The following is a 1,001,130-nucleotide window of genomic DNA, read 5'->3' on the forward strand; positions in this document are numbered from 1 at the left end:
CACTCCCATGGCTAGTATTTTTTTATTTTTATTTTTATTTTTTTATATTATTGAAGCAAACAGTACATAATTTACAGAGATGAAACAATATACAGGAATAAGATACTTCATGTTGTGTACCTATGATATGTTTCCATGATGATGTTTCTATGACATGATGCCACGTTTGAATTTGGGCAGTGAATCCGAAAAAATGTCAATGTTAGAGTTAATACAAATATTATTTAGAGTATGAAGAGCTCGGTTAATTGTCGAATTAGATGCTGCATTTGTTTTATAATTTAGCGTGTGGAATAGCACTGTATGTCGTGTACGTCTCAAAGGTATGTTAAAGTTAATAAGGGACAAAAGTTCAGAACAGTCAATCTCATTGTTTAAAATTCTGTGTATAAATATTGAGTCAGCTACTGCTCGTCTTCGCTGCAAGGTTTCAAATGTACAATCAAAATTATTCTTGAATCTGTGGGTAATATATTTTATAAATTTGTTTTGGATTCGTTCTATACTATCTATGTAAAGTTTATATTGCGGATCCCAAATAGGCGATGCATATTCCAGTGTACTTCTGACTAATGCGAAATATAACATTACAATTGTACGCGGATTACTGAATATTTTACTTACATTGGTATTGGAGTGGTTCTCATGGCTCCTGTGATGCTTCTGCATGCAAGTCCCTGTATGTGATTGAGTGTGACCATCACTGTTTTCAGTGTTGTTCTCCTCCACCAGACCAGGGCTGCGAGCATGATCCTTGGTTTTACAACGGCTGTGTAAAGCCATTGCATCATTTTAGGTTTGAGACCCCACGTTCTGCCGCAGATTCGCCTAGTTGCCCACATCAGAGCACAGGCCTTTCTGCCTGCAGTTTCCACTTGGTTTTTCTAGCTCAGTTTGGCATCTATGATGACTCCGAGGTACTTAACCGTGTCAGAGGGTTCTAATTCCTTTCCATAGAAGGTTGGATTGCTCCATCCCTCTAGTTTCCTTTTACGCGTAAAAATTACTAGTTCTGTCTTGTCTGGGTTGACTGACAGTCCTGTTTCTTCACACCATTCTTCCACTGTTGCCAGTGTTGACTGTATAAGGCCTCGGGTTGTGTCTGCATCCCAACACCTTATTATGGTTGCAATGTCATCCGCATACCCTTGCGTATATAGGCCCCTGTTGTTGAGTTTCCGGATGAGGTTGTCCACCACCAGGCTCCACAGCAAGGGTGATAAGACCCCTCCCTGTGGACACCCTCGTGTCACCAGCACTTTGATGCTTACCTCACCCCTTGTCATCGTAAGTATCCGGCCTGAGAGCATGTTCCTCAGCCACCTTCTGGTGGTTTTGTCGAGTCCATGTCTTTCTGCCGCTTCATCAATGGATTTAATAGTGGTGCAGTTAAATGTTCCCTCTATATCCAGGAATAGCCCTACTGCCAGTTCCCCAGTCGCTTGTGCCTGCTCCAGTTTGTACACCAACCTATGCAGTGCCACGTCGACTGACTTACCTGCTTGGTAAGCAAACTGTAACTCGTGGAGGGGCTTCTCTTTCAGTGCCTCGTCCCTTAGCCTCTCCATTGTCTTAAAAAAAAATGAGGTGAGGCTAATTGGGCGGAATGCACCTGGTTGGTCGTAGTCAGCTCTCCCCGGTTTGGGTATGAACACTACCCTTGTCTTCCGCCATGGTATGGGGATGTATCCGAGGGCACAGCATGCCCTCAGGATCTTCGTCACCGGAAGTAGGATTGTATCTAGGCCCCTCTGTAAAAGTGCCGGAAAGATTCCATCCTCTCCTGCGCTTTTAAAAGGGTCAAACCCTCTGATTGCCCATTTAACTCTGGAGGGAGTAACTATTTTAGCCGCAGTGTCCCAGTCCTTACTTTCCCGTGTAACTCGGGCTGGTGGTGGACCGGTATCATCTGCTTCTAACTTTTTGTGGCCGGGAAAATGTTTTTGCAGCAGTACCTCCAACTCCTCCTCCCAACTGTTGGTATATCCTCCATCAGCTTTTTTGAATGGGCCTTTTGCTGCCCCTGGGTCTTTTGCAAGAATTTTTTGGATTCTTGCAGTCTGTGGGATGGTTTCCACCTCCCCACAGTATTTCTCCCAGGAGCATGTTTTGGCTTTCTGGATTGCCACCTTGTACTCTTTCTGGTATTGCTTGTGGGCATCCCAGTTTCCTGACTTTTTGGCCTTGTAGAAAGCTTGCCTTACTATTTTCAGTAGCTCCTGCAGTCTTCTGCTCCACCACGGTGTTTTGTCCCTGGTACTTGTCTTCAGAGGGCAGCTATTTTCGTATGCCCTTATCATTGAGTCCCTCAGTACTTCTACTGCGTCCTCGATTTCTTCGGGGCAGCCGTATTTAGCTGGGAATCTTGTCATTCCTATATTTAGTTCCTCCGAGTATCTAGTCCAGTCAGTTGCTTTTGGGTTCCTATATGTATCGGTCCCCGTTTTGCTTGTTTCTCCCTCTAGTTTAAATTCTATGTGTCGGTGGTCCAACAGGGATGGTTCGTCCGATACTCTCCATCCTGAGACTCTTAATGTTCCTAGGGTCAGGTCTATCACCTCCTGTCTGTTACTTATAACAAAGGTGGGTTCCCTACCTCTATTAAAAATCTCAAGGTTCACTGTCATCAGGTATTCCAGGAGGTCCTGTCCTCGTTTGTTGATGTCCGTACTCCCCCACACAGTATGGTGCGAGTTAGCATCTGCTCCGAGTATCAGTTCCCTACCCTTCTCCCTGCAGTCCTGGACGAGTCTCGTTATTTCCCTTGAGGGTGATGGTTCCACAGAGTCATAGGGCATGTATGCTGATGCCACAACTACTTCCCTGCTTCTTTGGTCCAGCGTGACCTGTAGCTTCACAGCCACTAACTCCCTACTGCAGTGTTCGGGTAGCAGTGTGCCAGGTATCCCTCTGATGAGAATACAGGCCCTTGGTCTGTCCCCCGACTCGTTATAATAGATTAGACCTTGGTTCATGTTTAGTCCTCTGACCTTCCCACTATAAGTCCAGGGTTCTTGGATCAGCGCGACGTCCACACTGTCCCGGGTGACTCTACTGCTAAGCACTGCAGTCGCTGCCGGACTGCGGTGCAAGTTTATTTGAATGAACTGTAAGTTTTTAGCCATTACTGCCTAATCCTTAAGTCATTCCTCCTATTTACGCTCCTCGGTGTTAGGAAAGCGCACCGTGAAAGTGGCCTTCCTTATCCCGACATGCGCCGTCATCCCAATCTCCCTCAGCACCTTCACACTTTCCTCGTCCACACTCATGATCAAGCGATACATGTTCTTATCCCTGATCGAGTCGTGGACGATCCATTTTTTTGTGTGTAGCCGGGGAGTCTGGTTCTCCAGCAGTTGTAGCAACCTCTCGGTGCTTACTGCTCCATTTTCGGGGATTACTGCCATAACCTTTACGTACTTTGGCAGTTCCTGCAACCCCACCACCTCCAGATCGCAGCCCTGCCATTTCCGTATGGTCGGCACCATCTCTCTGAGCCATGTCTCTGACTCCTTGTCGGAGCAGGTCATTTTCAGGACGCCCCTCTGAGTGAAACATTCGTCGAATCTGGGTTTTAACTGCCCCTTTGGGATGCTCAAAATCAGATCCGCGGCCGCCTCACTCACAAGGGCCTCCTGTTCTTTTGTAAATTTTTCCTCTCTGTTTCTATGGACAACAGCCACCCAAATTTTATTTCCAGCGGTTTCCGCATAGGTAGCAGAGGTGAGAATTCCTCGGGGCTTTTTCCTGGCATTTCCCGGCGGTCCCCGTTAGCTTCCGGTCTGTCCCTGGTTTGCTGGTTCCGGCGTTCGAGGTCCCTGGTTGTCCACAGTGGACTTTTACAGTCCCTGGTTGTTCCTGGTTTCCTTCCTGCCGCCCCTGCTTCTCTCTTTTGAGTTTTCTCCTCGCAGCCCCACTGAGTTTCTTACGGATGTGAATTGTTTTCACATCGTCTGACAGGGACTTTACCTTGTCTTTTTCAGCGGTGGTTGTTGGAGTAAGTCTCTTCTTTAAGTCCCCTCCTCTCCGTTGGTTCCCCGAGGGCCCCAGTTGGAGTCCTTCTTTATGGTTCCCAGAGGGCCCCTCAAGGGAATCCACCAGGGTGGTCCCATCTCTCCTCTCCACTTCCTCTTGGTTCCTCAAAGGCCCCAAGAGGGATGAGTCCACCGAGGCGGCCTCAACTCCTCCTTCCACTCCCCCTAGGTTCCTTAAAAGTCCCTCGTCAGTGTTGTTTTGGTTTTTGTGTTTACAGTCCATATTTGGTCCCACGAGTATCTAGGGAAATCAAAGGTCCACCCCAGCAGAGCTCCGAATGCTGGGGTAAGGTCTGTATACTCCGAGATGCGACCTTGTGTCTCGGAGGAACCGTTCGTGACACTGTTCCCCAGTGTCATTCAGCCCTGAGCACGGTATCTCACACCTTAGCTTGGGATGGCTATTGCAGGTCGTGTTTCCACTCCCTGGGCGATGGGTTTGCCACACTCCCTATGCTACTTCAAGAACATAGAAGTAAACCGTTTAAATTTAGACACGCGGCTTAGAAATATTTTCACTTAATATAATATATATTTTCATACATATTTTTTCGGGTTAACTGTAATAAATATGATGTTATTTTAAGCTGTAGGTACCCTTGGTACTTTAAATTTGATGAATGTATGAATGAAGTGGAATCTTGAAAGCGAAAATTAACCTGCTTCCCAATCCCCACATCCGATCGAGCCGAAACTCAGTAATCATGAAAACACACGCGTTCACGCATATACACGTATTTCTCTGACATTGGATGACATTACAGCAGTTAATATACGAAATAAATTTCAGTCTTACCCAATTGGGATTTGGCTCAGTCTCAGATTCCAATCCCTGGGAAAGAAGGTTCAATCCTCAAGTCAAACCGACATTAAAAAAAATAAATTTTAAAAGTTCACAGCCAGTCCTGGGGAGGATGGTAAAATCATCAACCACATATATATTTATATGTATAAATATTTTTTTATAATAAACTTATTAATAAAAATAAATGTATCATAACAAAAAACTGTTTTTACGGGTTGGTTGTTTATCCATTCAGTATACCACCACGCAAGCCAGGTCTCTTAAAAATAATTAACCTGTACTTCGTAACTTCTATTCTTCGTCAACCTATCTATTAATTCCTCCAGTCTCACAGCATTTTCCGAATGAAGGTTTTATATTCCAATTGGATTTATTCAGCGGAGATCTAGAATAACCCTGGACTCAATTCCCTCCTCAATAGCCTAGATCGTGGACTATCACGTAACAGTAAAATTTTTACCTATTGATAATAATATTAGCGATTCTCAAATAAAAAATTTAAACAGATATATTCGAAAAAAATGTACGTTAAGGCGACATAAGTCTCTAAAAACGGCGGTTTGCAAGACGCTCACATTTTAATTATTTTAATATTATTTACTAAAATCTGAAATGTTTTTTGAGAGTTACCTACGGATGTAAATATTGAAGATTAATAAAAACAGCACCTTACCATTAAAATAATTTTTGCTAAACGGTTTTAAAATTTAATGAATCGTTTTTCAACTATGAAATTAGTGGCAAAATGCAAATTTTATTTTTCTAGAGAATTTATTAGTAATTTCCCATGATATCCCTCTAGAAACATTTGAAATTTTAGTTATACGTTCATCAAAAATAATTCAAATAATCCCCACGAAAAGATTTTTTCTAGGCCTGCTAAAGCAAAGTCGACAATAGTTTTTACACGACTTTATCATTTTAAGACTGTCATTAAGGTTCCCATTTTATTTTAGAGATTTGATAGGGCAAATTCAACCGCAGGTCTGTCTAATGCACCAGGGCCGCGCGTCGCATATTTTTGTGAACAGCTGCTTCACTTAAAAATTATTTGAGGGTAGTTTAAAAGATTATGGGAATAGAGGTAAATAATATTTTTTTCGGTTTGATACGACCGAAAAACATGACTTAATTGATGTTAAAACAAATTTATATGGTATTCAAAATGTTGAATTTATTTTTTCAACAAAAATAGACCATAATATATACATTCGTGAAAAATGAAAAGCGACTACTGAAACCGAAATGGGTTTTATTAGATATGTTAATGTTATGTTAAATTATATCATAAATTTCTTTTGAAAATACTCCTTTTGAAATTCAAATTGCACACAAATATAACGTAACTTCATTCTGGTTGACACATTCCTAAATAAACCCTTGCCAGTATATTGTAGAACTGTAGACGGAGTTCTATTTACTTTCCAAAGTAAATTACCTTTCATTATGTGAATTAATTTAACGGTACAAGTATTTTGGAATTAATAAAATAAATTATATTAGATCTCAGTCATTTCTAATGTAATTATTCTTCAAAGGTTTTATATTCATGATTAGAATTACTTTCTCACAAATTATGTTACATGTAAGAAATAGAATGAATAATACATATTCGAAAACTAGAGTTGACTTTTTGTTTTGTTGTTCAAGGATGGCCCTGCTCCCAACTGCCCGTAATAAGTGGGAGTATGGCATCTTCAATTAGAATAGTTGTGGGGAAGGAAAAGAAATTGGGAAAAGACCTGACTGTCGAGATCTGGTCACCAAACACGGTGTAACAGTAGAGTTTGTTGGGGTGTAAAATGTAATGTAGGTACATTCCAATGTATACAAAAACGGTAGAGCAAAGACCTCAATCTCATGATTGTGGGATTAATTTCCTGTCAAGTAAGTTGGGTGATCAGAAATAATACGAGTAAATTCTTAATAGAAATTATATTGAAACCATCAAAAGTTACAACAGCGCCCTTTGTGGCAGCTGGACGCGTCATGCCGTCTCCAACCGCTTTGTGTTTTTTTAGTATTTTCAAGGGAAACGAGGCAACATCCCTTTGAAGTTATTTTAAAAATCAGTGAATCAACATTTTAAAATAACTTACCAATTAGTAATCAGAACTTAATAGTAATGTGACTAGAGTGCAGTGTCTCAAAAATGAATAATCGAAAATTGTGCTAAAAATATTCTAAATTCGCTGAAGTTGAACTTGGGACGAGAATCGGTAACTGTAGGTACGCCAGATGTTTTCAATGTTATTCTTGGAAACTCTGAAAGCCCTAACAAGTGCCCGAGGTGATTTATTATCCCGTCCGCCGCCTTTTATTTCGGAACAATGCACCACTAACATAATCACCAGAAACAAGTGTACAAGGAAATGGACTTTCCGAACGTCACAGCGGTGCTGCCAAGGTTTGTTATCTATGTGAGGATACTGTGACAGCGCTTAATTAGCAGCAGACACATACCTGGACGGATGACGAACCTCGTGCTGGCACTGTTGGTGGCACGGTGCACTTTTTCGCTGCAGTAGCTGGTCCAGTTTCCTCACCACCTGGGATTCTTGCTGCAGAGTCTCCATCCTCTACCTTCGTCGAATGTCACAGCGGTGCTGCCAAGGTCTGGAATCCATGAGAGGACATTGTGTCAGCGCTCTATTAGCAGCAGACACACACCTGGAAGGATGACGAACCTCGTGCTGGCACTGTTGGTGGACGCGGTGGACTCTCTCGCTGCAGCAGCTGGTCCAGTTTCCTCACCACCTAGGATTCTTGCAGCAGATTCTCCATCTCCGTGTCACCTGTTTCTGTACTTCATTTTATTTAACTTAATTTAAATTTCAATTTGTAATATTTATAGATTTTTTTTTGTAATATCTGCATTAACTGGACAGCGCCCCTGAGGTGATATTTTGCAAAAGCGGCGCTATAAAAATCATCCAATAAATAAATAAATAAAGGAGTACAAAATAATAACCATGTAACAATAGGAATAAAAGTAAGGCACATACCAGATGGACTCCTGAACCAAACTAAACTAACTTTACGTGGTCGAGAAACGAAGGAATAACAACGGTTGGCGAACGAAAACTTGTTTTCGGTAGCGGGGAACGGACCCGGAACGAAGGCCAGGACATCTTTCTCTTAGTGGAAACGGGAGGACGCAACTCCTACAACGCGTGCCTGCAGGAACATCAGGTCTGCAGCACGAGGCAAGCAACCAGACTCTTCTTACGGAGCCAGGACATCCTTCTCTTAGTGAAACGGGAGGACGCAACTCCTACAACGCGTGCCTGCAGGAACATCAGGTCTGCAGCACGTGGTAACCGACCAGACTCGTCTTACAGACTTCGGGAACAGCAATCCGTTCCTTCGCGACGCGGGGATACTCAGCCATAAACTACTAGCCATAGCTAGGACTGATCCATTTACGGTTTCAGTTCCGAAACACGAGTATACAAATATGACCAACGGCCAACACTGGATGAAAAGCGGGATTCCATAATCCCCACTAGAAATAATAACCAACACGAACTATTCATGAAAGAATAAACACCCCGCGCCCTTTTTGAAAGAAAATAATAACTTCTATTCACACGATTAACTCAGATTAAAACCCCTTCAAAGGCGAGTGACTGGATCCACGACCCACTGGCCAAGCAGGCCGGGGAGGAAGTGCCCATAAACAAAACTGTCCTTCCTTCCTTCAAAATATTGCCAAAGTTCGAAAAAAAACACCATAGACAAAATAAACCCAATTAAGCAAGAACTTCACTTGTCACAAAATATTTATGTGACAACGGTTAAAGCCATTTCAGGGTTCTTTCACCAGGGCAATACTGAGTATCTACCACTCTGGAAAGTGCCTTAAATAGATATTTCCGTGAATATTTTTTTTCCTTAATTTATTTTTAATAATTGGAAATATCATTAAAAAAAATTATGTGCGCTCTGGTATTTGAACCTGTTTACCCTGAATTCGTAATCTAGGATCTTAACAGTTCGAACACGAATTTCGTCATAACATAGTATAATTATGAACATGTTTATCATAATTATTTTTTATTTGTAGGGATAAATTAACTTTCACAGAATCTGTAATACAAGAGGAATAATAATATGCTTGTATACAATTCATAAGTTGATTGACAAAATATCACGCGTCTAGCCGATTATTTTTTAATGATAAACTAATGTTTACAAGACAAGGATTTTTATGCATAGCACAAAGGATAACAAATTATTATAAGCAATAATTAGTCGCCTGAGATATCCATACAAATTGAAAATATCTACCGAGTAAAAATAAATGCGGTTGTTTACAGGTGAAAAAAATATTATAAGCAGTAAGTGCTGATTGAAGTACTAGTACATATCGAATTATTTGGTGGGTTGGGAATAAGCCGACGTAGCTCCAGAAGGTGCGGGTTCAATTCCCGTCGGCGGAATTTATTTTTACTCGGGTATGGATATTTCAGGCGACTAATTATTGATTATAATAATTTGTCGTCTAGTCGATATTAATTTATTGGTCTATTATGACAAATGCAAATAAATGGTGTGCCAAATATTGAAGTGACCCGTATCCAGAATCCAAAACTGTACTAGAAGATGAACGTAAGAAAACGGTAACCATTTGTGGTAATTAATATATTCCGTTACGTAATAATTCTCCTTAAATTATTAGTTTTAAAAAAAGCGATGCTTAAATAAAACAGAATTTGCTTTTTCATTAAAAAATAAGTTTTCTCATCTAGTCAATGCTCCCTTAAATTTTATAAGATTTACGAGGGTAAAAATGAATTTCAGATCCAATTTAAAAGTTTATAATAAGGAATCTCGTCTTATGAAATGAAAAATATTTTCTCATTTTTTATAAGAGTCTTCAAAACATTCATTTGCAAACATTGGTTAAGTTTTAATTTAAATAAATTTTCAGTTGATGAAATTTTGTTTTTAATATTATTTCCAAGAGATATGTATTCTTTTGGTTAAGATTGGGGACAGATATTTTATTATGAATGCGAAATTAAAAAGAGAAAATCTTTCTCGTATTTGAATAAGAAGATTATTCAGATTTTAGAATATTCAGTTCAAACAAATTTAATTTATTAAATATACATATACATCGTGTCCCACGCTCATAAAACGAAATTTTAAGTGGATTTACTAGTGAAAAAAATACTTTTTTTTTTCATTTCGCCTAAATACAAAGTCAAAACATTTTTGGTTTACAAAACGTTCTTATAAACGCACGTATTCCCACTCGGTCAAGCGTTCTATTAAGATACATTAGGGTGGCTATTTTGTTATCCGAACACGTGCATTACTCGTAAAAGTAATGCTAGGTAGGATTAAACTTGACAATTATTGTTACAATTTTTTTGTAGTTGGAATTGGTTTGTAATAAACTTCGTTATATTTGTTATTTTAGATAATCATTTATAACCACCCTAAAGTGTCGTAGTATGAGCGCGGAACTTGGCCTATACTACTTTTTATTTCCATTTCTCGAATATACCATAATTCATGGCAAGGGTAGAGAAGCACGGAAAAGTTAAAATTATGACAGTAAAATAATACCAAACTGATAATAACATAATAAAAAACTTGATTACTGCACATCTTCGTATATATTTGCATTTTATAGGAAGCATTTAATAACCAAGTACAGCAAGGTTATTAAAATGAAATATGTCGACAGAGAAAGTTTCATTCCGAACACGATGCCATCTCTGTGAACAAGAATTTTATTAAAAATTAGTGCGAGAAGCAACTACATGAAATGGAGTATTGTATCGTATTCATTGGGTACGCGATAATTAATCATTACTCACAAGGTCAGGACTGTATAAATTGCCGAGAATTCAAATCATAATAAAATATCGCAAATTTTCTTCGCTCTGAGGATAATTTAAAAAATTCCATTAAATTGCTATACCAAATTTAGATTGTCATTTGGAATATGTTTATAATTAGTGTACCTTCAACATTCATGCTGCGATCTTTCAATAACAAGTTTTGAAGCAAAATCTATAGTTTACAAAAAAAGTTAGTTAATAACGATGATTAAGCAGATGAAGTGGTTAATTACAAGTACGAAACCCTCATTATCAAAAAACATATTTTTGTTACATCAAATCATTAATCTGTTTGAAATATACCATCAAACGCAATATTGATCATTAAACAAATTAAGACATGTTGAAAAACATTGTGAACGTATTTTTACTGGCTACTTTAATACTTGCCTTCGCAAATTAAATCTTTTAGGCAACGTTAAGACATAAAAATGCTTAAAAGCTTAAAGTGTAAGAAAAATGTTGGCAATTTACAAGTATAAATGGCAATTAACGGCCAAATTGTATTGCTATCCAAGTGTTTCGTTTCAAATTAACAAGACCTTTTGCACATCAAAGTTAATCGAATCTAGTCGTTTTACATGAAAGCTTAATACACTTTAGATAAAAGCTCTCGTTTTCTCCGTCACTTTGTTTCCTGTTCTAAGTAACTTCATTACAGGTCTCATTAGCTGAGCTTTCACAAAAATTAAACGAATCAAACAGTTTATTGATGGCACTTTTAACGTTAGAGTTTATAGTTAAATCAGCCGTATTATTACGAGTTAATTATATTGACAATTTTATAAAAGATTGATTTATCAAGTGATCTCCAGAAAATAAAATAGTTATTTCCGTGGTCGAAGGGTAAGGCTCTTGACCAAGCCGAAGGTCGCGGGTTCATAATCCGGGGTATGCAAGTAAATTATATTTCATGAATTTTTTAATTTAAAATAATATAAAGAATGCTTACAGCACGTTCCAGAGTGAAAAATACTATCAGTATCGCTCTGGTGTAACACCACTATTCAGAATTGAAACGTTGCTTGACATGGCGTAAGTCGTGTTTGATGACCAGATCTGAATAGCCAGGCAAGCATCCATCTTCCTTTTCCTCATCTCCTTCTCTGCCCCACAACCTACAGCCTCGCAACATACCCTAATTGGGAATGTCATAGTCTCACTGGCTCCATACAGTCGGGACTCTGGGAAAAGGGTACTGATTGCAGAAATTTTAATTTTCTGGCACCTTCTCCAATCGGAAGACGCCTATCATAGTCAAAAATTTCACATTAACGACATGGCAGCATCAGAACTGTATATATAGGTTTATGTTCAAATTAGGATATTCTCGCTTAAATCATACTCTATATTTCTAAGGTATATTATTTTACATTAGCTCCACTACACTATGAAATCTTTCAGGTTGCTATGTGGGCGGTTTTTTTAAGGAAAATAATAGAGGAAGTTCTGAGAAGAAAAAATGTATGAGGGGTGGGTAGGAATCTGGAGGTCAGTGTGCCCAGGAGTAACGAATACGTGCATGGAGGAAGACGATGGGTTAAGAGAGTCCTGCTCGAGATGTTAAAGGGTCTCCCTCAACCGGCCTCTCCCGATCCAGCCTAACACTTAGTAGGTGAGCAGACGCATCCGCCGCCAAGATCTAGACAAACCTCACCCCATACAACCTGGCACCCCTGCTACGTCACCAAAGGTAGCGAACAACTTGGGGTTACCTATGGCAGAGGTGTTGGTTATCCAACAAGTTTTTACCCGCGGAGGGGGTCCAACACCCGCCTCCCAAATTAATAAATAAGTTGTTAATAGATGGTTTGATTTACTGAATATATAGTAGTTAGTCTAATAAGTGGGACGAAATTGTTAAACACATTACTGTTATACATGTGTTGAACATGTTCAGGCAACATGTTCATGTTCATGTATAAGTGACAAGAATAATTGATATTTGGCGATCTGGTGATGAGGCACGAAAAAATGAAGGATGTTGTGAAGGTCACAGTGTTTTATTTGAGTCAGGTTGCCGTATGTGAGATGACTTGAGGACCGATGATGAAGACTCCGGATGCAGGCGGTGAAGTGCTGGTCAAGCGCGGGTCAGTGAGTTGACGCCGCTGCTGGTGACCGGACTCGTCGACTGTCTGGAACTGGTGAAGAGCTTGGGTCCTCCGGGTGCTCCGGTACTGACAGGGAAGCCGAAGGTGCGGTGCACCTGGTCGGCGGTTGTGCGGGAGATGGCATAGACCGGCGAGGATGCCGCGTGGTCTAGAACTAGGGCGCTGTGATCCGGTGCAGCGCTGGCCAGGTACGATGGCCGGGGACAGGGCGCTGTGATTATCCCGATGGAGTCCATGATTGAACCGTGCGAAGCCGGGTGTTATCACCCCGCGCGCAGCGGAGGGGCGCGGGTTGTCTCTCGCGAAGTCTTGCTAATTGTTGAACGACTGATGGCTGACTGACTAGTTCCTTCATGCTGTCGCTTTTATAAGGTGAAGAAGCTTCTCGAACATTTTGGTTGCTTTGTAGTGTAGATATTGCCAAACCAAAATTAAAAAGAATAAAAGAACATCCAAGAAGCTTGTTTGGAAGAGAATCGAAACTTCTAAAATGACGTTCGATTCAAGTGGTGGCGTACCACTACAGATATATTACGACTTTATAAATCTATTGATTTCACCGATAAATGTAATTTATAATAAATGTATATTATTTTTCAATAATGAAAACTTAAAATTGTTTTTGTATAGCAATGGACCAACATGTTATTGGTTAACAAATAATTATAAGCAATAATTAGTCGCTTGAAATATCCATACAAATTGAAAATATCTCCTTAGTAAAAAGATATTTTTGTATGGATATTTCAAGCGACCAGTTATAGCTCATAATAATTTGTTATCCTTTGTGCTATGCACAAAAAACCTTATCTTACAAACATTAGTTTATCATTAACAAAAAATAATAATGCAATTGGTTCTACAACTAATCCGTGATGTTAACCACAGCCCAAAAATTTCATAAATATATTTGAGTGAGATGGTTTAACCAACTGCCCGTAAATATTAGATTATTCGAACAAAGTATTCAAAAATCACAGTACATTTAAAAAATTAACATTATTAAAAAAAAAACTTATTATATAATATGATTTCACAATAAGTTATTTATTTGTATTTTTGAAAATAATATTATAAATATCTAGTGCATTATTTTCTCTATTTATTGTATTTTTCCTCTCTTGCTATTTCCATAAAGTTTCTGAAAAAATTCATACTAATATATCATATCTTTATTTTCCCACTTTTCTCCTCCCTTTTTACGAAAATATATAATACGATGTTTTATTTAAAAATATACATATATGTTAGTTGTATCATCTTCTTCTTCAATGGCGCTACAGCCCATTTCGAGCCTTGGCCTCCTTCAACATGAGCCTCCACCGCCCTCTGTCCTCGGCCGTCGTCTTCCAATCTGCAACATGGAGTAGTCCTCTGGCATCTTTCCTGACATCGTCCTCCCATCTCAGCCTAGGTCTGCCCGCCTTTCGTTTGCCTCCCGGGTGTCCTGTTAAAAAAAATATCGATATTATTAAAATATTAGATATTAAAAAAAATATCGATAGTAATATTTCATTACAAGTAAGAATGAGGTTTAGCTTAAAATGATAATAAATATCACAATGTGAGGAGAACCTGTGCGGAGAAGATGACATGTATTTGATTATTGTATTTTTGTGAATTGATTATAATAAATGTTATTATTATGTTAAAGAATATTACAATATGCAACATTACAGAAATATAAGAATGGCAAACAAACAATAAAAATTGTATTTAATAATAACGTTATTTTTGATTTTTCAAGAGTCTGAGTGAATATGAAAGTACCTACGTAGATGAATAATAATAATATTTCATTTACATGCAGCAGTTTTACAGTGGTTCAGTTATATACGGAATTAAAGAACATGTATGATCATAAATCAGGTATACTAGACATGAATATAGAATATATTACTAGTCATAAATAGATGGGAATACGAATATGGAATATATTACTAGTTATGAATAGACGGCAATATGAATAAATAATAAATTACTTGTCATGAATAGATTTGAATAAGAATAAAGAATATATTACTAGTCATGAATAGATGGGAATATGAAAATAGAATATAATATAACATAGTAGTATATTCTAAATTCATATTCCCATCTGCATTCTATTGCGGAGAAATGATGTGATGGTTAGTTGGTTCAAATTGAAGTTAGAGAGTTAGTTAGTTAGTTGGTTATTATTTAACCAATTACGTGTTATTTTGTTACGCGATATTAACCTAATGAGGTTGCCAGTGTAGAATCTAGAAGTGATAATATTGAAAGTTTTCCTTGTTGTACTTAATTGCGTAATATTATGGAATCTGAAAATAACAAGTTAATTGCATGAAAATTAAATACTTCTCTATATACCACTATTTAATTAAAATAATCAAATAAATCAATTACCTTATTTTTTATTGAATAGTGGTGCAAACAATGTATTTTATTTCCATTTAATTAAAATGATGCCACCAAATGAATTTGCGATTATTTAAGTAATAACAAGTTATTTTTTCGGACAGTAAAGTCGATGTATATGATATGACATTCTCACAAAGAATATTTTGAATTTACAAAATCCTTTACGGCATGAAGGGCTTCCAATGAAAATCAAAGTGCTATTCACACGAGGGTAATGCAATTAACTACTTTTAGAGTGGGTAAACTTAGGGGAGTAAAAGGGTTCAGCTTCCACGTTTTAAAATTATACAAAAACTCTAAAAACGCTTTTTTTAAGGGTTTTAAAAAAAGTTTTCATTTACAAAATGAAGGTTTTGAGAAGTTTTTTTTAAATATATTAATGTGTATATTAATTACAGTAACCTAAAGTGTTTTAAAAAATTGAAATATTCGTATTGTTTAACCACGTGACCACGGAGCTTATCAACATATTTATATATTTATGTAGTTGAAGCTTAAAGAACAGTCTGGTTTAGTGTTTGTAATTTTAATCAAAGATTTCGGCATGCAAAAATGCCAGGGTAACAAAACCTGCCAGGTTAAGAAGAGAACACATTCAGATAAAGTGAAAATTTAAAAATTGACGAGGTCGAGCGCAGTGAAACAGATTGGAATCCGTTAAGTCGGGTGGCATGGTGGTGGAGCGGGGCTGGAGGGAGAGGCTAAGAGAGGAGAGAATAGCTGCTTGGTTGGTAAGATTGGAAAGGAAAACATCCCCGGAGGAAAATATCTCACAGTTTTATGCGAGGAAATCTCGAAATTTCCTTCAAATCCTCGTAAAAATTGCCGAGTTGAGTTGTTTGTCGGTCAAATCTTAAGCCTGATTATGTTTCGAAGGTTTATCGTTTTGCTTAGTGGCAAACCATTTCTTCAGCTTGGAAAACTGATAAAAAATAGAGCTCCCCTTTTTATTAAAACCTTTACGAAATAAGAATACGGACAAAAGCACACACGTAATCTTTTACGCATTCTTTATACCATCGTGATGAGAAAACTTAACCAATTTCATTTCGTCTAAACTGGTTAAATAGTTAGATCTCTTTCATAAACTAAAAAAAACACTGACAAAATTATTGTCATTTGAAGTGAATCAAACCCGAAAAAAATGTGTTTCCTTGATAGAATGTGCCCGCTGCATGCTGGCCTCTACGCCGCTACGTTTGTAGTCTGTAGATATCGTGGAGCTGTAGACAGCCTCCAAGCCACGGCTTGAAGGTGCTACGCCGCTAAGTGCTTACATACATTGCAAATAAACTAGCACTTTCCTCACCCGCAGCCAACAGCGGTAACATACAGAACAACCCTTAAAGAAGTTGAATCGGAATTACTGCCAGGGTACCAGTGATGAAAGCAACATTTGTGGGAATTTATTTATACATTTCAACGCTGCTTTTCAACAGGAATAGCAATGAGTGAACATTTGAATAGTTTGCCCTTTTGAGAACCTAATGTGGATGAATAAAGTTATTGCATAATTTTGGCGAGCGCTTTCAAAGAATATTTTATGAATTTCAAACGTAATTTTACAGACATCAATTATCGTTTGTTTTTACCTCCTCGCTTTTAACTTCTCAAAAAGAAAAATAAAAACTTTGGTAACCAACTATCCATCAGGCCGCATCATATAATTCATATATCGTCAAACATGTACTCTTCCGAATCTTGAAATTTCTTTTCCTGTTTTGACAGTATTTGATTTACTTAGTCGTGCCATGTCTTTCTATAACGTTCCCAATTTTTTTACCATTTTACTATTCTACCACTAGCTTCCGAGTAATACGTCCTATTTTCACTATTTTTTTCGTTCATCTTTTTTACATGCCCAAACCATACAAGCGTCCATTTCTTAATCTTAACCATTACGCTCATATCAGCCTTGCATTTTTTCCAAAATGTAAATATATGTTTAATTTTTTTTTACTTTTGCAGGTAATCAAAATTACTGAAAACTAAATGTGGGTGATGCTCGAAAGACAGGTTATATTATAAAAAAAAGAATTTTACAAATTGAATCAGTAAAACTTTTCCGTGATATTTTTTTTTATAAAGTATCATGCAGTTTGTAGGGAAAGGAATAAACCTTAATTAATTTTGTATCGCAAAGAGAATTTGATACGGAAGTCGAATGATGATTGGCTAAGCGCAATTCATTGTGGGTGAATCGTGCACCACCCCTTCGGTTTGGGTACCGTTCCCACTGCCGTGGAGGGGGTTGGGGGTGGGGTGGGGTGGGGTGGATCTAGGGGGACGGCGGGGAAATGGGGTAATATGGTGGATTGAGGGGGAGGAACCGGGGGAAGGGGACTGCACAGTAAATAATATCTAAATACAATTTCCTGCAGAATCAATACGACGACTGAATGCGTCGTATCACAGACTTGGGGTGCAGCGGCAGTACGGGGATATCTGATTGTGTTAGGACGGAGTGTTCGCCAAATCGAATCAAATCATTTCAATGCGATGCTTGGGATTAATAAAATAACATTGAAACCGATGTCACTTCGACTTTATGTCATTGGATCATATTGGCCGCCTCGCTTAGCAAATTAACCAGGAAGTTTCGGAGCTTGGCGAGGGTTGTTAGGACTAAAATATATAAATTAATTTAATTACGTAGCAATTGTGGACTGCGCTATTGTTTCAAAACTTCATTAATGTAACTTAACACTTTTAAAAAAAATGTAGTTGAAATTTTTTTAGTAATAAAATAATTACTATTCTTCTGCAATATAGTTATTTTATGGGGTACATATCTATTCCGCCTTCGGTAATTTCTTTTTCATGTTTTTATTTATACTTACACTTTACAATACATCTAAAACTTATTATTTGTAATATTTTGACATAATCCACGAAATGAAGCAAGGCTTTTAGCTTCATTAACAACTGTCGGTATTTCATTAAAAATCTTAAGTCCTGACTTAACTGACCAATAGGATGCATGATCTGGGCAACAGATATGGGGGTGCTATTGATTTATTTATTGACTCCATATATAGAATTAAGCATAATCTACACCAACACTTTGTTGAATCCTACAAATTAGAATAGCGTGGGTAAATTACTTTTAATGATTTGTCTTATATGTAGTGTTGTTGTAATTTCTTTTCTACTTTATGTTACTCTTACGTTTTACTAATATTGCTTCATATATTTTAATATTTTCTCATTATACTTGTAATCACAATTTTACAAGTGTGTATTTTGTACCTTCTTTAAAATGGATTACATCTATTTACTGTCAATATCTCCTGTATAATACATATTCTCCTATGTATACTGCATCATGTATCACTTCTATGTAAAAGCCTTTTTAGGCGTATAAATAAATAAATAAATAAATAAAATAGTGATTATTTTTAAATGAATTTCTCACGTGCAAATAATTTATACATGTTTGTTTTTCGATTTATTCAAATATTTCTCAGTGTACATTGCCATGTGCAAGTGTGGCCTCTGGGCAAAGAGTTCAACGTTTTTTAAATAATTTAATTATAACAGAAACAAGAAAAAAAGCAAACCTGGGCAAAGCCGGGTAGGAATTATTAGAATAACATTAAATGCAGATCACTCGCACACACCAGGAAAGTATTATGACTTTTGAACAAATGACATGACATGACATTTGCGAGGTTCTGTTTGTTCGTCTCTGATATGACAACTATCTAAAGATTCTAAAGCCTGGCGCAATTCAGAAGAACTTCATGTAAGTAATGAGAAACTTAACCCTTTCATGCATTCTGATTTACATATTCTGAACTGCTGCCAATTACTGTGCTCTCTCAACTTCTCCAGCCCACATCATATGCACATCACATGCATTCGTCACCCACACCACACCACCATTTCCACACCGGCGTGTTCTAATACGCATTTGCAGACAGAACCTCGACAGCAGTGGCGTCGCAACGAATCCGAGCTCATGTAAAACTGACTTTTATCCCACAACATATGGGACAACAACTGTTATAAAATAATTACATTTGTTTGTTGAAACAAGTTGATATAAATTTTTAGATTATTGTTATTTTGTGTTGGTACATCATATTGCGTAAATTACTGTGGGTACCTACTTTATCAGTTTGTGTACTATTTTAGTATTTAACATTGTTTCCGTCACTTTACGTATACTTTTGTATAGTTACGACACATTTGTTTATGTTGTTTTGGTGCACAACACCTTTTGTACATCACTTTCTGCTCTTGACCTCGTGTACTTTACTTTGTGGACATCACTCTTTGGCATCTCTTTGTAAATGTCACCTGTGTACATCGCTTCGTGCACCTCACTTTGTAAACGTCAGGTTGTGTACTCCTACAACATTGCATCTATGTTATCTTCTGTTGACAAAGTAAAAATGTGTACACAAAAATAATCATTAATATTCACTAATTGTCCTAAAATTAAGGGAATCAACTCAAAATCGCAATCGTGGGATTTTCCAAAAACGTAACTATTTTTATTTCTACCTCAGAACTAATAAATAATAATAAATAAATACAACTGTTTGTTTATATATACAGGGCATTCTTGTAATTATTACTAATAACTAAATTTTAACATACACTTAAAATATTTCGCTATCATCTTCAACATGACACTGTCTAGAACACTCCTTCGAGGTGAAAAGCCTATTTAAAAAATCTTTACCCAAATTACTCTAGCACTTGGTACGCCACTGCTACAAATACATGAACATTTTGAGCCGTCTATAGACGGAGTGAATTCTCCATGATTTTGTGTTTGGTTTGTCTACATGTCTACAGCATGTCTACCGAGTGTAGAATGCAGATAGAAGAAGCTACTAGAATACTCTTGGAGAGACTGATCAAACTCATTATCCAATTGCAGTTCTTTTTCATATGCAATGTCGGGTGGTTAAGTAATTTATTATATTATATCATTAGCTTTGCTTTTATTGGACTAATTAGTAAAGTTCACCGATGGTCGATTTTTGCCACTTTGTTTGTACAACAGCAATTATAATGCCTATACTTATTCATTAATCTCTTATCATACATATTCATCATCGAACCGTAGAAAAACCATTTGTGAATGCCAAATATGTAATGCAATACATATATGCATGCCATATAACTTCGTTCATTTGAAATTTACTGGACGTATGAACTAATTTCTAATAATTAACGAACTACCATTATATTGAATGTATTTTTAATAAAACCAACCGGTTACATATAAAAAAACATCTTAAATCATAAAAGAGTTAAGGTGTATTTATTGATAAGATATAAAAGGTAGAGAGATCATCATATTTTAGGGGGAGAATAGGTGGGAGGTGAAAGTAGATGGAAAGGAAAGGTATATGTTTAAAATAGGGCTATTGGACAAGTCAAATTGTTAATTTAATAAATTGGTTTTATTTATTTTTACGGATTTTTTTGTTTGCAGAGCTTCTAGATTGTTCAAACGTAAGCCTATCACATTTCTGTGCAGCACATCTATACCCGAGGATTTACTAAAATAGTGATCTTTATTCATTAGGTTTATTGCGAATTCTGAAAAACCTATACTATTTAGACACCTCTGGTATTCAATCACCCTCGTTTGAACATTTCTTGCAATTTTACCTAAATAAAATGCTAAGCAATCATTACATTTAAGCTTGTAGATGCCAGAATGACTAAAATTATTTTCTTTATCCTTTGAAATAATAAAATGTTTGCATGGGTTATTTTTGGTATAGAAAGCGGCTTTAATCGTTGGAAATTTTGAAACACAAAATGATGAAATTACCATAAAATAAGAAACTGTCTGCCAGAACAGAACTCATGAAATTAAAGAACACCGCCAAAATTGTGTATTTTGATAAAATTCGTCTTCATCTCACTCATAACCTCCCCTATAGTAAAAATACTTTATAAAACATGGACTGTCATATATGACACTAAAACGCTGGAGGGGTTGATAGTCAAGTACCTATCAATGCCTCAAGCTTGGTACTCCACAACTTTATTCGATCAAATTGATTATTTTCGCAAACGTAACTTTCATTCATCTATGTTTCTGATCGCCGAGAGATCTTTTCATGGTTCCACGCTGCCACTTGCTGCCACTCAAACTAACAACTGATATTATATAAAATCTGCTGTGACTATGTTTTATGACATTTCTTAGAAAAACTTGAATAATATTTTTAAAATAATTCAAGTTTTTACCACATTACATCAGACATTTGAAATTTATTAATTCAATTTGAATTAATTGAACATTCACAAAATTACAATATTATTTCAGCAATATTCAATATCACAACGCAATGTATTTAGATAGATATTCGTAGAAAACGTACTGATGTAAAATAATGCAATTTAATTAACAATCTCTTAAAATTATTCATAATACGGTTAAAAAAGTGACTGCAGGCCCTTAACAAATGAATTGATAGGTTTCCTAATAAACGTTTGATAAGATAAGAATATATAATCACGATGTTGAGAAACGTGTTTATAAAAATCCGATTATTTCCGCATTTCGTCATTATATATTATCAAGACAAATGCACTTGGATGAACACGAGTTCCGATATATTTAAGTTTATCGGAAAACAGCATGTTCGCGCAATATATAGGAGATTGTTAGGTATGCATCCACAGGCTTAATGGACAAGTGTAATGTCAATACAAAATCCTGCAAATGTCCTACCTACCCTTTTACCCATCCCAAAATGTCACCATAATAAAATGATTGTTGCGACACATGTAAAATCAGACAAGTGGTGTCAGTTGTTAATCAGAATTCATAGTGATAACTAATATCAGACAGGGCGATTATACATATATTGTGAAGTGAAATCAACCAACTCCTGGAGACGTGTGATAATCATCAACGGGTGAGTCCATCTTTCCTGCATTCCAATCTGGGCTTATCTTGTGCTCCAGAAGCCCAGATTTATACCTTTTGACTATTGCACTGTCCATCGGGTTTGTCGGATGCATAAATCGTCCCATAACCTATCATTCGGAGTAGTTTGGGACTGGTCCTTTGGGCGTGTGGCATAGGGCTTTGCTCTGCACCACCTCTTAAAAAATATAGAAGAGTCGCAGCTTCGCGACATCAAGCCTGCAATCCCGCTTATATCCGATATTTTTCTCCGTGTACCTATAGTCTAATTAAGTCTCCATAAAATCTTCTACCATCGTAAGATAAGTCCTGAATATCACAAAACCAATATACCTTTATATATTAATACCCAGACAACTACAGTGAAAAAGTGTGATATTTTTTCGCACGAAATAACTAATTCCTCAACAGTATGACAGTATAATATACTAAAACATTTTTTTTTTAAATATTACAAAATTATTTTCTGTCAAGCGTTTTGAATATATTTTTGCCAACATTATTATAGATTAATTACATTAATATAGTTTAAAGATTATGTGCCAACTATATCATGCAATGAAGCTCGTCGTTTAAAAACAACTTCATTGATGCTAAATATATCGATATCCGAATTTATTCCGTTCAACAACACGATTGCCCTCCCCACCGGTATTATCGTTGGCAAGTCTGGAAGATAAAATAGTGTTTGATGTCGGTGACGGAGATAACCATAAAGAACATAGAAATGAATGCTCTCTATGATGGTCTAGTTTTTAAACCATTCACGAATAAGTCTGAAGAAATTGTTCAATTTGATCCATGGTTCATTCCGAGAATACCCAAAAGAAAGTCAGCAGAATATAGCCAAGGGATCCATACTTCATCAGGTAGAAAAATCATCATCCCAAGTCTTTACTAACAAAAACTAAAACCTTATCGTGACTAAGACGAGAAACCAAAACAATCTAATAAACAAAATCTCTTCTAAAACCTTTTTACTCTTCTCTCGTTGAGAAATGTAAATAGATTCAATTACAATAAAAAATGTGGAATAAATAAATATTCTTAACTCCTGATCCAAAACTTGGAAATAGCTCCAACTGTTTAAAAATCGAAAAATTGAATCCATGACCACTACAATAGCGAACATCTCGATAAACTTTTTCTCACGTTCAACCCTCCCTCGCCCCCTCGGGCGTCGGATGTCATCTTAAAGCGTCTTGTAGCCAACTGACCCATCTTACCATGACCCCTCTAACATCTGACCCCAGGGGCACAAAAGGGCGCGAGAGGGCCCCTTGGGGGGGTGTTCCCGGAGCCATACACTGCAGCGTGCACCAAAGACAAGAAACGCGGGAAGCGATATTGTCATAAAGTGCGATAAAGACGCACTAGCCGAACAGAGAGAGAGAAACCCACGTGGGATCGATACGTCATTTGAGCCGTCGCCATGGCAACAAGGGGTGCCCCCCACCCCCACATCCTACGCCCCCACCGCCATCCCCCCCTGCACCCCTCAAGAGGAGGCCGGGGGGAGTGCACCCCTGCACCCCGTCTATTAAATTCGTAGACTGTTTTAAACCGAGCGAAATAATACGATATTGGCATTTATCAAGAAAGATTGTTTCCCTCGGGATTTGTATGTTTATAAACGGTTGAGCTTTCTGGGCTTAAGAAATGTTCGGTGTTTATGTTTGACGACAATTAAGATGAATAAATTATTGTTTGTATTGTGCGAATTTATTGAAGATTCCAGGCAATTATTTACATAATACGCTCAAACGTAATTTCCACTTGAGCGATGATTATAATATCTAAATAGGTTTTGTTAATATTTTATCAAAAATATGCGCAAGGAGATTACTTACTGATGTAAAATATTGCTAATTTATTGAAAAATCTCTTTAAATTATTCGTATTCCGGTTAACAACGGGACTACATGCCTTTATCGAATGAGTTGACAGGTTTCCTAATAAACTATGAGTAAAACACGAATGTGCTATGACGATGTCGGAACACGTGTTCATAAAAATTATAATATTTTCATGTTTAATTCAGTGATAAGTGATTTTAAAAGTAATTCAGAAAAAAAATAACAATATAAATTATGAAATATATTTAAAAATACGGTTTAATAAAAAAAAAACGAAATTTTCTACTCTACATTATATCGTTATTTAAAAATCAAGCTTTCCTGGAATTTTCCGTATTAATTTCCTATTTAAATGAAATTCAACTTAAATAAATCGTCAAATATTTATGAACAAGGACGTGTGGAGAAGACTAACGAGAATTACAATATTTAATCAAACTCAGTCTTCAAGGGAACGAGCTTCCCAGAATCTTCGAATAATATTTCGTTAAAAAGAAGTGCCGCTGTAAAAGAAATGAGACTTTCCCAGTAACAAATTTACATAAGCTGATTGTGTATATATACACACACTTGTGTACAGCATAAACGCACACGTGTCAAGTAGTACATGCACACACCAACACACCTCCATATAAAAAAGCTCTCATTTTTTCTCTGAAATTGAATTTCAATATGAAATAAACATGTGACACACACAAGCGCAAATTTACATTTTTCATAACGCCCAGAAATGGGCCAATCTGAACATACAATTCTCATCCCTTTCTTCAATTTACATTCTAAATATGCAAGAAAGGGACCGATGTATTTTAATAATTTCCCCTCGTAAGTGAAATGGCAAGGTTCAATACAATCGTAGGTCTTTTGTGTAATATGTTATAAAAGCAATAAATGTGTATTTTTATTTGTTTTTCGCTCTTGTATTGGAATGGCAAGAAGTCAGTTGTAATAAATGGATTTTTGTTGTTTCACTCAAACGTCAAACACGGCTAAGCTTAAACAAGCAGAGAGCATTCCGCTCAGGCAATTGACTGAACAAACTTTGCGGAAAATTGCTTTAAATTATAACATGAATTGCTGAAATTAATGAAATGAAAACACACCGAGGTACTAGTACCTACGGTAGTCCTAACTAAAAGCACTTACACAACTCGTAGCTAGTTCTAGCAGCTACTCGTCTATTGAGTAATTAAGTTTTTAATTATTGAAGACAATATCAGCGATTCTTAAACGATAATTTCCATTAGACCCTCTTTCCCATTAGCTCAGTTGGTAGGCAAGGGGGACGGACCCCGGGTCCTGGGTTCAAGACCTAGTTGTGACCGTATCTTTTAAAGATTTTCTGTTTCAAATTATCGTTTAAAAATTGCTGATATTGTCTTAAATAATTTTTACTTATCAAGTTATTCCAAAAAAATAAATTAAGTTTTTTATTGTTCTACATCATTTTCTATGGTGTTCGCGGACTCCTATTCGAATAGAAATCTTTCAGAGGAAATTACTATTTGAGAGGTCAGATAAAGTAAATACCTTATTTTTTTAATGATAAAATAATGTTTATAATACCTGGTTTCATGCAAAGCACAAAGGATAACAAATTATCATAACCAAAACGAATTAAAAAAAAAAATCTTTCATTTCCTGTCGGCGCCATTTATTCTTTTTCAGGCGAATTTTAAGCAATTATTGCTTATAATTATTTGTTAAATTATAATTATTTTTACTGTGGAAACAAACAGTTAAACATAACATAAATACATTTTTAAATATTTTTACAAGTCATACTGTTTTAATTTATGTTACATTTCCTTTTAGAGCAGTTGATGTGGATGGAAGAGGAGTGTACATTTGCGAAAAAATAATATAACTTGGTTACAAAGGAAATAATAATTACGAAATTAAAAACCATACAAATTGTTGTATTTCGAAAAAAGTTTTTTTTTAAAATTATATCCCAGCGACAGCTTGACCGCGTTGGCAACTATTACAATACATCCACCGATTAATGTGATAAAAATTTTTCCTTACTTCTGGTGATATTGAACAAACCTTTTGAAATTAAATATTGTCATTCTTTCTTGAACATAAAATAAAATTTACTGGCCTGTCTTGAAAATAAATAAAATTTAGAACAGCAGTTTCCTGAAAAAAATTAATTCACCTTGCGCCGTGGGATGAGAAGTCATTTAGATTGAAAGACATTCTAAGAATCACGGAATTCTCATAACAAGCTATCATAATAACATTTTTTTTAAAACATATGTAATCCTCAAATCATAAAATATCTAGAAGTGCCTTTCGTACAAATTTGAATTGAAAAAATGCACTTGTCTGACATTGTAGATCTTCACCACATTTGAATTTCATAAACCATGAACCTAAAAAGCCATAGACAAAGCTATTTGAGAACAATTTGAAAACAATTGAAGCCGCGGGATGAGGTGAAAGACGTATGAAAATTTCCCATTTCTTGTCTCATCAAATACCCAAGACAATCACAAGCCGTTATAAGAGCCACAGATAAAATTACAGCACCCAAATAAAATTATATTATTTATTTTTCGGAATATCTTTATTGAGTAAAACCTCAAATTGTAATATTTAATTATTGAAGACAATATTAGCGATTTCTAAACAAAAATCTGAAACAGAAAAATCAGAAAAGGATACGGTCACATCTAGGACTCGAACCCAGGACCCTGAAAAGACAAGGGTCCTGAGTTCGAGTCCTAGATGTTACCGTATCCTTTTCTGATTTTTCTGTTTCAGATTTTCGTTTAGAAATCGCTAATATTGTCTTCAATAATTAAAAATTATATTAGTTAATTATGCGCCTCTTTGCAAACAAATCATTCGAAAGTTTGTCATACAAGATGGATAACAAGAAATTTTCCTTCATCCTAGATTTGGCTTCAATGCCATTCAAATAAAATCGAATTAATGCTCTGTCCAGAGCTTCTTAGGTCCATGTCATAAACACAGTTTTGTATTGGAAATTTAAGCTTCCATTAAGCAAATATTAGGATTACGAAACACTCCCACAAGGCACTTCTTGTGTTATGTTTTATTCTATGTCTTAAAAATGTAATTCATATTTTTTATATATGTAAATATAATCTAACATTAATTATTATTCTCATGCTTTTAATGTATTTATTTTATAAAAAGAAAGAAAAAAAAATTGGTAAATATCATTTCGTGTGATAAAATAAGCTTTACAAATGAAATAAACTCTGCGGCATCTTGGAGCATAACAGCAGCTTCGTAGTTATTTAAAACGTAATATTTTCAAATGTTTTTCATTTTCGAGGGAAGTTCGTTCGTGGGAGGAGGGGAGGAGGGTAGGAGAAGGGCAACGTTTAGGGGCTCGGGGACTGACGAATAATAATATGTGGAGGGGAGAAGGGGTGCTAGGAGGAAAATCTTCGAAAATTGAAATATAAATAATACAAAGCTGCGCCCCTATTGCGATCCCACTCCATCCCTGGCACCGAGTTCGTTTGAGGGGATTCAACGATTTGGTTAAATCGTTGAATGTTTGAACTGGGATTTGTTGAATAGTTAAGATGCACAGAGTTCGTCACGGGAATTGCGTGGTTTTCAAATAAGATGTACCGGGTCAGTTATGCTTAAAAGATTTTTATTTATGACAAAAAAATAATGATTTTTTTTTGTTAACAGTTTATTTATGTTTTTAAGATAATGACTCTATAAGATATATATCTAGATAATAGCCAACATCTGAAACTCAGATGTTGGCTATTTACATTTATGCATGATTGTAGCCGGTCCCGAAAAGTTTGTGTGGCGTCAATCAACATCTGACTGTAAAAGGATTTTCTATTAGATTTTAATCTTGAGATCTTCAAGGTGGTCTGGTTTGTTGGCATATACATAGGACTTGACATATCCACACAAAAATAAGCCGCTTTTTTCATTTCTGGAGATAAGGCTGTCTGGGAACTGTTCCAGAAAGACAGCCATTGAATTATAATATGTTTAGTTGTAATGTATCGTTGATATCATACTCTCTTCGTTTTCAATCTGCGACGTCGAAGTTCTGGAAAGAAGATCGTTTGGAGCATCATAATGTAGCGCTCTGAATTAACAGTCACTGTAATTTTGAGCCGATAATGCCCTTCTCCCCAATTGCACACTATATTGCTACTTGGGCTGTGTAGAGGGGACTCATGTAACTCACGAGGTTTCTTTCTCTGGATACGATACGACAGCACGTATTCCTTATTAGCACTAAGAAATAATTATACCGAGTCAGTGGACATCTTTTATATCTCTTTACAAATATCAAAGATTATTACTGAGAGAGTTTAGTTATGTGCTGTATTAATATATATTTGTATTATTCATATGTAAAAGCACCTAAAAAGAGTATTATTAAAGTAATACATAAATAATGTAAAGTCTTAAAAAGATAATCCATCTAGTTTTATATTAATTGTTAGCGCAATGTTTTTATTTTAATTTATAATTCTCCCCGGTCTGAACTTGCGTTATCCTTCGCAGGTGAACAGGGGCGCACAGCGCTCTATTTTAAGGGAAGGGGCTGTTTTTATTGAATCAATTTAAACTGACTGTGGAGGCTTTCATTGCAAAATTTCGCTTTTCTTTGGATTTATCAACTTTTATTATTCATGCATGCAATTCTGTTCATAAAGGTGTGGAGGGACACTCCCGCTACTTCCTACTTCTGCCTGCTATTGAAATTGGAGAATGAAATAAGATTTCAAATAATATTATTATCATGAATTACGTATATGTATTTGTATCGTTTTACAGTATAAATTGACCAATTATTACATTGTTATAGGATTGTGACTCTTATGCTAATTGTCCAGAAGAACCATTCTCCTTTTACAAAATTAGAAAAATGAGTTTTTTTGATTTATTTAAATCCGGTTAAAAACGGGATTGCAAGCAGTTTCCTGTAAAAATTTTAGTACATTTCAATAAATCGGTACACGTGTTCATGCGCCTGCATTTGTCTTGATAATATTGATAATGACGAAAACACGTGCTCCGATATCCTGATACTACATTCATTTTACTGAAAGTTTATTCGGAAACCTATCAATTCATGCGTTGAAGGTCTATAATCCAGTTTTTAACTGTATTATGAATATATTTTTTTTAATAAATTAGCAATATATTTTATCAGTAAGTTTTCTCCGCGTAGGATATTAGGCCAGTGCAATTAGCGATTCGCGATCGAAGTAATTCCGGTAGTCCCAATTTTTTTATATGTTATATAAACTGATCCCCTGATGTAAAATCTGATTTTCCGACCTTGGCGCACCTGTGCTCGCGCCGCCATTTTGAAAAAACTGGCCGAAATCGGGCCAAAATCTAGTTTTTCCCAAATATCTCATTTCCAATGCAAATTTTGGCTAAAATATCTTAACAAGTATAATAAAACATAAAATAACCTACAACTTTTGTTAAAAAAATTTCTTCTATCTCTAATAGGTACCGAGGTAGAAAGTCGTAAAGTTGCGTATATTTTTGAAAAAACAAGTTTTTTGCGCGACTAGGTTTGGTTTTTTATAAATACCTCGTTTCCAGTACAATTTTGTGAAAAATTTATTGATAATAATTTTGTAGAAAATAAAATTTCGTTAAAGAAATAGGTCTATAATTTTTATTTTTTATATCTATTACGTATCCAAACTCTAATCCACCAAAACCAGGCCAAAAATTGAAACTGAGGTTAGGTGTTTTAAACTTGGCATTCCTTGATTTTATTTTTCTTTAACAATTATTGTTCTAAGAACATATACGTTGACAACAATCGTCATGCCTGTGTCAGACCTAGCTATAAATATAGTAGATAGACTATTTCAGCATATCGGTCGCCATACATTCCCAATGGGAAGACCACTAAAATAGGCCAAGCCACTACATTTGTGCTCGCAGCTTGGTCTGACATGCCTATCAACGTAATCACAACGTACATTTAAGATTATTAATACAATTAAGATGATAAGGTACATAAAAAAGATGAAAAATTGGTATTTTCGTAAAATTAACATTTATTGACATTCTTTTCTTTATTAGTTAAGTTGTCAGCATAACAAAAAATAAAATTAATGGTAGATCAGTTTAGACAGAAGTACGAGCCCTTGACTATAGTTTCTTACTTCTGGCCCTGAATAGCTTCTTCATCTGTCTTATCACCCAAATTTGTGGCGACTGGGTCATCATATTCCTGTCATCGTCATCAACGAAGGCTTCTACAGCATTCTCGCAGGAGTTGCCATTTGCAATGAATGCAGAGTAGGGAACATTTCAAATCCGACTTTCTGCAGGTGCACTTTCCAGCGCAACCTTTTTTACATTGACATGATATGAAGTTCAGCAAGGCCTGAGCTGCAGCTTCCTTCAACATTGTTACTGGAGTAAGTATCCTTTTTCCACCCCCATTCAGTCGGATCTTTATCGTGATCAAGCCAAGTCTGCACTTGCAAGTATGTTCTTGAAGCGTGTTGCTGGACTGCATCTTTGGTGGGTGGTAGCCTGGATAAATTGAATTTGTTCTTTTTTACTCCTTTGACGAAAATGATGTACCTTAAATTTTCCAAATTTGATTTCTCGTTGCCGCCATACAAAAGTGCAAATAGTTGTTCGGCAGCCAAAGTGATTGTTTCTGTCTTTGCTTTTGGGTCTTGAAATACACGAACAAGTTCATTCACTGAGTGGTTCTTGAGAAGAATATTACAAAATTTGTGTTTGCCTTGACCGAACGGAGCTCCAGTTGTATCGCAACCACTTATGGCATGAAGTAATAAAATGTTTTCAACTATTTCAATGTGTTTAAAACATTTTTTCGAGTACAACGCGTTAGAACTTTTTGGTAATATACGTTGAGAGGTGAGAGAGCTGTGAGGAGTACCAGCAGATCAATATCCTGACCAACGATTATGACTACATCATGTTGAGATGACAACGAATTTGCTGTGTTCACTATGAGAACGTCAGCATCCTCTTCAGCTTGTACTGTCGTTATGTGGGATCGTGCAAATGAGGTTCTGAGTAGGGAAATAAAACGAGACTTGTTCTTCTCATTTCCCAGAAACTTTTCCTGTGGGTGCATGCTTTCAAAAAACAAAACTTCAGCAGAAGTTGTAACTCTGGCACGCCGTGCTCTTTCCACCCCTTTAGTACTTTTCTTTTCCATAGAATCTGGGTATCCATCGAATACCACTACTGCATTGGATCCATAGTGATTTTGTACATATCTGACATATTGCTGGAAAATTACTGAAAAAAGTTGAGTACGAGCCCCATACAACTTTGTGCAGTAAATATCCTCCATCAATTACATGTATTTTACTGCTTCCCAGTTCTGTATTATTTGGTAGAGGGTTTAATGATGAATAAAATATAGACTTCGTTCTTTTGCGCATGCCTTCTTCTGAGAAAAGAGACAATGGTACAGGAGAGAGTTCATATTGAAAATATTATTTAAGTTCACTTTCAGACTTTTTGGCAATACACATACGATGGAATAGCATTAATGGATCTATTGACATAGTCACACCCTGATTTTTGACACTGCTCGTCACCGCCGCAAGAGAAACTATTGCATCATTACGTTTTAAGTGTAGGTTTCCAAAGTTCTTGTTGATAACTTTAGACATAGCTAATTTCCCCATCTTTTCAGCCATGTGACAAGTGACTTTGCTATCCCCGATCGTGCCACTGCTAATAGACATAATCACGTTTGTTTTAGGAAATGGTTCATGGCAAGCAAACCAATCAATGAGAGTTTGAACGTCTCGATCATCCCTCTTAATTCTTGCAGGCCTCATCTCTACATGTTGCTCTGACGTTCCTGATTCAATCCCACAAAATGACTCGATACCCTCACAAATGTTATGCAGATAAACGAATCCAGCAGTCCAACGAAGGATGGAACTGTCTGTGATTCCCCGTCCTTGGGTCAAACCTCCAGATGTTTTCATCGATCTCATCAGAGTTTGTTCGATGGTCATGTCAGACCAAATCCCTGACCAAAATTTATGAGACCGTCGGATCGTAAAGTAGCCCTCTTTTGTAAATCTTTCATACTCGATTGCACTGAATCATTTCGCACTGAACGCTGCTGTGACACTGACGCTGTGAAGCTCCGCTCCAGGCTCAAGACGTGACACGCGGCAACTGAAGGGAACCAGAGGGGAGGAGTAGAAGGGTGGGGGGTAGCCCCCCCCCATACCGAAGTGCCCTATAGTAAATTTATAGATGTTTGTATTTAAAAATGCAAAAAAAATCTAATAAAGTGATAATAAACCGTGATAGATTTTCTGTGCGTACCTACCTGGATTTGTTTATTCTTTATATCGGTAAAAAACTATATAAACATAAAAACGGCACACCTTTTTTTGAAATTTTATGTTCTACATAATTGGTATCAATAAAATTTTCATGAAATTCCACTGGAAACGAGGTATTTATAAAAAAACAAACTTAGTCGCGCAAAAAACTTGTTTCTTCAAAAATATACGCACCTTTACGACTTTCTACCTCGGTACCTATTAGAGATAGAAGAAATTTTTTTTCTACAAAGTTGTAGGTTATTTTATGTTCTATTATACTTGTTAAAATGCTTTAGCCGAAATTTGCATTGGAAATGAGATATTTTGGAAAAACTAGATTTTGGCCCGATTTCGGCCAGTTTTTTCAAAATGGCGGCGCGAGCACAGGTGCGCCAAGGTCGGAAAATCAGATTTTACATCAGGGGATCAGTTTATATAACATATAAAAAAATTGGGACTACCGGAATTACTTCGATCGCGACCCCCTTTTTGGCGCTAATTGCACTGGCCTATATAATACGGAGTGAAACTTAGCATAACACATCTATTTTGTCATCGCATTGTAAGGTTCGTAATTTATAAACTTAATATTCCTTTTTTTTTTTTTTTTTTTTTTTTTATAGTGAATACCTCACAAGAGTCCCAACTGCTCCCGTCTAGAGCCAGTGAGACTATGGCATCCCCAATTGGGGGATGTTGTGAGGCTGAAGGTAAGTGGGGAAGGGAAAGAGGAAGGTGGGGAAGTACCTGGCTATTCAGATCTAGTCACTAAACACGGCTAAAGCCATTTGGAGCAACGTTTCAATTCTGAATGGTGGTCTTACACCAGGGCGATACTGGTAGTATCTTGAAATTATAACCAATTTTATAGCCAAATGTATCCTACCGGCTGCGCCAAATGTAATGTATGGAGTATTGAAGCGGGTGAAGGTCATACACAATAATGATACGTGATCTATGTACTGGTATTTATTAGGGAGCTGCTTGTAACAGAAGAGGACAATCCTTGTTTACATCGCATTACATAGCATCTCGCAAGCATGCTATCTCGCTCGCACTTACACACATTCATACAGACATCACAGTAAACATTCAAATCAGTAAAGCTGTTCGACAGGAGAGTCATCTGATCATCATTTTTCTTTTAAAATGTCATTTAATGTTCCTAATAGAGTCGTGCGAACTTTAATAAAACGTTATTATTTCAGTTTTTTCAGGTAGCTAGCCTATAATGATATAATAACAGAACTTTCTCAGAACCAGAAAATGAACGTTGAAATTTGAAGAGTTGTTTAAATTCTCCGAAACAACCCGTCCTTAATCTTTTTTTTATTCAGTGCATTGTTATTACTATCATTGAGATTTTTCGACCACCATGCTAGAGGTACTTGCTCGTGTGGTGGTGGTCGATTGTATAAAAAAAACATTAAATAAATATATCATATATAAAATAGAGAAGAATTTAAAAGAAAAATAGAAAATTTATAATATAAAAAGAGGAACATAGAATTTAAATGAATATAAGTAGGTATATGATTTAGAATAAATATATAAAATCAATCAAAGTAAGAATCTTACAAAGTAAGGAAATAAGAAAAATCAAAAATTATTTTATTTTAGTTTCTGTGCTGATGCAGTGTTTATGTAAATTACATTAAAAAAATTTAAATAATATATCAAAAGTATGAATCTAGATAATATATTTAAATAAAATAGTTTTACAATCAAATGTTACTGCACGATAATTTACATCAAAGAGTGGTCTTTCACCTAGTCAATAATGCTAGTATAACGTAATAGTAATAACGTCTACGAGGCAAATAACATCGACAAAATTATAAGAAAAAATATATAAAAACAAAATCAATTTAATATATCCGGTACGTAATAATAATTAAGATAAATTTGCATGTTTAGAATTTTTCGGTGCAATATCTTTAAAAATAGCGAAAGAAATTAAAAAATGTGGTCTAAATATTGCTTTTAAAACTAATAATAATATAGGAACTAACCTCAAAAACTCTAAAAGTAAAATCTCTAAACTTAAAAATAGCGGCATTTATGAATTAAAATGCGACCATATAGACTGTGATGCCATTTATACTGGACAAACTGGGAGAGCCTTTTCAACTAGATCCAAAGAACATATGCGTTGCTATAAAAATAATAAAATTGATTCAAAATTCGCAGCTCACCTCTTGGAGAAAAACCACGTCCCGCTTGACAACAACAAGCCTAAACCTTTGCACATAGAAAGAAAGGGTTTTAGATTAAATTTACTAGAACAATTAGAGATAAATAAAAGAACTAATGATCCAAACATAACCCTAATTAATAATCAAACAAAAATGATCAATTCTCCCCTGCTTAATATTTTCAAAAAACAAAAAAATATATAATTCCTTAACATAATCACCAACGTACCAACAATTAAAAAAAAACCCTTAGGTCATTAATTTTAACAGGTGTGCAAACACTGCTGGATTCCCAAATATTTTGGTTATTCCAATTCTTAATGAATCATTTTTTAACATTATAGAAATTTAATGGTGGGGATAAATAAAATCATATAAATAAGTCGTCGCCGTGTGGACATATCCACAGTTTGATAATGGCCTCAAAAGCCGAAACAGCTGTCACATTAAAAACTGTAAAAATAACAGAAATACTTGCAGAACTTAATAAATATAATAACATTATTAAATTTGATTTATTTTAAATTTATTTAAAAAAAAAATAATGCTAGTATTTACCACTCTGGTCTGGTTTATGGTGGATATATTTGTCGAATTTACTCCTTTTTGTGATAGATTATGGACAGCACAATATAGAAGAAGATATTAGGTTCACGGCATTGTATATTTTTACACGTAATTTGGATACCTACATTATATTATGAAACCAGAGAAAATTCTTCAGGACTAATATCAGTTCCGGCTCGTGTCTTTTGAGTGTGATAGAGTGCTAAGTTTGAAAAAAATGACATTATTTATGTTGTTTAGTTCAAAATGCTATATTTTTTTCGAAAATTTGATATTTTGTGCGAAGGTTTCGGGAAATTTCAAGTTTGCCGTCGCCGCACCGATTTCCTGAAAACCTAAAACCAAATTTTCAAAAAAAATGAGAAAACTCGGCTACAACAACATCAATATTTTTTCCCACCTTCCTCTTTCAAATCTCCTTCCCCTCCCCGCTACATTCAGCCTCACATTGGGGATGCTGTAGTCTCACTGGCTCCAGATGGTTGAAAGCAGTTGGGACTCTTGTGCGGTTTCAACCAAATTAGCACTCTAGTTCCCCGAAAAGTCACGTTCCGCCACTGATTTTAATATTTTTTTAATCTAATAATACAATTTCTTATGTGCGATACAAAAACATTAATAACATTAAGTACTTAGTTGCCAAGTCGACAACGTTTCATATTAAATCTTGTCAAATGTCACTAAATTTATTTCATAATATTATTTCTATTAAAAATATACATCTAAAAAGATTTCTCGAAATCTCGAAAGGTCAGATAGGTATAATTCGATACTTATTGAAAATGTATCAACATGAAAAATTATTAAAATAAAAAGAAATGTCAGATTAATATCGAGTTACTGTAACATTAGATTATTGTTTATTTTGTTGTTACGCAAGTATGTGAAGCCTTTTAAGTGAGCGCCGACTATAGAACGGTGAAGAATCTACCAAAATTATGATATTTAATTCAATATGGCTACTGTTCACGAATGATTTTTTAAATTGTATTTTCTCAACTTTGTATAGGTATATTAAGTTTGTAACTGATTGCCCTTACATTTTATTTAATGTTGTCACGCTGTCTATCAAGCTAGTTACAGGATGTATATAGGGAAAATACAATTAAAATGCGTAATTTTGCAAGTGTGTTTCGGGTGATGCTTTTTATGATAGCTTTTTTGTAACAAATAGATATAGTGATATCGTCAATGGGATCGCCCATGCTGAGAATTATATTTAAATATGTTTAAAACTTAGTAGCATGGATAATTAAAGTGATTACTGATTATAAATATATTACATGGTGTTTTTTTTTCAGTTCAGTGGTTTCAGTTTCAGTCCGTATTTGGTGTCAGTATACTATCTACTCGTATTTCAGATCTCCATATGTTTTGTATCCAGCTTTCTATTAGAGATACACGTTAAAATGTTGTTGTGAATTTTGAATGGGAGTGGGATTTTGTTATTGAGTTAAGTACCATAGTAAAGGAAGCGTTTTGTCAAAATGTTGTATTTATAGTTGTTTGTTGGATATGTTTTTGACCCTTAAATCTAGTGTTGCTAATATATGTATCAGTTGCTATTTCTTGCGTTTTGAATTTATGAATGTAGAAGAGTTTTGTTTTGAAAAAGAGTTGTTTAAGTGACATGATGTTAAGTTTGTTGAAGTTTTCGTCAGTGTTTCATTTCACAGGGACTTTCAGAATACTTTTTAGTATTGATTTTAGGTTTTAATGAGTAATTTGAGGATATTGTCATTTGCACTGCCCCATCCGATAATACTGTATACTAAGAGCGATTGGCAAAGGTCCGTGCAGATCTTTATTAAGTCTTTTTACTAAGGACATTCCTGAGGATTTTGAAGAAATAACTTCTTTTTTTAAAAATTTTATTGTTTAAATAGTTAAAATGCTCAATCCATTTTAAATTTTTATCAATTTTTACACCTAGATAAGTTACATGGTCAACGTTTTCCAATGAGGGACAATTATTACAATGCCCAATTAAATGATGGGAACAATGTATTTTTATGTTTAGGTTTCCTTCCGAGTTTTTGTATTTTTTTTATTTTGAAAGTGATGTATTTAGTTTTATTAGCAGTAAGTGTAAGTGAGCGATAGTCTAGTCATTTTTTTATTCTGTTTAGTGTGTCTTTTGATTTTTTAAATGTGTCTGCCCAATTTTTACCATTTATTAGAAGAACTGTATTATAAGCAAAACTTATTATTTCACCTTCAAATTCTCTGTGGCAAAGTTCATTAATATAAATTAGGAAGAGGATCGGACCCAAAATACTTCCTTAAAGCATCCCGAATTTGACATCAATAAACTTGCTGGTTATGTTTATAAGTTTTACCGTTTGCTTTTTATTTTCCTTATAGGTGTTTAAAATGTCAATTCATTATCAGTAGTGCATATATTTTATAGTTTTTTTTAAAGTTGTGAGTGATTTATTGTGTCTAAGGCTTTAGAAAGGTCGAGGAATATGCCGATGCATTTTTCATGTGAGTCTAGCGAATTTTTAAAATATTCAATTACTAAGGGTATGGCGTTGGATGTTCCTAGATTTTTTCTGAACCAAATATTTTCTGTGATAACAGTTTGTTTGATTCTAGGTAATTGATAAGTTAATTTTTGATTACTATTTCTAACATTTTAGGTAAAGTGTTTAGGATTTTAATTGGACTATAATTATTGATATCTTAATGAATACCCAGGTTCAAAAATTGATATGATGGTCCCTATTTCGAATTGTGATGGAAATCTGCTTTCCGTAACGGATTTGTTTATTAGGGAGAGTTTCAGTTCGATAAGTTCGTCTTTTAAGTATTTTAATGTTTTTATTGTGATTCCATCACTACCAAAAGAAGACGTTGGTTTGAATTTAGATAAAATTAGTGTTATTTTCTGTTTAGTGGTTGGTTTTGGTGGAAATTTCTTCCTTTGACAATTTGAGTGTTTGTTTATTGGGTTAATGTTTTGAGACATGGTTATTTTGTTCGCTAAATTTCAGCTCATGTTTGCATAAAATTGTTTGTGTAATTTACTAGTTGATTTATATTTTTGTTGAACGAGAGTGTACCGTTATTGGTGTTGGTTTCTTCCAATGGATTTGTTTTGTTTTGGTTAGTGTAGGAAATTTCGTTAATTATTTGTGAGATAAGTTTTGGGTTATTATTGGAATCATCTACGTTAGCTCTGTAGTAATTTAGTTTATCCTAAATACTCAGATTAGAGCAGATTTTTCGTAGAATCGTTTCAGGGAAAGATCATAAGGACTGTTTTTAGATGTTGATGAAGTTTGTCTTTTTCTAATACATTTAAGTATGCCAGATGTAATCCAACCTTTTTTTGATCATTTTATTGTGTAGGTTTATATGTAGGTTTTTATTGAAGTGTGGGATTGTATTTCTAATTGAAGACGTTTTCCAAGCAATATCTAGGTCTTAAATTTTATATAGTGATTCCCAGGTTTCAGTTTGTAGTCATTTTTTTTAGTTTTTCACTGTCCATAATATGTTTATTCCAGAACTATTTTACGAAGTTGCATTAAGGCTACGCACAACCTCGTGCAAAATTTGGAATTGGGCCGCTCATGTAGATGGCGATGAGGTTTTTCTAAAAAACTTAATTTTCCACTTTATGCCAAAAAAGATAACCGAAAAAGGGTTCGTAAGTAGGAGATTTTGAATTTTAAAGCCGTTTTTATAGATCTGACTTTTTTTTCTGGGTTTTTGAAAAGACTTATCGGACCAATTCTCATTGTTTGAAAGGTGTGTTTTTTACTGGAAGCATGTAATTAAATCATCTAAAATATTTTTAAGCGATCAAATATGCAAACAAAAACTAATGGTTTTGTATTACTTCAAAGTGCTTTGCCTTACGAAGTACTGTTCCGTTGTACGTTATATTAGTCGGACCGAATTATTCTGTAGAGCCCCTTATTTACGAATGTTATTCAGTAAAGAAATAAAAATAACGCGTCCTCTGAACCATGATATTATTTTTCCAACCTGTTTATTGATTGAAGCAGACATTTCGTTTTCCCCACATCGTGAAAGATATTGCGTCTCTCCACAACTCACTTAGAAAGTCAATCCAGTTTAAATGATTGATGTATTGTGTAAATTTATCGATTCCATATTGAAGATTGCATTACAAATGCACTCATGAATAATATGCCCCAGACGCGAGTGGTAATATAATACGTCTTATAAATTATAATCTTGAGAAGCAATTTGAATGCAGAATCTCACCTGGTTGCAACCAATTATAAGAGAACAGACAGTGTAAGGTATCTATTATTCTCTGACTCACTCAAAGTCTCTAATAAGTAATATAACTATGATAAATTATTTATTTTTTCTAAATTATGTGCCTAGTCATATTGAAGATAAAAAATAAAAGTTTTTTTCCGCTAGTAGGATGATGAGATTGGATATTAGATTTTCTTAGAATCGCAAACTGGTGTAGTCCCACTCGTTCCGAATATTCATAGGCAGTTAATTAAAAAATGGTTTTATATCCCGCAAATAATCAGCACTTCCAACCACAATTTTAAGTTCTAAAAATGATATCAAAATTTGTACAAAGCATTACTCCATCTTCGTACACACAGAAAACGATAAAAGACTTGAGAAATAAAATTTTTCTCTCTAGGAACTTGTTCCTTAGTTTAGGAAAGCAATAAAAGTTCGTTTGTTACCCAGAAAACAAATATGCTTTCATCCCGCTTTATCTCATTTCGTTGCAATTTTTTATCTTGCTCATATTCCAGTCGGCTAACTCAGGAAATCTTCTTCTTAAACACTTTTGTATAAATATTTATTTTTATTAAACGTCGGGGTTTAGAGATGGCGGGTGTTCCCAGATGGTAAGGAGTAAACAAAAAATAATTTTCAATTCATGCAAGATTTTGTGCTAACAGGGAAACGATTGTGATTTTCTTATATTTATGTAGGTATGGATAAAAATCTAGTGTTAAAACTAAAACGATGAAGTGTTACCTAAAACGATTTGAATGAAAATATATGTCGCCAATCAACCTTAGACGTCACATAACATACAAACATTTCGACGTTTTAATCGGATAATCTGTAGTTTGAAGAAATTCTTAATTAGTTTGCAATATTTTATATCAATAGGCAAGCAGACCAACGCAATCGATTATTACCCGCTCGAGAAATAAGAACCAGTTTATAATAAAGAATTATTAAATAATAAATAATAATAATAATAATATGGAATAAAGAATTTATTTATTTATATTTAAAAATGTCACGCCCACAACATATTTTAATCGATTTTCTTCTTCAGTGGTCTAAAACTATAAAAAAAACTAGCTGAAGCACCAATCGTTGCCCGGGCTTTATTCTGCTTTAATGGATGGGAAAATTGGATGTTGGCATAGAGCTGTACAGTTAGAAAAGCTATTGTTTACTAATATCTTGTCAAAACGTGTTCTTCTATTATAACGGGATACGCTATTATACGAATACGGATAGTTTTAATTAGAGCGTTGGACGTCACTTGGAGGTAAAAAAGTGAAACATATTTTTTCACTTCATGTCTCATCTAAATAAAATAGATCAATGGATAATGGTGATTTCCAAAATTTCATAATTCGAACCTTGCTCTTATTTTAAAGGTTAAGTTTGCAAAATTTCATTAGTTTCGGAATAAAGCTGTAGATTTGTATGAAAAACCAAATCATCAAAAGACACTATGCTTTATATAGATAGATAATTGAAGCCCCGGCGTTTCCTGGGCTTTACGCAGACCTTTCAGGTGTAAGCAGTAATTGTCCTCTTATGTTGAACGTCAAGTGTGCTAAATTTCGATAAGAAGTATAAAAATTCTGGTTTAAGGGGTGGGAAAAAGGGATAAGGTTTTTTTCATCTAGACCGCGTCTGTTTGTTTTTGAAATGACAATATGCTTAGTTCCTACCGGGAAGACATTTATCCAGTTCCTTCCTATCGTATCCTTAACCATCACCTTGCTGGAAAAGTATTTGAAATTTCGAACAATGGCAAGAACATAGTGCAAATTCGAGTGTATTTGTTTTGAAAATTGAAGAAGGATTTGGACTACCTTGGAAGCAGGTTTTTCGTGTACATAAATAATCTCGTTGAAAAGTGAAAAGAAGAAAATTGACTATCTTGGAAGTGCTTAAAATCATTTGTTAGCACTCATTCGTTTCGTTGTGGCGATAATTACCTCGAGGTATCGTGGTGGAACTCACTATATTGTGATTGTGGTGTGTGCTCCTTTGCAGAGATACAGTGGTAAGTGCTTGTTCATTCCGTTTTCTCTCATTCCATTCCTTCATCCCTACACATACTATCACCCAATCCCAACAACCACCATTTCATTTCGTCTCATTTAAATTATTTACGGTCCATTTTCACGTTCAAAGCTGTAATTCTTAAGCAGTTTCAGATGCAACAGTGACCTACCTCTTGTTCAGAAAGTCAAGCATGCAAAAACTGTTAAGCAAAATCGGAATAAATTTGTAGATTTGTGTAAAAAACATCCACACCGCGACACTCTGTATTATAATATTTTAGAGAGATAGTTATAAGATTTCTTTAGAAATATGTAGAAAGATCTCATTTATGTACGTAACACACTTTCTCCAATAAGCAGCTATTTTTTCTTTGCTTTCAAATAAACTACAGCGTTACAATTCATTGTACGCGCTCTAGAAAAATATTTAAGACGATAACTTTTGCATAACGTTACGCAAATATTACTTTTCTTGCCTGTAACACGTGTTTTAAATATTTTACCAACTTTATATGGAGCAACTGAAATTTTGATGTTATATTAAAACTGTTTCACATGCGTGAACGTTCACGTTACTACAAGCGGAAATCTAGTGAATCTACATCATAGAGAGAACCCAAAGAAGTATTAAAGCAAAAAAAAGGTTTTAGGTAGAGCCAATTTTTTTTCAAATTTAATTTAAAACATTCCAAATTTGGACACGATTTACTTAAGCAAAAATCAAAAAAGTTGCACCACAAAATCGACTCCAGATGTTCATTCATAGATTCACCAGTTTTCCGCTTGTACTACGAGTTTTCGGATACTGTGTATAGCACACACTACTACCAAGCGATGGAAAATAGCTAATTTGAAAAGTTTGTTTATATATGGAGCCCTCTGTACGGATTACCACCCAGTGGGGCTCACATTACCAAATAATATTATAATAATTTATTTTTTTTATTAAGCTTTTAATGTCCTAAAAAAATAACATTTTTTTAAATATATCGGACCTGAACAAAAAAAGCAGTAACTAAACTTTTTAATTTTGTAATCAAATATATGCTATTTTTTTACAAAATTCAGTAATGGTTTTCTTTCGTAATTATTATTCAGATTTTTTATACCGCACTGAAATTCTTACTTCCCGAAGTAAATGACATGACTTTTAAGGTCGGTTTTGAGGTTGAAGGGTGTGTGGAGAGGAATAATATGGGGAACCTGGTCACTAAACATGGTTAACGCTGATTAAGGTTAAGTAACGATTTATGCCGAATGGTTGTCTTTTGCTTCGAGTATCTACCACTTTGGGACGTGTCGCAAATATATTATAATTTATTAGAGCTTCCTTCCAATATTTTTTTTTACTGGTTTACCCATTGAAATGCAATTCAAACTAACCCGTAAGAAATCTTAAATTATTTCTTGTCGAATTTAAAAGTCCCCAAGAAGAAGCAAGAAGCATTTACAATAGCTTCATTTCGGTTATGGTTAACGAATGCTTTTATCAGCATTGTAAAACTTTCCGCAATTACAGTTCCGGCTTCTGATCCATTACTATTCTGTTCCGTAAAATGTTAAAGTTGAAAAGAAAACTCTTAAGGTTTCTTTTGAATTTCAAATCATTCCTCGTAGAGCCACCCATCCCTCACCCCAACCACCCCTGGGGTGCATGTGCCCCACCCTAACCCCCTTTCGCCCGCAATATAAATATGCTTATTCAAGATATTGCTGCATCGACGATTCCTTCAGTACACTTTTTGTGATGTAAATTTTTCTCTTGATAAAAATAGTTGGTAATGCATTCTATAGTAGTAGGTCGGCGTCTACTCTCAGTATCGCCCTTTCTGGAAAAAGATCACAATTTAGAAACGAAACTTTGTTGCTTTATGACTATACCGTGTTTGGTGACCGGATCTGAAAAGTCAGATACTTCCCAAAAGTCAGATGCTTCTACCCAATCTCCTTCCCTTTCTAACTCACTTCAGCCTCATAAAAATAGTGATAATCATATAATGAATCATAAATAACTAATGACGGCCTTCTTATGATCCTTGGCTGATTTGTATAGGGTGGTATGGTTGACATTTAGTAGTGCTAAATAAATCCGTTGAAAAGTATGGCTTATTTGCGTGGTAATTTTTATGTTCACTTTTGTTTATTTCAATGATTATCTAAGAGTCTTGTGATATTCTCTAAATAATGACAATAATAATACTGTTTTGTATCATGATTGTTTAATTGGTTGGATAATTGGCCTAAAAGATACGTTCTTATGATGTCATCTTATTTACCAGCATCATTTCACGTGAACTGAAACAAATATTTACTTAGGGGGACATATTCCATAAAAGATGCATAAAAGGAAAATTTTTTCACATTCAAAGTTCAAAATTTCTTGTGTCTTTAAATGTTTTGTAGCCATGTTTGATCTGGTAAGTATGATGTGGCGTTTGCCGAAAGGTTCTGCTTAAATCCAAACACCCTCCTATTATTTAAATAACCCCAACTAACAACCTATTTTGTGCATGTTTATCCATCTCCATTGGCGTTAATAAATTGAATGTGAAAAATTTAACTTTAATGAATCTTTTACCATCTCCCCCGAACTAAATAATTGTTTCTAAGGCTAATTAAATTGAAACGAAGTGTAAATATTTTGGGCATATTTAAAAGCAAGCGCAGCACGGAAATTTTACCCAAAACAAAATAGTCAGGTTTGGTGATAGCTATACCTCGTATCAACATTAAAAACAGCATTAATAATGATAAAAATAATCTTCTATAACGGCTCTCTGTTCTAGTAACCTGAAAAAGTATTTCGCAATATTTTATTCAATATTATAAAAATTAATTAATTCACACCGTTGGTTGATTACTTCAGTCAAATATTACTTTTAAATTTACTAATTATTCGTAAGTCTTACTTGAATTATTTATCTGCTTTTAAATATAATCCCTTTAAGGCCCCGTAGTAAGCGTTCAAAGATGGTTTGAAAGGAAGATATGTAAATATGAAAGTTAGAGGGAGCGCGCTAATATTAAAAACCGATGAAAATTAAGCGAAAATTGTGAAAATATTTAATAAAAAATGACTCGTTTGAAATAGATCCAAAATATCTCGACAAATGCTTTAGTTGCATTTCAAGATACTCTGAATTTTTTCATGGTTATTACATATGAAATAACAGAACAAAACGTGTTTTTTAATAATTTTCGGAGCTTACTTTGCGATTTTATTCTATCGGGGGAGTTTCAAATAATTAACATTTCAGCGTAACAAATGTATAGATATTATCTCTAAAAGAACCTAAAAACCTAAAGAATTTAAGAAAAAATTGTTATAAATCAAGATAAATTGGGAATGCGGTGGCTTAAGCCCTGTAAAATATAGTAGAAATATGACGAACATCCCGCGTGATAAGAATAGATGTTATCAGAATAACACTAAGTTGAAAATACGTTATTAATCACGGTCCTGATTAACTCAGTTATAAAACAAAAAAGTATAAATGAAAAAGCATGTTTACGTCAAAATCATTAATTAACTATTCCCGGAGCAATTAAGAGCAACACGGCTTAAAAATATAACCCATTAAAGCATTATTTAATAGCATAAACCATTTTTTAAATAAATATCTTAAATCTTGAAAATTTACGAAATCTCGAAAATTAATTACTTTTATTCTTAATCGAAAAGTTGAACAGGTTTATATCCGGCCCCAAGGCATTTAGATTACACAAAACACCCGTAATTACACATCAACAACACAATAACTACGGCAAGTTAAAATTATGGATTTTAGTAACGACTTTGTTGCGTGCCAGCCCCTTTCCTATACAAATGTACCGAGCCACGTTAAAAACCTTGCCATAACTTGACAAGTGTTTTAAATTCTCCAAGCGAATTTGAACTTAAGCAATGAAAAGTTTTGATGGAAAATTAACTCAATTTTCCGTGGAAGCATGAGAAGATTGACGTCGCTCTGGTCCTCGGACTCGCGAGTATTAGTGGGCTGAGTGTTACTACAGTGTGTTTTGACTTTTTAATGACTTTCTGTGAGCACTTCTTTTGTACGCAGTTTGCACGGCCGACGGTTGAACCGAGATTATGTTATTCTTTATTTTGTTGCGGCTGTGCATTTATTTAAATGCTAGATCATTATCCATTTAAATACAATCGGCCCAACATGTGCCATTAACATAAATATATATAAAGTTTAGTAAAATATAAGTATAAAAGTACAAAAGATAAGAAAATAAATATTAATAATGACTTATCATTTATTATTAATAATATCATTATCTGTAATAAAATATGACAATCATAGTCCCAAAAAAATTATTCGTCTATGATGCCAATCTGTACTTAGGTACCAATAAATAACTTAACTGATTATCAAATCACAGGAGACTTGATCACCATTCAAATAACCAGTTATTTTTAATGATGATTAATAACCAATAACCAGTTATTTTTAATGGTTCAAGAAAAGACAAAAAAATATAATTAATTAATGACTTGTAAAATACAGAATATAAAATTGAGAATATCTGTAAATAGCACAGCAAGATAAACCTATTAGGTATATAAAAATATATAATTCATAACTCATGAAAAGAAGGGATAAAAACGCTATAAAAATAAATTTGTATTATTAAAAGGTTGTAAGATTTATAATTTTTCTTTAAAATATAAATTTAATAACTAAAATACATGTTTAAAATATGTATAATACTTTTGTCGATCTAGTTTAATAAATTTACGGAAGAATTAAGAGATTAGGTCCTCCAACAGCTGCTGTGCCAATATGATGCACAGGTGGGGCCTTAAAGGGTCGGCGACGTACGAATGCAGTGCGGTGCGGACCACCGAACATGTTGTCAATGAATGCCCGCTGCATTCATTCCCCGGCGGGATTGAAAAGTTCCACAGGGCGACGCCTGAGGCCCTAGACTGGCTCACTAACCTAGATTGCGCTGTAAAAATCAACTCACATAAAAAAATTCCGGTTGATAAAATCAATTTTCTGTTAAAATAAGAATATTGACGTATGACAAAGTTTTATTAATTTCATCCAGGTTAAGGGAAAATTGACCTTACTTCAGGCATGTCTGATGCGCCCACAACACACTTCCATCGAATAATCACTTCAGTCGTATAAAACTTTATTTTTCAAGCTATTCCACAGCTATAATAATGTTCATATAACTAAGACTCTACCAAGTATACGACGAAGAAAATTGCACGAGTGTATTTTATTTTACTAACTGCTGGCTGACGTGTATTCGGTGTTACTCGGGCACTTATAAATTGTATAGGGTAAAGTTTTGAGGTCGTGAATTCTACAGTACCTGACAACTGGGTGAATTTTTGACGTTAAAGTATTTATTTCACTTGATCGGGCCATGTCTTTCTCGGGCGTCGTCGCCCTCTTCAACCATTCACTTCCAAATCATACATTATCCTTACACCTCTTTCTTTGTTCATCAGTAATAATTATTTGATTCTGTCTTCCTAGGGCATCCCCGACATTTTTTACTGTATACCTACTTTTTTATTTTTTTTAAAATTTATTTTTTTAAAAAGAAAGACAAACATTCCCGGGTTACGAATAACCTGACAATATTTGAAAATCTCCTACTACCACCACAGTAAGCTGGAAATGTTGCTTGTGTTGTGATGGAGGACTTAGCCAGTCAAGGAATTGAACACACTACGCCTGGGTGGGATCCAAACGCGATGTCAACTCGGCCACCGACCGGTCATGTAGTATCATGAAATCCAGATTGTTACTGTTAAAAAAAAATTATTTCGACACTAATTCGACTCCGTATCTCATTCCAGTGCAGATATAGTGAATTAAATCTTTTTCGAGTGTCCCCGAATTCTTCTACCACTAAAAATACTCTCTAAAGTTTTCTGGTAATAACAAGAACAACATTTGAAATTTTCATCGTAATCGGATGAATGGTATAGGGTGCAAGGCGTACTGGTATAAGGCGTACTGGACAAATATTGAAAAATTCATTTGGAAAATGCATAATATAGATGTACTATTGTCGTGGTCGCATTTTATTCACAATGAAAATAACATAATTATTGCTTAGGTAAATACGAGGGGAATTATTTGGTAGGTACTAATTAAGGCTTTACTGAAAGCTAAAAGGTTTTTCGTTATTATATTAGCTATTAATCGCAATAAATAATAAATCGTTTGAATGCAGATGTACATTTACATTGATTATGGCCGCGAGGCATAGATCTTTTTTTTTATTTTTATTTGTTTTTGGGGTATTATGCCGTGTTGCGCTAACTCCTTCTTTAGCCAACGTTTCGGACAGCATTGCAGTGTCCATCATCAGGGCAGATGTGTTATTTGAGGTTGTGTTAAAATGTGAGCTTATGTATGAGGTTGTGATACCGTGTTGCCAGCTCCAACCCTCTGAGCTAACATTAACGTATCATTTTTTTTTTTTTTTTTTAAGTGGTTTTCTTCGTTTAGCTCTGGTGTATCCGTCAATTTACCGTTGGCAAAAGAAGGAGTTAGCGCAACACGGCTAAAGAAGGAGTTAGCGCAACACGGCATAATACCCCAAAAACAAATAACAAAAATACTTTTGGCCGTGAAAATCTTAAATCATAGATCTTCTGTCTTAGAAGAAGGATAAAAAATGGTTCAGAAATGGTTTCGATCATTGGCTACGAATCCCTATGATACGTTCAAATCCCGCGCGCACACAAGTAAATTTATTTATTTTATTTATTGCATAGTTTCATAGTACTTTCAGTATCACCCTAATGAAAGAGCACAAGTCAGAATCGAAAAGTTGCTTGAAGTGTCTTTAGTAGACAATATTTGAGTAGCCATGTTCTTTCCCCACCTTTTTCTCCCCCATCTCCTTCACGTCCCTCCACTTTAATCCTCACAACATACCCCGCCCCAACTGGAAATGCCATAGTCTCACTGGCTCCAGACGGTTGGGAGCAGTTGGAACTCTTGTGTGGTACTCAAAAAATAATAATACTATCGGTCATGTGGTCACTACGCCGAATTGCGCTTCCACCTTCTTTAGCCAACGTTTCGGACAACGATACACAGTCCATCATCAGGGCAGACGTATGACCATGACCTTGTAAGAACGTGTTGAAAATGTAGAGATTCTAAAATAATGCAAACCTATGTCAGCATAATGAATAAGATTAAGAAAGGGACGCTTAGATGGTTTAGGTACGAAATAACAAACAAAAGGAGGAGTTTAAGGAGAATGTTATATTAGGCGGAAGTGAATGGTTGGAAGAAGTTGAGGACGCCAGAGGAAGACATGGCACGTTTAAGATAATTACTTAAGTCGGGCCAAGTCAAGAATCAACAGAACTTATACGACGTATGAATGTAAATGAAGCAAAAAGTGTGTGCCAAGACAGAGTTGTGTGGCAGTGTGTCCTCTTTACCTACTCTGACAGAGAAACGGCATAGTGATTAATTAGATGGTTATGGTTTTTTAAATATGAATTCATAATATAGAATATAAATTCACGCATTTGACTCCACATTTTAACTCTCTTTCCTTACAAATTGAAATAAAAAACATTAATTTTAACGCATCAGTAATTTCAATTTCAAGATTGATATTCATATAATATACTCGTATATCTAAAATTTCTCAAAACATAGTAGGTATGCTGGGAATCATGTCTAAAGTCCAATGTAGAGCCACGGAATATTATTCAAAAATTGATCCTTAAAGTTATGTACAAAAAAATATTTGCTATCCATCGAACCTACTTTATAGGGAAGGTAACGTTTTTTTTTTTATTAATATCAATAGCAAAATTTGTACATTATGTAGGTTTAAAGTATAATATAAGTATATTTTTTGTATTTTTTTCACAGTCCTCCTCACTAGGGTTTCCTGTTCTGAGGCGGCCTGTAGTTTTTCTTAAATTTTTGTATTTAGTTTTGAATTGTCTTTACATTGTCTTCATAATGTTTGTAAGTTGATTGTTACTTTGATCTCTAAGCCATGTTTTGACTTTTGTTTTAAATATACTCATTTCGTTTATTTTTTTGGTTTCATTTGGTAGAGCATTAAACAATTTTATAGCATGGAATTTATTATTTCTCTGTCCAAAGGATGTGTTTAAACTGGGAGTAATCAGGATATTTTCGCTTTTTGCCCTGGTTGTGTATTTATGTTGGGCAGTGGAGTATTCGGATATGTTTTTTTTCAGTTTAAATAAAATATTTTTTTAATATAGTTTCTGTACATTGTAAACATTGAAGTTTTTGAATATTTCTTCTGTCGGAGTTCTAAGCGGAATTTTCAGTATAGTCTTTAATACTCCTTTTTGTGCTATATTGAGCCGCTCTGTGTGAGTGCTCAAGGCAGACCCCCATCCAGTTATTCCGTACTCTATTTGTGATTGACACAAAGCATAGTATACTTTTTTAATATCGTTTATATTGAGGATATTGCGAATGTTTCTAAAGAAGTATATGTACCTGGTTAGTTTTTTTGTAATTACATCTATATGTGAGTTCCAACGGAGATTATCATCAATTTCAATTCCAAGATATTTGATGCTTTTGGAGTGTGCTATAGTGGGACAGAGGCATGATAAGCCTTGATTTTTTTGATAAATTCCTTGGCATGAATGTAATTTGAGATTAAGGTCCTCCGACGGCTGCCCTCTGGCTGTTTTAGAAAATGTCAGATATTTTGTTTTATTGACATTAAGCGTCAGGGAGTTTCTTTTAAGCCAGTTTTGCAGGAGACCAAGTCCGTGTTCAGCTTCTTTGTAGGTATTTATCCAATCTTTTTCTTTAAATAAAATTACTGTGTCATCAGCAAAACTAATGATTTTTCCTCTTGTTTCTAGGTTACAGATATCATTAATGTATATTAAAAATAATATCGGACCTAGTACGCTTCCTTGTGGTACTCCATGGTTGATTAGGAGAGGTTTGCTTTTTCTCTTGTTAATTTGGACGCTCTGTGTACGCTCCGTCATATAGCTTTTTAGTAAGTTTAGTGTTGTACATGACATACCAATTTTTGAAAGTTTTGAAAAAAGTATTTTGTGATCTATTGTGTCAAAAGCCTTTTGTAAGTCTATGAAGATTGCCAAAGTTTTTTCTCCACTGTCTAAACTTTTAGTGATCATATCGGTAATTTTTTCTATGGCGTCACTAGTACTTAAGTTCTCCCTAAATCCATACTGAGTTTTTGATAATTTTTTATTGTCTTCTAAGTAGGATAAGAGTTGTTTTTTTAGTATTCTTTCCAATATTTTTGAAAATGCATTTAGTAGGCTTATTGGTCGGTAATTGTTTATGTCATTTTTACATCCTTGTTTAAATATTGGTATAACAATCGCTTTTTTGAGGGCTTTAGGGAATATGCTATTCGTTATAGACATGTTGACTAAGTATGTAAGTGGTTCGATAAGTTCTTTACAGAGATATTTTATTGCGTTGGTTGAGATTGTGTCCTCCCCCGAAGAAATATTTGATTTTAAAGAAGAAATTGTGTTTTTGATATCGTCAGCTGTAATTTGTTTAAAATTGAGCTGATTTCCTTGCTCAGGTGGTTCGTTTATTTGTACATCTTCATTACATTTTGTAACTTGCTTTGCTAGATTTGATCCTATATTTATGAAAAAATTATTGACGTATTCAAGTATTTGGTCAGGATTATCAGTGTATGTCCTGGGAACATTGTTTATATTCAGCACGTCAATTGATGTAACGTTGGCAGATTTAGAACTGGTTATTTCATTTATTATTTGCCACATTTTCCTGGGATTTTGTTTACAATCTACAATTTTTTTCTTATAGTAGGTTTCTTTTGTATACATAATAACTTTTTTGCAAATGTTTCTGTATCTTTTGTAGTATCTTAACATGTGTATATCGTATGGAATTTTTTTAAGTTTCTTGTGTAACTCGTCTCTTTTTCTTATGCAGTTTATAACATTCTGTGTAATCCATGGTTTAATATGTACATTTTTGTGTGAGATTTTCTTAGTAATTTTTGTGGTATTAGATAGTATATTATTCTGAAGAAGTTCTATGAAATAATTCCATGCATCATTTGTATTGTTCATGCTTTGCAGTTTTTTCCAATCGGTACATTGTAGATTATGTTTAATGATATTCCAGTTGATTTCTGTTTTTTCTGTTGTTAATGGTTTTTTCTTCATTTTATTTGACTTGTTTATTTTTATTGAAAGCATAGTTGTATAATGATCGGTTATAGTTGAATTAAATACAACAGTTTGAGTAATGTCTTTTGTTTTACTCATTATATGGTCTATGCAACTTTCACTGTTGTCCACTTTTCGAGTAGGAACATTTATTAAGCTTTCCAGTCCATGGGATGCTAGCATCTGCAGATATTGAATTCGCTTAGGGTGTCCATTTTCTAAAATATTTATATTTACATCTCCAATAATAAATATGTTTTTCGTTTCTTTAAGAAGGCAGAGTTCCTCGTCTACGGATTTAAGGAATGGGTCGATGTTTCTTGTTGAGGGCGATCGATAGATTGCTAATATATCTTTTTCTTTACTGATTTTAATTTTTAAACAATTGGCATTTGTGATAATAATTTCTTCAACTTCGGCTTTTATTTCATTTTTAATGTATATAATTACACCATCGTTTTGTTTTTTGTTATTCAAACTTGAGTAGGTTGTATATCCAGCAATTTCCAATTTCATGTATTTATGATTTATCCAACATTCAGTAAGTATTATTATTTGAAAATTAACTTTTAAATATTTCAATAAAATTTGCAATTCATCAAAATTTTTTCTTATGCTTCTTATGTTTTTGTGTAGTATATTGAAAGAGTTATTTAAATTCGATAGATCATTTGGTTCCGAGGTTAATATAATGTCAGCCATTTTTATATTTTTTTTCGTAATCGTTTTTGTGCCCTTTTGTTATACAATATTTTTTATATCATCTACATGTTTTATATAAATTATTTTTTCGGTTGGCATTCTTCGCGTCATTATTTTTCCATCTTTGAACCAAACGTAGGAGTACATTTTTTCATTGGCAGATTTTTTCGTTTTCCAGAGCAGTTCCCTTTGATATGGGCTCAATTCCTCTGCAATATAGATTGGTTCGGTGGAGATATCTTTTATAGCTGCATAATTAATATTTTTCCTTTTAGAAAGAAGATTGTCTCTTGTCTTTTTTTCCGCAAATTCCACTAGCAGTTTCGGTGGCGCATTGTTCCTTCTATCATGTGTCCTTTTTATATCAATTATATCATTGTGCTGGATTTCCATTCCTGCCGCCGCCGCAACTCTTTTTACTATCTCCATCTGCTGCTCTCCATTTTTTTGGGGAATGCCCGCTATTTCTAAGAAATTAGACCGAGATTTGTATTCGAGGTCTGAAATTTTTATTTCAAGTGTTTTAATAATGATATTCTTTTCCTGGTGTTCCTTTTTTATGTTTTCAAAATCATTTTCAATTTTTTTATTTTGTATAATTGTTATTTCTAGTTTTTTTATTAGTTCATCGTACTGACTACTCATAAAATCAATGCTTTTTTGAGTGTCCTGGGTTTGTTTTTCAATTTTTGATATAATTTCTTTTTTCATGGATTCAAATTTTTTTTCAACAATCTGTATAATTTTATCAATGTTAAATTTTTCTTCGGTTTCCGTTATAACTCCCTTTCCTCTTGTATTTGCCATTTTCTATTTCTTTTTTTTTTTTTTTTTGGTTTATTAATTATATTTTTATTAATGTTGGAACAAAAATGCCCCTAAGTATATATTAATTTATGTAAATTGTCTATGGCGAAATAGTTTTGTATTGTCTATGGTTATTGTATGTTTTCACCAAAGTTGATTTTGGGTTACAATGACAATACTCTTTTTGCACTTCAATTTACAAATGATTAATTTCACTGCCACCGTCACAAATACTGCCACTTTGTCTAGCGTATCACTATATATTGTTTTTTTAAGCGGGTTATGTTATTAGGTTGTTTTATTGACACTATATTGATATTATTTACGGTGCTGTCAAAAACGGCTACTGAGTCAAATCATAGACAAGACTATTATCATTATTATTATCGTTATTTGTATAAAACAGCTATATACACGGTGTCCGGAAACTCGTAGTACAAGCGGGAAACTGGAGAATCTACACCACATGGGGAACCCAAAAAAACATAAAGTTTTTTGATTTGAGCATTTTCAAAAAAAAAAAAAATTTTCGGCTATTTTAGGGTTAAAGTTTTTTCTGGTGTTTAGGGTTGAATAACAGATGTTTTAACCCTGCAGAGCAGAAATATTTTATGATTACACCGGGTTAAATGAAGGGTGATTTCAAAATAATGCTTCAAATCCGAGTTTCTTCATTTGTTTTACTTTCAAATAGTTTTAATTAGTTGGGTACTTTGATCTTCAGTAATAATTTATAAGAATTTGATTAAAAAAAAAAAAAAAAATCAACTTCAAACTCGATTTACTCGATAACGAAAGCTCAAATAAAAAAAATATATACTACAAAATCGACTCCAAATGTGATGTAGATTCACCAGTTTCCCGCTTGTACTACGAGTTTCCGGACACCCTGTATAACTCAAATACTTTGTCGATTTTTATCAATATCAAATTTGCAGAAAGATCACAACAAACCCGTGCATCTAAAATTGGCTCTACATTGAACTTTGTGGCGGTACATACTTTTATTTATTTATTTATTTATTTTCACATATACGGCACAACATGTGCCATTCACATACTAAATTACAGAGAATAGTACAGCAACATAAGGAATGCAACAATATAAATGTAAGTATAACGGTATAATCAGTAAATAGTAGTAAGGTTAAAAGTATGAAAAAAAGAGACATAAATAAAATATAAGTAGCAATCTGTAGTATAGTATTAAGTCAAAGTAAGACATTATATGTGACCATTGGTATCAAAACTGGTCAACTCCACTTTAGGTGAATTTTCAGGAAACACCAAAACAAGTGCTGGATTTGACTATTTTTCATACCACAGCCGCTTTTTAAACCGGTTTCTCTTACAAAATATGCGGATATGACTGCTTTTGAAAAATAAGAACTGTTCTTTTGTTAATAATGAACACAGTTCAATACTTAGTTTATTTTTTTTTAATTTTGGATCTGACCAGTTTTGATACCAAACAACTCATATGTAATAATCTACAATAAAGTAGTATAAGCAAGAATGAAGTGCTTATAAAATGTCTGAAAGGCAATAAGAGTTTGTAAAAAATAAAATAAAAAATTTTAGAGAGGTATAAACTATTAGAAAATGAAAAGAATAAAATATATACTATTATAATATGAAAAGGAAACAAAAGTAATAAATGGGAGAATCGCGTGTATAATAATAATGTGCGACACTGCTTGACAGTCCGATAAAGTTTTACATAGTACCTATGATGACTATGATAATATATAATGCACTGATATCAGCTTCTACCTATCGAGTACTAGTAGTTTTTAATCTGAAGTACATAAACATTATGATGGTATGGTATTATTCGACAATTTTTGTTTTATGCATCTTTTATATGATAATAGACAATCAGCGTGATCGATGTTGGAATATTCATTGCCTAATCTGTGCAAGCGATGTATTATTGAATTTTGTTCTGCGTTAGTTCCAGTATTGTTGCAATAATAAGGTGACTTGAGTCTAGTTTGTCTACAGGGAACATGGTAGTTTATCAATGAAGTAATTCAGGGGAGTCAAACCAGTGAGAGATTATTTTAAATAAAAAAATTAGATCATTAAGTATTCTTCTATGTTTTAACGATAAGAGATGCATTAATTGTAATAATGAATCGTAATCAATGTCGTCAGAGGGAATTCCTAATTTGAAGTTAATTGTTCTGAGAAATTTATGTTGGATTCTTTCAATGGAGTTTGCATGGTTTTTGTAGGAAGGGTTCCATATAGACGAATTATATTCTAATTGACTTCTGACTAGAGTTGTATAAAGTAATTTTAATGTATGGATATTTTTGAAATCTTTAGATATTCTAGTAATGAAGCCCAACATTTTCATTGCTTTACTAGTAATGACATTTATGTGATTATTAAATGATAATTTACTATCAAAGATTATACCGAGGTCCCTAATTTCAGGTACAGATAATAAAATGTGGTTGTTCAGTGTATAACTATATTTGATGGGGTTTTTTATTCTGAAAAAACTCAAAATTTTACATTTTTTAATATTGAGTGTAAGTTTGTTAATGGAACACCACTGAAATTGGATTGTAGGGACAAACAGTCATTGATATTTTTAATGATTTTAAATATTTTCATATCATCAGCAAATAATAATATGTGAACATCAGAGAAAATAGAAGTGACATCGTTTATAAACAGTATAAATAATATTGGTCCTAAGTGTGAACCCTGAGGCACACCGCTACTAAAACTTCTACACTTAATTACACATCTGCCCTGATGATGGACACTGCATTGCTGTCCGAAACGTTGGCTAAAGAAATAGGTAGCGAAACACGGCATAATACCCCAAAACAAATAACTATAGTTGTCATACATCCTCTATTGATTGTTAAAAATATTTTTTTTTATTATTTGTTGTACTTGTACTATTACGTTGATTCATTTTGTTCCTATTCTATTTTTTTAATTCTATTGTTGCTGCAAATACTGCCATTATGGATAAATTGAATTGCAAATCCCATTTAGGCATCTAGGAATGAAATTATAATTATAAATAATAAATATAAATAAATTTTCGTTTTAAATTTCGACACAATTAGATAAAAATTAGTTCAGCATCTTTCAGTAAATGTAAACAACGAGTAATCGTAATTTACGCATATTCTTAAGCAGATTTTTTAAAATTTATTTTTTTATTTATTTCAAGGGTTTTTTAAAGTAAGATTTTTACTTAATTTTTTAAATCTTTATTCATGTATGTTTTATTGTTATTTTCAATTTTATTTATAATCCTATTTTAAACGCCCAATAGCGCGTTAATAAATAAATAAATACTTCTACTATTTCAACCCAACAATACATACGAGAAGTTGAATTATTTTTAAGCAAAAAGTATTAAATTCACTATATTTATTTTCTTACTCAATTTTAAGTTTTAATGGAAGCACTATATATGATATTACGTCGGTCGATCCACGTGTGTCATTTATCATCTTCAGCCTGTCAGGTGAACAAAACAGTGAATTATGACTACAACTAATAATTTCCTTTCGTGTTTTGTAAAATCGATAATTCAATCCAGCGAGCAAGGATGGTCTGAAATAACATGAAATGATTTTGTAAATTTAAATTGAATATATTTTTAACGTCGTCATTATTATGTAACGTTACACTAAAAAATTAAGTTGTTTTTTTTCAAAAATTATGAACGAAAATATTTAAGAATATATTCAACAGTACACATATTTATTTAATTAAAGTATGTGAGTTATTTGGTTTTACGAACAAAAACTTGGCATAATAGCCATCGTAAGGTTAAGAGCCAACTTTCTACTCCTTAGTATGCCTTTCTGTCCGAAGGTTGGACACCATCATGCAGGCAGTCACCTTTCACAGATTGTAATAAATAAGGCTAGTAGCCAGTAGACAAATGGATATACTCTGTTGTTTTCTACTCAGGCGTCGTAGATTCGTTTCTCTGCTGGCTAAGACTTATAAAGGGTTTTCCAATAAGAGGTATTATTTTGAATAGCCCGCTATTTCGGTAGATGTTACTTTTGAAGCTGTCATTTTTTTACATTTGACAAGTAAAAACTAAGCCATTAATAAATATGGAACGATACACGCTTCAACTATACAATAAAATTATTAAAATTCACTATAAAAATGGTTAAAATTTGGCAGAGACGGTTCGTAAAACTAGAAAATTTTTGGGTCGTCGTGAAGCACCTTGTCGGACCGCAATACAGAAATTGGTGGAAAAATTCGAGCTGTTGGGACAATTTAGTGATGTGAAGAATAAACCCGTGCACGTCGCTCAAGAAGAGCCGAGAATATTGCTGCTGTAGCCGAAAGTGTTGAAAACCCAGGTTTGTCTATTCCTCGTCGTTCTTTGGAATTAGGCATTCCACAAACGTCATTACACCGTATTTTTCATAATAAATTGTGTCTTAAGGCTTATAAAGTTCAGTTCACACAAGAACTCAAGGCGGCCGATCATCAACAACGTCGTGTCCTTGCTGATAGGGTCTTTGAAATGCGTGAAAATGATCCGGAATTCCATCGAAAAATCATCTTGTGTGATGAGGCCCATTTCCACCTCGGTGGCTTCTTCAACAAGCAAAATTGTCGCATCTGGGGCTCGGAAAACTCAAGAGTTATTGTTGAAAAGCCTCTCTATCCTCAACGTGTGACTGTTTGGTGCGTTTTATGGTCCGGTGGAGTCATTGGACCTTACTTTTTCGAAAATGAGGCTGGACAACAGTTACGGTGAATGGATTGCGCTATCGAGAGATGATTAATGACTTTTTATGGCCGGAATTGGATGATATTGATCTGGACAAGGTTTACTTCCAACAAGACAGCGCTACGTGCCACACAATCAACTAAACCATTGATCTTTTACTGGAAAAGTTTCCGGACCATGTTATCTCTTGAAGAGGTGATCACAATTGGCCACCGAGATCTTGTGATTTAACACCTTGCGACTTCTTCTTTTGAGGCCGCGTGAAAAAGAAGGTCTACGCCAACAGTCCAGCGTCGATTCAAGACCTCAAAGATGAAATTCGTGAGGCTATCGAAGCCATAATGCAGCCATTTTGCGATTTGGTTACGGAAAATTTTATGAAAAGGATATGGTCCCGTAGGCGTGGTCGTGGTGGTCATTTGACTGATGTTATTTTTCACTTTTAACGGCATACCTTTTTCTTTATAATAAAATAAACATTTGATCATTTATATTAAAAAAAAGCATTTTTCTTTGAATATCAAAATAACACCTCTTATTGGAAAACCCTGTATTATTGAACAAGCAACATTTTATGCTAAGCAATCGTTATGAATAAACTGACTGCATATGTCAGGTTATTAGATAACTTTAAAAAATTTAAATAAATAAGATAAAAAAAGAAAGCAAAAAGGACGACTGGTACTTGATGCGAAATGTTTAAGAAAGACATGAAGGTGACATATTCATGAAAAAAAAATACGAGAACAAAGTGTCAATCCTATTTAAAAAGTTATATGAAATTTGTCCAAAATCGGCTAGAAAGCGTATAAATCCACCATATTGATCTGGAAGAAATAATGTTGCGGACACATGGAGAAACATTAGTACTTCTAATTTATTCAGAATAGCACCAAATTATTGGTAATCCGGTTAACAAAGAGATAACAAGCCGTTTCCTGATAAGCTTTTAGTAGATTCCTAACATATCGGAAACACGTATTCATGCATCTCCATGCCTTGATAATATTATATAATATATTTTCAAGGCAAATTATATTATAATGACAAGATGCGAAAATATTAGAATTTTTTATGAACACGTGTTCCGACATTGTGATAACATATTCGTATTTTACTAAAAGCTAATCAGGTAACTTATTAATTCATTCGTTAAGGGCCTGCAATCCCGTTTTTAACCGGATTATTAATAATTTAAAGAGATTCTTAATAATTTAGCGATACAAATAAATGACAAGAATGTCTTATCTAACCGAATAATCTGTATATTTTAAGAACTTTGTATTTTTAATATTCAATTTAATAAGCCACCCTGGAAACAATTTATTAGATAAGCAATATCTCTGCCATTGGTCACCCCAAATTATTCGATTTACGACGACCGTTGATAATTAATTATTTGAACCCCTTTGCTGATAGCTAGATGTCTCTTCCCAAAGACTTAATCTCAAAATTTCTTATCAACTACCAGTCACTCTGTATGTAGATAAATAATATTATTGTAGGTACTTACTTATAACTGTGCATAAGGTTCCAAGGAATGTGTTAGTGGTAGGTACTAAGTACTAAATGAGAAACACGACGAGTAAGTTAGTGTACATAGTTAGCACTAAGTACGAATAATATAATTTATTTACGCTTCTGAAAGCATTAACAGCAGAATCATATTTAAATTCCGCCGCTACAAATATTTCACGTGTGTATGTGTGTGTGTGTGTTTGCTTACTAATACGTATGCATGCTTTATCATAAGAGGAAAACACAAGTCTTAAAATTGTATTTTAAAAGGGTCGGTTTACCGGTCACTGATACAGGAAAAATATCTTTACTTTTCTTTGGAATCAAATACATATTTATTTTTATTATTTCCATCATTCTTCGTAAATCCTCATTTCGCTTTGATTCTAGACCCTTTACAATACCATCCTTTTACATATAAAATCTTTTTTTTCAATTTGTATTGAAAATACTTACCTAAGAGGAAACCTGTGATTGTTTGGTTTATCTTTTAAAGCTCATAAATTGATCATCCCCCAAATTAAGAAACAAACATTTATTTGTTTAAATCACTTTTTTGCTATAAAGGATATTTCAAAACTCAGCAACTCACGATGAATACCAAGTCGTAAGCTGAAAATAGTTGCACCATTATTTCGAGACGCAAGAGCTGTTAGTTTTTAGTGCTGCATACAAAAAGATTTTCGCCTTTTAAATATACATATAATAATGACCTAGAAAACAACAAATAATGGCGTTTAAATGTTCAAAACCGGTGTCGCGGATTCATATTTACATAATACTGTCGAATAAACATGGCGGATGAGCGAGACGGGCTGCGCGTGAAGCCTTCGCGCGGGAGGGGGATGAAACACAATTCCCAGCAACCTCACAAAGTTTGATGGAAAACAGTTTGTGAAGTTAAATGTGTTTGTTTTCATCAAAGTTTAATGTTCCTTGAATAGAAAATTTGTGCTTTTCCTTGTGTTTTTCGCCCGTGTAATTTATTATTTGATGCATTTCGAGTTATCTCGGAAGGGTGAAAAGCCGTGACGATGGGAGCTAAGGATAAATAGGCTACAATGAGATAAACAGAAAAGAAATCGATTGTATGATTTGCATCTTTTATGAAGGATGTAAGATTATTTGGCTGTTCTAGTGGGAACTCAATAAATAACCTAAAACATCGCGGGGCAAGAAGCGAATAAATTCATCTGAATATTTCATAAACTAATTATGTCAGACATTCGAATTTAGTATTAGACAATCCGTGCTTTAATCACCCAAAATAAGAAGGCATTTGTCACACTGTCTATCTGGTAATAATACCCTCATGACATCGTCGTTCAAAATTCCAAAGTGATATATTTACCTTCTAGCTATACGGTGAGAATCACAGTGCCACGTTACAATCATAATATCCATACTAAACCGATAGAAGTAGTATACAAGTGATATTGGCTGATAATCTAAAGACACTTGTCAGCTTCGTTTGCGTGAAATTTGATGGAAACCTGTCTTTAAAACTGGCTGCATGAAGTCTTATGAATAGGAAATACGAAGAAGAAACAATAGATCTTTGAGTTGGACGTATTTATTGTTTTATGCATGAGTATATTTGTATAGATCTTCTATACTAGTCCCAACGAAAGATTGTGCATGACGTCATCGTTCTAGTATCTCCCGTTTCTTTCGTTTTCAAAGAAGACGTGTAAGAAGGAAAAGGACGAACGTCATTGACGACCGTTCGAACGCTCGCTGGGACTAGTTTAGTAGCACTGTGGTACCACAATAAGGAAGATGTAACAACCTCCCCCTCTCATGAAGCAGAAGAAAGGGGTAGTCTCCCTTACTCTCCCCTGGAGACGGAGAGAGGAAATGTTTACCCTTGAAGAACTAAGCCAAATGAATGTTGACTCTACGTTTGCTTCTCTGCAAATCACAATATTTCAAATAAAGCTTCAGTTAGACTTATAATTCACAGTGGTAGAATGCAATTTTGTCGGTTGTACTATGTACATAGGCACTTATTAACGTTTGAAAATAACAATAATTGGATGTTTTATAAAATTTTCGTTTTTGTTAAAAATTACATAAAAAATTTAAATGAATCAAGAAAACGTTAAAAAAATCTTTATTGTTTTAAAAATACTCCATCTTACAAACTACCTATAATTAAGAACTAAGAGCTTATTTCTGAAAATTCATTTAAATAGATTGATAAATAATGTATTACCACCGAACTACAGAGACCACTCTGCATTTTAAAGTACCTATATATTAGCAAAACGAGGAACAGATTTTGGAAAAAAAAATAAAAAAAGGTAAAAAAATTTGGTACCTTTATTCGCTTTGAAATTTGGAAAGATATATGTATTGAACAACCCGATTGAAAGGCACAAAATTAGAAAATTACTATCCACAATTTTACAAAAATAACACCACAAGATATTCTCTTTATAGCATCCGATCAATCAATCAATATACGATAATATTTGTGCGATGTATGCATGTTCACCGCACTTGCAATGTATTTCAACGGCTTCGTTCCGTAGTATGATCACGTATCCGACATTATCGTGTTTGCTTCCAAATACAAACACGTCTTGCTATATATATGTAGTAATAAAGCGAACTTACTTACTTATATATACATTGTTTGTACGTCGAACGAAGTAACAAGGTTGGTAACGGACCGATACTGTTACTATGGTGGGATTAATACATTATATATCTATTTGTTGTACTTGATGTTGTTTCTGTTGTGCTTTGTGGCATTTTTAAATGCTTCAATGATGTCCAGTGACTCTATTTATATTACGCTTACGGTAAATCATTTCACTACAGTATTACAATAACTTTAAAATTTACATTATATGTACCTGCACCAACTTCATACTGTTTTTTTTTTTAAATAATAAATTAAAAATCACGAAACTTTATAATGTATTTCTTAACGAAAATATTACATGACTAAATTACAACACCGAAACTTTATTTTTTTATAACAACTTACTTCATTTTGTATTTTATTTTGTTTAAGAGTTGAAATCTATTCTTATTTTAATAATATTTTTTTTATATTTCCTTAACTCACCTTTTTAAACATTTTACAAATATGGAATTTTTTATTCTGAAAAGTGTATGTAACTTATGAGTAAACAAAAAAATGGAAAAAATAAAGGAAAAAATACGACACATAGTTTAGCAATGTCTAACGCAACGTGTATCAATAACAATCGCCACCATTTGCAAACTGTCGTTGTTCGATGGCACTGACTGGATCACGTGACACCTCAAAATCTGTCGTGCGCCAAGGCCTGTACTATAGTCGGACTTGCATTATTCATGACACAGTTATACATTGTGATGTTTCATTCTTTGTATTGTCCCCTGTGGTGAATGATGTGGTTTTTACTTTAACCCCTCAGGCTAATTGTTCGCTTTTGAGAACAACTTATTTGATCTCATAGTAATCTTTGTGTCTCAATTACTTTCATGGTGAGAAATATGATCTAAACCAGTGATTCCCAAAGTGGTCTATATCGACCCCCAGGGGTCTATGACAACCTGCAAGGGGTCTACGTCAGCGAAAAAAAAAATTGGGGGTCCATGAAATGAAAATGGGGGTCCACGATAGTGGATCTCAACATACACTGATAGTACCTATTTACTTACATTATACTATCTTATAATATTAAGACATATACATTATTTATAAAAGTACCTATGAAGTAAAAAAATTATTATATATGTTTATAAAATTGTGTAAGTTGTAGGATGTAGGCATTCGCTTTGTGGTTGCAATACATTTTGAACTTGTAAAAACCTGCACATAATGATATACCAGTATTATCTTGTTACAAGCATACGCGCAGTAAAAATTCTTGTCAATTTTTGTCTCAGAGCTTCGCGAACTTGCACTGACTTGTGACTTGTTCAATTCGTCACTCTATAAATACGAATGTGAGACAAATACGTTTATTCGTTTCCTGAATCTTGAAAAGTTCGGATTACGGAGGTTCGGATTATGAATATGGCACTGTACATACTTCTCTATATTAAAATTAAAATTTTGTATTATTGCTAAAGTGGAACCAGTGATCTTTTACACATGACAGTCAAATGTACGTAGAGATAAATCGCATAAATTTTTTTTATTATTATTCGTTGTATAATATTTTATTTTAACATTTTTTATCATGTTACTTTCAAATTTCCTTAAAGTTCCATCATACCAAAACCTTAGGTAACATTCATAACATTCCCCTTCTCACATTAATTTATAATGGCTGTACGCCTATGCCTGCCATAAAATCTAAGACCATACAATTTAAATTTGACTTTGATTTTTTAATATACAGCTGCTGGACTTTATGTCTTATTTAAATAGATTAATTTTGCCCACAGATGATTGATGCCATGTTCGAATCTAAAAAGAAATGTAGACAGTACAGTGTTGATTATTTGAAGCTTGGCTTTATTCCATCATTGTCGGACAAACAATTGCCTATGTGCCTTTTATGCAACAAAGTTTTGGGCAATGACGCTATGAAACCATCTAAGCTGCAGGATCATTTGAGAAGATGTCACCCTGATAAAACAGATAAAGATTTTAAATACTTTCAAACACTCAAAGATAAATTTCAGAAGAGACCTACGCTGGACAGAATGTTCGCTTCGACGTCACAAAGAAACGATGATGGTTTGCGGGCGTCTTACAATATCTCGCTACTTATAGCAAAATCCGGAAAACCGCATACTATCGGAGAGAAGTTAATTTTGCCAGCCGTTGAAGACGTTTTAAAAACTGTTTTACACAAATCTGCATCTGATATCATTAAAAGAATTCCCTTAAGCAACAATACTGTTGAAAGACGTATTGATGAAATGAGTTCTGATATTGAAAGGTTCTTGTGTAATTATTTGCAAACGACCCATTTCTCTATACAACTGGACGAGTCAACTTTACCTGGTAATGAAGCATTATTATTGGCATATGTTCGTTTTATTATGAATCAAGAAATCTACGAAGAACTGTTCTTCACAAGAACTTTGACAACCGACACTAAAGGTGAATCAATATTTCATGTTTTGAAGGATTACTTCATTGAAAAAGCAATCCCTTTATCAAATATAATGTCAGTAGCTACAGATGGAGCACCTGCCATGGTTGGACGTTATCGTGGATTTATAAGCTATTTAAAACAAAATGTGCCAGGGGTGTTAGCAATACATTGTGTCATCCATCGACAACATTTAGTTGCTAAAAATTTGAGTGTTAGATTACATGAATCTCTTCAATTAGTCATTGATGCAGTAAACCGAATCCGAAGCAACGCGTTGAATACGCGGTTATTTGCGCAGTTGTGTGAAGAAAATGACGAACACTTTCATCAATTACTCCTTCACACTGAAGTACGCTGGCTGTCGAAAGGCTTATGTTTGACAAGATTTTGTGCACTTTTTGAGACTATTTTAGAATTTCTGGATACTAAAGATAAAATTTTAAAAGACAATTTAATGAAGTGGAAAACAGACATCGCCTATTTAACAGATTTGTTTACAAAGTTTAATATGGTTAATTTGCAGTTACAAGGCGACAGTCTAAATTTGATTAAAACAAAGTCCATCTTATCAGCGTTTCTTGCCAGAGTTAAACTAATGAAGCAAAATATTGGACGGGGCGAATTTTCCCAGTTCTCCAATTTGTCACAGACAAACTGCCAGGAAGACGACGTTTCAACCTACGTTCAACATTTAAATGCCCTCTATTCAGATTTTGAAACTAGGTTTGAGGATGTTTTGACTATGGTAATACCACCGTGGATAATTAACCCATATGGTGACATAGAAGAAACGAATGTCATAAAACAAGAGGAACTGACTGAAATAAGTACAAACGAAGAACTTAAGGTTCAGTTTAAGCACTGATATCAGCACTTCTGGCTGCAAAAAAACATACCCGTTACTTATCCCGTATCATGGAATATAGCGAGGAAATTTTTTATTTCCTTTCCATCGTCATACCTAGTGGAAAGGGGGTTCAGCGCTGTTATCAATCTCCTAACGAAAAAATGAAACAGACTGGACATCATTAGCCGAGGAGACTTAAGATTAAACCTTACAAAATTAACGCCAAATGTTGATAATTTATTATTAAAGCATCAGGTTCATCCTTCCCACTAAAAACATTTACTTATTGCTTAGTTTATTTTATGTTACGTTTATTTTATATAACAGATACAAAATTTTATTTTGAGTAGTTTTAATTTAAATTCAATTAATAAATGTATAAAACTGAACATGTGTTTTTACTTTAAGTTTTTAACACTAAACTTCACTACAGTTAGAAATTTACAAAAAATCAATATCGGGTAAGTAGGGGGTCTACCAAAAACAGAAAAACATGGCAAGGGGTCTACGACACAAAAAAGTTTGGGAACCTCTGATCTAAACGGCATTAGAAAAAGAAAACACAACGCTTTATATCCGAATCTAGATTTTGAATAGTTAAAATATGCCCCTTTAAACCAAAGTTCCTACTTATTTGGAAGAAATATGAAATTTCGTGAATATTTTTATAAGAAACGACAAAAAACACTTGCGTGATATAACATACAAAATGCGTGCGTTTCAAATATATTTTCGTTTTCACTAATTTTGGTTACAAAAACGTAATGTGAGCAATTTTATTTCATGTTTGCATAAAAAAAATAATTTTTGAAAAATTACAGGCTTATTTCTAATAATGAAACTTTTTTTGAAAGCACATTTCATTACCTTTTAATAACTGTTTTATTTTAATTTTCGGATACTCTGACAGAACATGCCAGAGGCCTGAAGTTAAGTACCTAATGGCGTCATTCATAATCAATAAAGCTTCAAATTATTTATGAATATACGCAGTATCTTTGGAAAATGAAACTTTAAAGTACAGTGCATTTAAATTATTTTATAATTTGCACTTATGCCTTTTACGTTTTCTGTAAAATGGTGTCAAAGGCACAACCGATTGCAATAAACGTTAGTGCAGGATCTCGTTGTTCGATGTACGTTACAAAATGCATCGTGATAGGTTGGGATAATAAATTACCATTAATTCATGCATATTCTGTTGTTTTGAGGCCAATCGTAAATTTATTATTTTTTACCATTTTCGACAACCTCCGTTGCAGGAATATAATATAGTTTTACCAAAAATGATCTATGTTCATACTTCGAATGAAAGAGCTTTTCAAATTTATGTATTAAATTACATGCAAATCCTTTAAAAGAAACCCTTGCTTATATAGTGGTATAGGTTCTTGAACGAAGAAAAAAAATAATTTACTTAATAATAATTTTGTTATGTTATGAAGCCGAAGAACGAAACTAATTTAAAATAAACAGAAACAGTCCTTTCAAGCAATGATTCGATTCTGAATGGTAGTCTTGCAGCAAGACAATAATGAGAGTATTTTCAAATCAAGACCGTGTCGTAAATATACTGTATATTATTTTTAAGTGAATAAATTGTGAAACAACACAAATTAATCATATTAAATTTACTTACGCTCGCAATGAACATTCGATTCGAACACGCGACTTACGTATTGGTAGCTTTGATCATGGATGTTAATTATTTTTACTGACCTAGAATTCCAAAGGTCTTTCAACGGATAACGCTTCCGATAACTTAATTTTTTTTCATGCTTAAAGCATAATCATTCGAGTGAGTTTGTTATTTATTAACGTAAGAAAATGTTTTCATAAAATAGATGTAGAACAGATTTCTTATTTGATTAACATGATTAAAACATAATAATGAAATTGTTTTGTTACAAAATAATCTAAATGTCTTGTGTTTATGGAACATCCCTAACGACCCGCCTCCCCTCCCTAAGCAAATAAAACGTACTTTGAAAAATAAGACGGCAAACAGAATTAGGATTCCAGAAAGTGAAGGGAGGAAAGAGAGAGGGGTTGGGGGAACACCCCTTATAATAACACGAAGCAGTTTCTTTTGTATATGGAAATAGAATAGATTGGTTCGTTCGTGCACAATATGTGAGCTATAAAAACCATTTTGCAATATCGTATACGAGCAACTCGTTGTTAAGAACAAAGTGATTGTATTTTGTAACGATAAGTAAAAGCTTTTTACTTTACATTTATTTTTTTCCGTCGGTCATGGTTAATACTTTTAAATGTTGTCATTTTTTTCGACCACAAGCGAGATCTTTAAATCTACAACATTTTGAAAAAAAAAATCAATTATCGACGGTTTACAGAAGATTTTTCGAATCCTTGTTCCCAGACAGGTGAATGAATTTTTTAGATCAATTTCAAGTAGATTTAACTTTAGGCACACGGAAACGCCCACAACACATTTTTATCGGTTTATCTCTCATTTAATATTATTTTTAAATAACCAACCACCGTACCGTTTTTCTGCTGGGGTAGGCAGAGAGGCTAGACCACCGTACACCTCTGCCTCGACAGACATACATTTTGAAAATTACACAAAAATTTGAAAAGCAAATTCGAGTTCTAGAGTTCATTAAACCCGAGTTACTGACAAACGAATATTCGAAATGAATATTTTTCATTATTTTTTGTTATTAATTATTATGTGATAATTTTTTTTCGCTTCAAAATCTGTTCGGTCAGCGTGGAAAATTTCCCAAAATGAAGCTAACAATCAGAAGAGGTTTTAAAGGATGCTATGTCAAATGGAATATAATTGGAGAGACTAAAAAGATATATTTAATGGTGAATTCCACGTTTTTCTTGCATTTTTTCTTGTACCACCTCCACTAATGTAACACAACTTATTTTTTTACAGGTACCTACTCTTTAATGGTATTTTCTTTAAATAGGAACGGTAAAAAAACACCAAGGGATAACATTATTTAAATACACTTCTGCTCTGACCGCTTTAACAACAATTACATTATTACCATGTCTTTAACAAACCAACAAGAAACTTATTTTTTACAGGTACCTACTCTTTGATGGAATGTTATTTTAAAAAAACGAACGTTAAAAAAATACCAAGGGGTAACATCATTTAAATATACATTCCAATTCAATTGAAGTTCCTTGGAAGTTTCCAACAATATCATCGATAGAGTGAGGGTGACATCAGTGGAATATTTGGAGTACCAATTACTGCTGGAAAAGTAGGAAGTGACGTACACGGGTAGTACATACCAATAGGAAAACTAATATTTTTACTACTAGGGTGAAATTGAATACACATGGGGTTGGAAAATAACGCAAACAGTTTTAAAACGCACCCCGCGTAAAATAATTTATATTTCTTACACGGAAAATATGAATGAACTTAATGCAGACTTCACACGTCATCTGTAGGGATGCTGTGTGTAGGGAGTCTTCTTAAGGAAATGAAGGAGATGAAGTTTCGGCAAGGGAAAGGGTATGAGGGGTGGGTAGGAATCTGTGTCCAGGAGTGACGGACGTATGAATCCATTCCTCCCATTGTGGTGCAGTTGGTGGGCAGACGCAGACGGCAGGAAAAATTTACAAATAAACCCGGGCGCCCCTGCTAAGTCACCAAACGTCGCGAACTACCTGGGATGACATATAGAATTTGGCTTTTTTAACATTAACCCCCCACAGGAGATCCTGGGGAAAATAATTTTCCCCAAGGCCTACGTCATTTTTGGAGATGCTGTGTGGAGGGTCTTTTTAGGGAAAGGAAGGAGAAGAATTTCTAGGAAGGAAAAACGTATGAGGGGTGGGTTGGACTCAAGGGATCAATGTGTCCAGGAGTTACGGACGAATGATCTATCCTTCCCTCCCGCTGCGGTGCAAGGTGACGAGTAAAGAGAGACCAGCAGTTTAGGTCAATGGGTCTCCCAAAACTAACCTACACCATCCGGTGGTGGGCAGGCGTACCCTGAACATACCTCACTCGATGAACCTGGGCACCCCTGCTAAGACACCAAACGTAGCGAATCACATGGGATGACTTATAGCAGTGGTGTTGATTATCCAATGATTCCCGGTGAAGCGGTTCTCAAACCCGCCTCCTAAATTGTAAGAATGGGTTTACTTTAACGCGGAGTGATAAAAGTATATCTGATTTTAATATTGTAATTTTAAAAACAGATGAGGCAAAAAATGACAACATTATGTGAGTCAGAAGCCTTGTTAATAAATAAAAAAAAAAATAAAAAAAGGATATCTGAAAGATAAATTAGGTATATTTGTGAGAACCCCAGGTGAGAATGCTACCAGCCAGGATTGTCAATAAGTAAAATAACTCTTCAAGGTGCAGGCTTCTCTTCATGCTACATTGATATTACCATTTACTATGATTATACATGATTATATTATGTATTACTGATATTCTTTTTCTATTTCGAATTTTCGTCTGAGAATCGCTAATATTGTATTCAGTAATTAAATATTACAACTTCAAGTTTTAATCATTAAGTTATTCAATAAATAAATATTCATCCTAGAATTGCAGAAAAAGTCAATAGACGTCGCGAATCATAATAAAAATAAGATATATTTATTTAAGACACTGTCTATATTGCATTTAGTTCGGTTTGAATCGTTCGATTATACATAAAATGTGCGTTGAGAAAATGAAGACGATGTTGGTAGTTCTTATATGAAGTATGACAGTTAAATACGACCGAATGAGATAGGGTCACATTAGCTCAATTGGTAGAGCGATGCCCCGGCAAGGCAAGGGTTCTGGGTTTAAGTCCTAGATGTGACCGTATCTTTTTCCGATTTATTTTTTATTTTTACAGTAATACCGCACAAGAGTCCCAACTGCTCCCGTCTGGAGCCAGTGAGACTATGGCATCCCCAATTGGGGTATGTTGTGAGGCTGAGGGTATTGGGGAGGGGAGGGAGATGGGGAAGAGGAAGGTGGGGAAGTACCTGGCTATTCAGATCTGGTCACCAAACACGGCTAAAGCCATTTCAAGCAACGTTTCAATTCTGAATGGTGGTCTTACACCAGGGCGATACTGAGAGTATCTTCCACTCTGGAACGTGCCGCAAATATACTATATATTATTTTTTAAAATAATTAATTGTGAAATAACACAAATTAATCAAATAAAATTTATTTGCGCACGCCGGGTTCGAACCCGCGACCTTCGGATCTGTAGTCAAAAGCGTATACCACTAGACCACGCCGGCCGTCGAATTTATTTATTTTGAATAATATTATGTCAATAATATTATGGCATGAAGAAAAGAGACAAATTTTTCGTATTTTTAACGAAATGGCTATAAAAATGCATTATTTCCATTTCCGGTTGCTAAAATAGTAGTTACTTACTTATGTTAGCTAACTTATACAATTTTTTTAAAACAAAAGTAGGTAGGTAGGCTTTTTTATCAAGATACCGTTAAAAATGTGACTGCATGATCATTTCCCAATAAAATATTAGTCTTTCAGATTATATGTATTCACGCATAAATATAATGGACGATATGTGAAACTATTATTATTTTGAAGAACACGTGTTCCGACTTGCTCATAAGATTTACTGATAGTTTGTTATAAAATTTGTCAAATCATTCGTTATAGGCCTCCAGACCCATTTTAACGGGAAAAAGAATAATTTGATCAAATTTTTAATTAATTTACAATATTTCATATCAGTAAGTTTTCTCCGTATATTTACCGTGTCTCTTGCACCTATATTTTGAATAATTTAGAATGATTGTACCGTTGATGACGATTTGAAGCGGCGATGTAATCGTGTTCACTGCGCGGCGTTGTGTTGAGCCAGTTCACCTTGACAGGACGAAGGGTGCATCATGGAGTCTACTAAAGGGTTTTCCAATAAGAGGTGTTATTTTGATATTCAATCGTAAAAGATCAATGGTTTCGTTGTTTGTGTGGCACGTAGCGCCGTCTTGTTGAAAGTAAGCGTTGTCCAGATCAATACCATCCAATTCAAGCCATAAAAAATCATTAATCATCTCTCGATAGCGCAATCCATTCACCGTAACTGTTGCTCCAGCCTCATTTTCGAAAAAGTAAGGTCCAATGACTCCGCCACCACCATGACCACGACCTGGAGGAGATCAGCCTTGGGTCTAAACTAGCGGTCAAGGTCTCCAAATTCCCGGTAGGCAGAGCGGACGTTTTTAGGGTTTCTTCTCCTGCCCGAGAGCAATTCGGCTAATGGCTGCTGATGCTTCCCAGAGGGTTGAGTATTGACCTCTCTCACTCAACCCGTAAAATTCAAAGAGGCTCGCCGAGCTGTTGTTATCTTCGACGTGGTTCTTGTTGGTGTCGCAAGTCATTTGGTGGTCAACATTGCAGTGCCAAAAACCTGAGAAAAAAATAACCTATAAATTTAGATATGATCACCAAACAAAGCTTTTTGAGTTTCAAGCAATGTTTCAGTTAGATTTATGGTATCCAATGTTGTGAGTATCTTAAAATATAGGCAACGATAATTCTAATTAATATACCCATACCAATTTTACCTACTTAAGTAATTCTGCACGGGAAACAATCGACGCAAATTATACATAACTAGTTGCATGTACACAAACAATACAATTTTGAGGACGAAGTTTTATGTGCACACCATGTAATAACGTTATTTTTACTTACTGTAAGTCAACAATTAGTAACAGAAATCAAAAGCGCCTCCGGGTCTTACTCTTGAATTCGGCGTCGATAAGGTCGGGTCGCCCGACGCGGGCGTCGGACCTTCCGCTCGTCCACTTGTACCCGTCTTGCCCCCTCTGCTTACCCCGGCGGAGAGGGTAGAGGGTGCCACAGGTGGTTGGCAAAACACCGCCGGACATTTAAGTGTGATGGGACCCGAGATATTGGGGTAGACTCAGACTCGGGGGGGTAGGAAATGCCTGAGGGTGTTTTGCGGTAACGGGCCATTCTGAACCGACCACGACAACCACTGCCACCACGTCTGGGGAGGCTCTCGTGCGCTTTTACGTTCAAAGTACACAACGTGGTAATTGAACAATTTCCTACTTAAGTGTGAATTTTTAACCCAATGCCCGCTTTGCACATTTCATCATCCTTACACATCAACAGTCTGTAAATTGTTATCTACATATAACATTTTACAATAATCTTTAAGGTAATAATAATTTTTTAAAGATGGTTTTTTGGGGAAGGAAGTGGAGGAAGTTCAAGGAATGAAAAAGGTAGGAGGGATGGGTAGAAATCTGAGGGTTATTGTGTCCAGGGGTGACGATCGTACGATCTAATGCACCCTTCCCTCTGCGGTTCAGGGCGATGGCGATGTTCCGAGAGAGTCCCATAGACACGTGAACATCTCAACTAGTGAGGTGCTCACGAAACACTATAATATATTATGTAAATCATTCACAGTACACATCATCCTTACCATACTAAATAACATTATATATAATCCATGTATTTGTATGTGCATAAGGAAATGTTTGTATGTCATTTGTAAAGTTTGAGATCCATAAAATAAAAAAGAGAATTTTATCTAGACTCGGTGATATTGACTACAAGCTTCAACAGACCGTCCCTAATAAGAGATATAAAAAAATACTAATAAAAATTTGTAGCACGTCCGTGCGCTCAAAAGGCTAATTTCTTTCGCTATTCCTTATAAATTTTAAGAAAAATTTCTAAATATCGAAATTCTGTCTTAAAAAAAATATCAATTTCATATAATAAAGAAGAACGCAAGAAATGCGATGTGCATGTTTCGTGATCCAAAAGTCTGACCACTCTTTGCTTAAATTTAAAATACAAAACTATGTGGGATTGCACAAATCTCCCTACATTCCGGAATAAACACATTATTATTATAATTATAATTATGAAGTTTACATTTCAATCGCATGGGATGGCAATATACAATAACAGGCAAGTATAAAAGAGACTGAACCTACTATTAATGGACTCGAACAAAAGGTACTAAGTAAGTGGCGGCAATGGTTTTCGTTAAAATCTACAATGAAAGCATTTTTACTATATATATTTATATTTCTATTCAGTGATCTATTTCACTGACCTGGTTATACCTGCAGAATCTATGGCCTGATGATTACACTTTCAGTATGTACGATTTTTTCATCATACTGTTGTAAAGAAACTGGGCGTTTACAATTTCAACATAATAAATGCTTGTTAAGGACGTTCATGTTTCGATTGCGAGGTTCTAGGGTGGAGGCTAATGAACAAACTATCCTCTTATTGGCATCGAAATGGTGAAGTTTTAAGAAAATAATATAGAAACTAAGACGATGTTTACAATTCTAACAACGCAATTGCAAAATTGATTGATTTGTGGGAATTTTCTTGTTTTGATACGAAATAAACCACTTAAACAGAGATAACAATTTTGATTTCAATGTTGGAAACAAAACTTATTTTTTTCATATGTGGTAAACGTTCATTAATCTAAATCATTGAAAAATAAGATAAAACTGATAAATCCAAATGAAACATAAAACAAAACAAGACACAAATAAAAGGTAAGCGTTGCAACTGGGAGTCGATCCCGGGATCTCTGTCCTACCCGGAAAACTACAATAAATACCATTACCTTTTTTTATTTTCTGTGTCTTGTTCTGTAATAGCATTATCATTTTCTTCGATGTTTAATATGTAATCTTCAAAAGATATTCCAGTTAACGAAAATTAATTTTAGGAATAACTTTTTCATTTTAATTTGGAGGTTATACCAATTAGTTAAAAAAAGTTGTTACTGAATATTCATTTGGACATACAAATAAAAATCGGATACGCTTATCCGAAACACTATCTAGGTTACAAACCAATTTCATTACAAACTTTGTAATCTTTTAACTTTTGACAGGCCAAGATGCCAAACAAAATGTCTGTAACCAAGTGGGTCTTTCGAGTACCCCACGCATTTTCTATCTTATGGGCTTTGAAACTATAAAAAACCCAATTATTAAAGCAACTTATGTATTTGCGCAGAATTACGTAAAATACTACAGTGATATTCCAAGTACTTATGCCAATATAAGGAGGATATTGTTGGACACTACCTCCTCCCCCACGTGACTGTGGCACGTGGCTGCGGGATTAAAAAAGGTAAAAAACTTGGGAAAAATTAGTTGAAAGATTAAATTCTTAATTCTGAATTTGAAATATTACATCGAAAAATATGACGCTTAATAAATAGGTCCAAATGATCGAAGGGCTTAAGACGACATGAATTAATAAGACATGGATTCCTAGCTTCGATTCCTTATTATGACAGTTATCTATTTATTTGGTTGTCTTGTTCTGTTTCATGTTTCGTTTAGATTTATTTATATATCTTCTTCAATGATAATTAATTATTTAAACTTTAATTTCGAAAAACCTCTTTCAATCAAAGTTTAGTGAATCTTCCCAAAATTGTTGTATTTTAATAAAATAATAATAAATAAAGTTATACCCTATAAAGAAGTTGTAAATAATAAAAAAGTTCTTATATATATATATATATATCCTTCAAATGTATTTGAAGGAAGTAAATTGTCTGTTTCCCTCTTCAATTTTACCTACAAAGAAAGAGTTAGAATATATGTTAGGATTGCGTGATTTTTGAAATTGCAAGTTACCAACTTAGGCCCCTTTCAAAAAAGTATCAAATGAAAAAGAAAGAGTATTTTTTAACGAAATTTCGTTACGTTACTCAAAGCTAGAATAATCCGTATACATCTATCCATTTATAAAAAAACAGTGTCTTTGGGAGGAGGCTTGAATTAGATTTTAATGTAAATCAGGGATTTTAAAATTATAAAATTAGTTATTCCGAGATTGATAATTTTTTCCACATATTACGTTCAAAACAAGAGGAAGGTCACTGTCTAGGAGTTGGAAAAACAAACCCCATCGCTTTTTCCACCCCTTAAAGTAGAACATTAATACTTTTGGATTAAATTTTGCAGGCTTGACGTTCAAAATACGAGGAAAATTACTGTCTATATCTGATTTCGAAAAACACTGCGTAAAGCCCGGGCAATGCCGGAGACTTCAGCTGTTAGTAATATAAATAACTTGTACGTTTATAAAAATACACTTTCCCAAATTAGACAATTATTATTTAACGAAATAAAATCCATGAACATCGTGAAAAATAAACCCAGTAATAAAAGTCACAAAATGCCGGTTAAATCAGATAGCTGGAAAATTCGGTACATTCGAGGGGAGAGGCGGGTGACACGGGTCAGCGGCCAAAACGATTAGGCGCGCCCGCTGATTCCCTCTTTGTCAATTATTATCCAACTCTTCCCTTCTCAATGCTCTTCACAGGGACGAAGAGTAGACGAAAACAGTTTTATGTATATTTAGATGCAAAATGGTATTTAAATAGATTTCTCAAATTATTGGGTAATGTTATTGAGGAGGCGGGTATGGGTAACGCCGCCCCGGGCACCATTTATTGGATTACCAATACTCTTGCCATAAGTCACTCTAAGTTATTCGTTACGTTTGGTAACATAGCAAGGATCCCCGGGTTCATGGGGTGAGATTTGTCTAGGTCTTGGCGGCAGATGCGTTTGTTCACCTAATGTGTGGCAGGTCGGATGGGGAGAGACTGGTTGATGGATTTCAGAACTTCCTTTTCCATATAGACCCTCCACACAACAGCCCCAAAGATAATATAGGCTCTGATAGATTTTTTTTCCTTACGGCCTCCTGTGTGGAGCTCATCTAAAAAAGGAATATCAATTTGTTTTCAGTACTATTTTGTTATTAACCCTATCAGCATAGACCGTAAATAATTGTATACATTGAACTAATAAAAGCTCGAACACCATTGATGATTTTAATTTATATTTTATTAAAAAACACACTCTTTTTACTGTTTTTCTTAACTCATCAGGCTAAATTTTTCAGTTTTGCGAACAAACAGCTATTACCCGTAAAGTCAATTTGTTCGCTTTTTGGAACAGTTCATATGGTGTTATAGAAATCGTTGTGTCTTCCTTACCGTCATAGTGAGAAATATGATCTAAACTAGTTTGAAAGAAAAAAAGCTTTATATTCAAATCTAGAAAATAACAACAGAAGGATTAAAATCTATATCTCTATGAATTCAAAGGTTCCAACCGCAATTTGAGAAAAAACTATAAAACCTTGTGATTTTTTTTATAAATTATTTTATGAAATGTTTATTGATAAATTTTTCAAAATTTTTTTCAGTGTCTAAAAACGAAAAGTCGAAGAAATTTTAAAGCTTACTTCAAAATCTTTCGAAAACAGTTTTTAGTTTGCGGATACGTTTATAAATATTGCATTTATTTGGATTTTATTGCAAGTCGGAAATATAGATATATTCGCCGAACTTATGATAGCGTCTTTAATATAATATAACTTTCGATATGCTAGAAGCCTGAAGAGTCAACATATGAAGACTTTTGACCCTAAAAGACTTCAAACTATACCAGGGAAATTTCATTCAATTGATCGGTTCTTAAGAATAGTTCATTCGAAAAAAATGATTAGAAAGATGTTAGAATGAATCTCATTCTTCGAATCAAATTTGATAATTTATTATTAGAATGGCGTTGGTTGAAGATAAACTGTTTTTTTTCATGCAAATATTCTGAAAATCCGATATTTATATATAAATGAATCTTGATTACCTTTGATTATCAATACTAATAATGTGGAAATTGTATTCGAATACACTGGAATATAAGTTCACCGATGATTGTTAGTAAGATTAAGGTTAACGTAATTAATTAACAAAAGTTAATTAAAAAAATATATATTCTATTACGTGAAAACTGTCAAAATATTCTGTTAGTGGCCACAGAGAAAAGTGGAATAGTCAAAACATCACGATTAATTCATTTGTTAGCAAAACTTCAAAATAGTTCTGATCACTGAAATCTTTTTAGGTTTGAAAGTTTTACTATCGTTTTTTGACAAATATAACTAAATCCTTACATGGAATTGAGTTTAAAACCTTCATTTATTTCTGCAAGACACTCGCGTTACGAAAAAACAGCATTCCGAATAAAGTTATCGATCATGAAGCTCGTAAATCTGCCGTCATAATGGCCGCGTTGCCTTTATAAATATGGAAATAACATATTTAAAATTGTAATATTTTATTCTGTATGTTATCGTTAAACCATTTTCATGTTTGTTTCGCTGGCATGAAAGTCGAACATTTTGAATGACAAGCCTTGACGTATCCGTTGGGAATTTATCAGGGCAGTGATAAAGTTGATATCTTTTTAAATTGGCAGCAATTTTTCAAAAGCCAGGTATATATATATTTATATAATATATAAATTAATTTACCTTTACCCATTTGGGAAATTATTCGGAATCTGGCCACGCTTAATACGATTGTTTTTGAAGTGAAACTTCTTTACGCGCGTTATGCATTTTCGAGGACCGGAGTAAAACCGACTCATGACCGTCACGAAAAACCGTGATCATTTCGCTATAGGAGCCTAGCTAATATTATATACGTAGTTTAGGTCACTCTCCAAACTGAGCTTCGCGGTCTAGAGACAGAGCGCCCGACTCTCGTCGTGAAGAACCGAGGTTCGATCCCCGCTTTAACTATTTTTTTTTTCTCTTTGTGATTTTTTTAATACGAGGAAAAGTGATAAAATGCTCTCGTGCTGCGACTTTTAGATATTTTGACTATATGATATTTTGGTCGAAATATAGCTTACAAATCGAGGCGGTAGAGTCGCTCGGTATTTTGATAAATTATTTTTATTTTGAATCATTAAAATTACTAATCAAGACCGATAACACTACTAATTACCCTCGCAGACGTGCGTGACAAGTTTTTTTTATTAAAAAACACTGCCGTAAGTGAGTTTTTTAAAATTTAGAAATGTTTTTCAAATTCAGACTCCATACGGGTATGAGACTGTTAAAACACGATAGATCTTTTCCAAAACGGACAAATATACGGAAATATTTTGAAAAACGACAGATATGACTTCACACTGCCGATATATCTTCGATTCGACCCTATATAAAGCGTTAACGAGACGTTATGTGATAGGAGTACACGTTGTATACGCGGTTCTCGTCGCGCGAGATACCTCTCCTCGCGGTCTAGAGGCAGAGCGTTCGACACTCGTTATGCAGGACCCGGGTTCGAATCCCATATTTTTATAACTTTAAATATTTTTATCACATGCTACTTATAAATACGTCAATATTAGGAATCTAGTTAAACGTTCATTTGTTAACAACACGCCTATAAATAAATTTATGCTTTTTAAAACTATAATGTACAGCATTCTGAATAATAATAATATGAAATGAAAAGAGAGAGAGAAGAATACTAAAAGTTTCACTTCCGTCGTGCGTAGGCTTGCCACACACTGTATTTTTTTTAAATAAAGCGTTTTTATTTTAGGTTAGATTAGGTTGGGTTATTATAGGTTATGTTAGGATATGTTCGGTTAACATAGGTTAGGTTAGGATAGGTTAGGTTAGGTTGGGTTTTTATAGGTTAGGTTATTTTTGTTTTATTGAGTTGTTAATTTACATTTTTTACTTAAAAGTTCGTTATTTTAGGTTAGTTTAGGTTTAGGTTAGGTTAGGTTGGGTTATTATAGGTTAAATTAGGTTAGGTTAGGATAGGTGTGGTTGGGTTACGTTAGGTTAGGTTATGTTAGGTTAAGTTGGGTTTTTTTACATGCAAAAATATTTTTTAAATGTTGCCTCATTACACTTATTTTAATAAATAACGGGTTTTTAACACATAATATTATTTATGAAGTGTAGGCACTGCCAACCCAATAAAAACATGAAACACAATCGGAAGCTAGAAACGCTTGATTATATAAATTAGCCAACAAATCTCTAATCTGACATTTACTTATATGTAATAAAAATGTACATGTGCTTATATGTGTAATAAAATGATAGGTTAGGTTATGTTAGGTTGAGTTATTATAGGTTAGGTTGAAATTTTGCTTATTTCGGTATAATTATGTTGTGTTATAAGAAAATTATATTATTTCATTTGGCTGTGATGAAACGAGCTTAGGCTATTTTGGTATGTGAAGAGGAAGGACATTGGGAAGAGGAATGTGAGGAAGTACCTATTCACTAAACACAGTTAAAGCTATTTCAAGCAACGCTTCGATTCGGAATGTTGGTCTTTCACGGCTTTCACCAAGGCGATGCTGAGAGTATCTACCACCAGTGCGACTCTTTATATAAATACAATTATTCTCAACACTTTCTCGGTCATGATAGTTTGGTAAATGAAATCTTCAATTTAAAATATGATTGTCTTCAAAGACAATATGTATAAGGCGGTAATAAATAGATCATAATATTCTTCTCACAAAACTTAAAAAAATTGGCATGTCTGGCACTCCACTAAATTTACTGATGACGTACTTGACAGGACGAACACAACAAGTACAAATAGGCCAACAAAAAAGCAATCCTCTTCCAATAAACTACGGCGTCCCTCAAGGAAGTGTCCTGGGACCAATCTTATTTCTCATCTACATAAATGAAATTACCAAACTTCCCATCAATGGAAACATAATTAGTTTTGCCGATGACACTGTTAAGTTATTCCACGAAAAGGACTGGATGGAAACTTATAAAGAGGCTTAACATGGACTAACTGCACTTCAAAATTGGCTTCGGATGAACTCTCTTACGCTCAATATAATTAAAACTAATTATCTAGCCTTTTCAATAAACTCAAGAGGTCAACCGGGTAAAGAATACACTCTAAAATTGCACGAGTGTCAAAACAATAAGTCACATTGCTCTTGCCCTATTATAACAAAGGCAAAAAGTATTAAGTATCTAGGAGTGGAAATAGACGAAAACCTTAGATGGGACATACACATAAATGGAGTCACTAAAAAGCTTACGAGACTTGTATATTTCTTCAAAAACCTAAGAAACATACTACCTAGGAAAGATATCAAAAAAGTATTTTATGCTTTATGTCATTTCCGTCTTGAGTACGGAATTCTAGTATGGGGATCTGCTACAGTAAATAATATTAACCACTTAGATATTGCCCAGAATAGCATTATAAAAACCATACTAAAATTACCCATCAGAACCCCCTCAAAAGATATATTTAAGTGTTTTGACATTCTAAATTTAAAACAAATATATGCCAAGAATATTTTAATACGTCATTTTAAAAACAAAAAATCTCCTAACGAAACTCGGATACATGATACAAGAGCCTCAAAAAGGGATATACGAGATGTTCCAAAATTCAAACAAAGAAAAATAACCTTGATTCTACAACATCAATGCAAAATTAACATTGCAAATATTCCCCTTTTATTCTGAACATTAGTTTAAATAAAATAATTAGTATGATATTTACAACTCATTAACAATATATGATTGCAAAAATAAAGCGTTTTTATTTTAGGTTAGATTAGGTTGGGTTATTATAGGTTATGTTAGGATATGTTCGGTTAACATAGGTTAGGTTAGGATAGGTTAGGTTAGGTTGGGTTTTTATAGGTTAGGTTATTTTTGTTTTATTGAGTTGTTAATTTACATTTTTTACTTAAAAGTTCGTTATTTTAGGTTAGTTTAGGTTTAGGTTAGGTTAGGTTGGGTTATTATAGGTTAAATTAGGTTAGGTTAGGATAGGTGTGGTTGGGTTACGTTAGGTTAGGTTATGTTAGGTTAAGTTGGGTTTTTTTATATTTTTTTTATATTTTTTTTCTGTCTTGTAATACAGAAAAATTCAAATCTCGCAGAGGAAAATCGGCTTCTATGTACGTCACGATTTTCTAGCCAATCACCGCTCTACCCCATCGGTGAGCTAAACTTCCTAAATACGTTTTCTAAAATAATTTTAAAGAGGGCAGTGCAAAGAGCTTGCTTGGAAGTCCGCAAGATGGCAGCTGGTAGTCAGTAGTCGCTAGGGCCAGTTAGGCTGCTTCCAGATAAACATGGTGTTTATCTGGTGAAGTCACTCTTGTAATGGGCGAAGTATTGAATAAATCACTGATTTAATGTAAAAAACTTATTCTCTAAAATCTCCTTCCACGACGAGTCGGAGAACTGTTCGTGGGAACACAACAGTTGTTTAAATAATATTTTATATTGAAAGAAAATTTTTGGTCAACCCTGCTCTGAATTATTGTGAACGTGGAATGTAGAACGAGCAATTCGTATGATAATTTATATCCACATGAGTTCACCTTTCAGATAATAATAGTTCACAATCATAATACATTTATACATAATTTTCAAATGGAAAGTATGTACGCTTTTTAAGTATGATAAAATGCTAAAACAAACTATTTTTGGTTTTAAATTTACACGTTTATAAAAAAACCGTATTGGTCAATCTTTTTAAATAGAACCTTGCTTGAATGAATGCTAACTGGATGAATGGAATTCAATTTAAAAAAAGTATGGCCTCCAGCGACTATATTTTTTCTAAACATTGGACCAAAACAAAAATATTGGGTCGGGGCCACAATTTTTTTTTTTTTGTTTTCCATCAGCCACGGAAAACAAAAATATTGTGGGCCTGCTCCAACGTATCGTGTTTGGGCAACCTTTTGGTACAATGTTTTTGAATGAATGAAACAAAAAAAAACATGAAGATAATATTGTCGAATTGAATCGCGAGTCTAAATTTAAAAGGAATTGATTAAAAAAAATGATAGATGTCGATGCGCATGTATTTTTCGGAATTTGTGAGGTAAGAAAGGACTGCAGGCAAGTGTTCAAAACTAGTTGAAAAACTTTTTGAAATTTTCGATACTATCGGTGCACATAATACAATCAAACGTGTGCCCTTTCATTAATTTACTTGAAAAAATCACGTAGGTGCTTAATAAATTGAAAAAGTTGTGTCGCGGATATGTTCCCGATGTAATTTTTTTTTAAATTTCTTTTTAATATTGTATAATCTAAAAAAAGGAGAGATGAGGCCACCTCCGTGAACTCTTCCCTTGTGGGGCCTCCACGGAACCAAAGGGGAACGGAGAGGAGAGATGAGGCTGTCTTCCCTTGTGGGGCCTTTAGGGAACCAAAGGGGATTGGAGAGAACCAGAAGACATAGCCACATACAATGCCAATCCTAGTGAATTTTATAAAAGGGACTGTTAAAGAAATGAGGTAACATGGGAGATAGCGCAATAGGCCTTTGGCCTAAGTGCTCACGGGAACTAACGTATAAAACGTCTCCGCTCTATAAAAAAAAGTTTCATAATCCTAAATCTTGGTAAATATATGAGAATTTGAATGCATAGTAATATATTCATTTTTGAATCTTCTATAAAATGAAGGCTTTAAAAGCACAATTAACAAAGTTAACATTTTGTAAGTTGTAGACATTGTAAATATCTTGAAAATGTAATGGCTAAGTTTGAAAAAAAAGAAGGCTTAACAGTTCAAAGTTAATCGGAAATAGTATGCTAAGCGAAAACGTACACAGGTGGAACTGAAAACTTAGATATCGCATGAGAATAGAAAACCTTAAACTTTAAATAATTAAGCGCAGTTTTGTGACATTTCACATCAAGTGCGTTTAACTAAATGAATATATTTTTTTTAATTTTATTAAAATCAAATTTAATAATATAATTATTAAGTTCTGCAAGTATTTTTTGGTTTTGTTATTGTTACAGCTGTTTCGACTTTCAAGGCCATTTTAAAACTGCGGTAACTGACAGTTTGAAAATGGCGTTGAAAGCCGAAACAGCTGTAACAATAACAAAAACCAAAAAATACTTGCAGAACTTAATAATTATATTATTAAATTTGATTTTAATTAAATTAAAAAATAAATAAATGGTGTTCCACGAATTAAACACAAAAACAATAAATAAATGAATATTTGCCCAGTAAATCTTTTCAGTCATGGCCTATATCACACAAACATGATAAAAATAATTGATTAACGGTTCATAATACGTAAAACTTTTCTGTGTAAGACAAATAGTCCCCGATTACGCATAACCTGATAATAGTTTAAAAACCCATATTACTGTCACCATAAGCGGAAAATTTTACTTATAAAACGATGGAGCACTTAGTTAGCAAAGGAATTGAAGCCACGACATGTGGGTGGGAACCCAACGCTTTTAATCATATAGTATATAGATTAGTCCTCGGCTATGAATCCGTAGGTCGCGGGTCTCGGCGTGATCAAGTAATTTTTATTATATTTATTAGTTTGTGTTGTTTTACAATAATATGTTGTGTGTTTTACGACATTCAGTATTGCACTGGTGAAAGACCACCATTCAGAATCGAAACGTCGCTTGAAATAGCTTTAGCCTTATTTGGTGGCCGGATCTGAATACCCAGTTTCTTCCCCACCACGACATACCCCGATTGGGGATGTTGTGGTTAAGACGGTTGGGAACATTTGGGACTCTTGTGCAGTACTCACATTTAAAAAAAAGGTACTTACCGATCTTACACGATACACATGATAATTATTGACCTCATGATGACGAATTATGGGGTATAGAGTGACATGACAGCGTGTGTCCCCCGTTTCCTTCAACCAAGGTCTCTTCAAGACCCAACTTCAATCTGTCCTTTACTTAAAACACCCCCCCCCCCCCTCGAGAGAAATGCATTGTTTGGAGAGAGTACGAAGTAGAATATTCTATTACAAATAAGTGTTATTTTTCATTCCAAAGTTGAATATTATAATATTTTATTATTTTCACAACCTATGTGAAAGATTATAAGTTTGTTTTTATCATTCTGATCACTGTACTAAAATTTGTAATATTAATATTTTCATTCATAAATACGTATTTAAACAAAACACATGTTCCGAAACGGTTCCAACTGGTTACAACCTGATGTCACTATGACATACAAAACGCCACTGGCAGGTAAGACAGCTGTCACCAACGTTGCCCGGCGTGACGTCAACGCCGCCGAATTCACGAATAAAAACGAATATGTAGTTTAAGCGCATATCGAAAATGGCACATTTTAAATCGTCATATCAGAAAATTTAAAAAAAAATAAAATTACCTCGATAGTCAAAATTTTTTTTGACAATAATAAAAAAAACAGTGAAAATACCTTATTTTAAAGGTGTATGAAAATATTTTATTTCGCTATTTTCAACGATAGATACTAGTAACTTATTCCTCATTATTATACACATTAAAAGGTTCATTAGCTTTTCGTACAAGTTCCGTAACTCCATTTGAACAAATTATCCAGCTAAAATAATATTTCATGTAGAATAAATAAAACAACGATGAGTCATGGCGAAATAAGCTCCCTGAACTCCGCCGAACTTTCAGCAACTTTAAACGATTTCGCTTTACATTTCAAAGTAATTAAACTTCAGAGTTTGTGTTAGACGCCAAACATTAGAATTTTATTATTTATATTTAACTAAATTTGTATCTTGTTTTACTTTAATTTTATGGATTATCCTTAAGAAAACATACTGAATAATTAATGTTTCTATTAATTTTCCACCCTTGGGCAGATTAGAATGATTTTGTTACCAAACGGTCTTTCGTGGTTGAAAACCTTTGCGTAAAACGTTGTGGTTTAAACACTGGAAACGGTTACTCTTTTAAAGCGGCGCGGTTACTGTTGTCAAAGTTAATTTGTACGATTGCAATTGTGGCTTAACTGCAGTAACTTGGTCAGTTGACATTTTTGCTCTTTGCATTATCTGTGATTGTGTTCGCGAAAATGTTCGCATTGAACCGTCAAAAGAGTTAAAATTATGAATGAATTTGTACCTCACTTAAGGTGAAAGATGCTTACTCTCTGTATCGTCAAATGAACATCAGCGTACATACCCTATTGCTACATTTATGAGGAGCTATAGCGAATTCATCGAATCAAATAGCCACTTTTCATCAAAATGCGGATTTATAGAATTCACTGGGTGTCGACCGGCGACTGCCTATCACCAAGGTGGAGGAATTTTCCAAGACCACCGACGAAACGGTTGAGTTCAACAGAGGGCGATGGAGTTTAGACTAAGTTCCATGGCATAATAATGGAGTTTGACGGAGGACAAAACTCGTTAGAGATAGTAAAAATTTGAGGGATTCTTGCTATAGTAGGTATAAGGCGTGATTTTAGCTCATATAATTCAGTGGTAAAACAGTTTACTCGACGTGTTGAGATTTCTCTACGGTAGCCACTGGCAATTACATCAGCATGATTATTCAGCATAGTACGAAGCCATACCATAGTCTGAATCCTATGTAACCAATCAGAAAAAAAACGTTACTTAATGTAAATTTAGCTATACTTAGAGATTCTTTAAGACTTTTTTCTATCTTTCTTCTCCTCCTTTCACCTTTTCTCCTTCCCACTCCTTTCAGTCTCTAAAAAAACCCTTAGTTGCCATAGTCTGACCCTCGACAGTTAACTCTTTTGTGCAGTATCAAATTAAAAACACGTACTAATTTCACTTGCGGTCCAACAAATTCACATGACATTTCGTAAAATATGTGTGTTACATGTTTTACGAAAATAATAATTTATAATGAAACATTTTCTAAGATTGTTTGACAACTAGGATATCCTATAACTCATAATAGAACATCCTACTCAGAGCGTCATTTATGCGAATAACAATATTTATCTTACTAGAAACAATATTTTAGGTGAAAATAGAATCCAAATGCACGAATCGTGGCTATTGTTTAGATGTTATATAAATCATCGCACATCGTTCGCCTTCCGACAACAAGTTGAGAATAATCTGGAAACAATGGATGTGGAACAGAGAAAAGGGACAAGTACTCGTACAATGTAATACACCTGCAGCACACGGACTATTATTATGGATTACCTACGTGCAGCGGAGCCATTGGCCAATATATTTAATATTCAGTGAAAACTTTCAAAATTGATTTTGATTTATTGACTGTTCTCTGCTAGAAATTTGTTGATTTCTATAATCCTTAGCGCCCCTGAGATGATTATTTATAAAAAACGACGATATACAAGTTAAATTTTTAAAATAATTATTACTATTTAAATAGATTAATAGTATTTTTCGAATTTATGAACATATATATTTTTTAATGTTTTATTGATTCAAGAAAATATTATTATTTTACTATAACGCTTACCATGATGTTTTAAAACCCGATCGTCCAAATTCGAGTAATTTTTATTTATTTAAAAATATTTATATATTCTATTTTTTCTTACATATTTTTTATAAAATTACAGATTTAGGGTCGTTGTAATTTTACCGTAAAGCTTATTGCTAAGTCACTATTTTGATTAATCTTTATAACGAATTGGTGTACATTATGAATACCAAAAATATGCTTTAAATAATTTAAAGGTTTTCCTATCGTTTCGATTGAGTAGAATACGGATTAAAAAATAAATTACTCAATAAAAAACATAAATGTCAACTACTAAAAAAAAATTATCAATAGAAATTTATGAACGCGTAAAGAAAACAACTTTTAAAAAACGCAGTATTATAGCTAAGATTATCTGTGATAGTTTCACTTGATTAACTTTTTTGCTTTGTTATAAAATTATTTACAAAATAAATAAAAACCAGTTTGTGCTTGAAATCGAACGTTTTTAGACTCCGTTTGTCAAGAAATTTTTAATTCCTATTACCTACAATATAAGGTATACCAAGAATACACACAATTTTGGCTTGTAGCTTCCTTTTAAATATTATATTTGCAGTGCAAAAACCTTGTCAATACGTTATAGGAGATAAAAAAAACAAAGGTACCCATATTTTGATCCAATGCATTTAGGAGGAATGTGGTACTCCACACGGTGAGTTCATAATTAAATTGGTGCGGCTAGCTCTTTGGTAAATGAGGTTACTGTGAGATCTTTGACATTTATTGAGCCAGAATCTCATTGTAAGATATATATCCGTTTACTAAAAGATACAAATATTTAAGTAGAGTAATACATCTTCATGTCTTTATAGAGTGGTAATCGGTCATGTCCAAGATATAAATAGATGGGTGTAGGTCACGGGTTCAAATCTCGTCGTGTGCAATTTTTTTAATTTTATTTGATAAATTTATACTATTTTTGTTTTTGTTTATTTATTTGTTTTATAATTTTTTACAACTGTTGAAAATAATATGACCTTACCGGGGTACCTCGTTCTAAGGTTACATTGTACATGGTTATTTGTATGAATTATCAATTTGGTCTAATTTTTTTAGTATGTTTTATTTTTTTAAGTTTTGTTTTCATAAGTAAGTTTTATGTAACAAGAGATAAATTATAAAGCGAAATAATTGAAGAAAAACATAACATTATACAAGAAAAATATATAGTGAAAAAACATACATAAGAAAAACATAACATTATACACGTAAAAAATATAGTGGAAAAACATACAGAAGAAAAACATACCGCTAATCTTTGTTAGGTTGCAACATTGTTTCTATATTCTTCCTTCCCGAGTCCATAATCCATATCTTAATAGTTATGTATTTTAAGTCAGTTATTTTTTTATGGTTTCACACATAATATATATATAAGAACATACGGTATATTCGCGGCAAGTCGCAGAGTGTAAGACAACCATTCAGAATTGAAACGTTGCCTGAAATTAATTTATCCGTGTTTGGTGACTTATTTGAAAAGCCAGGTACTTCCCTACCTTCCAACCCCATCTCTGTCCCCTTCCCACTATCTTCAGCCTCACAACATACCCCGATTGGGGATGCTATAGTCTCACTGGCTTCAGATGGTTGGGTTTAGCTTCGGACTATTGTGCGGTATTCACATAAAAAATAACTAAATATAAATGTGATGTATGGTAATAAGTTGAGTATTTAAGCTATAGATGGCGCTAGTCATAAAGCTTACTCCAGAGTCCGTCAGATTTCGCTAGAGTGTAACAGATGCTTGTGAGGTTATAGTGACAGGGAACAAGCTTCTCGAACCAGAGAATTACCAACCCTCGATTAATGAACAGTGTAGTTAAATCCAGACCTATTATTTGTAACGTAAATAAACGCAATTATAAGTAGAACCTTTTTCTTTTTAACAAAGAGTTCCCAACCTTTAAATCAGCAAAGTAAGAACAGATATGACAATAAATAATTTAAAAATCTTTATTGATCGCTTTATGTTTATAAAATCCCACCTCGAGGTATCCTGAATTTATCCCATCCAAATTTTTTTGGTAAACAAGTTTACCCAATAAGTTTGACTTTAACACCAACCACACCCGAAGTACCAATGTTCATATCATCTACAGTCCAGGGCGTTAAAATCAGTTTAAAATGTACCAATTATAATAAAATTTGTAGGTATGCGGTTTAAATGTCATATTACACAGCAACAATTCAAAGTTCTTACCGTTGCAAAATGGATAAGTTATTTAATTACAAAAGATTTAATTAAATAAGAGCTTACAAAAATACAGCCAAAATAATTACATCGAGAAATTCGCGAAACAGTTAGCTCGGTACAATATCGCAATTAAAACTTTAGACATTGCTTTTCAAGTAACTAAAAAGTTAAATTTAAAACTACAAATTACCAACTCTGGGTTGAACAAAGTTTATGAAAACTTTCGTAATGAAATTTATAGCAAGATTAATTTGTACATTCTGAATAAAATATCTTACAGTCATATTTCTTCATTTCGCCATATTAATTCGTTTAACGATATCGTGGAAAAGCCAAGTACGATAGTTTGTAATATTTTTTCTACATTTATAGATATATTTCATACTTTATTTATTTAGAATTACCACATGAAAGTTATTGAGGGGTCACTGTTCAATATGGAAAGAAGGAAATTATGAGATTATATAAATTATCAAGAAAAAATAATACACGTTATTAAAAGAAACGAAAACAATTTTACAATCTGTTATAACAGAATTGTAGCCTAAAACCGTAGTATGATGTACTTGGGAGGTTTCCTGCGTCAGAAGGTAGTTTTTAAGTTAAGTTGAACATAGAAACTAAGTATTCGACCTGGTGGTGTACGTTAAAATGTTTTGATGTTACTTTTTGTTTCAAAAGTTATCATCTTATTCTCCTGTACCCTGTTCCATCTGAGGTTGACTATTATCGGAGCCATATCCACCTTGCAAACTGCATCCAAGAACTGCACTTGAATCAGTCACGTATGTTGAATCATCAGTTAGGTTATCTTGCATCTGACAAATACATTACTGCGTATTATTGAACGACATTAACCCCTTAAGACTCGGAAGGACATTACTATCCGCAAACATCATATCCCATCAGAATCTATGAAGGACATATTTGACTGGCACGTCCGTACATCATATAAGTATGTTTTATCTTTTATTCTATAAAGCGGAGATATGTGATTTGTTCGTCGTTGGAAAGTTATTTTTCTCAAATATTGATTTCATGATGATTCCATGGATAAAATTCTAAAATTGTCAAAGTGTACGATTACAAATTGGCGGAAATTTTTCTTTGAAATATGAAAGTTTAAAATTTTTTTATTTTTTTATTTTTTTTATAGTGAATACCTCACAAGAGTCCCAACTGCTCCCGTCTGGAGCCAGTGAGACTATGGCATCCCCAATTGGGGGATGTTGTGAGGCTGAAGGTAAGTGGGTAAGGGAAAGAGGAAGGTGGGGAAGTACCTGGCTATTCAGATCTAGTCACTAAACACGGCTAAAGCCATTTGGAGCAACGTTTCAATTCTGAATGGTGGTCTTACACCAGGGCGATACTGGTAGTATCTTCCATTTTATATATTTACACAAGAAATTTGTTTTGAAATATCAAATTCTTTCGAAATTTCGTACGTTTTCGTACGAGTCAAAATGTTTCGGCATGTTTTTTTGTTAACGTTTTCATATTGATATTAATATTTTATTATTTAGAAACATCCATACGTATTTCAAATACAAACATCTCAAAGACGATTTTATATAGTTTCTAAAATGGTATTTTTTTTACAACAACTTCCAAAATACGAAATATAAAACACGTTTAAAATATTTCGGAAGCATTCCGAAATTGCATTAAATTTCACCGTGTCGTTGGGACTTGCACTTAAAAGTATTTTAAAACCTGAATGCTTTAAAAAAATAACATTTGTAAGCATTCAAAAAAAGGTTTTGGTCAAAATCGAAAATGAATAGTCACATATTTCTGAACCTTCCTCAACCCCTTCTCCTATCTATCTAAAATTTTCAACCTGACATATTTTCGACATAGGGAACGCTAAGATGGTTCAGGCATGTAAATCGGATGAGCGTTAGAATGGAGTGAAAGAAGAATATGACGCCGAAGTTAATAATAGAAGAAGTACCGAGAAATACATGGCACGATTAAGTGAATCACGTACTTGAGTCTGGTCAAATCAAGAGTCAGCGAATAAGAAGGGTATTTATGAGACGATACATGAATGTGAAGCATGAAGCAAGGAGTGTGTGCGGAGACCGATTTGTGTGGCGGTCTATCCACTCTGTCTACCCCTGCCGAGAGACGGTGTAGTGGTTCGTAAGTTTAAAAAAAAAATTATTGACGCATTCCGGGCAGTTTGTTAAGAGATGAATTCATAAAATGAGCGACTGTTAATATTTGAAGTCCGTAGTACACAAACAATCCTAATTATTAAATACTCGCACGTGACTTGGTCGCAAATCCGTAGAATTAATTAATTTATTATTCCACAACTCTTTACTTTGAACGCTCATTTTCCATTCTGGATATTGGATAAGCCGGCCATAAACTTTGTGTAATATCGTTGTTTATTATTTTAACGAGAACTGTTGTGTAGGCACTTTTTAATTTATTACATTATATTATTATTCGTTGATATTTATGATGACAGTTTTCATTCGCTCAGTACCAAACCCAAAGTAATCGTTCATAAATGTATTATTTGATCTGCAATAACACGATTCCCCATCGACAGGACTGGTACTTCATTTCAAATACTCTGAACCTACATACTGAAGAAGACGGAAGATCAAATAAAACCATTTTATTTCTATGAATTATATAAAAATAGATTCCACGCAGGGGTAGGCAGAGTAGACAAATCGCCAAACAACTCGGTCTCGGCACACAATCCCTATCTGTTTCACATTGGTTCTTTTTTTTAAGATAGACAAACATTTCCGAGTTACGAATAACCTGACAATGTCCTAACTACCACCACAGTAAGAGGAAAATGTTACTTGTGTTGTGATGAGGGCCAGCCAAGGAACTAAACACACTACGCCTGGGTTGGAACCAAAGGAGATGTAAACTCAGCCACCGACCAAAACCATAAACTCACATTTGTCTGCAATCAAAAGCTTTCCATAAATACCCTTATATAATTGAATTAATTTTATTTATTTCTATAGAAAGACAAATATTCGTGGGTTACGAATGTTTCGGCTATTAAATATTTGAAAATCTCCTACAACGTACCATCAAAGTAAGATGAAAATGTTAAAATGTCTTGATGGAGTATATAACCAGCCGAGGAATCAAACTCAGGACGCCTCGGTGCGGCCTAAATGCGATGCCAACTCAACAAAACGATTCTTCAAAACAGAAAACCGCCAAACATTTCACCCGGTAAAGATTTACCAATTTCTTTTAATATAAAACGAAAAAAAAATTACAGTACTTTTGTCTAACTAAATGTGCTTTTTAGATTACGTTAAAGTGGAAAATAAGGTTTACAAGAAAAAAACCATCGGTAAGCGATATTAACCTCTACACGGGACCACGCCAGAGTATACTCGGGTGGCTATTATGTGCCAGAATTCGGAATTCATACTAAAGAAATTTTTTAATTATTTTTTCACACTATGCACCACAACATCAATATTCAGTCCTATTTTGGGTTTATATAATGGCTTTTATATGAGGATATATATTTTGAGTAAATAAAATTCATTGATAAAAAAAAAGGTGTTTCTTTTTCCATTTTTAATTTTTAAATGATAACTAAAGGATTAATGATTGATTAATGATTACTTTAACTGTGATTACGCAATTTTTTTAATGTATGATATTATGTAAATATAATATAATTACAATATCAAAATCTAAAATATTCCTTCATCTGCTTACAAAAACAGTATTAAATTTTGGGATTCGTTCAAAAATAGCAAAATTTATATTAAATGAAATTATAGAGAAAATATTTGATTAAGTGATTTTTTATGGGTTGAGTCAGATAATTTTAAACCATTTTATGAATGCAGAAATATTTTACCAATAAAATGCTTTAAAACGAGGAATTTACTGTTTTATAACATTAGATATTATTAACAGTGTAGTTATATAACGGAATAACAGTAATAATCCCTTATCTTTTATTTTGTGTGTGTGAATTTGTTTCCTTCGTTTTCAATTTTTAAAAGAAACAGCTTTTTCATTATGTGGAGTGAAGTGCCAGTTTTTGTTGGAAATGTGTCACTTATTAGTACTGATAGTGTCTGAAGTTTTTGTTGGAAATGTATTATTTATTAGTAGTGATAGTGTCTGAAGAAAGTATCAGAACAGATTAGTATACAATGTAGGTACCTTCATGTGTTATACCAATTACAAAATAGAAAGTTACATCAAACTTGAAATATTGACCATGCTCATTTATGATTGAAAATCAGTAAATCTAGAACACTTAAGTATTTTTTCGAAAATTGTTGCCGTTAGAAAATATTCTAATCTCTGAAATATTTTTTGCAAAAAGTAACCATAAATTCGAAAATAACTGGGAAAGGGGATAAAATGTATACGATATAATATAATATTTAACAGCTTTATGTTGAATTCCTTTTTTTATGTTGAAATGTGAATTCTTCGCTTGAATTGCTCCTTTAATAGCGCCGAGATTTACTTTATGTAGCGTGATGCTATGACTTGGTCGGGACTGGGTTGAAGCATCTAACTGTTGAGAATGCAGCCAAAACTTACAAAATGCGACAAGAGCAGAGTCGTGGGGACTATTTTAAAAGAAAAATACACAACCGAACTGAATAAATAATAAATAAGCAAAGCACAACCACAATACTTGGAATAACTCACACACACTACGGAATATGGAATAAAATCTCTTAAGTATATTTCCTACATACTCTATAACTCTCTTCTAGATATGTATAAAAACAGCCAGCATAATCCAAAAATTCATATTAAGGCTTTAAAAGAATACTTTTAAAAACAACGAATATACCTAATTTTTGTCGTGTTGTACATTGTTTTGTTTCTTTCTCTCTCCTTTTCTATCCCCTATATTTGTTATCAAGCATACTAAACTGAGACGGACTCATAATATAGTTGTTATATTTCATTCTGTATTACAGCCAGATACATGATTTAAGCAGTGTTAAAAAGAAATAACCCCACGCTTTGTATTTTCATCTAAAAATTTACCATAACCTTAACAAAAAATATATATATTACTAAAAATCATCTACCGTAGTTTCAAACAAACGATAAAAAAATCCTGATTTCCTGAAATCTGAAATCAGAATTTTAGTATATGTAATTGCATTTTTTTTTTATGTATTAAAATCTGAAAGAGCATTTCGTCTGCTTTCATAAACAGTAATTAATATTGGTAAACATTTAAGAAAATAGCGAATCAATTAGATTCACAAATTTGCGATAAAAAATTGTTAAATAACGATTTATTAATTTTACGTATAAATACTATCTAATGCAAGTTGTATATTCAGAATGGGCATTTTTTGACATATATGAATAAATACATTTTCACTGCAGTTCCTTTTTTAAAACGTAAATAAATAAAATCACTCACATCCTACTAGAAATTTGCTAATCATTTTAATTTAAAAAATACATTCAGTTTGGTTGGGTATTTTGGACTCAAATACAAAATTATGTACGAAAACAGTCGCGTAGCCGTTCCACTTGAGAAGTTGGCATATTTTAAAACACTGCGAAGGAAAACAGCATCATAATTAACATTATTGGCGACAATGGCGACACTGTTTTCAAAAAGACCCTGCGCATCTATCGCGGTCGATGGATAAATGATTTACAAATACTTTCGATAACTTCTCATCGTTCCCAGGCAAGTTTGCAGATCGCTTAGCGTACAAATAAATTAATGACCCTTCGACGTCGTGTTATGTTGTTTGTTGACTGATGAATAAAACCTTTGTCGACCGTACTAAAAGCCCTGGGCCTCGACTCTCGAAGAATTTATTCCACTAGAACAACGAGTGATTCGACTTACTCGTTGTTCTAGTGGAATGGCTTTTGATGTTTGGCGTATGTAAGTGTGTACCTTTGACGAGACTCAAGAATAAGATTGTCGATCAAAGTATGTACTTTCGATGGCGATTGCGAGCGGCCTGGATCGTATAATCGATTCCCTGATCGCCGGTAGGAAACGCCTTCATTCCACATAATATAATGAACTGCCACTTACTTGATATATGCATATTATATGTACAGTTCAGTTCTCAAGGTAATTTAAAAAAAAATCGTGTGGTAAAAATTAATGAGACTCTTCGTTTATTTTCTAATATACTGTGAAGCTGACCTTACTTACCTCACCCACTTACTAGTAAACGTATTTTAAATTTTACACAACTGATAAACAACCATTTATGATAAATTAATGATTTATCAGTTAATACGTTTATTATTAAACGTTTATAACCTGAACCTTACTATTCAAACTTATATTATGAAATTATCAATTTATTGCGAGAAATAGCAGAAAATCTTAAAATAATTATAAAACATAACAAACTTCTGACCATCGATTCTCCAATCCAGGCTGTTCGCAATCGCCATCGAAAGTACTTACATTGGTCGACATTCTTATTCTTGAGTCTCGTCGAAGGTATATAATTACATACGCCTAAAGCCATTCAACTCGAACAACGAGTGGGTCGAACCACTCTTGTTCGAGTGGAATGACTTCGTTGAGAATCGAGGCCCTGGGCAAAGATCTCGGCAGACGATGTAAACTGTAACGCTGACCGAAACATTGGGAGGAGCAGTAAAAAAGTTATTTCGTTTTTTTCTATGAAAATTAATATAGGTTTAAAAATACTATTAATTTTTCTTACATAACAAAAGTAACTTATCCTCCGTCCGTTCTCAGCCTCTGGGGTAGAAAGGAAGAATATCAAAAGTCCTTCATACGTGGCACAATAAAATATTTCAATAATAGGAATTTCATTCAGCGGCACAATGGTGGCCCGTACCCCATACAGAATCTACATACAAACATGTTCGCATTGTTGTACGGCGCAAATATTTTCAAAAATCCACAACGAGATTGAATAATAGATATTCCGATTGTAACGGGGCTTTGTTTTATTAAAACAAATAGAATCGGTTGGTTTGCGAATGGCGGCTAAGGTGTATTATTAAAATCATTACGTCGAAAAGTTTTTTACAACAATGGAACTTTTGATTTTGACCGGAATTTTGTGCGAAAAACTAAGAGTAGCCAGTGTTTACTAGTAGAATATAAATGTTACGAAAACAAAACTTATTTTTTTAATGAAATACATTTACTTACCAAAATACTCATATGAACACAAGGTAAACGTATTACGTAGGCACTATCATCATGAAATACACTAATTACGGTTGCACTAATTGTGTTGAATTTAAGTGTGATTTTCAAAATTGGAATTGAACATTAGATTTGTAAAACTAACCAATCTAAACAAAACAAATAAAAAAAAGGTTACGGTCTCAACTGGGAATCAAATCTAGGATCTTACCGGGACAACACTTCTAAACAATCGATCATTGGGACCTAATTATTTTACTTATTTTTTGTCGATCACATATTTTATTTTATTTATTTAACGCCCAGAGGGCTTTTACATGGTTGGTAGTATAATTTTAATTTGACAGATACTTTGAAACATAAAAAATAAGAATAAAATTACATTTGATAAAAGCTATGCAACTAGTCATACAAACACAAGAAACAAAAACAGAAAATTACAGCTATTTGTAGGTTTACATGATGTGTTTAGGAGTATTGTTGAAATAAATGTTTTAAATGATCCACAAAACTTGCCAAGTTGGTATTGAATATGTCAACATCACCCAAGTAATGATTTCCCATGGTGTGAAGTCGTTGTATCGGAGAGTGGGCAATGTAGTTACGCTTATGTGTGCTGCTGTAGAATATTGTATTTTGTCGTGTTGTTACTGTAGGTGTATGTATGTTTATCAGTTGCAGGAGTTCACAACAGTCGAATTTAGAGTTGAGTATTTTGAATAAGAACGTTAAATCGTTTATTTTACGTCTATCTTCTAATGTATATATTTTTAGAGTATTTAATAAGAAATTGTATCTTAAGTCTTCGACAGGGATATTTAATTTAAAATTTATAAAACGTAGAAATTTTTTTGTATTCGCTCAATGTTGTTAATGTGAATTTTGTAAGATGGAGACCAAACTACTGAGTTATATTCAATTAGACTTCTTACTAGAGATACGTATAATAGTTTAATGGCTTGTAAAGAATTAAAGTTTTAGATGTTCTTTATACGAAGCCTAGTGTTTTCAAACCTTTGTTCATAATTTGATGGATATGATTGGTGAAACTAAGTTTTTCGTCCAAAATAATTCCAAGATCTCTCATTTCCGTGACTCTTTCTAAAGCTATGTTATTGATGGAATATACGAATAAAACAGGATTTTTGTTTCTGAAGAAAGTCAAGGTTTTGAATTTTACTACATTTAAAAATAAATTATTTTGAACGCACCAATCTCTAAACTTACTAATATTTGACTGTAGTATATGGCAATGATTTATATCAGTTATTTTCTTGTATAGTTTGATGTCATCTGCAAAGAGCAATACCTCGACATCGTTGAAGCAATTGGTTATATCATTGATGAAAATGAGGAACAAAACCGGGCCAAGGTGACTAATATTTAACATATAACGATTCTATTTAAATTAATTTTTCCATATATTAGGCTGCTATCTTTTTGAATGATTTCAGAGTTCTAAAGAATTTGTTTGTAACCTAGATAGTGTCTTGGGTAAACAGATTCGATTTTTATTTATGGGACACCTATGTAATTTTTCTAGAAGTCTAAATGAATATTATACCTTTATTTCTAATAACTTTTGAAGGTAATGCAAATCAATGAAATATATCATTAAAGGAAAAGATCATCCTTATAAATCTAAAAGAAAAGTGAAACAGAACTGGGAATCGAACACAGGATCTTTGTCTTACCGGGAACGCCTTTAACCACTAAGATTAAAATAAATATTGTCTGATCCAGTAATACATCCAAATCGACTCACGTCATAACATCGATTGGTGCTTGCTTGCACCCTTCCAGACGGTGTGGGCGGTGGGAGGACGTAGTAAGGGGTGGCTGGGAACCGAGGAAGGGGTAGTTGGGGGGAGGGTGCAGGGCAACGACCTGTGAATATCAACCATCGTGGTTACTGCCTTATTTCAAACCCTCGAGTTATGATATTAACTCATTTGAGTTGGCGTTCTCGATAATAACATGAGCGTGCATTCATTGATATTCTACAATATATATTTTTCTCATTTACGTCGATTTAAAATTTACCATGGGTATGTTGTTAAATGTCCTGCCGCTAGCTATTTAAGTTAATAGTGTGGTATTTGCTCATCCTCACGTGTTTCAAGAGTCCCAACTGTGTGGAGCCAGTGGATCTATGAAATACCTGTTACGTAACAAAACAGAATAGTAACAAAACGGAACACTTTTGAAAAATGTCGTAAAGTCATTAAAAGTTATTGAAAAAACTTTCCTATAAACATAACCTAGTATGATTTTTTATAACTTTTCGTCAATGACCGGTTTCACTTATAACGGGTATCTTCAGACTGGTACAATTTGAAACTAAATCTATGAAATCTATGGTATATATTTGTAGCATCAATGTCCATATAATAAAGCCAAAAATCTCAGCCATTACTGACACAGATGTTATATATTATATTTTAGATTGACGGCCTCCGTGGTCCAAAAATCAGACACTCGACTGTGCACACCGTGCGCAAACAAATTTTATTTGATCGTTTTGTATTATTTCAATTTTTTTTCATTTAAAATAATACAAGGTACATTTGCGGCAGGTTCCAGAGTGGAAAATATGTTTACTCTCACCCTGGTGAAAGACCGCCATTCGGAATTGAAACGCTGCTTGAAATGGCTTTATCCGTATTTGGCGACAAGATCTGAATAGCCAGATACTTCTGCACCTTCCTCACATTCCCCTCCCCAGTACCTTTAGCCTTACAACATACCCCAATCGGAGATGCCAAAGTCTCACTAGCTGCAAACGGTCGAGAGAAGTTGTAACTCTTGTGCGGTAATCACATTTAAAATAATAAAATATTTGTAAATTGTACCAGTCTGAGGATTCCCGTTATAAGGCAAAACCGGTCAGCGTACATGATTTTACTTATGTTTTCAAAGGTGTTTGGTTTGGTCACCGTTCTGTTTGATCCGGTTACCGAACTACTAAACTATCCACCATCGGATAATGTTGGTTGAATTTAGATGGGTTCTTAATGGTGCGCCCAAAGATATTAGAAGAACGAGATGTGCTATGCGCAGTTCGTACTGAGTGGAATTGTTTTGCCGAGTGTCGCCGGTTTTGTTCACCAATACTACTGCACACCTTCGCTTGCGCTAAGGTATCCGCACTAATACATAGAACAGATTTCTGTGCGTACACGTCCCGATACCGTTCAAAGTACCCTAATTAGGTAGTACTCCGGCTACGGTCCGGCGGCCAACATAGCATATCTCGTTCTTCTAATATCTTTGGGTGCGCCTTAACCAGGACGATAACGTATCTGGTACTTGGGGTGTATTTTCTAGGACAATTTCCTCAAGAATGATTTTAATTTTATGATCACAAGAATAAATTAGTAACTGCTATCAACCGTCTGGAGCCGGTGAGACTAAGACTATCCTCGATTGGGTTATGTTGTGAAACTAAAGGATCCGGGAAGGGGAAGGAGATAAGAAAGAGAAAAGTGGATAAGTAGCTGACTATTAAGATCCTGTCACCAAACACGGATAAAGCCATTTCAAGCAAAGTTTCAATTTCGAATGGTGGTCTTTCCACACGACGATTATGAGAGTATCTTAAACTCTAGAAAGTGCCATAAATATGCTATTAATTGTGAAACATAACTAATAAATTAAAATAATTTTACTTGCGTACTCCAATATTTGAAACCACAACCTTCGTATTCGTGGTCGAGAGCTTTATAACCCTTGACCTAACATAATTTAGTTTTCAGCTGTAAGTTTATAAATTAAATACAGAACAAAAAATTTTACCATCCCCAAAAATCAATTAAAACACTTTCAAAATATGTCAATCCGGACGTTAATTTGGCTTAATAAACTTTTCCCTTTTCACATTTACCTTTACTTTGCATTATTAAACGAATCAAAATAAAAACATGTATTTATTTACAAAATTGAAAAAAGGAGTCGACCTCCCGACCACCTTCCTTCCTCGGGCCATCTCGATCCTGCTTTATGGCTGTATAACCAAACAAAAAACGAATAAAACAAAAATAACTTCAGACATTTTGTATGAAACACAGGAAAATAGGAAAACGCCATATAACCTTCATAACTCAATTTTATTGCGAAATAAATTTATTACATAAAAATTCCTCGAAGGCTTCCCCCCTCCCCCAATCTCTCTCACACCCCCCCCCCCTTCACCACATCCCTATCCATCCTACCCCATTCAACCAATGGTTCTGAAACGGAGAATTTTTTTAATCTTTATACCTGAGACGCGATTTCACAAGCTTTGAACAGAATGTTTCTGAGTACATCTTTCTTTAAGGAATGTATGATAATTTGTTGTCCTATTCCACATCTTGAATCACTATGTACAAACAATCAGAATAAATTGATGTGTGTTTTTAACAAATCTTCTTCTCTCAAATAATAGTGTAAGGTGGCACAGAGAATAGAGAATACTCAGTGTAAATGCCTCTCCGCTATATACGGCTTCCGTGGTACAGGTGTAAAGCTCTCGACTAGCAAGCTGAAGGTTGTCGGTTCGAATCCCGGCGTGCGCAATCGATTAATTTGTGTTATTTTACAATGTATCTATCACGTCAGGAAGTCAGAATACCCGCCAATGCATACATTATATACATACATAGTGAAAAATTACCTGAACGTAATTGTTTCGCTATGACGTATGTCATTTTTTGGCATTATAAGCTTTGTTCTGCTCCCACCAACCACAGAGCAGGAATTCAAACTTCGCACTTCATTTTGTACATCGAACAGGCACACATCTAGGAAAAAGTATGGGAAGTAAGAATTCAAACGTCATCGACTAATGACCGGAGAGAAAAACCGTCGTTTTTCTCACTATTCCTAGAACATGCTCGCCGATTGTGTGCATTAGTTGATGTGAAAAAGGGTGACTTACGGTGACGCAATTCCAGCGTTATCGCACAGTAATATTTAAAGATATGTAGCGACGCTACGTGAATATTCTGGAACGCTCGTCAATGACAAACGCATTGTCGCGGGAACACTCTAGACGCAATGCTTGTTCGAAGTTTCTACCTACAGGTCTAAAATGTTCTCGATGCACTCGGGCGGCTATATAATGAGGCGCATCGAGATGTACTCAGTCAATCATCAATTAACAGTTTTACGAGTGACCAAGCTGCGAGCTCGGCGACCACTTTCTGCGTGCTAAGGAGTCGTCCGCTATGGCCGGTTCCCCTCCCGTCGCGCACCGCTGTTGCTTCATCGCGCTGCTATAGGACCCTATCTACTTACACCCGGCTCTGCACGGACTACGAATTAACATGGACTCCTCGGGATCACATCAGCGCTCTGGCCCTAGCTATCATTCTTGGCCAGCGTTGACTTCACGCCCCTAGACTCTGCGACAACTTCATCTGCGGCATCGTCACCGGCCTGCATCTCCCGCTCATCTGTCAACCAAGTCCATCACACCTTCGGCAACCTCGTTCACACTAGAGTACCCGGAAGACTCCACATCTTCTCCAGTGCTGAACACATCCACGAGTCTTGTCTCCACCAACGCGGTGTCAACTCACTGATCACCGCCTCGACCACTCCATCGCCGTCTACACCTGGTGTCATCCTCATCGCTCCAGAGTCATCTCCCAACTGCGCAACTCTACTGACTCAGAATAAACGCTGTGACACAAAATCCACTATCTTTCAATGTCTCCTTACCAGATCCCCAAAGATATTTTGTTCAAGCAATAGCTTACTGTTACTTTAAGTTAAATTGGATGCAAGTAGTAAAGAATTAGGTTACAATTATGGTAAAAATCCACTCTTACAATGTTGACGCAACTATGTTTATCTAAAAACTTTGGAGTTCCTACCTCAGTGACAATTTATCAATACCTCGCCACTCTATTAAGGCAAGCCTACATCTAAGTGAGCCTTGGAGTGTATTGAATCTGCTAAGAAAACCAATAAGGTTTATATGTTCTCTACTAAGACAAACTATGCAGTGTTCACTTTTGAGTGACACTTGGAGTGCATTAATATCGAGTCTGCTAAAAGAACCTGGAAGGTTTACATATGTGCTCTCACAAGACGTTTTCCAAAGGAACAAGGGTGAGTCAGTTCCCAATTGTAACTAAATGTTAACCCGCTTAACAATTAGTTGAATCAACTTGAAAGGTTACCAGAAAATATTGATTACAGTCCACAAAATGCTTATTTTCCTGCACGGAGAAAAATGAGTATTAAGTATACTAAAAATACATTTTCCAACTCTACTGATGAGGTTGGATTTTGTTAGCAAAAATAGAAATTAGTCCACGGTCTATCGCCCTCTGTTAAACTCGACCATTTTGGGTGATAGGTAGCCGTCCATCATCAACCCAGTGAATTCCATACATCAGCTTTTTGAATTCGGTACAGCGCAATCGTCTCATGCTGGGCGCGCTCACTGATTCTGGTTTAATCACCTCATATATGAAGTTTTATGAACAATTTTTTAAAAACTACTTGATACCATAAAAACAAATAGAAAATATAAAGATATCATCACAATGGTGGAAAAGAGAATAAACATAATTTAAAATGCAGATGAAACTTTTAAACCCGCCAACTTAATAGACAAATAACACAAATCCGATTAGCCGTATTACTTTTAAAAGGTTTCTGTAGTATCTTTGAAAAACTGTTTGAGAATCTTTATTTTCAGTACGTTCAACTTCTATCTGTAAGGTAGAATCACAGTTTTTCCGATGTTAAATTTGATTCGAGATAACAATTTTACGTTTTCTCATTTAATTTTGGGAATCCTGGATTTATTTTATAAACGGTCTATAGAGTTCGTTCAATGAGTCATAAATGCGTTTAAGCAGAAATTCGAATATCTTTCCAAATGAGAAATGTGGCTAAATTAATGAAAAAAAGATATTAATTTAATGGGAATTTCCACCCTAAAGGAAAATTTTACAAAGTAATGAAAACAGTATTTCTTTGTAAATGACATTTGAAAAAAATCATAAAGATTTAATGATTTCTTTTGATGTTGTTTTGAAATAATAAAGGTTTCTTTGAACGAGCCCTTTGTTAAATAAGTTTTATTATTCGCGAAATTGTGTTTTATTAAGAATTTGAAATACATTGATTCTCGGAACTCTCTAACAGTTTTAGAAAGAAAACGTAAATTGAACACTTCTTAATTTTAAACACTTTTTTTTTTATCATTCTCTTATTCTTATATGCATGCTTAAATAGTAATCAATATCTTAAAATTAATACGATAATAATTATTCTTCTAATTAATCTAATTGTTAGGATGAAGTATTTTACCTATATTTTGTTCAAAAACAGATCGGTAGATATAAAATTTTAATGGCCTCCGTGGTTGAGGGGTAAGGCTCTCGACTATTAAACTGGAGGTCGCGGGTAAAAACCCCGGCGTGGACAAGTAAAATTGAATTTGTGTTATTTCACAAATTATTCACAAAGAGAGTGGAAGAAACTCTCAGCATTACCTTGGTGTAAAACCACCCTTCAGAACTAAATCATTGCATGAAATGGGTTTGGCCGTATTTGGTGACCAGATTTGAGAGGCCGGATACTTTCCCACATTTCACTTACTCATCTCTTTCCCCTCCCCACTACCTTCAGCTTCACAACATACCCCAATTGGAGATGCCATTGTCTCAATGTCCCCAGACCGTTGGGAGCAGTTGAGACTCCTGTACGGTTTCACATCAAAAACTCTCAATTTTAATGATTTATTTTTTTATTGGACAATTTTTACAGCGCCGTTTTTATGAGATATCACCTCAGGGTCGCTTTACAGTTGAAAAATACAGTGAAATTAAGTTAAATAAATGAAGTACAGGAACAGGTGATGAAGTACTGAAACAGGTGACACGAAGATAAAATATGGAGACTCTGCAGCAAGAATCCTAGGTGGTGAGGAAACTACACCAGCTCCTGCAGCAAAGTCCACCAACAGTGCCAGCACGAGGTTCGTCATCCGTCCAGGTATGTGTATGCTACTACTAGAGTGCTGACACAATATCCTATGATAGATAACAGACCTTGGTAGCACCACTGTAACATTCGACGAAGATAGAGGATGGAGACTCTGCAGCAAGAATCCTAGGTGGTGAAGAAACTGGACCAGCTGCTGAGTCCACCGCGTTCACCAACAGTACCAGGACGAGGTTCATCATCCGTCCAGGTATTTGTCTGCTGCTAATTAAGCGCTGGCACAGTATCCTCACATATATAACAGACCTTGGCAGCACCGCTGTGACGTTCGTCAATTCCACCATTCATCTCCATGTAATCTTGTTCCTTGTGATTGTGTTAGTTTTGCATTGTGCCCACAATAAAAGACAACGTTTGTGATAATAAATTACCCTGGGCACTTGTTAGGACCTTCAGAGTTTCCAAGAATTCCGTTGAAAACATCTGGCGTACCTACAGTTACCGATCCTCGTCCCAAGTTCAACTTTAGCGAATTTATATTTTTTAACAGAAACTTAGATTATTCATTTTTAACACACTGCACTCTAATCACATTACTATAAAGTTCTGATTACTAATTGTTAAGTTAATTTAAAATGTTGATTGACTGATTTTAAAAATAATTTCAAAGGGATATTGCCTCATTTCTCTTCAAAATACTAAAAAAACACAAAGCGCTTGGAGGACGCGAGAACGCGTCCGGCTGCCGCGAAGGGCGCTACGTTTACATTTAACTATATACGGATATATATCATTGCCGGTTACAGCCTCTCATGGCCATCTTCAGACTGAAGATAAAAAACGAACATGATAGTAAAAGAAATTAAAATTGTTTCAATTGTTTTCATTATAATGGTATTCCACCACGAATTTTCAGTATCAAAACTTTCAATATTGTTCTGGAGAAAGATTATCAATCAGAATCGAAACATTGATTGAAATGGCTTCTGTTATGTTTCGTGAACAGATCTGACTAGCCAACTTTCCCCTTCCAGGCAGATCTCTTCTCTTTCAACCTTGTATGTGTATTATAGATTATTAATAATTTTTTAAAATTATTTATATTAGGAGACATTAATTTGATAAAACACGTTAATATCATTTATGTTGCTGTAGACGATAGATACTAGAGTAAATGGATAGGTTTGTGTATTCAAAAGGTATGTTTACTAGAAACGGAAAGAATGAACGGAAGTTATCTTCCGTTAATCCATCAAACTCTATGTAAATACTCTATTCTTACGTTTTATAAATTTTAAAATGGGTAATCCAGCAATCATGTTGAACTACAACACTCTGTTAAATTATATAAATATGCTTAAATTGTCAAACAGAGGAATTTTCACTGACATTGGATTCCTATATAAAATTCTAAATGATTTAGTTGATAGTTCGGTATTACTAGAATTGATAAGCTTCCGGATTCCACAACGTAATACTAGAAGTCCGAATTTATTTCAGTGCAGAAATTCTGGGACTAACTACCATATGAATTCCTCTTTGCCCAGAATACTAATGCAGGGAAAAAATTATATTTAGTCAGTGGACATCTTCAATTTATCTTTAAACAAATATAAAATGTTATTAATGAAGCAATTCAGTTATGTACAATAAATAATTTATGTTTCTTAATTTTCATATTCAAAAGCCCCAAAAAAGTCTTTAATTAATAAATAAAATAATATAATGTGTGACCGTGTTACAAATGCGAAGATCCAAAAATAATGAAAAGCCGGTGGAATAAGATTAAGAAAGGAATGATGATTGAAGAAAGGAGGTGAATATAATTAGACTCTAAAAGTGTACGGTCGAAGAAATCGGGGACACCTCAGGAAGACATAACACCATCAAATGAATAAAATTCTTGTTTCGGGTCATTTAAAGAGTGATAATAACAGAATCGTAGGTATGTTTAAGATGATGTATTAATGTGAATGAAGCAACGAGTTCATTTCAAAACAGAGTTGTTTGGCGGTTGACTCTCTCTGCACACCTCCTGCGGGAAAACGGTGTGTTGTTATCGGTATTAAATTTTAGTTATTATGCTGTGTCGCGCTTTCTCATTCTTTAGCCAACGTGTCGGACATGCCATGGTGACGAACGCAGTAACACTGTATCTGCCCTGATGATGGACGCTGTAAAGCTGTTCAAAACGTTCAAACGTCACAAATCACTTCAAATAAGGATTTAAAATACTATTTAATGTTATATGTGATTCCTAACTAAGGTCAACACCGTCCTACTTATTAGTAAAATAACAACGCAGCTTCAGCTCGTTTGTTAATAAATCCGTCTGCCCCATTGTGTGCTCAGCCTTAATTAGCCAGACCCCAGATCCCTAAGCCCGGAGGCCTGATAAGCGTGAAAGTTGCCGAAGAAAGTGCTGGCTAATCACTTTTATAATTCCATCGCAGTAATTCATTATTTTATTAACGCACGTGTGGTCTCCTCCGTAAACCTACAAACGCATATACTGTATTTAGGAATCTGCCGTGAATATAATAAATACCTCTTCCGGTGTTAATTAAAAATTAAAATCCACAAGTCAGTAATTATTGTTGTTTTGTTTATCTATCAAAGCTAGAATGCGTGATAATGCAATTTTGTACGACGGTTCATAATAAGCAAGCTGTCAGAAATATTTATTAGTTATTAAAACTATCACTATCTCCAAGACAAATCGATATATTTTGGAAATATCAGTGTAACAGAAGAATGCTCATTTATTTGTCGTGAAATTGATAAGACCAATAACTAAATAAAATGCCTAAGAGAGGATTTGGCATACCAATAAAACATTCTGTCAAAACAATAGCACAAAAATGGCTGACAAGATGGCGGCAAAGTCAGACCGTTTCCATGGTTATTATTCAGTGACTCGGCGGTTTATTTACATTGGGGGCAACAACAATGTGTATACTTTATCATAACCTATTCCATTTACATAAAGCACACTTTTTTTTTCTAAAATACTGTATTTAAATAATTGCAATATTTTTTCTGGAAAGCCTTGGACTATGACTGCAGAATATCAAATATAAAGGAAATAATAATCGTTTTTTAAAACGAGAAACGAAACAGAAAAAAATATTTTGGATTTTTTATGTTTTGTGCCTGCATGCTGTATAGATCAAATTCAGTGATATTTTCACTTTATTTTATTTTTCTGCAATTGTTTTAAATAGTCGTTTCCTGCACTATTTTCATGTATAATTTCGTAAATATTTTTTTATATATATGTATGTAAAAGCCTTAATAGGCGTGAAATAAATAAATAAATATTTGGCCGAGTTTATTGTCATAAAGCTCCTCAGTGATATTATAATAACTAACAACAACAAACTTAAATATCGTTTTCTAAAACACTTTGGAATGATGTACTAAATTGAACAAATGTTTGACAGAATTATTTTTTCTTAACTTTTACTTACATGTGAGATAATATTCCTGCTGTTTTTTTTTTTATTATTATTATTTGGAATTAATTTTATAATCGTTGGCTGAACGCGTAATCTTTATTTTTTTATTTAAGATACTTGATGTTGCTTTTTAGCTAATATTTTATAATTAGCTGACAGTTCAAAATAAATGGACTGTTAACAGTGACGTCACACGTAATACTGGACAGATTATTGAAATTTGACATTCTAGTTTAAAAAAAATAACATATGCGATAAAACTATTCTGGTCTCTGTTTAACAAGGGGTGCTCGATGGCAAGAGAAGAGTGCAACTATTCGATGCTAATAAGTAATTTATTTGTTTGCATTTCCTCTGTTATTCCCTACGTGGATCACACTTATATGGTTTAATCCATTTAGTGATCCGGATGTATGGTCAATTAGGTACATCCCTAGTCTGAAATTGAAATTATTGCAAATCACAGAGTGGAATGTACGGCAACTCTACCATATTGTATCATTTTATATGACTTAAGTTAGAATTCGAACCTACGACCTCTAGAATCATTGGACATAACCCCTCGTCCACGAAAGCTGTTGAATTTGTCATAGATTATTAGCGGAAAAACTTGATGCATTGTCGATAAATAAATGTCAGCAAGAAAGGAGAGAAAATGTATTATGTAATAATGAAGAAAAAATCGTTTAATTAATTATACTGCCAACCTCACTTCAGTTGTTATTTAGCTGAAATGAATTCAAGAATAACCTCCTAACTGACCTCACTGGGAGAGTAACACTGACCCTTGAGGAATACTGGCAAACATCGCATGGCCGGGGACCGTATTACGACTTGTTCACTGTCACGACTCGGGTAGTGGTTACTTTAACAGGGGTGAATTGGGAATTCAGGATTTAAAAAAGGACCTAAATCTACATCTATATATTCATATAAAGAAGAGTATCCCAGTGTGGTATTGCACTGTTGGCCTTCAAAACGAAGAAAGGAAGAAAGGTCACTGTCTACATGCGATTCAAAAGGTAATTAAAGTCAGAATCGAAAAAAAACATTTCTGTTCGATTGACAAGTCGTATGAACGATCTTTATTTTCCCCATATTCCATTATTATAGAACGTTTGCTTTTACTTTTTACTTTTTGAGGAACGTACACGGAGAAAAATTTGTATAGCTGATTTAATAAAATCCTATTAAAATGTAAAAGCACACTATTTCTTAATAAAATATTAGTAGGTATTTTCATAAAATATCGAAACACGTGTTTTCATGCAGCTGTGTTTATCCTGTTATTATATAATGACGTAATGCGAAAATATTTTAATTTTTATGAACATGTGTTCCGAGATTGCCATAACAAATTAGTGTTTTACTGATAGCTTATTAGGAAATCTGTCAATTTATTTATTTTATTTATTTATTCTTAAATATATTAGCATTACATAGGTTTAGTATATTGTCCTCCACGCTAGGAGTTCACCTGTGTTGTTAAGGACTTTTTCAATTTTAAAGTTATATAATAGTAAACAATGCAGTGGAGATTAATTACACAGAGAAACAATAAAAATAAAAATAAAATATCGATTTTTACATAGTTTTAACAAAAACAAATGTGAAATATAACAAAATGAAATATTAAATGGATTGTAGCCAGTTCCATATGTGTTTTTTATATTCTGTAAGATTAGATTTTTTATATTGTGTTGGAAGTGAATTGTATAGTTTTATAGCCTGGAATCTGTAGTGTTTTTGTTCAAAGGATGTGTTGGTTTTTGGTATTAGTAGTTGGTGTGAATGTCTTGTTCTAGTATTGCGAGAAATTTATGAAGTTTTAAATATGTTTAGGTTCTTGAAAAGGAAAGTTAGTATTTGTTTTGAATATAATTTTTGAATCTTCAACCATGGGAATTTTTTAAAATATAGTTGAAGTAGGTGTTAGTATTGGTACTTTAAGTATTACATTTATTACATTCGTTAAAGGCCTACAGTCCCGTTTTTAAAAGGAATACATAAAATTTGAAGAGATTCTTAATAAATTTGCGATATTATATATCAGATACTTTTCTCCGTGTAGATTTTCCACGCCATATTTTTCGACCCAAAAAAAATAATCTTTACTTTAAAAAATTCTCTTTTATAAAAGTTTTGTAGCTTTTCGTACTGAATTTTGTGGTATTAGTATGAAACACAGTGTTCACATATTAAATAATAATGAAAAATATGTTTGTCTTAGTTCGTTCCTGTATCGTTTGCCCCCTAGGTCAAGCGACAGGTCCCAAGATCACGGAAGTTGGAAGTGTTGCGGTCTCTAGACCGTGTCACTTTCTCTTCCTGTGATGTCTGTACCATGTGTGCTCAACACACATGGTGTATTTACTATTTACAAATATGTACAATAAATGTACATAACATGGCATACCATTTAATGGTGTATTATGCTACAGTAAAATTAAACTAAAATATTTAACGTAATTGTAAAAAGCATTCACTTTGTGGCTCATCATAATTTATAATAAAAACACATAAATTGGTTTTTGACCACGATAGTTTTATTTTCACTCTACCGGTTTCGGAAGATCCCTTCCTTCGTCAGGAGAATATTTAAAACTAATCTACTACACAAAATATTGACACATAAATACAAAAATGTTACACTTAACATTTTTGTATTTATGTGTCAATATTTTGTGTAGTAGATTAGTTTTAAATATTCTCCTGACGAAGGAAGGGATCTTCCGAAACCGGTAGAGTGAAAATAAAACTATCGTGGTCAAAAACAAATTTATGTGTTTTTATTATAAAATATTTAAGACACTAAAAATACAGTAATTTGACAGAGACAGTATGTCAAATTACTAATTCTGTGAACAGCAGATCTCAGGAGCAAAAGGGATGTTTCTAATTTTCTCTTATTATTTAACAATTCAAAACCAAATTCTCCTCTTTATTAAAAAAATGAATTCTTACCTATTCCCGGGTTACCAATAAGCAGAAAATATTTGCAAATTTCCTACTACCACCACAGTAAGCGGAAAATGTTGCTTGTGCGTGGTAGAAGACTTTTTTTGGCCGACGTACCACACTTGGGTGTGACCCAAACGTGAAACCAACTCAGCCACTGACCAGTTTGTCACTAATGTCACTATCTCAATGACAATTTTTTTTCCTAACTTAATTCAGGCAGGTAGGTACTATGATATTTAAAAAATCTGAATAAGTTTAAATAAACACGAAGATTTAAATTTTGAAAAAATAATCTATTTGAACCATAGTTACCCTTCTAGTCAAAAATTAAGGCTTGCTAGAATAATTTAGTGGATGTAGCTGATTTTCAAAAGCGGAAACGGTACACACAAACAAATTTACAGACAAATGAAATGCCAAACTTTCGATTCAAAATATGACTCCGCTACGTTCAGTAAATTATGCATACTCGTATGTATTCAAATCTCCTCTGCTCTTCACTTTTAAAGAAAGACAAACATTCCCGGATTACGAATAACATTTTATTCGTAACTTCATTATTGGGATTTTAAAAAAAAAATTCCGTAATATTCGAAAAAATCCAACCAATTTTCAGCCAAAATTTTGCATGTGCAACGATGGAAGAATTAGATAGGATATGAACTGGACCCACGACGCTTCGGTGGAGAACAAGACGTATTTGTCAGCTCAGCCAGCATAACACATTAGTTTTTTCACAGATCCACCTTAGAAGTCTCCTTTATACTTTCTATTGCCCATCCATCAAGACCTCGAAGACACTTTATTTCATTCACTTGAACGTTATCCTTATTTTACTGGATATATTCTGTTGGCTATAATTTTTAGAAACATGTATCATTAACATACGCATTTGCAATATCGTTGTTACTACTGTTTTCAGTAAACTATATCTTTCCACTGTCAAACCATGCTTCTCAAGTCAAACTGAGTGTGAGGGTGAGCATCAAGACTTCGTTGTGGACAGCTACTCCGGCTTTCTTCAACAAAATTTCAGGGACAGCTATGGATACATTTTGTATTACTTGAATTAACCCTAAACGTTCCTTTCCGACGCTTCACACTTAATACATTTGTTTTGATATTTGTTAGCCAATGTGACAAAACCGGTTTGCATGTTCTCTCAAATAAAGCAATTTAAGCAAAGTTGTAGTGTTTCGTACATTTTATTTTCATGCGTTGTTTTATTTTTGTGTAGCAATTTTTTTAATGTGTCGGTTATTATTTCAAATTTGGCACTCACAAAAAGTTATTTTCAGGCGTATTTTTTATGGATTATTTATAATTTGGAAGATGCCCATTAAAATAAACATCGGGCGCGTTGCCAATGTTAAGAAAGAATTTTTATAGCAAAGCTTTGGTCCATTGCCAGAAATTTTACGATTTATAATGACGCAGAGTAAAATAATGTTGTACATCACGGAAGCTTTTAATTTACATCCTTGAAGTTTTCCCAATTTTTCAAACATATTGTAGATTGATTAATGGCTTTGAAATATATGATACTGACGCCTTTGTTGTTCCACTAAGTCGTTTCGGGCTGCGGTTCACAATAGCGAGATTACTCGGATGACACACAATATTGACCTTTGATGACCTCCGTGGTGGAGCTTTTAAGATTCAAGATAAAATCCGATACGAATCCTGGAGGTCTAGTACGGTGGATCGATAAAGCTCTATGTCAATACGATATTGACTAAATTCGTCATCTGTTGTCAGTTGGCGATATTTGCGAGCATGGAAAGAATTTTTTTATCGCGGTCTGATAAGCTTCTGTTAACTGTCAATATACACATATTTTTTAATAATGTCGTTCGTTACGCAAAATTACTGGCTTATTAACGAACGGATTTGAACTAACGAAGATCTTAGAATTAAAAGAAGTCACGTGGTGGGTTTGATCCAGTTGAATTGTTTCGGGTTTGGATAAACGAAAGTTGTTTATATAAAATGTCGTGAATAAAGATCTCATTAACTATTTAACTACATTTTAGTCTCAAAAAGTAAATGCGGACTGCGAATACATTTTAAAGTTAATATTTCAATTCAACATTGCCAATTTATAAAAAAAAATCTTAGCTGTTCGACGTATGACGTTAATATACAATACTTCCAGTATTGCCAGTGAATATCGATTTCTTATTTATTTCATTATCAATATCGAACTGGTTATCAACAACACGACCGTGCTCGGACATTGCAAAGTTATCGATTCTATATAAACTCAAGGGGGTCTAGCACAGTGAAATCGATAACTTTACAATATCGGATAGGCGTAACTACCGATGATTTTATATAAATATGAATTCACCATGAATATTAAAGCATATAATTTATGTTTTTTTACATACAAATATTACAAAATTATATATCGAATATTTGTGCCACATTCCAGAGTGATAGATACTCTCAGTATCGTTCTTGTGAAATTCACAATTCAGAATCGAAACCTTGTTTCTTGAAATGGCTTAACCCAACTTTTTTCTTGCCCTCCCTCCTCCATTTCCTTCAGCTTCACAACAAACCTCAACTAAGGATACCGTAGTATCGCTCATCAACTACGAACAGTTGGGACTTTTGTAAGAATTTTATTTTTTTTTACCTTACACTCGAAATCATTATTTATTTCCATAATTGCCTACAAATAATTTGCGTTAGTTCACTCGTTGACTCGATAGTATAATAGCATTCATTACATTATCATTATTAAAAAAAAAATACATTTTTATGATATTTGAATAATGAGACATAATGAATCGATATATTTATTAAATAGCTTTCAAATATAATCCCCTAATCATTGTGTGAATGACGTAAACTGAATCAGCAACCCTTATCAACCGCCTTGATTGACACATCCGATATCGCACCCTTCACAATAATTGGGTATCGCACTCCGTAGAAAGGGGGGAGGGGGTTTGAACAGAAAAAAGGTAACGATCGTTCATAGAAAACACTCATCATTCAAAATTGCTTTTATAAATAAATGTTGCGTATTTTTAAATAAAGTTAATCTAGAACGAACGATGATAGCTTATAACATCGACTGTGATTTAGTAAAACCCTTCAAGTCAGAAAACTGAAATTTTACAAGAGACGATAAAAACAAATACTTAAAAATTTGTAAAAGTAATTAAAAATTTTGCTGTAAAATTTTAACAATGAAAAATTTGAGGGTTGAGTAATTTCATTTATGGTTTTCTCGAAAAAACCTAACAAAATTGTTAAATTTAGTTTTTAGTAATAAATATGCCCTAACCACCAAATATTACTTAACCTTACCAGGTTACATGAAACCACTGACATATAACATTCTCAAAAAATGTGGATTGAAGGGTTTTACCAAAACCCAGTCGAATAATATATATTATGATTGTATCAAAGTATTTATTTATGTAAACAGTTTTTAAGAATTTACATCTAATAGGTATACTTCTAACACTTTTATTAAACGCCACTATCCAAATATTGTTGAGGATTGGTGGGAATTATAGGATAGAATCGAATAATTCTGAACTCTATCCGTCTTACTAATTGAATTCTTACACGCCGGTTCAACGTCGGTGTGGTAAACGACAAAACTTAAGCAATATACAGCTTACTCTGAGGTCAGCAGATCTAGATATTAGTAATCGTCTAATCGAACTTTCTAGGTCAAATCGAGCCGTTTACTATGATTTCTCTTTTCGTGTAACAAGCCCGCTCATCTGGAATAGACTTCCCTCAGCTCTTACTAATTCTCCAGAATTTGGCTAAATTTAAACGGGCTTTAAATCAAAATTACTTAAAAATTTTGCCACTATCTTAACATCTCTTCAATATTTTATAATAAACCACATTATAAAACTTCCAGTAATTGTTTGGTTTCGGTTGCCTCCTTATTGTAGGTACCTTTTTTAAAATATCTGCTCAGAAAATAAGTTCTGCTGTGTAATTATTATTACGCGTGACAGCTGATTTGCCCTCTGAAGGCATTATCAAACTGTGGGTAGCCCACTTACAGACGATACATAGAAATTTTAATTTCAATTACTGATTTCTTAATTGGTTTCTGAGTAAAATGTTAGAAATTATTAATGGTTATTACCCCAGTAAAGTTTCCCCAATTACTGTAATATTTAAATTTGACTGAATGTCTTTATGTTAGTTATTCCTAAACGATGACTCATGGGGTTATTTTAATAGCATAATTAAGTACTTACTAACTGTTTTTATAAACCCAATAACAATATTATTGAATATATAAAGAATAAAAAAAATTAAAATGGAGTTCTACAAATTAAACTTAATAACAATAAATAAATCTGCTCAGAAGATTCTCATTTCTGAGCACAAACTGCCTCAATTTTATATTATGTTTAGTTTTAATGTTCTTGTTTTATCCTGACCTGCTGTGACCAGTGTTGTCATCACTTTGTATAAACAGTATATTTAGTGTTATAATATTAGATCTGTATTGGGTAATGCACACTGTAGGAGTAATTTTAAGAATATTACCACTAATACTAAATTACCGTTTTTAAGTTTGTTTATTGTAAAGCGCACTTGAAGTGAAAAGGACACTCAACTGCGCTATATACACGCCATGATATTATTATTATTATAGCCTAGTTTAACACCGTTTTAGCCAAACAAACGCAATCGTGAAAAGTCAAGTTTTTCACTGTTCTATACTTATTACGCGCTACGTAATATTCCAACCGCGTTTTTAGTAAGGCTGTAAGCCGTTAAAAATTAATGAAACTCGCGTATATTTAAATAATAAAACATTGTTATTGCAGATTAGTGATTCACATGACCTTGGTATAGTTTTTTACATTTAATAAATTGATAAATCCAAAGGAAAATATGTAGATTTAATTAGAATTTACTAAAAAATGGATTTTTCCTAAAAACTTTAAACTTAAGTTAAAAAAAGAAGTTAATATCCAATTATTCCAATAATATTATATTTTTTTTGTTGTAAGTTTCACAGCCTTATTTAAATGTGCATACATTTTTTTCATTTAGCGCACCGAACATTTGAGAAGTTTTTTAAAATATTTATTTTTGACTTGTTTAGCACATTTTGCAGTGTTGCTCAGTAAAATTTAATTTAAAAACCATGAAAATGTTAATGCGAAATCGGCGACCTAGTTCACGTCCATGAATTATCAAGGCTTCAATCTAACGCACGAGCTTGATGTCCTGGGCGGGGATCCCATCGCGACCTTCCGGTGGGCGGTCGCGACCATAAAGGCGGACGAGTAGTCCGGCTCAAGCGGTCCCGCGTTGCGCGGGTCAGGGATGCTGGGGGCGTCAGGGCGGCACGGCAGCCGGGCGGGCCGCCCAGGGCGCCTAGCTCTATTAACCCTGGTCTTGGTACTACTTTTATAAGTATCGAGATGTGATGGGACGAAAAGATTCTAAGGATCGTTCTGATTTGATGTGAATCATTGATGCCTATGGAGGTGTTAAGATTAAAGAAAATATTGCGTTCTTTTGTTGAAATTTTGTATCTAAGGTGTTTTGTTGGTTTGTTATACATTACCGGGTTACAAAAACTCCTTCTACGATAATGTTGCTTGTGCAGTAATATAGGACATAGCCAGCACAGGACTGGAATACACCACGCGACGCATGGGTGGAAAACCGATGCATTTGCGAATCAGCTATTCGTCATTTGCAGAAAAATTCTTTATTTTACATCCAATTAGATTGAAAACGATTTGCACGAAAAAAGCTATCCGATGGCATGAACGCCGAAACTGTACACAAATACGAGTAAATGACTCGTTTTATTTGTGTGGTTTCTTGACTACTATCGATTGAATTTCACAGATTTTATCATTATAATACAGAGTGTTCGGGGGTAAAGTGCGCTAACTTCGGGAGGTGATTCTACATAATAGAAGAAAAAAAAATTAACTTTTGTCGAAATTTTTTTTTTCTATGGAAAAATATTGATTTTCTCATACAAAAAATTCTAGTAGTTTCAGGTAGTTTCTAGGTAAAAAAACTTTTTTACCTAGAAACTACCTTAAAACATTGGAATTTCGAAAAAAGTTAGTAATATTTTTTACTTTCACTTACACCCTGTATAAATGTCAAAGCATGATTAAACTAAATGTTTGTCTTAAACTGTTGCTCATTTCAAATATGAGGAAACCTCTGCATTGTACTTATAAATTTATGATACTAAATTTAATAATTGAAGATAAAATTAACAACTCTCAACGAAAGATGCGAAACAGAAAAATCATAAAATGATTCGGTCGCAACTTGGAATTTTATTCGGGACCTAAAACTTGCTCTGTGATTTAATATTACAATTAGAGGTTTTACTCGATAAGTTATTCCACTACAAAAAATATTGATTATAACTTCATTATCTTATACTAATTCTACATTCCATCAAATAATTGTGTTTTTATTGCTTTTATACAAATACTCTCAATCCACACTTCTGATACAACCTGAAACTAAATATAACTACTGTGTCCAACTAACAGTCATAGTTGTATGCTAATCTTTTCTATGCGTTGATTTGGCTTATTATATGAGTGCTCGCACTTTTACAATAAAAGTCCTAGTTATCCGTTTTTTTACAGTCCAAATACCCACTAACATTCAACTATTGTACACGTGCGAAATAGTTTCCAGTAATTTTTAATATAATATTAAGAACATGTCGATAAGTATCCAATATATCAACTTATTTAAAGACACAACGCGAATGATGAAAACACCTGACGAATTTTGGACAAATGCAGCAAAATGATAAAATTGATTTTTAATTCATACATTTTATGTTAGTTACCTTGTAAACTGTCAAAAAATCTAGTGTGAAATCTTTATAAATTTATTTAAACCAAAAATTTTTTTTTGTAAAAAGATTTCATTTTTATAATAATTTAAAAAAGGAAAATACAATTTTTTATAATAACATCATATACGGTAACCAATATTTGATTATTATTAACACACACTGATGGTGAAATTATTACAAATAAATAATTGTATGTGGTTGACAGTTTCTTAGTTTCTCACGAATAAAAATTATAATCTAGTAGAAGTAATAGTTAAAATAAATAAAAAATCAGTAGTTAAAATCCGAAACGTTCACAAATATTTTAAACATAAGTCTGTTATTCATTTAAAGGAGTGAGAATCGTATTAGGAAACGGTGTTGGAATAATTGTTCTTAGCAATTCAAAGAATTTTTGAAGTTATAATGTTGCTCGTTCATCGTCACCAGGTATTTTGAGAAGTGCCTCAGTACTTTAAAATCACGGTAAATTCGAAAACTTTTCAGTGATGAGGAAGGTGCAAAGATGATCCTAAGACACATTAGTTTAGTACAATCCTCGGTTAAATCCTACAGTCCATCATTTTGGAATCCTGCAAATTAATTGTTTTTCTTAACTAACTGTTTTGTTTCAATTTCATAATATATTATAACATATTTGGTTGAAAATGAACGTTTGGGTTTGAATTTTTTAACGCGAGGGCCACGACACAGATGTTTCGAGAAAAATAACTAACAGAGTTTATTTTAATAATGCCAATATTGTAAATTAACTCCATTAAAACTTTAGGACAATTATTGGTAACAATTAACTACTAAGTAAATTTATTCATAAATTTACTAACGCCCTTTTTAAGGGTTTTTACATATGAATACTAACAAATATATATCAATACAATTATATATGACTCAACTGCCTCAATAAAAATCTTTTGTAATTGTTATGTGATAAATTAAAGATGTTCACAGATTTGGTACAATTATTTCCCTCCATAAGTATTCTGGGCAATGAGGAATACATATGGTAGTTAGTCCAAGAATTTCTGCTCTTATATGAATCCTGACTTATAATACGGACTATCAAATGCATCAATTATAATTTTATTAAGTAGAGGATAATCGACAACTGGTGTTCACAATATAAACATAAATACACACATAACATAATACAGGTATATATATAATATAGGTGTTTTCACAGGGAAAGAGATCTGTTTTATAGGAAAACATGGAAAATTAAAAAAAATACAACCTTGCTATGCAGTTAAAATATATACAAACTGAAAACAATAAACAAATGATACTCTGTTCAAAATTATATAATATTAATTGCATTCTTTATTTATTATTCCCCATTCAATAAACACAGCATAACGCCATCCCTTACTTGACCGTCTCCAATAAACTTGTAAAGCATTGGTTAACCCTACTCCTACTCCTCAAGTAGCCTTTGGGGTGTAAACATTCCACTGGTGTAAGGGGTTGTCGAACAACCCTCCGTGGGTAAACCGCTGCGGAGTGGATGCGGGTTTACCCTAACACCGACAACTTACGACCTACATACGTATCATTCCCTCCATCCTCTAACCCTCCTACCCGTAGTCGTATAGCCTTCCAACCCTTAGCCCGGGGCAGAAAATCAAATCATTGAGATACCCACGACGTGACTTCTGAGTTGTGCTTCTGGGAAGACTCGTTTGAGACTTATGGTGTTTTGCGGTTTGAACTTGAAATGTTTTATTTTTATTGAGTAGGTTTGTTTGTGAATTATTTGTAATTTTTAGAGTTGTAGACGATTAAAAATTACAAAATAATTTTTTGTATTTCTTTGGCATTCACTAAATATAAACCTATATATAATAAACCTATGATATAAACCTGACATAATTAATCGTTTAGTTAATAAGAAACAAACAAAAATATTTTCTAAAAAGTACATTTATAGTGGTGATAATAACACTAAATCTAGTAAAAATCTAATATATAAAAAACTTCTTTATACAGGCGACTTGTCCTTAAAAAATATCCCGCATGTTACCAGTTAATATTTCGACAGCTTTTTACACCAATTCTAAAATAAAAAAACTTAATTAATAACAAGGATGTTTCAAATAAATTAGATAAAAATGGGATATACACTTTAGAGTGTAATGATTGTAACTCCCAGTATGTAGGTATGACTACAAGAAATTTCAAAACCAGAATTAGGGAACACGAACTATGTTTAAAAAATAATAATTTCTCCGAGTTCGCTAATCATTTGATAGAGACAGGCCATAGCTTCAACCGGGATAAAACTAAGTTTAAACATTCTAACGTTAATAAATATTTTAATTTGTGCGCATTAGAAACATTAGAAATCAACAAAAAAAATTAATTCAAGCATTAATATAGTAAATAAAATAATAGCACCTTGCAAATCACCTCTATTGACAATGTTCCCCGTTATTTTGACTCCTCCCTCCACTTCCCTCTCAACCCCCTCCCCCTCCCTCAAATCCCCTCCCACCAAAGAACCAAACTAAATAAAACCCCATATTTCTGCACTTAAAAATTTAGTTTTAAAATAGCTAGTTAATGACACGGACGTGTCGAAACCGGTCGCTAATTTTATAAAAATTTATAAAAATTTATACGTAACAAATGTACATTGTGAATTAATAAAACTCATTAAAAAACAAAAAATGTCTACAAAATAATTCACTAGTACTTTGCTACTGAGGTAGATTACTCACAAGAATTCCATTGGGACAGGTTTTTAAACCAAAGATTAGTAAATAAAAAGTGTGTAGAAAATCAAGAGAGTAAATGGATAAGAATTTTGTTTAAAGGAGTGTTGGAAATGTGGGAAGGAACAAAAAAAAACACAAAATATGTCAGCAACACGAGAGCGACTCATTATTCACCCACAAAGTTCTATATTGTGTTTTTTTTTTCTCTCAGACAATTATCTTTCCGGTACGCTAATATTTCCAACACTCCTTTGAACAGAATTCTTATCCGTTTACTTTCTTGATTTTCTACACACTTTTTATTTACCAATCTTTGGTTTAAAAACCTGTCTCAATGGAATTCTTGTTAGTAATCTACCTCAATAGTAAAGTACTAGTTCCATGTCCAAGGCCTAGCAGATATTTGTGATCAACATTTATTTATTGTGAAAAAGTAAATAACAGTACATTTTTATGAATGAAGTGGAAGATTGATCCCATTCTCCACAGGTGTTTTGCCGGGGGCGACAGTTCCGCTACGCCGCCCGCTGAGATCCGCTACGGGGCGCTTCGGCTACGGGCCCAACTACGAGCTACGAGAGACCGTAACGGCGGTCTGAGCCGTAACATCGCACGCCGCTACATGCAAGAAGGTCTACGTGGTGAATTCGCCGTAAACGTCCCGGACAGAAGAGGCTAGGAGGTTGAGGTGTTGCGAATAAAATTGAAGCATTTTCAAAAAGTATAACAAAGAAAACTTTAGAAGTTCTATTGTTGATTGCTTTCAAACAATGCTCTATGGATTAGTGTCTCTTTTATGCGGAAGATTGGCTTTCTTCATATTTTTCCTAACAGTGTAAAATAAGGTACTTCTTTGAATACATATTCAAATATTAGATGTAAGGCTATATATAATCGAAAATAAATATATAAATATTATAGCCAATGCAACACCTTTGTTTGTACACTTAGCTTATGTTTATAATTAAGTTACTTGGAAACTGTCCTTAAAACATGATTTTTTTAAATTACCATTTTATAGGAAAATACTCAGTTTTTATCGTGAGACGATAGATTGTGTGAAAGCACCAAAAATTGCAAAAACTCTTTTTGTTGTGAACTTCATGAATAATTTACATTCTTTGATTCGTCGTTACCTACATATTTATCGACAACATTGTCCGAACATGGAACGAAAGTTCTTTGAGTTTTTCTATATGAATTTGCTGGCCTTAACTAACTTACTAACTAACCATTGTGCCGTTTCTCCTCAGGGGTAGGCAGAGAGGACGGACCGCAAAAAAAAATCGGTCATGGCACACACTCCTTGCCTTATTCACATTCATACATCGTTTCATACATAATCATCTATTATTTTGATTCTTAACATGGTACGACTCAAGTATTTGCTTCACTGATCGTGCCTCGTCTTTCTCGGGCGTCCCCAAATTCTGCTACCATTCACAATTTGCGTCATGTATTCTCCTTACACGCCTTTCTTCGTTCATTCTCTCTACATGCCCAAACCATCTAAGCATACTTTTCTTACTCTTACATCAACCTTGCATTTTTTACGGATCTCCACATTTCTCACATATGAATGGTCTTAAATGGTTTTGGATCTCATTTCAAGAGCATTCAGTCTATTTTCATCCTTCCTCTGCCAGTTCCATGCCTCACTGCTATACATCAGGAAAGGTGTCAGCACTCCATTGTGGACTGCTATCTTTCCTTCCACAGGTATTTTTACACAAACACTGAACAGTACACAATGCATTAGCACCCTTTTAATGTTAACAGGGGCAGCTATTAACACTTTTTGGTAGGTTCTTAGTTTTGAGAGGTTTCTCTAAAAACTGACTATAGACTAAATTAAACAGAATTCAATACACATTCTGTCGAAAAAAGCTCAGTTCCATGTTGACAAAATATTATTTTTGAATAACAATAAATTTAAAAAAAAAGTATATTGTGATACTACAACTACAATAATTTTCTAAATATCTGCCCTAATAGTGCTGTATACCTGAAAAATTGGAAATTTCACTCGCTATGGATCATTTAAGAACCGATACCAACACCTTTATATATGTCTATCCTCCTATTGGAGCTGTCTTAGTTCCATGTCTATGGGCATTCGGAACTCCTGTTCAGTACAGATATCATACAAATACATCACCCCAGCTGAAGAGTACCTACCTTTACTTGCGTGACAGGTTCGACTGGGGACACTTTATTTTCTGGCCCAGAAACATCTGTTTTGGAGATGGGATGATATTCGGATCGATTAGGTAAGGTGTTCGGTAAGGTAAGATTAAGTTTGGTTACGTTAGATTATGTAAGACGAGGGAAGATTTCAATAAGGCAAAATGGATGATATTCAAATCCAATACGATGATATACAATGGCTTACGGAAAGCAAAAAATATATTTTCCTTTGAAATCTTTTGACCTGAACCCATTTACTAGACCCACACCTAGAGTTGAATATCCATTGGCGCTACAGACACAGCTTTAAGGAAGACCGTAAAGCTACCCCTGGAGCCCGGGGGAAGAGGCGTGGAGTGTAGTGCCGAGCCCGAGCGTGTCTCCTTCCCCCGGGAGACGTGTCAAGCGGGCGTTACGCCACTTGATGCTTCTTATGGTGATGTTTCTCGCCTTAATCTACAAAAAAACATCTTAACCGGGCGGATTTAGCCTTTTCTTGTGGAGCGTTGGAGGGAAGTATGATTTTCTTTTAGAAAGTACAACAATTTGTTTTTATTTCTGGACTTTTTATGTTTACGCCAAACAGAAGTTTTGCCCATTGCTCACGGATATTGGTGCTATAACGCACCTATTTTTAAGAATGTTTTGCGGTGGAAGTAATTGGAAGGGAAATTAGATTTCAGAAAGGAAGTATGGAAAGCAATTACTGACTCAGATCTATTAAAATTAATACATTATTGCATTTAAAAAAATCTTTTTAAGTTTTAATTCACAAAGAAATATTACTAAATTAAAAATGTATTGCAACAATTTTCACAATCAAATTTAACACAATATCTTTTATTATTAAATATTAAGTGTATCTATGGAGATACATCGATAAGTTTTTGTATATATTATGGTACCAGCTCCAAATGGAGGTTGGCTCTAACCAAGCCAATCTTCACTCTGTAGTCTTTTTGGAACATCACTTATTCCAGTTTCACTAGTGCAGTTATTTCCTACCCCGAGTTTCACTTGAGGCAATCCTTTACAATATTATTATAATTGACTTAGCGTAGTGAAGTCCTGTTTTAACACGATCATTTCATTCTTCGGTAAATTTGTTTGTTATGTTCCGGTTCCGTTTTCAAGATGGTGGTCGTTTTGACGGTTCATTAAAGAATATTTTTTCAAACGTACATTCTGGGCGCAAAGTCTACTGCCCACAGAACTAATAGTTGTTGGTCCCAGTTCAAAGGTATTAATCAGCATTAAAATAGCAATCACGGTTTTTCCAAAGTAAAACATAGCAAATGTTACACCATTTTAAAAACTACACTGAGTGAGCATTTTTTAAACAAGCTAGATACATGCGGTTCATGTAATATAAATGAGAATGTTAGAATATTTATTTTTTTAGCTACAAGTGCGACAGCTATATATAGTCATATTATGATATTTAGGTCTGGCCTACCAGCCCTCTAAAGGATAATGTTGACTTTTGGGACATCGTGTATAAAGATTAGTGTCCCGATGTGGGTATGCTTTTTAAACAAATCTACAGTTTTTTCATGAAATATTGCACACTTGACCTTCAAAACAGGAGAAAGGTCACTGTCTACGTATTTTCAACTTCCTATCCGAATATTATCATTTATTAATATTCTCGTGGAGGCCTAGTCTGTGTCTTTCAAAACTGGTCAAACGGTCACAAACCCGAATTAACTCTTCCCTTACGGTGTTAAGAGGAACACCTTAAATGTGTTAACTATATTTACAGAGATATTTTAGTAATTAGAGTCGATGTTCACTCAGTTGACAGCACCGGCAAGGAAAAGTTAAACCGCGAACTTACTGGTTTGTTAACCCGAAAAATGCAGAGTAGGCCCCCTGGTGAAGGAAGAGTACTTATGAAACTGGGAAAAGCAATGTGTTACAATCAACTGGTATAAAATAAATGTAAATGTTCATATTATAATTAATAATTCGTAATTGTAAAAAGCATTCACTTTGCGGCTCATCATAATTTACAATTAAAACACAAAAATTTGTTTTTGACCACTATAGTTTTATTTTCACTCTACCGGTTTCGGAAGAACCCTTCCTTCGTCAGGAGGATATTAAAAACTGATCTACTACACAAAATATTGAAATATATACACAAAAATGTTAAGTGTTTGGGGGAGGGGTGGACAAAGTGGAAGAGGTAATTACGGGAATTCCAGGAAGAACAGAGCGGTTAACTGGAAATATGTCTAGAATAGGACTATAAGACAGATTAATTTGGTTATTTATTATACTGGAGTTATTATTGAGGGATTTTCTGATTTCAAGTGCTTCTAAATTATCTAATTTTTTGCCTTTATTACTACGGTGAAGAATTTTAACCCCTGTATCTTTACTAAAAGTATGATCGGTGGAAATGAGATGATTGGCAAACTCTGAAAAATTATTATTATTTAAACATCTCAAACACTTAACATTTGTGTGTATATATTTCAATATTTTGTGTAGTAGATCAGTTTTTAATATTCTCCTGACGAAGGAAGGGTTCTTCCGAAACCGGTAGAGTGAAAATAAAACTATAGTGGTCAAAAACAAATTTATGTGTTTTAATTGTAAATTAATAATTCGCTTAGAAAAAATAACCCTTCATTTCGGTCTAAGTTAGTCAAACGTAGTTAATGTGTTATTATGTATCTTATTGAAACCCTTCCTTGTACATTATTGAATTCATTCAATTGTTAATTTGATAAGCAAACTGTCATCTGAACAATCTTTATTGTTTAATTTGAAAGGGGAGAATGGATAGTGTTTATTTAATCTCCGCTACAATAATAAGCAAGGCCATTATCCAATTACTATTCCCTGACAGACTTACGGTATTCTCTGCCGCTCCGTTCTATTCATACTAGGTCTCATAACGAGGAACCGAAATATTTAATTCAGTAGAAATATTGTTAGAATTGAATAAACAATATCCTACAAATATGCACAATACAACATTTGCGCACACAAATATTAAACTAGAGTATTGACATGCACAGGGAGAAAACATATTGATTGATTTCAAATTTACTTGATTTTATTTTTTCAAATTATCTTCTTCTAAGTTTGCCCAATGTTTTTTTAATGTTTGCAAAAATTATTAAAAAACTTTATTAAAAATCTGGTTAAATTATGGCCAGTAACTGATTAATTGACAAATTTCATGGAAAACTTTCTGTAAAACACTAATACGTAATGAGGAAGTTGGAACACGTGTTCTTAAAAATAATAATATTGTTGCATCTCGTTCATTTCACTTATTTATAACACGATGAGATATATTCAGAATGACTAATATTTTATTAGAAAATGGTTATTCAGTCACATGTAACAGTATTTTAATTTTAAAAAGCTGTACTCATTTTACACATTTAAGAAAACGCACTTATATTCTAAAAATTGTTAATCGATATCGTTGAGGCTACGCTCAATTTTCTCGTTAACTAATAAACTTTTTTTAAATTATAAGCAACAATTATTAGACTGATACACCCATACAAATTGAAAAAATAAATTATTTTCATATGATTTTTTATTCACATTTATATTTATTTTACCCATCAATATAGATAATAATATACAAATAATCAATATATATTCAAATATCAATATAATATACAATAAATCAGTATAATATACAAATCATCAATATAATATACAAATAATCAATTTAATATACAAATAATCAATATAATATACAAATAATCAATATAATATACAATTAATCAAAATAAAATAAAAATAACCAATATAATATACTAATAATCAATATAATATACAAATAAAGGATTAAAATTGGTAGGCTTCATTCTCTTACAAATACTTTTAATATATTTCAGCATTTAAAAAATATTTTATTCTTCATTAGTTCGAAGCCAAGTTGAAAATAATTCTTCTAGCGGGTCCCTTTATTTTAAAATCCACTCTGATTCCATTGAAAATAATAAACTCGGTCCATCTACTACTATTAAAAACCATAAACAACTTTGCGAAAGAATGCAATTATTAAAACTCTCAGGTAGAAGACTTGTTTCCGATTTGGTTGTATTTATAAAATTGTTAAAGACAATCCCGATTTACTCGGCCTAATTACCTTTCATATACCAACTAAGAATATTCGATCAAAATTTATTTTTATTTGCAACAATATCAATACTGAGTCATTTAGGTACTCGCTTTTAACTAGATTTCAAGCAGTTAACAATACTTTCTCAGAAATAATAGATGAATTCAACTGCCCTTAATTTAATTACAAGAAAGCTATAATAACACACCTCATAAATAAATAATTATGTGAGCTTTTATTACTATTTGAGGTGTGTGTTATTTCATATTTTTTTTAACGAATTTCTCTACATTAATGATGTTCCACTAAAATATTTTATATGCCCATCACATGTGTGTACACTGTACATGGGCGTATAATATAAATTAGATGATCCTTGAATTACACCCTTTTTCCTAGTAATCATGACGTTGCTAAGTGCAAATAGTTGCGTCGACCTTGAAATATCAGATACAAAACTGAGACATAACAGGTGTTCTGCTTCACAATTTATTATCTTAAGCCCGTAAAAATTCACGGGTGTTATAACTGTAGACTTTTTGAAGTATTTTAGGATTTTTTTGAAAATAATTAGAGACCATCAGAAATTTACTATTCGAATGAGCTCCGAAACTTTAAAAACCATTTTTCAGATATAAATCTATCTAAAATTCGATCTGTCAAAAATGTAAGCTAAATAAATACACATTTTAAACAACGTTCGGTGGCTGAGTTGGCATCGCGTTTGGATCCCACCCAGGCATAGTGTGTTCAAACCCTCGGCTGACTAAGTCCTCCATCACAACACAAGCAACATTTTCCGGTTACTGTAGTGATAGTAGGAGATTTTCAAATATTTTCCAGTTATTCGTAGCTTCGGAATGATTGTCATTCCTTAAGAAAAAAAATTATTAATTATGAAAATAAAATTATTTTTTTGACTACTTTATCGTTCGTCTGAACACTGTTACAATAATTACTGTCACGTATTATAATTTTATAGCATTACGCAGGAATAAGTAGCAATATTTCACATCACGCTTGCATGCACCAACAGCCGAAATTAGTCTGCAACTGTAAAATTAGTTTAGTATGTAGAAATAAACGTTTTGTAAATTTTAAACAACTGATAAACAAACATTAATATACGTAACATGATTAATATATAAATTTATTTAGCATCTTTAAAAAAATAACACTCTAAAACAATTAGGAAAGTTTTGATATAACCATCCCAATTACTTAACGTTACCAAATTATGTTAACAAAGCCTTAAAAAACAAGGTTTCTTACTATGACCATCTTTTTTCAAATGTCTGCTTAAAATGGTTTTACTGAGTATTGAACTTCCTACCCAGGAACTGGAGTCGCCAACTCGATTAGATAAGACTGACATTTATTAAGTGTATTAACTGCCGTAATGTAATTTTTTTCAGAGTGAATTTCAGAGTGAGCGTGATTGCCACAAAAAGTTAACAGAATTTATTATCATCGACAATGAGTCGATCTACTGAGTTTTAGCTTGATCGGGCTTCGGGAAATGGGTTAATTTTCACTACCAAGATTTGCATACATCCACGAAAACGAAAGTAAATTTATATACAAATACATGTATTTAAAAAGTAAATAGGAAAATCAGAAGCATTATGATACAAAAAACGTTTGCTGGTAGGTAGCTACTTCTGATAATATTATGAAAGCAAAACACTGGTTAATCTACCTACTTAGATATCTACGTGCATGCACCATCTAATTCTCGAATTAACTGTGCTTTTCAGACATTCAATAATATTTGTCTAAACTCTAACATCGACATTTTCTCGGATTCATTGCTCAAATTTAAAAGTAGCATCGTGTCAATGATATAAATTTTTCAATGCGCATATATATATACATACTCTCTCGCACACATTACACACACCCACACTTATCCACTACACACGTCACACCCTAATTACTAAATATACATACCACATATGACATTATGAGGAAACATATCATAGGTAGGTACCCACCTTGAAATATTTAATATTTGTAAATAGTTTCATCACTGTAACCAATGTCCTGTTTTTTTTTTATAATCTTCTATCTATATAAACTAAAAGGTAAGTGTTTGTTTGTTCAAAATCTTAAATCTCCGAAAGATCTTACCGATTGCTTTGATTTTTTTAACACAACGTTGCATTATATATATATGCCACCTGTAACAGGTAACAAAGTGTATTTTAGCCATCTGTTGAACTTAAAATCAAAATGTGCTATTGTTTCTCTATTTGCAAAGACAGACTGAGCCACGAGAAGGCGTGGGTGCAGCTAGTATAAAATAAATGTATAAACGAAACTCGCCAGGATAGGAAACTTGATATTTCGCTACTTCAGCTTATATATTATGTACATGCCTGCATAATGTCATTATATTGTATTTTTGATTGTTAAAACTAACTTTGACCTTTGACCCTGGTTCACTTACTTATAATATCTCGGTCACGTGGTGATGCAGGAAGCTGTCACTTGATTGCGATTGGAAAGGAAATACTTACGTCATACAATTAAAGCGTGGAATATTGATGTTGCTTTGAAAATATAAACATTGAGTAAGACCGCTTTGTAGACATTTCCTAGATCACTTAAATAAATGTTTATTTAATTAATATTTCTTCCCACGGATGTCATAATTGAATAAAAAAGAAAACCAGAAGTTACTTCCATACAAATTTTAATGGAAACAGATGTGCCACTTAGTACAATTTTGCACGCGGTCTGTCTCTCTCACATTTGCCTGAAATTGTATATGGCCACCCCATTTTTATTTCGTGATCATGGTGAAACACATGTTTGTTTGTAAAGAGAGGCCCATATTGGGTTTATATTTGGATCGCGAAACACGCCCACGAGGCACTTCTTGTGTTATTCTTTATTCTGTGGACGACACCTTATGGGAAGTTGTAAGGAGGTTTTTTTTTAAAGGAACATTTTGATAAGCATATTCAAACGCATACCTATAACAATATACTACAAGGAAAACCTTAAAGAAGTGCAACTTGCGCATATTCCGTGATCGAAAAGTCCGGCCAATCTGGTCTTAAATTTCATCTTCATTACGAAATTCATATGGGATGGTGATATACAATATCAGGCAAGTATAAGAGAAGGATAGAGAGATAGCCTGCTAAATGGGCTAGAACGAAAATGTATTTAGTCAGTGGCGACTTCGGTTTCTATTCCAATCTGCACAGAAGACATTTCTAGTGCGTATTATCTATTCAATGCCAAAAAGAAAAGTTCATTTTTAATTTTAATATAGCAATGAACGATCTCTTGTAGAAGAATAAGGACTGCCTTTGATCGGCACTCCAACATTTTTGTGAGAGATTTTTAATAAAATAGGTATGTAGGTTTGTAGGTACCTACGCCTTTTGAAATGAAACCATTTTTTTATATACTCTTACAGGATTTTTATGAACCCGTGTTCCGAGATCGTCAGAAAACATTGGTATTTTACTAAAAGTTTATCAGGATACCTATCAATTCATTCGTTAATGGCCTGCAATCCAGTTGTTTTTTTTTAAATTAGCCTTATTTGTTATCAGTTAGTTTTCTTCGTGCAGAGACACATATATCAAAAATATTCTTTACTGTAAAATGAATGAATTACCATAGTTTAAATTTGTCAATGAAATTGTTCTCATTCATAGTAAACACTATCAAACGCGCGTGTTTTGGAACACTTTTCACGCATTACATCTCGATAACAGGTCCACTTAATTAATGACCATATACCATTACCATCGCACATGTGGCGGTGTTTACTGCCCACCCGGTGCAGAGTAGCCACAGGAGCCGCCGGATTGTGGCACAAACAAAACAACATTAAATACTCGGTTATAATAAAACAACCGACCATTTATTACCGGATTTGTGAATATTACGGCGATATTATTTTTAGTGAGGTACGTTTTTTCGATTGTTCCCATGAAAATAAAATAAATAATGATTTTATCGACATTACATCATTGCCACTTTAAAATGTAAATTGAATTGTTAACGCTTCGGTGTGATGCTCATATCGATGAGAAGCACCTTCATAGTCGAGCGGTTAACATCATCGACTATGAATCCCGGGTTCAAATCTTGGTGTGCGTAAAGAACTTTGGTGAAATACGGAATTTGCTTGAAATCGCTTTACTATAGCCAGGTACCTTTCCACATTCATCTTTTGCATCTAATTTTCCAAGCCTCACAACCTCATCCCAGTTGGGAATGCAATAGTCCCACTGGATTCGATTAACCGGGAGCAAATGGGATTGATTGTACAATATTTACATTAAAATAGCCATGTACTTCCTAACCTTCCTTTTATTACCAAATTAATTTTATAAATTTTATATTAATAATTTTAATTATCAAATTCAAAGTGGCTAGTACGAGAGTTGTTTCACAGAAAATGTCATTCTGAATGATAATAATAATAATCATTCACGGACCATCAATTGATTCTAACCTTTTACGACACCTTACTTAGTAAGAAGTAAACTAGAAGCAAACCGAAGTGTGTCCGAAGTAGGAGATCAGGGACTGTCTGCTGCAATTTGATGGGAGCTTCCTCCCCAATAAAGTCTCCACTGAGACGCTTGGAGTAAGTATCTCAAACTGGCTCGTTTGATCTAACATCACCTAACCTAATCCTGCATAAATCCCTAGTACATCGAACAATTTAATTTGGGAGCCATCTCAAGGCTGGATCCCCAAAATACTTGATTAACTGTTATATCTCTGCCTTTACTTGCAGATTTAGTGTGTTGGGAACTCTTGATAAATTAAAAGGTTCTTTTACTCTAATTACGTTTATTTACGTAACAATAAATTAAGTCTGGATTTGTTTACACTGTTCATTATCCGAGGGTTGGTAATTCTCTGTTTCTGGAAGCTTGAAGTCTGACAATGGTACCCCACAGGCAATTTCTACACTCTAGCGACATCTGTCGGACTCTGGAGTAAGCTTTATGGCTGGTGCCATTTATCGCTTGAATACCTAACTTTTTATCATACATCATACATTATTGATATATGTCTACATAAAATAATTCACGGTCATCTTGTTACTACAATACTCGTATGTCCTTCAGTATAGAAATACATCCCATCATACAAGACCCCAGAGCATGTTTCACCTAAATGCATTTAATTTTTTTGTATATGTTAGCCTTCTGACCCAAATGTGTCGACTGCATAATAAAATAAAAGTGTGCTGAAGTAGACATTTTTGATGAAAATTTCAGAAAAAAACATATGCTATTGCTCAAAAATATGTATCAATCGTTATTCTCTTGTTTCTCTTTGTATTATTTGTTATTTGAATGTTTTTTATGATATTATATATACTTTTTTTTCCTCACGAAACGCTTTACTGCTTCTGTTAATTTATTTATAATGTTGACCATAAAATTTATTTATTTATTTATACTGGGTTTTTACAGACGATCTCACTTACGTGAGAAAAATCCAGTTACAAAAACTCAGTTAACATACAAATACACATACAAAGACACATCAATTATCATATACCTAAATAAAGATTAAATATAAAAAAAATAAAAATTCAAAATTAAAAATAATTATGAAATACAATTATTACAGAAAAGTAAGAGACGCAAGTAATACATAATATTAATCAGTGCAACATATTATTTAACAATAGCAGATTTTTTTTTCTGAATCCATACAAATTATCGACAAAAATATCTACTTCAGCACACTCAATCTTATTATACAGTCTACACATTTGGGTCAGAAGGCTAAAGTATTCGATAAAAAGTAGTACTTATATAAAGTAGGTTTTTGTTATTTTATGTGCCTAATTGTAGGTATTTTTTATAATACTGAGTTGTTATAACTATATTCTTCTCACATACGTTCGAAAATCAGTAAAAACCCAGTAAAAATAAATAAATAAACCAGGATAACCTCAATGATAGCAAGTACCATAAGAATATTAAAACCTTTTGCTTCCGACTGCGTCATTTTATTCTCAAATATATTTTATATATCTTTAGATGTACCCAATATTATGGGTAATTTCAGTTAACCACTAAACCAAACCCAGACATAAAACCAATGGGTAGATAAAAGAGAATCCATTAATTTTCATAAACGGTTGTACAGAGACAGCATTTTCATTGACGCTTCGGAAAATGAATTCCGATGTTTTCACGTCGTGTGTTAACATGCTTATTCACTCTCTGCTATAATATATACGTCATCATAATGTGGGTGAAAAATTGATAACAAAGTATACAAATAAGAAATTGACATTCATATAGACACTATAGCATACTAATATCTCGACACGTGAGTAGCAGTGCGCCGGGACCGGATAGTTTCGGGTCGTTCGGCGCTAGAGCGTTGGAGGTCAAATTGGAGTAATTGGAATTTTTATGGAAGATTTATTTAACTCAGTTACAGACAGAGTCACAGCCAAAATTAATATTTCTAATGAGTTTGGAAAAGAAAACCGGAATGACAAAAAAATATTTATGTATTTTCTTTTTTTATATATTGCAATTTTTTGTGTTCTCTAGACTAGTTCATATCATGGTAGTGGTACACAGGTTATATAATGTAAAAACAAAAATATGTATCACCGAATCTTGACATTATTTCTAGTTGAAATTATAAATTAATTTTTGGTTTCGGGTGACGTTTTTATGTTTTTAAATAAAATAAAATAGATTCATAAGTTTACTAATTACAATATAAAAAAAGGAACAAAAAAACTACAAATTATAAAATGATCTACCTAAGAGTATGTTCACGGTTAAATTGTCACACTAAAATGAAAAAAAAGACATAAAATGAATACTAAAAAAACATCATATATTTTATATTTTTTGATGTCTGAATTCGAGTGAAAATGTACTAAAATGTTTTTACGTTGAAGGTAGCAATAGGAGTAGGATGAATGGGAAGTACCTCCGAGCTATTCAGATCTAGTTACTGAACACATAAAGTATGCTAAACGCAGCAAGCTTATAATTATTAATGGTCAAGTTTCGATACTACACGTTTGTCTCACTAGGACGATACGGAGGATTTGTAAGGTGCTCCAAATATATTTAGCATTTTGTTGCATTACTCGCAAAATTAAAGCTACTATTATACTGAACAATTCTTATAAAAAAATTTTAGGGTTTTTTCTAAGATTTCATTAATGTTTAACTATCCCCAAGATATCGTAGTATGTAATGAAAATGGCTTTTTTTAAGTTTATAGAGTATTGCATAAGATTATCATTAATGAATAACCACCCCAAGGTACTGTGGTATGTAATTAAAATAGCTTTTTTAAATGTTTATTAGGGTTTTTTTTCTAAGATTATTATTATCGAATAACCATCACAAGGTACCGTGGTATATAATTAAACTAGCTTTTTTTAAAGTTTATAGGGTATTGCATAAGATTATCATTTATGAAAAAACCACCCCCTAAGTACTATGGAATGAATATTTTTTTAAAAGAGAAAATATGTGTAAAGTTTATTATTAAAAAAGATGACTTGTTTCGGAGTGAATAATGCTGATCTAATGTATGCTAATACAATGTGTTACATGAGAACCAATAAACCCTGACCACCTGGTACCATATTATCTAGGTGTAAACAATGAACAAGCAGTTCATCATCGCCACAATACATTGCAAATTAGGATAATTTGATCACAATAATTATTACTCAAAACAGAATGTTAATTAAGTTAATTAATTAATCATTATCGCATCGATACGTATCTTAATACAATCAAATCCATTAATTATTTTAACAGAAACCACACACTAATAAATTATTCAACTATTCCAAAATAATTCGAACAGTGTCAACAGTTTGGTGGTAACACCATCTGCTTTCATTTATTTAATAGAGCCTATGTGATTGATTTCACCTCGTGCAATATTCACAAAACATTTGCTTTTCGGGAGAGGAAAATGATTTCATTTGTCAAACAATCCGAAAACAGAGAATGAATAAGTGGTTAATCTGGTAGTCCAACAGGTGGATCATCATTTGTGCAAAGCTTTAATTGAAAAATCATCAAAAGCTCACCCGATATGAACTCTGGCTGTGTTTGAATTGCACGCAATACGCCGCAAACGCAGTCAATAAATGATTTACCATAAAACCGTATTTTACAATCAATTTATTGGTGCTGTTGGAACGATTATGTGTTTACTACTATGAAAATGATTTAATAGAAATGCAACTAATAATTTATTGACTTCTTATCACGTTAAAAAATAAATTGTATATTATCAAGGATTTTATGTAAGCGGAGAGCAGCAGAATTACTATTCGTTTTAACTGTAATATAATCAAAGAAATATTTTTAGCAAAATAATGTTTAAATAAATTTTATTTAGGACAGGCTTACAAAACAAGTTATATGGTAGTCTCACCTAAAGTGATCTAATCGTTCCTCTTGTTACTACCAAATCTTCAGTAGCTATAAGAGAAATATTCGAGGAAATAAAGGAGGATCGGAGGGCAAAATTGCCCTCCGATCCAAATTTAAGTTTTGTATGAATACCCAACCAAACTGAAAAATATTTTTTTTTCTCTCAAAAGATATAGCAAACACCTAGTATGGATATGTGATATTTTATTTATTTGAATTTTAAAATAATTTGAAAAATAAATATATTTATTTATTTATTACAAAATAATACAAGATTTCAAAATTATAACAGTGTGCAAAAAAATTATTTTTTTTCCTTATTATTAATGTGAGTTAAGGTGAGCTCCAGAAGCTCGTGTTTATGGGAGGAGTAAGTTTATACAAAAAGAAAATAATGTTTAAAAGGTGATGTGTGAACAGTATTCAAAGTCTTAAACAACAAACGTAATTCAACATACAAATTAACAGAATTCATTCTTTAAATTAGCTACAAACGTAATTCAATTTTCAAATTAACTACAAACATAATACACAATTTTTTGAGAATTATTATTATCACACTAGCATTTTTTTTAAATGCTAGATACTATAGATTGTATTCTATACATCCATTAAAAAAAATCTCTTTTGCATGATTTCAAAGGCAATTTTGACATTTTTTGTGAGTTAATTGTAATTATTAAAAAAATAAACTTTCTTCTGTTCGAATATAATGAAAAATTAAATAAAAAGCCTTTATTTGGGTACAAGTTTTAATTTACCACTCGAGCAATTGCTGTCACATATCTACATGTATCGTATTATTTAATTTATACCATTCCTCAAAATATTAACATGAAAATGCTGCTGCTAACCAATAAATCCACCTAGATTTCACCGTTTATAACGTATTTTTAGGTTCTATAAATTTGGCACATTATGTCAAGCGATCACTCAAAACGTTTTTGCAAACTTGACATAATATGCCAAAAATAACTCTAATCGATATACAGCAAAGATGTGATTCAAAATAAGTCAGTGTTTGTAATTTAAATTTACTCCCATCAAAATACTTTTTCTATTATCTTTTTTATTTTATATTTCATCGTATTTTTACGGTAAAATAGATAAACAGAATTTACTAATTTACATAGTTACCACCAAAATCCTAAAAAGTTTAATTCTTTAATACCTTTATGTAATATCTTAAAATACAATGTACAAAATATTTTCAATTTCTTTGGAATTGAAAAAAATAATTTTCAGTTTGAAATTAATAAAATACTTAGTTTTTACCACTTTTATTGTTTATAAACACCAACATGTTTCATGAGCAACGCTCACTTCTTCAGGGTTTTAATAATACTAACTATAAATAATAGACATAGACAATGGTGTCAATAGAGAAATAATAGACATAGACAATAGTGTCATTAAAAAATCATAGACATAGACAATGGCAACAATGAAAACATGGGAATGGATAGGGGAAAGAGAGGCAATATGGAACAATTTACAAAGGGAATAGGTTTAATATTGGGTCATTTAAAAATAATTTTTGATTGTTAATAATAGGTATTCAATTTTGCATTCACACTCTTTCTAATCTCTAAAATTTCTAGTTTATCCAACTGAATGCCATTGACATTACAATGTATTAATTCTATTCCACTATTGAAGTTAAAGGTATGACTAGTTTCCAACAAATGGTTGGCAAACTCCGAGAAACTGTTATTGTTTAAAGATTTCATATGTTCTTTAATCTTTATTTCAAAGTTTCTCGAATTTTACCTATATAAAAGAAACCACTATCATTACACTTCAATATATAATTAGTATTATTAAAACCCTGAAGAAGTGAGCGTTGCTCATGAAACATGTTGGTATTTATAAACAATAAAAGTGGTAAAAGTATATTATTAATTTCAATTAAAATGGTGCCACAAAAATGTTTGCTGTGTTAAAATAAATTTTCAGTTTGTTTGGATATTTTGGCCTCAAGTTGGCCGCGCATTCGTACCCCTTAAATCCGCATATCAAGCTAATAAGAAATGGAAAATAAAATAACTATTCTAAAATATCGCATACCTTACATATTTGAAAAAAGGATAATAATAAATAATATTAAAAATTTCAGAGTGTTTTTGTTCGTTGACTATTTGATTAATCAAATTAAACCGTAGCACATTACCATTAAAATATACGGCAACTATAAAACGACAACCGTCGTGGTTTAACTCCTACTAGCGTCAATAAAACAAAAATATTTATGAACATTACACTCACGCAAACCTTAACAGCATTGCGAGCACAATTTATTATCTAATAATAAGTATTATTATTATTTATTAAACACGGTAATTCTTCACTCCATAAATTACGCGCGATTGGAAACGCATTTTTACAGCAATAAATATAATGATATTCGTTTTAGACAAGATGGTTGTTTTTGAAATAGGTAGGATCCAATAGAAAGCCTTTGAAAGTAACTAAACCAACTGGACTCGAAATAATGATCCTTTTTACTTTTCTATCCAGGAATGAATAAATGTTGTGAGATCTGTCCTAATAATAGTCACTACAAGGTTTATTTTAGTTGGCTTCTTGTAGGGTTGCATCCATCTCTTACGTAGAATTAATTGACCAAGCGATGTATTTCCTCCTTTTTTAACACACCATCAATATGTTTTCTCTACTATTATCGTATCTTATATTCATGACCAATGAGTATACGGCATGTATCAGCACATACCTAATATATTTTAACCAGCGATTCACGAACATGATATTTGGAATTAAAATGTGATGTCATTTTGATGTGCGACGATATTATTTTCAATTAAGAAACTAAAAATATATTATTTTTCTATCACACGTCACCACTGATGGCGACGTGATAGATTTTCTTTTTTGTTTTTTTTTCAATTAATTATTATTATTCACTTATTTTTTGACAAATTAATTGCATAATAATTCGTAATGAATTGTTTTTATCAATGAAAACTTCATAGCTAGGATAGCGCTCACATATGAATCTGCAGTAGAACGACGCGTATTTTTTAATGGATAGATATTTATTAAGATACCCACCTAATTAATGATAGTAAATATACATATTAATATTAATATAATATAAATATTCTACCGAGCCGAACCCTCTGATATGAAAATATCTGGAGTCGGTGAATTATTTTCCCATTTGATCTCTGGTGAGTTGACGTGTTGTTTTTGTATTGTTTTGTATTTATTTTGATTACATAATGCACTTGCATAATGTTGATTGACTAGATGATCATTTGTGGAAAAGTGTGTGGAAGGGCTTAGTTTTTCCTATAGGGAAGATTTAACCCGGACATAAAATCGGAAAAGAAAAAAAAAACATTAACACTGCGTCGTCAACTTTATCCCGGTTCTTGGAAGCACTTTGCGAGTGCCCCTCCAATTTGAAGTTTTCACCTTCCACACCTGTTTTGCCGATTTCTATCTGCACTCCCTTATAGGGACCCCGCAGTCTACACCGAACGGGGGCTTCTTAACACGTTTATTTGCAACTCCAAACCAGTTCCTACACTCGGGTGCCCTCTAAGCAGGGCCGAACATCTGTCGGGTTATCAGTTATCATTCAACCGACGTAATTTTAAGAAAACTCACATTTGCATAAGGCAACAAACGCAAAACTACCCAACTGAAAAACCAAGGTTAAAACGATAGAGCGCTGTTTTTCTTGATTTCTCACTGTCCTTTTGGAGGATGAAATCATAAGAGTAATTTTAACCATGCGTACCATCAGAATAATTTTCTTCACGTAAATCTTCTCAATTTTCAAAATTGACTGAGCCTAGCGAAGTCCTGCTTTAAATCGACTACTTTGTATTTCATCTGTCTGTAAAATTATTTGTGTTCCGTGTCCGGTCGATCTCGTCAAGATGATGAGCGTGTTTGATGGTACCTTTTTTTCCGCCAGAGCACTGCGACTGTTGCGACCGTTGGGAAGTCGCTATCACGCGAAGAAAAATGATAATTGCTAATTTATTAAGAATATCTTCAAATAATTGGTAATTCGGTTGAAACTGTATTGCAGGCCATTTCAGGATAAACTCTTAGTAAATTGCTAACATATCGGAACACCTGCATTTGCCTTGATAATACAGGGTGTTCGGTGGTAAAGTACGTTAACTTCGGGAGGTGATTCCAAATGAGGGTAGAAGTAAAAATAATAAATAACTTTTTAAGAAAATCCAACGTTCATTTTCCTATACAAAAATATTTTTTCCTTGAAAGAATATTTATTTTCCCATTCAAAAAATACATTTTTTTAAATCTAAAAACTACCTTAAAATATTAGAACTTCGAATAAAGGTTTTATGTTTTTTTACTTCTAAAATCATTTAGAATCATCCCCGAAATCAGCGTACTTTACCCCGGACACCCTGTATAGTGACGAAATGCGAAAATATTAGGATATTTATAAACACGTGTTCCGACATTGTGATATTACGTACGTATTTTATTAAAAGCTTATCAGGAAACCTATTAGTTCATTCGCTAAGGGCCTGCAATCCCGATTTTAACCGGATTACAAATAATTTGAAGAACTTCTTAATAAATTAGCAATACTAATTTTTCTCCGTGCAACAAACATCAAACGTAGTCTACTATTCACAGAAGTACCTACTAGAATAAGTGTAATCACAAGTAAAATAAGCAATCGACCGTTCCTACGACATATCTAGGTTCAATGGTGATGAGGGTTACACGTACAAACGTTCCCGAAAATTCTAGACGCTGTTTGAAGCTACAGTGTTTGCATTACATTATTACAGTGTGTAACGTTAAGCTACTAGAATGTTCGGGAACGTTTGTACGTGTAACCATCATCATCGTAGAACCTAGATATGTCGTAAGTATGGCCAATTGCTTATTCTACTTGCGATTACACTTTATCTGTATACACTATACTAAGACGTGTACACATCATGCTAGAAACATGCTCGTTAATCATTAATTTAAAAAAATGTGTTTAATTATTTGAATATTACCTACTTTGTATTTAGGATTGGAGTCCGCCCCTTGTCCTTTGCTGTGGAGTGATTGTTTATTCAGTTTGATCGTGAGCCATAACTTTATTTACGATAGCGTCAATGCGTACAGAAAAGAAGATAGTGCATCTTTATATTAATAACAGTTAAGCGCTGAATATGTTCATTGCCATTATTGCCTACTTTAATTCATTCGTTGCGTGCTGGAAATATATTGCCCGTTGCAAAATGTTACTTCGATTGAATTCAATGCAGAGGTATTAAATATTACTAGATTTAATGGTGGACTTATTTGTACATAAATACAATTAATGCATAAAACATCTTTGGTATAGGTGCCTATTTTATATTGATGTATTGATTCCACTATGTAATGTAAATTATTTTCTTGGCGCCTGAATTATCTTACAAGAGGTGTCTTGAACCCGTTTATTTATTAACTGTGGTTTTTCAATTACAATATTATTATATGATTTATTATTTTCATTTGCTTGTTGTAAAATGATTGTGAATTTGAAAAGAGGTGTATGTACCAACGGTTATATAATCATAAATTTAGTAACAAAATTATAAATCTAAAGGAAAAGTAGTAAAAATAGTTCTTTGTGCCATTTGACCTCCTCAAAAAGATTATTGAATTGCTTGGAGTAAGTAAGTACGAGTATATCAGACAGGCTCAAGTATCAGAGCTTTATAGAAGCCCTAGTAAATCTTACTTCCAAGAAACTGGGCATCTTGTATAGGGCAAGCAGATTCTTCAATAGTAACCAGCTGCCAACCCTATACAAAACTCAAGTGCGCCAAACAATTATATTTGGAAGCCACCTCTGTTCTTGAGCCCCACAATCTTTGGTATTAATTTTATACTTTCTGTCATCATTTTATGATCAAATGCCACAGTTGATTTCTATTTTTGTTTAAATTATTACTAGTGTTTGATTATGCTTGTATTCTGTGTTCGATCATCAAAATTTGAAAAAAAATATAAGAGATTCAGAAAGTGAAGTTGTTTAAACCTTATAAATAAGAACACCGATATATTTTACCAATCACTGAGACAATAGTTTTTTTTGTCAACAAATTGTACGTTTACTGTTTACACTTTACATTTTAGAGAAAACTTTCGAGTTTTTTTTTAATCGTAAAAACTTGTTAACTAGTCTCAAATCTGATGTATTCAAGTGGCTAAATAGTGAAATTTAATTTAAAGATAGCATCTTCTTAGAGAAGACATCTTCCCACAGCACAGGTCACCTGCAGAAGAAGATAACATAATTATTTTTTGTCTTTTATAATGCAAAAAAAAAACATTGTCATTGAAAATTATTTTTGTCGGCTTTTCTTCATTGGCTCCTCTAGATCAAAATAATGCTTAGTTAGAACAATTCATTTTGGAGCACTCTTAAATATTGGTTACGATAATATTAAAACAGAGATCGAAAATAAGACAACCGATACGAGCCTTTTCAGACTGAATGTTATGAATATAACATTTTCACGTTCAACCTTAGTCGAGAATTCTCAGTATTAACGAAATAAGCAATGCACAGATATTATATGCAATGATATTAATAAAATTATACCAAAGGCAAAACTGATCATAAATATCACTCTCACAAGATAACCAGTGAGATCGTGTTTCCACAATCACGATAAATGTTTAAACAGGATATTGGTAGTGTACTCCATACTCTAACAGCAATCAAAAACACATTTAAGGCTCTATAATCTGGGTTAAAATCAATTGAAATTGAAGAATGTAATTCAGAACTCACGATTAATTCACTTGGCTTCATTAAAGACCGAATTGCAACAGAATAGAAGGTGGAGAGTCAGGCGTATGAACATACACTAAATATTTATCGACCAGGAACCCTGCATCCAGTAGAAGAGTGGAGTGTAATCGTGGGAATACAAACAGATGAAAGTAATACAGATGAAGTTAAGATCTACGAGACTATCGATGAAGATTTAATGGTTTCGCTGAATGCAAGGATGCGAGAAGGCCTCTTTATTTAGAATAGTGTTAATGATTAAATTTGACATTTTTATTTCTTGCTAGATCAATCCCGATGAGTTACAAAACTCATTGTAGGAAGGGAGGTAAATTACAATACATTGGTGAGAGTTAAAAAGTACAATTTTTCAATGGTATTTAGATATTAAAATTGTAAGTTTCACATAAAAAATACTACCAAAATAGAAAAAGGGAGGTTAAGTAAAACAAACAAGAAAAAAGGAAAGAGACAGAGATATACATACACATAAGCACAAAGCTAAGGTAGCAATTTACAAAAAAGTTTAGGTTGATTGTTGGGTAATTTGTAGGATGGTGGTCGTGATTTCACTTTTGGTAAGGACTGTCATTGGAAGGATACAATAAATTGAATAGACGTCCTTAACGTGTGTGTACCATGGAAGACGAAGAGTATTTCTGATAACAGATCAGTTTCTTTGAAGCAAAATCCCAGATACTATATATTTAGAGACAGGATAGGTGTTTTACTAGGTTTTTATTCTTTCCACGTGTCATAACCGTTTTGACCGTCAGGTACATGTTCAAAGAGGGATTAAATTAAATTTTAATTTGTATTTGAAATTGAATTCTATTAAGATTATTATTTGTAGTCGTATATTTGTTCTGAAAAAAATACCGGCATAACAAACAATAAATTGCAGCCCTGCATAATTTCTCTTTGTAAAATGTAAGAGTTGTACATCAGAAAAGATGGAAAATGCTTAAAATGTACATCACGATTACCAACGATAAATAAGGGAAGTACAAATGAAAGGGAATTTTGTTTCCGTTGCCGCAATTTATCTACCAGAAAAGAATATCCAATGTTTTGAGGACGCATCAAGATTCTCTGTGCATTTTCTTTTTATGGCGAGACCTTTTCCAATGGTTACAATATCATTATTTATTGTCAAAAGAAGTATTTCTATTTACTCAGCTGATAACATCTGCAATTTACTTTCGAATACCTGATTAAACAATAACATTTAACCAATTATAAATGTGAATAAAATTTATAAGATGACAACAATAACAGGACATTGTCGTTAGACATTCTCATTTGAAGTGATTTAGGTATATGCTGAAAATGTTGGTAGAACGCTTACAAAGAGGAATTTCAACTACTTTAAAAAAAAACAGTTATTATTTGGTCACCCAAAAAAATCTGATGGACTGAGGCAGTTGGTATAGGGTTTGGTACCTCATACAAGATACACTGAATATGTCCCATACAAAAACGTAAAATATCCCTTCACTTTCTCAAATATATTTGTCCCGACACTTTTTCCGTGTATTATTACAAAACGTTTTGTATTAATACAAATCTTTTGAGATGGTGAGGTGGTTGAGTATTGGCACTATATTACACTATGATCATGAGCTTTTAAAATAGCAAACAATGGACAAGGTACACACAGGGCGTCATAAACACCCTCCAATTACAGTATAACCAGTATATAGGGGGCCGTTCAGCCTCCCTTGAAGATGCAGCGCCTCGCAGACGTTCGAAAACGAAAGGGCGCATGGGTTCGCTGCTTTGATGGGCCACATAATAGCCGGGATGAGTCAACGCTACCGGAAATCATAAAAAACTCTCGTCCAGGCTATCGCCCAGTGGCAGAACAGGCCTTCACCTTATATGCAAAATTTTCTTCAAGCCGCCATAGTACAAGTGATAAATATGTTAACTATAGTGTTCAATTTTGTTGATATTATGCAGTGTTGCGCTACTTTATTTTTAGCCAACGTTTTTGAACACGTGTTCCGACATCGTTTTAATGTATTCGAAATGGACTAAAAGTTTATCAGAAAACATGTTAATTTATTGGTTAAAGGCCTGCTATTTAATAAATTGATGTAAACTGCTACTAACCTAATATACAATTCTGCCGCCATGGGTGGAACCACAGCATCGTCCTTAAGAAAACTTTATTTAAAACATGCAAACTCCTCTGTACATGTTTTTCTAGTTCACAAAACTCTACTATTAACCCATAATATTTGGGACATTTGTGTACCGCCGCCCCGAGAACCATTTATTGGATAACCAACAACTCTTCCATAGTTCACCCAAGTGAATCGCTACCTTTTCTGATTTAGCAGGGGTGCCGGGGTTCATTGGGTGAGGTATGCCCTGCCCTCCACCTGCATGGTAAGCCAGATCGGGAGAGGCTGGTTTGGGAGACTCTTTGACCTCCTCAGCTGGTCTCTCTTGACCCATAGTATTACGCTGCAGCGGGAGGGATAGATCATTCGTCCGTAACTCCTAGAAACACTGATCCCTAGATTATTACCCACCCCTCATACCTTTTCCTTCCCAAAACTATCCACACAGCATTCCCAAAGATAACTTAGGCCCTGAAGGAAATTAGTTTTTTTCAGATCTGTGGAGTTAATTTAAAAAAGGCCCCTTTTGTCGTGTTAGTTAAGTTGCATTTTCAACTGAAAATTCAATTAAAACTCTTTTACAGATCATTATTTTTAATAGCGGGCTCAATGCCAAGTAGTTTAATTAATTACCTTATGTGTGGGGCCAATGTTAAAAAAAATAAAAAAGTTAATGATTATTACTGCTATTTATTATTTAAACTGTGAACAGAAAAGAATAAAAAAAGAATAAAACGCATATATAATTATCAGCACGCTATAAAGTATAGAGAAATAATATCTTCAATATCTTATTATTGTGTGCTTATTGTATAATGTGCTTCTTCGTGTGTTCTAAATAATTTTAAATTTTTATCCACATTAAATATTTATTTGATTTGGTACAACATAACACGAAACGTTATCAGAATTATTCCTCCGATATCTGTTTGTATTATTGCTACAGGGAACACTTGTGATGGTAAATTATTTCGATCGTGACTCCCGCAGGCCAGGAGGCTATACTGTGATATATGCGCCCGTTCCCCTGGGAGCTTTTTTACTGGAGACTTTAGAACTCATTAAATGCGGCTTTGTGTCGTTAAATCTCCGAAACAAAAGTAAAACAAGAATTTTTAAATTAAGGTTCTTTGTTATGCCAAGGAGAATTTCAATTCTAATCAATTTTAAATAATGGTTTATTTATTTATTTAAGGAGAAAACACAGATACAGACAGTAATTAAAAGGTAATTTTGTAAAACAATAACTAGAGAATTCGCCTGCATCCTAACTATTTCTCACAGATTGACTGGTAGATAACAATTTTAAATATTTTTTAACATGTAAATAAGGAAAAAGTATAAAAGAAAATTATTTTGTATATAGATAGTAGCCCGGAGTGAAAGAGGTCGAAAAATTTTTTTTTTCGAATTTCAAAAACCCTATATCATTTAATGTTGCTGTAGATAAATAGCTGTTGAAAAATATTTTTTATTTTTTTTTGACATATGATCTTCAGGTGGCGCAGAGGACCTGAAATTTTGAAAAAATGATCGATTCTAGAAATTTTTTAAAAATTTAAAACAAAATTATTATCATATTTAACTTTATTATTTGCATTAAAATATAAGGAACATTAAGAAAATATATATTTTTTAATCATTTCAGCCTTCAGTCGTGGCATATGCGTATGGGATAGCTCCCTGAATTCCAGAGGAAAAGTGTAATTTTGTTCCGAATTTCGGCATTTCTTTTCTCGATTTTATTATTGCTCGAATATATCCATCGCGTGCTGTACTTCTGCAAACAGCTATGCTAGCTTCAGTGACCAGCTTCACACATCTCTCCACAGCCTGTGTGTGACAGGGAAAATTTTCAACCCGGATATTTATATGTTCGCTCATAATTTTGTCCCATAATTCACTGTCACCGTATTTTTTTTGAATGGTGGCTAGAATATTTTTTCTGTCTTCCAGTTTATCAAATCATAATAATCGTTGGCTTCGAAGTTTAGTTTTGGAGTCAAGAATGTCCTTACTTTTTTCTCCTTTGCATTTTGTCGGGCTTTAAGAATTCTTCTTACTGCTAATTCTTTTATATGCTGTCTTTCGTCTTGTAGCATCGCTAATAAAATATTTTCAGAATGAGCGAAGAAAGAGTTCCGCTCGATTATTCGAAAAACAATTGTTATCAGCTCATATTTTAAATAGGAGCATCTTTTTATCATACTAAGGACATGTTTCGGACCATCTTTACATGAAGGTTTTGTTTTTATGGTGAACCATATTGGCGCATACACTTTTATCACAAACGTAGCAATCTCAACCAGACTATGAGTTGGAAACTTTGTTGCTACATATAGTCTCAATATTCTATTTGCACAGGTTAGCCAACGAGAGTGTGCCAGCTTTCCTGGTTGCTTATTAGCCAAATCAGTTTTTACGCTGCCTTGTGTTACAGCTTGACAAATTTCATACAGATATTTTTGATCATTGCTTAGAATTTTCGATATCGGGTAAGACTGTCGTAATTTTATCAATTTTCACCACAGGGAGGTCTTCACAGTGCTGTAACATCTTGCCAATGACTCCTGCGAACGTATTGAGACCTGAAGTACTGCCATCCAAAGTATTAAAAAGATGACGCAGTGGTAATTCGTTGGCATGCAACAAACATATAAACCAGTGTAATGGTCTATTTAAATGTCTTTCAATCAATGCGATTGCTTCATTCTTGAAGCCCGTGTTTACAGCCGCTTCATCGCATCCAATGGCTACAATGGTTGATAAATCTCCGAAGTGCAAATTTAAAAATTCTACAATTGAATCCTTATTAGAATTAGCGGTTCCAGAAGGAGGCGCGACGTGGCCAATGTACTGAGAATCTGTCTCGGAGAGCAAAACAATATGTTTTTCAGTAATGGTTCTCCTGTGGTACTTGTTATCATGTTTTTCCTGCACAATGGTCTTGTTTTTCCGACCATCAAAATATAACCCACTTATTTTACCGTCAGAACTCCCGAAGCTCAAAATCTGCCTTCTTTGCAACTCTTCTCGAACTTTTCGGCGCTCGCGTCGTAATTTACTTCTTTCTATTACTTTTGAGAAATCTTGTTTACAAATAAAACCAATATCTTGAAGAACTGCACTGGCAATGGTTGATGCTGATCTGTCGGAGACACCAGTCCTGTCACAGGCAGTGGCAAGATTTTTTAATCGATGCCTCATCTGATTTGTTTGTGATTTCGATGTGGATGGCGTGGAGTATGTCGGAAAAAGTGTATAAAAGTCTGGATATTGATTGTCGTCTGATAATCTTACACTATCATCCGAGGTCTCTGAAGTCTCTGGTGAGGGGCTCAGAGGTTTCTCAACAGTCTGTTTTTGAAGTAATTTATTTTGCCTCATCAGTCGTAATTGCCTACGCTCCAAAGCCTTGGATGCCACTATATCTTTTGAGCCGATATGCATTTTGCGGGTACTTCTCTGATCTTGCAGGAATTCTAAGCTCCTTCTTGGGTATTTTCACTAAACATTTACAAAAATCGACACAAATGCACTTGCAAACAGCAATATCAATGAGTTTTTTTGTTGCATCTTCATAAAATTTAGTTTTCTTTTTAGGTACTCGACATTTCAAGCATTTGTACTTGTGATAATACCGGGTTAGTTTAGTTATAATTTGACGTTCAGTTACAATAGGAATAGACGCTTTATTCCACAACGTAATTAGATCAATTGCAATTATTTCACATATATCTTTCACAGAAGGATCTTTTCCATTTGATAACCACTGCAAGTCATTTCTAATCCACAAATAATACTTTATTACATCCGAATAAGTTGGCAACACATTGTCTTTTAATTTTTCTGGGCCACCAAACATAGAACACATTGAATTTTTACTTGTTTTAGGCATATTACAAAGAAATCACAATCAAGTTTTCGCAGCTGTTCCAACGAACGTGCTAATGTCTGTTAATTACTGATTAACTGCAGCTGTTGTTACGCAAAATAGTGTCAAAGGGTGGGGGGAAGAGGAGTAAGTTAGATGGCTAAAACTAAAATACATTTTGTGACGTTTAAGCTGGATTAGATGATGCGCTTATTTACTAACAAAATCTGAAAAAACACTATTTTTTGTAGAACTTTATGGTCAGTGCGCCACCTGAAGATAAAGTTGGAATTTGATGATATTTTGTGTACTTTATAGGGTACTACCAAGGCACCCATTGGTAATATAGGAAACACGAAATTTGAAAAAAAGTTTTTTCACTCCGCCCTAATAGATAGTGTTCAGTGTCAAATAAAAGTGCACAAATATTTTTTTTATATAAGTTTAGAAATAAATCATAAAAATGTACTTAAAGAGTATAGTGAATGAAGTGAGTACACATTTTCGTTTTTTTATAGGAAAACAGACTTCAATTTCCTACGAAAAGTACTATATGTATCAAAAAATATGTCGGAATCCTTCAGGTTTTGATTTTTATTATTCAATTCGCACATTCTTCTGATTGGATCCCTCACACCAATAATTGAATAATTGTGAACAAAGGGCTTAAAATGTATTCATGGGCATTTAGGGACTTAAATATTATAGTTAAGACCACGGGTGTCTTATTATTGTTTGCTTATATATTTTAAAAAATATACTTAAAAAGTATTATTTCGTTTTAAATTATAATTATTCAATTTTGTTGGAATTACTTTAAATACCTTTCGAAGGTGATACCCATAAATGAAACATATAGAAGTATAAAATAATACTAATTAAAAGGTAACTTTCTCAACTGTAAAACGATCCCAGGAACTCTGTCTTACCGGGTCAACGCCTCTAACCACTCGACCACTGGGACCTAATTATTTTGAAATATGAGATCGACAAAAATGACGTAAAATAATTAGTTTTCACGTTAAGACAGAGATCCTGGGTTTGATTTCCAGTTACACGGTTACTTGTTTATTTTCCTGTGTGTTGTTTCGTTAAGTTTTATTTGTATTATCTTCTTATAGATGATATGATGTTATTCACTTCAATTCAATTAATTTATTGATTTTAAAAACCATTACAAAGTTCTTAAATAAATTTATAAAGAAGAATTAAATAAATAAAACAAAGCAATATATATTGATATTATATCATGGTATATTTGAGACTCGTTCCAGATTGGTGGAGACTTTCAATTTTGCCCTGGTGAAAGGACACCAATCAGCATAGAAAAGGCAAAGAATGGCCTTAGCCATTTTGGTGATCAGATTTGCAAAGTCAGGCTTTTTTCATTCTTGCTGTAACCGTGTGGATGTGGATGCTGTAGTCTCGCTGGCTGCCGACAGTTATATTTACAATCTACATAATGCAATGCTGTATCGGATATTAGGATTAGTGAATTGGTCAGAAAACTTAATTATTAACAATTTTTCCATTCATTTTAAAATGCATTTCGTTAACAGAAATTGTTCACAAACAGTAGTTTGCAGGTTGCAGGTTCGCGGTTTTGCAGTCCACGAATCAATTAAATTGGCTATTAATAATCACTATCCTTTATTCAATACAGTCCAGTACAATGCATCTATTAGTTCCAATATTCAGTTTGCAAGTAGCCCCCAATAATTTATTATGCTTTGATAAACTAACATAGATACCAGTTCGTTGTTTGATCTATTCCAGACCGTAGAATTCACAATGCCTCTGAACAGAGCCAAACATTTCGAATTGAAATATAAATAGATACTGTGGTTTGTTGCATCGAATCAAATCAAAAGCTTCCATATAAACTAGAATGGGATTACAACAGAACCGGTGGCAGTGCAAAGCAGTAGAAACACTGCACCCGAGAGCGATATCAAACATACTATACAAAATGTTTGTAAAACTAGAAATGAAGGTAGCTTTTAGTGCACACAACTGTTCAATAATTAATCATCGTAAGAATATTTTTAATTCTGTAGTGCTAGGTGTATCGTGAATTATTTATTGTGGATGAATAATAGAAGACAGCTGATAACTGTTTTAAATGACTCTATTAATTCAGACTTTGACAATATATTTGTTTCAGAGATTATTTGAATATATAGGTATATATATATGTATTTTTTTATCGACTATCTAAACATTGTACACACGAAATATGTTGTATTCTATTGAAGTATTGTAATGGTATTTCTTAGTCCTCCTCACTGCGTTGTTATTTAATTCTATTTTATTTCCTTCCATGTCATTTTTGTATTTTCATCGACCTCTTTTATTCAGATTTTTATTCTAGATTTTTAGTCATTAAAAAAATTTATAAGTAAAAATGTCCCATTATGATTCCATCTTATGTGATAGATACGCGGTTTAGTAGAGGATTCCGTGTTTTTTTTAATACTTTCAATGGTATATGTTTAGCGTATATTTGCTATACATTTGGTACGTCAAAACTTTCAGTATGGTTTCTATGATTCCTTTTTGAATTATTTTTAGGTTATTTATGTACTTAGATGTGGCAGATACCATAGACCATAGAAAATTCTACAATCATAGCTGCCTACAGTAGTGATGAGACACTAGGGAAGAGCCTGTGTCATGGCATACAGTAAAATCCATGCAAAAGTAATTAATCATCTTACCTATGAAAAACACACATTTATGTCTCTAACAAACTCTTTGATTCATTCACATGCATACACATTTATTGTCATGAACCGATTGAAGTATTTTCTTTACCATTCTTCTTGACTTCCCGATTGCCGTTCAAATAATAAAATTTGATTCACAAAGTAGCTTTAGATTCCGATAGATTTTTGCTTACTTATTTCCTTACTCATAATAAGAGGTTTCATTGTGCACACAAAATAAGAGCTCTCTCATAGAAAAAAAAAACGTTTTCCCATATCGCGTTTTAAGTTTGTCTAGCTAAAACAACCAAGAAACCTGCGTAACGATGTAGTCGCAAATTTGCAATTTAACGATACAGTTGGACATATTTTGGCAAAAAGCTCACTTTAAAATGAAATGAAAATACTTGCGATATCATTCATCACCGAAACAGTAGAAATAAATGCCGTCTTCATTTTTTGGTTTGTTTTTAATGTTTTCTGCTCCATCCGGCTCTGCACAAGGTACAGAATATTTACTAACTAACTAACCTTAATTCTGTTCCTGCGCACAAATACGTATAGAGGCTCTAACGCCATCCAATTCTGTCCTATTGCACAATACTTGTTTTATCTCCTCGTACACATTTTTTGATCATGCCATCCAATTCTGTCCTATTGCACAGTACTTGTTTTATTTCCTCCTACACATTATTTGACACCGCATTATTACACAAAACATGCTAGAATAAAAATCACCCAACTTTCAAATAGATTCAATCTTAATATTAAAATTATTTGAAGAACTCTTACAGTGAAAGATAATAATTTACACTGAGAAAAGTGGTTTATCTTCGCAAAGATTTAACGGTAACGCGAAGCTTTTTCGATCACGAAGGTTCAGGTGAGGGTGTTCTTGTACATTGCACAGATCCTACCTTAAGAATTCAAAGCATGAGTCTCCGGCACCTCCAGTGAAATGCAATTCACTTTGAGGCTGTATGGCAAAGCCTCAAGGCCTGTAAGCCGCCAGGTAACCTCCGGTAATCTTCGGCTATTGTCGGGATAAATCGTCAATCGTCGACCCGTGAAATGCCTATACACCTACACTAATCCCACGCTCTACAGTGCAGGGGGATGCTTGTAATATCTAGGAAGAAAGAAGTAACTTATAATATTTAGGAATGAAGAAGTAGCTAGTAATATTTAGCAAGGAAGAAGTAGCTAGTAATATTTAGGAAGGAAGAAGTAGCTTGTAAATCTAGGAGGTAAGAAGTAGATATATAGTTTTTAGGAAGGAAGAAAAATATTGTAATATCTAGTAAGGAAGAAGTAGCTTGTAATATCTAGGAGGTGAGAAGTAGACATATTTTTTAGGAAGGAAGAAGAAGCTTATAATATTAAGAAATGAAAAAGAAACTTTTAATATCTAGGAAGCAAGAAGTAGCTTGCAATTTTTACGAAGGGAAAAGTAGTTTGTAATATCTATGAAGGAAGGAAAAAGTAGCTAGTAATTTTTAGGAAGGAAAAAGCTGCTTGTAATTTTGAAGAAAGAAGAAGTAGCTTGCAATATTTAGGAAGATAAATTCTAATTAAATCCTTGTACTGTTGTACCGCCTAACATAAAATGGGCTTTTCTTCTCCTAAACACACTCATTAAATAACATAATCGTGTATTATTAAAATAAATACGATATTTAATTATGGATTTTCCAATTACACTCGTTTCAATTTTGTCCTCTGCGTGCGAACTGTATCTAAATTTCTCTAATGAACAATAAATCGTGTTAATCTCAAGTGACTCCGAGGTTAGTATCATCATGTTTATTATCTGCCTGTGCAGAATACAAATAAATAATCATATATATACATTCTAACGCATCATCACGTTCATTGGTCAGATGCATTGTACATGTAGTTTTGTATTAGTGATCGACGAACCGGTCCTTATATATGTAAGCCATAAGTTGATAATATTTTGTTTATTCCATAGTTAGTAATAAGTAATATAGTAGTATGATAATAGAGCATTGTTAATATAGATTTTTTTAGCGCTCTTAATAATTCTAATACATGGATGATTTGTATAGCGCCGTTTTTGTGCAAAATCACCTCAAGGGCGCTGTGATTGAGGAGATTTTTCATAAAAACAAATACAAATACAAATCATCCAAAAAATTATTTTTATTAAGATGTAGGTAAATGATTCAAAAGTGAGTTTAGATTTATTATTTATTTATTTATTAGACAATTTTTATAGAGCCGTTTATGTGAGATATCACCTCAGGGGCGCTTACGCAGAATTTTGAAAAGGAAAATAACAATATTTTTCCGTTGAAATATAATATTGTAGGCGGATGCCTACTTCATTAGCTGTGTGAATTATTCTTCAGAGCAGTTCCATTTTGAAAATAACTCAGTTCAAATTTGAGTTCATTGAAGCGAATGTTTTCAAGCTGGATTATTTCACAATTCACGCACCGACAATCGAAAATAGAACCTACAGCGTCTGTGCAAAATAATTTACAAATATTTAACCATTTCAGTCATGGCGAGTATAAATAATAGTTTGTGCAAACCTAACCTATCGTATGGACTGCATTAGACTAGACATTGCTGTCATAATTCCAATCTTATTCATAAAAAAAAATCGATGGCCTGAAATAGTATAGAAAAATCTAATCACCATGAGTGAAATGGTATAGGCTTTAAAAATACGCATCCGGCGTGCGATATAATTGAAAGTAAATTAATTAAACAGCGTGGTGATTAGTAGGTACTTTCAGTATTGCCCTTGCTTAAGACCACTATTCCGAATCGAAGCATTGCTTCATAAAAATTGTCATTTGAAATCGATGGCTAAAGCCATGCTTGGTGACTAGATCTAATAAACTATCTCTCCTATTCCTATTTCTTATCTTCTACCCATTCCTGCACGGAGAAAAATGAGTATTGCTAATTTATTAAGAATCTCTTCAAGTTATTGGTATTCCGGTTAAAAGCGGAATTGCAGGTCTTAACGAATGTATTAACCGGTTTTTTTGTTATTTGTTTTTGGGGTGTTATGTCGTGTTGCGCTAACTCCTTCTTTAGCCAACGTTTCGGACAGCATTGCAGTGTCCATCATGACGATGGAGCTAAGCTCAATAGTTCTTGGTATCCGATAATTGACGGCTACACCAGAGCTAAACGAAGAAAACCACTTTAAATAAAAAATGATACGTAAATGTTAGCTCAGAGGGTTGGAGCTGGCAACACGGTATCACAACCTCATACATGAGCTCACATTTTAACACAACCTCAAATAACACATCTGCCCTGATTATGGACACTGCAATGCTGTCCGAAACGTTGGCTAAAGAAGGAGTTAGCGCAACACGGCATAACACCCCAAAACAAATAACAAAAACACTTTTGGCCGTGAAAATCTTAAATCATATTAACCGGTTTACTTATAAATTTATCATTGTTTTATCAAGGCAAATTCACTTGCGTTGATGAAATGCGAAAATATTCAGATTTTCTTGAGCATCGTGATAATATATTCGTAATTTACTAAAACAGGAAACCTGTTAATGCATTCGTTAAGGTCAGCAATCCTGTTTTTAAACGATTTACCAAAAATTTATATAAAACCCATTTTTCTCTGTGTACTAGCTTCGTTCTCACAAAATACCCTGATCCCATAATCCCGCTAGCTCCGGACAGTTGGGGCTCTTGCACAATATTCACAAAGGAAAGTTATATAAATGGAATTTAAAGTTATATAAATACAGAAATGGTCAATATAAAAGTGATTCTATAATCTTACGTGTTTATCGTCACTTCTTTATTGAAACACGTTCGATTATTTAAAATTTGTGGAGATTTCTTAAACCAACAGAATCGCAAAGCCATGAATATTTGATTGTGGTTTAAAACCGCCTAAAAACAATATTTATACAAAATTAAATATACAAACACTAATTTTCGCGTTGGATCAGAGTGAATGTATTTAAAAAGATGCCAAAATATTCGGAACTCTTTAGCGGGGTTATCTCCGTTTAAAATATGGATGAACTCAGTTAACCCGCAGAGGGGTCGTAACCAAATCTCAGGCAGTATCGGAGATTGCGGGAAGGCTTTGTGCCTTTGTAAAAGGTGACAGAAATAATATCAATTAGCGGAGGGGGGAGGCAGAGGGGGGAGGGTGCGCACCCTGCTAAACCCAATCATACCCTTTACAGGGGTCTTCAAACGGTTTTAGTTCATTTTACCATGATTTTACATTTGAATATGACGCAATTCGCAATTAATTGAGCACAGTATACTTTTATTTATTTATTTGTACAATCGAACTTAAGTCCATATATAATAATAATAATATGTTTAAATAAGGGTATCTGTAACGGCTTTGTTATTTATACAAATCTACAGTTTTAATCCGATATTGATGATTTTTATCATCTGAACATAAGGGAGAGATGATTGTCTATTGTCTACATGAGAACCACCTTCATCCCCTTATCTCAAGTCTTAAAGCAGAACTTCGATAATTCTTGATGAAATTTTGCCCATTTGACGTTCGAAATACTAAGAAAATTACTGTCTACATTTTTTTAATCTGATTTAAAAACGCTGCGTAAAGCCTGACAACGCTGGGGACTTCAGCTAGTATTATTATATTCATGCTACCAAGGGTTTAAATTTTAATTAGATTATAATCACATAAAAAAATATGTTTATAATAACGCTCACGTAATGAAATAAAAGCGAAAATAGCGATTTTGAGTTAAAATGCAGAAACTTCCTTGAATTCACCAACTTTACAATGTTAAAAGACCACATCTGCTATATGTCCAATTTCACTATGATTGTGAGATGCGTTTCTTTGAATTAAATATATTTTATTTAATTTTATGCGTGTTTAGAAAAAATTAAATATATAATACTCTTTTATCTGCTAATTAAAGAAAAAAACATTGGAATATTGAACTTGAATGATTTTTCACAAATTCTAGAGAATTCGTCAAATAATTTTTAGACCCCATTTTCTCAAAACACAAGAAACGCAGGTAATTTTTTTAAAATTACACAGCCGATTTGATGTACCTTTGTAAAAATCATACCTGTTCATTGTAAAAGTCAGTTAAGTCTGCTATTTTAAAAATATTGTTACAGCAACTCACTTTCATTCCACTTAGATCTTTAATGTCATTTGAAATCAATATCAGTATAATTTATTTAAAAACAAACAATCCTAAATCATACGTGTAATAATATAACATATTATGTAACATATGTATGTGGTAATAAAATAGCTACTGCTACTTTTGTAAGCCGATTGCCAATAAAACATTTGAAAATATGTGTAACGTAAATTTTATAAATATATAATAATCTTTCACTTTAAATTTTTATACTTAATCACTTAACCACACGGATAATAATTATAATACATATTTGTATATTATCTAAATATACAAGTTAGTTAAAGTCTCAAGTTTTAAGCCATAGTTGTCAGTCATATAGCAGTTTTATGTGTTAAGATGCACATGGTCATAAATATGTACTAATTTTAAGTCACTAGTTATAAATCTCAGTACTTACACAGAACAGTAATAGCTAAAAGTTTTAGTTATAACCCACTAATTATACATCTAAAACAGTGGCAGCTCGTGACTTTTGACTTACTGTAGTGCTAATATTAAGAAAAATGGCATTATTGATGTTGTTGTAGCTCAAAACGATTTTTTATTTTTTTTAGAAAAATTGACATACATTTTCAGGAAATAAGCTTAGCCGTGCTCCGCTGAAATTTCCTGAAAATCTCCATACAAAAAAAAAAACATTTTTAGAAAAAATAAATTTTTAGAAAAAAAACCTTTCGCAGCCACAACAACATCAGAAGTGCTATTTTTAATAATATTAGCACTCTAATACACCCAAAAGTCACGCGCCGCCACTGGTTGTAAGCCCCCGGTCACTAATCTTAGCGATAAGTTATTAGTCACAAGTAATAAGTTATAGGCAAAATGAATCATTTTTTTATAATGACAAACTAATGTTTATAATACAAGGTTTAATGCATAGCATAAAGGATAACAAATAATTAAACCTGGCCGGACATCAGAAGGTACGGGTTCAATTCCCGTTGGAGGCATTTATTTTTACTCGGGAGATATTTTCAATTTGTATTGATATTTCAGGCGGCTAATTATTTATTTATTTTTATTTTATAAATTTATAAAATATCACGTATAACTGTTTAAATTTATACTAAACTTCCATTAAAAGCATTTGCTTGGAGATGGAAGAGGAGTGCACATTTGCGAAAAAATAATATAACTTGATTACAAAGTAAAAAATAGTTACGAAATTAAAAACCGTACAAATTGTTGTATTTTGAAAAAAGAAAAAAAATTATAGTATGGAGGATTAATAGAGTAGTATATGAATTAAGTTGTTCAGTGCCGATGAAGTGATTTTCATACAATAATTATGCAGTATATAATTATATATTATAGCGCTATATTAATTATATAGTTATAAAAACTATTATATATGTTTTAAATCTTGGAAAATATTACAGTACTTCCACCCTTCTTGAATCCCCCTTGATCCCTCCCTCCAAATGGCTTCATCCGTTTCCTCTTGGGATCTTGTGTACTGAGCCAGTTCTAAACTACTGATGTTAATGGAACAAGATAATCAAAGGATTACTTATTAATCGGTGATTAGCTTAATCAGTTGTTAAGTGGCCTAAGTTAACTACGATTTTAAGGAAATTTTATCAGGAACGTAAGCCTAAGTTAGGGGTTCAAGGAAATGAAGTAAGTAAGGGCTTCGTTTGCTTTGGTCAAAACATTTCTCCGGACTATAAAATAAATACGTACATTCATTTGAATTTTTCTCTTTCATTCTGTCATTTTTTTATTCAGGTTTTATAATATTTTTACGTAATTCCTAACGATACGACGAAATTTCATAGATTTGAAGAACGCTACCGAGGTTTTTAAAATGTGCTATTGATTTATTATTTTTGAAGTTGTCGTAAAAGATTCAATTTAAGAAAGAAGATACAATTATCTTTGAGATGTTTGTACTTCAAATAAACTTTAAAATTATAGTATCTTGAGATATATCAATAATACAATTTTAATGTCAAAGATTATAATGACAAAAAACCTTACTGAAACATTTTGACTCGAAACATCTATAATTTTGAAAGAAAGCGACATTCAGAAAACACATTCCTCTTGTATAAGTAATTAGTAAGAAATCTGTCACTTCACTTTTTGTGCCTGTTGTACAATAAAAAATATAAATAATTGTTTGACTTTCAACTGTCAACGAAAAAAATTCCGCCAATTGGTTATCACATACTTTGAATATTTTTAAATATTTTATCCATAAAAGCAAGTACATATATATATGTGAGACAAACTGAAGAAAATAATTATTTATCTTTTCAAAGACGAACAAATCACATATCTCCGCATTATATAAAATACATTAAAGATAAAAATTGTGTAAATATAGTCAAATCTACTCTAATGGAATAATGTGAATTTTGTGGCTAGTAATAATTTTCCGAGACTCGGGTGTTAAAATAACCTTAAAAGCATTATCTTGGTCAACTGTGATGAGAAAAATGGCACTTTATAGTTTTTTTTTTGTGTAAACGAAAATCACAAGAACCCAATTTTCCAAAACAATATAAACATTCAGGTTTGACCCTCAAAACATTGAAAATAACACCAAGTTAGGGATACAAATCATGAAAGGTGGCAATGCAAAAAAAAAACAAATTTGACAAAAGACTTGACAACCTCCATGACAGAATGGTAACATATTTAGCTCTGATCACGAGGATTACGAGTTCAAAATACAGCGAAGTATTTTTTTTGTGAAACCGCACAAGATTCCCAATTGCTCTCAACCTTCTGGAGCTAGTGAGACTATGGCATCCCCAATAGGGGTATGTTGTGAGGCCGAGGGTAGTGAGGAAGGGAAGGAGATGGGAGGAAGAAGGTTACACAGGCTGTAACACAGCCAAAACCATTTCAATTCTTAATAATGGTCTTACACCATGAAGATACATTAATTATATTCCACTCTGGAACGTTCCGCAAATATACTATGTATTATTTTAAATGATTAATTTGTGAAATTATTCAAATTAAGCAAATAAAATTACTTGCGCACGCCGAAATTCGAACCCGCAAATTGAACAGCTTGCTAGTCGAAAACCTTACCCCTCAACCTTGGAGGCCATCAATATGTAATTATAATTCAATAATCATATATCTGACAATAAACATCGAAATAATTTTGATTGACGAAGCCTTGGCTGTTCGCCGAATTACGAAGTCAGTACTGTTGATAAGTAAACTTCACATTGAAATTGTTTAATCGCTCTGTTCACTAAATAAGCTTCCGTTTAAAGCTATTGTTTTAACAATACGCAAATACAGTAATAACGAGTATCAACAATATTCGCCGCCATTTGGAAACTATCGTGGCTAGATGGCACTGACTTAATCACGTGACATTTCAAAACCCGTTGCGCGCCAAGGGCTCTGTACCGTAGTCGGCCTTGGTGTGCACCCATTCAGGACATGTATTCCTTCCACACATGCCGCCGGAGTGTTACTACAAATGTCTCAAGAGGGGTTGTACAGCTATTTCAGTCAGCAGAAAATATTCAACGACCAAATAACGGTTTTTACGCTTTCACGGAATTGAAAAGTAACTAGTTCATTTACAAAATCAATTAATTGGGTATTTTGTCGCATCCATAGGAATACAGTAATGGAATTGCCTAATAAATTATGAACACAGATCTTTTTAATGAAAAAATTATGTCTAATTATTAAGTTTCTATCGACATTCTTAATCTAAACTTTTGTATATATTTACAATACTCTAGAGCTCACTCACGTTGCAAGATGGTGCGTAATATCAGATTTAAAGTCTGACTAGTGTTTCACCGAGTTTCTTTTACTAAGCTGCCCATCCCTAAAATAGAACGTTTAGATAATATATTAGTTACTCGATGTTTTTTCTACAAAATTTCTACGCATAATTACGAATGTATTAGTGACAGTTAATTCAATCTAAAATTTGAAAACATTTTATTTGTACGAACTTTATATTAACAGTTTTTCTCTGGAATTCGTCATCAACGTCTACTCGTTATTTTTGTAAAACCATTTAAATAAGTACTCGTTATGTTAGCTAAGCATCGTAAAAGGGATAAAATGTAAATGTTTAATTTTTAGATGTTAAATGTCAATCTAATTAGCATTGTAAAACCTTTACTAAGTATTCTATCCACATTTATCATCCTAATGAGATTTGCTATATTTAAACTCATAAGTGAAAAATATCGCTATCGTTGATAAGCGTGATTTAGCAGCCGCGGGTTTATTGATTTTTACTGCGCCCCCAGCGGTGCCACCCTACCTCCCCCGCCCCACAGCGCCCCCATAGCGCCCCCCTTGGTCCCCCCGTCCCCCTGGCCCATACAGGCCCCGGTAATGTATGTAGGCAACACGTAAGTGCTTGTTCCCCTGTTTCGCGGAGTGGTTCAGAGTGGAAGTCAGAAACACCACACAACATAATTTGGAGGTAGGTTGAATTAAAAAAAGTTTCCCCTTATCTATGGTACATACATTTCGACGTGATAACTTTACTAGATATTTAATCCTTAAAAAGGCCCCAGGTATCTTTCAATAGTAAAGTAATTCAATATAGGTTGATATACTCTTTAAAAGAATATAAATTATTTAATTAAATATTTTTAAAATTTCATACAAATATACATATGGGAAGTATTTATCCATTGTCCAGTAAAGGTCCCAAAAGTACTTCGCCAATATTTCATATTTAATGAAAAACTTTAATTATTCCAAAATTTAAATAAATTATGCAAAAATTATTAGTTACTATTTGTAGGAATTCTGAGGATATCACTTAAATCTACGCAGAGAAATCACGCAATCTGTAAAAACTTAAAAAGTGCGTTCCAAAAATGGCACTGATTGTGGTTTGCCATTTGTAATAATAATAACTGTCCTAATTTTAAAATATTACATCATGCCAAGAAGCAGTTGCCCCCTTTAGAAATGGAAAAATTCCAGGTTCGAAGCAATATTGCATGATGCAAGACTAAGGATTGAAGATAACGGTTTTGTAACATTATTAAATTAAGTTGGTAAAGGTTTCCACAACTGATATCAAAGCTACAGCCCTTTGGAAGAAAATCTCACCCTATCACTCTATAAAGTAGTGTGTGTCCAAACAAAGGTACTAAATTTTTAAATGGTTGATTCCTCAAATATTGCAGTGTTTTTAAACTCCAATACATCATTTCTCTTTGCAAATAACTTGATTAAGTATATGAATATAATAATATGCATTTATTGTTAAGTACCCAATACCTGGCAGCTCAAATAAAAAATCATTTATTGTTAAGGCGACATAAGTCTCTAATAACGGGGATTTGCACGACGCTCACATTTTAATTATTTCCGATAAACGTATTACTGAAATCTCCAATGTCTCTAAAGGAATCTATACGGATGTAAGTTATTTATATTTAAGATTAATTAAAACAGTACCTCACCATTCAAATATTTTATGTAAAACTGTTTGAAAATATTATAAATGTTTTTAAACTATAAAATTAGCGCAATATTTTATTTTTTTAGGCTATGAATTAGTATATTCCCGAGGGATCCCTCTAGAAACTAATAATATTATACCAATAACTGGCAAGGAAAAATTCATTGACAGATTCACTAGCTGGTTAAGTTTGCTGAATATTTAACAAAAACACTTGCTGCAGTTAAAAATTTACCGCTTTCTTCTCAGTATCAATGGGTAAATAACGCCAGAAGGTCTATTTTACAAACAAAGACAATATTACGAAACATATCGTAATATGGAGGCCTATAGGTTTAATTTTTAATGATACACTGCCAGTTACTAGAGCCCTGTCAGGTTTTGGATCCGTTACCCTGAACCATAAAAGAAAGTGCAAGATAATTACGTAATCACATTATTATTTTAAAATTACACTGAAAACAGGACTGTGCTTATGTAGGTCGCGTACGTCGGTTGCGTAAATAAGTCGCTTGCAACTTGCGCTCGCTACCTACATATTAAGGATACTACAGTGGATCACATACGTGAGCATTTAGAGGTGAATAAAATTACGGGTTGTGAAATTCAAAAATTCGTCGCACACTCTCAGGAATACGCTTCATTCCGAATCGGAATAAAGGAGGAATTGTATGAAAAGCTCCTGCAGGAAGACTTGTGGCCCCGAGGAGTGCCGGTACGACACTACAGGTACTTTAAACCGCAAGAAACTACAGCGACGCCGCAAACTGCATCTCACCAAGATAAAGTACCGAGCGCCCGGAAGTGACTAGATGGCGATGATGATGTCACCCATTCGTCTCTCTACTACCAGAATGCCCGTGGACTCAGGTCGAAATCGCAGGACTTCCTAATGAGCGTGCTAGGGCAAGAGACCGACATCATTGTAATTACAGAAACCTGGCTGAACAGTAGTGTATATAATGCACAGCTGTTTGATGAGCGCTATGAAGTACACAGAAGAGACCGTCACACAGGACAGACAAGAGGAGGAGGAGTACTGGTCGCCTTGCGGCGGAATAACGATGGACCTCGTGCCGAGAGACTTCAACATCTCGAGACTGACGGAGAAAATATGTGGCTGAAAATTAATTTAAATGGATTGAAAATATACACATGTATTGTTTACATTCCACCGGCATCACCTGTTGAAAGGTATACTAGCCTCTTTGAAAATATTATCTCAAATCGCAAATTACTAAATAACAAAAAAATACTGCTAATAGGAGATTTTAATTTCTACTCGTGTTTAAATTTCAAAAACACTACTTCTGAATTTTCGTATGTATTGGATTTGTTTCAAATGTCAAACAAAAACTTTGTGTTAAATTCGAAAAGACGTTCATTAGACTTAGGACGGGTTGTTTCGGAGAATTTGAACAATTCATCAAATTTCAAAGTTAATTTTCAAGTTCTGAGAAAGATATTTTCAAGTTCTGTTTTTATTTCAGTTCTATCAAGCAACTAGACTATAATGATATAATAACAGAACTTGAATAGGACTTTCACACAGCCCGAAAATGAACGTTGAAATTTGATGAATTGTTCAAATTCTCCGAAACAACCCGTCCTTAATTGTGAGTAACTTTGATTTGAATGTGTGCAAGTCTATTTTTTCGCTAGTTAGCGAAGATCCTTACCATCCATCACTGGACGTAGAGTTTCTATATATGAAAAAAAATGTAAAAATGAACCAGTTAATGATAATAATAAATTTATTAGTAAAATGCGCGGGTGGAAATTCGAAAATGGCAATTTTAAACAGATTTATAATCACTTACAATCGCACGATTGGCAACTTTTATGAATTTTGATAACGTTAATTTAGCCGTAGACTATTTCTATTCTACTATTTATAATTACTTCGATATGTGCTTCAAAAGGAAACGCATTCCGAAGAATGAAAGAAAGTATCCTCAATGGTTTTCCAATGAAATTATTAGTGATATAAAGCGAAAGTTCAGACATTTTAGAAAATGGAAGAAAACTGGACTAGTAAGAGAACGTGAAATGTTTTGTTGTCTTAGAGCTAAAGTTAAACGCAGTATCCAATTGGCCCATACAAATTACATTAATATCATTGAAAAAAACATCAAATCTGATCCCAGGTCGTTCTGGAAATATGTTTCAGCTAAAACAAGTGATGGTGGGTTTGTCGACCATGTCACTTGGAATGGACAATCACACTCGGGAATTGATATTCCCGAAGCATTTGCGGACTATTTTAAATCGGTTTACAGTCAGCAAGTTACGGATTTAAGTTCATTTAAACCGGAGAATTATACATCATCAGCAGCGCAGAATGTTGATATTCCTAACATCACAAAATCTGATATGTTAGCTGCAGTTAAAAAACTCAAAGCGAAAACGTCATTTGGACCTGATTTTATTCCGTCATTTTTATTAAAGGGTTGTATAGAGCCTTTATTAATACCCCTACTTTACATTTTTAATTTTTCACTTAGCACGCAAACATTTCCTAATTTATGGAAGATCTCTAAAGTTACACCACTGTATAAGGATGGGGATAAATATTTGGTCTCTAACTACAGACCAGTAGCGATCCTCTCCTTTCCGGCAAAATTGTTCCAACTAATAATTCATAAATATATCTACGCCCAAATAGAACCTTATTTAATAGACAAACAACATGGTTTTAGATCTGGCAGATCGACTGTGTCAAATCTGATGGTCTTTACGGAATATGTATCTCAAGCTCTTGACGGTAACAACCAAGTTGACGTCTCATACAACGACTTCGCAAAGGTTTTTGATACCGTAGACCCGCTGATACTCTTAAATAAATTAGACCGTTTTGGATTCTCGGTAAAAATTTTAAATTTATTTGTAAGCTATTTATCAAGTAGACAGCAATACGTAACGTATGGTATTTCTAACTCGTCGTACTTTCCCACAAACTCTGGGGTTCCTCAAGGGTCTAATCTTGGTCCTTTACTTTTTTCCCTTTTTATTAATGACATTCATCATGCTATAAAGTTTGCGAAATTTTTGTTATTTGCAGATGACTTGAAGCTATTTTTAAGAATCCGGACCTTAGAAAACTGCGCACAGCTCCAGAGAGACATAAATGCTATCGTGGTATGGAGTGAAATTAACAAATTAGGTTTTAATTTTAAGAAATGCGCCATAATGTGCTATACTAGAGCAAACACTGTGATTTATTTCAACCATAGGATGTCCCAATGTTCTCTTAAACATATTTCTGAACCGAAAGATTTGGGAATAATCTTTGACCCACACTTATCATTTCACGTTCATATTGAAACGATATGCAGCAGGGCTTTGAGAATGCTTGGATTTGTGCTATGTAACTCCAGGCGTTTCTGCAGCTCTGCCGTGGTTCGCTTGCTATATTTTAGCCTAGTACGTAGTATTTTGGAAAGTGGCTCAATAATATGGGGACCAGGGGATGCAACGTACACTTCTATGGTAGAGAAAGTACAAAAGAAGTTTCTACGTTATCTTTATCTTAGAGACTTCGGGTACTATCCCTATTTATATCCATCAGCCTTCCTTTCCGGAATGCTAGGTATCGATAGTCTTGTCAACAGGCGGAAAGCTGCGTTGCTGATGATGGCCTATAACTTGTTGAACGGTCACATCAACAATCCAGAAATTTTGAATAAAATTTTATTTCACGTCCCTGATAACTTTGCAAGAGCGCGTAGACACAAACCATTCATTCTTCCGAGATGTAGGACTAACTTACCATCAGCAATGCCTCTCGGAAGAATGATAGGCCTTCTTAACTCACTAGCCTCTGACATCGACATTTTCCACCTGCGCATTACTAAATTTAAATTGCTAATTAGGCAATTATGATTGTATAATGTATCTTTGTTAATGGATATTTTTATTCTGTAAATATACATGTAAAATATAAAAAAATAAATAAAAATTATGTAGTTGAATTATTTAATGAATGTAGACCTATACTGCTAGGCAATTAGCTATCCACTGCGTTTGGGAACCATCGGCATGGCTCGTCAGCGCTACGTCGTCGGACAACTGACGGTATGCGTGGCACTATTTCCAGGCTTAAACTTTCAATCGTCTTAATATGCCGGACTAATATCGAATGTTTAAATTTAAAAATCACATTTAAAACTTGATTTCGCCCACGGGGTGCACGATGTTCCCCCATTTCCCCGCGCCCCCCTTTCCCAACCCGCACCCGCCCACCCCCCCAAACCAACCCCTTCCCTAAACCGAGTTCGTCTGTTTCTTTCCATATACATAGCCCACCCTTACAATCCCCACCCCAGCAAAATACCTAGAAATGGCACCTAATTTAAAGAGACGACGTAAAAAGGGATGCAATATTATTAAGTATATGTATTATTCTAAGCAGATAGATATGGGTCTTTTTTTAAGGTTCTGATGGCTTGTCAAAAATCTGAAGGTTTTCTGGCGAAGGGAAACGTTGCAGTGTTGCCACACTTGGGACGTGGAAATTTTAAGCGGAAAATTGCGAAATTATATATGATAATCTCGTCTGCGATGAAATATTTATGAGTATTTAATCTAATAATGTTATCTCTATGCTAATGTTCAAGATGAAGGGGATTTTCGTTTTATTTATCCTTTCTTGTGTCGTTGTGTTTCGTCAAAGACATGGCGATATAAAGATGTTTGTTTAATGTATAGTATTTAATATTGGCTATGAAAGGATTCCTGCTAAAGGATATAATTAGGTTTTTGTTATGTGAAATTGTATTCTAAAAAAATATCACACTTTGCTTCAAATTTATTTTAATTCAAGATAAACGGTCCTAGTTACGTATAACAAATCGCTATTCAAATTCCCCATTTTTTCATCAATATGAATGGAAAATTCCAAATCTAACCTGTTGACCACTCTGAAAAAAATTGAAGAAAAAAATGCCAACGTCTCAAAAAATGGCAGGATCAATTGACTTTCATACTTTGAGGACTTACACGCGAGTCAAAAGAATGGAAAAATGTGAGACGATTTAATATAATACGTGAATATGAATAACGCAAGGATTGTGCGAAACGGCATGTTACCTCGAAAACTCAATAACTCTTTGTAATAAATATTTTCACCTGCTTGTGCATTTTTAAAAACATTTTTAAAATAGTTTTATTTTCTCCGATTTTGAAAAAAGTTGTTTTTTCAGAAATCATTTTAGATTTAACTTTTTTGAAGAAGATGTTGGAAAAACAGTAATGATAAAAAAAATATTTTTAAATGTTGAATCGCTATAAATAACATAATTTCTAAATGGTTGCATAATATCACATTAACGTCTTTATCGTTAGTAAAGTATAAATGAGGGTTTAGTCGGTTAGGGCGGCGTATTTTGTTTTCTTCTCTTTCAATTTTAGGCAGGTAAGAATTACTTTATTCTTATTCGCAGTTCCAAAGAATGAAGAAAGATTTATAGATTTCGTAAAACATTCACTCAAATCTAAGAATAGCCACCGGAATTATTAGAGCCAGAAACAAAAAGGGTAAGTCAAGGTGTTTCTCGTGATGGATGGAATAAAATAAAAATAAGGAAAAACAGCTTTCTACTCAAAAGCATACTATTTATTCATTTATTGAATGCTCGTAGGGCTTTTACGAACACAATATATTGTGTCGAAAATTTACAAACATTATTCAGATAAATATTATTTTTTTCAGATAAATATATATTTATCTGTAACGGTAAATTTTGAAATTATAGTCGAATTATAATTAATAATCGTATATACGAATTAACGAAAAAAAATTAAATTATAGTTGAAATCTTATAACTGCATGGTCATTTCCAATACGAGATATGTGGACTTAATAAATGACCACGCAGTTGTAAGATTTCGTATATAATTTCAAAATTTAACGTTTACTTACTTGTAGTACCTACTTACGATTAAATAATATTAATAATTTTTTTATTTAAGAAATTTGCAACTATAACTTATAATACATGTTTGTTTATTTATTTATTTAATACATGTTACATTATTTTGAAATTTACATAAAGTACATATAATGAATCACAATACTAGGCGGCTGCCTGTTTCATGGGTTTGACCAATTGAGTGTAATTACTTTGTATGAAATATGAAATCTAGTGTAAACATTTGAAATTAGTAACTATAGATGAAGCTAAAATTTTGGAAAAATTGTAATAAAAAGTAGAAGATAGAAATTAGAAAGGAGAAAGAAGTAAATTAGCATTAGGTTGTAAAAATGTACATATTTATATATTTAATTTGTAATATGTGTGCATGCAAGCACACATGTGTATATAGCAGCAGACATACCTATATACATATAATAACACATGTATACATACACCCATATGACGCATCCTCACGCATATAAACAATATATACATCTCTATCTGAGTACTTGGAATAGGCTACTAACACTATAACAATCACACATCAAAAAATCCCCGAGCGCTTTCCTGAAACTGTCGTATTTGGTTATAGATTTTATTTCTAACGTTAAATTATTGAATATTTTTGGAGCAAGAAAGTTAAATTGTCTTTGTGCCATTGAGGTTTTTATTGGGGGAATAGTATAATTGGATTTGTTGGAATATTTTGTATTATGGGTCAATTCAAAAAATTTTTTTTTCGTATGTTTAAATTTATAGTAGGAGGATATGTTTTTGACGTATAAGGATTTTATGTTGAGTACTGTGAAGTCGTTAAATAAGTCCTTCGTGGGGTGAATATAGTGTACTTTGTAAATAGTCCGCATTATCAATTTTTGAGCTTTAATTAATGGATCTAATATCGTGTTAGAGCATCCTCCCCAGACTACTTTTTTTTTTTTTTTTTATTAACAAAATTTTTGATACATATACAATTCAGGTACATACATAGTAATATAGAATGAAAGAGTAACAAAAAAATCCCACAAAGGCGAAGCCTGAGCGTGGGTATTATAGTGTAAGGATAAAACAGTGGTGTTTAAAATATAGTTTTTTTTAAACTTGTTAAATGTATCTATAGAGATCAATGTGATTGGTTTTTTTTTTTTTTAGAGAAGTTTCTATTTTTTCTATTTTTTTTTTTTTTTTTAAATTTACAAACATATACACACACACACACACACACACACACACACACACACATACACACACAGATACACGTACAAACAGACACACGCACACACAGACACACGCACACACAGACACACGCACACACACTCACGCACACACACACACACCCACACACACACATAAAACATAGATGCATGTATATATTTCTTTGATTTAAAGAAATTAATCTTTAATTTACAGAAAGACATGTGGTAGTTTAGTTATTTAGAAACAGATGGCTTAAATTATAGAAAAAAGTTATAGAAAAAAGTTACTCGCTTCGAAATTATTTCTTATCCAACTTTTAACATTTTTCTTATATAAGTTCAGGTTTTGAGACATGTTGATGGAATTGGGTAAAGAATTGAACAATTTTGGGGCAATATAGTTGATGTGCCTTTGGCCCAGCCTAGTTTTGCAGTGAGGGACTGTGAACACGCATGTGGTATGTCTCTGGCTCGAGCGATTTGTGTTTTTGGTGAAATTGATAGGACGCGTAAATATAAATTTGAGACATTGAATACAATAGATCCGTCTTAGTTCCATGATTTCTGTTTCTTGAAATAACTGGTTGGTGGGATATGTCTTGGTCCTTTGGTACATTATTTTAATGATGGATTTCTGAGCGATTTCTAAGGGTTTTACGTGATTATTGTAAGTTCCTCCCCAGGCAATTATTCCATAGGAAATAGATGAAAGCACTAACGCGTCATAAACAAGTTTCATGGTTCTTATATTGACAATGTTGCTCATTCGTTTGAAAATGTAACTTAGGTATCTCAGTTTATTGACCGTCTTTTCTATATGGTAAGTCCATTTGAGTTGGCAGTCTATAGTAACTCCTAAATACTTGATATATTGTCCGAATTTCACGTCTTCGCAATTTAAGCATGTCGCAAAGTTACAATTAGGGTTGTGGAACTTCAGATTAAGATTATTTTTAGGGGATGACTTTTGGGAATTGTAAAAGGGAATAAAGATAGTTTTATTCAAATTTAGACTGAGGAGATTTCTATCAAGCCAATCTTTGACTGTTGCAATACATTTGTTGGCTTTACTGGTTGTTTCTTCCCACGTTTTACCTTGTACTGTTATTGCAGTATCATCGGCAAAAGAGAGAATTTTACCTGGTATTGCAATATTGCATAGGTCATTGATGTAGATTAGAAAGAGTAGTGGCCCTAAGACAGTTCCTTGAGGAATACCATGTTTTGTCAAGTCATAGGTACTTAAGCTTGTTCCTATTTTTGTGCGTTGTTGGCGATTCAATATATAGCTTTTTAATAACATGAAACTTTTGTTTTTAATACCGACTTTAGAGATTTTTTTTAATAAAATTCTGTGGTTGACTGTGTCAAACGCTTTCTTTAAATCTAAGAAAATGGTTAGCGTTTTAGTGTTAGAGTCAAGGTTAGAGTATATGCTTTTGGTTAAGCTAAAGATAGCGTCATCGGTGCACAGTTTGGTTCTAAAGCCGTATTGATTAGCTGAGAGGATATCATTAGATTCTAGAAAGTTCATAATTTGTCGTTTTAAACACTTTTCGAAGATTTTGGATAATTGAGAAGTTAAAGTTATAGGTCTGTAGTTGTCTGTTTTGAATTGAGATCCGGATTTATGTATTGGAATGATGTGAGAGAGTTTGAAGTCATTGGGGTAAATGCTATGCCTGATGCAGTTGTTGAAAATATGATGTATTGGAATGATTATATGCTTTTTAATTGATTTAATTGTGGTATTGCTAATGTTATCTGGGCCATTTGCAGACTTCTCTTTAAGGTTGTCAATTTGTTTTGAGATTTCAAGTTCTGTTATTTCGTTGAATGTAGATAGTTCATATGTAGTGACATTAGAATCTGAAAGGCCGGGAGGAATTTGATTCGAGTGAATGCTAAGACTGGGATTATCATCTATGAGGGTTGAGGCGATGTTTGTAAAGAAGTGATTGAAATTGTTTGCAATGCTCTCAGCGTCTTCGATGGTTGTGTTATTGTCAGTAATGATTTTTTGAGGAATTTTATGAACTTTTTGGTTCCTGTTTGAGATTTCGTTTATGACGTGCCATGTTTTTTTGGAGTCGTTGTGAGCATTATGTAGTTGTGTAGAGTAGTATTGTTGTTTTTGTTTTTTTATGATTGAGTTTAGGTAGTTTCTAAATAAAATGTATTCGTTCCGTTTGGTGTGGTTCTGTGCTTCGTTTTTGGATGTGCAATATTTTTCGTGATTTTTATAGATCTTAAAAAGTTTGTTTCTGTGTTGTATTGAGATTATTAGTCCGCGCTTAATCCACGGTTTTATGTGTTTGTGCTTACTTTTTGGCGGTGCTATTGTTTCTTGACTTTTTTTAATATAATTTTGAAGTATTTCATAGAAGGTATTTAAAGCCAAATTTGGGTTGTCATTAGATAGGACAGCGATCCACGATTCTTCGTTCAGTAAGTTATTTAAAGTTGAATAGTTGATTTTAATCATTGCTTTGTTTTTCGGTTCAACAGAGATGGATAAATTTGGTGTATGATGGCCGTAAAAGGTGGGATAGTGGTCAGTTATGTCGATTTTTAATGTAGCGGATTTATGTTGGAAATTTTTGTGTGTTTTTAGAAATATATGGTCAAGACATGTATCGTTTGGATGATTAGGTCTGGTAGTGTTGTTTATATATGATAGGTATCCTGTGGAGTATAGAACATTTAGATATTCGTTTGCGGTCGGATTTAATACAGCGTTTTGTATATTTATGTTAATATCACCCATAAAAAATGCAAAATCGAATTGATTAGAGCTGTTATTGTTGATAAAAGTTTTGATTTCTTGTGTAAACAAAATTGGGGATAAAGAAGGGGAGCGGTATGCTGTTAAAATTGAGTATTTTTTTCCTTTGGAGGAGAAGGTTGCATGGACGGCATTTGCATATTTGAAATGAGTGTTGTCTATGCTAATGTTGGATATGGTGTGTATATTGTAAAATATGGTTATGCCATCGTGAGAGGTGTGTCTAGACGGAATTGAAAAAGTAGTGTAGTTTGGTAAGTTGAAAGGGGTACATTCACGCATTTGTGTTTCAGTGAGTGCAATAAAATCAATTTGGAAGGTTAACGAATTTAAAAGGATACAGAAATCATCAAATTTTTTTCGAATGCTTCTGATGTTCATGTTTAGTATGTTGAAAGATGTGTCGTAGAAAAGTGTGTTTACATCTTCAAAATTGTCACATTCAAGAGTTTCAGGGATGCTGTTTTCTTCTGAAGGGGCCATTTTTAGTTGAGTCCGGAGGTCATCTTTGAAGGTACAGGAGGGAGTCCAGGTTATTGAAGGGGTATGTCGCTCGCGTCTCTGATGTATATAATTGGAGTATCCTTATTTTTGCGGAGAAGGACGTTCCCGTTCTTCGTCCACGCGTATTGGTAACCCATCGCCTTTGTTGCTCTCGCTAGCCAGAGTAATTGCTTGTTTTGTGGCGTCAGCTTTTCATTTATGTAGATAGGGTTTATCGAGGTGGAGTGATTTATATCTTTGGCGGAGAAATATCCCGCTTTCTTTTTTTGGGAAAGGATCCTGTCTTTCAATTCTTTTGTAGCCATCTTTATTGTTATACATTTCTTTAGTGAGTTGGTGTAAATGTTTATTATGGAATTATTATTTAGTAAATCTTCACACCCTATTTTTTTAAAGATGCATTCAATAGGTAATTTAGGATTTTCTTCTTTTTTAGTTTCGATTCCGTTGATTTCGAGCGATGTTTCAAGGCAGTTTTGTAGAGATTGATTTACAACAGATTTTAAATTTTTGTTTTCTTTTTCCACTTCCTTAATTTTTTTGTGTAGTTTATTTCTCTCTACTTCATAGTCATCGATTTTTAGTGAAAGAAAGTCAATGGTCTTGGTGAGTTCGCACAGCTGGTTCTTGAGGTTTTTTACATCTTTTAATTCAGCAGAGAATTTTTTTTCTATAATTTCCGACATATCTTTTTTTAAGCTATCGATGTTTTTTTGGTTTTCAATGTTTTGAATAGCTATTTGAGACATTATGTCTTTTTTCATTACGTCCATTTTTTTTTCTAGGAACTGTATGATTTTATCTTCGCTATCCAGAATGGATGTCTTGCCTCTGGTGCTGCTCATTGTGTATTTTTTAAAATAAGTTTATTGTTTAATTAGATGTTCTATATTTTTTGTTTAAAGGGTTTCAAAAATATCACACGTTACAATGCAGATTAAAATTAAATTTAAAAGAACAAAAAAATGCGGTTGAAAAAAAAAAGCAGCAAAGTTTTTTTTTTTTTTTTTGGAAACTGTGGGGTTTGAACTGACTTCCCGTATTCCACGGAGAGAATTGGCGAAACGTTTATACCATATTAAAATTAAATTATTTATATTATATATTATATTATATAATTATTATTTATTATATTAAAATTAAATTTAAAAGAACAAAAATATGCGGTTGAAAAAAAAAAAGCAGCAAAGTTTTTTTTTTTTTTTTTGGAAACTGTGGGGTTTGAACTGACTTCCCGTATTCCACGGAGAGAATTGGCGAAACGTTTATACCACCAGGCTACTGACCGCCTGTGACGTATCGATAAATAATTATAATATTAATTGTGAGGGCACAGGTCCGTTTGTATTTGTTGTAATAAAAGGTTTTGATTGAGTTAGCAAGGCGGTCACTGTCACTTCAAATTGTCACTTTAATCACTTAAAATTGTAATGACTAGGCCGTTTAGACTAAACTAAATTGGATGAATCACTTCACTGGTTTTTCAGGTAAACACCAACCGTCGGTTGTTTGATTTTGGTGAGATTTTAACTATGAATTTGAGCGATTTTTGTGGAGCGATTATTTGACGTGCGCACTGTTTTAAATGTTGTTATTCCTATACTATACTATACCGTAAGATATAATTGATTGGCATAAAGAAAAGTATACCGTTTTTAGTGTATTTTTATTTAGAATATTTCGTAGTGACCTGAAGATATATGCCAGTTTCCGTATACGGTTTGTAACATTTATTACGTGATCTTCCCATCGTAGTTTATTGTCAATTATTACACCCAAATATTTAATGGAATCTACTCGTTCTAGTGGATTGCACAGACAACTAGAGTTATCTCTACAAGAATGTATTTTTAGTGTATGATTGATTTTTTTTATTTTTTTTTTATTTTTTTTTTTATTTAACAATTTTTTGTATAAGATAATGTGTCCTTTCCGGGGTACCCCGTTCTAAGGGATTGAAGGCTGACTCGGAATATTAAGACTAAACGTTATATATTTCGTTTTAGTTATGTTTAAGGTTAGTAGATTATCATCCAACCACTGTTTAATAATTTGCAATGTTAGATCCGCTCTATGAAATGTTTCTTCCCATGTCTTACTTTTTAGTACTAGGGCAGTGTCATCGGCGAAAGTGATTATATTGCCATCAATAATAGATAGTTTACATAAGTCATTGATATAAATAAGAAAAAGTGTGGGACCGAGTACACTGCCCTGTGGCACACCAAAGTTAATGCTAGTTGAATGGGATGGTTTATGCGATGGTAGCTTAACACATTGCTTTCTGTCTGTGAGGTACGATTTGAACCAATCAAATGCCTTATTCTTTATTCCGATTTTTTTGAGTTTGGCTAGAAGGATTGGATGAGATACTATATCAAATGCCTTAGCTAAATCCAGAAATACTGCCAAACATTTATCACCTTTGTCTAAGGCTTGTGTTATACGTGATGTTAGTTCTAAAATTGCTGAATCTGTATTTAGTCTTTCTCTAAAGCCATACTGGTTTGACGAGAGTATGTTATATTTTGTAAGATGGTCGATAAGTCTTTTTTTTACTATTTTTTCAATAATTTTTGATAGTGATGATAATATAGAAATTGGTCTGTAGTTTGTTATGTCAGTAGGATTTCCGGACTTAAAAATTGGTTTTTGAGTTTGTTTGGGAATTCACCTTTAGTGAGACTGAGGTTAATGATATGTACTAATGGATGGATTATAAAAGGTTCAACTGTTTTTATTATAGTTGAAGAAATTTTGTCATGATTGCACGAATGAGAGGGCTTTAATTGTCTAATAGTTTGAGAAATTTCATCGTAGTTGGTCGGGTTTAAGGTGAGTATATTATCTGTTTCACTGGCACATTGATTGATAATGTCGGCAAGGGCATTTTCATCGGTTGATGTCTTATTTTAAATCTTTGATGCTAGATTTTTACCGATATTGCAAAAGTATTCATTTATGTGATTGGTCACAGTATCTGGATGGTCATTTAGGGAGGTGTCTTGGCCGTCGATGTTTAATTTATTGATTGGTTGTACTGGGTGATCAGTGTTAGATATTTCTTTGACGATATTCCAAATTTGTTTGTTATTATTACCGACTCTGGACAGTTTTTCTTTGTAGTAGTTTTCTTTTGTGGTTTTAATGATATTATTACATATATTTCTGTACTTTTTATAAAATATTTGGGCTTGAATGTCTGGATTATTGAGTAAGTTTTTGTGAAGATTGTCCCGTTTATTAATACAAAAAATTAGGCCATCTGTTTTCCATGGTTTCAGTTTTTTTTTATTTTTTGAATTATTCACATGGGATTCTTCAGTGACATCCTCAATATGTTGCAAGAGAGTTTCAGAGAAGGTATTAAAAGCAATGTCTACGTCTGTGGAGTTTAGAGTGGAGAGCCAATTTCTAAAATAATTTTAGAAGTTAGTTTCTCGAGATTAATGTGTTTCTTTTTTATATTACTACGTGACGTTTCGGTAGTGGGTTTATTATGCATAAGACCAATTGCTATTGAGAAATGGTCCGTTATGGTTGATTGATATATAATTCCCTTTGCTTTTTTTTTTGTTCGTAGAATATGTGATCAATACATGAGTTACTAGTATCAGTTACTCTAGAAGGAGCATTAATATAAGAAATAAGCCCGTGTTGAGTCATGAGATTTTTATAGTCGTATAAATCTATGTTAATGTCACCGATCACCATTAGCTCTTCATTTGGTGTACAGTTAAATAAGGCCAAGTCTAAGGATATAAGGAAGGATGAAATATTTTGGTGTTTAGGTGACCCGTATAGTGCAAGAATTGTGGTTTGGATGGTTTTTATTTTAAGGCAGTTGGCATTATCAATGAATAATTCAGAGATAATCGGGTCCAGCTCAGATTTTACGTAGACAATTACTCCATCTGACTGTGTCTTATTATTTTGTGTATTGAAAACTGTAAATCCTGTAATGTTTTTGTGAGTGTAATTTGATTTGATCCAACATTCAGTTAAAATTATTATGTCAAAAATATTATTCAAATCGGCAAGTGTTACAAGTAGGTCATTATAGTTCTTATCAATGCTTCGAATATTTGTTGAGAATATTTTTAATCGTTTATAGGGTTTTAGAATATTTATGCACTTTGAGGCATCATTGGTTTCAGGAGAAATCAGGTTACCGTGGTTTTCTATTTGTAGATTAATATCAATCATTTCGTTTGACTAGTACCAGCTAATTGTATCACGAGCATGTATGAAGAGTATGGGTAAGTGTGATAAATAGAAGTGTTAAGTGTCCATAGTGTACATTTGTTTATAATTAGGTAGTAAATAGAAAATAATTATAGAAAAATAATAGGCAGTATGCAACAAATAGAAAAATTTGAGGTTTCTCATAACCTGCCTCACTAGGCTACCCTGTTTTGAGGCAGTCATTTTAAAAGTAAATTTAAATACAAATGAATATACCTACACTTATGTTACAATATAATCGCTCAATATTTTTGTGGGATCTATAATTTCCAATTTAGGTGAGTACATCGGTAAAGGCCCTATTATTACTTTTGATACAAATAATAATGTTCTTTTTAAAATTTCTTCGAATATCACATTTTTTATGTTCTCTGGAAGAGTATTGTACAATCTTGTTGAAATTTACCTAAAATTTATTTGACCGAAAGTAGTATGTATTACAGGAATTTGGAGTAAATCTTTGTTATGGTTTCGATTATAGCCAGTATTTAAACTTTTGTATATAATTTATGTATTTTTGTATATAGGTGCGTAAAGATTGTTTTTGCTTGTATTTGCCGAATGTCAAACACATGCATAATATTAAATATTAAGTTTGAGTCTATAATTATAAGGATCATTTTAATTATTGTTTATGAGCTTTTATGATTGATTCTAGTGCAGATGAAGTGCCACCTACCAATGCTATGATTTTATACTCAATAATGGATTGATAGACAGCAAAGTAGATCATTTTCAAGTGTTTTAAATCGAGAAATTTTCGTATTGTACTGAAAAAGTGCGTGGTTTTTCTTATTATGTTTGCAATTATTCGAGTGCGAGGATTAAAGATTAAAATGTAAATAAGTAACGTTTTACAACTTTTTACAAATATCTAAGTGAGTTTTCGATATAATTATTTATAGAGTTACGCCTCAGCACACAGGTGACCAACATCCGTACCTACATGGTTGACATTTCAGCATGAGAATGAGTCATTTTTTGGATCATTCCTAAATAATAACAATTACTAACAACATTAGTGCAAGTGTGTATAAGCCAATGAACATAAAATTTGCAAACATAAAAATGACATGACAAACAACATGATAGAAAAAAACACCAACCGCGAATGTGATGCTTAAAGTTTATGAAAATTTGTTGCAAGAATAAAATCCATTTAGGTATGAAGTTCTTTTCTCGAGAAAACAAACTATTTCATTTGAATCGCTATGAAAGGAAAATTCATCCAAATAGCTTTTAGATTATGCGAACGTTATTTGCATACTCGCTGAATAAAAATAGTTTTCTACTAAAAGCCCGATGCTTTTAAAAGTATTTGAATTCGTTTGAACTCATACAAATGAATATTTATTCAGGAGTCTCTTATCTCCTCCCCTTTCCGACCCCCCCTCCCATGGTCCCTCCCAACCCTACACGACATTCTCATTTGAACTTTATTGTACTATAAATACGACAAATGTTCACAAACAAACTATTCCTCTACACAAAAGGGTAATAATTTAGAGAAATACACGTTGGCATTTATTCTCATTGTAATCCATGAAAATTAATGCTATGATTAAAAGGGATAATGGGTGAAGCAGGATGGTCAGATGGGATATTTTTGCAACATTCCATTGATCAGTAAGAAAACTGTGAGATGTTATATTGATCAGTAGGAAACTATAAGTTGTTATATTGATCATTAGGAAACTATTAGAAGTCATATTGATCGGTAGGAAACAATTACATGTTATATTAATTAATAGGAAATATTTTGCATGTTACATTGCTCAGCAGGATAACTGTTAGGTGTTACGTTAGTCAGCAGGTAAATTGGTAGGTGTTATACTGACCAGGAAAAAACTGTTAGATGATATAATATTGTTCAGGAGGAAAACTGTTTTTAGACTGTATATTGATTAGTAGGAAAACTGTTAGATGTTATATTGATCAGTAGGAAATGTAATATTGATATGTTAGATGATATAATATTTACGAGTAGAAAAATTGTTAGATGTGTTCTTGATTAGTAGAAAAATTTCTCTTCGTTACATTGCTCGGTAGGGTAATATCGTTGGTTAGTAGGAAAAAAATGTTAGTAGGAGGACAGACACGGTTTGGTGTTATATTGGTATGTAGGAAAACTCGAAGTATTATGATTTATTATTAGAAAATATTTGATATCCAGACGTTTTTTTTCACAAGATTTGAACAATTTTAAAATTCAAGTTCTGCGAAGTTCTTTTCAAATTCCGGTGTTATTTGATCATGAGCCGTTTATTTCACAGAAATTGGATAATGTTGTACCTGAATTCTCGTAGATCTGTCTTGTTGTATTATACGTAGGTGCACCAAATCGGTAAAATGTGAGAAACTCTTGGAATTATCATTGATCAATAAGAAACTGTTTTGGTGTTACATCAATTAGTATTAAAACATTGATGTTTTACATAAGCTCTCTAAAAAACATTTCGGTATGGTAAATTGGGCAAAGAGAAACTATTGGGATGAATAGTGTCTCATCTAAGCAGAAAAACTAATGGTTGTTGTATTGGTCCTCAAATTTCTGAATAGTACTCAACGACTGTATGGTTGATGACTTATGTACCTGGAAATACAACTTTCATGTTTTTAATCAAAGAGCTAACGAAATTGAAATTATATTGACAAAGGATGCTAACTGTGAAAATCGGGGTTTTCGCAACGCTGTTTCATTTTTGCGTTGTTTCATTCACAGATCTTTAACCAGGGGGTGATTAAACATTGCAATGACTATATTGTGTACTATTATTTGCAGTTCCCTGTGTGATGAAAGCTTTCAGTAAATATGATTTCTAAGTGGTTCTTCTGTTTAAATAAATTACGAGAGATGAACGGAAATACATCTTACATACGACGAATGGAGAAAATTAATAAGTATTATTATTACATTCAATAATTTAATGAGTAAATATTAAAAGATGATGCATTCATTAATTATTTATTATAACAATACGTGGGTAATTGGTGTTACTCAAAATAAATCAAAAATCTATTTTATTAATTCAAACCTATGTTTTGGTGGGGATTTCAAAAACTGAAAACAAATGTCAAAAGAGGGTTTCTTTATAGTTTTGACATTTTGTAATAAGCAATAAAAACATAAATCATAAGCAAATAATGATAAATATAGGCTATTATTTAACTCATCAAATTTTTAAATATTTATGTTGACGGATCAGTAGGATTTATAGGCCCTGTTAGAAGTTCTACCGAATTTAGTTGGCTTCTTGTAGGGTCGCATCCATCTCTTACGTAGAATTAATTCACCAAGCGATGTATTTCCTCCTTTTTTAACACCACCATCAATATTTTTTCTCTACTATTATCGTATCTTATATTCATGACAAATGACTACGGCATGTCATCAGCACATACCCAATATATTTTAACCAGCGATTCACGAACATGAAATTTGGAATTGAACTCCTGTGATGTCATTTTGATGTGTGACGATATTATTTTCAATTAAGAAACTAAAAAAATATTATTCTTCCACTACACGTCACCACTGGTATGTGGTGGTCGCTGGTCGCCTAGCGGGTCACGTGATCACGCAATCCATCTCGTTCCCGCTGCACCGTGTATACGATAAAGAGCGCGTATCACGTGATCCGTTGCGACGTGTGGCAGCGTGATCAGTGGCGACGTGATAGATTGTTTTTTGTTTTTGTTTTTCAATTAAATAATATTATTGACTAATTTTTTGACAAATTAATTGTATAATAATTCGTACTGAATTGTTTTCATCAATGAAAACTTCATAGCTATGATAGCGCTCACATATGAATCTGCAGTAGAACGACCCGTATTTTTTAATGGATAGGTATTTATTAAGGTCCCCACCTAAATAATAATAGTAAATATACATATTAATATTAATATAATATAAATATTCTACCGAGCCGAACCCTCTGATATGAAAATATCTGGAATCGGTGAATTATTTTCCCATTTGATCTCTGGTGAGTTGACGTGTTGTTCTTGTATTGTTTTTTTTATTATTTATTTTGCTTATATAATGCACTTACATAATTTTGATTAACTAGATGATCATTTGTGGAAAAGTGTATGGAAGGGTTTAGTTTTTCCTATGGGGAAGATTTAACCCGGACATAAAATCGGAAAAAGAAAAATTTTATTATTGAAGACAATATTAGCAACTACCGAACGAAAATTTGAAAGAGAAAAATTTTCTTATTCCAGTATCTTTTTCTGATTTAAATTTTCTTTTGAGAGTCATTAATATTGTCTTCAATGAAAATATTACATCTTGAGGGTTATTATTATTCATGGTTTATGTAACGCAATCGTGTCGCTTGATAATATATATATTTTGTTATTTGTTGACAATTTTATATTAGACACCGAATTTTGCCAGAGAATAAGTAATTACGAACTTTCATCTTTAAATTTCTTAAATTTTTATAAAAATTATAGCGCACTGAGGTACGACAATTTCACCATGTCAAAAAATGTTATTTTTATTGTTAATTTGGTAATCGTCTAATAATTAATTACGTGGTAATTATTCTAACTTACCTAAACCAAATCTTTGAGACCCTACGAAAATAACAATTGACAAAAAATTTCTCCAGTGATTTTGAAGATTTGAAATAAATTTTGCCTTTATGATGACAAATACATCTAAATAAACCATGACCTGACTTTGGAATTATTTTTTATCAATATTGAACTTGTCACGAGCGCTTTCACTTAAAAAACAAATAATAATTCCAACGAAACCATCATTTAATTCCACCACAAATAAAATGATTTCAATTTAAGAATAACAACACGAAGGAAACATTTTCCTATTACTCCGGAAAGTTCGGAGTCGGAATGCCTCCGAAATCGTTTATTTTGTAAAAGCAATCTTTTCTTGTTTATTCAATATTAAGCTTACAATAATATTCAACTTTTGTGGGAGGGACAGACAGCTGCATCAGTGCGTGAACGGAATACTTTAACATTTCAGTTTCAGCAAGTACACTTATTGATTTTATTAATTCGTGTTTTTCTCATGTTCTTCATAAAACGGTTATGCACCAAATTACCACAAAGAAGATTACAACTTTGAGATACAAAAAGGTCATGGGGCAGTTTTACTAATCTGTGAGATGCGTCAAAAGATAGTTGCTAAACTCTCTGTAAGTGAATTTTAAAATGTCCATAGTCAGTGCAGAATCGTAGCAGTTGAGTTGTTCTGTTGATTTGGGCATTTTGATAGGCAAAGTACTCGCTTTCGGAGCATAAAAATGTGCGTGGAACCTCTCTTGTACTGTACTTTATATGGCGATTCCACTAGTAAATGATTTCGCATTGCGAATAACTAAACATAGCATTTTTTTGCCTCATCATCTTCTCACTAATAAACTTAATTGGTCAGTAGATAAACTGTTCAAATTATCAGGGGGGTGTCTGTATCATATGCGTTAGCCTGAGGTGTGGCGGCGAACTCCACACGAAAGCGAATTCAATTCGAATTTGAATTTGAATTCGATTGAGTTATTTGAAATCGTTTCAAGAAAAACAATGATATCGAGGTCGAAATTCGATCCGAATTTGCGCTAGGCTAACCCAGAAGTTACAGACTCACCCCCAGTTTGTGGGTTGGCGTATTATTAAATTCGACATATTATTTTTAACGACTATTTTTTATATATTTATTTTCCAACCGGTTTCGCTTGGCTAAAGCTTCATCCGAATAAAACTTTAAAGAAATAAAATAAAATAATTATTAGAAATTTTTACCCTGGTGAAGTTTGAGGCAAGAGAAACCGGTTGGTGATTAAATTAAAATAAATTATTGGTTATAGACAAAGTTTTTTAAAAATCTTTTTTATATTCTCTCAACGGATTAAACTAAAACCTATTACATTTTGAGTTTACAGTCTCTGATGTAAAAACGACAATAAAAATTTATTAGTTCAAATTATATAAGTTACATTTAGGAGTTTACAAACTATCAAAAGGTCATCAATCTGATTTATAGTGTTTTCTAAAGCATCTCAATTTTTCACTTCAATTTTATCTGCTAGGGTAGATCGCTAGATTCTTCTTTATCTTCATTTCATGGATATTTTGTTAATCTGGGAATAATTCTCGTGCAGATTTTTTATTGCAAAAAATGTTCCTTTGGCAGAATTTTAACAGACCTATTTTGCTAGAATTTCGTAATATTAAGGGAGATTAATTATTTAATTAATTGTAACGGTAATTAATTTGATTTTTTAGAAACGACTTGACAGTTTGTATCGCTTGAATCAGCGTTCCAGAATGTTTGAAGCAGTACGTTAAAGGGGAAGGGGTGCAAAAGGGGCAAGAAGAACCCAAAGAAGAAGGGGAAGGGGTGAGTGGAAATATTTCAATTTCGTCTGTAGATAGAACAAGAAAAGTAAGATTGATGTAGCTTCACGCTGGTTTCCCATATGGAGAATAATATTTTTGTAAAATTTTGTATGTGTAATTCCAGGTATTTCATACGAAAAATTCATAACTCAAATACGTAGAATGAATTTCATTTATATGTAAAACATTTTTCTTAGGATTTTCATTTATAAGGTTGTTTTAAATAAAGGCGAAACTTTAGAACTCGTTTTTACTTCGTAAAAAAAATTCAATTGAATTAAGTTAACATTTTTAAAGATGAAAGTTTCGCAATGTAAACTAAATTATTTATTTTTGTACATAAAAATAACTTTGGTTACATGTTTTATGAGTATTTGGGAACCGAAACTCAATCTGGGCCTCATATAAATTGTTTTACGAATCGCAAGAGCACGGCAGGAAGAAGTTCCCAAACAAGTTTCTCAATATGGCTACAAAATGATCTAAAACGCTAGAAACTGAAGTTATATAATGCAATTTAGCAGAAGTTTCTTACGAGAAACCATTTAATTTGAGCCCAACATCGATATAAAACGCATCAGATGGGATGTATTCACTGATCATCATAACGTTTTAATATGGTTTTTCACAATATAAAAATAGTAAGAGATACTAATCTATTATTAATTTATTTATTACATTAAATTTATTGCTTGTGCTGGGTTTCAATTTCGTGTTTTATATTACGAAAACCGTACAGGAGTTTTATCTGCCCAAGGCCCAATTATTATTTTATCAAGGCAAAGGAGAAAGGGAAGATGAGGTTGGATATATCTGACAATTCGGATCAAGTTAATAAACATAGCTGAACTCATTTCAAGCAACATTTCGGACACAAATGTGGATCTGTCATCAGATCAATACTCAGAGTGTTGTCCACTCTGAAATTAGGTACAATAGTTATCACATAATAATAAGTCTACTCCGTTACATATACAAAGTAAAGGCCATAAAGTCAATCTTTGAAAACAGTTGGAAATTAACTAAAAAAAACCTCTGAGTCATCCGAATTATTCATTCGGAAACACTTTACCTGAACGAACATTAGTCAAATTTAACTAACTGTCACGCCGTTTGTCCGCAGGGGTAGGCAGAGAGGACGGACCGCCAAACAACTCAGTCTTGACACACACTCCTTGCCTCATTCATATTCATACATCGTCTCATACATACTCTTCTATTATTCTGACTCCTGACACGGCCCGACATATCTGATTCATTTGACGTGCCATGTCTTCCTCGGTCGTCCCCGACTTCTGCTACCATTCACATTTGCGTCATATATTCCTTAAACTCCTTTCTTCGATCATTCGCTCCATATGCCCAAACCGTCAAACGGTCCCATTTTATTAATATTATTCATTACGCTTACATCAGTCTTGCATTTTTTGCGGATCTCCACATTTCTCACACGATTATACGTGATTTTGCAACACATAAGCCTCAGGGATTCCTTCTCAATAAAAAAATAATCATCCATTTAGAGCACAAGATATCATTTTAAGTTTCTTCATTTGGGAAGATTGATTTACAAAAAAGTTTCAAGTGCATGAAGAATAATTACAAGTATCTTCTAGAATTGTTCTTTGGATACAACAGACATGTTCTGTGAGTAATACTCACCTCATCAGAGTTTACTCAATATTATTGTAACATAATTTTTTTAACGTTATTTGATCCCTTGACCTCTCATTGTCAAAATAGACAATAACACGTATTGTTTATCAGTAATGTGTCTGTAGTATAGTAATCTGATTTTCTAATATTCAATACGATAATTTGATTACGCTGTTTTTCTACAGGTCGACATTACGAACTACTCGATGCATAGATCTTTTCCAACGTGGAGTCAATCTTTTGTATGTTATATCATTGGAGCCGTATTATAAAACGGTAGATATAAAAGTACTTTATACGTCGACTGCGTCACAATTTTAGAGGGAGAGGGATGTATTACATTACCTCTGTTACCATCTCCCTCCCTCGCAGCCCTGCCATTGGAGATAAGAAATTCAGGGTGTTTAGAAAATAATGTTTTACATTAAGGGTGTTTTCTTTGAAAATATTATTATATTATCATGTCTCATCCTGAATGCTGAATTTTGTTAGGTTTTTGTGGAGATACTCGGGTTCATTATAAATAAATTGAATTTTATATTTTGTTATACGAGTTATAAAATGTCTTCTCTGAAATCTTTTCTTAGAGTCTGCTTGCAAGCATCCACCTATGATGACTGAACTGTTATTTCTTGAAAAATGCTTTTATTTTTATTTGACATCGCTCAAAAATTATAGTTGTTCACATCCAGTAGAATTATATCAACTCCTTTCTAGATTCTGTGGCCAATATAAGTAGATATCTGACTCTTAAATTTTGATTAATAAGTACAGCTATGTGCAATTTATTTTCTCAGCAGGTAAATTATTTTTAAAATGATATTAGAATAAATGGGACTAGTAAAACTTGTTGTTATTTGCCTACGCTCGAATCAAGAGTAATATTCAATAAACTAATCTTTCTTGAAATCAAATAGCTCCTGAACTAGAAACAGAGATAGGTTATTAATTTATTTTATTTGTTTTACGCCCAGCTTTTACATGCATTTTAAAACAGAATATATCTAGTAAGCTATCCAAAATTATACAAAAAAAATTAAAGTTGATGAACAGTAACATAAAATATTATAGAAACTAGAACAATACAACATATAAGACAAATCATTAAAACTACATTACCAACGCTACTCTAATTTGTAGGATTCAAAAAAGTGCTGGTATAGATTACGCTTAATTCTATAATGGAGTCAATAAATATATCAATAGGATCACCTACTTGTTGCCCAGATGATGCATCCTGTCAATTAAGTTGTTAATAACTCTGTGTAACACAACCAGGACATTTGAAAACCTAGTTGAATGCCACAATGCAATACTAATTTAACGAGGTGTAAGAAAGTCCAATCACTCTACCAGAATATGATCTTATTTATTTGCAAATAGTTTTTTGTCATCTATTCTCGTCTTCGACATTTGTGAAATAAACAGAAGTGTAATATATGACAAACCATGAATCGCTTTCAATAGCCCTCATAATGAGAATTAATTGAGACACACTATTTTTTAAATTTAAAAACAAGGTTACAATCTTAAGAAATTGATCGAGAACTTTTGCGTCACCTGTTATTTATAAAAAAGTTATAACTTTAAAAAAAGATTCAGGATTAAAATTTTGAAAAAAAAAATAATGGTGAGTTTTGTGGGTTTCCCCTTCCCACGCACTTAATAAAATGCTAATAAACACATCTTTAAAAAAATAATAAAAATACATAAACTCAATAAAAGAGACCCCTAGGAAAATAATTTTTCTCAGGGCCTATGTCATATTTTGAGATGCTGTATGGAGGGTCTTTTGTAAGGACAGGAAGGAGAGGAAGTTCTGTAAACCGGGGCCCCCCTGCTAAATCACCAAACGTAGCGAACCACTTGGGATGACCTATGGTAGAGGTGTTGGTTATACAATAAATAGTTTCCGGGGCGCCGGTACCGAAACTCACCTCTCAAATTGAAATATTTCAAACATATCCATTGTTCTGAAAAACGAATTCACATCCGTGAAAAATCTAACAAAATCTTGTACAGGGTTTTCCAATAAGAGGTGTTATTTTGATATTCAATCGTAAAAGATCAATGGTTTCGTTGCTTGTGTGGCACGTAGCGCCGTTTTGTTGAAAGTAAACGTTGCCCAGATCAATACAAACCATTTCCGGCTATAAAAAATCATTAATCATCTCTCGATAGCGCAATCCATTCACCGTAACTGTCGATCCAGCCTCATTTTCAAAAAAGTGAGGTCCAATGACTCCGCCGGACCATAAACCGCCCCAAACAGTCACACGTTGAAGATAGAGAGGCTTTTCAACAATAACTCTTGGGTTTTTCGAGCCCCAGATGCGAAAATTTTGCTTGTTGACAAAGCCACCGAGGTGGAAATGGGCCTCATCACTCAAGATGATTTGCATTTGTTTCACTCAAGTGATTTTTAATAATTTCAATGCGTTGTTGAAGCGTGTATCATTCCATTTTTATTAATGGCGTAGTATCTAATTGTCAAATGTCAAAAAATGACTGCTTCAAAAGTAACATCTACCGAAATAGCGGGCTATTCAAAATATCACCTTTTATTGGAAAACCCTGTAGTAAAAAGGTTAAGAATTAAATGTATTTTGATAAAACACGCACAGTTTTTATTATAATAAAAACTTCCTTGATAAATTTTACCGAAAATTTTTAAATATTGAATTTAGGAAAATCTTTAACATTTTATAGCGCTTTTATATTTGATTTGCTAAGCCCTGAATGCTTAGAATATCAATAAGTGAAATAATAATTATCAGTAGTCATGTAGACTTAACTTCATTATTTGACATATTTTCACTGTAAATTATCTGAAATAATTAAGGTCGATCGAAATTTTTCTGTTTGTTCACAAAATTTTGCTAGTGGTAATAATGGAAGTAGCTTTTAATTTTTCATATAAATGCAGACAACGTTGACGAATCACATTCGGCAAATCTCCCGCAGTAAAATGTAATCACAATCTCTATTCCGCCATAATTATCACAAGGGCGAGTGCCCGGTTATTTCTTATCTGCTACAATAAATACTGTTTATACAACTTGATGTTTGCTTAAACATATCCTCCAGTTTTATGAATGCGTCTTATCTCTGTTTCAATTAGTAAAGTTTGTGCCTTACCTAGTTACTTCCTGACTATCTATCTGCCACTAATTTCACCATCTAAATATTTCCACAAGAATTTCTCCTCTAATATCATCTACCAAGCTTTTGAGTGGTTGAATAGCGACACTTTTCAAATCCACCAACAAAATTTCATTTGAAGACAGAGAAATATCACATCACACATTCCGTGAGAAGAAACAAGAGAGCAATGTTTTGTTGCGGTTGCTTTATTTGGTATAATGAATCTGGTTGAGTTGTTTGTAGACGCTTCCGAAAACACTCAAACTGAAATTCAGCTTGTGTTTGCGATTCTAAAACTTTATGTATAATTTTTCAAATAAAAGAAGCGTAAAATTTTATTATTTTACAGAAAAAAGTAGTGGAAATATTTTTGAATTTATTGTTTCCTTTCAGGAATTAAGGAATTTAATTTCTTCGGGGTTTTATTATTTTAACGTGAAAGATAAATCCTGTTAAAAATGTTAATTTTAAAAGGGCTTGTTCTAAATTATGTAAATTCTCTAAAATTCATTTTATTTTATTTTATCTCCTTATTTTCTTCGCCTTCAGTTTTATACAGTGGCCTCAAATGTCTCTGATATTACCGAATATTGGTTGCTCTCATCCTTTCGAATTCCGCAATTTAAATTAATTCCTTAGCATATTGCATTCACGGGTGACCTCTGTTCCTTTTCCTCAGCTAAGGATTTCAGTAGAGTTTTATTATGGTGAAAGCACCTCGCAATCGGTCCCTTAATAAGGGTTCTGTCTCACAGGGTTACTTACCGTGACTATATGTCATTATGTTACAATTTTGTCACAACTTTCAATGACAGTTCTTTTTTGGGCTCTAAACGTGAGTAGGTACTGATCGTTCGTATGTATTGAAGACACATTCTTGGAGAAATTGAGATGTCTCATTATGTTTAGCATGTGATTAGCCAATTTAAATTTGCTAAAAACCGACCTTCAAAATCTTCGTAATCTCTCAATTTATTGTCTTCTTTTTTTTTAATTGTACTAAACTGAGAAATCAATTATAAATTTATTCATTATACTAATACGTTATCAGTCTTGCTAATAAAAAACTTCCTAACGTTTAGTTACACATTCAATAATCAATTTCAATTTCGAATTATTACTAAAAAAATATCTTTGATTGTGCTGCGAAAGAACTGGCAACATTAAATTTTGGCAGACTGACGCATGCGCCATGTGGGTGTGTTTCCCGACAAAATTCACAGAATTTTTTTTTTTAGTTGACTTTTCTGCGTGAATTTAATAACACTTCCATGAAAGTGATGATGATACATTTAGGTAAGTATAAATTCATGAAATCAACGTTTATATTCTCTAGGAATTATTATAATAATTTTTAATAGTATGAATGAGATAAAAAGTGAAGTGACAGCTTTGTTGCAAATTCCTTAAATAAAAAGGACTGTGATTTTTGAAATTCGAAATCTCTGAAAATTTTCGACGAGTTGATTAAAAATGTTTGTAAAAGCCTTTATTTACATTTTTCAAAGGTAATTTCATCTAGTTTCTAAAATGGTATTTGTTTTTACTAGAGTTCTTCAAAATTAATAAATATATAAAATATTTAAAATAACTTGGAAAAACTCTGGATAATAACTGGATATTAGAAGAATTATTATTAATGATAAACTAATGTTTACGTGACAACGTTTTTATGCTCATATCAGCTTTGCTAAGGAAAAAAAAACTAAAAACTCTGACAAGCAATAATTGTTGAATGAAAATACCAGTGCATGTTGAATAATTTGTATAGCACCTGACCGGCAGTCAGAAGACTCCTGGTTAAATTTCCGTCGGCGGCATGTATTTTTTCTCGGAAGATTTTTCATTTATAAAGGTGTTATTGGCTAATAATTATTTATTAAAACTTAAGTTATTATTATGAACAGTTTATACAACAGATAAACAGACCTCTTTGACTGGATAAGCAATGTGTATTACTGATTGTATTGTTTACGGCTTTAGTTCTTGATTTGTTCAAAGATACTTCAATACGTAGGTATATTTTTGAAGTCATTTTAAATAACATCTCATTTTTAACACAAAATCCATTACGTTATTTTAAACGTCAAACGAATCAATGTTTTTATTTTACCGAGACATTGTATTTATGGCGAGTGATGAATTTTATTGTATTTTAATACGTAGATGATATGTTAATTGATGTTTATTTTAAACATCCTTTTTTGAAGATAAGTGTCCTTCAATTTATTTAAAATTTTAGTTTGAAGGGCAAATATACCATTAGGCCACATTTCACACAGCAAATTAACACTTCATTGAATCCACAAAAACATGAATTAGTCCAACGTGAATGGTTTGAGAATAACAGGGAGCTAAATAACAAAACTTTCAGGCATTATGAAACTAAGTCAATAAATATGATTTAGGTTTATCGACGAGAATTCCCCACATACAAGGGGCGTAATCGCTATCTCCTTCATATGACTGGCTCATCTTTAATTTACACTCCAACTTATGAGCTTCAATGTTTAAAGTTTAGCCGAAAACAACTTAATACTTTGGCATTTATGTATGAGCATTTTCCTCCGAAAAACCTGCTCGCTTTTCAGGAATTTAATAATTTTAAACAAAAGTTTTCAGTGCTGTCCGTACTGAAAACTTTTGAATTTATGGCTTTTTCGATAACTCCTCGATTTTTATGAAATAAACTATACTTAAAAATTAATTTATTGGATAGCGAAGATATTTTTTTTCTTCCATCCCTGCCTATTATATATAATATTTTTTGTGGAAAAACATAAACCTTTCAATTTTCAACCTTCCTCTACCGCATCGTCTTCTCCTCCATACTACTTTCACCCTCACAACGTACCCAAATTGGGGATTCCATAGTCTCACTGGCTTCAGACTCTTTTGGGAATTTTTTTTTAAGTAGCCAGTCACTGTAAGGGTAAGTGTCAAAAAAAGTCTTGGTGTGTTTTTAAAATTATATTACTTAACTACACTTTCTCCCTTGGTTTAACAATTAAAAAGGTAGCCGACAAATTGCATTGGTGTGTGATTTTAATATTTAAATAAAAATAAATAACATTGTATTATTTTGCCTTGACAACATCCTAAAATACTCAAAACTCGTTTTTAAATACTTCTATACTTTTACTTTCAGTGTTTTCTGGAATTAATGAATGAATGAATTGAACAGAAATCCGAATCTTTTAGTAGGAAATTAACCCACATCGCGATATCCGATAGAGCTGAAACTCGGCAGATCAACTCGCTGTCTGTGACAATATATTCAATCAACTGTTAGCTTTTACGTTTACACATACTGATAAATACGAATTTAATATACGAAATAAATGTCAGTCCTACCCGATCGGCATTTGGCGAGATTAGTAGAGTTATCGACTCCAGTTCTTGGATAGGAAGGTTCAACACTCAGTCGAACCACAAAAAAAATGTTTTGAAAGACATTTTAAAATGAATTATAGTAAAAAAAACTGCAAAAATAAACTATGGTATAATTTACACATGCTCATTTCCTTGATCAATGCAAAAAATTTCATAAATTCTCTGCAAATATTATCTTTGTGCTCCATTAACTTGCTTTTGGTAATTCCTTCAAGGCAATAATAATTACTATTGATTCAGAGGGGTTAAATTATTTGAGAGGGGAACGTATGACTATAATATAGATACTGGATACTGGCTGGCTGTAGGAAGCATGCGCAATGCACCGAGGGGTAGAAGGCTGTAGGTGGTAGGTAAGGGTAGTTATGGGTAGTTGGGGGTAGGTACTGACATATTTTCCCTTTAAGCCTTAAAAGTATAAACCCGACCCCGCGAAATTGGTTTCATGATTTATTATCAAACTTTGAAATGAGTTCCTTTTCAGGAGAGAGATATTGAGGGAGATAGATTTCAAGCCCTCCGAAAAACTGAAAATTTCAAATCTGAAGATAAATATTTCTAAAAATAAAATATCTGGGAAGTACGTCATTATTTTACATTACGATTCAGATATAAGATAATTTAATTTGCAGCAATAGATCGCAGCGATTTTATTAAATTTTTAGAAATTAATTATTTAAGTTCCGGGCTTTATACAAAGTTTGTCGAAATCAGATGTACCTTTCTCGAATAGCAATCCGAGATCACGGGTTCGAATTCCGGCGTGCGCAAATAATAAATAAATTTATGTTTTATCACAAATATTTCGTTTTAAAAAATGGTATAGATCCATAGGTCTCCCTAAGTGGTTCGCTACGTTTTGACTAAGCAGGGTTTCCCGGGTTTATGAAGAGAGCATTGTCTAGGCCTTTGTGCTGACGCATCTGCCCACCAGCTACATGGCGAGCCGGATCGGGAGAGGTCGGTTGAGTGAGACCTTTGGATCTCTCTAGTAGGACTCTCTCAACCCAACACCTTTTACGACAGTGGGAGGGATTGGTTCATAGCTCACTCCTGAAAACACTGTTTTCCAGATTCCTATCCACGCCTCATTTTTTTTCTTTTTATCTTGTTCAGAACTGCCTCTCCTTCTTTAACTGAAAAGGACACTCCAGCATCCCCAAAGAAGACATTTCCCCGAGGGAAATTATTTTTTCTCAGAACTGTGGAGTTAATATAAAAAGGCCCCTTTTTTTAGGCTAGTGATGTTGCATTTTCAAACTGAAAATTCAATTAAAACCCTTTTACTGATCATTCTTTTTAATAGCGGGCTCAATGCCACGTAGTTTAAAAAGAGATTTTTTTAAATGTTTTTTTCCCCACTTCATTCTTCATATCCAAAATTTCTACAAATCAAATGAAAATTTCAAAATGCGTTTGAAATACCAATAGTAAGTTAAAACACTATATTTCCGACACTGCACCAATTTCTGTCATATATAACTCATAATAAGATTTTACCAACTGAAGCAACATTCCTACATTTATTTATTAATAATTTTTTTTCGGGAATTCTGGAATAAGTAAATTAAATTTGTGAGAAGGGAATACATTGATATTAGTGTATTGAGAAATTTGGACTTTTCTCTCTCTAACCCATGCATGGAAAAAGGGGGTATTCGACCCTTAGTTCTACCAAACTCATATTTAATATACCCCGGCACGTACTATTGTGAGATTTAGCATTTTTCTCCCTTTTCTGTGAGTAACCCAACTTTTACATTATGTGAGGACTCAGTTCACCAACGTTTTATGCATTGATTTTGTATGGTTTTCTTTAGAGAATTGACCATATTTAAACATAAAACATAGAAGTCCCTATTTTAGGATTTTTGTTAGTTATCAGCGGTCAAAAATTTGTTCCACTTTTAATGAAGTGACCATATTTTTAGCATATGATGTGTCTCTCAATAATCATGTTCATATTTCTGACCGGTATGTCAGAAATGAATATTTATTAAAATTTGAATATTAATAATCATATAAATTATGTTTTTCTAAAATACTGACCTACTTGTAGGAATACATTTTCGTGTAAATAACATTTATTTTTATTATTTTTGTACAATATTTTACATTTAATAATCCAGTAATATTGGCCTCACTGGGTGGTTTACCCGTGCTGAGGCCTCCATTTTATAATATAAAAAAATATACATAATACATTTAAAGAAAATATATATAATTTTGGTGAAGAAAAAATAACATGAGATAAATTTAAAGTAAAAATATAGTTTTAAAATTAAAGTAAAATAAAATTTAAATAAAAAATTAAATCTAGTTAAAATCGGTATATTTATATTATATGTAGTGTGTTTGTGAGTGATGGGTGTTTTATATTGGTTTTGTGTGTTACTAAAATAATTAATCAATTAACAATTAATAATAAATTAATTAATAATAAATTAATTAATTTATAGAAATAAATGTTGTTTCACGTAGCTTTGCATTTTATTTGCAGGTTTGTCAGTAAAGCCAACATCCATGTCAAATACCAGATTCATTGATTGGTTTTTGTATGTTAGAAAAACCAATTAACAGCCATATCAAATATTATAAAATAACACCTTCACATAGATTTTTGTATGTTAGAAAAACAAATTAATAGCCATATTAAATATTATAAAATACCACCTTCACATCGATTTTGGTATGTCAGAAATACGAACAGCGACGTCAAATATTAGAAGCACATTGATTTTGGTGTTCGGAAATAGATGTTTTGTTAGCATGATACATTTTAAATGATAATATGTAAATATTTAACGTAAATAAATTTATCAAAAAACCATATTTTATTAATTAAAAATAAACAATGATTCCAAAATAACAAAATTTCGTGTCATTAATATAAATTTTGAAAAAAGAAAATTTAATTCGGAAAAATAAGTAATGACAAGGTAAACGTGTCAAAAATAAGGTGTTTTACCCTTAAATACTTAATTATGGCATTAAAATATCATGGATTTTTTTCTAATGCAATATTTTTTGTACAAACAAAAAGCTTAGAACTTACAGGTTAGGCTCCTTGCATATTATTTAAATACTGTTTATAATACATACTACAGTATCAATTACACATCACACAATCACATCTCAAAGAATACAACTTTCAATAATAGGATCGGAACAAGACAAAGTTCAAAAACACAGAAATGAAAACAAGGCTTACTTCACAAGTGATAAATATTGTAGCGTGCAGTTTTCTCTACGAGAAATCAGGTAACAGTAAGTTAAGTCATATTAACTGAAGAGAATTAAAATGTCTTGGTTTATAAGCTTTGCAACCTTTAACCTTTTGGGGATTGGTTTGAACATGCTTTCCGGAAATTCAAGCTTTCCGATATCGATACACTAACGCCATATTCACACATAAAATTGTAATTTATGTTTACCTCTTCATCCGTTCACCTGAGCAAATGATGAGGACATCGACCTACTTCAACAAAAAATGGGAAACGGTTGGATGTGATAAAGTTCTCCCTCACTTTCTAAAACATGCTGGGCCATGGACAAAACTAAGGATCGCAAAACTATTTACTGAATTTATTAAAACCTGAGAAATACCAAATATCTGGAAAAATATTAAAGATATTGCTTTCCTTAAACCTAATAAGCCACCAGAAGATCCGAAAAGCCACCAGCCCATTTCGCTTTTAAGTACCATGTACACACTCGTAGAGTGAATTGTGGTCTGCAGGCTTGGTCCACTTCTGGAAAACGTAGTTTCAAAAGAACAAGCTGGCTTCAGGCCAACTAACTGCTGTAGCCAGGTGTTGACACTGAAAACACGTATTGAATCTGGTGTCCAGAAAAGATCCTCATTCTTCTCAAAATTCTCTCTGCAGCCTACGACACTGTATAGCATAAAAGCCTCCTTGTTAAACTCTATGACACGATAGAGGATGGCAATATAGCAGACTTATTGAGCAACTACTAACACACATTTCTTCATAATGCTCAGAGCTGGCCACATACTTTTTAACATTTACACCCGAGACCTTTCTCACACTGACGGCAGAAAATTTACCTACTTTGAAAGAATATTTCTTCAATTGGCAACTAAAACTAAATGGGTCTTAAACAGTGAGCTTAGTTTCAGTTTGCATCTTAGCAATTCACTGGCAAAATACCAAACTCTGCGTTCAGTTTGACGGAATACCATATATACCATGACCCGCACCCCGCTTTCTGGGAGGTTCTTTGGACAGCATCCTGAACTACCAGCCACACATGCAAACAGTGAAAATAAATAAGGACAAGGCTCAACTCAGTCAATATGCTAGCTGGGAATGCAACGCCAACACCCAAAGAACGGCAACCATTGCCGTGGTTTTCTCAACAGCTGAATACTGTGCTCCATAGAAACGACCACACTTCCGTGGTCGATGTTAAACTTAATTCCACGATGCGAACCATCAGCGGGACTTTAAAATCTACACCTCTTTCTAACCCCCACAAATATCAGGCGGGAGATTGCAATACTGAGGGAATTCAAGAAGGAGCTGCAAAAAAGCGCATTACCTTTTCACAATGACGTCGTCTCTCACACTGCACCCTGCATGCCGCTTGAAGTCCCTAAAACCCTTTTGGATGAAAAAAGAGAGGTTCCTTCTCATACTTCTTACTATAGAAGATGGGTGGTACCTTGAGTGGCAATCGGGCGACGTGAGAAATTTCCATCTCATGCATGACCCCACTAAGATACAGCCTCGATTCTCACTGCCTCGTAAACTCTGGTCCGCCATCAATAGGATAATTTCATTCCACCGCCACTATGTTCAAATGATGCATAGGTGCGGCCTTAAAGAGTCGATGATGTGTGAATGCGGTGCGTTGCAGACCACTGAACATGTGGCAAAGAGGCCGGGTTGATGCCTGAGGCCCTAGACTGGCTCACTAACCTAGATGTTCCCCTCTGACCCCCCTCCCGCCATACGAAAAAATTAGAAGTGAAACATATGTAAGAGAGCAGGGTTCAGTCAAGCTTCAAACCTAATATCTTAAGATTTACAACATACAGAACAATAGTAGCACATTGTAAGCACCTTTTTAACAATAACTGTTATTGTTATATTTTATTTTGTTTTCGATTTTCTTTCTAATATGTAGTGTTGTTACTTGGAACCTAACCATCACAGATCATCAGATGATCATATCATCATTTCCTATTTGCATCATGAAGCTGCTTGTTTACCCTCTTACAAAATCTCTTCAAAATTATTTACAAACCTCTCGAGTAAAGTGTAATGCCTTCATGCAGCTGACATTAATTTACCGATGTTGTAATGTCACGATGGAAACAAACTGCAATACTTACCCACATAGAATGTAGATAGTAGGTGACCAGTTGTTTGTTCCGAACGAGTTTTAAGTCAACATCAATTATGTACAGATGACAGTCACTGCAATGGGGACACCGACCTCTCCCCCTTACCTCAGTGACCTCTCTGTGGAAGAGGAACAACTCCTGTTGGGAATATTTAGATTTTTTTCTATGAAACCGCACAAGAACGCTACTGGTGGGAACACACATATTAAAAAAACACCTCAGTCACCATTTAGCTCAAGGCCATATTCAACTTAATCCCAGCGACTGAAAAGACAAATGATTTTGTTAATTTTTTCGTTGGTTCCGATGAAAATTTTAAAACATTCTCAATTATCGAATTATTTCTTAATCGATTTGAACATTGCACATAGTAAAAATAATAATTTTAATTGTCATCTAATAACCATCATCAAACACGACACCAATTTCGGTTTTAGGTCTCTCTGTGAAAGATGTTTCTCTGGTTCAACGAACTCAGATTTGTTTTGAATATATATACTCGTATATTTACATATATTTATAATTATCTTTAAAAACTTTTCTTTGCTAAGTACTTTTTTAAGTTAATTTATTTCTCTCCATAGTACCTACTATGTTTGTTATGTTTTTTCTTTTGCCGCTTGAAGAGAAGGCTTGTTTAGTTATGTTTGGATTCTATTAAAAACGTTACAATGTATGTAAGAAAAATTAATTTATAAATTTAAAAAGAACAGTAAATTTGATTAAATTTATAAATTACATGACTTGACAATAATCACTAAAAACCCCACTGTTTTCAGTGTATGAATGTTAAATATTTGTTCTGTTGATTAAATAACCTATAATCATTAATTATTGAACATGATATGTTCCAGCAAAAAACCATCAATTTAACAGCTGTGTATGTCGGGAGAAAAGAGAACGAAGACAAACATTATTCTAAATTCAAACCAAATAAGAAATGGACTGAATCAATAAGCGCTGCATACAATGTCGTCAGAAGTATTGTCGTATCCTCAACGAATTTTAAATTTTTCCATTAAAACAAACATCTTTAAAAAAGGAGCATTTTATTTTGTGGGCACGAAAGTTTTCGTCTTTAGTGTAAGTTTATTCTTTTTTAGTTATTTCGTTATGCTGGGATGAGCTCTTCTAACCGCCAAGACAAAGTATATGAAGCGCCAATGAGCGACCGCCTCCCCTCTCCCTCCCTCACTCAAATAGTAATAACACGCGGGAAAACAAACCTCTATACAATAGTCATGAAACTACCATGGTAAATTATGTGGCCCGAGTAAAAAGTATCCAACTACCAACTATACATATCAATTAGGGAGGTATGTTTAAAGGGATTTTTTTGCTTAGTAGAAGGTAACTTTTCTATTTCGTGGGTGTCGTCTAGTTGAAATGGAAAATAAAATAAGGCCAAGATTGAAACCGACGCGGGACGGATGCATTTGCGCTCCGTGTGCGCAAGCTTCACGGGACAAGTTGCGCGGGAAAAATGTTAGTTCTATTTGAAAATGGAATTGAATCTGAAAATTTTAAACGGTTTTTTTTAGATTGTTTTTTTCCGTCGATACCTAACGAAAAACTATGAAGTAACTAAAATGAAGGTTAACTATACATAATATATGTTGAAAAAAAAACTGCTTCACTTTATTTTAAGGGATCAATAATCTATGAAGCCACTTTGGTTGTAAACTCCTTTTTCATTGAAAAAAACTATCTTCATTTTTTTTTTTTTATATTAACTCCACACAGGAGGCCCTGAAGAAAATAATTTCCCTCAGGGCCTATGTAATCTTTGGGGATGCTGTGTGGAGTATGGGTAGGTACCGCGTGCAGGGGTGTCCTAAAAATGAATTTGTTTTCACACACCGTTCATTTCTGCTAAAAATCTTCCCCTATCCAAAATTGTTTACTTTTTGTAGTGCGTTACAACTCATAACATAATATCTTGTTCCAATTTCAACGAAACGGTTTATTTCCGTTTAAAGTTTGCAAAAAAATGATACGATTTTACGAATATTTTTTTTTTGTTAATCGTGGGCGTTTTTTAGAATTGTATTTCGTTAAATTTATAACATATATATAATATATATATATGAAACGCCTTTGCATTATTTATTGCTAATAATATGTTAAACTAAATAAACGTCGTCAGAGATATATTATAATTTTTTTGATAACTTCTTTGGGAATGTAATTAAATTAAATGGATTTCAATACATTCTTCAACTGTGCAAATGCCCCTCCCTTTTTCAAAACCGTTCAATTTTCGAATTGCGTCACAATATTTCCCGCGCCATTTTCGTTGGCGCGCTTTCCTGCTCCGGTCGGTTGGAATCTAAGGGGGGAGAGTGGGGGGCATAGGGGGAGGGGGAAGTACTCCTGTTCATTCCGCCGCGGGTCGCGCGACGGGCAGCACCTCCGACGCAAAACCGCAACCTTAGCCTTGCCGCGAGCTCAGACATAACCTCAAAGTTAAGTCAAAACAAACCCTCGCGACCGGTGCATGGCGCGAACGGTTACGGCGACTTGCGAATCGAACAAATTCAAATAAATTTTGAATCCGACCGCAGTTTTGATTGGTTCCAATTTCAAATGAATTTGTACCAAACCGCAGTTTGACGAATGGTTACAAATTCAAAATAAACTATGAATCCTAGCCAGGTTCTGATTTCGAATAAACATTATTTGAATACGTTCGAAGGTTTTCCAAAGACATGACTCGTTTAAATATCGTTTGATTTCTGCATTAAAATGATATTTTAAATTGAAATAACGATTTTCAGCGAGTGTTCCCAAATTGTATGACAAATATTGTTTAAACCATAACTTTCAGATATTTAATTAATAAAATATTACGACATTTAAACATGTTAAGAGAACTAAAAAATAATTATCAAATTTACTTGTAAAATATTTGTAAGCATCATAAATATATAAGCTCATGAATATAGATTACACAATAATTTAATATTCAAAAAACATATTTTACTAATATCGTTAAAAATTATCATTCATTAAAATTCAATATTTAATAAAATTGTTAACATATTTGTGGCTTTTGGAAGAATAAATTATCATATTAAAAAGTAAAACTAGTTTAAAATATCGTAAACTAAATTGTCTTCATACATCATAAATTTTAATAATTATCCATGGAATAGCGTTAAAATGCAAAACTGAACCTTAAAAACACTGAGATTACGGATCACTTTTGCTCGGCGCATGCTCCACTTGAGACCTTTCGCTGTCTTCTGCTTGGTCATAGTCTGTTTCACACGGCAACACATAACAGAACATTAAATTATCATCTGTTGAAAAGATTTCATCTTTTATGTGAAAAATTACAACAATCTTAAATAAAAATGGTAAAACCAATAGTTATTACGACTACTGTGAATGAACTGAGATTCGATTGTTCAGATAATTATGCTAATGCAGATGAACTTAGTGCAATAACTATCTACGAAGAAACAATGAAAAGTGTGTGAAATTATTGAAAAACATTGTTGCATTCATGTATTAAAATCTCTCCAATAATCGTTTAAATAACAGTTAAATAATTGTGAAAGAAACTTTCGAAATAATCGTACAATTAACGTTTTTTCGACTTTGTTTATTAGCACGAAATGTTATAAGAGTCTGTTTCCATGCACATAGTTGGTGTTTAGTGAAGTGATTTAATGGTACCTAAGTCCACCGTCAGATCCATCAATCATCGTCAATCTGGCAGCACTGTGCGTGTGAGCGGAGAAAAATTAAGTGATTCCTAATTTAAACATTCGGGACCTTGTATCAACTTCCGCACACGGAAAATTCATGAAAAGCTCAAGCTGTTACCATTACAAGGTGAACATACTATACGACAAATTGAATTAAAATAGATTTTAATACGCATTGTAAAAATGGGGTCAAAATTTGAATAACAAACGAACTATATTTTAGTAATCTTATTGAAACATTAATAAAAGCTTAAGCATTACAGTTGCGAGATCAATGACATTGAAGCAACCTTCATCAAATTGAAAAAAAAAACAAACAATTATTTTTCATCTTTTAAATATCTGGTGAGACTTTTACGATGCAAAATTGTTTTACTGCCGGAAAGAACAGCAAATATATCACCGGCTGCATTTTTGCTTACTGCGTAGCTGCGTACTGGTTGTAGCTGTTTGTGTCAAAATTGGGTTGAATCGCGTCGAGTCGCATAGGATCGTGTTAAAACGCGTTGAATTACGTTGAAACGATTTGGATCGCGCTTGGTTATATTGAAAGGTGCCCTGCCCCCGGTGCGCGGTTCGTCTCTTTGGCCTCTGAGGCGGCCCTTGTCCTGCGCAGAAGGGAATGGATGCAACCTACAACCTGAGCACCGATGTAGACGTCTGCAGAATGTTCGACCAGTATTTGTACAAGGTAAGTTGTCGGTTTGGACGATTGAATGCGCAGAATGCTTGCAAGGATATTAGGAAAAAAATGGTTGGCGAAGTTGCAAGTCGGCGTTATCGAAATATCTGTTTCTTAAAAGGTTAAATAATTTATCGAGCTTACTTGTGTACGGAAATACTAGTAAGAAGGATAATCGAGACCATCTATTTAAAAAAAACTTTAAATGATCGAAAGCTGAAAGTTCAAAATTAATCGATCGATTACGGACGACAGTATTTTTAACCACTCAAACGATTTTTGGCATATTATAGCAATTTTGCAAAAATGTTTTGAGCGATTGCTTGCCATAATGTGCCAAATTGATAGAACCTAAAAAGATGAGATGAACCGTAAAATCCACGTGGATTTATTGACTTTAAACCCCAGTAAGCAGTGTTCAAATAAATATTTGGAGGAATGATACTAATTATACTAACTGACATGGTAAATAAATACATATATATAAATATATACACACCCATCGCTCGTACCCAAGCAAATAAATCGACAATCTTAACAACATTCGATCGATATCTCAGTTACTAACGGACCGTATTTTCTAAAACATGTTTATTTGATTATTTTTTAATCGCTTAGATCGAAATAAGTAGCTCGATTATTCACATCGCTAAGAAAAACACCCTAATTTTTATAACTCTACCTAGTAAGGGAAAGTGGAGGTATTTTAAATTCTCGGATATATCTGAATCTATCTTTTAAGCACTGTATGAAGATAACCAAATTCCACAAGGCTAAATACGTATTCAACACTAAGCAAATGCGATCGTTTGAAAATAAAAGTTAATATCAGTCACAATCTGCCAAACACCAACTAGATCAAAATCACTCACTCGATGATAATAATAGGTCAACTCCGTTACATATACAAAGTAAAGGCCATAAAGTCAATCTTTGAAAACAGTTAGAAATTAACTAAAAAAACCTCTGAGTCATCCGAATTATTCATTCGGAAACACTTTACCTTAACGACCATTAGTCAAATTTAACTTATTGTCACCCCGTTTCTCCGCAGGGGTAAGCAGAGAGGACGAACCGCCAAACAACTCAGTCTTGGCACACACTCTTTGCCTCATTCACATTCATACATCGTCTCATACATACTCTTCTATTATTCTGACTATTGACATGGCCAGACTTAAGTATCGGATTTACTTGATCGTGCCATGTCTTCCTCGGGCTTCCCCGACTTCTGCTACCATTCACGTTTGCGTCATATATTCTCCTTAGACTCCTTTCTTCGCTCATTTGCTTTACATGCCCAAGCCATCTAAGCGTCTTTTTTTAATCTTACTCATTACGCTTACATCAGCTTTGCATTCTTTGCGGCTCCACATTTATCACAAGATCATGGTTTTACCACACATACGCATTCAGTCTACTTTCATCCTTCCTCTGACAGTTCATGCCACAATGCGACACTTTAGGGTAGGAACCAGCACTCCATTGTGGACTGCTAGCATCGCTTCTTTGGACAATTTTTTTTTTTATATTAGCGCCAACTGTTTTCAGTTGTCCATTATCTATTATTCATTATCCATCTAGGCATTATGTTCAACAGTAAACTCACCTTTGTATGTCATATTAATAATATTATCAACAAGGCCCTAAAGACTCTTGGCTTTGTTTTGAGAGCTGCAAAAGATTTCAATAATTTAGGAACATTTATTATGTTATATAAAACCCTTGTCAGATGCCAACTTGAGTATAACTCTACGTTATGGTCTCCATTTTTCAATATTCATTCAGGTAACATTGAAAAGATTCAACGGAAGTTTCTAAGGTTTATAAATTATAAATTGCATATTCCTATACAAAACATAAATTACAATTACCTCTTGGATAAAAGGTCTCTATTGAAACTTTCAGAAAGAAGAATAAGCAAAGATTTAATACTGTTACAAAGAATACTACATTTTAAAATTGACTGTCCCGAATTACTTCAATGTATCAATATCCATGTTCCCAAAAAATCATGCCGAAATTTCTTACCTTTTTACTTCAATAACACCAGGACACTAGCTTACCAAAATTCTCCGATTCCAAGACTTCACAATCTCGGAAACAAATATTCTGATCTGGGTGATATATTTCATTTGAAAACTAATCAGTATAAATGTTGTATATTCTTTTATTCTTCTAGACACAAATAGACCTATGTACCCAAAAAACTTATCCGTTTCTACTATTTTGTTTTGTTGAATCTTTTAAATTCAATTATATGCGTGAGGATTCATTTTTGCCACTATGTTTACATTCTTCTTTATTGTATTAATTTTTAAGTGTTTAATCTGATACAAAATGCTTGTATTTTTTTTAAAAAGAAAAGCCCACTATGGCGTGTAATAAATAAATAGATAAAGTTACCTGGATTTACCCTTCTTTCAATATCTCTGTCAGCCTTCCCATCTCTCGTAAACAAACTTAAATACACAAACTCATCCACCTGCTCCAAGTATTACTCATTCACAATGAAATTGCACACTGTTTTCGTACGGCAAGAGTTTAGACTTACTTACATTCAGCATTAACTCATTCTTTATACATACTTCGTTCATGTTAAATAATCTTCGTAATGTTAGCAATCAGCATACAATAGGTAACATACTTTCAGATTACTCAAATTCGCGCCCAATCCCACCTCTTGGACTAATGTTTTATTAAGATTGGCTTGCCATCACGTTTTTAACACTATTATTTTAATTAATCATCCATGCTCATTTTTTTCCGTGTGAGGAAACTTTGAAGGGTAATTAATAATTTCCAACATTTTATTTGGAAACCAACTTTAAAGTAATTTAAAAATGTTTTCTCTATGAATCTATTAGTGGCTTCACTACAGTTTGACAATGCCTTCAGAAGGCGAAACAGCTGTGGCGCTTATTAAAAATTACACTCTACACACTTGTTCTTTAATTATTTTTAATAATATTATGGAATATATAAAATAAAACTTGAAATTAAGATGGAGTTCTACCAATTAAACTTGATAACCATGTGGTATAACTCAGGCTTGATAAAAATCGCCAAAGAAAAACTAACATTTCACCAATAGAGGCTCGTGACTTTTGGGTGTACTAGAGTGCTAATATTACAAAAATGGCATTATTGATGTTGTTGTGGCTGAAAACGATTATTTAATTTTTTTTGCATGAAACTGAAAACACCACGGCTTAACTGAAATTTACAGACAATCGATTTTTTGAAAAAAAAAAATCTTTCACAGCTACAACAACATCAGAAATACCATTTTTAATAATATTAGCATTTTAGTACACGCAAAAGTCACGAGCCGCCACTACATTTCACCGTAAGTAAAAAAAATATTCACAATTTTCTGATTATCACACATTCTCGTTACTTAGAATTTGCCAAATAAATTGGAAAAAGAATCTGATCCAAACTACGGGTATATTAGTAAGGCTGAGTTAAATGTAAAGAATAATGTGAAATATTTTCGCACTTTTGTGAAATCGAAAAAAACCTCCTCTGATGTACCTAATAACATGTTCCACAGAAACTTTTCTTCAAGTGATCGGCAAAAAATTTGTAAACTTTTTAAAGATTATTTTCAATCTTTTTTGTCCCCTCTCAAACTTCAAACATTTCCGCAAATAGTGTACATATAATCAATTATAATAATATGAATTCGATACATCTGAATTCGATTAATATTAATAAACACACCCTTAGTATTAAAATATCTGAAAAATGTTGACACGAAAAACTCTTTTTATTTTTAATTGTGCTGAACAACTTGCTACCCCTGTCGCATTACTGTTCACGCTTTCTCTCAAAGATGGCGTGTTTCCTACTATTTATAAAATATATTTTATTACACCTATTTTTAAGAAGGGTACGAACACAATATTGAGAATTATAGACCTATATCAAAACTATGCATCTCAAGTAAAATCATGGAAAAATCGTTTATGACCAACTGTTGAATTTATGTAAAAACACAATTATCAACCCCCAACAACACGATTTTTTTCAAGGCAGATCTATTGAATCGAGCTTAGCAGTTCTCCGATTTTTTTTCTTAAGTCTAAGGACAAAAAGAAACAGGTTGCCTTTATCTACACTGGTTTTTCTAAGGCTTTCGACAAGTAAATAGTGGAAAAGGATAGGTGGAAATCTTTTCAGATGATTCTCTTCTTACATTAAAAATAGAAGTCAAGCTGTTGCCTTTAAAGGTTACATGTCATAGATAATAAACAATATCACGGGGTTACCTCAAGGTTCCCATTTAGGGCCCCTGCTCTTTACTTTATACTTCAATGACATCAAACATGTCATCAATCATTCTGATTTTATTATTTACTCTAACGATAAGAAAATATACAAATTAAAATCAAAATATTTAAAAAAAAATACAAGAAAATATAATTGAATTAACCTCACAATGTAGTTAAACCAAAAGAATTTTTTTTTTATTGTTCGTCTATTCTTTAATCATTTTTATAAATTTAAATATCTGTTTTCTTCCTAACCTGTGACTATAAAAAAAGATTTCAAATGGAAAATAACCGGATAATTTTATATTCAACATCTTAAATGTAAAATCAGTAAACAATTCAGGGATTTATCGTACACATTTTTATTAATTATCGTAACCAGGTAATAACGAATGGCTATTGGCTTAAATAGTATTTGCGTCATTAAAAATAATTAGGACAAACCTGTCATTAAAAAAATGGGAAAACCAATAGTTTAACATAAGTGCCTAACACATTTTTCTATGTAAATCGCCTTTTACCAAAAATATTACTAAAATTTATTTTCATGTTGTTTAAATCATTTTAAACAACATGAAAATATAAATAGCCTGCCCTATGCATAAAATACAAAGGGGTACAAAAAATCTTACTAAAAAGTGGTATCAATGTGGCATAACCATCGTTTAATAATGTCCTTGAATGCTGAAACAGAAGTCTAATTAATAAAAACCAAAATAATTGCAAAACGTAATATTAATATTTATTTGCTTTAAATTTAAAAAAAATACGAGGACGCCATCTAGAAAACAAGAAAAGATTGATATTACTGGTACTATATACGAAAAGGTAGTACGAGAATAAGGCGGTGATACCATATATATTTTAGCGTCCATATAAAACATTGTACGTACAAAATATTATGTTGAATTGAAATATAGTAATGGAATTCATTAGCCGTCCTCGCTAGGGATTCCTGTGCTGATGCTTACTAATCAAATTATTATTTGTTGTAATGTTTTTTATTTTTTTTTTTCACTGACCTATTTCAGCGAGATTTTTATTCTTGATTTGTACTCTTTTAAAATTTCTATTAGTTTTATATCTGGGGAAGGATGTTGTGGATTTTTGCGGCAAAATAAATAAGTTTCTTTGTCCAAATATGTTCATTTTGTTTCAATCTAGTGTGATAGTGTGTGTCTGGTAGGTAAGTTCGATTTTTTTAAAGTTTCAATAGTATATTTTTTACATAAATTTGTTGTAAATTTGGTACGTCAAAGCTACAGGGTTTTCCAATAAGAGGTGTTATTTTGATATTGATATTAACAGCTTGAATTTTTCCACCAATTTCTGTATTGCGGTCCGACAAGGTGCTTCACGACGACCCAAAAATGTTCGAGTTTTACGAACCGTCTCTGCCAAATTTTCACCATTTTCATAGTGAATTTTAATAATTTCAATGCGTTTTTGAAGCGTGTATCGTTCCATTTTTATTAATGGCGTAGTTTTGACATGTCAAATGTTGAAAAATGACAGCTTGAAAAGTAACATCTACCGAAATAGCGGGCTATTCAAAATAACACCTCTTATTGGAAAACCCTGTATTAAAAATTTCAATCGATGGTGTTTTCACCGGTCTTTTCAGTATGGTCTATATTTTTTTAATTACTCTACTCAGGTTATGAATATACTTACATGTAGCAGATCCCCATCCAATGATTCCATTTTCGATTCGAGAATGACAATGCGTAGTAGATCTTTCCATATACTTTTTATTTGCCACATTTCTTAATCTAAAAAAAATATATAAGGCATTTGAGTTTTCGTTAATACCGTTGATGTGTAGGTCTCATATAAGATTTTCATCAATTACTACGAGATTATATTAATAGCCCTAAAGACGCAACAACGATTTGGTTATTGAATACTTAACAAGTTCTACGTAAGTATAATCAAAAAACCATCACGATTTCTAATGACCTCTTAGTTATTTAAGGTTATTCTTAAATGTTATCATACAACACACACTCAGAAAGGCTTGAATTTTTGAAAAGAATATTTTTAGATTTGCGTGAAATCGTAATTTGGATTTTAATATTTGTCCTAATTGGACTTCTGGCATATGGACTTTAATCGAATAATGTTGTAAACAAGTTGTCTCGGAGTTTGGTTTAACTTTGAACAAAGCACTTTGAAGGTACACCCACCCTGTCCCACCCCGGTATAGGTGACTTATGGTCACCCCTTCGGAGCTCTCGCATGAATCTAATTTTTTTGAATAAACGGCTCTACAATTTATATAAATGAAGCTAGGCCTTCAATGTCCCCGCATACGGTGTTATGAAGCGGTATGCAAGCGCTTACAAGTACTAAACTAAAGACAACACAGAAAAATAAACAACAAAACAATCAAGTTCAAGTGTCAGGCAGATAGTTAGTGGAGGGGACCCACACTCCAGTACCTGTAAACACATAAAAGTAAAGAAAACAATAGAGTGGCGGGGGAGTTTCGCCGAACCACGACTGGCTGTCCTGTTGAGAAATTGGTGGTGGTTGGGGCGACTGGTGCAGGTCAGGACTTCCACACCCCTTAGCCGACCACCCGGTGGTGCCCTGAAGATAAGTATTGGAAAAAGAGGGATAAAACCCTAAAGAACCTAGGGGAAAGAAGCGTCAGGAGGTCGGAGGCAGGGTGGAGGTTACCCCAGCCCGCACAGTCACCCCTATGACCACCAACGCTCATCAGGGGTGGCGCAGGTGATTGGCGGAGTCCCCAGTAAGAAAGAATAATAAGAAGCTCCAGTCGTGCATGCGGGGACGAGGCCCGTTATCCAACCCCTAATGGGGAAAATAAACAAAACAAAACAGACAACGGAGTTCAGTTCTCGCCTGTAAACTCGTTGCTGTTACTAAAAAAAAAGAAAAGAAAACCGAAAAAAATACATGCAAAAAGAAGAGAAAATAAGAGGAAAAATGAAAAACAATAATCAATCCAAAAAGTGCCACATAAGGGCAACGGTAAATAAGTAAAAACAAAAGTAAAGGTGTAAAAATAAGATCTGCATGGTCTGTAGAGAGGACAGTAAGTATTGAATAAGAATAAGAAGTAAGAGAGATAATTAGTAAACACAAATATATAAGAGTGCTTACAGTGTCTGTAAAAAGAAAAACAGTGTGTTATCTTTAGACAGGGAAAAAGAAACATATGAAAAGAAAACAGAAAATAAGAATTAAAATTAAGTTAGTTAAAAAAAAACAAAAAACAAAATATAAACGAATGGAAATCATCTGCAACAGCTGGTACAGTAAGAAAAAGAAATAAGATAAGAATAGTAAAATAAGAAAAACTGAATAGCATATACAATAATGAAAGAGTTGTAAAAGAATAAGTCATGGAGCAGGAGCAGTACACCGGGGGTTCCCAATTATTACACTAGTCAACGACTCTAAGCACAGGCCATCTCTCAACCCAGATCCTAGTAAACTTCCTCAAACATTCGAAATTCACACTGTTAGAAACAAGATCGGTGTTCCACACCGGTCTAATGGGGACATTCAGACCTTCTATCATTTCGTCTCTGGCATCCTTCAAAATCTCACAGTGCCACAGAATGTGCTCGGCCGACTGGTAATTATTGCCACAAGCGCAATTGGGGTGGGTGGACAGGGCAAGGCTGTGAAGCCTTCCCCTGAATTCCCCATGTCCTGAAAGGAGCTGCGTAACGTGATGGTCCAGTTTGAGGAAGGCCCCTTCCATTCTGAGTTTAACTGAAGGGAAGAAGGAGAAGGTCCATCTTCCCTTGTTCGACCTATCCCAACGGACCTGCCACTCTTTGAGCGACAGGTCTCTCATCGTTCGGAGCAGTCCTGGGAGAGTTCCTGGTCCACCCGGTGTCAGAACGACACCAAGGTGGTTTGCCGGGGATCCTCGGATTAATCGCTGCTTCGCTAACACTTCCCTAATCTCTAGATCAATTGGTAGTACACCAGCCAAAATTGGCAAAGCGTCCGAGGCGACGGTTCGATATGCCCCAGATAGTGCCAGCAGGGGAGTGCGTTGACCCCTATTGAGAGCTAGAAGTATTAAGCAGTTATCCAGGCGGTGCTCCCAAACAGAGGCAGCATATGAGACTTGCGCAACATATACCCCCCTGTAGAGAGCGTGCAGAGCCGGTCTGCGAAGTCCCCACTCAGCCGTGGAGATTCTTCTTAGCTTCAGGAAAAGCGCCTGAGCCCTGCTGGATACATCTTTGACATGAGCCAGAAAGGAGGACGATCGATCTAGAGTGACACCTAAGTATTTGACGTTATCCACAAATTTGATATTAGTGTCTCCCATACGGATGGTAGGGTTTCTTGGTTTCTCACTGTAGCCAACTTAATTGGATAAATAACGTGGCTGTCTTGTAGTTGGCGCTCTGCCGTTTCGGTGTGAGGCGGTACAAACATTAGCAACCAAACACTAGCGCGAATTCACCTGTTTTTGTTCGCTTATAATGGCTGCACTTTGGTCGGACCAGCAAGTGCCGGAGATTTACGGTAAAATTATGCATCAAATTATATGGTTTTACGATATAGCTCGGGATGCAATCTGGTTATAGTTACGAATAAGTACTACGTTTTAGGGAACACATTATTAAAGGAAGACAGAATATTATAATATCATTTTATTTATTTGTTTGAGTCTCAGTCAGTGGCGGTTCGTGATCTTTTTCACTGGGGGTTCAGAGATTCAAGGGAAGATTTTATATTTATATATCTATTTAATCAAATTTTACGGAGTTTTTACGCCTCATACAAAAGCACAAACAATGAAGAACAACTCTTTTAGTTTATGGAGTTGTAAAATGAGGCATTTTCATAATTATTATTTTTCGGAATATTTTTTATTGAGTAAAACCTCAAATTGTAATATTTAAATATTGAAGACAATATTAGTGATTCTTAAACGAAAATCTGAAACAGAAAAATCAGAAAAAGAAACGGTCACATCTGAGACTCGAACCCAGGACCCTTGTCAGGAACCTTCCCATTGGGAAGGGTCCCATTAGCGCAGTTGGTAGAGCATTGTCCCGGAAAGACAAGGGTCCTGGGTTCGAGTCCCAGATGTGACCGTTTCTTTTTCTGATTTTTCTGTTTCAGATTTTCGTTTAAGAATCACTAATATTGTCTTCAATATTTAAATTTTCATAATTATTTGAAAAATTCTTTTTGTTCCCTCTGCGACTATCTTACCATTGATATGACATATGACAATAGGTTTTTAGTTTTTAGTTTTCTTTCTTTAATAAAACCCAAACTATTAATCTAAGAACGTATTTTGTAAAGTAGTTTCTTAGTTTAGTCTTGATATTAAAGTTTTTTTTTTAAATATTTTGTTTCTTAGATTTTTTAATCTTTGAACTACCGTCCACCGTATTCGTAACGGAGTACTTTAAAAGATGCGGCAACCGTAAAAGTAATCTAGGTCGTTCAACGATTTTTGTTTTTTTTTTTCAAAATTTTCTTTCTTTCCATTTTTCTTGGTTTAATATCCACAATAAGCAATCCCGACCAGTACACAGCCTATGTTATTTCTCTACGATCTTTGCATACAAACTATGTAATTTTTCAATCAAGCGCACGGCTAATACCATAACGAGTCGTGTTGTGCCACTGAATAGATAATACACACTAGAAATGCCTTCCTTCTAGATTTGAATGGAAACTAGAAATGACTACATTTGGTTTTATTTCATCTAACGCGCGCTTTGTTTCTTTACACTTGCTTGACATCGTATATTGTCAACCCATTTGATTGAAATTAAAAATAAAATTTATTTATACGCCTAAAAAGGCTTTACACAGGAGAATATCTGTATTATATATGAAATAATAATTATTTGGGTAGAAGTAATCAGTAGGAACAAAGTAGGTGCCTTATATATGTTTATACGAATATACTAACTTTGTCATAATAAATTACAAATACCTACGATTTATCTAGCAGAAAATATTTTACTTGAGGTGTAACAATCATCACTTGTTGTCGCCAAAAAGTTGCTCCTTTTTCAAATAGGTAGTTAACTAATTCAAAAAGCTTAAAAATATAAATATGTTTAGCAGTGATATAATTTCTAGTTCTTAAAATTATTTTTTATGTTATTTCTACTATAATTTGATAAATACTGATTCCAACATTCCTAGTCTCTAAATCAGACATGTACCTGTTAATTTCTCCGATATTGGCAAATCTGTATTTTTATTGTTATATTTATCCGTCAATATTATAAAATTGAATAAATTTACTATAGTTATTAAAAAAAAACTTCGTTTTAACTAATATTAAGAATATCATGAAAAAAATATGTTTATTCCCCAAAGAACAAAATCGAATTCTTTGATTGTTTTTTACACAAACCTCAAGTAAATTATGGTATCTAACCCTATTGTAAATTTTTGAATTTGTCACAATTTTTTGTCCATCGTATAGAGTCGTATGTGCTTTATCACAAAAACTCATCAATCACCATCATCAATCATAATCATCAATCATAATTCATTGGCAACGAAAATAAAGATAATATTAATGGTAACCGGATAAATCATCAGAATGATAATTCATCAAATCTTTAAAAATTTATATAAAGTAATGGAAAGTGATGAAACTTAAACTTTATAAACTGGGTTATGTAGGTTAAGTTAAGTTAGGTTAGGTTAGAAAAAAAAATCAGTGTTTCTAATGACTTTATATCACTTTTTAAAAGTGTGTTGAATTCTCACTGTTTTGAGTTATCATGGAATCAATATTATTAAATAATAAATCTTATAATTAATCTAATAAAATAGAACAAAACACAGAAAAAAAATTACGTTCAAAATTAGGAATCGAACCCAGGATTTCTTGTGTTGCCGGGACAGGCATCTTAAACCACTCAACCATTGGGACCAATTTATTAAATGTCATATTTGTCGATCTCATATTTCAAACTCAAGGTTAATATTAATAATTGATCGTAGAATCATTTCCGATTTTTACCTGTTTGATAAAATCATTAATTCAATGTTTGATACCCCTGATTTATTATATATAATCTCTTTTCATACTCCAAGCAGGTCAATTTCAAGACAGTACCTACCATAATACTGTAGCAATTCTACATCAACGTCCCAATATTACACTCCTATGCGACGAATTCAACAGCTAGTAGTACAACAAATACTTCGATGTTGTTGATATATTTGGTACATCAATTTCAATATATAAGCATACCTTATTTACGTTTTTTCATCAAGTAAGGGAATATTTCGATAAAGCTATTTAAATTCACTAACACATCAACAGAAATTTGTCGGCTGAAAGAAAAAAAATATTTTGGAATATTATTTTTATATTTTGTACCTACATACGTGTGGATCAAATTCAATAATATTTTTACTTTATATTTATTTTTATCAAGTGTTTTAAACAGTTGTTTCCTGCACTCTTTATGGGTATAATTTCGTAAATATTGTTATATATATACTCGTATATATGTAAAAGCCTTAATAGGCATAAATAAATACATACATATCATCTTGCAACTAATTTTTACCATATTTTTGGCAGCTCCTTGTTTAAACATTATATTGCATTGATTTGCATAATATTCAAAATAAGTTAAAGAGAAAGTTGTTCCTGAATCAAGATAAGTTTTAGCTGCTCCCATCAACAATCAGGATTTTAGATACGATAGTTTAAATGGCGGGAGGGGTCGAAATACATCTTAAGCGGTAGAACTGAAAAAACCAAAATACAACAAAATTACTTGATGTAATAGTTTAAAAATTAACTAGGCTTATAGTAAGAGTTGGTTATTAATAATTATTGTCGTTGTATATCAGTAACCTTGATATTAAAATATCCACAGAATAATATTTACCAACAAAGTTGTGTCTTTTTATGAACAAGTTAGATGCAATGTTGTTAAGACATGGTTGTTTTTGATGAAATTAATTACACCTACTTCCTTCTATATCTACTAGGTTTGAACATTATCATTTGGTGGTAATGAAATACACTTCTGAATTTGAAATTTAAGCAAAGAACAGTCAGACTTTTGGATGACGAATCACGCCCACATCGCATTTCTAGTTATGCTCACGTACATATGGCATACGACACGAACAGCTGCTGACATCTGTCGGTGACTTATAGTATCACCAGCGTCCTCGTCCGATTCTAATTGGTGACTAATGACAGGCAATAAATTTTAATATCCAGTCAACTTTTTGGTCTATTCAATCTATGATTGTTTTCAATGAATGCTGATCACTATTCAAATGGATGTGTCCGTTTTTATTGGTGTTAATCATAATATGCTCCCGAATGGGTACCTAGTACCTACTACATAATAAAACATTCATTTGTATTCTAGTTGGTGAGCAAAATTTATTTTTATTTTTGAATTAACTTAATGAGTAAAACCTCAAATTGTAATATTTAATTGTTGAAGACAACATTTGCGATTCCTAAGAACTACGAACATTGTCAGGTATGATTTGAAATTTATGATTGTCAGGTATGATTGAAAATTTATATTGACTGCTTTCTTTATGTATGATTGCAAGATTCAACCCGAACTAAATGCAATCTAGACAGTGTTTTAGATAAATATATCTTATTTTTATTTTAATGTGCGACATCTATTGACTATTCTGTTAGTCTAGGATGAATATTTATGTTTGGATTAACTTAATGAGTAAAACCTCAAATTATATTATTATTATTTTGGGATTAACTAAATAAGTAATACCTCATATTGTAATATTTAATTATTGAAGACAATATTTGCAAATTCCCAAACGAAAATTTGAAAGAGAAAAAGATACGGTCACATTTAGGACTTATATTAAATATAAGAGATGATAAACATACTAATCTGATTATAGTGATTTATTTTTGAGGTATTATTCCGTGTTGCACTACTTCCGTCTTTATCAAACGTTTAGGGCAACATAATATCGTCCATCATAGGGGAAGATGTCCGGATGAACACGGCATATTACCCCAAAAATAAATAACTATAATAATTTTGCCCATGAAAGTCTCAAATCACATCAAACTAAGCGAAATTCAAATAAATTTCATCGCTTCACCTAAATACAATCGATTTTTCTTCTCAATTCCATTCCACCTTTTTTATTTAATGCCCACAACCAACGGTTGCTAACTTCAGAATTTTATTGTGCGTTTGTTTCTGTCAGAGTTTCACAGTGAATATTTGTATCGAATATTTCAAAAGCAGTTGCATTTACATTTCTCATTATTCACATTAGGTATGTATGTATTACCTATGTATGTGATCACTGAAGGTGAAGATGTATCTGAAATAAGTGCAATTTATCCCTATTCTTGGTGAAAATAATGAAATGTTTTTTTTAACATAGGTATCGAATCTATTTGATAAACAGATCATCTTCAACGGTCTGTCTAAAGACCACGAATCTGACAGTAGGTATTATTTAATTTAACAACATCAGTTCTTTGTCAAATTGATATATCATACTTCAATCTTTTTATCTCGTCTACGACGTGTCTATGCTATTTTAAAAATAATAAAAATCTTGAGAATCTCAGCGGGTATCAAAGTTTCACGTGTGTAAGAAAAGTAGGTCAAAAAATCCTTGAGATTATTGAAAAACAAAGTAAGTTGAATCCTGAAAAGGAACTACAATTCCAATTCCAGTTTCATTAAAAGTTTTGTTTCTCTACTCTGAATTGAACTGAAATGTATTTCAACGTTTCTTGCATACGCACAAGTATTGCCAAACATAAAGGGGAACACATTAAAGCATTCCTTCAACATTATATAATAATTTATGTTTCGTACCATACCCGTCGGAGTATGTTAATATCTGTATAGTGTGTACTTAATATATATTATATTACGTTCAATGTGAATTTGTATGCAACTGGCATGGCACATTTATTATTATTTTTCGCAAACTTATGACTTTGATTTAAAATGGATTGAAAGCACAAGACGACACAAGACTGTAATAACGGGGGTTTGATCACAACTCCATTACTTATGTCTTTAAGTTTCCCGCATTATTTGAGAGATTTGCTAGGGCATATTCAACCGTAGGTCTATCCAATACACCAGGGCTGCGCGTCGCATATTTGTGTGGATGGCTTCTTCACTTACGTCGTTATATCCGACTTTATTTTAGAGCGGGAGGACACAGAGAGCGGTCAGGAGTTCCGAGTTCCGAGTTCCGCGTCCGGCGTTCATTAGAATGTACTGATATTATAACAACAACGCACACAGCGGGCAGTCAGACCGCGGCGGTCAAAACGGAACGTCGCGTTCTAAGAGTTCTTTTCCCGCCGAGGCAGAGAACGCCAGAACGCCGCGATGTCTGAGGTTAGGGAAAGGAGTTAATTATACGATTTAAGTGATGTAAATTATTTATTCGTATATTTTGTTATTATTTCTAAATATTCTAATGTCTTTTCTTATCCTTAATAAATAAAAACATACCTTAAAAATACAGCCAGCCTTTCTTTTGATGAAACACAGTTCCTCTAGTTAGTATTTTGTTTTTCGATATTGGGTTGTATGATGTTATACAATTCATTAAAACTATTAATCGACATTCGAAAATAAATATAGAATCGTTTTTCATCTTTAAGTAAATCCTGAAAAATACTAGTAAATTCGCCTTGTTCTTCTCGCGTTGTGTTGATTGGGTGCACCCAATACTTCCTTTTCTTTTTAGAAGCTGCTAAGCTCCACAAGAGCAATAATTCTCCATCGGATGATGAACTTTCTAGTGACATGTTGTATATGCAAAGGCCCAAACGAAACTAGAACGCGAGAATTTGAACGCCGCTTGTGTGCTTTGGAACTCTTGAGCGGTCAACGGTCACTAGAACGCAGAACTCTGACCGCTCTCTGTGTGCTCCCGCTCTTAGGGTATTGTCCTGTCATAAGGTTCTGATAAATGAGCAACTTTCTACGGAAACTATTCTACTACTATTCTACTTTCTACTATATCTTGCAATTTCCGTCAAGATTTCCGTACTGTCGGCAAGATTATTATTGTTTTGAATATTCTCTTGGATGAATTTGCCCTGTCTTGGTGAGTTTTGATTTCTGAGTTCGCTCCGCTACAAATCTATTTATTTCTAGCTCTGCTACATTTATGTGGTCTCTGTTGGCAACCTACCGAAACCAAAACTGTTATAATTTCGAACATGATTAATATTTAAATAATTTCGTGATTTTTTAAACCAATTTTAGTGGAGTTATTCGCAAGAGATTTTTTTATTGTTAATTTTGTCTTTTGCTTTCAATCTGGACAATACACGATAATGTAGACAACCAAAACCTTGCCCTTCAAGATTACTGACGGCCAAAACAATAATATCATTGTTTAGCACCTTTAGTTCCATTTTAAATTTGACAATAACACGAACGGGTTTCGCAGAATTTGAAAAATTCGTCAATTTTCAACGTTAATTTTCATATTTGTACTGTCCTGATGAAGGTTGAGTTCAACCAAAACCGGTCGACGTATATAAATGTAATAAAGTGGTTTAAAACAAAGATATTCTTTCATTTGTGTAATAATGTCAAGCCACAAAGTGTTTGCTTCCTTCGATAATTTAATTTTCATGTTATGTGAAAGTCCTATTCGAGTTCTGTTATTATTTCATTGTGGGCCAGTCGCTTCACATACCTGAAATAATAACAGAACTTGACTATAGCTTTCATTAAACTTTGAAATTTGATTAATTGTTCAAACAACCCATCCTAAAAGTATCGGACATCGTAAAATTGTGTCTTTGAATTATTCATTTTGCTCTTAGTTGTTGTTGAGATTTTGGTGCAATGTAGCTAAAATACGAGGACGTGTTCCAATCTTACTAAATTAATTATTTTGATTCATTCGTCTTACCATACCCATTAAGAATACCTACAAAGTAATAAATTTCTTTAGTCATTATTTATGAAGATGAAAAAAGAATGACTTTATTCCATCTAAAAAGGCTTGAATAATCATTATGTCATTAGCTTTACTTTATACCCACACTGTACATGTGTACATACAAGTCAGATTGAAAAATGCACTTTCATTGGGGAGATTATCAACATCCTTACATCTCTCCTTTTCTAATCACATTTAAATGTGACAAGAGCGAGACGACCGTATGTAATTGAAGGGGTGGAGGAACATAAATAACACGGTCGGGTAAAAATTTAATGATGGCTATTATGAAGCAAGACTTGGTGCAACGAACTCTTCAATCGGTCGACCTTGGAAATACTGGTTTAAAGAATACTAAACTATGCGCGACCTAACAAAAGGAGAGGTCAGCCGGCGTGATTATGATCGTTGTGTTTCTGGGGTTATAAGACCAAAAAATATGTTGAGTCAGTTTTCTGACAAAATTGCTTTAAAATGTGATACATCAATAAAATTCAAAGCTAAGGAACCTCTTTTAACGTTTTACTGCCTTGGTTGTCTAATTTCTGAAGAAAAAAATATCGAAAAAGTTATTTTTCATCTTTTCACAGAAACGGCATTAAAGAAAAAACAACCCGTCAAAAAAAGTTTTTACTTCTATTTTAAAAGGTCTTTTAAACATTAAAAAAATGAAATTGGTTTGGCTTAGGATTGAACCTTACTTTCCAGAATCCGGAGTCGACCTCACTACCGACCTTGCTATAGGGTAAGACGGACATTTATATCGTACTTTTTGTCATATCACTGCTATAATGTCTTCCGATTTTAGAGAAATGCGTATATGTCCGCTTGTATGCACGTGGTTGATACCAAAAGTTAAATATAAATATATTAAAATACATTACTAGTATAAAATAAGTAGTATCTAGCGGATCCTCTTCAAATCGCGGTAGCGACAGTAAATAATCTTTTAACTTACTCGATTTTTTTACGGCTAAAAATGTTAAAATGTTGTAACGGTTAAAAACTAAATAAATCTTTACAACTACAAAACTCTAACCAATGTTCAGGACATATTACGTTCGTACATCATAAATTTGTCAGACGTCATCCTTTTTCGAATATAGTATGATATTGGTTCATGTAAAGATGTAAATTGTAATACGAAGAAGTATGAGTATTCTGTGAAGTATTTAGTTCCGAGTGCAGCCGCCAGCAGTCAGCAGCGCCACACGGTGTTAACGTCATTCTCAATTCAAATCAAAAGGAATCAAAAACCTGCCATATTTGAAAATTTAAAATTCATATATATTATGAAGATTTTATGCCGACTGAAAGCTCATTTTGAATTCGTGTTTGGATTGAAATATGAATTTGAAATGCAATGATAAAATTTATTGTTAATTTACATGAAATTATACACCCAGTAAGGCCCACATTATCAAATAATATTTTTTTGTACAATAGTGTTTTTTTTATGTAGGTTTATTAAACAGTAGAGCACAGAATATGACGGCCTCCGTAGTTGAGTGGTTATCATCATTGGCAACGAATCCGAAGGTTGCGGGTTCAAATAAATTATTTTAAATGATTAATTTGCAATACACAATATTATTTTAAATGTTTTATATTTGTGTGATAGACACTTTTAGTATAGCCCTGGTGGAAGATCAGCATTCGAAATTTGGTTACCAATTGGTTACCAAATTTTGTTTGGTTTTAAGGCGATGCACTACGTCGTGTAATATTTTAAATTGAGCCGCTATCAATAATAACCCTTACGTAGATGGCGATAAGGTTTAAATTCCCGCTCAACACCATCCGCCTATTTTGATTTATGCAAGAAAAAAACACTGCCAAAAAGTGCCTTTTATTTTATTTTGTGGATGTTCAGGGATAAATATTAAAAATTAAATTTCAACATTTTATAAATAACTTAATTTTCCACATTATACAATAAAATCATAACCGAAAATTCGTAAGTAGGAGATTTTGAACTTTAAAGCAGTTTTCATAGGCCTTATACATATTTTTTTTCTGGGCTTATAAAAAGACTTATCTAAAAAATACTCGATTATTTCAAAGGCCAAAATGTCTTCTACTCGCATTATTTAATTAAAGCATCTGAAACATTTCTAGGCGACCAAATTTTCAAACCAAAAACACATGATTTTGCATTACTACGTATGGCATCGCCTTAATAGGTCCATACAAATATATATTTCATAAGATTTCAAAATTATTCAGGTTAAAATACTTGAGAATATGATTCGATTAAAACAACCGAACTCTATAATTGCGTTCGATTCCTAGAAATTAATTAAATGCAGTTTTACATTATTCATTTGAGTGTTTTGGTTTTATAACTCGAGAAGGAACGAGCAAAGTTGAGTTTAACAATTCTAATTAGTCCTCAGTACAATTTCCCGACTAAACTTTCAAAGATGAACAAAGTTTTGTAATCTCGTTACAAAAATATCCTCGTTGAGAATTTGAATTTATTAAAGAAGTTATTTTGTGATTTTTGCGAAAGTTTTAATAAATTTCTCTCTCAGCTTAGGCAAGGAAAGGGGAATTGTACATTAATACACAAATTAATTTCTTTATTTCTTCTTTTAAAATGAAGTTTATTATTCAAAACTCATTTATCTTATTTTCTTTAGAAAGTCCTCTAAGACTTGAATCTTGTGAATATCAATAATATCACATTTTCCGTCAAAGTTTTATCATTACAGCATTTCTCATATTTAAAAATAGGGATATTAACTATAATTAGAGATTTCGGAGTTATGATGCTAAACTACACCACATAAATAACATTACAAATATTAGGATTTTTGCTTAAAACCATTAAAAACTTTAATTCAATTCCGTTATTCGGTTACCTCACCATTAAATTCCCATAGTCTTAGGATAAGCGATCGAAAATTGTAAATTCACAGCTCGACAGTTGCGAACTTCTGAGTCTGGTCAATTTAAGAGTACCTACTCGACACACTAGGAATAGTGACCTATTTCATTGTCACCATTTAAAAACTAGGTGACCGGATAACTCATCGAAATGTCAATTCAACACACCTATTAAAAGTACTTAATAGGTTACATATGTACTATTTAACCTAGTTTTTGTTTAATCACTTTTCATAACTTTATTACACTTTTTACAGATGTATTGAATTGTCATTTCGATGAGTTATCCGGACACCATATTTGGTACATTGAAATGTTTACAATTTTGTACATAAGCGTTATAAACGATCGTTGCAAAATATATTTTCTGACATCATATTGGCTAAAAAAAAGTAATGATTATAAACTGAATTTGTCAGAAACAATATCTTGTTTCATTTGTTACTTCAAACATGTCAATATCATTAGTATATTTATTTGCTAAACTTTGTAGGCGATGAATTTGGGAGTTGGCTAGATTATTTGTTTTTAGGTTCCATGATAACTCCTCAAAATGACAATTCAACACACCTTTAAAAGGTGATATAGTCATTAGGACTTGTTTGAATAGGTTACATATGTAACAGCCCCACGGGCGTATACAAAAATAAATAAAAAGGGTTATATTTTTAATCCCCTACGAAATCTTTAAGGTTATGTTTCACCTAATCTTTGGCTCTTATGTCTGGGTAATGTGATGTTTTCAAAAATTAAAAAAAAGGTTTTAAAGCTGTCATTGCAATTGAAAGCCTTTAAAATGTACGTAGGTATCCATGGATAAATTAAAAAATTGTGTTGATGTGTAAAATATTTACTAGGGCGTGTCATGAAAAAACAAGAACTTATTTAAGTTATTATAGTTTCTATTGTGGTTATGATGCTTTTTGGTATACAGTTTTTATGTTATACGTTAAAAATAAAAAAAATAGAGAAACACTCTCGGATTACGAGTAACATGAAAATATTTGAAAAACTTGTATTACCATCATTATACCAGGAAAATTTTGCTTATGCAGTGATAGAAGCTGATAGAAGAATTGACTCAGGTATATATACATATAGTAAGGTCTGCAGCCTCAGAGCAGTGTGTAACTTTTCTGCACAGGGTCAGAATTTGTTTATGACCAGTGGGTCGACGGGATACTTAATAAATACTTTAACATTGATGGTAATGCCATTAGTTTCAATTGATTTCATGCAATGTATTTTGCCTTTTTAACTGGGAGCGGCTCACATGCGTTGTGCAGCCCATCTGTACGAATCCATTAAATTGATTGATTGAATTATTTTTTATAACCTCCTTCCCACCCTCCTCGTTGTCTTTCTCCCCTCATTCCTATTCATTCTTAATCTAATCTCGTCGGGAAATATTCTTTACCCTGTGTATTTATACATATTCAGAACAAACAAAACTCAAATAAAACCAGAGGGCTTTTGTTAAAATTACAAAAGAATGTGGAACAAATGGTTTTCTTTTCAGCTTATGCATGTATTTAAAATTTCTGTCCGCTTAATTTTTAAGCGTTTCTCTTTTAAAAGTTGTACCTATGAATTCGTTAATTCTATTTTCTATGTTAATATCCTACGCCCCACAAGTGCCTCGTTACTCGAAGCCAGTGAGACTATGGCACTCTTATAGTGAAAATTAATGGCAGAAAGGGAACGTAAACTGAGGGAGAAGATGATCGAAAAATCTCTGGCTTTTCAGACCTATTCAATAAAATACCATGGTGTAACTAAAAAAAATCAAATAGAAAACAAAACGCACTTATTTATGTAATCACTAATATATTACATCATATTTACAATTAATAAGTTATTTTATCTTATTTGTAACATTTACCGTATATTTATTTTATTTTGTGTACTTTCATAAGGATTATTTTTTCTAATAATAAATTGTATACTGTGACTTACTGCTTGCTCTTTTAAACGTAAAATAGCTTTTATATGCTGGGCACTTTGGCATATTGTAAACGTGAACTCATTTACTTTTGTACTCTGTAATAGAGGTCTTTGAATACCAGTGGCTTGCATTGCCCTACGGCCAAAGGTAGGCTTCGTATAATTTTTCAAGCTTAAAAATATTTTGCATTGAATTTTTAAAAATGGCCATTTAATTATCATCTTATTCTGATTGATGAAGCCAACAAAAAAATTAACTTAAATGTTCTTTCCTGTTTCTTAGAAATTTGTCGCATTTTTATGGTTCATTATTTGTCTAAGGGTAGGCACAGATATTCATCTCATATGGACTGCACGCCACTGTCAAATACGTATTGTTAGATACGAAGTATTTATTTCATATTCTTATACACGGTGTCCGGAAAGTTGTAGCAAAAGTGGAAAACTGTTAAGTTTACATCTCGTAGAGAACCCCAAAAACATATTTTTTTGTTTTTTTTTTGTTTTTAATGAGTTTTTACTATTCACAATGTACATTTGTTACGTATAAATTTTTTTATAAAATTAGCTACCGGTTTCGACACATCCGTGTCATTAACTAGCTATTTTAAAACTAAATTTTTAAGTGCAGAAATATGGGGTTTTATTTAGTTTGGTTCTTTGATGGGAGGGAATTTGAGGGAGGGGGAGGGGGTTGAGAGGGAAACGGAGGGAGGAGTCAACATAACGGGGAACATTGTCAATAGAGGTGATTTGCAAGGTGCTATTATTTTATTTACTATATTAATGTTTGAATTAATTTTTTTGTTGATTTCTAATGTTTCTAATGCGCACAAATTAAAATATTTATTAATGTTGGAATGTTTAAACTTAGTTTTATCCCGGTTGAAGCTATGGCCTGTCTCTATCAAATGATTAGCAAACTCGGAGAAATTATTATTTTTTAAACATAGTTCGTGTTCCCTAATTCGTGTAATCCCTGTTCGTGTTCCGTGCACTTAAAAATTTAGTTTTAAAATAGCTAGTTAATGACACGGACGTGTCGAAACCGGTCGCTAATTTTATAAAAAAATTTATACGTAACAAATGTACATTGTGAATAATAAAAACTCATTAAAAACAAAAAATGTCTAGAAATTGTTACATAGTGAATGCCAAAGAAATACAAAAAATATTTTTTTCTATTTGAGCATTTAGATTTTATTGTTTATTTTTTTTGCAATTTTTTTGGCAACTAAAGTGTTAAGAAAATTGATCATCTGATCGGAATGATCGATTTTTTACAAATTTGAACTCGAAAACCATAGCTCAATTGAAAAAAGTTATACTTTAATAAACTCTAAAATTATAACCTTAATTGACCACAAATGTTATGTACATTTATCAGTTTCCCTCTTGTACTACTCGTTTCTGAACACCGTGTACATCGATATGTTTCGCTATATCGTTGAATAGATACTGGTATAAAATACAAACACAAATAATTTGCGACCTATGAACCTGTGTATTTGCATTTAAAACCAGTCTCCAAATAAGCTGTAAAATGAAGTAAACGCAGTGAGTCGAGCTTGAGGCAAAAGTTAAAACAATCTTTTAGTATTATATTTGACTCTCGAGCAGATAACATCTCATCACTAATAAATTAGGCCTCCCCATTTCCCATTCTAAAGCTCAAAGTGAGATAAATATGATTTATTATAGAATAACAAAGCTTTCAGGAATACAAGGAGATTATTTATGAGTCACTCATAAATTTAAATGTTAATGTCTTTCGTTGATTAATCTTCCCGAACGAAAGAATGACAAGATAATGTAATAAAGCGTTAATCTTTATGAATGTTTAAATTAAATTTAAATTGTTTTAATGTGTACATTGAATTATTGTGGGATTGATTTGAAAGCAAGCATATAAATTTCATGTTAACTTATTTTTATTAAACGCAAAAATTGTTGGTTATTCTTTTGAAATGGTTCTTGACTATGCGCTCCAAATAATAGCTCAAATTTTAACAGTTATCTATTAATCTATTAAATTTAACAAAAAACTAGTTTGCGTCCACGAATTCGCCCGTGCATCGTTTATATATACAGCGATGTATTTTCCATACATTATGACGGTGTTATTTTCATCTGACAGCATTAAAAATAGTGTGTTGATGCTCTGCTTATGAAATTCCGATAAAAATTCAAATCAATTTATTCCATACTTTTAGATATTTTACTTATTTACTCTTTTTATACGCCCATGGGGCTATTGTATTGGGTAAATAGAAATATTTTCAATTTTTTACCCAGTGGTTGCAAAATAATTTCTTACGTCACAGTGGATAAAATTAAAAATAATAGTTATAATAATGATAATTAAAAGTATTAAACGTAATATTGACATAAAAAAATGTTTTTAACATCGAATTTGTTACGTTAAAAAAGTCGATTTCATTGGAATATCCATTTGCTAAACTATATAGGCGAGGAATCGGCGATTTTGCTTCATAATTTGTTTTTGAATGGTGGTATTGAAATAAGTCCTTATACATAGGGTGTCGAGTAGGTACTCTTAAATTGACTAGACTCAGAAGTTTGCAACAGCCGCTTTATCCTACATCAATCCACTAGTTCGAGTATTTTGAAGTTTCAAATTCAATAAAAAAGTGCAGTTAATTTGTTTTAAGGGATATTCAAATTAAGATTTACCAATCGAAATTATAATAAAGTTTCAATTTTTATCATAACCTATTCAAAATATGTAATATTAAGGTAGGCACAAAAGGCACTTGTGCCATTAATTTTAAATAAATATTAAGAATATTTTAAACGTATAAAACCTTATTTCATCAATTCATCACATCCGTAATAATTTTTCGTACAGCTTAACACAATTAAAGTTGCAGTCAATCAAATGTAGAAGTAATGAACGGGCTTCAGAAAAAAAATTGTACATACAAAAATGTTGATGTCAATCAATTGAAATAAAATGTGTACATATTTCATTTTTCTTATTTTATTAGTACCGCATAATTATCCCAACTGCTCCCAACCGTCAGAAGCCAGTGAGACTACAGCATCGCCATTTGTGGAATGTTTTAAGGATGCGGGTAGTGGGGTGGGGAAGTACTTTCGGCGATGCCATATTACGTAGTAATGCAAAATCATGTGTTTTTGGTTTGAAATTTTGGTGGCCTAGAAATTTTTCAGATGCTTTAATTAAATACTGCGAGTAGAATACATCTTGGCCTTTGAAACAATCGAGAATTTTCAAGTCTTTTTATAAGCCCAGAAAAAATCATGTATAAGGCCTATTAAAACTGCTTTAAAGTTCAAAATCTCCTACTTACGAACCCATTTTCGGTTATGATTTTATTGTATAATGGAGAAAATTAAGTTATTTATAAAATGATCGAAATTTTTTTTTAATATTTATGCCTGAACATCCACAAAATAAAATAAAAGGCACTTTTTGGCAGTGTTTTTTTTTGCATAAATCAAAACAGGCGGATGGTGTTGAGCGGGAATTTAAACCTTATCGCCATCTACGCAAGGGTTATTATTGATAGCGGCTCAATTTAAAATATTACACGACGTAACCCAGCTACTTAGATCTATTCACCAAACACGGCTAAGGACTTTTCATGCAAAGTTTCACCAGGGCTACTCTGAAAGTATCTGCCATTCTGTTTATCCAATTTTTAAATAAAATTCACTTACGAACGCTTGGATTTGAACCCGCGACCTGTGGATTCGTGGGCAAAGATTGTAACCACTCAACGACTCAACCACAAAGGTCGTCAGAAGTGCTCGAATTACTTGTCTAATTTTAAAAAGTATATATAACTATGTTTCTGATGAAAACTTAGATAATGATCATATCTCGCATGAAAATGATATTGCGAACTGAAAATATGTTTTTTTGTTGTTTAATAGAGTGAAAACTCAAATTTTAATATTTAATCATTGAAGATAATATTGGCGACTTTCAAAACGAAAAACTGAAAGAGAAATATCAGAAAAATATTCAAAATTCTAAAAAATATTTACTGCACAAAAAGAGTACAAAGGGTATAGCTTAAAGGTTACATCCTATTTCTTCCAGCTAAACCAACAAATACACATTATATTACATAACCCAACAATTACATGTTAACAAATGTATGTAAATAAAAAATAAAAAACCGAGGTATTTAATTTATGTAAGGTATTCATTTAAGGTGTAGTGAATTTGGTAATAATTCGGTCACATCTAGAAATTGAACCGAGGATCTAAGCCTTGCCGGAACTTTGCTCTACCACTAAGCTTATTCGACCATATCCCCTTCGATCATGTTTACCTGTATCATACTCTGACTAAGAACTACTAACATTATCGTCATTTTCTTTCCGATTCTTCCCGAACCAAATGCAATCTACACTACCTAGATTATTATTTTTATGGATATAAAAATCCATTTTTATTTTAATGTCCGACATCTATGGAATTTTTTAAAAGTACAGGTAGATATTGTATTATATTGTTTGAATAACGTAATGAATAAAACATCAAATTGTAATATGTATTTAATTATTGAAGACAAAATTAGCGACTATCAAAGCCAAAATTTGAAACGGAAAAATCAGAAAAAGGTTTTTTCGCGTCTAGGAATTAAACCCTGGAACTCTTCCTTGCCGGGAAGTGTTCTGATCACTGAGCTATTTCTACCATATCAACTTACGTCATTTTGAACTTTTTCGTACTTCAATTTATCGAAAATATTTTTAATTTATTTAGTGGAATAAACTAAAATACAGCGAACTAAAAGAGTCACATTTCATTCGTTATTATTTGCTTCTTCCACATTCCTGCAACAGTCACCGGCCATAATTTACCCGTTTTATCATCTCATGTGATTCACCGTACAAATATTTTGTAAGACTTAACTTATTGGCTTCACATGTCGTGTTGTAAACGTGTCAACATTAGTTTTAATATGTTTTTTCAAGCAAATGATTTATTTTACTGCGTAATTTATTGTTGATTCTGACATTATCCAAGATTCTACGAAAATTATTCTGATTAATTTACGACTGTGTTATTTCGGAGGATATCTATGTAGCGAAATAATCGCTGTTTAAAAAAACTACTAATATTTATTTAAATTTGTAATAAATTATGATTAAAATTTATTAAGGTTTCTATCCCATCCATTTTTCTTGTAGAAATAAGTTATTGATATCCTAAAAAATGAGCAACCTGTTTGTCCATAATATATCGTAGGGGAAGGTTGCGATGATTGGACCACCTAACTTTGTAGTCGTATAACTCCTTAGTCTTGATACATAAAATAAGAGTATTCGATTAATTAAAACCACTGTTTATTCATGTAATGAAAGGATAAATCACAGAATTTTATAAATTGTCATTACAAGACAAAAATGAAAAAACAAAACAAAAAATTTGGGTTGCCCAGTTAGAACCACCGTTACCTTATTCGGATTACTGGACCAATGTATTTTGGAGGCAGGGACCAGTCATAGCATCCTTTTCTAAATATAATTTGAATGTATTTTAAGATTTTAAATAACAGTAATACTAAACTTAAAACATTAATTAAAACCCAAAAGAAAACATAGTGATAACAATTGTAGTAAAATACTTTAATCATTGCTTATCTTTTTAAGAATTCGATAGTGACAATATACCTACATATCTTTACTCTTTTGGCACACTCACAAGAAACAAAATAAACATTTCAAAAAGGGAACACAATAAAATATTTATGTTTTCCAAAAACGAAAAATTTTAAATATCAATAGTGAAACCATACATTTTTATTTGCAGGCAATGTAAAATAATTTAGATTTGGTTGTAATGAAACAGTTAAAATAAAAAATAACGTCATTTTTCAAACTCTTTTTATCGCAACTGACTCTTCTTGAACCCAAGATTTTCACATATATTAGACACTGTATCGTATTACAATATCTTCAATGGGAAAAAAGTGACAAATTTTACACATCCAATTAGTTTCTGCTCCACTATCGCTTATTTGTTTCCGCCGTCGAGTCTTCGTTTTATTGTCGCCTTAGGCACTCCATATTTGCTGCAGATAGAGCAACTTAGTTATGTAATAAGGCTCGCAATGCCGGGAGTATGCTGGTTTCATCTCACTTAGCTACCTCTTTTAGCCATCCTAAAAAAATCCAAAATATTTTAAAAACAAAAAATCATTTCCATCATTGTACCGGTTCAATAGTGGAGCCACTATGACGGTCCAATCGTCGTAAATTGCTGTTCTTTTAAAAAACCTTTTTTGAATTTTCAAATACAGTTAATAATATATGATTAACAGTAATAAATTCACACTGCTCACAAAAAATTGTTATCAAAATAACCAACAATGTCAAATTTACATGTAAAAGTACAATGCGTAAATTTTGCATCGTGAGCTCCGGTGACAACCCCATATACATCACATTCAGATGGAAGTCGCGAAGACGCCGAGTCTTTTGATACAAAAAAAACTGAGATCTGAAAATCAATTACAATAATATAATAACGAACATTGCGTATTGGCAAATTTTATTCAAGCCCACAGTGAATGGAATATTGGCCTTGATATTTCACGGTATCACGTGAAATGCGTAAATAAATCCAGCGTTGAAATTTCATCGTAGCAGTATGTACACACAATGAGTACATTTCCACAAGTTCATGAACAAATTCATTGACCATTCCAATCCGTAGTACATAAGTCCATGTACGTTATGCCAACAAGTACAGTAGGCGGGCACATTACAGCCAGGGTTCGTGACCGTTAATGCCAGCGTAAACCGTGTCACGCTGTTCTATAAACGGCCGCTACGATTTTCCACTACGCAACGGCTCTACAGCGCTACGGCGTAGCACAGATAATCCCAGTCACGTGGCCGACAAAAATAAATTTAACCTACTTTTGCTACGTAAATGGACATCGGATTACTAGAGTTTATTTAGTGTGTGATTCGTTTCAACAGAGCGTTGTTTGGAATGTTTCTTTTATTCATTGCTTTGTTTGACGTTTCGTTTCAGTTTTAGTCTTGATAAAGCGGCGTATAGTTTAGTACGGTTTATATCAGTAATGCATATTAATATAGTAAAGAGAAGTGAATGTAGTTTTACACAAGATTATATTGTTTCACTTAGATACTACACTAGATACGCCAATTTCTTCAAGATCATATCGTTCCAATCAGATAATATACTAGATAAACGCTTGTTTTACAAAGTACTATATCGTTCAACTCAGATATTTTACTAAATACACGCTAGACGCTTTTTCTGCGTAAGACCATATTGTTCGCCTCAAATATTATACACGATACCCGCTAGTTCTACGTGATTCCATATTGTTCGCCTCAAAATATTTACAAGATATACGCTAGTTCTACGCAAGACCAGATGGTTCGCCACAGATATTATACTAAATACACAATAGTTCTATACAGGACCAAATAGATCCACTCAGAAATTATGAATAAATTTTATTTGTGGTAGTTTTATGAGAAGGCGGTTCGTCAGAAGAAAATTTATTTATTACGTCCGTTGACCTTGAAGCTTTAATGCGTTTTCAGTTTCTAAAGAGATATCATTCTGCATCTGATAATATAAACATCTTATCTTCCTTGGCTAAAAACGAAGGATTCTTCATTTTCACTTTCTGTTTTCTACGAAAAAAGATTTTTGCTTAAACGTGTGCTCTAGGCCGTTTTTATGATCTGTAGATCCCGAGGCAGAACCTGTCGCGCGGGCCCTACCATGGGTTCTGGGATAATCCATAACCCTCAGTAAAATGGGAGGTCCGCCACTGGATTTTTTTTGGTACAGATTATTATAAAATTTTAGAACAATTTACAAAAACAAATTAAGATGATAAAATAATATTTAGAATTAAAAAGGTTAAAATTCATTTACAACTTTTTCATTTTAACTTATTTTGAAGGTTGCCCGTCAATTTAATATTTCACTGAAGAAGAAGATAAAACTAATAAATCTTAACGTCGATCTCATATTTAAAATTCAGATTTAACAATATCATATTGCAACTAACTTTTCCCATATTTTTAGTATATACCTTTTTAATGGAAACAAAGTTTCTAATGAAATGGTTTGTAATCTAGATAGCGTCTCGGAGAAATATATCCGATTTTTTATTTATTTTTATTTAATAAATTAGTAAAGAGTAAAATTTTGGTGATTTTCTCAACATGATTTATGCAGGAATAAAAAAATAACAATTTATTTATTTATTTACGCCCTAATGGGCTTTTACAAAATTAGTTAACAAGTAATACAGTTGTGTTACATAGTTGACAAAAAATTATGATTTTTGATTAAATTAAGGTAAATTCAAATTAATAGTGTGGATTACGGAATGCTAAATATATATTAAGGAACATATAAATATAAAAACAAAAGTGTATTCACTACGGAGCGAGTTGTGAATTCATACATCTCAGTAAAATGATTAAAAAGATTTCGTTACGGAATCTTTAAACATGTCTACAATATTCCCAAATTTATTGCCAACATTATGTAGTAATGATGTAGAACAAATAAAAAAACATAAAGGAAATGGACACGTTATAGTAAAATAATGTATTTTTTAAATACATATTATTATAGATACCATATAAGAAATAAAAATAAAGATTAAACTGATTGATACAATGATATTGTAAAGAAAATATTAAAAGTACGATTAAAATACATGCAAATTTATTCTGAATTATTTTTTATCATTATTATTTTTTCAGGGTAATTTTGGTACGTTCTTATCTAGAAATGTACTCATTAACGGTCACATTGTCATATTTGAATTTAGCGATATAACAAAATAGATAATACAATTAAAACTATATTATATGCGTTTTTTGTTGTTTGTTTTTGGGGTGTTATGCCGTGTTGCGCTAACTCCTTCTTTAGCCGACGTTTCGGACAGCGTTGCAATCATCAGGGCAGATCCGGTAGATCCGAAGATGTGGTATATTATATGCTATACATTGACTTTTTAAAATTAAAAATAAATACTCAGTGAAAACTTTATCTTTTTAACTTTTAGTTAATTTAGTTAATTCTGAATTTAAAACATTTAATAAAGTTAGTTAAGACGCCTGTCCCAGCAAGACAAGAGATCCTGGGTTCGATTCCTAGTTGTGACCGTTTTCTTTTTATTTTTCTTCGTCTTGTTCTGTTTCATGATTAGTTTAGATTTATTAGTATTATCTTCTTCGAAAGGATAAAAATTATTCATATTATTCACTTTACTATGAAATATAATGAAAATTATTTGATTGGGTATATACTGCTTATTTTATTTAGTACGCACAAACATTGCATATTTTTATTCTTGATGGTTAAAACAGCTTTTATATGAACAGTAGTAATATGAACTTGAATTTTAAACTAAGGCATTTTTTGTTTCTTTTTAGTTTATTCAAAATTGTAATGTTTATTTTGTTAAGCTTTGAAAGCCTGCACTGAAATGTGGCCATTCAAGTGCTTACAAATACAGAAAGATTAATGTACATTTAATACGCAACGTAATACTGTATTTATTTTCGTTTTTATTAAGAATAAAGCTCACCGCTCAATGCCTCCCGCTGATGCAGACAACGTAGTTAACCAAAGTTATACAATGCATTGCTCTCTAAACCACAAAAATGCCACGAGAGATTTTAAAAAATATAGGGCATATGAATTTGCACATAAAAATGAATTATTTAAACGTATATCATGAATTTTGCTTTTGTAAAATAATTCATTTTCAGCAATATTACAATTCTATTTTTTGTGGCAACAATGGCTTAGGTAAGATGTTAAGGCAAAGCTTACATACACAATTGAATTTTTATATCTATAGAAATTGGAATATATATAAGAGTTAGGCACATAAGAATCATTTTAAAGAGATTCTTGCTTGTGTAGTGTAGTGATGAGTGGTTCATGAGCGAGCCGCGCTATTGAGCTAGCTCTTTTTGGTGAGCCGTAGTCGTACGACTCCCAGTAAAATGTACCACGGCTCAATTGAAGGGTTACCCTTTTTTTACCGAGATATTTTAGAAAAATAGCTCCTTTAAAATGATCTAAGTATTAATTGTTATTACATCACTCAAAGTCGTGAATGGGCGGCGTCTGGCAGTCTGACATCTGGACATGAACATGCATACCTACACTTACTATCGGTACGGTATCGGCGGCGTATAGGTACCAAGAGTTGTGTGATCATTCATACGCTGGGAACTGGGAGCTGAAAGTTGGGAGCAGAATCCGTAGCAGGGGAGCCGTACCGGGAATCCGTATCGGACGAGATGTATAGAGCGGGCACAGTATTTTTATTGCTCATACGTTCTTAGCTCACGGCTCCCGTTCAATTGAGCCGTCGTTCAATCGAGTCGTCTCTTTGAGCCATACAAAAACACTGAGCTGGTACCGAGGTTCCCGCTTTTAGTAAAATGATCCATGGCTTGTGTAGTGGGGTAACATAAGACTGTAGCGGGTTAGGAAGAAACTGCGGGTGGGTGTTCAAAACCACTAATCTTCTCTTTGATTTCCCTGTACCGAAAGGGTAATGAATGAATAATACAAATAAATGTATTTTTATTTAACGAAATGTTTATTGATATGAGTAGCACTCAGTAAAAGTTGGGTACACATCAATCAGAATAATATAAACCATATCACCGCAAGTACCTACATATCTATCTACTTTTAAACCGCGTTCAGTGTTATTAACCCCATTGTGTTTGTTTACAAACATCCCAATCTATAAATACGTCCAGATCTAAGTTACCCGCCCCGCCCTAACAGCCCGCCCTCGCCCTACTAGCCGCCCCCGCCCTAACTTCACCGCCCTCACAGCCCGGAGCTCTCAGCCTCGACGCTTTCATCCGGTTAACTCTCGGTTACCCTCAAGGGTATTGGCCGGTCTGACTTCAACACCTTGACCACGGATAAAAAAAAGTATTATTTTTTAGAATAATAGCACATTAAATACGATATTGCCATAGTTTGTAATTCATGCGTCTAACAAATCAAGCTTTAATTTTTCAATACTAAACTGTGCATTTTATCATAATTACGAGGTTCAACTGTCATTCTCTTTGCCTACCCTGGCGATAAAACAGCCTTGTGAATTAGTTAATTTTTTTAAAATTATTATTTATTTAAAAAAAAAACGGTACTCATTCAAAGCTGTCGTGTGTCAGCTTGTCTGCATATATACAATTATTTGATAACTTACAGTATTTTAATGTACTTCTAATGCCTTATGTGCGGGTAAATTTAGATTAACATGTTGCTTTTTGATTTTGACAACATTAATTATACGCAAATAATCTTAAGTTGGGAAAATGGGTCACTATTTATTTATGAAAAAACCTTTTTCAGGTCTTTTTTCATTATTTTTTAATAAATACATAGAATGTTGATTTAAATTCCATCACTCCTATTTGCGTTATAAGATTTCATTATGAGATACAATATAACATAATCACCTTCATTCTTCACAGTGAAGTGCAACTGTGTAATAATTATTTGACGAAATGAACTGTACAATAAAGTTTCATATTTCAATAGCTGCCTCGCAACCCAAAACATTTAACGAAAAAAATTCCGGGTCTGAACGGGTCTGCGGCCAGGGGTGGGTGGGTGGTTGTTTGGGGCTGAGATGGTGAGGTTAACCCCGCCAGCTGATCGCCCCCGGCTGTCACAGCCGATGCTCCTTCCGCTCCCGAGGCGTGACCTTCGCACGGATTGTGACCACGTGGGAAGCACGCCAGACTAGGGATTATTTTTGGATCCACCACGTGCTTGTCACGTGGAAGGCTTGTATTCATACGGAGTTTGTTGCTCCCTTTCGAAGGTGTTGATCGTTTGCTTTGGTATGGGTGAAGAAATAAAATCGGAGAAGCCGATTCTGTATAACAGTACGATACCTACTGTGATGTATGAATGATAAAACAATGGAAAATTACATCTTGATCTTTTTCCTGAATTCGGGAAAGCGATTTCTTGGTTTATCTCGGTTGTCTGGACTGTGATATGATTACGTTTTCTCTGCAGATGTGATAAACGCCCCATCAATAATTGTTATGAATTTGAAAATCTCTATCTTGAGAAGATAAAATCCTTGATCAATGAGTTGAAGTGTAGATAGGGGTCTCGGGAATGCATTTTCCGAGAAAATACATTTTCAGCTAGCGAGCATGAGCTTTGAAAGAGTTTTGAAACTGCTACCATCCGTCTGGAGCCAGTAAGACTAAAAAAATCTCCAATTGGGGTATGCTGTGAGCCTGGAGATAGTAGGGAGGGGAAGAAGATTGTACCATGAAAGTATGCACCACTCTGGAACGTGCCACACATACACTACGTATTATTTTTATTGAACAAATTGTGAAATGACATAAATTAGTCAGATGTATTATTTTTATTGAAAGGACACCAAATAATTAAATAAAATTTTCTTGCGCACTCCGGGGTTTGAACCCGTGACTTCTGGATTCTTGGCCAAGACTAACCGCTCGTTCATGGAAGCTATCTACTATCTACCAAATTAGCACTATTTTAATTCAAATCGCGGTCGATTGAATTGGCCGATGGGAAATGCCTGGCTAGGCTAAAAAGCTAATTAAGTTTGAATATATTGCAACGGCTTCTACTTGTCTACTACGTACAAAGATGAATAACGAATATATGGTGCAGATTGAATGATTGAAGAAGTCGGGCACGGTCGAAGAATACATGATGACCAATGCGACAATGGCACGACCAATCTTTTTACTTAAATTGTGCCATGTCAAAAGAGTATCTCAAAAGTGTCCTGTTATCGGCGCGGGCCCCATAAAGCCGAGGAGGTCACCGCGCCCATGCGGGTGAGCATAATTTATTCACACGCGTGTGCGAAAGTGTCCCCGGGGGCGTGCCGCCACCAGCGTGAATGGACAGAAGTAGTATGAATGTATGAATGGAGCCGCTAGCCGGTAGCCGCCATGCAGTAGTCAGTGGTCGAGTGTTCTCGCGCTCGCGTGCGTGGTTTGCCACCTGCGGTGCCCACTCCCCTGGTTGTCTGATCGCCGCACCGCGAGCTACCCGGCCATGCCCGGCGTCCGGCGCCCGGCGCGCAGGATATGCGGGAGGTGGCGATGCGGTGTGCGGCCGTAATGAACTTGTCGGCTCGACAGGGCGTGCGAACAACCCGGCTGGTGGTAAATGGGCGGTATGATTTCCTGGTATCATTCTGCCTTTCAACAACCTTTATTGCGGATTTTTCACTTTCACCATTACGATGATGAATGAATGTGTATTGATTGCACAATATTGTCGTCATTCAGACAACGAAACAAAAATGAAACCACTCTTTTGAAGTATAAAAAAACTATTTTTCTTTATTTATTTACTATTCATTAACGAGTAAATTGACAGTTTATGTATGTAAGTGTAACATTATACATGGATAATAGCATAACTAAATTCACAAAAGATAAAAATCAAATGCTAATACAAAGATTAACATAAAATCCAAATAAAATAATATTGTAAATAAAGAAAAGTTTCAAGTATAAAGTATGTACATTGTACATTTATATATGCATTTAATTATTCATGTTTGTTGCAAATATATATATAATATACTGATATGTATTATAAAACAAATGTTTAAAAAATATCAACGCTGTAATTAATATGGAATTTAAATAATAGTACTTGAAATGGTAAAGTAAAGTATAATATACATATCAAGTATGAACGTACATGCATACAGTCATTAATTAAAGTATGTGAGTTAAACGTTGGGAGGTATACAGACAAGACTTTTTTTTTAAAAAGCTAATAAATAGTACATGTTAATAACTAGCAAATAGGTCTAAAATAAGTTGCCTTTTTCAACTCACAAAATTATTAACACCAAGTATATAAGTTCACAGTATTTGTTTTCAAGGTGATGAATTCTTGAAATTGGTGAATACATAGAGTAGTTAGTATTGAGGTTATTACATTTGCTTCGAGTTTGTCTGGCAGGTACATTCATATAAATTAATTCCAATAATTCAGGGCTGTCAATTAGAGATTTGATATTTTTGAATAAAAATAATATATCAGTTAAAACTCTTCTATCTGATAGTTTGAGAAGTTTGGTTTCGGTACGTAAGTTATTATAATTTATAAATTCGATGAGAATATTAATTTTAAAATTGATGTACCGAAGAAATTTATTTTGTACCTTTTCTGAGGCTTGAGAATGGACTTTTTAGAACGGTGACCATACTGTTGAATTATATTCTAATTTACTTCCTACTAATGAGCAATATAGATATTTTAAAGTTAATACATTTTTAATCTTTGCTTGTAGTTTTATCGATGTGTAAGTTAAACTGCAGACTTTCGTGGAAAAAGTCACCGAGATCTAGAATCGCCATTAATGAAATAAGAAAAATGAAGAGGATTTTTACCTTTGTAAAAACTAATAATCTGACATTTACTAATATTTAGTTGCAAATCATTTTCTGAATACCAATCAAATAGTTTATTCAGGTTCAACTGCAAAATAGCGCAATCATTATCATCGTTAATTATTCGGTAAATCTTCAGATCATCGGCAAATAACAGAACTTTGACTTTGCTTAAAATATTTACTATGTCATTGTGAACAAACAAAATAATTTTGTTTTTATTTTTCGGAATAACTTTATTGAGTAAAACCTCAAATTGTAATATTTAAATATTGAAGACAATATTAGTGATTTCTAAACGAAAATCTGAAACAGAAAAATCAGAAAAGGAAACGGTCACATCTGGGACTCGAACCCAGGACCCTTGTCTTTCCGTGACAGTGCTCTACCAACTGAGCTAATGGGACCCTATTCCCCTCGGTCACTTTTAACTGTATCATACTTCGAATAAGAACCACTAACATTGTCTTCATTTTTTCACCGCACATTTTTATTGGCAACTATCTTTATGTATGATCGCAAGATTCAACCCGAACTAAATGCAATCCAGACAGCGTCTTTTTTAGATAAACCTATCTTATTTTTTATTTTTAATGTGCGACATCTGTTGACTTTTCTGCAAGTCTAGAATGAATATTTATTTTTCGGAATAACTTTATTGAGTAAAACCTCAAATTGTAAGAAAAGTCAACTTATCAAATGCTTTTCTGAAGTCAGTATATATGGAGTCAGTTTGATATGATGTGTTAAAGCCATTAACGATATCATTAGTATATAATATTAAATTGGAAAGCGTTGATTTTCCTTTAATAAATCCATGTTGAAGTGGTGAGATTACTCGTTTAAATTGAGATATCAACTTGTCCAGTACTAGGCTTTCGAAAAGTTTGAGTAAAGAAGACATTATGCATATTGACCTATAATTTGTTACTTCGCTCTTATTTCCTTTTTTGAAAATAGGCGTCAAACGACTAAACCTCCAAAAGTCAGGAAACACACCTGATGAAAGTGACTTTATAAATAACTTATGTATGGGATGTGACAGTTAATGCATACAATTAACTAGGAATCTAGGTGGATTTTTATCGGGTCCTGCGGATTTGCGGGAATCGAGACTCTTCAGCTTAGATATAACGTCATCTATAGTTACTGTACAGTCAGATATATCAAGATTCTCAACCAAATTAGAACACGGGTACTTACTGTCTACACTTTTACTAACATATACACCACCAAAAAACTCAGCAAACAGATTAACAGTTTCCTGTAGATTTTTTGATTATTTACAATCGAATGACATAGTACTAGGTATATAAGTTCCATTTTCATTTTGGGATTTAACATATTTCCAAAAAAAATTTGAGTCCTCTATGAGAGAGCCTTCGACAATACGCATGTAACTGTTATAACATTTAGTGGAGAGCTTATTACATTCTGCTTTCAATTTTCGAAAAGCAATATAATCGATAGCAAGGCGACTTTGTTTGAACATCTTGAGAGATATATTTTTGACGTAAATTAAGTCAATCAGTTCTTTTGAGAACCATTTAGGGAATTCAGTTTGCCTCTAAACTGTCAAAGGTACAATGGAGTAAAATTTTACAAGGTGTACATTAATATCAGCATCAGTGTCCAAGAATGACCAGTCACTCTATTTAAGAAAGTTAGAAATTTGAACATAGTTTACTTTTTTGAAATTACGAGTTTCTTTTTTACAGTGGGAATTGATTTAAGATTAGACATGCATATTTCTAGTGGCGGATGGTAAACATCGACGGGAAAAAGTATTTCTGTACTTCTCACAACACAGATATCAGACACATTGGACAAGACCAAGTTCAACGTACGGCCACCTGTATTATGAACACAATTACACTGAGTTAGTCCCAAGAACAGGTCCATATCTCTAACTTCACAAATTTTAACATTGGAACAATAATTGTCTGTACTTATATTACACCAGTCGTAATGTGGCAGGTTGTAATCACCAACTAGAAGTAATTTTATATGAAGGTATTGGGCGCAAATTGATTCAACCTCTTCATATTGATTGATATAGCATTGAACGTCAGAATTTGGAGGTAGGTACGCACATCCCACTATTATTTTTCCGCTAGAAGTGTTCAATTTGACAAAAATTTGCTCGATGCTTGGGTTCTTTTTGCATATTTTTGAGGAACTGAGATTTTTTGATATAGCAATGACTATACCATCCCCTCGTGTTCTGGCTCTTGTTTTAGAATTTCTGTCCGTGCGGTATATATTAAAATTAGGGAAGCCTAATTCAGCAGATTTAATTCCCGAGTCGAGCCATGTTTCGGATAAAAAGAAAATATCACTGCTGATGGTTGCCGCCGATGTTACCAAAATGGGAAGATTGGTGCGGATCCCTCTCACATTTTGGTAACAGCACTTTATTATTTGCTGTCGTAGTTTTTTGGTACACAGTTTATAATTTTTGGTACTGAGTTCACGTATTTTATTGTGATCTTTGTTTCACCGTTTTTATTTCTCGTGTCTAGTTCGTTAAAATTTTTTTTGTTTACGAAAACAATATAGTAAATTACTATCATTAAAATTATCGGGGTGAAAATAACAATTTTAAGCGTTCTAAATGCTTTTCACATCGCGCAGTCGTTGTTTTGACATTTTTTTACGTTTGCCCATTCAGGGGATCCACTCCATACCATTCCCCCTCCAAGGAGATTATTTCTTGGTAAACAAAGCTAAATATTATTGGAACGGAGCTCGAAGGGTTATTACAATAACTTTTTTTAGAAAGGCGATTAAAGTACATAATATTCAATTAAAATATCATACAATTAGCTCAGACCCGTGAAAAATCAAAGAATATTGAAGTGAAACTTCTTTACGCGCGTTATGCAATTTCGAGGACTGGAGTAAAACCAACTCATGACCGTCATGAAAAACCGTGATCATTTCGCTATAGGAGCCTAGCCAATATTATATACCTACTTTAGGTCACTCTCCAAACTCAGCTTCGCGGTCTAGAGGCAGAGCGCCTGATTGTCGTCGTGAAGAACCGAGGTTCGATCCCCGCTTTAACAATTTTTTTTTTCTTTTTGTGATTTTTTTAATAATATTTTTTTTTTAAGTGATAAAATGCTCTCGTGCTGCGACTTTTAGATATTTTGACTATATGATATTTTGGTCGAAAACGTAATAACCAAGGTCTAGAGGCAGAGCGTTCGACACTTGTTATGCAGGACTCGGGTTCGAATCCCATATTTGTATAACTTTTAATTTTTTTATCAACGATTTGTAATAATGTAGTAAAAAATTAGATAAATTTGTTAATTTAAATTTTATTTACTTAATGGTACCTATATGATATTTTGGTCGAAATATAGTTTACAAATCGAGCCGGTAGAGTCGCTCGGTATTTTGATTAATTATTTTTTTTTATCAACGATTTGTAATAATGTAGTAAAAAATTACATAAATTTGTTAATTTTCCTTTACTTTAATTAAAGGTACCTATTTGATATTTTGGTCGAAATATAGCTTACAAATCGAGCCGGTAGAGTCGCTTGGTATTTTGATTAATTATTTTTATTTTGAATCATTAAAATTACTAATCAAGGCCGATAACGCCGCGTCGTGCGAAATATCTCTCCTCGCGGTCTAGAGGCAGAGCGTTCTACACTCGTTATGCAGGACCCGGGTTCGAATCCCATATTTTTATAACTTTTAATTTTTTTATCATGTGCTACTTATAAATATGTCAATAGACAGAAAAAAAGAGAGAATGAAATGAAAAGAGAGTAAGTTGTTATTTTTTGTGTTTTGTATTTACGAATGTAAAGGAGTATTGTTTTAGTTGTTTAGATGTTGTTAAGTTTGTTGAAGATTTCTTCAGTGCTAGTTCTTACATTGGACTTTCAGAATAATTTTCATTATGACTTTTTGGGTTTTAATTAATGATTTTAGAATATTGTCATTTGCACTTCCCCATCCGATAATACCGTATTCTAAGAGCGATTGACAAAGCGCCATGTAGATCTTTATCAAGTATTTTTACTTAGGAAATTCCTGATAGTTTTGAAGATATAATATAGTTATTTGTAATTAGCATTTATTTTGTGGCTCGTCATAATTTGCAATAAAAATATAAAAATTTGTTTTAATATTCTCCTGATGAACGAGGGTTGCTTCCGTAACGAGTAGAGTGTAATTAAAATTAAAGCGGTCTAAAACATTTAATTTTATTATTTAGATAGTTAATAGGCTCAGCCCATTTTAAATTTTGATCAATTTTATCACCCAGATAAGTTACATGATTCAAGGATTTCCAATTAGGGGCAGTTATAACATTGCCCAATTGAGTGATGGAAACAATGTATTTTTAAGCTTAGGTTCCCTTTCGAGTTTTTTAAAATTTTATTTTGAAAGTGATCAATTTGGTTTTATTAGCATTAAGTTTAAGTGAGTGGTAGTCTAGCCATTTGATTCTGTTTAGTGTACTTCTAATTTCCTAAATGTTTCTGCCCAATATTTCCCATTCATTAGAAGAACTATATCATCCGTAAAACTTATGATTTCGCCTTTACATTCTATGTGGAAAAGGTCATTAATGTAAATAAGGAAGAGGATTGGACCCAAATTACTTCCGTAAGCACCCCGAATTTGACATCAATAAACTTGCTGGTTATGTTTTTAAGTTTTACCGTTTGCTTTCTATTTTCAATATAACTTTTAATAAATGTCAATTCATTATCAGTAATCCGTATATTTTCTAGTTTTCAAAAAAAGATGTCAGTGATATCAAATAACTGTTAGAAAAAAAGTCCGATAAAATGAATGGAAAATTATATACTGATTATATAATTATAAAATGAAAGGATTATATACTGATTGTATAATTATATTATTGTATGCTAATTATGTAATTATAAAATTATATGATTATTTACTGATTAGGTATATAATCATAAAAGTATTTGATTGCTTACTGATTATATAATTATAAAATTATTTGGTTATATACTGATTACATAATTCTATAATTATATAATTATAAAATTATTTGAGAGATGAATTTATTACAGAATTTGAATTTCTTCATTTACTTAGGTACAAGATAATAATATGCTTTTTAAGTGGGTAAATGCTTGTATTTAATTGAAAACAGGGCCAAACGAATAAATCTTTTTTCAAACGTTTCAATTCGTTCCCAATTTACTTTACACTCGTAAAAACATTAAAAACGCCAGCAATTAATCATGACGGATGACAGAATTAAATTTTATTTAGTAAATGTCAAACCGGCGGATCGTATTTCATTGCTTTGTACATGGTTTTTATTTTGAACAAAAACCAGACACACAATAAGGAAACTATGACGCAACGATGTTTGCCTTTGTTCTAGTATGTTGTATTATTATTTTTCAGATAAGTTAATAAGCAGATTTTATCTTCCTGCGAGTCAGGGTTACAAATTGTCTAGTAAGTGCGCACTATTTATTAAACCAACAATACATTTGCCATCTTGTTATATACAGAGGGTTAAGATATGTGCCAAGACAAAGAAAAATTAGTATCTTATTTATTAAAAATCTCTTCAAATTATCAGTATTCTGGTTAAAAATAGGATAGCAGCCCGTTTCCTGGTAAACTTTTAGTAAATTCCCAATATATCTGAATGTGTGTTGATGCACCGCCTTGTTAATATGTATATATAACACGTGTTCCGACATCATGATAATACATTCATACTTTACTAAAAGTTTATTAGGAAACCTATCAAATCATTTGTTAAGAGCCTTCAATCCCGTTTTCAACCGAAATAATTATTTTATATATAATATTTTGGAGAGATTCTTAATGTATTAGCATTTTTTTTCTCCGTGTAATTTACTCCAGTGATTCTTTACATTATTTTGAGTAAAAGTATTGGTTAATTATATAAAATAATAATAAAATATTCATTTTGGTCTCCGTTAACATTTTAATTTTTTTTTGTTGTTCAAAATACACAATAACAAAAAATAGACGAGTAACCGTACAATCCCCAATTCTAACTGTATAATGCCTACCGATTTTTTATGTTTTTGTATAAAAAAAATCGAAGGATACCAAAATGTAAAACATTTTTTAATCCAAATAAAAAAGTTAGGAAGGTAGGAACGTCTCTTAATACCCATAATAAAACAAGTCGCGGGAAGATAGATATGGTATTATTTATGGAGATATTTTGGATAGGTTTAAAAAAGGGGATCCCGGGGTGATTCTAGATGATGGTGGAAGTAAAAAAGATAAACTTTTTTTTATAAATTCCAACGTTATGGGTAGTTTTCAACTAAAAAAGATGAATTGTTAATTATTGAATAAATATTATTCTGTGGGGAAAGAAACGATGGACTTCAAAAATATATATATTTTTTTTACTTCTAACATAATGCAGAATCACCTCCCAACGTTTAAGTACTTTACCCCCGAACACCCTGTATAGGGGACACGTATTCATATGAAAATTAACGAAAGAAATATGAATCGAAAGCTATAATACACATATTATGGATGTTGTAGTTGGAATCCAAATATTGATACTACCAACGAAACGCGACTAAGCCTGATTTTCACTTAGCGCAACCTACACTTAATATAATGTTGATAACTGTCAATTTCAAATTAAAACCGGCGATAAAAATAAACAATTTCTTTCTAATATCAAACTTAACTTAAACCTATAAGAATGGTATATTTTATGAAAATAAAATGTGATTATTTCTGTATGTATTTCAAGTATGACTATGTTTTACGTTGCTGAATTATGTTTTTGATTCCAATTTGTATAAAAAAACATGTGGTATTAAAAACTTTAATGTTCTTTTCCATGACTTCATGACTAATTGTTGAGTATTTAAGCAATAACAAAATTTCTCATTAATCCTAACCTAAAAGCATAAATTTTGCGATATCCGCAAACCTTAGAAACTATGTGTAAATTATGAAAAGAATTATTGAAAGGTGGCGAGACGATAAATTCGTATACCCATAAACGCGATCCGCAGGCAAAGTTTACCGTCTAATGCCGGGTCTAATATACGGTCCTTCGCTTACTTAGCCAGTTCGGAAATTACTTGCAAACTTTGGTGTTAAAACAGTTCTCCGGGTTTTGCCGTTCAATTGAATTCCACGAATAATGGTCCACGATAAATAAATTACTCACGGAGTTATTCTAGCGATTTTGGGCACGTTCACTCGTGCTTAATTTCCTTACTAACAAGGGAACCCGCAAACGAAGTGGATTTTAGAAGTCTAATTCTAGGTTTGCGGCGTGAATGCATTACATGAATCTTATTATTATATTATTACCTGTGAATTAATCTAAAATCAGATTCGATTTCAACTTTAATTCATTTATTGGATAGCTTTAAAAGTTTGAAGCTGGGATAAGTACAATTACTTTCATTGTAAAGCTGAGCGATCTATATAGCTAAAACCAAAAATTGTTCATCAACGTCTATGAACACAATTTTCGCTGAGAGGTACTTGCTCATAAGTATAAGGTAGTTGTGAAGGTGGGATATATCATGAACGCTTTACCCAATCGTAATTACATAAGAAAAATTTGTGTGTCACCAAACTCGACTGAGCGCAAAATTTTTAAGTTACCAATTATGGATTATCCTTCACTACAAATTAAATTATAGTTTATCTCGTTGTTTTCATTAATTTGAAAAATTACGTTTCTGGATGTTAGAAAAGTATACATGAGAAAAATAATAACATGTTCAGATAAACCAAGTCACCTCTACCGTCCATCGAACATTTTGAAGACACAAGCCATGGGCCAAGTATAAACAAAACATCTTTAGGGCAAAGACAGTTTTCATTCTTACTAGAAAAATTATACAGCACTATTCCCGTAAGACAAACTTCGAAAATTTCACCGGTTCATTTTTTAAATAAGAGAGGGCGCCACTTCCGCTTACAACAATCCTAAACAGTACAGTCATTATTTATTTATTTATTAATTTTCGGGAAATCGACACTTTACATTTATTTCAGTTTGTACGTAAGTATTATATAGCCAAAATATACCCAATTATGGATTTCCTCCTTGCGACTTTACCTCTACTGAGACAGATAAGGAATAAATTAATTGAATTTGTAAGAAAGGAAAATAAATTTTTAAAAATATAGAAAACAAAAGATTATATAAAACGAAAAATTTACAAAGCAAAACATTTATCAATAAATTTATGGCCATGGAGAGAGGTTGTAGACATAAATCAAATCATATAAACAATAGAGACATAACATTATTCACAAACCATCAGAGAAATATCATTTTATGGACCTCTTGTTTCGGTAAGTTCGCAACTGAAAATATCCACCTTGGATAACACGCTATTGTTATTATCGCATAGTCTGTTGAGGCAAGAATTCTGCTAATATGATAATAATACAATCGGATTGAATATGGATTGGCTTCAGGAAGTAGGAAAAAATGACAGCGAAAAAATAGTTTCTAAGTGAATCAGAATATTCACCAAAGGACTAAATACCGCACAACATTATCAAAATTCTTAATACACATCACAAACATATTGGATTGTTCTACATATTTGATAACATCTTGATTATATGTGTACATATTGTTCTAAAACGGAGCAACTTCCATTACTTTTCATGTTATATTGATTTAAAAAAACTGTTTTTGCTATTCTTAAATATATTTTTTCTACAAGTACATAGCTGTGTAACTTATGATTTTAAATTATATACTACGTTTTAACTACTCTTACGTAATAAAAAGTAAAAAAGGGCGTAACATAAAAAAAATATCATGTATAATTTTTTATCAGCCTTTGAATATAAATACATTATCGAGTTATTGTGTTAAATTTGTGCCTTATATTGTTGCGTATATAACATTTTAAAATTGTCAGCTATGTACCGATACTGTGATATTCTGAAGTAATATTGTCAATTTAAATGTCCTGAAATGGTACTTTCCAAAATGTTTAGGTTTTGTAAATTTTTTAAGCTTATTATTAATAAATACCTACCTTCATAGACACACATCCATTCTTTTATCTTTAATATATTTGTTTTGTGGGACGCTCAGTTAAATCTGATAAAAACAAAGTGAGTAGTCCTGAGCTAAAGAATTTTTTTAAAAACAATGCAAATCTTAGGAGCGGAAATTAACCCAACGAAAACTCGGCAGAATGACTAGATGTCGATGACAATGCATTTTATCAATGTGCTTTTTGGCAAACATGAGCATTTCTATGAAATCGGATGACATTATTAGATACACTAAATAAATGCATTGACATTTGGCGATGTTGGTAGAGTTGTTGACTCCAGTAACTAAGGGGGAAGGTTCAATTCTCAGTCAAACCAAAATAAATTTATTTTTAGAAATATTGTTTTTAAATTGTTGATTTTTAATTTATTTAATCATTATAATAAATATCTTCCATTTTCTTCTCCCCCCCCCCCCCCCCCCCCCCCTCCGCACAGTAAAAATAAATCATTTATTATTATCTAAATTATAACCACTGGATCTTATCGAGATAACCAAAATTAATACTCTATAAGCCCATAATAAATGTCTAAACTGGAATAAATCACACTGAATAATTGACTCCCACCATAATACGAGTACCAACAATCATCTGAGACGTGAAAAATAACACGTAGCTATATGTGAAACTGTTTCAAGGTGTTTACAAACCGTTTCAAAAAACAAAATAATATTATAATATGTTTGTTTTGGCTTGTCACATTGACTTTAAAATAAATGTTTGTTTGCGCAATTCCTCAACAACATGTGAAATTCAGGGCAATTCACATTAACACATACTCAAACGTTTTATTATAATTTAATAACGTGCGTATTTTGCAATAAACTTAAACAGCAGTAGTTTATGAGCAAATAACACTCGTGAGGAACTGAGTTTCCAATACATTTACTGATTTTCTTAATTAAATTCTCGTTAAATATTTCATAAGCAATAAATACCGCATTCATTGGAGTTAAATTAAATGATTTAATCGCTACTTGTCTTATATTTATTTATAACTAACCATGAAGATTCATTAAATTATAATTTTATTAGCAAACTGGTTCAGTGAACGTGAATAATAAATAAACAATTTTTATTTAAAAGTCATTTATTCAGGCTATATAGCGCCGAAACGACTGAAATTTTGGAATCTTAATAAAAATTATGGTCTGAAGCGAAATCAATAACAACATATTATGCATAATGTTGCATTTGTAAAAAAATCATTAGTCTCACGGGCGCAAATGCAAGAACTTCGAAAGCCATTTTTTCAAGCTTAAAAGGACTGAAATTTTTTAATTTTAATAAAGATTATGGTGTGAAGCCAAATCAATAAAAAATCTGCATAGTGTTCTATTTGTGGAAAAATCATCATTCTTACGGTCACAAATCTAAGGACGGGTTGTTTCGAAGAATTTGAACAATTCATCAAATTTCAACGTTCATTTTCGGGTTCTGTGAATGTCCTATTCAAGTTCTGTTATTATATCATTGTAGGCTAGTTGCTTTAAAAAACTGAAATATAAACAGAACCTGAAAAAATCTTTCACAGAACTTGAAAATGAGCGTTGAAATTTGATGAATTGTTCAAATTCTCCGAAACAACCCGTCCTAAGACTCGGTTTCGAAATTTGAAAGCCATTTTTTCAGGCCCTATGGCGCGGAAGGGACTGAACTTTTTGAATGGTAATAAAGATTATGGTCTGAAGCCAAATCAATAACAAAATCTACATAATGTTGCATTTGTGGAAAAATTATCTTTCTTACGGGCAGTAATGCAAGACTTGGGTTCGAAATTAAAAAGCCATTTTTTCAGGCTCTATGGTAACAAACGGGCTGAATTTTGGAATCGTAATAGGAATTATGGTCTAAAGCGAAATCAATTACAAAATCTGCATTTGTGGAAAATTTTCATCCTTTCGGGCACAAATGGAATCTTGGGTTAGTACTTGACAGGCATTTTCGCTGTCGCTGACTCACCGAACTGACTGAAATTTTAGAATTAAAAGCGAAATCAATAACGAATTCTGCAAAAATGGTATTTTTGAAAAAATCTTCCTTCTTACGGACACAAATGCAAATCTTGTGTTCGCACTATTAGGTTTTATGGCGCCGAACAGGCTGAAATTTTGGAATCGCAATAAAAATTAAGGACTTAATTGAAATCAATAACAAGCGAAGTTAAAAAGAAATTTTGCAAAAATTATTAATATTTGGGTTATTTTTACGTGTCGTGCTTAATTCTTCTTTAGCCAACGTTTCCAAAAAACCACAAATCTTCAAAAACCCCATCAATGTTAGGGACTAAGTTAAGTGGTAGTGGTTTTCTAACCTCACGATTTATTATACTGAAATACCAGCACTAAGAGCACTACAAAAATAATCACACACTTCTCCGAAATATACACATCTGCCCTGACAATGAACACTGAAACGCCGTCCGAAACGTTGGCTACGGAAGGAAGAAGCGCAACACGGCAAAATAACAAAAAAATCAATCACGATAATGTCAGAATGGGTATTCAACTAATGCAAAACTCTGGCAGCTCACAACAATAAATTTTAAGCTAGGTGTGATACACAAAAGTTTAGCAAAAAAATTAAAAATAATTTTTAAAAGCAGTAAAGATTTACCGAAACAAATATTTTGTAGAATTTTACGTCTCACTTTTGAACGTACCAGAAGTACCCACAAAGGGATTTCGAGATATCTTTGTTGGTTTTACATTCGGAAAACAATCCTTTATTCCTTTCATAGCCCGGGCTCTACGGACTAAGGTTTTGAGGTTTTATGGCCGTTTTTACGAGAGCGCGTCTGGCTGCTTTTCAAATTTATGAACACCATTAAAATATTTTAAATGAATGGGCCTGTAATTAAAATAAAAAAGTTTCTTTATTTTCGTTTATTCTGTTTCAAATTTGAAATGAGCTTATGAATTTGATATTATAATTCCGAAGTTTTAATGGTCACCATGTTTTAATTGCAACGCAGAACGTTAAATTACTGTGAAAAGTTTAGTAAAAATTCTACTTGGCATTGATTTACTGTGTAAATATTAACTACTTGAGTGTAAAATATATTTAAACTAATTTTAATCAATCCATTTAAATATATTTTTTATTTTGAGATACTACGTTGGTATAGTCCAAAATGGAGTGCTAATTCCAACCGTGAAAGGGAATGGTACATACAGGCATAGAACTAGCAGAGGATGGATAAGTGTTGAAAGAATGATACAGGAATGGCATATATGTTTGTACAGAAACAGTCATGTAAAAAAATACATGACTGTTCCACCAATGTACAACTTTAATGGTACAGAATTGCGACCCTGTGGAAATCGCAAGTACTCGTAAGTCTGAAGCCATAAAATACTTGATAAAACCATTGAATCTATTTTGATAGATTCCCCTTAAACTGATTGCAATATTTTGCTGTCATTGTTCTACGGGTATTTCAATAGAAGATGCTTCGAGGAACTAGCGTTACTGATGCCTTCAGCACGCCGAACGCGCGCCCAGGATTAAATTCATGAGAAAGAGTCGTTTTTACGACTCGTTTTTGAGTTAAACAGCACGGCTATGGAATTAAAGAGTCGGAAGAATAGAAGAATATGTACGAGACGATGTATGAAATTGAATAAATAGGTTAGTATGACAAGATGGATACTCACCTATTGTGGTGTGGATTTTTTTATTTTTACACTTTTCCTCTTTGATGCTTGTAGATCTATGTATTTTATTTTTGTTTGTAACATGTGTTGTTCAAATTGCTTTCAAAATACAATTAAATTTTTAGGGTCAGAACTCTTAAAAATGTATTAACAGAGTTAGTGAGGTTAACCTTTTTGGCCAGCAAATAAATTAATAGATCCGTTCTACGCGAGAACAGCTTTTGCAATAAAACAACGAAGTATCAAATATTTTCACGGTTAACTGCTTGCCACTAGAATTGTATTTCAAAGAACCAATATTGAATATTTAGAAAACTCGTGTTTCCATGTTTCCAGTCGACAAGAATAGTCATGTTGTAAAAATGTTTATATTCTGGGAGAAATAAAATAGCTAGGTGAATTTTTAACTTTTTAAAATTTTTTGGCTATTATTTTTAAGTTTTCTATGAACACGAGTTTGCGTCTAGAAGAGTTATAAATTCCGTCATAGCTTAAATAGTGCCATTCTCGGGTAAATTTAAATTATTCTTCAGTGTGTTTGCTTTTACAATCTAGAGCAAAATATTGATAAACATTTGTTTTTTTAGATTGAGTGTTTAATTTAACACCCTAAGATGCGTTGCAAAATTATGTACGTTAGAATCTTGAATGTAATGGGGTAAGGATGAAGATGGGAATACAGCGCCCTTGAGGTGATTTTTCACAAAAACGGCGCTCTACAAATTATCCAATTATTATTATTATTATTATTATTAAAAGGTGGGTTGGGAAATACTTGATAGTAAAAATTTTTTCACTAAACACGGAAAAAGTTAGTTCAAGCAACGTCTCCATTTTTAATGGTTGATTTTCTCCAGAGTATCCCAAAATGAAATTATTTCCCGCAGTGCCTCGCGGATTTAAAATTAAAATTAATTTTTAAAATCGTTCATATCCTTATTGACATCCCTGCTCTACTGTAACAGATTTGATTTCATGATCCTAATAAAGTCACGCGAATGAAAAACATTTTCCATTGCAACAATACTCAATCGTTTTATAAACTCCTTTATACCATGCTCACGCAGCTTAAATCAATGTGCAGAAGCAGCAGATATTTTTAATAGCACCAAAAAACCTTACATCAAGCATTTCACTTTTTTTTACATCACTTTACATTTTGTTTTTGTCACCTCGTCGTAAAGTTTAGTTAATTTATGTGAATTATTCTGTTAAAAATTATTTCGTGATCTTTTTTATGTTTTATTCTGTGTATTTAAAGGTAAAATAAATAAAAAGGGATGAGAGAGTGAGTGTGAATATACAGATCACCGTTCAGATCGGCCGTTTTAGTAGACACCTACTCAATAAAGACATGGGAAAATCGTTCTTGTAAGCAATACATAAAATTTACGAATAAATCGCATTTTGAAGAAGTGTGAACTTTTGTGGAAATGAGACACCTCTAAGTGTGTTAAAGCCATGTATGATTGCATGAGAAATGTAGAGATTCTCAAAGAATGCAACGCTGATATAAGCATAATAAGTAAGATTGAGAAATGGACGCTTAGATGGTTTGTGCATGTAGAGCGAATGAACCAAGAAAGGAGTGTAACGAGAACATATGACTGGTAGAAGAAGACCGCCCGAAGAAGACATCACGATCAAGTAAACCAGATACTTAAGTCGGCCATCTCAAGGAATATATTTATGAAACGATATATGAATGTGAATGAAGCAACAAGTGTGTGCCAAGACCGAGTTGTTTTCGTTCTCTCTGCCGATTCCTGTGGGCAAACGTCTTGATAGTCAGTTAGTGAACTTAAATAACGGATTACAAAATAACTTCGAAGCGGTTCAAATAAAAATAAAAATTTTACTCCTATTGACCAAAAAACAACAGTTTTTCAGTTTTCTTCTACAATAGAATAAGTCCTTCATATTCATCAAGCCCATTTTCCATGTAAGTGGAACACGAGGAAGCGATCACTTAAGACGGTACTCGAGTTCCGGCCTAGTAGGATATTCAAATTGCTCCCAACAATTCCAGCAATTAGCCTAACTATCCAACAGTCCAACAGTCTAACATTCTAACGGCCGCCGATCATGCTGACGTGATGACGATGCTGATGATGATGATGATGAATGTCACCGGCGATGATGATTGAATTAGTGTTTTGACGTTCAATTTGCTCAGCTCTGGCTCCATGATGAACATTGACCATTTTATACTTGATTTGTTTCGAGTTGTGTAATATTTTATTGAGCGTTTAGAATACTGCTGATTATTATTTTTTTAAATTCGAGTTATAATATACTACAAAATGATAATAATTATAATACATTATTCTTAATGAGTTTAATAAAACTCAATTCGGGAAAGACAACATTATCCAATTAAAAGTAAATTATATTTTACAGGAATACGAATTAAAAAGGAAGTTCAAACAGACAGAGAAAACAAACAGACTTAACACAGTTAATTGAAAAGTAATTCATTAATACATTAACAACGATATACAGAGAAGTTACAGAGTTCCAAAGAAAGATGTGTGTCATTGGTTAACAAAGCTGCATTGAAAGTACCCTTTTTTTACTGCATTTTTAGTTTACTAGGTAATGCATTGTATTGCGTATAATATGTAATATATTGAAAGGAGTTCCAAATGTAGCCATATGAGTAAATGATGGTGAGTGTATTTGTTTTTTTGATTGTGTTTTGTGCTGGTGTATGTCGGAATTAATGGCTGGTTTACTGTTGGTGCGAGGAGCGTTAAATTATTTGTAGAATAACAATTTTGATGTTATATATTGGCAGATTCGTAAAAGGAAGTGTTTGTGTCTGTGCGTACATGTCTTTGACATGTATAATCCTTATAAATATTCTGCCCGTAATACATGGTAGAAACCAGTACGTATAAATTGGGGTGTGTTAAGAGACAAAATTATTGGGGATGGTGAAAGCGGAACGGGTTAAAAGGAATGCGTATGTTTAATTTGAGAATTTTTGAATATAAAAAAAAACAGTTAATCGAGCATCTCAAATCTACGTGCTTACGTTGCTCTTTAAAACTTTAAACGTTCTAATAGTGCACTTTTAAACTAGGTAAAAAAAAAAATTGCAAATATTAAAACTGATTTTTAGACCTCCAGCTCATTTTTTAAAGTTCGTGCTTTTGGTAGATTGGCCGTCTGCATAAATATGTTTTATTTTATTTTTTATATTAACTCCACACAGGAGGCCCTGAAGAAAATAATTTCCCTCAGGGCCTATGTCATCTTTGGGGATGCTGTGTGGAGGGTCTTTTTGTAGAGAGGAAGGAGTGAACATAGGTCTTGAAGAGTCCCATGTTGTAGGAGGGAGGAAACACAGAGGCCGGCAGTTCGTTCCACAGCCGAGCTGTTGAACTTAAGAACGAATCGTAGAAGCGACCCGTTCTCATGTGACAAATGTCAACTGTGTACAAATGTTGGGCGCGCGTTTGGCGTGTATCCCGACTACGCACCGGTGCCGAAGGGATCAATGGCGCTAGTTCCTCAGAGCATCTTCCATTGTAATACCGATAGAACAAGGACAGCATACCTACTTGACGCCTGTGCTCTAAAGATTGCAGTCCGTTTGTTAAGATTGGGGAATCTATCAAACGGACCGCCCGTTTATGCACAGAGTCAAGGGTTTTTTTCAGGTATTTAGGGGCTCCGGACCAGAGATGGCTGCCAAATTCGACAGTAGGGCGCACTTGCGATTTGTACAGGGTCAGCAGTTGTGTACTATTAAAGTATCTGCGGGCCCTGTACAGTACGCCCAGCTTCTGAGAGGCCAACTTTACTCTGGCTTCGATGGAGCCCCCGTACCTGAGCTGGTCACTTATAGTTACACCAAGCATATCAATGGAAGGCCTGTTCGGAAGATTGCTTCCGTTGAAGGAGACTAGATTATCATTTGGATCCCTTTTAGACGTAATCAGACAGGATTGGGTCTTTGAAACATTAAATTCGACGAGATTATTTTTACCCCAGGGGGAAATACTCTCGAGATGACCGTCCATTCTCTGCTTCAAAGCCCTCCGAGCCGTTGGAGTTTGTGTGCCCTTTGGGGGCTTGTCAAACAAAAAAAAAAGCTATCATGAACTGTACTGTCATCCGCGTAACAATGAATCGGTGCACATGTCAAAAGGTCATTGATGTGCAACAAAAACAAAGTCGGAGACAGAACCGATCCCTGTGGGACGCCAGCATTTATGGAGTGCGAGGAAGAGGTGAAACCGTCAGCAACCGGGAGAATTGACCTATTCCTCAAAAAGTCAGCAATCCACGTACACAGGGATGCGGGAAGTCCGTAAGAAGGCAATTTGTTGACAAGTCCTCGGTGCCAGACCCGGTCAAAGGCCTTGGATATGTCTAGTGCGACCGTTTGGGTCTCACCGTGACGTTCCAGGCACCGCCCCCAAACATGCGTCACATACGCGAGAAGATCACCGCACGAGCGGTTCCGCCGGAATCCGTATTGACGGTCGTTGATAATTTTGTTCTTCTCGAGGTATGTGAGCAGTTTGTCGTTGATCACACGTTCCATCACTTTGGACAGAACTGATGTGATCGCTATGGGGCGGTAGTTGGCCGGGTTGGAGCGGTCACTTTTCTTGGGAATAGGGTAAATGACCGCTTTTTTCCAACCAGAGGGCACAGTGCCACACTTCAGGGACATTTTGAAGAGCTTTGTCAAAACTGGAACTATTTCCGCAGCACACCTCTGCAATACCAGGGCAGGTATTCCATCAGGTCCACTAGCTTTGTTTACATCGAGCCCCCGTATGACGTGGAGTACATCCCGATGCCGGATCCTCAGCTTTTTCATATAGAAGCCGCAGTGAGGAACCGACGGCGGAACAGCACCTCCGTCGTCGAGGGTCGAGTTTTCCGCAAACATTTTCCCTAATAGGTTTGCCTTTTCGGTGGCGGTGTTTGCTAGTGAGCCGTCAGGTCTGGTAAGAGGTGGCAAACTGGGTTTGCAAAAATTTCTACCTATTGAGCCCGCAAGCGACTAGAATGCTCTGCTGCCATGCGGGCAGGCAGCCAGATTTTTGCTGATCTGCAGGTCGTGTTCGAATTTTGACCTATTAATGATTCTCTTGCATTCTTTTGCCGATTTGTTGTATGCTGATCTGCTTTCGGGCGTTCGAGATGTGTTGTAGGCTCGGTAAGCCGCGTTTTTTCGTCGAACTGCTTCGGAGCATTGTCGACAGAACCACGGCTTTGAGCCCACACCAGTTTCTTTAGTAGTCGATTGTATGAAGCCATCCATCGCCGATTTGATGACTTCACCAATCTCCTGGGCACATCTTGAAGGGTCCGAAGTCCGAAAACAAACAGCTGACCACGGAAAAGCGTTGAAATGGGCCCGCATACCGAACCAATCTGCTGACCTATAGTGCCACACTTTTCTCCTCAGCCTCTCATTAGTTGGTCTGAGGTTAACGGGGATTGATGTCGTCACTAGGCAGTGGTCGGATGATCCCAGAGGCGCTGTGACGTCAATCTTATAACCGTGTGGCACAGTAGTTAAGAATAGGTCTAACAGATTGGAGCGGTGAGTCTGGACATCAGGAACCCTTGTAGGCTCCTGAACCAATTTCTCTAATCCGTAGCAAATGGCAAAGGATTCCGCCTGTCGGCCAGCCGAGTCCGTTGGGCCTGAAAACTTCAACCATGGTTCGTTATGAACATTGAAGTCCCCCAGAACAATAAACTCGGCTGAAGGGTAGCGGGGCAAGAGATCATCAATAGTATCTCTCAAATGTTTGAAGAGTTCGGAAGTGTCTGATTCGCTATGGTTCGGTGAGCGGTATAAGCATGCGTAGAATCTTGCCGTACTGGCAAGATTGACGCGCACCCACATTACGTCGAATCTGGAGTTTTTCAGACTCAATAGTCGTACACAGTTGACGTCAGCTCGACTATAGAGGCAGACTCCTTCTTTGAGTCGGAACTTGCTAGCGAGGGTAAAGCCCGAGCAGTCCAGATAGGAGGAGTCTGGCGGCTCGGCTATCTGAGTTTCGGATAGGAAAAGAAGGTCGGGACGTTGGGACAAAAGATGGTGATGAACAGAGTTTAAATTTGTGTGCAGGCCGCGAATGTTGGCAAAATTTACCAACAGTTTTTGCCCGCACCGGGGACGCCTGCTACTCGCCGCTGTATTGATTTTAAATTTATTTTGTATATTCATGATTTTAGGTTTTTTTTTTTCGTATGGTTATGAGGTGAAAGGAAGGTCTGGAAAGGAAAGGTATGAGGGGTGGGTAGGAATCTGGGGTTCAGGCTGTCCAGGAGTGATGAGCGTTTGGTTCCAGCCCACTCACTGCGGTGCTAGGCGATAGGCTGGGAGAGTCCGGCTGGAGAGGGCATCCAATGCACCCCAAACGCTGCTGCTGGGTCCCCTCCGGTCACGAACTGGCACAACAGCAGTGGCGGGGTTTTTTCACTCGCTGATGGGGCAGCCCACCCTTAGTCGTGAGCCTGAGGGTCGGGCCCCTGTACTATCGAGCGGCCCGGACAGCGGTAACCGGTTGTAAAGGGTCTCCCTCAACCAGCATCTCCCAACCGGCCCGCCACGCAGAAGGTGGGCCGACGCACCCGCCACCAAGACCCGGGCAAACCTTAACCCATGAACCCGGGCACCCCTGCTAAGTCACCAAACGTAGCGAACCACTTGGGGTGACCTGTGGCAGAGGTGTTGGTCATCCAATAAATGGTTCCCAGGGCGGCGGTACCCATTCCCGCCTACTAAATTGAAATTTAATTTAATTTTGTTTAGGTAGTAGCTGTTGTACGTTTTGTTTTTCTTAGATCTATTATTAAGTTTTTTTTACTGCCCTGTAGACGGTGAGATTACTTACGAAACTATTTGGCTTTAAACTGAATTACACGCAGGAAACATCAATTTTAGTAATTTTCAGTTTAAAATTACTAGTATTAATGTTTCCAGTTACTTACTCCAATTTACTAGTCCATCAGTTTCAATCTGCTATAAAATAAGAGTAATTGCATCATCTATTTCAGCATGTCAAGGAAATCGATTTCAGAATCTAGTGCCCGATAGGGCAGGAAGATCTACTATCAGTGACTAATTTATATCTAATATATAATATTGAGTTGAGTGATTAATTGATATGCATTTTACAGGGATGGAACCATTCCGGGACAATGTTTTGCAAAATAAACGTGCTGTGAAATATTTTCACTGTGCCATTTTCATTTTGACACATCACAACCCACGGAACCATGGCATGTCTTTTGGAGAAGTTTCGTGGGGCTGGGTAAGAATAGTGGAAAATTGACATATTATTTCGAAGGTCATGCTATTCAGATTGGCTTAAGTAATTTTGGTGGCCGAGTTGGCATCGCGTTTGGATCTCTCCCAAGCGTAGTGTGTTCAATTCCTCGGTTGACTAAGACCCCCATCATAACACAAGCAACTTTTACCCCTTACTGTGTAGCAAATTTTATAATATTGTCAAGTTATTCGTAACTCGGGAATGTTTGTCTTTCTTTAATAAAAATAAAAATATCCATAGTCCCGTCCACACGTTATTAACTTACTTGTAAGTGTGGAGCGGCTCAGTGTGCTATGCAGGCGTCATGTGGACGGAACCTTTAATTTATTGTATCCACATTTTTAATGTGTAAGATTGTGTGCCCATTTCACGTTTTATGGTCATTGCCATTACTGATATATGACAAAATTACAGTGGCGTTAATTTCACGTACCAAATTACACTCTCAGAATTACACATGGACGGAATTACAATGGACGAAATTGCACATTACACCTACTTTAATTACACCCGTCAAAAAAACCTAACTTAACCTAACTTTCTTTTTTAGAATGTGAATTTTATTTGGCACTCACATCTAAATTTTTAAATTATAAAAAAAAAATCAGATTTAATTCCAAGTGTAATTTTCTCCATGTGTAAGTTGGTCAGTGTGTAATTAGGTGTAATTCTATCTTTGTTATATTGGTACATAAAATTCACGCCTGTGTACTTTTTTCCTGACACAAGTCATTATAAGTACTGTTACGTACCTACAAGTTGTATGTAGGTACCAAGACCTACAATATTCACATCAAAATTGATTTTGGGCCTTTTTAAAGTTTAAAGTGATAGTGAAAAAAACTAAGATTGATCTTTCTACTAAAATATTAAGAAAATAATTAAGTAATGGTTAGTGGAAAAATATCGAGCAAATAACGAAGTTGTTTAAATGCAGCCCTGGCAATAAGTGGAGCATTTATCTAGGCTGGCTACCAATAATTCTCTCTAGCTCTAGCTGAAAACACCAACAGAATGGGAGCGTGCGAAATGAGCAACTCAACGAAGCAACTTGACAATACGTTTCATTATTCATAATGAGTGCAAATTGACGTCCATTTTCATGGAAATATCACAATTTCATGTAATTTATGTCATGAAATTATGTTTTATTAGATGGCCTTGCATAATCAAACACTCGATTTCGTGACTTTCACATTTTGACAACATATTGCGTAGAATACCAAAGTATCGTAGGTAGGTTCTCGGTTCGCGGCGTTAGCGGTTGGTTAATTCCTTTCCCATGATTCGTAGTTCGGCTCGCAGTTCGGCGCGCAAGTGTATACGCGTCATAACAGTCTACGCTTGTTTGAGATGAAAAATTATGAGTTCAATATTGATGATGTAGTTTTTTCTGCGCGTAATCTTTAATGTGGCGCTACGAATTGTAATCAAAAGTAGGATTTAATGTTTAAAAAAAAAGGATAACACCTTCTTTCTGATACAATGTTATCATAATACCTTCAAATATGCCTGAAAAATTGAGAACGCGTCAATAAACTGAACGACTCGATGCTGCGTTCATATTTTAACGCCATTAATAGAAAGTTTAGCAACTGTCTTTCGACACAAAATAGTAAAACTTCCCCTATTACCTGTTTATATTTTGCTCTATATCCTATCAACCTTTTTTTAGAATAGAACCAGCGTAACTTAACACAATAATTTCATCTCTTGCATGTTTATTTGATATTAAATAGCACCCTTGAGGTGATTTGAAAAGAGGGCCATATAAATAAGCCTTTATTATTGTCTTTGGTATTGTTTATCACCAACACACACATCAAATTTACTTTTCTACCATATGTTATTACTACTAGTTTATGTTTTTATATATATATATATATATATATATTCTAATGGAACATAGTTATTTTGTGTAAACATATGAATTAAATATATAAACATGCTAAAAATCGGAAGACTGAAATAGAAAGTAGAAAAAAGAAAATACATGCATAAGGATTAGATTACATACGTGTATATGTTCACATACATACACAAATGTATATAGGCACTCGCATCTAAACACGCATACACACACACATATATATATATATATATATATATATATATATACATTCCTTTTTACATACACACAGATACAAATACACATGCATACATGTACTATACTGTACCTTGTAATCTGTTTTCACATTTGAACTTCAAAGCAAGAGGAAGGTCATATTAGATTTCTAAAAACTCTGCGCAAAGCCCGGGTAACGCCGGAGACGCAAGTGGAAAAATATATTTTTTTTATTTATTTATTTATCGTTTCTTTACATTGTATCTTTTTTTTTAAAGTCAGAATTTTTAACCTCACTAGGACAAGCCTGTGTTGAGGTTAATAATTTTACAAAATATTAAAAAAAAATAGTACAAAGATTATAAGAGATATAAAATATTACAAATAGTAAAAAAAATAATACAAATATTAAGATAACAATATTTTTACAATGACGTTTCTATGAATTGGATACCTACATGGTACCTATCAGCCTATTCATTTCAATATAATGCCGTAAACATGTAGGGTGACCATGATATTTAATTGCAATAAAAATGTAACAAACTATTATTTTGAAAAAACAGAGAAGAAAGAAAGAGAAAAAAAATAGTTTATATTAAAAAAGAAAAGGATGAAAAAATAAACGTATTCAAATACTATGCCACAATTTAAAAGGACAAAGATGAAAGAATATGTTGGAAATCCTCGGATGGCAGAAATAATTTAACATTCTTTGTAAATGTACACAAAGAATTTGACGATTTAATGTGATCTGGAAGGCTATTAAATAGAAGTGGAGCCTGGTACAAATAATGTCTTTGCTCAAATGAGGATTTAGGGTGAATTGCAATAAAGTTCAAACCAGAGTTAATTCTTGTAGTACGAATTTGTTGCGTTCTTTTCGCAGAACTAATATTGTTAAAAAATTTGCATAGCGTTTTATGATAAATAGTTGTTTTAAATTCATGATATTACATTCCTTATAAAATAACTGTGTAGGATATGTAAATTTTTTCTTGTACATAACTTTGAGAATCAGTTTTTGGGCAATATTAAGTGGTTCTATTACAGTCTTCAGGCAGGAACCCCAGCACACTATATTAAACGAAAGTAGACACTGAATTATAGAAAAATACACTGTTTTTAATTTTTCCTTGTCAAGTTAATGTCTGAGATCTTTAAAAATATAGATAAGTCTCCTAACTTTATTTACTAACATTTCGACATGATCATTCCATCTCAAAAATTTATCAATTTTTACCCCCCAGGTATTTGAGGCTGTCTACACTTTCCAAGGGGTTGCAGTTACACGTTTGCACACAATTGTGAATTATCAAATTATGAGAGGTAGATGGCTGACTTTTATAAGAAATACTAAAAGTGATGTATTTGGTTTTTTGTGTATTTAGAGTTAAAATATTATTACTCAGATAATTATTAACTAATCCTAAACCTGTATCACATTTTTCAAAAGTTTCACTCCAATTTTTACCCTCAAATATTAAGGCAGTGTCATCTGCAAAACTAAAAATGTTACCTGGAATTTTTAGACTGCATATATCGTTTATATAAATAAGAAATAATATTGGCCCGAGTACACTACCTTGTGGTACTCCAAATGAGATAGATTTACTATCGCTTAACATTTTATTTATTTCTACTTGCTGTGTTCTATCACTATGGTAAGATCTGAACCAACCCATAGCTGTATTATTAATGCCTAAAGATAATAATTTTTTAAGAAGCAACTCGTGGGAAACCGTATCGAAGGCCTTTGATAAGTCTAAAAATACCGCTACAGCTTTGTTGCCATAGTCCAGTGCGTTTATAACTTTGGTCAATACCTTTAATATAGCATCACTTGTACTTCTGTTCTCTCTGAAACCAAATTGGCTGTCGGAGAGTATTTTGTATTTTTCAAAAAATGATACTAATCTTGACTTAGCCAGTCCTTCTATTATTTTTGAGAGAGTATTGAGCAAAGATATTGGTCTGTAATTATTAACATTTTCGTGATCTACACCTTTGAAAAGAGGTATAATCTTGGCATTTTTACAGTGAGAAGGAAATATGCCATTCTTAAAACTAAGATTAACAATATGAGTTATAGGACCAGCTAACTCATAAACATGCTGTTTATACACCATGATACTTAAGTCATCGACACCACAGGAAAAAGATATTTTTAATTCATCTATAACTTAAGTAACTTCAAAAATGCTAGTAGTTTTAAATTCAAAACTATCTCCTGTAACTTGAGTACCTACCAGGTATAAAATTGCTAACAAGATACATTTCGCTGGTTTTATTAGCACTGCACAAGTTTTTTGCGTATGTAGGACCAATATCACTAAAGAAGTTATTAACATGGTTGGTAATTATATGTGGATCCTCCTCCAATGAGATAATTTTGTGATTGACTACTAATTTTTTTATGGACACTTGCTCCTTTTGAATATTTATGGTTTCGTTTATAATCTTCCACTGTTGCTTGTTATTACCGTTGACTTTATACAGTTTCCTTCTGTAATACGTTTGCTTTGTATATTTTATAATTTTTGTACACCAGTTTCTGTATCTCTTATAATAAGCCAGCAGTTGAATTTTATTAAACTCTCCTCGGCATTTGTTGTGCAGTTTGTCGTGGGTTCTCAGGCATTTGATAATTCCATCATTTATCCAAGGTTTTAAGTATTTGATGTTATGTTTTACACTTCGTACCGACGAGCAACTTTCCACATACATTTTTAAACATTTTACGTAGTTTTAGAGCGTTAGGTACAAAATAGAATTTATTTCATAAAAGTGTACACTGTATACGACTTATATGATATTTGTGAATTTTTTCAATCATAAAACAACCAATCAATGTGGTTTGATCTCATATGCCAAAGGTCAACCGTATACAACGCTAGTTCCTCCGAGCATTTTCTATTGAAATACTGGTAGATCAAAGACAGCTTTGTCACCTGACGCCTGTGCTCTAAAGATTGCAGTCCGTTTGTTAAAATAAGGGAGGCGGGTATAAGTACCGCCGCCCCGGGAACCATTTAGTGGATAACCAACACCTCTGACATAGGTTACCCCAAGTGATTTAGCAAGGGTTTGGTAATTTAGCAGGTGTGCCCGGGTTCATGTGGTGAAGATTGTCTAGGTCTTGGAGGCGGATGCGTCTGCCCACCTGCTGTTTTGCCTTCTGCTTGGCGGGCTGGATTTGGAGAGACTAGTTGAGGGAGATCTTTTTACCTCTCGAGCAGGACTCTCATCGCATCGCCTTGCAACGAAGTGGAAGGGATGGATTCATACGTACGTCACTTCTGGACACACTGGCCCCCAGATTCCTATCCACCTCTCATACATTTTTCCTTCCCAGATCTTTATTTCCTTCCTTTCCTAAAAAAAACCCTCCACACAGCATCCCTTAAGATGACGTAGGCTCCGAGGAAAATTATTTTCCTCGTGGCCTCCTGAGCGGAAATAATGTGAAAAAATCTGGGAATCTATTAAGAGGAAACTACAAGAAAAAAATTTGCACATTCTTGGTATACCTTATTATTGTAGGTAATAGGCATTAAAATCGCTTGACAAACGGAGTCTAGAATCGTTCGATTTCAAGCACAAAACTGGTTTTTATTTATTTTGTAAATAATTTTATAAGAAAGCAAAAAAGTTAGTCAAGTCAAACTGTCACAGATAATCTTAGCTATAATACTGTATTTTTTTAAGGTGTTTCCTTTACGCGTTCATACATGAGTTCATACACTATTGAAAAAAAATTTTACTACTTTACATTTATATTTTTTAATTGAGTAATTTATTTTTTTTATTTGTATTCTACTCGAGCGAAGCGAAAGAAAATCCTTCAATTTAACTAAAGCCTATTTTTTGGTATTCATAATGTACACCAATTCGTTATAAAAAATAATTAAAATAGTGATTTAGCTTCGCCTTAAACGGACCGCAATGGTGTTTTGTATATTGGGGTTCAAGTATTCATAGGATAGAGTAACTAATTTTTTTTATATATATATATATATAAAAAAATATATATATATATATAAATTACAAACAATACAAAACAAAATGAACCTTTGTCTGTCCAACTGGGAAGGATTCCCGTTTCAGGACAGCCAAATTGTGTATTTAGTACATAATATTCTTACTATGGAATGGCGATGCTGTCAAAAAAAAATTGAGAACATTGTTGATTACATTCGAAGTGACAGGATGGTTTCTTTATCCTTGAAAGAATCGCAAAGATGTAATTTCTTACCATGGTCAATTTGGAAAACATTAGTAATTGCATTCAGAACAGATGAATGGTTTCTTTCGGGACATCACAAGTCTGAGATTCTTTCCAGGGCATTTTGGAGAACATTTACAATTGTATAGTTAGAATTTCCACATTTATTTTTTTATTTTATTTTATTTTATTTTTTTAAAAAGAAAGACAAACATTCCCAGGTTACGAATAACCCAACAATGTTTGAAAATCTCCTACTACCACCACAGAAAGCCGAAAATGTTGCTTGTGTTGTGATGGAGGACTTAGCCAGCCGAGGAATCGAACACGTGACGCTCGGGTGAGACCCAAGCGCTATGCCCACTCAACCACTGACCGGTATTATAAATCAGTATAAGACATATGAATCCTTTAGTACTATATTTTTAGAATTTCTAGGTGATAGAAATTACACATTACTAGACCAGAATATAAGCCGTATGATAAATGAATTTCCAATTTTAAAATTTCGAATCTTTGTTTATTAAATGGCTAGTCATTATTATACAGTAATCGAATTATAGCTAAGGTTTCGTGTGTTTAGTTACTTTACTATTGTTATCATTATTATACCATTATTTCTGCAATATCGTAGACAATTATTATTCAAACCCACCAAAAACTTACAAACGAAATGAGGTAAAACGTTTTAAAAATCAGATTTCACTTGTCAAAACATTATTTACCATAGAGAGCTCATACACAATGATTGCAACAGCTCGTTAACTACCTTGCGAAACACAGATTATTCACAAATTAATTTTATATTATTATGATCATTTCGTATTCAGGTGAAACACAGTAAACGTGATTAAATATGTGTTAGCACTTATTGTGCAATAATTCTGCTACTTCGCTACACACAAATGGACGTCGGAAGAACATGGATTGCTAAAACCTCAAAAATTATATTATGAATATTGAGTTGTTCGTGTCAACACGACTACCATCTTGACAGGATTGACTGGACTCAACAATCAAACAAACAAATTTCCAAAGTGCTGGCGCAGCCCCGTAAAAAATCACGGGAAAATTATCAAAAATCAATTGCTTGGAGGATAACTATGCTGACCAATTATAACATCAACTATTTTAAGAGCGGAGGCACATGAATTTGTTAAATTTTTAAATGGGTTCACCCGTGTCCTAATACAATCCTTATGAATATATAAATTAAAAACCACATTTTTTAGTATGAATCAATAACGTATTCTCGTAATTTAAGATTAAATTTGTTCATATTTATTTTTAATTATATTTCCTCCGATAATTCGCCAAATATCTTCATTGCTCCAATAACTTTTGACTCTCGGTTATTTTTCTGAAGGCTATTTTTCATTATTTAATTTATTTTCCTCGCCTCATGATGTGTGGAAGTTTTGATCAAATTATGAATGCTATTTAACTTGAGTATATATTATCTTGTTCGTTGCTTTCAAAAGCGCTTCATAATTTTCACAATACATAACTCAAACCTGAAGACAACAACAAATTCTTTTCCTACGACTTTCAGTTATTCCACCTATTTTCTTGACCAAACTGTATTTTGTTTCCAATAAATAATCTATCATAGTAAAAATTTACTTTTCAATTTGTTGGAATAACTTTTGAAGTTCGTACACATCAGTTTATCAAATATTTAATCATTAATGAAAACGATAGTATGAACATTATGAAAAAATAAAAAAAATAAATGAATCAGAATGAGACAAATAAAATAAAAATACTGGTCAGTGGCTGAGTTGTCACCCCTATCTTACTTCTCAATCATGTCTATCGTGGTTCTAGGAGATATTCAAATATTGTCAGGTTATTCGTAACTTTGAAATGTTTGTCATTCTATTTTTTAAAGAGCTTAAGGCGATGCCTTACGTTGTAATGCAAAATCATGTCTTTTTGGTTTAAAAATTTGGTCGCCTATTAATATTTCAGATGCTTTAATTAAATACTGCGAGTAGAATACATCTTAACCTTTGAAATAATCGAGTATTTTTTATATAAGTCTTTTTATAAGCCCAGAAAAAAATAATATATAGGCCTATGAAAACTGCTTTAAAGTTCAAAATCTCTTACTTACGAACCCATTTTCGGTTATAATTTTATTGTATTATGTGGCAAATTAAGTTATTTATAAAATGATCGGAAATGAATTAAATATTTATGCCTGAATATCCACAAAATAAAATAAAAGGCAGTTTTTGGCCATGTTTTGTTCTTGCTAAATTCAAAACAGGCGGATGGTGTTGAGCGGGAATTTAAACTTTATCGCCATCTACGTAAGGGTTGTTATTGATAGCGGCTCAATTTGAAATATTACACGACGTAGTGCATAGCCTTAACGGTCGCCACTGGAAACCTAGATTCTCTATCTTTTCAGCACAGTGATGAAATATTGGGTTTAAGCTTCTAAAGTTATTCCACTTTATTGAATAATCATTCTAGACTTTTAAAAAAGTCAATAGTTGTCCCACGTAAATAAAAATTGGATCAATCGGATCAAGAAACTATCTAAATAATTTGCGAATCGAACTAAAAAAAAGGCAATAATCGGGTGAGCAAGACATTACAATCAAGTACATTAATAATCACCCAACAATTGTAAAATTAAATCCAAAAAACTGACCCACAAACTAATAATATATTATCAAAATGTAAGAGGACTGAGAACGAAACTTCAAGAACTAAAATGTACATTACCAACGATGAATTACGAAATTTATGCTGTTACTGAAACATGGCTAAATGCTGGCATAAACGATCAAGAACTGGGGTTTTTAGATCATTTCATTTACAGAAACGACAGATGTCAAAGTTCCAGCAATAAAACAAGAGTCAGTATCAACCAAACTGAATTCGAAGAAACTGAAATGCCTTCACAAACATCTTGAACAAGTTTTTGTAATGGTTTCCTTAAAAAATGAAAAACTTATAATCGGTTGCACATATATACCACCATCCTCCGGCCTGCAAACGTATAAGGAGCACCACCTTGAAGTTGAAACTATGCGAAGAAAATTTCCTGATGCTACATTTATTCTGATGGGTGACTACAACCTCCCAAATATTGTATGGGACATTGAAAACATCGCGTCTTCGAGTCCGGACAACATCAATCATGGCTCCCATGAAATTATAGAAATGTCGAACTTTTTAAATCTGCATCAGAAAAACCATGTGTACAACATCAATTCTCGTCTTCTCGATCTTGTCTTTACAAATTCTTCTAATGTTAATGTGTATGCCTCTGATGAAATGATTCTTCCATTCGATAAATACCACCCCCCTCTAATAATCAATTACCTCAATACTTATGTTAAGGTAATTGACCCCACGATTGTCAAGCGTAATTTTGAAAAAGCAGGTTACCCAAAGATTAAAGAATTTTTATCTACTTATAATTGGGCTTATGATCTCACTTGTAAAAGCTCAAGTTTAAATGAGGCCTTAGAATACATTTACAATGTAATTTATCAAGCAATCGGTAGATTTGTACCCCTACAAAAATATTACACTTCTAAATTCCCTAAATGGGTCGATTCTGAACTAATTAATCTAACGTACGATAAAAAAATTGCCCACAAACGTTATAAAATAAATAGAACGCTAGATAATTATATCGCATTCTCCATTCTGCGTAAAGATTGTACTAGGAAATCGAAAGTATGTTTCAAGAAATACACCAACAATGTTGAAAATTCTATTTTAACAAATATTGATAAATTTTGGAATTACGCTAACTCCTTTCGGAAAAATAACTCTAACTTTCCCGGTACAATGTTTTATGGGAAAAAAGTGGGTCATGACAAAAACGATATTGTAAATTTATTTGCAGATTTCTTCAAGAGTGTATATGTTGAAGACAATGACAACATATTATCTGATAAACCCCAATTTACCGAAAGCTCACTCAACTTGCATAACATCCATGTGGTAGTAGATGATGTTGTGACTTTTATCAAACAGCTGGTTACCAGGTCGAATTCGGGGCCAGATATGATTCCCTCAATATTACTTAAAAACTGTATTCATGTTCTAGCTCTTCCTATTACTATAATTTTCAATTTATCCTTATCTGCAGGTTGTTTTCCTGAAATTTGGAAAAGTAGCTTTATAACACCTATTTTTAAAAAAGGAGATAAATGTCAAATTGAAAATTATAGACCCATATGTATTATGTCATCACTACCTAAACTTTTAGAATAGATTATATAAAGTAAAATAATGCATCAAATTAAACCAATTATATCAACATTTCAACATGGTTTTATGCCAGACAGATCTACGTCATCTAACTTATTGCTTTACGAAAATTTTATTTCTAATGCACTGTCTAAGGGTCTTCAAGTTGATACAATTTATACTGACTTTAGCAAAGCCTTTGATACTGTTTCTCATCGCATTTTAATGGAAAAATTAGAACACTTGGGAATAAGCGGCAACTTTCTCGAATGGCTTAGAAGTTACTTATCATACAGAAAATTATCTGTAAAAATTACCTCCACAACTTCTTACACTTTTTTTGCCTTAAGTGGGGTCCCCCAAGGTTCCCACCTAGGACCAATTCTTTTCCTACTATTTATTAATGACATTTCACTAATTTTCGATAATATTCACTTTCTTCTATTCGCCGATGATCTAAAGATGTTTAAATCGATCGGTAATTCTTCTGATTGTTTAACTCTACAAATGAACTTAAATAAACTTTATGAATGGTGCATCGTAAACAAATTACATCTTAATATCAACAAATGCCAAACGATCAGTTTCCATAGATCTAAAACCCCTTTATTATTCGACTACTCAATTAACAATGCCAATCTAAAAAGAGTTTTTGAATTCAATGACCTTGGAGTTATCTTTGACTCCAAATTACGCTTCTTGAATCACATTAATAGCATTACCAGTAAGGGATTACAAATGCTTGGATTTATTCTCAGAATCGCTAAAGACTTTAATAACATAAAAACTATAAAATTACTGTACACGTCTCTGGTTAGAAGTCAGGTTGAATACAATGCAACCATTTGGTGTCCTCATTTCAACTCTCATTGTTTACAAATTGAAAAAATTCAAAATAATTTTTTACGTTTTATTAATTTCAAAATTGGTATTCCTATTATTGAAATCAATTATGTCAATTTACGCAAACTTAACTTATCGAAATTATCTAAAAGGCGAAAAATATTTGATCTTCTTTTATTATATAAAATTGTTCATTCAAGGTTAGACTTAACTTAACTTAACTTCGCTACGAATTCTGTGTTAGAAAGAATACATAGGTTGGGCAATGAACTAAGTGATGTCGCTGACATATTTAATTTAAACTTCAATACATTTAAAGCCAAATTAGTCCACCACTTTTTAAATGTAAATAATGTATAAGAAATCATTATATTTTATTTCGATTTTCTATTGTTTGTTTTATACTGTTGCTAAAAATGAAATTTGTAATTTTTATGTACTTAAAAGACCAATAGGGCGTCAATAAATAAATAAATAAATTATATGGATCCGTGACACCATCTACACGGAGAAAACTTACTGATATAAAATATTGATAATTAATTGAATTCTACTCAATTTTTTCATACTGCGGTTTGAAACGTGATTGCAGTCCTTTAACGAATAAATTGACAGGTTTCCTAATAAACTTCCAGAAAAACACGAATGTGTTATCGCGGAACACGCGTTTATAAAAATTCTAATATTTTCGAATTTCGTCATTGTATATTATCAAGAAAAATGCAGGTGCATGAACACGTGTTCCGAGTTATTAAGAATTTACAAAAAAAATATTAGGAAACGTCCTGCAATACCGTTTTTATAGGATTTCAATAAATCAGCGAAACTAATTTTTCTTCGTGCAGGTTGCAAATAACTCCGTGTAGAACTTTTCAATCTATCTATTTATGTAATGAAGAGTGTCGTGGGCGGGCGGGAGGAGTAGATTTGATTTGATATTTTCTTATATATAAGGGGAAGGTCACCCTTTACATGAGATATCGAAAAACCACTCATATTTCATTTTCCCGCACAGTAACTTAAAGTACAATAAAGTCCCAGGGTAAAGGGTGCTTCAGCTAGTCATTCATAAAGGACAGCCTTAAAAATATGGGAACGAATTGAAGATATTACTAATTATTCTTAAATTGAATCATGAGATCATTAAAAAGTGACCGAATATAACTAATTCTCAATTCACAATGTAATCGTATTGACACTGAAATGGCCTCCTATTGTTGGCTGTACGCCTACTTTATTGGCGTTGGTTCTGGCACTCAGTACTATCGACCTCCATAATATCTCAGCTCCGTTATTCAACCGGAAACTAGAAACTACTCGGGCAACTACTAGTAGTCAGGTTATATTGTTGTATTTAACTAAAGATGAGGCAACACCGTTGGAACTTGGAAGAATGGACAATGGACAATATATTTTTGTATGCAAATTAGCTCACATGGTATTTCTATTGAAATAATATTTACCACGACATACAAAGAAACACTTAACAAGTTATGTAGGTACTGAAAAAAGTTAATTTACACTCCATTCTTCAAATAACTTAGAATATCGACTGTGAAAATATAAAAGTGAAAAACTTTATTTTACATCTGACAGCTGTTTCTCCTTCTGAATGTCCATTTTAACATTCACGAACTGCCCCCCTCTCACTAGTTCAGTTAATTTTTGATTTTGTTTTTATATACCTATATACATTTTTATTTTATTTAAGTAATGGCAGACGTATCTACCTAACTAGTAATGATTTAGTTAGAATTTAAAAGCAACTTAAGGTGAAACTGAACATTAGTTTATTGATTAACTGAATTGATAGATAGCGGTAATTAATATAATTATAAAAAAAAATTAGCACGTTATTCTTTAAACTATTAAGATAATAAAAGTCTGAATTCTTAATTTGATTCGTAAAAATAACTGATTTTTTTTTTATAAAACGAATATTGTGTTTGTTTCTTGAAAGAATTGAGTTTTTATACAAAACTATTCATTCATATTCAGCGGATAAATTGTACACTGTAAACACGCCAGCAAACAATTTAATGTTTTAAAGATTAACGTGCAAAAAGCGGTTTTTTACTATATCTATGAACGCCAAGACTAATGTTACTTTTAAATTTAATTATTTTACAATGATTTACAGAGACGTTACTTTTAGTAACTTTCATAAATATTCAAAATATAATACATTCCCTAATACCACATTTTCCAAACACGTAGGTAACAGTTATGGAAAATATTACTAAACTTTATGAAAGTTAGTAGGTATAAAGTACAAGCGAAAGAAAGCTTCGACTTTTATCTTCCACCAAAATTATATGAAACATTTCCAAGTATTTCCAGAAACTGGAATTTCCCTCCTCGCGCTGTATGGAAGCCATTTTCTTAAATTGGACAAAGTATAAAATATTGCCCGAAGTTTGAAGCAAAGTTTCACAATAAATAATCGGTGTGTCTTAAAGTGATTCCAGCTTCCACAAGTTATATTTCCAACTTTAAATTAAGTGGAAATTCCAAAGTTACCACCGACAAAAAAGGACAAAATATCGAATAGCCTTACAAATTATTTTCTTCTTAATAAGGAGTCCATTAACGTGAACTTTATTTAAGATTCAAAACAAAATTTAAAAAGTGAGGCAACGATTTTTCAACATTACCCTATTTTTTTAAACCCTCAATTCGTTGACGAATTTCATCGTAGTACGAGCAAAATAATGTAATTAACATTTTATTTGTTATTTTCCTGATTGATGTTTGGATTATCATGACTTAGTTTAGTTTAGTTCTTGATATCTTGTACTTGAGTGCTACATTGATTTAATTAATTATTATATTGAAATATCAGCAGTAAGTGGATTGACCCGCACAGTACTGGATCATTCCTACATACGTGAGCACACACTTCACCACAATCTACACACATCTGCCCTGATGATGAACACTGTTATGCTAACCAAAACGTTGGTTAAAGAAGGAGGAAGCGCAAAATGTCTATAATAACAGACCAAAAAAATAATCGCCATTCTTTATTGACTGATTCTTTATTTATTTGGGCATATTCAAACTGGTTCATTTCACCAATTTGATTTTTCAGATCTATTTTGGGTCAGGTACGAACCTTACTTCGATATAATAATTATGGTAAATACGAGTAATTTCTTATAATATCATAAACTTTCGAATTCATTTCTAACAGGACATGATTCTTACATTTCTACCAGGACATGATTCTTACATTTCTAACAGGATATAATTTTTACATTTTTACCAGGACATGATTCTTACATTTCAAACAGGATATGATTTTCACATTTTTAACATGCCATGAATCTTATATTTCTAAAAGGACATGATTCTGACATTTCTAAGAGGACATGATTCTGACATTTCTAAGAGGACATGATTCTTACATTTCTACCAGAACATGATTCTAACATTTCTAACAGGATACGATTGTTACATTTCTACAGGACCATGATTCTTACATTTCTAACAGGATATGATTCTTACATTACTAACAGGACATGATTCTTACATTTTGCAAACATTGTGTTTTTTATGTTCTTGGATACAAAATATTTAAACAAACGATTATGTAATTTTATAGATTTATAGAACACTAGTCCCCAAGCAATCGGGCTTTACACGGGGTTTACACATATAAATCAGATGCAGACAGTAATTTTTCTCTTATTTCTTTTTTGAACGTCAAGTGTGCAAAATTTCATGAAGAAGTATCAAAATTACCACATTATCACATTAACTCCACACAGGAAGTCCTGATGAAAATAATTTCCCTCGTCTAATCATAATCTCATCTCTGGGTATGCTGTGTGGATGGTCTTTTTGAGGAGAGAAAGAAGTGAACATGGGTCTCTTACCCATGTTGTAGGAGTGAAGAAACATAGAGGCCGGCAAATCATTCCACAGCCGAGCTATTGAACTGAAAAACGAGTCGTAGAAGCGACCCGTTCTCATGTGACAAATGTGAACCGTGTACATATATTGGGCGCGCATTTGGCGTGTTTCTCGTTTGTGCACCATTGCCGAAGGGATCAATTTCGCTAGTTCCTCGGAGCATCTTCCATTGTAATACCGATAGAACAAAGACAGCACACACCTGACGCTTGCATTCTAAAGATTGCAATCCACTTGTTCAAAAATGGGAATCTATTAAACGGACCGTCCGTTTCTGCACAAAGTGAAGGGTTTTTTCCAGGTATTTTGGATCTCCAGACCGGAGGTGAATGCCAAATTCAATAGTGGGGCGCACTAATTTTTCTTTCTTCTATTTCCAAAGATTCGTGAATTCTGTAAAGTATACAAGCCTGAACAATCTAAAATCGTCAAATTTAAGTAAACATAGACTGACGAAAAAAAAAATCATGAATGGAAAAAATATAAATATATATTTTTTTTTATACCTTATATATACCTACGGCGGGGATGGATCGAACTAGAGGTAAAGGTCTTACGCCCTTCTTTTACGGCAGCGTTCGTTTAACGATTTTATTAGGTTATTTCCCATCAAACTAATTAATATTTTTGTTCCTTACAAAATTATTCTTAGCCAGTCATCATCACTTTGAATTGGTTCACTCCATAAATCAGAAATTAAATTAAGTGGCACAAAGTAGTCATCCTGTATGATGCAATTTAAACCTACATCTAGGTTATTGAAATGCATCTATCACTCCCTTGGATGTGGTGTACCTACTGTACGTAGCTACAATAATAGTTTCCCGCCGCATTGCGCTCTTTCTATACAAACTGCACGGGTACAGTAGACCGAATGGCATATTAATTTTAAAGAACATGTTTAATTTCAATAAAAGGAAAATATTAGATTTTTTTTTAGCTGCACAATACTCTTCTTATTTCCAGTACCAACTGCTCCCAACAGTTTGTAGAAAATTAGGCTGATAATCCCCAATTGAGGTACATTGTGAGGCTTAAGGTAGTGGGGGGTGGGAGATGTGACTCAGCATCATATTTCAATAACATAATTAGCTTTTCAGTTCAATTTTCATCATCGAGTAGCAATCTCCGCTGTTATGAGGTCTTAGGGTAGACCAAACATTGCACATTCATAATAGTAGTAATTTAGAATTTCTTTGGCTCTTTGTTGAGTGATTGAAGTAAGTGAAATTATTCTTTGCTTTGCTGTGCTCCTGTGAAAGGAGAGTCAGCAAGAAAACCTTTCAAAGCATCTCAGTGAATTATTCATCAACTACGAAGAGCTTACTATTCGCTTTTCGTCAGTGTTTGGGTTTATTTATTCTTGAAAACATTCAAATAGTTACAAACTAAAAATCAACTGGTAAATAAGTTTTTTTACTATAATACAGGGTTTTCCAATAAGAGGTGTTATTTTGATATTCAATCGTAAAAGATCAATGGTTTCGTTGCTTGTGTGGCACCTAGCACCGTCTTGTTGAAAGTAAACGTTGTTCAGATCAATACCATCCAATTTCGGCCATAAAGAATCATTATTCATCTCTCGATAGTGATCCATTCACCGTAACTGTTGCTCCAGCCTCATTTTCGAAAAAGTAAGGTCCAATGACTCCGCCGGACCATAAACCGCACCAAACAGTCACACGTTGAGGATAGAGAGGCTTTTCAACAATAACTCTTGGGTTTCCCAAGCCCCAGATGCGCAAATTTGCTTGTTGACGAAGCCACCGAGGTGGAAATGGGCCTCATCACTCAAGATGATTTGCATTTGATTCACTCAAGTGAATTTTAATAATTTCAATGCGTTGTTGTAGCGTGTATTCTTCTATTTTTATTAATGGCGTAGTTTCTACTTGTCAAATGGCAAAATTAAATGAGAGCTTCTAAAGTAACATCTACCGAAATAGCGGGCTATTCAAAATAACACTTCTTATTGGAAAACCTTGTACATCGTTTAAGACTTAGTTAGTCCTTCCTACACAGGAACTGGTCGACAACTCTACCACCTTACCAAATGCCGATCGGGCAAACTGCTGCAATGTCAAAAGTTGATAGATGATGCATTGTCACCGACAACGAGTCTATCCGCCGAGTTTCAGCTCGATCGGCTGTCGTGGGTGAAGTGGGTTGGTTTCCGTTTTCAATATTTGCATTCATTCATTACCGCAAACAAAAGTGAAATTCACATAAATGTATCTTACAAAAAAGGTTAATTTTAGTATTCAGATAGTATAAACAAGTGATATCGTTGATTCTGAAAAATATTACTTGTTAACCTTACTCAAGACTCAAAAATCAAAATCCATTTAACCAAAACCACAAATTTTCGGTATCTATAAAATTTATTTTGGATAACACAAATTTATTATTATTATTATTGGTATTTCAATTCTGAGAATGTAACTTTCTCTAACGGTTCAACGAACAATGACCAGGAAATTGAAGTACATAAAAAGTTATCCGATTTATTAATTGTTCTTTGTTCTTATCAACTCAGAAATTATTAAAAAGTAGATCAATGATAAAAAACAACGATTATTTTATAACTTTACAAGATATCTAAACTTGTCTCGCAAAATATGATCAAGTCATTTTCGCGCCATAATGAACCAGCAACAGTTTGCAAATGGCGGCGATTGTTGATGATACATGATATTACTGCTTATTTCTACGGTAGTAGTTGGCAACGCATAAAATATACTGAAATGTGGAATTCTTCACTACTGCACTGAAAACAGGTGAGGTTTTTTTACAACAGAAAGAATTTGTAATGTTTTTATAAAAACAAAATATTAAAAATCAAAAACATTTTGAAATTAAACTGTCAGGCATAAGGGCTTGCTTAGAGTAATAATATAGTTTAATACCGGCTGAAGCGTAGTAAGCTTGGCAGGCAGCAAAGAAATTCGGATGAATTTCCAAAAAATGGTGTAACTTCCAGAATAAGAGTGGCCTTGTTAATCATGGCTCCAAGACAAAATGATCGCGAGTGTCTAGGATAGGAAGATGTTTTCTGATTACCAAATTTACCAAAAATCCAATCTCTAATATCAGGAAATGGTGGCAGTTGCGGATCCGTCGTCCGTAACTCAAGAGGTGGCCCAATGCCCTGGGCCACCCTAAGCTGTCGATCCAGGAATGGGAGTGCTTAATTTTTGAACTGCTCGGGTGTTCTGCAGATTGCAGGTATGACAACCGAAGTGTGTCAAAAATATTGCAGGGTTTGCAATCTAACCAATTCACAATGGTAGATTATATTATATTAGATTCAATTCCATAACCAGGTCATAAAAACCAATATTCCATATTTATATAAATACTCATAGTTATCTAGGGATCACTATAGAAAGTAACATGAAATTTAAGAAACATCGAAAACTGTGTAAAAAGAATTAGAAAACTTACTTACATTTTTATACAATTAAGAAATATCCTAAATCTTTCAAATATTAAAATGGTTTACTTTGCTCTTGTACAGTCAGTGTTGCAGTACGGAATAATCGCATGGGGAGGTATCTATAAGAATAATCTGTATTCGATAGTAACAACACAAAAAATGATAATCAAATTATTAAAAAACCAAGAATTTTTCCAACCAACGAACTTTTTGAAAAATTTAAGGTCCTATCGATATCAAAACTATTTCAAAGAAATGCTATTTTAAAAGTTTTTAAAGATTCTGAAAGGTCCTTTTTTTAAATTTAAAAATGTATTTCTTTTATATAAAAACATAAATATGTTAAATTTAAAAAAAAAACTAATTACAATAAACACGAAGTATAAGACCTAGAACATCTGGGAACATGTATGTACCTAGATGCAATACAACAGCTGCACAACACCATCATGAATATATAGGCCCAAAGTTATTTAACGATTTACCGGACACAATAAAAAGTGAGAAAAATTATTTTAAATTTAAAAAAAAACTTTCGTTGTATTTTTACAGAGAACTAGAGAACTGAGACCTACTTTTATCGATGATTTTCAGATATATTCTGTTGCTTATATTGTTGCTTATATTTTTGTTGATTTTTCGTTGAATTTTGTTGATATTCTGTTTCTATAATTATGTGTAATTTTTTTACTGTATAATATTTTGTTGTATTTTATAGTATTTTTGAAAATATTCTTTTTTCCATTTTTGTAACTATACATATTACTATCTATATATATATATAAGCACATAGACTAGCTCCCCAGTTTGACCCGAGAATATTTCTCTACAAATTGGGTAAACAAAAAAAGTTATGTCTGATATGAAATGTAATATATTTTTATCTCTTGTGAATATTTACTTTTTTTTCTAAATAAATAAAAAAAAATTATAAAAATAAAATATCATTATTTTTAATAATAAAATATGCTTTGTAACTTTAACTGCATATACCATTGCAGTTATTAATTATAGTTAATTCATTTATGGTGTGAATATTGTAATACAGACAATAATAATGTGTGTTAGTTTTCAATGTTGCGGTTGTAAAATGCATTGTTTTTAATCACATTTAACTGTAGTTTAGCCTAGCTTTTCTTCTTTTGTGCTGAAGGTAATTGGAGTGAAAAGTAATAGCACCAATGCACACCGTTTGCATTGCTGTAATAAAATTGGTTTACTTTATTAATAATCGTTCATGGGGGAGCCTTAAAATTGAGCTAGCTCTTTTAAATGAGCCGTATTCGTACGACTCCCGGTAAACCGTACCCACACGGCTCAATTGAACGGTCCCTCTTTTTAATCAGAAGATATTTTTCAAAAATAGAGCCATTAAAATAACGCAAGTATTAATTGTTATTACTCAGGGACGTGAACGGCGACATCTTGACTTAGATAGGCACTTACACCTACAGCTACTATTTTTTCGTGGAAGCGTTAAGCTGGATGAGGGATGCTGGAAGCGGGTAGCAAGAAGCTGGAAGCGGGAGAAACGAGAAGCAAAAAGAAGCAGAAAGCGAGAAACGAAAACCAAAGCTCAATCAATATCATCACCTCAATCGGTATCAAGAGTCATACGGTCACTCATACGCTGGGAGCTGAGAACCGTATGGAGGGAGCCGTAGTGGGGGAGCCGTCGCAGGGGAGCCACAACGGGGGAGCCGTATCGGGCTAGTCGAATCGTGCAAATACAATATTCTCATTTCTCATACGCTATGAGCTCAAGACCTACGTTCAATCGAGCCATCTTTCAATTGAGTCGACTCTTTGAGCCGTACGAATTTTTTTATCTGGTTGCGTGGCTCCCTCTCTTAATAAAATGAGTCATAACCTACCACTGCTATGTACACTTATAATAATATATGACTGAGTTTCTGTTGAATCTGTTGAACTGCGCAGATGGGTATTATTCTTTTGTACCTGCCATTTAAGTATTCTGTGCTCGGAACCAGAAATAATTAGTTTCCTCGTTCTGAAACTTTGTTTGCAAATAATGATACGTCTCCGTGTGGTCTAATGACTTTATCCTATAGATTTTGTACTTCGCGTCATTCCAAAGAAATAGCAGCTAGATGTATTATAAAATATGTAGCATTTATATTATTATGCAGGTGATAAATGCCAATAAATATGGGTTTTTAAATAAAGTTCATTTTATTGCAAAAGGGTTTATTTGAATCAAAATAATAAACTTCCCTAACACCACTATTTTTCTCCGCGGGAGTAGTCAAAAGTGATGTAAGACTAAACAATTATTATATCCCGTCACACATTCCTTGTTTCATCGTCTTGTACATACTTTTCTACTAATCTGACTCTTGAAATTAATAAAATGTCTTCCAGGGAAGCTGTATTCAACAAAATCCAATCTCCAAATCTTAAAACTAAAAACCATTGACTCTATGCAGAAACGGTCCGTCCGTTTGATAGATTCACCTTTTTTAACAAACGGACTGCAATCTTTAGAACACAGGCGTCATGGGAATGCGGTCCTTATTCTACCGATATTTCAATGAAAGTCGCCGTCAATGTCCCTTCGACAACGGTACATAATTGGGAAACATGCAAAACGTATTCCCCACATTTGTACAAGGTTGACAATTTTCACACGAGAACGGTTCGTTTCTACTTCTTGTTCTTAAGTTCCCAGCCTGGCTGTGGAACGATTTGTGGCTGTGTTTCCTCCCTCCAACAACACTCACTCAGTCATCTCCGCAAAAATACACTCCACACAACATCCCCAAAGATAGCATCGCCCCTTAGGGAAAACACTCAACTTTTTCTACAATACTTGCAAAATCAATGAATTATTCCATCAATGATCTCATATTATATTCAGTTCATACAGAGGTGATGTTGCATTCACAAGAAAGCCAAAACATTGAGAATTCTCATATAAAGGCAAAGATACCACTCACTGGTTTATAACAGTATTGATATATTTAATGTATTAACAGTCGGCGTGCTCCACAAATCATTAGTTCAAACAGTCTCCTCACGAGCAGAGAGAGCTGAGAGCAGAGAGGAGTATCAGATGGCAGGAGTCACGGAGTAGAGGGAGTGGAAGTAGAATGATGGCACAGACTAACATAACACATGAACGAACAGAAGTCGCAGTCGGCAGTCAGTGCGAGATGTCAATCAATCAGGCCAAATGAACCTAACTACTTAGAAAACACGAGTACAAATTTTACTATTTATTCCAGCAGGACTAGGAGGATAACTATTATATTTAAAATTAAAACAAAATGACAAACATTTTAGGTATCTAAATATAATATATACATAAGTAAAATAAAAAGAGAACGAATGAGTGCATCCTCCTTTTAGTGAACATCTTGAAGGCATTGCAGAACCTTAGTAGTTTCATAAGCCGCCTGTGTGAATTATTGCAGCACGCCCTCAGCTTGTCCAATTGCGTTTTTCGGTATTGCGTCCACATTTCAAAAGTATACAGAGCAGTACGGTATGTCTAGTAGTATTTTGTTAGAATAAAGTGTTAAGTAGATATGTCATTACAATGAACAGAAGCAAGTGCAATTTCTATCACCAAGATTAAGAACTTGTTGGCGAAGTAAAAATACACTTTCTTACACTAAATTGTACAATTAGTTGTTATCTTCGTTAAGACTACATTGTAGAATTTTGTTTCCGAAATGATGAAAAATGGTTATTACATTTTTATGTTTTTCTTCAATCTTATTTATTTTATTTTATTGATACATGATTTAGAGAGTACATGTGGTTTTTTGTGATATTTCACCCTCCATGCTAGGGATGACCCTGTGTTATGGCTGGAATATGAATTTTATATTTTGTGAATATGAATTTTACATTTTGCGGATAAAGAATCTATACTTTACTATAATATAAAATAGAAAAATAATAAAAATGATGTATAGCTAGTTTGGGTTGCAAGAAGAGGATGGAGAAGTTAGAGAATTATAAGAAAATGAAAAATTTTAGAATAATTGTTAGTAAATAGATCACACTAATTATGTACAGTACATACTATACCGCTAAGTTGGGGAAAGAGGATATATTATGTTTTGTCTGAAAGGTGATTAAATTGATAGAGTGTATGTGGTGATATGCAAGTACTGCAAAAGCAGTGGCAGCAAACGCAACCGTTCTGCGATGTGAAAGACAATTGACATTCAATTAGAACGCCCAGTTAGAATGCAAGCTATTTCGGCAAGATGTCAAATATTAAACTCGGAGATTTATTAAGGTGTTTTAATGGCGAGGGCGACGTTATTCAGTGGATAACAAAAGTCGAGTTGGTTTTAAAAATGAAAGAAGTAAAGGATGTGTGCGCGATCATCCCGATGTTTCTGGAGGGACCTGCATTTGCTGTCTACAATGAGCTGAGTGCAGACGATAAGGGCAATGGTGACGCCATCAAACATGCGTTGATTTGTGCCTTCGCAACAAACCCGTTTCTGGCCTATGAGGAGTTCGTGAGGCGCACATGGCGTGATGAGCCGGTCGACGTCTATATGACGGACCTGAGGAGGTTGGCAAGGCTAGCGGGTGTGACGTCTGATGCCCTCCTCATGAAATCTTTCATAGTGGGTCTGCCTTCAGTGGTATCACGTGAATTGCGCGCGCAGCCAAAAGTAGAGACAATGCCGCTGTTAACAATCATAGAGCGTGCTAGAGCTCTTATGGCAGAGCTCGTGGATCAGCCTGTCGTGGCGGTGGCTCAGGGCCAACAGAAATTTGTCGCAATATCTCCAAATGCAAGACGGCGTTGTTTCAAATGTGGTGGGCCACATTTGGTCAAATTCTGTTGTGAGCAGCTGAAAAGTGTCTGTTGGAACTGCGGAAAAGCTGGTCACTTGGCCAGGCACTGTGAGAAGGGAAACGGAAGCAGGAGAACTGGTGCGCCGGCAGCTCTTCTGAATCAGGACTAAAGGCGCTACCAATAATCCAAGGTGCAGTCAATGGAAAGCAGGTGCGTGCACTCGTTGACTCAGGGTGTTCTCGTACAGTAGTGATGAGTGGGCTGTGTAGTATACAAGGTCCTGGTTGTGATGTGATTGCTGTTGATGGCAGTCGTGTATTTTGTGAGGGGCGAGGTGTCGCCAAGATAGTAGTGCATGGTGTGTCGCTACTGGTAGACTGTGTGGTGGTGAAAAAACTATTAAGTGCAGTCGATGTTATACTGGGCATGGACGTTATCGAAAAACTAGGTGGTGTTACGATAATGCGCGATAGGGTAGAGTTCGTAAGAAGCAGACTAGACGAGTACAGTGCGAATTGTGTCGAGTCTGGTGAAACCTCGGCAGACAGAATATCTGTTGAGAACAAGGACTTTAAAGCTACATTCAACGGAAGAAACTGGTGCGTGAGTTGGGTGTGGAGAGGTTCTCCTGCTGAATTAGAAAACACTGTAGAGTACTATAGAAGCACTAAGTTACCAGAAGCAGAGGCAGCTTTTGAAGAAGGGATTCAAAGGTGGATCTCCGAGGGCTGGCTCAGGCCATGGAAGGGAAGCTCCGGTGGTATCCTTCCTTTAATGGCTGTGATCCAAAAGAACAAGGGAAAAGTACGTTGTCATATAACAGATTTTAGGCGCGAAGATCCTACAGTTGCTAGCCTGAGTAGCGGGAACTATCAGGTTGGTTGCTGGACCAAACGGAGTTGAAAACGCACAAAAGATCCGCTAGAGTTCCCCCCACCCCCGGCGACCAAGCGCCTCGTCCCTCCTTACGCCCCGACCTCTGACCTAGCTGGACGTGTGCGCGTTCCGGCCCCGCGTTCCCAATTTCGCACCGCACGGTCGAAAAGCATAATGTACGAGAATGGCGCGCTTTGAACATCGACAGGCTGGCACCGCTTGTTTGAAACACGGCGCTCAGCCCTACAATCAACAGGATGCCCCGAGGACTCCCATGTCCCGACCACGCCACGCTGTGAGTTTCTTACGCTTCCTATTACCCCTTGAATGTGTCCGCTAATAACCTAAATTTGTCCACGCTGCCTGACGGTCTAGAGAGAGAGCTGTTAATTACTCCCCAGAGAGAGATTAGGGAACCCTTTGATGATAATTCCAGTTAGGATGTAACAACCTGTATTCTATTGTTATTCACCCATGTAATGTCCATTTTGCCGCTCAAATACAATGTTGATTCATAAAAAACCTAACCTCTTTCATTTGGGGATAGCAGTCGTATGGGAGTGTTTTGTGTAGACGGTGGGATATGGATTCTTGAGCCTCGCGCTGACCCCGAACCCTGACTATGAGAGAGACGTCTCATGCCCCGCTCTGAGCTGGCCGAGGGAAAGTCAGGGCACCCCAGGTCCAACGCGCGACACTGTCGACCAACATGGGGCAGAATTTTTTTTAAACATATCCTTCCCGACTGCACAGAATTACCTTTACGATTGTCCCCAATTTGAAAACATGTACTATGCAATTTTGTCCACACAAAGCGCGCAATTTTGTGCCAAGAACATTTTTGCCGCGAAAACTACGGTGGAAGTTTCTCGAATAAATAAGAAACGCACGCAATCCCGTCGTGACTTTGTTGCCAAGCGCATTTTGCCGCAAAAAATAACGGTAGGAATTCTCTCGAACGAATAAAAGAGACGCGCGAAATTCCCGCCAAATGCTGTGAGAACGAAAGTTCGAACATAATGTTTTGTTTCAATAACCTAGATTCTGTGTTCTTTGTTTAACAAAACAAACCCACTGTTTTAATTTCGGCATAAATTGCACCGTAATAATAACAGTCAGGATTTAGAACTGTGAAGCCAATTTTTACACCGGAAGTGACTTTTTTTAAAAAAAGCACAATACACCCAACGGCCCATCGAAGCTGATTTCTAAAAAGTATATCAGCTACAACCTGTAAAACACAAATAATTCTTTATCCCGATTAATTATATAGGTACGGTGTTTGTCCATATTCTTGTTTTTTTTCAGCATTGACTGTTATAAAAGTGATTTTAAGTGAATTGTTTCAAATTAACTTCAGAAGTGCAGTGTTTTTTTGCAAAGAAGTGCTTTCTCGACGCAATAATAAGAACGTGTGTTCAATCTCACGATTTAGTGCCAGTAAATGAAGCAAATATAAAATCTTTCCATCAAAAGTGTTTTTTCGCTTCTGAAGTGCTGTTTTTTGTGCCTTTTTTCGTGCCTTTCCTCAAGTGCAGTGAATATAAGTGCGAATAGTGCCCACAAAAATTAAATAATGCAAATCCTAAAGTGTCCCCCTGGCCAATTTTTCTTCAAAAAGACTTAGAAGAATTTCGGAGTTTTTTTTCCTTTTAAACCATTTTTAACAATGAATTCCAATCAAATGGCTACATCTTTGGACATGGGTGTCATTCCCAATGTACACAACTTATCCAAAGTGCACCTACAAGCCGTCTTAAAAGACAGAGGAATATCACCACTAAACAAATCAAAGTCAGCATTGAAAGCATACGCTTTGTTATTCAACAAGAAGTTCATCAGGAAAATAAACCTACCCGTTGCAAGTGAAGACAAGGCACCCAATACCCCAGTTTTGGAAATCCCCGTTTCTAACAAAGAAACCAGGACACATGTTACAGTAAAACAAGACAATGCACCCATCACGGCACAAGAAAAAACATACGATCTCACTCCTTGGAGGATCAAATATAACGGTGTTTCTGATATACTGGATTTCATTGACCGAATCGAAGAAACGGCCTCAATTAAAAATGTTCCATTTGACGTGCTGCAGAAAAACTTTATAGAACTAATATCTCCAGAATTAATCCCGTGGCACCGAATACAAAAATCAAAATGCAAGGACTGGAATAAACTCAGATCAGCCCTGATCACTAGCTTCGGCAAATCAGAGGCCCAACACAGAATTAAATTATCGTTACTATCCATTAAACAATTAGTAAACGAAACTGTGGCAACATTCATAGAGAGGGCCGAGTCCATCAACATCAAACTTTCCCACCCTGTCTCGGAAGCCGAATTATTACCAGTTATAACTGATGGCCTCCTACAAAGATATGAAAACATTATCACCTCACAGAAAATTGTGTCGTTGGCCCATTTAAACGAAGTTTGCCTCATTTTGGAATCCCACCAAGACAGGAAAAACAACAAAACCACCACGGACAATATCACTGTACCAAGCCGTCCTTCTGGATTAAAACCAGAATTTGACAACAAAAAAGTTTGCTCCTTTTGCAAAAAAGTAGGTCACCTAGCTACCACTTGTTTCAAGCAGGCCAAATTTCTGGAAGCTAAAGAACCCAGAACCTTAAAGAGACATCGCTCCAGGGATCGTTTTCCTCCACGCGACGAACTGCGTGAAATTTTCAAAAGATCAAGAAATAACATGGAAAGGTTGCAAGACCCTCACTTTGTTAAACCTCAAGTGGATTTCTCTAAACCCCCACCGAATTTTCATGCAAGAAAACCAAAAAACTAAATAATAACCTCTCAGGTATTCATTCTGTACCAAGGTCTAAGGAATGGACTGATTGGTTATCACACATTAAATATTTTAACCAGACCTTAAATGTTTCTTCGGTTTGTTGCAAACAAGCTAAAGATGGAAGACCTTATGCCCTTTTCTCCGTTAACAATGTCCCCTTCTCTGGACTACTGGATAGTGGTGCATCTATTAGTTGCCTTGGCAACAATGCCCACCTGCCTTTTGTTAACAACGGTTTTAAAGTTTTTTCCAAACCTACACTCGTGACAACTGCGGACAATGCTCCCCAGACAGTCATCGGTACCCTGTCATTACCAATTAAATGTAACAATAACACAGTTACAATTAACTTTCTAATAGTACCCTCTATATCCCAGAATTTCATCCTTGGCGTTGACTTCTGGAAGGCTTTTAACGTTGCTCCACAAGTATTTAATACTCTTGGCCAAAAACCTCCGGTCGCTCAAGTTGGTGAGATTCGTACAATAATACCTCACGAAAACCTAAGCACTGACCAGGCTCTCCAATTAAAGGAAATGATCAATAAATTTGAATCAATATCTTTCGAAAAATGCGGACTGGGTTTAACTAATTTGGTAAAACACCACATTAAAACCAACGGCCCACCAATCAAGCAACGCTACTACAATTTAGCCCCCCAAAAATTGAAACTTTTAGAAAATGAACTTGATGAAATGTTGAAAATGGAAGTGGTAGTTCCCAGCAGAAGTGCTTGGACCAACCCAACCCTCTTGGTTTCCACAAAAGACGGCTCTGCACGCTTTTGCCTCGACAGCAGACGTTTAAACTCTTGCACTGAAGCCGACGCGTACCCGCTGCCTTTCGTTCACGCAACCTTAGACAAATTACGCAACGCCAAATTCATTTCTTCCATTGATCTAAGCAAAGCTTTCTGGCAAATACCTTTAGATGCGGAATCCTGCGAAAAAACTGCTTTTGTTGTACCTGGTAGGGGAATGTTCCACTTTAAAAGGCTACCTTTTGGTCTAAAAAATAGCCCCGCCGAACTACAGAGGCTGATGGACAAACTATTCGGCCCTGAAGTTGACAACAACCTATTCTGCTACCTTGATGATCTCATCATCGTTAGTGACACCTTCGAAAAACACCTGTTAATGCTGGAAAAAGTTTTTCAACAACTTAAATTTGCTGGTTTAACCATCAATTTAAAGAAGTCTGAATTTTGTAAGTCTCGCCTGCGTTATTTGGGATTCATTGTCGACGAAAAAGGTCTGAGAACAGATCCTACTAAGGTGGAAGCAATGGCAAATTTCCCCCGACCCAAAAACGCGAAAGAAGTCAAAGGTTTCCTTGGACTTACAGGTTACTATAGGAGATTCATTAAAGACTTTTCCACTATTTCGGCCCCATTAAACAAAATTACTGGTATCCGTAAAGGTATCAGCAACTTTCGTTGGTCTACTAAAGCCGAAGAAGCTTTTACGACTTTAAAAAATGCTCTTCAAACAGCCCCTGTCCTAAATTGTCCTAATTTTGAACTACCTTTTACCCTCCATACGGATGCTTCTAACGTAGGGATCGGTGGAGTCCTAACTCAAGAATTCCCCGATGGCGAACACCCTGTAGCCTATTTTTCCCGCACCTTGAATAAACACGAGAAAAATTACGGAATCACCGAAAAAGAGTTACTGGCAGTATTGGATTCTGTTCACCATTTTCGCGGTTACATAGACGGTAGCAAATTTACTGTAGTCACAGACCATAGTAGTTTGAAATGGTTGATCTCTCTAAGTAATCCCTCCGGCAGACTCGCTCGCTGGGCTTCTCGTTTGTCCCAATACACTTTCGATGTCATCCACCGTAAAGGTGCGGACAATATTGTCCCAGATGCCCTGTCAAGAATTGAACTTGCCACATTAAACATCGATACAATTGCCTCTACCCCATCCACAAAAGATGAATGGTATCTTAAAATCTATGAAGGGTGCAAAAACAATCAACAAAAGTTTCCCAATTTTATTATAAAAGAAGGACAACTATATCGCAATTGTAAGGCCCCACTGTCCATCCTTGAAGATTACTCTTGGAAACTCGTTGTGCCCCTCGAAAAGAGAAAACAAGTAATCATCAACAATCATAGTGCCCCCGACTCTATACACCCAGGAACCTTCAAGACGTATAAAAAGATTTCCTTGAAGTATTACTGGCCTGGTCTTTTCAAGCAAGTTCGCAACTACATCTCCAAATATGAAACATGTAAAGCTTACAAACATAGTACGGCACCCCCTGCCGGCCTAATGGGAAAACCCAAACGTGCTGATAGACCCCTCCAATCGTTATCTATGGACCTCGTCGGACCTTTTCCCAGGAGTTATTCTGGACACATGCATATACTCAGCATTGTGGATATCTTTACCAAATTTTGTTGGATCTTCCCCTTAAAAAGAGCCAACGCCGCCGCCATTGTCAAACTTGTGGAAAAACACATTTTCATACCCTACGGAACACCCAAAACCGTAATAGTTGACAACGGAAAACAGTTTATAGCACAAGAATTTAAAGATTTCCTTGCTAAATACGGGATTAAAGATATTTATTATAATACCTTGTACACTCCCCAAAATAACACTGTCGAAAGGTATAACCAGACTATTAACACAGCTCTGGCCATTTTGGTTGACAAAGACCAACGTAATTGGTGTAAGAATTTAGATAAAATTCAAGCTGCCATGAATAACACTGTTAACCTAACCACTGGTTACACCCCCTTCTTTTTAAAACACGGTATGGAACAGGTGGTACATGGTTCATTGCACTGGAACACGAATTTCCCCACGTCAACCACCTCCACAAGCAATCCTGCCGTTGATTACGCTCATCGTTTGGAAGAACTTACTGCCATTTATAGTGAAGTTACTGATGCCCTATTGCTGGCCCACCAAAAAAGTGCGGACAGATATAACCTACGTAGGAAACACATCACTTTTAATGTAGGCGATGTTGTCTGGAGAAGGAATAACACCCTCTCTCAAGGAGCCCTGTACTTCTCTGCCAAGCTGGCACCCCGTTTTGTCAAGGCCAAGGTTGTAAGAAAAATATCGGACTTAGTTTACTACCTGTCCGACTCCTCTGGCAAACATACTGGTAATTACCATATTAAGGACATTGTAAAGTCTGGAAGTGAGGAGACAGTTGAAACTGCCCCACCACCCCAGCAACTTTAAACTAACCCATTGTGCATTATCACAAACTATTGTAAGCTTATGAAGTCTTACCATAATTAGGCGTGTAAAATGTCAACTACATGTCAACCTATTCGTCAAAAACGAGTTTAACCTACCTTTGTAAATAAATGTATATTAACATATTATGACCATGAAGTATTATTCCTGTAATAACGTTCTTTCCCTCACGACAATCGTTTTCTCCCTTTTTACCTTTTATTTTCTCACCTGTTCTGAAACTGATCATTTTTTCAATTTTCAATGGCGCGCTTTGAACATCGACAGGCTGGCACCGCTTGTTTGAAACACGGCGCTCAGCCCTACAATCAACAGGATGCCCCGAGGACTCCCATGTCCCGACCACGCCACGCTGTGAGTTTCTTACGCTTCCTATTACCCCTTGAATGTGTCCGCTAATAACCTAAATTCGTCCACGCTGCCTGTCGGTCTAGAGAGAGAGCTGTTAATTACTCCCCAGAGAGAGATTAGGGAACCCTTTGATGATAATTCCAGTTAGGATGTAACAACCTGTATTCTATTGTTATTCACCCATGTAATGTCCATTTTGCCGTTCAAATACAATGTTGATTCATAAAAAACCTAACCTCTTTCATTTGGGGATAGCAGTCGTATGGGAGTGTTTTGTGTAGACGGTGGGATATGGATTCTTGAGCCTCGCGCTGACCCCGAACCCTGACTATGAGAGAGACGTCTCATGCCCCGCTCTGAGCTGGCCGAGGGAAAGTCAAGGCACCCCAGGTCCAACGCGCGACAACGTCCTGTCTTGGATTATCGTGAACTCAACGAGAGTGTTCAGTGCCATACTTGTGAGGATGTAGCAGTGTGTGATGAGACACTTCGGAAGTGAAGGAAGCTACGTGAACCTCTAAAGTTGCTTGATCTCCAATCAGCATATTTACAAGTGCACATTGAGGAAAAACTTTGGAAGTACCAACTTATTAAGTATAAAGGCAAAACATACTGCTTGACAAGATTAGGTTTTGGGTTAAAGTGTGGTCCCAAAATCATGACACGGATTGTAAACGAGGTGCTCTCGCTTGACGAAAGGGTGCGACGATTCGCAAAACACTAGTCAAAATAATTAATTTGTCGATCGATAAAAAATAATGAATGGTCAATAAGTTACTGACTCTTTACGATCTGTGCATATTTTCGGGCACGGATTTGAGATAATTTTTGTGCATTGTGTAGATCAATGAATCCTGTAAATACTGTTAAATTAACACTATTATTATCATTTTCGAATAAAGGTATTACTAGGCGGAAAGAACACCATTAAATAATTAACTCCCCTCAGTTATACTACTTACATTATATCATATTATTTATTCCAAATCGCTGTAAACACTAGCAGCCTTATCACATTGGATAAATAACAAGTAAACAATTTGTTTTGTCAACTTTGGCTAGTTGTGTTGTTCCCAAAATATATTCGTAGCCTTTGATAAACAAAACAGAGTCATAAAAATAAGAGTTTGTACATTAGGGAACATTTTATTGCGGTCATAATTCTTCTGTACAGAAAGTTGACGCTATTGCAATCATAAATTAAACGAAGTCAAGTTAATATTCTGGATTTAATGAGCAATATAAATTGCTCCCATTTCTGGAAAAAAGAAAATGAACGAATTCCGTTAAATTAGATTTCATAAAATGTATAATCATTGAAGTGCTTCGCTCGGAGTCTGGATTAGATTAGCCTTAATTTCCAGATATTTTTCGTCAATAAATTACATTATTTTTTTACTACTACTACTAGAAAAATCATGGGGTATGACTTGAAACGGAATGTAAACTGAAAATTGTCGTTTCTCTTAAAAAAAAGATATTACCTATTTCAAATACCTAATGAGATAAAAATTATTGTCATGTAAAATTAATATAATTTTTTTATAAATTTTATTATTTTTATTTTTAAAGTGTCGTTAGAGATAAAGTCACTAGAAGATCCATCATTTATCGATTTCAGCTGTACACTACACGTGAACAGACTGGCGAAATGTGAACTGTCGATTTTAGATGTACACTACACATGAACAGACTGACGAAATGTGAACTATCGATTTTCCGAAAATTAATAAACAAACCATTTTATTGATATTAGGTATTTGATCGCTTGTATGAATTTGAAAAGATTATTTTTATAATTTGATCATTTTCATAACATGCAACACATACACATGCAGTAGGGTGGAGTGACGTTGTATGGGACTTTTTTTTTTAAAGATGCCAGTACTGTAATAGCAAAAAAAAGTTGCCTTTATATAACACCTCTTTCGTCTAAAAAAATCAACTCGATCGAAACATTCCTTTATTCAACAACCAGCACATTTATATTTAGAAAAAAATTGTATGATAAAAGTCGCTGAAAACTCTGCCAAGCATTATAAACAAGCGATATTCATAGCAAAAATACAATTTTATTAGGGGTTTTATAGCTAATAAGGTGCATAACACATCTGAAAATAAAAATAAAATTACCATAGTTTCAAGGCGGGGTCTATTTTTGGTTTTTTGAAGAGGATTATTGATTTTTATTGTTTTTTTCGTGTTTTTGAGAAACATGTTTTTTTATTAAATAAAATACTTTAACAAAGAGAATTTTTTTAAACATTATCGAAGTTTTATAATATTTATCGTGTTTTGAAATGAGATTTGGTGTGAAATTCGGGCATTATATGCCTAGATTTTATTGTCGCCCGAATGAATCCATCTCTTGCTTCAGGCCCAACTGTAGACAACGATGCCTGGGTAACTAATTTGATGCACCTCTCGACTGCTTTTCTTCACCGAAATTATTTATCATTTTGACTAGGCCATCATTACTGATTTCGGATAGTATCGGTGGCGGTGTAACTTCGCGTTCCTGCCAGTTGATAATATCGTAATATTTACTTGCTGAAAAGTTTATTGTTGGAATAATAAAGTCTCTAACAACAGATGGACTCGGACATCTATCTCGCGCCTTTAATATTCGTCTCAAACCCAATTCTCTTACAATAAGGTTGTCATCCATTATCATGGATAGTAGCAGATTTTCCGGGTGGCAAAAATAGGGGTTTCTTTGAATTACTGGATTAATTATATCTCGTAGATCGGTGCTCAAATATCGGGTGAGTTTTATTATAGTCATGTAATGTCCCATCTTAACACGACGGGTGCCTCTTTATCTCAAACCATGTCGGAGCATATGCTTTAACAACATATTCAGCAAGAATTTTTAGGTTCATTGAAGGGTTAGTTGTTCCTATATATAATCGAAGTATTGAGTTTGCTGTCGTCAACCAGCGTGAGTGACAAATACTACCTGGATGACGGCTTGCTAAATTTGGTGGGCAGTGACCTGTTGTAACTACAAAACATATTTCGTACAAGTATTTTTGGTCCGTGCTCAAATTTTTCAATTCCTCTGCGTTGAGTTTGTGCATCTCAAAGTGTATTGGTGAATAATTTATAACGGTGTTTTCAGAGCTGCTTGAAAGAAGTTTTCCAATAGGTCCTGAAAACCCTTTAGGTCCTGTTGTAGCACCATCTAAGTGTTGAAACAAGTGGCGAAGGGGAAGTTCGTTTGCATGCAGCTGACAGATAAACCATTGTAACGGATGACCTAATTCCAATTCCATGAATCTAATAGTTCCATTTCTTTTGCCTGTATTGACAGCAGTCCCATCACATCCAATCGCTGATAAATCATTCAAATTAAAACCGTTCACTTTTAAATGGTGTAACATGCTCTTTGCGATGTTTTTGCCAGTTCCTGATGATGGTGTAACATGTCCAACATATTGAGACCCCGGCTCAGATAAAATGGAATAATGTTCTTCTGAAATCGTTCTCCGATGATATCTATCCCCTATTTTTTCCTGAGACAGTGTTTTATCCTTCCTTCCATCGAAATATAGACCTCGAATTTTTGTTGACTCCGACGACATCTGCCATGTTTTTATTAAAGAAGTGCGACACGTTTGTCTAGCTCGTCTGAGTTTGCTCCTATCAATCACCATTTTAGAGTCGTCTTCGGTTACTATGCCAAAATCTTGTAATGTAGCACTTGCAACAGCTGATGCCGATCTGTCTGACAAACCATACTGATCGCAGATTCTGGCCAAAGTGGGGAGTTTTAACATCATACGGGAATTTTCTGGAGGTTGCGAAGAATGTGAAGAAAATGATTGGTTTTCATCAAAAAAGGGTTGACGTGGTTTTGTCGCTGATGCTGTAGATGAGCTGACCTTCGAAGCAAGTTCAGATAAACGAGCTTGCATTCTCATTTTCCGATGTAATTTTTTTGTTGTGTCGGTGTCTATTGCTCCCAGCATCATTTTTCTCGAGGATCTTTGGTCTTCAAGGAATACTTGTTCTTTGGTGGGTACCTTGCGCGTCTTTTCGCAGGAACACATATTCAGATTGTTACATTTGCATGAAGCAATATCGAAAAGTTTATTCATTTTGATTTTATAAGAATTTAACTTAACATAATAATGCACACTTTTTTTGGCCAATTTTTAAGTTTTAAGTATTCGTTATAATGATCTTGGATCAGTTTCATCACTCGATTGTGTGAAACAATGGGAATAGAAGCGCGCTTCCAAATTCCTTCAACAATTGCAGATATAACACTTTTTATTTCGAATACTGACGGTTTTTTTGTAGAGTTAAGATAACGCTCATATCGTAAGAACAAATAATGTTTAATCACTTCTGAGACAGTAGGTAACACTTGAGAGTTAATTTCAGTTGGTGCCCCGAATATTGGACATAAAATTTTGCTTCTCGTGTAATTTGCATTCATTTTCACAACAATTATGTGTGTTAAAATTTAATCGGACAAGGATTCTAACACGTCTACGGTTAGCGGTAGCCGAAACGAAACTAGATGCAAGTCGCATCTAGTTTCTGCGACGAAACAATAGGAGCGAAATTATCCCCCCCACCTCCACAGCGCTCACAAACTCACTAGTTTAAGAGCAATTTATGCAGTGTTTTTTTTTTATAAAACATGTAATGTTCAATAAGGTAAATGCAATTGAAAGTAATGGAAATTATTTTATATTGTAGACTGTACTCAGATTTTGGGAAAAAAAGGCTAAATTTACGTTTTTTACGTTACAAAATCGCTAGGTTGTTGAATGAAGACATAAGTTTAGATTTTTTTAAGTATTTTTACGAGAATATGAATGACATGAAGCATCTTTTGGCAGCTATTACAATACCGAGATTTGATTTTTGCAATGTCACTCCACCCTAATGCAGGTTCCAAAATGGGTTCGCTAGGAGTACATCCCGCAGATTCTATTCTGTTCTGTTATAACGATGTTTTTCAATTGTTCTCTTTTTATCGTATTCTGTTTTATAATGTTCTGTTTTATTATGTTATATTTTTCCATGTCATGTTTTATCGTGTTTCTTTTATTGTGTTTCATTATATTATCTTTTAACATTATCTGTTTATCGAGTTCTGATTTGACTTGTTATGTTTAACATATTATGTTTTATCGTGTTATATTTTACCATGTTATACTTTAACATGTTCTGTTTTATCTTGTTATGTCTAACATGTTATGTTTTAATATGTTATGTTTTATCACGTTATGTTTTATCAAGTTCTATTATAACTCTGTATATAATGTTCTGTTTCATCATTTTATGTTTTATGGCGTACTGTCATAAAATTTTCTGTTTTAACGTTGATTCATTTTATCGTGTTCATTTTTTCCGCTTACAGTTAATAAAAAAATAACCGCAAAATGTGTAGATTAAAAAAAATTAAAATCAATTTTGTCAGCTTCTCGGTTTCTATTCCGACAGCATTTTAATTAATTTGTAAGATGATAAAAATAATGGCGACTGTAAAACAGCTTTTAATACAATATATATTTCTCCTTTATTTATGACATGCCAACATAAATGAGAACAAACATAACAAAACAGCATTAAAGCGATTTATTTCTGTTCGTGAAACAGTTTCCTCTTGTTTTCCTTTATTTTGTAGCCATAAATTTAGCTTCGTGATGTGTTCAAAGCTTTTATTTTAATTCCCTTAGAAATTGCTCACTGCATTCATTTCGGAATCAAAACATATTTTTCAATTCAAAAAGCTCTTTTGATATCAAATCGAGTAAAAGCACAATGAAAATATTTATTCGCCCGCCTTCTAAATTGAAATACATTCAATTTGAAAAATATAAGAAAATATTTAATATTTCATACCAATAACTAAAGATTACTACCTAATTCGCCGGAATTTTCTCACTATTTTCTTTCATATTGATCAATATTTAACACTTCAGGCTAATTTGTTCGGTTTCACGAATAAACAGCTATTACCGGTAAAGTCATTTATTCGCTTTTGTGAATACCTCATATGGTCTCATAAAAATCATTGTATTGCACTTACTGTTATAGTTATAAATATGATTTAATATGTGTTAGAATGAGAAACCTCTATGCTTTATATTAAAATCTAGAAGTTTACTAGAGAAAAATTTAAATGGCCACCTCTATGAAATCAAAAATTCCGACCGCAATTTGAGAAAAAAAATTATGAAACTTTGTTTTTTTTTTTAATGAAATAATAAAAAAGAAAGGTGACAATTATTTATTTTGCTATCAGTAATTTAAGTTCAGTGTTTAGATGAAAAAACAAAATGTGGGCCATTTTTTAAAATTTTCATATTTGCTTTCAAGATATTAAAATATCAAAATCGTATATGTTTAATTCTAACACTGGAATTTGAAAGCCTATTTTATCACGTTTCAAAATAGTTTTTAGTTTTCGGATACGTTAAGAAATATTCCATTTAGTTTGATTTAATTGCAAAGCGGAAATATACACTAATTCTCTGAACTTCTAACAGCGTCCTTAAGAAATATAACCGTCAATACGCCAGAGACCTGAGAGGTTAAAAAGTAGGTTGATCGATGGTATAAATAATTTTGTCTATATTATAATAAATTTTCTTACTTTCTCACAGCAAATGAACATTCAAAAGTTCCATAGCTCATGGTGTAAATGACGTTGCACCCTAAATATAGATTCGTTGACCTATAATATTTCGGAAGAAAAAGATATTCGAATTTCATGCTTTAAGGGGTCACAGACAGCTGAGAGTCATTAAGAGTCATTAGTAAACACTGATTGATATTTGTCTTATATGTATTATTGTTCTAGTTTCTATATTATTTTATGTTACTGTTACATGTTTTACTAATATTGTTTTATATTTATTTTAACAGTTTAATGTAATATCATGCTTTATTGTTTTTTGTATAATAATGAAATTTTATCCATAAATAATTATCATCTTTTGAAGACAAATCATTTGTTCTAGAAGCTTATGGATACAGAATATTTTAGCATGTTGCCAGGTGAACTATCAAAGCGAATAAAATTTTGGTAAATTAAGAAACCTGGCAACATAGTCGGCAAGTGAAATGTAAGCCAAATCATGTTTCAAGGATAAACCGTTTAAAAGATAGATGGATAATGCAACGAATAGTTTTTTTTTCATGTTATTCTTCACTTGATTTATTCAATTTACAATTATTGGTTTTGAATGGTTTTCCAGTAAATTTGGTGTACCTAAAATGATTTTGTATTAAATTTTCGCTGTTAGGCTGTTTTCTTAATATCACCTCAAGGGCGATGTATGATGCCAAAAAAATTAATTTAAAACAATGTTACAATAATGAAATTTGTACCTTTTTTGAGGTTTAAAATTTATATGCTAAGTCCTCCATCACAACACAAGCAACATTTTCCGCTTTCTGTGGTGGTAGTAGGAGATTTTCAAATATTGCTCGTAACCCGGGAATGTCTTTCAAAAAAAAAATATTAAAAAATATTTTAAAAAAAATAAATTAAATCGCTTTTCCAACCTAGCCAATTCTCAATAATAATCAATTGCTTCTTCCAATCGTTTTTGTGTACGACGGTTCGTATGTGGAACGAGCTACCGGCATCATTTTAGCTTTACTTATATTTTCACATCACAAATAAGTAATGGTTCAATTAATCAAGTGTTAAATTTTGTAAAAACAGAACAATTATGCTGCTTTGCAAATACTAATTTGCAAATACTGTATTTGCAAAGCAGCATAATTGTTCTGTTTTTACAAAATTTAACATTTGATTAATTGAACCATTACCTATTTGTGATGTGAAAATATAAGTAAAGTTAAAATAAACCGTTTCGACATCTTTAAAACCTTGTTTTAAATTAATGAAGCTAATGTTGTGTTCCTGTATTAAGCGGTTGAATTATTATGACCAACGTCGTTAAATTGCCAATCCACTTCCAACAATAAGAGTGATCTAATAATTACGAATGCTAATCATCATCGCCTAAAATTAGCATAAAACTAAATCACCATGACGTAATCTTGGCAACGTTATTTCTGGAGCAATTGGAACTACTTGTCAAACATTATAAACACCTTAATACGTATAATATTCTACAGTGTATTTAGCTTGTAACATTGCTATATTGTTGCGACAGTTATTCAAATGACTGAGACAATTTTCTGAACTCTGTCCAGTGGACATACTTGAAATTGGCCGCAATTAGTATCTCACATAAGTTCGTTCGTCAGAAAACCTGTCACCAGCTGCCACTCTAGATTTTTTTTTCTATGTTGAAAAAATTAGATCAAAAGCCAAAAAACAGATCTCATGGAGTTTCATTCCATTTGTAAATACACGAAAATCACTGATTATTTTTTAATAAATACAATTATTCACAAGGTTTTTAGCTACCCGAAAACGTTAAATGTTGAAATAAAATAAAGTGAGATATCGAACGTAACAAAACACATATATAAGAACGACAAACTACTCGCAGTAAGTCATTGCATTCAGCGTTCCGTATTCGTCTTAGTGTAAGCATGTCTTGTCATCTCAGTCACACCAATGATGTAGAAAGTAGAAAGTATTTCTATGCATTTTTTAAGTGCGTAAACGCTGCCCGTTACCATAACTACCTATGTCTTTCATATACACATATTATTTTAATGTCTATCTTTATCATACTTGAAAAACGTTTGAATTAAGAATTTACTGAAAACATAAGAGCGTTTGTTACTCACAACATTTTAGATTACATATTTTTTTGACAACAACACGTCTATTTGCATTTTAATGTCATTGATCCCGAATTCAGAAATTGAAATGCCATCAGCCATCTTAGGTGATCAGATTCGAATAGCCAGGTAATTCCCAATCCTCCACTTTCCCAAACCCATCCTATCTCTCCCTCCCACTTTTTAAACAAGATGATTTAAACCCAAAACAGGTATGCTATAGTTTCATTGACTGTGGACAATTGGGACGCTTATGCGGTATTCACTGATGGCAGAATGTAATGATAAAAGGTTTGTCGCAGCATTTCGAATGATGGGATTATTTAATAAGAACGAGACGCATAGATGTGCACATAAATGAGATGGACGATGAAAAAATATAACATATACTATACATAACATGTAAAAAATATAACATGTAAAAAATATAACATATGCAATACATAACAAATAAAAATATAACATTTACAATACATAACAAATATAACATGTAAAAATATAACAACAATAAAATTCAGGAATCATTGCACAGATAGTTTAAACCTTTAAACGGGATAGGAAGGGAATGGAAGTTTAAAAAAACAGCGTGGTTGAATGTGAATGAGGCAAGGAATGTGTGCCATGGTATGTAGTGAATTTTTTAATAGAAAATACTAACCCCTACCTATACCCCTTAGCAAGAGATAGCAATTTGCGTTACAAAGAGTGTATTACTTGCAAATTAGACCTGAAATTAGCGATCTCTGGGAATGATGTAATGAACCGCGATCTTATAATGAAATGGGGACTTTGTTGAGTCACAACGATTAAAAACAATACAAATAGGTTCTAAAACCTTTAACTCCATTCACTGTAAACACGTGTTTCTTTAAAAAATTATACACTTAATTTACAAATAAACTATCCGAAATAAACTCGCACATTATCTCTATGATTCTATCATAATTTTTTTCAGACATGTGTCAGACGTAATATGAATTATAAAAAAATATAGGTAATATTTCAGACAAGATTGCATTATAAATAACTCACCCAAAAGTGTTCATTTATTTAATATTATCTTCTTGAGATCTTGTATTAATTAATTACGCCAACTCCTTGTCTCTTATAGCAAATATCCATAATTTATTTATGAAGTTTTGCAAGGTCTGTGCATACTAAAAATCTTCAACCAATTTCTCTGCAATTGTTTTTCCTGGCACATGTTCAATGTGTATTTATTGTGCCACCGTATATTTACTGAAGGTATGTGATAATGGCTTATATTGTCATAGGAGAACAAAGCCATGGAAAAGATTATTCACCGCTATGTGGGTCACCTGGCCGATAGAAATAATAATAATTTATTAATTAATTTCACAGTATGGTAGAAAATAATTGGTTTGATTTATTCATTAATAGTTCAATTACAATTTTTGAACTACGAAACTACGGACTTTTAAGTCCGAAAACGTTGTATGCCATACGCAGTAATGCAAAATCATGTGTTTTTGGTTTGAAAATTTGGTCGCCTAGAAATTTTGCAGATGTTTTTATTAAATACTGTGAGTAGAATACATCTTGGCCTTTTAAAAATCGAGTATATTTTAGATAAGTCTTTTTATAAACCCAGAAAAAAACAATGTAAAGGCATATGAAAACTGCTTTAAAATTCAAAATCTCCTACTTACGAACCCATTTTCGGTTATGATTTTATTGTATAATGTGGCAAATTAAGTTATTTATAAAATGATCGAAAAAAATTTAATATTTATGCCTGGACACCCACAAAATAAAATAAAATGCACTTTTTGGCCATGTTTTTGTCTTGCATAAATCAAAACAGGCGGATGGTGTTAAGCGGGAATTTAAACCTTATCGCCATCTATGTAAGGGTTATTATTGATAGTGGCTCAATTTAAAATACTACACGACGTAGTGCATCGTTTTAATGGTCAACGGCAACAACTACCAAGATTATATCGATGGCTCCAGTATCAAAGTATCATTATGTAACGAGTTTTCCTAGTTAAGCTAACCTAAAGTACCTACTTACCTAAAATACCTATCCACCTATTTATCTTAAGTACCTACCTACTGAACTAAAATACATATCTACCTATTTATTTACAGTACCTACCTACTTACCTAAAATGCCTCTCCATCTATTTATCTAAAGTACCTACCTACATGAGGAAATCATTAAATTTATTAAGTAACCCCAACGCAACCTACAGACAACAAACATAAATACTATTTGCTTAATTTACTTTATATTTTGTGGGAACCAACAAATTAGAAGATGAGAAAAACATGATCAAAATACATACAACAACCTACAGTCCACCTCGGAATAGGAATACCTAGTGAGGAGGACTGAAAACAAACTACATCACTTTATATTTTTATTTTACTTAATATTGTATCTTTTTTACTTTACTTTATATTGCAGTTAAAAAATAAATAAAAACATATTTATCTAAAGTACCTAACCACCTACATACCTAAAGAATATATATACTTATCTACCCTGCCACACTTACGCACCCCTACCAGTGACGGTCGGTGACTTTTTGTGTAAGGGATGTTGAAGTATATACCTGCCACCAAGTATACAAATTTGTAGATTAACCCATGAAGAAGAAGCCATTACTGAAAAAAATACATCGTATTAGCTCTATAAATCATTTGTGCACCGCAACATCAATTGCAAATACAAAATGAATTTAATTAAATAGGTAATAGAAATTCAATGTTTCAATCGGTTTCAGTTATTCAAGCCACTGTCAAAAATGATCACGCGAACAAAAATTTGTAATCGTACTAAAACAACTCCTTAGTTTCGGTTATGATATCTGTGCATTATGCCTGTAACCACTAAATAAGTTTTTTGTGATTTGGATGCTCTTGTCAAGGCCAGGTAGATCTAGACAGGACACTAAATGCGCATGCGCGAATATCAAACTCTTTCCAGGTTCACAGATACGGAATGAAACTGATAATCCGCTCCACCTTGTTGCTGGTGTCTATGTGTTTACGCGATATTCGAGCATTGAAAATGTATGCATATTGTGTATTTCGACCCGCTCCGTGCGTCGCGTCATGTTGTTGATGTGTGTGTTAAGTATCTAAGTTTGGGACGGTGTCATTAATTACAGTACCTAGTGCTGCTTAAGGCTAGAAAAATTTAATTCCAAAGCGTTTTAAATTCCGAATAAATAATTTATTACTATTATTACATATTTTAAGCCTAGAAAACAACGGAAGCGCAGCATCCAAATAATATACGTTTGAAGCCCGCTAAATACCGTTTCTTGTCATTCCGTGTTCCTTTGCAGTTTGGTTTAGTTTATGTATCCTATCTTATTAATCTCGAGACTATGGCATTCCCAATCCAAAAGGTGTCCTGTGAGGATGAAGGTAGTGGCAAGTGGAAGGAGATGGGAAAGATGAATGTGGGATATTACTTGGCTATTTAAATCTGGTTACCAAACATGACTAAAACCATTTCAAGCAAGCTTCTGAATGGTGGTCTTACACTAGGGCGATAGTGAGAATATCTTCCACTTTGTGATATGCCGCAAATTTACAATATATATTTTTTTTGTTGTGCCCAATGTGGCCTTCCCACAGTTTGTTAATGGCTTTGAATATAATTTTTTGATAATGGCCGAAACAGCTGCCACAATAATAATACCTGCTTTCAGAACTTTTTAAAAAACATTATTACAATCAATTTCGGCACTTTTAAATTAGTTTTAAATCACATGTTCCGACTGTCAAATAGATAAGGCTTCCGAATAGACATTTCTTTAAATCACCTGTTCCGATTGTCGAATAGGTAAGGCTTCCGAATAGACATTTCTTTAAATCACCTGTTCCGATTGTCGAATAGGTAAGGCTTCCGAATAGACATTTCTTTAAATCACCTGTTCCGATTGTCGAATAGGTAAGGTTTCCGAATAGACATTTCTTTAAATCACCTGTTCCGATTGTCGAATAGGTAAGGCTTCCGAATAGACATTTCTATAAATCACCTGTTCCGATTGTCGAACAGGTAAGGCTTCCGAATAGACATTTCTTTAAATCACCTGTTCCGATTGTCGAATAGGTAAGGCTTCCGAATAGACATTTCTTTAAATCACCTGTTCCGATTGTCGAATAGGTAAGGCTTCCGAATAGACATTTCTTTAAATCACCTGTTCCGATTGTCGAATAGGTAAGGCTTCCGAATAGACATTTCTTTAAATAAACTGTTCTGATTGTCGAATAGGTAAGGCTTCCGAATAGACATTTCTTGCTCTATTCATAAAAATGCTAATATCTCCTGGTTGCTTGAGTTTTCCGATTTTAAAATCAAGGTTGTCTCATTACCATAGTGTTTTTGTAAGTGGTACACCAGCCATTTATCTCCACGGTTTATGAATAAGGTTTATATTATGCGGCTATAACATGCAACTCACTCGGAAGGAGAACGGAACCATTGGTTCGAGATGCAAAACGTGGAAATTTGTTGTAACAAATTTTGAATTACAACAACTTTTCTTTCATAACTTTTGACGGTCATAACCATCAATGAAATACTCGAATATTATTGAAGTAGAATATAATACTAATTAATCAAAATAAACGAAATATAAAAATAATATAAATGAAAATGAAATATGAAAACAAAAATAATAATGAAATATGAAAATACGAAATATGGGTGAAGAAAATTAACGGTCTCAGGATCTCTGTCTCACCGGGATAGCGTCTTTAACCACTATACCATTAGGACCTAATAATTATACGTCATTTTGTCGATCCCATATTTCAAATACAGAATTGACAATATTATCTTGCTTCTAGTTTTACCATATTTTTGGCAGCTGTCTTTTTGAATGATTACAAATTTTTAAAGAATTGATTTGTAACCTAGATAGTGTCACGGATAAACATATCAGATTTTTTAAATTTAAATGGGAAACATATTGACTTTTCTAGAAGCATATTTTTTTTATCGTAACAACTTTTTTTGGTAAGACAAAGATCCGGAGTTCGATTACCAGTTGAGACCGTCGTCTTTTTTTATTTTTTCTGTGTCTTGTTCTGTTTCATACTTCGTTTAGATTCATTATTATCATTTTTTTCTTCAATAATAATGCTTTTTCTTCAATAATAATGACAGCTAAAAAAGAGTTTGCTAGTGTTGACACCATCAATATAAATATTTAAAAAATACCGAAAATACAAATATACGCTTTGGAGCTTTTGCTGTTTTGCTTTTTTGGGCAAAAGTTAATCACTACCGATTTAATTGTTAGGAAAATTAAGAAGTGATTTCACCCACTGAATTTAGCGCACTTTTAACCTGCATTCGTACAATACCATTAAAATACACACTTCATTATAAACGACCTAATAATAATTGCTCACATTTTTTCCCATTACCTTCTTTATTTTTGTATTTTATTTTATTTCGTGTATGTTTATTTTTTTTAAATTTATTTTACCAATTTTTTTTTGGATTTAATTAAATTCTAAAATGGTGGCGTTAGCACAGGTAAGGCACCCTGTGAAGCCACATTATGAAATAATGTTTTAAAATACTATGTAAGGTTATTTAATTAAATTAATAAAAAAAAAATTAAATAATTTATTTGCTTTTTTTCCATTTCAGGTAAGCCACAAATGCAGTAAGGTAAGACATATTTTAATACATAGTTTTAAAATGCACAGTTACCAAAAAAGTAATAGTTTTTTTTTTAATTATTTTGAAAGCGAACGATTAATTATTGCATACGTACCTACATTCATTAATAATTACGACGTGAAAATATAAAAATTATATTTTTGGTAATAATATGCCGGAAAATGATCAACCTTACTAAATCCTTACCCGTAGGTATATTTTTAATAAGATATGATATATTTTTTAAATGGTAGCTCCTAAATACAGGGTTTTCCAATAAGAGGTGTTATTTTGATATTCTAACGTAAAAGATCAATGGTTTCGTTGCTTGTGTGGCACGTAGCGCCGTTTTGTTGAAAGTAAACGCTGTCCATATCAATACCATACAATTTCGGCCATAAAAAATCATTAATCATCTCTCGATAGCGATCCATTTACCGTAACTGTTGCTCCAGCCTCATTTTCGAAAAAGTAAGGTCCAATGACTACGCCGGACCATAAACCGGACCAAAAAGTCCCACGTTGAAGATAGAGAGGCTTTTCAACAATAATTCTTGGGTTTTTCGAGCCCCAGATGCGACAATTTTGCTTGCTGACGAAGCCACCGAGGTGGAAATGGGCCTCATCACTCAAGATGATTTGCATTTGATTCACTCAAGTGAATTTTAATAATTTCAATGCATTGTTAAAGCCTGTATTGTTCCATTTTTATTAATGGCGTAGTTTCTACTTGTCAAATGTCAAAAAAATGACAGCTTCAAAATTAATATCTATCGAAATAGCGGGCTGTTCAAAATAACACCTCTTATTGGAAAATCCTGTTTATTATAATATATACTTTCGAAATTAAATGAAAAAAAAAACAATTAAAAATCCCTAAACACTAGTTAGCTTACTAATCGAATGTGGTCCACCAGACACCAGATTAACTTTATTCGAAGTGTTCCAACGTAAATTTCGAAACATTTATACTTACATTCCGACTTTATTTCATCCATCAGTTGCGGATTCCTTTGGGTATTTCTCAATTTGAATAACAATAAAGCCTCCATGTTAACATGAAATGATTTTTCCACGACAATAATTATTTGGTACTATTAATCTGGGGACATGACTAATGGATTGCCTTTCAGTGCTTGCTGGAAATTAACATGTTTACGTACGACACAAAGGGAAATATATATTTTGACAGAATTATCAACGCATTGGATACAAAAACGTGGGCAAAAATTAATTTTCCTGATGACAGGAATTACTGATAAAAATTCACATAATTTATTTATTAACGGTACAAGTACGTTTAGTATAAAACTTTTTTTATCGAAAAAATGATTTAAAAGAATTATACTATGTAAATATACTAATATGATAGCTAAATTTTACAAATAAAACTTACAATCAGGTAAAACAAAATATAAACTAATAACTATTTTGAAAATAGTTAAATTGGTGCTATTAAAAATATCTGCTACTTCTGCATATTCAATTTACACAATGTAACTATTTTCCAAATAGTTATTAGTTTATTTTTTTTTTCCTGTAGCCTGATTGTAAATTTTACTTGTTAAATTTAGCTATCATATTTGTATATTTACATGATAGCTATTTTCCAAATAGCTATCATGTTAATATACTAATATAAAAAAAATAATTTATGAGGTTTATAAACAATTTTTTTATTACGATAATGTTTATAAATTTCATACACTACGCATTCACAGAGGACAGACAACCATAAAACAAAAATATCTGCTACTTTTGCATATTGGTTATCTTAGCTGTGTATGCGTAGTGTATGAGGTTTATAAACATTATTGTAATAAAAATTTGTCGTGAAAATTCATGTTTGTTTTAAGGTTGTCTGTCTTCTATTCTCTGGTCCGTGTTACTATCGGTATTGTATTTCTAGAGGAATCCATCACTTTCTTTTTTACAAAACTCAACACTTATCTTTATGTACAAGTAATAATGTCAATATCACCAACACAATCTCTATACTCTAGTGAGATCATTCTAGTCAGCTAAAAGATGACTACTGGAAATGCATTATCTTCAAATGGCTTCTTCATTAAAGAGATAAAGAAGTCTCTCACAGATGAGTTTAGATGACTGTATGAAGAGAACTGCTTGATTGGAATGGATGAGAAAAAAGCTAGAGGTATTTGAGGGAAACTGATATGTCCAAAGTGGTAATCAAAAGGCGAATGAAAAAGAATAAGATATAAAATTACCACAAATATAGTTTTGATTGAGTTGTTCATTTCAGAATCAAAAATTGGGATCTTAGAATCTTAGAAATAATATTATACGAAACCAGCTTCTCTCCGTGATAGGAAGAAGGGAAAACAGAACTCCAGGAGATTTTCTTTCCAACTAGGAAACTAAAAGCACCGTGCTATTTGATTATAATCGTTGGACACAACTCTGAGAAATGAATCTGGTCGTATGTTGTTTCCAATGGAAATTTCAAAAGATTACAGTTTGAATAAAAAATGATGTTTAAAAATACACCAAACAAAAGATTTTTTTTTTAAATCTCTATAGCATTATTTTTGCGTTTTTTTGTGTGAAAAATAAATTACGATCAAGTAGTACTCATTTTCACAAAAAAACGTTTGAAACGTTTTAAAACCTTTTTGAAACAATCATAAATTTCTGCGGTTTTCACCCCAATGCACCTTCAGGGTGGTCATCTGTTCATCTGTGTCAGGTTTCCCTTTTCATAACCTGACAAGAGGAGAGTGGTGGCGCTGCGCTGCGTGCAGGCAGCCGGTCGAGTAACCTTGCACCACGGCTGAGCAGGTCGGGTCCCCTCGCGCGAGCAGACACTGAGAAGATGAGACGTAATTCGCCGAAAATTAATGCATAACTTCAAGTTAATTGGGCGAGTCATTTTTTAACACGATCTCTAACTTTTTGGTGAGTTTTTAAACATGTCGTCTAGATTTAAATCATCGTCAAAAGCAGCCATCTGCTTTTAGAAGTTAGTTGACACGTATTTTTTTCTCGTCTTCTGAGGAATTTTCAACGTCTCTATTAGCATTAGCTATTAATATAGGTTTTCAGTCCTATCGAAAGCCATTTTTGTAAGCTTCTTGCTTCATCAAACATCAATCGAAATCACATCACATATTATAGGCGCTGCGAATTATATTATGCTACGTATATTAAATTTAAAAATTTAAGAAGAAGCTGAACTCTTGACACTTGGACTCAGCGCCCTTGAGGTGATTTTTCACAAAAACGGCGCTCTACAAATTATCCAATTATTATTATTATTATAATTAAAGACCAGTGCACATACCGAGCTACGGAGCACTTTAGCAATGTAACAAACACGCGTACTTACATAACTTACACAAACAGCACTTTCGTATGTAAGTATTCCGATGACCCTAACCCAATTTTCATAAGCCTAATGTCTAGTATATATGCAGATAACTAAATTATATTTTTGTTATACAAATCTTAGATAAAAATTACCCCAACAAATTTACAATAACTTCAAGAACAATTATTATTCTTATCTGCGAGCAAACACGATATTCTTTCTGTAAAGCATTTTTATTGCGTTGGAGCATAAATTCAGCATATTTACACAAAAGATACAGTTTGTTTTGAGTCGTCATTTAACTGGATCAGACCGGATTTATTTCAAGGCCTCGGAAAGCGTGCTGATCTATTTTCCTCTCAAAACAGACTCCTCTGTGCACATTACAGGTAATAATACAAATAAAATGAGAATACTAAGACGCCGAGTGATTTGATCACAGATGTGAAATAATGTATTTTATAGATATGCATAATATACTCACTGAAAGGGATTTAGATAGTGACTATTACAAATTTGAAAATGACAATGAAACTTGTTCTAGAGTTCATTGAACCGTATTTACAGACAGACCCGCAATGGTCTCCAGTCTATGGTCGAATTATCTCAGTGATCAGAGCACCACCCCAGCAAGGCAGTGGGTTCAAGGTTCAATTCCGAGATGCGACCGAATCTTTTCCGTTTCACATTTTTCACATCAATGGTTGTCATTTATTACATTAACACACGAGAATTGCGTGGTTTTGTGAGGAGGGTTTAAAGGGGAACTGTAGTCCTCATCGGACTCTTGAAGAGGCATGTGTTAAAGGAAAGTGAAAAACGACACCTACAACTCATTTTACACACCGACCCAAACTGTGAACGGACGTTCCGCTTATCGTTATTCCCAATCCATAAAAACAATCGTTGTAAATTTTAATGTTCTTTCAAAGGGCTTTCTAAACGCATTTTTGTTCTACAGCATCTTTTTATATCATCCTTTTATATTTCATTCTCTTTTTGTAAGCTAATTTCAAAAGCAATAAATATAAGAAGATGTGCACCATAGGATTTTCAAACAACAAATTGCTTGCGGTAATATTTATGTAATAAGTCACCCGGTCAATATGTTGAAACTAAAAATTAATAATTCATAAACTGAAATGGGAGATCACATCTGCCCTGATGATGGACACTGTAACGATGTGAAAAACGAAATGTTGATCAAAGAATGAAGAATCGCAATTTTTTGTAATAAGCCAATTTTTTTTTTATAAGTAAGAACACACTTTTTTGTTTACATATATCTACTTAACCGAAATATAATAATATAATTTTTTTAAGACATATATATATATTATAGATGATAAATACATTAAAAAAAGTAATGAGAACGCACTAAGGCACTAGGTAATATTTATATAAAAAAATTATTATGTAAATTGATCAATTATTAATTTCAATTATTTTTTAAAGTTTTTAATGTACCTATAAGCTGAAGTAAGCTAGGCTAAAAAACAAATCACATAAATTTACAAGTACACACATAATATACAGTGTTCAGTGACAAAAATGATTTATTTACAGTGATTCCTGATAATATTTAGAGTAAAAAATTATAATGAAAATGTAGTCTCCGGTGACATATTTGATGTTTTTTTTCAATTTAAAACATATAAAATCAGTAGGTATTGGACAGATGGGGTCAGGCTAAGGGGTCGCGTTGTTACTTGGCCGAATGCCAATGACTACGTGAAGGATTTTTTTGATAAAAAAATTAAAAATAATTTAATTAATTTCATCAACATTTTTAGCTCCAAATAATGTTCGCCATCACTAGTTAAAGTAAGTAAAGTATGTGCCATAGCACCCTGTACAGAATTTATTCGATATTTAAATATCATTCTTAAAAAATGTATTAAAAAACTCAAAAAATAACCAATGAAAATGGAAACCACTGAAATGGAAACATAACCACTGGAAATGTTGAGGTTACAACATACATTACGTGTATGAAATATTGTAGTGATTAAATAACACAAATTATTGTATATTTATATTTGTGTATAGTTAAAAGTAACTTGCAGCATTGCCAGAGTTTGGTGCAAACAGGAACATGTTGTGACATACTTATTTACTGAAATCTACCTACATTAACCGACGACAGCTGAGAAAACACCCAACTCTGAAGGTACACACACATTAGCAACAGCAAACATCGCAGGTATTTTATACCTGTTTGTTTTTACAATTAAAGCCAAAGCCGTGTCGCAACAATGCAACACGTGAAACACAGTTCGGACTTAACACACTGTTCTAAATCATTACAAAATCACGAAGCATCGTAATATTTATGGCTTATTTGATCAGATGGGAACAGAATGGAAGTTAGTCGGATTATTGACCCGGCGACAGAACACAATTCAAGTCAAAACGTTACTAGAAATAGCTTTATCCGTGTTTAGTGAACATGAATATACGGAAAAAACTTACTGATATGAAATAGTGTTAATTTAATAAAAATCTGCTAAAATTATTCGTTTTCCTGTTAAAAATGCGACTGCAGGCCTTTAACGAATGAGTTCCTAACAAAATATCAGTCAAAATTGAATGTTTTATGATGACGACGGAACACATTTTTTTATTTTATTTTATTTTATATTATAGAAACAAACAGTACATGATTTACAGAGATGAAACAATATACAGGAATAATATATTTCATGTTGTGTACCCATGATATGTTTCCTTGTAATGTCTGCTAAGTGGTACGCTTATTCCTTTATTACCAGGTAACTTGTGTAGTTTATAGGTGTGTTTGTGACGTGTGTAATGTATGTATGAGTGTTTGTGTGTGTGTGTGTCTGTGTGTATGCGCATTAAATAGTTTAAATTATTGACATTATGCCACGTTTGAATTTGGGCAGTGAATCCGAAAAAATGTCAGTGTTAGAGTTAAGACAAATATTATTTAGAGTATGAAGAGCTCGGTTAATTGTCGAGTTAGATGCTGCATTTGTTCTATAATTTATCGTATGGAATAGCACCGTATGTCGTGTAGGTCAAAGGTATGTTAAAGTTAATAAGGGACAGAAGTGAAATGTTTCAAACATTCACTCAAAGTTATTTTTGAATCTGTAGGTAATATATTTTATAAATTTGTTTTGGATACGTTCTATACTATCTATGTAAAGTTTATGTTGTGGAAATATATATAATTGTTTAACATTTACACATGTTCATACAAATACTGATCCGTCATGATATTTATTATGAAAAGAACACGTGCTCTTGATATATATTCTGAATGACAAATATTTTATCGGGAAGTTGGAATCCTGTCACTTTTTTAACAGGATCATTTTTCTACGTGTATACAAGAACTTCCTTACCTTCATCTTTCCCATTTCCACTTACTCCAGTCTCACAACATTATACAACAGTTTCATTGGCTCTGGACAGTGTGGACACTTTTGCACAGTTAAAAACAAAAACCAAAAAATGTGCGAATTAAAAGGGTGCCATTAAATTTGCCTCAGCTCATTTAAGACGATTAAAGACAAAATCATTACAACATCATTCGTACGTTAACCAAATGAAGATGTTTACCAAGTTTACAAGTCATTTTCAATAGCTCACAAAGCCAGATTTGACATTCAACTGTCTTAAAAATATATAACACACCATGCAATTTCAACAACGTCAAAGACCAGAGTCGTCAATCTTATGCATTTAATTAACATAATTTATTTGCACCGGATCATTCGACCCCTAAGATTGCAATGTTGTAGGTTTTATGTCAAAGTATTACATTTTCGATAAAATCTGAATTATTTTCTGTTATCATTTAATGATCATTCGCGGAAGAGAAATCCAATTATTTCTCGATGAATTTTAGCGTTATGTTTTTATTTTAAGTATCTTATAATAATTGCTTTCGATGTTCGAGAATTTGATTCAGTCAATAAAAAAGTTTTCTCTCGGAACAGGTTGTTTAACGGAGACATTTTTAGAATTCCATTGCATTAAAAATGTGTTCATTTAAAGGTTAATGGACTGCCCAAACGTTCGTGTGAGACTTAGCCAACACATAAAAATCCAATCAAAATTTTTCATCGACATATCAGACCTTTATAATGCTGTAAGATGTAAAACAGCTTGACACACTCAACTTTTCATTCGGTGGAGTGGCTGGTATACATTATTGTGTATTTAACATTGACCTTTACCATCTATGAAGCCTTGTGAGGACAATGTACCTTCGTACACTTAGGCTGGAAATAGTGCAACGGATAAGTCGGTCGGGTACGTCGGTCGCTTGCGGTAATATGTATGTGAATGAATGAAGAGTTGTAGTGTCACGCCATCCGTGCAGTTCATCAGCGCTACGCCATCAGTCGACTGACGCGATGATACTCATTACTCATGTCACTATGTTCAGCCTTATATCATAAACACGATAGTAGACGTATCATACTCGTAGAACCATGCTGCCTATTATCCAAAAAAAAACTCACTTAATGTCGTTTACCTAACAGGTGTACACTTTGTTGTATCTTTTCATTGTCTTATATTTGACATTTGCACCACAAATCTTTTCAGACGATTTCACGACATGTCGGTGCGCGACATCTGTAAATATTTAAAGTGAAATACCAATCTACCATTCAAATTCAAGTCAGATGTTCTCCTAACATTCAATCTTTTTTTCAGTTTTTCTTCCTTCATATAATCAAAACCTCTTCGAGACCCGCATTAATAAATCCCTTCCTACAGCCACTATACAACGCAAATCAACCGTTTAACGAAATAATTCACCTTTTACACTGTACATACAGGGTGCTCTAGTGAAGTGTCACATGTATAAATGTATTTTTTTTATCAAGAAATCTGATCAATTTAATCAATCACATAATCACTTCTATAAAAAAAAATTCTTCCATTCTTTATTTTCAATTTTAACATATTCGAACTGGATCTTTATTCCAACACAAAAATATAGCAAACATAAATGTCATCACGCTATATTCTAACACAGCTGAAATCCTAGAGGTGATATAAAAAATAATGGAATAATTAACCAAGAATACTATTTATTGGATTTTTTCATAAATTATCAACGGTGCAAAGCATTTGCGGATATTTGAAGGCCCAAGAAGACCATATTTACACAAAACTACGAAAAAAATATACTCTCTGTCTTCCCAGGTTTCGGTTTGTGCAGTTTTTTAATCGGTTTCTATGTAGCATTATAATACCGAATTTTGTTCAAACTGCCAAACGTGTTTTCCGGCATTCTTTCCAAAATGGATAAATTAACCCAACGGTTCCCAAACTATTCCTACTTCCCATTAATTGAACAAATTTGCTCATCTCTAGTGCATACACCAATCTTATCAATAGGTCCTATTTGGTGTAGTTAATACCAAAATGTCATCTGTGGATTAAACCAAAAACCCGGGATAAACAGTATTGCCCTAAATAAACACGACAATTCATATCAAAAAATTATTTGAAATTCCAATAACTTTGTATATTAACTAGCTTTTAATAGCCGGGTATTTCCAAACCTTCTTAAATCCTCTTCTCCACTTCATTCGTCCTGTCAAGAGCCTCACTGTCTGCGTATCCGAGCAGTTGGGACAGTTGTTCAGTAGCAAAAAAATAGCACTTTGACCACCGTGTTGTCATCATTATGTACATATAGTATATGTATATCTACTGTAAAAAATACCTCTTACAAGGTAGCATCCTCATAAAGATAATGTATCGAATGGTAGCGAGATAAGAAAGGTCAATAACGCACAAAAGAACTTCAGTCTATTTTTATTCAAATCAATAATGACCTTCTTACTATTCACCGTGTCACACCCAATGCGCCATAGATTTGGTTCCTTTTTGGCAAGCTGTGAAACATTAAAACTTTGATGATTATTTTAACTTATAAAACTAACTATTGAAAAAAAAATAATAGATACTGGTATAATTGAAGAACATTTTGTAGAATTTCGGTATCTCATTGTTGTTGAATTGTACAAAAGTGTAAAAATAGGCCATTTCTGCAATCAATTCAATTTTTGCGTATAGGTAAATGAAACTCCCAAACCGCGTTTTTGAGAGTTAGGTTCACAAAATAGCTTCTTCGTACATAATTGTATAATATACTAATAGTTTACCATAACTGAATATTATGTTTAAAATAATGTACATATTTAGAAACTTATATTCCAAGAATAATAACAATATTTTATTTATTTATTTATTTGAGGAACATAAACAGTCTTAGTAATACAATATGCATAAGAGGATAACAAAAAAACAGACCAATTATTAATGTTCACAGATAGATATTCAGAAACATAAAACTAACCTGTAAACTAGAATATTTAATAAAAAATAGAAAAAAAAAACAGAATAAAGCAGCAAATAAGAAAAATAATAATACAAATGTAAATTCAACAAACGATAAACCTTATATTAATATGCCTACAATAAACAGCAACAAAATAAATGTGATTATAACTATACTTAAATAGACTTGGGTTGGAACGGGAAAGGGGAGGAGAGGGATAAGAAAAAGTTGCCACGCAAGTAATATTAAAATATTAGGTACAATCAATTTAACAGTCGTGAATATGAGTTAGAATGTGATACAACGAAATACATTAATACAATGTAATACATTAACAATATTATCATAATGTCGGTGTTTGTTTATTGACTCTCCCATGATTTTTGACTAAATCCGTACTTAGTAATACTTGATTATATTTGAAAAGATATATATTTTATCAAAACAAAACTGACACAATTTTTTCATTTATAACCCAGAAGATCTCGGCGTGACGCCAGAGACCAAGAATTCAATGATGCCAGCCAAGTGGGGCGTTTTGATGTAATTGTGTTTTATGCATTTTTAAATAAGGGTTATATATAATAAAACTAATATATTCACAGTCGGCGTTTGTTCATCTATAATCTTGATCTATATATAATACATGTACATATATACATATATTTTAAGCCACATAATTTTTCATTCCTATTCTCACAACTCGCTTTGGGAACCACTGCTTTATACCAACTAAATACATTTTATTTTGTGGAAGAATTTTGTTCTGCTGTTTTTTAAATGCTTAAACATTGTCAATTCGATTTAATTTCTCGTTTACTTCCATATTGGTTTTGTTTCGAGGGGCAATCCAGATTCTTGAAATTCATGTATAAGTCATAATTGTGTGGACGCGGACACGTTCGCGAGATAAAAGATGAATCTACACTTTATATTGTTCCATATTTGCACTAACTCTAAAGATAACATCGGAATTGGATTTTGTATCGTAATTCTAAAGATAATATCGGAATTTGATTGTGTATCGTTATTTAAATCAAAATTATTTTTTGTGGCTCTTAGTTTATATATATATTACTTTGTAAAGGACAATAAAAATAATTTTCCGTTAAAATATTATAACATACCTTCTTTATCGGTTGTTTGCACTGTTCTCTACACAAGCAGTTCCAATTTTTAAAATGCAACTTAAATTCAAAGCAATTTCAAGTTCATTGTATGTGAATAATTTCACGCAGGAACATTTCACACCCCAACAACCGAAATGAGGTGCACCATCTTTTATATTTTGAAAACAACAACATTTATTTTTCCAACAAAATTATGTAGAACACCTGTCAACAGCGAAAGAGTGACGAAATCCTTCTAGTCGTACTAGTTTCGAAGTCTTGCATTAATGCGTTTTCAATTTTGCTCAGGATCTTCATCTTTGGGGATGCTGAGTGCAGGATCTTTTGAGGACAGAAAGGAGTTGACCTGGGTAATGAAGAGACCCATGTGGTAGGAGGGAAGAAACGCAGAGGTCGGTAAATCATTCCACAGCCGAGCTATTGAACACAAGAACGTAAAAGCGACCCATTCCCATCAGTTGAATGACATTGTAATCGTTCCCCTCTGAATTGAACAATTCTTGTTCAATTTTGCGAATTAATCCTTTGACAGACCACGCTATAAGCGCGCTATATTCTCGTGGTTTGGCCTATTTCAGCATATCGCTCACCATACATTCCCATCGGTAGTACAGGGTTTTCCAATAAGAGGTGGTATTTTGAATAGCCCGCTATTTCGGTAGATGTTACTTTTTAAGCTGTCATTTTTTGACATTTAATAAGTAGAAACTACGTTATTAATAAAAATGGAACGATACACGCTTCAACAATGCATTGAAATTATTAAAATTCACTTGAGTGAATCAAATGCAAATCATCTTGAGTGATGAGGCCCATTTCCACCTCGGTGGCTTAATAACCCACGAGTTATTGTTGAAAAGCTTCTCTATCCTCAACGTGAAAGAAAAAAATGAGGCTGGAGCAACAGTTACGGTGAATGGATTGCGCTATCGAGAGATGATTAATGATTTTTTATGGCTGAAATTGGATGGTATTGATCTGGGCAATGTTTACTTTCAACAAGACGGCGCTACGTGCCACACAAGCAACGAAACCCTTGATCTTTTACGATTGAATATCAAAATAACACCTCTTATTGGAAAATCATGTATATGGCGAGCGGTATGCTGAAATAGGCCAAGCCATGATGCGAATATCGTAATGTGTCTCCACCCTAACACTTTGAAAACTTGTATCTTCCATGCGATGCAGCATATATGGCGATATAATATTTACATACGCATGTTTTTTTTACTATTAAATCATGTCTCATGTAAGAGTATATTTATCTCAGTGTGAACCCTTGCATAAAGCAGAACGTACATCAATAACTTTAATGTGTGTTCTGATTAACAACAATATACGTTAATTGGTTTAAAATAAGTATTTTGTTTCTTGTTATTATACATGTTTATTTATCTCGTGTTAATGATTATTTATCGTAATTTAATGTAGGTACCTAAATCAATCATAATAATGTTGTTATTAAGTTCTTCAAGTAATTTCGTTTTTTTATTTAAAAAAAATAATGACAAAAAATTAGACAAGAAAACACGTTTAAAACAAATAAAGTCGATAGAAACAGGTATTTTAACTCCCGATATAAAAAATTCACTATAAATGGATGCATAAATGGTATAATATGTCTTTTTGCTTCAGATAGAAAAAGGTCAGAACGACCAGTCATGGTAACCGCACTAAAAAACATTAAAACTGCTGTAGGCATAATAAGATAAGTTATGGGAAGTAAATATTAACAGGCTAACCACAAAGTAACGTGATTCATCAACATAAACAATAATTTCAACAAGAAAAAAAGGTGGCCATACGGTGATTGTTAAAATAATTATAAACAATTAGTAAAAAGGTACAAACTAAAAGCTGCGTTAACTTAAGACTTATTTGGTTTAATGCTTCATTTTTTACTTAATGTCTTTAAATTTTTAACCCTTCTTGAGTTCCCTTTTGTTTTGATATATGAAACCATTTCCTGTTCGCACAGATGTCTCTGAATTCCCCTCCAGAAAAGGTATGCAGAAAAAAATGCATGGCATGGGAAGAAGTGAATCATGTGGAAGTAATCTGTGATCACCTGCTCCATATGCGGTCTCAAGGTTTTTTTTGTTTATCTTAACTATCCCGCAGCCAAGTGGGGGAGTAGGTAGTACCCAAAATTACTATCCCCCTTATATTAGCTTAAATACTTGACATATCATTTAAGTATTTTACGTATTCAAATAGATAATTTACCATTAATAATTGACTGAATAATTGGTATTTTCTATAGTTTAAAAATAAATACGACAGAAAAATGGGGTCATCGGAATACCCACTTGGTTACAGAAGTTTTATTTGGCATCTTGGCCTGTCAAGAGTTAAGAACAACGGAAGGTTTGTAAGTCAGAAATGAAAGTTTCAACTGGTTGTTATGAAGATAATTAATTTATAGGTGTTTCTCTTACCTATATTTCTTATAGGTTCAACCTTTATAGACTGAAATACAAACTAGTTTTACGTTAATTCATGATTAAGAAATATTTTTTTACTGTCAGAAAGCAGTCATTTATATAATCTAGCTTTACCTTGTAAAAATCAATTAATAATTTTAACCACTTAAAATAATTATTATTTTTATTAACTCAAAATAGTTAACTGTACAAATAAATAAAATATTATAATGTGTTGCCGGAAACCATAAAGTCTGCAGGAATTTATATATTCGAATGTGATTTTAGGAGCCATATTAATATAAAGAAAATGCAATAAGTAATAAATATGCATGTGTAAAATAATGAATTATGTAGTTAATAATAATTAAACATTTGTAAACTTCCATGTACAAATGTCTAAAATAAAATTAGTAAGACGACATTATGAACATTATGACGAATTATGGACGACATTATTAAATATTTTAAAAGTTGTTTTTGGTGCAACTAAGTAATAATAACATATTTTTCTTTAGAAGACATACAATTAGCATACCTCTTTCCATCTGGAATTTAGGTGAATATAATTGTTCATCTCGTAACGACTTTTCTATGATGTGCTATGGCCTTTCACTTTAAAATAACCGTGATTTTTTTTACTGAAAGAAACAACGCTCCAAATTGTAGGAAAGTTTTTTTTTATTCTACCTAAAGCAAAAAAAAAAAATAATACTCGGGTGAAGCCGACTAGAAAACATACAAGAAGATATATTGTACAAATGAAAATCGTTAATTTAATTATGACTTACACCGCACATTGCAAATCTAGTTCAGTGTTCAGGTAATTGTTTTCTTTATATATAACTGATTGGAGATCTTATCTGCTGAAAATAACTTTGGATAAAATAATTGGAGCTGAAACATTAACTCGGATTGAATGAAAACCGGGAAGTGGAACGAATAAAACCTCTGTAAGTAATACTGTAACAAACAGAACTGTTATAAATAGAACTCGAGTCTTAAAACGCTACACGTTAGATAGACTTGTTAAAATAAAAACCGTTTGGAGAAATACTCTGAACTGTTTCGGATAAGAAAGCTCTTTTTTGGTAAAATATTAACCAAGTTTATTTTTAAATTATAATTTGATTTTCATTTCTGTTGAAGATTTAAATATATATTAAAAATGCTTCATTCTCAGTGAAGTTTAATATTTCAATTTCATTCTTAAGTAATAAAGTTAAGTAAAGTTTCAAATTAGGTAAATTTTTAAGTTAAGTAAAGTATTAAGTTAAGTAAAGTTTTAAGTTAAGTAAGGTTTTAAAGTTTTAAGTAAAGTAAAGTTTTAAGTCAAGTTACGTTTTAATTTAAGTAAATTTTTAAGCTAAGTAATGTTAAGTTTAGTTTTCATTGAAGAAAAAAATATCGATTAATTAAAATGGTATTTAATAACCGCAAACATACACTTTTATCGTGTTCAAAATAATGTGTGATGAAACAGTGGTAATTTCCAATGAAAAATAATCGTTTTTGGATTACAAAGTGATGCCTAATCTCAAATAAAACTGCTTTAATATAAATTTCCTACCAAAATTATTGTAAAATTTATTTATTTATTTTGTAAGAAACAAACAGCTTTTATAAAATATACAATGATAGATATAAATATACAAGTTAACTGAAGTTAAGCCACAGAAGTTTCTTATGCAAAAGTGCATTCATCATAAAGTTAAAATTAAAGTTACTACAGTCTCAATCCAATTTTAAGTTATCAATTTCCAAACGCGTGACACACAAAGAGATAACTTGTAACAATGCGAAATTTCCCCTTGTAGTGCAAAATCATTCCTTCGTTCACTACTTGGGAGAATATACAAATGTGTTTATTTTATTTTATTTTTTTATGTGAATTCCGCACAATAATCCCAACTGCTTCCAACCGTCTGGAGTCAGTGAGACAATCCCCAATTATATGGGGTATGTTGTGAGGCTGAAGGTAGTCTGGAAGAGAAAGATATTGGGAAAGAAAATATGGGGAAGTACTTGGCTATTTAGATATGGTCGCCAAACATGGCCAAAGCCATTTCAAGCAACTTGTCAAAACTGAACAGTGGTCCTTCACCGATACTGAGAGTATCTTCCAAAGAGCACACTGAGAAAAATTACTCATATTGAATACTGCTTATTTATTAAGAATTAAAAACGGGATTGCAGACCCTTAACGAATGTATTGATAGGTATCGGAAAAAACTTTTAGTTGAGTAAAAATATTTTATCACTATTTCGGGACACGTGTTTATAAAACTCATAATATTTCCGCATTTCGTCGTTGTATGTTATCAAGGCAAATACAGGTGCATGAACACACGGTGCATAATACACACGTATGTCATCAAGACAAATGTGGGTGCATGAACAAGGCAAATGGAGGTGCATGAACACGAATTCCGATATATTGGGAATCTTCTAAAAGTTTATCAAGAAACGGCATGCAATCCCGTGTTTAATCGGATTTCCAATGACTTGAACAGATTAGCAATACTAATTTTTCTCCCTAGAGAAGTCGCAAATGTATTATTTTTTTTTTTAAGAATACTTTATGAAATATAACAAATTAATCACAAAAAAAATTTCTTGCTTATGCCTCGACCACGGAGAACCTTTCAAATCTGTTGTAAAACAGAGCGACGCAATTATGTAAGAGGTATTTCTCGTATCATCCACGTGTAACCTGAAATGTTTTATTTTTATGCTTACAGAATTTTTTTTTTTTATTGAGTATATAAACACATTAAAATAATTTACAAATGTAGATATTTCGAGGCTGATTGCGAAAAAATTAGAAATTTTTTACAAAAAAATTGCCCAACTCAATTGATAAATTATTTCTCGTGTTTGAGTTGGGGAGTGTTGTGAGTCATTGTGGTTTATAGGTTGTAAAATTTCACTAGTTGATGTAGCTAAAAATTAACAAAGAGCTATAAAACTAGATGATAAATTTGATAACACTATATAATTAAGAAAATAAGAAATTTAATTACAAACTAAAAAATAAAAAAATATAACTTGAATAATATAATAGTTATTAAACTTAGAAAAAATAAGATATAAAAATAAAAATGTACTTATTAGGTACGAAATAAAAGTAGGTAGGTACAGTACTGGTAGTAAATTGTTCAAAGACCGAGCTGGCAATCTTGTATGAAATGGGTACTCAATAAAATGCAACAACAATAAACGCATATTAGCACATATTAGGAAGCGGATAATATAACTTTAGAGGATATGTATTTTTTTTTAAATATTAAATTTTGTTTATATATATATTTTTTTATTAATCATTAATCAATTTTCCTAAATTCATAACGTGAATTTAGGAAAATTTAATTAATAAAAATTACAAATGAGTTCATATAAACAATTATTTGAAAAATGTATCCAATGAAATTAAAACTTGTGATTACCGTTAGGTTTATCTAAAAGTTGTTTGATTTGTGATTTGAAAGTTTTGTAATGTTTTTCATTTTTAATTTTATCCGGAAGGGCATTAAACAATTTTATACCTTGATAATTATAATGGTGTTGACCAGCACTAGTATTACATTTAGGAATTTCTAAGTTACCACGTGATCTAGATCGGTTACTTATTTTTGTAGAAATTGTTGAATTGAAATGGTCTTTATGAATTTGTAACAGTGCATTCTTTTTAAAATTTTTGTTTAAGCTATGAACCCTAAACGAGTCAAACAGCTCCGTGGTTGGAAATATCGATGGTTTTCTTAGGATGACTTTCAAAATTAACCTCTGAACCTTTTCTACAGGTGAAAGGTTAGTTTTGAAAGTCCCTCCCCAACCGATTATACCATATTGTAATATGGATTGGGCAAGAGAAAAATATATAATTTTAATCATATTATATGAAAGGATGTTTCTCAATCTAATAAATAAGTAAATAAGTTTTCTTACTCTGGTTGCCGTATTTTGGACTTGTTCGTTCCATTTTAAGTGTCTATCTACTATGATACCCAGATACTTTATACTATTTTTGCATGTTATTGGTAAACAATTTACATTACCGCATTCTTTTTTATTTTCACATTGTGATGAATGGATTTTACTGGTAATATTGTTTTCAATTTTTTTTTCCTGCAAAGAGAATGGGATGAAATATGTTTTCTCGGTATTTAGTGAGAGACAATTTAGGTCGCACCATGTTTTGAGAATGTTTATATTGATATTGGCTATCCTCATTGTTTCCTCCCATGATTTTCCTTTTGTGATAACTACAGTGTCGTCTGCGTAAGATATGATATCTCCAACAATGGGAAGAGTGAACATTTGATTTACATATATAATAAAAAGGATTGGACCGATGACAGTTCCTTGCGGTATGCCAAAAGATGAGGTTTTGGGTTCACTAAGGGTATTATTGATTTTGACATATTGGAATCTCTCTTTTAGGTAACTTTGGAACCATGATAGTACTATTCCGTCCAATCCAATTTGTTTTAGTTTCTCAGTGAGTTTTGAGTGTGATATGTTATCAAATGCTTTGCGGAGATCAATGAAGATTCCAAGACACTTTTCTCTATTATCTAATTTTTGCATTATTGTTGATGTCAATTTTGCAATCGCATCCTGTGTGCTGAGATTGTCCCTAAATCCGAACTGGTTTGGGCTCATTATCTTCTTATCTTTTATGTAGTTGTTGAGTTGTTTTTTAATAATTTTTTCATAGATTTTTGCTATATTTGATGTGAGTGCTATGGGAAGGTAGTTAGAAGTGTTTTTTTCGTCACCAGTTTTAAAAACAGGGGTCACAATAGTCTTCTTATAGATGTTCGGGAATATGCCTTTCTTCAGACTAACATTTATTATATGAGCAATTGGTTTGCTGATTATCTCACGTACAGTTTTTAATGTTTTTACAGTTATGTTGTCGTAGCCAGGGCTCGCTGATCCTCGTAGACTTATTATACTTATTTCAACTTCTTTATCAGTTACTGAAGCAAATGTGTGGAAACCTTCTTCAAAAGTTGGGTTTAGCTCTGGTTGTTGAGTTTGTTTTTTGTCTAGGATAATATTACTAGCAATATAGCAGAAACTCTCAAAAACACAATATTTTAGCATTAGCACCAGAAATTAAATTTTTACTAGGTACTTTAGGTGATTTTTTTACGAAAACGGCGCTATATAAATTAGCCAAATATTATTTTTACATGAAATGAAGAGGAGGACTAGACAACACGTAAAAAACTTGTTGAATATTGCTGATGGAGAAATAATTATTTTTTCTGTTAAAAACGGGACTCTTACCTGTAACAAATAATTCGACAAATTTAATAACAAATTCAGTAAAGCACCAATATGTTATGAGGAATTCGGAACACGTATTCTTCAAAATGATAATCGAATCTCGTCAATTACCTTTATTGACAAGGACACCTGCGTGAACACCTATATATTAATACATATTCTGAATTACTAATATTTTTTTAGGAAATGGTCATGTAGTCAATTTTTTAACAGAATCTTGATAAAAAAGCCATACTCATTTCTCTATTTTTCTCCATGTACGAGCATAGATTTTTGACTAAAAGTTAATCGCTACAAAATAAGACATCTCATTGCTTAAAAAAATCATTATAACATGGTAAATAGAAAGTGTATCACCATTATTAAAAGAGAAATATTTCCTTATTAAAATCAAATAGCCCATTTATTTTGATGCAATGCTTCCCGACCGGCTTGTATTAATTCCAAATTTAGAAGCGTTTATTTATCTTCTCGTAATGAAATTTCCCCACAATTTAATGATTTTTACAGAAACACCCGTCGTACATCACGCCCGGCTCATAAATAACTGTCAAGCTTCATTATTCGTTGGAGAAAAATTACTCCGCGAGTAATATATTTTGTCACAATTTAAAATTATTTTAAAACCCCCCCGCCCTCTCAAAACAGGGGTGTATTTGAATCGCATTGTCCCTTTTGAAATATCTTTAATCTAAACGTAACACCCCCTGGACACCTACAAATTCATCAAAAAATACTAATTTTGGTTGTGTGAAACTTTATTCAATGAACTCTGGAACTGGGATTTGCTTTGAATAAAAGTGTAATTTTAAAAATTAGCACTGATTGCCTCAAGAATTAAGACAGGGGATAAAACATTTACCCATAGTGTAGTATTTTTATGATTCTGCAGCAATTTTCCTTGTTCTGATGTTCTGTAAAGATTTTTTTTTTCAATTGTAGTGTTTTTTGGACCATTTGCATGTTTTCAATATTATAGTACTTACCTGACTAGAAAAAATATTGCCTTTGAGGTAGCGACGTTTCTTTGGACAAATTTTAAAATTCCTTACTGATTTATTTTTAATATTTCATAAAATATATGGTTAATAATTAAGTAAGTAGGTATTTAAGTACCTACATATAAATCGCACAATTTCTGAGAATATTCGGATTTTGATTTATTTAATAAGAGAAAATTAGAAACATTCTTCTTTAAAAACAAGGTCTACTATTCACAGAACTACTAGTAAAGATATCAGTGTGGGTCACTGAGTGACGTTGTCAAAGGTTTGATTTCAGACACTTTCATTTTCCTCTTTTGACTGCTTAATTATTTATTTGCAAGTTGAGAGCGACTAGACGCACGGACGCACACATAGATCCGGTAAATACGAGTATGGTAGTCGGTATCCTCGCTCTGTTTGACATTCCTCGCTCAAATTTAAGCAGGCTAAATCAGCAGCTAAGCCTTGGTAAGCCACAGAAAAGTCCCTTTTTTAGACACTACCAAAACAAAACCAACAAACTTCAAATATAACGTTTACGTAAATGGTTATTTTTTTATTTGATCTTGAATTTTTATTTACTGATGGAGTAAGTAATAACATACTTCCATCTCACCGAAATTTACGTCAACTGCCTAATTTTATTAGTATGGGCTATTACATTTATCGAGCAATGAGGGATGTCGATGTTATTTATTGATAATCAATCTAAAATAAGCAAATAGTCTAGTACGGTATTATAAGAGGAATTTTCAACGTCAGTACAGTTTGTTATCAGCAGTTTGTTCGTCATAATTTCGTTAATAGTGTGCACTGACTCCCATCAAAACAAATTCTACAACCATGCTGATTGAAATGGGGAACTATATAAAAAAACCAACTAGTAAATTAAACTCGCCTAAAACATTTAACATTTAAGACCCGCAGTGACATGACATTATACAGCATAGATATGCAGCTTAATAATAGTTTAGTTTTACATGGAAAAAATAAACACGTTTCTGTATTAAAATCGTAGACAATATGTGTCATTACATCATTATTATAACAATCTAGGCTTACGAAATATGTTCTAAGCTACGCTAAGCATGACATTCCAACCAAGCCGAGCTTAAAATCAACTGATATACCGGTCCATACCGATTTTATGTGTTTATCTTCTCAGCAATATTTAGCATGTTTCTCTTTTTCACTTGAAAAACTCATTATGAGTAATTTGTAGGTAGTTAAAAACAATCACGACGGCCGGCATAGTCCAGTGCTAACGCATTGGACTGCCATTCCCAAAGATATTAGAAGAACGAGATATGCTATGTTGGCCGCCGGACCGTAGCCGGAGTACTACCTAATTAGGGTACTTTGAACGGTATCGGGACGTGTACGCACAGAAATCTGTTCTATGTATTAGTGCGGATACCTTAGCGCAAGCGAAGGTGTGCAGTAGTATTGGTGAACAAAACCGGCGACACTCGGCAAAACAATTCCACTCAGTACGAACTGCGCATAGCACATCTCGTTCTTCTAATATCTTTGGCCATTCCGAAGGTCGCGGGTTCGAACCCGGCGTGCGCAAATAATTTTTTTTGATTAATTTGTGTTATTTCACAATAAATTAATTAAAATAATATGTAGTATATTTGCGGCACGTTCCAGAGTGGAAGATACTACCAGTATCGCCCTGGTGTAAGACCACCATTCAGAATTCAAACGTTGCTCCAAATGGCTTTAGCCGTGTTTAGTGACTAGATCTGAATAGCCAGGTACTTCCCCACCTTCCTCTTTCCCTTCCCCACTTACCTTCAGCCTCACAACATCCCCCAATTGGGGATGCCATAGTCTCACTGGCTCCAGACGGGAGCAGTTGGGACTCTTGTGAGGTATTCACTATAAAAAAAAAATTATAAAAAAAAATTAACTTTTAAAGTAATTTCAATAATCATCAGTTGTGATTAGTCAGGTGGGGAGGACCACCTTACCTCTTACTCCCTCTGTCCTCTTGGATCCTGTAGGTACCTGTAAATATAATAACTACTGTCTAACTGCCTGTCTGTGTATATGTTATTAGCCGGTCTGTTACGAATACACGTGTAACGGTGCATCGTTTTTCTGATGGACCATCTGTCAGTTCGTTAAAAAATAATGGTCATGGGAAGTCAGGAACGGGTTAGGACAAGCTTTTACAAGTTCCGTAAATGGGTTGAAAGTTTTTATTAAAATCCTAAATTTATTACAACTTATCGTCTGTTTAATCTGATTTAAGAAAATTTATTGCCTTTTATTCACATTTCCATACAAGATTACCAACTTCCCAGAACTAGTGGGGCTATAACATCCCCTAATTCTAGTGTGTTGTGGGGCTTAAGGAAGAGATGAGTGCAAGGAGATAAAAATATGAAGATGAGGTATGTTTATTCAGATTTATTTCACAAAGCTTATTCAAATTCCAATTCAAGCAATATTTCGATTCTGGGCGTCTTTTACCAGGGCGATACTGAGAGTAACTACCACTCTACTCGGTTTAAAAATTAAGGACTTTTGATTTTTTTCCAATGGACGAAGAATTGTCCGATTTGATAAAGAATTTTCCAAATAGAGAAATTTGATGATATTTTGCAAATTGTAATTGTCCGTTAATCAGAATAAATTATAGTTCGATTGGACAAAAATCAAACTGCCCAAATTAACCGTCGATTGAGATTTTTTGCTAGTTTTCGATTAATTTAATCAATTAATAACAAATCTTTAATCATTGAAGACAATATTAGCGATTCTCAAAAGAAAATTTTGAACAGAAATATCACTGTCGCGCATATATTTTTCCATTTCAAATTTTCGTTTGAGAATCGCTGATATTGTCTTCGAAGATTACATATTACAATTCGAGGCTTAAATCATTAAGTTATTCTAAAAATAAAATTTTTAATAATTAATTTCTGATTTTGCTGTTTGATTATTTTTACACATATTTTTTTTACAATCGCCTATTAAAGGTAACAACTAGAATGCAATAAATAATAAATTATAAAAAATAAACAAATCTCTACAAAAATTGTTACTGGATAATATTGGAACTAGGTATCTAAGTCGGCTCTGTTCGAGTTGCCAAATCTTTTTTCGACGTTTTATTTGTATTGGAATTACCTAATATTGAAAATATTATAACAACGTTGTTATGAAGAATTCTTTGTTGTGTTTCCACAACAAAGAATTGTTACAATATTGTAGGATTATAAGTTGGCTTTTTGTTGACAGAAATTTAATAATGGGGTCGTCTTTGTTGTACAGTGTACAGTTTGCCTTAGACCGCGTTTGAGCTGATGTTTACAATATTATTTACATTATGAAACTTATTTTGATGATACTACGCCATTGTTTATTTTTGAACGATCTAAAAATAATATTTGTTTGGAACGGTTGCGACGTTATGATAATTATTTAAGGTCTCACATTAGGGAATTTCAAATTCATAAATTTTGCTAAGGATTGATAATAATGTTTATTTAAACCGCGAAAAACGATTTTTAGTTTCTATTACATTTTTGTAATATTTAAGAATATATAATGGTAAAGAAATGTAAGCTATTTTTAACGACAATAAATTGTTTTTTGCAGATATCGATGAAATAATATTACATTCGTCATTATCACTTATTGTAAACACTTCGATTTAGAAGTAAATTTTTACACGGTTTAAAAATAAACAATATAATATTGAACACTGCTTTCCAATAAAACGTATTTATAAGTATTACACGAAAAATACCTGAAAATCGTGTAACAAAATTGGGTAGATCTTAATTAATCTGATATAATAATATTTCAATGCGTCACATCTAGAAATAAACAATCAGGCGTTCAGGGTTAATCTCGAAAAGGAATCAATAAAACTCCGACCGGCTGCAGGAAAACCAATAAAACTTTCCACCACAATCTTTTCGATATCATTATTTTTTATTACGCCGAAAGATGAAAATAAAGTTTCTACCCCTTCCCACCCCTTCTCCCCCACCCCAAGAATGCCTCTCCCACCCCCTTGCCACACCCCCGCCCATTTTCTTAAAGGGCAATGTTTCTTTTTGATATTTCCCATAAACTGGGTTTCATCAGAAAAGAACGAAGCCCTTGATAAATGTATTAGAGTCGAGTATTATGGTAGAAATAAGAAAAGGCGCGCATAATGGCGTTAATGTAGGCGTTGTCAATTGAATTATTTCCGAAAGAGCAAGTTATTTAATTATATTTTTTTGCAAACAATATAAATTCTTCCTCTTATTAACTTTTCTGAAAATACTTGGCTTTTGAATTCTGAAATGAAGAAGAGAACCTTTTATTTCCCTCTTGAAATTTTGAAAATGCGAAAAAAACAGGAAGGTATAACCCACATTTTTGTACAATTCTTACAACTGGATAGAAAAAAAACCTCCGTGATTTTTAAAATAATTTTTATAGAAATGCAAGTAGATTTTTGCATTTAGTGGTAATCAATCTGAATATGTACTATGTTAAATGAAGTTTTTTTACGTTAACCCCACACAAAAGGCCTAGAGGAAAATAATATCCCTCAGAGCCTAGGTCATATTTGGGGATGCTGTGTGGGGGGTCTTTTTTAAAGAAAAGAAGGTGAAGAAGTTCTGTGAAGTAAAAGACAATGATGATTGGGTAGGAATCTATGGATCAGTGCATCCAGGATTGAAGGACGTAGGAATATATCCCTCCCGATGCGGTGCAAGGCGATCAGTCGAGAGACCAGTTGGGGAGGTCAAAAGGTCGCCCCAAACTAGCCTCTCCAGATCTGGCATGCCACGCAGCTGATGGGCATGCGCATCCTGAACACACCTCACCCGATAAACCCGGACACCCCTGTTAAACCACCAAACTTTGCGAACCACTAGGGGTGACCTATGGCAGAGATGTTGGTTATCCAATAAATGGTTCCCGGGCCGCCCGCCTCCTAAATTGAGAATGAAAAACATATTTAATAATGTTATGAAAAATATTACATATTATTATAAATATTATTATAAAGTTGTATTCCTTTGTACTATTTTGTCTATTGGCTTTATCCTTGGTAGCTTAATTTCGTTGCACATTCTTGTATTATGTTGGTGAATTTCTTTTATAATTTTATTTGAAAAGTATTTTTGTTTAAGGTTGTTTTTTATGTATAAATATCTTCGTGTTCGAGGTCAGCATCTGTTTCATTGTTAGCCAATTTAGTTCCATTAGGATTTTAGTTTCTTTTGAAAATCTATTTCGCCTAAGTATTTTTCCCATTGCTCTGTTTTGAGAATTTGCAACTTATTTTGTTCTTTATCATTACGCAAGAAAATAATCGTTGAGCAATGGTTAAAATGTGCAGCAATAGCAGTTGTAAGTTTTCTGGATATATTTTTAACAAATACTACCCAAAAAAACATCTTCTTTCCAATTCTCTTTTGTGTTAGCTTGTTAAAGATAAGCATGTTGTTATATTTTATGACATTTATGGTAAAATGTTTAAAAATCAGTAAAATATTTGTATTTTTGTTTCGCGTAATATATCTCGCCTTTCTTTCTGTCGAACCAAAGGCTGCTTGTCGGTCAGTAAACCTGATTCGAGTCAAATAAACAATACTTGCCATTCTTGCCAAACGAGTATTTTCGAATTCCCAGTGAAATGTTTGAGAATAAATTGGCAAGGGCTCATTTCAAGGATTTCTTTCACATAACATAACAAACGTGTATATCATATTGACATTTATTGCAGTGATTTATTCAGACCGACGTATTTACGCCGGGAAAATAAAGAAAACAAGAAGTAACGGCGTACCTTTCTCGTGGCGAATAATGTTTATTTTGCATTTTGTTTTCTTTTTTTATGTATTGCTTTGCGCTACCTTAAGGAAATTTTTAAAAGCTTTTTACGGCTGATTTACGATTTAAAATTATATTGATCGCATTGTTTACGTGAAATGAGTCACCATAAAAGTATAAAATACAAAACGGTTATACCTACTTATAAGATGAAAAAATAAATGTAACAATGTGTTTATGAAAATTTGTTTATGGATTCGTAAGTCAATAAGTGCTGAATCTATTATAAAGAAAATTAATTAGAAAATGTGTACAAAACCAGTCGTTTTTTTCTATTATTTAAAGATTATTTCTGCAAACGTGAAATTGTCATGTTGATGAAGTCATTCTTGTTCACTATTTAATTAATATTATGGTTCCTACCTGCCTAAATAAATGTTGAAAAGAAATTGACTTTATTGGGGTACCCCGATTTAAGGTTACATTTTAGATGGTTTTGTGTATAAATTATAAATTAGGTCAAGGTTTTTAAGTACATTAATTTCTTAAAGTATTTTTTATGGGTGTGCTAAAATATTCAAAAGTAAAAATTATAAAGCTAAATTGTAATAAAAAGTACCATTTAAATATTTGGTTTATTATTGTGTGATGTGGCTCTATAAGTACCTACTTAAATTCTTATGATTTCAGAGGAAATTTTGGTTCCGAATTATTAAATAGTCTACTGTTCACAGAACGACTAGCTATCAATGAATTAGATACCTAAGTAGTGTAATTAATTATAATTTTATTTTTGTTAGGTTAGGTACCTATATAATACAATATACATTATTCTATAGCCATAATAATGCTTAAAGTATTTATTTTTTTAACATGTAAAGTTGAATCTTTTCTACCATCACATTATGTAAGGTTCAATTCAACTTTGATCTGACCAAACAGAGATTTAGTAACATATCAATTAACATAAACACGGTTTTAGCAAAAACGTAAAATTGTTTTACATATTTCAATAATATTACCACTTCAAGAACAAAACAACAAAAACTTTTTCAGTATCATCCTTACAGTAAAGAACTATTTAATGATTTTGTTTTAAAACCCAGTTCGTATCGCAATGAAAGTCAGAAGAAACATCATTATTTGAACATAAACAACTTTACATGATTTATACTACAACTCCTTACTCCTTAACGCCAGATGTCCTTCATCTGACTGAGCAAAGGCTGCAAACAAAGGATTGAGTTGGAAAGGGGTGGAGTATTGTCGGGCAGGTAGATGAGATATAATGGTTAGTTACAGATTGTAGGTACAAAATCACTTGTCTTGACCGTGAACTTTGCGCCGGGGTCATGGGAACTTGGGAGCGTTCTGACACACATTTTAGTAAACTACTCCGACTTATCGAAACGAAAACATCTGTCAAGTAATGATCTATGTGAGATAATGTTCAGTCAACGATTCGAACAGCGTTACAGTGACCATCATCAGGGCAGATGTGTTGAAGTGTGAGTCTATATAGATAGAGTTGATAAGGGCTCTTGGGGCCGGTATTTTAGTATTATAATTACTTAACTTTCTCCGTTTAGTTTTGGTGTACGCGTCCCATCCCCGTATTCTCTGTTAATATTAATAAGTTTTTGAATAAAATTGAAATAATATCATTCATTTTATTGTATGTGATGTACCGCAAGACTGCTTGGAGACGGTAGATCTATGGCTTTCAGTGGCGTGCTCAGTGTTTTGGACCAGGGTAGGCAGAAGGGAAAACAACTAATTCATTGAAAAAAAAACTTACCACAGACTACTTCATTACTCTAACTAACTAACTAACTATTACATTTGAACAAGTTTTCGCTAAGAATAGCTAAACTGCTGATTTTGTTGGGATTTCAGCATTACTAGATAAAAGATAAAATTTCCAGATTTTTCCGCTAAATAAACACAGCCAATAATATTTTGAAAGAATATTACCCTTATATAGTTAGTAAAGTTGTACTAATTTGTAAAGGTACCGACAGTTGGCACTGATTGCTATATTATTTATTGATCACCGCAATTTGTTCTGAAAATCTCTGCCTTTTGACACACTAACATAAAGGAGTAATCTATTAAATTTGCAGACAGCACATTTTTATATACGTGTGTACCATAAAGTAATCATTGAATACTCGACTTGAGCCTCATCTGGCAAGCTTAGTTTCTGCTTTTGACACATGATATTCGGTTGGTACTCTTTGCGAGGCGCTGCGATTCCCAGCTAGTACTCTGCGCGTATTTTTTAAACAATATTATTTATTTCTTGCAACAAGAATTTAAATTTAACAGTATTTATGTTGTTATAGAAGTAAAGTAGGGTAGGCAGAGATTTTATGCTCACATGGTATGCCCGCCGCTGATGGCACATTATATTGGGGAGTACTGCAAGACTGATTGAAGTAGGTTAGAATAGTGGGAAAAAATGATTTTGTCACTTACTCTACTTTGCGCTTAAAAAATGGCTAACATTTTCTGGTTACGAATAATCCGATAATATTTTTTTTAACTTTTACCTCTGGTGTAAATATGTGTATGGTGTAAATAACCATACATGGATAGTTACATAAAATATTAAAAACTGTATTAAAAATATTGCAATGAATGTACGTAATTAAAAAAAATCTCACGAAGGCGAAGCCAGAGTGTGGGTATTATAAGTATTTTTTTATCTTATTTCCATGGTTTAAGTGGAGATACAATACCAAATATAAATTTTAGTTGTTTTATAAGAGTTTCTGTACAGATGCAATACAAGAAACTAAAGCATGAAATATGTAAGAGTTTTAAAATAACACAAAAAATAAGGTAAATACTAGTTTTTAAAGAAACATCTTAATAAGTGATTTAGCAGACAAAGCATTACAAACAATAAAATATATCCGCTGTTCTATATGTATGTGAAATAATAAGAAATAATCTGTCTATGGATAAAAATGTTACAGATGGATTTGCTAAAACTTATAAGAAAAAAAATATCTAGTTCAGTGTTTTTTAGCCAAGATTTGATGTAGTTTTTAAAAGATTGAAGATTTACACACGTGGCCCTTTTAAAGGTTTTACATAAAGAATAATACATTTTTGGAGTAATATGTACCACGTAATGGCTCTTTTACCGCTTGTGCTTCGATGGGGGCTTGGCAGAGGAATTGAGCCCGCGACCGCTAAGCCAATCGTAATAAATCAGACGCATTTGTCTCCTAATCGGTCACTGACCATATTTCCTGAATATTTGTCTCTTACCCGAAGGATACTGGGATGAAAAGAATATAAACAAAGTGTTTTTAATTTCATAAGTACCTACCGGTAACCTACAAGCATAAAATAATGATCCCGACGCGACGGGTCATGAACTCGCGACCTGTGCCCAAGATTTAAGAAGCTTACCTTTCTGACACGAAAGTTGTCATATTTATGTAAATTATGTAAGAAAAACTTTTAAATAATGAGTAAATGTATGGTTAGTAATAAAACGCAACTATTAAGATTCCTAAGCATCGTTAACACGTGTTACAGAAGTCTTGCGTTTAATCGACAAATAGTTTCATTTTCTTTACGATTAAAATCATCAAAAACCATATTTAAAAACTTTGTCAAACTCTCTCAATCGAATCACAAGAAGCGTTCACGAACAGGGCGATCATCAGAAACAAAATAGCAAAATTATCACCATCAATCAATCAATCATATCATCAGAAATATACGAAATAGTAAATTTACAAATCCATTGCTTAGAAAATCTTAATAAATAAGAATACAGATATTCATTGCGTATGCGCAACATGCCTTTTCTGCTAAAGAAAATAAATTGGTCATATTTTCTGTTAAAACTTAATCGTTATGAATTTCAATCTTGTAACAGGCGTTTCTCACTTATGGGCAATATGTTGGTACCGAGATCAAATATAAATAAATATAAGTAAACGAATTCAAATAAATCCAACAAATTGCGAAAATGTAGGTACTTGATTTGATATAAAAAAAGTTACTCAAAGTAACGTTTAACGATTAAAATAAGACTTTTTCTGATTATAAAATCTATGAAGCAAATTGAAATACAATCGCTGTTTCACAAAGTAGAGAGGAAATCGGAAAAAACTCTCGTCCAGGCCGTCGCCCAGTGGCAGGGCGAGCCCCTATTCCATAGATGGAAAATTTCCTAGTTAGTTTAGTCCACGTAATTACAAGTGTACGCATATAATTTATATGCTTTGTATCCTATGTTCAATTTTAAATCTTGTAATTCATTTATATTATGTATGCTCTTATATGGCAGATAGAGTATTTGCATTCAACGCTCTGTTCAGCAATTAAACAAACATTATTATTATTAGTTTTATTGCAGCGATAAAATGATCGATTTATTTTAAATTACTGCTAATTCTTCACAGAGGTACTAATTTGGCAAATACTTCAAGAGATTAAGAGCTCAAATCTACGGCAATTCCAATGCATTTTTTATTTGTGTTGAAGCTGCAACACTAGCTCCACATTAGAATACATCTGAACTTCCATCTGTCAGTTCCTAATACAACTCCAACTTTAAAATGCCTTAAATAACTAGTAGCAGTCATTACAGTCCAGTTTGCACAAAACTAACAATTCGACTTAATATGACAATATTGACGAACTTATACAAAATATCAATTCATTGTTGTTGACTCATTTTATGGATGAACGAAAATATTTTATGTCTTTTGGTGAAGTGCCTCAAATTTTAGCCGTTTTTTGGTTTGTCCGCGATAAAGGAATTCATTGTCTCTCTTTCTCGCTACAGTTTATATCAGGGGTGTTCAATGTTACAAGTTATTTTATGATAATAAATTTTCCGTATCCACAGTTAAAATATTTTTATTGTAATTTCTTATTAGTTCAGCTCTCAGTCTTCTGCGTTACAACAGAGTAACAGACGATTCATTCCGATCCAATTCATCAAGTTCCTCAGCCATGGTAATTGCTGCCTACCGATTCTACATTATCGTTAAAACTTTTTTTTATTGTTAATTACGGGAGACAATATTTTTCACTTTAGTGGATATGTCCAAGATATCCAATATGCATCCTGTGGCTTCTTGGTTATTAGAATTGGTTCATTTTACGCTGTATACGATGCAGTGTACTGTACTGTACACGATTTTAGAATTTTTTGAGTTTGTATGAGGTACACAAAAACTGAAATTATATGCTGAGGTGTTCCACCTCTAATGTGTTGTTGTGTGGGGTGTGGAGTGTGATGTATGAACGAGCCAAAAAGGAGATAAAATCTTGTAGATCCAAAGTATTTACCCAGAATATTTTTGTAAACCCGGTTGCATAAAATGTCACATTCCCGAAATGTAGTCATTTAGTGCCAACACACAAATACCTTATCACCTCACCCCTTCACCATTTCAAAACATTTGGGGTACAAAATATTTTTATAAATACAAAACATTTTGTAGTACACAATACAAATAAAAAAGAGTGGAGTGAACAAATATATTTGGTTAGGTGGCGAGACATTTTACTTTTTAGTATGATATATTTGTATTGCATACTTTTTTTATGAGGCACTTTACACTAATTCGATGTAACGATTTCTCGATAGTCAATTTAGTAATTTATTCTGTGGAGGTTACTTATAAAATTATTTATTATTTTATCCAATTTGTATAAGAAATTCTTAATCATACCGAACCTTAATTGTTTTGTCCGTGCTTTCCTTTCTACACAAGTAAGTATTCTATATATCCGTTACCCACCAACCTATAAAAAGAAACGCGAATGTATTCAAATGCTCAATCAGTTCCCGAACATTGCTTTTTGGATATTTCTATATCATTCTTGGGCATTGCCCGGGCTTTACGCAAAGTTTTTCGAAATCAAGAAGAGTAATTTTATTCTTGTTTTGAGGTTTAAGTGTACATTATTCATCAATCTCGCAACATAACCACACCGCCACAAATACTACTATATTTATATATAAATACTCCTTTATATATAAATACTCGTATATACATGGATATTGACGTCCTTCCCATGAATAACACTAACTCATAAATTCATTGAGACTTTCGTTAAAATTAAAAATTAAAATTTAATTTAAATTAAATTTACTTATAAATGCGGTATAAATATTACTCAGCACGTAATGGTACCTACGTATACATTTGCGAACTTAAACGCAAACCGAGCCCCGAATTGCGGGAAAGGAATGAAGCAACTGCAAGCGGCGTTTCGCGCTATTTGCGATTGCTTTGTTCCTTTCCCATAAGTTAAGGTTAAGTTCGGCAGTTCGGCTCGCAAAATAAAATATATTACCATGGGGATTGTTTGATTAAACCAGGCCGGCTTCACTACGCTGACGTTGAACCGGCGTGTAAGAATCTAATTAATAACAGCATTTTAGTATTAAAAAAAGTTACTTCTTCGAATAAATTCTAATGCTGACGATTTCATTATGTTTTGGTAGGTACTAAATTATATCAACATTATAGTTTAAATAGTTTTACTAGCATCTTAATTCATTCGTAAAAAAATGTTTAATAAAATGAAAGGGATCTTTTAGTGGTATCCTTGTGTTCCCCTGCCTGTGTCGAGAATGTTATTTGTTCCCAAAGCGAGTTAACAACAATAACAGAACCGGTTCTGAATAATACAACTTGTGGTATGTGCTTTGCTTTTCGATCGTACCTACAGCCTCCCGCCAGTACCTCCCTCTCTCCCTCTCTCCCTCAACAAACTACCTGCCTCAGTTATCAACTCGTTTTACACTATTTAACCTCAATTTAAGGTTTTGTCGGAGAATTGTGTTTGCTTTAACAACTAGTACAAACGGCGTACAAACATATAACTGGAACTTTTTTGCTCTTTTGTATAATATTGTTATTTTTTGATTTACAGAATATTATCCAAATATAACAAGACATACAACACGAACTGAGATATAATGGAAATGACAGAATAGAATGGTACCTACACCTGAATATAGAAATGACAAACAGCACAAAAACAGGAAGATAATGTCTAAACAAGGTTTTGATGGAATCCTTATTTAAGCATAAGTTAAGTTACATTGCAGACCTGATGATGTAAAGCTATATACATGGTTCCATGATAACTCAACACAGTGACAATTCAACACACTTTTAAAAAGTGATATAGAGTCATTAAAAATGATGAAAAAAATTTTTTTTTAACCTAACCTAACCTACTTAACCCAGTTAATAAAGTTTTTGTTTCATCACTTTCCATGTCTTTATATAACTTTTTAAAGATGTGATGAATTATCTTTTTGATTATTTATCCGGTCACTACAAACAATATATGTTACATTATAATATTAGTTTTAATATTTCAATCCAAATAACAAATTTCCAATATGAAAAACTATTTGAAATGTCTTTTAAAATTTGGTTTATAAAAATTGGTTTGAATTGAAGGATTAAACCTTCTTACCCAGGAACTAGATTCGAAAACTCTACCAACGTCGCCAAATACCGATCGAGTAGGACTAACTAATTTGTATATTAACTGCTGTACGCATTTGTGTATTAAAAAAGACTTATTCGATCTATTTAAAATTTGTGTGGAAACCAACTACTTTGACTTTAACGATAAATTCTATCAAAAAAACGACGGATTACCAATGGGATCGCCCCTCAGTCCACTTTTTGCAGAAATATTCATGGATTATATTGAAAAACAAATTTTAAATTCAGTTTTTAGCAAAAAAATAATTTACTATGTTCGTTATGTTGACGACATTCTGGTCTGTTGGAAAGGTACCAACAGACAATTAGATCTTTTTGTCACACCAGCTAACTCCATCAACTGTAAAATCTGCTTTACGTTTGAAAGAGAGTGTAATTAGAAAATTAATTTTTTAGACATAACAATCGGTAGAGAAAATAATAAACATACGTTTGAAATTTTCCGTAAGCCTACGTTTACAGACACGACCATTAATTATAAATCTTTTTACCCATGGTCACATAAATCATCTGCCTACCATTCAATGATACATAGGCTAACTAACACCTCGCTCGACAAGAAAGCATACGTTGTCATCGACAGCGAGTCGTTCTATCGAGTTTCAGCTAGTTGAAAGTTGGTTAATTTAAATTCATTCATTACCGAAAATATATTTGAAAACACACCTACACGTACATTGATTGCATCGGAATGAAACTTTTTTTAACATTATTAAATCACTTTATTTGTAATTTGTAATATTAACTTTTTCTCATAAACCAAGACTTCCTTAGGTTAGAATAAAAATAATTTTAACTGACTGGACAATCTAAAAATCCTAGGTAAAGGTAACATTAGGTTTTATTACAAATAAAGTACTCTCAAACAAGTTACTTTTTTAATGTTCTTAAAAAGCTACATCTAACGTTGTGGTTTGCCATGATTAGACTCTTTTAAAAAACTTTTGTAATATAGTCTTTTTTTGTTTTATGTAAATTAACGTAACCAAAATAAATTACGTGACGAAAGGAATATTATTAGCTAATACCAATAAAGAGAATGTTAAATTGCATAGTTAACAATCAGCGCTAATAAACAGCTGTTATCTGCTTGTTTGGAGTAAATAAGGTCACAGATTAACGTTATAATTTACCTGCCTTGTTTAATAGTAGCAAGCCTTTTTCATGATGTTTTATATTATTTGTAATAAGTTTGAAGCATTCTGTGTATAATTAATAATATTTTATCTGGTCAAATATATATCTTCTTCAAATAATACATGTATATTTATTGACGATAGGTACTTGTATGCATATCATAATAGAATATTGAAGAACGCGGAAGTAAAAATATTAATCTGATCAGATATAATCTTTTTCCGACTTAATGTCCGGGTTAAATCTTCCCCACAGGAAAAACTTTACCCTTCCACACACTTTTCCACAAATGATCATCTAGTCAATCCACATTATGAAATTGCATTATATAAGCACAATAAATACAAAACAATACAAGAACGACACGTAAAATCACCAGAGATCAAATGGTAAAATAATTCACCGACTCCAGATATTTTCATTTCAGAGGGTTCGGCTCGGTAGAACTTCTAACTGAACCTATAAATCTTACTAATTCCTCAATATAAATATTTTAATAAATCTTTCGTAATGCTACATGTATTTAAAATGACAGATTTTTCCATTTGTATATGTAAATTCTTTGACAGATCTGATACGCCTAAATTTTGAATGAGAGAGCTACGTATAATGCCAGTAGCCGAAAATATATATACATACCCAGTTTGCCATAAATTGATACAATTACTAAAAATTTATGAATATCAATAAGGCCCAGTTGTTTTGCAGAAATTAAAATGTAACATTGTCATAAAAAAAAACGGCACAACTTTTTTTGTACATTCGATATGTTCCGTTGAACGCCGAATTTAGGTGCGTTTCAGCTTTCTGTCAAATTGTAATTATATTAGAAATAAGCTTATGAGCTTAACAACATGATAGTCGTTCTCACAATTTATTTAAAAGATGAAACGGACTTAAAATCGTCATTTAAAGGTAACCTTTTCAACTGTAAATAAAAATAAAATGGCGCTGAGTGACCATTTGATGGCAATGTCACATTTGAATTTCTGCGAAACAACTAGGTCTTATTAAAAATCATAAATTAAAATGAATCGTATCAATTTATGACAAACTGGGAATAAAAATTATATCTTATCAAAATAACATTTTTACTCCGGTATTTTTTTTTATTTATTTGTCATCTTTACTTCCACAAATCCAAAATCTTGGCACGACAGAGATGTACATTCGAAACACTTTTGAAACTATCTAAAATATATGTTTACCATGTATGACACATATCATGACTTGTTCTGATTCACAACTTAACAAAAGATTTCAGGAAAATACCTCAAAGCTTACGCATCACTAATGTACTCAGAATTCCAACAAATGTGTATACCTAAGTACTAGTACACTAAAAAGTAATCATTTTAAAATACTGTAATTTTAGACAAAAAAATATAAAATATGAACCATGCGTTTCTTATGAATTACCAAGGGATTCCTTAAAATGCTTCTTTTAGTTATCCAAAGTTATTCTCACACAGAAATTAAATGCGATTTTATTCACACAATTGGCATACTACACGGAAAAGTGGGTAAAATAAATGACGAAATTCGTGCATTCATGAAACTTGCTCATACGTTCTTTGTGGCAATATATATGCAAACAATTATTTTCAAAGTCCGCCTAAAAAAAGGGGTGGACCTCCCCTCTAGGAGAGGCAGGGAGGGTTTAAAAAAATACATGTTTACAAACTAGGTCGAGTGAGGTATCGTTTAGTATGTTTTCATCAGTGCTGAATCAAATGGCAGTACACCCAAGTCGATAATCAATAATAATTTGGGGTTTTGTATAAATATATTAAATAAATTAAATTAAAATCATTGTAAGAACCACTGTACAAGCCACTGTGAACAGGCGCTAAGGCAATCGAGCACTGAAGCTAGTAGGCTTAATAAATATGCTCAACTCGCCGCCTAGAGTATTCTGTTCTTGCATGAGACAGTGCCCGCTTTACGGACACTATTTTTGACATATCCTCTGTTTATTGTACGGCCAAGAATCTATTTAGATTTAGTTTATCTTATTTTTCTATTGGAGGCAAACAGAGGGCAACGAAGTTTTTTTAAAGATTCAAAACAACATTATGAAACGTTAAATTAATGGTGAACTTGAAATCTTATCTCTTTATTTTGAAACCTTCAAATAACCATTAGCCATATAGCGAAAACCTATTGTAAATAATTACTTTATTCACGAGTCACATCATTTCTGGCAACACTCGCGACTAGCCTCACGGCCGCGTGTGGACGGCTCGTGGTATTTTTCAATCGACCGGGCACCGTTAAACGGCACTCTCCCTCTCTCTTAAAATCTTGTTTTTCCGTAATTTAAAAATTGTGTAGTAATTTAGGGAATAAACTTATGGGATCCTTCTAACTTGATTTCTTAAACTTTTTATATGCACGCTGCACAACAGACCTAACTGCTCCCAACTGTAAGGAGCTTGTGGTACTATAGCATCTCCAATTGGGGTATGCTGTGATGCTGAATGACGAGGAATACGAATCTATTCAGATCTGGTAATCAAACACCGTGAAAAAAAATTCAAGCAATTATTGGTTTTTGAATAGCGGTATTTCACCAAGGCGATAATGAGAGTATCTCACGGAGAAAAATGATAGTCATTCAGAATATATCGAAACTCGTCTGTACGCACTTGTTCTTTCCTAATAAATAACATAACACGTGTTCCGCTACCCTTAGCACCATTTGCTTTTAACTGATTCTTTGAAAGAACTCTGTCAATTCTTTCTTTAAAGGTCTGCAGTACCGTTTTTAAAAGGAAAAGCAATAATTTTACGAGATTTTTAAAAAATTAACAGCATTTAATATCAGTAAGTTTTCTCCGTGTACTTTACACATTTATTTTAGCTGATTGGACAAAACCATCACCATTATTTTTTCACTAGATATTAATTCAATTCGTGATAGGACCTACCTACTTTAAGAAGCTCCTTCAAAATAATGAACTTTTAAAATCGCTCCATAATAATAACCATAACGTTTTAATTAAATTCGATCCATTAAAAACTGTTCCCGGAATAATGGCGGCCGGTTATAAATGGTTTTAATTTGGACAAAGGTTTTTCTCAATCTCGAAACACAAAACAGTTCAAATGTGAAAAATATGAGTGCAAATAAAGGCCTTAATTGTTTTTTATTCGTCGTTACGTGGGGAGTAAAATTGGCCATTACGTTCGCGTCTCGGACACCCTTTACATCGCAATTTTACATTAAACTCATTCATTTCACCATGAAGAATTTAATTTTGCAAAAACGAATCGTTTTAATAATAATTCATACGAGTACAATTTAATAAACGATGGATTTATTTCGAGTACATTGTCATTGGGTTATTAAATACCTTTCATGTCGAATTTATATCGAACAGTAATAACTGACTACCTATATATTGTTATCTGAATTTACACCCAGACCCAGACCCGTGAGGCTCTCGACTAGCAATCCAGAGGTCGCGGGTTCAAATCCCGGCGTGCACAGGTCAATTTTATTTGATTTATTTATCTTATTTAACAATTAAATCCTTCAAATAATATAAGGTATTTTTGCGGCACGTTTCAGGGTGGAAGACACTCTCAGTATCGTCCAGTGGCTTTTGTGGCTTTAGCTGTGTTTTGTGACCAGATCTGAATAACCACGTACTTCCCCACCTTCTTCTCCCCGATCTCCTTTCTATCCCCACTACCTTCAGCCTCACAACATCGAGGCACAGCCTTACGAAATCTGACTTTACTTGTCAAGATTAACCCCAATAAATTTAAACAAAAGAAATTCGTATTTTGTCTCGTCTGAATTCTTGACACATCACTTCCAATTTCGAAAAAGACAGTTCAAATTTATGATATTATGGGTAAGTACTTCATTCCTTTTTATCCTTCTTGACGTAATCAGTTTCAATTTTGAAAATGATACCTTAATTCAAAATAAATCCGAGTTCATTGAACCAGAGTTACAAACACCGGCAGATCCCCAACCGAAATCAGTATGTTTAATAATTATATTTCTTGCAAAAAATAAACAGTATTCTACTTTCCAGATTGAGACCTCCATTCAGAATCTTAAGATTGCTTAAAATGGCTTTAGTCATGTTTGGTGACCAGATCTGAACAGTCAGGACTTCTTCACCTTCTTTTCCCCATCTCCTTCTCCTCCCCACTACCAATAAAGAATATATTATTTTGAATTAACTTTCTCGATCCGGGTCATGTCGGGAACCGAAATAAGAATATTAGCGTATGAGACAACGATGAATGTGGATGAAGCAAACAGCATGTAGGTACCGAAGAATCTATTTCGCGTGCCATTCCCTCTGCCTGCCTCTACTGTGAACCAAACATGCATTACAATAAATCCAATTTTGTATTTTAATCACACTAACTTAAAAAAATATATAGCTCGAAGTTCGATACGTTATGTTAAAGTGATCACCATAATTCGTGCAGAGAATATGTCAATTTTCAATGCAGAGAATATGTCAATTTTATCTGATGCGAATTTGTTAACCATGTTATAGTTTTACTGCAAACATTTATTTTTGAAAAAACCTTTAAAGTGAATTTCAACATTCTTCGAAACTGACTTACAATATGAACAGAGCCGGAGCTGTGTCTTAAAAATACAAGATAATATATTTTATAAACAATAATATTACTAATATTGTTAACAACTGTGTGAGTGATTAAATCCAATATTATGTTTGTATTTGTTTCTGGGACATAACTGTTTATTCAGTTTGTGCACCCGCCAACAAACAATAGTCTAATATATCATCCACATATTTTAAAAGATAACGTGCAAAAAAAATTTTTCCTAATTATTTTAACTAGCGTCAATAAACGCAAAGATTACAAATAATTATTTCCACTGTTTCTTATTCTCCAAAAAATTACGATAGTGGTCGTGTTTTTTATTTTATTTAACGGATAAATTTACTCTGGCGATTAAAAATGTGCCATTTTCGGTTTGCCTCCGAAACGACATTTTCGTTTTATTCTTGAATTCGGTGGCGCTGACGTCACGCCTGGCAATGGATGAGGTACGAGTAGTTTAGGGATTCTTCCACTCTGGAGTCATCATCTTCCTTCTTCTTCGACAGCGAAATCTGATTTCAAACGAAATTCTACTTTGAGTACATATTCCAAAGAGAACAATATTACGTCATCCATCATGATCTAGCATTAATAGGTACTGCACCTAGGAACCTAAACATCTTGCAACAGACGTCAATGTATTTCACAAAATTTTATTCCATTAATTTTACTTGCCTATTAACGCAGATTTCGCATTATAAACCGCCCAAGAGTTCAGTATCTAAATTTCCATTCCCCTAAATCCGTCCCTGTAAAAACAGTCGTCGAGTTTTTTATCGTTTCCATACAAACCAGTGTACCTGTTCGTTGGTCCAGTTTCGTGACGGAATCCAAACGAAAAGGAAATCTGGACGGACCTGTTTAGCCAGCATTTCCGTTTACAGTCAAAGTCGCCTCATGCCTCATATTATGATAACATACATTATCACACCATTATTTGTATAACACCATAGTGAGATTATGTCAGCGACCCATAAAGTGACAGCCAGATGACAGTAAGCTATCTCGTTACTGGAATAGTGAAAGTAACGATACGCAAATATACACACATTCGTAATATTATCCTGTTCCCGTGCCCGTACATACCGGGAAGCTATTGGCAAAGTCGAGATGTTTTTGAAATAAATTTTAGTTTGAAAGATTATTTTTTATTACCAATATGCATTGACTGTTTCCATGTTGACAGTGCCTTCGGGATGCAAAACGGTTATTGAATCTTGGTGAAAGATAGTGATAAATTATAAAAAATATATTCTAGATATATAAATATATTCTAATATATATAATGTGCAATACAATACATTTCACTTATGCCAATTAATGAAAAATAATAACAGACAGCGTAAAATAATATAAAATTAAAAAGTCCAATAAATCATTTTCTTTTTATGGATTAAAATACCCTTATAACTTTCTTTCACTTTTTTGTTTATTGCCGTACCAGTTTTGCCTTATAACAGGCACGTTCAGACTAAGTCCGTTCCGGGTCCGGTCATAAGTAAAACAAAAAAGGCCACCTATGGTAAGTTCTACTCCCATCACTTCTTCGTCGTGCAAATTATTTATAAATAAGTTTATTGGTTGTCAAGGATTAGAAAAATAACCCAGTAATGTTACAATACGATGCAAGACTCTTCAAATGATATGACTTTATAAATACCAAAACTGCGTTCATGGATATTGGACAACTTGCTGGCCGACATGGAGGACTACTGTCAGTATTAGTCAAATCTTTAGATTTTAATAGTAAAACTGTATCGTCCGCATAAATTTTTATATGTATTTGTTCCTTAATATATATTTACATATTTAGCTTTCCGTAATCCACACTATTAATTTGAATTTACCTTAATTTAATCAAAAATCATAATTTATTGTAAACTATGTAACAAAACTGTATTACTTGTTAACTACTTTTGTAAAAGCCCATTAGGGCGTAAATAAAAAAATAACAATTTCTTCGTCTATTTAATGATGTAAATATTAAATAGGAAGGGCCCTAGTATGCTTCCTCGTGGAACTCCATATGTAATCGGCAGTGGTTTGCTAGTATGGTCACTATTTTTTTAGAGTTGATATTTAGATGTTCGATATTATTTATCACTTTTTTTGTGTGTATATTCTTCTTTTAATATTTTCCATATCGCTTTTGGGTTATTGTTTTCTTTTGTAATTTTTGTCTGTGGTATATTTTCTTAGCTACTTTTTATAATATTCTGGCATATGTTTCTATATCTTTTATAGTAATTAAATTGTTCTATGTTATACGGAGTATTAATTAATTTTCCAATGTATTTTTTCTCGTTTATGAAAACTTTTTAATATTTATTTTGTTATCGATAGTTTTTGTTATTTTTTTTTTATTATTTTTTATTTTTAATAATATGTTTACATGGTATATAATTCATTTTACATCTTGGGTCTTTTTGCTACTCTTCCATTGAAAGCATTTGCTTGTGTATGGAAGGGGAGTGTACATAAATGTTGTTGTTAGTTATTGTTTTGTTTTGTGTGTAGAATTTAAATGTTTCAGATTTCTTGCTTTAAAATAATGGCGTAAGGTATACAATTGTTTTTATTCATGTCATCAGAGTGTCTGATTTTGAAAATTATATCTTCTGGGTTCTTCCTGGGCCTCTACGGAATCATACAGTTTGTAGTTAATTATTTTTGCATGGTTTTTTAGTTTCCACCTAAGCTACTTATATTACGGCATCATTACTTCACCAATATATTTTTTTGCTGTCCTGGTTGGTTGATTACATCAGTCGTTAGATATATCTCTTCTTGAAGTCTTCTTCTTTTTTCGTATGGTGGGAGGGGTCAAAGGGGACATCTAGGTCTACGAGCCAGTCTAAAGGCTCAGGCGTCGCCATGTGAACCTCATCAATCCCACCAGGGAATAAATGGAGCGGGCATTCGTTGACCACATGTTCGGTGGTCTGCTCTTCTTGAAGTAAGGCATCGATATTGCTTTTATCTTTTACTATATTATTTTTGGTGGGCAGTTTGGTTGACGATCCTGGATGCGATTCATATGCAATATTTCTGCATCTTCGATTTGTACACCACATGCTGCAGTTATTTGTTTAATGTCATGTTAGCATTGTGGTCTTGGATACCTTTATTTTCTATATAATTTTCCAGTATTGCCTGTTCAATATCTGATATTTTCACCACGATTTTCTGAATCTTCAATGTGTTATGAGTCGGTTAGATATATAGACCGTGTGCTCTTAATATGGGGAGTAGCGTAGTCTGACTGCAATTGCGTTCTCGGATCCTGGGATTATCATTCTTTGTACTTTTATATTTTTGGCATTTGTTTTTAATTTTTCTGCAGTGCTAATTTGTGTATCACACTTATCCGGAATTATGCCGAAATTTTCAAATAAAATTCATATTTAGTTAAAATTGAGAGGGCGAAGCCAAATACTCAGACTCTGAAATCTTCAGATACCGTGTCGCTGACACATAAATAAATTAACTCGAATTTGCTCTATCAAATACAAATTCATATGTAATAAAAGATTCTGAAAAACATCTAAATAAACATATATCTCTTCAACTGGAGCCACCAGACGAAGGAATTACCACCGCTAAAGAACTGCCTCGTATTTACGCTGTCCCCCCTCCACTAATCACCGCATAAAATGTGAACTCTCTAGAGCGAATCACATCAAAGAGGCATAATAACATAAGTCCAAAATATTTCGAAATGACGAGTTCGACCATTTATGATAATGTCGGACTAAATTACGGGAAACTGGTCGTAATTATGACCAGGAAATAAATATTAACATCAAAAAATGAGTATACGCTAAATTAATAACCTGAAAACTGACACCTAACTGAATTTTTTGAACTTTGAAAAAATGCATCAAAGCCAATATGTAAAACTGTGTATTTTATTGTAAAATAAATAAACGAGATTTAGGGTGACATTGTTAGAAGTATTCCACCCACAACATTGCATCCATCTCGGCAGGCCAACAGCCGAAAGGAAAAATATTTAACTAATTCATTCCCCGTGAACGGGGAGGTTCACGTCTGTAAACACCCAACCCGAGTTTTCCCTATAGACATAGAGCCAGATTTGATGTCAAGTCAGTTCAACAACCACCTCTGAAGAAAAAACAGTTCAGCTAAAAAACCAAAACCAAGTACCAAGTGAAATGTTTAACAGTGTTTTATTCAGTAGAAAATTCAGTTCCCGTCCAGTTTAAAATCACTTCCTTTCCCAGTTTAAAATCAGTTTGGTCTAGTAGTAGATTCATGTATCAATTCAGATTTATAATTCATTTCTTTTCTGCCATTGACTTAGCTTCACTTCATTTTTCGCCACGCTCCCCGAGACTAATTACGTGAAAAACTGTGTCCAGTTCCCTATCGTGGATACAGTATCTGTACAGACTTTCTAACTGTTTCGTACAGTATGTAATGAAATGATTGTAGCATCTGCTGCATTTCGGACTAACAATGTACCTAGTTGAAACTATGGCAGTACACTTTTTTATATTATTTGTAGTGTGTGTTTGTTCAAAAAAAGCCCATACAAACTGTTTAATGTACTTTCTGTATGGTTTGGAAATTAGTGTACAGATAATTATTTCTATCCATGATCACTGAATTTGATTTGAAATCTCAAACTCTAATTTTTATTAACTTACTTTGATAAGCCCAATGAGTGTTAGTTTTAAAGAGAATATTCTTACCAGTGGTTTATTTGAACTACTCTTGTATCTACGACCTACATGGAAGCACTTCGTCGATTTGAATTAATACCAATGTTGGTAAACAGTAAAAGTTAAAAGGGTCTATGTTTTATTGTTTATGTGATAATGAATATTCTGAATCCTGATTAATTATATCGGTAGGTTAAATGCTCCCGCAATAAGTCGTGTAGCCTTGTTCGTGATTTATCAGCCATTTTAGCACGGTGGGTACATCTTACAATGAAAAAATCAGAGGTTTATTTCGCTATCGTTGGTAACGTTTCCAAATGAAACCAAACATTATTCATGTGTGGCATTATACAGAACAAACAAAACTACAAACGTTGTTTAACATAAAAAGATAGCCTGCCATTATTTAATTAACCCTTTACCGCTTTGTCGGTTGATGTTGATGATTATTATCAATTACTTATTCCTATTATTAAAATTTTCTGATCGTGGTGGTAATTAACCCGCTTACTAATATTACGGATTATAAATTTTACACAACTGATAATCAATCATTTACAAAACATTGATGCTTGTTTATGAGTTATGTGTATTAGTGAACTGTCGTTCATGATCAACCGACTGCGGCGCGCGCACAGCCGATCGTTCCCGAACGTTCACGAACGGAACCGATGGGGGCCACCGGAATCAGAGCTTGAAGCTACGAGCAAAATCACTTCAGGTCCCTTGAGTGTAAAACGTTGTCCTTTTCCATGATATTGTTGTAAATATTATTTAAACAAACTAACTTGTGATCACAGATCAGCAAATTCTATATAATTGAAAAAGACGATCCATATTCCCACAAATAAATGTACTTTGTAATTTAAAGATCGTTAAAATTAGTAAGGCCCTCTGAAAAAAATATGTACAAAAAAATGTTTCATATTTTTACTCAAACATCTACCTCTTAACTGAACATTCCGTTCACTGTGAGTGAAATGCCGGAATGGGGATTATTTTTTTCAAGAATATAATAAAGTAGACACCTTATGGTACGTATACATTTGCGAACCTTAACGCGAACTGAGCCACGAATTACGGGAAAGGAACGAAGCAACTGCAAGCGGGTTTTCGAGCCATTTGTGGTTGCTTTGTTCCTTTCCCATTCGTTGAGGTTCAGTTCGGCAGTTCAGCTCGCGTATGTATACGTACCCTTACAACATTCACAACCAAAATACAGTCACAACCCTTGTTTATAAAACATCTGTTCTAACATCAGAGTGGTAGATACCCCGGTATCTCCGTGGTGAAAGACCACTATTATAAAAAATCGATTCTGAAACTAAAAATACTTTCCATTACCAATTCTAAATTTTGCAAATCTAATATAGACACACAATAAAACCAGCGTTTCGAACTTCTACCGACGTATAACTTACTTGCCATGAACACATTAAGTTTTGTATCTCTTCAAAAATATAATATATTTTAATTATTAAAGACAATATTAGCAATTTCTAAACGAATATTTGAAACAGAAAAAGATACGGTCACATCTAGGACTCGAAACCAGGACCCTTGCAATGCCGGGAACCGCTTTGATAATAAATCACAGTATCATCAGCGTAAAGTTGAAGTTTTCCCGAGATGCCACACTTACATCATTGATGAACAGTAAGAAAAGTAGAGGTCCAAGAATCGAGCCCTGTGGCACTCCACATGTGATTTTTCCAAAGCCACTTAGGTTCCCTCCGTTATCGACTAGGCAAAAACTGATGTTCTATTTTCTGTAGAAGTATTTTTAGATCTACCGTATCAAAAGCTTTTTTCAAATCTATAAATATAGCTGCCACATATTCGCCCTAGCCTACGTACTGCTGAATGTTAGAAATGAAATCGAAAGTGGCACATTGGGTACTGAAGTTTTTCCGAAAGCCATATTGCTGTGGTGTTAGAATGTAGTTACTACAGAGGTATTTTATCAGTCTATCTTTGATAATTGTCTAGAACACCTTTGAAAATACCGATAAAATCGATATTGGACGATAGTTAGAAATACACTTCATCCAGTTTTCTTTATAAATTGGTATAATTTTCGCTAGTTTTTACTGGTTTGGAAATACCCCCGAACCTATGGAAAAATTGATGCTGTGTTAGGTTATTCTTTAGCTAGTTCTTCTTTACAGGTTTTAAGGATGCGCGGTGTTACTCCATCGATTCCCGCCGCTGCATTCCTCCTATGTTTCGAGATGACCTTCAATACCTCATCCTTATTCGTCCTAGTCATATATAAGGATTGTCGTGCCTTTGGTTCTACATTGTATTACACTTATCCGGGAATGATGAAATGGCAGCTGCCAATTTTTCTCCAACTGACTCATTAAATGCAAACGCTATTTGACGGGGTTCCCTAATATCACAGAGAGTCAATTGTGTTAGTGGGTTTATGTACACGGTTAGACAGAATTGAGTTTATGGTTTTTCAAGTTTTTCTTGGGTTAGTTAGGCTTTGTTGAAAGCTATGAATGTAATATTTGTTATTCAAAATTCTTATATAATTAGTAATCTAAGATCTAACGCTGAACTCAATTCCATAATGAATCGCCTACATGTACTTGGTAATAAATATGTTTTGGATGAATCTATAAACATTGCTAGTTTATCCTCATACAAACACCACTTAATTAAAACTGTATGTCAGCGCTTCTCTGATTGACTATAACCAAATACAGTTTTAAAGTATTAATTTATCCGGGATTTATTGTAAATGAATTGTTTATATATTTATATATACATATTGTTGTATTGTATTTATAATAACTATTTCTATTGTTCTCTTTTATGTATTTTAAATTTATATTTTTTTTATCTATGTATATTCTGTATTTATAATAAGTAAAACAATTGTTATTCTTTTGTAAAAGCCGCTATAATCGGCGTTAATAAATAAATAAATAAATAAGTAACTTCGTTTTTTAGTTTATTTTTACGCATTGCGAGAGTAATATTACCTGGGTCTTTTTTCCACTAATTTTGATGCTGGTTTCGTTCCTTGATTAGAGAGTTCAGCTTAGAATCAAACCACGGTGTATTTAGATGTTGCCACGTTTCTAGTTTTACTTTTGGTGTAGTTTCACCTGCTTCTGTTGCATTTTTGACATAATCCTCAAAATCTTTGTAACCTTCTTCGTGTTTGGTTGAGTTGATAGCAAATTTGTTAGCCGCAAGATAAAATTTTACCGCCATGATGATAGGTTTAGTAAAACGTGGTTTGGTTCTCTTGTTAAACCATTTTTTTTAAATTATTTTCATAGTCAACAATGAGCATATTATGGTCACTAAGCAGGTCATCTATATTCAATATGGTGGTTAAAATGTTTGTCTGTTTGATGTAACGTGATCTATAAAAGTGCTGCTTGTATCAGTAACTCTCGTGGGATATGATTTTTTTTGTATTGAGAAATTAAAGAAATTAAAATAAGGTGTAGATAAAATTAAAAGAAAAAGGTGTGTTTATGGAAGTGTCAATGTTGAAATCTCCGAGTATTAATGTATCTGGTCTGCTTTTATACAGTATTTTTTCAAAATGTGTTAAGAAATCGTGCATGTTTGGGTTAGGTGTTAGATAAATGTTGACTGGTTTCCTATCACTGCTGCAAATACTTATACCTAAAAATGAATCGTTGGAAAAATTTTCATGATAGAGCACTTCATAGAATCTATAACATATATGGCGACACCTCCTTCTCCTTCATTTGGGCGAGAAGAAAAAACACTGTGAAAACTCTTTAAGCAAAATAACTTTTCTTCTCCAACATCAAGCCACGTTTCAGTGATGAGAAAGACATTAACAATATCGCACAATCTTCTGACCTTTTCCACAATTTCGTCAAACTTCTTTCGTATACTTCTAGCTTTCATATACATTATTCGCAGACAGTTCTTCATGGGAGTATGGTCATGCACTTGTGTTCTTGTATATTACACTCCAAAGTCTATTGTAGCTAGGTTTTTCATGAGAGCAGCTATGTAAGCTGGGCAGTTGTCCCTATGTTGAATGGTCAGCAGGCTTACCAAATCTGGTGCATGTTGTCAGTCAGGTCCCGTGATACACCAAAAAATATTAGTCTTGGAGATCGCTTGGTCGGTAGTTGGGTCTTAATTGTGCTCGATTTGTCGAAGCAGGGGGCATTTAATAGTTTTTACTGCTCACCTGCGGTTGCCGTGTTTATTAAGATACCTTTATTTCTTATCTTTTTTATTCCCGTGACCCGTGACCCGAACGCCTTGCTCAGATGACCGAATTATGTCTTGGATATTTTTTTTAGTACCGTCACTATCCTTGGTGGCGTCTGCATCTGTTAGAAATATGCATACGGCAGGTCTTGGCGCTCTGACACGATGTCCATATTAAGTTTAGTGGTGGGGGTCGGTGAGCATTATTAGGCTTCTTGCGGGCAATGTCAGCAAATGAAAGGCTAGCCTCCATTGCCACCGCCACTCTCCGCATTACAGGTCCGAGATCAGACTCTAGTTGAATGATTTTTTGCTCAAGCTGTCTATTTTCGCTCTTCTCGTGGCGTACTATGATTTCTGTCATTCTCAGTTGGGCGTTCACTGTAGCCAGATAACCACGCATCGTCTCGCACTCCAACAACAGCTGAGATACGGATCTAAAAACTTCCGATACGTTTCTGGCAATCCTCAGCTGCTGGTCTTTTGAGACCTTTGACTGCTTCTCTGCTAAGATATCTTGTGGAGCTGTCAGATGTGTTTGAGCTTCGTTAAGTACATCTACCCCTGAGGCGCAAGGATATTCTGTTTTGGTGTCGTTCGAGCCTTTGGATGACGCAACCGAGGAGTTTTCGTTTTCATCCTCTATCAAGACACTAGTTTCTTCAATAATCCGAGACATCATCGTGTTCAGGTGTCTTTTTTTCGGACGCATCTTTTTTTGAACACTGGATTATTTATATAATTTGTTTTGTACAATTCGTAATTTTTTTGTGGATCCTTTTTATTCACTTCACGTCACAATAAATGTGATTTAATAATTAATATTTTAATTTAATAATCATATGATGAATACATATGTGATTAATATGTATGTGTTGAAAAATTACGTGATGAAAATGTTTTTTTTAGTCCCTGGTTAATCTGGTCACCGGTTTTCATTTAAGACTTTTAAAATCGGTGTTTAGTAAATTGTTTCTGTCGAAATAAATATGTATGTGGCCTATGGTTGCATCTGACGTCACAATGACAATTGTCTTTATACACTTCAAATAAAGTATTTAAAATCAAGATTAATAGCTGATAATCACACTAGCATTATTGCAAACACTGCCACTTGATTAGCGAATCACTGTATATATATTTAAAATCAGTTTATGTTACTAGGTTTGGTTTATCTACTAAATTGCTTTTAAATGCGGAATTATGTGTAAAATGCACATACCACTACATACCACCACACCAATTTAATTATTGAAGACAATGTTAGCAATTCCTAAGCGAATAGTTGAAACAGAAAAATCAGAAAAGGATACGGTCACATCTAGGACTCGAACCCAGAACCCTTGCCTTGCCGGGGCACCGCTCTACCAACTGAGCTATTGGGACCCTATCTCCTTCGGTCATATTTAAGGAAGGAGATAGATATTAATTATATATATTACCAATATATATACTAGCGCGTTCCCTCTTACATTCGAATTTAAATATCTCCCTTTCAAACTACCTTCAGAAATCTTATATTTTTGAAACGGAGCCTTGATTTTTTTTTAAATCCTAAAAATTTTAATAATTTGGGAGAACTAAAGTGTTTCCCCTGCTTTCTAAAAACAGTATTTTAATGACCCTTTGCAAAAACGGAATCCTAGACTTCCCTTTTTTCGTTGCATCATTATGCGAAATAAAGTGCATTGTTGGGGCTGCCCGCCACCGGCACCCGCATACCTCATCGGGACGTGTGCAAAAAAATGACCAAATCGGTTCCAGCTTTTTCTTCCTTCTTTGCATTTAACTTCACGGAACTTTAACATTTAGTTACAAGGAACCTTAAAGTTTAAATCTTAGTTGTAAGACATGTATATTTATTTAATTTTATGTGTATTTGAATAGCGACCTTAAGGCATTTTTTTCACAAAAAGAGCGCTATACAATTCAGCCAAATATTATTATTGCTATTTACTTCACGGAACCTTGTTATTTAACTTAAACTAAACTAAACTAAAACCACTAAACTTTAACATTTAACTTTGCGGCACGTTAGCAATTATCTTCACGGAACCGTAGCATTTAACATTACGGCACGGAACCTTAGCATTTAACTTCACGGAACTTTAGCACTTAACTTGGTGAAACTAACGCATATTCCGCGAACTGGGACGCTTTTAATCGTCTGTATATTTTTTTTCCATGGTTAAATAAGAACTGAAGATTTATTCAATGTAGGAACATCAATTTTGACAGCTGGCAGCGATTTATAATACTTACGTCCCTTTTATCCTACTTATTCCCTAATTATTGGATACATACTAAAATTAGAGAAATTTTACCAGTAAATAGAAAATATTTCGTACATAAATCTTCGTTTATTAATTTCATATTACCTTGGTTCAGATTAAATGTCCAAAGCTATTAAGTGTTATATTTATAAGAGTATTAACTTAAACATAAATGCAATACGTGCTTTCACATTATATCTTTTATTCTCACGCCATTACAAAACTGGAACAAACATTCAACGATCCAAGTTTAAAAACTAGGAAATTATATAACGAAACGAAAAGCTTTATTATGTAATATGATCATGCAACCGTTTTTCAGTAATTGACGTACTATAATACGTATTTAAACGTTTTATAAAATGACTTAATTATTTTTTATTAGCATCAAGTAAACCACATAAGGTCTGGCAATGCAAAATCAAAGCATGGCACGAATGCATATAATAGTTAAACCTCGCGGACAACATTACTGTAATTTTACTATAAACTCCATCACGTCTTGCTGTGGCTCAGTCTGTCTGTGCAGATAGAGAAAACATAGCGCGTGTTGCTTTTACGTCCAACAGATGGCGCTCTTAAAATTTTACCTGTCACAGGTGACATCTATATAAAATAGGTTTAAAAACATTTTTACTTAATTTAAAGACACACGTATTTGAATGCAACGTTGTGTAATAATTTCAAAGCAATCGGTAAAAAAATTCGGAGATTTAAGATTTTGAACAAACGAATATTTACACTTTTATTTATTTAGATTAGTTTGTTAGATGAGTTTGGTTGCGGTTAGTAGAAGGAGATTTCACTATGTTACGTGCTTTTGATGTTATAGGCTACATGCTTTTAAATAATCTGACATAATACATAGTAGACACTTTGCGTTGTTCGAAATGGCATCAAATGTGTTTGGTGACCAAATCTGAATAGCCTAGTACATCCTGACTCTCCTCTTAACAATCTTCTTTCCCTCCCTACTACTTTTAGCCTCATAACATACCCCAATAATCGGGAAGGCCATGGTCTCACTGCACTGGCCTTCTCGTTTGAAGTTCGCATAAAAAAATAATAAGATAGTAATTGTAGATTTGTTTTCAGACCTCCCTCCTCCCTCCAGTATGACGATGTGTTCACAAATGGGCTGTGACCAACTTATGTTACTCTGACTTGACAACTGTCTATACGTCAATCATTTAAATATACTTTATTTTATACGCGGTATCCAAAAACTCGTAGTATAATGCGTACTAAATTGTAATCCGTCTGAGCAGTTCCATTTTTTTCATTTCATTTTTGTTTTTTTCGGAAACTAAGGGGTTAAAACTCTTGTAGCTGGGTCTATGCGTCGACGCATTTTAAAAGGCATTTTAACAAGGGATCCCCTAACGAAAGATTTTTTTAAATTCAACCTATAAAAATTCCAACAACAGACTCGATTTACTAGAAATGAAAAGCTCAAATCAAAAAAGTTATACAACAAAATCGACTAAAAATTGGATGCAGATTCGATTTTCTGCTTGTAGTGCGATTATCCGAACACCTTTTATAATAATTTATTTTTTTCGCTCGGTAATAGAAGCTGGGTAAAAGTATTTTGTACGAATGTCACCATAGGCGCCGAGGAACGTGCGATATGTCGACAGCGGAGAAACTACTGCACTGTCTATGCCACAGACATAGGAATTAATAGACGAGAAGATAATGGCGAGGGGTAAAATCAACTGTTGAAGAACGAAGGGAGTGAAGCTGACTGTGATTCGTCAATAAATCAATCTGACAGTAAATAGGCATCTCGCATTATAATATCACCATTTACTTCTTCAAAGTAAAATCTGCTTTTGAATGAATAGACATTTTTACATGGGAGCGCAAATTACTCGCCACGTTATGAACAAATTTGCGAAGTCCAAATTCGGCAAAAAAATTCGGTTCTATTTTCAGAGTCGAATATTTCATTTAAGTATTTAGTTAAGACACTTTTATAAATGTTCATAATTTACTTCCCAGCAACCAACCAGCTTTGTGTTTCGCGTCCAGACGTTTCTCGATGTGATAGTAACAACTGATTCATATTATACGATGTGAATATGCTTAAAATAAAGTAAAATAATGCTTATATATGGAATGTAATACGACAATTGGGTTTATTCTCTTTTTCACATCTATTTTTACAAGTTTTCATAGTACAAGTCAACATTTTGCCGTGTTATTTCGTAAAATGAACCGATGATGCCTCGACCATAGTTCGCACAAGAATGATGACGTCACGTTTTCAAATTTCACTTGAGGCCATACGCGAGCACAGCCGGCTCCAATGGTACCGGTATGGGGAGTGGGGATAATACGCTTTTAATCACTTAGGGCAGGTCTACTAATATTCATATGTCTATGGTCTATGCAGAATATGCCTACTGCTACAAAAATGTGGCGAAAAACCTGAGAGAAAAATGTCGATTATGAAAGACTGCTCTTAATTTTTTTTTTTTTTTTTTTTTTTTAATTGCCGGATACCCGGGCGTTTATTGCAATTACATGTTTAATATAACAAATGTGAAAGTAACCCGCCTCACTAGAAGGTTTCTGTTCTGAGGCGGGTAAATATATTTGTTTACACATACACATACATTTTTTATACAAATATAGACATATATCAATATATACATGGAGCATTCGATAAATAGTTCCATTCATAAGTAGTTAAGAAAAAAAAAGAAGACAGGAGTTTCGTAGGAACTCTAAATTTACAAAATCTAAATCTTAATCTTATATTAATAACATATCAAAGAATATTTTTAAACAACAGTATTAGATATTAGGCATGCGTAAAACATAAGCAGTTTTAATAAGAAAGAGTAAATCACTAAAAATGTACATAACACATGTTTGTAAATAAGGAATGAGAATTAGACTAAGAAGTGATTGCTAGTAATTTGCTGATGCATGCTCTTTTTTTATGTAGTAACCATGTGTTGAAATGTTTAAGTAAACTGTTTGGGTGTTTATGAGTGTTGCAGTAAGTGGTTTCTTTTAGGAAGGTGTTGAAGATGTAAGGTGCTAGGAAGGATTCGTGCTTTTTGGCAAAGGATGAATTAATTTTTGGCACTTGAAGTTGATTATGTGATTTTGCCCTTGTGTTATGTGGGTGAGTTACGTGGCATGGTGAGGATTTTATGCAGTTTATTTGAACAATTTTTTTAATGAATAGTTTCCTAATATCTAGTAAATTATTTGCAATTAGGAGATTTTCCGTTGGATGCATATAAGGTTTTTTGAACATAATCCTAATTAATGTTTTATGCGTTATTGTTTTATGCGTAATTAATTCAACATTTTTCAGAGTTCATTATTAATTCGTTCGACACCTGCTAGTTTTTACTTCAACTGAAGCCTTTTTTATACCATCCTTCTAAAAAAAACCAACCACTAATTACTAACTACGTTGTATATAATAAATACTACATAACTTATGTTACAGAGGCCTTGAACTCTAATAATAAATTTAATCACAGGCGATGACGTCACTGGTAATATAAAAATATGATTTAGATCCGGAGAGTTCTGGCTCGGGGCGGAACGCGGTTATAAAAATGAAATAAAACAATTTCGGCCAAGAATTATTTTGCCGCGCACTATTTACGGAACGGGATATCTAATTATTATGCAAATTTACTCAGAAGAATCTATAGAACGTCGTAAATGTTTCATCGTTTGCGACCCACTTAGGAACATAATGAGAAGAGATAATAAGGCTAAAATAAGAACTTACACCGGTTGCAATATCGTCGTTTAGCCGATCGATCCCTTGGAACAACAAGGTTCTAACTGTCATTTGTATGAAACTGAGATATTGATGATCAAAGTTTGAATCCCGAATAAAATACGAATTGAAATTTATGAAAATCGAATCTAAAAAGTTTTTTTTTTTTTCTCTTTGGTTTGTCAACAGTGATTCATATCAAAGCTCTCGAAATACAATTACATTAATTAAACTTGGTTGATACTATCACTAATTACAGACAAACACAACATTGATGAACACAACACTGTAAGTAAAGAATAATGTACATATATGCACCTACATGCATACATGTATACACACATACATACACTTACATTTACATTTCATAACAGCAACAGTAATTATTTTTTAGATCAACACGATAGGTAGCTTTGGGTCTTGTTAACGTTTGATTTGAAGGTGGCCAATGATGACATTGACAAATCAATGGAATGACTTTTATATGTCTCGTTAAAATAACGGCACATTCTCGGTAAAGGTGAGTCATACCCCAGCTTAGTTTTATATTTTTTAATATGTAACGGAATATAATGTATAAGTCGGGAACCAATTCGAGAAAATTTAAAATAGAAAATTGAAATCAATATTTAGTCTTCTCTGTTCAAGGGTGCGTACATATATTATATTATATATTTTAATTATAAGTACAGGGTTTTCCAATAAGAGGTGTTATTTTGATATTCAATCGTAAAAGATCAATGGTTTCGTTGCTTGTGTGGCACGTAGCGCCGTCTTGTTGAAAGTAAACGTTGTCCAGATCAATACCATCCAATTCCGGCCATAAAAAATCATTACTTAATCATCTCTCGATAGCGCAATCCATTCATCGTAACTGTTGCTCCAGCCTCATTTTCGAAAAAGTAAGGTGCAATGACTTCGCCGGGCCATAAACTACACCAAACAGTCACACGTTGAGGATAGAGTGGCTTTTCAACAATAACTCTTGGGTTTTCCGAGCCCCAGATGCGACAATTTTGCTTGTTGACGAAGCCACCGAGGTGGAAATGGGCCTCATCACTCAAGATGATTTTCATTTGATTCACTCAAGTGAATTTTAATAATTTCGATGCGTTGTTGAAGCGTGTAACTTTCCATTTTTATTGATGGCGTAGTTTCTTCTTGTCAAATGTCAAAAAATGAGAGAATTCAAAAGTAACATCTACCGAAATAGCGGGCTATTCAAAATAACACCTTAATAAAACCCTTTATTATTACATGAGCTACTTTACATCTTTTCAAATACCGGTCTTATTACAAAACTGTATATTAGCTCTAAGTAGTATGTATAAGTATTTCTTTTGTTAACTTTCATTGTAATTATTTTTATATTCCTTACATATAAACAAACAAATATTCAAGTAAAATATTTATGAATATATATATTTTTTTTTTTTTAAGAACACTCTATGCAAAAAAAACACTTGATATTAACCAAACAACTAAGAAAAAAAAAAAGTACCTTGTTGTTTTGAAATTAGCTAACGCAGAGCGACAGGGTTCTTTCTCATTATTTTTATTAGTTTTTTTTGCCAAATCCTATCGGTTTTTGCATTGGCCAATTTTTTTGTGTCAAAATCGTCGAATATATATTCTCAGAAGGTAATTCAATTACAGTACGTTCTGAATATTCACTTTTTACTGAATATAATTTTTGTCCTATTTTCTCAATTTCACGCTATTGGTAGATGGAACTTTGCTGTCCCAAGCGAACTAGTTCTAAGTACAATGCAAATGGATCTGTGTTTCCACTAAAATATTTTATATATGTCAGATTTTTCAAATGTAACCTTGTTGTTTTGGCCAAAATTTCAGATAGAACGTTGTTGTCCCTATGGCACGCGATATTACCATGTCAATATCCATGAATCAAAATAAGACTTTACTGGTACGAGTGGATCACAAGAATTAGCCAAAGCTCAGTGTCCTTTTTATGTGAATGCAATACAAGAATTTTGCGGTCTGCTGTGTGAATTAAAGATGTCCACTGGCTCAGTATAATGATTTCGCTCCGTACTCTGGGCAACGAGGAATACATTTGGTAATTAGTCCCAAAATTTCTTCACTGAAATAAATCCTGACTTCTAGCATTTTTATTTTATTTATTGGACAATTTTTATAGCGCCGCTTTTGTGAGATACCACCTCAGGGGCGCTTTAATAATCTGAAAGCTTATCAATGCAAGCAATTCTGTACTATCAAAGGCATCACTTAGAATTTTATATGGGAATACTAATTCCGTGAATGTCCTTCTGTTTGACAAATAAAGCATATTCGTTTCATTTAAAATAATGTTGTATTTCAGCAAAATTTCTGGAGTACGTATTTAAAACATGTAAGAATTTATTTTGTATTCTTTCAATAGCTTATACATGAATATTGTAATGTGGGTTCCAGACTGGAAGGTTGTACTAAAGTTGACCTCTAACAAAGGTAAAATACAAAAGAACAGTTTAATAACTTAATATTGTTGAAATTTCAAGTTAACCTTGTTAAAAATCCTAACATTTGTAAACCTCTGTCAGATATTTCTGTTATGTGGTTAACAAAACAAAGATATTTAATTGAACAGTGATTCCTAAGTAATTAATTAGTGTTAATGTCTCAAGAGCATTGTTATTAATGTTGTAATTAAAGATCACTGGAATTTTCATTCAAAGAAATCTGACTATTTGATATTTTGAAATATTTAAGTTTAGTCTATTTTCATTGCACCAAATTGCAGAATATCACACATTTTTATTTTGAACCATTTTAAATGTTTGAGATCATCAAAAAGTTAAAAAAATACATCAAATACATAAATATTTTTTGTAATATCATTTATAAACAACAAAAAAAACAAGATTGGACCAAGGTGTGAACCCTGTGGGACTCCACTTTTTGCATTATTTTTTTCTGACTGGTGGGATTTTATTTTAACAATTTGTTGTCTACCATTAAAATAGCTCTTAAGCCAGGCTATTATGTTGCTACTTATACTAAGTTTTCCTAAATTCCAAATTTGAAAGAGTACTTATACCAGATATAAATCCAAACTGATGAGCTGATATTACAGGTTTTATTTAATTACAAATATCACTTTTGTCACTCCTTTTGAAAATTAGAGTCAAATAATTGATTTTCCAACTCCAACAGAAAAAATTCTACTAGATAAAAAGAGATTAAAATACTTAATGGAAGAGCAATTACTTTAATACGTTCTTTGATAAATATTGTGGGGTTATTATCCGGTCCCGCAAATTTGAAGCTATCCTTACCTTTAAATTTAGTTATTACATCAGAGAAACTTATGGTACACTGTGAAATATCAAGAGTTTCATTTAGAGTTGTTGTTGGAATAGGAGCATTATAAGAGAAATACTCTTTTGAAAATTTTTGCAAACATATTAACCTTTCAGGCCTCTGACATATTGAGCGTTATATTTCTTAAAGACTCTGTCAGAAAATCGGAGAATTTTTGTGTGTTTCCGCTTCTTAATTAAATCCAAATAAACGATATATATTTCTGAACGCATACGAAAACTGTTTTTGAAAGGTGATGAAATACTTTTTTAAATTTTGCTATCAGAAATATTATAATATTTTTGAAAATGTTGAATGTAAACATAAAAAGTTTTAAAAATGGCTCGTCTTATGTTTTTTCGTTAAATAATGAGCTTAAAATACTGATATTAAAAAACACATATTTTAATGAACAAATGTGTTCGAAAAATTAAATCCATCTCACTTTTTTGTCATTTCATATGAAAATAATTAATAAAAAATTAACAAATTTCATGATTTTTTCTCAAATTGCGGTCCAAACCTTTGTTTTGATAGAGGTGTAGATTTTAATTATGTTGTGGTTAACTCCTGTCTTTGAATATAAAGCTTTTTTTATTTTTTACGCCGTTTAGTTCATATTTCTTACTTTGACTATGAGACATAAAGATTTTTTTGAGACCAGACCATGATTTATTCAAAAAAGGGAACACTGACTCCACATTTACCAGCTGTTTGTTCCCAAAACCGAACAAATTGGCCTAAGGAATTATTAACAATTCCATCAGTATCATTGAAATGGTTCCATTTATGTGCATAATACTCGGGAAATCAGAATCATCTTCTTCATGTGATTTAGAGTATTTTCAAAAAACTAACATTATTTATTAAGAAAATCTGAATTTTATTTATATTGTTACGATTACATGTCATGGACATTTTAATGTCCTTAAATCTTTATATCCATTACAATCTAATTTCTTTTGATATTTTTTATAGTTTTTTGGTGATTAAAAGATTTATAAGTTCTTTGGAACACCATTTCGGGTAGGTGGTACTGGTTGGAATATACATGCCATTAGCCTTTTCCAAAACAACATAGATATTATAATTTTTTTTATTTGGTACAATATTTTACATTTCATAGTACAATCCAGTACTGTTGGCTTTACTGGGTGACTTACCCGTGCTGAGGCCTCCATGTGGTATCAACATATTACATAGACGACTTATCAAATGAGTGAAGATAATTACAAAATTCTCTCATAATCAGCTTGTTAACTGAAAAATAATTTACACGTATTAACATAAAATTAGAAATAATAACTTTCAGAGAAGGATGATAAGCATCAATGCGCAACAGCGGTTCACTACTTTAAGTTTTTCAAACTTGAGTCACTAGTAATTGTTGTATAGAATGCAATTATTTGTATTTGTTATAATATTTGCCTGATTCTGACCCAAGAATAATGCCATGTCTAGAATAATGCATTCATACTCACTTACACTGATATTATTGTCACTGTTCTCCCAGTTCACATCTGAAATATTAAGATCACCAGCAAGCAAAAATGTTCCACCAGGATTTCTTTGTAACATAAGTTCCATCTCCTCACTAGACACCTGTATACTTCATTGCTGCAGTGGGATATTAATACAGCCCATTATAATCTTTTTACTCAAGGCAACATTTACTTTTAGGAATATTTACTCCAGTTGTTTATGTTTTGGTGTAAATAATTTTGCTTTATATGTAAGCACACTACCTGTGCTTTTAGCATTTGTCAAATAGTTCTGTCTTATCTTGCACGGTATGATAAATAATAATGCTAAGTTTCAAAAAAGTTGAATAATTCATTGAATTTCAAATTTTATTTTCAAGTACTGTGAAGGTTCTATTCAAGTTCTGTTATTATATTATTGGTCAGTTGTTCACAAAACTGAAATAGTAACACAACTTGAATAGAACCTTCACAGAACTTGAAAACCAACTAAAATTTGATGATTTATTCAAATTCTGAGAAACAACCCTTCTTAATGTAGGTTGAATGTTAATTTTCAAGTTCTATTATTATTTTAGTTATGTGAAGCAACTGGCCCATGAAGATTTTATAACTATACATGAATAGAACTTTCACAGAACAGTAAAATGAACTTTAAAATTTAATTTAAACAATGACATTGACTCTACCGAACTTCTGTCCCGTATTGACTTTAACATACCTTTAATACGTACACGACATACAGTGCTATTCCATACGTTTAACTATAAATCAAATGCAGCGTCTAATTCGCCAATTAACCAAGCTCTTCATACTCTAAATAATATTTGTCTTAACTCTAACATTGATATTTTTTCGGATTCACTGCCCAAATTCAAACGTGGCATCGTCAATAATTTAAACTGTTCAATGCACATACATACAGACATACACACGCACACAAACACTCACACATACATTACACACCTCACACACACTCCTATATACTACACTCGTCACCTGGTAATTAAGGAATAAACATACCACTTAGCAGACATTACAGGGAAACATATCATAGGTACACAACATGAAGTATCTTATTCCTGTATATTGTTTAATCTCTGTAAATCATGTACTGTTTTATTTCTATAATATAAAATAAAATAAAAATTATGAGGGGGTTGGTGTGTATTTTCTTTTAATTGTAGCTTGCTACTATATATACACATTTTTCATACAAGCATTACTTTTCTTTGGCCTTTGATTATCATGGTAACACTGACATCACAAACATCAAAATACGAATGGTTATCCATGACTGCTGGGTTTACCTTAATAGATACTACGAATTCTACATGCATTCGTTCTCGTAGACTGAAACTTTTTACGTTAGCTTTTAAGTTTTCTATCTTGTTTACTATATACATGTATATATTTCGAGAAGTAGGTACACTTGTGGGTGTATTCTATGATTTCTTACAATTATTGAATATTATTAATTGCAACATTGAGTGTACTAGTCTTTGTGAAAACATTTGTCCGGTGGATGATTATCTACCTCTACAAGCCAATATTTGTAATAAACATTTAAAATTAAACCGCTCGATCGACGATAAACATTAATACCCTCGTTACACAGATCGTCTATAGTACCTACACTGAATTATACAGGGTGTTAAGTTACGTACCTAACTTGTTTTTATCTAAATGACCAATCTTCCATATGACCATATAAATTTAAGTGGAAACAATTTTCAAAAAATGTACATGAAATTTTGGTCTCCGGTGACATTTTTATTTTAACTGACCAAAAAATATTCTTTCACATGTTGTCACTGGCCATTCAGACGAGTAACTGCCAACTCCACATCTCGACTCTAACTGTCGAGCACCTGCTGTTTTTTATTATTTTATTGTTTCATATACCACACTGGTTAAATTCATGTAACACCCTTTACAATATTTTCTGTTCATATTATTGTGCGATCACCTTTATCTTATAAACTTTTATTTATTGATATTTTTACATAAATCTGTACCCTTTTACAGCCACCGACTCTAAACATGTAATTTTTTTTTCTTTTTAGTGCCTATATAAAACAATTTAAATGTAAAAGCAACGAATTTTAAAGAAAATTTAACAACTGTCGATTTGGTTACTAGCTTTATTTGTAATATTTTTTAAAGAAATTGCATTGCACAAACATATAAACATAATTGATAACAGAGTAATGAGAGTAGTCACCGAACCTCGGTAGTGTGCAGTCGTGTTTACCAGTGCTCTGTGTTTAACGGCTTACTGACGGCGGCGCGGCGTACAGATAAGATTTATTTGTTGTTACCTTTTCGTATTCATTATTTTGGTTTCTGTTATTGGTTTGCGACGCAGTTGCGTGTATTATTTCTATTATTTATTATTTCTAAAATAATAATTATTGTTTATTTTTTTTTTTAATTTGTTGAGATGGAGGAGGATGAAAATCGACCTCCAGACCCTGAGTCCATTTCTAATATTGCAGACGTCTACGATTCTGATGATTCCCAAACCTCTGTAACCATTCCTTCCCGAAAAAGACGACCTCCGCTTTGCCTTAATGTACATCCTAAAATTAAATCTCTTTCACAAACAAACGAAGCCCCAATCTCTCATGGAAGTTATAATGATACCATTCCTACAGAAGCAAAAGCCACTGAGCTTTTGTATTCTATTTCATCTTCAGCTCCATTTATTGTTAATGTCCAAAGGACTGAACAGGGGAAAATAATTCATCCCCTGGATTTCGGTAAATTTATTTTTAGCTCAAAACTCAATAACCTCGGTATTATAAATGGATCAATAAAACCGGAAGGTCGATACAAACTATCCATAGAATTTAAATCCGCCACATTAGCTAATGATTTTGTTAAAAAAATAGGTTCTCTTTCAAATAATAAATTTAAATCTTTCATACCTACTTTCAATTTAACCAGAATGGGCAGAGTAAGAGGTATCCCAACCGATCTATCAGAAACAGAAATAGTAGACGCTCTTAATGACTCTCAATTAACTCCAAAAGTTTTAAAAGCACGTCGTTTGAATTTTAAAGATACTTCCACCGGCACCACTATATGGAAACCTTCCCAATACGTTGTTATTACTTTTGAAGGTCAAACATTACCATCCCGTGTATTTATTTATTATAACGCTCTTCCCGTTGAAGTATACAGATTCCCGACTATCCAATATTTCAACTGTTGCCGTTTTGGCCATTCAAAACCTATTTGTCGTTCCCCTCCTCGTTGCTTCCATTGCGGAGAGGATCATCTTTTTGAACAGTGTCAAAATACAACGAATAACCCTATGTGTATTAATTGTAAGGGCAACCATACTGCTGTTAGTGTGGCCTGTCCAGAGTTATCTAGACAGAGAAATATCAAACAGTCAATGGCTGCAGACAACATTTCCTACTTTCAGGCTTCTAAATTATTCCCTCCTACGAAAAAATCTTTTGCAGAGATAACATCTAACGCTTCTCTCTTTCATTTTTCTTCCCCTAAATCCCCTCTATCATCTTCCCACAAAGAAACAATTTTCAAACCGGTAAAATCTAATCCAAAATTTATTCCTTCTTTCGATAAAAAACTACATAATGATCTTTTACTTAACCCGAATGGGAATAATAAATCCCAGGCTCCCAATGGGAATGCCTTAAAAAACTGTTCCACTTCCGATATCTTACCTAAAGTCATGATTGAAATTTCTTCTTTTATTCAAACTTTAATTACCCTATTAATTACGATCCTTTCAAATAACAATAAAGTACCGTCCAACGCTGCCGATTATATGAAATCTTTACTCTCTAGCCTTCCCGATGTATCCGCAACTGAGCAAAATACTTCAATGGAATAGTAGAAGTCTATTCGCCAACAAAATTGATCTTGTACAGTTACTTGATGAACATAATATTTCAGTTGCTGCCATCTCCGAAACGTGGTTAAAACCCTCATACCAATTTAAGATTCCTGGATATCATTGTCTAAGACATGATAGACTGGATGGCAAAGGTGGCACTGCTCTTATTATACATAATTCTATCCCTTTTAAACAAATTATTTTCCACACTCTATCCAATAATTTTCAGATAGTAGCAGCTGTTGTATCTGATATTACATTACTATCAATATATATCCCTCCCTCTACAATTTTTGTTGAAAACGAATGGTCAACATTTATATCCCAGATTCGTCCTCCGTATATGATACTTGGGGACTTCAATGCTCATTCTCCTTCTTGGGGCAGTGAGTTAACAAACCGTTCTGGCCATAATCTATTAGAATTTATGGATACCTATAATTTATGTATTCTAAATGACGGATCTCCAACTCGTTTCACTGCCCCTCAACATCGGAAAAGTGCAGTCGATTTATCTCTTTGCTCATCTTCGGTGATTCCCATATGTTCTTGGAACATTCTTAAAGATCCCCTTTCCAGTGACCATTTTCCTATAATAATTACCTTCCACCATCTATCTTCTACGCATTCCTTTTCGATAAACAATAGTTTTAAATTTAAAACGAAAGACGCGAATTGGAGAAATTTTTCTTCAGAATTAGAGTCCATTGTTCAAGCATCTAAGTCTTCCCTTGTCAACACTAGTTTACAATGTGAATTATTTCCTAACATGATAATAAAAGCTGCAGAAAAAACACTTAAAAAACGTAATGTTAACATTAAGATTAAACATTCCACCCCATGGTGGGATGAAGAATGCACTAGTGTCGTTAAATCCAGAAGAGAAGCAATTTCCATTTTCCGTAAATGTATGTCTTTCGAAAATTACCTTTCTGTGAAACGCGCCCAGGCAGAAGCGAAACGCGTTTTGAAAAACAAAAAGCGGTCTGGATGGCGAAAATTCTGTGAACGCTTGTCTCCTGAATCTCCCCAGTCATCCGTATGGTCCAATTTAAAAAAATTCGGTTCGTCATATACTCCCCAGCGTTCCAAACATATTCCAGAAGAAATTATTATAGGTTTTGCTGATAAGATAGCTCCTCCGTCAGTTGCCAGATGTGAGGAAATGCCTTCCTTTATTTCTTATCCATCTCACTCTAGCTGGCTGGACTCTCCTTTCTCAGTAAGTGAATTAAATCGAGTAATCAATTCCCTTCCAGACTCTTCTCCTGGCCCTGATGGAATCTTATATTGTTTCATTAAAGCATTTTCAGATATGTCGGTTGAATATTTTTTGTCCCTAATTAATTACATGTTCGAAACAGGATTTATACCGGAAGTCTGGAAAGTTAAAAAAATCCTTCCGATTTTAAAACCAGGCAAAAATCCATCTGAAATCTCATCCTATCGTCCTATTGCTCTTTCGTCATGTTTAATGAAAGTAGCAGAACACTTGATAAAGAACAGATTGGAATGGTTTGTTGAAAATCACAGAATTATCTCTCCTAATCAATATGGCTTCCGGAAAAAGAAATCAACCATAGATAATTTAAGTGTGTTAACAACAGACATCCGTATATCTCAGTCCCTTAATTCTTGCACTCTGGCCACATTTCTTGATCTTTCGTCAGCTTACGACGATGTATTAATTAACACTTTGAAAGAAAAATTAATTAAAATAAAAATTCCCTTAAAATTAGTTCAATTTATTATTAATTTACTAACAGACAGATCCATTATTATCCACTTTTCCTCAAAAACGATAAATCGCAAACTATGGAAGGGATTACCTCAGGGGTCCGTAATCAGTCCATAATTATTTAATATATATATAAGTGATTTAGACAGTGTAATTCCTTCATCTATCAAGCGACTTTATTTTGCTGATGATTTCCTTATATATTTATCACACAAAAATCTATCGAGCGCTGCTAAGGAATTGAATTTGGCTTTACATAATATTAAAGTTTGGTTGTTGTCTAATGGGATGAATTTAGCTACGTCTAAAACCAAAGTAGTGGCTTTTACGCGCAAAAGAAAAATACCCCCCTTTTCTGTCTGCTTTGATAATGTCCCTCTTCAAATCGTTAAGCAAATTAAATTTCTTGGACTACTTTTGGATCATAAACTTTCCTGGCTCCCGCATATTCAGAACATTTCGGCTAAGTGTGAAAAGGGGCTAAATATTATGCGAGCTGTTTCCAGAGTGTGGTGGGGATCTCATCCTACTACTCTCAAATTAATGTATGGTGCTCTAGTGCGAAGCCATTTAGATTATGGAACATTTCTTTTCGATCCTCTTCCTAAATATTTGGACAAAAAACTTGAAAGAATTCAGTCCAAAGCGCTCAGAATAATTATTGGAGCGATGAAATCTTCTCCAATTAATTCTCTCCAGGTAGAATGTGTTGATCCCCCCTTAATTTTGAGGAGACAATTCCTAGCTGATAAATATATTTTTAAATCCTTTTCTGTATCGCGTCACCCTTTAGAACAAAGCCTTGATTATTTGTTCAATAACTTAAATAACGAAAAAAGATCGACAGATAAAAATCGACTTCCTCTCCTTCTAAAAAGTTTTCTTTCATTCAAATCTCTGTCTTCTTCCCTCCAAAATCTACAAAAAGATCCTATCCGTCCTATTTTCACCATCCCATTTGATTCTATCAATTATATCCCCAAAGTTATAACTTCAGACTTCCGAACTGATATTTTAACCTCATCTAATCAAAATGTTGAGGAAAAATTTAAAAACATTACATCTTCTAAGTTTCCAGAATTTTCACTCATTTACACAGATGGTTCTAAGTCTGATAACAAAGATTGTGGAGCTGCGGTACACATTCCCGAATTTGATTTAGATTTGTCTTATAAATTGCCTTAAGAAATTTCTATATTTACTGCAGAATGCTTCGCAATTGAACAAGCTTTGAGTCAAATCCAGCTTTTCAATATTCGACGAGCCTTACTGTGCACTGACTCACTAAGTGCAGTGTTGAAAATTTCCTCAAATATCCATAAACCAGAAGACTATATTATTTATAATATCAGAAACACCCTTAAATCTTTAAATGAATTAAATTTCGAGACAATATTGGTTTGGGTCCCTGGCCATTTGGGAATTGAGGGTAACGAGAAAGCCGATTCTCTAGCTAAACTTGGAACAATTTCTGGCTCTAATCCTTTAGATTTTAGAATTCCTATCTCTGACGTCATCCCAATTCTTAAATCCAACATGATTCGCTCCTGGGAAGAAAATTGGACTAATACGAAAACCCGAACTGGTGGTTTTTATGCTGGAATACAAAATCATATTCCAAGTAAACCTTGGTTCCACGGCAAGAAAAAATCCAAAAGATTTATATCCTGTATCTCGAGAATGAGAATTGGTCATTGCTCCATTGCATCCCATTTGTTTAAAATCCGGGTCCTAGATAGTCCACTCTGCCAGTGCGGCATGGAAAATGAGACTCTTGATCATGTTTTCTTTAATTGTAAAAATCATTCATCTTTCAAAGGTATTTATCGTTTACTTATAAAAATCACCCACCAATCTCCTCTTAGTATTCCTTATTTACTTTCTCTCAACAATTCTCGCATTTTCTCAGTTCTATACAAGTTCATAGACTTGAATGACTTCAATATTTGAGATTTCCTATTCCCGTATAGATTTCCCATAAAATTATAACCATCTCCCTTAACTTTAACGGCACATAGCACTCTCTTTAGGGTGAATTGCCTAATACAAAAAAAAAAAAAAAAAACATAGTAATGATTCGTATGAAGGTAAAATATTAACATTAAACATTTATTTATTTTTCGGAATAACTTTATTGAGTAAAACCTCAAATTGTAATATTTAAATATTGAAGACAATATTAGTGATTTCTAAACGAAAATCTGAAACAGAAAAATCAGAAAAGGAAACGGTCACATCTGGGACTCGAACCCAGGACCCTTGTCTTTCCGGGACAGTGCTCTAACGATTGAGCTAATGGGACCCTATTCCCCTCGGTCACTTTTAACTGTATCATACTTCGAATAAGAACTACTAACATTGTCTACATTTTTTTTTTTTCACCGCACATTTTTCGAGTCCCAGATGTGACCGTTTCCTTTTCTGATTTTTCTGTTTCAGATTTTCGTTTAGAAATCACTAATATTGTCTTCAATATTTAAATATTACAATTTGAGGTTTTACTCAATAAAGTTATTCCGAAAAATAAATATTCATTCTAGACTTGCAGAAAAGTCAACAGATGTCGCACATTAAAAAAAAAAAAAAATAAGATTGGTTTATCTAAAAAGACGCTGTCTGGATTGCATTTAGTTCGGGTTGAATCTTGCGATCATACATAAAGATAGTTGCCAATAAAAATGTGCGGTGAAAAAATGAAGACAATGTTAGTAGTTCTTATTCGAAGTATGATACAGTTAAAAGTGACCGAGGGGAATAGGGTCCCATTAGCTCAGTCGGTAGAGCACTGTCCCGGAAAGACAAGGGTCCTGGGTTCGAGTCCCAGATGTGACCGTTTCCTTTTCTGATTTTTCTGTTTCAGATTTTCGTTTAGAAATCACTAATATTGTCTTCAATATTTAAATATTACAATTTGAGGTTTTACTCAATAAAGTTATTCCGAAAAATAAATATTCATTCTAGACTTGCAGAAAAGTCAACAGATGTCGCACATTAAAAATAAAAAAAAATAAGATAGGTTTATCTAAAAAGACGCTGTCTGGATTGCATTTAGTTCGGGTTGAATCTTGCGATCATACATAAAGATAGTTGCCAATAAAAATGTGCGGTGAAAAAATGAAGACAATGTTAGTAGTTCTTATTCGAAGTATGATACAGTTAAAAGTGACCGAGGGGAATAGGGTCCCATTAGCTCAGTCGGTAGAGCACTGTCCCGGAAAGACAAGGGTACTGGGTTCGAGTCCCCGATGTGACCGTTTCCTTTTCTGATTTTTCTGTTTCAGATTTTCGTTTAGAAATCACTAATATTGTCTTCAATATTTAAATTAAACATTTAATTTTAATAGTGATGTATCTACATATATTTTATTTATTTTAAGATGTACCCCCATTACGCTTGTGAGGGAGGTGTTATTTATTTAGTTATTAAAAATATATTTTTAATAATGTTTGTTTTAATATTTATAATAAAACTAGCTGTACCTGTTGTGGTTCCTTCCAGAACTTTTAAAGGCATTCTCGAACTATCCAGAACCTTCTAAACTCACCGACACGTTCCTTCACTCAGTTTGTAATCTTGTAGGAACCTCCTTGAACTTTCTCCTTCCAGAACCTTCATGAACTTTCTGGAACCTTCTAGACTCACCGACACTGTCAGGGGGGCCATTCTGAAATAATCTGAAGGATTCGCGGCCTCATCATAGCGAAGCACATTTTCGTTACCCACGCTCAGCCACCTCCACTTAACTCTCTTACTTTCGATGTGACACCAAGGGCTATCTACCGCCATAACTACCGGTGGGTGGCAGTGCCTGGTTGTGAAGATACTTAGGTGGGTAGGGAAACACGGGTTTATTTTAATAACATATTTTAGATTATTTTTTATAATCTATTATGAAGTGATCTGAAATTTTCTAGTAATTTATTAAATAACTTTGTTACTAGGTACCAACTTATAGTTCTAGTGACCAAAAGTTATTTTTGCATATCGGAATCGGTGGCATGTATTTTTGCCTGAGATTTGCTGGGTTCAAACAATAGTTTGAATTATATCGTTTTACATTCCAATTATTAACCTCAATGGGAATAAGCCTTGGTCGATGTGTTTATTAAAACTCACTTTCAAACAAAATTGTAAAGAAATAATATTTTTAAGAATTTAAGTAGAATCCATTAAATATTGACCGCCAAAAAGAAGGAGTTCATGTAAACAATTACATTTTAAAAAACCGTCATTATTTTACTCACGTCATTGATGCGATTAAATAACATTGTGTTAATTGGCAATTTGAAATAATATGAGGCTTCGGAGGAAACATTGTTGCTACGGGTAGGTTAGTTATTTGTTGTAGCAGTATCGCTTATAAAAATCTCCCCCCGCATCCCCTCCCCGCCCGGCTGTATTGCCTCCTCCCTCCCTTCTCCTACCCCCCCCCCCCATCCCACCCCACCTCTCACCACCCTCCCCGACAAAACCCACCATTACAGTATTCTTCATACCCAACATTGTGGTAATTATTTTGATTATACATCGCACAGTCGGCGCAATTGTGAGTGAACTATAGCTGCAACATTAATTTAATATATTATATTGAAAATTGTTTATTCCTGTAATAATGCAGCCTTTTGTGATTAGTTCATGTTCGATTTATTAATAAAAAAACTTCACTTTTGAACCACTGTAATGTGGCTGACAGATTACGCTGTACGCATCATGGCTTGGCCTATTTCAGCATATCGCTCGGCATACAGTCCTAATGGGAATGTATGGCGAGCGATGTGCTGAAATCGGCCAAGTCACGTAAATATAGCGCGCTTATATCGTGGTCTGTCACAGGCTTAATGGAAATGAGAAATATAATAAAACAAATGTTGTATAATAAAATTACCTACTTACGTTAAAAAATTACATCTCACAAGAGCTTCCGTATCTTTATTTTCAACCAGCGAATGCATCCTGTACCTCCAAACATTAAGCGACGCTGCGAGATATGTAAGGTTAGATAAATTAAGGACGATAGAATAGTAAATTAGATTTTTTTTTAAATGTGATGGATAAAATATATATTTCTGAAACGGCGCCGCGCGCCGGTTGCATCCGTGCGCTCCCACATGGCGCGAGCTCTATCATTTTACAAGCACTATCATTATTTTAATTTGATTTTTTATGATTGCCCATTATTATTTTTTTGCTTGTTTAAATTTATAATGAAATTTGAATAATGAATTCTATCAGTGTTCACGTGATAGTAGGAAATACAACATGATGAGTTTTAATTACGATTAATATCATCGGTGAAATAATGTCAAAATATCGACTTCTTGAGAACGAACATGTCTATATTATTTCCTAATTTAATATTACTATACCAATACTGCGTCGCTAGTAATATCAAATACCCAATAATATTAAAAAATACTTTCAACTTCCAACTGATGACAACATGCTACATTAGCGCCACCTAGCGTCGAGAGTTGGGCGCCTTAGTTTTCTTTCATACATTTTAAGTGAAACGGATTTTATGTGAAATAATTTATTTATTTTACCTCAATAAATTACAGAAAACGAAAAAACAATTTTAAAAGTTATGTTACCTACATACGACTATATTGCTTTTATGTTGATACATTAAAAAAATTGCAGCGGCTGTTGAACTTTGAGAGTTTAAAACGTAATAAATTACTAAAATGATTATGTAAAACTCAAAAAAATATTCCGTGAGGTAATAAATAAAAATATATAAGACCTTGATATTGTAAATAGCATTTGTGTTTCGAACTTTAATAATTACGAATTTTTACAACTTCAACATGAACAGAATGCCACATGGAAATAACACTACTTTTCTGAATTAACCTTAAAATTTGAATATTTTTTTATTTTTCGTGCAGAATCTACTTTTAACGTTATTTAGAATATTTTATTTTTCATAATTTGGCATAATCCACTTTTAACGTAATCAAGAATATTTTATTTGGTAGGATTTAACAAACTCATATTATATTTCACCAACTAACCTGTCAACGTTTTTTGGCATCCTGACAACGAGTGTTTTTGTTGTTTGTAATTATTATATCCGTAAACTCCACACACAGAATTTACTTTTTGGGACATTTTTGTATATATTTTTATCAATATTGATCAAAATACAAATTAGAAAGCGTAAAACGACGTCACTAAGTACTAAATAAATTCAATTTTCTGCCATTGAAATGAATTTAAACGTCAACATGCTACACTAGCTCCTCTAGCGGTCAGCGTTGTTGATATTGCCAGTATTTTAATGAAGTATTATTAATATTATAGGATATTTGGTAAGTAATATTCGAAAAAAACTAGTATTTTATCAAAATAAATGTAGGTATTCCATTCGTTTCACTTTTAGACACTTGTTTCATTTTTGAAATTATGGCGTATCTTTCTTCTTTTTATATATAAATGGACCTTCTATTAAAATTATTTTTAATGGTTTATCTTTTCCCATAACCAATTTTGAGATAAAAATCTAACGGCAAATGGCCTATTTAACCGAAGGCGTTTTATTACTTTATTTTGTTTTAAGAAAAGACAATATAAAAAGTATAAAATGAATATTAAGAATTCGTGATAACTTCCGAATGTTCGTTATTTAAGTATATAACAAAAAGATATTTTAGCACCCGAAAACTTATCTATGCATTGTTTTTTAAGAGGAAGCTACAAGCCAAAAATGTGTATATTCTTGGTATACCTTATATTGTAGGTAATAGGCATTAAAATCGCTTGACAAACGGAGTCTAGGAACGTTCGATTTCAAGCACGAAACTGGTTTTTATTTATTTCGTAAATAATTTTAAAAGAAAGCAAAAGAGTTAATCAAGTGAAACTCTCACAGATTATCTTAGCTGTAATAGTGTATTTTTTAAAGTTGTTTACTTTACGCGTTCATACATTTCTTTTGAAAAAATAAATTTTTACAGCTTACATTTATATTTTTTATTGAGTAATTTATTTTTTTACTTGTATTCTACTCAAGCGAAACGATACGAAAACCTTCAATTTATCTAAAGCATATTTTTGGTATTCATAATGTACACCAATTCGTTATAAAAAGATTAATCAAAATAGTGATTTAGCATTAAGCTTCGCCTTAAAGCATATTTATCATTTTCGTCGAATGGGAAAAAATAATATTTTAAGAAATTTGCCTGTTACCATGTAAATTGAAGTTTAAAAAATATGATTCGGTCTATCTTCACAAGTCGAAAAGTCGGTATACATAATTATAGCATGCATCTAAGACCGATTGTACGACCAATTTATGTCATTAAAAAGAGCTAAGTCGAAGTGATTTCTTCCGGGTATAATTCATATGTTCATCATTATTAGACCGGTTGGTAGCTGGTTTTACAAATGCATCGGGGTCCCCCTCAGTCGACTTGGGTTCAATTCCTCGGTTAGCTAAGTCTTCCATCACTCCACAAATCCTCCGCCCACAGTGGCGACAAAATGTAGGAATTCAATGAATATGCTTAGGTTATTTGTAACCCGGAAATTTTTTATGAATTTGAATAGATGAGTTTTATCTAAGTTGTGTTTTGTGAAAATTTCGTTAAAATTAAACGATTCGTTCAAAATGGAATAATCATTGATAATCACAAACAAATACTTACATTCTTAAAGGAAAGTTTATCACTTACGTACATCCTACCAATCTTGCAAATTAAAGTATAATTATTAAGTTTTCTCTATCCAGTTAAACGTTGCGAAATACATAATTCCACAAAAAATATTTTTAAATTATGCATCCTGATTGGTTTTCCGAGTTTAATTTATTAAGATAATCTCCATTATTTGTGCAACAACACCAAAGTACCAGTCAAGATGGTCGTGACTTGACATTTTGAAATTTCAATCATTATTATTATCAGGAAAATACCTACGTTGGTACCTACACACAGTAATGACAGAAGGCAACCAACTTCGCCGTCATTACGCAATACCAAGAATTTGCAAGTTGAAGCCGTTTTGTGCAACGTTCATTAGGCAAATGAGTAGGAAACGTTAAATAACACAATCGATACTAAATAAACAGTTTCGCAACGAGACAGAACGGCTTCTTGGCTAAAACAATATTACGTGTTTATTATTATTTATTTGTTTTTATGCTAATGATTTATGTGAAATCCGTTCGAAGCTTTCAGTGCTGCATGTTTTGCAATCTCAATGGTTAAATACGATCAAATTAAGACGTCAATATCAGAATAACGGTTCGATTAACTATTCATTGTGAATCAATAAACGGTTAGTGAATTGAGCAACGCCACTCAATTCTAATGAAGTGGTAATTTATTAATTAACTGTTAGGTTAAAACAATTGTTACCTTAAGTTTTTTCAAAAGTCACAATCGTAATAATAGTATTTGAAAGAATTTTAAATACCATTATTTCAAAAGTCACAATCGTAATAATGGTATTTGAAAGAATTTTAAATACCATTATTTCAAAAGTCACAATCGTAATAATGGTATTTGAAAGAATTTTAAATAATATTATTTCAAAAGTCCCAATCGTAATAATGGTATTTGAAAGAATTTTAAATACCATTATTTCAAAAGTCACAATCGTAATAATGGTATTTGAAAGTATTTTAAATACCATTATTTCAAAAGTCACAATCGTAATAATGGTATTTGAAAGAATTTTAAACATATGAAACTTCTTCAAATTTGGGAAATTCACTTTGTGGCACCATTTTATTAATGAAATATTTAAAAACACTTCAATTGAATTGTACAATGAACTGTAGTCCAATTGTACAATTATGTCCTGATGAAGAGAACATCATTCTCGAAACATGTTGATTTTTAAAAAAATAAAGATTATCATGGTAAAAACAAAATTGTCTTTAATTAATTCATATGAAACTTCGGTTATTTTGTACCTATAATGAAATTACTGAATACATACTCGAATTACATTAACTGCCTAGCAGGAAATGTGGATATTTTCCACGTGTCCTACAATGAATTCAAGCAGTATTGTTAAATCTTTAACTGTGTGTAAATAGGTGTAACTTTTTTTCCCACGTGTTTGTTTATAAATGTTTCATGTTTATATGTTTATTATGATAAAAAACCATTTTTTTAATTTTCGTTAGTTGTTTTACAAAAAAATAATTTTGCAAGAAACTAGTAAGTTTTTATGAAAAATTCAGCGGCGGTGACCATTTTTTTATTTAGTTTGTGTGCATATTATGTACATTCACCAGTTTCCCGCTTTCACTTCAAGTTTACGGACACTGTGTATAAAAGTGTCACAACTTCCCTTATATTTTTGATATAAGTCCCAAAGCCTACGTACAGTTGGGGTTTCTGCGCGTAGTGATAAAACACATTTTTCAAATACTTGAATTTAGTTGCCCCGGGGCCCGCGAATATGTCGCTACGCCACTACATATTTTATTATGTCATTTGATAAGGGAGTAACATAACCGTACCTCGGTAGCTGTCATTGGAAATGTAGATTGATGATGACAGCACTGATATGATAGACAACTGAATGAAGATATTCATTTATGACGGTTTATATTATACGAGCAATTTTCCCCATTATGAGGAAAGGCTGCGCAGACTTTTTTCATCCAAACCGAATGAACTTAATCCAAAGATATAGCAAATATTTTGTTATACCCACTGCTTTGAGGTGTTTATTTTAATTTGTTTTTATAAAATATAGGCCACGAGTGTAGGGTAAGACTCTTGACTAACAATCCTGATGCTGTGGGTTCAACTACCAGCGCGCGAAAGTTAATTTTATTTGATTGATTTGTATTTATTATTTAATGTCTATTCATTAAAAATAATATATAATATTGCACGTTCCAGAATGAAAGAAACTATCAGTATTGCCCTGGTGTAATGTGTAATACCACCATTTCAGAATTGAAATGTTGCTTAAAATGGCTTAGCCCAAACTAGTTAGAAAATAATAATAATAATGTTAATTTCAGCTGGACAGAGCGGTGTGTGCAATGCTCTGCCTGCCATAAAACTTTACATTTAAGTTAATACATAAAAATAAAATGAATAAAGAAATAAATAAAAATAAAAATAATTAATAAAAAATCAATACATTGATGAGCACATTAGGACTTTATGGTGGCTTGAGTGAAATTCTCCATCTCTGGTGTAGAGGCGCTCTCTGCCACTGGGCAACGGCCTGGACAAGAGTGTTGTCCGATCTCTGGTAGCGCTGACTCATCCCGGCTATTCTGTGGCGCATCAAAGCAGCGAACCCATGCACCCTTCCTTCGGTGAACATCTGTGAGGCGCTTCATCGCCAGGGGAGGCCAAATAGGGCTCTGTATGCGTGGTTGTACTGTACTCGGAGTGTGTTCATGACGCCTTGTGTGAATGTCGTCCATAGCTCGCTAGTGTAGAAGCTCATGCAATATGTTTGGAAAAGTTGCTTCTTCACCGGAGGACTGCATTTGTTGAATCTTCTGGCAAGCATGTTAGCTCGCACACTCAGTACTCTTCTTTGACGTTCTATGTCTTTTTTATCATTTAGGTCATCGGTGATGACATGCCCCAAATATTTGATTTCGCTGCAAATTTTCAGGTTGGTCCCGCCGAGACGTATGGGTGGAATGACAGTGGGACCAATATTTGCTTTAAATATCAGCAGGGATGACTTTTTAGCATTGTACATCAGCCCATGACTATCTACGTAAGCTTCGCATATTGCCAGAAGTTTTCTCATCGCTCTTATCGATGGAGCTAGTATGATCATGTCGTCTGCATAGCTAATATTGTTCATACATACCCCGGCAATATGGCATCCGATTCTTGTCGTATTTAGTGTTTTACTAAGTTCATCCATATACACGTTGAAAAGCACTGGGGACATTGAGCCTCCTTGTCTAACGCCGCACTTTAATTTGGCTGCTTCTGATAGGCTTTCATTCCATCTGACAAAGTTTTCCTGTTGGTTGGTTGAAAAACTTTATCGAAAATTTCGATGCCATCGGTGTGCACAAATACATTCAAACGTGTCGTCTTTATAATGATTTGCATGTATGTAAATTCAATAAAATTGCTAGTTTTCCAACGAACGATATATTAAACATAATATCGGAACATAATGACAGAGTAATATTGTAGCATTTTGCCGTTTACGGCGCTGTTTTACAACCACCCCTACACCTCCCCCTCCCCCTTCTTGGGGCCACATCCTGTGGGAGGTGTTGGGAGGCACACTGGTGGGCCACTTAAAGTTTTACGGCATATTTTTATTGCAATTATTACTATTATTAGGCATTGTTCGAATAGTCGATGGCTCCTAATGTCAGATTTGGGCGATACTGTATTTTTTCAAGTACGCAGTAAATAATTTGAAACATAGATGGCGTGTGATAAGTTTTAACACGATATCGGATTAGGATTAGAGTCCTAAATATATATGGTGGAAATAAATATTCTACAAAACATTTTTTTCGTATAAGTGTACATTTTTAAATCTAGGCCTTGATGTGCAAAAGCTAAATAGTAAAACAATGATCATTTTTATAGCGTCGTGTAAATTCTCCTGAAAGGCATTTTACAAATGTGTTACCTAAAATCACAATGACTTATAGTAAAGGAATGTAACGTTCAACTTATAATCGAACAGTTGTTTTGCAGAAATTCACTTGTGACAAAATCATCAAATAGACATTCAGCGCATTCAGGAAAAGTCATCAAATGGACATTTTGTTTATTTGACAGTTGAAAGGTTCCCGTTAAATACCGATTCTAATTCCGTTTCAGATTTTTTACATATTTTGTTCAGCAAAAGAGGACAACTATCTTGTCATTAAGCTTGTCAGTTTATTGTAATTTGATAGAAAGCTGAATCGCGCCTAAAATAGGCGTTTAACGGAGAGCTTTTACAAATGTAAATAAATAAAATAGCGCTGAATGGCCAATGTTACTGTGATGTCTGTACGAATGTGGATGAGTGCAAGCGAGATGGAATACTTGCAAGATCTTATAAAAGGCGATGCACGTTAGTTGTGCGCCCTCTTTTGTTACAAGCAGCTCCCCAATAAATATGAGTACATAGATCACCTAAGAGTATTATTACATACTACCCGACACGCTTCAAATAAGGCACGATAATACTCCATACATTACAGTTACATTTGAATTTCTGCTAAGCAAATTGATCAAAAAGTTTATAACAATTAATTGAGTTATAACTTTACTGTCTTAAACCTACGGAATTTAACTTAAAATTTCACTTTAATTTAAAGCCACAAAAGTATTTTTCTCTTAGCCAAGAAATGGGCATGACATAATGATTGCTGTAAAATAAAATGTGCTTTTATAGAGCCATGCACGGTAAATTATTAATTAACCATTGCTCATATAACTACTCGACACTCGACTTAAAACTAATGACATGCCTTTTATTAGCTTAGAAGATTCCAATAAACACCATGAAGACATCAATCATATATTTTACAACCCAATAAAGATGTCGCTCAGTTGTAACTTTAATTAAATGGCGTCTCTATTAAAGTTAAACAATTACATCACTTGAAGTTTATACACAATATTAATTTGCTGGTTTTAACTTTAGTTGAAAATGATTGGTGATATAAGATATAACATTAATAGGATATTTTTAATTTTGGTTGTGGATCTGTCTGTGATTGTAACTCTGGTTTGTATTTGATTCGTATGATCGTGTTTTGTGCTGATGTATGTCCGAATTAAAGGCTGGTATAGTGTTGGTATGCGAAAGTGTTAAATTATTTGTAGAATGGCATTTGTGATGTTTTATTGTGATATTCTGTCATAAAGGGAAGTATTTGTGTCTGTGAGTATATATCTTTTGGCATGTACAGCCTTACTAAAGAAAAACCACTTCACATCCGTTAAACGGTGATTTTGTCACATATTGTTTTCTAAATTTGGAAACAATGTTTTTTGCATCTAGCAATGACTTCACACATGCGCATTATGAAGCCGCGGTTTGCAGTTATTTTTTTTGTTTTCTTGATATATCTTCATAAATAGTGTTTTGTTCACAAAAAAGGTGAATTAACTTTTTTTTTTTTTTTTTTTTATTAAAACACAAATAACATTGTTTACATCACTTTAATGCGGTAGTGTCACCAACTGAAAATAAACAGTATAAATTCCATGATCGAGTGATTAACATGTCTAATCATGAGTTTGCGGAGGAAGAGTTAAAATTATTAAATAAAGGACTAAATCATAACTTGCATTATAATTCTAATATTAAAAATAGAGAAGAATTAGAGTTGTTGGCAGTGGATATGGACAATGCATTAATAAATCAACCCAAATCGTTCCATTATAAATGTTCTGAAGGGATAAAAAACATTAACAACAAAAAAACAGTTCCTAATCGGGAAAAGAATATAATTTCTAATACTGACATAAAAATTGCTAAGAATATTTCTAAAATTGTGAGGGAAAAAAATCTGGTTGTTACGAAGGCAGATAAAGGTAACAGTGTTATCATCATGGATAAAGTTGACTATATTAACAAGACAATGGATTTTCTACAAGGGGACAATTTTGAAATAATTCTAAATAACCCTATTAATAAGTGTCAAGAAATGGTGAAAGAAGCGGTTAAACGTTGTAAAAGTGATATCTTTGTAAACATGAAAAATAACAAAAATTTGATTTTAATTAACCCAAAAATTCCTAAACTTTACAGCCTATTAAAAATACATAAACTGAACAAACCTATTAGGCCAGTAGTCTCTAATTGTAATGCCCCAACTTTTAAATTAGCGTCAGCTATCAATACTGTAATTAATAATGCTAATATATTTCAACCAACATACACAGTTAAAAATTCGTTAGAATTAGTTAATTATCTAAAGGATTTGGAAATTCCTAATCATGCTATGTTGGTTTCTTTTGACGTAGTAAATTTATTCCCTAGTATTCCAATAGAAGAAAGTAAAACCATCATCAATAATTTGTTAAATTCATCTAACTTACAGAAAGACCTTATCCATGACCTCATTTTATTTTTCGAAGTTATTTTTAAACAAAATTATTTTCAATTTAACAATACAATTTTTAAACAAAAGGATGGCTTGGCCATGGGGAACAGTACGAGTCCTTTGATTGCAGACATTTTTATTAATAATTTAGAAAATAAGATTTTTAATAGCGGTGCCTTGTTACTTAAAAATTTATATTGTTGGAAGAGATATGTGGACGACATTTTTTGCATTTGGTTAGGAACAGAAAGACAATTGAACATGTTCTTAAACTTTTTAAATAAAATACACAAAAATATTCAATTTACATTAGAAATAGGTATAGATAAGAGTTTAAATTTCTTAGATTTAAATTTAACAATAAAAGGTAATAAAATAGATTTTAATATTTTCCGTAAAGATACGTACACTGATATTGTCATTCATAATTCATCAAATCATCCCTTTTCTCAAAAAGTCGCAGCTTTCCATTCTATGCTTAATAGATTAATTTCGATTCCTTTGTCGGATCCTAATTATATCTCAGAATTAAATATCATAAAACAAATAGCATCTAATAACGGCTATCCTAATAAATTGATAGATGAAATACTAAATAAAAAAATTAAACATAAATTCTTTAAACTTTATATTTATCCTATTTATAAAGATACAAACAAACAATGGCGTAGAATTCTATTTGTAGATAATGATAGTTCCGAAATTATAAATAAAAACATCCCCTTCACTATTCAACCGGCGTTTTATACGAATAACAAATTAAAAAAATATATTCTTAATAATAAAGATATTGATAGTCAAACTAAAAAATCAGGTGTTTATAAACTCAACTGTAATGATTGTAATTCCTTTTATATAGGAAAAACTAATAGAAACTTTGAGATCAGAATTAAAGAACATCTTAGGGCTTTAAAGGGAAATTGTGAATCAGAATTTGCGGATCATTTATTAAATAACGACCATACTTTCGATATTAATTCAGGTTTTAAAATACTACATTCTGGTTACAAGGTATCTCAAATCAATAATTTTGAAATCCTAGAAATAAGAAAACACGTGAATATGAAAGCAGATATTATTAATAAACAAAAAAATTTTATAAACCCCATTTTAAATATTTTCCCAATTACCCGGTCTTTCCCGTCTAATGACATTTTAATTCCTACTTTGAATAACCCTCCCCCACTCTTACCCCTCCCCACTCCTTCTACCTCTTCTTTCTAGACCTAATTTTAATTATAACTTTAGTATACTTGTGCTCCTGATGAAGTGAACTTGGTTCATGAAACATGTTGAGATTTTGTATCGAAATAAAGTGATGTAAACAATGTTATTTGTGTTTTAATAAAAAATAAATAATGCCATCACAAAGTGAAAAGCAGTTAGAAGAAGTTTTCTTCGAAAAATTGTGAATTAACTATTATATTTGTGTAATTCAACATATTTACAACTTATGTATGTTATTTGTCACCAGTTTTAGATAAGCAATTATTTATTTTTATTAGTATTTTGGTACAATATTTTAAATTTCATAGTCCAATCCATTAATGTTGGCCTCACTGGGTGACTTACCTGTGCTGAGGCCTCCATTTTATAATACAATAAAATATACATAATACATTTAAAGAAAATATAGATGATGTTGGTTAAGAAAAAAACATAAGATTAAGATTTAAACTAAAAATATAGATTTAAAAATAAAGTAAAGTAAAATTTAAATAAAAAGAAATATACTTAAAATCGGTATATTCATATTATGTTTTCTGTGTTTGTGAGTGATGTGGGTTTTATATTGGTTTTGTGTGTTACGTGTAGATTTTATTATTTTATGTTATGAAATTTTGGTAATATTGTATTTTTTGTTCTTTAATCCATTTTGTAATTTTGTGTCTGAATTTATTTTTGTTTTCCTCAATTTTATTTTCAAGTGTTAGACAGTTGAATGTTGAATTATATTATAATAGTATTTATAAAATCAAACTTTATTACTTACATGTTATACCATAAATTTATGTAAAACGATTATGCCAGTAATCAAATTGAATTTTATGGTCTGTATTTTGTAACTGTACATATTTAAATATTTTTGTTTACAAGAAAATTATTTAAAACGTGTTTTTCTTTTTTTTAAATTTCTATGCTTGGTTTTTGACAAGTATGGTCAGATTTCAACCATCGAATAACTCACGTCTAAAGTAAACTGGCGAGGAAGCAAGTAATAAATAAGCTAAAACTTATAATTTGTAAATTATTAATTATTGCGCGACATGAAAGGAGTACTTTTTCGGAACTTGCTTATAACCACAGATGAGATAAACTGATAAACGTGTGTTGAATGAGTATCTGCGTCCCCAAAGCCAGGCGTCTTTACTCTACTTCAGGAGAAAAATATTGGTTCAATAATTTCTAAATACCGAAATAATTGTTTGAATAACTTGAAATCTGGTTATCATTTCGACGAGCTTGAAGCAAACCACGAGACCATATTTTTGGCACAAGAATGGTTCGAGAGTGCTTTGAACATAATATGACAACATTGACCACCGAAGAGCGCACATTGAAATAACCAGAAAATGCGCAAAAAAGTAAAGTTCGCTAAATTAAGGCAAAAGTTTGCTGCGCTGTCCATTGTCGAACTTTTCTGCGCAAGATCTGAATGTTCATTCTTAAATGAATCGCCTGTCGTAGAGTTACTAAAATTGAATTAGGTCTGTAAATTATAAAAGTGCCTGACTAAATACGGTAGCAAAATATAAAATTTTGGAAATAAACCCAAATTTTTGTTTAGCCGATTAGGAATATGTAGTTACGTTTTTTTATGCAGCCAGCAATTTGCGCTCCATTGTAAAAGGGACTAGTAGAAGAAGACCGAATGGTGATATTACAATGTGAGTATCCTGTTTACTGTCAGATTAATTTATTTGGGACAGTTGCGCCGCCTTCCAGGCACCGTGCAGTTTGCTTGTTCCCTTTTCACCGATGGGCTCTTGTATTAATTTGAATGTCTATGCTGCCAAACCTATCAGTTTTTTGTATCCCTAATCGTAGTAATGTTTTCTAGCCATTCGGATATCTATGCACCTCTAATACCCATTCTCCTTTTCTTTACAGGTATGTTCACACAATTCCAGACCCTGACGGAAGTAACCTTCCAAATTCTGCGGTGAGTTTTTCAATATCCTTCTAAGCCATGGTCTCACCTTCAACACTTTGCATCGAGAATCAATCTCCCCGTAATATGATATAAAAAATACTCTTACGTTCAGGTCAAAAAACTGTTAGAAAACCTGATTGACGTTAGACTCACAATGTTTTGAGTTCCTATTATGTTACGATCGTTGTCTTCTCTCGGAGCATTATCCCGCGAGAAAGGGCGATCAATTATTTGTCATGACATACAAAACAATCTTATGGATGTTAATTTATTATGCTTACAATTCACGGAGTCGTGTTAATGGAGGTGTTAAATCACTTCAATTCGTTTCTCCTCGCTTCCATTACCGCAGCATTGTCATTTTAAAACCCAGAAAGGCTTAAACACACGTTCATGTCGTATTCTACAGCATTACTAAAAAAAAATCAGTTCACAACCGCTAAACGGTGCTTTTGTTACACATTGTATAAAAACATTAGAAGTTGAGATTCGAGTTGGTACTAATAAAAAATATATTTTACTGGGCTCCCAAAAAACTGGTAACGTTGCATTTCAGCAGACTGACAAGTGAAATTCCTGAATTGAAACCTCGTAAATTTATTAAAGTGACATTTTTTAATAACATAATTGTTTTTATTTTTATGTATGTGTAGATAAATAAATACAATGTTGCGCAAACAATGAGTGTAATACAATAAGGACGGGTTGTTTCGGAGTATTTGAACAATTCATCAGATTTCAACGTTCATTTTCAAGTTCTGTGAAAGATTTTTTCAAGTTCTGTTTTATTTCAGTTTTGTCAAGCAACTAGCCTATAATGATATAATAAGAGAACTTGAATTGGACTTTCACAGATCCCAGAAAAGAACGTTGAAATTTGATGAATTGTTCAAATACTCCGAAACAACCCGTCCGTGTTTTCAAAATTTCGCATTCAATACTATTTTTCGAAGCTTGGAGTAAAAATAAGGTTTGTTTATTTAATCTTTCAACTTTTTCGTGTTTGAAATATTCCAATTTATAAATATCATACTACCTATATTATAAATATAATTTCTGTAAATTAAAAGGTAATTTAATCCAGTTTCTTAAAATGGTATTTACGAAAACTTCCAAAAGAAGCACATTTGAAATACCTTGTAAACATTCTGAAATTCAAATAATTATAAGCAATAATTAGTCGCCTGAAATATCAATCAATATCAATACAAAATATCTCCCGAGTAAAAATTAATGCCGCTAACGGGAATTGAACCCGTGCCTTCTGATATCAGGTCAGGTGCTCTGAACCACTGAGCTATGTCGGCTTATTTCCAACCCGCCAAATAATTCAATATGTACTAGTACCTCAGTCAACAATTACTGCTTATTATATTTTTTTCACATGTAAATAACCAACTTTATTTTATTTTTATAGACAACCAACTTTATTCTGTATTTTGTAGCACCTGACCAGACATCAGAAGGTACGGGTTCAATTCCCGTTGGCGGCATTTATTTTTACTCGGGAGATATTTTCGATTTGTATTGATATTTCAGGAGACTAATTATTGCTTATAATTATTTGTTATCCTTTATTCTATGCATAAAACCTTGTCTTATAAACATTAGTTTATCATTAAAAAAAAATAGTAATTATTCTGAAATTCAATGAGAAATTTCAGGTTTATACAACAGATAAGCAACCCTCTTTGGCTGTGAAAACAATGTATATATCGTTCCATGAAGTATATTTAATGACCGTTTCTATATGTATAGTAATGTTTCCATATACACAGTCGTATCATTTGAATAAAATTATCATCACATTTTGTAGTAAGGCTGTATATTTAGTTTTGATGTTTATTTACAACATCAAATTTTTTTTTCCATGAAAAAAATAACAAATAGATATTATGCAATAATTTACAGCTGATGGCTGAGGGCAAGGCAATTTACAATATTATAATATTACAGGTAGATGGTATACAACACAATGTTTAATATTGTTTGATGAATAAGTTAATATTTCAAAAGCCAACTAAATATTATTGATAACCAACCCCTTTTTTCCCACACAAATAACAAACAATGTAATTTAATTAATTGTAATTTGTTCACTTTGGTTACTCCTTGATTCTGTTGTTGGAATTTCTTAAATTGGAAGTTTTTTTAATATATGCAATAAGTTCATTTATTTAATACGATTGATTATTACCGAATTAAATTCCTTTTCCCAAAGCATATTTTTTTTAATTTTTGTCCCTGCTTAATTGTCTATTATTTTATGTCTAAATTTTCAGCATACTTAGTATCCATAAGATAGAACCAATACTTTTGAAACATAGATAATTTTTTTTTAAATAGTGTTATAAACCTTGAAAAAATTAAATTGTTCTCATCTTATATCAGTTTATATCTTTCAAATGCCTTTTTAATAGCAATACGTGTTAACCACCCAATAAAATATTCTAATTTTTAAATTTTTCATTTTCAATTGAGTTATTTTTGGGGTACTTTGCCGTGTCCCGCTACCGCCTTCTCTAGCCAATGTATCAGACAGCATTACAGTGTCCATCATCAGGGCAGATGTGTAATTACATCACTGTTGTGCTGTCCGAAGCGTTGAAAAACGATAAAGAAGGAGGTAGCTAACACGGCATAATACCCCTAAAAATAAATCCTTGTAATACTTTTGGCCGTGAAAATCTCAAATAATATATTTTCCTTTTTATTAGTTGCTTCCAAAGTGTCAGTTTTTCAAAATCAGTTATTAAGAAATGTAACTTTTCACCATTAGATATTTTTTCTTTGAAAATTATCCTTTTGATTGTTTAACGATGGAAATAAAGATAAAATATACTCAAATGTTTTAAATTTTGTAATATGCATCCTTTCTATTACTTGTTTCATCGCTAAAAATAATATACCTACCCAATAATTAACTCATTATTTATCAAAATAATTAAGAAAAACAATTTTTTAACACGACAATACTACTTGACGCTAGTCGTAAACATAATTTATCATTCAACAAGATCAAATCTTTTCTTTATTAATCACATTTTTTATAAATAAGCTTTAAATCCCACAACATTTCGCACAACAATATTGTGGGGTAGAAATAGGTACGAAAAGGTCGATGAGTAATGAAAAATAGGTGTGATCACTTGTGTTTTGGCTGGATACGTGCAATATTGTTGGACTATTTGAATATTTCTATTTTCTTTCTTCTAAAAAAACCATTCTATATTCTACCACTCTTCAATTAATCCCTGTCTAAAAAACACTACCTGCATGGCGTAAAAAGAATCGAAAAATTTAGAAATCTCTTCACAAAAAAATAAAATACATACTTATTCAGGTTCAATATTATGAGGGAGAGAATAGTAAAATATAAACATTCGATACAATTCGGCGCAAACACGAGGAGAATATTAAGGGCGGGGGTGAATTTGGATGTAGAGGGTTGAGGTTTGATTCCCGCCTCCCCAAATCGACAATTGGTTACGTGTCTAACATACTTATTGACTGATCGGTTTGTATCGCGAGATTTAGTCAACTACGCTTGCACGTTATATCTGGTGACCCGGTTCCACTTCTTGAGAAAATTACCTGATGAAATTCAATCGAAGTCAGTGGAAGAAACTGATTAAAAACGTGAACATTTTAGCTTTTCGATTGGGATACGTTGTGATTGCAATAAATTTTAGATTGGGATACGTTCTGAGACTTAAATTAGTGGAGGATGAAAGGAGATGGGCAAAAAGAAGATAAGAAACACCTGCCTAGTCTGATCCGATTACCAAACACGGCCAAAGCCATTTCAAGCAACTTTCATTTCCGAATGGTGGTCTTTTTTTGGTGAAAACCGCGTATCAAGCGAGACCAGACGGAACGACACTTTTGCACGGAACGACGCTTCATTTGGCCAGCCTCGTGACTCGTCTGCTCTTTCCGCCCGGCCGCCAAAACTCTGTGCGGTATATTTGCTTCTATTCTCACTAAAATTGGAAACAGATATATTTTAAATGACGATGAATTTTAAATTTGTAATGTATTTCTTTGTCTTTTTTTAATAATGATAAAATAATTGTTTTATTATCAAGAGTATAAAGATTTGTTTACTCACATTTTCAATAAAAAAATTATTTCGATATTTCACATCTGCCAAGCGTTCCATGACGGCTGTTTTTTTCAAATAAAAAGTTTGATCGAAACCGGACAGGAAAGCTTGTATCTTATTAAATTTACCTATTAATAAATGGAGAAAAATTTATGTTTCCAGGATAGGGATTTTTTAATATGAATTCAATAGGAAAGTGAAGACAAAAATTATTTATGAATACCTTTTGAAAAATCTTTTGCTTAGAATTGCTTTAAAATGAGGACATCATTCAAGTAACAAACTCGAACAGAAAATGATAAAATAAATCGTAATTTTGATCATTTTATCTTGCCGTTTCCCTAACTCACCGCAAAATCAAATAAATAACATCGAGAGCGATTTATCTAAAAGTTTCTTTGAATAATGTTTATTCGTTTTTCCGTTTTATTGGATACCTAAATAACTTTCCTAATACAGAAGTTATGCTTTCCTCCTGCGGCTCCTCGCCTCCTGGTTGTAATAGAAAACTACAACTGGATTAATGGAAAGGTAATCAGCCTTATCAATCTGCTTTATTGGTTCATCTCCAACTCGGGATGACTGGAACTAACGGAATACTTGATATCGAGAATCATCTTCCGCGTTCTTATCGATAGATGCTGTCAGGAGATATATTTAATCGTTGAATCATGATTTAAATACTAATTCCACGCAATATCTTGGCTTATACCAAGTGGCGTAATCTGCTCTCGTATGATATTGAATGGCTGGAGGCACATACAGGATACTCAGGAAGTTTAAAACTTCGGCGTCAAAAAATTAGCCTTGGTCTAGCTAGCCAACGGTCAGGAGTTGGTATATTCTTTGGTCCCTGAAATGTCGATATTTGAAAATACAGTAATTTGACCCAACGAAACTGCGTAGGCCCCGTACCCACCCAGAGGCGGCTCTTCGGGCCCAGAAGTGAAATGTTAATCGAAAAAAATTAATAATAAATGTTAATACATATTGCTAATGCCTAATGAATATTATAAAAACGCTAATGTATTTAATTAATTTGTCGGTACTCACATGTCCTGAAGCCGGCTTTTTTTTCTTTTTAAAGATATTTTTTTCATTAGAAGTTTTCAATCATTAACTCCAACCTCAAGCAATTGTTCACAAGTAGATTTATAAAGTAAACAATGAAAGCGAAAGTACCTGTACCTTACATTTTTCACTTGTTAAAATTATAACTTAACTCGTTTTGAAATATCAACCTCTGTATTTTTCTCTCTTGTAACATAAACTAATTATCACTTTATTTGAATACGTTTTTCATGATTTAATGAATTGTGTGCGATTTTTTTTCTATGCGATATCCACAGAATTTGACATTTTAAATTTACATAGCAAATTACGACAACAATGACATAATTTCGCGAACTAATATTCAAGTTCAAGATGGCTATCGTTTAACCCATAAAAAATTTCTAATGAAATTTTTTCACATCTCCTTCTAATACCTTGATAAGTTTAGGTCGTGGATTTCTCCATCTCATCGCGGTCATGTCGGAAAACTCATTTAAAACAATTTTTTGTGATACTAAGCATACTTCAGATATGATAGTGTTTATCTCCTTTGTCTGTAAAAAGAGAAAGAAAGGAGATGGTTTAGGGAAAAAAAAATTCGCTAGGTATGGTATATTCAATGGCTTTTCATTTGGAAGCAAGATGGCACTGGAATCGAAAAAAATACTAATCTGCAAGAATATGAAAATTAAATAGTAATCGGGTAGTTTGTTAAATGCTTTTTTAATATATATACTATTGCAGCATATTTTTGGGAGGTCATTGACCAAATGATCCCCATAGAAGAGCCGCCACTGCCCCTGCCATAGATAATATAAAAGAGGGAGATGGGCCATGAATTCGCCAACATATTTCACCCATAATATTGCAAATCGCTGCAGTACCCCACTGTTGTTTCCATCTACGCATTCTAAACGCATTCATTGGCTCCGCCGGGCCGCTTTGATAGTCTTCAGATTGGACGTAGCTCGATAACAGTCGACACTCTCAGAGCGCCACTCTCTGTACAGTGTAAAGGCAGGGAAGCCACCAGGTTGGGCAGCTTTGTGAGGCGGTTTAAGGTATTGTCTGTAAGAAGGGATTTATTAATGCGGGTCTTGAAGAGAATTATATGAAGGAGGAAAAACAGAAGCCGGCAGCTCGTTCCACATACGAGCCATTTAACACGAAAACGAGTCGAAGATGCGGTCCGTTCTCGTGAAGCTAGCATCAACTGTGATCGGGTGTTCCTCTCTTTATGTCAAGTTTCACTCACGTGCACCGCGCACCGGTGCATCTGGGATCAATGCTGCTAGGTCCTTAAAACAGGCTCCATTAAAATACCTGTAGAACAAACTCAGCATTCCAACATTGCGTCTGTGGATTAGAGATAGCAATTGGTCCATTAACAAAGGATTATAAATCAGACGGACCGTCATCCTTTGCACAGAATCAAGTAGGTTTATCAAATATTGTGGGGCTCCAGCCCAGAAGTGACTCTCAAATTCAATTCTTGGGCTTACTTAAGATTCTTATAGTGTTAGCAGCTGGTCACTATTGAAGAATCTACTATTCCTATAAAATACGTCCAGTTTCTTGGAAGCAAAATTTATTCGGGCTTCTACAGAGCCCCGATACTTGAGCCGATCTGATATACTTACTCTAAGCATTTCAATTCATTTAGTGGAGGAGGTGCATTCATATTATTGCATAATTTAATATATTATGTATCCTCAATTTCTAATACCCTATGGTATCTACCATTCTGCATATCTCGAGTTTCTGAAGAATACCATCGATACTTTACCCTTTTTTTAACCAGTCACATTCGTCAACAAAAATCAAAGCAATAAAGCTTGCGCTCGTTTTAACGATATTCTCAAGACATCAAAAAGGAGAATAGGTACGATTAAAAATTTAACATCATATTATTTGTTGTTTCACCTAACTTTCTTTATAGTGGCAAAGCTTTCTAATTTCGAAGTTTCTGACCAAGAATTTATGTTTTAGTTAACTTATCTGGTTTGCTGTTTGATATTTAAACTTTAAATAGTGATCACAGCTCGAGTTGACAAAGAAAATATAAGCTGAAAATAGTTCAATTCGTCAAAAAATTAGAAAAAAAGGACAAAAAAATATATAAATTACCTACAAACCTTACCTAAATTGATCTACAAAAAAGACGTCGCTAGAGTTTGTTCCTGAGTTTTTTGAAAGACTGAGAATATTATACAAAACGGAACTAGAGAAATTGTGAAATATTTTCTGTATTGTGAAATAATACGGTATTAACATTATAAGAAGGAAATCGATGCCAACTTACGTCACTCTTCGCCATTATTATTAAGAACCTTAGGTAAGTTCCTTACTTATTTATAATTTATAATGATTGTAATTATAGTAACACAATTAAATGAATCTACCATAATTAATTACGAAATATAAATCATTATGTTGATTAGAACACTGTTTAACTGCAAATGATCAGGAGATGACTGAAGGTAAAGCTGGCCGTACTTACGGCTATTGTATTTGGTATTTAATTGTTTTCCGTTATCTAGATTAAATAATAATACCTTCCAACGAGGAATAATTAAAACCGCCATTATTTTATCAAGAATATGAAGACAATGGAGCCAGGTTTATTGTTATCAAGTTTGTATTGCCTACGCTTATCAAAATGTCATTATTTAAACGAGTTAGTTAGAAGATTGATACTATTGATCCGGATTTAGTTTGGAGCTAATACAAACTGCTACCAGGTTTGTGAACCTTGTAGTCTATTAAATTCTCAAAGGGATTAACCCACACTGAAATACATTACAGAAAACATAACCACAAGTTTAAATACCGGGTGTAAATATTGCTATCTTTTGTTTATATGAACATCTCACAAGAGTCCCAGGCTAGGGACTAGTTGGATTAGGCATTCCCAATTGCAGTATTCGGAGTGGGAAAGGGAAGCATTTGAAGTATCTGGCTGCTAATATCTGGTCAGCAAATACGGTTGAAGCTATTTATGACGAGAAAATACCCTAAAATAAAGCCAGAATCTTAACAACGTAAGTGAGGCACCCGTACACAAAAATATGCGATACGCTGCCCTGATGTATTGGACAGACCTGCGGTTGAATCTGCTCTACCAATTCTCTAAAATAAAGTACGAATCTTAACGACATAAGTGATGAAGTCGTGTCAAAAAAATATTCGGCGCGCGGCTAGAAGTAATGGATGGACCTACGGTCGACTTTGCCCTGGCAGGCCTAGAAAATCGATCTTTCCGTGGGGTTTACTTTAATTATTTCTGATGAACGTATTACTAAATTCTCAAATGTTTCTATAGGGATCCCTCGAAAACTTTCGCTAATTCATCGTCTACAAAAATAAAATCTGGTGTTTACCGGTAATTTTATAGTTGAAAAATGTTTTACAAAATTTTCAAACCGTTGTACATAAAATATTGTAATGGTAAGGTCCTGTTTTTATTCATCTTAAATATAAATAACATCTATTCGTAGGGATTCCTCAAGAAACATTTTAGATTTTAGTAGAAATAATTCGTTCGTCAGAAATAATTAAAATGTGAGCGTCGAGCAAACCCCCGTTATTAGGGTCTTATGCCGCCTTAACCCTTTCAGACCTAAATTAAAACTGGCAGTGCTAGAACTTATTTGATCCTTGATAACAATTGATGGGGTAATTTTAAATTATTTTTCCAATAGTTTGGAAGTTATTGCTTTTTTTTATTTTAAATAACATTTACTCGCGTAGGGCGTGTTTCATATAAAATGATTAATCCATACATTGTATCCGTAAAGTTTAACGTTTTTTTAAATTCAGCTTTGAAAAAATACCCTCAAAATTTAAATTTAAAAATTATTAAGCACTAATATCAAAAATCAAAATATGAAATGGATACCGTCAGTAAAAGCCAGTTATACCAGCAATTGGAAAACGAAAACAGCCAATTTTTATTCGCGAGTTATTTAGTATGTGAGAAAATATTGAAAAAGTATTTTCAAATATGCACACACGGTCTAAAAGGGTTGAAGCAAAGATACGATTCAGAATGGTGATCTTACACAAGGGCGATACTGAGAGTATCTAACATTCTCCACCGGTTTACAGCACTCCACTTCACGTATCATACGATATTTAAAAACAAGATAAATTGGGGGCTTTGCCCTAGTAATAATTATTTTTCGACCATTAAATGATTAAATATGATATTTTGTTGGTTTAGCTGGCAAAATTTGGCAAAAAAAATCACGATTCTCGAACTGGAATTGTTATTTTGAATAGTACCTCCAAGTCGTGATGAGAAGTAATTGATTGGACATAAGAATATCATTAAGTTGAATGGTAAGAGAAGAATTGCTATTAATATTTAAATACAAATTAAGATGAATCTTCCGTTATTAAGACAGCGACTACATTTAAACCAATTTCTTTCACTTGGACGTTTATGATTATCGTCATACCACTAATAATTGAATAATTTATTAAATCTTCTATAATCTAGTTATGTATAAAAGAGTGTCTGTGGCAGGCGGCATGGATTTGATTTGCATACAAATCTACGGTTTCATTCCGAGGTTGATGAAATTTTGCACACATAAACTTTGAGGCAAAAAAAACACTGGGGCAAGGCACTGTCTACATAAGATTCTAAAAACTACCCCACTCCCATTTCCCGCCCCTTAAGGCGATGCGCCGCATCGCGTAATATTCGGAATCATTAAGATGAAGGATAAGATTGAAATTCCCACTCAAAACCAGCCGCCTGTTTTCATTAATGCAAAAAAAGAATATCGCAAAAAACCTTTTTTTAATTTTATTTTGTAAAATTTAGGTACAAATAGATTAAATAAATGAAAATAAGTACTTAATGTGCCACATTATACAATAAAACCACTACCGAAAAGGGGTTAGCAGAGAGTTTTGCACTTTAACGTGTTCTACTCGCAGTATTTAATTAAAACATCTATACATTTCTTCAATCTTTTTGTCAAACCAAAAAACATATAATTTTGCGTTATGTTGAGGTACATCGCTTTTGGAACACTGGACCCATCCCGAGGGGCTAAATGCGTGAAATCAAAAATGAACTGAAAGTGTTTCAAGCGCAAAGGATTCTATTAATTTTTTGAATACTTTTTCATGGCATACAGGTTCAAATTGCATCTCGAAAAATTCCAGCTAGTGCGGAATTCCAAAGTCGCGTCAGCGGAAAAAAAAATCTTGTCATCGGTGCACGAATGGTTTTCCAGAGTGAGCAGATTTTTTATACTCCTCTATCACTTTGTAGATGTGACGTTCAAATTAAGGGAAAAACTCATTCATAAAATTTACGCAGTTTTTTTTTTAATAAATGATAAACCGTTTTTAAACTTTACCTGAATTTGAGGTATTTTTGATTAACTTAAAGCTTTTAAGGCACGAAGTTCCACTAGGCACAAATGTACATGTGATGTTAGTAACAAATTAAAGAATTTAATCGAAAGAAAACTAATTGCGATATATCTGGTATTGTAAATCTTATCATCAAACCAATTCCCTAGAGAGGTAGGCGGATATATATTTTTTTTATACCGGCATTTTGACATGATCCGAATCAATTGTGTCATGTCTTCCTCCCACATCACATATTATTATTCTCGTCCTTACATCGGCACTGCATATTCAAATAATCTAAAAGTCGTTTAAAGCAAAATATTGCACTGAAAACTAATTATGGAAACAATTCAATTTATAAACTTCCGAACCAAATCTCGCATTATATACGACTGAATAATAAATGGCACTTTATTATACAGCAATCAAATTTCCATCAAAACTTTTTAATCGAATCAGAAGTAAGATTAAAATCTCGAACGTTTGGCCAAACTTTCGGTACAACTTTTCCTGACAGCTTGTTTTCTTTCCAAAACTTGAGAACTTGGAAAGCAAAAAAAAGAACCTTAAAAAAGGCATTTTCTTTTTGTCGTAAATCAAAAATACTATGAAAATCCTATAAATAGCGTTGTTGGTTCTTTTTCCAATAATAAAATAAATGAAGTAATTCCTACCGACAATTTTATAAATTAGTTGTGTGAAATTTCTTTCTGAATTCTTAAAGTTTTATATTTATTATTAAGTAGTTGGTGGAGGAAGTTTCTGTTTTTGACACCGTAACTAATGCATTTGAAAAGTTAACGCTGGAAAAAATTATGTTCCAACTTTTGGTAAAGTAAACCTGTGACCTGTAAAAGCCTTCAAGAGAGTTTTTGAACTCTTGAAATTTTGAATAAAACACTTTTTGCAAGGGAAAAACACGAGTTCGAAATAGACTCCTTGCTAAGTGTACCTAAGAACATTGATTTATTTGGATATGAACTCCACACGGGTTCAAACTCAGTGAGTGCAAGGAGAGATTTAAGACCTGAGACCATTTTTTTTACCTTAGCTTTAGTACAGGAGGTCTTTAGGAAAATAATTTCTCTCGGGGTATGTGTCATCTTTGGGATGATGTGTAGAAGTTCTTTTAATTAATAAAGGAGGAGGTTTTGGGAGGGAAAAAAAGTATCATAGGTGGCCAGGTGGCCAGGGAGGGGAGGTGAGAGTATCCAGGAGTGACGGACGTATAAATCCATCCCTTTCGTTTCGGTGCAAAGCAATGGGTCGAGAGAGTCCGGCTCGAGAGCAAACCTCACCCCTTGAACCCGAACACCAAACTTGGAGTAACAAACGTCAGAGGTGATGGTTATACTATGAATGGTTCCCTTGGCGGCGTGGTACCCATACCAGCTTCGCAATCAAAAGACCTGGGTATGTTAGAAGAGGGAGAAAATAATGCATTAGGGATTCTACCATCAAGCTGTTGAGTATTTGAATAAGTCTTTAAAATAATATCCCTATTCAAATGTTGGGCACAGGTTTTTTATGTATTCGGGCGGTACACAGGCGCTGAAACTGCCGAAGGTATCAATGAAGTTCTCCTCAGCACCTTGCTTTGAAATATCTGTAGAAGCAACACAATAAGCTAAGGGCTCCCCACCAGATATTACAAAACTTACAGAGCGCACTTGCGAATCGTACAGGGTTGGTAGTAGCGTATTTAAAAATTACTCTAAATCATCTCAAAAACACTTTTCTAAGTACACCAAAACATTATTACTAGATATTTACAGTACCACGAACATTATTACTAGATACTTACTGTATCACGACCATTATTACTATGTACTAACTGTATCACGAAAATTATTACTAGATACTTACTGCATCACGACCATTATTACTAGGTACTTACTGTATCACGACCATTATTACTAGGTACTTACAGTATCACGACCATTATTACTAGATACTTACTGTATCACGAACATTATTACTAGATACTTACTGTATCACGACCATTATTACTAGGTACTTACTGTATCACGACCATTATTACCAGGTACTTACTGTATCACGGACATTATTACTAGATACTTTCTGTATCACGACCGTCATTACTAGGTACTTACTGTATCACGAACATTATTTCTAGGTACTTATTGTATCACGACCATTATTACCAGGTACTTACTGTATCACGAACATTATTACCAGATACTTTCTGTATCACGACCATTATTACTAGGTACTTACTGTATCGCGACCATTATTACTAGGTACTTACTGTATCACGACCATTATTACTAGGTACTTACTGGATCACGAACATATTTTCGTACATATATATTGTTACAAACACGTTTTTTACATCGGCTCCCTGTGTATGCTCGTATATTTTAATTAATGTATTCGTTTGAAGAAAATACACAAAAATCTCTTTCCTCGCTGTTTAATCAGCCGGGGAAGAATGGTTCCTACTCATTTTTTTCTGATGATTTCGTTTAAAGGCCCTTTTTGTTTTCGTTTATCTTATTTATGCATCTTGATTGAAATTATTCATGGCCCTTTGTGAGGCACAACGGAGCTTTAATATAAAAAAAACTTCGCCTTTGTAAAGGAAAAGTTACGAAGAAGAATGTTATTCGACATAAACTACGGTAGAACAAAGAGAGGAATATTGAAGCTTTAGTTTATTTTAAAGGATTGGCGAAACGCCCTGTGACGAAGGTGGATAGAGTGCTTTCTTATAGTTAAATTAGGGCTTTGTAAGATTATGGTATCAAACAACTTTACAAATGTTGTCTCTTTAGATTGGTACTAAATTTATATTACAAAACAATGTTTTTGGGTAGGGAGTCAGGCGCTTGAATAATTGAAAACTTGACTCAAGTCACTAATTATTTCGTCTGCCGTTAAGAACTTCACGATACAATTTTTTTACAGTCAATTGTTTTTTGTGAAATGAAAATCATTATCGTTATTATTGCAGTAAATAATGAACTACAAAATAAAAGTAAAATAAACAAATTAAAGGTGCTCTAGATAGAAAACAGAGTAAAAAATAAACTGAAAAGTAAGTTCATGATTAGAGTTGCCAAATATTATTGTATAATATTTGGCAACTGTAATAAAAAAAAATCTCTCGATAGCGCAATCCATTCACCGTAACTGTTGCTCCAGCCTCATTTTTGAAAAAGTAAGGTCCAATGACTCCGCCTGACCATAAACCGCACCAAACAGTCACACTTTGAGGATAGAGAGGCTTTTCAACAATAACGCTTGGGTTTTCCGAGCCCCAGATGCGACAATTTTGCTCGTTGACGAAGCCACCGAGGTGGAAATGGGCCTCATCACTCAAGATGATTTGTATTTGATTCACTCAAGTGAATTTTAATAATTTCAATGCGTTTCATTCCATTATGGCGTAGTTTGTACTTGTCAAATGTCAAAAAATGACAGCTTCAAAAGTAACATCTACCGAAATAGCGGGCTATTCAAAATAACACCTCTTATTGGAAAAACCTGTATATAAAATAGCTCCGGGCAGCAGACTCTATTGCGGTACGGGATAAAAAAAACCTCTAACCATTAGTGTTAAACCAACTGATGTTTCTCTGTCAATAATAAAAACGCTATAAAAGTAACATACATGTAAGTTCTATCTGAATTATTCCATTATCATTGTATAGCGATATCATTATACCATAATTGTAGGGAATAAACATATAATCATAATTAGATCTTAATGACTATGTATGTGTTTTTTTTAATTCTTTTGAATATGTTTTTTTTTTAATTATCTACTGTGGAATGGGTTTGATTGTATGTTTAAAAATACCCCATTACAACGTTACATCAATCACTAAATCAATAGCTCGTCATTCAAATTATGCACATTCGTGGGAATTTCACCAAAAAGGTGAAACATTGATTAAATGTGCTAGATTGGCCTCCGTATTAAAAAAAGAGCCCTTATAGTTTTCTCCTTATAAATATTATTTGTCTTTCAATACCTCTGATACCGGAGGTTGGCATTCATCAGAGCAATCTTCACTTTCCAGCTTAACTCAGCGGAACTGCATGTACCTGTTCTTTGTAGATTTCTATTTTATATCCAGTGGGCACATTTTTTGATAAATTGATTAAGAACCTCTACGTAGACTCTTAGTATTTTTCGCCGTTTCGTTCTGTGTTTTGTTTAGTATTCTTGTTTACACGCCAAAGGTAAATAACACATGACGAACCCATAATATCCATTCAACAGTAATCGACAACTGTATGACGTCGATTTTTAAAGAAAAAACACTTCAAAATTATACATTTTGAAGAATTTTTCCTGAGAATAATAGAAAAAAATCATTTGAACCGAAATCATACGTTTTTGTTAAAACCGATCATAGTCATCTTTTTAATTTTGTATTAGAAGTAGTAAACCTTCCTGTTTTTATTACATTCATTTTAAAATATGTATATAGTGTACTATGATGAATGGTTTCCTACTGTTTAACGTACCGTTACCATTCTCTATCTATTATAACCCCTTAACTTTTTAATCAAATATACCTAGACCTGTTTTTTCCACGATCGTGATGATGAAGAGATATTCCTAAAGACTGATTATGATAATACTACTAACCCTTTTAATACCGTCAAGTTTAACAAGTCATTTTACAGGTAGAATATTGTCAATATCTCATTATTTCGATAAAAAAGCATAAGTTTTCAATATACAAATAAATTTTCAAACCACTGTATGTTTTGGAAGATAAAGAATGAGTCAAAGAAACAATTCAATATCGCACTGTCAATCAGGTTTGAATAATTCAATGTATTATTTGCCAAGTTTAATAAGGAAATTTCAAAGTAACACAGCAAAAGTTGTCATTTTAAATTCGAAATGCATCATCGTAATTCATATTTATCTTTATTTTCCAGAATTAAGAATAATATTCATTTATTATTCATTAACGCCCTGTCGGGCTTTTACAGAGGAAATTGACAATTTATGTATGTAAGTGTAACATAATACATGGATAATAGCATAACTAAATATATAAAAAAATTAAATGCTAATACTGAGATTAACATCATATCCAAATAATAACAACTAATATTGTAAATAAAGCTAAATATAAAGTATGTACATTGTACATTCGTATTTACATATAATTTTTAATGTTTGTTGCAAACCAGTAAGACTGAAAACAGGAAAATAATTTACTCGTAAGGTAAACAAAAAATAAATATAAATAATGTGCTTATATGTATTATAAAAAAAAAGTTTAAAAAATGAAGACAAATAATATCTGTTGTATCTATAGAAAAAAAACTAATAAGTAATGGCAAAATACCAACGCCGTAATCAATATCGAATTTAAAATAATAGTACTTGGAATGGTAAAGTAATCAAAGTATAATATACATATCAAGTATGAATATGTTTTTTAAAGGGAATTGAAAATTTTAGTTAATGTGAAATTGTTTAGCATATTTAAAAACAGAATTTTAGGTAACCAATAATGTCTGGAAATGTTTTGCTTATTTTCATACAAAAGTAGTGTTTTTTCTAAACAATCGGAATTTTCCAGAATTAAGATGAAACACATTTTTAAAGGGAACTGAAAATTTTAGTGAACCAATAATGTCTGAAAATGTTTAACATATTTCCATACAAAATTTTAGTGAACCAATAATGTCTGGAAATGTTTTACATATTTCCATACAAAAATTGTGCTTTTTCTAAACATATTTTCTATATATTTAAAAAAATAAAATAAAGACAAACATGATGTCAACTCAGCCACTGACCGGTCAAATATGTGTTTCATGTTAATTTTGCGGAATTAAAAATAATATTATTTAACTGAATTAAACGTATCAGTAAACCCATAATGTTTAATGTTTGATACATAATTTATCTTTCTAAAAATCATATTTTAAATACGGTTTTTACGGTTTGACGGTGAAAGGGTTTGTATTCGGAACCGCGGTATATCAATGTCAGTTTTGCTTTACACGCTGCCTTAGTTTCCATAAAAGTTTTTGTAGACCACACAATGGGGTCTGTGCATGAAAAGCAGGAAGAACTTTCTTAGCAACAATAATTCGTTATTCTGCATTCACCATATACGTAGATTTTAATATATTTCACATACATGCAAGTCAATCATCACAAGCAGAGTTAGATAAATTATTGTAGATACTAGTTCAGTAACATTAGAACAGCTTACTTTGAACAAACCAAAAGAGTTTTATTTTTTTACATTTTTATGCACCCATGGGCTCTTACACATTTTTGTGGGTACACGAAATTTTAACATTTTTTATACAGGAGTTAGTAATGATTGTAATGAATAATGGTTGTATAAAATAATTAATTATTGTACAATAATTTACAGTTGGACAAATTAAAAAAATATATATATTTGTATCAATAATTACAAACTGAAATTATCAGAAATAATAATTTGATATAATTTTTTTCTTATATTTAAACTGAATTGTTAGTACGAAAATATCGATATCATTTCAAATATTCGTTTGCTAAACTATGTAGGCAAAGAAATTGGCAAAATCACTACATAATTCGTTTGTGAATGGTGACAAAGGTGGTGATATGGTTATTATGCCTTGGGTGTCGAGTAAGTTCTCTTAAATTGACTAGACTCAGAAGTGCACAAAAGTCGAGTTGATTATGTTAAAAAATATTTTGGTTTCAGGTTATTTATCGATGATAATAAGTTAAATAAATTTATGTAAAATACACAAAAAAGGGTCAGAACATTTCTTGGTTATAAGTTATAAGTATTATTTTGTACCCATATAAGCTATAAATGATATTGCAACCAAAATACTTACTACAAATTAAAGCCGTACCATTTATAATAAGGTAAATTTTATGACAGTTAAGTATAATATTGGTGTACATATTTTCCTTATAATAAACAATGATATGATATCATTACGAAATACACAGACATGCGAGAATTGCATAAATTTACCATCGTAGAAAATATGAAGCAAACAAAAATTACTTTTGGGCATGCAACTTTGCGATAATATTCCAATACAAAAATGGAAAACAATCAATATTCGTACATTTACAAAGATTTTTTTTTAAATGAGCTAAATTTATATATTATGCAATATACATCGAACTTATATGAATTTAAATTTAAGATTCTGGAATGTGTTTTACGTTTGGTGATTTAGTAGGGGTGCGCGGGTTCATCTGGTGAGGTGTGTTCAGGATGCACCTACCCCAGCTGCGTGATGTGCCAGATCGAGAGAGGCTGGTTTGGGGAGACCTTTCACGGGAAGGATATATTCATTCGTCCGTCACTTCTGGACACCCTGATTCTCAGATACCTACCCAACCCTCATACTTTTTACTTTCCTAAAAATCCTACCTTCCTTAATTCCTCTCCTTAAAAAATGGTGACCGCATAAATCATCACAATGATAATTCATCACATCTTTAAAAAGTTATATAAAGTCATGGAAAGGGATAAAACAAAAACTTTATTAACTGGGTTAAGTAGGTTAGGTTAGGTAAGTTTAGGTTTAAATTTTTTTTTTCATCGTTTCTAATGACTTCATATTACTTTTTAAAGGTTTGTTGAATTGTCACTGTGTTGAGTTATCATGGAACCTAAAAAATACCCTCTTCACAGCATCCTTACATCCTCCACAACTGAAATTATTTTCCTCAGAGCCTCATGTATGGAGTTAAGAAATAAACTGCAACTAATTAATTTTGTATTTGTACCCATGTCATCATCATCAACTATTACATTTTAATGGGTCATATTATAATTACTTTTGAAAAATATTTTACAAAGCACTCGGGCATAATTATTCGAATATCAGATACCGAGACTCGCTTAAAATCATTATCTCATTACGCGGTATGCAAGACTGAATAATTTATATGTAAATTTAACATTCAATAATTACATGTTGTGCTGGAATCCTCCCCAACTTCCCCAACCATTTCCCCTTATGTTGCCATCTCCCCAAGTTGCCCCCCTTCCTGGAAGCTATTACGGCACTCATTAAAACTTTAAAAACATCCTTATTTTTCAATTAAAAATATTTTAATGGAAAGAAAACATGGAGGGATATTATTATAATGTTATGACAGTTTGGATAAGCGTTTGGTAATTACATTTTTACGGGAAATCGTTTTTTTTTATGTACACCGAAGTTTTACTGGCTTAATACCATAGTTGAAACATTGATAAAAACATATTGTATAAAAATATATATATCTATATATTACCATCACGGGACGCCTGGCACATGCTCGTATGATACGTCTAAATCGATTTTTATTGAACACAGAGAAAACTTTTTAATTTCACAGAACAAATTTTGTTAATTATAAAAGATGATAACTAAAGAAGATGAATTTAAATTATTACACAATTTAAATACGGAATTAAAGTATTGCCATTCTCGATTGTCTGTATTTGCAAAGATTTCTTTTATTTATATTTTGTATAATTTTACACTTTTGGAAATGTCACTCTCGTACGCACTGGAAAATTATATATTACTAGCGCAAAACCTTGAAAAATCACGGGATATTTTATTTACAGGATTTGTGACGTTGAAAGATTTAAAAAATATTTACCAAAATATCTTTCAAAAACAAACATTGTTGATTTTCTTTATTATAATTTTTCCTTTCGAATAAGCACCGTTATTAAACTTTAAAATCACTAAATCTGTCAAACATTTAATCAAAAGATATACACATTTCCATTATAGAATGAATTAAAATAAATAATGTACTGATTATTTGCAGGTATCTAATTTACCGCATTTCATAATAAGTTCCAATTTCGAAAATTCCAAGGCGAATATGAGTATAATTTCAAGCAGGATTATTTTACTTCACACACCAACAGACGAATTCACTATTTTTGAGTATAGGTAACTAATTTTAAGAAATCTAGTACAAAAAATATATTATAGGTTTGTGGTAATTTCGCCGATTTATCGCTTTAATACGATCAGTTTCAATTTTAAAAAGGACACTTATATTCAAAGCAAATCCAAGTTCTAGAGTTCATTAAACCAGATTTACAGACAGATATACAACTGAAATTACTATGTATTTTTATATGATGATAATAACCATTCCCATTAATTATTTATAAAGACTGTTTCGGGTTTAGCTTCGAAAAGACACAATAACAGCTTTGAGATTTTTCCTTGATAATAAATAATAAGACGTTCTTAATTCTAAAATATTAAAACGGTTAAAACATTTCACTTCAAAAAACACTATCAAAAATGGGCACCAAATCAAATTCACAATCTAACCAGTTAACTGTCTTCGCGTGATTAATGGTATTTCTTGAATTAGTTGGCCATGATGTAATGTTTCCTGGAAAAAATATTACTTATCTTCTAGTTTATTTCACGATTGCAAGAGGTTTTATTTTTATTTCTGTTCTGAAAAGTTTCTGAACCTAAATTGAAATATTTCGTGACTATGTAACTGTAATTTTAAAGTAATAAATTATTGGAAAATTAAGTAAGTTAGTATTTAAGTTATAGTGCTAGAATTACGGTAAATTAGTTTTTGTAACATTATATGTCCCAACTGCTCCCAACCGTCTGGAGCCAGTGAGACTATGGCATCCCCAATTGAGGTATATTATGAGATTGAAGGTAATGGAGAAGGAAATGAGATGGAGAGGAGGAACTGGGGAAGTACCCAACATGGCCAAAGCCAGGGCGATACTAAGATTATCTTACACTGCAAAATTCAAAAAATATGCAGCTTTTTCTATTTCTCATTTAGCTACTTACGGAGTAGAAGCTACCCATCGACTCTTACTAATGCTTTGGCGTGACCAATTCCAAAATCGAAAATTTTGCTAGAAATGGCTTTAGTTTAGTTACTAGATCAGAATGTCCGTGATCTTTCCTGCCTTTATCTGTCCAATGTCTTTCCCTTTGTCATTTCAATCTGCCTACAAAATGTTGAGTTCGGTTTCGTCATATTACGACTTTTAACTGGCTCCGTGTATTCAGGTTGTTGATTCGTATCCATGAAAAATACATTGCGACTAATTTATTGCACTACCACTAATCACGTGCAATAAATCAAGATTATTTGTGATTCTCACTGGAGATTCAGATTGTTATATCACGCTAAACGCCGGACAACAATTTATATTTAGTATGTCAAATTAAATTATAACAAACACGTGTTTTGTAGTGCAAGTTTAACCTTGGCAATTTCTAGCACCAACATTTTTTTAATGATAAACTAATGCCGGTCAGCTTTTTTACCATTTCGCTAGGTCGGCTAATTCAAAACACGTAAAATAATTCAATATGTTCTAGTATTTTTCATTCAACAATTATTGCTTATTAGATTTTTAGGCTGCGGGTTCAATATATGGGTGTTTCAGGCTTATAATTATTGCTTGTAATAAAGCATTATTTGTTCACAGATACTTTATAAACAAACAGTATTTTTTTAATATATGTAACTAATAAATACACCATCTAACATTGTTCTACTAAAGATTAACGACAGACAGGCCCGACCCTGCACGGGCTACCTACTACCTACTACCTACTACCTACTATCTACTACCTACTACCTACTACCTACTACCTACTACCTACTACCTACTACCTACTACCTACTACCTACTACCTACTACCTACTACCTACTACCTACTACCTACTACCTACTACCTACTACCTACTACCTACTACCTACTACCTACTACCTACTACCTACTACCTACTACCTACTACCTACTACCTACTACCTACTACCTACTACCTACTACCTACTACCTACTACCTACTACCTACTACCTACTACCTACTACCTACTACCTACTACCTACTACCTACTACCTACTACCTACTACCTACTACCTACTACCTACTACCTACTACCTACTACCTACTACCTACTACCTACTACCTACTACCTACTACCTACTACCTACTACCTACTACCTACTACCTACTACCTACTACCTACTACCTACTACCTACTACCTACTACCTACTACCTACTACCTACTACCTACTACCTACTACCTACTACCTACTACCTACTACCTACTACCTACTACCTACTACCTACTACCTACTACCTACTACCTACTACCTACTACCTACTACCTACTACCTACTACCTACTACCTACTACCTACTACCTACTACCTACTACCTACTACCTACTACCTACTACCTACTACCTACTACCTACTACCTACTACCTACTACCTACTATCTACTACCTAGGGCCTCTAATGGTTTTGACAAGGGTCGTCAAAATTTTACTTTCGCCAGGCGTCGTTTGGCTCAGGGCCGGCCCTGACGTCAAGCACACAAATATTGGAAACATTTTTAAAATACCGACAAATAAGCTGCTCATAATTCATTCACTAGGCGTTTTTTTGCCATTTGCCAAATTACTAATAATTTAATACGATCGTAAAATATCTCCAACTTCCAACTTGCTCCATTCTAATTCAGTGCCAAGGTTACAGCAATAAGTTAACCAACCAACTTGACTTTTGAGTTTGTGAACATCAATTTGTTGTACTTTTTGTTGATTTATTTACCACGTTTCGTAACAATTTGATTTTGTGAAACGTATTACGTCCATAGTAATTGATTTTGAACGGTGGTTTATAGGTACATAGTTATATTTATTTTACTCATATTAAAATGACACCACAAAGTTAATTTCCAATCATTGAAGAATCGATTATCAGTTTAGTAAGAAGTTGGTCAAAATGGCTTTTAATGGTTGCATAATAATTGACTTTGGTCTGGTGGCAATTTCTTTTGACCAATCTACATTTACGGTCGAAATGAACTGATGCAGTATTTTTACGGATTGTCTTTAAGTGGAGAAAGGATAAAACATTTAAATGGTATGTTTTCAGGAATAATAATAATAATACTTGAATTATTTGTATAGCGCCGTTTTTTGTGAAAAATCATCTGAAGGGCGCTGTACAAAATTTTTATTTATTTTTACAACGATCTATCCCGTTACTAACCATAGGCTATACAAACTATTATCAACTTATGGCTAATATATTGCATCTACCGGTTTGTCGATCACTAATACAAAACTATATGTACGATCAGTGGCGGCTCTTCTTAGAAGGTCATTTGGGCAATGACCTCTCAAAAATATGCTGCAATAGTATAAATATTAAAAAAGGATTTAACAAACTACCCGATTATTAATTAGTTTTTATTCGTGCAGATTCGTATGTTTTTTCGATTCGTTTCAGTTCCACCTAGCGTCCAAATGAGAAGCTATTGCATGTCCTAGCATGGGTCATTTTAAATTTTATCCCAAACCAATCTCCTTTCTTTTTCTCTGCTATAGAGACAAAGGAGGTAAACACTATCAGTTCAAAAGTATGCTTAGTATCACACAAAATTTATTTTTAATGTGTTTTCGGATGTGACCGCGGTGAGATATATATACAACCATGATTATTATGGTATTAGAGGAAGATGTGAACAAGTCAGTCGAAAGTTTTTTATGTGATAAACGAGAGCCATTTGAACTTGACTATTAATTAGTTAACGAAATTATGCCATTGTTGATGTAATTTGCATGGAATAATTTAAAATATAAAATTCTTTGGAAATCTTATCAAAAGAAATCGCAAACAATTCATGATAAACGTATTCAAATAAAGTGACAAATAGTTTATGTTATAAGAGAGAAAAATAACGAGCCTAAAAATGATATTCTAAAACGAAAAGTTACAATTTTTGTCAGTGGTTTTGAGGGTGCAATAAAATAAACGTATGGGTACTTTTGCTTACTTTACATTGTTTACTTTTTAAGTGTACTTTGAAACAGTTGACTGAGGTTGGAATTAGTGCTTTGAAAACTTTTAGGGGGAAAAGATATCTCAAAAGAAAAATAATTAGTTAGTTACATGTGTAAACAATTATAAAAATAATAATCAAAAAAATTAATCAATATTAAATTTTGAAAATGTGAGTACCGGAAAATTAATTACAAACATTAGCGTTTATATAGTATTCAATTTGCATTAGCAATATGTTTTAACAATTTCATGTTTTTTTTCGATTGACCTTCTACTCTGGACTCCTAGAACCGCCTCTGTGTACAATTCATTTGATCAACGAACGCAATGCTGCTAATTGATATATATTACAATTTATTTACATTCTGTACAGGCAGATAATATAGATCCTGGACCATAAAACAGAAATTGACTCTTTAAATACTTCTGTGATTATATTTTAGAGGATAATTATTTCACTAGACATACTTTTGATATCGGGCAGTGCGTTAACAATGGTTTGTTTTTTCCACTGTAAAAGAAAGTATTATACGAATTTTCGCATGAACGGTTCGTGATAACGACTAAAGCAAAGATACAATAATAATATAGCAAAAAACTTATTTTTAAAAATAATGTGTAAGAAAAGTTTTTGTATTTGTCACAGATATTATATAGTGAAAGTAAAATTATGTCAGTAAGGCAGATGTACATAATATAGACACTCTGTAAATTTTTCAACAACATTAATACTGCCAACAGATCAAAATGTGCGCAATACTAGATTGAGTTCTTTAATGTATTAGCCAGTGAATACCAGAACATCCTTTGGACAAAAGAGTTTTTCATATAATGCTCCATGGCTTTATAATATGCTCAGTGAAAACATAAAAACGATAGGATAAATAAATTATTATTATTATTATTATATCTACTTAATTCTCGTATTATTATTTACTTCAATTATTATATAGCTAATTTATTTACTTACTTACTTTTTTTATTATATTATTATTAATATTATTTACTTACCTATCGGTTATTATTTACTTATTTTTATTTAGTTATTTTATTTTTTCTTATAATTTATTATTCATACTATCCATGTTGTAATTGTTAGTATGGTTACCCTATGCTTGTGTCTGATAAGCCAGCACAGGTACCTTGTACTTTAGTCAACAGAAGAATATTATTGTTGCCAACTTACTTACCAATGCTTCTTTTGCTGACATTTTTGTTTTTATTTTTCGTACATTTGTTACTAAAATTTTGTTTATTTTTGTCTATCGGTCACGAAACGACCGTGTCATAAACTTTTCTTTTTTAGGTTTAAATTTAATGTTATTATTATATTAAGTTTACATATATATATTGTTTTAAATGATATAATTGTAAAGCTGCACATCTTGATACAGGAATGCCCTAGTGAGATGTGCAGAGTACGTTTTTTATGTTAAAAACTGTTTTTTTGAATAAATAAATAAATAGGTTCGTTAAATCTATTTAAAAAAAATGGTCAAAAACTCCATACTAGCTGAGAATGGTAATTTTGAATCACCCATATCGTAGCTTCTGTCATAAAACTCATATTCCATACAATCCGTTTATCTATGTATTTTGTAATTAACTTATTTGATTATATATAATTGTAAAGCTGTTCATCTCGACACAGGAATTCCCTAGTGAAAAAATAAAAAAATAAAAAATAATACTGTTAATTGACAAATATGACTATAATAATTAGGTCCAAAAGATCGAGTGGATAAAGACATTGTCCCGATAAAATAAAGATACTGCGTTCGATACCCAGTTGAGACCGTTATCTTTTTCTTTCCTGTGTCTTGTTCTGTTTCATGTTTCATTTAGATTTGTTTGTATTATCTTCTTTAATAAAATAATTATTATTTGTATAGCGCCGTTTTTTTGTGAAAAATCACCGAAGGGCGCAGTACAAATATTACTCGTTAGAATTATACTACTAAACTAATAACATTATTAAGAAACGGTAACATACGAATCTTAACACAATTAAAATTATGAATAATAATTCTTTATATACGTATTTCTGTAAATGACTAGTTGGATACTAATAGCTAAGTAAATTTGATTTGCAATTGTAACATTTATTGATGTGATTTTCTGAAGATATGAATTTTTTTGGCAATCATTGATAGGATGATGTAAATGATATTTTAAAAGAGTTTTTGTTGTCTTAATAGTTCTCTTATATCTACCCACTGTTTAGTTTCGTTTCCCAAGCTATAATTAGACTTATTCTCTGTTTTAAATTTCAAAGGTGCCGTAGGAGCAAGAAATTTTATTTATTTATTTATCTATATAAAGTTTTTTACAAGTGGTTTTTCGATGCCTGTCTCACTAGGGTAAACTTGTGTCGAGACAGACATAGAGTACATCGATGTATATACATATAGTTAAGTGAACATCAATAAGGGTAAATACAAAATATAAAAATAATACAAAATAATTTCAATACAATCAAAAGAACGGTTGGGTTAATCCTGTTAAGATTGTGTTCATTACAAATGTGGGAAAATATAAATAGATCATTTTAATTAAGTTTGATTTTGGTCGTGTGTAAATAATACTTGTTGTCTATGTGCAATTTGGTTTACATATGCTTGCAATAGTGGGACGCCCTGTGATTGCAATCCATTTATTTATTTCGTGTTTAAATTTTGTCATTGTTTCTAATTGTCTGATCGTAGTTGGTAGTGTATTGTATAGTTTGAAAGCTATGTTTTACTAAATTAAGGGTACATTAATCTCACTGATGATTGCTGACCACTACTCAACAACAAAACACCCTCAATAAGCTGTAAGCCGGTGTCTCACAATTCACATTATCACTACCTCTGCGGACTCTCGCTGTGAGCGGGAAGCGGGAAGGAGACAGCCGGCCGCCCATGGCGGGAAGGAGATCACTCTCACTGCAGCCTAAAGCCTACAGCCTGCTAACTGCAGCCTCCCTGACACAGTGCGCTTGACCGCCTCGCCACCTCCGCCTTTGCCTCTCAGCTGGACACTGCAGCCAGCTGACTGGAATATCACCTTCTGATTCGCAATATGCATTCAATTCAAACACTCTTTATTTCTAAATAAAGGTGTAGTTTATATTATTACCAGGGGCGGCCCGCCTTTTAAGTCAAATGGTCTTTGACCCCTCAAAATTAAAGACGACAATAGCATTCATGTAACGTAATTACACCATCGTCGAGGAGTAAGGCTCTCGACTAACAATCCGGAGGTCGCGAGTTCAAATCCCGGCGTAAGCAAGTAAATTTTACTTGATTAATTCGTGTTTTTTCATAATGTATTAATTAAAAATAATATACTTGCACCACGTTCCAGGGTGAAAGATATTCTCATTATGTAACCACCACTAAGAATTGAAATTTTGCTTGAAATGTCTTTATCCGTGTAGAGTGACCAGATCTGAATTGCCTGGTACTTCACCAGCTTCGTCTTCTTCATCTCCTTTCCCTCCCCATTACCTTTAGCTTCACAATATACAATATACGTTTGGAGATGCCATAGTCTAACTGACTCCTGTCTGTGTTTGACCATCATTTTGAAATTCTATTCACAATATCCAATATATTCGATTCAATTCACAATATACAATATACGTTTGGAGATGCCTTAGTCTCACTGGCTCCTGTCTGTGTTTGACCATCATTTTGAAATTCAACTGGGATGGTTATACACAATTTCAGGCGAGTGATTGTAAGAGCGGCAGCGCGCATGCTAAATGGGCTAGAACAAAAAGGTACTAAGTCAGTGGCAGAAATGGGCTTCATTCAAATCTATATGGAAGGAGTATCTAGTTCTCTTCTTTATTCTATCGTACTGGTAATGAGCGAACGCAGTCACTATACCAATTGCGTTCCAAGCAACACCTGTGAGATACCAAAGTTAACAGGTGTAAAAGGGACTCGGCACATCGACTCATTCTAACGAGATTTTCTTAAATTTATGTTTAATTTATAAGGAAATTCATTTACAATCTTTCGTCTTTGTCTCTTTTTATTTTCAGTATTTTTGAGCTATACAGGGTGTCCGGGGATAAAGTACACTAACTTCGGAGAGTGATTCTATGTGATAGTAGAAGTAAAAAAGATTAATTTAATTTAAGGCGATGCAATACGTAGTAATAAAAAATCATGTGTTTTTGGTTTGAAAATTTGGTCGCCTAGAAATGTTTCAGATGCTTTAATTAAATACTTCGAGTAGAATACATCTTGGCCTTTGAAATAATCGAGTATTTTTTAGGTAAGTCTTTTTATAAGCCCAGAAAAAAATAATGTATAGGCCTATGAAAACTGCTTTAAAGTTCAAAATCTCCTACTTACGAACCCATTTTCGGTTATGATTTTATTTTATAATGTGACAAATTAAGTTATTTATAAAACGATCAAAAAAAAATTATATATTTATGCCAGAACATCCACAAAATAAAATAAAAGGCACTTTTTGACCATGTTTTTTTCTTGCATAAATCAAAACAGGCGGATGGTGTTATCGCCATCTACGTAAGGGTTGTTATTGATAGCGGCTCAATTTTAAATAGTACACGACGTAGTGCATTGCCTTAACTGTTTAGGGTAGTTTTTAGGTTAAAAAAGTTGAATTCTTTGTATGGGAAAATAAATAATTTTTCATTGGCAAAAAATTTTTGTATGCGAAAAGAGCTTTGGAATTTCGAAAAAAGCTATTTTCTTTTTTACTTCTATCATCGTGTAGAATCACCTTCAGAAGTTCTTCGAAACGCGTTACCCCCGGACACCCTGTATAATGGCTAAAATGTTTTATTGTATTCAGTAAAATTACACTGTTTTGAGTCATAACTAATTATTATACTTATACAACTTTAGAAGACACTCCTCGCAGTGTTATTATTACAATGTAATATTTCATGGTGTCGCAGTTGGCTAGAATTACTCGAAATCTCTCAACAACAAACTAATCGAAAATTATATTACTTCTTTCAAATTGGCTTGTGTCCAAACTACTTTCCGAAATTTAAAAGAAAACAAGTCTCATCATATTTTCAAAACAATGTAAACCCAACACGAGGATTTATGACAGCCAAAATGATATTTTGAAAAACATATAAAAAAAAAAATATATCTCTGATTTCATCAGTTTGTAACCGACTTGAACTCTAATGAATCTATTATTTTTTGTTCCTTATTCGTTCCTATACCATTCATCGGTTTTCATCGTTAATTTCAGAGTTTGTGCTTATTAGTGCCAGAAGTGTTTAGAAAGTAGTTAGAATGATGAATTCGGGGATGATAAAGAGTTTGGCACACGAAAAATGAGTATGGCTTTTTTCAAATCAAAATACTGTTAAAAATGTGACTGCATAACCGTTTCCTAATTAAATACAGGGTTTTCCAATAAGACGTGTTATTTTGATTTGCAATCGTAAAAGATCAATAGTTTCGTTGCTTGTGTGGCACGTAGCGCCGTCTAGATCAATGTCATCCAATTCCGGCCATGAAAAATCATTAATCATCTCTCCATAGCGCAATCCATTCAACGTAACTGTTGCTCCAGCCTCATTTTCAAAAAAGTAAGGTCCAATGAATCCGCCGGACCATAAACCGCACCAAACAGTCACACGTTGAGGATAGAGAGACTTTTCAACAATAACTCTTGGGTTTTTCAAGCCCCAGATGCGACAATTTTGCTTTTTGACGAAGCCACCGAGGTGGAAATGGGCCTCATCACTCAAGATGATTTGCATTTGATTCACTCAAGTGAATTTTAATAATTTCAATGCTTTATTGAAGCGTGTAGCGTTCCATTTTTATCAATGACGTAGTTTCTACTTGTCAAAAGTAAAAAAATGACAGCTTTATAAGTAACATCTACCGAAATAGCGGGCTATTCAAAATAACACTTCTTATTGGAAAACTCTGTATTAGTCATTCAGAATACATATATCTGAACACGTTTTCACACTGGTGGCATTATTGAAATAAAAATATAATGGAACAGATGCGAAATTATAATTATTTTTATTAGTTTTCCTACACATTCACATTCGTGCTTTACTGATTGTTTGTTATAAAATTCGCTAATTCAGTCGTTATAGGCCTCCAGTCCCGTTTATAACAGATTTTTAATAAATTAACAATATTTAATAGTAGTAAGTTTTCTCCGTGCATTGTGTCTGCACTGGAATAAGATACGGAGTCGAAGTCGATATTCTGTAGATTTCATGATACTACATGAATTGAATGGTAGATAAAGTCGGGGATGCTCGAGGAAGACATTTGTGGTAAAATGAGACATTAGTTATGAAATAAGAAAGAGGTGTGAGGAGAAATTAAGTCTGGACAGCCGAGGAAGACATGGCACAATCAAGTGAAACAAATAAAATTACATTATTTCCACATTAAAAATGAACCCAATTGTCAGGTTCTCTAGATTTCATAAACTCAAAACTTTACTTCAAACCATTTGTAAGTCCCCGAGCAACGATGGGTACACATCAGCTAATAAAATATATTTTTGAATCCACATTAACGACGTCACCAACTGCATAGACTGCCAATCTATATTTATTTATCTGTGGTTATAATACTCGTACACAGCGTGGCAACAAAACTTTGTTAAAATCCCATTTATGAAAAACAATATAATTTAGTAGCAGTTCTTTTTTGTTTCATTATCAACGATATTTGAATGCTGCGAAGTTCGTTGCTCCGCTGCATTTTGGTTAAAATGTGGTTACTGTGTGGTTAAGCATCATAAAAACTACTAAATCAATCATTAAATAACAAAAAGCATTTCAAAAGTTTTTCTTCCATACAATCTATAAATTTCTTAGTTTTATTTTAGTATGTATCACAAAAAGTCGCTAACAGAACGAGTTCTGCTGTGAATTTCTAGGTCAACTAAACTACATAAATATAATTCTTTATACTAACAGTATAGTTAGTTCATCGAGCAATCAATGGTCCTTTGACTTAAACTAACAGTGTAGTTAGTTCATCGAGCAATCAATGGTCCTTTGACTTAAACTAACAGGGTAGTTATTTCATCGAGCAATCAATGGTCCTTTGACTTAAACTAACAGTGTAGTTGGTTCATAGAGCAATCAATGGTCCTTTGACTTAAACTAACAGGGTAGTTATTTCATCGAGCAATCAATGGTCCTTTGACTTAAACTAACAGTGTAGTTGGTTCATAGAGCAATCAATGGTCCTTTGACTTAAACTAACAGTGTAGTTAGTTCATCGAGCAATCAATGGTCCTTTGACTTAAACTAACAGGGTAGTTAGTTCATCGAGATATCAATGGTCCTTTGACTTAATTTTTTAATCAAAACAGATTTTAAAAAAGCATTTATATTTCTTTTAGAAAGATAACATATATGTAATCTGGCTTACACATTTAATTACACATTTTTTTATGTAAATATAAATATATTTTTCTACTGTAATCCAGGAAGCCTTGAGGAAAATTTCTCTCAGGGCCCTATGTCATCTTTGGAGATGCCGTGTGGAGGGTTTTTTAAGGAAAGGAAGGAGAGAAAAGTAGATATCTATGGGTCAGTGTATCAAGGAGTTACGGATGTATGAATCCATCCCTCATACTCTGTTTGAGAGAGACCAGCTGGAAAGGTCAAAGGGTCTCCCCAAGCTGGCCTTTCCCGATCAGGCCCACCACGCAGTAGTTTGGCAGGCGCATCCATCGCCAAGGCCTGGACACAGCTAATTCGATGAACACGGGCACCCCTGCTAAGTCACCAAATGTAGCGAACCACTTGGGGTGATCTATGGCAGAGGTGTTGGTTATCCAATAAATAGTTCCCGGGGCGGCGGTACCCATTCCCAAATTTTAAATTTTATGAACATCGCAGAAGTGTCCCGACTGCCTGGAGCAAGTAAAAGTGGCCCGTCTCCTTTCTGAATGATTGATTGTCTTTCACTCGGGTGATACGTAGAATATAGAAAGAGTAGGTATCTTGTTTGCTTATTTTTGTCGAAAATAGTTTTTGAAAGTAAATCAAATACATTTTGTTCACATTTTTGATGGTCAATCTCATTTTATTTGTTATTTATTTTTAATACACATATTGGCAGATGAAACAAAACACAAATAACATTATATGTGGTTAAATATAATTGGCACAGTATACAGGGTGTATGAGCACGATGACGTACCCGAAAGACTGAAAATACACAGGCCAAACACACAAGCGAAACGATAGAATAAGCGTCAATTTACCCAGTGTTTTTAATTTTTTTGGTTTCGTAATATAAACTGATTAAATAGTAAAGATCGAAAATAGTGATTTCACACTAAGCTTCGCCTTTAGAGGAAAAATTTAGACGATATTTTGCTGTCAGATTTGCTGAAAAAGACATCCACATTTTCACCCTAAATTTGCTTAAGGATTCCTACTGATTAAAGTTTTTTCAGGTTTTTTCATTAAAGTTTTTTTTTTCCTGATACAACCTAAATAACTAAATATTTGCTAAACCAGAACAAAAGCTAGTTAAGAAATAATCAAAATAACATTAACACATTAATAGACCAATTAGACAAGTGCACCAAAAAAACATAAAAACTCCGACGTTAAACACAAGCTTTTGACAAAGACACTACAAATACTAGGCAATAAAAGCATTCGACAGTCTTTCACTCTATACAAAAATGACAAAAAACATATCGGATACAAAATTAAAAGTTGGATTAAAGAACAAAAAAGGCAATATTATTAAAATTTGAATAAGTAAAAAATAAAGCAAATATAAGTCATACACAAAAAACCCTTCTTTATAACCAGACCTCATAATAAAATTGCTGATTTAAAAAAATATATATATTTACACCGCCTTTATTATTGTATTTTATTTTATTTCATCCGAGTTATATTTTATTTTATTTCAATTTATTAGTTCATATTAATTTTTTTTAATATTATTAAATTGTAAAATAGGGGCCCCAGCACATGTAAAGCCCCCAGTGAGGCTCACATTATCAAAAACAAATTAAAATATGTATAGTTACAGTGTCTGATAAAAATTAAAATTTAAAAAATTTCACGTTATTATTACGGAATTTTTTGTATTACAATCAACTTTTAAGTATTTTTAAATGCATTTATTCAATATTGATTAAACGTGTTTGTGTTATAATACATTCTATTGAATATTTAAGGCTAATAAACGTCAATGATGATCGTTAAACCAATTTCGTCCAACCTTGAACCTGTTCATAGTTCTTTAGAGATTTTTTTTGTTTCCGTAGGTAATTAATATTATCTCGGATCGTGACTGCAAGAGACGTGAGGAAGAGGGAGATGAAGCAAGAGAGGCTGATGTTGAAATGCATTATTATTATTATTTGTAAAGATTCAACTAAAGCGATTTGTCTCGGCCTTTCTTGAAGACGATATTGTAAGGCATGGAACGTTGTACCTTGAAATCAAACAAAGGAACTGATAAATCACACTTTCATACAAAACACAGACGCCTTTTTGTTTTGATAGCGAATTAAAAATATAATGCAATGTTTGTTTTCCCATCATTAAAAAAATGTGTAAACATCACGTGATACCTTTGAAAACGTAATACCTACTCAGATAATTAAAGATGATTGCCTTGATGATAGCCAACCTCCAATAAGAGAGAGGTTGGAGAAAAATATAAAATTAACAAGAAATAACGTCTTATTTTTTTACTGCACTGCGCTTTTCAATGTACATCACATTTTTAGTTGATTTCAATGTGTAACATTTTTTAATTTGAGCTCTCGTTTTCGAGTAAATCGATTGTTGAATTTTTTTATTTAATTTGAAAAAACTTGTTTTCTAAAATGCGTCAAAGCGTAGATCCGACTCCAATGGTTTTTATTTTAACTCGTAATAGTTTCGCTTTTTCACTTTTAATAGTTTCGGAAAAAAAATTATAAAACACTCATAATAGTATAATGTTTATGGATTCTCCATATTATGTAATGGACACCGTGTATATGGAAGTTTCATAGCTCATGATGGACTTGACTCTACTAGCTAAAAGTCGGTAAGTTGTCTTGCAATTTAAAATCTCAAAATCGAAAAATACAGACAAGTATCTACTATTCCCAAAAGCTTCGAGATTAGATACAGGATAAAGGTAGGTAATTAAATCTTGGTTTCATAATTTATAAAAACCGTGTTTATATAATTTTGTACCATTGTGATATTATATAATTACCTCCTTTGCATGTAATAAATAGAAAGAATATAAAATATTTTTGTGATGGAGTAGGTACTCGGTAGACGTAAAACACATTATTTTAAAATAAGAGCAGCAACACTCGTAAGTTATTTTATGGCGTCCAGATGTTTCTCAATTCTCAATGTAACCAAAAAAATAAATAAATCAAAGCTGTTTACAGTTTTGAAAAGGTTTCAATCAACTCGATGAATATTAAAATCTTACAGAGAATTAATTTAACACTCTTGATGTGGTTGATAATTTTACACGAATCAGTGGAGAGTTACTAGTGTGGTTGGAAACTGAGTTTAATACCAGGAACCACGTGCAGACGAAACAAAGTTGGTGGAGGGGGGATGAAGAAGGAGGAAATGGAGAGAGGGAAGGAGGTTATAGGGTGGGGGGAGGTCACTGAACCAACCAATGCCAGCTCCCCACGCTGCACTCGTGAAGGGAACACGTTGATTCTAGACAGATTGTTGGGCTACGTCAAATAGAACGTGTTCTCAGATGAAAAAAATAGATTGATGTCAATTATTCTCGAATGACAGAAATTTTAAATAGAAAAATTAAGTATGCATTATGATTTATGAAAAGTAATAATAATGTAAATGACAGGATAAAGCCTTCGTAATTTTTTTTAGTTTTGAAGCTAGATAACTTACTTTTGACTTTTGATTTTTACAGACAAATAGAATTATTTATATTTATTTGTTTTGAAATAATTATTTATATCTTATTTATGAATTCGAATAAAGATTATCTCTCAAAGTATTATAAATCACAATTTCTAGCAAGCCACAATAGAGCGCTGGTACCTACACATGTGTGATAGAGGAACATAAAACTGGCAAAGGAAGGATAAAAGTAGACTGAATGCTGCATAAATGAGATCACTCAGGCGTATGGTGGTAAATTCACGTGTGATAGCGTGAGAAATGTGGAGATTTGCAAAGACAGCATGGCTGATCTTAGCGTAATGATTAACATTAAGAAAGTTGGGCATAAAGAGTGAATGAAAGAGGAAAGGAGTGTAAGGAGAATATATGGCGCGAATTTTAATGACAAGAGAAGTCGGTGACGCCCAAGGTTGATATGCCACGATCAAGTGAACCAAATACTTGAGTCGAGCCATGTCAAGAGTCAGAAAAACTGAAGAGTATGATGTACGAATGTGAATGAATGAGCGCGAGCCAAGACCGTGTTGGTTGGCGGTTCATCCTCACTGCCTACCACTTCGGTAAACGGCGTGATAGTTAGTTAGTTTTAATTACTTAGTTAGGTTTTAATTTCCGTTCAAATGTGACGATACCTATTCGACAAATGCATAGTGCAAGTCCAAGACGAAATGATAATTTTTTATTGTTTACAAGATTCCGAATTTCATGGAGCTAATGGCAATCCCGTTTTGTAAACTTTATGAAGATATAAAAGAAGTGTGAGAGAGAATGAAAATGAAAGAAAGATAAAGGATAAGAAGAAAAGGATGTAAAATTTATTATTTTCTAAAAAAGTACACACTTTGATAAAGTACTAAAAAAAAGCCAGTAACGTAACTATGTATAAAATATATTATAAAATTGAGCTTAACGTGAGTAACCAACTACTCATCAAAGAGTTATTCAGAGCATCAAGAACATTCTTCACAAGATAACTATGTGTTTGTATTTTAAATAATTAAAAATAAAATTAAAAAAACATCTTTTAAATACTAAGCTTAATTCCTAGTAATTTAAAAATGTTCCTAGATATATAATCATATTTAAAGAAAAATGTAAAAAATGTGTATGTGATACGTATTTAAATATGCAAAGTGTAAATTAAAATATAAAAATGTACCTTTGTTTATACTAGACCACATGAAGAGGATCTATCAATGATGTATATAATGTTAAATAAATAACAATATCTGACGTTTATATTATGTTAATTTATTCAAAGTATTTGATCGTAATTTAGTCCTTCACGCAGTCATGAAAGAGAACAGAGTCCAACCGGTTTTTACTGTGTACATTATTAAGTCCTATTACTTTACCTACAACGGAAGCTCCACACTCCACAACTCACAACTAGAACTACTGTGCATTCTACAACAGCATTTAGCTTTTGGAAGAACAGGTGTTCAGATCATCGATCGGCATCTCGTTAAAACGGAATCTTACTAGTTTCAATTTACGCTGTTCTAGTTAAAAGCTCGGTTTGACCAGAAAGCTCAACAAAGACTAGCAATTTTGCGGTCTTCGTGGTTAAGTCGCCACTATTCTCATCAATTAAATCAAAAGTTTTATTTTAATTTAAATCATCTCACAATCTATTCATTTTAAATCAAATGTAGTACATTTGCGGCACGTTCCAGAAATTTTAGTCAACGCTCTGGTGAAAGACCACCATTCAAAATCGAAACGTTACTGGAAATGGTTTTACCGTGTTTGGTGACCAGGTCTGAATATGCAGTTCTTTCCTGCCGGCGTGGTACAATTTTTTCATATCCTATCGTAATGTAGAAAATATTTCTGCCAGGTCTTTCGGCAGGACCGAGTGTGTCATTGATTATAACGCTTTCTCACTATCTTTATCAAATGCTAAAATTAATGAGCTTCCGCTAAAAATACTCGACAGCTGCAATCCTTACTTTCAGGAAATTTATTTCCCCACCTTCCTCTATCCCATTTCCTTCCCCTTTCCGCTACATTCAGGCATTCTCACAACATTCCACAATTGAAGCTACCATAATCTCATTGGCAGACGGTTGGGAGCAATTGAGACTCTTGTGCGGTACAAAAGAAAATTAAGATATATTGGGGGTATTATTATGCTCTTGTTCTATGTTTTTGTTCGCTACCAGGATAATTATAACGCATAATCAGCTGTGTTATAGTGAGCTAAACTTCCCTAGCTATCTTATTGTTTTCAAATGTTCATTTTTATTTAATTATAAACGTTTTACATTTGTTTCTCTTCAGATCCGGCAATAACGAGGTACACGTATATTTGTTATTGAGTGTAAATATGGATATGTACTAACAAACTTTGTATCCAGGGATACTGGAGGGTTTAGAATCGTTCATTATAATTAAATTTAGCTTCATTTTATTAATAAAAAAATAGCGTCTTGACGTGTACGATAAAGGAGGTAAACAATCAGTTTCCTTATACCGTCGCACACTGCACCGCCTCATACAAGTTAGAAGGAATATAAATCACTTAACAATTCTTGAACGATGATGTCATGGTGGTATTACCAGGTAGTCAGTAGGACAAAAGCAATTTTAATTGGGGTTATAAATGCACGGATTGACTAATACCTGAGTCCCGAGGTTTGATAAATTTGATAATGAATTGGTCAGTTTTGCATATTTTACAGCGCAACCTTTAAGGTTGTTATGAGTTCAGTTGTTTGTTTCGGTTCTAAAAAAAATTTCGAATCTTTTAGAAGGTATGTAGTATAGTTTTTTTTCAAAAATATTCAAACTCATTTTATTGTATTTTATAAATAATGTTTAACTTATGTGTTTTTAGTTTGGTTTAAAAAATATGTAATTTCTAACTGCCCGTCAATTTATTTTGGAGAGTATATCAAAATTAAACGTTATTATTTTAAAGAAAGCAATTAATTTTCTCTTAAAATCGGTATCGATATCTTTGGACACGAACTGATATCAATCTTATTTTGTCATTATATACGCGCCACATAAAAGATTTCCAGACATGTTTCAGGTTGTTTATTGAATTTGGGTTCCGTAAAGTTATTATTTTATTTTAAAGTTAACCATTTTAGATTTTTTTAAATAAGGTTTAACTTGTGTATTTTTATTTTGGTTTAAAAATATTTCATTTGTAACTACACGAGATATTATTTCGGAGAGTATATCAAATGTTATTTTGTTGTACAATCTTATTTACAGGCTTCGAATACAAGATTTCAAGACAGGAAGTTTCTGACATGTAGGAGTTTACCCAGTTTGCCGAAGAAAGAAAAGTTTCGGGAGATGTATGGTATATTTGAAGTTAAAAGCTCAATGTAAGTGAAGAAAAAGAGATGAAAAGCAGAGGTGAGCTTACTTTTGTCTTTAATTTATAATTTTCTGATAACTTGTAAAAAATTCTGATAAAATTTGCACAAATGAATAATTTGTAAGACGTTTAAAAGAGATTATGTATTTACATTAATTTATTTAACTTACGCATAATTAATGTAAACAACCAACTTTATTTTGTAGGAAAGGCTTTATTAGTCCTAAATTTCCCACTAGATGGCGTCGAGACATATTATATCTACATTTGTTGGTGAAATATTTTGACTTGCCGAATATTATTATTTTTTTAATGATAAACTAATGTTTATAAGACAAGGTTTCTTATGCATTGCACAAAGTATAAAATGGTTATTTACTGGTAAAAAAATATAATAAACAGTAATTGTTGATTGAAGTTCTAGTACATATTGAATTATTTGGCGTGTTGGAAATAAGCCGAAGTAGCTCAGTGGTCTCAGAGTACCTGATCGGACATCAGAAGGTGCGGGTTCAATTCCCGTCGGCGGCATTTATTTTTAGTCCGGAGATATTTTCAATGCGAATGGATATTTCAAGCGACTAATTATTGCTTATAATAATTTTTTATCCTTATTGCTATGTACTGTATTATACATAATTTTGCTGTAAAAGCCCCTAAAAACGGCGTTAATAAAGTAATACATAAACAAATAAATAAAAATTATATTGATTTTCTCAAAATTTCTTCAAAAAATTGCTAAATATACCCCAAAAGTGCGTAACAAGTTCTTGATTGATGGGTTAGATTTTTAGCCGTCTAGCTTGTATGAATCGAATCACTGTGCGTTGTTAAGAAAGTGGTGTGGGCCCTCCAATGTGTGGATTTTTAGTTTCTATTGTAATTATTATTCAATATAGGGTTTTTTTAAGGTTGGTGTCACGCTAGAACAAACCTTCAAACAGTATATATGGATATCATCTAAAAACTATGAATTTCCTACAATTCGGCTCTCAATTAGGACTTGACTATGTTTTCATTACTAGTTTACTATTAATTCGGCTTTCCGCGGAATTTCAAGTCTATTGTTCTCATTGAGAAGAATTCAACAACATGCTTATCGACTTTTCTTTTGACAGTTTAAAGGCGATGGATGAGATCAGATAGAATTGAGTTTTTAAGCTGAAAATAATGTATTGACCTAGAAATTTAATATAAAAAAGTTATTCAAATTTCATAACAGTTTTCAACATTCGAAAGGTTGAAATTTCACTATTACTTCATATTTTCCAATTTTACTTTCGTACATATGTAAATATGTTTTTAATATTTTGAAACGTTCTTGTCGAGATGTAATTTATGAATGTCTCAAAATACCTCTCCATTTGAAATTTTATTAAAAATATCTATTATATATTCACATAAGTTCGCTGAGTTTCGAGACCAAATAAATGGATTATATTATTATTTGTCCCAACTTTCAGTCAACCGCAGTCGTTTGAATTCTTTAATTCAAAATGAATGCCCTATAAAAACCTCGCCATATAAATATGTTGTAATGCCTGTGTAAAGGCTTTGTGTTAAGTCGTGTAAATAATAAAACATGGTATTTCTAGTACATACCTACGTCCCATAAAGGTCACGTTTATTTTCTGTCTTGAAATTATATGTTTTGTGTTTTACACAAGTCGTTACTTTTGTTGAGTCTACTCGACAATTGAAATTAAATACATTTTTCTAAATATGAAACCATATTTTCGAAAAGCCACTGTTTGTTCATTTACAGGATTTCAAGCATAAACACCATAATATGTATTTATAAAGCCTCGTTCACAGGGGGAGAAAAAAGATATGCTGAGAGCCAGCGCTTGGTCATCCACACGAGTACTACGCGTTTTTGTTATCAACTAATAATATTATACTAATATATTCCCTTTCGTCATTTTCGAACTGATGATTTCGAGATGCGGGCATGATTATCAAGTTATTTCTTCGACTTAAATAAATCCCTTACTTAATAAATAAATCCGTGCCTGGAGCCCCTACCTTAACTCGCCTCACTACGCTGCTCAACGGGGTGGCGAAATAGTTTCCTTGTCTCTACACAACACGCTCTTGTGATGTGTACCCAATATTAAAATAATGTGTAAAAATTTCAAAAATTCTTTAATAATTAAACATCTGAATTGTCAGGTAGGTACTTCCCAACCTTCTCATGCCCCTTCTCCTTCCCCTCCACATACCTACTTTTTGCGAGCTGTTGAGATTGTGACATTCACATGAAAAATCCAGACAAAATAAGAAAAGTCATGAAGTTGAGTTTTAAAAATTTGCAAATAATCAATGAATTTTCCTTTCCAATCATCATCGGCAGTGTCAACGTACTGTTGGCAGATTGATTGATTGATTACCCGTTATTATTGCGTTATAAACTACGGAGCAGTTGGTGCAATCAATTCTGGGATTTATTAGGCAAGCTTTATTCTGCATTCCTCGTCGTTGCTTTTATTTCTATTTAATTAAAACACGTTCAATTAGTGCAATGGACTTTCGTGTGACAGATTAATAATTAATACAAACGATATAGACGTAGACGGTTAATCCCGTATTTTATGGACTGTCAAAGGTTTTTTATATTTGTTATTTTTAACGAAAATCATCAATTGATAATGACATGTGCACGCAACTCCGATTTATAAATAATTTTGAGAAAGGGAAAATAAATAAAACGATTGTTATTGAAGGAAGTGAAAATGAAAGAAAACAAGTATTTAATTATTAAAAAAATATATATATATATTTTTTTTTTTTTAAATTTGTGTATTACAGACTTGTGTCCATTTACAATACACATGTAACATTATCTACACAATGTAAAGAATAATAAGTAAATGATACGAAACAATAAAAGAAAAATAATAGAAATAACAAGTTATAAATAGTGATTTTTTACATTCATATGCCTCTTGAATTCTTCAAGGCTACTATTAAAAATATCGATAGTCTTGGAGGCGTTGTTTAACAGCGCCATACCTCGTGTCATGCTATGCCGAGCCAGTACGTCCGTTCTGCCACGTGGGATACATAGCAGATCATGGTGCCGTCCCTGGCTGTAGTTGTTCGGTACGTATAACTTATAGCATTCCAGAAGGTATGGGCTATCTATTAAATTATTAAGAATTTTGTACGCCGTTACTGCAAGGGCCCCACTCCTCCTCGAGTGGAGACTTTGGTAGCGCGTTTCGGCAAGCAATTTTTCGTGATGCATGAATCGCGGGTACTCTCCGTGCATTCTCAAATACATGTATCTCAAAAACTTTTTTTGAATCTGCTCTAATTTTTCAATGTATTTTTGTTGGTATGGGGCCCATACAGCGGAGGCGTATTCAATTTTAGATCTTATAATGCAGTTGTACAAAGTCATCATTGCCTCGAGATTGGAAAATTTTTTGCAGAGTCTTATGACAAATCCGAGAAGCTTGTAGCATGATGTCGTCAACTGCAATATATGGTCCGAAAACGTAAGTTTGGGATCAAAGACTACCCCAAGGTCCTTGATGGATTTTACTTTTGACAATATATCATTTTTGATGCAATAATCGAATTTGATAGGGTTTCTCGAACGTGTATACGACATAGCGACACATTTTTTTGTATTAAAAAATAATTTATTTTCATCAGCCCATGATGAAATTGAATCTAAATCAGTTTGCAATTTGATACAATCTTGACCATCACAAATTCTCTTAAGTAATTTTAGATCGTCAGCAAAAAGCAGGCAAGTGGAATGTTTGATGCATTCATGAATGTCATCAATTAAGATTATAAATAGTAGAGGCCCTAGGTTTGACCCCTGTGGCACTCCAGAGAATGCAGAAAATTCTCTAGACCTGTATCCGTCGATGCAAACATATTGTTTCCTATTCCTTAAATACGTGACAAAAAAATTTAGGAGGGGTTTGTCGAAACCAATTCTATGTATTTTTCGTAGCAGTACGTCATGATCTACTCGGTCGAACGCCTTGGCAAAATCCGTGTAGATCACATCAGTTTGATGTTGAGCATCTAATCCTCTTGCTACTCTCTGTGAGAGTTCTAGAAGATTAGAGACGGTGGACTTATTTGATAGAAATCCATGTTGGTTTCCCCAAAGAAACGGTTTAATTTGTTTCGTTGTTTTTATTAAAAATGAACTTGTTTGTCAGCAATGTTAAAAGTTTTTTGAATTGCTATTCCGATTAAATCAACACAAAATTAAACCGTAACAAATGGGGCCCAATCGAAAACCAATTATTTACGATACGTCAATAATTTAAAAAAAATTTAAACCCTTTAACAGTAAGGCCCAAAGTGTTGACTACTTGATGCAATTTATAACATAACATGTTGGTGTGTTACAAAATAAAACAAAAGTTTTCCTTAGAAATTAAAAAAAATATATATTATTATTTTTTAAATGAGACGAAAAATTTGAATCAATAATCATAATCGCGGAATTATTCGTAGATTCTTAACTTTAATAGTAATTATTAAATTGTTAGTAATTGATAGTAATTAATTCTTATCCTAAATAGTAATTATTAATTCGTTAGTAATATATTCGTAACCTAAATAGAAATTCGACGGCCTCCGTGGTTGAGGGCAGGGATGTCGACTGGCAATTCGGAGGTCGCGTGTCTAATCCCGGCGTGCGCAAGTAAAATTTTATTTGATTTGTTCCACAACTTATTAATTAAAAATAACATATGGTAAATTTTCAGCACGTTCCAGAGTGGAAGTTTCTCTCCTTATCGCCCTGGTGTAAGACCACCATTGCTTGAAATGGCTTTGACCATGTTGGTGGCCAGATCTGAATAATTTATATAGAATAATAATAATAATAATAGATCTGAATAATAACCAGATCTGAATAATAACCATAATCTGAATAATTTCCCCATCTTCCTCTTTTCCATCTCCTTCCCACTACCTTCAGCCTCACAAAATCTTATATAATCGATTATAGATTAGGTCTCACTGGCTCCAGACGGTTGGGAGCAGTTATTACTATCACGCGGTATTCACATCAGAAATTTAAAAATAAAACAAAATTTACCCGAAAGAAATACTAAATTGTTACGAGATCAATATTTTTTATTCAATCCTTACGCTCTATCCAATTATTCAAGTGCTATTTGTCTGCGAAATTAATAAAAACAAGTTTTTAATGAATGCATCAAACACGTGATGGGAGGAATACAGAAATACATCTCAGTTGAAATAGACACGCCTCATTCATCAAAAAGCAATTCAGAAATTAAACGATCAAATGGTTTAATGTTTTCTCTGAGAAGATTACGACAGTTTGATGGATTGAACAGTTAACAAACAACATTCAAAGTACGTGTACATGCGTAATCACTCGTTTTTACAAATCCGTTCTGAATGTGGTTATTTCAGAATTTCAGGTCATATACCTGGAAAATAACTGCCTATGTAATTTGCCTTGACAATATATCATCAAGGACGAAAAGCTAAAATATTCGGATTTTCATGAACACGTGTTCCAATATCGTGTTAATATATTTGTTTATTAATTAACCCTCTTTTTCGGGGTTTTTACATATGAATATTAAGAAATATACATTATTTATTGTACATAACTGAATTGCTTCTTTAACAACTTTTTATATTTGTTTAAAGATAAATTGAAGATGTCCACTGACTTGGTATAATTGTTTCCCTCCATTAGTATTCTGGACAAAGAGGAATACATATGGTAGTTAGTCCCAGAATTTCTGCACTGAAATAAATCATGACTTCTAGATCTATATATTTTATTTTGTAATTTACTAAAAGTTTATCAGGAAACCTGTTAATTCATAAGGTCTGCAATCCCGTTTCTAACCGGATTACCAATAATTTGAAGAGATTCAATAAATAAGCAATACTCATTTTTCTGCGGGCAATCTCCATAAACCATTATTTTTTTTAATAACAAAATGTTTTTATTTATGAAAAATTTGCTTTGAACAAGTAAAAATAATTTATGTAAATATTAGTTTGAGTTCTGTGAGCTTTGCCATATTTTTGTACACATAATTTTGTGTTGATATTTTCAGCAAAAAGTGGAGATACAATGTTTTGAACACACATCCATATTAAGCCATCGATATGATATGCAATCTAATTATTTACAAACACAAATAGTTGATAACCAGTTAGAAGAGCGTAAAAAAACTCCGATGATAAACACAAGCTTTGGACACTACAAATACCGGGCAATAAAAGCATAGTTAAACAATCTTTCACTCGACATGAAAAGTGACAGAAACAAAAAAAAATAAAAGATGGATTAAAGAACAATAAAGGCAATATAAAAAAAAATAATAAAATAAAAAGGCAATATAATAAAGGCAATATAAAAAAAAAAATAAAAAATAAAAAAATATATACCAAAACAAATATAGAAATGATGGCAAACCACGCAAATAACTTTTTTGCAACTATAGGGAAAGTTTTAGCGAATCGTAAAAAACACAGCACAAACACACTAACACAAACAAACAGATCAAACATCGATACCCAACCAACACAACACAGATTTATATTAAAAACAAGTTCGGAAATGGAAATTAACAAAATAATAAATACATTAAAAAACCAGATTGCTCCTGGATTAGATGATATAACAACGGATTGCATTAAAATAATAAAAAATGAAATATTAAAACCTATAACACACCTAATCAACCTTAGCATAACACATGCCTGCTTTCCTAATACTCTTAAAAAAGGACTGGTAATCCTATGTATAAATCCGGAGATAAAATGGAAATAACTAACTATAGACCAATCACTTTGTTAAACTCTCTATCAAAGATTTTCGAAAGACTATTAAAAAACCAAATAATAAAATACCTGGAAGAAAACAAATTAATCTCGGACAAACAATATGGATTTAGAGAAAAAAGAAGCATAAAAGAAGCTTTAGCAAGTACAATAGATTATATACATAGCAACTTAGATCAAGGGTTTAAATGCATAGCGATATATTTAGATTTGGCTAAAGCCTTTGATTCAATATGCCACAAAACACTTTTTTTAAAAATTAGAAAATATGGGTATCAAAGACAAAGAACTACAACTATTAAAAAGTTACATGAGCGACAGAACACAACAAGTCAAAATTAATAACTATACTAGCAAACCACTGCCGATTACACACGGAGTTCCACAAGGAAGCATACTAGGGCCCGTTCTTTTCATAATTTACATAAATGAACTTTGCAGCATGGAAATAGATGGAGAAATAATTAGTTACGCAGACGACACAGTTTTACTATTTAAATCTAAGAATTGGAATAAGGTTTATAACATAGCGAATCTAGGAATCACGCAAGTGAAAAAATGGTTGGACTCAAATACACTCACACTAAACATATCGAAAGCAAAATTCACAACGTACAGCATAACTAACACAGGACAGCCAAAAAACAATATAAACACCAACATCTGCGATTGCCCCCCTCTAGAAAAAACAGAACAAATAAAGTATCTAGGAATCGTAATTGACCATAATCTTAGATGGACACATCACATCAAACAAATCACAAATAGACTCCTCAGAACAATAGACATTTTCCTAAACATAAGAAACATATATAAAATAAAACAATTGAAAACAATATATTATGCACTATGCCAATCAATAATAGAATATGGAATAATTGCTTGGGGAGGAGCAACAAACGCAGCTATCGCTCAAATAGAAATCGCACAGAAAACGATATTAAAGGTAATACTCAAAAAACATAAACTAACCGACACAGACCAAATATTTAAAAGCTGTGACGTACTTGATATACGCCAATTATATGTTAAAACACTACTAAACTACATTTTCGACCAAAAAAAAAAACCCCAACAAACACAAAATATCACTAATAGACCGGTCAGACAAGCGTACAAAGAAAACATAAAAACTCCGACGGTAAACACTACCTTTGGACAAAGACACCATAAATACCACGCTATTAAAGCATTCAACAGTCTTCCACTTGAAACAAAAATTGAAGAAAATAAAAATAAATTCAAACACAAAATAAAAAAATGGATTAAAGAACAAAAAAGACAATATTACCAAAATTCCATGACATAAAAGAATAAAACATATACACGCAACACAAAAAAATATATAAAACACGCAACACGCACAAACACATAAATCATTATAAATGCCGATTTCCATTCTCTTTTAATATTTTTCTTTTAGTGTGATAATTATATTTTAATTTTTAATCTTTATTTTTAGTTTAAATTTATCTTTATTTTAATGTTGTTTTATTTTTAAATGTATAAATTCTTATATTATAAAATGGTGGCCTCAGCACGGGTAAACAACCCAGTGAGGCCAACATTACTGAATTAGAATATAAATATTGTAAAATAATGTAGCAACAATAAAAAAAAATATATTACAAAAAATGTATATAAATGCCTAAAAGTATATAACTTTTATACGTAATACATAATGCGATTACAATACTCACATCATTATGTACAAGTATTTCTCATTATATATTTCTTATTATTACTGCATTTATTATTATATTTTATTTTATTTCATCAATTTTTTTATTTCATTTTATTTCAGTTTTTTATTTCAGATTATATTTTGACTAAATATTATTAAATTGTAAAGCGGGGGGGGGGATCAGCACGGGTTGTGAGGCCAGTGAGGCCCACATAATCTAATAATGTTTATATGAAAGATTCTATATAATAAATAAAAAATAAAAATTTAACAAATCAAATGAGTTGAAATATAAATGCCAATGTTTCAATTACAATATGTTATTTCAATATCCCAAATAATATTTAAGTGGATTATGTACGGCAATTTAACACTTATTTGAGAGTGCATTTCTTTATTTATGTGTTATTTAAGAAATATTATTTAAGTGCGCTGGTATGTTTTTTGCTGGTCAGGTAATGAATTATATCAAATACTCTGTATTATTAATAATACTTCCAACTCGAGTAAAATTGTGGCAATATCAATAAAGCTAGTGAAGCATATGGACTTTGACATTCCTTTCAATGGCGGCAAATTGAATTTATTTAGAACTTGCTGGCGGTGTTTTACGCTTTCTAATTTGTATTTTGATCAATATTGATAAAAATATATGTGAAAATGTACCAAAAAGTAGGTTCCGTAAGTACAGTTTACGGATGTAATAATAACAAACAACAAAAACACTCCAAGTCGTTTTCAGGATGCCCAAAAACTTTGACAGGTTAGTTCGTTAAATCCTAGCTAATGTAATGCTATTTAAAACATAAAAAGTGAAATCTGCAAATAAGAAATTTCTTAGAAGTATTTTATTACATTTCTAAGCCATCAAAGACAGATTTAACAACCGCTTAATAGTATGAGCAAAAAAAGTGCTAAAATCGTACGTTGACCTAATATGAAAAGAAAACCAAGGCACATAACTCATGCCGCTGGGAGACGCTAGTGTATCATATTGCCATTAGAATGTACGGAAAACGTCTGAAGTTGGAGGTATAATATTATAGGATATTTGAGTATCATTTCATTACTTTGGCAAAGGCATATTGGTTTTTCACTTAACTATAATAAAGTTTACCTATAATTTGCTGCATCATAAATTCATCAATGCTTCTTTTAACATATTATAACTTATCCTTAAGAAGTTTAGAGCTGCTGAAAATGTTCTATCCCCTCCCTTGCATCACTTCATCTTATTTTTAATCAGCTAATGGCTAACTTTGACTGGAAGCTAATAAATAATTCCGCTGCAAAAATAAATCGAAGCGTAAAGCATAATACAGAGTTACATCAAAGCAAGTTGGATAAAAATATACGCTTTACGAGCCCAGTCTGATACCAGATGCATGCACCAACCAATGGGTCGAATGCTATGAAATTATTCCATCTCAAATGTATATCATCGGCATATTTGTTCAATATTTTTTAAATGTTATGACTTTGTATTATTTGTTTATAGGTTATAAAATACTAACTCTATTTTATACATCAGTAGTTAGGGTTCTTATGTGTATAACCTTTAAATATTGTGTCGCTTCTTGTTCATGTATTTACTACTTGCTTTAATTAATTTTAAAGCAACTTAATGTTTTTTAAATTTAATAATAGTTATAGGATAATTTTGTATGCTTTGATTAGTTTTAAAGCCATTGAATGCCTTCTTAACATCAACTATCTAAATGTGGGATTAAATTAATAATGTCGGTAAATAAAATAAAACAATGACTAAATTTAAACTTTAAATAGGGGAAATAAGTTCATAAAAGTTTTTTTAAGAGGAAGCTACAAGCCAAAAATGTGTATATTCTTGGTATACCTTATATCGTAGGTAATAGGCATTAAAATCGTTTGACAAACGGAGTCAAGAAACGTTCGATTTCAAGCAAAAAAACTGTTTTTTATTTATTTTATAAATAATTTTATAAGAAAGCCAAAAATCAATTGAAACTGTCACAAATAATCTTAGCTATAATACTGCATTTTTTTAAAGTGGTTTCCTTTACGCGTTCATACATTTCTATTGAAAAAATATATTTTTTAGGAGTTTACATTTATATTTTTTATTGAGTAATTTTTTTTTTTTATTTGTGTTCTAATCAAGCGAAGCGATAGGAAAACCTTCAGTTTATCTAAAACATATTTTTTGGTATTCATAATGTACACCAATTCGTAATAAAGATGAATCAAAATGGTTATTTGGCATTAAGCTTCGCCTTAAGAGGAAGGTGGGGCCACCGTTTCAATTCCGCTAAAGCAACGTATCAATTCTGAATGGTGATCTTACACCACAGCGGTACTGAAAGTATCTTCCACTCTTCAAAGACAGCTGATATTAACCCCGTGGACTCAATTCCAAAAAGAAAAGCTGATATACAAATAAATATATATCACAAAATCGACTTAAAAGGTGATATAGATTCACAAGTTTCCGGCGAGTAATACGACTTTCTGGACACCCTTTATACATGGATTCTTCTAAATATCGTTGAAACTACAAGTCGTCAAAAATAAATTACATAAATGTGAATAATAATAGTTATAATTGTATGACTTATGTAGTGCCGTTTTTGCGAAAAATGATCTCAAGGGCGAATATGACTTTTTTGGATCAAAAACCTATATTACTTTTCCACTTGTTAATTTTTGATGGAACAGATTTCACTTTGCAACATCTATCTTTTTTATTCTTAAAAGAGCCACAAATAAAAAAATTATTATTGTTAACAGAATTATTCTGTTGTAATATTATAATCCTTCTCTATGATCATCTAATTGATCATGTCAGCCTCTCCGTTGATTAAGTTCAAAGCTTATTAAGTGAACATCTCCCGGCTACTGAAGGGGAGTTACTAAATGCCCGATAAATCCGTTATCTGTCAAAACAACTGTCATTTCTGCTGCCCGACTCTGAGCCCTGTAATCTGATGGGTGAGGTGAGTATTTGTATGACAGCCTTCCACCACAACCTCTGTAAGGAAAGATATTCCCATTATAATCCACTCGTAAAAATAAACTAATCATTCTCATCTGTTCATTACATTGCTCGAACAACGATCTTATTATTTGATCATCGGAGAAGATGAATATTAATCTCAACGAAAAATGAAACAGAAATTAAAAGGGTATTGTTTATTTCTTTATTTTGTGTCTTTTTCTGTTTCATGTTTCCTTCAGATTTATTAATACTATCTTCATCTTCAGTAATTAAATATTTCATCGATGTTAATAATAACATTGAAAAGTTATAAATATCAACGAATTGGATCTAATTGCATGCGCGTTTTTCTGATCTCTTGTAGGTGTGTTTTGAGACATTATTAAGATGCTTGTTAAAATAAATGAACACTTTTTTATGAGTAAGTGATAATATAAAAAATTTTATCGATTTTTTTTTATGTTCCTGTGAAATAATGTAGCTAGATGATTTTTGCGATATTTCTTCGAATGTATTTAATGATAAAATAACCCGTTAAATCGACTGATAAAATGATGTATTGCTTAAGTCTCAAATTCTTTAAAAATATTTTTGGGAATGTGATTCATCTATGATGCATATATATCGGTGAGTTCACTTTGTCACAATTTTAGAAAAATTGTAGCATTATTGAAAACTAAAAAATCTGTGCATTAATTCATAAAATAAATTTTCTCGCCTTGTTGTTGTATTCGGATCTCAAAGGGTTAAGAATTCACTTTCATAAAGGTGTTCGAAATGTTTTTGGAATAATATCTCAAAGGACAATCCTTACATTAAATATAATCTGTCAACAACAATGGAAAATAATGACGTATACCAAACAACATACTTTTGCGCTGCTTTCCAACGTAGTATATTTAATGCATTGCCAATGTATAAATAATAAACATTATTCTTTAACCCTTTCACTACCTGTGACATTCCTCTATTACACTGAGTACTTAAAATATTATTCAGCCATAGAGCTTTCCTTGCTGTAATCACGAAGTCAAGCTGATATTCAAAACGCATATATCATAGGGGACTTTTCTTCGAATTTTTAAACTTTTTTTAACGTTGGCTATTGGGTATTAACTTAGATACATGAAAAGGTGAAGACAGGTTAGTGAGACAACGTGCGTTGTTTCCATAAACTAGGTCCACTGGACATACTTGAGATTTTCTGCGTTTAGTATCGTAAATAAGTTCATTCTTCAGACGAGCTGTCACAAACACGTCGCTCTCGGGTCTTTGTGTGTTGGAACAGACTAGCGGTTAAATTTTCATTAGCAAATTTCTAAAATAATGTGGGAATCTTTACGACATAAGCGATGAAGTCACGTAAAAACAATATTCGGCGCGCGGCCGTCGTAATGGACGGACCTACGATCGGCTTTGCCCTAGCGGGCTTAGAAAATCGACCTTTCCGCGGGCTTTATTATTCTTGGTGAACGTATTACTAAAATTTCAAATTTTTCTAGAGCGATCCGTCGGGAAGTAACTAATTCATCGTTTAGAAAAAAATCTGGAGTTTACCGCTAAATCTATAGTTGAAGAAAATTTTATAAAATTTTCAAGCCGTTTTCCAGAAAATATATTAATGGTGAGGTCCTGTTATTATTAATCTCAAATATAAATAACTAACGTCTCTAAGAATCCCTCTGGCAACATTTGAAATTTTAGTAATACGTTCATCAGAAATAATAAAAATGTGAGCGTCAAGCTCCTCGTTATTAGAGTATGTCACCTTAATGTAAGAAGAACAACCTACTGGTTGTCACATACTTGCCACACAATGTATTAATTTTGTGAGACAATATTGACGCGTCTGTTTGTATTGCAATGTCATTTGATAATAATTTGTATTGCAAAAAGGTTTTAATATTTTATTGTTGTTCTTATTCTCGTTGTGAAAGGGTTTACCGATAGCGTGTCGTATAAAACATTCGATTGTTTAATTATTATTATAATTTTGAATTGATTTGTTCTTAGTATTGTTTTTAGTAAGTAGTATTGTTGTCTAAGCGTTGCGCCGACCCCAATTGTCTGTTTGACATTTCTCTTTACGTACATTCACTTGAAATAACTTTTCACATCCTATTGTTATCAATGATTGAATTGCGCGCATTAAAAACACGTTAACATTTAAGATGCATTTAAACTCTAAAGTTTCAGAGGTATAATCAACTAGATATTACGGCAGATTACTAAATTTAAAGAAGGAACTGTTATTGGAAATCCAATTAACCTTTTTAGTTTGCAGTTTCATTACTGTAATCGTGCCACGGAAACTCGCAAAGAAATGGTTCAATCATTTTACACATGCAAACCTAATCATTGTTGCATGACAGCTGTTGTGTGAATAACGAAAACACGTATTTATGATAAACTCTAAAAGAATGCTTTGTAGAGCGTGCAAATAAGTTTGTAATATAAAACTCAAATAAATAGTTATTTGACATCCATGGATAAAAATATTTTTGATTTGAAATTCATCTTAAAGAAATCAACTGAATTTTTATTTCACTTGACACTGAAGCTAGTCGCACACGAGAGATACAACATCATAATATATGTGGGCGTTGCCATTAAATTCCATGTAACCGTCACAGATATATTATATTACTCGTCTGTAACGACTGTATGTGTTTTTTTGGCGAGCGATATTGTGGTCTAGGTATACATTGGTAGGCCAAGCCCACGTATGTTATGAGGTTATATCTCTCGTGTGTGACTAGCTATAACGTAATTCAACAACTCATTTTTTGTTCTAATCAACTGTTCTGATAGAAAAAATTTTATACAAAGTTAAGACTTTCTTTAAATTGAGCTCACTGTAAAATTATTATTAAAAACTGTATCAACCTCAAAATAATCTATACTGACATATTTGTTTACACGGAAGAACTACATTTTATATTTCATAGTCATTGATTATTTGTCAGAAGGCTGTCAAGATTTGTCAACGAAATAACATAATAACTCACAAAAACGGCATATCTAACAGTGTTAATTAATACTTTCAATTTTCTCTCCTTTCAGACATTATCAGCGCATTCGAAACTAAAAAATAACAAATTAATTTAAAGTTTAGATTTGAAGTTTATTTTTTTGATTATTATTATTGTAGTAAAAAAAATAAATTTTAATGTTTTAATTTATAATTATTGATTTCAAAAACGATCTAAAACCGCAGATTCCGAATGTTTTCCAACTGGCTACAACGTCATTATGACATAGAAAAGGCCAATATCTGATGGACGGCTGTCACAAACGTCGCCGGCGAGACGTCCAAGTAGCCGATTTCACGAAAAAAATGACACATTTTAAATCGTTATAGAAATTTTATTAATTTTTCGGAATAACTTAATTGAGTAAAACCTCAACTTGTAATATTTAAATATTGAAGACAATATTAGTGATTTTTAAACGAAAATCTGAAACAGAAAAATCAGAAAAGGAAACGGTCACATCTGGGACTCGAACCCAGGACCCTTGTCTTTCCGGGACAATGCTCTACCAACTGCGCTAATGGGACCCTATCCTACTCGGTCACTTTTAACTGTATCATACTTCGAATAAGAACTACCAACATTGTCTTCGAAAAAATGAAGACAATGTTGGTAGTTCTTATTCGAAGTATGATACAGTTAAAAGTGACCGAGTAGGATAGGGTCCCATTAGCGCAGTTGGTAGAGCATTGTCCCGGAAAGACAAGGGTCCTGGGTTCGAGTCCCAGATGTGACCGTTTCCTTTTCTGATTTTTCTGTTTCAGATTTTCGTTTAAAAATCACTAATATTGTCTTCAATATTTAGAAATTTTATTCGTCAACATATAAATTATATTAAAATACCACTGTAATTTTTTTTCATGTAAAAAAAAAATTTAAAATACCATATTCTTTAAAATATTCATTCAATATTATTTAATTATACACTATTATTAAAACTGCTACATTTCGAAAGTGTGCAGGTAAGTAAGTCAGAATTCAAAAGGTTCCGTGGAAGTCCCAAAACCAAACCAACCATGGCTGTATGTAAATTCCTTTGCTATTTACATACAATTTTGTACCTTCCCCGTATTTTGTTTTTTTTTTATGTGAACACCGCGCAAGAGTCCAACTGCTTGCTAACTTTAACTTTGACTTTGTGTTTTCTATTGAGGTACATTGGGTGCGATTTTCTATGTAGCTTTCAATTCATTTGAGTTCTGTTCCCATGATTCTGATATATTTTAGTTTATTGAACAGGTTCTGGTGGTGAATTGTGTCAAACGCTTTTGCCAGATCTAGGAATATTTCAAGGCATTTTTTACCCTGATCTATATTTGTTTTGAGGAAGTCTGTTACTGAGGCTATGGCATGTGAGGTGCTCATATTTTCTCTAAATTCAAATTGATTTGGTGATAGTATATTAATTTTTTTGAGAAAAATTAAAAGGTTGTTTTTGATATGTTTCTCGAGAATTTTTGAAAGCGTGTTTAGAATTGTAATTGGTCTGTAATTATTTATTTCTTCCTTGTTTCCATTTTTGTGGATTGGAATTATTTTGCCCGTTATTATTATTATAATCTGGAGCCAGCGAGACTGTGACGAATAATAGTTGGGAGTGGGAGGAAAAGAGGAGAATCAAGGTGAAGAAGTACCTGTCTATTCAGATCTGGTCACCAAACAGGGCTTAAGTCATTCCAAGCCTGATAAACCTACTTGATCCTGTGCAAAGAAGGGCGGTTCGTCTAATTGGCAATCCATTGTTAACAGACTGATTGCCATCTCTTTATGAGTAAGCTCATTAAACTCAAAGCAGGAATGCTGAGTCGTTTTGCAGGTATTTCAATGGATCCTGCTCTAAGAAGCTAGCAGCATTGATTTCCTGTTTATCGGTGAACGTAGGCAAAGCACCGTCAACGGACGCAAGTGAATCCCAACACCCTATCAAAGTTGAAGTTGGCTTCATGAGAACTGGTCGTTTCTTCGATTCGTTTATGTGTAAGTCGGCTCGCATCCGGGCATTTTCTACGGCCTCTTCTACAGCTCTTACCTTAACCTGCCTCATAACGCTTCCCAACAGGGTTTCTGCAATATAGTTGCCCTGTCTTTACACCGTGCAGACAGGGGCACTCTTGTGAGGTGTAACATAAATAAATAAAAATTCTGATTGGTGGTCTTTCACCTGTGCGATACAAAGAACATCTTCCCCTCTGTAACGTGCGAAAAATATATAATATTATTTTTTAATTAATTATTTGTGAAGCGATAGTTCAAACCTCGGCACTTCTGAATACGTAGTCAAGAGCGTTCTCCCTCGAACATGGAGGCCGTTCGCTGCTCCGGTTTCTTGAATTTATTTATTTTACATCTTGACCAAACAGAAAGCTTTATTCCTCTTCGTTTTTCTTTGTCTCGGTTTGTTCTGACAAGAAAACATTTACTCATTCCCCCCCCCCTCCCCTCCCCACAACCCTGAGAACAGGAGACATCCGAAACAACAATCACGAGCTTCATTAGCATATCTTTACATTCAAAACTTGCTTTGTACACTGATTTAATTACCTCCTGCTGAAGTACTTCATACTTACTATATACTGTATACGTATACTGTGTATTGTAAACACTCAGTGGTGTTTGTCAGCTTGTTATACTTTCTCAAGTCTACAAGACTATACTAATTCCGCGTTTACTGTAAATACTAATTTAAGCGGCCCTTACATTAATTTCCTAATTGATTCCAAGTAAAGTGCGAATTTCTTCATAAGATCCTTAAGCGGGTATATTAAGTTTGTCCGTGTTAACATTAGTCCGTTTAACTCCAGAGGTAACAATTTATTGTAAATGCTTCTGATTCTTTAAATTTGAAAACAATTCTACAGGCTGAGCCAGTGTGATATTGTTGATATATCAGAGTAAGTAATTAAGAAGTCCCGTTCCCATTTATAACATGTATTTGTGACTGCAAACTGTACACAATGTTGTTGTTTTATTGCGCGCACACATACGCGCTCTCATTCTTGCATCACCTATCTCACTCTTCAGAACATACTACAATAATCGATTACATTACTTCATTCTTCTATAGGGCGTAACCAGCTGCTAACCCTATACAAATCTCAAGTACTCCCAGCAATTTAATTTGGAAGCCACCTCTGGGCTGGAGCCCCGCAATACTTGATAAACCTACTTGATTCTGTGCAAAGGAGGGCAGTCCGTCTGACAGACAATCCGTTGTTAAAATGATGACCGATTGCCATCTCTAATGCACAAACGAAATGTGGGCATGCTGAGTCAGTTCTACGGGTATTTTAGTGGAGTCTGCTCTAAGGAGCTAGCAGCATTGATCTTCGATGCACCGCTGCACTAGCTTCGCGAGAACGGGCCGCTTTTTCGACTCGTTTTGTGTAAGACGGCTCGTATGTGGAACGAGCTACTGGCATCTGTTTTTCCCTTTTCATATAATCCAGGCCTTTTCAAGACCCACATTAATAAATCCCTTCCTACAACCCCTATCTTCACCCACCTCACAATGCTGCCCAACCGGGTGGCTACATAGCTCCCCTGCCTTTAACCCGTACAGCCAGGGGCGCACTCGTGAGGTGTCACAAGTGTGAGGTAATGAATTAGTGAAATAATTTGTTGAACCCAAAATGTTAACGATGTCTTTTAAACAGGGGATATTTTTTTATGTATGCCGTTTCTAAGAAGTCCCTTATTTTGTGTCTGAATTTGCAATCGAATCATTAACGAATTTGAAAATAATTTTTAAAAACATAGATATCATGGTTTAATAGTTTGATTCTTTCCATATTAATTGCAGACCTCGCTTTATTGCTTTTTTTTCAATACACTTTGAGAATCATTGTTACCCTGTTAAATTAATTTTATGATATCTCTAATTAAATTCGTTTGGCTCGTTTATATGATTACAATTTGAATACGGCTTTAGAATGTCGCCAGCATATTGTGTGGAGTAATTCAACCAAATTTAACGTGATACCATCAATTATATTATAGCCACCCCCTCCCCCCTGCCATTCCTAACAGCTTACACCCCCCCCCCCACCCTTAACCCACCCGCGTAGCCAGCCACCATGTTAATAATCTATTGAATACAATATCATCAATCACGTATTCTGTTCGATGGAATTCAACATTTATATTAAAGTCTGTTTACTCTTCAGTTTCGTTCGATTCGAATTAATTCAGATTATGGTAATAAATTAACTACTTGGTCGTCAAAGCGCTGATGTATTGAAGAATGTTGTACTTTGAATTTTGTGTAAATCTAAAACATTAATGATGTCATCAAGATCGATTGGATTATTTTTAATAATATTTTAAATTTCGTCCATTATATTTATTCGGACAAGGAGACCTGCGTAAACACGTGTTCAGATATATATTCTAATTTTTTATAGTAAATGGTCATACAGTCACATTTTTAATAGCATCTTGATAAAGAGTCGTTGTAATTTTTTTCCGTGACAGATTAATCATCCATTTACAGTACAAGATTTCGAAGATGTTCGTAACATTTGGGAAACTAGGCAGGTACCTCTACAAAAAAGTTTTAAGGTATGATAGCACATTTTCTATTGTCATGATATGCAGTTCTAGAACATCTGTTCTGCCGTGTGGTATCTGGAATAAGTCGTGGTGACGACCGCGGCTCATATTATCGTTACTTATTCAATTTAATTGTTGAAGACAATATTAACGACTCTCAAGCGAAACAGAAAAGACAGAAAAAGATTTGCTTGCATCTGGAAATTGAACCCAGGATCTCTTTCTTGCCGGGATATTATCTGATCACTGAGCTAATTCGAGCAGATCAACTTTCATCATTTTTAACAGTATCATTTTGACTTACAAGCTATTTTCTTAATGCGTATTTTTTAGCTGCTATTTTTATGTATGATGACATGTTTCTACCCAAATTAAATTACGATCTGTATATTTTTTTGGATAAATATATCAATTTATTAAATTTAAATATGAGTGGTAAAAAAATAATAATCCCATGAGTTATTTGTTTATAAGGTTCACTAAGATTCCATTGAAAAGTTTAAGCACAAATTAAATCTAAAATTATTAATGAAAACTATCTGACAACCTCTTTTTCAAAATCATTATTACTATCCCTTATTGATAGCCCTGCATTATTACAACTGATTTTATTTCATGTTCCTAATAGAGTCACGCGAACTAGAAATAATAATGTCAATGCCATTTCGTTTATAAACTCCCTTATAACACGTATACACAGTTTGGTGAACCAATATGCAAAAGTATCTGACAATTTTAATGGAACCTAAAAAACATAAAAAAGGATTTCACTGTTTTTATTACAAGTTTAACTTTTTTTTTGCCTCATTGCAAATTTTAGTTAATTTTAATCATATTAAAATGTTAGGAATATTGTTAGGATTATCTTGAATTTATTTATTTCGTGTAAATAAATAAATTGCATGGTTCCATGAAAACCCGACACAGTGACAATTCAACACACCTTTAAGAAGTGATATAAAGTCATTAGAAACGATGAAAAAAAATATAAACCTAACCTAACCTACTTAACCCAGTTAATGAAGTTTTTGTTTCATCACTTTCCATGACTTTATATATTTTTAAAGATGTGATGAATTATCATTGCGATGATTTATCCGGTCACCAAATTGCATATACCCTAAATAAATAAATGTTTATTTCTCTAGCCTTACTATCTATCCACCAACTTCGTCCACAAACGGTCTTTTGAAGTTTTTTTCTTGTGGGTTCAGTGGACAAAATATTTAACAAAGAATAATTAGTGCTCGTGTTCATGTATTATTTTTTAAAGTCGACACTATTGAATCTTATCATAATGACATCTCATAGAAAATGACACATAGAGCTTATTTGAGCTAAAAATACAGAGCACTAAAATCAGTGTAAATTTTCTGATGCCTGAACTCACCGATCTAAAGATGTTTTATGATACAAACTGATTTTATGCTTCATAGTTAGAATTAATTTTTAACATCTCAATAATTTGGAACATGTTTGCATCGGTATTTCAAGAAATTTGCATAAATTTTATGCATACAATGTTATAACGTAAACATATTCCTAGAATTAACATACCTACTTAATTAACTACTCGTATTCGGTATGCTAATATGAGTGTAATATGGTATACCAAACAATATAAAAGCTGTGATCATGAATGTTTTATCATAAATGCATAGTACCCACTGGTGTGGGAGATGTACCTAAATACCCCTAACCATCCACACAGCACCACCAAAGATGACACAGGCCCCGATGAAATTTATTTTCTTCAGGGCGTCCATTTCCAGCGTACTTAGCTCAATTTAAAGATGTTCTAATTTTATGTACTACCGTTTTCACCAATTAAACTGAGTAACCACTCATTTAAATAATTTTTGACTAATGCGAACATTTTCGGTATCACCAACCCAGCTAGTGCAGCAGTTTGTAGTTGGTTTTACGATCTATTTACATTTTAAACATTCACTTACCTTTCTAGAATTATTATACATGTTATTATTGGTATACCCACTGAAAAGATAAATCAAAAGTGTGTGTTGTGGAGGTGCCGGTGTCCCTAGTAAGGTTGATTTGATCTTACTTAGGCTGAAATTGATGAAACATTTTAATGTATCGAAATTCTTTATTAAACATATGGTCACTTTCATTGTGCTTGTCTGGGGCCCAGAATTCAAAGGTGTTAAAAGTTTTCTTTCACATCATGGTATCATTTCTAGGAATTTGTGTCTGCAGTGGGTCTACTAAAATATTAACTTTAGTATCTATTTTCAAACTTTCTACAAGACTTTTTAATTTAAAATGGCGTAAAGTACCTTCCTTTAAAAAAGTAGAAAAAATCTTCAAATACATACTTAACTGTTTCTGCAATTTATTTTTAAATTCTCCTTTAAAATTTATGAAGACATTTAGCACCTAATAAAAGCTTCAAGAGTGAAATAATTACATTACCTTAAAACAGAGATATATTTATCTATTTAATTTCACTGAAGTTATGTACCACCGCTTCAATTCCTTAAGCCCAATTTATGTGGGCCGTTATGTGTTGCTCAGAATATCTGTGCAATTTCTCAAGAAATGAGAAAATCACATTAAATAAATTATTTATCAATTAAGACATCATCATTTGCTCTATGTAAGGTGCAGCAAAATAGACAGTGCAGTTTTGAATGACCGATATATTCCGTGTGGTAGGGTAGGAACCTGGGAGGGGCTTCATTATGTCAAGAGGGTCGTACCATTTTCAGTCGTTACCATGGTTTTATCCGGACAACACCGGGGCTTCGCCGTCCGCTTCGGCTACAATTTACAAATTCTTCCCGTTGTGCTACCTGAATGAAAATATTTTTAAGCAACGGACTTTCTTAGAAGAAATGAAGGATCAAATTCGAGAGGAAATCGCTGCTCTACCCGTCGAGATGTGCCAAAATGCCGCCAAACACTTCATAAATCGCCTTCATTAATGTATCGCTGCGAAGGGGCATCATCTTTCTAGTGTGATCTTCAGGCTTGATGCATAAAACGACATGATGTACCGAATAAAATAAAATAAACTCAATTTCTATAAGTTCCACGGTTTATTTAACAGCCCTTCAACACTTCACAGTCTGCTTTGCCGCACCCTGTATATGGGTTTCGCATTATTTATTATTTGGCACCGCGCGCGTAGATTTGATAGAGACAAGTTACACAAACGCGATATTTGCAATATGAATGAAAATCTTAATGATTTATGGTTGGCCAGGATTTCAAAGGTTCTCTCACCAAAAAATTATCTTCTGATGAGCGTGTAAGTTGATATTGTATGAGATTTAAAATGGGTAAATAGTATGAATGTACTTTCATGGGAGGCCAGTGTAAACTGTAATCGGATGTAATATGCGGAAATGTGATGCGAAGGTTCAAAATATATTGGAACCATGAATTGTGCAATCACCTTTAGGCATTTGAATAAATATTTCTTCCCCATTATTATTTTTATCCCATTCTTCATTAAACTTAAAAGGTTCTTCCTGAAGTAGGATCATCGTGATGGTGTTTAGGTATCACATGACATCACATTGCCTCAATCTCTCGACGTCCTTATGACGTCAGATCCATCCTAAGCAGAAACTTTTAGAGTACAATCCTTTGCGAGCTATCGCCTAGTTACCAAGTCAGTACTGTCGCTACGTAAACTTCAAATTTTAGATCACTCTGTTTATTTAAAACAAAACACAAATCAGAATTACAACGAGTATCAAAAACAATTTTTTTATTTTTTTTATTTATTTATTTATTTAATTCAAAAAACAGTTTTTACATAAAAAGCATACTCTGCACATCTCACTAGGGCATTCCTGTATCAAGATGTGCAGCTTTACAATAATATCATTTAAAAAAATACATATATGTAAATTTAAAATAATAACATTAAATTAAATTTAAACAAAAAAAGAAAAGTTTATGACACGGACGTTTCGAGACCGGTAGACAAAAATAAACAAAATTTTAGTAACAAATGTATGAAAAAAATGTATGAAAAAAATAAAAACAAAAAACAAAAAAAGTCAACAAAAGAAGCATTATTAAGTAAGTTGGCAACAATAATATTCTTCTGTTAACTAAAGTACAAGGTACCTGTGCTGGCTTATCAGACACAAGCATAGGGTAACCATACTAACAATTACAACATGGATAGTATGAATAATAGATTATAAGAAAAAATAAACATAACTAAATAAAAAAGGTAAATAATAACCGATAGGTAAGTAGATAATATTATAATAAAAAGTAAGTAAGTAAATATTTTAGCTAGACAATAATTAAAGTAAATATTAATACGATAATTAAGTAGATAATAATAATAATAAGTAACATAATAAAAAATAACCAAAAGTTATTTTAGAAGTAAACAATCTCCGCTATTTCCAAACTGTCGTTGCTCGATGGCACTGGCTTGATAACGTAACACTTAAATATCCGTAACACTTCAAGGCCCGTACTCTAGTCGACCTTGTATCCGACCATTTTTAAAGATCGATTTATAAGTTGTACGATTAGCTATTACAATTAAACTTATAAAATTGACACTTCTTATAGTTTGTAAGTAGGTACCATCTAATAGGGCTCAAGGCACTACTGTATATTTATGATTGAAGTGGGTAGGTACTGGGTACAAACTTAGGTAGGAAGAAATAGGTTTGTAATACTGGCAACCCTTGGTTTGCGTAATGACACACTAAAGCATTTCCCATTTCCCTGGCCATAAACTTTTCATCGGCTCTTAAATAATGAATAAATCGCGCCTGTCGTAACGTAAAACGAAGCATGTCGCCATTTTGTACCAATGAAACTTTTATACGACTCGCTTTTAACGGCGCTCTTGATATCGCTACAATTGATACAATATTCGATACACAATAATAATGGCCGCTTACAATTCAGGGGGACGAATTCTACTAATATGTTGTAGGTAGGTACTTACAGCGTTTCTGTTTTTTTAGGTTATTTATAGTATTTTCGTAGATTTAATGCAGGATTTTCAGGGGTAAAGTGCGCTAATTTCGGGATTTGATTCTACACGATGGTAGAAGTAAAAAGAAAAAATAAATTTTCGAAATTCCAATGTTTATTTTCCCATACAAAAATATTTTTTGGTGGAAGAATATTTATTTTCAGATACAAACAATTTAACTTTTATCTTAAAACTACCTTAACACGTTTTAATTTCTAAAAATTTGGTTATATTTTTTACTTGTACTATCATGTAGAATCATCCCTCCAAATTAGCTTACTTTTCCCCTTTGACACCCTGTATAGTCCCTACTATATGTACCTACTGAAAGATGTGGAATATTTTCTTTCAAACTAATACACACCGTTCTACATTATTTATAATATTATTTTTATTGTGTTGCTCCTGAAAAATGATAAGCATTTTCACTATAAAGTAGAAAGTCTGCTCTCTCAAGTAACAAAGGAACGATCGTTCCGACGAAATACAAGTTGCAAAGTTTTTTATGTTCAAAATGTGCATCTACGTCAATTATTAGTACGATTCAATATATAAAAAAGTTATAAGACACAAGACTGTCACTAAATTTGCCGTTGAAGTATTTAAAACATAATGTTAGCACGTGAGTAAAGTGCAAGAGTCACAAATGCTTCTAACCGTCTGGAGCAAGTGAGACTATGGCATCCCCGACGGGGGTATGTTGTGAGGCTAAAGGTAGTGGGGGAAAGGATATGGGTAAGAGAAAGGTGGGAAAGTGTCCTGAAATTAAGGGTTGTTGATGTCGTGTATTTTTAATGGAATATCACTAATTTTACCATTTGATTTTGCAAAACACCTGGCTGGAATATTCTCAAAATGATGGCGTTAAGTTTATCTTTTTGCAAGAAATAAAGCGCAAAGGGACTTCATCCATATTGTTGCATAAAATTAGCCACCCCCACCCCCTTTTCCCACCTCTTAAAGCAGAATTTTGATGCTTCTTGACGAAATATTTCCCAAAATAGTTAAAATTAGTTAAAGCCCAGAAAACGATGGGTGCATCAGCTAATATGGATTATGTGTGTCTACTGGCAGACATTCTTTTAACAAAATCAGTGGAAAGAATTAATTTAGTGCAGGCCAATCTACCACCTGCGATATCGACGAACACAACATTTCGTGTGAACGCGTGGAAAATGCAAACGTTGATGCATTTTACGTCGTTTATTAACCTCTCGGCGTTCCCTGTTATCCATATTTCCTGTACGGTCCATAAACACGGCCATAAATCGTCGTTTAAATCTAGAACACTCATAACAGCCATTCCTCTGATAAAATTTATGGCGCGGCGAGGAACATTGTCCCAACATTTTGCATCGGGAAGTTTCTAGAAAATTGTGCAGCTTACTTTCTTTACGCCGACGAGCTAATATAAAACATTTTGTGGCCATTTTAAATGGTACAATAAAAAGTAAAACACAATGGCCATTAAACTGCACAAGTCGTGAAGAATGGGGTAAGCTCGGGGCATGGAGGATACGAGGAAGTGATTAAAGGGTTAGGAACGGAAATATATAGCTACTGCTCCTTTATCGTATTCTTATGAAACAATGGCGGCGCGTAGTTTCGTTTTATTAATTGTCATGTCATACGTACATATAATGAAAACAAATTTCATTTTATACATATTTTTAGCAGTTTAGCAATATTTAGCAAAGTCATATTCAGTTGCACGATTTATTTATCACGAACACCTCCTATTCATCGATATGGAATTTGAAAGAAAATATTGTTCAAATAATGTGGTATGAGGAGGCAGTATAATATTATTGGTCGAAGGGTAAACTCTCGACTACGAATCTGGAGGTCCCAGTAAAGTAATTTCATTTGATAAATTTGTGTCATTTAACAGTTAATTAATTTTAAAATAATGTATTTGCAGGACGTTCCAATACTTTCACCTAACCATGAAATGACATTAGCCATGTTTGGTGATCAGATATGACTAGCCAGTACTTCCCCACCTTCCTCCTCCCCTCCCCGCTACCTTCACCCCCATAAAATACCCCAATTGGGGATGCCATGGTTAGTCATGTCTGGTGAACAGATATGTATAGCCAGGTACTTCCCCATCTCTCTACTGCATTCAGTCATATACACTACCACAATTGGGGACGCCTTGGTCTCTCTGTTTCCAAATGGTTTGGAGAAGTTGGGACTCTTGTGCGGAATTCATAATTAAAAAATTAAAATACTTGCTTACATTATTTTAATTTCAATGGTGTGACCGAAAAACGCCAGGAGGCATTAAGCGTGTAAGTTATTTATATGTTTTTTTCACTCAACAAAGTAGAGAAGTAGGTTTGCTGTACTTATTTACCTTTCAATATTCTTCATACATTTTCGCAAGGTCCATAAACATCACAACTATTTTTTCACAAACCGCAAATCAAAAAGCAACTTCATGACTCAAAGCTAAATGCGTAGACTACCACGCTACAAATAGAGGCAATTTAATCGAATTTAACTTTCGAAAATATCATAAAAAGTTTAAAAAAATATCTGCAGCTAATAATCATTGATGATAAAGACCGATTTTCTTAAACAACACAACTATTTGCAATTCTAAACATATTTTCCATCGTGAGTTACAAAACATACAAAAAAAACGCGGGGAAGTAAGTTCTAGTGAGATATAATATATTTACTTCTTCGAAATACAAATTTCGGTTGTGTTTTCATCAGCGTCATTTTCAAAATTGAAAGTATTTGTTTGAAGAATTCAGACAAGCCATAAAGCACCTATAATAAAATCTTAACATAATATTTTTAAAAGAATTATTTTTTATCTCCATTTAGATTAGACACCAAGCGAAAAAATTGGTTCCTACCTCCAATTAGTGCAATGTGATCTCCAACGTTATTAACTCTCTTACGCCGAATGACCGAAAACTACCGAGCCGGTCTCCGCGCACTGCTTTTCGTGTGATAACAGTGGGACATCTTTTGACGAGACACCTATAGCTGAAACAAAAATCTGGAGATTTAATTTTGCTATTTTTATGAGTGTACATTTCTTTCAATAGATAATAAAATTACTAGTTAATAAAACTTAAATGAAACCACCGCGGCGCCTCGATTTCCTATCTAAGACCATCTCATCAAAAAGTCTGTTTCATGACGTCAATAAAAAAGATCAGATAATTACAATAATGAAGATAATTCGATTAAGATTATAATTTAAGTCAGGTGCACGGTGCATCTAAGTCTAAGGTAAGGATCAGAGTAGACTCGTTACGGGCCCCACCCAGAGGAAGTTAATGAAGCTCCGCGATGGTACAGAAATAACATGGTTCGTGTTGTTCCCCTACAAATTACACACTGCATGCATTTAATCCTGTCACGACAAGGCAGTCCGCAGGGATGCGATCTGGGGCGCTTCTTGTTATAATTTACTGCATATTTGTGTCAGAAAGTATTCATTTTGATGAACAGGATTATTTGGAATTTAGATTAAATTAGAAATGAAATAGTTGATATAATGGGTAAAGTTTGAATGAAAATAATTTGGTCACAAGAACATTTCACTTCACCCAAATTTATTAAAATTTACTCCGGTGAATGATGAATAGTGAATTAGAGATTATTTGATTTGTAAAATTTTGATTTCAAACTTAAAATATATATTCAGCTAGTGAAGAAATTTCAGATTTCCTTCTTAAATACTTTTTTTCGAAAGAAAGTCTTAAAATAACTGCATTTTAGGGTGTCCAGGGGTAAATTGCACTAACTTTGAGGGGTGATTTTACAGTGGAAAAATATTTTTACATTTAAAAAAAATGGTTTTTCCATAGAAAAAAAATTTACAAAGAAAAATTTTTTGCCGTAGATACATATATTTTTTTCCCATACAAACCATCTAAACTTCTTACCTAAAAACTACCTGTAGGTACTATCATATAGAATCACCCCCGACAATGTATTAAACTGCACTGGTGTGAAGTGTTTACTTCACATTACTTTAGAATGAAATTTACCTCAGTTCTGTTAGAGATTTTGTTTTGAATACCGTTAATATGTAATCAAATTATATATGCAAGCTTCGTATTATTATCAATGGATTTAGCAATGTTAAATATGATGAACATTAACATTGATGGGCATAGTCACTCATTCACGGCTTTCGTAAGAAAAAAATGCATAGTATAACAGAACAACATGTGTTTTTTTTTATAAAACTGACTTAAAATCTATCAAAAATACATGTAAATAATGTTGCGCAATAATAAAAAGTAACCGCGTTAGTGGCAACCCTGGCTGGATTAAATAACAACATTCAATGTCTGTTATTAAATTTTATTCCTTTCAATCTATTTTTATATTCCTTATTATCTGTTATAGTTCCTGTTCCCGCAAGTATAAAGTAATACTTTAAAAGAATGTATGTTTACATATAAAAAAAAATAAACTTTCGCTGTTAATCCCAAGGTTTATTGATTTGAATAGAATAATTATTGTTCAAAACATCCCGTATTGCGTAGAAAACAGAAAATATTGTTTACTCTGAAGTAATTTCCTTGTTCGGATATGTCATCAGCGGTGTAAATTTTTATTTATTTAGCCTAAAATAAAATAAAATTGTGTTAATTAATTTTGATAGATACGGTTGTACCACCAGGAGAACACCTGTTCCGGTGAGACCGGTACATCAGGGGACATTTATTTGTTAGGACTTGGAACACGTGGTCTGAAGATGGGAAAGAGATTGGAGTTCAATTGACCGGTATACATTGCAACCTAATAAGCCAATATTGTTATGTAGGATGGGCAGGAATAAATGATCTGATTGAGCGTTTTTTTTCTTCGTATGTCTTTCTTCTTCTTGCCTCGTCTTGGTTTTTCATGGTTCTTCCTGGTCCTTCTTGGCTCTTCTTGACTCTTTTTGAATCGTCTTGACTCTTCTTGCATCTTCTCGCCGTTCTCGTCTCTTCGTGGTTCTCGCTGTTTTTTCTTTGCCTCTTCTTATTTCTTTTTGGCTCTTTTTGGTACTTCTTTACTCTTCTTGGCTCTTCTAATCTCTCCGTGGCTCTTTTTTCATTTTTCTTAACCCTTCTTATCTCTTCTTGGATCTGATTGGCTCTTCTTAACCCTTCTTGGCTCTTTTTGGATCTTCTTGGATCCGCTTACCCCTTTTTGGCTCTCCTTGACTCTTTTTGCATCTTTTCGCTCCTTGTCAGCTCTTTTTGTAACTTTTCGCCCCTTCTTGGCTCTTATTGGCTTGCATAACAGGGGTTGTTTAGTAATTTTTTTAATAAGGCTGATATTGATCGAAGTTTAACCCTTACGAGCGTATAAGGCTCCGGTATACCATCAGAGCGAAGTTACCTACACACTACTTGAAACGTTGGCTGCACCAACTCCCTCCTAGCGAGCTCTGAGCGTTAAACATTGAGCTTTCGAGTTTTGAAGTACTCTTTGAATTACTTATTTCAGCACACTCTCAACATTACATCAGATTATGTTTTTCCAAAGAGAAACACGAGCTGTGAAATGAGTTCGTTTGCTGAAATATGAATAATTATCGATTAAAGATGTTTTGTGAATACTCCCGTAAAAAAAATGCATCGCATTCAGAAGAATTTCTCAATATCAAAAAATCCTGCGTATCCTTTAAACCATCTAGCACAGGGGTTCCCAACTTCTTTCGGGTCGTGACTCCAATTTATAAGAGCTAAGTGACCCGCGACCCCGACAGGGGGCGGGATGGGGACTCTACATTTAAGAGTCATTTAAGTTAACTTGGCATGTTTTTCCCCTAGGTAAATGATATTTGTAGGTGTAAAGAAAATACAGAAAATAGGTTTTTCAATGTACTAAAAAATTAAAATTTTATTTAACCAATAATTTGCCAAATCCAATAATATATAATATTGATGATAAATGTTTTATTATCTTCTTTTTTTTAACAAATGAATATAACGATATCCTTACTGGGATCTTCACTGCTGAGGATTTCATTTATATACGAGTAAGATGCTCCCCGTACACCTTACCGAGGCAAGAATAAATTCCCAAAAATACACGTACGAACGAAAATACTTACACACATTATTAATCAAGATCTATGGGACGATGGCGATATTGGACGACATAGAAAAAGTCTCAGTATAGGGTCTAATATGATTGCCCGCAGATTTTACAAATGCAGCAATAATGTTGAAAAAATATTTTTGAATGCATTTTGTACCGGCCTATATACATAGGAGACATAGTGTCACTACCGAACTTGCTCGATGGAGCGAATCCAATATTATGACGCCTGCAGAATCATATTTGGATACATAAGATACAGCAGCGCATCGTCACGGAAGTAGGACTAAAAGGATTAGCCGTCCTGATGAGAGGTCACTGGAGTCAGGATACGGCTAATGGCCTCCGCCAACATGGTGGTGACCACAGTTTACCAGCACCAAGGGCCACTCCTGAGTGAGCGCTGGGCCCAAGATCACTCAAGACCACGCCTTATTTATCTATTTTTGGATTTTCTTGTATCTCTTAAAGTGCATTGTATTCACGTAACTGTGGTTTATTTCTGTTTATTTTTAGATCTCTTTTAAATTGCTTTATTCACATAATTATTGTGTATTTTTATGAATCTGCAGACTACCTTGTAATTTAAAAAAAACCGTTATATTCACATAGCTATTGTATAATCAATGTGTATATCTATATTGAACGTGTGGGATTGCACTAACCTCCCCAGATACTGGAAGAAAAAAAAATTATAATTTAGTAGTATGGATAAAGTAATTATAAATATATTAAATAGTGTTTTATCTGAAATAATTATGCTATGCTTGACATTCAACTTTTTGACCAGCTCCGAAATTCGTAAGTGGCAGTTAAATCCGGAAAACAGATAAAAAATTATGATGCTATTCAAATCTCAAAACAAACACTGATGAAAAATATATTTTTACTTTGAAATCGTTTTTTACTGTTTAATAGAAAGCCTATGCGTCCATTCGTGACCCATTAGTTGGAACCTATGATCTAACAATTACTAGTCGACTCAGCTAGAGATCCTGCATATCTTTTAAGCCATCTAGCAATTACTAGTCGACTTCGCCAGAGATCCTGCTTATTTTACCATCTAGCAGGTATTAGTTATTCGTCGACTTCGCCTGAGATCATGTGTCTTTTAAACTGTCTCGTGGTTACTAGTCGACTTCGCCAGATATTCTGCATATCTTACCATCTAGCAGGTACTATTGCTGGAGATCCTGCTTATCTTGTAAACTATCTAGCGTCATCAGAGACTCTGCCTATCTTCGCCAGAGGTCCTGCGTATCTTACCATATAGCAGTTACTAGTTAACTTCGCCAGAGATCCTACTTATCTTTTAAACCATCCAGCGTCATCAGAGACTCTGCATATCTTACCATCCAGCAGCTACTATTCGACTTCGCCAGAGATCCTGCGTATTTTCTGATCCATCTAGCAGTTCCTGGCTGACTTTGCCAGAGATCCTGAAAACCTTCAAAATAATTGTTATCGCTTATCATGGAGGTTTATCTGGTCAATTTTGAACGTATAATGACCGAATTTTGCCCTATAAACTACACTCTCTGACAGCCAGATGAGGGGAATTATTTTCCTCAAGGCTTCCTGTGTGGAGCTAAGGTAAAAAAATCAACTAAACTAATTGAACACTTGTTTCTGAGAATTTGAACAATTCTTCAAATTTCAAAGTTAATTTTCAAGTTCTGTCAAAGATTTTTAACCGTTTTATTATGATTTCAGTTCTGTCAAGCAACTAGCCTATAATGATATATTAACAGAACTTAAATAGGACTTTCACAGAACCCGAAAATGAACGTTGAAATTTGATGAATTGTTCAAATTCTGCGAAACAACCCGTCCAATCTCGTTATGAAGCCCTTTATTTAAAGACGGGCAATATTTTACTTACAAGTCATCAGTACAGGTTTCAATAATAAACTATTTTTTTTGTACCATTTTTTTTGTCATTCACTTTTGCATATTTAGCTAACTCATTTTTTTACCCTTTATGTTATTAGTATCATTTTTGTTATTAATATGTTTTAAAACATCTAAATATGTAAATCATCCCTATTTTATTTTACGAAGTTGACTAGAAGTTACTAGTCAACTTCGCCAGAGTTTGAGCATTCTTCATTCAACATTTGAACAATACACATACACACTCCACAAACTGTAGGTTGTGTATTGTAAATAGATTTTGACCTCTAAATTATTAGTGTTTTAAAGCTCCCTAGTGTTCATAGATCATACGAGAACGCGTTATGTTAAGATTGAAAGTTCAGGCAATTAGAGAGAAATATATCAATGTGTCCAATCTACTTGATTCAGAAACTTATGCTTGCTGCTTCAGGAGAACAGATCTCTAGTTTGAGGTTAAGTTAATGCTGTCTCTTTCATCGTATTTTGAAAGGAAAGTTTGGGAGGAAACGTAGAAACGGAACTCTACAATTATTGTCATGACTGAAAAACTTGAGAAATTGCGTATTTTGTGCATTTTGTAAATGCTTGTCGCCGGATTCAGCTAAGAAATAGTACAGCGGGAATAAAGGCAAAGGTTTTTTATCCATCTTGCTAAAACTCACTGAATATTACGATACGATTGTACAACGCGTGTCCCGGTGCGACCGGTAAAGGAGAATGTTAAAAATAAAAGTTAAAAAATTATACGTGATGTATGCAAGCAATACATCAGTGCGAGTACATACTAAGTTCGAGCATCTCTTTCTGCCACACTCGCTTAGTTGCAATTTATTATCGCACTCTATCAATATAATTGACTGTAATAAATACATGAATATGCAATTTACAGTGAAACCATTTAAATAGAACGACCCATCAATGTTCGCAAAGCATTTCAATTATTATTGTTATATTGCAAAAACGTTATAACAGCCGTGGGAAGCGAATACCTTTATAATTATTAAATTCCTCAGAATAATGTTGCCATTTAAATTTGCATTTTCCCGTTCAATTGAAATAAAAGTCTTTCTCCTCAAAAACAGCCATTTATCAAACAGTTTTTATGACAGCATAATTACTCTTTTGCATTCAGATTGCAAAAATTTAAATAAATTTTCGAAAATTTGCTTGTATCGGCATATTTTCTGGGAAAATACATTCTTCAACATTGAAATGGTTTCAGAGAAATAAAATCCATATATTTTTAAATCCGCGACAATATAAAACCATTTCTGTTACTTATAACAAAATTTATACATTATTTATGTTTATGGTATTAACATATTTACCTCATTAATTTGGGTAGAATTACTAAATAAATAAAATAATATCAACTGATTTTTGTACCTAATAAAACATAAGTTGTTGATTTTCAGTATTTTTATGAATATTGATATTTACTTTATGTTTTTGTATAGTTAATGTCACATTTTTTTAAAGCTAACCTTACTATTTGTCTATTAAAATTGTTTGTAATTTCCGTCGTGAGCTATGCAGTTTTTAAATAACCAGTAAAATATAAATGACAGTACCAAACGAAAATACGTTTTAAACAAGATTTATTAGTAAAGGTAAATCATTTTGAAGAGGACTAGCATAATCGTGATTTATTTTGGGGTATTTTGCCGTGTTGCGTTACATCCTTTACACTTATTCACTGTTGATGGATACTGTAACGCTGTCCGAAACGTTGGCGAAAAGAAGGAGGCGCAACACAATACCCCAAAAATAAATCAGGATGACACGTTTGGTTGTGAAAATCTCTAATCGTACCTAAAAGGACAAGGTTAAATTTAATGTGTTTGTGGACACCAATAGTATGTACATATTCAAAAAAAAAATCGAACTAGTTTGGAACTTCCGCCCGCAGTCCCGTCATACCATGAAAAAGTGCATAGAGTACCATTTAGAGTAAAAAAAATTAGATTCGCGATTTATCATCTTTCTACTGTTTTATTTCATTCCCCAGCTTCCTAACAAACAAAATACTGTCATAAAATTAACATTTTTATGTTCCAACCAGCACACCACTACACAAGCTAGAATCTCTTTATTTTTTTTTTGTTTTACCCATGAAGGAAAATATACACAAGGAGAGAGTCCTATGGCGAAAACTGAACATATTTTTAAAGGAATAGTTCACCTTTCACGGCTTGGGCGTGGCTTTTGTAAGTTTCTGTCCTCGGAGGAAAATTGAGTCAATTTCAAAGTGTTGCCAAAATTGATTAAATTAATTACCCTCGTGAAATTATACATGTATTTTTTTATTGCATACTTCATGATTAATTCGGTATCGAAAAGAACATGGAAAATTTTTTTGTTATAAAAATTTACTAGAAAAAATCCCTTGGCGTTTTTCCACAAATTTCTGTTAGCAATTGAATAGCTAATTATATTTTTCCATAATATTCAAAAAAAAATTTGACAAAAACAAGTTAAAAAATTTATATTTGCAACTAATATAATATAATAGGTTTATTTTTTAATAAATGAATAATACTGTCGATGATGACTATAATAATTGTCATAATTCAATTGAAATAATATCAGATGTATTGCCTGTGACTGGCTAATGACATGGTTTGGTGTGCGGCCATTATAACTCTATGGATACATGAGTCCATAGTCTATGGTTTCATTCGCATTATCCCCAATGTTTTATCCAGTTCCGGTCAGTGTTGCCAGAACGAGTGAGAATAATAATCGTTAAATTTAATAATCATTGTGAATTTGCATTCCTGCCTAATGATCGAGAAATTTTAAACAAGGATTAATTTTTATAAGAAATATTATTTGTGAATCTATGAACTCTGGTGGTATTTTGTGAACTTGATTTTTTTGTAGGATACACGTAATTTTCAGTATTTCCCTTTAAGCATGAAAATAAATGAGATATTCTGTACGTATCTGAAAACCAAACCAAAATTGTGTTAGGGTTATTTTTCAATGAATATGCCGTGTCTAGTCTAATTTAGTCTATGAATGTGTCCAATCTACTTGATTCAGAAACTTGTCTTTGCTGCTTCAGAAAAACAGATCTCTGGTTTGAGGTTAAGTTAATACTATCTCTTTCATCGTATTTTGAAAGAAAAGATTGGGGGGAAACGTGGAAACGGAAGTCTACAATTATTGTCATGACAGAAAAACTTGAGAAATTGCTTATTTTGTACATTTTTTAAATGTTTGTTTTTTTGAAAATGGCACAGCAGGAATAAAGGGAAAGGTTTTTATTCATCTTGCCAAAACTCACTGGATGTTACGATACGATTGTACAACGCATGTCCCGGTGCGACCGGTACAGGAGAATGTTTAAAAAAGTAGTTTAAAAATTGTACATGATGTATGCAATTCATTCCTACCTAATGACCGCGAAATTTTAAACAAGGATTATTTTTTATAAGAAATATTATTTATGAATCTATGAAATCTGGGTGGTATTTTATGAACTTGATTTTTTAAAGGCGATAATATACACTCTCAGATTTTATTATTATAAATAAAGATATAATTTACAAAACATTAAACTTTTGAATCCAAGCATAAAAAAGTTTTAACAATGGCTCGCAATATGTTTTTTGTCTAAACACTGAATTAAAATTACTGATAACATAAAAACACAAACGAGTATTAATATACAAATGTATTCTTAACATTATAGCACAGACATAGGAATTAATAGACGAGAAGATAATGGCGAGGGGTAAAATCAACTGTTGAAGAACGAAGGGGGTTAAGCTGACTGTGATTCGTCAATAAATCAATCTGACAGTAAATAGGCATCTCGCATTATAATATCACCATTTAGTTGTTAAAAGTAAAATCTGCTTTTGAATGAATAGACATTTTTACATGGGAGCGCAAATTACTCGCCACGTTATGAACTAATTTGCGAAGTCCAAATTCGGCAAAGTAAATTTCTTCTGTTTGCAGAGTCGTAGTTAGTTTCAGAGTATTTAGTTAAGACACTTTTACAAAACACTTGAGAATCGCTACATTGTGATGTGATAGTATATGTTTCTAAAACTGATCCATATAATACGGTGTGAATAAGCTTAAAACAAAGTAAAATAATGCTTACTTATGGAATGTAATACGACAATTGGGTTTATTCTCTTTTTCACATCTATTTTTACAAGTTTTCATATCACAAGTCAACATTTTGCCGTGTTATTTCGTAAAATGAACCGATGATGCCTCGACCATAGTTCGCACAAGAATGATGACGTCACGTTTTCAAATTTCACTTGAGGCCATACGCGAGCCCAGCCGGCTCCAATGGAACCGGTATGGGGAGTGGGGATAATACGCTTTTAATCACTTAGGGCAGGTCTACTAATATTCATATGTCTATGCATTATAGTCATTTCATACAAAATAATTCATAAAATATCCAAAAATTTCATTTTTTTTTCTCAAATTCCGGTCAGAACCTTTGGTTTGATAGAGGTGTACATTTTAATTATTTTGTGGTTAACATCTATATTTGAATATAAACTTGGTGTTTTTTTTTCTTTTTAACGCCCTTTTGTTCATAATATTAACTATGACGGTAAGGTAGACAACAATTTCTAAGAGACTATACGAGTTGTTAAAAAAGCGAACAAATTGTAACGGTACTAGCTATTTGTTCCAAAACTGAACAAATTAGCCTGCGGAATTAATGTTTTCAATTGAAATGAAGATATTTGAGATCCAATAATTATAAGTTTTTTCCACCGAATAGATCTTGAGAAATGCTTCTATTTAGATATTAAACAAAACCGATGTTGCCACTAACGTAGGTACTCTCTCTCTCTCTCTCTCTCTCTCTATTACACTGTCTAAGATCGTATAATGCCATTACATTTGATCGATATGAAAATTTCGTAATTATGATGAAACTAATTTTTGTATTTCACATTTAAGCAAAGAATGGTCAGACTTTTGGATCACGAAACACGCCCGATTCGCATTTCTTGGGTTCTTCTTTATTATATTATTTTATGTAAGATAGTCCCAACAGCCCAAAATAAATGGAATTATGGAATTCCAGTTAATATAATGCTGTCTATTATAGGAAGTGGAAGGAAGATTATTATTAAACATCGCTAAAGTCACGTGGAACCACACTGGGAGCATCTGCCACTCAGGAACGAGGTTAAATAAAAAAAAATTGAAATATAAAAAAATTGTTTTTTGAAAAAATACTTTTCCCAACGTCTGGAACCAGTGGGATTATGGCATCCCCAATTGGGGTATGTTGTGAGGCTGGAGTAGGGAGATGTGAAAGAGGTAGGTGTGGAAGTACCTTGCTATTCGTATCTGGTCACCTAACACGGCTAAAGCCATTTCAAACAATGGTGGTCTTTCACCAGGGCGATATCTGTACCTCCTATACACTCTGGTGTACGAATCTGAAACAAAAAAAAAAACAAAAAAATAGGTAATTAACAAACTACATGCAAGAGTTCATTATCCCTTTTCAAAGTAATCCGATAAAAGCTTTGAACACACTGCCAAATTTATTTAATTATGTTACAGAATATTGTTTTATTCGTGTGAATGAAAAGGATTATGGTTGAAACAATATAACAATTCAAGCAGGAATTTAAGAACCTACCATTTCTTCATATACGCGTTTACAGTAACGGGTATCGATGAGAACCCTTGCTTATTTAATCGAATTCGGTAACCGCAGATATTTTATCTGTCGGCCATTGGCCGCAGCTCTCAAATAACCTTACATCACATCACTACCAAAACTGGTCGACACATTCATTAAACCTTGTTCGCGTTCGTTAATTTCAACGGGTAGTTATCACCAGCGTCAATGTATGCCGTAACTATCCATTGAAGGTTATTGTCGGTTGTGCAGTGCCGTCCCGGAGTTAGCACCCATAAAGTGTGCGGTCTGCGGTCCTGCGGTAGGTACCCCCAAACACCTGTAACCCTCCCCTTCCTCCTACCTCCCCTGCTCCGTGGGGCAGACGGTCGTCATGGCAACAGTCTGGAATCTGGCCGGCAGTCTAAACAACCCCCCTCCAGTCTGGCCCCTCCCCCGCACCGCCCCGCCCGTCCCGCTTGCAGACATCAATCATTGAGCTTAGTAATATCGATACTGGCCGTAAAACGTATCGAAAGGCATATCTACGTAACAAGATATCTCACATACACGTGAATTTGCTCGGGAAACGTGTACATAATGCACATTTTCTAAAAGGCTTCCTGCCTTCTGAAACATACTGGAAATCCTTTAATAATGAACTCGTATAAGATATATAAATATGAATGTTAGAGGGAGCGCGCTAATATTAAAAAAGGATAATAATTAAGCGAAAATAGTGAAAATATTTTATAAAATACGAAATATAGCAAAAAAACTCTCAACAAATGCTTCAGTTGCATTTAAAGATACACTGTGATTTTATTGATACTTATAACATATTAAATAACAGAACAAAACGTGTTTTTAATAATTTTTCGGAGCCTACTTTGCGATTTTTTCCTATCTAGGTAATTTCATATAATTAACGCTTCGGCAAAATAAATTTATTTTCTTCAAAAATAACTTAAATGGTTAAAGAGAAACTTGTTATATATCGGTAGGAATTGGAAATATCTATGTCTGGTTGTCAGGATATCTCAGTGGTTTAGACTTTAGACTGCAGAGTCGCACCGTTAGCGGATTTTTTAAATCATATTTTTTATTGTGCATATTTTCATAAATTTGATCGCTTAGAATCTATTTACAATAAGAAAATTATCTTTGGCAGGCGGCGTGGATTTGATTTTAATATAAATCTACAGTTTTATTCCAAGATTGATGAAATTTTGCAAACTTGACCATGAAAACAAAAAATGGTTGTTAGATAAAAACAGTAACATGTTTATTCGGTGCAAGTGCTCCAATATTAAAAGACCACTTACAAGTTACAAATATGAGAGTGGTTCCCTTTAGGTACCTGTTATTTTAATTATTAGTATTGTTGGTGTATGTCTCCGCACAGTTGGTGAGGTTGACCATCTGTTCAAGGGATACTGGAAAGCAAGATTGGCCCAGAGTTCATTCTTTGACGAGCCACAGGTCACCTAGGCCACCGTACCTTTGGCTGGTCGAAGCAATCACTTTGCCATTATCGTCAATATCGTATCGTAATTATCATTATTATTTTATACCTTTGGAGATTTGGAGATTTTCCTTTAGAGGTCACAGCATAAACCCTGGACGGCATCGACCACGATGTCTACGATGAAGAAATGGAAGACAATCGAAGACATCTTTTGATAATTTTGTTGGAGTCGCACGCCTGTTTGGCCGCACGATCTCTGGGACCTGTGGTCTACAGAAGGCGCTGCGCGGGACCTGATGGCCTCGGCAGCAGCCGGTCAATCGTCAATCGTTACGCGGATGACAGTACAGTTACGCGGATGACAGTACAGTTGTTACGCGGATGACAGTACAGTTGTTACGCGGATGACAGTACAGTTCATGATAGCTTTTTGTTTGACAAGCCCCCAAAGGGCACACAAACTCCAACGGCTCGAAGGGCTTTGAAGCAGAGAATGGACGGTTATCTCGAGAGTATTTCCTCCTGGGGTAAAAATAATCTCGTCGAATTTAATGTTTAAGAGACCCAATCCTGTCTGATTACGTCTAAAAGGGATCTAAATGATAATCTAGTCTCCTTCAACGGAAGCAATCTTCAGAACAGGCCTTCCATTGATATGCTTGGTGTAACTATAAGTGACCAGCTCAGGTAGGGGGGCTCCATCGAAGCTAGAGTAAAGTTGGCCTCTCAGAAGCTGGGCGTACTGTACAGGGCCCGCAGATACTTTAATAGTACACAACTGCTGACCCTGTACAAATCGCAAGTGCGCCCTACTGTCGAATTTGGCAACCATCTCTGGTCCGGAGCCCCTAAATACCTGAAAAAAACCCTTGACTCTGTGCAAAAACGGGCGGTCTGTTTGATAGATTCCCCAATTTTAACAGACGGACTGCAATCTTTAGAGCACAGGCGTCAGGTAGATATGCTGTCCTTGTTCTATCGGTATTACAATGGAAGATGCTCTGAGGAACTAGCGTCATTGATCCCTTCGGCTCCGGTGCGTAGTCAGGATACACGCCAAACGCGCGCCCAACATTTGTACATGGTTGACATTTGTCACATGAGAACGGGTCGCTTCTATGATTCGTTCTTAAGTTCAACAGCTCGGCTGTGGAACGAACTGCCGGCCTCTGTGTTTCCTCCCTCCTACAACATGGGACTCTTCAACACCCATGTTCACTCCTTCCTCTCCACAAAAGACCCTCCACACAGCATCCCCAAAGATGACATGGCCCTGAGGGAAATTATTTTCTTCAGGGCCTCCTGTGTGGAGTTAATATAAAAATAAATAAATAAAAAAAAGCTGGCTGACACCGCCTGCGACTCGATTCGGAAGTCACCAGAAACCGCGGGGCTGTAGCCCTATTAGCAGCTCCATCGCTCCTTACTTATGACGTTGCGCGGACCACACCAAGTTCTTCTTCCATCTGCTCAGTACAACACTTCGTTCCGCCACACCAGTTCTTCAATTCAGGTCATAAACTAATTATTTAGCTACATCCCATTCAGCCCATATTTATTATACTTTATAAGATTTTTATTTTTTTACTCAAATGGGTTTTACTTCATAAGGTTTAAATTCCCGCTTAACACCATCCGCCTGTTTTGATTTATGCAGGAAAAAAACATGGCCAAAAAGTGCCTTTTATTTTATTTTATAAATAACTTAATTTTCCATATTATACAATAAAATCATAACCGAAAATGGGTTCGTAAGTAGGAGATTTTGAACTTTAAAGCAGTTTTCATAGGCCTTATACATTATTTTTTTCTCGGCTTATAAAAAAACTTATCTAAAAAATACTCGATTATTTCAAAGGCCAAGATGTATTTTACTCGCAGTATTTAATTAAAGCATGTAAAACATTTCTACGCGACCAAATTATCGAACTAAAAACACATGATTTTTCATTACTACGTATGGCATCGCCTTAAATTAAATTGTATTAATAAACATTTTTTTTAAATTGCAGTTTCTTAAATTAATTTTCACATTAATGCTTATATTCATTATATATTTCTTGTTCTTGGTAGTTTCTTGATTCTGTTGTTTTATTTTTTTAAAGTTTTTTTCACGTAAATACCATATATATATATATATATATATTTTTTTTTTACATCTTTGTATTTTGAGGATAGTAACTAATTAATCACCGCTTATTAATGTCATATTTTTGCATACAGGTATCTACTAATCTTTCTATACCTACTTATGTATTATTCTTGTAGTTAAATCTTACTTTTCTGTATACTTTGTACAGGTGAATTTTATAAAGCTTGCATTTGTTTGTTCCAAAAGCTATAGTTACATTTAAAACTCGTTACCGAAAATTCCATTAATAATGATGATTTTGGTCATTTATCCGCACAACTCATTTAAGCCACAAAAAATTGGATGAATCCATCTAAAGAATGCATTGTTTCTGCGGTCATTATCATTTCAACAATTTAATGCTGCATTGCAAATACATGAAGTCAGGCGTTCAAAATCATCAAAAATATAAAACATATTTCATTGTAGGTATACCGTAACGGAAAACTTAGTTCAAACCAAAAACTTTCCACAAAAACAAAAAGAATATCATAGTGGTGAAAGACAACAATTCAGAATTGTAAAGTTTTCTAGAAAAGGCTTTACCAGTGTTTTGTGACGGCCTCCTTGGTCAAGGGGTAAGGCTCTCGACTAGCAATCTAGGGGTCGCGGGTTCAATTCCCGGCGCAAGTAAATTTTATTTGTTTAAGTTGTATTATTTCACAATTTGTCCATTTAAAAATAATAAACAGTTTACTCGGGGGCACGTTGCAGAGTGGAAGATAGAACATACCCCGATTGGGTATGCCAAAGTCTCACTGGCTCCGGATGGTTAAAAACAGCTGGGATTCTTGTGCAGTATTAACATTAAAAAACTAGCAGACTAGCAGAAAGGGACTGAAAATTTGGAATCATACTAAGAATTATGGTCTAAAGTGGAATCGATGACAAAATCTTCATAAAGTAGAATTTTTGGAAAAATTATCAATCTTACGGGTTTAAATTACATATTTCGCTTAACAGTACACAATAAAAAAATAAATAAAAAAATGAAATCTCACGTAAAAATGAGATTCGAGACCTTGGCGTAATTTTTGAAGCAAATCTCTCTTTCAAATCCCATATATCTGATATTGTCTCCCGTGCCAACAAAATGCTTGGATTTGTTCTTCGTAATTCAAGATCATTTACCAACGGAATCGCAATCCGAAGAACGTATGAAGCACTTGTTCGCAGTATCTTGGAATATAGCTCCATTATTTGGGCCCCTTCTGAGCAAAACCATATTCTCGAAATAGAAAAAGTACAAAAGAGATTCATGCGTTACCTATATATGAGGGAATATATGTACTACCCTTTCCTGTATCCATCCTTATTCTTAGCAGGAATGCTCGATCTTAATACATTAGAAGCCCGCCGAAAAATATTTTTAGGAAAACATTTTTTTAAGATAATCTCTGGAACTATACATAATCCACCTATTTTGAAAGAGATTAACTTATATGTCCCAGACAAGTATACTCGTGGAAGGTCCCATACCCTTTTTTATGCTCCAAAAGCGAGGACTTCTGCCTATCAGAACGCCCCAGTCAACAGAGCGACTGAAATGCTCAACGAGTCTGCATTGACCATCGACATTTTTAACGTAACCTACAGGCAGTTTAACAATTATCTTTTGACGTATGTCACAAAGTAGTGAAACTGACCTTTTTATGTGTTTTGCTATACTTTTTGTCTAATTTGTAATCTTCTCCATAGTGTATTGGTGAATAACCGTTTTACGGAGAACATGAAAAAATAAATAAATAAATAACTTGGTGTTTTGAGGTGTCGGATAATTCACTTTTTCCTTTTAAATGTTTTTAATAAAACCGCTCTCAACACATAGGTTACAAAATTACCAAATTTCCACGTTATTTGCACAGCATATTTGCACCAGAGGAAACTTGCAGATTCAGATTTAGGGTACGTTTGTCATGTGATAAGATCGAGAGAGATCGTTAGATGCAATGCATAATAAGAGCAAAGAAAATATCAGATGCTCCCGAAGATAAGGCCAGAGAGTTACCTGTGAGCTGTTACCTGTTACCTGTGCGCATTGCCAATGATGCCTGTCCGCATTGTATTCGGGTCAGGTTTGGACAGCCCTGGCCTATCGGCAGACACATCTGGCAGACATTGTACGGAGGTTTTTTCAATTTGCATTGTGGCAACGCTGAAACAATACGTTTATTTTTCTGCGGCCATCCATAAATCCAGAATACACGAATAAAGGGACTGAACAATGCTGGGCAGACCACACACCCGCCATTATAGTCTCCGGTAGTGGGGCGAGGGGCGAAGGTACCCGTGGAGAGGCATCCAAATAAATGTTTTATAAAGAGTGATATAAATTGCGAGGAGGTTGCGCCGTGACGATAGAACATTTCGCGACACTTCTTCGGACATCTCAAGACGCTGTCATCAAACGGCAAGAAATTTCTGCTCATAAAGTTCCCACAATTGTCGTTGCAGAGATTGCTTTCTTATGAAATCTGACTAGTGGGTTTTCTTCATTCTTTGCTTTTACTTCTTTGAACATTGCTAGATTACAAATAACCTCACGTAATTTTAATTACAGCTCCTACCATAAGGGTTAGCTAACAAAAATACCAGTTTGTTAATTTCTAATATATTCAAGTAATGTTATTTGTAAAATCTATACGGGTAGTTAAATTCTGTATAAAATACATATTTTATAATTCTAGACAAATCTAGCGAGAAGTTGGGACTTCTGTGCGGTACTCGTATAAAAAATAATAAAATATTGCTCTGTGGCTCACGTAAAGTTAATCTATTTGCGTGGGTTAACCTCCGCAAAGCGGTGAACTGGCAATGGGACTTGGTTGATCCATGTACTTGGTAGAATTTTTCGTGGCCAGCTGCACTGACAGAGGAGTCAATATCGTAACTTTTATGTTTTATATTATAATATTTATTTGTTGATTTATTAAACGCCCTTGTGGGCATGTAACAACTACATTTTACAAGTTGTTTGTCTCACTGAACTTGAAAATAGTTTAAAAAAAACATTTTAAGACAATATAATAAATGAAAAAAATAATCAAGAAAAACACAAAATAAAATAGAATACATTTTTTAATGTGAACAGAAACTTAGAATACAAATAAAAACCTAAGAAATCACGCCGACGTACCTATTCCTCTATAACTCACCGGTTCAGGTGTTTATTATAACAAAAATTGTCGTTTTGTGTCTATAAAAATAAAATAAATGGAATAAACAACATTTATATTGGTTAGTTTATTATTAATTAACACACATTGAAGTATCGGAATCCGCGAATTTCGATAAGTTTCCAGGTGTCATTAAAGTAAAAGGGTAGTAAATGTCAGAAAAATCTTTTCGAAACGTGGATATTGATTAATTGAAGCAATTTAGGTCAGCCAATTTTGTAATGCAGTACTTTATGTAACAGTATTAAATATGTGGTTATTCTTCTTTCTGAGGATTTCAATTGAGACATTATATCCAGAAGGATTAGAATCAATGTTTTGTAAGGGAAAATAAAAAAAAAATTGTTTATATACCTAAGGGCTTGTGTTGAATATTTTTAATGTTGTCAGAATTAATATTGAAAGGGGGACATAACGTATAGTTATACTCTATTTGGCACCTGACATCTGACTGGTTTTATATAACATGATAAATGTGCTTAAATTATTGAAGTGTTTTGCAGCTCTCAAAACAAAATCAAGAGTGATGAGGGCCTTGTTGATAATATTATCAATACGACACACAAAGGTTGGTTTGCTATCGAGTATAATTCCTTGGTCAATAATTTCACTTACGCAGTTTATGTTTTGATCAGTTAATGTATATTAAAAGAATATTGTATATTTGTTCTGTAAAATCTGACATTTCTTTATGTTCAATGTTAATTTGTTGATAGAGCACCATTCAAATAGATATCTCAAGTTAGTTTATAATGTAATGCAATGTGATTGATCTCTGCATATAATTTCATATCATCAGCAAAAAGTAACAAGTTTATGTTATTAAATACATCAAAATATAATTTATGAATATAATAAACAAAATGGGGCCTAGATGGGAGCCTTGCGGCACTCCACTTTTCACCAAATGAAAAAAAGTGTTTTCAATAAAAGATTTCTTTCGGATATATAATAAGGTGGAGTGAAATTTTTTTTTTGAGAATTTTGAAATCGAGATAGTTCGGAAAGATGCTCCATATATTAAAAATTACAACAAAAATAATAATAAAAATATATTCACAATACCTGGACATCGCCAAAGCTTTATATTTTATCATTTTCACGATTTTACCTAAGTATTTATTGCAAATGTACGCGAAATAAAACACACATATAATTTGTATTTTACCATTTATTTTACAGATAATACATTCGTTGATTGTCAGAATGAAATAAATAGTGGAAATAAAAAATGTACATATATTATTTACCGCATTGAAAAACTTGAAAATTAGAAAAGTTACTATGAACGGTACTGCATTTTGGTGTTAAAAATAGGCATAAGGTGTCGTGACTCTAACCTTTTTTTTATTAATCCATCTCACCTCAAGGGTCCACAAACAACGGCTGAGGATTCTGTTACAATTTTCACACATCTCTCTGTAGCTTGAGTGCAAGGAAAATTCTTTATCATTGATAGTATGACATCCTCAATCATCGTGTGATCGGTAATGGCTTGTAAAATTGTCTCGTCACTTACAAATTTGGTTAGTGGTGGCTCGGTTATATTTTCCCACTTTATAACATCAATATAATCATCTGCTGAAAAATCAAAAACAGGCACTTTGAAGGTACGAATAAAGTCTGATTGCATTTTCATTTGCCGAGCTTTCAATATTCTTCTCAACGCCAACTCTCTTACGTATTTTCGGTTGTCGTTTAACATGGCTAACAACATATTTTCGTGATGCCCAAAAAATCCATTACGCTGGATTACTGGATCAATAATATCTTTTAAATCACTGGGCAAATACGGTGAAAGCACTATTGTTTCGTGTAAATGCCTTGCACCGAAAAGACATAATGGTTTGGTTTTAATGTTGAACCACATAGGTGCGTAAACTGTTAATACAAATGTCGTTAAAGTTACCATATTTTTTTATGGTTTTAGGGTAAAAATGTCAAGTCGAAGAATCCGATTCGCTGTAGTTTAGCCACCTGGATTGTACAATTTTACCGGGATTTGTTTTTGATAAATTTTCATTGCAGAATCCGGAGTCAATAGTTTTACACATTTTCAATAGATACAGCTGATCTGTACTTAAATCCTGTGTATTTGTCATACTTGGTAATGAACATTGAATGATTTTAAATTTCACGACAGGAAGTTGTTCACACTTATTTAAAGATTTACCAATACTTCCAGTGAAACTTTGCGGTCCAGTCGTGGTTCCGTCGATGTTTTCAAAGAGATGTCGCAAAATGAGTTCGTTTGCTTGTAATTGACAGACAGTCCACTGTAAAGGCCGTTTGAGATGTGATTCCAGGAGCCGAATAACACCTCCTTTGTACCCCGTATTAACTGCAGTTCCGTCGCATCCAATTGAAACAATTTTTTCCAAAGCAATATCTTTCGAAGACAGTAATGAAATAATTCCATTACTTTTTGCTTCAGATTTTCCGGTTTTTAATGAAATTTGTCCCATGTACCCGCTACCTGGTTCTTTTACTAAACTAACGTGTTCTTCAGTTATTATTTTTCGCCGGTTGTCCTCAATGCTTAAAGTTTTGTCCTTCCGTCCATCGAAGTATAAACCATATTGATTGGAATCGATTACTAACGGCTTACTAGTAAGGGCAGTTCTTTTCTTCATTCGAGCTCGACGAATTTTACTCCTATTCACAACGCGAGATGTATCGTTCTGTGAAATTAAACCAACATCTTGTAATAAGTGTTCTGGCCACAACAGGGAAGTCTTTCACCTCATGGTGAGAATAATTTGGTTGTGCTTCACATTGAATTATTTCTTGAGGAATTGAAGACAAAGCACATTTTTTTGAGAGTCTAAAGTTTAAACTACAAGAAGGAATAGCGTCAGTACCCTGATCTACTAGATAATGTCTAGCGGATCGGAAACTTCGCCAAGATGATACGCGATACACTTCACTCTGTTTGATACGCGTTTGGGGTAGAAGGATTCGTTGCTGTGTGGGAATAGTTTAACTGTTCCTACAGTCCCACTTTATAATTATATTATAAAATAATAATGTAATTATATCATAGGTAATAAATAAACACTCAATTTTTTTTTTACATAATTATAAGCATTTCTAAGAATCGGGAGAACATTATTGGTGTTTTCAGTGTTTTTATCAAAAATTCAAAGTGGTGGCGATGTCGTAATTATAAATAAATATTTTTTATATTTTTTATTTAAGATAAGTACATAACGGAGCATCAATCCCGCGTATGTCGAATATTATATTACGAAAAAAAAATTCTCCATACTAGACCGCTCCACCTTAATATATAACCAATAAACCAATATAGAAAATTACCATTAACACTAAGGGTCGCTAATCTATTGATTAATATACCTTGCTAAAGTCAGTATATACTAAGTCTGCCTGGAATGTGCTTGCTAAAAATTTATAAAATGACATCATGTGAAATTTTTGTATATTATACTGTAGATTTACTTGAACAAAGCCATGAACCAAAAATGTAGGGAGGTTTAATTTTTTATGTTGGTATTTTATAGAGAACTTTTTTTCAAAAAGTTTAGGTATAGATGATTGGATACATATTGGACTATAATGTTTAACGTCTGTTTTGTCTTTATTTTTTAAAAATAGGTTCAAGAAAACTGTTTCCATATATCAGGGAAGCAACTTGACTCTAACGACTGGTTAAAAAGTAGTCAAAGACGAAGAAAAGAGATGGCCGTTTGAACATTAACACCGACGAGATATTGTCAGGTACAGCAACCTCTTCTAGCATCTAACAAATTTATTTAATTATCATTAATTTCTACGCGATATACGTATTTCAGATATACAGACTAAAATTTGATCAGAATTCGAGAATTCCATCTCCAGGTATACCCTCTTCATACACAGACCTAAAATAATCCGCATATAAATTTACAATATTTTGAACATTGCCCACACTTTTTCTGTTGAAATTTATAGATGTTCGAAAAGTTTAAGTATTTTATTTTTTTTTTGGGTGTATTTTTTATATATTTTATTTTTATTATTTCTTTCTTACGTTAAAAATTATTTCACGCGTTAAAGAATTACTACTCACACTCGGTCTTAAATAATTAAGAATTTTTTTTTACTGAAGATGTTACATTTACATCTGACCATCCCAACATTTAAGAGACTCATTAGCATTCCATAAACCGTCAACACCAGAAGTTAGGAGATATATACTCACCAAAAAAAATTATTCAAAATCATCCACAACGCTGTTGTTCCTTCCTTCTGGAAAATGTTCCTTTCCACTGACCACTACGAAACACACGATCAAACCAACTTTTCCACATCTCACACTCAAAAACTAACTACAAACAACATTCATTTTTCAGAAGAACTTGCACAAAACACATTAATATCTTTTCAGACGATGTTATTTCCATTTGTCCTCAGGTCAATTTACTCAATGTGAATTAGAAAAAATTAAATCAAACTGTTAATTACGAACCCTCCAACCCGCTGTGTGTAAGATATTTATTATTTTCTCATTTTCATTATGTTTTTCTCTATTTAATTTGTTTATCTTATATTATATTTATCTTTATTTTATGATATATTATTTTTATTTAGGTACTGAGTTTATATTATCTTTCTATAGAATGTAAAGTATTTAGGACACATCTTAACAACGCAGCTCGATGATGGTTCGGATATTGAAAGACAGAGAAGATAACATAAGGGGAACTATGATCTCTTGAAGATTTGATACGTATAGTCCAGAAGCAAAAAGGCAACATTTCAACACATACTGTGGATAAACTACAATAACGCCTCTCTAAAAAGAATGGAAATTCAGTACAACAACGCGTACCGAATGCTTTTTGGATTGTCCCGGTACTGCAGTGCCACGGAGATGTTCAAAGGGTGCGTTCCCAGATTTCAAGGCCTAATCAGAAAACCGATCACCAGCTACAGAACGCGACTAGCCACAAGTGAAAACGCTATTGTGATGGCAGCACTAGACTTCTGACAGGGTCCCATTTAAAAGCGATGGAGCCCATTCCGGATGCCATAGATGTCTAAATATTTAACTTTATTTTCATTTTCTTTATTATTATTATTTTTATCTATTTTATTATTTTTCTTTTCTATTCAATAATATTTTTATTTTTACTTTATATTCTATGTATTATATGGAACTCGTAGTATTGCACCACCCTCCCCGAGATTTGGAATAAACAAGGCAAAGAAAAAAAAATATATTTACAAATTTTGAAAAATAAAATTGAAATTTTTGAATTAAAAACTTTTTTTTATAACTTACGACCTAAAATCAAACGCAAAATTATATCTTGTTGATAAGTTGCTAATCTCTGGTACAGTGAGATAATGAAATTCCTTCAGACCTTGGAAAAAAAATATATATATTAACGAAAGATAAAGAAGAGCGATTTTTTTCTCCCCTTTTAATCACCGATCGAACTTCCAATGAGATTGGCCACGAACCGCCACGGAACTTAAGCAATTCCATAAACGGCACAAAGTTGCAAATCAGCAAACTCGTAAACAGTGCTAAACAATTTATCTCACAGAATGCTGCATTTCAGGGCAGTTGCTGCGTTACCTGCCTCCGATGGAGGGTCCAGGGGTGATGGGGAAGGTGTGGGATGTAGGCTGCAGGGAAGGCTGCAGGGGTAGGGAGATGCAGCCAGATTCCTCCGCCACTGATTCTGTGTTTGTTCTAACAATAATGCCGGACATTCCTGCAATCTGAAGCTAAAATCGATAGAATATCTCACAAACATCCATAACTCACATCACTACTTAGGGTAACGGAATTATTGAGGATGTGATAAAAAAAAACTGTTGCAAATGTAAAGGAAATTTACTACTGTGAATGTTTTGATTCTCGATTTTTTCAATTGATTTAAATAACCAAACACATCTATTGTTAAAAATAAACATTCGATACTAATTTTGTATTATAAGATATTATTTTTTCTTTCCGCTTATTCTTATAAGTACAAAATTGTATAGATATTTAACTAAAGCTTCTAACAGGAATTCAATCTTAACACTTTTTGCCTGTATAAAATAATATTTCTATAATTAAACAATGTAATATGAAATTATGATATGAACTAAATTTATCAATTTGACTGGCCTAAAATAGGATTCGTTCCTAGTTGGCTAGTCAAAGTTTCTGCATATGTTTTACTGTATTATTATTATTATAATTTCTGTGCTGTGCTATAGTCCTGCATGAAATCTGATTCAATTGTTATTTTCAAAATTGGAACTGACTGTGTAGTGCGAAGAATTCAGACAAGAGATAAAATAGGTAATATTTGAACAGCATATTATTTTAATTAACTTTATGAAACTTGGAATTATAATGTGTCGTTATTTTTCACGGGTCTCGATAGTACTTCGCTATGTTGTTACAAAAATATAGTTTACCTTGATTTTAATCATCGTTCTTCCACATCCTACATAACGTGGGAGTGTTTGTTTGATTTCATCATTAGTTGATCAACAGCTGAAGCGGGTCAAAAATCGGTGAATTTAATGTCTTTGATTAATGATCAAAACCAATGTTATGGAAGTTAAATATCGCAAACTTAATCCTACAAAAGAACAATTGAACTTGACGGGTGATCAACATTCGATCAAACGCTAAGACGGTCAAGAATCGGTGGTTAATGAAGCCGATCAAATGTCAAAATGTTAATAGGCGCTGATCAAAATCAAAATATCAACCGAAATACCACTGAGCTAAAAATGACGTCAAAAAATTATGGCAAATCGTTCTGTGAAACCTTCATACGGAGTTCTAGAAGCAAGCGCTTCGCGACTCTATTATATTATATAAAAAAATATTGACCACGGGAACATTGTCTTTTAAAAACAAATATTCTCAATTTTCCTTTCGAAAGAACACCGTCGATAAACTTGAAAAATCACGATATCAGTCAAAAAAAGGTTTTAAATACGGAATTTTTAATAAATAAATTAAATAAAATAATTTTCTAGTTCCTAGGTTCTACATTATTCTTCACACAATCAATTCCAATTTCGAAAATGACGCTTAAATTCAAAGCAAATTTTATTTCATTGAAATCGAAAAATTTCACGCAGTAATATTTAACGCTCATTATAACAGAGAGCCTAAATTAGTATTGTTGATGATATTTGAAAGGTGGTGTTTAAATCTCTACACTTGTTTAATCTTAAATCCTACCTGGTCAAGAAATCGTTACAGTTGCACGTAGAAACAATATCTTCTGTTAGCGTATTCAATAAAGCTGCTGAAACTCGATTGTCTTCTATTCAAATGCGTTCCAGAATCAAATTCCAATTGAAAATGCAGCTTTCCTGAAAGCTTCTACAATGCAATTACCTACGGGTTCTGTAAAAATATATTGAAAACATTTGCAGAGCAAATCTTGGAAATGTTAATAAAAACGTTTTATGAAAAGGCATTCATATAAATTCTGAAAATATTTATAGCGGATGAAAGCTACAATGACTAGCTTTAAACCCGGAAGACGCACCTTTCACACCAGAAGACAGAAAAATATATTTTAGATTTTTAATTTTCCACAATTAAAGTCGTATTTAACATGAATTTACGCTTCGCTGCAAAGTGATTTTAATTTTTCCGCACGCTACATTGAGCGGTTACAAAGAGCACCACTCACAGTCGAAACGTTGCACGAAATTAATTTATTCGTGTTTAGTGACTAGAAAATTTGTGAATTAAAAAAAAAAAAAGTCTATGGTATGTTTTATACCGTTGATATTAAAATACATTGTGAAATAAAAAAAAAAACAATATATGGTATATTTTATACCGTTGATATTAAAATAAATAATTTTGTGAAATAAAAAAATAAAAGTAAATAAAAAAAGATCAGAATAGCCAGGTACTTATCTTCTTTTTTTCCTTCCCACTCCCTTTAACCTCACAACATACCACTATCGGGGATACCATAGTTGCAATGGATTCGCGCATGCAGGACTCTTGTGTGGTATTATACTATTGTTACAATAGATTTTACACTTGTATTTCAACTAAATGTTACACTTGTGTTACAACAAGATTGAAACAAAATGACATAAAAAATATAAAACCACATTCGGACAAAGAAACGACATTTATTGTGCAACATCCTTCTCCCAGATACAAAACGTATAGAAAAGTAATGAGTTCAATTCAAGAATTAAAATCTGACTGAAATAGGTAAATTAAAAAAACTCATAAAAGCAATAAAACCGATATAGAAGAAGCACCTAATTAAATGGAATTAAATATCTTCAGTCCGCCTCGGCACAGGACACACTAGTGAGGGGGGCTAAGAAAAATACCAATAGGTACTATGATTTAATACACCATAATTGTTCACATGTTTTATATAATCGCTAATAAAAAATAATTTAAAAAAAACACTAAAAACAACATTCTACCCTAAGAATTTAAACATTGCTCATTTACGCAAATAATCCTTGCACTCCTTTTTCTCCGTCTTCTCCCCTTTTCACAGCAAAGCTCTCCCCAATGTGAGTATTATAATTCCAATGTTTGACAGTAAAATCCTGAAAAGCATCACATAAAACACATAAATTGTTCATAATCTTCACAAAATTTTATTCACACGAATATCTACATATATCGTAGACAAAAGTGTGACTGATTTTGAAACATAATACGTTTGTTTGAAGCGCTTCTGCTATGGAAATTAGAGATGTACTGTATTGTATCCTTGCTGCTGGCTACTAATATATGCACAGTTTTTCCATTCTCCTTATAAGAACAATAGCTGGTCCACGACAGACTTATAAGAGTATATCTATTTGGCTGTTTTGTTGTACAACCGACCTACACTCACATCACCCTGAAATGGTGAAGGCAAACCTAGCTACTACAAACATTGTAAGTGGATTTTTGTATTTATTTATGATGTTTTTCTTCAATAAGGAACACCTGTGATATTATGGCTTAAAAAGTATGTTCTTATAGAATAGGTCAAAAAATGCCGACTCTAAACATACTGCATAAGTTTTATTATGTATTATTAATAAATCGTAATAAAACACTATCCCATCAAAAAGCCCTGTGTTTTGTTATTTTTGGATTTCCCAGTAAGGTCTAGATTTTAAACTTAATTTGATCCACTTTAAGCTACATAATTGTTGATAAATATTTTTTTCATGCATTATTAACGACGGAAATGTGATAAAATCGTATGTTACTTACGGTAAGTTAATTTTTTATCTTACATTTGAAATATTAACCTCAAAAACGCCGACCGGGACATTCAGAACATGGAGAAGTTTAACCGAGTTCGGCAATGGCTGTATTTTTACGAATTCGTACATTGCAAAACACAACAGTAAATAAATACCCACATTTTACAATTAATTTAGTTAAAATTTAAAAATAAAAATACCTCGAATTTGACTTACAAAATCTCGTACTATCAAATAATAAAAATTCATTCGCCGTCACCCTCCTACAAGCCATAGATTTGGGGCGTTTGACTTGAGTTCTTTTTTCAATTTAATTTGTTTTTATTTTATTTTAATTTTTTTATTTGTTCATTTTTTTTACATTTCAAAGTTTTCCAGTAATGTTGGCCTCACTGGGTGGCTTGGCCGTGCTGAGGCCTGAAAGCAACAACTCTTTAGGTACATTAAGTTTCATATTAGGACTTATATTAATAAAGGTTCAAAAAGCATTTTTTTCAAATGTTTAAATTGTCCCCGTACAGGAAAAGACAGTATTTTTGTTTTTTTTTTACTATTTTTATATAAGAGAGATTCAGACAAAACCTCTTTAATGTAGTACAATACATTACAATATTTTCAACAGTTTTTGCACTGATCTCTGCTTGCGTTGATTGCATTTTTATTTTTAATTTTAACCCAAATTTTCTTTTATTTCAGGTAAGTCCAAGAACAATATAACTTCACTTCGAATTTAGATACCTAACCCACTTGGTAAGTCCGATATAATATATATTTATTATTAAAAAATATATAAGATACCAGTTCTAAAATTAATCTTTAATAAAGTTCGTGTTTACTTGATATCTTATCTGTTTGCAGAAATTTGTAAAATCATCACTAATATTGAATCAACTCTATTCAATCTTCAATTAGAGTATTCTTTAATGCTAAAATAATGAGTTTGACAGTGCTTAATCATCAATCCTTGTACCTTCGAGCACAATGAGCGTTGACGGCAGCCAGTAGTTACAAGATAATAATGCAACAACGATCCGCAGTTCCTGTGAATCTGCCCTCCCAACACTTTGTATGTAATTTCAACAACAAAGAGTGCAATTCCAACTGCAAAACACCATTACTGGATGCAGTTTATTTTATTGCGTAATGGCCGCATAGTACGTAATACGTATTTAAATAATATCAAATTATTGTCTTCCAATCAATGGGATGGAATCTCCATACTCAATTGTCCGAACATCCGGTGGAATATATCTGCATAATGTGCATCGTTGCACAATGCACTTGTGGTTAGATTTTAGATGCTGCAATTTCCATAAGCACTATTGAGAGATATTTACACACGTTATCAAACAGGTAAATCTTAAATACACGTGTTTTATAATACGCCAGTCGCATTTAAAATTTCATTACGAATTTTAATTTAATAGAAACCTTTGCACAGAGAATTTATTTTTTATATTTTATTAGACATCGAAATATATAACAAAATTTCGGTAGGAATAGCATCACTGTACTCAAGGTCCTGGACATCGCGACAACTAAGCTTCCCACTCTCAGAGAAAATCAAGGCCACCCCCCACTATCTAAGGTCGTACCAGACAATAAAAAAACATGCGGTTTCCCTGTATTATACCTACTCAATTAAAAAATTAAAAGACTGACTAATGGTAGGTACATAAATTTAAAAAATACAAATGATTAATACTCACAGGGTGCAAATTATTCCTAAAATAATACTATTCACATATTTAAAAAATGTATACAAGAGAAATTCTCAAGAACAACATTTTCGATCAAATTTTAAAACGAAATCATTTGGAAAAAAACTATGTCTTCATACCAAGAATTGAGTTTAATACATTTCTGTTTTTTCACAACCAAGTTAATAAGGAAACTCTGAAGTCTGCAGTTATTATATAGGATCCTAATAATGTTATTAAACGTCCGATACAAGCAACACACAAATAAAAATAATCACTATGTTAACTTAATCGAATGCTTGGAACTTTTTCCAACAGAAATAATTGCTGACGTCAATATATTTGGTATTGAAAGTGGTTTTCTATAAGCAATGAGTTTCATTTGTAATATTATTGTGTTTAAAAAACTCATTATTTTGATCAAAAACATTTCTAAATAATACGCGATAAAGGGCATGTGTTATAGGAATTACGATAAATGAATAAATCACCGCGCCCCCACCCCGTGGCAGGTAATAAATAAAGTGAACTTATTGTTTCTGACATTTTAATAATGGATCCGGGGTCGGGGGAACACAATTACAGCAGTAATAAGAAAGGGGACTTGGAGCTAGGGAAGGGGAGAGGATGATGGGGGAGGGAGGTATCGGGAGGCGATGGGGTGGACCGGGAAATCTGATGGATAACAAGTGCTATGCACCAAGACAGGAGAGGAGTGTTTTAATAAGATTTTTTGAAAAAATACCCGTTAGAATGTACATTTTTTATTGTTAATTTATATTTTAGAACTACAATAGCACTACAAAAACTAATTTTTAATTTCCTACCAGTAACGTTAAAAATCGATAATATTTGGTATCCTGACTGTTTTCTAGCAAGGAGGGTAAGTTTGACCGCAAATAACAAATTTTCATAATTCAAAAAATTGATTCAGAAATATTGGAAAATATTTTTTTGTTATTAAGAACTTATCACTATAATAAAAAATCATAATGCTCTTATTTTAGTTCAGTATAATGATAACATATTAATAAGTTGAATCTGTGGACATTTCAGAAGTTTGGATAGATTTGGCAGTAGATTGTTTTTTCACGAAAGATCATAACATTTCCACCAATTCTATCTTATATCGTTATAAGTATTTATGTAAAGAAGAGTCCGTGTGGCGGACACCTGGCGGGCTGCGTTGATTTTTATACATATCGAAATTGATGAAATTTCGCACACTTGACCTTCAAAACAGGTGCACTTATGAAATCGAAAAGCTCTGAGTGCGACAACTGGGGACTTGGGAACTAGTACTAAATATTTAACAAATAACAGCAATAGATTTTACTACTTTAAAAAAAAAAAGTTCTAAAATCGGTGTCACTAAGTGCAAAGCACGTTTTTCGTTTTTTTCAGTTAGTTATATACTTTGTACTGCGATCCGATGATATATAATATCTCTGTTACAGTTTTTGTGGCATCTCATATCCAATGTCTAATAGACAGATAATATTACCCGATAGCAAATACGATAAGATAAATGCCATTGAAGCCTTCTAATATCATAGCTATAATTAAATTGTATGTTATCTTGAATAGTGAGTAGATGGTCAGTAGTTACCTACTAGTAAGTAGAATTTAGTAGTCAATACATCTACTCGATACAGTTATTATTACGAAATGGATCGTGCTTCCCATTCTCCGTTACTCAGGAGTTTACCTAGTAAGACTTCGTTACTTGGTGTAGTAAATAGGAAACAAACGCCTGCAATTATTGCGTTACACGAACACTGCATTGTGACTATATAAATAGCAAATAACCCTATGTTAATAGTTTGAAAGTTAGTTAACACGTAATTGTTTGCATAACTGTGCTTCTGTTTGCGGTAAAAAACATATTGTAACAGATATTAACACAAAAATTACTTCGGAAGGAAGTTATTACAATACTTCTGTCGTTGATTTACATTCACATCACGTTTGTATAGAGCAAGGCTGCCCAACCTTTTTAACAGTTGGGCGAAATTGACAATTTTGAATCACTGGCGGGCCACTGAATACCTGACGGTTCCTATTTCCATGGGGGGGGGGGTTGTTAGAGAATTTCTATAAGACATAAGGTTGTTACGGAACTTCGCTGAGAAAAAGTTCCGCGCACCCAAAAACATCATATGTGATTCCCCACAACAATTTTTCGAATTCCATGGGGGGGGGGGGGGGTGGCTACAAGATTCCATTTCGGACGCAAAAAATATTATATCAAAAACCGGTGTATTTTTGTTTAGAAAGTAAGTTCAACGGGTTAGATTTTTTCGTCGGTGATTCTCGTTCTGAGTAGCCTAAATCGCCTTCGTTGGCAACACTGGTGACCGCGCGCAAGCTGCATTGTTTGTTTTACTGCGGGCATGCGACACTTTTTCAAATTGGCGGATTGGCGGGTTTTTTGAATATGGTTCACGCGGGCCACTTATAATTCGTTCGCGGGCCACATTGTGGCCCGCGGGCCTGGGGTTGGGCAGCCTTGGTATAGAGTATACAAAGTACAATTCGCAATCACTATTGTGCATATGTCCATAGATTAATGCTTAATGATTACGAATCTTCAATATTTATTGGAACAACTTTTCTTTAACTTGTAAAAATCATACCCATAAATGTAATATATCATTGAAGAAGAAGATGATCCTAACAAATCTAATCGAAACATGAAACAGAATAAGACACAGAAAATAAAATAAGATAACGGTCACAACTAGGAATCGAACCCAGGATCTCTTGCAACTGAACAATATCATCTTGCAACTAAAAGTTAAAAGGAAAAAATTTGGACTTTGAAAAATTCAAAGTATCCCATAAAAATAAAAAGAGACACTATCTAGGTTACATACCAATTCATTTGAAAGTTGTGTTCATTCAAAAAGGTAGCTCTGAAAAATGTGGGGAAAACTTAGTTGCACGATATTATTGTTAATTCTGAAAAATGACGTTTAATAACCAGGTTCCAATGGTCAAGTGGTTGTTCCGATAAGAGATTGTGAGTTGTAAGACAAGAGATTCTGAGTTGCATTCCTAGTTGTTACCGTTATGTTTTTTTTCTGCGTCTAGTTCTGTTTAATGTTTCGTTTAGATTTGTTAGTATTATCTTCTTCTTCAGTGATAGATTACAAAGATCGTTAAATCTACAAATATGTTTGTCCTTACTTCTGCTTTCCAGTATCATTTGTGATTTTCCCCTTTTTAAATACTTTATCCGTTTGATTTTCTCTTTTGTTTTCGGAAATGAATGAATGAACAAATCTTCGAAGTGGAAATTAACCCACTTCCCGACTTCCGATCGAGCTGAAACTCGGCAAATAGACTCGTTGTGCATACAACAATGCATTCCATCAATCACGCATACACACATTTTTCTTAAATTAGATGATATTACAGCAGTTAATGTACGAAATAAATGTCGGTCCCACGCAATTGGGTTTTGTCGCAGTTGTTATAACGGTTTACTCCAGTCCCTGGGGAGGAAGGTTCAATCCTCAGTTAAACCAATAAAAATCTTGTAAATTGTCTACAAGCCGAACATTGTTTTTTTCGGATTGATTTTTTAGTTCAGTCGTTATACTGACCTCCTGCACGTAACCTCAAGTGGATGTTTCTGTAACCGTAGCAGGGTGCATTCTACAGAATTTTTTTAAATAGGTCATATTTGCGTTAGTTAAATATCGCGTTTATTTGCTAATTTGTGTGCAAGTATATCATAGTTATACACATATGAGCGTAATTTAAGTAAAAACAAGAGACACGAAGAGACAAGGCGATCCAAGAAAGAGCGAGACGATCCAAGAAGGGCCGAGAGGCAAGAAAAAGGAAGACATCAGGAAAACTATGTTCAATAAATTCTTTAATTCTTGCTCTTCCTTAACTCCAATATAGGTTTATTAGGTTGACTTGTTTACTGATTAATCAAACCCCAACATCCTTTTCATCCTCAGAGCATATCTTTAAAATCCTAAAAAATCATGTCCTCTGGTGTACCCGGGGATAGAAGTGCTCCTTGCTGAGGTCGTACAATGGTATCGTCAAATCTACAAATAGTCGATCGTGATATAATTGTGTTGTCAGGTTGCGATTTCATGTCAAAAACATGCCCATGTACAACAAATAAATAGGGAGGCGTCTATCGGACTAACCTACTGAAAACTTAATTAACAAATTAAATTAGATTCCTTTTATAATTATAAGAATGCATTCTATATAGCTAACCACTCGAGTGAATATAAGTTGAGTTTTTGGCTTTTGAGTTGGAAATTTCTCGCCCTTATTTAAAAAAAATCGTCTCTGAACTTTTATAAAGAGACATATAAACTGTTTATAGTGCTATATAGCCAATAAATTCACAAATATTTTACCATTTATCCTAATGGACTAAAAAGTTATATAATTATAATTTTCAGATAATATAAAAAATCATAAATTTCTGCGAGTCAAATATTGCATATTATGGCGTGCGATCACTCAAGACGTTATGCAAAATCGGCCAAATATGCCGAAAATCACTCGAGTGGCTAATATAGTTGGCTATCGCAGGCGGCGACTCCTATCAGTGCAGCTCTTTCATAAAACAAATAAAATTAAATCAAAGACGTGCTGAAAAAGGAACACTTGATTTATTGAGAGCGGGGAATTTATTGCATTTATTCAACGACAATTAATTCAGATCAGGTCCATAAATCAAGTACGAACACCTTCTTATTGCTAAATCTTCCGATGTGTTGTAATAATCGCCTGCATTGTTATTTATCTCATAAATGGATCAAGATCATTTTAAGGTCGCCATTGAAAAACCATTCAATTTATTATTTAATGAAGATTGAGAAATAGGTTTATTGCCTGTCTTAAAATTCCCAAAGATAATTCGTAACCGGTTATGTTGAAATTATGAAGTCATTAAGTCAAAGCCTTTATTGTAATGGCTGCTCAGTCGTAAATCTAAATGCGTGGCCAATTGGACCTCATGAATCAATTCAAGAAAGTAGAAGAAGTTAAAGTTTGTAATTTGGTTCGGTCGTCAATTAAGAACCCTAATGCACCTTCCTCCTATGCAGGGGCGCCGGAAGTGTATGGAAAATGGTGCGAGCACTCGGGCGGCCGAACCTAGTGGCAGATTTATCTTTTTTTCCTCTTTTTTTAAAACTAAAATTAAAGTTTCTGCACATAATCATTGATTTTTAAATATCAGATACTGCTTTAAGGCGATGCCATACGTAGTAATGCAAAATCATGTGTTTTTGGTTTGAAAATTTGCTCGCCTAGAAATGTTTTAGATGCTTTAGTTAAATACTGCGAGTAGAATACATATTGACCTTTGAAATAATCGAGTATTTTTAATATAAATCTTTTTATAAGCCCAGAAAAAATAATGTATAGGCCTATGAAAACTGCTTTAAAGTTCGAAATCTCCTACTTACGAACCCATTTTCGGTTATGATTTTATTGTATAATGTGGAAAATTAAGTTATTTATAAAATGATCGGAAAAAAATATAATATTTATGCCTGAACATCCACAAAATAAAATAAAAGGTACTTTTTGGCCACGTTTTTTTCTTACATAAATCAGAACAGGCGGATGGTTTTAAGCGGGAATTTAAACCTTATCGCCATCTACGTAAGGGTTGTTATTGACAGCGGCTCAATTTAAAATATTACACGACGTAGTGCATCGCCTTAAACACAGATTCCATTAGTAGCATTAATTCAAAGCTACTGATATTATAGAGAACTACGGGTTGGACAATTATATGCATTATAGCTTTTCAAGGTTAAGCTTTAGGAGCTTAAGGTTAACTTCTTCTAGTCGTAGAATACCGTCTCCTAGGTTTTTTTTGTGACCGGATAAATCATCAAAATGATAATTCATCACATCTTTAAAAAGTTATATAAAGTCATGGAAAGTGATGAAACAAAAACTTTATTAACTGGGTTAAGTAGGTTAGGTGAGGATTATTTTTTTTTATCGTCTAATGATTTTATATCACTTTTAAAGGATGTATTGAATTTTCGATGTGTTGATTTATCATGGAAACGTTTTTTTAATTAACCCCGCAAAGGAGGCTCTGAGTAGAATAATTTCCCTCGAGGTCTATCTCATCTTTGGGGATTTGTGTGGAGTCTTTTTAAGGAAAGGAAGGAGAGGAAGATCTGGGAAGGATAAAGGTAAGAAGGGTGAGTAGGCTTACTGCCTTCCTTTGCACAGAATCAAGTAGATTTATCAAGTATTGTGGGGCTCCAGCCCAGAGGTGGCTCTCAAATTCAATTGTTGGACGTACTCGTGATTTGTATAGGGTTAGCAACTAGTTACTATTGAAGCATCTGCCAGTCCACAAGAAGGAAACCAGAAGGCAAATACAGGTGCATGAAGACGTTTTCTGATATATTAGGCATTTACTAAAAGTATATTAGTAAACGACTTGCAAAGGCAGACGTTTTTAACCAGATTACCAATAATTTGAAGAAATTCTTAATGAATTACTAATTTTGTCACATCTTAAAACTTGCTATAGCTGTCTCTCTCATGGGAACGGGTGACACCAGAATAGCATGTTTTTTTTAATAGGCTGTTTCTAATTCAGGGTAACATTTTTCTAATTATCAGTTATGGTCTTTATCGGCTGATGTACCCCTCGCAGCGGCTCTGATTCCACAACATAAAAATGATAATTATGATTTCTGGAACCAGATACACAAGTTCATACGTTTACCACTGATTTCGCTACGCTCCTGAATTCACTACACTTCTTTGTTATTTCACTGAAACTCGTTAATTGGCTAAACCTCTCATTAGAGCATCATCAGCCGATTTTTTCTCCGAAAGAATCGTACCGTCTGCCATCACGAAATAACGACGGGCATAATCGATGTATCTCTTCCGAAATAATCGATTCAAATATATTCGAATGTATTTTTTTTTCGGGATAATGTTTATTCATGTTTTTTTTAAGCCACACCTAACCTACACATTTAATGGTTGTATGGAGGATAATATTAACCTATGGAAGACGAGGGAATAAAATAAAATAGCGGTTTTTCAATTGAAAGTGGGGAAAGGAGATGAATTTACATTGATGGAAGCGGAGCGTGAAACTGGCGAGTAAGGATTTTTTTTAAATAATCTGCACGGTGTTCGGAAACTCGAAGTAAAAGCGAGAAACTGGTGATCTCCATCACATTTCTAGTTCATTTTGTGGCATAAATGTTTTGATTTGAGAATATCAAGTTTGAAGTTGAAACTTTTTTTTATGTACGATTTTTAAAAAATCGGTTTCTAGTGGGTTAGACGAGGGTTTTTTTAAGCAGCTTTTTCTATGTGGCGCAAAGTCACCAGTTTCCCACTTGTTTCCGAACACCGTGTATAAATCACGATAGAATTAAAAATTGAAGTAATGAATAATGATTTAGTCCTGTGGAGGAAAATGAGTATCCCTAATGAAAAATCTCTTCAAAATCCGGTTAAAAACGGCATTGTAGTATAAATTGATAGGTTTCCTGATAAACTTTTAACAAAATTCGAATGAATTATCACGATTTCGGAACACGTGTTCATAAAAATTCTAATATTTTCGCATTTAATCATGATATATTATCAAGGCAAATTCAGGTGCATGAACACGTATTCCGATATATTAGGAATGTACCAAAAATTTTGCAGGAAACGGCCTGCAATCCCGATTTTAACTGTATTACCAATGGTTTGAAGAGAGTCTTAATAAATTAGTAATACTCATTTTTCTCCGTGTAGTTGATTGTTCGAAATTCGAAATATTCGAAAATAATGAGAAACAAAGTCGCCTGAGATATATCGGCTTATTTCCAACCCACCAAATGATTCAATATGTACTAGTACCTCAATCAACAATTACTGCTTATTATATTTTTTCACTTGTAAACAACCAACTTTTTATTTTTGTAGGAAAGGCTTTGTTAGTGCTAAATTTCTCGCTAGATGGCGTCGAGACATATAATATCTTTATTTTGTGGTGAAATATTTTTGACTTCTCAAATATTATTATTTCTTAACGATGAACTAATGTTTATAAGACAAGGTTTTATGAATATTATTTCATCACTAATTATTCCTTATAATTATTTGTTATCCTTTATGCCAGGGCTTCCCTAACTGTGAGTCGCGACGCCCCGGGGCGCCGCGGGATCATCCCAGGGGCGTCGTGAGGCAATCTTTATAGCGTCTTCCACATGCACACTTCGGAGCGACTGTCGAGTCGACCTCACCATCAACACTTTCGACAGCAGAAGAAGAACAGTTAATAGAATTGTCCTGTGACTCCAGCCTTAAGCTGCAATATAATAAGGATAAGCTACTTGAATTTTGGAGTTCAGTTTATCAAGAATATCGTTCCATCAGCACTGCAGCCTTAAGGGTTTTACTACCGTTTGCGACATCATACTTGTGTGAGACAGGTTTCTCTGCAGTTGCAGTAATTAAGAATAAGTATAGATCAAAAATAAATTTAGAGGCAGAGACGAGAGTGGCGATTTCGAAACTTCAACCTCGTTTTGAGAAACTATGCTCAGAAAAGCAAGCACATCCTTCTCATTAATTCCAAAGAAAAAAACTGCTACCATTTTTGTTTTTATGTTGTGTTCTTTATTTTCTAATAAAAAATTTAGATACTATTTGGAGTTTTTCTGACAAATTGTTATTAGATAACGGGGGGGGGGGGCGTCGCAAAAATATGCCAACTTCCCAAGGGCGTCACAGTCGAAAAAAGTTTGGGAAGCCCTGCTTTATGCTATGCATAAAACCTTGTCTTATAAACATTAGTTTATCATTAAAAAATAATCAAAAATAATGTTTCAAAAATTTTCTTTACGATTACGAGACATTTTCTCTTCCTTTAAATGTGCTTTTCGCCATGTTGTCTCTGTATTCATACAAAAGAATTCCGTAAACGGGACTAAAAGGCATTACGTTTTGCAATTCAGATTTAAACTTTATACAGTAGCTTTAGCCTAATGTGCACATTCCCGACTGGGAACGTACCTAAAACCTAAAACATGTGAAAACGCGTTATTCGATAGTACCGAACTACAATAATGAATCAATAATTCTTGTCTTGACATTTTTACGGCCACATAATTTAAGTTAATGATATCAATTTATTACATTCAGAATGGAATGCCGTTATTGTCATTCATATTATTTATATTTATTATTTACCGTCGGAGAGATTGCGTTGATATTTCATTAGTTAGTTTATTACTTATTACAAAATGTCACAGCAGAATGTGAAACTTACGTAAGATGAGTAAATAAAAATATTTAGTGTTGTACATTTTATGGTTTTTGTCCCACTTTAATCGAAGGCCAAAACTCTCAGTTTACTATCCAATAAGTACCTATTTGTATCTGCCTAAAACAATACCCGAGTCGTATTGAAGAATTTAAATATTGACTAAGTAGGTAGGTACTTATTTCAATAATTTGCCGTGATATATGAGTATTTTTTTCCGCCATTTGCTGAACGGTAAAATTTTTATTTCTGAACGCTTCAATCGTAGAATTAAAAACAAAGTTTTTACAAATGATAAATATTTTAACTATTGTTGTTGTTATTTCTTAAATGTGTGTTATTTATTTATTTATTTATTTTTCATGTTCTCCGTAAAACGGTTATTCACCAATACATTATGGAGAAGATTACAAATTAGACAAAAAGTATAGCAAAACACATAAAAAGGTCAGTTTCACTACTTTGTGACATACGTCAAAAGATAATTGTTAAACTGCCTGTAGGTTACGTTAAAAATGTCGATGGTCAATGCAGACTCGTTGAGCAGTTCAGTCGCTCTGTTGACTGGGGCGTTCTGATAGGCAGAAGTCCTCGCTTTTGGAGCATAAAAAAGGGTATGGGACCTTCCACGAGTATACTTGTCTGGGACATATAAGTTAATCTCTTTCAAAATAGATGGATTATGTATAGTTCCAGAGATTATCTTAAAAAAATGTTTTCCTAAAAATATTTTTCGGCGGGCTTCTAATGTATTAAGATCGAGCATTCCTGCTAAGAATAAGGATGGATACAGGAAAGGGTAGTACATATATTCCCTCATATATAGGTAACGCATGAATCTCTTTTGTACTTTTTCTATTTCGAGAATATGGTTTTGCTCAGAAGGGGCCCAAATAATGGAGCTATATTCCAAGATACTGCGAACAAGTGCTTCATACGTTCTTCGGATTGCGATTCCGTTGGTAAATGATCTTGAATTACGAAGAACAAATCCAAGCATTTTGTTGGCACGGGAGACAATATCAGATATATGGGATTTGAAAGAGAGATTTGCTTCAAAAATTACGCCAAGGTCTCGAATCTCATTTTTACGTGTTAATTCATGTTTATTAATGTGGTAGGGGAACAGGAATGTATCTTTGGACCTTGTAAATGTAACGACACTGCATTTCTGAATACTGAAGGGTAAGTTGTTCAGTTCCGACCATTTGACAAGAGAATCAAGATCGTTCTGCAGAAGAATGGAATCGATGTAACTTTTGATTGCTTTGAAAAGTTTTATATCGTCAGCAAAAAGGAGATATTTTGAGTGGTTTATAGTGTTGCCAATGTCATTGATGAATAAGAGAAAGAGAAGGGGTCCTAGATTCGATCCCTGGGGAATCCCGGAGTTAGTTTTGTATTCGTGAGAGATATGGTGTCCGTAACTGACATACTGACGACGATTGCGTAAGTAGCTAGCCATAAAAGCGAGGAAATTCTGAGAGAATCCGATGTCACTTAATTTTTTCAATAAAATATCATGGTCGACTTTATCAAATGCTTTCTCGAAGTCTGTATAAATCACATCAACAGGTACAAAATTTTCAAATGAATTATTAATATAGGTAATGAGATTCATAAGATTCGTTGAAGGTGACAGTGTGGGACGAAATCCGTGCTGATTTTCGGTGAGTGCGTGTTTTGTTTGGTTATATATCTGTGAATAAATTATGGTTTCTAAAAGTTTTGCGGGTGCTGACAACACAGCTACAGGTCTGTAATTATCTATTTCTGACTTTTTTCCTTTTTTATGTATAGGCGTTACTTTCGTTAGTTTCCACATTTCCGGAAAGATATTTTTGCGAAGTGATAGGTTAAAAATATGTTTTAGAGGTTGAACAAAATAACTTGCATATCTTTTGAGGATTATAGGTGGAATACAGTCTGGGCCGACGGAGTATTTAGGTTTTAGTTTATGGAAAGCTGTAATAATATCGTCATCGTTAATTTCATGAATTTGTACAGGTAAAGAGTTAAATGACAATGAAGCTATAGAGGATATGTCAAGTTTGGGGATATTGTCGCTAAATACTGATTGAAAATAGTGTGCGAAACCTGCGGCGATCTCAGACGATCCATCATATTTATTGTCTTTGTAGTCCATGTGGTTAAGTTTGTCACAGCCGCGGCGTTTATCGTTAGTGTAAGACCAAAATCGAGTTGGGTCTGTTATTATACTGTTCTCGGCCTCACGTGTAAAGTCAGTGTAGGCCTGACCAATTAACCGTTTGATTGATTTTCGCAAAGTTTTAAAGTTAGCTAAGGCATGTTCGGATTTTGTTTTTTTCCAAAGATAGTGCATTTTAGTTTTTTCTCGTATGAGGTGAATGATTTCCCCACTAAACCATTTCGGATATTGTCTAACATCTTTGAGCATACGTGTAGATCTTTTCTTAAAACAAATGTTGAAAATATTATTGAGCTGTTCATAAAACATTTCGACAGCTAGATTTACGTCAAGGCAATCGTAATGATTCCAGTGATGTTGTTCTAAGGCATTCTTAAGTGTGTTATCTGAGCTTTCGTGGAAAATCCAACCCATGTTTATGTCTGGAGGCAATGTGTCTGTTTGTATATGTGATTGAGTTGTGTAATCGAATGTGAATGAAAGTGAAGGGTGATGAATATCCTCTCTGACTAATGGGGAGTCATGGCGGCAGATAACAGCATTTTTAGAATTTACATTACTTAATACTAGGTCTAACATGTGTGCATTTATGTTATAAACAGTGTTGAATTGTGTTAAATTATAAAAAGAACAAAAGTAATCGAAAACGTCAATTGGGTTTTTCCCTGAGGGAAAGTTAAAATCACCGAAAATAATAATATTTTTTGATTGTAACTTTACACTTTCACTTATAGTTTTGTCGTAAAATAATTGATACTGTTCAGATGTTGTATTTGGAGGAAAATATACAACACATATATAAATGATGACATTTCTATGCGATACTTTCACCCACAAGTCTTCACCTTGGGTTTCTATGCATTATCCTGGTAAAAGACCATCATTCAGAAACGAAACGTCGCTTGAAATGACTTTAGCTGTTTTTGTTGACCAGATCTAAATAGCCAGGTAATTTCCCACCTCACCTTCCCTTCAACTACACACTAATTCAGCCTTACAAAATCCAAATGAAGATGTCTCACTGACATGTCTTCAGACGGTTGGGAGCAATTGTACTAACAAACAAATATTTTTAAAAATACATACGTATTTATACACATATTATGCTTTTTAATACTTTGTCAGGGGCCAAAAGTTTTCCATTCCAAAATATTCGGATCCAATATTACGGTAATTAACATTGTACAGTGTTCATTATTCTTAGTACAGACTGACGTACTGCTAGCATAAATGTTGTACTTGCATGGATAGTATTACTAGTATTTAATACTAGGCTCGATGCGTTTATGAAATTCCAGAATGTAATTGTACCTTATTATATGGATCCCCATTATACTGTGTTCTCTCTATTTAAGTGCTACGTACAATAATAACAAATAATAACGCCAAGTTAGTATTGCTGCACTAACGGGACTTAAGCATAGCCTCCGAACAACATAATAACTTACTTGATCTACTAAAGGTCAAGTCCAACATACAAGTAGCTTTAAGAGAGAAAACCTTTGTGAGGGCAATGCCTCCTTTTGAGCTTTCTGTGGCAAATTACTTCAAATCTTACTCAAAGGGCAATACTTTATTCTCCATAGAATGCTTTGAAAAGAACTACGGACGGAAAATGGAAATCACTATCAATAATTGAAAATGCATTTAAGTTTTTTTTTAGCTTTTATTGTTTATTAAAAGGTTTGCGTTTTGCATGCTTCTTATTATTTTTAAAGAAAACAAATAAACGTTCTTAAAAATTATATGGTTTATTAAAAATTCTGCAGTGCTTTCTTTTTATAACTTTAAAGATGATTTCTGTCTAAATATAAAAAAAATAAAACCTTACAAAACTGTCACCTATAAAATAATATATAGCATCTAAAGTGAAATAATAATGAAAAAAAAAAACAATATTTGCAGGTGTAAATTTTAATTAAAATAGAAGAAAATTTTACAAGCCGCGTATCGAGGGCAGTTTGACCCATTATCACAGGCCAGTCCCGGCGAGAACATTGCAACAACGTTGCAGTCGTTTTATAAAAAGTTATTTCTTAAATACAGTCTTACTTATTTAGAACTAGGTGAAGTTCTGAACGTTACCCGGACTTAACGCAGAGTTTTTCAAAATAAGACATAAACATTAATTTTGCTCTTATTTAGAACGTCAACTATGCAAACTAGATTTTTTATTTTTTATTATTTATTGGACAATTTGTATTGTGCCGCTTTTGTAAGATATCACCTCAGGGGCGCTTTACAGTTGATGCAGGTATTACAAAAAATATAAATATTACAAAAATAAAGTGAAGTTAAGTTAGGTAAAATGAAGTACAGGCAAAGGTGACACGAAGATAGAAGATGGAGACTCTGCAGCAAGAATCCTAGGTGGTGAGGAAACTGGTCCAGCTGCTGCAGCAGAAGAGTCCACCGCGTCCACCAACAGTGCCAGCACGAGGTTCGTCATCCGTCTAGGTATGTCTCTGCTGCTAACAAAGGGCTGACACAATATCCTCTCACAGATACCAGACCTTGGCAGCACCGCTGTGACGTTCAACGAAGATAGAAAATGGAGACTCTGCAGCAAGAATCTTTGGTGGTGAAGAAACTGGACCAGCTGCTGCAGCGAGAGAGTCCAGTATCAAAACTCTGCTTTAAAGATTGAGAAAAGACGACGGGGTTATTTTTAGATATCTTATGTAGACAGAGACTTTCCTCTTCTTTTGAAGGTCAAAATTTCATTAATCTCGGAATAAAACTGTAGATTTGTATAAACATTAAATCCACAGACTCTCATCTTTGTTTTATAATTATAACATCTATGTTTGTACTACGAGTATATTCGTAACGATTCATTATTCGATACTACCAGTAGTTAAAACTCGTTGCTCCTGGTGTTCCTACTGTTCGGGGTAAATTTGCATATAATTGCCGGTGATGGCAAATAAAACGCATTGTTTTCAATCAACCGAGCTTTACGGCAACACATTACACACTATTGACTGGGCCCTGAATAATTCATTTCGTGAATAGACTACTATTATGACAAGTCAATGAGGGAATGATCACCATAATTTCAGACATGATATGTGGCTTACAGTTAGCAGCCAAGAGCAATCGATTAGTGCTTTAAATAAATGTTATTTGATGCGTGTTAGTGAAAAGCAGTTAACTTAAGTTAACGGCACTATTGTTATCAAACGTTTTTTAAAGGCTCCAATACTGTCCCGCCAGAGTTAGCTACGATACGCTTTTGTTGTAGTCAAATATTTAACCATATCTCGTAGTCAAAGGGTTTTTTTAAATTTATTTTTTATGTGAAATCCCACAAGACGACTAACTGCTCCCAACTGTCTGGAGCTAATGAGACTATGGCATTCTGAAATGGGGTATATTTGTAAGGCTGAAGTTATTGGGGAGGGGAAGAATATGGAGAAGAGAAAGGTGGGGAAGTTCCTGGCTATTCAGATCTGGTCACCAAAGCCGTTCCAAGCAACTTTTCAATTCCGAATGGTGGTCTTACACCAGGGCGATACTGATAGTATCTTCCCTGGAACGTGCAGCAAATATACTAAATATTATAGTAGTTTGTAACATAACACAAATTAATAAAATAAATTTTACTTGGGCACGCCAGGAAGACCAACCAAATAATCAGTCATAACAAAAGAAAGCGTTACTTGAGGTATTCGTGGGTCGTTGTGTAGATCTTGAGGTGCTCAAAAAGTATAAAATATTAATTAATATTAAAGTTTTCAATTGAAAGTATGTGTGTCGTGCCGGTTGACCAATATTGTCCAAAAAAAAAATACGTTCACGGAAATGTGACTTCCATTTTCCCCATAAATAATGCCGAGTGACGAACGAAAGAATTTTTCAGAAAAAACGTAACGGTAGTGTAGATTTCCTACCCTCTCTAATTTTTTAGATGTTATAATTATAAAACATTTTCAAAATCGGTATTATATTAAAGGTTCTTTCAGACCATCGCTTCACCTGTTTAATGTCAACCAAGGATCGGATGTAAGACCTAACCTATACATAAATCTTCCGTTGAAATTCTCTTTATGATATTATTCTACATCATGATTAATTTCTCACCTTTAGGTAAATGTTACTTACCTACCACTTTCCATAAGTCATACTTGTCAACATAATTTGCTTATTTACCGTGTAAACTTCATTTATGGTTACTAGTTGTTCAAAAGTTAAAACACGTTTATTAGTGAGACCCTTGGGTTATAATATGGAACTGAAAAATAATTTCAAAACTTATCATTCTGAAGAGTGCTAATCACTCTCATTCCTGAACCACTACAGATGATCACTTTTTGGAAATCGTCGATATCGGTATTCTAAGCATTTTGCATTATTTTAAAACGCAATTTTTGGTTGTTAAGCTTTGGAAGTAGGTATCGTTAATGTTTTTTTCTGTTGGTGTGAGGACAGGTTCCATGAGAAGGTTGGCTATCATCAGAGAAGAAACACCACAAGGAAAACTGAAATAGGTTTACCAGTTCAACATTTGATAGTCTTTCTGGAATGAAATGAATTACCAAAAAAGTTAACATAGTTAATTTATAAAATCACTGATATATATTATTTATTGATCTTAACCTTAATAAAGCGAGGTTCATTGTTGATATTCCTGTTTCTCATAATTGCCAAGGAAAAAGAAACAAACCTTTTGAGAAGGGCAATAATAATATACAATACCTCTTCGTTTTAATGATAGCATTTTATTTTACTTGAAATTTATTACGGCCATGACATTTCGCTTGGTACTACTTGGTAATACTTGAGCTCGGTGACATTTTGCTTAAATATTACGTTCAACTAGTTGTGTTTCCTGAATCGGATAGTCTCTTTTTTGTTTATAAATAAACTAAATTGCCACTTCAATTAATGGCTTTTATATTATATGATCTAATAAAGGATTGAGTTTAAAGAAGCGACAATCGATAGTAAGACTCCATTAGACCTTAAACTGAGATGAGCTGGACTTAATAAATTAAAAGACCATTGTCATATTGTAGGTCCCAAAGATATGACTTTTATAGTGAGTGAGGGACCATTGTAGGATTGTAGGTCCCAAACAAGGCCGGCCCTATGCGGGTACAATTGAAGCAGTCTAACACATCGCCCTTGAGATTATTTTAATAGTCCCAAAGACTGATATGGGCTAGTTATAATAGAGTGAGAGACCATTGTAAGATTGTAGGTCCCAAAGACTGAAATAGGCTGTACACATTGAAAGAATGCCAGATTACAGGACACCTAAAATGATGTGGAAGTGGTTGTCCCAGTGGATGCAATACAGAGGATGACCAAGGAAGAGGACGATTGACTGTATAGAAGAGGATCGGAGCAGAACGGGAAGGACTGAGAACTGATGGCGAATGGTTCACTATTTGTATTCGCTCACCATAAATGCTCTCAGTACGCAAAGATGATTTATGAGCCCAAATCCTATGCTGGGATGTAGCACCGTGGTGACGATTATGCATCGATAGTGATGATTTATTGAAACGTAACATGTTATTAATTTATTTTTATAATGAACGATAACCCCAACCAAGAATGTCAATTGCCAGGAGCAAGTGAAACAATGGCATCTCCACGTGGTTGATTTTTTAAATATTTTTTTATTGTTGTACCACAGATTCCATTATCCATTTACGGTATAAATTTTCATATTGAAAATTTATTCTTTAAATTTGGTAAGACAGGGCTTAGGTCTTATAATTATTTAAGGAGTAATTAAATATATAATTTAAATATAAACATTAAAACAGAACAACTGCCTAATAGACTTAATAAACACATAACTGGAGAACTTTGATACTTAAAACATGCAATCTTTCTAGCTAGGAACTAACGTCGACCCCACAAGACAATGACTGGAGAATTTGGTAACTTAGAAAATGCAATTTGCCTAGCTAGGAACTAATATCGACTTCAAAAGACATAACTAGAGAATTTCGTTACTTAGAACATGCAATCTGCCTAGCTAGGAACTAATATCGACCCCATAAGACATAACTGGAGAATTTGGTAACTTAGAACATGCAATCTGCCCAGCTATGAACTAATATCGACCTTATAAGACATAGCTGGAGAATTTCGTTACTTATAACATGCAATCTGCCAAGCTCGGAACCAATATCGACCTCATAAGACATAACTGGAGAATTTCGTTAGTTAGAACATGCAATCTGCCTAGCTAGGAACTAATATCGAACCCATAAGACATAACTAAAGAATTTGGTTACTTAGAACGTGCAATCTGCCCAGCTATGAACTAATGTCGACCTTATAAGACATAGCTGGAGAATTTCGTTACTTATAACATGCAATATGCCTAGCTACGAATTAATATCGACCTCATAAAACATAACTGGAGAATTTTGTTACTTAGAACATGCGATCTGCCTAGCTAGGAACTAATATCGACCTCCTAAGACATAACAACACTTGTACAAATTTTACCTCAAAAGAAACCCACTGTGCATGATATTTAGAATTTGCTAATTTAGATTGATTTTTTTAAAATGAATATACACATAACTACTACATTGTATACAGTCTTAGCATTATCAAAACCATCAGGTCTGCAATGTAACAGAAAAACTTACCCTTTAAATCAGTGATTCTTAACCAGGAGCTTAACTTAATGTAAGTAATAAATTATTATAGTCACCTGTAATATCAATACAAATTGAAAATATCTCCCGAGTAAAAATAAATGCCGCCGACGGGAATTGAACCCGCGTCTTCTGATGTCCGGTCAGACGCTCTGGACCACTAAGCCACGTCGGCTTATTTCCAACACGCGAAATAATTCAATATGTACTAGTACTTCAATCAACAATTACTGCTTATTGTATTTTTTTCACTTGTAAACAACCAACTTTATTTTTGTAGGAAAGGCTTTTTTAAGTGCTAAATTTTCCACTAGATGGCGTCGAGACATATACGCACAAGTAAACGTACGCGCACAAGTACCTACCTATAATTATTTTATTACGGGACGCTTTTCTAACTGTGAATTTATTTGAAAGAAAATAGTAGTTTAATGTTTCACAGAGAGTTAAATTTCACCAATAAACGTCAATTTCGTAGGAGCATTTCCTAAGAAAACATCTGTTGTGTAAATATATATATATCTATATGTATATAGTGGATTGACCCAATTCCAAAGTTTCCCGATGCGATTGCTCCATTTTCCGCTCCAGTGCAATATTTTCCATTTAGTAATCTGATTTACGAAGCGATCTAATAAAAACTAGCAAAAGGTTTGATTCAATATTTTTATCTTCTGACAATATTAAGTAATTTATTTCCGAGTACTGATTTTTTAGGGAAAATATTTATCCCGGAATTGAAGCATGAAACAATTCGAAATTTAAGTTATATAAGTACATAAATAATAAAATAAGTGTATTTTAAACACTTTTGCATGATATATCATATATATATATCAAAATAGTTATATTTCATCGAGCATGAGATATAATTAATCGCAGTTTATAATTTATAAAATCAGATAAAAATATTTGTCAATGGAATATTACAGATTACACATTCCCACATCATATCAAGCTTTGCATCATTAACAAAAAGGTTATTGCTCAGCTGTACATACCGTATTAGAGCTAATTTATTTGATGAAATTATACTCTGGATGTTTACATAAATGTCCGATGTTTGAATGTGGCAAATTATATCGATACTTGTGTAGCCATACGTTACTTCGAGTACGGGCAGCGCGCCTGTTAGCATCACGATTTGCGACGAGAACGCACCGGCTTTCCCATAGCTTCTAGAAATATTTAGACGGCTCCACCAAGACGTACGCTTATATAGACGCTGTGTTTGCCACCGGCTACTCATTCTAATCTAGTACTCAAATACAGTCAGTCAAGAGATCACCGTGACTTGCGACCGGAGACTCTTGTATCAATGGCCCTTCACCTGCGTGAGCACCAACCCATCGCCCACAACACTCTGGAATTCACCGCCGTTTATCTCCACCATCCACGGTGTCTAGCATCAGCCTGGGGAATTCTCCACCGTTCATTTCAAGTCAAGTCAAGCATCTCACTGGAGGACCAGGAAGATCCAGCATCTTCAGCACCAGTTGACCACAACACCACTGAGCACATATACACATCCTGACGTGTTGTGACCTAGCTGACATGCATCCCAATGTGATGACACCAATACTGTCTACGTAATAAACACATTGACACCTGGATCTACATCTTTCATTTTAGATTTCTACCGCGCTACCCACACTTGTAATTATGTATTCAATTTTATGTTTTTCTTTCTCGTACTCTCTGTCTGTCACACTCACTTGCCTACTGTACTGTTAATGAGTACATAAAATATTTTATATAACTTATGTAAATTTACATATAACGCTTTCGGGCGTAAATAACAAATTCCCAAGTTACGAATAATCTGACAATAATTGAACCCCTGCTACTATCATTATTATCAGCGCAAAATGTTGCTTATTCGCAATGATGAAGGATTTGCATAGCTGGGAGAGAATCAAACTCAACGCTTTGGACCACTCAACCAACTAACCGATAAAAATAGTGATTAATTCTTATTCTCCTAAATTGCAAGTGATCGCCGTGTTTAAGAACGTTCATTATTATCTATGTATATTTTAGCATAGAACCGATTAGCAAATTTGCTAAAAATAATTCCATTGTTCTGTAGAATTGCTGATTAATGAAATCTCATATATTCAAACAAAATGGATACAGCAAGATACCAAAACAAGACATAACTTTAAAAAGATACGAATCAAATGGTGTGTATTCATTAAACGGGTACAGTACAGCGTACATGCTATAAATACATTGTACATTTGACTCAATGGCGTGGTTAACTGACTAAGTAGAGCTACCAAACTTCATACAGTAATAGGAGAACATAGTTAAGTTAAACTTGCGTTCATTCCATAAAGTTATACTTAATTATCTTGCATCGTGCTCACGCCCAGCCGCCTGTGAATATCAGCAATCAGAAGCGATCTTGTATCAGACCATTAAATTAGTTGTAATGCCTAAATAATTATAACCGACCATTTAGAGGTGAACACTCTTCTCTTTTGTCTTCAATATTATTTGCCGTTTATTACTTGTTTACACTATTATGCGCCCATGAGGCTTTTAAATTGGCAATTTAAGAATTTGTTGTGTTAAAATTTTCGATATCATTTTTACATTCGTTTGATAAACTGTGTAGGTGAGGATTTTGCTTCATAATTTGTTTAAAAACGGTGACATTCAAAAATACAACCCTTAAAAAACCAAAAAAAAATTACTGTAATACGTCTATTTTAAAATGTGTTTTAAATTAAAAAAAAAAATTATAAATAAATTTTGGTTTGGCTGAGGATTGAACATTTCTTCCCAGGGACCGGAGTAAATGGACGGAAAATGCAATACTCTCCAAAGCGTTGGCTAAAGAAGGAGGTAGCGCAACACGGCATAATACCCCAAAAACAAATCACTATAATTCTTTTGGCCGTGAAAATCTCAAATCGTGCTGTAATATCGTTCGATATCAAAGAAATGCGTAAGTCCGCGTGTGTAGATGTATTTAACCCTTAAAAGACGGCTAATATTTTATAAATATCTCAAAGCCAAATATAATATTTTTATATTTACATTATTGGTACAAAAAAAAAATCTCGATAACAATTGTTTTTTTCAAATTAATTCAGTCATGTAGGCACAATAATATTGAAAATTGCAAATAAGGATGTCAAAATAAACACAATGATTTCAAATATGAAAAAAAAATAATAATATATAAAAATTATATTTGAAATAATTGACATGCATCTACAATGTCAACGTTTTACTTAGGAATTTTCTTGGACAATATTGAAATGCATTCAAACCTTCTAAAACCTAGCTCTATACACTGCACATTGCAGTGCACCTAAAGGTAGTTATGATTTCACTGAACTGCTATTATAGTTAGTCGTATCCTAAGGGTTAAAAAGGATAATTTTTTTTACACGAGGGTTTGCAATAAATAATGGTTTCATATAGTTTACAAATGCAAAAAATTTAAATTAAATTTTTTTTAGAAATAATATTATGACACGAAAAAATACTAAACTATGTAAATAAACCAGGAATTGGCGAGTTTACAACATAATTTGTTGTGATCGGTGACATTGAAAAAGGTCCTTACGCCTAGTAGGTATGTCGAGTGGGTACTCTCATGTTGACTAAATTTTATACAAATTAATTAAATTCAAATATGCAGGCACACTTTTTCAGTGTTATTTTGGATTTTCAACTCCTAAAAAGTGTGTTGGGTATTTCTTTTGTGGGTGTTTAACTGTGCTATGCTTCCTCTTTCTTTAAGAGCCAACGTTTTTAACAGATTTGCACTTTTCATTGTCAGGGCTTAAGTGTGATCAATTTTCAGCCCTCTGATCTCCCCATTCTTCTTTATTCATTCCACAAATAATTATTTATGTATTTATTACATAAATATGCATTCTAACTTCATTTACGAATATATGCATTATATTCATGTTACAAAGATATTTTCCAAAAATTGGTAATGAAATGATATGTTAATTCAAATTTACACTCGGTCTCGACGCACGTTTTTTTTAAATATGTCAGAATACTTTATCTATGTATATTTTTGCAAAAATGCTAGTCGTTCGTGCTTTAATGTGAATCTTCTATTATAATCTTCTATTGACACCTAATATATATTTTTTTAAATCACAACTCTCCTGGATTTTGTTTTGCTTTGTGGAAAATTAAATAAGTTCTTCAAGGGTTAACAGACAGTTCAACGAAATATAAACATTAATAAAAGTACGATACAATTAATATTTGTATTTGTTTTATTTGATTTCTTATTTAATTGAGTTTTACGGAAACAAATTAAATTACTTTACCCGGTGTTTTGCTATAATTTGATTAACGAAATTCAAAGGACGGACAATCTATAATAATTATGATCGCTATTGAATAGCTTGCTCGGGTAAAATAACCAAATCGAATTCAGAGCAAATAACCTTCACTGAAGGTAATTGATTTCCAAAGATAGCAGTAATCCAAAAGATTACCCGCTATGGCTAATCTTTAATTACATAGACACGGATCAAAATAATTGTAACACTGCCACCCAAGATCCAAACTGAACCATAAACTTAAACCCTCCAAGCTTCCATACCACGGACAATTAATTAACAAAATTACACTCATTAAAAGTGATTGCATTGCCGCAAAAAATCCATTAGCCATGTTTCCTCGAGACAAGTCCACAACCACAAGTACTTGTGTTAGTCTGTTGGACGTTACAAAACGCGCACTAAGAGTCGCTTGTTTATTCTGAATATAATATTTATGTCACCATACAAATGTCGTCCATGTTGCCTGATGAATATCAGGCCTAATAAATAAAGCCTTTTTCTCTCCGCCGACGAATAAGGTTGCAAGTTTTTGCAGCGAGTATTTTGCAATACGTAACCGGTGACAGGTTCTATAAAATGCCATTCAGCAAGAAACGCTAATTAAAATAACTTTAATGTTTTAGTTTTGAAAGAATCGTAAATATTTGAGTTTTTCGTGACTGACGTATAAAAACCTGCTCTACTATTCTGATTTTCGTATCGATTGCTGAAAGTTTTTGATTAATTTCACTTATTTGCATAATATCATGTTCTTGTGTGGTTCGTTTAGAAAGTTGACATTCTATTTACGAAACCAACTCGGCATTACATTACCCTTTGAAATATCGTTTCCGATGTCGTTTAAGCAGTTTTTTTTTGCATAATGACTAATGGACGTATGAACTTGTATTAGATTTTCAAGGCCAATCAATATCGCAACCAAAAGAAATAGCATTTAGTTCGTGCGCGATTAATTATATGTGTAGGTACCTACACATATAATTAATCACACAGTGGTCCACTCTCACTTTGATTGTCCTTTTCTTACTAACGTATATAGATATTTCATCGAAATCTTATGTTAATCCAAGGTAAACTGGAAGAATTGGCCATATCGGAAGAAATAGCCACGTTGTTGAAAGTGAAAAGAGATTTGATGAAGCGTGTGTTTTTATGTAAATTTTCATTTTTGTACGTATTTCTTATATTATCAAACAAAATAAATATCGAAGAACGCAAACACTTTGCAGGGTTGACATTATACAAATGAAAAACTTTCATTGTTTTAAATCACTTTATTTAAATTATACAGGTCGACCGGTTTCCGTTGATCTCAACCATCCCCAGGACAATAAACATATAAACTGTTTTATGTTTATTGTCCTGGGAAAGATTGAGATCAACCTAAACTGGTCAACCTGTATAACTCAAATAAAGTGGCTTAAAACAAATAAATTTTTTCATTTGTACAAAATAAATAAGTGTGTACAATCTTCTGGTTGCTTTATTGAAGATTTTTTATCGAATCACTGAAGTGAATAATCACTGTCAATCACTGTGATCAAGCGGGCCATCACTGAAGATTGAGCAATTTTTTTAAATTCATTTATAAGAAAACATTTAGTTATGTTGTAATAAAATAAAATAAATTCGATGAGAGATGTTGATAAGTAATTAATCAAATATACTTGTTTTGTAATATGTTAGGTAGGATCAAACCTACACTCATTCAGAGTAAAAATTTCACTCAGCGGGCAATCATTACCTGTTTTTCACCTGTGCTTTTAACATTTTTGCATTTAAAAATAAATTTTAAATAAATTTTCAACTGATTGTTCTACCACGGACCACAAATGATGACGTTAAATACTTTTTGTTCCAGGAGACATGCCAAAGTCGAAGATACGTGGGGTGATTCCAAATGAAGTTGTGATAGTAAATCCACCAAAGGGGACATAAATAATCATAAGAAGACACAAGACACAAGGCATAATAAATAATCATAAAAAGACACAAGCACAACAATTGAGGTAACAAAAATCACACGCCTGTGGAAAATTGGTAAAATATGACTTAACGTCACAACACTCCCTCGTTGTACTAAAAAAACGTTAGTTACTGCAAGAGAAATGGGGTATTTTCACGATTTATGAATACCGTTTAAAATGTGCGGAAGATTCAATGTGTATTTTTCTGATTCTGATCATCGTACACCGCATATTCCGAAACGGTTCCAACTGGCTACAACGTTATAATGACGTAGAAAACGCATCTGGCTAAAATAAATGGAAATAAATAACTGATAAAAAATATTGAGAATTTATTAACAATCTCTTCAAATTATTCTTAACCCGGTGAAAAACGGAATTACAGGTCTAAACGAATGAATTGAAAGTTTTTCTAATAAGCTTTAACTAAAATAAGAACGTATTATCACGATGTCGGAACACGTGTTAGTAAAAATCACAATATTTCCGCATTTTGTCATTATATATTATCAAGACAAATGCAGGTGCACTAACACATGTTTAAAAGTTTATCAGGAAATAGCCTGCAATCCTGTTTATAACCGAATTACCAATAATTTGAAGAGATTTTTAATAAATTTGCATAACTCATTTTTCTCGTGCACCGAAGTTGCCCGGTATGACCTCAACGACGGCACATTTACGAACAAAGGTGTATTCTGTGATTTTGTTTGAATTGTATTTTTATTTATTGAATGTAGGTACCTACACATATAATTAATCGCGCACGAACTAAATGCTATTTCTTTTGGTTGCGATATTGATTGGCCTTGAAAATCTAATACAAGTTCATACGTCCATTAGTCATTATGCAAAAAAAAACTGCTTAAACGACATCGGAAACGATATTTCAAAGGGTAATGTAATGCCGAGTTGGTTTCGTAAATAGAATGTGGAGTGTAATTCGAACTCAACTACAGTGAGCGTCTTGGAGGATGGAAAAAAGGTATTAGCAGCTATTAGTGAAATTAATAGCGAGTTCAATCTAGAAGATGTGAAAATTTACAGGCTCGGAAGTAAAATTCCAAACAAAACCAGGCCAATTAAATTAGAATTTGATGAAGTCAAACAGGCGAAACTAATACTCTTTAACAAAACTACTCTGTCCAATGGAATTATAATCAAACCTGACAGGACACTACAACAAAGAAATCACTTAACTGACCTCTGGAAGGAATTAGAAGAGAGGAAAGAAAAGGGCGAAGTCGATTTACGAATCAAACATTTCAACGGAATTCCCAAAATCATCAAAACCCAAGCAAAAAACTAAAAAACAAACAGAACAGATTTTCTAGACTTACAGGATATTATCAAAATGTACGGGGAATGCGTACAAAATTGCACCAACTTAAAACTAACTCCCCAATCTTCTCACACGATATTCTGTTTTTAACTGAAACATGGTTAAATGCTGATATCAGCTCGTCAGAATTAGGCCTACATCAATATACCACATATCGTTCTGATCGAAATTCTATTACGAGCAAAAAGTCTAACGGAGGAGGTGTGATGCTGTGCGTATCCAAGAATATATCATCTACTAAATTACCGGTAAAACACAAAAGTGTTGAACAAATTTTTGTATTGCTCAATATACCTAATGGAAAAATTATTATTGGCTGTGTCTATATCCCACCTGCATCGGATTTGCAAACGTATAAAAATCACAATGAGGACATAGAAGTACTCAAATTCAAATATCCTAAAGCAAAATTCATTATTGCTGGTGATTATAACCTTCCTAACTGGACCAGCCAAGATGACAACGGACCTGCTACAAACCAAGCCGATTTACAGTGTGCTAAATGTAGTGAAATTCGTGATATGTCTTTATTTTTGGGACTAACTCAATCAAACAAGATTTTCAACTTTAACAATCGAATGTTGGATTTAGTGTTTTCAAGTGATTCGAAAATAGTGGTTGAGCTATCCGACGAATTATTATTACCATTAGATCAACACCACCCACCGTTGGACATTATCATAACAAATAGGCCTTTAACATCTTCAAAAAAAACAAGTGTCCCATAGTATAACTTTTCCAAAGCTGAATACCATCATATTACGGAGTACCTTGCCCAAACAGATTGGTCCTTTTTAGATGAGGAAAATAATATAAATGATCAATTAGAATACTTTTACTCGATTTTAAATACCTCTATAGAACAATTTGTTCCCAAGGTTAGCTTTACATCATCTAATTATCCGAAATGGTTTACAAGGGAACTAACTAATTTAATTAATAAAAAAAAATGTATCCACAGAAAATATAAACATACCAGAAATTCTAACGATTATATAGCATTTACTAAACTACGAAAACAATGTAAAGAATTATCAATAAAGTGCTATAGTGACTATGTTAACGTAATTGAAAATGAGGTACATCATCACAATGTGAAAAAATTCTGGAATTTTACTAAATCTCAACGAAAAGACAACTGTGGATATCCTAATAGCATGTTCTTTAAAGAAAAATGTGCCGACAGTATTGAGGGTATAGTTAATCTTTTTGCTGACTCATTTAAAAGTGTCTACGACAAAGATATTCCCATCAAAGCAGTCTCCAGTACGTCAGTGGAAGAGTCATTAAACCTAAGTCAATGTTTCATAAAATTAGATTCCATAGAAAGAAGCATAAAAGCACTAGATAGTAATAAATCTGCTGGACCGGATGGTATTCCTCCCATATTTTTAATAACTTGCATTGATAGTTTGATATATCCCTTACATAAACTTTTTAACAAATCCTTAGCGTCTGGCTGTTTTCCGGCTCTGTGGAAAAAGAGTTATTTAACGCCCATTCATAAAAAAGGCGACAAAAGCGATATATCTAACTACAGACCTATTTGTATTATGTCTGCTTTACCCAAACTTTTCGAGTCATTAGTATTAGATACCATTGTAAAACCTATCAACAATATTATTGTTCCTAACCAACATGGCTTTATCAGAGGTCGATCTACCTTAAGTAATTTAACTATCTACAATAATTACATATCTGAATCGCTCAGTCTGAAACAACAAGTGGATTCTATATACACCGATTTCAGTAAAGCATTTGATAAGGTTCGACATCATATTCTTATATCCAAACTCCGACTGTTAGGCATCAAAGGTAGTTTATTGACATGGATTATTAGTTACCTCAGTAATAGAGTTCTTTGTGTCAGGATTAATTTTATAGAATCCTATGTATTCGAGGCCACAAGTGGTGTCCCGCAAGGGTCCCACCTTGGCCCAATATTATTCTTAATATTCATTAATGACATTGTAAACATATTTAAAGATGTACAAGTCCTACTTTTTGCAGATGATCTAAAATTGTTTAAAAGAATACGAAATATATATGATTGCCTAATTTTACAAGCTAATTTAGATAAATTTTTTAAATGGTGCGAACAAAATATGTTATTTTTGAACATTGAGAAATGTCAAGTAATACGATTTTCCAGAACTCATTCTCATATCTTACATGAATATAATTTAAATAATGTTAAATTAACACCAGTATCACAAATTCGTGACTTGGGAGTTATATTCGAATCAAACTTAACATTCACAGCGCATATAGATGATATAACTAATAAGGCTTTAAAGATTCTTGGCTTCCTTTGTAGAACCCTAACTGATTTTAAGTCATTGGATTGCATGAAAACACTCTACATTTCACTAGTTAGAAGCCAAGTGGAATATAATTCACCTATTTGGTCTCCTTTCTATAAAGTACACTCTAACAAATTAGAACGGGTTCAACACAAATTTCTTAGGTACTTAAATTTCAAGCTTAAAATTCCAATAGAAAACATTAATTATGTAAATTTGATGAATGGACTTAATTTAATTACGCTGTCTGACAGAAGAACCATTTCAGACCTAATTTTATTATACAGAGTCATGAACAACCTTATTGACAGCCCTGCCATCGTTGCTGCTATTAAACTCTATGTACCGACAAGAAATACTAGACAAAATACAACATTCTTTTGCGACACATATAAAACCAACTATCAGTCAAACTCACTTACCAATAGGATGCATGATTTGGGCAACAAGTTTGGTGGTATTATAGATATATTCCATGATTCCCTTTATAATCTTAAATTCAAATTAAACCAACACTTTGTGGAATCATACAAATTATTGTAATAGATTTAACGATTAGATATGTTATTGTAATGTTTTATATTATATTTTGTTCTTTGTTATTGTTAAATATTATGTTGTTTAAAATGTTTCTTTACGCCATATTCTTCAAAAACTACTTGTATATTTTTTTAAAATTCTTCACTTTTATAACTCTTAGTATAAATTCTAACTCGATAACTTATGTAAAACTTATTTATAATCTATGTAAAAGCCCCTATGGGCGTATAACAACAACAATAAACAATAAACTTGTTGCGGGAAAACATAGCTAGTTTACCCTAATCTATGTTAGAATATTTTGATAAATCAGTTACACTCGATTTAGTGTTTATGTGGGAATTATTTTAATCTTTTAGGTTTGTGTAGTCTGTATTAGTGGTTAGTTTTTAAGATTCAGATTTACGCAACTGTAGACATTGTTTTTATTGTGTTACCAGTGCACAAAATAATACATAGTTGGTTCTACTTTGGGTGGCCTGAACAGATAAGTTTAAAGGTCTGTAGTTTACTGTAGGGGTACATTTTCGAATGAGTGCTGGTACACCTCAAACCGGCTCAGCAAAAAATATTTTATAAACGATGACTGAACATTTGATTTAAAGTAGAAAGCAAGTTATCACCAACTTGTCGCTTTACCGTATTAAACTGTCAAATCCACCAGCTTCAGGTAACACGCAGGCAGGTAAATTCAGGTAACAGGAATAGGTAAGTTTGTGTGGAGGCAGCCATAGCACACTCCTAGGTAGTTAGAAATAGGTAATCGGTCCGTGTTTTCATGTCATTGGTTCTGCTAAATTTCTCAGAAGCCGATCTCGTCTCCCTGCAGCTTGTTTTGCGCTGTATCCGATTCCACTTGTTCTTGTTAGCAAACTAAACACTCGTAGTCGTCGTTTCAGACTTTTACTTGTTGACCCCGTAAGGAAACCAGTTTGAATGTGTACGTGAATGGGTTGTGGCTGTGTTAGTAGATGTTACACAGGGGTGAATTTCTCCACCTCATGTTCAAAATATCTTCGTTCAACTCTTGACTCTACAAAACGGACATTGCGTTTGATTGATTCACGTAACTAAACCAATGACTAAATAAAATACCCTACTGGGTACTCAATGAACTAAAAGATATCAACCATTAAAGCATTGTGAAATATGCTGTATTTTTTAAAAATATCATTTTATAATTTCGATTTGGTTTTCTCAGTTGAATGAATAAATAAAGGAATGAATGAAATGAAATCTTGGAAGTGGAAATTAACAAACTTCCCGACATTCCATCGAGCTGAAACTTGACAGATAGATTCGTTGTCAATGACAACGCTTTCTATCAACTTTTAATATACGAAACAAACCTCTTTCTTATAAAATTTGTATTTGGCTTAGGCGTTAGAGCCGTTTTCCAGTGTTCGCTTATTTTAGCCAGTCCTTGAGAAAGAAGATTCAATCCTCAGTCAACCAAAACTTTTTTTAAATTTTCATAAGGCATTTTTAAACTTCATAGTAGTTAATAGCCAGTCCCTGTGGAGTGACTCCTTGATTAGCTCATTGACAAACCAAAAAAAAAAAAAAAAGTGTCTACTAGCCGGTCCAAGAGATGGCGCAACTAGGTGAAAAATTGAAAAAAAATGTAATATAGTTTTAAAAAAACTTGTTTTTAGGGGTTAATTTTTATTACCTAACTAAATGAAAGATTCTCTGAAGCACTACCTTTTTGGATCTATCCTTTATTTTTACTAGTGCACAGCCGAGAGACATGCCAAACGTATGCCCAAAACTCTTTGTACAAATTGTAAATTTATTTATTCTTGCCGACGTCCTTGCCTTTATTTTTTTTAAAGAAAGACGAACATTCCACATACATATTCAAAATAACCTGACAATATTTGAAAAACTCCTACTACCACCACAGTAAGCTGAAAATGTTGCTTGTGTTGTGATGGAGGACTTAGCTAGCCGAGGAATTGAACACACTACGCCTGGGTGGGACCCAAACGCGATGTCAACTCGGCCACCGACCGGTCACAAAACTATAATCATACACGTGTTTTTTTATCAAAGTCTGCTGGTTGGTTTTTAAAGCATTAAATGACATGGCGCCACCCTACTTGTCGAAACTAATTCCAAACAATGTTGATACTAGGCAAGTAACCCTACACATCAGCATCTTCAACAGCCATAGAGACTCTCAGTACCTATGCGCAATACCGATACTAATTTCGTAGACCGGGCTTTTGCAGTAGCATGCTCAATAGCTTGGAACAAACTCCCTTCACATTTGCCAAAGATTGAAAGATCATCTGAGTGCAGAGCGAAACTTAATACTCACCTATTCAAATTATCGTCTCCAGAATATTGACCGCAATACTTCATTAGCTTTTCATTACTCAGTCCAAGGCATTTACATACTTCGATCGATGTATCTTTGTCCTCGAATACCCACTTTAATTATATTTTAACATTAACTTTATTTGTAATATTTTTTTGATATCTTACCACTGACAGCAAGGGCAGTAATCACAACAATATGTATTTTTAAATGTAAATAAGCATGTTTATTTTATTTTATTTTATTTATTAGCGTTATAAAAAGTCTTTATACATGCATATATAACAGTGATCAGAGTAGTTATGTCATTGACCAATAAAATAACGACAAAACAAACCATAACAGAAAAATACATAACAACATACCTAATACAAACAATTCTGATAAAGTACATCAATTATCAAAAATGTATTAATCAATTGAAATATTTAAAAAAAAAATCAATGAAATATTAAGTTTTTTGGTTAAATATGATGCAGTATCACTTTTTTACGGATGCTGTGAATTTAGCTAAGTTCGTGTTAAACACATCGATGTTTGGGCATAATCTATTGAATGTGCTACAGCTTCTTCTTATAAATACATTTTCAAGGTAATTTGTATTGCTTTTAGGAATATAAAACGTATCCAGAGATCGAGTAACTCTTTTTGGACATTTGAAATGAATAGTTATGTTAGTCATAAATCTCTGGTTTTAAGCCATAGTTGTAAGCACGGAAGTAAGAACCGATGGAAAGACAATATGACACATATTACATACAAGAGAATGAAGCATATTTTTTTATATCCCTTGAGTAAAGCTCTTACCTCAAATACCTGTTGTAATAGTAATGCGGTAAGTAGACACAGGGTCGCATTGGATTTAGGTTTTTCATCGCTTTTGCTGGAACACGAAATCACACAACACATAATTTATCTTAATTGTAGTTTTTAAAGTTAGTTATAAGCCACTAGTAGTTATAAGATATAGATTAAAACGTATAAAATAAATATTGAAGAAAGCTATCACTTTGTGGTTTGATATATTTAATAAAAATAAAACTGTTATTTTGTGAACAACATTTTTTTAAAGTAATACTTAATATAGGAAATTAAAAGTTGAGTATTAATTTGCACCCTGACGATATTTGAGACGATTCTAAACGAAACCGGTCGGTCAATAAATTCATAAAAAAATCGGTTTGAAACAAAATAACTGTTTTATTTTTATTTTACGTATAAAATAAGTTGTAAAGCGCCCTTGAGGTGATTTTCATGAAATGATCCAAACATTATTACTATCATTAGAGACATATTTCGAATGTAAAAAATACATGTCATTGTACCTCCGTAGAACATAAAAACAAATATATATGTCAGTACCTACGTATGTAAATACAATATGTATGCACACCTAATACCTACACACCGTGGAAAAAACTATATTTTTAGAAATAAACCTGATTTTAAAATCATACCGCAATACGTATAAGGAAATAATTTTAAAGTTAAACATGGTATAAAAAATAGAACAAATAAATATGTAAAATGATACATTTTTCACAATTAAACTGAATAAATCTCAGTTTTGTAAAACCTGTAAAATACAATTTAAAAAAAAAAACTAAATCCATATAATTAATTTAAATGTTAGTTTGTTCAAAATCTTAAATCTCCGAAAGTTCTTCAGTGATTGCTTTTAAAATTTTACACAACGTTGCATTCGATGACATTTATGTCAGTCCTTTTGTATAAACACCGCCATATGTTGGATGTAAAAGCAACACACGCTATTTTTTCTTTACCTGCACAGACAGACTGAGTCACAACAACGCGGTACAGCTAGTAAAAAATAAGTGTGATAAATTCACTTAAACAACATGAAACAACTAAACTATCAAACTCTAATCGGAGTGCACCACGTAGGTAGTTATTAACTAATAATAATAACTTAAATCATAGCACAACTGATAAAGTTGTCACAGTCAGAATGTATTAGGTATTATAAGTGCGGCTTAGTGTAAATTGAAGTTAGTGTAAAGTATTATTTCCCCGCGCGGGATGTTCTGGTTGTAATATCGCGGGAATGCGGAAGTCACGACTTTAGCTCCGGAAGTCATTACGCTGTACCTAGAATAATTCTCCGTGTTTATGCGCAAAGAATACTTACACAGATACCATTATTGGAAGTGATTGTTTCACTGGCAGATTAAATAACTTTTAATAATTCATTGTTTTCATAATTCTCTACAGCTTTAGTAGTAACTTATTGATTTACTCACTTTCGTATAATTTCATCATGTATTCAATATCAATTCAATAATAAGAACCAACGGTTATTTTGCCTCAGCTCCTGCGAGAATTTTATACTTTTATAAAAATAATATCTGTAGTCCCCGGCGTCGCCCGTGCTTTACATAGAGTTTTTTTTTTTAAATCAGATGTGGACAGTAATTTTCCTCACCTGAAATTTCCATACAAATTGAAAATATCTCCCTAGTAAAAATAAATGCCGCCGACGGGAAATGAACCCGCACCTTCTGATGTCCGATCAGGTGCTCTGGATCACTGAGTAAGTCGGCTTATTTCCAACACGTCAAATAATTTATCCTACTCCTAAATGTAAAAAAACAATAGGACAGTTCAACCATGAATATCTCGGAGTTAAATTTTTTAACTCATTACCAGAAAAAATTAGAAACATGAATGCAAATATAAACGAATTCAAAAGCCACCTTCAAAAGTATTCCGAACAGTTGAACTGAATCGTACCAAATATAAACCAATATAACAACACCCCCATACACACAAGCCCTGCTTATTTATGGGGGTACATCAAATACTAATATTATGTAATTAATATCTGTACTATATTGTGTAATTATACTATGTAATTGTTATATTATGTAATTCGTGTATCTTTTTTTACTGATAAAAAAATAAATAAAAAATTCAATATGTACTAGTACTTAAATCAACATTTTTTTTATATTATTATTATTATAATTTTATATTCATATAAAATTATAAAAATTATATATTTTTATTGATATTGACTGTCCAAATCTGTTTAGGAGACAAGAAGATGCATCAAATATTTGAAAACATGTTTTTTCCAACACAGTAGGTACACTGTATCCGGCGAGTCATCCAATTTGTATGAATAAATTTGACCTATTATTAACCATTTAAATGTCAACCAACCACAGACTGTTAAGAATCTGACCTTTATATCTTGATGGAAAAAAGTTTATTTATGTGCGATAGTTTTTCAATAATAATTATAATTTATGAATATTTTTTTATAGGACGGTAAAATTCATAGTGATTTTCACGAATAGTGAAATCAGAAAGAAAATTTTGAGTGAGAAGGTATTCAATGCGAATATTCAGAGAAGTAAACTCTCATTTCTTGTACCACGACCATAAGAATTGCGTAACTGACATCGGTTCAGATTTACAAGAATGAAGTCATTAGTGGTTTTTTAGTCCCAAAATTATTTCTTTAAATTCCGGCATTTCGTATGGAAAAAAAATTGTGGTCAGAAGTCAAAATACAGTTTTACATTATGTCCAAATAATATTGGAACTTGAAAAACTACTTCCAATACCTTTACGACTAAAAACGTTAAAAAATGTTTTTGTTCTTTATCCCTGGGAATGTCGTAAAATGGTAATCGCTGACACTGTTATTGTAAAAACTTACTTTTTTGGCAAAACGTATTTTGTTCTTTTGTTGTGAATTAAACTTTCTTATCAGATAAATCGTTTATATATTTATAAAAAAAACTATGTATTTATCGTATGAAATGTTTTTTTCTGGGAAGGAAAGCCATGAGAATTCCCTATAAATAAATAGAGTTCCATATCGTTTGGAGATCGGAATTACCATATTTGACTTTAAATTGTACGACGCGATTTTTGGCGACATATTTGCAAGTGAAACACTAAGCCATATTAATATTAAGATATATTGTTTCCTATTCCAGCAAACAAAATATATTTTAGTACGGTAGAAGCATTTTTTAAAGCTTAAATAACAAAAAAACGAGGCAGGAGCGGTGAGATACGTACTCGTACTAGCAAATCCACTGTGGATTTCTTGGCACCCTAGGGGTTAAAAGGTGAAAAATATCACTGCGCTCCACTGAAATTTAATGCAAGATATGATTATATCAAAAAATTAATCATAAGGCGTACGATTCCCACGTGAATAAATCAGATGATGTCTTTTTTCATTTAAAATATTGGTATTTAAGTTTTATAAATAATTTTAGAATAATCGTTTAGCAGGTATCGTCAACAGATTGAACTAAATAAGTAAATCACCGAAAGACTTTTCAATGTGTGAACATGGTTATTTTGAAACGCCCTGTTCCATAAACAGCAATGAATGAACGGTACAAACAAGACAAGTGTGTTTGACACGTCTGACATTAGTCCTACAAAGGCCAACTATGTGTACCAATAATGGAACCAATTGAAAACAGGGATATGGTGTGTTATGTAGATAAGTGATTGTTCACAACTCTCAATTCTTGCACGAACTTGTTATTTATCGTCACATGATACAATTTACACACTTTCTAATAATAAGAATCATAATTATGCCTTATTTATAAATTGAGGGCCTTAGAGGAGTTTTATTTTAGGATTCTTGATTGAGTTGAGAAAAAATCATCTGAAAATTAATAAAAATAAACCGAAAATGCGTAAAGTCATATTAATTATCGCATTTTCGATAAAATCTTACACCACCGAACAGTTTTTCGTTTATACATCAACAATATTATAAGTAAGGGGCATTGAAGTTGCGCGTGTGTATGCGTAATTCATTTTTGAACAAACATAAAAACAGTTTCTTTATAAACATGTTCTCTTGTATAATTATTATTACACATGCAGCTGTTTCGCCTTCCAGAAGCATTATCAAACTGTGATGAAGCCACTTGAACTTATAACTTATAGTGTTAACGAAAAACAACTTGCTTTAATTTTTTTATTGCGCTTATTGATTTCCGAGTGAAATGTCGGAAATTATAAATGGATTTTAATTTCCCTTTAATGTTTTACACTTATTTTATTCTTTTAATTTGAATAAAGGTCGTTAGAGTAAGGTATAAAAATTTCGATAACTCTTAAAAATTTAAAATCGAAATGTTTTACGAATTAAACATGATAACAATAAGTAAATACTATAGAATAGAATGAGGCAATTCCTTGATAACCTAAGCGTAATTTCTAAAACGGAAGCTTGGATGGTCAGTATAATAAGTAGAGATATAAGCGAAAGTGGATGAAAAAAAAAGTTGAAGACGCTCCAAGAAAAAATGGTACCTGTATGTCCTGAATCGAAATTATATAAGATTTATGAGACGATAATGTAATTTTGATGTCAGTGAAGGAAGCAAAATGAGTTTTCAAATTGTTGTGGTTTTTACCTCTTTTCTGACAACGGAAAAAAATTTCTTGGTTCAGATAACAGATTAAGTTATTCTTAATAGCAAAAAAAATAGATTTCGAATAAAGTATCTGATCATTTTTCAGAGCTAACATCAAAATTTGAACCCTCTCGAAAGTGATGTGATAAATTTATACTTGATGTCTCCTAAGAGAGAGTTTGTTTTATTAGCCTGTATAATATGCGCTAGCATAGTAACATGAAAACTGTCAATTATTATATTTATATCGCTTTAATAAGATAGTGGAAATTTAAACGGAAAGTGATTGATTTATCTGTCCATGTATAATGTATAGTACCCGAAGGACGTGTTTTCGCACCGACCACATTAAAATCATTACCTTCTTAGATTTCAGATCTGGAGCAGTTTGCACAACGACCAACACTAAACAGACTTGTTGTTGTGCGGAACATTATTGCGTTTTGCAACGTTTATCAATCGACAGAGTTGCACCGGCGAACATGCACATGACAACCTGAATGTAATACATTATCTATTCGTAAATTCTTGTGAAACTAAAGGTATTTTGAAAACACTATTTGCTCTAAGCTAGTATTTTGTTTTGTAGTAGTGATTATGTGGAAGATTACTCAAAAACACGTTTATAACATTCCAGAGTAGTAGATACATACTATCAGTATCGCCCTGGCGAAATACCACCATTCATAATCGAAACGTTGCTTCAAATGGCTTTGTTCGTTTTTGGAGACGCCAGAACTGATGAAATGAACACAAAAAATCTGCTTTAGTTTTTCAAATGTTTTAAATATTACGTAAAACAATAAACTTAATAATATTCAATAAGCTATGGCATTGGCATCATGCATACTTAAAAGACAACATTATTTCACTCCAAAAAACTTTAACCGACTCACGGTGATTCCTGACATTATTTGGAGTAAAAAATTTAAAGAAATTTTTGGTCTCCGGTGACCTTTACGATGCCCTCAAAAATATGTTCTTCAAAATCAAACAAGCAAAATATTTCTTTCACATGTCGTCACTGGTCACCGTGTAACTGCTGTAACCGCTTAACCCCTCACCCCGACCCTAACCGACCAATACCTACTGATTTTTTAAATATTTTAACACCCTGAATATCATTGGAGGGGACCCACCCTTTCCCAACGGCTGTGCGAGGAAACTGATTTTTAACCTCCTTAGCCGCACACGTCAGGACTCTATTTTTTTTGTTAAAAGAAGCTAAATTTATTTTAAAACGATTCTAGACCCTCCAATGTCCCTACATGCATGATTGTTAGTACGAAAAATGTATTCATACTTACATAAATAGTAACACAAAATAAGAACACATCTGAATATCAGATAGAAAACCGTTCCGCGACCTACTAAAACTTGCACTGCATAACGCAGAAATATACACGTCTATCTCCTCAGAAAGTAGGAGCCTTCACGAATTTATCGTAAGGAAACACGTATTATGTAAAGCACGTACATAATTGAATCTACAATGTTTGTGTTATTATGCAAAATTAACATCCTAGGAAGCACTTATTGATTTAATATGAAATAATAGTTGTATTAAACTGGATAATAACCCTGCCACACAATAATACATGAGAGAGTTTGCTGATAGGTAAATTTATTATATTTCTTGAAATATTAACCTACAATGCATTATGTTATATCGACTGGAACGCTTTCTTCTTTGCAGACTTGTCACGAGTCACGAGTGTTACATAAATAAATAAGCTATCGGACTTTCACATATATTATTATTATATAAACTTATTTCATATTATTATTATTTATGGTGAAGTTACTTACCCAAGTCATTAAAATCTAATTGCGGTTACACTTAACTTCAATATTTACATTAAAAAATATCCGCTTGTAATCATGTTTACGCCAAGTAAACTATGTCAAATACTAACTCTAACCCAGGAAAACCGGGAAAACTTTTAATACTTGGAACTTGATTTTTATATTTATTTTGTACATAAAATGCAAATTGATAATTTCTGCAAATTTAAAAATAAAATACGTTCCCTACCCATTTATAATTTAAATAATTATTCAAAATATTTTGGGATTTTTACAACTGACTCTGCGATTTAAAAAATGTTAGTCCATAATTACCGCAGACCGTGAAAATCATCGTATATTATATTTTAATTCAATTTTAGGATTTGTAAAGATGAAAATATTTGCTTCTAAAACACTTTTTTCTTTTCGAAAAATAAATATTATTAATTTTCTAAAATGAACTTAAAATATTTTTTGTTCAAAAATTGTTAGAAAGTATCAAAATTCGAATGAACAGCGTTAGTTATTAATCATTGTTGAAAATATAAACAAAAAATTACATTTTTTTAATATGTAAATTTTAATTAATTAAATTAAATAATTTCGGTACCTACCTTCTTTATTTGAATTTGCCGATGACTATTTATTTTTCAAAAATTTTATCGACCTTAATTTGTCAAAATCTGAGAATTCAAGGTTGATGTTTTCACCAAACACACGAATATACACGTATGTACATATGTCAGGCAACTATATATGGATATATCTTTTACATAAGTTTTATTGTAAGCCTAACAGGGAGTCTACAGTGAAATCGATAACTTTACAATTTCCGATCGATAGGCTAATGATTTTTTACCCATTTCCAGAACACGGTCGCGCTATTGTAGTCAGACTAATATTGATACTGCAATAAATCAGAAATTTATAAACGCTGACACCAATGGATGTAGTGTCTATGAATTGACATTCCGAAACGTCAAACACCTACGTAGAAATATTAATAAATTGACAATCGTAAATTGAAATACTATCCTAACTAAAAATACCAATATAGGCAATTCGTATTTATTTTTAACACTAATTAGTTAATAACGTCTTTATTCGAACATTTCATACGAACAACTTTCGTTTCTTTAAGCCTGAACCAATGTAGCGTCATTAGCCCGAACGGATTCAACTGACCACGTAAACGACTTCTTTCAATTCTAAGAGCTTCGTTAGTTCCACCCCGTTCATTAATAAATCAGTCATTTTTCGTAAGCATGTATAACCGATATAACTATTTGTTGATGCTCGTATTTTAACTTGGTATTTTTAATTATAGATGTCTTTAGTGAGGCTTCGTTCTAAACTTCTGTAGGAAAAATATTGGAAAGAGATATTTATCTACGCTGGATCGTAGAAACATCAATAAAAATATTAATCGGAATGTTTTCGAAGATCCCGTGGAAATATTCCCAACAAAACTTATCGAATCTTTTCCAAGTACAATATTATTTATGTGTAAAGAAATAACAAACGCCCGAAGAGAAATGTATTTTAACAAAATCCAATAACTCAAGAGTTGTGGAAAATTCCAATAACTTCTTACGTAACAACGTTGGTAAGTAAATATTTCCACAGTCTTTTATCCAACATAAAGGTCTTAAAATGAATTCCCGAATAGTTTTACTGGATTTAATAATATTGAATCGATAATTTTGCTGGAACTAAATAAGTCTTCGTGATTTAACTCTGTCAAGTGCCAATGTGCATTTTAAACAGGTTAAACTTTTGCAAGGAAGCTGAAGAAATAGCTATAACACAGGCATAAGAAACCATTTTTAAAACAAAAACTTTCATAACATAAAAAAATCTGCTTATTAAATCCTATTTTTCCTTGGTTTTTGAATGCATCCATTTGAATTTTACTTTTGTTTTCGACAGTGAATGAATGCAAATCTTGAAGCAGAAATAAATGTCGGTCCTACCCAATCGGCATATGGCGAGTTGGTAGAGTTTTTGACTCCAGTTCCTGGGTAGGAAGGTTCAATCTTTAATCAAACCAAAATAAATAAAAAATTATGTTTTAGAAGACATTTTAAAATGAATGTATTATAGCAAAACAAATGTTGTTTGATTTTTTGTTTACTTGGCTTATCTTGGCTACCAACCACCGAGCAATATTCATTTTATATGCATTTTTGCTAATTTAGCATACATCTTCAATTATGTATATTGATTATGTAGACTTTCCTTTCCTTTTAAATTTTGTTTCTAATGCTCTGATACATCATAATGCTGATGAAAAAGTGGACACATTGGTACCATGAATAGATAACTCTCATATTCTTCTTAGTGTCCATTATTTTTTGAAGTCTGCAAAAAAAAATTTTGTGGGGAAAAAATTACCGTTTAATAAATTGATGGAAAATGAGGTAAATGATTTCAAGGGATCAATTGGAGCCAGCCTGCGGGCCACGGGTTGCCGACGACTGCTAATATACTTCAAGATTCTCAATTAATTATTTTACATCTCGGGTTTTTTCTGTCCATAATAATAAATAACTTTTGTGGTCTTAATTATAACAACTGTCAATCTCACAGAATAAATACATTAACTTAAAGCTCGTATATTTACCAACTCAATCAATGCTAAAATAGGCAATCATCTCCTTGACAATGTCCACTAAGCGAACGGAAGATATTTATCGCTTCATTATAGACCTCTTTTCTTGCCCAAAATCATAAATATGTAATTTGACGACCCGAAGTGAATCAGTCGAAGTATATATATATGAAGGGATGCATCTTCTAACGAACACAATCTTATAAAATTAAATCCAATTGTCTTCAAAACAACGAATGATTTAGGTATTTACCCAACAAATGTTTCTAATTTAGCTGTTATCTATAATAAGTTATAAAAATCTTTTTTTTTTCTTGTTTATTACATCCAGAAAAATAGAACGTTGCAATGTTATTTGGGAAAGTAGAAAAACAAACGGCTTCATCATCACGAACCTTGCTCAAAGAAAGAGTTTTCTAGATTTGGAAAACTTTTTCTTCTTCATATTACTAACGAAATTCACTTAAAGCCTTCTCAAATAGTTATTTCATTCGAGTTTGTTTATTAGTTAAGGCGACTTATTTTCCCGAAAACTTCTAAATCATTTCGGACCATCTAATCATAAATAGAAACTACAGCATTTTTTAATAACGAGCTGTTTTTCGGTTGTATTTTGTCATTTGGAAGGTTTTAAGAAGCGAAAACATTTTTTTTGACGACCCAACGAAGGAATTTCTTGTCTGGAGTAGAGTTGGAGTCCTTGAAGATTTGCTGTAGTATTGAAGCACAGTAGCCCTGGCTACATTGCGTGCAATTCGTGCTCCATAAAACCGTACACTGGAATAAAAAAGCTCCGATTGAACCGTTTGTATTCCACAGCGCAGGTCTTGTAGCATAATAATATGGCTTTCTCAAACACACTGCTTTTTCTGTTCCCCTCGCCAGATGACTTCATTTGCTTTTTTTCCACAACTCGGCGAACATAAAGTGGGCCCATTAAAGTTAACAATCATTCCGTTCTTAGTTCCGACCAGTTGGCCGAGGCCCTTATTGGGGGAGTAAGCTCGCCCTAATTTAATTGTTAAACACCTTTCTGCGAGACTTCATTTAATTGAATTGCTCGATGTACAATATACCAGTATGTAATGGCGGATACAAAACAATTTATTCGTTTAATCATCTCTCCTCGAAAGTAATAACAAAGTTAATCGCTTCATTAAAATCAATTCAATTAAACGTATGCATTATCTCAGAAACGTTTTTCTCTATAACTAATGAATCTATGAAATTTTTTCGATTGAAGTGTCAGCTTCTTTCTTCGCGTCAGTTTCCTTTGGATTACAAATTTCAAATTGGATTAAGTAAAATAACTTGTCTAATTAGAGTGTATTTCCAAAAACATTTAATGGACAAGAAAAATCACGGTATATTAAAATACCGTTTTTAAAAAAGAAGATTAAAATAATTTTCTGTTAAATATTGTATTATGGGTAGCTACCTACTACCTACTATATCTTGTTTAAATGATAAATTAGATAGGTAGGCATGCGTATTTTAAATATGGAATTATGAATTAATTATCTAAAATAAAATAATAATTTTCTGATGAAAAAACCTACTTTATCACTGGTCTGAATTGTAATTCACACAACTGATTCCAATTTTGAAAATTACACTTACCTTCAAATTTGAGTTCATCGAACGTGACAACCGAATTAGTATGTTAACTAACAGGCCTTTAAAAAATCAAGCGATGTTATAATATTTTCCAAAGAAAGCCCAGACCCTTGAAAAATCACGAAATTCGACTTCAGTCCCTCAAATCTAAGAAAATCAAACAAAAGTAATACTCATTTAAAATATACAGTTAAAATAATTTTCTCGAAAAAAAAATTGTATTGTTGGTGGGTATCCGCTTGTTTAAATTCTTCACACAATCAGTTGGTATTGTATTTTAGGTTGGTACTCGCTTGTTTAAATTCTTTACACAATCAGTTGGTATTATATTGTAGGTTGGTACTCGATTGTTTAAATTCTTAACACAATCAGTTGGTGTTGTATTATAGGTTGATACTCGCTTGTTTAAATTCTTCACACAATCAGTTGGTTTTGTATTGTAGGTTGGTACTCGTTTGTTTAAATTATTCACACAATCGGTTGGTATTTAAAAAAAAACACTTAAATTAAAAACGAATACGACTTCATTAAACCAGAGTAAGAAACACAACCGAAAGTATTTTTGATGGTGTTGCTAATTATTTATGATCGCTCATTTGCGATTATATATTTTTTTTAAATGATGGAGATACAAACAACCAACAAAAACTGCTTCTTTTATTTAAAGGAATAAATAACGAATTGTTAAATACAAGAATATATATAACAACTATATTATTCACATCGATAAGAATGAAAATAGTTTGCCCATTTTAAATAACAAACGATACAATATTCTTGCGGCCAGTAAGAAACTAGTTTAAATTCATAAATATATCCCGTTCAAACAAATAGTTTTATTTTTTTGTTCAACCGACAGCAGAATACAGAACAGAACAGAACAGAACAGAACGGAACCCAGAAGGAGCGATGTTTGATCGAATGTCTATTAAATGGAATTTATGTTTCGTCTGCGGACGTTTCCATGTCCGACTACCATTGTTCCATGAATTATGCATAACTTTATGGAAATGGTATTGTAATTTCTAGTTTCACAACAGATTTTATTATAGGAACAAAATCATATAAATGTATTTAAATCCACTGAATACAATCAAGTGAATAAATTATCTTTGTCATTGAAATTTTAAATTATAATCATACAGACTCGTCTCTCTAGGGTTTTGAAATATTAATGTCTCGCTTTAGATTAAATAAAATATTTAAATTTTCGGTAAATTATATGTTAATAAGCTCCTTAAAATAACAAGAGGTTTTACGAATTTTCCGAGGTTTTAATAATATTTCATAATTGAACATTTTTTGGATTTTTTCTCTGAAATGTGCTCACGGAAATGTAATGTAAAGTAACAACATATTAAATTCAAGCAATTTTTCTATTAATAAAAATAAAGAAGATTGGATAATTTTCAAAGCGCTGTTTTCGTTATATATTCACTTCAACTCCATTTGTACATATACAGATATCAATTAGACTTGTAACTAATAACTCATAGTCAAGATTTATTAATAGTGTCTTACAACTAATATTAATAACTTGTGACTTACAACTGACTTACAGCTAGCAACTATCTACTGAGAATTGTAACAAGTGACTTACTGAGACTGGTTAATCAATTTCGTTGTGTAGTGAAATCTTACACAACGTTATTAAATATTTTCATGCTATTTTCTCATTTGTGATTTATATTATATTTTTCACATTCTTAATTTATATTAAATCTTAATTTATAATTTTATCATTTATATTGCGTATCTTACTTTTCTGTAATATTTGTGTTTCATATATGTTTTGAATTTTTATTTTTATTTGTTTTATATTTTAATCTTTATTTAGGTATATGAAAATTAATGTGTCCTATGGCTGAGTAGATTTTGGTAATTGTTGTACCTATTTGTATACTGAGTTTTTATAACTGGATTGTTCTCACGTAAGTGAGATCGTCTGTTAAAACCCAGTGTAAATAAATAAATAAATATTAAATAGCTATATAGTATCGAAAATTATTAACATGGAATATTTGTTCTAATATTTATTCTAAAATATTTACTTAAGTGAGTCTGCTGCTCATAAATACAATGATACAAAGTTTTAATTTGCATTCATATTATATCTGTTAATTTGTCAGTATATTAGGTTAGGTTTTTTTGTATTCAGAGCGCTTGAGGCGAAGCTTCACAAAATTGCTATTACGGTTACCATTTACGGTTACTGTTATTGTAAACCTAACCTAATCTAACCATCACGCCTACGAAGGGTTTGGAACCAACATTCGTCCGTCTTGCACACTCATTCACATTCATAAGTTTTTACGTGGTACCTACTCTCCTAATACTCCATTTTGTTCAAGTGTTTGGTTCTCTTGAACTTGTCATGACGTTTTGGTAGATTTCCGACTTCTTCTTATTTCCACTTGCACGACATCAGTATTATACATCCACCGAACGTGACCTTGAAAGCCCAGCACATAGACATCGAAATTGATACACTTGCCCTAAAATGAAATGTTGGTATCATTTCAACGAGCTGGAGGCAAACCAAGTGACCATATTTTTGGCACCAGGAGGATTCGAGAACGCGTTGAATAAACTACAATATCAGTCGTACGTTGAATGCCGAAGATTGCCACCGATAAAAATAACCGGACCCTAAGCAAAAAAGAAAAAGTAAGGGAAAGGTTTGAGCGCTGTCCATTCTAGGACTGATCTGGATCTGAATGTTCGTTTTTAAACGAACCGCCTGGCGTAGTGACGCTAAAAATGAATGAGGTTGGTAAATTATAACACAGTTAAAATAAAAAATTAATAATTTAAATATTTAATTTTGGAAACAAGCGCGAACTTTTGTTTACTTGGGGTGTGTAGTCAAGTTGTTTACGCAGCAAGCAATTTGCACGCCATTGTTAAAATGATTCGTAACTCATAAGCAGATTTTATTTTCAAGGACTGAATAGTGATTTATGCGAGTTGCCTGTAGACTATAACATTCATTTGTTGACAAATCACAGAAAGGAAGTCGCTCCTCGCAACATGGTTGATTCCCCTTTTCCTGATTTGCTGGTCATATCAATTTGAATGTCTATGGCCCTGCATTATTTCATTCGCAATTCCGTCACACATAGTTGAACCATGCATGAGCCTAGTGGATTTTGTTTTGACTGCATTCAATGAATACAATTCGCCCTCTCCCGTACAAATCTACCTATCACTAGATAATTACAATACTAAAGGTAATCAAAGACTTCCCTCGTCACCTGCTGTTGTTGTACGTTCTACGTAAGTAAATATAGTAATTACCTACTGAAATATTATGTTCTGGTCTAGATATTATGACCATCAAAAAATGACAATTGCAACTTTAACGAAATGGGGTAGTTTGTAGAACCAGCGGCGCCATTTTGTAATCCGGAGGGTGTGAATATTGCATCGGCAAAACTTCTCACTCTCAGGACGTTTGGGAAGTTTAAAACCTTCACAAGTTTTTGCCATTAACCTAATAAATTCCTATTACGGCCTTCCAGCCAGCCCCTCCCCCTCTTCTTCCTACCCCAATCCCCTCTCTCTCCCCTTTCTCCTCCCTACCCCGAACACACAACCCCTTACAGAATAAACACACATCAACCGACATATTGTTTTTCGGAGAGGGACGCTAGTATCATTTTGTTTTGCGCTCTTACATAACTTAGGGCGTTTTGAAATTAGCTGCCGAAGGGGAAATTTATTTATTATTACTTTAAATCCATACTTCCAATCTGCATACACGAACATGGAATATTCTTATGTTGAAATGAGTCTGTCCTCGCAACATATCGACTGAAAAGAGAGAAAGTAATAACCAAACCATTTTTATTATAATCCCTTTTTTGTTTTCTGCGGAGAATTCTAATCTGTGGAAAATAATTGTTCTAATGGTAAAAAACTATATTTGAAACCATATTCTTGTTTTTGTTAAAACAATAAGAAGAAGTAGGCAAGGAAAAATACTGTTTCTCAGAGATGTTTTGCAGGGCTACCACTGTCGGAATGGTATAAATACACACAATCCTAGGTGTGTGCTGTTGGGTCAAATTTAATTGCACGAACACCCTTGGTCAAAAATCAATGCAACTACTGATGGTATTAAAATAATAAGAATTAAGTAGATATCTTTTCAAAAATATGAGCAGTCTTTTAAAGGAAATTAAGTTCTGGTAAGAAAAAAGGAATCAGGGGTGGGTATCTAGGGATCAATGTGACCTGGAGTGACGGACGTATTAATCCACCTCTCCCGCTGCAGCGCAAGGCAATGAGTCAAGAGAGATCAGTTGGAGAGGTCAAAGGGTCTCCCCAAACCTGCCACTCCCGATCTGGCACGACCTCACACGATGAACATGGGCAGCCCTGCTTAGTCACCAAACGTAGCGAACCACTTGAGTTGACCTGTGGCAGAGGTGTTGGTTATCCAATAGATGGTTCCCGGGGCGGCGATACCCAAACCCGCCTCCTAAGTTCTATCAAATCAAATCCTCTTTTCTTTTATTTTCTTCCTTTCCTTAAAAAGACCCTCCACACAGCATCCCCAAGATGACATAGGCCTTGAGGGAAATTATTGATTTAAGTGTGAGGTTAATGTAACAAAAGCAGTATAACCATCCTCTGTTCAAAATCAAGAAACCCCTTTGCGTGGGAATGTGAATTTTGCTCCACAAAATCGAAAATCTATTTTGTATCGGAATTTACATTTCATTAACATAGAAATGAAATCGCTTTATCCTTTATAGAAACATGAGAAAGACTTCCTCCTGCAATTTGCAAATTTAAATTTGAACACTATTCACCAACACGTAAATATAATTTACTTACTCCGCAATTTTCCTTGGAAAAGTTTTTCTGACTATTATGCTTTATAAAGAAGATAAATGTATTAAAAAAAATCACGTACAATCAATTTCAGTTTACTAGAAGAGATAAATATATATTTTTTTAAATTAAGGAAAACAGTTTACAGACCATTTCATTTTACTAGAACACATATATTTGTACAAAAAAACTAAATTTGGTAAGTTTTTCGGACCATTTCCCTTTAAGTGGAAGCTACAAGCCAAAAATTTTGTATATTTTTGGTATACCTTATATTGTAGGTAATAGGCATTAAAATCCCTTGACAAGCGGAGTCTAGAAACGTTCGATTTCAAGCACAAAACTGGTTTTTATTTATTTTGTAAATAATTTTATAAGACACCAAAAAAGTTAATCAAATGAAACTGTGACAGATAATCTTAGCTATAATACTGTTTTTTAAAATTGTATCCTTTACGCGTTCATACATTTCTATTAAAAAAAAAATAGTTTTATTAGTTTACATTTATATTTTTTTTAGATATATATTTTATTTGTAACTCAATCGAAACGATAGGAAATCCTTAAAATTATCTCAAGCACATTTTTTGGTATTCATAATGTACACCAATTCTTTAAAAAGATTAATCAAAATAGTGATTTAGCATTAAGCTTCGCCTTAAGTACTAGAAAATGTAAAGAAAAAAACTACGGACAAAAAAAAATCATACCATTTGGCTTTACGAGAAGAGATAAATAAATAAAAACCCTAAATTGAGTAAAGTTTTTATTATAATTTTTTTTACTAGAAGATATATATTAGTACAAAAAAACTAAATTAGTTCAAAAGTTTTCAGACCATTTCCCTTTAAGTACTAGAGAAGATACAAAAAAACTATGGGTAAAAAAGTTTTAACCAAAGAAAAGATACAAAAAACTATATTAGGTAGAACAGTTTCATTCCTTTAGACTAATTCGCTTTACTGTATCATATATAAATAATATAAGTACTAGATAAATATTTCCTAACTAATTAATTAATTAACCAGTGGATGAGCAGGGCAACACTGGAAGAAGGAGTCGAGCGGGGTTCCGTTTCCGGAAGGGTTCACTCTGTAACAGTGGCTATAGAAAAGATAAATGTATAAAATAACTAAATTAGACAATAATGAAGATAAAATAAACCTTAATTGACTCAATTGTTATTATGTTATTGTTTTACGCACAAAATAATTATAACTTTGGGTATGTATTTATATCTATATATATTAGTTTATATTTTTGAATATAAAGATCCAATGGGCATTTTAAATTTAAAAACAAACAAAAAATTTGCCTATTATAAAACTATGACAAATTAATGTGAAAACGATCCAGCTCCAATATTCAAATCTGATGAAATCTCGTACTCCTTAGGGTGCGTCTACATTTGGGAACCGAAACGCGAACCGTACCACGAATTACGGGAAATGAACGAATCAAAACTGCAAGCGGCGTTTCGCGCCTTTTGCGGTAGCTTCGTTTCTTTCCCATAAGTTGAGGTTTAGTTCGGCATTTCGGCTCGCAGATGTATACGTAGCATTATACGAATGGCAATAAGTTTGAAATTCCCGCTTAACACCGGACAGCTGAATAATGCAAAAAAAACATCGTCTAAATGCATGTTTATTATATTTTGTGAAATTCACGCACAAATATAAAAAAAAATTCTTTTCATAATCTGAAGAACTAAATTTGTAATATTATGTTATAATGGCGCCACTCTCCAATTCAAACATGAGATATAATTTCTAAGAGTTATAAGCTTCGTTAAAAAAATACCCTTTTGCGTAATTAGCCTCGAACAATCTGTAATTAATAATACATTGTAATATGTTAGCATATTTGTTAAACAAATATCCTAACATATTACCTTAGTTTTCCATAACTTCCTTTCTTTTTTAAAATTTATTATATTAATATATTATCCTTCACTACTATCAAAAAAATACTACAGCAAACATACATTTATGTACAATGAATTATTTAAGTACTAACTAACAACAACATTTATGTACACTCCCCTTCCATACACAAGCAAATGCTTTCAATGGAAGAGTAGTAAAAAAACCCAAGATGTAAAATGAATTATATACCATGTAAACATATTATTAAAAATAAAAATATAATTCAAAAAAAAAATAAAAATAAAAAAATTAATGGATTTCTACGCGATTAAATTCTCAAACCAAAAGCACATCATTTTGCATTAGTTCGCATCGCACTACCTTATATAATATTCCCAAAAGTAATAGAAAACAAACTTAAATTTTTAACTATGAAGACATAGTAAATAAATAATAATGCTAGTATGTAATTTGTAATAAGCAAAAAAGTGTAAATGTCATTGTTTTGAGCAAAACCTACCAGAAGATGGAATTGTCTGAAACCGCTCATGTAGATTCAGAAAATATTAATTTTAACATGAATCTTTTCACGAGGTTCCATTTAACTTAATTCTTATCCTAAAACAGTGACATTTCCCTCAGTTATCTACTTTTGTAAAGTTCTGCAATGCGATTCACGAAGCCCGACATAGGCTTATTCCGCCCAAGCCTCGTTCAAATATTCCTAGGAAAAACCGAAGTTTAAAGTAATCTGAGACTAAACCGCGGATCTTTCAGAACAAGGCTACCTTTTCAACTGAAATTCAAACTATTCAAACAAACACACTGCGTTTATCTCTCTCTAACAGATTGTTATGTGATGCGCTGAATGAGACGAAAGATGCATATCCCCTTTAAGACTAATTTAATGTTTGTTTAAGCCATGCTCATTTATGGGTTCTGAATGACTTAAGACTGAAATACTGTCTTAAGTAATTAATGTTAAATATGCGTTAACTTTTTTTATTTTATTCTCGTTTGAAGCTTATTTTTAATATATTAGTAAAACCTTCTTATGTTATATAGTTGACATTTAACCACTTGTGCGCCGTAATTATATATCAAAAATCTAAAATGTTGTCTGTTGCTTCTCTGCAAGGTAAAATCATACTTTTTTTTGAGGGATTTTGTATCTTAAGAAGTGCTCACAGCAAACTAATACATATCTTGTTCGCTTGGCAAGGAAAATAATACACTGTGGTTTTGACTTGCCAACGAATTTATTTTATTTGTGAACAAGTGCGCGGCCATTGTGGAAGCTCATCGATCTTGCAACGCTCTTTTTTATGTAATATTACTATATTTAATTTTTTTTTGAAGGACATATATTTAGCTTTATAAATATACAATAAAAACATAAAAGTATGCTTAGATTTCTTTTTCTTTACCTTCTACACATAAAATGAGGCAGAAAAAAATAATTTCTATGAACATATATAGGAAACTACTTCTAGGGAAACTACGTATTACAGTGTTTGCCGATGACATGAAACTTTATAAAGAGATTAACCACATTAATTATTGTATTACACTTCAAACTAACTAGAGATATCTTTTTGAATGATGCTCAATCAACAAATTAGCACTAAACATAAATAAATGCCAGTTCATTCATTTTTCCAAAATAAGTAATCCTATTTTTTTTCAATATTCATTAAATGATGAAAATTTAATTTGTGTTAATGAAATTATTGATCTAGGCATTATTTTCGACAGTAAACTCACCTTTGTATGTCATATTAATAATATTATCAACAAGGCCCTAAAGACTCTTCGCTTTGTTTTGAGAGCTGCAAAAGATTTCAATAATTTAGGAACATTTATTATGTTACATAAAACCCTTGTCAGATGCCAACTTGAATATAACTCTACGTTATGGTCTCCATTTTTCAATATTCATTCAAATAACATTGAAAAGATTCAACGGAAGTTTCTAAGGTTTTTAAATTATAAATTGCATATTCCTATACAAAACATAAATTACAATTACCTCTTGGATAAAATGTCTCTATTGAAACATTCAGAAAGAAGAGAAAGCACAGATTTAATACTGTTACAAAGAATACTACATTTTAAAATTGGCTGTCCCGAATTACTTCAATGTATCAATATCCATGTTCCCAAAAAATCATGCCGACATTTCTTACCTTTTTACTTCAATAACACCAGGACACTAGCTTACCAAAATTCTCCGATTCCGAGACTTCACAATCTCGGAAACAAATATTCTGATCTGGGTGACATATTTTATTTGCAAATTAATCAGTATAAATGTTGTATATTCTATCACTTTTATTCTTCTAGACACAAATAGACCAATGTACCCATATAACTTCTTCGCTTCTACTATTTTGTTTTGTTGAATCTTTTAAATTCAATTATATGCGTGAGGATTTATTTTTGCCATTATGTTTACATTCTTCTTTATTGAATTAATTTTTAAGTGTTTACTCTGATACAAAATGCTTGTATTTTTTTTAAATAAAAGCCCACTAGGGCGTGTAATAAATAAATAAATATATACAATGATCATAAATATATTATCAGGTAAGAAAACAAGTCAGTTGTTGCGAAAGACCCTACCGATGCACGGCTGGCCTTTCTCGGCTCGGCTTTCGGAAGGTTAAAAACTATTAATAGATTATTTTTCATTTTTTATGCGAATCACTTAGGATAAAGTGTTGTCCTTTTGTTTGTTCCTGAATTATGTTATATATTACAGATTTTATTTGGTTGTAATATAGCTTACCTTATGTTGTGTGTTATGTTAATAGAGGAATACTTATTCAGTGGCGTCAATATATTTTTTTTCTTTTCATATAATAAATATTTTCATTTAATAAAGCAAAATTGTCACATCCATATGACGCATCCTCGAAAAACTCTTTTTGTCTCCTTTTGTATTTTGTTTTTTTTTTATGAAACCGCACTCGATTCTTAACTGCTCCCAACCATCTGAGTCCAGTGAAACAATTGCAACCCCGGTTGGGGTATGTTGTGAGGCTGAATATTGTGAGCAGGGGAAGAAAATGAGGAAAAAGACGGTGAGAAGTACCTATCTATTCAGATCTGGTCACCAGACACGGCCAAAGCCATTTCAAGCAATGGGTTTCCCTAGCCTTCTACCAGGGCTATACTGAGAGCATCTTCCACTCTGGAACGTGTGGCAAATGTACTACAAACTGTGTGCATCTTGTTGTTTCTTATCTTAATGTGCTTTTGTAATAATAACAACAATGCTTTTAAATAGCACAATTTAGTTATAATTCTCCCCGACTGCGCTGTTTCTATTTCTCTAATGGCTTACACTATAAATACTATACATTTACTTAGATAATCTATACGAGGGTGCTATTTTCACACAAAACACAAAATTACTCCCACAGTGGTGCTTTCATTATACTCGTATAAGCAGCACAACCCACTGCTGTGTTATTAACTTTCATATAATTCCAACCATACACCAAAACACAAGTAAGATATTATGAATTTGAACAATTCATCAAATTTCAAAGATGATTTTCAAATCTTGTAAAGGTTCTCTTCATTATTATTTTTTTGCTAAACTAATGTTTAAGACAAGATTTTTATGCATAGCACATAGGGTAACAATTATTTTACAAGCAATAATTATTAGCCTGAAACACTCATCCACATTGAAAAATCTCCTGATAAAAGATACATGACGCCAACGGGACATGAACCCGGGTTCATGTCCCGTTGGCGTCATGTATCTTTTATCACGAGATTTTTCAATGTGGATGAGTGTTTCAGGCTAATAATTATTGCTTGTAAAATAATGGTTCTCTTCAGGTTCTATCACTATTTCAGTTTTGTGAAACAACTGGCCAATTGTGATATAATAACAAGTGTTGTTCAAATTCTGTGAAATAACCCATTCTCAGAGGGATTTTTTTTTTAACTAAACACAAAGTAAAATTTCTCATTGTATTAAAAGAATATACGCGCGAGAGTACGTCTTGAGGCTCCGTAGTAAGCGTTCAATGAGAAGAAGAAAATGGTTTGAAAGGGAAATATGTAAATACGAATATTAGAGAGAGCACGCTATAATATAAAAAAAACTATTACAATTAATGAGTACAAAAAATAAAAAATAAAAAACCTATTTAAAATAGAACAAATATCTCTAGACAACTGTCATGTAATATAGCATTTAAAGATAAACTGAGATTTTTTTTAATACCTATAATATGTTAAATAACAGAACCATAGAAAGATAAAAGATAATAAAAATGTGGGTTGAGAAAATGAAGACAATGTTGGTAGTTCTTATTCTAAGTATGATACATAACTTAATTAACTTAACTATGAAGGAAATAGGATCACATTAGCTCAGTTGGTAGAGCGAGTCCCCGGCAGGGCAAAGTTCCCGGGTTCAGGGGAAAGTCATCATCTAAAAACCATTAATATTATCTTCATAATCAAAAGAACGGTGTTTCTTTAATTTTTGGAGTTTATTTTGCAATTTTTTTCTATCGAGGATATTTCATATAATTACTTTTTCGACTCTGCAAATATACAGAGATTATCTTAAAAAATAAAGTTTTTTTAGAGAGAATTTCGGGAACTTTGCCCTGCCCGAAATTCTCTCTAAAAAAACATTATTTTTTTTCTATCTAGGATATTTCATATAATTTCTATGAAGGATATTTCATAAAATTACTTTTTCTACTCTGCAAATATACAGAGATTATCTTAAAAAATAAAGTTTTTTTAGAGAGAATTTCGGAATGCGGTGTCTTTACCCCACCATATAAAATAATACTCCTGCTTCACATTCAATTTCAAATAGATTCTCTGTTTTTGAACGTATCCAAAAATGAAATCAATTTTTTAAAGCAGATTAAAGACAAATCTTACAAACAGTTTAAAATTATAAATTTCGAACTACAAACATAGATTTAAAGTTAAGTTTTTTAAATCACTTACCAGTGTTTTTTTTAATTGTAATCTGTATTTTCCACTTTATAATAAACTGAAAAAAGGTATTTAATTAGTAAAACTTATTATAAAGGTTATCGCCACTCAACTTTTTTCGTTTGAAAACGTTGGTAAACTTACTTTTTAAATTTGATAAACCTTGAGCGGGTGAAGAGTTTGGCAATTTTCTGTTTTATAAATTATACGGGAGAGTCAATTGTAAACTTTTAAATGCAAAGAGAAAACTTGAAAAGTCTTCTATCTTTCTAATTCTGTTTATATTATAATATATCTCACCACAATAAAAAAGGAGACTGAACGAGTTTTGCGAGGATGTGTCATTTGGTCTCAGATATAGCATTATGTGGCCTGACTGGTTTTAAGGAAAGATAAATATTTTTTAAATATTGAAGACAATATTAGTGATTTCTAAACGAAAATCTGAAACAGAAAAATCAGAAAAGGAAACGGTCACATCTGGGACTCGAACCCAGGACCCTTGTCTTTCCGGGACAGTGCTCTACCAACTGAGCTAATGGGACCCTATTCCCCTCGGTCACTTTTAGCTGATACAGTTAAATTAATTAGTTGGATATAATAATATTAATTATGGGAATAGGGTCCCATTAGCTCAGTTGGTAGAGCACTGTCCCGGAAAGACAAGGGTCCTGGGTTCGAGTCCCAGATGTGACCGTTTCCTTTTCTGAGATTTTCGTTTAGAAATCACTAATATTGTCTTCAATATTTAAATATTACAATTTGAGGTTTTACTCAATAAAGTTATTGCGAAAAATAAAGATAAATAATTTGCTTGTGTCTTATATTATAATATGTATGTATATCATAACACCGAGATTGTAATTAAATAAGAATCAATATAGATTGGTTCACCGTAATTGTTATGTATAATATATTAGAGTAACGTAATATGCTCTTTGGGTAAATTATCATCAAATAACGATGATAAATGATTTACTTGTATTGACTACCAAAAGTTTCCACTTTTCCTTATAAAATTTACATTAATACAGCGTGGTGCTTTGTCTTATTTGTTCCACTAAAATTGAAATTCATGGAAATAACGTCGAAGAGCAGGAAATGGTTTCATAGACCTACAATACAAAAAAGAATCCGGTGCAATACGCCAGCGATGACGATGATTTTTAATAATTTATTCAGTTCACAGATAACTTCAGCAAAAATACTTTATTATCTGTTATTACACCAGATAATTTGTGAGCAATAGTAAGGATTTAAGCGAATTCTCCCATTATTTCTTTTACTCTCATGTTTATTATTATCGGTATCTGTGTTTTCTCCAATAAAAAAATAAAAACACAAGAAATGCCATGTCGGCGCGTTTCGTGATCCAAATATTTGTCTAATCGAGGCTTAAATTTCCAATACAAAACAATTTCATACGAGTATAAGTAAGACAGAGCGCTGGGCTATTGGGCCAAATGGAACATTTGTTTTCATTAAAATTTGTATGGAAAACACTATCTGTTTTATTATGTTGGTTCAATGAACTCAAATTTGCATTGATGTGTTATTTTCAAAATTGAAAATGACTGTGGGAAGAATTCAGACAAGCGATAAACTACCAACCTATTCTATAATATTTTTAACAGAAAATCATTTTTAATGTCTGATAAGCCAGCACAGGTACCTTGTACTTTAGTTAACAGAAGAATATTATTGTTGCCAACTTACTTAATAATGCTTCTTTTGTTGACTTTTTTTGTTTTTTGTTTTTATTTTTTTCATACATTTTTTTCATACATTTGTTACTAAAATTTTGTTTATTTTTGTCTACCGGTCTCGAAACGTCCGTGTCATAAACTTTTCTTTTTTTGTTTAAATTTAATTTAATGTTGTTATTATTTTAAATTTACATATATGTATTTTTTTAAATGATATTATTGTAAAGCTGCACATCTTGATACAGGAATGCCCTAGTGAGATGTGCAGAGTATGCTTTTTATGTAAAAACTGTTTTTTGAATTAAATAAATAAATAAATAAATGTGATTTTCAAATCTGGAACTGATTTCCCACGAATTTATACTCCACTGATATTTCTCTAGTCTGCGCTACTAGATTAATATTTTAGGTTTATTTTCGTGATTAAAAATTTTATAAAAATCTTCAGAGTTCAAAAAATCATTGATTGATCAAAGTAAAATAAAGGCATTTTTGGCAATTAGATAGCTCTGTTTGAACTCTAAATTATTTATTGATTTGGTTCTGTTTGTTTTGATCTCGTTCTGCTTTTACACGAATTGTAAGTTCTGCCTGACGAGGGTATGATGGAGTGGAATGGATTGTATTGTAAAAGCTGAATAAATAATAAACAACCCCGCATGTAACGACCTTCATTACGTTACTTTGCACTATTTATAAGTTAAGTTTGTTTCGTGCCATTCCGAGAATTAAAACCTTTCCATAAATAAAGGTTTTGTGTGTAGCGTGATTATTAAAACACTTTTCAATAAAATAAAAATTTTACAATTTATATTTAAAACATATTTGTAATAAGTATTTACTTTGTGGCTCGTCATAATTTACAATAAAATATGTAAATTGGTTTTAGACCACTTTAATTTTATTATTGCACTCTACCGGTTTCGGAAGCACCCTTCCTTCGTCAGGAGAATATTAAAACTAATCTATAATACAAAATATAGACAGATATATATATATATATATATATATATATATTGTGTATTATATATATTATATATATATAATACACAAAATATATAATTTAGGTGTTTGAGTGGGAGGTTAACAAAGGAGGACGGGCAATTGCGGGAATTCCGGGATAACCTATAACCGGGATCCAATAACCTAAGATAATAATAACATATATAACCAGCAATATATAGAGTAATGCTGATTTATTAAAAATGTCTTCAAACTATACGTTATCCGGTTAAAAATGGAATTGTTGGCCATTCCCTGATAAACTTTTTGTAAACTCCTCATACATACGAACACGTGTGGATGCACCTTAATTTGCCTTAATAAATATATAATGAAGAAATGCGAAAACATTTTTTTTTATGAACACGAGTTGGGACATCGCAATAATACATTCCTCTTTACTAAAAGCTTAACAGGAAACCTATCAATTCATTTTTAAGGGCCAAAAAGTTATTATAAATAATTATTAAATAGGATTATTCATTTTTCTCCTTGTTTTTTTTGGGAGATTCAAATTAGTTGTACCACTATCTGATGCCTTCTGAATGCCATTTTGTTCTGTGGGCGTGTCTGTGTTTCCTCAGTGGGGTTAATATTCCATTACTTCTGCCGAAATTAATAGTTTTCCAAAAATTTTAATTCTTTCTTGTGCCACAATTTGCATTGGCCTGCCCGGGTCCTAGGAATGTTATATAAATTAGCGATATTTTCTTTCAAACTAATATAGAGCACACTTCTGTGAGTGTTTTCTTATGATTATATTTTGCCTTCAGTAACATTGAGGCAGTATTCTCAAGTATGATGAAGATGATTATCTGCTGTGTATATATATCTAATCACGACCTTCGTACACTTGCAGAAACTTTGGCCTTTCAATCTGAGATGTGATTATTTATCCGATAACATGAAACATTCAGCAATACAAATATCATCAAATTATTCTTTTGAATTAGAGGAAATATTTTTTGATCAAAACGGAATTATTAAATTGATATAAATGTATTCTAATTTTAGGCGAAATTCTGAGATCTTTTGCCTGAGTTCATTCTCTAAGCAAATTCTGTGACATCAAAGCCTCCCCTCTCCCCACACCCCTTCATAGTATCCCCCTCTCCCCTCCCTCAGGCCTCACCTCCACACAATTGACATTGCGCATGGCACAATTTTCTCTGAGGGAGGGGTTCGTTTTATTTTCCTAATTTGATAAACATTATATCGAAAGCATTTCTCCGAAAATAATTAGATCTTTCGCGACTGGGATGGGTATGGAGAAATATTAATTAATAATATTATTATTCCAAAGGCTCTCTTATATCTTAGAACCATTTTGGTGGTCATATAAATTAGATGAATATTAATAGTCAACTTATTTATTTATTGCATCTCGCTATATATAAATCATGTTTTTCTCATAAATATCAACCTCACTAATTAATATATTATCTACTGGATATAAAACTTTGGTACCCGGCTTCGCCCGAGATTTGGATGGAAATGTAGAGAATAAACCGCTGAAGAGATAAACCGATAGTAGACCATTATGGGCATGTATGTGTGCCATAATTAAGAAACAAATTACTAACTTGATTAATTTGAATAAACATATAATCAATAACATACATTAAGGACGGGTTGTTTTACAGAATTTAAAGAATTCATCAAATTTCTAAGTTATTTTCAAGTTTTGATTCTATTCAACTTCTGTCATTATTTCAATTTTTTGAAATAATGATATAATAACAGAACTTGAATAGAACCTTCACAGAACTTGAAAGTCAACTTTTAAATTTGATGAATTGTTCAATAAACTACCCATCCTAAGACAGTGCTTACCTTGTGCGTATGATTAATCATCACGTACCCTATAAATGTAATACTAGACTCCATGGACCATTTCATCTGGTAGTTGTAGTAGAAACTTGCTCTGTCAACGTATTTTATTTTATTATGTAGTTACCTTCAAAAACCTTTAAAAAATTAATATGCATGCAAATATGAAATAGACCTTAACTGTATGAGTTTATTATTTTGTTATTAGGATTTTTTTTTAAATATCACTAGATTTAACTATTGTAGGATTTGTTGAAAACATGTAAAAAAAAGTTTCATTTAGAATTATTGTCCTTAAAAATATGTTCACAAATTTACCTTTCGGATGTTGGTAACCTTGAAAAATCAGGACTTTTTATATTAAGTTATAAATAATACATGGTAGATAATACAGTGTTCTTTTTTGGTTAAGTGGTCCAGAAAATCTGCCACATTGCTGCTCGTCTGCCGGTTCTACCTTCAATTTTTTTCTTGATTAATAAGACTATAATACGATTCACAGAAAAGTATAAAATGTGAAAAGTTGGTTTTTTATACTTACTTTCTCCCTAGTTATCCCCAGTTGTATATTGTTTCTTTGTGCGTATATATTTGGTGTGACAATTTTTTTTCACAATAGCGCTTTGTAAATTTTTTTCATAGTTAAGAGAGGTATTGCTTGTATTTCCCAACGTTGGTATTCCGTATCAAAGATTATTCCGTATTAAGATATTCGTATTCGATAGATTTAATAAATGATAAATAAATAAGTTGAAGTGTGCTATTGGGCAATATAAATTTTAATTCATATAAATTATTCGCTATAGCTCTTAGTTGCCTACATATTTTAGTCACTTGCTTCTCCTATTTAAATTTATTGACAACAATTATTTACATGTAAATATAAAATCGTTTACAAATTAATTTTTTCACATGGGCACGAGTTTTTAATTTTTCCACGTATTCAATAGAAGTTATGCGCAGTAAGATTTGGTATAATCCCCATTTCCAAAAGGTTATCTAATGTACATACTTTTTGCTTTACATACATCACTTTTAATCCTACATCATGTGCATTCATTGAAGTCGGTTTGTAATTATTGCAGCGTTTTTATGGGGTTTTCATTAGATATTACAATGAATCTGCGTGCTTTTCTAAATAATTTCGATATTGCCTTTAAGTAAAAAATAAACAACTTTGGACCCAAAATTGACCCCTGTGGGACACCTGACTTGATAAATCTCGATTAACTCATTTCATTTAAATTTTTTACATTTATTTTTCTTTTTAATTTATAAGTAGTTCTTTAAAAAAGTAAGCAGTTTACCACGGATTTCAATAATGTTTATTATTTTTAATAGAATGATCACAGCCTTTATAAATAGGTTGAATATCTTAAACAAAGAAATACACATTTTAAATACAGAATTATTAATTCTCTGAATCGTTCCCACAATTTTTTCACTGAGACAGAGACTCACAACCTAAATTTTAATTAAAAATTATGCAGATCTTTTTAGGTATTCTGATAATTGTTTTAAATATTTATACATGTAAAAACTAAATGGGCGTCTAAATAAATAAAATTAAAACTAACACTTTCTTGAAAAGTCAAACCAATTACATCAATCACATTATTAAAATTGACAACATAGGTTTTCATTCAAATCGGTGTGGATTACACTTCTAGATATCATCTGCTCAGTGAAAAGTGGAATATTTTTATTACTATTTATAACAGTTAAATGTATTTCAATTTAAATACTCATAACGGAAATGACTTTGCGAGCTTATGTCTCCTCTGCAAGATGCTTTTACATAATTTAAATATGTTAGTGTTATTTGCATACGTTTGTATATAGTGAAAATGTATTGAATAATACCTCTAAAACCTCTTCCACTCGAAAGTCTGCAAGGGGTTTAAAAATGTCTAGTTCCCGAACAAAATACATGTATTTCGTGACAACCGTCGCCCTACTGGGTTCAAAACACAAAAAATCTCTTATGTACATAAATTAAATTGAATTTGTAAAAGTAAGAGAGAAGTGGCAATTATTTTTGTTCAGATTTGGGCACTTTGTTTGATTTTCGAAAAATGTATTAAATTCCCTCAAAAGCAACGAAAAAATAAAATTACGTCTTAGACTCCCAAAATAAATCTTTTGTGGTTAAATTTAATTATATCTCGCTTGAATTACGTAATGCCTATGACCTTTGATATAATATTAATGACGTCGGTTTAAATCCTAATTCTGTTTCCAGTAAAATAATGTAAATTTATATAACCCTACAAATTTTTTAACCCAATTTTATTTAATTATTGCGCAATACGGTGCTTAAGGTTATTGCGTCTTTTTTATCAAAAATATTTATTGAAGCAGTTTTGTCCAGAAAAATTGATCGTGTTAATCTTACAAATAATAAAGAATCACATATTCAAACATGGAAAGATATTGGAATCTGTCCACATCGTGTTCCTTAAATGTCAATATTGTGTATTTTATTCAATTGTATTATTTTTTTGACAAAATACAATGAACCACATTATAAATTCCAAAGAATATCAGAGACAACATCTGCCCGTATTTCCGAAACGCAATTGATTACTCTAAAAAATATTATATTCCTATGTTAGCCGAAAGTTGTGAAATATTTCCACAAACCACCCTCCCCCCATACACCTCCCACCGGTGCCACCCCCACCCGATCCCCCTCAAACTGTAAAGAGGGCTTTAATGAGATTCTCAGGAACCCATAAATTTCTCTCGGTCGTTCATATTCGGTCGGAATGTAGGGGGGGAACGGGGTAGTGTGTGCTAAGCTTCCCAAACTATAGCGCATTAAACCATTTATTGCAACGATTCGTGCTTCATCAGTAAGTCTTACATTACTTATTATTTTGAAACACAAATTACAATATTATCGTATTCAACTAATTTCACCCTGCCTGCCGATGAAAGCCCAAGATTTTATAACACATCTTACACGGATAGATAGTAAGAAAAATTTTAAGTACCTACAAGTAATTTCTTAACCGTGGTACTATCGCTGATTATATAACGCAGTTGCAACATCGGGTGTACCACGAAGATCCAATCTTAGTCCTCTGCTATTAATTTAATTTTACAATAACTTCGTTTTTTTTCTAATAACTGATATGTTACGTTGTGACGTGACGTCATTTATGTTGTATCTCAATTATTTATGACCATCACTAATATGAGAAGCTTCGAAAAAAAACCTTTAGACATCCCATATTATATAAATATACATTTATATGTGGTTCCGTCTATCAGCGATCTTGGAATCACTCGTTCCAAGTTGATGTTTGATGATCGTAAGTTTATGGATATTTGAAATATCTTTTTTTTCAAATACAGCAAAACACTTTTTTGTTTTTTCATAAAGGTATTTTAATTGTTCTACAAAAAAGGTTTTTCCAAAAAAGTGGTTTTGCGAATTTTTGACAGAACCGTATAGAAAATATGTAGTTGTAACAGGTAGTGAGATATTTTACCAACTTGTGGTTCCTTCGGTCACATTTGGAGAACCAACTATCAAGAGGGTAGAGAGGGTAAGAAAGTGGGTTGAGGCAATCATAGGGTAGAAATAAGAAAGGGGAGAGTGGGGCTACAGAGGAAGTGAGGTAGGGGGTGGTCCGGGGGGGAAAAACAAAGGGGGAAGGGAAAAAACCTAACCTGAGTAGACAGAAGGATAACATTCTAATGGAATGTAATGGAATGGATTGCACGTTCGCTACTCTACATGTATAAATATTATCTATGGTTTCGTCATAATATTATTATGAACATTACGAGTTTCGCGGAATAAATACACCATCATCACATATTTTTATATTACTTTGGGTAAGTGTTAGTAATATACATATATGTATTATAATATTGGTTCTTGAGACTGATAATGTTATAATATACAGGGTATTAAGAGACATAATTGATTTAACAAAAAAATTACCAGTGATTCTGGAGGTTATTTGTAGTAAAAAATCTAAATAACATTTTGGTCTCCGGTTTTTTGTTTTTTTTTTTAACAAAATTAATATCTGTCGTCTGGGTCCGGTTGGGCCGGTTAAACGACCAGTGATATGTAAGAAACATTTTTTTGCATGAAATAAAAATATAAAAAACAACAAAAAAATATAATTTACATTTTTACTCCAAATAATGTAAGGTACCTATTACTGGTTAAAGTAAGTCTGGTACGTCTCTTAACATTCTATATAAATGTCACCCTGTACAACTCGCGTGGCAAACCACGCGCTTGCCAGATATTTTGTATTGCCTAGAATCGTCTTATTGATATCGTTCAGAGTCTTAATGCAGCGATTGGTTAACGACTACTTAAATTAAGGAAATTAATTAAGTTAGAACTAGTTATTGCAAACAGTTAATTCTTCTCCCTTAGCTGAAATTTGAGAATTCAGAAGTGCCTACCTCTGTAGTTACACAGAACATACCTAAAAGTCTGACCATACGCGGAGAAAAATTATATTATTGAATATTGATGATTTATTAAGAATTTCTTAACATTATTTTTAATCCGGTTAAAAAATGAATGCAGGCCCTTAACGAATGAATTGATAGGTTTCCTAATACACTTTTATAAAAATACGAATGTGTAATCACGATGTACGAACACGGGTTAGTAAAAAAACCTAATATTTCCGCATTTCGTCACTGTACCTGTATTATCAAGGCAAGTGTGTATGAATACATGTTCGAGTTATTGGGAATTTACTAAAAGTTTATCAGGAAACGGCCTGAAATCCCGTTTTTAGCCGGATTACCATTAATTTGAAGAGATTTTCAATAAATAAGCAATAAACATTTTCACCGTGTAACAGATGTCATCAAATTACATAGTACCCTTTTACTTCTAGGCCCTTAATTTGATTCTCTGTATGAAAAAGAAATTCGATTCTTGTGTTAAAGTGTTTGAACAATTTCACCAGAAGTAAGGAAAATGTTACCTTACTTTGGGCGCACGTATAGGTACACGCCCTATACACACTTTTATCGGCATAACAAATAATTATTTTATAGTTCATCCTTTTATGTTTTTGCTAGATGATAAAACACTTTATTGTTCATAATTCACCCATGATCGCATCTCCAAATCGAGTGGCGTTGCGAACTGAAAACGGATTTGTTGATCAATAAAATGTATTTAACAAACTTCTGAAATTCGCGTGCAACCATCTCACCGTTCGTGCGTTAGTGTTTGCTGCTTCACTAAAAAAATGGTACGCTAAATAATTGAGATTAATATTGTCTTGGTGCAATTACTAAATTCACTACAAAATATGATTGAGTTGGTAGATAAGTTTCATAGTAAATTACAAAATTTTTTTAATATAAAACCAGGTTTAATTAATACCACTTTTAACCAAGTAGGAATAAAACGATTTAGATTATACCTCTTAATTATTAAATCTCACTTATTTAACTGAACGGAAAACGATAATTAAATTCAAATTTGTAAATCCACATCTGGCAATTAATATATTTCTTCATATGTGTCTAATAATGTTACCGTTCTGTCCAACCGAAGCAGTCAAATAAAACCGACTAAACTAGTTTTATGGCCAAATAAGACAATAAAAAAATCTTGCATTATTAAAAATAATTGCAGGGCGTTTTTAATTAAGAATGAAAAAAGAAGTTCGTCATCGTAAAAAATTGGGATTTAATTTTTTATGCTTTAATGTATCTAGATATCACTGAACTCCGAAACAATTATTATTTTATAATATTTATTATGTGGTTATAATATTACCAACACCTTTATGGCTAAAAAACGGTCATGGCTGAAGAAGTTTTTGTCGAAATTAATTACCAAAAGCGCAAAGTTTGTAATGATTTTAGAAATACAAGTATTTTCTTGATTGAATTCCCTTTTTTTCATATATTTAATTAAATCTTCTAAAACTTTTTTTTACGAAAACATTCAGTTGCATGAACATTTTTTTGTGAAAACAGGCAGTTGAATACACATTTTTTGAGAAAAAATACATGCAAAGAAAGCATTCACATATTTGGGAAAACTTACATCTGCAAACACTTTTTTGGGAAAATATAATGTTACATAAACAATTTGAAAAATTATTAATTATTTACATGGTTGTATCAACCAACAAATTTTACGCTAGTAATGATGTTTTACAAAAAATAATGACAATTTTAAGTATAAAATGGAAAAACAACACCATAAAATTGATTTTGAGTTTGAAAAAATAACATTAATGTGTGTTTGTATTTTAATTAAAATTAAAATATTATTATTATTAAATATTTATCTCTAGAAAAACCAAATCAAATCTCTGTATTAAATTTATTGGGCCAAGGAAAGAGTTTTGGTTATTTTTGAGAGAAAGATTCTAAATAAGGTGAATATTGTGAGTCACACTAGCATATCTATGGTGTTCGCTACCACCACGAGCACGAGCTATACCAACATTTTGAAAAACTGTCAAAACAAGACTATGAAGTTTCCATACGATAAATTCATAAAAAAATATTGCAATAAAAATATATGTTTATTATAGCGCGTATACATTTGAGAACCGAACCAGGGACAGCGCGAACCGCTAGCAAGTATATGGTGTATATACGCGTGCAAATGAATATATTTTTTTAAATCCTTAAATTTGCTTTAACTATAAACCTTGCTATAATCACGTGTTCAAGTCAGTTCCATCGAAGAACGTCAGTTTGCGAATGGCGGCGATTGTTGTTCATACAGATTGGTTTGACTATTTTAAACAGCACTGACTAGTAATTTAGCGGTCACACACCCAGGCCTGTACTCTAGCCGGCCTTGATGATGCAGATTACGAAGTACAGGGTTTTCCAATAAGAGGTGTTATTTTTATATTCAATCGTAAAAGATCAATAGTTTCGTTGCTTGTGTGGCACGTAGCGCCGTTTTGTTGAAAGTAAACTTTGTTCAAATCAATAAAATCCAATTCCGGCCATAAAAATCATTAATCATCTCTCGATAGCGCTATCCATTCACCGTAACTGTTGCTCCAGCCTCATTTTCAAAAAAGTAAGGTCCAATGACTCCGCCGGACCATCAACCGCACCAAACAGTCACACGTTGAGGATAGAGAGGCTTTTCAACAATAACTCTTGGGTTTTCCGAGCTCCAGGTGCGACAATCTTTACTTGTTGACGAAGCCACCGAGGTGGAAATGGGCCTCATCACTCAAGATGATTTGCATTTGATTCACTCGAGTGAATTTTAATAATTTCAATGCGTTGTTGAAGCGTATATCGTTTCATTTTTATTAATGGCGTAGTTTCTACTTGTCGAATGTCAAAAATGACAGCTTTAAAAGTAACATCTACCGAAATAGCGGGCTATTCAAAATAACACCTCTTATTGGAAAACCCTGTGTTATGTACACAATATGTTTCAAGAAAATATCAATGGTAGTATCTTCCGGCGAGAAGAATAGTAAGAAGGAATGTAATTCTAATATATAACATAAACTTGTCTTAAACTACAGCAAAACATTTTACTTACCTTTTTACAAAAACATAAAAAACAAACCAAAAGACAACCTTAAAATTATAATCCATAATACAACTTTCAATCAAGAAATGTGCTTCCTGTGCAACGAACTCGCTAATGTCAAAAATATAAAATATTTAGGAGTATCAATGGATATTAATCTTAATTGGAAATCACATATTAATCAAACCACTTCTAAACTAAGATATCTTACCTACATATTTTATAGACTCAAGGAAATTTTAAACGCTGAAAAATTGAAAATGATCTACTTCTCCCTGGTGCAATCTGCAATCACTTATGGCATAATAGGATGGGGTGGTGAACCTGATACATTTATTAAGCCCCTACAAATAATTCAAAAACACATAATTAAAGTCATATATAACAAAAATAAAACATTCTCGACCGACCTATTATACAAAGAATCTAAATTATTTAGCATTCGTAAATTATTTATATTACAAACTATGAAATATTTATTTAAACACAAAAATAATTTCAAAATAAATGAAAACAGAATGAGCAAAAGAACAAATAATATATTTTACACCCCCCAAACAAATACAAAATTAATGCAGACACATAGCAGTTTAATTGGTCCTCGTACATTTAACCTTCTACCTCTACAAACTCAAATGATAAATAAAACAATAATATGTTAAGGAAGTAAAATTATGGCTGAATGACGCAGATTTTGAAACGCTTTTTTATATAAATTTATTGATCCTTTCTACAACTCACTTGCTGAAACTTTATAAACTATTTTACATAATGTTTTCTCTTTACTTTAAACTATAAACAAAAAAAATAACTTTTTCTACTTATATATATTATACTTAGGTACTTGAAATATAGTAATGGTTTTATACTACCCACACTCAGGCAGTGCCTTCGTGGGTTTTCATTTCTTGTGTATACAATTTGGTAATATATATTATGTTATTATTTACTGCCTATTATTATTTATAATATATGTAAAGAAATAAAAAAAAAATAAAGTAAAAAAAAAAATAAAAAATAAATACGATTTCATAATATCTTCTATTCATTACTTTGACGGGATGACATGCAGGTTGGTGAGCTTGATTGGTACAGCCAGTATCTGAATAGTTTTAAAATTTCTGGCTTGTCCAAAAAGTCTTGTATTACGTTTTTTTTTAAATAATAATGAACATAAAAATATCAGTGTAAATTTTTTTATACTATGTTAACTAATACGAGAATGTCGCATTTCCATCATAGTTCGACTTTAAAATTCCCTTCAGAACCAATGAAACAATGGGGTATTTTCATAATCTGTGAAAACGTTTTAAATGTGTGGAAGACTTAAAGTTTTTAATACCCATATTGTACCGATATGGGTATTTCTAATATCTTCATTAATTAAATCCGTTCATCCGTCAAATGTTTTCAACGGTATGTAGGTAAAAGATATAACAATAAACTTTCCCGTCGAGTTCATATAATAATGTCTTTATAAAGGTCTCTTTTTTATGTGCGTGTTATATAATTAATAATAATAATGTGTGTTTATTTCAGCTGCTCAGAGCGATGATTGCAATACTTTTTTATTGTTGTTGTTGTTGAATTTCTAGATTCTTATTCGCCATGAAGTGGTGAATCATTTTAATTTAAAGTTGATGTTATTTATGCAAATAGAACGGCGTCATTGCGCCTTACAATTTTTACCTGTGTGTTTAAAATGTTACCTAGTTAATTTTATTAGGCTATTATGACATAGAAAACGCCCATGTCTGATTAACTTAATTTGGGAGGTGGGTATGGGTACCGCCGCCCCGGGAATCATTTATTGGATAAAATACACCTCTGGGTCACCCAAAGTGGTTCGCTGCGTTTGTTGACTTATCAGAGGTAGCCGGGTTCGCGGGGTGAGGTTTGTCTACCTAGTGCGTGGTGGGTCGGTTCGCGTGGTGGACTGGTTGAGAGAGACCTTTTAATCTTTCCTGCCGGACTCTCTCTCGACGCATTGCCTTGCACCACAGTGGGAAGGATGGATTCATACGTCCATCACTCCTGGACACATTAAACCCCAGATTGCTACCCACCCCTCATATATTTTTCCTTCCAAGAACCTTCTCTCCTTCATTTCCCTAAAATACCCCCTACACAGCATTCTCAAAGATGATAGGGTAGACCGAGGCTATTCGGATCGGGTGAGTTATTCGGATCAAGCTAAGCAATATGGATATATCTCGGCTATTGTAACCAAATGACAATGAAAACATTTGGACATAGCGTCTCCATCTACCGTATGTCATAATAGTAAAATTACCGATATTACAGATTGCGTGGGTTGTCTGCTAAAAATCGATATGTGTGAAATCATACAAGTTACGTCTCAAATAAATGCCTGATGTAATATCGTTCTCTGCGTTCTTAGTGTTTTTTCTGAAAAGGTAAGCTACTCAGTCATGTTCATATGTTATATATTTATCAATCAAATGCACAGTAAACAGAATTAAAGCGCAATAAATTGCATTTTGTATGTTTTTGTACTTTACTTTGAGTAAATATCATATTAATAAATGTGAGGTTAAACGGACCGATGGTGGGGGGGCTATTTGGATCATATTTTAATGCTATATTTTTATTTGAAACAGATGGTGCGCAATTATGTGAAAAAGACGACTAATCAATCATGGTCGAAAATTGCAATGGATGAAGCCGTTAGGAAAGTAAAATCCGGTGAAATGGGACTACGCAGTGCTGCTGTGAGCTACGAAATCCCATACACGACAATTTTAGTTGGCACATCCTCCTGAAAAGGGTTCCCGCGTTGCAAAGGTGCCAATTTTTCATATTACATCTCTAGTAAACGTTTCCAAATTGCGTAAAGATACTGAAGAAAAAATAAAAGCCTCGAACGCAAAGGAAAACAAAAGATCTCTCGCCAAAAACCGCACAAAATTAAAGTTCAAAGGAAAAGGTACCCCGGGACTTAAAGTTAAAAAATCTTCCGTAACAGCTTCTTCATCGGCTGGGGCTTCAAAAAAGCGGTTTTGCATTTATTGCAATGAAGCTTTTGTACATCCTCCAACGGAAGATTGGATTCAATGTTCTTCTTGCGAAGAATGGTGCCACAAAAAATGTTACGACAAGAAAGTTTTTAATTGTGCGGTGGGTAAGCCAATAAGAGTGTAATAAGTGTGATGATACTTTCATAAAAGTTATGGATTCTAAAACCAATTTTTGGTTTTTGTTTTTTTTTCATACTTAACTATTTTTTCGGGTTTGATCCCAGTAGCCCCACCACTGATCCGAATCACCACATATATATGTGGTGATTCGGATCAGTGGAAAGGTCTACAGTAATAGTCATATGTTTTTTTAGAGTAACTTTATGTTATGATCATTAAAAGTAAAACATATAAAAATGTCAAATGCTTAATATTAAATAAATTTTTTTTTCCAAAATGCATTAGTTTTAATTTTTTTCAAGAAAACATAAAAAATGATCCGAATAGCCTCGGTCTACCCTATAGGTCCGGAAAAGTTTTTTATTCTTCAGGGCCTCTTGTATGAAGCTAATGTAAACAAAAACTAGTGTCAACAACATTGCCCGGCGTGACGTTAGCGCCGCCATATGCACGAATAAAAACGTTTTGGCGGAAAATCTAAAATGGCACATTTTAAATCGTTTTAGAAAAAGTATTCGTCAACACAAAAATAAAATATAAATACATTACATATCAAAATACAAAATTTTTTCGAAAATCAAAAAACAGTGAAAATACCCTATTATAATCAATCTATGAAAATCTGCTCTCACCCAATTGAAATCTAGCAAAGCGGACTAATACTCTATTTTAATTGTTCTAATATGATTTTTGAGAATACATTGTCAGCGACAATGATACATAAAGAATTTGTAACGAGAAGTGTTGAATGTGTAAATCTTTGTAACAAGAAGAGTGGAAATTGTTTGGGACACATCGTTTGCCACACCTGTAATCGGATTACAAAACCCGAGGAGTTTAAATCGAAAAAGGATTGATTCCTTGTTCATGTGGGCATCCTTTTAGATGGGGACCGACGGATCCACGTTTTTTTCGTCATCATTAAATTTAACAAACTGCAGCCTTCATCCTTGGACGAGAGCAATACAAAAGCATCTTCCGATTCTACACCAGCACGAGCTTTTTTGTCTTGGGGACAAGAATGATAAGGCGATTCTAGAACTGACTAAAAGATTATTTATTGCAATTCAAGCCGAGATGAATTGCTACCATAATATGTCTTCAACCACTTGGATGATTTGTATAGCGCAATTTTCGTGCAATGCAGGAATGTGGGTTCCCTGCATTTCTAAGATTTGCATTCAATCATTCCCGAAAACAAAAGTAAAATTCAAATAGATGTATTTAAAAACTAAACTTGATAACAATTTCCTGCATTTGTAAATATATATATTGACGGCTTGCGTGGACGGAGAGACGGAGAGGTGAGGATCTCCACTAGAAAGCGGGAGGTAGCGGGTTCAAATGCCGGCTGGGGTAAATAAATTTTATTTGATTAATTTATGTTATTTCACAAATTACTGATTTAAAATAATATTTACTATACATATTTGCGTCACGTTCCAGACTGGAAGATACTCTCAGTACCACCCTGGTGTAAGACCACCATTCAGAATTGAAACGTTGCTTATATTGGCTTTGGCCGTGTTTGATGACCAGATCTGAATAGCCAGGTACTTCCCCACCTTCTTTTTCACCTCTCCAATACCTCCAGCCTCACAATATACCCCATTTGTGGATGCCATAGTCTCACTGGACGGTTGGGAACAGTTGAAACTCTTGTGCGGTTTTTCGAAAAATCTCCAAACATATCCACTTATACTTATAATAATAACTTAATAACCAAAAATATCTGTATATAGAGTAACCTTCTTTCACATTGTTTCACGATGATCAGACTGTAATAAAAATCGTTTCATATTTTGTTCTGGCTGCTTGACCCCTGAATCCAAATCGTGACATAGAATACTTCTTATTACGTCCTTGACTGCAAAGCAATACTGATTGTGACCTCTCCCTCACTCCCTCAAACGTCGCATCCACCAGAAAGAGAAGTTTCAACGTGGTTCTCAGCTTGTTAGTTGAGGGGCCCTGACCTTACGAGGTTAACGACCTCGCAAGTAATCATTCCTAATATTCGTAATAGTATTATCAGAGCTTACAGTGCCTCAGTATTCGAGCCGGGTTAGTACCCCTTAAGTCTAGTTAATCCTTCTAAGTGCCTGAGCTATAAAGTTGACGTAATTAAATCTGTCAGTGCAATAGTTTATGGCACGTTATCAAACCTACTTAAACGCCAGGCACCAGCCACCAGCCACCAGCTACACGAACGATTGGTTACTTCATTATAATGTAAGAGACTTAGTTATCTATTATTTTACTCATAGAATAAAGAAGAGCACTAGAAAATGCGTCCCATCTTTGGAACCACATAGCAAGCCCTAAGGAAATAACTTCCCTCTGGGCCTATGTCATCTCTGTGGATACTGTGTGTAAATCTAATTCCGCGAACACCCCTGGCCAAAAATCAATTCAACCACTGATCACCATGGTATTAAAATGATAAGAATTACGTAGGCATCTCGCGATAGGAAAGAGAGGAAGTTCTGGGAAGGAAAAAGTAATAAGGGTTGGTAGGAATCTAAGGATCAGTGTGTCCAGAAGTGACAGACGTATGAATCCATCCCTCCCGCTGCGGTGCAAAACGATGGCTCGAGAGAGACCAGCTGAAGAGGTCAAAGGGTCTACCAAAACCAGCCCAGGCCCAATCCGCCTCCAAAATCTGAACACACCTCACCTAACGAACCCGAGCACTCCTGGTAAGTCACCGAACGTAGCAAACCACTTTTACCTAAGCCTCACTCACCTTCGGCAGAGGTGTTGGTTATCCAATAAATGGTTTCCAGGGCGGCAGTACCCATACCCGGCTCCCAAATTGTATTTTTTAATGAAAACCCACGTCATCACTGACTTACTTCAGTACCTTTGGCTTCTAGCCCATTTGAATATCACAATGATGGTAAAACAAAGTGTCTTCATGTGAAATTTAAGCAAATAATGATCTGAATTTTGGAATACGAAACTCGCCTATGTGGCATTTCTTGTGTTCTTCTTTACTCTTTGCGTCGAGCTAAAATTTCCAGACAGAAAAATCACATAAAAATTTCATGACACCGAAAAGTTTTTGCTGCTTCTCCTGGGAAAAACAGATTTTTTTCTTTTCAATACAGGAATATTGAAGGTACAAAAAACATTGGTCATATCCTAACTTATAAAATAAGGCTTTAGTACTCAATATCTCGATATGTAATGCAATATTGCAATGCACGCACTCATTAAATCAACTATGTCGTATATTGTTGATTGATGAATGATGACTTGATGGTTGCAATTTATTCATAATTAACTGTTACTAAGTGGGTTAAAAGATGTAATAACGAATTTTCCTGTCGAGTTTAAATAATAATGTCTCCATCCAGATTTCTTTTTTAAATTAATTATAAAAATGTTTGTTTATTTCAACTGAACAGAGCTATGAGTGCAATTTTCAAATTTTCTATGAAGTGGTGAAAAATTTTAATTTACTGAATTTAAAATTGATGTTCTCTATACAAATAGAACGGCGTCGTTGCGCCTCACAATTTTTACCTCATATGGGTGTTAATATTACATGGCTATTATAGACTAGAGGCTTTGTATTTTCTCGTTAGGGAATAGTTTGTTACCTAAAAACCAATACTCTGACTACCATATAAAAGCGTACATCTTAATAAATTTCACGAAATTAAAATAGAAATAAAATAAAATGGTAAACATATTGTATTACGGTGGCTGTGCCACTGACTGACTCATCCCGGCTACTCTGCGAAGCTGCGAACCCATTCACTCTTCCCTCTGCAAATATCTGTGAGGCGCTGCATCGCCAAGGGAGGCCGAACAGCGCTTTGTGCGTAAAATATATTATTAATATGACACCTTCCATATTACAGATAATTACAAAGTATTAGGGTTGTTTTCTGTATATTTTTATGTATAATAATAATTGTATTATTTATATAGCGCCATTTTAAATCAAATCACCTCAAAGGCGCTGTGAATATGAAATCAATAACTTTTACGCAAAAATATATTTAATTTGTTAGATTTTTTACACTAACTCCACATGAGTCATGTCCTCTTTGGGGATGCTGCGTAGGGGGTCTTTTGAATGAAATGATGGATAGGAAGTTCAGGGAAGGAAAAATGTATGAGTGGTTGATAGAAATGGTGTGGTGATGAAATTCACACCTGGAATCTGGCTGGAGAGGTCAAAGGGTCTCCCTAAACCGGCCTTTCCCGAACCTGGCCGCTATGCAGTTGGTAGACAGACGCATCCGTTACCAAGACCTGAACAAACCTTTCCTCACGAACCTTACTTCAACATATTTTAAATTACAAAAAATGACTGAATTATTTATAACACATTTTTTTTTTGTATTATCTCCCAAGAATCCCAATACATGGATTTGAGACTATGCCACCTCTAATCTAGTAACTTCACACGGTTAAAACTTACCCATATAAAATATTGCTAATTTATAAAAATCTCTTCAAATTATTCCTATACCTGTTAAAAACGTCACTGCAGGCCTTTAACGGATGAATCGACAGTTTGCCTACTAAACTATCAGTAAAACATGAATGTGTTATGACGATGTCGTAACACGTGTTCGTAAAAATTCTATTTTTTTTTTTTTGCATTTCGTCATGATTTCGGAAGATGAAGTCTTTATTATAGTGCACCAATGTAGATTGAGAAGATGAAGTCTATATTGAAGTGCACGAATGTAGAAATAGGTGAGAGAAGATGAAGTCTATATTGTAGTTCACCAATGTAGATTGAGAAGATGAAGTCTATATTGAAGTGCACGAATGTAGAAATAGGTGAGAGAAGATGAAGTCTATATTGTAGTGCACGAATGTAAACTGAGAAGATGAAGTCTACATTGAAGTGCGCGAATGTAGAAATAGGTGAGAGAAGATGAAGTCTATATTGTAGTGCACAAATGTAGATTGAGAAAATTAAGTCTATATTGTAGTGCACGACTGTAGATTGAGAAGATGAAGTCTACATTGCAGTGCACGAATGTAGAAATAGGTGAGAGAAGATGAGTACACAAATGTAGATTGAGAAGATGAAGTCTATATTTTAGTTCACGAATGTAGTAATAGGTGAGAGAAAGTGAAGTCTATATTGTAGTGAGCGAATGTAGATTGAGAAGTATCTTAATATTCTGATATAATATACAAATCTGATATTTATAGGTAACTACCCACTGCCAAATACAGTAGAATAAAGTAGTAACAAATTTGATTCTGAGAAATAATCTTCTTCTTTAATGAATTGTTTTGTAAATTGTCGTCGTGAGTCAATTGAAATATTAATATTACCCAAAAAATCATCACATCATTAAGAATAAACATTATTTATCTAGCGTACACATCGGCGTAACATTGTATCACATTATTAAAGTTTTAATTGCTTCTAATAGCGCCATAAACAAAAACAATTTATTTGATAATTCCAACAATTACTTCAATTTAAGCTCATTAAAATACGTTCATGCATAATATAAAAATATATAACTCGGTAACTAGCATCTACGAGCTCGTGCGTGTACCAAATGGAATTTACGTTAACTAGTTTTATGTATATTAAAACAATAATTGGCAATCACGTTTCATTTTACGATGAAAGCAACCATTAAACTTTATTGAAATACATATTAAGTTTACTCCTTGCACCATAATCAATTACCTATAAATTATCACTTTATTACATTATGTCCATATTTTATTCAAATCATGTTAAGGCGACACAAGACTAATAACGGGGGTTTTCTCGACGCTAGCATTTTAATTATTTCTGATGAACTTATTACTAAAATCTAAAGGTTCCTTGAGGGATCCCTCCGGATGTAAGTTATTTATATTTAAGATTAATAAAAACAGGACCTTACCATCAAAATATTTTATGTAAAACGATTTAAAAATTTTATAAAATGTTTTTCATCTATAAAATTAGCGTTAAGCACCAGATTTTATTTTTCTAGATAATGAACTAGTAACTTCCCGAAGAATTCCTCTAGAAACATTTGAGATTTTAGTAATATGTTCATCAGTAAAAAATAAAATAAACCTCACCGAAAGATCGATTTAGTAGGCCTGCTAGAGCAAAGTCGACCGTAGGTCCGTCCATACGGTGGGTTGCGAGCCGAATATTGTTTTTTAAACGATTTCATCACTTTTTCTAAGATGTCGTTAATATTCCCACCATATTTTAGAGATTTGATTGGGCAAATTCAACCGCAGGTCTCTGCGATACACAGGGCTGCGCGTCGTTTATCCTTATGCACGGCTGCTTCACTCACGTCGTTAAGATTCTCGCTTTATTTTACTCGCCAGCTAGTTATTTATACTTAACAGTTCCAATTTTGAAAAATGAACACTTTTTTAAACGTTTATTAGTAAGGCTCTAAGTAAGTCATTATATGTCAACATCTAAGAGATATTAAAAATAGCTTTTGCTAATCAATTATTTATCTTAATGCTTGAATAACACCTGCCAAGACAGTGCTTTCGGTCGAATGCTCAGCTGATCTCTACAGTCAGTATTCGGCCTAGTAACAGGCGAGTGATTTAGGCGAGACAGTGGATAGAATCAAGGCCCAATGACTTGGTCGAGTGTGTACCCCCTCCATCTGCATACTCAATACTCGGAGCTTCACTCACTCTCCACTTGGTCGGTGCGATCAGCCGACTCAATCAGTGAAAGACAAAAAAATAAAAAATTCATAATTTTTTAAGAGAATGTGACGTTCGTTGTAAATCTCTCTTCTTTTTTCTCCGTCGCGAAACCATGTTAACAGCACTTTAAACTAATCTCAGTGTCTCTGCCACATGTGATCACCTCCACTATCCAATAAGTAGCTTAGCCGAGTAACAAAGCGAGTAACTCGGCCGAGCACTCGGCAAGTGTAAGTCGGCCCTAAATGGAAAAGAACAATTGAGATGGTGTGTTCTAATTCATAATAAGTGCGTAGAATGATGAATAGGTATGTTCTAATTACTAGACATGCGGCATACCATTCATAGCTCTTGCTCTTTGTCATAGACGACATATCTAACAGAAAGAAAGTTTGCAACCGAACGTCCAACGACAAAGCTATACTACAAAATTTGTACGTTTGATGTTTAATTTATGTTTATAATTGCATTTTTTCAAACATTCAATCACGCTCCATTCTTTTGAAAATTTAAATAGTATCTACGAGTAATGCCAGTATATCCAGGAAACGATTAGGTATTACAAAACACAAAAATTATAATTGCTAAATTGTAGAATTGACGAATCACGATAACTTCATCGGTAGATTGCGAGATCAGTCCATTTTATTTACATTGTCAATTATTATTGGACGTTTGGCGAGGCCATTGGAGAAACGGCGTTAATTTAAAAGATTTAAAATAGCCCCAAGGTCAAGTGGGAAAAGAACACGACGAACCAAAATAATGTATTTGTATATATATTGCAGATTGCTTCCTCGTGGTGTCCAATATGTGATATGATTCATTTCACTTTATCTTGAGGTGTCATATATTAATGATTCTTAGAATGAGAATGAATTCTTGGAATTTAACATCGCTCTGCTTATAAGACGAAATATTAGAACGAAGCGTCTCAGAATCTAAGATATTCGTTAAATTATTTGTATCTTGTATTATATATTATGATATTGTTAGAATATTGCAATACAACAATCGAACTTCGTATTTTGCCAATTCATATGTGATGATTTTCAAAATTTTCAACAGAAAGTCTATATTTGTATTCAGATTTTAAACAAAAAACAATCAATTTACGGTTATAATGTACAAAATACCTACAAACACGCAGTTTTTCTATAAATCTAATATATTAATATATTTTTCGTCTGCCGGCTCCGTTTAAGCCTCCCTATAACTGCCTTTTTACAGTATTAGTACTGAAAATTCATGTATTATTTGATATTTAGTGCGCCAGTGGTACCTATCTACTAAGTGGTAGTACTGAAAATTCATGTATTATTTGTTATTTAGTGCGCCAGTGGTACCTATCTACTAAGTGGTAGTACTGAAAATTCATGTATTATTTGATATTTAGTGCGCCAGTGGTACCTATCTACTAAGTGGTAGTACTGAAAATTCATGTATTATTTGATATTTAGTGCGCCAGTGGTACCTATCTACTAAGAGGTAGTACTGAAAATTCATGTATTATTTGATATTTAGTGCGCCAGTGGTACCTATCTACTAAGTGGTAGTACTGAAAATTCATGTATTATTTGATATTTAGTGCGCCAGTGGTACCTATCTACTAAGAGGTAGTACTGAAAATTCATGTATTATTTGATATTTAGTGCGCCAGTGGTAACTATCTACTAAGTGGTAGTACTGAAAATTCATGTATTATTTGATATGCAATACGCCAGTGGTACCTATCTACGAAATGGTAGTACTAAAAAATCACGTATTGTTCAATTTGCAATAAGACAGTGGTACCTATATGCTAAGTGGTAGTACTAAAAATTCATGTATTATTTGATATTCAATACACCAGTGGTAACTATCTACTATGAAAGAAAATACAAACATTTACTATTTATTAATTATACCCACATATTATTTTTAAACGTACGTGCTTTATAAAACAAATGAAAATGACTGACATCACCTTAGATGACTTTTCAAACAAATGAAACCCAGTGAATGTCTTTTATTACATCCACTTTGAAATGGATATTTCTTCCATCTTTCAGAAATATATTTGAAATACCTTCAATTTATTTCCTTTGACACATCAGATCTACCGATATAGTACACCATAATATGGCAAAGAAATAACTACTTTGGAATATTTTAACAATAAATTGGTTTGTTTGTGTGGTTCCCAAACTTCCGCTTTACCAAAGCCTGTCATTCCTTAAACTCATCAAATTCTTATGTCGCCCCATAAAAAATGTTTCCCGCTTCGCGCACTGGTTTACATCAATTTAATATTATTAATATGTAATGCATAATTAAGATGTAAGTATTTCTTAAATTAATAAGTATATTCAAAGCTATTTTTTAACCCGTCAGAAATAAGAGTGAAAAAAACGCATGTAGAACCTTCGTCGAAAGTAAAGGTTGCACGTCTGTTTTTTAAAAAAATTGTTTTTAAAATTTCCAATTTTCAAATATCTGAAAATGGAAAATATCTTGTATCTTTTCTATTCCAAAAATATCCATTTGCAAACGAACAAAACCACTTTACAGAAGAAATTGGTACTTCAAAACCATATAAATTTTCAATTTCCTTTATTTTTTTCCTGCGCATGACGAAAAAATACTTTTCTGATATATTTTACATGTTGCTGTATCTACTAGATAAAACTAGTTAATAAGTTAAAACTCTTGTTTGTCCTGTCCTATCGGAAGAAGACTGTCATCATTGTAGAGTTATTGTTCTCATACCAGTCAATTATGTATGTTTCAAAGTAGTGTTCTTCAGCCTTCCTCCGCCATATCTCCTACGAGTTTTCTCCAGTGAAAAACCTTGTATTTGATGCTCCTTGTGATATGATTATTGTATGTATCTATCCTGGTCATAATGCGCTATTGATCAACGTGTATTAGTTTCCATAATAGAGATGACATAACAACGAACCATTGCGATCTCTGATTTCAGTTTCGGGTCAAGGTTACAGAAGGGTATGCGCTCCTGTCCATCGCAATTTGAACCCTCATTTCTTGAGATAGATTCCATCAAAACCTTTAAATATCTCGGTATTCACTCAGATTTTATAAAATTAATGTTATTTTGTATTCCAAATTTCACGATATTAGACAAAATTTCACGATATTGACAATGTTATAAATATACCTTCAAATTTTCGCTTTTTTTACTTGTTTTGACGTTATTTAACCAGATTCTTTTCATTAATCACATTACAAAGGTAACATTTCAACAGAATTTACGTTTATGCTTTTAATAAAGCTTAAAAACTCTTCTATTTTTAATTCTCCGCCTTGATCTTTACCGATTGTTGCATTTGACCCCAAAATGAACTTAAGTCCGTCAGTTCCCACTATTTGGCGATGTTATTTTTTAGTGTCTGGCTTTTTAGTTTAGTTTGGAATTCCTCAATTCGACAGCTGGCAATAAAATGTGATTTATTTGGCATTTATTTCTTTTCGTGGAACTACCGAACGCCGCTTTTAGGTACTTAATATTAAAATTACAATCGATAGTGGGATGATCAAACACATTTTACTGAAGATCTATGGTAATTATTTCACTTTAAAGATATATTTTTACAAAAATTGTCGAAAGGATCACTAACGTTTTTTACCGGACTTCGAACATATTTTTTGTTGTTCAGTTATATCATAGCCATCAATAAAAATAAGCATAGACAATGTTGTTGTTCAGTTATATCATAGCCATCAATAAAAATATGCATAGACAATACTATGCCTTACTTCTTTATGTATATCTGCAGGCACTTAAAAGGTTTTTTTTTCTTTCTTTGTCACACTGAGATAAAATTGGCCACAAAAGAATCATAAATAATCAGAATAATATTGCCCATGTGGCTTATTTGACTTTTAGATTTTTTTTTTCTAGTTTGATAATATTTCCAGAACGTACGATTTGAAATAATTTCCATAACAAAAAAAAAATTCGTAAACGTATTTTGAAAAAAAAAAATTGTAACATTTTTACTCTTTTTTGTTTTCAATCAAAACTCCGATTGGAAACGATTTTGTGATCATTAAATATTTACCGACGTAAAGAAATCCTTACAAAAACAAGTTTAATATCACTGAGTGTTTTGTTTTCAAGTTTTAGTAGAACAAATAAAATTACATATTTGAAATAAAGTTTAGATTCATCGTAATATAATATACTTCACTAACATTTCAACATAATTAGGGTTGGTTTCTGAAAGAAAATGTAATCATAATTTCTTTTGATTAAAGAGACTTACTACGCTGACCCACGAAAAATCTTATATTTGGTAAACAATATACGATGAATTGGTTTTGTATGTTCAAATCATGCCGCATAAGTTAATGTAAAATTACACTAGATTTACTGTTACATTGTCAAATTTTTAAATGATTGAGTATGCCACCATTTTAATACTTGCATCAGCTGGCAGGACGCATCGCACGATAAAAAGTGATAGCCAAATTTTGTCATTCAGTGACGCTGAAGGAGAACCAAAAGGATTGAAGATACCCTAAAACCAGATGGACCGAAGAGATAAACAGTTAATTTATGTGAGATTATTGTTAATATTAACTCCACACAGGCCGTCATCTCCAAAAATGCTGTTTAGAGGATCTGACGAATGCGCCTGGGTCTAGAAGAGAACCACGTTGTAGCAAGGAGATGCGAAAGTCCGCAAATCATTCCCAAGACGAGCTGTTGACCGGGAGAGTCCTAAAAATGAACCATTGTCATTCGAAGGCTGTGAACCAGTGCTAAAGGGAAGACTAATTGTTCGAACGCCTTTCATGGAAATGGTAGAGCAGACATTAACACACAGGGACTAGTGATTATGTCAGACCGACACACTATATGTTTGCTTTCTTTTAATATCTGCGACACCCATAATTGATTTAACTCATATTATTTGCCATTTTAAGCCTCGTATAAACAGTCAGCGCCATAAACCTGTGCTCGTAAACGTCACCAGCATTAAAAAGTCCATACATGAGAAAAGTATACAACTGACAAGCTGGTATTTGCTAAGAGTGAAAGTATGGACAATAATAAATCCTTCCAACGTGATCAGAACGCTCAGAGCGCTGGAAAATATTATAGCCGATATAATATATTATTATTTGATTACGTTGGTACGCAATACATTACAAGAGTAATCGCGGTACCTCATCTGAGTCGTGACTGGATGCCAATTATTTATTCCCGTTTGTATCAATAAGCAAAATGGCGTCGAGACGAAGAAGTGAAATTCTCACTTTTATTCTGTAAAACGAGTTGCCTTTAAAACAAGGTGGTTCGTGTCAAATAGACGATACCAATCGACACTCTATAATACTTCCTTGAATTCAACAGCTGTTTATTCATAATGTCTCCATAGACTCCATCCAACAATTTTTATCGGATAATTATTTTGATTGGGTCCGATTATGTGTCAACGCATTTAAAACCAATGTTATTTATGGGATTTTCCTATCCGTTTGTTGCTGTTAAGTATCAATTATGAATTTGGAATCATTATTTCTCGTTAAAAGTTGTTAAGCTTTAATTTATCTTGTGAAGATCGTACACCCTTCAAAATAGTTGCGATAAACATTTCTATCATATTTTTAAAGAACGAAATCATTTTTCAATCTTGCCACCTTTGTTTTATGACTAAAAAAACACAAACTTTTAATTTACAAAACTACAATATCAAGCACAGGACTTCTAATATTTATCCTGGAAATTAGTAGATTAGTAAGTAGATATTAAATATATAGGTATATTTTCTTGTGTTTAGACATAAATCGAGTATGTTGAAAGGAATCATTAAAAAATATCTTAGGAGAAACGGCTGCGCGGCCTTTTACAATCAAAACATAAATTTTTATTATTAGAGGCTATAATACCCAACCAAACTGAATAATTATTTTTCTAATTAAAAGGTATAAATGTCTGAACGAAAAAGAGGTGTAATGAAAATGTATGACTTGTAAGAGGTCGAGGACGCCCGAGGAAGGCGTGGCACGATCGAGTGAAATAAATACTCATCACAATACAATTATATTGTCTCCACCTTAAAAATGCACCCAGTTGGCACATACTCCAAAATTCATAACCTTAAAACTTTACCCCAAACCATATACAGGGTTTTCCAATAAGAGGTGTTATTTTGATATTCAATCGTAAAATATCAATGGTTTCGTTGCTTGTGTGGCACGTAGCGCCATCTTGTTGAAAGTAAACGTTGTCCAGATCAAAATCATCCAATTCCGGTCATAAAAAATCATTAATCATCTCTCGATAGTGCAATTCATTCACCGTAACTGTTGCTCCAGCCTCATTTTCGTAAGTTCCAATGACTCCACCGGACCATAAACCGCACCAAACAGTCACACTTTGAGGATAGAGAGGCTTTTCAACAATAACTCTTGGGTTTTCCGAGCCCCAGATGCGACGATTTTGCTTGTTGGCGAAGCCACCGAGGTGGAAATGGGCCTCATCACTCAAGATGATTTGCATTTGATTCACTCAAGTGAATTTTAATAACCTCAATGCGTTGTTGAAGCGTGTATCATTCCATTTTTATTAATGGCGTAGTTTTTACTTGTCAAACGTCAAAAAATGACAGCTTAAAAAATAACATTTATAGAAATAGCTGGCTATTCAAAATAACACCTCTTATTGGAAAACCCTGTATAAGTCTCCGAGCATCGCCGGGTACACGTCAGCTAGTAATAAATAAATAATATATATATATGTTTATCTTTCTCAAGTAAACATGTGTTTTTTGAGTAAGGAATAATATGATTGTCGATCTCGTGCAAAGCTTGTACTACATAAATACTTTCTGACTCTTCGTTACTTTCCGTTGAATGTTTTCTCCAATATTTTTACTTTCGACAAATGTTTCTGTCTCCGATAAATCACATCTGTCACAACTTCCCGCCCGGGAGTCTGAGAGATTCGTTCAATAAAAATAGCATTCCGACTCCAACCCTCGATTCATTTGTTGACATTCCGCCTTCAGGTCGCACTGTTCAGTCTCACTACAAACACCGTTTCGTACAAGGCGTTTCGTTACACTAAAAAAATAAGCTCGCTGTAAATATGAATCGTAGGTTTGTAAAGCGAACTTATTAATAAACTCCCCCTTGAAATATTGTGACGTGCACACAATTTACATTAATATTTGTTAGTACTCGTATTTTTAGTGTTTCATACGGTTCATTTTGTCATCCATCCCTCAATATATGAAGCTCACGATTTATGTATTAATTAAATAATATTAATCTTTTTTAAATTAATTAATTTGTGTTTTTTCTCAATTTATTCCTTAACAAAATATATGCACTGTATATATTAGCGGCATGTTCTCGAGTGGAAGATGCCCTCAGTATCCGACTGTTGCAAGACCACCATTCAGAATTGAAACGTTGCTTGAAATGGTTTTAGCCATGTTTGGTGACCAGATCTGAATAGCCGGGTCCTTCCCACCTTTCTCTTTCTCATCTCCTTTCCCTCCCCACGACAATCAGCCTGATAACATATCCCAATTGGAGATACCGTAATCTCACTGGCTCCAAACGGTTCGGACCAGCTGTGACTCTTGTGCGATGATAGCAACTCCAGAATAAGAAATAGAACTATAATGGGAGAAATTTATTTAGGTCTCATTAACTCAGTGCTAGAGTGTTACCCCGGTAAGACTGTCCCAGGTTTGATACCCAGTTGCGACCGTTACCTTTCTATTTCTTAGAATTGTTAATATTATCATCTCTCTCAATGATTAGATGTGTATTGCCTCAACGTTGCAATGTCTCTAGTTTATCAATTGTAAATTGTTTTTAAATGATTTTCGTCTAATTAAACAGAATTTAGTTAATAATACATTATTAAATGATACTTACCAACTTTTTTTGAACCACTTTTCAAAAAATAAATATATTTTTATCTTGAAATAGTGGTTTAAACAAAGTTTTTAATTTGTTTAATTAATTCAATTACATGGAGAAAAATGACTCTTGCTAATTTATTAAGAATCTCTTCAAATTATTGGTAATCCCGGTTAAAAACAGGATTACTGGCCTTACGAATGAATTAAATGATTTCTGATTAAATTTTATTATAATACGAATATATTATTATGATGTCGGAATACGTGCTTATAAATCCTGTTAATTTATCGTTATGATGTATACTCTTTGTAATGACTTTTACATCATTTTCGCTTTTACAAATAATAGTTAAAATGTCAATGTGCGACCAACAGCCATTTGATATATATATATTTTTTTTAATTTATTCTTAAATATATTTGTATTACAAGGGTATAGTATATTGTCCTCCACGCTAGGAGTTCGCCTGTGTTGTGGAGAAATTTTTCAATTGTAATGTTATATAATACTAAAACAATACAGTGGAGTTAGTTACACAGAGAAACAATAAAAATTAAAATATAAAATCGATTTTTCCATGGTCATAACAAACAAAAAAATGTGAAATATAAAAAATTAAATATTAAAAGGATTGTAGCCAGTTTCATATATGTTTTTTGTATTCTGTAAGATTAAATGTTTTATATTGTGTTGGAAGTAAATTGTATAGTTTTATAGCCTGGAATCTGTAGTGTTTTTGTCCAAAGGATGTGTTGGTTTTTGGTATTAGTAGTTGGTGTGCATGTCTTGTTCTAGTATTGCGAGAAGTTTGTGAAGTTTTAAATGTGTTTAGTAATTTCTATCAATTTATAGCAATATCTGGACTAGCTTGCAAGAATATTTCTATCCCTCGAAGTTTTTATCATTACCGTGTCTAAAACAGGTGACATCCCTACGACGCGACAGTTCAATTAAACAGTGCATTTAGTGCAGCTCGGCAGCTGTAAACAAGACCCCTTCCAATACGTGTTAAAAAGAGTAAACAAATGCATAAATCTAAATAAATTCCACCATTCCCTTCAAGCTAGACAATAATTTAAGACTATGATATTTATTTATGTTACTTTCAATTTAAACGTGAAACAACGTCTTTATTTACGATCGGTAGCATAATTCTAAATAAAAAAATGTGTATACTTCGTATTACATATGGGTGGGAAGAGGCTCATAAGTCAATAATATCAATTATTCAGAAGAGCCCAATTAAACTTTGCCTGTCTCTGCAAAATACGTCAAATTTCCGTAAAATATCAGGAATTTAACGTTCCCTATATACAGGATATAACAGCAGGTACCCGAAGGATTTTGGCCAGCGATTTCTAAGCATGTTTGGAGTAAAAAATGTCATTTTCTTGTCCGATGATTTATCTTTTTTTAAAACCAAAATAAATATATTTCTATCACACGTAGGTATAGCCACTGATTCCACTGCTACACGCGTGACAGGATCACGTGATGCGTACTCCATCTCGTTTCAGCAGCACTGCAACAGAGGAGAGAGAGCGCGCATCACGTGACATTTTTAAGTGGGTTAAGAGTTTTACCATAGACATATGAATATTAGTAGACCTGCCCTAAGTGATTAAAAGCGTATTATCCCCACTCCCCATACCGGTTCCATTGGAGCCGGCTGTGCTCGCGTATGGCCTCAAGTGAAATTTGAAAACGTGACGTCATCATTCTTGTGCGAACTATGGTCGAGGCATCATCGGTTCATTTTACGAAATAACACGGCAAAATGTTGACTTGTGCTATGAAAACTTGTAAAAATAGATGTGAAAAAGAGAATAAACCCAATTGTCGTATTACATTCCATATATAAGCATTATTTTACTTTATTTTAAGCATATTCACATCGTATAATATGGATCAGTTGTAGAAACATAATATACTATCACATCGAGAAACGTCTGGACGCGAAACACAAAGCTGGTTGGTTGCTGGGAAGTAAATTATGAACATTTATAAAAGTGTCTTAACTAAATACTTAAACGAAATATTCGAATCTGAAAATAGAACCGAATTTTTTTGCCGAATTTGGACTTCGCAAATTTGTTCATAACGTGGCGAGTAATTTGCGCTCCCATGTAAAAATGTCTATTCATTCAAAAGCAGATTTTACTTTTAAGAAGTAAATGGTGATATTATAATGCGAGATGCCTATTTACTGTCAGATTGATTTATTGACGAATCACAGTCAGCTTCACCCCCTTCGTTCTTCAACAGTTGATTTTACCCCTCGCCATTATCTTCTCGTCTATTAATTCCTACGTCTGTGAGTTTTACACTTTTGGATCATAAGGTATATAAGCTTTTTTTTACTGGCTTGATTTTCAAAATATCTTTACAAATAATTTACTTACTCTGTACCAAGTTATGCACATCGTTAATATTTATATGTGATTAACGAAGTTTTTTTTTTATTCTTTAGGTATTTTAAAATTTTTATTATATGTATTTTGTAACAGAAAAAATCTTTTAGTCCTAATGTGGTTAGTCGAATTACAACTTTTGACAATTAGAATCTATGACTAACGCCATTTTGACCAACGTTCGTACTAGGACTAATGACTATTAAACCATAAAAAAACTTAAGAGATTAAGTACAAAGAATTTATATCTAGATATTTAAATTTACCAAACGATTCGTAAAAATTTCGGCTTCGCGGCTGTATATTTAAGTCGTTTTTGACGTTTTTTGACTTATGGCTTTTTCTCCTCCCATGAAAGATATACTGTAATTATTGAACATAACCAGTATAATATTAATATTATTAATTATGTGGATTGAGTAACGTTGTTGTAAATTATTAATATCAGACACACACTTACACAGTTGCTGGAATACTTCGTTGTGAACAGTTTGTCATCAAAAGCTCCCGATTGTATAAAAAAACCCAAAACTTTTTTGAATAATTATTTTGTCGAATTTCCATAAAGAAACGATAGAATTTTTTTTATAATCGGGCGTTATGACTCGCCCCACGGAGTATGAAATGTAACATCATTATGACTAAACATAGTTATGTGACTACAGTTTTGTGTGTTGTCGTTGATGAGCACATACAGTTGCTGGAATGTTTTGTTAAAGAATAACAGCCTTACTAATAAACGTCGTGAAAATTTTGTACAATTAATAAATAACCGTGTATGTAACCTTACTAATATGAACGATATATAGAAACTGACATAAAATAGTTCATAGAAAGATGTATACATAGTGGGCACAACCAAATATGGAAATATAGAAACTGACATAAAATAGTTCATAGAAAGATATATTATACATTGTAGGCACAGCCAAATATGGAAATATAGAAACTGACATAAAATAGTTCATAGAAAGATATATACATTGTGGGCACAGCCAACGAGGGTTGTTTATCTGTTGCATAAAGTTGGAATTTCTGATCGAAATTCGGAATATTTCCAACGTATTTTAAATGTGCTATATATTTATTCTTGTATTTGAAATATACAATATTTATCAATTGAAACATTTTAACTAAAAAAATATATGTATAAATATTTTTACTACAAAAGTGAATCTGCAAGAAAATTGTTAGTTCAATTTTTATCTCGTTAATACATTAAAAAATATCGAAAGTTTCAAAAAAAAATTCTCGGCTCTCTTACCCTACAAATGCTCAAAGGTTCTAGGGTAAAGGTTCTTCAAAGGGTGCGTAGCTATGTTTAATCCGTTTTAATTAAGACTATCGATTCAATTCAACAATTTTCTTTCATTTCATTCTCCAGCTTCCTAACAACAAAATTATTGTTAAATAAATATTTAATATCCATACAACCATTGCACAAGCAAGAGTCTATTTAAAATGATTTTCTCGTCTGCAAGATTTCATTATATTCATTTTTATATTGTATATTACTAGTGCAGATCAGTGAAAAGTCAAGGGAAAATATTTTAAAATACCCAAATTGGGTGGCTATCGGTCGAGTGGTTATTATTTTTACTAAAAAACCAACTCAGCTGCTTGGGATGTGACGAGTTGTATGTAGGATAGACAGAACAGACCATCTCCAAAAGGCTTTTGACCGTGCATGCTCGGCCATCCGGACAAATGAGCAATTGCCGAGTATTTAATTGGAAACGGCCATTACTTTGGATTTTTCCTGAAATCCTGGGAAAACCCAAAACATATTGAGCATGCCTAATTACGGAGGTAATTGAAATCCACAAAAACTGCATCAATTTAACAGGGACGACAGAGCTAAATGTAATAGTTTTTGGTATCCGTTACTTGACGGCTAAACCAAAACTAAACGCCGAAAACCAATTTTATTTTACTTGATTGTTATAGTGAAATAACAACCCTAATAAGAGGATTAATTCGCGGAACAAGGTATCACTTCTACACACATAAACCCACGCTTCACCATAGTCTACACGTCTGCCCTGACGATGGACACTTTAACGCTGTCCGAAGCGTTGGCTAAAGGAGGAACAGCAACACGGCGTAACAACCCAAAAATTAATTGAGATCATTTAATTAAGTTGACCAATATGATTGTGTAGGTACATTAATAGCTGCATAACTAGTTGAAACCGTCATCACAATTAATTATTTAAAAAAATTAAATCAAATATAGCTAAAAAAATAATATTTCTTTCAAGCTCCGACAGCCAAAAGTAGTAAAATTATTAGTACTTACTTTCAAAAAAAATTTCAACCTTCACTTTTTTTCAACCGAATCAATTTCACCCTGAAGATATTAATGTAATCTGGGCCAGGCGTAAAAATAACATCGATTCACCCAGCCCAAGAGCATCGAGTTGTCTATGGACATTATTTGATAGTTGACTACACATTACAAGTCGGTAGGTTGCGGGATCAATCAATTGTAATTTTTTATTGAATTTCTTAGTTTATGTACCCATCGGCCAAATTAGATTGATAAATTCTACAGGTAATTGTTTTATTGTTTTATTGTTGTTGTTATACGCCCATAGGGGCTTTTACATAGATTATAAATAAGTTTTACATAAGTTATCGAGTTAGAATTTATAATAAGAGTTATAAAAGTGAAGAATTTTAAAAAAATATACAAGTAGTTTTTGAAGAATATGGCGTAAAGAAACATTTTAAACAACATAATATTTAACAATAACAAAGAACAAAATATAATATAAAACATTACAATAACATATCTAATCGTTAAATCTATTACAATAATTTGTATGATTCCACAAAGTGTTGGTTTAATTTGAATTTAAGATTATAAAGGGAATCATGGAATATATCTATAATACCACCAAACTTGTTGCCCAAATCATGCATCCTATTGGTAAGTGAGTTTGACTGATAGTTGGTTTTATATGTGTCGCAAAAGAATGTTGTATTTTGTCTAGTATTTCTTGTCGGTACATAGAGTTTAATAGCAGCAACGATGGCAGGGCTGTCAATAAGGTTGTTCATGACTCTGTATAATAAAATTAGGTCTGAAATGGTTCTTCTGTCAGACAGCGTAATTAAATTAAGTCCATTCATCAAATTTACATAATTAATGTTTTCTATTGGAATTTTAAGCTTGAAATTTAAGTACCTAAGAAATTTGTGTTGAACCCGTTCTAATTTGTTAGAGTGTACTTTATAGAAAGGAGACCAAATAGGTGAATTATATTCCACTTGGCTTCTAACTAGTGAAATGTAGAGTGTTTTCATGTATTTTAAATGTATTTTCATTTTTGTAATGCTTTCATTACAAAATCTATTGTTATGAATCATACGTTTCATTGGAAAGAGAAAATACAGTGTGTGCTGTAAACTGTACAGTGTATGAAGGTTCCGGCCCTGGACGGTAAAGTGGATAGTTAAAGCGCATTAACCTCATTAAAAGAATGTCAATTGTATGTTAAATAAATTACTCATTGTAATAAACGTTCGTTTATTCTTTGGACAATTTATAATAATTGTTTTTCATTTCATGTTGCTCGCTTTAATGAAAGGGAACAACGGAGAGAAAATACATCATGTTTACAGATTATGGATTTATTTTTATTTTATTATAACAATGAAGAAACACATTATAAATTCCATGTTGAAAATAATTAGCTTCACTAAAATAACATTCTGAGAATAAATTAATGTTGTGTGTTAAAAGGTTTTTATTTTTAGAAAATTCAAACTTAGAACATAAATTTGTAACAATTACAGCGAATATAAACTAAATCTATTTTTATGTGAATACCGCACAATAGCCCCAACTGCTCCCAACCGTACAGACGGTAGTGTGACTAGGGCATCCCCAATTGGGGTATGTTGTCAGGTTGAAGGTAGTGGGGAGAGGAAAGAGATGGGGAAGAGGAAGGTGAGGGAGTACCTAGCTCTTCAGATCTGGTCACATAGAACGGCTAAAGCCATTTCAAGCAACATTTCATTTCTGAATGGTTGTCGTACACCAGGGCGATAATGATAGTATCTTCCACTCTGACGAACGTGCTGCAAGTATAATAGAACTCGTCACTCCATCACAATGAATGTAGCTGCATTCGAGTTTCAATTACAAAACTAATCAACTGTCTGTTGTAAGGATCAAATTTCTCTTTAAAAATCAATTCCTAAAAAAAAAATTTTTATTCTCTTACGAAATGATAGGCATTGTTAATATTTTTAAGAACTCCTTTCCTCTGCTGAATAAGATTATTAATTAATCGCCCAATTTGAACAAAGCAACAGAGAAAGTTTAATCAACTTGCCGAATTATATTTCCTTGTATAAACTTGGGATACAACAGCAACTGGATAGAAGTGGGAGTGAGGGGGTGTATGAAGTTAGTATGAAGGGAAGTAAAAGTAGAAGTTACTATTTTGTAGACAATGTTAATTTAGATTTAATGACAGTTCGTGAGTTCCTCCTATCGCCTGACACTTCAATAAAGTAATGGCGAACTTACGTAAAGAATTTTAATTATTTCCCCCCATTCCGGAAGATCTCTGGGGGGAAATGTGAGGAAAAGCTTTCAGAACTTCCGATTTCCTAATTAAGGCTTTAAGCTCCGTAATTCGAGCTTTGGAAGATTGTAAAATTCTCATCGTCGATTGGCGATTAAGAATTGTGACATTTTAAACTGAGAAACCTCAGAGAACAGAAGGATTATTATAATTTATACATAATTTAGCATAAGAATTCAAAGCTCCTAGATAATTTATTTAATAATTCTTTTAACATCTGGTTATTCAAATTAAAAGTGAATTATTTTTAATTTTTCGCTTTTTCAAAGAAATTTATTCCGTATAACTTATATTAAAGAAAATTGATAAAATATTTTTAAGTCAAGAAAAACCTCATTAATTTGTTTCGTGTAATTTTGAACGCATATTTCTTAAGAATATAAGTAATAATAAGGATATTGTACTATCTCAGAAAAAAGTACTCAAAGAGGATAAAGTTTGCTTTTTCTTACTCCGTTATTCTATGATTTCACACATTACATACCAACCGGTTTTGAACCCCTATTAAATACGGTCCCGAGATCGAACACTTCTTGTAATTGTATTTTTTTCCAATATATTAGTTCTTCTTCTTGTCGACTCGCGATGAAAATTAAATGGTCAGATCTAGTGAATTGGTTGATTTATTATTATGACATCATTTTTATTTTTATTCAATTCTATTATTTTTATTTTTCAATTCTTCATCACAAGCACCCGCTAAACTGCCAAGGAAGTTTGTCAGCAGGTTAATTCCACAATATTAATTATATAAATAAAGTACTCATAAAAATATAAGCTACAGTATAGAAAATAGATAAAGAAGAATATAATTTCAAGTGACTACAATACAAAGGCATAAAATATATTATATACAATAATAAAAATATTTGGCTAATTTATGTAGCGCCGTTTTCGTGAAAAATCACCTTAAGGACGCTGTACAAATATATTCGTTAAATAGTTAGAACTACCGACTTAAAACTAGTTACTTACCTCTAAGACTTATATCTAGTGACTTACGACTAAGGCCTATAACTACTCTTTTAATGACATATATATTTACATATGTAGAAACTTACAACTAATAATAACAATGTAATTTTACTAGCGCCAAAAGAAGAAGGATGTTTTATTATATTGGGGTGTGTTTATAATTAATTTGTACACTGGTGCAAACAAACATGAAAACTGTGTCTTAAAGCACGTTTGTGATTAACAAACATTTATTACGCCCGATTGGGTGTTTTACAGAACACAGATAAATTTATATACAGGTTTATATATATATTGGCAATATTGAATATCTATAGCTATCACTGAATGAAATATCCCGTGACATTCGGAAAGTTGATCGACTAAAGATATTCCAAATCCAAGAACTGCGATTAGTTACATCTTTACAAATATATATTTATGGAAGTATTTTTGAACTAATATTTTAAGCAATAACAACGCAACATAATTTTCAGGATGAAATTTAGGATTCTTATTTTCTGGAAGCAAAAATGTGTAATTGGATAGTTTTATTGGGGTAATGGGTAGACATACAAGTGTGGCGTCCAAGAGCGCATCTTTACATAATATAAGGAACGCAGTTTTGAGATAATTTTGGGTGACGTATTGTCCAGACAAGTTTATGGTAGGTCTACACCACAGACATAGGAATTAATAGACGAGAAGATAATGGCGAGGGGTAAAATCAACTGTTGAAGAACGAAGGGGGTAAGGCTGGCTGTGATTCGTCAATAAATCAATCTGACAGTAAATAGGCATTTCGCATTATAATATCACCATTTACTTCTTAAAAGTAAAATCTGCTTTTGAATGAATAGACATTTTTACATGGGAGCGCAAATTACTCGCCACGTTATGAACAAATTTGCGAAGTCCAAATTCGGCAAAAAAATTCGCTTATATTTTCAGAGTCGAATATTTCGTTAAGTATTTAGTTAAGACACTTTTATAAATGTTCATAATTTACTTCCCAGTAACCAACCAGCTTTGTGTTTCGCGTCCAGACATGTTTCTACAACTGATCCATATAATACGGTGTGAATAAGCTTAAAATAAAGTAAAAAATGCTTATATATGGAATGTAATACGACAATTGGGTTTATTCTCTTTTTCACATCTATTTTTACAAGTTTTCATATCACAAGTCAACATTTTGCTGTGTTATTTCGTAAAATGAACCGATGATGCCTCGACCATAGTTCGCACAAGAATGATGACGTCACGTTTTCAAAAATCACTTGAGGCCATACGCGAGCACTGCCGGCTCCAATGGAACCGGTATGGGGAGTGGGGATAATACGCTTTTAATCACTTAGGGCAGGTCTACTAATATTCATATGTCTATGGTCTACACTCAAAGCAGACAATAATTTTAATTATTCTCTCATTTTTGAACACTAAAAATGTATGTCCAAACCCAGTTATTTGTGTAAAAAAGTGCTCAGTTTCTGGAATTTGCAGCTCGTTGGCCACAAATATAAGATAATGCCGGTTTTCCTGCAGATGTTCACTTATTGTTCATTTATTTTTAATGCCCCAGTTAATTTAATATTCTCATATCATCTATTTCCACGAAATCAGCCATGATGACAAGTAATAATATCTGTAATTACGGATCTGTCTCGTAAATTACATATCATTAAAGTCGTATTTCCTCTGAATCCCTTTTATGATGTTCGTTGATGTAAATTATCATATTGTATACAAGAATAATGTGGAGGTTCATTAGTGAGATATTTAGGAAGCAAATTGAATAAATAATAATGAAAAATAATATTCAAGCTACGTACGGTAAATCTCATTATAATTGCCAATTGCTCTAACGATAAATAACCTATTTTTTGTAAGCTTCTTTATATTTTTAACGAGATTTCAAATCATTTCTAAAAGAAAACCTGAATAAATCGTTCAAATATTTTTTAAACTAAAACATGCGTCAGAGAAAAGTATTTTAAATTATTTTATCATACATATACCTACATATTATTTTTTGTCACTTACCATTAGATCGTAGACGGTAGTTAAACATTTTTACTTCATTTTAACTTTACATAATATATTATACAATTTATTGTTGTATTGATTTTCTCGATTTTTATTTTCTTTTTTAAATTGTTTTTAATTATAAAAGTAGTAAAACACAACAATGCATAGAGAAAGACTTAACCTAAAATTATGGTATTCTGTCCGATTCATTTATTGATCTGTGCACGGTTTATTAATGTTTTGATAAATCTGACAGAGGTATTGCTGGAAAAAATATTTTATGTTTTTTATGTGAATAAGAGCCCAACTGCTCCTAACCGTCTGGAGCCAGTGAGACTACGGCATCCCCAATTCGGGTATGTTGTGACGCTGAAGGGTGCGGTCACCAAACCTGGCTTAAGCCATTTCAAGCATAATTTAATTTTGAATTCTACACCAGGGCGAGGCTTAAAGTATCTTTCACTTTGAAATAGGCGGCATATATTCCTATTTTTTTATTAAATTATGAAACGCTACAAATCAATAAGATAAAATTTATTTGCGCATGCTGGGATTTGACCCGCCACCTCCGGATTGCAAGTCGAGAGCCTTACTCCTCGAGCACGGGGGCCATTCATTTAAATCGATTAAAAAAATGATTACATCTGATTTCTCAGATGGCGAGGAGTTGAGGCTTGATTAGCTCAAAGGGACTATTGACGCAGGGGTTAAGATTCGGCATTGCAGAAACGACTGAGTAAGAAAAAAAATATATTTAAAGAAAACAATATTTACACGGAGAAAAATAATCCTGTTAAAAATTGACAGCATGCGAATTTCCTGAAAAAATATTATTCATTCAGAATATATCGAGAACACGTGTTCTTTTCCTAATATATAACATGACGCAATACTACACTATAAGTATGTCAGTATCAATATCAGTATTTGTATGAACACGTGATCCGCCGACCTCACACAACATTTGCTTTTGACTTTTGCCCGCAGTTCCATTTTTAACAGAAAAACGAATCACCAGATTTTTTAATGTATGGCTTAGTTTTAGATAAGGGAAGTTTTTGACATATTTTTCTACTCTTTTTACAAATCGACAATTGATTGAAGTGATATTATGATGATATTTGATACTTAAGTTTAAATCATATGTTTTATGATTTCTTTTTGAACACGTTTCGTTTCCGGATTAGTATGATCGAAGCCAGACATTGGCAAAACCTTTAAATACAATGAATTTTATAGGTTTATTAACAGTATTTAGTATCAAAATTTTCTACGTGTACGATCTGATACCTCTAGGATTTAATATATCTATCTATATTCTAATATTTAACTGTATTGAAAGCTTGTTGATGACATAGTAATGCTCCATTCTGTTAATAACAATCTATGCAGTTATTATTATCGTGATTCGTATCAAATAACAGCATCCATTTGAAGATCAATATTATGATATGTTATACATTACACTTGTCTCAATGAATGCTCTATTCTAGAAATAGTATACACCACTACTGGTCGTTCTTAGTAATTTATGTTAAGTAGATAATATATTTCAGATGCATAGTATACTTGATAATCTGCATTTAATGTATTTATTTACCGTACAATGATGCTATTTTCATATTGCGAATAACATTAATAGCTTAATAATACCTCATCACTGTACCGGGATCAATAATAATAGTTTGAAATACTCCGGTATTTCAGACAGTCCGTATCCTCGCTATGTGCGACATTCCTCGATCAAATTTAGCAGGCTAAATCGACGGAAGACTAAAGCCCACAGAAAAATTGAACATGAATAAATTCGCCCCCCGTCTAAAAATGTTGATCATCACTGCCATGTACACTTAAAATACTTTTAAATAGTATAATCACCTGTAACAGGTGGCAGAGCGATGGGATCCTTGGCTCTAGAAACAGATTTTGCTTAATGTGAATACCGCACAAGAATCCCAACTACTCCCAACCCTCTGAAGCCAGTGAGACTATGGCAACCCAAATTGGGGTAGGTTGTGAGACTGAAGGTAGTGAGGAGAGAAAGGAGATGGGAAAGAAGTAGGTGAGGGATCCCTGGCTATTCAGATATGGTCACCAAACACGGCGTAATGTTTCAATTCTTAGTGGTGGTTTTATAGAATCTTCAAAACCGGGCCAGACTAAAATATGTCAAAAATTATAATTTTAAATTGTTCAAACGCTTCGTGGCGAAATAGAATTGAATATTTGAAAATGTCTATGAATATTCTGAAAAAATTAAATATTTTTTTCTCTTTGGAATTATTATTGCAGAAATTGATATAAATTGTATGTTGTATTTTATCGATAACACAACGTTTTATTAAAACGAGGTATTTGTGTGCGGTTAAAAATGTTTGATTTAAAAATAATATCCTCTCAACCTTTATTTGTGTAGAACGTAATAATGAAAACAGCAAAATTGCAAACACTAACATAAATTGGTTCATTTAATATAATTTGTGTTCGACATTATCTGGCAATTACCTAACAATGCGTTGAAAGCAAGGTCACACAGAGAATTGTACAAAAAGTTCACAGCGGAAATCGAATGTCTTTGCGTTAGTAGGTTGGTTGACATTCTATTTCGTAATATAACGATAATAAGTAATGTAAACATGTTGTAAGCAAATAATATCACTGTGAACAACCTTTGTAAGCGATTTATATTACAAGGTCTTCAAGAATAGATTATTATATTACGTATGAATGATAAATAATGACACTAAGATAATTTTCATGTACCTGTCACCTGAGGGACACTAAGGCTAGTTAGCGATTTTTTTAAAGTTATTTGTTTTTGGGGTGTTATGCCGTGTTGCGCTAACTCCTTCTTTAGCCAACGTTTCGGACAGTATTGCAGTGTCCATCATCAGGGCAGATGTGTTACTAATACTTTTGGCCGTGAAAATCTTAAATCATATTTGATTTTTTTTAAGTTTAAATTTTAGAACTTCATTCTGTTTTTATTTAAATTAAAACAATGATCAAATTTTACATTTTTTTATTAATACATTAGAATATATTTTTTTATAAAATATGATTTGGTAATGTGAGCCTCATTAGGCGCTTTACTCGTGCTGAGGACTCCATTTTACAATTTTATGTGACAAATTGTGTAGTTAATTAAAAATATTCTGTATTGAAATTGTGTTAACTAAACAAATTGAAATAAAATTAAATAAAGTAACTTAATTAAAATAAAATAATTACGGCAGTTATAAAAACTAAGCGATATGTATATAATTTATGGTTGGTTGTGTATATAATATGTGTATCATGTAAGTATATTTTTTATTCTTTTAAGATAAATTTATTTTGTAGTATATAGCCTTTTTTTTAATCAATATCTTATTTTTTTAATGCTTTGTTTCCCTCTTTTTTGTGTCGAAATTAGCGGGTAGCATTGAATAACGAAAGTGTTCTGAGTGGTTTCCTCTCATAATCCAACAATTTCCGTAGAAGTTCCTTTAATTAATGTATATAACTTATAAGTATGGTCAAGTTAATAAGTTAATAGGTATAAGTTTAAGAGTACCTACTGAACATACAAGGCATAAGGACTTATTTCAATGTCACCATTAAAAAAACCATGTAACAAACTCGCCAATTTCTCACCTTCGTGGTAAAGCAAATGAATATATCGATGATGTCGGCATTTTTATGTAAAAATTTGAATGTTTTATCATTTTTTATGTCAAAATATTTTCTGATAATTTCAGTTTATTTATATATATACATTTTTTTAACTAATTGTTAACCAATTATTGAAAGAATATGTGCTCTTGAAATTATTTTGATGACGAAACAAACCAATGGATTATAATATCAGGAGTCATTTCAACGGAAAATTAATGTAATTATTAGTTAAATAAATTGTGGAACTTTACACTTAATTTGTTAATTGTATGTAACATTTATTTTACAAAAATGTTTGGATTGGACCAACCGGTCAAATTTGTATTTCCAACCAAGTATCACGGAATCAATCTAGTCTGTTAAATCGTGGATAATTCACACAATATTTACGAAAGAAGTTCCTACCTAGTTTTATGGTGTCGGAGAACTCGTCAACTGGTGTAAACTGGTGAATTTTGAGGTTTTATTTTTTTTTTATTTTGAGTTTTCGTTTTCGTGTAAATCGAGTCCAAAGTGTAATTTTAGTATAATTTAATTAAAAAATCTTTAATATCAGCTGTTGTGTCTTTTCAATGCGTTACCGAAAAACATGCAATATTATATAAATAACCATGAAATATAATCACCTGAACGGTAATGGTACACTTGCTGCACTTCACTGAAATAATTTCAAACATTTAATTCTTTTGGAATGCTCGTTTGATTGGATCTTTAATTTATGGAAATTCTAATAAATACATGTCGATCGATAACGTCAGTAAAGGAAACTTCCATAATAAAATATAATGTGTTGTACTTGCGCAAACGTGCACGCGTACATGTTTCAGTCCGCAATGAATCTGACCGAACCTTGTCCAATATATTCTGCGCAACATTATCGGAAAGACTAGATCCAATGGGCTGTATTTCACTAAATGCAACGACAGGTGATTTGGATTTAACTGGTATTAAATTTAACCCTATTTTAGCTTTGTTCGTGGTAAATGTATTAGTTTTTTTCCATGTCACAAATACCTAATAGTGTCAAAAGCAATTACCTAAGCGTCCATCTAATGGCTGAGGTTGGGGTGCGTCGAACTCTACATTTCATGAGCGCCATTTCGAAAGTTTTACATCGGAATGGTCTTCGTTGAACGCCGATTCTCGGTTTGTTTCAGCTTTTGCAGAAATTCGATCAACTATCAAGCACTATTAATATGCATAACAACATAAAATCCTATGAAAATGAGCCCTTCGAGAACTGAGAACCCTGAGACTCCTTCTAACGTTTAGTAGTTCGAATTTTTTATCCGAATTGACGTGATTATCTTTTTTGTTGTTTGTTTTTGGGGTGTTATGCCGTGTTGCGCTAACTCCTTCTTTAGCCGACGTTTCGGACAGCGTTGCAGTGTCCATCATCAGGGCAGATCCGGTAGATCCGAAGATGTGTCATCTTCGCATCTTCGGATCTACCGGATCTGCCCTGATGATGGACACTGCAACGCTGTCCGAAACGTCGGCTAAAGAAGGAGTTAGCGCAAAACGGCATAGCACCCCAAAAACAAACAACAAAAATGCTTTTGGCCGTGAAAATCTAAAAACTTACCTGACGTGATTATCGCTTTGTTGGTCTTCAAATCTAAAAAGAGTTCAAAACAACCCAATTTTTTTGTTATTCAGATAATATAATTTAGCTATTTTCTAGTTTTGTAAAATTGTGCAATAAAAACAGCGGACTTAAGAGTATAACTATTTGAATCACTGTTTGCAAAAGCAACTATAAGTTGGACGTACTCCAGATGTTATTACCCAATATAAATTTCCTTTATTATTATTGTTATTTGTGATTGGTTTATATTGTTTCTTACTTTCTCTAATGAATTCATTTTCTTTGAATAGACTTGATTTCCAGATAAGTCGGTGTTCAACTAAAATGGACTAAGCAAAACAAGTTTTGTATGTGGCCACACCTCCGGCTCTTGAAAGTTGGACAACTTTGAAATCGATATGACTGCAATAAGTGCATAGAATGGGAACTCAATGCAGTTTGCTGCACTATAATATTATATCATGCACACATAATTAATAATTGTCTTCGATATATTCATATCGTTTTCTATGTAAATTGTGTAATATTATGGTTTTAAACGCCAAGTATATTCACTGTCTTGAAAATTTCAACTCGCATTCAAAGGGGAGAAAAGGGCATTATTTAGTGTCTGTCACTAGTTATTAATAATGTTGTATGACCATAATTTTTTTAACATTCAGTTGAATCATTTCATATTTATGATTAATATAGCTTGATGTTTAAGAATCATTATTACTTTAGAAAAAAAATCTGATACAAATTTATTGTAAAAAATAATGGTCCAAATACTGAGCCTTTATAATTTTAACACGTCTTTATAATTACCACCCGGCTTCGCCAAAGAATTCAGCCTTCTTTTAATAATATCGAACAATCAAAAATGTAATACCAACACAATATTGCGGGGTCCTGTGTTATTTATTTCGTTAATAATTTTAATACTTTTGTCAGCAGAAATGTTGCGCACACCTAGAATTTTCGGACAAAACACCTTATGTTAATTATATTACGCAATATTGGTTTGTGAACAAAAAGTGACATTTTGCTTTTATTCAAGATGCTAGATGCTGAGAATTCTCGAAAAATCAGTTCCAATTTTGAAAATGAAAAATATAATAATTTGTGTTAAAAATACTACATATATTATGTGTAAGAACTTAACCACTTGTCTGAATTCTTCGCATTCTTCCAATTTAGAAAATAGCACCCAAATTCAAAGTAAATTTGAGTTCATTGAACCAGATTTCATGCAGAAATAAATAAAGCACATTACAGAAAACCAAAATTAGAGTGTTTGGTAATATTTTCACAAATTATTCTTTAACAATGATTTTTCGTTTCTGAGGATTTTTCTCACATTCAAATTGATAGACCAGCAAATCAGGGAAAGAGGAAAAAACTAAGTTACAGAGGGAGGGCGGGAGGCGGTGTGATTTGGTAATAAATGAATCTGACAGTAAATTCATTCAGTTCATTCCTCTTAAATAAAACCTGCTTACGAATTTCTAGTCCTTTTTAGAATTGCGTGCAAATTGCTAGCAGCGTAAAAACTATAAATTTCATCAATTCGGGCTTGTTTACAAAATTGATTATTTTGTTACACTATTAAGTTATAGATGTGTTATTATTTACCCACCTCACTCATTTTTAGCACTAGTCTCTACGCCAGGAGGTTTTCTTCTAAAACATACATTCAGTTCCTGCGCAGAAAGTCCCACACTGCACTGTACTGCTCGACAAACCTTTCCGACAAAACTTTAGCGAAATTTTCTTTTCTGCGCAGAATCTCGTTCGAATGTGCGCTCTTCGGCGGTCAATGTACGGCTAACGTCGTAGTTTATTAAAAAGCATTCTCGAACACTACTGGTGCCAAAAACATTGTCACGTGGTTTGCCTTTGCTCGTCGAAATGATACCCAGATTTCAAGTTAGGACATGTCTAGAAATTTTGATGTCAGTATTCCAAGTATTATCTTCAGTATGAAGGTGTGCATTTTTTTTCAAATGTATTAATTTTTAATAATGTATAATACATACCTTCAGCTGATACTATACAGTTTGAATTGAGTAACAATTTTCGTCAGCAAGTGTCGATCTCCCGAACACCTGGTTACCTGGTAGCAAGCAGCAAGTAGCAAGTTACAAGTGCACCCAGCTCCAGCGTGTACCAAGGTTTATTTACAAGATATTACAATTACGCTTCCCTTCCTCCCCGCCCCTCCCTTATACCGTATACCTCCCTGGTCACGACTGTGAAATCATAATTAAGTGCACTTGCATATTATTTCCTATCACGACTGCTGCATTTATTATTACTTTAGTTTGCTCAGAGATTTAACTCTATTTGCTCTTTCTTCTTTAATTCGGTAGAAAGTTGTGGGTGATTTTTTTTAAAGCAATTTGATTTTCTTATAATGTATATCTTAAAATATGTGTATTGAAAAGTGGTGAGTATTACGGTTGGGGTGGAAAAGGAAGGAAGTTTAGGGAATCTGACTATTCAACCAACAATCATAAAAAAACTGCGTTTTATAAATTACTTGTTACAATTAATATTAGCGCAGACTTATAAAAAATCACGTGATATTGTAACTTTGGGTAAGTATTACAGGTAAGTCCTTTATCGCACATCTTAATTCTAGACAAGTGGATTAATTTATTTTTTAATTTCAATTAACACAATTTTCTGTTAAAACGTAATATTAATAGGTAGGTATCTATTATATTGCTTGTCTGAATTATTCACACAATCAGTTCTAATTTAGAAAATAGCACTTAAATTCAAAACAAATCAGCGTTCATTGAACCTGAGTTACACAGTCAAACAACCTCTCGATTTCATCTTCCCTTGTACTGAAAGTATCTTATTCTTACTCCACTTCTGATATCAAAAATTCATCTTCTGAATTTGTCGTTATTTAGGTAGGGTATATATATTATTATCATCTGGCACGTATAATAAAACGTGTGTTCGGGAGTATTTTGTTTTTTTTTCACCTTCATTTAAATTGTCATGAAAATAATGTGTTGAAATTATATCACTGTAATCCTACTTACATAATCTTCCGCCATTTTTGAACAAAGTTTTTTTTTTATTTTCACTCAGTTTTCATTGGTGAAAGTGCCGCACGAATTGGGATCGATGGCTAAATTTCACCTCGAAATCTATAGCGTTATTAGAAAGATGCGTCTTGGCCACTTCGAACCCTTATTTCGATCGATTCCTCCTTTCTAGAGTTTATAATGAGCTTTCTCAACAATGAATCATTAATAACTCTCGTATGGACTGCAGAGTGCTTTACTGCATCGTGATTTATTCGATTTAATTCCTACAATTTGTGCATCGGAAACCCTGAAAAACTATGAAATATCCTAACAAAGTACATGGAGAAAAGTGTCAACATGCGAACTTCCTGATAAAACATTAGTCATTCAGAATATATCTAGAACACGCATTCTTTAACTAATAGATATCATGACGGAATTCTACAATATAAGTATGTCAGAATCAATGTCAGCATTTTTATGAACACGTGTTCCGCCGTCCTCACAAAACATTTGCTTTTGACCAATACTTTATTAGGAACTCTTTCAAAATCATTCGTTATAGGCCCGCAGTCCCATTATTAATAGGAAAACGAATAATTTCACCAGATTTTTAATACATTTTTATTTTATATCATTAAGTTTTATCTGTGTAACCATATCTTATATATAGTTATAAAACAACTTTCGGACAAAGAAACTATATTTATTTTGCAACAAAACTCCACATCTATTTATATATTCTACGCCCATACGGGCTTTTACAAACATTTGATTTACATAATAGTTTAGTGTAACAGTAATCAAGAAATATTATTTGCTATTAGTTATATAGAAATTTATTGCTAAGCATTATGCTAAGCTTAATCAATAATATTATTGAGATATGTTACCAAAGCATTCAAGTAACTTTAAGAAATTGATAGAAAAGTTTAATAAATACAAATCACGAATAAAATTTTGGCTGAAAGAGGTCAATGAAAAATCTCTAAAAAACGATATGGAAGACGAATAAAATAGAATTAAATACCTTTAGTGCGCCTCAACACGGACTCCCTAGAGAGGAGGATTAAGTAGAACGGTTGCGCGGCATTTGTCATTCAAAACTTAAATTTAGATTTAAGCCCAAAATACCCAAAATAATTTTTAATCAGAAGATGTAGCAAAAATATTGGATAAATCTAATATGTTCTAATTTATTTATTTGTGTTTCAAATTATAAATTATGGGCACTTAAGTATATCGATTTTTGTTTACTATTTTAGAAGCAAGTTTGGCAATTATTTGTGACTTTATAGTAATTAAATAGTATAAAAAAACTTACCTTTTTGACAATGCAAATATAATTAAATATAAGATATGAATTATTGAAAAACCAATTTTGATGGGTTTACGATCGATTTACGTTAGTAACGTTCGTAAATTAACCTATATAAAAATAAAAAAAAATCATGATATAACAGTAAACTGATCAACTGAATATATAACAATGTTAGTATAACATGTAACATAAAATAATATAGAAACTAGAACAATACTACAAATAAGACAAATCATTAAAACTACATTACCAACGCTACTCTAATTTGTAGGATTCAACAAAGTTAATAAGGTAAAGATAACGCTTAATTTTATAAATGGAGTCAATAAATATATCAATAGTACCTCCAAACTTGTTGCCCAGATCATGCATCCTATTGTGAGGGTGTCTGATGTTGGTTGTGTATGTATTTCAGAAGAATGTTATATTTAATCTTGTATTCCTAGTCGGCACATGGAATTTAATAGTGGCAACGATGGCAAGACTGTTAATTAAGCTGTTAATGACTCCGTGTTTCAAACTGTTACCAGGTCTGACATAATTCTCCTGTCAGACAGTGTTATGAGATGCAATTGATTAATCAAACCGACACAATTAATGTATTCAATTGGAATTCTAAGCTTAAAATTTAAGTACGTAAGAAATTCGTCCTGAACTCTAATTAAAGCATATATTAAATTTTAGCTAACAATCTGCCCTTAAAACATATGTATAATTTATTCACGTTTGCTGTATAACTGAGCACTGTACATATTCATCGCGAAATGGAGGGAAAAACATGTATTAGTTTTAAAAGTACAGCAAAATAGCAGATGCTTTAAAGATTAAAATGTTTTCCATGGTGCAGCTGAATGATTGCAGCATTTCTGAGAGATTGGTATTAGGGTGGCAATAAAAAATGCACGATCAATGTTTTACAAGCAATGACGTTACAATTTATGTAGACACGCTATACAAATCTACCGAAAGCAACCTGTGAGTAAATTGCATGTCGTTCCAAAATAACAGCGAGTGAAGAGAAAAAATTTTCATTACTCAGCAAACACTAGTAAAAGTCAATAAATAAGATTTCATTCGTAAATACACTCAAATTGTTTTATTATTTAAAAAATAGAATTATTTCGATTGTTTCCGAAATATTTTCAGCGCCATTCGAGAAAGTGAGATGGCGAACATGTAGGTCGTCTCATACATTTTCCGTGCTCATTTTGTTGTGTAAGCGAGCACGCAAATCTTGCTATCTATGACACACCCGTGATGTATAATGTAGTATTCGACGCAAATACGAAAACACCGCACTCTGTCGTTTATTTAGTTCATACCTATATATTCTATGAATCTCTATCTTTGTCACACGTAAACAACGTTTGAATTAAGAATTTACTGGAATCATAAGAGTCTGTGATATAATAACGAGTCTAGCAGTCTTACTTATAAAGATTCGCTAATACGCCGCTGCAGTGTTGGTATAGCTATGCGGTGAAGGAGGTCGTATAGTGCTCGGGTTAAAATTACTCATAATAATATTTATGCAAGATTTTTTTAGACTGCCACCACTTTGTTCCAATCCTCAAAAACGCAGTCATTATCGCATTTCGCGTTTTGTTACTAACTTCACAGTTCTTCAGATGACATGTGCGATGTCGTTGACCCGGTCTGTTTTGAATTGCTTTGAAATTCAGCCAATTCGACTATGCGTTCCGTATTTGCTTTGGTAAATCTAAATTTTGATTTAAAATATTGCGCTCAAGTGCTGCAAATGGGAATTACTGCTTTTTTCTATTTTCATTGCGCGACTGATCGATATTTGTCAATTCAACCAAATCTTTAACATAGTCCGTGATCTCTATCTTACTACGATTGTAATACATTTCTATACCAGGGGATCGGGCGGTTTAAAAATCTGTCAAATTCTAATATTGTCGTATTACGGCCGGCGCACGTGATTATGAGTAACGTTTTCTACTAACCCCTTCTTATCCCCCCATATTATTTAATATGAGTAACACGTCATTGTTTACAAGGAACCTAACTGAAACTAGTTTGCAGTTCATGAAAAATAATATAAAGTTTAGTTTAACATCGTCCTGTCAGTTTATCTCTTTAGCGGTTAAAGTTAAATATGAAAACTAATGCTTAAAAGCAGTTTTCATATTTGGTAATCAAAGGTTTTTTTTAGCATTCACGTCTTATAAGGGTGTGTTTTTATTAATAATTTTTTTGAATTATCATAAAACATTCGAAAAAACTGTACCGATTAAATTAGGTAGGTAACTAGGTACCCACTCTTACGTCGTAAATTGCTCACTTACAGCAAGGGCGAGCGATCCCGCGGGTGCGAGCGGCGCGGCACGAAGCGAACAACCGGCGGTGCGAGAGAGACGAATAGAGTCATTAGGAGGAATAAATTCGGCAATAAATATGCTAAGTCCTAAAAATAAGTGCCATATAAATCATGGTACGGGACGTAAATATGGAGAACATGTTATTTGGAGGACTTCCAGACCAAAGCACGGGAACATGCCCAAAGAGTTGTGGAACTTTATTTTTCTGGACACTAAATCACTTTGCATCTCTCTGATTGTCAGACATTTTGTTGATTTAACGCGCTCGATTGTTTTATTTCGTTATATTTACGGACAAGACAAAACGCAGTCCACAATTTTATAAAGATTATATATTTGGATGAGTGGAAGGCATTTTGCAGCATTGTTAGTAGCACCCTTCTAAGAGATATTCAGGATTGTAGATTTCACAATCACACAAGTTTAACCTCATACAAACACTACTTGTAAAACTGTCTGTCTGCGCTTCTTAGATTGACTATAATCAAATGCAGTTTTAAAGTCACTCATTACATAATATCCGGGATTTATAAAATGTTGTATTGTATTTATAATAACCTACTCATTGTACTTTTTATGTTGATACTACTATTTCTATTGTTCTCTTTTATGTATTTTATATTTATTTATTTTTTTATCTGTGTATATTCTGTATTCATATGTAAAACAATTGTTTAATTAGTTTAGTTAGTTTAGTTAGTGTAGTTAGTTTAGTTAGTTTAGTTAGTTTAGTTAGTTTAGTTAGTTTAGTTAGTTTAGTTAGTTTAGTTAGTTTAGTTAGTTTAGTTAGTTTAGTTAGTTTAGTTAGTTTAGTTAGTTTAGTTAGTTTAGTTAGTTTAGTTAGTTTAGTTAGTTTAGTTAGTTTAGTTAGTTTAGTTAGTTTAGTTAGTTTAGTTAGTTTAGTTAGTTTAGTTAGTTTAGTTAGTTTAGTTAGTTTAGTTAGTTTAGTTAGTTTAGTTAGTTTAGTTAGTTTAGTTAGTTTAGTTAGTTTAGTTAGTTTAGTTAGTTTAGTTAGTTTAGTTAGTTTAGTTAGTTTAGTTAGTTTAGTTAGTTTAGTTAGTTTAGTTAGTTTAGTTAGTTTAGTTAGTTTAGTTAGTTTAGTTAGTTTAGTTAGTTTAGTTACTTAATTAATTTCTAGCACATTCAAACAACTTCTCAAAGGGCTTTTGTGTTTATTATTCCGACATTTATTCACAACCAGCATTCATATATAGGTAAGAATTTTTTCACTTGATCGTGCCACGTCTTGTGAAACGACAGTGAAAACGCAGTTGAAAAATATAATTGAGTCTTATTCGACGTAAATTCCCAAAACATGTGGTGTCCTAAACTAGTTGGCTATATATCCAAAAGTGTGCAATTTTTTTTTATTTAAAATTTTTGAATGAAGTCCTTCGATTTGATTTATTCCTTACAAATGTATTCCCAATAAAAATTAATGGACCAGTTCTAAAATACTGCATAACGCAAATCTCATAAAAATACTGCGCTACAAGAATGGGAAACTTCTTTTTACGAAATCGTTTAGTTTCAATCCGCGTTTATTTGGGTTCTAAAACATCAAAACAAGAATAAGCAATTTTTGTATCAGAAAAAGTAAAAGTTGGTTTTCTAATCTATTGTTTTGCGTCGATAACGACCCACATAACGGATAAATTCTGTGGTACGTATGTACTTGCAAATGCCAGCAAAGCGGGTACCTGTATACTATTGCATGTACGAGTAGATAGATTGCTACTGTCTATGCCAATTTGACTGCAAATTGATTTATCACTGAACTATGTGGGCCGTGACCTTCTACTAGCATTAAACAATATATATATCCGCACTATTTTGTTCCTATAATTAATTCGCAAATTATGTGGGTACCTTGAATTGGAATTTAGACATTTGCCAAAACATGTAATAACATTTTCTTCAATAATTATAAAATTACTTTGTGGCACCATTTTAATTAAATTATATGGGTTTAACTAGTATTTTATTAATTAATATTGACACATTACAGAACCAATGGTTCCTTAATTAGGATACAAAGAATACTGAAAATTAAAATGTTTTTTATGTAAATACCACACAAGAGTCCCAACTGCTCCCAACCATCTGTAGCCAGTGGGACTATGGCATCCTCAATTGGTATGTTGTGAAGCTGAATGTAGTGGGGAGAGTAGAGATGGGGTAAAGGAAGGTGGAGCAGTACCTCCCTATTTATTCTGGTCACCAAACATGGCTAAAGCCATTTCAATCAAAGTTCCAATTCTGAATGCTGGTCTTGCACCAGGGCGATACTGAGAGTATTTTCCACTCTGTAACGTGGCGCAAGCCGCGCAAGTACACTATATATTATTTTACATAGCACTCTTCTTAGGGTGAAATGCCTAATACAAAAAAAATGAATAAATTGCGAAATAACGTAAATTCATTAAATAAAATTTGTTTGAGCAAGCCGGGATTTGAACCCGCGATCTTCGAATTGCTAGTCGAGAGCCTTACCCTTCGACCAAGGAGGCCGTCAAATATAAGCATAGGGAAACCTATAACAATGATGGGAGATGGAAATTAATTGACGGCCTCAGTAGTCGAGAAGTAAGAAAGACGTCGATTACGATTCCGGAGGTCGCGGGTTCGAATCCCGACGTGCGCAAATATAAGTTTGTATTTTATCGTATGTCTGAATTATTCACACAATCAATTAAAATTACAGTTAAATTCGTGTCAACTTTTAGTCCATTGAACCAGAGTTATGCAGGACGCACAGACAACCGAAATTACATTTTTTTAATATATATGTCAAACGTCAGCGTGGTTCCATATTTATCAAATACGATGCGTATTTTAATAGCGGCACTAAAAATCAACTATTTTTATAATCCGTTAACTTTGTCCGGTTTATCAATAGTAAAACTTAACACTTAAATTTTTCACCATTAACTTCAGCCTAACATAAAAAGTGTCATAAAACCTGTGCCTATTTGGATACTGTGTCTTTCTGTTGGTTTTATGATTTACAAATAATAGAAAGTTGACATCGCGTCATGAAAACAAACAAGAATAAGGCCTAGGAAAGTTATTCAAATAAATCAAAAACCCAAATCGTCACCAGTGCGTTTGAAAGAGGATTACAAAAGAGGCATTTAGAAATACAAAAATAAATTCAAAGCCCCTCTTAAAACATTAAAGTTTTTTTTTCAGAATAATCTTTTATTCAAAAGAATTATTATGAATATAAATCGTAGCCCTTTCAGTTTGACTCAGATTTTCCTTTCGAAAAAAGTTTTTTAAATCAAATTTACCAAGAAAACTTTATAAATACGCTTTTCAAATTAAACATTGTTAATATTGAATTAATTATGTTGAATGTTTACTGATTTTACTTGAATTTACCGACATGGCGCCGTTACTTTTGGAAAAAATAAATAGAAGTTTTTTTTGTAAAAAATCACCACAAAAATTAGTTAACTTAGAAGGATGAATTAGTCGTCGCCACGTCTTTTTCAAGATTCCACACGGCAGAACAGATGTTCTAGCACAGCATAGCATGACAAGAGAAATAGTACTATTGAATGAAATTTCTGAAACAGTGGATATATTTAATTATTCTATTCATAAAAAATGTTTGTGTTCCATAAATTTTGTGCTGTAAATGAATAATTATGTTGTACCAAAAATAATTTAAAAAATTGAGGTGATAAAAATATTTGAAGGTGTTTAGTTGGAGGAAAATACTGAGAGACACATTACCAATTTACTGTATTTTATATGATTATTATAATTGACACAGGAATTCCCTAGTAGATGAGCGACTTGTGATTTTATTGTAATATGCTATTTTTTAGATGAATATAAAATGATTTCGGCAAATAAAGATTTGACTTTTTCAATTTGCAGGTAAGACGAGATGAGTTCTGCGCTGGACTAAATATGTAAGTTACTTAACTTATATTTTTCTTCCTCTATACTGACATTTACGTAATAAATTAAGAAAATATGTTTTGATGTGCACGGCCGAGAAACTGGAGGATTTTTTCTCCTTTCAAACGTGTAGGTAGGTATATATCTCACTTCCGTATTTACTTCTGTTCGGTGAATATGATTAACTAAGCACCGGGTGTTTCACAAAATTTAAACAATTCAACAAATTTCAAAGTTAAAATTCAAGTTCTGTAAAAGATCTATTCAAGTTCTGATATTATTTCAACATGGGCTGGTTGTGTCATAATACTTTGTAAATAACAGAACTTGCATTGGACTTTCAGAGAACTTGAATATTAACTTTGAAATATGATGAATTGTTCAAATTCGGTGAAACAACCCCTCCTTAATGGTGCTTTGTGCTAAGCTAAAGAAAATTACAAAATTATACTCAACGCAATTGTAATTTAATTATAATGATAATGTGTTTACTATGCATTTGCCTAGTTTGTTTAGTTGTTTCAATTTGTTCATAAAATAGTACGTCAAATATTTCTAGGGTGAATTATTTTAAAAGCTCCTTGAAGTTTCTCTAACAAATCGTCAAACAACATTATTCTCACTTGAAGCGGTGGCATTTGGAATTCCCGATCGTAATTTGTATGCTATTTGTCGTGTTGTTGCCATTTCCGAGCTTTTCCCAGGAGTGGACTGGCTAAAGAAAGAAAATGGATCTTTTTAAGCTTTTCGCCCCGAATCATGGGCTTAATTTGTTCAGTTCTAAAAGTTGAGAAGCCTAATTTCTGATTATTCACCGTGGAAAAAATTTGCGGGTTCGAGCAGCTGATTTTGATAGATATGTCAGCGGAAACGTGTCCTAAGTATGAGCGAGTAAGAATGCAAAAATCATTCTCCACTATTTATTAAGGTATCAAGAAACTGATGATTAAACTCGTTGTAAGGTGATTTTCCGATGATTTCATGACCATTTAAGGTGAAGCTTAATGATAAATCACTATTTTCGATTAATCTTTATAACGAATTGGTTTAAATTATGAATACCAAAAACTATGCTTTAGATAAAATACAAATAAAAAGTAAGCTACTAAAAAATATTTTTTCAATAGAAATGTGTGGACCAATAAAATAAACAATTTCAAAAAATACCATAATATAGGATTATCTGTGACAGTTTCCCTTGATTAACTTTTATGCTTTCTTTTAATATTGTTTACGAAATACATGTAAATAAAAACCACTTTTGTGCTTAAAATCGAGCGTTTCTGGACTCCGTTTGTCAAGCGATTTTAATGCCTATTACCTATATTTGTGACAATATAAGTCATACCAAAATATACACGTATTTGGCTTGTAGCTTTCTCTTAACATTGTTTATCATTTTTTATAACTATTTAAATAATTAATTGTGTTACGCTATTTTCAATGAGTATTTACCGTGTACCTAAACTTTAACATAAGTTGGTTACATACATATATTTAACTTAAGTTAGTCATATATATATATTTATGGATTACTTAAACCGGGTCTCATCTTGCTTTTTTATTTAAACATTATTTTCTTATCTTTTATCTTTTGCTATTTACCTGTGGTTCGTGAGGGTTCTTTATTACTTACGCAATTCTAATTTTATGTTACAGTTTATGTCTTATACTATTTGTAAAAACCGAAAGGCATTAATGATACAAATAAATAATTCTACATTATTTAGCACAGTATGCACCAATGTTAGCTGTTAATATAATGTTTTTCAGACCTTCAAAACATATTGTGCTACCTTTACAGTTTGTTTATTTCAAAATTATTTGTATGTGACTTAGAAAAAAAAAAAATATTTACTTGCCTGGCTTAAATTTTACACCAACTGATTTCTGTTGATCAACTTAGTCAACAAGTTAAATTAAACGAAGTTTACCTGTGGTCTACTTTGTGGGGTGTGATTAACGCTTCAAGTTGACACGGATCGACACGTGTGAACGGCTTGCTCCCACTCGAACGTGACTAGTTAGTTCGATTTCGTGCATTTTCCAAAGAGTTAAAGTGAAAAGATGACATTTTATAAAATTTTTGTTCGATAACTGTTTAGTCTCAGTAATAATTAACATACTTCTTAATTTTGTTACTTATAAAAAATGTCAGCAATAAACAAGATTTTAAAAAAATTCTCGTTGCAATGATCATTAAAAAATAATAATGTTAAATTGGAGGTAAATTAATTACAATTAATTTAATAAGTTTCTGTTAATTATTTCACGTTCGACTATTTTCAAATAATGCATAACATATTTGCGGCTCGTTCCAGAGTTGAAAATACTCTCAGTATCAGTAAATGTTACATTAAATGGCTATAACCGCGTTTTTTGACCAAATCTGAATAGCCAGGTAATTTTCCATCCCCTTCTCCATCCCCCCTACCTTCAGCCGCACAACGTACGGAGATGTTATCATCTCACTGGCTCTAGATGGAGGGGAGCAGTTAGGATTATTGTGCGGTATTCTGATCAAAAATAATAAAGTAAGGAATTTTGGTATTCAAAAATTTCGTCAATATTTAATTTTTTGGCTCTAGTTAGACGTCGACCATATTTCAAACTCAACCACACTCGAAAATAGAGTTTAGGACTTTGCTTTTAGATTATCCATCAAAATATCAATACCCACCCACAGACTGTGGCAATAAAATTTATGTTATGCTTTAATAAGGAATGTTGATATAAGTAATATGTAAACATATCGTCAACGTCATATTTGGCTCTAGTTGGACGTCGACCTTCCGAGAAAATTCAGTAATCGCACCTCACTGCACAGTGGCAAATAACAAAGAATTAAGTGAAATCAATCATTTCAATGGTGTGATTAATGCACAACGCAAAAGCCAAAATTTTCAAACCAAACCATTATTTAAGGAAAATATTTTTTTTTTTTTAATTATTTACTTATTTTTTTATTGGTTTCAATATTTCCTATAATTCAACACAGGTAGAAACATAGAATAAAAAATAACAGTAGAAGTGCCTTCCATATAAATTTGAATGGAAACAAATGTTCCAATCCAGCGCTTCCTCTCTCTCTTACACTTGCCTGACATCGTAGATCTCCATCCCATTTGAATTTCGTAAACACAGTTTTGTATTGGAAATTTAAGTATCGATTTAGCAAATATATGGATCACAAAATACGCCCACGTGTTATTCTTTATTATATTGGTAGAAAGTAAGAAAACTCTTGTTTTGATCTATAGCTAACATCATACAAACCCCCACCCCGAGTATATTTGCCGCACGTTCCATAGAAACAAAAAACTTTATGAAAACTTTGAGCATTAATCAAATTATGTTTTCAATGATTTCTCATGAAATAATCATTGGAAAGGGTTTGAATGCAGTAAAATTATTTTTTCGTTGTTCTGAAAAGATAATTGTTTCACCCTGAACCAGGACAATTGACCACTGTGCGCCGGTTAGTCCGCCACTGGCACCACCTTCCTTTGAACGTGCTCTTAGCTGCATTGTTCCCGGAGAAATGTCAAACACATAAATTAAAGGGTTATTATATTTCTAATTTCCCCGGCCGAGGCAAACCAATAAATTGAAACATATTTCGCGCTGACTTGTGACGGCGTCGTCAGTGTGGAAATAATTCCGTCCATTGTTCAGGTGCTATGCCCTATACCTCCTACATAAGCATATAGACACCAGGGGCGTGCAATCCACATAGGCACAGAAGCACTGCCTACAATACAATACTGCCTGCAATACCCAAACAAAAATTTAAATAATATATGTTAATATTTATTTTCTATAAGGTATCAAATGCAGGAACTAAATGTGCAAAAGACCATACGGCACAATATTATACAAAAATTGTCTTCATTAGACACAAAAAATGTACATGTGTGTGCGATGCTCATTCAAGGGATGACTTTTTTGTGTTAGTGTCGATAAAGGCCGTGCCTTTTGTTACATTTCACAAATGTAGCAATCAGTGTCATTTTACTTTACTACCAAAATAATTATCATATTATGTTGGTTTTCTTTTATACAAAAATTTGGAAATTTTATAGAATCTATTGGCTTGTAGTGTGCCTAAATGATGTGGTTATTTAGATACTTGGGATGACTTAGGTATTCCCAAACAACATTGGCTAAAGCCAGTAGCTTAAACAATGTTAATTACTTTTTCTATTGCCTACCTACTACACGCTACATTATAAACGCTGTGTACGCCACTGACAGACACCACTTTATTTTAACATTGTTTTGTGGTGCAACAAGACCCTTTTGTTTCCAGTTAATAACATAGAACGAACCTTGGAATGCAATTTCTTATTACAGAAATAATAATTTAAAGTTACGCCATTAACTATAAATAATCAATGTTTTGTAATACGTATAGATTGCTATCCAGTTGTGCAAACCGATTTAATTTAAAAAAACATTGGGTATTTTGAAATGTTGACAATTTTTTACATGAGTATATACATATTGTTAATAACAACAATGGCTTCAAAAAATAATTTCTTACACTACATTGGTTTCCAATTATTGATTAAAAAATGTATATTATTATAAACTGAAATTATCAGCAATAATATCTTGACATAAAAAATGCTTATGTATGTTTTAAACATTGAATTACGTACATTAAATTGTCGATATCATTGGTATATTCATTTGCTTAACTAAGTAGGCGAGGAATTGGCGAGTTTCCTACATAATTTGTGACATTCTCCTAATGCCTAGTTTATATTTATTATCTGTCAGCATTTTTCCAACATTCCACTTCACCACTACTTTACTTCTTATTTACCTTCATCCTCACAACATAATCTCACTGGCTTCATACAGTTGGGAGAAGTTGGCATTGCTGTACGTACACAGTATGCACATAAAAAAGCAAAGAATAGGTTTTTCAATTTGTTTTCAACTTTCCAAAGTACATCTATGAGCAAAAAAAATATTAATTTTTGTAAATGTATATCTTCCGATTGAAAATATTTTGTTTTGTGTAAAAAGTATATCTTGCTTATCTGCTTCAATTCTGTGAAAATTTCATTCGTTTCTCTTAAAAAGTAATAGGTAAGAGGTTACATTCATATATTTGTCTTTATTATGCACAATTATTTTTCGAATATTTGCTTTGTAGATGCTTCGTGTGTATGTAGGTAATACGTATAATTTAACATTCGAAACTTCCAGTCGAGGCCAATAAACTGGATAACCGAAGTTCTCAAAAATCAAATTAAACTTTAAAGGAGTGCATTGCTAGTTGGGAACTATTGAGGAAGTTGACGTCAGTGTGTGCACTGCACCCCATACCTAAATACATATACATCGCACATACAAGACAGTTTCCCAACTAAACTCCTTTCGGAATCTGTGAAAACTACTCAAAACTTCTCATTCTCATATGTCTGGAATACGGAAATCAGTGGCTTGTGAATAACAACCCGAAAAGTTTATCATTATTTTTGTCTGATTAAGCTACCAAAACTAATATGATATCTCTGTCTAATTTTCTGTTCACAGGGAAGATTTTAAAAAAATCAACCCTTAAAAAAACTTTATTTTTATTTTAAAACGTCGTTTAAGACTTTAAAAAAAATGTACAATTGTTTGGCTAAAGATTGAACCTTCCTATCCAGGATCTGGATTTCTAGAATCAGAACTCTACCAACATCGCCAAATGCCAATCATGAAATTTATTTGGTACCTATATTAACTGCTGTAATGTCATACAATTGCCACTAAAAGCATCGTCATCGACAGCGTGTCTATTTGCTGAATTTCACCCATATGGGATGTCAAAAAGTGGGTTGATTTCCGCTTCCTAGATTTGCATTCGTTCATTTCTGAAAACAAAAGTAACATTCAAATATCTAGATGTATTTATCTCTCTCAGAAAATATTGGTTTTGACTTACGAAATAAAAGAACTACTACTCTACCAAGTCTACTGTTCATAAAACTAGTACTCTAAATACCGTACAACATATTAATTTTAGTATAGAAAAACGTTAATTCATCATAGAAATACGTTAATATATAATAAAACGATAAACGTTTTATTATAGATTAACCAGTCGGCCGGTTCCGGGAGGGTTTTTCCTTTTTCAGCACAAAAGATTAACGAACCTAGCCTCCTTCAATTTTTTTCCAAACGAGGAGAGGGTTAATAACTAAACTGATCGAAAGTTGTAGGTTTTGGCTTATTACGCAAATATGCATATCATGCCAATATCATCCATGGTCATGTTAGGCAAATTTACCGCGTGAGAAACTTTTGAATAAGGGTCCCAAATAGGACAACTCGACGGCAACGCTTATTTTGTATTGACCCTGGTCACACTGTTCGAAAAGAGGTCAACTTTTCCCCGACCTCCGAACATGTAGGTACTGTAAAGTACATGTTATAAAACGTGTATTTACAATTTAGACATACCAGTTCGCAATTTAGAAAAATTCCGTTCAACTGCTTCCCTTTCCACCAATAGATTTCTGGAGACCAAAACCAATCTATGCGCTTTTACTCTATATTCCGTTCTGAAAACTTTTTAATCGAAAAATCCTATTGACGTCAATAGACTTTTCAGTTTATTTTTATAGAATACGAAAAGAAACCCATTATTAATAGTCTTTTCTGAATATTGTTACACTTTTATACATTTTCTTGAGTAGGTACTATATTCGTAACATGTAACGTTCATCATAACGTCAAATGTTTCCGGCCGTTATTTTTGTGTTTTTTTATAGAGATTGAAATACTTAACTATAATTAAATAATAAGTGAATTGGCATTATGAAATCATAATATTTTATTTAATATGCTTGAAACCAAATTGGGCGTTCGAGGTGATGTACTCCTGACGAGTAGCCTCAGTAACATTCAATAAACGTACATCACCTGAAACTGGAGTTCCACGGGGTTCTGTTCTAGGTCCCATTCTCTTCTTTCTCCATACGAATCGTCTTGACCAACTCATTTACCCAGCTGGCTTTGAATCTTAAGGCTACACAGATGATCGTTTGATTTTCAAGTTTTGTTCTCCAAGACGTCCTTAAAAAACCAGGTGGTTAGTTTCACTAACATAGTCTAAAGTTGGATGTCTATCAATAAAATTAACTTAATCCGACAAAGACAGAATTTATTTGGATAGCTAACCCTAGAAGGCAAGCCCTTCTTGTTCTGGCTTTTTTCATCTAAAGCAGATAAAATCAATCAGGAGATGCTTTCCCTCTGATGAAGCAAAGTCACTCATAAATTCGTTCGTCATCTCAGGTATGGACTATTACAATAATGCATATGCTAGCCTTCCTCAAAAATAAATCAAGAGAATTCAGTCAGTTTTTAATGCTGGCGCGAGAATGATTTTTGGTGAAATTATTGTCGCATAACCCCACTTCTAAGGATCGCCTTCACTAGCTTCGATGTTCTGAAATAATGGAGTTTAAGATCGGCTTAATGACCTTCAAAGCATTGCAAGGAATGGCGCCAGCCTATAAATCGGAACTATGTGTCCGACAAAACTTAAGCGATAGACTGCTTTATAAGGTCAGTAGACCTAGATGTTAGTAATCGTCTAATCGAACTTTCTAGTTCAAATCGAGCCTTTTACTATGATCGCTCTTTTTGTGTAACTGGCCCGCTCATTAGGAATAAATTTCGGTCATTTCCGGTCATCTCTTACTAATCTCCAGAATTTGGATGAATTTAAACGGGCTTTAAAAGGAAAATTATTTTAAAATTCCTACCATTCTTAAATCTTATTTTTTTTTTCAATGTTTTATAAGAAGCCATACTCTCAAACTTCCAGTAATTGTTTGGTTTCGGTTGCCTCCTTATTGTTCCTTTTTTAAGTGTTTACTCGGAAGATTCTCATTTCTGAGCACAAACTGCCTCCTGTTTTATATTATGTTTTAGTTTAAATGTTCTCGTTTTATCCTGTGCTATAATAGCACTGTTACTGTTATTCTGTGTTTTGTCATCGCTTTGTATAAACTGTACATTCAGTGTTATATTATTGGATCTGTATTGGGTAAGACGCACTGTAGGAATAATTTTAAGAACATGACTATTGAATCTTTTAAATATTCCGACATTAGAAAACAGAAGAAAAATAAACGAACTAACCTTTTGATTAAAATTATTGAACTCTAAATTCGATTGTTGTGAACTCCTGCATTTAATAAATCTACACATACCTACACGAACAACTAGGCAAATATCAACATTTTACATACATACATCTCATTCCAACTATAGTTTTCACTCTCCAATACAACGTTTACACAGTCTTGGTAACAAATACTTAAATAATATAAATGTATTTGACAATAATTTGAACTTGGCCAACTTTAAACGGAGTATGTGCGAACTATTTTTACCTAATTTGTAAACTATTGTTATACTTTCTTACTATCATTATGGTTGATTTTGTGGATTTTGGCAGATTTTCTATTTTTCGTCTCACTTACTTTTAAAATTCTTATATTTTATGTAACATATTTTGTTAACAATGATTTTTTTTTTTTTTAATTTTTATATGTAATCTGTATAATTAAAAAATAAAGATGTACATTATTATAGGTAAGAGCCCTATGGGCGTTTAAATAAATAAAAATAAAAAAAATAAATGACTACTAATACTAAATAATCGTTTTTAAGTTTTTTATAGTAAAGCGCACTTGAAGTGAAATGACACTAAACTGCGCTATATAAATGATATATTATTATTATTATGACTACGTAAATGTCAAATTTTAAGAAGAAATGGTTCTTCCTTTAAAGAGTGAGAACAAATAACAAAATAACAAGATACAAATACCAAAAAAACAATAGATTGTTACATCAACAATAATTACTAAATTATAGTAGTTATAAGTATTTCGTGACACAGTCTGTATGTACTTTATGGGGTGTGTGGCGTCGCGCGTCGCACCAATCTCCGCACATTCTGGAATAAATACATTTGTATTAGAATCGTTATTATTATGAATAAAAATATCATTATTATTATTATTAATGCACGCTTTGAGTAGGTACTAGGGGCTAGAGACATTGTAGAAAAAAGTGTGATAGAAAATGTGACACAAAAAGAAGAAAAAGATGTTGCAAAAAACTAAACTGAAAAGGTCGCAGAAACTTGAAAACTATGGATTATTCTATACACAAAGATGCATTTTACATACAATGGGATGTTTTTTAAATAACCGATTTGTTTAAATTCATATAAATTCTGTTTTTTTGCCAAGAGTTGAGGGAAGTTATTCCATACGACCAGGCCACGAAAAGCATGACCATATAATAGCACGACTACGAAACAAAAACGAATTTTGTTTATAAAAAAAGTGCTTTTTGTTTAATAGTAATATTTTACTGTAGTACCTACCCCACACGCAGATAACAACGTAGATCTGTAGAATATTGATATATTTTGTAAATCGCGTATCTCTAATCAAAAAAATCAGTAGAAAGTCAAAATAAATTATATGGCCAATTTCAAATATTCAATAAACAACATACCCGAACTTGAAAAACTACACCAACCTCACTTAGTTAATAGAGTAATGCGTAACGCACGCCACTGTACGGTAGGTACATTTAGGTATTTGTTAAGGAGAATAATGTTTCCTTAAACGCAATGCCACAACTTTTCTAAAAGAAGCAAATCAAAGATATTATCATATTACCAATAAATAAAATTTATAAAAAAACGCATTACTACAAATCCATAAAGACAAACTAACAATAAAGTCATTTAGCACCAGACCGAGAACCTTAGGACAAATAATAATCCCTAAACTTAATACTACAACAGCCCAACATCATTACACATACTCGGCAATAAAATGCTTTAACGAACTCCCTATAGAAATACAATCCGAGAGGAATTATGAAATTTTTAAACAAAAACTCAAAAAACTTTTTACTATTAAATAATTTTTAAGTATGTGCTACGATGTGCCAACCTATATTTCCATTATGTACAAAACAAATGCCATCTTATAATTTTCATTATGTATAAAAATAATTTTTCATTATGTACAAAAAAAAATGCAACTTATATTTTTTTTTTGTTTTTGGGGTGTTATGTCGTGTTGCGCTAACTCCTTCTTTAGCCGACGTTTCGGACAGCGTTGCAGTGTCCATCATCAGGGCAGATCCGGTAGATCCGAAGATGTGACAGATGATACATCTTCGGATCTACCGCTGTCCGAAACGTCGGCTAAAGAAGGAGTTAGCGCAACACGGCATAACACCCCAAAAACAAACAACAAAAATGCTTTTGGCCGTGAAAATCTAAAAACTTATATTTTTATTATATATAAAAAAAGTAGTCCTTCATGCATCCAAATTGTAACAACTGATAAGTATGTACAGTACTGTCAATTTGATAGTGCTCCCTCCCTAAACACGAGAATTTCTCAATTAGGGAGGTATTGTTACCACTAATATTATATATTATATATATTGTTTAATTATGTATTATATGTATATTGGTTAATAAATAAAATAAAAAATAAAATAATATTCCTGTCAAAAAGATAACTACATATATATGTGTGTATGAATAATAACAATGTGACCATAAACCTAAACCCTTGAACTTAACCTAAATATTGTGTGTGCATTTGTAAATAAGTACCGAAAACTCTTCATATTTCAATTGATTTGATTGAATTGATCCGTAAACACTTTGAAACAGAGTTGTGCCATAACGCATCACGCATCACACCGAGAATGATTGACCCACAATGAGTGGTAGGATTTGTAGCGCATTTCAACACAGACATTGAATTATTTTTTGTTCCGAAACAATGTAACATAAACAAAAGAACAATGAGCCCGCCATTTTGTTTTATTTCAAGTCAGGTTCGACTCCAGTTTACAAAAAGCCTCCACGACAACACAGCCTGGCTCTCGCGGACAAAGACGAATAATATTTCCGATTCTCCTATGTTAATTTTATAGCTACCATCTTTCTTTATTATATTATTTTGCTACAATTTGATTTATTCGACGTTCGCGAACGAAAGACAATAACCGTAAATATGTAAATGAAAATGGAGTCTTTTTTCGTTTTATTTCTTTTCAGACGTTTAAATTATTAATATAAATTCATGAATTTCGTTATAACTTTCTGATGATGTTTGGAGTAATGCTTGGATTTATTTTTCTTTAATAATTATTATTTTTATTAGAGATTACTGATTTACAAAATAATCACCACAAATACAGACAAATTTAAAGGAATATATTTTAATTTAAAAATGTATATTAACCTTCCAGCGGGCGCGTTGAGAAATTTACCTTGAGCGGGCGCTTGTCGTAAATTTTACGTCATCGAGTTTTCTCCATGTAAGTGTTGTTTTCTTACACAAATGTTAGGGAATTTTTTTAAGGATATGTAAAATGATAATAGGCAGTAATTATTTGACTTCCTTAAAAAAAAACGAAGCAACACTCTAAACATGTTAATATTTCAAAACAAAATATTTTATCGACCTATTTAGTCAGAATCAATATTCTCATCCTTTAATTGTTACAAACCACCTCAACTGAAGAATGGTTCTTGCATGTAATGGACTGGCAACGGCAACACTTCATTGATGCTGAGGATCTTTTCTTATCCAGTGCACATAACCGACAAAAACCGCGTTTTGGAAAGCTTCTGTTTTCGTCTTCTGTTATCGGTTAAACTGCCCGACCGTAATTCACTTTGAGAAAAACATTTATATCTTGCGGTAAATGTTTGACATTTGATTTTACTCTAGCATAGCTCGAAGCTCGATGCTGACGACTAAGTGGTAAGAGTGGGGGAAGCGATAAGGCGCGTATGTCGTAAATTTTACGACAGCGCGCCCGCTGGAAGGTTAAAAATAAAAGGTGTAAAGCATCTGCGGAGGCGTTCATTTAACGTTCATCGATTATGTCTGATGTTCAATATAAAACACTTACATAGTATCACCGACATTGCAAAAATACCTTTGTTTTCAAACTCTACATGGGTAGCTACAGGTAAATCGCGCGTATTGGGAAACCTCACTTCTCACGCCATTATTTACAAAATCGTATTACTAACTTTTAAGGTTACATGACAAAATTACACATTCCGAAATATCACTACCATTATTACACTGCCAGAATTACACACGGACAGAATTACGCATGAACGAAATTACACATAGAGAGAATTACACCTACTTAAATTGCATCTTCTTATATTACACCTACTTAAATTACACCATTGATTCACACCTATTGAAATTAATTATGCAGTTTTTTAAGTTAGGTTGGGTAGATTAAGTTAAAAAGTTAGACTATTTTTTTAAACAAAATTTATTTATTATTTTTTTGGTAAACTAATGTTTAAGACACGATTTTTTATGCATAGCACAAAGGGTAACAATTATTTTATAAGCAATAATTATTTTATCAGGAGATTTTTCAATGTGGATGAGTGTTTCAGGCTAATAATTATTGCTTATAAAAAAAATTTATTTGTTTTTTATTAGGACTTGTTGTTTCACCGAATTTGAAAAACTCATCAAATTTCAAAGTCAATATTCTGTGACAGTTCTATTCAAGTTATCATCGTGGGCCGGTTTCTTCACAATACTTGGATAGTAAAACAACTTAATAGAACTTTCACAAAACTTGAATTTTTACTTAACCCATCCATAAACACCAACCTTCTTACTCATAATAGATAATACAGAGGGATAAGAACAGGTTAGTAGACAACGTTACACATAATCACGCGCACACGTACTCCGTATACCGGCCGTAATACCCGCTGTATTAGTGGCTGGCAGATTTTTAAACCGTCCGACCCCCAGGATCAGGGACGTATTACTATGGTGTTAAGACCGAGAAAACGGACTTTTTTTAAATGTGTTTGATTTGACAAATATCGTTCGGTCGCGCAATTAAAGTGTAAAAAGTAGTAATACTTTTTGGCAGCACTATCAGAGGAATAATTTTGATCGAATTATCGATTTACCAAAGGAACGCATAATCAAATTTGCCAAATTTCCAAGTAATTCAAAGCAGACCGGGTCAATGACATCGCAAATTTCATCTGAAGAAACGTGAAGTTAGCAACTAAACGCGAAATGAAAAAATGACCGTGCTTTTGAGTATTGGAGTGATACCAGTCTAAAAAAATCTTGCATGAATATTATTATGAGTGAATATTTTAACCGAGCAGTATACGGCCCTCCTCACCGTATATAAAAGTCAGTGGGCGAATATTTAAAAGTGAGGCTGTCTACAATTAAAAAATAAATAAAAACAGAGTAATTTCGTACTGACGCCAGTAAGTTCTCTTCTGTCCATTTGTATTGCCCGGTATAAATATGACCGGTCGCTGGTTGAGTTGAGATCGCGTTTGGGTCCCACCGAGGCGTAGTGTGTTCAATTCCTCGGCTGGCTTCCTCCTCCGTGACAACACAAACAACATTTTTCGCTGAGGTATAGTAGGAGATTTTCAAAAATTGGTTATTCGTTACCCAGGAATGTTTGTCTTTCTTTTAAAAAAAAATTTCTCAATTATTTTTTAAAAAAGCATCCCGTTAACTTTCTCTATCTTGTTGTCATTTTATTTTTTCTATGTGTGCTTCCTTTTATTTGTTTGTTTATTCTTGCTCACCTAACTAGGTCACTAGCCACTAGTTTTCTTCTAAGGTGAACAATAGGAACATTATTTATTTTTACCTTGGTGAATCTACATGATACAGTGGTTAATTTATATGAATAAGATGAGTAAATCGCAAAAAAATTCAGGCAAAAAAGTAAATCTGTAGCAAAAACAGTATTTTAAACACTAGAACACATCATTTTGTTCTGTTTTTCATGTTCATGAATGTTTATGTTGTTTTTCAAATATTTTTCAACATTAATGGAAGATTGATTACTCATAATTATGTTGTAAAGTTCATGCAAACTCCACTATTTAATCCTTAGTTTTTACTTCGCGTCGGCTTATCACCTGTAATAAATTGTGTAACTTATGTCTTTCCATTACAACATCTGGTATCATTAATAAATTTTCACAAATTATATACATATGAAACGTATATGTAGACCTTGCTCTTCCGCTTTTCCTTCTCTTCCCTACTCGCGAACTAGTATATCGCAAACTAGTGAATAGTCCCAACTGCTTACAACTATCTGGAGCCACGGAGACTATGGAATCCTCAATTGAGGTGTTGTGAAGCTGAAGGTATGGTTTACAAACATGGCTAATACCATTTCAAGAAATTCTGATAGTGTGGTGTTCTTTCACATGGGCGATACTGATAGTATGTTCCACCATAGAACGAGCCGCAAATATGCTATATATTCATTTAAATGAATGAAATATTACAATTTAATCAAATCAATACAAATAAGTGATCGACGAATCGGTGGGTGCAATCCTTCAGCCATGAATTGATAATAGTTTGAATAATCTGTAGTTAGTAATACAATAGATCATTATAGACAAATATTATATTTTTGTACAGCTCCCTTGAGGTGATTTTGCTCAAAAATGGCGCTATCGAAATCATCCAAATATTATTATTATTATAAATATTACAAATTTTGAAGGCTACCTATTGATGTAATATTGATCATTTACGAAAATAATACTAATATATCTAAACAAAACATAAAACTGAACAAGACACAGAAAATAAATTGGTAACGGTCGCAATAAATTAAATTTACTTGCGCACGCCGGAATTTGAACCAGCAAACTCTAGATTCGAAGATAAAGAGTTCCTTACTCCTCGACGACAGAAGCCGTCATTATGATTCCATAGTTACATTCGATCCGGACAGTTGTGACTGTTGTGCCGAAAGTAATCACATTTAAATTTTCCATTATTTAACTTCGATATTAACGTAATAAGCGCCAATCTGACATTCAAAACCAAAAGATTGTAATTTTAAAGGAAATTAGTGTTTTATATTATTTGGCAACGTATTTTTAAAGGACAAAATAACGAAAATACATTTTTAGTTCAATCTAAAATGTTTTTTTTTGAGTCTCTTATAAAAAAGTGATATTGTGGATACATTTTAAAACATCTACATTTTAACACAGATTTATCATTGGACCAAAATACGTTTTAACCGGTAAAGCACTTTTCAAATTTAAAAAGTATAACGCACTTATTTTCAATTTAAATGTACATAATATTATCTTCCAAAATGTATTTTCTGTGTAACTCTCAATATTCCCAAATTATGCACTTAAATTTTATGGATTAATTTAAATATGCGGTTTATAACAGCGCAGTATAATAATAGAAAGCAATAAAACTTCTACGATGTTACTTGATTCATTTGATATATTTTTCAAATGAGCATTCTAAATTCACTCTAATAAAACGAGAAATATACGTACCTACGTAAAATCGAATATAAATTAAAAATATTACGATATCAAGAAAAGTTCCAAGTAGATACTAAATATTAGAATGGTATTATTAATTTTACGCAATCTTCATCTAAAACTGGAAATTTTCTTTCAAAAATATGAAAAACCTAGCTTAATGCCAATTTACTGGAAGATATGAACTATTAAATTCATTTTTAAGTACAGATATATCCTAATATCTTTGGATATATCCGACCAAAGATATTGTTCTTCTAATATCTTTGTATCCGACAGTAGGATTTTTTCAAAGACGAAATTTTGAATAGAATTAAAATTAAATAATTTTTGTAATGAAAAAACGATGACGAATTGAGCGTTTTTTTATTGAAGAAAAAGAAGATAATACTCATAAATCTAAACGAAACTGAAACAGAACAAGATACAGAAATTTAAAAAAAATAACATTTAAAACTAGGAATCGAACCCAGGATCTCTTGTCTTATCTTAACCAACTTGACCATTGATTAGATTTATTATTATATATTATTTAATGATATATTACATTGATGGGTATAAAACCTCCTTAATAAGTTCAAAGAAAAAAATCTGAGCGTTAGAATGAACATTTTGTCTTGTATGTGAAGACTTGAATGAATATAATGTATTTTAATGTTATTATTATTTTTAACGGTAAACAAATTACTAAAATATAACAATAATAACTTTATATGTTTATAACCACAAATTTATTGAATTTATTACGACCGATAAAATTAAACTGTTATTTAATACACACAACATCACGGCATAAATTAAACTGTTTAAAGTGTACCCTGATGATGCTTGTGTCAACCGAAACCGGTCGGTCGTAATAAATTTAAAAAACTTCATGGTTATACACAAAGTTATTATTGTTTTAATTGCTTAATGTTTTGTACCATATAAAGGGACTACTTAAAACAAAACAACAACAAAAAAATTGTGTGCTGATAATAGTTGTGTTGGCCTATATATTTCACAAAAAGAATCTCAGAAAATTTCGTATCACCAGAGCTCAACGATGGGGAAATTTTCTAGCTTCATAACGTGGATTTTCAGTTGTATGGTAAGTTTGTATTATGATTCAGTGGATGAATAGTTTGAAAGTAACAGATTGCAAAGTTCCGCCCTAAGTCATTGCTTTCCACATTAAATGTGTGGGTCATAGAGGCCAACCCTCCCCTAAACTAGAGTCATATAAATCCGCGATATTAAACTGAAATCAAGATTCGAGTGTTTTCCACGAATCAGATATCGCCATATTTACTGACCGAACTTTCGTTAATAACGACCTAACTTCGGCGATGTAAACTAGCAAAGTGTTCATGTTTGAGACGTTATATTACAATTTTCCCATTTTCATTTTATCCCTTCACAAATTCCACTTCCTTTTACAGCGTAAATAAATTCGCAGTAAATTTTGAAGTCACGTTTTATATCATTCCATCTTGTTGTTTAGTTGTGGAGAAAGGGGAGCGTGGGGGGGCGGGGGCCATATTGAAAGACCCAATAAAAAGACTGAAACGATGAACGTCGCTTACACTGGATATTCTTCTTCTCCTTTAATTAATTTCATAGTTTGCGACGTCACTTAATTAATATAATATCATAGTTATTTTTAAGTCGACGTCAGATGGGAAATATCGTTTCTATCTGCTGCGAAATTTAATCTCAATTCTGTTTAACAGGGGACACCGGCTAACATTTTATTTATGTTGGCAGCTTGAGAACAAGTCAATTTATAAATTTGTCGATATTAATTCAACTATGTTCAATCGTCTTTCCTCCCTTATTTAATCCAGGAATCCTTGAGCAAATTACAAACCCCTGCATACTTCCCTGAGGAAAATAATTTTCTCTCAGGAAATATGTCATCTTCGGGAATGCTGTGTGGGAGGCCTTTTTAAATTAATAAAGAAGAGAAAGTTTTGAACAAACTTCACCCCCCCCGCCTCTTGAATTCGGGAACCCCTGCTAAGTTACCAAACGTAGTAATCGCGTGGGTAGACCCAGTAGAGGTGTTGATTATCCAATGAATGATTCCTGGAGCGGCGATTTCCATACCGCCTCAAATTGAAAAATGGATGCATATATTTCTAGTTACACAAATCATCAACTGAAACCCGTCATTTGAATAAATGAGAAAAAAAATTTCAGGGTTTAAAGAACTTTATTTATAAAGACTAGTCCACACGGACGGGAACCGAACAAATGTAGTGAAAAATAATTTCACGATGATCATCAAATGATTTTTAAACTGTCTATTAAAGCTTTATTAAATAAAATAATGCCACAAAGTGAGTGTGCAATTATTGACGAAACGCTTATTCAAAGTTTTTAAAAATACGCAAGAAAACAAACTAATTTCTCGTCATTTTTCAAATGATCTCGCAGAACGAGTTTTGTAACTCACACGACGCGATGCTGCGTAGTTACTACTGCGTTAATAATAATATTGTTTATGTAATTGAAAAACACTATTTTTATTTTGAACTAGCTTACGTGTAACCGGCGTTGCTCAGGGCTATGAATGGTTTGGAGTAAAGTTCTTAAGTTGTGAATTCTAGTGTACCTGAAAACTAGATCTATTTTTAAGGTGGAAATAATATTATTCTCAAGAATTGAAAAGTTTTCTTTTCATAACTTTTTTATTACCTTGATCGTGCCACGTCTTCCTCGGGCATCCCCGACTTCCACCATTCACTACTGTATACCACATTTTTACTATTAAAAAATTATATTATATCAACTTTTATTCCACTCCGTATCTCAATCTTCCTCGGGCGTATAAGACTGCTTCTACCATTCAAATGTCTAAACACTCCTGACACTAATAAGAACAAACTTTAAAATTTTCATCGAAATTTGTCCAGTAGTTTTTGAGTCTATAGGGGACAAACAAAGAAACACCCATAGTATATATAGATTTCAAGCAGGAGATAATAATTTCCATTTTCGATTTCATTTAAAGAACTGTTGTTCATATAGAAAAATATGTAATGTTTGTAAAGCTTTCAGCAAGTGAAGATAAAAATCATAAATATAACATTAACCGATATATTAACATGATATATTGTCTATTGACAATTGACAATTCATCCAAAACCCTTCTCCAGAATACCGAATCTTAAAAATATTCACGTCACATTAAAATTGATTACATTGTATAAAAATAAACCTTTGAGTGCTGAGTGCCCCTCTCTCCCCGTCCCAGTTTAGAGTGAGTTTTATGAATAATTCAGAGTGCATTATCAATTCGGGTGACGGAGGGCAGGTGGTGGTAGGCGGGGAGTGAGGAAGGGAAAGATGAAGGTGGGGTAAAGGAGACGAGGGGGAAACTGCCACGGAAGAAATACCCTGAACTCGTTTGAACTTTTGACGATGAAAGGATTCCATTTAAATAAAAATGTTTCCCAGAATCATAACATCTCCACATAAAACAAAATGAATAATGTATTTTTATTGGAATATTTATTTCCATACGCAAGATATCATAACAGTCCTGAATCGCGCATCAATTTGTCTTAGTGAATTTGAATGTAAAAAGGCTTATTTTTCTGAGTAAGTGCCAACGTAAATTTCATTTCGGTTTTACTTCTCAAACCACTCTTGTGGATTAATTTTAATATAACAATACAAAAATACACATGAGAGTTGGACTAGCCAAGTTTTCTAAATACACACCAATCTGAGAGTTGGACTAGCCAAGTTTTCTAAATACACAGCGACCTGAGAGTTGGACTAGCCCAGTTTTCTAAATACACACCGACCTGAGAGTTGGATTAGCCCAGTTTTCTAAATAAAAACCGACCTGAGAGTTTTACTAGCCAAGTTTTCTAAATACACACCGACCTGAGAGTTGGACTAGCCAAGTTTTCTAATACACACGGACCTGAGAGTTGGACTAGCACAGTTTTCTAAATACACACCGACCTGAGAGTTGGACTAGCCAAGTTTTTTTAAATACACACTCAACTGACCTGAAAGTTGGGCTAGCCAAGTCTTCTAAATACTTGATCTAATTGCAGTCTAAAAGTCAGTCCTATAGCGTTATAGTTAGAATAAGTGAAAAATAATAACACTTGCCCAGGATAAAAGCAGTTTCAAAGGAAAAAAATATTGTTACCTGGTTTTAGCTATTTTGTTCTATCAGGATAATTTTTCACTCTAAACTTTAAAAGTTCATCACCAATGTGCAAATACTGAGTGTAAATCTGTGATTTCCCTGTTTTTGTAATGTAAAGTATTTTTTTCCCGCATGAAAGAAAATATGTTATTTTGAATACATGAACTAATTAGTTCACAATTCAACACCACTAATACTTATATTGGAATATTTTCCAGAAAAAATAAAGGTTGGTATGTATTGTCTTTGTGAAAATTCCTGAATATGCTTTTGACTTCGGAAATTGGAAGTCTTTCGCCACTGCGCTTTTATTTGACAATTAGTTCTTACTCGCGATTAAAACTGAATAACCAAATATTTTCCCCAGAAATCCCTATTCACCTCCCCCCCCCCACTATTCTTAACTCCTGACTAGTTAAATCCTTTGATGTAATCCTGCATTAGAGACGATTAAACAACAAACTTCTTTGTAAACCCCTTAGCCTTACGAGGACTCAAATACATTTGAAGATTAACCCTTAATGGGCCAATAGAAGTATAGAAGGATGTATAATGTATATCTCCCCCTTTCACTCCTTATTCTTCTCATTCCCTGCACTATGTGTCAAAATAACATCCCTTAAACAAGCGTCATAACTCTTCGTCGGCCATAAGTGTCCTTAATATGTTGTTATACGAGCGCATTTTTCAAGTAAAATTGACACATTTACTGCTCCCTGGAAGAGGACAACCAAATAAAATACGCTTCAAATTAGAGACAAGAAAACTAAGCCTTTTGGGAAGCCCACTCTCGGAAATTCGTTTAAGCTTGAAGAAAACACTTCTTTATCTAAGCCAGAGGTTCTCAAACCTAGTTCCGATCTCCTGGTAAGTCTGGGTGATGAAAAAATGGACCGCCTCACGATTCTGTCCCGGCACAAACTATTTTCTTCATTCACTATCATTATACATCCTATTCTGTTATTCTGATTTTTGACATTTCTCAACTCAGCTCAAAGAATGTGAGTCACCATTCACTTTTGCGTCCTATATATTCTTACACTTACACTCCCCTCTTCATCCAACGTCCACGTGTCAAATTCATTACCACTTTCAAATATCTATGAGAATTGGCTTTTGTTGCGAAAAAATATCGTTCTAGTAAGTTAATCACGGATATTGCAAGTTTGGGAACCCGTTGTCAACGGAATCTTCAAGGCGTTGCGACACATTAAGAAAGTTCCTACTTCCAAAATTTTGCAAAAATATCTAATAATAAATTTCCTGTGAAATGAATAGCACCATTGTGTATAAAATAAAACTGAAAATGGATATATCTATTATGAACTTGAAAATGAGGTAGCATTTTGAAAGTATAAAGTGTTAGAATGCAGAGGTACATACTAATCGCGTATACATTCAAATTTAAATTGAATGTGCATCGCATTGTTGGAATATATACTGTATTACGCAGCAATCGTGTATATTTTCTAAAAACATACGCTAGAGATTATCCGTAAAATATTATAAACCAGTATCAAACTAAGAACCTAGTTTTTATTTAATCCAAAATAAGTTCTTACTTTGGATGTATTTTTGACTATTATATCGTAGGTTAAATTTAAAAAAAAAAACAGACTAAGAATTTAGTCTACATTAATTGTTTTATTTATATGTAAGAAACAAACAGCTTTTACATAATATACAATGATAAATATACAAGTGAACTGAAGTCAAGCCACAGAAGTTTCTTATGCTAAAGTTCATTGGAAATGAAGTTTCAATATCTTAAAATTAATTTTGGGTTATAAGGAAGGGGAGAGGAAGAGGAATATAGTAAGAGGATAGGAGATGCTCCCGATACATTCCATACTCTCATATTAATAGTCGATCGTACGCATTACTTCATATTTCTTTAGGTTATTACTAAAAATGTCAATGCTGTGAAATTTTGTATTATATTATAAAAAGTAGGTTCTAAGTTTTTTAATACTTTTTTTTCAAAGCATACAGAGTTAGAACTCAGAGTGAATACTTTCCAAGGAATTCACTTCTATATATGTACTTCTGAAACCATAAAGCTTTAGTACACTATGGATTTGTTTTGGCCTGATATACGTTCTAAATATGCACGCACTAATCGAGGGTAGGAAATATACATGATTAGTACGCACAAATAAAGTATGCTTTCAGAAGAATTTTTTATTCATACTTCTGTAACCATACAACGATATACACTATGGGTGCGTTTTGTAATTGTATACATTCTAAATGCGCGCACACTAGTCGAGGGTTGGAAGTATACGTATTTAGTATATTCGCACCAATTGCGTATACTTTTAAAGAGTTTATTTTTATATAATACTGAACGCATACAGCTCTATTACACTTTGTATGCATTTTGGCCGTATATACTTTCAAAATATGCATAAATGGGTTAATAATAATAATAATAATAATAATTACAAGTCGTGAGCTTCGTGTACGAACTTATTGATTTGTTTCTTTTTAGCATTTTTGTTATTATTACTCATACCTACGCCATCAGTAAGGAATATAACATGAAGTAAAATATACTGCGATACCAAAAATTATTTTTAAAAATAATAAATAATGCTTATCGACTAATACTGAAGGTGGGTACCGGGTACTGAATCAGAAAGAAGAGTAAGATGATTGCTTAAGGCTCTTTACAAAAGTTTGAAAAACTAATGAGTTTTCATAGTAATCTATGTCGTGGTTCCCGTGGTAACTAGCGCCAGACTGCTGAAGATGACTGGAGCAGGAACTGAGCTGCGGCGCACGCCCAGCACCAACCCGGCCCAGTCAATAACGCAATACTAACACTTACATGACATATGAAAGCATCCCATTTATATTTCCATTATCTCATCCCTCGCCCCCACTTGCACCCCCTCCCCCCTCACTCCCACACACTCCCACCACCCGGTCGCTAATGGGATGTGTTGCCCTCATTTTTTACGACATTCCCGTAAAAAAAAAATACAAAATAAAAACGAATAAAAATGTAAATTGCGTTGCGAATTTTTGTGTTGCCTAGTTTAATGTTTATTCTTCTCGCTCTCCCCCACGGCTCCCCACTCTGTTCGCTCTTTTTATGCGTTGGTACACATATTAGATATTTTATATTTTTACGACGGAGCCATTTTTCTGCCCCCCACTTCCCCAACCCTTCCACGGGCATTCCACTAAAAAAATTCCTCTCTCACGTTTTACGAGTAATATATTTGTGAAATGTCTATATTTATGTGAACCCCTTCCCCGCCTCACCCAGCCGGCCCACCGAGCCCGCCCTCCCCCAGCGACATTGTCAATCATGTTGAGAGTTCTACAACATGATGTTTATTCCAACTTTTATTTGAATGGAACAATTTGATGCGAAGTGCGGTACCATTATATCTTTTTTCTCATCAACTAAACGTTGTTGCAGCATAAATTTAATCAGTTTAACGAATAAAACGATACCTTTATTCCGATATTTACATCGCTTTTCTGAATAAAACAAAACAAGGTGAATTCGCGGTCGTAATTTTAACGTCTTTCGATTCTTTTTATGTTCACCTTTCAATCATGTAGGCATAAGCGTCATACGATTTTCATTGAACGTTTTTGTGATAAACTTTTAAACGTTGCGGGAACGGAATCATTTACGTTTATTTTTAAAAAGCACCCTTTGTGCCGTTCGAGTTCAGATTATTTTTGGGAACGTGAAAGAACTTTTATATGAATTCCTATTGATAAATTTTTGGAAATATATTTCCCGAAAATATATTAATTCTTATTCCCATTACGAAATAAGTTCATAAATGTAGTAACATTTACCTTTGATCTGACCCCAGACCGAATAAAGGCTTGACTAACAAACTCAAGTGAAACCCAACTCATGCTTGTGTCAAGTAACTTAAATATTTAAGTATTTGGTTCACTTGATCGTGCCATATCTTCCTCAGGCGTTCCTGACTTTCACCATTCACATTCGTATCACTATTTTCTTTACCATCCTTTCTTATTTCATTCGCTCTACACGCCCAAACTATCTAAGCGTCCCTTTCTTACTCTTACTCATTACGCTTAAATCATGCTTGCATTATTTACGAATCTCCACATTTGTCACACGATCATACATGGTTTACCACACATACTCCTCAGTGCTCTAATTTCTACATTCATCCTTCCTCTACCGGTTCCATGCCTCACTGATATACGTCGGAGTAAGTACTAGCACTTTTTCTAGACCTGTTGGTGATTTTTCACAAAAACGGCGCTCTACAAATTATCCAATTATTATTATTATTATTGTTAGGCCAAATTTGAAGATAGATCCATCCAATACGAGGTGCTTTGCGCCAAATATTATTGCAAACGCCGTATTCACTTTTCGTCACATCGTTATGATTTCTTTAGGGTATTGGGACATCTTAAAAAAGCCAGAAGTGCAGAAAACACATTACTGTTTAGTGTAAAGAATGGTCGAAAAAAGAGAAACTGGTCAAATTATTCTTATACCTGTTAAAAAATGGACTACGGGTCTTTAACAAGTGAAGTGACAGGTTTCCTAACAAACTGTCGGTAAAGCACGAATATGTCATTAGGATGTCGGAACACGTCTTAATATTATAAATTCTAATATTATCGCATTTCATTATTATATTTATCAGGAAAAGCACAGCTGCTTGAAAACGTGTTTCGATAAATTCTGAACACACAAATTTTATTCGGCAATGGATTGCAATCATTTAATTAAATCAGTCACTCTCCTTTTTCTCCGTGCTTTAGTAAAAAAAACCTTTAACGACACTTGTGCAAGTCATGACACTTGATCAGACTTGTGCAATATTCGTCCTAAACACGCTCAAGTATACTTGTGCAAGTCTCTGTACAAGTTTAATACTTGAAGGTGTATGGCCGGACTTACGTTGATTCCCACTACTATAATCATCAATTATAAACAGTTTTAGGCATGGAAAATTCACGGAAATTTTATAAAACCGTGTTCAGGCATGAAAGCAGATTAAAACAAAACCCAATAATAACATTTGAATACAGTTGTAACAAGTATAATTTATTTTCAATGCATTATTCATACAGTGATTATGAGGGGAAAGCCTTGTTATGGTAATAGCCTTTTCACGTAATCATTTCTACTTTCAATTTTGGGCAGCCTTTCAGATCCTGTAGCGAGGGACTCATAATTCTTATTTTTACGTGTAATGTTAAATTGCAAAGGCTTTCTACTAGTTTCTGTTTACTAAAAAAATATGAATATCCTGTATTATAAGGTAGGTATATGAACTACTTATTTTATAAAGAAAGCATTTAATGATTATTGTGTGAAACTGAAAATTAATTAGGAAATTAAAATTGCACATTTTTTCTATCTGAAATTTCAAGGTGATCGCATTTATTTTCATCTCGCCAAGTATCTGACAAGATATGGAACTTTTAAATAATATTAACAATTAATAATATTAAATTTCAGAAATATATTTTTTAATATTGTTATAACAACAGAGTGTGTATACTTTGGCGAAGCCGGGTAGTATTTTGTTTATGGGAGTAACAGTGAGCTTACGGCATCTCCAATTGTTGTAGATTCTATTTTGTGTGACTGAAGTTAATGGCGAAAGGAATGAGATGGGAAGACGAAGGTGGGGAAGAATAAAGCGAAGAATGACCTGTCTGTTCAGAGCTGGTCATCAAACATGGCTAATGTAATGTATCTTTCATTCTGGAAGGTGCCGCAAATAAAATATGAAACATTATTTGAATGAATTGTGAATTGATTTTGAAACAACACAAATTAATCAATCGAAATGTTCAATTTAATATATTGTAGTGAGTGTATAGAATTACAATAAAACAATTTATGTGATTTAAACAAATATAACAGTTCTTAATTAAGTGCCTGGTATAACAGCAAAATTTCTATCGAAATTTGTTTCTCATGTGAAATTATTTTTTTGTTTATTATTAAAATTAGACTTCTAGCTTTAATCTCTTTACATACCTGTCGTATATTGGTCCTTGTTTATCAGGAATGGGTCATTTAGGTGCTCGCTTATTGCATGCAGTTGGCGATGCATATCACGTGCAGAGGTGGCAAACGTATTTAACTGCACGGAATGTGGATTACAAGCAGGCTATAATAATAATATATCAACAATCAATGTAAATGTTAAAAATTATTACTTCGCTACTACTCGTAACTCATTCTATATGTATCACAATAAGCACAACACCTGCCTTAGCGTAACGTATTTTTAAGTGTCATGTGATCATGTCAGTGCCAGCGAGCAAAGAAACTTTACAAAACGCAGCGATTGTTGTTGATACTCGTTGTTACCGCTGATTTGTTGGTTATTTTATCGCAAGCATAATATTTTGTAAATAGGGTTTTTAGACCATTTTAAACAGTAAAGCTTACTTAGCGACAGCTCTGACCACGTAGTTTGGCGGTCGCACGCCCAGGCCTTTACCTTCATCAACCCATTTGGGAGTATAAAGATTATATATATAGGGAGTATATGGTTCCATGATAACTCAACACAGTGATAATTCAACACACTTTTAAAAAGTGATATAAAGTTATTAGAAACGATAAAAAAAATTTTTTTAAGCTAACCTACATAACCCAGTTAATAAAGTTTTTGTTTCATCACTTTCCATGACTTTATATAACATTTTAAAGATTTGATGAATTATCATTGTGATGATTTATCCGGTTACCGGAGTATATATATTGGAAACTGTAAACCCTCAACACAATACAAGTAATAGGTCATTTGGAAAGACGCCAAAACCATCGGAAACGGAATTGATTTTACCAAAACTCCAACAATTCATTCCTCGTTGAAAAGAAGTTTACCTTTGTGAAGTGAGAGTTTATTCAAAATGGAGAACTAAGAAAATGAAAACATCCGAAGGTGAACGCTGCAAAAAGAATAAAGTCAAGGGTTTTATAAACGCCCTTCCCTAGTTATACATCATTCCTATATTCGTGGCAGTCACTTTTATGAAGCATATAACTTAAATTATACCAATTTTCACCATTCTCCCGACATTTGTGTTCCCGTTTTATAAGGAGAATAAAGTAAGATTTATTGCAGCAGCTCGCGGCTGTGGTCGGACGGGAAACATTGGAAGGTCAGAATATAAAAAAGATTTATATCTTGAGAATTACCCTCCACCTCCACCCCCTTTATTGGCTGCTAGAATGGTGGGAATTAGTGATGGGCATTATCGAAACAGATTATAGAAACGATCGTAAAATAAACACTTTCATAATCGAAACATTATTTTGTGATACATCCTTTAATAACGGCTGCCACATATTACCGTAAATTATTCATTAAAAAATATAGTATTAGGCCAGTTAGAACTGAGACCGGATTTAAATATAGCTTAATCTTTATTCCATTGATGCCCGTTGAAATATGAAGTCACCCAGTGTTTATTTTTTACCTGGTTTGTTCAGCAGTGTTTTACAGTGTTTGAGAGACCCTTTATTAATAGAACTATGTGTATAATTTTCAAACGAATTCGATAAAAATATTGGCTGCCAACCTACACCTCATGCCACTGATTTTTGTTTTATGGACTAAATACTCGATTCCGGCCGCCACTAGTGCATATGAACACTAGAGAAACTTCATCCAATTGGGGTGCAGCACTGACAATAGTGAAAATATGTTTGTTTTCGAATCGAATTCTAATTGGTTAGATTTCTCGATTAAGTCCACCACTAGGGATAATAAAAGAACACCTCGACCAATGACAGTGCTATGAGAATACGAGGAGTGAAAAGTTTTAATATCGCCTCGATATCTTTTTGTGAAGAGATGAAAAAATTGTGGCTATGATATTACTAATTCATTCGAATGAATTTAAATCCATCAAATTATGTCGATTAAGTCCATCACTAGCGGGAATGTGAGAATACCTCGGCCAATAGCAGCGCACTAGTGACGTGAAAATATGCATTATTGTTTCAGATCGAGTGGCGGATAGCTTCCAGCGGGATCGCATCAATAATCATATTGTTATTATAGCTCGTTATTACTGATACATTTTAAATAGGCCACAGGAATAATACAAAGTAATGTGAATGGTTCCTCCGCTTTCCCACATTGTTATAATTTATTAATAGTACTAAAGATGTAATCTTGGTACACTACAAGCTTATTAGAGAAAGATAGATAAACCTGCATTCAAAAATAATGTATCATCGTTTTTCTAGAATTCAATGAAATTTGAATTCTAATGTCTACGTAGAGGAGTTAAATATGGCATTAAAATATCTATGTTTCTTCGGACAAATTAGATACAATTCTTCTATCTTTTGGTGGTAAGGTTAGATAAAATAATAAATTATTAAAAATCTTTATCAAGAAAGCCGCATGTAGAGACAAACCATACCGAGGCCAGGAGATCATATAAATCTTCGGGCCCTCATCTGGTAGACAGGGAAACGCTGATTTTGTAACGCCGAATTCAGGTTATAAATTGCGGAACGCCTTAACATAGAAAAAAATCTACCAAAGAGGGTTTTTTTTAATTTTTTTTATTCTCTATTTAGGTAGCTGTTTGAAATGACAGGTTCAGATTTTCAGAAAGCAATGTTTTTACCTGTTTACAAGAAATTGATATTTTTTGCAAAGTAAAGCATCTACTATCACAAAGCGAAATGACTAGGTACTCATTAATTTAATTTTGTATCTTTTTTATGTGTTATCATTTTCTTCCATAATGGTAACACTTTTGCATCATTAATCATGTCATCATTGAAAGTGAATTTAAATATTATCATAAAAGTTTAACCCCGAGTTAAATTCACTGAAAACTCTCCCATATAAGAAGAGGTTTTATAGATAATTATGTATTTCTCTACATGAAATTGCTGCTCAGTTACTATATTATGCATAATAATTTAACATGTCCGTATCCCACAAACTTTCCACCAAATGAAGAAGGTAAGCGGCTACTTTGTCTTAACCTTTGGAACACCAGACCTTTTCCGAGGAGCTAGATGCGTGAAATCAAAAATGAAGTATAAAATGTTTTAACCACAAGCGATTCTGTTATTTTTATACTCTTTCTCAATGCATACAGCTTTAAATCGAATTTTAAAAAAAATCCAGCTTGGACGAAATTGCAATGCTACCAGCGCACGATGGGTTTATCGGCGGGAAAAAATTCTTGTCAGTAGAGCACGTACGGTTTTCCAGAGGAACAAATATTTAAAAATCACCATATCGTGCAATCCATTAATTTAACCTGACATTTGTTTTGACTTGCACTCTGCTACAGGGTCTTCAGACTGGCACGGCGTTGGCTCTTTTTAAATGTATGCTAAGATATTAACATTTGGTTCGGGAGTGAAATACCTCGAATGCATAACATATTAATAGAAACAATATTTAAAATAAAATTTACATTTTTTCCCTCTGAGCGTGGAATAGACTTTTCAGTACATAGTCGAAATTACAATTGATTGATTGGTTATTTATTTTTTAGATTATCTACTTTTTCAGATACGGGTTACAAAATAATCATGCGAGCAAATCATCAGGCACAGTTAGGGTCACAGTTAGTACGAACCTGTGAAAAATTACAAGATATTATATTAGTCTAGTTAGTAAGTAAAAAAACACTTTCTTGAAAATTGAAAAAACCTAGACCATTGAAAAATCACGATATCTGACCTTACCAGTATTTTATCATAAGAAATTTAAACAAAATAAATATTTACACCTTTCAATTATCGAATTAAAATAAACTTTCAGTAAAAAATACAATACTGTAATGAGGCACTTGATTGTTTATCTGAATTCTTAATACATCAGTTCCAATTTTGAACATCACACTAAACTTCAAAACAAATCCGAGTTCATTGAACCAGAGTTACAATAACTCACCGAAATTAGTTAGCTTGATGATTAACTTTATGTTTTAGTCTATAACTGTAAATTTACTCAAAAAGTTAAAGATTATACTGTACAAATCGTTTTATTTCGATTTTACTTTAGTAGTTAAAATTACAGTGTTTAAAAATACTTATTATGTAAGTTACGAGAATTATTTCAAGCATAGTAAAATAACGGGAAATTCGTTATTTTTTCAATTAAAAATAACAAGAACAAAAAATTCCGTTGTGTAAAATTCAAATAAGATCTCATTAAAAATATTCCCGAGTAATTTTTGTTACTAAAATGAGCAGCGATTTTCCTGTCGAGTGAACTAAAACGTTGATGTTCCAGTCGATTGCCCACTTACTTTTTTACGATTTGCCCATTTTGATAATAACAAAACACTTCCCATAGCCATACCATGCCATACCATACCATGGTAGCCATGCCATGAGGCCATGGGGCTACGAGCCCCGATGCATCAACGTCGACGGTAAAGTAGACGTTTATTTATAGAAAACTTGGATGTTGTAATTTTTGTTTGCAGATAGGATTTACCTAACAACGGCATAGAGACAATAAGTTTTTGTCAGTGTAAATTAATTAAGGAAGGGTTTTTTCACACAATTTCAACAATTCTTTTTTTCAAGTTCAGTTATTATTTCATCATGGGCTAGTTGTTTCACAGTACACGAATAGGAGAATTTGAAGAGGAATTTCACATAACTTGAATATTAACGTTGAAATTAAATTTGATGAATTATTAAATTTTGTTGAAACAACAAGTCCTAAGTAATGTTTTGTAGTGTTATACGAGTTTTCTTTTTGATACTGTTGAGTATCAAAAATATTTTATCGAAGGGTGGATATCGTTATTTATCACATTTCTTTTGAAGGCAGCCGATTCGTGTATAATTGAAACGTTGATTCTAAGAGATTTTGTTACAATTCAAATGATTAAAAATGACGTTATTAGTACGGAAAGAATGTCAGATGACAGGACATCTCAGTGAAAGTGACTCACAAGCAGACCAAGGAAGGTTTTAAATTACTGCGTTCATCATATTTACCAGAGTTGGAAGCAAGGAAGGCCTGAAGACAAAAAAATAATGGCTAGGGGCATAAGCCGATGCCGCATATTTGTCGTTGATAAGAAACGTAACACCGTGAATACCCAAACCAAAGGAAAATACACTCTTAATTATAAACGTCTGTAATTTTTTTAAACATGTATGTCAAATGAACTTCCAACATGATATCCAGATAAATATATAAACAAAAGACAGGAAACCATCCGGGAAGTCTAATACGATTTTGATATCACAACATTATCTGCCTCTATTCAATAAATTCAATTAAGAGTATTTGCCTTCGCGAGCATAATATAATAAATTTTCCGTTTTACCTCATTCAAAGCGACCTCATTGTCCTTTGATAATTTCCATCCAATCACTCCTCCTTTCCCCTATGCTCTATTCAGCCCCCCGTCCTAGGGCGGGAGGGGCCACCCTGCGCCACCTTCCCGCTCTCATGCTTCCACCCCCGCCCTCCCTAGCACATCACATAAAATGTAATGTGTTTTAATTTGGAGCTAAGTAGGATTAAAGCGCCTGTAACCCTGTTGGTGGAGCGTAATTCTTGCCTTCCGCGATATTCAGAAACAATCGTTAGAGAAGACAAGTACAAATAAAATAATGTTTAATTTGTTTTATTTTGTGATTCGGTAAAGTTTACCGGGAATAGCTGCTTAAAGACTCCTAGTACTGGGGTATTTGTGTGGGGGGGAGGGGGAGGAGTGTCTTGAAGGAAATCACTTCTGACATACATTATTTACTAACGTGACTGATTAAAACACATTACTAAACAAATACCCTTACGTCTCACTTGGGATGAAACAAATAATGCGAGATTCAAGAGAATTGAGAATGTTTATCAAGGTGCTGTTTTAGACACTCTTTAATAATGAATTTAAGTGTGTAATTTCTTGCTAAATGGAACCTTTTGTATTATGAAGTCCTGTTATTTCAATGCAGGTTTCGTTTCTGACAATATTTATTCTCTCTTCAATATGAAGGAATCAATTTAAAGTACACTAAAACAAAATCGCGAAAAAGCTAACGAAGTTTGAAGTTCATTTTTGTTATAATCTTATTTTCAAGAATTGCTTGCCATGATCTGTCGCACATACATTTTCCAAAACTAAAACGCCCAAAAATTAAATCCTCAGTCAAACTTTTTTTTTCTATTTAACTGTTAAAAGACATTTTTAAAGTTCACAGCAGTCAAACCAAAAAAATACAGATATATCAGTATTTTCAATACATCTATTAATAAAATGGATGTATTATAATTAAAAAAATTGTTTTAGGAGTTTTATCAATTTATCACTGAGCTATTAAAATAATGTTCAAATTTTGTTCATCAACGTTATTTCAAGTCAACAAAAGCTTCCTTTCTGAACATTTCAATTTATTGGTTTTAAATATGTTCAGCCTTCGACTATTATTTTTGTCATTTTCGCTAGATATTCCTTACTGTATAGAGAAACTAGTCTTAAGCAGAGTTTTTCTAATACAAACAAATGTTTTGTTTCTTATTTTAAACATCAAATGTGCAAAATTTCATCAAGAAGTATCAAAATTCTACTAAGTGGGAAAAATGGGATGGGGATTATTGTTGGAAATCTCATATTAACAGTGACCTTACTCTTTTTTTGAAGATAAATGTGCGAAATTTCATCAATCTCGGAATAAAACTGTAGACAAATAATAACTAGCGCAGACCCGTGAACAATCACATAGTCATAGAGCTATAATTAGAGGCACTACTGCGTACTAACACCATAAGTGGTGCGCGTAGACCGGAACCGGTAGTTTTAGTTTTGGGAGAGTTGGAGTTCTGTTGGAGGTCAAAAAGTGAAACCTATTTTTTCGCTTTATGTCTCATCTTAATATAACTATTATGATTTGATTTATATCTACAACCTCTCTACGTGGCTATAAATGTATTGATAAATGTTTTGTGTTGTAAATTTTTCATTTTATATAATCTTTTGTTTTGTATAAATTTTTTAATTCATATTCCTATCTTACAAATTTAATTTACTTATTCCTGATTTTGCTGTCTCAGTAGAGGTAAAATCACAAGGAGGAAATCCATAATTGGATTTATTTGGGTTTATTTTACTTATGTACAAACTGAATTAAACGTGAAGTGTCGATTTCCCGAAAATGAATAAATAAATAACACGTCAATGGGGATAGTCTGAATTCTTGACAAATAAATTGCAATTTTGAAAATGACAATTAAAATAATTTTCTGTTAAAATATTATACTATAGGAGTGTACCTACTTTAATCATATTTTGATAATGACACCCAATTAAAAGCAATTTCGAGTTCATTGAATCAGAGTTACGCAAGACGTGCTGACAACCACAGATAGTTCATATAAGACTTATAAGTGGAGACAGTGGGACTAAAAAGTTCAATAAATATTTGTCATATCATAAGTCATGATTTGTTCATTACACTTGTGTCAATTCATCCCATTATGTTCATTACGTACAAGGATTCTACATGATTATTTGTAATGTAAAACGCTATTCTACTTTGAATATACGTTAGCGTTATTAATTGTTTTGAACCATGGAGGTCATTGCGAAAAATCAATTTAACCTTTAACGTAAGAAACGCCTTTCACTAATATAATATATCGATTGTTTTAGGCCAAAAGGCGTAAGCGACAGATCACATTTATAGGACATAGAAAACAGTGAAAAATATCGTGCAATTAATAATACCTATATCAAGTTATTCCATCCATATTATTTGTAGATACTCTCAGTATCGTCCTGTCGAATGGACTCCATTCAGGATCGAAATTTTGCTCAAAAGGGTTTAGCTGTATTTGGTGATCAGTTCTGAATAGCCAGGTACTTCCCAACCTTTATCTTCCCCGTCTCCCTACTCTCCCTACTCCATTCAGTCTCCAACTTATCCCAATTTGGGACACAGCCGTATTTAAATATGTAGTATAATTTATAAAATAATAGATTTATAATTTTATTTTATATAACTAATAAACAACCATTAATGTAGGGTAAATGGTAGTTTATCAGTTGTGTAAACTTTAAAACTTGACTTTTTTTAAAGTCTAAATGTAGACCAGTTGAGACCGTAATTTTTTTTGTCTTATTCTGTTTCATATTTCGTTTAGGTTTATCAGTATTATTTTATTCTTCATATTTATTAATTTATTATCTTTAAAAACTATTATTCACAGTTTTCGCTCTTCTGAAAGGAAAACGTTTTGTCCGTTATGACCTTCTGGCTTGGAACATAATAATAATGAGGTTCATACACTTTTTGAAAACCCTTACTATCACAAACTTACAAAATCCTTTTAAAACTGATTTACCGAAGGAAGCAAGCAGTTGGTATTGAACATAAAATAATGAAAAACTGTTTTTATTTAATTTTTAATTTACTTTGAATATTGTCTAACTGATATCATGAACAAGCCTCTAAAAATATTTCAACTAGAATTGGCTACATTACTGTATGGGTGCATTGACCTTTCCAAGCAGGTTAGTACCCGCCACGTAATAACCAAAATGTCAGTAAACAGGTACCTACATAACAGGTACCTACATAACAGCCACAAGGAGAATGTTGGCGTATGTGAGTTTGGATCAAGTATTTGACCTTGCCAAAAATTGTTTTCACACGCATAAAACGAAATTGACGACCTTGATATTGTAAAAGAATAATATTTAATTATTATTAATGCTTTGTTAGATTTATTAGTTTGAATAAGTTGTAAAGTCGTTCATTAAATTCTATTGTTTCAATATTTTACCATCGCCTTTGTTATATTTTTGATGAAACTAACCAATAAGTCTCTACGTTTGTTCAAGGAGAAAAAATCGTATATTGTAAGATTCTTATGCGATATTTTTCGAGTAGTTTTTTTTGGGAAATTATCCACCAATTTATCATTTACCAAAATGACGTTGTTTATGTTAGATAACTAACTATTGAAGCTGATTTACAATTTGGGAGGCGGGTATGGGTACCGCCGCCGGGGAACCATTTATCGCATGATCCTTGGCATAGGTCACCCTAAGTGATGTGCTACGTGTGGTGACTTAGGGGTGTAGCAGGGGTGCCTGATTTCAAAGATTCAGGATTTTTTCTTGTGAATTTTGAGTAGAGCTAATGTAAAAAAAATAATCATTATTTTGTGGAAACACATCGCTCAATATTTTGAAATAAACCAAAAATTTTAAGAATTCTATATGATGGTCATATTATTTTCCTTCAAAATATTGTAAAACACTGTCACATACTAACATTCAAAAAAAATTAAATATCTAATATGGTAGTTGAAATTTGTGAAAACATCAATTATTCAGCCGAATATTATAAGAAACAAACGCATACCCGTGAAAATCATATTGAAGAAGTCAAATAAAATAAAATAAGTTTTTGTTAAAATATTATACTGTAGGTAGGTACCTACTTTAGGTTCCTATTTTTAAAATGACACTTACATTCAAAGGAAATTTGGGTTCATTGAACGTGAATAATTTCACCTAGGAATAACGCACATCGAAGACAACCAAAATTAGTGTTCGATAATTTGGCTCTAGCCGACATAAGGCCGCCATTAAATTTTGTAAAATAATGTGTACATTAGTTTCCCGTAGAAGTACCTATCAAGAAATGCTCTTGACGATTTGTGAGTAGTAAATGTAATTTTAATACTCGTGTTAAATAATCTTTTTTTTCAGTAGCTACGATTTTATTTACACTGGCGGAAAAGCACGTGAAGGGTTTCGCAAAACGAAGCATTTGGCGTTCATTATTTACAGAAAGTTGTGTATTTTTATAAATCTAAATAAAATATGAATGTTTAACAGCTCGCTCCAGTTTAGTTTAAACACGTGAATAAATATTTCATCTGCCAGCTTCCCTAGGATATCTTTGAATATGTTCCGAATCTATCAAATAAATATTTACATCGTTTTACAGCGGGCCATTAATAAGACATTTTATTTTGCCCGGTTTTGATGGAAAACATCAACATTTTATGTTTCTTAGATCAAAAGTTATAGTATGAAATCAAGTTATTTACGTACAATATACGTATTTTAATTTGATATGATTTTTTTGAGAGACTCATTTGAAGATATTCACTGCACGGATATCCTTATTTGCTTCATGGTTTTATCACACATACGCCTCGGGGATCTTTTTTCTATTCCATTTATTCTGATTTCATCCTTTTTCCGTCAATTCCATGCCTCATTTTCGTGCATTAGGGTTGGTACTAGTACCCGAAAATGTTCATTATGAACTACTAACCTCGTTAATTTTGACATCTGTATTAGCAAATACTGCATTCAGCCCCCCATGCCTTTATTTTCTTAAATAAATTTCTCTATGCCTCGGTAAATATGAAAATGCGTGAGTTTTGAAAAATAAAAAGAAACTATTCGACTTTGGCTCAATACCGATAAATTAATTTAAAATGAAAACACTTTCACACACACGTACGATTAGGAGTTCATAAAATATATCTACGATTTTTCATTTATTTCATTATTGTGGGTCAATAAAAACACAAAATAGGTCGTACACGAACTGAAGAAGGATTGTTTCAAGCTAAACTTGAAATTATAATTCATTTTATTTTTTCAAACTCTTAAACGACGACGCGTGTGACAAAAAAATGGCTTGAATTTACTCCTTTTTGTATTTGTTTCAGAATAAGTTTTGCGAAATCGTAAATGGGCGTATTGACGTTTTTTTATTTCATCATAATTTAACGTAATTTTACAGATAACACTGAGAGATAAGATTGATTCAGTCGGTTGTTCACTTGCTCAGATTACATCTACCCTTGGGAAAACAATCGTGGACAACTACCAACTATGCAGGTATAATATATTATGTTATCTTGTCATTGATTGTGTCCGAACACATTATATTGTTCCCGAGAACAATACCTACTAGTAATTATGTAATATTTTTATTTTCCATATTACTTTGTTATTTTTAATTTGTGAAGATTTTATGAAGATTGTACGAGTATTTATAGCCCTTTGAGGGAGAAATGCAATTCTGGGCCACAATTGTAATCCTTGGGATTTGTGAGACGATTTTTACAATTCCCGGATCAGTCCGGACTTATTTGCTTATGCTTATTTCCTCGTTGACCCTAGAAAACTAATGATATTTTAAAAGTAAAGACTTGTGTGGTATTGTATAAAACAACTTTATTAGAACGTTTTGCGGTTATATATTGGTAAACTTTTCACAGTCCGCGATATATGTGTATAGATAAATATGTAAATGTTAATAATTATTGATTATTTCATGTTCAAAAACTTCAACTAAGTATATTTCTGTATCTATTTGTACAAAACAAGATAATGCCTAGCAAGTAAAATTTGGAGCTTGTACAGAGAACTTGAGGTGATTTTGCAAAAAAATGGCGCTATAAAAATCATCCAAATATTATTATTATTATAAATCATAAGAAAAATGTATGTTTGATTAGGTTTTCACTTTTCGAGATCGAAATTGGGGGTAAATATCTCATTCTCTTTAATTTGCTTAAAGGGGTTAATTCTCTTAGAAAATGAATATAAATAAAATTTTGTACATTTGACACAAATACATTATACCTTGTGTTTTCCGCAGACTGGACCAACAAGGTGTCCTGTAGTATGGAAAATGGCGACAGTTATCCCCGTACCGTGGTCATTCTCTGAAAGTCTTAGTCCAAGAACTAGCATGATCGGCGAATTCGATAAAGAGGTACAGCATCAAATGCACGTAGTATTAGCCCGTCGTCCCACGGGTCGGTAAGCAATGGACATAAACAGAATGCTACAAGACTCTGCGCAGAAAAATAATTTCGCTTTAGTAAGGTAGCGGTCGGCAGCGCAGTTCACTGTGGAACTATTCTGCGCAGGGTCTAACAGCATTCGGGTTATGTCGATTGCTTACCGACCCGTGGGACGACGGGATTAGTCTAAACGACTGAGATCAGTGTTTCAGGCGTACTATAACAACTTTTTTAAAACACAGAATGAAATTTTGGAAAGTGTCCAATTAGTAAAATTTTGCGTGTATAATTGAACCGGCAAGTAATTAACCATGCTTGAGAATCATTATTTAGTATTCAGAATGTACCAAACCAGCTTTCTGATATAAGATTACTTAATTATAACATCTGAAACAAAAATGTTCAATTACACATAATATATATTTTAAAAATAGGTAACGAAGGTAGCTTAAACCATATAATGTTTCCATCGTACACAGTTACACAGAATAATAATGTTGACATTTCGAAACATCGATAGAATTATGAAAATCAGTGACATTTAAATTATGTCGAACTTCAGCGACAATACATTAGGTATTTTTGAAGCAGTCTGGATTTTTCAATTTGTAGTATTCCCGGAATTATTCAACATTCAAGTACTACAAATTGGATTAGGATCGTACCAGTAGCATAGCTACAGAATACACATAGGGGGGATCAACCCTGGTGGAAGGCAAGGGAAAAGGGTGGGGAATTGGAAAGTCTTTTGGGAACTTAACTTATGACAATTTATTATTTACATCACATTCATAAAAGAGATGGTGCATATAATATTTTTGTATTTTCCTGAAATGTAATCTACGAGTTCTCTTATTTTTTTCTTACGCAATACTCAGGCTGTTAGAGGGGGGGGGGGTTAAACCCATTCACCCTAAACCCATAAAGTGAAAAAAAAGTTTTACTTTTTGACCTCCAACTGACCTCCAACTCTCCCAACTAAAACTATCGATTACGGTCTACGCGCTCCGCTTATAGCGTTCCAATAGTGGAACAAGTTTCGACGAAATATCAGTAAGCAGTAGCGCCTCTAATTATAGCTCTATGGATTACAAGTAGAAACTAGTAAAAATAATCTTGTAAATTGTAATTTTTAATAAAACTGCTAATAAATTATGAATATCACGAAACCTAAAGGGAACAGCTAACAACTAACAAAATACAAGATAGGGTCGATTTGATGAGATATTCTTTGGATGACTAAAACATCATAACTATACGTTAGTCATTACGGCGTATTCATCTGCCCAATAAACCTTACAATATATCGGATACGTTTCTACATTGATAGTTCAGTAATAATAATTATAGTTCGTAGTCATTAGAGTGAAAAATCACTTAAAGTTCCATACCAAAGTAGAAAGTACGATAAAAGCTCTTCCAAAGCAGTAAATTCTCAATTTTATGCCTCGGATTTGCTTCTAAGTTAATATATTACAGTTATCTAAGCATACTTAATACACTATCGTTAAATTATTGTAACTGCCGCGGGGTTTCAAATTGTAGATATTATGTATTATTTACAGAACTTTATTATAATTTAGCTTTTAATGAGAAATCGATTTGTTTCCCTAATGCCCTCGTTTAAGCTGTTCCAATAACAAATAACAGCCCTTTTACAAGAGAGGAATGAACAATTTATGTGTCTATGTTGCTAATAATTATTCAGAAGCGAATTGGAATATTCAAAGAATACCTTCTATTTATTCGAGAATGCCCATCTTTGTTTGTGGTTGTGGGAATTTCACGGTAAGTAAAATGTTTTATTAACGACTATCTAAATTATTAATTTTATCTTGTCTAAATTAAGTAATTTATCTCTTTTACAGTAGAAACTTCATTTATTTATCTTACTAATTGATTGCACTCTGAGGATTCACATTCATATTAAAAGAGATGTATCGAATAATTCTGATATTATTTATGAAGAAAAAGAATTATTTTAAATTAAACTGTTTGAATTTCCCTTTTTACATTAATCTCATACAGAACATGTGTCATCTTTTGGGATGTTGTGTGGAGGGTCTTTTTAAGGAGAGAAAGTTCTAGGCAGTAAAAAGTTACGAGGGGTGGGTAGAAATCTAGGGATCAGTGTGTCCAGGAGTTACAGACTTATGAATCTATCCCCTCCGCTGCAGTGCAAGGCGATTGGTCAAGAGAGACCAGTTAGAGAGGTCAAAGGGTCTCCCCAAAACAGCTTCTCCCGATCCGGCACACCACGCAGCTGAAACTCTGCAGGTAGACTTATTGTTAATGATAATTTATTCTATCATCATTTGGTTGCAATCACGTGGACATATACGCGTTTCTCTGAAATCTCATGATGTTACAACAGTTAATACGAAATAAATGTCTGTCCTATCCAATCGGCATTTGGCGAGGATCGAAGAATTGTCGACTCCAGTTCCTGGGTTGTAAGGTTCAATGTTTTGAAACACATTTTAAAATAGAAGTACTGTAAGTAGTAAAAATAACTTTTTTCTATGATTTCTCTTTTTCAGAACATTGGTTTTCCGTGATTAATTTATCCATTATCAGGGCCGGCCTTGAGTCAAACGGCGCCTGGCGCTACTAAAAATTTTAAGGCGATGCCATACGTAGTAATGCAAAATCATGTGTTTTTGGTTTGAAAATTCAATCGCCTAGAAATGTTTCAGATGCTTTAATTAAATACTGCGAGTAGAATACATCTTGGCCTTTGAAATAATTTAGTGTTTTTTAGATAAGTCTTTTTATAAGCCCAGAAAAAAATAATGTATAAAGCCTATGAAAACTGCTTTAAAGTACAAAATCTCCTACTTACGAACCCATTTTCCGTTATGATTGTATTGTATAGTGTGGCAAATTAACTTATTTAAAAAATGATCGAAAAAAAATTAAATATTTATGCCTGAACATCCACAAAATAAAATAAAAGGCACTTTTTGGCCAAGTTTTTTTCTTGCATAAATCAAAACAGGCGGATGGTGTTAAGCGGGAATTTAAACCTTATCGCCATCTACGTAAGGGTTGTTATTGATAGCGGCTCAATTTAAAATATTACACGACGTAGTGCATCACCTTAAGGACGGTGTGTTAGGTGTTGGGTATTATCAGCGCATTGGCTCCTAGGTTCCTTGGCGCCTTGGCAAGTCGACGCTCGGAGCGGGCAGCTCCAACTGCATCTGCACAGGACCGGCCATGTCCATTATGATAGATAATTTAATCAATTTTATTTTAAATATTTTAGACATTACAGCAGACGATTTTCTTTCACATCAACATCAAAATTGCTTCTGAAATTTCAAGTGCTTCCAAAATGTTATTTTTCAGTGAAACCAATCATTTAAAAAAATATCTATATTCTTGTTATTACACGACTTCGCCTCAGCTTTTTAAATTATGTTTTCCTCTTAAATAATTGAATTGTGACAAGAATTCAGACAATTGATAAATTACATACTCAGAAAAAAACATATTATTTGTCATTTTCAAAATTATAATATACATATCTATTTTCTTTAAATTTCTTAGGATTAATTTTAAAAGTTAAAGTCAAATTTCGAGATTTTTAAAGGGTCTGCGCTTTTTCCATTTTCAAGAAAGGGTTCTTTACTTACAAACTAGATTTACTAATTCAAATTAAGTCATAGCCAATCAAGTCTCTGTTGTCTACCAACATCCATCGCGGTACAGCCAATCCAATATCTTATTCAAATAAACTGTGTAACGCATCTTAACAGTTCGGAGTTTGCTCCCGATGCAGCCGGAGAGGGTGGTGGGAGGGGGAAGGGGGCAGGGGTTAAGGGGTCGTTTATCACCGACTTTATATTCGCTATGGAGATTTTATATGGTAGAATTATGCAAATACAATCGGCTGTGAGTATTATAACTCTGTGAGTTATGTTTCACGTCCCCCCCTTCCATTCCCATCCCACCCCAACCCTGCCCAACCACCCCGCAGACTATGTTTGTCTATAGAACTTGAAGAAATATTAATTTTTCGGAATAACTTTATTGAGTAAAACCTCAAATTGTAATATTTTAAATATTGAAGACAATATTAGTGATTTTTAAACGAAAATCTGAAACAGAAAAATCAGAAAAGGAAACGGTCACATCTGGGACTCGAACCCAGGACCCTTGTCTTTCCGGGACAATGCTCTACCAACTGCGCTAATGGGACCCTATTCCCATCGGTCACTTTTAACTGTATCATACTTCGAATAAGAACTACCAACATTGTCTTCATTTTTTCACCGCACATTTTTTATTGGCAACTATCTTTATGTATGATCGCAAGATTCAACCCGAACTAAATGCAATCCAGACAGCGTCTTTTAGATAAACCTATCTTATTTTTTATTTTTTATGTGCGACATCTGTTGACTTTTCTGCAAGTCTAGAATGAATATTAATTTTTCGGAATAACTTTATTGAGTAAAACCTCAAATTGTAATATTTTAAATATTGAAGACAATATTAGTGATTTTTAAACGAAAATCTGAAACAGAAAAATCAGAAAAGGAAAGTTATTCCGAAAAATTAATATTCATTCTAGACTTGCAGAAAAGTCAACAGATGTCGCACATAAAAAATAAAAAATAAGATAGGTTTATCTAAAGGACGCTGTCTGGATTGCATTTAGTTCGGGTTGAATCTTGCGATCATACATAAAGATAGTTGCCAATAAAAAATGTGCGGTGAAAAAATGAAGACAATGTTGGTAGTTCTTATTCGAAGTATGATACAGTTAAAAGTGACCGATGGGAATAGGGTCCCATTAGCGCAGTTGGTAGAGCATTGTCCCGGAAAGACAAGGGTCCTGGGTTCGAGTCCCAGATGTGACCGTTTCCTTTTCTGATTTTTCTGTTTCAGATTTTCGTTTAAAAATCACTAATATTGTCTTCAATATTTGAAGAAATATTGCTCGCAAATAATGTTTATCTCAATTTAGTCTGTGGAACTTTTTAATTAACGACATAATTTTGAAATAACTCAAGCTTACACTCGTGAAATAGTTAACTTTTCTATCAAGTTCCACGTACAGTAATAATCATTCTCGAGTTAGATATAACATATTACATTTTGTACAGAATTATGTAACTTGTTCTTCAAACCCTTTCAGCCATAACGATCTCCGTAAAAATCAGAAACACTATTTCAACATCCAATAAAATACAAAAAAAAAAATCGTATTAAACATTATTTATCCATTTTCTTCGGTTTTCATTATCTATTTTTATATTTACTACGCTTACGTAAGTCTTGAATTATTTGCGAATCTTAATATTTTTCACTGGTCATAGAAGATATTACCACACACAGGTCTCAGGATTCTCATGTTAATCACATTTAGTATTATTTCATCCTTTTTCTGCCAGTTCCCTGCCCCACTATCATAGATCAGGGTTGGTTTCAGCACTTCATTTTGGACTACTAGCTTCGCTTCTTGACCACCACAATTTTTTTTTGTATCATCACACTAAGGAGGTTAATAAAATATTGTGACAACTGTTATAATGTATTACTTTAGCTGGCATAAAACAACGACATGGTTCCAAAAGACAACAGACTCGGAGTAACAGCGAAATTTATGTCCGCATAAAGTCATAAGTAGGTGATTTCAAAAGAATAAACTTTTGTAGTAAATTCACGTTGTCGCGCTTGAACGAAATTCGGAATGACGTTCGTGCATTCGGGAGGGAAAAATGTAATATTTTCTGCCGTAAATGGTTGATTTAAATTTTGTTGAATATAAATATACGAGATATATATGAAATGTAAAGTAGCATAGATTCGAGTATTTCACAAGTCTTGCAGAATGGTAAAGTGGTTGCTTGGAATGGCAATACGATCACTAGATCAGAATAACCAGCTACTGCCCAACCTTCCTCTTGCTCACCTCCTTCTTTCTCTCACTCCCTTCAGCTAACATTTGTCCAGTTTCATGCTATTATGTCTCAATAATTACATACGTTGGAATTATATATTTATTTATTTGAATCTTTAACGCCTTTCGACTTTTACAAAATATAACTTATAGTTTAAGACATAAAGTATAGCATGAACAATTGGAATTGCTTAAGTAATAAAGAGTTCTAATGCGTGTATAAAACAGCAAAGGATATAATAACAATTCAAAATGAGATACTGATAAACTAACTTAAGATAAAGATGGAGGTACACAGTAAATGCTTACGGGCATAATAACTTTAGTATATTTCATGTTGAAAATATGTTTAATAAGAGTTGTGTAAGGAATTTGTAAGCGTGTAAAATAGCATTAATAGAAAATATAAGTTAAGTACATTTATGTAAATAACAACGCAAACAATGAGATCCTGTAATTAATACAACATGTGGGAACTTAAATTTAGCACGTTTTTCGTATAAACATTTTGGTTTGTAACTGTATCCGTTATTATTTTTCTTTTATATTTCGCATCGAGTACCAAACGACCTCTAATCTCTCCTACACGGAGAAAACTTACGGATCTAAAATATTGTTAATTTATTAAGAATGTAGAACGAGATTGAAGGCCTTTAAAGAATGAATTGACAGGTTTCCTAAGAAACTTTCAGTAAAAGACGAATGTGTTATCGCGACGTTGGAATACGTGTTCATAAAAATAATAATATTTTCGCATTTCGTCATTGAAGCATGAACACGTGTTCCAATATATTATGCATGTACTAAGAGTTTATTAGGGATTTGAAAAAATCAACAATACTAATTTTACTAATTTTAAGGTACGTACTTGACTAACTTTAACCAGTGATTCCTGAAATTATTAAAAAAATTGTAAAAACTTAGTCTCCGGTGACATTTTTCAGGTATTTTTTTAACCAAACACATAGAAAATCAATAGTAATTAGACAGGTAGAAGACAGTACACATGTAGAAAAATTTTAGTTGTTTTGAAGAAAAAAAAATTACAAATTTAAAAAAAAAAACACCAAAAAGTCTCCGGTGACCAAAATTTCTTTTAAAATATTTACTCCAAATAACGTCGAGAATCACTGGTAAAGTAAGTCAAGTACGTTAATTACCACCTCTTTAATGTTTTATAACAACAATAGATTTTTACCGTAACAATTAACAAAAAACGTATGTGCCTAAAAAGGCTTTTACATAGAAGTGATACATAATGCAGTGTACACAGGAGAATATCTGTATTACACAGGAGATTCTGACAGTAAATAGATGTAATCCATTGTAAAGAAGGTACAAAATACATAATTTTAAAATTGTGATTACAAGTATAATGAGAAAATATTAAGAAATATATTTTTTTAATTAAAAAATAAAACTAAATATGAAGCAACATTAGTAAAACGTAAGAGTAACATAAAGTAAAAAAGGGAATTACAACAACACTACATATAAGACAAAACAATAAATCTAATTTTCCAACGCTACTTTAATTTGTAGGATTCGACAAAGTGTTGGTATAGATTATGCTTAATTCTATAAATGGAGTCAATAAATAAATCAAATTTAGTAACGTTCTCCTTACAAATGTGTAACTAAGAAAGTAATTTTGTACGGACATGAGATTTAAATTTTTTAGTCGCATCTAATTAAATAAATAATCAAAAAAGTTACATAATCAAACCAACTTATAAGCGGTGTACTTAATCTAATGTCTAGAATAAAATTCTATTTATAAGAATTCAATTTCAGACATAATACTCTTACTATAAGCAAAATTCGCCAAGGATTCAAAATAAATAAAAAGGTTTTTTGGTGTAATATAAGTATTCTAACTCATTTTGCCGTAGGCGAACGGTTTTAAATGCTAACTTTTCGTTTTGAAACACTCTATTTTCCAAATTAAAATTACAACCACACATTCAAACTTCATAAATAAATTAATCTTTAACAGAATTTTTCACGTTTGTAGACACCACGTATAAAAAAGCGACGGTAAGTACCTACGTGTGTATACGTAAAAAAAGTATTTTGATACTGTTGGACGTCATCACACTCGGAGTTTGCATTGTGAATACGTTTTTTTATTTATATCTGTAGTTGTCTTTGTGTATAGTTTGACGCGTGTAATGAGGCTGACAGATTACGCTATACACATCATGGCTTGCCCTATTTCAGCATATCGCTCACCATACAATCCCAATAGAAATGTATGGCGAGCGATATAAGCGCGTTTATAGCTTAGTCTGTCACAAGCTTAAAGGTAGTGTAATTTGTATCGCAATCAAAAATAATCATTTCGGTGGTGTGTCTCTGTGTATATGTGTATCTCGTGTTTAACGAACTCTACCACTGGGATATGTTTTAATTTTCAAATTTGGTTTTTATTGTGGGAACGATTCAGATACCAAAAAAAATCATTTAAAATAATCATAAATTTGAAATGTGTACTTGTTCTGTTTAAATTATTGACAAATGAACTGAAATTTAATAAAATGTTGCAGTGGATATTGAAACGGCGTTACACAAGACTCCGCGAACATTCCAGTATAAAATGTTGCAGTGGATGTTGAAACGGCGTTACACGATTCCACGAACATTTCAGTAGAAAAAGGTTGCAGTGGAGGTTGAAATGGCGTTACACAAGACTCCACAAACATTCCAGTAGAAAATATTTGCAGTGGATGTTGAAACATCGTTACACAAGACTCCACAAACATTCCAGTAGAAAATATTTGCAGTGGATATTGAAATGGTGTTACACAAGACTCCACGAAAATTCCAGTAGAAAAAGGTTGCAGTGGATGTTGAAATGGCGTGACACAAGACTCCACGAACATTCCAGTATAAACGTAAGTTTATATTTCCTGCTGAAGGTTGATTGCAATCGAAACCGGTGGACCTATATGACTCAACAAAGTGGCTGAAAACAAAATAAACTGTGTTCTCATCAAAAATTCCAAACAAATAAATAATACCATCGATTTTAAGATGTAACGAATATCACACTAAGAACATCTACTTATCACAAACCCAATAGGTATGTACTGTTTTATCTTATTTCACCCGATGCTTTTACAACGATAATTCTTTTGACAGGTCCTATTTCCACTTTTTGTTGGATTATACGAGTTTTCCGGGGACACCTTCGTCTTCAGAATACATTTCTATATTTTTGTATATATTATAAACCAGCTTTTGTTTCCCGGTTTTGCCCGTGTTTTGTTTAGAATTTTCACCTTCCATCAGTTGAAAATCTAGAGATCTGTTATATATGTTTATTATTTAATGTCTTGCTTGTGATATTACGACATTGAATGACTCCCTTAGGTATAGGTAGGTACTATCAAAAATCAGTAAAACTTTTCAGAAAATGAATAACCTTTCCATTTCCCGGGAATAAAAATCAGCCTTTCAAAAAAATATATGCTGGTTAGAGTGTACCTTTCGCGAGCTTTCGCGGAAACAAACAAAAACACGCTTCAGAAAATATGGTGAGGGTAGGAACCTGCCTATATTTTTTTATTTTTACAATACCTTCAGTTGTATGAGATAATAAACCGAGAAAAACGTATTCTGTGAAAATAATGAATTCAATATTATTCTTTCGAATGAAATTATAAATGTATGGATTTAAGCACCCAGGAAGTATTGATGCAGAGCGGAACTGACGGAGCGGAAACATTTGATGATCGAAACAAAATCCCGTCCTTTTGAGTTGCCACCATTTTGTTTTCACGAAATACAAAATGGCCTCTCTAAAGGGATATAACTTTAAATAAGGTGTGCATCTTTCTAGTATCTGATTTTATAGTTCAATAAGCACTCGTTTGTTCATAGGGTTATTATTTGAAATTATTTAATGTTATGTTTCACTGTTCTTATTGCGGAGACGTGAGACAATAATGAAACGAATTATAATAATACTTGGGTAGTCGTTGTTGACTGAGCAACCATTAGAAATACAACCACTGGAGAGATTTTCAAAATTAACTGAAATATTATTATTTTTTCAGTTATTATTTTTTTATTAGAATATCTCACCTCTATGAAGTTATCATGATGTCTACGATTGAGGGATTTTTTTAGTATAACATTTTATTCATAAATTGATAATTATTAATTAATAAACGTAATATTTCATAATGCAATGCATACAAATGTTGTGGACTGCATGAATTGTTCAGATTTGCGTAAAAAAAAAAAAAATAAAACAATGGGTCATGATAAGATGATATAAACGTTAGTGTTGATAAAAACAAAACGCAGGAAATACATAATATTCTAGCACAAGTTTAAAATTTACCACTCTGAAGATGTCCTTGTGGTTAAGACCGGTCAAGTCCCAGAAAAATAATTAAAAAATAATATAACAAGAGTTTTAAAGAATTTTGTGCAATTTTTTAATTACTAACCGGTGCTCACATGAGGTTCGAACTCGGTCAGTCTGTCTACTAATCGAACATCTTCAATAGATCATTACATACTGTATCATTACTACGACGGATTATAAAATAAGCACTGTCATTTTGGTGAAATACAAATGAAAATAAAAAAAATTGAGCCGCTCATGTTTTGAAAATAAAATGACTGAAATATGCATTAACGAACAAAAAAGGTTCAAATATGCACTATAGACCAAAAAGGCTCATAAATGCATTACGCATTACGTAAAAATAAGAATATTTGAGATATATTAAGCAAATATTTATGTTCATGTAGAATGATTGGAAGTACGTAGAAGGTTTTAAACGTACATTTACCTAGGGCCAAAAAAGCTTCTTATGCTAATGTTGTTAAGTGATTTCTATGAATACACAAATAAACGGTGATTACAAGTTTAATGAGAATACAATAAAATAAATTTAAAATATGGATATATAAAAATAAGAGAAATGAAAAAGAATGTTACATTTTGTCATGTGTTCCTAGTCGTTACATGATTTTTTATAGTGGCGACGATGGCAGGGCTGTCAATTAAATTATCAATGAATCTGTTTAATACAACCAGATGTTGGGTGCAATTGACTCATAAAACTGATTTGATTAATGTATTCAATTCAATAGATAGTAGATACTCTCGGTACAATCTTTACTCGTGTATTAATTTGTGATCGTACTAATTACTTCAGTTCGATATTTCTGAACGTCATTGTTAAGATACATGTATACATGGTAGAGAAGTCAGGGACGCCCCAGGAAGACATGGCACGATCAAGTGAACCACATACGTGAGCCAGGCCAGGTCAAGAATCAGAATAACAAAAGTGTGCGCATGAAACAATGAATGAATGTGAATGAGGCAAAGAGTGTGTGCAAAGACCGAGTTGTTTGGCGGTCCTTCCTCTCTTTCTAACCCTGCGGAGAAACGGCGGGAATGTTAGTTATTGTAAAGCCCCCGCATGCCCAATTTCTACTGATTTACGAGTATAATAGTTTCTCGTTAACTGTTTTTAAGTTACAAAAAAAAGTTCCTTTTGAAGATAACATCCATACAGTTGTTATGCGAAAAATCACAAAGTAAGCTCCGAAAACTATTGAAAACATTATTTAATATGTTATAGGCGTGAAAAAATTCAGTGTAGGTATCTATAAATGCAACAAAAGAATTTGTCGAGAGATTTTTGCTCTATTTCAAGCGAGTCGTGTTTTATTAAATATTTTTACCATTTTCGCGTAATTATTATCGTTTTTTAATATTATTGCGCTCTCTCTAACATTCATATTTACATATCTCCCTTTCATACCTTTGAAGGCTTACTACGTGACCTTAAAAATGTTGACATTATAAAATTGTGTGTCATATCGCTCACATAAAATTGAGGTTTGTCGGGTTAGTCGTGATAGTAGGTAGATATGTGGAATTCTAATAATTTTTAAATTTTATTTTTTTATAAAATATGCAAATGTATGATACAATCCGATGTCTACTCATAATATTTAAAACTCATTTCATATTTCGAATAAAAGCTCTCCTCTCTTTTGTAGAATATTACACCGAACATCGATAAACATGTAAAATTTGGCAGCTTTCTTGTTTGCTTTTCGTGGGAATATAGGGCTGAGCCTCCTCTGATATAATGGCTCGGATAACGGAGAATAGCTTCCCAATTCCTATCCGCTTCATTTCCACTGGAAAGTTATAGAAATTCTCTGAAGAGAATTGCATTATTTATGTTGCTTTATCGGTTGCATGAATCTGACTATGCTTCCGCCAAAAACAATCTAGGATTTAGAGTTTAAAAAACAGAGCAATGAACATCGGTTTCTTTTTTTTATTGCAAATCTTAGCAAAGCTAAATAATCTCTTTGTGTTCAACTGAAAACTCTCAAAATCTGAAATAGACCAAGCATTATGTTATTATTTTTTAAATTGCTACATATCCTCTCGAACGTTAAAAGTTGTTGTTGTGATGGAAAAGATGAAGGTTCGGAAGTACCTACTTATATACATAATCGGGAAACACGCCTAACGCGCGCCCAACATTCGACACTCGTTATTTTCAACGTGAGCACGGGTCGTTTATACAACCGATTCTTGAATTCAACAGCTCGATTGTGGAACAATCTTCCGGCATCTGTTTTTCTCCTTCCTCTCCTCAAAAAGACCTTCCACACAGTGTCCTCAAAATTCACATAGGCACTGAAGAAAAAAAAATCTCAGATTGGGGTGGAGTTAATGTAAGAAAAAATAAAAATATATAAAAGAGAACCCAATAAACTGGTTCATTTTTCGATGTGATTATTTGGATATTTCTTTCTTTTTTAGTCAACTAAAAAGGGTTAAGGCGATGCCATACGTAGTAATGCAAAATCATGTGTTTTTGGTTTGAAAATTTGGTCGCCTAAAAATGTTTCAGATGCTTTAATTAAATACTGCGAGTAGAATACATCTTGGTCTTTGAAATAATCGAGTGTTTTTTAGATAAATCTTTTTATAAGAATCATAATATCAAAATTATAAATGGTATTATTGATTCACCCACTCTACTGCAACTCATTCCCTTCAATATCCCCTCGCACAGACTCAGAAATAATGAACTGCTCTTCCTCAACCATCATTCGACAAATTTAGGATATTATTCACCATTGTCCAGAATGTGTAGACTGGTCAACTCAAGTCAAAACCTTAACTTTTTGGGGATAAGTCTGAATGATTTTTGCCGGTCGCTAAACAAGTGACGGAATATTATAACTGTCCCGTGGTCCTGACCCACGGCGTAGTCTTGACTTGATTCGACTTGTCACTTTATTTTCTTATATTATATCTGCCTTATGTCTTTGCTTTCATGTACCTTTGTCTAATGCTGTATTTTCATTTTATTGTTTTCGTGTTATTATTTTGCAATTTGGACGATGTCCGTTAATAAATAAATAAATTAATTAATTAATAAATAAATAAGCCCCGAAAAAAATAATGTATAAGGCCTATGAAAACTGCTTTAAAGTTCAAAATCTCCTACTTACGAACCCATTTTCGGTTATGATTTTATTTTTTAATGTGGCAAATTAAGTTATTTATAAAATGATCGAAAAAAAAAAATATTTATGCCTGAACATCCACAAAATAAAATAAAAGGCACTTTTTGGCCATGTTTTTTTCTTGCATAAATCAGAACAGGCGAAAGGTGTTAAGCGGGAATTTAAACCTTATCGCCATCTACGTAGGGGTTGTTATTGATAACGGCTCAATTTAAAATATTACACGACGTAGGGAAAGACAATGAACAGTTGATAGTCAACCCATAGTGACAGATTTATTTTTCAAATTTGACCTAAAATATTTAAACTTTGGACTCGATTTACTGGAAAACGAAAACTCAAATGAAAAAAATCATGTCGTTGAAGATTCACCATCTTCTACTGATACTGTAGATTCACCAGGGTGTATATAACCTACACGGAAAAAACTTACTGATGTAAAATATTGCAAATTTATTTAGAATCTCTTCAAATTATTCGTAATTCGCTTACAAACGGGATTACGTAGGTTTCCTTTTAAACTATAAGTAAAATACGAACATATTATCGCGATGTCGGAACAACATTTCGTAATTGTATTTTATTAAGGCAAATGCAGATGTATGAACTTGTGTACCGATATGTTAGGATTTTACTAATACTTTGTCAGGAAACTGCCTGCAATCCCGTTTTTAACCGGATTACCAATAATTTGAAGAGAATATTACTAAATTAGCAATACTCATTGTTCTCCGTGTACCACTAGTTTTTTGACACCACGTGAGTGTATTTATATATTAAGATCAAATTACTGAATACGACTAAACCAATTATAAGGAAAGTTGGGATTCAGAATGGTGGCCATTCTGCCTGTGATATTGTTCAAATATAGATTGTAACATAAATATTATTTTATTATGTCTTCTATGCTTTATGGTAATTTATCGTATCCGGACTGCAAAATCTAGCAAGCGTCTCAATAATTCACTCGCTAAGTGTAACGGCCTCGTTTCGTTACATTTAATCTTTTATCAATTGCACAAGAATTCACAACACCACAATATATTACCATGTTTTAATTGAGAGAGACGGCAATTTATATCCATCATCTTGTCGTGTGAACGGGTATAGAAGAATGGAGTATTTCATCATTTTTAACTGAAAATCAACGTACATCAATCAATAATGATTTATTAATCAAGAAGCATTCTTCCGTAAGCTATACTTAAGTGAAAATTACAAGTTTTGATGATATTATATAGTCGACCCTATAATGGTCCGCCCAGGATAATAATTGGCGTGGGTTAATCTCAGTCAATCAGGATTCCGTGCAGTCAAATTGTTTCCAATTTAACTTAATTTAATACTTAAATCTCCCATGAAATTAAGTTCAAGACAAATTGGCGGTAAGTTTCTGTGAGAGAAAAGGCCGCCATAGATGATAATACCTAAATACTGTTATCAGTATAATTATAAATCATACCAATAAGATGTAATATTTCCAACAACAGTGGTAGATAAATTCAGTACTGCCCTGGTGAAAAACCACCATTCAGAATACAAATGGTGTCTTAAAAACCGCGTTTGATGACCAGATCTGAATAGTCCGACCCCAACTAGGTCTTTTCCATCTTCTTCCTCTCCCCACTACCTTCAGCCTCACAATATGCCCCAATTAGGGATACCACAGGCTCATTGGCTCCAGACGGTTGGGAGCAGTTGGGTACTCACTTAAAAATACCTGAAGTGCCACCTTTTATCATTAGAATCAGGGATTCTATTTCTGTAGATATGAAATAAATCTCTTTCTATGTGATATTGACACTAGTATCCCAACTGCAGCGTTCTCAATTATTAGAATATCTTGTGAGGCTGAAGGTAGTGGCGAAGGGAAGAAGATAAAGGTACCTCTTCAGATCTGGTTACCAAACACGGCTAACCCTTTCACACCCGCATTATTGTTTCCACATATATAAAATATGTAATGCTTGATAATACCTCAGTAAAATAATTTGAAAATTTTTGGCAGGTATTTAATTTTTTTTTTTTTTGAAATTTTTATATGTTAATTTGGATTAACATTGGGCGTCAGAGGGTATTTTTTAAATAGAAAGGTAAAATATACACAACACAAAAGTAATACAAATAAATGTTCCATGACAAAAATGCACATTTACAATGAAGTGATAATCTCTACGGTAAAAAGAAATAACATTTCAACTAAAATTCATCCAGAAATAAATAAATAATCAAGGATAATAAATCTTTAAAAATTTGCCATACTAGTCGAAAACATGTCCGTCACTACCAGTGTTAATTTGAATGAACATTGAAATTCATTTACAAAATTTCTGAGAAATTACTGTGATCCGTGAATTGAACTGATCTTATTATTATAGAACACATCTTAATGCGTTAAAATATTTGTAATTCGATTATAAAATATTGATATCTCACATTAAATTAAGTAATCAATGACGGCAGAAATTCGATGAAAGTCACAATCAGCAGATGTCAAAATATTTATCGTTGTTGTGGAGGGAATAAGGATTTCAACCGAACGGAAAAAATAGACGCCACAGAAAAGACTACAAACTATAAGAAAACGAAAACATGGTTTTTCTAAATCGCTACCGTTACGGTAAAAAAAATCACAAAGTTCAGCCCCTTTCAGCCCCAGTGTTAATTTGAATTAACACTGGGGCTGAAAGGGCTCAAACGATTTTGTACAACGTTTTGATTCTGAATAATTCACAATTGCTGTGGTCTTTTACGAGGCTGATACTGAAAGTATCTATCACTTCGTGTCGCACTGTGTTATATTTGAATTGAAGAATTTTGTGAAATAACACAAATTAATAAAATAAAATTTATTGAATGTACCAAATCTACCTTTCTTTCGGTTAAAATTTTCGTTCGCCTTCTATAAAGATTAAGGTTTTGTCTGTTTATTCTTCTGTGCAAAACGAGATCGATTATATTTTTTGTTTTATCATATTGAAATTTCGTCCGACAAATCTGAACATTTTTACGGTATACTGATGATCAAAAAATCTGTATTGTCAAATATAACAGCTGTCCTTTACTTTGCCGCGTTCGTACTGTTTTTTTTTTGTTGTTATTTGTGGTTGCGTGCATTTGAGCTTTTGTGATAAATTTACGAATATAATTTCGTACATATTGATCAATCAATCAATGTTATTTATTTAGAAAGACTTAGATAGAAACCTTTCTTATAGTATCATAAAAACTATTTTCTCTCATACAAATTTGTTTTGAATTTAAATGTCTTTTCAACATAGGCTTTTCAACTCTTTTCAACACCGTGTGAAGAATTCAGATAAGCGATAAATAATATAGCTTTAATATTTTGACAGTAAATTATTTTAATGTGTCTTTTTCAAAATTGGAACTGATTTATCAAGAATTCAGACTGTCCCATGATTTTTCACGGGTCTTGGATATGGGTTTACTAGGTAACTTTACTGTAGTTATTTCTAAAACTTTCTACAGTTATCGAGATATTTCACGACGCAGTTGGTGTAAATTATTCAAGTGCTTCTGTATTATTTTAATGAATATGCATTTCTTACTCTTCTATTAAAGTAAACAATAATATAAAAGCAAGAAGATTGTACAAAACCGTCATTGCAATCGAATATAATTGCAACAAATGTTTGTCTAGTAAAATAAATTGAATATCGTGTTTACAATGCACTGCCAAAATAGATACTTTTTTTATTAGCACATTTCAAATATAAATTTTCGATGCAGCATTAATTACTCCTTTCAACCTCACCTGAGATCTCCCGAGATAAAAAATATATGATCAATCTCACAAATAATAAAAGCTGTCTGAGAATTGAGATTTTTTACTTGCCTTATTACGTTGTGTGGGATCATTTACAAAACGAACAAGACAAAACATAATTATCATTAGCATAATAAAAATGTTGGTAATAATAATAATGGTCCTAGGATAGAGCCTTGGTTACAGACCATTCAATTTCTTCTTCAATAGCGAGGCCTTTATTCCTTACTACAGAAGTCATTTTAAGATACACGAAGAAGAATCGTTCTGTTCTTTGTAAAGCTCTCTTTAAAAAAAGTTTTTAGTTTATAAACCGGTTATAAAAAGTGTTCCGACAACAACAGGCGATCCCAGACACAGTTTACCTTCAGATTACAATACGATTAGGCTTCCATCTCGTTCCTTCGCCTCGATTGTTCGGCGAAACGTTCCGATCGACTCTTCTTCGTATAGAAGTGTATTATGAACGACCACAACAGGCTGGGAAGTCGAGGATTCCAGGTGATGTAGCACCAACTTGTAGTATGGAAAACGTATTGTGAATATAATCGGGGTTTTGTCGTTTCGTTCTTACTTTGCTGGATACAATGTTAATTATAAAGTGACAGCGTTCAATTATAAATACACCGGCCTTTATTTTAAGCTTTTCTCTCCAGCAGCCCCGACGAAATGAACGAAACACTACGAGATCGTAAAAAGTTATCGTTGTGTTTATTTGTTTGTGTTTGTTTTTATAGGCGGACAAAATATTTTGGAATTATTCATGCCTCAGTGGGCATTTTAATGAGTATTTTGATTAAAGACAACGACTTTATTTGTAGAATGTAAAACGAGAAACAGGAGTCGTGACTTCTGTAGACTGTTAATTGCCTTTAATCCTACTAATAAAATTGACTTTCATAATATAAATGAGAAGCAACTCTCATTCGAAAACAAATAGTCACGAAAGCTTTTTACGCTACTAATTTGACTATAAATTTTATTTTTCGATATTAGATAGCATTCTGTGCTTGTACCTAATAATTTCATCTCACGGAACATAATATTGGGCGAGTGACGTTAACCAGTAATTTGTCTTGTGATTGTAGGTTAATAACTAAATCTGTGGCCAGTTTGGCCATTGGAAGGCTAATCTAGATGTTTCTGTCATTTTCAATTGATGAGGTAAGTCATATTATTAAAAATAAGTGAGATCATTTTCGCTACTCGAAATTGAAATATCACTATTCAATTGATTAGATTATAGAAGCTCATAAACCTCATTATAATATTATAATCCGGAGACAAGATGTTGCATATTTGCATTGATTGTTGTTATTATATTATTATCTTCTTCAATGATTAAATATTACTGTAAGTTTGTAAGCTTTCATAACTTACCGATTATAAATTGAATATTCATTCTAGACTTGCCTAATAAGTTAACAGGTCGAATATAAATAAAATGGGATACTTTTATCCGAGACACCATCTAGAAATAAAATATATTCAGTCAGACTAGAGGTGTTGGGTTCGAGTTCAAGATGATATCAATCATAGACATTGGCTAAATAATGTAAAAATATCGACTTCACCAGATTACAATAAAAACAAGTACAACTTTTTGAGGACGAACATGTATCTATTATTTTCTACTTATATCTTGACTTCTGGACCGAACAGACACGCGAAAGTGTTCAGTTTGATTCAAAATTCAGGACATAAGGCCTCTGAAAATGGACAGTGAGATCTGTCCGAAACTTCACGAATTAAAAAGTCCTTTTAAGGACTACGTCACGCGGGTAAACCGAGAACATTACTCTAACATATATATATATAAATATATTTTTTAACATTAACCCCATACAAGACGCCCTAAGGAAAATAATTTACTGCGGGTCAATGTGTCCAGGGGTGACGGACGCATGAATCCATCACTAGGAGAGGTCAAAGGGTCTCCATCAACCACTCTCTCCTGATCCAGCCCGCCACGCAGAATGTGCGCAAACGCATCCGCCGCCAAGACCTAGACAAACCTCACCCCGTGAACCCGGGCACCCCTACTAAGTCACCAAACGTAGCGGACCACTTGGGGTGACATATTGAAGGGGTATTGGTTATCCAATAAATGGTTCCCGGGGCGGCGGTACCCATACCCCTCTCCCAAATTGTCTTCATCAGTTTCATTTGTTCATCAAGAGTTGTTGACATTATCATCTGTATACATGTATCATGATCAAATATCACTTTTAAACCTTGAACTCCTAGTACCTTTGAATTAATTTTTCACATAAACTGTAAACATTATTCACCAAATGTGTTGGAATGCCCGTATTCGATGGCAGTAAGTAAAATACTGAATTCTTGAATTCACAATTCAATGTTTCAAGATAAAATGTATTGGACTGCTGTAAATAACCATAAACGTATCTTATTAAACCTCACGATTTTTTTATAAAATGATTCCAAAGGCTAATTTCTCCCTAAGGTACGGAACCCACTAGAAGAGCAAGAAGGACGAACTTGAAATTTGAAAAGAAGTATAACAGAAATAAATTAAACGCGAAGTAAACTCTGACAAAAGTTCCATTTATAACAAGTTGAACAGCTATTTGTTTAAATGCAAACAAAACATAAATGTGGATCTGTCCGGGAAGGCAGAGAGAGGAGTGTGGAGCTCGCAGCACAATACACACATCCGCCAGAACATCAATCACCGCGACTTAATGGACGCCTGTCATTCTCAAGCAAGGCATTCCTATTTCTGTGAGCATTATTCACGTGACTCCCCCTCCTGTTTCCCTCCCCCTCCCGCGCCACTCTCCTCCTCGCGGAAACATATTTATTTTACTTAAAAACTAAAGACTTCAATATCGATCCTGAAAAGGGCTAAGTCGGGTTGTTGGTGTTTTAAACTTCACGAGAATCGCTCGTTTTCATTTTAAGGCGGTGCACTACGTCGTTTAATATTTTGAATCGAGCCGCTATCAATAACACACCTTACGTAGATGGTGATAAGGCTTAAATTCCCGCTTCACACCATCCACCTGTTTTGATTTATGCAAGAAAAAAACATGGCCAAAAAGTGCTTTTTATTTTATTTTGTGGATGTTCAGGCAGAAATATTTAAATGTTTTTCGATCATTTTATAAATAACTTTTTTTCCACATTATACAATAAAACCATAACCGAAAATAGGTTCGTAAGTAAGAGATTTTGAACCTAAAGCAGTTTACATAGGTCTATATATTTTTTTTTTGGGCTTATAAGAAGACTTATCTAAAAAATACTCCATCATTTCAAAGGCCAAGATGTATTCTACTCGCAGTATTTAATTCTGAAATCAATGAATCATTCTGAAACATTTCTAGGCGACCAAATTTTCAAACCAAAAACACATGATTTTAAATTACTACGTAGTGCATTGCCTTAACCTTACACAGCAGGCCTTTTTGATGACAATTTTTCTTGTATACATTAAAATAACTAATAACTCATGACATTTAAAAAATAACCGTTTTACCAGACCAGGGCGGGCATTGAATGGGACCATATATGTCCAAATTGATATACCAGCAATCAAGGAAAGGGGAACAAACTAAGTTGCAAAGAGAGAGGAGGGGGCGTGACCGTCACCTTTTCTGTAATTTGTTAATAAATGAATCTGACAGAATACAGAAAACTCGCATTGTAATATCACAGTTTAGTCCGCGAAAATGAAATCAGCTTACGAATTGCTAGTCCTAAATAGCAAATAAGTAGTGATGTCTAATCATGGCATTCGCCGCAAAAGTATGATCTTCGGCCTATTAATGGGTCCATTATTGGCAGATGGCTCACTGGATGTAGTCTTCATTAGGTGTGTGTGTATATATATACAGGGTTTTCCAATAAGAGGTGTTATTTTGAATAGCCCGCTATTTCGATAGATGTTACTTTTGAAGCTATTATTTTTCGACATTTGACAAGTAGAAACTACGCCATTAATAAAAATGGAACGATACACGCTTCAACAACGCATTTAAATTATTAAAATTCACTTGAGTGAATCAAATGCAAATTATTTTGAGTGATGAGTCCCATTTCCACCTCGGTGGCTTCGTCAACAAGCAAAATTGTCGCATTGTTGGAATTGTCGGAAAACTCAAGAGTTATTGTTGAAAAGCCTCTCTTTCCTCAACATGTGACTGTTTGGTGCGGTTTATGGTCCAGCGGAGTCATTGGACCTTATTTTTTTCGAAAATGAGGCTAGAACAACAGTTACGGTGAATGGATCGCTATCGAGAGATGATTAATGATTTTTTTTATGGCCAGAATTGGATGGTATTGATCTGGACAACTTTTACTTTTATCAAGACGGCGCTACGTGCCACACAAGCAACGAAACCATTGATCTTTTACGATTGAATATCAAAATAACACCTCTTATTGGAAAACCCTGTATTTGCAGCAATAGTCATGGTTCTCCGTCGTTTTGGACAGTGTGTTATTTTAAGTTATAGTTTTTTTAGTATTCAGTTGTCTAGGATTATCAAATGAAACATTTTTCTTTGCAGAAGCAGCAACTAATTTTTGATTTTGCTCGTCGTTTAGCTGCAGATAGTTTATATTAATTACTTACTTTGCCACTCACAAATTACAAATAATTTTATTTTGGCACAATATCTTACCGGTGCTGAGGCCTCCATAAATACTATCATACTAAACTAAAATGATTGCCTTCATTTATTTATTATCTGTAGTAACCGCACAAATGGTGCATTTCACCAAAAGAACCTAGTTCCCCACTGCATTAAAAATTCTTTCATTAGGTTTTTTTTCACAGAAAAAAATAGTTTGTAAGTCGCTGCGAACTGGTGCAAACCATAGTTGGCTCATACACTCATACTATTAGTCGGCACCGGCTAGGACTGACGCATCGAAAGAAATTATGATTATCCCTGTCACACCTTTAACGGGTTTGATTTTGCAATTATTCGCTATGCCCACCCTCTCCGTCTTACCCATCCATATTTAATTTTAGAGGAGAGTCATTTATTCGTGTACAGTGAGACATTTTAATTTATAATTTCTTGGTTAGGTTTTTATTATATTTAGGTGTTTCACGGATACTAGAAGAGCCAGGAAGAGGCAAAAAGAAGCAAGAAGAAGAAGTCGGGTAATGTCAGAAGCCGTTACAACTGAGAAAAAAGAGTTACACGGTGTATGGGTGTGAGGAGAGCGGGCTACAGCCCCTCTGCGGGAGGATTAGTTAGTAAGATCCAACAAGATTCAAGAAGAGACAAGGCAAGCCAAGAAGGGGGAGAAGATGCGAGAAGTTTCAAGAAGAGGCAAGTCGAACGAAGAAGAGACAAGAAGAGCCTAGAAGAGATTAGATAATATTAGAAGAGACAAGACGAGCCGAGAGGAACGAAAATGTGCAAAAAGAGACTAGAAAAGACATGAATAGACAAGCAGTGTCGGTAAGAAGTAAGAAAATACAAGAAGAGCCAAAAAAGGGCGAGAATATGCATAAAGATGCGAGAGGTTCCGAGGCGTGCCAAGAAGACCCAAGAAGAGGCAATAATATGCAAAAAGAAGCGGAAGAGCCGGAGGAGCCAAGGAATGCCAAGAAGTGGCGATAAGATACAAGAAGAGCCAAGGCAAACCAAGACGAGCCAAGAACAGACAAGAAGAGCCTAGAAGAATGAAGAAAAGCCAAGAAGAGACAAGCAGAGCCAAGAAGGATCATTGGACGGAGCCCACCACTTTCCCAATGACGTGACCGTAATTAGGACCAGCAAGAACCATGAAGAGCCAAGAAGATCGAAAAGATGCAATATGAGTCAAGGCAAGCCAAGACGATCCAAGAAGAGTCAATACAATACAAAAAGATACAAGAAGAGCCAAGAAGAGACGGGAAGAGCCAAGAAGAGACAAGAAGTACCAGGAAGAACCATAAAGAGCTAACAACAGCCAATAAGAGGCAAGAAAAAGAAAGATATGAAGGAAAAAAAATCTATATCCCAATATTTTCTTATTATAGGTTGCCGTGGATACCGGTCGATTAAATTCCAACCTCCTTCGCATCCTCAGGGCACGTGTCCTAACAAATCAGTCCCCCTGGTGTACCTGTCTCACCCCGACAGGAATGCTCCTGGCTGGGGTGGTACAGTCGCATCATATCGTAGGTTCCATGGTCATCAGAAACTTCAAAAATAGATTTCTCGATCACATTGTACCGAATACCGCAGATGAATACAGTCTTATGCCCGAGCCCCAGAAGGTGATATTGCATAGGAAATATTCAAAGTAAATATCGTATTAAGTTTTATGGCATTCATGCTTTTGAACGCTTTGAACCGACGATTCTGTCGTATGCAATACACATTTACCAGTTTATCAAGCAAACGTCTTACTAGTTAGGAAGGCTTTCATGGTAAACCTCTCAAAGCTCAATGATTTGAGTAGCAAGGCGGTTAAAGGTACCGGTGCGGCGTTCACATCCCATTTGCGGCAAAAGCCTTTTATAAGAGTGTCTCCAAAGAAAAGTCTTCATGTGATGACAACATTTATTACAAAACTATTTTCACATTTAAAAAAATTTAATATACTAGCGCAGACCCGTGAAAATGGCGGGATATTATTAATTGGGTGATATTATTAGTGGGTTGTGAAACTGAAATTATTTACTAATTAATTATTTATTAATAAAATGGTGCCACAAAGTGAATTTGCAAAATTTGAAGAAGTGAAATTATTTGTAAGATATTTGCCTCAAGATCATTCAAAACAAACATTTAGCTCCACACAGAAGTCCCTGAAGAAAATTCCCCTCGATAAAGGCCCAGATCATATTTGGGGATGCTGTGTGTTTTTATTTATTAAAATCCTGTTAAAAACGGGACAGCAGGCCGTTTTCTAACAAAATATTAGTACTTTCCGAACATGTCGGAACACATGTTCATGCATTTGCGTTCGCCCTGTTAATATATAATGACGAAATGCGAAATTATTATGACTTTTATTAACACTATTATTAAATTATGAGTCACTAGTTAAAGGTCTTAGTTCTAAATCACTGGACATTAATATTAGTTATAAGCCACTAGTAATAAGTTATACGTCTAAGTGATAGGAATAGATTAAATGCATAAATTATGTTGTTAAGCACCCTTGAGGTGATGTTCTCACGAAAACGGCGCTATACAAATAATCCAATAATAATTATTATGAACACATTTTCCGACGTCGCATTATTACATTCCTTTTTACTTAAAATTAACATTAAACCTATCAATTCATTCGTTAAGGGCCTGCAGTTCCGTTTTCAAAAGTATTACAAATAATTTGAAGAGAATTTTAATAAATTCGAAATATTTTATATCAGTAAATTTTCTCCGTGCATTAATTAGGTTGCTACATACCTCTTTCATTCATTAATAAATTCTCACGTGTTTAGCAAACAGTCCTATAAATTATCATGAACGGCTAATTTGTAGGCGAACCTCCCATTACACTCGAACATTCACCAGCATGGTCTTATGTCAGCATCGCCTTGGTATTATGTTCATAATGACTCTATTATGAAGGTTACATTCACTAGGTATGTATTACGACCATAATGAGAAATAATATGGCGTACGGTGACCTTCATTTTTCGCAAAGGTAAATGACCTGCGCAGTTTTGGCTATTTTCGAATTCAGTTCAGTACCAAGGATAACTTAATAAATCATTTATTTTCCTGGGTTTTTTCAAGACCAATGCGTTATTTTTATTTTTAGTGTCGTAAACAACAATTTTGGCCCAGTTTTTTTGATGTTTTATCTTGCAATATGTAATCTATTTATTTTAACAACAAAAAATTATTGTTTTTAAGATTTGTTCTCTTAGTTACGTTCGGTTCTCACAAATGAAAACAAAAAGACTTTTGAATTTTGTTTCAAATTTTTTCTTGATTTCATTAAAAAAAAAAACAAGGTACAGACAACGTAGTTAAGAGGAAAGGCTGCGGCAAATATCTAGTAGGTAATATCGAAACAAACTACTGTATTTATTTGTATTTTTTTTAATGATATACTAATGTTTATAAGATAAGGTTTTTATGCATAGCACAAAAATTATAAATTATTATAAGCAATAATTAGTCGCCTATAATATCAATACAATATCAATTTTTTATAAAATTAATAATTTTGCTCCATTTATTACATATATTAGAATTTCTAACCAAAAAAACGCCCTTTTCATTCATACATAAATCACTTTTTTTCTCATAAAAATCAACATCACTAGGACAAGCCTGTATCGAGGTTATCTGAATACGCTAAAGAACCGACTTCTCTACTAGTTTCTGACATACGCAGAAAGAATAGTCCATTTGGACTGGCAAAGTGAATAATAAATTATTATGTGGATAGTCTACCGGCTCACTCTCAAAAACTTCATTAAACTTTTAAATTGAAATATTGACTAGCAGACAAATCATTAAAGTTTTCCGCGGCGGGAATGTCGCTTCCACTGATATCGTTTTCAATGCATTTTCTGGTTCTATTTATTTATCAAACATGGCGTGACTCTTTTTGTGGAATTGAGAATATTTGTTTTCAAATTTCCTCGTTATGGTATAATATCATTTATAACTATATCATACAAATAAAATAAAACATCATTGGTGCTTAGTTGCAGGCTATTCACTGGCCAGATACTACAGTTAAAACCTAAAATTTTTATCGAAATGGCTAAAATTATGTTAGCAGCAATACCTATCTGAATATACAGAAATGTTGTTACTACCCAACCTTTCTCTTCATCTTCTCATTTTCTTTCCTCACTTCCTCCCGCTTCACAACGTTTCCCAAATGGTAGTCATGGTCTCACTGTTTCTAGACAGTTGAAAACTTGTATGGCATTATATAAAAACAATCCAACAATGTAGGTAGGTACTGAAATACATTTCATATAATATTTCCCTTGCATGAACACCTGCACAACCGTCAGAAGATATTTAAATGCTTTATTTCCCTCCATCCAGCGGCCATCTTGAAATCGTAATAAATAAAGATGTCTCTGATAAGTAAAACAACCCGCCGGACAAAACAAATTATCAGTCGTGTATGGGGCCTCCCCTTCTGTAAACCTTTCTGTGAACTCCTTGAACTTTATGTGGAAACTATTATTATTATGTGTTACTTATCACAAACTCAATTAAACTCGAAACATTTTAAATGCAACGAATGATAAATATTCTTAGGTAGGTGACGAACTATGCATTTGGGCCATTTTATACATGAAATTCTGTTAAGAATTTCTATATTGTTTCCTTTTCCATCTACCACCCTTTTTAGTTTCCATTGTAAAGAACAACAATGTGTGTACATTGTATAAATATTTATTTTATATTGTAAGAACATTTTTTGTGAAGTTTTTCAATCGTAGAATTAAATTATGGACGCCAAAGAAAATGATGAAAACTAATAACAATTTAAACAAATACCATGACTTTAGTATTTAACCATTTCGGTATGATTTATGTGTCTATCTCTCCCGTTTATTATTATAAAAAATAACTTCACCTGAGACAAAATTTCCACAGCGCATTAATCTAAACTCCAACCAATCCAAAAACTGTCCTTAACCTCACTCTTTAACTACTCGTTTTCCCTCCACTACTATATTTTCCCGCCAGTAATCCACCTGTCAAAACCACCTCCCATGCTTTTGTTTTTTTAGAACATTAAATTTTAAAATGGAACACATTCAAACATGAACGAAAATATTTCAAAACAGTACCTACCCAAACACTTTAATAAAATAAATCTGCCTTCATGATAAAAGTATGCAATGTATCTTTACGAACTGAACTGGCCATCTTAACGATACAGGAATCACGTTTATGTTATTTTCCTTAAATACGGTTATTATGCGTGGATTATAAACAATTACACCTCCAATACAAAGTATAAAGCACACAGTGTACTTGGCTTGTGTATTTTAATCCAAGTGTATGTACAGGGTACATTGTTATTTTATGTTTCAAGCACGTTATTATCCCATCCACGCAGCTGAATGAAGCAGAGTTTGTAGGAATAATATTTATCATAATAATACACCAATTTACTGCAAGAGCAATTGGCCAACTTGCTATCACAGGCATCTGAAGGCTGGCTAAGAAGTTTTCACTTTCCTATCGTCAATAAATTGTATGTGCTCCGTAGGCACAGATTTATTTTAAATACGTACGATAGCGAAAAGCTAAAATAAAATTTCCAGTTCGTACGATATGACGTCGTAAAGAGTCGATTTCGCTGATACAAATGGATCGGTCGATTGCCCACTGCGTTCGTTTTATGATCTACCTACTAGTGCAACGATAAAATATTAATTAATACCTAAAATGACAAAAATTTCTCTTCTAACCTCTTAGCCACCTTCGGGACGGAATTCAACAGAGATTTTCGACCATCACCTTACGACTCAAGAGTCCCAACTGCCCGAAGCCAGTGGGACTATGATATCCCCAAATCGGGATAAAAATATCGGTGGGAGATTGTGAAGGAAAGAAGAGTCTGGAAATACTTGTACATTCAGTTCTGATCACTAAATACGGTTTAGAAGGCCTCCGTAGTTGTGTGGTTACGATCCTTGGCTACGAATCTGGAGGTCCTGGGCTCGAATCCCGAGATGCGCAAACTCTAATTGGCGTTATTTCACCATTTATTAATTTCAGAAAGACCACCATTCAGAATCGAAAATATTCTTTCCCACCAACCTCTTACGCATCTCCTTCCCCTCCCCACAATTGGGGATGCTTGGGGATGTTGAGACTCTTGTGCGGTACTGGCATAAAAAAGTAATTCAAAGCAATATTATGATTTTGAATGGTGGTCTCTCACCTGGGCACTAAGAATGTCTAATCACTCCGTACGAATCGTATCATACGCTTACATTCCGGTCATCCGATAATCTCTCAGGCAGAAAACATTAACTTGTTACTTACCTTAGTATAAGAGGAACACAAGTTTTAATTTATAGACAATTTGAAGATGTAAGCGCATTGTGAAAGATAGTAAAGCACAAAATATGCCTGTTGTAAAGTTGTCTGTATCATGTTTACGTTCATGGTGACAATATAGGAGGACATGGCCCATCATTTTCACGAATGGGGAACATGTGCCGTATGCACATTGCACATATGCAGCTCGTTGTGAAGATAATACTGACATGCAACGAGTTGCAGACACTCGCCTCTCGCCACTCACGGACTTATTGTCTGTTTCGCTAAACGATGCTCGTGATAATATACAAACTTCCTGCCTTCAAGGAGGTTTATTCAGAAGTGATAACGTTGTTTCTTGGTTTATACGAAGGGAAAATACACAGGTAGAAATTTAATCATAAACATTGTAATAGTATGGAGACGATTTACTACAGAGGTTCTCAAACTTTTTTGCCCCGTAGACCACTTGCCAAATTATTTTTTTCCGTAGACCCCCTGCCTGCCGAATATTTTTTTTTTTCTAAAACTATTAACGTCCCATGTGACAATCATTTATTTTTTTTGTAAAAATATTCCCTTCCCTTGCCTGCCCAACAATTGGGTGGCGGAATAGTTTGTGCAGACAGGGGCACCTTTGTGCGGTATTGCACCAAATAAAAATGAAGCAGGATAAGCAACGGGAATTTTTTTCTGTAGCTAGCCCTACAGAACTGCCCCTTAAGTTCTTTGTCAGTGCTTATTCCGGTCAGTTATTCTTGCCACATGATATCCGATTCTTCAACGTTGCATTTCCATAGTCAAAATGTCCTCAAACTTAGTTTTGAAGTCTGGTTAAAGGGCATTTAAATGTTGAACGTCATTATTACCCTGGACGTTTTTCAAAAACAAGTTGGGGAACTAAGAAAATTCGCGGTTTCCAATGTGCAATGTTTTGCTTAAATATATTAATTCTGACGAGAAAAGGAACGTATACTCTATTCATGTACATCAATTAACAACTTTACGAAATATGAAAATACAAATATCAAATAAGTAATTTCTCAGTCTATTATATTTGTGTCAGGTATATTGTGTCATTTAGGGAACTCCTAAACGTTGACTTGAGGTAAATGGGGGTCCGCTCGTATGTACCCCCATTTGAATCTCGTGGACCCCCAAATTTTTTTCTCGCTGACATAGACCCCCAGCATTCCGATATCGACCCCTGAGGGTTCGTATATACCACTTTGGGAACCTCTGATTTACTACTTTAGGTTACATAGATTCATGGTGCCCGAGTATTTTTGTCTTTATAAAGGATTTTCAAAATTAAATATATTGATATGAAACTAGCTGACTTTTTAGTTTGGTGCTAAACAAAATCGTTCGAAAAACTATCGCTAGCCGATCTCAGCAAAGGTTCGAATGGACCATAAACTGGATGCTGTAGAAAATAAATAAAATAAAATGAATAAATTCCAATTAACTGGTATATTAAAACACTAGATCTCACTTATTATTTTTTTGGTAAACTAATGTTTAAGACAAGATTTTTTATGCATAGCACAAAGGGTAACAATTATTTTACAAGCAATAATTATTCGCCTGAAACACTCGAGTCGGTTCGAGTCCCGTTGGCGTCATGTATCTTTTATTAGGAGATTTTTCAATGTGGATGAGTGTTTTAGGCGAATAATTATTGCTTGTAAAATAATTGTTACTAGATCTAACGATCAAAATTATATCCAACAACCACAAATAAACATTTGGGCAAAAAAGCTTCCTTTACTTTGATACTAAACTCTACAACGAAATCCCACTGTCATTCAAACAATATTATAACATTTAAATCCCAAAAAAAAAAGCTGGAAACAAACATAGGGACATCAGAAATAGAAAATATTATGACACCAAATACAGACTCAAATCGAAACCATTCAACTGCACTAAAAAACACCTTGTAATATATTTATAACTAGCTGAACCTCGCCACACGTTGCTGTGGCTCAGTCTGTCTGTGCAGATAGAGAAACAATAGCGCGTGTTGCTTTTAAGTCCATCAGATGGCGTTTAAAAAATAATAAAATAAAAATTAACCTATCACAGTTGACATCCATATAACATAACGTATATAAAATCAAACGCACATTCGAATTAACTGTTGTGTCCAAATTTAAAGCAATCGGTGAAGAAATTTCGGAGATTTAAGATTTTGAACAAACGAACATTTACATTTTTATTTGTATAAATTATTTCAGGGAAAACACTACATAATGTATTTATAAATTCTTCTTATTATTCGCACTACTAAATTTTATTAATATCTTTATGAAATCCTTAGCACGGAAGATCCAAGTGAGGATATCACAAAAAAACTTATAAATATATCAATAATGACCTTATAACAAAACTGACACAATTTTTTTCATACAAATACAAAACCAGAATAATGAACTCGGCGTTTCGCCAAAAACTACTGACACAGTGATACCAACCAAGCAGGGCGTTTCAATGGAATGGTGTCTTATTAATTTTAAATACAATATTTATTAATGGTGTGATTATATATAATAAAACTTTTATATATTATTATTTCGAATCGGCGTTTGTTGTTCTATATGAATATATATTTACATCTTAATCCTTAATTCTTGAAAAGCCGCAGAATAGTTCCCTTTTTAGACTTCGAGACGCTAGCAGTAACATATGTCAAATATGACGTTTACGTGAGTAATTACATACTTCCATTTCACCGAAATTTACGTAAATTTACTAATTTTATCATTTTGGACCATTATATTCATCCAGCGATGAGGGATGTTGGCGTTATTGATTAAAATATTAAATTATTGATTAAAATATTTGACGAATAGTCGTATAAGGTATTATAAGGGGGATTTTTCAGCATCGGGACAGTGTTTTCAGGGGTTTATTCGTTATAATTTTTTTGAATAGTACGTACATTGAATCCAGCAAAACAAATACTATTTAAAAATTAGTTTCCTTGCATGTAGCACCACGCTGATCGAAGTGGGGAACTTTATCAAAAAATCAACTAGTAAATTAAACCCACCTAAAAAAACATTTGACATTTTCAAATCTCTCGATCTCCCGATGACAGTAGAGCATATATAAAAACCGCACGTAGACAGTAATTTGGTTTTACATAGAAAAAAGAAGCACACTCCTCTATTAAAGTCATAGACAACACCTGTGATATTACTGATATCTAGGCTTACGACCTATATACGGATTATGTTCCAAGTCACCCTAAACTGAATATTCAAACCAAGCCAAACTTAAAATCAACTTGTAAACCGGGTGTATATCTGTATATTATGTAGCTTAGTTTATAAGGAAAGTAAAATAAAATATTTTGTAATTTTTAAAAAGAATTACGTTGGTTTAATATCAAATAAAACAGGTTTACAATTCATTAATCAAAACTAAACACATAAATGGGGGGTTTGATAGATGATGATTCGTTGTTTTTTATGTCTTCCAAAGGCAGTTAATTACCGAATTGTAATTAAAAGGCGTTTTTTCGTAGCCATTGACCTCGGCCGGGCCATCCATCATGCAATGTGAAATTAATACCAAATGAAGACATAATAAACATTCGGTAGGTAAAGGCGTACCGCTGAAAGCTCTGTTGAAACCTCTCCCTCATCCCGGAAACTAAGATTGTAACAGAAAGAGAGGGTACAACGGATCTTAGGAATATACCGAGTCGTGTTGCCAGTGCTGTTGCGTTTACCATTAGGGAAAATAAATAATGATTATTGCGTCTGGGAAACCAATATGGATGCTGGAGATGTGTCTGTAATGAATCTCTCCCGTACATACCGTACCGTACTGGGTACCTTTGCTGGGAAATTATTATTTATTGTAGAGTTATTTAGTTGATGCACGTGAATGCGGCAACATAATGTTGTTATTTTATGTTGAAAATTATCACTGCATATTATTATTCCACTGTCCTGTGTTTTATCTGCAGTATTGAGACCGTCATGTTATGTTCACATTCGTAAAAGGTGGTAAGGTTTTTTTATTTATTTATTTTTATTAATAAAATGATTTTTCAATATCTGACTGACTGGGAAATTGAGACTATATCGAGATAGGAGTAATTAGATTTATTTATTTTCTATTCACATACATACAGTTTAAATTGTAAGTTCCAGTAATACAAAAATGTTTTATTATTTTTTTATGATAACCTAGTTTATAAGACAAGGTTTTATGCATAGCATAAAGGATAACAAATAATTATAAGCAATAATTAGTAGCCTGAAATATCAATACAAATTGAAAATATCTCCCGAGTAAAAATAAATGCCGCCAACGGGAATTGAACCCGTGCCTTCTGATGTCCAGTCAGGTGCTCTGAAACCACTGAGCTATGTCGGCTTATTTCCAACCCGCCAAATGATTCAATACGTACGAGTACATCAATCAACAATTAGTGCTTATTATATTATTTCCATCTGTAAACAATCAATTTTATTTTTGTAGGAAAGGCTTTTTTAGAAAGGCTAAATTTCTCACTAGATGGCGTCGAGACATATAATAACTTCATTTTTTGGTGAAATATTTTTAAATTGTCAAATATTATTATTTTTTAATGATAAACTAATGTTTATAGGACAAGGTTTTATACATAGCATAAAGGACAACAAATAATTATAAGCAATAATTAGTCGCCTGAAATATCAATACAAATTGAAAATATCTCCCAAGTAAAAATAAATGCCGCCAACGGGAATTGAACCCGTGCCTTCTGATGTTTATATGCTTTATGATGTTTATAATCAGTAACTGAATGGTTTAGTGGTTAATTGGTCATTGAGTTATAAACATTACTTATTAATTTCGAAAGATTTCAAATACGTGTAGGTGTTGCAAGACCGAGGAAAAATTGGGAAAAGTAAATAAATAAAGTACCTGGTTTTTCAGATCTGGTGACTAAACATTCTTCGTTAGCTATAAACCGTTTAAAGTTTATGATTCCCACCATATCAACAATGAAAGTAGGTACCTGCAACAAAAATTGATGTTCAAGAATATTCAAGATACCACACGTCAGAACTAATGTTCTAGCACAGCGAATAGTGACAAAAGGAATTGTGCTATTAAATGAAATCTCTAGAACATTAGATAGATATATTTAATAAATAACCTTAACATCTTTTGTATGTATTATTTCCCAAATGTTAAGAAGGTACTGTAAATGGATAATTAATCTGCTGTACAAAAATTAAATAAAAATTGTGTAATAATTGATTTATAATGTGCAGGTAAGTATGATGGATTTTATAATGTATGTGGTCATTAAAAATCTTACCAAGCGGTGCTTGTTAGAGTGCCGAGTTGATAAAAATGTTTTTTATTTTTTTGAAGCAATAAGAAACACAAATTGTACAAATAATTTTAGAAATCTTTTTTGGTATAAATACAGGGTTTTCCAATAAGATGTGTTATTTTGATATTCAATCCTAAAAGATCAATGGTTTCGTTGCTTATGTGGCACGTAGCGCCGTCTTGTTAAAAGTAAACGTTGTCCAGATCAATACCATACAATTCCGGCCATAAAAAATCATTAATCATCTCTCGATAGCGCAATCCATTTACCTTAACTGTTGCTCCAGCCTCATTTTCGAAAAAGTAAGGTCCAATGATTCCGCCGGACCATAAACCGCATCAAACAGTCACACGTTGAGGATAGAAAAGCTTTTCAATAATAACTCTCGGGTTTTCCGAGCCCCAGATGTGACAATTTTGCTTGTTGACGAAGCCACCGAGTTGAAAATGGGCCTCATCACTCAAGATGATTTGCATTTGATTCACTCAAGTGAATTTTAATAATTTCTATTTAATTTTGTTGAAGCGTATCGTTCCATTTTTATCAATGGCGTAGTTATTACTTGTCAAATGTCAAAAAATGACAGTTTCAAAAGTAACATCTACCGAAATAGCGGGCTATTTAAAATAACACCACTTATTGGTAAACCCTGTAGTTCATGTAATAAAATTATTCAATTATCATATCGCGGAATTACTTTCAAAATTTGGTAACTACATTTTTTGTTTTTTATGAGTTAGCAATGATTAATGTTAATGTATTATAATCTATGTCTGGAATAAAGTTTGGGTCCCCTCTTATAACGTTTAGTAGGTTTTCAGCTACTGCTTTTTAAAATTTTTATTCGTTTTTTTTATAATTAATATACAAGAAAAGCAATGTATAGGCAATAACAAAAATAAGTATATTTGGTTAAAAAACAACATTCTAGTGATTTTTTTTTTAATTAACGTCAACTATTTCCCAAAACCCTGACTTCAGAATGAAAACAAAACATTAAAATTGAGTTTATTCCAAGATATATTATTGTAAGTTACCATCTTTTGGCTGCAACCTAACGTTGTGTAACAATCTAAATAACATATTAACATTTCTTTAATATACAAACTATAAAAAAGTGCCAGCACCCTTACAAGAGCAATAATTAGATTTATAATCGAGATTCGATTTTTTAAATGAAGCTTATATTTAATACTTACATTCAAAAGGTTGTATTTATATTTTACGTGGTAACAAAAAAATCTTATTACTTCACATTGTGTCTACCTACCTAAACCGTTTTTGTAAATCCCAAGTAGGTACATGCCGGCTTAGGAAAATTCTTTTGTAATAAAATGGGTCTCTCAAATTTTAATAACATTAATTTACACGGATGAAATTTGTTGGAAGAACGAGAGAAGTGTGAGGGAATTCGTGGGTGGAAGGGAGACGGGAATACTCCATCCCTGAGTACCCGGAATAATCATGAATTAAAATGGATTATGGAAAAAAGTTTTTAAATTAAATTGTTGGGCCTCCTCCCCCACTCCAAGTTCCTCTTCCCGCCCCCTAAAGCCATTGTAACTCGGTGATTTATTCAAATTCATTTAGTCACTAATAACCCTGTTTTGTGAGGTTAAGCGGAGAAAACAAAGGGAAAATACCCCGATTTAAAAGTTGGTTATTTTTATCATGCTGGCGAAGTGGTTACCATTCATACTAGTTAGCGCAGGTTTGATCGATCATTTTACACGGCCCGGATCGCACACGTCCCACTGGCGAAGTGATCGGGTCTAGAGTACCCGCTCTTTGACCGGGTACTTTTACACGTGGAAAAATGCCATAGAGTAGAGAAGAAAGATCGAATCGCGCGCTGCCCGCCGCCGGCTGCCGCGTACCGTAAGTCGAAAGTACCCGCAGTACTCGTCACGTCACCCGATGTTTGATTGAGTACTTTCGTTTGATGTAGGTAAGTAGTAGATAAATTATAACCTATTTTAGATTTCAGGTCAGTTATGTAACATCTCTATTTATCTGTCGCAAGAACGAAATTTGAGATGCCCGGTCTATAAAATTCATACAACTTGGTCGCTCTCCACACCAGCATCAACACGGGTCGGAGGTTCCGACTATCAAATTTTTTTTGAAAAGTAACCGATCGATCATTGCTGGTTCAAGAGCAGGTTACAATGATCGGGTCACGATCAATCCAGGACTAATTTTCTTTCAGTTTTAACCACTGAAGAGATTACCGATAGAGGTGTGTTGTGGGCTTGTCTAGTGTGCCAGAAGTAAAGCCATGTTTATTATTCCTGGTGATTTTTTATTATTCTATCTTCAACAAAATGATAGAAGGTCTTATGGAAGTTAAAATCGGTATTGATCACACTTCTAGGGATGGTCGGTTCATTGCTATGGATCCTGAGTATATGGGTTTGAGTCTGGCCGCTTACATATTTTTTGTTTGTTCGTTGGCGATCTGCAGTATTGCTCGGGAACGGTGACGAATTACAGATATCTTAGATAAATTTGTTATCGACTTCCTTGGGCTTGGGGTGGTTAATAATCGATTTGTTTGGTTATGATTACGGTGTACATTTTCTCAACTATCGGTAGGCTTTTTTACTCATAATAACGTTTTTAACGTTTTCAAACGCGATATATTTAAACAATTTTTAAAACGCTTTACAAAAGACGAACGCGGGCTCAGCAATAAGGCGTGCGTAACTAATCAACTAATATTGACATTTTCTATCCGCTTGCCGTGAAGTGAATTGTTCAGTTTAGAGAAAAAAGGTTTAAAAATTTAAAAATCATCTTATTATACTTTTAAAACGTAGTTGTCGTGATTCTTCTATTTATTAGTTGTTCCAAATGCAAGAAAAATCCGATCTGTTAAATGACTCAACTGTTATTTATTTTAGTACCTTCTGATATACCCAAATTATAATAGCTTGCCCTGATGATTCTTACGTTAATGGTAACTTTATATACTGGGATCTGTCCTTGAAGTTTATTTTCAATAAATGTAATAATCATGGGTTTATTTATTTGTTTGGTTTATTAATTGTACGTAACCTGTATTTAATTTCATTTTTACCTGTATGTATGTAATTTGTAGATTTTTGTCTGTAACTTAACTGAGTTTTTGTAACTGGATAATTCTCACGTAAGTGAGAACATCTGTAAAAACCCAGTATAAATAAATAAATGTGTTTTAATGATTTTAAAACTCAATAAGGAAAAGGGTTTTGTAAGTGGGGCAAAGCCTGATAGTAGGTAGGTAACTATTATAATAAGAATCATTCTTTGAATTTATATGTGTTAAGATTATAATAAATACATGTGGTTAGTTGAAGTAATATTTAACAAGTATCTTATATTCATTTCAGACTTGAGCGGACTCAAATAATTCAAAAGCTCAGAAAGTAATTTAACAGATAAATTTAATTTCGTTCTACGAGCTGCGAGTATAGAGCTCGTCGCGGGAGGGAGATGAACACATAATATGACTGTCTCCCTCCACTCCGAGATTGCGAGTCGGTAGGGGGAGAGATGAGGGGAAGAGTGCTAATTGCAATTAAAATAGAAAATAGCTCGCAGCCTCAGCGGAAGAAAACTTCTTAGGGTATGTAAGTACCCAATAGTACCCGCCTATGCGCCGAACTCCACAAATTCAAATCTCGCGGTTTGTTTTTTGAGACTTTCTTGAAGTGGACAACACTGAAAACTTTTTTTTTAACAGTGGCGTCACTGGGGTTGGAGACACCCCCGAGCACCTCAGAAATCTTTTTATAATAATGTTACTTTCTCTTCAATCATAATATTATTCCTACACATCACTGAATGTAATGGAAACTACCTACAAAAAAATTAAGAAAACAAAATATTTGATTTTTTTATGTTTATTTATTTATTTCGTATTTCACCGCTCGACCTACTTACTGGCATTGTGTAACCGAAATAATAAAATGTGTGGTATCTTATCGTCACTCTATTTATAACTTTTATCTGCATGTAAACTAATATGGTCTTTTCGTATTCGTAGTACATGCTTATGCCGTATAAATTCACATACGTAAATGTCTAATTAAAACATTTTAGAACTGCACCAAGATTACGATTAATTTAAATTATGTTTTTATTATTGCGGACGTTACAGTTAGGCGTAAGGTTTACACAAAAATGACGGTTAAAATAATATGAAAGTTATAGACCGATGCATATGGAAATACATTTGCAAATAAACACGCAAGCGCCAGAAAAATATTAATAACAACAACTTACTACTTCGCTATTCCCGAAGCTTTTTTGCCCTGATAGTTTTCCAGTGTCTTTATACTAGAAATAAATAAATAATTGTTTGTAATGAATTCAAGAAATATATTTATACGTAAATTTTATTAAAATCCAATTTTTTTTTCTAACTGAAACATTTAATGAAAAATACCATTAGTGGAAAATGCCGATAGAGATCATAGAAATGACAACGCTACTTCGTATTTTCATTATTATTTATGAATACATATTATAAACAACTATTTTATTTGCATTTTTCCAATGACATTACAAACTTACATTTTCCAAGTAAAAACAGTTTAATGTACGAATAAATTGATTTCGGGTGTTTTTAAATCGTCGTGGTTAATTTAATTTCTAAACTGATTCTGGGAACATTTCAGACAAGTGATAAAGTGGATGCCAAAATCATTTTATTGTAATTAATTAATTAATTAGTTTGCATATTTTGAATTTGTACTAATTTTATTTAAAATTTTGGCAGATGTCGTAATTTTTCAAGTTTACTTAATGTGTTCATTCGTAAGGTACATTTTTGAGAGTAACTACAACAATGCTTGTTTTTGAAAAGTAATGATCATGAGGCCTAATTTTTTTTTATAAATATATATGATGATTCACAAATTTTACAATTATAATAATATCTGGTGATCAATGGTCGGCAGTAGTATTTACTAATATTTATGTCGTATCGATGTCACCCTTATAATGGTAGTTACAACCCCGTGGGCCATTCCCCCGTCAACGCCACTGCTTTAGATGTTCACAGAAATAAAAATTATTAAGTTGTTAGAATTTTAAATATTCATTTGTATCTGTAGTTTCCAATGACACGTAGCAAACCTGGAACTTATATATATCACACCGGGAGATAAACTGTCTCTGTAAAAGGGGCCGATACTAAATGAGCTCTCGAATCTGGCAGATGAGCTGTTTCCTGGAATTAATTTCAGTTTGTTAGGGTTATTGTTGCTGACGTTAATTCATTTGGTACCTACCTAATTAGATTAAATTACCAATGTCTCCATCAATCAATTTTATATAGGTTTTATTGGCTTTAAAAATATTTTGTTCGGTCGAGGGCTTCGCTACTGCAGATTGCAGATATTGTGGAATAATAATAATTATTATTTATTCCAGAATTTATGCAGGGATAGTGCAATGCAATACATTTCATATTTAGAAATAATTTATAAAATAATTAGAATAAGAAAAATAATAATACATCGATGGGCAAGAAAAATGCGGAAATTAAGTGAAAAATATTTCAAAAATGATAAACACAAAAATGTGTGAAAGCAGTCGTTTATGGAGGATAATTGGACATCTCCCATCTCCAGAGGGCCATCAAGCGGACTTCATTCAGGAACCATGGCAGTGATGATTGTATTATTTGATTGGCGTAGTCTGCGCCATAAGCTTCCCATGCGGTGGCAGAGAAGCGCTCTGAAAGAGTGCACTCGTCCCTCCAGGTACATTTCCGTAGAGCTGCAGTATTTCTGTAGGCGGAAAAGTTGGCGTTAAGCATTATTTTAAGCGAATTTTAGCTTATGCCATTGGGATGCAGTGTAGTCCACTCACAGTTCTGACGTGTACAGCGAAGTGCAGATGCCTCGAATAGTATCTTTTTCACTTTGTACTGCAAAAGTGAAAACGCCTTAACAGAATACTTGCTCTAACTGATATCGCTCTTCTTTGCATTTCCATGTCCTCAATGTATTTCAGGTCTAACATTAACCAACATCCATTTTCCTTCCGTCTAGCCATACTGAATGTGTTAGCATGTTTTCGTTTCTGCATTTGAAAACCATAACGATTGATTTGGACGTATTATATACAAGGTTATAATTTTTTTCAAAATCTTCACATTTTTGGAGTAGTTTCATTAGTGCGCTATGTGATGGTGCTAGAAGAATATATATCTGCGTAATTAATATTATTTAAAAATACTCCTTGAACATGGCAACCTATTTTAGTGTTATTAAGTCTTTGAATTAGTTAATCACTGTATATATTGGAGACATGCTTCCTCCTTGCCTTACGCCACTTTTCAAATAAAATGGGTTGGAAAACTCGCCAGACCATTTCATCACAATTTCTTGTTGCGTGTACCAAATTCACAAAATCGTTATATCTTCCGAAACTGCTCTTTTCCTAGTAATAATTCGTTAGTTTCTCTTTATTCCACCTGAGTAAGATAAGTTAGCAGATCATCAGTTGGCCAGAATAAGACGTATCGAAGGAACGAACCTTTAAAATAATTTAAGTTAATAATATTTTTATGAAATAACATTTTGAGAACCTGTGAAAAACTCCCCTGGTTTAATCAGTCTAAATGTAGGTAGGTGTTTTTTTTACTATAAACCAAAAATTCTTTATAGCCCGAATCATGTGTGTTTGGTGACCAGATCTGAATAGCCAGGTACTTCCCCGCCTTCCTCTTCCCCATCTCCCTCCCCTCCCCAATACCCTCAGCCTCACAACATACCCCAATTGGGGATGCCATAGTCTCACTGGCTCCAGACGGGAGCAGTTGGGACTCTTGTGCGGTAATACTGTAAAAAAAAAAAAAAAAAAAAAAAAAAAAAATCATATAAAGATGAGAACTTTCGTTAAAAACGAATCAAATATTCTCAAGAACCTTCAAGCTATGAAGTATGTTTCTTTTTTCATTTAAATAACAGAAATGAAATTCTCAAACAGCCACATAAAGTTTTACGAGCAATTTTGTATATAAAGTTCAAGCCAGATATTTTTCCTTGAAGGTGGGTTGGTAGGTACCTCCGGAATCTGTGTTTGAGGAGAATAAAAGCATAGATAAATTACATTCTTTCTTTTATCTCTTTTTAAATGTGCAATAGAACGTTACGTTCCAAAAATACAATATTCCTTTGTGAGTCGTTTTCAAACTTCCTTTCACATACTGCATCTCTTTTCTTCTTACAAAGTGTAAGGAATTGATGTTCTCCGCAGTAATCAGCTTTGAAGCTTTCATACAATTTCCTTAAAACATGCGCAGACCGTGTCTGTAACGGGGAGCGTTGAGCATTCGCTTAATAAATACATTACTCATTACTCGCCTTTGAATATTATTCATGTCTCTTTCAGTGCGCAAGAGAATTCATCTTACGATTCAAATCCATTTCTATCCTGCCATTTAATTTTGAATCTTCTAGAGATTTAACTCATTTTGTACTGATCCTGGTCTGATAGGTAGGTACTTACTACCGACATTGAATCCTTTTCGCCACCTACTGCAAAAAATAAATAACATTGATTTATTTGCTAACCTTTTATCCAAAAGTCCAAACTACCCAGCGGCATCCCCACTTAAGGTATGTTGTGAGGCGGAAGGGAGTGTGGGGGAAAGGTCACCAGACACGGCTAAAGCTACTTAATACCTAGTATTAAAAGCCTTTTTAATATGCTTTCGCTCCAATATTAGTTCACGGGAGTTTTAAGTTAGGTACTTACCTATATGTAGTTTTTCTTATTTTTTATCAAGTACTTACCTACAATAAAATTATAGTAAAATATATTTCTAACCATTATTAATCTACATCCTCCCAACCTACCGGTGAAATCAATAATTTTGTTGTAAATCTTACTCACTTTTATATTATATTGTGAAGGAATATTAGAGTTTTGTGTAAATATACCTTGCAAATTATTATATTCATTTCTTCTATTTGTACAATTTTTATAACATTACAGATTTAGGGTCTAAGAATTTAAACAATAGGAACATAAACACAAAAAAATCACAAAATGTAATTAATTAATTAATTTTTTCCATGATTTTATTTTTAAATGATTGTTGAGATCTGAGATCGATATCTCAATTTACTGATAATATTTTTCTTGATTACGATTCGATTCCTTAGTACGTTTCTTCATAAATTTCCATTTAAAAATCTACATCCAGTATTCAATTCACCTATTAACTCTTTTATTTTCAAAATCCCATTGTAGGCATGCTTAAATTAAAGTTATAATCAAAATGTGCGTTCACAAATCAAAAAGATGAATCCTAATGAAAGGAAAAGTTTTTTTTTCTTTTTCTACCCCATAAAATATTATTTTTAATCTGTAAAAATTTTTATCGTGTAAAATACTATTGCACAACTCGAAATTTCATTTGAAACGTCACATATTTATCTGTAAGGTGATCCTCTAATAATACTATGGAAGAGGACCTTTCGAGGGAGATAAAAAGAAAAAAAGCAAACATGTCAAACATAATATTATCGAACGCGCATTTCATATTACGCGGCTGAAGTTCTATTCGTCAACCGTTGGTTCGCGGGCCGCCCGCAGTACGGACTGCGTGGATACTATTGGAGTGCGGACTGAGCGGAGTGCGACTGGAATGTTGGCAGCGCCCCAAGCGGGTTCACGCTTGCGCCCGTACCAACTTCACAGTCGTCCATCGGCCGCTCGCCGTGCAACTTGTGTCTCTAGGTTATGTCAAACTGTGTCTTGGATTTATTCACAAGTGCCTGAAATGTGTATTAAGTAAACAATCAATTAAAGTTTAGTTACAAATGTTAGCATTGTTACAATTGTGTCCAGTTCTGTTTGTGCAACATAACCTAAATTTTTGGTGATGTCAAATTTATACAAATAATATTTTTGTAAGATTTGTATATTTTCAGTGTTGTACCCAGTGTTTGCCTGTGAATATTTGGTTTTGTGGATGCAATTCTAAGGATTGATTAAAACCGTCGGATGTTATCTGTAAGTCTGAATTAATTATATTTCATAATATCTAGATTTATCTGTCAATAAACTTGCTGTCAAGTTTTTCAACATTCAGAACTTATGTGTGTTATCCATTATTATAGTTTTATTAAAGCACAATTATAATACAATACAATTAAACAAACAACATAATGCGTCCTATCGCTAGTAAATGTATCTTACAACTTAATATTGTAGCATTTTCCTGATCCATACGTGTAAATATATTTGAAATTTTTGAAGTTTGTCGCGATCCTGTATTTTACGAATTCGTGAATATTCGACACAAAGTAGGACCATCCTACCAAACCACATATAAGACCACATTTACATTTAAAAAAAACGTTTCAAAAATACAAATTATAAGCTTCGTGCGAAGAAAATAGTACACTTTTGAATTTTGTATACGTGAAAATCTCAGTTTGTCCAACATTACGTTTTGGAATCAGTTCGCTGTCGTTTGAGACCGGCAGAGCCATCTGTCGCGGCAGGTGGTAACGATTACCTTCCCGGCAGCCATGCAAAAGGCAAACTTTTTTCGGGAACAAAAAATCTCCGTTGGTGGTTAGGTACTTATTCAAATCGTGGCTATTTTTGTATTACCATTCAACGGTTTTTATAAATTTTATTTTTAATCTGTTCATCAACTGCTAATAAAAGAAATATAATGGCTATTCATTGAACCGAAGCGTGATGGCACTAAAGTAATAATAATAATTCTATAATTTTTATAGCGCCGTTTTTTGTATTGATAAACTATCCCAGGGTGCTGTACAAATACTACATGCTAGGCTTTAACTTATGCACAAACAGAGGATACAGAAACATGCCGACACATAAAATAATATATAAATAATTATTAACATTTTTTTAACAATGTCGCGGGCTCTGGTGTAGGTAAATAGATAAATATTTTTTTTTTTAAATTAGGTATATGTTTTTTTTTCTTTTGCACTATAAGCGAGTAAAGAGGTTATTCTAAAACTTATTTATTAGTAATGACAAAATGAACATTGGTCTGTGTTTTGAACTTTCTAATAAATATGCCCTCATTTAAAATAAGATTTTGCTTGAACAGAAATTTTACCTGGAGTCTAATATAGTTTTTTTAACATTTTTATCACATTAACTGAAAATTTGCATTGATAGATGTTCAATTAGCGGTACTTGTTTATTTTTGTTCTCTTTTTTGGAATCGAACACTCGTTATTATTTTTTGCTGTACGAGATACAATGATAAATTCTAAAAATGTGGAACACAAAATGGTTTTTCAGTCCTCATCTGCACTCGCCTACTTTCATCGCAATATGGCGTGACGATTGACCTGAAATCTTTACAATACTTGGATTCAGGCATTTTGAATACGAAATCAATACAATCTATGTTAATTATTTCTGCATTCTGCCGTTCGGCGAACACCGTTCTTGCATTTTTTGACATCGGCAAAATACATCCATTTATAAATACCTCCGTATGTTTGTAATTATAATTATTATATTATTGACTACTCTTTTTGTTTTTTTTTTAAATTTTCTTGGTAATAAGATACATATAGGTTATTTCAATATATTATTATACATATATATATATACCTACTTATTGAGCTCTTTTTGTAAAATCTTATCAAAATAGATAGTACACGTAATAAATTACGGAAAGTAACTTAACTTGCCAAGATGAAAACTAAGAAATTTTGTTTCTATTAAATCAAAAAAAAATTTCAAATATAGAATAAAAATAATAATATCTTATAAAATATATCATATAGATAGGTACTTTATCGTTTGTCTGGATTTGAAAAGTTTTTTTATAATTTTCACAACAGGGCAACATGTACAAATAAGGAAATTCGATGGTTTATTTTCAAATGTCATATTGGTTAGATAAGGTGCGCAATTCTCAGAAACTCCTGTTGTTTTATAATCCTTATTATATAAGTGCTTTCTTTTTTTTTTTTTCCTTTTATAAAAATTTTAATGCACCTATTTTTTTTCATTTCTTTGTACAATTCTTCCTTTCTTAATTTGTTGTAGTATGCTTTATAATAATTGATGTGACGACCTCCACGTGTAGCCCGGAATAAAAGTATTTTTACAATAAAATTCCTAAATTGCTCTCATTTAAAAACTTAATTCGTAAATAAGTGCGGTTGTAATTTAATTGCTATTTTATTACAACAGGAAATACATAATATGACAAAATATTTCATCATGAAATTAGGTAATCGCGTTTTTAACTGAACGTTTATTGAAGTTGTGCCAATTCTGTCACGCAATTTTATAATTTACAATTTCCGTCGGAAAATATTATTTGAAAGTAAACTTGATGGTACTTATTAATATTCTGTTTTAATCTATTGGAAGTAATGGCTAAATAAGATAAAAATGACTCACTTTATTATGTATTTCCAAAAAAATACTGTTCCTGATTTTTGTTCAGTTGAAGATAATATACTACATATTAGGTTCTCGTCACATTGTACAAAATCATGTATTGTTTCATAGTGCTTTCACACAAACGATGTATTGAATTACGTAAGTCTAAACATAACCTTTTTATAAATTTAATTTTTCTTTACAATGGTATAAACGACGAGATTCGGTTTGGATAAGATACTTATAAAATGAAAATACCCTGGACACAGAATTAGTGCATTTTTTTAATGACATTGAAGTCGAATCTAGGGTGAGAAGAAATTTCCTGGCGGCCATCTTGTATGACTTGCGTTTGAAATGATTTGTGTGTAGAGTAATACAAAATAAACTATTTTATTAAGGCAACTATACAGGCTTAAGGTATTTTGTGGGTATTTGATGAGACGTGGAAAGGGATATATCATTAAAAAATAAGCACGTAAAAGCATTTGTCATATATCTTCCCCCCACGCTGATTCAAATTGTTCTCAAATAGTTCTTGGTTGTAATATCATACAGTTATTCATGTACCTACCTATACCTACCTAGTTTCATTTGAACAGTGACAGTACATACCTAATTAAATTGACTCACATTATTATTATTATTATTTGATAACTTGTATAGCAGCGTTTTTCTGAAAAATAGCCTCAAGGACGCTGCACAAATTATTACGAATACCTAGTATCTATCTAATTTTATTATTTAGAAACAGAAAAACATCTTTATTACATCACATTTAATATGTTTAATTTTAGGTTTTATAAATATAAGTATATTATTTTACGTGACGGCCGTTTCGCCTTTCTGAACGAACTGTAAAACTGTGGCTTGGCGACTTGATATGTAGGTATATATGTTTAGTTATTGCTAAACCCTCGTTCGTATATTAAAATATGTACATCGTAACGTTATCGATAATAACTTCTGTGTTAAACGTAATTATAAAATATACATCTTTAATTACGTATTTTGTACGTTATATTGTGTACCATGAGTATTTTACGTTCAAATCCATATTATTTTTCTTATTCTGTGAATAATATTTTTTAGCTTCGATTTGACCTGCAATCATTTTAATTTATGGCATAGATCCCCATCTACTTAAACTAATTTTAATTACAAATGGCTAATTACATTTTTATTAGGTTTCTTAATTTCCAAGAACCATAAAAGTAAAATAACTCTTCTTTACTTGCGAACATAATATTATTAGTCATTTCTTTGTTCATAACAATATATTTGAATACAGTTTTTTTACATGCTTTTCGACTTCCACACTAAACACATGTCCGTAGTATTATGGTAGTAAGAGAAGATGCAAGAGAAGGTAATAATTCTTATCATTTTTTAACATTATAACAGGGTTTTTTTTCCTTGATGTATTGCTTAAAATTAAACGTAATTATTTTAGTGTTTAAATTTTGTAGGGATATTGTTTACCAGAATATAGAAAGTCAGATTATCTAGGTTATCTGAAGCAGCAAAAACTCTCAACAGTGAGTGTTACAAATTTTTCACAGATTTTATCCTAGAAGCTAACGTACGTAACGTAAATCACATAATGAGCTTAAAATACTCAATATGACCCCATACTTTTCTTTCCGTGTACATTTTTTTCTTCGGCAAGAGATCTATCTACTTGAGTGAACAAAATAAATTTCGCACCGGGAAGTATAGCTACCTAGTTCATATAAGATCCGTTTAAATCGACGTTAAGAAAATCTTATACGCTGTATAAAAAAATGTCTTTTGTTGGAGTAATGAATCAACGTGCAGACAGGAAAATGAGGACTCTCCAGTATTAATATAATACATTCTGTTATCTGATTACGTGTCAGGTCACATCCCGCTGCGTGTGAATTGTGAATTGGCCTTGTCCAGGGAAAGAAAAGTCCACGTTTTACCGAGGCGGTGTTGCCACTACTAAAAATAATATGGCTCTAGGACAGTGGACGGGACAGGTGTTCGCCGTACCTACCTGGAATTCCACGCAGTCCCACCCGCGTGGGTACCTACCTACCAGCTTACCGACATCGTAACAGGCCACGTGGGCTCGCCGCCCGCTCCTCCTGTCATCCATTACCAGGGTGACGTAAGAAAGCCCGCGAAAGCTTCGTACGGCGAATGGCCGATTCGGCCACGGTACTACGGTGAATCAAGCGGCACGCGATGCGATTGATGACACCTAGTTGCACGCGTGACCGGGTGGCGCCCGACCATGGCGTGGGACACGGTGTCAATCACGCCTCACGCCCGCAGTGGTCAGCGTGAACGACTTGCGAACGTAAACATTGCGGACAGGACTTCACGTTTACGGCCAAGCTCACGGCATTTTTTCGCACTGTACGTTTGTCTACGCTTTGCTCTATGGGTATAAAACTTTCATGTCTTATGCCATTTGCATCAATCTTCCTGCCGAGACCCTAGACACTAAAAGCGCCTCTATTGTGAGACGAATGGGCACTTTGTTCTAATTTGTTTTTGATTTCGTAAATATCTGTCTTAACGACCTGCAATTTTTTTAGGTTACAATTCTTTTTTTCGGAATTTCGCATTTTATGAGGATACGTGATAAAAGATTTAACTTCAGTAATTAAATAAATATCACTATTCAGTTTAATTGACTATGCTATTAACAAAAATTTAACTTTAAAATCCTGATGTTAAATAACTTTCAATGCATAAATATGTTTTTGAAATCGAGTTTTTAAAATATTGACTTCCATCTTGACTTGTGGCGTAATATATGATGGTTTTTAACTCTCCTAGTAGGTACCACTGCTTTTTGCCTATCAACCTTCAAATTATGATCTAATCTTACTATTCTTATAGGATAACCACATTGTAGTGCACTTTGAATGGATATTATTGGTCGATGATATTTTCACATCGTTTGCAAGTCCAACGACTCCTTCCCATTATTATATCTTAATAATACTTGATATAATTTGGATAAGATATCCTCCTATCATATATCATGGAAGATGCCATCGACCCGGCAACGCTGCAAGTCACATGGCCTTTATTTTTCGAGCAGGTAGAAACGTTTACAATGAAATATGAACAACTCTAAAAAAAGGGTTAGAGGGTTCTGCCCTAATTTCAGGCCGTTATCGGGACAATGAATAGGCCACAACATGTTTTCAACTTGTTTAGCTTTAGCTGCGGAGATAAAAGAATCCTAAGTGAGATTGAAAAACTCATTTGACCACAAAATAGCCAACTACGGAAATTAATCACGCTTCTTACATAATCTATGCCTTATAACAAAATTGTTTACCTTTATCGTCATCATAAATACTAATTTCCGCTGTGGGTGTGCCTGTGATTGTAACTCTGGTTCAATGAACTCCGATTTGTTTTGAATTTAAGTGTCATTTTAAAAATAAGATGTGTCAAAAATTCAGAAAGCGATATTATAGTACATACCTGTAATGTAATATTTTTTGCAAGAAAACTATTTTATTTCTACATTATTTGAAATGTGTATTTCTTTCGTTTAAATTTACTGTGGCTATTCTATAGTATAGTAAGATTTCGTGATTTATCAAGGATATACCATTTTAAAGGAAACGTCGTTTACTAACTAGATCAAGAAACAAATTAAATTATATCATTTCTCTATGATTAAATTAAATTATAAAGAAATTAATTGACAATATTTGTTTTTGAGAGGCACGGATCAAGAGGCAAATATTTTATATATACTTTCAGCTTTATAAATCCCACACTTATAATCTTATATTCCGTGTTTTTTCACAGGTTTGCGGTAGTTGCAAAATCAATTTCGACCGCATTTGAAAAACGATTATTAGGAAATTGACACTTCAATGCAATAATAATATACAATAAATAACACTTAAATTTGTTTTTGGCCACTTTAATTTTATTTAAACTCTACCGGTTTCAGAAGAACCCTTCCTTCATCATCGATTGTTTTTAATAAGATGAATTCCTGATGAAGGAAGGGTTCTTCCGAAACCGGTAGAGTTTAAATTAAATTAAAGTGGCCAAAAACAAATTTATGTGTTATTTTTTTATATTATTATTGCATTGAATTGTCAATTTCCTATTATTCGTTTTTAAAATGCGGTCGAAAAAATGAAACAAACTAAATATTAACTAATTTAAACTTTGTTATTCGATTCAACTTATACAAAATGCATCTATATAAAATAATCACAATTATTATGTAACTTGAGATTCATGAATGTAATTACACAATATTATTTTTTTTTTTAGAGAAATTGGTAAAAAAAATATCAAGATCATCGATTTTAATTATTAACATAACACTAGTTTAAAAACCACGCCACGCGTTGCTGTGGATCAGTCTGTCTGTTCGGATAGAAAAACTATAGCGCGTGTTGCTTTTACGTCTAACAGATGGCGTTGTTTTAAAAAACAAAAACGTTTTTTTACATGGCACATTCGAATGCAACGTTGTGTCAAAATTTTTAAAAAATCGGTGAAGAAATTTTGGATTTTTAAGATTTTGAACAAACGAACATTTACAATTCTATTTATATTAAAAAACTAATTGGTGGTGTTTATTCATAGATATGAATTTCCAATTGAAATCGTTTTGTCGCGACTATTTCAGAATTTTAACCTGAAGTAATATCTAATAATTAATATAAAATCGGATCATATAATTTACTTAAGTTTGATTCGAGAACTCTGTGCTTAACATATTCGACGACTATAAAATATAAACGGCCTCTTGCCACGCCCAAGTAACAAAGCAAGTTAAATGCAATCACTTATTAAAATACACAATATTATTTATTATTAGCAATGAAGGCATTGTAATGATGAGAACAAAAAACAAACACACCTAAATCATTCCGTCCTCCGCACATTTTTATGTTTTGCCGTACTCTTAATTGCCGATATTACTGGTAACTCCGACTTACAATTATTATTATTATTGCCTTAATTAATTTATGACCAAACAGTCGTAAACCATTTTATGGCTTTAATTAAAACCGGCCGAGGCTCACGCCATTTTTCATAAATATTAAATAATATTTATTAAAATTATCATGACGCGTTGTTTTTTTAGTCCGGCCGATATGGAAGCTTCCAATTTGCTACGTTTTCGAAAAACTTTGCTCTTCTCTCGTGTTCAGTGTCACGTAAAACGTTTTTGATTAACTTTATTCGGCAAACCTCGTTACGTGGATCGCGGCGTTTTTCGTTTCCGCTTAAAATCTGATTACGTCATTGTTTTAGCGCAAATCTAGTGATAAAATGTATTTTTCTGTGATATTATGCTGGACTGTGGTAGGTACCTTAATAAAGGGGGAATGTTAGAGATTTGGAAGGGGAAAGGGACATTTAACCCTGACACGAAACTAAGTAATGTTTGTGTTTTGTTAAAACGGCGAAATTGGTTTGTTTTTCATTTTAGCTTCAAGTACAATCGTACAGTAATCAGTAATCATAGCTGCGGTTTGAAAACTTCAACGGTTCTTTATGAAAATAACAGAGGGCGCCACTTGCGTTTCCAACAATCTTGAACTATTCAAGATTGTTGGAAAATTATTAATTATTACAACCATGCTCTTACTTAAGAAAAATATGTTAGTTAGGTAGTAAACCATAATTATTTATATATATATATTTATATTATTTTTGTTTTAATCAATGTACACTTAAGTTAACAAATCGAAATATGTATTTCTTTTAACTTAATTAATAACCTTAAAAAAAAGAACTGTACAGTCACTAAGAAATAATACTATCAGCTAATAGTACAGATTATATATTTTTGGATAGTCATTCGTGCTCTGCATTACTAAAGTTTGTCAGAATGCCCGTGTGTCAAAATACGATACAATGGCATATTTTTCTGGTAAACTTTACATTGTGATACATTGAAATCCGATTAGACTTTGGTATCGCTTTCAGGCAATAAAGGTCAAAACTTTACACTTACTCATCCTCCGAATCTCAATTTTTACATTCTCCTGTCTTGTCGGCACACATCGGTAGATAAAACTTGATATTTATGGCTGCACAGACTGCCTTATAATTCGCCCATAATAATAATAAAATCCGTTGTAGTACTGTTTTTAGAATCGCTTTTACGGCCTGTTTATCATCGGTGCCGTTTCCATAACATAATGTACGTACAATGGAGTGGAAATATCTAATAGACTGCCATTTACCACTACATTATATTACGTGAAATTTACATTTTGGTCTACTTTATTCTCCTCGGAATAGACAAAGCAATATGGTGTGCATTTCTACAAATAATAACTTCACTCTGGCTATTCTACATTTTGTTTCCTAATTAACACACTATGAGCGGGAATGGTATATTTACCCGCGCGGCTGACTGGTGCTTATCGGCGGGACGGGTAAAAATATCCTTTACGCCAGCTCCACTTCAAAGGCGAGGAAGGAAAATTATTATTATTGTTTCCCGTGACTATTTAATCTAAACGCATGAAGACATTACAAACTACACACACATATAACAAAAAAATATAAGCCGTTGTTTCTTTTATGTACACACATACTCTTATTCGCAATAATTAGGCAATTTTATCGTGTTAAATTTCAAAGATTGTTTGTTAGTTGTACTGGGAATATGAGTACCTATTATATTTTTATGACGTGTTATAAATTCATTGGACCTTTACTTTTATGAGATAATCCCGAGGATGTTATTACAATAATCATTTCCTGAATGAGAGATAACACAAAAATTGTTTAGCAATTGGATGTATTTCCGGCACTCGTTACTTGTGAAGATACAGTGGCGCTAATATACACGTGCTTTAGTTATGATATACAGAGTTACAAAACAGACGTGTTTTTTAGTGGAATTTATTTAATTGATATTTTCTTTTACCCTTCAAAAATGTCTTCAGATACTAACGAAAGGGATGAGGATATATTTTTGCGCTAATCGCGAAAAACACCCGCTATAGGCTAGAGTCTATTGTTTGAAGCTCCCGACTACGATGTGTTAACAAGCCCTATATGTCTAGTTTCATCGCAAGTTTAAATGAAATACGAACTTTTGGTTAGTGACAGGCGTAATCGAAATATTTTAGTAATTGATCTTTTTAATTTATACTTTGAGACTTACGAATGTAAAGTTTATATGCATCACAGCAAACAACCAGAGTGGACCAAATGAATTTAAAACTTCATACTAAACTTTAAAATAATCGTGAAAAACTGTAAATTTGATAACAAGTACTACTGTACTTATTCTTGGTATCGTATTTAAACATGTGATCCAATTTGTATACTAGTCACAGGCTTCGTATTGAAATTATATCTTTATGTTTTGACAGTTCCTTGGAAATTTTTAATTTGCAAGCTGAAAACGGTTGCGTTTCACTAGAATTTCAGTAAAAACATTTGTTTATTTTATGACAGCTCACCTTTTTAGTATTGAAAGAGTTTTCGTTCTGCAGAAAAAAAAGATTTAAATCCATCTCATTTTTTTAAATTGAAAACTGTATGATTTTATTACATGACGTAATTAAAAATTAATCACGATAATTAGAACAACGGGTGATTACTTTTGCCCCACCCTGTATTATGAATAGTAAATGTAATTATTGTGAAACGATATTAAGTAATTAAATAAAATGTTCGTACTTTTACTTGATTTAAACCCAATACCTCCGGATTCGTAGGCGAGAGCCTTAATCCTCGATCGCGTAGGCCGCCAATCTAATGGTTTAGCGTTTCCATGTTTACAATTAATTATCTTTATACAGGGTTTTCCAATAAGAGGTGTTATTTTGATATTCAATCCTAAAAGATCAATGGTTTCGTTGCTTGTGTGGCACGTAGCGCCGTCTTGTTGAAAGTAAACGTTGTCCAGATCAATACAACCCAATTCCGGCCATAAAAAATCATTAATCATCTCTCGATAGCGCAATCCATTCACCGTAACTGTTGCTCCAGCCTCATTTTCGAAAAAGTAAGGTCCAATGACTCCGCCGGACCATAAAGCACCAAACAGTCACACGTTGAGGATAGAATGGCTTTTCAACAATAACTCTTGGGTTTTCCGAGCCTCGGATGCTACAATTTTGCTTGTTGACGAAGCCACCGAGGTGGAAATGGGCCTCATCACTCAAGATGATTTGCATTTGATTCTCTCAAGTGAATTTTAATAATTTCAATGCGTTTTTGAAGCGTGTATCGTTCCATTTTTTATTAATGGCGTAGTTTCTAATTGTCAAATGTCAAAAAATGACAGCTTCAAAAGTAACATCTACCGAAATAGCGGGCTATTCAAAATAACACCTCTTATTGGAAAACCCTGTAGATTGTGAGTGGTAGAGGTTTTATGATCGGCCCTGTGCCTGTCGGGTAATTGCGAACGCGGAGCTAAACTAGATTCACTTTCTTGTCGTTTGTGAGTTATGACTGCGAGTTCATAGATCTTAATGATTTAATAAAACATGGCAGGCCATGACCAGTACACGCTTCAACAGTCGTTATGAGTTGACCTATTGGTTAACACGCTGCGGGGTGGAACCGGTGAAGATGTTATACCGAACCTAAAGCATTGTCTCAATTTACTATCCTTAACCTATATTTCTATTCCCTTTACGTTATTATTTATTTTAAGGCAAAAAACTCACGGAGAAAAATGAGTACGGCTGATTCATTAAAATCCTGTTAAAAACGTGATGGCACTCCATTTACAACCAACTATCGGTACATTCATAATATATCTGAACACGTGTTCACGTAGCTGCTCTTATTATATTAAATATAAAGACGAAAATATATTAGAATTTTTACGAACACGTGTTCCTACATCCCCATAACATATTCGTGTTTTACCGACAGTTAATTAGGAATCCTGTCAATTTATTCGTGCAATCAAGAAATACAAATAATGTGACCAGATTCTTAATAAATAAGCAATATTTTGTATTAGTAAGTTTTCTCCGTGTATATAAACAACATTAGCTTAAGAAACTTTATTGGCTTCACTTTGTTTGACGTCGTATTTTTGTATTATAAATAAAAGCCGTTTATTTCTTACAATAATGATACAAAACAAGTTCCTCTCCCTCTCTTTTTTTATTTTACGCAATTACTAAAACTTCCAAATTTGTTGAATTTTGACAGCTTAATAATAATAATTATATTATAATTATTATTATTTTTCAAATATTATCTTTTACTGGGCGTACATAACGAAATTTTATTGATGACGGTTTCCCAATACCTATGGTTTTGTGAATAACTATATTGTTTGGTCCCAAAACTGTGTTTTAAAATAGAATTATAGGAAAATTTCTCCCCAATTCAAAAAGAATTTTTCCAGGCATTCTTAACCCGTTCTGCACGAGTTTTATTAGAAAAACGTGGACTGTCACTTCCACACCTCCGTAAATCACGTGAATTATTATTGTATTTGCACGCACTGCCGCACAATACCGGTCGTCCATTATTAAATAACCATTTTAATATAATTATATATTTTACGTGTGCATCAGTTTATGTATTTCTCCCCTTGCGAAATCCGCTTCTCTGTAATAATATTCGCACATACAAATCGAAAACTTTATTCATTTAAAGTTGTTCCCAGAAGCTGGCGGAGTTCCTCCTAACTCTCCCTCCTCCCCCTGCCTCCTCCAGGCCTCCCACCCCTAATCCACCACAAAACTTTACTCCTTTCGAGATATACTTTTTCTCTGGATTTCTCTGAAGTTCTCAGACTTGTTTCCTTAAAATTGGCGGACATACACTTCCCAGGGCGGCCGCTATTAACTCCGGTTCTTACACAAGTCAAGTCACTCTGTTAATTATTTGAAGTGGCCCAGTCATTGTGTTTAAAGAGAGCTTTGGCAGACGTTAATTAAATAAATCCAATTCCACTAATTATTTCTTACCAGTTAGAATGTTAAATGTTGACTTCTGAATATTTTGATTAGCTAGAATAAATTGTTTTAATCTTTGAACCGCTTTTATTTTATATGAAAGAACTTGCCATTGTATGAATTTATGATATTTTATTTGAAGGATTTCTAGAAACTCTATTTATGTGATGTTTATTAGAATCCTGGAATCTTGCAAATTTCAGGGAATTATCAAGATCAAATATAAAGGTTTTTTTTAAAAACATCTCCGAGGCTTTTTCAAGATATAATTTAATCGCAAATGTAATCTATTATATCGATGCCAAATTGTGAACGAACGCTGATGTCGCCTATTTGCATGTTCAGTTATTAAATTCAACATGAAAATAAGATTAAATTTTCATTACTTCTGATACCACAGCACATTTCTGTCTGTTTTTTGTATCGCTTCGACTCTTAAATACAAATTTCAAGGTGGAGACACACTACGTTATACGCATCGTGGCTTGGCCTATTTCAGCATTTCGCTCGCCATACTCTACCAATGGGAATGTATGGCGAGATAGGTCAAACCATGAGAATATATATATAATATAGTCTATACGTACATAATATACGTCTGGAAAACCTGGAAATTGAAAATCTGACCAACCATTTTAATTGTAAAAATATTGTGCAACATTGCTGTTTATCAAACTTTTAAGTATCCAGACAAAAATATCTAATGTTTTCCGTGTTATTGCAATTTTAGCGCGCATACAGCCTGCACACGGGGGTAAGTTTTCCCTCCCCGGAGCCCGGGACAGGGGGCGGGGCGGGGGAGGGGGCCACCCCGGGGACATGATTCTAGTTTACTCTTCACACAATAACCATTTATTCAGATTAGGCCAAGCTTCCACCAGCTGGATTCTCGAATTGTGCACGACGAATTGCGTTTTTTCCACAAAGTTTTAAATCTACTTAACATTAATTCAGTTTTTATGGGCACTGAGATATAAAATATTTTCTTAACGTTTTTCTTTTTATTTTTTTTTTTTAATTTCAAATATTGTCAGGGAAAACAAAATCATTCAGTAACTCTCTCGAATACCGTGAATTATTAATTGTTACCATACTTTTCAATATTGTCAAATATGGTCTAAAGCTTCTACTTGAAACCACAAAACTTCATTATTCATTTTGTGATCCTGTGTTAATTTTTATCACACCATGTTAGTGGAATAACTCCCAAAGAGCGCCTTACAATAATTATGTAAGTATAGTTTGTGTATTTAATTTATAATATTGTTTCAATAATCTATATAAATAAAAATGTGAATGTTCGTTGGTTCAAAATCTTACATCCTCGAAAGTTATTCTCCGATTGCTTTGAAATTTTGACAAAACGTTGCAACCTTAATCAATCAGTCAGTTAAATATAACCGATGGAGATAGGGTCCCATTCACAGACATAGGAATTAATAGACGAGAAGATAATGGCGAGGGGTAAAATCAACTGTTGAAGAACGAAGGGGGTGAAGCTGACTGTGATTCTTCAATAAATCAATCTGACAGTAAATAGGCATCTCGCATTATAATATCACCATTTACTTCTTAAAAGTAAAATCTGCTTTTAAATGAATAGACATTTTTACATGGGAGCGCAAATTACTCGCCACGTTATGAAATATTCGGCAAAAAAATTCGGTTCTATTTTCAGAGTCGAATATTTCGTTTAAGTATTTAGTTAAGACACTTTTATAAATGTTCATAATTTACTTCCCAGCAACCAACCAGCTTTGTGTTTCGCGTCTAGACATGTTTCTACAACTGATCCATATTATACAATGTGAATATGCTTAAAATAAAGTAAAATAATGCTTATATATGGAATGTAATACGACAATTGGGTTTATTCTCTTTTTCACATCTATTTTTACAAGTTTTCATAGCATTAGGTCAACATTTTGCCGTGTTATTTCGTAAAATGAACCGATGATGCCTCGACCATAGTTCGCACAAGAATGATGACGTCACGTTTTCAAATTTCACTTGAGGCCATACGCGAGCACAGCCGGCTCCAATGGAACCGGTATGGGGAGTGGGGATAATACGCTTTTAATCACTTAGGGCAGGTCTACTAATATTCATATGCCTATGGTCCCATTAGATCATTTGGTGGAGCGGTGCCCCGGCATCACGGATTCAAGTCCTAGATGTGACCGTATTTTTTTCTAATTTTTCTCTTTCAAAATAACGTTTAGGAATCGCTAATATATTATATTGTCTTCAATAATTAAATATAAATATGGTACGAAATGAAGTTACTGCATTTTGTTACTGATGTTACGAGTGTTTTTTTAAAACTTTTTTTGAATAATACCAATTTTATTATTTTTTTTTACTTCTTGCGAAAGACTATTAAAATATTTTATCCCTTTGTAAACTCACGGTATCCTGGGGTAAAGTACACTAAATTTGGGGTGATTGTTGTGTATAACCTTTAAAAAAGTTAAAGAAAAAAGTTTATTATCTTTAAAAAATAGTTTTTAAATATAATCAAGGCGTAATGAAATACTGGCGGGATTTCTCGCAAAGAATATTTAATTTAATTTTCAACTAAGCTTTATACGTACATTGAGCTCGACAAAATTTGATTCAAAAATATGTTATTTATTGTTTTTGTGTTTAATTCGTAGAACTCCATTTATTTTTTTTTAAATTTAATTAAAATCAAATTTAATAATATAATTTTTAAGTTCTGCAAGTATTTTTTGGTTTTTGTTATTGTTACAGCTGTTTCGGCTTTCAACTGTGGTTTAGCCACGTTTAGACGACTTATTAATATGATTCTATTTTACCCCCTCCCAAATTTAAAATGATTTATTACCGGTTAAACCAATTTACTGATAAAAATAATTGTGACAATAGATTTCATATTCAGTGGGGGTATTTTGAATATGTTTATATTTTAATTTGTAGTAGGTACAGTTATATTCACCCGACAATCAATTTTATTCGATGTTCTAAAATTGTTCCAACTAACTAATTGTAAAAGATGGACCTGCACTCTATAATTTGGACAGATTGAATTGTCTTTTACATTTTGTGTATATTGTGAATTAGTGCAGCTCAACTATGCAATATTACCTTAATTCCCAAACAAGCCTGAAGAAAGATACAGAGACAGTTTGGTGTTAGCTGTAAAGTGGAGGAGGTGGGTTAAGTAGACAGAGCAATGTAATATAATATTGAACACAGGGATACTTCCAGTGCACTTTAATAGAAAAACTTTTCCATTTCCTCGCGTGGGGAGCTTTACGAGGGGGCGGGAAATGTACTGCACTTAAAACAGGCAAAAAGGGGGCAAAATTATTAACGCTGCGAGCTGTGTTTAAGTGTATGTTTGCCTGCAGATTCGAGCGAATATTTATATATTATTATAAATGCAATGCACTTATCGCTATTTTAATGCGTTTTGCTTGTGTCCTCTATTACCGTACGTTCAAAATTATTAGTTAGTTATGGTTTAGTAATGTAGATTTAGGACGGGTTGTTTCACAGAATTTAAAAAATTCATCAAATTCCAGTGTAAATTTCCCAGTTCAGTAAAGGTTCCATTGAAGTTCTGTTATAATATCATTATTGGCCAGCTGTATCACGTTTCTGATATAGTAACAAAACTTGATCTTTCACAGACCTTGAAAATCACCTTTGAAATTTGATGAAGTGTTCAAATACTGTGAAACAACCCGTCATTAGTTAATATGAATATTATTACCAATTAAATATGACCTGTTAGTGGCTGAGTTGTCCCCGCTTCTAGGTCCCACCCAGGCGACGTGAGTTCAGTTCCTCGGCTGTCTAAGTCGTCCATCACAACACAAGCAACATTTTCCGCTTACTGTGATGGTAGTAGGAGATTTTCTAATTATTTTCAGGTTGTTCGTCAGCCAGAAATGTTTGTATTTCTTTAAAAAAATATATATATGTGGGATGGTTAAGTTCTGTTTATATAAATTTATTTAGAAAACACAGACATAAGGAATAGAAACATCACAAACCGGTATATATATATATATATATCACCTAATGTAGATTTTAATGAATACGTATGAAAATATGACATTTTTCTCTATTTTGTACAGTACAAAAATATTTCTAATACGTATATATTTTGTAAGACTGCTACTTTATCACTTTGTGTACCTCACTGTATTTATATTCAAATAAGGTACATATATACAGGGTGTTAAGGGTCATACTTGACTTACTTTAGGGATTTTGACATTTTAAATTATATTTTAACATAGAAAAAAATGTTATTGAAATTGTGGTCTCCGGTCACTTTTTTGAAGTTTTTTTTCGATGTCACCAGTGGAAAAAATTTCTTTTACTTTTTTACCCCAAATAATGTCAGGAATCAAGGGTTAAAGTAAATCAAGTACGACACTTAACTCCCTTTATATATAATTTACGGCAGATATCATCTGGGTTGGCCTGTTCGTACAAAATTAGTTGTTTATAATATATGCATTATAAATAACCATTTTTTCAAGATCTTATATTATGTGTTTTGAGACAAAAAATAAAACAAGACTAAGTTGGGACCGAAAATCGTCGTTTCATCCCTTTGCTCGCAAATCCTCTTAAGAGATTATTGTATAACATCCCGTAATATTTAGAGTCACACAATAAAGAAAATCCGTGAACACAAATCCCGTCTAGGGTCGGGTTAATATGACGGCGATGCCCCTAAAGCTAAAGGATGAAAAAAGGATGATGGGGTCTCTTGTGTAAATGGTAAACGGTCTGTCCGGGGTACCCCGCCTCTCCCGACCGGTTCTATCCGTCTGGTACACTCCGGCCGGTAGTACCCGAGTCCACCCCTCCTGCACCGTCCCCGGGGTGCCGGGGTGACCATAGTGCGGCAGGTCTGGGGTCTGGGTCTGGTGGACCACCTGTTACGGTCCCCCGAGCCAGGGTCACCGCTAGGGTGACCACGACTCGAATGGGAGTGGAATGGGATAATTTAAATTCTCGTTCCGATAAAACACGACCTCTTGTGTCATTGCTATTCCAGTGTCTGGTTTATTGGATTCTATTGTTTTGCGATGTTTGTTTTTAATTTCTTTATCAAAAGATTTTGGATTGTGTTTATATGTGTTAATTTTCGGGTAGTTTATTTTAAAAGAAACGTATTTGCGTTCCTCGAATAAATTCTCAATAAATTCTTATTTCAATGTCTATGAAGCAGAATATCTCTTTTTTATGTTCGTGAAGCAGCAATTAGAATTCTCCCAAAGGTGAGTGCTGGCGTCACGAAATTTGCACAGTTCCTTCTATTCGTAACCTTAAGTTCAACGCTTCTACATATTTTCAGATCTCAACGCGATTTTTATCATTCCCTGTAAAACTTTGAAAATTATTAATTCAATTTCGTGGCTAGTCCTATTGCAATTCTGGTGTACTTTTAAACATGAATATTATTTTTTTCATAATATGTGCTCAAACGCATTAATTCGGCTGCATTCGCTGCCTCGTAGTTGACTGAAAGTAACGTAACGAAAGTCCTGTTTTAACTCGAGAGCTTTGCACTTCGTCTGTCTGTAAATTTGTTTATGTGTTCCGTGTCCGGTTAATCTTGTCAAGGTGGTAGCCGTGTTGGATAGTACCTTTTTACTCCGCCAGAGTTCGCGTGCGCGTTCCAAGCTATCATATCGGAATAATAAACATTACGCGAGGTCTACAACTGTTCACAGAACTACTAGTTAAAATAGTAGTGTTTTAAAGTATGTTTATCGCATCTTCCCGTAAATATATACCTGCCCCTTCTACTCCATCCCACCGCTGCGGTTCCCGAAGTAAATCCAAAATATGAAACATTTCGGGTCGTTGACTCCTGACATTGTTGTTCCGCCATCTTTTAATTACATCCGCCAATGCTAATGACTAATTACTTATAATTACGGGCCTAAGCACCCACTCGACACGCCATGATGCCTTTCAATACCCTATGCTCTTTTATACAGTTTTACTAATCATACCTCTTAACTTCTTTCAGTAATTCATTTTCCAAAATTATACACTTTCATTAATTAAATAATACCTGTGTACTTTGATTCGACATGACTTCGGATAAAGTCATTTCGACCATCCTGCCTCGATCTGCATTTAATTGTTAACATCCCGAATTCACTTCCATTTTGTTTTGGGTTGAAATTTGAAATAACACGGTCTGTTAGATTTCCACTTATTACTTGGAACAATCGGTTATTATCTAGATCTAGGAAATGTAAAGTTTTCGGTAAAACTGTCTTTGAAAAATGGACTATAACTAGCCTGGCTCGACACAGGATTTTTTTTTTTTTGTACAATATTTTTTACAATTCAGGTTTTCCAGTAATGTAGGCCTCACTGGGTGGGTTCCCCGTGCTGAGGCCTTCATTTTATAATATGAAATATAAACTACATAATACATTTAATGAGAAAAGTTGTACATTTAAAATCAAAAATACATAATAATATATTTAAAATTTAAAAAATAGTACATTGAAAATAATCTTGTGTGTTTCTGGTGATGTGTGTTTATATTGGTTTTGTGTGTTACGTGAAGGTTTTATTTGTATTTTATGCTATGAAATTTTGGTAATATTGTCTTCTTTAATCCATTTTGTAATTTTGTGTGTGAATTTATTTTTATTTTCCTCAATTTTAATTTCGAGTTTTAAACTGTTGAAAGCTTTTATTGCATGGTATTGGTAGTGTCTTTGTCCAAAGCTTGAATTTTCTGTCGGAGTTTTTATGTTTTCTTTGTACGCTTGTCTAACTGGTCTGTTAGTGTTATTTTGTGTATGTTGAAATTTATTTTTTTTGTCAAAAATGTAGTTTAGTAGTGTTTTAACGTATAATTGGCGTATATCTAGTACGTCACAGCTGTTGAATATTTGGTCTGTATCAGTCAGTCTATGTTTTTTTAGTATTACCTTTAAGATCGTTTTCTGATTATTATTTTTTTCTTTTTTTTTATATATTCCTGGTGATACAGCCTTAGTTATATAGATGTACATCATAAATAAAAGATACAATTGAAATAATGTTAGTAATGTGCACAGACCCGTGAAAAATCACAGTCGCTGCTGCCACAGTGATACTCGCTCTGTCTCAACTGCACGGGTGACCCCCTTGGCTATACACAGTGGTGGCATGTGATCACATGGGCACTGTCTGTCTCTGACAAAGAACGTGATGTTTGTCAGTGTAAGGAATAAATTAACCTTTGACCTTTTTACCAGTTATTTGCAACTTACCCCATGTGACTGTCAAATAGTCATATTTCTTATTTCAATGTCTATTAATATGTCAACAAATAATTCTATCAACTGTTTTGACCTTGTTGTGAATTCCTCGCATTTGATTTGACTGTTAAACGTTAATTTTAGAAACCGTCAATTGCCTTAATTAAATTCAATTATTTCATATTCGCCGTCTCACGTACACAGCACGGCATGGTGTATTATTATTTGTACCAGTGCGCTACATTTTAGGACAATTACCGCCATCTGTGATTTGTAGTTAAATGCAACTCATAAAATTTTATATTCTTTTCGTCAAGCGACCGGAACAAATAAAATGGTTGCAGATGGGAACTAACCAGAACGAATTTTGTTTGATTCGCTAATAGAATACACGGTATAATAATATATTATACTGTGATTATAGTGATAAAATGATACCCTGCGATAAAAAATAAACTATTCTGAAAATGACTTGAGTCATATGTAGTAAATACATACTAATTTTTTTTTTCAATTTATAGGGGTAAAATATTTTTTTTATTGAGTGACCGGTGGAATAAGGCCTGTACTCTTTAAAGTTTATTTTATGAAATTTTGTATTATGACCAGGCACTACAACATTTTGGGTGGTTTTGTGTTATCGAAATGATTTCTGAAATTAATTTGAAAAAGTTATTTTAATTTTTAACGAAACTATTGCCTTTCCAATACCCAAAATTTAGACGTATTGAAAAATATAAAACGAACAAAATAGGCGCATTTTATTATTTTCTGACAAATAATGGAAGACAGGTTCTCCCAATGAAAAACGTGTAAATCATTTACAGTATGAGCGTGGCTAGCGCTTTGCATGTTGTCTGTTTGTAAATTTGTTTTGTGTTCCATGGATCCTGTCAAGATGGTAGCCGTGTTGGATAGTATTTTTTTACTCCGCAAAAGTTCGTATGAACGTTACGAGTTATCAAATCGAAATAATCAACATTACGCGATGTCTGCACTGTTTCCACAAAACTACTAGTTATTTATTTAAACTAATATATATATAATACATTGCAATCTACAAAGCAATACTGTCTATATTAGAATCTAATTTAACAGTAAAATAAATTGAAACAAATAAATCTTTTCTTTTTAAATACCATGACTATGAATTACAAATGTACAAATTACGTTGAAAGATGAAAAATGAAATTACTTGTTGAAAAATCTGTACAAACTTCCTGACACCGGAGCTCAGATTTCTTCTCTGAAGCAAGAATTATGATACTCTTTCACACAGTTAAATATGTATAAATATCGGTTAGTTTGATTCGGTTTTAAAAATTCATCAGAACTATTTCGATTTTATGTATGTTTTATTACGTTCTTAAAGGAAAGATAATGAAAAACCATAAATTGAGAAAATGTACTGGTCAGTTCCTGACCGCAATAACCAGTACGTGTATAGACGTGGTTCCCACCGAAGCCACCCGCTGCAATGTAACTATAATAACATGATAATATACGCATGTGTTGTGTGGAGAATTGTAGTACAGATCGCCATGACCGGAGATTAATGGCTTTTTAATGCAAGTGTTTAGAGACGTTTCCGCCCGGGAACATTCCCACTGACACACTTGTTTAGTTTTAAACATTAGCGTAAAATACACTGACATGGATAATTATTACCGAAGTAAATGTATTTTAGACAAATGGTGAGGTAACGGTATGCAGCGCAATTCAGTGTGGAACGTTTCTAAGCAATGTCCTACAGCATTTGGTTTTTGACGATTGCTTGCCGGCCCGTGTGACGGCGGACTTATGGTATTTCATGTGATTTGAGACTTTGAAACGATCTATGTATTGTATATAGACGAAGCAAGGGGTATGTGCCAAGGCACTAAGACAGTGGTCCATCCTATCTGTCTACCCTTGCGAGGAAATTGCGTGTTAGTTGGAAAATCTACCTCACTCTAACTTGTATAACATTATGTTGGTGTTTTGTTTGAATAATTGTAGTGTAGATAGCCATGACCGAAGATTAATAGCTTTTTAATGTAAGTGTTTAGAGACATTTCCGTCCGCGTAGCCGTAAACCAGGAACATTCCCACTAACACTGTTGTTTTGTTTAAACATTAGCGTAAAATACACAGATAAGGATGGTAATACGTTTGACGACCTCCGTAGCAAACGATAAGATCCTTGAGATGCCTATTACTTACCTGGCATATATATTCCAGGTGGTTTATTGCTAGAATGTACTTATTATTTTATACGCCCATGAGGCATTTAAAATAAGTATACATCAAGTCTATATTTGTTTGTGCACCTGTAATTATAATGCAAAGTAGAGTAAAATAAAATAGAACGAACGCAAAACAACATTTATAAAAGATAACGATAAAACTACCTAAGTAAATATTAGGTAATCTATAAAGGTAAATTAATATGTTTACAGAAACGTCATTAAGTAAGTGCATATTAAATATTTTACAATGTAACACATGACAAATGTTCAACAATTACCTATTTTACACACTAAGCAACAAAACATCCGCTAAACCAATTTTCCCTTGTTTTCCAAACATTTGACTCCCTGGCTTCATTTGGGAGGCGGGTATGGGCACCGTCGCCCCGGGAATCAGTTATTGGTCACCCCAAGTGGTGACTTAGCAGGGATGCCCGGGTTCATGGGTTGAGGTTTGTCAAGGTCTAGTCGGCGGATGCATTTGCCCTCTTTTGCGTGGCGGGTCGTATCAGGATAGACAGGTTGTGGGAGATCATTCCGACTCTCTCTTGATCCATCACCTTCCACCAGTGGGAGGGATGGATTCATACGTCCGTCACTTCTGGACACATTGACTCCCGAATTCCTACCTCCCCCTCATACCTTTTTCCTTTCCAGAACTTCATCTCCTTCCTTTCCCTAAGAAGACAAGCACAGCATCCAAGATGACACAGGCCCTGAGGGTTTTTTTCCTCGGGACTGTGTAGAGCTAATGTAAAAAGAAAACATTGACACACACAATATATATTTTTTAAATCTAAATATGCAACCCCACTATTGATGATTACTGAACACCGCTCATATTCGTTTTCGTGATCCAATTAATAGTTTCCTCTCCATAACGTGAATATTGCTCCGAGTTAAATTAGTTTTGGTTTTATCAAGCTCAAATTCATTAAAATAAAACATTCATGTAGGGAACGCGTTATAATAACCCATCCCGGGACGCACGTTTTCTGGATAAAATCTATATTGCTTTTCAATAGGGATCAAATAAAGGGTATTATTTTAATCATAGATCTCTGTTTAATGGGCACTCCTTTATCTGATTTTGTTAACCTGTACCTTTAGCTTTTATAGTTTTATAAAACCATCAAAGTCTTTAATTTCCATCAAACAAAAAAGGAAGGAAAATACGAGGTTTAACACATATATAAGTTAGGCTTACTTAGGCTACAGTTTAATTTATTTATTCAATATTTTTTAATTGTTTTTCAAATTAATTATACAAATTTAATATTCAATAGTTTTTGGGTACTAAACTTAGACCTAGTCGTTTCTCAGAAATTCAAGTGTGACAATGCCATCAAATGTCCATTCACGCGCCGTTAAACGCCAATTCTGGAGGCGTTTCAGATATCAAGCAAATTGTAATAGGCTGATGAACTTAACAGCATAGTAGTTATCCTCTTCTGCTGATTGCAATTTGTTCAAAATCTGAAAACGTACTTCATACTTAAACACGGAATCTTTCAACTGTCAACAAAACAGAATGGCGCTGATTTGATGACAATGTTAATTTTTAATTTCTGTGAAACAACCCGTGCTTATTATAATTTTTAAAATTATTTTGTAAGCATCTCTTTTTGTATTTAGTAAAATTAGTTAATTAGTTTAGTTACTGCAAAAGTCCACGACCCATGAGGGCCTCATTAGTTCCTAATAGTTAACAATTAGAATTAGCATAACGCACATTATGCCAGTCTAGAGCGTTGCACTGTCTGTCTGTCTGCTCCGAGTCAGTCTACTGCTTAAAGTGACAGTCGGGACCTTGTTAACCTATCCAATTTACGAATTATAATCGATAATGTCTTAGACAAGGACAATTTAATGCATATTTTAAGATTGCCATAAAATAACAAAATCTTTTAACAAAATGAAATTTGTGGTTAAGCTCTTAGCCCTAAATCTCTTTGAGGTTTTTGCAAAGCTCATGGCTCTGAAAACAGGGGATTACTATAACATTAATAAAGTCATAAGGTGATGGACCTAAAACCTGCTAGGGCTCCAATAACTGGCAAGGCTCCAATAACTGGCAAGGCTCCAATAACTGTCAAGGCTCTAATAACTGCCAGGTCTCCAATAACTGCCAGGGCTCCAATAACTGTCAAGGCTCTAATAACTGCCAGGTCTCCAATAACTGTCAAAACTCTAATAACTGCCAGGTCTCCAATAACTGCCAGGGCTCCAATAACTGCCAGGGCTTCAGTAAAAACCGTCTAATATGTTTCATAACTCTCTTAAAAATGAACCTAGCAGCGCCATCTACCAACGAGCTATGATAATTTTATTATTTTTTATGTATTTGAGACACAATTGGACATTTATAGAACAACCTTGTAGGTAAAATATTAGTATTCAATTATACGTCTCCCTAGACAAATGTGTCTGCAGCATTCATATTTGTACATTCACAAAAACAAATAAATCGAAAATTTTACTGTTCTGTAACGGCGGGCCAATACACCCATAAATACACCGTTTATAATATGTATTTTTGTAAGCAAATTCGTCCTTTGTTGGATGTCCGCCGCCAGAACACTATGTACATAAAATTTGTAGAAAATATATGAATACGAAAACCAAATCAGTACTTTATCACTGAAGAAAACCAAATTAAAAAATAAAACAAATTGACAAACACTATATTATTATAATTATTTCGGTTTTTCAAGTACAGAAATCATGGAGATATCTCTAAAATCAATGTAATACATCTCTAGTAACAATATCCAAATACACAGCCATATGGCTTTCGGAAAAGCTCCAGTACCCAATGTACCACCTTCGATTTATTTTATAACATTCGGCGGTACATAGACCAGGGCGAATATGTGGCAGCTATATTTGAAGATCTGAAAAAAGCCTTTGATACGGTAGATCATGAAATTCTTATACAGAAAATGGAACATTTGGGCATAGTCGGGAAATCTTCAAATCTGCTCCGAAGTTGATAGATTTTGCCTTGTCGATATCGGAGGGAACCTAAGTGGTTTTGGAAAAATCACATGTGGAGTGCTACAAGGCTCAATTTTTAGACCTCTACTTTACTTACTATACATCAATGAAATGAAAAATGAAAATTTGGCATCTCGGGAAATCTTCACGCTTGGAACTGTGATTTACTATCATTGTAAAAATCTGAAGGAAGTTGAAGCTCTAATGTCTAAGCCTTGCTAAATGGCTGCGATTAAACAAATTAAGCCTCGATGTTAAAAAAAACCATTACCTTACTTTCGGGAAAAAAGATAACATAAGCATGAATATCATTTTTGGAAATGAAAAGCTCCAATCATGTACATGTAACAAAACATTATTGTGTTAATCATAAATTCTAACCTCTCGTGGAACTCCCATGTCCCACTTGAATTATCTACTTAGTATCTGGGGCACCATTACCGAAAAACCGAATCCCAAATACAAATATATATACCGAAGCTCTGACTACCTGCTCTTTATTCTGATTATCATGATAAAACTACTGACTACCGCTTTATATCGCCATTTCATACTCTACTACATAACAGCACTATATTATATGAACACCTAGGTTTTTGCATAACTCCAATTTGTACTGGAACAACTTTAATTTTAATCTTTATTCTCTCTAGAATGGTAACTACACTTATTATAAGATTATTATTTGATTTATTAGTAATATTACTAATAATTCGGCAAAAGAGAACTCTAATCAACATATTTTACATAACCCAGATATTACTTATTTTTCATACTTATACTACTTTCTACTGTATTTTGAAAGAGAAAATGCCACACACCAACTACATACGTTATTTATTTCCTGGACTTTATTTCAGATATTATTTCTTACTCATATATACTTTATTTCTCCTAATTACATCATTTTGTTTACAGTTTTGTCGCTACATATTTCGTACTACAAGTATTTATATGATAATAAAATACTGTTTTAAAACTTTACCCAGAAAACAACAATTAATTTTTGAATTCTAATGGTAATAAACGATCTACAACAGGAAATCGATAGTATCTTAGTGCCAAATACTGAAATAATTTTTGAAAACATTAACAAAATTATGCAATTTAATTGGGAATCTAATAGGATTAATATTGTTCATCAAAATATTAGAACGATGGGAAACTTGGATGATTTTCTTATATTTTTGGAAGAAATAAAAGCTGTGGTAAAGTTCCATGTACTAATTCTTACTGAATGCAGGTTAAATGATTCATACATAGCCAAACAAATTTCAGGCTATAACGAATACCATACAACAACGCATATTAACCAAAATAGTGGAGTAGTAGTATATATCGACAACACACTAAATTCCTTAGTACAAGAAATAAACATAAATCAGTGTAATTGTTTAAAAATCAACATTAATGAAAATTTAGGTATCCTAGCTATCTACCGATCACCATCGTTCAATGACATCCAAGATTTCCTGGAAAATCTTATTGGTGAGTTAAAAAAAACTAAGGATTATGCACAATATGTACTGATCGGGGACATGAATATAAATACTATAGGAGAAGTATTGCATAGGCAGTCCGACGACTACTTATGTGCTATGGCTGAAAATAACTTTATTTCCAATATTAATTCTCCAACTAGGGTACAAGGTAGCTCAAGCTCATGTTTGGATCATATATATACCAGAAATATAACAAATTCAAATGCATTTATAATACATAATACAATCACTGATCATTACACCACTGCAATCAGTATCCCAAACTCAACACCCAAAAAACATAAAATTAAGCACAAACAGATTATCGATTATGAGGCTTTATTAAATGATCTTAATAATAAAAATTGGGAATATGTTTATAAAGAGACTGAAGTTAACAATGCTCTAAACTATTTTATTAATGAAATCAATACATTCATAACAAAACACACAATAACTAAACGCATTCCATATAGTAAAATACATCTCACACCATGGATTACCAACGGCATTGTTAAATCTATACACAAAAGAAATCACCTTCATAAAATAGCTAAACGAGACCCATTGAACGATACTAAACAGCAAAACTATTACCGATACCGTAATATTTGCAAAACCGTTATTCGCAAATGTAAAGAGCGTTATTATAAATTCTTACTTGATAAGGATAATTCCAGCAAAAACATGTGGAATGTTGTCAGAGACATAACTAAAAGTAAAAGAAATACCAATGCATCTGTAACTGAATTAAATACCGGAAATTTGATTATAACTGACAATCAATCAATTGCATGTCATACTAATCAATATTTTGCATCTGTTGGATCAAATCTAGCAAAAAAATTTTTATTAGAAACCCAGAAAACGGAAGACTCTTTAGCATCGACAATTGAAACAAAGGAACAATCTTTTTCATTTAATATTAAACCAACTACTGTAGAAGAGGTCTTAAAAATAATCAGCAGCCTTAATACTACACATGCAAAGGGTCCAGATAGTCTAAATACACAAATACTAAAAAAAATTAAAAATCAGATTTCTGCTCCGCTATCATATATTTACAACTTAAGTTTTGCATCAGGAATATTTCCTGATCACTTCAAAAAATCAATAATTGTCCCAATTCACAAAAGTGGACCTAAATCTCTTGTAGAAAACTATAGGCCAATATCACTATTAAGCGCGATATCCAAAGTCATTGAAAAGCTTTTCAAAACTAGGTTAAACGAATATGTGGAGAAACATAACATTCTAAGTCCTAACCAATACGGCTTTCGGTCGGGTAAGGGAACGGATGATGCCATCGCATGTCTTACTGAAACTATTGCAGGGAATATGAACCGTGGCAAGAAAACTATTGCCCTTTTCCTGGACCTGGCCAAGGCATTTGACACTATATCTCATAAAATTCTTTTACAGAGACTTAGAAATATAGGAATAAAGGAAAAAGCTTTTCAATGGATAGAAAGTTATATATCTAATAGATTTCAACAAACCAGAATTAACGAGGCTATTAGCACTTCACTAAAATACACTTTTGGGGTACCACAAGGAAGTACACTTGGGCCCCTTCTCTTTATTATATACATAAACGAACTTTGTAACCAACACATTGGTGGCAAAATTATCACGTTCGCTGACGATACAGTTATTTTGTTTGAAGGAGATGATTGGAAACAAACACACCACCTTGCGAACACAGGTATAAACAGAGTAAAACAGTGGCTGGACAGTAATTTGCTTACACTAAACATACAAAAAACAAAATATCTCACATTTAGCGCTACCCTTGCAGGTCAACCCAAAACACCTCATCACCTCACAATACATAATATTAAGTGTAGCCTTGGAAATAATAACCATACTTGTAAATGCGAAACCCTTGAATGTGTAAAATCTATTAAATATTTAGGTATAATAGTGGATAACCATCTTAAATGGAAACAACAAATTGAAAACACAGCTAATAAAGTGCGCAAGCTTATTTATATATTTATAGCATTGCGGGAAATTATAAAAACTCAAGACATTAAAAAAATATACTACGGGCTCTGTAACTCCGTCATAACCTACGGTTGCATTGGATGGGGTGGAACAGGATTAACAATATTATACCCGCTACTGAAGGCACAGAAATCCATTCTACGCGTCATTATGAAGAAACCCTTCAGATACTCGAGCGACGCTCTCTTCAAGGAGTTTAATGTGCTTGATGTTCGACAGTGTTACATAAAAAAAATAACAATCTGCGTCCACAAAAATAAAAACAAAACGATAACAGTCGATCATAATCATCAAACCAGAAGTAAGAGCAGAAACGACCTTTCTATTCCAACTAGCAATACTGCGGCTTATCAAAAAGTTTTCTCATACCTGGGACCAAAAATATACAACAAAATCCCTTATCAATTTAAACTGTGTGAATTATCAGCCTTCGGTACTAAAATTACTAAATGGTTATTAGACTTAGGTAGGACAGATTCCGAAAAATTATTAAAAAACGTAGTCTGAGTTGATTTCTTCGATTTTGTATTTTGTATTTACCTAAAAAATATTTTTTTTATTTTTCTTTCTTACATTGATATATTATATTTTTATTTTATATTTTACATGTACCTATCTGGATTTTATTGTTTATTACTGCTAAATTGTATTTTCCTAAAAAAATATTTTCTTTCTATTTTTCTTTCTTACATTTATATGTTATATTTTTATTTTATTTTTATATTTTACATGTACCTACCTGGAATTATGTACACGCAACCTGCCAATTTGACTGTCCTAAAACGGGAAACTTCCTAGTTGGACAGTCAAAGCTTCCTTTTATATTTGTATATCTTGTATGTAATAAATGTAAAAATAAATAAATAAATAAATAAATAAATCATTCAAAATAGAGCCGTAAGGAATAAATATCATCTACAATGATCTATCCCATGTCAAACATATACTCACAGGCACAAATACTTCCTTTTACGATTCTGCCAAAATATAACATACAAGTAATTCAACACTCCTCACACACCAACACTAAACCCGTATTTAATTCCGAAATACACAAAACATAATCACAAAATCAAATACACTTGTCGTCATCTATTTACACGACTAAATTTGGAATTAACTCCTTACAATACTTCGCATATAAGCAATACAATACATTACCTAGTAACCTAAAACTTCCAGCAACGAACAAAAAAACATTGGCAAGAACTCTTAAAAGCTATCTCCTCGGCATTCTTTCTTTGGAACTCCAAAAGAACTTCTGTGTTTATTTCTTTTAATGTATTTATGAAACACTTTCCATTTAACTGTGATTAGTTACTATAGTCTGTTTTAAAATCTGTGTTCACTGTTCATTGAACTCGTTTTTAAATTCGTTTTCATTATGTAAAAGTAAGTTTATTTTATTAATTAATGTTGTCCTTCCCGAAATGAGTTTTTTTTAAACTCACTATGAATAATACATTATTATTTTTATTGTTATTATTTTGTAATGTTATTATTTTGTAATGTATTATTATCACAAAATAAAAAATAAAATATTATTTGATAACATATGTCCACACTACCATGTATAGTGTGCGTTTTAGCAAGATTGTTGTACGACCGAGACATTTTAGATATAGGATTAAAATATCCCCGGTTACTGGAAAAAATTTCGGTTCGAAATATGATAGGGTTATTTGTAAGCATTAAATCCAATATGGCAGCCGATTTTGTGAAAGAGTGGTTGTGCTTTTTTCAAATCTGTCCAGTGAGTGAATTTGGCCATGCCAGTTATTTATGTGATGTGACAACATAAAAAAATAAATTATTTTGTTATTTCACTAGACTTCATAAATGTATTGTTTTTCATTGGACATAAGTTATTAGGTATTCATATTAGTCCCCATGTAAAGTTTAACAATCATACATAAGTTCATAAAATCATACATACAAAAGTTTAACAATACATATCACAAACTATAACTTTTTTGAAGCAAACTTCGTACGAGGTGCATATAGAATAAAATTGTCAAAATTTTACTATACAATACCTTTGTCACATCGTAGGGAGCGACTAACACAAGATTACCCGATTGAAAGATGATGGAAGACTGGGAGTTACAGGATTTCAAACCTCGTGAGCTGCTGTCTGCAGAGTGACGATTTCCCTGGTGTAATGTGTAACCCCACCTCCGATAACAGAGAGCACCACAAAAATAATTCATATACTTGGTTAGCTTTAGTTATTATAAGGTTCAAGGAAGAGACAGAAGCATCACAGCAGATACAGAGATAAAGAAGCGGAGTGGTTTTTCGTTGTTGTTGTGAAGAATGCATACAATTTCCTTGCTTCGTTTACGCGGCATGTTTTCCTAGTTAACAAAATCGCATCGCAACATTCGTTTTATTCCTTTTGCATATCTACAATAAAGAATAAAGCAATTGAAATGGCGCAGCTGCAAGCAGCCTCAGAATATTCACGATAGCCATCAATTCCTGCGGGACGCGAGAAATCCGACCAAATAATTCCTAAAAATCCCCAATAAAAAACCCTCCTTTCAAAACAGAACGTCGGACGTGATTCCGAACAACAAGCAAAAATAGCACTAAATCCTGCTTTACAGTAGATGTAAAATATCGTAGCACGGGCAAGAGAATTCGGGTGAATTCGCAAGGGAAGCTTCCGATCGCGTATATAATCGTATTCATTAATTCCGATTCGCATCCAATCCAATTTTATTTCTGGGCTTTGTTCTTTGTTGTTTTTATTTGCTATTGTTTTTATGTTGCATGCAATTTTTTTTTCGAATGCACTGGCTTCATGGTGAAATTCTTGTCATTCATTCCCAAAGATTAGATTCTGTCCGTGCCAACGTTTTCGCCCTTTCAATTCTTAACTAGCCAGATTGCGTTCTGATTCTTTATTTTATTCCTTACCTTAACTGCGTTAATCGTTTTTTTAAATCAAAAAAGTGGTTATAACATACTAATGTCAATATAATTTTTTCATCAGTAAATACTTTGACAATATCTGGTAAAATCTCAAAGATATACGAGTTTGCTTTTCCTCCCAATGATTCATGATTTAGTAATTAATGGATGATCATCACCACCACCCCGGCAACGAATGATGTTATCTTTATGACACTAGACACAAAGTTTGGTGTGGCACGTAGCTCAAAATAATTACTGCATAGATTGTGCAGCATTAGCCTTTGTGGAACACTTCGCCCCAGGAAATGTAATTGGCTTTAGTGATGCCATCGCCGAGCTTTAATGTTCGCCGAAAACTTTAATATTCATAGGGACATTAGGATCACCTAGATTTTCAAACTGTCATCAAACATTCCCTCGGTGTGATTTGAGGCTCTCACCGCCAAAAGTATTATCGTTATTCATTTTTGGATTACTATGCCGTGTTGAGCTACCTCCTTTTTTTAGCCATCGTTTCGGACTTCATTGCGCTGTTCGTCGTCAGGGCAGATGTTGAGATTGTGGTGAAGTTTGTGATTATGTATGTAGAAGTGATATCGTGATGCAAGCGCCAATCCTCTTAGGGTCGGGATTTCAGTATGTTAGTTAGTTCAATTAATACGGTTTTCGGCGTTTAGTTTTGATGTAGCCGTCAATTATCGGATACCGTCAGGTAAGTAGTCGTAAAAGTGACCCGTTCTTAATCGGAAAAAATCATCATTAATGTATCAAAGTTTACAATCGGCATTCAGACTATCAACGCTCATATATTCACGCTGCAACAGGAATCAAACCTGCAAAAGCCCAACGCGTAGACAACTTCCAAAAACTCATCAATCCTTTCAGCAAATACTAGATTACAGTTTGAGAATCTACACAATTCTAAAGTCTCTATGAATATTAAACTTTTCGGTGTGCGTTAATGCTTCATAACACTAAATCCGATTAGGAAGGAACAAATGCATCATAAAGTTTAAATTAAAAAATGGCATTTGGTAAAAAAATACATATATATTTGAGATTATATTCCCTGTGTTCTGGAACTTGTTACGCCCGCTTGTGTAGATACCGAAACAAAATGCTGTACTGAATTCAATTTAGATTTAATCAAATCGGCTTTCAAAAAAGTGGACCGTGAAAGCTTTCCAAAAAGCTTCGGCTCCGTTTCACTAGACTGCGCGCTAATTCTTAATAAAATCGCTGTAACGAATAGTGGGCTTTTCCTGTGTGTAATATCCCTGCACCGCCCCTGCTACCCGCTGCTTATTCCAGGACCGGCATCACCGTTCAAGTACCTGCCTAATTGTATTATGAATTTTACTCCAACAAAGAGTGTTATCTTTTCGGTCACGTAATAATAAATTCAGAGTGACCACAAAAGCGGGAATCCCGGAAAATAACTGGGATTTTTTGTAATTTCTATATAAACAAAGAGTATTTTTTATTTATTTATTCCTCAAATAAAATAAGATTAATACATTTTTAGTATTTAATCGGACATTATCAGATATTATTGAAGATTTCAGATCACTTCAGTAAAAAAAAACACGTTGCTGATAAATAATTTATTAAAAATAGAACAATTTACATGATGACTTTCGCACTTTTTTAATCTCTACACATAAAAGAGGACTCGGTCCCCCTGCTAGTTCTGAAAGAACCGTTCCGCATACTAAAAATACAGGGTTTTCCAATAAGAGGTGTTATTTTGATATTCAATCGTAAAATATCAATGGTTTCGTTGCTTGTGTGGCACGTAGCGCCGTCTTGTTGAAAGTGAACGTTGTCCAGATCAATACCATCCAATTCCGGCCATAAAAAATCATTAATCATCTCTCGATAGCGCAATCTATTCACCGTAACTGTTGCTCCAGCCTAATTTTCTAAAAAGTAAGGTCCAATGACTCCGCCGGACCATACACTGCACCAAACAGTCACACGTTGAAGATAGAGAGGCTTTTCAACAATAACTCTTGGGTTTTCCGAGCCCCAGATGTGACAATGTTGCTTGTTGACGAAGCCACCGAGGTGGAAATGGGCCTCTTCACTCAAGATGATTTGCATTTGATTCACTCAAGTTAATTTTAAGTTTTTTTAGTTTCTACTCGTGAAATGTCAAAAAATGACACCTTCAAAAGTAACATCTACCGAAATAGCGGGCTATTCAAAATAACACTTCTTATTGGAAAACCCTGTATTTCTATTTATTAAAAAATGGATAAAACACAATAATAAAATCATTGGCAGGATCTTGCTTTTTCGGATAACCCCTGAAGTAGCATCACTTTTAAAGCTTAATTGCTGTTTTAACAATTGTGATACCGCTATTAACTCTGATTTAAACTATATTTGGAAAACTCATATTTATATGTGACAGTGGATGGTTTATACAGCGCCTTAATCTATTTTTTTTATTTATTATTATTATTCACAACTCTAAAATTGTCAATAGAGACCAGATTTCAACTTTGGCTGATCCAGACTATGGTCGCGATTAAATCACACCGACATAATATATTTTCATAAGAATTAATTAATAAATTTTCTTAATGTATGGAAAACGTATTTTGTGTCTTTATTTACCGCCTTTAAACACACAAAGGGACAACATAAATCATATCTTAAAATTGTGCACGTTTTTTGAAAAAACTACAATTCCTCGAAATATTTCTTTAAATAAATACGCCTTAAAATTCGCTTCTTCCCGCGTCTTTTGTGTTCCCCGAGATGAAAGCGGTGGCGGGTATCGACCTCGAAAAACTCTATGCCTCGAAACAACAAAAGATTGCATATTATTATCTTCACAATATGTCGTCCCAGTTGAATGCAAAACATGACTAACGAGGCTGTCTTAGTACATTTTGAGAATTGCTGTAGCTGAAAGCTCTACGAACTGTTATTGTTTCCTAAGTATGATGGGTATAATCAAAATGTTCGATTTCGAAACTTTCGAATAATCGGATGATGTTTCGAATGACTCCTTTGGACAGGGATGAAGTCGATTCAACGATTCAAGCAATTAGATTCCCCGAAAAAAATACACACCAATTCTTATCTAAATAACGAATTCGGTTTGGGTGATTGGATGACGTTGATAATGTGGCGAAAGAAACATCGACGCCGAATTTATCCCTAAAAAACATTGATTTGGATATATGTACAACAAAGGTAACATTGTTCCCGAAAATAACGACGATGCTGATTTTCGCCCTAATTGATCATTGAACCACATTTTTTTCAAATATTGCATTGTATCTCACCTTCGATTAATATGTTCAAGTTACTTTGAATGTTTCGAATAAATCTTTCGATTCGATCAAATGAATTTGAATAGACTATTTCGAAATCGTTTTACCCATCACTATTTATAAAATGTAGGTATATATTTAAAGTTCGTTGAACGCAGAATCATACTTTCTGGATCAGTGTGTGGCTTCTGTTTGTTATTCTTTACTTGGCAATACAATTTCTATTATCCAAATATTCTGAATATGAAGACGTCAACCTTCGTTTATTTTTCATTTCTTTCTACACTAAGGACGGGTTGTTTCGGAGAATTTGAACAATTCATCAAATTTCAACGTTCATTTTCGGGTTCTGTGAAAGACTTATTCAAGTTCTGTGTTTATATCATTGTAGGCTAGTTGCTTGACAAAACTGAAATAAAAACAGAACTTGAAAAAATCTTTCACAGAACTTGAAAATGAACGTTGAAATTTGATGAATTGTTCAGATTCTCCGAAACAACCCGTCCTTAATCTACCAAATTGATTTACGTATTTTATATTTCAAAATAATCGATTCACGTATAGTTTTTTGCATTATGAATTCGTGTTTGTTTGGAATTAAAAAAAAAACTTTTTGATTAATTGGTGATCGGCCTTGAGATGATTTTTTCACAAAAACGGCGCTATACAAGTTATCCAATTATAGCTCCATAATATATGTCTTGCAAGATTCAACAGTGCTCAATATCTTTTGTCTCAACTTTCTTTGCTAGATGTATTTTTCACAGTTAATGACTTTTACATAGTGGCTTGATGGTTAGTGACTTGTTGACAGTATCGCCACAGAGCATCAACAGATCGATAGTTCACAATCTAACCTTAGTTCATGAACCCTGTCTAGACCTTGCTTAGGTACTTTATGATTTTTCGCCAAACAAGTCAAACCAAATTGTGTTAGTTTTTAGGATGGTCACGGAATATTATATCTCTCGGGGTTAGTCTGTCGTTTAACATGTTGTGAAAGTCAAAAGGTTTTTCTATTTGCAATTTGCAATAATACACTAACACTAAACCAGTCTTTAATTCCTACATACACCAGCACAAAACACGATCACAAAATCAAATATCGTCATCTACTTACACGACTAAATTTGGAATTAACTCCTTACAATACATTGCACAGAAGCAATACAACGAATTACTTAGTAATCTTAAACTTCCGGCAACGAACAAAAAAACATTAGCAAAAGCTATTTCCTCAGCAGTTTTATTAATTACTGACACATTCTTTCTTTGGAACTCCAAAATAGCTTCTGTGTTTATTTATTTTAAACGTATTTTTGTTGTCTTGTCTTTAATCTAATGTTGTCTTTCCCGAAATGAGTTTTGTCAACTCACTGGGAATAATACATTATAAATTTGTTATCATTTTGTAATGTATTATCTTGTAATAAATAAATAAAATTAAAATGTATCATTAATTTTATTGAATTACACCAAAGTTATAAATATTATATCAAATTCCAAATTTACCCACACAGAAACAGTGACGACACAAATCTGAACCATTCTTCTTATATATTAAGGTGATGTTCACGAAAACGGCGCTATATAAATTAGACAAATATTATTATTATTAATTCGTGCTTAATATTAAAAAATGTTGCATTGTATGGTACACTGTTTTATCTTAGTTTAAAGTGACTTCATATTATCTCTTTTCGTTATTTATTTAATTTTTTTTTTAAATCACGGGATGTATTTTTGACACATTTAACTAATTAAAATAAATTTCTGTTAAAGTTTTATGATATTCGTAGGTACTTTGTGCTTGTCTCAATTCTTCACTCAATCAGTTCCAATTTTGAAAAGTCAAAGCGAATCCGAGTTCATTGAACCAGAGTTACACATTCAGACAAATACTCAACCTGAATTAGTATCTTGTATTATATTTACCCAAAAGAGCTTTCACCACTCTTGATTTTACGGATTTTACATGTTATAGTGATGCAGGAATGCAGATTTATAATGTTCCACCACAAAGTAACTAATTTACTAAATACACGGATTAAAATGAGTATTGCTGATTTAGAGAAAATATGTTAAAAACGTGATAACCTGCCACTTCCTGATAAATTATTAATACTTACTTCATATATCGGAACACGTGTTCATGCTGCTGCTTTATCATCTTATTATATCTAGGATTCTTGCTGCAGAGTCTCCATTTTCTATCTTCGTGTCACCTATTCATGTTCTTCATTTTACTTAACGTAACTTCACTTTATTTTTGTAATATTTATATTTTTTTATACCTGCATCAACTGTAAAGCGTCCCTGAGGTGATATCTCACAAAAGCGGCGCTATACAAATAGTCCAGTAAATTAATTAATTAATAATGATGAATTGAATGAATGAAGTGTGGAAATATTAGATTTTTTAACACGTGTTCCGACATCACCATAATACATTCGTGTTTTACTGATAGTTTATTAGGACAACCGTCAATTCGTTCGTTAAAGGCCTGCAGTCCGGTTTTTAACATGAATACGAATATTTTGAAGAGATTTTTAATAAATTATGAATATTTTATATCAGTAAATGTCCTCCGTGTAAAATAATATAAACGTTTGAAGCAGGTACACCTACCTTGTTCCGTATTTTACGGAAATTATTCTATGCTAGAAATTCTCCTTAGAGCTCAGAATAATTCTTAAAATATTTAATTGCGGAACACGTAATTTTATTCTGTAAATAGCTATTTCATATTTAATTAATTCTCTTCAAATGCACAAAGGATTTAACTGTACAAAAGTTTTAATTATGTTCTTACGATTACATGTTCATAATTACATCATTTTTATTCGAATCCAAAAGCAACCCTTTCAAATCTTCTAGTGGGAATACATCCTATCTCGAGTACCTACATAAAATGTTTTAGAAAATACCCCAGCTATTGAAAGGGGAACGTACAAAGCTGCTCGAAGTTGTGTATTTAATGTTTTTTTCAATTAATATGAATGGGAATGAATGTCCTAATTAGTTTTTTAAAGTTTCGGAAATTGTAATACTTCAAAGTGGTGTAGGTACAGTTTAAAGGTTTGTGCTCGTGTTTCATGATTACCATCGAGTAAAGAATATTCCCATAGGAGCAAATACAATGTTATGTACAAATTTGGTTCTGGGTAAAGGAACAATTTTAGAGGAATGAAGTGTTTTTTTGTGGTAGATTATTGGAGGAAACAAGTCAGTTCTAGTCCTGAAGCACATTTGTAAAGAGGTATAATATATTTTATCTTCAAAATTAAATCTCCTCGTAAAGAAGAAGTCCCTTTTTACAATGCTGCTAAAATTGTCAGGTATTATTGTTAGTTCCAAATCTTGGAATATAAACATCGAAATCACGGGTTAATTGATCAAAATCGTAATATTTTTCAACTTTATTTGCAAAAATTTATAAATATTAATGTTGTTGAAGCATTTCATTTGAAAGTAGTAAGTAATCAAATCAAATCAAATAAAAAATTATTTACTGTAAAATAAAAATTACAAAAGGTGTAGCTTATGGGTAGACCCCATTTCTTCCAGCTAACCACATTTATTTAATTACAATGTTTATATAATATTATTTGTTTTATTATAATAATTACAATGTTTATACAGATAAAATAACAATATACCAATGAAAAAATAAAAAAATACAAATATATATAAATATGTTGTTGGAGCATTTCATTTTAAAGTATTAATATGTTGTTGGAGCATTTCATTTGAAAGTAGTAATATGTTGTTGGAGCATCTCATTTGAAAGTATTAATATGTTGTTGGAGCATTTGATTTGAAAGTATTAATATCTTGTTGGAGCATTTCATTTGAAAGTATTGATATGTTGTTGGAGTATTTCATTTAACATTTTTCAATAAATTATTGTTTCATTGCTTAGTATGCTGCTTTTTTGCATGCCGCGTGTAATGAAAACCAGTTATAATTTTTCTTGCGTAACGGTGGAAATTTCGGTAAAATAACTCTCCCCTATTTGATTCTGATTTAAAATTTCAACATTTTTTTGTGTACACACGTGTAGTTTTTTTTCCGGGGGAAGTGCTGTAAAAGTGTTAAAAACTTGATAAAAAAATCATTGACATTGACTCCGACAATTAAAAACGGACTCGCCCTTTTTTTTATTCGAATTAGAGATGCAAAATTTACCATACTCATAGTCAGTGGAGTTAAAAAAAATTCATAATAATGGACTCGCCCAAGTATGTTTGAATTTGAGATATCTTAAAATTTACTGAAATGATTATCCAGGACAGGAATATTATGATAAAGGAAGTAGCTACATTACAGATAAACATTTTCGTGAAATTAAATTTACCAACCAAATGATTTTGTGTTACGTTAATTGAATTAAAGAAATATGGTAGAACCTGCAGGCGCAGACTAGCTGCCTTGTGGCAGCACAGCGTGACTACTTTTTTGTGATTATTAAAATTTTGATTATATGAATTATTTATAATAAAAATAAATAAATGTATGTATAGTATGATTTGCTATATTTTTCTGTGTAGGTGCTCTCTAACCCTTTGTCTGCAGATGATTGGATAATTATTTTCTCTATATCCGTTAAAATGTTCCGATGCACGCTCGTCGATAATTAAAATCGATAATTGATCGACATGGCGGGGTCTACTTGACATCTTGAATTCAATTCTATTATTTGTTGGTTTGTGATGGTTTGTGATGATTGTTCACTTAACTAGCCACTACATTCATGGACCTAATTATTTTGTTCATTTTATCAACAGATACCAACCCTTTACTGAAATGTTTCTCCCATGACTTAATAATTGAGGTATGTTCCCTTGGTGATATTTAAATAATAAGCCTGGTATTTATAATTCATTGGTTACGCCCCATAAAGCCCGCTGCAGACGGCGACCTGTCTCGCTCTACATCGGATGCTGTATATCGTATCTTATAGTAGTTAAGAAAAATCTTACTAACACGTATAAATTCTATTAATATTTAATTCCTCATGCATTGTAAATAAAACCGGCTATCACTACCTGCATTTTCTGCTTCTAGATAAAATTGAACATTAATACAAAACGGATTTATTAATTTTAAATAAGCACTGCGTCAGTAAATTTACTGTGCGCTTTCCTTTATGGGTGTTCGTGTTCATTAATTAACAATTTATTAACTATTCTATATCGTAGAGGTTTACGCGTAAGCCGGTTCAGTCTTTGTAATTGATTGATCGTCTTCGTAATTTTGGTGTCGGAACTAAAAGCTGGTTTTACGACAATAAATTATAACAATTGTATTTTATTTAGAAAGTAATCTCTATGGTTTGTCGTTGTGTGTAATATAATACTATAAACCGCTATTAAAAAGGATGTGTATTGTATACCTGCCGGTTTTTCATTGCTCAGAGAAAGCCTTGCTTTGCGAAAAATCATTTAGCGACAAATAAAATTTTGGGACTCGATAAATGTTTGTATTTTGTATCGCAATATTATTGTTATAATTAGGATCAGTAATTATGAGTGTTTTCTTTTAAATTCGTAGATTGTTGAAGATTGACTTTTCCGTGTAAATTTTTCACATACATTTTCTAAATGTAAATTTAAAAAATAGCAGAGTATAGAATAGTGCAGCTTGGATAGATTAGAATTTTAGATTACAGATTTACAATCCAAATTACGTACATTCATTCCTTAATGCATTCATGTGCATTCTAATGCATATTGAAATACATTTCAAATATTTTCCCATAACCCATCCATTACACATTTCTCTTCCTTTTCATACGAAATCTAAGGTAAAAAATGATAAATCTTTTCATTGGCTGTAGGAACGGTGTAGAACTGTATAGGCAATGTCTACTTTTGTAGGTACAGTCTGTCTGTGTAGGTGGAAGCGGGTAGATAAACCATACAAACTATCCCGTCATTCGTGAAATATAAATTTCCAGTTGAGAGCTCTGTTTTTTTCGTTTTATTTTTCTCGTTTCGCCTGGGTATTCATTTCAGTTTTCGCCATTTTTTCCTCCGCCGTTTTCCTTTCATAGGCTGAGCGGGGGGAGCACTAAATATTAAGGTCCGGGTTCATATTTCATCAAATAACGAAAACATTCCATAACAAATTTTCTAAAGTAGAACGTTTATCTATTTAGTCACAGGCGCTTTTTTTCTTAAATATTTAATATAGCGGAGGGAATAAACCTTGCTTTTTGAGAAAATCGTTTTGTTGCTTTATCTCTGTAGCGAAATACGCATCTTAATAAAGTCGATTGAATATAATTCTTTATTGTCGCACGATCCTCGCTTCGTCGTCATTTAGCATGCATACTCTTCCGTTAATAAAACATGACTTCCGAAAGTATTTAATACTTAGGGTGAGTTTTGTCTTCCTGGTCTTGTCTTTTTGGTTCCTTCTTATTCGGTACTTACTTTCAACGATTTCTCACTCATTTTCCGTTACAAACAGCAAAAACCGAAGCAAAAAGTCACTTTCTGAATTTAAAAATTGCACAGAACCGTACATCAATAAAATTAGCGAATTATTATAGCATGTATATCTGTGCCTACCGTATTTTATAACAGATTTAATTTTGTTGTAGCTTTTTCTGCAAAGCTCAATATTAAATACGTGAAAATATTTCATTTGAATCTATCTCCTTCTCGTGTAATATTTCTGTTTATTTTAGCCACCATTACATCACATCATAATTTTATATCTAACGCCTTGTTACAAAAAATATTGTAACTGAACCTCCGCCTTAAGGCAGCCTCGGTTTCAACCCTGCCACCCCATCTCCTTCCATACATCTCCGGTGCACCACCCACCCCCTTTACAAACACCCCCCGGCGCATAATAGAATGGCCGCTGTCTACCAGCGTAATCTTCTTTAGTGTCTCATCATCATGAACCATGTAAATAAACCGACTAAACGAGACATACTGCTTAGATAAACTTTCTAAAATAGTTATACGTCCTAAGATAAACTATCTAAAATGGTTTCAGTGACCATTTAGATAAAGTTATAATAAAATACTTCTATTAGATAGTTATTTAAATAATTCAAAAACAATATTCTCTTTAAACTTGCTTCAATAGTTTTACAAGATATTAATTTGGTTGTATTCCCCTTATTCACATTTAGTTGCGTAGTTGTATCTATTATATACAATTTATTTAGCACACTTATATGTTTAGAAAAAAAATCTGAAATATGTAGCTCAATAAAACCAACTAATCTAGATATTGGTATCAATTATATTGAATTATTTTATCGGGTACACTTAATATTATCTCGAACACAATTTAATATAACCATCCAATGCTAGAAAGTACAGTATGCCGTAATTAACTGCTAAAAAGTCGAAACTACATAATTCGTTTTACGTAACTGCTACATTATGGCTTGCGAAATTCCAGCAATGCATTTTTTCAGGGAAAAACTTTATATAACTGTTTGTACTGAACCTACACATTTTTCATGAACATTAGTTTTATATTTAATGGCAAGCGAGAATATTTGCTTATTTATACCTTTTATTCAGTTATCAAGGCGAAGCGCTACGTAGTAAGTAAGTCTTTTTATGAAACTTTTATATGTCTATGAAAACTTTTCAAAATTTCCTAATTATTTCCTACTATTTTTGCCTGAACTTCGCAAAACCAAATAAAACTTATTGGCCATGTTTGTTTCTTGCATAAATCGAAACAGGCGGCTTGTGTTATGCGGGAATTTTAACATTATCGCCATATACAAGGAGTGTCATGCCGGGATCACACGAGGACAATACAAAAGACAATACGATAGTGTCATATCCCTGCTCGTTAAACAGCCTTGACCGCGCAGTGCAGGACAATGGGACAATACTACAATTGTACCGTAGTTCAAACGCGGAACGCTGGCAAAATGGATACACGGCGACGCGCTTTACGAGAGAGTTAACGGAAAATAATATCTTTCTTTCGGTCTTTTATACCATGATGTATTGTAGTGTTCCATTTACGCGACATCTTTAAGCCGAAATACAATATCGGAGCGCCAAGAACCGAGATACACATGCGCGGAGCGACTGGCTATTGTACTGTCTTGTCAAAACGCGTTTACACGCCACAGCAGCGTGGGGGTAACACACTATCCTGCACAGACTACTTGCCCTTCTATCTCTGGAACAGGGTCTTTGTTCATTGTCATGTCTTCCAAAATACTTTTTACACTAAGACAGTGGGTCCAGAGCTGGGACAAAACAGTATTGCATTGTCCTCGTGTGATCCCTGCATTTTTGTCAGCTGCCCGATTCCAAATGTTACACGCCGTTGTGCATCGCCTTAATATGTATTTTCGGTCACATGACTTTAGTTAAATTAATATTACTCTCCCTAGAACACACAATGTGACTACATAAACACGTTGTTTAATACGCCTATTTGCGTTCCATAATTCGGCGTAGATTGTAGATGATAACATTGATAACCAAACTGGTAAACAATGGAAGCAATATAAAAAATAAAAGTGAATACATAGCGGTGTTACCAGTGTTACTAAACGAAACCTTTCATTTCACGGAGACCCTTATCGGTTTATTACCAAATGTGTAAACAAGAATCTATTTGCACGTGAGGAGGGCAAATAGTAATTATTTTTGTATTTACCTTCTCGCTTCTGACTTTGTAACCCTTTTCCATATTATCGTTCTGTACATAAAATTTGCTATAAAAATGTATTGATTTATGTTGTGTGTTTTCGTGTAAGATCTGATTATGTAATTCTGGTTAAAAATCTTAATTACTGTTGTATCACTAATATTCCACTGCCATAAAATCGTGCTTGATTCAATCCATTGATTGCTTTACATTTGAAAATGAGGTACATATTGTCTTACCTTTTATAGTTTAAATTATTTTCATAGCCCCAGTTGTCATAACTTCATGACGCTAGAGATCACCTTTCGAGATTTTCCGCTTCTTCAAACGAAATCACATTTCATTGATTCCTTTATCGAAATGTATTGTGCAACAATACCGTGAACTGAGTAGGTACATTATAATAGTACTGCATATTGAGTATGTTTTACCGCAGCTATATCTATATCATTATTAATTTGTTGGTCATGTAGTCGACTGCTCCCCAGTGTTGCCAGCCCCCTTAAAAGCATAAAACATTTTCCCCAATACATGTTTATCCTTTTGACTCCCCCATCCCTCGACCCTCCTCCTCCTCCCCTCCCCACAGACTCCGAACAATAGATCATATTGTCTGACAGCTTTCATTAATTTATAACCTTATATCTCAAAGTTGCTTGACAAAGGCTAATTTTATTTATTCCTCCCATAAACACCCACGGCCTGATTAAAAGTAATGATTTATTTCTCTGGTAAAAGTCCCACTCCCATTTTTATAAAAGCCACTCCCACTTTTGTAACTTTCTGATTATTAATCATTTTAAAAAGCTCGTCATTATTAATAGCTTTCGATTCTATTGTTTGATACTTGAACACTTCTATTACCATCATTTTAATTATATTATCTGATTAGAATTTATTGGTGTTTTGGCAAGGCTATGTAGTTCTATTTTCCGTCTTTACTGATTTATAAGTGTGAACGATTCTTTATTTTTAAACGAGTTAATAATTCGAATCTCTTCGATTCCATAATCAATGGTTTATAAATCCTTTGGGATTTGCTATTTTTGATCCTCATACATAAATTAAGAATCGCTATTTAAAAAATTGAACTACCTCTCTAGCTTTTCATGTGTACCAGCTGTAAATCAAAATTATTCAATTAATTTATGAATCGAATCGAAATAATCCATTCATTTCGATGTATCTAACTTCTTACCACTACTGAAAATGAATAATCCGAGGAGTGGCTGTCTGGCCTTTTACAAACAAAACTTAATTTTTTTATTTGAGGGCAAAATACCCATCCAAACTGTATAATTATTTTTATTCAAAAGGTATACCAGATATCTGATAATAATAATATTTGACTGATTTATATAGCGCCGGTTTTTTTAAATTACCTCAAAAGCACTGCACAAGTTTCCTAATTATAACTCGTGACTTAAATTATTTACTTACGACTAAGTCTTATAACTACTGACTTATATTTAGCGTCCTATATGAGCTATATCTATCGATTAAAAAAAATATTATTCAGTTTGGTTGGGTATTTTGGCACCTAATCCAATTTTAAGTTTTGTAAGAAAAAATCCGCGCAGCGGCTATTCCTCTTAAAATGGTAAAAAGTAATAATTAGCCACCCTAATCTTATCCCTTGTGTTCGTTTTTTATATAATTTTTGAGTGGTCTGGATTCTAGTATTTAGGTAGGTACCGAACGATTATTGTTAATTCACCAAATTTTCAGAATTTTATATTAAATGCTTATTTTTTTTTCTTGTTGCAGCGATCAGAAAACCTGGACCTCTCCCTTTCGGTACCCCACCACTACAATAACGGCTACATCATGAATGATCAGGTAATTACCCACATTTCCTTTAATTATCATTATTGATAGGTATGACAAAGCTACCGATTTGCATGGCTTAACCTCTTAAACGCCAGCGCAAGGATACGTTTAAATACCCTCTTCTCCGAATATAACTAGGTATTCTGTGCAAACTACGTATCGTATTTACAAAAACTTAATTTTACAACAAAACAAGTAAGCTATGACGAAAATAGAATATGGCGAAAATTTTGCGGAGGCGCACAAGAATAACGGTCTATTCAGATATAAGCGATATTCGCTGCCGCTGTGGGTAGCGAAAAATTATTTTCTTTGCTAGCTAACCTAGCTTTATGTTTAAGGCTTAATACACAAAATTATGCATGCACCAGTTGATACACCAAACATTTTATCCCAAATTAACATCAACATACCATCAAGAAAATCAACAAGGAGGATTAAAGATATTTTCTATATTAAAGCCTACCACTCAAATACAGGATATTTCTCCCCTGTACCGTGAACATTAACAAATTATAACACTATACATGACTCTAATAATGAAATAGACATTTTTAATGACCAATTTAAACACTTTAAAAAAACGTTTTACCATTAATCATATGAAGCTGATTTTGTGATGGAGAACTTTTTTTAAAGAGAGGCAATATTGTACCTACCAAATCAGTGTCTCACAAGTACAGGTGTGACAATAACAAATCGTTTATGAATATATTTTTATTTACCTTTTACCCATTCCTATTTGTCACTTACTTCTGGATATTTAGCTAATTCATTTTGTTAATATTTTTTTATTACTATGTATTTAAACATCCATGTATATAAATTTTTGGGCACCATGCCTGTTTTATGAACTCAAATAAACTTTTTTGAAAAGGCTTTAGTTATGTTAATTTGTAAGGAAACTGGTTCGATTCGTTTAATTGAATGGTGAACTTTTTTTGAAATAGATTTAAATTGATTTCCATGATCAATTGTTTATTTTTAACAACTACGTAAAACGGGCTAAGGCGTATAATAATATTTATAAGGTATATTACATTATCCGTTGCAATGAACGAATGCAGCCAAAGTTACTTGCTGTTGTTGCAGTGACTATTTCACCGGGATGCTATTAGAACTATGTTGTATGTTTTTGCTTCGTCTTACTCGTCGAGTATTTTATTTACTACGGAATCCTTACAAATAACAAGAGCTAATTGGTACAATGAATCCCCTATTGATTTAATATTAAGTGAAAACAAAAATCACAATAATTTTCTCTTTCGGCAATTTCCTGTTTGAATGAATATTATAGTATACAGAATATTATACTTAATAATAACGAGTACTAGTAGTTTTGTGAACAGTATACCTTGCGTCCTAAGTATGTTTGTAATTTTATATTATTTTATAATAATAAATTAAAATCAAAATTCATCTAAAATTATAAGATTTGTCTGTAGATAAGTAGGTACATTCTCGCCTACTTAATTATAAACCATACATATTGTACGTAACTTTGTTGATTCAAATCAATTAACTACACAATTTGTCTAAAGAAACCTCACCAAGGGTTCTTAAAATTCGTTAAAACGTCATCATCTCAATGACAATTCTTTTTTTTTGAAATATTCTTGTGGCCGGTAATTGCTATGATATTGATTATTCCGATTTGATAGCTCATAGCAAGAACCATGACCATGGGTAATCTCGCAGAATGAAAAGGTCCTATCCATCAAGGCAACCATCTTGAACCGGAACCGGAACGTAACAAAAAAATTACAAACGTATGGAATGTCAAATGGTCAAATTAAAACAATCAAACCATATAATTTCGTATGTCTGCGACATTTTCAAAATTGGAACTATGTATGTGTGTAAGTGGAAAGGAATTATGTATGTGTTTAGAAAGTTATTATAATTATAAAACGAATCTTTTCATATTAGACTAGTACCTACCTATAATATATCAGACGATCATTTTTATTCTATATTTAAAAAATACTTCTGTGGAAAGAACTTTTTCAGTTTTATCTATTTGTATAATATTCTGAAAATATTCACGTTTCTGTCTCTCTCTTCTTTAGTATCTTGTTTAAAATATATGGTACTTTTAAACTTTCATATTGTAAATCTGTTCATCTTTGAGATGGACAACATTAATCGCAAATATATTGCGCAATAATTTAAAGACTAAACGCGTACGACCATTAAATTCGTATCGGAATCTGCCATTAAACTAATGCGTCACTTTACGGAAAACAGCGCAGTAATTTATTTTTGTATTGTATTTAACACAGAAAAAACACATATTCGTCTTAATTGCGCCGAACCCGACCAAACATAAACATTTTTAAAATTTGATGTTTTTTAAGGATCACATCCGTGTCTCTTTTTTTAAAGTAAGACAAATATTTCCGGATCATAAATAACCAGAATATATTTAATTTCCTTCTTATTACTATTATAATTAAGGTTAAACGCAACGCTCGTTGTATTCTACGTGTTCACAGATGGCGTTAATTAATTAATTTTGTTTAAATACACTTTTGCAAGGTATTGCTTTACAATATTAAGACAAATCATTTGTTTGCGCCCGTATATACGCAATATGAATATGAATCAATAGTTTTGTTCGTTTAAAGACTTAATTCTTTCGAGAAAGGCACACGAATACAATATTTTACCGATGATTCAATCCAATATTGTATTTGTATGCCTTTCTCGATAGAATTGAGTTTTTATATGGACAAAACTATTTATTCATTTTCATATTGCGTATATGAGGGCGCAAACAAATAATTTGTCTTAATACTGTAAAGCAATACCTTGCAAAAGCGTATTTAAACAAAATTAATTAATTAACGCCATCTGTGAACACGTAGAATACAACGAGCGTTGCGTTTATTTTTCAATGATGGAGGATTTAGCTAGCAGAGGATTAAATCCGCGGAACCCAACGCAACTTACCGATAACCTTTGCAAGATTTTATCCTGGTAATGAAGTTAAACAATTTGATAAGTCGGGTATTAAAAAAACCTCTTTGAAAGCTGCCAGTTTATATTTCCCTATTTATTCCGTTCGACCAAAGTACGTAATATTTTAATGAACGTCCTCAGAACAATCGTTTGAACGTAATAAATAACGCTTTGCAATGTTGGCTGACGGAAAACGTCGCACAAATTGTAACAGGAAGCCATTCATCACGACAAATAATAAAAAAATAAACGTCCCCTCCTCTCGCCCCCTTCCCTGCCCTCCTGCGACCCTACAGCTCGTGAAGCGGACGCCATTTTGCATATTATTGTTCCCAAACATTTGTGCATCATAATATCCGTTGCATCCTTGAATTGTCAATATTCCAAGAAATCCAGTGATTCCCCACCCTTTACTTATCTATGTAACTGAAAATTGAATTAATTGAAAATTAAATATCAACTTTTGCTTTTCTTTTCTTATGCAACTAGCCTTACTATTCGATATAAGGTTGCGAGCTGAAAATTGTATCGAACTAGAAACTCCACACAAAATTTCATTATGCATGAGCACACCGCTCGTAACAGATGTTCAGCTTCTTAGTAATTAAGATGTACGTAGTAGGAGGTAGGTATTTGAATGCATATTTTCCAATTGTACTTTGTGATTACGAAAATTTATGATATTAAGACGCTAGATTCTATTAATCGGCAAACGTAATAACCGACGCTATAGAATAAAGAATAACACTAGAAGTGTCTTCCATGCAAATTTGAATGGCTGACATCTCACCTGACATCGTAGATCTCCATCCAATCTGAATTTCGTAAACACAGTTTTGTATTGGAAATGTAAGCTTCGATTAGGTAAATATTTGGATCACGAAACACGCCCAAAGGGCACCTCTTGTGTTATTCTTTATTCTTTAACCAAAGTTACGAAAGTACTAAGGTACCAAATACCTAGTACCTACGTACCTATCGTTACATTATTTTTCATATCCATTGCATTACTACTTAACATTAATAAATATTTTATTAGAATCAGTTGGCGTGCTCTTCTCGCCTCCCTACCGCCCCATCTTTGTTGTTTAGTTTGTTACTTAGATTTCCGCGTCTGATTAGCGCGTTGGTTGGGGGCCATACTGCGTTATCCTTGTTTGTCTGTAATACGCGCACAACGAGTGTTGAAATCTTCTCCGTCCAATATTTGCCCGGCCCCGACCCGTGTGACGATGTAGGAATATAGAACACATGGGCTTATTATATCAACAGAGATTATTAATAACAGCGTGTCGTAACAGAAGTCGCGAAGAAAAAAAAATATTTCAAAGCCTCATTCACAGTGGGAGTCTTTTAGCGCCATGAGATTTACGCCATCACGAATCTGATCGGAATTGTACCCTAGCTATTTTTATTACTGGTTCTGTTATAGGCGGCTTTCAGAAACTTTTTATAAAGGCGTACCACCAAAATAAAAATAAGGTAATGAAGGTTCGAGTTGAACTGAAACCGGTTGGTTAGAAATAAATATAATAAAGTGGTATTCAAACAAAGTTATTTTATTTTAATTATTATTAAATAAAAATATTATTTCATTAGGTACCTACGAGTATCTCCTTTAAAAATATGTCTTGTATACAAGAAGGCTGTATGTTCTTCGTCGAATGACCAACGTTTGATGATTATTACTAATTAGACAAAGAAGATATTTCTAATTTCAGTGTAATGTTGCTATGTGAAATCCACGCCTGTGCAATTTGGTCTCGATACCGCTATGAAGTACGCCGATTGATAATCCAGGGAATTTCCGAGTACATTATTCAAAATCTGTCTTTTACCGATTGACGAATCACATTTAGAAAAGTGAATTCTGATCAAAACCTTGTTTTGTAGTACCGCCCAGCATAAAATCTTGCTTTTCCTTTCCAAAACACGCTCATTAAAGAACATAAATATATATATTTTTTAATTTTACCTAAAAAATTCCAAGTTCGGACTCAATTTACTCGAAAACGAAAGCTCAAATCAAAAAAAGGTTACAACACAAAATCGACTCCAAATGTGATTGTCACCGGTTTACCGCGTGTACTACGAGTTTCGCCGTGTAGGTATTACCCGGCTTTTATTGATATCTGCATTCGCAATGTTATTAATTTATTTTAGGATAATGCTGTTGTTTGCAGATTGCATTTAGAATGGTTTTTAGCTCTGCATCTACTCGCGAAAGTGAGAAATTATAAACGAATCAGCTTGTATCTGACATCATCGCCGGAAACCTTTTATTAATAAGTCATTAAGAACTGACAAACATCGTAATTAGTTTAATGGCACATTTCCTTTATTACTTGACTTAATTATAACAGGGTTGTTTGTGTATATTTGTATATACGCTGAATCAATCTGATATCAAAGAATTAGTTTCTCTAAAATGTGTTACGTCGAATCGCAATAACACTTTTTTCTCAATTTTTTTATCTAGGTCTCCAGAATAGGTCGGAGTGCTATAAATTTAATTTTTCGAAGAAAAATTCATCATTAGGCTTATCACTTTGTGATGTCATTATTTATTTATTAAAAATACAAACAACTTTGTATACATCACTTTTATTTATATATACACCATCTTCATGTTTCGCGAACAATGTTCACATTATCAGGATTAAATACATACATTAATGTACATTTAGATGAGACATGCAGATGGTCTATATGTAAATAAAAGTAAACAAAGTTATTTGTATTAATTAACTATAAATTTAGTTATTTCCAGATTAAATATTTTACGGTTTCATTTCTAAAAGTACGTTGCCTGCTTAAAATATTCTCATTAATTTTTAAAATATTATTCCAAATTACTGTCAAAACCAATCATCCATCAATCAACGAAATATAATTGGTTTTATAAATAAATTCTTAGACGGCATAAGAATTCAATAATCATTTGCATACGTATTGCTTTTTTAAACATTATTTTTATGATAGCGTCATGCTCTACAACCCGAAACGCTAATTTAAAACTTCAAAAGTAATGAAAAAGAAGTTATATCGTTTCTAACGGTACAACTTTATTCAGATTGTTGAAATATTGACTGACTCGTCCAAATACACTGCCAGTTCCTGAATAATCCATTGCAGCAATAAAGGAAATGATTCTTCAGCTAATTACAATCTGACGGAGAGATTCCATTTCCTCCTGTAGACGTGTAGATTATGTTCCATAGACTGAAGCAGGACTCGTGCCTGAATATTTGCTGTTAGCCGGTAAGATCTATCTCACCTATTACATCTGAGGCAGGATTCTGATGAAGAGAAGACTCCATCAGCGACAGGATATTAGCAGCAGACTGGATCGGATGATTGTATGCTGCATTGATTAAGGCAATTGTCCACTTAACTTCGGAGATGCATCTGCGGAGATGTTTGTTATGCGGATTATTTATTATTTGGTTAGATCGTTCGTTGTCTGTTTGTTTACTTTGTGCAAATTTATTTTGTACATTCCACAGCATGTTCTTGATCAGATTAAAGACTGAAGACTGAGAAGGTGGTAAAAGAATCATAGATAACGAGGGAGTACAATCTCCTTCCCGATAGTCTGAAAAAAGAGAATCTAATAAATCTCTCGGTCAGAATAATATTATGTAAAATCGAAAACATCAAATGATTAAGTTACGTAACTAGTTTATGTAGTTATGTTAAGAAGTGAAATATGTTTATTTCTTTTAACTTAATAAATAAATCATTTTAATTTTTAAAAGTTGACAAATCTGTTCAGTTATTATTTAAATACATTTAGGTAGTATTTTTTTTACACTAACCCCTCACATGATGTCATCTTTGGGGATACTTTTTTGAGGGTTTTTTTAGAAGAAGAATGAGAGGAAGTTCCGGGAAGAAAAATAGTATGAGAAGTGGGTAGGTTTAGTAGGTAGAGATTAGTGTCCAGGAGTGACGTAGACCAGTTGGAGAGATCAAAGGGTCTCCCCAAACCAGCCTCACGGCTAGTGGGTAGGCGCATCCTGAACACACCCCACCCGATGAACCGGGGCACCCCTGCAAAATACCAAATGTATCGAACCAGTTGGGGTGACCTATGGCAGAGGTGTTGGTTATCCAATAAATGGTTCCCGGGGCGACGGTACCCAAACACGCCTCCCAAATTAAAATAGATATAGGTACCGAATTAACGCACTGGTTTCTAATGCACCGATTAACGGATTGTTTTACCCACTAACGGAGGAACTCGAATAACGCATAAAAATATAAACAATCAATCTTATTATTTGCATTGAATCAAACATAAACTTCGACAAATATATGAATGTGTTTTCGGATAGTCGAAAAGATCAACGATGATTAGTAATTCGATTACGATAGCCTCAAAGATTCTTGAAGAGAAGCATTTACGATACATTGGAAAATGCATCATGTTTCTCATATCATATTATTAATTATTTCACACTCAATTTCCTCAAAGAACAACTTCTTCAAAATACCAATGCGATGGTTTTATTGTTAGGGTGGGTAAGATGGTTTGGTCTGTGCTTGCAGAAATATTGAGGTAAAATATATTTCAGCCAAGATTTAAATATCAGTGCTTACGTACCAATTACTTGGAATATGTTTATAAATCCTAAATACCTACGAAATCCCGTAATTGACTGAAGCGTCAAAGAAACTAAATTCTATTTTTAATAAATATTTATCGCCTTCTCACAATCTGCCCTTAAGTGCCCTAAATTCCGCTGACCTTTGGCATTTACCCCCACCAACCCTGTTACCCTGCCTTTACCCCCCTCTTCCCCGTGCCCTACAAAGGTAATCCGCGGCCCAGTCTGTGCACCGGATAATGGCGACCCCTAATTGAATAAAGAAACTACGAGAGGGCAATTTTCACTAACAATATTACAGCGACGAAGAACCATAGGGCTGACGGCGGAAAAATTATATCTCGTCTCTTCAGCGTAATTTTAACTTGCAATTCACCTTTTGCATTTTTAAAATCATTAAAACCAAACCTGGTTTATTATTACTAATATCCTTGTTATTAATGATACACGTCATGGCTTCATTGTGTTCCAATAATATCAGAACATTAAAATAAAACCCGGTTTTTATTATTAATGTCGTTGTTATTAATGATACACGTCATGGCCTCATTGTGTTCCGATAATATCAGAATATTAAAACAAAACCCGGTTTTATTATTAATGTCGTTGTTATTGTTCCAATAATATCTGAATATTAAAACAAAACCCGGTTTTTATTATTAATGTCGTTGTTATTAATGTCACACGTCATGGCCTCATTGTGTTCCGATAATATCAGAATATTAAAACAAAACCGGGTTTATATTATTAATGTCGTTGTTATTAATGATATACGTCATGGCCTCATTGTGTTCGGGTAATGTCAGAATATTATGCTAGTTCTTCACAGCTATTTTTACCTAAATATTAGTTGAATCAATACATTCGTTACAAGAATGCAAGAATTATATTAAAATGGAATATTATTAAAAGTCTTGCTTTTGTGCCAAATTTGAACGGAAATACTTTCATTATGTTTAGTGCCAATTTCCTCTGAAATTCGAAATAAGTTGACATGTACCCTTTCGATTCTGACCTCTCCTAAGACAAACTTACCTCTATTTCTATCTACTCTGAGATTTGCTACCAAACTTTGTCCTGGACTTGAAAAATATGGTATTTTGTGTTATTTTCTTAAAGTTATGTTGGTAGCTGAAAATCGGAATACCAGACCGAAAAATATACTGCAATTTTTCTAATGCCAGAGTTTCCTCTTTTCTGTTTTATACTTACAATTGCGAAAAGAAAACTATAAGTAAGTACTCCAACGTCTAGTAAAGTTTCTAAAATGTGTCTAAATTCAAAACATTGTATGTAAGTAAAAGCGAATTATAGCCATGATGAAAATGATAAATTATTTACAATACAAATGAAATGAGACCATTTTCTTTCATGTTATATTATTTTCTTAAACCCTTCACTGCACATTCCTGGTGAAATACTCGAAGCAAAGATCTGTGCAACAATTGCAATGTTATGGGAGAGTAGTCTGAGGCATTCGCCGGCGGCGGCAGATTGATTTTTATATTTAATGAGATTTTAAATTGAGTCATGCGCCTTGGCACCGCTAGACGGGGCTGGTTGCTCGGGGGGGCGGTTTGGGTGGGACCGCCCCTGCACCGGGGAGGCGGTGGGGTGACTGTGGCTGCAGTCACAGCTAAGACAAATTCGCAATTAAATTATGCAACAACTTGCATACGTACTTTGTCTCCGTAGCGGGACGTTAATATGCTAGAGAATATTCAACCAAGAATTATAATTATTGCTGCATTCGTTTTTTCATATTTATTTGCGTGATTTTAATGCTATTGAATAGAGTGCTTCAAATTCTCACAGCGAGATGTTCACTAAACATAACATGATTTTATGTCATCCATTCACGCGCCTCCATCTCACTTCACAACAATGCACTATTCTAGTAAGCAGCGTAAAGTATGTTTAAATTTTAATTAATTTTATGCGTCCCCACCATATCATGTCTATCCTGATTTCTGATTGTCACATTCTGGTTTTGTTGTCAACTTACTAATAAGGTTTACATGCTGTGTATAAATCTTAGGTTTAAAGCTTCTTCCAATAAGATAAAGCTATTTCAAACATAATTTAGGTCCTTCCACAAAATACAATTATCCGATACTGATGTTGTGTATTTACGTCACAAACACCTTGTCGCGCACAGTCCGTAGGTACACGTCGCTATTAAAACTAAATCGCGATACCCTCGTCGCCACCACCTCTCGAAAAGTCAAAACTAGCTTTCACGATCTCATTCACAAACACTGTTGTAGCTGTCATTTTTTTTTACTGTTTCGTTTCGAGCATTAATCTAAAGCACACGCATTTTTACAAAATGTATAACACGTGAAGATGAGACTATAATTTTTGCTACACTACATATTTATTAATTTCTCCACCATGTTAAACATCCGACAACGTGAATGGTAACGATTCTGACCGACTGGTCACGGAAAACTGGCATCACCGTTTACAAAATGTCCGCAACGTGTGGCGGTGGTCGCCAAGACTCTTGAATCGTCGAGCAGCGGATACTTACGTATCCCTGTGCAAGAAAGGCCTTAACCAATGCTAAATAATGGTTTTTCATCAGGTGATTCTGAAAGTAGGTATATTCCTCACTGAAACGAATTTTCAACAAAATCTTTAAATTTTGTTTGTTGTGTCAAATGTAGTTGAATTTCAAACTGGAACTTCTGGACCCACTATTGGATTAAGATGTGTTCCTTTTTTTGGAAAAGTTTGTTTTTGTTGATTTAAGAATAAAACAATACAAGAATAATGTCCCAGTTTTCACAGTCCTCGGTTTTCCTGATATTGCTGTTACTTTTACTGCACATAAACTTAACTTTGATAATGGCTTCAGAAAGCAAAACAGCTGTCACGCGTAATAATAATCACGCAGCAGAACTTTTTTAATAAATTTAATTATAATATTATTGAATATATAAAAAGTCATTTAAAAAAACTAGTATCATTGGTGCAATAGACAAATTTAATCAGTCTGTCATAATGGGGTACTTTGCTCCGTTTCAATCTCACTTTGATTACAAGAAAAGAATTCGCGCAGGAACATAACACGCGCTTGATAAAACCCAACATTTGAAATGAATAAGATAACACATTTGATTAACAATATTCCCCTGGCGTTTGGTTACCCTGCTGGGGGCGGCTGGGGTTCCCCCGACCCCACCTGGGGGGTGAGGTTGTGGGGGAAATGGGAGCACCACCCACTTGCTTATTTTCCCCGTTTGTAATCTAATAAAAGCACTGGGGGAGAGCAAAGAAGCTTTTAAGATTTTTCGTAAACACACGCACACACGTATAAAGATTTGAATGATGTTATTTTCTCTTGGCGGAAATTTCACTCGTTCAGTGTTTATTCGGGTTTTTTTATGGGCTCGAGAGTTTCTGGTTAAAAGGGATTTTATATATTTCTGGCGCGCGCGACACTCACTTTTCACTTTGACTCTTCGCGAAATTCATTTTGTTCGCCAACGAGTTAAATAATAAGTTTATTTAAACTTCCAAATGATAAAACGTATACTATCAGCAGAGACTCCAAATTAACATTTTTTGTTCTGGGGTAAACATCTCAACCCTCACGAACCTCCAAATTTTTCCTAAAGTAATCTTTAAAAGTGTAAGTATACATTAAAATGTAAAAAAATGAACCGGTTCTACGGGGACTGTGCATTTTATTCACTACCCATAAATTTTAAACTTTTTCAACGCTTCTTCTAAAATCACATTCTCTTTGAAAATCTACTTTTATTACTAAGTTTATTCTAACGGTTTGCGGCGGAGTGGTTCAAAAATGTCCAAGCTCGCACCCAGGCAACACGGCTTCAATCACCTATAAGCCAAGTCTTACATTATAGCGCAAGCGATCATTTTTCAGCTTTCAGTGCTGAAAGGAGGAAGAATCTAATGTTTTCAGGCTCTCCGGTGATTAAAATTTGTACAGCTTTTTTCTTTCCTCAAATTTCACAATTCATACTAACTTATGTATTAGTTTACTATATGAATACCATATTTTCGATTTATACAGAAACATTTATAACCACTCGAGTGCTCGCGTCAATAACTAGAATATGAGTTGAGTGATTGGTTTTCGAGTTGGAAATTTCTCGCCCTCATTTAAAAAATTGCGTACTTCTGAATTTTAATACGGTTACATATAAACTGATTATAGTTCTATATAGCCATTGAATTCACATATATTTTACCGCTTTTCCTAATTTTTAGGATTTAACAAAAAAATCGTAAATGCGCGAATTCTGCGAGTCAAAAATGGCATATTATGGCGTGCGATCACTCAAGATGTTTTGCAAACTCGGCATAATATGCCGAAAATCACTCGAGTGGATAACGAGGTGTTTCTAACAATGTTATTCTGCTTTTTTGTAGTGATATATTATTGTTCCAAATCCGAAATATTTCGAAACGCCCCTGAACCGTTTCACCCTTTGCCTCCCAAGAAGGAGGCCCCGCCCTGTAGTGTGGGGGAGGGTGTTAGGGAGGCATGGAGAGGGGGAAATATTGTTTGAGAAAGCAATTGAATTTGTTTTTAGATTACGCTGGCTGTTTGTTGAACTTTGAGATTATGAGCTTAATTTTCCTCGGAAACATTTTCGAGTTGATATTTTGTTCCTAACCTGTTTTCTTCGTTTAATTTGCGTATTTACTTGTATATTGCGTCATAAAATTGTACTTTAAAATTATTACCCTTGAGCGGAGTAATATTTTACATAAAGTTATAAAGCAAATGCAAATTTAAAAAGTTATTTAGATTAACCTGGCAGACTATTACTCTATTACTCCCAAACTTCTCTTTATTGTATGTTATGTGTTCGTTTCCCAGGATATTTTTATAGTATCTAAATTAACTCTGAATGTCCCATGACCCATTAATACCTACTTGAGTAGTGGGTATGTTTTTATTTTCTCTTCATCAACAGACCAGACCCTTAAAAACTTCCCATCTCTAGTCTAGTCTGTACAACATCATCGTGGAACTGCTATATTAACTAAGTGTATATTATTATACTAGTTTAGTGTGTATATTATAATGTACGTACATATTATAATTTTGAGATATAGATAACATTTTTTTAATGATAACATCAAAAAAATTGATGTTTATCACATGGTTCGTAATAAAACTAATAAATTATTAATGAATTATCAACGACGATTTTCTCTTTAATAGATTTTTCCATGAACAATATTTTACAATGCAAATGAAATTCAACTATAAAAAACTAAACGATATGTGCACTACAATCGGACAAATATTAATAATTGGATAACTCGAATATCGCCATTTTTGCTAAAAATCACCTCAAGGACGCTGACAAAATAACACAAGATTGCATATTCAATATGGTGACGTTTTTTCACGGAGTAGAATTAACAATTTAAAATATTGAATTTTCACCGTAAATGTTTTCAAAAATGTCTAAAAAAATCAAAATATATTTTTTTCTCACAACGCAAATGAAACGTTTGTAATGATCCAATCAAAATAATGTTATTTACCAAGAATACATTTATATGTATTCAGCATTTAAATCATTAAATTGCATATTAACATCCACCAAAAATAAACCACATTTAGAATTCCATAGCCATAAAATTCTTAATATTATGCTCTTTTTAAGTTTAAATGTCACAGCCGTTAAATCCTCCATTATAAATGGCATTTAAAAAGACCACCCCCTGTATAATAATGGTGTCGCGCTGCATCTCCCCATCCCCTCGCACACACGGAGCGGTATATGCAGCAGAGAAGGATGGAACATTGTCTTGTTACGGCCAATAAAATTGATTAACTGCCCCTTTTATAGTTTATATTGCCGCTCGTATAGTGTATGCGATACAGGATGTTCTTTATATACCGTGTTGCTATCTAGTTAATGTGTGAATTATGTGCACCATTACATTGTTATGTCATATTAAGGTCTCTTCCGTCTAGACTTTCTTCCATTCAATATCGCTTTTGATTCATCGTTATAGTTTTTTTCCGAATTGTAAGGAAAATCAAATGTTTATTTTGCTTTTGTTCATAATTCCCACTAAAACTAATGGATGTGATTTTTGTAAAATTTCCGAACTCCACTCACTTCTTTATGCACAGATCGACAGATATGACGTATAATAATCAGATCCCAATGGTCGAGTGGATAAAGACTTTGTCCCGGTAAGTTGAGGATTTGGAGTTCCCAGTTGAGATTTCACGTTATATTTTTTTTTTTTTTCTGTGTCTTGTTCTATTTCATGTTTCGTTTAGATTTGTTGGTAGTATCTTCTTCTTCAATGAAAAGAAAAATGAAATTAAAAACACTACATATGGTTTATTTTTAAGATATTAACCATTTTATTGAGACATATTTCCTCTCTCAGAAACTCCAGAAAAGCTTGAGAGAAGCTTTTGCATTGTAGTAAAGAAAGGTACATTAAAGTTTTAAAATTGCTTCGAACGCTGAAACAGCTGTCACGCAAAAGCATTACCTACGCTAATTATCAGAACTTAATAATAACATTTAACTAAATTTAATTCATGTTAATATTTTTAAATACCTGTTGTTCGTTTGACTGTCAAATTCTATTTAATTTTGGAAACTATCATTTGCTGTGTTGTGATTTTAGATTTATTTAGATATTGGTGAATTTTATATATGGATTTAAACCGTTTTTATAATCTTTATTGGTCGTTAAGGCATTTTTAAAGTTGTGAATGTTTATTTAGTTTTCATTCTGCATTTTCACAGTCGACTACATTTTCATTTCGACGATTGGCACTGACCGTTATTTTCGAAGTTGTCTTTGTTTTCCGCCACCCTCGATTTGAAGAGGAAAATGTGACATATATTAATAATTATGTATACCTAGCCTCAAGTAAAATATCCCACGTCTTGTTAGTTTCATTACACGTGTTTGCTTGCATATGTAATCAGTAGATAACTACATATGTGATAAATGCAAATACAAACCTATTCCCTGGGATGCCTGGACTTAAGACAGTATTATCATATTATCTGGACCACCAACCTGTCCCATAAGAGGTCAGTACCTCTGCAAGCCCACCTGCCCTCCATACCTTACACATTTTGCTCTACATCGGAGAATTCCAGACAAGATACCAATCTACATGTCCATACAATGAGGTTCGTTCAGAGTTGTGCAACAACTTCTAAAACCAACATTGAAAACCCAACCAACTTCCATCAAAACAAAACCACTTTATCAAAAGTATAAGACCATACACTGACCCTTTGGTAGAATATACTATTTTTTATTGTAACTTTTTGACAAGTACTACTCCATAGCTGTTAGAAACTTCATCCATGTAGGGAGTGTTTATTAGAAATGTTGTAACCTGCAGCTGCTCGTTAGCCGTGGTGCATTTTCCAATCCATATTCAGTATTTAACTTTCAGTGTATTACATACTTTATGTTAATTAGCTACTAACTTGTAGATATTGCTAAATGCTCGCGGAATTTTTAGGACAACCTCTATACACAGCACTGCATATCTATAGTAATTTATTAAACTGCCTTAAAGCAAAACACCACGAAGTAATGCAAAATCGTGTGCTTTCTGTTTAAAAATATTTTAAATGCTTTAAGTAAATACTGCGAGTAGCACACATCTTGGCTTTGTGTATCAACTTAAACTTATTTTAAGTTAAAAATCTCCTACTTTCCCCTTTTCAAATGTGGCAAATTAAGTTCTTTATAAAATGATCGTAAAACATCTAAATATTTGTGTCTGAACTTTTGAGGTTATTTTGGTTGCAGAAATAAAACAGTCGGCCGGTGTTAAGAGGAAGCTACAAGCTAAAAATTTATATATGCCTTATATTGTAGGTAATGGGCATTACAATTGCTTGACAAAGTGAAACTGTCACAAATAATCTTAGCTATAATACTGTATTTTTTAAAGTTGTTTCCTTTACGCGTTAATACATTTCTATTGAAAATATATATTTTTTAGTAGTTTAAATTTATATTTTTTTTGCTTAATTTATTTTTTATTTGTATTCTACTCAAGCGAAACGATGGGGAAACTTTCAATTTATCTAAAGCATATTTTTTGGTATTCAAAATGTACACCAATTCGTTATAAAGATTAATCAAAATAGTGATTTAACATTAAGCTTCCCCTTAAGCGGTAATTTAAACCTTTTCACCATCTTCGTAAGCAGTGTTATTGTTAGCGGACCCGATTTCAAATGTTATGCCGCGTATAAACAGTAGACATTTACCGCAAACCGAGCCACGAATTTTGGCTTCGTTCCTTTCCCTTAATTCGTGTCTCGGCTCGCGGTAATTTTCTCCCGTTTATACGCAGCCTAAAGCTGGCTCTACACTCGCCCGCGAAGTCGCGCCGTGAATTCACGCCGTGAATATACGCCGCGATCCGCGCGTGAACTGTGTCCATCCACACTCGCAAAGCTTCAGTCTTGTTCGCGACTTTAACAGCAAACCCTTTGTCGCGGGCCAAAAAACTGACAAAAATCGGGGAATGGCCGCGAAGCGCGAATGCGAAAATTGCGAAGGCGTGAACAAGATCTACACTCGTGTTCCGCGGCCTTCGCGGCCCTTCGTAGAGTGTAGAGTGTAGAGCGCGCTTAACAAGACGTGGTGCATCGCGTTAACGCAAAATATAACACGTTTTACAATAACAAGTTCGTTAGCACAGTCTTTCCGAAACCACACAAAACACGTTGAACCTATGTTGGGCAATAGTACCTATATATTATGCAATCGATTCTTAACTATTATGTAGTTTATAGATTATTCATTTATCTTTTGTAACTTATGAACTCAATTTTACTACCTATCTTATTTATTTTTATCGCTTTATTTTACTTCCCTTTATTGTAAGCGTGGCTTTATATTGTTTTCTTTCCATTTACTTACATATCTACTCGTATTTCATAATAATACTTGTACTAAAATTGCATAAGCTTCCTGAGCGTAAATACTAAATAAACTTTTTTATATTATTTTTTATCCTTAACCGTCTCATTCGATTCACTCTCGGCTGTGTTAGGCATACACGCAGTGTTCTGTTGTTTGGTCGTTGGCGATCTGCAGTCGTGCCCGGGTACGTTAACAAGTTTCCGACATTATCAATAAAACCTTTTAATTTGTCCTCTATCCAGGAATTCATTTTCGTTATTCTATTCTACAGCTTGGCATAATATTCTAGAAAATTTATTCAAATGGTACAAAACAATTTCATTTCTTTGGCAACACCAAGCTACTCACTTTGTCTTTGCAATTTGTTATTCACAATATTTTTTTTCTTCTCTAGTGAGATAAAAAATTATAGTTTTCAATTTGTTTTAATCAACATCCAAGACTAAATTAACATAACTAGATTTTTCAAACTTTTTTTTAATTTGTAATTTTATGCAATGGATTATATTTTGATTAATTTTGATTTAACGTCTAAAGAATGACCACTAAGATACATACATTTCATAATTATCTTCATTGCAAAACTCTAAATAAATATTTTAATTAAGTTTAAAGTTAAAATTGTCATAGAATATGATGTAGTATTATCTCGTTTTGGAAAGTAATTAATAATAACTAATTTGTTTAAAGTCAAAAATATGCACTTGGACCATTGTGCTATTTTAAACTTATATTAATGTTGCTAAAATCCATCTTGGTGTTGCCATTTAAAAAACCTTTTAAAGATCGCAGTGCCTTGAATTTTTATCTTTAATAAATTCAGAACCAAACCAAAACAGTAATGAAGTTTAAAGGAGTGCAATTTTGATTGACCGATTATTTGAATGTCAGTTTGCACTAGAAATACACTTCCCTAGACATACACACACCCTTAGTGCTTTCGCTATTTGTATCTGCGGCACATTGTATGTAGGTGGCATAAAGCATTGCCGTGTTGCAGGCCGGCCACATATTTACAGTAGAATCTAATTACTCCAACCAGTGGCGGTTCGTGGTTTTTTAACAGGGGGTTCAGAAATTCAAGAGAAGATAAACATATCTAATTAAAATTTACTTACTGTTGTCCTTCGTCAAATAGTCGAATACGGCAGCAGTCACACAACTTAAATAAAGTTAGTGGGAGGGGTACCTACATATTATTGTTTTTAAATCACTTTACACTAGACACAATTATTAGATAATGAGAAAAGTTTTATAGGAATTAAATTATATTTATAATTATTAATAAAGGAAAGATCGTTTACTCCAATTTTACACCACGATGGGTCGCCTCCAAAAACTAAACAGGGGAAGCAAAATAACCGATTGGTTTCCTCGCAACCACATAACCAAGTACACCTCGCGTACCACTCACGTTTAAAAACTCTTAATGAGAGGTCAGGACGCGGAGGCCCTTTATTTTTAATTTCCAACCTTTTTTCATAAGTATTGGCGTTATTTTTTTATATAGACAACACTGTATTCCGCCATTGTATAAAAAAATTATGACAAAATATTCGCGACAATCAATAAACGCAAACGCATAAATAAACATATACGCAAACGCTTTTAATTTGAAATCCGAAAGAATACTGGAGATGGAGAACTGGACAAAACACAAAATTGCATAACTAGCGACGACAATGGGGCGTTTGCCGAAACTTTCGCAAATATAATTAAGGAATATAACGACTTATCTAAAAAAAAAAATACGAAAACAGAAATCAAAATCGGTCTACTTCAATAGGTAGTAGATTTACAAATGCCATAAGCAAACGGTTGGAGAAATGCAGAAACAAGAAAACAAAAATATGTACAAAAATGACTACAAAGTTAAATACCATAATATAACATAAAAAATAACACTTGCTTCCCTATGGTTCAAAGGTCAAACGTCGGTCAGTCAGTCCGCGAAGTGCTCGGGTTTCTTCGGTTACATTCGTCAATGTTCGGAGGTCACGTGATATCACAACGCGTGTTCGACGCACACAATTCGTCTTAGTTTTGCAAAGAAAGACCAAATTTTGTATATGTCACCGTCATAGGGTCTGTACCGGCTAAAATTCTTTTGTATGAAGAGTTTGGCGCGGATTTCAACTCGCACAAAGTTGGAATATGTATCGTATTTTTCGGTGGTGCGGGTTTTGAAGGCGAAATTTTAATAGAGTGCTATTTATAATGTGCTTATATTATAATAAAACAAGTTTGTTTTATTTTCTCATCTTTTTAATGGGGGTTCGCCGCACAAACGCACTTTAGAGAAAACCGCCACTGACTCCAACTGACAGTGCTATTACATTATTTTCCCTTTAAATAAGCTATTAATCTTCGTGATTGATTCCTCGAGATATTTCCTGATTATTTCCCTCGGATCTCGGAGCCCAGCTGTGCGGACTCCTTCTATTGTTTCGTTTTAATTCAATTATTATTATTGTACCTGCTCTCCCGTAAATACTTCAAATAGTGAATGCCTGAAATATGAGATAATGCTGTATCGATTTCAGAAAACTACATGCACTATTTAAGTCGCCAGTTTTTATGACACTGATTTACATTTTCATCAATAATTCAAATACATGGAGGGAAAATTGGTCGCAATTATTATATATAATAAACATCAATTTATTAGTGAGTACAAAACCTCTTTTTTATATCATGCTACATAGCAATCCCGTTGATTAAAAAAAACTTATTTTGGGCTAGATTAGGAGTGGATTCGTATGCATGATAGATATGTAGGTACTAATATTATTAGGAATTGAAGACTAGTGAACTGACAGTGTTCAAGAATTAATTATTATTTTTCCAACTTGTAAATTTCGGTTTGTTATCTCTTTTTCGAAATATTTTATTTATTGAATAATTGAAATATATCTAATAAACAATTATGGCGTCTTATATTAGTTTGCTAAAATTAAGTTGTTAAGCGCCCTGGAGGTGATTTTCTCACGAAAACGGCGCTATACAAATAATCCAATCATTATTATTATTATTATTATGTGGAAACTCTCACATTACATAACTAAACGATTTACAAATAATACAGAATAAAGCAATAAAAAACTCTTCAATTTTAGCCCAACATTAGAATATTATACAAATATAACATATTATATGCCTTTTAATGTACAAACTACAAAATGGATTTATACAAACATCGCAAGAACACGAACACTATAAAAGCCAACCTAATAAATTGTACACCAAAACAGTAAGGACAGAAATTTGAAAGTGTTAAATGAAGCATATATACATTATAGTTAGTAATAACTTAGATCATGGATACATTTGTACAGCGTCCTTTAGCTGATTTTGCACAAAAACGGCGCTATACAAATCATCCAAATATTATTATTATAGGTCATGAGGGGGAATACATATTTATAATCTACTGCCCGATAGCCTCAAAACAGAGAATCGAATAAATACATTTAAATGAACAGTTCAATCAAAAGTAATCATAGGTACTAATCCTAAGTAAGTGTGGAATCATGTAAAGAAGAGATATTATTTTTAATTAAGTTAAAATAATATCTTTTTATTAGTTTATTACATGGCTTCAAATTACGAAGTTCGTTAAAAAGCTAAATATTTATATATTTCATTAACTTTAATCTCTATCTCCATATTCTCTATTATACTAAAATATGTCTCTGTCCGCGTCTGTCTGTTTGTGCGTTTAGTTCTTCTAAACTACGCAATAGATTTTGATAGGGTTTTAATTATCATTTAGAGAATTTCTTCCGGAAGGATTATACATATAATATAATACATGCATATTATATTTATAGAAAGTAGATAAAAGTCAAGCAACGCCAGGTACACCTAAGCTCGTAAATAATAAAATTAAAAATTCAAAGAAATAGATATCTATTTCAAATCTCTATAGTTTATGCTGAAAATGACTTTGAATTATCGTTAAAATGAACACACGTGTATCTTCCGTCTTTTTCTTCGAGCGAGGTTGAGCTAATTGGCAAATTGTGCTTTCGTATATTCGTTCCACAGAAAGCATTGCATTCTTACGGGTCATAAATCATAAATAACAATCTTTTGAAGTTAATGCCTTTAAAATTATTATTTTTTAAAACCACCATAACTCCAAAGGTGGTGTTGAAATACTCGATTATTTATTTATGTTTCTCCGCTTTCAAATACTCATTACGCTTTGTATAATATATAATGTACATTTCGTACTCTCGTAGGCTCCGGTCGGTTAATATTTCAATTTCTCTGTATTACGGTTGTCTGAACAATTTAAATGGTAATTAACTAACTGTAATTAAGAACCCCAACCCTCCCCATGCCCCTCTCCGCCGATTAATACCCCACCGGAGTATACCGCTAGGGTATTAACAATAATAATAGAATCCTACTAATGAAACATTGTTCCCTTATTTGCCTCCGTTATCCTGGTACATTCGCAAATAAAGGCCGCTAAATACTCGATTTTTATTTACTTAAATGCTTTACGCGGTAGATCATTTAAATTCCAACCCACCACGGTGTTTTGTTTGCATGATAATATTTTCTTAATTGAGAGCATTTTTTCCGTGGGTTAGTAGTCCCAGAGAGAGGTCGTAAAAATCTTCCTTCTCACACGTCTCTGATGAAAACGAAATAGACAAGATATTAGAACTAGAGATTCAATGACAGCTTAGGATAGTGGCAATTTACCACACATTTTAAAACCTTTCAGAATCGCTTTAAGTTTTTGAAAGGTGATGAAATACACTTTAAAATTGTAATATTTGAAATAAACGTATAAAATTTTAAAATCAATCATAAAAGTTTTAAAAATTTCTCATCTTACGTTTTTCGTCTAAACACTGAACTGAAATTACTGATAACGAAACAAAAACACATATTTTACTAGATGGATGTATTATAAACTTTATGGCCACCTCACTTTTTGTCGTTTAGTATAAAAAAAGTTTCATAAAGTTTTATCAAATTGCGATCTAAATATTTGGTTTAATAGAGATGTACATTTTAATTAATATATGGATAATTTCCATATTTGATTACAAAGCTTGGTGTTTTCTCTTTCTAACAACGTTTAGTTCATACTATCTCATGTGTTTACGTTTACGGCGTTTGCTCGGGGACTAATATTGTTTTGGGGTTGTGAGGCCTTTTTAAGATATACAATTCCGTAGTACATTATTTGTATGTATCTCATAAGGTTTAGCCAGCGTTAGCAATGTAAGCACCCGAAAATATTTTTTTACGACTTGATTACAAAACATCAACTTGTGTCTACTTTCTACAAATATAATATGCATGTATTATGTATGTATACGAGTATAAACCTTCCAGAAGAAATTCTCTGAATGGTTGTGAAAACCCTATCAAAATCCGTTGCGTAGTTTAGAAGAACTAAGTGCACAAACATACGGATAGCAACTTTGTTTTATACTATTTAGAGATTTCATAATAGTCCATAACTAATTTCCAAAAATACATAACATTTGCGTAACAAGAGAACTTCCATACCCGTGAAGTCTAAAGTCAATGATTTTAACACTCCGCACAACGGTCATCATAAACTGATATTTTGAAATTAAAATATGATATTTTAAAAATAATCATTACGAAGAAAAATGTTCCAAAGTCGTTAAACTGTGGCCCCTGGCGGCTAAAGCGGAATTAAAGGTTTTGAATAATTAAATTTACATTAATTTGTCTTACAATAATTAATAATAAAAAGTCCCACGCTTATTTTGGTCCATGCATTAAAAAAATGAATATTATGATTTTTTAATGGCCCCGCGGCTGAAAAGGTAGAGATGAAGGTTGAATCAAAGAATGAGGCTTTTATATTTTACTGTCCATAAAACAATTTCTTTAGCCTTAATGAGGAACTGCCCAAAGGCTTTAAATAAGAAATATTTGACAGCTCGCAAAGTGAGAATGCGTTTCGTGTGCACCTTCCACCGTTTCAAGCCCCCCTTCTTTCTCTTTCTTTCGCACGGAAATTGTGGGAAAGGCTGCGCTGTTTTCCGCTTTCAAAGCTCGTTAGGGCTCCGGCAGTATTTAAATTTATATGAAAGCTCGATTTAATTTACTTAACAAAGTTTTCGAGTTCTTTGAATAACTTTCCAAGGCTATTTTGGGCGGCTTTTATGTCCTGACAAATAAATTCATCTCGGTGGTGGATTTAAGAATCATATTTCTCTGAAAAATAAATAAAAACCTTTTTCGATATTCGGTTAATCTGCCGTAGACCTGTTCGTTTTAATTTTAATAACTTTTCTTGCTTCACTGACTTTCATTAAGACTTGAACACCTCGTCTGTTTTTACCTTTCTTTCTTCTTTGGCAAAGATCGTCGAAGCGCTGTAATACCGTGGGAGCTCAAATTATATTCTGTGTTGTTACGAATGTTGTTGTATATATTTATTTTTATCAAGTTTAATTTGTTGAACTTAATTTTAATGTTAAGTTTTTCTTTTATGTATTCAATAATATTATTATTTAATTTATAAAAAAATGTGTAGTTATTATTCCGCGTAACAGCTGTTTCGCATTCTATGATGAGGCCACTCACTGACGATCTATTTATATTACTTCCATATTGTTAGGGTGCTACGATATGAGGTCTAAACGCGTTCATTTTATCTCGGATCGAACTCTATCAGATGCTTTATATGCTCTCACCTTCGTTCTAAATAACAATTCAACTTAAATTTATTCTTCGTACACTGCGATAAGATATTATGAGAATATTGTTTATTAGATTTGATGAAAATAATATATAATAGAGTAACTAGGATGTATCCCCATCGGAACCATATCCCATGAGGATATAAATGAAATAAAGTATCTCGTTCTCTTTCCGTTAGAAATAAAATAATATACATACGTGTTATGAAAAAACCTCCATAGTTCAATGAAAATGTTTTTTATTTGCAATGAAAACAGTAAATCGTATTTTCCCTGGCCGCTTATAAAAATAAACAATATTGTTTATTTTCAATTTGCATTCTCCCACTTTACTGGTTGCCAGATATGAAATGTATTAGAACTGTTTACAATCTGTTTCAATTCAGTCTAGTGCATTTCCAAGGACATGCAGCAATATGAGTTTTCTTTCCAAGAAACTAATATTAAACAAATCATGCATATAGAATGTAGAGCTATTATCTAATTATTCTCAGCTAACAATATTAAACAAATCATGCATATAGGATGTAGAGCTATTATCTAATTATCATCAGCTAACAATAATAAACAAATCATGCATCTAATTATTATTAGCTAACAATATTAAACAAATCATGCATATAGAATGTAGAGCTATTATCTAATTATCATCAGCTAACAATAATAAACAAATCATGCATATAGAATGTAGAGCTATTATCTAATTATTATTAGCTAACAATATTAAACAAATCATGCATATAGAATGTAGAGCTATTATCTAATTATTCTCAGCTAACAATATTAAACAAATCATGCATATAGGATGTAGAGCTATTATCTAATTATCATCAGCTAACAATAATAAACAAATCATGCATATAGAATGTAGAGCTATTATCTAATTATTATTAGCTAACAATATTAAACAAATCATGCATATAGGATGTACAGCTATTATCTAATAATAATAATAATAATAATAATTGTTTATTCCAGAATGTGGGGAGGTTAGTGAAATCCCACACAATCCATAAAATATAACTACATACAGCTAACAATAATAAACAAATCATGCATATAGGATGTAGAGCTATTATCTAATTATCATCAGCTAACAATAATAAACAAATCATGCATATAGAATGTAGAGCTATTATCTAATTATTATTAGCTAACAATATTAAACAAATCATGCATATAAGCTAATAATATAATTTCATTCAAGCCCTTTAATTTCCATTGGGAACAACAACTTATCAAGAAATTTTGAACGATTCTTATTTTTAATTGCCAATTATGTTTAAATTTTGAAAGGATTTAACTTGAGAGATAGGGTATTTTCCCTTTTTTATTCTCGAAAAAATAGCTATAATTGATTAATGAATACTAAAATTAATATAATTTTCTATAACGAAATTGGCGGTTTCAAGTCATAATGACGTCGTAGCCAGTTGGAACCGTTTCGGAATGTGCGGTTTTAATAATATAATTAATGAAATTATTAAAATTACACTATTTTAATACGATAATCATAATTAGAAAAATAAATCTAAAATCTTTCACAAATATTTAACCGTATTCATAGTTTGTGAAAATGGTTCCAAGATAACTCCTCAAAATGAAAATTCAACACACCTATATACCTACCATATATAAAGTTATGAAAAGTGGTGAAACAAAAACTAGGTTAAATAGTATATATTAGTGTAGAAGTGAAGTCTATATACTATGTAGGTTACATATGTAACCTTTTTAACGTAGTTTTTGTTTCATGACTTTTCATAACTTTATAACACTTTTTAAAGGTGTGTTGAATTGTCATTTTGATGAGTTATCCCAGTCCCAGCTAGAGCTCGTATCTACGCCATCACCGATCGTCCTATTCCTCTCAAACGCCTTACATGAAAACGAAAAATCTTACTTGAAAACGAAAAGATGCTAGAACGATGACGTGCTACGACCTCTCGCTGGGACTAGTATACGTTAATTATTTAATTATGATTTGATAACATAACATTATCCGGCTCGTAGTCTCGTTCCTTCATTGGTAGCTAGGTACCTACCCATCTTATTAATCTCCCCTAAATCAGATCCTCTGTACCGTAACCGAGCTTCAACCGGTTTCCCAATACAAAATATATTATAATACTATACGTTTTGCGTTTACGGTCCAGTCCTTAGATATGGTACCTATATTTATTTCTGTCCAGTCATTGGAATTGGTATAATTGCCTGTCATTCGCTCTAATTATAATATATTGTCGGGCCGCTAATTATGAAGAATGGCTTCTCTTCAGCCGCGGACCAAATTGTTATTTATATTAACCGGCCCCCATTCAATCTTTAAAATTAAGATAGACAACCACAAGTTTTGAATTATTGTTATTATTGCATTCGTAAATTTATTTATTTACAATCTTTATATGTAGGGAAATAAAAATCTATCTAATTCTCTATTGCGTAAATATATTTTCAGTTAAATAATTTTATTTTAATTATTGCCAATATCTCTAAGGTGAATGTACGTTTTTTACAATTAAAGAGGGACTGAAAAGATCAACCTGTAGACAAGTATGTTGTGGCAGTTTTCGTGTACACGAGGTAAGCTCAAAGCTCCCTTACTTCTGGTGAAATTTATTTTCAACATTTTCATACGCCACAGAAGAAATTTACACTCGTCCAAAAATATTTTGAGTTAACTTCGCCACTTCTTTTAAAATTTGATGATCGAATAGAAATAGCAATGGATAAACATTTTTTTATTCTGATGATCGAATAGCAATAGCAATGAATATATTTATTTTATTCTGATGATCATAGCAATAGCAATGGATTAATATATTTCTTATTCTGATGGTCGAATAGCAATAGCAATGGATATTTATATTTTTTATTCTGATGATCGAATAGCAATAGCAAAGTATATATATATATGTATTATTAATTTACTGGACAATTTGTATGTAACGCCGCTTTGTGAGATATCACCTCAGGGGCCCTTATATATTTTATTCTGATGATCGAATAGCAATAGCAATACTTATATTTGTTTATCTAAAATAAATAAAATTGAATAATCTTGTTCTGCATTCTTATTATTATAAAAGCGATTATCAAATTGTGTTTGTCCCACATTGAGACGACTTGCTTATATACTCCCCCCCTGTTATTTATGTGATATAAATTTATATATTATTAATATTATCAGTAAAACCGATTTCCTTAGAAAATCGGTCGTGTTCAAAGAGTAAGGAATAGATTTTGTGGCACCTAGTGTTTTGGTTTTCCCACCTTTTGAATGTTGTCAGGTTTGTCGTAATTGTATTAAAATGACGTGATATTATTTGTAGACAAGTTTACAAAATACTAATTATCATTACGTCATTAGTCATTCGTTATTCTATGAAAATGATAAGTTGTTTGGTAAATCCCGAAATCATGTTGTTTCGGTTCCTTAAAGATACTAAAATAATAATAATTGAATAATAGTTCAATAATAATTGTATAGCGCCGTTTTTTGTGAAAAATTACCCCAAGAACCAGCTGCGCAACTTATTATGAGTTCAAATGCCCTATCTAATTTTACTATTAGAAGCAGATACAGAAAACATAGTTATCTGGCAGATCACACTCAGCCAAACACACATTTTGTAGAAAGATTAAGCTTGGAGAAGTTTTACATTTGCTATTGTGACATCGATTACTAATGACATTACATTTATTAGAATGAGAATCGGAGAATGTATAATTTTCTGTGTATTTATTAGGGTTATATTTGGATAATAGATAACCGTCGAACACAACAACCTTCAGGATTATAACCTAGGATTAATTGGAATTTTAATCGTAATCGGCGCATCATTTATTTTTCTCAAATGCCATTTTCTCAGCATCAATTTATATTTTCACACGTCTAATGATCGCGTCCGTTTGATGCACGACTGTAAATCGTATTTTAATTTTATCGTTGAAAGAAACATCGCTCTTACATGAAAGGACGTTCTCCTCTAATAAATCAGTTAATAATCCAACATACTAACAAAGTATTATTTTATTTTCTTTTCTGCGTATTTAATCCACGTGTTTATTTTGAAGCTAAATTTAGTAGCTAAACAACATTATAAATCTAGTAAATTTCCATGTTTTTACCTATACAAACATGTAAATATATACACGGTGTCCGGAAACTCGTAGTACAAGCGGGAAACTGGAGAATCTACACCACATGGGGAACCCAAAAAAACATAAAGTTTTTTGATTTGAGCATTTTCAAAAAAAAAAAAAAAAAAACCAAAAAAATATATTTTTCGGCTATTTTAGGGTTAAAGTTTTTTCTGGTGTTTAGGGTTGAATAACAGATGTTTTAACCCTGCAGAGCAGAAATATTTTATGATTACACCGGGTTAAATGAAGGGTGATTTCAAAATAATGCTTCAAATCCGAGTTTCTTCATTTGTTTTACTTTCAAATAGTTTTAATTAGTTGGGTACTTTGATCTTCAGTAATAATTTATAAGAATTTGATTAAAAAAAAAAAAAAAATCAACTTCAAACTCGATTTACTCGATAACGAAAATTAAATAAAAAAAAAAATACTACAAAATCGACTCCAAATGTGATGTAGATTCACCAGTTTCCCGCTTGTACTACGAGTTTCCGGACACCCTGTATATATAACCCTAAGTTTGTGTTGTTCGCCTCAACTTGACCTATAATGGTTTAAGGCGATACCATACGTAGTAATGCATAATCATGTGTTTTTGGTTTGAAAATTAGGTCGGCTAGAAATGTTTCAGATGCTTTAATTAAATACTGCGAGTAGAATACATCTTGACCTTTGAAATAATCGAGTATTTTTTTATATAAGTCTTTTATAAGCCCAGAAAAAAATAATGTATAGGCCTATGAAAACTGCTTTAAAGTTCAAAATCTCCTACTTACGAACCCATTTTCGGTTATGATTATATTGTATAATGTGGAAAATTTACTTATTTATAAAATGATCGGAAAAAAATTAAATATTTATGCCTGAACATCCACAAAATAAAATAAGAGGCACTTTTTGGCCATGTTTTTTTCTTGCATAAATCACAACAGGCGGATGGTGTTAAGCAGGAATTTAAACCTAATCGCCATCTACGTAAGGGTTGTTATTGATAGCGGCTCAATTTAAAATATTACACGACGTAGTGCATCGCCTATTTTACTTTCCGCATAGTTAAACCACGTGTTATTATAAATTATATTTTTTTAACTTAAAATTGCTGAAAAACGTTTCGATTCTAACAAATTTAATATTCATGTTTGTGAAACTATTTCTGATGGTAAGAGCTCTGTTGCTATCTCTCTCTGTTGTGTGTGTGTGAGAGAGAGGTTACAGAGGAGCTATCAGTGGTACGCCTTTAAAAAGTGTTTCGTCCGAACAAACAGAGGTGGTGAATTCCTTGTGTGCGTGTTACATTTTTGTAACAGTATAATTATTGACTTGGGATGTTTGTTTTGTCGGTTGCATCACTTTTGTTGGGCCACAGCCGAATGGATACAAGTCACACACCCCATGTTGCATTTAGATGAAATAACTACTTGTGGTGTGTCATGTTGAGCATCGTATAAATATTCCTTGTTATATTGATTTTAAATAATAAATACCCTGGTTTCGTTAATATTATATTCTACTGGAAATAATCGGAAAATTCAGGATTAAATATATCACAACCCTCACGCCATTTCCCAAATGGTATTTACACCACAAATTATTTATATGTACTTCTTCCTCGACTTTTTTAACATTGGAATAAAGATCCTTCTCTTCCAAAGCCGTGCAATTCTAATATTTAATACGCGGAAATATCCGTTACGGTCATTTAATAAATAAGAACCTAAACAGTAACGTAGGCGTACTTCATGTCTCAAAGTAAGGAAGACCTTCCCTTAAATTTCAAAGAAATTCGGTCTCAGTATTAATTCAAATTCAATCACCACATATATACAATATATAAATGTATACATATGGAGATTTATACCTTAGATCTTGGATTTAATCTTAGATGTCATAATCCTTTTACAAGAATATGTCTACATATGGTGATTTATACCTTAGATCTTGAATTGAATCTTAGATGTCATAATCCTTTTACAAGAATATGTATACATATGGAGATATATAGCTTAGATCTTGGATTGAATCTTAGATGTCATAATCCTTTTACAAAAATATGTATACCTACATATGGAGATTTATAGCTTGAATCTTGGATTGAATCTTAGATTTCATAATCTTTTTAAAAGAATATGTATACATATGGAGATTTATAGCTTAGATCTTGGATTGAATCCTAGATTTCATAATCCTTTTACAAGAATATGTATACATATGGAGATATATAGCTTATATCTTGGATTGAATCTTAGATTTCGTAATCTTTTAAAAAGAATATGTATACATATGGAGATTTATAGCTTAGATCTTGGATTGAATCTTAGATTTCATAATCCTTTTATAAGAATTTGTTAGCTATTGTTGAGGGCCCTTTTCTATCTTATCTCCTAAACTTTTGTCGTTTATGATAGACGGAGAGGTGATGGACCTACTCTATTATATCTAATAAAATAAAATACTTTTTTGTTTTAAAACCACGATATTTATTAATTTAAGAACCGACCGGTTTCGCTTTACTTAAGCATCATCAGGGTATAAATTAATACTAAACAAGAAGTACATAATGTGTGTATATATATAACAAAATATAGAGGGAGACAACATGATACAAATATAAGCAACACAAAGACGGTCATAAAATACATTAACATAAGTGCACAAGTAATGGAAAAACCGATAGATAATTATGTAGACTAATGGGTTACATCAATAAATCGGGAGAAACAAAGCATCAACTGGCATGGTGGTAAGGAGGTAAGGAGAACTGGGAATTTTTTATGGGTTTATTGGAAACAGACCTAATATTGGACTACTACTAAGTAGTAAACCAATAAACCCATAAAAAATTCCCAGTTCTCCTTACCTCCTTACCACCATGCCAGTTGATGCTTTGTTTCTATATTTTGTTATATATATACACACATTATGTACTTCTTGTTTAGTATTAATTTGTACCCTGATGATGCTTAAGTAAAGCGAAACCGGTCGGTTCTTAAATTAATAAATATCGTGGTTTTAAAACAAAAAAGTATTTTATTTTATTAAATATGTCAAACCACAAAGTGATTGCTTTCTACAATTCTATTATATCTATTATACCTCTCAGGAGCGGAACCATACCTGTAGGACTGTGTTACAGTGTTGCCAGATCATCTTAACAAATCCCCCTCTGAAATTAAGTAATCCCGATGTTGCAGCATCCCTCGCACACGTGGCCGGGACGGAATTAGACCTCGCCCGAGAAAACATCAGATTGTGAAAAACGGCTGGTTCCTCGAACCAATAAACATGCACGGCCCTCAACCTGGCAACTCCAACATTCAGTATTCCTCAATTCATTATACATATGAAGACAAATAACAAAAAATCCTTGGTCCCAATTTTTAAAAGATCTGAAGTTGTAACTGGAATTTTTTTTTTGTTTTATAAAGATGTACTCGTGGTAATACAACTTGCTTTCGTGGGTGTTTGAATTGAAAAATATCGAACTAACAAAATGGCTTCTTATCTTATTTTTTGGGGACTTATTAATGGTATGGGGTAAAGTTTTGAGGTTTTGATGATCTCATAAGGGTTATCCAGCGTTAGCAATGTAAGCGCCTGAAAATATTGTTTTTACGACTTGTTTACAAAAACATCGACTTTTCTCTCTTTTCTATAAATATAATATGCACGTATTATATATATAAACCTTCCGGAAGAAATTCTCTAAATGATAGTGAAAATTTTATAAAAATCCGTTGAGTAGTTTAGAAGAACTAAGCGCACAAACAGACAGACGCGGATAGCGACTTTGTTTTATACTATTTCGTGATTTAAATTGATATTTTCAATTAAAATAGTTGTCTTGTTAAAAAAGGAGAACAAATTTCATTATGCTAGAGATTTTACCGTTTTTTTATGTTTTATATATTTTTTTTAATTCTGCGTTATTAGTCTAAAATGTTTTTTTTTAAATTTATTTATGAATATAAATGTAACCATTGGAATTATTTTAGGATAAAGCTAGTGGGGAAGCAGAGCACAGTGTTGCCAAGCGTCATGTATATTTACGTTTACACAGTAGGTACTTTTATAAACTGAGCGTAGCGAAGTCCTGTTTTATCTCGACTGTTTGTATTTCGTATGTCTGCATTTCGTCTGTCTGTATGTTCCGTTTCCGTTTCAAGATGGTGGCCGTTTTGCTGGTTCAGTACGTGATTCCTTTTTCAAATGTGAAATCGTCGTGTTTATTTGGATTTTGTTATTCGCATTTTTTAATTATTTTGGTATCTATCTGCTTTTTATAAAACTGGGCGTTTTTTATGATGGTGGACGACAATGAGGCAAGGATTGTGTGCCAAGATAGAGATGCTTGGTGGTCCGCCCTCTCTGCCTACGCCTGCGGTGAAACGGCATGATGGTTAGTTAGTTCGTTAGACGTTATTTTTGGACAAATTGTGTAATTCCCTATTTGAAATAAAAAAGGTCACTTAAAACTATAGTAATGATATTATTTGGATGATTTGTATAGCGCCGTTTTTGTGCAAAATCACCTCAAGGGTTTATAATTAAGTGTGTAGGTTTTGGATGTCTACTGTTCACATAACTACTAGTATCAATTTATGCAATCAAAAAATCTGGAGTAGTCGTAGTTTTCTGAGCTCCGGCTACAGGATTCATGGTTGATCTCTTAGAATAGGAATGGTGGACACCTACATTCAAGGTCAAAAGTTTTCGTGATGATCCTTTTTTATTTATTGCTGCATAATAATAATATTAAAACGGTTTTTGCGATGATTGTCTCACTGGGAGGATTCAGGTGTCGAGACACGAAACGGACTTATTACCACGTATGAATTACCAGGTGCATCGGAGTTGAATACAGCGCCATAATAATTGGACAATCAGACCGTTTCTTTAGGTAATACACGAGATCATAAAATATTAAAAAAAATAAAAATACAGGTTCACTATTTTAAACCCACATCACTGACGCGACGCCAAATTCATATTCAAACAACATGTAAATAAAATGCCGAAACAAACTTGAACAGCTGCGAATCTATATGTATAAATAAAAAATTAAGTGTTCGTTTGTTCAAATCTTAAATCTCCTAAAGTTCTTCATCGATTGCTTTGAAATTTTGACACAAACTTGCACTCGAATACGCTTGTATTTTTTATATTTACCTATAGTATAATAATAACAATAATATTTGGCTAATTTATATAGCGCCGTTTTCATGAGAAATCACCTCAAGAGCGCTGTACAAATATATTTCTTAAATAATTAATACTAGAACTACTGACTTAAAACTAGTGACTTATCTCTGAGACTTATATCTAGTGACTTACGACTAACGCCTATAACTACTATCTTAATAAAAAATATATATTTACCTATGTATTATGTCACCTGTGAGAGGTAAACACTCAGAGCTAAAACGTTTATTTTTTAAAAACAGCGTAAATTGTTGGACAAACATGCTTATTTTTTAACTGCGCCATCTGTCGGGCGTAAAAGCAACACGCACCATTGTTTTTTGTTTGTCTGCACAGACATATTGGGCCACAGCAATGCTTGGCGGGGTACAGCTAGTATAAAATAAATAGCGAATACCCCAAAATATTTCGGGGTTATCACTCAATTAATTCATGCACCGAGTTAGGATATTATGAAAAACAACTTTTTTTACACTTGTGGCATGGAGCGGAGCCAATAAAAAAATTGTCTACTTCATAAATTTTATGATTGCCTCTCTGAAGATTTTTAAAATTATACCAATAATTATTATTGTCAGTGCAGCATAAAATTATTACTGGATAGTTCGAAGTAGTTCCTACCTACGTGGGTATATATTATTTTGTGTGCATAGGTAGATAGGTACTCGACCCTGTTCATTTTCGGCCTCGTAAAAAAGTGTCGATACCCCATATGTCTAGGTGGCCGCTGACGAAACCGCAAAAATAATTCGATCTATACAGGGTGTCCAGAAACTCGTAGTACAAGCGGGAAACTGGTGAATCTACATCACATTTGGAGTCGATTTTGTAGTATATTTTTTTTTTATTTGAGCTTTCGTTATCGAGTAAATCGAGTTTGAAGTTGATTTTTTTAAATTTTTTTTTTTAATCAAATTCTTATAAATTATTACTGAAGATCAAAGTACCCAACTAATTAAAACTATTTGAAAGTAAAACAAATGAAAAAACTCGGATTTGAAGCATTATTTTGAAATCACCCTTCATTTAACCCGGTGTAATCATAAAATATTTCTGCTCTGCAGGGTTAAAACATCTATTATTCAACCCTAAACACCAGAAAAAACTTTAACCCTAAAATAGCCGAAAAATTTTTTTTTTTGGTTTTTTTTTTTTTGAAAATGCTCAAATCAAAAAACTTTATGTTTTTTTGGGTTCCCCATGTGGTGTAGATTCTCCAGTTTCCCGCTTGTACTACGAGTTTCCGGACACCGTGTATATTGTAAAGTCATCGATGCGATAAGTTCATGCCACAATAAATATTATTATTAACGCTGTCATAGAATAATGATTGAAAAACACTCTCTTTAGTCTGTATTTGCTGTATGAACAAATTATAATAACGAAATAGCGAAGGTTTTAAAAAATAATGTGTTTGTGTGTGATTCTTTCTTCGCAGTTCTATCTCAGATTTTCAAATTATTGCATTCATCTATTTTTAAAGAAAACTGTTTGGAAGTTCGCCATACACGTGAAATAATTTCGTTCCATGTGCAAAAGAAACATACTTTTGAAATATTAAACGAGTAAAGTTAAAATTAGTTTTAGTTTCTCTCAAACTAAAGAAAATTATGCATCCTTCTCCCAAAGTATGTACAATGTCAGCTACTTACATAGATAATCTTTAAAAATAATTAGTAACTTCTTAGTAGAATAATATTCGGTAAATATATAGAAAATGGGGACACGCTTGGTACGCAATTTAAAAAAAACGCTTTGTATCAGTTAGAATAGTAAGATAATAACGAAAATTATGGATTTGAATTTCCAGAAATGGAAAATTATGCATGTTAGGACCTAGTGCTATTTCGTTCAAAATTATGCATGTTAGGACCTAGTGCTATTTCGTTCAAAATTATGGATAATTTGACGTCTTTTCTTCACGACATGTTTTGACATAATAATATTAAAATATTTTTTTAGGTTAGTTTTTATTTTATTCATTTCTTAATTAAATCCGGAATAAATTCGGTTTAGGGGAGTCACTCGATTAACCGAAATTGAACTTCATTTAGACTAATTTAGGGCTGGGGAATTCGAATCTGTAAGATTTTTTATTTTTTGGTTGGCACTTCTGAAATGTCAAAGTATTAAATAGTTATTAATTTGATTTTCTTAAGTCATAGTTGATAAATAAAACATGGTTTCTATGTATCGCGTACGAAATTTCAAGACCCTATGACTCAGTTAATAGTGCCGACCCCCACCTAATTCTTGCAGATTCGGATTCCCCAGCCCTAAATTAGTCCAAATCAAGTTCAATGTCGGTTATTCGAGTGACTCCCCTAAACCGAATTTTACCCTTAAATCCAAGCAATGAACCTATTTTGAATCATAGGTTCATATTTCGAGTTAAAGAAAAGAAAAGAGTTAACAATCGATTATAATTTTAACGAAATAACTATTAAATTTCATTACTTCCCATTTCCGACAAATGAAATACTTACTTCTCATCGTTAATTAATTCTACAGTATCATAATATGATTTTGGAACATTTGACTCATTCGATTATTTTTTCGTAATAATAATCGAAATCTCGGTTACATTCATCAAGTTATATATTTGAACATAATAGGTTAATATTATTATCTATTCATGGAAAATACATACATTTTCAATGGCATATTTTCGTTTGACCTTTGGCGTACCTCCCTGCCAGTTGCCAGAGTTCAACGTACTGTTCAAGGTAATTATTGTTTTATACTCGATTGTCCTTCATATAATATTAAATTATTATACACGTTCATTGTGAGCCATTTTACAAAGCTCCATAAATAAGTCAATTCCACAGACTTATTATTTATGAACGTACTTTATTATCCTAGGAATAATAATAATTCAAGAGCCTTGCTTCAAGCAGACCTCGCGCACGTTTTTATAAAACAAGTATTTTATGTTTTATCCTGCTGTAGGGGCGAACTTTTTAAATTGTCCACCATTACTTTAGCTGGTGATAAATAATGGAACGCAAGTGCTAATATTATGCCTCCGGTATATATTTTTCATCAAATAACCTTTATTTCTAAAAACTACTAAAAATTGGGATTGAAATCTTTGTTTTTTTTAATATTTAAAAAAAATAGACCAGTGGTTACTGGTAAGGATATGTTAAGTTCTTAGATTTGGTACACCTATCCTAAAAATATAAAACAAATAAAAATCAAATTGACAGTAATAAAGAGCCGAAAACAATGTTGACGGTACTTTCTTTACCCCTTGGGATGAATAATTGTAACAAAACGGTGCCACAACAAATTATCCTAACTATAACTACATATATAAATATATTTTTTTATTTAAACCGTTATTTGTTTTAATAATTTTATTTTTTGCGTATACAGGGTATCATAGCAAGTACCCGAAGGATTTTAACCAGTGATTTCTGAGCGTATTTGGAGTAAAAAATGAAGATGTAATTTTGCTGTCCGATGATATATTTTTTCAACTAAAAACAAGAAATAAATATAAACACACATCTGCACTGAGTACACTAATACACGTCGCGGCGGATCACGTGTTACGCGCTCTGTTTCGTCTGTTACCGTGCTGCTGGAACGAGACGGAGTGATGCGTATCACGTGACCCACTGGACTGTACACCCAGAGTGAATTTCATCAGACATCAAAATTACATCAACGTTTTTAACTCAACATATTATCACAATCGACGGTTTAATCCTTCGCGTAGGTGCTGCTCCACCGAAATCCACCTTATCTATATAGAAACTTAAAAAAATTCTAATTTAGAAAAAATATCTGTATTTTGCGTTGTTTATAATTTATCATTCAAGAAAAGAAAGAAAAGCATAAGAACGCCAACTATGCTAGTATATCGGTTAATATAACAAGGGAAGACAAATCTTAGTAGCGCCCGAGTGGACTCGAAGTGGACCGAGTCGAAATACGCGGCAATGCGGACCATGTAACCGATAATAGAATCTGTTTAAATATATCAGTCCATTGAAAAACATTGCCTGATGATGATACTAACATATTTTTAATAAATCGCACTTTTTTATGCCGCACTTCCTTATTTAGGTCTGTTTACAAAAATCACTCTTCAATAACAACAATGTTGATGCTTTATATTTGTTTACTACAGATTGTTCTCCGTGTATTTTGGGTATTGGACATAATGTGTATTGACAAGTAGACGCCTACACCGTTCCATGGAGTTGTTAGTGCTCAAGCACATGGTGAATGGTGACGTGAGATGATAGTTTGTTGCTCGGTGGGGGCAGACAGACTGCCGGGGGAAGGGGGGCCGGTGAGGGAATGGGAGGGGGAGGGGGACTTCCTCTCCGGTCACCGACCCTCTCCCCTTTTAGGAATAATCTGTTATTATTTTAGCAAACGTGATGTGACTTTTGACGTTTCATTGCTCATTTACTTGTTGACGTGATATACCCACGCACCACACGTGGCTGTTGTTGGCAATGGAATATTTATGTTAATTACGTTTTAAAACATTACTTCTGGTAATGAATCTCCTTTGTTTAACATTTTTCCGGAACATAATTTTTATTTACAAACGGCTGCGTATGATAATTTTATAATTAGATTTCTGAAAATATCCCAGATACCAGAAACAATTATTGAAAATTTCTTCGTATTTTTGCTACCTCCTAAAAGACCACCATTCAGGAACGAAACTTTACTTGAATTAATAACCAAATGTATTATGTATTTTAGTCCAACATTCCCAATATGCCTTAGTTCGTTGGGTGTTGTATTGAATAAAATAAAACAACCTTTCTAGATTTATAGATTGCTTTCCTCGTGCGACTGGTAATAACGATATGTCTTCATGTGTGAAAACGTTTTAGGTTAAGAAAGGTAGGTAGTAGTTTAAATTGTGAGGGTGCCTATATATTTACCAAGTTCCACTTGACTAATGATGAATTCTTTTGTTGCAGACATTCCATACGCCGTCATTCGGCGATGAGGAGTTCGACATCCCGCCCATCCACCTGCAGCCACACCAGCTGCACGGCGGGCCGCAGCATCACGCGCAGCAGCACCTGCAGCACTACCAGCACGCCCAGCACCACCAGGCACCGCAGGTACGGCCCCGGATTTATTATCTCTGCCAGACAGACAGTCAAATTACAGCATACAGCAACTGTCACAGTTTCCTGGACTAATTTAGCCGGAACAGTACAAAAATTCCGGGCACATTTGATAAGTACCCCGCCACCCGTGGTGGTATCCCCTCTCTAACTTTTCAAGTTATTTCAAACAGATGGGCGAAATTTTTGAAATAATACATAACTTTTTAACAATTACTTAGTAATATTGAAGCAGCCGTCACACAGCTTACTGGACTAACTTACCTCGGAAAAGTGCAATAATTCCGGAATTATTTATTACTTAGTAATATTGCAGCAACCGTCACACAGCTTTCTGGACTAACTTACCCCGGAACATTCCGGAAAAATTATTTATTAAATTTTTCTTTTATGTTTATGCCCGGAATATCGGCGATATTCTGTTTCAAAATTTGTAAAGTTATGACAATCAGCCAAAAGTAATATAATTTTAAATAATACATAACAGCTTTACTAATAAACGACCGTGTACCTGAAAATCTTACTAATGTAGAAGTTGACATAAAATAGTTCATGGAAAGATATATCTATTGCTTATCCAGCCAAAGCGGGTTGTTTATCCGTTGTATAAACTATTAATAATAATAAATTCTCGTCGAATGTTCTAAATATTTCTTCTATTTGAAGATATATTATCTATTGAAGAAAAGATTTTCGTAAAATCAAATGCCATTTTAGAAATTAGATAAAAAAAATTATTTGAAATATAGTTTGATATTTAAAAATTACAATATTTTATTTTCAAACATGAAAAAAGCTTACCACAAACTTTTTTAATCAAAACGTCAAAAAATTTCAGATTATTGAAATTTTTAATAACACAATCCTTTTATTTTAGGAATTTTCAAGAAAACTGTCATTTCACTTTTCATTACTTTCCTTATTCCCAGAAAATAACCAAAAAAAAAATTGACATTTTGAATTCCTTTTTGCACAATATAAATGTTGATTGTATTTACCTAAACTAACTAACTAACCATCACGCCGTTTCCCGATCTTGAACTCGATCTTGGCACACACTCCGTGCCTCATTCACATTATACATTATTCTGACTCTTGACATGGCCCGACTGCTTCTACCATTCCGTTTGCGTCATATATTCTCCGTACACTCCTTTCTTCGTTCATTCGCTCTACATACCTTGTGTTTACCTACACGTGCATAAGGCATTTATGTTATTAAAAACATCACTTTCGTGATTTTTTATAAAATCCACGCGGTAACAGTCAATTAAAAAATAATATGTCCGGACATGAAACTAAATTCACAGCATGACATTATTAATGTATTAAAACTGACGAAAAATAACACAAATTTTAGTAAATATATTGAATTTTACTAATATAATAGTGAATTGGTCATTGAAAAAGAAATTATGAACATAAACATGATTTGAATCACCAATCAAAACTGTCTTTTTAACGGGAAAATGATACGCACAATGCAATCTAATGTTGTCAGTTAAAGACATTTTTTATTAGTAATAATTCCAAATAGAAATTGTACAGTCTTTATGCAACTTCACCATATCACCATAATACGGACATGTGTCTAGTGTGGTATTCGAAAAGCATGTAAAAAACTATATACAAATATATTTTACGAATAAAGCAATGAAAAAAAAAATGTAACAAACACCGTTTAACGGTTGATGGTGTTTTTTTTTACTAGTAAGGCTGATGGTATTTAACGAGTTTATTCTAATATTTTTCGTATTTTGAATGTAAAATAAATTTGTCTTCTAATTGAATAGCTTGTGAGCTATGCCTAAATGCCTAATGAGCTATGCCTAAATGCCCTTAATGAATAACCGCATCTTCCCGGCGAGCGCTTGGAACCGACTGATGCCCATGATATCTCACATCGGACAAATGATCCGATAAGCCCAATACTTCGAATGCCAAAGCCGGCTGTATTTATATACCTCAATGGTTTTTTACGTGTTTATTTTTTCTTTTGTTCAATTAAAATGCGTTCCTTGGTACTTACTATTTTGTTGTTCAACAGATGGGAATGATTAACCCAGCCCAGGATGGTTTGCTAACTGATGGTCAACCATCTTACCAACAACCTCTCTATCTTCAACCTCAGGACCACCCCATGCACAGGTGAATATCTTTTATTTGTACTTGATTTCATTCGTTTTAATAACCCTACGGCTTAATTCAATTTTAAACAGTGTAACAGCAGGTACCCGAAGGATTTTAACCATATATTCCTGAACTTATTTGGAGTAAAAAAACGTTCATGTCATTTTGCTGTCCGGTGATTTTTTTTCAAATAAATACAAAAAAATATATGTTTGTATCACACATCGCCACTGATCACATTGCTACACGCGAGAGGGGATCACGTGATACGTGCTCTCTCTCCTCTGTTACCGTGCTGCTGGAACGAGACGGAGCGCGGACCACGTGACCCACCAGGCTTTACCCAGCTACTTACTCAGTTGCGATGCGTGGTGAAAATTTTTGTTGTTGTTGTTTTTAATTGAAAAAAATATCATTGTACAGCAAAGTGACATTTATATTTTCGACTCCTAATATTTATGTATTTGTTTATATTTTCTTCTGGTAATTCGCCAAATATCTTAATCCTCCGTACACCAACGACTTTGACTTTAGAATATGCTCAAGAATTTTTGGTTAAAATCCTTCGGGTACGTGCTTTTAAACCCTGTTTATATAAGTATATGTATAATTATGCCTAATATTATTTATCCATCGGTCTGTCAAGATTGAAGTACATATTTACATTATTTTACAGTATTTAGCGAACAGTATTCTTTTAGACTACGAAATACGCTTTGTAACTTTATATGCTTTTTGGTTTGGCATTTTCATTTAGCGAAAAGAGTGGCGATATAATAATCCCTAATTGCTTTTCATATAATCTCTGCAATCATTGTTGATTTTTTTCTCTGATCAACGTCATTAAATGAATAGATTTTTTGCCATCATAACGCCTCTAGGGGACGCTCAAGCGCTTTTATTTCGTAGTCTTGCTTATAATGTTCCCCGACTTCAATCGTCCGACCGTTCACGCATTGAAGTATCGCGCGCGCGCTTTCCAGCTCCTACGGCAGTCCTCAGCAGCCGCCGGGGAACTACCTGATCCAGCAGCAACCGGGCGGGCCCCGTCTGCTCGTCATGCAGCCCCCGCAGCAGCCGCCCCAGCAGCCGCAGCACCCGCAGCAACCGCAGCATCCCCAACACCCACAGCAGCCGCCGTACGGCAGGTCTCCACCGCGCGGCCCCGCCCCGCAGGACGCGCACAACACCACCAGCGAGGACAGTGATGACAGCGCGCAGCACCATGCTCCTATGGTTCGTTTTTTCCCTTATTGCTTTTTATTGTTCCTTGCTGTATGTTTTAAGTCCTTTCATACCACGTTAACGGAGACAATCCGTTTAACCAGATTGCTTTCCACGGCTGGAAATAGTGCCAAGCGTACATCGATCGCTTGCGGTAATATGTAGGCGAATGAATGGAGAGCTGTAGCGCCACGCTGCGTACTAGAACAATCGGTTCAACTTGTCAGCACAACGTCGTCGGTTGACCGACGATATGCGTGGCACTATGTCCAGCCCAAACGAATTCACAAGTTCAATGCAATTCATGTTAAAGTGAGAGTTTAAAACTAGTTTGCTGTATAATGTTGTACTTCAACGGATCAATATTATTATTCATTAGTGTGACATTACATCAATCTACTTTGTATTTAAATCCCAGAGAGACAAAATGAAGTGTTTATATATTTAACATTCCTCTCACTGTGAAAGTTGTCGATCAGCCCTATTCCTTCCTGCCGCCCTCGCCCAACCACCCACCACCCTACCGCCCAGTCCCCCGGTGTATTCACCACGAATCACTTCCGTCCCCGCTCCAGTCCAGACTTAAGAACCAACACGGGCAGCGGCCGCCTGCAACTGGAGGCGTTTACAATTTTTCGTTAATTTTTTACACAACAACTATCCTCAAGTGCCAAATTAGCACCGAGTTTTATAAGTGTTGCTCTACCTACGAAATTCAAACGCCCCAAGTGCAATTATTTTATCTGACTACCTGCGGCTGTTCAGTAGCGTTGTTTAGCGGTTTTCTCTTTTTCCTTTCCGAGGATAAACGCCCGTTTCCGAGTGGTGTGTGTTGTTGGCCTGGCTCGATGGTCAAGCCAGTGTCGGTTCTTAAGCCCCGGCTCGGCGACTCCCGAGTAATCATGCAGATCTCCCGATCCCGACGGCGATCGCTCAGCCTCACTGTACTCCCGAGCCTCGATCGGATTCGCGGCTGCTAACCCTGTCGCGTGGCTTCCGCGTTCTCTTTTCGGCTCCTAACAGAGACCGAGAAGCGGACGTCGGACGTGGCGTATTGCGGTGACAGCCGCCTATCCGGAGGATACTCGCGATGACTTAACCTCGTGATGTGTTACTTACGCCAATCTGTGGCCGTGAATTATATCTTGTACTTTATTTTTGGTGGGTACGCTGCCCGGGGACGCGGAGAGCTTTTTGCCAATACATTATTGCTCGGCGAGTCGGCGACCATTCCCCAAACAACAACAACAGGTAACAAGACCCACCGCGAGCGGCAACACCTCGCAGGGCGAGTTCCTCCTTCCACCTCTCTCGCGAATCTCCGTTTGTAGCTAATCTGCCCGCAGTTTGCGTCCATCCGTAACACGTTGTTGCGCCCCATTGCCCCGGAGCAGTAGGGGGAGCTCCGGATGACGGATGAGAGAATGGTGGAGCGCCGCGCCCGCCCTCGGGGTGTTGCCCCGCTGCTGTACAGCCGCTACCCTCTTCCGCGACTCTTCCCGGTGCAGGTGTTTGGCTTCTCTAGGTCTCTGCGCTCTACCTATGCCATACGCAGTGTTTATTAACAGCCTGCTTTTCTTCTTTCTGCTATCATCTACTTAACTCATTTCTCAAACCTCAGACGGTGCCTTTCTGTGTACGGTTTCCTATTTTCTTATTATTTTAACCTCCTCCCTATGTAAATTTTCCTCCTAATTCTTAATATTTACAATATAACATTTATCAACTAACTCTTCCAATGCAAACTACTCAGTTTTAAACAGAAGTAACTTGCGGGTCTATACATATGTATGTGTAAGTTTCACAATAGTCTCAAGACGCATGATTCTCGAATATATATTTTTTTAAATAACTGTTCACAAAAAATATATTTTTAAGCTTTGATCGTAACTTCTGTAATGTTTTATAATATATTATTATACCTTTAATTTATTTTCTTTCCGATGTTTCCCAAAACCGTCATTTTCATATATAGTCAATAGTTCATCAAAACTAAAACAAAAACACATGAAATCATTGGTTCGTTTACGTGCAATACATTCATTAATCACATCTAATATAGTCCGTTTCACACATATATGTGGTCTATGGTTGCTGGTTCCCAACTAGTGCGTGTGGGTTTAGGTGAGTGCGGTAATAACCCTATGTTTCCGCAGCAGGGAGGTGCTGTGAAGCGGCCGTCTCCTGAGCCAGCAGGAGTGGAGACGATACAAGGTGGCCCCATGGCAAAAACCGCCGCCAAGAAGCCCAAAGTACAGAAAAAGAAGAAGAAGAGGGACCCCAACGAACCCCAGAAGTAAGTAGCTACCCAAAAATAATAATCATTCGAAATATGAGTTTTAAAACAAGTACCTACCTACTCCTCTCAAGGATTTAATAGAATTGAGCCAATTTCAAATCACTTACTGACGTTTCTCTTTACAAAACCCTCACGTTTTAGTAGCAATTTTTCTCCCCGTTTTACCTCTGATATGAAAAATGTGCCCCATTAAACAGTATTTATTTTTGGTGCTTCTCCAGGCCAGTGTCGGCGTACGCGCTGTTCTTCAGAGACACGCAGGCGGCCATCAAGGGGCAGAACCCCAACGCTAGTTTCGGGGAGGTGTCCAAGATCGTGGCCTCCATGTGGGACGGACTGGACTCGGAACACAAGAGCGTGAGTTGTACATGTCGAATTATTTACTATTTACATTTTGCTTTTAGCGAAAATACCATTCATTCATTTAACAGAGGCGAGAGAACGGAGTGCTATCTCTTTGTTCTCGTATCGGGCAGTTATTGCTTGGATTACTAGGTAAATTTTGGATAGGGCCTGACACGCTTATTACGAATAATTTTTAGAAAAAAACTTTATATTCGCCTTAATTACAATAAAAGAAAACTTTTTGCATTTCGGGCGGCGGAAAATTATGCATTTTGATTTTCAATTGCGTAAAACCAAAATTCACTCCGCGAATCGATGTGGCGACATTAGGAACGCACTGTTATGTTGGTATCACTGATGCATTAACAAGAGCTAAATACGACCGTTGCTATCTTCGTGGGATACCTAGGTTTGTGTAACATGGTTTGTGATACAAAGGAAAGTGCCCCTTAATAACGCCTGCTCGCGTCAAGGCAAGAAAAACATCCCAGTTTTCAACTAGTTTACCGGCTACGCTAGGTTTGTGTAACATGGTTTGTGATACAAATCCATTTGTCTTCCACGAAGTTAGCCATAGTCGTATCTACGCAATGTATCAGGGATACCAACATAACAGTGACGTACCTAATGGCAGCTGATTGCCGCCGCATCGATTCGCGAAGTGAATTTTGGTTAACGCAATTGAAAATTTAAATTCATAATTTTCCGCCGCCCGAAATGCAAAAAGTTTTCTTTTATAGTAATTAAGGCGAATATAAAGTTTTTTTCTAAAAAATATTCGTAATAAGCGTGTCAGGCCCTATCCAAAAATTACCGATTACTATTATTGGTTGTGTAGTACACCCTCAACAGTGATGGTTTCCCTCAAGTTCTTTGACTTTAACACTAAATCCGATACTGAACCGAACACCGATGAGATATCGCGAAGAAACCTCGCGCCGCCTTGGGTAGTCTCGACGAGAGTGAAGAGCAAACATTTTATTTTCGTATCCACCTACGACATGCCATCTGTAATTTTTCCAGTACGAGAATTCCAGTACGGCATTGAATTAACATTCATCCAGATTTTTGATAATTTAATTACGTTGTAATTTATTTAGGTGCTTTTTAAGTGGCAGTTTGTTTTTAGAAATTACTAAAAGTGTGCACATGTCTGGTTCAGTGACCCGGCCGGTCCCGGCTGCTGTGTGCCTCCCATTCCCCGACACTAATTAAAATTCCTCTTCGATAAATATATTTTTTAAATTTAACAATGGAGAAAGTATAATATCGAAGCGGGCGCGAGTAATTTTGGATTTATTGCCATCCCAACCTCCCCCTTGTAATGGAGAAAGTTATAGCCGAGGTGATAGGTACTAATGGTGACGTAATTGAATTGAATTTACATTTTTTTTATTGTATTACTATTGTTGTAATAATATGAACTTCAGCGGGAATAATCCAGAAGTATTTCGTAAACTCCTGATTGTTCTTCCAAAATGTAATTCAACATAACTTTTTTTTACATCTTTTGTGCTACCAAAAAGTAACACGCTTCTTCCCCCGTGCATAAAATTACTTTTTAGAGTTTGTGAATAAATTTCTAATGAAAAATATTAAATTATATAATATATTTTCATGTAGATCAACAAACGCTGATTCTGAATATATTATTTTTTTAATATACACGGTGTCCGGAAACTCGTAGTACAAGCGGGAAACTGGAGAATCTACACCACATGGGGAACCCAAAAAAACATAAAGTTTTTTGATTTGAGCATTTTCAAAAAAAAAAAAAAAAAAACCAAAAAAAAATATTTTTCGGCTATTTTAGGGTTAAAGTTTTTTCTGGTGTTTAGGGTTGAATAACAGATGTTTTAACCCTGAAGAGCAGAAATATTTTATGATTACACCGGGTTAAATGAAGGGTGATTTCAAAATAATGCTTCAAATCCGAGTTTCTTCATTTGTTTTACTTTCAAATAGTTTTAATTAGTTGGGTACTTTGATCTTCAGTAATAATTTATAAGAATTTGATTAAAAAAAAAAAAAAAAAAATCAACTTCAAACTCGATTTACTCGATAACGAAAGCTCAAATAAAAAAAAAAATATACCACAAAATCGACTCCAAATGTGATGTAGATTCACCAGTTTCCCGCTTGTACTACGAGTTTCCGGACACCCTGTATTATTATTTGTAGAATTTATAAATCGTCATTTAAAAACGAATAAACCACAATCACATTAAAGCACACCGTTTACGTGAGTAATATATCTATGGTCCGAATTTTTCACGTCAAGGTTGCCGATTCGTGGAGAATTCCACAATTTACTCGGAATTTCTAAAATTTTCAAGAACTTTTTTGGAAGTTGAAAACCTTTTTGTTGGGAAATTGCGGGGATTCTGAGCATTTCTTGATTATCCAACTATATTGAAAAATGATATTTACAATAATTGTGAGACAGTATTTTAGTTTATAAAGTTTTCTTTCTCAACAAATAAAATATTTTTAAAATATATTTATACATATATATTGTGGGTAATTTAGAACACAAGCATTGGCAACCGTTTTCCATATTCACATTATAACTGATAAAATGTTGTAATGCAGGTAAATTGTTTATCATGTGCTATCGTGGATGTATTTTTTGAACTTTGGTTCAATACAATAACATTAGTGACGAGATGCTAACATTTTACCTAGTTTTCTTCAATGTTAAAAGCGAGTAATCCTACGAATAAAAAACGTCTCGGCTCCCATTCAAAATACAGCGCCGGTTGAAAAAAGTAGGCTTTTTGACACAGATACCATATATTTGGTGCGTTTTTCGTCTCCCGAGACCCGAAAAATTAAAAATTTGAAAATATTTTAACTATTAAAACTAAGTATAACAGTAAAAAATATACTGGTATTTAAGTTAAAAGGTCAGTTCGCTACACTAGGAAGTCGGGCAATAACAATCCATCTAGAACCTTTCATCCCTAAAATTAATTTAGAATTTCGTTTTTTTGCCCTTGTCTCATTCACACTCGTACATACATACTCTTCTGTTATTCTGACACATGGCCCAACTCGTATTTGGTTAATCGATTCTAATTCATTCGTGAGAATTAATACAGTCAGTGTGTTACGATTATTGCTAGCAAAAAGTTGCTTTCGACATCAAAATCGGCTTGGTGTTTTTTGTTTTACGAAATAATTCAACCATTTCGATTGTGTGATAATATTAGGTAATACGTTGTTCGATAATGCTGATCCCATCCCTAGAGATAAAATATTTTCTAATTGGCAACATTAAACTGTCAGTATTTAAATTTTATCGTTTTTAGCATCTCTTCTTCTCGATTTATAAACTTTATTTTTATATTTTTGTACAATTTTCATTGTTAAACATAAAAATTGCTAACCGGATATTTATACTATCGTTTTTAAGCTTTTAGCCAAAGTTCCCAACACTTTGTGGTGTGTTTCAATGTGTTATTGTTCTACAGGTTTATAAACAGAAGACAGAAGCCGCCAAGAAGGAATATCTCAAGGCGCTGGCGGCTTACAGGGCGAGTCTGGTCTCTAAGGTAAATTAATTCATTATTAAATTGACTTTCTGGTCAAAATCTTTCTTTCTATCCATGTTAGTTGAATTTGATTTTTTGAGGTTATGTTTACCGAAACAGGTGATATTTGAAACCATTCCATCTATAGAAATGGGCTACATGATTTCATTGACAAACTAAGATAAGGTTAAACGCCCTCGAAGTGATTTCTTACGAAAATTTATTACTTCAGTATTTTTTTATCTGTTTTAGTAAGTGCATTATTAAGTTTAAAATTACTCTTTTAATCATCTCTCATCTTGTGATTCAACAAGGTTTGACACGAGACTTAACCTTTAACCTCTCAATGACAAAGTTTCTCAAACAAAGTTAGAATCTTGCAACATTATCAGTTGGATTAACCACAGTTTTATTTGTGAGATGATAGTAGGTACTGTAGGAAGAACTCAAGTTTGTTTTCTTGAAATTAGGCACGTTTTGGAAGAACTAACCAGTGTTCCAATCTAATTTTATATTGTATTGTATTACTATCTATCTTATCATTTATTTGGAACAAAATGTAAACACTTTTATTTTTTTTTTATTCAGGGTGGAGGTGATCCTGACGGTGGCGGTGGAATATACGGAGGCCCCCCAGCAGCAGGGGGAGGCGGCGTGCCTTACGGTGCCCCCTACCCGCCCCATTACCCTGCGCAGGGTGGCTCCCCGCCGGCCCCCGCGCGCTCGCCGCTGCTGTCGCCCCCGCACCACATGGCCATGATGGGCATGGGACACATGGGCCCCCCGCCCCACCACCATCACAACCAGTACATGCACCATGCACAGGTACAAATACATTTCTTGATCCAAATAAATGAAAATATCAAGTTTCTCAGCCGACATTATTAAGTTATATCAATCTTTGTAGCTCTTTCTTGAGCCATTGTTTTAGACATGTTGGGGTGTCCGTTTTCTCCATATCTGCCCTGATGATAAAACATAAATAAAATTATGCATTTGTAACATTCAAGAAACTAATAAATTTTCTTTTCCAGCAACCACAATCAAATCAATTGCAACCACTAAGCTCTCCCCACCAATCCCCTCAACACCACGGACCAGGGAGCCAGCACATAGGGCCCCAGGGCCAGCCCCAACTGTCCCCCATGGGGCAACAGGGCCAGCAGATGGGCCCCCAGCAGGGCCAGCCTGGGCCCCAGATGGGCCAGCCCGGCCAGCAAGGACAACAGATGCCCCAACAGGGCCAGCAGATGAGCCAGCAAGGACAGCAGATGCCCCAGCAAGGGCAGCAGATGCCCCAGCAAACCCAGCAGATGCAACAACAGGTGCAAGGACAACAGATGCAACAGCAACAAGGACAACAAATGCAGCAACAGGGACAACAGCAGATGCAGCAACAAGGACAGCAGCAGCAGATGGGTCAACAGGGACAGCAACAGATGCCCCAGCAAGGACAAGGACAACAGCAGCAGCAGATGGGACAAGGCATGGGCCAGCAGATGATGAGTCCTCAGGGGCCCGGCGGGCCTCCTATGGGCCTACCCTCCCACCAGTCTCCCCCGCATGCGGCGCAACACAACCAACACCAAATGATGACTTCACATCAACAACAGGTGACTATTTAGCCTTGCCTTGTATTAGATCTGTCTTGTATTAGATGTATGCGTCTTGAAGTAATGTGATGTATTCAAGTGATGTCCTGGACAGTAGCTAACGTTCCATAGGATAATGATTATATGTTTCCAGCAATCCAGCAGTGGCAATGGGGAAGGGCGCACAACAGCGTGCATTCGCCACGGCTGCACTAATCCGGCCATAGCCAACAGTGAGTGGGAGGACGAGTACTGCTCCAATGAATGTGTCGTTAGCCACTGCAGGTACATCACATCACATAGCTGTTCTACAATTATCTGTGTTAATTTATATGTACATACTGGTCTATGTTCCTAATTAGCATTTATGTAAGGTCTATCAAACTCGCAACACCCAGACGACAGCGCCCAAATTATAACAAATTATATATCCATGTTAATATATTTTTGCACTGAAGTGAAAAATACAAATTTAATGTGATAGGTTCCTTTTGAAGATATGCAATACAAGGTGGCTCTTTTCTGTAAATAGTTTCTATTGCAAAGTAATAAAATTCTTGGAACATTCAAGATTTCTGCATATTTGTAGGTATAAGACATTCTACAGGGGCTTTGTATGCAATGCTTTTGAGTATTGTGTGTATACTATATACCTATATTGTGACTAATTATGATAAGTCCATGTGAATGTTTAATTTATTGTCCCTACAATAACCCATTAACGCAAAGTTTTATGTTATCTAACTTTTTGTTTGTTTTCTTTCCAGGGATGTATTCAGCTCCTGGGTGGCATCGAACAACAATCCAGCGCAAACCTATTCTGCCGTAAAATAGACGGCTACATGGCCCCAGGCATGAGGCCCTATGAGGTTTACACCAGGCGATCATGAAATGTGCATATTTATTACAAACAATAAACTCAATATTGCATTTCTCTGTAAATAGAATTCATTGTTATAATCTTTTATTGTTTTGATTGTTAGTAAGTTTGAATATATTTACGACAAGCTATGCTGATGACCACGCAAGGATAGGCTGAGTGCAGATGCACTGCGTACGGCTGTTGGATGTACGGGAGTGTCTAGCCTCTTCTAATAATAGCAATGAGAAGCAATCTCCTCCTCGATGATGAACGAGAGTTGGTTATCTTGGATGTTTATTTTGAAGGAAGTTGTGTTGGTTGTTTGGTGGTTGGAAGGTTGGTTGCGAGAGACGAGGGGAGACAATGGCAATGTGAAGTAAGCAATACATTACATATAGAACTAAGTGTAAGTTAAGCTATCTTGTAGTACTACCATTTGATAGTACGAGCAATAAACATATATTATGAACACTGTTTTAGGATAAACAATTCTGTATTATACGGAGAAGCCGCCGGTGAACTATTCTGATTATATAATTGTCGGATCCTTTATTACTATTTTAAAATGTAACTCTCCTCTTAGTGAATGAGGAAACCAATTGTATTGACCGGTTGATTTCTGATGAAGGTTCACTCTGTATTGTAAATACCATTTCATGAAGTACATATATTATATATTATCATGGTGTAAGATGCCATATTTAGGAGCGCATGTGTTGGATATTACCTATTATGTAAGAAGTAGACTTCCTAGACTCATACTAAAGATACAATCGCAGTTATTTGAGATTTATCTAATGTTAATAAAGGACTTTATTTTTATGGCGTGAACTCCTCTGAGGCAAGTGTATAGACGTACGTACAAGTACGAACCCAGTACGAACGGTGCAATCCATCACCAGCACCCTGCAACTCCAACTTGGCCCAATCGGACTGTAAGAATCCTAGTACCTATATGTATACTTGAATATTTTATAATAGGCCATTATTATGACAATTAGATGAGACATCATTGATAGACATTGGAAATATAATAAATAATAAGTTTATGCCTAGCATAGCCGAGTGAATGCGTATTAAATATATTGTAACATCACAATCCTTTTAACTATTATACTACTTAGTTCACTATTCCTCATCACCAAATATCCGTGGATAGTTCCGGGGCGGACGCAGCGCCCAAACCACTCCATCGATCAATGGATTCAGGATCTAGATATATTTTACAAACATCTTTAATGCCAAGTCCATTTTTCCTTTATTTACATTAATCAGTGCAATTTGTCATGTTGTTTATTGTAAAAATATTTATATGACGCGTTTACCCGTTTGCATTTGCTGGGTCCGCAATGCTGGAGTTATGACCATTCCTATTTTATTGTTAAAAGATCTTGAATCCATTTTATATTCATTTTAAAATTGTTTTTAAGGTTTATGTTTTGAATTGTTATAATTTAATCTGTAAAGCGGTAGTGAGGTTTCTGCATGATTATATTGCTAAAATATATTATGTGTTGTACCTGTGATTCTATGAAGAATTTAATATGACCAACCATTTGACGGGAGACCTACTATCACTACCTAGTGACCACTTAAATATTAAATCCATTTGGAAGACATTTATAATGTTTTAGATAGGAAAATGTCACTTTATGCTTATTATTACTTCAAAAATAAATTAAATACAATATAAAAACTCTTTTAATATGTATCCACCTCCTTTTTTTCCCTGTGTTGATTTTTATTCTGGAAGCATACAGCTATTATCGGTTTCTACAAGGCTTTGAAGCGGAATCTAGTCTGGGATATTGGAGCAATGAGTTTTCCTCCTGAGTGGAGCGGAGTTTTAATAAATAAATGCAGATAAATTTTATTTATTAATGTACATAATGAACCATTTTGAAAGGTCCATCAAACTTAACTATCACACATTAATATTCAGGAATCAAACCCCCAACCCTGACTCAAAGTCAAGTGTGTAAGATCATTACGGTATGGAGGCCACATTACGATAACGGTTTACAGCGCAGTCCACTGAGACTTTTCTGTGCGGCAGCCTGGAGCGGCGCATGATACCATCGCTCTGAAGATGAGCCTATTTATTACCTCTTGGCAACACTGCAGTCTGTATTCAAAAGAACGGGTATTTGCTGATTTGACTATTTGTTATTCTGTGAAATAAAGTTATCGTTAATAAAGCTTTAAACAAAAAGCCTTAAAAAACTGAAAGCTTAAAAAGATCAAATCTTAAAAAGGTCAGTGCTTTAAATTGAAGGCACACAGCTCAAAGCTCAGATTGCACCAATCTGCGGCCGCACATTATTCCTATTTACCCGAAGTTGATTCACAAGTCGTAGCTGCATCAGTGGACATTATAAATTGGAAATTTAAATAGGAATCACTCACGGGTGGTAGCAGCTTAGTGGAATCGGGACCTTAAATACCCTAAATATTTTTTGTAATAATTTAGAATTCTTTTACCTCTCCATTTATTATGTGCTCCTGGTATTTTCCGCACTAAATTATTTCTATCAATGGGAGGTCATTCATTAACCGGTTCAGTGCCAATCACTCCCATGGGAAATGTGTTAATACCTAGGTATTTCTAAATAAATAATACTTCTCTTCGACAGGTGCCAAATATGTGTGCTCAAAGTTCAAGCACTATAATATATACATATACATAATCTAGTAAAACGATACAATTAAAAAAAAAAAGTTACTAAAATAGAATCAGCTGGCAGAAGGAGAAAATTTTGTGCCGACCCACCAAGAGTTAAATGTAAACTATCCATTTACACAACATAAAAATTACAAAATTCTAAATGTAATTCCTGTAAGAGTCTACAGCACAGGAGCTGGAGAATTTTCTAGCACCTTCAAGAAACCTTCACCTTTCTAGCCGACAATGTGACACCTCACAAGAGTGTCCCTGCCTGTGCAGTGTACAGACAGAGGAACTATGTCACCACCCGGTTGGGTGGCGTTGTGAGGCGGAATAAGGTAGGGGCTGTAGGAAGGGATTTGTTAATGCGGGCCTTGAAGAGGCTCGGATTATAGGAGGGAGGAAAAACAGATGCCGGTAGCTCGTTCCACATACGAGCCGACTCAATGAATAAAAAGATATTTTTTAAAACCCAACATGTAGACTGTAGACAATACCATACTTGAATAATTGTGACATTTTTATTTTTGTTCTTAACTAACCCAGTAAAGGTTGACTTATTTGGTCTACACTGCAATTGGAGTGTTTCGTACCTTGCGTGGGCATGATTATTCAACACTACAAATGCAGTGGTCCGGACCCTAGGGGTTAATAAGCTTCTGTCTCAATTAAATTAATATTGATTGGTTCAAAACCACCCAAGGAATTACAATTTGAAGAAAGAAAAAAGTTATTGAACAATAATTTATTTTTCATTAATATTTACATAAAATAATAATATATAGAATACTGCAAATGAAACACTAAAATTATCCAATTGTGATTATGCTGATACCTAAATATTATTATTTCGACTTCTACTGAGAACTGCGTAAACCTTGTAAATCTTTAATCTTCCCACTTAGACAGATCACTTGAGAGAGTATGTATGAAGTGGCAATTCATTCAAATTAACCCTGGACAAATAATAATAAAATTGATAGAGTTAGTCGCATATAGTTTTTGGAAACCTTTGTACTGTGCTTATAGGTGATTAATACAATTGTGGTAATTCCTTCAAATTCAGACTATAAAGTGGAACTTCACAAGTTACATAATATAATATGATGCGAGTATATTTTAGCAGATAAGAGAGCAGCCTCTGTTAGTGGAGAACTGACTAAGAGCTTCCGAAGTAGATCATTTGACACATTCAGAAGTCATAGGAATTATGCAGTGAAATTATAATCATCCTAGGACTACTCCCCCTGAAAAAACCTTATTTTATTTACACCAAAATAGGCTAACAAATTTATTAAGTACACGCGATACAATAAATAAAAAATGGATTCTACAATGACTCACTCAATACATAAGATTATGAATTATGTAATTTACATAATAATACTTCGTGAGTCTCACTATATAATCCAAAAGATCAATCAAAAATGAAAAAGTTCCAAAAAAGTACTTTTTATTTTACAGAATTTACGAGCATTAAGTAATTCACGAAAATAAAAATACTATTATTTGTTCTTTGTACCAATTTCATAATACTTGAAAACCCTATTTAAAACGGAGATCGAATTTTCACGATTTTTAAAGAATATCGGAATGCCTCCACCAGAGGATGAACAAATAAATAATAAAAAACTTATATAGGATTGGCAATGAGTGTGAGAGTGAATCTATAACATAATGCAAGTTGATTGTTGTGCTGGATAAGCACCTCTGGGCCGGGGGTGATAAGGTTTACTTCTGCAGAGCAGCGGTCTCCAGTCTTGGTTCTTCCTTCTTTATCATTCCAGACATCAACTTCTTGATCTCCGCAATGGCCTTGCCGGGGTTCAGGCCCTAGGACAAAACAATTACAAATAATTATAAGTTGTGCAATTACAAACTCATGCATTACATCAGAGGCTGAATTGGCATCGCGTTTGGGTCCCACCCAGGCATAGTGTTCAATTCCTCGGCTGGCTAAGTCCTCCATCACAACACAAGCTACATTTTCCGCTTACTGTGGTGGTAGTAGGAGATTTTGTCTTTCTTTTAAAAGAATAAAAATCAAAATTTAAAAAAAAAACAGGTTCAAATCAAACAATGTTTTGTAGCAGACGGAAACGGGCCACTACAACTAACATTATATTATAGCCCTAATGAAGTTGGGTACAAGTGAAACCTTATTTCACATGAAAATATACCGTACAAGAGTCCTAACTGCGCCATTGAGACAAGTTTCGGCTCGAGCGCTACTTCGATGGTGGGTATTGAAAGTGTATTGAAATCTCACTACCCAAAGAACACATTAAATTTCTCAAAAAAAAATGTTCTCAGACAAATCATGAACCTAATCATAATTTGTCTAAACACAAAATAAAATAAAAATCTACATAAATATAAATAAAAATGTTAGTATTCGTTTGTAATCTTAAATCTCCAAAAGTACTTCACCGATTGCTTTGAAATTTTTACACAATACAAATTGACACATTCGAATATGCGTGTGTTTTTTATATATCTATATTATATAGATGTCACCTGTGACAGTTAAAAACATGTTTTTTTTAAAACAGTGCCATCTGTTGGATGTAAAAGTAAAACTATTGTTTCTCTATCTGCACAGACAGACTGAGTCACAGCAATGTGTGGTGGGGTACAGCTAGTTTATAAGATAGAATAATAAAATTAATGCAATATCTTGCAAGATTATCATCGAACTGAATTCGAAAGCGCGCAATTTCCGCCTGAAACTAGCAAACCTTCCAATAATTCTCAAGGGGATTTAAAAATCTGTTCCCAAATTCTATGAGATTCTCATACAAGTGCGCATGAGTGGTAGGGTAGAATTTCTAGAAACTAACCCAAGTGCACTTATACAAATATCAAGCGAATAATTCCTCAATAAGTAACTCCGGTGAAAAATATTATAAAAAATATATATTCATATACATCAACAAATGCTGATTCTGAATATATAAGTTTTATTATACAATCAAACTTGGTTATAACGACCACGAGGGGACTGTTGAGAAAAACATAGGTTTTTTGATGACGTCCGTAGATTTGGTGCAATTTTGGGAGACAAGAAAAATTAAAATTTCGAAAATTATTTTAACTATTAAAACTACCTATAACAATAAAAAATATACTGGTAATTAAGTTAGAATGTCATTACTGATAAAAAATTTAAAAAAAGGGACTGGAGTTCTTTATTGAGCCCTTATGTGGAAAAACATTATCAAAATAACACCGTTTTTTTGTGTAGATCCATTCAAATTAAGCAGCATACATCTAACTACATTCACCGCAAAAACCGTTTTAAAATCTCAACGACAGATGGTTATGGGGACAATATATACAATACACAGAAGGCCTATGAGGACGACCGGTAGCGCGCTCTCAGTACAAGTCAGCCATTACTTAATTGAAACTGACCGTTTATGCTATCGGCGCTTGGCATTTTTGTCATTATTATGGTGATAAAGTTTTATTTCGGCATTGTGTTATTTGTTAACATGTTGGAACAGGTCTGGAATTTAACCTTTCATTCATATGAATTCATTAAAATACATAAAACGTGTTGTCTAATCAAAAATTTAAATTCCGAACAGGCTTTTTCACATAACGCTGTTTTTCCGCATAAGGGCTCAAATGGGATATGTTGTGAGGCTGAAGGGTATTGGGAGGGGAAGGAGATGAGAGGATGAAGGTGGGGAAGTACCTCAATATAATAAATATGGGTGTTAACCTCTCAGACATAGAATTTTATTTATTATGTGTCCCTTTGAGAACTGTCAGAACGTGATAATTTTTGTGTTATTTACGAGTTTTACTAAAATCTTCATAACTCACATTTTGGGAAACGTAGCCTCATTCTAAAAAATGTTTTGGAAAGATTATGAAATCCACTATCGCATTGTGTTGTTATACGTAAATATTTGCATTTCTAAATATACATTTTATGAAAACGTCAAAAAAATGTAAAAATCGCTTACCATTATTTCAAAACCTTGAAAAATGTACTTTTTTCTGAGTAGCATAAAGGAATAACACTTTATATATTGAAGAAATATATTTAAAAACTATTAGTCACCTCAAAATATTAACCGTCCAAACTAAAATATAATTAATAAATTATTTAGAAACGCAATAAATTATTAACGAACATCTTGACAGTTTCAATCGGCTTAGATAATGCACCTCTACGTTCCATAGATATTCTTGAATACAGACGCGTAGCGTTATTCATTATCGATACTCTGTTTTTTAAATCATGGCAATCCGTATACTAGTGATGGAAATAAATCAATTTTTGTAAAATCTCGCGCGTTTACGTGAAAAGACGTTCTAATGTCTTGACCGCTATTATCATATTTACGTCTTTTGACGTTCTAATGTTCTGAGTGGTTAATTAACACAGCGCTAGGTACTTTTTACTTCAAATCAATTTGTTTAAAACGCCTGTTGGAACCCTGTCATAGAATAGAAAAATAAAAAAATGGTAATAATGAATATTTAGCATGAGTTACAAATTACACTAACAATAGGATAGGCAGATAGGCATCCAGGACGGGGGTACTCAGTTAATCAGTGTTCATGGACTATCTTTGTCACACAGCAATTGGTGTCATTTAAATAAATCAGTAGGTTCAAGCCACGGTAATGTAAAGTAATTCTTACAACTGTTCATTACGCTACACTACGCTTTCAGTTCTGCTTTGTGGGTCGACTGGTAAGGTCACATATTATTTAAATGCATAAATCTCTAAATTCCGCATTTTATTCTAATTATCAGCCTCATTATGAAAAAAATAATAAAATTAAGTACTTAATTAGTTAATATTTTATCCCCAAATTGAGATTTTTTGTCGGGTTTTGGATATGTATAATAAAAACCAATTACCAAAATGTGTAGGTAATTTAGTAAATGTGTAGGTAAAAGCTCACAGACCTCTTGGCATAAATGTTATCTTGATTCAAATTGTAAACTTTGCACAAACCGTAATAGAAGAAATTAATATTTGAAGTTATAAATTGTAGGCCTGTTTACAAGGCAATACTATCTAAATATTAGGAAAATCTTCAATATTAAAACAAGCAAGCTAAATGTTTAATAGATATTGGGTGTTTTTGTTCTACGCACAACAAGTTATGGGAGAGTACAGCTTATTTCTGGCTAGAAATGTTGACATTAACATTCAGCAGATTTATATTTACTTCTAATTCCCAGTCATTATTGACTGGCTTTCCGGTATGTATAATGTGTAAATTTATATAAACCAGCTCCGCAAAAGAATGCCCCTATCTATATCCGCCCCTAAAATTATCTTGACAATGTTTGAATTTTTAATTATGTATAGCCGTGTACGTGCTTATGATAAGTGCTACTTGACCCGAAAGACAGACATTGAAATTTAAACATTTTAAAAATATGTACCAGTGAAAATAATCTTAAAGCGAGGATGTTTTAATGTATTTATTCTAAAATTAGGAGTAGGTACAATAAAGACAAAACAATAACAAAAAAATAACGCACTTGACTTGACCGTTGTGTGGAAGAAAGCGCGCGCGCTACAGGCTGTCACTCTAGGCCTTGTACTACTTTCTATGGTTGAGATTCTACAATGATTGTGGTGTGAATGGCGCTTAATTATTGTAACGGACGTACTGCTCCAATATCAGCCGACGTCGCCCCATATTATTAATTTGCTATTTGCCCTGTTATTAAAGTAAAATATACTGCCAAAAAATGTAAAATGATGTAAAATGTTTTTGTGATCTTATAATAAATGAACGTCGGAGCTTGGCTAGGGGTATACGGGCAGAGAAGTATTGTGAGAGCTGGTAAAATCATTTAATTCGGGCACGATTGTTAGAACCGTGCCAAAACGTAGTGGGAAGCCGGGCCGTGCGCTATGCGCCGTCATAGCGTCACAAATGACCGGTGGTACGCCGTCATTACGTCCCACGGGCACGGTTCTGACGGCCCGGCGGGGCGCCGCGATAGCGTCGCAACGGCTCACGGATTCCAGGAATCAAAGAGAAAGTGAGCCCGTGCGAGCGTCGCGCGCCCGCCGGTGGCCTATAAAACGTGAAACACCCCCTCGAACGTCAGATATCCAGCAACCACCACCAGCTCTACACCTCTCTCTCTGCTCTGCCCTCTACCTCGCTCCGACTTTTGACTCTGCTCGCCTTCTTTCACTCTGACCCCCGCCTCACCCTGGACCACGGACTTGCCTACCCCTTCGGACCAGACTCGGAATCAGCTCAAGAACAAGCGACAAGCAAACGGACCAGCTCTACAGCGGCTTCAGAGACGGCCCCGTTCTACCCCTCCACGCCACTGAAGGACGACATCTTCCGCCTCCGCGGATTGGGATCACCGGCCCCTTACAGTCTTATGTGTCACACGATTACGTCTGATACATAAGTGGTCCTTCGACGCCGGATCTTTCTGTGGATAAGATGTCACCTTCACTGCGCTCTGGGAAGAACAGCGCTGACGGGGATTCATCGCAGGGAAGCGATGATCCCACACCAACCGGGGCGGCCACAGCCGCGCCCCCCGGACTCCGGCCAACCGCCCCCCTGGCCCCCTCTGATCCCCGAGCGGACCTACTGCCTGGTCCCTCCGGCGCATCACCACCACAGACGCCCCCTGCCGCGGCCGACGTCTCGTCAAGAAGCGAGGCTTCCAGCGAGGACACGCTCCGGCAGGCGCAGCTCGAGCTGAGAGCTGAGAGGCGGCGCACCCAAAAGCTGCAGGACGACCACGCCCGACAGATGGCAGAACTTGTCGCCATGCTGAAGGGCCTCACGCGGACCGCTTCACCTGCAGCCTGGCAACCCGACGGAGCCTATCCCGGAAGCCAGCCATCTAGCGGCCCCGGGCAAAGCTGGGGCTATGCACCCGAGGCGCACACCACTGGCCCACGGGTGGGCCTGCCACAGACTGCGGCGCCCTCTAGAAGCCCCAGTCACAGCCTTGCCTACACAATGGGGGGAGAGCCCACTGTTTCGCAAGCTACAGCACCACGGGTGGGTCTTCCACAGACTGCGGCGCCCCCGAGCGGCCCCAGTCACAGCCTTGCCTACACAGTGGGGGGAGAGCCCACTGTTTTGCAAGCTACAGAACCACGGGTGGAATACCTACCGACGCCGACGCCGGCGCCTCCGGGCGTACCTAGTCAGGGGTACGCAGCGGAGGCGCAAACCACTGGCCCGTGGGTGGGCCTTCTACAGACTGCGGCGCCCCCGAGCGGCCCCAGTCACAGCCTTGCCTACACAGTGGGGGGAGAGCCCACTGTTCCGCAAGCTACAGCTCCACGGGTGGGTCTTCCACAGACTGCGGCGCCCCCGAGCGGCCCCAGTCACAGCCTTGCCTACACAGTGGGGGGAGAGCCCACTGTTTTGCAAGCTACAGAACCACGGGTGGAATACCTACCGACGCCGACGCCGGCGCCTCCGGGCGTACCTAGTCAGGGGTACGCAGCGGAGGCGCAAACCACTGGCCCATGGGTGGGCCTTCCACAGACTGCGGCGCCCCCGAGCGGCCCCAGTCACAGCCTTGCCTACACAGTGGGGGGAGAGCCCACTGTTCCGCAAGCTACAGCTCCACGGGTGGAATACCAGCCGAAGCCGGCGCCCCCGGGCGTACCTAGTCAGGGGTACGCAGCGGAGGCGCAAACCACTGGCCCACGGGTGGGCCTGCTACAGACTGCAGCGCCCTCTAGCGGCCCCAGTCACAGCCTTGCCTACACAGTGGGGGGAGAGCCCACTGTTCCGCAAGCTACAGAACCACGAGCGGACTACCAACTGACGGCGGCGCCATCTAGCGGCTTCACCCACGGCTTCGGGTATGCAGCGGAGGCGCGAACCACTGCGCCGCGGCTGGATTACAGACCGACGCCGGTGCCCCCGGGCGTACCTACTCAGAGCTACGCAGCGGAGGCGCAAACCACTGGCCTGCCACAGACTGCGGCGCCCTCTAGCGGCCCCAGTCACAGCCTTGCCTACACAGTGGGGGAAGAGCCCACTGTTCCGCAAGCCACTACACAGTTTCCAGCATTTGCCCCGAATGGAAACTCGCAGCCCCCCGCTGACGGATACGGGGCCTGCAACCGAACGGATGAGGCAGCGAGGCAGACACGAGACTGGGTGCATCAAGATAGTGTCCCTCTCGCCCAGGTGACGACCATGTTCGCCGACGCCCTCCGGCAGTCCCAGGCCGGTGGCACACCTCGCTACCATCCCGAAGATGAGCGGATGGCATCCCTCATCGCCCGGCAGTCCAGCGCAAAGGACTTGCCGCCCTACGCTGGTGACGCAATAGAGTGGCAAGCCTGGAAGGCGCAATTCCTCCAGTCGACGGCCACCTGCGGGATGACGGCGGCCGAGAACCTGATGCGGCTGCAGCGTGCCCTGAAGGGAAAGGCACGAGAAGCCGTCAGCCCTCTCCTCCTGGACCCGGCGCAGGTGCCGGAAATCATGGACGTACTGGAGCATCGCTTTGGGGGCGCGCACTCGGTTGCGGCGGTCATGTTCGACCGGATAAAGCGGCTAACCCGACTACAAGAGGACGCATCGACCGAGGTTCTGGTGGAGTTCTCGGTCACGGTGCAGAACATCGTGGCTTCGCTGGGGAACCTGCGGGGTGATTACCTCTACAAACCCGGCCCTCCTCAGCGAGATCGCCTCGAAGATGCCGTTAGCCCTACGCCTCTTGTGGTTGGGTAAGGTAGCCGACCAGACGCACGCGGCCACCATGGTGCAGCCTGCCGCGTTCCTGAAGCGGCTGACCAACGCGGTGCCGCGGTCGGGCCTCACCGACAATAGCCGAGCAGCGCGGCCGAGCAGCTCGGTCGAACATCAGCGGGCCTCCCGCCAGCCCACAGCCCTCGGCCGGATCACGCATGGGGGCACCACCCGGCGCGACGCCGACGCCGGGACAACACTGAGGATGGCTTGTCCGGACGCCGCCCCGTCCTCGCTGCCGACGCCCTGGACCATGCCGCCGGGACCATGCCGCCGGGGACCATACCGCCGGGGACCATACCGCCGGGGACCATTCCACCGGGGACCATGCCACCGGCAACAATGCCACCGGCAACAATGCCGCCGGGGACCATGTCGCAGCACGCCGCTGGCAAAGAGTGTAGCCGAGCTCCACGGGGGGAGTGTAACGGACGTACTGCTCCAATATCAGCCGACGTCGCCCCATATTATTAATTTGCTATTTGCCCTGTTATTAAAGTAAAATATACTGCCAAAAAATGTAAAATGATGTAAAATGTTTTTGTGATCTTATAATAAATGAACGTCGGAGCTTGGCTAGGGGTATACGGGCAGAGAAGTATTGTGAGAGCTGGTAAAATCATTTAATTCGGGCACGATTGTTAGAACCGTGCCAAAACGTAGTGGGAAGCCGGGCCGTGCGCTATGCGCCGTCATAGCGTCACAAATGACCGGTGGTACGCCGTCATTACGTCCCACGGGCACGGTTCTGACGGCCCGGCGGGGCGCCGCGATAGCGTCGCAACGGCTCACGGATTCCAGGAATCAAAGAGAAAGTGAGCCCGTGCGAGCGTCGCGCGCCCGCCGGTGGCCTATAAAACGTGAAACACCCCCTCGAACGTCAGATATCCAGCAACCACCACCAGCTCTACACCTCTCTCTCTGCTCTGCCCTCTACCTCGCTCCGACTTTTGACTCTGCTCGCCTTCTTTCACTCTGACCCCCGCCTCACCCTGGACCACGGACTTGCCTACCCCTTCGGACCAGACTCGGAATCAGCTCAAGAACAAGCGACAAGCAAACGGACCAGCTCTACAGCGGCTTCAGAGACGGCCCCGTTCTACCCCTCCACGCCACTGAAGGACGACATCTTCCGCCTCCGCGGATTGGGATCACCGGCCCCTTACAGTCTTATGTGTCACACGATTACGTCTGATACAATTATAATGGATTTGCACAAAAATGGCGATATTCCGATAATGCTGTTTTTCTGCAGGTGGGCTCAATTGTTGTCTTGCACAAACAAGAAGTTAGAAGCTTTCTAAATAATAATTGGATGATGTTTACAGCACCGTATTGACAATGTTAACATTACAGTGGACAGAGTTGAAATGGGGATAAATGAAGGAAGAGTTACGGAATGAAGACATGAAGGTGGAGAGGTGAAGAGAGAAGGGAGTTACCTTGGGGCAGGTGCGGGTGCAGTTCATGATGGTGTGGCAGCGGTAGAGGGACCACGAGTCGGCCAGCCTCTGCAGACGCTCGCCTGACTTCTCATCACGGGAGTCGATGATCCAACGGTAGGCCTGAACAAAACCCATGTTATTAATACATATACATATTCATAATCATGATGAAAATCTTTACTTTACTGAAAATTAAATTAGAATTCGATAGTACAAATTTGCAGTGGAATGTCGTAAAGTTTAAACATATTGACTAATGCATGAAGTAATGGTTCATTATCCTTCAAAAATAAAAATAAAATATTGTTAAAAATAATTATTAAAAAAAGGAATATGGATTAATACACTTTTTTTCACAGCACGCCACTGGAAAAAAAGGATTTAAGTAACTATTGTTAATTCAGACCATATTTGTAAAATAAGATAAAATAATTTAAAATTTATATCAATTATTTCAATATCATTCATATTTTAGTGTGATAAATTTTTGGGCTGCGCTTCCTGAAGCAAACGTTTTGGTCAATATTAACGTGTCCATCACCAGGGAAAATGTCTGCCCGAAAATGAATCACAATAATACATTTGGCCATGAAAATCTTAAATCATATCCGATCTACATATTTTTTTCAAAAAATCATATAAAATGTCTTAGACATTTAGACTACATACTGAGTGCTAATTAAGGAGAAATGACGTGGTGAATGCCAAATGGTTTAACCAATTATCATTCACGTGTCAGATAGCACTAATGCAAAACGAAAAAACGCAATAATATTTGGCAGTGATTTATAAGTTGAATATTTATTATTACTAACCATAACCCTAAGGGCCCGTTCCCACTTCCGTTTTCAAATCGGAGGCGGGTCCCGTTTTAAAAACGGATGCCCTAGTGGCTGTAGTGGATGTATGGAGCTGTTCACACTTGTCCGACACGATTTGAAAACGGATCCGACATTTTTTGTCGGATGGCTCGCCTACGCAGCGCGTCCGTTTTCAAATCGTGTCGGCACACGCTCGCTCATAGTGTTGTATGGAGCTGTTCACACTTGTCGTCCAGTCGTTCCGGCAGAGTCCCCGCCAAACCCCGACCCCTCCCCGCCCGCTCCCAGTTGCAAGGAAGCAAGCACGCTGCGTGCTTGTATTTGGTTATTTTGTTAAGTAAATAAATCAAAACTACAATAATGGATAAGGAAATAAATCCCGAAAATGTAATACTACTGGTCGAAGAAAGAGTATAGTAATATTTTATTTTTAACTAAATAAAAACAAAACACTTGGTGTACACAACTTTTGTATATAAAAATTTTAATTTTTTAAAGTTTACTTTTTTTAAATTTTAAAGCTTTAATGAGATGCACGGAAGAGCGTTTTAGTTTAATAAACACATAATAAAAAATATTTGAGTTGTTATTGTTTTCTTACTTTAAAATATTGATAGCCTTTCTTCAGGACAAATGCACTCTCTCAATGTTGTATTTTGATATGTTAAGCTCTCTGAAACTCATTCCAGTAGATGGTTAAAGGAAGTGATAGACATTCTCTTAAGCCATTAAGCGCCCTTGAGGTGATTTTCTCATGGTGAAAACGGCGCTATATAAATAATCCAATCATTATTATTCTAAAATAATTAAAGAACTTTAGTTCATTACTTCTCAACTCACCAATTAACTCTTGGAAAATTCCTACAGAAAATCATTCGGCTATGATTGGGTGTACCCAAAATTTTCTTTTCACTTTTTTCCTTCTTTTTAATAAGTACCACATGACAACAAGAGCTTCATCGTCGTCCATTGCGCACCATTACTGAAGAATGAGCAAATAACATGTTTCTGTTGAATCGACATTATTTTTTTTCGTAGAGTATGGTCCGTTTTCAAAACGGATCCGTTTTGAAAACGGAAGTGTGAACAGGGCCATTGGCCATCCGTTTTTAAAACGGGACCCGCCTCCGATTTGAAAACGGAAGTGGGAACGGGCCCTAATGAAACTTGGAACAATAGCATTTCATAATATATAAAACAATAATCACTATTGATAGATAATTTTAACCATTAATAACCGAGGGGCATCATAAAGAGGTCACTGCATAATATTTTGAATACGCCAACTAGTAGTTTTGATAACATAACTGCAGTTGGCAACCGTTTCTTAGATAATATGTAAACACATAATCCTTGATAAAAAGCTACTAAAGATTAACAACTTATGTTTCAAATACAGCTATCAGGGTATGACCGATCAGTAGCTGAGTTGGCATCGCCTTTGTCTCCCACCCAGGCGTCGAATGTTCGATTCCTCGGCTGGCTAAGTCCTCCATAATAATAATAATAATAATTGGATGACTTGTATAGGGCCGTTTTTGTGCAAAATCACCTCAAGGGCGCTGTACAAACTTATAATACATTTTTACAGTGATCTATGTTATTACTTAACTATTTATGGAGAAAATATACAGACACATATCATGACACAAGCAAAATTTTCCGCTTACTGTGATGGTAGTAGAAGATTTTCAAACATTGTCATGTTATTCGTAACCCGGGAATGTTTCTTTCTTTAAAAAAAAAAATGTAAGTGAAAAACAAAAATCACCCCCCACCGTTAGGGTCAGTCGTATGATTAAGGTCTTAAAATATAAATTGGCTCTACACAGGAGGCCCTGAGGAAAATATATAAATTGCTGTGTGGAGGGTCTCTTTAAGGAAAAGAAAGACAGAGGATATAAGGAATCTGGGAATCAGAGTGTCCAGGTGTAACGGACATGTGAATGCATCCATCGCACTGCGGTGCAAGGGGATGGGTCGAGATAGTCCTGCTAGAGAGGTCAAAAGTCTCCCGTCTCTCAGGATTTCCGAACCTACCGCCACGCAGTCGGTGGGAAAACACATCCGCCGCCAAGACCTAGACAAATATCACCCTAAGAACCCGGGCACCCCTGCTAACTCACCAAACATAAGAAACCACTTGGGGTGATCTATGGCAGTGATGTTTTTTATCCAATAAATGGGTCCCGGGCGGTGGTGTCCATACCCGCCTCCTTACTATTATTATCTCTTATTCATTTCATCATTTCTTGACAACAGTTGACGGTTTATTTATTATTCAATACATAAAATCGTATACAAACAAGGCAGTCTGGAAAAACAAACACTTAATATTGAAATTTCATCTATTTGATGTCAATATTATGTCATTGAAACATCAAGCAATTTGCTATTTTCCAAGGTTAACATAATTCGCAATCAATATTTATGTATTCACAATCTTTTTATGGAATAGTTCTCCAATCCAAGAAAAACTAAGAACAGTATAAGGATTTTCAAGGGACTGTAAAAATATGAAAACCTTATAAATGTGGATTGGCATTTTTAAAGTTTGATTTCACAGGGACTGAAAAAACAGAACTGCTTTCGCTTGAAAATCTTGTGGGAACCGTAATATGAACATGTTAAGAGGCCGATTACGTTTGTTTCTTCAAGACCTAGTTCTAGGACTGTATTTTCCTTAACACTAGAAAGATTGTAGATTTTGCTTATGCAAAATATCGTCACCTTACATCGGGCAGCCGTCAACATAACAGCTACGGTCTTTCTAGATATAAAACTCTGCATACAATCTTAGTTTAATAAACTTTAAACTTTTTAACTTACTTTAATTTCTCTACACTTTTCTCCACACACTGAATTCTTCTATATTTTTATTACTTGGGTTAAAATAGGTAACATTACTGAAGCCTCCTTATTCCATACAAAATTAGATATTGTATATATATACACTTAATAGGTACTATAACCATGTAAATTGAATATACACAATGTCCGGGGGAAAAGTGTACAAACTTCAGGAGGTGATTCTGCATGACAGTACAAGTAAAAAAAATTTTTTTTTTTTTTGAAATTTCAACATTTTAAGGTAGTTTTCAGGTACAATAATTGAATTGTTCGTTTGGAAAAATATTTTTGTATGGGGAAAAAAACAATGGAATTTCTAAAAAGTTTATATCTTTTTTACTTTTACCATCATGAAGAATCACCTTCCGAAGTTTGTGCACTTTACTCCCAGATACCCTGTATATTTATCTACTTCATCATTTTTAACAATGTACTGAGAATGTCTAAATGCCGGTGAGAAAACAAGGTCAAGGTCTTCTGTTTGAAACTATTGAAAAAAATAATAAAGGTCACATTACCTGCATGAGCACCGCGGGTCCCAGATACTTGGTGCCGTTCCACCAGTAAGACGGACAAGACGTGGAGCAGCAAGCGCACAGGATGCACTCGTAGAGTCCATCCAGCTTGGCGCGGTCCTCCACGGCCTGCAGCAACTGCGTGCGCGGCGCACCGGGCGGCAGCTCCTCGCGCTGCAACCACGGCTGGATGGACTCGTACTGGCGGTAGAAGTTGCTCATGTCAGGGACCAGATCTTTCACCACGTACATGTGCGGCAGGGGGTAGATCTTGGAGGGCTTGGCGCAATCAGTGTCGATTTTGCTATAAACATTAGTTGAATTAGATTAACCCGTCAAGCTAATTTGTTCGCCTTTGGGAACAACTCATATGCTCTCACAGAAATCGTTGTATCTCTCTTACTGTCATGGTGAGAAATATGATCTAAACAGTGCTAGAAAGAAAAAACACCACGCTTTATATTCAAATCTAGAAATTAACCATAGAAGAATTAAAATGTGCACCTTTATGAAACCAAATGTTCCAACCGCAATAAAAAAAAACTTGACTGATTTTTTTTATTAATTATTATAATATGAAATAACAAAAAAGTGCGGTGACTAACACTAACGTTTGTGAAAAAAATTTCTAATAAAATGCGTGTGTTTTCATATATTTTTTTGCTATCAGTAATTTTAGTTAAAAACGTAAAGTGTGACATTATTATTTATTTTTCAAGTTTGCATTAAAAGTTTGAATACTTCAAAAAATATATATTTATTTCTAATTATAATATTTGTATTTTATTACCTTTCAAAAACCGTTTTTAGTTTTTGGATACATTCAGAAATATTTCATTTATTTGGATTTTATTGCAAAGAGGAAATACTCCAACCTTCTGAGGTTTGAGGAGTTAGTAAGTAATCGAAACTTTATGGGTTTTTTAACTGATTAGTTGGGGCAAGCAGTCTATAGAGAATGCAAAACAACCAATGCAGCCAATAAAAAAGAAAATTTCCAAAATTTTATACCTATAAACAAAATGTTCAGTTGTGAACAATAAATTATTATCTTATCAAAGAAAGCAATTAATCACTTAGTGTCTTGACATTATACTTAAATTAAAACATATTTAGTTTTGAACCACTTTATTAGAATACATATGTCAACTAGTTTCGGTTAGCTCAACCGTCTGCAGGAGAATAATAATATAAACCAGTGGTGTGCAGTGCATAAATTTATCCTAAGAAAACTAACCACAAGAAGATTTTTTTGAAAACCACAAATTTCTGATGAAAACACCTTTGCTCCATGATTTTGGTGGAACTTGTGCGCTCATTTATTCAGTTGGCCATAACAATCAGCGGAAAATAGTAAATTAACCATTTTCAAATATTAAAAGCACAATTCATACACAAACCTGGAAAACTACACAAAGCCTACTTAGGGTCATAGAGCAATGCACGTCACTGACATAAGCTAACTTAACTAATATACAATCTGTTTTTATTTATTGTATGATGGTTATTCCTTCTTCTTTTCTGGGCCTTTTTACACTGTGCTTTTTTTCATACTGATCCCCATATGAAAACTATATCAGGATCCATGTGAAAACTCTTAGTTTTACACATTATTTTCATACTTACGATTACATACAAATAGTTTTCATTAGAGAATATATAACACTAGGTACTAAATTATCAAAAACTGGCAACACCTTGAAGATAACCATGGATCACATAAAAGCATCTTTCATTTGCATTTACCGCGGTCAACATCAACATTAACAATGATCAAAAATACATGTGAAATTCACAATACCTCAAAAGCAGTAATAAGCACATGTTGTCTTTTTATCAATATTTTAAATATAAAACAATTTATGTAAACATATAACATTTTCACATATCACAGGTATGTAAAATAGATGAAAAATAATCGCCGTCTTAAACTGTACGAGATTCGGTACCAAAATAGAACACATCCTTGTCGAAAATTCCAAATGTATGTGAAAAGACGACCAATGTAGAAAATGGACAAAGAATAGCATCGTGTAAAACACCCGTAAGGTTTCAGTCATTTTGAATCATATGTAGAAATGGGGATAATGGAAGCATTCCAATAAACGAACAAATACTACTAATATTAATGATGAATTCTCCTGTAATGACAACCGTAAAAGGTATGACGTCTCCCTTCCAAAATACAATGACGAAAATCAACATTGAAATTAAATAACGGATTTATTCGAATTAGAAACTCACTTTGCAAGAAACTCAATAAAAACAGCTTGTGACCTCATAAATAATGCAAAAATTGCAATGTTGCCAAAGTACCTTCAGTCTCATGGTGGCAAGGTTAGCTAACCGATTTGATTATAAATATAATAATATTATCCTACATTTTTCATAATAATCCGTATAAGCTCATTGACAAAAGTTATCAGATTAGCCAGTGCCAAATCAAATATTGACTGCCATAAGTGAGATTTCAATTTTTGTATAGCTGTACACCAACCCGTTAAAACAACTACATGTTTATGTATTCGTTCATAGTGCTTTCAAAGTACAGGGTTTTCCAATAAGAGGTGTTATTTTGAATAGCCCGCTATTTCGGTAGATGTTACTTTTAAAGCTGTCATTTTTTGACATTTGACAAGTAGAAACTAGGCCATTAATAAAAATGGAACGATACACGCTTCGACAACGCATTGAAATTATTAAAATTCACTTGAGTGAATTAAATGCAAATCATCTTGTGTGATGAGGCCCATTTCCACCTCGGTGGCTTCGTCAACAAGCAAAATTGTCACATCTGGGGCTCGGAAAACCCAAGAGTTACTGTTGAAAAGCCTCTCTATCCTCAACGTGTGACTGTTTGGTGCGGTTTATGGTCCGGCGGAGTCATTGGACCTTACTTTTTCCAAAATGAGGCTGGAGCAACAGTTACGGTGAATGGATCACTATCGAGAGATGAATAATGATTCTTTATGGCCGGAATTGGATGGTATTGATCTGAACAATGTTTACTTTCAACAAGACGGCGCTAGGTGCCACACAAACAACGAAACCATTGATCTTTTACGATTGAATATCAGAATAACACCTTTTATTGGAAAACCCTGTATTTAAAAGTTAATTTCGTTACTATATTTTTTTAAATTAAAGTTGTGAATGCAACCTTCTGCCCATCCAGCCAGGTCAGACTGATACACATATATATACAATGGGGTGTATTCACTAACTATGAACACCCTTAAAAACATACGGAAAATTTAAAGTTTATTTTTCTGATTCTGATCATCATACTAAAAATATGTAATTTTCATTTAAATTATTGTTTTCATATTCCGAAACTAGCTAAAACGTCATTACGACATGGAAAATGCCAATGTCTGTTAAGACGGCTGTCACCAATGTCGCCCAGCGTGACGTCAATGCCGCCAAATTCACGAATAAAAATGAACATGTTGGTTTGGCATCAAATCGAAAATGGCACATTTTAAATCATAGCAGAAAATTATTCGTCAACATAAAAATAAATACAAAATAACTAAATTTTTTTCTCAATTTTTTTGAGGATAAAAAATTACAGTGAAAATACCCTATGAAAAAACAATAATTTATGATAATGAAAAGATATAATAGGATAATTAGGGTGCTGTACAAATATGACTAGACTATACCTAATTACATATGTACAAACAGGTCACTTCTGATAACACACTTATATAGTTTAAGCTTGGAGAAGATAAGATTTAATATGAGGACACTACATTAAAAAGATTTTTTTTACAGCCACTTTAACCTTCTATTTGTTTTTTTCCAAATGTTTCTGGCTTTCACTCTTCAAGGGTGTTCTAGGCCCTCATTTCAAATTATGGAGAGAGGGAAGGTGAATTTATAAATTGATTTTGTTTAACCCCTTCAGTAATCATTTAAAAATTAAAAATGGAAAAAAAAACACCTTTTTTTTATCAATGAATTTGTTTTACTCAAAATATATATCCTCATATAAAAGCCATTATATAAACCCAAAATGGGACTGAATATTGATGTTGTGGTGCATAGTGTGAAAAAATAATTGAACATTTTCTTTAGTATAAATTGCGAATTCTGGCACATAATAGCCGCCCGAGTATACTCGGGCATGGTCCTTAAGAGGTTAAATTGGCAAATTTCTAAATTGTATGGAAGACTGGAATCGAATTCAGACTTAGAAGAAATGAAGATGTTGAATGGAGGATAGGCAATTTTAGATAAGGTTTGATAGAAGAGAAAAAAAAAATTACAGAGGGACAACCAAAAAATATGTGATCTCAAGTTCCCACTACTAGACCACAGAATGATCCTTCTTTACTGTTGATATTATTACGTCATTTATTAGAAGATTTGTGGCAAAGGTAAAGTTGATATTTATTATAAATATTTATATTTTTATTGTAAAATGTTAGGACTGTAGAATTTTTTATAAAATGACCAAAGCTTAAAAATTCTACTAATGTTAGAATTCAATAAATTATCAATAGTTATTTGTATTTTTTAACATCAAGTAACAGTTATTTACGATGTCGCAGACTGTGAAAGGTTTCTGACTTTTGTGTATACAGTAGCTCTAAGCATTTGCATGAAATGAAAGTGACTGTTAGTTAAATACTAACCGGCTATGATTGCTGAAATAAAAGCTCTGAATTCTGTCAATCTCATCGTTCTTAAATCATGTGGCAGTTTATTCCAGGCTTATATTCTTAAATCATGTGGCAGTTTATTCAAGGCTTTGTGTTCTTAAATCATGTGGCAGTTTATTCCAGGCTTATATTCTTAAATCATGTGGCAGTTTATTCAAGGCTTTGTGTTCTTAAATCATGTGGCAGTTTATTCCAGGCTTATATTCTTAAATCATGTGGCAGTTTATTCAAGGCTTTGTGTTCTTAAATCACGTGGCAGTTTATTTCAGGCTTTATGTTCTTAAATCATGAGGCAGTTTATTCCAGGCTTATATTCTTAAATCATGTGGCAGTTTATTCCAGGCTTTATGTTCTTAAATTATGTGGCAGTTTATTTCGGGCTTTATGTTCTGACACTCCCTTAATTAATATATATTTTTTTTTTTTTTCTTTTTTTGGAGATTTTTAAATATTACAATTTTTTAGCATACTAGACAATGCCCGTGTTATGGTAGTCATTGTATAATGACATTGGTAGTAATTGTATAATTTTATAAAAGCCCAAAATGTTCCGTTTCACAAAACTAAAATTACATGATCTTTATCTTGGTACTAACTAGACAACATTCAGCAAGAAAATTTAAATAGTAATAAAGAATAATTTAGTATGTTAACATTCATTTTATAGAATATAGTGAAATTAGCTTCAGAGTAGACGCCACTGTGTTGATACAGTATTTTTTTTATAATAAACATTCTGCAACACATTTAGATACAGTTTTATCAATCAATTAAACACACAAGATTACAGGGGTCACGGAAGATGTCACAATATCTTGAATTGTGGTTCAATGCTAGGTCAAACATTTAAAATAAAAACTAAGGTTTTTTTATTACCCGGCGTTGCTGGGGGTTATCCTTAGGAGATAGAAATTTACAATCTCAGACTTTTCTGTAGGCTTTTTTAAGATACACAATTTCCTAGTACATTATTTCGATGTATCTCGCAAGGTTTAGCAAGCGTTAGCAATGTAAATGCCCAAAATATTTTTTTACGTCTTAATTACAAAACATAGACTTTCTCTACATTCTACAAATATAACATGCATGTATTACATATATAAACGTTCCAGAAAAAATCTCTAAATGATAATGAAAACCCTATCAAAATCCGTTGCATAGTTTGCCAGAACTAAGCGCACAAACAGACAGTCGCGGATACCGACTTTGATTTATACTATTTAACCAGCTGACGTGTACCCGACGTTTCTGGGGATTATCTCTAGGAGATAGACATATATCATTGCAGATTTTTCTGTAGGCCTCTTTAAGATATATGATTACATAGCACATTATTTTGATATATCTTATGAGGTTTCGCCAGCGTTAGCAATGTAGTGCCCGATAAATATTTTTACATCTTAATTATAAAACATCAACTTTTCTCTACTTTCTATAAATATACTATGTATGTATCATATATGTAAAACTTCCGGAATAAATTCTCTAAATGATAGTGAAAACCCTATCAATATCCGTTACGTAGTTTAGAAGAACTAAGCGCACAAACAGACAGATGGATAGCGACTTTATTTTATACTATTTAGAGATTAAAGATAGTTTTAAAACAATTCCATTCCACAAAATTTGTTTACATTATTTTTAAAATTTGAACTAATAATAGACATCCATAAATTTATATGTAGCAATAATATTAATTAATGTTATTGGTATTAATTATTATTATTGCTATAAATAGCAATAATAATAATAAAAAATATGCAATTTAAATAATATTTCATTATTCTTTCAGAAACGAAAATTTACCTGATGCAAGCCAAAGTGTTGACTCCGCCAATGTTCATGGCGCAGGATCCACAGATTCCCTCTCGGCAGGAACGGCGGAATGTCAGGGTGGGATCCACTTCGTTCTTAATCTTGATCAGGGCATCCAGCACCATGGGGGCGCACTGGTCCAGATCGACCTTGTACTCCTGCATGCGAGGCTTCTGCTCGGGCTCGTCTGGGTTCCATCTGTAGATGGAGAATGTCTTCGTACGAGCGAGAACAGCTCCTGACGAATGGATCCCGCGAGAAGCCTTAAAACACACAAAATAATCTAAGTCAACAACTAATACATCAGGCTTCCTTGAAACAATAATTATGGAGACAACTACTCCAAGTTATGTAACTGTCAAGAAAAATAACACAATAAATTAAGTTAACCATATGGAAACATGAAACATAACAACACTGATATAACATACCTGGCCGAAGGCTCCTGCCACAATTTTTAACAAACTCATTTCAGCAGGCATTATTTTACAAATCCAGGTGACCTTTAAAATTATTTATTTCGTATCCCGCTTTCCTGCCCTGCCAAAAATCCTCTAGTTTATTTTTCTCTGTGGCGAAATTGAATGTCAAAAGTCATAGATTTTGAACGCTCGAAGGCGGAACAGCTATATCATGAGTAAACCGCTCACAGCTATATTATTGTCGACTGATAAAAACATAAATATACCACTCTGATAAAAACATCTTAAATATGGTGCTGCAGATTGATCATAACTTAACCCTTTCGATCCGTAATAAGATTTTACCTTCAACTTAAACAAAATATGAATGTGCTTTTACAAATGCACATTTTTGATTATTGTTATATTTTTTATTGTTCTCAAAATGGTATTTTTTTGTTATTCTGATATTCACTGTGTTATGAAATTTGCCACCAACCGGCCACCACCACCAATCTGTTCCCTCCGTTGCGGAAGTGATAGAAGCTGGTGACGCTTTCAATTCTTGAGGTTTTTATATCATGAAAACGCTTTGATGTTTTAGTTGTTTAGAACGGATATTGGTGTAAAAAGCAAAAAGTCTAAAAGTATTTCAGTAATTTTTAGTAATGGGGTTAACAGATTACGTTTTACGCATCATGGCTTGTTCTATTTCAGCATATCGCTTACCAAACAATCCCAACAGACAACAAAATAGTTTTTTTTGTCAAGTTACCATCCAAAAGAAATGTAACTGACGAAATCCAGATAGCTGCTTTCTTAATTTTTTTATACGATTGAAAAAACTAAAATAATCAGTATACCAAAAAAGAGCTTTCAAAATTTTTTTTTTTTTTTTTAAAAAGAAAGACAAACATTCCCGGGTTACGAATAACCCAACAATGTTTGAAAATCTCCTACTACCACCACAGAAAGCCGAAAATGTTGCTTGTGTTGTGATGGAGGACTTAGCCAGCCGAGGAATCGAACACGCGACGCTCGGGTGAGACCCAAGCGCTATGCCCACTCAACCACTGACCGGTCAAATATTTATATCTTTCATAAATATATTGATTATTAATTATTATTATTACTATTAATGTTCGCATTTTCTATTATTGTTTATTACGAAATGTTTTTATTATAGCCTCATGTTATTTTTTTTTTCACCAAATTCATAATTTTTTTCGATTTTTATAAAAAAAATTAAAAAATATTTATTTAAAAAAACTTTTCATTATAATTTTAAAATACGCGGTCAACATCGAAATGCTTTTTTGTAACGCAAGTTGAACGTGAGTGGTATATATTAAACGGTCTCATTCCCTGATAGTGAGTGGTTTATTTATGCCCTGGCAGTACTTAGCTAAATCGGTTGTCTTGTACGTAAATAATATTAGTGAATTGGGCCGCCTTTGCTTAAATTTTTCCGGTGGTTTTTCTACAAATTTTTGATTTTGACAGGATACATAAAATGTGCAGATGTACAAAATGATAAAATGATTTATGTACAAATTTATTATGTACATATTTCAAAATATATTTTAGTTTTTTCAAAATCTTGCAGTTCATCAATATACTATGTACGTTAATTGAATGTACTTACATATTGTTTATTATTGTACTGTTAATATCCCGACGAATCACGACCGAATGTCTGTATTTTTATCAATTTTTATGATATTTTATACAGTAATAATATATAATCAATATGTCTGTGGCACACATTTACGACTTGCCGGATGAGATTCTAGTGAATATATTCAAGTACTTGGATTATTTCACCTTATTTAGCGTATCGAAAACCTGTAAAAGATTTGAGAGATTTTATTTCGATCCTCTGGTAACCAGGTACGTCTACAATGTTCTTTATATCATTCAAATTTTGAATCATACGGGTAAACACATGACTTATTCACTACGAACTTGAAAGCATTTATTTACCATTGTTGGAATATTCCATTATATGGCCGAAACCGCATTTGTAACCATGTGCCAACTTATAAAATAGAATTGGTTATAAATGATAATACAAATTCTGTTTATTTACAGGAAATCCTACTTCGATAACCAAAACGCCTACGAAGTAAGATGGCCCGACATCAAACGATTCCTAAGATATTCAAAATGTAACATTACACACTTAGATATAAGCTACGTCCATTGGTTACCTGTAGCCCCACTAAGAAAAAGTTTACTAGGGTTAATTAACCTTAAACATCTGAATGTCATCGAGACAAACCTTAGAGTTGTCCATGTCAAAGAAATAGTTACCAAGCATCAATCGGTGAGTGAGTTCATGTATTCTATGATATTTGTTGTTCATACTGATTGTATGTCTACACTGCAAACCCAAAATAATAATGTAGTTATCATGTCTTGGTTAAAACAGAAGAACACTATCAATAAATGTATATTATAATATTGGCATTTAACCCATATTGTCAGCATTACCTATACTGAAAGTGTAAATAATAAACTGACAATTTAAACCGCACTATCGATTGAAAAGTCACAGCTCTAAAAATTTCAGTCCACTGTGAATAAGGCCCTTCGTATACAGAGATATATAAAAAGCTATGTGACTGTGACATAACCACAAGTATCCTACCGATATGCAACTCTTTAAAGCTGGTTTCTGTACACGGTGCTACCCAAATTATACTGAACATTTTTTCAAGTACAGTCGTGGAATTAATACGATGTCAAGTGACTCTAGGGACGAAGACAATAATATTATTCTACTTTATATGTACAAGCATAAAAAAAGATCTAAAGGGCGATTTTGGGTTCACCATACAACAGAATAAATGTTTTTCCCGTAAATTATAGTTATATATACAACATACTTCAAACCCGTAGTCGACGCGTCTCGTCATGTACAAACACTAACAAAATAGTATAAGTATCTCCGTGAACAAATGGCCTAAGGCTTCATTCTGAATTATTGTTGACAAATTAAAACATAATTTTATTTTTATTTCAGCTGAAATCTGTTGCAATGTCTCTCACTCAAGGGGATCTTTCTAAGCTGAGGGAAGTTTGGATGCCAGTAGACTTTATCCACTTCTTTGTCAGAAGTGATCAGCTTCAAGATCTCATTACCAAATATTTCACTAGAAAGCATGAAGGTTTGATTATTAAGGTAGGTCGTGCTGACCATATTTCAATAGAACATTGTGAATCTTTAAACCAAAGCATGACAGAAATAGTGGCACCTAGTGCTAAGGAACATTGGAGCAACAACGCACTCCCAATATTTCGGTCAATCTAAAAATAATACTTATCGTCAACCAATAATAATACCACCAAAAATCAAAGCAAACAGTAATAAAAGTAATACTATGCAAAAAATTAAGTTTAATTCAACCGGCTCGAATTTTCATCCTTTGTACCACTTGAAAATAAGGAGTAAAATTATAAAGCATTATGTAGAAGAAAAACATAACGTAGCGTTAATCTTTGTTAGGTTGCAACATTGTTTCTATATTCTTCCTTCCCGTGTCCATAATCCATATCTTAATACTTCTTTTGAAGTCTGTTATTTTTTTAATGATATTTATTAGGGGGAGCATATTAAATAATTTTATAGAGTAGTTAGTAGTTAGTTTTTATAGAGTAGTAGTTAGTATTGCAAATTTCTTTGTCCAAAATTCGTTTTAGTTGTAGGTTGATGGAATGTGTGTTGTAATGAGGATCTTGTGAATCAGTGTAATGTCACCTTCCAATTGTCTTTACGCGCAGAGTGAATGAATGGTTAAAAAATTTCTGAAACATTATCATCGATGCCTCGGAACTCTTCAGAGAGGTGGAAACACCCAAAGACACCATAATACATTTGTGCTTCGTACTGAATAGAGAAGGAGCCACTTTAGTTCACAGTTCGTTAACTGATAATTCCAGTAGGTTAGAATAAGATTAAAAATTGGTAGTAGCTAGTACGGTAATGACAGCTATATGGACTGACAAGAATTTAGCGCACAATCAATTTTTGGGAACACAAGCCACCACTGGACAGAAAACAGCCACTCTTGGTGGAGAAGGTTGCTATGTGACCAATGTAGATATCGCATGGGAATCTCTCAATGGTTTGTATAAAAGTACACAAAACATTCATTGCTGAAGTGCCATCAGTTAAAAATTGACCTGTAAAATAATGTTTTTATTGATTTTGTTAAATAAGCACTGACATAAGAAGATATTCCACTCTGGTTATCTCTCAATTGGTTTATTATTGCTTCCAGCTAGAACTTTGCGATGAGATAGAGCAGTTTGAGAACTTCTTCCTCCAGTTCTGGAGACAGCTGATGGCCAAGAACTACAAGCGATACATCCTCATCAACAACAAGTGCCCCGCCTCCGGCTACAGCAGCTCGGGCAAATTTGACCCTCTGATCTTCAAGTATAGGAACAACGTGGAGCCTGTTACCCATCACATATTCATAGAGACTTACGACAGTATTCATCTGAGCAGCCATCTCTGTAAAGGTAAGTCTAAAATATGAATTTTATTAAACTTTTTTGCATTTGATAAAAATATATTCATTTTTTTATGTGACACCTCCAAGAGCACTCCACTCTGTACTAGACAGAGGTAACTATGTCACCACCCGTTTGGGCAGCATTGTGAGACGGATTTAGGTAGGGCCTGTAGGAAAGAATTTATCAATGGAATGGTCTTGAAGAGGCCTGATGGAGGAAAAACAGAAGCGGGTAGCTCATTCCACATACGAAATTCCATTCCACACAAAAACTTACCTGTAGAACAGACTCAGCATGCCTACATTGCATCTGTGCATCAGACGGACCGCCTTTCTTTGCACAGAATCAAGTATTGTCGGGCTCCAGCCCAGAGGTGGATCGCAAATTCGATTGGGCGTACTTGAGATTTGTACAGGATTAGCAGCTAACAATTGAAGAATCTTGAGTCAGTCTTATATACTCCGCATTTCAAGAGAGTCTTTATTGGGGAGGGTGCTTTCATCAAATTGCTTTGAAATTTTCAATACATTTTGACCGCACAAGTGGAATAAATCAAGGAACTCATCTAATCCATTGAAAATAAAAATAAACATACAACAATACTACATGTAAACAGTGCACGGTTTTGTTTCTGCTCCAGTTTATAACATAAATAAGAATACCTTAATTTTATACCTGTGCGCATAGGAAGTACTAAATTACAAGTGCAAATCGAGTTTTAGTGTAGTGATAGAATTCTAAGGACGGGTTGTTTCGGAGAATCTGAATAATTCATCAAATTTCAACGTTCATTTTCAAGCTCTGTGAAAGACTTATTCAAGTTCTGTTTTTATATCATTGTTGGCTAGTTGCTTGACAAAACTGAAATGAAAACAGAACTTGAAAAAGTCTTTCACAGAACTTGAAAATGAACGTTGAAATTTGATGAATTGTTCAGATTCTCCGAAACAACCCGTCCTAAGTGATTCCAATCTCGCAGTTAATAGATTTATCAAAAACAAAATAATTATAAATCTGTCATCAGAACTGTCAATTCGTCAGTTCGCACTTGCTTCTAGTGTGTGTGTACGTAAAGTTACCTTCACATTTACGCATACTATCCCGAGTACGTGATCAGGGCAGCTAAACTTTTTCATATATTATATTTCTGCTTCGATCTACTAATTATGGATTCGTGTGATCCCTACCATTTTATTACGATGGCAAGTAATATAATAAACTCTATGAACAGTACCATTATGGATCCATCTAATAAATTTACCAAAGAACAAATGGCTAAATTAACTCCTAAACTTTCAGAACTTTTGGGGAATATTAGTGTAGTTGGTGCGAAAGTGGGCTTCCTGGAAGGAGAGCTGAAGGCCTATACAAACATTTCACAACAGAAGCCGCCTCAGGTCCAACCTCTACCTAACACCATCCAAGACCTACCTGGAATTTGCGAAACACTAGCGGAAATGGAGGAGAGAAAATTACGTTCTAAGAATATTATAATGTTTGATGTACCTGAGTGCTCAACTGGTACTCAAACTGACTGCATGAGGGAGGATAAGAACAAAGTTTTGAGTATTCTAAGCAAAGTTGAAAATGTTGATACCTCTGAAATAAAATTGTTCCGTTTAGGTAAAAAAGAAATGGATAAAATACGTCCGATCAAGATTGAACTGTCAGACCAACATCAAGTGAAACTGGTTCTTCAAAAAAAGGCGATAGACTACAAAAATGTCAGTATTAAAACCAAAAAAGACTTAACATGGGTTCAGCGCCAAGAAATTCAAAATGTATGGAAGGAGTTAGAAAACCGGAAAAATAAGGGAGAAAATAATTTAACCATAAAATATATTAACAACTAAAATTATCAATGTTCAACCAAAAAATTAGGCCATATAAACGCCTCATCTACTACCAAAACGTCAGAGGCATCAGAACAAAACTAAAGGAGTTCAGAGTAAATGCTCCATCTTTCTCAAATGATGTCATCATACTCACTGAAACATGGCTAACATCATCAATCTTCTCAGCGGAGCTAGGACTACATAGTCACCATGTCCACCAAGCAGACCGGAGTCAGAATACCAGCTCCAATACAAGAGGAGGAGGTGTCCTGATAGCGGTCCGCAAAAATATTACTTCGAAAGTACTCAAAATCAAAAATACTGATGTGGAACAATTGTTTGTATTGTGAAGTGGTGATTTCAAGAAAACTATTATTGGAACTGTTTATATTCCTCCTAATGCCAACTTAGCAATCTATAAAAAACACTGTGAAGATGTTGAGTTAGTAAAAACAAAATATCCAAATCATCACATAATTATTTGCGGTGATTATAATTTACCTAATTGCAATTTCAACGTTTTAGACAGTAATTTTAATTCAATACCAGCAACCGCCTGCGAACGAGTAATTCTAGATATGTCTTTACTTTTTAATTTAACCCAATATAACCATGTACGTAATATTAATAATCGTGTTCTTGATCTAGTTTTGTCAAATGAGAGCAACGTAATTATAAATGAATCATTAGAGTCTATTCTTCCGATAGACAACCACCATCCCCCACTAGCAATACTTATCCCTTGTACTAAAGAAGGCAATCAAAATAATTCAACTCCTACGTATAACTTTAAAAATGCGAACTATCGGGACATAAATGATCGTCTCCACAAGGAAGATTGGTCATTTCTTAAAGAAGGTGATATTAATCAAAATATTGAATCATTTTATTATTTGCTGGATAAAATTATTTCAGATCTCATCCCACTCATTAATTTTAAAGAATCGAAATATCCGAGATGGTTCAATAAAGAACTTGTTCAATTAACTGCCCTTAAAAAAGTTTTACATAAGAAATATAAAGAAGACAGGTCTTTATCAAATTATATTGAATTTAAAAACGTTAGAAAAGATTGTAAAATCTTATCAAAAATGTGCTACAATTCTTTTATTAATTATGTTGAAACTTCAATAAATCATAATGTAAAGTATTTTTGGAACTATGCAAAATCAATGAAAAATAACAACTTTGGTATGCCCGCCAACTTGGAATATGCAGGTAAAAAGGCCAAAGACACTCAAAGTATCGCTGACCTTTTTGCTGATTTTTTTAAAAGCGTTTATGAATGTGAGACACCAGTTAAAGCTCCCCGTAAGGACGCCAACTACTGATATTTTTAATCTGTTTGATGTTCCAAGTTTACAAAAAATCTATGCTAAAAATATTCTAGTTCATCACTTAAAAAATAAACCAGAGGCAAACCCCTCTCACGATCATAAAACCAGAGCCAAGCAAACAGACATGCTAAATATTCCTAAATGTAATTCTACCTTTGGACAAAGAAACTCTGAATTTTTAGCAATTAAATTATATAATAAACTCCCTCTCAACATCAAACAAAGGAAAACGAAAAATAACTACATTAAGGACATCAAATCTTGGCTGAAGGAAATATCGGAAGAAGAACTAGCTAATATATTTAAAACATCATCTTAGTTGCTGAAAACGTATACTAACATATATAGTCCCCCTCAGCACAGGATCTCCTAGTGAGGAGGACTTCAATGATCTGTTTTAATTTTATATATATATTTTATTTCATGTGCCATACAAAAATGTACCTAATTATTTAAAAAAGTAACTAAATAAAAAAAAAAGTTTCTGCTCGTACAGTATCAAATTTTACTACTGATCATAATCTTAATTTATCTTTTATCCACATAGAATATAATGATATATTGACTGAAATAAAATTACTAGATCAAAGCAAAAGTGGTGGACCAGATAAAATACCTCCTGTATTTTTGAATAATTGTGCTACCAATCTGGCGTATCCTTTATATTTGCTGTTTAAATCAGTCTTTACGAACAGGATGTTTTCCTACTAAATGGAATTTCAGCTTCCTTACGCCTATTTTTAAAAAAGGCGATAAATACGAGGTGATTAATTACAGACCGGTGTGCCTTTTATCAACGATTCCTAAAGTTTTTGAAAAAATTCTTCTTAAAAAAGTTATTTTCCGATTAAACCACGTCATTTCTCCTAAACAACATGGTTTCTCTACTGGCAAATCTACCCTTACTAACTTGTTAACCTATCAAAACTATATATCTGATTCCATGTCTAGTAAATGTCAAGTTGACTCTATTTATACCGATTTTAGCAAGGCGTTCGATAAAGTCAATCATGAGTTATTACTGAATAAACTCCATAAATTCGGTATAGGTGGTTCACTATATAAGTGGTTTAATAGTTACTTGACCAAAAGATTACTGGCTGTTAAAATTGATGGTACATTTTCATACAAATTCACTGCTACGAGTGGTGTTCCCCAGGGGTCACACTTAGGTCCAATCCTGTTTTTATTATTTGTCAATGATGTATTGTATATTTTCAATGATTTTCAAGTGTTAATGTTTGCAGACGACCTGAAATTATTCAAAGCAATCAGAAACATTAACGATTGCCATATATTATCAAATAACTTGTCAAGATTAATTATATGGTGTTGTGATAACCGCTTGCAACTTAACATAAGCAAATGCCAAATTATGAGGTTTCATCGAATAAAGAATCCAATATTTTTTGATTATTCCATTAACAATATGTCGTTAGTATCTGTCTCGGAAATTAATGACTTAGGCATTTGGTTTGACACGAAACTTAACTTTATCAAGCATATTGAAATAATAACCAATAAAGCTTTGAAAATGTTGGGATTTATTTTAAGGGTATCTAGTGATTTCAATAATGTAAATACTGTAAAAACATTATATATGTCACAAGTAAGGAGTCATGTAGAATACAATTCCACGGTTTGGTCCCCAAATTATGAGATTCATTCACATGCGATTGAAAGAATCCAAAATAATTTTTTAAGATATGTAAATTTTAAAATGGGCATTCCTAGAGAAAACCTAAATTACGATAACGTACTTTGTTCATTAAATTTAATAAAATTATCTGATCGCAGAATTATTTCCGATTTAAGCTGTTTGTATAAAATTATTAATTCAATGTTTGATACCCCTGATTTATTATATGTAATCTCTTTTCATACTCCAAGCAGGTCGGTTACAAGACAGTACCTACCATATTATTGTAGCAATTCTATGTCAACGTCCCAATATCACCCTCCTATGGATTCAACAGCTAGGAAACAAATACTATGATGTTGTTGATATATTTAGTACATCAATTTCAATATATAAGCATACCCTATTGAAGTTTTTTTCATCAAGTAGTGGAATATTTTAATAAAGGTATTTAATTTGATTTGACTAACACATAATAATTTTGTCAACTGAAACAGAAAAAAATATTTTGGATTTTTTATGTTTTGTGCCTGCATGCTGTGTAGAACAAGTTCAGTGATATTTTGACTTTATATTTATTTTTCTGCAATTGTTTTAAATAGTCGTTTCCTGCACTATTTTCATGTGTAATTTCGTAAATATTTTTTATATATATGTATGTAAAAGCCTTAATAGGCGTGAAATAAATAAATAAACAAAAACAATTGGATTTCTACATTATTAATCTATCTATATAATATTTAGATTTTTGATACTGACAATTTATGGTAGAATTTCATTGTAATACATACATACACAAAATATCACTAACAGACCAGATAGGCAAGCGTACAAAGAAAACATAAAAACTCCGACAGTAAATACAAGCTTTGGACAAAGACACTATCAATACCATGCTATAAAAGCATTCAATAGTCTAACACTTGAAAATAAAATTGAGGAAAAACAGACACAAAATGGATTAAAGAACAAAAAAGTCAATATTACCAAAATTTCATTACATAAAATAATAAAACCTACACGTAACACACAAAACCAATATAAAACACACATCACTCACAAACACACAAGATTATATATATTTCTCTTTAAATATATTATACTTTATTTTTTTATATTATAAAATGAAGGCCTCAGCACGGGTAAGCCACCCAGTGAGGCCAACATTACTAGATAACTATGAAATCCCTTGAGGTGTTTTTGCACAAAAACGGCGCTATAAAAGTCATCCAGGTATTATTATTATTATTATTAAATGTAAAAAATGATACTCTTAGATATGTATATCAACAAAAAAATTAAAATTGTTTCAATATATTTATTATCTATCTATATTCTTAATATATAAAAATCATGTGTCCCTGTGTTCGTACACGCTAATCTCCGAAACAACCCAACCGATTTCAATGAAATTTTGTGAATGCTTATGGTTGGGTCCATCTTAAAATATAGGATAGTTCTCACCTGATCTTTTCAGATATCTCATCCAAAAATACATACAACCACAAATTTTAATTTCCCTGCATAGAAGGCGGTCCGTGACAGGACATCCAACACACACCGAAAAGCGAACTGTATCACGAATTACGGGAAAGGAACGAATCAACTGCAAGCGACATTTCGCGCCATTTGCGGTTGCTTCGTTTCTTTCCCGTAAGTTGAGTTTCAGTTCAGCAGTTCGGTTCGCGGATGTATACGTTCCATAATATTATAAAATGCATTCCAAATGGTTGAGTAAAATTCTAACTAGGTTCTAATATATAAAAATTCATTATAAAATTCATTCAAAGGTAGTTGACCGATATTGCTGAAAATTTCGAAGTTTGTTGTTATTAGTGCCAGGAGTGTTTAGAGAAGTTTAAATGGTAGAATAAGTCAGGTACACCCGAGGAACACTTAACGCAATATCTCTGCTCCGTAATGAGATACGGAGTCGAATTGAAGTCGATGGAATGTAGTTTTTTTAACAGTAACATTGTGTTTTTTTTTGTTATTTGTTTTTGGGGTATTATGCCGTGTTGCGCTAACTCCTTCTTTAGCCAACGTTTCGGACAGCATTGCAGTGTCCATCATCAGGGCAGATGTCTTAATAAGACGTCTTAATAAGACATCTGCCCTGATGATGGACACTGCAATGCTGTCCGAAACGTTGGCTAAAGAAGGAGTTAGCGCAACACGGCATAATACCCCAAAAACAAATAACAAAAATACTTTTGGCCGTGAAAATCTTAAATCATAGTAACATTGTGGTGTACAATAGTGAATGATGGAAGAAGTCGGAGGCGCTCGAGAAAGATATAAGCACTAGCGAAGTGTTGCTGGGTCCACTAGTTTCTTATAATGAAATTTGAAAGGGTATTTCATCACCTTTAAATATTCCATTTATTTTTATTTTATTGCAAAGCGGCAATACTCTGACCTTCCGACAGAATATACCAGAGACCTGATGGTTTAAACCTTTGCAACCGGCGATCCACTAGTATTATATATAAACAAGAGTATAATCTATTTTTATTTTTTTTTAAATGTATCTCTTATCGAATGTACATTTAAATTAATCTTAGTTATAGGTTAACAGTTATTAATCGTTAATGGTTAGGTTATTAGGTCTTGCAATAAATTAAAAACAGTTCAAAATTAGCAATTTTTTTAATATCTATACTTGATGTGAGAAGATCAATGAATGAATGAATAAATAAAGGAGATACATCTTTTGACATTTCAGATATCCCTGATAGTGAATTTGTAAGACACTATCCAACATATTTCAAGATACAGCAGCACTACATTTACGACCATTGCACTCTGTACATATGCAAGGCTGATGCAGATGAGACCAAAATTCTAGAGGTATGTATAGGTAATATTTGCCTCTCTGCTTTCCGATGTAGGCCTTATCAACTCTTTATTTATTTTCAATTTTCCTATAAATTAAAAATGAATTATGATAATGATTTATCTACAAGTTCATTTATTTATATTCCCCCTGATCAATAGATGATACCTTTCATATAACATTATCCCTCGTCTAGTATGATGATTAACAATACCACTGATTCTTACTAACTAATCATCTGGCCGTTTCACCGCAGGGAAAGGCAGAGATGATGGACAGTCAAACAACTCGGTTTGGCACACACTGCATATTTTATTTTTATTTGGCTTAACGCTCAGCTGGCCTTTTACATGGATTTTAAGAACGGAAAATACCTAGTGAGCTATCGAAAATTATACACAAAGGTTTTAAAGCATGAAACAATGTTAAACTGATAAACTGAATATGATACAATATTAGCAAAGCATGTAACAGCAACATAAAATAATACAGAAACTAGAACAATACCACATATAATACAAATCACTAAAACTATATTACCAACGCTACTACAGTTTGTAGGATTCAACAAAGTGCTGGTAAAGACTATGCTTAATTCTATAAATAAAGTCAGTAAATATATCAATATGTAGTACCCCCAAAGCGGTTGCCCAGATCATGTATCTTACTGGTTAATGAGTATATACCTTGCTACGTTCACATTCATGCATCATCTCATACATACCCTTCTATTATTCTGACTCTTGACACGGCCCGACTCAAGTATCTGGTTCACTTGATCGTGCCATGTCTTTGTTCATTTTCATGTCATGATATAATCTTACAATCCTTTTTTTGTTCATTTTCATGTCATGATATAATCTTACAATCCTTTTTTTGTTCATTTTCATGTCATGATATAATCTTACAATCCTTTTTTTGTTCATTTTCATGTCATGATATAATCTTACAATCCTTTTTTTGTTCATTTTCATGTCATGATATAATCTTACAATCCTTTTTTTGTTCATTTTCATGTCATGATATAATCTTACAATCCTTTTTTTGTTCATTTTCATGTCATGATATAATCTTACAATCCTTTTTTTGTTCATTTTCTCTACACGTCCAAACTATCTAAACGTCTCTTTCTTAATCTTACTTACTACGCTTACATCAGCCTTGCATTCTTTTCGAGTCTCCCCATCGCACGGTCATACATGGTTTTATCACATAAGGGATCTCATTTCTACTGAATGCAGTCTAATTTCAACCAAAATAAAATTGCTTGATTCCTGTCATCAACGAAAGGATTAAATAAATAAATATTTTACTTAATAATAAATTGAACCTTTTTTTTCTTAAATTAGGCCTACGTCCGGGAGAGAGTGAGAATCAGAACATCTGAGCTGTGCTACGTGAAAAGATATGAGTGCTATTTAAATGATGAAACTCCAATGCTAAATCACTTCAAAGAGAAGAAGTCCTTGAAAAGTATATCTATGGATGAATGCCATCTGTACCTCTTGGGTAAGATATCCTTGAAACGTATATCTATAATTGAATGACATCTGTGCCTCTTGGTTAAGAAATCCTTGAAATGTATATATCTTTAAATGAATGATATCTGTGCTTCTTAGGTAAGAAATTCTTGAAAGGTGGATGAATACCGTTTGTGCCTCTCGCGTAAGAATGAAACATATATCTACGGATGAATGACATCTTTGCTTTTTGGGTAAGAAATCCTTGAAACGTATTTATCTTTAAATTAATGATATCTGTGCTTCTTGGGTAAGAAATTCTTAAAATGTATATCTGTGGATGAATGCCGTTTGTGCCTCTTCATTGAGAAATCCTTGAAATGTATATATATCTTTGAATGAATGATATCTATGCTCTCGGGTAAGAAATTCATGAAAGGTATATCTATAAATGAATGACATCTGTGCCTCTTAGGTAAGAAATCCTTGAAACGTTTATATCTTTGAATGAATGATATCTGTACCTCTTAGGTAAGAAATCCTTGAAAAGTATATATCTTTGAATTAATGATATCTGTGCTTCTTGGGTAAGAAATTCATGAAAGGTATATCTATAAATGAATGCCATATGTGCCTCTTTCCAAGGATAAATTATATGCATGTACTGATTACATTTCAAATAAAGTAATCTTCGTTCTTCATATCCCACCAAATTATTATTAAATTTCACCCTGGATTGAGAATTTGGATCAATAATTTGTCTAATATCATGTAATTGCAAAAAAATACACAATCCCAGATCGAGTCTTTTACGTATGGACTAATTTAATATTGCTGTGACAGAATATATAATTTTCTTAAATTAATAATACCACTAAATAGACAATCGCTAGAGGTGTGATCTATACCAATTTGAAAGAAAACAAATGCTGCCAATTTACTTAAGACCCTTGGACTCAGACCCCGGACAAGCCAATGCATTGGTAGGTAATCTGAAATACTCGTAGCAGTCGTTGGCGCTGGTTTAGTTGGATGTCATGCCAACCATTATTCCTATTCAGTAGCGAAAGTTTTTTTTCAAAAGTTTAATAATAATTGGAATTAAAATGTATATTCAAGTTCTGTTATTGTATCATTACAAGCCTGAAATAATAACAGAACTTGAAGAATAACTTGAAATTTTGTTCAAATTCTGTAAATCCTAAGTGATGAGCAGTTAAAAAAAGTGTCTTGTGCCTTAAAAATAAATAAATAAAATCAATATAAAATTCACATATTTGCAATAAACATTTTGTTTAATCAGACTATGTGATGCCTTTGGAATCTGTTATGATCCTAAGTTTGGTCTAATTTTAACAAGAGGCTATTTAATATGTAGCTTACTTACTTCTTCCTAGCACTATCCCAACTCATTGCCTAGGTAGGCTGTTGGGGTCGGCTCTTCTCGTTCTCAGGTTATAGCTTCTTCGGTTCTGAGTGTCGCTTTCATCTAGGCCGTTTCTTTGTAGGATTTTGGAGCATTGGGTCATCCAGGAGTTCTTTGGTCTATGTAGCGATATACACAAATAAAAATAAGCGCTAGATGAAAACTCCAGTTAACCTCACTTTTCAACATTTTAGTTCAGAAAATCTGAAAAAATAGCAAATTATCTACCGTCTTATTCTGTTAAATTATGTGTAGATACATACTTTCATAAGAAAACAATCGGAAATAGCATTTATATTTCTCAACTCATTTTTTAATAACTCCAACCACCATTTAAAAAAAAATGTGTTTGAATCATTAAAACAATATCTTTTGACCCGTGTCATAAAGAGTCGTAAGGAAAATTTGAGCCTACTTCAGGAACACACTTATTGGTGTTATCAGGCCCTTCAGGTGATTTTCTCACGAAAATGTCATATTACATATTAAAATTTTTAAAAATCACCAAGGTGAGTTCATATAGTGATGCATTTGTAAATGTGTAAATATGTACTTATTTTTTCACATTTTTCGTAGCTGAACAACCATCGTCTGATTCACCATTATTCAAAAAATTGAGAACATCCAGAATTCCGCAAGTCCCAAAGGGAAAGAAAAATGTATTTCGCAAAATGTTAGATGCTAATGTTAATTTGGAATCTTTGAAGATTCTCACTGACGGATCGAGAGAATGTTATAGAGAGTGAGTATTGGATTTATCACCGGCAAAATATGTATCATTATTCTATTTTCAAAGCAAGCCTAATTTATGTAATTATTTCTGAGAAATAACCTGTTTTCTTTTTTTAAAGGAAAGTTTTGACCAATTTTAATGAACCTTCTGTTTTACTAAAGTCAATAGCTCGACCATGTAACTGGTTTAATTCAAGTTTCAAACGATTAACGCAAAAAAATATATGTATCACTACCGGGTACCCGTGAAAAATCACTGGCATACCGGTAGGTACCCATTTACCCATTTGAAAGTTAGAATCAAATTAAATTTTTTTAAAAGCTTGTAGGTGCCAATTTTTCCTTTTTCTAACTCAATATATTTTCAAAATTTCCATTTTTGAAAAGTTTTTCTTATATTTTCACATGTTACGTACCTCTAAGTATGTACGTAAAAATGACATTATATTGGTAAATACCTTATTGAATAGTTTAAAGTGAAATTTTATATAAATCTTCTTAATTTGTTTAATTTACAATTTGTTTTTTCAGTAAACATATCCACGAAGCGGGAAAACTTGTGTTGGACACTTCTAGTTTAATTGATGTTGCCAAATTAAGTTGTCTTAAGCATCTCTCGTTGACGGTTTTACCAGAACATCCTAAAGAATTCTTCACGCAGGTAAACATACTACATATGTATATTTACGTACTATTATTGGAACATCCTTGAGATGGCTTTAGCCGCAGTACATCTCCACCTTCCTTTTTCCCATCTCTTTTCCCTCCCCGCTACCTTCAGCCTCACAACATACACCAATTGGGGTTATGTAGTTACCATACACCATAGTTTCCCTGGCTCCGGAGGGTTGGGAGCAGTTGGGACTCTTGTTCAGTATTCACATTTAAATTTTTTATTAAAAACTATTGATTTTGATATAATTTTTTGTTTTATAGTGATTTGTTTTTGGGGTATTAAGCCGTGTTGCGCTATCTCTTAACAGGGCAGATGTGTAAAGCCAGATTACACATCTGCCCTGATGATGGACAGTGCAATGCTGTCCGAAACGCTGGCTAAAGAAGGAGGTAGCGCAACACGGCATAATACCCTAAAAACAAATCACTATAATACTTTTGGCCGCGAAAATCTCAAATCATACCTAATTTTTTGTTTGTTTATTTCTTGCTGCAAACTTACAACAAAGTTGCATTGAAAAATTGTTTTCAAGGTTTTCACGCATTGCCGGCTCCTGGAATACATTGGAATGTATATCGACTTTGGTTTCCACTATTCGGAGTGTTTAACGGAACTTCTTCATCTTTGCAAAAATATCAAGGTTTTAAGGTAATTAAATGCTGATCGTTATTTTTCTAGCACCTAAACATCTTTGTATTTTAATATAAAAATTTGCAGCACAACTACTTCCGAACATTTCAGCAATTGGTGGAATACTAGTCTAATTATTTAGACTTGCAGTGGCGGTTAGTGCAATGAGGCAGGCGAGGCTGTTCCTCCCCTAAAAATTAAGATAAAAGTAGTAAATAAATACATATATCCAAAATGTAATGTCTTCAATTTATTTTAAATTGTAATCTACATAAATAAAAATGTAATTTTTCGTTTGTTCAACATCTTAAATCTCCGACAGTCCTTCACCGATTGCATTCGAAAATGTGTGTGTTTTAAATACTTATATTATACAGGGTGTCTGGGGATAAAGTGCACTAACTTCGGAAGGTGATTCTACATGATGGTAGAAGTAAAAAAGATAAATGAATTCCACTTGCACTTTACCCCCGGACTCCCTGTATAGATGTCACCTGCTTTTTTTGAAAAACAGCGCCATGATGTAAAAGCAACACGCGCTTTTGTTTCTATATCTGCACAGACAGACTGATGCCACAGCAACGCGTGGTGGGGTATAGCTAGTATAAAATAAAGTTACTTCAATTTAAATATTATCCATTCATATTTTCGAATTTTACTAGGACTGGTTGTCTTTATATGTGACTCTTCATATCAATGTGACGCGGCCAGCCACACGTGGATTTCCACTCGCCCAGCATAGACAACGCAGTATAAAAATACGCTAGTGAGGCAGAGATAGGGCTGCTGATTTTATCTAGGCGGAGGGGAGTGGGGAAGTCACACAGAACAGAAATAAATGATAGCCGACAAAGTCGCGCGTTGCTTAGTTTGAGGCCCACCTCAAATAACGATCACTTCCAAATTAGAACTGAATTTACAATCAGCTCTAGCGACCAGATTTGTTTCATTTTGTGATTTGTTATGTACACGGTAGTATCTACAGAGTACAGCTATTTTTAATTTGGTTCGGTGAATTTGCAGTTGATTGCCTATCTTGTGTGTCTAGTAATTAATTTAATTATATTAGTACATTATTATTATGATAGCTTGAAGTAGGAAATAGTTTGCATTGTTTTTTCCAAGTTTAGTTAGGTTAGGTTAGGTTTGTGCACCCTCACAAACCGCCACTGCAGTCTTGGCACATTATTAATAAATGTATTGTGTACCAATACTTGTTACTGTGTGTGAAATCTTCCTTTATGAGTAAGGGACAGAGTTATCATGGCATCACTCAAGAAATTAATGCAAGTTCGTATTCACCACAATGTTTGAATTGTAAACTGAGCGCATATTTTTTTCTGTTGTGCTTTAATTTTTTTTTTGTTTAGTAAGTGTAAAGTCCTCATCTTATCAGATTATTTAAAACACGGAAAGCACCTTACATGATAATAAATTATTAATACACAAATACTTTTTTTTAGAATGCAATGCGAAATACGGAAAATTGACCTATTGCTAGCGAATTTAGTACCCTGCAAGAGCCTAGAAGTGATTGAAATAGTAGATAAATTAACTGTGACACAGAAGAAACAAATGATCACCCTGTTGCACCTGCTGAAGTTGACCAAGAGCTGTAGCAAACTGCGCTTCCTGAAGATCGAACAACACGATCTGAACCAAAAAGACATAGGACAATATAAACGATTTGAAAATATTTTACGTTCTAAAGATGAATACATTTATGTGAACTTGACTGATTTTAGTAAATACCTATTTTTTAAATTGAACGCTTATAGTTTTGATATAACTGTTATGTAAATAATAATCTATATTTTATTTACACTATTATTTTAATTAGGATAAGACTGTACCTGTCCATGGTTTCACTTGTTGCTGTGTTATGTTATAAGACTCATAAATTATGTCCAATTTAATATTTTAAATTAAATGTCTTTATTTCATTGATAAACTGTTGGTTTCTTATTTTTTTTGTTCTATCCTCGAATTCATCCCATATTGAAATAACTTTTTCGCATTGTCGAAATCAATCGAAACAATCCAGTGAGGAGGTAAACACGTTGAGATATGTTTGAATAAGCGTAAAACCATTGATCATGAATGAGCGTGAGTACGTAGCTTAAGAGCAGCCAGTGTTGCCAACTCACCTCGTTTAGAGCTAGATTTAGTTCTAAATCGAGGTCATCAGCTCTTGTATGTTTAGCATATTTTAGATGTACATAATATCATGTTATGCAGGTTCTTGTGATTACTACAAAATTTTAACCTGCACCTACAAACATTCCACAATCACCTCTACTTGACACTGGCTAGAACACTCCTTTGGGGTAAAAACTGACGCCTTCCTCTGATGCCCTCTGTGGTCGAGGAGTAAGGCTCTCCACTAGCAATCTGAAGGTCACGGGTTCAAATCCCGGCGGAGCCAGTGAGACTGTGGCTTCAGTATGTCGTGAGGCTGAAGCTTGTGTGGAGGAGAAGGATACGGGGAAGAGGAAGGTGAGGGTACTCCTTGATATTCAGATCTGGTCACCAAACATGGCTAAAGACATTTCAAGCAACATTTCAATTCTGAATGGTGGTCTTACACCAGGGCGGTACTGAAAGTATCTTCCACTCTGGAACGTGCCGCAAGTATGCCATATATTATTTTTAATTAATTAATTGTGAAATAACACAAATTAATCAAATAAAATTTACTTGCGCACACTGGGATTTGAACCCACGCCCTTCGGCTTGCTAGTCGAGAGCTTTACCACAAAGGCCATCCCGGTGTAACTTGTTTCCTCGGTACCCATAGATTGGTTGTTGACTCTTTTAATACCAGAGTTCCTCCAGAGGAACCCCATATTTTGTGTATCGCTTGTGAAGGATATTCATCATAGCGTCTATTTTTTATGCTAGATTGCTTTATTCCAGCAACAAATACAGTTTCCGTTTTGGCTGTTTGGCTTGGACTGGAATCCATTATTATTTTTATGTTTTTTTTATGTTATCTTTTATTTTTATTCATGTCACATTGTAAATTAATATTTTTTCAAATTAAACAATTATTCGTGTGATATGTTTTTTTCTCATTACTAATAAAAAATAACCCCTTGAGACGAACCCCTTAAGAATAATAAAAATCTAATTTAAAAAAAATCTAAATTAGAAAGCAAAAAAAATTGCACACCAAAATTTTTCAAATTGTTGCTATTATCAAGCTTAAAGTATGGTATATATATGGAAATAAAAGTGCGATACTGAAAGGGTTACAGTTTATTATGCTGTCTTAAAACTCGTTGAACTGCTATAAATTCGTGTCATACTTGCAAATTGATTGTATCCAAAAAAAGACTAATTGTGTTCACCGAAAGTTGTGCATTTATTTAGACATTTCTAAATTAGTTCTTACTTTTATAGCAGTGGCAAAATTTTAACGGCAAATGAATGATTTATGACAACAAGTGTATGGCAACACTAGACGTTTGACCGATTGTAGTGTAACCTGACCTGACTGACGTGGATAAAAATTAATTCCTTGAAATATATGTTGAAATGGATAAATCATTGCCTTCTAATTAACTGACATGAATAAGGAGTAACGGCGTTTTAGATTATCTAACATAATATTTTGTACTGACAAAAAGAAGTGTATTCGGGCTCTTCTGTCAGTTTTTTTTAACGGTGCGTAACCTTCATATTAATCAAATTATTGTCCAAAAATCATGATAAATATTGTGATAGTGTTATCCGAAGTGCCGGAATACTCTCGTGCGATTTATTTCTGTTGAATGTTTACATCATTCTTGGCGTGCTTGAGTTCCATAGTTTAACTGTCAGAGGAGTAGGCGAATAGTAGGTACTTATCGAGTTACTTCTGACAGCGGATTGTGATATTGTGCAGATCGACGATGATTTTACAGTTGATGTTTCTTATTTCTAGATAAGTAAAGATGATGCAAGACGCGGAGCTGTCCCCGCCCAGGAAAAATATCGTTTCCCAGGCATGGACTAGGTTATCACAGGTAAGGTTTTCCGTCTTGTTTATTCGTGACATCACTTCATGACTTGCTACTAGTTCCCTTGACATCGATGGCCAGTTCAATATCGCAAAACATAACATACTGCAACACCCATATCTGAAAATATCCTTCAATATCGTGTGATTTTTCAGTTATTTTCTTATCTGATATCATGTTTTTTTTTATAATGAAGGTACTCGTCTTATTACCTGTATTTGAATACAGTCATTTACAGATATTCATTTCAAATATTTGATTGTTTATCTGTATTAGTAAATTTACAGTTTTCTTTATAGAACAAATAAAGATAGCAGTATTCATTCAATAAAAAAAATTATAATCTTCAAACTAAGTAGAGGAAGTTATGCCATGTAACCAAAATGTATATAATATTTAATATGTACCAAGTCCTGGAATTGAACCTTGATTAGCAAAGTAGGAAGCAATCACTTATTTATTCCCCGGCTATCCAATTAAAAATAGTTTTTTTTTTATAATTTAATTTAGCAGTCACAATTATTAAGCAAAAAATATTACAAGAAAAATTGATAAAAGTCATGAATTAATTTGTTATTATTACCTTTGCCTTCTACCTCTGCCGAAGATCATGTTAATTGTTCAATGAGTAAGAATTTGAAACAAGTTTCGGTGACATTTTTTTGTCTGCTATCTTGTCAAATATTAAATGAATGATTTGTTCCCCTCTTGTAATTAACATTCTAAAACAATTTATTTATTGCACTCCAATTACTTCAGTTAAGTCATGCCACTGTGAGACTGACAATAACAAATTGTCATTGTGCAAATGTTGTTTTTTTTTAAATATTGTTTCTGGCGGAATAAAGTATTGCTTATTAATTTTCGTCATCATTCGAATATTACTGTTATACACAGTGTCCGGAAACTCGTAGTACAAGCTGGAAACTAGTAAATATATTTTTTTTAGGCTCTCTATGTGATGTAGAGTTACAGAGAGTAAAAAAATATTTATTTTGGCAACTAAAGGCTTAAAAATGTTTTGGAGTCGGGCTTACTTTTCGACGCATCTTAAAAGACATTAAACAGCTGTTATTAAGCACTTGATTTACTCGAAAACGAGAGCTCAAATCAAAAAATTTATACCACAAAATTGATTCCAGGACTCATCACTTTCCCCGCATGTACTGCGAGTTTCCGAACACCGTGTTTTTCTTGGTACACAATACATTTTATCTATCTTGTATAAGTTGTAATGATCTTATAAACAAAAAAGATTTTATAATTAACCAACAGATGAAACCAATTCAATGATGAAAAGCATAAACATCTTTAGCATGTTTCCAATCTTTAGAAATTATATATGTATATTCTTTCAATGGGAACTGTATCAAAAGTATTGCAACTAAAAATATTTCACCCTCTTGCTAAATTCAAATCCCTTCAAAATGAATGAGAAAATGTATCTTGACATAAATAAGAGAGATTCTATCTTTAATCAGGTTAGTCTATTTATCATTGTGAGAGTTCAATTAATTTCCCAGTTAAGATGCTCTCAGAACATTTTTTAACTATATTTGACTTTATCTTGCACATTTGGTTTCCTCCGCAAAACATAGATGTCAATTCTTTCTGTGTTTTGTATTTTGCACATATTTGTTCTATTGTGATTATGATGTGTAGAAATATCAGTTGTTTAATAATTAATTGATTTGCCCTCGACGTGAGCAGATTTACCAGGGGTACCTAGATAGTTGGACACCACACACAAAGGGGAGATGGCTTGCCTCGGCCATCTTGGTGGGAGCGTTCATAACCAGAATTGTCACTCAGCAAGTGAGTTCAACTACCGACATGGAACAGTTCACATCCTCGGAAATGGGATTTGTACTTTGATAATCGGATACTTTTAATTTTTTTCTGCAAATTCTGTAGTGTAGATGTTGATTATTTCAGTAGTTTGTCTGCATGCACCATACTATTTTCAACATTTGTGTTTTAAAGAAATTAGTGATGAACATCTAAAAACACGGGAAACTTTCCTTTCACGTGTCAATTTTAAAATATGTATTATATTAGTCCCAATGGCCCAGCGGATCTGGTGAGCCTATGGCATAACCATTTGGAGAAATGTTGTAAGGCTGAACGATGGAGCGAAGGGAAAGATTGGGAAATTAGCTTAAGGGTATTGTAAGGCTGAACGATGGAGCGAAGGGAAAGATTGGGAAATTAGCTTAAGGGTATTGTAAGGCTGAACGATGGAGCGAAGGGAAAGATTGGGAAATTAGCTTAAGGGTATTGTAAGGCTGAACGATGGAGCGAAGGGAAAGATTGGGAAATTAGCTTAAGGGTATTGTAAGGCTGAACGATGGAGCGAAGGGAAAAATTGGGAAATTAGCTTAAGGGTATTGTAAGGCTGAACGATGGAGCGAAGGGAAAGATTGGGAAATTAGCTTAAGGGTAACGGCTGCGTGACCTTTTTCGTACAATACTTAAATTTGGATTTTAGGCTGTAAAACTGAATAATATTTCAAATCAAAAAGTATTATAGCAAACCTCTAGTACGGATATGCGCTATTTTATTTATTTATGTTTTAAATTGTGATATATATATGTAGGTCATCAAATAATATAATTTACCATGATTTTAGAGTTGTAATTATTATCTTCCTAACTACTGTGTTAGTTAGGGAAGATTATTATATATAGAAATATAAAACATCAGAAAAAAGGCGTTTTTTGGGTACAAATTAAAATTTATACAACAAATTTGTGTTTCAACATAAAGCAGTCATTTGTAATTTAATTTTACACCATTCAAGATGCTTTTTTAACCATTTTAATTTTTTTAAATTTAATGTCTCATCAAATTTGCGTAGTAAATAGCACAATATGTATTTTTTTAATAATTATCATTAACTCACAAGTAATACCAAAGTTGCCTCTAAAATCATTAAAAATTGAATGCTTTATTTGGCCTTTACTTTTTTAATTTAAAACACAAAGTAGCACATTTCCACACTAGATATTTGCCATAATACTTTTTGATTAAAATAATAATTTTTCAGTTTAGTTGGCCTAAAATCCAAATTTACGTTTTTTTTAACTAGGCTAAACGGCGGTTCCTCTTAGGTATACCTACAGCTATTTTAAAAAATGTTTCGATTAGTGATTTCTCACTAAGGCATCTTCTTAAGGTATATTTTTGGTTAAAAACGACATCTGTGACCATGTAGTGGTAATAAATAAATTAAATATCAGCAGGCAGACAGATAAGTTACTCTGTCTGCTAATGGTGATATTTTACCTGAAATTTACTAAATGAGACTATTACTGCTGCGTTTAATTTGCGTAAACTGTAACAATATTGGGAATCTTCATAGATAAAACAATCAATACAATATTATTTATTGTTAATATTCACGTCTGATTAATTAAAAAGCAGTACAGATCAGTTTACTGTGTACTGAGAGAATCCAATCATATACAAATCTTATTTTCGAGGTAAGAACTAAATCCAAGCTACGTACATGTAGAAACCTTTGTGTGTGAGTATGCCAACCAATGCAATGGACGTAAATCATCTTTGCCATGATTTCTAAGGATATAAGCGGTCTGTCAATACACTAAATTAAATTACACATCAACACAATAAATCGAGTGCTGTTAACGTAAAAATACCTCCAAAGGCGTGTGATAATTAAAACTACATATAACTAAATAATTTCAATCACATTTACCAGTTGCATTCTTTCATCATTATAGTTAACACAATGGGCCAAAGTTTTCTCTCACCTTTTTGATGTCAAAATTGTTCCAAAAATCTTCCTGATTTGTTTATTCAATTCCATAGAAGCTTGCCTATCTTTTTATTGAATTCTGATTTTATAGGTCGAATGATCTTCCTGATATTTAAAATTACTTTTGAAATAAGAACATTTTTGCCTGTTGTCATTATCGTAACCGTTCATTATCATTGCAAAAATTAAATACTCTTTTACATAAATTTTTATTTGTGTAAACACTGGTAGCTATTTTGCGTAACTAGCACTTACGACAAGAGAGATACATTTTATCAAAAGGCGTGCCTCTTATTACCAGGAGAGTGCCTGGATTAAAAAGGTTCACGGTGAAGTACCGTTGTTTATTGCGCAGGCGATTACCTAATGAGAGAATTTTATTTTTAGTCCTACACTGTGTTTTTGGACTCGCTGACGCCGCACACGCGGGGCCGGTGGGTGTTTGCAGTCCTCTTGCTATTAGCCTTTGTGGGCCGCATCCTCTATGCGCAGGTACGCATCCTTGTCCTACGTCACCATTGCATGGGTTGCGGCATACTCATCACCCTCTGTACCGTCTCTTATATATTATATCCCGTACCATCTCCATGTCCTTCGCCTCAGAGCTTGTGATTCAAAATCATCATTTTTTAAATTCAAATCAAAATATTTCTCTCATTCAGAGAAGATTTGAGAGATTAGAGAACGAGAATTTTCAATCACATGCAAGTTTACACAATAAAACTTATAACATAATTTGGTACTATTTGTTAATGGACACGTCATTTGAACATCCTGTCTGGCAGTACATATTTCTTGTTCTTGCCAAAATGCCACAGTATACATCGGCAAGAGAAACGGTGAACAAAAAATCTAATGAAGTATGTCTTATTTTAATTTAAATGATGTGTCCATATATATGTAACCGGAAAGTAACCATAGTGTTTATAATAATTTAAATGTTGCAATCAGGAATTCGGAGAACTGACATTATTCATACCTTCTGACCTAGTTTGGCTCTAAGCTCCAACTAATATGATTTTATGTTTTAAAAAAATTTGCTAAAATACAGGGTTTTCCAATAAGAGGTGTTATTTTGATATTCAATCGTAAAAGATCAATGGTTTCGTGGCTTGTGTGGCACGTAGTGCCGTCTTGTTGAAAGTAAACGTTGTCCAGATCAATACCATCCAATTCCGGCCATAAAAAATCATTAATCATCTCTCGATAGCGCAATCCATTCACCGTAACTGTTGCTCCAGCCTCATTTTCGAAAAAGTAAGGTCCAATGACTCCACCGGACCATCAACCGCACCAAACAGTCACACGTTGAGGATAGAGAGGCTTTTCAACAATAACTCTTGGGTTTTCCGAGCCCCAGATGTGACAATTTTGCTTGTTGACGAAGCCACCGAGGTGGAAATGGGCCTCATCACTCAAGATGATTTGCATTTGATTCACTCAAGTGAATTTTAATAATTTCAATGCGTTGTTGAAGCGTGTATCGTTCCATTTTTATTAATGGCGTAGTTTCTACTTGTCAAATGTCAAAAAATGACAGCTTCAAAAGTAACATCTACCAAAATAGCGGGCTATTCAAAATAACACCTCTTTTTGGAAAACCCTGTACATAACCAATAAGCTATGGGGGAAGGTGAAAGCCAAAGATATTAGAAGAATGAGATATGCTATGTTGGCCGCCGGACCGTAGGCGGAGTACTACCTAATTAGGGTACTTTGAATACTATCGGGACGTGTACGCATAGAAATCTGTACTCTGTATTAGTGCGGATACCTTAGCGTAAGCGAAGGTGTGCATTAGTTTTGGTGAACAAAACCGGCGACACTGGGCAAAACAATTCCACACAGTATGAACTGCTCATAGCACATCTCGTTCTTCTAAATTCTTTGGTGAAAGCAGTGCTTCCAAATCAGTGTCAAATATGCTTAGGATCTGGTCCAAAGTTCTGTTTGCCATGTTAAGATAATTTCAAAATTTTAACTCTTGTCATTATGGTTTTTAATTGTATCAATTTGAAATGGAAACAGTTTCATTGTGTAAACAATCTGAAATCATTTGATTTTTTTGTGCAAGAATTATGTATGAATGATTTGTCAGTCGGGTGTGAAAACAGTTTAGTCAGAAGAAGCATTGAAAGAATTACAACTTTAAATTTGAATTTCTGACTTATTTGCTTCATACTGACGAATTGTGAAAGAGATTATATTTAAAAACTATTACAGCTTTGTCATAAAAGTTAATACACATTATATGTTTTGTTTTAATTTCATATTTGAAATGAATATATGTATGTATAAGGATTAGTTTGAAAAGAAATTGGCAATGAGAAAACTGGGTATGGATAAGAATGTTGCCAAATCTAATACAAAAACTAATGGGTTTTTTTCCTCCACAGGGATGGTACATTATCACATATGCCTTGGGCATTTATCACTTGAATCTTTTCATTGCATTCCTCACACCAAAGATCGATCCAGCGATGGATTTTGATGGTGAGTAATAAGATAAATAAGAATAACTTACATTTAGTATTATGAACCAAGCATTGAATTCCACAGGTTTACTGCATCATTTAATATACATAATGCAAGAGAATACCTCAAAAATGTTTGATTAATTGCCAAATTCGTGCAAAGATTCAAATACCAAATTTTTACTAACTCTTTTCGCATAATGGCATAAACTGGCATGGATTGTATTAGGACATAGATAAGTATACGTATTTAAAATACCACAAAAAATAAATTAAATAAACTGAAGCCAGGAAAAACAAAAGTTTCTTTATACTGCCAATCTTTATTTTATGTCACGTTTCAGCTCAAATCATCATCTTTATACATTAGTTGTTGGACGTCGCCCTTTTTTATTGAATTCAATATGAATTTAGAGTCAACTTGATTTTGACTGAAGATTTTGCCACACTTTTGCTAACAAAAATATGTAGGTACCTATTCACAGACATTCAAATTAGTAGACGAGCTAATCAGGGAAAGGGGAACAAACCAACATGCGTACGAGGCAGCATGCCCATCCCGCTTTCGGTGATTTGTCAACAAATGAATCTGACAGTATACAGGCAATTCACATTGTAATATCACCATTCCTCTACAGTAAAATCTGCTTACGAATTACTAGTCCTATTTACAATGGCGAGCAAATTTCTGGCTGCGTAAAAACTTAACTACATATCGCAAATCAGGTAAACAATAGTTCGAGATTGTTTCCAAAATTTAATATTTTGTTAAACCATTTAGTTTTAATTTACCAATTTTAGCATTGATACGCCACAGATTCTACGAAGAAAAGATCCACAGGGGACAGTTCTACAAACCTTTGCCTTACACTACTTTACTGCGCGTGGTCTGGTTATTTCTATAATACGCCTACGCAAATTAAACCCGAGTAGGACGTTGTGTACAGGGATTGACCATCATTTACCACTGTGAAATTTTGAGCATCTGATTTTAAACGTGGCCGTACCAGCTTAGGTGACGATGAACTTTTGGGACAGCCAAAAACTGCAACCACTGACAGTAACATTGCTCAAGTTCACCAAATGGTGCTAGAGAACCGTTGGATTATTAAGGTTAGAGAGAAGGCAGAGGCTATGAGCATATCTAAAGTTTGTCATATATTGATTTGAAATTTAGGGATTAAAAAGCTGACCATGCACTGGGTGCCGCGATTAGTAGCTCTGGACCAAAAATGTGTTCGAATGAACATTTGCATTTGCTCTGTTAACGCAGTTTAGGTGCAATAAATCAAATAGTAAGAGTTATGGCACCGATTAATTACTGTAGATGAAACTGAGATACACCATTACACCCCAGAAACAAAAACATAGTGACAAGACAGTGGACTGCGAAAGTAGAATCAGCTCCAAAAAGGCAAAGACTGTTCCTTTGGCCAGGAAAATGATGGCGACTGTTTAATAGATTATCTTGAAAAAGGAAAAACTCTTACAGGAACATCGGATATTGAGGAAAAACGGCCACAATTGCAAAAAAAAAAAATTTTCACCAAGACAATGCGCCGTCTCACACCTCAGCGGTTGCCATGGCGAAAATCCACGAATTGCGATTTTGAACTGCTTGACCACACTCCTTACTCACCAGATCTAGCCCCAAGCAACTTTATTTTGTTCCCTCGGCTAAAAGTTGAGCTTGGAGGACACAAATTTTCGAATGAAGAGGCCGTCACCTGGGAGCATGGGAGAGATGGGAGCATCGCTGGGAAAGGTGTATAGACTTGCAAGGAGATTATGTTGAAAACTAAATAAAAATGTCTTATTTCTTTGTTAGGTCAGAAACTTTTCAGACTACCCTCGTACAATGGTAGACATATTAATTCTTTGCTTTGATTTTCTATAAACAAACATGATTGCAGCACAACTGAATAAAATCAGTCGGTAAAAAGCCATAAACAAAAACAAAAAGTAAAGACATCTGATGAACAGTTTGCGCTTGAACCCTTACGTATAATTCCTCAACCGCTGACATATTAGTCAAACTGACGCATGAACTAGCCGTTCGGACTGCGGGTTGAATGCTATTACACACATAATATTAAGTTTTGGAGCATGTTTTAGAACGAAGCGTGGTGAGACATTCAGTCCGAAGTGTAATGTAAAGTCCACTATTATCAGCTGTTTAATGTCTTTTAAAATGTGTGGAAGCATAGACCTGTTCCAAAAATTTTTAACCCTTTAGTTGCTGAAAAAAATGTTAAAACGTAATTTTTTTTTTTTAAATCAAAATCTTAAAATAAGAAGTTTTTTTGGGTTCTCTATATGATGTAGAATCACCAGTTTCCGGACACGGTGTGTAGATAGATAAATAATGTTTTATTGTTGTTTTCCAGCCGAAGATGAAGGTGGCCCAGCGCTGCCCACCCGAGCTACTGAGGAGTTCCGCCCCTTTATCAGAAGACTGCCGGAATTCAAGTTCTGGCTGTCGGTGACCAAGAGCACCATCATCGCCATCATCTGCACCTTCTTCGACTGCTTCAACATCCCCGTGTTCTGGCCCATTCTGGTCATGTACTTCATCACCCTGTTCTGCATCACGATGAAGCGCCAAATCAAAGTAAGTCCGGAAATATTCAAATAATTCTTTGTAATATTATTTTATAAAACAATTCTTATTCTAGAATTCTCTTGGAATGTCTCAGGAAGAATAATAATAATAGGTACTTTGTATGCAGTATGACAGGGATCATCTCGTTCAGACAATCATTAAAAAATTGTATCTCGTATTGTGCGTCTGGCATCTTGAAATTTGCACAAATTCTTATCTGGAATTTATAGGTCAAAGCTTGTGTTTTCAGCGCTAAAATTAGTCTTGTCAAAAAATATGCATATTATATATTTTTATTACCATTGGCAATATATTGGACATTAGATTAAAGGTTGTCGCACACATATCACTCCTACACCAGATCAACTTCGCCTCAGCTCGAGACGTTAAGAATGCTTTGTATTAAACTCCATACTGCAACGGATACTAATCGTAACAGCATCACCTCGCCTTAGGAGTCCTTGTGAAATGGGGCAAGACAATACCGATCCGATGCCAAGCTGATATGTGTGCGATAATCTTTATGCAGCAGTTTTTCTCCTTACATTAAGATAACCAATCCTACTGGTTTTTGTTCTTCTGTCCTGGTTAGTCTTGTTATTTATACCTAATATTGTATAATGGCGAAATATAGTGTTGCTTACATAAAAAAAATAATACAACTTGGTGTGAGAAATTAAAAATGAGGGAAATCCGTAAAATTTGAAGAATTAGGTAAACAAATATAATTAGTTCTCTTGATATTCTGAACCCCTAGTGAAAAGGACCAAAAACCCACACTAACTTATAGTATAACATATGTATCTCTTGTATACATTGTTGTTTATATTGTTTTCTGGCACTGTTGTGGTTTCCCAAAGACAGTAATTATCTTAGAAACCTGATCAGTTTATATTGACATTAATTCAATGACACCTACTCAGGGATACATAACTTATTGGAAGAATAATAACATGATACAAGTGTCACATGCATGTTATTAATTTTCATTTGTGGTTTTTGATGTCCAAAATATTTCATGAAAAATATTTTTTTACATTTATTGCAGAATAATATATAATACAGGGTGTATCGGCACTAACCCGACAAACTTTAACCAGCTATTCCTTAGCACATTTGGAGTAAAAAATGTTATTGGCACTTTGCTGTCCGGTAGCATTTTTTTTTTCAATTAAAAACAAAAAAAATTAAATTTCCACACTACATCACTGTCATTGGCATTGCGTTTCGTGTTCAACAGCTGTTATAAGCAAGTATGTCAAAAAGCGTCTTCGCTCTTTCGCACACACTAAATAATAATAGTTAAAAATGAGACGAATGGTGCCGTGCCATTTCGTTGTGATTGTAAGTGTGCGCCAATATAGGTACACACGTGCATTATTCAACGGAATTCGAATAAAATATTTGCCAGATGGGTTTTCAAACTTTGACAAAGGATAAAACAGTGGTGACATGTGGTTCAAATATGAATAATTAATTTTTTATTAAAAAAAAACGTTAACGGACAGCAAAGTGCACATAAGATTTTTTACTCCAAATATGCTAAGGAATAGCTGGTTAAAGTTTGTCGGGTACGTGCCGATACACCCTGTATGTCTATATTTACAATGTGCAATCCACTAATGTGTTCACCGTGAAATCTGGAACAATAGATCAGACAGCATCTATCTATATTTAATATTTTTAGTATCTATTGAATAAATTTTACTTGCTAGCTTGAAATGGCTTTAACCGTATTTGGTGACCAGATCTGAATAGCCAGGTACTCCCCCACCTTCCTCTTCTCATCTCCTTCCTCTCTCCAACTACCTTCAGCCTCTCAACATACCCCAATTGGGGATGCCGTGGTCTCACTGGTTCCAAACGATTGGGAGCAGTTGGGACTCTTGTTCGGTATTCTCATAAAAAAGCACATAATGAGTTACCAGACATTATTGGGTCAGTGATTGTAATTAATTATTCAATTGTCATAGTTCCGCCAGTAATGATTTTGTTGTTTGTTTGTTTGTCTTCAGCATATGGTGAAGTACCGGTACCTGCCCTTCACCCACAACAAGCCGCGATACCAGGCCCACGAAGTGCCCAACTGACATAGTTCAGCCGACGAGAGATCCAAATGATAGTCTTAATTCCCAGTACCTCGAGCCGCGACGCTTGTCGGTATTGCCTTTTGTATAAAAATATTTCAAGTTTATTTTTCTCATGAAACGTTGTGAATTCTGTTTGTGGACAATGGACACTCAAATATTTCATGTTTAAACATATTATTATTATCTATGCCAATTTTGTATGTTTCTGTGTGTTTACTAGGAGAATTTAAAAATTGTATGTTTTATTTGCTAATGTATGGGAACAGCAGCGACGCACTAGTGAATGTTTATCTCTAGGTGGTTTTATAAACAACACATAATCGTAACACATTTTATAACCCTATCTATAATATTTATGTTTCCAAATTACTTTTCTATCTCAAAGTGATTAACATGCCGTACTGACATTATTTTAATGTATGATTGTTTTAATAAAGTCAAATTCATCTGTTAACTCCTCAGACCATCAGTTAATCCATTATATTTCTTAGATTCAAAAAACTTATTCGTGTTTTCTTTTCTCTTCGTCATTGAGAACATATTAAATACTGAAATTTAACAAAACAAGACTATATTCAGTAGAATAAGTATGTAAATACAAAATGGACAGATACAACAGTGCAAATAGTATAGTTAAGCTCAGAGGGAGTAGGTATCTGCATTTAAGATTTAAAACCTTGTAGATATTATGTAATTTACAATACTGTTTTTATCTATTGTGTATTTTAGATACTACAGCCATAAAATACAAAAATTACGTGTTGTCTATAAAAATTCCTAATATGTCTACCGAGGTATATACACCCTTTGTGCTTAATACAGCGGTTGGTTCAGTTGTCTATGGTACGCTTTCTTTTGGGTTAATTGAATAAGTTAATATTTTGTGTAATTTGTTTCTAATAATTCTCAAAATTAGGAAAGGTCATTTAACAATGGTACTGCAAAATATTCCATAAAGATGTACTCAGTATTAGCTTCTAGTACAAAATAATGATACAGTACTATTCCCAGAGAGAGGTACGTGTACGTCATCATTTTAGTATCTTCTGACTTTTTCATTTTCATACAAGACGTGTGAGAAGGAAGAGGACGATCATCGATGACGTACGTATGAGCTCCCTCTGGGACCACTTTATCCAGTCTTATTTTACAAAGGGCAGAGCTTTATAATTTTTACTAAAACAGTTTCTTAGATAGTAAGATTTAGTTGCAATTTTTCAAACCGATTTAAAGGCAATACATACGATAATTATTTTGTTCCTACGATTGTATAACTGTCAATATTAACTTTTTTATGTAATTTTCTGTATCTGCATATCGTCAACGAAGTAACAATAACGCCTAAACGACAAATTTTGAAAATCACTTTTTTTATGAAATTCGATAAAGAAGCGAATTCTGCCTATGCCTTTATAATATGTATTTAGTTCATTATACTTCCAATACAACCGACATTGGTTATATTTTGAATGAAATACTCCCGCCACAAAATAGGGTTATTATTATTGTAGAAAAATAGCAACGGAAATTTCTCACTCCTGCACAATTAGATTTTTGTCGTTTGGGCGTATTGTCTATTCGTCGATGATATATTGTCTACGACAGTTATTTCCTTTCAGTGATGCTTTCTCAATAAATTATTCTAGATTTTAACTTACACATACCAGAAAATATTACTTGCCCTATTTTTCGAAGATAGTCAGCCACAGTTCTTGCAGTCCTCAGCCAACTGGAGTAGCTCCTCGCCACCTTGAGAATTTAACCAATGCCAAATAATTTTCCTCGGCTGCTAAAATCTCCTATTCCGTTCCCTTGATGTTTCTTTTGTAACAAATAATTTTACTGAACGATGGTGCAAATCTGCCTACAGATTTTCCCGCCAGAAGTAATGTTTTGAAAATTGGGTCACTCAACAGATATTACAGGATCAAAGACAATATCAGAATATAGAATAGTGTTGCCATCTTCTCAAACAGAAAGGCGAATCTCAGCTCGCCTGTCTTATTGTAAAATATTATGTAGCTTCATAGTTTTTTTTTAAAGAATAATTTTAATGTTAAATCTATTAATTGGGTACTGTTTTGCACATTGTCTTTTGCATTTTCTGGCAGAAAATTTCTGCAGGCGCCTTTAGTCATGAAATCATTTTAAATATCAACATTTTGATCACTTTGTAAGAGATAGAATGGTAATCATTTTAAGTAGATATCAAAAAAAATAACTAATTAACCCTTTCAGATCTAAATTAAAACCATCACTCTCTATCTCAGAGGGCGTGTTTCACATAAAATGACAAATCGTACAATGTGTACAAAAAATATAACATTTAATTTGATTAAAAAAATTACAAATAAATTTAACATTCTACCTTTGAAACTTACTTTTAAAAAAAAATTGTCAATTGAACATAAAAATCACATTTCATAATATGAAAATGGCTACTATCTAAAATCCAATTAAAGATAGTGCGCAAAGCCAGTTAGTTACACCAGCAATTGAAAAACGAAAACTGGCAATTTTTTTTTCGCTCTAGATAGGGAGGGAAAAATTCTAAAATCTATATATTTTCAAATATTTGCATGGTCCGAAAGGGTTAAAAGATTAATTTGTTAAATTCTATTTCTTTTTTGTGTTCGTTAAAATCTGATTCTACACAATTTATTTACTATATTGTCTCAATGAAATAAACAAGTAAAATATGCTGCATTACAAATCTTTTTTTTTAATATTTATTCTATGATTACTTTGCATTTTTACCGTTTGCTGCATTTTAATTATTTTTCAGTATTTAATTACAATAATAAAATGAATACTTGAGTGGTGACTTCTATATAAATTATTATTATTACACATTTACGAAATGCAAAAAGTTAATCTCAAAGTGTGACTGGAAACCTAACTCTTAACTTGTTGGTTTGTTATGTTATCCCTTGGGTATGTACATAATATTATATTATAATACGAAATGTTGAATATGTAATAATGTAACATTGCAAAAGTACTATGCATATCCAAATGATATGAGTTTTCTAGGGCAACAAATTAAATTTGCAGAGATATATGTATAACATTAATAAATGCAATCATTAAAATGTTATGATATAGAATGCCTCTTTTATTTTACTTACAACTTCAGTATCTATATCTAAAGAATGACACCATCTAGGGGAACGGATTGGTGACTGAGATCAGGACCTGCCCTGAGCCAAACTACGCCTGGCGCAAGTAAAATTTTGGCACACCTTTGTCAAAATCAGCCTAGGTAGGTGATCACTGTAATCAATAATATTTCGATGATTTGTATTTTTGTGTAGTGCGGTTTTTATGAAAAATAATCTTAAGGGCGATGTGTTAGGTTAGGTATTACAAGCGCCTTAGAAATTCAACACCCTGAGTGGACTACTCCAATTGAGTCCGTGTAGGGCTGGCCAAGGCTGAGATTAATAAATGAGTGAACCTTCCGACACTGACGAACTTCTACCAATGTATACATTTGGATTTTGTCAGAGATGTGCTTTATTTAAAATAAATCCATTTCAAATGGAAATGCAAAATGGGTATTTTCCATTTTGCATTTTAAATGCTTTTCTAAAAACCATTTTGCATTTTGCATTTTAAATGCTTTTCTCAATGCATTTTCCATTTTAAATGCTTTTTTGCAACATTCTTCCTACTATCTCCACTCATATTTTTTTCATAAGCCCCAAATATCAGTCGGTCCTCAACCTCGCTATGAGAGATAATTTACATTTGTCAAGTTGCTCCCTGGTAGGAGCCCTGGCAATTGAGTGATACCATTACAAAAAATACTGATTCAAATACTGAACATGGGGCCATGACGCTGTAATATTAAATGTTAGATAGCAGTTTCTATGTTTTTACGTTGGCAACATTAGTCCTGCGCAAATTTTTTGTGGTTTCATAATTCGTAGTCGTGGTGTTTTTGGATTTACCATCATGTAATATGTTTGTTCTACATTGATGTCCATTATTAAATGACAAAATTGTTTAAAAATTCTATAATTATTTTGATTGTTTGACCTTAGAAACCATTTTGCATTTTCAATGCATTTTGAAAATAGGTTTTTTTGCATTTTGCATTTGAAATGCTTTTCTAAAAACCATTTTGCATTTTGCATTTTCAAATGGAAAAGTTTTGACCCATTTCCATTTTGCATTTCAAATGGTTTTGGGTACCCATTTTGCACATCTCTGGATTTTGTATTATATTTTTTACCAATTTATATATTCAGAATGTTCCTGTTTGACTGCCATCTTATTAAGAATAAAGATGTCAGTAAATAAATAAACGTCCACCATTACTATACGATCTGTTTATGACTAGTCGCTAATGAGATAATTCACTGGATGTAACCCATAAATAAACCACTCACTAAATTGATATCTTCGGGCTTTCTGTACGAAACAAATTGGTCCTCTATTTAACCATAGATATGCCAATATATAGACAGTACAATTTTCATTCAGAGCCTACTTATTATACTAAAAAAAATTAACATTTGAAATGTCAAAATATTACCTCACGACAGGAACGAACTACTAAGCCTTTTACTTCGGACGGACATCTCGCTAATTTTTGGTAAACAATATATTCAAATCCGTCAAAAATACACGAGAATGGCGTAGTTCGAGATCAAAATATCAAACAACCATAAATGTTCAGCCCAGCCAGCACTCACCTTCAACAGTTTATGTTTTTTATTGGTGGATATAGTTATGCAACAATATGACGTCACAATATTTCTGTTCCAATTTTCGATTGGAGTTCCCCCTGATGTACCCTGACTTCCCAAAATGAAAATTTTTTGTGTACAGAATCAAAAAATAGCACACAAATATGAATAGAATAAAAATAATTGCAGATAAAATACATTATAGATAGGTACTTTATCGTTTATCTGGATTTGGAAAGATTCTTATTGACATTTTTCATAGCACCTATATCTTTAAACTTTTTTAAATGTCACGTTTTTTAAGAGCAAGGATTAGTGACAGTTTTGCATATTATTGTTGTATGCAAAATATGCGGTTAATGTTTACGGTGATGCTCGTTAAAAGATAAGAGACGTTAGGAACCTGTATCAATCCTACTTAGTGTGAAAAATAATTTTCTGTTAGCTTATTAGGTGCAAATAATAAAGAAACAGAACAACACATTTTTTCAAAATAAAACTTTCATAAACAAGAAATTAAAACAAAATTTGACCTGCTCACGTAAGTTGCGGACCGCAAGCATTTTCATTTTTGTTAGTTATTTTGTAAAAACTAAACATGTGAAGTGAATCATGAACATCAAAAAGTAGGTAAAATCGTATTTTTTTATAATCGTGTTATTTAGGAAAACAATCCAACATGGCGGTAATAGTTTAACGAGATTAATTAAGCTTTTTATGGGTTAACATAACAGTGCTTCCCAAATCTGTGTAAATTACCAATATTTGGTAGTATTTTACATCATTAGGCAGAGAATCTCCAATAAGAAATGATTTAGTTTATATCTCTTCCCATATTAACGCAATATCTGTAATTTCAAAGATAAAAGGATTTTAGAAACTGAAAAATACTAATTATACATGGAATAAAACAACAAGTCCAGGCGTACTCAAGCAACTTTAGTTGCATTGTCTATTACGATTTATGGATGTGTGCACGCCAGGCAACGCAGCACTAGGAAGTTTTTGAATTTGTATGGATTTTGAAAAAGTAGTCAGCTGTCCCCTCAACTAATGTTGCTTGTGTGATATATAATATATATACAATTATATACATAAATTTGAATGGAAAAAAATGTGCCACTGACTTATTACTTTTTGTTTCTAGATCATTTAGCATGCGGTTTGTCTCTCTTACACTTACCTGAAATTGTATATCGCCATCCTATTTGAATTTTGTAATCATGGTGAAACTTAGTTTTGTATGGAAATATAGGCCCAAATTGAGCTTATATTTGGATTACGAAACACACCCACAAGGCACTTGTGTTATTTTTTATTCAATGCTTCCAATGAAAAAATATAAATATAAACCTCATTGACAAAGTATAATACATCAATGTTTAACCTAAAATGAGGATCTTTTAATAAACGGTTTTGGGTGGTGAAAAAGGTAAGTTTGGGAAGCACTGTACTTTCGAACATAACATTAAGACGACTAGGATTAAATCTAGTCGGATCCAAAAAATTCAAGTTTACGACTAAAAATGACATTAATTTTTATTTATCTTTAACATAATTATTATGTACTTTCAATTTGCCAAATAAAATCGAAATCCATATAAAAAAACACTTACTAGCAAGATGGCTGAAATTTAAGTAAGTACCTAGCAGAAATCCTAGTAGGAATATTAAAATTAATCAAATCCACTAATTGGCATCAACAATGATATAATCCACAGTTTAGTTAAATTATGGATTAGATAATTTTATCTTCTTCATATTTCTTGACAGCCTCCGTGATAGAGGGGTAAGGCTTTTGACTAGCAAGTCAAAAGCAGGTCACAGGTTCAAACCCCGACGTGAGCAAGTAAATTTTATTTCATTATTTCACAATTTACTCATTTCAAATAATATATTTGCGGCATGTCCAGATTGGAAGATACTCTCAGTATCACCCTGGTGTAAAGCAAAATTTAGAGTCGAAATGTCGCTTGAAATGGCTTTGGCCATGTTTGCTGACCAGATCTGAATAACCAGGTACTTCCCCACTACCTTCAGCCTTATAACCACAATGGGTAGTCTTAACTGGCTCCAGACAGTTGCGACTACAGTGCGGTTTCAATTAAAAAAAAAACTCTAATAAAAATATTGGAAAACTTTTAAGAGAGACTCCTTCTACATCAACAGTTCCATACTTACAAAATAAACTGTCATCTGCTCCAAATAAAATAGAAGATTTATTAGTAGAAAAAATATTTACGACCTGCTTTATTAAATTGAAGCTCTTGGGAATTTAAAAGATATTGTTTCTGGGATGCCTGTTGTATCACAAGACTCCTGGCTTAAGGCCAGTTTTATCTTACATGAAAAGATTGTAAAAGCCATGTTTGCTCTGGCTATGTCCACAGTAGGCCCAAATGAGATAAAACCTCGATATAATATCAATACAATAAATCTAGGTCCCACTTGTTCTTGCCTACTTTGCAACTATGTATTGCAGGTTCTACAAATATAGAATACTATGTAGAACAGTCATTTAAATGTGCGCTATATTTTTATCCACTGATTTGTTGGAAAACAATATTTAGACCAAAGGTGCAGCCAGTAATACAGGTGGAGCCTAATTCATTTGATAACATGCTCATTTAAAATACATACCTACTAACATTTCCAGTCAAATATGAAAACTAAATTCAATATTTACTTGGCTAGTTATACTTTTAACGATTTATGTAATAATACGATATTCCGAAACGATAGTACTTGACTGATATATAATTTTTTTTTTTGGAAAACCTTATCTCTTTATCCTGTAGCTAATTTATACCCAATTGAGTATAAATAACCCATCACAGAACATTATCTTGAAAATATTCACTAATTGGCTTTGAAAGAATCGTCACAATTAATTAAATTTTTTGTCAAGCAATAATTAAAGTTCAAATTGTAATAAATGTATTCACACTGTCAGTGCCAACATTGTTGACAGGATGAGTCAGGTTCGCCTTTGTAGCAATGTTGGGGAACTTGTCTAATCCAGCTTATTTCTGTCTTCTCACTAGTGTCTAGTTTAACACAAATAAAAGGTGTCTTTTAATATTGCACCATTCTAAACAAACACAAGAAAAATATGTGTTGATGTTACATGCTCCATAATCTTTTCCATTACGCAAACATCAAAAGTATCATTTTGTAATATAAATATTAGTATTTCTCGAGCCGGATGTTCCCGGGTAGAGCCGGTCGACTGCAGTCACGAGGAGACTGGGTATCTCTTTCATTGTAATAACTTTACGAGATTCCCACACACTAAGTGGGGTACAAGTCATCTGCTGAGCAGATGCGTGGGTGGGAATGTGTGGTAGGGATAATAGTTAATAAGTAATTGATATTTCCACATATTTTTATGACAGTAAGTTAGAATGAATGTAAATCATGTAAGTATCCTGAACCATAATAAAAGAAGATATGATTGTTGCGGGAGTGTGAACAATAGGTGGATGGATTGATGGTGGCCACCTGTTTACATGCTACTGCCACCTCCCGTCCACAGTGGCACACAAGTGTGTGTTGACCGGCCGACAGAACAAAACACATGGCTCTATAAATAAAAGCCAAGCCAATTGCTTACATTGAAGTTTATTTTGAGATGTAGCTTTGTGATGCTCTGTGGATGGTGGTGTAGGTAAGATTCCATTAAAACTACAATACAGAGCTCAATGCCAGTAATATATTTTATCTGGAAATACAACACAACACTTCCCAAGATTAGTACAAAATAAAATTTAAAATATTGTTAGTTCAGTACATATAAAGATAAAACTTTGATTAAAGTACACAATTGATTCGATAGATCGGGAAACAGAGGTGGTATTAACTTATGATGGGGATGGGGAGGGGGAAGGGCACCCAGTAAACCACTCGGGAGTTGGCCTTCGTCCCCCTGTAACGATGTATACACCTGTATATAGCTCGGTAGCTACCTTCACCCGGGATGAATCCAATGACAAGCGGTTTTACCTCCACAAAAGCCCTAAACTATGAATCTTTAAATAATTTTAACTCTATAATTTAAACCTGAGTTTACTTCGAGATGTAAAGTAAAACCAATAAATAAACTACAAAAAATATAACAGCACATAAACACTTAACACTAAAAATTCAATTATCTGTAATTCACCGATAAAACACATGAGTGCTAGTGATATTCTGAATGAAGGTACCTATCATATAATGAAGACAAATATTTGTTATATAATAAAACAACATCTTATTAAATCACACGCAATCTTTCACCCATTCAGATGAGACATTCTTTATCGAGAAAAGAGTTATAGTAAAAATTAGCCGTGTAGATAGCGAACAACATTCAGGCGGAGGTGCCCCGGAGCAGTCTGTTTACCTGCTGCTATCTCCCTCTCCCGGACCCACACTTGCTGGAGATTCCCGCAATAAGCCAGAGAAAGGCGTGTAACTAGCCAAACGGACTGGATACTATAAGGTTAACTTTAGAATCAGATGAGTAGGACTATACTTTATCTATCTGTTATATAGACGTAGACTTCATGGTCTGCTCTGCTCTGCAACGCTTCATTCTTCCGCTATACCCACATTCTCACTTTTATAAAAACTTTCATAGTATTATTGAAATAAATAATGTCTTAAAGTTATTCTAACAAACGATCTCCACTCCATGAAACACATTAAAGTGCCACAGAAATTATTGTTAAATATAAATAATTTTTGAAAACATTTCGCTACATCCGATAATTTTTAAATAGGGATTTGCACCTCTGCCTTTTTTAATATAATAATAATTAAAGTATTTTTCCAAAAAGAATTTAAATATGAAAGATCTTACATAAACATTGGATATAATAATTAAACGCAGATATCTGCTTCACACAGAAAGATTATACCTAATAAAACATTTACATTGACCGCCAAAAGGAAAATAGTAGATTGTTATTTACACACAGGTGGAATTTAGTTACTGGAAATAAGTTATAGAAATGTAAATATCCCTTAAAAACTGGATAAAGTGATGTAATATAATGTAAGTAATGTAATGTAATTATGGCACTGCCACACTATCTTCCGCACAGCTTAGATACAATTATGATATTACATATTTTGTACAATTAAATACAGTTAAGTACAAGTTGTAGCAAAGGTATTAGTTTAAGAGAGTAATCTAGAATATATATTTATAAGGTAATATAACACAGTATTATAAAGGTGAGGAGAGGCTCGGCCGCTGTGCACCAATACCAACATGGAGAATATAATTATATGACACGGTAAGCTGAGAAATACTAGTTTGATCAAATCACAAACACCGCTCATGCTCATGAGACATCTTCCTCGACGCACTCTCGGCTCATCGCGATACATTAACCATCAAAGAATAAGGGTGCTGTGGATTATAAATTAATGTGCATATCTTAATAGTTAATTGACTAGCAACTAATAAACCTGTTGCCCGCAAACATCCGCATGATTTAACGATTTAAAGAAAATGTGATACTTGGTCGATATTCGACGGCGACACGGGGCAACATTCCGGATCGTCGGGTAACAGCGGACTATCAGCGAAACCAACGCTCCCTCAGGGATCCGCACACAACGGGAGAAGGCGGTGATGCAGCGAGCCACCTCGGGGGCCGGGGGCGCGCCGGGGCTTCACGAGTGCACACTGTTCACCGCCTTCTTCTCCTGCGGCTCTGGGGTCCTCTGCCCATCCCTACGCGGGGGCATGCGCTCATTGATGGCGTCCAGTCCCTTGGCCTCCGCGAAGGAGGTGATCTTGTGGTTAGGCGAGAAGCCCTGCAGCGCGTTCTTCAGTGAAGTCTTGCCACCCGACAGTGCTCCCAGGGGCAGGGCCCCGGTGGGTGTGAGACCCTTTAGTTGCAGCACAGACTCACTCTCTTCACGCAGCACTGAGAACACGTGAGCCATCTTGCCGATGGCACGGATCTTATTCCTGATGACCTCCTTGCGCAGGTTGGCCTCTTCCATGGCGTCGTCTCCTTCGGACATGAGTTCGTCATCTGAGCAGATGTTCAGCACGTTGACTAGCATCTCGGTGACCTTCTCACCTACGAAGGGCAGCGACCAGGTGAACACGTCCATGAAGTTGGGCAGCCAGTAAGGATGGGGAGAGCAGTTGAACTGGCGGATGTTCATGACGTTGTTCTCGTATTTGAGTACGGCCGCCTTGTTGTTGTACACATCCAGGTAGTTGGGAGCAGAGAAGATGGTGATAAGACTGGGAAATCCGGTGGTCTGGCTCTTGCGGTACATGCGGTAGCCCGCATCCTGGGCCTCGTGAGCTCTGATGATGGACAACAGGTTATTCTTCTGCAAGAAGTCGCAGCAGGCGGCGTAGCTGTAGAAGTAAGAGCAGCCTCTCACCGAGTTATGGGAGAAGTGCTCCGTATTCTTCTCGTTGCCAAAGTCCTCCAAGGGGTCAGACCACAGCAAGTCGCACATGGGACCGAATGCTGGCGGCTCCTTGAACCTGTCCAGCTTGCGGATGTCGTCCAGGTTGTGTATCTCGGGCGACAGACCTCCGTGGACGCACAGGAACTGCTGGTTCATAAGAGCGGCAAGGGGCAGGCAGTCAAATGCATCCATGCAGGCATCGTACACTCTCTCGGAGTATTTGATTTTGCACTCCTGTTTGAATGTGAAGTACTCCGTGAGATGCCTACACTCGTGATTACCTCTCAAAAGGAACAATGTCGTGGGGTGGCACAGTTTCAAGGCCCAGAGATATAAAACACATTCTATACTAAAATATCCTCTATCTACGTAGTCTCCCAGGAAAAGGTACTTAGTGCAGGCGGGGGAGCCTCCTACCTCGAACAGTTTCATGAGGTCGTAGAACTGGCCGTGCACATCCCCGCACACAGTGACGGGCGCCTCGATATCGATCATGGTTTTCTCCGACCGCAGCAGGGCCGCCCCATCCTGAATGATCCGGAGGGCGGCCGCCTCTTCGATTCGCCCTTCGAGGGTGAAATGTTGTTTGAGGACATCGGGAGAAGGTTTGGACGTTTGGGCATCGAACACTTCCGTGATCGTCAGTTTATGACTCGGGGGGAACGCGACACCTTGAATCATTCGCTGCGTCGTAGACGCCTTCTCAATATTTCCAGACATATTTGTCTTTTTACACTTTAATCCATAAACACGATTATTTTTTACTTCAAAATGGCAGAGAACAGAGCTAAAGCCCTGACCCCCGATCAGAGCACGAACTACTGCGCACTGGAAAGTGATGCGCACTCGCCTGGCGGTGGTCAATAAAATAAACAGGGATATCGAGCGCCTTTTATTACATTTCAAATATGTTTTTTTCCTGATACATGGCGTGGACGTGGCTAATATTCGACGTTTCTATTTACTTTTGTAAGATGAATAATTTACAAAATGCGCCAATTCCTTTTATCTACTAAAATAGCGACTAAAACGCCAAACGCCCAAAAAAGCAGGTAGGTACCTACAACTTTCGTTAACCCTTTCACTACTGATAAGTAGCAATCTTAAAACATCAAAAATTCAATACAAACGTAACTTATATATTTTATGAACAAGACAATAAACATCGTGAGGTAAGTTTTCGCATGTTAATTAATTTTCAGTAATCGCTTTTACAAGAAATTAAATAATATTAGAGAAAAAAAATTTGACTTAAAAAATATTTCATAATAATAATAATGGAAATAGCCTTGAAGAGGGCAGTGCAATATGAAACGAAACCTTTTAATATTTCCCATAATTTTTGCATTAAAATCCTAGGTGTCACAAAATACTTTTTTTCTAAACATTCTTCCGAATTAAATAACCTTTTTATATCACGCCTATAAAATTATAAAATCGTTTAAATAAGCCTTTAGGAATGGAAGAAGAAAAAACTTATTTTTTAATGGCTTCTACATTTGGAAAAAGGGATGTGTTGTCGAAAAAAAAATTTGGTATTGTTCACAGAATGATTTTCTGTTAAAACGCAAATATTCATCGTCCAAGGGGCACTTTACATAATTTATTACGTATGTACTTTGAGAAAAACATTTATTTTTTCGTGAGCTTCTACCATAGACTACTTTCATGGAAGCTTGCAGAATTGCGGAGTTGTGGGAACTGAACCAACTCAACCAATATTTTGTCTATAGTACATGACAGGCCGTTTTGAGAAATTATTGTTTTCGGTCGTCTAATATTATTATTTCTTGTTCTCTTCCAGCTTGACTGGAATAATACTTCGTACGGCCATATTCGGCCTATTCAATCGCACAATCTAAATCGAATTCTGATATATCACCGGTTATTATTTGATCTAGTAAAATGACTTTGACGAAGGTAAAAATGATTGTTTTGTATATATGATTTTTGTTCGTATTTTATCTATCCCTATTAATTTGATACTTAATATTACAGATGGAAGTCGACTCTGTCGCAAAGGGAGATGGATTCAGGCCATATTACATTACGAAAATAGAAGAACTCCAGTTGGTTGTTGCTGACAAATCACAAAATTTACGAAGACTGCAAGCTCAAAGGAATGAGCTTAACGCTAAAGGTACAAATACATATTATTAAATGCATACCTACTCTAGCAATAATTAGTGCAAAAATCTTACAGATAATTGGTTTACAATGACACATACCAACATTGGTAAGGCTAATCAAGAGTTATCGTTTTAATTAAAATATTTAATATTTTTTTGTATTATGTTTTCAGTTCGTATGCTCCGCGAGGAGTTACAGCTCCTGCAAGAGCAGGGCTCCTACGTGGGCGAGGTTGTTAAGCCCATGGACAAGAAGAAGGTTCTCGTGAAGGTTCACCCTGAGGGAAAGTTTGTGGTAGATTTGGATAAGAACATTGACATCAATGATGTAACAGCCAACTGCCGCGTTGCCCTCAGGAACGAGAGCTACACCCTGCATAAGATCCTGCCTAACAAAGTAATTATATTTAGTTTGCAATAATTTGCCTACTACAATAACAATTCATTGTTTTTGTTACTTAACACTTCGGCCGGGAAACGTAGTTCTACCCGTCCTGTCGATTGATGCTTAACACCGGGAAGGATAGTTCAACCTTTTGCGCCGGCCTTATTTCAATGGCAGAAAAAATGGAATTATTCAATGTTTTTATATGAATATTATATACCAATCTCTTTGTAAAGGTCCCAACTATATGTACATAATTATCGAATCGTAATGCAAGTCTTCTTTTTATATTTATCTTCGTGCCTTTCGTTTACATCAGTATTTCAACAAAAGGATAGGATATTATTTGTTATTGTAATGAGGGTTTTTATGACCATGACACCCGATTCGAATCTCTTTATCCGTTCCGCACCCACTCAAATATGTGCGAGCGAGCGAGAGATGTCGGGCGTATTTAAAGAAAGCAGGTATGGGCAAATACCGATAGGCGGACCATAATAAACATATTACAGGGTTAATTGAGTTGCATTTCAAATAATATTCGATTTTCGTTTAGTAATTTTACAGCTTGGGAATTTCTAAGTAGGAGTTCCAACTTAGAAATTTTTATTAAAATATTTGAATTATTTTTGAAGGTATAACGATTTAAAACAAATTTGTGCAGGACCTTTATTTTCACCCGGAGACAAGGTAGCGCCAGCGCAAAAAATACCCGCCAGAAATGTGTTTTGAAAGAAATTTTTGGGTTATTATGGAGTGTTATGCTTCCTCCTTTAGCCAACATTTCGGACAGCGATATAGTATGCATCAACAGGGCAATCCATGTGTAGATTGTAGTCAAGTGTGTGTTTATGTATGTAGAAGTGATACCATGTTGCACCTGTTATTCCTCTTAGTGCCAGTATTTCAGTATAATAGATTAGTGGAATTAACATTATGTTCGGCGTGCAGTTTTTGTGTTACCGTCAAGTACCGCATACCAAGAATGAATAAGTTTAGCCCTTCATCCCTTTTAATACTAATAGGGAAAAATCTCAAATCACACAAATTCGAGTATTGATTCTTTCACATTGAAGTAAATCCAATAATAATGTTATTCATGCTGCTTTTTAGGTTGATCCCCTTGTGTCCCTCATGATGGTGGAGAAGGTACCGGACTCAACATACGAGATGGTGGGAGGTCTGGACAAACAAATAAAGGAAATCAAGGAGGTCATTGAACTCCCGGTCAAACATCCCGAACTCTTTGACGCCCTCGGTATTGCCCAGCCTAAAGGAGTGTTGCTATATGGCCCTCCTGGAACAGGCAAGCACCTTAAAATATTAATGCTGTTCATATATTTAAATTTTTTTATTACGGATAGACCTGTACTAAACATATAATAATAATAATAAACTTGGATGATTTGTATAGCGCCGTTTTTTGTGAAAAATCAACTCAAGGGCGAAATAAGATTTAATTTGATAAGTTGTCTTTCTTTTTGGATCACACCAATTATGATTTATGAGGCGTGTTAAATCAAAGACGGCAATCTCAACCATTGGTCTAAAATGAGTTAGATATGACGATGGAAAGAGAAACAAATATACTACATATTGACAGCTTCAAAGGTTTCGGAGCAGAAATGACAGTATCCCTTACATTTTTTAATTATTGTATTTAGTTCCGCAACAACAATGAAAATCTCCTTTAGGTTATAGAACAAAAATGGCAGTATTTGTTTGGCAAATCAGAGAGCCAGAAATATAATATTCAACATGGCCGCCCCATACAAAAAGTAAACATAAAAAAATGTCATTTTCAGTTCCTAACAATACTGGCAAAATCCACATGCCTTTGCAACAAAAAACAGCCAGTATCCCAATCTTACACAACAATAGCGGCATCCTCCATCTATTATTTGAAAATAACTTAAAAATTTACCAATTAATCACAATAAAATTTAAACATAAAGAAACACCTATTAAAAAATATATATATATTTTATAATCAAGGTGGAAATGTACTAAAAAAAAAAACATTTATTGCGTACTAGTTATACCTCGCCACGCATTGCTGTGGCTCGGTCTGTCTGTGCAGATAGAGAAACAATAGAGCGTGTTGCTTTTAAGTCCAATAGATAGCACTGTTTTAAAAAAAAACATGTTTGTCCAACAGATGGCGCTGTTTGTAAAAAAGCATGTTTTTACCTGTCACAGGTGACATCTATATAATATAGGTATATATAAACACACGCGTATTTGAATGCAACGTTGTGTCAAAATTTTAAAAAATCCGTCTTTGTTTTAACACGCCTTGTCAATTATCTATTTGAATTTCACTTTTGTTTTCTTCAATGAATGTATGAATGAAGTGGAAACTCACCCACTTCCCGACATCCAATTTAGCTGAAACTCTGCATATAGACTCGTCATCGATGACAATGCATTCCATCAACGATTTTTTTATTTATTTATTAACATTCAAACCTGCTAAACTACTTATGTAGTTTGTCAGCAGGTACATAATGACAACATTTTTGCAATAACATGGTACAATGGTAAAACAGTATGTAGGTATGTATAATGTTGATGATAAATTAACAATAAATGACAAGTTGGTTAAATTACAGAATTGTATAAATATAAATATGTAAGAAGCAGTATAAGCCTCATATAACAAAAACAAGCACAAATGAAATTAATATGAACAAATGAATATATCAAGTGAAATAATCAACAAGTACTTCTATGGTTTTAATATACATAAGGTAATACAAATTTATTCATTTCCCTAGAATGTGAATTCCAATTAGGAAAACAAGGTCTTCAGTAGTGCATCAATATAAATCCTCAGTATCTAATAGCCATTTCCTTAGATTATATTTGACTTTGGCTGTAAAAACGTTTATATTTTTAATTGTCATTGGTAGTTTATTAAATATTCTGGGTACAATAAAGTTTAGGGTTCTTTCACCGTATTTATTGGTACATTTCGGGACCACCAATCCTTCATTTTGGGTGAATCTTGTATTATGTTTATGGAAAACTCTTTCCCTATACAAGGAATCAGACAATATAAGATGTTGACTTACAATATTATAAAACAATAATCCTCTGACAGGTAAAACATTCAGAGACTTGTATATTAATTTAGTGTCGTTTCTGTGTGCATTGGTATATTTATGGATTAACAATTTTGTAAGGGAGTTTTGTAATGTTTGGATATAACTTATATTAGTTTTACAAGAATGTCCCCAAGAAGTGATTCCATAACGAATTGTGGATTCAGCCAGAGATAGATAGATTAATTTTAAAGTACTTGCAGGCACAAAATATTTTATTTTATAAATTGAATGAATGAATGAATGAATGATGTATGACGTTACAGCAGTTTTAAATTAAATAAACGTCGGTCCTATCCAATTGGGATTTGGTTCAGTTGTTAGCGCGGTTGACTCCAGTCAATTTTAAAGTACTTGGAAATAGGAGGAAGGTTCAATTGTCGCCAAACCAATTTTTTTAAAAACTTTTTAAAAGTTTACAGAAGTTAAGAGCCAGTCCCTGGGAAGGAAGGTTCAATCCTCAATCAATTTTTATTATTATTTGTTTGTATTTTTAAATATGTTTGCCTATTAACACACTTCCGGCGGGAAGGGTAGTTCTAGCTTTTACGCCGGTCCTACTTGAATGGCGGAAAAGGCATTGCCGTCCAATAATTTTATATAAACATTTACGTAATATCAATCTCTTTGTAAGGGTCCCAACTACAATATGTGTATGTATTTAAAAATATGAATCAAGTCTTCCCCATCTTCTAATTATTGTCTTTTGTGTGAAAGAATATTTTATCAAAAAGAAATTATATTTAAACCCGTAGAACGGTTCCATGATATTTCATCAAAATGGAAATTCAACACACCTTTAAAAAGTGATAGAGTCATTAAAAGTGATGAAACAAGAACTAGGTTTAATAAGTTACCTATATAACCTATTCAACCTAGGTGGATGTTTTTTGTTTTTTTTTTTAATGATTTGTGCATGTACATTTTTAACAAATAAAACATCACTAAATGGCCCACCACTGACTTCAGTTTATGGAGTAGTATTATAAAAAGTAGGCTTTAATTTCAGACCATAATTTTATAGTTAGGGTGTGGTGAGTAGGTACTATGTAAAAAAATTCATTAAAATATATGTATTATTTGAAAAGATAGCTGTTTCAAACTAAATTAGGAATAAAAACAAAAATAGGACCCTTGTTTTCGCCCGCTTGAAGTGTGTTAATAAAAATAGATGTGTTACACAGACATAGGAATTAATAGACGAGAAGATAATGGCGAGGGGTAAAATCAACTGTTGAAGAACGAAGGGAGTGAAGCTGACTGTGATTCGTTAATAAATCAATCTGACAGTAAATAGGCATCTCGCATTATAATATCACCATTTACTTCTTAAAAGTAAAATCTGCTTTTGAATGAATAGACATTTTTACATGGGAGCGCAAATTACTCGCCACGTTATGAACAAATTTGCGAAGTCCAAATTCGGCAAAAAAATTCGGTTCAATTTTCAGAGTCGAATATTTCGTTTAAGTATTTAGTTAAGACACTTTTATAAATCTTCATAATTTACTTCCCAGCAACCAACCAGCTTTTTGTTTCGCGTCCAGACATGTTTCTACAACTGATCCATATTATACAATGTGAATATGCTTAAAATAAAGTAAAATAATGCTTATATATGGAATGTAATACGACAATTGGGTTTATTCTCTTTTTCACATCTATTTTTACAAGTTTTCATAGCATTAGGTCAACATTTTGCCGTGTTATTTCGTAAAATGAACCGATGATGCCTCGACCATAGTTCGCACAAGAATGATGACGTCACGTTTTCAAATTTCACTTGAGGCCATATGCGAGCACAGCCGGCTCCAATGGAACCGGTATGGGGAGTGGGGATAATACGCTTTTAATCACTTAGGGCAGGTCTACTAATATTCATATGTCTATGATGTGTTACAAAAAAAAACTTTTTTTACTCTTTGATTTTTAAATAATTTATATCATAAATTAACATTACCCTTTTTACCATAATTTTTTTTATTGGTTTACAGGTAAAACTCTTCTGGCTCGTGCCGTAGCTCACCACACAGAATGTACCTTCATCCGAGTGTCCGGCTCTGAGCTGGTACAGAAATTCATCGGAGAGGGAAGTCGAATGGTGCGAGAACTCTTCGTCATGGCTAGGTGAGCTTATTTCATAAATATTTTTAAATTATTACAAATTTGAGTATAACTTACAGTTCCTACCCGTAGCCGCATAGATGAAATTCAAATGCCTTCATAAACATTCTTTTTTTGAATTGGTGAATCGGGAAATAAAGGGGAACATACATGAAGTTAATTACTGAGAAACGGGGGTATAACTGCAATTGAAAATTGTAACCGAAATAAATATACTATATCCACCAATGAAAAACTCTGAAAGTCTATGGAATAAACTTTCAGAGTTTTTCATTTGTGTATAGTATAATAAGTAGGCTCCGAACGAGAATTTTACTATCTGTATATTGGCATATCTATGGTTTTTTAGGACCAATTTGTTTCATACAAAAAGTCCGAAGGTATCGATTTAGTGAGTGGTTTATTTATGCTGAGAGATAATTTAAAAAATCCAATTATTTATCCAAAAATATAATAGCTATTTAATTATGATTCAAATAAAATATACCAAGTAGTTCTGTGAACAGTAGACCTTGCGTCCAAAAAAAAACTAGCTTCTAGTTTTATTTTTTTTTATAAATCATCCCCAAAATTTCCTCCGAAATCATAAGATTTATAAATAGGTAGATAATTACATACTTAATTATAACCATGTATTTTATGTAACATTTTTTTAACGCATAATACTAATATTTTTTTATTCAATTTAATTACTATAAAAGCCAACTATTTACATCCGTGTAATGTTTAAAAATTTCATGCGATAGCGTGGCCAGCGATTCTAAAAGTTTGATGGAACATCACTATCTCAATGACAACTGCATTGCGCACTCACGCGGATTAATAGAGTTCTAATACGGCTGTTAAACAGTTTATTTGACTGTAGTGATCATATACACATTGAAAGTCAAATAAATGTTCATGTAATAAGGTATTTAACCCCTCCAGCGTTAATAATTCTTTCCAGTTTGCCTCAAATGTTTATACTGGAATCCATCAATATAATATCATATCATATAAAAATAGCCAAAATGAATAATTCACATTTCGTGTCGCTATTGTAACAGTGGGTTAACTTATATAAAATTATTTTTTATTATATGTATGAACGAGAAAAAGTGAAGGTACATTTTTCTTACAAATTTCCAAAACAAAATGAATGTGTTTTCGAAATATCGAGTTCTCTCAACTTTTCTATGATTGATTGGAGTAAAAATGTGGTTAGCGTTTTTTATGACCTTTTTCACTTTTTGATATTAAAATGTTATTATTTAGAAATAGTAATGTTTATTTTAAATGCATATATAGGCAAGATAATTTTATCTTGTTTTAAAAACAGTATTTGTTTTTAGGGAAAATTAAAAAATAAGATGTAAATAGCCCATTTGAAATACACAGAAAACATTGCAAACTGAACAAAAGTGATGGAAGTACTGAAGGGTTAAATTAATAGACAAGATGTATAATGTATTATAATTAATTTATTCATAAGTTTTGAGTACAAAACATATAAATGAAAAAAATAACGTCAATTTTCGAAAAGACAATATTTTTTGGATTTATTCACAAAAATTTCCATGAAATTTCAAAATTAAAAATTCGGTACATTTTAGAATATATTAACAAATAACACAATGATCATATTATATGGTGCGTAATTAGAATGTAATATTCGCCATATGCGAATAAGAATTTCCAAATAAACACAACGATTTCACAATTGAAAAAAGAATCTTTACTGAATCATTAAAATAGCTAAAATCTTAAACCGGAAACGGAACATACAAAAAAATTTTTTGACAGACGAAATACAAAATTTAATTTTAATGTTAATTAATTTTCTTCTCTTATTTTGGCAAGTTGGTTTTAATAAAGCTATGATATAATTTTTTACCCCAGAGAGCATGCCCCTTCTATCATCTTCATGGATGAAATTGACTCCATTGGTTCCTCCCGTATTGAATCGGGCAGCAGTGGAGATTCTGAGGTACAGAGAACCATGTTGGAGCTCCTCAATCAGCTGGACGGATTCGAAGCAACTAAAAATATTAAGGTAACTTTATTTACTTTGAGTTTCCAAGGGTGCGCATGAACATTACCATTCTGTACTTTATGCTTTGGGTGGTTTTTCTCCCTCCTGCAAAGTGGGCATACAGCATTCCCCAAGATGACATAGGCTATGGGGCAAATAAGGACACCTCAAGGCCTCACGTGTGGAGTTAATATTAAAAGAATTTGTGTAAAAATTGTACAAATGAAATGTCAAATTGTGACAGTTTTGATGATAAGGAATAACTCCCAATCGCTTGGCTTTTGTAAAATGAGGTCGCGATCTGAAAGATGTTTTGAACACTCGCTCTAGCGTAAGCAGTATTTTATAATCTCTTTGTAAAAAACCTTATTATTTTAAAGGTGATCATGGCTACCAACCGAATTGACATCCTGGACCCTGCATTGCTGCGGCCGGGTCGTATCGATCGTAAGATTGAGTTCCCCCCACCAAATGAAGAAGCTCGTCTCGATATCCTCAAGATCCACTCAAGGAAGATGAACCTGACCCGTGGAATCAACTTGCGTAAGATCGCGGAGCTCATGCCTGGAGCATCAGGAGCTGAAGTCAAGGTTGGCAATACATATAAAATAAGATTCTTCTGTGATTACTGAATCCCAGATTTGGGAGTGATTTATTTTTGATGTATGGCCAAATTAGGTTATGATAGTATTTTATGGGAAGGGATTGGTCATAATATTTTGTAAAAAAGAAACATTTCTAAATGTTATGGACATGTAATAATGAGTTTTAAAAATTTAAAAATTGGCTCTCAACAATGATTTAAATTTAAATGGCCTTAACCTCTCAGAAAAGGACTTTTATTTTTTACTTTGTGTTCCTTTGCGAACTGTCAAAACGCGAAAATTTTTGTGTTATTCACGAGTTTTGTTAAAAGCTTCATAACTCACGTTTTGGGAAACGTAGCCTCATTCTAAAAAATGTTTTGGAAAGATTATGAAATTCACTATCGTATTGTTTTGTTATACGTAAATATTTGCGTGTCTAAATATACATTTTCTGAAAACGTCAAAAATATGTAAAAATCGCTGACCATTATTTCAAAGCTGTGAAAAATGTACTTTTTTCTGAGTATCATAAAGAAATAACACTTTATATATTGAAGAAATATAATTAAAAACTATTAGTCACCTCAAAATATTAACCGTCCAAACTAAAATATTTTTAATAAATTATTTAAAAACGCAATAAATTATGAACGAACAAGATGACAGATTCAATCGACTCAGATAATGCACCTCTACATTCCATAGATATTCTTGAATGCAGACGCGTAGCGTTATTCATTATCGATACTCTGTTTTTTAAATCATGGCAATCCGTATACTAGTGATGGAAATAAATCGATTTTTGTAAAATCTCGCGCGTTTACGTGAAAAGACGTACTAATGTCTTGACCGCTATTATCATATTTACGTCTTTTGACGTTCTAATGTTCCGAGTGGTTAAATGATTTACGGCTCGTATGTGAATGAGTTACCGGCATCTGTTTTTCTTCCTTCATATAATCTGGGCCTTTTCAAGTCCCGCATTAATAAATCCCTTCCTACAGCCCTACCTAACCTGCCTCACAACGCTGACCAACCGGGTGGCGACATAGCTCCCCTCCCTTTACACTGTACAAGACAGGAACACTCTTGTGAGGTGTAACATAAAAAAAAATGGAAATTATCTACTTTGACGTACTAATGGTCAGTTGTTTTACGCAACAACTGGTTAATAATAATATAATAACAGAACTTGAAGAGAACCTTATAGAACTACTATGAATTGTTCAAATTCTGTGAAACAATTGACCCTAAAACTAACATTTTAAAATTATGCTTGTGCTGTTTTGAATATAAAAATTAGAAGAAAAAAAACTGAACTCCAAATGTTTGTCCATTTTTTTTTTATTCTAAGCCATTGAGATATCCACCCGAGCGATGGAGATTTCCTGATATTCAGTTTTCAATTTAATTAATCTTATACCTACAAATCTTAATATGGAAACATATGTATGAACTGCTTACTGCGGTTCAAATCTAATGAATCGACCTAAACTTAAACGTTTATCCCATATTTTAAGGTTTAAAAAAAAAGTCTTTAAATATATAAAATCACCAACCTAAATTGGGGTAGCTATCGCTCTAGTGGTTAATGAGTCAGCTAATCAGTGTACTGATTTGAATCTGTGCCAGAATTCTGTGCTGCAAAACATTCACTGTGAATATTGTCCTAAAGTAAACCAACGAAACATAATTACTAATGACCATTAATGTGTTATTTTGTATTTGTAGGGAGTGTGCACGGAGGCTGGTATGTATGCCCTACGAGAGCGCCGTGTTCACGTCACCCAGGAAGACTTTGAAATGGCTGTCGCTAAAGTCATGCAGAAGGATTCTGAGAAAAATATGTCCATTAAAAAATTATGGAAGTAGAAATCTATTACACTGTTTTATGCTTTCCAATTTTGTAATGTCTTGCTTTAAATAAATAAAAAAATTATAATGTTTTATTTGAGTCTGTCAATGATTATCCTTTTTTATGTTATGCAACGTGAAATCTGAAATGGGTGCAGTGGAATAATTAAAACTAGAAGATAAAAATCTGCTGCCATGGTTTGAAACGGTTCTTTTTGAAAATAAACAGAGGGATCCACTTCTGTTTACAACAATCCTAAACCGTAGTCATTAAGATAATATGTAATACTATCAGATATTTCACAGCTATCAGGTAATGGGTGATTGATATTATTATTTATTGTTCTTCGAGTTTCGCGCACGTGTCTACCTCTCATAACTCGATTATTCACAATTGTGTGCAAACATGTAACTGCAATCCCTTAGAAAATGTAGACAACATCAAATACCTAGGGGTAAAAATAGTAAAATTTTTGAGATGGAATGATCATGTCGAAATGTTGACAAGGACAAATTTAAAACAGTTTATTTTTTACTATAATTCAGTGTCTACTTTCGAATAATATAGTGTGCTGGGGTTCCTGCCTGAAGACCACACCTGCCTGAAGAACCACTTAATATTGCCCAAAAACTGATTCTCAAATTTATGTACAAGAAAAAATTCAGATATCCTACTTTATAAGGAATGTAACATCATATCATGAATTTAAAACAACTATTTATCACACAAACGCTTTGCAGATTTTTTAACAATATTAGTTTTGCGAATAAAACACAGTAAATTCGTACTGCAAGAATTGGCTCTGGTCTGAACTTTATAGCAATTCACACTACATTTTCATTTGGGCAAAGACACTATTTCATCGCTGTGAAATCAAACCGGTATATCTGCAAAATGCACATTTTTCACCAGAGCGCTTTAAAGATTTCGCGTGTGATATTTTCCTTTTAACGTCCTTTTGGTTCACCTCAAAGCCACCTTATGCATGAATAAAATTTGGACGAATACTGTTTATTGAATTAGTAGTTGCAAATAAATCTTAAATTAAGAGAGATATGCCAGTATGACTTTAAAATCAGTGTAATATTTGCTTTTGTGTCACAGTGGTTTCTTCTTTTGGAACCTTTTGTACATTTTTTGTAGGTAGAAAGCATAGTAGAAAGAAAATATAATGTTGTCAAAGAAAAAAATTATTTATTGCTTCACAATTTTTTTCAAACAATTAACATAATATTGCTCTTCCCTTTGCTGGTAACTTCGAAGTTTCACAATTTTTTATAGAAATCTGAATAAATTGACGTTATTATCCCGGCGGTATCTAACTTTAGGATACCATTTTTCTTCTTCTCATCAATGGTAAGTCTCTTGAAATAACCTTGCATCAGAACAGGATTCACGTCCCCATTACCCCGTTTATTCCTTTTCTTCACCTCCTGCCAGGCATGTGATCCGTAAGATGTTTTGAAGTAAAAGTTGCCGTCGTCTTTAATTACTTTAAACATTCGAATATCCAAAATGGGTAAAATTACTTGGGAGTCCTTCAGAGCAAACCATGGTAGGAATTTACAAAAAGGTACTTATATTTATGCACACAACTCATGTATCAGAATGTATGGGAAATGTCAGAAGTTGGAGGTATTCTTAATATTATAGTGCGCTAGTGCACCCCACAATGCTTCGCTGTTGCTAATACCTTTCTCTGGCGTCTTCAACTTCGTCCACCATTCACTACTGAATGCCACAATGTTACTGTTAAAAAAACTACATTGACTTTTATTCGATTCCGTATCTCATTCCGGTGCAGAGATGTTGCGTTAAGTATTCCTCAGGCGTCCCCGACTTCTACTATTCAAACCACTCTCTAAACACTCCCGGCACTAATAAGAACAAACTTTTATATACAGCAATATCGGTCGACTACTTTTTGAGTTTTGCCAGCACAAACATACACAGTATGAATTTGGCATGATGGATAATTATTTTGACAGCTTATCGAGAGGACGGTGAACCCCAATGAAAACTAGAAATCATTTCTCAGTTAGGTTGGGCAGTTTTGTTATACAAAAAAAAACCTTCTTATAATTAGTCTTAAACTTTCTGTATTTTTAAATGTGTATTAAATAAGAAGAAAACAAAAAAGGGAAGTAGGTTCCCCAATCTGAATAATGTCCATTTTTTATTTTGTTCGAATACTACCTCATATTTTACTATTTATTTTGGCTTTCACCCATTAAGAGTGATCTTGGCCACACAAAATTAAATTTTTAAGCAAATACAATAAATGACAGTACATAAATATACAGATGATTATTATAACATAAATGTAACATAACGTGACATAAATAAATCTAACATAACATACTTACAATAAACTATATAGAGCTGGCTACCTCACATGATTACTGAACATAAATAAACCAATCACTGAGCCCATGTGATGTCAGGTGCCGTTGGGGACTGTAAAAAAACAATACATCATAGCTGCTAGTTAAGCCCTTCGTCCCAATGGCTCGGTAAACAGTACGAAATCGACAAAAACCGGAGACCCTGCGCAGAAAAGTCCCACAATGGCTGCTCTGCAAACCATGGACCTTTTAGGTCTATTTAGGTCCATTCTACAAACCTATAAATAAACCAGTCGCTGCAAATCGTAGTGAACTTTACTTTTCTGCGTAGGGTCTCCGGTTTTGTCTATTTCGTACCATTACTGAGCCAGTGGAATGACGGGCTTAAATATTTTCTAAAATGGGAAATTTGAAGACCAATTTCATTCCCGCCGGTTGATTGCATGAAAGGGTAAGTACTGACATACATTTTTTCACCATTTTCTCATTGTCGCAAACATGATAACACTAAAATATAAAAAAATAACTACATGTCAAAATGGACACGTATGAAAGTGTATTACTCGTAAAACCAGAGGTTTTCGTCTTTAAAATACCTCCTAGGACTACTAATAGAGGCTACAGGTAGTTATTACAGAGTCCTCTTATGTTCTTTATACTTTAAAACCATTTTACCATTTTGTAAATTGAGCAATTTTGCTCTGCAAAACGCCCCTTGAATTGATTTGTTTTCTTGCAGAGCTGCTGATTGGAACCTCCAGGAACCACAATGGACAGGTCGAATGAGACTAATATCAAAGGGAACGGAATGTTTCATCAAGCTGGAAGACAAAGTTACCGGAGATCTCTTCGCCAAATGCCCAATCGAGACGTACCCAGGAATAGCACTGGAAGCTGTGACAGATAGCTCTCGCTATTTTGTTCTGCGAATTCAAGATGATAATGGTAAAAAGATTTCCCAAAACTCATTTTTTGTTCAAGTTTAACCATTAGTTTAACACGTTTTAATAATGGTCAGTGATGATAATACTTGTTGTAATAAATCCTGCATTAGTCATTGTTGTCCTACTTTCCTAATGATAAACAATGAAAATTATGTTTTATACTATCAAATTTTACAGGAAACTGTTAGGAAGAGTTGTTTCGGAGAATTTGAACTATTCATCACATTTCAACATTCATTTTCAAGTTCTGTGAAAGATTTTTTCGAGTTCTGTTTTTATTTTAGTTCTGTCAAGCAACTAGCCTATAATAATGGTACATAACAGAACTTGAATATAAATTTCACAGAACCCGAAAATGAACTTTGAAATTTGATGAATTGTTCAAATTCTCCAAAACAATTCGTCCTTAGAATATTTCATGTTCTGTGTAAATCAGATCTAGAAATACAGAGCAATGATTTATTAAAATATATAACAATTATTTATGTAGGTACTTTTTTTTCCAATGATGACATAATATTATGACAATATAGTATGACATACTATAATATTATGACATGAATATAATTGAAGCAATGATATTACTCTATTCATTTTGTACTTAAAATGTACTGTAATTTATAGCAAGGTAATCTTTAACTCATCAGGCTATCGCCAGGCTTCTGTAATATAATAGATGGAAGTTTGTACAATTATTTTATAGAATGGAAGAAAGGACAGATGGAAATCAAACAATTATTTTTTTTAAATGAATGAAGATAGAATGGATGGAAATTTACATAATTATTTTATAGAAATGAATAAAAGCATGATAGAAGGACATTTATACAATTAATAGAATTAATTGAGCTCCTCTTTTCTGATAAGGTATACATGACCAATTATGTACCTAAATATTATATTTTGCAAAAAAATGTATGTATTAATGTAACTATGATCTATATTAAAATAATAAAAAAATAAAAATAAAAAAAAATAAGGCGCTTGAAATGAGGCAATGAGGTTGTCTCTTATAACGAAATTTCATGTTACGTGTTTACAAATGTATTTATTAAAACATCCTGAGGACAGAACTTTTTGAATTTTTGGAAAATACCTAATAGTATCGAAGATATACGTCATAAAAATGTTGATACTTTAGGAGAGTCTTGCGGGACAGGTGATGAGCGTGTGACATCACGTTACATAAATTGACTGGGGCGGTAGTATGCGGTTCTGCCATTCGACTTGTAAATTGTCTCGTGACGTCACGGGTATTTTGAGCGGCCATTTAACCCTAATTTATTTCACTGTGTCATTTTTAGAGATATCAAAAAACTAATAAAAACACCGCCGTCATTAACTTTTTAATTATAATACATTTTCATAAAAAAAAAAAATTAGGAGACCACCTCGTTTCCTCATGGGACATATTTACCCCAACGTACCTTACGGTATTTTACATTATATGAATCTCATTTGTAAATTTGTTACCAAGGTTAAAAACATTATTAAGCTATTATCACATTTATTGAAATACGCACAACAAACCTTTAGGACGGGTTGTTTCGGAGAATTTGAACAATTCATCAAATTTCAACGTTCTATTTTAATTTCAGTTTTGTCAAGCAACTAGCCTATGATGATATAATAACAGAACTTGAATAGGACTTTCACAGAACCTGGAAATGAACGTTGAAATTTGATGAACTGTTCAAATTCTCCGAAACAACCCGTCCTTGTGGTTAGACTGTGTTAAACTGATTAAATTGTTAACGTCCCGTGTGTGGTTAGACTGAATAAATCGTCAAACGCTCTATTTTCAAGCCATATTTCTGCTTTGCAATAAAATCCAAAAAGGTGGAATATTTCTGAATGCATCTAAAAACTGCTTTTGAAAGGTGATAAAATACGCTTTCAAATTTTATCATATAAAAAATATAAATATGTATAATTTTGGGAATATGTATACAAATTTTGAATGCGAACATAAAAAAAAAATTAGAATGACTTATCTTACTTTTTTTGTCACTAAAATAACTCATACCCAAAAATATATAAAAACCTATGCATTTTCTTAGATAAATGTGTTAACTTTTTTGTCATTTCATTAAAAATTCACGAGGTTTCATAATTTTATTTCAAATTGCGTTCGGAATTTCTGGTTTCATAAAAGTGCACATTAAAATTTTTCTGTAGTTAGCTTATGGATTTGAATATAAAGTGTGGTGTTTATTCTTTCTAACACCATTTAGAACACAGGTTCTAAAACTTATTTCGACCACAGCTCACTTAAAGAAAAAAAAAAAAATCTAGTGCCCGCTTATTTTTTAACTTACATTGCCATCTGTTGCGTATCTTAAAAACATTTATTGCAAATATAATTAATTTTTGACGTTGGTAAGTCGTTGCAAGCAACAGAATATCTGATGGAGACTTATTGCATGTTTTGAGGAAATTGACTCGGTCAATCACCTATTGTCGTGACTTGAATAATAATTTATGATAGAATAAACAGCATACATATAAATTAAGATTCCATGATAACTCAACACAATGACAATTCAGTGATGAAAAAACATTAACCTAACCTACATAACCTTGTTTTTGTTTCATAACTTTTCATGACCTTATCACTTATTGAAGGTGTGTTGAATTGTCATTTTAAAGTCACCATAAATTATTACTCAAGTCACGATTTTTCCAGAAACAATAATTGGTGATTGACTGAGTTTGTCAATTTCCCCAAAGCACGCAATAAGTCTCCGTCAGATATCGCCTGTGACGACTTACCAACATCAAAATTTACTGTTTTAACATAAATAATAATACGGCATTATGGATCTCAATGTTGATATTGTTGCCTTGTATTACTTTGAGTCGGGTAATGCTCCAAGTTTGGTTTAGTTCATACTTTTTTAAGAACTTTAGTACACAGTATTAACTGGGAGCTAAAATAATGACTTTTGTACTTTTAGCACTAGTAGTCCTATGAACAGTAGATCTCGCTTTCAAAAAAGTATGTTTCTAATTTAATCTAAGCCAATATTTCCTCTGAAATCATAAGATTTGTAAGTAGTAGTACTTAAATTTCTACCTACTTAATTATAAATCCGTAAATAAAAATGTAAAATTTTATGAAAGATTTTTGTAGTCAAAGTTAGCCACCTAGTCAAAGTAAGGCCTGCTTGAATAATATAGAGGATGCCGCAGATTTTCCAAACTGAAAACGGAGACACACAGACTGGAACACAGACTTTGGACGGTGTTTCACTATATATGAACAATACTAATTAAGAATTTTCTGTAGCCATTCAAGCCATCAGTCTAAATGAATTCTAAAGCAATAATCAGTAATGAACAAATCCTGTGTCTGGTTTATTCTTGAACAATGTATGCCCTAAGAATGTTCCTTTGTCAATCAATTGTCTTTTTATTTTCCAGGAAGGGCGGCTTTCATCGGGCTGGGTTTCGGCGATCGCTCCGACTCGTTCGACCTGAACGTGGCGCTGCAGGACCACTTCAAGTGGCTGCGGAAGGAGAAAGAGGCAGAGACAGCGCCCCCCGTGCAGGGCCAGGACTTCAGCTTCAAGGAGGGGGAAACAATTAAGATTAATATGAAGATTACCGTTAGTTCCTTTCATTCTCACCCTTCTGCATTGTACTTTTATAACGATCAGAACTACATACAACGAAAAACGTGATACTGAGGAATTCCAGTCATTTTTTTATGAGTACTTTCTGACTTATGTACCAGTATTTTATTTTTTTACCAATGTCGTGTTTCATAGTTAAAATATTTTAAATTTTTTTTTTCATATCCCGCCAGAACGATTGAAATCTGATGGGATACGCGTGTCATAATACATATATCAGTTTTGTCAGTCAATAGTAAAGTCAATTCCTCCTCGAGTCGGTATGAAGTCAACTAATCCCAATTTAAACATTTAGCAAGATTTTCAAAAATCAATTCTTTTGAAATAATTTGCCTACTGCAGTAAACTCGTGCGCAAGTCCACACGGCGCAACTTAGCACAAAATTGTCTGCATTCTTAATGTACGCGGCTGAACGACCCGTGAGGTAGTGGCGTAAGTTCTGTCAGAACCCACCGACCAATCAAGTTGCTTTTCACTCAAGTTGCTTATTATTACACAATCTTTGTTAATTATTGCAGTACTAGGACAGACCTGTGAAAAATCACTGGATAGTCTGAATTCTTGACAGATCAGTTCCAACTTTGAAAATGACACAATTAAAATAATTTTCTGTTAAATTCTATTATAGATAGGTACTTTATTGCTTGTCTACATTTTTCACAGATAAGTTCCAATTTCGAAAATGGCACTTCAGGCTAATTTGATCGCTTTTGGGAACAATTCACATGGTCTCATAGAAATCATTGTATCTCCATTACTGTCATGGTGAGAAATATGATCTAAGCGGTGTTAATAAAACACCATACTTTATATTCAAATATAGAAGTTAACCACTGAGGAATTAAAATGTGAACCTTTATGATACCAAAGGTTCCAACCCTAATTTGAAAATAATTATGAAATTTCATGATTTTTTTTTATATGTACCAAAAAAAAAGTGAGATGACATTTGGGTGTTTTGATATATTTTCCGTTATCAGTAGTTTTAGTTACAAAAAACGTTTAAAAACCTAGAGCCATTTTAATATGTGTTCAAATTAAACGTTGTTTTAATTAATGTTCACGTTTTATTTTTATATTCAAAATTTTTAAATATCAAAAATTATATTTTTATTAATAACTAGCTCTACCCCGCCACGCGTTGCTGTGACGCAGTCTATCTGTGCATATAGAGAAACAATAGCGAGTGTTGCTTTTACGTCCAACTGTGCTTAATGGTGCTGTTTTTAAAAAAAAAGTTTAAAATGGTTCCCTGATATTTCATCAAAATGAAAATTTAACACACCTTTAAAAAGTGATATAGAGTCAATAAAAGTGATGAAGCAAAAAATAGGTTTAACAGTTACCTATGTAACATATTTAACCTAATTTTTGTTTCATCACTTTTCATGACTTTATATCACTTTTTGGAAGTGTGTTGAATTGTCATTTTGATGATATACTCGGTCACCCTTTATAATATGGGTATATAAAAACACATGCGTGTTTGAATGCAACATTGTGTAAAAATTTCAAAGCAATCGTTGAAGAACTTTCGGAGATTTAAGATTTTGAAAAAGCGAACATTTTTATTTATATAGATGATAAAATTTCATAGCGTATTTTATCACCTTTCCAAGGCAGTTTTTAGTTTTCGAATACATTCAGAAATATTCCATTTATTTGCATTTTATTGCAAAGCGGAAATACTGCGACCTTCTGTCAAAATATGGCAGAGGCCTGTGGAGTTAATTTCAAAGCAATTTGAGTTAATTGAAACTCACAAATGGTCACAGAACGCACCGACAACCGAAATTATACTTTTTATGATTTTTAGTCCTGCCGCTGACAGCTCCATTGTAACCTCTATTTCTATTACGTATGTGTCATTTAGTAGAAAAGGGTAGAGGTTCCAACAGACCTAACAGAGAAATTCGTTTACTTATTTATCTCCAAAGTAATGACTTATTTTATGATTATTCTTAATAGCCGTGATTTATGTCCATATTAAAAATCAGCTTTGTTGAACATGATCCGTGCATTCATACTGCATACATTTTTATTATAATACTCGAATTTTTTTATTGCAGAAAAAAGATGGTTCCGAAGGCTCAAGCAAATCCAAGGCTCGCGGTGGGCTGTCGATCAGTGGGGGTTTGCTCCCCCCGCCCCCTGGGGCACCCCGCATCCCCCCTCCCTCCCCACAACACAAGCCGCCCACCGCCAGCTCACAGCCTGCTGACTGGGGCGATTACAACTCTGATGCGGGGTATGTTAATTATTATATAATTCATGTAGACATTCAATAACCTTTTTTATATCAGAAAAGGTTTAGGGGGAATATGTTAGAGGTTGCAAAGGTTTAAACCCTCAGGCCTCTGGCATATTCTGTCGGAAGGTCAGAGTATTGCCGCTTTGCAATAAAATAAAAATAAATGGAATATTTTTAAAAGGTGATGAAATACCCTTTCAAATTTGATTTTAAGAAACTAGTGGACCCCGCAACACTTTGCTAGTGCTTATGTCTTTCTCGGGCGTCTCCGACTTCTTCCACCACTTACTGCTGTATACCACAATGTTACTGTTACTACAACTACATTACATCGACTTAAAATTACTTAATAAGTTAATTTTTTAAAAATAAAATTACTTAAAATTTTGAATAAGTTAATTTTTTCATCCTTTTCTTTTTTTAATGTAAATGTTTTTTTCTCTCTTTCTTTCTTCTCTGTTTAAAAAAAAAAATAATAGTTTGTTACATTTTTATTGCAATTAAATATCTTGGTCACCCTACATGTTTACAGCATTATATTGTAATGAATAGGCTGATAGGTACCATGTAAGTATCCAATTCGCAGAAACGTCAATGTAACAATATTGTTATCTTAATATTTGAATTATTTTTTTTTAATATTTGTACTATTTTAAATCTCTTATAATCTTTGTACTATTTTTTTTAATATTTTGTAAAATTATTAACCTCAACACAGGCTTGTCCTAGTGAGGTTAAAAATTATAACTTAAAAAAAAGATACAATGTAAAGAAACGATAAATAAATAAATAAATAAAATATCTTAATATATAAAAAAAAAAAAAAAATAAAAAAAATCAACTCCGTATCTCATTCCGGTGCAGAGATATTGCGTTAAGTTTTAACAAACAACAAACTTTCAGTGATATCCGTTGACTACTTTTCGAGTTTTGCCAGCACAAAAATATGCAGTCTGAATTTTTATATATTAAGATTCCTTATAATTTGAATTTAAACATAAATGGCTCACCTTACGTTTTTTCTATTATGGATAACCAAAAAAAAAAAAAACACCTTTTTCTAAACTTTGGTTTCATAGAGGTGCACATTAATTTTTCTGTGGTTAACTTCTAGGTTTGTGGGTGTAGGTTAGTCCTACCCACCGTATTACTATTAATATGAGATACGCATGTTTTATATTGTGGGCTATGAATGTTTTCAATAATTCTGGGTGACAATATTATTGATGGATTTTAAATTATTTAAATATCTATCAAAACTTCTGTTGATCCATTATGAGCAAGCACTTGCACACAACAAAACAAAACACTGAAGAAAAGTGAAGTAAAAAAAAAATAAACAGACAAAAAGATAAAATAAGGAAATAATAAAAACTATGTATGGAAATATTATAATGAAGTGACAAAAAAAAATCTAACCTATTCTTTTATCATGTTTTGTTTTGTGATTGTTCTGTTATATATGGTTACCAGTATCATCAGTACTTTATTAAATTGACAGTCTAATTAAATAATGTGTGCAGGCCTCCATAGAGTAACAACTGTCAATAACAATAGTTTCTTTTTTTTCCAGGGGAGCTGCTGTCGCAGCCGCAAACCCGAGCGCAGCCGCTGCTGCAGATGCTGCTGCGGCAGCTACAAACAGCAGTTGGGTGCAGTTCTAGGTTATGTAGGATAATATAAGGATCTTCTCTAATAGCTTTAGTTGCTATACACTATAAATATATATACCTTACGGCCGCATGACAGCAATTCTCCAGAGTACATATAACGCCCAGTCATTTTTGTCGCAAACATTATGCTGGATAGACATTTTTACTGTTGAATGGTATACAAAAAGTTGAATTTAATTACAATCAGTCCCCTGTAAATATACATGCATATATATCACTTTTCATTTTTTTGTCTACTTTGATCAGCAAGAGAAAATGTTTATAGCTCATCTGAAATACTGAAATGTTTAGTGTTGCAACATAAAGACCATTTAACATTACAGGGTCATTAGGGTGATGTAATTTTTGCTATTTTGGTCAGCGAGAGCAAAACTTTATACAAAGTTCATTTGGTACACTGAAAGATTCAGTGTCGCAATATAACAATTTTTATTTTTTTAATATTTTGTTTTATGTCTAAAAGTATGAAATGTATCTATGCAATCAACGAGCAGTAAGCAGGCTGTGTACTGGGGAGAATAGCTTTCTAAGAGGGGACACTAGCATTGTGACGCACCGTGTGTGTATATTGTTAAAAGAGTTACTTATTATTCTAACGTTAGACAACTATAACCTATATCAAATAAAGTACCGGTGCAATACTGTATTACCAGTGATTTATATCTATTAGTCCCTCTAATGTTATAGTACATAATATGTATATAATCAATAATCATTGTTGATTTGAGGCGCTCATAACCAGAGCGACATAAGGCAAAATTTGACACAAATTTCATTGGAATAAGATTTTTGATGAACTTAACAACGTCTGGATGTTTACAGTTTCATTTATTAACTGGGAATAACCTTCAAATGTTCCATTCTTGCACTTATAAAGGTAACAAAGTAGTTAGCCTTGTTTCGTTTGGGTTAGGTCAGTTTCATATTGGTGAGTCAATCGCGTATGTAAATCGATCGATAATGTGTATAGCCCTACGATTTACACACAAAACGATGTATTTGTATATTTTAAAATAACCATTTTAGCAAAATGTCGGTCACAGTGTTTCAATGAACAAAATGTATAAAATCTTGTAAACAATTTTTTCAGAACTCTCAAAGTGATGCTAAATCTAACACGGTACACATTATTAGCACTTCAAGCTAAACAGTCTACGTATAAAAATGACCGCATTCTGTTGCTTAAAAAATTGAAATATACAACACACATATTATTGATTGCTAATACATATGATGATTTAATAATGATTGTCCAGTTAAGAATACTTGTTCTTCTATCAACTTTCCTCAAAGTAGAACTAAAATGTAAGCTTGTAGTAGCAGTATTTTCAATGATAGCGCAGTAGAGGTTCCGTTATCCGGATTGGACAAATTTCAATATGCACTGAATGGTATGAAGAAGATCACAGCGAAAGGTTAAATTTCGATGCCTATGAACCTGTATTTGCAAATTGTGAACTATGAGGAAGTAATTGAGGCTATATTGGACTTACCCTTAGACAAACAAAACAGACGAATGTTGGTTTAGCGTAATTTAGAATTCACCAGGAAGGAAGAATGTTACTCAACAAAATTAATCTCTTCAAATGTATGTTATATGACAACTAAGAAAATAATTACATTTGTATATTTAAGCAAAAATAGATGTGTACTTTCTGTAATATGTATTATATGAAGAGATGTATAGTATTGTTTAATCAATGAAAGTTTTGTTATCATCCCATCTAGTCTGGATAAATGAGGTTCTACTGAATTAGTAATGTTTATTGCTCACGATTCTGGTTTCATGAATGTTGTACTGTTGTTGCTCTGTTCTGTGTTCCGGCACTGATATAGCTCTAGGGTTTAGTATTTAGATTCATATTATTATTTATTTATAAGTGTGGCTTAATAAATATAACAGTTAAAAATACCTAATTTAACATAAATATGTACAATATTTTCTGGAAATGTAGAGCCAAAACTGTACTTTAATAATATAATATATGTAATACATCGATGAATTAATCTTAAGGTCTAGTTTCTTCTCTACTTAGCAGAGTAGTTATTCTAGAGCTAGAGGACTAATGGGGCCTGATTCGGAATTAGGCTCGTCTTATCAACTTGTTCAGCAGGTGTTGTTATTGGTGTTTGTGCATATATTTTTGTAAATAAATGCAGAATATAAATATAATATTTCCAGTTTAAAACTTAATATATAAATACCCAAAACAAATATATCCCATATATATTACATTGTAGTAATATTTTATTATGTTATAGCTCACATTCCAATAAAATTCTTTTGGTTTCCTTGAAGTTGTGATTTTTCTTCTCGTCGTCGATCTTCATGTGCCTAAAAACAGACAAATTTCTCCCCAAGATAAGTGAGTTTTTAAATCATTACTGACTGTCTATCGGCTGTTGGGTGAGAATATATTGTACTAGCTGAAGTCACCGGTGTTCCCGAGCTTTACGCAAAGTTTTTCGAAATCAGATAGACAGTAATTATTTTACTTTTATTTTGAAGGTCAAGTGAATAAAATTGTAGTTTTTTCTATCAAAACAAAGCCATGCTGTCTGCCACAGATATGTAGGTAGATACTGATGCAGTGTTTGTTTTTATGGAAGAAGTAAATATAATAGCAGGAGGTCGAAAATCGGCCGTAGAAAAAATATTTCGACTTTTGAAAAATATGTTCATGTAGACCAAAAAACACCAATTCTGAATATACATATCGCACACCCAGATGAAGAGTAGTACAACTCAAAATACCTCTTTTTTCAGGAACAGCAAAAAACATTTTACTCGATTTTTATGAGACCGATTAAAAATATTTTTATATAATGTTGTATGTTATTTTACTAGGATATTTATTTGCTCAATTACTTATCATCAAATACACGTATCACTTGTTTATTAATTAATTTCGCGTTATTTTAGTATTCGTGACTAAATCATTGTTTAATAATTTTATCAACTCAAATTAAAATTAAAATTACTTACTTTTGTAAACAAAACCGGGGTATTTGAAGTTGATATGTAGAACGCCCGAGAAACAAGACAGGTTCAATCACGAATACCAAATCAACTAAAATAATTCACGCTTTATGACTGCAGTTAATCACGAATACAAAACTAAGTCGAAATAATCAGGTCTTTGTGCGTATTGACAGCACCTTCCCCTACTGCTGGTATGTCGTAATTGGTGATGTGTTACTGTTGTTGGTGGTGGGTGTACGTGGAGCAACTCAGAAAGACTAACTTACATCGCCATCACATTATTATTGATGGAGATTTTAAAACAGGTGTCTTTGTAGTTTGTGTAGTTTTCGACGCAGATTCCGAAAATCGCAAAAACTCAATTTTGAATTATTTCGAGTTGTGCTACCCTTTATCTAGGTGTGCGATATGTAATTCTATATTTTTACTCTCAGAATTAATAAATCGTTCTTGAAAAGTGATTTAAAAGCTATACTCTACAAACGTTCCTATGAATGATGAACGAAATCTGACGTCCAATGTATTCCAAGTTAAGTTTGTACAATGTAATAAACATCTCTTTCTGTTACATGGCAACGTTTTTGTAATAATGAATAAGTAGAAACTCATTTCAAATTTACTTGAGAGTTATGGTTTAAACCCGCTTGCAAGTACACCTTGATCTGTTAAAAATTAATTTTAGTATGAAATTTTGATATTAAAAATTTTATGGAATTCCAATGGAAAATCTCCATACAAAATGCCTACCCAGCACTACCCACGGTAGATGTGCAGAACACAGATGACATCACGCACCCATCTATCTCTTACCGCTTGGGTTATGGACGCTTTAGTGAGTTTAGAAAAATTCAAACTTGGAGAATTATTTTAACTATGAGAATGAACTTAAAAAAAAATACTGGTATTTATTTATGTATGAATGTGGACTTTGATAATTTCTATAAAAAAAAATGGACTCAAATTCCTTATTGAAACGTTTCTTGAAATGGCTTTGACCGTGTTTGGTGCCCAGATCTGAATTAGCAGGCACTTCCTCTTCCCCATCTCCTTACCCTCCTCACCACCTTCAGCCTCACAACAGGCTCCAGACGGTTGGGACTCTTGTGCGGTAAGTATATTTGCGATAGACAGGAAGGTGAATGGCACGATCAAGGGAATTGAATACTTGAACAACAGATGAATGAATAAACCAAGACAAGTTTTGTGGTTTGCCATCCTTTCTGTCTACCCTACGGAGAAATGGCGTGATGGTTGGTGAGTTAAAGGTGAAGACCTCTTCGAGCAGTTTCCACTCTTCTTGGATCCGTACTGCCAAATGTTTATCTTGTCCATGAAGGGTTTTAACTTTTTGAAGAATGGTGTCCACGCACCCTACGAAGCCCTGCAATTGCAGTGTTGACCTTTCATGTTCATTTTGCCTACGGATATTACCTCTACTGGGTTAGTTAAAGACAAAAATTTAATTTTATCAGGTATGGTATTGTCTATGTGTTGGCTTTAACAAAAATACATTTTTATTTAGTGAAGTTTCTTGTCGGTCCCTATGAGATGGTCTTTAATCTTGTTGGATGCACTAAAAATTTTTATAGGCATTTCATTAAAAATATTGCTGACTGCAGTATTTATTCAATACATAATGTTACATATACATACGCGAGCTGAACTGCTTAACTGAACCTGAACTTATGGGAAAGGAATGAAGCAACCGCAAATGGTGTGAAACGCGACCTGCAGTTGCTTCGTTTCTTAGTTGGTTCGCAAATGTATACTTACCATAATTTTTTATAACCATTTTCGGGAACATATAAATGCGATTGTTAATAAATCTCTCAAACTACTTGGCTTCATCACTAGAATCACTTCTGACTTCAAAAATATAAAAACCCTTAGAACTCTTTAGTGCTCCTTGGTTTAGGTTTAGGTCTCCTTTTTATGCTATCCATATTTGTCATATTGAGTCCGTTCAACATCAGTTCCTAAAAGGGATTGCTAGGAGGCTAGGATTAGAAAGAGGCAATTACACGTATTATGAAATTGAACAAATTCTAAACCTTTCTCCTTTAGAAGACCGTGAGAAAAAATCTGGTCTCATTTGTTTCTTTAAAATTATCAACAATTTTCTTGACTCACCTACATTACTAGAACTTATCGCATTCAATATACCTTCTCGTAGACTCAGAAATAAAGAACTGCTCTTCCTCAATCAACACTCGACTAATTATGCTTATGATTCACCATTGTCCAGAATATGTAGAATGGTCAACTCATGTAAAGACCTTGATTTTTTTGGTATAAGTCAGAATATTTTTTGTCGCTCACTATGCAATTGAGGATATTTTGTATCACTTTAGTTTTAACAAGGTCTTGACTTGACTTGACACTTCTATATTCTTATGTTTTCCCTGTTTGTCTCTGCTTTTATATACCATCCTTTACTCTTGCATTGTACATCGTCCCAAATCTCGTGTCGCTTTGTTATATATTGGACGCAAGTCTGTTAATTAATTAATAAATAATAGATCTGATGAAACCTCTTTCTCTCAAACTATTCACATTATAGGAGAGCTTACAATGGAGCTCTCAGTGACAGGACCATAATATGTATATACATACAAGTTCATATTTTATTTTGAAAACAAAATCATATAATAAATTGTGACATGGACAGAATGTTAACAATCGATTCAAAATGTACTAAAAAATATTTATTTACATTGTCTCTAATATTTCCAGAACTGTGGAAATTTATTATCATAACCACGCAAATAACTATACTTAGGTTCTATATGTATCATTTTATTTTTTTAAATTAAATGAGCCCAAAGATAAATAGTGAAGATGTCTATGAAAGTCCTTTATTATAAGGAATTCTAATTTTCTATAGATAGATACATTACAATGCTGCCTTTTTCTAGATACTATTTACTAAGTAGTTTGAGTGAAAATAAAGACTTCATTACATTGTTGGTTCTAAAATGTTCTCCTTTCTTTTATCAAACAGAAACAGATATTCACTGACTGTAACTGACGATGACTAATATGTAGTAACATAAAGTTAGCCTTTTTAAATATGTATATGTTTGAAACCCTTTTGAATATATCTCGCAATACTTGATGCAGAATTGCAAGGATGGTTTCCCATACTGCTATAACTACAGCAAAACGACGTACAAAAGAAGTTTTGTTTTCGGTACCTAGAAAACTGCCAAATTTGGAACCCTCGTAATATGTATAAGGTTTTCCTAAGTAAATTTATTTCTGTCTTTGAAAACCTTACAACAATCGAGATTGATTATTTATAAGGGTTCCTTGAAGTTTTATGGGATATTTTAATACATAGTAAGTATTAATAAATACAAGTATTTCTACAATATGTAGTTATTTCGTATAATCTCTGGGCCTTTACAAGGTTGGCTGAGATCTTTCATAAAAACTTTAAAATTACGTTGGTGATTTTTGGGGTACATCTCAACACCCCAAAAATCTTGTGCAACTTCCTCCCACTTTCAACATTTCCGACAGCCTTACAGTGTCCAATATCAAGGCTGATGTGAAATCAAAACCAACATAATACGATTGGCCATGAGAATCTCAAAACATACCCATAAACTTTAACCTGATCAACGCGGCCGTCGCATATGTGATCCATCAGCAGCCATCCCCATATGCGGATGTCGCATTTGTGATCCAACAAGTTTCACTAAAACACATTATATTATTGTGTCAAAACGGTAACCGGAAAATACAGTTTGTGATCAAATAATGTCAGGTTTCTTTTCTTATATTGTTCTGTTTTATCATGAAACCTTTCAGAATGTGCCGTGTGACGGGATAGATTGCATTGAGCAGGTTAAAGGTAACATTATAATAAAAAATTATTAAAAACAGGAAACTATTCCGATTCGGAGTGATGTTTTCTTTTTTTTCTGCCTTCATCTCGATCCCGACTATGTTTGTCTTCCTTCTTCTTTTTGCATTCCTTCCTCCTCTTCCTCTCCTTGCCAGGGGATTCTGAAGAACTCTCGCTGGACTGATGTTTCTTTGCTTTTTTTACTTTTCTAATACTCTTTCTCTCTAACTTCTCCAATTTTCTGTTGAGGTAAACAAAAATAATCAGATTATTAAAGAAAAGCAAGTTAAATACATAACATGCAGTTCCTGTTATAAAAAAACACACTCAATATTATGTATCTACAAGTTATTTTGGGTTGGAACGCCTTTGATCTTCAATGTAAGACAAGTGATGTGAAAAATAATGCTTGTTGGTAAAAAATAGCGCCATTTTTGTGAAAAAATCACCTCAAGGGCGAGTGTTATGTTTAGTGAAGTTCGAATAGCCGGGTACTTCTAAACCTTCCTCTAACCCGTCTTCACTATTTCAGTCATACACAGTTATAATCCCATTGTGCAAAGTATTATGCAAATTAAAATAATATTCTTCAAATTACTTAAGCAGTTTCTTTTTCTGCTTGTGTGAGAGCTGTGCAAGCAGGTCGGGCGGCTGCACCTCTGTCTCGGGGGCGCGGTGGATGACCTCGCGGGCGCCCAGTGGGATGGCCCCCGGCCGCAGCGCCAGTCCCGCCTCAGCCAGTCCACGCACCAGCTCAGACCCCGTGCTCTCCCCCCCCTCCTCGCCCTCGCCACCCCGTCCCTCCGTCAGGGCGCGCGCCTCGCTCATTGACAGGGCGTACATGCTGCATTCCTTGTCTGAAATGTTCATTCTAATTGAAAATATAATAAATAAAACCTTTCTAAATAAATATCTTGACAGTAATGCACAACCTTATGAGTTGTGCACCACTGGTCTAGAGACACTGATCTTGTTCAAAAATACAATGTTCAGTTGGTCGCCCAAGATGTCCAGTTAGCAGTCCTAAGTCATCCAAGAAGGATTCCAGGACAGAGATGCCTCATCAAAGTGATGGGTCTCTGACCCGAATAGGCCAAAGGGAAGAAGATGTGAAAAATTTGTACATGAGCTCCTCACCTGTATTGATATGCCCCCACTTGTGGCACTTGATGCATCGGACATTCCGGACGAGGATGCCGAAGGGCTGGTCACGGATCTCGTTGTCCCCTTTGCAGTAGCTCTCGCGGGGGGCATTGTACTTGCGCTGCCACTCGAACTTGTACTCCGGCTCATTGTCCTCCCGCTCGCGCTCCTTCTTGGCCCCCGGTGGAGGCTCGTACATGAAGTTGACGCTGAGCCGCTCCTTGCTGTCTTTGCTCAGCATGGCTCTGTAATCATTTAGGGGTTCATAAATAAGTTTTTAACTAAATGGCTTTGGGGGTTGAATCCTCTATCAGTATGTTATATATGTTCATGCAACTTTTCCAATTTGTCAACAACTGAAAATGGAATTATTTAAAGATTCCATCTGCATAGGTTTAGAATTTAAATGTACGTTAAATAAATGTATGTTAAATTGACGATGACTGTTTGTGCGAATACAAAGGACGCGGATTTCGGCTTTCTGATGAGAATGTTTGTATGTAAACGTATGAGACCGCACATAGTGAAGGCAGGTTCGGATTTGTATACGCACGTAGCGGCGCCGATAAGCTTTACCGGAATGAATTCTTAATTCCTACTCGCCGATGACGCTGGTTAGTGGCAATTATTTTGTTGAGTAGGAAGGTAGTGTCAAAATGAGCGACCTGTTAATTGCCGCTGTTTTCAACAAATTGCCAGTCTGAGATAAATTAAACACTCTACACAAGCTTTATTTCTTAATTTCAAGAAAGGATTCTCCAAGAGTAATAAATCTTCGTCCGATGAGCGCGACATTTTGTTAAAACAGCAAACCTGACAGCGCAGGTGGTGCAGATTTTACCGAATACTATAAATTATCCCATTTTTATCTAAATATATTAATTATCGATTTAGTTATATATTAAAAATCGATTATTTGTATTTACTTACTTATTTTCATGAAGATCCTGTTCTTTCTCATATTGCACTCGCAGTTCTTCTTGTTTCTTTTTGTATGCCTCGGTTTTTTGCTCTGCCATCCATACCTATACATCAAAACAATAGTTAGAAACCAATTAAAAACGAATGTTATGTGGCTTAGATGCAAATATAGCCGATAATAAAGAGTGACAGAACAATAATAATTACCTCAATTGGGAAAAAACATAAAATTTCATCATAAAAAAACTTGTGTTTACTAACAACGTAAAATGTATTTCCTTGTACACATAAATTAAAATTCACACAATTTTTATATAACATTATAATTGTTGGATTTGGTTGAATGTCGAAATTATTAATGGTGTTCACGTTAAAACTAAAATGAATGGAAAAAACATTTTTCACTCCGAAGTATTATTTGCACTTTCCTCAATGAAAGAAAAAATATTTACCCTTTTGAGATTGTCTCTAGATGCAGGGTGGAAGAATTTCTTGCACATGTAATTGTTGAAACCTTTCCCCATTTTGAATCTTGATTACTTAACTATTTAAAATAAATTTCTCTTTAAATGACACCAAAAAATGACAGACAAAGCCACCATTTGGCAAGAAAAAGCATAGACGACATGTCAATAAAGATCAAGATATCGAAAAGAGTCTTGATTAGTGATGGTAGAGACGTGCACAATCCGCACAATCGATTATTTAAAAATCAAAACATTGTTAGAGACAACCAATTTCCTTGAGTTTTTGAGTTTTGAGTTGAGGGCGAAATATAAATGTCGAAATTCGTTCCGAAAAAAAAATATTTCCAAAATTTTGGGAATATTTCTAAACTCACTCAGAAACAATTATTTCTTCACTTTATTTCGAAACACAATTCGCGGCCGATATTTATCAGTTGAGTTGGGTTGTTAGGGTTCCTAAAGATAAACTTGACGAACGTAAATATCTCTCAAGCCGAACTAAGCCCGCTGTCTTGCGGGCTGGTAAGCAATTGACATAAACCAAGTTCTGTAAGAACCTGCGCAGAAAATGAAGTTCGATATATTAAGGTCCCATTCCTTGTGTCATCAAATACCCAAAAAATCATAATCATGTCATCAAATACAAGTCGTTATAACTGCATTACAAAAAAAATAAAATGTTGTAGTTCACAATACACCACTTTGCATACAAATCATTTAAAAAGTTTATCATACAAGATGGCTGCCAGGCAATTTCCCCTCACCCTAGATTCGGCTTCAATGCCATTGATACAAAATCGCAGTCTGTGTCCAGGGTTTTAAAGGTCCATGCCACAGGCCGTATATTTAGGCATTTAGCATGGACCTAAAAAGCTCTGGACAGAGCATTAATGTGATTTTGTATGAATGGCATTAAAGCCGAATCTTGGGTGGGAAAGGGAAATTTCCCGGCAGCCATCTTGTATGACAAACTTTTGAAATGATTTGTATGCAATTTGGTGCATAATGAACTAAAACAATTTGATTTTTTGTTAATGTAGTTATAACGGTTGAAGATTTTTTGGGGTATTTGATGCGACAAGACATGGTAAATAAAAATTAAGTAGGTTTTTGTATCTTTCTTACATCTCCTCACTCCGCGGCTCTCTCGAATTTTTTAGATTTATGCCACAGCTACAGAGTGAATGGTATATCTATGCACACAGATAGAGTGGTTTATTTATGGCCACAGACATAGACAGCCGTAGAATGGCCGTAGACAGCCATAGACAATATTTATGTTATGTTTTCCCTTTGACGCTTGATGCGTTCATGGTAGCGCCGTGAAAAGCTTCAAATTTAATAACCGAGTATTTGTAGATAATGGCTCAAAGGTTTCCAGGCGGTGGACCGAGTCCCGGCCCGCCTGGACCAATGCAGCAGCAGAGGTATAACCAACCTCAAAATGCTGCTCTACCACGACAATACGCTGGACCAAACTTTCCTGTAAGTCATTCGGGCCCTTTGTAAAAATTATGCTACTTGTCTGTTTACGGCTGTAATGAGCTTTTTTTCAATGACAATCGTTAAGTAAATGAACTGTAGAAGTTTTATGCACCATAAAGTCGTATTTTGGACAATTTTGATGGTCGGTACTATGGGGGATTAATTGAATCATAATAATCCTTTTGTTTAGCCCCAGCGCAGTGGTTTCACCCCTCCTCCATCCATGGGAGGTCCTCCTGGCCCGGGCCCCACGCCCCTGCCGGGGCTCATGCAGCGCCCGCCCCAACAGGGGTACCCCGTGGGCCCACCTCTGCGTGGGGGCCCTGTACCTCCCTCCCCCCAGCAGGGAGGGAAGAGGCCCCCACCAGATGCTAGGGGGCCCATGCAGCAAACTCCAAAACCGTATGTCTACGCTTAGTATGTGTTCAGTTTGCTTTTTTACTATTTTTATTTTATGCTTTAAGTTACCCACACAGCATTGCTTTTATTCTACTTGACAACTATTCAAATAATAATGCTTGTTCTATGAAGTTCAAATTCCCTGTGAAGTTCAAATGGATACTTTCTGTGTCAGGATTGAGATAAGACTGTTAACGTAAAAAGATAAAATGAAAGCACTGATGTGTGGTTCTATTATTTAGGTGTCAAGCTTGTGATAGCTCTTATAGCTGTTCTTAGGCATTCATAAAAAAACTAACTGCAAATTTTCATAGCCCTTTTATTATTCAATCAGCTATTTTCTTGCTCAATGTAAGTGTCATGCTTCATTGAAACTTTTATTAGCAATAAATATATAGTGCGCAAATGCTATAATTTGAATGTTATGTATAACTTGTATGCTGACAAAAGCATGTGCCTCGTTTGAATGGTCTGATAATAAAAAAATAACACAAAAAAAGTAGAGTAAAAATTAAATGCGTTCCTAGATTATTAGACTAATGTAGACCGCCATAGTAATTGTTTATATACTTAGCAGCCTAATAGATTGTAGCCTGCCTAGTCGATAGTTGTGGAAATACAATGAAATACTGCACTTGGTAAATTATTATCAATTGAGTACAATAATTGAAAACGTCTCCGTATTTGTTTTGTTAGTGATTTCCAGCACCCTGTGCCTCCCAAAAAGAAGAAGAAGTTGGCAGATAAGATCCTCCCACAGAAGGTGAGGGACCTGGTGCCAGAGTCCCAGGCCTATATGGACCTGCTCGCCTTTGAGAGGAAGCTGGATGCCACCATTATGCGCAAGAGGCTGGACATCCAGGAAGCTCTTAAGAGACCCATGAAGCAAAAGAGGAAACTGAGGATTTTCATCTCTAATACATTTTATCCCGGGAAAGAGAATGCTTCGGAAGGTTGGTTTTTCCAATGCTACTCTCTGAATCCTGCCTCTTTCCTTTCACTGTCTTCTGCTTTCGTACACTTTTTGTCTGTTGATCTGCACAGGAATGGATGGAAGAGTACCATTTATTATTTGGTGTTCAACCGCACAGGAATAAGATCATACTTTAACCCTTAGAATGCCAGGGGTAAAATGCCATTCATCCGCCGTACACCGTTTGACATTATTTTCGTTATAACTTACTTGTTTTTGTCAAAATTATGGTTTTGTAAATTATGACATCTTACCAGTTTATGTGTTCTTACACAGTCATGCGATTTTTGGCATATTATGGCAAGTTTGCAAAAACGTTTTGAGCGATCGTTTGTGAATATGTGCCAAGTTTATAGTTCTTAAAAATATGGGATAAATGGCAAAATCTAGGTGAATTCATTGGCTTTAAACCGCAGTAAGCAGTTCATATGTTTCCACATTAATATTTTGAGGAATGATATTAATTAAATTACATGGTAAATGTACAAACGGCTCCTGGCAGGTGTAAAATTTTGACACCCCTGTAATCAATAATATTCGGATGCTCTGTATATTTGTGTAGTTCCGTTTTTATGAAAAATAATATCAAAGGCGATATGTTAGGATTTTTAGGACCTAGATATTATCAGAGCTTTGGCAATTCAGCGCCCGGAGCGGTCTGCTCCAATTGCGCCCGCTCATGGCTGGCCCTGTAAATGTATATATACAATACAATTTCTTCAATTCAGTTTCATTTTCAAATTCATTTTCTTGTTTTTATCTATTAATATTTCTTTAGTTTATTATGTCAGCTAAACAATAGTAAAATATGTCGTGATATAACTGAAAGTATTCTAGAATATGAATATACATATGTATTTTTTTTAACAACAGAATAGTCAACACTATAATTTACTATAATTTTACATGTAAAAACATTATCATATTGGAATGTCCTAAAACGGGCAATCGCCCAGTTGGACATTTTAAGTTCATTAATTGTATTATGTAATATTTACAAACAAACAATAAATAAATAAAAACCAATCGCTTGAGTGGATATTTCAAAATACCATAAAATTGCGGCAGGTGCGTTGAGTTATTATGAAATCCACAGTGGATGTCTCGGCATACTAAGGGTTAAATATAAAATGTTGTAACTTTACTAGTATTGAGTATGATGCGCTTTCTCCTCCTTATTGAATCAACACTTCATATCTGCCCTGATGATGAAATCTATAAAGCCATCTGAAACTGTTGGCTCACAAAGGAGCAGAAAGCACAAAGAAGCTCAATTCACCGGAAGTCAAACAATGTGTTACAATATGTAATGTGTTTTAATTACGACTAATATTCAGATTCCACGTGTGTGTGAATCGTAGGAGACTTCAAAGATTTGACGGTTCGTCAAGTTACATTGTTCTTTATTTACGATAAGAATTAAAAAAGTACTGTTGCTGAACTGACATACTTTTCTATTGAGATTAACTAAGTTATTCTGTCAAGAGTGGCTCCCTAATGAAGCTGTCTACCTACGGTCGGCTAGGTTCGGGAACTCGTTGGTACCATTCGGATTCTGCTCGCACTAGTGCTACCTGTCGTAAAATGCAATAACTGACTTAACTGATACATTACACAACATTTCTAGGAGTCGGAGAAGGCTCGGTGGCTTCGTGGGAGTTAAGGGTGGAAGGTCGCCTCTTGGAAGATTCCAAAAGTGACCCTAATAAGGTAATAAATAATTTAAAACTTGTTTAAAAACCATTATGTCTTATGTTGTTTGTATTTGTTAATACTAAATGTTTTTGTCTGTGTATAGGTGAAAAGGAAGTTCTCATCATTCTTTAAGTCCCTAGTTATAGAACTGGATAAGGAACTGTACGGGCCAGATAATCATCTGGTGGAGTGGCACCGAACCCTCACCACTCAGGAAACAGATGGATTCCAGGTTTGTTACTGATTTACACCTATTTTACGTCTTTTGTCTGTCTTCAAATTCTACATAAACATTGAATGTAACTTATTTGTTTTGTAGTAATCACTTGTTGTTTATCAGGTGAAGCGGCCGGGGGATAAGAATGTCCGATGCACAATTCTGCTGCTTTTGGACTATCAGCCGCTGCAGTTCAAGTTGGACCAGAGGCTGGCCAGACTGTTGGGAGTTCACACGCAGACCAGACCTGTTATCATCTCGGCTCTCTGGCAATACATTAAAACACACAAGTAACTAAATACATCTATAAAACTTTTTCACTGATGGAATTGTGTTATGGGCATCCTTGTGCCTGAAATAAGATAGATTTGTCCTTACTTCTGTGAAATTTTGCCATGTGCCTGAAATAAGATAGATTTGTCCTTACTTCTGTGAAATTTTGATTGATATATGAAAGAAATCTGATGTTGCCAATTTACAAAGGCCTTTTGACTCCTTGGTCTCAGTGAAATTGATTAATCAGTTTAACCTATTGAAGGCCGGAGCATAAAACAGAAAAATATTAGTGAAACCTAATGTTTTATTAGCCCAAACGATGCTGATTTTGTTTTCATACATTTTTCGAAGGTCAAAATAGCATCGCAAATTATTCTAATAAGAATCATATTAGAATGCTCGAATTATCTCCAGAGTACCATCGGCGTTCCACAGGTTAAACCCTTTGGTACCGTGCATTATTTGTATTTGAAAATACATGGATTTAAGAAATGTTTCCTTCCTATCTATAGCGAATAAAAATTATCATTTTCCAATTCCTGGAATTGCTGCTATTTTTTTTTAATTGGATTTTATCTACTCTTTCAGGCGGTAGCCACGTTTATAGTAAAATTCTACTTAATCATAAGTAATATGCGTAATTACCAAAAACAATAAACCTATTTAATCTCTCGTCTAGAGGGTTTTAAACCAAACTTAACTGTATGTGCGTGTGTGTTTTGTTGTTGTTCATTTTTTTTTTTTAATATATATTACCATAGATTAACTAATAAAAACCTTATATTTTTGATAAAAATGTCATCCATGCTGAATCCACGCAAAAAACACTTTTTAGTATAAAAAAAACAGTTTTAGTAAAAAAAAAGTTAAATATGACAGCATTTGAATTTAGCTGCGGCTGCACCGTTTCGGCCATACTCTTTCTAAGCATTTTTTCACTTTTGCCATACTCACGGAGAGGTAAAGAAAGTAGGTTTTTATGTTTTAAGATAAAGAAATGGCCTAAAAATTTATTTTACTATTGATTATATGTAGCTTATAATAGTTCTATCAATATGAAAGTTGGCCGCCATGATACTAAGGTCGTAAAATGTTCATTTTAATTTGAATAAAATATGTATTGAATTACACTATTTTCCATCTCTGACAACTGAAACAATTGTTTGTAATTGTCAATAAGTTGAATCAAAAGTTTGTTTTTTTTTTAAAAAGCATATGATGTAATAACGATAGTTGTAGGTAAAAGTTTACCATGTTTATATTTTGAAAGGTCACTTTTGTTTTTGATCTAGACTTACGCATCCTTTCTATTGTTTTTTTAATGTTATTTTTGAAGATACATATAAGTTTTAATTATTAAATTTTTATGTAAAATATTTTTGAATCGATAAAATGTTTTAATTTTTTTTTGTTTTGTCTTTTTTAATAAAACAAACCATTAAAGACCAAATGGGAATAGAAATAACTTCGTCAGTATTGAAAAAAAAAACCTTTTCTAAAATGTTTGAAATAATTATTGGTTCAGGTCTGAAAGGGTTACACTGATACATATTTGGAGAGTAGTGGTTTCAGAGATTTTGGCTACCCCTGTTGGCAATGCAAAATATTTTTTATTAAAATTTAACATTTAATTTTTTTTCCAGACTGCAAGACGCCCACGAGCGCGAGTATATAGTGTGCGACAAGTACCTGGAGCAGATCTTTGGGTGCCAGCGTATGAAGTTTGCGGAGATCCCGCAGCGCCTTAACCCGCTTCTGCACCCACCCGACCCCATCGTCATCAACCACGTCATCTCCGTGGAGGGTGGTGCCGAGGCCAAGCAGACTGCCTGTTATGACATTGACGTCGAGGTTATCTCATTTATAATCATTTTCATTACTTTTTTAAACGTCTTCCATATTGACCTTCACGCTAGGAGTCCCGCCTGTCTTGTGAGGACATCTGTATCTGAAAGTAAAGGCAGGATGTAGGTACAGTTTGACAATAAAATGTAGAAATTTAATAAAGTGGAACAAAACTTTGGAACACCGAATATGGAACTACATATTACCAGTAGTTCTGTGAACAGTTGACCTCGCATCCCAAAAGTATGTTTCTAATTTTCTCTCATGTAAATCAAAAGCAAAATTTCTTCTGAGTAGGTACTTAATTATTAAATTATGTAGGTAGGTATTTAAAATTAAGAAATAGGGGATTATAAAATTTGTCCAAAGAAAAGTCACTATCTCAATAACAGTTCTTTTTTCAAACATTCTTCAGGCAGGTAAGTATCATAACATTTAAAAAATGCCCATAAGAAAGTCTAAATAAACACAGCGATTTCACATTTCAAAAAAAGAATCTTCACTGGTCCATTAAACGGCCACCAACATATTAACTGGAAACGGAATTTACAAAGAAATTTACAAACAGACCAAACACAAAGCGGTGGAGTTAGGACAGGACTTCGCTACGCTCAGTATGATTCATTCAGTTGCGAGGTTATGTTTTACTCACGAATTTGAAACCAAACATGAAGTAACTCAATTTTTTAAATGCTTGAAGTTCACGCCTCTTCCAAATATACTTATTTGGATTTAACTTGTAATAAATGGCTTCTTTGATATGAAGATAAATATTTCTATAATACATGAAAAAAAATAAATATAATATTCAGCCACCCCATACAAAGTGTGAACAGTAAAAAAAAAAATGTTTTCAGTTCTTTGGGGACATGGTAAAGAGACAAATAAAATAGGCAGGTTATGAGGTCACAGCGTTTTTTTGAGTCCGTAGCGCAGTTGTGTGAGATAACTCCGGACCGATGCTCATGCAGTTGGTGGACATAGATCAACGGTGAATTCCCCGGGCTGTAGATCGACATGTTGCGAAGATATCGCAGGGTCTAGGAGCGTGGGGAACGCAGGCCAGTAATGATATCTAAGTCAAGGGCGCTGAAGTGATCCCGCCGAGTTGATGCTTATCAGTAGCCTCTCCTTGGTTCGTGCAACCCCGGGCGTAGTAAGTAGGTCTGTGGCCTGTAGCAGCACGGTGGGGTAATGGCGGGGCGCAATATGGGGGCCGGTGCGCGGGATGGCCACTGCCCTTCTCAGTTGTCGCTTGCTGCTTTTATGGTATTATAAGACTGATTGACTAAGTACCTCTTGACGCTGTCGCTTATATAGGCACGAATGCATCGATAATAATCCAGCTAGTAGGCAGTACCTACAATGTTTTGCTAGTAGGTTCTAATACGATGCGTTTTGCATGGGCGATTCCTGAATATTCTATTAGCTCACCGTTACAGTTCCTAACAATACCGGCAAAATCCGCATGTTTTTGCAACAAAACCGGCAGTATCCAATCTTTACACAACAAAAGCGTCAATCTCCATCTATTAATTGAAAATAACTCAATAATTTACCAATTAATCGCAATAAAATATAAATACAGTGGAACTTATAGAAACATTAATTAACAATTAATTAACAATAATTAAAGTGTGGAAAAGTACAAGAAAAAAAAAATTACTACGTATTACTCAAAACAAACAGAATACCATCTTTATTTTAACATGCCTCATGTATTGTAATTATTGTTGTAATTGACAGGTGGACGACACCCTGAAAGCCCAGATGAACAACTTCCTCATGAGCACGGCGAGTCAACAGGAAATTCAAGGTCTCGATACCAAGATCCATGAGACGGTTAGTAATAAACATCTACCTTCTTACTGATAAACGTGTTTTAAATTTTCATCGCAAAGCTCTCCTTTGAAGAAAAATTTGCCAATATGTAACACTTTTACTTTCATACATTGTTTGCCTTCCATTAAAGTTTATTATTTATTCTTCCAGGTGGACACAATCAATCAACTGAAGACCAACAGAGAGTTCTTCTTGAGCTTTGCTAAGGATCCTCAGCAGTTTATACAGAAGTGGGTGGTCAGTCAGACCAGGGATCTCAAGGTAAATTACTTAATACATACTGTTATTCAGCCTTACTAATAAGAAATCACTTCACAACCGTTAAACGGTATTTTTGTTACATATTGCACAAAGACTGTACAATTTCTATTTCGAATTATTACTAATAAAAAAATGTCAACTGGCTGCAAAAGAACCGGCAACATTGCATTTTGGCAGACTGGCACATGCGCCTGATGCGCCATGCGCATGTTTCCCGGGAAAATTACAGTTTCGAATTGTGATTTGTGAAGTGTGATTCAAATCATATTTTGTTGATAATTTCTATTCTAATAACCAATACACCATTATATTAGTGCAATTCAATATATTTACTATTATTTGTGTCTTTTTGTCGTCAGTTTTAATCCATTAATAATCTCATGTTGTGAATATAGTTCATGTTATTGGAAAAAGCAAAGTTATTTCGGACATATTATTTTTTAACTGACTTACCGCATGAATTTGATAAAACTTCTATGAAAGTGATGTTTTTTAATAACATACATGCCATGTGCATGTGTAGGTAAATATAAATTTAAAAAGAAAATTAATGTTTATAATGTGCCAAAATGGATTCTAAATGTCAGATGTTTTTTGGTTATTATCTGGGAATTATTATTATTTTTAATTGTATGAACGAGATAAAAAGTGAAGGGATAGCTTTCTTGCATACTCCTTATAAAAGAACTATGTTTTTGGAATTTTGAATTCTCTAAAATTCTGGGAAAAAATCTCTTGACTTTTTTCGTTTTTGAAATTAAAATATTACAGATAATAGTCGCCTGAAATATCAATACAAATTGAAAATATCTCCCTGTATCTATCTTCTGATGTTCTTAACATGTATATATCTTTCTATGAACTATTTTATGCCAGTTTTTATATTACTAAGGTTTTCACATAAGTGGTCGTTTATCAATTTAATAAAACACTAACCACATTTTTAGCAAGGCTATAAGAATTTCCAGACCTTCTGTTAAAACAAACAAATTTTCCTTTATCCACTCCAGGGACGGAGATTTCTGGTTTTATAATCGGCTGCGCTCATTCCAAAAATCATAACTCTGAATATTAATACAAAAACATACAGGGTGTCCTGGGGTAAATTGCGCTAATTTTGGGAGGTGATTCTACATAATGATAGAAGTAAAAAAAGATAAATAACTTTTTTAGAAATTCCAATGTTTATTTCAAAATTATTATTTTCCAATACAAACAATTTAATTTTTCTTTACCTAAAAACTACCTTAAAACATTAAATTTTCTAAAAAAGTTATTGATCATAATTACTTCTTAAAACGTGTAGAGAATCACCCCCTGACGTTATTTATTACATAATATAAATGATTATAAGCACAGAAATATGTACTTAGAAGTGACTCGAATTGAGTACGCGTAGCTTGCCAGTTTCCACCATACTATTTTGCTAGTGTTCGTACACAACGTGACGCGTCGCCTACGCGTTACTACTGACAGTGCTAGTAGCATGCGATGCGAGTTATATATGCATCTACTATTCATTTGATAGAAATGGCGTCCGAACATGATTTGAAAGTTAAATTTGTTATGGAGTGTTATATTGCGGTGAAATAAGAATACGATTATAATTGTATTGAGTTTAATAAATAAACCATTCTTATTGAAAATCGTTGAACAAGTGCTTGACAGGAACAAGTTCAGAACCAAAGACAATCTGGGCATAGATAATATGTAGGCAGTGTTACTATATCCAACAGTGGGAAAATATCAATGTTTTTTGTTTCAAAATTTTCTTTTGAACCGTTTTTGTGTGCTTATACTAAAGTTAGAGAAGAACAATATTGTCTTCATCGCTAGTCATTAGACAAAGTAACTTTAAAAAAAGATCAAATTCAGTATAATTGGGGTAGTGCCGTATATAGAAAACCAATTTTAAAGAGTAGCCTGTTAGTAGGCAACGTTTGGTTGCATTGCAGTCACATAGCTCTCTGTTTATGATGGGTGTTGTTGAAATTGCTACACAAAAAAGAAACAAAAAGTGATTGTATAATCAATTACTTTATTGGATTTTCACAGCCACACTTGGATTCATTGTTCCTTTTTACCATTTTATTGCAAATATGTGTTTCAATGTCCCTTATAATTCCCCAGACAATGACGGACGTGGTGGGCAACCCTGAGGAAGAACGAAGAGCCACCTTCTACCAACAAGCCTGGGCCCCCGAGGGGGTGGCGCGCTACTTCCATTCCAAGCTGCAGCAGAGGAGGAACGAAATTGACTCGGCTCTGACCAACAGAAATCCATAGATGGAAAAATGATTCAGTGTATAGAATAGTCCCATTATATTATTGATCATCTCCAACCAAAAACATTAGTCTACAACTATGTGAAGACAGATATAAGACATATACAATGAAATTTTTGGACAGTTTTTTTTTAGAATTAAGGCGATGCACTATGAAGTAATGCAATATCATGTGTTTTTGTTTTGAAAATTTGGTTGCTTAGAAATAATACAGATACTTTAATTAAATACCGCGAGTAGAACACATCTTGGCCTTTGCTATAATTTGTGCATTTTTATAATAATTTTTGTAAGCCTAGAAAAAACTAAATTATAAGGCCTATAAAAAATGCTTTAAAGTGCAGTATGTCCTACTTTTCGCTTACAGTTTTATTGTATAATGTGGCAAATTGAGTTCTTTAGATTAGATCAGAAAACATTTGGGACGTGTTGTTTCACAGAATTTGAATAATTCATCAAATTTCAAAGTTAATTTGCAAGTTCTGTAAAGGTTCTATTCAAGTTCTATTTTTATATCATTATTGGCAAGTGGCTTCACAAAACTGAAATCACAACATAATTTGAATAGAACCTTCACAGAACTTGAAAATCAACTTTGTAATTTGACGAATTGTTCAAATTCTGTGAAACAACCTGTCCTTAAATTGTTGTACCTAAACTTAAAAATAAAATAAAAAACGCATTTTGGTGACTTTTTTTGCATAATTCAAAACAGGTGGCCGGTGTTAAGCGCGAATTTCAACCTTATCGCCATCTACATAAGGAATGCATGATTTCGCCCGATTCTGAATGTTACACACCGAGGTGCATCACCTTAATGATTTTAAATGAATATTCTCAGACCTAATAAAAGTATTAGATCGTAATTGCGTTTTGTTTTCTTTACACAAAATCAAGCAGTGGAGTATAGTTAACTTATCTGTTGCGTATGCACATTAGCGCTAAATGATACCAGATTAGGATATGTGAATAACTAACTACAAGTCAGCAGTCCACAATGGGGTTTTGATGCTAACACGGTGGTATGGCAATGGGGCGTGGATTTTACAGAGCCCTTTGAAACAGCAACCTATGAATATTGATTGAGATGAATATTTTGGACATGCACGGCTGATGGACAGAGGAAGGAGAGTCAGAATAATCAAACAAACTAATTTTCGTTGTCTGTGCTGTGTGTTAGTTAGTCCTGCGTAAAATCTGGTTCACAAATTTGCTTTGAATTTAAGTGTAATTTTTTAAATAGTTATGCAAAGAATTCAGATAATGGATCCTACCTATAATATTTTATTATTTAAAAGATTGGAACTGTTTTGTTGAGAATTGAGACTATCCTGTGATTTTTCAAGGGTCTGCGAAAATAATATATCTTGTTTTTATAGAAATATAACTAAAAATACATGTTTAAAAATTAGGTAAGTAAATAAAATTAACAATAGAAAATAAAAATATATAGTAGGTAGTACGTAACAAATAGAAAGGTATAGTAAAAAAAAATACTGAAAATGTAAAAATACAATTATGTTAAAAAATATAGTTATAATTTAAGGTTTCTGATAACCCGCCTCACTGGTTCAGTGACTTATTCCGTCACAGGGAAAGACATCATTATTACTTATATTTTTGAGGTAACTTTCGGGTGTGCTTTAAAAATTATTTCTAAGAACATGTTTTTCTTTTTAAAATGCCATGCATTTCCCTCTCCTTTTTCCTCTCTTTTAAGTTTTTAATTCTTATTCATTTTTTTTATTGATCTTCCACTTCTGGACCCCTGGAGCCGCCTCTGGTAGTATATAGAAAAACCAATTTCAGTAGCAGCAAATACATTATTATTCACAAAAATATTGTCTAAAAGATAGGTGTGTGGAGTTGGTTCTTTATTTATATGGATTAAGTCTGAGTATCGAGCTACTCTATTCCAACAACTAACTACCAACTGAGTTTCCCATCCACCAAGCTATCGATCGTCTTATACGAGTACTAGTAGTTCTGTGAACAGTAGAACCGCCAAATGAGAGACTGCAGAGAAAAGTGTGGTACTATAGGTCAGCTGATTGGTTCGGGCACAATTCAAAGCTTTCTTTGGTTAGCTGCTTGTTTTCAGACTTCGGATCCTTCCAGATCTGCCCAGGAAATTGGTGTAGCCATCACATCCGCGATGGACGGCTTTATACAATCAACTGTTAATGAAACTGGTGTGGGCTCAAAGCCGTGGTTCAGTTGAAAATGCTCCGAAGCAGTTTGATGAAAAAACGCAGCTTACCGTACTTACAACACAATTCGAAGGTTGGAAAACAGATCACAATTAATAACAAAATAGCAAAGAAAAGCTAGAGGATCAAATAGGTCAAAATTCGAGCACGACCTGCACATCAGCAAAACGCTGACTGCCTGCCCGCATGGCAGCAGAGGGTTCTGGTCGCTTACGGGCTCAACAGGTCGCAATTTCTACAAATCCAGTCTGCCACCTCTCACCAGACTTGACGGATCTCTAGCGAACACCGCCACCGAGAAGGCCAACTTATAAGGCAAAAAGATTGCGGAAAACTCAACCTTTGTTGATCAAGGTGCCGTCCCGCCGTTGGTTGCTCACTGTGGTTTCCTTATGAAAAAGCTGAGGATCCGGCATCGGGATTTACCCTAAGTATTTCAGGTGCTCGATGTTAAGCTAGCGGGCCTGACGAAATACCTGCCCTGGTATTTCAGAGGTGCGCTGCAGAAATAGCTCCAATTTTGAAGAAGCTTTTTAAAATGTCCCTGAAGTCTGGCTCTGTACCCTCTTGTTGGAAAAAAGCGGTCATTCATACTATTCTAAAGAAGGGTGACCGCTCCAACGCGGCCAACTACCTTCCCACAGCGATATTCTATCCAAGGTGATAGAACGTGTGATCAATGACAAACTGCTCACATAGCTTCAGAAGAACAAAATTATTAACAACCGTTATTAATACAGATTCCGGAGGAACCGCTCTTGAAGTGATCTTCTCGAGTATGTGACACATATTTGGGGGCGGTGCCTGGAACGTTTCGGTGAGACCCCAAAAGTTGCACTGGACATTTCCAAGGCCTTTCACCTGGTTTGTCAATAAACTGCCTTATTAGGGACTACCCGCATCCTCGTGTACGTGGATTGCTGACTTTTTGAGGGAGAGGTTGTTACAGACGGTTGGTTATATAATGAAGAGGTAAGTACCTAATCGACGAAAACAAGCATTTGAACATTAAATCAATACTGATTAAGAGGGAGTTAAATATCTATAGATAGTATTTATGTCGCGCTCGAGCACTGCAGAAATGTGCCGAATGGATAACGCGTCTGGTATTTTTTTTTCAAATTTGTCCTAATAAATTCCAAATTCCGGCTTTATTTACTTGAGAACAAGAGCTCACCTATAAAATTTATACAAAAAAATCGACTCAAAATGTGATTTAGATTCTGCTTGTACTACGAGTTTCCGAACACTGTATAAAATTACATAAAAATTATCAATTTAAATTTGAGAGATTTCAACATGAGCGATTTGGTGCTTTTATACAAATTAGTCGCATTAATGGCTCAATGGATAGATGGATGCTTCTGACTCAATACTAATAAGGTTCAAAATACCAAAACCTACAAAGGTTTGGAAATAATTCAAATATTTCCATCAGATATTTAAATTTTTTTGTTTTGTTAATATCATATATTGCAGACCCGTGAAAAATCACGGTATAGTCATAGAGGGTAGTAGTGCGCAGGGACCGGATTCAGTAGCTTTTGGTCATTCGAGGAAAAAATTGGAACCATTTTTTCGCTTCATGTCTCATCTAAATAATATAATAAATGGGACACTCTGAATTCTCGACAAATCATTGCCAGTTTTGAACATTAATTTTGAGTTAAAAATATTATTTTATCGCTTGTCTGAATTCTCCAAACAACACTTCCAATTTGGAAAATGAAGACACTTAAATTCAAAGCAGACAGACAAAGACACAATACAAATTAGTGGTTTTATAATAATATTTTTATATTTTACGTGAACAACCCACAATCGTCTGGAGCCAGTGAGGCAATGACATCCCCAAATGGGATGGAAGGAGATGGGGAGGAGGAAGGTAGGGGAGTACCTGGCTATTCAGATCTGGTTACCAAACACGGTTAAAGCCATTTCCAGCAACGTTTCAATTGTGAATGGTGGTCTTAATAACACAAATTAATCAAATAAAATTTACTTTCGCACGCCGGGATTTGAACGCGCGATCTTCGGCTTTCTACCCCTCGACCACAGAGGCATCAATGATGAAATAATGATTTAATAAATAAATCCTAATTTTTTGTATGTCTCGTAGATGTATCGAGACAAAACCTTAAAAACCATGAAAAATCAATCCCCTTATGTACATCGAAACTCATCCGTAGAGATTTACTGGAAGGCTGTCAATTAAGAGGATCCGGTTTTCAGGTTCGTCGGATTATTCTGTTGGCTTTTCGGCCGATGAAATCGGATATCCGGTGGGCAGCTTCCGGCCGCCCGACTGCTAACGCCATCTGCCGTCTACCGCAAAGATTATCCTGTCACACGCAATAACCTTCCGCACCTCCCTCCTTTCACCCTCCCCAATCCTCCTTCCCGCCTTCCGGGTGGCAGCCCTGATTTAGGGATTTACGGAAGCAAGCATAAGGTTGCACGTTTGAAAATCTTTATGGAGTAGTTACCTAACTACATAAAAAAACATGATGATGTCGCGGAGAATTTATAGCTTGTAATTCCACATTTTTTTTCTTTCTTTATTAAATAATTAATCAATTAACAGAGTATAATCATTAATGTTAACAAAAATAAATAATGAAATTAGTTTTCACTGCTTTTGATTTTTTTTATGTTTCTCTTCTATAGAAGCTGGCGCTTGTGTCTAGAAGAGTGGTGATTAGATACACTATACAATTATTTCGCAACTAATTAGGCTATCTGTTGTGTGAAATATACCTGCGTAATGAAATCAAATTCGCTTTGAAATTTACAAAATTGGAACTGTTTACTGAGAAAAACGAGTATTGCTTCTCTTCAAATTATTGGTAATCCGGTGAAAAACGGAATTGCAGGCCTTAACGAATATATTATCACAATTTACGAAAAATTTCGCATTTACTCACGATATATTATCAAGGCAAGTGTATGTACATGCATGCGCGTGTATGACAACGTGATAATATATTCGTCCTTATTTACTAAAAGTTTAACAGGAAATCTGTTGGTTCATCCGTTAAGGCACGCAAGAGCGTTTTTAACCGGATTATCATTAATTTGAAGAGAGTTTTAATAAATTAGCAATAATCATTTTTCTCCGTGTATGAATTCGGACAAGCGATAGAGTAGGTACCTTACTATAGTTAAAACATTATTTAATTAAATGTGTATTTCTTTCGTTAAAATTTTTGACAGATGATTTTTCTAGTTTACTAAGGACGGGTTGTTTCGGAGAATCTGAACAATTCATCAAATTTCAACGTTCATTTTCGGGTTCTGTGAAAGACTTATTCAAGTTCTGTTTTTATATCATTGTAGGCTAGTTGCTTGATAAAACTGAAATAAAAACAGAACTTGAAAAAATCTTTCACAGAACTTGAAAATGAACGTTGAAATTTGATGAATTGTTCAGATTCTCCGAAACAACCCGTCCTAACAGTGTTCAATCGAAAGGAAAATTTCTGGCGTCTCTAAGATTTTTGATTTTAGGTTTAGAGGTCGCTGGTTCACACAAACAAATAGTACAATCGGAACTATGCACTCACATCATTTTACTTTTGAACAAAGGATACACACAGTAAATAGGTAACACCTGTGACCTAGTATTTTTTTTATTCCAGTCGCAATTAAAACACAAAATAAACTTTCTAGCTTTCATAAACAAATAAAAATGGGATCAAGTCAACAACGAGAGAGATTTCATATTACGCAATAAGAACCCCCTTAGTATATATTTTTAGTACCTACTGGAAAACTTTTGTAACTAGATATACCTACTATTTTATACATACGCCTTTATTATAATATGTATAAGTATTTCAAAAAATCATCTTCTCAGTTAGACCCGAGAATATTTTTCTACTAACTGCGTAACAAAATTAATAAATAAGAACGTTATGTAACATATTATTGATCATTTTTGTACCCTTTCTTTATAATTTTAACCTTATACTTGTTTTTTAAAATACTGAGAATGAAATATGCAGCCTTAGTTTCAGGAGGGATATCGCATTACTGCTTATGGTTTATACGCTTCTGAACGGTTTATTACCAATACTAGACATTTTGGCTATAGGTAATAGGATTCTACGTCCCGGATAATTTCACGCGAGACCGCCAACACAGGCTTCTGATAATTCCCAGGTGCAGATCTAACTTACCAATGCTGATGCCCCTAGGAAGACTTACTAGGACTTAAATAACTGCATCGCAGGAAATGTGGATATTTTTCATGTGTCCTTCAACAACTTTAAGCACGAAATATCCCTTCAACTTTTAGTTATGTCTCTAAATGTAAACTTTTTTTCCTGAATTATCTATGTTAAATATATTATTTTGTGATATTTAATCGCTTTTGCACTTACCCATCGGCTTTTGTACTGTTTTTGCAAAATAATTTAACTATCGTTCCCGTCGCACTTTAAAACAAGCCCTTTAATAGAATTTCCAGCTTCCAACGACTGTCCAGCGCTCAAATTCAAGCTTATTTCGTAGATAATCCACAATATCCACAGGTAGGTGCTTATTTTCCTAGAGCCTTTCCTATTCTCCGTAGAATGGGCAGTTAGGGAGTTGGGGTGTAACGCAATTTGGTTTATATGGGCATTCGAGAAGGGCTGTCCACGTGAGCCCTTCCTCTCTAATAACCCCCCCCTTGACAGTAAAAATAACATCACATTATTAAATGAACCCTTTAGAAGAAATAAGGTATCCTCGGTATAATCATCTCTCTTTAAATTGTCAAATACGCGAGGGAAAAGGTTTTGTGGAGGGAAAGTATTTTTACACTTTATCTGAAAAGTTTTAATTAATTTTTTAAATAATATTTTGTTGAATATCTCACAAGAGTTCAAACTGTACGGAGCCAGAGGGACTATAGCACCCCTAATCTGGGTATGTCGGGAGGTTGAAGGGAGTAGAGAAGTATGGCACCTCCAATCTGAGTATGTCGTGAAGTTGAAGGGAGTAGGGAAGTATGGCACCGTTAATCTGAGTACGTCGGGAGGTTGAAGGGAGCAAGGAAGTATGGCACATCCAATCTGAGTATGATGTGATGTTGAAGGGAGTAGGAAAGTTTCCCCCTCCAATCTGAGTATGTTTGAAGGTTGAAGGGAGTAGGGAAGTATGGCACCTCCAATCTGAGTATGTTGTGAAGTTGAAGGGAGTAGGGAAGTATGGCACCTCCAATCTGAGTATGTTGTGATGTTGAAGGGAGTAGGGAAGTATCGCACTTCAAATCTGAGTATGTTAGGAGGTTGAACGGAGTAGGGAAGTATGGCACCTCCAATCTGATTATGTCGTGATGTTGAAGGGAGTAGGGAAGTATGGCACCTCCGATCTGAGTATGTTGTGATGTTGAAGGGAGTAGGGAAGTATCGCACCTCCAATCTGAGTATGTTGTGAAGTTGAAGGGAGTAGGGAAGTATGGCAGCTCCAATCTGAGTATGTTGTGAGGTTGAAGAGAGTAAGGAAGGGAAGGAGATGGGGATATTCTTGGATATATCCGGTCACCAAACTAGGCTAAAGCCGTTTCAAACAATTTTTCCGTATTTAATGGTGGTCTTCTAACACAGCAACAGTGAAAGTCCAGTCTTTTTAGGATATTTTGATAAAATAATGTTTGGTTAGCTAGGTAAGAAGTATGTATTGAGGGGTATTTCACTATCCTCTCGATAGCTTCTCCATAGGATAACGTATATTAACGATTTATTTATTTATAGAGTCGGAGTTTACTATTCGATACTCGAACCTATGAATTGTGGCTATTTATTGGATAAGGGTTTGCAGGCCGTTTCCCGATAAACTTTTAGTAAATTCCTATGATATCGAAACACGTGTTCATGCACCTGCATTTTCCTTGATGATGTATAATGACGAAATGCGAAAAAATAAGGGTTTTTATGATAATATAAGTTTGCCTGTGTTCAAGACATACCCGATGTCCTTTTATGTAGCATATTTAAAGAGCGATTGGGTATATTTGTTGTTTTCTTGTAGATATGTTGTGAACCAAAAAAAAATTGTTATTTTTTTGTTGTTGATGTTTTAAAAATAAAAAAACCTTCTGTTGTCACTGTATTATGCAGTAAATGAGGTAAAATAGGTATCATGTAAAAGCCCATCAGGGCGTTTAAATTAACAAATAAAATATAATAAATCAATAAATAATACATTCGTATTTTACTAAAAGTCTATCAGGAAACCTATCAATGTTATCCCGTTCTTAATCGGATTACGAATAGATTCATAATAAATAAGCAATACCTACTCATTTTTCTCCGTGCACTTCTTCTGATCCGCCCACGAGTACCATCAGTAAACAACAGTTTTTCAGAATATTTTATAAAATTATAGCATTTTAAAGAATAAACTGGATGCTTCTGGTCAAACGTTCCCCCCGTTCTTCCCCACAGGGGTCACCCATCCATTATACCGTCACACCGCCCTCCCCATTCACCAATTCATCCCTTACCACCCGCCGCCCCCCACAGGGAGGATTTACCCCGGACTATGTAATGGAGGACGAGGGATGTTTTATTATTTAATAAAACCAACTCATGTTTGAGATTAATTGAACGAGAATAATGTTATTTATATTTCATTTATAAATAATCTGGTCTGTGTAACATAATTATAAAATAATATTTTTTACTGTCGATCTCCTTTAAAACCAAGTAGGTCATTTATTAGAAAATTAAGTTGTGTATCATAAAAACAAATCATTACTATATTATAAAACTAATAACTACTGCTTTGAGTGTTCTCATCAAATAAAACTGAGCAAACGGTATGGTAAGTTTTAGCCCCAATTTACGAAAGGCTTGCGCGGATTGCTCACACACATTTATGGTAATTAAAGTTAAAAAAATAAAGTACTAGTTCATTCAGATATGAAGGAAGAATCTACCTCTTTGTCGTTAGTACCTATTTCTAACCAGCGGAGATTCAAGACTCACATTTTGAGTTATAGTACTAACCCACATATAATGTAAGTCGGAGATGACCGAGGAAGACATGGCAAGACCAAGTGAATCAAATACTTGAGTCATGTATGAGACGATGCATGAATATGATTGAATCAAAGAGTGTGTGCCAAAACAGAGATTATGTCGTTTATCGTGTTTGCCCACCCCTCCGGAGAAACGGCATGTTGAATGTAATGTTGCAACAAAATCTTACATCCAGCAGAACTCCAGTGTAAATTAAAATAATACGGTCAGCAATAAAATACAGGAACAAACAACGCATTACCATTAATAAACCTCCCGTTTCGAGAGTTCTGTAAGGCCGAGAAATAATCGATTCAACTCGCGTATTTGTACGCGAATAATACCAGAGGATTCATCAATAAAAGATGACCGATGTCTCTGATGGAAACAACTCCCTGACTCCGCTGATAATGACTGGTGAGTAACGAGTCTGTCGCTTTTTCACTTTCCTTTATGTCGTATGTAATTAGGAACGATAAAATCTGCCACCCACCGTCAAAATAAATACTTACCGAAATCAACAAACAATATATCTGCTGTAAAGGGCACTTGAAGTGAAATCACTAAACTGCGCTATATAAATGCCAATGTTATTATTAATATTAGATAAGAATAAAAAATTACCATCCGAATTATTACAGCGAAGAAAAAAAATTGCTCTTTAAAATCATTAACGGATATTTACACAGCCCTGACCTAATCAGTATAATTAATTATCGTGTACACAATAAATATAACATAAAAAACCATGTTATATTTAATGTAGTTGCTTCTCGCACCAATCTCCATTTAGAATTCTTGTTCTTAGAGATTGCATCGTATAGGGAATGAATCTTGCTCTGTCGACATATTTAACTATAATAACATTGCTTCCTTTAAAAATTGCATTATATGTGCAATAATCTTTAACAGTATCAGATTGTTATTGTCTTTAAAAGATTATTATAACCATTATGTACTTACGTTCTGTATAAAAATGTAACTATGTATGTAAAAGCCCAACGGGCGTTTAAATAAATAAATAATTGATCTACGTACCCATCTGCTATATTATGTAATATTTAACTGAATTAGATAAAACCACGATAAATATGTACTGCCGATAAAGCAGAAAATCAGTGAGCTTTAAATAGCAGTGAAAAGTCGAGCGACATTAAGTATTGATATTCATAAATGACATTACGAACTAAAAACAACTTCGTCGACATAGAAAATCCAGACAAAATGTTTTTCGTATTTCCATGACTTAAAGCTCACCGTTGAAGAGTTTTAATGAGACAAGTAAACAGATTTTCTGCTCTGCAGTTGATAAATATGTAGCTACATGAAATTTGATTTCAATGGTGGAATTTTTTTTCTTTAGCCCGCTGTCCCACGGTCCGCTGAGGAATCGACATAAGCAATGTGCTGTACGACCCTGCACTGGAAAATAGAGTTCGCCATAGCGAGTTTTTCTACGCGGGGATTTACGGTTTGTGTTGAATCCTTACCCTTACCGACCCGTGGACGCCTGTTACCCAGTGCGCAAGATACATACTCTCAGTATTAGCCTAGCCAGAGAAAACTTAATTAAAACGGTGCTTCGGTGCTTTATTATTTTTTCTACAGGTGGTATGAACGATTAATTTCCACTGAATTTATCTTGATTATTTATATAATTTCTTCAAAATTAATACCTTTAACTTAAAATACGGTGAGTGCTTAGGTACGTACATTTTGAAAACATGTATATGTATAGATTCTATGTCCGCAAACTGTAAAATTCACCCGCCATAACACAGGATCATCCCTAGCATGGAAACCACATGTACTCTCTAAAATCATGTATCAATAAAATAAAAAATAAAATAAATTAATAGGTAGATATGTGTTTACAGTGTCCTCTCGCGCTTACAACAATGGAAGACGACCAGTTTAAATTTCTTTATATTTGAACCCGGAGCACGCACAATGTATTCCCACCAATGCATTATTAATTTGATGAATATGTAAAAGTAATGATTCCGCGGACGATATGTTTTTTTCCAGAAGTTGTCTGCCTTGATTTCATCCATATTTCATCATCACGCTGATTTAATTACCATTAAAATTAAGTGCGGCTATTATTAAACATAAGGACAAACAAACCTGACGATTATTATTCCTTTCCCATAAGTTGTGGTTCAACTCGGCCGTTCGGCTCGCGTGTTTATACGCACACTTAGGTACTTGGCTAATTGTGAAATATCATATCAAGAGCGGTTCACAGAGCTTTAAGCTAGGTAGCGCGAAACGCCGCTTGCGGTTGCTTTGTTGGTTTCCCGTAATTCGTGTCTCGGCTCGCGGAGTTTTTGTCCTGTTTATACGCACTCTTAAAAACTAGGAGCAGTTTCAGATTAGAAAATACTCTCAGTATCGCCCCGGTGAAAGACCACCACACGGAATCGAAATGTTACGCGTTGCTTAAAACGATTTTATCGGTGTTTGGTGATCAGACCTGAATAGCCAGGTACTTCCTTACCTCCTTCCCCTCCCCACTTCTATTAGCCTCATGTATCCCTATTGGGGGTGCTATGATCCAGACATTTGGGAGCAGTGTGGTATTCACACAAAATATGTTAATTTCTTAGGTACTTGGGTCTAAACCAGTGATTCTCAATGTAGAGCGATTTATTTTTTTATGTTAATTATTATTTATGTGTTTACAGTTCACAGTTTTTAGAAAAAAAATACGTTAACTTTTAGAATCTCTGGACACGCTTAATACGTCTATATTTTGAGATTCAGCATAATTAGGTACTATATAATACAACTAACTGTATACGTCGGGGAGATGGAAAATACTGCATTAAAGTTCATTTTTAATAACCTATTTTGTGCATATTTTTACGTCTCCCCTCACTCTCGTCCCCTGTAGTCTCTTGTAGTAATGATGCTGAAATCAAGTTTCATTTAAAAAAGTCTGTATTAAGTGTGTTCATTGTGTTCTTTTGTTATTTAAACGATGAAACTTTTAAAATTTCACAAGCATTTGAAGACAGTATGGCCAAGAAAGATTAAATTCCACAGTAAAGGTTTTGTATAAAATCCATTTAAATAGTTTATTTTTTAAGTAATAAAGATGTCCATATTATGGACATGTTTAACTTGGTGGCATCACTATGTTACATAACTATTCAACATGCTGTTGAATATAATCCACCTTTTTTATATTTTTTTATATTAACTCCACACAGGAGGCCCTGAAGAAAATAATTTCCCTCAGGGCCTATGTAATCTTTGGGGATGCTGTGTGGAGGGTCCTTTTGTGGAGAGGAATGAGTGAACATGGGTCTTGAAGAGTCCCATGTTGTAGGAGGGAGGAAACACAGAGGCCGGCAGTTCATTCCACAGCCGAGCTATTGAACTTAAGAACGAATCGTAGAAGCGACCCGTTCTCATGTGACAAATGTCAACCGTGTACAAATGTTGCGCGCGCGTTTGACGTGTATCCCGACTACGCACCGGTGTCGAAGGGATCAATGACGCTAGTTCCTCAGAGCATCTTCCATTGTAATACCGATAGAACAAGGACAGCATACCTACCTGACGCCTGTGCTCTAAAAATTGCAGTCCGCTTGTTAAGATTGGGGAATCTATCAAACGGACCGCCCGTTTTTGCACAGTTTAGAGTCAAGGGTTTTTTTCAGGTATTTAGGGGCTCCGGACCAGAGATGGCTGCCAAATTCGACAGTAGGGCGCACTTGTTGTACAGGGTCAGCAGTTGTGTACTATTAAAGTATCTGCGGGCCCTGTACAGTACGCCCAGCTTCTGAGAGGCCAACTTTACTCTGGCTTCGATGGAGCCCCCGTACCTGAGCTGGTCACTTATAGTTACACCAAGCATATCAATGGAAGGCCTGTTCGGAAGATTGCTTCCGTTGAAGGAGACTAGATTATCATTTGGATCCCTTTTAGACGTAATCAGACAGGATTGGGTCTTTGAAACATTAAATTCGACGAGATTATTTTTACCCCAGGAGGAAATACTCTCGAGATAACCGTCCATTCTCTGCTTCAAAGCCCTCCGAGCCGTTGGAGTTTGTGTGCCCTTTGGGGGCTTGTCAAACAAAAAGCTATCATGAACTGTACTGTCACCAGCGTAGCAATGAATCGGTGCACATGTCAAAAGGTCATTGATGTGCAACAAAAACAACCTTAGTGACATCACCATGTCAAATAACTATTTAACATGCTGTGGAATATAATCCACCTTAGTGACATCACCATGTTAAATAACTATTTAACATGCTGTGGAATATAATCCACCTTAGTGACATCACCATGTTAAATAACTATTTAACATGCTGTGGAATATAATCCACCTTAGTGACATCACCATGTTAAATAACTATTTAACATGCTGTCAAAATAATCCACCTTGGTGGCATCACCATGTTAAACAACTATTTAACATGCTGTGGAATATAATCCACCTTGGTGGCATCACCATGTAAAATTAACTATTTAACATGCTGTGGAATATAATCCACCTTGGTGGCATCACCATGTAAAATTAACTATTTAACATGCTGTGGAATATAATCCACCTTGTTGGCATCACCGTGTAAAATTAACAATTTAACATGCTGTGGAATATAATCCACCTTGTTGGCATCACCGTGTAAAATTAACAATTTAACATGCTGTGGAATATAATCCAACTTGGTGGCATCACCATATTAAATAACTATTTAACATGCTGTGGAATGTAATCCACCTTGGTGGCATCACCATGTTAAATAACTATTTCACATGCTGATGCCACCATGTTGAAAAATAGTGTTACTCCAAGTCAACCGTGTTGCTGGCGCTATTGGGCTATTCCACACCTATGATGTCTCTGCCGATCGTGACGGGGATAGCAATGGAGATTAATTCATACCCACGGGGCCCTGCGGGTTTATAGGCACATTTTATTTTAAAAGCACTTATTAGATAAGTATAAGAAACAACTATTTCATTAAATGTAAGTGGAAAATAATGCATTTTTTAATATGCAATAGATATTTTCTTCACGCTATGTTTTGACAATATTATTATAATATTTTTTTAGATGTGTCATTTTATTTAGTTTAGTTTTTAACCTATGAAACTATTTTAGGTTTTTAGTTTCAATTTTGGGAAAAAAAGCTAACACAAAAAAAAAACTAAAATAAAACATTCATGTCAATAAAAATGGCCGCCAAGTGAAGAGTTGATTTTAATTTTAACGAAATAACTATTAAAATTCATTATTTCCTATTTCCAGAAACTGAAAACTGACTTTTCATTATTATCTAATTGTTTCAAAGTGTTTCTTTTTAAAGTGGATCTAAGTTTTCTGTGTTATTACTGTTCGAAAACTCAAATCTCCTGAAAAAATCTGTGACAAATGTAACCCTTATTTTAGAGATAACTCATAATATCTAATATTTAATAATTCTATAACAAGTATATATAATTCTTGTGCAAATTTACAATTTCCGCATGTTTCAAATTATAATTCCCAATTTATCCCCCTTTTTTCATATCTATTATAAAAGAAAGGCAAACATTTCCAGGTTACGAAAAATCTGACGGTTTTTTAATTCTTCCCACTACCGTTACAACAAGTGGAGGATGTTACATATTGTGCAATGATGGAGGACTTAGACAGCAGAGGATTAAACTCGCGACTTTTGGACAAAAACCGAACCTCTCAACCAACAATTCAATCATTGCTTTGTTCACTTTCGAAGGTTCGGTTATTATTTATTATTCCGTCATACCATTCAGAGCGTTTTTGGCTTGTAAATTATGTAAACGTTTCCTCCATTACCAACGTTCTTGAATATTTAAGTTCAAGAACCTCAAGTTAGTACTAGTCACGCTATATGAGTTGCAATTTGCAAATTAGTGTTGCAAATTATTTGTTACATCTCATACTATGATGTCCCTATTATATTTACGATATTCTTTGTTGCTATAATTATTTATTTCCAGCACGCCGATCTTATAAACGTCTGATCTACAGAAAAGAGGTTTACAATTAACAGGTGCGTGCCAAATAAGGAAGGTATGTGATTTATACTTTCTCGACTGAAATTCCAACGTTTCTTTATACATTATCAAGTCAAGATGACGATTATTATTGCTTCAGATGACATGACCAAGTGCTCTGGAATTTTTATAAAACTGGAATGATCTGAAAAAACCAAGACGTTTTTTTACTATTTATTATTTGCGACCACCTAATTCCATATCCCTAGTTTGGTGGTCGTCCAAGATAAATCTATTTAAAAAAACCTAGAAAATTATATTTTAAAGTAACCATATTTAGGAACAACTTTTTATAAGGTTGTAACCATCATTGAAGAAGTTAATGTTAAAAAATATAAACGAAACATGAAACAGAACAATACACAGAGTGGTTAAGAAGCTGACCCGGTAAGACAAGAGATCCTGGGTTCGATTTCTAGTAGTGACCGTTTTATTTTTATTTTCTGTGTCTTGTTCTGTTTCATGTTTCGTTTAGATTTGTTAATATTATCTTCTTCTTCAATGATATACCGTATTTATTTTCTCGACTTATTTCCTTTTCGTTATTTTATTTTTTTTATATTTATACATATTATAAGTTAAAATTATTTTTATCATGTTATCCTCCCAGCAGGAATGTAGTTATTTCAACGCAGTGAATATGAATTAGCAGGAGTTAGTGAGGCTGAAGTGATCGGGAGGGCAAGGAAATGGGGAAGAGGAAGGTTGAAAGTATCTGGCTATTCGGATCTGGTCACCAAATACGGGTACTGTAAGTAATTTTTGGTAAGTCATTTCAAGCGTTAAGATACCGAATGGGGTCTTTCGCCATGATATGGAGAGTGTAGTATGTATATAGTTTCGGAGGCGGGTTTGGTACCGCCGCCCTGGGATCCATTTATTGGAAAACCAACAATTCTGCCATAGGTCACCCCAAGTGGTTCGCTATGTTTGGTGGTTTAGCAGGGGTGCCCGGGTTCATCGGGGGAGGTGTGTTCACCACCTGAGTGGCGTGCCAAATCGGGAGAGGTTGCTTCGGGGAGACCCTTTGATATCTCCAACTGGTCTCTCGACCCATCGCCTTGAGTCGCAGCAGGAGGGATATAATTATATGAAACTCCTGAACATACCTAGATTCCTACCCACCCCTAATACTGTTTTCTTCCCAGTACTTCATTCTCCACACAGCATCCCCTAAGATGACATAGGCCCTGAGGGAAATTGTTTTCTGTGTGGGGTTAATGTAAAAAAATGTAGGTTCTATACTACACAAGGAGAAAAATTATACAAGATACTGTTAAAAATGTGATTGCATGGCCATTTCCTGATAAAATATTAGTCATTCAGAATATATCTGAACACATGTTCCCGCAGGTGGCCTTGTCCGATTAAATATAATGAACGGGATGCGAAACACGTGGTTCGATTTTCAAATAACTGTACTGTTATTTTGCTAAGAAAATTTTCAATTCATTCGTTATAGGCATTCAGTCCAGTTTTCAACAGGAAATAATTTGACAAGATTTTTAATAAATTAAGAATATTTCAATGTTTTCTCCTTGTCCACTGAATATACTTTACTTTTTTAGATTTTATATACCAAGTAATTTAAGTAAGTAAAAAAAATAGCGTTTTTCGTAACAAATTATTGATGTTATTCCTATAACATAAATTCGTCGCCGTAGATGTCAAGAGAGTCAAGCCACAAATTTGGCGAAAATGAGTTAAGTATGCAGAAGTGTTTGAAAACCTTCAAAGTTGCCGTGGTCAAAAGATTTAAGCCATAAAACACTCCGTTATTGAGTATTTTGAAATTTGCCAATAGATCTAACACACATCGATGAAAACAATCAAAGCAGTCAAAAACTACAAGCCGCATAGACTTTTGACTTTCGAATAATTTTACACAAGTTAAAGCAGTCTATGACGACAAGCCACATAGATCTTTTGACTTCCCAATAATTTAATTTTATGCGTGGCTTGACGCCATTGGCAACACAAACTTCTCTCGAAAGCGTGCGCACCTCTACTCACATTCGACAATGATTTATAGTGTTGTCTTCCTCTAACTCAGCAAAATGCCTATCGTGTCGGTTTGTTCACGCTTGCACATACGTCTGCGCCCACGACAGTATCGCGAATCGCGAACTGTCAGTTCAGTGTTCAGTGCGTCGGTCAGTGTTATTTTAATACAACATCAGTTCGGTTCGTTCAGCGATTCTGTGCTTTATTTCGTTTTGTGCCTACAAACGTTTGTACTTTCAACTTTATTTAGTGAAACAGTGATAAGAAATGAATCATTCACGCGGAAAACAAATGGTTGCAGCAGCCAGAGCTGCTTTAAATCCACCGGTTCGACATAACATATTGGAATCTTCACGTGGCAAACAAATGATTGCATCAACTAAAGCTGCTAATCCACAGAACCTAATGAGTTCTTCACGTGCTAAACAAATGGATGCAGCAGTTTTAAATCCACAGGATCAACATAACCTCAAAGGTAAGAATCTAGTTAAAAATGTTGATTCCGATTGTTTGAAAACAATGCGACAATCTGACAGTTTTACTTGTTTTGTAGATTCTGAGGGGAATGCTGTACAAGCTGGACGTGCAGAACACGACCTGAACATGCAAAATCTGGACGTCTCTCGAAGCATGTATGTGGGAGGTTAGTATTTTTATTTGTTATCAATACAATATGCATACTAGTTATTATGTTGGCTGTGTAAAACCTGTGACTATCAGAGAAGCATTTGCTTGTAAAATTCAATGTTTATCTCGGTGTTTCAAAGAAGTAAACTACTTTGTTTTGTTTTACAGGCTCTCCTCTAAATGGTGTGCAAGCTGGATGTGCAGAACACAGCCAGAACGGTGGCATGCAAGTTCCGGATGAAATTGCTGTCCCAGCATTATACGCAGAGCTCCGAAGCTTCGCTTCAAGCACGCATGCGGGAGGTCAGTATTTTTATTTGTTATTAATACTAATGCATACTAGTTATTATGTTGGCTGTGTAAAACCTGTGACTATCAGAGAAGCATTTGCTTGTAAAATTCAATGTTTATCTCGGTGTTTCAAAGAAGTAAACTACTTTGTTTTGTTTTACAGGCTCTCCTCTAAATGGTGTGCAAGCTGGATGTGCAGAACACAGCCAGAACGGTGGCATGCAAGTTCCGGATGAGATTGCTGTCCCAGCATTATACGCAGAGCTCCGAAGCTTCGCTTCAAGCACGCATGCGGGAGGTCAGTATTTTTATTTGTTATTAATACTAATGCATACTAGTTATTATGTTGGCTGTGTAAAACCTGTGACTATCAGAGAAGCATTTGCTTGTAAAATTCAATGTTTATCTCGGTGTTTCAAAGAAGTAAACTACTTTGTTTTGTTTTACAGGCTCTCCTCTAAATGGTGTGCAAGCTGGATGTGCAGAACACAGCCAGAACGGTGGCATGCAAGTTCCGGATGAGATTGCTGTCCCAGCATTATACGCAGAGCTCCGAAGCTTCGCTTCAAGCACGCATGCGGGAGGTCAGTATTTTTATTTGTTATTAATACTAATGCATACTAGTTATTATGTTGGCTGTGTAAAACCTGTGACTATCAGAGAAGCATTTGCTTGTAAAATTCAATGTTTATCTCGGTGTTTCAAAGAAGTAAACTACTTTGTTTTGTTTTACAGGCTCTCCTCTAAATGGTGTGCAAGCTGGATGTGCAGAACACAGCCAGAACGGTGGCATGCAAGTTCCGGATGAGATTGCTGTCCCAGCATTATACGCAGAGCTCCGAAGCTTCGCTCCAAGCACGCATGTGGGAGGTCAGTATTTTTATTTGTTAACAATACTACTGCATACTAGTTGTTATGTTGGCTTGTAAAACCTGTGATTATCAGCGAATCATTTGCTTGTAAAATTCAATAATTATTTCAGTGTTTCAAAGAAATAAACCACTTTGTTCGGTTTTACAGACTTGAACGTGAACCTTTCCGAAAATGAAGACAATAACAGGCAAGAACATTCAAATCAACACCACGTTAATGCCTCAGGAACATCCATTTCTGAAATATTGGAAAGCAACCAACAGACAGATGATTTAAGTAGGAAACGCAAGAGAACCCCAAACCAATGGAAACGGAATTCCCAAAAGATATTGAGAATGGCAGGTAAAGAATACCAAAGCAGATCCGGAAAGACAGTTCAAGCAAGGACAATTAGAGATGTTAGCTGTAAATGCCATTATAATTGCGCATCCAAAATAGGAAAATCTCAACAGGAGCAAATGTTGGCTGACTATCTGAGTCTGGATTCCGACAGAGCGAGATGGGCCTTCATTGGTGGCAATGTAAATTGTATTCCAGTAAAACGACGATACCGTAGTGGAGACACCATCAAACGACAACATACATTCGAATATACGGTAATGTTAAATGGAGAGAGAGTCCAAGTGTGCAAAAAATTTTTTTTGGCCACCTTTGTCATCTCGGGAACAAAAGTTGAAAGTGCAATGAAAAAGTTGACTCCTTCAGGTGTCACTGAAATAGATCAGAGAGGTCGCAAGGAACCGCCAAACAAAAAATCCGAGGAAGTTAGGAATATAATCAGGGACCACATCAAGTCATTGCCCGTAGTTGCCTCGCATTACTGTCGGAGCAGCAGTAAAAGAAAATACTTGCCATCTGGTTTGAGCGAGACAAGAATTTACTTAGACTATGTTGAGTATTGTAAAGAACGTAACGTGGTACCAGAAAAGCTCGGCTTCTACAAACAAATATTTGTGACAGAATTCAATTATGGATTTCACACACCAAAAAAGGATCAGTGTGATTTTTGTACGCAGTACAAAAATAAGTCTGACGAAGAGAAGTCAAGAGACGAAGATCAATTTAATCTTCATTTAACAAGAAAAACAGAAGCAAGGGAACACAAACAAATTGACAAAGCCCAAGCTATGAATGATCCTAGCATCAGTTGCTTCACTATGGATCTGGAAAAAATATTATTGACTCCGAGCTTACAAGTGGGACAGTTATATTATACAAAAAAATTAAAAACGTATAACTTCACGGTGTATGAGCTGGCTTCCAGACAAGCAACGAATTACATGTGGCACGAAGGTGTGGGCACAAAGGGTGCTTCGGAGATCGCTACGTGTCTGTGGAACCTCTTGGTGTCATTAGGCCCCAAAAAAGTAGTGACGCTGTACTCGGACACGGCTTCTGGTCAAAATCGGAACTCAGTAGTATCCGCTATGTTCCTACGTGCAGTGGAACAGCTGCCGATTGACGTCATCAATCAAAAATTTATGGAATCAGGGCACTCAGAGATGGAGTGCGATTCTGTGCACTCCACAATAGAGGCCCGAGGAAGAAAAATAGACGTGTTCACACCAGATGGATGGTACGTTGTTGCCCGTACTGCAAAAACTTCTAAACCATACCACAAGGTTGTGGAAATGGATTATGCTGACTTCCTTAACTATAAAAAATACAGCAATAAAGTTATGACAAACAAAAATATATCAGAAAATGGAGACAAATTAAAGTGGCTCAAAGTAAAGTGGTTTCAATACCGAAAAGGTGAACCCACTACTGTTTTTTATAAGTATCAATTGAGCCGAAATGACTTTGATACCCTTAACATTCAGCGAAGACGGCTTCGAACGTTATCCTGTGCAAGCGTAGAAGTAGAAAGACTGTATTTTTCAAAGCCAAAAATAGGCCAAGACAAATTAAAGGACCTACTCAAATTGTGTGATAAAGGCAGCATTCCGTCCACCTATCATGATTTTTATAAAAATTTGCAGCCTGAGGACGGTCCATCTCGGGAGAATGATGGCTCGGAGAGTGACGGAGAAGATGGAATTTAAAAATTATTATAACATTTTTGTAATAAATATTTTCTTCAGAATCTAACTTTGTATTAATTTTTTTTATGTACCTCAGCCAACTTTATTTCAACAGGTATAAACATAGTAACCATACGATAGATTGCTTGACTATGGACCAAATTTTAAGGGATGATACAGTAGTACATTCACAGACTTAAAATGCAAAAAATGGAATGCTGATACCAATCTTAATGTGTATGGCAATGAGGCATAGAACTGGCAGAGGAAGTATACTATGAGCGTAGAATGATAGATTAGCCTGATTTATTTTGGGTTTTATGCCGTATTGCGCTACCTTCTTCTAATAATGGACACTAACGCTGTTCGACACATTGAAGAAGGTCGTAGCACAACACGGCATAATACCCCAAAAATCAATCGCTAATACTTTTGGTCGTGAAAATCTCAAATCTTGTCTGAATGAATTTTGGACAAATAAGATCTCTGAGGTGTATGTGTGGTAAAACCATGTTTTTATTGTGTGAAAAATGTGGTAATTTGCAAATAATGTAAGCGTGATGAGAAAAATTAAGAAAAGGATGGTTTGAGCGTGTGATCGGAATAACGAAGCATGTAGAGTGGATGAACAATGACATGTAGGAGGACTCCTGAGAAAAACTTGGCGCGATTAAGTGAACCAGATACTATTGTCGGGCCGTGCCATGAGTCAGAATAACTGAAGGGTTATGTATGAATGTGAATGAAGCAAGCAGTGCCAAGCTCTGTTTGGCGGTCCATCCTCTCTGCTCAACCCTTAGAGAAACAGCGCGGTGGTTAGATAGTTAATAGACTTTCCTTTAGAGTTTAGAGTATAGTCCAAAAAAAGTTAGTAATTTGTCCGCAAATTCTCAGTAGTCAACAGGCGTAAGAGGCTTAACTCTTTTGACTACCACACAAATGTACCATCTGTTTATTTCAATATTCAGTGGTCAAGAGATATAACCCAAATAACTTTTATAATACTGTTTTTTACATTTATTCAATCTAACTAATAAAAAGATAACATCACAAAATATCTATGTCTAAAATTACACTCTTCTATCTTTAAAAACAAAAAAGTTATGACAAAAAAATGTGATTTTTTTGTAGCCAAAAATCTTTGAGGGCCGTTTTCTCAGCTTTCTGGTTTTGTGGCTTGACTCTCTTGGCATCTACGGCGACGCAATGTAAAAATAAAAATCGTAGTTTGGTGAGCCAATATTAATAGAATTCTTAAAGGGCAACATTAATCAACTGATTAAGATTCCAATTGAAATCGCACAATCAACTTGTTAAATATTAATAAATTCTCTTTGACCGTTTTAGCCTCCTTGCATTATGTAAATGTATAATTGATACGCGGCGCTGCATATCTCCGAGTGCATTAAACACGAAAGCATTCCCGGCATTAAGTATCTAATAACTTTGAAACACGTCACATAGATGTCGTCTGATCTCACTTTAATAACTTTGGTCACGCCGCGCGTCCTTTCGGCTCCGTGTCTTTCGATAAGAAATATGACGATGTGCAAAGGGCTCCGGAACGGATTAAATCCCTTTCAACTCTTTATTATAAATGTTGAAGGTCGTTTTAATAATGTTCATCGGATTTGCGACGCTGCGTGAAATTTTATAGAATGCGGGAGACATTTATTAAAATTGTACATATTATTTAAAGGTCTCGCGGGATTTGCGGGATTTTTATTGACCTTTGAAACGCCGAGTTTCCGCGACCGAATACTCTGTAGTCTTGCATGGGTATATAAAGTGCACGGACCGCCGTACATCATCTTCGTCTATTTTCGTAATAACTGACTACTTTTTAGATTTTTTTTTTGATAATTTTACCATACTACCAGATAATGCGTTTACATATTTAAAATCATTATGTAAATATATACTTGAATAGTAAATTATTTCCCCAGAATAGTTACTTAGCAATTATTTTTTCCCTCTTTTTATTTACAAAGGTATAATAAAGAAATCTATCAATATTTTTATTATATTTTCATAAATTTAATAAATAAATGTCCTTCACAATGAATCTAAATAAATAAAATAATATGACATAAAGGATGCTTCGACATTGGCTGCACACTTGTTAAAACGACAGGATAATAACAGAATAATGTTAGGATATACATTTTCCTTGTCAGACGAATAAAATATATTTTAATATGCCAATAAAAAAATTTAAGGTACAAAATCCCATAAGCATGTTTTTATACGTACATTGCCGATGGGCAATGCTGGCGTTCAACGGATAAAATTTAACATTCCCGATGGGCAATTCTACCACACAAGCGGTTAAGGGGTGTAATAAAATGAATAAGATAACATAATACTTATATAAGAAGACTTTGATAAAACAATGACTATTAAGTACCCATAAGTGAACGGGTATTTGTGCACCGCAGCCCAGCAGCGGAAAACGCTCCCTCTGCTTCCATACTAGATACTAGCGATGAGTCGTTCATGAACGAGTTGCTTAATTGAGATAGCTATTCTTGATGAGTCGTATTCGTAAAACGTACCACGGCTCAATTGAACGGTAACTCTTTATGTCAGGAGACATTTTAGAAAAATAGCGCCATTATCCAGGTATTAATTGTTATTACTTACTCAGAGACATGAACAGCGTCTGACAGACCGACGTCTGGACTTGGACTTATGTACCTACACCTACTAACTACCTAACATCTTATTGTACCGGTATCAAGAGTTGTGAAATCATACGCGGGGAGCTGGGAGCCGTATCGGGGGAGCCGTAGCGGGGGAGCCGTATCGGAGAGTGCTATCGGGCTAACACAGTATTCTCATTGCTCATACGCTCTGAGCTCACTTCTCCCGTTTAATTGAGTCGACTCAGAGGCGGATTTGCAGTCTTGGCCGCCCTAGGCCCCAGACCATGTAGCCGCCCCATTCTCAGTACCCATCATATTGACCAGGAGTATCCAAACTTTTCAGTAAGTTCCTAGGGTCAAAACCGTTTTAATTTTCCTGCCATTATCATTCATGGTTCATGGGGTGAGATTTGTCCAGGTCTTGGCGGCGGATACGTCTGCCCACCTGCTGCGTGGCGGGCCGGATCGAGAGCGACTGGGTGAGGGAGGCCTTTTGACCTTTCCAGCCGGACTATTTATTATAGCTTTTGTAAGGTGATTAAGAACGTGTTCACACAGAGCTATAATATGCGTGGGATGGCGTATTTCGGCATATCGCTCGCCGTACATTCCAAATTGTAAATTATGTCGAGCGATATGCTGAAATACGCCATCCCACGCATATTATAGCTCTGTGTGTGAACACGCTATTATGCATAAGAATACCTAACGCGGTTCAGTCACTAGCGCAACTGAATCACGGTAGGGATTGGAAATACGCGAGCGGGCGAGCGACGGAGCATGATAGGTGTGGCGAGGGCGGCTGCGGGGCGTGGGGGCGCGTTGTGTGCTGTGTGTGAACACGCTCTTGCATATCGCTATTTCGTACGTACAATATTTAGGTACTTAGGAAGTAATTTCTTGTTATCATCTGTGACTTTTTTGTCACGATTGGCCGCCCCTAATATCTGGCCGCCCTAGGCCCGGGCCTACATAGGCCTAAGGGCAAATCCGCCTCTGAGTCGACTCATTGCTGAGCTGGTCCTGTGGCTCCCGCTCTTAATAAAATGAGTCCATCGCTATTTCACACTAGTCTGTTCGTCTGTTGGTGGGACTGTCATCAATGAGGCGTGACCTAACCGAAGGTATCTCCCTCTGATACCACCGTTCTCAAAATATGAAGTTTCTGTGCTTGAGATGCGGCTCCATGCTATCTTCCTTCAGGTTGAGTAAACGAGAAACCACCATGTGTTTGGCGCAAATTCAGTTTTATTTCAATCCCGCTATCCCGCACACGAAAAATCCCCATATTCTAGGGATCAAATATTGCTGAAATCCTGCGGGATTGTGGGATTGCAAAACCTCAATTATAGTCACACTGGATCCAGACAGTTGGGAGTAGTTGGAACTCAGTCAAATAAATCGAACATTCCCGGATTTCGAATAAACTGACAGTATTGACAGTAAAAACCTCATACTACCATCTAAGCACTAAGCTAGCATGGATAGATTTGTTGATTGAAACGCCTGGATAGGAACCCGATGCATTTGTACAACATTATCTTTGACCTAAGTACGAGTAACTAATATTGGCTGGGCAATTTATTTCCACAGAGGTGGCGCGGGGCACTATTGAACGCGGCTATTGCCGGCAACCAGTGGCTCACAGCTACGAGGGGAACTAAGGGGGTCGACTTTTAATTACTTTTAAACTTGTTTCAGTTCGCCGGGGGCGACTTTGCACCCGATGCGCAGTACCCAGACTTCGCATGGGAAGGTAGTTACGGCAAAATAATAGCAAAATGTATCTACTTATAAATCACAAACCAACACGTCGTTTCCACGCGAATGTGATAACTCAACACAAAAACAATTCAATATTAATAATAGTCATTGAAAGAAATGAAAAAAACTAACCTACAAACCTAACCTATTTAACCTAGTTTTTGTTCGGTTACCTTGAGATGGGCAATATGTTTAAAACTATGTACCTCATTTTCATTAATGATATTCTATTACCTACGTACTAATATTTGTCTTACGAAGCCTAAAATCGTTGTAGCTTCTCGTAGGATAGCAATGTATCCCAATCGCCCAGTGATTTAAGACGCCTGTCCCGTTATGACAAGAGATTCATAAGATGGGTTCGTTTCCTATTTGTGACCGTTATTTTTTTTATTTTCTGGGTCTTGTTCTGTTTCACTTTTGTTTTTATTTTTATTCTTCAGTGTCTTATTTTTTAACATATATTTTTATTTTTTATTTCTTTTTATTTCTTTAAATAAATAAATAAAGGGTATTATAGACTAAACTTTGCCACACACTTAGAATATTGAGTTGGCGTTGCATTGTTTTTATTCTAATATATCTGCTGCAGCACAATATAGATCTCGTGCCTCTGTTCTGAATTATTATTTAAATGAAAAACAATTAAAATATAAACTTAATTGTAAACCATATATTTACGTAAAATTTAAAACAAAAATCATATAAGGAATACTATAATTTATTCAATGAAATATAACTGTCTCAATGACAATTCTTTTTTCAAAATTTTCAGACAGGAAGGTACCATAATATTGAAAAAATGCGAATAAGAAAGTCCAAACAAACACATAAGCATTTTTTTCTGAGCCATTAAAATGGCTACCATATTGAAACGGAAAAGGAACGTACAAACATACGATATGCACAACGGTCGAGTTAAAACAGGACATCGCTACTCTCAATCTATAAATAATAATATTACTGATATAGCTCGCGAGTATATTATAAATGTCTGCTATAAAATATAATTTTAATTAAGCAACAGACATAAAATAGCTGTTATTTAAAGTCTAACAGGCCGAACCGCAAAAGACACTAATAAATCAATAATAAATATTAACGGTTGCTGCTACAATACCAAAGCTCATATTATGGTAATGTGGTGTCCTGTCGAGATAAAGCGAAGCAACATTGTTACAAAAGTTGAATTAATTAAATAAATCGGGCGGCAGGTGGTCTTTCGTGGAACTATAACTTACTTCTTTACAATTTAGTTAAAAGCAACAGTCTTCCACATAAATAATATCAAACGCAGCATTTTCGTAAGTAATAGAATGTATATCATGTATTTGAAACATTTTCGTAAGCAATAGAATGTATATCTTGTATTTGAAACATTTTCGTAAGCAATAGAATGTATATCTTGTATTTGAAACATTTTCGTAAGCAATAGAATGTATATCTGATATGATATATAATATATATCTATCTAATGCTGATATCCTGTCGTGTACCTTAGGAGCTTTTAAAAAAATTGTTAACAGAGTATTGTAATAATTAACCCATTTCTAAATTTAATACATTACATTCATCGTTTATTCATTATCACTCTTACATATTATTTGTATTTAATATCAAATGTACGTGTGTGTATGTATGTATGTATGCATGTATGTATGCGTATGTATGTATGCAACTATGTATATGTATGTGTGTACGTATGTATTTATATGTGTATATGCATGTGTATGTATATATATGTGTGTATGTGTTTATACGTGTATATATATATACATTTTCTCTTATTATTTCCTTGTTTTTAACATTTCTTTGTTTTTAACCTTTCTTTGTTTTCTTTGTTTGTTTATTGCTTTTTAACATTCTTTATCTTTATTGCATGATGTGAACATTGGTTATTGGGTTGTAACCTAATTCTTTTACTTATTTTTTCTCTCTCTCTATGCATGTTATGTTATAAACCTGTTAATGTTCCTAATAAAATAAAATATCATGTATTTGAAACATTTTCGTAGTTAATAGAATGTATATCATGTATTTGAAACATTTTCGTAAGCAATAGAATGTATATCATGTATTTGAAACATTTTCGTAAGCAATAGAATGTTTACAATGTATTTGAAACATTTTTCAAGTTACAGTGTATTTTACCAAAAATAAAACACAGATATTTGGATGATTTGTATAGCGTCGTTTTTGTGAAAAATTACCTCAAGGGCTAACTAACTAACTAACTAACCATCACGCCGTTTCCCCGCAGGGATAGGCAGAGAGGACGGACCGCCAAACAACTCGGTCTTGGCACACACTTCTTGCCTCATTCACATTCATAAATCGTTTGCCTACTAATCGTTACCTCAAGGGCGCTGTGCAAATATATTATTTAGTAGCTGACGTGTACCCGGTGTTGCTGGGGGTTATCCTTAGTAGATAGACATATATCATTGCGGAATTTTTTGTAGGCCTTTTTAAGATACACAATTCCATAGTACATTATTTTGATATATCTCATGAGGTTTAGCCAGCGTTAGCAATGTAGTGCCCGAAAATAGTTTACGTTTTGATTGTAAAACATCGAATTTTCTTTACTTTCTAGAAATACTTTTCGGAAGAAATTCTCTAAATGATAGTGAAAACCCTATCAAAATATGTTGCGTAGCTTAAAAGAAATAAGCGCACAAACAGACAGACGAGGATAAAGACTTTATTTTATACTATTTAGAGATATGACTAAAGCCATTTTAAGCAACGTTTCAATTCTGAATGGTGGTCTTACACCGGGGGGATACTGAGAGTATCTTCCATTCTGGAACGTACCGCATGTATATTATATATTATTTTTGTATAATTAATTGTAAAATAACACAAATTAATCAAATAAAATTTACTTGCGCACGCCAGGATTTGAACCCGCGACCTACGAATTGCTAGTCGAGAGCGTTATCCCTCGATGACGGAAGACGCCTTATTACCTATTACGAAGTTTTTTAGTCGAAAACGATTTTAACTTTAAAAAAAAAATTGGAAATGGCATTATTAATTCTGGTATTTATTTATAGTCTTTAATGAATGTGTTTAGGAGAGAAAAAGGTGCGGCTGAATCATTTCTAACTTTTCTGTTCCAAATTTTCGTTTGAGAGTCGCTACTAATGTCTACAATGATTAAATATTACAATTTTAGTTTTTCAAATTTTGTATTGACCCTCATAAGGACAAGGAAATTACATTGTTTATTAGTAAACGTGCAATTAGATTGGTATTTACTTTGTACCTTTATTTTACTGAGAACTTTTTCATATTGATATAATAGTACTACAACTACTGGAGTAGAAGTTTCGATTTGATATGAAATCTGTATCAGCGAACATAATTTACATATTATAACAACGAAATCGATATGCATAATATTATATGTGTTAGGGTATCATAACTTCGATATTTGGCGATTTATAACTTAAATCATCGGTTATTTTTTTAATGATAAACTAATGTTTGTAAGAAAAGGTTTTTTATGCAAAGCACAAAGGATAACAAATTATTGTAAGCAATAATTAGTCGCTTGAAATATCCATACAAATCGAAAATATCTCCTGAGTAAAAATAAATGCCGCCGACGTCAGCGACGTATGGATATTAGCGACTAATTATTGCTTATAATAATTTGCTATCCATTTAATCATCGGTTTTATCATCTACTTCACAACCCTTTTTATTAGTACATAGGCCCACTAAAACAATCTGTAATATGTTTTCAATGGGTGAAATCAAAACACGTTTCAGGACAAAGTATTCATGAAGTATTGAAGATTTAAAATGTGGTGCCCTTACAGTATAGGTAGATAGTTTTTATTGCGAATTTTATTACATAAAAATGTAAGGCATACGACGCGCAGGTTTATTGGATTTCCAGCCATATCTGGTATCTGAACACTTTTTTGAAGAGTCTAATAAAATTTCGCAGCCTTGTTTCTTGCTCATTTATTACCTGCAGTGATTTATGAAATTCCCGTGCAATCTCAATGGCGACGCGCAAAGAATGACTTAGAGAGTGGAGAGAAATAACATTTTAGAAAGAAGATAAGTTTTTTAAGTCCCAACTGCTCCCTACCGTTAGGAGACAATGTGACCCCAATTGGGGTATGTTGTGGGGCTGAAGGGAATGGGGAAGAAAAGGTGATTGGATAGCCAAAGAATCCGAATAGTGGTCTTTCACCAGAGCGATACTGAGAGTGTTTTCCACTCTGATATAACTACGTTATTGCCTAGCAGTGAATGTCCTATGAAGGCCTGAAAGTATCAAACATTAATTGTTTCGGAGAATCTGAACAATTCATCAAATTTCAACGTTCATTTTCAAGTTCTGTGAAAGATTTTTTTAAGTTCTGTTTTTATTTCAGTTTTGTCAAGCAACTAGCCTACAATGATATAAAAACAGAACTTGAATAAGTCTTTCACAGAACCCGAAAATGATCGTTGAAATTTGATGAATTGTTCAAATTCTCCGAAACAACCCGTCCTAAGGTTTGTTATGACATGTATACAATTACAAACGTGCTTTACAACAAACTGTATGTTTTGAATATGTAAATTTTTATAATTATGTTATTAATTAACTAACTTTAGTAAAGTAAGTTTGTAACATAATTATTATGAATGGTGCACACTAAATGATTTATATTTTAATGAAAACAAATGTGCCGTAATTTCATTCACAAAGAACATTAATAAATTCTCAAACACATATCACATTAACAATATCCCTTTACTAAACACAACTTCAATCAAAGACTTAGGCGTGAAATTTGACTCGTCGCTTAGCTTCAATAAACATGTAGATATAATTTCAAAAAGTATCACAAGTATTAGGATTAACGCTAAGAATCACAAATTGTTTTAAAAGTACAGAATTAACTTTAACATTATATAAATCAATTGTGCGAAGTTTCTCGAATACGCATCAACAATTTGGTCTCCCAATTATGAGATTCATAATTATAGGATTGAATCCATACAAAGGAAAATAACCCGTGTAATTGCTTATCGTGAAGGTTTATCTGGTCAATTTGGAACATATAATGACCGAATTTTGCACTATAAACTACACTCACTGACGGTCAGACGTAAACTTTCTGACGTACTGCTCCTACACAAAATTATACATGCATCAGTTGATACACCAAACATTTTATCCCAAATTAACAATATACCATCAAGAAAATCAACAAGGAGGATGAAAGACATTTTCTATATTAAAGCCTACCACACAAATACAGGATATTTTTCCCCTGTACCGCGAACATTAAGAAATTATAACATTATACATGGCTCTAATAATGAAATAGACATTTTTAATGACCAATTTAAACACTTCAAAAAAAATGTATTACCTTTAATCATATTAAGCTGATATTGTGATGAAGCTCTTTACTTAAAGAGAAGCAACATCGTACCTACCTAATCAGTGTCTCACCAGTACAGGTGTGACAATAACAAATCGTTTATGAACATATTTGTATTTACCTTTTACCCATTCTTATTTGTAATTTACTTCTGCATATTTAGCTTATTCATTTTGTTACTATTTTTGTTATTATCATTTTGTTATTATTATGTATTTAAACATCCATGTATGTAAATTTTTGGGCACCGTGCCTGTTTTATGTACTTACCTAAATAAAAATAAATTAAAATTAATTAAATTAAAATAAACATATTCAAAATATACAGTTTGTTGCAAAGCAGGTTTGTAATTGTATACATAACAAATAATATATTAACATATAGTACCATATAGAATTTAGTAACATAGTTATGTTACTATATTCCTATAATCTTTCATATTTCTTCTACAGTGCAGTTTTTATCGCTGTATTAACTTAGCTACGTTCAGTAAAACAATCAATCTGCAGTAATAACGGTTTACTAAATACAAACATGCTTTACAACAAACTGTTCATGTTTATTTTTATTAATGTCAACAAAGTTTTTTACGCAATTCTCTGTAACTGCTTTCAAAGTACCATAAGTACTTATTTGTTACTCCTGTTATGTACAATAAATTGTTGAACTCCTTTGTGCGGCAGAGATCTCAGTGCTACTTATATTGTTCATACTCAGCTCGTTGTGTTAATGTGCTCTTGTAATTGTGCTAAAAAAATAAACAAAACTTATGAATCAACACAATATAAGGTAAACCTGAAACTACATTGTAGTTTATTATAAACGGGCTTTCTCCCCATTATCGAGAAACAACAGTAACTACCCCAATGTAAATCTGGGAAGGATCTTTGATGATTTTATCTAATGAACTTAAAATTATGATGGTAAATTATGTGTTAAAAACCTACATTATATTATTATTTCTTATACTATCTACAGTTTAAAACTGTTTTTTCCTTCCTTCTCATTATATAAATATTATAATACATGCTTAAATTCACATTTAAACCTATCTCATATTATATTCATTTTTGTTGTAATAAAAATATTCAACCGTTTTTATATTGTTCTCTATATGCACAAAATCCTGTAAACTGTAAAAGAAGATAAAGTTTGGTTGAAGATTAATAAAATAAACAGTTTATTTATTAATCTTTAGGAATTCAACGCTTGATTATAGCTTGTGTATTTTCAACTATATTAATTACATGTTTATAAGTTTCTTGACAAAAATACAATGTTGGCGATATTTGCGCCCTTAGTTCGATGTTAAAATCTAATTTTACGGTCCGAAGAAAGGGGTTTGTTATATCGAATTACACTTTTCAAAATAATGACTGACTCGAGTATCTCTAGTATGTCCCGTTGATTCAATGAGCCAATAACTAAAGCCAGCACGTACAAAGTTGTTTTACTTTAACGATTGAAACGTTGAAAGTAATTGCCCGTTGACCTAATGGCTCAAGATATGGGATAAAAGTTTGCCTCCAATAAATCTTTCTTTATCTCTGAAATGGTTTGCTACTAAAATGTCCAATTCGGTTTTATTTCTTAAAATATCGCCCGGTGTAAATAGCGGAAGCTTTTATACTCTAAACTTACTTCTTACAAATTTAAAACGGAAAAAAAGGTTAAGTTAAGTTCAGTTAAGCCTAGTATTCACCTAGTATAGAATGCATACAGAAATACTCGTCGCTCGGGCAGTGACGTCATGCTCTCCCGTGAATAATAGGTTTTCAGCCTAGCATTATTCACGGGCAAAAGGAGTTCGGCAAAAAACTAAAATAGTTAGAAGATATTTTTTAGATTACTAGAAATTTTTGAAACTACTTATTATTAACGTTAAAAACTACGGCACAAACAAAAACAAAATAATTTATGAAATAATATAAATAATATTATATAAACAGCAATAATATTAGTATGTGCCTACAAATTATCGCAGTGAAATTTTTGTACGTGTCATCCGTTTACATATATTGCATTGTTCATTTGAAATATATTCATTTTTTTAAATGAAAATAATGAAATAAAATAAAATACTTTTTTGTTTTAAAACCACGATATTTATTAATTTAAGAACCGACCGGTTTCGCTTTACTTAAGCATCATCAGGGTACAAATTAATACTAAGTATTTAGTATTAATTAATTAATAAAATTATTAATTATAATTAATTAAATTAATACTAAGTATTTAGTATTAATTTGTACCCTGATGATGCTTAAGTAAAGCGAAACCGGTCGGTTCTTAAATTAATAAATATCGTGGTTTTAAAACAAAAAAGTATTTTATTTTATTAAATATGTCAAACCACAAAGTGATTGCTTTCTACAATGAAAATAATGAACTTTGTTTAACAATATTTAATAAAATTTATCAATATGTTTCAAAAGAAAAGGGTTCTTCACCGGAGTACGAAGTAAGTAGAAAAAGAACACAAATTTATATAAAATATATTCGTTTTTAAAAAAAACTTAAATAATGAACTTTGTTCAACACTATTTAATAGAATTTATCAACATGTTTCAAAAGAAAAGGGTTCTTCACCAGAATACGATGTAAGATGAAAAATAAGACATATTTATACATTGCATAGTTCACTTAAACTATATTCATTTTTTAAATGAAAATAATGAACCTTATTCGACACTATTTCATAGAATTTATTAACATGTTTTAAAAGGAAAGGTTTCTTCACCAGAATACGAAGTATACTGAAAAAGAAGACGTATGTTTTGATAATAATATTATCAAATAACTTTGAAAAAGCTTATCGGCTTTTAATTTGTAAGCACTCCTCGCATAGCCACAAGTAGCTAGAGCTCAATTTTTGAGGATTTTTTACTTAACTTTATTTTAACTGTAACGGACAGTTTGATAATGCCTGCGGAAATAGCTATCACGTGAAATAACAGTTACGCAGTAGAATTTTTAAATTAATTAATAAATTAAATTATAATATTATTAAATATAATTTTTTTTCAAAAAAATTATAAATATTTTTTTTTTTCAGGAGCTTAGTGGAAATGTCAGTCTCGGTTCCAGGCAGTTGGTAATCTAGTGAAGTATTCACCTAAAATAGATCTTCATGGGATGCGTTACAAACATAAAATTGCACTTAAACCATCAAGCCGTTTCTGGAAGGATAGGTAGATACGATGGACCACCGAGGAAAGAAGTGAATGTAACGGTTCTCCATGGGATGGACTGTTCTCAACCATATTCTATCTTTGTGAAGTACTTCATTTCAACGCATACATCGTCTCATACATACCTACTCTGCAGTGGCGGTTTGTGGGGTTAAAAAGTAGGGAGGCAATAACATATATTTTCAGTAATTTGTATTTTTACTATTACGTATAGGTAATATGTATACCTACATACCAATATACCTAGTTAGCGGAAGACCAAATCAACGCCACGATATTTCATGGCAGCAAAATATGTAATAGCAATAATATTTCTTTCGACCTCTCGAACACGGTCTTGCATTATTAACTTCAAATATTAACCACGGCAAAAGTATTACCATCGTCAAACTATCATAATAATTTTTTTTAATCTACTAAACAAGAACCAGTCACCTACGTTAAACTTCACACTGGTATAATACTATGCTAAACTATTTAACTATGTCACCCCAAGTGGTTCGCTTCGTTTGGTAATTAAGCAGGGGTGCCCGGGTTAATCGGGTGAGGTGTGCAGGATGCGCCTGCCCACCACCCACGTAGCGTGCCAGATCGGGAGGGGCTGGTTTGGGGAGACCCTTTGATCTCTCCAACTGGTCTCGACCTATCACCTCGCGCCGCAGTGGCAGGGAAACACTGATCCCTAGATTCCTACCCAACCCTTATACCTTTTACCTTACCAGAACTTCCTCTCCTTCCTTTCTTTAAAAAAGATCCACCACACAGCATCCCAAAAGATGACATAAGCCCTGAGGGAAATTATTTTCCTTAGGGCCTCATACGTGGAGTTAATGTAAAAAAATATTAAACACGAACAACCTAAATACACATCACAAACTATAATAATAATGTACATAACACTATTAAACACGAACAAATCAACTACGCATCACAAACTATAATAATAATGTGCATTACACTATCAAAATCGAACAAGTTAACTACGTATCACAAACTATAATTATAATGTGCATTACACTATTAAACATGAACGAGTTAACTACATATGACAAACTGTAATAATAACGTTCACTCTTAAAAATTAACGTGAAAATTACTCGACACACACACACACACACAAATAATCGCTCTATATTCAAAATAGCCGCACCCAATCCGTCCGAAACAAACAAATATCCGGCACCAGATCAGAATCACATCAGCTCAAGCCGTTCAGAATTCTTTGTATGAAACTCCATACTGCAACGTACACTAATCAGCAACGGAGTCCTAGTGAAATGAGGCGAGGCGATGCCGATCCGATGCCGACCTGATATGTGCGCTAACGTTTATTTTGAGTCTTGACCCTACTCATATTTCTGCACTTTGCCAAATTTCAAATGCCTTTCCTGAAAACGCATCTGATAACTTTCCCGTTGATTAGGACCTTCGCACCTGCGTCCAATTCGCAGCCACAGTTTCTCGTAGAACGAGGTATTTACAGGTACGTGAGATTGGTCTCTCATCCCGCAATACCTGCAGCCGGCAGTGTAGTCGTGAGCGCAGTCGTCCGTCCTCCACGCGCGCGCTGACCCCGGCTTCATCCCTGTACCTGGCACCTCCGACTTTACCCGCTACCGGCACGTCCGTGCAGTACCCTCACTACTCACTACCTACCTACTCAGCACTGTGTGCTGTGCAGTATCATTTTCCCGTTCGCGGTCACTGCCTAGGGTTACCACTCCTTGGTTTATTTTTTGGGAGGGTAGATTTTATGTTTTACCTTGCAGCAAAATGGTGCTTGACATAGCGTTGAGCTGATTGGGGACGGATCCAGAGGTGGTGGATTCGAAACTTAAATTTTATTAACTACATCTTTTAACGTGAAAACTTTTTTAAAAAGGCTCCCATACAAGGCCCAGCCAAAGTTAGCCATGCAACGCTTTTGTCGCCAAACATTAGTGGCCCAAATTGTGGCGTCAATTGGCGAGTGTTTTCTAAAAATAGACCACTGTCCATTGCTTGTTAGTCATTAGGTACTTCCTCGGATATAACCACCAAAGAATCAGTCGTAACCAGTCGTAACTTCGCAATGGAAAATTTTATATAAGTTATCAGTATGTAGTCGTGTAGATCTTAAAGTAAGCTGAACAGAAAAATATTGAAGTCGTTGAGTGAAAAATTGTGCCGGGTGACAGTTTACAAAATGTTTTAAAATGGCCTGTTTCAGATAATATGAAATGTATTTCACTAACCTGTACTTAATTGAATGTCATTTTAAGATTCGCCAAAACAAAATACATACCTACATTCATGGACATGTGACCCCATAAATTATGTCCAGTGATGAACGAAAGACTTTTTTCACACAAAAAAAACAGTACTCACCCCATTTTACAAAACAATACATTTATTATTATTAAACGATGCATGGATTTTAGAAGGGCCATTAAATTGATTACTGTTTTCAAGAGTGTATTTCTACTTTTAAAATAGTTATATATCAAGAAATAGAAGCGTTGCAGGGCCTTGGGACGATGGGCGACCATCACCGGTAGGTTGAGACTTCTAAAGTATAGACCTGACATCTACCAACATTTACCGGCTTGCCAGCTCGCATAGCGGCTTGCATTCTGTTCAACCGTGCATTATGCGGTAGGTATCTAAGGCAGCAGAGCCATGCCATTACCGAGGCCATTAATTATGTATACCTACGAGGTGAAATTATAACTTGCACTAGAAGGCTGTAACGCTGTAATTGTATGTAATGGACCAACGGAACCAAATGCAGACTAGACTTGATTATCTCGTGGCAGATCAGTGACGAGCCATTGACTTGTTTAGGTCTAGAGATGATAGCTGTGTCAGAAACTTTGACAGAGTGCGGCCAATCAATAATTAACGTCATAAATTGTCGTTGTTTGACGAGGGAGTGGAAACTTAGCTAAAAGTCTATGAATATCCCTTGTTATTTAATGATAGGTAAATACTGAAAGCGGTATTTTTCTGTTTTATTAACAATTATATTAGTAACGTTTACTTTATGTATAGAACGCCCGTAAGGCTTTTACAAACATAATAGCTACCAGACGCGGTCCCTTCATGCATGCTTTGGATTCATTGCATCCCTTATGTTCTACATTTTAGAGTTTGGTTTGATGAAACCAATTTGGAAAATTTACCGTTGAATATAGTTTTCAAGAATTATTATTCAACCAATAACAATTATTATTACTTAACCGATAACGATTATTACTTAACCGATAACAGTTATTACTTAACCGATAACAATTATTACTTAACCAATAATAATTGTTACTTAACCAATAAAAAATATTACTTAACCAATAACAATTACTACTTAATCGATAACAATTATTACTTAACTAATATCAATTATTACTTAACCAATAATAATTATTACTTAACCAATATTAATTATTACTTAATCAATAATAATTATTACTAAACCAATAATTATTATTACTTAACCACTATCAATATTATTATCTAATGAAAAATAAATAATTAACAAATAAAAATCCACAGCGGATTTGCTAGAGCTCAGCGCATTTGCCTCGATTTTATGGTATTTTGAACCTTAAAAATTGCTCCTCGTATACTAAAATATTCTTTATTCGCTTGGCAAGAAAAGAATGTATTTTAATATTATTCTGGTTTGTCGTTTCATCACTTGTAAATATGTTTATTTCATCTGCTAAAAGCTGATTTTCAAATAGTACTGTATTTATTATATATGGGTTATTTTCACTATGGCGAGTGCTTATTTAGGTGGTAAATATTAAAAATATCAAGAATATTTTCGTATTTCTTTATTATATATAATTTTTTTAGAAAAATAAACCATTCTCCGAATATAAGTAGCTGTTTTGGGGAAATTACAGAGGCCAGTTAAAAAATACGAATATGTAAATGTAAAAACATTATCTGGTAACACGGTACAATTTAAGGAAACATCAATTTAGATACGCGAACGATAGCCTTTTTACCTCAGGCATTATAAGGTGAACAAATTAAAAATAAAAATTAATTAACGAATAACAATTAATTATCCAATAACAATAAACTAACACCAAGAGTAATTAAGCTACAAATACAAAGATAGAGATGCGTTGTAAACTTGGCGATTGTGCACTCTGCCATCGATATAACAACAAACATGCCCAGACAATCGACAGTTGCGATTTTCATTAATTTCTTAATTTCATTAATTTTGGTTGTAATTACTTAAGGCTATGCACTACGTCGTGTAATATTTTAAATTGAGCCGCTATTGATAACAACCCTTACGTAGATGGCGATAAGATTTAAATTCCCGCTTAACACCATCCCCCTGTTTTGATTTATGCAAGAAAAAAACATGGCCAAAAAGTGCCTTTAATTTTATTTTGTGGATGTTCAGGCATAAATATTTAAATGTTTTTCGATCATTTTATAAATAACTTAATTTGCCACATTATAAAATAAAATCATAACCGAAAATGGGTTCGTAAGTAGGAGATTTTGAACTTTAAAGCAATTTTCATAGGCCTTATACATTATTTTTTCTGGGCTTATAAAAAGACTTATCTAAAAAATACTCGATTATTTCAAAGGCCAAGATGTATTCTACTCGCAGTATTTATTCAAAGCATCTGAAACATTTCTAGGCGACCAAATTTTCAAATCAAAATCACATGATTTTGCATTACTACGTATGGCATCGCCTTAATTAGATTATGAGAGATATAGGGGCATTAGCGATACTCTCTTTAAAAAACGAGTTTGTTATCCACTGCATGGTGACTTGGAAAACCGACTTCCTGCTCATCAATATACGATCATGAGATATTTATTAAAACAATTTACTTTAGTATGAGTAGAGTTGATAAATCCATTTTTCAGCTATATGAAATTTTAATATTGATGTGAGTAAGAACATTTAGTAATTTTTACCACTCACCGCAGTGACACTCACACCGTTGATAATGAGAAGTCTGATTTTTTAAAAGTAATAATTTCAATGTTTTATACAGTGTTTTTTTTTGTCTTTATCAGAAGGAAGGGTGATATTATATGCAAGAATTTTTATTCTCTGTCTATGTTGTTGTATTCCACACGGAGAAACATGAGTATTGCTAATTTATTAAGAATCTTTTCAAATTATTGGTAATCTTGTTAAAAAGGGATTGCAGACCTTTAACAAATGAATTAACAGGTTTCCTGATAAACCTTTCGTAAGCTACAAATACATTATTACGATATCGGAACACGTGTTTAATTCATTCGTTAAAGTTCCAGTTTGTCAATCGCGTTTTTAACCAGATTACCAATAATTTGAAGACATTCTCAATATTTGAAGACATTCTCAATAATACCTAGTTTTCTCCGTGCAAGTGTGTCATAATGAATATTCTAATTTGATTAGTTACCTACTGGTTAAGTATGTTTTAGCACATAAATTGTACATACGTTATACTTAATATTTTTTCAATCTTATAATTAAATTTAAAAAGTTGAATTATTTGTGATTTTTAAATATTTATATACAATAGTCTTAATACAATTCTTATACATATGTATTTAAAAAAGGATACATTAATCACATATTTCTTTTCCTCGTCTCATATATGTGCTTGTGTACATGTTGTGCAAGTTTAATTATCTATATTTTAAGTAGAAAGTTTAAATGGCAAAGTAGTTAATTCCTTCAAAATTTCCTTGAATAAAGTATGTATATATATATATATATCTAATGAAAATCAATTAAGATAAAGTTCTATAAAATAAATAATCTACGTCTCAACAGCATGGTAACGATGATCGAGTAGATGCTCTTGAAATAGACGCATACACGAGAATCCCTTTTTAATGCGTGACTTATTCTGTGAACGGGTACTTTTTTGAAAGAAAAATATACAATGGGTACGTATCTACGTCAATGATCACCAGTCAGTAGGTACTTGCCGTTTTGATCGGCCGAACTAAAACGAGGAATAATTGGGAAGCTGGTAACATTGTAACAGTGCCTACCGAGCTCATAGAATAACCACTTAACCGTTCTGTCAAACGATAGTCCCCTATTGTTACATTAAATTAAATTCCGATCGCGCTCCTTGTTCGGGAAAATTGAATTTGGGACAGACTTCCGCGCGGCCAATGAGCGCTGGAGGTGGAATTAGATTACAAAACTCAAAGAGTTGCCCATGGGGTCCAGCACGCCAGAAAGCAGTCTAGAATTATTCTACTCAACAGGAATAGTCATCAAAATATCAATTTCTTTTTAAGAAAAATCTTTTTTCACCTAGCTATCAATAATTATTAAGGCCCGATTGTTTCATTTTAAGGCCGAGGGAGCTTACAGCAAAGAGTTAAAAAATATTTATTTCCGCTTGAATTACTCATACAAGTAAACCGACATGTTTCTATTCATACTGTACTTTATATTCTCTCTAAATACATAAAAATATTGTTTAATGAAAATAAAATAAATATACACCATCAAAATAATCGATGTGTCTGGTTTCTTTGTCAGGATAAACGTATTCTGAAAATTAATAAATACAAGAATAGATATAATAAATATAAGTAAAGACAAATCAGTACGTACACATAAAAATACTACACTAACTTTAACCAGTTATTCCAGATATTATTTGGAGTAAAAAATGTAAGTGAAATTTTGGTACAAAAAAAAATAAACTTAGAAATTGGACAGCTAGGGTCGATCGTTACTCGACTGAGTGATCAGTGACAGGCGGAAGAATACAAAAAATCAATTAATAACATCAATTTTTTTTATTATTATGAATATCGGTTTAAATGTGAAAATGAATTAAAGGAAGGCAAAAAATAGCATAAATATGTGTTAAGAGATTACGATGTATTCACCATTAAATATTGATGTCTCTTTATACCACATTGTTTTTTTTTTGAAGACCGCAATGTACTTAAAAGTTGGCAAATTATACATGTACTATAATATAATATATTATTAAACTAAACAAAATTTTTGCAATATAATTTTACATGTATACTCATGGAAGAGTAGTATACATAATTAAAGGATGGAAAATAACTAATTGTACAATATATCACTATCCGATTTGAGGGATTACGATTTGTACATGTGTAATATATAATAGGCAAAACAAAACCAATTATTGATTTCCTCCTTGTACCTCTAGAAAATATAAAAAATAAAAATAATGAAATTTATAAGAAAATCATACTTTATGAAACAAAAATTCGCTCATGACAAGTAAGAAAAACATCTATTTTATGGAGCTTATTCTCGCGGTAATCGAAGATGTCATATTAAGACAATATCATATTATAAAATAAGACACAATATAACATTAATTAAGTTCCGTCTAATCTTCCGTGAAAAAAGAAATGCTGTCGACCGGAACTGAACCCGCACCTTTTTTTTGTGTGTGTGTTTTTTTTTTTCAATTTATATTTGTGTTTCAGGCTAATAATTATTGTTTAAAATAATTTGCTATCCTTTGTGCTTTGCATAAAACCTTGTCTTATGATCTTTAATAAATATAAAAAAAACACTCATGACAATAATAATTTTTTTTTTTAATTTTTATATATATATACAATTGTTATTTATTGGCATTATGTAAAATAAAATAACTGTATAATTTTTTGATATTTGTGTTTAAAGGCATGAAATAAAGGCAGAAATGTATACATATTCCACAAATAAATATTTATTGAATAGGAAATTACCTTTACATGGAGTCCATTAAAATATCATTTCAGTGGTAAAGCAAGACACAACAATGGAGATAGGAAAATCCAAATAATTTGAATAAACCGAATTGCATGATACCCCCTGTTACCCCCTCCCCCAAATGTAATGTATTATATACGCCATAAGTTAAGAAATATTTGTACCTCCCTGAAGATGGCCTTAACAGGCTGAAACCGGTTACAGTAAAAATAAAATATGGTGGAAAAAGTTTTAAAACCTTTTATAATATTATTATGTTTTCATATGGTTTTTCATCTTCGAAGATAAAATAAAATATACTTACTACTGCCGATTTTTTTAAAGACGTTTGATGTTTTACATTTGGTATTCTCATTTCAGTAATAATTATGTTTGAATGTGGATTTTGTCAAAAGTTGAAAAATTTGTACTTAAATTTAAAGTCTAACCTGTACATACGTATTATGGAGGTTATGATATCGTGTATTTAATGCTTACCTGTGCTGCAAATAACGTCACCGTCCATGTATATTTTGACTCCAATAAATACGATTATATTTCAGAAGGATAATTTTATTTTAACAGATTACAATTTTAGATTAAACTCGAAAGGTTTTAATGTGGAGAATGACAAACGTATGACATGACTTGTCAGAACGGCTATTAGAATCGGAAATATAATCGTATTTATTGGAGTCAAAATATACATGGACGGTGACGTTATTTGCAGCACAGGTAAGCATTAAATACACGATATCATAACCTCCATAAATGGTGACCCCGACGTGATTCTCCACACGCCTCCCCTCCAGTTATAAAGTTATAACGACATAAAAAGAAATCTTAATATTTAAAATTGGTTCTTTATACCTAGGACTACAATACTGTTTAAAAACATGTGTCTGTGACTTTATTAAATTACTGTATGCACATCATGAACAATTTTTAATGCAATAAAAAGTATGATTTTAAGATTATGTGCATTATTGTATATCACCTATATTACTAGTTGTATAAAAATATTCCATGAGCTTAAAAAGTTAATCTATAACTAGTGTGGCTTCAACAACATTTGGTTTGGAGCTTGGCTAAAAATGGGCAAAATTATCTCAAGCTATTGGCTGAATGATGGCATGAATGTCATGTAAAGGTAGCCTAGGAACATCTTGTGTGTTTATACTAGAAGCTGTACAACTATTATTCATATGAAGTAAATTTTCTATTACTGAAATATGATAAAGTACATTATTAAAACTATTTATAATATAGAGTACAAGTTATAAATGCATGAACCTGAAATTTTTGCTTTTTATGAACATATAATAATAGCTCGTCAACTGTTTACAAGTGTAGTCTATTTATATACTAGGTTTGAATACCTGAACTTGCGATAAATTTGCTAATACCATTGTAAACACTTAAGGAGTAATATTTGGATAAAATAGTTTTTTTTTTTTTTAACAACACATTCTGTCAGGTGTGATGCAGGTTACCTGCATCACACTTGAGAGGATGCGGTTAAAATATTACAAGGTTATAAACAATTACATTTCATTAAAAGAAATGGTATAAAATATTATTGTATCATATAAATGAGAAAATTTCAATAACATGTTCAATTCCTTTAGAATACATAATGTACTGTAAAACTAAGTACATAGGTTTGTTAAAAGTTGTTAAAAGTACATGTAAAATTTTTGCATAACAAGATTTACATAAAAATGTTTAAAAAAATTTTTTTTTTTTTTTTTTAAATATGAAACTTCAACGCGTATAGCGGAATGGTTTTGAACTTGGATATGTTTATTATATAGGTATACATTAATATCTGGTATATGGTTTACATGATAAATGTTAAATATTAAGTCCGTTTTATATATATAAGTGATCTTAAGTACATGTTATATGTTATGGTAAGATATAATGGTAAGACATATGTTTTATTAATGCGTGATATATTATGCTTGGTACATTTATTGTAAAACATATTAAAGTGTTCGCTATCTTAGCTGGTTGTAAGATAATATCTTAGACATTGATGTTGTATCGTGTAATATACGATTTTAAAGTTTACTTAAAACTAGTTACATGTTATTTACATGATTTTAAGAATGAAAAATTTTCATTAGTTACAAGAATTATGATAGTTTGAATACTAAAGCTCAAAATTTCATCAAGTTTTTGTAGACTTTTAGTATTTTTGCTCGGTAAATTTAAAATATATATATACTTTGAAATTCCCATGAGTTTGGTTATGTATTTTATATAGATTACTATAAAATTTTGTTTTGTATGAATCAACTTATACTTGATATGAGTTTGTATGAATGTTAATAAGGAAATGAATTTATTTTGCCATAGTTCCATTCATTTGCGTACTGATTGGTATCTATCAGGAAAATGAACTTTGCGACCAGATCTTGTTCTTGTAATGTTTTCTGGGAGTGGTTCCTGGACAGATGTTGAAATAGGTACATTATCCTCTACTGGTATAAAGGCGGGTTTTAGTCGGTCTATCGAGACGCGTTTTGGTTGTCCTTTAACGGTAATGACGAATGTTTTTTCATTACGCTCTTCAACTTTGAATGGGCCTTCGTAGGGGTTCTGAAGTGGCTTTCTTCCCCCATCGGTTCTAAGGAACACATGTGTAGAAGTAGGTAGGTCCTTATGAACAAAAAATTTTCTTGTACCGTGGACGCTGGCAGGAGTTGATTTGATGTTCTCGAACTTCCGCTGGAGTCGTCCTATATACGTATCTGGTTCCTCACGTGGAGTTGCTGCGAAGAAGTCGCAGGGTAATTTTAGAGTTCTACCGTAAGTTAGCTCTGCTGGTGAACACTTTAAATCCTCACGTACTGTTGCTCTAAGGCCAAGTAAAATGAGTGGTAGATTTTCAACCCAATTCTGGTCTCCACATGCCATAAGAGATGATTTTAACGTACGGTGCCATCTCTCAATCATACCGTTGGCTTGTGGGTGATACGCAGTTGTTCTCTGGTGCTTGATGCCAAACTTCTCTGTAAGTTTTTTGAAGAGGCAACTTTCAAATTGACGCCCCTGGTCGGTTACTATGCTGTCAGGAGTTCCATGACGGGCAATCCAATGGGTCGTCAATGCCGTGGCGACCGTTTCTGCTGTCATATTTTTTAGAGGAATTGCCTCAGGCCATCGGGTAAATCTGTCGACCATTGTCAGTATGTACTGGTACTCGTTACATATTGGGAGAGGTCCAACTAGATCGATATGTATATTTCGGAATCGATCCTCAGGTAATATATATGTTGCTAATGGTGCAACAGTATGTCGGGAGACCTTGGCTTTTTGACAGGCTACACATTGCTTGACAAAGTTTTTTATGTCTTTAGCCATGTTATTCCATACAAATCTTTGTTTAATTGTTTTTGTTGTTCCCAGGATGCCAGGGTGGCAAATATTATGTACACTTTCAATGACTTGTTTTCGCATGCAAGCCGGTACAAATGGTCTGATGTGACCTGTTGATATGTCGCACCATATTGAAGTTTCGGTGCCAGGTATCACCATTTGACGTAAGGCGAGGGCGGTGTCATCTTTTGCCTTCATAAGTTCGTCGTCTTGACACTGCGCTATTCCCATCTGCCTAAAGTCGATAGAAGTAGGACTATTAATCTCATCTATACGAGATAGTGCGTCAGCTACTACGTTATGTTCTCCCGAAACATGTCTAATGTCTGTTGAAAACTGTGCTATATAATCAAGCTGCCTTTCTTGCCGTGGTGAGCTAGAGGCTCGCTTCTTATTAAAGGCGAAGGTAATTGGTTTATGGTCCGTATATATTGTGAAATTTCTGCCTTCAATGTGGTTCCGGAAATATTTTACAGTTTCGTAAATGGCGGTAAGTTCTCGATCAAAAGTGCTGTACTTCTTCTGAGCAGGTGTAAATTTTTTCGAGAAAAATCCTAGAGGTTCCCAAGAGTTGTCGTTGAACTGTTGTAGTGAGGCTCCCATGGCTATGTCGCTAGCGTCGACCATTATAGAAATTCTTGCTGATGGGATTGGATGCGCGAGTAAAGCTGCATTTGCTAATTGCTGTTTACTTTCCTCAAACGCTTCTGTCAGTTCTTGATTCCATGTAAGTATCCTTTTGTCGTTCTTTTTGTAACCGCTGATGCTGTTGAATAGCTTAGTCTGTGTGTTGATAGAATTTGGAAGGAATCGGCGATAGTAATTTAGCATTCCCAAAAATCTTCGTAAGTCTTTTGCTGTTTTTGGTGTTGGAAACTCTGTGACTGCTGTTACTTTTTCTTTAATTGGCGACATTCCTTTTTGGGTGATTGTGTGTCCCAAGAAGTTAACTGTATGTACACCAAATTGGCACTTGTTTATATTAATTACCAGATCATATTCGGCAAGACGATTTAGCAGTAAGTCTAGATGTTTTTTGTGTTCTTCTTCGTTTTTGGAAGCGATTAATATGTCGTCCAAATAAACGAAACAAAAATCTAAGTCTTTGGTTACAGCATGCATAAATCGCTGGAAGCTTTGTGCTGCATTTGTTAGTCCAAATTGCATACGTGTAAATTCAAATAACCCAAATGGGGTAATGATCGCTGTCTTTGGTATGTCCGCTGGTTCCACTGGTATTTGGTGGTAGGCACGCGTCATGTCTATGGTGCTGAATATCGTAGCGTCTGATAATTTGTGTGCAAAATCTTGCAGTTGAGATATAGGATATTTGTCTACGATTGTTTTTGCGTTTAATCTGCGGTAGTCCCCGCACGGACGCCATTCACCATTTGGCTTCTTGACCATGTGCAAGGGGCTGGCCCAATTACTTTTTGATGGCCTGCAAATCCCCTGCTCCATTAAGAACTTGAATTCCTTTTTGGCTGCTTCTAGTAGAGCTGGTGCCAGCCTACGAGCACGCTCAGTGACAGGAGGTCCCTTCGTCTCTATACAATGGTTTACTGTATGTTTTTGTTTATCAGGAATTTTCATATTAGGTCTTGTTAAGTTAGGATATTTGTTCAGGATGTCCCGATATTTTTGTGATGTAGAAATGGTAGAGACTCCAGAAGTTGGTCCTTTGTAAGTTGTTCCCTTGATTAGTAAACCTGTAGACTGGTCTGCGATAATTGATTTTTTGAGGTTAACCGTTAAGTTGTAATTGTGTAGAAAATCTGCGCCTAGTATCGGTCTTGAAACATCGGCAACAATGAATCGCCATTTTAATGCCCGTCGTAGGCCAAAATTGAGCTCGACGGTCCTTGTACCATAGGTTTTGATGGGATTACCATTCGCTCCGTACAGCGTAGTGGGATAATTGTCAGAAGTTAAACTGTTCTTGTTATAAGATGGATTTCTCGGTATGACAGACACATCTGCACCAGTATCCACAAGGAATTTCTGTCGTGTTTGCAAGTCATACACGAAGAGACGACAAGTTTTGTTGTTCGGAATCTCACATGTCTCTACTGCAAGGTTCCGCTGTCGTTTCCCGAAGTTTTTTTAGTAAAAGAGCACGGTTGATAGCACTTGTGAGCCTTTTCCCCAATTATATTTCAGAAGGATAATTTTATTTTAACAGATTACAATTTTAGATTAAACTCGAAAGGTTTTAATGTGGAGAATGACAAACGTATGACATGACTTGTCAGAACGGCTATTAGAATCGGAAATATAATCGTATTTATTGGAGTCAAAATATACATGGACGGTGACGTTATTTGCAGCACAGGTAAGCATTAAATACACGATATCATAACCTCCATAAATGGTGACCCCGACGTGATTCTCCACAGTATAATATTTTATTGAAAGCAATTTCAATATAATTATGAGCAAAAGGAAGGTTATAATAACGTATTGAAGGTTTCTTCGCACAATCACCCCCAGACGGCATTCAATCAGAAAGGCTTCTATTGTATTATAACATGCTTTATTGGAGCGAACCAGCAAACTAAGTGTTCTCATAAACGTATCATTGTTTGTAAGGATGTAACAACAAAACAAGAAACATCGAAGAATTAACAAAAGAATGGTGTGTAACCCGCGAAAATTTACTTATCAGAACAGTAATTATTTAGAGATATTTAGGGAATTTAATTGTACTGTATATCACACAAATGTATGGAAGACAAACTTTATATAACGAATATTTCTTTAAAAAAATTAATCCCTCGGATAGCAAAAGCAATATAATAATTCAAAACAAATGGTTTAATAACTATCACATTTCAATGCTAAGAACGACCACGGCTCAACTTCACTACTTGTATTTTATATAGGCATGGAATAAAGTATAACACTAGAAGTGCCTTCCATACAAATTTGAATGAAAACAAATGTTCCATTTAGTCCAATGGCCCAGCGCTCCGACACACTTATACCAAAACCTCCTAGGAGTAGATCACGTCTAGGAGGTTTTGCTTATACTCGCCTTGCGTCGTCGAACTCTATCCAGCCCATTTGAATTTCGTAAACATAGTTTTGTATTCGAAATTTAAACCTCGATTAAGCAAATATTTGGATCACGAAACACGCCCATAAGGCACTTCCCGTGTTATTATTTATTCTTCGTATTTAGTTGCACATTTTTGCAAACATTCGGGCAAAAATACACAATAAAATGTAAACGCCCGAATATGAACATTAAAATTAGTTTTTAGATTATGAATTGAATGGTAGAAAGGGACGCTTATTGAATATGTGGAGCAAATGAACAGAGAAAGGAGTGCAAGTAGAATATGGGTGGTTCACAACCCAAGTGGTTCAAAACATTGTAATCGAGATCATTGCATGAACGGTGTGCGAAAAGTAACTAACTGCAATATAGTGTAACAAATTTTTAGTTGACCAGTTTCACCATCGATGGAGCGGCCACAACAATTGAATTTCCTTACGTTCGACAGCGGGAAGAAAATCAGGAATCAAGTCAACAAAAAATTGTTAATGTTAACAAAAGTGTTTTAATTATAGCATAAAATTCTTTTTTACGAAATGAGTTCAGTAAATGTACTCACTATAACACTTTACATAATTACGATCATCATACCCTTACATAATTAGAAACAATATTTGAACATAGTTACTCAAAACTAACCAGAATGGACTTGGTTCACTTGGCTTGTTAAAGGCTCATACATAAACGACGTGAAAGTGAACTTATTGTAGGAAGAAATTCAATTCAATTTATTGTTTTAAAAACGTTAAATAATTGAAATTGCTCATTTTAGTGCGATACTTTAAATACATGTCGATATCCGAAATAATTAACACCGGCATGACCATTAACAATTAAAAATAATATATTATTATCTAATAAAATTTTTAAACTTCCGATTTAGTTGTCCGGGTTAAATCTTCCCCAAAGGAAAAACTTAACCCTTCCACTCACTTTTCCACAAATGATCATCTAGTCAATTAACATTATGTAAGTGCATTATATAAGCAAAATAAATACAAAACAATACAAGAACAACATGTCAAATCACCAGAGATCAAATGGGAAAATAATTCACCGTCTCCAGATATTTTCATATCAGAGGGTTCGGCTCGGTAGAACTTCTAACAGGGCCTATAAATCCTACTGATCCCTCAACATAAATATTTAAAAAATCTTTTGTTATCCTACATGTATTCAAAATGACCGACTTTTGCATCTTTATATATAATTTTTTTGATAGATCTAATACGCCTAAATTTTTAATTAGAGAGCTAGGTATAATGCCAGTAGCCGAAATAACGATAATAATAATAATAATAATATTTATTTTATTTAAATTATACTAATATTATCATTATTTCTGAATTAAATTAAATAGTCCTGAATGCTGGGAGATCGGGGTCTATGCTGTCGGTTGCGGATATAACCATTGGGAACATAGAAATGAATGCTTCCCATGAAAATCTAGTTTTCAAAAAATCCACAGTCTGAAGACATGAGTAGAAATATGTTCATCCCTTCTGACCCGTAGATGTATAATTCCTAGCATACAGAAATTGTCGTGTCCAAGCATTGTGTTACACCAATGTGTCCAAGAGTCAGAATAACTAAAGATAATGTATGAGACGATGCGTGAATACGAATGAACGCATCAAACGCTGAAATAGTTATCACGATAAAAGTAAACTAACGCTAGCAGAACTTCATAACACTGATATTTTTAAATACTTTGTTTAGCATCAAACAAAATACTCACATGAGAAAATGCTACATCCCTAGTTGCAGCATCTCATAATAAGTGTGCTGTTTGATTCCTCCACTGTGTATTGGTGCTGCAGAATGAACACGTGCCGAGAGCAAACTGCAAACTGCAAATTGCAAATTGAATATCGCACCTCCATTATATTAGGTATGTTCAACGATGCAATTTGCGGCCGCGAGGATAATGCCATAATACAATGCGAGCAATCTACTTCGATAGCTTGCAACGAAGCGCATTTAAAATGGAATGATTCGTGCGTTATTCAGATATATTATATTATACTGCAATAACCAAGACAGTAACATAATGCACTTCGATAACTTGCAGCGAAACGCATTTAAAATGGGATGATTCGTTCGTTACTCAGATGTATTATTGCGGATAAGATTGAGGCGTGGTTAGTACAACTTCTGAGAGTGTGAGATGTTACATTGTTCAGCGTTGAGGTAACTCGGTAAAGAATAATAATGATACGTGTTCTGTACTTACAAGTTGTGCGATAGGATAATCAATCGGATAATTCAAGGATATCAGGTTACTTCTCTTTATGTATTTCATAGTTTTAAATAAAGCAAATCAAATATGTAGTATGATTCGCATGCCTAAAGCTATTTACTCTAATTAAGTAGGTAATAAACAAGGTGTGTAAGATATAAAGTGCAGTAACTTCGGGAGTAATTTTGAAAAATAATACATTAATAAACTTTTTACTTGAAAAGTACCTTCAAACGTTGGAATTTCGATGAAAGTTATTCATCTTTGATGCGTGTACTATCATGTGGATTATAGAATACTGCATTTTACTCGCGGACACAATATATAATAATACGATTAGGTTTAGTTAAACATTGAAAACAGATTAATTTAATGATTACTGTTACATCGAGCTAGTCTTTAAGTGCATTACTTTTAGTATTGGACAAGTGTTCATTTTATTATTCAGAAATAAATAATGAAAAATTGTTTGTTTTCAAAAATGTTAATATTTGATTACTCGCTAGCACACAAAAAACTACGGTAAAATAAATTACAGAAAAGTTACATAAAGTGATATCCTTGATATTAATGTAAGAGCTCACCCATAGATGGGACTCGTAGTAGTCTATTAGGTTACCCATAGATGGCGTTAGCTGTCGATTACTGTAGAGACCGAAAGGATAATAAATAAGGGGGGAAACTCAAGGTAGGGGTCCATATTATTCCAACCACCTGCTAATTAAAATATCAAAGCCCATTGTAAAAGTATTAAATTACATTAAAAGTTATTTTTAAACCATTTAAAATATTTATAAAATACATATATAAACTGATTTTTTTTCGTAATGCAAGTTTTTTGGTCTCTGCAACAATAGTCAGTCTTTTTTTTTTTTTTTTTTTTTTTTTTTTTATAAATTTAATTTAGATTAAATTTGATAATATTATTATTAAGTTCTGCAAGTGTTTTAGTTTTTTTATTATTGTGACAGCTGTTTCGGCTTACAAGGCCATTTTCAAACTGTGGTTAGTCCACATTGAGACGACGTTTTTATACTATTTCAAATGTAAATTTTGAAGGTGCATACATTGATTATGCACCTTCAAAATTTATGCATTAATCAATGTATGCACCTTCAAAATTTACATTTGAAATAGTATAAAAACGTCGTCTCAATGTGGACTAACCACAGTTTGAAAATGGCCTTGTAAGCCGAAACAGCTGTCACAATAATAAAAAAACTAAAACACTTGCAGAACTTAATAATAATATTATCAAATTTAATCTAAATTAAATTTATAAAAAAATTAAATGGAGTTCTACGAATTAAACACAAAAACAATAAATAAAAAAAAAAAAAAAAAAAAAAAAAAAAAAAAAATAGTCAGTCTGTTGATATTTTGAATAGTAAAATTGTATGCTGTATTTCTATCACAATTGTATTTAAAATGATTTCTCAGATCAATCAAAAGGTATTTTTATTCCAGCCAGATGTCTTTTTGTACAACAAATTATTATGGATTGAAAAAAACGGAAGGCTGCCAAGTGGTAGTAAGTATCCACTAACTTGAATTGAAACAAATCAGATCTAATCTGAATATAATATATCAATCAATTAGACATACTGACATTACTGACAACGTGATCTTATCAGATCGTTTTGTTATATTCTTCATATCGTGTTATTGTAATACAGGGTGTCCATAATAATGAACTTATATTGAAGCCAATCAAATTACGAAGTATTTAAGCAAAAAAATATGGTTAGGGAGATAATATTTTCTGAATTATCAAAGGTAAAGCTTGACGTAAATTATAGGTACCTAGTGTGCTCCTATTGCGCGAGTGTGATTGTTTTCTGTCGTGGCACTTGATGGGCCTAAGGGTACGTATACATTTGCGAACCGAAACATGTACCACGAATTACGGGAAAGGAACGAATCACCTGCAAGCGGCGTTTCGCTCCATTTGCGGTTGCTTCGTTTCTTTCCCATAAGTTGAGGTTCAGTTGTATTATCTAATTAATTAACTGTTTATTATTTACCTGTATCATGATACGAGTATATGAATGAGTGTGATATGATGGTCGATAGAACTAAAATATAGTGTAAGATGTAAAAACTTTCAATAAATAAAATGTATACGCATTTTTTTAAACCATCGGCATACTAATTTTTCATTTTTTCCATCTGTGCATACTTCAGACAGATCCTTACTGTGCTTTATTATTACTGACTCTTTTTGCATTCTTGCTGATTCTTATTGCACCTCAAATGAAAAATTTTTTGTACTTTTATATAGATTTCATAAAAATTGTGATTATATTATAATCTACCCAAGTAAGTGAGTTGAGTTTTGCAAATGCAGGCGCCCAATCTTGGCGGCTGCTATGCCGATGGGTTAAAACATTCCTAGGTTACGAATGACATGACAATATTTGAAAATCTCCCACTGTCAACTCAATAAGCGGAAAATGTCGCTTGTGTCGTGATGGGGGACCGAAAAAGGGTCGAATTCTCAAATGTTCAGAAAATTCAGCTGTTTCTTAAAGATTCCAGGAATCCGAAAATTTGTTAAACCGACCAGGGACGGGTTTTAATCGTTCGGATTACACTTACTGTATCTTCGACAAGTGCCAAATTTATGAGTAGATTAGGGTTGAAACATATCATTCCCAAATACCGAGAACCTATCGAGATATATACCGGAAATTACTTGTCCGATTCCATAATAATTATTGCTTAACAATTATTTCATGGTAAACAATATTGCAAACGCTGTGATTTCGGGGAAAGAATTTTAACCACTAAACAATTATCAAATTTAATTTTCTTTATTGCTGCTATCGTTGCTGCAGAATGATTGCGTGCAGATGATTGACTGCATTTAAGGTTTCTTCTGATGTAAGTTATCATCAACGAACATGTTATTTTAATATAATAGCGTATCATCTTATCATTCGTATCTGTTGCCCCTATTTGGCTAATCGAAAGAAAGAAACGCATTGAAATCAGAAATAATTTTACGGAAGTTTTATTGATATCTAAATATCAATAAAACATCCGTAAAATTATTTCTGATTTCAATGCGTTTCTTTCTTTCGATTAGCCAAATAATCACAGCTAAGCGATGCTCTATTGCAAATACCATTGATCTAAATCTAAAAATAAAATGAATCCCCTGGTTTTGCCGTCAAAGCTCATATATTTATGAACACCCGTATCGAATGATAACTCATTTTGTAATACCCACGCACCTCCCAACAAATAATATCACCTTGGAATAATCATTTAGATATAATGTTACAGTTATTATTAAATTAGTTTTTTTATGTTTTCTTATCTTGTGGATACTATTTCATAGCATCGTGGCTATTCATAAAGCTTTGACAAATTATTTTGTTTGACATTATGTGATTCCAGATAATAATTGGGCGTGACTAAAGAATGGGTGATTTAAAATAATGTGGGAATGATATTGTGTGACGCAGATGAATGGTCTGACAAAACTGATAAAAGTCGAAGGAATACATTTTAAGACTTTGTTAGCCAAGTGTTCGAAGTCAGGCGTGTCAAGTCAAGAGGCAAGGCTCAGAACACACAAATGGTCGTAAAAACTACCTTGTAGAAGAATGCTACAGATTATCCGATAGTGTTTCGTTACTAATCTGTAAGAAAAGTCAATTCCGAAGTAAAAAAGTTTAGTAAATAATAAAAATTTATATGATAAGACTTTCTATGTAAATAAAAATTCATTTGAGTTAGAATATTGAAAAAATGATATTATTTGTTATTAAGATACAGGGTGGGTCAATAAGTCCTTGGAAAGGCTGACAGGTGGCGCGACTAGTACTGTAAGCGGTTTGTTTTCATGCAGCGACATTACCGATTCAGTATGCTGCGAAGTTTCAAGCAGATTGGTCGGGTTGTTGTGTGTTTCTCGTACATTTAAAAAAAATTGCTTGTTTACAAAAATGGAGAAAATTGAGTTTAGAGCTGTTATTAAAAATTTTAATATAAAAGGGTTAACAGCAAAGGAAATAAAAAATGAGTTGGATTTAGTTCACGGCACATCTGCTCCTTCACTTGCAACTATTTATAACTGGTTAAATGAATTTAAACGTGGTCGTACATCAACAAAGGATGAACCACGCTCAGGACGTCCTGTAGAGGTGACTACACCAGAAATGATCAATAAAATCCACGATATGGTGTTAAGTGACCGAAGATTAAAGTTGAGTGAGATAATTGAGGTTACAGGGATCTCAAAAGGTAGCGTCATTTCTATTTTACATGACAAATTGGGCATGAAAAAAATTTCTGCAAGATGGGTGCCGCGTTTGCTCACAGTCGACAATAAACGCAATAGGGTGGTGGCCTCTAAAGCCCTGTTGTCGCTCATGCAACGCAATCCGGATGAATTTTTTCGTCGCTTTGTGACTGTAGATGAAACATGGATACACCACTATACTCCCGAGACGAAAGAACAGTCAAAGCAGTGGATTGCGAAAGGCGAACCATGTCCAAAGAAGGCGAAAACCGTAAAATCAGCTGGTAAGGTTATGGCTACTGTATTTTGGGATGCACGTGGAATTATTTTCGTTGACTATTTGGAAAAAGGAAAAACAATAACAGGGGATTATTATGCATCTTTATTGGACCAGCTAAAAAACAAAATTGAAGAAAAACGGCCTCATTTAAACAGGAAAATCCTCTTTCATCAGGACAATGCACACACATGTTTACGATCAATGGCTAAAATTGAAGAATTGAAGTTCGAATTGGTCGACCACCCACCGTATTCGCCAGATTTAGCCCCCAGTGACTTTTTCCTTTTCCCAAACTTAAAAAAATGGCTAAGTGGACAACGTTTTTTTTTCAAATGAAGAAGTCATCGATCGGACAAATGCTTATTTTGAGGACCTTCCGAAAACTTATTTTTCTGACGGTTTAAAAAAAATTGAGAAACGTCTAACCAAGTGTATTGAGCTCCAAGGAGATTATGTTGAGAAATAAAAAAAAAATACAAAAATATAAACTGTTTTAATGCTTTTTTCTAAGGACTTATTGACCCAATACTGCGATGCATAAGAAGCCCAATAGAATTCAGGTCTAAGCCAAAAAATTACCTTTTTTAGGCTCTCATGCCCTTAAATTACATGTACCTGTCTGAGAGTAGCATTCTTGTATTGCCTACTTCCCTAACTGTGAGTCGCGACGCCCCGGGGCGCCGCGGGATCATCCCAGGGGCGTCGTGAGGCAATCTTTATAGCGTCTTCCACACGCACACTTCGGAGCGACTGAGTCCCGCGCCACTTCAGGCCGTCGCGCAGAAAAGTCTCACAGTGAACTGCGCTGTAAACCTATCGGTCTTTACTTTTCTGCGCCTGAAGTGGCGCGGGACTCGGTCGCTCTGAAGTATGCGTGTGGGAGACGCTAATAGGTTGGCTGTCTGTGTTGACGCGACCGACTCATTTTTGAGAATGTGAATTTTGGAGCTCAGTTTATCAAGAATATCGTTCCATCAGCACTGCAGCGTTAAGGGTTTTATTACCGTTTACGACATCATACTTGTGTGAGACAGGTTTCTCTGCAGTTGCAGTAATTAAGAATAAGTGCAGATCAAAAATAATTTTAGAGGCAGATACGAGAGTGGCGATTTAGAAACTTCAACCTCGTTTTGAGAAACTATGCTCAGAAAAGCAAGCACACCCTTCTCATTAATACCAAAGAAAAAAATTGCTTTTTTATCTTTTTTGTTTGCTTCCATTTTTGTTTTTATGTTGTGTTATTTATTTTCTAATAAAAAATTAAGATACTATTTGGAGTTTTTCTGACAAATTGTTATTAGGTAACGTACCCATACTACGTGACCCGTTCAGGGGGGGGGCTTCAAAATACTACGCTTGGTACAAATGAGCGTCACAGTTGAAAAAAGTTTGGGAAGCCCTGGCCTATAACATATCGTAATCACACTTTTCTTATTGGATTTACATTATTCGAAGCCTTGCTCCTCAATCTGTCTCATATCGAGGTTCGAATCACATTTAGGGAGATACATTTGAATCAAATCTTTGCACATTTGTACCGCCAAAAAATGTTTTTCCTCTCCTAGACGCGCTCGTTAAAGAACAATAAATATATATTATTAAAATAAATACCGGATTTCATAATGGCATTTCCAATTACATGTGCTCTGACGTTCAATGAATGTATCTAAATTTCTCTAATAAACAATAGTGTTAATTTCAAGTAACCCCCCATGAAAGTATGGTCTTGTATATTTATCTGCCTGTACAATATATAAATAAATAACAATATATGTACATTCTAAGGCAGATAATAAGGATCACGTTCATTGATCAAATGCATTGTACGTGTAGTTTTGTATTGGTGATCGAAGAACCGGTGGATGCAATCTGTTAGCCATAAGTAATAGTAATAATAGATTTTAATTCAAGACCCTATCTCAGCGTATTTGTTCAGCGCCCTTGAGATGAATTTTCACAAAAACGGCGCTATAGAAATTATCCAAAGATTATTCTGCGACTACATACCTATATGGTACTGAATCCACTGAAAATTCTTATTCATCTATGATTTCAATGAACATATATTTTATTTTATTTATTTAAAACACCTAGCAATGGTTACAAGCTATTTGTTTTTTTAAACAATATAGGGAGGTTTTACTTTAATTTTAATTTAAGTGTATAATATGAATGCTATAATGATGTTTAGGGACATGAGCCAAATAATATTGTGCATATAAAGTATTGTAAAATAAAAAAAAATAAGTCATATAGGTAACAACAAATTATTATATAATATTAATGAAATAATGATGTTTTGGAACATAAGCCAAATAATAAGGTGTGCAGATAAACTATTGTAAAATAAATAATAAGCCATAAAGGACATATCAATAAATTATTGAGTTACGAAAGTAAAAGAATAATTTCAGAGGATGTGTCTTTTTCACTTAATGGAAATATAATGTGATGTAATTACAAGAAAATTTATTTGATTACAACAAATCATCATTCAATTATAAAGATTTTATATGCATTTTAAAATGTTCATAGTTCATTTGTTCCTTTGATTTAACTTTATTATTAAATTATAATTTAATGTTGATCCGTAGTGGTTCTCAACATTGGATGGATAAATCGACTAAAAATGAAAGGATATCATTTTATGTTAAATCTATCACTAACAGAATCTAATATGTGGATTATTCTCGCGTACTTTGTAGATTTGGAGATGGCATTTTGTTTGTTTATTTTTGTTACCGAATGGATATTAAAATCTCTAAAAATTTAATTTGCAGAAGCCACGTGATTTAGTCACACTTAATCGTATTATGTAACACAAATAATTTGTTTTAAACCACTTTATTTTTGTGTAATTGAGTCGAGAGAATGCAAACACTCTCTGGAAATTTCTGCAGGTTTTTGATACATTCACAAAAAGTAAATTGAAAATAAATATAACATTTTTTGCTAAATATCAAGAGAATAATGTATAGTAATCTTAGTATTCAGCATACAATGGTATATTCGAGATTTTCCAGCCAATATAAAGGCATATAACTTTAGCATACAAAGGTATATTCCATTAAATTAAAGATGTTCCAGACAACATAAAGAATATACCTTTAGCATACAAATGTATATTCAAGATGTTTCAGACAATATAAAGGAATATACCTTTAGCATATATATTCAAGATGTTCCAGATAGTTTAAAAGAATATACCTTTAGCATACAAAGGTATATTCCGTTATATTCAAGATTTTCCAGACAATTTTTCGTGACTGTCCAAAAACCTCAGGAGCGAGTTTTGCAACTAACTCCACAACTCAATTATCCACTGATTTCGGGGTTCTTTGAGAATATGTGTATTGTATGTTAATAATATTAAAAAAAATTAAAAAAATAAGAAGAAAACGTGAAATTCATCGATTTTAATTGTTTCGTCTGTTCAAACTTTTGACAGAAGACATTCGTTGGTGTCGTAAAAGTCATTGGAGTCCGCAAACATATCAAAGGTATGTATCTCAAATTGACATTTTTTATTGTGCCCGACATTCGGGAAGAGTTTTTTTATCTGTAGGTATGAAAGATTCTCTCTTTATGTTATGTAGTTATTATTTTTATAAGCAATAATTGTTCGCCTGAAACACTCATCCACATTGAAAAATCTCCTGATAAAAGATACATGACGCCAACGGGACTCGAACTCGTGTCCATTCGATTTCCGGTCGAAAGCTCTGACCACTGAGCTATGGAGGCTTAATAATTGTTATCCTTTGTGCTATGCATAAATAAAATCTTGTCTTAAAAACATTAATTTATCAAAAAAATAATAATTATGTAGTTATCCTTAATTATCTACGTTAAGAATCAATGTTCCTGTGCATCTTAAAATAACTAATTCGTCGGTTCATTCCACTCCACCTTGGGGAGCATGGTAAAATTTATGCAGTCTCCTCGGCCAATCTCTGTACCAGGACGGTCCAGCGGTCAAAGGATTTGCTGGGTGATGAATCAATTTGACAGCACACGGAGCGTGTGGTATTGGACTTGGGAATGTGTGTGCTCTGAGCTCCCCAAACATCCCCAGACAACGATTATACTCGGTTGGCTTTGTTCTTCTAGTAATTTGTAGGTCTCGCCGTCTCATCTATCTTATCCATGACTTTCTGGTGTAATTGATTAAAGTATTAAGATTTAATTTAATTTTAATTACATGTTAGCTCTTATTTTTAAAGAAACTAATTATGTTAGTATACCTACCTGAGTTATCTAGTTAGTATACCTGAGTTATCTAGTTAGTATACCTGAGTCATCTAGTTAGTATACCTGAGTTATCTAGTTAGTATCTGGGGCACCATTACCAAAAAAAGTTCTGAAATACAAGTTATTCAAAATAGAGCCGTATGGAATATATATAATCTGCCATGGGATACACATGTCAAAGATATATACTAACTGACACAAATACTTCCTTTTACGATTCTGCCAAAGTATAACATCACAACTGCCACTCTACAAATAATTCATCACTCCTCACACACCAACACTAAACCAGTCTTTAATTCCGACATACACCAGCACAAAACACGATCACAAAATCAAATACACTTATCGTCATCTACTTACACGACTAAATTTGGAATTAACTCCTTTCAATACATTGCACAAAAGCAATACAATGCATTACCTAGTAATCTAAAACTTCCGGCAACGAACAAAAAAATATTGGCAAAAGCTCTTAAAAGCTATTTCCTCAGCAGTTTTATTAATGACTGACACATTCTTTCTTTGGAACTCCAAAATAACTTCTGCGTTTATTTATTTTAATGTATCTATGTTATTTTGTCTTTAATATAATGTTGTCTTTCCCGAAATGAGTTTTATAAACTCACTGGGAATAATACATTATAACTTATTATTTTGTAATAAATAAAAAAAAAATGTTTCCGGTTTTCGAATAAACTGAAAATTTGGTGAATCCTCTCTACTCCCAACATCAAATGCAGGAAATGTGTCTTGTGTAATGATGGAGGACTTATTTGTTTGAAAAAATCCTTCTTTATGTAGCTAACAGAGACTTCATACCGCGACAACACCTGGCCACTAACGTGTCAATTACATTAGTATGTTGTGTCACAGAGGCTAAGATAGAATAAGAAATAATAATAATAGTACATTATTATTATGTTTAAAATAGGTATCCTCTTTCTATTCAGATATCACCTTTTTAAATATATTTTTTTTAATAACGGTGAGGCGAGGCTACACCCCTCCCCCTTGCGAAGTATGAACTTTAATATATGTATATTATATCACAAACATTAGAAAAGTTCTACAAAAAAAAACTCTTTTACAAATTTCCATGATCAAGAAAATTGTCGTTACTTACGATATTTCATGTGCATTTGCGATTTGAATGAACAACAAAATAACAAAACATTCTGATGGCAAGATATATAAGTGGAAGCCTGCAATGTCCGAAGGTTCATATTTCCTTATGCATGTAGATTGCAAGAACATTGAAGTTAACCTGCCCCGTGTTATACATTGTACAGATGCAGATATTTACATAGATAACACGAAGAGAACATAGGCGTGCATCTAGTTCGCTGTGGAATACATAAGATGGAATTTACTGTACAGAAATGACCCGTAAGTATTATTTAGAGTGCTGGGTCATTCTATCTTTCTATAACTGCTATGGTGTACGGAGATTTTATATTCAGATTACAGGAATTAGAAGTCACGTATCATTTTAAGGTTCAGTGGTGTAACGACCGCCTAGACTTTTTGGGGGGCACACTGAGGTCCAGAGCTTTCACTGGCCCCGCAAGAACATTTAACAAGGAACATATTATTAATATTGTAATAATAATAGTTTGGTAGGTAATTTAAATTGTATCTGTCCTCTTTAATTGTTGGGTGACCTATTGTGGTTGTTAGTGAACTTACACGGAAAAAACCTGCGAATATAAAATATTGCTAATTTATTAAAAATCTCTTCAAAATTATTTGTATTCCTGTTAAAAAAACATCGAATGAACGAGTGACAGATTTCGTAATAAAATATCATTCGTAGTAAAACGCGAATGTGTTATGACGATGTAGGAACTGGGTAACTAGCACGGTTGATCGATAAAGGTTTAATCGAGAAAGTCGGTAACTTGTCATCTTTCTTGAGCATGGCCGCAGATCGCTAACGAATAAATAACAGCTCACAACGAATAAGTGGTATTAATTTATTCTTAACTGTTGTTTGTATGTTAGCGATCTGCAGTCGTGCTCGTGAACGATGGCAAATTATCGACGTTATCGATAAATTCTTTATCGATCTACTGTGCTAGATACCCAGGTGTTCACAGTTTATTTAGAAATGGCATGCTGTCACGTTTTTAAGATGATTTTAATAAATCAGCAATGCCCATTTTTCTCCGTGTAAGTAAACAATACAATATTATCCTAAGAAGAAATTTGTATGTTTGTTTTATTTTATATACATTAACGATAACAAGGGGAAGTAGGTGCGCAAAATGAAGTACTTACCTGGCTATTCGGATCTGGTATGGTGAAACAACACAATGCTTAGGTTTCGAAAGTTTGTCTCTAACCAAGGCGATACAATATCTTTTATACTCGGAACAACAGAGGTGAGAATTTTAATTAAATTCAACTGGAGGGCAGAACTTTTGTAGGATGGGTTATTTAACAGAATTTGAACAATTCGTCTAATTTAAACGTCCGTTTTCGGGTTCTGTGAAGGTCCTATTCAAGTTCTGGTAATATATCATTATAGGCTAGTTGCTTGACAGAACTGAAATAATAACAGAACTTGAAAAAATCTTTCAAAAAACCTAAACATTTACTATGAAGAATTGTAAAAATTCTCTAAAACAATCCGTCCTCAATGTTGGAAGGTGAATGTTTGAAGATTTGTGACGTCTCAATCTGTCCATTTCCAGCAGACGCCCATCTAGCCCATTCCACATCTACGAGTACGGAAGAAATTTCCACAATAATTATCGTGTTTACATTTTGCTCTGTCAGGGTGGCTGTATTCAGCATGTCTGAGCTATCCGAGATAACTTGTTTCATCTCGAGAGGTTGCGCTGCGTGCTTGTTGCGGTTACGGGGCGTGTGGTGAAAGGTAGTACAAGTAGGTAGGTAGACAGATAACTACCCTGCCTTCTGTGCCATGAGCTGAACTGTGATGTTTGTGTCTTTGCCTCCGATAAGCACAATCTGCTTTTAGATCGCATACTTATTATTCGCTATTTGATGAAGTACTGTTTGTTCAAATGTTTATTTAGTTGTTGAAATTTACGTACTTTTCCCACTTAAACCTTTGGCATAAAGTAACCTTTTTCACAATGTTAACCGTTTGACTGGCAGAAATTAACGATGAAATTAAAATACAGCCTATAATATAATATATTGTATTCTTTGACGTTATTATGCATTATGAACTACTAGTTCTGTGAATAGCATAAATCGCTTCCAAAAAGTAGGTATTTTTTAAATTTTCTCTTATTTAATATTTACAACCAAAATTTCTTCGGCAATAATATTTGTAAGTAGGTACTTAAATAACTACCTACTTTACTATTTATCTGAAGTAACATTTTTTTATTTCAAATAAGGAATAATGTTATTTATCTAACCAAGGTCACTATTTCAATGAAAATTCTTTTTTCAAATATTTTTCAGGTAGGTAGGTAGGTACCATAATATTGAAAAAATCCAAATCATAAAGTCCAATTAAACACGAAGATTTTAAATTTGAAAAAAGAATCTTTACTGAACTATAGTCAAAGTTAGCCATTTTACCAAAGTTGGCCATCTGGTCAAAGTAAGGCTCGCTTACTAATAGTAAGTGGATGTAGCAATTTGTCAAAAACGGGAACAGAACGCAGACAAATTTACAGACAGGTGAAATGCAAAACGATTGAGTTAAAACACGCTTCAATGACATTAAAAAATTGTAAGTATCAGACTCACAAACACCGGGTAGTGATGCTTTCGCGCGGTATGTATAAAATCAGCAGTGAAAAAATAAATTAGCTACAATTACTCTGTATTGCTTCTCGGGCAACGCCGGGAACTAAGGCACTCATATAATAGGTATACTATTAACTATGTTAACCTCGCAAGAAGTCGTAAGTAGGTCCAAGTCCATGCAGCTGTCTTGTCCGCCTGGGTGTGGTCGACATCATGCTGCAAGAAACGATTGTTTATTTGGACTGCGCTATTGCGTTATGTGTATAAAATTGTTGCGAAAATTTATTTTGGATTAAAGCTTGTTATTATTATATATTATGAAACACGACAGATTATTGGGAAATGTTGAATAACTGGGTATTGTATGTAAGTTGTTTTTTTGTCTTATAAATTCGTGTTGATATTGTGAAATTCACTATGATATATTAATTTTAATTTAAATTATGTTTTTGCAGCGTCATATTCCATTCATAAAACATTTTATTATGTATTCTAAAAATACATAGAAAACTATTTGGTTGCAACTGAGAATCGGGCTGGTGCATTAACCAACCGCTTTTTAAGTGTGTTATGTTTTCTCAAATATTTATTTGATTATGTTATTACTTTTCATCTTTAAAAATAACTTTGGAATGGTGATGTATAAATGTACACTGCATGTCCCAGTGAAATCCCGTGTTAAGAGCATGCGTAGTTCACAATTCAATCAGTTAAAAACAAAAATAAAAAGTAAACATTAGAATTTTACAATACAATCGCAGTTTATAATATAATCAGTTTACAGTAAAAATAAAATGAAAAGTAAATCAAGTTTACAACACAATCGCAGTTTATAATAATAATAATAATATTTGGATGATTTATGTAGCGACGTTTTTTGTACAAAATCACCTCAAGGGCGCTGTACAAATATATAATACATTTCAACAAATGTACATATCTTATTTTTCTTATTTATTTATATTTATATTATTAGCAGATATTATACAGTAACATTCTTACCTGGTAGGTCACTTGAGATTAACACTGTTTATTGTTTATTAGAGAAATTTAGATACGATTCGCACGCACAGGACACAATTGGACTTTCCGGTATTTATTTTAATAATATGTATTTATGTTTTTTAATGAGAGTGTTTAGGAAAGGAAAAGCAAATTTTATTCTGGGCGTTACTACAGTACAAGGTTTTCATTAAAACATTATCTTCCTAAACGTGATTCGTCCCTCGGTGTAAGACAGATTTCAAACAATAACACAACCAGTTTAAAACAAAAATAAAAAGGAAAAGTAAATTAGATTTGCAACACAATCGAAGTTTACAACATAACATTGGTACCTAATACAAAATTAGATAGAGCCTAGGAATCATAATAAATTGTACACCGCCCTTGAGGAGTTTTTTTTCATCACGGCGCTATACAAATAATCCTCATATTATTATATCTTTAAACTGGTTAATAAAACCGTTGATGTTTGATCTGTATTGGCTAATGATCTAAGAATTGTTGTTTTATTTAGATTAGTGTTTATATTTTTTGTGTTCTGTCTAATAGCCAGTGGAAATGCATTGTACAGCTTTGGGCAAAGTATCTTTAGAATTATCTTTAGTATATTTTCGAATTTCAACCCAACTCTGCTTGCTATTATATAGGTATCTAATCATAGAAAAGCGTGTGCCTAGATACTTACATCTTGTACGAAATCACAAAGACTTAAAACTTTATTAAAAACGAGGCGCTTCTATCGTAAATAAAATAGATGGTTTTAATTTATGATATTATGTAGCAAATATTGATGAAAGTTCGCGAACTTTTCTAGCAAAGTTATGGAATTAAAGTTTTTATGACCGTCGGTAGAGTGTGCTTGAGCTTTAGACTATGTAACTGAATATTTATTAAGACTGGAGCGGAATTATTTAAGCACTCAATTTAATGTAAATCCACACGAGTTTACAAAATATTATTCAATTCGCTGAATAAATCTGCGTTATTTCACGTGGATTATGGAAATGCTAAGCAAAGCGGTGAACAATTACTCTGGCGACGGGCGCTGGAACTATTTACTTACGGCCGGTCATTTATTATCGTAGAGTCGTGACTCGCTACCAGGGCGGACAGATAATATTAAATATATGGAAGGCCATAACACAAGACGATACACAACTAGTTAGTGAGTAGTTCTATTAGTGATCTAGAAAAAATGGGTTTTTAAATTAAGGACATTTCGGTATGTGTAAGGCAATATTATAAACCTACCTTTTCAAAGACCGCCAAAACGATCGAAGTATGGCGGGGTACGCGTGACGTCATATGTATCTCGGTTTTGTTGATAAGTAGTAAGGTCAATCCCAATCGGGTAGGAATGAAATCAATAAATCCCAGTTTAAATATTTGGCAAGATTTCCAAAAAACATTGTATTTCGCCATGGTGAACCGTATGCGAGTCTTGACACTGAATTCTAATGGACGCGGCCGACCGACCCGTGAGGTAGACTTGTAAGGTCTGTCAGAATCCGTCGACAAAAATAACAGTAACTAAAATTAACTCTCTCAGTTTTTAAATGACGATTTATTGATTTTGCGTATAATAAATTGTATATACAAACTGAAACTGAATAAAACTTAAGCATTCAGAATCAGCGTTTGTTAACCTAGACGAATATATGTTTTTAAGCCATAATATTTTTTTACTTAAGTTCCGTATTATGTATTTCCCAAACATCCTGCGTCACAAAATTTTACATTCGGGGATTAAAAAGTTCTCATTGCTCCGCCGGGCAGTTTTAGGCTACTATTGTCTGGTAAAACGTAAAAAAATCAAATGATTTGATAATCGTAGGTACGATTGAAATCTCTCTCACCAGAGAGGCATGATTTTTCTAAAAATTAAGCAATTTTTTGGTTTAGTATATTCCAGCATTTTGTTCACAATTTTTAACTTTCTTAAACAGGATAGTTATTTAAAAAAATTAACCAGGTTAGTTAATATGTGAGTCGGTAGTATGTCATATAGGTTTTCATCAGTAAATATCTTTACTTACTTTCCTAGTTGTATATCAGTTAAAGTTTTTAAGAATAAATTCTCAGTTATTGGTTACAAGAGATGAGATGAAATCACTTCGGGAAATAAGGAAAAAATACAGAAATAAATTAATTGAAAATACACCCATTATTCTTTATCGTTCTGTGATTCTAGTTTCAAGGTAGCCATAGTCCGGTAGGTGGATTGGAAAGGCGGACAGAGAAGAAAATGACATTCGCTCTTATCACAAAAAAGAATCGTTATTCATAGCAGCTGTGAGATATCACGAGCACTGTAAAAAACCCACCTAGCCCAGCCTAGCCATGGGTTACAACTGGATAGTAATGCGATAACTAGAGTTCTACAAACGTTCACTGTTAATACAATCGAAAGTTGCAATAAAATGTTCAAATTAAAACGGAATTATGATTTTCGTTACACAATTTATAAACGTTTATCGTAAAATTCGAGGTTATTTCATTATTACGAATCCTTGAATGATTAACGATCTGTTGTCTGACATAAAAAAGTCGAGAAAAATATATCTGATTGTATAATATATAATATGACAAAACACGAAAATAATAATAGTGAATGTAAAAGAACAGCAAAATTCCTTTGATGATCTTTGTGTATACAACACAACTAAAAATTAATAGGAGAGGTCGTTATGATCAACTCGCGTTAAAGGGTTACACCATGAGATTTAAAAAAAAGTTTTTTTGTTTTTGCCTAGATAAATTGTTAATACTTTTAGGAATATTTTAAACGTAAGACTATTTTCGTTATGGCAATAAGAAGTGAGCGCGGCAGAGTCGGCCCGAAACTAGCTTAAAGTAGGTAGCGATCGGACGAATATCTATAGCCAACATGAGAGCCCAACAGGAGATACATTACGCTATATTATGCGCGCATGAAATGGGCGTGGCATGTAGGTATTATATATTGGACTGACACACTACGCTATAATTCCTCAGGACAGGGGTTCATATCAATTGGGGGACTGCGCGGAATATAATTTTTGTATGGGATCTGTCACTTTGACAGATAACAGCCGCGTAATTACGGTGCTTCGCGAATTGTTCTGCCCCTTCTCATGCCATAGGTTATATATCCAAGCCATATGGGGTATATAGCTTGGATAGCAGATCACAGCGCATATCGTCGCCACGCCCTCACTTACAGCACATGTTATAGCATATAGGTGTGACAGATCTGTATGGGATTGTATGGCGAGCAATATGGAGTTATATAAAACACTTTGAACTTATAGCATAATCTGTCGCCCACTCAAAAAGGCCAGGAAATTGAAAAGAGCTGCTCAAAAGGAGTTGGAATTTGAGTTGAAGGAGAGTCCAGGAATGGCCAATCGAGGCAGTTAATAAAAAATGGTTCTAACACGCTGAAGCCGTACTGTTTTGATATTTTGCATTTTATTCGAAACAACTTTTTTTAAACTGGTGTACAAGATATCTCAAGATTTACTTGACATATTTTGTTATAATTTACAACACATATTCTTTTTTATATTATTTAAGATGTTGGGTAGGGTTGTTTTTAATGGATTCCACGTTCACAAGTTATACATTTTTTTAGCCCAAAATTTCGATAAAAACCGGAGTTATTTTTTTAAAAAGCTGTCATTTGTACTAAAAAAATGTCCCACGCAAAATATTTGCTATTTTACCCAGCAAAGATTTTTAAAAGAGGGTCCTACTTGATGGCTCATATATCCGTAATTTTTAAATTTATTTTATTCGTTATTAGTTCAAATTATTCATAAAACTTCCATGTACATGTGTAAAATAATATAAATATATATTTAATAGCTGCGTCAATTTTTTTTACCTATTTTTCGGAGTGCTAAAGGATTGTAACCCCATAAGATGTTGCCAGAGGGTAAGAATCAAAAAAAATATTCACTTCAATAAAATAAACCAATTTCCCCTTAAATTTGCCTGACGATATCATTAGATGGTGTTATAAAACAAGGTTTACTCGGAAACGTAAAAGTTAACGAAATCAAATTTTACATTTAAAAAAATGTCAACCAACGTTATATAATATAAATAAATAAGTTAATTCGAATTTAAAATTTAAAATTTAAACGAACTTATTGATGCTTCACATCAATAACCGTTCAGACAGTTAAGACGGGTTGTTTCGGAGAATTTGAACAATTCTTCAAATTTCAAAGTTAATTTTCAGGTTCTGTGGAAGATTTTTCAAGTTCTGTTTTTATTTCAACTCTGTCAAGCAACTACCCTATGTTGATATAATAACAGAACTTGAATAGGGCTTTCACAGAACCCGGAAATCAACATTGAATTTTGATGAATTGTTCAAATCCTACGAAACAACCCGTCCTTAATGTTATTAACAAATCAATAAATAGCTGTCAAAAGTGGAAAATTAATCGGTCAGTGGTTGAGTGGGCATAGCGCTTGGGTCTCACCCGAGCGTCGCGTGTTCGATTCCTCGGCTGGCTAAGTCCTCCATCACAACACAAGCAACATTTTCGGCTTTCTGTGGTGGTAGCAGGAGATTTTCAAACATTGTTGGGTTATTCGTAACCCGGGAATGTTTGTCTTTCTTTTAAAAAAAAAAAAAAAAATCGTATGAAATCATTTGTGAACAAAATGCTATATTATGACATTTCCATTAATGTTCATCAATTCATTGCTTGATATTTGTTAGCACTCTCGGAGTCAGACGAAGCAAATGGCAAAAGTAAATATCATTTTTATTGTATTTTCTTAATAATAAATTTATATACTTAATATTACCTATGAGGTTCGTCAGATAATATACCGTGTGTCTAATTTTATTTTTACGAGTTAGTTCATGTGTTCAAACGACACTGTATTGGTCATCTATGTTAAATTATTTATCAACCATATAAATTATATTAAATCCACACAAAAGTGATTTGTCATATTTTTTGCGGTGTGCCTATGTTATTACGCCACACCCATTTCCATGTTTCCAAAAAAGTGAACTAGAGTTAGAATAATTATTTATGACTAATTTTAAAGGTGTGAACACCATTAATTTTCAAAACACTAAATCATGTGCTGGCCAACAAAAAAACTGGGTTACATCAAAATAACAAAAGATAATAAATTTAATTTTAACATTGCAGAATTTTAGCATGTAGTAATAAATAAATATAAAAAATAATTTTAACATCTAAATGCGTGGAAAATGTTATCTTTGCAACAATAAAGAACTTAGCTAGCTGGGGATTGAACCCGCGTCGCCTGGCTGAGAATTCGACGTCTTGGAGTGCTCCACCAACTAACCGATCTGTTATTCGATAAAAAATAGTTTTACCGATGTCCTGCTGACATGTAGTAGCTTAGCAGGTGCACATACTATTCTAGTGTGTACAAATATAGTATACAAAACTACCTATAAATGGTAAACTACCTATAAATGTGAATGTACTGCCGTTTCGGTAGTATTAAGAGCCTTGTCCCACAGGTCGGTAAAGTATCGACAGAAACCGAGTGCGGGATACCGATAGCTCAACCGTCTAAATACTTCTATTACTATTAAAAATAGAAAACTAACGTCTAATTACCATTTTTACCAATAAAATTTATTTTTGTCAAAAATGATTATAAAACGTACCGCGCCACGCGTTGCTGAGGTTCCTTCCAGAACATTCAAGAGTAAGCTTTCTCGAACATTCCGGAACCTTCTAGACTCACCGGCACACTCCGCCACTCAGTTCGAAACCTTCCAACTCTCTTACTTTCGATGTGACACCAAGGGCTATCTGCCACCATAACCACCGGTGGGTGTCAGTGGCTGATTGTGAGAAAATTAGGCCGGTAGGAAAACAAGTTTTTTTTCATAATAAATATTAGATTTGACTTCTCTTTGACTCTTTAAGTTCATAAGAAAAATTATATTCGAAGATAATATTTATACATGAAATTCCCCCGACAGAAAAAATCACAAAGCTCCAAAAATTATTAAAAACACATTATATGCGGTTAATTTACATTTTTTTTTTTAGTTATTTATTAAGTTAAAAGAAATACATATTTCGCTTTGTTAACTTAAGTGTACAAATTGATTATGTGTGTTGATTAAAACAAAAATGATATATATATTAATAATTATGGTTTACTACCTAAGTAACATACTTTTCTTAAGTAAGAGCATTTTGGTTTTGCTCATTGATCTTTAGGGCAAACAGTTTTTTCTTAAATATATTTATTCTATTTACGGTTGTCAGGCTATCAGGAAGGAGATTATATATGTGTACACCCTCATGGCCTATGTTTCTTTTACCACACTCTGTCTTTGCTGAATTTGTGTATAATTTATTATGTTGTCTTGTGTGGTGGTCATGTACTTGTGATGTTTTCATAAATGAAGTATTTGTGTATGAGGCCATTTTGGATTTTGTGAATTAATAGGCATATGTTGTATTCGTACAGTTTTCTAATTTTAAGTAAGTTAGTTTCTTGGTATATTCTTTTGGTTGGGGTATCTGGTCTATAGTTAAAAAGTTTTTTTATAACTTTATTTTGTATTATTTATTTTTGTTACAGGTATGAAAAAATTCTGTCCAGACATTTTTGCTCTATTTAAAATGAGTTGTTTTATTTAAAATTTTCACCATTTTCGCTTTATTATTAGGGCGCTCCCTTTAACATTCGTATTTACATATATATATACATATATATCTTTCAAAACATCTTTGAACGCTTACTGCGGAGCCTTAATATATTAAATTACCTGTTACAACAAATAGTACCATTAGCGGCGGTATTTGGCGGTAAGAGCGAAAACAGATTAGTCGATTCCTTACCGACCCGTGGGACGACTACCTTATAATCTTTGAACGCTTACTGCGGAGCCTTAATATATTAAATTACCTGTTACAACAAATAGTACCACTAGCGGCGGTATTTGGCGGTAAGAGCGAAAATAGATTAGTCGATACCTTACCGACCCGTGGGACGACTGCCTTAGGATTGAAGTGGGGTTATTTTGATATTTTTGCAGGTGTCGTTTTTCTTTTGCTCTAATTATTATCTTCTATTCAATCATCGCATTGATTTTCTCTTATTTAATAAATCAAAACCAAAATTTTTAAAATTTTTGTTATAATATTATTGAAATCATAAGATTTGTATGTAGGTAGGTACCTACTTAAAAACCGTCTTACTGCGTATAAACCATAAATATTTAATTAAGATTAATTTATTATTTTTAATTTTTTCATGTTAATTAATGTTGTTTTTTTTTAAACTCACTGGGAACAATATTTATTTTTTCCGATTTTATGTCCGGGTTAAATCTTCCCCATAGGAAAAACTAAACCCTTCCACACACTTTTCCAAAAATGATCATCTAGCCAATCAACATTATGCAAGTGCATTATATAAGCAATATAAATACAAGAACACGTCAACTCACCACAAATCAAATGGGAAAATAATTCACAGACTCCAGATATTTTCATATCAGAGGGTTCGGCTCGGTAGAACTCCTAACAGGGCCTATAAATCCTACTGATCCCTCAACATAAATATTTAAAAAATCTTTCGTTATATGTATTTTATATGAATAATTTTTGCATTTTTATATATAAAATTTTTGATAAATCTAATACGCCTAATTTTTTAATGAGAGAACTAGGTATAATGCCAGTAGCCGAAATAACGAATGGTAATATTTTTATAGTCTGAGAATGCCAAATTCTCTTTATCTCATTTCCTAAATCTGTACATTTTCTTATGTTTTCATTAACAGATTTTTGAATATTACAGGAATTTGGAATAGCGACATCAATGATATAAGTTATTTTTTTAATTTTGTCACGTAAAACTATATCTGGTGTATTATGACTAATCGTTCGGTCTGTTAGTATAGTTTTAACATAATATATTTTGTAAAATTCGTTTTCTTAAAATGAATTTGGTTCGTATTCATAATATGGTACTATATTACGGCAGTCAATCAAGTTATGTTTAATTACCAAACTTTGGTGAATTATTTTTAAAACTTGATTGTGCCTTAATGTATACTCGGACGGTACTAATATAGAACATCCCGATATAATAAGTTCTATTGTTTCCGGAAAAGCCAAACATTTTCTACATAAATCGTCAAATTGATTTGTATCTTTGATTATATGCTTCCTATAATTTTTAGTATTAATGACTCTATCCTGAATGGCAAGCATAAATCCTTCTATTTCTGCGCTCAACTCTCCAATACTCAACCATTTGTTTGACGAAAAATTTTCAGGCCTGTGGGTACCATAATATTGATTATTCCGATTTGGCGTCTCGTAGTAGAATCGACACTCATGCGAACTCTGGTGGGATAAAAAAGGTAGTATCTCGCAAGGCTACCATATTGAACCCGAACCCGACCGTAACAAACAAAGTTATAGACAGATGAAATGCGATATAGTCGAGTTAAAACAGGACTTTTTCCGGACAAAAACCCTCTACCGTCCTGCCACTGAGAGCTAAGCTCTATGTTAAATGGGATACGTAATTTTTATCTATCTACAAAGGTACTTTCAGCGATGAGTCTATATATTGCTGATTGAAGAAAATTGGAAATGTGATTTGAAATGTTTAACATTACTAACGAGAGTGCCTTAAGACCAGATCATTTTATGCATTTTTAGATTAAGGATATTTCGCAATTGACTTTGGTTAATTAGAAAAAGAAGAGAGGAGAGGTGAGGTGGAGGAGTGCTGGAAGTTGGCCGATGGCCGCCCAATTAGGGAATACCAGAAATGACCGCCTGATGACAAATCCCTCTAAATTAGAAGGTCCCTCCCACAAGGCTGTCTTGTTTTTATTTCGGCTGAATCGAATAAAAGCCCTGAATGAGAAATGCTATAGATTGTAAAACTAAAGTGGTTCAAGAGCAAAGCGTCGTACATCAAAATAAAATTTCTTTTAACAAACAACGATACAATCATTCTTTATATCGTTATTTTTAGACTGAAATTATGAAAAATTTGAAACTTGTTAATTTTCGATTAAGTAAGAACTTTTCCTCAAGAACACACAATCCGAAATATTAACTTCGGCTGTTTGTGCGTTAGTCCTGCGTGAAATTTTCTTTCAATTTAAGTGAAATAAAAAATAAAAAACTGATTGTGTGAAGAACTCAGACAAGCGATAAAGTGTACCTACCTAAAAAATAATTTGTCAAGATTTCCGATACGCTAGTGTGAGATAAATTCAGTCAAGTAAATAAAACAATCCGATTAGTTGAATGAGCGTCCTGCTTTGATTCGACCACTTTGCTTTTCGTTTGTTTGTAAATTTGTTGTATGTTCAGAGTAGGGTCAATCCTGTCAATACGGTAGCCGTGTTTGATAGTACATTTTTATTCCACCAGTGCGCATGAGCGTTGCAACTATTGTGAGCAATCAAGTCGGAATAAGTAACCCTTGAAAATATAATAATATTATTTTCACCGATCTCTTTATCAATGTGATGTAAATAGTAAGTTAGTGTAAGTAGAGGTCCCAAAAAACATTATAACAACTTTTACAAGCCGTGGTCGAAACCCCCCTCCCCACGTGGAAGCTGTACTACGCCAGTGTATTTATGTAACAATGTAGAACCGTAAAAATATCGCTTAGTTAAAATATTAAAATATATTTTTTAAACCGTTTAAAATCAATAAGTAGATACGCATTATAATTAAACAGAGCAAGATTGCAAGGAATTTTTCACCGGGGTACCACTGTCCCTGGAAAAAATGGAAAAAAAGTTAGGTAGATGATAAATTTAATATTTCTAATAAAAAAAAACAACTGAGAATGGCATGGCTTCCAGCGAATCGAAGATATTCTTACTCATTAAAAACGCGACTGAAATGAATTTATTCCCGCGGGCACCAATCGATATTTTAGAAATACGATCCTGTCCTCCTGGACGTGTCTGCAGAGATCGTCACAGCGGTATTTTAATTGGCGGCAGACCAAAGAGAGGAAATCTGCCCCTTCCCTTCCACCTACTTCCCTCTCCACTGCTCCTCCGGGCCAACCGCGGTATCTAACCCAAATAGCGTGGACCCGGAATAATTGGAACCTCCTTCTGCAGGGTGTTCGGTTAGAGACATGAAAATATTTGAAGTGAAGAAAGTATTTTAGGTAACCATACAATTAGCAAGTTGTGTTTATTATAGATACTAGCTGACGTTGACCCGGCGTTGCTCGAATTATTTGTACTTTTAATAATTATAATGTCCATTTATGGACTTCGGAAGAAATTCTCTTAATAATAGTGAAAACCCTATCAAACTCCGTTGCATAGTTTAGAAGAACTAAGCGCACAAACAGAAAGATGCGGTAGTGACATGTCACGATTACGAATTTATTAAAAGTTTATCAGGAAACGGCCGGCAATCCCGTTTTTAGTTCATTGTGATCTGGGATGTTCCGGAATGTTTCCGAATCTTCCAGACTATTCCTGAACATCCACAAATGTTCTGGAATGTTGTGGAATGCTTTCGAATACTCTCGAATGTTCTGGACTGTTCTAGAAATTTCTAGAGGGAGAAACTTCAAGCCATTATATCTTTAAAAGCAAGCCTTTCACGTAAAAACGGGAACCTTCATGGATGGTGGTTAGAGGGCTACCACTCCTTATAACTCCCTTGATCGTACCGGGACTCGTTTCCGAGTTTTAGCGACACGCACATTGTACAGTTTAAGTCCATAAGCATAACAAAAAATAAAAAATATTCAGACTTAGCGTCCTTGTGCCCATGCGATGAGGTTGCTCGTAGAATGACCTGATGACTGAAATATAATATTCTAAGACTAAGCGTACACGGACCTATGCGATAAGATTGCTTGTAAAATGACCTGATGACTTAAATATAAGCAAATTATGTGTTACATACCTTAAATTTAGTTTATCTATTCTTATCATAGAAGAGTAATAAATGCCATGTGAACGTGTTTCGGGATCCAAAAGCCTGACCATTCTTTGTTAAAATTTCATACGCAGAACTATGTTTCACCATCATTATGAAATTCAAATGGAATGGCGATATACAATGTCGGGCAAGGGTAAGAGAGACAAAGCGCGCGCTAAATTCCATAAATGCTATTCAAATCTATACGGGAGGCATTTCTGGTGTTCTTCTTGACTCTACGAAAATTATAAACTAACTAACTAACTAAAAAAGGGCCATATCTCTCCCTGGTGCCATCAACTTCTTCTTCCATTCGCATGCCACATAACTGTCTTAAAACTCCTTTACCAAAATCGACGCAATGAAACCATTTAAGGCGATGCACTATGTCGTGTAATATTTTAAATTGAGCCGCTATCAATAACAAACCTTATGTAGATGGCGATAAGGTTTAAATTCCTGCTTAACACCATCCGCCTGTTTTGATTTATGCAAGAAAAAAACATGACCAAAAAGTGCCTTTTATTTTATTTTGTGGATGTTCAGGCATAAATATTTAATTTTTTTTCGATCATTTTATAAATAACTTAATTTTCCACATTATACAATAAAATCATAACCGAACATGGGTTCGTAAGTAGGAGATTTTAAAGTTTAAAGCAGTTTTCATAGGTCTTTACACTATTTTTTTCTGGGCTTATAAAAAGACTTATCTAAAAAATACTCGATTGTTTCAAAGGCAAAGATGTATTCTACTTTAATTAAAAGTATTTAATTAAAGCATCTGAAACATTTCTAGGCGACCAAATTTTCAAACCAAACACACATGATTTTGCATTACACGTATGGCATCGCCTTACGTATTTTTAAGTCTTCTTAATTACGATTACATTGGTAATGCAATCTTTTCGAATTTATCCATACAAAAATCTGTCATACATACGCTTCAGAGCTTTAATTGACCCACGGAGAAAAAAGAGCTTTGCTAATTTATTGAAAATCTCTTAAAATTATTGGTAATCCGGTTAAAAACGGGATTGTAGGCCGATAAAAGAATGAATTATCATGCTTTCTGATAAACTTTTAGTTCATTTCGAATACATTAACTAAACGGTAACTACTTACAAAACTTAATATTTCAGAGGCAATTTTGGTTTTGATTTAATAAACATACATAAATATTTTTTGAGTACGATGTCTTTCCAGAAAAAAATGAGTGTGTTCGAACATTTGCTTTCTGATTTCGTCATAATGCATTCGAAATGTACTAACAAATATCAGAAAGCATGATAATTCATTCGTTAATCGGCCTGCATTCCTGTTTTTATATTAATAATTTGAAGAGATTTAAAATAAATTGGCAATACTCATTTTTCTCCTTGCGCTACAGTATGCATTGGCTCAAAAAACATAAGCTTTGCTCTACGTAGTGCCGGGTTTTGTATCATTTACCAAACACCGTAGAAAATATGTCCGCAGCAACATTAATTGGATAATTTCGATAGATACGCAATCTCCCGAGGAAATTTTGGCGATAGATAACAACAAAAAAAGGTTCGGCGGTTGACAGCTCCTCCAAACTGTTGAGGTGTTATTTCTTCACGGAGATAAAGATGATAAATCATGCATGATTTGACAAAAAAGCCATATTTTTTTGCTGAACGATTTTTTAAAGCCAGACGATGATGACGAAGGCCCTTACAGGTAATAACGAATAATATCTAAACACAACTTATTAAAAAAAAAATCTCATTACTTCCTTTATTTTTCGGCTATGTCGGAATAGACAAAATGAAATAAAACATTGAAGTGGCAGTAGTTGGGGTGGCAATTCCGATATTTGTCACACTTTATCAACTCTTGCTTTAGTTCCCATAAGAATGACGATTTTTCCAGAAATTTTTACGAAGTCTTGCATTAGTGCACATAAAAATGATGATTTTTCCGAAAATGAAACTTTTTGCAGATTTTTTGAGTGATTTCGCATTGGACCATGATTCCTTTCACGATTCTATAATTTTCGTCCGTTTGGCGCCATAGAGCCTGATAAAATGGCTTTCAAAGTCCGAACCCAAGTCTTGCATTAGTGCCCATAAGAATGACGATTTTACCAGAAATGCAACTTTATGCATTTATTGTTACTGATTTCGCTTAAAACTATGATTCTTAATACGATACTAAAATATCAGTCCGTTTTGTACCATAGAGTCTGAAAAATGGCTTTCAAAGTCCGAACCCAAGTCTTGCATTAGTGCACATAAGAATGATGATTTTTTTCCAGAAATGCAAATTTATGGAGATTTTGTGGCTGATTTCGCATTGGACTACAATTTTCATCACGATTCCATAATTTTAGTCCGTTCGGCGCCATACATCCTGAAAAAATGGGCTTTATATTTCAAACCCAAGTCTTGAAAAAGTGCCAATAAGAAAGATGATTTTTCCAAAAATGCAACTTTATGGAGTTGTTGTTACTGATTTCGCTTACGACCATGATTTTCTTCACGATTCCATAATTTCAGTCCGTTCGGCGCCATAAGGCCTGAAAAAATGGCCTTTAATATTCGATCCCAAAATCTTGAAACAGTGCCTACAAGATTGATAATTTTCCCAGAAATGCAATTTCACGCATTTATTATTACTGATTTCTTGTAAAACTAGGATTCTTAACACGATACTTAAATATCAGTCCACTGGAACCATAGAGTCTGAAAAATGGTGTCACGTCTGATGTCACGTCTGATGAGCGTCTGATGAGCGTCTGATGAGCGTCTGATGAGCATGGACCCTTGTCAATCACCAGGGCTATTATGGGGCTAAGGCAAGAAGACATAATGTGTAAAAGCATTGAAGAACCTTGATCATTTTGTCACGTCTGAAGGTGTTTTGAGAGTCCGCCAGCGGTGAACAGGTTGCGCCGGGTAGAGATTCGTCGGATGGAGTGCGCGAGGCCATCCTCAATTAAACAGCATCCATTGAACGTTCAACGGAACAATGATGATTCATCTTTGTGTCACCTCGACAGCATGCTTGGTAATCCAGTGTAGTCTCCAAGGAATTACGCTTCACAAATAAAACCATTTTTTAATCCAAATAACCGATTGTATTTTTTCATCTCTTCAAGCCACAACACTCGAACAAGCACAGGCCGATCTCACACAGGAGTCGAAACGTTGGTTATGTGTTTTGTAAATTTAAACGGAAAGTCTCCAAAGGATAAGTTCAAGGTATCCGCGCGATCTTTTTCTCAAAATTTCAATCTCCATTTTTTCTCGCCTAACGCCACGCGCACCGCGGAATCGTCGTCTCGCGTATTGTTCCCCAATCTACCTACCCGCGTAATTTTTGCTCGCCCGTCAAACCGATCGCAGGGCAGCCACCCGAAAAACCGTCAACAAAACAATCATCAGGCACTACCGTGGCAATCTAAACTTGCACAATTCTTTGACGTTACAATTCCCCGCAACCCCCGGAAATTTTACGCCGCGAAGTGAAGTAAAATTACCTTAAAACAAAAAAAAAACCCACGCGAATACCTTTCTTTCGCGCACATCTACATAAAAGACAAAGCTAGTAGAAATAAATAAGTTTTTACAGAAAACCATAAAACTAAACACGTTATAAACCAAGAAAACGAAAAGAGAAAACCAAGTCGCAGATTGGTGTTGCACAACCGTTATTATTATCAATATTTACATGATGATTGTACCTTCACTTTTATATCTCTAATATGAGATTCGCAAACACTTACTCACTTATCGAGAGACAATCTCTCTGAGACACCAGTGAGTATGGAGAACTCAAGCTCCCACTTTATTCTTTGAAGAAGAAAACAAAAACACATATGTATTTTTAACAGAAAATAAATAAAGTAACTACTTAAACTCTCTTTCTCTCCCTATGTTTATATAAAACAAATTTACCACTCTAAGATAAAAACTTGAAACAATAGAACTTAACAAAATAAAAATCCACTAAATCTCTAAGGGATCTTCACAAAATCAATTACAATATTTATTTAAAAATGTTCAGTGCAGGATTTACATAACTTAATGCCAAGAATTTTAGATGAGGTTTTACAATCAGAAGATAAACCTGTCTATCGTGGTTGAATCAGGGTTTACATATAAAAAATACCTAGCATATTCTCTTCGAATGAACATTGCTTGCTCAAGAAATATGACTAAGGAAGTAACCTAGATGGCATTCTAACAAAAATTTCACTTACCATGTAAGCAAAGAGTCGAAATTTCTTGGACAAACAAAATATAATTGGTGTTCAACTATGTGCTTTAGATAATTGACACAGGTTACGAGGTGTACGAGCACAATTCAAGAGATCGACACTTGTACTACAAAATTTACAGCATATCACTGGCACTAGCAATGAGATACTTATGCATATATTACTTATAACTAACCAAATTGTACTTATGACTAACAAAACTGTACAAAGACACACTCTTACGTAGCAGAGGTAAAATGATAATATCCAGACGGAATTATTTAATAGGTAAGTACGCCAAAGCAGTATGTACTTCCCTTTGTTTGAAACAACACAATTTGAGAATTTCCTTAAGAAACTAAGACTTAAAAATATATATTAAACTAAATATATTTAATCATAAAACTAGTACATTGAACAACTAAAATAGAAATTACATAATCTTGTGTATGAAAAATTGCTCAATTCTTTCACACACAAAAAAATAAGAATCCTTCTTTCCAAGTCCCCTGGAGACCCCTTGGATACTAATAAAACTTCGATACTTGACAAAAGTATAAGAAAACTCCGATGAACTTGTGAAAGAAGGGTTCAGACCAAAGGATAATGACAACCAAAACTTATGTCCATTATGCTGACGGAACATACCAATGTACGTGTGTGTGCGTGTGCGTCGCACTACTAAGCTCACAACAGTAAGAAGACGAATCGTTTCATTTAAAATGAAAATTACTCAAAACGTAAATAAGAATAAATCTCAGTAAAGTTTAAGTGATAATAAAGAATTAAGACCTAAACTAAATTAATGGGCGCCACTGATCACTAGGATCAGAGAAACATCTTTTGTGAAGATGTTCCTATTCTAGTCCAACGAGGATAAAAAAATGAAATCTATCATCAGTACACTAGAATGTTGCGTTTATTCCAAGCACAAGTCCTGAAGGTACCAAACTCCAGAACACGTGACCGGAACAAACACATAAAGAAGGGAATGAAGCAGCATGAAGGGTTGGTAGTCCTTTACACTATTTCATTGGCTTCCTATGATATACTAAACTAAACCTAATCTAAACGAACTATGTCCTTAACATGAAAATTTCCTACTACCTTGCCTTGCATGTTTGCAAGGGTATACACTAAATTAGAAACTTTGTTTTTGATAACGTTTCGCACAAACCTCGGAGCCAATTTGTGCGAAAAGAAATTGGGTCCACTCGATTGGACAAAATTTTTCCTCCACACCACATCTCCAACTTCATAATTTACCGACTTCCTACGTAAATTATAATGTTGAGCATTTTTCCTATAAGCCTGCAACAAGGCCTCCGAAACTTTATTGTAAATCGGAGCCAAGTCCTCTAATTTCTTAGCAAAACTATCTCTTGATTCCTCTAAATTCGAATCCGCACCGCTAGAGATCAAATTTTTATGAAAATTGCCATCAATTATTTGTTCACGCCCATGCATTAAAAAAAAAGGTGTGTAACCTGTCGCGAAGTTAACCGTATTGTTAAGTGCTGACTGTATTTGTGGCAGAAACCTAGACCAATTACGTTGGTCGGACTCGGTCAAAATAGACAGTGTAGTACCTATCGTTTGGTTATAACGTTCTACGACGTTATTTTGTGGCGTGTAGTAAGCATTATAGAAAGGTGCCGGAACATTATAATCAGATAGCAATTTTTTAAATTCATTAGATATAAATTGTTTGCCATTGTCGCAAACAAATGTTTGTGGGACCCCATGAATGAGAAAAATGTACTGCTCTACATTTTTAACAATGATTTTTGTGGTAGCGTTCCTAAGTGGGAAAATCCATGTGTATTTTGAAAACACGTCTACGACTGACAAAATATATGTGAATCCGGAATAACTTCTTGGCAGTGGACCGACAAGGTCAATGGACAACATTTTCATTGGTCTGTTGACTATTTTGGATTAACAGAAATCCCCGCCGGTGCAGCTGTATTAATCTTATGAGCTTTGCATGTTTTGCACCGATTTACGAAGTTTTTCACATCCTTATACATTCCAGGCCAATAATAATGTAGATGAACCTTTTTGTAAGTCCTAAATATTCCCGGATGACATGAAAGGTCTGATTCGTGTTCTTTCCTCAAGATATCTATACGTTTCTCTGCAGGTACTACTAATTTCCACGCCGTTTCTTCGCAAAGGGCGAAACGGGTCTTACAGTGTCTAAATAGTTCGTTACCCAGAATTCTGAAATTAATAAATCTTTGAGGTGCATTAAGACAATTAGAGAACAAGTTATTGTACCACGTATCAGTACTTGTGGGAACTGGAGCAGGCGCATCCCCTGTCGACAATAATGAGACTTCCATACGGGATAGTGCGTCAGGTACCGTATGTAATTTGCCTTTTCTATGTATGACATCAAAAGAAAATTGCGACAATCGCGTAGACCATCTAGCTAACCGACCGGTAGGGTTCGAAAGAGACACCAACCATTGCAAACTTGAGTGATCTGTAATCACAGTGAAATGAGTCCCCTCTATATATGGTCTGAAGTGATTAACCGAGTCCAAAACTGCAAGAAGCTCGCGCTCTGTGACACCATAATTTTTTTCATGAACATTTAAGCAACGCGAAAAGTAAGACACTGGGTGTTCCTCACCGTTAAAGTTCTGCGTTAAAACTCCAGCGATTCCGACTGCGCTGGCATCGCAATGTATAATGAAAGGTAAGTTGAAGTCTGGACAATTCATTACGGGAGCTGTTGTAAGGGCTTCTTTTAATTTGTTGAATGCGTCCTCTGTTTCTTGAGACCATTTAAAATTACTTACTCCTTTTCTTGAGCCAGTAAGTTTAGTTAACGGTGCTGCTACGGTGGAAAAGTCTTTAATAAACCTGCGGTAATAACCGCACAATCCAATGAAAGCTTTAATTTGCTTTGAGTTTTTCGGGATTGGATATTGTTTGATACAATCAACTTTAACCGGATCTGTCCGTAGTCCTTCTGAATCTACCACGTAACCTAAGTATTTTAGTTCTTTCTTGCAAAACTCACTCTTTTTTAAATTTATTGTTAGACCAGCTTCTTTTAATCGTTCGAAAACCTTTCGTAGTAGTTTTAAGTGAGATTCAAAATCAACCGATATTAATATTAAGTCGTCTACATATCCAAACACATTTTCATCAAATTCAGGGCCAAATAGCTTATCAATTAGACGTTGTAATTCGCTGGGTGCATTTTTTAGGCCAAAGGGCATACGCGTAAACTCGTAAAGACCATAACCAGGTACAACAAATGCTGTGACAGGAGCTGAGGACTCATCTTGAGCAATCTGCCAAAAAGCTTTCAAGAGGTCCACAGACGAAATAAAACGCGCGCCACGAAGCTTGTCCAAAACGCGTGACACGTATGGTAGTGGATATGAATCTCGCCTCATAATTGCGTTGATTTTTCGACTGTCAAGACAGAATCTTGCGGAACCATCTTTTTTTGTTACTAGAAGCACTGGACTAGACCAAGCCGATCGTGAAGGGCGAACAACACCTAAAGCTAACATTTCCTTTAATTCAGCTTCTAATAAGCGTTGACGCGCTGGAGACAAAGGATAGTAACGTTGCTTTATCGGTGGTCCCGTGGTTTCTATATGATGTTGCACAAGATGGGTGAGTCCTAACCCACATTTTTCAAATGAAATTGTTTCAAATTTTTTGATGATTTCTTTTAACTTCCAATTATCTTTTGGAGAGAGAAAAGAAGCTGCAGTAATTTTTCTAATTTCATTAATGCCCCTCTCAAAATCATTACTTGTGATGTTTACTTCTGGAAACAGTTGTGGAGCTACTTGGAACTGTCTCCAAAAGTCGACCCCCAAAATAATCGTGGGTGAAAGTGACGGAATTACAAAGAATAAAATATCTTTAATTTTTTCATTAAAGGTAACAGGTATTCGCATCGTGCCTATTACATCTTGGTGTTTACCGTCTGCAGTGGTAACAAAAGAATTTAAATATCTTAATTCAAATCCTAAACTAGTAAAAAAATTATAAATATTCCCCCCAAAACAACTAACCGAAGCGCCGCTATCCAATAAACATGAAAAGATCCTATTTGCAATGTTAATATTAATATGTGGTCTGATGTCATCCTTAGCATGTTCCAGAGGCGTGAATGCCTGCATTGCACGTGTCTTAGAATACTCTAAAGATGAAAACAAAGTACAGTTCCCCTCATCCTCGTACGTAAGATGGTGAAAACCGCCCTTTAGTTTTTTGAAAACCGACGTTGATTTTGATTTTGTCTTTTCCTGCAGTTATTCCAAGAGTGGCCCTGTAATTTACAAAAATTGCAATAAAAAGATCTATTGTTCTGGGAAGAATTATTTCGAGAAGAAGAAGAAGTCGGTCCTTCAAAATGAACAGCTCGCCGAGGTTGACTATGTGAGGGTTGCTTTGAAGTGTACATCTCTATTTTTGTGCAAGCTGAAACTAGGGACTCTAGATCGGATGTGTCGCTGGAGGCTAATACACTTGCATATTTGTCTAAAAGACTATGCCTTGCCAGACGCACCAACTGCTGATCAGATAGGGATTCTAGTAGTTTGGAATTCGCTATTCTCAAATTGTCCACGAAATCAGCAACAGTGTCGTTAGGTTCCTGTCGCATAGTGTAAATTGCTCGCGTTACTTCTACCTGGCTGTCTTCACGTTCATAACGATCTATAAGCTTATTTCTCAATGTACTCCAATTTAAATTCTCTTTATCTAATGCACGAAACCAGTTCGCCGCCTTTCCTTCAAGAAGTTCACCAAAACCCAAAACCAAATTGTCCGTCTTAGTTTTCCTGGCTCTACTCAGTTCCTCGACCCTGTACGAAAAATCCCTGACGTCTGACGTCCCGTCAGAACGTAACTGCCATGAATAGACTTCATCTTCATTTCTTGCTGAATAATAGTAGTTATTTGTTATATTATTTACTTGAGGATCCAAGGATTTGTCTATTGATTCGGAGCCTCCTTCCTTTAATGATAGATTAAAATTACGTGCCTGTTGTCCTCATTGCTGTAAGGGTTGCTTCTGGAACAATTTTTCTATCTTCTAAAAGTACCATCAACTCCTCCCTCGTACAACTATTGATGTTAGGAATCGCCATTTTAATTGAAAGGAAAAAATCAAAAATTATTTAAAAAACATTAACTCTTAAATTTAAAAAAAAAATCTGGTACACTAACACGTTACCGCAAGTCGTAACAAATGTGTTCAAATTCTATATAAGTGTATAGCTCGCATTTACAAATGTAATGACATATCAAATGATCGACAATAATAAACATTATCGCTGTCACTATGTTCAAAACAATATCAACTGACAGGTCCGTGTTACCAGTGGATTAAAACAACAGCACCCGAATATCATTCAGTAGTTAATTTAAAAAAATATGTTTTGAGCAAATGAGCGAACGAAGCTAGTTCACGTCAAAATTGTACACCGTGTACCGAACAAAACATCAATGTAAAGCGAACGAAGCCACAACGCAACCACGCAATGCACACATATAAGTACTTCGTAATGCACATTATATATAAACATTAAGCATATTATTAGAGAATTTATACATTAAAAATTATTAAATTACAATTTTTAGTCTTAAATTTGATACGATAGAGAGTATCCCCTTGCCATAGGCTTAAATACAAGCACCCAAAGTTGTTTTAAAACTTTATTTACATTGGAGCGCCAATGTCACGTCTGATGTCACGTCTGATGAGCGTCTGATGAGCGTCTGATGAGCATGGACCCTTGTCAATCACCAGGGCTATTATGGGGCTAAGGCAAGAAGACATAATGTGTAAAAGCATTGAAGAACCTTGATCATGTTGTCACGTCTGAAGGTGTTTTGAGAGTCCGCCAGCGGTGAACAGGTTGCGCCGGGTAGAGGATTCGTCGGATGGAGTGCGCGAGGCCATCCTCAATTAAACAGCATCCATTGAACGTTCAACGGAACAATGATAATTCATCTTTGTGTCACCTCGACAGCATGCTTGGTAATCCAGTGTAGTCTCCAAGGAATTACGCTTCACAAATAAAACCATTTTTTAATCCAAATAACCGATTGTATTTTTTCATCTCTTCAAGCCACAACACTCGAACAAGCACAGGCCGATCTCACACAGGAGTCGAAACGTTGGTTATGTGTTTTGTAAATTTAAACGGAAAGTCTCCAAAGGATAAGTTCAAGGTATCCGCGCGATCTTTTTCTCAAAATTTCAATCTCCATTTTTTCTCGCCTAACGCCACGCGCACCGCGGAATCGTCGTCGCGCGTATTGTTCCCCAATCTACCTACCCGCGTAATTTTTGCTCGCCCGTCAAACCGATCGCAGGGCAGCCACCCGAAAAACCGTCAACAAAACAATCATCAGGCACTACCGTGGCAATCTAAACTTGCACAATTCTTTGACGTTACAATGGCTTTCAAAGTCCGAACCCAAGACTTCAATTATTAATTTTTCCAGAAAATGCAACTTTATGGAGTTGTTGTTACTGATTTCGCATAAAACTATGATTCTTAACAAGATACTAAAATATCAGTCCGTTCGGGGCCATAGAACCTGATAAAATAGCTTTTAAAGTCCGAACCCAATTCTTGCTTAGTACCCATTAGAATGATGTTTTTTCAAGAAACGTGACTTTATGCAGATTTTGTGATTGATTTCGTATTGGACATAGGGCTATTGGTTCAGGGCTATAAAGCCTGTTAAAATGGCATTTAATGTCCGAACCCAAGTCTTGCAAAAGTGCCCACAAGTATAATGTTTTTTCCAGAAATGCAACTTTTTTTTTCCTTAAATTTTTTCCTTTTTTTGAGTCCATAATTTTCGTCCGTTCGGCGCCATAGAGCCTTTTAAGTCCGAACCCAAGTTTTGCATTAGTGCCCATAAAAATGATGATTATTTCAGAAATGCAACTTTATGCATTTATTGTTACTGATTTCGCATAAAACTATGATTCTTAACAAGATACTAAAATATCAGTCCGTTTGGTACCATAGAGTCTGAAAAAATGGCTTTCAAAGTCCGAACCCTAGTCTTGCATTAGTGCCCATAAGAATGATGATTTTTCCAGATTTGCAACTATATGCAGTTATTGTTACTAATTTCGCTTAACACTATGATTTGTGTTAAGATACGATACTTAAAAACCAGTCCGTTTGGTACCAAAGAGCCTGAAAAAATGGCCTTTACAGTTCGAACCCAAATCGTGAATTAGTGCCTATAAGAATGATGATTTTTCTAGAAATACAACTTTATGCAGATATTATTACTGACTTTGCTTTAGACTATGATTTTTAACACGATTCTTAAACATTAGCCCGTTTGGTACCATAGATCCAGACAAAATGGTCTTTAAAGTTTCAGACTCTCTGGTACCATGGAGCATTTTTTTCATTTAAACGGATGAAGGTCACTGTCAACGTGAGATTATAAAAAACTTCCCCCTTCCTCCATTTCCACCCCTTACTACATCTGATTTAGAAATCTGTGCGTCCAACTCCTGGGAAACATGTTTTAATATGGTTTCAAATCAAATTAAAAGCAAGGAATACAAAACAGCAAAGCATTGTAGGTAGTGCTTGCAAAGGTTCAGGCAAATTCATTCGGAAAATCCAATAAATAAATATTTTGATTTTTTTAAAAGACAATAATTATTATTTGCAGTAATGAAAAAACACAATGGTTTGGAGAGCTAAACCCGATAAATGATCGTTGTAAACGAATAAATCAAAAGCAAACCCTTTTTTTAAAGTAAACAAATCGATGAACGTAACCAGTGATATATTTTTTTAGATTGATTTAATAACAAATATAATAATATTAATAATAATTTTTTTTTTGTTCTGCAAGTATTTTTTTGGTTTTTGTTATTGTTACAGCTGTTTCGGATTTCAAGGCCATTTTCAGTTGAAATGACAGTGATGAACGTTTGTAAATGGCCTTGAAAGCCGAAACAGCTGTAACAATAACAAGAACCAAAAATTACACGCAGAACAAATCGCAAGTGCGCCCTACTGTCGAATTTGGCAGCCATCTCTGGTCTGGAGCCCCAAAATACCTGAAAAAAACCCTTGACTCTGTGCAGAAACGGGCGGTCCGTTTGATAGATTCCCCAATCTTAACAAACGGACTGCAATCTTTAGAGCACAGGCGTCAGGTAGGTATGCTGTCCTTGTTCTATCGGTATTACAATGGAAGATGCTCTGAGGAACTAGCGTCATTGATCCCTTCGGCACCGGTGCGTAGTCGGGATACACGCCAAACGCGCGCCCAACATTTGTACACAGTTGACACTTGTCACATGAGAACGGGTCGCTTCTACGATTCGTTCTTGAGTTCAACAGCTCGGCTGTGGAACGAACTGCCGGCCTCTGTGTTTCCTCCCTCCTACAACATGGGACTCTTCAAGACCCATGTTCACTCCTTCCTCTCCACAAAAAGACCCTCCACACAGCATCCCCAAAGATGACATAGGCCCTGAGGGAAATTATTTTCTTCAGGGCCTCCTGTGTGGAGTAAATATAAAAAAAAAGAACTCAATAATTTTAATTAAATAAAAGTTTAGTTTAGTTTTACGAATTAAACACAAAACAATAAATACAGTGATAAGTTGTAAATTAGGTGCGTTTCGATTTGTATGAATCTCATTTTAGACATTCAACACAATGCCGTTTAACTTAGAAATAATAATTATTACAGGTTTTTTAATAATTACTTTTGGTGAACACTATCAAAAACAGTTTTATTGTTTGGCTTACATATTCAAGATACGAAAAAAGTCAAAAAGTAAATCCAGATTATATTCTACAATTATTAAACAAAAATAGTCAAAAAGTAAATCCAGATTATATTCTACAATTATTTAACAAAAAATCACACAGTCGCACAACTTAGACGCAGTAGTTATATTATTAACTACGAAAATATCATAAAAAATTAATCCAATAATTTTTTTAATCCTATCTAATATCTTACCTCATTGCACTCACATTTAGTCAAATATTATGTTCTAACTAATGTGCTGCCTTTCTCTGAATCTTTTCTCATCCCATCTCTTGTCATTTTCCACCAACGAATACTTTATCAAATTTTGTGGTTAAAAATTGGTAAATGCTTAATTTTATCTAGTGATTGAAAACGTAAAGACGTAACTGAATAATATTTATTTATTATACGCCCATAAGAGCTTTTACAAACATTTGATAATATGAACATAACAATTCAGTGAAACAGTAGTGAATATTAAAATTTGCATTTAAAATTATACAGAACCCATACAGAAGAATGGTATTATGCTAAACTTAATTGTTATTATTACTGAGGTACGTTATTACAGCCTTCTTGTAACTATATTCCGCGCAGTTGAACACGTGTACAATTTCTGAGAAAACATTGCAAACTGCATGCAATCTAGGTACAAGCGAGTATCTAAATGACTCAGTCCGAATATTTTTATTGCAATTAGAAAGAGTTTTAGATCAACTAGTTCTTATAGGTACATGGAAGGTAATTAGATTTAATAAATGAGGGCTGTCTGTAATACCATTAACAATTTTATAAATAAAAATCTAGTCGGAAACAAGTCTTCTATCAGAGAGCTTTAATAAGTTTAGTTAATGAATATAAAGAATAATAATATAATGATATGTTGATACGGTGTGGATATATAAATGCTTAACAATTACGCATAATTTACCCGGAGTTTCAAAATAAACATCGGATGGTCAATTCTGTCCCTGCTAACTTGATTTTTGTTATTCCAATGAACGAATTCCATATTATTAATCTAATACCCACGCAGCAACTGCCAAAGCAACAACTGCCATTACAACCAGCTTTGGTATTAAAACGGCAAGTTTTGCATTGAGAAAACATGAGTCAGCTGAAAAAGCCGAATCCACCGTCACCATTCGATTGGCTCCAGGTTTTATGGGTGATGTTTCGCCTTAATTTAATTAAAAGTCTCCGCCGACGTGATTATAATTTCTGTGGGATAAATGGACCTCTCCCATGAGATCGGTAATAATGTCGATTTTAGATGCCGCGCGGGATATTTAAAATTAATATTGTGAGATGTAACGTCATTTTTAGTTTATTACGTCTACAAACTATACTGGTGGGTAAAGCTCGATAAAAAAGCCTTCAGCGAAAATAACTCGATTATTTCGAGGCTACTGTGAAGGTGTGTAGAATGGGGACATTACATTTAAATTAAATGTATAAGTACGTTTACAAATACATTTTTTTGTAAAAATTTAACTAATTTATATTTCTAGAAGGAATTTGATTATTATGAAACGGGGAGCAAATAGTGTCCGACCATGACAAATGTCAACCAATTAGAAAATCAATAAAAGAAATTGTTGCAATTTGGTCTGCTTGTCGTGAGCAACGGGTGCTGCGTTGTACGCATGGGTCAATAAAATTGTCATTGCATAAAAATTTTAATTTGGGTAGGAACACACCTGTATACTATGTGAATCACAATAGATGTCTTTTAAAATATTTTCGTAACATCCATAGACTTTAATTAGGTTGGGTTGTTTTCATATTTTTCAAGTTCTGTTAAAGTTCTATTCAAGTTCTGTTTTATTTCAGTTCCATGAAGCAACTAGCCCATAATTATATAAAAACAGAAAATGAATAAGACTTTCACATAATTCACTTTGAAATTCGATGAATTTTTCAAATTTCATAAAACAACCCGTCCTTAATGTTAAATTAAAATGACCCGACCTTAAATATAAAACCGAGAGTTGCGAGAACTCCATTTTTGCTAAAGTGCATTTATTTTATGTATATAAAGCATTTTAGTTAATTTTTTTTTCATATAAATCAGTATTTGTTTTTTTAACCATCTGTGGCATTATCAGAAATATAAGTGAGCTTAAATACATGATTTGTGAAAATGCGAGGATTGAAGCAGATTGATTGATGGCAAGCGCCCTTGAGGTGATTTTGCACAAAAACGGCGCTATACAAATCATCCAAATATTATTATTATTAAATGCATCGAGTGTGTTAAAAGAAGATCAAATGGATTTTCTAACTTAAAAAATGTTAATACACGTTCCCATCTAATGAACTGATTATCTAATACAATATAATTAAGCTATTTTGTATTGTTTTACGTTAGTCACTCTTTTAGAACGTCAGTACGTTTTAGTCTATATAGAAATATAAGAAACTTTATATAGCTAACACTTAATGGGTGAAAGATAAATTTATGATAAAAAAATTATAAATTTATGGTTGGATTTCGCTTGTCAGTCTCAGGTATAACATAAAATGATAAAATTTAACTACTGCATTTTGAAAGGTGTACGGAGAAAAAAGAGATGGATTTTTTGAAATCCCGTTAGAAACGTGGTTGCAACCATTTCCTAATAAAATATTAGCCTTTTCAGAAAATATCGAAACACGTGTCCTTTTCCTGATAAATACAATGACGAAATGTTACAATTTTATAAAAACGTGTTCTGACATCCTAACAATTTATAATATTCGAGTTTTATCTACCGTTTTTAGGAATCCTGTCAATTCATTCAATAAAGGCCTGCAGTCCTGTTTTTAAGTCCTCTGTGGTAGGTAGGAGCTCATTGATAAGCTGTGACGTCGACTGACAATAACGTTAAGAGTGATTGTATACCTGACAAAATCAACTATTTTCGACACACACGAACTCTGTTGTTCATTTCCAAAACAATATTTTTTCTAACTAGAATTTATTTTAAAAACGTTTGCCTGAAAACAGTAAGATGGCGGTAGTGTAAATCTTCGTTATAAAAGTTATGAATTTCAGTTACCAGATGGCACTATTTTTTGTATTATTTATTTAATTAGAATATAAACGAATATATACAAGGTAACATTTAATTTAATTTGTATGTATTTTAATATTTTTACAGAAAGCCTGACATTTCTTTTTTTTATGCTTCCGATTTTGTTGTCCGGGTTAAATCTTCCCCATAGGAAAAACTAAACCCTTCCACTCACTTTTCCACAAATGATCATCTAGTCAATCAACATTATGTAAGTGCATTATATAAGCAAAATAAATACAAAACAATACAAGAACAACACGTCAACTCACAAAAGATCAAATGGGAAAATAATTCACCGACTCCAGATATTTTCATATCAGAGGGTTCGGCTCGGTAGAACTTCTAACAGGGCCTATAAATCCTACTGATCCCTCAACATAAATATTTAAAAAATCTTTTGTTATCCTACATGTATTCAAAATGACCGACTTTTGCATCTTTATATATAATTTTTTTGAAAGATCTAATACGCCTAAATTTTTAATTAGAGAGCTAGGTATAATGCCAGTAGCCGAAATAACGAATGGTAATATTTTTATAGTCTGAGAATGCCAAATTCTTTTTATTTCATTTCCTAAATCTGTGTATTTTCTTATTTTTTCGCTAACAGATTTTTGAATATTACAGGAATTTGGTATAGCGACATCAATGATATAAGTTAATTTTTTTAATTTTTTCATGTAAAACTATATCGGGTCTATTATGACTAATCGCTTATATTATTATTATTTCTTCATATATATTTCTTAATTATGTATATCTCTATTAAAAACATTTTGGCATTTGGTTTTACATAGTTTTATGCACAATAATTAACACATTAAATTCAATAGATAACAATGAATTAAATGAAATAATATAAATAAATAATTTTTTAAGTACTTAAAATTTTAAATACCAAAATACTTTTAACAAAATAAAATTTTATTGATTCTGTGGTCCAGAATAAATATCTAGGTTCAGATATAAATGCTAATACTTCTTTATTTGCGTACACCGGGTTCGAACCCGCGACCTTCGGAATGGGAGTCCAAAGCTTCACCACCGGACAGGCCGGCCGTCAGATGCACGCATTGTAAAAAATATACCTACATCTGGTCAAAAAACAGAGTACCTCTGTTCGTTCTACCTCGGTCACAATAACCGTTATAAATAACATTATTGTTTTCTAATGCCCACAGAAACGCCATCGGGCCCAAAATTCGCTTGTGTTCAACAGTCCTTGGTGAAGCAAAACCTCAGATTTGGCAACATTCAGTTCATTTACAACGATGCCACTTGAACTAAAAAGCGCCTTGCGCGGGTGGACATTTTTGTAAGTTGTTTTACAGTGGACGGTAAATTGATATCCCGACTTAAAAATGTCAGGTTATTTGTGTTTTGTCTTTTCATTCATGTTTTTTTCTAATAATTTACAAAAACAATAATTTTTAGTTTTTGTCTTTTTTTTAGTTTTTGTTTTTGTCTTTGTTTTTATTTTCTGTTTTTTTTTATGTATTTTGTTACAGATGACACTCATAAACTTCACTTTGACTTTGGTTTAAGATTTTGCTTATGATAGCCTGCGATAAGCGAGCCCTAAGGGTCTGAGACAGAGGTGTGAAATCGTCGGATCACGACAATAGAAAGAATGTATTGGAGCCAGGAAGGAGTCTGAAAGGGTCGAGAAGATGCACTAGGTGGCATGAAAGGCTGGGAGGTGACTGGAGAGACTAAGGTAAACTAGGATGAGGTGATTTTGCACAGCGGTGCTGCCAAGGTCTGTTATCTGTGTGAGGATATTGTGTCGGCGCTCTTTATTGGCAGCAGACACATGTCAGCGCTATATTAGCGGCGGACACATGCCTGAACGGATGACGAGCCTCGTGCTGGCACAGTTGGTGGACGGGGTGGTCTCTCTCCCTGCAGCAGCTGGTACAGTTCCTTCGCTACCTAGGACTCTTGCAGCAGAGTCTCCATCTTCTGTCTTCGTCGAGCGTCACAGCGGTGCTGCCAAGGTTTGTTGTCTATGTGAGGATGTTGTGTCAGCGCTCTTTATTGGCAGCAGATACATGTCAGCGCTATATTGGCGGCAGACACATGCCTGAACGGATGACGAACCTCGTGCTGGCACAGTTGGTCTAAATAACAAATGTAGATCCTAGGAAATAAATTGTACAGCGCCCTTGAGGTGATTTTTCACAAAAACGGCGCTATACAAATTATCCAATTATTATTATTATTATTATTATTATTATTATTAAATATCGAGATATGGCCCGACTCAACAGGATGACGACCTCCGTGACGTCGCGGGTTACAATCTTGGCGTGCACGAATACCAACCTACATTTTATTTTAATAATTTGTGTTATTTCACAATGTACATAAGTATTATATTTGCGGCATTTTCCAGAGCGTTAGATACTGTCAGTATCGCCCCGATGAAAGACCACAAATCATTATTTAAATTTAGACCGCAGAACGGGTATTATTTATTGAATAAGTGAATCTACCTGGCTATTCAGATTTGGTCACCAAACACGGCTAAAGCCATTTCAAGCAACGTTTCAATTCTGAATGGTGGTCTTACACCAGGCGATACTGAGAGTATCTTTCACTATGGAACGTACCGCGCATATACCATACGTATATTAATTCATTAATTGTGAATAACACAAATTAACCAAATAAAATTTACTTGCCCATTCCGATATTCGATCCCGCAAACTTCGAGGCGAGAATTTTACAGTATAGTGTACAGAATAGCATAACCTAAGCCAGTGGCCGTTTGGCTTGTATATCTGAAACCGATTTATACGTTGAATATTGGCTTATGACATGGGAAGAGTCAATAGCGAACCATGATAGCGCCATCTGTTGGGATATTTAAAAGAAGCTTTTAGTTCGATGTTCTACCGTATTTAAAATTTCAAATAGGCGCCAGCAGACGGCCTGTTTTAAAAGTAATTTAAAAATCTAAAAGTTCTTTCTTAAATTGTAGTATAAAAAATATTAAATTAACTTAAAAAAATGGAAAAATATAATACCAGTAATTTATCGTTTAGTTTTGTTAAATAAACGTATCCAAAGTTTTATAATCTGCATTTTAAAAACAAGTACAATTAGAGTTTATGAAAAAATTAAACTACGAACCTATTTTATTTATTTTTTAGTTTTTTTTTTCGTACGTTTAAAGAAAACCCCTTCAGGTATTTTTTGACGATATTCAGCCTTTAATAGTATTTTTTAAAACGCACGTATTACGGTCTGAAAAAGGTCATATTTTCGATTAGATTTTGATAATTACTAAGCCTATGTTAATTTAAAAAATGTATAAAAAATTTTTTACTTGTTGAAAACACTATCATAATCGATTTGCTTAATAATATAATCATTATTTTAAATTAATAAAAAACTACATTCGGCCTTAAATAGACGAGCTTTCTGCAACGCCTGATTGGATGTTAATTTAAATACCATAATTGCAAATATGCTTTGGCCTGTTGGTGGTATTAGAAAGTCACATCAAAAGTTATAACTCAATTATTCCAAAAGGCGGCAACATTCCGATGCTTCGGGCTCCTTTTGTGCCTTAAATGAGGTTTCTCACCCTCACATCAAAAATAAAGCTTTGAGAAATTTGTCCATTTTAACGACGAATCGCCACATGAACAGATCTACCTTTTATTACTGCAATCAAAGATTCTAATATCTCACAACACAATAATAATTAAATCTGTTTTCAAATGAACTTTAAAAATAAATTAAAAAAAAACAACTTAATATTTATCTCATTATTCATGAAGCCAATAATAAATTGACTTTTTATGAAGTGATGAAAACATCGCCGGCACGTTAATTAATTATTTTGTAATCAAACAGGTGTCAATTTTGCTTGCCATCAATGGAGGATTCTGACCGCTGTATTATAAAATACCCGTGCTATGGAGCTTATTGAAATTTTAAAAAAATACAATGGTAATTGACAGGAAGGTGTGATTTATTAACCATACAATTTCGCGGATAAATGAGCAGAAGCAATTCTTTTAATTAATTATAATGAGTTAGTTCTCCGAAGAGAAAACTTGTTGGAAAATGAGTATTTATATTTATTTTGTTTGATGGGTTTAGCGATTAATATGTAAAACTTAATAAATCGAATAACCATTATATACAAGTTTTTAGATTCAATTTGTAGAAATCTACAATTGTTGTGTTGGCACAAACAGGTCTCCAACTCGTCTTGGAAGGAGTTTAATAATAAGATGGTTCTTTTATATTAATCAGGGATCTATTAATATTCCACGTATTATAATGGTGACTCGATAGTCGACCTAACAAGAAACTTGCTAATTGGAATCTGGGCCAATGAGATTCTCTGAGAGCGTTAGCACTGGCCCTCGCGACAACTGCCCACTGGCTCCATCTTGCGGACTTCCCCGCAAGCTCTATGCACTGCCATCTGTGCGTGCATCTACAAAGCTTCCTAACACAGATGATAGTAGTTACCACTACACTCCTGAATTAAACAATGAAGTTGAAACTGCCAATAGTAAGCAATCATTTATGACGTTAGTTGCTAGTTGCAAGTTGCTAGTTGTATGTCTCTGGTTGTAAGTTGCTAGCTGTAAGTCGTTGGTTGTAAATCGCTAGTTGTGAGTCGCTGGTTGTAAGTCGCTAGTTGTAAATAGTGGCGGATCTATTTAACTAGCATAGAAGGTAGGATGTAGGTACAAGAAGGCTCCACTATCATAACTTTTTGATCAATATTAATTTAACCTACGACTACTTTTACTTGTGCGTTATATTTTGTTTGTACTTGTAACTAATAATTTTATATCCTCTAGAGCTTGTATTCATTTTATACTTTCTGTCGTCATTCTACGACCAAATGCTACAGATTTTTAATTAAAAATATATATTTCTAGTATTTGCTCATGCTGGTATTCTGTGACATGCAATTATGGTATATTTATATCGTGGTTTTTAAATAAATAAATAAACTAGGTGTAAAACACTAGTTTTAAGACGTTGGTGGTAAGACGATAGTTATAAGTCACTAAGACGGTAAGTCATATAGTCGTACGCCGCTAGTTATAAGCCTCAGTGATAATTTGTACTAAGATAATATATATTTATAGATTTATTTATATTCATTATCTATATTCATCTCTTATGTATTTAGAAGTTCCTAATTACTCTCTTAATTGCTCAATAATTTAGTATGTAACAGAATCCTATATATGTTCAACTACGCATATAGATAATCCAGAAGTTTAAATTGTTCCTACTTACCTATTGCATAATGTTATTCTATTTTCCTTATAATTAGTGTACCTCGGTCACCAAGCACAAGAACCAGTTTCTTATTTGGTGAAATTGCGATTGTAAATATATTTTGTAACCATAAAATAAACTGGGTTGTATAGCGTCGTAGACATTGATGCAAATTAGTTAACGGCCGTAGAGGTGACTGTTTTCACGAGAACGACGGGACGCTGAGAAAGTAGTCCTGTTAGATATTATTATTAAATGGGGAAACACCATGATATATTTGATGGATGGGGAACACTAATTTTAATGAATGGGAACTGGCACCTCACAGAATTAGAAGTTCAATTCAAGTCGGTTTTCACCGAAATTAACAATCACAAAGGTGGTAACCATGTTTGTATAAATAAGAGGTTTCAACGTGTTCTCACAATTTTACAAAGTTGAAGTTTTTTTTGTTCACTGTGTAAATCGAGTATTGGGAAAGTCGAGAAAATAATACAATAAAGTTTAAGAAGATACATAAGTATTTGGCTTCAGTAATAATTTTGAACGAAGCAAAGAGCTTAGTTCAAATTGTATATAATAATTTGGACCATTTTAATGACCTTTATACAGTTTGAATTTATCTCTTTGAATGCTGTCAAATCGTCGATCCACAGGTAGGCGCGGAGCTACCGAGTGGCACCCGTCTGTCCAGACAATTCCCTGAGTCACTGTGAACTACCTAAGCTCCCTGTGCCCTTCTCCTGCCCTTCTCTCCCCCTCCTGTACACAACCCCTGTCAGCGGGAGGCAGACGGAGGCTTAGCTTTAAGGCTTGTTAATTTCATACGGTTCTTAGCTGAAACATGAACCGGCAAGTCATTCAAAGAAATGAGCGGAATCCTTGTAATTTCGAGTCATCCTGTATATGGTTATTATTAAATTATTGACAACAGGATGTTTCATGTTTTAACGTAGGGTTTTCTAATTCCGGAGCGCCCAATAAATTATCACTCTGATCTTATAATCAAAAGTTGTTTTTTTCTTTTTTTAAAGTGGCACCACAAAATTCTGTAGGTACTTCGGTACTGTGCGAAGGCAGTGGCACTCCATTTTGTATACTTACTATGAATTGATATGGCGGAATAATCGTCCAGATTCTGTAATAACCCAATGTTTTATCTCCAGTAATGAGTGATGGAAAAAAGGCATTGGACAAAACAGTCTCACTCTTTTATATCCCTTTCTTCTCGCTACGTCATACAGATATCAGTCGCACGGTCGTTTCGGCATATTATTTGAAAAATAACTAAATCCATTTCAAGCAACGTTTTTATTTATTACACTGTTCTCTTACAAGCGCGATACTGAGAGTGCATTTCAACCACGAGCCTACCCCCTCTATTCTCGTCTAACGGACGATCATTCCATTCCGAGTGAATTACTCAAGAGGGTTTTCTGAAAGGCTTTTCTTTCCTTAAATTTGTTTCTATGGAATTACAAATTACTCTATAATTTTTATCTTATACAATCTACGTACTATTGTATAATGGTTCAGGTAAATCCTTATATATATTATACATATATAAACACAAAAATAATTGTATGGGCAGGTAGATTAAAAAAAATAAGTAAACAATATTTCAAAAAATACTTATATTTATTTTGTGAAATAATACTATCTTCGTAGTTTATTTTAATGTTTTTAGTATAATCATGCGAAAATTGTATTACTACTAACTGTCTTTAGTTGTTTTATAACATTTTGTAATTCCGTCTTTATTTATTTTTATTTTCTCTTTCATTTATAAATAAATATATTGTGTAGGTACAAATACTAAATCAACAACTAAACTTAATCTCTAGAACATATGAATAATTACTGTGTATACTTAAATGTCCTTTTTTTTAAAAAAGTTCGAAACATGCTTCCAACTTTTCTTGTGTACTTCTAATTCAAACAATAGAAGAAACAAACCAACACATTTTATTTTTCATGCATCCAAGGCTGAAATAGGTTCCTAGGTTGTGTGGTTTCAATTTTCTGGGTCATTACGTCATTTTCGTTTCCTTCATTTGATCATGGGAAAACTTTAACCTTATTCCCAAACAACTTCAACCAAAAGCTCAACTCTTTGGCACCGTTTCCCAGGGAAAGTTCCGAAGTAAATTAGGTGGAAATTTCGGGTATTCAAATTTGAAGCGTTTTATGAGAATCATGTACGGAAAACATATTTAAATAGGGGTGAAATTCCCGAAAGATTCATTTACATACATATTATGTAATTTACAGGGAAAGTTTACCTGTTTGATAGGGGGATATTTAGCTATGAGTGTTGCCAGGTTAAACACTTTGTTACGAAAACGCTGATATCATTTTATATTTCGACAATACAAACAATCATTAAACTGTAAGGTAAATTTGCAGAACTACGTTAGTTGATAAATTACGTAGACGTCTTCTCCGTTTTCGTTTGTTTGTTTAGTTATAAAGGGAAAAGTCTGTTACACGCACTTAATTATTTACATTTCAGACAGAAAAGCATTGCTTCAAAAGTTCGTGATGTTTAACTAACCCAAAATTGTACCTGTTACTATTTCTAAAATATATTTTTATACTGTTAATTATTCGGTACCTTTTTATGAATGATATTTTTTATGTTTGTTTTAATTGTCTTTTTTGTTAGAAAATTATTCTAAAATTTAACAACAATATCTTAACAAACACCACTTTACTAAGGTAAATATGACAAAAGTGGCAGGACCTTAACTTTTGGCCAACATCGCGTTGTTTCTGCGCGGCAGAACTCCACGTTTTTACTTTAGAGTATTCTTTTGTAATTTAGAATCCGGTTCGATTATTGATTGTACCATATATTTTACATTATATCTTCCCAGGGCCATACGTTTTTAATTTTATCCCCACTTGTGCATCATGTATTCAATAGTTTACACGTTAAAACTACAAATCATCTGAACTTCCTTTTATTAATGTAATTCAATACGCCTAGGTTCATCGAATGATTTTCGGATCGTAATGCAGACAAGTATGATTTTAACACTAAAAAGTGTCAGGAATATCGGAGAACGAGTCTTCATTATATGGGTTGATGCCAGAAGTGTGAATTGTTCAGGAATATGGCATTAAAGGGGTCGTTTTTAGAGAATTTTCTTACTCAATACCTAAATACCCAAGACAGTTCTGGTGTCAAATCGTTACTAGAGTAAGTAGATAAATATGTAGTCCTTTCAACATGATACGAGTATTATGAATTATTTATTTATACTGAATTGTATATTTAAATATATATCTTAGGTGAAAACAATCCAGTTATCAAAAAAACAGTTAATATAGAAATAGGTACATACAATTACAAAAACCGATTCCGATAAAGTATACTCAACATAATATTATAAAATTCACTGAAATACGAAGAAAGGCAAAAGACAAAAGACACGTAAATAGAGTCAACATACGTAATATAGTTAGCTCAACAATTGTTACATATTGTAAGCAATACAAGGAATTTTTTTCTGAATCCATATTAATTTAGTCGACAGATGTTATAATATAGTCGACAGATTTGGGTCAGAGGCTCAAAATAGGCTTTATTATTGTTAAATGTATTCAGATGAAACACGTTATTGCGTATAAACAATAAAAATCTGGAAAATTTATTTCAATATTACTAAGACATAAAATGGTATCGAGAAGACCGGGTATTATTTTATGTAAATATATTAATTCAATGAATTGCCTTCTGATTTCAAGTGAAGTATTTAAGACCCAAATAATTATAATTTGTGCAATCGTAATTTTCTCCTGGCAAACTTCAAAAATTCGCAAATAAATTAATGTAAATTTTAACTACACATACATTTTATTATTTATCTGCACAACGCGGTGTGAGTTCCGTAATCCGTATACAGAATCATCCGTCAGGACTGTCGGAGGGATAGAAGTCTGCATTTGAAATAACCTCCTAATGAGGGCCTCAGAGGATTGACCAAGGACGGCTCGGATGGAATAATGATCTATTGTCGAAGAGGAGCACAGAAGCGCCCGCTGCCGAGGCCGGCCGGGCGCCAAAGGGCCGGGACCGCTGAATGGTTGAATTAACACAGATCAAAGGAAACGAGGTGCTGCGGCTAAGGGTTAAACTACAAATCAATTTGGGTTACCGAACACTTTTTCAGTGATTAACTTGGTATTCTATTACTGCACATGCTTTCAAATCTTTCACTACTCCCAAATCAAAAAAAAAATGGAATAGGAATACTTTTCATTCAAAATACCCTTTAGTTGACCGTCTTAGGTTATGATGATGATTAGTTGTTATTAGTATTGGTTGTATCAAATTTCAACGTTCATTTTCGGGTTCTGTGATAGTCTTATTTAAGTTCTGTTATTATATAAATTTAGGCTAGTTGCTTGACATAATTGAAATAATAACAGAACTTGAAAAACTTTCTCAAAAAATATATTGCGCTCTCTCTAGCACTTTGTTGGTGCATTCCGTGGCCGGTCAATCCTCTCAAGGTGGTAGCCGTGTTTGATAGTACCTTTTTATTCCGCCAGAGCTATGAGCGTTGCGACTGTTGCGAACTACTGTTCGACTACAGAACTACTAGTTTATAATAATGATTTCTCTTTTCAATACGAATATTCTCTAACGAAAGGAATTATTAAACCAGTAAAAACATCGCTATTTATTTGATCTATTTATTTATTAATCTTAAGTTAGCTCACATCTTCGTGTGTGCTAATAGTTTTATAAACATATAAACATGTACATTGTTTGGCAAACATAATCTTTCTTTAAATATTTCAATAATGTCACAAAAAAGAAACATTAATAATTGAGATAGACATATTTTCTTAATTCATGTTTGAACTTATTAATATTTTCTATCACAGCAATTTCCTTCGGGATTTTGTTATAGAGTTGAACGGCCTGGTACATCAGAGATTTTTGGGTGCTTGTTTTTTTTCTTGTTGGCAATCTAATTTGCTTAGAATTTCTCGTTCCGTGTCCGTGTATCTCGTTATTGTAATTTATTTTTCTATTCAGTTCCTTAGACATCATCCCTATGTTAATTTTATGTATAAAAATAAGTACATTCAAATACACAGTTTGCTTCACCGTCAAAATATTCAGCTCCTTTAACATGTCTCTTATCCGTGTGTATATGTTGCGCTTAAGTATTATTCGCATTGCTTTATTTTGCAGTATTTGCATTTTTTTCATTTTCTCTTTATTGCAGAGAAAAAGAATACTTGAACAGTAATTAAAGTGTGGTGATATAATTGTATTGTATGTTATCTGGCATGTTTCTTTATTTACTTTGTTTCTGATTCTACCAAGAAATGATATTTTTTTTGCAATTTTTTTAATTGTATAGTCTGCATTTTTTGAGAAGTTCAATTTTGAGTCTATAATAACACCTAGATATTTAATTTCTTCCACTTTTTTATGATTTCTCCATTTATAGAAACCGTTGGTTCCTCATGCGTATTTGTTCTGCCTATATGCATGTATTTTGTCTTATTTAAATTTAGTTTTAATTTATTTAGTTTGAGCCATTTTGACAATGTTTCTAAGTCACTATTTATCTTTTTGATTGCTTCCTCATAATTATCTTCTGCAATATAAATTAGTGCGTCGTCTACAAACAGTCTTATTTTGCAATGTTTTAATATTTTTACCATATCATTTATGTAGAGTATAAACAATATCGGACCCAATACAGATCCTCGCGGTACACCCAGCTTATTTTCAATCGGATTTGATATATTGTTTCTTATCTTTGTTGTTTGTTGTCTGTTGCTTAAGTAGTTTTTAAACCATTCCAGTTCTTTCCCTTTTATTCCATATTTTTTCAATTTTTTAATAACTCTTTTTCTATCTATTGTTTCAAAAGCTCTCTGAAAATCTAAAAACACCGCAACAATATGCAAGTTTTTATCTATATCTTCCTTCCAATCATCAATTACTATATTTAACGCTGTTTCACATGAATTATTGTTCCTAAATCCAGATTGTTCGTCACAAAGGATGCTATTATTTTCCAAGTATTCTTCAAGTTGAGATTTAATTATGTATTCCATCATTTGCTCATATTTTGGTAACATATTTACAGGTCGAAAGTCTTCACATTTTTTTGTGTTCGAAATCTTTGGAATCACCATAGACGTTTTCCATGATTCAGGAAACTTCCCTGTTTCTAACGATTCGTTTTTTAAACTAAGAAACTCTTCTCCTATTACAGGTAATGCATGTTCTAATATTTGAATAGTGATCCCATCTTGGCTGGGCTTTGATTTGATTTTGGACAGTATTCTTTGGAGTTTCTGGCCGTCTATTTTCTTAAACTTTAATTCGCAAGTTTTTTCTTTAAAATTGAAAATTTCTTCTTCTTCTATGATTGGAATATTTTTGTTAATTTCTTCTATACTTGTCACAAAATATTTATTAAACTTATCAGCCATGTTGTTTTCGCCAGCCAATTCGGTTGGGAATATGATATCTTTTTCCACATCTTCACATTTATTTTTCATCATTGACTTAAGTGTTTTCCACATTTTCATTGGATCTCCCCTTTCCCGTTGAATTTTGTCGATGAAATGTTCATTTTTTGTATCCTTTATAAGTTTTGAGTACTTGTTTCGAATTGTTTTAAATCTATTCCAATGTTCGTTATCCTTTGTAATTTTTGCTATTTTATAAGAAGTATCTCGTTCATATTGCATTTGTCTTAGTTTTTTGGAATACCATTGATTATTGGTTTTAATTACTATACGTTGTTCAGGCATTATTTTATTTATTGCATCAGTCATATTGGTTATTATAGTTTCACCTTTTTGTGAAAATCTAAGTTATTTACATCTTTCCAATCTTGAATCAATAATTCTTGAATCATTTTACTCTTATCGTATCTTTTCAGGTTTCTTCTTTTAATAACTTTTTCGATATTTTTGATGTTTTTATTTTTTGCCATCACTATATTAATGATGCTATGATCTGTTATTTTAGGTGTATCTAATATTTTTACATTTAGTTCATAATCATTTGATAAAACAAGATCTATGAGTGTACAGGTTGATTGTGTTATCCTAGTGTATTCTTTGACCAACTGTTTCATTCCTGTAATGTTGATGATGCTTTTCATTTTCTTTGTATAAAAATCTGTTTCGCATTTCATGTTTATATTAAAGTCTCCAATAATAATATTGAGATCAGTTTCTTTTAAAAAATTTGAACACCAGTTTTCAAAATAATTTATAAAGTCATTTTTACTGGCATTTGGGGAGTGATAAATTACGCAGTATACTCCTGGTCTAAATCCTTTCTTAATTTTTATTGCTAAGATCCAGGTACAGTTTTTGTGATTTTCATTAGAAATTGTTTCAAAATTTATATTATCTTTCGGTAACATTATTACTCCGCCTGTATGCCGACTATTCGAATTACATCTTATTACCTTATAGTTCGTAAATTTTATTTCAACTTCTTCTATTTCTTCTGTGACATGCGATTCACTGAGCATGATCATTTGAGGTTTTCGTTCTTCGAGTAAAATTTGTAACTCTTCATGGTGTGCAGGCAAGCTTTGTATATTAAGGTACAAGATCTCTTCGGTTTCTAATTTGTTGTTCGAAAATATTTTTATGTTACTGTTTACCTTAGAGCAGGTTTTTAGTGACATAAAAAATCAATTTTCTTTTTTTCCGCTTCAACTTTTCTCACGTGCACTGAACATTCATCACTCCAAGCAAAATGGTCAGTTGGCAGTTGTAATTTTAATCAATCATTCATTTTTTTGCAGTTAATGCATTGGATGTCTCTTTGACAGCTTTCGTTGTCGTTGTCATGTGTTCCGGAACATTGAGTGCATGCTTTTTCACTTCTGCAGTCTTGTGCCTTGTGCATGTAGCCATTGCACTTGTAACATTTTAGAAGTGAGATGTTGTCGAACACCCGACATCTATCCCAACCAATATTTACTTTTCCTTCTTGTAACATTCTATTGTATGTTTTACCATCAACTTCCATGAAAATGGTGTAGTTAATGTCTCCTCGTTTGGTTTTAATTTCTTTTATAAATTTAATATCAATTTTACTATCAAGTGTTTCAAGGTATTCATTTTGCATCTTAATTTTGGATACAATTTCTTCCGGAATGTATTTATCCGATAAACCAATAATTTTAAGTTTGGGATTCTTAGGTTTTGGTGTGTTCACATCATAATTTTTTCCCATTTTTGATATTATTTGTTCTTCCATCTTTTTTGTTGCAGCAACATCCTTACACTCTACTATTACTGCCCCTTGTTTAAAGTTTCTAATTCCGGTGACACCAAAATTAACAGGATCAATGTTTTGTTTTATTTCATCCTTTGTAACCGTATTTTTTTGATCTTTATCTTTCGGCTTTATAATGACGATCGGTTCGTGTTTCTTGCATTTTGTTGGTTCTTCGTGAATTATATTATTTCTCGTAATTTCAGCATACGACTTAGATACCATATTTAATTTAATATCTTCAACGTTTTTTTCAATTTTAGATAATGATCGGAATAATTTTTCGAGTCCCTCATCATCTTTAGATGTTGGTGGCTTGTATTCTAGGACCAATGCCTCAATGTGTTTCAACATTTCTGTCATTGCCTCAGAGATCGATGAATAAAACTTTTTTCAATATCTAAAAATAATAAACAAAGCATTTTTCGATATCTTAAAGTATAAAAACTACTGATAAACCATTTTTAATTGGCTTATCGGGACTTTCTAATAAACGGGAAATTAAAACTGTGCTCCAGGGAAATTTCATTTTTGCACATTTCGTCCTAAAACCTAACGACATGAAACCAGAAAGAAAAAATAACACGTGTTTGTTATTTTTTCGAAGGAATCAAATACTTTAGGGTGTGACATTATACATTAAATTAAAAAACACACTTTGTAATACACCACTTTTTATTGAATTAATAGCTGACAGCCAACCAGGATTGTCAAGCTTCAGCAGGGCTTTTATATTAACTAATAATAATTACATACAGACACATATTATATACATTTCCCTGTAAGACAGAGATCCTGATTTCAATTCCCAGTTGCGACCGTCACCTTTTTATTTCACCTGTTTCATGATTCGTTTAAATTTATTAATATCATCTTCTTTGTCAATAATATAACAAAAATAATTTAAAAAAATTTCAATGTAATTTGATACAAAAATACAATGTCAAATACATGCATCGTATTTGGGTCCCACCCAGACGCCACCCACGACACAAGCAACATTGTCCGCTTACCGTGGTGGTAGTGGAAGGTTTTTTTTTTAAATATTGTAAGGTTATTTGTAATCCAGGAATGCATATATTTCTTTAAAAAAATATGCGTAATACTCTTCTTGTGTAAAATAGGCAGAGTAACAAAATATTTTAAAACAATTTTGTGATAATACGTACAGAATTCGGATTATTTTCAATGAGTTAGTTTATTATTTAATCTGTTGGAAAAGTTGCCTCTTCGTTGTGTTTCTGTTAATATTGCATTTCCCAAGCACGTGCCACGAAGAGTTGTGGGCTTAAGGCGAGAATATTTAATTTGCCCGGCCACAGTACAGGAGAGGGAAAAAACAGTCAAAGGAAGTGTTGTTGGGTAAATAAATATCAACCATACGACTCGTGCGCTCCTGGCAACCTAGTAGGAGCGAATTCTTTTACAAAACCACTTTGTAAGATTATTTGCGACACAGATCATTATTTACATTCCGATATCATTACTTACCTTACCTAAAAGGTATACACATTCAATAGCATGCATACTTTACCGATGTTCGGCTAACCACATTATTTTTTAAACATCGATATGAGTATGCAGATACGACATTAGATAAAGGATTTTTTTTTCTTTCAAACTTTAGGCGTATTTCAATCGCCTTCTTTCTGTATGGAGAAAATGCTGCGCGACACCCACAGAGAAAAATGTGCATTAATAATAATAATAATAGTTTATTTTAGAATGTATGCAGAGGTAGTGCAATGCAATATATTCCAAATTAAGAAATAACCAAAAAGAAATCAGACAAATAAAAGGAAAAATAAATTAGACAAAATAACAATACAAAGATAAGCACTTCGTATAAAAAACAGACAGCCAAAGAAAATATTAGTTTATTTTAAAAAATGTATTGAGAATCTCTCTAAATTACTGATAATCCGGTTAGAACGGGATTGTTGATTGGGACCGTTTCTCGATAAAATTTTAGTAAATTGGTAAAAATATTTGTCTTGATAATATATATAATCACTTTGTATAAACAGTGTATTTAGTGTTATAATATTAGATCTGCATTGAGTAAAGCACACAGTAGGAATAATTTTAAGAACCACTAATACTGAATTTCCATTTTTTTAAAGTTTGTTATACGAGTAGTTAAGCGCACTTGAAGTGAAATGACATCAAACTGCGCTATATAAATGCCATGTTATTATTATTATTATTCAAATGCAAAAAATGTTGTTGAAAAATGTTCTGCACCTCGTTCCAAAGAGGAAGATGATCTTCTTTTGTGAGAAACTTTTAGAATATAAAAGTAGCCAAAAATGGCTATTACTTTATTCAGTGAGCAAATCTTCATAGCCAGGTAATATAATAATATCTTTATTTAATAAATTTGCAAATATAAATGTAAATAGATAGAATACAAAACAATTAGATAAAGTTGAGGATTCTCATAACCTGCCTCTCTAGGCTAGCCTGCGTTGAAGCAGTTATTTTAATAGTTAGTTTAAATAAATATCATAAAATAAAGACTCAATATTTTTATACAGGCTTCTATTATTACTTTTTATCAAAATTAGAATGTTCTTTTTGAAATTTGTTTGAGTAAGTTCTCTGGAAGAGTATTGTACAATCTCGTAGCAATGAACCTACAATTTCTTTGTCCGAAAGTAGTATTCATTACAAGAATTTGGAGTGAATCTTTGTTTACAGCGAATATTTAAATATTTTGTGTAGTATTTATTTACGTTTGCATAAAGGTGCGTGAGGATTGTTTTTGAATATATCTGCCGAACGTCAAACACATTCATCAAATTAAAGATTAAGTTCGAGTCTGTAGTTAGAAGTAGCCTAAGGTATTTAGGTATTTCTAAATCTTCGTCTTTTTAATATTTTTTTCCTTACTCAATTAACATCGCAAGTCGACGACAGTACCACTGGGTTCAAGGTAGTCGTGGAATAACATTTAAAAAAAATCAAGTAGAACTGTGCCTTTATTATAAAAAAACACTTTCAGATGATGATAAACCATGATGAAAAAACTTTCAGTTTGTTCAATCTAAGCTTTTTCGCACTGACTGTTCAGAATATTAGCGCGGTGCACCCGGACGCACAAAGGAGTGTGGGATGAAAGCAAAAGTTAAATTGAAAATTTATCTCCGCCAGAAATTCTTTTTAAAACTCCGCTTTAAGTATTTACCAAGTGCGCTATAAAATCTTTTCCGTGTACACAATTTGATTATACACGTTTTTTATAACGAGTTCAGACTTCGATTCAAAAACATTCCTAGAATCGTAATCAATCACTCATTATAAGAAGTATAAAAAGATAATAATGAATGATGGAACATAAAATTTATCTGGTCAAGAGATCATAATGCATTATTAATACAGTATTAACTCTTTTAGTATTTTTCAATTGCGTTTTGTGTAGGCGGTTTTAAATGTAAAAATGATAAAGAAAAAACATCAGATATGAGAATTGAGAACGTACAAGCTGCTAATAGTAACTAATAATGTTTTGTTGGAATCATTCGTTCAATGTATTGCTCGATTCAGTAATTCATTAATAACGAATTAACGCTCGTGCCGGACTGAACTGTAATAATAGGCAAGCGATCGTTAATCATACTTAGCACAGGTTTGTACATATTCAAGCTTTAGTTAGGTTAGAGGGTTGAACGCCGAGAAATCAATTTGCTGGGTGTTGTACGTTGCCCACTTTTACATGTAATATTAAGTGATTGATTTGCTAATGGTGAGGCTTTTGTGATGTGGTTCTAAATTCAAAAGAGCCTAATGTTAAATTTCTAAGTATGATTCCTTTAAAAGTGACCTAATTCAAAATTTAGAACGTTAAAATCATAGAATCCGCTGTTGAATTTAGAACCACAACACAAAAGCCACGCCATTAGCAAATCAATCACATGTATTATTGTGTGATTGATTGAATGGTGAGACGTTTGTGGTGTGGTTCTAAATTCAAAAAACGGATTCTATAATTTTAACGTTCTAAATTTTGAATAAGGTAAATTTTAAAGGAATCATAGTTTGAAATTTAACGTTAGGCAGAGGTATGGATAATGGGTATGATATTTTAGATACGTGCTAGAAAACAAGACAAGGGAGGGATGTTTTTCTGGATGTCATTATATTTGTCAAGGCGCCAAGCCGCTGATAATATCTAACACATAACAGTCCCGATACATCGCCTTTGAAATTATTTTTCACAAAAACGGCGCTACACAAATATACAAATCATTCGAATATTATTGAATACAGTGAACACCTACCTAGGCGAAAAATGTTTTAGACAAGGGCGTCAAAATTTTAATCGCGCTAGGCGCCGTTTCAGGTCAGGGCGGGCACTGGCAGTAGAATGTAGAACCTCTTTTTTAATTAATCTAGAACTTGAGCAGTAAATTATATAATTAAAGTCCCAAATGAAGTATTATCATTAAAGCAAAAAATGAATCATATTTTGTTTTTCTGAAGCTTCCTCTTTTTACCAGCACAGATACTGTCTTCAAATCAACGTTATAGATAAATTAACAAAACATATCAAAATAAACTATACAAAATGCCTGAGCTTGATAAAGGACTAATCTAAACTCCTTTTCTAAAAACCACATTTGGACAAAGAAATGCAAGTTAAACACTACACTACCAGCTACGCTCAAACAAATTAATAGAACCACTGACTAAATTAAAAAAAATAAAGAATTGGATTGTTAAAATAGATTGTTCCACTATAATTTTCAAACCATTTTTAAGCAAATACGTAAATGTGAATATTAGTTTACATAAAAATTAAATATAACCTCGATAACATTAAGTTGAGATTGTAATAATACAATATCTCAAAACTTAACTTCCATATTATTGTATCTATTTTATTTCATCTTTTCTTTTAACATTATTCTCATTTATAGGTATTCTTTTACTCAATGAGAATAATGTTAAAAGAAAAGATGAAATAAAATAGATACAATAATATGGAAGTTAAGTTTTGAGAACTTAACTTTTCCCTTTTTTTCTTCAAAAATCTACTGTCAACCATGAATAAATGATACTCGTATAAAAATGTATTTGCATTTATATACAACCTACATCTGTCTCGACACTTGGCATTTCCTGGCGATACAGGAATCAAAAAATCATTTATAATCATGTTTGAATAAAAAAATAAAAATTAAACTTTTGATTTATTTAATAAAAAAAACAATCCTAGAGAAGAATTTTTGAATCTTTGATGATTGTTGGAATTTAATCGATATGAACTCTGACTTTTTTCATCCCTATAACATAAGTAAACATAACGAAACTTGTTTTTGATAATTTTCGGAGATGACTTGGCGATTTTTTTCAATCGAGGGAATTTCTTATAATTAACGTGGCAAAAAAAATGTACAGATATTTTCTTCAAAATTTAAACATATTTTTTTAATTTAATGTAAATCATATTTAATAGTATTATTCTTAAGTATTTTATGGTTTTTGTTATTGTTACAGCTGTTTCGGCTTTCAAGGCCATTTTCAAACAGTAACTGAACTTAATAATAATATTATTAAATTTGATTTACATTGAATTTAAAAAAAAAAATGGAGTTTTATGAATTAAAAACAATAAATTCTTCAAAAATAACTTCTTTTTTTTTGGAACTTAAAAACTTTAAGAGTGACTTAAGAGAGGAGCTTGTTATAAATTGGCCGAAATTTAGATAGGCTTAATGACTTTTTTACTGACCAAATTTAGCGAAGTTAGCTTCAATCAAAGTGAGTTTCAATAAATACTGATGTTTACAGGAATAATCTAAAAAATGTGTTTGTTTTTGATCCAAAGAAATGATTTAAAGGAGTGATTAATAATTAAGGACATCAAACAGGTAGGTAGGTAGTGTAGGAGTTTAGACATTACGATAAATGCGTAATAAAGAACAGACAATGATCGCCATGAAAGTAGTAAACTCCTGTTTACAGGAATAATCTAAAAAATGTGTTTGTTTTTGATCCAAAGAAATAGGAGTGATTAATAATTAAGGACATCAAACAGGTAGGTAGGTACTACTTTCATGGCGATCATTGTCTGTTCTTTATTACGCATTTATCGTAATGTCTAAACTCCTACAAACTCTGGTCACGTATGAAATTGCATTGAACTTAAGCAACCAAGCAACGGTGACAATTTGAAGTCGATTCATTAGTCGTACTCGTGACACTTGAATCAACCTTACTCTATTGAAATAAGAAAGCTGATCAATGTTATTGAAAGAGCTTGAATATATTGAAAAATGGAATCGTGTGAATGCGGCTTTGAGGAGTCGATGTTTGTTGTGTGGTTGAGGTTCTTCGGTTTTATCTTAAATTAGAGTGCGGAGTACCTACCTACGCAGGTGTGCTTTGCGGTTTTACAGGTAAATTACATCAAAAGTGCTCTCCCGTTTTCATTTATTTACACGCATGTGGGTTTTTACATGAAATTAATATAATAAGTCTTACAGGGGAGAAAACTTACTTAGAAAAATAATGGGTTTTTACATGAAATTAATATAATAAGTCTTACAGGGGAGAAAACTTACTTAGAAAAATACTGATTAATTAATCTCTTCAAATTATTCGTAATCCGGTTAAAAGTGGGATAGCAGGCCATTAACGAATGAATTGATAGTATGCATCCTGATGTATCTGATGTACCTGATGTATACTGATAAACTTTTAGTAAAATATCAATGTTTTGTCACGATGTCGTAACACGTGTTCATAAAAATCCTAACCTTATCGAGTTTCGTTATTATGTATTATTGATAAAAACGCAGGTGCATGAACACGTGTTCCGATATTATTAAGAAATTACTAAAAGTTTATTAGGTCTGCCGTCCCGTTTTTAACCAGATTACCAATAATATGAAGAGATTTTTAATAAGTCATTAGCACACTAGCTAATAATCTTAGTTATATACAACTTGTAATAAATCGAAATTATAAGTGATAGTAATATATATATAATTAACTTGTTAAGCGACCTTGAAGTGATTTTCTCACGAAAACGGTGCGGATCCGATAATACTGCTGTGTTACATAACTATTTTTTAAGTAACAATGGTGGAGCAAGTACGTGGTATTGATTTATAAAATAAGCTACAAAGCATAACGCATGAGTTAAACACATGTATAGTTTCACAAAAAATACACTTTTTAAAAAACCGGGGTAGAATAAATTTTTGAGATATTTTTTTGTGTAATATTACTAATTATATAATGGGTAGAGATATAATATTTAAAAAAAAATAATTATATAAGTACAAGCAGGTTAATTAAGTGAAAGCAGGTGAATCAAGTTTTTGATTTCTGATGGTTTAAAAAACAGTTTAGTGTATGTAATAGGCATAGGTAATGTAGCACTGAATTCAAGAGAGTACATAAATACAAAAAATGGAATCGAATGCCTAGTTTTTGGTCATTTTGAGGATTCAATCACGCTGTTTGCATGGCTCAATATGTAATAAAAACCCGCTCGCTTCATCGTCTTATTTGTGAAACGGAAAAAAACAAAAAATATTGATGTAAACATGAATGAACTTACAACTAACTGTGTGTGTATTTTAACATTTATTCTGCTAGCTAGGAACATTTCTTTTCGAAAGTCCCATGTCTAGGTTGCAAGACAGCAAACTGGTTTAAAATTATCGAAATATGATTCGTTAGTCCCCAAGTTATTAATTGACTATTTAAATAATCGAACATTTAACAAATTGAGCACTTCACTAAATATTTTAGGTATATTCCCAGCAGGTGTTAAGTTGTCGATATTTTAATATTTCATCGAATTCGTTAAAGTCTTATTTTTGGATATATATGTTATATATTTTTAATTCAAAAATATTTTATGACCTCAAGCGGAGCACCTTTCTTCTCCCGGCTACCTGTAAATCGGCAGTCCCGATACCAAGCTGTCGCTCTACTGCGGTTGATGTTTTTTCCCGATATACTTCCCTTATTTTACGAGAGTTTGTTGGGCCGAGATTTCTTTATTACCGACCGAACCACTGCACGCGCCACCGCCGAACTGGTACAAAAACCCTTTTTTATCAAGAGTAAGGCTAGAAGTAAGTGAATGGGGAATTGATGAAGAATAATCAGGAAAAGGTGCCTGGTTGACGGGGGAACAGATGGGATGAAAGATAAGAACCAGCATGTGATATGAAACTCGTGGCATTCTAAAAACAATAAAAAGATTCCATGTATGATTTGATTGATTCAATATTTTTCTCTGGTTGACACGTGCGATGTGCTTAATTCCTATTATATTTTATTTTATATATTCTCTCCTTTAATTAACGTCCCTTTCATCCGTTCCATTAAAAAACGAGCTGTTCGGTTTAACGAATTTTCGGATTACTGGAATCTTTAATTATCCATCAGAGTTTGACGTTTTCCGGAACAATTTAACGTATAGATGTAAAATAGTACATTCATTCGTATATAATATACCGGAGCATAGATATCACCAAAGTTACCTGTTTTGTCAATGATTTTAAGAGAGGACCATGTTTACTTTTGAATAATGTGCTGCAGTCCTGGATTTGTCAATAGGCCTTAAAGGCCGCGGCCTAGGGGCGGCAGAGTTCAGGGGGCGGCACTCGCTCGCTTTGGTAAGCCGTGTATGCGATTATAAACAAAAAAAGTCCCTGTGGATGGACAGAGTTTTATAACTATTAGACAATAAATATCATTTTTGAAAGGCGCTAATTCCTAGTACTTTAGTTAGATAGTTAATTATATTAATGCTACTGATCGGGGGCGGGTGATGTGATGAACAGTCACCCCCGCTACCCTTGCGTACGAACACATAATTTACCGTATCACGCTATGCACTGCCGGGCCGGCCGGCATTGCAAAGCGGCAGTTTCATATTCGGCAGTGTATACTTGTGTCAATTTCGTAAACATCGCACTTGTCGCAACTCGCAACGTTTTCTTCGATTTGATATCCTACCAGATTGTAACGAGTCCGAATACATTTCACTTTTTGTACATTGTTTGTTGGCGAATTTTAAGTTAAGTGAAAGTGCGTTCTTGATTACGCTCCAGTTTCTGTTCACAGGGGTGTGAAAGGTGAGTATGTTAACACAATAATAAATAATACTATTACATATTCTGGCTCTGCTGGGCTAGATAGATAACGCTAACTAAATGATTTCGGCTCGATAACAAAAACAAAGATTACTCAAGTTTCAAAAACATTAAAATTCAGAGTGTCTATGACCTTTATTACAGCGTCATCTAGTCCAGAACCTTCAAAAGTCGGCGTTTTACATTTATTTTTTTCTTTTAACAGATTTTTCAAAATACTTCATATTCATATACTGACGAAAAATGAGTCATGGAAGGAAGCGACTGAGTGGTGCTGAGTACAGAAAGATATCAAAATTAAAAAAAGATGAACAACAACATGCTTTTCAGAAAATCAGGAAAATAGAAACTTTTTTTAAAAGTGAAAACAGCAACGATTCATTAAGTATTTCACAAGAGAACTCGGGGAGTGGGAGTAGTAGTAATAAGGAAGATCAAGGTACTGGTATTCCAATTGAGCTGACGAGTATGCATCATCTCAATCAGTCAGATCAGCCATGTTTAGTAAAACCTGTTCGTCCTTTTGATTCCGACATTTCTGACAATGAAATACCTTCAACAAGTGGCGGGAATTTGAGGTCACGCTGTGAAGAAGTGTCTCTTGTCGCGAAAACTACTGAAATACAATCAACCACAAAACTGACCAAAGATCCAGCCTTATGGGAAATAAACGATTCGACGAGAGACATTATTGCAAGAAATGGTTTCGAACAAAACAAGTCCTGTTATTTCACAAAAAGTGGGAGAATTTATTCCGATCATCGCCGTTATTTACAAAAAATCTATTTTTCAGAAAAATTAAAAATAATGAAGTAAAAGAAAGGAATTGGCTTGTCTATTCGGAAAACAAAGGCTCCGTATTCTGCGGACCCTGTTTGGCATTTGGATATATTGAGAACAGGACCCAATTTGACCAGCAAGGTCTCAATGATTGGAAAAATGCAGAAATTCGAGTAGCTCAACACGAAAACTCTCCAAATCAAAAGTCCTGTATTCTGGCTTTAAGATCTAGAGGTTTGATTCACGGTTGTATTCAATATTCACAACTGCCCAATTATACGAGGAAATTGCTTATTGGAAGAACATTTTAAAGAGTGTAACGTCAAAGAATTGTGCAAGTTTGGATTGCCACGGTAGTGCCTGATTATTGTTTTGTTGAGAGTTTTTCGGGTGGCTGCCCTGCGATCGGTTGGACGGGCGAGCAAAAATAACGCGGGTAGATAGATCGGAACAATACGGGAACAAGACGCGAGTCGACAATTCCGCGGTGCGCGTGGCGTTTGGCGAGAAAGAAGGGATATTGAAAAATAATGAAAAAGATCGCGCGGATACCTTGAACTGATCCTTCGGAGACTTTCCGTTTAAATTTACAAAACATAAAACAAACGTTTCAACTCCTGTGTGAGATCGGCCTGTGCTTGTTCGAGTGTTGTGGCTTGAAGAGATGAAAATATACAATCGGTTGTTTGAAATAAAACATGGTTTTATTTGTGAGTGGTTTTGAGGGGTAATTCTTTGGAGACTGCACTGGATTGCCAAGCATGCTGTTGAGGTGACGCAAAGATGAAGCATCATTGTCCCTTTAAACGTTCAATGGATGCTGAATGATTGAGGATGGCCTCGGGCACTCTTTTGCACTCTATCCCACGAATCTCTACCCGGCGCAATCTGCTCACCGCTTTCGGACTCTCCAAACACCTTCAAACATGATCAAGGTTCTTCAATGCTTTTATACATTATGTCTCCTTGCCTTAGCCCCATAATAGCCCTGGTGATTGACAAGGGTCCATGCTCATCAGACGGGACATCAGACGTGACAAGAGGGTCGTTGCTGTAAAGAAAGGATTGGCATCAAGAGGTCTCGCTTTCAGAGGAAGTAATGAAAAATTTGGTGACCCTCACAGTGGGAATTACATAATGCTACTTGAATTAATAGCAGAGTTTGATCCATTTTTAGCCAAGCATATTGAAGGCATGCAAACCAAGGATCTGGAACTACTAGCTCTTTATCAAAACTGTCTGCGACGAGTTCATTTGTTTAATGGCTGAGAAAGTACTGAAATGCATTAGTGATGAGATAAAAGAAGCGAAATACTTTTCTTTAATTGTAGACTCTACACCGGATGCAGCACACGTAGATCAACTGACACTTGTGATTAGATATGTTTTAAATAATGGAGAGCCATGTGAGAGATTTCTTAAATTCTTACCTTCTGTAGGACACAAGGCTAAAGATATGTTTGATACCATTACTTTAGAGCTAGAAAAGTTGAACATAAATCTAGAAGACTGCCGGGGTCAGTCATATGATAATGCTTCAAACATCTCAGGAATTTATAATGGTTTACAAGCAAAAATTCAAGAACAAGCACCACTTGCCATGTTTATCTCTTGTGCAGCTGATTCATTAAATTTGGTGGGAACCTCGGCCGCTGAGTCTTGTACAGAAGCCTGTCACTTCTTAAGAGGTATATACTTTCTTTGTGAAGTCAACCAATCGTTGGAAAAAATTGGCTAGTGAAAAAGGGAAACGAAAGACGATGAATAGAGTAAACCTCACACGTTGGTCAGCAAGAGCAGATGCCTGTCAAAGTGTAAGAGATTCCTGGGATGTAGTACTTACGGTTTTAAAAATGATTGAAAATGACGCTACACAGAAACCCATCCCACGAATTGAAGCAAAGGGAATTCGCCTTAAATTGGAAAAACTGGAAACGGCATTTATGATCGTATTTTGGAATGCTATTTTGGACAGATTAAATAAAGTGAGTGCTCAGATTCAGAACTCATCTGTTGATGTACTGACGGTATCTGATCTTTATGGATCTCTTCTCGAATTTACAATAGCAGAGCGAGAAAACTTTGATTTTTTCGAAAAAAGTGCAATTGAAATGAGCGCACTTAAGCAATATCAGGGCGACATTAAGAGTAAGAGGAACCCTAAGAGAAAAAACTTCATAGACGAAGCATCAAATGAGGAAATTGAAACAACCTCCAGAGACTCTTTCAGAGTCAACACCTTTTTGGTAATTCTGGACAGACTGAGAGCTGAATTAGAGAGAAGACATGGGGAATATATATATTTAAAGAAAAAATTTCATTTTTAACAAGAATGAGTGAACTTTAAAAAAAAAGAGTTCAGAAAAAGCTCAGTCTCTTGTGCAATATAACTGTAATGATTTAGAAGACGATTTAGTTCAGGAATGTGTACACTTTTGTAGTCACATTTCCCCTAATAAGACGGCAGAGAAACCTGAATCGACATCATTACTGAATCTTTTTAAGTTTTTGAGGAAACAATCTCTGTCTAATGTTTATCCAAACATGGATATAGCTCTCCGCATCGCACTTTGCACCCCTGCCACAAATTGTTCTGGAGAAAGGAGTTTTTCCTGTTTAAAGCGTGTGAAAAATTAAAGGTCTTCACTGTCGCAAGAAAAACTTAACTCTTTGGTTCTTCTGAGCATTGAAGCAGACTTAATTTATTTTATTTTATTTATTTATTTGTTAAGACATACACAGTACAAATAGATACAATTAGATATTTTTAGTTATTACATAGTTGTAGTACCTATTACGTATGTCCATAAAATATCATTACGTAATCTCGCCTGAGATTGTTATAAAAGGAAGGAAGTGTGTGGATAATAATAAAAATAATAAATGAATTGAAAACAAGAATTATAATAAGCTCACGAATTGTAATTGACTGTTAATAAATAGGAGTTTTGAAAAATGATGTGAAAATATTTTTGAAATATGTCATGCTAAGAAATTTAATAAGTTAGTTTTGTATGTTAGAAAGGAATCATGAAAGATGTCTAAATGTAGTAATTTTTCGTAATGGGTGTATGTTGTGATTGCGCGAGTAATAACTGAATTGTTTGCTGCATTGGTATTGTTGGCTTCAATATGAAATAGTGTAGTGTGCCTGGTACGCCTCGTTGGAACATTTAAACCAATGACGGATAGCAATTCGGGACTATCTATATTATTTAATGAATACTATAAGCTATAAAGATATTATAGATGATTTTGTCAATAAAAAATTCTAATTCTTGTTATTAAATTTTACTAATTAAATTAAATTGTACTAATTCGTTTGTCTATTTTATTTTTGAATACCTACTTCCTACATTTGAATATTTATTTTGAAAATTGTGTGTCACCTAATGGCAGCCTAAAAGTGAGTGATTATGTTTTTTTTTAAATTTTTTAAATTTTTTAATTTATTTTTTTAAATTTTTTTATTTATTTTATGATAGATATTATCGGTTGCAATTTCCAAGAAGGGGGTAGGGGGCGGCGCAAACGAAGTGGCCTATACTTGTGAAAAGTACAAATACGGCCCTGATGTGCTGCCATCGCGATGTTTCAAAATGTCAACGAACGCAGTTTGTTTTTACGCGGGATTAATTTATGAGTTGATTTTTTATATATAGTTCTGCACTTGAATCAGCATGGTGCTATAACGAGAGTGCTAAATGTAAATACTCGTAGTATTTGGTTTGCTTAAAATTCACCACTGAAAGCAATCTGTTGTAAGTCCTCTCTTACAATCAGATATAAATACTCTTATAACTTACCAGAATGTTTTAGATGGAGTACCATCCTTTATCAATATTTAATATCATCTTCATTACTCACCGTTTGATTAATCATCGAAGTCCATACTGATAAAAGCAGGCGATTTTCGTAAAATTCGGTGAAAATTACACTTTTTTCTTCAATCTTGTGTTTTCACTCACCCACCCCACTGTGGTTCGGATTATAGTGGGTTAGTATTACAGAGACTATATTGTATTAGAATCATACTTACTTAGATTGATATATATGAGTAAATCAATGAATCAGTATCGGTGTGAATATGTGAAGCGCTGTACCGAATTCGTAGAAATCAAGAAATCAATTTCCACTAATTTGCTGATCCATAGAATTCACAAGGTGACGACGGTGCGGTATGATTCTATAATTCAGGCCGCTCGCAACCGCGTCGAAAGTAGATGGATTGGTCGACGTTCTTATTCTTGATTGTCTTCGAAGTTACATTCTTGCATACTCCAAACGTCAAAAGTTATTCCACTCGAACAACGGTTGGTACGACTCACTCGTTGTTCGAGTGGAATAACTTCGTCGAGAATCGCGGACGATGGAGAAATTTCCAGAGTGCTGACACATCCAGCGGCTAGATCAACAGATAGCATTGAAGTTTGGACTCGTCACCGGAGGATGGAATGGAGGATCTTTACTACTATGCATACATTTAATTGATCCGATTGATAAATAAATACGCTCCATGTAATTGACGTGTTATTATTTCTCCATGACTGGGAAAGGCGGACGCGGTAGGCAGGCGGCTTCTGACGTCAGTACAATTCTCTCAGAAAAGTACAGAGTTACCATGCCATAGTCGACCATAGTCCGACTCTTACACGACTTATACTAAGATTTTTATAAATGATATTTTAAATATTTCAGTATATGTTTCATTTTGAACATAGGATCGAACAGACATTTGTAACAAGACTTGTGTGTCATTCAATTTTCGTGGCAAGGGATTTGTAACAAAATAATCTTCAATCATCAATGTACTAGCTATGGACAGTAGAACAACATATTAACAAATTAAAATTGGTGAAACAAGTAAAATAATTGAACGATTTGATAACTAGGCAATCTTAAAAAGTGGACATTTTCTACTGAAACATTTGCTTATTACAATATTCAATGTCCACAAAATAGACAAAATAAATTCAATTAAGATTTATGATTTTCACGGCCATAAGTATTTTTGTTATTTGTTTTTGTCAAACATTACAGTGTCCATCATCAGGGCAGATGTGTCACATATCCGAAACGTTGGCTTAAGAAGGAGTTAGCGCAATAGGGCATAACACCCCAAAAACAAATAACAAAAAAAAAATGTTCACTTGCACAAATGTTCCAATTTAATATACCAGAAACATAACTTTAAATTTAAAAAATTGGACACGTTATTCCAAATAACCTTCCTCTAGGAATCTAAAAATTATCGAATATATTCAAGAATTCCAGCTTTAATGAAATTTACATAAAATTTAAATTTAATGTTATTATTTGTATAAATTATTATTTTTCTGTTTTCGATATACATTGAGTTTTCTTTTTTACTTTCTTATTATTATTATCACTTACACGATTTTCTTATTTGAGCTTAACTGCTTTCACCACACACAAGATCCTTGTCTCTTTATGGTGAGAAAAAGTTATAATGATTGTTTGCTTTGCACTCTGAGAACATATAATAATAATTGTGAACAAATACGATTTTAATAAAAATGTAGGATAACGAAAGATTTTTTTTAATATTTATGTTGAGGGATCAGTAGGATTTATAGGCCCTGTTGGGAGTTCTACCGAGCCGAACCCTCTGATATGAAAATATCTGGAGTCGGTGAATTATTTTCCCATTTGATCTCTGGTGAGTTGACGTGTTGTTCGTGTATTGTTATGTATTTATTTTGCTTATATAATGCACTTGCATAATGTTGTTTGACTAGAAGATCATTTGTGGAAAAGTGTGTGGAAGGGTTTAGTTTTTCCTTTTAATTATTAGATTTAACCCGGACATAAAATCGGAAAATATTAATATAAAAGTTAAAATTCAAGACCATAAACCATATAGAGTAACAACAGGTAAATCAAAGAACATAAAAGTAAAAAAAAAATTACAACGGCTCTGAGCAGATCCATCCACGGTGTAAGGTTCTCACTTTAAGCCCGCAATGAATACAATCAAGTAACGCACTAAAATTTGAAAGTCCGCCTTCAACAATGTAACTAGAATTGATTGTGATTTCTATATTAATTATTGTACCAAAGATTAACAAATGTAAATAATGAAACACGCCTACGAGTGTAGCGTACGTGCACCCATTCTAACGAAACCACCTCAAGTCAGGCCGGGACACTAAATCAAATCGGCTTCATAACTTCTAAATTTTTTTGTACACATGTATATAAATTATTAATTATTTACTAAATCAATTAAAAAACTTTATAAACATATTTTTTTAAATCTGCAGGAAAATCTCATAGAAGTTAACACTCCGCATTCTCAATTTCTATCGACATATTACAACATACGTTATTTTTAAAGATAACGTTTATTCAGATGCCGAGTTGAAAAAGTAATTATATCAAATTCCATCGGTAGAAAAATATCGTAAGGTATGCTCCAAAAATTGTAATCAAATACTTCTGATTGAGTAATTTAACTTTTTACAGGTTTATTTAAATGCTACTTCTCAGATGTCAATAATTTTTTCCTCTATTTGAAATAAGTCATGTTTTATTAAATATTTTCACAACATTCGCATACCCTTTTTATTCAGTATTATCGTTTTTTTACTATAAGCGCGCTCCCTCTATCATGCGTATTTAAATATGTATCTCTCTTTCAAACCATCTCCAGTAATCTTCTTATACTTTTTGAACACTTATAACGTAGTCTTAAGAGAGAGAATTTTATTCAGTGTCAGGACAGGTGGCCTCAAATTCTCCTAAAATTGTAATCAAATACTTCTGATTGAGTAATTTAATTTTTTTACAGGTATGAACAAATTCACAGAGTTTATTTAAATGCTGCTTAACTCATATGTTAACAGATTTTTGCTCTATTTTAGATAAGTCGTGTTTTATTAAATATTTTTCACATCGTTCGTTTACCCCTTTTGTTCGGTATTATCGTTTGTTTTTCGGTATTAGCGCGCTCCCTCTATCATACCTATTTAAATATATCCTTTCAAAAAATCTTGCAATCTTCTTATTCTTTTTGATCGCTTATAACGGAGCCTTAAGAGGCCTATTTAATTCAGTGACGGGACAGGTGGCCTGGCTTGAGGTGGTTTTATTCAAAGCGGCCATCGCCGGTGGCGAGCGGGCGAATGGTCACCGAGCCGACTACGGACCGGATGACAGCTTGACTCGGAATCGATTCGGACCAATTATAAATTCGCCTCGAGCTCTTTTTACACTAGAATTACGTATTTCCAAGTGAATAAACATGTTTATGTGTGGACGTAAGATATTGCCAGCGCCGGCGATATGATAAATAAATACATTAATTATGACCAAGTCTAGTGTAAGCGGTTATTGGAAATACGTGGGTTGTATCAGTGAGAACGTTCATATTAAGCTCTTGTGTTTACATTGTCCTTCACATATCGGTCATTTGTACCACGCAGAAAGGGTGGGAGACTTATAGATAATATATAAACTTAGTGTCACGAATTAATACTTTGAAAATCAATTAAATTTATATTTAATTCATTTCATAGTGGTTAAGAACAGACGCTGCCTACGAATAACTATCAGGAATTTAAATGGTCTTTGATTTGTTGGGAAAATAATGGATTTATTTAAAAAAATAGTTAATTGAGGATTAACCCTTCCTCTCTAGGGCCTGGCTATCAACTGCTGTAAACATTCAAAATGTCTTTTAAAACTTTAAAAAAAAAAAAAAAAAATGGATTAACTGAGGATTTAAGCTTCCTTCCCCGGGACTGGAGTCAACAACAATAAGCTCAACTAGAATTGGATAGTACCTACATTTATTTCGTATATTAACTACTATTATATACTATTTATAGAAGGAATTGTCATCGACAACGAGTCAACTCGATCGGACATCGGGAAGTGCGTTAGTTTCCATTTCCAAGATTCCACATCATTAGTTCATTCGCTAATTCATTTAATTTAAAAAAAAATAATTTAATCGACGTAAAAAGAGGTCGACAACAGATGATAATCATTATAATATGGTCTGATGATCCGAGGAGATGTGCGGGTGTCTGTGTGTCAAATTGTAAGATGTTGACGGTCAGAAGGTTTAAAGAAGAAGACATTGCTAGACATCTATTATTGAGCGTAGTATAAAAATACGACACAAAATAAATATTTAAGGCGATGCCATACGTAGTAATTCAAAATCGTGTGTTTTTGGTTTGAAAATTTGGTCGCCTAGAAATGTTTCAGATGCTTTAATTAAATACTGCGAGTAGAATACATCTTGGCATTTGAAATAATCGAGTATTTTTTGGATAAGTATTTTAATAAGCCCAGAAAAAATAATGTATGGGTCTATGAAAACTGCTTTAAAGTTCAAAATCTCCTACTTACGAACCCATTTTCGGTTATGATTTTATTGTATAATGTGGCATATTAAGTTATTTATAAAATGATCGAAAAAAAATTAGATATTTAGGCACTTTTTGGCCATGTTTTTTTCTTGCATAAATCAAAACAGGCGGATGGTGTTAAGCGGGAAATTAAACCTTATCGCCATCTACGTAAGGGTTGTTATTGATAGCGGCTCAATTTAAAATACTACACGACGTAGTGCAGCGCCTTAAATGTCGGAGAAAGTCGTCTAAATATAAGATTGAAAGTTTATCGCTAAATTAATCACTTTTAGCAACAACAGTCGAAGTTTTTTAGATGGAAATAAAATTTCTTGCACTCAGTTTTATTGTTGGCACAGATATTCTGGGGTCAAAGTTCAAAGTTATATTTATAATATACTAGCTGGTACGCAGACTCATTACTCGGACTTATTAATTGTTTTTAAGTAAATTTTGGGGTTGTGAATTCTAGTGTACCTGAAAATTGTAAGAAATAAAAAATATAAGTACACATTTATTTAATTTGATCGTGCCATGTCTTCCTCGGGCGTCCCAGACATCATTTACCATTCAATTCCAAGTTATACTTTCTTCCCCTTCCCATTTCTTCGTTCATCACGTACACCTCATTTTACATTTGTCATCCCCAACTTTTTCTACAATTCACCAATGTATACGATATTCGTATTGTTAAAAAACTACATTATATCGATTTTAACTTTCTTCGTATCTCAGCGTATTTGTACAACGTCCTTGATTTGATTTTAATACAAATCATCCAAATATTATTATTATTCCAGTGCAGAGATAATATGCAATGCCCAGAGTTGCTAAACAAGATTCCATTCAATGTACCTGTGCGTTCAACACGCTCTTGTGTCCTGTTTAGGGTTTATCAAAGCAAAACGAAATCTAAGCAGAATTCTTTCCTGAACAGACTATGCAATAATTACAATAACGTATTATCTAAGGTTGATATTTTCAGTTGCGAACTTACCAAATACAAGAGGTCCATAAAAGAATATTTCTCTGATGGTTTGTGAATAATGTTTATGTGTCTATTGTTTATATCTCTATTATGATTTGATTTATATCTACAACCTCTCTCCATGGCTATAAATGTATTATTTTGTAAATTTTTAATTTTATATAATCTTTTGTCTTGTATAAATTTTTCAATTCGTATTCCTTTCTCACAAATTAAAATAACTTATTCCATTATATGCTGTCTCAGTTAAAGTCACAAGGAGGAAATCCATAATTGGTTTTATTTTACTGTATAATATTTATGTACAAACTGATTAAATGTAAACTGTCGATTTCCCAAAAATGAATAAATAAATAAATAATTCGTTAAATCTCCCTCGGGCGTCCCCGACTTCTTCTTCCATTCAAACCACTTTCTATACACTTCAGACACTAATGATAGCAAACTTTATATTTTCAGCGAAATCAGTTATTGTCGACATGAAATTTAAAAAGACCACCTCTACCTCATTTTTCCACCCCTTGAAGTAGAGTGATGATACTTCACCCTTGAAATTCAAAGTAAGAGGCAAATTAATTCTTAGATTATTTAAACATTATGAATTAGCACAATTTTCTTAATCGACAATGAGGTCAAGCGCATTTTCCCAAAAGAAAATTTATGCCGAGAAACGTTTCAAATAAGAATCATACTTAATTTCACAATTCAACTTTCTTATAACTAACTAACTAACCATCACGCCGTTTCCCCGCAGGGGCAGGCAGAGAGGACGTACCGCCAAACAACTCGGTCTTTTCACACAATTCTTGCCTCATTCACATTCATACATACTCTTCTATTATTCTGACTCTTGACATGGCTCGACTCGAGTATCTGATTCACTTGATCGTGCCATGTCTTCCTCGGGCGTTCCCAACTTCTGCTACCATTCGCATTTGCATCATATATCCTAAATATATATAATCTTCCCTTGTTCTTATCCAATGATCGTAATTTAATAAAATAAAATACTTTTTTATTTTAAAACCACGATATTTATTAATTTAAGAACCGACCGGTTTCGCTTTACTTAAGCATCATCAGGGTACAAATTAATACTAAACAAGAAGTACATATTGTGTGCATATATATAACAAAATATAGAGGGAGACAACATGATACAAATATAAGCAACACAAAGACGGTCATCAAATACATTAACATAAGTGCACAAGTAATGGAAAAACCGCTAGATAATTATGTAGACTAATGGGTTATACCAATAAATCGGGAGAAACAAAGCATCAACTGGGATGGTGGTAAGGAGGTAAGGAGGTAAGGAGAACTGGGATTTTTTTTTAAAATTTTTTTTTATGGGTTTATTGGAAACAGACCTAATATTGGACTACTTGATATGTCTAATTGATTATTAAGTATCTGACTTTTGCTTTTTACAGCTTTTTTAATTTCTAGTGCCTCTAGATTGTTCAGTCTGTTACCATGTCCGTTTTTATGTAAGATGTTAGCACCGGTGCTATGACAGAATGTATGATCTTTATCGATCAAATGATTTGGGAATTCGGAAAAACCGTTATTATTGAGGCAACGTAGATGCTCCTTTATCCTAATATTAACATTACGTGATGTCTTACCGACAATTTAATTAAAAAAAACATAAATATCACGAATTTTGTATTTTCTATCGTCCCAAACAACAGTTAACTTTCATGAAATATTTAACCATTATTATATTTGAGTATACTCAGCAGAATTATAATGGCAGTCAGTGCGGTAGAGATTCGAGTATTGGCAAAAAACAGATCCGACCTCAAAGAGAGCACTTTGAAAGTTGCGCGGTCCGTTGGGTGCTGAACCCATCGTCCAGGGGTCGTGCACCTTCGTTATCATTATTATTTATATATTTATATTTGTAGGTTAATCAACAATTTATCGAATTTATTCGAATTAGCAATACACAAATTTCATAGCTCGTATCACAAAACGTGTACGTGCTTAATTTGGTAGTCGATAGAGCTTAAGAAAAACTATGTGGGTAGGATATAAAAAATACAATCAATAAAAATATAATCATTATGAAATATTCTGACTGGAATGACGTCGACGACCTAAATAGTCGATCTGTGAATACCAGAGAGAAAGGCTGTGCAATATTCGTATCATCAGAGCTCACCATTTTGTGTTTTTTTTTTGGGAAACAGATTTTTTGCTTCGGAGTAAAGATTTATAGTTCGATCCTGGACATTAGGGATCTAGAGTCATTTCTATAAAAAGGAGCTTCCTTAATAAATAAAACATTAGAGTCTTGACATGTACGGTGAAGGAGGAAACTATTTCCTTAGAACGCCGCGCCGGGGGAAAGTGGTGTGCAACCTCCAATGTTCCATTTCCTTGGAACGCCGGGGGAAATAAAATCTCATAAATTTGTGATCCTTTTTGGTGTAAATCTTAATAAGAGTGTTTATTATTTTTTTAGTTGTGTATATTATAATATTACAACATTACAGATATCATCTAATACATTGTAAAAGTATCTTTACGTAGTGTTATTTGTCGACATTGTAGCCAAAAAAATATTACTATATATTATTAATTATTAGAAGTTTAAATTTAGTCTTATTCTTCTTTCGTACGGTGGGGGGTCAGATATCCTCCTCTGTGTGGGGGGTCAGATATCATAGGTCTGCGAGCCATTCTAGGGCCTCAGGAGTCGCCATGTGAACCTCAAAAATCCCGTCAAGGAATGAATGGAGTTGGCATTTGTTGACCACATGTTCGGTAGTCTGCACCGCATCACATTCACACATCGCCAACTCTTTAAAGCCCCATCTGTGGCCTTGTGGCCCTGTCAATAATTGAGTTATTATGAGTGTTTTAGTTGTGTGGAAGTAATCTACTGACTGTACCTACCGCTAGGAAGAAATACGTTCATCATGAATAACGACAGTGAGAATTATTATAATTATTTGTAATAGCTCGCAAATCATTTGTTAACCATCCCACGAGACTAGCGAAAACGTATATAAAGCTGTAGGTGCATATATGTACATAATTTCAATAGTTTTCAGGTTAGCCCTGTTAGTAGCTAGCCACTAGCCGCTAGCCACTATCCACTAGCCGCAGCCACACATCCGCACTCCAGTTTGCAGATTGTTCCGGTTTACGAACAGCCGGCCGCTCTGAACTTTCTCGATGGCAGTATACAAGGATGTACTATTATACAGTATACACGCTTTGTTTTAGCACTGGTATTCTCATATCGATACCGAGAGGTTTAAATGAAGGTCGCAGTGATGGGTGAACCTTTTAGATTATCCCGAAAAAACTGATCTTGGCGAATACCTTATCTTAAATTATAGCTGACATCACCCGAGAGGTTTTTTTAGTTTTAAAAAAGTTCGGGGTAACAACACGATTGTGGAAAACAAAATAGACCCTTGACATAGTAACAAAATTTTTTTAACATTGGCTGTTTTGGTTCTGTGTTTCATGCCACTATCGAATCGATGCCAATTGTTTGATTTGTTTACATTTATATACAGTTAAAATGACAACACTTAAAAATTTAAAATATAGCGGAGGTTGAAACACCCCTACCTTAATTTTTTTGAAATTTCGTGAAATTTTATCGAACCTAAAATGACTGAATCAAAAAGGTGGTTATGTAAAACAAATCTTCTCTGCTAGTTAAAATACAAACTGAAGACTTTTATCACTTGAAAATTATTTTTTAAAAGTCATGTCTTGCCTCTTTTATGCGGTACGGAACAACATTATAATGGAATTAAAACATGTTCTAGTATGTACCATAATAATATTCACATTACCATAAATTCTTGCGCAGGGCAAAGTTGCTACCGGCACCCTTCAGTTTTATTTATGCTGTATATTGTAGAATGATGACATTATGAGATTAGGAAAACTTAAATAACTTGAATATCCATTCTGCCATAAAAACAATTACTGTCGTACCTACTTAAGCACAACAGTTACAAACTAAGAGTGACACCAATCTTATTAAACGTGGTTAAGAAAGCACTGGTTGTAAAATCGTAAGTAAAAAATCAAATATTTTCTGACATAGTAAACGAGTAGGTACCGACAGAAAACACATGGATTGTGTCAGGAGACTACTCTTGGAATCATAATAATATATTATTTGAGTTATCGATATAATACAGAATAATTATGTAGGTATACACGACGCAAAATTGGAGCATTTTGTTTCTTAGAACAGGTAATCTGCTTAGCCAGGACATAATATAGATAGCACGTTCATGTTGCTAGATTGAAATCGAATAACGAAACGCATAAGAAAAGAATAGCCATAACGAATATGTCGTAAGTAATGAAATGGCTAAAAATATTACCATTCTTTGCTAAATGGAACGGACCGCATCAGAAAGAGATAGCCATTCAAAGAATATATGTACGGGTGAAACAGCTAGATTATTATGAACGCCCATCGTTTCTATATTCGAATAGTAGTAGAATACTACGTACGTACTGTCACTAGGTTTTCCTTCAATCCTTTATGTGTTTCTGCGTTCGCAGTCTCATTTTATTTTGTTTGATGCTTAACGTTTTCGAGTAGCACAAAGCATTGTGAATAATTAAATTTATTAAAATAATAAATGATTTTTGAGTACATGCGAAAGGAAAGAAACTCCATCAGATTTGGTGTTTGCTCGAGAGTGATTTGTGCACATCTCAAAAGCACCGAAAGGCCTTTTTTCACAAAAAAGAGCTGAGCAGCGTGTTTGTGGCATCCGGTGACAGCTTGTTTGACCGACGGATTTATGTGCGAAACTAAACGCAATAAATCATAAGTAAGTCCACTGGACCTAGTTCCGTGAAAGCACGTGCGTTATCTCAGTAACCTATCTTCCCTTTTAATTCATCTAAGATTGTGCACGATATTGAAATTTTGTTACTAAGGATTAAAGCAGTATAAAGGTTAATGAGTAACTACTTTTGTATATATAACCATCATCAGGTCTGCAATATTACTAAATCAAAATCTTGTTCAGATATTATCTTCCTGATGTATTTTTGTGCAATTTGTAATTGCTTTATTTAAGTGTGGGTAGTTTGTAGGTACCATTCTCTTTTGCCATTTCTATTGTTTCTCAGTTCATGGTATACGTTTTTTTTTATTATTGAATAGTAATTAAATAAACAAAGAATAAAATAATAATATATGAGATAAGTTGAAGTAATAATGCCTACAGGCAAGTCATGCAATATCCGAAATGCTGCAGTTTCTCTGCAATGTTTACCTAAGTGTGGGGATGGGTGGGTGTCGGTACTAGGTACACTCATTTGTTTCCCTATTTCACCATTGAATAGCCAGTCTAACAAACAAAAAACTTTGTTGTACATTACAACAAGTACTTACTATTTTTTTCTTCTAGTACTTTGTTTTACCACCCATATCCCACGCCTTTTTCATTTATTCGGTAGTTACGTACCTACTTACTTTCCTACAACATTTTTTTTTGGTATTTTCGTTTTTGGTTACACAGAGAAACCGAGAAAAGATGAGTATCGCTAATTTACTAAGAATCTTTTAAAATTATAGGTAATCCGGTTAAAAACGGGATTGCATGTCTTAAAAAATAAATTAATAGGCCTCCTGAGACACTCTTTGTAATTTCCGAAAAAATTAAAATCATAATATTTTCGCTTTTATGTATATATATTTTTTTAACATGTCATGACGAAATGTGAAAATATTCGGATTTTCAAGTACACTTGTTCCCATATCGTGATAATATATTCGTAATTTACTAAAATTTTTACTTAAAACATTTAAACTTTATATCTATGTTAATGGCAAATGTTGTGCCGTATGTTTTTAAATAAATAAATAAAAGTTTTTAAGGCAACCTGTTAATTCATTCGTAATTTCTGTAATCCCGATTTTAACCACATTTCCAATAATTTGAAGCGATTCTTAATACATTAGCAATACTCATTTTCCGCCGTGATTGTGATAATCCGACTGAATAAAATGGTTTCCCGGAATAGATTTGGGGTGAGTTGGTACAAATATTTGCATAATAGAAATAGTCCTTTGCTACTGCCTAAAAATAGATAATGACAAGGCGCTAGACAATATTTACGAAACCCAATTCAATTTAAAATGAGTATGTTTGGAAACGTTTTCGTTTAAAATGGGTTGGAATAATAAAGTTACCGTCAAATAACCGTGGAGCAGGTATCTAATAAAATACGTCTGCCAAACGGTGTATCATTAGGAATATATCTTCAGTTAAGTTTATCACTAATTATTATTTAACCCTTAGTCGCGTGCCTTCTAATGCTTAGTCTCCGAGGCTCCTAGAAATATATTCTTGAACCCTTAGTAGTCGTTTTTTAAATATGATTTCATTTGAAATTTGAATATTTTGGTAACAGTGGCGTAGTGAAAGACTGACCCCCGAATAAAAGCCTTTGAAAGATTGTGATTTTCGCCAATTTAAATATGTTGTTGGCTGAATGATTATGTGGTTCTCCAATCCGCAGAATCCAAGGTTGCGTGATTACTCTCGGTGTGTAATAATGAGAATTCGAATATTTCCAATTTGGTTGTTATTTTAACAAAACTCACGTTACAATTATTTTTTTAAAACAAAACAGATCGCGTACGCTACAGGAGATTTTTGGCTAAACCGACGGCTAGACTGAAGACAGAATAAATTATTTGCCGCGCGAGGCATCGCGCGCAAGCTTACAGTGGTACCAGTCTCACATGAATTTAGGTAAAGGTAATGTTGTCCTTATTTTCGGGAGATGTAAACTCCCTATAATTTACCGTACACACTTATCCGAGATCCTGACTCAATGAACGGGAAAAGGAATATTAATAATTATTTTACAAGCGATAATTATTCGCCTGAAACACTCATCCACATTGAAAAATCTCCTGATAAAAGATACATGACGCCAACAAGCAGTAATTGTTGAATGAAACACTAGTATATATTGAATAATTTCGCGGGTAAGAGATAAGCCGCCATAGCTCAGTGGTCAGAGCTGTCGACCGGAAATCGAAGGGACACGGGTTCGAGTCCCGTTGGCGTCATGTATCTTTTATCAGGAGATTTTTCAATGTGGATGAGTGTTTCAGGCGAATAATTATTGCTTGTAAAATAATTGTTACCCTTTGTGCTATGCATAAAAAATCTTGTCTTAAAAACATTAGTTTACCAAAAAAAAAAATAATGAATATTAATAGTTTTCAGTTTACAATTTTGATAAAAGATGATTTGTATTCTTGTATATATATTCACATTTTTGTTATGTTGAATTGTTCTGCTTCTGGAGATAGATGGACTGGCATGGATATGCCGTAATTAATACACCAAATCGATGGGCAGTTCTAGATTTCTTGGCTTATCATAAACATTTGAGGATGTACACATATACAATCTCCTTCCTAATAGCTTGATATCAGTAAATAGAATGAACATATTAAAAAAAATACTGTTTGCTCTTAAGATCAGCGAGCTAAATTAAAATGTACTTATGTGAGTTACGTAGTAAACAATTATATTTAGATTTTTATTTTTTAATTTGTATTTTTAAGTCAAGAAAGTGAAATGCGTATATTCCTTTTATCTTAAAATAAAAAATTCGGACAGTATAACACCCACCATCAAGCCAAGCGTGGAGAAAAGTTAGTCTGGCTAATTTATTAAAAATTTCTTCAAATTATTGGTAATCCGGTTAAAAACGGGATTACAGGCTATTTCCTGATGAACTTTTAGTAAATTCCTAATATATCGGAACACGTGGTTCATGCACCTGCATTTGCCTTAATGATATACAATGACGAAATGCAGAAATGATTTTTATGAGCACGTGTTCCGACATTGCGATGATACATTCGTGTTTCAATAAAAGTTTATTCGTAACTATCAATTCATTCGTTAAGGGCCTGAAATCCCATTTTTAACCGGATTACGAATAATTTGAAGAGATTCTTAATAAATTAGCAATATTCAATATAAGTAATTTTTCTTCGTGAGGGACTCAGATTATGAGCAAAATTGGCCAGGAATGACCCTTCCAGGTTTCCATCCCGGGGTGACAGCACAGAAAGTAAATCGATCGTGCGCCCCTGGCAAAAACCAAATAGGTATGTTTTTTTATCATCTAGGTAGTTGTGGCTTGTGGCTTGAAGCCACGTGCAAAGAAAGGTAGAATCACGGTAGAGTGGGTGGCAAGAAGATAGGTATAGGTAGTGGTCCTAGATGGAAGGTATGCAATAGCCGAGGGCGGCTTGATTGGTGGTTGTGGTCAGAATTTTCTGACTGACCTACCATATTATTTCGTGAAACAGAATCCTGGGTAGCCATTTGGAGATTGAATTATTATTTATTAAATTTGATGGTTATTGGCGGTAGGTACCTACCAAATTAATAATTCGTTTCATTTATAAAATCGGCGTAAAGGAGCTGTAGAAAATATCAATATGTGCTAGATATTTGGTTAAATAAACTTAAGTGCACCAAGAACCATTGTTTTTATTTTGAATTGACCTGATTGA

At 33.6% G+C, this 1,001,130-nt stretch overlaps 10 protein-coding genes and 1 non-coding gene across 29 annotated transcripts; 7 read left to right on the plus strand and 4 right to left on the minus strand.

The window, feature by feature from the left end:
• Positions 1-199,058: 199,058 nt before the first annotated feature.
• Positions 199,059-758,602, plus strand: LOC149421584 (uncharacterized). Of its 8 annotated transcripts, none has more exons than XR_016302537.1 (13): positions 199,059-199,381; positions 708,326-708,397; positions 745,889-746,035; positions 748,089-748,189; positions 749,134-749,405; positions 750,567-750,646; positions 751,552-751,691; positions 751,916-752,051; positions 755,513-755,593; positions 756,161-756,397; positions 756,607-757,185; positions 757,297-757,449; positions 757,932-758,602. XR_016302537.1 is itself a non-coding variant. In XM_089634894.1 (13 exons), the coding sequence occupies exons 1-13, from the start codon at positions 199,313-199,315 to the stop codon at positions 757,996-757,998; spliced, it is 2,112 nt and encodes a 703-aa protein (XP_089491020.1). In that variant the 5' UTR covers positions 199,059-199,312; the 3' UTR covers positions 757,999-758,602. The 8 variants fall into 8 exon arrangements, 7 of the variants coding, with proteins under 7 accessions (XP_089491020.1, XP_089491021.1, XP_089491024.1 ...); XM_089634894.1 differs by having other exon boundaries at positions 757,319-757,449; XM_089634895.1 differs by having other exon boundaries at positions 749,155-749,405; positions 757,319-757,449.
• On the minus strand, positions 382,322-382,394 carry TRNAS-UGA (transfer RNA serine (anticodon UGA)). Its single transcript has one exon. It is a non-coding gene; the product is annotated as a tRNA-Ser (tRNA).
• A 2,819-nt stretch (positions 758,603-761,421) lies between the features above and the next one.
• On the minus strand, positions 761,422-782,190 carry SdhB (Succinate dehydrogenase, subunit B (iron-sulfur)). The gene is made up of 5 exons (XM_089634901.1): positions 781,972-782,190; positions 781,532-781,803; positions 775,062-775,362; positions 770,870-770,992; positions 761,422-762,524 (listed from the first exon to the last, which is right to left on the minus strand). The coding sequence occupies exons 1-5, from the start codon at positions 782,020-782,022 to the stop codon at positions 762,423-762,425; spliced, it is 849 nt and encodes a 282-aa protein (XP_089491027.1). The 5' UTR covers positions 782,023-782,190; the 3' UTR covers positions 761,422-762,422.
• A 1,259-nt stretch (positions 782,191-783,449) lies between these two features.
• On the plus strand, positions 783,450-800,931 carry LOC149421587 (uncharacterized). 4 transcript variants are annotated; one of them, XM_089634444.1, is made up of 10 exons: positions 783,450-783,563; positions 784,033-784,267; positions 784,967-785,125; positions 786,225-786,468; positions 793,999-794,123; positions 795,459-795,618; positions 797,572-797,737; positions 798,259-798,388; positions 798,936-799,051; positions 800,497-800,931. In XM_089634444.1, coding segments are annotated over exons 1-10 (1,674 nt in total). In that variant the 5' UTR covers positions 783,450-783,561; the 3' UTR covers positions 800,834-800,931. The 4 variants fall into 4 exon arrangements, 3 of the variants coding, with proteins under 3 accessions (XP_089490570.1, XP_089490569.1, XP_089490571.1); XM_089634443.1 differs by having other exon boundaries at positions 783,455-783,831; XM_089634445.1 differs by lacking the exon at positions 800,497-800,931 and having other exon boundaries at positions 783,455-783,831; positions 798,912-798,938.
• A 1,568-nt stretch (positions 800,932-802,499) lies between these two features.
• On the plus strand, positions 802,500-817,057 carry LOC149421588 (protein RER1). Of its 5 annotated transcripts, none has more exons than XM_089634903.1 (6): positions 802,500-802,874; positions 802,959-803,040; positions 804,745-804,849; positions 809,210-809,306; positions 811,675-811,898; positions 813,905-817,057. In XM_089634903.1, exons 2-6 carry the CDS (start codon positions 802,969-802,971, stop codon positions 813,977-813,979), a joined length of 573 nt encoding a protein of 190 aa, XP_089491029.1. In that variant the 5' UTR covers positions 802,500-802,874; positions 802,959-802,968; the 3' UTR covers positions 813,980-817,057. The 5 variants fall into 5 exon arrangements, with proteins under 5 accessions (XP_089491029.1, XP_089491030.1, XP_089491031.1 ...); XM_089634904.1 differs by lacking the exon at positions 804,745-804,849 and adding an exon at positions 807,201-807,305; XM_089634905.1 differs by having other exon boundaries at positions 802,500-802,870.
• A 5,308-nt stretch (positions 817,058-822,365) lies between these two features.
• On the minus strand, positions 822,366-826,172 carry LOC149421589 (serine/threonine-protein phosphatase 2B catalytic subunit 3-like). Its single transcript, XM_089634908.1, has one exon. It carries the CDS (start codon positions 825,817-825,819, stop codon positions 824,338-824,340), a length of 1,482 nt encoding a protein of 493 aa, XP_089491034.1. The 5' UTR covers positions 825,820-826,172; the 3' UTR covers positions 822,366-824,337.
• A 609-nt stretch (positions 826,173-826,781) lies between these two features.
• On the plus strand, positions 826,782-837,372 carry Rpt6 (26S proteasome regulatory subunit Rpt6). Its single transcript, XM_089634909.1, has 8 exons — positions 826,782-827,019; positions 827,098-827,239; positions 827,402-827,625; positions 828,727-828,919; positions 832,712-832,844; positions 834,720-834,873; positions 835,233-835,442; positions 837,171-837,372. The coding sequence occupies exons 1-8, from the start codon at positions 827,005-827,007 to the stop codon at positions 837,309-837,311; spliced, it is 1,212 nt and encodes a 403-aa protein (XP_089491035.1). The 5' UTR covers positions 826,782-827,004; the 3' UTR covers positions 837,312-837,372.
• Positions 837,373-840,139: 2,767 nt separating this feature from the next.
• Positions 840,140-850,441, plus strand: LOC149421591 (NECAP-like protein CG9132). The gene is made up of 5 exons (XM_089634911.1): positions 840,140-840,263; positions 840,379-840,584; positions 844,007-844,191; positions 846,289-846,467; positions 848,044-850,441. The coding sequence occupies exons 1-5, from the start codon at positions 840,178-840,180 to the stop codon at positions 848,132-848,134; spliced, it is 747 nt and encodes a 248-aa protein (XP_089491037.1). The 5' UTR covers positions 840,140-840,177; the 3' UTR covers positions 848,135-850,441.
• Positions 850,442-853,713: 3,272 nt separating this feature from the next.
• On the minus strand, positions 853,714-857,659 carry LOC149421592 (corepressor of RBPJ and splicing regulator). Its single transcript, XM_089634910.1, has 5 exons — positions 857,493-857,659; positions 857,050-857,144; positions 856,114-856,364; positions 855,575-855,833; positions 853,714-855,217 (listed from the first exon to the last, which is right to left on the minus strand). The coding sequence occupies exons 1-5, from the start codon at positions 857,562-857,564 to the stop codon at positions 855,019-855,021; spliced, it is 876 nt and encodes a 291-aa protein (XP_089491036.1). The 5' UTR covers positions 857,565-857,659; the 3' UTR covers positions 853,714-855,018.
• Positions 857,660-858,783: 1,124 nt separating this feature from the next.
• Bap60 (Brahma-associated protein 60) lies at positions 858,784-869,652 on the plus strand. 2 transcript variants are annotated; one of them, XM_089634446.1, is made up of 10 exons: positions 858,784-858,992; positions 859,183-859,409; positions 860,088-860,344; positions 861,992-862,074; positions 862,163-862,291; positions 862,400-862,566; positions 864,196-864,403; positions 866,144-866,239; positions 866,390-866,500; positions 868,631-869,652. In XM_089634446.1, exons 1-10 carry the CDS (start codon positions 858,870-858,872, stop codon positions 868,784-868,786), a joined length of 1,557 nt encoding a protein of 518 aa, XP_089490572.1. In that variant the 5' UTR covers positions 858,784-858,869; the 3' UTR covers positions 868,787-869,652. The 2 variants fall into 2 exon arrangements, with proteins under 2 accessions (XP_089490572.1, XP_089490573.1); XM_089634447.1 differs by having other exon boundaries at positions 859,183-859,394.
• A 16,047-nt stretch (positions 869,653-885,699) lies between these two features.
• LOC149421594 (uncharacterized) lies at positions 885,700-889,927 on the plus strand. 4 transcript variants are annotated; one of them, XM_089634912.1, is made up of 4 exons: positions 885,700-886,975; positions 887,127-887,547; positions 887,699-887,833; positions 887,984-889,927. In XM_089634912.1, exons 2-4 carry the CDS (start codon positions 887,469-887,471, stop codon positions 889,879-889,881), a joined length of 2,112 nt encoding a protein of 703 aa, XP_089491038.1. In that variant the 5' UTR covers positions 885,700-886,975; positions 887,127-887,468; the 3' UTR covers positions 889,882-889,927. The 4 variants fall into 4 exon arrangements, with proteins under 4 accessions (XP_089491038.1, XP_089491039.1, XP_089491040.1 ...); XM_089634913.1 differs by having other exon boundaries at positions 885,700-886,688; positions 886,841-887,547; XM_089634914.1 differs by having other exon boundaries at positions 885,700-886,520; positions 886,599-887,547.
• The last annotated feature ends 111,203 nt before the right edge of the window (positions 889,928-1,001,130 follow it).

Source organism: Hesperophylax consimilis, chromosome 8 (genome assembly GCF_061612785.1).
Source record: "Hesperophylax consimilis isolate HC1 chromosome 8, BYU_Hcon_1.0, whole genome shotgun sequence".
In the NCBI taxonomy this organism is placed as follows: domain Eukaryota; kingdom Metazoa; phylum Arthropoda; class Insecta; order Trichoptera; family Limnephilidae; genus Hesperophylax; species Hesperophylax consimilis.

What these genes read in the sequence shown, in the direction of transcription:
- LOC149421584 (XM_089634894.1), top strand. Translation starts at nt 199,313, where the DNA reads ATGGATGCAACCTACAACCTGAGCACCGATGTAGACGTCTGCAGAATG. An exon ending in TCGACCAGTATTTGTACAAG is followed by an intron (nt 199,382 to 708,325) that starts GTAAGTTGTCGG and finishes TTCTTGTTGCAG; the next exon opens with CGATCAGAAAACCTGGACCT. An exon ending in GACCCCAACGAACCCCAGAA is followed by an intron (nt 751,692 to 751,915) that starts GTAAGTAGCTAC and finishes GTGCTTCTCCAG; the next exon opens with GCCAGTGTCGGCGTACGCGC.
- SdhB (XM_089634901.1), bottom strand. Translation starts at nt 782,022, where the DNA reads ATGCCTGCTGAAATGAGTTTGTTAAAAATTGTGGCAGGAGCCTTCGGC. An exon ending in AACACTTTGGCTTGCATCAG is followed by an intron (nt 775,363 to 781,531) that starts GTAAATTTTCGT and finishes TAATGTTTATAG; the next exon opens with CAAAATCGACACTGATTGCG. An exon ending in GACCCGCGGTGCTCATGCAG is followed by an intron (nt 770,993 to 775,061) that starts GTAATGTGACCT and finishes GGTTTTGTTCAG; the next exon opens with GCCTACCGTTGGATCATCGA.
- LOC149421587 (XM_089634443.1), top strand. Translation starts at nt 783,692, where the DNA reads ATGTCTGTGGCACACATTTACGACTTGCCGGATGAGATTCTAGTGAAT. An exon ending in ATGAGACCAAAATTCTAGAG is followed by an intron (nt 794,124 to 795,458) that starts GTATGTATAGGT and finishes TTCTTAAATTAG; the next exon opens with GCCTACGTCCGGGAGAGAGT. An exon ending in ATGCCATCTGTACCTCTTGG is followed by an intron (nt 795,619 to 797,571) that starts GTAAGATATCCT and finishes CATTTTTCGTAG; the next exon opens with CTGAACAACCATCGTCTGAT.
- LOC149421588 (XM_089634903.1), top strand. Translation starts at nt 802,969, where the DNA reads ATGATGCAAGACGCGGAGCTGTCCCCGCCCAGGAAAAATATCGTTTCC. An exon ending in CATGGACTAGGTTATCACAG is followed by an intron (nt 803,041 to 804,744) that starts GTAAGGTTTTCC and finishes CGACGTGAGCAG; the next exon opens with ATTTACCAGGGGTACCTAGA. An exon ending in CCAGAATTGTCACTCAGCAA is followed by an intron (nt 804,850 to 809,209) that starts GTGAGTTCAACT and finishes TTTCCTCCACAG; the next exon opens with GGATGGTACATTATCACATA.
- LOC149421589 (XM_089634908.1), bottom strand. Translation starts at nt 825,819, where the DNA reads ATGTCTGGAAATATTGAGAAGGCGTCTACGACGCAGCGAATGATTCAA.
- Rpt6 (XM_089634909.1), top strand. An exon ending in ATAAGATCCTGCCTAACAAA is followed by an intron (nt 827,626 to 828,726) that starts GTAATTATATTT and finishes GCTGCTTTTTAG; the next exon opens with GTTGATCCCCTTGTGTCCCT. An exon ending in CATCAGGAGCTGAAGTCAAG is followed by an intron (nt 835,443 to 837,170) that starts GTTGGCAATACA and finishes TTGTATTTGTAG; the next exon opens with GGAGTGTGCACGGAGGCTGG.
- LOC149421591 (XM_089634911.1), top strand. Translation starts at nt 840,178, where the DNA reads ATGGACACGTATGAAAGTGTATTACTCGTAAAACCAGAGGTTTTCGTC. An exon ending in ACTACTAATAGAGGCTACAG is followed by an intron (nt 840,264 to 840,378) that starts GTAGTTATTACA and finishes GTTTTCTTGCAG; the next exon opens with AGCTGCTGATTGGAACCTCC. An exon ending in GATTACAACTCTGATGCGGG is followed by an intron (nt 846,468 to 848,043) that starts GTATGTTAATTA and finishes TTTTTTTTCCAG; the next exon opens with GGGAGCTGCTGTCGCAGCCG.
- LOC149421592 (XM_089634910.1), bottom strand. Translation starts at nt 857,564, where the DNA reads ATGGGGAAAGGTTTCAACAATTACATGTGCAAGAAATTCTTCCACCCT. An exon ending in CTAGAGACAATCTCAAAAGG is followed by an intron (nt 857,145 to 857,492) that starts GTAAATATTTTT and finishes TTTGATGTATAG; the next exon opens with GTATGGATGGCAGAGCAAAA. An exon ending in CAGAAAAAGAAACTGCTTAA is followed by an intron (nt 855,218 to 855,574) that starts GTAATTTGAAGA and finishes TTACCTCAACAG; the next exon opens with AAAATTGGAGAAGTTAGAGA.
- Bap60 (XM_089634446.1), top strand. Translation starts at nt 858,870, where the DNA reads ATGGCTCAAAGGTTTCCAGGCGGTGGACCGAGTCCCGGCCCGCCTGGA. An exon ending in AGGAAACAGATGGATTCCAG is followed by an intron (nt 862,292 to 862,399) that starts GTTTGTTACTGA and finishes GTTGTTTATCAG; the next exon opens with GTGAAGCGGCCGGGGGATAA. An exon ending in ATACCAAGATCCATGAGACG is followed by an intron (nt 866,240 to 866,389) that starts GTTAGTAATAAA and finishes TTATTCTTCCAG; the next exon opens with GTGGACACAATCAATCAACT.
- LOC149421594 (XM_089634912.1), top strand. Translation starts at nt 887,469, where the DNA reads ATGCAAGTTCCGGATGAGATTGCTGTCCCAGCATTATACGCAGAGCTC. An exon ending in TTCAAGCACGCATGCGGGAG is followed by an intron (nt 887,548 to 887,698) that starts GTCAGTATTTTT and finishes TTTGTTTTACAG; the next exon opens with GCTCTCCTCTAAATGGTGTG. An exon ending in TCCAAGCACGCATGTGGGAG is followed by an intron (nt 887,834 to 887,983) that starts GTCAGTATTTTT and finishes TCGGTTTTACAG; the next exon opens with ACTTGAACGTGAACCTTTCC.